The 1,153,433-nt window shown below is 46.7% G+C and overlaps 16 protein-coding genes, 3 long non-coding RNA genes, 1 other non-coding gene and 1 pseudogene across 56 annotated transcripts in view; 8 read left to right on the forward strand and 13 right to left on the reverse strand.

Annotated features, from left to right (window-relative positions):
- Positions 1-943: 943 nt before the first annotated feature.
- SIK3 (SIK family kinase 3) lies at positions 944-250,716 on the reverse strand. Of its 4 annotated transcripts, none has more exons than XM_057552057.1 (25): positions 250,406-250,716; positions 112,719-112,835; positions 109,419-109,482; positions 76,383-76,544; positions 53,272-53,396; positions 52,603-52,726; positions 33,597-33,715; positions 32,945-33,055; positions 32,556-32,699; positions 32,046-32,123; positions 31,826-31,935; positions 30,330-30,483; positions 29,908-30,063; positions 26,624-26,694; positions 24,256-24,399; positions 20,321-20,471; positions 19,460-19,585; positions 19,108-19,193; positions 18,557-18,666; positions 17,189-17,528; positions 15,762-16,453; positions 5,941-6,104; positions 4,866-4,998; positions 3,850-4,020; positions 944-3,146 (listed from the first exon to the last, which is right to left on the reverse strand). In XM_057552057.1, exons 1-24 carry the CDS (start codon positions 250,676-250,678, stop codon positions 3,863-3,865), a joined length of 3,912 nt encoding a protein of 1,303 aa, XP_057408040.1. In that variant the 5' UTR covers positions 250,679-250,716; the 3' UTR covers positions 944-3,146; positions 3,850-3,862. The 4 variants fall into 4 exon arrangements, with proteins under 4 accessions (XP_057408040.1, XP_057408038.1, XP_057408042.1 ...); XM_057552055.1 differs by having other exon boundaries at positions 15,762-16,633; XM_057552059.1 differs by lacking the exon at positions 24,256-24,399.
- On the forward strand, positions 121,154-129,459 carry LOC103012776 (40S ribosomal protein S3a-like; annotated as a pseudogene).
- A 2,279-nt stretch (positions 250,717-252,995) lies between the features above and the next one.
- LOC114235813 (uncharacterized) lies at positions 252,996-298,651 on the reverse strand. Its single transcript, XR_003621896.2, has 5 exons — positions 298,564-298,651; positions 297,726-297,755; positions 290,622-290,727; positions 256,443-256,555; positions 252,996-253,575 (listed from the first exon to the last, which is right to left on the reverse strand). It is a non-coding gene; the product is annotated as an uncharacterized LOC114235813 (long non-coding RNA).
- A 31-nt stretch (positions 298,652-298,682) lies between these two features.
- PAFAH1B2 (platelet activating factor acetylhydrolase 1b catalytic subunit 2) lies at positions 298,683-324,591 on the forward strand. Its single transcript, XM_007196560.2, has 6 exons — positions 298,683-298,839; positions 305,324-305,411; positions 314,624-314,713; positions 315,532-315,648; positions 317,669-317,791; positions 321,136-324,591. The coding sequence occupies exons 2-6, from the start codon at positions 305,331-305,333 to the stop codon at positions 321,412-321,414; spliced, it is 690 nt and encodes a 229-aa protein (XP_007196622.1). The 5' UTR covers positions 298,683-298,839; positions 305,324-305,330; the 3' UTR covers positions 321,415-324,591.
- Positions 324,592-332,490: 7,899 nt separating this feature from the next.
- SIDT2 (SID1 transmembrane family member 2) lies at positions 332,491-349,171 on the forward strand. 3 transcript variants are annotated; one of them, XM_007196561.3, is made up of 27 exons: positions 332,491-333,146; positions 334,774-334,895; positions 335,207-335,371; positions 335,460-335,505; positions 335,921-336,022; positions 336,131-336,214; positions 337,005-337,104; positions 337,302-337,367; positions 338,284-338,377; positions 338,717-338,769; positions 339,125-339,136; positions 339,831-339,902; positions 340,050-340,130; positions 341,195-341,313; positions 341,616-341,689; positions 341,798-341,864; positions 342,419-342,492; positions 342,637-342,760; positions 343,598-343,715; positions 344,230-344,366; positions 344,567-344,675; positions 344,908-344,984; positions 345,159-345,205; positions 345,472-345,577; positions 346,213-346,323; positions 347,518-347,631; positions 347,705-349,171. In XM_007196561.3, the coding sequence occupies exons 1-27, from the start codon at positions 332,964-332,966 to the stop codon at positions 347,765-347,767; spliced, it is 2,520 nt and encodes an 839-aa protein (XP_007196623.1). In that variant the 5' UTR covers positions 332,491-332,963; the 3' UTR covers positions 347,768-349,171. The 3 variants fall into 3 exon arrangements, with proteins under 3 accessions (XP_007196623.1, XP_007196624.1, XP_057409323.1); XM_007196562.3 differs by lacking the exon at positions 339,125-339,136; XM_057553340.1 differs by lacking the exon at positions 336,131-336,214.
- Positions 349,172-351,038: 1,867 nt separating this feature from the next.
- TAGLN (transgelin) lies at positions 351,039-356,411 on the forward strand. Its single transcript, XM_007196563.3, has 5 exons — positions 351,039-351,195; positions 354,621-354,812; positions 354,916-355,093; positions 355,381-355,483; positions 355,828-356,411. Exons 2-5 carry the CDS (start codon positions 354,633-354,635, stop codon positions 355,970-355,972), a joined length of 606 nt encoding a protein of 201 aa, XP_007196625.1. The 5' UTR covers positions 351,039-351,195; positions 354,621-354,632; the 3' UTR covers positions 355,973-356,411.
- Positions 356,412-356,661: 250 nt separating this feature from the next.
- PCSK7 (proprotein convertase subtilisin/kexin type 7) lies at positions 356,662-379,148 on the reverse strand. 2 transcript variants are annotated; one of them, XM_007196564.2, is made up of 17 exons: positions 379,059-379,140; positions 377,355-377,476; positions 376,438-376,920; positions 375,585-375,719; positions 374,771-374,936; positions 373,154-373,244; positions 372,184-372,238; positions 371,596-371,734; positions 370,646-370,746; positions 367,977-368,144; positions 367,417-367,524; positions 366,898-367,000; positions 360,167-360,323; positions 359,551-359,645; positions 358,639-358,732; positions 358,306-358,423; positions 356,662-358,038 (listed from the first exon to the last, which is right to left on the reverse strand). In XM_007196564.2, exons 3-17 carry the CDS (start codon positions 376,906-376,908, stop codon positions 357,676-357,678), a joined length of 2,364 nt encoding a protein of 787 aa, XP_007196626.2. In that variant the 5' UTR covers positions 376,909-376,920; positions 377,355-377,476; positions 379,059-379,140; the 3' UTR covers positions 356,662-357,675. The 2 variants fall into 2 exon arrangements, with proteins under 2 accessions (XP_007196626.2, XP_007196627.2); XM_007196565.2 differs by lacking the exon at positions 377,355-377,476 and having other exon boundaries at positions 379,059-379,148.
- A 91-nt stretch (positions 379,149-379,239) lies between these two features.
- Positions 379,240-438,319, forward strand: RNF214 (ring finger protein 214). 2 transcript variants are annotated; one of them, XM_057552637.1, is made up of 15 exons: positions 379,240-379,761; positions 381,307-381,422; positions 385,842-386,352; positions 387,038-387,097; positions 392,398-392,538; positions 395,169-395,308; positions 426,534-426,630; positions 426,855-426,943; positions 427,533-427,623; positions 427,827-427,925; positions 428,124-428,500; positions 428,635-428,767; positions 428,982-429,086; positions 429,362-429,457; positions 430,373-438,319. In XM_057552637.1, the coding sequence occupies exons 2-15, from the start codon at positions 381,310-381,312 to the stop codon at positions 430,436-430,438; spliced, it is 2,118 nt and encodes a 705-aa protein (XP_057408620.1). In that variant the 5' UTR covers positions 379,240-379,761; positions 381,307-381,309; the 3' UTR covers positions 430,439-438,319. The 2 variants fall into 2 exon arrangements, with proteins under 2 accessions (XP_057408620.1, XP_057408621.1); XM_057552638.1 differs by having other exon boundaries at positions 379,244-379,761; positions 385,842-385,887.
- On the reverse strand, positions 412,621-412,758 carry LOC114235819 (small nucleolar RNA SNORA8). Its single transcript, XR_003621900.1, has one exon. It is a non-coding gene; the product is annotated as a small nucleolar RNA SNORA8 (small nucleolar RNA).
- Positions 434,332-456,323, reverse strand: BACE1 (beta-secretase 1). The gene is made up of 9 exons (XM_007196566.3): positions 455,538-456,323; positions 440,981-441,069; positions 439,246-439,462; positions 438,630-438,767; positions 437,785-437,919; positions 436,706-436,807; positions 436,200-436,349; positions 435,766-435,937; positions 434,332-435,117 (listed from the first exon to the last, which is right to left on the reverse strand). The coding sequence occupies exons 1-9, from the start codon at positions 455,796-455,798 to the stop codon at positions 434,876-434,878; spliced, it is 1,506 nt and encodes a 501-aa protein (XP_007196628.1). The 5' UTR covers positions 455,799-456,323; the 3' UTR covers positions 434,332-434,875.
- Positions 456,324-460,476: 4,153 nt separating this feature from the next.
- On the forward strand, positions 460,477-532,753 carry CEP164 (centrosomal protein 164). 19 transcript variants are annotated; one of them, XM_057553203.1, is made up of 35 exons: positions 460,482-460,591; positions 464,051-464,173; positions 467,601-467,703; positions 471,002-471,113; positions 485,579-485,783; positions 492,336-492,491; positions 492,891-493,025; positions 493,684-493,761; positions 501,441-501,824; positions 502,806-502,886; positions 504,767-504,850; positions 508,852-508,937; positions 510,095-510,262; positions 511,126-511,272; positions 512,856-512,993; positions 515,668-515,877; positions 517,263-517,349; positions 520,002-520,133; positions 520,225-520,441; positions 521,316-521,393; positions 521,605-521,736; positions 522,098-522,220; positions 523,828-523,971; positions 524,384-524,467; positions 524,588-524,656; positions 524,983-525,161; positions 525,496-525,622; positions 525,966-526,033; positions 526,511-526,718; positions 527,732-527,839; positions 528,466-528,580; positions 529,056-529,400; positions 530,182-530,248; positions 531,010-531,132; positions 531,288-532,753. In XM_057553203.1, the coding sequence occupies exons 3-35, from the start codon at positions 467,622-467,624 to the stop codon at positions 531,382-531,384; spliced, it is 4,569 nt and encodes a 1,522-aa protein (XP_057409186.1). In that variant the 5' UTR covers positions 460,482-460,591; positions 464,051-464,173; positions 467,601-467,621; the 3' UTR covers positions 531,385-532,753. The 19 variants fall into 19 exon arrangements, with proteins under 19 accessions (XP_057409187.1, XP_057409186.1, XP_057409190.1 ...); XM_057553207.1 differs by having other exon boundaries at positions 530,182-530,233; XM_057553208.1 differs by having other exon boundaries at positions 526,002-526,033.
- A 26,834-nt stretch (positions 532,754-559,587) lies between these two features.
- DSCAML1 (DS cell adhesion molecule like 1) lies at positions 559,588-909,309 on the reverse strand. 3 transcript variants are annotated; one of them, XM_057552943.1, is made up of 32 exons: positions 893,459-893,559; positions 889,803-889,949; positions 662,056-662,202; positions 655,994-656,272; positions 652,286-652,561; positions 649,735-650,031; positions 647,757-648,029; positions 638,169-638,447; positions 637,620-637,739; positions 636,573-636,749; positions 610,768-610,967; positions 609,154-609,250; positions 608,421-608,549; positions 601,494-601,661; positions 600,232-600,302; positions 594,836-595,076; positions 591,319-591,465; positions 588,867-589,022; positions 581,292-581,431; positions 575,222-575,375; positions 571,489-571,606; positions 570,945-571,108; positions 570,551-570,649; positions 569,624-569,812; positions 568,914-569,201; positions 567,297-567,452; positions 565,424-565,454; positions 565,157-565,275; positions 564,702-564,854; positions 563,893-564,087; positions 562,357-562,668; positions 559,588-560,585 (listed from the first exon to the last, which is right to left on the reverse strand). In XM_057552943.1, exons 2-32 carry the CDS (start codon positions 889,903-889,905, stop codon positions 560,119-560,121), a joined length of 5,745 nt encoding a protein of 1,914 aa, XP_057408926.1. In that variant the 5' UTR covers positions 889,906-889,949; positions 893,459-893,559; the 3' UTR covers positions 559,588-560,118. The 3 variants fall into 3 exon arrangements, with proteins under 3 accessions (XP_057408926.1, XP_057408924.1, XP_057408925.1); XM_057552941.1 differs by lacking the exons at positions 652,286-652,561; positions 655,994-656,272; positions 662,056-662,202; positions 889,803-889,949; positions 893,459-893,559 and having other exon boundaries at positions 649,742-649,823; XM_057552942.1 differs by lacking the exons at positions 559,588-560,585; positions 562,357-562,668; positions 563,893-564,087; ... (21 more) ...; positions 638,169-638,447; positions 647,757-648,029 and adding an exon at positions 909,078-909,309 and having other exon boundaries at positions 649,697-650,031; positions 893,459-893,776.
- A 4,057-nt stretch (positions 909,310-913,366) lies between these two features.
- On the reverse strand, positions 913,367-919,564 carry LOC102998698 (uncharacterized). Its single transcript, XR_452370.2, has 2 exons — positions 919,426-919,564; positions 913,367-913,901 (listed from the first exon to the last, which is right to left on the reverse strand). It is a non-coding gene; the product is annotated as an uncharacterized LOC102998698 (long non-coding RNA).
- Positions 919,565-927,492: 7,928 nt separating this feature from the next.
- Positions 927,493-939,037, reverse strand: FXYD2 (FXYD domain containing ion transport regulator 2). Of its 5 annotated transcripts, XM_057553010.1 has the most exons (8): positions 938,306-939,037; positions 935,844-935,883; positions 932,038-932,131; positions 930,011-930,049; positions 929,745-929,819; positions 928,245-928,281; positions 928,052-928,082; positions 927,493-927,771 (listed from the first exon to the last, which is right to left on the reverse strand). In XM_057553010.1, exons 1-7 carry the CDS (start codon positions 938,497-938,499, stop codon positions 928,058-928,060), a joined length of 504 nt encoding a protein of 167 aa, XP_057408993.1. In that variant the 5' UTR covers positions 938,500-939,037; the 3' UTR covers positions 927,493-927,771; positions 928,052-928,057. The 5 variants fall into 5 exon arrangements, with proteins under 5 accessions (XP_057408993.1, XP_007196638.1, XP_007196637.1 ...); XM_007196576.3 differs by lacking the exon at positions 935,844-935,883 and having other exon boundaries at positions 938,306-938,377; XM_007196575.3 differs by lacking the exons at positions 935,844-935,883; positions 938,306-939,037 and adding an exon at positions 933,088-934,237.
- Positions 939,038-944,271: 5,234 nt separating this feature from the next.
- Positions 944,272-976,890, reverse strand: FXYD6 (FXYD domain containing ion transport regulator 6). Of its 6 annotated transcripts, none has more exons than XM_057553012.1 (9): positions 976,568-976,890; positions 962,354-962,500; positions 950,028-950,090; positions 949,395-949,433; positions 949,200-949,274; positions 948,553-948,589; positions 947,712-947,761; positions 947,119-947,169; positions 944,272-945,515 (listed from the first exon to the last, which is right to left on the reverse strand). In XM_057553012.1, exons 3-8 carry the CDS (start codon positions 950,083-950,085, stop codon positions 947,141-947,143), a joined length of 288 nt encoding a protein of 95 aa, XP_057408995.1. In that variant the 5' UTR covers positions 950,086-950,090; positions 962,354-962,500; positions 976,568-976,890; the 3' UTR covers positions 944,272-945,515; positions 947,119-947,140. The 6 variants fall into 6 exon arrangements, with proteins under 6 accessions (XP_057408995.1, XP_007196633.1, XP_007196632.1 ...); XM_007196571.2 differs by lacking the exon at positions 962,354-962,500 and adding an exon at positions 953,440-953,658 and having other exon boundaries at positions 949,395-949,430; positions 976,568-976,707; XM_007196570.2 differs by lacking the exon at positions 962,354-962,500 and adding an exon at positions 953,440-953,658 and having other exon boundaries at positions 976,568-976,707.
- A 26,217-nt stretch (positions 976,891-1,003,107) lies between these two features.
- TMPRSS13 (transmembrane serine protease 13) lies at positions 1,003,108-1,033,414 on the reverse strand. Its single transcript, XM_057553310.1, has 13 exons — positions 1,033,394-1,033,414; positions 1,022,201-1,022,444; positions 1,021,024-1,021,128; positions 1,017,758-1,017,880; positions 1,016,585-1,016,714; positions 1,014,653-1,014,745; positions 1,011,102-1,011,145; positions 1,009,366-1,009,528; positions 1,008,294-1,008,466; positions 1,005,484-1,005,582; positions 1,004,142-1,004,284; positions 1,003,845-1,003,997; positions 1,003,108-1,003,134 (listed from the first exon to the last, which is right to left on the reverse strand). Exons 1-13 carry the CDS (start codon positions 1,033,412-1,033,414, stop codon positions 1,003,108-1,003,110), a joined length of 1,518 nt encoding a protein of 505 aa, XP_057409293.1.
- LOC103000728 (60S ribosomal protein L17-like) lies at positions 1,019,320-1,019,871 on the reverse strand. Its single transcript, XM_057553069.1, has one exon. It carries the CDS (start codon positions 1,019,869-1,019,871, stop codon positions 1,019,320-1,019,322), a length of 552 nt encoding a protein of 183 aa, XP_057409052.1.
- A 26,886-nt stretch (positions 1,033,415-1,060,300) lies between the features above and the next one.
- Positions 1,060,301-1,075,462, reverse strand: LOC130708966 (uncharacterized). The gene is made up of 4 exons (XR_009009370.1): positions 1,075,341-1,075,462; positions 1,067,695-1,067,797; positions 1,066,018-1,066,132; positions 1,060,301-1,061,320 (listed from the first exon to the last, which is right to left on the reverse strand). It is a non-coding gene; the product is annotated as an uncharacterized LOC130708966 (long non-coding RNA).
- On the forward strand, positions 1,075,157-1,089,055 carry IL10RA (interleukin 10 receptor subunit alpha). The gene is made up of 7 exons (XM_007196579.2): positions 1,075,157-1,075,284; positions 1,077,379-1,077,493; positions 1,078,101-1,078,291; positions 1,079,157-1,079,326; positions 1,081,090-1,081,237; positions 1,083,227-1,083,348; positions 1,086,430-1,089,055. The coding sequence occupies exons 1-7, from the start codon at positions 1,075,218-1,075,220 to the stop codon at positions 1,087,354-1,087,356; spliced, it is 1,740 nt and encodes a 579-aa protein (XP_007196641.1). The 5' UTR covers positions 1,075,157-1,075,217; the 3' UTR covers positions 1,087,357-1,089,055.
- An 11,463-nt stretch (positions 1,089,056-1,100,518) lies between these two features.
- On the reverse strand, positions 1,100,519-1,102,537 carry SMIM35 (small integral membrane protein 35). The gene is made up of 3 exons (XM_028162456.2): positions 1,102,345-1,102,537; positions 1,101,311-1,101,344; positions 1,100,519-1,100,618 (listed from the first exon to the last, which is right to left on the reverse strand). The coding sequence occupies exons 1-3, from the start codon at positions 1,102,535-1,102,537 to the stop codon at positions 1,100,519-1,100,521; spliced, it is 327 nt and encodes a 108-aa protein (XP_028018257.2).
- A 47,647-nt stretch (positions 1,102,538-1,150,184) lies between these two features.
- Positions 1,150,185-1,153,433, forward strand: part of TMPRSS4 (transmembrane serine protease 4) — a 38,067-nt gene continuing 34,818 nt past the window's right edge. Inside the window, exon 1 of the mRNA XM_007196580.2 lies at positions 1,150,185-1,150,245. Coding sequence (XP_007196642.1) covers positions 1,150,243-1,150,245 — 3 coding nt within the window. The 5' untranslated portion in view covers positions 1,150,185-1,150,242. The remainder of the gene's footprint in view (positions 1,150,246-1,153,433) is intronic.

Here is a 1,153,433-nt window from a genome sequence, read left to right on the forward strand (position 1 = left end):
CAGGCACGCCAGCCTTCCGAATTCTTGATCTGTGCAGGTGGAACGGCATGGGGGCTACCACAAAGTCAGAGGGATGAGTAAGGATCTGTCAGCAGGGCTTCCATCTTCTAGAGCTCAGACCTCAGGGCCTGTATCCAGGAGGCAGGGCCCTGAGGGCCCTGAGCTCATCTCAAAGGCATCCTGGCTGCATTCAGGAGGGCGTGGCACCTCCCATAAAAGGTTCTTACAAATCCTTTGAAGGCATCTGGGTTTATTGCTGTTTGGTTCCAGAGACACTCCCAGCCTTCCATGGGAGTGTGTACACACTCAGATGATTTCTAGAAGACCCTTCTTGAGAAGGCTTTTTTCTGTTCTAAACAGTCCCACAGCAACTTTCAAATCCACCATGGACTCCCTCCTCTCCCTCTTCTTCCTACAAACTCAGTATTTCCAGCTTTTGTAATCTTTCTTCATAGAAGGCCTTCCATCAGCTATCTGTCAGCCGTGGCTGGGACCCTGCTAGAAATTCTACCCTGCCCTCTGGAGTCCAGCCGTGGAAAAAGGGGGAAAACTATAGCAAAAGTCCCCTTCCATCCTAACACTTAGAGTTGATCGTATCACTGGGCTGACCGAGGTCACCCCATAAAGGCCCCAGCCTGTGCCAACTCTCTGAGGTCCTCCTTTTACTCCTTCAAAAGTACGCTCTCAAGGAATCTGTTTTCCACCCGACTCAGCAAACTCTTAACGTTCCCTTCTGAGGGGCCAGAGTCCAAGCCAGGTGCCTGACGACCCAGCGTGGAGCCGAGTTCAGGCTTCTAGAGAACGCTCGGCTCGCAAGGCGGGGTGAGATAAAGCACTGCTCAAAGCCCCATGCTACACGTCCTCAGCCTCCAGCATTCCAGCTTCCAGCCTGAACGTTTCTCCCAACTAGACTCCAAACCACAAGGCAAGAAACTTATCAGCATAAGATCATAATCAGGTGTTTATTTGCACAATCCCCTACTGTCCAACCAAGTTACAAAGTTGTAAGTGCCCACCAAGAAACGACTAAAGGTCTTACTGCAACTTGGGTCTGGAGATTTTTAATCCTTTTTTAGTTCAACATAAATGAGAAAGAAAAAAAATACTCTGACATTTTCAAAGAACAGAAATAGGAAAGTATGTTCATATACATTCAACATATACTGCGCATATTGGTCACTACAATACAAAGCAATGATTTTTTAAAAGTGTAGTTCGCAAGATGGCACGGTTAATAGGCTCACTGGCTTTCGTCTGGGTGGTCGCAGGGGGGCGGCAGTCTGCTCGTCCATCAGCACCGTGAACAGAACAGGCTGAGCACGTGGTGGGTGGGAGGCCAGCATGGGAACTGCAACGAGCCCGGAGAAGTCAACAGTGGCTGTCTGGGCTATCTCGGTTGCTTCCAGAAGGTGAGCAGCTGGTGGCCCCACCCAGTGGAGGGGATTTGGGGACCAAGGAGACACGGAGAGATCCCAAGAAAGGCTCTTGCACTGCAGAGACCCACTCGAGGGATACTGGGTCCAGGAGCCGAGCTGCCAACATCAGTGAGAAGGACAAGCTGCATGGGAATCCTGTCAGCAACACCAGGATGGCCATGCTGGGAACCCGCTTTCTTCTGTGCAAATTCAGGATGAAAGACTAGGAGGGGCCGGGGGACCTTTTACTCTGCTTTCCCAGCAAAATGGATCAAGAGTCAGAATATTTAACACCTCTTCCTTGTTTTGAAGATCGGAAGGCGATAACCCAGATCCTCTGTCAGCCCCCAGCCAGCAGAGAAGACTTTGGTTTCTAACAGTGAAGAAAAATAAAGATAATGACACAAATAATAGCTATTGCATATGCACTGCTTCAGCTGGGGGAAGGGAGACCACTACATCTGTCACTGGCACGAGTGAGAACTGTTCACAATTACAAGGTCTAAATAAAATACTTTGAACAAAAGGTGCAAGTCACAATTCAAATAGAACAGAATCTGGTTAAACATTTCTCTTTTAAACAAAAATTCCTTTTGTTTTTATTTATTAATAATAATAATAACAATAATAATAACAATAATATCAACATTTACCAAAAACAATTCCTACATGATCAAGAATTAAAAGAGGGGCTGAGGATGCCCAGGGAGAAGGAGAAGTTAGGAGAGAGGCAGGACCCAAGACAACCTCCTGTTCTTCTTGCCTGTGACAAAGAGGCTGAAAAGGAAAAGCATTATATATATGTATATATGGATGTATACGGTTACATCCATATATATATATATGGAGCAACAATCCTTGTTATAGCACAATAGAAAATGAGAATAAAAGGTGACACAAAAGCATAGTGTACCACTGTTGGGTGTTCAGTCCATGGGTGGAACCAGCAGGAAGATAAAGGCAACCAACTTTCCAGGTTGTAAGAGGGGAGCCGAGTTACACACCAAACAGATGTTCTAACTGGCAACCCATCAATGCCAGGCCACTCGCAGCCTCCGTGCTAACATTCTCATATGACCTTGGCTGGGCCAGACATGTTCTTCAGTGGATCCCAGCAGCAAAGACCTCTCCAGGTTCCAGGCTTGGGGTTTCTCTTTTTGCTCTCCAAGGGCCAAAGGCTGTCATCCCTTCCTCTGTCTCTTTCTCCAGCTGCTAAGACTCCAGAGGATGTCCCCCTCTAGCTTCTGCTCCTGCCGAACAGCAGTGCAGAGGTTGGGGGGCACTCTGTGGACGGAGGCCAGGGAGGGGAGTGGCTCTGCACCCCCGGCCCCCGTACACTAACTGCTTTGCTCTTCTGTCTCAAAAAAAGGAAAGAAAGAAAGAAAGAAAAGAAAGAAAATCACCTCCAAAAGAAAACATACTTAAAAAAAAACAACAATCAAAAATAATCCAAACCAAAACCAAACAAAACCACCAACTCAGATACACCAAATACACTTTCACGAAAGGTGGCGAACATGGATTTCCTGTTTATTTCCTTGGTGACTTGGTCATACAGGCGAACGTGGCAAAACCCCCCTCAGAACCCAAAAGAACGGCACGCTGATGAACCAAAAGTGAGGAAAGGAGCCGACATTCTGGGTGGAGGGAAACACAAGGGCAACTTGGCGCAATGCTGCTAGATACTGTTGGTTTAAAGTCAACCTTCTCATTCCCGCGCGGTACATAAACCTGCAACAGAGCAGCAGACACAGAGAATTAGTTTCAAAAGAGAGAGACTCATATATTCCACTGACAACTTAAAAAAGAAAAAAAAAATAGGTGCACTTTACCTCAGTCAGATATTTAAAGAGTTTTGCCTAGTATGGATTTGCCAGATGGCTTAACTTTCATCAAGTCTTTTCTGTCAATGAATTTTCAAAGACAGAACCGATACTACCTGCCGTGTGCGTTTAGGCGTTACTCCAGCCAGACTGGACTGTTTACCCGTTTTCTACCACTGGCCTCTGATCACACATTTCTGGAATATTTTGCCACTTGCAGCACAGCCTTAACAAAATCTGGCTGGCCATGTTTTCTTGCTGAATTTCATCCTTCAGGACTGAGTTCAAGGGTCACCTCCTTTCCCATTACCCCGGCCAGAGGTCCCGTCTGTCCTCTGAAGCCCTAAGCTCACTTACTCTGTGGAGGCTATGGCACCTATAACACGTCTTATCCCCCATAATTCAACCAAGGGACTATGGCCAGCATCCACCCCCCCAAACAACTAGCATGGTGCTTAATGAAGGAACAGGAAGATACAAAGACCTTGACGGGAAGAGTGGCGTTGTCAAGTTCACTGGCTCAAGTTCACATGGAAGGGAATCTCCTGATGGGATCAGGAGCTGGTACTGGGCCAAAGGGCTGGTTTGGCCCCGGCCAGGGTGATACTCACTCTCCATCCTTTGCTACACGCCTGCCTGTTCCATGCTGAAGGAGACCTCGGGGTGCTTGTAGCTGAGCAGTATGTCTGTAATACATGTGGACGGGTAGCAAGAGGAGTTTAAATGCTGGCTGCCATCAGTCAGGTCTGGGTGCTCATGACCTCCAAGACTCTCCCCGCATTCTGCAAGACCAGAAGAAACATGGGAGATTTGCAGGGAGCGGGGTGGTAGGTGGGCAAGAGGTAGGCAGAGGTGGAAGAGAAGTCTGAACCTTCCGCAGCCTGACTCCCAGCCCTGAACTCTAGCTCAGAGCAGGCCCTCGGTTTGGCTAGTGACCGTGGCTGGGGGCCAGCCTCCTTCCTGTTGTCCCCAGTGTCTGTTTTGCCCTCTTCCTTTACAGTCTCCTGCCGTCAAGCACTGTCAGCTCCTGTGGTGTGGAGGACACCCTCGCGGCTGGCAGGCACTGACTCCTGGGCACGCTCTGTACTCAGGACACGGGCCTAAGCACTTCAAACTCCCCAAGCTAGTTAATGCTCCCAGCACAGTCTAGGACAGGGGCTCTGTTGTTTCTGTCCCTTTACAGAGGAGGACCCTGGGGCTCAGAAAGGTTAAGCGCCTTAACCTGTGGAGCCGGTGAAGGGCAGTCAGAATTTACTGCGGACCTGTCCACTCCCGAGCCCGGGCTTTCTATCAGCTATGATACCCTCCCTCTACTGGTTCTAAAGGGAGGCAGACATCGGGACACGGTGCCCTCTAATCAGAACCAGAAAGAGAGTTATTGAAGGAGCATCTTAACAAAGCACTGCAGACGGAAGCGTGATGCCCCTGCCCTCAGCCAGGAGGCGTGCTCCTTCACGCGCGCACACTCGGTGGAAGAGAACTGGGGAAAGGTCGTATCCAGAGCCCCGTGGGGATGCTGTGGCTTCCCATGGGCTGTTTATACAAGAGGGGAGTAGTCACTGGTGAAGATGAAAGGGGGGCCCCTGCAGGAACTTCTCCGGGGTGCCCCACGCATAACACCCCTCACCCTCATTCTCCCCATCCTGGAACTGCTGGCTCCCCATGAGCGAGGACTGACTGAGAACCGCATCTGACATCCGGGCAGAACTAAGTGCTTTCCCAGCCACGAGACTCATGCCAGGCAAGTTATCCAGCTGCACCTGCAAGAAACAGTTAGGAAAAGAAGTAAGGATATCAGAAAACGCGCCACTCTCAGGGACCCTTAGAGACAGCTGTGCCCTCCAAAAGAGCCCAGGCAACGGCCGGCCTCAAGCACCAGTCCCAAGCACTACCACCCAGACTGCCTTCCTCTGCAGGGCCAGCTAAAGGGGGACGCTGCAATGGTGACCGTGCGGGAAGCTGAGGCTGGGGGTGGGGGTAGGGCGGGAAGGGAGGGGCACGGTGAATCTCAGCTGGTGGTCAGATACCCTTGACATCTACATGGCCCTCCAGTGCCAGGCTGCTGACCTATCTCATCACCACGAGGAGTTTGTCTTAGGACCGCACTGTCAACAGCACTCCCTGCAAGGATGGGAATGTCCTGTGCCTGCCCCGTCCAGTAGGAAGCCAGCAGCCACAAGGGCTACTGAGCCCTGAAATGTGACTCGTGTGACTACAGAACACAGTTTTAAGTTTTATTTTGTTTTAATTACATTTAAGATTGAAAAGCCACATGGGGTTGGTTGCTGCTGTATTAGACAGCGCTGCCTACGAGTCTGCCCTAAGGAAACAAGGCTTTGCTGCGTGGATTAGCTCCCTTATCTGAATAAATTCAATGTAGCTGCCAGAAAACTAACCAAGAGCCTGAAGGCTCATTTGCTGGGGCCTGAGTTTAGACTGTCTGGGGAGAAGTTCAATAACTAAGACTAGAGGAAACAGATGGCAACCGTTCTTGATTCCTCAGTCTCTAATGTGGAGTTCAGATTCTACGGAGATTCTCCTGGAGTTTAGGATTGCTTGTTACGGTGATTCAAAGAAATGCTCCCTTAGTGCCCAGAGGCGCTGGGCTCTGGCTGAGGAGAGTGAGAGTAGATGCTACCCCACATTCCTAAGTTCTGTTTTCAAGGATCCCACTTCCGAAAAGCAGGAGGGGGCCAACGTACATAAGCATCGTCACTGTTCTGGATCGTGTGGTGCCTCTGGAGGGTCCGGGGCCTGTGGTGTTCACTGACCGAGGGGTGTGCTGGGTACCCAAGTCCATTGTGATCTGGCAGCTCCATTGCTTGTCCTGGAGAACTTCTATCCATGCAGTTCCCTAGGACAGACTCTGAGGAGACAGAGCAAAATAGGGTCAGCAGACCTAGAGTTTCTCCCAACGCTGGCGACTCTCACCAAAGAAATGTCTCGCAAGGGACAGTGGGCAACGGTGAGGACCACACGTGCACTCTCCGCTAATCCCCAGCTGGCGGGTGGCGCTCAGAGGAGCCTGGACCAGCCTGCCAACCCTAAGTCTTACAGCAAAGCTGAGGCTCTCTCTTGCAGGGGTCATACCCTCAGGAGGAAAAAGTCCCACATATCAGTGGTTGGCTGGATCACACTGAACCTTTTCTTTTTTTCTTCATTTCTCTGTTGACTTGACAGTGCTATGTTCCCACACCTAGATGCACACAAGAGTCATTCTTGGAGCTTTCAGGACCTCTGGCCTAGGAGGATGGCCTCCATCCTGTGGACGCCTCTCTCTCCTTCCTTGGCTTCCCCTCCGTACACCACCCAGTCCCCTCCTCTCCTCCTCTGACTGCTGCCCCCAGCTCCTTCCATGGCTCCTTCGCTCTTTACATTTCTATCTTTTTTTTTTCATTTTTATTTATTTATTTTATTTTTATTTTTGGCTGCGTTGGGTCTTTGTTGCTGTGCGCCAGCTTTCTCTAGTTGCAGAGAGCAGCTAGTGGGGGCTACTCTTCATTGTGGTGCGCGGGCTTCTTGCAGTGGCTTCTCTTGTTGTGGAGCATGGGCTCTAGGCACGCAGGCTCAGTAGTTGTGGCTCGTGGGCTCTAGAGCACAGGCTCAGTGGTTGTGGCGCACGGGCTTAGTTGCTCCGTGGCACGTAGGATCTTCCCAGACCAGGGCTCGAACCCGTGTCTCCTGCATTGGCAGGCGGATTCTTAACCACTGCGCCACCAGCGAAGTCCCTACATTTCTATCCTTGACCGTCTCTCTCTCCCCACACTTACTTTGACAGTATCATCTATTTTCACGACTTCAACTACACTGCTTCTATATAAAGAATTACTGAAATGCTCTTTTAAGCTCCAGATCCAAAATTCTAACTATTTACTAGGTATCTTTCCCTGGATGGCTAACACTCAACATGCCCAATTCTAAACTCATCAGCTTCCCCCACAATCTCTTTCAGACATCCTGGTTTTGGTGCCTACTTTCCTATCTTCTGAGTATGAAGAGCTTGTGGAGTTCATATGGATTCCTTACTCTCAGTTCCACATCACCTTAAGTCAGAAGAATGTGCCCCTCCAATGCTGGTCACTTCAGTCTCTTTCTTACTAATCTCACTGCTTCCACTGAAGTAGTGTTACCTCTTGTTACACTAGTGTTACCTCCTGTTACCTCTTGCCTGGATCACTAGAATAGCCTCCTAACCATCCCTCTAGCACTGCCCTACAAAGACTAACCTTTCTATAGGGGAGCCCAAACCCCTCATTTTCACAACACCGTCCCAGCCTCTCTTCCAATGAGTATGCCACACGACTCTCCTCTACATTCTAAGCTCTGGTCAAATGGGACCACGGACAGTTCAGTGCATTTTCTCTCACTGTTCTCTCTCTCTGGAAATGCTTGACTCTTTTACTTCCATTCCTGCCAATCCGAATCAACTCATCCTTCTAGGTCCAGCTCAAATATTATAATTTTTATGAAATTCTCCCTTTCAAACAGAAGGAGATCTTTCCTTTCCTCAAATGGCAGAAGACTTTATTGGCCTCTGATTACTCTAATGTTACTCCTGGCACCATCTTCAGCTGCATACTTGTCTTTTTTTTTTTAAACTTTAGGCTTCTTTTTTTTTTTTTTTTTTTTAAATTAATTAATTAATTTATTTATTTTTGGCTGTGCTGGGTCTTCGTCTCTGTGCGAGGGCTTTCTCTAGCTGCGGCAAGTGGGGGCCACTCCTCATCGCGCTGCGCAGGCCTCTCACCATCGTGGCCTCTCCCGCTGCGGAGCACAGGCTCCAGACGCGCAGGCTCAGCAACTGTGGCTCACGGGCCCAGCCGCTCCGCGGCACGTGGGATCTTCCCAGGCCAGGGCCCGAACCCACGTCTCCTGCATTAGCAGGCAGGTTCTCAACCACTGCGCCACCAGGGAAGCCCTGCATACTTGTCTTAATTATTCATATTAAACTGCAAATTCTCTGAGGACAAGAATTGTATTTTATGCATGTTTGTGAGCCTTCACTATTCCAGAACACTGTCCTATTCCCAGTGTTTAATAATAATCTCTTTAACTGATATTAATAAACACTCTCTTAATGTGGGTTAGCCACCTGTCAGAGTCATACAACCCTGTGGACTGGATTTTGGAGAGAAAGAGGAATTCATGAAGACTGAGTATTTCTTCTTCTTGACCAAGGATGGTCAAGAAGGATACCAGGGCCACACCTAAGTTGACAGGGTCCTCCTGGTGGCACTTCTGGCTCCAGTCCTTAAGAGCCTAGAACTTCAACATACGTTTTCTTTGCTTGGTTGGTTTTTCTGGGTTAAAGCTCCCTGGCAGCTATTGGGCTTATCTCCTGATGAACTGTACCTTAGCGAGACCAGGTTTTTAAACAAATTTTAATAGGAAATACAGTCCTAATGCTAACTGTACCATCCCAGTATCTATTTGAATAACGAAAGTAAAATGTGCTGCTTGAGTGATGGTTAAAGGGTTTCAGGTCTCTATATTCAAATGGTCTCCGTAACCATCAAGGTGAGGCCTGGGTTCAGGGGCTGAGGCAGGACGGGAAGGGAGGGGAACAAAGTGACATGCACGTTGCTGGTAATGCAAAACACTCCGGAGAAAAGTGAAAGGATGGGAGCTTCCAAACTACCAAAAATGAAGTCAAGTGAGAAATCTTTTGAAAGTTCTTTGAGCAAAAAGGTTGAAGGAAGAGCCAGAAGCCACCTCTTTTGCTACTGAAAGCTAAAACCCAGCAGCGAGAGGAAGATAAAAGAAAGCCTACGCCAGGACTTGCTCTGTGGGATTAGGTCACCCATCCTACCCACCCAGCCCGATTCCTCTCAGTGGACATAGCTCACGTGCTGGCCGCAGGGCCAAACAAAAGCCACCGGCAGGAAGTGGTGCAAGGCTGCCTCTGTGCAGCGAGGGACTGGCTCTTGAGTCTGCTTTGCCAGGAAGGAACACGAATAGCTGCTTCTTACTTTTCTGAAGTGTTTTCTAATGCCTATACTTTCTTTGATAGCTAACCCCATCCACTCAATTCCTTGGGGCTCCTTTTTTCTGGACTATAGAGCTGGATGCAAATCTCTCGAGCTGCACCTCCTTGCTCTCCCAAAGACAAACACGAGAGCTCTCCTGTTTAAAGATTTTTAAAGGATGATTATCAAACGTGAGGAAATGGCAAGGCTAACGGCATGTATAAGCCCTGGTTCTTGACATTTGGTTCCTTCCCACCTCTTCCAGAGGCCTCAATGTGTTTATCTGATATGTACGCTGAATCTCCCTCCCCCAACCCACCTCTCTTTTTAAAATCTATTTTTATTCCTGAGAATGGGGTTTCTCCAAACCCAAACACCCACCCTCCTTTTGGCCCTGCCTTTGGGAAGGTCCCATGGATTCTGTCCTCCTAGTCTGCTCTCTTCACAGCCTTTGGGTCTGGTGCCAACACACCTGAAAGTGCCACCAAGACAGAGCGAGCTATTGCTTGACAAATCACATGACGAGTCTTTCTGACTCCCCGGCCTAGAGCTCAGAAGCACTAGCTCTGGGGTCAGGAAGACCCGGGCTTGGATCCTGGCTTCACCAGGATTCCTGAGGTGGGGGATCCTGAGCAAGTTACCTGACTTCACTGGGTCTCAGTCTCTTCATCTGTAAAATAGGACTTACTCCACAGGTGGGTAAAGGGCTTACTTAAGCTTGGTACTCTGTTCTGAGCTCAGTAAAGACTCATACTCATTTCAGAGATGTTACTTTTGAGTGGTTGGGGCACAAGGAACCAGTTGACAAAAACAAACAAGAAAATGATTTTATCACAGAATCCTACTTCCAGAATTATGGGGGCAATTTACCCATAGGTAAGTGAACAAATGAGTCACTGAAACTTCAATTTCCAGGAAAGAAGCCTCTGGTTTAGGAGTGACAAATGGAAGTTAAAAACTAGACGAAAGGGAGTTCCCTGGCGGTCCAGTGGTTAAGACTCGGCGCTCTCACTGCTAGGGCCCAGGTTCAATCCCTGGTAGGGGAACAAAGATCCTACAAGCCGCGAGGCACAGCCGAAAAAACAAAACAAAACCAAAATCAATCAAACAAACAAAAAAACTAGATGAAAAAGAAGCCTATTAAGGACTTCCCTGGTGGCACAGAGGCTAAGAATCCACCTGCCAATGCAAGGGACACTGGTTTGAGCCCTAGTCTGGGAAGATCCCACATGCCGCGAAGCAACTAAGCCCGTGTGCCACAGCTACTGAGCCTGCGCGCCTAGAGCCCGTGCTCCGCAACAAGAGAAGCCACCACAATGAGAAGCCCGTGCACCGCAACGAAGAGTAGCCCCCGCTCGCCGCAACTAGAGAAAGCCTGTGTGCAGCAACGAAGACACAACGCGGCCAAAAAAAAAAAGCCTATTAATAGGAGTTGGGTAACAAACCAGGGCTCTGTCTGTTCAAATTTCAATATAACTCACAGGCTGAAGATCTGGAAGGGCTGGCATCTTTTGCTTGGCAGATATACTTGGAAGGAGTAGTATGGGAGGCAAGGAGGCATAAAGAAAAGAATATGACTAGGAATTGGGGAAACTTGAAGTCAGGTTCCAACTCCATCACAAACAGTGTATGAACTTGAATAAGTCATTTAATCTCTCCTAACCTCAGTTTCCCTATCTGAAAAATGAGGGCTGTTTGGGGGCTCAAGAGCTAACACATGTGTAAGGGTCTTTAATAAACTGTAAAGGACTACACAAGAAAAGTATTATTTTTAGTAAGAATGTTGAGTCCTGCGTTTAGAAGTCCCCTGTGACACTCTATAGGTGAGACCCTCTGACCAGTTTGGCAGCTGGGGGGGGGGCGGGGTGGGGGAATGGGGGCATGTGTGTAAACAGACCAACCCACTGGCCAAGGAACGGGAAATTCAGGCTCAAATCTTTGGCATTCTTTATGCCAATTCAGCAGCTGGAGGAACTATCAAGCTCACCACAGGATATATAAATAATGCGGAAAGAGGATTGCTGGGAGCAGAATTCTCGTGTATTTACCCAAGTAAAGCTGAGACAGTACAGGGGGAAGGATGACCATCTGATCACGCAAGGGGAAAAAATACACAAACGGACACAAAGCACAGCACCCACCTACCCAGGGAACCTCGGGGCAGCTTGCACAACTCTCTATTGAATCTGTCAATGTTGACTCGTCCTTACTCATTTACTGGGTTTTAAGAGAAAATGAGAGAAATGACATGTGCATATCCCTCCTAAAGGTTCCGAGGGGTAAACCCTCCCGGTCTGTCATCGTTTGACTCCTCTGTGAGGCCTGAAGTCCACCAATGCTGCTGAAGCTGAGTGGGCTCCGAGTAGAGGATGTGGTTTTCTCTGTGAGTTCAAGCTGGTAATCTCACTGTGTAAACCGGCTATGCTATCATATTTACTTGCAAAGTAAAAAAAAAAAAAAAAAAAAAATCAAGTGTATGTAATGCTACAGAGGGAAGATAAACCTTACTTCTACTTCTGGAGTGGCAGACGGGAGATTACAGGCAGCATGGGGCATGTCTAGCCCTGAAACTTCTACACATTACAAACAGACCTTTGGCACGTTGCCTGCTCAGCACTCTGGCTGCGCCTGGCCCTGCACTGATTGGTGGCATACGGCCGTAAAAGAAATAGGTAAGCATGGCCGCTGATAACGATGGCATGTAATTTTCCTTGACTAACACCAGCAATCCCTGATAATCTACCCTTAAGAAATTTTAGAAAGATGCCAGTAGCTCTGCTCGTTATAATTATACCTCTTACAGCACTCACTACGTAGCGCTTCATTTAAGTCTCTTTATGAACTTGTCTCTCCCGACCCCCAGCCCCCAGTACAAGCTCCCCTGAGGGCAGGTTCTCCACCTTTTCATCCCTGCATTCCCCACTGGACCTAAAATACAGTCTTGTGTGATCTAGTCGTTCAATAAATTTCGCTGAATTCGCTCTATCACAGAAGTAACACATGAAGTGTTTGGGGGCCCGTGTGTAACTACGAGCAAGCAGCAGGCGTCCCCCCACAAAGACATAAACAAGGACGAGCTGCACCCACGTGCCTGCAGGGTGGTGGGCGGAGCACATCACAACCCTTTCTTGGCAGAAGGAAGGGCAAATTATCGGATGATTCTTTGGCGGTTGTAAAACTCTGAGCTCTCATGTTTTTAAAAGAGTAGAATCATGTCAGGTTAAAGCAGGAAGAGATTGTGGAGCCTAGTTTCTCCTGTAAAAGGGATCATAAGACATACGCCCAAGGTGGTTGCGAACAATAAATGAGTAACTGGCTGGAGGGCACCAAGCCCGGAGCAGACCAACTGCAAACACCTTCTCGGAGGGGGCATCTAGCTAACATCCCTCACATCGCAGATGAAGACAGGGAGGTGTGGTTAGGTGCCGGGGTGGTCACAGGTTTAAGCTAAGGACAATGGGGACGCTTCAGGATAAGAAGTTTTAAACACACATAGGTACATCCCCGGAGGGATTGTAACTCCTAACTCTGGAGTGGCTTTGGGCTTCCCTGGGCTATTTTTTCTCTATTGCATTATTTTACTATACTGGATTCTAAACTCACAGGGTAATAAACCTGGGGCTTTATTTGTTAAAGATAATTGTATATATGGTTCCAAAAGTCTCAAAATAGAAGTCGAAAGAGGTTAGAAAGAGGCAAGGTGAATAGTATTGAAGAAAAGGCATACGCCGTAGCTAAGCTGAAGAGTGAGTTGAGAGTAAACTGGGCAGAGACGGGAAGGATCATCTCTACCATACACTGGCAAGCGGGGCAGGAGCTAAGACTAGGCCTTCTAGAAAAGCTCGCATCCAAGGTTAGGAAAAGAAGATTTAAGAAAAAAGAGGGCTTTGGGGGGAAGCAAAACTGATCATGAGGCAACAAGGACAGGGTAGCTTTGAGCTGAAACCTTTAGGGGTGTACTTATGGCTTGACTCTTCCAGAAACCAGAAAGGATGCTGGCGGAGAATGATGGCGGCGATGGCGGTGGATGGAAGAAGGCAGGGGGAAGGAAGAGGGAGAAGTAATCGTAGTCACTCAGCTTGGGGAAGAGGTGGGAGGGACTCTTCAAAAGAATCCTGACTCAAGTTTCGGTCTGAAGTGAAATGAACTGATTTAAAGCTGCGGGGAGCCGCTGGAGGCAGATCATCCTCTGGATTTCAGGAAACCTTGGCCCTTAGCTTCTACTAACTCCTTCACGTAGACTAGACTTCACACTGACCAAGGCAGCTTGCCTCCCCCCAAAAACATCCCTGAGACACTCCCACCCGCTGGTCTTTCCTCATGCTTCTCCCCTAAATCCAAACGGCACAATCCTTTTCATCCACCAAGACCCAACTCAAATGTCACTTGCTGCGGGAAACCTGCCCCTGCTCCGACTGAGAACTGGCCTGTCCCTCCCCTGGTCTCCCACAGCACTTGGACCAGCCACGTCCTGCCTTCCTGCAGGCACCAGATAGACCTGCAAGCCCGCCGAAAGGGGGTTCCTCTGACAATCAGGGGACACAGGTGAATTCAAGCCCCCTGGTCTTCCTGTAATAGGAGTCACACAGGAGGGAAAAGTGAAGGGAATTCAGAGAGGGTATTTTTGAAGAAAAATATTTCAAAAGGTTACTTTCACACATGGTAATCCAGGGTGCAGGCGGGGAGTGTGCACTGTGTGCTCGCTTGCTCGTTCCCCGAGCCTTGCACACCCAGCGTGTGCTCAGCGAGGATCTGCTGGCGTGAAGTGAGTAGCTCTCCCGAGCGGTGGGCCCTGGGGGCAAATCACTTAACCTGGGCCTCAGGTGCCTCACTGGTAAAATGGAGACAGTAAGATTTGTGAGGATTAGACAAGTTCATACGTGAACAGCATCTGGCGTCTGGCACGTGGAAAGCACTACGAAGTGTCAGCTTTTCTCCTTTTCTGGTGAAAGCTGTCATTCGCACAGGAAGCTTTCCCACAGCATCCCTGATGCCGTCAAGCTGCCTCTGCTAGAACACTCCCAGCCACAGGAAGCTCCCAGGCTGCTGAGCAGCCTATTCTGGAAAGTTCTCAGGAAGGTCTTCCCCAGGGAACTGAAATCTGCTGCAACTTCTATCCCGATCTTGGTTCTGCCCCATAATATGAGCCCATACCTTTTCCATCTGACAGGCATGATAGCTCTCCTGAGTTTTTTGCCCCCAAGCCTAAACATCCCCAAGTCTGTCAGCCAATCCACATACGGCCTGGCTCCGAAACCCCCCACCATCCTACGTCTGCCTAAAAACGCAGCAGCGGCAGGTGGACACGATACGTCTGACTGGTGCAGACCTCAAACTGGACGGCACCCACCTGCTCAAAAGCCCAGGATTTAACCGGAGTTTTAGGGAACCACATCCCTATCAGTGCTTAATGAGCACAACGTGAATGCACCAGGTCCTCTGCACATAAACTGATTTCGAGCCAGGTCTTCCATCCTGCTCTGTGCCAGCGGACCCAGTTCCCCCAGGAGTTGAGTTTTGTGTGCTGACTTTAAAAGGACAGGGCAGGAGAGGCAGGCAGCTTCAAGAAGGGGAGGATGGGAGAAGTGCCCAGCTTCGGGGTTGTATATTTCATTTTCAATGCCCAGCTTCGGGGTTGTATATTTCATTGTATATTTCATAGATCTCGTTTTCAAGATCTATGATGATGGGAGGGATGTCAGTCCAGATTCCGAGTAGGGTAAATGCCATGACACGAGTGGAACAATGTCTTCTGAGTATAAGTTACTGACAGTAATCCCAATTTCCTCCCAAATGAAAATGAATGTACTCACTAATTATACAGTGATACTAAATGAAATGGCATGGGGTCCCTTATGATGCTGTAATATTCTGTGTTTAGCTTATTAACAAAGTGATCAGAGTAATAATAATACCTCAAATTATTTACATCATACATTCAGATGATTAAGTGTGCCTCTCTCTCCCTCTCTCTGTGTCACACACACAAACATTATGTATAGACATAAAACATACGTGTATGCTTTAATCTTCACAAATACTCTGCAAAGGACCGTTATTCCTCCTGCCCTTTTTCACAGATGAGGAAATAAGAACCTGAGGTTTAAGTGACAAGGTCACTGCATTCGTAACACAGGCGTGTCCAGGACTGAGGGGCCCTGACTCTTAGTTCAACACTATTTACACTAAATCCTATTTCCTTAGCACCGACTGACTTTTATTCTACCGCAGAGGTTAAAGCTAGCTATTTTGATGACAGCCAAGAAACTCTGGATTCTAAGGAACCACGGTATGAATATGGGAAACAGGTAATATACCTTACTGACTGCACTATCTATATGTCAATTGTCTATCACTCTCTTTTAAGTTTGAAAACAGATCCCCTTCCCCACCAAATACCCACTTCCTATGTGCTTCTCCCCTAAAAGGTGCTGAAGGTCTTCTCAGGAATTCTTTTTTTCTTAGGAACCCAGAATACTAGCTGAAAAAAGGTAATACTGCTGAGTTAACTGAATGAGGGCAGACTGGCCCGGGACTGGACTTTGCAGGGCTCTTACCTCGGCTGGACACCTTATTTCTATTGAACGCAGCAGCTGGCTGTCGGTACGGATGTATCCCCAACTCCTGTACATGACTCACGGTTCCTAGTAAAGACTCAGGGTCCCCGGGTCCGCCAGTACTCAAGAGCAGGGGGCCGTCGTGGCAACCTTTGGTCAACGTGTTCACGTTCTTCCTGTCCGGAAAGCCGTCCTTGGCCCCCTCACACGAGCACTCCTCCTCCATGCTCTCCGAGTGCACGAGCGCCGGCTGGTGAGCGTAACCGTGGGTCGGGGTGGGGGAGGAAACCTGCAAGATACATTCTTGCGCCCTGATTTGCAGAAGATGCTGGGGGCTGGTGTGGTGGTGGTGGTAAGAGTCAGCGTTTTGATACGGTAAAGCCTGGCGCTCTGTCATACTCTGTCCCCCGAGGCCGGGAGCCAGACTCCCTGCGTCCCCCTGGTTCATATGCCTGAACAGTTCTTGGTACTCTTGCTGCTGCTGCTGCTGCCGCTGCTGCCTCTTGATGAGCTGTGCAAACTCTGCCGGGGGCAGCCGAATGTCCGAGTGGCCGGTGAGCGAGTGCCGGGGGGAGAGCAGTCCTTGGAGGATGTGGGGGACCTGCTGGTGTCGTGCGTAGTCCGGCGGCGTCGGGGACAGCAGGGCCTGCTGCAGCGCCGACGCGGTATAGTGCGGTGGCTGCTGATGAGCGCTGGGAGGGAAGGTGGGGAACTGGTCAAGTGGAGGGACTTTCAGGGCTTGGGTGGGAGGTAACCCCACTCCTGCTGAAGGGCTGTAGCTGCTGGGGGAACCCCGGGACTGGTCCGAAAACAGATGGGGGTGTAAATGCGCCTGGTCGTAGTTAGCAGGGGAGAACCGATTCACGTTCAAGCTGCAGACACAAAAGGGAGTGAGTACCAGGCATCCATGTGACAAGCGTGCTAGACTCCCCAGGGGAACAGCTACCACACTTCCTCAGTGGGGAGCCCCCGCTGGCACAGAGGACCGCGGTGGATGGGGCGGGGAAGATGGGGAGGCATGCGTCATCCCCACCCGTCCCCTCTGGTTGAAGGTAGCAACATCACTTGAACTATTAAGATGTACCCATCTCTTAGAATATGGGTGACAGAGAAAGAAACAATCCTAAAAGAACAGACAAGGGGCAATGGCATTTTTACCAACTCCTCTAATTGGCCACTTTCTTCTTTGTAGACATATAGTAAGGTAGCTTTGTCCTTTTCTTCCTCTGTCTCATTAGCATTTTGATCCTGGGTCAATATATAGGTTTCAAATCCGTCCCAAACCCACCACCCCAATTTTAATAAGGCTGAAATGAGCACAGCCCAGTCAGAACCCTTCTCCTTTCCTCCTCCCCTCTCGCCCTGCTAAGGGGCTTCCTCCCACCTAGGCCACCTGGAGAGACGGCTGCGTGACTGGGCCGGCTTACCTGTGGGCCTCCGCACTGTCGGCGCTCAGCTGCTTGGACAAGGGCCGGTGCCCATAGCTGAAGGCGGCCATCAGGTTGGTCCGGTGCTGCATCTGAACCTGACTGGCGCTGGGGCTGAGGGAGACGCCCCGGCCAGCAGAGCCTGCAGCTGTCCCGGGCATGCTGCTGAGCATGTCAACAGGCTCCTGGACTTGGATGGTCACCTGCTGAGACTGGGGAGGCTGCTGTATGCCCAAGCAGGTTAGTGCCACATTGGGAGGAGGGGAACAGTTCTCAGGCTGCTGCTGGAAGACTGCACTGCGGGAGGGGAAGCCTTGAAACTGGGAGGGAGATGCAGCACCTGGAGAGAAAGGAACCTCAGAGTGACCAAATGCCTGGGTTACCAGCTGGCCGGAAGTCATGGGAGCCAGTCAGGACACTTAACCTGCATACCACCCAGAGCAGTGCTTCTCCAACTCCAGGGTGCCGAAGGCTCCTCTAGAGAACTCGAGAAAACACAGGCTCTCCTGGGCCCGACCCACGGAATGCTGATTCAGTAATTTGTCATTCCAGGAATTTGTCATTCCAATAAGTTGCCCGAAAGCTGGTCTGTAGATTGTTCTTTGAGTAGCTCTGACCCAGGGCAGTGCTTCTCAAACTCTAATGCACATACAAACGGCCCGGGGATCTTGCTAAGATGTAGATTCTGATTCAGCGGGTCTGCGATGAGATCTGAGATTCGACTCTTCCCGCCGATGTTGTTCGTCGGGGACCCCACTTTGGGTAGGAAGGGAGGGCCTAGAGAGCAATTCAAACTCTCCAGGGGATCTAGATTGGGTGGCGTTACTTAAGAGACCCTCAGTTTTTGGAATACTAAACGCTCAGAGTGCTGGTCTCTGAAGGCCCACACAGACTAGGGCACACTCATCTTCACCTTCACCTAAACACCCACAAGCGAGAAGCCACGTGCCCAGTGGATCACCAAACCCAGGCATGACAGGAGAGAAGGTTCTGGTAGTCGCCTTTCATTTGGTAGAGTTGGAGAGAGTTTTGGTAGAGTTTCATATTTTATGAAAAATATTATTAACAGTCAACCTTTACTGAGACCTATTTTGTTCCAGAGACTATTTCAAGTATTTAACATATATATTTATTAGGTAAATAGTATTAGTATCCTTATTTCACCTTTGAGCAAGCTGAGGTGCCCAGAAGTTAAGTAACTTGCCTGAGGTCTCACAGCTAAGGAGCTGGTAGAAGAAGTCAAACCAAGGCAGACCCCCTTGAACACTACGTCACACTGCCACCCGAATCGATGGCTTGAGGCACGCAAGGCTAGGCCTCACTTCTCCCCGCGGCGTACCACGGTTGGGCATAAACCTCTCCACTCACCGTGAGGCTGGATCATGGTGCCGCTCATGGGGGGAGGGCTGTTACTGGGTTGTCTGAAGAGGTGGTTGTTGGGGTGGCTGGGAGGAGGGCTTGAAGGCTGAATCCTTAACCTTAAAAACAAACAGAACCAGATGAGCAAACGCACTTCCTGAGGTGGCAGTATGACCTTGCAGTTAGTTTCAGCCATTCGACACACAGGCGGAAACTACTTTTTTGGTTTTGGTAAGACTCCAGGCTAGACAGACATGCACAGACCGCCCAGCACAGTCTACTTAGAGCCATTCACATCTTATTTCCCCAGACTTCCCAAGGAGGCAGCGGTCACTGTGGGCCTCTGTCTGGCCTCCTCTATTACTGGCGTCAGGTTACTTTGTTCACGGGGCTAAGAAAATGAAGTGGCACAGGAGGTCAGGATTTTAGGGGCCCGCTAAAATTGACCCTGGTCTCCCTGCTTTTCAAGTGGGTTCTTCCAAGATGAACGTTAGAGTCAGTCAGCATCGCCCATGAGAGTCAGGCCAACAGCTTAGGCATGAAACAACATGCTTCATTACCTCTGGAGCTGGTGGGTGAGGAGGGCGGGCTGATTCTCACACGCAGCCTGAAGGGGTGGAGAAGGCTGAGGAGGACAGATAGAATCCTAAAACAAAGGCGGGAAAGGAGAAAAAACACTCGTGAGCTCGAAGATTAACAAGACCCGTTCTCAGGAAGGGAAGAAGCTCTCTGTGGCTGAGATTCACGCTACTGTTGGTCATCGAAAGGTTTGATTACCTTTACTCAACCATGGCAACCACGCATATAACTGAGCTCCTTTTTGCCCTGTGTGATCTCCTCCGAAACTCACAGGCCAATCAGCCTGGAAGCAAACTGCAAAGAAGCTGGAGAAAGCAAAGAGGGAAGGCCTACTTGAATCTGCTGCTGGAGAATCTGGTGGTGCTGCTCCTGCTGGTAGAGCATGTGCTGCTGCTGCGTCTTCTCCAGGGCTCTTTCATCAATCTGCCCCCCGTACATCTTCTGCAGCTGCTCACACTCCTGAAGGGAAAGCAGTGAATACAGATGGGATGCAGCCAGGCCCGCGCCACGCAGGCGTGTCAGCAGATGCAGACCTGCCCCCAGGTCTCACGGGCGGAAGGAGCCACACAGGAGAACAAGAACAGTGTCCTGGAGGAGCAACTAACCCATTTACGTAGCCATTGGTGTACGAAATACATTCACGCTCTGTTCTGGCTGAACAAAGGGAAAACTCCAAGATGGCCTGCGTACAAGCAAAGGTTCCAGCGTGAAATCTGTGTACAAAGCACATGCCACTCGAAGCTTGGTCGTCAGGAAGGCAGAAAGGAAGCCGGCCCTTTCTAAAGCCTGGGGGTGCGCTTCCTTCCTCTGGGAGCGCCATTCCATACCAACCGGAGAGTATGCCAGGTGGTAAGAATGCAGAGCAAGCTCCAGCAAGACCCAGGGCCCATAAATCATGAGAGGAATGCCAGGGTTGCTTCGAAGGACATTCCCTGGGGCCTCCCACCGAAACACAAGCCCAGAAATTCCTCTCTAATGAACTACAGAGACAAGAGGAAAATGCAGTCCCTTCCTGGGGAAAGCTGGACGTAACAAGAAGTAAGGAGAGTGTCGGGAAGCTATTTGCTTTGGAACCTCTAAAACTTCAGTGCTGCTGACATGAAGTGGGTAGGAAGTTTAACACCCGGGTCCTCCTGCAATAGTGGTCTCTGTCACCCATGCTTCGCCAGAGAGGCCTGCCCTCTCTTCCATTACCTGCTGCAACTGTTTGATGCTGCTGTTGTTGCCCATTTTTTCCAGGTGAGCTTTGAAGGCCTGGATGCTTGCAGCCCCATCAGAGAACCGGCGCACAGGGGAGAAACGCTCCGTAGGGAGGTGCAGGGTGTTGGAGTCCTTGTAGGTAGAGCTGAATACATGGGGAGAGAAGGTTAGGGGCTAGGACTCAGGGGTTTTGACCAATCACCTAGGGACACTGTTCCAGATGAACACAAAGCTGGCTGGCTGCACGTGCAGCCCTGCACATTATGCCACTTCCACGTCATCTCCAGAGGCCAGTCGTTTCCCTAGCCTGCTTCCCTTAAGAGGCCTCCAAGTGACCGTCTTCCATTTCCACTTACCTTGAGTTGGCTTAATATCCAAGCCCGGTAAGGTCCTGGGATCAAATACATCCAGTTCTTACAAATACACTGGGTCAGAGAGAAGAGCTTCACAGTATCCCTCAGGCCCAGCTGTATAGGAACTCTTGCTTTTATAATCATGTCTCTATCTAGTGCCTTTAGAAACCTAGAGCAAACCTACCCGTTTGACCTGAAGTTTTCCCTGAGCAGCATTCTCCGTACGATGGACCAGAGGGAAACTACAGTCAACTGTGGGGTCAAAGGTCTGGCCTGGAATTCACAGGCTTTGTGCTAGAAAACGGAGGGTGGAGGTTAAAGTGGGGAAAATGGGGACTTGTGATCCCCAGATGGAGACAGCCCATTCTTAAGGAATGTGGGCCTCAAGATCCTGCACGTACCTGGTCAACGCAAATAAGGTTACCTGCTGTGAAAGTTAACTTCTCAGGGCAGTGGCACCCTCCCAACCTGCTAATGAAAGAGGAATCATGTGGATTACCTTCAAAATGACCCACTGCTCAATCAGAACACAGCCAGTGACTTACAGAAAGAAAGAACAAGCTATCAATGATAAGGAATGCCTAAGACAGCATTAGAGTTAGAATCTAACACCTATACTTATTACCTAATCAGAAAGAGATGTTTATGGGTTGAGGTAAGCAGATAAAAGACTGCCAAGGCAGCATTCCAGCAGCTGATGGAAAGGATCAGGATTTCATGTCGAGGGCAGAGATGACATCACACTGAGCTATGGGTGACATGATGTACCACCTTGCCAGTCACTCATTCTGGACTGAAGCAGAACCAAGGCTAAGGAAGAGGGTTAACAAGCGAGTTCAAACGCAGCAGACAGGGAGGGACTAGGAGGGTCTGGTAACTGTGCAGAGGGGTCAAGAGAGTTCTGGCAGCAGGTGAAAGCCCTTTACCCTCTCTTCTCTATCGATGGCTCCTGTTTCAGACTCTACCTGAAGCCGAACAGTAGGGAGCTGATGAAACGAACACGAACATGCATCTGGTTCAGTAACACAAAAGACAAATGATTTTGGCAGACGCACTCCAGAAACAGTGATCGTGAGAGCCGCTCTCAGGAGTATTTCCTCAATACTTCTTATTTCTGTCTCTGCTTCAGGTGTTTGGAGTTAAAGCAAGCAAATACTATTTTCTCCTAAAATTTGATTCTTACACTTGCAATATATTCTGATAATGGACACATTTCTGATTCATTCAGAAAGTCATGTTCTTCAAGGAGTTAATATGGTCTGTCTGCACAAAACACATTCTCTCCCATCAGAGCAATACTCCCAGGTCCAGGTATTTCATGGCTTTTCCAGAAGATCAGGTTGTGAACAGACTGACACCCACGGCAGCCCAGCACAGTAGATTCAGTGGAACAGTTCTGACGCAGCTGCTCATTTTGGAAGCACTGATAGTATCAACTGTGTTTTATTTTTATTAGCAATCATGTTCAAACTCAGGACAGCCTCATATTAGGCTGATATTCCCACTACACTCTTCAAATAGGAACTTGGCACCCCACCTAGATAAAATCCATCTTGTGTCAGTTGTTTTTTGTTGTTGTTGTTGTTAATTACACTTAAATTTTTTTTAAATTTTAAATTACACACTTCCCGCATTGAAAAGGTCGGTCAGACCCCTCTTCTGTCTCCATGTTGGACTTTATCTATGATACCCCAGAAGAATAGATAATATGTGCTATTCTTGAGTCATTTCCTCCAGCAAATGAAAGGAATTCATTAATCTATTCAGGCTACCCATTTTCAGTGTTTTATAGCCTGGGAAAGTTTCTCTTTTCCCCTGAAGACTTACTTCAGTCTCTTGTGTTGCCATGTTTTTATAACCCCATCGAGACACGCTGAGGTTGCATAAATGCCCCACCGTACACAATCTGTCACTCATAAAGCATTCATTCCAGTTCAAACTGGCTTGACCATAGGAAACCCTCTACCAGGAGTGTTCACACAAAAACAGACAGCAGACAGATTTCCAGCAGGCAAGGCCTTGACAATGACTAGGCAGGGTGGAAACCACACAAATGGAGCTGTGGGCCAATGTGGTCTTTCTTTAATAACAGGTGTAAACAGGATATCAGGTCTGATAAAGGCAGACTATGGCGATGTGCTGATCTTCATGCTTCCCCCATAAGAACACATCCTGAGGAGCACCTGAATTAAACAACGATTAAACCCAAAGGCCTGAAACTAAACAACAGACCCTGACATAGGATGAAAAATTAAGTGTGGGCTATAAAGGAGGGGAAGATAGAAACAGGGAGAAACAAAGTAATAAAGGGTCTATTAGGTAACAGTATAGAGCTCAGTTACTGAGAAATCACAGAAAATGTTTGGAGTGGAAAATGCAGCTAATAATCACTCAAAGTACTCTCGATGTAGTATCGTAACAGTGTTAGGCCCTGAGAGATTTTCCTTATAAAAATACTGTCTTTCTGTGCCATCAGAGTTTTATTTGAGGAATGTCATTTCTACTAATAAACCATTTTCACTACATTATTCATGGTCATTTATAAAAGCTTATCTTCCTCCTTTCTAAGTTCCAACGTGGCACTAATGATGTCTCAGTCTGCTCAGAGGTCACCTGTCTCTGCTGATTACCTCTGATGCCCAGTGGGTAACTAGACACAATAAAAGCACTGTGTCAAGATTGCCAGTGTGAGCCTGTTGCAAGATTGAATAACAACACATTTATAAACTTAATCTCCTTGGAATCTGCTTTCCAACCTTCCCAAGTAAGACTGCTTTTCGCTGTCCTCCCAAAAAGATTGAAAGAAAATAAGCTCTAGCAACTGGTGGTGGCTTTGAAAGTGTGGCCTTTGAGCTTGGGGACAGCTTCAGAATGGACTAAAGGTTAAGATTTTCAGTCATCGAGGTGTTCCCAGAAGAGAATCATCTTCTTAAGCCAGCAAAGTGTCATTCCCCTCTGTTTCGAGGCTTACTTGAACTCAATTTTGTGAAGTTTTCTTGGCAAGAAAGGTTACACTTGTTTTTATTTCTTTAAGACAATGAATTATAAATGTATCAGAGACCTACTAAAAGATTTTGCCATCAGAATATTGCAAGGATGACTTTTCAAGCACAGCACTCAAGAGGATGGCGTATCTCTGCTCTACCACTCACAAAGGAATGTATCTTCCCCCATATCTAAGCTCCTTGTTCGGCGGTCACGTGATAAGAAATGCTCATTCTTCTGATGGCGATGGGTTATTAAAGTTCAAGCCTATTGATGTGGCTACAAATCCTTCTATATTTCCACTTGGCCTTCTGAGAGCTTCACCCACTTTCAGGTTTCAAGTTCAGTTTCATCTGTAAGTCAACATCTAGAATCACGAGAATCACCTGCAGGCACTCAACGTGCCTACGAGGTAATGGGAAAGAAGCATCTCATATTGCCCTGGGCACTGCTTAGTTAAGGAGTTGAGAAGATGTAAGTTCAGGATGCTATTTAAAGCCACGATGCTAGTCACCATGTCTGTAAGACTAGCCAGAAGGGTGCCTGTCCAATGAGCCTCAAGGAGCTCCCACAGCTCACGTGGCTACTCACCGATGCTGATCAGGTACCAGGTGAGGGGGCCAGACCCGGGAACGGAAAGGCTGCTGTCCTAGCTGCCGCTGTAGGTCCGGTGGGATCTCAGCTGTAGGGTTGGTCATGGCCAGTGTATGTCTTTTGGACCTATTTGCCAAGTACCTGCAACAAGCAGGAGCACATTTCATAGTAAAAAAGACAGACAGGAATATTCCTCAGCAAGAAGCATTAGAAGTTAATCCAAAGCGCTCAGAATGAAACAGTGCCAGAGCTCAAAAAGGGCTCGATGGCCAACAGATCCCTGACTGGATGAAAGTGAAACATGTTCCAAAAGGCCAACAAAAGTTGGCTTACCACTGAAGTGGCTGAATTTTGGACCTAAGAGTAGCCATTAAGAGAAGAGAGAAAACAGATGTAGCTCACAAAGTGGATCAATTTCCCTTACTTCATTCCATTCAGGAAAAGAATTTATTTTCTACTTGTTAGTTTCATTCCTCTTTTCTCTCCAAATTTCCAAACTACAAGTCGGAGGAAATGAGCCCTAAGGATTGTTCCTAGAGATGAGCCAAGAGAGATATTCAGAAGGGCTTCACATGTGTCTCTTGACGCCACTGGCCCCCAGGGCTGGAGACTGACCTCGCTGCAAGTCACAGAAAACAGATCTTTCCATGTGGGGCTAAGCGAGTTCCAACACCTCCCCTTCCCTCATGCCACATGACTGTAACTCCATCATCAGAGAAGAAAAACTGATGTTGTCCCCAGGGAACCAACATTTTCTAAAGGATGAAGAAATGAAACCACATGAAATGTTTAGAATTGTTTTTTAGGGGAAAAAAAGGCAAGGCAAGAAAACAGAAGTTTCAAAAGCTGAAGAGTGGACAAGCTGATGACTTTTCTTCTGAAGACCTTTCAGATCCACCACTAATACCATTAATAAGGTATCAGTCCCCCTTGGTCTGACTGATGACTCCCTCCACCACTGCCGCTCTTACTGGGCATGAATAAAAGAAGTATTATTCCTTCCATTACATCAAAACTGATGGGCATTTTACCCTTTAAATGTTGGTCTAAGGAAGAAAGAAGGAGCTGAAGGAAGTAAAGTGCAAGACAAAGAAGATAAAATGAAATACTGCTGTCTAATTAAAGTAGGAAGGCAGTTAAGTTTCCTAATTTCTCTTCATGACACCAACAGCACCCATGTACAACGTTACACACCCTGTGATTGGCAAACTATAGAAACCACAGCATCAAGAGAAAAACAAAGTCAACACGATTCCTCTATCGGCTATGCTGTAGAAGGAGCTGGCCCACCAGCCAACACCCCTGTTCTTCACTGTTCTTTCCACATGGGACCAGACTCTTTTTGAACAGCAGCTCTCACACAAAGCTACTGGGGGTAGGGAAAGAATACTGGCCAGCAACCGTCCGGGTCTTATAAAGTGGTCTTGTTTCATTCTTAACTACTTTGCCCATTCCAGCTAAAAACAGTTAACAGACTAGAGAGTAATTAGTGGTATGCAAACTTGCCAGAGGGTAAGCCATTAGTGGTTTAATATCCATTTGATAAAAACACCCAAAGTTTCCCCAAGAGCCCATGAAAACCATTTTATTTCAACTTCCCTCAAGGGAAAAAACATATAATCTTGAAGAACACCTGTATTTCTGGGAAAATACATGCTGGATTCTGGTCAAACCCCCCTCCCCGGAAAATAAGAAAGTCAACTCTCACAAGGGGGCATGCATGGAGCTGAGGACCATGGCTAATGGAACTGAGGTCAAATGAACAGTACAGCATGCCTGATGGTCACTGCCGTTTTCTGTGAATTAGGCATCTCTGCAAACAATGGATATTTGCATCTGTCCCTGGCCCGAATCCCATATTCTTTTTTCAATATCTCTTTGTTGATACAAGGGGATGGAGGAAACACACAGCAAACAGTACAAGAGGTATTCATTCTCCTGGAAAGGAAGAGTCCATGCCAGCGGTCCATGGCCAGACTAGCTAGGATCACTGTCATCCCAACTCTCCAATTCCTTTTCAGTAACAGTTCTTGGCAGGTAGGAGCAGGCTTTGTGCCTTGTGAATACTATCAGAGTTGCAATATGAAGGCAGGGGGCAAGGAAGGAAGGAGGGAGGAGAGAAAAAGTTCTTATGGTTATTGCTGTCACTTAGGGGACTTCCAATGGTGCTTACAGAAATGAAATTTTCTGGGTAGTCTTCTGTTACTTCCATGTGGGGAGGAACATGCCATCTGGCTTGAGCAAAGAGACCACACAAATGTTGAAGCTGCACTGTACCACCTCCTTGGGCAGAGGTGACCTTTCGTTGGTTGCAGGGGGAGCCTGCCCAAGGACGTTCTGCAAGCACTGCCAGATGCCACATTACCTCTGCACAGCTTCCTGATCTGGCTCCCCATCCGAGCTCTCCTCGTCCACAGGGGTAACTGCTGGCACTGCCTGAAGAGAGACAGGAAGGAAAAGCTCAAGGTGGCGCTTCTTCTGCAGTAGCTCTTATTCTAGACACTGGGCTTGGGGCAGGCCTCTCTGTCACTTTTGTTTTATCTGCAAAGCTTTTCTAGGATCCCTGGGTTATACAGAACTTTCATATACCTTTCCATTGTTCCATTTTTACCTCGCACGGTTGATTTTAATTTGAATTTCTTCCTCTGATTCATCTTCCTTCGTTCATTTATTCATCCAACAAATAGCTGAATGCCCACTATGTTTCAGGATAAAATGTGAATTAATAAAGTTCTTGCCCTTGTTTTACAGTCTAGTGGAGGATAGAGATAGGCAAACAGACAAGTACAAAACAGCAGGACCCAGTCATGGGCGCTCGGGAATTGAGGAAGGCAGTCTGGAGGACGTGGCCCCGAACCTGAGACCTGAAGGATGAGCAGGAGTTAGCCCAGCAAAGAGGGGAAGGGGTCGCAAGCGTCTGAGGTTTCTAGGCCAAGAGAAAAGAGAAGGCCTGCGGGTGCCTGAGGACCTGAAAATGTGGGAGAAGCTTGTTTACCTGGAATGTCTAGGAACTGACCTGTTGTTTCATATTAATGTTATTTCTAGACTTTAGATATCCTTTACTCCAGAAAAGCATACTGGTTTTTTAGAAGCACACTTTAGTACATAACATAAAACTGTGTGATTACAATTCAATGCTTTAAAATCGCTGTTACGCACCAAAACATGTAAGTGAGATGAGGACCGCCACAATGCATGCATCACTGTGACTCTTCCCATCCGCTTGTGGGCTGGAATGCTGTATGTCCTTGATAGCTACTCACAGCCTGTGGCTCACATAATCACCATGCCTCAAGCACCAGAGCAAACATCATACCTCAGTTATTACAAAAGAGCATTTTTTTTAATGGACAATAATTATAAAACAAAACAAACTTTTGGAATAGTTCCATTGTCTGTATGCTCCTAGGGTTTCCAGATCCCTTACTACAGTTCTACAAGGCTGGAGTGAACAGGGTTAGGCAGGAAGTGGCTACAGACGAGGCAGGAGAGGAACACTGTGGCCAGTTATAAATGGCCTTGAATACCACATTAAGAAGTTTATTTTGAGAAAAGGCAGTGGTGAATCACTAAAGATTTTAAGCAGGGACATGATGTTACAAGATTTATATTTTAGAAAGCTGGCTTGCTTTAGTTGCAGCATGAAAATGGCCGGTGATGAGGATTAGAAGACAAGCCGGAACAAGGAAGCTGGTTAGGAGGCCACTGTGCTAATCCAGGCAAAGGATGACAGTGGCTTGAGATAGATAGAGAAAGGGCAGTGGAGATGGACAGAAGTAAGATACTTACTTCACAGGCACTGGGTAACTGATTTGACATGGGGAATAAGGGAGAGGGAAGAAGTAAAGATAATACCCACATTCCTAGCTTGTCTAACCAGGAGAGTGACGGTGCCGTTCACTGTTACCCAGCGGGAGAAACAGGTTTCACACAGTCAGGATAAGTTCATTTGAGGACACGTTGAATTAAAATGGTAAGTACTTGTTGAATAACCAACTAAATTCGTGCAGTCGGTAGTCATGTATACAGAAGTACAGAACTCAGAAGAGCATTCTGGGCTGGAGAATCACTCAGTAACTGAAATTAGAGAAGTGGACAAGATCACTCAGAGAGAGCATGGAAAATGAGATGGAAACAGGGCCTCAGATAGAACTCTGGGTTTCACCTACTTCAAGGAAAAAGAAGAAAGGGAATCTGAAAAGGAGAGGCAGGTGGAAAACAAAAAGCAAGGAGAATGGGTAAAAGACGACAATATTTCAAGGAGAAAAATGGTCAGCAGTGACTAATACAGTTGGGAGGTCCAAAGAGATAAAGATTAAAAATGTCCAGTGGATTTACCAACAAAAGCTTGTTCGTGACCTTGGTAAAAACAGTTACAGTGGACAGAGTAAGTCACTGCACCTCCCATAAAGCTGTTCCTGATCCTTCATAACCTACATTGAACTTGCCCTTCTCTGAGTGCCTCTGCCATCTACAAAGTCCATGGTCTTCACTCTGGTATTTAATCACATAGGGCCTTTTACTGTTATTCCAATACTTCACATATGTGGATCTTATTGTCCCATATTATAAGCTCAGTGAGGCCAGGAACTGTGAATATAAATTCTTTCCCTTTCCCGACAGCAGTGTTACTGAAAGTGTGGCCCGTGGACCCATGCCAGTCCACAGACTGTTTCGTTACCAATCCAAAATAAGGTAGGTAAAGAAATAGAGAGTAAGATTTACAAACCTTTACAGCAACTTAACGGAGTAATTTTTTTCTGTTGAATCAAATAAAATTTAGCCTTGCAGCAGTTCATATATTTAAAAAGTTTTACTTCTCTAATAATTCACTTTCATTTTATTTTACAAAGGTATTTATCCCTGATGGATGGACTGAAGGGGAAAAAAAGGTCCTCAACTAGAGATACATTAAGAAGCACTGCCCTAAAGCACCCAGTAAGGGCTATGGATATAATTAGCACCCAATCTTAAGGTAGTATGAGACTAAATGAATGAATAAATGAATGAAGGAAGGAATGAATGAATTTACCTATGACAGAAAAATAATCAGAAATAAACAGAACCCAGCGGAAGAAAAGAATCTTTGAATGTGACCATCATATAAAAAAAAAAATTGGGATTGAGAGATACCAACTGTCAGGTTTGAGCTTGTGAAAGCCAAATAATCAAGTGATTCAGGTTGTACCAAAAGTGTGAGGTACTGTTAATCAAAGGAGGAAGGGTTGGTGAGAATGTAATTTTGGAAACCAGTCTAAAAAGCAATTAAGTCCAGAGAAAACTGTTAGCTTCCGCTGCCCTCTGGCAGGGAAACGTTATCTGCAGGAAGGCCAGGCCTGAGGCTAATGCTCCCCGCCCACCCGCCCTTGAAGCTGCAGCCGCCCTTTATGCAAGTATCTATAAGTAGCCCCCTGAGGATGAGGCCTCCAGAAGCAGGCTGCAGTGTGGAAACTATTTGGTTAAGTGAAGAAGTTAACCAAAAATTAACTCTGGAAAATTCTACCAGCCTGAAGAAAATGGGAATGACACTGAGCATCATACATTGAGGGAAAGGAGAAATTCAGACATTTAGGTTGGAGACTCTGGGTTCTACAACCTCTTTATCAAAGGCCTCTGAGAAAGCAAGTTGGGCTTCGTGCTGCAACTCACTGGTGTCATGGTGACAAGAGGGGAGGGTCCCCGTGGGCGCTTCAGCAGCTGCTGGGCATGCAGTTGGATGTTGGCGCCTCCATCTGATGCCCTTCGGCCAAGGGGGCCCATTCCGTTCAGCAGCTGCAGGGTGGGCGGCTGTAACAGGGACTGCTCCTGTCAGTAGAGTGGGAAGGGACAGATTGGTGAGGTGGGGGGAAAGGCGGAGAGAAAACAGCGGCACTCTAATCTACTGAAACTAAGGGATCCTACGATGGTGACGTAGAGTAGAGAAATCTTCCCTCTCACCCGAGCTGCTTTGCAAGAGAAATCATCCTTCCCTATAAGGACAACCTTAAATCCTGGGGACAGTCCCTTCAAGTCTCTCAAAGGGAGCTCTGATGTGCATCCTTGGGGGCAAGCCCTCTCCCGTTTCCGGGTACCTTGTACTCCAGCTGCCCAGCTGGCTGCAGATTTTGCATGGGCAACAGGTTGTGCATGAAGTTCATGTTAGGGGCCACCTGCAGGAATGGAGCCTGCGGGTTGACTCCAGGAAAGCCAGGCAGCAGCTTCTGCAGATCTTCCATAACCTCCGTGCTGATGGGAAACAGGATGACAGAGAAGTTCGGTTACGATTCTCACTCACAACCTATATCCCCAAACTGATGAAACTGCTAAGTTCGGCACAATTTATTTTGTTTTCTTTTTCTACTTTCCTCCTAAATTTGTATTTCCCTCTACGATCCCAGAGCGAGTAGAAGCGTGTGGAACCTGGCGCTCCGCCACTTTACTATCTGGGGCTGGGGATCGCCATTCTTCACGGACCACTCACGTAAAACCAACAGCTCTGAGCCAAGAGGAAACGCTGGCCCCAGTCCAGTTCAGGTTTCCAAGGCCTGGAGGTGAATGGCAAGTTTCTGGAGGACACAGGCCATCCACTAAAACAATGGCTGCCCGAAGTAGCAACTGATTCACCAGGGAAAGAATGCAATCGGTGCCGTCAGTGCTGATGGGCAGATAAGCGTGGATCTGTCGAGCTCCGATGGTGGGGTTTACCACACACTTTAAAATAAGAGCTCTTTCCGAGACACAGGACTCCACCCCTTTGCAGCTGACGCAGTCTCTGGAGCCAGAACATTCCCCTATTGCCTGTTTGATCGTAGGCTGAGAATGAGAAACGTGAAGCAAGCAAACCAGCAGGCAGGGGAGGCTTTTTTGGAAATTGAGAACTCAGAGAAAAAAGAACCCTAGCTTTGCCCCTAGCTGAGCTCTCAAGAGAGCCCCGGCCACACCCTTTTCTTCCCTCCTCAGTACAAGAAATAGCCAGAGAACAGGGGTGGCTATTTCAGTGGTGAGAATCTCCAAGTGCAGAACAAAACCGGGAGAGCTGGTCTTCAGTCCACTTCCCCAGCGTGAGGGCAGCAGGGGACACACTGAAGGACTGTTTTTGGGAAACACTTGGGGAAGCTGGTCCTTATTTGGCGTGGTTTTGGATTTTTGTTTACTTAATTTTTAACATATACAAATTATATCATACTATTTGTCCTCACTTCTTAGATGAGTCTTGCATTAGAATATATGGCAAACAACATCTCTAAAGGCTGTCAAACTCGGATGAATTTTCAGGGGTACCTTTACGTGGCTTGGATCAGAAGACCTTAATCTTTGTGGGAAAAGACATGCTATGCTCTTCACCAAAGTACTGTGATTACCTGGCACGATGGTGGCTTTCAGCCCACCATCCACGAGGGACAGCGCTGTGATTTTTAGTCAAATCCAGTCTCATCTACCAGGGGCCCTGAACTGGGTTAAAAACATGTCTTGGCCACTGGATTAGATCTCATCTGGGAGATACGGTGAAGTAGGGAAAATGTGCCATGGCAGGAACTCAAAGTCAGTGGGAGTTCTCTGCCCGGGTGTTAATCGGGCAGATACTCACCGTGGGTCGGCCACGCCCACTGTGTGCCTCCTCATCGACAAATAGCGGACCAGCGCTTCAGGGGAAGGCTCTTCACCCTCGTCACTGTCCAAGTTCACCGTCCCATCCGGCTGAGGAGGAGAGAAACACAATCAAATTAGAAATAAGAAATAAGGAAAGGCAGCAAGACTATGGGCAAGAAAGTAGTTTCAGCCGACAGCTATCAGAGGTTGCTACTTGCCTCCACGATTTGATTCTCTGGGTTGATGAGCTGCACCTGGGGAACGCTGATGTTCACAGTGGTACCAGCCTGCTCCGCCTGGAAAGCAGTACGCACATATACACACATTCCTTCGGTACCGGAGGGAAATAGTGATAGGCTTGCAAAGCATTCTTGATTGCTAAACTCTATGTTTCTACCTCTGAGTCTTTGGTTCCTCTGCCCTTAGAAGCTACCAGGAAGCATTCTTTAGAGAGGACAGTCTCTCTCAATGATTTGCTGTTTCTTTAAAAAAAAAAAAAAATTCAACTATTGTTGTCCCTCCCAAGTACTGGGACACTCTTCCATCCTCTCTGTCAAAGAAAGGTTCAGTTCTTTGCTTGACCTCTGACAGAGCAAGAGATGACAGCCGGGAGGGGACAGAGGTACGGAAGAATAGGAACTCTCGTGACCTAGAGTTAGTGAGTAATGGCTAACCAACCCCCCTCCATCTTACTTGTCCCGAATCTGGTCACTGGAGTTATTGCCCACCTGGATGTTGACTGGTGCTTGAAAGGTCATGGCTCGGGGCATGGTAGGAGGTACTCCGACACGCAGAGTTTTATGTCTCTTATGCCGATCACACAGCAGGCTGTAGATTGCACTATAGTGATCATAGGCATCTGATCTTAATGACTACCAAGAGAAAAGGGGAAAGAGCAAAAAACCTGGGTGATATGGCATGTCAATGACCAAAACCCTTTTAATAGTAACAGTAGAAAACCAAAGCGCCTTCTTTCCAAGGCCCAGACAGGGGCAGAGGAAGAAGAACGGGAGGAAAACAAAAAGATCCAAGTTCCCAGGAAAGAGGAATAATGGAAAAGGCAGGACAGAGGGAGTACAGCTACACCCCACCTTGTCCTCCACTCGTTTACAGATACCTGTAGTGTCCGCTCTTTGTCCAGTCCCATGTCCTCCATGGCTAAGAGGACGTCCTCATTTAGGGGGTCCATCTGTCTTTCTTCCTTCAGCTGCTGGCATTCAGCTATTAACTGTAACAAAAAAAGGCAAGCTATCTAACTCCCAATTAACCATGTCAAGATGGCATATCATATATAACGAACAAGCTGTTCCATGCTGCCTAGCTTGGGATATTTTTGGCCTCAGACAAAGCCTAAGCAAGAAAGCCCTGGGTACTCAACTAGGAGCAGATAAGATCATAAGGCCACTATTTTCCTGAGCTCCTTGGGGTACCCGGGATGGCTACAGGGGTTCAAATAAAGGAATGCTACGGGAGCCACTGGACTGAGCACACTAAGAGGAGGGAAACAACCCCGTGGGAGGAGGCTGCACGGCCCCAAGAGCCAGGAAGGGACTCTGATTTGAGGACAAGCAGCAGGGAACTGGTATCACTGTTCTCCAACAACTCAGCTGGTTTAGGATTCCTTCTTGCTGGCTTCACTTGCTTTAGGATTACACAACAGTTTGTACCTAGGCCCGCCTTTTCAGCTCCTGGCCTGATTACAATCTCATGCAGAAGAGACTGCAGTAGCCCTAAGAGGAGTTCCCTGGGGCGAGTGGTGCCCAGCTCACCCTGTCAAAGCTGGGATCAGCGTCCCCGAGCTTCATCCACTTGTGCTTGCAGATCTGCTCCATGGAGAGGCGCTTGTTGGGGTCTAACACCAGCATGTGGCGGATCAAGTGCTCACATTCTGCAACAGACACAGAGCCTGCGTCAAGGTCAGTGAGGGAAGCACCAGTGGGGCTGAGGAACTAGAGGCAAGGTGAGCAGGCAGATTTTCAAGCTCCTGACTTCTAATTTGTTTCTCTTGCTTTGTGATCCTTACCTATGTCCTTGCTTACTCCAGGAGAGACTGGGCAAAGGCAGAAAGAGGTGGAGGAAAGAGAAATTCAAGTCTGGTAGTCTGGTTAATTAATACCTTCACTAAAAGTCAGATCAGAAAAAATCTGGGGATAATCCCTGGATTTCATTTATTTATATTATGTACGACCTCATTTAAGGCAATTAACGAATGTCCTTCTGAAGAGATTCAGTTATCTTACAAGGTCCTCAAAATAGTTCCTCCCTCCTCTATTCACTCCTATGTGCATACTAAGGCTTTCAGCTTAGGGTCCAAAGCACTCATCAAAACTCAAGGAATTAGATGTTCTGATGGTTCCAGGTGTGGGGAGAAAGGCACAGGCACAGGATGCCTCCCTACCAGACACTGGGTCTCTGCTGGCCTTACTGATCATCTTCTCTGCGTTGTTTAAACATTCGCAGGTGCATACATCTGGGCTCTGAGCTAAAGAGATTCAGATCAAGAGATGTCTCTCTCGGGGAGCTCATGCTACAGAATATATTGCAAAAAGAATGACGGTTTCAAAATCAAGACGCCTATATTCTGATTTCAAAACCACCCTCTTATTTCTAAGTTTTCTCATCTGTAAATTGGGGGTTTTGAGGATGAAGGTGGTGATGATGATAGAAACAGCAGTATTAAGATACTCTTCTGAGCACTTTACACAATTATTTTTATCTCATTCAATCCTCACAGCAATCCTAGGAGGAAGGAACTATCATTCTCATTTCGGAGAGGGTAAAAATTAGGTGCAGGGAAGCCAAGAAGCTTGTCGAAGACCACATAATAGGTCAGATTTCAAACCAGACAGTCTGACTCTTTAGGTTGTTGCTCTGATCCACACCCTATCTCACCCAGAACCCGCAGAACAAAGTCCAAGGTCCTTTGACTTTCCCGCGCTCCAGCACACGGGCCTTCTTTCTAGTCTGTGTGCGTGCTTCACTCACCCCCTCCAACAGCATTTACACGCGCTGTTTTCCTCAGTCGGGACAGCCGCTCCCGACCCCTCACTTGGCTGGTTCCTTGTCATTTGGGAAAGGGCTTAAATGTCACTTTCTGAGAAAGATCTTCCCTGGCCGCCTCATCCACCTCAAGTAGGCTTCCAGTCGCTCTCTATTACATCACACTGATTTTCTTCACGCTAATGACTTCTTTGTGAAATCACCTTGTTTATTTACTGCTTATCGTCTAACTCCTCCCCCACCCAGGTAAGGTCCATGTCTTTCTTATTGCTGTTTCCAGCACCAAACCTGCAATGCCAAAGATGATTATTACACCTAATAGGAGCTGAATAAACAGCTGCTGAATACGTGAATGAATAAATATTTATTGAAACTCTAGTCAAACAAGATTGTATTTGTGGAAATGCCTTTTAAAACTATAAAATTCTCGGGCTTCCCTGGTGGCGCAGTGGTTGAGAATCTGCCTGCCAATGCAGGGGACGCGGGTTCGAGCCCTGGCCTGGGAAGATCCCACATGCCGCGGAGCGACTCGGCCCGTGAGCCACAATTACTGAGCCTGCGCGTCTGGAGCCTGTGCTCGGCAACGAGAGGGGCCGCGATAGTGAGAGGCCCGCGCACCGCGATGAAGAGTGGCCCCCGCTTGCCACAACTAGAGAAAGCCCTCGCACAGAAACGAAGACCCAACAAAGCCATACATACATACATACATACATACATACATACATACATTAAAAAAAAGAATGTAAGCAGACAAGAATAGCATTAAAAAAAAAAAAAACTATAAAATTCTCTATAAGATACAAAATTGTCTGTTTCTGTTTTACTCCAGCTGTCCTGAAAATAAAACTGGCCAGTGAGGGCTTCCCTGGTGGCGCAGTGGTTAAGAATCCGCCTGCCAATGCAGGGGACACGGGTTCGAGCCCTGGTCCGGGAAGATCCCACATGCCGCAGAGCAACTAAGCTCGTGCGCCACAGCTACTGAGCCTGTGCTCTAGAGCCCGCAAGCCACAACTACTGAGCCCGAGTGCCACAACTACTGAAGCCCATGCGCCTAGAGCCCGTGCTCCTCAACAAGAGAAGCCACCGCAATGAGAAGCCCGCGCACCGCAATGAAGAGTAGCCCCTGCTCGCCGCAACTAGAGAAAGCCCACACACAGCAACGAAGACCCAACACAGCCAAAAATAAATAAATAAAATAAATAAATTTATTAAAAAAAAAAAAACTGGCCAGTGATAATAACAATAACAATAATAAATTAAAGAGACTTTAATAAGTTAAAAGACTTTTCATATACAAGGCACTGTGCTTACCAACTCTGTTTCATTTAATCTTCACAACAACCCTATGTTAGATACTGTTTTCAGCCCCATTTATAAAAGAAGAAACAATTAACATAATCAACCACTGCAACCTAAAGGGCAGAGCTGGGACTTGAGAGCTCTGCTCTTGCACACTTTCACATGGATACAAATCATTAGGTATGTTTTTCCAGAGTAAATTCAACTCTGAAACCCCACAATTTCTGCACCGTTTGGCAAACATCATTCTGTATCACCATCGTGAAAGGAATACAAAGAGTAATTAAGACAAATTACTCTTAATTTTTAATTTATTCTAACTTTAAATGAAAATACAACAAAGCAATATATCCCTATATCAAACTGATATTACGGGAATCATCAATTTGTTCTTGCTTTATGATCAAAAGTATATTCAAATGCAGTGTGGATCTCAAAGGCTGTAGTTCCTATATCCCTATAAAATAAACGCCATCTACAACATTAAGCTTTTATTAAAATTATGTCTCCAGAGTAGCAAGGCTAGATGCCACAATTGTAGCCTCTATGTAGATGATAAATATCATTGCCACACATCTTTATGGTGTGCAATTACTTGAGAGGAAAAAAGTGTTCTTGATTTAGAAAGTTACTAAAACTAAAGACCCCCGTGTAGGGAGAACGCCTGGGCCTGATTCCAAAGCTGGGAAATTATTGTTAGGCCCTCTAGATGGCACTCTACTGTTTTCTTTTGGTTTCCATACAGCATCTAGTGCATGAACGGTATCCACATTAGTTCTGAATCAGATGACCAAGGCAGAATGATGTTTAGTTACAGGCTCACTTTAAAACAGAATTTTCAAGGCATTTTATTAAAAACGACAATAACAAAAATTAACACCACTGTAATAAGTTCTGATTAGAAGATGTATCTGGTTCAATATCAGGATCTTGAAGCCTCTATTATCATCCTTAACCATTATTTGGTTTCAGATGCCTTGAAAAATCTCCAGAAAAATATGAACAAGAATTTATACACAAAAATTTTCGTGTAGTTTTAGTCTATTCAAGGAGCCCCCAGAGCCTGTCACAGATTCCCCAGGCGTCTACAGGTCCCAGGCTGAGAACTCCTTGCTGCGGTGGCAACACCTAACGGATACAAGCTCTTATCTGTGTGCCCTATATAACATACAGCGCCCAAAGGAGCAGAAATCTAACACTCTTCATATGTTGCACAGATGGTAAAATATGACAAAATAAGGAAAGCCAGGGTATTATTATCGACTCATGTTTCCTAAGTGTCACATATAGCTCAGGAAATTATATTCAAACTAGACTGGAAAGTACCATTCTACATAAAACATGGAAAGAGGGTGAAAACAAAGGAAATAAATGCTTTCAAACCTAATAACACAATTAACCACTGGACAGTCAATTGAAATGAGTGGAAAGAAAATGGGACCTCAGATCAAAGAGTACAACAACATCAACTTTCCCAGATGCCAAAGAGAACTCTATTTTAATGTCAAAAATGTCCCCATCACTTGTTCCCTCTCAAAGGGCGGACCTTTGCTACTGAATAGAACTGAAGCACTTGGGGCAGTGCAGGAACCCTCGGCTCTGCGTGTGCCCGAGGGGGCTCCCTTCAGAGCTGCTCTCCTCTGCTCCTCGCAAGCGCCAAGTGGCCTCTGCAGTGAAAATCGCTGTGGCCCCGCGAAACCTGATGCCGCCAGAACGGTGACTAGAGGATGCCCAGCTCAGGCCCTGCCCCGCGGCGCTGACAGGCATTTGGATGACTTTGTGGAGAGAGGGCTGCCGTATGGGCAGGGTCCTGAAACGGGAATTAAGTTCAGACTGCCATCTCAAGTTGTAATTCCATCTGAGGCTGGGTCTTTAACACCTTTTTCTCTTTTTTGACCTTGATAATAAACAGCTTTCTCTAAGAGGCTGAAACCATTCAGCCCGAAGGAGAAAAAAATAAAGGATGAAGAAGGGGAGTTAAAAACCAACTTCAAATTCACCCAAGATAATTAATAGAAGCTCTGTCTCTAGTTTCCAAGATAGAAGAAATAAATAGAATAGCTTAAGAAAGAAGTTCCTGACTAAAACTTTGAAAACATGTCCCCCGAAGACAGGGTAAAGGTCATGAGGCTGATTTATCTTGGAGAAGAGAAGGTGTAGGCAGGAAGGGGCACACTGGGTGTTCGTCAAGTATCTGAAAGATATTTATACAGAAGACAATGTGCATTTATATTTTGCTGCTCCAGGGCCCTGAATTTGGAATAATTAGAAGTAACAAGTTCAATTTAGGAGAAATCTTTATTATAAGAGTTGATCCAAAGTACTTGATCAAGGTCCTAGGGATCTAAGGAGGGGCCCCTTAGGGAAGTGAGGGGGGCAGTCAAGTAGGCAGGGCCATACCTGGAGCACAGCTAATTTTATTTATTTTATACATTAGTGTTCTGAGTAAGGTTTCATTTTAAAAATTAAGTCCAGGGACTTCCCTGGTGGCACAGTGGTTAAGAATCCGCCTGCCAGGGGTGGTGGTGTGATGAATTGGGCGATTGGGATTGACATGTATACACTGATGTGTATAAAACCGATGACTAATAAGAACCTGCTGTATAAAAAAATAAATCAAATAAAATTAAAAAGAAAAGAATCCGCCTGCCAGTGCAGGGGACATGGGTTCGAGCCCTGGTCCAGGAAGATCTCACATGCCATGGAGCAACTAAGCCCGTGCACCACAACTACTGAGCCTGCGCTCTAGAGCCCGCGCGCCACAACTACTGAGCCCGCATGCCACAACTACTGAAGCCTGCACACCTAGAGCCCATGCTCTGCAACAAGAGAAGCCACCGCAATGAGAAGCCCACGCACCACAATGAAGAGTAGCCCCCGCTCGCCACAACTAGAGAAAGCCTGCGTGCAGCAACAAAGACCAATGCAGCCAAAAATAAATAAATAAATAAATAAATTTTAAAAATAAAATAAAGAACCCCCCCCTTAAAAAAAAAAAAAAGAAAGAAAATTAAGTCCAGAAGCAACTGAATAGGATGAACTCTTTGGTCTCCTCCAACTCCAAAAACCATGTAACTATGAAAAGGGAACAATTTGACCTGAAATAGTATCCTTATTGTCACGAGAAATGTCTAATCAGAGGCTGGCATTTGAGATGTCGTTAGAAAGGCCCCCAGTATGAGGTGTGAAGAAGACTTGGGATCCTTGAACGTCTCACTGAGCTCTGTGTCCCCAGGGCCTGCAGAGCACACGGTATGGAACAGGTTCTCAGTCATGCCAGTTGAAAGAAACACGGGACTAGGTGACTGCTACAATTCCTTCTAACAACTTTAATAATCTGATTTCCAAGAACACAGAATAGAATAGGCATTCTCCATGCTTCAAGCTAGAAAAAGCAGCCAACTATCGTTTTACAGAAGATTAAGATGTGGCACTGTTTGGGGGCAAAAGCCTGGATCAGATGATTTCCAAGGCCTCCCCTTGCAGTTTTAGAGTTCTCTGTGTCATTCACACAGAGGGTACTTACTCACTGATCTTTTCTGAGGCTGCACAGAATAATATGTAAATCAGATTACTACGTGAGGAGACGTCTGCATGTGGCCTAGCCATAGCGTCTAGGTTATGGTACAACAAACCAAAACAGCTCTTGGCAGATAAATCTTCTCCATAAACCCTGTGGATGTGTCTGAAAGTATTAAAATGTATCCTTAGCCTCTTAAGAGAGTGAAGGTGAGAGAAAGAAAAGAGTGGAAAACACATGGAAGGAGGGAATGAAAGATTAATAGAGCAATTCATTCAAAAATATTATTTAATAATAATTACTAACATTTACCGAGCACTGTATAAGAGCTAGGCAGAGTGCTAATTAAAATAAATTAACCCTTTAAGTTAATTTAAGCATTTAATTCACACACTAATCCTTATTAGTATTATAAATATTTCACAAGTAAAGAAATTAACAATCAAGTAAGTTAAGAAACTTGACCAGATAATAAGAGGCAAAACCAGGATACAAATTCTGGTCAGTGTTATGCCAAAGCCAGAGTTTTTAACCCATATAATACCTAAATTAATTGTTGATGTATTAGGTAGCAGCTAGAGTATCTTTATAAAAACATATCAAATCAATTTCACTCCTCTTCCAACAGATCAAATGCCATGTAGTCACCACAGGTTCTATCACGATAGAGTCACCTATAAGCCAAGTTCCTAGAAAGTGGGCTAGGTGATAACTTCATTGTCGGAAGGCTATGAACAGCTGGAAAACAGTGTTACGGGGAATGGCAAGTTGCATTAAGGTGAACTGAGAAGGCGGGGACATGACGGGGAGGCTGAAGTGCGCTACAGAAGAGTGAGCTTGGTTTATCTACTCCGGTTGTTGCGTGGTGACGGGGACTGGGATGGAAGGCTGGCAACGACAGGCTTCCCCAGTCAAGGGATCACAGGCAGGAGGGGCAGGCAAAACTTCAGGGACTGGCCCTCAGAGTCTGCAGGCTGATCCCATGATGGAGGAAACGCCAACTGTCCCTTAAGCCCTTCAAGTGTGGCCAAAGTACGGGACATGCAAAGCAACCACGTTCAGCTCTGTGGGCAGAGGAGTGGTCTGAAAGGAACTGAGTCACAGATTCTTTCTGACCACATAAAACTGCTTGGAGCTGGGGGAGCAGAAGACATCTGTGTGCCAGGAGGCATGGGAAGAACGCGAGGAAGAAGCAGTCACCCAGGAAATTCATGCTTCTTACAGGTCCTTGGAAGAGGGTATGGTGCGGTTTCTCACGGCCTCTTGCCAGTCAATACTAGGTGTGTTCAAAGGTAATGCCAAAACATGTAGCCCAAGAGCTCTTTATTTTCAATAACTTTAACAAACTTCTTAATAAGGTTTAATTCTCCTGAGCAATTCAAATTTCAAAGAGAGCACTATTTTTCTCAAATCTCAAAAATCCAAAAAAGAAACACAAATAAATTGGCTAAAATGTGTTTCCCTGAAAAATGAATTAACTTCATTTTTTTTTTTTTAAAGTTACATGGCACTAAAGTCTTAACACTTTTCAGAACAAGAATACCATGTGAAATACTGTCTGATTCTGCTATCCACTTTGGCCAGCTCAGGTACCAGTCTGGGGGAGAACTGACACTATTACAGCAGACAAACAGAACAAGACGGATGACTGGTCTGCAATGACAATCTCTGGATGGAGCACCATGGCTTTGATAAGAATCTGTGTTCTGGACTTACAAATGTTTGTGACTCAGAGCTCCTCTTTAATGCTATCTGCCTTTTCCAAAAGAAAAAAAGAAAAGAAGAAGTCTGTCATAATGTCCTGATCCTGTCATAATCATGGCTAAAAGAGTGTGCTATCTTGCAATGTCATGATCGCTACAGAAATAATTAAAAAGAAGATCAATAAGAAATCATAGGTGTTTTTGTCAAGATACCTTCTTTCGGTATGAAGATGGCTGGAGTTAGGAACCCTCACTCTGCTTGTGGACTAAGTCCTAGAAATGATATTTTTTAACATGCCCAAGGAAACCCTGTCATTGTCACCTGTCAGCTAAGGTCAAATCTATCTTACATAGCAACTATTTTAAAATCTAAACAAAGTAGACAAATGGCCTTAAAATATGACATTTCTACGTATAAAGAACATACACTGAATGCACTGTCATATACCTGCATTGAGAGATCGCATAAATGTTAAGTAAAATCATACAAAATACAGGGTTTTTGTTGTTGTTACAATGAAATTTTGTTATACTGGATATTGCTAGAACAATGGTGCTGTAGGTGTTAGAAGATTTTTACTCTATAGAAATTAACTTTGATACTTTACTGTTACGATAGAAATGCATAAACATTTCTAACTTGTATTTCTAACTTTAAAGTGATAGTCAATACCTCAGTTTTATACAATGAAAGAAAATACACAATCTTGGAACTAACTCTAATGGAACTTAATCTGTAATAATGTTGGTTGTGATAAGATTTGACTCATAATAAACAAGCACTGAGATCAGCTCCTCTAAAAGAAGTGACACTGAGGAAAAAAATGTCTTGTTTTGAAGCCATTTGCTTTTAGTTCTTTTGGGGAAAGAAAAATGGGAGTCCCAGTACCAAAGCATTCCGTAAAATTCCTACAAGGATAGCCCAACAGCAAGAGATCAGACAAGGAAGTAGAGAGTGATTTAAGTACAAATTCTACCACCACTGGTTTCTGCAAATTATTGTCAGAATGTTCTGGAATAGAAATAAAGTTCCTTACAACCAAATCCTGTGAGACACTTTCTATGGTTGAACAGAGGCCAGAGGGAGATGGCTTGGCACAATTTAGCAAATAATGATGGCGCAGATAAGAAAAGCTTCTATTAGGAATCCATAAAGTTAGGCTGAGAGGCTAAAACTTCCATTTTAACAGTTTATCAACCTGAGATAGACTAAGGAGAAAACAAGTGTTTGACCCATAGGTATCCATTTATTAGAAAACTAACATCTATTTCTTGAACTTTGCTTATTTTCAAGGTGGCTGTGATCTTGCCAGAATTAAGATTTAGAAATTAGGAGACGCTGGCTTAAAGGCTGGGGATGACGACACTTACCTGCAGCCTTGACCTTGAAAAGCCCCTGACATGCCACACTGTTATACTAGAGGCTGTCCAATTTGCAGTTCACATTTTTTAAATAAAAATTTGTCATTTACACTACCTTATTATTCAAATATATTTTAAGTCCTAACAGCAATCATTATAGTGGAAGAAAACTCTGGTTCAGTTTTACATCAGAGTCCAATACATAGTCCTTGATACTAACACTTTTTTCCAAAAATAATCCAGATGCAGATGGGCAAAGATATCCATTCCAGGACTCTCTGGATACTGGGAATAACCTGTGAGATATGTACTCACTGAGAATTAAAGTACAATCGAAGACAGTTAGGTGGCTTCTGAAGCCAGAGTGCACAGGCTCACATCTCAGCTCTGCCACTTCCCAGCTGTGTGATTCTGGGTGTGTTACTTATCCTTACCATGCTTCAACTGTCTTGTCTATCAAATGACAATAGCAGCCTACCTCATAGGGTTGTTTTAAATATTAAATAGGTTAATGCAACAATGTCTGGTACCAAGAAAGTGTTCAATGGATGTTAGCTACTATTCAAATCTCTGGAGTCCTTCCATCTAGAACTTCTTCCCTTACTCTATTTTCCTCTGTAGGGTTGCTGAAGCTAGGAGACAGTGTGCTTGAAAAGGGTAGTAAGAGATAGGGCAATACCCATATTTACCCCCTGGTTTTCTATCATATTAGGTAAAATCACGGCAGAGCTGGTCAGGGGAGGCTTGCTTAACTCTGAGGTAGCCCTAGCCTCGTTCCTGACATCATGTGGATTTCTGCACTCACTAACACGAAAGCACTACACAGGTTGTCTCCCTAGCGGCTGAGTATACCTTAAAAAAGTATGAGAGAACTGCTTTGAGGACTCTGCGCTCCTTAGTATACGGAGACTGACAGGCGAGTTACTTTAATCTCCTGTCCCAATCCCGCTTGCTGTGTGGTTCTTGATGAGTAAGCCAATCGGGGCAGAATCGTTTGCATCTAAGTAGAAGCTTTTTGGCAGTAGCTGCACGGTAGTCTCCGTCAGAAGCATAATGTAAGCCTGGGTCTTGCATTCCCAGGGATAAAATGCTTATGCAGTATTACAATTAATTAAGTCACACTGAAGTCTAATCAATAAAGACTCAAAAATACTGTCCACAAGAGATCTCTATATACTTGCCTCAATGCATTTTTTTCACTGTAAATTAATTTTTCTTCAGCTAAATATTGGGCTGGCCAAAAAGTTCGTTCGGGTTTTTCCATAAGATGTTACCGAAAAACCCAAACGAACTTTTTGGCCAACCCAATAAATGACTGATCTTACTATATCTGCTAGCAGGTGATATAAGTGGTGAATAAGACAAACTAGGCTTTAAGAAGTAGGCCTCTGATGGTTTTTAAAAATATACTGGTAGTGACTGAGCTTGGTGCTCAAAAACTTTACGTTGTTGGCTTCCGTCAGTGGGACCGGAACTCAGAGAAAGCGACTGCTAACATATGTGGCCATGTCAGGTCTCACCTTCTGCAGAAACTCAAAAAAACAGCAAGGTTCAACTTTGAATCCTTTTACAATTTAGGCTCAGAGTTTTACCTAACTGTTCTCTGGGATGCTCTGAGAAGTTTAACCCAGAAACACTTGCCTAGACCAAATGTATTTTACTTGAGACACTGAAAGCCAACCCTATCGTAGATCAAACCCTTTTAAAAACTAGAAATCACTTGACCTGGTCATTTACATAATAATGTATATAACAAAAGTACGTAAAACCAATTAATAATTCAGATCATCAGTGAGTTACCTATCACTTTAATAATAAAATGCAAGAGTCTGATGGAAGAGTCTATAGGTAAGTGATGATTCAATTTTTCACTAAAAAAAATTTGCTGAATATTTACGCCATACCAGTTGCTCTTAAGGCTTATGGGAGGGTGATGATGTGTGTGTGAAACACAGTTCTGATATAAAGGAGTTTGCATTCTAGGGAAGAGGAGAGGAAGACACATACATAGCTATTGAACTAGGTCGTATAATATCGATCCCCCTTGAATAAATCCTCTTAAATTTATACCACTGTCATTGCAACTTGGAAGTATGTCTTTAGTATATCTCGGGATGTCCACGAAGGGAAGGTTGTATCATACAAACAAGACTAGGCCTAGAAATATCCACTAATTGGGAGGACACTTCATTCCACACATTACTGACAATAAAGAGATGCTTAGAATTCTTTAACTGTATCCATTTGTGTAGCATGGCCTCCCACACAGCTGTAGATGCTCTGGAATTCAACTTGGCTAGAAGAAGCTGGACCATGAGGCCTTCCCCACTCGGCCACCCAAATGCTCATTTGAAAAACGACACCAGCTCTGCTGGAGTTTCTGGATCCTTCTGGCAGAAAAGTGGATAAATTCAGTTCAAGTCTATGACAACAGCCTGAGAAAAAAAAAGGATCTTGTGTTTTAGGACTTCCTCAACTACATTATTATCTGTAGCACAGTAATGGCTGACCTGACAGGCTGGAAAGCGGCTGGCTCTAGCCTCCATATAAAGAATTAAAAAAAAAAAAAAAAAAAAAAGAATTAACTGTGGGTCTAACGAGGTGCAATTATGCCTAGAAGCTAGAGGTGTAATCAGCAAAAAGACTCAGGGACAGACTCTAGGTTTCCTTTACATGAACTTGAAACTTTTTGGTACTTGAAGGAGGTCTAAGCTGAGAGAAGACTAAACCATCTTATGCATTCATTTTCTCCCGTGCCTTTATCCTTCTGACAGCAGTCTCGAAGGGCCTTGGGATTCAGGCCTACACTGGTAGGCAAGGCCGAGCACACATATGTCCCTGAGGGCAGAGAGATCACACTAGTAACACAGCAACCGTCTAATCATTTCCTAGATTGGGTTGTTTGTCATTTCCTGTACTTAATCTTACAAAACATGTTATTCCTACTTAGGGAATTACTTGTCCAGGATTAAAAAGTGACCACATTTAGGATAATTATGTTGGCGTTCTATGAGTCTTCAAACTTCCGTGTTAACGTATATCATGTTATAAATATTAGCTCTTTCTAAGTAGTTAAAATGTTCCATGGTTTATTTCTAAGCACTGAGACACAATACGGCTGACAGCATGGTTAGCTATTTCACCAGCATCCACTATCGGAAGCCAGCTCCGGTAAGGCTTGAGTAAAAATCTTTTGCCATGATGTGGAGGTGGAGGGGAGAACGGATCCAAGTTGCTCACAGGAAACACTGTGGACACTGGAAAAGCAGAGGAAGTGGTTTGTTTACACTGCCCTTTCTTTGCAGCGGTGTGGTGTAGTAGAGCAGACACTGAATTTGAGTACTAACTTGGTCACTTATTACCTGTGTGGCTTTAGGCATGTCAACTAATTTCTTTAAACTTCAGCTTCTTAAACTTCAATGGTAAAATGATAAATGCTAGTGTCAATACCAATTCCAGAGTACAATTACATAGCTCAAATTAGATCAAGTATAGGAAATACTTTGTAAACTTGAAAGCCCTAAAGAAATGTAAGTTACCGTTATTGATATTATTATTTGAATTATTCGGTAGTGAGCACTGTAACAAATCTATGCATGCATTCATTCATTCAACAAATACTTACTGAGTGCCTACCAGGACCCATGCACTGTCCTAAGCCATGGGAATACAGCAGTGAACAAAAACAAAATCGTATTACAGTCAAGAGGCAGTGGGGATGAGGGGTGGGGACACAGTAAACAAATAATGTCAGGTAGTGGTAAGTGCCATGAAAAACCGTGAAGCAGAGTTATGGAACGAGAATGACGGGGGTATCAGGAGAGGCCTCTCTGGGGGGACACTTAAGCAGAAACCTCAAGTTAGGTGAGGAAGCCATGTAAATATGTGAGGAAACAGGAATGCATGCACTTGGAAAGTCTGAGAAACAGCAAGGACGCCTCTGTAACTGGAGCTCGGGGCCTGAAGGGAAGAGAAGCAGGAAATGAGATTAAAGAGAGGGGCCAACCACAGTGTGCCTTGTAGGCCATAATAATAATGACTTTTGGAATTGTTTTCTAAGTGTAAATGAAAGCGACTGGAGGGTTTTAAGCAGGATCCTATTTACCATCTACATACTGTTTAGTAAATCCTACTACATGCCAGATACTCTGCTAGGCTAGAGACAACTGTGAAAAAAACCCCACATTTTGTCTTTACTTTCTCTAAGCTCACAGTCTGGTATGGAAGATATATAATGAAAGAAACAATTACAATGAAATGTTTGGGAAGTCCTATGATAAAAGAAAGACTGGTAGAAATTATCTAGATTCTTATTTTTATCACATCTAATTTCTTGCTCTAGAATACAGGAGTGGGTGGCATGGGGTAGGGTAGCGGGAGGAAGAAGTACCCCATGCAGAGGGAGTTGCTCCAGAGAGTATCACTCGTTCAGGGAACCAGAAGGAAATTAGAGCGACTAGATGTAGAATGGGATCTGGGGCTGCAGAGATAGGCACGAGCCAGGTCACAGAAGTATTACTATGTCATTGTTTTTCAAAAAGCAGTCATGAGATCAATTCAGTAAGTTATAATTAGCATTTTTAATGTAATAGAATAAAATGTATTAGAGCTTTTTAAAAAAAACTTTTGTTCAGTTGTATGTATATATGTATTTTCTAGGTCACTGTATAAAATGTATCTTTTACTATGGTCACGGTCAAAAATGAAGTCAGTGCTCTAGCCACATTAAGGAACAAACTTCAGCCTAGGGGCAATGGTAAACCATTGAAAAGTTTAAGCCGGAAAATGATATAACCAAATTTGTGTGTGTGTGTGTGTGTGTTTTGTCGTATATAGTTTAGAAACGTTACTCATGCAGCCGTGTGGAGAACGCATTAGAGAGGGATAAGGCTGGAGCCAGGCGTCCATTTAATTGGCTCTTTTTTAATCCAGGCAAGAGCCACTACAGAAGCGTCTACGGGAATGGAGGCTTGAATCTACAGGATTTGGTTAAGTGAGCGGCTGTGGTGATGGTAAGAGAGGAGGAATCAAGGCTAGCTTCTTGGTCAGACGGTGACACCATTCGCTAAGATAGGGAACACAGAATGGAGCAATTCTAGGGAGGGATTAAATTCAGTTTTGAAAATGTTTCCATTGATGTGAATTCAAGACATACAAGTAAAGCTGACTGGTAGCAACTGGCTGGATGTATAGCCTCTCATCCCAGAGGAGAGGTCTGGGCCAGAGAGTTACCCAGCTGGGGACTGAACATCACTGGGTTCCCTGGAGCCACGGCAGTGAATAAGATGCAAGAAGAAAAGATTTAAAGGATGAACAGAGAAAGAGAAATCTGGCAAACAAGGTGTACTCAGAGAGACAGGAGGAAAACTGGAGAACGTGGCATCTGAGAAGCAATGGAAAAAAAAGTGTTTTAAAAAGTAAGGAGTGACTCAACAATAAGAAAACAAACAACCAAATTTAAAAATGGGCAAGGGACTTCCCTGGTGGTCCAGTGGCTAAGACTCCACACTCCCAGTGCAGGAGGGGCCTGGGTTCGATCCCCTAGTCAGGGAACTAGATCCCACGTGCTGCAACTAAGAGTTCCCGTGCCGCAACTAAGACCCGGCACAGCCAAATAAATAAATAAATAAATTAATTAATTTTTTTAAATGGGCAAAACATTTAGACATGTCACCAAAGAAGATATACAGATGGTAAACATGCATATGAAATGTTGACTATCATACATCATCAGGGATTACAAATTAAAATAACAAGATACCACTTCACATCTATTAGAAAGGCAAAAATCCAAAGCACTGACAATACCAAATGCTGGTGGAGATGCAAAATGGTACAACCACTTTGAAAGACACTTTGGTGGTTTCTTACAAAACTAAACATACTCTTATGGTATAATCCAGCAATCACACTCCCTGGTATTTAGTCAGATGAGTTAAAAACTTACATCCGCACAAAAACCTGCACACGGATATTTATAACAGCTTTGTTCATTATTGCCAAAACCTGGAAACAACCAAGATGTCCATCTGCAGGTGAATGGATAAGTAAACTGTGGTACATCCAGACAATGGAGTATTATTGAGCATTAAAAAGAAGTGAGCTATTAATCCACGAAAAGACATAGAGGAACCTTATATGCATATTACTAAGTGAAAGAAGCCAATCTGAAAAGGCTACATAATGTATGATTCCAACTATATGACACTCTGGAAAAGGCGAAACTGTGGAGACAGTAAAATGATCATTGATTGCCAGAGGTTAAGGGAGCGGGAGGGATGAATAGGCACAGAGGATTCTTAGGGCAGTGAAACTGCTCTGAATGATACTATAATGGTGGATACACGTCATTATGTATTTGTCCAAACCCTCGGAATGTACAACACCAAAAGTGAGCCCTAGTAAACTATGGACTTTAGATGGTAATCCAGTGTAGTGTCGCTGCAGGTTGATGGACCATAACAAGTGTTCTACTTTGGTGCCGGATACCGACAGTGGAGGAGGCTATGGGTGTGAGGGGACAGGACGTATACGGGAGCTCTCTGTACTTTCTGCTTAATTTTGCTACGAACCCAAAACTGCTCTAAAAAATAAAGTTTATATTTAAAAAAAGAAAGAAAGGAGTGGTGAACTTTTAGCATTTAGCACTAAATACTGCTGGGCAGTCATGAAGATAAAGACTGAAGATAGCCAATAGATTATGACAAGATCACTGGTGACTCCGGCCAGAACAATCCACTACACCCCTTCTCTGCTTCCTTCCAGAGTAAAACTGGAAAGAGCTGTGTCTATTTCCTTTCTCCACTTCCCTTCTATTCCTTTCCGGTTGCATCTACATGAGTTAGTGTTTTCCTCCTGCTCCTCCACCAAAACGTACTTCAGGATCATCAGTGATCTCCAGACCTTTAAATCCGATATTCAGTTCTGTATGGCTGTTGGCATAACTGATGACATTTTGGGCTCCTACCATGCCTCCTGTCCTTCCACTGACCCTACCTAGGACTGTGCTAAGTCACTTCTCTGTCATCAAGGACTCTGTAGTTAATAGACATTGTCTCATGATCATTAGGTCCAGGTGGCCTCTGTGCTCTGGTGGTCTCCAAACAATGATGAAGACCTTTGCTGACATATTCCTGGTGCCCATTAATAGACTAGCTACCCATTAATAAATATTTACTTAGGAATGCACTTACTGTTTCCAAGCACATACCCACCCCCCTTAGGTTAACTATAAAATTATCCCCTTGGCAGTGCACAGTACCGTTGTGAATGTTCCTGGATGGTTGTCCGCCGGATCCTACTTACTCTGTAAGTTACCCTATAATAAACTGACCCATTGATCACCTGGAGCTGCCTACCTTGTTTTTTGGTCTCAAGATGCCTTCTCAGTTCAATGGGTGCTCTCCGTTCCCTCCGTCCTCCAACAAGTTCGCAGTCATCTGACCTATCAGCAGCACCCCACACAGTTCCTCATTCCCTCCTCCTTGAAACATTCTCTTCACTTGTCTTCTAGGACAGAGGACTCTCTGGCTTACCTTACTAGCCATTCCAATGCTGATCCCTCTTCACGTTCCTGATCTCTGAATATCAGTGTGTCCCAGAGATTAATCCTTAGACCTCTTCTCTTCTCTGCAATCATGGCCTAAAAAGTGACCTTATCTCAGAGCTTAAAATACTGTATTATCTATATACTGATCATTCCCAAATGTGTATCGCTAGCCCACCACTCCCAACCAAGCTACAGTCCTATATTCAACTGCCTATACCATATCTCAACTTAGATGTCTAATGGGCATCTCAAACTAACACATCTAAAATATCTCTCCATTCCCATCTCTGTTAGCAGTAAATCCATCCTTCCAGTTGCTCAAGCCAAAACCCCTGGATTATTAATTTAATAATTACTTTTTCTCTCACATCAAATCCCACATATATGTTGTTGGAGCCAGACTGCCTAGGCTCAAATTCTAGTTTAGTCACTTAGTAGCTGTGTTATCTTGGGAAAACTGCTAAACATCTCCTGGCTTCAGTTTTATCACCTATAAAATGGGGGTAATAGTCCCATGTATCTTACAGGGTTGTTAAAGTAATTAAATGAGTTAATGTTTGCAAAATGCTTGAAACAGAGCCTGCCACACAGTACATACTATCTCTCTCTCTCTCTTTTTTTAATATTTATGTATTTATTTATTTGTTTAGGCTGTGCCAGGTCTTAGTTGTGGCACGAGGGATCTTCGCTGCAGCATGCAAACTCTTAGTTGCGGCATGCGGGATCTAGTTCCCCGACCAGGGATTGAACCTGGGCCCCCTGCATTGGGAGCGTGGAGTTTTACTCAGTGGACCACCAGGGAAGCCCCTGTATTATCTCTTGCATCTGACGACTTCTTACCATCCCCACCTCTACACCCCAGTCTGGGAACTAGCCACCAATATCTCTCATCTGGATTATTGCAAAAGTCTCCTACTAACTGGTCTCCCTCCTTCAGCCCTTGAACCTTTCAACCAACAGAGCTGCCAAAGTGATTTTTTTAAAAAACAGAAGTCACCGTAAAGTTCTTTAGATATTTTTGCATGTTTGAAAATATTCATAATAAAAGTTAGAAAAAAATGAGAAGTCAGATAATATCATTCCTCTGTTAAAATCCTCTGATCCTTTGCATTTCACTCCGAGTGAAAAAGGCCTTTACACTGACTGACTAAGCCCTCAAAGTGAGCTCTCTGTTGCCTCTCTGGCGGCACCTCCCCTGTCCCCTCACTCATTCCTTTCCAGCACAGAGGCTTCCGTCTGTGCTCCCTCACTGGGGCCTTTCCACCTGCCGTCCCCTCAGCCGGGAAAGCTCTTCCTCAGACCGCACGGCTCACGCCCTTGCCTTCTTCAAGCCTTCGCTGAAATGCTGACTTCTCAGCAAAGTGGTTCCCTGACATACCTTTCCAAATAACCACCCACCCACCATCCCTAACCCCCCTTCTCTATTTTATTTTTCTCACAGCTTTTTTCGAAAATGCATTTTAGAAATAAAATTTCTGAAATTTATTCTAGATGCAATTCTCATTTATTCTAGATGCAATTCTCATTTATTCTAAAACGTAATTCCCACGTACTTATACTGTGTTGCCAACCCAGTGGACATACCCTCTGTATGTTGTTCCTTAAAGTGAAATCATGATTAAGCAAAACTAAATAGATTGCTTACAGCATTGTCTCCAAAATGTTCTTTTCTTACGTGCATATAGATGGTGATGAAACACTGTAGATTCTGGGAGTCTGGTGTCTGTTTTCAGTGTTAAATTCTTCTAAGAGCTACTTACCCTATTGCCCACTCATTTAAAAAGCACTTTTTGAGTCTGGGGGGATAAATGTCATAGAAGCAGGAAATGTAGTAGCAGCAAGATTAAGATGCAAAGCCTGCTTTATCCTTGGCATTTATTACCACATCTCAATGGGGCCCCAGTAAATAGAAATATCATCCTGAAAAAGGGTGAGAGATGAGGTGAAGACAGGGGTGAAACTACTACGGCTACTGCTACTATGCGATGGACCTATTAACTTTACACACATTATTTAATTTAGTTCTCATAGTAGTAGCCCTCACAAAACTGTCAGCCATTTATTGATGAGGAAACTGAAGCTCAGAAAGACTTAGTAATCTGCCACACCACACGAGTAGTCCTATGTAGAGCCCAGAGCCAAACTCAGGAGGGTTATCTGATGCCAAAGCCTAGATGCTCTGTTCCTATAGAACCTTGCCTCTGGAGGTGTCAATTCAGCAAACTGGAGCCAAAAAAGGCGGTTAAATGGGCAATTTATACTCTGCCACTCAATTCCTGGGATAACTTAGCATGTCTAATGTTCCATGAACAGTCATAGCTGTGTGATGGCAACTCCCTTACCTGTGGACATAAAAAATGGGATGCGGAACTTTCCACTCAACACCCGGGCCCGCAGATTCTGCAGTGTGCTCCCATCGAATGGCAGGGCACCACACACAAGCACATAGAGGACGACTCCGAGGCTCTGCATCCCAAACGGAGAGGACGTACAATTAATCACACCAGAGGAAACAAAAAAGGCCATTACAGTATGTGTATGAAGATAATGGTGAGTCATGCACGAGATAATGGAACAAACTTTTTCTTCTTTTTTTATGAGAAATAATATGGGGCATTGTCAAGGCCAATCATCTTTAGAATAGTCAGCATTCTTCTTTGCTTCCAGACATTACTTTTTGGGAACATAACTGGAATTTCTCTCAGTACTCATCCTAGGGAGAAGGCAAGTGGCAACAACAGAAAGAATTTCTGTTCTTGGCAAGGGTACCCATCCAAGCGTGCCCTAGGGATTTTTTTTTTTTTTTTTTTTTGCAGATGCAAAGGGGGAGGTTGAACTCTGTGGCTCAGTCCATAAGACAAAGGTTGAAGAACAGACTGCACAAAGAATTGGGAATTCAAAGAACAGGTGATCAATTCTAGTGCAGTACTACGTGTTGTCCAGGATGAGGACGGCTGTCATCAATCAAGGGTAACTAATGCTACGGGGTATAAGAGAAGGCAGTCACGTACCCAGATGTCCACTTTGGGCCCGTCGTATTCCTTTCCTTCAAAGAGTTCAGGTGCAGCATAGGGAGGGCTGCCACACCAGGTCTTTAGCAGCTGCCCAGGGGTGAAGAGGTTACTGAAGCCAAAATCTAGAAAGACAAATGGACATAACTCATGTTATCTTTACCCAGTGAATACTAGTTTCTAGTCAATAGAATAAAGGTTCTGGATCCTTAAGTCTGAATATCAAACACGAAAAGAGAACCTTTAGAAATTATATAACCAGCCGCTTAAATTTAAAGTAATAGTGAAATAGAGATACAGATGGGCTGGAATGCAAAAGACATATGGTTAACTAAAAGTAAATATGATTGGTTTACATCAGCAAAACCAGCACCGTTTCCTTCATAAATCTGGACTGAGTGAGGTGAGTGGAATTTATTTCTTTAAGAACAAAAATAAAATTGGATAATGATTGATATTAAGACCACATCAGAATCAGTAAATACATGTTAAGTCTACTCACCTGGACCCAGGATTTTCAGATTATTTTTACTTATGACAAACACATTTATGACCACTAGAGATATAGTGAACTTAAAAATTAGACAAAGTGACTTTATTATCATTAAGGTGGCTTATTCAAAATAAAGAATATGCAACTTATTTACAAACAAACCATGAACACTTACATTTTAACTTCAACTCCTTTTGTGCTTCAACTTCCCCCCTTCGTTTCTCCCCCTCCCACTGTTTGAAGAGAGAGTTGACGGGAGATAGGAGGGGGGCGGTTTGGGGAGGAATACTAAGAAAATGAACAAGGATGGCAGGCAAAGGATATAGAGTCTCGCTGACTTATAAATACTTTTATGCACAGAGATATTTAGATGAACAACATGCAGGTATGACAGGCTAGAGCTCCCTCCTGCCCCCAGGACTACCACATTCCCACAGTCCCAGCAGCTGAAGACTCTGGGCACCTCCCTACTCTCAGAAACTCTCCTCTCTTTCCTAGTTTTACTCTCGTTGACAACTCTGCCTCCTTCTGCTATTTGTTTTTCTTCTTCCTACCTTCTCCAGAAGGTGCTTTCTAGTAAACCATGTGCTGATTTTGACTATCGCTCCTTGCCCTGTATTTTCTCAGGGCCAGCTCTTCTGGTCCCACAGCTTCCACTCTCATTTGTTTGGTAATGATTCTCCAAATTCATATCTTTGGCCCTGGTACCACGCTTAAGTTCCTGACATGAACTTCCAGTACTTGCCTGGGAAGAAACATCTCAAACTCCCCATTTTCCAAAATCAAATCTGCTCTTCCAGCAATGTTCCCATGTTCATTCATGGCACTACCTTCGTGCCACTAGGAGCACTGCCATCTTCGTTCCTTGCTCCTTCTCACCTCCATTTCAAACGGCAGGTACAGCTTTTACTGCTTCTACCCTGTAAGTGTGTCTTGAACCTATCTCCTTCTTTCCATTTCCATTCCTCCCACCTCAGTTCATACTCTTATTATCTCTGACCTTGACCGATGCTCTTGCTTACTACCCTCTATTTCATTTCCCTCTAAGCCACCCATTCATAGCACAGTGAACGTGACACAAATCACATCGTGCTGCCTCCTTGCTCGAAAACATTCGGTGGCTCCCTTCTGCTTACAGAACAGTCTAGCTCTGTTAGCATTGTCACTTGAGGTCCTCATGACCCAGCTCCACCCAACCTCTCTAGCATCACTAGACTATGCACAGCCTGTGTTCATGTGCCCCTCTTATGCTACTTACCCTCTGTGCCATGCTTTTTCCCTTCCTTGCCACATTTGAAAGAGCACTCATTTTCAAGGCCCAGTCAAATATTACTTCCTGTATGAAGCCTAAACTGACTCCCACCACAAAATACCATGCCAGTGGCTTCCTCCTCTGTGCTTCCATGGCCCTTTGCTTATACCTCTACAGCCCAATTACAACTCTGCCTCATGCTATACTTAGTTGTATTATGTGTTTATACCCTCCACTAGTTAGTAAATGGGAGGGATATCGTTTTATTTATCTTAGTCTCCACACAGTGTTTTCATACATAGCAGGGACTCAAGAAAGGGTCACTAAATTAAACTGCAATAAAACTGCAATAAAATCACTGGGCCAATCCTCTTGTCACCTCCTGGCTACTGGAGCCTTTTCATACTGACTGGCAGCTGGCCAGCTACTAGAGCCTCTACCTCCCAGCCAGCCCTCCTAAGGTTGTAAAAAACTTAATGATCACAAGGGGCTTAGAGGTCAGAGCCATCATCAGAATCACTATAGCTACTTCAAGGAGAGAAATCCAATACTCTCGTTCATCAATGCAAAATAAATGCCTCTTCTGCCAAGTCTTCCTGAATCTCCTATAAGAAATGTCCTCCACCTACCTTCTCTGCACTCCCTTATTACTTTGTATTCCTCCTTTATTTGGGGTATTTACATATATAAATATCCTATTCTTCTAGCTCCTTAAAAATATCCTATCTCTCTAGTAGAGGTCTACTCCCTCTCTCCCTAGTTCCTTAAAAATACCTGTTTCATCTCTGACTCTCTCACATTACCTAGCATACTGTTTAATTTAAACACAGTAGGTACTTAACAAATGTTGACTTATGAATGCAACTGCAATTAAAGCCCTACCAACTAACCTACAACTTTTGAAACCCAGTACTTTTAATTTATAAGTTAAAGTCTGCATGCACTGAAACCTGTTTTTCTTAAGAGACTGGGGATAGGTTGCTAAAAATCCCAACAAATGAGATTCAGCAGAGCAGGTATCTTTGGGAATTATCTAGAAAGAGGGCTCTTGATACATCTTTTAATTGGTTGGCAAAGGCCTGCACCAGGTCCTTTCCCACGACTAGCCTTCTCTGCACAGCGAGGAAGACATACTGATGGAGTCTGTGATAACTAATGGACTCTGACACTGGTGTGACTGGAGAGCAAAGTCCAGAAGAGTCATGGAGTATTCTGCTTGTGTTTTGAATGGAGAATGCAACAGGGCAGGCAATGAATTAAAACCACTTGATTTTTTTTTTTAATAAATTTATTTATTTATTTTTGGCTGCGTTGGGTCTTTGTTGCAGTGCACAGGCTTCTCATTGCGGTGGCTTCTCTTGTTGCGGAGCACGGGCTCTCGGCTCGCAGGCTTCAGTAGCTGTGGCTCGAAGGCTCTAGAGCGCAGGCTCAGTAGTTGTGGCGCACAGGCTTAGTTGCTCCATGGCATGTGGGATCTTCCCGGACCAGGGCTCGAACCCGTGTCTCCTGCATTGGCAGGCGGATTCTTAACCACTGGGCCACCAGGGAAGCCCTAAAACCACTTGATTTTAAAACTTCCTAATAAACAGCTTAAAGTATATAGGAAATCTGTCATTTTGAACAATGAATGCTCTATCTACAATTAGTAACCTTTCTATGCTTTTACTCTGTCGGGCAGGAGAAGGCACAGACTTCATGGCACGAGCTTGTTTTTTAATCTACCAAACAGGAAATCTTTACAAAGGAAACAATATTAAAGGAAACCATCTTCAGCGATGGTTATAGGCTTAGATTGCTATTAGGTGTTTATATGAGAAATGAGTGTGCAAGAATGAATGACATGATCAGAGCCTGACATCTAGAGATGCCACATCGGGGGAAACACCTGCTTCCACAGCGTGTTACAGCCACACAGCTGCGTTCAACAGCTAGACCCAATGACCGAGAGCAAGATTTCAGTAAGATTCAACAAGAAACCCCCCACCAGCAGCTCGCTCCTATTTCCTATTACAGAGTAAGCAAAAACCCTTTAGTCTTGTAAACCTGTCATGGGGTCTCCTCTAATCATTCCAAGTATTGTTCTTACTCTTAACCCTAAAGTGTTGCACATTTAAGCAAAATTTGTTTTGCCATGCTTGCTATGACACTTGTTGGAATGGACTTGTTCATCTTATTTTGGCTCAGCAGCTGAGCCAAATGTCTTTCAGTCTTTACTAAAGCTTCTTATTCCTAATGTCTCTTTCATGGTCTTTAAGTTCCTCCATTATCTTCATTCATGTATTTAACATGTATTTCTGGAACCCTTCCAATCAGTAGAGCAATGTGTTGGTTCCTATGAAAGAACCAAAGGCAGAAAAGATATGTTCCTATGGAAGGACTCAAAAAAGAAAGCAGAACTTAAGGTGAGTGGATTGGAGCTGGAGAAGCAGAGGGGGATGTGGAAAGGGTTTTCTAAGTGGTGGCTGGGCAAAAGCAGAGTAAAGGCAGATCACTTGGAACTAGTGTGCTAAGTTGAAGCAACAATAAAGAAACTGCCCTGGGTATGATGTAGCGTTCACCAGAGGCATATGGCAAAAAATAACGTTACACAGTAGCAACAGGCCAGACAAAATATAGCTTTAAATGATAGAACAAGGACCCTAGACTTTACCATGTGGACTTTTCTTTCTTTCCTTTTCTTCTATTTTCCCCAAATTTATGAATTTTAGTAGATTTCAGATACAAAGAATTTGATTATGAATTAATTATAATCTTTGGTTCCTGGCACACTCTCACCATTGCTCCACATGCGGCCTGCTTTTATTTAGACTTCTCTTCTATAGCCTTATTATATAAAATTCACCCATTTAAAGTGTACTTTCAGTGGTTTTTAGTGTATTCATAGAGTTGTACACCATTACCTCAATCAATTTTAGAACATTTTCATCAACCTAAAAAGAAACCCTGTACCAATTAGCAGTCACTCTCCATTTCTCCCCCCTCAACTCTCCCACCAATGCCTCTGCCCTAGACAATCACTAATCAACTTTCTGTCTCTATGGATTTGACTATTCTGGACATTTCATATAAAAGGAATCATACAATATGTGGTCTTTTGTGACTGGCTTCTTTCAATTAGCATAGTGTTTTCAAGGTTCATACACATTGTAGCATCTATCACTAGTTCATTCTTTTTTTATTGCTGAATAATATTCCATGGTATGGACACACCACATTTTATGTATCCATTCATCAGTTGATGGATATTTAGGTTGATTCTTTTTTTTTTTTTTGGTACTATGAATAATGTTGCTATGAACATTCACATAAGGTTTTTTGTGGATGTATGTTTTCATTTCTCTTGGGTATATACATGGTAGTGGAACTGCTGGGTCATACGGTAACTCCATGTTTGGTCTTCTCAGGACCTGCACAAACCGTTATCTGAAGTGGCTGCAACACTTTACATTCCCATCAACAATGTACAAGAGTTCCAATTTATCCACATCCTTCCCAACACTTTTTTTTTTTTTTTTTAATTTTTGGCTGCATTGGGTCTTTGCTGCTGCACGCGGGCTTTCTCTAGTTGTGGCGAGCGGGGGCTACTCTTTGTTGAGGTGTGCGGGCTTCTCATTGTGGTGGCTTCTCTTGTTGCGGAGCACAGGCTCTAGGCCCGTGGGCTTCAGTAGTTGTGGCGCATGGGCTTAGTTGCTCCAAGGCATGTGGGATCTTCCCGGACCAGGGCTCAAACCTGTGTCCCCTGTGTTGGCAGGCGGATTCTTAACCACTGTGCCACTAGGGAAGCTTTGTTCACTTTCTTGATAGTGTCCTTTGATGCACAAAAGTTATCAATTTTGATGAAGTCCAATTTATCTAGATTTCCTTTTGTAACTTATGCTCTCAGTGTCATATCTGAGAAATCATTGCCTAACCCAAGGTCACAAAGATTTACCCCATGCTTTCTTCTAGAAGTAGTTACTTATTTTTAGTTATGCAGTGAGCACCCCTGAACCCACCACCCAAACAGAAAACTGCTATCTTAATAATTACATCTAATCATAAGCACTACCCATCCCATCCCCTGTCCTCTTCCAACCATTGATTTTCAACCCTGTGTGTACATCAGAATCACCAATGTACTTTAGAGTGATCCACAAACCTTACTTCAGACCTACTGGATCTCCTGGAAATAATTTAGACATCTGAATGTAAACAGATAAAACAAGTGTTTCCAAAGAGGTTTGAGAACCACTCTTACAGTAATGAGTCGTTAGAACCTCTGGTACGGGCAGATGCAGTAAAATTAACCTGAAAGCAAGACTAGATTAAGTGTGACGTGAAGTAGAAGGCCTGTGAGAAAGTAGAAATAGTGAAAATGAGAAAGACAACTCAAAAATTATTTTGAAAGAAGACTGGACAGTACTTGAGGACAGATAATAATACATGGGATGAAAAGGAGTGAAAAGTAGAGAGTAGTTGATTTGGGAAGAAAAAAATTTTTTTTGGGTCATGGATTGAGTTTAAGAAGGTGAGAAGAAATTCAAGTGAAGATGTTCTGATGAAATGAGTTGTAGTAATGAACGGATACAAGTTTTTTGAAAGAATAAGTAGAGAAAAAAGGATGGCTGGGAATCAAGGCTTAGGAAACACCCATAGGTACTACCTATGCTTTAGGTGCAGGAATAGAAAGAAAAAGGAGCAAAAGGGAGAGAGAAATATATCATTATAATAAGAAAGCTGAGAGAGGAGAAAAACATTTCAAAGAAGGAAAAGGTGGTCTGCAGCGTCCATATAATGTCATCCAAGTACTATGCAACTTTCATCTGAGGGAAAACTATATCACATGTAATTACTCTAGACTAGAAGTGGTATAATTTCCCCTCAGAATTTTTGTTAGTTAATCTGTCTTAATGCTAAGTCATAGGAATGAACTAAGAACATAACCTAGATTCATTCTGAATCATCCGGAATATCACACTACGAATAAAATAAGGCCTTTCTTACTAAGTTGGATGACAACCAATAAATAATAATTCTGAACTATGAGTAAATTTGTTCAGGGTACTTAGAAACGAGCAACGCGGCCACACAGCTGAGTGGCAAGGACCCTGGAGAGCCAAGTATCCTGGGCTGCCCTGATTCGTCTCTCTCAGTGCCACGGTTTTCCCATTTGTGCAGCACTTTGAATTCTGTGGAATAAACAGCCATTTTTCAAGGGACACTGTCAAGTGCTGTGTTATCGTACCATGTATTTATTATCTCACTGAGATGAGCGTTATTTTTGTTTTACGTCTGGGAAAGTGAGGGTCATTAAGTAACATGTTCAAATTTAAAGTTTAAAAAAACCCCCAAAACTTACTAAGAACAAGGCCCAGCCTATAATGCCAGCCTAGATGCCCTCAAAGCCCACATCCACACTGTGCTTTCAGCATCATGTATATGTTTATATTGAGGTAAATGTACATCCCATAACGATTTTTATACAACTTCCAAATTTCTGAGTTATTATATTCTACTGTTTTTCATTTTCTTCTTGACTGCCAACGCTTTGTTCTGCTTATGTAATTCCCAAAGGCATACAGGGCTTGAGACATACTGCTTCTTTACAAGTTGCTTTAAAAACAGTGCACTGAAAAGAAGAATAGGCACTGTATATCACTGAGAAAAGGATGAATTTCTCAGTAAATGGCATAGGTGCATCTGATTTTCCATATGGGAAAAAATTAAATAGGACACCTTCCTCACAACATATCCTAAAATTAATTCCAGGTGGATCACAGACTTAACGTAAAAGGTAAAACTACAAAGTTTTTTATAAAACAATAAAGGAGACTATCTTTATAGCCTCAGAGGATGGAAGGATTTCTTAAACAAGAAACAAAAGGCACAAATCATAAAGGAAAAGATGGTAAATTCGGTTACATTAAAATTATGCTAAAATGTCTAGGACAGGAAGCACATGAAAAGCTGCTCAACATCACTAATTATTAGAGGAATGCAAATCAAAACTACAATGAGGTATCACCTCACACCGGTTAGAATGGGCATCATCAGAAAATCTACAAACAACAAATGCTGGAGAGGGCGTGGAGAAAAGGGAACCCTCTTGCACTGTTGGTGGGAATGTAAATTGATACAGCCACTGTGGAGAACAGTATGGAGGTTCCTTAAAAAAGTAAAAAAAGAACTACCATATGACCCAGTAATCCCACTACTGGGCATATACCCAGAGAAAACCATAATTCAAAAAGACACATGCACCTCAATGTTCATTGCAGCTCTATTTACAACAGTCAGGTCATAGAAGCAACCTAAATGTCCATCGACAGACGAATGGATAAAGAAGATGTGGCACATATATACAATGGAATATTACTCAGCCATAAAAAGGAATGAAATTGGGTCATTTTTAGAGACGTGGATGGACCTAGAGACTGTCATACAAAGTGAAGTAAGTCAGAAAGAGAAAAACAAATACTGTATATTAACACATATATGTAGAATCTAGAAAAATGGTACAGATGAACCCGTTTGCAAGGCAGAAATAGAGACACAGACATAGAGAACAAACGTACAGACACCAAGGGGGGAAAGTGGAGCAGGGGGTGAGAAGAATTGGGGATATTGGGATTGACATATATACACTAATATGTATAAAACAGGTAACTAATAAGAACCTGCTGTATAAAAATAAATAAATAAAATTAAAAAAATAAAGTCCACCTTGCTCATAACAAAATTATACTAAAATGTCTATTCATTGAAAGATATTTTAAAGAGTGAAATGAGAAATCACGAAATGAGAGAAGCTATTTGTAACCCACAAAACAAAAGACTCATATCCTTATTATTGAAACAAAAACTCCTATAAATCAGTAAGACATACAACCCAGTAGAAAAATGGGCAAAAGACTTACTTAAGCAGACACTTCACAAAAAAGGCCAAAGACATGAAAAGGAGTTCAATCTCATTATTAAAGACAAAATTTAAAACTAAAACCACAATGAGATAACCATTACACACTCACCAAACTGACAAAAATTATAATGTGTAATAATACCCAGCACTACACACTACTATACAGAAAGTGGATAGCTAATAGGGACCTACTGTATAGCACAGGGAACTCTACTCAATGCTCTGTAGTGGCATATATGGGAAAAGAATCTGAAGGGGAGTGGATATGTGTATATGTATAGTTGATTCACTTTGCTGTACACCTGAAACTAACACAGCATTGTAAATCAACTATACTCCAATAACAAATTTTAAAAAAATACACAGCACTGGTGAAGACATGCAGGAATGGGAACCCTCACACAAACTGACACACCAGTTTAGCATCACCCAGTAAAATCTGAAAACAAACATACAGTACAACCTAGCAACTTTACTCCTGGGTTTATACTCTTAAATGTTTAAGAATGCACATTAATGTTTAAGAATGCAATGTTCATCGCAATTGTTAGTAAGAGCTCCGAACTAAAAGCAATCCAAATATCCACCAATGGAGAAAATGGAAAAATAACTTGTGGTATACTTCTGTCATGGAATACTAGACAGAAATAACTGTGCCACAACTACTGAAGCCTGCACGCCTAGAGCCCCAGCTCAGCAAGAGAAGCCACTGCAATAAGAAGCCTGCAGACCACAACGAAGAGTAGCCCCGCTCACTGCAACTAGAGAAAGCCCACGCACAGCAACAAAGACCCAATGCTGCCAAAAATAAATAAATAAATAAATTTTTAAAAATGGTCCACATCAAAAAATTAATAAAAAATAAAAAGGAATAAAGGTATGAGAACTCAGAGCTGCCCTTAGAGAACAGCTAAGAGGGTAGGAACTGGGAGTTACTTGCTGAAACAGGAATCCCAGTGAAGTTTTTGTTGAAAACAGCAATAATCCTATTTGAAGAAGAGCAAACTATGAAGATGTGATATATAATGATAAAGTTTAGAGTTGTAGTTAAAAACAATTTAAAAGTAGTAAATATTTTAATGATATATAATTGCTGTCATAATATAACAGCAATTAGGTAAAAATGATAAGCAGTTCACTTCATTAAAAATATTAGTATTAGTGTTATACTAATAAAATAACTACTTCTCAGTAACTCATATTAAGAGACAAAGATGGCATATATTATGTTATGGTCGGAATGTGCCCCCAAAATGCACATGTTGAAATCCTAATCCCCAAGGTGATGGTATTAGGAGGTGGGAGATTTGGGAATCGATTAGGTCATGAGGGTGGAACCCTCATGAGTGGGATTAGTGCCTTATAAAGGAGGCTCCAGAGAGACCTCTAGCCCCTGCCACCATGGGAGGACACACTGAGCAGGCACTAGCTATGAACCAGGAAGAGGGCCCTCACCAGAAGGCAGTCATGCTGGTGCCTTGAGCTTAGACCTCCCAGCCTGGAACTGTGAGCAATAAACTTCTGCTGTTTATAAGCCACCTAGTCTGTGGTATTTTATTATTGCAGCCCGAATGGACTAAGACGCCTTACTCATAGTTTAAAAATCAATTTTTGTCTATACTCTCACTGTCTCCCCTAACTGAACAAGAGCTGCTATCAAAGAACACCACTAAAGAGACTTAGATTTTCCTTCTTTTCCTTCCATATGTCTAACTTAAGATAAACAGGCTTGATATACTAGCAAATCAAAAAACATGGACGGCCAGAAGAGAGGGGAGGGAAAAAAACTCAAAAAAATGGGATAGTAAAAAACAGAACAGAACAAAACAAAAAAACCAAAAAAAACACGTAGGTAACTGAGAGTTAACCTAATCTTGGCAAATCTTTCTGATAAATAATCTTAACTCTCCCCTAACTAGAAGATATTTTTCTTTCTGCTTATAACTTTTTAATTATTCAAATACCAGAGGTAAGAAGCCAGTGGATGGACAGAGCCTAAACATGTCTTTATCACCTCGGGCACTCTGTATTCAGCCACTATTTTCTTTTAGCTTCCCAGAACTACCGTCCTAAGGAATACTAAAGTGCTGCATGGCCCCAGCTCATGTCAGCCCAGGATGGTTCTAACCAGGGGGCACAAGTAAAATAAACTACGGCATCCCAAGCTCTCACACGGCGAAGGATGGAGAACGCTGGTGCAGTACAAAGGGAAACGCAGAAGCAGGGCAACGTCCACAAGAATAAAAAACGGGAACAAGAACAACAAAAATAACACAGAAACTTAAGGCAAAGAAGAGAGCAGATTCAGTGCATGTTCAAAATGATAAGTATATAAACTCTGTAGTTTTGAAGTGTACTGATAATGTCAAAGAAAGGAAGGGGGGGGGTGGTAAACACCACAGCCCTATCAAGAATTTCTGTGCTCTTACAACAATATGGGAGAGATTAAGTAAATTATGTTATATCTATTTGATATGCAATCATTAAAAATGATTACATGGAGCAGCATAGGGAAAATATTTGACATACCATAAACGATAAAAACTACATGTAAAATTGTACATACAGTGACTATAATTATAAAAAGCATGCATAGAAAAAGAAAGAAATGCGTTCAAAATGATAATGATAAGTTTTGGAGGTGAGATTCCAGTTTGAGTACTTCAAAATCTTTTGTTGTTGTTTAAATTTCCTATAGTATGCTTATATTATTGTTTTATTATTCTGTATTAAAAATTTTTGTTTTAAAAATAAAGACTTGAATAATAAGAACTAAAACACTGAGCAGTTAGTTTCAGAAAATTCTCAGGTACAAAGATGCCATAAAGATACTTTATATCCCTTCCTCTTTACTTATCGGCAACAGGAAAAAAATTATGACCTACAGAATCAACATTAAAATGATGAACATTCTAAAGAGTTACAGAAGGAAAGGGAGAAACAAGAGAAGAAACTGGTTGAAGTGAATACTCACACCCACACAACAGAAGCCATATGGGTGGAGTTGTTCTCTTCATGTGGCCTATGGTCATTTATTTCTCCACTCATAAGTGGCTCCTAACATAATTTGTTAAGTCTCTTTTCCAACCCCCAACACCCTGGTTGGTTAGCATTTGTCTGCAGGCTAGAATGGTATCTTACATCCCCTTAATACAGAGCAGCAGACTTTAATTGGAACCATATGTCTGTCTTCTAGGGATGGTTTAAATACCAGAGCTTTACTATCCATTTTGAGACTTGAAGTCCTTTGTTCTAGGCAAGATCAGGAGCCTGGGGCTATACGCGGCAGTGAATACTGTAGCCCTAAAAGTTAAGTATATCAACAACTGGGTATGTCTATGCGGTAAGGGGAAAGAGGGAACGGGTGGCACAAATTTAAAAATCAGGACAACTGCAACAGGAAATTTTCTTACTTGGTCCACCACCTCAGAGTAATACCCTTGACTTCTTTTTTGGCTGACCAAGGAGCAACCCGAAGCAGATATAACAGATTAGGTGCAGCCTGCAGCCAGTTCCAAACGTTCACAGTGTCTGTGAAGGTAATACAGTAGTACAGCTACAAGTGGCAGCCAACCCCTCCAGGAGTAACTTGTGCTTCATCTCACTTCCTCGCTGTGATAAGTAAACAGCTTGGAAGTACGGGGCAGAGGAAAAAAGTGAAGTGGGAAAATAATTATTTATCCTAAATAAACCACCTCACCAGAAAATACCGAGACAAGATCCTTCCTGTTTTAAACTCTGAAAGCTTCTGAGGACTCATAACCCCAATGCTGCACTTGCAATTAAAGACAAAGACCACGAATAGAAATAATTTGGGGCCCTGATTAACTTCTCAGTGGACTAATAAGTACGGGGTGTGGGCCACAAGCTGTCAGGTATTCTAGCTAGAAATGACTTGACGAATCAAAGATCAAGACCTGTAAAAGAACACTTTATAAACAGGATTTAGACCGTTATATGGACTGTTAAGATAGAACATGACACGGAAGAGGAACTAACCTTGCTTTTCCTACACAATATTACTAGACTAGAAATCATGTGACCCAAAAGCTTTATTTGGATTTGGACACAAGAGTCAACTGTGTGAATCTCAAAATATTGGTAGTGACAAAGGATGAGTTTCAAAGTTCCCAGGAGTCTCAATATTAGTTTGCTCTTAAAAATGGGTCTGGGAAGTCCTGAAGTGTTTAGCAATCCCTTCAACCTCTGGCTGAACTTCCTAACTAGGAGCTAATAGAGAAGTAATGCCAAAAACTACTGACTCACAGCCTGAGCATTTATACTCAAGAGAAATTCCTTCATGGGAAAAAAAAAAAAAAATCAAGTAATCAGCTTATTTGGGAAGGGGGGCATTTGGTTTAGTTTAAGAAACCAGGGGAGGTCAGAATTGGAGGAGGGGAGAGACAATATTCAGGAGATTGAAAGAATATATGTACCTTCTTGGTAATGTGTTAGAGAGGTATTAGAGGACCATTCTGCTGCAGCTCCTACTATTGCCCCATATACGGGGCTCTTCCACAGCTATCACTTAATCTCAGCAATCTCCTGACCCTCCACAACTTCCGAGCATCGTGTATCTATACAGCATGATGACTACCTCCGTGGAAAATGAAAGTTTAAAAACAAAAATGCTGGAGCAGCGTTACATTGGTATTTTCAATGAATGACATGTATTTGCCCCCAAAGTTTTAAAAATATTATTAGCAGTTAGGATCACTGAACTCAGTTATTTTTAAATGAGGTAATAAACGAATCCCCTCCACTCTATCATAGATAGCACTACCCCAACCCTTCTCATGAAAGGCAAAAACCCCTCACCAACACGGGATCTTTTCATCAAACTCAGTATTGAGTAGATGCATAAAGGAAAAGGTTATAATAAGACCTTTTCTATAAGACCTACAAACAATATTCACTGGAATTCTTGAAAACATTAATGCATACTATTGTAATGATGATTCTAAAGTGATTCATATCACTTAGAAAAATAATAGTACAATCATTCAATCAGGTAAGTTTCTAATCCTGATAGGTGAGCACTCTATACAAATTTTTAGTGTGCCTTTTATAGACCATAATGAATCAAGGTCCCCTTAACTTCTCAAAAGAAACTGAAGATACCAAATGGAAATACAGTATATAGGCATAACAATAATATTTTCCAAATTAAAAATTAAGGCATATGGTCTGATAAGCAGAAGGCTACTTTTGCAGAAAAGAAGGTATGATCACATATAAGATTCTCAGTTGTCACCTAGAAACTAAGCAGGCAAGAAAATACTCTTCTTAGGTTAAAATTAACAGAATAGAATAAATATAACTCAAATGAGAGGAAACATCTGAACAGTAACCCACCTAAAAGGTAAGGTGTAAATATGCTAATAGGAGTAGGATACGCCCCAAGTTTTTGAGGGACCATTAATGCATCGAGGGGCACACAACACAATCACACATCTAACTATATAATTATATACATAAATTGAGTTTTAAGCACAAGTTTAGGGGCAATCAGTATATAATAGAGGAGAAGGGTTTTCCTGAAAAAGAGTCTATCAAGAGCTCAGAGAGGGCTTCCCTGGTGGCGCAGTGGTTGAGAATCTGCCTGCTAATGCAGGGGACACGGGTTCGAGCCCTGGCCTGGGAAGATCCCACATGCCGCAGAGCGGCTGGGCCCGTGAGCCTCAACTGCTGAGCCTGCGCGTCTGGAGCCTGTGCTCCGCAACGAGAGAGGCCCGCGCATCGCGATGAAGAGTGGCCCCCGCTTGCCACAACTGGAGAAAGCCCTCGCACAGAAACGAAGACCCAACACAGCCAAAATCAATCAATCAATCAATCAAACATACGCATCTGATTCAAGATCCTCATTAAAAAAAAAAAAAAAAAAAAAAAAGAGCTCAGAGAATCTCTATCTGATTAAAAAGATCACGGTCCTATTTGGACTAGAATGTAAAGAAAACTAACCTATTTAATTGTACAAGTACCCTGTATTTTCCACCTTTTTTGACTCTCAAACTTCTTTCAAAGGAATATATTATCCTAAAAACCTTGCAAGAAAGACATTTTTAAAATAACTTTGTCATTTTTGTGTGATTTATGATAAAGAAGTAATTTAAGTAAAATATTTTATATTAGTACATTATTAAAACGGATTTAAAAGTTCATTATAAATATTTATATTTATCAACAAAATGAAAAGGCAACCTACTGAATAGGAGAAAATATTTCCAAATCATATATCTGATGAGGGGTTAATATCCAAAATACATAAAGAACTCATACAACTCAGTAGCAAAAAAACAATTCAATTTTTTAACTGGACAGAAGATCTGAATAGACATTTTTCCAAAGAAGACATACAGATGGCCAACAGGTAAATGAAAAGATGTTCAATATCACTAATCACCAGGGAAATGCAAATCAAAACACCTGTTAGAATGGCTATTACCAAAAAGACAAATAACAAGTGTTGGTGAGGGTGTGGAGAAAAGGGAACCCTTGTGCACTGTTGGTGGGAATGTACACTGGTGCAGCCACTATGAAAAACAGTATAGAGGGTCCTCAAAAAATTAAAAATAGAACTACCATATGATCCAGCAATTCCACTTCTAGGTATTGATCCAAAGAAAATGAAAGCACTGGGAATTCCCTGGCAGTTCAGTGGTTAGGACTCCTTGCTCTCAGTGCTGAGAGCCCAAGTTTGATCCCTGGTTGGGGAAATAAAATCCCATAAGCCGTGTGACGTGGCCAAAAAAAAAAAAGAAAAGAAAATGAAAGCACTAATTCAAAAAGACATCTGCACGCTCATGTTCACTGCAGCATCATTTACAACAGCCAAGATACGGAAACAGCCTCAGTGTCCATCGACAGATGAATGGATTTTAAAATGTGGTATATGTACACAGTGGAATATTATTCAGTCATAAAAAAAGAATATAGGGCTTCCCTGGTGGCACAGTGGTTGAGAGTCTGCCTGCCAGTGCAGGGGACACGGGTTCGAGCCCTGGTCTGGGAAGATCCCACATGCCGCGGAGCAGCTAGGCCCGTGAGCCACAATTACTGAGCCTGCGCGTCTGGAGCCTGTGCTCCGCAACAAGGGAGGCCGCGATAATGAGAGGCCCGCGCACCGTGATGAAGAGTGGCCCCCACTTGCCACAACTAGAGAAAGCCCTCGCACAGAAACGAAGACCCACCACAGCCGTAAACAAATAAATAAAAATTAAAAAAAAAAAGAATATAAAATCTTGTCATTTAAAAAATATTAAATAGTTATATTCACTTTATTTCTTGTTTTTTTCTTTTCCATTATGGTTTATTACAGGATATCAAATATACTTCTCTGTGTATACAGTAGAACCTTGTTGTTTATCCATTTTATATATAATAGTTTGCATCTACTAATTCCAAACTCCCAATCCATCCCTCCCTCAGCCCCCTCCCCCTTGGCAACCACAAGTCTGTTCTCTATGTCTGTGAGTGTGTTTCTGTTTCATAGATAAGTTCATCTGCGTCATATTTTAGATTCCACATATAAGTGACATCATATGGTATTTGTCTTCCTCTTCCTGACTTACTTCACTTAGCATGATAATCTCTAGGTCCATCCATGTTGCTGCAAATGGCATTATTTTACTCTTTTTTATGGCTGAGCAGTATTCCAGTGTATGTATGTGTATATATGTGTGTGTGTATATATATGTGTATATATATATATATGTATATATGTGTATATATACATATATATATATATATATATATATATATATATATATACATACATACATACATACACACACCACATCTTCCCTATCCATTCAGCTGTCGATGGACATTTAGGTTGCTTCCACATCTAGGCTATTATAAATAGTGCTGCTATGAACACTGGGGTGCATGTATCTTTTCTTTTTTTAAACATCTTTATTGGAGTATAATTACTTACAATGGTGTGTTAGTTTCTGCTGTATAACAAAGTGAATCAGCTATACATATACATATATCCCTATATCTCCTCCCTCTTGCGTCTCCCTCCCACCCTCCCTATCCCACCCCTCTAGGTGGTCACAAAGCACCGAGCTGATCTCCCTGTGCTATGCGGCTACTTCCCACTAGCTATGTATTTTACATTTGGTAGTGTATATATGTCCATGCCACTCTCTCACTTCGTCCCAGCTTACCCTCCCCCTCCCCATGTCCTCAAGTCCATTCTCTATGTCTGTGCCTTTATTCCTGTCCTGTGGGGTGCATGTATCTTTTCGAATTATAGTTTTGTCCAGATGTAAGCCCAGGAGTGAGGTTGCTGGATCATATGGTAACTCTATTTTTAGTTTTCTGAGGAACCTCCATACTGTTCTCCATAGTGGCTGCACCAATTTACATTCCCACCAACAGTGTGGGAGGGTTCCCTTTTCTCCACATCCTCTCCAGCATTGGTTATCTGCAGACTTTTTAATGATGGCCATTCTAACTGGTGTGAGGTGGTACCTCATTGCAGTTTTGATTTGCGTTTCTCTAATAATTAGTGATGTTGAGCATTTTTTCATGTGTCATGTGTGTCAACTATGTGTACCTGAAATGCCTTTTTAATGAAGGTACATTAATTTTTCATTTGTAAAAGCTCCAGTCTTAGGAATAGGATTCAGAAGAGAGAATTTTCCAAACTCCATTTTCCCAAGGGTCAATATACATTAAAGTTCCTTAGCCCCTGATAGTTGAGGGTCCTATACCATTTCAGGGTGAGAGCACAAGGGTGAGGTGTTATGATTCCTAGGCTCTACTAGGACCCAAATTTGGGAAAGTCACATGGCCTCTCTGGGTCTCAATTTACTACCCATCAACCAGGGAGGTGTACTGAAAGACTACCTAAACAAAGGGTGTTAGGATCATGACATAAAATTTGGGATTGACACGATGAATATTCGTAACTACTTTTTGTGACCTGTCAGGGACATTGTCAATCACCAGACTATGGAAGGGGTCTCAGAAATCCAAGGTTTCCAACCTTTGTTTTGAGATACAGATATGACTGTATCTTAGTATATTCATACTGGCGGTGAAAGGTCAATAGACTTATGAAATGTTTTAGTTTCTCACTTTTAAAAAATGAAGTAGTCTAGATCTCACTGCATTAAAGGTCAAAAATTTCCACAGTACCTTAAATCCATGCACTGTGGAAATTCTTTCCAAAATGTTGGCTTTGCTGGAGCTGAACTTCAGATCTTTGCTGTCTACTGATTGCCAACTAAAACAATAACACCGGAGTGGAAACCATCTCATGGAGACCATTCTGGGAGTCGACATTTAAAGAAAAAAGTTTCCAACTTCCTTAGGTTAAAAAAAAAAAAGTTTCCACAATTTTCAAAACATTCTCATAACGTCTGAGTATTTCAAATAACTTTGCTTCAGGGAGTAAGCCAGCTACATTTAGGCAATCTTTTATAAATACAGAAATTTCTCTAGTTAATTTTTAAGGACAAGAATTAAAATTCCTTTTAAATAGCAGTGCATCAACCCTTAAAAATAAGGCAACACCAGTTTGATAGCTTAATATAATCCATCAATAAGAAAATCTGATTTCTCTATTTCTAAACATATCTCCGACTGGAAGTTCCCTCTTCCTGGCCCAGAGATGTGACTCGTTACCCAGTCCCAGAAATTCCTGCTCTGCTCACATCTCTTGTATTTGTTGCCCTTTTCTTCCTTCCCACATCCACTACCTCCACCTGTATGCAGGATTTTACCATTTCACAGCCTTTTAACTGATCTTCCTATTGCTTTCCTGTCCCCTCTCCCTACTCCCGCCCTTTTTTCCTTATCCACCCTGAATCTGATTTATTTAGCCTGGCATTCAAACAATTTCACAATTTAGTATAAATACCTCCCCTTCCTGCCTTCTCAGGCCTGACTCCCCTCCTCGATCCTTCCCTCTCACGAAGCTTTTCTGCAGATATGCTGTGTGCATTCTACTGCTGCTCATGCTTCTCCAACTCAGCTTCCCACTGTAACCAAAATAAAGCCCCAAATCCTCACCATGTGCACAGGGCCCCACGTGAACTGGCCCTTGCCAGCTCTCTCATCCCATCTTTCCACCCCCGGCCTTATTTATTATCCTCAGCCATGCTAAACTTTCTCTTACCCCCTAAATATGTTGAATTCGCCTCTCGCAGGCCTTTGCCTTGCTCTTCCTTCTGTTTGGAAGGCTCTGACCATCCTGGTTACCCTCCCACAAGTCATTCTATCAGGCTACTCGATATTACCATTTTCACAGCCCTTACGAGAGCTTGTTTATGTGCTTACTGTCTATCTTTCCCCATCAGAATGTTAGTTCCAAGGGACTATTTTATCTGCTGCTGTATTCCCAGTGTCTGCACACAGCAGGTGCTTTACTAACATTTGCTTACTGACTAATCCTACTGGCATTCTCTCCTTGACACCTATCCTTAAAGAATTCTATTCATCCTTTAAGACTCACCTCAAGCGCTATATTCTCAAAAGGGTGTTTCTGTCCTCATCACCACTGTGTAAAGTTCAGATCAGCAAAGTTATCGAGCACCTACTATAGAACAGGTACGATAAATGGGATATGCTTACAGTCCCTGAGGCGTTTGTAATCTAATGAAATTCTGCAAACTAAAGTGCTTTCTCCATCCTCTGAACTCCTGTGGTAACTGGACTTTACGATTAACGTGATAATGAATCATGATGTGCTCTGTAACATCTCTCCTATTGTATCAAACTGCAATTTGGTAGCTGTTGGCCATGCTGTCACCCAGGGATACAATCGATGTGCTGAGAGAGCCATGTAGTGCCTCCCCCATCCCAAATCTGCTCCTTTGTGGATCCTCACACATCCGAGGCACAAAGTGAAAGGTCAGAGACCAAGAATCCTATTCTTTTCCCAGCGCTTAACTCTCTACATGAAAGCGATTTGCATGAGTGCTCTTTATAAGAAATTCAAACTTTTAGCAAGTTAAAGGTGTTTTGGAAACTCTAATGTTTTCTAAACAAGACATATTTGCATGCCAAGTATGTTGAAATTAAATGATATACGTGAAAATGCCTTGCAAAGTACTTTTTATAGATGTAAAGCATAATTTTGGTGTTATTTAACTTTTCAAAGCTCTAAGCATTTGTTGCCCAAATAGACTGTAAATTCTTGAGGGTGGAAGTCATGTTCTTAGCCTTCTTTTTTTTGTTCCATGATACCGGAGCAAAAAGCCTTTGTTAAGAACAGTGAAGATTATAGATAGCCACTACAAATTCTTCGTTCCAGACTTGGCAACTCTGCCTTTCAGAAATAAAATTCTTTATTCTGAAAACAATCAATGCTTATGCTGCATTACTAATGATAGAAACATCTTTCAAATAATTCTACAGAAGATAGGTTTGTGACCAGCATTAAGAAGAAAGCACTAAAACCAGAAAAAAAAAACAAAGTATTCACCTGGGCTTCATTCTCTCTAGAACTAGCACTAGAACAAAAATTCATAGGTAAGAATTTAATCACAAAAACTCTTAAACAATGGAATGATGTTTAATCTTTTAATATCTGTAACTGAAATTATCTCTCGTGTCCTGGGAACACATATTCACTTGAAGAGGGCTAACATGGGTTTTTATAATAGCTAGATTTTTATAGTAGTACCAAGTATTACATGTAAATTGTCACATTACTTCATACAAAAAGTAAACATAAATTCCTGTAAGCACAGACATCCCCAGAACAACTTATTCATCTACTTTTGAACAGGATGCATAATCTTTTCATCAAAACCACTAGGCAAATATTGGATACGGAAAACATGAATTCTTAAATTTCCTGATCTGAATTTTTATTAATTCCAAGTTAATTTGCTACTATAACATATATGATGATTTTTAAAATGAGGTGCTTAAGACTAACAATATTTTAAATAAAACAAAAAACCCCTCTTTTCTCTCTCATGTGTTTCTTTCATATACAGTAGTTCTTTCTTACTGAGATTTATAATAATTCATCAAAAAGACTACTGAAAAGATCAGGGATCTGAAAGTTACTTTCAGCTTTCAGAATAAAAAGTTGATTTCATTACTTATCTGAACTTATCCCATCAGAACCATCCAACCTACCTCTCTAAAATTAGTCATGCTGTAGTCAGCTGCAACTAGAAGCGTTTCTCCCACTGGTCCATTAAGTTCAAAGAAGGCCTGGCTGATGAGAAACGGGTATTCTATCCAATTTATGTGTAGGAAGGGAAGTTCAGGCAATGACTGAGAAACTGAGTAATGATAGCATGTAGGAAAGAATGCAAACAAAGACAATGTCAGATACTGTAGCAGAGCACAAAACTAGAGGTGCTCATTTATTCTTTGCTTTGCTCTGAAAACAAGTAATAAAAATGCAGACTTTAGGTTAATGAAATAAAAATCTTGCCAAAGTATATGTATTAATACACAGAGAGCCCAAGGCTGGCTGTCAGCACCCCTAGGAGTCTGTAATTACACACCAACAGGTAGAGACTCATATTGTGACTGCATGGGTTTGTTTTTTAACTATTAACAAAGAAAAGTATTTAAAAATCTCCTTACCCAAATATTTGTCAGTAGAGTTTCTAAATTCAATTATCATCAACCCCTGCTTTTTAAACTTGGCTTCTCAATGCAAAAACTAAAAGCCATACAAATTTCCCTTAACTAAATCAAAATGATTCTAAGTTCAAAATCAAGAACAAGGAAGCATAAAAATTTTTTCTTAGTCTTTGGTCAGTGAAGGTAGAATAAGACTGTAGCAGAAAAAGAGGGCCTTCCTTTAACTCACTACCCTAATCAAAAATCCAAAGAACCCTACAGTAACATTTGTGGTAGGTTGAATAACAGCCCTTCAAAGACATCCTTGTCCTAATCCATGGAACTTGTGGATGTGTTACCTTCTTTTGCAGATGTGGTTAGGTTAAGGATCTTGAGCTGAAGAGACCATCCTGGTTCATCCAGGAGGGCCCAATGTAATCACAAGGGTCCTTACAAGAGGGAAGTAAGAGGATCAGATTAGGAGTGGGAGATGTGACAATGGAAACAGGAGGTGGAAGTGTGATGTAAGGGATGGAGCCAAGGAATGCAGTAGGCCTCCATGAGCTGAAAAAGGCAAGGAGATGAATCCTCCAAAGCCTCCAGATGGAACCAGTTCCACCAATACCTTGGTTTCAGCCCCACAGGATTCATTTCAGATTTCTGACCTCCAGAACTATAAGATAAACTTGTATTGTTTCATGCCACTAAGTGTGTGGTAATTTGCTACAGCAACAATAGATAATTAACACAACATTTGATTATACTTTTAAGGATTGTGAAGCTTAGTAGGTGTTATTACCATTAATTTAATTGAAACTACAATGAATAATTACAAAAGAGGGTTTGAAATTGTCAGACCTTTCCACCCTACCCACCCTTGTGAGAACTGTCAGCATCTAGAGAGCTTTAGAGAATATAAAACAGACGTAAGGGCAAAGGAAAAACATGATTTCGTGTAAGATAAAGAAAGCATCTAATTCCTGTCTACTGTGTATTGAGCAAATACAGAACTCAAAGACCTTACAACTGTAAAAGTTCTAATCAGCCCAACTCAGATAAACAAAAGGCTAGGTGACATTCCGAGGATGTAAAAGTAGAGCCTGGAAAGTGAGCAGAGTTATGTACACAATATAAATTTGAACTCTCAATTCCCACCCAGTTAAGGAGGGAAATCTTCAGAAGTGCTTCTTACCTAGGCTTTTCAAGACAGTTATATTCTAGCTAAAGTTCTGTTTTCTATATGAGATTCCAGTCCTTTTTTATCTGGAAGATGAGGGACATACAATGCAATACCAAAAATTGTCAGAAAAACAAAAATGGTTTATTTTCATATTTATAGTTTCTATATAAACTGCAGTCACTTTCTTCTATCAATAGGTGGTGAGCTTGCATTGGTTAGGCAAATGCTGACAGTTTACTAAAATTGAAGTATGAGTAGAGTGAGGCAGTGAAAAGTGCTTTTGTAGGCACTGTCAGATGAGCAGATGAATGAAATTTGAGGATAAAAAGAGATGGACTGCCTTTAAACCACTGTAAGATCTATTCTTCTTAAATGATCATAAAACCACAGTCTTAAGAATAAGCATGCTCTATATCAGCAGTGACACAAATCAACCTTCTCAAGTGAAGGTGAGAAGGCACACAATTTTATCAGTTGTTTTTTTTTTTTACTACTTTATTCTATATTTTATTCCTTATTTAAAAATTACTTTTTCTTCTTTCTTCCCAACCTAGTTGCATCCCAAACTACATGAAAAAATAGCATCAATGTATTTTGAAAGCTTATTAATTTTCAAGCCACACACACACACACAAATCCTTTTCATAATACTTCTTTCTGAATAGATGAAACAGATAATCCCTTGCTTTAAGAACCTTGAAGGAAAAGCTGCTTCTCTCCTATTTCACATCCTCAGCATACTTCTCACCTGCTATTTTGATATTCAGATTGGCATCCAGTAGCAAATTTTCAGCTTTTAGATCACGATGAACAATATTCCGACAGTGACAAAAATAGACAGCTGCGACAATCTGTTTGAACTTCCGACGGGCCTCCTTTTCTGCCATTCTGCCATGGGCCACCAGGTGGTCTGCAGTGAAGAAGAACACCATCAGTTCTTGTTCTGGGACAGTGGTATAATTTCAAAAGGTAGACAGAAGGAGTGATGCAAGCAGGCCCAGCAAATGAATGAGTCAAAGAAGTAAAACAAACAAATGGAAAACAATACACTTACAGTCCTGATTTGTATCTATAAAAATTCATTAGTAATGAGCACCCAAACTTCGTTAAGTATAAATCCCATTACACATACATATGGATAAGAATACACTCGCCCGACCATAAGGAAGGAAGAGCTGTGAGGGATGCACGTAATGGTTTTCTTCAAGGATCGTAACACTCAACACCTTCCTGTTCATAATCTCCGTTGCAAAAGATTACATATACACAGCAAACATGCACATGAAGATAAGTATCAGCAATATTTCCTGTGCTAAAGGGTGAGTCAAAAAGCAGAGTCACAATTATCAATCATTTTAGGAAAGAATAGACAGAAATTAGTCATTGCTGAGAGGGGAAAACCTGCTTTATATAGGATTCTGTTTAGGTTAATATCTCTTCTGCTTTCTCAAAGGTTTACAATTTGACATAAAAATGTACTTATTTGGTGACTGTTCTCTGGAATGCATAGTAATATGCCTGCATCTTTACATTTGCATTTATTGTGCTTACCAAATATTTTTAAAACTATGTTATTAATTTTTACAGATAACATCAATAGAAAACCAAGTGAAGTTTCTACCACTTTAAATGAAATAATTTCATTGGCTACGTCACTAACTAAGGTACAACAAAAGAATTTACATGGGATAAACTTTGTAATTCTATAAATCAGGCTATCCTCTATATTTACAAAGGAATTGACTGACATATAATCAATGTCATAAGTTCTATAACTTTTTTCTAATAGTGGAAGTAGGTTTATATTGAACCAATGACATACATATCCTTAACCCAGTTCTTCATCTAACAACATATACAGATCATGACAGCTGATGGGATTAGAAATGTCAGTGACACAGTTTGCTCTGCTTGAAATCTGTAATAGCTCATCGGCACTATCCTTAAATCAACTGATCTAGCTGGAAAAAAGACACATTTGCCATCATAAGCATCCTGAGATAGTGGGAAAGTGGAAAATTAGACAATATAAGTGTATTATTTTTTGTTTTTTAATAGTAGTTTCAGTAATACTACCCAATTGTTTTGGCACCATCTCCATCCCCCATGGGACCAGTCAGGTATATCTTTTCTTCATCACAAAGAAGAACTTTGAGATAAAACATATGCACCAGTAATGACTGACAAGATTAAGAGCTTAGGACAAGAAATGGAGGGGGGGTGGTTTGAAGAAGGGGGCAAAATGACAATCCATCTACATATCAGATTTTCAAATAATTCAAACTACATTCTGACCACAACGGACATTAAACTTTGGAGACCAAATACTATAGTAATTTTAAGAACAATGTTATAAGTAGTTTATTTGAATTATTAAGAAAGACCCCTCAAAGGAGTTGTTATAATTGTTAGAGTTATCAATGACCCACACATAAGATCTTTGAAGCATTTCCCTCAAAAACAATCATTATTATGGCCAAGATCACCAATTTGGTAGAAAGAAAGAGAAAATAAGAAGTCTTTAAGCTTAGATGTTAGAAGGACTAGGATACAGCTTTCTACAGGAGTTTAGAGGTGGTGATAAATGAGCTCACACTCTGGTATGTTTAGGCTTCTGGTGAGATCTGTCAAAAGAACTTCAAACAACACAAGGTCCCCAACTAGGGACAGGGAGTGAATACAAGCTGTTGAAGAACTGGACGTCCATCAGATGTGGACACCATGCTCCACTTGAAGAGGCCATTCTCTCTAACAGTACCTGCTCCTTTGACCCACTATTTCTCTTAACCCAAGGCCTAATTATTCTAATAATGTGCTTTAGCTGCGAAACCTTGTCTAATTAAAGAGCTTTGAAGAGACAGCTATTCTTGAGAAACACAAAAATAAACCCTTATGAAGGTTTACCATCAGAAGCTCATTTGGCCAAGCCACCCATTAATTAAAATGCCCAGGAGACATTCATCTGGCAGTAAATACTAATTACCAGAACACATCAAAGAGCTTCTTAAATACAACAGAATGATTAATTTAGCAATTTCCAAAATAAGTGATTTTCTTTTATTAAAAAAACCTCTTTGTATTTCCTAAGTACTTTGTTTTCCTAAAATGATTGGAAAGTTCTCAAAAATGTTACATAGGCCAGGAGCTGGTGGAACGCAGCCTAGTTCTGTTTTATCTCTACAATGACACATTGGTTGTCCTTGGATGAATCATTTATACTGCCAATATTGCCACCTCTTGATCTGCTAAACAGAAATAAATTCTGTTACATGCTATGGCCAAAGAAAGAATAGCATATTTGGGAATAAACTTGTACTTTGACTAAGAGTTATCATATATGACATAATTTTAACTTTCAAAGACATTTAAAAAGCTATTTTTTAAAAAGGTCCACTCATTACTACACAAATACTATTTCAGCATTTGGTTAATAGATCATAAGGATCTTTGTTCAGGATTCTGTAGTGTTTGAAAGTGACTATTATCATACACCAATTGTACTGTTACACGGTTCTGGTTACAAGGTATTTGTGATAGCACACTGGGTAAAATCGCTGAACTATATAGTACTTTCCCTAAAGATACCTACAGTATCCCTATAGCTATGAATATAAAGAAGATACACAATTTACTTTTTTAAAAAATGTGTTGTCTGCAAACGTCAGATGTTTCTTACTAGCCATTGTGTTTGATGTTTAAGTTCTCTCTTCTTTGGGAACGTTGTGCTCTTCCCCATATACAGGACCTTCATACTGGCTCAATGTCATTCAGACTTTAGCCTCTGCTTTTATTTTTGCCCATCTTATTACCACCACCACCACCCCCCGCCTCCAGCCCCTGTTAGTTTGCTTTCAGTGTAAACCTACAGGGTCTAGTGGGTGTGCCAGGAAACCAGCAGCCTGCAGTGGTTTTTGGTCCCTGCTGAAATTGCCTTTCAGCTGCCTGCTGACAAATGGCTGCTTTATGTTCATGTGTGCTCCATAGGCAGGCAGCAAAAATTCTTCAAGTTCAAATATGACACTTAACTTTCAGCGAAGAAACCCAGAGCAGTAGTAGCCCAGCCTCAACTTAACACAAAGTCACAGCATTTGAATACACACTGGGGTAATTTCAGAAGGCAAATGAAACAAATAGCTCCTGAGCCACTCAACATTCAGAGTAAAATACATTCTGCAACTTGTCAGGATAAACCCACTTGCAAGGAACTCTAAAGAGTTGTTCTGCTTCTTCTGGACAGTTTAGTGAGCTAGTTCTCTGAAATACTGGGCGAGATACCACCCATACCTCCAGTCCCAAACACCCCATCCTGCAACCATCACCCCAGCCCCCCACCCACACCCCTGAGTCCAGACAATCTTCAATCCATCACAGTAAGTCCCTTTTCACCATCAATTAACTACTACTGTATTTAGTTGCCATTATACCTCTGCGGCAAATTTAAAGTTTTTCTCTATCACAGCTTCAACCATTTCAACCCAGACAAGGATGAGGTGACTCTCAATTAAAAGGAGAAAACGGTTCTCCTGTTTTCAAGCTCTTATCAAAAGTAAGGAGCCTGTGAAATAAAAACAAAACAAAACAACAACAAAAAAAGAAAAAAGTAAGGAGTCTAAGTTCTCTTTCTCACTTTCCAATCACCATAAATAACTTGGCACTGGATTTCTGTAATCTTTTTTTATCTGTTCTTCCTTACAAAATCAAAAGTAGTTAGTGACACTAAGGGATTTATATACCTCATGAGGAGTATATTATTAGAAGCGGAGGGAATGAATTCTGAAGTTTCAAAAGTATTAGAGCACCAACATTTATAAAGTTTGCTTCAGAATTCACTGTTTGTAATTTTGTCCCAATCTGACTCAGGAAGAAATATCTTGTGGTACAGTTAGATTCTAACCTTTCAAAGAGCAAAAATACACATAAGGCAGTCTTAACGTCCCTAGACCAGCCTTGCTGGAGTGTCAGAGGCATGCCACTAATGGGGTAGCGGTGGGAAGCCAACATTTCTTAAAATAAGTCACTTTTCCACTATAAACAGACAGTGTCTCCATTTGTCTGCTAGGTCTACAACTTCTAAGATCCCAAACACTAGCTGAAAATGAACATACCCTGATAGCAGGTCAAGCAACAGGGCAGAAACTTTTCATTTTTCATGATGAAGAAATAACCCAGTCTAGAATGGGGAAAAGGCGGCTCATGTGCTAAGCTTAGGTGGCCACCTGGAAAGATTTCTGCCAATTCCAAGCTAACCACAGCTAGCAGTTCTTCGCTTTGCCACTCAGTTCTATCATTTCTTCTTTCTACACTCATGGAAACGACTTTCTGTTTATCAAACAAATGCTTCTTTCCAAAAGAGTCAGGGCGAGGCCAAGATAACTCAGCTTCCTGGGAGAAGGTTAACAAGAGTGCACTCAAATGTCACACTGTCCCTAACCCTCGGAGGCCCCAAGCTGCCAAGGACTAGAGGAATAGGGCTTGTTATTTGGTTTTCCTTGCCAAGATTCCAACTACCTCATACCAGGCTTCTTTACTTGTTGCTGCTGCTGGTTTCCATCTCTTTTCTTCATCCTTCCAGTGGTCCAGGCCAAAAACCTTGCTGTTGTCTTTCATTCTCTTTCTCCCACACCCCACATCCAATCCATCAGCAGATTTTATAAACTCTGCTGTCAAAATACATCCAGAATTCAACTATTCCTCACCCTTATCCCCACCCCACTCTAGTGCCACCAACCTAGTCCAATAGCCATTATCTCCCTCCTGGTTTACTGCAGTAACCTTAGAATAAACTCCTAACCAGTATCCCTGATTCTGCCCTTGGCTCACTGTGATCTACTCTCAAAATGACAGCCAAAATAAGAAGTCTTTTTTTTTTTTTTAACTTTTTTCTTTTGAAATAATTACAGATTCACAGGAAGCTGCAGAGATAGTACAGAGAGATCCCATGTACCCTTCACCCAGTTTCCCCCAATAGTTAAATCTTACATAATTATAGAACAATATCAAAACCCAGAACTTGACATGGGTAGAATTATGTGTATACTCCTATGTAATTTTATCACATGTATAGATTTGTGGAACTACCACTGCAACCAAGATACAGAATTATTTGGAGTTACTCATTACTGAGTATTCTTGCAGGCATAAAAGCAAAATGTCCACTATTACTTTTTTCTACTATCCCAAATATTAAACTTTTTCCTACAGGGTTCTGAGAAAACACAATTTCTGTCTGATTCACTTACATCACAAGATATGCTTTAGTTCTGAAAGTTTTAAGCTAGAACTATTTCTATTTTTTTCCTATGCCTTCTTACTCATACAAAAGAGCTTTGCATGTGACGGATGCTTAATAATTACAGATTAACTCAGGGAATATCCATCAGAGGAAAGACTATACACGTATTTTTTTACTCTTCATCTTGCCACTAACAAAGTTTGTAAACTAAGCATGGTTTATGTTAAGGCTTTATAAAAAAAACATGCTATTCTTTTGATACAAAGTCTGTTTACATTAATGTATAAAGGAGGATTTGTTTTCTTATAGTTTCTTAAAAAAATACTTCTAGACTAAGTATAAGCCCAGGTAGCCTATGAAATAGGATCCCGTATATTCTTAAAGGCCTTTCAAGAATGTTATTCAGACTTCTCAGATATAGTGCAAATGTTTCTCGTGCTACACCAATATACTAGCAAAGGTGGGTTAGCTAATTTTGTAATACAGAGATTCTTCCCTGATTCCTAGTATAATCTGCAGGTTCCAAATCCAGCTCATTCTTTCTCTGAAGCTTTCCCTAACCTACTCATCTACTCTAGAAGAACTGGTCCATAATTTTTATCTCATGGCATTTAGCCTATACACCTCTGTAACATCAGTGAACAACTGTATTACAGTTGTTTCTTAACATGTGTATCTCCCTCTCTAGACCAGGGATTCTTCGTCCATGGATGGGTTTCCATCCACGAATCCTGTAAGGTAAAGGAAAATACGGATAGTGTGCTTCCATTTGTGCAGTAAGGAAGAGGAAATACAAATATGTATGTGGGTGTATGTGTGTATATTTAATTTATATTTTCTAAAGGAAGTAATATTAAGTGAGGAACTTCTTAAAATGGTTACTTATAAGGGAATGGAAAAGGGGTGGAAGCTAGAATTTCCTGAACGTACCCTTTTTTTATAGTTTTAGTCCTGAAAACATGTAATGTCTTAAATAACTTACACAATTCAGAACTGAGTCAAAGAGAAGAAAAATTTCTAAAAATTGAAAGCAAATTGGAAAAAAAAAAAGAACGTAACTCTGAGTTAAGTTGTGACATAACCAGAAAATAATTTTTTTAAGTGACAATTGAACGCAGTATTTTGCCTATGCATCTTTAATGGGCTATATCCTGAGGACAAAAAGAACCAGTAGTCTCTTTAATATTTGTAATAATATTGGTATTACTTTGAGTCAGTCTTGCCCTCACTCTCATATTAAATATGTAATTACGTTAAAGTCATTTGAAACCACAAATTTTCAGCATAAGAGAAACGAGACGTAAATACATAATATTCAGGAAGTAGAAACACTGAAATCTTAAATTTCAATTGGAATGTTAGTACAAACTTGTATTTTACTTTTCTCTCTATAAAAACCACACATTTGCTACCTCTGTGCCCTAAACAGGCCTCTAAGCAATGACAACCCAGTAGTAATATAAGCATCCCTAGGGGACAGGCTGAAGGAACCAGAGCTCCCAGGAGAAATGTTTGATTCCAGGTCTGGGACAGGAAGTGTTCAAGATAAGCCTGGAACATCTTACCTAAAAGCAAGGAAGCTATTAAAGACTATTGGGATCAGGGACTTCCCTGGTGGCACAGTGGTTAAGAATCCGCCTGCCAATGCAGGGGACACGGGTTTGAGCCCTGGTCCGGGAAGATCCCACGTGCCTCAGCGCAACTAAGCCCATGCGCCACAACTACTGAGCCTGTGGTCTAGAGCCTGTGAGCCACAACTACTGAGCCTGAGTGCCACAACTACTGAGCCCGCACGCCTAGAGCCCGTGCTCCACAACTAGAGAAGCCACCGCAATGAGAAGGCTGCGCACCGCAACGAAGAGTAGCCCCTGATCACCGCAACTAGAGAAAGCCCACGTGCAGCAACAAAGACCCAAGGCAGCCAAAAATAAATTAATTAATTTTTAAAAAAAGAAAGAAAGCAAGCTATGTGCAAACACATAACTTTAAAAAAAAAGACTATTGGGATCATGTCAAAAGAACACAGGAGTCAACTTAAAGAGGCTTCCGCTAGCTAAGTGGAGTAATTTGAGCATCAAAAGAGTAATAACTCAATGGACTGAAACACTTCAAACATGTTAAAATCTGTAAGTTCATAATGATATTACAAAATAAACAAAATCAACTTCGTTGGTCACCACTGGTGATTGCTAGGGTACCAGTTCATTATTCTGATATTTAATACATAATGAAAAAGAATCAAGCATTTATTTTGTCTTTATTGTAGTTTCTAAATTGTTTATAGGCAAAGTTCTTTACAGAAGAATTAGAGCTAATAAATGCAGAAAGAATGAGAGAATTAAAAAATCACCATTTTGCAACTTCTAATGAAGGAATGTATTTATTAGGCAACTAAATAATAAGAGTGGCTAAAACATTTGATCAAAAGTGGATGAGAAACTTTATAAAAACTTTATGAAACTTTATACATCACTAAAAGTGGTGAAATCGGACATTATACAAATCCTGAAATGATGCAACAGTTAGACTATGATGTATTCCTCTCCCGACCCCACCAAGGTGACCCTTATTTAACCAAACCACTTTACAAGAAATAGTGAGCCAGAGACAACATGCTGAATGATGCAATAAGGATCCAAATCCAGAATGTGGGAAATTTTACAAGATGATCCAGTTTCTTCAACAAATAAATGTCATAGAAAAAAAAACCAAAAACGTGTGTGATGGCAGGAGAGAGAAGGGGTTGTTATAAAGCATAAAAAATTTAAGATACTTATCAACTCTGGATGTCTGGACTTCGTTGCATCATGGTATGAATAAACTATAAATAGATGTTTTGAGACAATTGGAGAAAGCTACGAAACATGGCCTGCCTGTTAGTTAATTTTGTTGGGTTTAAGAATGGTATTATAGACTTTAGTTGATTATGAAGGATTAGCTGATACTGGATTTACTCTCCCACTTTAACCAACTATAAAATTTGGACTGTTTGCAGACATTGGGCAATAACCAACAAAAGGCTATGATTCTTCAGAGAAAGAAAGCACAAGAGTTGCGCCCCATATTCACCCCAAACCACAACCTATGAAAACAGATCAGAGTTCGGGGCTGGTAAGGCAGTTAGAATTTGGGTGGCAGGAAAACAGAGAAGGAGAGAGAAGCAGAGGAGGAACATCAAAAGTTACAAAAGAAATTCTGATGAGGTCTTGGCCAACTCTCAAACTGCATATGAGCAAAAGCAAGACTATAAAAGGCCTAGCATTAAAAAGTTGCTGGGAGGATGAAAGCTAAAGAGAAAATTTTAGAGATTATACAGTGCACATGGGATGCTGGCGTTCAGATACAGCTTACAAGGCAAGACCTTGGTGAATATTCTACATACTCAGTGGAGAGCCCAGAGGACAACACCTTGGGAGTAAGGGCTGTGCCATGGGAGTAAGGGCAAAACTAAAACAGAACCAACATAACAATGCCTAAAACTAATCAGCCTCAGCATGATCAAGTTGATCCATCATAATTCAACCTCCTGCCAGAACAAACTCAACACTGTAGAAGATAACATAATCCAGAGTCTTTATAACGTGTCACTCTTAATACCCAGTATACAATAAAAAAATTACTAGACATGGGAAGAAGTAGGAAAAATGACCAATAATCAAGAGTTTAACGTCAACAGAAGCAGAACCAAAGATGACTTGGATATTGGAGTTAGCAGGCAAGGACTTCAAAAATGACTGTGATTAATACATTAAAGAAAACACAGGGAAAGATGTACAAAAAGGATAAGATGGAACATGTCAAAGGAGAATCAGTCTCTAAAATATATATAACTTATAGGGACTCCCCTGGTGGTGCAGTGGTTAAGAATCCGCCTGCCAATGCAGGGAACACAGGTTCGAGCCCTGGTCCGGGAAGATCTCACATGCCACAGAGCAACTAAGCCCGTGCACCACAACTACTGAGCCTACGCTCTAGAGCCCAAGAGCCACAACTACTGAGCCCGCGTGCCACAACTACTGAAGCCCATGTGGCTAGAGCCCATGCTCCACAACAAGAGAAGCCACCGCAATGAGAAGCCTGCGCACCACGACGAAGAGTAGCCCCCACTTGCCGCAACTAGAGAAAGCCCGTGCGCAGCAACGAAGACCCAACACAGCCAAAAATAAATAAATAAAATAAATAAATTTTAAACAAATAAAAAAATAAAAAATATATAATTTATAAACATATTCTAAAATGGCAAAACACCCGAAATTGAGAACTTATTGGATAGATTCAACAGCTGGCACAGCAAAAGACAGGATTAGTGACCTTGAAATAAATATTATTGTTAAGTTTTTAAAAATCCTTATATGCAAGAGAAAATATTAAGTATTTATATGTGAAATGATATGATTTCTTGATTTGCTTTAAAATACTTTTAACCAAAAAAAAGTTGGGGGAAAGGATGAAAGAAAACCAGCAAAATATTGATAACTATCAAAACTAGGAGATGAGTACATCAGAGTTTATTATACTATTTTCTTTCCTCTTACATATATTTGAAAATGCCTATAAAAAGAAGTTTTTAAAAATGGAATCTATCATTTGCACACCTATTTTCATAACAGCATTATGTGCAACAGCCGAAAGGTAGAAACAACCCATGTATCTATCCATCCACAGATGGATTAAAAAATGTAGTATGTACATACAGTGGAATATTACTCAGCTTTAAAAAAGAAGGAAATTCTGACACGTGCAACAACATGGATGAACCTTGAGGACTTTATGCTAAGTAAAATAAGCCAGTCGCAACAGGACAAATACTATATGATTTCACTTATATGAGGTACCTAGAGTAGTCAAATTCAGAGACAGAACATAGAATGGTAGTTGCCAAAGGATGGGAGAAAGGTAAATGGGGAGTTGTTATTTAGTGGGTACAGAGTTTCAGTTTTGCAAGATGAAAAGAGTTCTGTAGATGGATGGTGGTGATAATGCAAATATAATTAACACCACTGAACTATATACTTAAAAACGGTTACAACAGTAAATTTTATGTTATGTGTATTTTACCACAGATTTTTAAAAAAACAAAGTCTCTCTCTCTCTCTCTCTCTCTCTCTCTCTCTCTCTCTCCCTCTTCCCCTCCCTGCCCCACATGCACACACACACAGACACCAGCCCAGAAAATATCTTCAGGATATCAAAGTTTGAAGGCACACTGAAATAAAATGCAAAAAATAAAATTCCAAAAAATGAGCTAAAAATCTCTTTATATAAGTCAAATATTTTAAAATATTATGACTAAAATATCTTTATTTTTCTAGAAGTTTTGCTTTGTCAGAAAAGACTTCATTTTCCAAAGACTTCATTTTCATTAAAAAAAAAAAAAAGACAGTTCAGAAAACCCTCAGAAAAAATATTAATATAGGAGCCAGGTAAAAATATTCCTTTTGCTCATTCTCTGGGGCATTTATTTTTACGTCATGATAGAACCGACAGGATGGTCAGACGACAACCATGAATAGATATCTGGCAGTAAAGTGAGGTCATCAAACTGTAAGTTTCTAAGCACTAAGCACAGGTGGCTTCCTCATATACCTTGGGCAGGTTACAAACATAAATGCTAAAGTCATGTCTGATACTGAGAAAATAAAACCAAAAAATGAAGAATAATGAACAGGAAATTAATTAGGGAAGGAGACGGAAGTAAATTGTTTTAATTTAGGATGACTGAATGAAATTCAGTGGTACAGTTATTTGCTTCTGTCAGTAAAGCCTTAGAAAACAGCTAGTTTTTGTAGCCAAAGGGAGTAAATAATTTAGTGAGAAAACAGTATTTTAGTTATAAAAATATATAGAATGTCATGAGGATTAAATAAGAAAAGCATGTTACAACAACAACAAAACCACCACCACCCAAGACACAGTAGTGTGTTCAAATACACAAATGTGATAGTGTTCTCAAACATTTAGGAGGCTGAAAGATAACATATGTAACACTTAACACAATATCTGGTACAGGATGGTTATACAATTTAGTCTTTCCCATTCTCTGCTCTGTGAGTCTGAGGGTCCCATAGCATAAATAAATGGCTTTGCGAGAAGTTCTGGGTTCCATACATGTTGACACCTTTAGGAAATGTCATTTTTAAGGCACTGAGAATGTCCATAATAAATCATACACACTTCAACACAGTACTGTTAAGTTAATAATTTATTTTAAATGCTCATGAGTTCTGCCTGGTATTCAGGAAACTTTTCTTGATAAAGTGCTGGATTTATGACTTCATAGTCTCAAACAGGAAGTTTGGGGATATATATCTAAAGAAATCATACTGTGGAAGTTTTAAATTACGAGTTTAGTGGTTTACAGAACTAACCAGTTTCTCAATTCTGTTTATAAAATTAAACAGACCCACACTGTCATGGCTGCCCCTTTATAATACAGTGTCAAATAATCATTTCAATAAATCAATTGAATGAGTAATAAATGCTCATTCAATAATCATTTATTGAAGCCTATTACATTGCTTAGAATTCATAATCTTTAATGTCTTTCTCTGCAGTTATCCAGAAAACAAAAAGGTGTTTTCCTCCCATGTCAAAAACTCATTTAACTAAAATATGTTACGGAATAACATGAAAATTCCATGCTTGACTTGGTTATACTTCACTGTGATACAATGAAATAAATATACTGAGTGCCTACTATATGTTAGACACTGCATTAGTGAAGACACAGATAAGTAAGATTCAAATGTCACAATCTACAGTCTAGTGACATTCTTTCATTCAGTTAGTCTTTCATTCAACTGATCAATAAATATTTAATGAGCATGTATTCTCTGCAGGCACTTTTCTAAGTACTAGAGATTTATTAGCAACGCTCAAAAGTTACAAAGTCCTTACTCTTATGAGGCTTATACTTTAGTGAGATGAGACAATAAGCAAACAAACAAACAAACAAATAAATAAATGTCAGTTGGTGATAAGGACCAAGAAGAAAAATAAAGCAAGGAAGGAAATACAGAGTAGTGGGCCAATAGGAAGAATGAGATTTCAGACAGCATGGCAGGCAAAGACCTCTCTAATAAGGTAACATTTGATAAGAGACCTGAAGGAAATGGAAGAGAGAGCCATGTGGATATCTGGGGAAAGAGTATTTCAGGAAGAAGAAATGGAAAATTTCAAGGCCTTAAAGTGGGAACATATCCAGAGTTTAATGAACAAGAAAGAGGTGCCAATATGAAACGGGGGGAGAGTACTAGGTGCTAAGGTCAGAGAGGTAGCTAGAAACCAGATAACACAGAGGTTTATAGACTATGCATTTATTCCAAACAGATGAGAAAGCCAATAGAAGTAGAAAGCGGAGTGGGAAGATTCCACTTTCATTTTAAAAGAATCACTCTCCCTGCAATAGAGGAATCAGGGCAAACTCAGGGAGCCTGGTTAAAGGCTATTGCCGTAACCCTAGCAAGAGATACCTATGACTTCGGTCAGATTGGTATTGGTGGAGGTGGTGGTAAATGACCAGGGTCAGCATATATTCTGATGGTAGAGTCACCCAGGTTTACTGATGGATCTGGCCCGAGGTATGAAAGCAAAAGAGAAATTAAGTATGACTCTACAGAAGTTTCTGGTGTGAGCAACTGGATGCACAGAGTTGCCACTATTGAGACAGGAGAGACTGGTGAAAAGAAAAAGTTGGTGAATGCAAATCAAGAGTTCAGTCTACATATGTTAAGACTGTGACATCCATTAGACATCCAAGGGGAGATGTCAAGTAAACAGCTGGGTATATAAACCTAGAGTTCGGAGGACAGGTCAGACTGGAGAGTTAAAATTTGGAAGCCATGGGACTTCCCTGGTGGTCCAGTGGGTGAGAATCCATACTCCCAATGCAGGGGGCCTGGGTTTGATCCCTGGTTGGGGAACTAGATCCCACATGCATGCCGCAATTAAGAGTTAGCATGTTGCAACTAAGAAGTCCGCATGATGCAACTAAAAAAAAAGATCCCACATGCCACAACTAAAGATCCCGTGTGCCACAACTAAGACCTGGCACAGACTAAACAAACAAATAAATAAAATGTTTTTTAAAATAAATAAATAAAATTTGCAGGCCAGCAGTTTCATGGGCCATAAAAATCAATTAGGGAGTAGATGTGCATAGAAGAAAAGAGGTCCAAGGACTGCACCAAGCAGCACTCCAAAGTTTAGATGTCAGGAAGACGAGGAGGATTTGGCAAAAGAACCACCAGAAGAAAAAGGGATCAGTCACGGGACTATTGTCTAAATTACTCAGTCTAGTGCCAGTAAATGACACAGAAATACAAAAGAAAAAAACTTAACTGCAAATAGTGCTATAGTAGAGGTATGCTCAAAGGAAGAAGGAAGGGCTTCCCTGGTGGCACAGTGGTTGAGAATCCTCCTGCCAATGCAGGGGACACAGGTCCGAGCCCTGGTCTGGGAAGATCCCACATGCCGCGGCGCAACTAGGCCCGTGAGCCACAACTACTGAGCCTGCGCGTCTGGAGCCTGTGCTCCACAACAAGAGAGGCCGCAACAGTGAGAGGCCCGCACACTGCGATGAAGAGTGGTCCCCGCTCGCCGCAACTAGAGAAAGCCCTCGCACAGAAACGAAGACCCAACACAGCCAAAAATAAATAAATTAATTAAAAAAAAAAAAAAGGAAGAAGGAAAAAGGCAATAACTCTCGAGCACAATCAGGGCAGAGTTCACAGAAAGCATAACATTTGAGAAGGGTCATGACGTTGAGTAGCAATTAATAAAGCAAAGAAGGATAGCTGGGCTTTTGTATCTTGTGTTCTGACACATCCTACGGATAATCAGCCTTGCAACCAATTCCTCTGAGGACAATCCCTTTATAGACCTTGTGAAGAAAAAAAGGACTGTATTCTACAAGAGATTAGGAAGTAATGTAAACTCGTCTGAGTCCCCACTAGCTTCAGACTACCATGGGACATGCTAGGGTACCTGGTAAACCCCTTTCTGCCTCTCTTGCCTTCACATTTATCAAAGACAGTGAAACCCATTTCACAGTTCACTGCTCCACCCAGAGTCTGCCAGTCACTTAGGCAATATCCATAGCCTTGAGGATAATCTATTTGACAATTTAACTTCATGATTACTTGAACCTTCTTTATCTCCAGTGACCTATAACTCCACCAAAGTTCAGCAACTTTCCTATGGCCACATCTTGAACTTGTCTCTGCTTGACACTTTTCTACCTTTGAAATTCTAAACTTCGATAGTATACTCCCCTCTCTCTTAATATAAACTTCTATATCAGCAATGTTGAATAGAAAGAAAATGTGAGCCATTTATATAATTTAAGGTTTTCTAGTAGTCACATTAAAAAAAATGACTCATTTTGAAATTAATTTTAAGAATTTATTTTAACTCAATACATCAAAAATATAATCACATTAAGAATATAATCACTGCAACATGTAAACAGCATAAATATTAGCAATGAGACATTACCTTCTTTTTTTCATACTAAGTCTTCAAACTCCAGTGTGTATTTTACATTTACAGCATATCACATTTCAGACACTAAATTGTCTATAGTCAAGGTGAAATGTAATTTTACCAAAATAAGAGTTGGGTTTTATGGGAAAATGTTTTACACTGTGTGTAGTAAAGAACTGGCCTTGCTCAAAGTGAAGGTCTGGCCTTACTCCTTGGCTTCCAGGAGGTCATCTCTGGGCCTTTGGAATGTTATGCCTGATGGGAGTGTCTTTGTCTGGTCATACCAGATAGTCTAACAATATGATTTAGCATGGGACTGGCCATACCCACATAGTCTTAGGATGGAGGCTGGCCACACTAGAAGACCAACAATGTGACTTAGGGTGGGAGCTTTGGGTCATGTAGTATCAGTTGGCCTGGAGACAGAAATCAACCATGTGGGCATTCAATCAATCAATCATTCATGCCTATATAAAATAAAAACTCTGAACACAGAGGCTCAGGTGAGCTTCCCTATGGGCAATACTCTGTGCATACTGTCACACATCAACACCAGGAGAGTAAGACATTCCATGGGGAGTGGAAAACAAAAGCTCCATGTCTGGTACTTCTCATGGACTCTGTGCTTCTTCCCTTAGGTGATTTTAATCTGTATCCTTTCCTTGTAATAAACTGTAACTGTGAGTATAATAGCTTTCAGTGAATTCTGTGAGTACTTTTAGCAAATTATCAAAGGTGAGGGTGGTATTGGGAAATTCCTGAACTTGCAGTTGGTGCCAGGAATGAGGGTGCTGTTGGGAGCTATGTTCAACTTTGTAGTTGGCTAACTCTCTCAGTTGTCCTAAAACTGCTTCAGTTTTTAAATGTAAATTCAGTTCCTCAGTTGCGCTATCTACATTTCAAATGCACACAGTGGCTACAATATTGGGTGCACTTTCAGACTTTTATCTCTTTGATCCTCTTATGCCCAACACACTTGCTTTTCAACTTCATCTAGATCTCTAGCTTTTAAAATTCCTCCTATTTAAGATCATTCATCCTGGTCTCATTTGCCCTATATCCCTTTCAGCCTAAGCCCAATGACCCACACATTAATTACTTTATTGTTAGTGGCCTGAATTTCTTTGCCAACTGTCTCTCATCTTCTACTGCACATGACTTTATGTCATGTTAATTATATCTCAGTTTTTTTTAAGTTTTTTAAAAAATAAAAATGTTTAAAATATTGCCTGGTACATAATGCTGCTATGGACAAGTTGTACAATCTTTACACTGACTAAGCACTTTCCACTCACATAATCCTCACACCAACCCTTTGAGATAAGTGGTGTCTTCATCATCATCCTTATTACTACTACTATTATTATTATCTTCCTTTTAAAAGAGGAGAACACTGAGGCAGTGAGATTAAAAAGTTTGCCCACAATTACAAAGGCAGTAAGTGGAGGAATTAGGATTTGAATCACAGCAGTCTGACTCTATCCATATTCTTAACCACTAACAATGTTGCTTTAACTATATCCACAATCCACTTCTCCATCCCCAGGGCCACTACTCATCAGACAATTCTCAGCCCTCATCTGTCTTACTGCAGTAACCTCCTAAGTGCTCTCCCAGACTCATTCCCCTCAAATGTATCTTTATATTGCCAACAAAATACCCTTTCTTAAACAAGTCGGACTGTGTTCTGGCCCTTGCTTAAAGCCCTCCCATTGCTCACGATCATCTCATAGTGGAAGAAACTTTTAGTGGCCACAGACTTATTTACTTAAATGAACTCTTATGTGGAAATCCAATAGGCATATTGGGTATAAAAGCAGAGATGCTCCTGTTGAATATGAGCGAAAAGTGGGGGTTGGTTGAATGCATTTGTGAGGAAAGCATGACTCTTTAGCCCTGCCTCACACATCTTCCTCCTCAGAGATGGCATCTTAGACATTTCTAAAGAACCCTTAGAACTTGTGGAATAATCTGAAAACCACCAGCCTATCACTTAACCCTCTAGGAAACTAGTTCTAGTCCTGTGAATACACAAAGTTGTTTCATGCTTTAGAGTCTTTACATAGGTTATCCCTCTGGAAAGGTCATTTCTACTCAGCAAACTTCTCATACTTGAAAACTCTGTTCAACCTTTACTTCCTCCATCAAGACTTCTCTAACCTACTCCTTATTCCAACAGCTGCAAATAGAGCTCCCCATCTTTATCACAGGCCTGTTGATGATGTCCTTTGTACAATATAGTACTCAAAACTGAAGATAATATTCCAGACATGGTGTGACTGCCACTAAAGTTAAGACTGCTACAACTCTTTCAGCAAATCCGAAACTGAGTTTGGAATTAGCAGCCAACTACTATCCAAAGCAGTTTTGCGTCTTAATTAGCCAATGACACTGGGATAAAGTTCCTAGCTAATAACATTTACACCTAGAGCAGAAACTTCCAAGAATCATTACTCATCACTTCAAATAACCTAGCAAAACTCTGTATCAAACCAACTGTCTCTGTTCTTCACTCCTATATCTCAGCTGCCAAGAACTGCTAACAAACAACCCATAAAACAAGCCACAACAAAGTTAAGATCAACAACTGCCAGCCCGTGCACACTGCCTATCAGTCCTTCGACTTGCCTCCTGTCATCTACCTCCTTCATTTCCTTTAGTTGCTATTCCAAGATCTCACATCTCAGCATACAGATGGTTTTCTTACTTCTCAGAAATTAGTTATTAGGTACTCAGATTCTAAACCTTAATCCCCCAGACATCAGTCTCACACAAATACTTCAGCAAATTTACCAGCCTTCAACTCTATCTCTACCCACTTCTTCTCTTCTCACACAAAACGAATCCCTCACCGATGCACTAAAACGTATCCCCTTGTATCTCCTTGAGGAATGCTCCACTAAATTTCACTCTCTCCCTTCCACCTACATTTCCTCTGGTTCTACTCTTCTTTCCCCTCAACATAAACTATAGGTTTAAGTCAAATATATAAAAAAAGAAAATACACATGCAAACAATGCCCCAGAATTTACCAACTCTCTCATTCCTTCCCATTATAGCCAACTTCCTCAAGAGTTATTTATACCCCTGGCCTTCAAAGTAGGGTGCTGATTTTTATCTCAGTAGTCGCTCTAGGGATTATAATATGCATCTTAATTTATCACAGTCTACTTCAAATTAATGCTGACTTGATTCAGGTAAAATATAGCAACATTATTCCACTATAACTCCATTTCCTCAACCTTCCTTTAGATACTTTACATCAATCTCTGATAGAAATCCAGAAATAGAGTGTTATAGTTACTTTGTTAAGTCATTTTATGTCTTTTAAAGAAATTAAGAGAATAAAAGGGGGAAAAGTTTATTTGTATACTCTTTTATTTCCTATACATTCATCTCTTCTGATTTTCTTCATTTCCTCCTATGGACATGAGTTACCATTTCGTGTCACTTCCTTTCAGCCTGAGCATTTCCTTTAGAATGGCTTATATAGCAAGCAGGTCTGCCTATATAAGAAACTCTCTCAGTCTTTAGTTATTTGGGAATGACTTTATTTTGCCTTCCTTTTAAAGGATAGTTTTACTAGATACAAAGTTTATGGTTCACAGCTTCTTCTTTTTTTTTTAATTTCAGCATTTTAAACATGTCAATCCACTGCTTCCATTTTTTTCTGGTGAGAACCCAGCTATAAATCATATTGTTGTTACCCTGTATGTGGTGAGTCATTTTTCTCTTGCTGCTTCAAGATTCTTTTTCTTTTCGCAAATTGACAATGATGTGTGTAGATGCAGATCTCTTTGTAATTTTCCTACTTGAGATTCAATGAGCTTCTTGATACCGTAAATCGATGTTTTATAATACATTTTAGAAGTCCTTGGCCATTATTTCTTCAAGTATTTTTTTCTGTCCCTTTCTCTCTCCTCTTTCCTTCTGGAATTCCCATTATAAATATGTTGGTATACTTGACCTTGTTCCATAGGTCTGTAAGGCCTTGATTATTTTTCTTCAATGGTCTTCTCTCTGTTCTTCAGATAGGATTATTTCTATTGATAGAAATAATCTTCAGGTTTACTGGTGTTTTTGGGGTTTTTTTCCTGCCACCTCAAATCTGCTCTTGAACTCATTTAGTGAATTTTTCATCTCAGTTATTGTGCTTTTCAACTCTGGAATTTCCATTTTGTTCTTTTTTATAGTTTCTATTTCCTTATTGAGATTCCTTATTTGTTAAGTCATTGTAATCATATTTTCTGTTTGTTATTTAGACATGATTTCTTTTGTTTGAACAAATTTATAATAATTGCCAGAAGTTTTTGCTAAAAACAACATCTAGACTCACTGAGAGAAAGTTTCTATTGACTACTTTTCCTCCTGATTTTGGATCACATGTTCCCGGGTTTTTGTTTTTCTTCCAGTTTTATCGAGATATAATTGACATACAGCACTGTATAAGTTTAAGGTGTACAGTATAATGATTTGACTTATATACATCATGAAATGATGACAATAATTTTAATGAACATCCATCATCTCCTATAGATATAAAATAAAAGAAATAGAAAAAATCTTTTTTCTTGTGATGAGAACTCTTAGGATTTACTCTCTGAACAGCTTTCATATACACCATACAGCTATGTTCATTATATTTATCATGTTGTACATTATACCTCTGCTACTTACCTATTCCTGGAAGTTTGTACTTTTTTACTGCCTTCAATCAATTCCCACTCCCCTCAAAGTGCTTTTTATAAAGCTGGGTATTATAGATAATATATTTAACTAATTGTGGATTATTATTTTTCTCCCCTGAGGACTGCTGTTGGTGCTGCTCTTCTTTGTTTTGTTTTGTTGTTAGTAACCCTCTTAGAAATAATTTGAGCATCTGTTGCCCTGTGGTATGTAGCCATTGATATCTCTGTTAATTTTTTAAAAAATTCTTCTTTTTATTTTTATTTTTTAGCATGGCTTCCTTGAGGTCATCCCTATGTCTACATCATTTAGTAGTCAAGCCAGCACACCTTTCACCTTCTGTGGACAAATCTATTGGTGGATTCAGGAGTCCACTCAAAGTTCAGAAAGTTTCAAAGTCAGCCTCAGCTTTAAACTTTGCTGGGCTGTCTCAGAACTTCCTAATAGAGGCCAGTCCCCCAGTAAGCCAGAGATGAATGGAGAACTTATCTTACCCTGTTGTGGTTCTCTAATTAACAAGGTCTCCCTACTAGATTTCTGGCTTGTCGGCCATTCTGCTGCTCACCTCTAGCAAGACCACAACCTCTAGCTAGCAAGGCTTTGAGCATTCTACATTCATTTCCTACCAAAATTACTATTTTTACTGATGACAACACAACTGGGCATCGGTTTTTTTTGTCTTTCATTCCAAATCAAGTCAGCTGCCTCTGGCAACAAAGATGCTAGTTTTAAGGCCAGCCCAGCCTTGGATTACATTATGTTTCCCCCTGGGGAAGAGGTGCAGGATGTAGGGGCTCAGGCAAGAAAGCCAAAGACTCCCACTGTTCCTACTACAAGTTCAAAAGATTTTCATGAATTAAGCTTCTCAATTTGATGTTTGCTACTGGTTCATTTTCAGAGCCCTAAATGGGTGTTTCTAACAATTTTGTCTAGTTTTATATTTGTTCCTTGGAGAGAAGATACTCTTAACTCTGTTACCATCACTTTTTTAAAAAAATATTTATTTTATTATTTATTTGGTTGTGCCGGGCCTTAGCTGCAGCAGGCGGGCTCCATGGTTGCAGCTTGCTGGCTCCTTAGTTGCGGCACGTGTGCTCCTTAGTTGCAGCCGACAGGTTCCTTAGTTGCGGCTCGCCGGCTCCTTAGTTGCGACAGGCAGGCGCCTTAGTTGTGGCATGCAAACTCTTAGTTGTGGCATGTATGTGGGATCTAGTTCCCTGACCAGGGATGGAACCCGGGCCCCCTGCATTGGGAGCGTGGAGTCTTAACCACTGCACCACCAGGGAAGTCACACCATCACTTTTATTTATCTTATTTTCAATTGCTACATCTGTACATATTTTAGAATTCATTTATTATATTATATAACATTTATGCACTCATACCTCACCCCATTACATTCTGATTTCTATTCTTATTACACTAGTGAAACAGCTCTCTTTAAGAATACTGAGAACATCTTTGTCTCGAAGCCAGAAGTTACGTTGCATTCCTTATCATATTTGACTTTTCTACAGCATTTAATACTGTTCCTTCTTGAAATTCCTATTTTCCTTGGTTTTTGTAACACCACAGTCTTATTTCATCGACAGTGGCTTTTCATATTTTATGGCCTCATTTTCAACTTAAATTCTGATGGTAAGAAGGGTTTCATCCTTAAACCTATTCTTTCATCCTTAAACATACTGATGACCAACTACCATCTATCTGCTGATGGAAACAATATCCCTAGGCTCTATCTTATCCCTGATTTCCAGATTTCTATATCCAATTACTTGATGGACAACTTTCACCTAACTGGTGCCTCAAACTAAATATGTCTAAAAACAACACACTTCATCTGATCTTTTTTTTTTTTTAATTTATTTTATTTATTTATTTTTGGCTGTGTTGGGTCTTCGTTATGGTGCACGGGCTTCTCACTGCAGTGGCTTCTCTTGTTGTGGAGCACGGGCTCTAGGCGCATGGGCTTCAGTAGTTGTGGCACGCAAGCTCAGTAGTTGTGGCTCGTGGGCTCTAGAGCACAGGCTCAGTAGTTGTGGCTCACGGGCTTAGTTGCTCTGCGGCATGTGGGATCTTCCCGGACTAGGGCCTGAACCCGTGTCCCCTGCATTGGCAGGTGGATTCCTAACCCCTGGGCCACCAGGGAAGTCCCATCTGATCTGTTTTTAACCCTGGTATTCTTTATCTCAATAAATGACACTACTACTGTCACAAACAGGATGAGAAATCTAAAAATCATCTTACTACCCTCTTACGCATTTTCTCCTTTACCTAGCACTGTACTTCCCAATAGTTTAGTAACCTTTGATATGCTTAATTAATCTAAAATTTCAGGAATACTGCCTACTTCTTTTACATAAACAATGATAAATTAAAAAGCCTTGAGGAGAAAAGGTGAAGTTGTTATTATATAAGTAGAGGAAATGCTACTAATTTATACATACTAGCTCTGCAAACAAGCTATTGCCTATGCCTAAATCTCACAGTAATAATACCCATCTAGGAAAATCTGTCTCACTCTCTTTTTAAATGGGGACTTATAACAAGAGGGTAAAAAAGACTTCATGTTAAGACTGTTTTGCTGCTATGTCTATGACCTATTTTCAAAACAGAAATTTGGTTTATAGTTATAATCAAAGATCCTCCCAGAAACACTTTATTGAAGTCATTCTATATGGAAGAACAGATTCTTCAATCTGGTGAATGGGAAAGAACATATACTCTGGAGTCAGGTAATCCTCAGCTCTGTTACTGATTAGTTATAGGACTTTGGCAAATTATTTAGTGTTCTTGAACTCCAGTTTCTTTGTCTGTAAGATGATGGCAAAAATATCTATGTTACAAGATTATTGTGAAGTTAAAATGAAAAAGATGAAGTCACTACCTTACTTCAATACGTCATCATTCTTAAGTATTACTGTACAGTCTCCTAACTAGTCTTGGAATGTTCCATCCCAATTCTTCCTTATATGGCAATGATTCAAGATAAAATTCAATTCTTTTACATGGTTGGTTCATTCATTCATTCACTTACTCTTTCAGTAGTTACTGATCATTTCCCTCTGTAATATTTGAGTCCAACAGTATGAACTGGAGAGCAAGAGGAGCCATGGAGTTAAATGGTGAGCAAAAATAGACATGGCCCCTAAACTTGTGGAGTTTGGTGCCTGGTGGGAGAGAGAATCCACTACATAATTACAGAAAGAAATGTAAAACCAGAACTGATATCAGTACTGCCAAGAAAGGATACAGTACAATGAGCGGGTGTGATAGGGGATTTGGCCAAGTCAGAGAAGTCTTACAAAGCTCTTTACCATGGAGCCTCTCCTATCAAACCAGCCTTATTTGCGGCCATTTTCTCATACATAGCCTATATTAAAACCATACTAAACAACTTAATGAATATGAAATACGCCACATTCTCTCTCCTCTTGAAATCTTTTGAACATGCTACAGCATTTCTGAAATACCTTGCTCCCCCAGTTAATTCCAGAAAGTATCCAAAGATATAGTTCTTACACTACTTCTTTAAAGCCTTCACCACCCATGACATTCATATTAATCACCTGATCATGTTGGGGTATGCCAATTCCTCTACCTGATAACTGATAACGTTTGTAAATCATTAATATTTTATGGGGAGATATTCTGAGATTATGCCAAAATCCTGTCCCCATCTGTATTAGTTCCCTTAGGGTGCTGAAACAAATTACCACAAAATAGGTAGCTTAAAACAACTGTAGTTTATTCACTCACAGTTTTGGAAGCAAGAAATCCAAAATCAAGTTATCAGCAGGGACTCACTCTACCTGGAGGTTCTAGGGAAGAATCTTTTCTACACCTCTTCTAGCTTCTGGTCACTGTCAGTTTTCCTTGACTTGTGGCTGCATCACTCCAATCTGCTTTCTCTTTTTCAAGATTGTTTTGGCTATTCTGGGTCCTTTGTAATTCTACATAAATTTGGAATCAGGATATCAATATCTACAAAAATGTCAGCTTAGATTCTGATGGGGACTGCGTTGAATCTGTACATCAATTTGAACAGCACTGTCATCTTAACAATGTTAACTTTTACAATCAATGAACATGGGATGTTTTTCCAATCATTTAGATTGTCTTAAATATCTTTCAACATTGCTTTATACTTTTTTGTACTTTTCAGAGTATAAGATTTGCACTTCTTTTGTTAAATGTATTCGTAAGAATGTTATTCTTATTAATGCTATTGTAAACTGAACTGTCTTACTTCTTTCATTCTCAGATTGTTCACTGTAAGGATATGGGAATACAATTGAACATATTACTCCTGCATCCTGCAACCTTGCTAAACTCTTATATAGTCCTTACAGTTTTTTAGTGGATTTGTTCGGATTTTCCATATACAAGACCACGTTATCTGTGAATAAACTGTCTTACTTTTTCCCTTTACAACCTAGTGCCTTTTATATCTCTTTCTTGCCTAATTGCTGTGGCTAGAACCTCTAGTACGATGTTTAAATGGAAGTGGAGAGAGATGAAATCTTTGTCTTCTTCCTGATCTGTGGGGGAAAACATCTAGTCATTCACCATTAAGTGTGATGCTAGTTGTGAGTTTTCAGACATCCTTTATCAGATTAAAGAAGTTCCCTTCTATTTCTAGTTTGTTGAATATTTTTGTTATGAAAGAGTGTTGGATTCTGCCAAGCACTGTTTCTTCATATGTTGAGATGATCATGTTATCGTTTTTTTAAATAAATTTATTTATTTTATTTATTTTGTTTTTAGCTGTGTTGGGTCTTCATTGCTGCGCGTGGGCTTCCTTTAGTAGCAGCGAGCTGGAGCTACTCTTCATTGCGGTGTGCGGGCTTCTCACTGTGGTGGCTTCTCTTGTTGTGGAGCACGGGCTCTAGGCACGGGCTTCAGTAGTTGTGGCACACGGGCTCAGTAATTGTGACTCACGGGCTCTAGAGCGCAGGCTCAGTAGTTACAGTGCACGGGCTTAGTTGCTCTGCGGCATGTGGGATCTTCCCGGACCAGGGCTCGAACCTGTGTCCCCTGCATTGGCAGGCGGATTCTTAACCACTGTGCCACCAGGGAAGCCCATCTTTTTTAATTTTAAATGTATTGGACTATATATAGTTGATTTACAATGCTGTGTTAGTTTCATGTGTAAAGCAAAGTGATTCAGTTATACATATACATATATTCATTCTTTTTTAGATTCTTTTCTCACATAGATTATCACAGAATACTGAGTGGAGGTCCCTGTGCTATAAGGTTGGTCCTTATTAGTTATCTATCTTATATGTAGTATTGTGTGTATGTTCATCCCAAGCTCCTAATTTATCCCTCCCCCTACGTTTCCCCTTGGGTAACCATAAGTTTGTTTTTGATATCTCTAAGTCTGTTTCTATTTTGTAAATAAGTTCATTTGTATCATTTTTTAAAAAATTAGATGCCACATATGAGTGATATCATATGATATTGGACTTTCTCTGTCTGAGTTACTTCATTTAGTATGATAATTTCTACGTCACCCTTCTTGCTGCAAATGGCATTATTTCATTCTTTTTTATGGCTGAGTAATATTCCATGGTAAATATGTACCGCATCTTCTTTATCCATTCCTCTGTCGATGGACATTTAGGTTGCTTCCATGTCTTGGCTATTGTAAACAGTGCTGCAATAAACACTGGGGTGCATGTATCCTTTCGGATTACAGTTTTCTCTGGATATATGCCCAGGAGTGGGACTGCTGGGTCATATAGTAGTTCTATTTTTAGATTTTTAAGGAACCTCCATACTGTTCTCCATGGTGGTTGTACCAATTTGTACCAATTTACATTCCCACCAGCAGTGTAGGAGGGTTCCTCTTTCTCCACACCCCCTCCAGCATTTATTGTTTGTAGACTTTTTGATGGCCATTCTGACCAGTGCGAGGTGATACCTCATTGTAGTTTTAATTTGCATTTCTCTGATAATTAGTGATGTTGAGCATCTTTTCATGTGCTTTTTGGCCATCTGTAAGTCTTCTTTGGAGAAACATCTTTTCAGGTCTTCTGCCCATTTTTTGATTGGGTTGTTTGTTTTTTTGACATAGAGCTGCATGAGCTGTTTGTATATTTTGGAGATTAATCCACTGTCAGTTGCTTCGTTTGTGAACATTTTCTCACATTCTGTAGGTTGTCTTTTTGTTTGTTAATGGTTTCCTTTGCTGTGCAGAAGCTAAGTTTAACTAGGTCCCATTTGTTTATTTTTGTTTTTATTTTCATTACTCTAGGAAGTGGATCAAAAAAGATACTGCTGTGATTCATGTCAAAGAGTGTTCTGCCTATGTTTTCCCCTAAGAGTTTCATAGTGTCTGACCTTATATTTAGGTCTTTGTTCCATTTTGAGCTTATTTTTGTGTATGGTGTTAGAGAATGTTCTAATTTCATCCTTTTACATGTAGCTGTCCAGTTTTCCCAGGCCCACTTCTTTTCTCCATTGTACATGCTTGCCTGCTTTGTCATAGATTAACTGACCATAGGTGCGTGGGAGATGATATGTTATCTTGTATTTTCTTTTATTGATATGATGTATTACATTCATGAATTTTGATATGGTGAACCAACCTTGCATTTCTTGCACGTGGATAAATTCCACTTGATCACAGTGTATAATTCTTTTTATATGTTGCTGGATTTCATTTGTAAGTATTTTGTTGAATATTTTTGCATCCATAGTCATAAGAGATACTGGTCTGTAGTGTTTTTTTCTTTTTCTTGTGAAATCTTTGTCTGGTATTGGTATCAAGTATATATCAAGTGTACATATATATATATGTGTATATATATATATATGTAAATATATATATGTATGTATCAAGTACTCCCTCTTCTACTTTTAGAAGAGTTTGTGAACATTTGCTGTTAACTCTTTTCTAAATATTTGGTAGAGTTCAGCAATGATGCCCTCCAGAATTGGACTTTCTTTATGGGTGGTCTTTTGATTCTTGCTTCTATCTCTTCACTTGATATAGGTCTATTCAGATTGTCTATTTCTTCTTGAGTCAGTTTCAGTAGTGTCTTTCTAGGAATTTTTCCATTTTATCTAGGTTAAACAATTTGTTGGTGTACAATTGTTCAAGTATTCCTTTATAATAGTTGTTATTAATTTAGGGTCAGTAGTAATATCTCTTCTTTCACTTCTGATTCTAGTGTTCGAGTGTTTCTTTTTTTCTTGGCCAATCTAACTAAAGATTTGTCAATTTTGTTGATCATTTCAAAGAACTAGCTTTTGGTTTCATTGATTGCCTCTATTTTTTTCTATTTTCTATTTCATTAAATTCTGCTATAATTATTATTCCCTTCCTTCAGCTTGATCTTAGGTTTGGTTTGCTCTTACTCTTCCACTGTCGTAAGGTAGAAGACTAGGTAATTGATCTTTCTTATTATAGGCATTCTACAGTTATAAACTTCCCTCTAAGCACTCCTTTAGTTGTATCCCATAGGTTTTGATATGTTGTCTTTATTTTCATCCATCTCAAAGTACTTTCTGAATTTGCCTTTGACTTCTTCTTTGACCCATTGCTTACTTTAAAATACACTGTTTAATTTTTACATATTTGTGAGTTCCCCAAAGTTTTCCTGCTATTCATTTCTAATTTCACTCCACTGTGGTTGTAAAACATTTTGTATTACTGCTAAAATTGAATAAGTTTAAATTTTATGCAGGTTTGTTTTATGGCCTAGTATATGGTCTATCCTTGAGAATGTCGTGTGTTTACTTGATAAGCATGTATATAGTATTGTTGTTAGGTGGAGTGTTCTATAGATGTCTGTTAGGTATAGTTGGTTTACAGTATTGGTCAAGTCTTATTTTTCCTGTTGATCTTCTGTCTACTTTTTCTATCCGTTATTGCAAGTAGAGTATTGAAGCTTCCAACTATTGTCATTGTCTATTTCTCCCTTCATTTCTGTCAGTTTTTGTTTTACGCATTTTAGTGCTCTTTTATTAGATACACGTTTATAACTGTTATAGTTTCCTAATGTATTACCTTCTTATCATTATAGAATGTCCCTCTTTATCTCTAGTAGTAGAAATAAAGCTTTTGTGTTTTAAAGTCTATTTTGTCTGATGTCAACATAGCCATTTGAGCTTTCTTGTCATTGCTGTTTGCATGATATATAATTTTCCATCCTTTTACTTTCAGTCTATTTGTATCTTTGAATTTAAAGTATGTTTCTTGTAGACAGCATACACTGGACCATGTGTTTTTATTCAGTCTAACAATCATTGCCTTTGCATTAAATTATCCCACCCATTTACACTTAATATAAGTACTGATAATAGTTGGATTTATACCTGCTGTTTTACTTATTGTTTTCCATACATTTTATGTCTTTTTTTGTTGTTCTATACTGCCATTACTGCTTTCTTCTGCATTAAGTGAATATTTTTTAATGAAGCATTTCAACTTCTTTAATGATTTTTTACATTATAATTGTCTGAGGGTTTTTTTAAAAGTGACTGCTCTAGTGTTTAGCATGTATATTTTATCTTATCCAAATGAGCTTCTGATTTATACCAGGTGATTATATAGAAGGGTTTCTGCTTTATAGCATCATTTCTTTTACCCCCTTTTTTAGTGTTTTTGCAATAAAATTACATCAATTAATGTTACAAATCCAACAATACATTGCTGTAATTATTTCTGTGCCATGTGTAATGACTTTCTTAGCATAATGCAGTTTTTCTCACACACATATCCTTTGTACTGTTATTGACAAATATATTACACATATATTACATTATAGCCTTAACAATGTATTTTATATTCAATTTATTTTTAAACAGGTTAAAAGAAAAAAGGAGAAAGTATGCATCTCTTATGCCTTTTATAATTACATAATGACATTTATTGGTGTCCTTTGTTTATTGTGTGAACTCAAGTTACCATCTGAGGTCACCTGCTTTTACCTTGAAGAACTTCTTTTAGTATTTCTTGTAAGGTGTATCTGTCAGAAACAAATTCCCTCAGTATTTTTTTTTCTTTATTTTTTGGCTGCGTTGGGTTTTCATTGCTGGGAGCGGGCTTTCTTTAGTTGCAGCGAGCGGGGTCTACTCTTCATTGCGCTGCTTGGTGCTTGGTGGCTTCTCTTGTTGCGGAGCAAGGGCTCTAGGCACGTGGGCTTCAGTAGTTGCACCACGTGGGCTCAGTAGTTGTGGCTCGTGGGCTCTAGAGCGCAGGCTCAGTAGTTGTGGCGCAAGGGCTTAGTTGCTCTGCGGCATGTGGGATCTTCCCAGACCAGGGCTCAAACCCGTGTTCCCTGCACTGGCAGGCAGATTCTTAACCATTGAGCCACCAGTGAAGTCCCTCCCTCAGTTTCTGATTATCTGAGAAAGTCTATTTCACCTCCGTTTTTGAAATATACGTTTACTGGTATAGGATTTTGATTAATAGTTTTTTTTTCTTCCTTTCAGGGCTTTAAAAATGTTATCCTATTGCCTTCTGGCCGCCGTTGTTTCTGCTGAAAAGTCTGCTATCTAAACCTACAGAACTCCCTTTAAGTGATGTATCATTTTTCTCTTGATGCTTTCAATATTTTGTCTTTGACTTTCACTATTCTTACTATGATGTATCTGTTTGTGGATCTCTTTGTGTTTAATCCTGATTGGATTTTATTGAGCTTCCTGGATATGTAAGTTATTGTTTTTCAATAAATTTGTGAAGTTTACAGTCATCATTTCCTTGCATATTTTTTCTGCTCCTTTCTCTCTTCTTCTGGTATGCCCATTATAAATATGTTGGAGCATTTGATTGTATCCCACATTTCTCTGAGGCTCTATTCATTGTTCTTAATTCGTTTTTCTCTCTGTTCTTCAACTTGCATAAAATGCCTATCTACAAATTCATTTCTTGTTCTGCAGTTCAAATCAGTTAAGCCTCTCTGATGAATTTTTTAATTTTAGTTATTTTACTTTTCAATTCCATAATTTCTTTTGATTCCTTCTTTTAAAAATGTCCATCTCTTTATTGATATTCTCTATTTGATGTGACCCTGTATCATATTTTCTTTTACGACTTTAATTGTGAGTTCCTTTATGTCTGTGAACATGTCCATAATGGCTACTTTAAAGTCTTTTTTTGATAAATGTGGCCTCTCTGACAGGCAGTTTCAGTGGCCTGCTTTTTTTTCAGTGTATGGGTCATACTTTCCTGTTTCTTTATATGCTTCATAGTTTGCTATTGTTGGAAACCAGACATTTTAGATAACATGTTGTACCACGTCTAGGTACTGGTACGCCTCTAGCCCTCTGGAGCATGTTCTTGTTATTTGCTTGTTTATTTGTTTAGTGACTGGCTGGATTGTTTTAGTGAAGTGTGTTCCCCCATACACAGTGATCAGCTTCTAATGTGGTTCCTCAGGGGAGGCAGAGCCTTGGTATATCCACCATTACCCTCAGATCACTGGATCACCATGGTTTGGGCAGGGCTCTCTTCCTGTCTTTTCTTAACCAAGCCCAGCTGTTAAAATCCAAAAACTGTGGCCGGTTGCTCTTTCTTTTTTTTAATATTTATTTATTTATTTATTTATTTGGCTGCGTCGGGTCTTAGTTGAGGCACGGGGCTTCTCTCTAGTTGTGGCCGTGGGCTCTAGAGTGCGCGGGCTTAGCTGCCCCACGGCATGTGGGAGCTTAGTTCCCCAGCCAGGGATCAAACCTGCATCCCGTGCATTGGAAGGCGGCTTCTTAACCACTGGACCACCAGGGAAGTCCCTGGTTGTTCTATTATTTTCAACAATGCCCTGGAGCATAAACTGGTCTATAAACAATCCAATCAAATTCTGGTTCCTTTGAAGGAACAGTTTCTGAGATCAGTGTTTGATTTTTCTTCTGACCTTAGGAAGGCTCTTGTGATGTTTTACTCCCTGGTTCTTACCTGCAAACTAGCTGGCCTATACTTTAGCCTGCTCAAATCTCCTCTGAAATGCCTGTAACCACAACCTCCACAGTTCTTGTGAGTGCCTTCAGGCTTGAACTTCTTCATTCTCCACTGCAAATGAAGTCAGTTCCCTTGGGAAGAAATAAGGAGCTATATGTGTTATGGTCTGTTTCTTCCTCTGGGCAAATTGCTGAGCCAGGACTCTGAAGCTAGGCGTGGGGACAATGGAAAAGTTTTCCTTGAGTAACACTCCCTCTCTAGGAGCTGAGCTCAGTGCAGAGAAAGGGGACACAATCTCAATTCTCCCAGCTTGACTCTCTTGGGATGACCCACCAACTTATAACCCAAGGCAAGAGTGATCTGGGTCCCAGTATTCTCAGCATGCCACACCCAAACTCCACAAGTCAGGGCTGGGTGGAAGAAGGAGTCCCCACTGTTCAACTGCTCTCACCCAGGACTTAGGAACAGCAATAGGTAGCTGGGGCAGGATAAGAAATGCTGATGCCCAGTTCCACCGGGAAGAAAGCCGTTAGTCTAGGCGAAAGGAGGGGACCAGAGGGCAGGCCTGTGTTCTTGGCTACAGTAATTTTGAGTGTAATCTCCACCTTGCTGAGCTGGCTAGGGGGAAGAAGGAAGCAGTACTGGCTTAAAAACCACAGACACTCTTATTTCTTACTAAATTTTCATAGATATTCTTGAATAAATGTTTCTTTAGTTGCTGTTCACCCTTAGAACCATTTCCAGAGACTTTAAATATCTGGATTTTAGGGTTTTTTTAAATCACTTTCACCAGTTTCACTGGGGAGCAGGGCAGCAGAGCTCCTCATGCTATCCTGCCAGAAGTTGATCACCCATTTGTCATTTAACATGGAGGTGAAGGAAGCAAAGTGCTGGGGCTGTATATGTGCTATCTCATTTTATCTTCACAACTGTAAGGCAGATATTACAGATCTGACTTTTATAGACCGTGAAACTGAGTCCCAAAATCCAAGTAAAAAAGCAAATAGTGGCAACGATCTGATTCAAAACCAGGTATAACTGCCTCCAAAGCTCATGTTCTTGATTAAGCCCGTCCCTTCATCTCTGATACAGATACTTTTAAAAACAAGACCTCATGAGACAGTTATATCCCTGTGCAGGCACAATGATTTCTTTAGGTGATACATCAATTTCTTCGTCCTCCAGATCTTTTATAATAATACAATGAGAAGTACTATTCTGTTTCCTCATGCCTTGAGCTACATTCCCACAAAGCAGCCATCTTTTATCTTTTCTGTACTTTTGAAATCTGTTTTCCTAAAGAGCAAAGTAGGTATGATGTACACCGTGTTTGGTTCTTTGATTATTATGAACGTTAAGATGACAAGGTCTCTTTGCTCCCAAGATTACCATTATGCATAAGCACAGATACAAAGCCAAGCAAAAATGTCATTAAGAAGTGATACCTCCTTTAAAAAAGACTCGCACTTATTTTGAAGATTCTTAGATACAAAATTGTCAGATTTATGGGGAAAGTTTAACATACCAAAATATTCATAGTCACAACACACAGTCACTAATAAGAAGATTCCACTTTAAAAGTGATATCACGCTTTTTAATATATTTTAAATAAGTAAGTGCCAATATTTTGAAAATTAAAAAAATTCTTACCATCCAGATTTAAACTAAAACAAAATCTAAAAAAATAAAGAAGCTAGGTAAACCTAAAATATATAAGAAGAAACCTTTCTCTATATTCACATGCCAAAAAAGAAATAAAATTTAAAAATAAAAAGACATGTCACTCTATATTTGAAAGTTTAGTCATTATCTCTATTTGGCTCCATTTATCACTGTCACCACAAAAAAAAAAAAAAAATGGGGGGGGGGCCAGTTTTTACCACGTCAAAAAGTCATATTTCCTGGTAACAAATTCTCTTGCTTAATTCTGCTGTTGTGCTAACCTAAGTGTTAGAGGAAAAAAAGTATAGCTACCGAAGACAAAACATGCTAAATTACAAGAATCATTAAGGGAACTGTGAACACATGGTAAGGAATAGAGTTACATGTTATATTTAAATAAATGTTAAAGAATGCATTAGGGTGAGACCGTTTGCTCCGAGTGGCTATTTCACACACAACAGAGGCCCACCACACTTGTAAGCATTCTGTCACACTTGGTCACCCCAGTTAGAATCTGGCAATAGGAAAGACCCTCAAAAGTTCAGAGAAATTTTTGTTTTTGAAGATCTTTAATCTCAACCATCAACACCTTACTGAAATAAACAAAACACCTTTGCTATGGAAACAAAGATGGTGAAGACTTAAAGAGATGAATCAAAAATAATTAAAATTACTTTGTTGATAGAAAATGACAGCACTGAAGGACAGCATCAAGTGACAGCTGCTCAAGTGACAAAGGCATCGAACAGCTATTTTAAGTTTGCCATGGTGTGCTCAATAGCTGTTTAAAGAATGCAATAAATGTACTTACCAAATATTTCCCCTCCACTAGCATATTCTGTCACCAGATAAATCATCCGTTCTGTCTCCATAACCTGGTGCAAAGGCAGGAAAGTGACAGTGATACAAATGACAGGCTGATATCATAGGAAGAGAAACTAATGAATCTCCTTTTGTCATTTGAAGTATTAATAACCAATACTGCCTAAAGGAGACTTAAAACATTAGAGGATTGGGAGGGTGACAGACATAAACATTATTAAGAAGAAAGGGGGAAAAACAGGTATTCCTCCAAGTTCTTTAAAGTAGGAAATATTTACTACTTGAGAGAGTCCTTTTCTTCGTCCCAGGAGGCCTCTGCAATCTTTTAAGCTCCACAAAACTGAGAAGTAAAGAAGCTGCCAAGAACCAAAAAGTTCACATTCGACAGTGACCACTTGAAGCTCAAAAATGTCCCCCGCAAAACGCAACCAAAACAAAACTTAGGGGGAATAACAGCAATCACTTAAGAACTGCACGAATATCACATATGGCTGTGCTTTTTTAAAATGGAAATGACAACTTTCCTGTCCACCATCCTTTTATTCAAAACTGGGAACAATAATATAAATATTCAACACTTCAATAATACAAACGACTTACTTGTATTTTTATCTTAGTCTCTATTTTGCCACTGTTTAAAAAATTAGTTGTAGTGTGTTGTCAGTTCCTTCTTCCTTTTTACCTTTTTCATTAAATATTTATTAAAGTAATATATGAGTATATATGTTCATTATAAACATTTTAAATACCCAGTATATAAACAAAAGACCAAAGGTTTTCCTCTTTCCAACCCCCTCCATTTTATTCCCCAGTGGAAACACTGTTAATAGCTTATTCTATAACATTTTAGAGCAGTGCTGTCCGATAGAAACACTGTGAGTCTCATATATAATTTTAACTTTTCTAGTAGCCACATTAAAAAAGTAAAAAGAAAAAGGTGAAGTTAATTCTAATTATATATTTTATTATCATTAATATTATTTCAAAAATTTTTAATTGTAAACAGCTCCAATTTTTATATTTACATTAATATTAAATGAAAGTAAAAATCCAGTTCCTCATTCACTCTAGCCACATGTTAATACACAATAACCACATGTGGCTAGTGGCTATCATAGTAGGCAATACAGTTTTACACTTTCACTATGCTTCAAGGTTAATTATGTTATCAAATCATTCCCTAGTCACTTTATTTTTGACATCTCTATACGTTAATACCATAACAGTATCATACATTACCTTAAAATAATAGACCTATTTCTTCTTTTCAATAGTTTCATAGTACTCCATTGTATGTATGCACATTCTTTTAATTTTTCAATCTAAAAACTGTGTCATTTTTTTCACTTTAATTTAAAAACTCTCTATAGACTGGTGATACTAGCCCACTGTTACATGTATTGCTTCCAAGTTCTTTATATGTTGATTTATATAACAAAAAGTAAGTACCCTAAATATATGCAGTTGTTTAGGAAAAAAAAAGAAAAGAAAAAAAAAGTCATAATGTATATCTCCTTTGTACCAGGCCTTTTATTGACTGTAAATTTTTTACATTTTTAAAATTTTATTGAAGTATAGTTGATTTACAGTGTTGTTTTTAATTTCAGATTTAAAAAAAAAAAACTTTTCAGGAGTTCAAAAACTTTCCTATATAGTTATCTATATTTGGCTCACTCTATAAACCCGAAGAGACTAAAGCTTTAACAAATGACCTGAAAACTGCCTTGACAATTCAACAGCCGTTCTTCACCTTGGCAGTTCAGAATCTCCCATTAACAATATTAGCTGCCCGAGAGCAAAATTAAAGCTTAAAAAAGGGCAATGTTCAAAGCCAGGGCTGAAAGTATATAAACCTTATAGGCTAAAGAAATCTTGGGTAAGAAAGGTAAATTTGCAGATTTCAGTTACAAGGTTAGTACCTATAAGTTAACCTCTTGAGAAAGATCAGTCTAATAAGCTCTACAACTATTTAAAGATGATTTATTTTAAAAAGTGAGGTCAAGAAGTTTACTCAATCTGTCAGGATAGGAAGGAAGCAGAGGTTAGACACCTCTGAGTGTGCAGATACAGGTCTTCAGGCAACCCCAGGAACCGTTCATGGGTTTCCTTCTGGGGTGCAATGGAGGTGTGGTTCAACGTAACTTAGTGTGATGAATTTCAACAAGCCTGCTCCGGCTGATTTAATTCATTTCATTATGTGAGCAGCTGATGCCAGAGACGAGCCCTAACACTGTAGCCTGACCGTATACACTAATATCAAGACATGCTTTCTTTCCCATGAAAGTAACAGACTATGAAAGCTTCCCCTTTGGGCCTTGGGCAATGTACTCTTCACACTCTTACACATGATCCCGGATCTGGGCCAGTAACCATTTACTGCAGACTAACAGCAGCAAATGAATTGAGGGGTGGCCACATCCTGCAGAATCAGGTGATGGCTGATCTGGTAGAAAGCAGTGAGCAGGGCTGGCCCTATGTACAGGCAGAGCTCATGGCTGCCAACACGCTGCAATTTGAGAAGCACCTCAAAGCTCCACCTCTCCCAAAATACCTCCTCTACCAGCCTGCTAAGGCAAGGTCCTCCTCTCCTATCTGGCTTAAAATTCCAGCCATTAGATTTACTGCTTTTGCAGTAAGGCCAGGGAATCACTTTTGATGACGGCATGAAATATGCATGCTCCTTGGGAAGGTAAGAAAACTAGAACAGAAATCTCTTCCATTACACAGAATCAATCTCTTGGTTATCAAAGTAATCAAATGCTATCTCAGAAAACTAAGTCTAGGACTCTGTTAGAATAGAAAGGAGGTAGGCTCTGACTCATACAAGAAGCCATACTTAAAATATCCTTTGCCATCATAATTCATAACATGATCATAGAAATTAGTATTTAAATAATATTGTAAAAATTAATATTATTTTCACCCCTCAAAATTCTGTTCCTTTTGGGTTTCCCATTCTGCTTTAAGATTCTGACCTAAATAAGTAAGTTCTCATCATTTTCTAAATAATCTTTTTGTGTAACTCTAAGAATGGCATCCAAGTTTTAAAGAACAAATTATAAAGGCCTACTTAGGTAAGTTAAACCTTACCAGTAAATACCCAAGGGAAACAGAAGTACTGAGTTGGGGGATAATAGGGTAGGATAAATAGTAGAATGAATATACGAACATAGAAACAAAAAAAAGTTGCAGATGTTCACCCACCCACCTTCTCTTCAAAAGTAACCACAGACACAAGTGACCATTCTGGGTTCTTTGTTGCCATACGCTACACCACTAGTGATCCTACCTGGTAAAGCCTGATAATATGGGGGTGGCAAAGCATCTTCATAATTTGAACTTCTCGGAAAATCTTCTTCAAGTTTTCTTCATCCAGCTGGGTCTTATCTATGATCTTGATAGCAACCTGACAACACAGAAAGAAAATTTACTCTGATGCATTATTAAAAGGAGTTTACTAAGGAAAATTAAATCCACTTTAAAACGTATTGCACAAAATACAAACTGCCAGTATTTTGTTTACAGAATGCCAATGAAGAAAATAAATTTACTCTTTTTAAAAAGACAGAAAATGGACTTCCCTGGTGGCGCAGTGGTTAAGAATCTGCCTGCCAATGCAGGGGACACGGGTTCGAGCTCTGGTCCAGGAAGATCCCACATGTCATGGAGCAACTAAGCCCATGCGCCGCAACTACTGAGCCTGCGCTCTAGAGCCCGCGAGCCGCAACTACTGAGCCCACATGCCACAACTACTGAAGCCTGCACGCTTAGAGCCCATGCTCTGCAACAAGAGAAGTCACCGCAATGAGAAGCCCACGCACCACAATGAAGAGTAGCCCCTGCTCGCCGCAACTAGAGAAAGCCTGCACACAGCAACGAAGACCCAATGAAGAAAGAAAGAAAGAAAGGAAGGAAGGAAGGGAGGGAGGGAGGAAGACAGGAAATGGATTCCTAGCAAGTTGGTCTCAAAGGAACAGACTCCTAAAGCTAATGGGTCTTCTGCCATTTCTTAAATTGCTGCTACAGTAAAACCCCAGGACAAAATACTTCATTACTCTGCAGATGCGGTTACATTTTAGGCAAATCATATGGGGTGCAGAGAATGGTATGTAGGGCCTCTTATTAAGACAAGAAGCTTATATCATAAGTAAGTGATGACTTAGTAAGGGCTGACCAGAAATTCCACAGGTGCATCCCACACCTCACCAGGTGCTTCTGTAACTCAATAATAGTAGTAGTAGTGGTGATGGTGGTAGTGGTACCAGCAGCAGTTACTGTATACTGAACACTAACTGTATGCCAGGCATAATCCTTAGTGCTTTGCAAGTACTAACTCATTTAAACCTTACAACACTCCACATTATTATCAACCTTATTTTACAAATATGGAAACTGAGACACAAAGAGATTAAGTAATTACCCAAGATTAAGTAATTCATAGCTAGTATGTGGTAGAGCCAAGATTGAAGCCCGGGTATCTCAGCTTTGGAGTCAAATTCTTAATGATAACCCTACAAAAAATCTGGAGATCTTTCTGTGCTGTATATACACTGCTTCAGCATAAAACAGCTTTCTACTTTGCTCATAATTCTTAAGATACTCAGCAGCACACATATTTAAAAACAGAATGAACGATGAAAGACTTTTTAAAATTACTAAATCTAAACTTCTTCATTATTCTCAGTGAAATACTCAAAATATTGGGTTGCCCCCGAATATCTCTATATCTCATTTTCAATTACTCAATCAGTATGTAATCAATGAATATTAGTTCGATGAAGGACCAGGACTAGGCAAATTCTAGCCCCTTTCAATTCTTAAAATTCTATGATTCTATACACTGGGGGAAGAAAATTAAATTTATACTAATTGAGAAAAAAAGGAAAAAGAAAAAACAGGGAAGCAAAAATGTCAATACTAAAAAGTTTAGCCCAAGGATATAAAGACAGTATGGAACTATACGTGGTAGATGATTCAAATGTATGAATGACCAACATAACAATAACTTTGTTTGGAGCTGTTTCAGATGTAGAATGAGGACTAATGGGAGAAAGGCACAGGCAGACAAATTCCAGCTCAATTCAGAGTTAAGCCCTGCCTAATGATGGAATGTGATAAAATGAGGTGGGTGTAGCTTGAGCTTCAGAGATTAACCAGACACAGCCTTCACTTCAATGAGCTCACAATCTAGTAGAGGAAAGACATATGTGAAACAGCCAACTATATAACATTGGAAATACAATCAATAAAGCTATGTACACAGTATAAGTAGAAAAGAGGATGAAGTATGACCTTCACTTGGGGGGAGAATAAGTAGACATAGGGAAAGACTTCACAAAGAAGAGAGAACTTGAGAAGAGACAGAATTGAAATAGGCAGAAAAGACGGAAGAGAATTTTATAAGGAACAACAGCAGAATCATTAACAAGTCCTACCAGCTGCTTGATCTTCTAATAAGTCTTGAACCATATGACCCGCGACCACTAGCATTTCTACTCCTCATCACTGTGTCAGATCACACACAGTGTGCTGTCTAATATAGTAGGCACCAGCCACATGTGACTACTGAGCACTTGAAATGTGCACTTAAAATATACACCAGATTTCAAAGACTTAATATTAAAAAGGGAATATAAGGGGCTTCCCTGGTGGCACAGTGGTTGAGAATCTGCCTGCCAATGCAGAGGACACGGGTTCGAGCCCTGGGCTGGGAAGATCCCACATGCCGCAGAGCGACTAGGCCCGTGTGCCACAATTACTGAGCCTGCGCATCTGGAGCCTGTGCTCCACAACAAGAGAGGCCGTGATAGTGAGAGGCCTGCGCACCGCGATGAAGAGTGGCCCCCGCTTGCCACAACTAGAGAAAGCCCTCGCACAGAAATGAAGACCCAACACAGCCATAAATAAATAAATAAATAAATAAAAATTAAAAAAAAAAAAGGCTTCCAAGTTATTGCTATAAAAAAAAAAAGGGAATATAAGCTATCTCACTGATAATTTGTACATTGATTACATGTAGAAATAACATTCTGGATATACTAGGTAAATAAAATATATTATTAAAACTAATTTCAATGAAAAGGCAACCCTATGGAATGGGAAAAATATTTACAAATCACATATCTGATAAGGGGTTACTATCCAAAATATAGAAGGAATTCATACAACTCAGTTTAAAAAAAAAACCCAATTCAAAAATGGGCAAAGGACCTAAACAGACATTTTTCCAAGGAGGACATACAAATGGCCAACAGGTACATGAAATGGTACTCAACATCAGTAGTCACCAGGGAAATGCAAATCAAAACCACAATGAGATACCACCTCCTGCCTGTTACGATGTCTACTATCAAAAACACAAAAGATAAACGCTGGCAAGGAAATGGAGAAAGGGAAACCCTTTTACACTGGTGGTGGGAACGTAAACTGGTACAGCCACTATGAAAACAGTATGGAGGTTCCTCAAGAAATTAAAAAATAAAACTACCATATGATCCAGCAATCTCACTTCTGGGTGGGAAACGAAAGGAAACGAAATCATTATCTCAAAGAGATTATCTGTATTCTGATGTTCATTCAATAGCCAAGGTACGGAAATGACCTAAGTGTCCATCGACAGATGAATGGATAAAAAAATGTGGTGTATGTATACTACTGAATATTATTGAGCCTTAAAAAAGAAGGAAATCCTGTCATTTGCAACCAGTGGATGAACTTGGAAGACATTATGCTAAGTGAAATAAGTCAAAGACAAATATCACATTACCGCATGGTATCACCTACATGTAAAATCTGAAAAAGAAAGAACAAACGAAAGAACGAACGAACGAATGAACTAACGAACAAAAGAAAGAAAGAGCCAAACTCATAGAAACAGAAAGTAGAAAAGTGGTTGCCAGAGGCTGAGAGGTGGGGAAAATAGGGAGAGGTTGGTAAATGGGTACAAACTTTCAGTTATAAAATGAATAAGGTCTGAGGATCTAATGTAAAAAATGGTGACTACAGTTGATAACACTGTGCTGTATCATTGAAATTTGTTGAGAGTAGAACTTAAATATTCTCACCATATAGAAAAAAAAGATAAATATGTCAGGTGATAGATATGTTAATTAACTCAAGGGGTAAATCCTTTCACAGTGCATACATATCAAAACATCACACTGAACACTTTAAGTATCTTACAATTCTATTTGTTAATTACACTTCAATAAAGTGGGGTGGGGGGGGAACCTAACTAATTTCACCTGTTTTTACTTTTTGAAATATGACTACTCAAAAAGTAAAAATTAAATATGTGGCCCTCATTTTATTGGACAGCACTGGTCTAGAGGATACCAATAAGCTACCAATTAAAGCAGGTATTCCACGAAAATGACTTCTGAAATACTTGACCCAATACTGAGAATTGCCAACCACCCATCTCAAAGAAACTTGGCAGGCTACAAGGCACTCAGTGCTCAACACTGCCTTGGGGAGAATCTTAAATAAGGTCTCAAAAGTTGCATTCCAAGAACTCTATTTAATTCCATTAAAAAATGTTTACAGAGCAACTGACTGGCTTAAGGCAGCGCCCTCGAGCAACTCACTAGGAGCTACTCTCAACAGGGATTCTGTGAGAGAATTAAGTTTTACACTCAGTTTTACAGCAGTTCTCAAACTTTTTGGTCTTGGGATTCCTTCTCTTCAAAATTACTGAGAACCTTCAAAGAAGTTTTGTTTATATGGGTAATATCTATCAATATTTACTTAGAAATTAGATTAAAATTACAATCAGAAATTAAAACAAAATTTTAAAGCAGAAGAATACACATGCACACATTTCATCAGCCATCAGAGTAATCATATCATCAAACATCAGGTGGTCTTTTGAAATCTCCACTGTGTAATTATGAGAGAATGAGAGTGAAAAATGAAAATAATGTTTGAATATTTATAAAAAGAGCTTTGACCTAGGGACTCACTGAAAGAGTTTTGGAGACTCTGGGGTCCCTAGATCAAACATTGAGAACAACAAGGCATCATTGTATGTAATGAATTAACTTCTTGCCTATGTATCTAGAATGGTACTGAAACAGGAGGGAAGGGGGCAGAACACAACCTTTAAAAGAATGACATAGCCATAGGACATGACAAAAACTGGTTAGAACCAACTAAGTCCAAGATGGCGGAAGATGTGACTTCCACTGGACCTTGAGCCTCATTATACGCTCATTGTAATACATTAGCGTATGCTAAATGACACACCCAACAGAGCCGTGACAGCTCTGAAGCTAACCATAAAAGGTCAAAAAGTGAGCGGTGGCCTAATTCCTGGAAATCCCCACCCCTTCCCCAAAATAATTGGAATAATTCTCCCACTCATTAGGCTATGAAATTACCCAGCCCATAAAAACTAATCACGTCATATCTCGGGGCCTCTCACCTTCTGAGATGGCCCGCACTCTGTCTGTGGAGCGTGTTTCTCTCTAAATAAATCCACTTCCCACCTATCACTCTGTCTCTCACTGAACTCTTTCTGTGATGAGACATCAAGAACCTGAGCTTCATTAAGTCCTGAGACCAGGTGTGTGATCTCAGTTAAAACACCGTGGGTTCAAGTCCCAATCTGAGTTGCAAGGTTTCAGTACCACCTTTGGGAAAACTGAGAAAATCTTCACTCAAATTTTTTTTCCTGTAGGACTTAATTCCTTCTATAAGAATTAATTAATTCTCAGTTGAGATGGCTTCTAGAAAAGGAATTTAAATGTCTTTGCAATCAGCCTTGATGAAAAGCTTTTTCCTTTTAAACTTACTAGAAAATAGAATTGTCATCAGGAAACAGGTTTAAAGCAACCCCAAACCACCACAAACTACACAAGCTAGACTATAAGGCTAAACCTGCCAAGCACTAAATGGCCATGATTAAAGATGTACCATATGTACCACGGTCAGGACGTAGGCCGGTCATACTCTTGGGAAGATCCTGACCTTTGTGCTGGAACCAATCAAGGAGTTGGTATTTTAGTTTGTAACAAATATTCAGATCAAGTACTAAGGGGCAAAGACATACATTTGGAAAGAACCCATTACTCCATCCATTTTACATGCCATCATAACTGTTTCTGGGAAAATATGCGGCTGTCAAGCCTAAGGAATGACTGAGATGTTAGGATTCTAGCCAACTTCAGACAGGAGGATTCAACATGACCACCAACGATAATGGTCAGTCAGCTCTCAATGAATCCCAAAGGAAATACAGTTGACCCTGAACAACGTGGGTTTGAACTGCTAGGGCCCACTTATACACGGATTTTTCTTGATAGTAAACACTACAGTACTACACAGTCCATGGCTGGTTGACTCCACAGATGTGGAGGAATCAGGGATGTGGAGGGCCAACTGTAAGTTTTATGTGGATTAATCCCCGTGTTGTTCAAGAGTCAACTATAGTTTTAAATAAAAGAAAAAGAAAAAAAAAGATTCAACTATTGTTTAAAATATCTAGCAGGTCTTTAGGTGATTTTTATTTTTCTATACTTCTCTGTTTGGGCTGTACTGAACAGGGAAAATAAAATAGTTCATGCATGCAACAATGTCTGGGGGATAGAGAATTGAGAGCTTACCTGCAGTGACAAAATATACCATGAAACATGCATTATTCTTGGAAGTATTTCTAAGGTGGAACACGGTATAATGTGCATAATTAATAAATGAAAATTTTCTGGTGACGACTTGGAATTCAAGGCATAGAAGGGACATTTTTAAGGCAAAAAAGAAAATAACTTCTCAGTTGTTCCAGTAATTCCCATCTGGTTAACATTTACCGGCTCAGAAAACAGAAGTCCTAGGAGTGTCTCTAACACAATGGGCAACTCCCTCAGCCTAACTGACATTATTGTTGTTGTTATCTTAACATTTGCACGGTGCCAACAATATTTTGTACGCTTTACAGAACCTTAAATCAACTCCTGGCCTGTAGGTTTACCACTTAAATGAACTGAACAAAAAGATGTTTTAAAAAGGGATGGGGGGGTAAATAGGAGAAGAGGATGGAGTTGAAAAAAAAAAAAAAAATGAAGGTAAGGTTAGAATTACTTACAAAAATATCAGTCCCCATTCCATTTTCAGGTATTTATTTTGGATTGACCAAATCTCAGAAGTCTAAGAGGGGGATTTAGATTGAGACTGATGGCTTAATTCTAAGGGAGCTATTTAAAAGGATGCCCTGCAACAAGAGAGGCTGCGATAGTGAGAGGCCCGCGCACGGCGATGAAGAGTGGCCCCCGCTTGCCACAACTAGAGAAAGCCCTCGCACAGAAACGAAGACCCAACACAGCCATAAATAAATAAATAAATAAACCCCCCCCAAAAAAAAGTTTAAAAAAAATAAATAAATAAAAGGATGCCCTGAAGCCTTTTTTAAAGGAAGAATTTAAAGGAAGGGAAGGAAAGAGGGAGAGGCCCAAAGAAGATTGGAGGGCAAACAGGAGCTTTGAGAAGAGAGGAGGGATTGGGCAGAAAAGCATAGAGAAATGGGGAGGAAAAGGGTAAGAGCTAAATGGTTTAACAAGGAAGCCCTAATAGTTTAAAGTGGCTACCAAAGCAAATGGTATAATGAAACAATACTAATTGTTACAGAAATGTTTTGAAATAAAAGAAAAACAGAGAACAGCAGTTAGTCCAAGGAGAAATTTAAAGTTATGGTAGGAAATTAAGCTATGAAAGATGAAATTTTCGTGCCAGAGAAGAAAGACTGGACGTGTGAGTAAAGAACTTGGCAATGGCCTGGACTGTGAGGTCAGAAGGAAGCAGAAAGCTGAATGGATTTCAAGAGGAATTTTCTTAATGAAGTACATGCTACTCCTTCCTGGAGTGCCAGCTCATAGGTAAAAATAACACAGACTCACAGAAGGATTGTGCTCTTCCCAAGAATGGCATTTGTCAAGGAGTCTGTGTACTGTTAGGCACATTTAGATGTAGCACCTAGAACACTCAAAGCTTTTTAAATCACCAGCTGGAAAGAGAGCTAAGCTCAACTGGCACAGCGTAACTTTCTTAAACTTCCCCAGTGGAGATTTATTACACTGAGTATCTTGCTAACCTTACAATGAATGGTAGTGTTGTTCCCAGTGAACAAAGTCAGCAACAGTTCATATCTTAAATCGATTTAAATTATATTAATATGCCCCCAAGGCCTAATAACATAGCCTGCAGTAGCAGGAGGTTGATTGAACCAAGGGAACACAATAACAGTTGAAACACCATTCTACATTCCTCATCTCTTTGCATCTCCCAATTATTTGGTAATGAAGACTAAGGGAAAATAGGGAGCAATCTCCATTATCAGATAAGCATCTTACCCTCCCTACTTCTGAAACTCTTACCTGTCATGCATCCTTAGATGTCAGTACTGTGAGCTAATTGTCAAGATGTACATCTTCGTCAAGCCAGGCATTTCTAGTCTGAATGGTTATAACACTGGGCTGTCTGTCTTCCCTGCAGCAGCCCAGAGTTAGAGCCAGCTTCCCTGTGCCCATCAGGAACACTGCACCAAGTTCCTTCTGAGGGGCTTTCCTAATCCCAGCTGCAAGCCATAAGTGCTGGCAGGAAATGCCCCCCTGGGATTCCACCAAAATGGGAATATTTTTGTGTGGTGGCTTTTTGCATTTATTCCAACTTCAATGAGTTCCTTTTATTAAGTAGTCATCACATTTTCAAACCAAACAGATTTTATTTCCATAATGAATGTCTGTGTCTCATGTGCTGAACAGTGAACTTTAAGTGACTTAAATCACTCGCCTGGATAGTCTAACTGGAACATTAATTAATTCTCAAATTTCTGATATTTATTTTAAAGGCAGGAGGAGGAATGTTGATAAACAACAGTGCCATAGAAAAAAATTTGAAAAACTGTTTCAGCAAAATATAGCTCATTATTATATGGATTATTGCTATTAGATTGGCCAAAAAGTTTGTTCAGTTAGCGAATACGTTGTTCAATACAGTTCTTGGTGAAAATGACTTTTATTTTTACTTAAAACTGAACGAACTTTTTGGCCAACCCAATACATATCACATGTATGTTAACATTATTGTATCCACATTAAATGTAAAAACACAACTACATGAAGTATGTACTTCATATCACAGTTAACATTTAATAAGATTGTTCGTCCTTTCCCTTAGCAGGATTACATGCATCCTAAATTCTGACTTTCTATAATAGTCCTAAATTGACATTACAGTACAAGTCTAGAATTCTAAAAAGCTACTAGAAGTACCAGCAAGTATTTTACTTTTATTTTTTATTTTTTAAAATAAATTTATTTATTTATTTTTGGCTGTGTTGGGTCTTCGTTTCTGTGTGAGGGCTTTCTCTAGTTGTGGCGAGCGGGGGCCACTCTTCATCGCTGTGCGCGGGCCTCTCACTGTCGCGGCCTATCTTGTTGCGGAGCACAGGCTCCAGACGCGCAGGCTCAGTAGTTGTGGCTCGTGGGCCTAATTGCTCCGCAGCATGTGGGATCTTCCCAGACCAGGGCTCGAACCCGTGTCCCCTGCATTGGCAGGCAGATTCTCAACCACTGCACCACCAGGGAAGCCCAAGGATTTTACTTTTAAATAAGCTACCATAATTGTGTATTAATTCACTAAAATATTAAGTATAGTTAATAACAGTGAGGGTTTTTTCAAAAATCATTAAAAGCATCCACAATTTAAGCAAAAACACTGGCATTCTTTGAAACAAAGTCAAAGAAAATTCCAATAAATCAAATGTACTTTTCTGAGTAGAAGATGGCACAGAATAAAGAGTTCTGGTAGGAAAGACATAAAAACTAACACATACAGTAGCAGACTCTTTTTCCCTCTGAACAAAATCTCATAGAAGCTCTAATACGTAAGATGAGGAATGGGAGAAGCACCTACTCTGGTTAACTCTGGGTAAGAGGTTCAGAGACAAAACTTTTCAGAACCCTAGGGCTCTGGAGAACAATTCAGAAATCACTGGGACAGCAAAAAGAGAACTGGAGTGAGAGTTGAGATCTAGAAACATTTGTGACCTTGGGCATATCACCTTACCTCTATAGTCCTCAAGGTCCTTATCTACTAAATGAGAGGTGTGACTGTAAGTGACTTGCAAGCAGAGTTATCAAGACAAGGTCTCACCATGCCAATTCCTAAGTAGAACTCTGAGAGACTTTGGTGTTGCTTCTTTTACATTTTTATTTTATTTTTTTAAGTTCCAAGGTTCATTCACATAAAATGAATCAGAATCACTAAACAGTTCTCAATCTTGAAAAACTAAAACATTTAAGCCATCTAGTTTTATAGTGCTATATGATATAGGACGATATGATAAGCCCGAAGATGTATTTACCACATTTGAGATAACCTCAGTGAGTAAGCTCTTAAGTACTACCTTTCTTACTTAAACAGCAATTAAATATGTTGAAGCATAACACCACTGTCTACCTAGGAAAGCCCTGGCATTTTTGCTGCTAATATTTTCTCTATTGGTAAAATCAATATCTCCTACCACTAAGACTAAGAACACTGATAATCAATAATATTATTAATTTCCATTCCACTTACAGAACAAACAATGGTAGTCTAAATTAAATGGAATGTGATACAGGCCACAATTAAATCAAACTAATTAAGCCATAAATTATAACCAAATTAGGAAGATAATATAGAAACCAAAAATCCAAGTCTAAGAATCTTATCCAAATTTGATAGTTTCCACCTATAAAAGAACCTTAGAAATGAGAAAATTAAAGTGTCAAGTTTGTTTTATATCTTTTCTTTGTGTTTTAGACAAGTTAATTCCAACATATTAAACATAATAAAAATAGCTTTAAATTTATTAAGCACTTAACACGTGCCAAGGCAGTTACTTTTTACTTTTTATTATGAAAAAGTTCAAATATATATAAAAGTAGACAGTAATACAATTAAATCATCAATCAGCTTCAACAATTATTAACTCATGGTCAATCTTGTTTCATCTATACCTCTACCAATTTCCTCCAAAATCCCAATTGCCATACCATTTCATTTGTAAATATTTCAATATGTACCTCTAAAAGGATTCACTCTCTTTTCTTAAAACGTAACTATGGAACACTTATCACACTTGAAAAAAATAACAATAATTATAGGCATTAACTCAATCTTCACAACAACCCTATGAAGTAGGTACTACTATCATTCCCATTTAAAACTGACGCACAGGGGCTTCCCTGGTGGCACAGTGGTTGAGAATCTGCCTGCCAATGCAGGGGACACGGGTTCGAGCCCTGGTCTGGGAAGATCCCACATGCCGTGGAGCAACTAGGCCCGTGAGCCACAACTACTGAGCCTGCACGTCTGGAGCCTGTGCCCCACAAGAGAGGCCGCGATAGTGAGAGGCCCGCGCACTGCGATGAAGAGTGGCCCCCGCTTGCCGCAACTAGAGAAAGCCCTCGCACAGAAATGAAGACCCAACACAGTCAAAAATAAAATAAATAATTAAATTTAAAAAAAAAAACTGACGCACAAAACAACCAAGTAATTTGCCCAGGTTATACGGTACTAAATAGCAGAGGCAGAATTTGAACCCAAGCAGTTGAGCTCTAGAACCTGAACCCTTAACTACACACTATGTTTTGCTGCCTCTCAAAACTAGATTTTATGGTAAGGAGTTCTCAAATATAAACATAATAAACTGACTAACAAAGGAATGAATGACAGAATCAGAAGTCAGCAAAATTTTGAAACCGGGAAAATACAATACAGTACTTCACCTCTCCTCCAACTTCTTTCTTCATCTTCTGCTGGTATGCTCACGAACACCTCTACCTTCCTTCATTTAACATAATGCCAATTATTACAAGGTTTGTTCTTTTCACTACAACCAGCTCCACCAGGTTAAGCTGATATTTGGGATGTACTCTGTGACTAGCTTTCATCAAAACAGACTCACTGGGTGCAGTCCTACTCAAAATTAAATATTCTCTACAGAAGTCATAAGATGTAGCAGACAGACCCTAAGGTGACCAACCTCCAGTGATTGCACACACCATACATTCATTCATGATTTTGTGTAATCTCTTCTCTCCCCTCCATCAAGCTGGAAGTCCTGATGAAGTAAGTGGCCATGTTTGAGAAGCTCCTAAGAAAAGGAACTGTGGATGGTCTCAAAGAACTGTAGGCCACCTCTCTAGAACCTGTGGGCAGCCTCCAGCCAACAGCCAGCAAAAAGTCAGTCATAACGCCACAAAAAAATAAACTCTACCAGTAGCCTGAATGGTCTTTGGAGTGGGTTCTTCCCCATTGGAGCCTCCAGATAAGAATGCAGGGCTTCCCTGGTGGCGCAGTGGTTGAGAATCTGCCTGCTAATGCAGGGGACACGGGTTCGAGCCCTGGTCTGGGAGGATCCCGCGTGCCGCGGAGCGGCTGGGCCCATGAGCCACAGTTGCTGAGCATGCGCGTCTGGAGCCTGTGCTCCGCAACGGGAGGGGCCGCGGTAGTGAGAGGCCCGCGCACCGTGATGAAGGGTGGCCCCCGCTTGCCACAACTGGAGAAAGCCCTAGCACAGAAACGAAGACCCAACATAGCAATCAATCAATCAATCAATTAATCAATTAAAAAAAAATAAATAAAATCTTTAAAAAAAAAAAAAAAAAAAAGAATGCAACCCACCCAATACCTTGATTACAGCTTTATGAGACCCGGAGCAGAGGGTCTCCTGACCCACAGAAACCATGAAATAAAAATGTGTGCTGCTCCTACCTGGACTGGGGAGTCGGCAGTGACTCCTATGAGGAAGTGATACTTAACTGAGCTCTGATAGATGAACAGGCGTTAACTGGGGGGAGGAATGTTCAAAGGTCCCAAAATAGAGGTAGCATGGCAAACAAAGACTGAAAGAAAACGTGTGCTTAGAACAGAATAGAGAAGGAAGACCAGACTGAGGAGGGCCTCATAGGCCCTAAGAAAGAAAGTGATTTGGAGGACTTTATCCTGAAAGCTATGATTAAAAAGTTTTAAGCAGTGGGTACCATAACACCAGAATGTCCCAGAGACATCTTTAATTCAACTGTACAAAATCCAATTTCATTACCCTTATTTCTCATTTCCCAATTTCTATAAATGGCACTATCCTTCTTCTAGTTAGGAAATGACAAAGAGGCTACATTATTTTACATTCCTACCAGTAATGCAGGAGAAGGTTCTAATTTCTCCACATCCTCACCGATACTTGGTATTGTCCATCTTTTTTTAATTATAGCCATCCTGAAGGGTATGAAGTGATATTTCATTGTGGTTTTAATTCTCATTTTCCTAATGCCTAATAACGTTGAGCATCTTTTTATGTGTTTATTGGCCAGCTGTATACCTTCTCTGTTCATTTTTTAATTAGGTTGTCTTTTTATTATTGAGTTGTAAGAGTTCTTTATATATTCCCAATACAAATCCCTTATCAGATATATGATTTGCAAATACTTTCTCTTCATTCTGTGATCTGTCTTTCACTTTTTTAATGGTATTATGTACAGCACAAAAGTTTCTAATTTTGATGTGGTTCAATTTAATCTGTTTTTTCTTTTGTCCCTTGTGCTTTTGGTGTCATACCTAAGAAACCACTGCCTAACTCCAGATCACAAAGATTACTTCCATGTTTTCTTCTAAGAGTTTTACAGTTTTAGCTCCTACATTTATATCTATGATCCATTTTCAGCTAATTTTTGTGTATGGTGTAAAGCAGTGGTCCAACTTCACTCTTTTGCATGTGGATATCCAGTTGTCCCACCATCATTTGTTGAAAAAACTATTCTTTCTCCATTTAATTGTCTTGGCACTCTGTCAAAAGTCAAATGACCACATTTGGCTTTTATTTCTGGACTCCTGAACCTATTCCACTGATCTGTCCTTACATATACTGTCTTGTCTCCTAGTTCTTGATATTCTAGATGTTGATATTCACCTTACTCTCTTAAGGTTGGTGTTAATTACACAAAACAATGGGTTTTGTAAAGTCTCAAGCACCCAACACAGGACCTAGGACCCAGAACAACTATTTATAATTATTTAGCAATTATTAATTATTAATAGCAACTATTAATGAACCAAACCAAAAAGATTTCTGCTTGTGATTTAGGGGGAACTTTTTAAATTATTTTTAAAAAGGTCAATTAATAAAGCAAATATTAAAAATTGAGATGAAAATAACCTACCAACTTAGCAAAATAACAACAGAGAAATAGAACTAAGAAAGAACTGCAGTAACAGTTACTAGGCAACCACAACAATTACTAAAGGGGATGACTACTCCAAATTTTTATTCCAATTAATTCATTCATTAACATAAGTGTGTATGTTAGATCCTAACTACTTCTTTTAAAAGAGAAAGAAAGGACTGAGGTGCTTACAAAATCAAATACATAAAATAAGACAATTAAAAAAAAATCAGTAAGTTCTTTCCTCCTATTTTCTCAAAGCTATAGTGCCCTTGGGAAAGGGCCAAACACTTCTAGATCAGCAGATATGCAAAGGATTCATTAGCATTAAGTCCATTAGTCTACAGGCAACACACACGGGGAAACTTTTAATATATGAAACAGGGACAAACTGTTAGACTCTTCAAAGAAGAATAGATATAGGAAGTTCTGGCCCTCACCTCCCCAAATCTCTGCTTTTTAACCAAAAAAGGATAAAGAAAAGTGAGGGTTTCTTTGTCCTCTGGTTCCTCCAAAGTAGGTCAGGTCTGTGCGTAATTATTGGCTTTAGCATTCCTTCAAAAAAGGAAGAGATGTCAATGCATGGAGATTTTTAAAAACAGCAGACTCAGGCTAGGGGTAGAGACAAAAGAGTGCCTCTGCTGCTTAACAAAAAAATAAACTAAGAACAGTCTTTTGTTTTTTAAAATAGTAAGTCAATTTTAAGACAGGTAGGATAAGAGGCCTAATTTCTCATTCTAAGGCTACAACCCCTGAACTTGAACCTGTGGATAAATCCTCCTTGTTTCATCTTCTTGCTAGTCATGCTCCCTGCTTAGCAAGGTTGACATGAAGAAACCGTGAAAAATAAATTCAAAATATATTTACCGGAGGATTTTATATGTAAGAACACCTACCAAAAGATTAATTAAGAACTAGTATTTTGCATTACCAAATCTTTCCTTAGAAAAAAAATCACTCTGGGGTTCTTTTTAACAACATGCTCATAGAAATTTTTATTGTGAAATACGTCACATACAAACCACAGTTCCTTATGTGCTTTTCTATTCTAGTCCCTATCCCAAGACAATCACTATCCTAAAATTTATATTATCATTCCTTTGCTTTTCTTTACAATTTTACCCTATATGTATCACCAAACAACATATTATTTAGATTTGCCTGTTTTTAAATTTTATATCAAGAGAATCAGACTGATCATTGCTAACTGCCTTTTTTGATCCTTATACTGTATTTATAATATTCCTCCATGAAGATGCATGCAGTGGTACCTAATTCACAATATTTATGCTAAATAGTCATCCTTTTACAAATATACCATCTTTATTATTGCTTTACAGTTGCTGGACATTTAGGTTGTTTGCATTTTTAGCTATTATGAACAGTATTTTAAATATTCTTATACTTGTCTCCAGGGCCATGAATACAAAAGTTTCACTAGGGTATATATTTAGGAACCAATAAGTAAAGCCAAATTGTTTTCCAAAATGGTCATATCCAACAATGGGACTGTTCCCACTGTTCCATATCATCACCAACAACTGTTATTTCTCATTTTTCCCAGTCTGGTGAGTGGTGGGGAGCAAAGAGTTCCTCACTGTTTTAATTTGCATTTCCTTGATTACTGGAAAGGTTGAGGATCTTTTCATATGTTCACGGACCATTTATTTCTGCCTCTGTGAAATAAACTTATTCACGACTTTCCTATTTTTTTTTTTTAATTTGAAAATTTCTTTTATATTCTAGATGAACTTTGTCAGTACATCTTCTCCCAAGTTGTGGCTTATTTTTTCACTCTCTTTATGGTGTCTTTTTTTAAGTAAATTTTTTATTGAACTATAACAGATATGCAGAAACGTCTCCAAATTATAAGTGTAACCCACATACGAAAAAGCAACTTGGCCCTTTTGGCTCTATGAGCAGCACCATGGCGGTTGCCAAGAACAAGTGCCCTTCTAGGAGGCCTCACTTTTAGTCTAGCGCAAATTACCTAGACTATTTGAAGGTGATAAAAGCATATTATAAGTGATTTTTTTCCTACTGTGAAAAAGAAATTAGAACAAGCGCCTTACAAAAGGCAGCAAAATGGGAGTCAAGAAGAAAGTGGTTGATCCATTTCCTAAGAAAAATTGGTATGATGTAAAAGCACCAGTATGCTCACTATAAGAAATATTGGAAAACCACTAGTTATAAGAACTCAAGGAATGAAAATCACATCTGATGGCTTAAAGCGTAGTATTTTTGAAGTGAGCCTTGCTGATCTGCAGAAGGATGAAGTTGCATTTTGAAAAGTCAAGTTAATTACTGAGGACGTTCAAGGCAAAAACTGCCTGACTAATTTCCATGGAATGGATCTTAGCCATGACAAAATGTGCTCCGTGGTCAAAATGGCAGACCATGATTGAAGCTCATGTTGATGTCAACACTACCAATGGTTACTTGCTTCATCTATTCTGTGTTGGTTTTACTTAAAAACACAACAATCTGATGCAGAAGACCTCTTACACTGAGCATCGACAGGTCCACCAAACTTGGAAGACGATGGTAGTAATCATGACCCAAGAGGTGCAGACAAATGACTTGGAAAAAGTGGTCAATAAATTGATTCTAGACAGCACTGGAAAAGATAGAAAAGGCTTGCCAATCTATTTATCCACTCCATGATATCTTTGTGAGAAAAGTAAAAATGCTGAAGAAGTCTAAGTTCGAACTGGGACTAAGTTTGAGCTTCATGGTGAAGGTGGTAGTTCTGGAAAAGCCACTGGGGATGAGACAAATGCTAAAGTTGAACGGGCTGGTGGAAATGAGCCACCAATCCAAGAATATGTTTAAGATTCAGATAAAAAATCCGATTTGTGGGGAAAAAAAGCAATTTTGGGTTCTCAATAATTTTTAAGAGTGTAAGAAGTCCTAATATCAAAAAGTTTGATAACTGCTAAATCAGACATATGTGGTATCTTATTCTCCGTGCCACTAAACCTCATATGTCCCATCTCTTCTTTCTCTGTACTAAATTTCAGAAATTTTTTTCAGATCTATCTTCCACTTCACTCTTGAATTCTATCCAATCTATATCATCTTTCCATTGTGTTTTGTCATTTTTTTCTTTAAATTTATTTATTTATTTTTGGCTGCGTTGTGTCTTTGTTGCTGCGTGCGGGCTTTCTCTAGTTGCAGCGAGTGGGGGCTGCTCTTTGCTGCAGTGCGCAGGCTTCTCATTGCGATGGCTTCTCTTGCTGCGGAGCACGGGCTCTAGGCACGCGGGCTTCAGTAGTTGTGGCATGTGGGCTCAGTAGTTGTGGCTCGCGGGCTCTAGAGCACAGGCTCAGTAGTTGTGGCACACGGGCTTCGCTGTTCCGCGGCATGTGGGATCTTCCCGGACCAGGGATCGAACCCGTGTCCCCTGCATTGGCAGGCAGATTCTTAATCACTGCGCCACCAGGGAAGCCGCTGTCATTTGTTTTTTATTTCTAGAAGTTCTGCTGAGACTGAGCTCTTCTTTCACACCTTCCTCAACAATGTTGAGTCTCTTCACCATACCATACTTTTAATCCCCTCTTTTATTTCTTTAAACATCTATAGTCTTTACAAGACTAATGATTACCACTGATGTTTTAGTTATCTAACACTGTATAACAAACCTCCCCAGAACTTTGTGCATTCAAACAACAACAATCCCTTATTTTGCTCACAAATTTGCAATCTGCCCAGGGCTCAGAAAGGACAGCTTGTTTCTGTTCCATGTGGCACCACCTAGGGCTGCTTGACAGGAAGTTGGAGAATCCACTTTCCAGAGGCTTCTCACAAGGCTGGTAAATTAGCATTGGCTGGCAGCTGGCAGCTTAGGCCTCAGTTCATCTCCACATGGGTCTCTCCATGGACTGCATGGGCTTCTTCACAGCATGGTGATGGGTTCCAAGAATGAGCATCCCAAGAGAGCAAGGAAGGTGTGTGGCATTTCTATGACTTAGCCTCAGAATTCACATAATATCACTTCCGTTGTATATTTTGTTGACTGACTTTTGGTCAAAGCAGTCAGAAAGGCCTGGCTAGGTTCAGTGGAATGAGACAGACTCTACTTCTTGATAGCAGAATAGCAAGGTTCTAGAAGGGCACATGGGTCGGGAAATACTGCGGCAGCCATCTTTGGAAAATATAATCTGCTACACCTGACTCACTCATAGTTGCTTGTCTTCTTGTGCAAGCTCACATTTCTTTCAACTTTATCCATAAAAATTTTGAGGTCTGTCCACAGAGATTTAAATTTGATTCTCCCAGACTCTGGGAATCACAACCAACTAGGACTACTAACAACAAAGTTAGCAGCTGAGAGATTTTCAGGCCTCACAGGTAGTACAAAATCCTGGTTGCAAATCCATGTGAGGGCAAGCTTCTGTTTAGGCAGTTTCTTGGGCGACTTTTTCCCCTTCTCCATTCAGATCCAAGACATTAACATGCAAGTCTCTGTAGGCAGGGAATTTTTTCTCCTATTCATCCACTGAGAAGTCACCTTTCTGGGATCCCAGTTTTATATAGGGCAGTTTCCAATATGACCTCCCACTCTGCTTGGACACTATTTTTTTCTCTTGTCCCTCCTCCCTTTTGCTCTAAACCCATAGGAAACTCTCAGCACAAACACCACCATCAGTGCTTACTCTACATTGTGGAATCATGCTTTCTAGTCCTTTCAAGGCCTTCAGTTGTTTTCCTCACGTGGGCTCCAGTATTTCACATATTTTTCCTTTCCCCAGCTTCATTTTAAAATGTTCTGACCAGAAGGGAATTCTCTGCACATCTAATCTACCATATTACTGTCAAAGAAATTACTCACCATTCATTTTAAGCTATTTCACTTACTAAAAAATGATAAATAATGTCAGGAATACATCTATGTTTTTAAAAGGCAGCTATGTAAAATATCATATTTACTTGGATGGAAATGCTTTGGAAAATGTCCTTAATTAATACACTTCCCACAAAGCAAATCAGAGGGAACTTAAAATTATTAGAAACGGTAACTTCTGCCCCAGATTCTTCACATCTTTTAAACTCTATTGGGCTCTATGCCCTTGTACGTATTTTTTTTTAATTTATTTATTTTACTTATTTTTGGCTGTGTTAGGTCTTCCTTGCTGCGTGGGCTTTCTCTAGTTGCAGTGAGCAGGGGCTACTCTTCCTTGAGGCGCTTGGGCTTCTCATTGAGGTGACTTCTCTTGTTGTGGAGCACAGTCTCCAGGAGCGCAGGTTTCAGTAGTTGTGGCACTTGGGCTCAGTAGTTGTGGTGCATGGGCTTAGTCGCTCCGCGGCATGTGGGAATCTTCCTAGAGCAGGGCTCGAACCCATGTCCCCTGCATTGGCAGGCGGATTCTTAACCACTGAGCCACCAGGGAAGCCCCCTTGTACATATTTTAAACATGGTTTAGAACTGCACCACAACCCAAGGTAAAGGAAACTGTACCGATTTAAAGGAAAAAACAACAAACATTTAACCAATGTCTTAAGGTTAAAATTTAAAAAATAAAAAAAAGATGAGGTCAATGTCATGTAGGAAGAGGTAAATTCAAGTTCTCTTTGGCAAAATGAAAATGAATTAACTGGATTTAATATTCATATGCATTTTTTTGAAACATATTCTTAAGACTAAAGAAACAGCAGTTCATAAAAAAAGGAAGGGCTTCCCTGGTGGCGCAGTGGTTGAGAATCTGCCTGCTAATGCAGGGGACACGGGTTCGAGCCCTGGTCTGGGAAGATCCCACATGCCACGGAGCAGCTGGGCCCGTGAGCCACAATTGCTGAGCCTGCGCGTCTGGAGCCTGTGCCCCGCGACGGGAGGGGCCGCGATAGAGAAAGGCCCGCGCACCGCGATGAAGAGCGGTCCCCGCACCGCGATGAAGAGTGGCCCCCGCTTGCCGCAACTGGAGAAAGCCCTCGCACGAACCGAAGACCCAACACAGCCAAAAATAAATAAATAAATAAATAAATAAATAAGAAAATCCTTAAAAAAAAAAAAAAAAAAAGGAGCTATAAGCCACTGGAATAAAGCCTTTGTACGTCAGATCTCCCCACCATGCTGAAAGCAATGGCTACAAATTACCATATTCCCCAAAAGATGACAGCCAAACTCTTCTATCCCAGAGGAAAAATGGCTATTACAGCCGTTAGTCGGCACTGCAGGAGGCTTAAGAGCAAGTCACTGAACAGACCATTTATTGTTCTTCATCTTGTGCAATATGACCTTTCCAGCTCAGCCTGCTAAACATCACAGTGGTCCATGAGGAGAAAATCCACATGGAAGCAAATTCCAAAATGCAATTTACCCTATAGGCAGCTTGCTTTTCCAGATTCTTCATCCCACTTTGCTCTACTCCCCTCTGGGTCATAACAGAACTTGGCAGATGTTAGAATTTGCTATGTATAAACTCTGGAGCCCAGATTAGAAAACTCAGCAAAGTATGCATTTGGTACTGGCAAAAATGGTCGCTTTGTGCACTGATTCAGATTTGCTAACTTAGGATATCTACAGTTTCAAAAATGTGTCTACAACTGTTGAAATAAAAAAAATTGGACAAAAGGCACGTGTCACACACATCCCAACATAGGCTTACGAGTCTTCTGAGATCATCCTCTCCATACCAACAAAATACCAAGGCCATTACACAATCTGTGGTTTCTTCTCATAATTGAAGAAATTAATAGCTTTGGATGCAAAACTTAGATAGCTTTACTCTGAGATATTCTCCCAGCCTTGGAGCTTTGTGTATAGAATCCCAAAGTACCAGTTACCAGACTCCCAAGTAGAGGTCTACAAAAGGTTCTTTTCATTCACTAGCCATCTTTCTTCATAGAAAACTTCAAAAATGTCTTTTGGAAGAGTTTTCCACTTATAAAAAGAGTCTGCAACAAACCCCTATTGTATAGTAGTTTGTGTTTACCAAGTTGATAAAAATCCATCTATACTGTATTTCATGTCGTAATTTATTGATAGTTCTTTTCCTTATATTAAAATCAAAGAGTTAGCATCCTAACAAGGTAGAGAGTACACAGGATACATTTAGCACATGACGTATGACCAAGTTTAAAAGGGTTGAACCTGGAAAAGGTAATTGCTCTGTTTGAATTATAAGTAATCTGACATACTGATTTGGGGAGCAAAGCTACATTCTATAGTTTTAGGCAATGCAAACCTAAAGCATAACACAGCAATGAGTTTTCCCATCTGAGTAATAAGGGTATTCATATAAACTAATTACAGCCTAGAAATTAATTAACTGATCAAACTAGATGAGTTTACCCTTGGTAAGTTAATAAGAGCTTGCTTGTCCATGCTAGTCAGCAGAGGTTTCGTTATAACTTAATCTGTTTTGATTTGCTTTACATCAGAATTCTTTTGGCCTCCATTTGTTCACCTACATCTCTGGAAGTTCCTTCATACACATCCAATAAAAGCAATACAAGTACTTAAGCTTGTACATATGATTCTAAGGGGCTATCTTTTTAATAAATTTTGCATTTATTTAGAGCAATAATGTACATGCATAAAGATGTTATTGTTTAAAAAAATTATACTTTGTAATGCAGTCCCTTAACACACCCAAAAAAATCAGTGCAACTAATACCTATTCAATGAATTGTATAACTACAAATAAAAAGGTCCTCATTTACTCCTGCACGGAAATTGAAGGACTTACTAGCATTAACCTCAATCCAGTATTTTAGACACACAGGCTTTATGGAGAAAATGAGTTTATAATTTCAGATACCTCTAACTGTCAAGTCACATAACCAGGTCTGGGTTTCTACAGGGCTGTGGTAGCTCACTTCAGTTAGTGAAGCAACCCATCAAGGGCATCAATCATTCTGGTTGGGGGGGAAAAAGCATCAACATATTTGTTATATTTTGGATATATACATTTTTTTCAGTCCACTCTTCCACCCTTTTCTGAAGAACAATTTTTTGGTTACACTCTAAACTTCTGGCTTTTGATACCAAGTAGAGAATCCCAATGTCATTAACGGTGCAGAAAGAAGAAAAGAGCCTGGGCTTGAGGCAAGAGAATGAAATTGGAATCCCAACTCTACCACTTAGTTTCTTATCTGTAGAACAACTACTTTAATAAAGTTGCTATAAAGGTTAAAAGATAAATCACCTAGAACAGTAGCTGGCATAGAACAGATAACTAATAAATATTGGCTGTTCTTATTGTTATTAGTACCAACACTATTATTATTATTCTACTTATTCCTGACTGGGTCCCTACCCTGTTTCCTAGCAATTCCAAACTTCTGTCACTTTCTTCAAGCCCTCTAGCCAAGCTCAAATCCCTAACTTTCAACAAATGACCCACTCTGTGCTTGACAGAGAAAACAGACATGAAGAATTTCTTCAATTTCATGTCTCTAGATATCTTCATGCACCCAAATTTGCCTTTTCTTTTTCATTCTAGAAGAAGCAGGTCTTTCCTCCAACCTCAGGCAAGTAATAAGTGCCCAGTAACTGTTAGTCACTAACTATCATCTTCTTCCTCTTCCTCAACAAAAGGACTAGGAATTTCCAAACTCCATGTTACTGAAGACTGGCTGTTGCTCCCATTTCAGGCTTGGTAACTACCAACACTCATGTGATTATGGAGAATGGCTACTGGTTTTACAGTAATCGATTACTCTCTTCTTCATCCTCAAAATCCATTTAGCTGACATAAAGGAGGTCAAGTTCTCATAAAATAACTACTGGTTCAAACTCATAGAAACAGAAAGTAGAATGGTGGTTGCCAGGGGCTGGGGGGAAGGGGAAATGGGGAATTTTTTAATGGGTATAGAGTTTCGGTTTTGCAAGATGAAAAAAGTTTTGGAGTTTGGTTGCACAACAATGTGAATATACTTAACACTACTTAACTATATACTGAAAAACAGGTAAAATGACAAGTTTTATGTTAGTGTTAATTTTACCACAATTTAAATACATACATACATACATACGTATTGGTACTAGCTCAAGGCCACCCCAATATGACCTCTGCCAACCTTTGCCCTGAATTCATTTTCTGGACCCCTATTCAAATTAGGGTGAAAGTTCATTTAGTTCATTTCAGTTTGTTCAAGCAAATTCCTGACCAACATCCAGATAACTTACATAACCTATGTTTTTATAAAAGATAAAAAAGATGGCATGTTGTTGAGGGATATTTGGGGGTTAGGATTGAATTCTCAGAGATAAGAAGTACAGCATCTGCTTCCCTCCACCCAGCAGAAATTAATATTAAAATAATTCTCCAAGAATACTACTCACACTCCCAGTGGAATCTTCTGACATTGGCACATAGGATATTTGGGACAGAGGTATGGAAGCGAATAAACATGTGGTAAAAGAAAGCTCTCTTAACATAACCTGCTCCAGTGAAACTCACCAAATGAAACCCATGTTGTAGGAAAAAATTTGACCTGAGATGCAAATATTTATAAAAACTGTGACTTAAAGACCATCTATTTTTAGGAGGGAAAATATGCAGCAAATCTAACACAGCAACAAACTAAAATGCAGGGTGAAAAGATAATAGTAAACCATTTCAACCAGAATAAGAAACTGTACTTTTGAGAGTTATTTTTAAAATGTTAAATATTCACTCTTTACCTCAAGATGTTCAAGAATCATTATACAGAGAACTGAGTGTGTTAAACACACGCAAACACATATGAACAAAAGCTAGGTTTGGCTGTATTCACAGAACTTACCTGTAGTTGGATGGTAAAACTCCCACTCACCTCTTGAAGTATGTAAAGGACATTACCTCAACACAGAACCATGTAATGTTAACACTAGAAATATCTTATTCTAACCCAAGCCCTTTGTTTCATAGATGATGAAACTGAAGCACTGAAGGGATAAGTAAAACCTACGTACAAAATAAATTATGGGGGCTTCCCTGGTGGCGCAGTGGTTGAGAATCTGCCTGCCAATGCAGGGGACACGGGTTCGAGCCCTGGTCTGGGAAGATCCCACATGCCGCGGAGCAACTAGGCCCGTGAGCCACAACTACTGAGCCTGCGCATCTGGAGCCCGTGCTCTGCAGCAAGAGAGGCCGCGACAGTGAGAGGCCTGCGCACCGCAATGAAGAGTGGCCCCCGCTCGCCACAATTAGAGAAAGCCCTCGCACAGAAACGAAGACCCAACACAGCCAAAAATAAATAAATAAATAAATTTTAAAAAATAAATAAATAAATAAATAAATTATGAGATCCCAGCATATAAAAATTCAGTAACTTTCTAATATACCAACATTAATTTATAAGAAGATGTGATGATGATAATAATTTTTAAAAGAACACATTCACAATAGCCACAAACTATCACAAGCCTTGGAAAAAGCATTACAAAAATGTGTGAGAATTTTATGGAGAAAACTAGAAAACGTTAGTAAAGGACCTAAAAGAGGACACATGCCATGTCCATAGACAGAAATGCCTAATGTTGAAAAGACCTCAATTCTCCCTCTTGCCCCTATATAAGCCACACTCTAGTCTCTCTTCCAAATAAAACTACAATAAACAAAAGAATATTCTTCTATGTTGTGGGTGATAATGGCAAAGGGACGCAGGAGTAAAAAATATAAGGATAAACCAGGAAAATAAGTCATCTTACCCAAGCAGTTTAAACTTTAAATGCAGGTTTCTAGCCTATAACGCCTAGCCAGCAGCACTCTTCCTTCTACATTCATTATTTCTGCGAGTTCAAATGTCCCTCAGATGATCTGTGTTTTCATGCAATTCTCTATATTTGCTTTAAAAATCAGTAAAGGGGGCTTCCCTGGTGGCGCAGTGGTTGAGAATCTGCCTGCTAATGCAGGGGACACGGGTTCGAGCCCTGGTCTGGGTAGATCCCACATGCCGCGGAGCAACTAGGCCCGTGAGCCACAGCTACTGAGCCTACGCGTCTGGAGTCTGTGCTCCGCAACGAGAGGCTGCGATAGTGAAGAGGCCCGCGCACCGCGATGAAGAGTGGCGCCCGCTTGCTGCAACTAGAGAAAGCCCTCGCACAGAAACGAAGACCCAACACAGCCAAAAAAAAAAATATATATATATATATATATAAATATATATATATATATAAATAAAAGATTACTAAAAAAAAAAAAAAAATGAGTAAGGGCTTTTAAAATGTAAAGTGAACTTTGGAAACAATGTGGGTAGACCAGAAAGTAATTTCACATTGTAACTTCATAGCCCACCTTACACTTCTTTAAAGTCTGTACAAGCTTGCACTTCAGTATTCTGCCACTGTGCTTCCTGAAAACAACACGGATACAAACTATCTTTCTAAGTCCCTACAGATCCAGAAGACAAGGTCAGCCCCCCACCCCACCCACACTGCCACACACACCTCCAGGACCAAAAAGATACAGCACCATAAAATCCTAATAAAAGTTCTATATTAAAACTAACGGCAACCCAAGTTATTTTCAGTTAGTAGTCTAAAGATAAAGAAGGGATTGAGTAAATTAAAATGAAAAATTAGACCTGACCCTGTGGAATTAACTTCCTATTACTGTGGATTTCCAAATTAAAATCCCATGTGTAGATTTTGACACATGAGGTAGGACCAGGCGGGACAATGAACAACTAAATCTTTAACCTAAGCAAGATAGTTTATGACAGTTTAACTCAAAAAGGTAACTAAAAATACACATAGGGCCTAAGTTAAACCTTACTGCAAACTGGGAAATAAGCAATTGAAACTTCTGTTCTAATAGAGTAATTTCCAAGTCTCTTTAATATTTTATTACACCAGATCCAAAGCTGCTAAAATTTAAATATCAGTCTGAAGACAGGGGCAAAAGATTCTTTTTCCTCTCTCCCTCAGAAAAAAATACATTGGAAACAGTAGACATTCTGTGAGAAGGCAATAAGACAGTCTGTGTTTTAACGGTGCAGTCATGTCAAGTCTATGGCCGGACACACCGACTATGCGAGCTGCTTGGCAAGCAATACAACATGGTGTTTACTAATACCAATCGCTGTAGGGCTCTTGACTAGCCAAGTACCAGCAAATCTGCACTAAGTCTACAATTCAGAGGTGAGAACTTTCCTGAATACAAAGCTACTATAGAGACCAAGTGTCTAGACTTGAGGAGGAGGAAATCTGCCAACATCAGAGAGCTTCCCCAGATTAAAGAATGAACATTTTCCCCCTCTGAGAGAGAATGGGAGAAAATGTTATGAATGAGCCCCAACAGTCAGAAAGCTAGCCAAAGCTGGGTATATCCTGTATACATTAATGAATAAAGCAACAAGTCTAAACTTACAGGCCTGCAGAATACAGATTTGAATATCTTAGTATAATAGTAAGGATTATTTTATTAAAATAAATATTTAAAGGTACATTTAAAAAACATTATTTTTCTAGTTTCTTCAAGAATATAGGACAGGGGCTTCCCTGGTGGCGCAGTGGTTGGGAATTCGCCTGCCAATGCAGGGCACATGGGTTCGAGCCCTGGTCCGGGAGGATCCCACATGCCGCGGAGCAACTGGGCCCGTGTGCCACAACTGCTGAGCCTGCGCTCGAGAGCCCGCGTGCCACAACTGCTGAAGCCCTCGTGCCATGGCTGCTGAGGCCCACGTGCCTAGAGCCCGTGCTCTGCAACGGGAGAGGCCACCGTGGTGAGAAGCCCGTGCACCACAATGAAGAGTAGCCCCCGCTCACCGCAACTAGAGAAAAGCTGCACGCAGCAACGAAGACCCAACGCAGCCAAAAATAAATAAATAAATAAATTAATTAATTTAAGAAAAGAATATAGGACAAAAGACCAGTGAACTATATCCTTAGAGTCAAACAGGAATAACCTCTTTGACAGGCTCTCAATTCTTAAACCTTGGTTTTCCTTAAGGCTCTTTCTCTCTGCTTAGGCTGCTACTCAGTCACTCCTCCCAGACTCAGATATCTCCAATCAGACCATAATAGCTTCCGTGTCTGTATCTCCAGGCTTCATATTTCCAACCATCACCCCCTGGATATCACCCTCATCACCATTATACTGGAAAGTCAGCCCATCCATAATTAAACTGATCACATTTTCTCTTCCACCGCCAAATCTTCTCTTCTACTCTGAATTCCCTTGTCACCTAAAAAGCACTGTTTGGATAAAGCAATAATTAATCTACTTCCTAATTAATCTACTTACCAAAGGTCTCCTGCTTCACTTCCCCAAACCATTAATCCCTCACATTCCAAAACTGTTCTTCTATCATGAAAGCAGTATCACAAAATAATAATCGCTACATAGATAAGTTTTCTGTGTGAAGTACTGGGCTTTATGTATATTACCTCATTCAATCTAACCCTCAAAACAGTCTCTGAGGTAGGCATTACTGTGCTTGTTTTACCAATGAATTAAACTGAGATTGAGGCTTCTCCAAAGTCAGAGAAACAACTAGTAAGTGGGAGACTAGGAGTTCAATATCAGATACTAACTCAATCACTATATAAAACTACCTCAGTACAGATTTTTTTTTTAATTGAAGGAAGGGGGAAACCAGGCATAATTTGATCATCCTAATAATTAAGTTACTAATTCATCATTTATCATACAGTTTCTGTCATGAAGTACACATTATTATTAGAGATACTCTCAAAACACGAATCTGATCTAAAAGACTGAACCAAAAATATATTTTGGTGATTGCCTATTGCTTAAACAATGAAGTCAAATTGTATTTCACAATCTGCCTCCAACCTACCTTTCAATTATATCTTCCAGTATTCCAGCTACTGCCCCCTTCCCCACTCCCCACACTTTTTGGCACTAACCAACATACACAACTAGTAATTCTCATTCACTCTCCTAAGGCCAGGTCTATGGGCAATGTTTTTAATGTAGCCTTCCCTGACTTCTTCAAGTAAAATTAATTCCTCCCTCTTCTTGCTTCTACAGCAGATTTTTCATTCTTTTTTTTTTTAAACACAGCTTTATTATTTTTTTTAATAGATTCGCTTTTATTTGAATACATTGTTTTGTGTGCTTGTTTTTTTTTGGCTGCACTGGGCCTTCATTGCTGTGCGCGGGCTTTCTCTAGTTGAGGCGAGCGGGGGCTACTCTTTGTTGCGGTGCACGGGCTTCTCACTGCAGGGCTTCTCTTGTTGCAGAGCATGGGCTCTAGGAGCACAGGCTTCAGTAGTTGCAGCATGCCGGCTCAGGAGTTGCGCCACGCGGGCCCTAGAGTGCACGGGCTCTAGGGCGCACAGGCTTCAGTCGTTGTGGCACACGGGTTCAGCAGTTGTGGCTTGCGGGCTCTAGAGCGCAGGCTCAGTAGCTGTGGCGCACGGGCTTAGTTGTTCCGCTGCATGTGGGATCTTCTGGACCAGGGATTGAACCTGTGTCCCCTGCATTGGCAGGCGGATTCTTAACCACTGCGCCACCAGGGAAGTCCCCCAGGTTTTTCATTCTTAACTTACAGCACACACATCTATGTACATGTACATATACACTCATACACATATATCATCAAGTTATTACAGACACCGAGAAAGGGAGTCATCTTTTCATATATTTAGACACACATACAGAAACCTCATATATTTTGCACCTATAGGGAAAGGCATTTGTGTAGTAATTCTTACTATTTCTGTTCCTATCTCTTCCTTTCTTATCTACTTCTTACCTATATACACTCCATATGCTCTCCAGCATATTTTTAAATTACATTACATTGAGGCCAAAGTAAAATATTTCCAAAGGTAAAAGTAAATGACATGGCAACTAGCACTACAGTCAGAATCAACCATGCAGCACCTAATACATATTAACTGGACAAACTGTTTTGTTTGTATTTAAAGAAGTAGGGCTTTTCACTGTGCTTCAGGTAGCAGAAATGGCCACCACTGCCCAGGATAGTGAGGTAACAGCATGAGGAGTTGGGATTCAAAACGTTATCACTAAAGGACCAATTACGAACAACAGATTTTTAGATCTTTACTTCCTTTCCCCTCCCCACAGTAATAGAAATGCTTTTTCATAGACACAATTGATTAAAAAAAAAAAAAATCACAGAGTAACCCTATAGTAACCAAACTATGCACACTATTTCCAGATTATTTTTCCCTCTACAATACCTTGCATTACTAACATATTTTAATTATAAAATGTCTGGATTAACTGGCAAACATTTTTTTTTATTACTGTTTAACAACAACAACAACAAAAAGACACTATAGGCAACAGAATAAACGTAGCCTTTTATGGCCCAAACCCTGACACCCAAAAAGACAAGGTTACTTAGCTTCTGTAAGGGATTTCTTTTCTCTCTCTATCCTTCTAATATATTCTGAGAAACATACAGGAATGGAAATTTAAGAAAACATGCCTATTCTTCCAGTGCAGACCTAAAGCAACATGGGAAAAAAACCCTCAAGTAATGGAAGGGAATGGGGAGAGGAACAGGGGCTGTATGATGTCAGCAGGGTGCTAGGGGAGGCCAGGTTGCCAAAGAAACCAAACAGTAAAGAATAAGAGGAAAAATCGTTAGTTGGAAAACCTCTGAATGCTTTTACAGGAGCTCAATCCCTTGTCCTAAAAAGATGTGCTGCAAAGAGACCAATTGTCACGAATGACAAAGGGGACCAGGAGCAAGAACACCAACTGCCAAGCAACGACCTCTTCTAAATTACACAGTACACGTCCATCAATGAGAACGACCGTGAATGAATTCGGAATCCATGATGAACCTTTTGACTGTAGAAACCCAAACTTTCTGTGTGTCTGTGTTATTTTTTTTAAAAGAGCTTCTGGGGGCTTCCCTGGTGGCGCAGTGGTTGAGAGTCCGCCTGCCAATGCAGGGGACACGGGTTCGAGCCCTGGTCTGGAAGGATTCCACATGCCGCGGAGCAACTGGGCCCGTGAGCCACAACTACTGACCCTGCGCGTCTGGAGCCTGTGCTCCGCAACAAGAGAGGCCGCGATAGTGAGAGGCCCGCGCACCGCGATGAAGAGTGGCCCCCGCTTGCCGCAACTAGAGAAAGCCCTCGCACAGAAACGAAGACCCAACACAGCCATAAATTAATTAATTAATTAATTTTTTAAAAAAAACAACAAGATATTCTTTAAAAAAAAAAAAAAGAGCTTCTGTCAGCTTACATTTAAATAAGTATAATGGTATATTTAAACAGACATAAATACAAAAACTATTACCGTTAATATAAGCTGACCCAGGTAAAGAAACTCAGCGAGCCAGAAAAACTTGTGAAATTTGCTAGCCTCCCTTCTTCCTTAAAGTCCAGTCTAAAGTTGTTTTGATTTACCACAGTTTAGAAAGAAAAAAGTGAAATTACAAAGTATTATTTATAAGCAGCCAGTAATTACTGGTTTAGAAAAGAGTTTGAAATGAGCGAACCTACTTGAAATCCCCAAGGCAAATCTTTGTTCTAAGGCCACTAAATCGTGTTGTAGTTAAGGAGACAGGGAATTAATAAGGGGAAAAAATTACACAGAAGAAAAGAATGTTAATTTTCTTTTCTCTGGAAAACATAATATTTTAGAGCATGGTGGTTAAGACCATGGTTTCTGAAGCTCTACTCATTAGTTTTGGGACCTTAAGAAAGTTTCTTGCCCTTGCTGTGCTTCAGTTTCCTCACTGGGTAAGGTAAAGAGAGTAATAATATCTAACTCCCAGGGTAGCTGTCAGGTTTAAATGAAATAATGATTAAAGCACTTAGAGCAAACAGTGCTCGGTAAGGATTCAATAAATGATCACAAAATCCCTTTGAGATTACCTAATTAATCTCATCTGGACCATGGTTATATATACTGCAAACTATCCCCTATAGTATCACTGTCAGACTAAACTTCCTAAAATCATCCTTTCACAGTGCATGAGGAGCCATGTTTACTCACAAACTCAAACTGTGGGTCTGGCTTTCAATATCCTCTGAAACCTGTCCCCACACAATCTCTCCAGTTACTGCGCCAAACAATCAGTTTTCGTCCTGCTACTCTTCACTCAACTTCAACAAAACATACTTTTTCATTTCTGCCTTTGCAGCAACTACAGTCTTCTTAAAAGGTCCACTTGCCAGGCACCTCTTACCCCTACTTTCTACCTGTGCAAATATTAACTACCCTTCCAGAACACAGTTCAGGTTCTTTGAGAAGACTCCAGTACTTTGATCTCCTAGTGATCATTCCTAATCCTCTCAACAACCTAGCTCCTGAGGATAAACTGTGACTGTTCTCTACTTGTACCTGGTTCGTTCTAACTATACAAGACAACAATCTCCTTGAGGGCAGGGACTATATTTTCCCTTAAACATCATCCACAGGTCCAGCAAAATGCTATGCACCTTGATAATAAGGCTTTCACTCACTTGTTTTCACAGTTGAAAACAAGGGAAAAAATTTTATTCAATAAACACAATAAACAGTAAACCTCCTAAATCCATATTATAGCTTAACTCTAAGAAATTAGAAAATATTCTCTTAAACATAGCTGTAATTTTAAGACCAGAAAAATATCAGTTACATATAAACTTGCCCAAACCCAGTGGCATAAGAGGCAGATTCAACAGGATGAAAATATGGTATTTGTCTATTCTTTTTTTTTTTTCTTAAGTATTTATTTATTTATTTGCCTGCGCCAGCTCTTAGCTGCAGCATGTGGGATCTAGTTCCCTGCCCAGAGATCAAAGCTGGGCCCCCTGCTTTGGGAGTGTGGAGTCTTAACCACTGGACCACCAGGGAAGTCCCGGTACTTCTCTATTTTTTTTTTTTTAATTTATTTTTATTTATTTATTTTTTTGGCTGTGTTGGGTCTTCGTTTCTGTGCGAGGGCTTTCTCTAGTTGCGGCAAGTGGGGGCCACTCTTCATCGCGGTGCGCGGGCCTCTCACTATCTCGGCCTCTCTTGTTGCAGAGCACAGGCTCCAGATGCACAGGCTCAGTAGTTGTGGCTCACGGGCCCAGCTGCTCCGCGGCATGTGGGATCTTCCCAGACCAGGGCTCGAACCCGTGTCCCCCGCATTGGCAGGCAGATTCTCAACCACTGCGCCACTGGGGAAGCCCTACTTCTCTATTTTTGATGTAAAAAGAATAAGCAGCAGCATTTCACTATTCTTAAGTTGCTAATGGAAGCATGCAGACTTAAAAAAATCGGCAGGTCCATGTTCCCTGATCAGTATCACATTCATCCACAGCAATATCATGGATGACCCTTTCACTTTAATCCATTATCAAAACAAAATCACAGATCTACCCTAATGCAAGCAATTTTACATCTCTCTGAAGTTCAACAACTTGAGGGAACAAGATTCAGAGGAACCACTGGCCATTATTAGTGGATTACCTCTCTTGAAATTTCCTCAGTGCCAGTCTTCATTTTGCCATGCACTTGACTCCTTGGCATCTAGTCTGGAAGTAGGCTTAAATACATACACACAAGGAGGTGTGCTGAGCAAACACTGGTTATATGCTCAGCCAGTTCATCTTGATCTAACGGGGCAGGCAGTCTGATAGATAGGCAAACCAGATGCAGGCAGAGGAGACCCGAAACAGCAGACTTTCTCAGACGTACATCAATCATTCATTCAACAAACACGCAAGGCACTAAGTGCATATCTACTTCTATGCACTATATACTATATGCTAGGCACTTTGCTCAGTATTGTGGGGTTAAAAGTACTTAAATCATTGACTCATTCTATACTGGCTCACATTTTATTTATTTATTTATTTTTTTAATTTATTTTTGGCTGCATTGGGTCTTCGTTGATGCGCACGGGCTTTCTCTGGTTGTGGCGAGCAGGGGCTACTCTTGGTTGCGGCGTGCAGGCTTCTCATTGCGGTGGCTTCTCTTATTGCGGAGCACGGGCTCTGGGCACCCAAGCTTCAGTAGTTGTGGCTCGTGGGCTCTAGAGCGCAGGCTCAGTAGTTGTGGCGCACGGGCTTAGTTGCTCCGAAGCATGTGGGATCTTCCCGGCCCAGGGCTTGAACCCATGTCCCCTGCATTGGCAGGAGGATTCTTAACCACTGCGCCACCAGGGGAGCCCGTGGCTCACATTTTTAATAAACGGCCTATGATATATACTACCAAAAAGGCAAATATGTCATTTATTTATATTTCACTTTGATTCAGAAAATGTATAAGATAGCTTACAAAAAGTCACACTGGATAAAATATAAAATGATGAAGGGAAAAAAAGATAGAGAAAATGAGATTAGAAGGACAAGATAAAGAAAAAGTAAGAGGTTTATATACTAAAATGAGAACATTAAGATCTTTAACATTTTTCCTGAATCGGACAAATGTACAATGTAAAGAAAACAGACAGAATACTATGAATTTGAAGGAGTAACAGATCTCATCCAACCAGGGCAGTTGGGAAGACTGGGACCCAAAAGAGCACACAGTGCCACTGCTGACTAAGAATGTTAATTCCTTTTTTTAAATAACGAAGCAAAACTGTATTCTGTTGCTCTAAAAACATGTGTATATGAGATGCTTTTCTAGACTACTCCCAACCAGAATTGATCATCTCCTTATCAGTGCCCTTTACTACTTTATGTAACTTTATTCCTTCCTCCCAGGTTTTTCACTATCTTTGAAACATCAATGCCTAGACCAATGTATTATACGGAGCGCACAGTAGGCGCTTAATGAATGTCTGTCGAATCAATTTAACAAACCAATTATTTTCATGGTTCCACTAACCTCTGGGGTCAATCAAAAGTTTTTTTCCCCCTTTTACAGTTTTAGACACGCCCAGGAGACACAGAATAGATTGGGACAGTGGTACCTCATTAATGTTCAGTAGTAGTATCTTAGGAGGGTACTATATGTAATAATCCAAAGATGAGCCCAGGGGCTCAAGGGAAGGAAAGTAAGGAAAAAGACTGACAACTGTTGTTTGAAACATATCTGGAATTCTTCTTCCTCTTACCTAGGGTGAATTTTGGATGTAAAGAGAAACGAATGTTTAAAATCTCAGTTTCACCGTAATGAGAGTTAGGGACTTTCACAATGATCTCATAGATAAAGAAACAAAATGGCAAGACAAAGGTATGACTTTCATCATTTCCTCAACAAACTGGAGCCTCAGAAAAGCCCCAGCCTGGCACACAGAGGTCTCATCTAATCTAGGGTTTTGCTCTTGCACAACTCCAAGATCACTGAAATTTTTCAGAAATAGTCATAGAGTCATAAATCTGTATGTGTGCAGTTACATGAACTTTTTACTTCATAAATACAGTAAAAAGATAAATTATTAGCCATATAAACATAGAAATTTAGCCATAATCCCAAAGTAATCCAAAAAGCTGCTTTTAATGAAACTAAAAGTGGACAGTTAGGGAACTAATTTTATTAACTGATCCATTTTGAATAAATCAAAGAGAATATTGACAACTATACAGATACTACCTTCAAGAACAAAGGGATATGAAATCAAGGAACATTTCAAATCAGATTCCAGATTTACATAACTAATCATAATTCTTAGTTTTTACTTCAAAAGATTTATGAAAAAAATGTACTTGCACAAACATAAGGGAACCAAACTTGCCTAGAGTTTGACCATAGAGTTAAAATATGTTAGAACAGTACTGGAATTATAGGTTCAAATACAAAGTTTAAAGCATTTTGATGTTTTTTTATTGGTAGATACAGTTGACTTTTACAGCCATCACTTCTTTACATGAAGTTGCCATAACAGGCCAAGTGTTTGATAATTAAGCCATAGATAGATTGTTTGTGTTCCAATTACAGTTCCAAACAGTAAATGTCTGGCAACTTTTCTGAAACTGCAACTTCAAGTCCTCTAAAATTCTTTAAAATCTGTGATTCTTCTAAGCTCCGGGTAGATCAGCAATGGCAAATTAATTACAATCCTAATTGCTATCTAGTCAATCCAGATGAACACTTGTTTTTATATCAGTTTGAAGTTCAACATATTCGTAGGTCTTATCACATCAGTAAGAGTATAATCTTGTGAGACACAGGAGGCAGCTGGATCTCTAAGAAGGCCTTTAATTGAAAAATATTCTTGATCTCAGGAAGCAATTCAGGAAAATACTTCAATTTTCCATGATCTAGCAATCTGGCTTTAAATACAAATCATCTTTCCATATGTTGCTTTAATTTAGTATCTTCCCAAAAGAATCCCATAAACTGCTCATGGCTAAAGGTACAAAAATGAGGTGATTTAACAATCATTTTCATCATCATCACGTCACATGCAATTAGCCTACTTGCTAATTAATTCACAACATAAACTCTTCTGATAATTCATTGAACACTGAGCACCAAACCACCTTTCCATGTTTGTTTTTTAAAATACTGTTATTTTTTTATTACAAAGCAATACATGCTTATTGTAGAAATTTTAGAAAATATATATCAAAAAAGAAGAAAAAAATCACTAATGTTACCACTTACGGAATGCAACCACTGACATTTTAGTGAACAGTAGTCTGTCACCTGGCTCAATGTTTTCCACCTCAAGCTCAGCTCCATCATTTCCCCAACTTCTTCCAGGTCCACCTGGATTACCTAACTCAACACCTCACCCTAAATTCCTTGAGTATGTCTGTAGTTTTTTCCTATATGTATACCTACCAACACAGAAGTGAAACTATACTATACATACTTACCATATGAAATATGCTTTTTCCACTTAAGAACACATATTGTTTATCTTTCAATGTCTTTAGTTTTCTACAACATTATGAAAATGTGTCCTAATTTAAAATTGCTCTTCCAGGATTAGACTTTTTGGGTTTCATTTTGCTTCATTTTGTTGCTATTCCAAACAATGTTTCAGTAAATATTCTTATGGATACATTTTTGTTTCGACCTACAATTATTTCTGTAAGAGAAACTTCTAAAAATGAAACAGCTAAGTCAAAGAGTATACATTTTTAAAGCTGTGGACACATTGTGGATATGAACCACTAAAGTTGCGCCTATCTAGTCCCCCACCCTCAGAGCAACACTGAGTATGATCTCTTTTTAAATAAAGCTTTGCCATTTTGGCAAGTAAAAACGACTGTCATTGTAACTGGCATTTATTTCTTTGACTGTGGGTGATACGTATATAAGGTATATCTAATATGAGATTTGTATATTAGATAATTATATGTTTTTTCATTGTTGCTAAAAATTTCTATCAGCTCACTTTTACCTCAAAAACCTCTTTGCCTGACCTCTGAACTTTAGCAGGCTTATATAAAAGGGGAAAGTACAGCATAAAATAACACTGTTCTGCTATTCCTGTCTTGGAAACTATCTTCTCAAACCTAATGTTGGGCAAAATAACATTTCTATTACTTATGCTCCAATATAGAAGGTATACACAAGAGAGGCGACACAATACCTTGAAAAATAAAATCTATCTGCAATTAGCTGCACATTGTTAGAGTTTATAAATCAGATCAAGCCACTTGGGATTTGTTTGTTTTTTAACTACTTTCCTAGACATCCCTTTTAAAATATTAAGTGCACTTTAATGCATAGTTCTGTCATGGAGCCAAGAAATAATAAAACAGGGGGAATATCAACTCTCTTTAAGACTATCATATTACTAAGACATTAATGACAAAGCATCATATTAAAGTGATATATCTTATAAAAGTAATGACAGATCCCATTAAATTACAACTAATTCATCTCTTGTTACCGTGCCCAAACCAACCTGAAAGACAAAGTAGCTTTCGGGCTCAAGATTTTCTCTAACTTGTCCGGCTCATTCACACACTGCCAAGGCCAGCTTCAAAGTGACTACCTGGATTTTAATGAATGCATTTCTTAAAGTTTATTAACATACTTACTTGATGCCAGCATAGCTGAAGGGAAGATAACTAGTCCAATGAGATCATTAGGCATTGACACCAGATTATAGAAACATTAGGAAATGACAAAAGGTTGCTTAGCAGCAGTTTTCCAAACACATTCATATGAAAATAAAACTGACAGTAGTCTTCTCCACAGAGAAATCACAGACTAAATCTATTCATAAAAGAGCATTCACTGATCTCTCAGCAAAGGAGCTCAACTAAAAAAGTCTACCTTCTTGGCAAATTTTCCTCATAAATAGGAACTAGAATATGGGATATCATAATTCCCTCTCCCCAAAGTTCTCCCACCTTCAGATAGGTGGGGGGACAGCAGGGAAACCTTCCTCTCCACGGAGGTTGAGCTGTCACTCAACTACACTACTATCTAAGTCAATGTCGTAACTCATTTCCAGGTCATCTTTCAATATACGGAGAATGTGAAAACTAATAAAGGGAAACCTCACTGAAATGGAGTCAGGAGGCCAGAAGGGGGAGCTCTCACGCACATAGCACTTGTCATCAGCACAGATCCCAGCAGGAAGAGATGTACTTTACATCTCTGACAGCAGGAGGAAGATTTTCCCCTTGCCAGGCAACAGCTCAGCCAATGAGAGACTCACAACTCAGCAAATGAAAAGCCAGGATCCTTCGAATTCCCAGGTTCCTCCAAAGGACTTTTTGTGTATAACAGCCCCTCCCAACTTCCCTTTCTCCTCTATAAAAGAGTTCCCTCTCCTTTGCTTTACCAGACTATCATTTGTGGTTTGACATAGTTGCATGTTCCGAAGTGCAATTCTGTGCTGCTCCCAAATAAGCCAGTTTTGCTGGTAAAATAACTGACTGTTTTATTCTTTTACGTGAACAAGAAGAATCTGGCATCTGTCTCTGCCTTTTCCATCCCAGTTACAACCATCCTAGGCAACTTCCCATAACTATGACCTTACTGCCAAGGACCTTTATCTCCACTCTACTTTGTTGTCCCCATCCCACTCCTGGATTAGTCATAATCCATAAATACTTCAAGTCTTGAAATCCTAAAGTTCAATATCTGCATCAAGCTAGATGGACTTTTCTAACAATCATAATACCTGTCCTGCAAAATTATGGGAAACAACAAGCCTTCAAACAAGACTTCAAATAAATGTTAATTCTCCTCCCCCACCTCACTGTTCCCCTGGGAGCAACCATATCAACAGATACTCTTCAATCTCATTAGAACCTTCAGTCATTTACTTGGCTCTTCCTCTTCCCTTTTCTCCCAGCTGCAGTTTCTCTCCTCATAGCCAACCTGCTAGGACAAGTGCTGCCACCTCCTCACCTAACACTCCTCAGCTCCCTGGAATCTGCCTCCCACCCCAACTACTCCACAGAAACTCTCCTCACAAAGGTCACTAACTGACCCACTAACACCAAATTCAGTAGCTACTTCCCAGTCTCTATCTTAATGACTTCCCAGCAGTCTCTGACAAAACCGACCACTCCCTTCTTTAGTCTTCCTTCTGCTTCAAAAAATAAAACAAACAAATAAAAAACCCTCCCCTACCTCTCTGACACCTCCTTGTTATCTACTCTATTCCTCCTCCTCTCCCAGCCCTCCACACAGCAGCCAGAGGGATTTTTCTAAAGGTCTAATTTGATCATGACCCTCTCCAGCTTAAAACAGTTCACTTGCTCTTAAGCAAACTCCTCCTCATAGTTTATAAGGTGACTGGTTAATTCCCCTGGCCTCATTTCTCGCAACCCACTTCCCTGCCCTCCACAATCCAGCCACACTAAACGATCCATAGTTCCCTAAACAAGCTAGGGTTTTTCTCTCACCTCTTCTAGCCACAATTTCCTCAACTGAAACATTTGTGTCTTTCCAACACCCCAAATCCCCACCCCTACATCTTGCACAACTTTACTTAGCTGACTTCTACTCATGCTTTCCTAAAAAGGATTCCCTGCTCCCTGAGGCTGGGTTAAGGTCTACATGCTATCATAAGCTCCTTGTTATAGTATCTGACAACTGTAATTGCCTGTTATTTGTCAAATATAGACAAATAACACTAGACTGGAAGCTCCCTGAAGGCATTAACTGTATCATGTTCACCTTGTTAACCCAATGTACAACTAACTCTGTGTCTGACACATAACAGGGACTTAAACATTTCTCAAATAATGAATGAATAAAGTGCACCCTTCTCTAGAACAACTCTCTAACTCAGGTCATTATTCCTTGCTTGAATGATCACAACAGTCTCCTAATGAATAAAGGAGTCTCTCTACCTTCAATCCACCTTCCACATTGCCACATGAATTAATAAAAGCAAATTTGATTCTATCTGCCCCCTTCTTAAAAGATATCAGAAGTTTCCCCATTACCTATGGGAACAAATCCAAATTTCTTAGCATAAAATGCAAAGCTCCTTCATTATCTGGTCTCTACTAACCTATCCTTTCTCATCTCTTGCCACTTCCTCACACTGTCATTTTGCTTTGGCCCTTATGAAACCATTTACAGTTTCCAGAACTTACCATGCTTTTCCAAACCTGTCTTTTTATCTATCCTAAATTCCCCTTGCCACTTAGTAAAGCCTACAGTCTGAACATGATAGTAACATCTAAAAAACTTCCTGACTCTGGAGTAGACGCTGACCTTAAGTTGTGAATACTGGGATAAAGTATTAGTCTCCCAAGGGAAAGAAAAACCACAGCATCCATCTTAGATCATTTTCCCAAACAGAAGCAGAATCTATTTACATACTTAAGTTACTTCCACTGGGGTCCATCTGGGCAACAACTTCTCCTTCACAATGCACTTGCATCTTAAGTTCATTACTGAGAAAAAAAATGCCGCATTCCAGAAGAAGAAAAGAAAGAACATTTCACAATACTGGCTTCACGATAAATACACTTTATCCTAAAACAGTATGAAGCAGAATTCTCAATATAATAAAATACTTGTCACTAGCAGTTCTTTTATGGAGCACATGTAGGAGGAAGGCTTGTCATCTGACAGTATCTACCAGGTTAGCATTATGCAAGTATCAGAAATAACAAGCAGAAAGTACCAGCTACTGTCACCAAAAAGTCTGTATCCCTAAGTGAACTCTACTGTGAAACGAGGTGGAAGTTGTGTTTTTCCTGTTCTAAAACCCAACATGCTCACATTCCTCACAGGTAGCCAATACTGGTAAAGTACGGATTTGCCAGCATGAAAAGCAGTCAGTGTTCTGCCTTAAGTATACATGACTTGTGGAGTAAATGCAGCCTTTGTAGTAGTTGCTAGAGCAATAACCAACAACAACCACCAAAAAAAAAACATTAGTCTGCCTACTACATTAACTTCTCTTTTCCCATGATACTGATTTTTGCCACACTGAGTGTCCTGTAATGACGAGAAATTAACAATGACTTTATCAGGTCTACACTCTTCAAAATCTGACAGGATTTATACAGAATCACCAAGCTGCATGTACCCAACACTCACTCCTTTCTGTTCAATGAGTCTTTCGTGAATAAGAAGATAAAAGAAAGCCCTGACTCAGGCAGATCTAGTTTGGAATTCAAGCTCCATGACTTACTAGCTTTACATTTTGTCAAATTTGCTTAACACCTCTAAGCACAATTTCTTCTAATGTAAAACAGGTATAACAAAAGTACCCAGCTCATAGGGTTGTTCTCGGGATTAATAAAATAATATATTCAATACAATGCCATGTATAATATACAGTAAGCACTCTGTAAATAGAAGCTATTATTACTATTATTTAGATTTTGCCGCTATAGCTATTCTATTGCTTTAGGCAGGGTCAATACCACAGAGGGTTATAAATTTCCTCTTTTGGAGAATTTATATTTTGGGAAATTGAATTGAAATAATCCAAGCTGAGAACTTAATGCTCAAAATGATAAACTCTGGTTAAACGTGATATTGCCTTCATCTGGGCATCTAGAGAAACTGGTGAAGAAAAAGCAAAAGAAGTCAGAAATCAGACTGAAGTATTTATTAAATAACAAAATGCTACCATAGGAGTTGTATATATTAAAAATCCTCTCCAAATAACCCCATCATCCATTGATTAGAAACAAAATTCATAGAATACAACCCTGAATTTAGCTAGTTTGAACTAAGACTGGAGCTTGTCTTCAATTAAGCTTTGACACGTAAGTTCACTGAATCTACCTTTAGGGGCATATGTTGATAAAAGTAACTAACAATATTATTTGGACTCTATAAACAGGAACCCTAAAAACACTTGGGTAAATGCATTTTGCTAATCAGCTCTGACCTCTGATAATAATAAAGGGGGAGGGAAGTAATAACACTATTAATTAAGACCTGATTCAATTCTTTCCTTCTTTTTAAAAATTTATTTATTTATTTATTTATTTATTTAGGCTGCGCTGGGCCTTAGTTGTGGCACGCGGGATCTTCGTTGCTGCATGCGGGATCTTTAGTTGCGGCATGCAAAATCTTAGTTGTGGCATGTGGGATCTAGTGCCCTGACCACGGATTGAACCCTGGCCCCCTGCATAGGGAGCACCAAGTCTTAGCCACTGGACCACCCAGTGGTCCCATTAGAGGAAGTCCCATTTCCTTCTAATCTTAATGAACAAACATGGGTCACAAGAGCACTTCTTCCCACCTGCCAGTAACTTTCTTCCACCCAAATGCACTGAGACTCCTACCTCCTCTCCCTATCCCACCTTCCACTAACTCCAGTCCAGTTCCTACTGGGCAATGAGAAGGGAAACAAGGTTAAAGGCTATGGGATAATAAAGAGGTCCCCAAACCAAAGATTTCTAATTAAAGCGTAATGTCACAAGACTTGAGCACTAGAAGGCATGTCAGAGACATCTAGTGCAGCCACCTCAATTTAATTGGTAAGGAAACTCTAAGAGTTGCCCAGTCTCATGCAACTAGTTAATGTCAAAGCCAGGATTAGAACCCAAAACTCTTATCTCCCAGTCCAATGTTTTTCCTAGTAAATCTGAGATCAGTTTTTAGAAGACTGTATCAATGACCCCTTCTCCATTTTTACTATATAATACCCAGAATATAAAAACAAAGTGTGAACAAAGGATGAGGCACTGGAAACAAAAACTACTAACAGCTAACATTTATTTAGAGTTTACTATACACCGAGCACTCTGTTAGGCACTTAGGTGCATTATCTCCTTTAATCTTCATAACAACCCTACAGGTAGGTGCAATTATTAGCATCCTTTTTCAAATAAGGAAATTGAGGCACATAGAGGTTAAATAACTTCCCCAAGGTCATACCGTTAGTAAATGGTGGATCTAGAATTTGAGCTCAGTCTGACCCCAGAGCCTGTGCATAAGTAGCAAAGCAAAAAAGAAAAAGATATCACCAGAAAAGCAGTTCATCTAGTCAATATCCACAAAATTTCCTTCTTCCAAAGATACTATATTAGGGTCTCTATTTTGACCTCAAGAGATCAAATCTCTTAAGAGAGATTTCTGTACAGGATTCAAGGTTTGCTATAATCCTGCCAAATCTAGTAAAATCCAGATCTGTTCTATATCTGGCTTTGATAGAGCTGCAATGATCAAAAAGTTAGTAAGGACAGAGCACTGTTCTCCTGTCAGGCTATTGGCCCAATTTTAATTTCAAGAATGAAGCCCAAAAGAGGATTTTCCTTATTAAAACAAAGCTATAATTCAAAAAGATACATTCATACCTATGTTCACAGCAGCACTATTCACGATAGCCAAGACATGGAAACAACTTAAATGTCCTTTGACAGATGAATGGATGAAGAAGATGTGGTACATATATACAATGGAACACTACTCAGCCATAAAAAAAGAACAAAATAATGCCATTTGCAGTAACATGGCTGCAACTAGAGATTATCACACTAAGTGAAGTAAGTCAGAAAGAGAAAGACAAATACCATATAATACCATTTATATGTGAAATCTAAAATATGACACAAATGAACCTATTATGAAACAGAAACAGAATCACAGACATAGAGAACAGACTAGAGGTTGCCAACAGGGAGAGGGTTGGGGGAGGGGTGGAGGGGTGGAGTGGTATGTTGGGGTTAGCAGATGTAAGCTTTTATATATAGAATGATAAACAACAAAGTCCTACTGTATAGCACAGAGAACTATATTTAATATCCTATGATAAACCATAATGGAAAAGAATATTAAAAAAAAAGAATGTGGGACTTCCCTGGTGGTCCAGTGGCTAAGACTCTGCACTCCCAATGCACAGGGCCCAGGTTTGATCCCTGGTCAGGGAGTTAGATCCCACATGCCGCAACTAAAAAGATCCCGTGTGCTGCGACTAAGACCCGATGCAGCCAAATAAATAAATAAATAAATAAACATTAAAAAAGAAAAAAGAATGTGTATATATATATATGCATAACTGAATCACTTTGCTATACAGCAGTAATTAACGTAACACTGTAAAACAGCTATACTTCAATTAAAAAATAAAACAAAACAACAACAAAAGAGACATGCAAGCAACCTAAATGTCCATCAACAGAGGAATGGATAAAGAAGATGTGGTACATATATATACTGGAATATTACTCAGCCATAAAAAAGAACAAAATAATTCCATTTGCAGCAACATGGATGGACCTAGAGATTGTCATATTGAGTGCCGTAAGTCAGACACAGAAAGACAATATCATATGATATCGTTTATATGTGGAATCTAAAAAAAAGGGTACAGATGAACTTATTTACAAAACAGAAGTAGAGTCACCAATGTAGAAAACAAACTTATGGTTACCAGGGGATAAGGCGGGGGAGGGATAAATTGAGAGACTGGGATTGACATATACACACTACTACATATAAAATAGATAACCAATAAGAACCTGTTGTATAGCACAGGGAACTCTGCTCAGTACTCTGTAATGGTCTATATGGGAAAAGAATCTTAAAAAAAAAAAAAAAAAGAGTGGATATATGTATAACTGATTCACTTTGTTGTATACCTGAAACTAACACAACATTGTAAATCAACTATACGCCAATAAAAATTTTTTTTTAAAAAAAGACACTATCATATACGTCCACATTTTCTCTGCTTTCCTCTGCTGTATCTGTCTTTGTTTCATTGAGGCAGTCCTTGGCCAACAAACACAGAGACTGGTAGAAAGCTACAATAAACAAGATAATTTAGAAATCTCAAGACCCTCCAAAAAATGTGTCCATTTTTTTTTTTCAAACTATTAATGCTATGATTGGTCTGTTTTGAAAGCTGCTAGATTTTTTAAAAATTTATTCATCTTCTTTTATTTATTTTGGGCTGCTCTGGGTCTTCATTGCTGCATGTGGGCTTTCTCTAGTTGCAGCCAGCGGGGGCTACTTTTCGTTGCGGTGCATGGGCTTCTCACTGTGGTGGCTTCTCTTGTTGCAGAGCACGGGCTCTAGGCACATGGGCTTCAGTAGTTGCGGCACACGGGCTCAGTAGTTGCGGCACACAGGCTCAGTATTTGTGGCACACGGGCTTAGTTGCTCCACCGGCTCCACAGCATGTGGGATCCTCCTGGATTAGAGATCGAACCCGTGTCCCCTGCATTGGCAGGCGGATTCTTAACCACTGTGCCACCAGGGAAGTCCCTGAGTCCAGTTCTTGAGTCTTCGTCATACAGACTTTTCTATTCAACTCAGAGAGATGCCTGTTCCACTCAGCAAACTCTCCTTTAAAAGTGGAAAATTTCAGAATGGCAGCCATGGCCACAGCCCAACGGTAAGGAATGCAGCTCTCCACATACTAACCTTCACAAGCCAATACTGGAGAGTCCCAGAGAACTGCAACTTTGGCCAAGCTATACAGTGAGTGGGTTTCAAGTTTAAAATGCCCTTTAAAATAAGGTGCAAGTGGGACATCCCTGGTGGTGCAGTGGTTACGAATCCACCTGCCAGTGCAGGGGAAAACGAGTTCGATCCCTGGTCCGGGAAGATTCCACATGCCGTGGAGCAACTAAGCCCGTGCACCACAACAAAGAATAGCGCCCCCCCACCACTCGCTGCAACTAGAGAAAGCCCGCGTGCAGCAACAAAGACCCAATGCAGCCAAAAATAAATAAATAAAAATAAAATAATAATTAAAGAAAAAAAAGAAACAGACAGTGGCTGGTTCACTGGGTCAGTATCCTTCAGACTCGACAGAGGTCAGTGCATTGATTTTGAAGTCCAAACCACTTGGGTTTGAATCCAGCTGTGTCACTCACTAACCTTGGGACTTCAGGTTCAACCACTCTCTTAATTTACTTATCTCTAAAATGGGTATAGTAACATCTACTTCACAAACTGACAAAGTAATAAACAAGAGAGTACATTTTATGTGGTACATACTAAAAATCTTATTTGGTACTATTTTTTGCTGCTTTTTGATAATATAAAGTATCACAACCCCAAGAACATGATACTTATATAAACAGCAAGTCTAAATGGCCCCAGGAAAGATGTATAATCAGAAAGAGGCAGGATATCTGGCATGTTATACGTGTCATTCATTCCCATTGTGGGGTTAAGGTGAAGCACTGGGGGAATGAAAATGCATCCAGCAAGGAGGAATCATGAAGCCACAGTAAAGTAGAGAAGGAAGGAAGGGAGGGAGGGAGGAAGGAAGGAAGGAAGGAAGGAAGGAAGGAAGGAAGGAAGGAAGGGGAGCAGAAAGCAGAGGCTGATTAATGAATAAATGCAGTGTTCCTTGAACTTTGCTCAAGCTAAAGTAATTTGCTCTATACTTTCATTTAGAGTCAACTACTAACACAGACACGCACGCACACACACATACAGAGGACAAAGGAGTTCGAATACAGAGCCCTCTCTTGGTCTTTGGCACAACTGGGTTAGCATCTGTAAAAATACAGTATAAAATGTAAAATCATCAGGATATGAAACTAACCGAACTTTATTAAGTGAAGGTAAAGAAGAAGGCTCAATGGATGCTTCCTTATGGACTGTAGCTTTGATCTTAGATGGGCAGATTCCATACCTAGCCAGAAGCAGAATCTAGATAAGCTCCATGATCAAGTGCTGTGGTCAACCTTGGGCCAGGATTTATTTGAAGTCTCTCCTAAGTACTCCACTCTAAGTGTGCTCAAGACAAAGGCTCTTTATATTAAACAATGAAGGAGGGAAGGGAGTGAAAGTGGGAAGTAGTAAGAGAGAAGTGAGAAGTAGTAAGAGAGAAGAACCTAAGATCTTCACAATGTAAAACGGTTAAGTGTTAAACACTTTGCGGGGTAGGTGCTGCTGTTTTTTGCAAATACAGGTATTTCTGTTCAGGCTATCTTAACCCCTCACTTACCTGGGGAGTGGATAAGAAAAATGCACAGTTGGCATTCTATTTTTCCCCCCAGAATGAAAACAGCAACTTTCACAGAAAAGCCCTTGTCTCCGATTAATCTTGTTATGGAACATTACACAATTACCACAAAGGAAAATGAACTGATTTGAAAGCAGTCCTAGCAAAGCCATCAACAACAGAGCAGACCAGTGAATTCACTGAAACAAAGAACCTGGAATTGGGGACTTAACTCTCAAAATTAGATTATCATCCGTAATTCACCACTCTCCCAATCAAACCCAGTGTTCCCTTTGGCCCATCCTCTATTATATTATAGCACCAGCTTCCTACTGAAAGCAAAAGGATGAAAAATCATAATCTGTTTAACTAAATATCTGTAACATACCTAACATTTAATGTAAGCTTGTTTGCCTTCTCTTTACCCAATCTACTCTCCCATTCCTCATCAATTAGAATCAGCAAATCTGTACTGAATGCTGAGGGTGTGGGCGGGGATATATGTACACAGGTGCACATGCCAGTGCACATTCAATCACAAGTGACTGTGTGTGATGGAGGCCCCAGGCAACATTCTATCTGTATAGCCCACGCGCCCCCGCGGCTCACAGCTCTGTTACAGTGTACCACAATAATTTTCAGATTAAGAGAATTTCTTTCTTCCTAAAAATTTGACATTAGGCAAACTCTAAGAGTTTAGAATGTGAGTTCAGTGTACTGTCAAGTTGTTCAATCTTCCTCACTAAAAAAATGCATACCGTCTTCCTTCCAGTAACTAATCCATCACTTATGGAAAACATATGTTAGAAAGAAACACGTTTGGCAGACAGAAAACCCAGTTTTAAAAGCTGGGAGGGAGGAAGACATAAAAAAAGCCTGACTCTGAAAAAAAAAAAAAATCCTGAAATATAACCATAAAATTTGAATTTATTCCAAAACAAGTAGAAAATTCAACCCTTAAGCCTAAATGATTGCCAAAGGAAAATAAACTAACATTCATTGCTAAGCACTTTTTTTCTGGTTTTATCGCTACAAAAACCCCAAGAGATGAGTAAATCATCCCATTTTACAGCTAAGGAATATGAGTCTCAGAAAAGTTAAGTAACTTGCCTAACATCACGCTAGAATTCTGAACCCAGTACTTTCTGACTCCAAACTCTATATTTTTTCTACTATAACCTTGCAAACTCACAAATCTGTTAATACAGAAACAAAGGAGGAAAAGGCAAGACTATAAAAAATCAATTCAAATTCTCTATGGAGGGCTTCCCTGGTGGCGCAGTGGTTGAGAATCTGCCTGCCAATGCAGGGGACACGGGTTCGAGCCCTGGTCTGGGAAGATCCCACATGCCCCGGAGCAACTGGGCCCGTGAGCCACAATTACTGAGCCTGCGCGTCTGGAGCCTGTGCTCCGCAACAAGAGAGGCCTCGATAGTGAGAGGCCCACGCACCGCGATGAAGAGTGGCCCCCACTCGCCGCAACTAGGGAAGGGCTTCGCACAGAAACGAAGACCCAACACAGCCATAAATAAAATAAATAAATAAACATAGAACAAAACCTATTAAAAAAAAAGTTCAAAAACATGCAAAACTAAAAAATATATTGCTTGAAGAGGCATACATACATGATAAAATTTTAAAAAAAAATTCTCTATGGAGAGAAGTCAAAACCTTGAATTCAGTTAAGCACACTAAATATGTATACTATATGTATATATGATTAAAAGCCTTTCCTGCAGAAAATAACACTATGGTTTCTTTAAAAAATATATTAATCTCAAATTCCAGAATTACTTCAAAATCTTGTTGGCAAGGGGCTTAATTCTATACAATTAAGACAGAAAGTAAGGAAATCAAAATGTTTGACTAATAAACAAAAAACCAAATCCATAAAGTCGTTATGGCTTCTGAACCAGAAAACTTAATTACAAATAGCCTTACATTTGGTAAAATTACTTTCCTGAAGCATAAGTCTGCAATTATACTAAGTCCACAGAAAGCAACCCAGAAATAAACTGTTCCAAAATTAGACCAACTAAAGGTAGGAAGACAAAGATATGAGTTGGTATTTTTAAGAAACTATAATGCATAAAGTCAAAATTTATTGTTGAGAACAAACCTTTATGTAAATACCATAGGAGTCACAGTTGCTTTATAGGCCGTCAATCTCAGTATACTTATTAGCATGCTCTAACATCTATAACAAACCAACATACCTTACAAATCCTTTAGAGATCCTCACTTAATAATTCACACCTTATTGTCTTCCTAAAAATTTTCTTTGGATCTAAATTTTCATACAGCTGGATGTTCAACTACTCCTCAAGAATGTTTTCTTCATCTATTTTGTTTTAATGCTAAAATGGTACCACTTTTGTTTATTTCTCAACTTCTAGATCAGCATTAATCAATCTTATGAAACTTTATCTACCTCCAAAGTCCGGATACTGAAGATGCATTTGGGAAAAAATATGTATTAAAAATATGAAAATTTTAGAATAACACTAATGACAACTCCTGTTATCAGTTTATCCCTAAGGAGGTTGATTCTGGCTGCCCAGAGAAAAGGCCACACCAACATCAAGGGGACAGGGGAGAGAGGCTTCTACCATGGAAGCTCAGACTCCAAAAAGCCTCTCCCAGACAGGCTTCCCCCCTTCCTTGCTCGCAATGGGCCCCCCTTTCTGAAGATCAGAGAGGGAAGGAAAGGAAGGGAAGCAGAATAAGATGTCCCTGCACTTCGAATTTACTCTTTCCCCTTCCCCTTTCCAAATACCTATAGTACTCTCAGCATCCATATTGAAGGTTTTAGAGATTCTTCTCTGCAAAAGGATGGGTGGGATGGGAAGCCTAACTTCTCCAGTCCTGGGGTAAAAGCTGTGACAGGTGTCCCCTACATGGAGAGAGCTGATAAACCAGAAACAAGAGGATTAGGCTGCTATGTTCTCACAGGTATTGGAGGTGAGGCATGCAAGACCTACGAGAATACCAAAGTCTGACTTTTCTCTTTTTTCCACCTCAACTACCCTCTTCAGTTCCCAAGGACTGTGCCTATTACATCACCAGGGTTGTCTCAGCTTAGCGTGGGACTCTTCTTTCTTCTCTGCTGGCTTATTGGGTCATATGCCAACTGTGCTCCCACTCCCTGTCCCCAAGACCACTGTCCTATTGAACTCTTCCTTTAAGTGTTTAAATGCTATTCCTACGGAGGAAGGCCAAGGTTATCTACCCCACTTCATTAAATTACATTATATGAGTCAACCAAACGGTTACTATGTTTTTTAAAGAAATATATCTATATAGTGTAGGATGAAATCTGAAATCTCCACCACCCCTCCCCCCTCCCTTTTACAAATTGAAGCTGTAAAAGTTTTGTAGTAAGATTGCTGATCTGTTGCAAATAGATTAGTCAGGCTAAACCACAATGGGGTGAGAAGGAGTAATAAGAAGAAAGGCTGAATGGGACTGTTTAAACATGTTTATATGAGTATTTAGGGATGTATTATGATTACATTCTTAATTCCAAGAGATAGTTTTGGATGAGTCACTGTGTTGTACCATCCAGAGAAGAATTTCTTTCCATTGTTACACATAATAGAGAGTGGACTATTCCTAACGGGTTATTTTCTACAGAAATTAAACAGAAAAAATTCTTTTTTCCCAGAACCAGAAATTCTGTTGAGATTGGTGAGATTCTCAAAGAATTCAACATCACTTAGCCATTTTTTAGCGCTGAGAGAAGCTTCTTGGGATTTACTGAGGCTTCATTCATACATAAAATTCTGAAAGGTATAGCCGAACAACGACCATAAAATAAGGTTTGCTGCTTTGTAGTTTGACTGTCAATACAATTCCAATCTGGTTATTTCTCAAACACATTAAAAAAAAAAAATTCTTATGTTGTCAAGGGCCAAACAACACCATTTATTAAATCAGAGCAGATTCAATGGCCTCTACACAGGCCTGTGGAAGAACTAGAATCCTCACTATGCAATCAAACTTAAAACAGTATACTTTTTTTTTAAATAAATTTATTTATTTTACTTATTTATTTTTGGCTGTGTTGGGTCTTCGTTGCTGCGTGCGGGCTTTCTCTAGTTGTGGCGAGCAGGGGCTACTCTTTGTTGCGGTGTGCGGGCTTCTCATTGTAGTGGCTTCTCTTGTTGCGGAGTACGGGCTCCAGGCGCGCGGACTTCAGTAGTTGTGACACGCAGGCTCAGTAGTTGTGGCTCACAGGCTCTAGAGCACAGGCTCAGTAGTTGTGGTGCACGGGCTTAGTTGCCCCACGGCATGTGGGATCTTCCCGGACCAGGGCTCGAACCCGTGTCCCCTGCATTGGCAGGCGGATTCTTAACCATGCACCACCAGGGAAGCCCGAAACAGTTTATTTTTAAAACTTAGACCTCAAGAAGGAAAAGAGCTGCCTAAAGTCACAAAGGTAATGTCACAGCCAGGCCTCTAGAATGAAATGTAAGTCTCTAGATTCTCAGTCCAGTGTTCTGTTTATTACATGATGCTGACTGCTAAGGGCCTCATCTACACAAATAGAATGCAGTTTATTTTAGGGCAGGATCCATGCCGTACATATCTTTGTGTCTTCCACTGACTCTTCTATATAGCTGAAGTTACAATGAATACTTATTCACTAATTACACCTAATCAACTAACACTTAATGATCTAATAATTTCAGCTCTTAAGAAATTTAAATGTTAAAGATAAAGCAATAAAACTTTTAGAAGCTAATATTAGAGGTTATCCTCATGACTTTATGTCACAAACAAGATACAGAAAGCACTAATCTTACAGGAAAATACTACTAAATTTCATTACATTAAAATTAAGAACTTGTTTATCAAAAGACACCATTAAGAGTGAAAAGGCAAGTCAAAAAGGTATCTGTTACACGTACAAACAAAAACAAAAGGACTCCTATCCAAACTATATAAAGAACTATCACAAGTCAATAAGAGAAAAAGACAAATAGCTGAACAGAAAAATCTGCAAGAGACTCAGACATCACAAGTGGCAAATAAATTCATGAAGAGGTGCTCCTACTATTAATCAAGGAAATGCAAACTAAAATCACAATGAGACACCACAACACTCCCATTATATAGCCACAGTTTTTAAAGTTTGACAATAACAAGTGTTGAAGAAGACGTAGAGCAACAGGAACTCTCCTATACCACTGGTGAGAAAATGAACTACTACAACTACCTTAGAAAAAAGTTGGGCAATATTGAGTAAAACTGAAAATAAGGAAATCTCATGATCTAGTAATAACTTCATTTCTGGGTATATGTCCCAGTGAGGCTGATATGTACCAGAATACATATATAAGAATGTTCCTGGGCTTCCCTGATGGCGCAGTGGTTGAGAATCTGCCTGTTAATGCAGGGGACACGGGTTCGAGCCCTGGTCTGGGAAGATCCCACATGCCACGGAGCAGCTGGGCCCGTGAGCCACAACTACTGAGCCTGCGCGTCTGGAGCCTGTGCCCCGCAAGGGGAGGGGCCGCGATAGTGAAAGGCCCGTGCACCGCGATGAAGAGCGGTCCCCGCACCGCGATGAAGAGTGGCCCCCGCTTGCCGCAACTAGAGAAAGCCCTCGCACGAACCGAAGACCCAACACAGCCAAAAATAAATAATTAATAAATAAATAAAGTAGCTATAAATAAATAAATAAATAAATAAATAAATAAATAAAATAAAAAAAAAGAGTATTCTTAAAAAAAAAAAAAAAAAAATGTTCCTGCCAGCAAATTCGTAATAGCTACAAATTGGAAACCACCTCAAATGTCCACTAACAGTAGAATGAATAAATTGTGGTATATTCCTGCAATGGAATACTATACAGCAAAGAAAAAGAACAAACTATTGTTATAAACATAACATATAGACAAAACCTAAAATTGGGCCAAAGAAGCATACGTATTTTCTAATTCCAATTACATAAAGCCAGAAACTAGGCAAACTGTATTGTTTAAAGAGGCAAATTTAGGAGGCAAAACCATGAAGAAAAGCAAAGAAGTGAATATCAAAAAGTTAACATGTTTGTATACAAGAAGCTGGCTTCTGACATGCTAGGAATGTTCTATTTCTTGATCTGTGTGTGGTACACATGAGTATTTATAGTACAACAATTCACAAAGCTGTACATTAATTTTATTTTGCACTTTTCAGTATGTCTATTTTCTTTTTTTTTTTTTTAATAATTTTTTAAGTTAATTAATTTATTTATTTATGGCTGTGTTGGGTCTTAGTTTCTGTGCGAGGGCTTTCTCCAGTTGTGGCAAGCGGGGGCCACTCTTCATCACGGTGCGCGGGCCTCTCACTATCGCGGCCTCTCTTGTTGCGGAGCACAGGCTCCAGACGCGCAAGCTCAGCAATAGTGGCTCACGGGCTTAGCTGCTCCGCGGCATGTGGGATCCTCCCAGACCAGGGCTCAAACCCGTGTCCCCTGCATTGGCAGGCAGACTCTCAACCACTGCGCCAGTAGAGAAGCCCCTCAGTATGTCTATTTTCTTTCCCCAAAAATAGGTTTTAAAGGAGCTAAGCACAGGCTAAGTACATAGTAAGCACCAATAAAACATATTATAAGCTTTTTTTTTTTTAAAGGCAAGATACTATTGAATTGATGTGACACACTTTAGGAGAATCAAAGTACCTGTGAGCATGAAGCAGTCACATATGAAAGCAAAAGCAGTTTGACTCCTGACTGAATACGTCATTACCCCACGGAAAATAAACTGGTTGCATAGCTCCTTTACAGCCAAAGGAGGTAGAAGCAATTAAATCCCATATATGAGAAAGCACACAGTTCCTGGAGGCAGACAATGTGGATTTCAATGTTAGCTACTTGGCCTTGAGCAAATTACTTAATGTCTCCAAATCTCAGTTCCTTCAACTGTCAAACTAAGAAAATACCTGCCTAGCTACATAGCATATCATGAAGTTCAAATAAAACAATGTTTGTAAAAGCACTTGCTGAGTGGTAACATACCAAATATACGGTATTATTAAGCTATTGTACAATATTATTTTAGATATGGGTAAATCAAGCATAGAGAAGAAAATACCATGGAACATGAAAATATGAATACTTCATACCCTACCTTTCATTTAGGATGTAGGAAGAGATGATGCCCCTAAATTGACATAAAATATGAGCCCCTAAATTGGCATAAAATATGAGAGGGTAGGAGAAGAAAGGATGAAATCCCAGATAATGTGAAAACTGAATAGCACCTTAGAGGAAAACCTGCAGCTGATACCTAAATACAATAGTACTCACTAATTCTGACCAAATGACAACTCCAAATGAGAGCGTCACTCATCAAATACCATTGACCTAGTCCGAAAACGTATTATTTTTGATGGCAGGAACTGATCTTAATCATCTTTATAGAAGCTTTAGGTGTAATACAAATAGAACAACAGGAAAGAAAGAGCCCCCTGTCAGTCCAAGCAACTCCAATCCTCAGCAAGTAGGCAAATGTTGCTGGGAAGAAAGCAAGAAGAAAAAGAAATGCTATGACCATATGCCTCAGAGAATAGCAATTCTGAAAATGTGAAAGACTGGATTATTATAACATTTTAAAGGAAATGAGTAGATTGCAGAATCTCAGAAATGTAATGGACACTAGCCATCATAATAGAAGTCCTAATTTTACAAATGGAAAAATGTGATGCCTCAAGAGAATGAGAAGACAAACCGCAGACTGGGAGAAAATATTTGCAAAGACAAGTCTGACAAAGAACTATTATCCAAAACATACAAAGAACTCTAATTTAAACTCAACAATTAAAAAAAAATCTGATCTGGGGTCTTCCCTGGTGGTGCACTGGTTAAGAATCCACCTTCCAATGCAGGGGACGCGGGTTTGATCCCTGGTCAGGGAAACTAGATCCCACATGCATGCCACAACTAAGCAGCCTGCAAGCTGCAACTAAGGAGCCCTCCCGCCACAACTAAGACAGGCACAACCAAAATAAATAAATAAAATTTAAAAAATAAAAAAATCTGATCTAAAATTGGGCTGAAGACCTTAAGAGACACCTCACCAAAGAAAATACACAGATGGCAAATAAGCACGTGAAAAGATGCTCTACATAATATGTCATCAGGAAAATGCAAATTAAAACAGCAACGGAATACCACTACACACCTATTAAAGTGGCAAAAATCTAGAACACTGTCATCATCAAATGCTGGCAAGGATGTAGAGTAATAGGAACTTTCATTCATTGCTGGTGGGAACGCAAAATGGTACAGCCAACTTTGGAAGACAGTTTGGCAGTTTCTTACAAAACTAAACATACTCTTGGGCTTCCCTGGTGGCGCAGTGGTTGAGAATCTGCCTGCCAATGCAGGGCACACGGGTTCGAGCCCTGGTCTGGGAAGATCCCACATGCTGCAGAGCGACTAGGCCCGTGAGCCACAATTGCTGAGCCTGCGCGTCTGGAGCCTGTGCTCCGCAACAAGAGAGGCCACGATAGTGAGAGGCCCGCGCACCGCGATGAAGAGTGGCCCCCGCTTGCCACAACTGGAGAAAGCCCTCGTACAGAAACGAAGACCCAACACAGCCATAAATAAATAAAATAAATAAATAAATAAAAATTTTAAAAAAAAAGAGGGAGGGGATCTGGGGATATATGTATACATATAGCTGATTCACTTTGTTGTACAGCAAAAACTAACACAACATTGTAAAGCAATTATACTCCAATAAAAATATAAAAAAATAATAAATGCAGTCCAGACAATGAAGATATCATTCCACACCCACTATGTTTATAAAAAAAAAAAAAACAAAAACATACTCTTACTATACAATCAATAATTGTGCTCCTTGGTATTTACCCAAATGAGTTGAAAATTTAGGTCCACATGAAAAACTGCACATGGATATTTATAGCAGCCTTATTCGTAACTGCCAAAACTTGGAAGCAACTGAGCTGTCTATCAGTGGGTAAATGGATAATTAAACTGTGGTACAACCATACAGTGAAATATTATTCAGTAATACAAAGAAATGAGCTAACAAGCCATTAAAAGACATGGAGGAAACTTAAATGCATACTGCTTAGTGAAAGAAACCAATCTAAACAGGCTACATACTCCATGATTCCAATTATAATATGACATTCTGAAAAAAGCAAATTTATGGAGATAGTAAAATAATTTGTGGTTGTTAGGGTTAGGGAGAGGGAGCAATAAATAGGTGGATCCACAGGATTTTTAGGGCAGTGAGACTATTCTGCATGATACAACCCATAATGCTGAATACATGTCATTATATGTTTGTCCAAACCCACCGAATGTACAACACCAAGACGGATCTCTAAAGTAAACTGTGGGACTTTGGGTAATAATGATGCGTCAATGTAGGATCATCAATTATAACAAATGTACCACTCTGGTGGGGGATATTGATAATGGGAGAGGCAATGCATGAGTTGGGGTAAAAGGTATACAAGAAATATCTATAGTACCTTCCACTCAATTTTGCTTTGAACCCAAAACTGCCCTAAAAAATAAAGTCTATTAAAAGAGAGAGAGAAAAAAAGAAAAAACAAAATAAAACAAACAAAACAACAACAACAACAAAAAACAGTCCAAAGACTAGAACTGACCTACTGAAGGTCACAGTAAGGGGCAGTTTTATTAGTAAATACTTACAAAGAGAGTTCAAAACAAAGTTCCCATAATAAACAGTTAAGACATTCACAATTAACGAAGCTCATGAGAAATCAAAATCTCCTCCTCTCCTCTTCTCCTCCCACCATTTAAGCTTAGAAATCAACCTTTTCATAACAGACTGCAAAATGTAGATTTTAGCCCCTGTAGGGCCAAATTCTCATTCATTCTGATTTTGTTCACTACTAAGCAATAACGTTTGACTTTAGGGAAGCCAACAGCAAAATCCTGCAGTTACAAAGGTTTCTAAGTGATAAGGCAGATACTGGAAATGACATTTTCCAAGTAAAGAATCTGAAACTTTAATCACTGAGGTTCAAAGTGGACAGTATATCAGGAAACTAATATTTTCTTTTTTTTTTTTTAAGGATCCTTAACATTCTTGAAGTTGGCCAACAGGTGATCAAATGGGGCAAGAATGAAGTTAATTTAATTGGGAAATTAAATTAATTATCTATCAATGTCCTTTTAAGAATTAGAAACTACTAAAAAGACTGAGATAAACTTTAATTTATATTGTACTTTAGGTTTGGACAAATCCAAAACTGTAAATAATTGTGAATAATAATTATTAAGGGTCACAACTTAATGCTTAGATGCCACATAACCACAAGACTAAACTAACAGAACAGGTTTAAAAAAAAAAAAAAAACCTGAAATCACTGGAAGAGTATTTTATTTTATTTATTTATTTATTTTTAAATAAATTTCATTTTATTTCATTTCATTTCATTTTTGGCTGCGTTGGGTCTTCGTTGCTGCGCACGGGCTTTTCTCTAGTTGCGGAGAGCCAGGGCTACTCTTTGTTGTGGTGCACGGGCTTCTCATTGCGGTGGCTTCTCTTGTTGCGGAGCACGGGCTCTAGGCGCGCGGGCTCAGTAGTTGTAGCTCACAGGCTCTGGAGCGCAGGCTCAGCAGTTGGGGCACACGGGCTTAGATGCTCCACGGCATGTGGGATCTTCCTGGACCAGGGCTCAAACCCATGCCCCTGCATTGGCAGGCGGATTCTTAACCACTGTGCCACCAGGAAAGCCCTGGAACAGTATTTTATTTTATTTTTTTTTTAAGGATTTTCTTATTTATTTATTTATTATTTATTTATTTTTGGCTGTGTTGGGTCTTCGGTTCGTGCGAGGGCTTTCTCCAGTTGCGGCAAGCGGGGGCCACTCTTCATCGCGGTGCGGGGACCGCTCTTCATCGCGGTGCGCGGGCCTTTCTCTATCGCGGCCCCTCCCATCGCGGGGCACAGGCTCCAGACGCGCAGGCTCAGCAATTGTGGCTCACGGGCCCAGCTGCTCCGTGGCATGTGGGATCTTCCCAGACCAGGGCTCGAACCCGTGTCCCCTGCATTAGCAGGCAGATTCTCAACCACTGCGCCACCAGGGAAGCCCCTGGAACAGTATTTTAAATGATTTTTTTTGTTCCCTTAATAATACTGTCTAAGAATAAAGGGAAATTTGCTATTTTGAATTTAAGTGGTATAGAGGTTTCCAATAGGCACACATCGAACCGATTAAACAGAAGCCTCATGTGCCCCACACAATTTCAGGAGCAGTGAAACTGTAGATCAGTGGCCTTATGTAAGGCACAGTGACGTAAATTCCATCTCCCTTGACACAAGATAGGGGTTGGATTAAGAAGCCTGCAGGAATTTCATATCACATTTCCATTCTTCAGTACTCATTCATTTGTATCATTTTGCTGTGACCTTCCTCTCCAGAGACATATATTACCGGGACCAGACACATAATCTCTATTAACCTGAAACTATCCTACTAATAGGACTTCAGGCTTGGCAGAACAGAGGGCTGATGTTGCTTCTTCTTTCCTCAGTATGAAATAAAAATACTTTTTTCCAAAATGTACATGGATAATACTAATAAACACTGTGTTCAATATTAGAAAAAGAGATATCTCAAGAAATCGTTGTTAACTAATAGCAGGACTACAAAACAAAATCATTTTCTGTCCCTGTATTTTCCTTAATCAAAGAAGAACCTACAAAACAAGTATTTACTGATACTACTGAACCATAAGGGGCTACACTATTTCTACTTGAAAGGGAAGGGAAGTTCAAAGTGGCACCTTCCCCAAAGAAAAGCCCCACCTCAACCACCTCAATTACTACTAGCTAAAACAAAAACGACACAAACAGAAAAACAACCTCCCAAACCAGAGGCTTGACTACATGAGCCAGATGAAACTATATATTCATTTGTTCAGAAAAAGTAAGTGTCACAGCCAACTTGGCCAGTTCTCACAAAGCACACACCCTTGAGAAGAGCCTGGGTCATCCACGGTCATTTGGGCAGTTTCTCCACAAGAAGAGCAAGCACACCGCATGTGTAGTGAAAAACAAACATTAAACCTCCAGAACTATTTGCACAAAAGAAAAATGGGATCAATCTGGGCTGAGAAGGAGTGGTGCTTATCAAAGGTCAACCACGTAGTACACGTTTGCTCAATCTCCTTGGTAAAGAGCAAATGCACAGAAACCACTCCTTACCCAGAATTTTCCAAACATTAACCAATGCCCATAACAGCCTAGTGAGGTGAGTGAGGTTTTAAAAACAGGGGGAGATGCCCTGAGGATACAAAAAGAAGTGAGGACCTGGCCCCTGGGCCAATGTCCTCTCTGCCTTTGACTTGGTATACAGACTACTCAAAAAAGACTGCCTGAAGCCTCTGTTTTCCACCTTAGTATAGAAAGCACCTCTCAATTCTCAATTTCACACATAAGAGACTATGTTTGAAGATATAAAGTCTATACCAAAGGTAGCAGGGCTGCTTTGCTTACCCCTTTGTCAATTATTATCAAAAATTCTATTAATTGGTTAAGGAAGACCTTCTGCCTATATATACAGGCTTTATTACCAAAAAAAAAAAAAAAATAGTTTTAAGTAAATTTTACTTTGTATTATTTATACTACCAGACGCTACAGAAACAAAGTCCTGATCATTTTGTACTTGGGCATGTCAAAATCTTTTTATTATACAAGTAAATATGTCTGGGAACTGACTAGAGGAAAGCACAAGAGAACCACGTGGATGACAGAAATGTTCTATCTTAATTAAGGTGGTAGTTATAACATTTATCAAATCTCACTGAATTGTATACTGAAGATCTGTGCATTGCCCAGTATGCAAATTTTCCCTAAAAAATACAAGCATCAAAGATGATTATTTAATAATCAAACACGTGAGTTAGGAAGCACCAAGGGGAAGCCCCATATCACACCACAAAAAGACAACAGTCTCAGTTGAAAAACTTGCTCTTTTTTTCCTCAGCCTGTTATCTCCAACTTCTGTGCACTAAGTAATTCCTAGGGAATCAAGTGGCCACGGGGCCTTCACAGCCTCCACTAAACAGAAAGGGGAGGGTCTCAGGGCAGTGTGGAGAATTGCATCTGCCTGTGAGCATGTAAACCACGTTCATCAACTAGAGTTGCCTCAGATATCAGGCAAAGTAACACAAACCATCCCTGTGTCAAAGGCATCATGGAAAAAAGCATAGATATCTCCTCTGAGGCAGATTAAGAAGAAATGAATTGAAATTTCATTGGTAACCACATGGCCCAAATTAGTCTCTCATAATTGTCAGTGAGATGCTTATCAGGTTGTGCAGAGCAAGTGAGGAATGTAAAATGGTACAAATGTAAATTGCCACTTTCATCAGCAAGTAGCTAAAAGAACATTTTAGCGAAAAGCCAGGTCTATTTTGTTCAGAAGTAAACCCTGAAATGAGTACATAACAGGATCTCTATTTCAAGGGTTAATAACAACACCTTTTACTCTGAAATTTTAAAAAGGGGTTGGCGGGGCGGGGAGAGTTCCTTCCTGATAGAAATGCCAGGTTTAACCATTGGCATGTCGGAGAAAACACAAGTGACACCCAAGATAACTAGTGTAAGCTAAATTACGTGTTCATTTTTTAAAATAGCTCTTTAAAATAACTCCAGTGCAACTCCAAAGTCATTCTTACTAGCAGTCTTAAAAAAAAAAAAAGTATTACCAACACTGGCTACATAAATGTAATTACCCATGCTCATTTCTGACATTTGCCTCTTCCCTAAAGACTACTAAATATAGCCACTTCAGCATGTAAGAATAGACCATCTTGGAAGATAAACAGGGCTTCAATAGTGCTTTATAACACTAAACTGATGTAAGGTTGCAATGTTCCCATGGGCTCATCTGGTGACACCACCAAAGTTAAAGCTGCAATGTTTTTCAGTCTCCTAGGCTGAAACATGACCTTAGAAATCATCTAATGTGGTTGTTTTCAAACTTCCAGATGACTTTCTGCCTTCTTTTTGCCCCATCACACTAAAAAGACACAGAATCATCCATCAATAATAACAGATGCAGAAAAAGACCCACGGGTCATTTGGAAATGTGCAGCTACCACCACACCCCACATTTCCACTCTGTGCCCAGTCTAAACAGCTTTCCCCATATTTCTATCCTTATTCACAAGCAAACCAGGAGGCTACTCTACGGAGTCCTGGGACTCTGGGTAAACAGAGCTTGAAAAAAATCACTGATCTGGTCCAACCCTTCACTTTACAATTAAAAGTAAGATGAGAGGCAGTATGGTGTAACTAAAAAGGAGACCATGGAATAAAAGTCAATTCTGGTCCTAGCCCTTGCCAGGTGTATGACCTTGAGCAAATCTCTTAAACTCTTTACACTTCCTCATTATAAAATTGGTATAATCATATCTCCACCCAGTATTTTCTATAAAATTGCTTTGTAAACAGCAGAGCATTACATACAATATGGTGTTTTTTGGTCTTGTTTTTGGCCGCCACGTGGCTTGTGGGATCTTAGTTCCCCAACCAGGGATTGAACCCATGCCCACAGCAGTGAAAGCTCAGAGTCCTAACCACTGGACCACCAGGGAATTCCCAATAAGGTGTTATTTTTATTGTTAGGTTATTATAAGCCAAGACAACATGGTGAGTTAAGAGCACCGCCAGACCTGGAACTAGAGGCTCCTGACAGCCTCTCCAAGGCTTTTCTCACTACTTCACACAATACTTGTGTTCATTGCTAGACCATTCTTATTAAATTCTCAAACTTGGGTTTTATAATAACCATTTTTATCAGGAAAACAAAATGGTACCATGCATAAAACAAAATCTTTAAGATTACGTGAAATAAATGTAAAAGCAAGGAATTTACAGTCTTTGCAAGCCAAAAAGGGGAAACACAGATAAAGGGGGTACTTGCATTTTGCACGATGATATATTGTGAATGCTCACCAAGCTACTAATGAAACAATTCTGACCATTCTGAGCTGCTGTGTGCTACTGATGTGCTGAAGAAAAAAATAAAAGCCTACAATGGGGCTGAATAATAACTTGAGGGCATACACATTGATCAGAACCCAACCGTTATTTTTAACAGTTAAAAATGTCACAAAGCAATACATGGTTGAACTCCAGGTCAAATATAAATACAATTGGACAAAGTAATCTAACCTACAAATCATACATTAATAAAAGACTGAATGGGCATATCTCTGCCACAAGCCTTACCACCTGGGTGCTGACCATTTAGTGCTCTCGCATCTACTGACCCTCCAGCCACTGAGCGTCCCCACTCATAAGCCTAAAATGAGTCATTGCTGTTTCACCTGCCTAAAGGGTGAGGAGGAAACAGTGAATTTAAGAAACCAGATGGAAAAAAGGATGGAGAAAATAAAGCCAGAGACGTCATTAAAATGTAGCATGAATGGGGAAAAAAATGTGTGTATACATATGTTATTCAAAGAATTTCTAAGACTAATGGAAAGCTTCTTCTCACCCCCAACCCCTCCAAAAAAACAACCCTTGGAAAATACTACCAACGTAATTTTTTTTTTCAGAACACAAAAATTTCTTTTTCAAGTCGTGTTTATAAGCTCATGTATATTCATAAAGTGATTCATTTGGTAGGAACACATAGTCATCCAGAAGCAGTGAACAAGCTATAGCTTTAAGTGCTCAATCTACCCATCTAGACTTAAAGGTTACAGTAGCATTTCTGGAAAACATATTACTCATCACTGCTCTAACTATACATCTCTGTATAGAAAACATGGAAAACAGGGTGGATTAGTAGTACACAAGTTTGTCACTGACAATGGTTAGAAAAGTCAAACCACGTTAGAAAATAGCATGGAACTCTGTTAACATCTGCATAGCTCATCATCCTGGAAATTTCACATCACAGACAATAAGCATAGGGACTACTTTCAGGGAAGGCTGTTTTCTGAAAATGATTCACCCTAAACCCATCTTCAGTGTCTAAACATGTGATGAGACAATGCAAAAATAAAGCAATGGGTCAATAATGCAACCAAATTATAGCCAAGTAAGGTAAACTAAACTACCTTGTAAATTGATGGGTATGTCTTCCCTAAGTTCTGAGTAATTCTCCTCTTATTTCAATGAAGATAGTTCATTACACACATGCAGCCTGAACATACAGGATGCTTTTTATTACTGATAATAATACTAACTAAAACTTACAGAGTATTTATTGTTTAAAAAGCACTTGTATTATTATTACTACTACTATTATTACCTCCATTTTGCAAAAGAACTGAAGCTCAGAGAAAGGAAATGAATTGCCTAAAATTATGAAGACAGTAAGAAGTAATGGTAGGACTCAAATTCAAGTGCTATGACTCTAAATTCTGTGATTTTCCTTAAAGTTAAACCTTTTTTCATTTATCAGCATGAAATCCTTCATTCATGAAACCTTTCGTTCATTCATTCCTTTATCTAGTCAAGAAATATTTATTCAACATCTATGTGCTGCACACCATTCTCTTCTTAAGGAAACAAAAAGGGTATGCCTGCTTTAGGTGGTAAAGAAGTGTACATTACAATCTAGCATAATGGTCAAGGAAAGATTAATCCCTAAAAAAAAGATATCAGTGTAGGAAGTGGCAAAAAGAAATGGGTATGTGGCACAATGGGAATACAGATGAGGAAGCCCTTAACTCTTCCTATAGAGGGCAAGAAAGCTTCCCATAGGAGGTTATAATGTTACCTGAATCTTGAACCATGAAAGAAATCTGGCCAGTAGATAGGGGAGGTAGGGGGCGTGTAGGAAATAAAAACAAGATGGGCAAAGGCCAGAAAATCCATATATAATATATTGAGGAAACTAGCTCAGCATGACTAGGAGCCAAATCAGGCACCACCAGTGAAGAAGATGGAAAACAGGTAGGGGCCATGGCGATCAAGACCAGGGTCATCGATGTAATGCTAAGGAAAATGGGCTTTGTTTTACTGGAGAGAGAAGACAGTGAAGGTGAGTAACATGCTGAAATTTATGCTTTAAAAGGATCAAACTGGTTTTAGTGTGGAGGTTGGAACTGAGGCATAAAAGACCAGAAACAGGAAAATCAGTTAAAACTCTACTGCAGTAGTACAAAAAATATGAGTGCCTCAATTAAGGCAGTGAAAAGGAGAATGAAGGGCAGGTAACAAATCAGAAGTCTATTTCGAAAACAGGATCTTAAAACTTAGTGATTGACAAGAAGTCGCCAGGCAAGGTTCAAGGAGTAATCTAGGCTGACTCTCAGATTTCTGGCTTATACTACTGGGTGAAGAAGGAGAAGCTGTTTTGGTTAGATAAATAATGAGTTCTGTTTTAGATAACTGAATTAAGTCTGTGATATCTATGTGGCATAAGGTCAAGATGTCCAAGATACAGTTAGAAACTGCGCCTTAAAACTCAGAAGAGATATGGGATTTAGGAGTCATTTGGGTGTAAGTTGTAGTTGAAGACATGGACCCATCGCTGGTTAGCCCAGAAAGAATATATATAGAGGAGATTGAGAAGGGAACATTAATGAACCCAAATATTGAAGGGATAAAGAGAAACAATGTTGGAAGACTGAGAAAAAGAGTTGTAGGAGGAGAGCCAAGATAAGATGTTTGGAAACCTAGAGAAAAGAGAATTCAAGAAAGAGCAGGAAAAAAAAAAAAAAAAAAAAAGAAAGAGCAGGGGGGCACTTCCCTGGTTGTCCAGTGGTTGAGACTCCGTGCCCCCAATGCGGGGCCCTGGGTTCCATCCCTGGTCAGGGAACTAGGTCCCGCATGCTGCCAGAAGATTCGGCGCAGCCAAATGAATGAATAAATAAATAAATAAATTAATTAATTAAAAAGAGCAGGAGTTACTGCAATTAAAAAAAGAAAGAAACTAAAGAATAAAGTTTTACAAAGAAAGGGGAGTATGAGGGGACGTACACTGAAACAATATTTCTGTAAAGTATTCGTATTTGGCAATGTGTAAAAGTTTTCAAAAGCCTGTAATATACCTACACCCGATGACACAGTAATTCCACATCGAAGAGTCTATTCCAAGGAAGGAATCAGAAGTCCTACAGTGGTTTATGCACAAAAATGTTCATCACAGGATTATTTATAATAGCAACAGAATGAAAATTTTTTTTGGCTTCATAAAAAGATAGTTTTGTTATAAAATAAAACATGGATACAGAAAGAAAAAGTAAAAGCTTGATAAGCTAAGGTGAATATTCTTTGTAACTGACATCCAGGCCAAGAAACAGAATGCTGCCAGCCACCCGAGGAGCTTCTCTTTGTGCCTCATCCCAATCATAATCCTTCTCTGTCCTCCAAAGTATCCACTATCCTGGTGTTTACAGTAATCACCTCCTTGTATTTTAATAGTTTAATTACTCAAATGTGCATCTCTAGACAATATTGTTTAATTTGGCAAAAATATTTAAAATGTATAAGAGAGGAATGGTTAAATAAATTATAGTACATCCATACAATGAGTATTAAAGTTATTAAAATTATGTTCATGGATAATTTTCAGTGATGCAAAAGATTCATGATAATGTTTGTTGAAAAGAGCAGGACACAACCCCCATATTCAGATAATTATGTAAAATTAAAATGCATAGAGTCAAAAAGAAAAAGGTATAAAACAACAAAATGTTAGTGGAAGTTATATACAGGTAGCGAGATCACTTGTGTTTTTTGTTTTCTTCTTTAGTCTTGCTTTTTGCATGTACCAAATTTAATAATGTTCATGTATTATTTTTTCCTTCTTCTTAAATTAACCTTTTTTTTTTTTAGGATATCTCATTGAGGCTCTACTTTGAATCCCGAATAACTACTGGTGAACATCTCTTCCTGTGCTTATGCGCCATCTGCATATCCTTGTCAGTCAAATGTCTCTGCATGTCTTCTGTCATTTACTAATTGGTTTTTTTTCACTATTGAGTTTTAGAGTTCTTCATATATTATAGACACTAGTCTTTTGTTGGACATGTGGTTCACAAACATTTTCTCCCAGTCTGTAGTTTATCTTTTCATTCTTTTAACACAGTCTTTAGCAGAGCAAAAGTTTTTAGTTTTCATGAAGTCCAGTTTATCAAATTTTCTTTCTATGAATCCTGCCTTTGATATCAAGTCTGAGAAGTCTTTGCCTCGCTCTATATTCCAAAAATTTCTCCTGCTCTTTTCCTAAAAGTTTTATAGTTTTATGTTTGCATTATTTAAGCCTATGATCCAGTTTGAGTTAATTTTTATATAATATATGAAGTTTAAGACAAAGTTCATTTTTTTGCTTATGGTGCCCAACTGCTCCAGCATCATTACTGAAAATGCTATCTTTCCTCTATTGAATTGCTTCTGTATATTTGTCAAAAATCAATTGGGCAATGGCTAACAGGTACAGCGTTTCTTTTTTAGGTGATGAAAATGTTCAGGAATTAGATAGTGGTGAATGTTGTACAACTTGGTGAATATACTAAAATTCACTGAATTGTACACTTTAAAAGGGAAAATGTTATGGTTTGTGAGTTACACCTCAATTTAAAAAAAAATCCACTGGAGATATAGGTATAGGTCCCTATTCTGTTACTCTGAGTTCTCTATTCTTTCCATTGATCTATGTGTTTGTCCCTCACACAAACTCGATTATTGTAGCTCTGTAAGAAGTCTTGAAATCAGATAGCATGATTCTTCCCACTTTTTCTTATATTTTGCTATCCTAGTTCCTTTGTATTTCCACAGATATTTTATATTGAGAATAATCTTGTCTATATCTACAAAAAAAAATCTTGCTGAAAGTTTTATGGGAATTGTACTAAACTCGTATGTCAATTTGGGAAGGCCTGATATCTTTATTATATTGAGCCTTCCAATCCAATATACACTGTTAGTATACTGAAATGCAACTGATTTTTGTGTGTTTATCTTACATCCTGTGACTTTGCTAATACACATATTATTTCTAGGAGTTTATCAGTAGATTGTTTTCTACATAGCCAATCATGACATCAGTAAAGAGGGAGATTTTATTTCTTCCTTTCTGACCTATATTTCCTTTGTTTCTTTTTCTTGCCTTACTGCACTAGGTAGAACTTCCAGCACTATGTTGAATAAGAGTAATGAGAACAGACATCCTTGTCTTATTCCCAATCTTAGGAGAAAAGCATTCCATTTTCACCATTAAGTATAATGTTAGCTGTAGGGTTTTCTGTAAATGCTTTATATCAAGTTGAGAAAGTTGTGCTCAAAAAGGCTGGGCCCTTCTGAGATTATGTATAAAAAGAGTCTGCAACTCGTCAAGGGGAAAGTAACTACTTGTATCTCTCTCTCCCTCTCTCATGTATATATATCCAAAGATCACCCTATTAACCTCAGAAGGCAGTATATGTACTATCTAAGCAATCCACTCTATGGTAAATTATCTACACTTGACTCTTTAACAATGCTAATTAAATTCAGCCATGATCTTTCCTATCAGGCATTTCCTACCAGAATAGCTCTGTCATAAAGGTAAGACAATAACTTTGTTTTAAACTAGTAACCTAGATAACTTGGACAATTAGATTATTAAATACAGTAACAGCAGAGACTATGCCACACATTGCTTATATTCCTACTGTGCCTTGAACAGAGCCAGAAATAAATCAAGCTATTGATTTAAGTCACTATTTTATGGCATCACTATACAGTTTTTTAAAAAGGAAAGGCCAAATGTTTCAACCCCTTCGAAGTGAATTATAATGGACTACATCACTATTTAAGTATGATGGATATTTACAACCTATAGAGAAACACAGTTTGTTTCCTACTTCTCAAATATCTCATCCAAATAATAAAAACGGGCTTCTTTTTCACATGTACTAAGAGGAGTCTAGATGAAAGGGGGAAAACACCCCTTTCAAGTTATAACAACTAAAGACTTAACATGCAGCAAAAATAATAATAAAAATTACTTGTCTACTTTTTGTAGATTCCTTAGGAATCTTTCCATTGATCAAGATTCTATTAATAGTCTGAAGCATTTAAAATATTTTCCCGTCGATGGCTATCATAACGTAAGGTGGGGAAGGCTCAAAATGAGCAGACTGGTCTCTATTCAGGGTGTGTGTGTGTGTATGTGTGTGTGTAATGTACACAAAGTCAGGTCCTCCTTGCAAAACTTTTTATTTTTTGAATTTTATTTTATTTATTTTTATACAGCAGGTTCTTATTAGTTATCCATTTTATACATATTAGTGTATATATGTCAATCCCAATCTCCCAGTTCATCCCACCACCACCCCCGCCCACCCCACCCCCCCACCACTTTCCCCCCTTGGTGTCCATACGTTTGTTCTCTACATCTGTGTCTCAATTTCTGCCCTGCTTATAGTCATTACTTATTCTGGAAGTCAGGCTAATCCACAAATTAAAGCATTTTTCAAAGATTTTATTTTCAAGCCACTAACTTAGAAATGTTGCTTTATATAAAAGCACTCACCCTGTATATGTCAGTATAACCGAAAGCAATAAATATCTATCTGCCATTTCAAGCAGAATAGAAGTTATAAGTTCCTACCCCAGCTCCAATATTTGGCGAGTGTTTACTCTGTTTGATTTCTTCTAGGCCTAGAACCAACTGACCCACACTAATTTGCTAAATAAACAATGGGCCTAAAGCTTAACTACTAGTTGGTAGTCATCAAAAAAAAAAAAAAAAAAAAAAAAAAGCTGTTTCTACTCCCCCAGTTTCTTTTTACTTCTAACTGGAACACAACCAAAATCCAGAAGGTAAATTCAAAAGAGAGAAGGGGGCAGGGAAACATGGCTTTGAGCAACCAAAAAGAAAATCAAAACGTTCATGCAACCAAAGCTCATGCATTATGTTGAAGAGAAGGGTCTCTCGGGTCCTTACTAAAATCTTATTTTATATAAAAATCATTATTACATGTCTCTCCTGGTTTCCAGCCCACAGCATATTAAAAGGGGAAAAAAGTAGAAAGAGGAACCAGGAGAGAAAAAAATCCGTTAGAGTAGCAGTGACGGAAGAGACAGAAGTATTACAAAACAGAATTCAACAAAACATTTAGTTCATTCGATTCATGGGAAAGAGCCCTATACACTTCGGCACAAAAAATAATGTTCATAGTGATGACCCTAAGTTATCAAATAAATTTAAATTATACTCATATGTTCTGTTTAAAAAAAAAAGAAAATATTAAATACATTAAACATACATATTCAGGAAAAGTGTCACTATTAAGCTCATGAGTCAAACAGATCTTTAGACTGAAGCATGTACTGGCTCTGTAACCTTGGACAAGTTACTTATATTCACTAAGACCCAGTTTCCTTATATGTAAAATGGAGCTAATAAAACACGCCTCATTGGGTTGTTGTCTGGTACTAAGAGCTCAACAATTATTAGTCATTTCTATTACTACTGGTCCACTACCACTATTATTCACATTAGAAGGATTTCTATTCCAAATGGTTTTTATTGAGGTATAATTACACACAATGAAACACACATATTAGTGTACCATTTGATGACTTTTGACAAATGTATGCACCCATGTAACTATCACTCCAATCAAGATCTAGGATACTTCCTCCAGAAAGTGCTCTCCTCTTTTCTACTCAATTCCATCCATCCACCTAGAGACAATCACTATTCTGATTTCCATAACCATCACTTAGTTTTACCTGTTCTACTATTCAGATAAATGGAATCATATAACATGTAGCCTATTGTGCCTGAATTCTTTTATTCAACATAATGTTTTTGAGATTCATTTCAAGTTTATCTTTTTAAATTTCTTTCACTGAAATCATAAAAAATTCTTTGTATGAATATGCTACTACGTATTTATCTGTTGGTTGTTTCAAGCTTGGGGCTATAATCCACATATTTTTTTAAATCATAGGGTATATAATGAAGATTCATTTACCAGTAGTATTCACCATATAGAATATCTTACCATTGATATTAATAAAAGAAGCATTAATATAGAAAATGTAGATACTTCAAGGTCTATAGAGGGCCTTTTAATGATTAAATAGTCCATACTTCTCACACACCAATAAATATATAATTGAGATTTCAGTTACTCATAAAGCAATCTTTCATCATATCTGATGAATATTTTTTAATTCTGCAGATGATAAAGAATATCCTCAACACTATTAATAAATTAAAATCCTATACCTAAACAGGAGGAAGCTCCTGTGCCAACACTACTCTGGTTGATCCATTTAATGGAGAACTTCAGCATAACAGTCTTATATGAATTCAAACTCCCGATACAGATGCTAAACAATTTTCTGCCTATAGGAGGACAGTTCCCATCCATGCCCAGTATTGCTGAGTGCAGCAATACATTTTTACCAACATCCCTTAACACTGGTTTACAAGAAAGAACCTTATTTCCTGCGATGAGAAATAAGGCACAAGTTTAAAGAATTCATCTCTTTAGTCATTTTTAAATAATTAACTAATCTGTATAGCCAAAACCCATGCTCTGGCTGATGATATCAATAATAATGCAATTTCTCCCAACACAAATACATTCTAAGTCAAGTTAACTCAGGGAGGAAATTCTGACTCATTAGTGAAGACCCTATCCTCTGTGAATTTAGACAATGACTAGGCTTAGAACTAGTTATCTAAGGAGAGTGGTTTTCAAAATAATGTCCAAAAAATACCAGGACTTTAGCAAACATTTACATTACTTTCATTTATTAAATAAACTGTAACTATTTTTAAGACTTCAATAACAGAGATGCACACAGATGCGTTATGCCAATTTTAATAAAACGGAGACAAGCTCCAGGCAATTTCACCTACCAGGTTAACTTGCTTTTGTGCAGGACTCAAAATAAGGCTTCTCCAGCCATTTCTGTCCATTTGCTGAATGTGAAATTCTTTAAAATATGCCCTTGACTAGAAAGACTGTAGTTGTACACTGGTGTTTGTTCTTGTTCTTCTTCTTCTTACTCAGGACTGTGTATATCCACTCATGTAAAATGGTACAAGCACACACATATGCTGCACTCCATTAGTTGTCAGGCAACACTGCCTCAGCACATGCTCTAGATGACATAGCATGACTGTCACAAAATAAGTGAACCTGTAACATGAAAGTTTGGGTCCTTCTTGCCCTACTTTTATATTTATGATAGTATTATCATAAGCTTTCAATACTTTTTCAATAACTTAATGTTTGTGGTAAGGTAAAATGATTAATGAACAGTATCAATGAACCATATCAAAATATGATTAAAATTCTGAGATTGAAGAAAAATATCTAATAATGAATATAACAAGATTGGTCAGGCTCAAGGCAAATTGAAAATTAGTATTAGAAACCAATACCAACCAATTGTTCAACCATTATCAAACACACTGTTAATAGTATGTGAAATGAAAGACTCTCATATCAATAAATAAGGTAATAGTTCTTTGTCAATGGAGGTCACCTTCTACAGCAAGAAAAGATATATATCTCAACTCCTTGATACGTTTAGTGAAGTTAAACCTTACAAAATAGATTTATGATCCCTGTCAAGTTATGACATAGTTTGTTGGGAGGAGGGGGGAAGAGTGAGCATAAAAATTAAGCTTAAGGTTATTGGGGGGGTGGGGAGAATTCAAACAAAATTTAAATCTAACAATGAAAATACCACAGCATCGTTCAAGGTAAGTTATCACACAGAATATGAATAACTAGTACACACTCTGGAGGAAAAGCTTATTAAATTCTATACTACTAACAAGGTAAAGAAGTTTATTGGATGAATACACTACTGTTTAAATATAATTATAACCATTATTTGAAACAAGAAACTAGAGAAAAGCATCTACAATACTTGAATAATTGAAAGGCTAAAATTATGTGAAATCTCTACACTTTAACTAGGCAAGGTCATGAATGCTGAAAATCTCAAATTTTTTAAATGATGTATTCATGCAAGTGATGATGCAAAGGGTTTATTTGTAAAACATGCACAGTAGGAGGGAAAAAATTAATATTTAGATAACTTTTTAGTATGCCCTCAAATAAGTTGGTTAAAACATAACGAGATATGTACTAGTGGTAATGAAACAATGACAGGAAAAACTGCAGAAGTAGTGGCTCTTATAAAAACTATTACCTAAATATAGTTTAAGTAAGAATGGCATGTTCCATAGATAAGCACGAGCTGTTAAGGAGATGCCAGTATGATTCAAACTATCAATTTATTAAGGCATGGTCTGTAAATTTCAGACTTCACAGAGTTATTTGTAACTATATAATGAGTTCCAGAAACTCTTCTTTCATTTGTGAAATTTGTTAGTTATCTAACTGCAAGTTCTATTATAAACAGTTCAAATAAAGCCCCCCCCACCCCCACCCCCAAAAAACTTGCCTTCTTTACTTTTCATCACCAAGAAACTCCTTTAGTGTCGCTCAGTTACAACACAGCTGCACCAGCTGGCGCATCCTGCTAATACTTTAAATAATTCTGCCAAGCAGGATGGTGATGCTACCAAGCTTTACAACTGCAAGTAGTGTCAACGATAAAATTAAGACAAAATCCCAACTGAACATACAAAACAAAATATATTTTTATCTGTTTTAAAATTTTGAGTGAATAAAAGACAGAGACAGGCAACGAGGATTCTTTTTTTTTAATGACTCCGATAATATTTTCAAACACGCAGTGAAGATTTAAATTAGCCGAGAAACTTACTCAACAATCACTCCAAATTGAGCAAGTATGAATTAAGGAATATCAGTGATTCTACTAGGAAATTAGAATTTCCCGCTACTCCATTTTAAAACTTCTAGAGCAGATTAACTGAAACGTTTTCAGAGCAATACAAACACAGCACAATGATTAAGGGCACCAAATTTGAGCCTAGCTCTGCCACGTATTCACTATCTGTAAACTTTGTATTAGTTACCTTAACTCACTGTGCCTCAATTTTTTCATTTGTAGAGATAAAAGTAACTACCTACATTACTGGGTTGTTGTGTAAATCAATACACATAAGGCTCTTACCAGGAGTCTAGTGCTTGGGTGCTCAGAAATGTTAGATGCCGTCGTTGTTGTTTGTTGTTGTTAGGCAGGGTGGTCTTAAAAACTGTTACCATTTACAAGGACCCTTCTGTGTAAACCAGGATTTTTTTTGATACTGTGCAACCGAAACAAAACACAAAAATAATCTAGAGCTCCCTAGAGCTCAAACATAGACTGACTTTCTTTAAAATTCAGCAAACTTAAAAATATATTTATACTAATTTATCAGTTTTGCACTCATTAGGGCTCCAGATAAAAATTCATTTACAAAACCTCACACTAGGTCAAAGAGCTCAGGACAGAAATTTTGGCTATAAAAATGTTCTTTGAGAAACCAACCCAATCAGAAGTGGTCTTACACTCAACTTTTAAAATATCTGATATAAGTAACAGTGCTAATTCATCCAAGCTCAAAATTGGATGCTCCCAGGTGAACCTGTTTTCAAAAGAATAAAAATATTTCAAAAAATGCCTTGGGAAAAAAAAAGACAATGAACTATTTTCCTCTCTGTGAGTAGCAAGATAATCCTAGTAAGGAATGTGTGTGAGGCTCAGATGAGAGAATTGTTTTCAGTGAGAGAAGAGAAACAATAAAGAAAAAAATACAAAATTACAAGGGAAAAATAAAAATTAAAACAATGTTATGTGTGTTTTACCACAATTTAAATTTTTAATTAAGTAAAAATAAATTATTTTCCATGACCCCATGCATAGCATATAACTGTACTTCTCTAAAATCCAAGATCCATTCTTTTTGGACAGGATAGAAATAGGAAATAAAATTTTCAAAAATAATAATGTAAGTAATAAATTGTTTCTCACAAAAACACAAAGAATATGTAAGTTGTGTTTTCCTGAAAGTTGAGATATTGTTATATGGAGATATTTTACAAACAGTCCTCAGAAAAAAATAACCGTAACAAAAGGAAATGTGGAAATATGGATGCTATGGGGACAATTCATGGGTTCATGGGCTCATTCAAAGCTTTGGAAGGCCCACTCTGACTCTACTTAAAGAAGAGTCAGCATTCTGACTATACTTAGAGAAGAGTCAGAGCTCCTGAAGACAAAAAGCTTTGAAACCTAAGGTAGTAATCATCATGGGAAATATTTTAGGAAATAACTCAAGGTTTGTGTTTTCCCCACAATTTGTTAGAGGGAAGAAAAAAAAAATGAAGATCTAACTATATCATCTCAAGAGCTCAGAATAGTTCCTTTAAAGTAAAATTTTAGACTCTTCTCCCCAAACAAAAATTGACATATCTATTGTCACAATGCCATCACAGGCAACTTACATTAATGTACGGTTAGTTCCTTCAGAATTGTTATATGCCACCAAGCCAAAGTCAGCACAGAAAATATATTAAATGACTCTCTGGCAAAACAGTTAGAGCTTCCAACAGGGCAATGATAAACATAAAATAACTCTCATGAAAGTTGGGGTATTATATAAAAATATGCAGATTCCTTTTAAATTTGAAATCCCCAATTCATTAAGAAATAAATCCCCCCTTAAAAGAAACTCAGAGCACCATATCAACCAGGTCATTCATTCCTAATGTTACAGAGTGAATGCAGCAAAATTAGAACATGTTTTATACAATATTAACTAGTCATGTGAGATCTTAATTTTAAATGTTTGCTTGTTTACCTGCCCCCATAGCTAAGTACTGTACATCATTCATTTCTGTCTTTAAAATATTTGGTGGAAAATTAAAGCTAAGTAAAGGATACTATCATTTTCCCTCCAAACCAAAAAACTACTTAAGGTAAGTATTAATCTAGGAAGACTCTGGTGCCTGGTCTTTACCCAGAATCTTGGTTGTGTCTGTAGGAAGGGGGAAATACTGCTTTCATCAAGGCCAAAGGCAAACACTGTGCAGCCTGAAAAGTCTAAAAGATTCTGAGTTCTTATGAAATGTTCTAAAGGATCCTCTTGCCATTTGAGAGACAAGAAAACTTCCCAGGGTAAATCCAGGGAAAAATCAGAGTCACTGTAAAATGTATAGGGAATAATAAATCAACAACAGCCCTTGTCCTCAAGCAGCTTAATATTAACAATAAAAGTCAACTACAAGAGATAACACAGGGGCTTCCCTGGTGGCGCAGTGGTTGAGAATCTGCCTGCTAATGCAGGGGACACGGGTTCGAGCCCTGGTCTGGGAAGATCCCACATGCCACGGAGCAGCTGGGCCCGTGAGCCACAATTGCTGAGCCTGCGCGTCTGGAGCCTGTGCCCCGCGACGGGAGGGGCCGCGATGGAGAAAGGCCCGCGCACCGCGATGAAGAGCGGTCCCCGCACCGCGATGAAGAGTGGCCCCCGCTTGCCGCAACTGGAGAAAGCCCTCGCACGAACCGAAGACCCAACACAGCCAAAAATAAATAAATAAATAAATAAATAAATAAGAAAATCTTTAAAAAAAAAAAAAAAAAAAAGAGATAACACAAAGCAAAACAAGATTAACTGCCACATAACTCAGAGACAATTAGGCTGAGTTCAAAGGAGGGAATGGATCACCTGGGCCAGAATAAACAGAAAGTTTCCCTAAGGCTAAGAAGCATTTAAGCAAGGTAATGGGCAGAAGTTCTTAGAACCAGGAAGGGCACTCAGGCACTGTGCCTGTACTCTCATACTGATGAAGGAGGCCACCTTGGAAGGAAGTGGATCTGACACCTTTTATCAGCATTAAGCAACTAACATGAATGAGGATGGAAAAGAAATATAACTGATTTCCAGGTTCCTGCCACTCCCAAATAACGCAAGCATCAAGACCTAAACTGGGTAAAACAAACTTCAGTGACTCAGCTTAGGACCAGCTGTAAATGAAGTTCTGGTTAAACAAAACAACTGCTTTCTTCGAACTTGCCTCCTGTGTCAGTAGGGTAATTGTCCTAGATAAAGAGACATCTTGGAAGGCAGAAATTATAAAGCAAAAACAAACAAAAAACACATGCACAACAAAAGAACCACCACAGAGCCAGTGGTTCAAACGATGCCTCGTTTCCTTACCAAGAAACAAGTTAATTCCTATGCTAAATACCTTTCCTCTGTTTTCACGTGGTTTTTCAAATGCTGAATGCATCAAGAAATCATACCACTTAAAAAGTTCTAATGTTTTATGGCTTCTCTTTTTTGTTGTGTGTTCTGTGGTCGAGATCTGTTTTGTCTTATTTCTGAATCAAAAGAAAGCAGAAACGTTAGCCAGAATAATTTACACCAGATATGTGAATTTACATATCAGACAATTTTTTTAAAATTTATTTATTTACTTATTTATTTATGTATGGCTGTGTTGGGTCCTCGTTTCTGTGCGAGGGCTTTCTCCAGTTGCGGCAAGCGGGGGCCACTCTTCATCGCGGTGCGCGGACCTCTCACTATCGCGGCCTCTCGTTGCGGAGCACAGGCTCCAGATGCGCAGGCTCAGTAATTGTGGCTCATGGGCCTAGTCACTCCGCGGCATGCGGGAGCCTCCCAGACCGGGGCTCGAACCCGTGTCCCCTGCATTGGCAGGCAGACTCTCAACCACTGCGCCACCAGGGAAGCCCTCAGACAATATTTTTAAAAACAGAAACATCCTCCTGGGGACTCTTCTTATAAGATGATTGAACTAACGTGGCCTAAAGACAACCTTTTCCCCCTTCCAAGAACAATCTTCCTGTTCTCTCAGCCTCATCTGAACCTGCTCAAGTAAACAAAGAACCACGCAAAGAAAATTTCACAGAATACCAACTTCAATAATTTACAGACAAACCAACACACCCCTGGCTCCAGTCTAGAATAAATTACAAGATTCTTTATTTGCAATGACTCTGCGCTCCTCTTCTCTTTATCCTCTTATCTCCACTCCTAATAATCTCATATTTCTTCCCTATACATGAATCAAAGCTAAGATTCTTTGAAATATCCCACACATTCACGCAGAATCTCTCAGATCAGAATCACCTCAGCTCTACATCGAGACTACAGCAATTCTCAGCACAGGAAGGTGACTCTTGAGGGTGCAGTTTAAAAGAAAAAGCATAATTAATCAAATAAACCTTATTTGATCAATAAAAAGATACCCATTGTCTTCATATTACAAACACCAAAAATAAAGCTCAAAAATGAGAAAATATTCAGAACAAACTCAGTTTAAGACAGGGTTGCCATTAATGTACGTTTGTAGGTGCAATGTACACTAGAAGTCTTACTGCATATCATAAATAGAAATGTTTCCTCTTCTCAGATAATAGTTTAATTTTGATAATTTTTATTTTAAGAGAGTATTTTTATTTTAAAAATAAGACAATTTTGTAACTATTTCAAAATACTACAAAAGGCGATAGGCATGAGATTTTTATGTTTATCAAAAGAGGCGATGAAAGCAGCAAAAATCTCTGATCAATGGCTACAGCCACAAACTGAGCAACAAAGCCAACATCTCCTACAAAAAGTGAACTTACTGAATAAGAAAAATGTTGGAACCTAGTGCTTTGAGCTCCTAATCTAGTGCTCACTTATTTGCCATGAAATAGAGAACAAATAACCTAAATGTTGGACTACCATCTTCCCCAAATTAGAAAATAAAATAATGTGAAGTAGAGGAAAAGAAAATCATAAAAAACAGATCTATTTAATACTTTCACTGAAATCTGAAGGTCTAAGTTCAAAGGGCATATTTTTTTTCAAAGAGAGAAGCAGCTAGTTTTACATTAAATAAAACTTCCTGTTCTATAAGTAACATCAGTTGAGCACTTAATATGTACTGGGTACCATGCTAAGTGCTTTCCATGATTATCTGGTTTAATTCTCCCAAAGACACTAATGAAGTACCTACTGTTATTTTACAGAGGAGAAAACTGAGGTTTAGAACAGTTAAGAAACTTGCTAAACTAATAAATTAGGAAGCTGAAACTCCCATACAGGTCTTCAGACTCCAAAGCCTGGATTCACCACTATTCCCTCCACAGGGAAAGCAGCGGTTTCTAGCCTAGCACTGACTCTTCTTGGCTATACATAAAATCCTGCATCTCCCCATACACTCATCTCTACCACTCCCTCAACCCACCTGAACTCTTGCTAATTGTTCTTTGTCATTTAGAACTTCTTACATGGCTAGATAAATGTCAACTTCAAAAAGGTGATAAGGAAAGTACCTTACAATCTTGAAACGCAGCTGATGGGCCCCTTTTCCAAAGCCTGGCTTGCTCATTCATTCATTCATTCAAATACTCACTGAGCACCTACTATGGGAAGCAGTGCTGTGTAGTGATTAAGAGCATGAGATTGCTTAGGTTCAAATCCTGGTTCCATCACTAACTTAATATGTGACTTTGAGTAATTTACTCTACCTCTCACTGCCTTAGTTGCCTTATCTATAAAACAGAGATACCTACAGGACTGTACTAAAGGATTAATCATGTAAAGAATTTAGAACAATGCCTGGCACTTGGTAAACAAATGTTAGCTTGTATTATTACTCTGTGTGGGGGACATTTAAGCTAGGAGCTATGGATGATATAAGTGATAATGGCATGGTATGCCCTCTCTTCTCAAGCTTGCAAAACATCTGCATAAATAACCACAGACCAATCTGTAAATACTACTACAGGTGTTAGTAAATAAATGCTACATGTCCAAGGAAGGAGAGATTACTTCTAGCTAAAGAGATCAGGGGAGGTCTCATGGAAGAGCCAGAACTTCAGCTAGACCTTAATATAAAGGTAGAGAACACTCCAAGTACACAATAAAATCACGGAATAGTAAAGAAATTGAGCTCCAGTAAGGAATTACCATGGGAGAATAGTGGTGAAAAACCTGAAAATGTAGGTAAGACTGGGGTCCAATTATCAAGAAACCTGAAGGTTCAAATAAGGAGTTCACAAAAATACTATCATATTTTAAAATGTAAACTAGTATTAATATTCCCCCCAAGTGGAATACACACATGGAAACGAGAGAGCGGAGGCGGGGGCAGGTAATGCGGGGGGGAGGAGTGGGAAAGAGAAAAAAAATAGCAAAGCAAGTCAGGGGAGTTGCAGACACCCAGGCTTACAGGTAACACAATCATATATACCAGCTTTTCTCAAACTGTACTGTGGCCAGCTAAATTTGAGAAAAGCTACACGCTCCACCCCGTTTCTCTCTTCAGGGATTCACAAGGCACACTAGTATTTTAAGAACTCTCAGATGCCCTATAGCAAAGAAACAGACTAATTTTGTTCACTATTTTGTTATTTTGTTGTGGAACCCTATCAGTCCCCAAACTTACCTAATGATTCTTTTCCTCCTAGAACATATATTTAAACATTGAGGGACACTAGTGTTCTACAGAACTTATTTTGGAAAACTTTGATACTAAATATCTGGGAAAATGGGGTGTGATCACATAAGAGAAAAAAGATATCTTGCAGCCCTATAATCATTTTTTTTTTTTTTAAAGTTTTACTTGATTTTATTTATTTATTTATTTATTTATTTATTTTTGGCTGTGTTGGGTCTTCGGTTCGTGCGAGGGCTTTCTCCAGTTGCGGCAAGCGGGGGCCACTCTTCATCGCGGTGCGGGGACCGCTCTTCATCGCGGTGCGCGGGCCTCTCTCTATCGCGGCCCCTCCCGTCGCGGGGCACAGGCTCCAGACGCGCAGGCTCAGCAATTGTGGCTCACGGGCCCAGCTGCTCCGCGGCATGTGGGATCTTCCCAGACCAGGGCTCGAACCCGTGTCCCCTGCATTAGCAGGCAGACTCTCAACCACTGCGCCACCAGGGAAGCCCCTATAATCATTTTTTGAAAGGCCCTTCGAAGATCACAGACTACTCTGGAAGTCTCCCTTATTTTGTTTTATCCTAAGTGGCAAATAAACGAACTAAAGGAGTACCATGAGTATCATACCTTTTTTTTCTACCTTGAGAACAACAAAAATTTTAAGACTATACTCCAACAACAATACAACTTGAATTAACTTCTAATGTCCTTGCCCAAAGTGGCCCGAGAATTTCACAGATGTATTTCCCTTTCCTAATCCAAAAATAAAAGGACTGGTAGAGCCTGTTTATGCCTACTCTCGTGTCTTTTTAATCTTTTTCTTTCCAATTTACCATTCTCTATTCTTCCATCCATAAGTGATTTTCCCTTTACTGGCCCACTTTTGTCCTAAATACCTCTGTCTTCTTTATTTCTCCCAGGTCCCTGTTGAAATTATTATCTTGAGCCTTTGGGCTCTCAGTATGATCAGAGAACACGTTCAACGTAGGTGACAACACCATAGGTGATAGACAGAAGGAGCACATGCTGCAGTTTCCCCATTCCAAACCCTAGTAGACACTGCCCATCCACCACAGCACTCCTTCCCACTAAACCCGCAGTGCTCTCAACAGCTATTTCCAATCTCCTGAAAGTGAAACTGATTTACACATAGGTTCTATAGTTCCCATCTGCATTCTTTACATTCCACTGGCTGAAATGTGAAATGCACTGGCAAACACATCTTACAGGTTACAAAAGAAACACAGATGGTCTTGAAGGCTGGAGTGGTGTCTTATTGCACATCTGCATGAGTCTGGGTTTTAAAAGTCAGTACCTGCATCACAAGTGCCTGAGACACACACAGGGCCTTACCAAAATAGTACCACATCCAGGAACATTCGTCCAGTTAACATACATATGGATGAATAAAAATAATGAGGATAAACTTTAAAACAACCTTGAAATATTTTACCTTCTAGGAGGCTTTCCTCTACCCTAACTGAATGTTTTCAGTAAGTATGCATTTCATTATGCTTTCTTCCTGAGTTGGATTTCATCTAAATGTGGATTACCATTGTAATTAAGGAAAACCAATTGGCAAAAATGCTTTAAGAGCAAGACCTCTTTTAAAATAATTAATATCTGTCTCTGTTCAACTAAAAATGTGGAGTGCAGCAGCATGAAGGAAAATATAAGATTCATTCAATGACGGCACATAACTAAGCTAATTAAGATAAGTAAAAAAACTGTTTACTTAGTAGCCGCCAAATTCTATAAGGAAAATAACTGTTGCTGTAATTATGCAGTTTTGTATCTCATTAGCCACCATACTGGAAGATTATGTATTATGCAACAATGATATTTGTTGAACCAATGAAATCTGAAGCTACTGTCAAAAAGTTGTGTTTATATATCCCTTTAGAACACTAAATCCTTTTTTCGCTTTTAAAACTAACACATGCCCACAAGAGTCCCCAAAACAGACTCTATATTCAAATTACAACTTATTTACTTCATCAGAGTTTCTCTAACCTGTGAAACCAGAGAAACGGTAGTACTTTTTGATTCAGCAAAAAGCATCACATCCTGCCCCACAAAGATGCCATGAAATAACACTACAAACTAAGGAAAGGGAAAGTTTAATAACTAAAGGAAAAACAGAATGGAAATATAGCAATTTCTAAACTGCAATTCACTTCTTTTTCTATCTCAATATTAAATCCGTACTTACCATATAAACAAAAACCTATTACCATATAAAAATAAAGTGAAACTTCAGTCCTCAGCTCCTCAGCCTAGGTTCCTAGACTGTCCCCTCAACACAGTGAAGTTTATTTATTTATTTATTTTAAAAATCTTTACTGGAGTATAATTGCTTTACAAAAGTGTGTTAGTTTCTGCTGTATAACAAAGTGAATCAGCTATAAATAAACATATATCCCCATATCTCTTCCCTCTTGTGTCTCCCTCCCACCCTCCCTATCCCATCCCTCTAGGTGGACACAAAGCACAGAACCAACCTCCCTGTGCTATGTGGCTGCTTCCCACTAGCTATCTATTTTACATTTGGTAGTGTATTTATGTCCATGCCACTCTCTCACTTCGTCTCAGCTTACCCTTCCCCCTCCCCCTGTCCTCAAGTCCATTCTCTACATCTGCATCTTTATTCCTGTCCTGCCCCTAGGTACATCGGACCTTTTTTTTTTTTAGATTCCACATATATGCATTAGCATACGGTATTTGTTTTTCTCTTTCTGACTTACTTCACTCTGTATGACAGATTCTAGGTCCATCCACCTCACTACAAATAACTCAATTTCGTTTCTTTCTATACCTGAGTAATATTCCATTGTATATATGTGCTACATCTTCCATATCCATTCATCTGTTGATGGACACTTAAGTTGCTCCCATGTCCTGGCTATTGTAAATAGAGCTGCAATGAACACTGTGGTACATGACTCTTTTTGAATTATGGTTTTCTCAGGGTATATGCCCAGTAATGGGATTGCTGGGTCATATGGTAGCTCTGTATTTAGTTTTTTAAGGAACCTCCATACTGTTCTCCATAGTGGCTGTATCAATTTACATTCCCACCAACAGTGCAAGAGGGTTCTCTTTTCTCCACACCCTCTCCAGCATTTATTGTTTGTAGATTTTTTGATGATGGCCACTCTGACCGGTGTGAGATATCTCATTGCAGTTTTGATTTGCATTTCTCTAATGATTAATGACGTTGAGCATTCTTTCATGTGTTTGTTGGCAACCTGTATATCTTCTGTGGAGAAATGTCTATTTAGGTCTTCTGCCCATTTTTGGGTTGTTGATTTTTTGATATTGAGCTGCATGAGCTGCTTGTAAATTTTGGAGATTAATCCTTTGTCAGTTGCTTCATTTGCAAATATTTTCTCCCATTCTGAGGGTTGTCTTTTCGTCTTGTTTATGGTTTCCTTTGCTGTGCAAAAGCTTTTACGTTTCATTAGGTCCCATTTGTTTATTTTTGTTTTTATTTCCATTTCTCTAGGAGGTGGGTCAAAAAGGATCCTGTTGTGATGTATGTTATAGAGTGTTCTTCCTATGTTTTCCTCAGGAGTTTTATAGTGTCTGGACTTATATTTACGTCTTTAATCCATTTTGAGTTTATTTTTGTACATGGTGTTAGGGAGTGTTCTAATTTCATCCTTTTACATGTAGCTGTCCAGTTTTCCCAGCACCACTTATTTAAGAGACTGTCTTTTCTCCATTGTATATTCTTGCCTCCATTATCAAAGATAAGGTGACCATATGTGTCTGGGTTTATCGCTGGGCTTTCTATTCTGTTCCATTGATCTATATTTGTTTTTGTGCCAGTACCATACTGTCTTGATTACTGTAGCTTTGTGGTATAGTCTGAAAAGCCAAGGAGCCTGATTCCTCCAGCTCCGTTTTTCTTTCACAAGATTGCGCTTGTTATTCGGGGTCTTTTGTGTTTCCATACAAATTGTGAAATTTTTTGTTCTAGTTCTGTGAAAAATGCCATTGGTAGTTTGATAGGGATTGCACCGAATCTGTAGATCGCTTTGGGTAGTATAGTCATTTTCACAATGTTGATTCTTCCAATCCAAGAACATGGTATATCTCTCCATCTGTTAGTATCATCTTTAATTTCTTTCATCAGTGTCTTATAGTTTTCTGCATACAGGTCTTTTGTCTCCTTAGGTAGGTTTATTCCTTGGTATTTTATTCTTTTTGTTGCAATGGTAAATGGGAGTGTTTCCTTCATTTCTCTTTCAGATTTTTCATCATTAGTGTATAGGAATGCAAGAGATTTCTGTGCATTAATCTTGTATCCTGCTACTTTACCAAATTCATTGATTAGCTCTAGTAGTGTTCTGGTAGCATCTTTGGGATTCTCTATGTACAGTATCATGCCATCTGCAAACAGTGACAGTTTTACATCTACTTTTCCGATTTGGATTCTTTTTATTTCTTTTTCTTCTCTGATTGCTGTGGCTAAAACTTCCAAAACTATGTTGAATAACAGTGGTGAGAGGGGGCAACCTTGTCTTTTTCCTGATCTTAGTGGAAATGGTTTCAGTTTCTCACCATTGAGAATGATGTTGGCTGTGGGTTTGTCATATATGGCCTTTATTATGTTGAGGTAAGTCCCCTGTATGCCTACTTTCTGAAGAGTTTTTATCACAAATGGTTGCTGAATTTTGTAGAAAGTTTTCTGCATCTATTGAGATGATTCTATGGTTTTTCTCCTTCAATTTGTTAATATGGTTTATCACTTTGATTTGCGTACACTGGAGAATCCTTGCATCCCTGGGATAAACCCAATTGATCATGGTGTATGATCCTTTTAATGTGCTGTTGGATTCTGTTTGCTAGTATTTTGTTGAGGATTTTTCCGCTTTGTTCATCAGTGATACTAGTCTGTAGTTTTCTTTTTTTGTGACATCTTTGTCTGGTTTTGGTATCAGGGTGATGGCGGCCTCATAGATTGAGTTTGGGAGTGTTCCTCCCTCTGCTATATTTTGGAAGAGTTTGGGAAGGATAGGTGTTAGCTCTTCTCTAAATGTTTGATAGAATTCGCCTGTGAAGCAATCTAGTCCTGGGCTTTTGTTAGTTGGAAGATTTTTAATCACAGTTTCAATTTCAGTGCTTGTGATTGGTCTGTTTATATTTTCTATTTCTTCCTGGTTCAATCTTGGGAGGTTGTGCTTCTCTAAGAATTTGTCCATTTCTTCCAGGTTGTCCATTTTATTGGCATATAGTTGCTTGTAGTAATCTCTCATGATCCTTTGTATTTCTGCAGTGTCAGGTGTTACTTCCCCTTTTTCATTTCTAATTCTATTGATTTGATTCTTCTCTCTTTTTTTCTTGATGAGTCTGGCTAATGGTTTATCAATTTTGATTATCTTCTCAAAGAACCAGCTTTTAGTTTTACTGATCTTAGCTAATGTTTCCTTCATTTCTTTTTCATTTATTTCTGATCTGATCTTTATGATTTCTTTCTTTCTGCTAAATTTGGGGGTTTTTTTTGTTCTTCTTTCTCTAGTTCCTTTAGGTGTAAGGTAAGATTGTTTATTTGAGATTTTTCTTGTTTCTTGAGGTAGTCTTGTATAGCTATAAACTTCCCTCTTAGAACTGCTTTTGCTGCATCCCATAGTCCCCCACTATTATTGAGTTACTGGCGATTTCCTCTTTTACAGCTGTTAGCAGTTGCCTTATGTATTGAGGTGCTCCTTTGTTGGGTGCATATATATTTATAATTGTTATATCTTCTTCTTGGATTGATCCCTTGATCATTATGTAGTGTCCTTCATTATGTAGTGTCCTTCCTTGTCTCTTGTAACATTCTTTATTTTAAAGTCTATGTTATCTGATATTGCTACTCCAGCTTTCTTTTGATTTCCATTTGCATGGAATATCTTTTTCCATCCCGTCACTATCAGTCTCTATGTGTCCCTAGGTCTGAAGTGGGTCTCTTGTAGACAGCATATATGTGGGTCTTGTATCCATTCAGCAAGCCTCTGTCTTTTGGTTGGAGCATTTAATCCATTCACGTTTAAGGTAATTATCGATATGTATGTTCCTATTACCTTTTTCTTAATTGTTTTGGGTTTGTTTTTTTAGGTCCTTTTCTTCTCTTGTGTTTCCCACTTAGAGAAGTTCCTTTAGCATTTGTTGTAGAGCTGGTTTGGTGGTATTGCCTTCTCTTAGCTTTTGCTTGTCTGTAAAGCTTTTGATTTCTCCATCGAATCTGAATGAGATCCTTGCTGGGTAGAGTAATCTCGGTTGTAGGTTCTTCCCTTTCATCACTTTAAGTATATCATGCCACTCCCTTCTGGCTTGTAGAGTTTCTGCTGAGAAATCAGCTGTTAACCTTATGGGAGTGCCCTTGTATGTTATTTGTCATTTTTCCCTTGTTGCTTTCAATAATTTTTCTTTGTCTTTAATTTTTGCCAATTTGATTACTATGTGTCTCGGCGTGTTTCTCCTTGGGTTTCTCCTGTATGGAACTCTCTGTGCTTCCTGGACTCGATTGACTATTTCCTTTCCCATATAGGGAAGTTTTCAACTATAATCTCTTCAAACATTTTCTCAGTCCCTTTCTTTTTCTCTTCTTCTTTTGGGATCCCTATAATTCAAATGTTGGTGCGTTTAATGTTGTCCCAGAGGTCTCTGAGACTGTCCTCAATTCTTTTCATTCTTTTTTCTTTATTCTGCTCTGCAGTAGTTATTTCCACTATTTTACATTCCAGGTCACTTATCCGTTCTTCTGCCTCAGCTATTCTACTATTGATTCCTTCCAGAGAATTTTAAATTTCATTTATTGTGTTGTTCATCATTGTTTGTTTGCTCTTTAGTTCTTCTAGGTCCTTGTTAAACGCTCTTTGTATTTTCTCCATTCTATTTGCAAGATTTTGGATCATCTTTACCATCATTACTCTGAATTCTTTTTCAGGTAGACTGCCTATTTCCTCTTCATTTGTTTGGTCTGGTGGGTTTTTACCTTGCTCCTTCATCTGCTGTGTATTTCTCTGTCTTCTCATTTTGCTTAACTTACTGTGTTTGGGGTCTCCTTTCTGCAGGCTGCAGGTTCGTAGTTCCTGTTGTTTTTGGTGTCTGCCCCCAGTGGCTAAGGTTGGTTCAGTGGGTTGTGTAGGCTTCCTGGTGTAGGGGACTGCTGCCTGTGTTCTGGTGGATGAGGCTGGATCTTGTCTTTCTGGTGGGCAGGACCGCATCCGGCAGTGTGTTTTGGGGTGTCTGTGACCTTATTATGATTTTAGGCAGCCTCTCTGCTAATGGGTGGGGTTGCTTTCCTGTCTTGCTAATTGTTTGGCATAGGTGTCCAGCACTGTAGCTTGCTGGTCGCTGAGTGGAGCTGGGTCTTAGCGTTGAGATGGAGATCTCCGAGAGAGCTTTCACCGTTTGATATTACATGGGGCTGGGAGGTCTCTGGTAGACCAATGTCCTGAACTCAGCTCTCCCACCACAGAGGCTCAGGCCTGACACCCGGCTGGAGCAAAAAGACTCTGTCAGCCACCCGGCGTAGATCTCAGCAACCTCAGCATATGATTTTCTTTCTTTCTTTGGCAGAGAACTTTCATCTTTTCACTTCAAGGAAGCAATCTACGGCTTCTCTTTGGCATATCTGAATTGCCAGCATCACTACTCTGGTGCTTTGTGGCCATTATTAAGTAAAATCAGGGTCACTTGAACATAAGCACTGCAATACCACGAGGCACGAAGTGACAAATGGCGGGATGCGCTGGACAAAGGGAACACAGTCAAGTTTAAATAAAATTTAAAAATAATACTGAAATCCATCTTATATTCAACTCTCATAACTAAAGAGTAACAACACTACCACTTACAAAACCAACTCCAGGTGACATTTTCATGGGAGTTCCCCCAAAATGCCTGAACTCTTCATAATCCTGCTAAATATACTAATCATGCCTTAACATAGCTTGAACATAACAAAGCTTAGCTTCTGTATCATGTCGCTACTAGGATGAACATTAAACTGAGCTTCTCAGCCATAGGGCCCATGTCTTACTATTCAACCATATTTTGGCCTCCAAATCTAATTTCTGTTTTCCCTGGTTCTGAACTTAAGTTATATTTTATAATATTATTGTATTTACTTCCTGTCAGTATTTCAAATCCTTTGTAGAACAAAACCCAGTGTAAGTAATGTTTTATTCACCTTTGTGTCCTCAGTATTTAGTGCAGTACCTGGCATATAAATTCTTTTTTTTTTAATTAATTAATTTATTTATTTGTTTTTATTTTTGGCTGTGTTGGGTCGTCATTGCTGTGCGCGGGCTTTCTCTAGTTGCGGTGAGCGGGGGCTACTCTTTGTTGCGGTGCGCGGGCTTCTCATTGTGGTGGCTTCTCTTGTTGTGGAGCATGGGCTCTAGGCATGCAGACTTCAGTAGCTGTGGCACTTGGGCTCAGTAGTTGTGGCTTGCAGGCTCTTGAGCGCAGGCTCAGTAGTTGTGGCGCACGGGCTTAGTTGCTCCATGGCACGTGGGATCTTCCCAGGCCAGGGCTCAAACCTGTGTCCCCTGCATTGGCAGGCAGATTCTTAACCACTGCGCCACCAGGGAAGCCCAGCACATAAGTTCTTCATTCATGTTTCCAGACTTGAAGGCTACTGCCCCAGTGCAGTTCTAGCTCAATAAAATACCTACGGCAAATTACCATAGCAAACCTTAGCAATATTATTTATTGACCTGGATCAGAAGCTACATGCCCTGAGCTGGTGTTCTAGACAATGTTTTTGTCAATGAACAAAGGAATGTCAAAACTCTTTTTAAAATTGTTTTATTCCTTGAATCTTTTCAAAGAAAACAATCATGTCATTTTTACATAATAAATATAAAAACTCAAGTACATGAAAGAGATTTTCAGATTTCAATTTTAATAACCATTATTTTTACTTACTTTTCTGTTTATTTTCACTTTCCAGGCTCTTTCATTTTGAGTAGATGACAAAGAAACCTATTAAAATGCTTCTAAAATAATTTATCATTTATCATTTATCATTTATTTATTTATTTATAAAAACCTATCTCATCTCAGTGATCACAGCAGACCTGTATCAGTCTATTTCCGTACATGGCAAGGCATAGTATATCTATAATATAATTCCAGTTTGGACAAGATTATGAGTCCTGGTGACTATATTTTAATTATGACTCATTCAGACGAGCCAAGACATACTACTAAACAAAAAGTAAACTGCTGACTTAAAGATCTGATGATACAAAACACAGTAGATTCTGCCAGGTAATAGTGTTTCCCTCTTCAGCAGCAAAAGGCACCAAGCCCAGTCACTTTAAAGATAGACCTCTTCACCCCATATTTTGTGCTGCCCCCCCCCCGAAAAAAAAAGTTAAAAACCTTAGGGTCCAATCTAAGTACGTACCTAACTGAGGCAAATCACTCAAACTATCCAATATTGAGGATAATAAATAAAGGACAATAACATATGCAAATCAGCCACTATAATTTATCCAGTTATCTTTCTTGGACACAAACAATGGAGACGATGTTCAAGAACAAATATAAGAGATAAAGACTAGTGACAGGAGTTAAATAGATAATATTTGTACACATTAAACTACCACAAGTCAGTTCTACCTACTTCATTATTCTCCTTAAGCTCCAAAAACACAAAACAGAAGAAAAGTCTTCTTTTCCAAAAGTTGTTTAGAAAGGATCTGTCAATATATAACCAAATATCTGCTTACTGACGGGAAAAATCTCTGTTCACCAGCCAAGGGACTTTGGAGAATGAGAACTGCATGTGGCATCTCCCCTTCACAGCCTCCTAATTCCACACCAGTTTGTAGTTATTCTTGTACTACAAGAGTATCGGTTTCAGAATGTAAGCCTCATAAGCCCCCAGGAAAGCCATTCTAGTGGAGCTGTTCCAGAAAGTTTCACTTTAGTTCCACAAAGAATCTAAGAGGCCCAGTCCATGACAAGAGTGAACAGTAATTGCTCTCTTGGTTTCCACCTCTGACCTATAAAGAGCAAAGCTTGGAGCTGTCTGTAATCCATAATCCATTTTAATATTCTGCTAGAACATTACAAAAATGTGGCTTTCACTAAAGGCCCTGGCATGAAGCTAAAATTGGGATTCTCAGTTACTAATCCTGTGTAGAATTTGTTCTAATTCTCAAAAAAGTAGAGGAAATTCTCCTTTCCCTCCCACCCCGCAAATAAAAAGGGCAGTGGTGAGGCCCACAACACTTCTGACAGGCTGTACAACACACTGTCTTAATCACACTTCAGATAAATAACAAGTAGTAGGCTATTCTTCTCCACAACAAGCAAGTAATCTCCATTATTTTGGCATCTATTTCTTAAAGTTTGCTACAGCTATCACTTCCAAAACTTAGGCACTGTGTAAAAATGTATGGAGTAAATTGATGATTCTTCATTTCTGAGCTAGATCATCATCCAGTTTAAACTTTTTTTTATAAAAGGAAACTAGAGTTCAAATGTGTTAAGTGATTTGGCCAAGGTCACATGGCCTAGGGTAGAGTCAGGACACGAACTGGGGTCTCCTGACTCCAATCTCATGTTCATTATGACCAGAGGAACCAGACAATGAGACAGCTCTACTATTCATCAGTGCTAAGTGCAGTGGGCACTTTTCCTATCCATCTGTCTTCTAAAAGATACAGTCCCTCTCTGTTCTGCACAATAGCCTATGTGGAAACAGAGCACATATGAGCTAAATCACTATTCAAGGGTCATTTAAACAAGCATGATGCAACACTGAGGCACAATGTCCATGTTAAATAAGCAGCAAAATACAACCAAATAAAGGCTTTATTTAAGCCAAATTATGTGTATATGTCCCCACTCCATCATTCAACTACATACCTTCTTTAGGGCAGAAACTGTTTCTTCTTGATCTCTATATACCTTAGAGCATTATCTTCAAAAAGTTTTGCTTATATACCCCCTAAAATAAAACTGGGAGGAAAAAATCCTTCCTTGAATATTTAAGTTGATACTGAAATTTTTTTATCAATAGTTTAAATCATTGCAAAGGCTGTACTTTCCTTTATAGATCAATATAGGCCAATTTAAAACTGACAACTAAAAAAGAGAATTTTATGTCATTAATTTAAATACATCCAATGAAATCTAAACACCTGAGCAATCTGATACCCACCATCCTCCATTTTAAAACTATAACAGAATCTTCATTTCCTATATGAAATGTTATACTATTTCTTTTTCTCCTTGAAATTATATTTCTATTCTTCTTCTTCCATACTATTTTATTTTAATATAAATAAATAAATAAAAATTTTAATATAAATTTTTATCATCCTTTCCTGTAACGTATTGTTTTTTTATTTATTAAAGTATTTCCTTTGGATTGAGTTCCTGTTACTATTACTGGTAGCTGCAATTGGTGAAAACAATGCAAATGTACTATAAATTTTGATAACTAACCATAAAAAGTTATTTCCTGTTTTGGAGATGCAGCTATTAATAAGATGTATGGAGAAGGGTATATACCTTGATAAAGAGAAGTTTCACAGTTGATGCCAGTGTCACAGCTATCCTTTTGGTGGAACCCTGGAGTATTTTACACCTCAGATAAACATACATCAGTGAGATTCAAGATGAGTGAAAGGTATGGCTTTTTCTTTTGTCAACCAGAAGAGCCGGAACTAAAGGGAGAGTAGGAAAAGAGCGAGGATTTTGCCAGTCTTGTCTTCAGACAACAATTTCAGGAAAGAGTATAAATGAATATTGAGAACTCTCAAAACTAGCCAGCCTAGATACCTTTAGACATGTACTCCAATTTGAAGATGACTGCTCTAAAGCACCCAGCTGGGTTCATTTATTGGAACTTAATAAAATGACAACGATGCCTGGCAGACAGGAAGAATCAGTGTACATTTCCTGCCATTAGGCTAATCTTATTTTTCCCCATCTCTCATACACTTATTTAAATAAGACTAAAGTCTTATTCAGATATGGCAGTGTGATTTATTTTTAAAACATACATAGGACTTCCCTGGTGGCGGGCGCAGTGGTTAAGAATCCACCTGCCAATGCAGGGGACACGGGTTAGAGCCCTGGTCCAGGAAGATCCCACATGCTGCGGAGCAACTAAGTCCCTGCACCACAACTACTGAGCCTGCGCTCTAGAGCCTGCGAGCCACAACTACTGAGCCCACATGCCACAACTACTGAAGTCCGCGCGCCTAGAGCTCGTGCTCCGCAACAAAGAGAAGCCACCACCATGAGAAGCCCACACACCGCAAAGAAGAGTAGCTCCTGCTCGCCGCAACTAGAGGAAGCCCGCGCGCAGCAACAAAGAACCAATACAACCAAAAATAAAGAAATTAATTAAAAAAAAATATATATATATATATATATATACACATACATATAGCTCAGTCTGCCAAAGAATAATTGATCAAGTTGGCTACCGTCTTGGTACCACTTCTACACATATAATGATTTTTACACCACAAACATTCAGATTACTTTGCAAAAAACCAGAAGGCTTTTTAAGCATATATGAAAAGAAAAGTGTGTCACTGATGAAAATCATATTTTTGACACTTTTATGAAAACCCAAGGTGATTTACATTTCAAAAATTAATAAAAATACTTTTAATTCTATAAGGCCTATTAAAACTTTCCTTATAATTCACTATGAGACAGATTTCTCAAGATCTGTGAGGTACACATCCAAGACGGAATGGCAAGAACTTTAGCCTATCGAATTTAACAGGTCAGAACCTGCTTTGTTTAAAATACTTCTTGATCTCTCTCTGTGTTAATGTATCTGTCTGGATTCTAAGGGATGGTAAGTCCATCCTTATCTGATCTGCTCCTACTTCTACTCTGCCCACTAGGGTTATAGGGCACTGAGCAGTTACCAGGCTTAGGTCTGACAAAGTCACCCCCTTCTCCCACTAACCTTTGGCCTCACTTGGAGCTCAAATGTAAGTAACCTTATACTCCTATTCCATCACACCAGGCAAACAGGTGACACCCCAAACCACATCACAGTTTAATACAGGAAGTTGGGAATACATTTTTTTGAGATATAATTCGCATACTATAAAATTCACCATTTTAAAGTACATAATTCAATGGTTTTTTGTATATTTAGAAGATTGTGCAACTATCTCCACTGTCTAATTCTGGAATATTTTCATCACCCCCAAAAGAAGTTCCATGCCCATTAGCAGTCACTCTCCACTCCCTCCTCTCTCATCCCCCTGTAGCTCCTGGCAACAACCAATCTACTTTCTGTCTCTATAGATTTGCCTATTCTGGACATTTCATATAAATGGTATCATACAGTACGTGGCCTTTTGTGGCTGGCTTCTTTCACTTAGCAAAATGTTTTCAAGCTTCATCCATGTTGCTGTGTTATCAGTACTTCATTATTTTTTATGGCTGAAATATATTCCGTTGTGTGGAAATACCTCATTTTGTTTATCCATTCATCAGTTGATGGGTATTTGGGTTGTTTTCACTTTTTGGCTATTATGAATAATGTTGCTATGAACATTTGTGTACATATTTTTGCGTGAACATATGTTTCAGATTTCTTGGGTATATACCTAAGAGTAGAATTGCTGGGTCATACGGTAACTCTATGTTTAACTTTTTGAGGAACTGCCAAATTGTTTTGCAAAGTGGCTATACTATTTCATATTCCCACCAGCAATGTATGAGGGTTCCAATTTGGAAAATAAACTTTATTTTCCAAAATCTCTTCCTTTACAAGCCTTCTGCTTTCTTTAAAAAATGAGCATGAGGAAAATAAACTCTTTTCTCCACAATCCATTGTGTTTTAACAACTAGCTTATTTTTTTAAAAAACATATTCTCTGTGAAGAATATAAGCATTAAAAGAGAATACAAATGGTATGGCTATAAAATATTGAGACTATCTTAACCAACACATTAGAATATTCACATCTAAATGAGTACTGTGCCTCATTTAATTACTTAAGGAGGTTATACACCCATCCCATCTTTGGAAACTCCTCTTTTGAAATTGCTTTCAAGGCCAGCTCATAAAAGTAGATAAAATCAGTCTTACGGTATCATATAGCCATACCTTTTTCCTTTTAAGGACCAGACACCATACTACCCAGCTTGATCACCCACCTAGTTTGTTTTGCAGACATGAGTTCAAATGATTCCTGGCCACTTCCACAACTCCAATACAGCCTTTTGTTAAAAAAAAAAAAAAAAAAAAAGGGAGAAAGAAGGAAGGAAGGGTGGAGAGTTTTTTTCCTACCACTGAGAATATTCTTCAAAATGGAGTTTTTAAATGGACCTTGTATTATACTACAATTATATAAGATATCATCATTGGGGGAGGCTAGCGGAAAGGTACACAGTACTCTATGTGCTATTCTGCAATTTCTTGTGAGTCTATAATTTTTCAAAATAAAAAGGTTTTAAAATACAGACCTTAAAAGAGGGGCAGAGGGACTTCCCTGGTGGCGCAGTGGTTAAGAATCCGCCTGCCAATGCAGGGGACACGGGTTAGAGCCCTGGTCCGGGAAGATCCCACATGCTGCGGAGCAACTAAGCCTGTGTGACACAACAACTGAGCCTGCGCTCTAGAGCCCACAAGCCAAACTACTGAGCCTGTGTGCCACAACTACTGAAGCCCAGGCGCCTAGAACCCGTGCTCTGCAACAAGAGAAGCCACCGCAATGAGAAGCCCGCACACCGCAATGAAGAGTAGCCCCCGCTCGCCGCAACTAGAGAAAGCCCGCGTGCAGCAACAAAGACCCAACGTAGCCAAAAATAAATAAATACATAAATTTATAGAAAAGAAATCTCTTCTCTGAATCATTAAAAGGGAAAAGTTTTAACATTTCAATCTTTAGCAGACTTAATAAGAATAGAGTTGAAAAGGCAGAAACAGCTCTACTCATACTCAACAAAACAAAACAAAACAGGTCTGATAGAAAATAGACTTTCTAGCTTTGGACTGTGTCCCTTTAATCAAAAAACATTAGAGGTTCTCTTACACTCTGGGAGAAACTTCCTGCAAAGACCACACGCCATCCGCTGCATTCTGCCTGCTATAGGTAGGAAACTTCATTGTAATATCAAATTTCTGGTTCAAGAGCTCACTGAGGTCCTAAACAGACAGCTCTGTGTCTCTAATGCCATACTTTCAGAAAGCAATCATTTCCAGAAGATGTAAGACACTGACTGCTGAAACGCGGGAGGATCCAGCGCTTTACTACGGGCCAAGCAAACAGCACGACTGATTCAATGTTTATTGGGGGCCGCTGTGTACTAGATACCAGTGACACAGAGATGATTAAAAGACAAGTTCTGCCTTCAAAGAAGCCACTGTCTATTGGGAAAAATACACCAAAAGAGTAACTGTAATAAAGGTGTAAATGCTATTGTAGACGTATGTAAGAGGTGCTTTGAGAATAATAATAATAACAGCTAATATTTATGAACTACTTCATATGTGCAGGTTCTGTTCAAAGCATTTTTCTTATATTAATTCACTTAATCCTCACAATAAGAGTAATATTATCCACTTTTTATAGATTAGAGGCACAGATAGGTTAAATAGTTTTATCCCACTTCTACAGCTACATTATTAACCAAGGCAGACTGACTCAGGGATTTTAACTACCCACTACATGGCCTCTTAAAAAAGGACCAATTAATGTTGCCTGGAAGGGCAGTTAAGACTAAAGAGAGGAAAAAGAGTAGATTAACATATTTATCAATGTACCCACTCATCACTGAAGGAGGACCAGAAATTCACCAGACAGATGAGGAGTTTGGGGTGGAGCTTTGGGTGCTTATTCACAGGGAGCGGTTGAGGGGGCAGCACCCTAAGCAAAAAGAATGAAGAAGTAGCAATAACAGGGGAGGGACAAAGGCATGAGTGTGTGGTGCAGTCGCTGAAGCGTCAGCAGTCTAACCTATAGACAGTGTAGGACCCAACAGTTCCAGGAACAAGAGACAAGGCTATAAAAGAAGACTGTGGGTCGTGGGCCTTGCAGGTTCACATGGCAGGTAAGAGGGACGCATCTGAGGCCTTTACCGCTGAGTGACATGAGGAGATCTGCCTTCAATAAACATAAATCCATGAAAGGTGGGAGGGAGCCTGGAGGCCGGGAGACCAGTTAGGAGGTAAAAATAATTACCAATAATTATTATATTATTGGTAACAGTAATTCTGTGAAGAAATGATAAGGAGTGGACGAATGCAAGCAGATGCTTCTGAAGTAGAATCAACAGTACCTGGTGACTAACTGCAGATGGAAGATAAGGAAGAGAAGGCAGACCGAAGAAGGTATTTCTCAGGCTCTTGTTCCAGGCAGAACAGGGCAAAAGGAAGATCGAATTTTGGGAGGAATCATAATAAATAATAATAAAGTAAGTCCTATTATTATCACCCTTTCGAAAATGGAGAATTTGAGGCTTAAAGAAAATAAGTAATTTAGCCAGAGTCACTAAGCATTGAAGCCAGAGAAACACCTCAGATAGAGTTTAAGGTACCTAGGGAGGTATCCAAATGTGAGTCTTTAGTAGGCAGCTGAATATCTTTGTATGGACCTCAGGAAAGCTGGGAGTCCTAGAGATACAGAGTTACAGTAACAACACAACCATACTATTATTACTATTCCTACTACTAATATTTATTAAGCACTTGCTGTAAGTGAGGTAGGGTTTAAAGGTTTTACATACATTATTTCATCTAATCCACATGACCCTGAGGTAGGTATCACTATTCTCCTTCATACAGAGAAAGAAACAGAGAAATGAAGTAAATTGTTCAGATCTCTCAGACAGAAAATAATGGAATCAGATTCAAACATGGGTCTTTCTGATCTGGAGGAGGGACGAGAAGGGAAAGAGGACCTGAACATGAGTTGGGAGGAAGAGCTAAAGGACTGAATCCAGAAGAATATAAACACTTAAAAAGCAGGGAGAGAAAAAGAGTCACAAAGGGGCTTAAGAAGTAGTAGTGGGCTTCCCTGATGGCGCAGTGGTTAAGAATCCGCCTGCCAATGCAGGAGACACGGGTTCGAGCCCTGGTCCGGGAAGATTCCCACATGCCGCGGAGCAACTAAACCCGTGCGCCACAACTACTGAGCCTGCACTCTAGAGCCCACGAGCCACAACTACTGAGCCCACGCGCCACAACTACTGAAGCCTGTGCGCCTAGAGCACGTGCTCTGCAACAAAAGAAGCCACCGCAATGAGAAGCCTGCGCACCACAACGAAGAGTAGCCCCCGCTCGCCACAACTACAGAAAGCCCGCGCGCAGCAAGGAAGACCCGACGCAGCCAATACATAAATACATATATACATAAATAAATAAAATTAAAAAAAAAAAAAAAAAGAAGTAGTAGTATATCAGTGAAGGGAAGAGAGAAATAGGAAGGCACTTCTGTTTTGAAAACTAAAGGAAAGGAAGTTTTAAAAAAGAACAGGGTAATTAATAGTGTCAAATGATATAAAGAACTCAGATAGAACAAGAGTTTAAATTAGGTAACTAGGTTTATCAATGAGGCACTGAAAACCCCCCTCAGGTCAGTTTAACTGAAACTGCCGGGATAGACAAAAGATTACCACAGGTGTAGGAGAGAAAGAGAGGTGAAGAAACAGAAGTTAGGTGGTAAAAAGAAATAACATAAAAAATAAAGAGGTACTAGCGGGGTCAGTGAACTACACACTGTGTCCCATCTTTTCCTTTGTTTTTTTTAAGCAAAGCTTTAAAAGTGTAAAAAGCATTTTTAGCTGAGATATACAAAAACAGACTGCAGGACAAATCTGAGCAGTAGTTTCCCAGCCCCTTTTTAGAGCATGGTGGTTAAAAGCACATACTTTAGAGCCAGACTGACTGGATTAATATCCAGCTCCTCATTATCTGGGTGACCTTGAGCAAGTCACTTAACTTCTCTGCATCTTGCTTTCCTTACCTGCAAGATGGAGAGAATAGTGGGAGCTACCTCATAGGGTCTTACGTAAGGATAAGTAAATACAAAAAAAGCATGTGGCTGCTGAAGAAAAGCCCTATTGATGTGGAGGATCTGTTAGAGGATCGGCAGACAGAAGAGAGCCAACAGAGGAGGTATGGAATGGAAAAGGTCTAGTTTTTAAAAGTCCCAAAGAAGAAACGGAGAAATAGAATGAAGACAGTGAAGGTGAATGCACAGAGCACAGGCTCTATCCCAAACGTTGGTCAAAGTATAAACTGGTTTGGAAGAGAGCCTGTCAACTTTTATCAAAATTTCAAATGTGCACACCTTTCAATCCTTTCTCCTCTTCTAAAACGTGTCTGTGCATGTATATCCAAGCAAGTATAAAGCTATGAATGCAAAGATGTTCCCCCTTCAGTAGTGTTGGGAAAATGAAAAAATGGAAATAACTTAAAAGTGCATCAATTAGGGGAAAGGTGAAATGAAATAATGCATACAGTGGAATCTAGCCATTTAGAAGAGATAAATATGCTGACATGGAAAGAGTCTTATAATTTTTTAGTTAAACTTTTATTCTGAGATAACTGTAGAGTCACACGTATTGTAAGAAATAATACAGGGAATTCCCTGGCTGTCCAGTGGTTAGGACTCGGCGCTTTCACTGCCGTGGGCCCGCGTTCAATCCTTGGTCGGGGAACTGAGATCCCACAAGACACGAAGCGCAGCCAAAAAAAAAAAAAAAAGAAAGAAAGAATACAGAGGGACTTCCCTGGTGGCACAGTGGTTAAGAATCTGCCTGCCAATACAGGGGAGAGAGTTTCAAGCCCTGGTCCGGGAAGATCCCACATGCCACTGAGCAACTAACCCCATGCGCCGCAACTACTAAGCCTGCGCTCTAGAGCCCGCGAGCCACAACTACTGAGCCCGCGTGATACAACTACTGAAGCCCATGCACCTAGAGCCCGTGCTCCGCAACAAAGAGAAGCCACTGCAAAATGAGAAGCCCACGTACCGCAACGAAGAGTAGCCCCCGCTCACAGCAACTAGAGAGAAAGCCCGTGCACAGCAACGAAGACCCAGTGCGGCCAAAAATAGATAAATAAATTTATTTAAAAAAAAAATACAGAGATATCCCATATACTCTTTACCTAGTTTCCCTAAATAGTGACCTCTCGCAAAGCTATAGTTCAATATAAAACGTTAACTTTTAATATAAAAAACAAACTTAGAATAGTATGAGTATTATGTACACTCCCTTTTGTGTATTTTAAGAGTGCGTACAGTTTGTACATGTACAGAAGAAGGCATACACTTGACTGCTAGTAGTTGATAACTCTGGAAAATGGTAAAGGTTAAGGAAGAAAGAAAATGAAGGACACTTCCTTTGTGTACATTTACACTAATTGTTCTTACAAAGTACATATATTGCTTTTAGGATATCACAGGTAAACACGTAGAGGGATTAACTTTTGAAATAAATAGGGCACTTATTCTTTCGATCAAAGGGATTTAACATTTGGAAGCAAAGGGGAAGGAAACTGAGGACAGTCACACTGAAAGCTTCTGTTTACTCAATTAAGCAGAATGGCAGCTGTGACTCATTCTGTCACAGCCTACTCACTGCCGGGCTCTGTTCTAGGCACTGGAGAATCAAAAATTAACCAGACAGGTGCGATCTCTGAACTCAAGGAACTCAGCACCTACCAAGGAAGGGAGACATTAACCAGAAATGACACGGTTATAACTACCGGTACAGTGCAGCACAGCAGTTTAGAACAGGGGCTCTGGGGCCTGACTGCCAGGGTTCAAATCCCAACTCTCCTACCAGATGGCTGTGTGACTTTGGACAACTGACTTCACCCTCTTCACTTCAGTTTCCCCATCTACAAAATGGGGACAATTCTAGGCCCTATTTATTTACCCATCTATCTATCCCATCGGGTTGTTGCGAAAACTAAAAAAGTCCACATGTATAAGCGCTTAGAGTGGTGCCTGACACACAAACACTCAAATGTTTACTGTTATTGTTGTTACTCTCGTGACCATTAACTATTTCAGGGAGAATCTGGTCTATCTTCAGGTCCATGGAAGGTCAGCAAAAGCTTTTTCAAGCAAGTGTCATATAAGTCCCAAAGAGGAGTCTGAATTAAACACCAAAAGAGAAAACCCGTCTGGCAGAAGAAAGAGAACCCTATGCTAAGAATGAGCTTGGTGTGGTAAGGATCTGAAAAAAGCCCGTGAAGTGGGGCCTCTGAGAGAAGAGAGATGGCTGGAAAACTAAAAAGGGCTGTTAAACTTGCCAGTTTATCTTTATCTGAATAACAAAAGGTGTTATACGGAAATAATAGATGTGCTGGGTTTTCTTAAATGGAGCACGTGGAATCTTCTGTGGTAGAGGGAGGTGAACCTGAGCTCAACAAAAATGGGTAAAGATTTAGAAAGAACAGTCATTCTGGTGAAGGAGAAATGAAATCAACTACAGACAAGTAAGAAGACTACTAAAGAGAATAACAAGCATAGATGAGGGGGGAACTCATGAATTAGTAACAGAACAAATTAATACGATTCAATCATTTCTTGAAGCCCTACAGCAGGAACACAGAAAATGGGCAGTATTGTTCATCCACAGCTGGAGATCTGCATGACATGTGGGAGAGAAGAACAAAGGTGCAGGAGAACTGAGGATACTTATGACTCATCGCAAGTGACCAACTATGGTGTCCATATGGGATAAACCGATGCCAGGAAGAATGTCACAAATTTGGAGACAGAGAAGATTTAATGGGCTGGAGGCCTCAGCGAAATCAGAGAATACGTTCAGCAAATGGCAAACTGAGAAGGCAGGAAACTGTGTTCAGAGAGCCAAATTTCCAAATTTATGATTTCAGAGGTGGAAGTTCTGACTGGCCACAGGAACAGACTGCTACAGACAACGGGAGGGACAGATAGCTGCAACAAAGAAGATCAAGCCAGAATGAGATTAGGATATTGGACAAGTAAGCAAAATGAACATTAAAGGCACATGAGATCATGGAAGGAGTAAGAGTAAACTATTACAAGGATTAGAATTAAATTTTCAGTTACATTCTTAAATATAATACCATGAGGAATGTGTTTTAAAGTATCTGGAATACAACAGGGATGCCTTGCTAAAAAACAAAGCTTCACCCATTCATTTAGCCAAATAATTTTCAAAGACTTCCCTGCTATAGTAGGCATTCCTGACTAAAGCTCTTAGACAAACAGAGAAAGAAACTTTCTTGATTATTTGTCACAACTGGAGAGCAAGCCTCATGGTAATGGTAAAAACTAAAGGCATAGACAAGCCAAAAACTGGGAGGAAATCTTTGCAAAACATATATCTGACGAAGGACTGGTATCCAAAGTAATAATACTAAGAACTCTTAAAAACTCAATAGTAAGAAAAAAAAAATTTAATGGGCAAAAGACCTGAACCTCACCAAAGAAGATACACAGAGAGCAAATATGCATATGAAAAGATGCACAGCTTCATATGTCATTAGTGAATTGAAAATTTAAAAATAAGATATCACTACACACCTATTAGAACGGCCAAAATCCAAAACACTGACAATACCAAACACCAGCAAAAATGTGAAACAGGAACCCTCTTTCATTGCTGGTGGGAATGCAAGATGGTACAGCCACTTTGGAAGACAATTTGGCAGTTTCTTACAAATCTAAACATACTCTTACCATATAATCCAGCAGTCATGCTCCATGATAGTTACCCAAATGAGCTGAAAACTTAAGTCCACACAAAAATCTGTATGTGGATGTTTACAGCAGTTTTATTCATAATTGCCCAAACTTGGAAGCAGACGAGATGTCCTCAGTGAATAGATAAATAAACTGTGGTACATCCAGACAATGAAATATTATTCAGGGATAAGATGAAATCAGCTACCGAGCCTCAAAAACACATGGAAGAACCTTAAATGCATATTGCTAAGTGAAAGAAGCCAACTTGAACAGGCTATATACTCTATGATTCCAACTATATATGATTCCAGAAATCTGGAAAAGGCAAAATTATGGAGACAGTAAAAAGGCCAGTGTTTGCCAGGGAGCGGGGGTGGGGGAGGGAGGAATGAATAAGTAGAGCATGGGGTAGTTTTAGGGCAGTGAAAGTATTCTGTGTGATACCATAATTGTAGACACATGACATTAGACATTGGTCCAAATCCATAGAATGTACAAGATAAAATGTGGACCCTACTGTAAACTATGGACTTTAGTTTAAAATGATGTATCAATATTCGCTCATTAGTTATAACAAATGTACCACACTAATGCAAGATGCTAATATTAGGGGAGAGGGAAGGTAAGGAGGTATATGGAAATTCTCTACATCCTGCTCAATTTTTCTGTAAACCTAAAACTGTTCCAAAAAAATAAAGTCTATTAATTAAAAACTAAAACTAAACTAAGGGCATTACCATGTGAGTCACACAAGAGAAAATAATGTCTGCTACTGGTGAAGAAGTATATCCAAGAGGTTAAGGGTGCAAACTGCTTGAGCTTGATCTGGCTCTTCCATTTACTGGCTGTGTCACTTTGGGCAAGTCTAAGTCTCAGTTTCTTCACTGGTAAATTGGGGATGCTAATCATCACGGAGTTAAGAAGAGTCCATACATGTACAGCACTTAGAATAGTGACCAGAATAAATTAAGTGTTCAATAAATATTAGCTCCCTGTTACTCAAAATAAGGTCTATAAGCTTGTAAATCAACATTACCTGCAGGCTTGTCAGAAATGCAGACTCTCAGGCATGCCCAGATTTACTGAATCTGCTTCTTAATAAGATCCCCCAGGTAATTTCTGTGCATATAAGGTTGAGAAGTGCTGTGTCAGGTGGTATTACTAGCATCACAACTATTCTTCAACAGTGTCACTAAAAAAGGAACATAAATACTGGAAGAATCCAAATTATCGTTTGCCGATGATGATGACAGTCTAAAAAACAGAGAGAGTGAATCGATTGTAATAATTAATGAATTTTGAAATATATGCTAATGTGACAGTAATTAAAACATGTAGTACAGGTACACAGTTAGTACCCTTTATCAAGAGTATATGTTAACAAGACCATTTCAAACATGTAGGTAGTAAATGATAAACTACTAGGACAACTGGCTATCAATATTTTTTTAAGTTAGATCCTTATCTCACACTATATTGAAAAACCTAAATATTAAAAATAAATTTACAAAACACTAGAAGAAAATACAGGATATTTTAAATGTTCACGTAGGTACCTACATTCCTAGGCATACCATAAAACCCAGAAGTCATACTAGAACTACAGTTTTTTAAAAAATTTTATATGACAAAAAATACCACAAAAGTTAAAACTTAAGATAAATGATATGCGGAGAGAAAATACACCATATGTAACAAAGGATTAATAACCATAATATGATTTTTTAAAGGTCCTATATATGAATAAGAAAACAAACAACACTCTTTCAAAAGCTAACAGAAAAAAATGGGGGTGGGGGAATAAAGTAGGTTTCATATGCAAAGAGAGTTACAAAAGCTACAGTACCACAAAATAAAATAAACGCCCCAAAATTTACCTACAAATGTTTGTATGTACACAGGAAAAGGTATGGAAGAACATATACCAAACTGTTAATAGTAGTTACCTCTAGAGAGCAAAATGTGGGAATGTGGGACTGTCTTTTTCTTTATAAATTTCTACATATGGGCTTCCCTGTTGGCGCAGTGGTTAAGAACCTGCCTGCCAATGCAGGGGACACAGGTCCAAGCCCTGGTCCGGGAAGATCCCACATGCCGCGGAACAACTAAGCCAGTGCACCACGAGCCACAACTACTGAGCCCACGTGCTGCAACTACTAAAGCCCGTGTGCCTAGAGCCCGTGCTCCACAACAAGAGAAGCCACAGCAATGAGAAGCCCGTGCACCACAACGAAGAGTAGCTCCCACTCGCCACAACTAGAGAAAGCCCGTGTGCAGCAACGAAGACCCAATGCACCCAAAAATAAAAATAAATAAATTTATTTTAAAAAAAATTTCTACATAGACTGAACTTTTTACAATGAACACGCTTTTTTTTAAACTTACCTTTGTTTTAATTATAAAAGAAAAAATACTGATAGTTTTAGTGTAAAAGGCTAATATTTTCAGTAGAAATCACAAGCTTCCTGGTTTTCCCAACAACTACTTAACCTCAAAATCGTATGACATTTGGAAAATATATCTTCACATTATCAAAATTTTCCTAAGAATTCTTAACTAAAAATATGCCAACTTTTTGTCCTCACCAAATGGGCCACTGTATTCAATTTCCAGTGGCCCTCTGTTCAAAGCCAGTTCCAACCTAACTTCAAAAGTGAAGTGTCTAAACCAGACAAGAAATTTAGCAACATAACACAAAATATTGATATGGAACCCACATGTCCAAAATATGCCTAACAGTAACAGACAGCAACTGTTTAAGGGTAACTGCAAGTAACTCCATATCCACTTCAGTTTCAATTCTGAATCATTTCTCACTAAACTGGAAAAAAAAATTTTTTGAGCCATTTGTCACCTCTGACTAAACACAGGCTTCAGCCCCCAAATCGCTAAGTGTGGAAAAAGTACATGCCCTCGAGAAGACTGCCAATGGAAGGGTTCTTCCAGAAAAAGTGGTTCGCACACAGAGCGGGAAAATCTTGTATAGAGGGAACTCGGCTACCACGTTCATTCCCTCAACCAATTTGAACACTACTGGAAGTAAATGACTAAGAAGTAAAACATGAGACAAGATGAAAAAAATCTTACATATTGAAAAACACATAAAGTGGTTCAAGTCTGTTTTAAAAAGTTGTCTTTTGCTGAAATTAGAATATTACATTCTTTTGCTCTGGATGAAACAGAAATTAGCTTTACTAGTTTCCTATAATGCACTTAGAAATTTTTAGCTGCTATCATGGATTATATGACTCCTTTTCTTACTACTTATACTTAACAAAATGTATTACATGTAGATTTGCCTAACTATTCTTCACATCATTAGACCTATTAAATTATTAATTAAATTCTACTAAATTAGAATTTAATAAATAAATAAAACTACCAGTTGTTGGAATTCAGCACCCTCCCCTTTCCCTAACACTGTCGCTCAAACAAGTTTAAGCTAAAATAATCAGCATCCATGTCTCAGAAGATGTGACCATAACCACAATGAAACCTTAAATTAGTGAGGCTGGAAATCTTCCACAAAGCAAAGCAAAGATTCATTACCTTTCACCATTTATGTAACAGGCACAGTATCTTGGTTTCTAGAGCGGCCAGACTCAGAACCACTAAGCATGGCAGTACCCCCTGCTTAATCTAAATTCAGCTGCCAGGATATCTGCAACCAAAACAGACTGTAGGGCCTAGCTTCCCTTGTTCAAAAGGTAAACAACCCCTCTGGCCTGACTTACCAATAAAGATGTGAGTAAAAAGAATTATCAGGAGAGCATACCCAAGTTTTAAGCTCTTAAGTTCTCAGTGAAGTTTCTTAAGATTCCTCACTTAAAAGAGAAAGACAAACCTTGTCAGTAATGTTAGAAATGGCACACTCTACTCCAGGAAAAACAAAACAAAAAAAACCTCTTAAGGTACACTGAGAACTTTATCATACACCAATGAGCACATTATCAGAAAGATCTAGGAAAAAATGTGCCTGGAAGAGTACAGCATTAAAATTCATAGACTGGTCGAGAGAAAAAAGACCCAAAACTAAGGTCAAAATCCCTCAGTATTTTTAATGTTGGACTTGCTCCTGTCCTGAACAAGCTCCTAAGCTTGCTCTCAAGTGTAATTTGTCAGTAACTGCCAAGAAAAAATTTTAAACAACACAGAGTGCTTGTTTTATCCAATTTATAACATACTTCATTATCATCAAACACTAAAAGTTACATAACCCTACCTCTTTGTAATTATCTCCTAAAGACATTTTAAATGAAAACAGCCCTACTATTTATTGCCTCCCTTTCTTAACTCCTTTTTCTTTATTTTTTGAGACTACTGACTCTCAAAACTGGATAATAGAGACTGGTTCACCCTTCCTCCAATTCATCTACCAGGCATTTGACCTTCAGTGGTAGTTTAGTGTTTAACCATCATTCACATTTCTTTTCTACTGATAAACACTGCCACAAATTAGGATGAACAATACAATTTGGCATGTTATCTTATCAGACTGTGTACTTAAAATTATTGGCTGCTACCCAGATCTTGACTGGTCTACTCTTACACCTACAACAGCTCCTTTCGGAAAAGCCACCTTAAAACAGAACTTCAACTTAAGCTCTTTCTGCAGAAAAAGCAGGGTAATTAGTAACTAAATGGCCTACAAATTGAGTTCTCTTGAAACACTCAAAAGAGTAAAGTAGTAGATCTTAACTGCATTTGACTTTTAAGTGCTAAAAATCTTGTGCTAGAGAGAAATCAGGAATAGATCCCATAGAAAATAATTTGTCTCTAACGATTTTTTTTTCACATCTTTGTTGGAGTATAATTGCTTTACAATGTTGTGTTACTTTCTGCTGTACAACAAAGTGAATCAGCTATACATATACATATATCCCCATATCCCCTCCTTCTTGAGCCTCCCTCCCACCCTCCCTATCCCACCCCTCTAGGTGGTCACAAAGCATCGAGCTGATCTCCCTGTGCTATGCAGCAGCTTCCCACTAACTATCCATTTTACATTTGGTAGTGCTTATATGTCAATGCTACTCTCTCACTTCATCCCAGCTTCCCCTTCCCCCTCCATGTCCTCAAGTCCGTTCTCTACGTCTGCGTCTTTATTCCTGCCCTGCCACTAGGTTCATCAGTACCGTTTTTTTTTTAGAGTCCATATATACATGCGTCTCTAACGCATATAAAATGGAATGTGGCTTGACTTCTTGCCCTGCTCTGATAAACCCCAAACTACTTTATTACTTTAAAAACTGAAAGGAGAAAATGAAGACTAAATTTTTAACTTTAACAGCTACTTAAAACAGTAAAATAAAAATAATCACACTAAATAATACCTCTCATTAATGAAGGAAATGAATTTTCCATTTTTCGTGCAGCAAATCAGACAACCCATAAACTTTTGAAAATAATTCATGAAAACAAATCTTAAACCTTACACTATATTTCATTTGAGAGCATGGAAACTTAAGTATGCTATAAGATAAACGATTCCATGTAAAGGAGTTTAACAAAATTGATGTTATAACTGTTATAACTATAAATGGCTATTTTCACACAAATCTAGCACCTTTCTTCAGTATCTTCAAATTTTTTAAAATCTTCATAAATTGATTTTAATAAAGTTTATCCCCTGAGCTAAGATTGATTGATTGATTTTTTTAAACTTCTGTCAATCTAAGATCCCTGACATCTTTACACCAAGGAGGGAGTCTGGTCTTCACTAGAAAACATGATTTTTCTATAAACCATGTTAGATATGGACGGGTATTATCCACACAAATTACTTATCTTTCAAATATTATTAAAATCTGATGATTAGTAAACAACACATTGCCATTGCCCCAAGTACCTGAGAAGTAGCTGGAAGACAGTTTGCATGTGCTTGAGTTATGGGCTAACAGCAAGGATTTCTTAGATATGATACCAAAAGCACAATTCATAAGAGAAAAATGGATAAACCAGTATTCAAAATAAAAACTCTTGCTCCTAAAAGACACTGTTGATATATGTATAACTGATTCACTTTGCTGTACACCTGAAACTAACACAACATTGTAAATCAACTATGCTCCAATACAAATTTTTTTTAAAATAAAATAATAAATAAAAGACACTGTTAAGAGGATGAAAAGATAACTCAAAGAAACGAAGAAAATCTTTGCAAAGCATTTCTCTGATAAAGGACTTGTTTCCAGAATAATAAAGAATTCTTGAAACTCTACATTAAGAAAACAAACAACCCAATTTTTTAAAATAGGCAAAAGATCTGAACGAGTACTTCACCAAAGAAGACAAACAGCTAGCAAATAAGTACATGAAAAGATGTCAGTATCATTAGTTATCAGGAAAATGTAAATTAAAACCACAAGATAACACTACACACTGATTAGAATGGTAATGGCTAAAATGTTATCATACTAGCGTTGGCGAGGATAAAGAGCAACAGGAACTCTCACACACTGCTAGACAGAATGTAAGACAACACAGACACTTTGGAAGACAATCTGGCAGTTTCTTAAAAAGTTCAACACACACCTACTAACCAAAGGATCCAGCCATTCCACTCCAAGGTATTTACCCAAGAGAAATTAAAACATAAGTCTGCCCAAAGTTTCACAACAAGTTCATAGCAGCTTTATTCATTATAGTCAAAAACTAGAAACAATTCAAGTGTTCAACAGATGAATGGATAAACAAATCCTGTTATATCCTTACAATGTAACAGTACTCCCATATACCACTCAGCAATAAAAAGTAACAAACTACTGATACAGGCAACAACAATGAATGATCCTAAACACAGGATGCTGATGAAAGAAGAGTACATCCTGGATAAGGCTGTTTACATGAAATTCCAGAAAAGGCAAAGCTAACCTATGGACAGCAAATCAGTGAATTTCTGGGGGTAAAGAGGGGTGGGAATGAATGCAAAGGGCAGTAAAGGAACTTCTGGGGAATAACAGAAAAGTTCTTATATCTTGATTATGTGACCATTATTTGAGTGAGTGTATCTGTCAAAATGCAAAACGTGTATCTAAAATGGTTCAGTTTTACTGAATGTAAATTATACATCAATCAAGTTGATTAAGAATATTAAAAGCAAGATACGTAGTGGTAGCAATCAGAAGCATAAGGTAGGGGCATAACATTTACACTGGGCAGATTTATCAATGGCAATGAAACAGCTACCACCAAACAAACAGACAGGACAGGGGATAAACAAAATGATGGGTCCTGATCTGCTAAAAAATCCTGGCTAGAACCACTTTTAAAAATTAAGGGCTGGGAGGGACTTCCCTGGCAGTCCAGTGGTTGGGACTTCGCCTTCCAATGCAGGGGATGCGGGTTCAATCCCTGGTCAGGGAGCCAAGATCCCACATGCCTTGCTGCCAAAAAGCCAAAAAACATAAAACAGAAGCAATGTTGTAACAAATTCAATAGACTTTAAAAATGGTCCACATCAAAAGAAAAATAAACTTAAAAAAAAAAATTAAGAGTTGGGAATTCCCTGGCGGTCCAGTGGCTAGGACTCCACACTTCCACTGCAGGGGGCACGGGTTTGATACCTGGTTGGGGAACTAGGATCCTGCATTCCACAGGGCACGGCCAAAAAAATAAAGAAAGAAAAAAAAACTTACGGGACTTCCCTGGTGGCATGGTGGTTGACAATCCGCCTGCCAATGCAGGGGACACGGGTTCGATCCCTGATCTGGGAAGATCCCACATGCCGTGGAGCAACTAAGCCCGTGCACCACAGCTACTGAAGCCCACGTGCCTAGAGCCCGTGCTCCACAACAAGAGAAGCCACTGTAATGAGAAGCCTGCACACCGCAACGAAGAGTAGCCCCTGCTCACCGCAACTAGAGAAAGCCTGCGCGCAGCTACAAAGACCCAACGCAGCCAAAAATAAAAATAAAATAAATAAATATTTTTTAAAAATTAAGGGCAAAGAAAAATATATATTCCCAAGAAGAAGGTGGGGTGAGAAACGGCAGAAAACGCTTAAAATCAACATTACCTATATGTACTACACATCTCAAATAGAAAAGAATACCAGTTACACGGAAAACAATTACCTTTAATTAAGTAAAGGGAGTAGAAGGAGCTCAGTACCCAAGATATCTGATCTGAACCCAGATCTGCCACTGACTCACACTTTATTAAGGGCATTAACTCTGAGCACCTCAGTGTCCCTCCCCTTTTTGAAACAGAAATATTAATTATGGTCCCTGAATAGCCCTTTTGAGACACTGCAGAAATAATTTATGTGAAAAAAATTTAAGTTATACAGGAAAGTTATATTCTCCATGCAAAAGCATGCAACTAAGAATATATATATACATTATCATCAAATCAAATTAATAACTGGGTATCTTAAGAGTCAAAAATGGCTCTCCAACCCAAAATGTCTCCCTATAGCAGCCTATAAAGGCAAGCCCAAATGCCTCAGCTAAAAATTCATGTCCTTTATGAACTGACCCAATCCCATCTATCTAAAACATCTTGTATCAATCCAAATTCAACTACTCCTCCCAAACATAGTATTTTCCCTCCCTGGACATGCTGTCCCCATACTTCTGTCAGCAATCCAACTCCTATACTTTGTTTAAAGGTGACCCCTAAGTCCACTGGCCTAATAAAACCTGCTTATCCCTGGGGGAAAGGATAAATTAGGAGGTTGGAATTAACATATACACACTAGTATATATAAAATAGATAACCAACAAGGACCTACGGTAGCACAGGGAACTATACTCAATATTCTGTAATAACCTATAAGGGAAGAGAATCTGAAAAAGAATATATATACATACATATATATGTATAACTGAATCACTGTGCTGTACACCGGAAACTAACACGATATTGTAAATTGACTATAATGCAATTTTTTTTTTAATGGTTAAAAAAACAAAACAGAAACTGCTTATCCCTAACCAAAAATGTCCTTTCCTTTTTCTTAATTTCTAGTGCTTACTCAGCACTATAAAACATGGCATTTAATTTTAAACCATAGTTTCCTATTCTCTAATTATGTATTGCTTTTTAAATCTTATTTCTTCACGTACAGAAAGGAAGAGCCTTAGAGATGCATAGTATGACTTCTACCCTGTTGTAATGTACCACACTGTTGGGAAGACAGAAAGTAGAGCTTGTTGCTTTCTCGATGATGCTGTATTACAGACAGTTTACCAACTTGAGGGGATGGAAATCTAAACCACATTCCATTTTGGCAACATCAGCAAGAATCTATGGTTTTACTTGCCCCATCTGGAGTTAAGTTGGAAGAAGGCAGAAGTGTAGGTTTGACAATTCTATACCTAAGTTGTTGGGCTTTTTGTTTTTCTGTGGGTTTTGGTTTTTTGCTTTTTTCTTTTTTTTTTAGTTTTTATTATTATGGGAACTTTCAAATATACACAAAAGTAGAAAAAAACTGCATAGTGAACCTCCTGTACCCATCAGCCATTTACGACAATCATAAACACATAGCTATTTGTACCTGTACTCCTGACCACTTCTTCCTCTCCCCAGCAGATCCCAGATACCATATTAGGTCATCTACATTATGTCAGTATGTACTTCTAAAAGCTAAGTACTTTTTCTTTTGAATATGACCACAATATTATTACTCTATCTAAAAAGATAATAATAATTCCTTAACATCAAATAGCTAGTCAATGTTCAAATCTCCTTATTGTCATGTAATAATTTTTTTATCAATTGGTTTGTTCAAGTCAGGATCTCAGATTACTTCAGGAGGAAAAATGGTTTCTTTTCTCCTGCTCCAAGGCCTTCCACTCCTGCAATTTCATATCCTACCTCTCTTAATTTTTAGGTGTATGCAGAAGAGCATTTCCTTTTCCCAGTACCCACTACTCTCCTTCTTAATCAAGAAAACATCTCTTCTCAGTCCCAATACTGAAGACTACCATTACCTCAGAGCTCTTACCACATTCAGAAAAACATTTAATCCAATGACACAGCCTCCTTCCTTCACAGTTAAGCTGCCCATTTCATTTACTACTCCAAAGAGTTTTGAACTCTAACATCATATAAATATAAATAATGTAGCCCCATTAAACGATTATTTTTCCATTTCTATGAATCTCTCTGAGGACCTCAATTTTAAGTTCTTACTTTGTCAGCTTCCCATTTTAAGTGAGTTACTCTTAACAATTCATGAACTAAGGCACAGTAGGTAGGGCATTTAAGCCCAAAAGATTACAGGTACAACGCTGAGAGATCAACATTGGGTTGGCTCTCTTCCTTAGCCATGAAATTCATCCCTCACTAGTCACAAAGGGAACCAGGTAAGAAGCTATGTAATAATCAGCTCAAAAACAAACCCTAATAATCAGCTCAAAAAAAAAAACCCTTCATTAGAAAATAATATAAATGCAGACAGTGAATCATTGGGGTTATTTTCATTCATTGTGGCCATAGATTAATAGAAGCAGATAGCAAATGTTAGGAAAACAACTAGGAGAGAAGAGAAAAAGAAAGCATAATCTTCACAACTACTTCTAAACCCTAAGAGCTAGTAACTTGGACATTCAGCAGGGCAGGATGAATCAAAACCCTTTTATTACCCACTTGCTTGGACTCAGCATTGTGGAGGACAAAAAACAACATGGCAGTTTCTGTCTTTAAGGAACTTACACTCTGGTAAAATGAGACTAAGGTATATCAATAAGCACTAAGTTGTGTAAAGCGGATTTAAAGCAGTGGAGCTCATGGAAGGGATGGGTCAGCAAAGGCTAAAGAAGTCAAAGAGAATTATGTGACGGTCAGAAGAGCTGAACCTTGAAGGCAGGACATAACAGGAATCAGTAACACTAGGACAGACTGTAAGCACGTGAGGGTGGAGACCATGTCTCTTTCACCACTCCATCCTAATGCCTGGCACAGAGCCTAGAACACTGCCGACCCTCAAATATTTGTGGATGAATAGAAGGACAAATAGAAGGAAGGATGAAAGGTAGAGGGAAAAAAAGAAAAGAAAGAAGGGGGGAAAAAAAAGAATAGGCATTCCAGATAAGAGGGTTTTTAAAAAATATTTTTTACTGGAGTATAGTTGAAAGAGTTTTTTTTTTTTTAAATGAAAGATTAAACATGGCAATTTCATGAGGCAGTAAGGAAACACAGAATGGTGAGAAATTAGGTAAAACAGGTAAAATGAACCCAGCCTATCCATAGTTTTAAAAGTCAGCCAAAGAGATATAAAACTGCTCCCATGTTAAGTACTAAAATGAATATGTCCAGAAAGCACATTGTTATGCTTCCACTTTTCAAGAATACTAACAAAAAGTATAAATGGCCATTTTTCCTAAAATGGTCATTCATCTTTGTAATATTATCGGGCATAACCTAGAAACTGTGCTAACATTTCCCCAGAGGTGAACTAATACCATTTGCTGGTAAAGATGAGTAATTCTTTTCCTGAATATTTTTACTATCTGGAAATGTGACTGGGTTATCACTAAGGTCAGTCTCTTTGGTGGCTGTTTAATCAAATGCCTGAGACTCACCACAATTAAAGCAAGACACGGCTGAGTACAACCTAGCATAAAGGCCAATAACTAATGCTGAATCACAGCTTCCAAGCGGTTATTTCACCATAATGTCAACCTCCCATATTAATACCCCCTACAGTGGTCCTTGGAAGTACATCAAAAGTATTATCCAGTAGTATTCTCCAATATTTTGCAGGATAATGCTAAAGAATTGAGGGCAGTAAAATCTAGTAGGGTCTTCAGCCTATAAGCCAAAATTTGTTAAGTCAAGGAAATTCTTACCTCCTCAGACTACACAATGGCAGGAGTATTCATGATTATGGCATATACTCAGTGAATATGAATTCCCCAGACATTTACCCCCCAGAAATGTTCCAGGTCCTGGCTACCACCAGCTACGGCCTTCAGTGGCAGCTATATAATCACTACATAGAAGGACTTGAGGAACAGCAATCTAATGAGGGAAGGGGACCGTGGAGAATTCATCATAAAGCTACATATGCATGGTAAGTGTATTACTTTCATTTAAATTATATGCATATTCAGAGTGAGTTTGGCCAGCTGTTAGCATCTCCAGTCATTTTCCTTAGCATTCCTTCTACTCTTCCAGCCCAAATCATGAGAAAAAGGCAAGTTGTCTGCTTATAGATTAACACTTATAATTACAGTGATAGAATTCTGGTTATTTATAATTTCACTGTTCAATTTGGGTGCCTAACACCTGGTAAGATGGAAAGAACAAGAGTCCTGGAGTCATACTGACCTACTTATAAAATCTCAGCTCTACCACTTAAAAGATTTGTGACCTTGAACCAGTTACCAAACTGAACCTCGGTTTCCTCTATGGAAACTAGGTATAACAACAGTTTCTTTGCAAAGCTGTTGAGAGGTTAAGCATGAAATTGTATGAAGTAACCAGAACACAGTAGGCACTTAGCATATGGTAATTATGATGGAAGTCTGGTGACCGGGCCTATACTCAGGTTTCCAAATAGTATTAACTATATAATGAAAGCCTTTATCAGCCTCATTCTCTCTAGTCCAGTTGTGAGGTGACTTACCTACCCTTATATAATCTCATCTGCTGTCTAGAGGAAAAAGGCTCCCTCCCACTAATCAGTCTTGAGGCCAAAAGTGACTCTGACATTACAGCCATCTCCTTGCCATGCTATCATCTCCTCCCTGACTCTGGAGCCTCTAGAAAATCCTGGGGCTTCCCTGGTGGCGCAGTGGTTGAGAATCTGCCTGCTAATGCAGGGGACACGGGTTCGAGCCCTGGTCTGGGAAGATCCCACATGCCGCGGAGCAGCTGGGCCCGTGAGCCACAATTGCTGAGCCTGCGCGTCTGGAGCCTGTGCCCCGCGACGGGAGGGGCCGCGATAGAGAAAGGCCCGCGCACCGCAATGAAGAGCGGTCCCCGCACCGCGATGAAGAGTGGCCCCCGCTTGCCGCAACTGGAGAAAGCCCTCGCACGAACCGAAGACCCAACACAGCCAAAAATAAATAAATAAATAAATAAATAAGAAAATCCTTTTAAAAAAAAAAAAAAAAAAAAAAAAAGAAAATCCTGTGTTTTCTCTATTGCCTATTTGTTTCATGGCCTTAGGCTACATGCACTCCCTTAACAGATTTTGAATGCCCAGTTTTGCCCGCAATCTATTCTAGGAAACTCTGAAAGTATCCAGTTTCTCAAGAACGACCATGTTTTGGTTTGCCCTACTACTATACTCCAAGAGGGCAGTCAACCCATCATGTTCTGCCAATGCCTAAAAACCTTTTTGTCTCTGTCACAGGCTGATTGCCAGCTCTTCTCTCCCCTGGTAAGCGGGATCCTGATTTCTAGAATGACAGGTACATCCCTCTCTCTCACAAGCTTGCCTCACTCAGGTTTATTTCATCTTATTCTCCCACCAGCACTTCCCTACATCCCCACAACAGTATTTCTAGTTTGGGAAAAGTGGAAAGATACTCAAATCAGAGTTAAAAGACCTTGGTTCTTCTACCTCGACCTCTGTTACTCAAATTTATTCTTCTTTGTAAAGTGCTGTGCTTACCTCTTTGTAAAATGCTGTGCTTACCTCGCACGATCGCAGTAAGGCTCAAATAAGACATTTGTGAATATGTTATAGAGATCCAAGATATTATTATAACTATAACAAGTTTCTGTTATGACTTAACATTTACTTTTTTTTTTTTTTTTTTTTTAGTAACAGTAGACCTGACATTTTTTTTTAATTTTATTTATTTATTTATTTATGGCTGTGTTGGGTCCTCGTTTCCGCGCGAGGGCCCTCTCCAGTTGTGGCAAGCGGGGGCCACCCCTCATCGCGGTGCGCGGGCCTCTCACCATCGCGGCCTCTCCCGCCGCGGAGCACAGGCTCCAGACGCGCAGGCTCAGCAGCTGTGGCTCACGGGCCCAGTCGCTCCGCGGCATGTGGGATCCTCCCAGACCAGGGCTCGAACCCGTGTCCCCTGCATTAGCAGGCAGACTCTCAACCACTGCACCACCTGGGAAGCCCCCATTTACTTTTTTTATTTTTATTTTTAGACTGCATCGGGTCTTAGCTGTGGCGTACGGGATCTTCGTTGAGGCATGAGGGATTTTTCGCTGCAGCGCGCGGGCTTCTCTCTAGTTGTGGCGTATGGGTCTTCTCTCTCTAGTTGTGGCATGCGGGCTCTCTCATTGAGGCATGCAAGCTCAGCAGTTGTGGTGCATGGGCTTAGCTGCCCCACGGCATGTGGGATCTTAGTTCCCCAACCAGGGATCGAACTCGCGTCCCCTGCATTGGAAAGCAGGTTCTTTACCACTGGACCACCAAGGAAGTCCCAACATTTACATTTTTTTTTTTAAACATCTTTATTGGAGTATAATTGCTTTACTATGTTGTGTTAGTTTCTGCTGTATAACAAAGTGAATCAGCTATATGCATACGTATATCCCCATACCCCCTCCCTCTTGCATCTCCCTCCCTCCCACCCTCCCTATCCCACCCCTCTAGGTGGTCACAAAGCACCGAGCTGATCTCCCTATGCTATTCCCTGTGCTATGCGGCTGCTTCCCACTAGCTATCTATTTTACATTTGGTAGTGTATACATGTCAACGTTACTCTCTCACTTCGTCCCAGCTTACCCTTCCCCCTCCCGGTGTCCTTAAGTCCATTCTCTATGTCTGCGTCTTTATTCCTGTCCTGCCCCTAGGTTCATCAGAAGCATTTTTTTTTTAGATTCCATATATATGTGTTAGCACACGGTATTTGTTTATCTCTTTCTGACTTACTTCACTCTGTATGACAGACTCTAGGTCCATCTACCTCACTACAAATAACTCAATTTCATTTCTTTTTATGGCTGAGTAATATTCCATTGTATATATGTGCCACATCTTCTTTATCCATTCATCTGTCGATGGACACTTATGCTGCTTCCATGTCCTAGCTATTGTAAATAGTGCTGCAATGAACATTGTGGTACATGTCTCTTTTTGAATTATGGTTTTCTCAGGGTATATGCCCAGTAGTGGGACTGCTGGGTCATATGGTAGTTCTATTTTTAGTTTTTTAAGGAACCTCCATACTGTTCTCCATAGTGGCTCTATCAATTTACATTCCCACCAACAGTGCAAGAGGGTTCCCTTTTCTCCACACCCTCTCCAGCATTTATTGTTTGTAGATTTTTTTGATGATGGCCATTCTGACCGGTGTGAGGTGATACCTCCTTATAGTTTTGATTTGCATTTCTCTAATGATTAGTGATGTTGAGCATCTTTTCATGTGTTTGTTGGCAATCTGTATACCTTCTTTGGAGAAATGTCTATTTAGGTCTTCTGCCCATTTTTGTATTGGGCTGTTCGTTTTTTTGATATTGAGCTGCATTAGCTGCTTGTATATTTTGGAGATTAATCCTTTGTCAGTTGCTTCGTTTGCAAATATTTTCTCCCATTCTGAGGGTTGCCTTTCATCTTTTTTTATGGTTTCCTTTGCTGTGCAAAAGCTTTTAAGTCTCATTAGGTCCCATTTGTTTATTTTTGTTTTTATTTCCATTCCTCTAGGAGGTGGGTCAAATAGGATCTTGTTGTGATTTATGTCAGTGTTCTGCCTATGTTTTCCTCTAAGAGTTTTATAGTGTCTGGCCTTACATTTAGGTCTTTAATCCATTTTGAGTTTATTTTTGTGTATGGTGTTAGGAAGTGTTCTAATTTCATTCTTTTACATGTAGCTGTCCAGTTTTCCCAGCACCACTTATTGAAGAGGCTGTCTTTTCTCCACTGTATACTCTTGCCTGCTTTTTCATAGATTAGTTGACCATAGGTGCGTGGGTTTATCTCTGGGCTTTCTATCCTGCTCCATTGATCTATATTTCTGTTTTTGTGCCACTGTCTTGATTACTGTAGCTTTCCAACATTTACTTTTGAATATAAAACCCTAACATTTTTTAACTCCTCTAGCATTATTTATATTAGCAAAGGATCAGAAATAACTCAAATAGTCATCTACTAGGGGATTAACTAAAAAAATATATGATACATCTTTTCATGGGAATACTGTATAGCATTTTTTTAAATTAGAAAGCTCCTTATATAGCTACACGTAATAATCCTTAAGATATAATATTGAAAAAAGATGCAGATCAGTGAGTATAATTTACTACAATTTGTTTTAAAAGAGGGGGTACAGTAAATAGATACACACATTTACTTATAAACACATAAAATATCACAGGATATATGACACTGATAATACTGACTATATAGGAAGGGGATCTGGATCGCCATGGGGTATGTGCAGACAGAAAACTTTTCTCTGTATTTCACTCTTTTGTAGCTGTTAAATTTTTGAAACCCTAGCCCCTAGATGGGGTAGGAAAATCATCTCTTCATACAACTATAAACCTGAGAAATAATATGGACCATTAATGAGGATGACAGCATATCTGACAATTCATTTCCTGGGCCAGCGTCAACATCAAAATTACCACCACCTAAAACAAACTATGTTCCCTTCCATGATCTCATTCCATCAAGTGACCAGAGTTAATTTATTCCTTCTAGTCAAACTTCCTGACTTGCTAATTATGTATCCATGTGCTATGCATTTCCACACTCAACGCTATTTATAAGCTCTTAAAACGTATTGTCTTAAGGGATCTACTGCAAGTCTTAGAAAGGCCCTCTGAACCATAACATTTTCCACCTTCAGGCCTGGTCAAGGATCATTCCAATGCTAACTTTTCTGAACCAAAGACTGAGTTCTTCCTCTTAATTACTCAAGGCTCACCACAGGATCCAAGCAAATCACTAATTTGAGTCTCTATGGTTAGATGACTCTACTGCAGACCATCCCCCTACTCAGAGAAGAGTAGATTATGTTAATTTCCTCTAATCTGGCAGAAAAACACTCCTTCCAAACCTTGCAAAATAACTCTTCCAGGGCGATAAAAAAAATGTATGGAGGCAACATCCTCCCAAATCTAAATTGTAAACAACATTGCCTTAAACATGACTTTAGTCATGCTGGAATGACATCACAGGAGCTAAAACACTGCTCAAAACAGCAGCAAGTGCTACCTCCATTCTTGCTGTCCTATGACAAGCAGGGTATTTTTGGACCTAGCCTATGAAGCAGCACTCTGTTGATTATGAGCTCCATCCTCTGAATTCCTTTCACATTCAACCTTGGTTTTCACTTTTCTGGCACAGCGCTCCAAAACCTCAATGTAATACATAATGAAATGCTGGGTTACTTTAGCACAAAAAGGTCAAGCCTCCAAAAGCTTTCTAATTAGGAAATCTCTTCAGTGAAAGCATATAGAAATGTGCTGACTCCTTTTCCCTTCTCTCTTTTTCCAACAGCTATTTGCTTTCTCCGGAGCAAATCTTCAGTCAAACACAAAAACCAACCACCTAGCAAAGCTCAAATACAGACAGGTGTTTTGCAAGCACAATTAAATCTCAGGAGTAACTGATCAACATGAGATAACATCTATTAACAAGGTGCTTATTGGTGTGTTGGGACACTTAACTGCCTAAAAATCTCTCAGTTAAGACTAGCATTGAGAAAAATGAGGAATACAACTAAAAGAAATACAACTAAAAGAAAAAGCAAGCCCACTTTCCACCAACAGAAAACTCGCAAAAGAAAGAATCACGTTAAGTCAACTAGTCCTGCCACACAAAAACACTTTATTCCAGGGTTATTTTCAGTGATACTTAATTCCATGGTGCAGACTAAGGACCGTAAACAAACTTTTTTGAGTATTTTTCTATTTTAATTCTACTAAAGTCCATGGTTAGGCTTATTAAGAAAAAGTCTGAGGGAGTATGACAAAACCATTGGTTTTTTTTTTATAACAAAATGGGTACTCATCTGAAAATATACTTGTAAATTAGCAGTTATTTAGAAGTAAGAGTTTCGTTGAAGCACTCTAGAATTATGTTCCAACTGAAAAGAAAGCAAGGATCTTATCACAATAGGTATGCCCTGTTCCATTAGCTCTGTTCCCCAAACATCAAGTTTCTCTGCTTTAAACTTCTTTAATACTCACAAGACCCTAAAGTTGGTTCCTGCATGAGACAGACATGACAGAAAATCCCAAGAGAATGCTAATTTCAGACTGTAAGAATTTCTAATGTTTAACAGAGAAAAGAAGGCTAAAGAAAAAGAAGTGATTATTTAGCAATGTTACCTGGGCTTTGCCCAAGTCATATCCGAATCGATTTACTGCGCGCCACAGGAGGTAAACAAGTCAAGCACAGGTGAAAAATCAAGGTCACTAAACTGAATTCTGTATAGCACTTTTAAGTAGTATCTGTTTCACCATGGGCTTTGACTTCAGCTGGGTGCCAGCGCAATTTCTTGATGCCTTGTCTGCCACCTACCCTCTCTCTCTGTATTCTGAATTAAAAGATTGTGAGAAAAATGTTATGTTTTCTAGAGATACCCAAGATTATAAAATGAGAGGTTTTGTTTTTTTTTTAAAGACACTTAGGATGTCAAGCCAGAACGAGGTATGTCATATCCTAGAAAAGCTCTTCAACAAGTAACACTCCCAGATCATTTCTACTTTCAGGCTCTCAGAATGCATTAAATGTTTCATAAGTTAAATGAATGTTTTCTAAGGGAGAGCAAGGTGTTGTACTAAAAGAGATTACAGTGCTTCCCAAACTGGTATTATATTTAAGAATGTTTGAGGCTGGCCTTCCAAATATACTTTAAGTACTATAAAGCTATAATAATTAAAGCTGTACAGTATCGAAGCAAGTAAAGACAGCACAATCAATGGATTAAAAGAGTTCAGAAATGTACCCAAGTATCTGGAGATTTTGTAGACAAAGTAGCTTTTTAAATCAAGAGGGAAAAGATAGATTATTTAATAGTATTGTGTTGGGACAGACAACAAACTAGACATCTGGGGGAAAAGATAGATTCATTCACTCAATAAATGGAGGGTCTATTACCGCCAAGCACTGTGCTAGATACTGAAAATAACAACAAGGGAAAAACTGCACAATCCATTGCCCTCAAGGAGCTTCCAGTCAAGGGCAAGAAGAAAGCCATTAATAACCACAAAAATGAATGTAAACCTACAACTCCAATAAATTCCAAAACTGATTCCCTTCTCACCTGGTTTAAACCAAAATGCATTCCACATGAAACAAAGATCTAATTTTAAAAACAAAACCATAAAAATACTTGAAGAAAACATGGGTAAATATTTTTATAGGATTAGGATGAGGAAGAAAACTGAGAAACCTTAAAGTAAAAAACAAAAAAATCTGACTACATGAAAATGTTTACATTTTATAGTAAAGAAAAAAAAAATACACACACACATACACTGTCGAGACAAACACAGAAACATATCTATAATATTTTAATAGTAACTAATTTCCCTAATATTCAAAAAGCTATGCACATTAATAAGAAAAAGCCAAAAAGCCCAAAAGAAAAATAGACAGGACACAGATAATTCCAAGAAAAAATACGAATAGCCAATAGACAAATTAAATGATAGTCAAATTCACTAATAAATAACTACAAACTAAGATGACATTTTCTTACCTGTCAGACTGATTCCCTAAAAAGATGGTTGGTTGCCAATGTTTAAAGAGAGCAGAGGAGCACTGTCATACACTCTCAGCTGAGTGAATTAGCTTGGCCTTTCTTGGAGGGCAATTTAGCAACATTTATAAAATTTTAAGCACTCATACTTTGACTCAGGCATTCCACCTCTAGTGAATTATTCTATTAAATTACTGAGAAAATGAAGAACTTCGTTTCTAACATTGTATATATCATAATGGAAAAGAACACATAACTTTTGGGAGGTTTACTCTAGGTTGGACCTAATAAAACACTTGTATTTTTTTTTTTTTTTTTTTTTTTTTTTAGTTGTGGCTTGCAGGCTCTAGAGCACAGGCTCAGTAGTTGTGGCATGTGGGCTTAGTTGTTCTGTGGCATGTGGGATCTTCCTGGACCAGGGATCAAACCCGTGTCCCCTGTATTGGCAGGCAGACTCTTAACCACTGCACCACCAAAGAAGCCCTTTTTTTTTTTTAATTTATCTCTTTATTTATTTATTTGGCTGCAGAAGATCTTCATTGCAGCACGCGGGATCTTTAGTTGTGGCATGAGGGAATCTTTTAGTTGCGGCATGAAGGAATCTTTTAGTTGCGACATGCGGGATCTAGTTCCCTGACCAGGGATTGAACCCGGGGCCCCTGCATTGGGAGCGTGGAGTCTTAACCACTGGACCACCAGGGAAGTCCCCAAAACACTTGTATTTTAAAAAATTAAATTAAATCTGAGATTTATGAGTCTTTTGAATAATAAACAGTGCAAAAGCAAATAGAAAACTAGTACAAGCATACAAATATATATGTGCAGAAACTGTTAAGTGACATATAATTTGAAATAAAAAAATAAAAGCTGGAAACAACCCTAAACCTATCAATAGGGCACTACTTAAATAAATTATAGTATATCCATAAAATGGAATACTCTGCAGCATTAAAAAGATTGAGACTAGAGCAAAATGTACTGATGTGATAGAATGTGGAGATATATTATTAAAATAAAAAATGAGTAGCAAAACCACTATATATAAAATAAACAACAAAGACCTGTATAGCACAGGGAACTATATTCAATACCTTGTAATAACCTATAATGGAAAAGAAGATATACATATATACTACTGAATCACTTTGTTATACACCTGAAGCTAACACAACATGGTAAATCAACTATATTCCAATTTAAAAAACAAAAAACCAAATAGCGAAGAAAACATTGGCAGTACATTCTTTGACATTGATCTTAGTAATATTTTTTGAATATGTCTCTTCAGGCAAGGAAGCAAAAATAAATAAATAAATGAGACTACATCAAACTAAAAAGCTTTTGCATAGTGAAGGAAACCATCAACAAAATGAAAAGGCCACCTACTGAATTGGGAGAAGATATTTGCAAATGATATACCCAATAAGGGGTTAATATCCAAAATATACAAAGAACTCATACAACTCAACATAAAGAAAACAAACAACTCAATTAAAAAACGGGCAGAGGATCTGAATAGACATTTTTCCAAAGAAGACACACAGATGGCCAACAGTCACATGAAAAGATGCTCAACATCACTTATCATCAGGGAAATGAAAATCAAAACCACAGTGAGATATCACTTCACACCTGTCAGAATGGCAGGTCAAAAAGACACGAATAACAAGTGTTGGCGAGGATGTGGAGAAAAGGGAATCTTCGTGCACTGTTGATGGGAATGTAAATTGGTGCAGCCACTATGGAAAACAGTATGGAGATGACTCAAAAAATTAAAAAGAGAGCTACCATATGATCCAGCAATTCCATTCCTGGGTATTTATCCAAAGAAAACAAAGCCACTAATTAGAAAAGATATAGGCACCCCTGTGTTCACTGCAGCATTATTTACAATAGCCAAGATACGGAAGCAACCTAAGTGTCCATCAACAGATGAATGGATAAAGACGTGTCATATATATATATATATATATATACACACACACACACACACACACACACACACACATACACACAATGGAATATTATTACTCAGCCATAGAAAAGAATGAAATCCTGCCATTTATGACAACATGGATGGACCTAGAGGGCATTATGCCAAGTGAAATAAGTCAGACGGAGAAAGACAAATACTGTATGATTTCACTTACATGTGGAATCTTAAAAAATAAAACAAATGAATAAACATAACAAAATAGAAACAGAGTCATAGATACAGAGAACAAACAGGTGGCTGCCAGAGAGGAGGGTGGGTAGGGCAAGAAGAGAAATAGGTGAGGGAGATTAAGAGGTACAAACTTCCTGTTGCAAAATAAATGAGTCGCGAGTATGAAATGCACAGTGAGGGGAATACTGTCAATAATTACGTAATATCTTTGTATGGTGACAGATCGTAACTAGACTTATCATGGTGATCATTTTGAAATGTACAGAAATAATGAACCACTATGTTGTGTAACAAGAACTAACACAGTACTGTAGGTCAATTGTACTTCAAAAACAAACAAACAAACAAACTCACAGAAAAAGAGGTCAGATTTGTGGTTACCAGAGACAGGGGTAGGGGGAGAAGGAACTGGATGAAGGGAGTCAAAGCTACAAATTTCCAGTTATAAGACAAATATGTACTACCGATGTAATGGTACAACATGATAAATATAATTAACACTGCTATTGTGTTATATGTGAAAGTTAACAGAGTATATCCTAAGAGAAAGGATTTCACAAGGAAAAGGAACTTTCACTTTTGATGTTATTTATTTTGTAGAGTCTGATTATTTTATAAGACACATGTATCAGATAGATACACAGATAGATGTTTTTAAAGAGACTTTGCGGCTATAAAATGTCCTGGAAAAGGGAGATCTATCCCAAAGTGAGAGAAAGGTACAAAATGAGTACAGAGGAAAATATTTCAATAGAACATATAATTTCAGTGTTAGAATAACTTTACAAATAAGGAAACCAGAGCATCAAAATTTAAAACCTTTGTGCTGCAAACAAAACCAACACAAAAGTGAAAAGACAACCTACAAAATAGGAGAAAATATTTGTATGTCCTATATCTGATAAAGGACTTATATCCAGAATATATAAAGAATTCTTACAACTCAACAATAAAAAGACAACCCAACTAAAAAAATGGGCAAAGAATCTAAATAGACACTTCTCCAAAGATCTACAAATGGTCCCTTAGCACAGAAAAGATACTCAACACCATGAGTCATAAGAGAAATGCAAATCAAAACCACAATGAGCTACCACTTCACATTCACTTGGATGGCTAAATCAAAAAGAAAGAAAATAAGTTTTGGTAAGCACGTGGAAAAACTGGAACCCTCATACATTACTGGTGGGAATGGAAAATGGTGCAGCCATTTCGGAAAACAGTTTGGCAATTCCTCAAAAAGTTAAATATGGAATGTTTATGATGCAGAAATTCCACTTCTAGGTATATGCCCAAGAAAAATTGAAACATATGTCCACACAAAACTTTGTACACGAGGGGCATTCCCTGGCAGTCCAGTGGTTAAGACTCCACGCTTCCAATGCACAGGGCAAGGGTCAGGGAACTGAGATCCTACGTGCCGCTCAGTGCGGCCAAATAAATAAATAAAAGAACGTAATCTAAAAAAAAAAATTTGTACACGAATGTTCACAACAGCATTGTTCATAATAGCCAAAAGTGGGACTAATGCAAATGTCCACTATTTCATGAATGAATATACAAAATGCAATATATCCATACAATGGAATATTATTCAGCCATAAAAAGGAAGGAAATTCTGACATATGCTACAACATAGATGAACCTTGAAGACATTATGCTAAGTGAAAGAAGCCAGACACGAAAGGCAATATGTTGTATGATTCCATTTATATGAAATGTCCGGAATGGGCAAATCTATAGAGACTGATTAGTGATTGATTAGGGCTGCAGGAGGCAGGTTGAGGAAATGGACAGTCACTGCTAATGGGTCACTTCTTTTAAGAGGAATAAAAACATTCTAAAATGGATTGTGGGGGACTTCCCTGGTGGTGCACTGGTTAAGAATCCGCCTGCCAATGCAGGGGACACAGGTTCGAGCCCTGGTCTGGGAAGATCCCACATGCCGCAGAGCAACTAAGCCCGTGCGCCACAACTACTGAGCCTGCGCTCTAGAGCCCGCGAGCCACAACTACTGAGCCCGCATGCCACAACTACTGAAGCCCACATGCCTAGAGCCTGTGCTCCGTGACAATAGAAGCCACCGCAATGAGAATCCTGCGCACCGCAACGAAGAGTAGCCCCTGCTCGCCGCAACTAGAGAAAGCCCGCGCACAGCAATGAAGACCCAACGCAGCCAAAAATAAATAAATAAATTTTAAAAATAAATAAATAAAAATAAAATAAAATAAAATGGATTGTGGGGACTCCCCTGGTGGTCCAGTGGTTGCGAATCACCTTCCAATGCAGGGTACACGGGTTGGATCTCTGGTCAAGGAACTAAGATCCCACATGCTTCAGGGCAACTAACCCCGAGCACCGCAACTACCGAGCCCACGTGCTCTGGAGCCCGAGCGCCACAACAAGAGAGATGCCCGCATGCTGCAACTAAGACCCATCGAGCCAAATAAATAAATAAATAAATACTTTTTAAAATAAAAAATAAAATGGATTGTGGTGGGGAATTCCCTGGCGGTCCAGTGGTTAGGACTCTGTGCTTTCACTGCTGGGGCCCGGGTTCGATCCCCGGTCAGGGAACTAAGATCCCGCAAAACGTGCAGCGCAACCAAAAAAGGAAAAAAAAAAAGGATTGTGGTGATGGTTGCACAACTCTGTGAATATACTAAAAACACTGAATTGGTGAATTGTACAGTATGGGAATTATATCTCAATACAGCTGTTGAAAAATATACATTAAAAAGAAACTGGAAGGGACTTCCCTGGTGGCGCAGTGGTTAAGAATCCGCCTGCCAATGCAGGGGACACCGGTTCAAGCCCTGGTCTGGGAAGATCCCACATGCCGCGGACCACCTAAGCCCCTGCACCACAACTACTGAGCCTGCACTCTAGAGCCCGTGCTCCTGTACAAGAGAAGCCCCTGCACTGAGAAGCCCGCACACCGCAACGAAGAGTAGCCCCCGCTCGCCACAACTAGAGAAAGCCCGCGTGCAGCAACGAAGACCCAGTGCAGCCAAAAAATAAATTAATTTTTTTTTTTTTTTTTTTTTTTTAAAGAAAGAAACTGGAAGCCCTATGGGGTTAAGTGACCTGCCCAAAGAGAGCTGCCAGGCTAGTAAAAACTGAGATGTGAAACACGTGCCCTGACTCCCGCAGCAATGCTCAGTGCATCACTTAGACTGCCTCGAGCTGCTCTGATGGGCCAAAAAGGTTCCCCAAAGACTGGAAAAGCAGAAAACACTGCTACTAGCGTAAGGAAAGGAAGAGAAATTTAGGTAACACAACTGAAATGTTGTTTTCAAATTTTAATGTGACTCCAAAATTGATTCTTGGCCTAAAAGTCTAAACACCATTGACAGAAGAGGTTGTGACTTAGTAAAACAGTACCCCTTTTACTAAGAGCTCAATCAGAGCAGGGCACGGGATGCAGCTGCTGGCTGAAAAGGAAGAAGGAAAATGAGATGAGAAGAGGCAGCAGGCTGAAATCACCGGCCACTCTTCTGCATATGTCAGAGGCCAATGGCTAACAATGCTTCAAACAAGTCTTATTCTTGAGGACTGTGAAATCCTGTACTGAGATCCGAAAGTATCATCTCAAAACTGAATTACCTCCCAGAATTACTATACACATATAAGATATTTAGGAATAAAAAATGAACATGGTATCTCTGCAGCTGACTTGGACACAAAGATCACTGCTGGAATACAACTGCCCCATTTGACTAGAATAACAATATCACTGTTGATGCAGAAATGGAAAGTAAGCCAAGAACATACAATCACTAAAAACATTATTTTGAGGGTTTAAAAAAATGAGCTACCAAAAAACCTCATCTATTGTCAGAACACTGCTTATGCAACACTAGAACATTTTGACAGAAGGAAAGGACAACAGCAGGCAGGAAGCAGAAAGAAAGAAGTAAGAAATCCTGCAGGTGCCCAGCTAATCCTAATAAGAAACACACAGCTCTACTCCTGCCTTCCACAATAACAACAATCCTGTTCCTTGTGGTATACGAACCAAGATTTCTTTTGCCAGGAACAGAAAACAACTTACTACATGAAAATGTCAACTTGTTCCATGGAACGCTACACTGGCAGTGAACAGATATAAACCTTTCAAACTACAAAGTTTTGGCTGTTTCCTCAACCAAATTTTTAACATCACTGGCCTATTGTCAAATTCAGTCCAGTTCATGCAAACTCTAACACAAGTGGACAAAAATACTACTCTGAAGTATACACTATAAATAAAAAACTCTATAAAATATCTTGTACTCTAATTTCTAATAATTTGGCTTACTTATAATAATAAAATTAATGTAGAAGTTCTCTTAACCCACCACCTCTCAACCAACCTGCCGAAATAACTGATGCTTCCCCTTTCCTCTGTAAAACAACTGGGGCCCCAGCATGCAAGCTGGCCCCAATTAATAGCCACTCCCTCTACTCCTGGATATTTCTGCTCCCATCCATTAAGTTGCATGCTTACCAAGAATTAAATGGTTTTCCCCAAACCTATTTATACCAGTTGTTCTTGTTATTATAGTAATGCAGGTTAATTATCTATGTAAACGGATGAGAAACCCTGGAGAAAAGAAAGACATGTTTCTTTGAAAACTAAGTTGAAAGCTTAAAATGACTTGGTAAAGTCAAATTAGTTGTGGATGAGACAAGTGTAAAAGACTAGGGGGAGAGAATCAAGAGCTCGAGAGATTCTGTACTCATATTGCTTCACAAATGCCTTTAAATTCCTACTCTGCTTTAAAAAAGCAAAACAAAACTGGAAATCATAGATGATGAACTATGGGTAGGTTTAACACAAACATGATGAAGAACTTCAATCAGGACATCAATATACAGAGAAAGGTCTACATCTAAGATTAGTGAATGTGTTTCTTAGACAGATTGCAAAGAAAAAGAAAAGGAGGGGAAATCTATAGAGTAAAACAAACAATTTTTTTAATACAAAACTTAAGGGACATCAATCAATTATAATGTATGGACTTTATTTAGACCCTGATTCAAACAAACAAGTGGTTAAAAAAAGAAAAAATATATATATATGTATACACATATATATACATATACATATATATGACAATCAGAGAAACTTTAACACTAATTTGATACTTAATGACATTAGAGAATTATTGTTAATTGTTTTAGGTAGGATAATGGTACTGTGGTTATGTTTTTTGAGAAACAATCCTGGCCTATTCAGAGATACATGCCAAAATATTCACAGATGAAATAAGATTCTGGGAATTGCTTCAAAATAAACTAGGGAGAAAAGAGAAGCTGGAAGTGATATGGGTGAAAGATGGGCCGTGAGGTAATAACTGCTTACGCTGGGTGATAGGTGGATGGGGGTTCATTATATCATTCTTTTTAATTTTGCTTATGTTTGAAATTTTCCATAATAAACACTTTTTGAAAAAGATTAGTGGATTAATGCATATTCACATTTTAAATTAAAATAAAATGTTAAAAGTATATATGCATCAATATTTCTGATTTCACTGCTTCATTCATTTCTTTCCCCTAATTAACTAAGCAAATCATAACCCAAACTTACTGTATAAAAGGTCTTCTATTGGAGATAAAAGAAAAGAGCATATTGTCAGATGCCTAAAATACAGCAGTGGTAACCCCCAAACATTCTAAGAACAATATTCCACATGACCCAATTACCCTTGAAAACCTCGTAAATAACGCATAAAGTACAGTGCGTAAATACAAACATAATAGGACTGGTGTATCACCATATTTATTCACATAATTATTTCCTTTACAATTTCCTCACCATCTTTTTACCATTAAAAAAAGAGAGGAGTAATTTACAACCTTCATCAATCTCTGAAATTCTCACTCAGGTTTACCGAAGGATAGTTATTTAAAAATCAAAGATTCAGGTAATCAGAGTCTTTCTCATTAACCTTTCTTCTCTCCTTCAGCAATTTCTCCAATTTAAGTTTATGTCTCTTTGTGAAAGACTAGGAGAGAATGATGATTCATAAAAAACAACTGAAAAGGTTAGAGTCACACCTAACTCTTTTCATTCCTCGTCCAGGTTTGGTTCAGGGAAGGAAGGATTAGGCAGCTGCTCCAGCCCTGTTTTAATGTGTCCCATACCTACTGCCCTAGGTTTAGAGGTGCAGCAGGGACTTAAAAGCCCTACACTCCCAAATAAGGAGGGCAGAAGCGGAGACAAAATAAAAAAAGAAGATTTCATTCACTTCTGGGAGGCTAAACCCTGGCACAACCTTTCTGGAAAGCAATGTGCCAATATATGAATCAGGTATCCTAAAAACATGTATACCCTCTGACCCAATAATTTCACATCCAACAATCTATCCTGAGAAAAAATCAGAAATGCTTCAAAGATTCATGCACAAAAATGGTCATCACAGAAAATTTCTAACAGTGAAAAACTGGGAAGAACCTTAAATTATGAAAAAGGTTAAAAAAATAATGGCAGTCATACAACAGCAAAGTACACATCCATTAAAATTGATGTTTACAAATAGCTTCAAATGATGAGAAAATGCTTATAATGATAAGGGCGGAAGAAATAAAATAGTATATCAATATGATCTCAATTATATATTTTACAATATTAATAACTGTTGCCTCTGGGGGGCAGGATTATGGGTGATTTTTTTCCTTCTGCTTCTTTATAATTTTCTGAGTTTTCCCAATTATAATCAGAAAAAAACAGGGCAAGGTGGTAGAAGTGAGCCAGTAATAATAAGCAACTGGGTTGAAGTAAGAGAATTTATGCTCAAGACCTCTTGTATTCCTCCTCTATCAGGTCCCGGCTGCGAGCATTCAATTGCTCCTTTAACTTAACCCTTTGCCCACCCTGACAAGAATAACACTTATCCTCTTGTCTTCTAGTATCAGTAGCCGCAACTTTTTGCCTACAGATGACAAGAAAAAATACTATTTGAATGAATCCATTTAAGGTAAGGACCAATAAAAGTAACCCATTGAAATTAAGGACCAGTGACAGAAAAACAGTGGTTATTTTAATCAGATCACTTAGTATAAAGAAAAGAACAAGTGGTAACTCCAACAAAGAGTGTGAAGTTATTTCAGGAAGTGCCAGCAGCCCAAGACAGCTTAGTGAGTCTGCAAAGAAGAGGCTCCTAGGCAGAAGAGGGAAAACAAGGCACTCACTGACTATACTGACTGTACCCATGGGACCTTCTCAAGGAAGTAACCCACTGGGAGCCTGTATGTGTAAGAACCTTCTCCTTAAAATAAGGGGCTTGAATTTAAATTGCAGGATTTACTTTAAATTATACTGAACTTCTTAATAATGAAAGTTTGAGATATGCCAAAAGTAACTTGCCCAGAAAGGCTGTGAAATCTCCTTACCTAGAGATTTGTGAGAAAAAGGTAGAACATTATTTTTCTTTAACATCTTAACTGGAGATAGAAAATTTCAATAATAAAATTCTAAGATGCATTAAGAGTATAAAAAACAAACTCAGCTCCCATTTTTTTTTTAATCCTTACATTCATTCACTAAATGAGTATTTACAGGCATTGTAGTAGGCACTGGGAATACAGCAGCAAACAATAGCTTAAAATCCCTGCCCGCATGGAGCTGACATTAAATTATCACCCTGTGCCTCCTAACAAGCTTTAAAAGTTAGGTATTTTCTTCTTTTTCTTTTTAAGTAAAATGATTTTTAGAAATTTCAAGCATGTCAAAACACTGTCAGAAAACAAACAGCACCTAGCATTTGGACTGATCCAGAGACGCCCTTAATAAATACTGGGGAAACAAGACTGAAAAACTGTGTGTCTGAGGCACTGGGGTGGCAGGCAGACAATTTCACTATATACGAGTTTGCACTTTTTGAATTTTGTGCCATATATCATTCATTCCTAGTTTTTGATTAACAATTTTTCAAAAGCTTATTGGCTGGCTGGATGGAATGAATGAATGAAAAATTTCTTCTCCAAAAAATTCAGTCTCAAGAAATGTGGTTAGTTAACCTAAAATTTCACATTCAATTCTTCTGGAGGGAGCAAAGAGAAGTAAAGCCTACTGCTGGTAAGCATGGGCTGGAGCTGAAACTAGGCAGAAATTTGAGGATTTCTCAGAAATTCCTAATCAATACCTAAATATAGGTAAAAGTACCCAAATGAGTGAGCCCAGCCTACACAGGGGAGCTTAAACAGGCGATGGGTTTGCATCTCCTTCCTTTTCAGTTTCTGGGAAATGAGACTGAGTATTTACAATCTGATTCCTAACTCTCTGACAAGCTAAATTCTGAGAAGAAATACTTATCAGTGTGGCCAGAGACTCCTGGTCTACAGTGGATCACACAACTCCTGAACAGAAATATGTTCTAACATAACTTCGCCACGGCTCATCCAACAGTTTTGTCCTTAGCTGATGGAATTTTACTCTGAACAGATCCAAAAGAAACCCTCTCAAGCTAATTCATCCACAGCTGTTGAGGGCTTCTCAGAGACATTGCCAAGGCCATTATACACATTCCCATGGACAAAAGTCCATGAGAATGTATATAATTTTCATCCTCTGGATGTTATCAGTCATCCACAACACAGCATGACTACACTATTATGCCAGAAGGGACCGAGCTACTATTATAAAGGAGGTCAGGACTCACCTGATGGGTGAGGTCATTCACCTGGGGAACAGGCCAAGCTCTTAGATCAGAAACTAGAACCACATAAGAGGAGCCCTAGATAAACGGTTCTCTTGGCCCTCACCTGCAACATCAAGGTATGTATCTTTTTTTTTTTTTTAATTTTTATTTATTTATTTATTTTTGGCTGTGTTGGGTCTTCGTTTCTGTGCGAGGGCTTTCTCTAGTTGTGGCAAGTGGGGGCCACTCTTCATCGCGGTGCGCGGGCCTCTCACTATCGCGGCCTCTCTTGTTGCGGAGCACAGGCTCCAGACGCGCATGCTCAGTAGTTGTGGCTCACGGGCCTAGCTGCTCCGCGGCATGTGGGATCTTCCCAGACCAGGGCTCGAACCCGTGTCCCCTGCATTCGCAGGCAGACTCTCAACCACTGCGCCACCAGGGAAGCCCCAAGGTGTGTATCTTGGTGACCAGTTCTCTTAATGAGTTACAAGATGGCACCGCCCCCTGGCAACTGGTAGTGTTCTGGTAAATAAGGAGTCCATCTAAGACATGTACCTTCAAAGACAGACCAGACCAACCCAACAGAGCAAAAGTATAATTACTCATGTTCCCTGAGTGTGAGCTAGATATAGTGGCAGAAGCAAACTATGTAAGGTAGACTGTGTTTACGGTCATTGCTTTTTCTGTGTTTCTTTCTCTTTTTACTTCCTTAGCATTTTGAAAGGCTTTTTTGACACCTCAGTCATGTCAAGGGAGCATCAAGGGGCATTTGAGTAGGAGACTGAAAGGCAAAGCAGTGTACCTATGGAGGACTGCAGGTAAGTGACAGGGGTGATAGAGTGAAACAATGCCATAGGACAGGTTAAATACAGTGTTGGTATATCCCCTACTTGGAAAATTTTCCTCTCATCATGACTTCTCATCTTTGGAGTTTGTTTTAATAGAGAGGATAAATAATCTTAGACTTTAATTATTAGGTGTATCTTGTTTCTCTAATGAAAGAGTAAGTATTCAGAGGGCAAGGGCAATGTTTTCTATGATTGGAGGAGTCAGGGTAGAGTTAACTAGGAGTAGGGATACCTGGATTCTATTTCTACCTCCCCCACTAACTAGCTATAGGATTCTGGGCAAATGGGGGGTGGGAGAGATACAGAAGAGAGCTGTGAGTCTAACAGACAATTGGTCTAAACTACTTTGATGGCTCCTAAAAGCTTGAGATTCTAAATTCTGTTAAGTCCATCTTTCTAGACTCTAGAAAAGAAAGAGTTGGAATAGAACACCTCTAAGATCTTTTTTTAATACATTCATTCATTCATTCATTCATTCTGTGTTGGGTCTTTGTTGCTGTCCACTGGCTTTCTCTAGTTGCGGCAAGTGGGGGCTTCTCTTTGTTGCGGAGCACAGGCTCTAGGCACACGGGCTTCAGTAGTTGTAGCACGTGGGCTCAGTAGCTGTGGCACGTGGGCTCTAGAGCACAGGCTCAGTAGTCGTGGCGCACGGGCTTAGTTGCTCCACGGCACGTGGGATCTTCCTGAGCCAGGGATTGAACCCGTGTCCCCTGCATTGGCAGGCAGATTCTTAACCACTGTGCCACCAGGGAAGTCCCCCAACATGAGTTTTTAAAAACATAAATCAGATAATGTCAGTGCTCTGCTTTGATATCTTCTGAGGTCAGTCCCCTGTTTCATACCCAATTCCATAAAATGGCCTATAAGACCCACATGATCTGGCCCCTGTCTAACTTTCTGATCTCATTCCTTACCATCCTTTCTCTTGTTCACTAAGCTCTAGGCACCCTGACCTTGGGTCTAATCTTTGGACAAACCAAGTTCATTTCTACCCCAAGGCCGCTGCACATGCCATTCCTTCTGCACTGAATATTCCATTTTCTGAATCTTCCCAAGCTGGCTCTTTCTCATCATTCAGTTGTCAGCTCAAATATCACCACCCTGGAAAGGCCTTCCAGCACCCTGCCCCAGACACTCTCTAGCCCATTTATTTTCTTCATAGTATTTGTCACTATATAAAGTTATTTGTTTACATGTTTCTCGCCTGTCTCCTCCCATCGGAAAATAAGTTCCAAGAAGGCAAGAGCTTTTTTTCTCTTTTGTTTTTGGGGTACTCGAGAGCCAGAGTAGAACCTGACACAAAATCTGCATTCAGTAAATATACGTTGAATGAATGAATGCACAAGGGAAAGGTTCCATCTCTGTGCAGAGAAGTTTTAGGTGTTTTTTAAACTTACAAAGGCTCTGGTAAGAAGAGCACATTTCTTTTTCCTTCCAAAGCATCCATTTTGTTCTCTTTTATGCCAGGAACTAGAAAACATTAGCCAGATTGATGTTTGGAAAATGAAAACAGCACTTCTGGCACAGAAATAACTAGTCTGGGCACCTCTGGCTTGAGCCAGATCTATGACTTTCTAGGGAGCTGGCACCAAAGTCAGAATGTTAAAATAAGCAGTTCTGATGCTGAAAGTGGAATACTGGTATTTCGACTCTGGAAAAACTAGTCCAAATCAGTCTTAGCTCTTCACAAAGTTTCAACAAACCTATCTCAAAATGAAGTTAGTTGTCTTTCAACAGTCATTTCTAGATTATCTAGGGATGGAACTATCCTCCTCAAATGTAACTAATATAAATCTTGCTTTCAATTTCTTTTTGACATAATTCTCTTTTCTATTTACTAATGAATCTTGTTTTCAGCCTTCTAATGAGCACACGCACCATCCTTAGAAGTGAAAATAATACTACTGGCCCACTTTGAGCTGTCCTCCTGGTGGAAATGAGTTTGCACTAAACCGCACGCACACAGATGTGTCCTGGCTCGTCAGTATTTGGAAGGGGTCAGGGAGCACAGTGGTTTTTCTGCGTAATATCTACAGTTAAGAATCCTGACCTTGGCCCTCTGAGGAGCGCACCCTGCGCCCAAGTGCAAGTGTCTCCTTAAGCTTGTAGGAATATTTCTTCATATTCTCCATGAAATTCAAGGGAATCTCTGGAGAAAAGACTGCATTCAAACAAACTCTGTTCTGTCACCAATCTGACAAAGTGTAGCTACACAAACACCCTGAATATTCAAGGCAGCCCAAATAAAAGCCAGTGTTAGTCACAGTTTTCATTAGACAAGTCTCATAACTATTTAAAAAGTTTAATGGAAAACTATATTTTTAAATGTCAATCGCATGAAATTAGCCCATAGTCCACAGGAATTAAATCCACTCTCTCAAAGAGGCACGTGAAATAATAGCAAACTACTTTTTTAACCTGAAAGCAGCACATCATCAGGATGACATCTACCTACACAAGACAAACGGCACTCATGAAGTGTTCCAAAAGGGTGAAAAGCAAACAAAGGGGACTATGTCTTACTCATTTTTGTTACTATTGCATCTGATGATGATGATGAAGAAGATGGTGATAACATTTACTATATACCTACTATGTGCCAGGTACATTTGTTCTAAGAGTTTCACATATATTATCTTATATAATCTTCATAACACCCAAACTTGTGAGGTAAGTACTATTGTTATCTCATTTCATAGATGAGGAAATCCAAGCACAGACAGGTTAAATTACCCAGCTATTAAGTAGCAGAAGATCCAAACCCAGGCAGTCTCATCCAAAGCTCAAGCTCTTACCACAAACCAATAAACAGGCAGGTGATATATCAATATATTTGTTAAAATACATTTTTTAAGTATTTGACCAATGACTTTTATAGTCATGTATACTCTTTTTTTAAATGCATACAAAATATATCTACTCTTCGTTCCCATTCATCCAACCAGTGAAAGTATATTTAGGTACAGGCAACCAAATAAGCAATTGAGAAGAGAAAATCTTTTCTTTTTTTAATCTCTTTAATATTTTATAGTGTCCTACCAAAAGAATAGGGCCAGAGAATCTCAGACCAAGGCTCCTCCAGAAAAGGGAACTCAAAGAAGGTAGGACAAAGACAGCCAGGGTGAGCTGCTGACCAAAGTATGTCACAGATGAATATTCTCTCCTGTTAACTGTTCTGCAGTGACGCTCTAAGCACTGCAGTGCTGCCAATATTAAGTCTGAGCTCATGAACGCCGTGCTGCAAAAGTCACCAACAGCCAAATAGGAAAATATTTCCCTTTCTCTGCTGATTTTATTCATCCCAGAGTCCTGATCTAGGAGGTTTGAGAGTTAACAGAATTTGGGAAAGGGTCAGCTTTACCACTTATTGTTGGACGGAGCACAGTAGCTTAGTCAATAAATAAAGTTTACTTCAGCCTCTCAGTCCATGGAATAGGTAATGTGTGTAAGAAAAGGTGACCGTAAGTATTGCTCTGATGTTCAGAAAATACCTACTACCTAACCTCTTTCAGACAACACAAATATCATCTGAATTACCTAAGTCTGATGGTTATATATGGTTATAGGAAAAACCTAGACCATTCAGTGGCCTACAGGGAGAAAAAGGAGAAAGAAAAAAAATCACATACCTCCAAAAAACAAAACAAAAAAATGATACATTCTGAAAAGAGATGGGGAAAAAAAATAGCTAGCTCTCTTTGGTTCCAAGTGACCTGACTGCAGAAGTAAGAGAAACACTGCAGTGCATGGGAGAAAAATCTATCTACCTGAGTAACGGAACAGCAGCTTCTGCCACTGCCAATACCCAGGCACCTTCCTTGCCATTATATAACCAAACCATGGCCTCAATAGGCCATCATACTGTATGGCAACAGTTGTTAGACACATCTGAGCTGTCAGCATTTGAGAAACCTTTCCAAAGTGGATTCAGATAAGCATGAAGCAGGCCAAAATATGTTGATCATTTACTCAGAGCACATGACAGCTCCTTGTGAATTAAGCTTCACTCATGTCGTCAGAGTAATTTAAGCAGAGAAACACAGGGTGCCTATAACTGTAACTAGGAAATTGCACACCGCTACAGAAACACAAATGAGTGCTGGTGTGGTCCTGTCACACATGCAACTCATTGTCCAAGCCATTTCAGCCTCATTCAAGATTTTGAATATTTCCATACATAGGAATTGCATAACTGCACACCACAAATGATCAAAGAAAAAACCAACATAAACAGTGACACCCATTTATAAACAAGCTGATGTTTAAAATGCTGCAGTCCTAAAGGATACCAAGGACTTTGAGAAAAACTTAGACAGACACACACACACACACACACACACACACACACACAGGAAAATTAGAAAGCAGGGAGACCAGCCATAATTAGCCACTGGCTTTGCTGACTACTGAAGATAGAAATATCTCTATTATATATAAAGCCAAGAATCAACTGTTTGCAATTACATTTACAAAAACATTCAACCCTCTCTGTCACAGATTTTTTTAATCAATATTTTGGTGTATCCAAGGGCTGTAAGATACAAAATTCTTTAAATCAGAGATACCATAAACCAGGCAACCAATTAAGTTCATAGAGTCTGTCCCCCAGAGGTCAGAGCAAAATAATCACAGGAGCTCAACATGATTACTTAGGTGGGAGGGGTAGCCACGGAGAAAGGAAATACCAAAACAAGGAACAAGGCTCCAACAACTAGAGCTGTTTGTAAACATAAATTTGGCTTGGCTAACAGTAAACACAACTGGAAACACTCAGGGGGGCAGAGATGCACCAGAGTCTTGGCTCAGTCTACTCCCCGCCGGGGGGGGCTGAGGGGAGCGCCAGGAAACCTGGGACTTTGGGATCTCATTTAGCTCAGACCTGCAGACTTGAGGCCCTCTGATAGACACTGACAAAAAGGCTGAAGGGGGCCCCCCAGAGGAAGCGAAACTGACCAATCAATTTTCCACAGCCACCCCCCCAAAGCCACCCTGCTAAGAAGGGCCCCTTACAGTCTGACAGAAGGAGGGGAAAAGGGACTTCAGGTCATAAGTGAGCAGGAGACAAGGCAGAGGTAAGTCACTGCCTTCTGAAAGCAAGGGACTGCCATAAGAGCAGAAACAAGGTAGGTGACAAGAACCAGAGACTAGGCTGAGGAGGTGAGGGGAATTGACACGGCTTTGGTAGGAAGCAGCAGCAGCTGTTAACAGTTCTTCATTAGTCAGGGTGAAGGAAACACAAATTGCAGCTTTAAATATAATGAATGACTACATCTAAAGTATTCATTCAAGTGAGAGACAGAGCAAAGAAAGAAATCCAGAGTACAAATGGGCTTGTGAGTCCTGTCAAAATCAAACAATTCCTCCTCCTGTCTTCGATTCCAATACTTCCAATGAAGAAGACCACAGGAAAGAGCTAACCATATTTCCTCCAAAAATGAATTTTCTATGTAAAATGTTAAATGTATATGGATATGGCTTCCTAATGGACCTTGCCCAATTTCACCACCACAGCTCCACAAATCCCTTGGGAACCAAAGGGCCCCATGAGTGTCTGGGTTCCTCACACACCTCCTCAGTCACCAGGCTTTCCCCTCACCACTGACAGCCCACCCTGGGCTCTATAAGGCCCACAGTTCTGGACCCTCCAACAACTAAATATAACCAGCAATCCAGCTCTCCCAAACTGTTTAACCCCTGAGTACCTAGGGCCACCACAAACCTGGGCCCCCTCCCTGGGCCTCTGTTCCCTGACCCCCTTCCTGCAGAAAAATAAAGTGATTTTTTTCCTCCATATTTCCCCATTTTTTTCATCGCCTCCTCCAATAATCCTGTCTGTCCTCAGACTCCCATTCCCACCATCTATCAGTCTTGGACGATCAAATGCTGATTGGTGCCTCTGTCAAAAGGTACCAGGTCCCTCATACCTCCCAGTACCCTGTACCCACCACATACCCCTGGTACGTGCCCCAGCTATCCTCGTTCCCCTCATAACCTCACATCTGCGGGCTGCCGGTTTCACCCTTGTTTTCCCCCATCCTCCGGGTCCACATTTCCTATTCCCCTGCCCTCATCCCCTTAGGATTTCCTAACTGCTGGTTCCAGAGGCTTCTTAGCTTACTGTCTCCTGACTCCGGGAGAGTTCCAAACCTCTTCTTTCCAATCATCCCTTCTACGACCCTCCGCACAGCCCAGGGAGCCCCCTCCCCATCCCCGGCTCCCTAGTTCCCCAGGTCCCCGCGCTCAGTGGCCCCCTGCGTCCCCTCTGCCGTGCAGTTACCCTCTCCCGGGTCCCCCGGTGTCCCCCACCTTCTGCTCGCCCTCTCCGCACTCTCGCCCGACAGCCCCCTACCCGTTTCCCCGGTCCCCAACGCTCTCCCGAGCCCCGCTCCCCGCGCCGACCCCTCAGCCTCGGTGTCGCGGGGCTCTCCTGCGCCCGCCGCACTCGGACGGTCCCGGGCCGCGCAGCCCCGCCGCCGCCCGGTCCCACCGCGCCACTACCTTGGCCTTGGTGACGAGGTGCGTGGCCCGCTTGACCACAGCGAAGTTGCCCTTGCCGATGGTGCGGTCGATCTCGTAGTAGCCGATGCGGGCAGGCACCGGCCCGCGGGAGGCCGGGGCTGAGGGACGCGGCGGGCCAGCCGCCGGGGGCACAGCAGCGGGGGCGGCCGGGGGCCCCGAGGCGGGCGGAGGCAGCAGGCGGCCCGCCGGCCCGGCTCCCCCCGCTCCGGCCCCGGCAGCCCCGCCAGCTCCGCTCGCCGCCGCCGCCGCCATCTTGTTGTGCAGTGAAACCTCCGGGGCCGCGGGGAGCCGGCGGGGGGGAGGAGGGGGAGGGGGCAGAGGGGCGGGAAAAGAGGTGGGGGGGAGCCGGGGGACGTCACTCCGGGAGGCGGAGCGCCCGGGCCGCCGGGGCCTGGCGCCATGGCAACCGCTCGTCACGTGCCGACGCGCGTCACTGCCTAGAGCCATGGCAACCGTGACCTCACCGGCGAGCTCGACCTTCCCGCGTGGGCCCGGTTCCTCGGGTGTCGGCTCCCGGGTGCCCCCCTTCGGGGAGGAGACAGTGGGCACCGCAAGTGTGCCAGCAGGTTCCAAGCCGCCGCAGCGTTGCCCGAGTCGGGGGGTGCTTATGCCTGACCCAAACCCTCCCTCGAGCCCCCCGGAACCGCTAATGTGACCCCTAGTGTGACCTCTGTCCCAGTTCGGCAATCACCCAGCCTCCTTTAAAACAAAGTATTTCCTCATCACCAGAAATATTAGCACTGTCCCACTTTAGCCCTTGAGGCCCCAAAGGCAGGAATAGCTACAGTATCGAAGCAACTGTAACCAAGTCGGAAGCGAGGCAGGGGAATTCTTCAGTAAAATTCCTTCCTCTTACAAAACCCAACTCACCCGGTACAACCACTCTAATTGTCACCGAATGTAGAGGAATGGGGAAATTAGGATTTGCGTGTTCAAGGGCGGAGAAGCCAGCCCAAACACGCATTCCAGTCATTGGGTGGGTGAGGGCCAGAGCAGGGACGTCATTTTCCTTCCTCCCACCCCGTCTCTGAATAAGTCTATAGCTAGATGATTGTCAAAGAAGTGCCTGCGTCCTATTGCTGTCACTTGTATAACCCTGATGAAGCCGTGGTGCGCATTGTCCAGTGAGTCACATCATGGTTAAATACGTTACGTCTGTTGGGCAAAATAAATAAGTAAATAATAAAATAAAAATTCACCCTTACCAGCGAGCGACTCTCCAAGGACATTAAAGGTGATCAAATTCCAGCAGTAAATCTCATATCCCTTTTTCTTCTCTCCTGTGTATCTGCCATTCCACACCCTCCAGAGCCCTCACCAACTCCCAGGTTTCCCCCTCCTTCCCCCCCCCTCCCTTTATTAAGTAGATGGGCTTTAACAGCTTCAGGTAGGGCCGGGGAGGGGTAGGCTACTGGGCTATCAATAACAAGATGGTCTGGTCAGGCAAGTGGGGAGGAGGGAAGACTGTGAGCACTCCAGTGCTGAAATGTATTCCTCTTTCCGGTCCTGACCCCTCCACATCTATGTCTCTCTCGATGGCAGAACTGTGTTGTCAGGTCACTGCATGTACAATAGTAAAAACTGACACCCAGGACACTGTGAAAGTATGAGAAGCAGAGCCCCTATTTACTCTCTCTGACCAAAAGATGTTTACTAGCTCTCTGATTCCCCATCTGACTATGAGTAATGGCTGGGACGAGGACAGGGAGGTCCTTCCACAATTGCCTTGAATCAATTCCCTGGTTGCTGTTCCAAATTACCAACACAATTAACACTAATTGGCTTCTTTACTAGCAAATAAGGATAAGGATGAAGTGGTCCTCAGCTTCTTGCAGAGGTTAAGCCCTTTCATTGGTTGAGCTCATTCAATTGCAGATAAATGATGGCATGTGGCCAGCCTCTCATCACTTTGACCCTACTCACCTGCCTCGAACAGGGACTGTACATTAACTTGGGTGCTGGGCCCCAGGGTCCCAGTTATCCTATCTCCCTAAGGAAAGGAGGAGGATGGGGGTCTCAACAGAAAACTTATGAGCAGTAAGGCAAGGGGAAAAAATCTTTTGCTCCGACGGCTGCAGGAGCAGCACTGAAACCATTCTCACAGCAACTTTACAGCCTCTCCTCCACCGGTGGAGATCATTTGAACATCAGGTACGGCAACTTCTGCTACTCTCTGGAGGGTGTCAGAAACAAAGAAGCCTCTGGGGAGAAACTAGAAAATGGAGCGTTGGTCTAACTTCCCAGAAGAAGAGGCAGGCAGATCACTCTTGTCCCTAGTAATGGCCAGAATGTGTATGCTGTGTATTCTGTGATTTACGCTCTGTGCCTATATGGATAGAGGCCAGTAGATGCCGTGTCCTATTGAGACTTGGACAAAGACTTGCTGGAGATTTCCCTGAAGAGTCCTCTTTGGTGAGAATAATGTAGAAAATTAGGGAGGGGATTGATGAACGAAGATCATCAGGGAAAAAGGAAAACAGTTTAAATGTATGTATTTAATAATTATTTGTCGAATACCAAGAACTGAGTTAAGCTTGGGAGGAACTCACAATAACAACAATTTGCCAGGCACTATGCTAAGTAGTTTATATAAATGAACTTACTTAATCTTGAACAACCCTGTGAGACAGAATATATTATTATCCCCATTTTGCAGATAAGGAAAATGAGGCACAGAGGGATTAAGGGAGTTGATCACGGTCATAGGGCTAGAAAGTGAACCCTAGAATTAGGATTCAAACCCAGGAAGCTGAGATCCTCCCCCACTGGATTATAAACCCTGTCAGAGTAGTAGCTAGTAGGAAAAGTAGTTTCCCCCAAAACTCAGTTTAGACCCAGGGAAGAAGAAGACTTGGAGAGTTCTGGAGAACAGGGCAGAGCAGGCACCGAAGCATATCAATAAGAGCAACAGATAGCAAAACTGATTGAAGTGATGGCTTTACTTCCAAGTAGCTCCATGAAGAGACTACTTGTTGTGCAGGAGTTTTGCCGCCCTTAGAAAACAGACGGGAAGGTGTATTCCTGCCCTGCTGCAGACTCAGAGGGGTGGCTTGAGGGCTGGATTCTCAGAGTCCTGCAGTCCAGGCCGGAGACAGAGAGCTAGCCGCCACCCAGCTTCCAATCCACCACCATAACCAATTCGCTCTTTTCTGGAAAAGCAAAAGATAGATTCAAAGATGAAAATGAGACATTTTCCTCCATAATGTCATTGCGTTCTGTTTCTAAAATTTGAAAAGGGCAAACCAAGGCATTCTTGATGGATATGATAGGCCCTTAGGAACTTCTGGACGTGATGCAAAACCTCTGAGGACCTAAGGTCTGAGTGGGGAGTGATATAAGCAGGGGGAGGGATTACATTAACTCTTTTATGGTTTTAAAGGCCCACTTAGCCTGTCTGCAGAGCAGTTTACCAACAACCCGAAAGGAAACTGCAGCCTCACCACATAACTCCATAGATTCTCAGAGGCATCGGGGCCTTGAAGAAAGTCTAACCCCTCACTTTACATTGTCCCAGCTCATTACTGCTCTGAAAGAAGCTAGAATTATATGAGCATTCAGTGACACAGAAGCATTATTCAGAAATTCTGTATGACAAAAGGCAACATCATATAATGTTTACATGCCACGTATTCCCAAACAAGGCCATTATTAACCAGTTATAAATTCTGCCGTCACACAGAAATCAGGTCACTGTTGGATACACATTGTCAGGACACTCAGTGTGCCCTGGTCCTCGGGGTGAGCTGAAGGTGCATCTTCTCTCTGCTGGGGCAGTGCTCTGAGTTACCACCTCAGCTGTGTGGCTCTTGCCTTTCCTTTCCTATTCCAGACCAACCTAGTCATGACCACGTGCATCCTCTGGGTGCCCAGAAACAGGTCTGAGCAAAGTAAGTACATAGTCTCCTGCTGTAAAGTATCTTGGGGAGGGGGCTTGAAAGCAGCTTTCAGTCAAGGTTTTTCTGTCCTGCTTGCCTACATTTTTCTTTTTAATGGAACCATTCAAGCTACTAAATGAAACATAAAAATTACCCTTGCTACTCTGCATATGTCCTAGGATACGGTTTAAGCATTTTTAGATTATTATTAAATAATTACCCTTTAGATCATCCAAAAGATCTTTAAGTGTGATTTTTTTTAAGGTTTTCTGCATTCTTAGATGTGACTATATTATCATTTGGGATCAACGTTTTCCTCAGGTAAATACACCTGTGGTTTTATAAGGAAAATCAGTGGGGAAATATATTTAATAAAGAAAAAGAGTTCATTCAGAACAACTTTTTTCACAAAAGGATATGATCCTTAAAGTAAGTTACACTTACTCTGTGATCAACTACCAAATATTTACACTAATTAAAAAAATATGTTTGGGACTTCCCTGGAGGTCCAGTGGTTAAGACTCTGCACTCCCAATGCAGGGGACACAGGTTCCATCCCTGGTCAGGGAACTAAGATCCTGCATGCTGCACGTCTCGACCAAAAAAAAAAAAAAAAATATATATATATATATATATATATATGTTTAACAGTTTCTTTCTTTCTCTTAAATGAAAAGTGTGATACTCAACAAATATTAAGATTTTAGCATATTTGGATCCTTTTCTTTCCCTTGAATATAGAAGTGTATCTCAATTCTAGGAATTCACCACATTTCACAGAAAATAAAGGCATGCTTCAAAGGTTTAAATTAGACAGAAGTTATTTATTTCCCTGGCTCTAAACCGACAGAACTGCAGCTTTCCTCTTTTCACTTTATCTTCACATCTCTCCTGACTACAAAGCCATCATCTCTGCTACACCTGCCTTGGGAATTGCCTCTCAGTTTTTAGTGCTCACCTTCAAACAGCCTTGCATTGTTTTGGTAGACACTACACAAACACTATTTTTACGGCAGCTTCCTTGCATTATAATTGGGGTTTGCTTAATTTTTCTACCAGCCTTTCCAGCTGTTGGTTAAGAAAAATTTATACTATTGGGATTGATTTCTGTAGATAACTAACCTACCTTTGATTGTTTCATTCCCACCACAATTTTCCTCAGTTAAACTAGAAAATCCATCATCTGCCTCTAAGGCCGAAAGTAGCCCTCTCCCTTGTCTGCAGCGACACCTGCTGGTCAAAGTTCTAAACTACATGATTCCTAGCTGGACTCCCTTTTCCATTCCATTTAGGCTTTCTAGTCCTCTCTGTTTAAACTACAGGCAGTTGAAAACCACAATCCCACAGCAGGAGCCAGGAAGCTGGAATCCAAATGGAAGCCGGCTCCAGGAAGCTGGATGTCTTTATGGCCAAATAGAAAGTACAGTGGGCTAAAGTTACAGTGGCACTTTGGGCTGGGATAACAGTCCACAACTGTGGCTTTGTGCCACCCAGGGATGTCTCCGGCTATCCCTAGAGTCCTCGTGGCATTTTAAAAGACTTCTTAAGGGTGAAATTATTTCTGTTTGTTCTTATTTTTTAAATAATTTTATTCTTTTGGCATGTTTAAAGGGCAGCCTGGAATAATGAGTAAAAAGAGTGAGGGTTAGACTTCGCTTAGACAGTTAGACCTAAGCTTTCCAGTGGGCTTTTCCACTTCCAGGTTCATCTCTGAGCCTCAGTTTCCTTTTCTGGAAAATCACTCCTACTTCGTGGGGTTTTTAGAAGAATCAACTATCATAAATACGTAGAGGAACCTGGATTAGAGTCTGGTACATAGCATGCACTCAAGTATTAATTTTCTCCCTCTCAGTCCTAAAAGCATATAAACAATAACATGCTGCTTTCCAAATCACTTTCAAAAGATTAGGAAGATTGAGAATAGAATTAGGGCTGCAAAAATGGATTAACTTCAGAGTTAAAAAGAGAAAATTATAGTTTTAAATGTTTTGGTTGGTTGACTAAGAATGTACAGTTCAGTCTTTGGAGGTTGGACATATTTGTGTTTATGGTGCAATTCTATATGTCCAATGAAAGCACTCTCACAGCTTCATAAAGTAGTTATTATTCCACTTTATAGATGGTCAGTTTACTTGACCAACCTGATGATTGGCTCACACAGCCAGGACGCGGTGAATCTGGAAGCAAATCCAGGCCTTTGAATCTCCAAAGTGAGCTGTCTTCCCAAACTTGAGAGTATTCCAGTGTCTATGGTCTGTTTAAAAAAAAAGATGCCAATGATTTTTTTCTTCTAAAATTTATTCAAAGTATATATGTAAGAAAAATACTACAATATTTTTATCATTACTATGCAACAGTCTGAGAAATTGTGGGCATTCCCAAACTTTCTACAGAATGCAAGTGCTCTGTGAAAACACTATAGGAGCTCTATGAAAAAGAAAAATTCAATCCTGGTGGCATTTTTTCCTTCTAAAATTCATTTAAAACCATATACGTAAAAATTACTGATCATACTTATAATAATGTCTTTATTTTATGCAATAATCTGCCTTTAAGAAACTAAACACTTGTATGTGGTTTTTAAGTCTATTTTTCAAAATAAAATTAAAACGCCCTAATTTCTTTTTATTCTTAATTAAGATGATAACATTGAGTTAAATTCTAAGTTAAAAATAGGGGCAAGATATGATGAAGTAGGATAATAGGGTTTAACCTCCGACCCTACCACAACTCTAAGCTCTGAGTTGAGCCACATTCCACTAAAAGCTGGATGTGGAAACCAAAGTAGGAATCAAATCCTTCGTCCTTACATTTCATACCAATTTTAATAACAACTTTGATTTCTCTAGAGATTTTTTTCCTGTGACTTCCAAGCATCAAATATTTATGGATTTATTGTTTAGTTAAGTCCAATTCAAAAACTCTTGCAACCTGGCAGCAACTTCTTTTTCAGCTTCTCAGGTTTCGTGTATCTTCCCACCCAACCCTTCTCCACCCAGGAGTGCCGTGGGCTCCTTTCCTGTCAAAGTACATTCTGCACCTTCTCCTTAACTTTTGCTCCTGCTTCTCCTTGTGTTTGGAATACCCTTGAAGCTCACCCATCTGTTATTTGAAATTCTACTACTTCTTTAAAGCACAGCTCAGCACAGGAGTTTTACAATCTCTGTAAAAATTAGTCACAGCTTTTTTTTCCCCCCCTGGGGCTCCCAAGCATGAGTTCACATCCTGACTCCACAACGTATTAGTTGTGTGATCTTAAGAAAACGGGCTTCCCTGGTGGCGCAGTGGTTGAGAATCTGCCTGCCAATGCAGGGGACACGGGTTCGAGCCCTGGTCTGGGAAGATCCCACATGCCGCGGAGCAACTGGGCCCGTGAGCCACAACTACTGAGCCTGAGCGTCTGGAGCCTGTGCTCCGCAACAAGAGAGGCCGCGATAGTGAGAGGCCCGCGCACCGCGATGAAGAGTGGCCCCCACTCGCCGCAACTGGAGAAAGCCCTCACACAGAAACGAAGACCCGACACAGCCAAAAATAAACATAATAAATAAACAATAAATTTAAAAAAATTTAAAAAAAAAAAAAAAAAAGAAAACTATTTAACCTCTCTGAGCCTCAGTTCTTCAACTGTAAAATAGGTATAATAACAACACCTATTTCACAGGAGTATTGGGAGGATTGAATAAATTGCTACATTTAAAATACAGTAGTGGGCTTCCCTGGTGGCGCAGTGGTTGAGAGTCCGCCTGCCAATGCAGGGGACACGGGTTCGAGCCCTGGTCTGGGAAGATCCCACATGCCGCGGAGCAACTAGGCCCGTGAGCCACAATTACTGAGCCTGCGCATCTGGAGCCTGTGCTCCGCAACAAGAGAGGCCACGATAGTGAGAGGCCCGCGCACCGCGATGAAGAGTGGCCCCCGCTTGCCACAACTGGAGAAAGCCCTTGCACAGAAACGAAGACCCAACACAGCCATAAATAAATAAATAAATAAATATTTTAAAAAATAAATAAATAAAAAAATAAAATAAAATAAAATACAGTAGTGATAATTGGTGCTCTATGAATGATTGCTAAAATTATTATTATTATTCATCTATTGTAGCATTTTTTAACAGCCTAACTTATTTTTAACAGTCTAAGCACTTTACATGAATGGCTCTCTAATTAAATAGCAATCTCCAGATAGGCAGGAACGTATCTGTTTTGTTAGCTACTATCCAGGTCTTCACACTGTGCCTGGGACACAATAAATACTCAGTAGATATTTCTTAAATAAATTAACGCCTCCCCGTTAAATTGTGATTTCCTTGAGGCCAAGGACTTCTGCATGTTCAGAGCATTTCTTCATCACTTTATTTCAACATGTACAGAACCTAATGCAGTGCTGGTACCTTGTAGCATTCAGCATATACTGGCAAAAGTAAAGCAAGAGAAAAATAGGAAAGTTTTATCCGAAAGTGTATACTCTCTCTCTTCTGAGAGTTCAGGCAGACATGACTGGTGCTCTGGGGCTGTCATCCAAAATCTAACTTTGTTCTGAGCAGTTTATCTTGCAGAAATGTGGGGATTCCAAGGCACGTCTTAAAAAGCCAAAAGAGGGTTTCCCTGGTCGTGCAGTGGTTGAGAGTCTGCCTGCCAATGCAGGGGACACGGGTTCGAGCCCTGGTCTGGGAAGATCCCACATGCCGCGGAGCAACTAGGCCCGTGAGCCACAACTACTGAGCCTGCGCGTTTGGAGCCTGTGCCCCGCAACGAGAGAGGCCGCGACAGTGAAAGGCCCGCGCACCGCGATGAAGAGTGGCCCCCACTTGCCGCAACTAGAGAAAGCCCTCACACAGAAACGAAGACCCAACACAGCCAAAAATAAATAAATAAATAAATAAATTTATTTTTTTTAAAAAAGCCAAAAGAAAAGTGAAGGGTTTGCTGGGCAATCAAGCACCCTCCAGAAAACTGAGCACATAGGACTCTGCCCCTGCAAGGAAACAGAAGGCTGGAAGAAGGGTACAAGAAGGGGTAGTTGGCACAGATCCATTTGGACTTCGATTTGAGAGAAAGGAAAGATGAAAGAGTCCTAACTACCATTAAATCAGGACCCCAAGACTGCATAAGAGCTAAAAATAGTTTCTCCAAAGAGGTAGTTTAATCTCGTTCTGTCCCCAGGACAAGTGGGAAGCCATTGATTCTACTTCTTCACTGTCGTTATTTGTTAGACTCTTTCTAACCAGGTCTCCAGGGAAAATAAAGCCTTTTAAAAACTCTCCTGTCCACTCTTTCCACCTCTTTTAACATTGTACCAGAGGTTCCAGAAAGGGCAATTAGGCAAGAAAAAAGAAATAAAAGGCATCCAACTTGGAAAGGAAGAAGTAAAACTATCTCAGTTTGCAGATGACATGATCTTGTATATAGAAAATCCTAAGGAATCCACTAAAAAACCATTTGAACTAATAAGTGAGTTCAGCAAGGTTGCAAGCTGCAAGAGAAATATACAAAAATCAATTATATTTCCATACACCAGCAATGAAAATTCTGAAAATGAAATTAAGAAAACAATTCCATTTATAATAACATCCAAAGGAATAAAATACTTAGACATACATTTAACAAAAGAAATGCAAGACTTGTACACTGAAAACAAGAAAACATTGTTGAAAGAAAATCTAAATGAGTGGCAAGATGTCCATAGATTGAAAGACATAATATTGTTAAGATGACAATGCTCCTGCAATTGATCTGCAGATTCAATGCAATTCCTGTCAAAATCCTACGTGACTTCTTTTGCAGAAATTGACAAGTTGATCCTAAAATTCACATGAAAATGTAAGGGTCCTAGGATAGTCAAAACAATCTTAGAAAAAGAAAAGTTATAGGACTCACACTTCCCTGTTTCAAAACTTACTACAAAGCTACAGTAATCAAGACAGTGTGGTACTGGCATAAAATCATATATATCAATGCAAAAGAATAAAGTTGGGCTTCTACCTCACACCATACACAAAAAGTTAACTCAAAATAGATCATAGACTTAAAAGTAAGAGTTATAAAACTCTTAGAAGAAAATGTAGGAGTAAATTTTCATGACTTTGGGTTGCCAATGGTTTCTTAGCTATGACACCAAAAGCACAGCAGACAAAATAAATGATAAATTGGACTGCATCAAAATAAAAATGTAAATAATAATAAATAAATTTGTGCTGTAAACAATACCATCAAGAAAGTGAAAAGATGACTTATCAAATGAGAGAAAATATTTGCAAATCATTATCTGATAAAGACTTGTATCCAGAATATATAAAGAATTCTTACAACTTAATATTAAAAAGACAAATAATCCAGTTTAAAAGTAGGCAAAAGATTCGAATAGGTATTTTTTCAAAGAAGATCTACAAACGATCAATTAGCACATAAAAATATACTCAACACCATTAGTCCTTAGGGAAATGCAAATCAAAACCACAGTAAGATACTATTTAATGGCCACTAGGATGGCTAAAATAAAAAAGACAGACAATAAAAAGAGTTGGTGAGGATGTGGAGAAATCAGAACTTTCATACATTGCTGGTGGGAATACAAAATGGTACAGTCATTTTGGAAAAATAGTTTGGCAGTTCCTAAAAAAGTCAAACACAGAGTTACCATATGACCAATTCCAACTCCTACATATAGCCAAGAGAAATGAAAACATGTTCATACAAAAATTTGTACACGAATGTTCGTAGCAGCGTTATTCGTAATAGTGCAAAAACAACCCAATGTGTATTAACTGATGAATGGATAAGCAAAATATGGTATATCCATATAATGGATTATTATGCAGCAATAAAAATAAATGAAGTCCTGATACATGGTACAACAGATGAACCTTAAAAACATTTTGCTAAGTTAAAGAAGATACAAAAGTCACATATTGTATGATTCCATATATATTAAATGTCCTGAATAGGCAAATCCATAGAAACAGAAATTAGATTAGTGGTTGGCTAGGGCTGGCAGCATTGGGCTATAGAGAGGAAGGGGTGTGATTACTAATGGACACAGCATTTCCCTTTCAGGTGATGAAAATATTCAAAACTTAGATTGTGGTGATGATTGCACAAGTCTGGGAATATACTAAAACCCTTACCTTGTACACTTTAAATAGGTTAATTTTATGATATGTGAATTATATCTCAATAAAGGTGATAAATTTTTTTTATTAAAGAAAAACTCATCAGGAAGAAATTCTCTACCAATAGAGACCCAGCTAAAAGGAGTTCAGTAAAGGCGGGGTGGGGGTGGGGGCAGGAATCAAGCTTTTCATCCAAACACCAAGGTCTTTGTGAGAAGAGGTGCTTTCAGGGAAGCCAGTGGGGAGGGTTAAAGTCTGAACTACTCTTCGACCTGTAGAATCCAGAATCAGAGTCAGTTTTATTTCTATAAAGAACACATATTTCAGGGAAAGAAGAGTGTATGAGAAATATCTCGGGGAGGGAGAATTTCACAGGAGGAGGAAATAAAATATCTCCCCATTTCCATTCATCAATTTTATTGAACAAGAGCTCTCAAAGATACAAACCCAGCTTCATATGCAATGACTTAAATAGGCCACACAGCTGATCCCACTGATCAGCCGGCAACCTTGTCCTGCAGTCCCTGAAGAATCCCTCACAGTTATAAAAAGCTCATCTCGTTCGGTGGCAGTAGCAATGTCTGCTTATTTCTTGTCTATCCCTTGTTGATAGACCCCAAGGGTTGTTGATTGCAGTCTCATTTGGAGGTAGTCTCATGGGCTGAATTATTTTCAGCTACCACGTGTTTATGTAGTACCCTGTATGTTGGAGGAGGTCATCAAAAGGATGTGACTGCTGGCTGACCCTTCAAGTGGACCCGGGCAATTGGAGGCCCCTCACTCCCTTCCCTGTCCTTGGAATGTACACTCTGCCTACCTTTCCCTCAGTAGGAGCTGTTCCAAGGATGCAGCCTTGAGAGAGTAGGGTGCTGTTGAATCCATCTGGACTGAATATGTGACTGAACCCAGTTAAGACCTCTATATAAACTTTTAAGATTCTAGTGCGGGGGTATGGAGACCTAGTCATCTTGCCTCCGCCCAAGACAAGCGTTGTAAATAAGTTCCCTTGCTTATTAAACCTGCCACCTACCAATTTGGAGAGGTTGGCCTCTTTCTTCATTCTCTCCTTGCCCTCTGTGTAAGGGAGTCCATTTGCAAACCAACCCTGTCGACTTGGGGGGAAAAAAATTGAACACGCATACCGCTAAAGCTGGGGTTTCACAGCAGCAAAGATGCAGCCACGGGACCAGCTGTTCCAAGTATTTGACAGACCCAAGAGGAGATCACGAAATACATCTCCTCCGGGATGGGGTTTGAGGTATGAATTGGGGAAAGAACTAGAATGATATTCGCTTACCACACCAAAATAATGGAAAGAGGTTAGCAAAGTTTCCATAGAAGACAGTACAGCAAAGCTGTGCAAAGTACATCAAAAGTAGTGGGATAAAGAAAAGATCTAAAACAAAACAGAGCAGACCACTTAACTTCAAGTTATATAAATCAACAAGCCATAAACACCTCCTACATTGCGTACATGAACTAGCTTCAGTGAAATGAACTCCCTGTCTTTGAGAAGCTGGTCTAAAATTTTTTTTCTTTAATTTACAAAGACAATACTATGCTGTAGTTGATTCTGTAGCAAAAATTTCCTTTCCCAGGGAAATAGCCGAGGTGTACATTAGCATTTCATCTGATAATATGAAATATATGATCAGCACTTAGGAAGAGGGACAGATGGAATGTCAGAATTTGTGGCTGATAAAAAGGAATGCTGGGTAGTCAAGAGACAGAAAGCAACAGAGAAGGAACCTAGGATGCCAGTTCAACTCGATAAAATCAGAACATTTCATACCAGAAAGGATCCTGTATCTTGTTTTTCAATCCCCTTATGTTGCAGCTGAGAAAACTGAGCCTTAAAGGGATGAAGCTATGAAAGGACTTGTCTGAGCTCACACAGATAGTAGCAGGGTTGGAATCTGAAACGACATCTTCTGACTCTCTCCTTATGAAGCCAGCACTTTTGCCTTCACACTGTTTCCTCCAAGGAGCAAGTCAAGAAAAGCCTAGGAACCAAAGGACCAAAGCAGCAACGAGGGATCCTCTCCTTACCATTACTATGGCAGGCAAGAGATCTGGGAGTCAAAGGCAAAGAAAGAGTGGGCTATGAGGTCTGTATTAGTTAGCTCAGGTTGCCAGAACAAAATAGATAGATTGGGTGACTTACACAACAGGACTTTATTTCTCACGATTCTGGGAGCTGAGAAGTCCAAGGTTAAGATGCTAGCAGATTCAGTTCCGGGAGGAAGAGTTTCTTCCTGGCTTGGAGATGACTGCCATCTTGCTGTGTCCTCACCTCTCAGAAAGAGAGAGCTCTGGTCTCTCTTCCTATAAGGACACAAATCCCATCATGGGGACCCCATTCTCAGGAACTCATCTAAACCTAATTACCTATCAAAGGCATCACATTGGAGGTTGGGGCTTCAATATATGAATTTGGGGGGCGGACACAAACATTCAGTCCACAACAAGGTCTCAGAGGTCCAAGCAAGAGAAGACCCCAAACACAAGAGAGCAAGTTGAAAAAGGAAGGAAAAATGATGAAATAAAAATGGGTTGCCCTGGACTTCACTGGTGGTGCAGTGGTGAAGAATCTGCCTGCCAATGCACAGGACACAGGTTCGATCCCTGGTCTGGGAAGATCCCACATGCCATGGAGCAACTAAGCCCGCGAGCCACAGCTACTGAAGCCCGCGTGCCTGGAGCCCGTGCTCCGCAACAAGAGAAGCCACCACAGTGAGAAGCCCATTGCAGTGAGAAGCCCGTGCACCGCAATGACAAGCAGCCCCCGCTCACTGCAACTAGAGAAAGCTGAGCGCAGCAACGAAGACCCAACGCAGCCATAAATAAATAAGTAAATAAATAAATAAATAATTTAAAAGAATCTTAAACCAAAACTAAAAAAAAAAAAAGTGTTGTCCTTAGTCCTCTTTCACACTTCCTGCTGAGATGGGGAGGATAAAGAGAGGTCATACAGAGGGAAGATTGAAGCTAGGTTGAGAGTATAAGCACTGTAGGCGGTCCCTGATGCGCCTACAGTGCCGCAATGGTAAGAGACCTGCCCTGGAGTCAGTTAATAGGGGGTCAAGGCTCAGCTCCACCACTGAGGATCTTGGGACATATTGACAGCTTGGAACATCTCAACTGCAAAATGAGGATACTGATAACCTAACTACAGGGTGGTTGTAAAAACGAAATGAGGTAATGTTTATAAAACTACTTTGCAAATTATGAGGAGTTGTGTAGGTTAGTTTTGCTGAATGTTAGGATAGTTATGGGACTATGCTAGTGTTACAGATACCAAAGGAGTAGAAAGCATGGTTTCTGATCTCCAGTATCTTGTGATCCTACAAGTATAAATAAGGCTTACAAACATGAAAAGCCTTTAGGATAGCACATGGCTGCACAGGGTTGATCAGGGATCTCATCTTGTCCATTGCAGGTGACTCCGTTATGGCTGGTGTGTCTGGCTAGCTGGTAGGGTGGCTTTAAGGAAGTTTATTTGCCAGAAGCCTGCGGTGCCTTATATGAGAGACCTCCTCCTAGGGGAGTATGGAGTCAGGCATGACAGGCACACCAAGAATTAGTGCCTTGGTCACCTGGGTGGAGTGTGGTTGCTATTACTCGAATGCAACACTGCCCTAAACACTTAGCTGAAGATCCAGGCCTCAGAGAAAAGGCAAGGCTGTGGACATCGAAAGAGCTGTTTGCCTATCTCTATAACACACTGGAGCTCAAACAACATGCTCTGGGACCTCTCTCTGAGTGTATAACACAAAAGAGTGATAGAGGGCTTCCCTGGTGGCGCAGTGGTTGAGAATCTGCCTGCTAATGCAGGGGACACGGGTTCGGGCCCTGGTCTGGGAAGATCCCACATGCCACGGAGCAACTAGGCCCGTGAGCCACAACTACTGAGCCTGCGCGTCTGGAGCCTGTGCCCCGCGACGGGAGGGGCCGCGATAGAGAAAGGCCCGCGCACCGCGATGAAGAGCGGTCCCCGCACCGCGATGAAGAGTGGCCCCCGCTTGCCGCAACTGGAGAAAGCCCTCGCACGAACCAAAGACCCAACACAGCCAAAAATAAAATAAATAAATAAATGAAATCAAGTAAAACTTTAAAAAAAAAAAAAAAAAGGAAAAAAAAAAAAAAAAAAGAGTGATAGAAATTATTCCCTACCCTCCTGCAGACCATGTGCTCCTTTGATACCCAGTAGACACCCAGTGGAGCAATGGGAAAGACCCAGAGAACCCGGAAGAAAGAGCAGAGTCATGGCAGTGCCAGCCTGCAGAGGTGTCAGTTTCCAGCAGGGACTGCAGCACAATAACTGAATGCGACAGTGTGTGCATTGTTGCCGTCAGAGCGGTGACAGTCCCTAGCAGAAACTGCCATGCCAGGCAGCGTGGTCAGAGGCAGTGTTCATAGATCAGCTTAGAGCAGCAGCAGCCCTTGATCAAGCACTGTGGATATTTTGGGAATGAAGGATGTTAGGTAGCCTATGGAGCTTCCAGGAACATTGGGGTGGGGGTGGGATTTGCAGAGGGATGGGGCCCCTATATTATCGGGTGAGCGGTAAAAGCCCAGCAAAAAAGTTCATGTAATACAGTCATTTCAGATAACAAAAAAGGTCAGTAGACTGGAATCACTGACATCACAGAAGAGGTGGCCACCAGACCTTGAAGTTGTTCACCATGCATGTTTAAATACTGAAAGATGCCTCTTAGCCCACAAGTCATACAGCAAACATTCAACTATTAATTCTCCAACACCCAAAGTGCCAAGTGAGTTTTAAAAGAGCCATTTTTAACACCACTGTGCCAGACTAAGAGGTAGCAAGTCTCCCTCGCAGGGAATTCTTGCCATTTGCCTATACCCAGAGCAGCTGCTGCCTCTGCTTTTTCCAAAGAAAGCCTTCTCTGTGTTCTCCCTTGCCCCAGGGACCCAAAGGAGACAGAGGCTCCTTAGCTCTACCTCTGGTGAATAGGTTGGTTGAGTCTCTCATGTCTCCCAAAAAAAGTCAGAAACAAGTGGTAGCTGGTGATACAATAGATCTAGATTATGCATAGCCCTTGCCCACTGAAGAGTCCCTGCAAAGATGGTTGCCAGTGTTGCTTAGGGAACCTGCAGCAGTAAATCTCAAGTGGTGTGGTGGTTGCCATAGGCAACACTCTATCGTCCCTGAAAACAAGAGACAGGTGTTCCCTTTGCATCTTTAATACATTGGGGATGAAGCTATGGGGGTAGGGAGAAAAATTGATTGTCCTTAATCCTGAATTTATTTTGAAGGTGACTACTCAATGAATTGGAAGCTGAATCTCCTTTAGGATTTCCTATGGCGGAAAGGATTTTTCAGTCTCCTGTTTTGGAGGAGAGACAATAACCAGCAATCTAGCTAAGTTACAAGTAAATCAAATGGAACTTAATGATGATAATAAAAGTTTCAAAGTTTATAAGCTTGTTTCCTGAATGTAACCAAAGAAAAGGGTGTAAAATCAGTGGTTCTTAACCTTTAGTGCTCCTAATAATCAGCTAGGAAATTTGCCTCAGGAATTCTAAATCAATAAGTCTTAGTTGAGGCATAGGCGGTGGCACCCTTATTTACCCTTCTTTCCACCACTATCAAGAGTTTGCAAGCAACTTATTCAACTGAAACTTTGGAGCCTTCAACAGACTTGTAATGAAATGATTGGGAAAAAGCTAAGTAATTCATAAAACATAGGAGCCTGAAGACACGATTTTCTCCTTGAATGCTGATCCTTTCACTGATAAACTCCTTCCCTGTCCCAAGATACCACCACTTCTGAGATTGGAGAAGTTTGGAATATACCTAGAGCAAAAGAGATGTAACAGCTATTGGCAGGATTTTACCGGTGCATTCTTCCTGTTGCTATAGAATAGCTACTCTCTGGGCTACAGATCCTAGAAATGGTGAAGAGGAGAAAATTAGAGTCCCAGTTGGGCTTCAGGTACCAATCCTCCTCTAAGCATGTAAAGGTAAATTTCAGGCTTCTGGTGGTTGTATATACTGCCCTGATGGCCTTCCAATTACAAAGCCCTTGATCAAATTATTATAAGATCAATTCTGACCACATCCTCTACCTAGTTCTGGTTGCTGGTTATCTTAGCTCAGACTGCCATAGCAAAACACCAGACTGGATGACTTATACAACAGAAATTTTTAAAGTTGATTTATAGTTGATTTACAATGTTTGAGGTGTACAGCAAGGTGATTCAGTTATATATATATATACATATATGTGTGTATATATGTATATTATTTTTCAGATTCTTTTCCATTATAGGTTATTACAAGATATTGAATACAGTTCCCTGTGCTATACAGTAGGTCTTGTTGTTTATCTATTTTATATATAGTAGTGTGTAACTGTTAATCCCAAATTCCCAATTTATCCCTCTCCCTCCCTTTCCCCTTTGGTAACCATAGTTTGTGAGTCTATTTCTGTTTTGTAAATAAACGCATTTGTATCATTTTTTTTAGATTCCACATATAAGTGATATCACATGATATTATACAACAGAAATTTATTTCTTACTATTCTTGAGGCTGGAAGTCCAAGATCAAGGTGCCTGCATGGTCAGGTTCTGGTGAGAGCTCTCTTCCTGGTTTGGAGAAGGCAGCCTCCTGGCTGTGTCCTCACATGGCAAAAAGCAAGGGAACTCTGGTCTCTTCCTTTTCTTATAAGGACACTAATCCAATCATGGGGTCCTACCCGAATGACCTCATCTAAACCTAATCATTTCCCAAAGGTTTATCTCCAAATAGCACATTGGGGGTTAAGGCTCCAACGTGTGAATTTGTGGGGAACACAAATATTTAGTCCATAACAGTGGTTGATTGCTTTATTTATTTATTTTTTTAATTCTCAGAGTCCCATTCTGCCCAGGACACTTCCCCCATTCTCTACCTTTTAAAACTTTTTATTATGAAACATTTCAAACACAGAAATGTAAAGAGAACAGTACAATGATCCCTTATTTGCCTATATTCCAACTCAGTTATCACCTCTCTGCCACTCTTTTTTCATTGGTCCCAACCTCCAACACAACAAGACAAGTAGTTTCTATGAAGACAGAAGCTGTGTTTATTTGGCATCCCTAGCATCAGGTAAAATGGCTGGCTCATGGCCACTTAATAAGTTGTTGCTGAATCAATCCACTATGAAAATGACACTGTGCAAATGTGCTAGGTGTTACGGGAGGTACCAAGATAAATTAGACCCAGTTCCCGCCCTCAAGGAGTTTATGATCTAGAGGGGAAGTAATGGAGTCCACCTCATGCTGGGTGAAAAACACCTGCCAGAGTCAAGGGGATTCTGACTGCTCTTACACAGAAAGTGTATCTGTATAAGATATCTAGGTATCTATTCCCTGGGGCACAGTCAGACTCTAATCAAGGAGTTACTCTTCCTACCAAAGGAAAAGAGTCTTATTTTCCTCATCTCTACAAGAGAGGTGGCAAGAACACCAAGGGCTCAGATAAGCGCTCAGAACAGAAACCTGCAGGGTCAGACAAATGAAAAGAGAACTCGTTCCTGGGAAATGGGCATTTCACAAGAAGTGATAATATGAGCAAACCTCTTCTGAAAGAAGGTGGCCAGGAGTCGGGTACCAAAAAGGAATGGTAAGCAATTGCAGTTGAGGAGCTGGAGAATTGTCCACTAACAATAAGGGCCCTGATGCAAGAGGTCACATCCTAACCTAGATCGGATGGGATAGGAATAGCAGAGTTGCATAGAAAGTGGAGCAGGAGAATCTGAAAGAGATGGGCAGAGGAGACCAGAAGTCTTCAAGCCATAACTGCTTAAAGACCTCAGTAAGAAAAGAACTATAAATTACTATAAGAACCCTACTCTAAACTAGCTTTTAGTAGGTCGCAAACAATTTTGTTCAAGTTAACTCTGTGGTGAATTGTATTATGTTTCTCATTCCAGGTTATGAGTTCATTCTAAATAAAATCCTTAACAAACATGCCCTTAAGAAGGTGTATGTCCATCAGGGAGTGCCCCACATAGTGCTAAGACATGTATTCATACAGATGCAATGCAAGATGCCCACAGAAGACACAGGTGAAGTATTATGGAATCTCAGAGGAAGGAGAAATTTTCTTTTCAGCTGTTACAATCAGGGAAGCTTTGTGGAAATGGATATTTCAATTGGATCTTGAGAGATGGGTGAGATATGGACACATATGGGAGATCAGAACAGGACATTTCTTAATAATAGCCACCTTTTTGTTTGGTTGGTTGTTGCTTTGTTTTTAATACAAACTATGTACAATTTTCAAATTTAGGAACTGGTAATAACCTTTAACCAGTGTGGCTAAGAAATGAGTTTGGATGCAGTTCCAGATCTTCTGTGTACCCACCCTGGGCTTGTTTCCTCCCTGTTTAGTTGGAATGTTTTCTTGGCTCAGAATTCTGAATTTTATGCGTTTACTCAAAATTCAGTCTATATTGGACCCGCTCCCATTCCCACCATCACCCCATCACCCCATCAAACCCAGGTGTGTTCTCTTCCTTAGCTTTCTCAATGCACATGTGATGATACGTAGATGATAAATACAGAAGGACATATTAGGGGATTTGCTTGTTTGTTTTCAATCAATAGACTAATTTTTTGAGCAGTCAGGTTTACAGAAAAACTGAGCAGAAAGTACACAGTTCCCAAATACCCCTTACCACTCCCGCACCCACATTTCCTATTTTATTAACATCATGCATTAGTGTGGTACATTTGTTACAATTGATGAGCCAATATTGACACATAATTATTAACTAAGGTCTGTGTATGTATGGTCCATAGCTTATGTTAGGGATCACTCTTGATGTTGTACATTCTATGGGTTTGGACAAATGTATAATGACATGTATTCACCATTACAGTATCATACAGAATAGTTTCACTGCCCTAAAATTCCCCTATGTTCCACCTATCCATTCCTTCCTCCACACCCCAACCAGTGATCTTTTTACTGTTTCCATAGTTTTGCCTTTTATAAATGTCCTATAGTTAGAATCCTATAGTATACAGCCTTTTCAGATTGACTTCTTTCACTTAGTAATATGCATTTACATTTCTTCTATGTCTTTTCATGTCTTGATAGCACATTTCTTTTCAGTGCTGAATAATATTCCATTGTCTGGATATACCACAGTTTGTTTATTCGCTCACCTACTGAAGGACATCTTGGCTGCTTCCAAGTTCTGGCAATTATGAATAAAACTGCCTTAAATATTCATGTGCAGGTTTTCATGTGGACTTAAGTTTTCAACTCATTGGATAAATTCCAAGGAGCATGATTGCTGATTGCTGGATCATATGGTAAGAGTTTGTTTCATTTTGTAAGATACCATCAAACTGTCTTCCAAAGTGGCTGTACAGTTTTGAATTCCCACCAGCAATGAATGAGCGTTCCTATTGCTGCACATCCTTGCCAGCATTCGGTGTTGTCAATGTTCTGGATTTTGACCCTTCTAATAGGTGTGTAGTGGTATCTCGTTGTTTTATTTGCAATTCCCTAGTGACATATGATGTGGAGCATCTTTTCACCTGAGTATTTGCCATGTGTATGTTTTCTTTGGTAAGGTGTCTGTTCAGATCTTTTGCCCATTTTTAAATTGGGTTGTTCATCTCCATATTATTGAGGGCATTTGTTTTTGTTTTACAAAACAAAATGAGATTATGTGTTTCTCTCTCTCTTGCTTTTCTCAGTACATTGTGGAAATCCCTCTAAATCAACTGGCATAGATCTAATACATGCTTTTTCATGACTGGGTAACATTCCATGGTATGAATGTCCACAGTTTATTCAAACATTCCCTGTGGATGGTTATTCCCCTTGCATCTGGTTCTTGCCATTACAAACAATGCTGCAGAGCATACCCTTGCACTTATTTCCTCCCACCCTGGTGCTTTTATTTCTGTTATGAAAGGAGGATTTAGTTGGTGGCTAGGAGTACAAGCCCTGAATTCAGACAGCCTAGATTTGAAACCTAGCTCTTTACTTATGATCTGTGTCTCCTTGAGCAAGTCACCTGATCTCTCTGTGCCACGGGTTCTTCATTATTCCCTACAAAACAAGGATAATAATACCTCACAGGGTTGTTGTGAGGATTAAATGAGATAATATATTATTGTGCATGGAACAGAACCTGGCACAAAATAAGTACTCAATAATTGTCACCCTTGACTGTTTACAAGATAGATTCCTGGCAGTGGGATTGCTTGCTTGAAGGGTATGTGCATTATAAATATGTTTTTTTACTGATTCAATCTTTTTATTTTTTTAAATTTTATTGACATATAGTTGATTTACAATGTGTTAATTTCTACTGTACAACAAAGTGATTCAGTTATACATATGTATACATACTTTTTCATATTCTTTTCCATTATGGTTTATCACAGGATATTGAATATAGTTCCCTGTGCTATACAGTAGGACCTTGTTGTTTACACAGCATTTTAAATTCTAACAGATGTTTCCATATTGCTTTCAAAAAGTCAACAAGGTTCATATTTCCACCACCATGAGAGTCCTTCCTTTCTATGTCACTGTCAGCAGTAGGCAGTATTACTCTTTTTAGTTCTTGCCAGTTTGATAGGTATAAATGACAGCATTGTACTTGAATTCGCATTTCTCTGACTGCTGGGAAGATGAGCATCTGTTTATATGTTTTCTTGTCATTTGTATTTGCTCTTCTGTGAATTGTCCATTTATATCTTTTGTCCACTTTTCTATGTGTTGTCTTTTTGTTACCAAATTGTGAAAATTCTTTACATTTACAGGTCTTAGTCCTTATACGTTTTTTGTATTGCAAAAACTTTTCTTGGGACTCCCCTGGTGGTCCAGTGGTTAAGAATCCACCTTCCAGTGCAGGGGACATGGGTTCTATCCCTGGTCGGGGAACTAAGATCTCACATGCTGTGGGGCAACTAAGCTCGCGCATGGTAACTACTGAGCCCGCGTACTCTGGAGCCTGTGCGCCACACCTAGAGAGAAGCCTGTGCACCACAGCAAAGATCCCGCGTGTCGCAACTAAGACCCAATGCAGCCAAATAAATAAATAAATACTAAAAAAAAAAAACAACTTTTCTTAACATATTAACACTCTCTTTGTTTATGGAATCTTTTTCCACAAACAGTTTTTGGGGGTTTTTTGGTATTGTTAAATCTATTCTTTTATAGCTCCTGGGTCTCCTGTCTTGATTTACATACAGGTTACATAACATTTAGTGTGTGTGTGTGTGTGTGTGTGTGTGTGTGTGTGTGTGTGTGTGTGTATAGGTGCCTAAATTTTCTTCTATAATTTTTATTGTTTACATTTAAGCAGGGTTTTTTTTTGCATATGATGTGAGGTAATGATCAAACTTCATTTTCCCTCTAGGCCATTTATTTATTTATTTATTTATTTTAATTATTTTATTTTTATTTATTTATTTATTTATTTTCGGCCGTGTTGGGTCCTCGTTTCCGTGCGAGGGCTTTCTCCAGTTGCGGCAAGTGGGGGCCACTCTTCATCGCGGTGCGCAGGCCTCTCACCATCGTGGCCTCTTTTTTTGTTGCGGAGCACAGGCTCCAGTCGCGCAGGCTCAGTAGTTGTGGCTCACGGGCCTAGCTGCTCCGCGGCATGTGGGATCCTCCCAGACCAGGGCCCGAACCCGTGTCCCCTGCATTAGCAGGCAGATTCTCAACCACTGTGCCACCAGGGAAGCCCTAGGACATTTATTAAAGCCACTTTTCTCCAATAAGTTCAACTAGCATTTTTAATATAGAAAATTATCATATATTTTTTGATATATTTCTGGATAATCTATTCTGTTCTCATATATTTTATTACAGAGGCTTTATAATATAAATATCTGTTATGGTTACTTTATCACTGTTGTTCTTTTTCATAATTTTCTTGGCTATTTTTAAACATTTTTTCTTCCACATAAACTTTAAGATAGTCTAATCAAAATTAAAAACAGTTATAAAATATCACAAAGTTTGCAACTATCTCCAACAAAGTATGCATATTCATATATATACTATCTTCCAAAGGTATACACACAAACACACATACTTTTTCACTGCACCATTTGTAGTGCACATTATATTCTAATATATTCTAACACATGGGTAATTTTATTTTCATATGGGAAGCAGATGAGGATATATTTATTTTAATATGCAAATGTGACAAAATATTAACAATTGTTGAATCTAAGGTGTTAATTTGGTTGCTTGAACTATTCTTGCAGCTTTTCTGTAAGTTTAAATTCTTCTAAATAAGCAATTGAGGAGAAATTAAAATAATAAATAATCTGGGAATGTAGATTGGGGGATAGGGCCAATAAAATAAAGCCATAAATTGATAATTATTTAAGCTGGGTGATAGGGACATAAGGGCTCACTATATTATTCTCTCTATTTTGTGTATTTTTAAAATAAGAAGTTAATTTATTTTAAAAATTGAAGTGGGATTTTCATTGGAATTCCATTTAAATCATGTAGTAAGTTGGTGACATCTTAGTTGTGTTAAGTCTTCCCATCCAAGAACATGGTAGATCTTTCCTTTTATTCAAGTCTGGTTTTATGTCCTCTGGTAAGATTTCTCTTAGGCTTCAGATTGGTCATTCATTGTTCCAATAAGTATTTGCTTAGGTTCTTACCACAGGCTAGGCACTGTTCTAGAGGCTTGGCATCCATCAGTGAGCAAAACAAAGATCTCTGCTTTTTGAAGCTTAATACTAATGAGGGGAATCCAACAATAAACTATAAAAGTAATAAAGAAATAATATAATATGGTAGAAAGTGACAAATGTGATGGATAAATGTAAAGTACAGCAGGATAAAGGATTCAATAGTGCAGGGAGTGGGTGGTCAGCAAAAGCTTTATTGATGGTGGTGACATTGAATAAAGACTTGAAGGAGGTGAGGGAGTTAGCCAAAAAGAAACTGGAAGAAAAATATTTGAGGAAGAGGGAAAATGTTTGTATGCTGAAAAGAATTATCTGATAAAGAGTGAAAAATGATGACTAATAGGAAGGAGAAGGGACAATTGCTGGAGTGATGTCCTTCATTAGATGACAGGGATGGAATCTATGGTGCAGGTGGAGGGACTGACTTAAGGCAGGAGCACAGAGAGTTCACTTATGATCATAGGTAGGAAGGTGGAGAGGTGTGGTGTTGGGAGTTTGTGAAAGTCTTCTGGTTGCTTCAACTTTCTCAGTAAAATAGGGGGCAAGGTCATGATCTGGATGGGAGTTAAGACGTTTTGAGGAGAGAGAAGCTATGAAATTCTCATCCAGAAGAGTGGATGAATGAATGAACTAGGGGTATATACCATCGTTGCCGGGCAGCACTGAGACTCACTTGAAGTTCATGGGACCAGTTAGCTAGGCTATGTTTTTTCTCCAGCCACTTTCAGCTGCTCAGAGCAAGTGAAAAGTTTTTATGTATCTAGAGTTGTGGTTATTACCAAATAAATATGATTATATACATGGATTTGAATATAGTGACTGATCATGGAATTTAAGTTAGATCAAGAAAGGAGAAAGGCCACAAAGGGAATAAGGTATAGTGAAAAGGCAGTAGGAGGACAGGAGGTCCTGGGGGATTAAAGAATTGCAGGTGTCAGGGTACTGAAAAGAGTGTTAAGAATACCTGCATTGGCAGGCGCAGTGGTTAAGAATCCGCCTGCCAATGCAGGGAACATGGGTTTGAGTCCTGGTCCGGGAAGATCCCACATGCCATGCAACAGCTAAGCCTGTGCACCACAACTACTGAGCCTGCACTCTAGAGAGCCTGCAAGCCACAACTACTGAGCCCCCATGCCACAACTACTGAAGCCTGCAAGCCTAGAGCCCGTGCTCCGCAGCAAGAGAAGCTACCGCAATGAGAAGCCTGCGCACTGCAATGAAGAGTAGCCCTTATTGACACAACTAGAGAAAGCCCACACGCAGCAACGAAGACCCAACGCAGCCAAAAATAAATAAATTTATTTAAAAAACTTCAGGGGTCACATCATCCAACGTGGGAAGAGAAAATGGGTTTTCCTCCTCCTCCCAAATAATATTCTGATCCAAGTAGACTAGCATTAACCAAATACCCTGTGTTCTGTGGCTTTTCTCTTTACTTTCTTCATTGCCCTGGTGGGTTTATCCCACTCTGTAGATGAGACACTGATGCTCAGAAAGGTCCCAAGGTGAGTAAGCATTGAGGTTGGTATTCATCATTAGACTGCCTCTCTTGGAAAGGCAAAAAAGATAATAAAAACATTTCAGTTTATTACGATACCATAGGTGGCCTTATTGCATCTGAGAGTTGAACTGATAGATATGCAGTTCCTTCTTTGACATCTAAAAGTAAAGGAAATAGGGCTTCCCTGGTGGCGCAGTGGTTAAGAATCCGCCTGCCAACGCAGGGGACACGAGTTTGATCCCTGGTCCGGGAAGATCCCACATGCCGCGGAGCAACTAAGCCCGTGAGCCACAACTAGTGAGCCCGTGTGCTGCAACTACTGAAGCCCATGTGCCTAGAGCCCGTGCTCCACAACAAGAGAAGCCACCACAATGAGAAGCCCGCACACCGCAACGAAGACCCAACACAGCCAAATAAATAAATAAATAAATAAATAAATAAATAAATTTACTTTAAAAAAAGAAAGTAAAGGAAATAAAACTAATGACGTTGAAAGTAAAAAAGTAAAGAAATAAAATAAAATAGTAAATACATGAGGTGGGTATATTGGGATGAGAAGAATATCAGAAGATGCCCGAAGCTATTACAGAGAGTGGGTGATGTCTGAAAACATGAGATTCTGAGCTTGGGGTTATCAGGGGGGAAAGACTGAGAATGATCTGAAGATAGCAGGACACCTACCTGATGTCCGGGCCCAATAATATGACAGTCGTGGGAGTATATACATACAGCCACCACTTTAAATGCAAAAAGATGAAGGGAATGTTCAAGAAATATTTGAGAATATAGGGGATTTTGCTGATAATGGATCATAAAATTTAGAGTAAATAGTGGAAGAATTTTAGGAGTTGGGAGGGGTGAGGGGGGGACAGAGTAGGGGATATGCCAATCTTTATGGGGCTTCCAATTGGGATAGGGGGTGTCATGGAAGAACCCCAATCTCACTGAGGAAGGCAAGAAGTAACAAGACTCCAAAGGTGCTAACTAGGCAAGCAAGCAGGTTGGTCTGCCACAACTCCTTGGTGGCTAAAAGTTGACATTGAAACTTAATGGGTCAGAGCAAAACAGTTTCTTACAGCACAGCAAACAGCAGGAGTATCAGCCTAACTGTGCTGATTCCCCTTGCCCTTAGGCCCCACAGGATGATAGAATAGGCCCAGATGGATGCCGCACATGCAGTGGGTTGTGCCACAGCTGAGAATTTCAGGTCCAAGCCTCAGTATCTTTTATACTAAGCAGCAGACAAGCCAGCCCCCCTCCCTGAGGAAGTTACAGTTGAGCAAGCAGACAGCAGTCACACCGTGGTCACCTTGAGCTACTTAGTTGCTCCTCTGACTATCGAAACTGCTCAATAACATGGGATAAGTCTCGCAGTTGGTACCCTCTGCAGGGATGTCCAGGACCCACAGGGGACTGCCTCTCCCAACTTCATGGTGATTGACATAAACAGAGATGAAAGACATAATGGGATTAGTTCCAAGGGATGCAAGGCAGAAGTTCAAGTCTGTTCAGTGTGGTTAGGGAATAGGGAGTGGTGGGTGTCTGGGTATCATTTTTTACCCCTGTTAATAGAGGCAAGGAAGTCTAGGGATTCGAGATCTCAGTCCCAGTTCGTGTACCCCTCTTGTTCTCTGATGATGCAGGTAGAAAGCCTGATGGAAGGGGAAGGTTATAATCAAGTTCTCAGGAGCTCAGGTTCACTCTTGGCCCTGTTGGTGGAGGGGCACATTTACACCAGATGCAGAGTCCACTTTGATACCTGCTGAAGGAGTTGGGATTTCTCAGGAAGCCAGGGGTTAGTCTAAGGTTAGAGAGCCCCTCTTTGATCACATGATGTGAATAGAAGACCTGAGAGTTGTGTGGTCTTAGTTCAGTGCACGGACCAGTTACACAGGCACACCCTGCACTCTCTTTTTTTTTTTGGCCGTGCCACACGGCTTATGGGATCTTAGTTCACTGACCAGGGATCGAACCTGGGCCCACAGCAGTGAAAGCCAGTGAAAGCGTGGTGTCCTAACCACTGGACCGCCAGGGAATTACATCCCCTCTGCTCTCTTGATGATGGGGTAAAAGAACTCATGGAGACATGGTCTTAAATCCCTATATACCAGTTCACTCAGACTCCTATTGGGGAAGGGCAAACTTGTTTCTTCAGTCTTTGTCTTTTTTTTTTTTTTTTTGGATTATATATATATATATATCACAAAATGCACCATTTTAGCCATTTTTAAGTGCACAGTTAAGTTGCATTAAGTTGCAAGTTGCATTATATCGTTGTGCAACTGTCACCGCCATCCATCTCCAGAACTTTTTCATCTTCCCCAACTGAAATTTTGTACTCACTAAACACTAACTCCCCATTCCCCTCTCTAAGCCCCTGGTAACCATCATTCTACTTTCTGTCTGTATAAATGTGACTACTCTAGTACCTCATATAAGTGGAATCATACAGTGTTTGTCCTTTTGTGACTGGCTTATTTCACTTAGTATAATGTCCTCAAGGTTCATCCATGTTGTAGCATGTGACAGAATTTCCTTACTTTTTTTTTTTTGACTATGCCATTCACCTTGTGGGATTTTAGTTCCCTGACCAGGGACTGAACCCAAGTCCTTGGCATTGAGAGCACAGAGTTCTAACCACTGGCCCACCAGAGAATTCCCGAGAATTTTCTTACTCTTTAAGGCTGAGTGATATTGCATTGTACACAGACTATACTCTGTTTGTCCATTTATCCATCAAGGAATGCTTGGGTAGTTTCTGACCCTTTTGATTAAAACATCTGGGGAAAATAGAGGCCCCTTTTCCACCTTGATGGGGATAGGAAGTCCATACACTTTGATTATAATCATAATTCATAATCTTTGGTATGTATGTACTAATACTGATCCATGTATGGTCTTATTTATTTATTTATTTATATAATGAATTCACTAACTTAAAAAATGGAACTTTGCCAATAATTTACAATCTATTTATTTGCTTCTTCCTTATCTTCTTCCCTTGCCCACCCTCAAGGGTTTTTTCATATATTATATTGCACCTTATTCCTGAAATATATACTGTTCATGACACTACCCATTTATAAAAACTGGTAGAACTTTATAGCCCAAAGAGTGAATCTTAATGTATGAAAATTTTTAAAAATCAACCAGGAGAACAGAAGATTCTAGGATGGAATATAGACTATTACCAAAGAATCTATATTATAAATGACATTATTTCACTGAAGTGGGTGAGGAAAAAGAGGTGTTGACTTAAGTAACTTTGGAAACTCTGGAAACTGGAAGACTGAAAAGGAACTATACTTAAGCTTTGTTCTCAGGTTGGTAAAGTCGTTTTCCTTGGAGGTATGGGTTAACAATTCTAAAACCACTCTACGCGTAGACCAGGAATGAACAAATAAGTATATGAATGGCAGATGATGGGAACCCGGTTTCTTACTGTTGGAATGAGAGGGTACAGTTAGGAAAGGAGGGAAAGCTAGAGTGAACCATGTGATACTGGATTACTGTGAGAGCTATTAGTATGAACTCGTGTTTAGCTTAACACAGATACTGAGAGATGATGATAGTGTTGTGTATACACATATAGGTACAGATATGGTTATTTCCTAGCTCTGTCCTATGAGAGGCCTGCAAGCAATGACACCCTGTAGCAACGAGGACACCCATTAGATCTTGGTGTCCAAGATCTCCATACCATTCTCCAACAATATATTTTAGGTGGGCTTCACCTTATATATTCTCTCTCTCTCTCTTTTTTTTGGTTTGTTTGTTTGGCGTGATACCTGTATTTTTTGGGGTTTGGTTTGGTTTGTTTGGCCATGCCACGCAGCTTGTGGGATCTTAGTTCCCTGGGCCCTTGGCAGTGAAAGCGCTGAGCCCTAACCACTGGACTGCCAGGGAATTCCCTACCATGATACTCTTTTTTTTTTTTTAATTAATTAACTAATTTATTTATTTTTGACTGCGTTGGGTCTTCGTTGCTGCACGTGGGCTTTCTCCAGTTGTGGCTAGTGGGGGCTACTCTTCGTTGCAGTGCATGGGTTCTCATTGCAGTGGCTTCTCTTGCTGTGGAGCACAGGCTCTAGGCGCGCAGGCTTCAGTAGTTGTGGTACGCGGGCTCAGTAGTTGTGGCGCACAGGCTTAGTTGCTCCGTGGCATGTGGGATCTTCCCGGACCAGGGCTCGAACCTGTGTCCCCATCATTGGCAGGTGGACGCTTAACCACTGTGCCACCAGGGAAGTCCCCATGATACTCTTTGTGAGGTATCAAAAAATTTACATTTTTTCCCATGAAAATATCATGGAAAAAATTTGTGTTTTGTTTTCTTGTTTTGTTCTCTGTCTTCAATATTAGAGTCTTTTCTCAGATATCTGGTAACTTTGACTTCTGCTTGGCTCTTGGTTAAGAATGAGGAAGTAAATATCTGTTGAAATCTCTGAGCACATCCGTGGGGCTTGTTGACTTTGAGCTTCACTATAGGGGTGAACTGCATGGGTCATTTGTTGGGAACAAGATTCCCCAGAGAAATTTCTTTCAACCACCTGCCTTGATAGTAAAGGTGTGCATTCTGGGAGCCAAGTGGGAAAAAAGGTTAGGGGCTCTGTGTACCCAGCATTCAGTATATGAAGAGTCATTTCATCCTCCTGCTTTACTGTGCCTCCCATCCTCCAGGCCAGAACCTCTCTGTTTTACCTTCTCCAGAGAATATAACTCAAATATTCTCCTGGGATGAGGGACAGGCTCAACCAATGCTATGGAGTGGGAAATCTATCTTTCATACTTAGCTTTCACACAACCCTCCTCATTTTATTCCAGCCCCACCCCCATCCCACCCCCACACCCAGTTCCAGAGGTACTTAGTGCTGTCAACCCCTGTGCCTTCTGAGGATTTTGTGATGTAATTCAGGTTGGCTCTCAGATTTGCCCACTGCCAGTTAGGCATTGAGCCTTCTCTGTTCTTTCAAACTAATAATGCTTTGATTATTATCTACTGTTCTTCCTGTCCTAGTGGGTCTTTTTTCTTTTAAAAATACTATTACTGTATTTATAGTCATGCTTTGAGAGGGAGTGAAATTAGATGGATGTGCTCAGTTTGCCATATTAATTCAGAACCTTCTTACCTGTGGTCTTGCTCCCATCAAATCCTACCTACAAGCCCTTACCTCATCTCTTGCCAGAAACAAGTGGAATCAGGGTAAGGGAGTCTAGACAGGCTCCCTGTGGAGGGTGACCAGTCATTCAGGTCAATGTCAGTGAAGGCATGGCAAATCCTGTCTCCCTCTGAGTCAACACTGAGATCCAAGAGGCTCTATCTTCAGGGTAAGACAAGATAGCAAGCACCAATGCACCATGACAATGTTAATAATCAAGCCATTAGTTTGAAATAGAACCTAATGGGGAGGACCAGAGATGGAGCCTCGCCCCCAGAAAGGGTAGTCTGGGAAGAATTGTATAGGTTGCCACTTAACCCAATGGTGAGGTTCAGGATAGGCTTATAGTTTCAGTGAGGAGAACTAAAGGACGAATCCAGAAATCACATAGAGCTAGAGCTGGGATGGTAGGCTTCAGCTCCAAGGACTCACCACTGGAGCAAGACTAACACCAGAGAGACTGACTATAGCCCCTGGGTTTGTCTAGGTCCTTGCTACTCAGAATATGGGTTCAAGGACCAGCAGCTGGGGTATCATCTATTAGCTTGTTAGATATACATAATCACAGGATCTACCCTAAGCCTATTGTATCAGAACTTACATTTTAACAAGATCCTCAGCTGATATGAGTCTGCCCATAGTTTAAAAGTCTTCTATACCTACCTTTGGGGGCAAGCTGAGGGCAACAGTTGCTACAATTAGGGATACTCTTACAGACTTGCAGAAAATAAATCAAATTGAACTGACACTACTTTATTCGTGGTGAGTAAATGGATTTTCCAGTGCTTGATCTACTCAGATAAAACCCAGGTATACCATTATGATGGGACCACAAAGTCAATAAAATTTGTAGGATGGTCATATTTTCTCAATTAATACGGAAGGGCCCATCATACTCTTAGGTTATTAATTTTATGAAGGCACTAAAACCAGACAGAGAAACACGTGTCTTATATTTCAACAATTGCTAAGGGTTTAGAAAAACAAACCAAGAAAAACATGAGGACCTTCGAGAATCTAAAAGATGAAATGTAGGATCTGTGTAGCCTCACATTCTTGGTGTAGTAGAAACATAGTATTTTGAGTCAAAAGACCTGGTTTGAATCACATGTCCATCACTTACTGGCTAATAGTAGCCAAGTTATTCAACCTCTGACTTTTCTCATCTGAAAATGAGGAGTAATAATACCAAATCATACGGTTAAGTGAGCATTAAATAAGATGGTAAAGGGACTTTAAAACTATGAGGTACTGTGCAAATGTGAATTTTGTTGTTATTAAGCCCCTGGTTCAATTACAATTCTGTAAAGTAGAGCTATGACCAAACTGTATGACTGTAAAGTCTGGGGAATGCGGTAATTACCTACATGTTGTGATTTGAGAGACACCAGAAAAGGTCTTTGCTTGAGTGATAACTACAGCGTCTGAAATTCCGCCATCAATGTTATTATTCCTTGAGGTTAAATAAGTCTATTATCTCCGTAAATTCCTCTGTTAAAATCCAAATTCCACAATGAAAATACAATCAGCCCCTACTTGTGTTATTGCTTTATATGTTTCAAAATTTTTTCGTATTTATTATCTTATATTACCCTTTCAATTATGTGATATGGTGGGGTTGATATTTTTACTATTTTTGCCATTTTGCAAATAAACTAATTGAGGCTCAGACAGCTGAAAGTGAGTTAACCAAGTTCACACAGTCACTTCCATCCCTCCTGAAACTCAAGTCAAACATTTAAGTAAGTCTTTATCCTTCCTTTCCCTGCTATCTTATATTCGAGGCATGAGAAGATGTTATCAGTTCTACCTCCAAAATATTTTAAAATCCATGTTCTCTTCTCCATGTCTACTGCTATTTACTTTATCTACCATATTTCTACATCATTATCATCTCTACACTATCGTCTCTCACCTGGACTACTGCGATACCCTTCTGACTCTTCTCCCTGCTTCTACCTTTACTCCCACAATGCATCCTCATAAAGTAACCAAAATGATCTTTTAAAAACAGAAAGTGGATTTTTAACAAATGGTGCTGGATATCCACATGCCAAAGAATGAAATTGGACTCTTACCATACACCGTATACAAAAATTAACTCAAAATGGATAAAAGATCTAAACGTAGAAGCTAAAACTATAAATCTCTTAGAAGAAAACATAGAAGAAAAGCTTTATGACATTGGATTTGGCGATGATTTCTTGGATACAACACCAAAACCACAGGCAACAAAAGAAAAAATAAATAAATTGGACTTCATCAAAATTAAAAACACTTTGTGGGGCTTCCCTGGTGGCGCAGTGGTTGAGAATCTGCCTGCTAATGCAGGGGACACGGGTTCGAGCCCTGGTCTGGGAAGATCCCACATGCCACGGAGCAGCTGGGCCCGTGAGCCACAATTGCTGAGCCTGCGCGTCTGGAGCCTGTGCCCCGCGACGGGAGGGGCCGCGATAGAGAAAGGCCCGCGCACCGCGATGAAGAGTGGCCCCCGCTTGCCGCAACTGGAGAAAGCCCTCGCACGAACCGAAGACCCAACACAGCCAAAAATAAATAAATAAATAAATAAATAAATAAGAAAATCCTTTTAAAAAAAAAAAAAAAAACACTTTGTGCATCAAAGGACCCTATCAACAGAGCGAAAAGACAACCCATGGAGTGGGAGAAAATATTTGCAAATATCTGATAAGGGATTAATATCCAAAATACAAAGAACTCCTACAACTCATCAACAGAAAAACAAACAAACCAATTAAAAATGAGCAAAGGACTTGAATGGACTTTTTCTCCAAAAAAGATATACAGATGGTCAATAAGCACATGAAAAGATGCTCAACATCACTAATCACTAGGGAAGTGCAAATCAAAACCAAATGAGATACCACTTCACATTCATTAGGATGATGAAAGAAAGAAAGAAAAAGAAGAGAGAAAGTGAAAGGAAAAGAAACAGAGGAAAAGAAGGAGGGAAGGAAGAAGGAAGGAAGAAAGAAGAAAGAAGGAAGAGGAAGGAAGGGAAGGAGGGAGGGGGAGGGAGAGATGGAGGGAGAGAGGGAGAAAGGAAGAGAGAGATGAAAGAAAGAAAGAAAAAGAAAGAGGAAAGAAGGAAGGAAGGGAGAAAGAAAAGGAAAGAAAAGAACAAGTGTTGACAAAGATATGCAGAAATTGGAACCCTTGTGCATTGCTGATGGGAATGGAAAATGGTGAAGCCACTGTGAAAAACAGTATGGCAGTTCCTCAAAAAATTAAAGAATTAGGGAATTCCCTGGTGGTCCAGTGTTTAGGGCTCCACACTTTCACTGCTGAGAGTCTGGGTTCAATCCCTGGTCAGGGAACTAAGATCCTGAAGTCTGTGCAGCACGTCCAAACAAACAAACAAAAGAATTACCATACAATCCAGCAATTCTACTTGTGGGTATGTATTCAAAACAATTGAAAGCAAAGACTTGAACAGATATTTGCACATTCACAGGAGCATTATTCACAATAGCCAAAGATGGAAACAACACAAATATCCACTGATGTATGAATGGATAAACAAAACATGAGGGGGTTTTTTGTATATACATTCAATGGAATATGCTTCAGCCTTAAAAATGAAGGAAATTCTGACACATGCTACAACATGATGAACCTTAAAGATATTACGCTGAGTGAAATAAGCCAGACACAAAAGGACAAATACTGTATGATTCCATTCATATGAGGTACCTAGAAGAGTCAAATTCATAGAGACGGAAAGTAGAATGGTGGTTGCCACGGGTAGGGGGAGAGGAGAATGGAGAGTTATTTTTTAATAGATACCGAATCTCACTTTAGGAAGATGAAAAAGTTCTGGAGATGGATGGTGGTGATAGTTTCACAACAGTGTGAATGTACTTAATGCCACTGAACTATACACCTAAAAATAATTAAAGTGGTAAATGTTATGTATATTTTACAAAAACAAACAAACCAAAAATCCCTCCAAAGCAGAAACCTGATCTTCTCAATCCTCTCCTTAGGATCTTTTAATGATTTCTGTCTACGGTTAGCATGGACTGCAAGGCCCTGTATTACCTGGCTGATGTTTACTTTGCCAACCTCATTTTGGGAAGGAAGAAAGGGAGGTAGGGAAGGATAAAGGGAGGAATCAGAGCTGAGATTCAAATCCAGGTCTCCTGACTCTCAGTGATATAGTCTGTCTACTGTAATTACCTGCCTCCTATATTTGTAAGTTAAACTTTATCAGCTAATTAACACCTTAGATCAAATAATTTAGCAAATTGTTTTCCATTGTGATACCTTGCTCAGAATCCAGTCCTTACCTACATAATATGATAACTTGTTCATGAAGAAAGATATCCTGAGCAGGTAGCACTGGAAAATAAAAGCAGAGTGGGGAACTGCAGTCAGTTCTGATTTGTTCTAACTGGGGAAGCAGGGGAAGCTTTACAGAGGAAGGGCTATTAGAACTCAGCAAAGCTTTAAGAAGAAGTAGAATTTCCATGGGTAAAGGATGGTAAAAAGGACACTGAAGGCAGAGGACAGCCAGAGCAAAGACAAGGAAAAATGCACAAGTGGAGAATGCCTGGGAACAGTCAGGTAGATGGAAGGGTGGAACAGATGGGAGTGTAGACTGGAGGGGTGGGAGATGAAGTTGGGGAGGCAGTTCAGGACCTAAAAGGGAGAAGGGAACTCAAAGCCATGATAAGGAAACTGGACTTTAAGAGAAAAGGAGAGTGAGTCACTGCAGTGTAGAATCAGAGCCAAGGAACCCCAGGAGTTTTTGGTGGAGAGAAAGGGAAAGGGCAACGTCATGGGCCAAGTACCTGCATCTGAGCATGTGGGGACTTAGGATGGGGAAGGCAGAAAGATGGGGAAGAAAGAGGAAGGTCTCTTCCGGACCTATGCTCAGACAGGGAAATTAAGAGGAGGGGACTAGAGACAGATGCTAGACAACTGTGATACTGTTTGAAGAACTCTAAAGAGTGTAGTTTGCACAGGAAACTATATTAAATATCTTGTGATAAACCATAATAGAAAAGAGTGTGAAAAATATGTATATATGTATAACTGAATCACTTTGCTGTACGGCAGAAATTAACACAACATTGTAAATCAACTATACTTCAATAGAATAATTTTTTTAAAAAAGAGTGTAGTTCGAACCTGGAATCAAGAGACCTTAATGAAAAAAGTAACGGAGGTGGGTGGATCCTAGAGGGTTTTGATAAAGATCTTAGATAATTTCCTTATTTTAGAAATTTTAGCCTAACTCTGTGAAAATTGCACTAATACCTCTGGTTGACTGGCTATCTACAACAGCAGAGTGAATGGAATAAATAAATAAGATTTTTTAACGTTCAATGTTTATAGACATATTTATTTTAAAAATGACTGGGGACTTCCCTGGTGGCACAGTGGTTAAGAATCTGCCTCCCGACTCAGGGGACACAGGTTTGAGCCCTGGTCCGGGAAGATCCCACATGCTGCAGAGCAACTAAGCCCTTGTGCCACAATTACTGAGCCTGCATGCCACATCTATTGAGACTGCACGCTGCAACTACTGAAGCCTGCGTGCCTAGAGCCCGTGCTCTGCAACGAGAAGCCATTGCAATGAGAAGTCCGCACACTGTAACGAAGAGTAGCCCTCGCTCGCCGCAACTAGAGAAAGCCCACGTGTAGCAACGAAAACCCAACGCAGCCCAAAAAAATTTTTTTAATAAATAAATAAATAAAATAAAAAATGACTGAATTAGAAGACGTTAAATAATGTTGATACACACCAGGAAGGGATTAGGCAAGGAAAGGCGCATTATTTCACCACAAGAAATAAAGACCATAGTTAGACGTTAACGACCAGCCAAAGCTTTAGATCTTGTGGTAGGTTTCCTAGCTCCAGAGGATCATTATGGTGGAAACTTCTTTATGGTACTTAGCTGAAATAAACAGATGGCAGTTGGAGAATTTTACTCTGTGACCCCAGTGTATTGTTAAAAAGAAAGCACTCTTTTAATAAGTCTGGTATGTGAGGAGGGAAGGCACAAAAATCCAAAATGGTTTGGTGATACTGAAAATCCTATTAAGTAAGAGGGCATAGTGAAGCTCCAAGAGGGCAGAGATCTCTGTAACCCAATCTGCTAGAAAGTGACCAGAACACGGAAACATTCAGTAAGTATTGTGAAAGAATGGATGGATGCAAAGGTATGGATTCTTGGCTTTGTTTTAACCTAGAAGATCTCCAGCAGTGAGCCACAAAGCTCTGAGCTTGGTCCTGAGCTGTTACGTTCTTTTGATTGAAGAAATACAAGGTATGCTTACCATAGAGCTATCAATAATTAGGGCTGGCGAGTAATACACTGGCCTTAGAAGAAAATTCCCTGTCAAGTGACTACTTAAATCAGAATTTGAGTAAATATCTGTAAGTTGTGCTATAAATAGATTTCTACATGACTTCTCACCTGAGCTGCCTTCTAACTTTCAAGTTCCCTGATAATGATTACGGTATTCCTTATACTTAAGCGCCTGCAAATGTTCCCTATTGCCTATCTAAGTAACAATTTCCTCTTTGCAATGCCCTGCTTACTTTGATCCTACTCTCCTTTTTTTTCAGCACTTTTGAAAAGCTTTTTCTCATCCCACACAGAGGCCTGTTCTACTTCAGTGGTTCAAAGTTTAAATAACATAAGTGTTGGATTTAGAAGGAACTGGCTCTGAATTCCAGATCCACCACTTGCCGTGGGGCTTTTGGTAAATTACCTGACTTCTTTCAGCTTTAGTTTTATCATAAAATGGTGATGATGGTGATGATGATGATGTGTTTTCTGAGGATTAATAAAGATCATATGGAAGTTCCCAGGACTGTGTCTGATACTTAGTCCTGTCATCTTTCTTCTTCATGGATTTTTTTCCCCTTCTGTCAGGACCATACTATTCACTGCCTAATTGCTTTTGAATTGTTCCACGTGTTTTCATTTTAGCGTTACTACTAGATTGTTATGGAATCCTGGAGTCTGTAAGCAGGGTCCAAAAAGTTTGACCTCCCGTACCTGTAGTACTTGTCTATAAAATGAGACAGCTGGACCAAATAATCCTTTTATCTATGAATTCTGTTATTTCAATATGCCTTTTATATCCCTGAGGTGGCTTGCACAGTCTGACACGCAACTATTTGTTAACTGAATGACTAAAATCTCTTGTTACTTCTCTCTTTTCTATTTACAGTAGTCATAATATAGTAGTAGTAGGATCAATATAGTAGGATCAACTAGGATAATGTATATGAAAAGTAATTTTAAAACTTGAAGTCGTAATTATATGTGTGTATATAAATTATATATTTATATATATTATATGTATACATAAGCAGTACATAATATATATAAACTACCATCTATATATATCTATATATAAATATATGTAAATATATAGATATAGATAGATAGATAGATAGATGATGTGGTAGTTGTAATAGTAGAAAGAATAGTGGAAATAGGACCATCCATGATTTGAGGCAATTCTAATTTATTTACCAGTGTAAGACTGAGGCTGGACTTATGTGACCCCAGGCCCAGCTTATGCTTGTCCAGGGTGATTCTCTGACAGCAGAGAGGTCCCATGTCATTGGGAAATTATTATTTATTAGTTTTACAGCGCATTGTACACAGAATCCATGCTCTGTGTTAGTCAATGTGAAGAAAATAAAGCTGATTCAGGCATGATCCCAATCTGGTGAAGGAGACAGCTAATATGAAGTTATCACCATAATATTTTACTCCTGAGAGATATTAAGCAAGGGAGATTTTTCTCCTGCTGCCTCTTCTCTTCAAGCCTTTAATCTTGCTGGCCCCTTACTTCTCTCCTTTACCCTCTCTGCTTTATACCTGGCAATTCCTATTTATTCTTTTTGTTTTAATTAATTAATTTATCTATTTATTTTTGGCTGTGCTGGGTCTTCATTGCCGCACACGGGCTTTCTCTAGTTGCAGCGAATGGGGACTACTCTTCCTTGCGGTGCACGGACTTCTCATTGTGGTGGCTTTTCTTGTTGCGGAGCACAGGCTCTAGGTGCACGGGCTTCAGTAGTTGCGGCACGCAGGCTCAGTAGTTGTGGCTCGTGGGCTCTAGAGCTCAGGCTCAATAGTTGTGGCACACAGGCTTTGTTGCTCTGTGGCATGTGGGATCTTCCCAGACCAGGGATCAAACTTGTGTCCCCTGCATTGGCAGGTGGATTCTTAACCACTGCACCACCACGGAAGTCCTTCCTATTTATTCTTTAAGACTCAGTTCAGGTACACAATGTTTCCACTCCCCCCACACCTTACCATCACATTACTAAAGGCCTATTTATAGCAGTTTCTTTTAGCTAGTACATCATGTTCAGCAATCAAGAAAAATTAAAAGGCATATTAAAAAGCAAAAAAAAAAAAAAAACCCTGCAATTTGAAGAGGTAGCTCAAGCATCAAAACCAGACATCTAACCAGAGTTATTAGAATGATCAGACCTGGAATTTAGAACAACTATGATTAATGTACGAAGGACTCTAAGGGATAAAGTAGACAGCATGCAAGAACAGATGGGTAATGTAAGAAAAGAGATGGAAATTCTAAGAAAGAATCGAAAATAAATGCTAGAGATCAAAAACACTGTAACAGAAATGAAGAATGTCTTTCATGGCTTATTAGTAGACTGGTCATGGCTGAAGAAAGAATCTCTGAGCTTGGGGACATATCAATAGAAGTCTCCAAAACTGAAGAGCAAAGACAATAAAGACTGAAAAAAACAGAATGAATATCCAAGGACTGTAGGACAACTACAAAAAGTCTAAGATATGCATAATGGAAATAACAAAAAGAGAAGAAACAGAGAAAGGAACAAGAGAAATATCTGAAGCAATAATGACTCAGAATTTCTCCAAATTAAAGTCAGACACAAAATCACAGATCCAGGGAGACTGGAGAACAACAAGAAGGATAAATGTAAAAAACCTACACCTAGGCATAGCATTTTCAAACTACAGAAAACCAAAGATAAAGAAAAATGCAAACATATAAAACTCCTAGAAAATAACATAGAAGAAAAACCTAGATGATCTTTTAGGTATTAATACAATGCCAAGGGACTTCCCTGGTGGTGCAGTGGTTAAGAATCTGCCTGACAATGCAGGGGACATGGGTTCGAGCCCTGGTCCAGGAAGATCCCACATGCCGCAGAGCAACTAAGCCCGTGCACCACAACTACTGAGCCTGTGCTCTAGAGCCCGCGAGCCACAACTACTGAGCCCGCATGCTGCAACTACTGATGCCCGCGCACCTAGAGCCCATGCTCCACAGCAAGAGAAGCCACTGCAATGAGAAGCCCGTGCACCACAACGAAGAGTAGCCCCTGCTCACTGCAGCTAGAGAAAGCCCGCATGCAGCAATGAGGACCCAACGCAGCCAAAAATAAATGACTAAATAAATTTTTTTAAAAATACGCAGCCAAAAATAAATGACTAGATAAATTAAAAAATAAAATACAACACCAGAGGCACAGTCCATGAGGGAAATAATTGATAAACTGGACTCCATTAAAATAAAAAACTTCTGTACCACAAAAGACAATGTCAAGAGACTAAAAAGACAAGCCACAGAATGGGAGAGAATATTTGCAAAAGACATCTGATAAAGGACTGTTATCCTAAATATACAAAGAACTTTTAAAACTCAACAATAAAGAAACAAACAACCTGATTTTAAAAATGGGCCAAAGTCCTTAACAGATTCCTTACCAAAGAAAATATACAGATGGCAAATATGCATATGAAAAAATGCTCCACATCATATGTCATTAGGGAATTGCAAATAAAACAACGAGAATATCACTACACACCGATTAAAATAGTCAAAATGCAGGACTTCCTAGTGGTCCAGTGGTTAAGACTCTTGAGCTTCTACTGCAGGTTGCATCCTTGGTGGGGGTAGTTCTGCATGCTGAACTGTGCGATCAAAAAAAAAAAAAAAAAAGTCAAAATCCAGAACACTGACAACACCAAGTGCTGACAAGAATACGCCATTGGCTGGTGGGAATGCTAAATGGTTTAGCCACATTGGAAGACAATTTGGTGGTTTCTTACAAAACTAAACATACTCTTACCATATAACCCAGCAATCATGCTTCTTGGTATTTACCCAAATGAGTTGCAAACCTAGGTCCACGTGAAAACCTGCACATGGATGTTTAAGGCAGCTTCATTCATAATAGCCAGAACTTGGAAGCAACCAAGATATTCTTCAAAAGGCAAATGGTATATCCATTCAATAGAATATTGTTTATCACTGAAAAGCAATGAGCTATCAAGCCATGAAAAGACATGGAGGAATCTTAAATGTAGGTTACTAAGTAAAAGAAGCTAATCTGAAAAGGCCATATACCGTATGATTCCAACTACATGATGTCTGGAGAAGGCAAAACTATGGCGGCATTAAAAAAAAAACCAGTGGTTGCCGGGCTTTGGAGAGGGAGGGGGTAGGGAGGAATAGGTGGAACACAGAGAAATTTTAGGGCAGTGAAAACACTGTGTGATATTGTAATGATGGATACATATCATTATACATTTGTCCAAACCCACAGAAAGTACAATACCAAGAGTAAACCCTAATGCAACTTATGGACTTTGGGTAATTATGATGTGTCAGTGTAGGTTCATCACCTAGGGGCAGGACAGGAATAAAGACGCAGACATAGAGAATGGACTTGAGGACATGGGGAGGGGGAAGGGTAAGCTGGGACGAAGTGAGAGAGTGGCATGGACTTATATATACTAACAAATGTAAAATAGATGGCTAGTGGGAAGCAGCTGCATAGCACAGGGAGATCAGCTCCGTGCTTTGTGACCACCTAGAGGGGTGGGATAGGGAGGGTGGGAGTGAGACACAAGAGGGAGGAGATATGGGGATATATGTATATGTATAGCTGATTCACTTTGTTATAAAGCAGAAACTAACACACCATTGTGAAGCAATTACACTCCCATAAAGATGTTAAAAATAATAACAATAAATAAATAAATTAAAATTTTTTAAATGTAGGTTCATCAATTGTAACAAATGTACCATCCTGTTATAACAGTAGGGGAGGCTGTCCATGTGGGTGGGCAAGAGGTATATGGGAAATCTCTATACCTTCTTCTCATTTTGCTGTGAACCTAAAACTGCTCTTTAAAAATTGTCTTAAAAAAAAAAATTCAGATCAGGCATCATTTTCTCCTAGAAGCCTTTTCTAACCACCCCACCTCCTCCTTTCATTTCTTAGAACATTCAATTCTCTCCTCTATCATTGTGTATTGTATTAGAATCATTTGTCCTCACTATCACTAGATAGTGAGTTCCTTGAGGAGAGAAATGTTACCTTACTCATCTTTTCTCCCCATTATTTAGCAGAGTGCCTGACACATAAGTAAGAATTCAGTAAATACCTACTGAAATGAAAAGAAATTCAGTGGGCCTAAGATCACTTTGTCAATTACTTGGACATTGCCTTTAAGAATATCCAGCTTTTTAAAACATACAAGAAGATGCAAGAAACTGTCTGCCAGAACTAATTTGGACGATGCCCGGTTACCTCCTGTGTTCCAACTTCCCACTGCATTGCAGCCTTTTAGGATTCCAGGTGCTTATTCCTATTCTTGACCTCGGTTCCAGCATCTGTTCCCCTCAGCTTTAACAGTCTTCTTGAGACCTGAAAATTAACCTTGACTATTCATCCATCAAACATTTACCAAAAAATATTTATTATGCCAGGCACTTCCTGGTACTGGGGTTACAAGCAAACAAGGCTCCTACCCCAGAAGAACTCATTTAGTCAGGGAGAGAGACTTGTAAACACATGGGTAAGAGAAAGGTAGACATTGTGATAGAAACAGCCATGGACTTTTGGCACTCAGAACTCAGGGTTTTATCTTGAGAGAGACCCTAAAAATCCATGATATAAGGATTTGTCATTTTTAATGAGGTGGAAATTTGAATGAAACTATCTTGAAGGTTGGTGGGCAATGAAAGCAAAGCACTTGGCCAGATGTCTAGACTGGGTGTGTATTTTGGCCTGGCATTGAGGTTCTTAACTCCTTCTCAAGCACATTGTTACATTCATTACAGATATCAAGCTGATTGTTTAAATTTTTCAGGTACATTTAATCAGAGAGTAAATGCTATTGTAGGGTTCCCCAAAATGGGGTGTTCTCTAAGACCTCAGGAAAATGTTCTCATGAATGTGAAGGATATATTATATGTACTTAAGGATAAATTTATTAAATATATAGACCTGTACAATGAAAGTTACAAAATTTGCTGAGAAAAATTAAAGATGATCTAAAATGATGGCACAATAAACAGTATTCATGAATCAGAAGACTCAGTGTTGTTTTTAATTCTCCCCCAAATATGTATTCAATGTATCCCAGTCAAAATTTCAAAAGGCTTTTTGTAGAAATCAAGAACATGATTCTAAAATTTATATGGAGGGAATATCCTGGCGGTCCAGTGGTTAGGACTCATCGCTTTCACTGCTGGGGGGCCTGGGGTTCAATCCCTGGTTGGGGAACTAATATCCCGCACGCCACACAGCACAGCCAAAATTAATTAATTAAATAAAATTTATATAGAAATGCAAAGGACCTAGGAGAGTCAAAACAATTCTGAAGAAGAAGACAGCTACAAGACTTACACTATCTGATTTCAAGAGTAACTATACAGTTACAGAAACTGTGATAGTCTGGTATTGGTATAAAGATAGACATAAATATAAATGGAACAGAATGTAAGTCCAAAATTGACCCACACATATATAGTCAATTGTCTTAAAATAAAGCAGCCAAGATGTCAATAATTCAATGGAGGACTTCCCTGGTGGCGCAGTGGTTAAGAATCCACCTGCCGGGCTTCCCTGGTGGCGCAGTGGTTGAGAGTCTGCCTGCCAATGCAGGGAACACGGGTTCGAGCCCTGGTCTGGGAGGATCCCACATGCCACGGGGCAACTAGGCCCGTGAGCCACAGCTACTGAGCCTGTGCGTCTGGAGCCTGTGCTCCGCAACAGGAGAGGCCGCGACAGTGAGGGGCCCGCGCACCGCGATGAAGAGTGGCCCCCGCTCACCACAACTAGAGAAAGCCCTCGCACAGAAACGAAGACCCAACACAGCCAAAAATAAATAAATTAATTAATTAAAAAAAAAGAATCCACCTGCCAATGCAGGGGACACGAGTTCAAGCCCTGGTCCGGGAAGATCCCACATGCCGCAGAGCAACTAAGCCCGCAAGCCACAACTACTGAGCTTGTGCGGCACAACTACTGAAGCCCGTGCACCTAGAGCCCGTGCTCTGCAACAAGAGAAGCCACCGCAATGAGAAGCCCATGCACCGCAACGAAGAGTAGCCCCTGCTCGCCGAGAAAGCCCGTACACAGCAATGCAGACCCAACGTAGCCAAAAATAAATAAACAAATAAATAAATTGCGCTGGAACAATTGGACATCCATATGCAAAAAAATTAACTTTGTTCTTTACTTCACACCATACACAAAAATTACCTTAAAAAGGATTACTAACTGAAATGTAAAACTTAAAGATATAAAACTTCTAGGAGAAAACATTGCAGAAACTCTATTGTATTGATAATTAATAGTAGATAAAGATTTATTAAATAGAACACAAAAATCACACACCATAAATGAAAGAAAATGATAAATTGTATTTTACCAAAGTTAAAAACTTCTGTTCTTCAGAAGATACTGTAGAGAATTCCCTGGTGGTCCAGTTAAGATCCCGCATGCCAAGTGGCATGGCCAAAAAACAAAATAAAAATAAAAAAACAAACAAACAAAAAGACACTGTTAAGAAAATGAAAACACAAGCCACAGATTGGGAGAAAAAAATGTTTGAAATAAATATACTGACAAAGAACTTTTGTTCTGAATATAGAAGAACTTTTACGATTCAGTAATAAGACAAATAACCTAATATTTTTTTAATGGGCAAAAGAGTTGAACAGGTACTTTGCAAAAGAAGATCTATAAATGGCCAAAAAGAATATGAAAAGATGCTTAATATCATCAGGGAAATGCAAATTAAAACCACCATAATATATCATTACATAACAACTAGAATGGCTAAAGTTTTTTTAATTGATAGTATTGTGTATTGCCAAGGATACAGAGCAACTGGAACTCTCACAGTCTGTTGATGGGGGTGTAAAATGATAAGCCACTTTGGAAAACAGATGGGCAGTTTATTATAATGTTAAACATACACTTGCCATATGACTCAGCATTTCCAGTCCTAGATCCAAGAGATCCAAGACAAAGGAAAACACACGTCCACACAAAGATTTCTACATGAACCTTCATCTTCATTTTATTTATAATAAGCAAAACCAGAAACAACCCAAATGTCCATTAACTATTGACTGGATAAACAAATTGTAGAATATCCATCAACAGAACACTACTTGGCAATAAAAAGGAGTGAACTATGTACTGGTACACACAACAACATGGATGAATCTTAATATATCATGTTAACAGGAAGAAACCAGAAACAAAAGTTGATTCTACTCTATGATTCTATTTATTGAAATTGTAGAAAAAGCAAAATTAAAGTGACAGAAAGCGGATCAATGTTTGGTCATGTCAAAATGACTCAGGAGCCAACTTGAATGGGATCATTTTGGGACAATCTGGTTATCAATAAGCAAAATAATTGTAATGAATGAAACATATCAAATGTGTTTCAATCCATGAGTTTATAATGATACTAAACCACACATACACACACACACACACACACACAGTTAAAAAAATATAAGAATATGACAAACTAACAATTTTCAGTTGGGAAGACAAAAATGTTATAATATGTTCTTTCTTTTTTTTTTTAATAGATATTTATTGGAGTATAATTGCTTTACAATACTGTGTTAGTTTCCGCTGTACAACAAAGTGAATCAGCCATATGCATACACATGTCCCCATATCCCCTCCCTCTTGAGCCTCCCTCCCATCCTCCCTATCCCACCCCTCTAGGTGGTCACAAAGCACCGAGCTGATCTCCCTGTGCTATGCTGCTGCTTCCCACTAGCCAACTATTTTACATTCGGTAGTGTATATATGTTGATGCTACTCTCACTTCACCCCAGCTTCCCCCTCCCACCCCATGTCCTCAAGTCCATGCTCTATGTCTACATCTTTATTCCTGCCCTGCAACTAGGTTCATCAGTACCATTTTTTTTTTAGATTTGATATATATGCGTTAGCATATGGTATTTGTTTTTCTCTTTTTGACTTACTTCACTCTGTATGACAGACTCTAGGTCCATCCACCTCACTACAAATAACTCAATTTTGTTTCTTTTTATGGCTGAGTAATATTCCATTGTCTTTACATTATTTCTAACAATATCTTGACCTGACCACAAAGATCTTAAAATTGAGAAATAAAATACTTACTGACCATATGGTTACTGATTGAAAGAAATCGAGGCAAATGAAAATGTGTTAATTTGTAAGAATGGGAGTGAAAAACTTTTTTCCTGTTGAAACATTTCTTAATGTTGTTTTAACAATCAATAAAACTCTGAAACTCTTTTTCTATAAACCATCTGACCTTGCGTTCTACCCACAGAAATTCCCTGAATTCACACTGTGTGTCCATTCTCAGTCCACATAGCTTTTCTTCCTCCTTTTCATATCTGAAATGCCAGGTCCCCTGAAGTCCCCCAGTTTAATTACTGTAAGTGATGAAAGGCCAAACAGTCTCCTAAACTCCAGGCCACTTGGGTGGTGTTTTGACACTCATTCTCAAAGTCCTAGGTTTACATTTGATCATGTTTACATTACTCCAATCAGTCCATAGACCTTTTGTCAGGGTTTCTATATTTTCTCCCTTTGGGTTGGCATGCAGTCATGAGGGAAACCAGAAAGAATCCGGATGGAATCATTAAACCCATCATCATTAATGGAAAGACAACTTGAAGGGCAAGCTCTCCTGATAGCTTTGTCAATTTGTCTCATAGTCAGAAAACAGCTATTTTTACCTATCACCAGCTGTATGGTGATATGGAAAACTGTATGGAAAACACAGACCCTGAATGGGGCCCAGGGGAAGGGGAGGTTGTGTGTGGGAAGTGAGGAGTGAGATAGGGTTGTATGCCCCAGAATCATGTTCCTGCAAGGAACTGAGGGGATAGTGGAGGCTTAGAGCTAAAAAGAACCTCAGCAATGACCTAGTCCATCCCTTTCACCTTACACATTAAGAAACAAAGGCTCAAAGAAGTAAAGTGAGCAATAGCCTTCAGAGAAGAACCCAGGGCACCCTGAAGCTTAGTTTAGGGTCCTTTCCACTCTACCACCTGCATTTTTAAAATGAATTATTTAGAAAGCTGAAACAGACATATTAGGAGACAACCTCAATAAATTTCAGGGTTCGGTGACATTCAGATTTTGCCAAAACACTAAAAATTGCCTGAGCCATAGAGGTATTCAAACATTTGCAGAGGCTAGTTTAACCAGCTCTAGTGTTCCCTGGGGCACACTTCCCTTGTTTATGTTTCTTAATTAAAAAGCTGAAAACAAGAAAGTATAAAGATAGGTCATAGGGTCCACATAGGCACAAATTCAACCCTTGATCATTCATTCCTGGTTGAGCAATACTTAATGAGTGTCTGCTATGCATCAGGCAGCATGCCAGGTGCTGGGAATCCACACAACAAGGTCTCTGCTCCCTCAGAGCTTAAGTATAGCAGGGAAGACAGTGTATTAAAGTAGTAATTACATTAAAGTGTGTTGAGTGTTAAAACTGAGGAAATTCAGGATTCTATGGATTTATCCCTGGAGACTAATTCAAGCTGTGTCTTCTGTTATCAGTATATTTCTGGGCTCTTTTTATAGCATCATTTGAGTTCCCCAAACACAAATTCTTTTCGATAAAACATTTAAAGCAACATTTACCTGCTGGTGTTCCATAAATTGTGTGAACATCTGCAAGAGAATTATGAGGTAAATTAGCGTTTTATAGGAGGACAAATTATTTTGGATTATATACGTCTGATAAATTTAGTACCATTTGACAGTACAGGTCACCTGAAAAATAATTTGACATATCTTGAAACTTTAGGCTTCCAGGTTTTCACAGTAATTCTTAACGGGTTTTGTCTGCAAAACCGACCCCCCTGACCATTTTCAGAACTCTGGAAGGCTCTACCAATTCAGACAAGGGTCTTAACGAATCCTATCCATTTTTAAAGGGCCAGCTCAGGGCGCTGCTCCACCAAACGTTTTCATAGCCTGCGTACATCTTTTGCCCCTCCTCTCTGTTATAGATTCCGCATTTATATAGGATTTAGCACATCATCTTTTCAACATTAACTCTGTGTGTATATATATATATATATCTTCCCCGAAACTGGATGGATCTCTAAGGAAAAGACTGTCTCTCCATCCCCCTATAGTATCACCTTAAGAGGCGGTCATCCAAAATCCGTACATTCATCATAGAAACAGAAATTCCACCCATAAATGTAAGGGACTGCCTCATTAACCTTGGGGCCCTATTTCCCTCCCACTGGCAGCAATCTGGTTTATTCCACGGGGTGGAGAAGGAAGTCAGGTTGGCGGGGTGGGAAGGGAATGGCGTCAGTGCGAGGTCACAGCACATTGTCCCGAATGGCATCTCCACACTAGGATGACATGAACCCAGGACTGAGGGATGCAGTCAGAGGAAAGATAGAGGCCCAAGTGCGCAAACTACATGCAAAACGAGGGCAGGATAGAGAACAAAGCGTGGAACCTTGCGGGGCGTGGCATGACACCTGAGCGCCGGCAGCGAGCTCCCGCAGAAGGAAAGTGAGGAGAGGCGAGCCGAGCCAAGGCCTGGCAGGATGGGGCGGGACTTCCGCAAGCCATTTGCCTGAGTGGCAGGGGAACCGGAAGTGGGGGCGCTGCAGCGGGTGCTGAGGCCGGAGGAGGGACGCGCTGGAGCGGGGCCGCCGGGACTGAGCGAGCGACAGACGCGCGACTCGCCGACGCCGCAGCCGCTTGGGGCCCGCACGGACCCTGTGCCTGAGTGAGTGCATTCCGGGGCTCGGGGAACCGGTGGCTTAGAGGTGGGGGCTGGAAGAGGCTGCTATTTGTTATTGTGAGAGGCCCGCGACCTCCCCTCCCCCACCCTGCCGGCCCCTCCCCCGCGCCACCCCTTCCCCCCGACCCTTGGGTTGCCTCCCGCGCTCGCCCCTTCTCGGCTGGCCCGGCGTGGGTTCCCTGGCCGCCCGCTCTGCCCCCCGCACCTCCAGGCCGCTCGCCGCCTCCCTCGGAGCCTTTCCCCAGTACCCCACCCCCAAACCTGCTGCCTCCTCGGCCGCCCAGCCGCCCCGCCTCTTCCCGCGGCCGAGCACCGTGGCGGGGCGCGCCGCCCGGCCCGATCCGGCCCTGCCCGTCCCCCGGAGCAGGCCGCCCTGCATCCCCCGCTACCCCGGCCCGGGGCTCGCCGCCTCCAGCCCCATTTCCAGCCACGCTTCTGCCTCGGGTCTCGGCTGTTGCCTTTCCCTCCTTCCCGAGGTTGAACCTCTGACCCTTTTCTCCCCTTTCCTCTGTCTGGGAGGCCGTTGGCGCGGGCTCAGACCCGTTACTGTTTTTTTGACGGAGCACTTTTTCCCACCCGTCAGAAACTTCTCCGTTATCTCCTCTAATATATTTAAAAATCCATAGGCTGTCACGACTTAGAAGGGCTTATTTCTTAGAGGGCTGTCCAGTCCAGCACCTCATTTTAGAGATGAGGCCCAGCGAGGCTGGTGATTTGCCCAAGGTCAACCAACTAGTTAAACCTACCAATGGACAGGTTTTCTTAGGTGCTTTTTACCTGGTCCATGTCTATGTACCAGATCAGGATCTTCTGGCCTTCAGGTTTGTGATGTACCCGTTGCACGGTGACTCACTATTCTTTCCATACCTCCCAGGCCAGCGTTGCTTTTCATAGTGTGTATACAAACCTTAAGAAAACCAAACTCATGAAGCTTTGGCCTCTTTTTAGAGCTTACCCATGGAGAAAGGGAAGACCACCTGGACCCACCCTAAGGCCTCATTTCGTACAGCTTTAAATGGGGGGGGGTCATGTTGGGGGAGTGGTAAAGGTATGGAGAAAACACGGGGTATTGCCCCTTTGAGCATCTGAATATGCCTTTGCCTTGGATATGCCTTGTGTCTTTGGATCCTTCTCCTGGGCACATTGTTCTGATATAAAGGTTGCCTCCTTGTGCGGGAGCAGGGGAGGAGTATGAAATCATTGTGCTTTAATGCGTTGGCTTGGGCATTTGATAATAAATTCTGAATGTGCTGGAACCTTGGGACCCATCCACCAGCCCACTGAGGCAGGGTACTAGGGATGAGGCCTGCCTTGGCCTTTAGAATAACCCTGCCAGCTCCATCTGAAACAAAATGAAGGGTCTGAGGTCAGAGTGGAAACATTCTAAATCTTTTAATTCTTAGTGCAACTTTCCCCCTCCATCTGTTTCCTGGTTAAACTAAAGAAACATCCAGCTCAGCTTGAGTATTTATAATTCTTTGTTGTTGGAACTGGTTTTTGATTAGACACACACTACACCACGCTGGTATAAGCATTTGGAAATTCTGGTGTTAAGACTGTCATAGTCGGAGTTAAGTAGAGAAGACAGAAAATGCAGGAAAATTGGGAAATGCTGTGCAAGTCACTTACTCCTCATCTTCCCAGAGAACTCATTTTAGTGGACAGTTAGAGCTTCCCTGGAAGAGTATGTCTCCTGATAAATTAATTTCTTCGGACCTTTATTTCCATTCTGTTGGGTTTTTCTAACTGAACATGCTGTTTGTGACCTCAGAAGTTAATGACTTGCTGCACAGAGGCGATTATTATGAATCAGTGAGGTGAGATGGGAGTCAAATCCCTCTCTGTTGCTACTTTTTCTGTTGTTACTAATTACAGCATTCTGAATACTTCTGTGCCACGATATTGCTCTCTTCGTGAGGCAGGAAACCCCAAATCACTCAGATTTTTGTGACCCACCACAGGCTGTTCTCTGGATGGCTCCTGATTGATTATTCATTTTTATTATAAACAGTACACAGTTTTTTTTATCTAACTCCCGAATTATTTGAATCCCCTAAATGCATAGTCCCCAGCTTGGTTCTTCTTTTTTTCTTTTCTTTTCTTTCTTTCTTTCTTTCTTTTTTTTTTTTAATCCTTTGGCCTCACCGCATGGCATGTGGGATCTTAGTTCCCTGACCAGCGATTGAACCCACGCCCCCTGTGCGGAGTCTTAACCACTGGATTGTCAGAGAAGTCCCCCTAGTTTGGTTCTTAAAGAGGAGATTACGTGGGTTTGCCCCTCAGTTGTTTTTTTTTTTTTTTTTAACCGCTGTTTAAAAATGTTACCAAGCCATAGGCACAGGTAAAACTGAAAGCTACCTTGTATTGTAAGATTTTGATTTGGCAAAATAATCCAAAATCCAAGTGTCTGAAGGCACAAAGAAACAAATTTTGCTCAGAGGAGGAAGGAGGATGACCTTGTATTCATAGTTAAAGAAGAAAAAGACTAGCTAATTGGGAATATTGTGCTAAATTCTCTCAGTTTTTACCTCCCTAGTAACTTGAGATAAGTGACATTTTGTTCCTCAGTTTCTCTGTCCCTACAGCTTTTTCATTTTGCTCATGACAAAATTTAGGACTGAGATGAAAGTGTTTTGCTCAGGGTATCAGAATGCCATTAAATTTGGGTTGTAGTAATAGGATGTATAAGTGAATTGACTTAGTAAATTAGAATTTATCATTGTTTCATACAGTCTTTTCTATATAGAGCCTAATGCCCTTTGCTCAAGAGTAATAGGTTTTGGAGGGTAGTATATCACCCTGAGTTCAAATCCCAGCTCTCCCTATCATGGAGCAGTTTCCTTAAATCTCCCTGAGCTTCAGTTTTATTTAAATAACAAAGCTCCTAGCACAGTGTCTTGTAAATAGTAAGTTCTTAATAAATCTTTATTGCAGTTATTATTTTTTGATCAGTTGTTTACCTGTTGGAGAAACTCTAAAAATCCATGTCTGTACATTGAATCATAGATCTAAAGAGATCTTACAGTTTATATAGACCACTGGTCTTGAAAGTAGAGTATGTGTGCTGCCCTGGGATGCATAAGGAGATCCATAGGCATATAGGAAAATATTTAGAACCTCTTTTTACATTCATTCTTTTTTACGTAAAAAAGGAAAAAATTACGAATATTTAATATACAGGTTAACAGCAATTCACATCTAATTTATAAATATACATATATTGAGCAACATTTCAAAAAGATTCTTAAACATTAAAAAATGTTTGAATCCCGCTAATCTGGGCCAGTCTTTACTCATATGCTTTAGTTCACTTTATGCTTTACTAGTAGGTGTTCACCTAGTCTCTGCGGACCCTTGGGAGGAATCTGCCTTGAGAGGCAGGTCATGTCATTTGCAGTTCTGTTTGTTAGAAATTTGTTTCACTGTACATTGTATCTACTGGCCTTGTCTTCCTATTTGGGGACATGCAGAATAAGCCTAAAGTCCCTTCCTAGTAATCTTCAAATACTTTGACAGCTATTTGTCCCATGATTTCCTCTTCCTCAACCAGTTTTTCTACAGATTATAAACATACCTGTTTCTTTCAACTATTTCTGATATGACAGGTTTTCTAATTTCTCACCATCTTGGCTTCTTTCCTTGAAACACCCTCTGGTTTGTCAAAATTCTTAAGTTTTTCAACAAAATCTGAACATGGTGTTCCAAGAACTGAAATGTCGTTGGAGTGCCTGCATTGTGTCTTTAAGTGGTGAGGGATGAATTTGGATACATTTTATTGTGGCAGCACCTCATATGTACAGTTTTGTCATCCTTGTTCTTTTAACAATCCCCAGGAAAAATGGTTTCAATTACATAATCACACAGTGAGAGGGGGGCAGATTATTTTTCTCCTTTTTAGTAGTGATCACTCAGTTAACCCTGTGTCAGTTAACTTTTGCCTCAAAAATACCTAACATGTTAAGAGTTTCTCCAGGTGGGAAAATAAATGAGAAATAGTTGGGTTTTTAAAATCTATTTTAAAAGTTAGGAAATAGACTTTTTCAATTAGTGAGTGGAAAATGGAGCTGTTTTGTTGCTGTATTTCTTTACATTATATATCTAATTTTGAAATCCAGAAAATGGGAAAAGTTGCTCCTTGTTGGTCTTAAGGACAATAGAGCTTTTTGATCAGCGGGGAAGAAAGTTACTTACTAAAATTAAAATGATTATTAAGTGCCATATCAGATTTAATCTGAATAGCCAGACTTGAATCAAGCATTGAACGTAGACCCCAAGAAACTTTTATATGGAAGATTTAGAATGTTTTATTGGCTAAAAACAAGAAGTTTCTGTGTGGCTATTTGTTTTAACCCTGTAATCCTTTTTTTTTTTCTTTTATGTATCTTCTGATTTTTCCACACTTTGCTTAGACAGTGAAACTCCAAACAGATATCATAGTCTGATTGGAACTATATAGGTTCATCTTGCAGTTCTTCCCGATTCTTGCATTTTACATTGATGTTTTTAGCTCCGTGTGGTATGTCATAAGTCTTTTGGGTGAAATGGTTAGATATAGGTCCCCTTTAGGGAGTCAGCGTGAACTGGTTTGTGATCAGTGGGCCAGATGTGACGTAATTGGGGTCAGACAAACCTCATTTCAGTCACTGAACAAAGTACCTAAATTATCTGATCCTCGTTTTCTTCATTTTGCAGTACTTTTGTGAGGATCGGAGGTGGTATGTATAAAGCATAGAGTAGATAGTCCTTCATAGGTAGTTATTATTTTCTGATAGTTGCAAATTTTAGTAATCTAAAGAAATATACACAGGTTGTGAATGATATTTTACATCTTTAGTCAGATATAGGCTTAACCCTGAGCCCAATTTTTTTTAGACCTAGTGTCATTTGGAACTGATCGAATTTATTTACATAATTAGTGTTAAAATTGTTTGCTTCTGTAATTTATTTTTCATGAAGGTTTGCTTTCATGTTTAGGGTTTGTTACTTTTTGATCCTCAAAAACTACTACCTTGGTGGGCTTCCCTGGTGGCGCAGTGGTTGAGAATCTGCCTGCTAATGCAGGAGACACGGGTTCGAGCCCTGGTCTGGGAAGATCCCACATGCCACGGAGCAGCTGGGCCCGTGAGCCACAGCTGCTGAGCCTGCACGTCTGGAGCCTGTGCCCCGCAACGGGAGGGGCCGCGATAGTGAGAGGCCCGCGCACCGCGATGAAGAGCGGTCCCCGCACCGCGATGAAGAGTGGCCCCCACTTGCCGCAACTAGAGAAAGCCCTCGCACGAACCGAAGACCCAGCACAGCCAAAAATAAATAAATAAATAAATAAATAAAAATTTAAAAAAAAAAAAAAAAGAGTAAATTCTATAAAAAAAAAAAAAAAAACTACTACCTTGGTAATCCAGGGTGTTTTGTTTACTCAGTGAATACTTATTAAAAGGCTATAACTCAGTCCTCTTTCTGAGAAAGTTTAGTTGTATTTGAGGATGGCAAAGGAAAGAAATAGAGAGTACGGCCTTTTTTTCTATAAGCCACAAAACCCCAGCTTTTTCTCTTTCATCATCCTTTGCATTTTCCAAGTAATCTCTTGAGCCTTATGTCTCTAGTATGTATTCTCCAGAGTTGGTTGAAAACAGTCTGGTTTCTTACTTGTCTTTCTAGAAGATTAGCATTTCTAATTTTCCTGAATTTCACGTATTCCTTCTTCTCCACTATCAGATGCCATATTTAGGTTCGTCGTTAATCAATTTTTTTTTAGTGGATACCTGTCAAAAATAGAAATACCTAGTAAACATTTGTAAAAAACCAATGCCAGGGACTCCCCTAGTGGGCTAGCGGTTATTAACACTCTGCTGCGCTCCCACTGCCGGGGACATGGGTTTGATCCCTGGTCATGGAACTCGATCCAGCATGCTGCGGGGCACTGCCAAAAAAATTAAAAATTAAAAATAATAATAAATAATAAAAATGAAAAAACCACTGCCAAAGCCCACGACTAGTTTTGTCATCATCTGTAATACAGGTATTTGTGTGATGTTTAGTGATCACTGGATTCTAATCGGTGCTGTACTAATTCTTAAGTGTGTAACTCTAGCAGCCTAAAAGGCTCTAATGTAGATGTCATTGAACTTGAAGGGTTTAATTCCTTGTCATTTGGTTCTTAAAATAACATGTATTTATGAAAAATTAATATAGGTGTAAGGTATATACTGATGTAATGCATTGTTCCTGAATGATATTCAAACCTGTCTGGAAGTTTAGTAGTGCTAGATATTTATGGGACTTAGGCAGTCATGTCCTGGACCTCGTCTCTGCTGAAAATAAACTCCAGTTGCATCGTTTCTAGGCAAAACCCAATGAAATTTATTTAATTCTTATTCTTATTTAAAACCTGACATGTAATATTTAAGTAAGTGGTAACAAAGAAACATTCCTGTCAGTGAACAAAACATAACATAGACATTTTTTTCCTCAGGTGTAGAATGAGCCAAGGAGACTCAAACCCAGCAGCCATTCCACATGCAGCGGAAGATATTCAAGGAGATGACAGATGGATGTCTCAGGTAAAAGGAGGTGCACATGCGTTATTCACATAGATTAGTCTCTTCAATTTTTAGAGTCTTTTAACCAGAGCTACAATGGGGTGTTTTTAATGGTCAACAAGAATTGATTACTGTAAATAAAAATCTGATGTTAGAGATGTCATTCCTAATCACCATGTGATGTTGGAACTGAGGAATATTTTGAGAGCATGGGCATTGTGTACTGTTAATTTTAATAGATGACAGTGTCTCTACAGTATTCTTTCTTTAAGCTTTTTTAAATTTTGAAGTAATTTCAAAATTATACAAATATTACAAACACTTTAGAAGGAACTTCCTATATCCTTCATCTAGACTTGCACCTTGTTAACATTTTGCCACATCTGCCTAATCATTCTGTCTGTATCTGTACCATTTACCAACTTACAGTTTTTTCTGAATCATTTGAAAGTATGTTGCAGTCATCACAATGCCCCTTTACCCCTAAATATTTGAGTGTGTTTTTTGAAAACAACTTTTTCTTACATAACTACAATACAGTTATTAAAATCAGGAAATTTAACACTGACATTATACTGTTACCTAATCCAAAAACCATATTCAGATTTCTGTACTTGTCCCAGTAGTGTTCTTTATATCAATTTTCTTCCCAGTCTAGGATCACACATTGCATTTGGTTGTCGTTTCTCTTCATTCTCCTTTAATCAGAAACATTTCTTAGCCTTTGTTTTTCATGACCTTGACCATTTGGAATAGTATAGGCCATTTATTTTGTGAAATGTCCCTCTCTTTTCTCATAATCAAGATTCCCATTATACATTTTTGGCAGGAGTATCAGGGAAGTGATGTCTTCAGTGCATCACATAGAAGGCATGTGATGTTGATTTGTCTCATTGATGATAGTAGCTTTGATCACTTGGTTAAGATGGTGTTGGCCTAAACCAATTCTATTTCATTATAATATGGTCTCACAGGTTCTTATTTTAGTCAAGTGGGTTATAATCCACTGTAATTTTGAAACTCATTGTCCAAGATTTAGCAAGTGGGAATCCCTTCAGGCTCTGGCCCCTTTTCCCTCTCAGTATGTCCCATTGTTTTTTTTAACACTTTTTTTTTTTTTTCAGTATTTGTAGCTTGCTTTTAGTAAGTGTTGTCACTTAACAATAACTATATTTAACCTTTATCTGTTTCCAACCGTATTACCTTTTTTTTTAAATATAAATTACTTTATTAATTTTACTTTTTTTTTTTTAAAGCAACACAAGTGGACTTTTTTTTTTTTTTTAAGGGAACGCTATTTATTTATTTTGGCTGTGTTGGGTCTTCGTTTCTGTGCGAGGGCTTTCTCTAGTTGCGATGAGCGGGGGCCACTCTTCATCGCGGTGCGCGGGCCTCTCACTGTCGCGGCCTCTCTTGTTGGGGAGCACAAGCTCCAGACGCACAGGCTCAGAAGTTGTGGCTCACGGGCCTAGTTGCTCTGCGGCATGTGGGATCTTCCCAGACCAGGGCTCAAACGTGTGTCCCCTGCATTGGCAGACAGATTCTCAACCCCTGCGCCACCAGGGAAGCCCCGTATTACCTTTTGAACTAACAAGTTCTATATGATTTTAAGTCCCCAGAGTTTCCTGTTTTAGTATTGAGTGATTCTCTTTATACTCTTCATGGTTGTATTCTCTTTCTGTTTTGGTCATCTCAGACTTAAAAATCAGTCTTTCAACTAGCTTATTTTGAGTGGTAGTTTTTTGTTTTTTGGGTTTTTTTAATTTTTAAATTTATTTATTTATGGCTGTGTTGGGTCTTCGTTTCTGTGTGGGGGCTTTCTCTAGTTGCTGCAAGTGGGGGCCAGTCTTCATCGTGGTGCGCGGGCCTCTCATTATCGTGGCCTCTCTTGTTGGGGAGCACAGGCTCCAGACGTGCAGGCTCAGTAATTGTGGCTCACGGGCCTAGTTGCTCCACGGCATGTGGGATCCTCCCAGACCAGGGCTCGAACCTGTGTCCCCTGCATTGGCAGGCAGATTCTCAACCACTGCGCCACCAGGGAAGCCCTGAGTGGTAGTTTTTTATTTTGACTGCTCTGCTATGGATCAATTACGTGATTATTCTTTCTTAATCTTCCTCATTTGTTTTTATCTTTAAAAAAGTATTATGAAATATTTTGAGCATCTGTGTATTTGCTACTCACCCTAAAAAAATAAAACGTTGCTAAAAGAATTGCTGTTCCCTGTATACCCTTCATTGATCACATTTCTTTCTCTTTCCTACCTCCCCACCCCCAAGCCAGTAATTTCATGTATTTACATACTACATATATAATCTCTAAACAATATAGTTAGTATTTTTGCACTTTTTAAAATTAATTTATTTATTTATATTTGTCTGTGTTGGGTCTTCATTGCTGCATGCGGGCTTTCTCTAGTTGCGGTGAGCGGGGGCTACTCTTCATTGCGGTGTGCAGGCTTCTTCTCGTTGTGGTGGCTTCTTGTTGCGGAGCGCGGGCTCTAGGCGCGCAGGCTCAGTAGTTGTGGCACACGGGCTTAGTTGCTCCGCGGCATGTGGGGTCTTCCCAGACCAGGGCTCGAACCCGTGTCCCCTGCATTGGCAGGTGGATCCTTAACCACTGTGCCACCAAGGAAGTCCCTTTTTGCACGTTTTTAAACTGTAAATAGTATCTTTCTGAATGTATTTTTTTCTGCAGTAATCATACATATTAAAAATACAGCTGTAGTTTATTCATTTTTTTCTCTTCAAGTAGTATTCAATTATTTTTTTTTTTTTAATTTATTTTATTTATTTATTTATTTATTTATTTATGTTTGGCTGTGCTGGGTCTTCGGTTCGTGCGAGGGCTTTCTCGTTGCGGCAAGTGGGGGCCACTCTTCATCGCGGTGCGGGGACCGCTCTTCATCGCGGTGCGCGGGCCTTTCACTATTGCGGCCCCTCCCGTTGCGGGGCACAGGCTCCAGACGCGCAGGCTCAGCAGCTGTGGCTCACGGGCCCAGCTGCTCCGTGGCATGTGGGATCTTCCCAGACCAGGGCTCGAACCCGTGTCTCCTGCATTAGCAGGCAGATTCTCAACCACTGCGCCACCAGGGAAGCCCTTCAATTATTTTATATGAAAATACCACAGTGGGTTGTCTGTTATCTCATTGATGGGCATTTAGGTCATTTATATGTTTACTAAAAGTAGTAACTAAGACTAGATGCCTTTTTTGTTTCTGGCGTAAATTAGAAGACTTTAAATGATTAGCACTGACTGGGAAAAAATTAGTCAAATGGAAGAAAAACAGATATGAATATTTAAATTTTTTAAAAAACTTGTATAATATGGAAGGACTAACATATATTAAAATATATTATATAGCCAGATCTTGGTTTTTAAATACAGTTCTCCAATGAAAGGAACCAGGGCTCCTTGGAGAAATGATTGATTCTATAGCTGGAGCAAAGAAAATAAAAATATGGGCCTATAGCATCTTGTAGTGCAAGAAAGCAAGAAACTACTCAAAAAAGAAAAGGAAAAAAAAAAGATGGACGGCAGGAATATCACTGAAGTGATGGGTCCCCAGTGCATCACATAGAATACATGTGGTATTGGTTTGTCTCATTGATGATACTAACTTTGACCACCTAAAAGACCTGAAAGAGCCCCCAGAGTGCAAAATTGAACATTTTGAGCAGTGTAACAAATGATGGTATTACTGGTTTATAACTGAAAGAATAAAATAAGTGTTCATTAATCCATTCTGCTATAAATAAATGAGTGGATGAATAAATAAATAGGGGAGAAGGGCTAAATCTTCCTTACAGAATAATTTTAATTAATAAATGTAGAAGTAAGGAGGGAAAAGAAAATCATGGATAGAACACTGCAGTAATAATTACTGTAGGCAAGATCCATTGATGAATACTAACATTAGTGGACACAACTTTAAGGAGAAACGGTATATTTGCCTAGCCTTAAGAGTATCTCCCTGTAAATTACTTTGGTGGTTCTAACATACACCCACATATTTTTTGATACCCCTCCCTCTAGGAGTTGGAGCTGAATTTAGTGTCTTGCTTCTAACATATAGAGTATGGAAGGGAGAATAATAACTTGATAGTGGAGAAAACTGGCAAACACCACCTTACCCAAATGATCAATATTAACATCACCAGTAATAAGTCATGTTCCCTGATATGATACAACAAGGCACATCACCTCTGTGGTAGTCTTCCCCGAAAATCCATAACCTCACCCTATTCATGGGAAAACGTCAGACAGACCCAAATTGAGGGACTGTCTACAGAACACCTTACCGCAACTAAATGTGTCAGGTCATGAAAGACAAGGAAAGACCAAGAGACTGTCCCATATTGGAAGAGTTAAAGGAGATGTATAGATTAAATGCAATGTGATATCCTGATTGATTCAGAAAATGGGCATTAGTGGAAAAATTAGTGAGGTCTGAATGAACTTTATTTTAGTTGATAGTATTCCCTAATGTTAATTTCTTAGGTTTGACAAATGTACCATGCTTATATAAGATGCTAACATTGAGGGCTTCCCTGGTGGCGCAGTGGTTAAGAATCTGCCTGCCAATGCAGGGGACACAGGTTCGAGCCCTGATCCGGGAAGATCCCACATGCTGCGGAGCAACTAAGCCCGTGCACCATAACTACTGAGCCTGTTCCCTAGAGCCTGCGAGCCACAACTACTGAGCCTGCATGCTACAACTAATGAAGCCTGTGTGCCTAGAGCCCGTGCTCCCCAACAAGAGAAGCCACTGCAATGGGAAGCCCACGCACCACTGTGAAGAGTAGTCCCTGCTCACTGCAACTAGAGAAAGCCCACGCACAGCAACAAAGACCCAACGCAGCCAAAAATAAATAAATAAAATAAATAAAATAAAATAAAAAAAATCCTTACACCTGAAAGTTCTGTTTTTAAAAAAATAATAAAATAAAAGATGCTAACATTGAAAGAAGCTGAGTTAGGGGTATATGCAAATACTCTACAATCTTTGCAGGTCTTCTGTAGATAAATTATTTAGAAACAAAACATTAAAAGAAAAGCAGTCATGATTAAAACAAGTATTGAAGTGATACTCAATACTACTCACGGAGTATTGCTAAAATATCCATCCCTATTCTAGACTAAAGTACCACATATCAAGAAGTACCTGGAACAGATGAACATGTCCACCACCACCACAGGAATGCAGTCAACAAAATCCAGACTATGGGAGAGTCTATAGGTCAGACAGTCATATTCCTTAAAAAAAAAGTTTGGAAGGTGGTCGCAGAGGGAGGGGGAACCTATAGAGTAAAAGGGGTTTAAGAGACAAATTGTCTGGATCCTGATTTTAAAAAACAAATCATAAAATAAAATTTTGTGACATTGAATTTGAACACTCACTAGTTATTTGTTGATATTAAAGGATTACTATTAATTTTAGAGGGATAGAACTGGTATTGTGGTTATATATATTTTTAATCTTTTAAGAGCTACATGTTGAAATATTTATACATGAAATGCTATATCCTCAGTTTGCTTCAAAATAATCTAAGAATGGGGTGGGGCAGTAGTTTCTGGAATGTTGAAATAATAGTAACCGTAAGTTAGATGATTGCTGTATCTGGTGATGGATACACAGAGATCCATTGTGTTATTCTCTCTGCTTTCCTGTACGCTTGATATTTTCCATAATCGTAAGTTTTTTTTAAGGGTGATATTAAAAGACTTGACTGTAGACAAATTTAATAACAATTCGTATCAAAACATTAACCACCTAAAGAAGGCTTAGCAGCAGACTGACAGAAATATTTGCAGTAAATATTACAGATGAAGCATTGATATTTTTTGTTGTATTATCAATAAAAATATCCTCAAATATACTAGATAAGTGTCTCAATGAGCATGACAGGAGCTTTAACTTTTTATTTCCAAAAAGTACAGATTAAAACAATGGGAAAAGAAAGGAGGGAGAGAAAAATATTAATAACCCGTGCAGGTGCAAGTATAGTAAAATGAGTTCCATACATTGCTGGTGTCAGAATAGATATAGCCAGTAGCCATTTTGTTAGTAATTTGGAAGTATTTCCAAGATCCATGAAAGTGTTAATCCCCTTTGCCCTAAAAATTCCCAACCTGTAAAAGAAAATGTGTGTGTGTGTTTAAGTTTCTTCATCTCAGTCAGTAGGAGGCTTCTGGCAAATCTGCCATTAGGATAAAGAGCTAAAAAAAAATGAATGTGCCACTGGATGTATCCAGTAGGATATTAAGTGGTGTTAAAAATTATGGTTATAGGGAATTCCCTGGCGGTCCGGTGGTTAGGACTCCGTGCTCTCACTGCCGAGGGCCCGCGTTCAGTCCCGGTTGGGGAACTCAGATCCCGCAAGCTGTGTGGCGCTGCCAAATAAATAAATAAATGAAGATTTTTAAAAAAATTGCACGATAAAATTTTTTTAAAAAATTATAGTTATGGGGCTTCCCTGGTGGCTCAGTGGTTGAGAATCTGCCTGCCAATGCAGGGGACACGGGTTCGAGCCCTGGTCTGGGAAGATCCCACATGCCGCGGAGCAACTGGGCCCGTGAGCCACAACTACTGAGCCTGAGCGTCTGGAGCCTCTGCTCCGCAACAAGAGAGGCCGCGATAGTGACAGGCCCGCGCACCGCGATGAAGAGTGGCCCCCACTCGCCGCAACTGGAGAAAGCCCTCACACAAAAACGAAGACCCGGGCTTCCCTGGTGGCGCAGTGGTTGAGAATCTGCCTGCTAATGCAGGGGACACGGGTTCGAGCCCTGGTCTGGGAAGATCCCACATGCCACGGAGCAGCTGGGCCCGTGAGCCACAATTGCTGAGCCTGCGCGTCTGGAGCCTGTGCCCCGCGACGGGAGGGGCCGCGATAGAGAAAGGCCTGCGCACCGCGATGAAGAGCGGTCCCCGCACCGCGATGAAGAGTGGCCCCCGCTTGCCGCAACTGGAGAAAGCCCTCGCACGAACCGAAGACCCAACACAGCCAAAAAAATAAATAAATAAATAAATAAATAAATAAGAAAATCCTTAAAAAAAAAAAAAAAAAAAAAAAACGAAGACCCAACACAGCCAAAAATAAACATAATAAATAAATAATAAATAAAAATTTTAAAAAAAATTATAGTTATGAAAATCATGTAGCTACATAGAAAAATATTTCTAATGTTAATACAGTTATAATGGCTGTTCTTTATTGAGTACCTACTGGGTGGCAGCCAGAAGCAGGGCCCCTTTTATAGAACGCTCATCTTCACAACTCTAAAACAGAGTTGCCAGCAGATGTGTAAAACAAAACTCGGGGTTATGTACTTGCTTAAGGTCACTGCACTAGAAAGTAGATAAGCTAGACTTGGAACATAGGTTTTTCTGTCCCCAAAGCTATTGTGCCTTAAGGAGATATACATACGTTTCAACTGTGTTGCGGGGGGATGTGAAAAAATAATGAGAAAAAAATACCCTAAAATGTTAATAGGTACTGGGTTAAAATGGTAGGATTATAGATGTTTTGCTTCGATCTTTTCTGTTTTTCCAAGCTCATTGCAACTACTTTTATACTTAAAAAGAAAGTTTAGAGCACTTAAACCTTTAGAACAGCAGAGCTTAAATTCCATGACATTCTTTTTTTTTTTTTGTTAGTTTCTGCTTTATAACAAAGTGAATCAGTTATACATATACATATGTTCCCATATCTCTTCCCTCTTGCATCTCCCTCCCTCCCACCCTCCCTATCCCACCCCTCTAGGTGGTCACAAACCACCGAGCTGATCTCCCTGTGCTATGCGGCTGCTTCCCACTAGCTATCTGTTTTACATTTGGTAGTGTATATATTGTCCATGACACTCTCTCACCCTGTCACATCTCACCCCTCCCCCTCCCCATATCCTCAAGTCCATTCTCTAGTAGGTCCATGACATTCTTTAAACGTAAGCTGTTTTGTTGGTATTGAGAGGTAGTTGGCACTTTAGCATACACAGTAGAGAGACGATGTGATGTGAAAGAGCACCTACTCAGTAAAACTAGCTAAAGTTTTATTCTTGCTCATCTTATCCCTTCAGTTTAAAAATACTTATTGAAACAATAGTAATTTTTAAAAATTGTTTACACAAGACATGGACCCAAGAGAAAAGAAAAAGTTATCCCAAATCCTGTCACTGTAAAAGAGATGTCTTAATCAATTGTCAAATTATTTCCAGAAATATTTTTGTATTTTCACCAATAGCAGTGAAATATCTCAGTTTCACCACAGTGTCATCTGCACTTGTATTATCAGCAGAAATACTTAAATAGTAACTCCATCTTAATTAATTCCTAGGGGAAGCATAATTGAATGTAGAGTTTGAGAAAAAGAAACAGTATTCAGACCTTTCCGTAGAACTGGGTTAGAGACCTGCTAAAGCATCATGTTAATTTGTTTCAGGGATGAATATAAAAATTGAAGCTATGTCCTTCAGTTTAGCATCAATGGGTGAAATCTTTTTAAAGGTGTCTTATGCCTTAAGAGCAAAGAGAAGCATGCCAGGGCTAGGTCACTCCTGCTTAGAAACTTGAATTAGACTGAAAAAGCCTGAGTCCCAGTTTGCCAACATCTCACATTTAGAGGTTAGCAGACATTTTCAAAGGCCATATTAAAATCATTCAAATGAAGTGCATGCCTTTTGATTGGATCCTAGTTCAAAAAATAGATACATATAATACTTTTGGAACAATTGTGAAGATTAAATGTTAGATTTTATGGGATTATTGTTTATTTTCTTAGATGTGATAATAGTTCTGTGGTTTTATAGGAGACTGTCCTTATGCTTAGGAGATGCATGCAAAATATTTAAAGGGGAAGAATCACAATGTTAGCAGCTTACCCTCAAATGATTCAGCAAACACACACAGATAAAGCAAATGTGGGAAAATGTTATTGTTGAATGTAGGTGAGTGTGTACAGGTGTTCATTATATTACGTCAGCTTTAAGTATATCTGAAATTTTCTTTAAAAGAGTTGGAGGAAAAGGTAAGCTTTTAAAAAAACATGAACGCATTTTTCTGTTCTGGTTTTCAGAAGGGCCCAGGAGTTAATAGCAGATTGAGAGGAATCAGCTTTAGGGACAGACCAAATAGAATGTTTAACAACAGAGTAACTGGTTGGACGACTGTTCTGTGTAGGCCAAGAAATCTCACAAGGAAAAATGCCAGTTTCTGATTGTTCTTTCTTCTTCACACCAGCACAACAGATTTGTCCTGGACTGCAAAGACAAAGAGCCGGATGTCCTGTTCGTGGGGGACTCCATGGTGCAGTTGATGCAGCAGTATGAGGTAAGGTGCAGGGGTGAGGGTGGTCCTTGGCTGCTCATGTCAACACATTCGTGGATAACAGACTTGCATTCATTCCACTCTAGTTCAGAGTAGAAGGGAAATCAGACCTACCTGATGGGATTCTTTGTGCCATCAAGCATGATGAGACAAAGGAAAAAATACAACATTATTTATAACTAAGATCCCTTTTTTGCCTTGACTTCCAAGAAGCTTCACATTATATTTGTTTGTTTATATTTGTCCTAGTCATGATTTTCAATTCTTATTTGTATTTTACTATTTTCTTATTTGTATATGCTCATTTAGGTTTGTCTTAGTCATGATACTCAGTTCTTATTATTTGTGTTTACCATTTTTATATTTTATATATTTTTGTAGTGAACTGTTTTGAATCTTTTTGAGGTTAGGCATTCTCCCAAGGGAAATTTAAAAGAAAAGATAGCTTTATATCTTTTTGGCTCAAGCACTCTAAATTTTTTCATCTCATGTTTCTACTTCACCCTATTCCTTTAAATGGTTGAATAAAGGGAAAGGAGAGTTTATTGAGTTGGCAGCTTAATTATAAATGTTGGTACCTAAGTGGCATCAGGTTGAGCTGTGACTTAGGTCTTGAGCTGAGATCTAAAGCTGCACTGAAAACTGAGTTACACAATGGGATCTTCAAAGCCCTTTCAGCAGTTGGTAGAATACCACTTTCAGTGTTACATTTGAATACAGAAAAGGGAAACTTATTTCAGATGCCTCACAACACATTGCAATTGAGGGATTTTATTTCCCACTAATTTCAGCTTAAATAAATCAAGTTTTTCTCTTTTCAGATATGGCGAGAGCTTTTTTCCCCACTTCATGCACTGAATTTTGGAATTGGGGGAGATACAACAAGACATGTTTTATGGAGACTAAAGAATGGAGAACTGGAGAATATTAAACCTAAGGTGAAATGAAACTTATTATTTTTTTTTTTTAAAGAATATCCTTAATCTTTTTTTTTTTTTTTTTTTTTTTAAATGACTCAAGAGTTTTTTTTTTTTTTTTTTAAGGATTTTCTTATTTATTTATTTATTTATTTATTTATTTTTGGCTGTGTTGGGTCTTCGGTTCGTGCGAGGGCTTTCTCCAGTTGCGGCAAGCGGGGGCCACTCTTCATCGCGGTGCGGGGACCGCTCTTCATCGCGGTGCGCGGGCCTTTCTCTATCGCGGCCCCTCCCGTCGCGGGGCACAGGCTCCAGACGCGCAGGCTCAGCAATTGTGGCTCACGGGCCCAGCTGCTCCGTGGCATGTGGGATCTTCCCAGACCAGGGCTCGAACCCGTGTCCCCTGCATTAGCAGGCAGATTCTCAACCACTGCGCCACCAGGGAAGCCCCAAGAATATCCTTAATCTTGAGTCTTTTGCAGATAGTTAAATTGTCAGAAACTGGTAGTAAAAAAAAAAAAAAATTGCTTCTTTAAAGCGTTATTTCACTGTTGTTCTTTGCTTCGTGCCCCTTTAAGTTAAATGATATTGTTTAAGAACATTCCACATACATGCTTAATTAAGAATCAATGTATTGCTTGCTTGGTTTGTACTTGTAATTGTTATAATTATCTTCTGCTGTAGGAAGAGATTTGATGGTAATAAGGTATGCTATTCTGTTGACCTGAGGCAGTATGAGGGGGAAAGTGCTCAGAGGTGGGCGGTGGGAGCAGGGCTATGATTCACTTGAGGAGGTAATTTTGGATCCATTTAAACATATAAACAGATTGGTAATCAAGGCCTCCAAGTTCTTCTGAAGAAAATTTGAAGCAGATGTGAACAAATGTTCAGCCCGAACATGTACCCAGTGCCTTATAGCATTATCAACATCCTGAGTTGGCACACTGCATATAAATTTTTTCAACCCCAAACAACAAAAAGAAAACAAAGCTGAGCCATTGATAACAGTCTCTGTAGTTGAAAGTATTTTATTTTTGCCTTTCTAACAGAAAAACTCATGCATATTCCTTTCTTTTGTGACAGGTGGAAATTACTTTGGGTTACGTAGTAAGATGTATGTCTCTAGGTGATAGCCACCTTGTAAAATTATTTTTTTAAAGAGAAAAACTTTCAAAAACTATATCCAGCCTCCACCCCACTGATTCTTTTCCTTGAGTAGAACTGTGTATTTATACCCACTACACTCCCTTGGGTACTTTTATTTTTATTTTTTCTAGAAGGTACTTTTACTAAGGGAGTCTTATGATGTTGCAAGTATTTTCCCCCATGTTTCTTAGATTTCACTCTCTTTTTTTTTCTTTTTTGACTTGCAGTGGTTTTATTTTTATACAGTTGAATTTGTTATCTTTTTTGTATAGCTTCTGGATTTTAAGAGATTAGCTTCCAACTCCACATAAAAGAATTTTCTCATCTCTTCCTAGTACAGTTTTCCCACTTAAGTGGAAATTTTTTCTGTTTGGAATTTATCCTGATGTATATGAGGCATACATTAATATTTTAAGATGGCTGCCCTGTTGAAGTTACCAATACCATTTGAGAAGTTCATCTTTCCTTCTTTGATTTTTTAAAAAATTTATTTATTTTTGGCTGTGTTGGGTCTTTGTTGCCGCTGGTGGGCTTTCTCTAGTTGCGGCGAGCAGGGACTACTCTTTATTGCGGTGCACGGGCTTCTCATTGCGGTGGCTTCTCTTGTTGCAGAGTGCAGGCTCTAGGCGTGCGGGCTTCAGTAGTTGTGGCTCGTGGGCTCTAGAGCACAGGCTCAGTAGTCATGGTGCATGGCCTTAGTTGCTCCGCAGCATGTGGGATCTTCCCAGACCAGGGCTCAAACCCGTGTCCCCCGCATTGGCAGGCGGATTCTCAACCAGTGCGCCACCAGGGAAGCCCCTCCTTCTTTGATTTTTGAAATAAGATTTTCAACTAACTAGTGGACATTCCTGAGTATTTATCTTTTTTCTCTTTTTCTTCCTTCCCTCAATTATAGGTCATTGTTGTCTGGGTAGGAACAAACAACCATGAAAATACAGCAGAGGAAGTAGCAGGTGGAATCGAGGCCATCGTACATCTTATCAACACAAGGCAGCCACAGGCCAAAATCATTGTATTGGTATGTGGTCTTTGGGTGGGTGGAGACCTTGGTATCATTAGGTAAGGTGGGGAGTCTTTTTAGAAATGTGATCACTCATGAATATAGAGAATCTTTAGGTTGGAAGCAGTTTATCATGCTCCTGAGAAGCTGTTCTCTGATATGTCCCATCGTCTTACTGGTCTCATTTCCTAGAACAGCTGTGGGGTCATCTTTTTTCTGCTCATCCTTGTTTAGAAGTGGAAATCCTCTTTGTTGCCTCAGGTTGCCTTAATTTTTTTTTTTTCCCTTGACTATCTTCTGATAATTTTTTAAGTTGCATATGAGACTTCTCCTAGTTCCTGAGTCTCTTTTTATTAGACCTTAGTTTGGATTAGCCTAGATGTGTTGTTTTGTTCCATTGTTAATATGGTAAAGGTGGTGTATTTATCAGAATCTCTGAATTCTTTAAAATATCAGATTCCATCAAGAAGAAAATGGGTACTTCATAGTCTTACCACTAACAGGAAATGCTACCCTTTGTAGAGTTAAAGCATTGTCTTCATGGTCTCAGGGATAAACAGCTGTCTATTTCAGTGTTAAAGTTTACCTGTAGATATTCTTAACCCAGCTAAAAATGTATGTTTTTGAGAAATCTGACATGTATTCAGTTCTTTAATGAGATATAGTGTTAATAAGGTAGTCATTTATTCAACAAACATACGAGAATCACGATGTACAAGGCACTATCCTAGGTCCCGAGCATACAAAAATGAGTAAGACAGTTCCTCTCAAGGAGCTGGTGGATGGACACAGCAATATAAACAGAATTATTATACTGTATGCTAAGGGGAGAACAGGGTATATTTTAGACATAAAAATTGACATCTGAGTTTAGTTTTAAAGAATTCATTGGTTTCCAGACAAATAGAGAAATGAAAGAAGAGAAGGTATTACAGAGAAGAATGAGAGAGAGAGAAAGGGAGGGAGGAAGAAAGGAAGGAAATGATCAAAGGCTTATACATGTATGTGTTTGTTGGGTGAGTGAAGGAGGGTGCTAGAAGAGTTTTAGGGTTATCATTGGAATAAAGTTCAAGTCTGGGATAGTTAGAGGCCACAGCCAGGTCCCATGTTAGGAGTTTGGATATTAGCATATAACAGGGTTCTGGGGAGCCAGGTCTTATTTTTTTATTACATGGTATTTAATTAATTTGTTTATGTATTTATTTATATCCTGCATTATTCCAGAAAAGACTACATTGTGGTTAAGAGTCCATCTCTTAAGTACAGTGGGTGGTACATTGTAGTTGGCTTAGGACATATTTGTTGCATGAATGTTGCTGAATAAATCCTCCATAAGTATTCTTTGTTTCAACGAGACTTTTGAATTTGATATATAGTGGTGTTATCTACAATACTAAAACATTGGAAATAACCTAAATAATCAACCCCATGGGGGAATGATTACACAAGTCATTGAATATAATAGCACTAATCATATGACAATTAGGAGGACTGTGTGAAAACAGAATTTATGATGTATTTAAGTGAACAGTCCGAATACTAAACGGTATGTATATTATATTTAGAATTGCTTGAAAGTAAATATGCAAATTGGAAAAGGAAATAAAATTAAAATAGTTGTTACATGGTAAAGGAATTAGGAGTGTAATTTTTTTGTCTTCTTTAAAATAATATTTTAACAATTATCGGTTATTACAGAGAAAAAATCACATGGCATACCCCTGATACTCATTTATTAAGGAAGATGTTATGCAAGTACATAAGCTATTTTTCGTATCCTTGCTTGACAATCCCAGTAGGTATGGCGCCCGGCTCTTGAGGCTTAATCCTTTTTTATGGCTTTAATTACTATGGTATTCTTTGAAAGTCAGAATGACGTATGTATTTATTGGTCACTGGCCATCCTTCCTGGTTGCTCGTTACATCTCAGCCCGGCCTTGATGTGCCAGCGCTGAGGGCTGCTTTTCCTGGTTAACTATTAGGTGCAGAGCCGTATGCTTGTAACAGTTATGTAAGCGAGGGTTTAGGATTGACCTTGTCTTCACTTGACAAGGATGAAAGGAGATGGATCGGGGTAGCATATTCATAATTCTCTATAGTTCTCTTTGGAACTTCACAGTCACACAGTAAGTTAATAATCGAGGTCCAACGTTTTGCTGAAAAAATTTAAAGCAGACATGAATAAGCGCTTACTTTGGGCATAAAAATTTTTTTGATTTTTTTAGTAGAACGCCTACAGAAAACCCGTTTTTATGAAATAAGACCTCTTATCATACCCTGTAGGAGAAACAGGTGACAACATTTTTGCCTAAATAACGATAACTTGCTGTGTGGCATCATTAGCTATAAACCAACTAAAAGGTTGGGGATTTCTAACAATTTTATAATTGGATCAGTTATCTGTATAAAGGCGATTTCTAGTTTGAGATGATAAAACCTTGCACTTGCCATATAAGAGCTGGCTTTTATTTACTATAGTAGAAGGACAGACATCTGATTTATCTGAAAATTATATTAGATCATTAACAAATAAGTTAAAAATGAATTTAGAACACATCTCTGTTTTATACTAGCAGATATTATGTGGCTCTGATTCATCAAGACAGCGTTTGTTCCAACTCCATTTCTCGTGTGTTCTAGTGTAGGTTCCATGTGGCATTAATGAATAGATGTGTATTTGAGCTAGATTATTCTAGCTATGTGGCGGACTATATGGAGGATAAATTGAAGGGGTAATACCACTGGAGGTAGGAAGAGCAGTCAGGAGATTTTACATTAATTGAGGTGAATATTGATAAGTTCCCTAGCCATAGCAGTGTCTGTAGTCAGAAAAAAGAATGGATTGGAAAAATACTTAGGATGTAAAAGCTGAGTGATTTAATGATGAATAGATAAGGTACATGGGATGAGAGACTCAGGGATGTTGGAATGATCAGTTGACACAGAGAATGTAGAAGGAACATAGTCTGTGGGGGAGATGATGAATGGGTTTTTGGACGTGTTAAGTTGGGTGTGCCTCAGGAGCATTCAAGTTTGGTTCTATACCTGGACGTTCAGTACACAGTTCTGAAGCTCCAGGAAGAGATCTGGGCTAAAGTGTGTAGGGTGGAGAGAGTACTGGGCCAAGGACAAAACCCTGAAGAATACCAGCAGTTAAGGGACAGGAGGAGGAGGAGGAACTCAGGAAGAAACCTAGGAGGAATAGTCAGAGAACTTTCATTAAGACCGGTCTAGTCCGGTGTTTCAGAAATCAAAGGTATAACAAGTGCCAAGTAGAGAGTGCCAGGGATATTTGAAATCACAAGTAAGTAGGAAAAAACAGTGAGTCTTCTCATCTTATATTCTTCTCTGCTCTTCCCCAGGGTTTGTTACCTCGAGGTGAGAAGCCCAACCCTTTAAGGCAAAAGAATGCCAAGGTGAACCAGCTCCTCAAGGTTTCCCTGCCGAAACTTGCCAACGTTCAGCTCCTGGATACAGACGGGGGCTTCGTGCACTCGGACGGTGCCATCTCCTGCCACGACATGTTTGATTTTCTGCATCTCACAGGAGGGGGCTACGCAAAGATCTGCAAACCCCTCCATGAACTGATCATGCAATTGTTGGAGGAAACACCTGAGGAAAAACAAACCACCATTGCCTGACTGGCTCCCATCAGTGTTAATAGCGTCCCAGCTTCCTCAGATCAGTTATATCACTGGCACTACAGAATCCTTCTCTTTCTTAAGGCACTTTGCATTGTAGAATGTTCCTGGATGTTCATATCTAGTGTTTGAAGGGGAGGAGGGATTTAAACTGGTCCTGTACATAGAAGGTTTGTTTGACACAGGAGAAAAATTAGCCAAGGAAGATGGTTGTTTAAATTCATTGGAAACCAGAGGGGACTTTTTAGTTGTATGTGTGACACATTCATTGACTTATCACTGTTTTTCCTAGGACAACATCAAGCCTAAGTACTGAACAAAATGAAGATTCTTTCCTTGGCCTTTCTTTCTATGGATTATGTCATATATAATAATAATTAGAATAACACCTTCTTGGCTTTAAAACAGATGTTTTTCCAGTTTTTAAAGTTCATAATTTAGCCTTCTGTTTTTTATTTTGCTTTACTCATACGTATTCTCAATGTTATAGCAACATGTAACATCAGATTGAACGTGCTTGTCATTCAGATATGGGAGATGCTATGGTTACAGGTGAGTTTGTTCCACTCTGTTAATCTTTCCCATGCTTAGCAGTGAAAAATAGGTTTTGCCCCATTTGGGGGACTCAGTGGAGGGTATTATTTTTATGCTGCTGAATATCATGTCTGTAATAGACCCATGCATGCAGCCTTTCCTCTATTCCCCCTCATCCCCTCTTTTTTTTGGTGGGAGGGGTCCTTGTTAACATTACAAGCTTTTAACACGTTTTTGACCTAGGAGCTCTGTTGCTGGCAGTATAAATCCCCAGCCAGTTACTCTCATGATGATATTACTGATGTGTAATTCATTCTTGTGTGGTGGTCTGTGCTGTAGAGTCTGTGTAGTGCTGTCCATATTCAGAGTTCTGGTTTGGTTTGTTTTGTTTTTCCCTTAAAACCTGTTACAGTTTTCCTTCTTTTGGGGGGAAAAAAATCAGAACTCTGTTTCCCACTCCATAAGCCCTGACTTTATTTCAAGTTTTGTAGTATTTTAAGGTGTATATTTTATTTTATTTTTATTGGCTTAGTTTTTAAATTATTATTAGTCCAGAAAAATTTGGCCTCTTCTCATGGGGAAATGGTGAAACTGCGCTTCCGAATAGACATTCTGCTTGATCCCACTGTTTTAGTAAAAGAGAACTAGTAAAAAAGAACTTCGTTTAACCTTCAGGATTTCTCCTTAATACATCTTCATCTGAGAATTTCTTTCAAGAGAGCTCTTTATAATCTTAATGGTTTGTTGAGCTACAAGACCTGCCATTTAAAAAATAATAGGACAACAGGTGGTTTATTGTTTAATATACCTATGGAATATGTACAAACTGGATTTACAAACAAATACTTTAAACTGGACCAGGTGGATATTGAAGTAACCCATCAAAATGTGCTCTGCAGTGATTCTGCTTAACGTTCAAGTTCAGTAACTAAGGCGTATGTTTCTTACTCTGCTTGCAAGGTTCAAGTTCAGTAACTAAGGCATATGTTTCTTACTCTGCTTGCAAGGCACATGGCATTGCTTTTGTGTGCTGGAGGGGGATTTGTGGTTTGTGCTAAGAGCCGCTTCTGACTGAAAGGGATGGAACTTGGGCTGATTTTTTTTTTTTTTCTTTTCCTCGTTGAGGCTTTTTCTGGGAATTTTGTTTTTTGGTTTTTTTGTCTTTAAAAAAAACAAAAACAAAAACTTTCCTGAATGTATCATGTCTTCATTAACAACTGAAAATATACGTGGTGTTTACTAAACTTGTTTACTATACTAAATTTTCCTTTTTAGTAGCCCAGGTTCTTGAGTTTTTCAAGACAGATTTTTTTTTTTCTTAGCTGAGGTATAGTTCTAGGGAGGAGATTTAATTAAGCCACAATTTTGTGTGTGAAAAGACAGTTTCCTATCCAGGGCTTTTTCTGTTGTCAGAGGGAAGGAGTATGGTCCAAACAAACCCCATTAGGTTACTCCTGCAGCATGTGCTTTTAGCTTCTCTCTTGACTAAGGATCAAATATCCCTTTGTGAGCTGGCCTTCAGCTCCTTTGCTTCTGTGTATAAACCTTGGATGTTAACTACATTTTATATTTACCAGAGCTATTTGAGCAATAGTATTTGAACCACTAGCCTTTTAAATAAAAGTCTGCCCCGTTGCTAATGTGCAGATACTGAGTCCACTTTCATTTCTTGCCAGCTTTCTTTGCACTGCTTTAGGCAAAAAGTGTTCATCTGTTTTTCTTTGATTGACACCCCAGTTTGTTGCAGTGACAGAACTTAATGCTTAATCTTTGGATTTCATATATATATATATATGAGAAATATATACACACACACACATATATGAAGTTTAATGCACTGTCCAAGTGAAATGTCCTACTTGTGCTTGTGATTAAGGGGCCAACTTTCCAGGCAGCCAGCAGAGGTGTTAATTCTGTTTGTCTCCCAGCAAACTTTCATTCCTTTGCCCACCCATTCCCACTACACTAGATGGCAGCTGGTGATGGCACAATAAAGATTTCTGCAGTCCCGTCTTGAATGTGGCAGGTTGAAGATGTACTGCCAAGGGTGATCTAGGGCATGCTGTTTTGCTGCCCACATATTCTAGACTGCCATGGGCAGTGCTCTGGCTGCCACCTTGAGTCGATTTGGACATCTGTCTAAGCCTGAATTTTTTGTCAAAAACCTGAACCCAACAAAACAAATCTTGAGTAGCTCATGCCCTGCTCTTAGGAATTCTGTCGTTGTTTAAAAATAATGTTCAACTTTCTTTATCTTTTTTATTTGTTTAACCTAGTCACTGTTTACAGTTGTATGCTAAAGCCTGAAATATTGTCTGTGCTGTGGTATATGAGCATTGCCAATTTTATATTTATTGCAGCGAAGAAGAAACTAAAGATACATGAAAATGAGGAGCCTGGCTGTGCTCCTGAATCTGTGGGGTGCATGTGGGAGAAGTGAGTTGGGATCTCTTGAAAGGAGGCTTTTTGGGGTGGGGTCTCCCAGGCTTCTCCTTGGTGTTCCTGCTTGGGGATCACTGCTGCTAGTTGACTGGACCTCCCCAACGGAAGTTTGTGTTTCCGCTTTGGCAAAGTTTCATTGACTAGTAGAACTCATTCTGTTTTAGTGCATATTTCAATATAAATGTAAACATTTCACTCAAACTTGCTGTCTTTCTGTCTCCTTTATCATAGTTTGAATTCCAATGAAGAGAGAAGGGATGTTTTTTTTCCTACCTTATCACAAGCAAATTGGGTACTTAGATCATCCTGCTGCTTTTCTGTGGCACTGAATGTACCAAGCTGACCCTCATCACTTATCTCCTTGGGGGTGCAGAATGGCAGGGTAGGATGAGCAGATAGAAGGAATCCTAAGTAGTTAAATGGAAATACTGTCAAGCGAAATGTTTCAGATTTGTTAATAGTATCTGGTAGTTAAAAACTGAATTAAGTCATTAAATTGACCTCTCGACCCTTTTTCCTAATTTCAAATCTTTAGAATTTTATTCACGTTAATTGTCCCAATTTCTACAGTTTCTCCATTCCTCATGCTAATAATCACCAGTTCTTCTTTTTTACACTTTGGAATATTTCTTTCTACTGTTACCCCCAGCTTGAACTTAAATGCCTCAAATTAATTGGAGTATTCTGAGTTCCTGTGTCATCTAGGGAGAAAAGCTTCAGGATAACATTTCCCATAGATTAACCACCTAAGCAATTTAGGTAGGTGCATTTCCACTTTACTGTTGGCTGGGAGGCCTGGAGAAGTTTTCTGTCTTGTCAAAGATGAGTCATGTAATGTAAATGGTTGAGCTGGGATTCGAGCCCAGCTTTACCTGACGTCGAAGTCCTTGCTCTTAACCACTACTCATGCAACCTGGGGTGTCTTTTTAGCTCTAGATTCCGATTCACTGAGTTCATTGCACATACATCCCTAGTTTCCCTTCAGTTGAAAGTCCTGGGAATGAAGTGACAATCTTCTCACCTGGACCAAAGGCAACAGCTTCCTTCAGTCTCTCTGCAATCAATATACTCCCTTTCGATTCCATCCTCCACGTGGCCACGGAATTATTAGAATTTATTTAAAGTGCATTATCTGGCCATCTTGTTTCCCACCTTAAAACCAGCAGTAGAATTTAAATTGTGTTTATAGAGCCAAGAATTTTTGGTGGTACGCGTGAAGGGGTTCCAAGACTGGCAACTGTATTAACATGTCAGGAAGTTCAGATTGACAGGAGGATACTACCTGGGTAAGTGAAATAAGATTTAAAGTCTAAAACAGGAAAGTGTAAGTACAGTCAGTAATAAGTGGCAGAATGATTAAAATAGGAGTTGTCAGCTTCCATATGCTGAGGGGTGGTGGGGGCCACAAGTGCAGATGGAACTGCTGAATGAGGGTTCATGTCAGACCTTCAGAAAACAGCTGCCTCCCTTGAAGTCCACTCCATACCTGAGTCCAGACAGTTCTGCAGGTGGGTTTCTGTGGATGTGTGCTGTGGACCACCTCATCCGACCTGGGTGAATGGCCTCAGTCTCAGTATAACAATGTGGCTGCTAGTGACAATGTGAACATAGTTCTCCTTTATCACCCTCGCCTCCCCCAGCTAACACATCTGCCCCAAGGACGACCTCTTTAGAGCTGTGTGACCAGAGCAAGGGTCACTTACCTGGCCCATTAGGGCCTATCCTGATGACTAACACCACCAACCACGCCAGCGATGACTACAGCAGATTGATACGCCAATAAAATGTTCCTTAGCAGCTAAAAGTGTCTATGGTTTTTGCGACATTCCCTTTATCACTTCTCACCATGGTGAGGCTATTGGATTAAAATGATTTACTCCTATAAAAGGATAAAATTTGGAGATACTAAACTGAGGTATTTTTGTTTTTCTACTTGCCTCCCCCTGCCCACCCTCCCCATCTAATCACACCAAGTTCTGCTCCACCCACCCCCCAGAGGCATTGCCTTGTGAGCTGGTCACAGGTTCCCCTTAAATCACAGGACAGCAGTGAAAGCAGCCTGGGGCCTGAGGCTTTGCTGATTGTTTCCAAACTATGCCATGTGAACCTCTTCAGTGGCCCAGAAGTGGAAGAGAGGGTAGTGTGGTGGAAGGGGAAGCTCCCTCACCAGCAACTACTTGGGGAAGGAACCAGCAGGAGAATCCATCCCTGCTTTTCTCCAGCCAAGGCAGGGGTGAAACCTTAACTCAGCTACATATTTTTACATAGCCACAAAGCAAAGACCTTGTTTTGCTAAACACATAGTCTTTCTTGGGCCTGATTTTATGCTATGCCTCTTGCCTCTTGCTTATTTGCTGGCTTATTTTATCTTAAATCACATCAAAAATATGTATCAAAAAAACAAATTTTACACACTGATAAAGCTTTGACAGCACCCCTGGAAAAATTAATGACAGATCAGTGTACTGCAGCATGTTCTTTGATAACCACTGATAGTCCAAGCTATTAAATATAACATCCAGTGTGCTCCATGACCTGGCCCTCTTCAGTTCGTTTATATCCTCCCACCTCTTACTTTGAACTTTCATGCCAATAGAATTGAACTCTGAGTCTATGCCTTTGCCCCAAGTTGAGACCCTCTGTCTGGAATATGCTCTTGCCCATTTGCCAAGCTAGCTCCTACTCATCTTTTAAGAATCCTTCAGCGAATCCTGGAATGTTTTCTGATTTCTCCTATTTTCAGCTCATATCTGTACTAGGTCTCTCATCTCTGAATTCCCATAATACCCTGTGTAAATCTTTTATCATTGCACTTAATCACTTTTCTACACTGCTAGATATGAATTCCTTAAGAACAGAGAATGTGTTTTAAGCATCTCTGTGTTCCCAGCACCTAGCTTAGTGACTAATACACACTAGGCACTGAATGAATGAATGGATAGGAAGGAGATCGAGTTATTTCTTCATGATCATCTAGCCAATAACGGTCAGAATTGAAACCGGAATACAAATCGTTTGACTTCAATTTCTGTCCTTCCAATGGTATTATGCTGCTGCTTGTAAGAAACAGTAGACATTATTCCAGCTAGTGATAAATTTACTTAAGAACAATGAAAAACAGAAAGATGCAGTATATACCTATTACAAAAATTATTGAGACATTTTCTGGAATTGTTTGATTAGAACTAGATGGAATTATGAAAGATACATGCACTCCAATATTCATAGCAACATTATCTTCAGTGGTCAAGACATGGAAGCAACCTAAGTGTCCATCAACAGATGAATGGATAAAGAAGATGTGGTATTATATACACAATGAGATACTACTCAGCCATAAAAAAGAATGAAATTTCACAATTTTCAGCAACATGGATGGACATGGAGGGTATTATGCTAAGTGAAATAAGTCAGAGAAAGACAAATACTGTATGATATCACTTGTATGTAGAATCTAAAAAATACAACAAACTAGTGAATATAATAAAAACTAAGCAGACTCACAGATATAGAGAAGAAACTAGAGGTTACCAGTGGGGAGAAGGAAGAGGGGAGGGGCAAGATAGTGGTAGGGGATAAAGTGGTACAAACTATTATGTGTTAAATAAGCTACAAGGATATATTGTACAACATGGGGAATATAGCCAATATTTTATAATAACTATAAGGAGTATAACCTTTAAAAATTGTGAATCACTATATTGTATACTTGTAACTTATATAATATTGTACATCAATATAATACAAGTATACTTCAAAAAAAAATAAAAAATGAACTAGATGGAATTAATAAAGATGGTTTTCATAGGAAAAGTGAAGCTAGAAGAAAAAGCTAGACTGGTTCAGAGGAACAAAAGTATCGTGAATGAGAAAATCACCTTTGTGAAGGCTCTAGGAACCAATAAAATAACAGAAGCAGCTATGGGATGTAGCCTGTGTCTGAGCCAGAGTGTAAAGAGAGGGGACCTGTTCTAATAAGAACAACTTGGAATAAAGACTGGGTAGCTGTATGTGAGCTTTAGATACAGTCAGAGAGGAGTGAAAGGTTCTTCAGTTGCATCTTCTGATTTCTTAGCCAGAGACCCAAGCTTTCTTGAAATAGGAGGATGGCTGGCTCAGTTTTATCAGTGATCTTTGGAGACACGGATTTGAGTTGATCAATTATTCATCTGCTTGTTTTCAGCAACCTGATGACCAGCCTCATTTCCTGGAAAGCCCTGATGTTGGTTCCATCACATGGCCACAGGGAACCGGATGCAGGGCCTGAACGCACTGTGCACATTTCCCCTTCTGAATGGTGAAAACGCAGGTTTAGGAAATGCAAAGTGGCTGATCTGTCTCTGGCAGAAAGTCCTGGCCACTTGGTCAAAGCTCTTCTCCCTTGACTCCCCTTCTACTCTTTAGACAATAGTTCAGGATGATGAATTCAGTCAAGCCCAGCTCCACTGTGTGCGGCATTTAGGAGGACAATGGAGATGAGAGGTGGACCCTGAAGGCTCAGAAATTGCAATTTGCCTAAGATGCACAATACAGGGAATTAAACATAGAACTTTCTATCATCAAAGTCCTTGTTTTTTCCACAACACCATGAAGCTGTGGGACGGGTATGAGACCTTATCTCCAGTATGACAAGAGTAAATACTGTATCTTTAACTGATTCCTAATCTGTTGTGCACCCCCTTTTCACAGTCCTTGATGGAGAGATAAACAGACATGAGGGCAGCTCTGGGAAAGAACAGAACTTGCATGGTGGGAAGAAGGGCTGTGCTCTTGCTTCTGGGGCTGCCTATACCCAGGACAATTCTATTTGAGCTCCAAGTAGATACACTGAGTCCTTTTTACCGTCACAGTGAAAACAGGGAACTTCAAGTTCATTTCCTTCAGGGGGACTGGTTTTGCAACCTTTTTTTCCGGGTTAAAGTTATACCATTAGTTAATTCTAAAGTCTGTTTTGATTCTGCCACCCACTTACAGACACGGCCACTACCTACCACCCAGATTCCTAAATTACTTGATCGGATTCAGCTAATCCATTTACTGTGATTCCTACAGCATCCTGCTCTTGGTGAGTCTTAAGGTCATTTTAACAATACCCCTGAGCCAGCCAAAGCTTCCTTCCTGTCTTCTTGCTCCAAACTCTGAAAATCTTGTGACACAAAATGGAGCTGGACCCGTGGAAAGCTGTGAACCTTGTCAGCTGCCTGGTGAATGGTCCCATTTCCCAGGTCCTTTCTGCATTCAGGCTCAGAAGGATGGCCCACAGGGAAATGAAAGGAAGTCATCCAGCCTTGTGACCCAACACTGCCCCCTTCATCGCCAGGGCTGGGGTTGGGCTTTTTATATAACATGGCAGAGAATGCAGTAGCTGGGCCTGTGCAGAAGGCCAGGGGGCCTTCCCTCAGGACTTGACATCTCCTTGCACTTAGAAGTCTGACTTTGAGACCCAGCACTGCCCTTCTTTTATGCTGACTGCTGCAGCCAACAAAAAAAGCCTTCTCTCCACTCAGGGCTGCCAAACCTCAGAAAGGGCCTATTCATAACAGGCTTGTGCTGTCTCAACCCCAGCCCCCAACCCTCCTACCCACCATGAGTGGGGCAGCAGGGCTGAGGAAAGTTCTGCAGACCTGAGAACAGCAAGAAAACACAGGGCTGCTGCCTTCCCACCCTGTCTGAACTCTCAGGGTTAAGCCCTTGAGACCTTGAAAAAGGAAAAGATGTTGCCGGGAGAAAGGGAGCAAACAGAAATATTGATCGTCCACAGTTGTTTGGCCCCAGAGCAGTAGTTCTCAAAATTTATTGTGCATAGCAAACTTCTGGAGTGCTTCCTAAAATGCAGATTCCTGGGTTCCACCTCTAGAGACTGTGATTCAAAAACTGCAAGTAGGGTCTCCATGAGCATTTTAAACAGGCCTAGAGGCACATTTTGCCCCAAAATCTGAGGCAGAGTTGGAATGCTTGTCCCCACCCCCAAGCCCAGCCTGGGATTATTCAGTACAGCCTCAGCACCAACCAGCCTATGGCAGAGATGCTCCGGTCCTCAACTTGTGGTCCTCACAGAACCCGGGAAAGTTCCTGGCACAGACAGCGTAGACCAGTTAAATCACATCAGCCTCAGTGGGGAGCTCAAGCTCAGGGTGGCAGTATTTCCTAGAGTTCCAGATTTACTGGGAGGTTTGTGATGAGAGAAAAAGTGAAGTCCAGTTGGAATGTGGAAATCTACATTGACTCTCCACACTGGGCTGCTGACTGCATGGAGGGCTCATTACGAAGATACCTCTTGTAATCCTGAGGGTCCTCCGATTCCAATTCAGGTTTGTATAGATGTGTGGGATAGAATACTGGACCAAGGCACAGGGGACTTTAGTGAGCTATTCATGAGCTGACTTCTTCTGGGCTTCGCTCTGCCTGTCTGTAAAATGAGGGGTTGGCCCAGGAGTCTGCTAAGGTTCTAGAGTTCTCTAGCCCCTGCAGCTTGCTTCTGGTCTTCACCCTCACATATGAATGCTTGGGCAGGGCCTAGGTCTAATTCTCTCCCTCGCTGTTTGCCCAGTATAACTAGAACAGTACCTGGTACATAGTAGGTGCCCATTAAATATTTATTGCAGGAATGAATACATATTTATAACAGGTCATAAGCTAAAATAGTCCTCATTGGAACAATGCCCAGGTAGTAAGGCAGGGGCAGGGACTGAGGCTGCTGGAATCTTGCAAGCAAGAGAACCCTGACAAGCCAATGACCTAGGTGGCTTCATCAGGGTATCTGACAACTTCAGAGGTGGCCTTTCTTTCCCTTTAAACATACCTAATTTGTCTTAGATATGTTCTTAGAATTTGTGTACATTGTAGAAAGTTTATAAATTTTTAAAATATATTAAATAAATTTAAAAACCATCCAACCAGTGATCTTTTTTTCTTTCTTTCTTTCTTTCCTGAACTTGTCTATACTTTTGGAATTAGAGGAAAATGATATGATACGTGTTATTTATATAAATTTATTTTTATTTATTTATTTTTGACTGCGTTGGGTCTTCGTTGCTGCGCGCAGGCTTTCTTTAGTTGGGGCGAGCGGGAGCTACTCTTCGCTGTGGTGTATGGGCTTCTCACTGTGGTGGCTTCTCTGTACGGCGCGGCCTTCAGTAGTCGTGGTGCGTGGCCTCAGTAGTTGTGGTGCAGGGGCTTAGTTGCTCCGCGGCATGTGGGATCTTCCCGGACCCCGTGTCCCCTGCATTGGCAGGCAGATTCTTAACCACTGCGCCACCAGGGAAGCCCGATACATGTAATTTAAAAAGCCACCTGTAATTCAAAGGTAATCATTGCTAAATTTTATGCAGTTTTCAACGTTTTTCTATGCATGTCTGTGTGTTTGGAAAACCTACTGTTTATATAGTGTCATAACCTGAATTCTCTGCTTGCATGTCCCTTAATGTCTTAAGCATCACTTTCAATGGCTTCATGAAAATAGTACATTTAAGCACCCCCTCATTATGGACATTTAAGCTGTTTCCTTTAAGCTTTGTATTATAAGGATCACAGTGATAAGGATATTTGCCCACACGTTTTTTATCTGTATTTCTTATTTCCTTAGGATAGCATCCCAGAAGTGGCGCGCACAGCGTTCCTCGGGCATTTCTGTCTCGGCTTCCCCTCCTCGGGCAGTTTCCTAGTTCTCAGAAATTTTTCTTTTCTTAAGATAATTAGGAGAAAAAAAAAACGTCCCGGGGTGGAGGATGTTAGTGGTAATGGCAGTGGTGGTGGGGGTGAGGGTGATCCTTACGTGTGAAAAAGAGGATTTGTCAACGAGAATCCAACACTTGGAGATCCTTCACGGAAACATCCATCTAATCCAAAGTGAGCTTCCAGAGAAGGTCAGGATAATGAAAGAGGAGCCGGTAACAGGATAGGAGTGGGAGAAGGCCTCCAGCTGGAAAGCGGCGGCCCCTTTAAGGCCCCAAACGAGGCCTGGCCCTTTAAATCTGTGTCAGTTTCCCCTGACGTCAGCGGGCGGGCCGGCAGCCCTGCTGTTTACCGCCCCGCGGCGTTGCTCGCTCCGCGGAGTTCTGAGCGCCGAAGCTGGCGCCCCAAAAACTCGCCGCGCCGCGCAGCGTCGGGTCGCTACCACCTATCACGCCCCTCACCCTCAGACTCTCCTCCCTTCGCGGCCGACCCCGCCGCCGGCTTCCCCTCCCTCCCTCCCTTCCTCCCTCCCTCCCTCCCTCGCTCCCCTTTCCCGGCGTCTCCAGGCTCCCAGCAACTAGCCGCCTCCGGGCTGTCACGGCCCTGGCGGACGCCCGCCGGATCTCCCAGCCGTGCTCGGCCCCTCGCGAGCTGGGGCCCCTTCCTGTGGCCCGTACCCCAACCCTTCCTCACCCCCTCCCAGCCGCCCCATCCCCTCCCTGGCCGCTGAGAGCGTGTCTGCGGCTCCAGGGGAGGGACCGTTTCCTAATCTCAGGCCGAGGTTAAAGTTCTGGTCCTGGTGAGATGCTGGAAGCTGCGGCCAGAGCCGCAACCCGCCCTGGAGGTGACCTGTCGCTTATCGTCGCCGCTGCTGCCGCCACTGCCGCCCGGCCGGGGCCATGTTCGCTCTGGGCTTGCCCTTCTTGGCACTCTTGGTGGCCTCGGTCGAGAGCCATCTGGGGGTTCTGGGGCCTAAGAACGTCTCGCAGAAAGACGCCGAGTTTGAGCGCACCTACGTGGATGAGGTCAACAGCGAGCTGGTCAACATCTACACCTTCAACCATACTGTGACCCGCAACCGGGTGAGGGAAGGGGCTGGGCTCGGGGCTGGTGGTGAGTGGGCGAGCGGACCAGGGCTCGGCGATGCTGTCAGTCCCCAAGAACAGCCGCCCCACTGGGTTTCCCAGAACCACACTGGACCCTCTTGCCAGTCCTTCTTCCTTTGCCAGGGATGTTTGTTCTGAAGCTACCAGTGGACAGTTTCTGAAGTTGCCTCTTTCCCATCTTCTCTTTGATCCCTTCCTTTCTACCAGCTGTAGTCTGAGCAGGACTGGCCTGCTCCCTACCCAGCACCCAGAGTCTGACAGTGCTGTGGGGTCTGGGAGCAAGGAAGCAGGCTTGCTACTGGGCTTGGCCCAGAAAACCCCAGGGGGATGAGACAGGCCCAAACTGAAAGGCTCTGCCCCCAGGGAGTTATAGCTGAGACTCCCCAGGGAAATGAATGCAGGACTTCCCAGGCTGCTGTAACTGCTGGGACCTTCCCAGCCCTCTTCCTTCCCTTGGAAAGACAGCTGGCCTTGTAAGTTGAAGGTGGTGGAGATACAGCCAACCCCAGGTTGGGTGGGAGGGGAGAAGGAGTTTGCCTACCATGGAGAAGCTTCCTCACCCTGATTTCTCTTTCATTTCTCCCCAGCTGTGAGTTGAACATGGGCACAGCTAGGTCTGGGAAGTCTAGACCCCAGGCAGGGCTGAGATTTGGAGCACTCTTGCAGCCTGGCTCATGGTCTCCTGCTCAGCTCTCACCAGGACTGGATTTACTAAGAAGTGGTGGAGTTCGGAATGGGAATCTGATTTTTTTTTTTTTCCCCAGAATGGGGAGGGATTGGGTTTTGATGGCAGGCCAGGATCTGCCTTCAGTGCCTGGTTCTCTGAAGTTTGATCTCATCCAACTTACAGTCCTTTCTCTTTTTGCCCCCATATGTGGGGTTACCCTGAGAACGGTGGCCTCTATCCGTCTGGGAGGTGCTGCCCTAAGGGCTTGGGTTTCAGCAGCCCAATAACAAGCAATCCCAGGATTTATTTTATTTTATTTTTTTCTTTAAGCTCCGACTGTCCTATATACTTTCCTCCATAGTGCCAGTGGTGGGAGTGTCTCCATTTTATAGAGGGGGATGTTGAGGCTCAGAGATGTGAAGTGACTTTTCCACAGCCCTATCCCTCGGTCAGAGCTAAGGATAGAACTTGGCCTTCTTGGCTTTCAACGATTCCTGTTTCCCCACTGCCCTGTGGCCTCTGGCCGCCAGATGAGTTGTTGAATAGGAACTTCCTGGCTCACAAGGAAGAAGGTTGGGGAGCACTTCTTGCTCTCCTGTGTCCCTGTGTGTGCGCATGTGTGTACATGCACGTGTGTGCAGGCACATGTGTGTGCAGGCATGTGCATCCGTGAACTTTTATAGCAATGGGGTATCCTGGGCATGCCTGAGGTCTCCATTGTGTTTCCCATCCTCTCCCCTAAGTCCCTCCTGGAGTCTGGGGGCTGCTCTGGCAGATGAAGGGGCATAGGTAGCTCCCCATCTCGACCTGGATGGGGAAAGCACAAGCCGTCTGCTTGAGGGAGGGCAGAGCTCACAGTCTCTGGAGCCATGTGTTCCCGTGGCAGAATTAGTCACCGTGGGCTTGACTGAGGGACATTTCTGTGTCATCTTGCAGACAGAGGGCGTGAGAGTGTCCGTGAATGTCCTGAACAAGCAGAAGGGGGCTCCTTTGCTGTTTGTGGTCCGCCAGAAGGAGGCGGTGGTGTCCTTCCAGGTGCCCCTGATCCTCCGAGGGATGTGAGTAGGACCCGGGGACCAGGGAGCGGGGGTAGGCCCAGGCCAGGCCTTGCCCAGAGCCTCACTCAGGGCCTTGTCCAGGGCCCCCAACCACCTGGGTGCCCCTCTGTTTCTCCTCCTCATTCCCTGAGCTAGGAGGCTGGTCAATGGCACAAGGGCCCAGCCAGCTGACCTGGAGCTTGTCAGCCTAGTGGAGGTGGGGTAGGGAGGTAGTGGGACCAGAGCGGAGGAATTGGGGCTCTGCTCCCCTGGAATGGCATGCTGGCTGTTACGTGACCGCAGTCATGTCTCGACTCTGCCTCGGACCATAGGTTTCAGCGCAAGTACCTCTACCAAAAGGTGGAGCGAACGCTGTGTCAGCCCCCCACCAAGAATGAGTCCGAGGTCCAGTTCTTCTACGTGGATGTGTCCACCCTGTCACCAATCAACACCACGTACCAGCTCCGCGTCAGCCGAATGGATGACTTCGTGCTCAGGTCTGCAGGGGAGAGCGAGGGGGCCACGGGACTGGCCTCCTTCCCAAGCTCTGGGAGTAACGGTGGGGGGCTCTTCTCTGCCCTACAGGACCGGAGAGCAGTTCAGCTTCAATACTACGGCAGCACAGCCCCAGGTAAGACCTCCCTGTCAAAGGTGCCTCCAGAGGAGAAATGGGGAAGCTTGAACTTGGGGGTGGGAGTGGTCAGCAGTCTTTGCCAGGAGTTTCAGGTTGGTTGTACTCTCCGTGGAGGACTCTCTAGAAACAGGAGCACTGGCCCTAAGGTGGTGGGGGACAGACAGTATAGGAAGTGCAGAGACAGGAGGTCTGGCTGCCATCTTTCCTACTTGCCCCTTGGGCACTGTCCTGAGTGCCCAGCTGAGGTTGAGGGGAGTGGTGTATGGGAAATGGACCTGCTTGTGGGCAAGGCCTTTCTTCCCAGAGAGCCTCCACTGCCCAACCCTGGGAGGATTCACACTCTTCCCTTCTAGAGGGGCAAAGAGAGCATCCTCATGGGATGGGGCTCTCCCCGCCCTCCCTGTGCCCTCAGTACTTCAAGTATGAGTTCCCGGAAGGAGTGGACTCAGTCATTGTCAAGGTGACCTCCAACAAGGCCTTCCCCTGCTCAGTCATCTCCATCCAGGATGTCCTGGTAAGTAACCTGCCCTTTTACTCTCCACCAGTGGATAGCAGGGCTGCTGAAGAGAGGGGACAGGGCCCAGGACCCTGCCCATCTGTCTGTCCCCTCCTCCCTCTGTAGTGCCCTGTCTATGACCTAGACAACAACGTAGCCTTCATTGGCATGTACCAGACTATGACCAAGAAGGCAGCCATCACTGTGCAGGTAGGAAATGGGCATGGCCCGATGGGGGATGTGGCCAGGTGATTAGCTTTCCTGACCCTTGCTTCTTTTCCCCTGCCCCATTCCTACCCTACCCACAGGACTGAGTCTTGGCTGTCCAGTCCCGGAGACTTTGGGTCCCCTGATATATGCAAGCATTGAATCACAATCCCAGTTGCCTTTGGGGACAGGAAAGAGCAGAGCACCCTTTATGGCTGCCATGTATGCTTCATTCACCACAGCTGGGAGAGGAAAGGGCCCTGGCTGGTGATGAGGGCTGCCCTTGGCAAAGGCTAAAACCTGTGCCGGGGGCAGGGAGGGAGAGGCATGTGCTCACCTCACGACATCTAGTTGTGCAGCTGACGAGGCACCACGGCCCCTCCACTTTTTCTCCTGACTGATGCCCAGACTATAATAGGGCACCCGTGGGTTCCATGATGATGGGGCATACCCTCATTTGCTCACCTGGCACTAGTGTTAGTGCAGGGTATGGGCTCTGGAGTCAGATGATCCTGGCTCTACCACTTACCGGCAGTGTGACCCTAAGCTAACGTCCAATGGCGATGATGATAGTACTTACTCATAAGGATCTTTGTGAGGATTCAATAAAATAATATATGAGCAAAGAGTTTAGCGTAGTGTCTGGCCTGAAGTAGGTATTCAGAAAAGGATGGTGCTGGTGATGACAAATGATGACGATGATGTGATGATGACAGTCGTCTTCATCATCACCATCCTCACCATCCTCCTCATCGTCACCATCATCACCATTATCACCATCCTCATGCTGCAGCGCAAAGACTTCCCCAGCAACAGCTTTTACGTGGTAGTGGTGGTGAAAACTGAAGACCAAGCCTGTGGAGGCTCCCTGCCTTTCTACCCCTTTATAGAAGGTATGTTTTGCGCCCTGGGCCTGGCCAGGGGTTGGAGGGCTTGGACACTTCCTGGGAGGTAAAAGAGCCTGTGTGGCTGATTGATGGATCTGATGGGATCTGGGTTTTTGGCTCCAGACTCTCCCAGGCCTGGTCCCACCAACTCTAGCCAAGCTCCAGGCAGGCGCTTGTTTGCCATTTTGCCATTTTACTTCCAGATGAACCGGTCGATCAGGGGCACCGCCAGAAAACCCTGTCAGTGTTGGTCTCTCGAGCAGTCACGTGTGAGTGTGGGTGGCTGAGTGGGGATGGCCTGGCCGCTGGCTCTTCTTTCAGGCCTGGGGTAGGGAGTGTTCTCTGAATGGGAAGGGTGAGGAGGACCTACTTGAGCAGGCTGACAGGGTAGGAAGGAGGAGCGTTCTTGGAGGGCTTCATGGCGGGAGGCGGGAGGGTGAGTAATGTGCTCTGGAGCATACATGAGTAAAGAGATGGAGGGACTGAGTTCTAGATCTGTCTCTGCCACTGTGGGCAGTGTAATCTCATTGAGCCTCAGTTTCCTCGTCTCTGTAACAGGAGTAATAGAATCTGTTAGTCTCTATTAGTCCCACTAAGTCGGTTTAGCACAAAATTAGTAGGAAAGTTCCAGGCCCCTTAGTCATGCTCGATAAATGTTTACTGAGTGATTGAATAGAGCCCTTTGTAAACTGGAAAGTATAAAATAAAAATAAAGGATTGTGACGGGAGGGGAAAGAAGCTGCCTCTCCTACATGGATTCCTTATTCAGCACATTTGTTTCGAGTCCCTTCTGTGTGCTTGGTGCTGTGCTCCAGCTGTGGTCCTTAGGGTGCCCCTGTCTAGAGCCCGTTGCTATGCAGGGTGCTGAGGGCTGTGAGGAGCCCAGGACAGTCACTGTGGGAGGTCAGGGCAGAGAAAGCCTCCTAGAGGACACAGCTCCTCAGCTGTGTTTTGAAGGTTAAGTCAAGGAGGGGTCTTGGAGAAAGAAGTAGGGGAGAGAGTTCTAGCAGAGGGAGCTGTGTGAGCAGAGCCAGGAATCATGTCGAGTTTGGCATATTGTTGGCACTGGCTGGGTCATTCCACCCGAGGGGAGATGTGGAGAGAGATGAGCCTGGGCCCTGCGTGCTGTGATGGGCAGGCTTGGAAAGTGCTGGTGTATTTTCCTTCCCACTTCCCTCCCCACAGCCGAGGCCTACGTTGGCGGTATGCTCTTTTGCCTGGGCATATTTCTCTCCTTCTACCTGCTTACCGTGCTCCTGGCCTGCTGGGAGAACTGGAGGTAAAGTGGTACCGCTGGGCCCTCCCCTGCTCTGGGGTAGGTCAGGCAGGGGGAAATGGCCTGGCAGGATCTGTGTGGCCCTGGATAATCTCCATCCACGAGGCATAGGAATGCAGGTCCCTGTGAGGGTCTGAGGTCCCTGGGTCTCTGCTCTGGAAACCAACCCCTCCCCTCAACCTTCTTCCCAAGCAGGGAGACCCCGCATTGCTTCCCAGCCTGGGAGGACCCCTGGGATCATGGATGGAGGACAGGGTGGAGGGAGTGGAAGGCAGGCCAGCCCAGCATAGGAGGGATCCTCCTGCTGCCCTTCTGGTTTGTCTCTGGATTCTGTCCCTGCAGGCAGAGGAAGAAGAGCCTTCTGGTGGCCGTGGACCGAGCCTGCCCAGAAAGCGGTACCTCCAGAGGGTCTGGGTCGGTGGGCTGTTTGCTTTGTGGTTTGGAGGGGATAGTGGTGGATGGTTCCCTTGGGGGTTGGAGGAGGAAGGTCCCACTGGGGGTTTCTGGAGGTTCAGATAGGGAGTAACACTGTAGGTGGAAATGGGGCTGGGGCAGTGTGCCTGTTGGTCCCTAACATGCCCGTCTTAAAGACTGTCACTTGATTCATTCAGTGTCTGGGTCTAGGTACACTGTCTGCCCCTTCAGACAATGCGACTCACCGTCTCTGGGATTATTAACCTTTCGTTCTCTTTCCCTTTCTTCTACCCCTCTCTCTCTATCCTCCCTCCTGCTTGGGACCTTCTCTCTCAGCTTCTCTCCTTGGTAAGCTCCAGGTGCTGTGGGCAGAGGAGCTGGAGTCCAGAGTGGGGAGGGAGGGGAAGTAGAGGGGTGTCTGGGTGGGACCCGGGCAAGCCGATGCTGGTCTGTCCTTGCTGCTGGTAACTTAGATGGTCAATTCCTTGACTTTGCTGTCTTTCTAGGGAGGAAAGAGGGGGGTGAGAGTTTCCAATGGGGCAGGTGGTGGTGGTGGGATAGGTGTTTGCTGGTATAGGTGCTTATTCTTTGCTGCTGCCATGGCCCCTCTGTGTCTCTCTTTGGATTCTTCCTTCCCTCTTCTCCCTGGCTTGCAGCCTCTCTCTGCTTCCAAGGCTAAGGGGTCCTTGACTTCTTTCTTTCTTTTTCTTTTCTTTTTTTTTTTTTTTAATGACTCATAAATTATAGTTTATTGAATTTTTAGAAACAGAATAATTAAGCATTGCAAATTTGTTTTAACATTTCTGTTGAAAAACCTTTAAAGTGTATTACATACATACTTTAATAACCACAATATACTCTATGATATTTAATTTTTCATGGTAACAAAGGGCTTTGAATATTAATCAATATGCTAAATACTAAAACTACTGTAATATGTAATATGTACAAGAGATTTCCTAGTACATTATTCTCATTTTAGCCCGGTAGCACCCTGCAGATGAGGAAGATAATGTAAGGTGTCCTTGACTTCTTGTGGCAGGTCACCCTCGGGTCCTGGCCGATTCCTTCCCTGGCAGCTCCCCGTACGAGGGCTACAACTACGGCTCCTTTGGTACGCGTCCACACCTGAGCTCATGCTTGCCCACTCGGCCGGGTCACCACCTCCAGGGTGGCCTCCTCGGTGCCCCCTGGAGACGGGTCCAGAGTCCCCTGCCCTGAGGTCTCTTCTGCCTGCCTCACCATTTACTATTCCCTACAGAGAATGGTTCCGGCTCCACTGGATCCACTGACGGTCTGGTTGGCAGTGCGGGCCCTGGGGACCTCTCCTACAATTACCAGGGTGAGTGGGCCAGGCGGGGCAGAGCTGTGCGGTGCAGGGCTGGTGCTGGCTGCATGAACCATGACGATGGGCGGTTGCCTCTTCTGCCAGATGCTGGAACCAGGGAAGGGCTTGCTGTCTTCCCACCCCTCTCCTCCCTCATTCCTTCCTCCTTGGTCCCACTTCCCCGGTAACTTTCCCTTTCCTTTGAAGGGCACGACCAGTTCAAGCGGCGCCTCCCCTTTGGCCAGATGCGGCAGCTGTGCATTGCCATGGGTAGATGTGGGGAGGGCGAGCGCTGCTCTACTAATCAGCTCCTGCCAGGGTGGTTGACTGGAGCCAGAAGGCTCTAGGACCAGAAAGATGCTTTGTGCATGGCTTCCCCATCTAATGCCAGTAATCGCTAGCTCGTGTGTCTTTTGAGATAGGCAGGCACTGGCCCCTGTTGCTGGCAAGCTGGCACCCCAGCCTCCCCCAGGCCAGATGTTCTGGTTGGCTGTTGTGTTTCCCAGCACCTCACTCTCTGGCCTTCTGGGGCTCATGGGCCAGGGTGTCATGTCCTGGCCTCAGGGGCCTTTGGTCAGCAAGGTTACAGGAGGAAGCTTCTGAAGGCATGAGAAAAGAACAGGATAAAGGATTAGAGAGGAGGCAGCCTCTCACCCTTACCTGCACCCCAGGGCCCACTGGGTCTTTACCCAGTGGGGGCCAAGGCATTGTCTTCTCAGAACCCACACAGCTGGGCATCTTCTAATCAGCGTGACTTCTACCAAATTCAGTCCTGCTGCTCGTGTCTGGGGCCCGGGGTCGGCTCAGTGTCCTGGCCTGGAAGCCCTAGCTCAGTGAGGGGGCAGGGCTGGAGCGGTCCCTGTTTGGTGGCTTCTTCGCGGAGTCCACCCTTGTTCCCCTCAAGGACTTAGGAGCACCTGATCCCTCCTCCCCAGGCCTGAGCCCACCTCTAACCCCGCTCTGAGCCCACAGTTTGCCTCTTCCCACTGCCTAGTAATTGTGACAATTGTCCCAGGTGGGTGGGAACAGACCTTGGGTTCTGTGCCCACTAGGTTACCCTTCCCCCCTTTCTGCCCCAGACCATTCCCTTGATCCTGTGGGCACGCGGCCACGACTGGACTCCATGAGCTCCGTGGAGGAGGACGACTACGACACATTGGCCGACATCGATTCAGACAAGAATGTCATTCGCACCAAGGTGTGACCCCACGTGGGCTGGCCCTGGTCACGGGTTCCCGAGGAAGAGAGATTCTGTGTCCAAGCCCAGCGTATCTCCCCACTGGGTGGCATGTTATGAAAGCAAAGGGAAAGAGCTTGGCTGGGGTGGCACAGATTCCAGGGGAAACTGCCTCGGCTCCCAGCCCTCCGGACCACCCAGAACCTGGCCCGCTGGAATTCTGGCCTGTGGGAGGGAGGCCCCCCCCATGTCCTCCTCTAACCTGGGCGAGAGGGGCTTCTCTGGGGCAGTGGGGCAGGGGACTCACTCAAGCTTCTCCGCAGCAATACCTCTGCGTGGCTGACCTGGCACGCAAGGACAAACGCGTTCTGCGGAAAAAGTACCAGATCTACTTCTGGTGAGTGGGTGGAGCAGGCCGGCCTTCCTGTCATTGACAGGATGTTGCGGTGGGTTCTCGGGTTCTTTCTCGGTGCTGCCACCTCACCGCCGCCCTCCCACTCCTCAGGAACATCGCCACCATTGCTGTCTTCTATGCACTTCCTGTGGTGCAGCTGGTGATCACCTACCAGACGGTGAGCGGGCAGGGGCCGGCTCCCCAGGGCCCATGCTAAGTGCCCTCGAGGAGCTGCCACAGGCTGGGGCAATGCCCCAGTGCAGAGCCTCCCAGCCTGCGGCTTTGGAGCCAGCACAGGTCCTAGGTCATGGGTCCCGGGTTCCCATCCCAACTCTGCCTTACCAGCTGGGTGGCCTTGAGCAAGTCACTCAACCTCCCTGAGCCTCAGTCGGCTCATCTGCAAAATGGGGGCAGCAAGCCAGCAATGATGGCACCTCCCCCAGGTTGTGGGGATTTACGAAACGAAAGTGCTGGGACTTTGTGAGTCTCGGTTTCCCTTCCCTCTTCTCTGTACTGTGGGGCAAGAACCTCCGTCATGGTCATGCCTCAGGGTTTTCAGCCACACCTAGCGAGGGGGGCAGTGACTTTACCAAAAGTGGGGCTTGCTGGTGTCATGTGCGCACACGTGCTGGCCGTGGCGGCACCTCCCATCCGTTGCAGAACAGGACTGGTGGTGGCGCAGGCTGTGGACTGAGGCGCTTTAGCAGCGCCCCCTCCCTGCTCCCGCTGCAGGTGGTGAATGTCACAGGGAACCAGGACATCTGCTACTACAACTTCCTCTGCGCCCACCCTCTAGGCAACCTCAGGTGGGGATCCACTTGGGAGGAGGCCCCTTTTCCCGTCGTACGGTGAACCGGGGCAGGGGCAGGGGCTCTGCAAATGCCCGCCTCGGGTGGGGAAGCGGCCAGGGCATGAGGCCGAGGCAATGCGCCCGGTGTCGCCCCTTCCAGCGCTTTCAACAACATCCTCAGCAACCTGGGGTACATCCTGCTGGGGCTGCTCTTCCTGCTCATCATCCTGCAGCGGGAGATCAACCACAACCGGGCCCTGCTGCGCAACGACCTCTACGCCCTGGTGAGGAGTGCGCGCCTGCCCGCTGAGGCCTCAGGCCCAGACCCTTCCTAGCAGGCGGAGCCTTGCCCAGCCCTGCCCAGCCCTGCCCAGCCCTGCCCAGCCCTGCCCTGCCCTGCCCAGCCCTGCCCAGTGCTGCGCAGCCCTGCCCTGCTCTACCCAGCCCAGCCGTGCTCAGCCCAGCCCAGCCCTGCCCAACCCAGCCCAGCCCTGCCCAGCCCAGCCCAGCCCAGCCCTGCCCAGCCCAGCCCTGCCCAGCCCAGCCCAGCCCTGCCCTGCCCAGCCCAGCCCAGCCCAGCCAGCCCTGCCCAGCCCAGCCCTGCCCTGCCCTGCCCAGCCCAGCCCTGCCCAGCCCAGCCCTGCCCAGCCCTGCCCAGCCCTGCCCAGCCCAGCCCAGCCCTGCCCAGCCCTGCCCAGCCCTGCCCTGCCCTGCCCAGCCCTGCCCTGCCCAGCCCAGCCCAGCCCAGCCCAGCCCTGCCCTGCCCAGCCCTGCCCTGCCCTGCCCAGCCCAGCCCAGGCCAGCCCTGCCCAGGCCAGCCCAGCCCAGCCAGCCCTGCCCAGCCCAGCCCAGCCCTGCCCTGCCCAGCCCAGCCCTGCCCAGCCCAGCCCTGCCCAGCCCTGCCCAGCCCTGCCCAGGCCTGCCCAGCCCTGCCCTGCCCAGCCCTGCCCAGTCTTATCCTGCCCAGCTTTGTTGTGCCCAGCCCTGCCCGGCCCTGCCCTTGCTAAATACCCACTCTACCCCCATCCCACTCCTTTCTCATGATCTCCCTCTTTAGGGCCCCTTCCTTCCTCCCTTCCCATCTTACCTGATTTCTCCCTTCCCTTCTCTCTCCACAACAGGAATGTGGGATCCCCAAACACTTTGGCCTCTTCTACGCCATGGGCACGGCCCTGATGATGGAGGGGCTACTTAGCGCTTGCTATCATGTCTGCCCCAACTATACCAATTTCCAGTTTGGTGAGCGGGGCCTCCCTCTTCCCTGGCTGAACCTCAACAGGAATCTGCCTGAGTCTGCCATCCCCATTCACCTGCAGGGATTGGGATCCCCAAGACACAGCCATGTGGGAGACTCCAGGGCTGGAGGACTTGTGTGAACACACATCCTAGCTTGTAGAAAATAAGCGTCTGGATGCTATTTCTTGCATCTCTCAAGCCTTTCCTATGGAAAGGCATGTGCAAGCACTGAGAAAACAAAGATAATTAAGATACAGTCGCTGATCTCAGAGTGCTCGGACTAAGTTGTCCTTGTCGTTAGGGGAAGTCAGACTGTGGGTGACAGCCAGTGAGGCGGCAGTGTGGTGTGGCAGGGACAGTTAAGGAGCTGGAGTTCAAGGGACAGTTAAGGAGCTGGAGTTCAAGCGCCAGCCCGCCACCAGCTCGCTCTGTGGCTGTGACGAGGTGTGGGGACCGGGGTTCCGTGCCCGGGCTCCGCGGATGTTTCCGTAGCTCACGTCCACGTCCCTCCACCTAGACACGTCATTCATGTACATGATCGCGGGGCTCTGCATGCTGAAGCTGTACCAGAAGCGGCACCCAGACATCAACGCCAGTGCCTACAGCGCCTATGCCTGCTTGGCCATCGTCATTTTCTTCTCTGTGCTGGGCGTGGTGAGGCCCCGGCCTGCTCTGCTCACCCGTAGGAAAGGTGCACACGTGTGCACACACCCCCGTCCACCCCTGCAGGAGAGAGCCCTGCTCCTTCCCTAAAGTGCCCTCCCAGCCTGGCGGGCTTGGAGCGGCTCTCCCAGAGGAAGGGCGGGCCGGGGGAGCAGCTTTCTCCTCACCCCTGCCTTCGGTGGCCCCAACAGGTCTTCGGCAAAGGGAACACAGCATTCTGGGTCATCTTCTCGGTCATTCACATCATTGCCACCCTGCTCCTCAGCACACAGCTCTATTACATGGGCCGCTGGAAGCTGGGTGAGCGCTCGCCTGGGGCCCGCTGGGGTTGGTGGCCTCGGGGACCTGGTCTCATGGGAGACTTTTGGGTTCTGCCCTCTCACAGGGGGCCCAGGGGAGTCACTGGGTACGGAATTCGATGAGGCCTTGGCATAGCCGTGCCCCCGAGAGGCCCTGGCTCCTCTCAGCTGGTGCAGCCCAGGGGCCGGGACAAAAGGGTGCCCGTGCCTTTCAGCACCTTCCCTTCTTGCAGACTCGGGGATCTGCCGTCGCATTCTCCACGTGCTCTACACGGACTGCATCCGGCAGTGCAGCGGACCCCTCTACGTGGTACCTGCCCAGCTCCCCGGGCCCCTGCTCCTCTATCTCCACTCTTCCTCTTCCCTCCACTGGGGGGCGCGCGGAGCGCAGCTGAGAGCCCAGGGGTGGGGTGGGGACCCTCTGACGGGCCTCCCCCCACTTCTCTCCCTGTCTCTCAGTTCCCGTGTCTCTGCTTCCCTCCAGGACCGCATGGTGCTGCTGGTTATGGGCAACATTATCAACTGGTCGCTGTGAGTCCGGCCGTTGTCTGTGTAGCCAGGCTGGGTGGGCAGCTCGGCGCTTGGCCAGCCACGGGCTTCCTTGGGGAACATGGACAAATTTGGCCATGAGACATGGGGGCTGGAGAGAGAGGTGTTGGCCCCTGGGGTTCTAGAATCTTCTGTGGGCCTCTGAACCCAGCCCCACATCCTCATAAAACATGGGTTGGGGGCAGGGAGAGCCCTTTCCTTGCTCTCGGTCCTCCCCTGCTTCACCAGCTCTTCCTCCCTCCTGCCAGGGCTGCCTATGGGCTCATCATGCGTCCCAATGATTTTGCCTCCTACTTGTTGGCGATTGGCATCTGCAACCTGCTTCTTTACTTTGCCTTCTACATTATTATGAAGGTGAGCGGGGGCAGCTGAGGCCCCTCAGCCAGCTGCTCTGCTTTGTGGGGAGGGAGATGGGCACAGCCTCCCTGGGGCAGCACCAAGAGGGAGTGAGAATTTTTCTGGTTCATCTCTCCATGCTACTGAGTCTTGAGGAGGGGAGAGGCTAGTCTCTTGCACGTACTCCCCGGGAGCCATATACTATATCCTCAGACCCGTTTCCTGAGCCCCTTCTGTATTCTAAGTAAGGCCCATAGAACTGGTAGCACTTCAGGCCACAGCTGGCAGGAGCCCCGTTCTGTGGAGAAGGGGTTGAGAAGGTGGGGCTTGCTGAGTCTGTGTTGGGCTTGGGCCTCCGAGGGCTAGGTGCTTCCCAAGGGCCCCTCGTGCCATCCAACGTGAGAGGAGCCCCCTGGCCATACACCCCCCAGCACAAGGTTCTGGGCACATGGATGGAGGCCCAGCCAGGGTGGACCTCAGGGGTGAGGACACCAGGCTGCTAGTGTGGGGACAAGTTGAGCTGTGTAGGGTGATGGGATGGATCCAAGAAGGCTTCCTAAAGCATCCATCCTGAAAGCCTGGGAAGGCACTTCAAGGGCAGGCCAGGAAGTGGGGCAGGGCCCTCAGGCTGCTCTTCCCCATCTTCCCCCCAGCTCCGGAGCGGGGAGAGGATCAAGCTCATTCCCCTGCTCTGCATCATCTGCACCTCGGTGGTCTGGGGCTTTGCACTCTTCTTCTTCTTCCAGGGGCTCAGCACCTGGCAGGTGAGTGGTCCTCCTGCCAAGAGGCTACGGGAGTCGCCCACAGGCTCATCGTGAGCCCACAAACGGCCAGTTCTCTTTTCAAAAATTGTTTGTGTGCATCGCCCTTGCTCTTTCACAGCTGCTTTCTCATTTAATCCTCCTAACATTCACCATGCCAACGTGGAAGTATCCCCATTTTACTTATGAGGCAATTGAGGCTCAGAGAGACCCAGTGACCTGCCCAAGGTCACACAACCAGTGGTGGCACAGCTGGGGTTTGAAGCCAGAGATGTCAGGCTCTTCCCTCTGCCTCGTAGGGCACCTGCTGTGATCAGAACTAAGTCTGGCAGCGTCTCTGCCTTTGAAGCACTTATAATCTAGTTCCAGAGAGAGAGAGAGACTGTCAGTTCCTGGCTTTTCTTTACAACATGGTACATGAGATGAAGGGTAGTAGACTAGACAGGTAGGGGATGTGCAGGAGGGCAGAGGACAGAAAGGCTTCTGTGAGTTAGGAGGTCCAGGAAAGCTTCTTAGAGGAGGCAGGGCTTGCTCTTGGCCTTTAAAGACCCTGGCTGATGGGGAAGGGCCCTGTGGCCCAGAGGTGCTGTGACTTGAGTAACGAGGCAGAGGCAGCTTAGGGGTCAGTGACTGCATTCTCTTGGGAGCCGAGTGAAGACTGTGAGCTCCTTGAGGGCACGGCAGAGCTTTCTTGGTCGTATCTGCGGTCTCGGCATATGGCACAGACAGTCCCCGGACACAGAGTGAGGTCCAGCCAGTGTTTGCTGGACAGAGGTTGGGGAGAGAATGGCGGACCTTGAGGGCCTCGGGTCATGGCCCACGGGTCCTGGCTACTGTCGTCCTCGGGTAGGGCTGTGCGACCTGACAATAGTGCTTTGGAGAGAAAGTGAGCCGGGAGGAGCCCTGGAGGACTGATTGGAGCCGGGGGCGGAGTCCAAGGCAGGGAACGGGGTTAGGCGGCTTTGGTGGCCTTCTAGTCCTTCAAGGGAATCATGACCAGTGCTCTCAGGGAGCAGTTTGCAACTAAAGGCCAATTCTTAGATGCGGGAGATGAGGGCAAGGGGTGAGCCTGAAAAAGGGTGCTCTCCAGCCTAGGGCTGGGGCTGGGAACGGAGAGTGCCTGGAGGGGATGGGAGCTGGTCTGGCCCAGCCTCGCAGGGCGGTGTCAGCAGGCAGCTCTCCCTGTTTCGCCCCCAGAAAACCCCTGCAGAGTCACGGGAGCACAACCGGGACTGCATCCTCCTCGACTTCTTTGATGACCACGACATCTGGCACTTCCTCTCCTCCATCGCCATGTTTGGGTCATTCCTGGTATGTCGGGGAGGCTGGAGAGGAGGCGGAGGTGGCCTCCTTTCCTGTGCTTGACTCCGCATCCGCCCCCCAGGTGTTGCTGACACTGGACGACGACCTGGACACCGTGCAGCGGGACAAGATCTACGTCTTCTAGTGGGAGCCGGGCCCGTTGCTTCTTTCACTGGGCCCTTAGCTCCTCTGCTGCACTGCCCAGAGCCTCCGTAGTGCCAGGGGCGTGAGTCCCAGCCCTGCTGCCCAGTGCCAGGTGGCCGTGGGACAGCGAGGTCCAGCCCAGGCTCGGCCCGGGACAGTCACAGGGTGGCCTTGAGCCTTGTTCCTGCCCTCTGCCGGGGAGGAGGCCTACTCCCCTGAAACCCCGGATGTTGGCCAAATTGCTGCTTTCTTCTCAGTGTTGGGGCCTTCCACAGGTCCCCGTCCGTCAGCTCTCTGTTTGTCATCTGCAGGAGAAAGGAGGGAAGTGTTGCCTGCCCATCTCATGCCTTGCATTCTGCCCATCCTTCCCCTGCCCACTGGCCTGGGACCCAAAGCCCTTTCTTCTTCCCCGAGCTTCCACTCCAGGGCCCTGGTCTGGGGCCTGATTCTCTGTCCTGCATCAGGGTTCTCTCCACTTCTCCTGGGTCTGCACCTGGCTGCCATCACTGCCCACTCAGCTCAGCCAGGATGGATGGGGCTGTTGGATTTTGGGGACTGGCCAGCTGGTGCTGGGCTTTTGGTGCTAAGGCCTGCGAGGGGTCCCAGGCAGTGCTGCCTCCTACCTCTGGCCTGTGCTCAGGGCTGGCTCTTTAGCAACGAGGGTCAGCCCACATTGTCAGAGCCACCTTTGATCGAAGGACTGAATTCAGAGGTCACTTTCATAACCCGTCAGCCCCCAGACTGATGTTGGCACCAGGATTGGAGGGAAAAAGCAACTCACTTTCCTTCCCTTCCTTTTTCTTTCCAGGCCCTTAGTCCTGCCAAGCTCCAGTTGGGGGCCTTTCAGTGCCATTGACACTGCCCAAGAATGTCCAGAGGCGAAGGAGGGGAGCTACAAAGAGCCCAGCCCAGCCTGCCTCCTCCACGGCCACGGGAGCCCCAGTGCCTATCTTAGAAAGGGGCTCAGGGAAGGGACATGACATTCCCCTCTGTGTCCCTGGTCCAGCCTCACTCTTAGGACCCAGGACTGGCTTCTAAGTTTCCGTCCAGTCTTCAGCCAAGTTCTGTGTCAGTCACACACATGCACACATATGAAATCTTGGAGTTTACACTGAGTTGCCCCAGCTCTGGTTCCCCCGGCTGCTCTGCGCCTTGGATCCTCTTCGCCCTTCCTGGTCTGTTCTAGACGCCAAGGTTGGGGGAGGTCAGGTCAGGCCTCGGCCTTGGGGATGGGAATGTGTTTTATTCTCCTCAGCTTGTTTTTATAGCTCTCCTTTGGGCTGGGGAGCGGAGGAGGGAGGGTCTGGATCTTTTTTCAGAGCTCCGTTTAATGTCTGTTTCCATGCTATGGTTGCATTTCTGTTTTCTATGAATGAGTCTGCATTCAATTAAAGAAACAACCAGATGCAGTTCTTGGGCCCATGTTTGCTCCCTCTTTCTGGGTGGAGATGTTGAGAATGATGGGTGGGGCGGGGCGCCCCCATTTCCCAGGTCTTCTGGTCTACCTTTCTCTTCCAAGCCCCAGTCCCATCGGGAATAGGAGTCCCTCGATACCCCGTTTTTTTCTCTCCTTTGAGCAACGGCATCAATTCAGTCAACATTCACCAGGGGCCTGCTCCATGCCAGGTACCATGAGGGTGGAGAGGATAGCGTAGTGAAAAAGCCTTAGCTATGCCATCTCACCTCTGAGAGTCTCCCCTTACCTGGCAAATGGCAGCAGCCTCTGCCCACCTGGTCCCCACCCACCAGTCAGACGAGCTTCACTTCTGATCTGAGCCTCTCCCAGCTCGGCGGGCTGCAGGCCGCAGGCACAGGCAGTACTCCCTGACCTGCTTTAATGGACAGGTGGTACTCTGGAAACACCAGATGGTGATGGATGGTGGGAGAGTGGGCATGTGGATGACATGCAGGCTCCAAGAGGAAGGCGATCTGAAATGACCCTGGAAGGTTGATTTAGATTTCCGCAGGCTAAGGAGGACAAGATGGGGAGCGGGCGGGGGTGGGAGGGGGCTGGCGGTGGGGAAGCTGGTGAATTCAGGACACAGCCAGAGGTCTGGGCTCCTCTCCAGCTGATCCTCGGCTCCTCTCCATGCTCTTCCCCTCAGATGCCACTGGGGGGCAACATAGCTCTTCGCGCCACTAGGCTCTGGCGTCAGGAGCTGGCTGTGGTGGGCAGACCCTCCCTAAACTGCCTGGTCCGGCCGCCCCTCTCCTGGTGGTGCCGGGGGTGTGTGTGTGCCGGGTGTGTGGTGGAGAGTGTGAGCCCCTCCCTGCCAGGCTGCCCTAGGATGGGGCGGTGCCACAGCAGGCAGGCCAGAGACCCCGCTGGAGGCCTCTCACCTTTCTTCACTTCCTATCCGTTCCCGGTACCCCACCACCACCACCCCCGAAGCAAGATTTGAGCAGGTCTCCTTCCTGGGTGATTGGGGTCCAGTCTGTTTTCCAGGGTAGGTAGGGACTGTTTAAAAGGGAGGGAGGGATGATAGCAGCCTCTGAACCTGCTACCCCAGTGTTGGTGTCTCAGGTCCTAGAGACCCCCTGGATGGGGCCAGGGTCAACTGAGCTGTTGCTGAACCCTCAAATCCCACCCCCAACTAAAGCGTGTAACTCAAGACCCACCCCAACTGTAAACTCTCAACCTGAGCAGGGGGCGGGGCAGGGGTGGGCGGGGGCGGGGGGTGGGGTGGTCGGCAGGGATGCCCAGGTTCTGCCACTCAAGACTTACCACGTGGCCTTGGGTAAGATGCACTCCGAGCCCTTGATTCCTCATTTGTAAAATGGGATAGTAATTTTGCTGTCACGATGCAGCTGTGAGTATGAAATGAGCGTATGTGTAAAGTGCCCGGTATGTAGCCGGTCCTCAGTAAAGGTAAGTTCCTGTCTCCCACTGGAGCCAAAAGCCCCTGGAGGAGAGGGTGGCTGGTTAGTCCCCCACAAACCTCAGGGAGGGGTCCCCCTAGCCTCTTTCGTCTTTCCCTGGACAGCCCCCTTTTGAATTTCCCCCTCCCCTCAAACTCGGAGGCAGGAAACAGTGTTGAAGGAGCAGCCGTAAGTCCAGACAGCAGGGAAAGCCTTCACGGTCCTGTCCATAAAAGGCTTTTCCCGGCTGTTCCCCGCCGGCAGCGCGGCCCCGCCCCCGCCCGCTCCATCTCCAAAGCACGCAGAGAATGTCTCGGGCAGCCCCCGGTAGACTGCTCCAACTTGGTGTCTTTCCCCAAATATGGAGCCTGTGTGGAGTCACTGGGGGGGCTGGGGGTGGAGAAGGAGCCGGTTTCCTCTAGCAGGGAGGGGACCGGGGTGAGCCAGCAGTGGGGAGGCTGACATCACCGCGGTGGCAGCCCTTTAAACCCCTCACCCAGCCAGCGCCCTGTGCTGTCTGTCCAAGTCCAGACAGAGCTCACTTCTTCCTGCGAGCCCCGAGGAACGCCTGTAAGTGCATCTGTCCCAGGGATGGAGGGGAGTTGGGCTGGGGTTTGGCAGTAGCAGTGGGTGTATTGCAGGCAGGGCTCTCGGGCGCCCTGCCTGGGGAAGCCCACCCTCTTCCAGCATGCATTCTTAATCTCCACCTGCGGAGCTGGTCCTAGCTTGATGGGTGGGATGGGGTTGCTGGAGTCCCGTATCTCTTAGACTGGGCAGCCTTGGGCTCACTGAAATGCCCAGGGAGACTTGGCTGGTGCACAGGGATTGATGGTGGAAACCTGGGAACTGGGGTGAGGGAGGCTCTCCATTTTCAGCCATAGTCACACCCATGGGGGTGTGATAGGCTCCAGGTGGTGTTGGTTTAGACCCAGGTCTTGTAGTCTGCTATCTACCTGGGAGGATGTCCGAGGAGGTGAGGAGGCGTGTGGTACGCCAGGGCTGGAGAGCAGTGTCCCACTGGTGGGTCCCCAGGTCCTGAGCGGCATCAAGAGAGCCCCTGGGTAGCCACTGCGGCAGTGGGCAGGACCACAAGACTCGTCTTCTGGAACAGGCTGGGGTGGCAGGGTGCAGGGCCAGTGAGAGAGCTGCCTTTCCAGGCACACAGCTCCCTCCATACTCTGAGTGGGAGGTCCCCCCACCCCGGGCAGAGGAGTGGGGGTGAGCACTGCCAGGCGCTTTGCAATGATAGCCTGGGTGGTGCAGGCAGGGCCTTCCCCAAGGGTCTGGCTGCTTCCCCTCAGTGGTGGCTCTTCAAAGGGTAGCAGTGAGTCGGAAAGGTCTCCTCTGTCCCCAGAATTTAGATGAGCCACCCCTCCTGCCTTCTCAGATCCACGTGTGCTCATCCTACGTGCTGTGTTGTATTCTGAAGAGAGAGGGGCACAAGCAGTCCTGCAGAGACCCCTGGTTCTGCCAGTTTTTCTGGGTTCCTGCTGGCAGGAGGTGCCAGCTTTGCAGCTGGACTTGTATTTTTCTCAGGGGAGGGGAGGCTGATGGAACCGCAGCCTAGGAGGGTCAAAGCAGAGCCTCCGGCTGCCCTGCCCAGCCTGTCCCAGGAGCCTTTGCCTAGAAAGGCCCCTGGGTGGGCTGCCCTGCCGCCCTCGCCCTCGCCCCCTCCTCACCCCTCCCCTCCCTTCCCCAGCAGCTCCAAGGTGGGCCTGGGGAGGGCTTTGTCAGAGGACTTTGAGGGATTCTTGGAACCCTCCACTTTCAGACTCTACCAGCAGCGGGGGGGGGGGGGGGGTGTGCCTTTCATCCCCCTTCTTTGTTCTGATCAAAACCCAAATGTTGTCTCTGGATCTAGGGGCCGTGACTTTGTGTACTTGTCACTGTGAGCCTTGACACCTTGACTGTCCTGAATGTCCTGAGACCGGAAGCTAGGGGTGGGGGACACACTGCTGGCACCCTGTTCCTCACGGGCCCAGCGTGAGGTCTGGGAGGGGAAGGCAGATGGGAGGGGAAGGCAAGAAGGTCTGGGCATGGAAGGTGGGGAGGGTGGTGGTGCCCGGACCACAGGGATGCACCTTGCCTGCCTGGGATGGTACGGTGAAGGCTGAGATGAGGAGGGAGGGCGGGAGGCCAAGACGAAGGATGGCATGGTCCCAGCTGCTTGTGTGTTTTGACCACAGTTCTTCACCCAGGAGTCTTTGGGAGGCTGGGAAGCAGGGATGAGACACACAGCGGGGTGGGGAAGGGAGGGACTTGGCCTTTGGATTCTTTGGCCCTCACTTTACAAATAAGGAAACAGACTCAGAGAGAAGTGAGTTGCCCAGTGGCTGGAATTTAGAGGAGCCCTTCTTCTGTTCTTCCTCTCAAATTTCGTTGTCCCCTCAGGGAATGATTTTGAACAGGGGTGGAGGCTGGAGCAGGAAGAACACTTACTGTTTTTCACCATTTGGTCAGGGGCTGGCTTTCCCAGGTCGCTACCAGGAGACCGGCTCTGGGGACAAAGGACTGACATTTTGAGGAGCTCCGCTGAGGGGCAGGCAGTGTGTTTGGTAGCCACAGACAGGGCCTCGTGGAATGTTCCCAGCCCTCTGGGGTAGATAACATTATCCTCCCTGCAGAGACGGGGCATTCGAGCTCAGAGAAGTTGTCGGTCGGTTGTGGGGAAAGAAGGGCAGGGCAAGTGAGGTTTGGCGGCCAAGCTGGGCCCATGTGAAGTGATAATGTTCACTGCCTCCCATGGGGGTGGGTGGGGAGAGAGACTCAGCTCTGTTAAGACAGGGAGTTGAGAAAACGCGCTATCTCCATCCGCAGACCGTTCTCTCCTCCCAACCTCTGACCTCTCTGAGGGCCAGGGGATGGTTTGGCCTCGTTTGGTTCCTCTTCGAAGGGTGATCTCTGGCACCACCCCAGGGTGATACCTGAGGCAGGTCAGGTTCCTCCTGGCTGGCCACATGCTGGTCTGCCCAGCGGCCTGCCTGCCTGGCCCTGCTCCTGCAGCCTCCCCTCCCTCTGTAGGGCTCTCCTGAGCGAGGCCAGCCCCAGGCCCTAAGGCAGCAGCTGCTGCTGGTCTGGACGGGGAGGGCTTCCCATGCTCTGGTTGGCAGATTCCTGGCTCACGTCCCTGGAGAACTCTGGCTTCCTGGTTACTCAAGCTCCCACCGTGGTGAGAGCCTGAGGGCACGAGGGCAAGCCGGTGGTATGCCAGCTCGCAGCCCTCTCTCATCTGGCTCCCCTGGGGAAATGCAGCTTCTTGGCCCAAAGCTCTTGGGCTTTGCTGGTTTCCTAGCCCTTTCCAGGGGTGGGTGAGCTTCGGCCTCTGTAGCTGCAGGCCGGAGGCTGAGCTGAGCTGGCAGAGAGCCTGAGTGCTGGAGTTCCCACTTCTGGGAGATGTGAGAGCTGGAGATACCTCCATAACTTCGGGCACAGCCGCCAAACCGCCTCACTGGACAAAGACATCTGCTGGCTTTCTTTTGAGGGGCAATGTGACCTCTTCTGAAAGGCCTCTGCAGTGCCTCCATGGTCAGTCTTGGCAAAGAAAGAATGCTCTAGACCAGGGGTTATCAAACCCATGGGCTAAATACAGCCTGCCATCTGTTTGTGTAAATAAAGTTTTATTGGCACACAGCCATGCTCACTTGTTTACACACTGCCTAAAGCTGCTTTGGTGCTGCAGTGGCAGGGACCTTATGGCCTGCAAAGCCTAAAATATGACCGTCAGTAAAATGACTGTCTGGTTATTTACCAAAAAAGTTTACTAACTCCTGCTCTAGAGTGCCAAAGATCTGGCCTCCAAGTTCAGAGAGGCTCCGTGGACTGAGGGGACGAGCTGGCCCAGGCGAGCAGTGCCATGGAAACAAAACCAGGAAGCAAGGGGAGGTAGATAACCGGCTAGGCTGGTTGCCCAACACAGAGCTGGAAGGCCTGCCCGGCACCGGGGACAGCAGAGCTGTTCTCTGAGCCTCTCCCTCCTCCGGCTTGTGCTGCTTTAGCTCCCTGCCAACATGGCCAACAAGGGTCCCTCCTACGGCATGAGCCGTGAAGTGCAATCCAAAATCGAGAAGAAGTATGATGAGGAGCTGGAGGAGCGGCTGGTGGAGTGGATCATAGTGCAGTGCGGCCCCGACGTGGGGCGCCCGGACCGTGGGCGTCTGGGCTTCCAGGTCTGGCTGAAGAATGGCGTGGTGAGTGGCACCCGGGGCAGGGGGGCTGGGTCCGTGCCATCCTGCCGGAGTTGTGGGGCAGACCCCCCAAACCGAGTGCCAAGCTACCTTCTACGCCTGGCAGATCCTGAGCAAGCTGGTCAACAGCCTGTATCCGGATGGCTCCAAGCCGGTGAAGGTGCCTGAGAACCCGCCGTCCATGGTCTTCAAGCAGATGGAGCAGGTAGCTCAGTTCCTGAAGGCAGCCGAGGACTATGGTGTCACCAAGACTGACATGTTCCAGACTGTTGACCTCTTTGAAGGTACAGAGAGAAGAGGGGTGGAGGCAGGTGGGGGACAGGAGGCTGAGGCAGGGACGAGGGATGATCAAAACTGCCATGATGATGGGTCTGCACGGCAGGAGTGGGATATGCCAGGAGAATCCCACACCCGCAAGGGCGTACCCTGGGATCTACTGCGCCTCTTTCGATTTTAGGACAAACTCTGCCCCGGGTTGGCCATTCTTCTGAGAGGTGTGGGCAGGCTCTGCCTTGGAGTCCTGTTTACATAGTCCTGAAGATCATTTCCCCTCCCCTCTTTCTACTCACAGGCAAAGACCTGGCAGCAGTGCAGAGGACCCTGATGGCCCTGGGCAGCTTGGCAGTGACCAAGAACGATGGACACTACCGTGGAGATCCCAACTGGTTTATGAAGTACGTGGCCACCAGGGTTTCCCTGCACCCTGAGCTTGGGTCTCTGCAGGAGATGGGCTAACCCTTTAGTACAGTGATTTGGGGAAGCAGATAGCCAGGAAGGTATGAAGTTAAAGTCTAGGATGGGGGGAAATGGGTCCCTAATACTTCTTGACTCCTCCCTTTCTACCCTCCTGTCTCAGCCAGTCTCAATAGCCTGTGCTGTGGGGCAAGCTAGATTGAGGAAACAAGAGCGGTGAAATGGGGAGGGAATGGGATCGGCCTAGGAAGTAACAGAGGAAACCAAAGATGGGTGGAAAACACACAGTCCTGGCAAGTCTTTGTCCTGGTTCCTCCTCTCCTAGGAAAGCCCAGGAGCATAAGAGGGAATTCACAGAGAGCCAACTGCAGGAGGGAAAGCATGTCATCGGCCTACAGATGGGCAGCAACAGAGGGGCCTCCCAGGCTGGCATGACAGGCTACGGCCGACCTCGGCAGATCATCAGTTAGAGGTGGAGGGCCGGCCCCCGGCCCCGCCCTTGCCCAGCTCGCCGGCCGCAGCCCTCCCGCCTCGCCCGCCTCACCCACACCCGTGTAGTTCCTTCAGCCCCGGCCAAGCTTCGAGGCTCCGTCACTGAGCAAAGGTGACTGCACTTGGGCAGCTCGCCCGCACCCCTCAGCCTCAGTCCAACTTCTGACCCCAAAGCACTGCTCCCCTGGCCCACCTCCCAGCTCCCCGGCCAGCTCCACTGTCTCTCCATCCCGGGCTGAGCAGGGGAGACGTGGGCTGGCGGTGGCCGAGGTGTGGGCAAGTCCACCGTCCTCCCGGGCAGCTGATGCTCATAGAAGGAGACCCAGCCCAACCGCCCCTGATTTTTTTGCTGGAATATTTTGGAGGTTGAAATTCAAAAAAGGAAAAAAAAAAAAAAACATCAATCTTTTCTCAGGCCTGGCTGGCAGAGTCTGATTTGTCCTAGTCCCTTCTGTTCTGGTTACAGAAAATCTGAGCAGGGAACAGGCAGGCAGCTCGGGTTTACGTGTGTTCCTGGCTGCCATCCTCTGAAGGACCCCTCGAGTTCCAGGATTTCAGAGGCTGGGAAGAGGAGAGTGAATCTCGGGACTGAAGGGAAAGAGGAGCAACCTGGAGACTTGCATTAGCTTTGGGGAGGCGGCAGAAAGGAGATGGGAAGGGGCAGAACTGTGTGGAAGGTTTTTATTTTGGAAAAGCTGTGCAGAAAAAATTCAACAAAATGTTGCTGTGAAAAGAGAAAACCAAATCTTAAGCGTTAAAAAAAAAAAAAAATTCAAATCCACCAACTAGCTCAGAAGAGGGGAGGAGGCCAAGAATGGGAGGAAGAGCCGCAGCCCGCCAGGCAGATGGCTGGCCTCCGGCAGGCAAGGCCATTTCCCTGAGCACTTTGCAGAGGAAGATGGGTGGTCGCAGGGCTAGAGGGGCAGTGACTGATCCGACACCTGCCCCAGTCCTGCCGCAGACTCCCCCAGGGTGTGCCCTAGCCCTGCCAGGCACGTCGTACCGATCCTTCAGGATGAAGGGTGGGCGTGATGGTGAAGGGGTCAGGGGGTGTGCTCAAGGTTGGCTTCTGATCAGGGCTAATGGAGGCAGCTGCTTCCAGGGCATGTGTGCTGAGCTGAGGGTTGACTGCCATGCCCATATGGCCAAGGTCCAAGGCTTAGGCTGGGAGGTGAGGGCGAGAGAGGAAAAGTCTGCTGTTTCTGGCCCCGGGTCATTAAAAGGACAGGCATATCCGGGGCTCTTCCCAGCCTCCACCCCTAAGCCCTCTTCCCAAGTGACCCCAGTGATGTTTCTGCTGAGATGCTCTTCTGGCCATGTGTGGGTGAGGGTCCCTGTGACCAACACCACTGGCCTGCCCTGGAGAAACGAGGATGGAGGCCTGCCCAGCAGGGTCCCCAATCCCTTGTCCGAGACCTTCTCACCAAAAACTCCCGTTGGGTTGGAGGAAGGTTCCATGGCTGTTGCGAGACTGTAATCCGGCTCCGCTTGTGCCTTCTGAAGGCCCTTGCCCTCCCTGAGTGTGGTCTTTAGTCAGAGGGTGCTCTTTAGGCCTCTGGTCCCAGGTGGAAGCATCGGGGCTGCCTTCTCCCCAGAGCTTCCGGGACTGCGGAGCAGCTTTCCAAGCTTCCCCAGTCTTAGGAAGTTAGAGCCTCTCCCACGTTGGCTGTCAGGCCCGAGGTCAGCAAATCTGCGCCTCCTTCCCCTGCAGCAGGTCTGGGGGCAGGTGCTGAGGGCAGCCCAGGGCACTCCTGCTCTGGGATAGGCTCCAGTCCCCTTGATCCAGCAGGTCTGGGGCGTGGAGCTCGGAGGTGGCGGGAGGGCCCTCGCTCCCCATCCCCACTCCACCTGGATCCTGGCTGCTGCAAAGGGGCACTGATTCCAGTTCTGTCCCCTCCTCCTTGGCTGTTCGGCTTCGCTGGGGCCGGTGGCAGGGTCCACTCCTACAAACTGGGTGAGAGGCCACATTCCTCTGGCTCAAGTAGACTTCCAGCATGTAGTAAATGGTCCAGAAGACGGCGAAACAGCCTATCAGCACCAGGGTCTGGGGGAAAGTCAAACACCTATGTAAGGGTGGTTTCCCAGAACAATGAGCTCAGAAACTCTCTCTCTTCCTAGGGGCTGCCTCTCCCACCCCAAACCACTCCCCCAGTTCCTCCCACACAAGGAATGCCCTGGAGAGTTAGCCTGTAGAGTGGGGACCTAGGTCTTCCCAACCCCTCACTCCCCAAGTCACCTTGAGTCTCCCACCAAGGACTACATCCCTCAGGACATTCCTGCCTCCCTGCAGCTTGGGTTTTGGCCCTCGTACCTTGAGGGTGTTAGGGGTGATGGTATAACCATCGTCCTCTGGGATTTTCAGCCCGGGAGGGCAGGGCAGCGTGAAGCCATCGTGCAGGTATTTCCCACTCATGGCACTTTCTAGTAACCTGTGGAGAAGAAAGGAGACGAGGATGCCCTACTCAGCTTGGTTCCTCTACCGCTTGCCTCACCCATCCTCCCACCTTACAGCCAGACAGAGGGAAGCCCCATAGCAAACAGGGGAGGGCCACGCTGTGGGTTCCCAGGGAGGTGGCACTCCCTAAGTGGCCTTCCACCTGCCCCCATGAATCCCCCTCCCTCTGACACATGTGTCTACACCTACCTTTGTCTGTCCCTGATGTCTACTGGACTCCACACAGAGCCATATAGGGTCAGCTGCCATTGCCGGAGGATGCCGGCCTGGGACGTCTCATCTCCTAGAGCCGCAAGCGGGGCGGTCCGTGAGCCACGCCCCGCTGTTGGCCACACAGACAGCAGAGGCCCTGCCCACCCTGCCACCCAGAGGGACTCAGACCACATGAGCGGCCACAGTAGTTGTCTAACTGTGTCCCACTGACCCCAGGGTACTGCAGACGTGCCTCTCGGGGTGCCCTTAGGAATGGAAAGGCGGAGGTGAAAGGTGGCACTCCCAAGTGGAGAAGTTTTGCCTCTTTCATATTTTGGGGTTTCAGCTGGGATTTTTCTTGGGGGAAAAAAAAAAAAAAAAAAAAAAAAAGTCCTGCTAAATTAAAGGAAGGTTTGAAAACCACCAGTCTGGTGATGAACACCTAACTTGGCTGGAAGTTGGGAGGGTTGGGTTCAATTTCCAGTCCTCACTGAGATACTGTGTGACCTCACACAAGTCATTTCAAACCTCTGGGTGGGCCTCAGTTTTTAAAAAAAAAAAAAACGGTGAAAATTAGTCCTGCCCTTACCTGCCTACCAGGGCTGGCCGGAGGATGGTTATATGTGAAAGAACTTGAAATGTGGTTTCAACAAGGAATTTTTGTTGCTATCCTGAGGAAAAATGGATCAGTCACTTCTCCAAGGAATATGAGAGGTAGTATAAATGAATAATTCTAGGTATCAATGCCCGTGTTTTTGGATGGGGCATACGTCTTGGCATCTACCCTCTTGGTCCGATGGCAACCCTATGTATTCCGCCTGGGACAATTTCTGTGGGGACTCTGAGATCCAGAGGGACCAGATGACAATCACGAAAGGCAGGGCCCTGGTGGGGGGCAGGCAGGCTTACCTACATCCCTGATGACGAGTCTGTAGGTCCCTTTTGCTCTTTCCCCCCAGCACCGCACAGTGGAGAAGGTCCAATCATTGAAGCCATTGGGGTCCCTGGGGCAAGAACAGAGGAGAGAGAGGAAGGCGTGGAGCAGGGAACTGACCCTTTTGCCCAAAAGCATTTTCTTACTGTAGTAGCAGTTGCTGTCTGAGCTACAGCCATCGGGAGGGTGCCATGAGGGGCCCTCAAGTGCTGGCCCTTGCCCCTGGGATCTCGGGGGCTGAGGGACCTGTGTCAACGTAGTGTAGTGGAAAAAGCAAACGTGGAGAGAACACGGGCTTGGGAGTCCCATAGGTCTAGGCTTACTGTTATTCTCTCAGGCACTTAACTAGCTCTGTGGCTTGTTTCCTCATTTGTAAAGGGTTACAAAGTCTACCCTGCATCGTCCTTACTAGGATTAAAGAAACTACACTTCAAGTGCAGTGCCGAGCACACTGTAAGCACTTGAACAAAGCAGGTAATAAAGCCAGTGCCACGGTAGCTTAGGACAGTGCCAGTGTCCACTCCTCCCATATCGTTTCCTGGAAAAGGCCCCTGTTGCAGAGGGAGCTCGGGTGAGGGCACGTGTACGTACGAGTCCAAGCTGCGGGGGGTGCCAATAAGGGACATCATGCCACTGGGGCAAAACAGCTTCAGTTCCAAGCTGCCACGTCGTGGATGAGTGATGGAGACTGTCACGGCCACGTGCTCCAGGGTCTTCAGCCCCGACATCTCCAGGTCCATCCTGCTGACTGTGGGAAGTCAGGCTGGGCAGCTGGGAAACCAGCCCCACAAACACTTACGCCCTCACTTCACCCCAACAGACAAAGGAACATACTCATGGAAGACACATACAAATATCTTTGGCAACCCTGACTGAACCTCGTGTACACTAGTAAATGGAATGCAGTTGCTGCTTTCAAGTTTACAATCTAGTTTAGAGTCCAGTTGGGAGGACAACACATACTCAAGACACAATGGAAGAACCAAACGGAGCAATTTCCGACATTCATTCACCCAAAAAATAACTTACTGAGTACCTCCTACATTTCAGGCACTGTGCTAGTTGCTGGGAATATAAAGAAAAGTTGGGGGCTTCCCTGGTGGTGCAGTGGTTGAGAATCTGCCTGCCAATGCAGGGCACACGGGTTCGAGCCCTGGTCTGGGAAGATCCCACATGCCGCAGAGTGACTAGGCCCGTGAGCCACAACTACTGAGCCTGCGCGTCTGGAGCCTGTGCTCTGCAACAAGAGAGGCCGCGATAGTGAGAGGCCCGCGCACCGCGATGAAGAGTGGCCCCCACTTGCCGCAACTAGAGAAAGCCCTCGCACAGAAACGAAGACCCAACACAGCCAAAAAAAAAAAAAAAAAAAAAAAAAAAAGTTAAAAAAAAAAGAAAAGTTGGACATGGTCTCTGCCTTCTATGTGCAAGTGGAAAATGATATGGTATGCGGTCTACATAACTGATGCTAGAACAGGGATGAGTCAGATGGGTTTAGGCACGCAGCCGTGAGACACACTCTGAGGGAGGAAGTGAATACGGATTGGTGGAGAGTGTTGGTAGAGGGTATTCTAGAAGGGGAAATGGCATGTAGAAAGGCAGAGGTGGACATGAACAAGTTTCATACTGAAGGAAATACAAATTAAAAAAAAAAACTACTGAAGTGAATACATTTCAAGGAAATTGTGCTGAATGAAAAAAAGCCAATATCAAAAGGATACACAGTGTGTGATTTCATTTACATAATATTCATGAATAACATAACTGTAGCGATGGAGAACAGATTAGTGGTTGCCAGGTGCTAGGGATGGTGCAGAGGGGATGGGTGTGGCCATAAAGGGGTGACACAGAGGAGTCTTGGGATGCAATAATTCTGGATATTGGCTGTGGTGGTGATTACACAAGGCTACACATGTGGTAAAATTACACACACACACACACACACACACACAGAAATATGAGTCTAACTGGTGAAATCTGAATAAGTGCTCTGGATTGGACCAATATCATTTTCTTGGTTTTGCTATTGTCCTAGAATTAAGACATTTAACATCAGGAGAAAGGTGCACAGGACTTCCCTGAACATTTCTTTGCAACCTCCTGTGAATCTACAATTATTTCAAAATAAAAAGTCAAAAAACCCCCAAACAAACAAACAAACAAAAAAACCCCACCAAACTACTGAAGTAGAAGACTCAATTGGGGATTATTAAGAAATTAGGCTGCAATGAGAAATGATTCTTTCCAAAGCAACTTTCCTTTCATTAATTCATGCCGACAGGCAAAGCAGAGAGCAGCACCCCCATTTCACAGATGAAGAAACCCAGAGAGAATATGAAAGTATGGGCAGGGGACCTACCATGGGAAGGGCTTTAAAATTTTTATTTTAAACAAGCAACTGAGAGCTATTAGAGATTACCGAGCAAGGACAGAGTTTAAAAAAAAAAAAAAAAGTGCTAAAGGAAGGTTACTCTTAACAGCTGTGGGTAGGCTGAATCGGAGTAGGAAGAAGAAACAGGTGACAGGAAGCCCAGCTAAAATGCTTGGTTCTAAGGGTAAGCTGGTGTGAGCGTGGATAACCGAGCAAAGAAAGACGGGGGAATTCCCTGGCTGTTCAGTGGTTAGGACTCCGTGCTTTCACTGCAGGTGAAATAAACCCTTTCTCAACTCCTGTGCCTGCTGGTGCTACTGGCATGGGCTCTGGAGCCACCCAGCCTGGGTTCAAATCCCAGCTCGGCCATTTAGTAGCTATGAGAATTAGTTCCTTTATCTGTCACGTGTCCCCGTCATAGTTCATGGTTTATCATTTTAAGGTACACTCTCTGTCTCTTATTTTCTGCTGTACCTGGGGCCCCGGGCTCTGGAGAATAAACTTCCCAACTGCTGCCCGGAAAAGGCTGCTAAGGATGGGAGAAGACACCTGGGAGTCTACCTTTTAGTTGATCTCTCGTTTTACTCTCACACCTCATCTCTGTCTTCTGTAGTGCATGTGGCCCCCGAGTCCTGAGCCTTTGGGGATTCTGAGGCATGAACGAGCTTGCTGCCTAGGCTCACCCTTACAGATATTTGGTTTGCAACTTTCTTAGCCCTGCCCACTTCTCCACTTGTTTTCTGTCTTCCAAAAATGTGCTGCAATCTCTCCTTTGCTGTGCCCTCCTCTCTCATTCTCTTTGTCCTTGTGCTTATACCGCTTTTATTCCTTTATTCTCACTTTGGTGAGGTTTTGGGAGTAAGCAGAGATAAAAGCACGTGTTCAATTCACCGTCTTTAACCAGGAATCTTCTTCTGTCCCCACGAATTGTTCAACCCACTGCAGTCTAGCTTTTGCCCCCATGAACAGACTGAAACAAAGTACTCTTGGCAGTGGAAGCACGGAGTCCTAACCACTGGACCGCCAGGGAAGTCCCAAAGTATTCTTAAGGTCACCAACTGCCTCCTTGATGAACCAGGGATGCCCTCAGTCCTTGCCCGCTTGCCCGCTCCCATCAGAACTACCCTAGATTCCAGTGACACCATCCTCCTGTTCTTTTTCCAACCTCAGGCATCTCTTCTCAGTTTTCTTCTGAGGCCCTTTTCCTCTGTCCACTCCTTTAATGTCAGCCTGTGTCCTAGGTCCTCTTTTATCCTTGTCTACCCCCAACCCTAGTGATCTCCTTTCCCAGACCTTTCTCTTCCATTTTTATGCGGGTGACTCCCAAACCATTACCTCCAGTCTAGACCTTCAAACGTATTTATTCAGCTGCTTTCGGAATACGACCTTTAGATGTTGCATAGACGCCTCAAACACAGCAGAGCCCAAATTCTCTTCCTCACTTCTTCACACTCCATAGTCCTTACCCAAACCTCTTCTTCCTCCTGGGTTCTTAATCTCATGTGATGGCACCGACAGAAATGAGAGAAACTTGGAAAGCAAGCTGGCTTTCGATAGGCGATAGTGAAATCTAAGATGCTGTACATTTTAAACGTAATGTATTGATGGCATATCCAACAGCACACACACAGCGATTTAGGAATAGAAAGATGGAGGAAAATATTCCTGGCATAGTTGAAGGAGAGCATTAACATGGAAGATAAGGGCCTAACAGAGAGTGAATGACACGTTATAGAGCACGACAGAACAGAATGGAATCCAAAAAGAGCCCCGCGAGTGCTTGTCTGTGTTAGCATGTGTACGGAGTGGCACGTTACATGCATTTCCTTACTGGGGTGTACAGGGACTTGGGCGGCCAGCCGTGTGGCAACACGAGAATTATTTTATTAGAATTAAATGAGTTAATCCTCAAGCCAGTGCTTGGCACATAAAAAAGCACTCAAATCTTAGCTGACGATGATCATCATATTATTTTTCCTTTGGCAAGCTGGGGTCTTTTTCAACCGCCCTCCCCCACCCCCACCCCGCCCCGAAGATCCCAGGGATTTATTTGCCCATAATCTTGTGGAAGCTAGCAAAATCTCTACCTCTCTCACTGGTAAGGGATCAGAATAAGAGATGCTGATCTAGGAATCATTTGTGGAGAGGTGGCAGCTGAAGCCATAAACACAGCTGCGCCGTCGAGGGAGAAAACGTAGAGGGAGGGTCAAGAACACGGAATGAGTCGTAGAAGGCACTCATGGTTTGGGAGTAGTGAGGAGAGCGAGCAGAAAAACCAAGTTCCTTGGGCAGAGAAGCCAGAAGAGGGCCATGGAGCAAAGGAGGTCACTGCAGCCGCAGGAGGAGGGAGGCTGCCACACAGGTCTCATTAATCCGGTCAGAGAACAAGAGGGCTGAGAAGGATGGGCTGTGAGCTGGCCCCTGGGTCTGAGCAGGAGAGGGGCGCTGTGAGTGATGAAGTAAGTCTTCAGCGGTGGAGAGGGTGTGATAAAGGCAAGCAATTGCTTTGGTTAATTCATTTGAAAAGGTTACTGGTTGGAGGGGGGCAGGGACTTAAAGGTGTTCCCTAACAGATGCTCTGAGGGTGTTTGAAGGCAGAAGGAGGAATCAGTGGGGAGAGAAAGACTGGGCAGGAGAGGAAGATTCAGAGCCAGGAAGGAACAGGACGCAAGCATGGCCAGAGGGGGAGCCAGCACTCGGGCTGCAAACAAGGATAAAAGGGTAATTGCAAGTGGTGTTCAGGAATCTTCTGTAAATACACACAGGCTCCCTTGTGTTTTGGATACTCTTCCCAAACCCCGCCCTCCCTCCCACCCTCTGGTAGAGATTTCAGACCCAGAGTCAGAGCTAAAGGAACCGAGGGGCTCCAATCCCCTTCCCCCTACATCCTCCTCCTGTCTTGCTCTAGAGCCGCCCTGCCCAAGAAGGTGGCCACCAGCCACATGTGGCTATTTAAATTCAATTACAATAACACACAAATTTAGTTCCTCAGCCACACGAGCCACATTTAAAATCTTCAATAGCCTCACATGAACTGCACAGCACAGATAGAGAACATTTTCATCATTGTAGAAAGTTCTCTTGGACACCACTGCTCCAGAGTCTTAGTGGTATTGCACCCCTTTTCCATCTCAGGGATGTTCAGTTCCTTCTACCTTACAAAAAAGTTCACCTTGGACAGCCCTTGGACACTGACTCGCTGTGTTGGTGAGACCTGGGTCCCACCACTGACCCAGGTCTTGGTGGGAAAGACTGTTGCTTGGCTATAGGGAAAGAGGTTTACTAACTGTCCGGGACTAAGTTGCTCAGCTCTACGTGAACTGGACTTTCTGCAGCCTCCAAGCACGCCCACAAGCCTGGACCTTCAGTTCTGTCTGCTCAGGGGTGAATGGAGTCACAAGAGAGGGGAAGACACCTTTGCTGACCTTGAAGATCAGCAGTCCACTTGCTGCCCTCCAAACCAACGAAGGGCTCCATTAGCAAAACTCGCTGAGTCTTCACCTCCCTTCTCTCCATCCTTCTCTCCCCACTATCCCCACCTCCCACTCTCCTCTGCCCAGGACAACCTGTCCTTCTTTCTCTTGCTTCCTAGTGACAAACAAACAAGCAGGTGCCAGATGCCTCTATACCGAGGGAAGTTTGTTAGACATGCCGGGGAACATCCCTGGTTAGTGGGAAGCAGAAGATGATGAAGCTGGGAAGGACCCTAGGTCGACCCCCTCATTTGATGGATGCGATTGCGGGTTAGCAACCCTGGATGGAAGGTAAAAGTTAAAAGACATACTGTCCCCAAGACATGCAAGTGCAAAGCCCCGAGGTTCCTACTCAACTGCATTCCTGGGAATGTTCCTGCACTTCTCTGCCTTGGCTGATGCTTTATGCCCTTTCCAAGATAGCATTCCTTTTACGGAAAGTGCAATGAACTGGGCCCATGGATTTCCTTCCACGTAGAGGGGAAACTGGGCAAGTGCTGGACATGGTTAGGGAGAGAGACAACGGGACTATTCCCAGTGAAACCTCCGCCCCAGGGATGCCGTCCCCACTCTCCCCTCCATGCTCCCATCTTTGGCCATTCCTCCTCTTGCCACTGTTCTGGTTTGAACACTTCCTAGGAGGATGGGAAATGCGAAAACAAAGTTCCATTTGGGTAAAGCATGACATGCTCCAATCTTCACAAAAATTAGTGAATAACTCTGCCTGTCAAAAATCCTTGAAGAAAAAAAAATCCCCAAGGAACTGGAGGTAGGGAAAACTCCCCAGTGGGAAGTCCGGGAAATCTGCAGACAGAAGATCCTCTTGTTCAAGTATCCCAATCCAGCTGCCCTCTTCTCTGGGAAGGGGTTCAACCTCTGTGCTCAACGTAAGACGACATCTCTGACTGACAACACACGGCCCTCACCCCTTCGGATAGCCCTAGTGGCCCCAGGTGTGATGGACGCGTGGGCAGAGGGAGGGCCACCACAGTCTAGGGAGCCCTCTGGGCACTGCTCTGTCCTCCCCCTACAGGCCCCAGCTGTCTCTCTCTGTATTAGACAGGCCTGAGAATCAAAGGAGGACATTCTCAACTCCTTCACTCCATCCAAAGGCCACCGGGTTGCAGAGAATTGTCTGGCAAGTTCCTAGCATGGAAGTCAAAGGAACGTCTTTCAACTCGTGCCTTGTCTCCCAGGTCCCAGTCCCAGCCCTCCCACCAGCCTTCCTAATCGCTTGCTCGGCAGCTCCTTTCCACCATCAGTAACTCAGGAGAAAGGTCTCGTTTAAGCAGCCGGGGGGCCAGCCAACTCAGAAGCAGCAACATGTCCTAAAATGGTCAAAGAAAACTCCACAGGTTTGGCTGGAGCTCAGCTCCTAAAGGAAGGGGGTAGGATCCGGCAGGGAGGATGAGTTTAGCTTCTCCATCACCCCGCCCCAAACCTCAGGCCCACGATTAACCCCCTTTCTGCTGACTGCTTACCATTCCACAGGACCTCCAGGGGGCGGGCGGACAGCGGGATAGCCTTGTTCTCTTTCAACACGGGGCTGACGTAGGAAGCTAAGTAAGGGACAGACGTCCAGATCTATGAAAGGAAGGGGGGACGGCGAATGAACAAACACGATGGACCCCACACACCCACTCTCATCTACTTGACCCCTAGGGCACTGCTCTTTTTATTTCTCCCTTCCTCACCACCTCCTTTCGCTCCTGAGGCGCCTGCGGACCACCTGGACTGCTCCCTATGGCACCAAAGCAAGGACAGGCTGTGTCCAGGACGGCAGATGAGGAGCAGAGCACCCTGAGGGTTCCAAACGATACTCAGGTCCCATTTACTCTCCACCGACAGCTTAGAAACTTTAATTACAGCGTTGAGCCGGCTGCTTCATTTGTAAAATGGGTCTCAGCTGAACGAGCATTTATTAAACACCTACGACGTGCCCGGCAGTGTCTTAGGCGCCCCCCACCCCCTTCGTCATTCCACGCAGGACACCTGATCACCTTGGCTGCGTTCACAAGTCTCCAAGCATTGAGCAGGCCGAATCCGTGCTGGTGGCTGTGGCTAAAGCCGGCCTCGTTGGTGATCCAATCCGCGCGGCGATCCTCATACTGAGAGGACAGGGGTCCCGGTTAGTCTCTCGGATTTTAAGTTTCCCCGCTCGCCCTGCTAGCTGATCCAGTCCAGACTCTCCCACCAAGGCTGCTAGGAATGGATTCCCCAAGGAAAGCTGGGACAAAAGGGCAAAGGCCTGTGATGTCACCAGCCCAGTGGCCTGTTTCTAGAGAGGGAGCCAGGAGCCACAGGCTCCCGAGTCAGGAGCCCAGCCGGAGCTCTCCTTTGCAGGTAAAAGGGCGGCAGCAGAACAGGTGCGAGTGAATTTAGGTCTGTGGTCTTGATGGGGTCCCCACCCTTGTCCCGTGCACGTGCAACTCTGGACGGGATTTGGCACCTAACGCCTGGGACACCTAGAATCTGAAGCCTCTCGAAACCTCCAAGTCCTTGGGACCGAGAGTCTGAGGTGGGCTGGGCCAGGCCATTTGTCCACCTGCGAGGATCTCACCGGGGTGGCTGTGAAGACGATGATGTGCTGGACGTCACGCCACGTGAGGCAGGGCCGCACCTGCAGCATCAGGGCTATCATGCCGGCTGCCAGAGGGGCCGCGGCTGAGGTCCCCGTGTGGCCCTCGGTGCAGCCTGTGCCCTTCTGAAGGTCCCAGTCTGTGGTCACCTGGGAAGCGGAATGGAGAGGACGGGGACTGGGTTAGGGACTGAGTTCCCAGGTGCTGTGGCGGGAGGGGTGTGGGGCTGGGCCTCAGCGCGAGCCTCGGTGGGTGGGTGGGGGGGCCCTTCCGTTGCGAGAGCTGAATGTCTAGCAGGTCGGACGAAGGAGATTCTTCCTCCTTCTTCGCCTAACAAGAGAATCTCTGGAGAGCTGAGAAGAATGAAAGAGTTACTCTGCGGGTCTGGTTACAGCGGGGGAGGGGGCGGAAAGAAGCTGGAGAGAGGGGAGAGGCCTCACGTGCAGAGGATGGTTTCCTGATTCCGGCTCCTCTGGTGACCCCTTCCCAAATCCTCCACCCACCCAGCCCCGCCCCTCCAGCCCCCGCAGCCCTTGGAGACGGAGGAAGTGGCCGGGGAGCTCCTGGGCCCCAGCTGGAGCTGGGACAACAGTGACGGCACCAGTCAAGGAAATCCAAATTGGCAGCTCAGCGACAGGGCCTGGAGTGACATCAGTGCGAACAAAGGGAGTGTGTTCCCGGGGAGACGAAGCTGCCCCCTTGCCCACCCGTGGGCTCAGCATGGGTGTAGCATCTACACCCCCTGCCCACCCTGGCCCGGGGCGATCCACAGGCCGAGCTGCCTCCCTGCGCTGGGCCTGGTGCCTCGGGTGGTTTCCACGAGTCCCCCCTTCTCCACCTGTGGTCCTGAGGTGGGAGGTGAGAGCGGGGGTCTGGGAGACACGGCATCTGTCTGGCATCCAGTTCTTTTCACACTCTAATCCACCCTGGGGCCACAGAGGGTTTAGCTGAGGGGGGCCCTGCCTAAATCTGCTCCAGGCCATGGCCCTCCAGATCTGGCACGCGGTGCCCAGGCTAAGACCAGAAAATCTTCTTCCAAGCTTCTCTCCTGGGTCAGATATCAAGGTGCTAACTTCTCCCAAGAGCTGCCCTTTCTCCACTGTACTCACTGCTCGCCTTCCAGCTGTTACAGCAGCTGCCAAGAGATGTCATTTTCACTCAGACATCGTGCGCACGGAAGAGGAGGCAAAAACTCTCCAAGTGGAAGTCTCAATGAGGGTGGAAAGCCTGGTCTGTGCCAGGGAGCAGATTGATTTTTTCCTGTTACGGAAACAGCCTCACAGTGACAGTCTAGTGTGTAGCTGTGAGGCCCGTGAACTTGCCTGTGGCGGCAGGAGCCCCGGGCAGCCACAGGAAAGGGCCGGGAAGGGCTCTGGGCAGCAGACGGTGGGCAGCCTGTACCTCCGTGCCCGCCCTCAGGAAGGCAGCCCCACCGAGCTGGTAATTGAACAGAAACTGGCAACTGGTTTCCAAGCCAAGAGCGTCCCAAAGATGGGAGCCTGGCTAAACAAACTCTCTTTTCATTTCCGGACAAATTATAGCTCAGATGGAACGTGGTAGGGGTGGGGGTGAGATGCGGAGCTGCGTCAGGAGGAGAAAGGCAGGCAGCGCACAGTAAGAGGAACCATTATGCTCGCCAGCCTTCGTGGTCCCTCGCTGGGGCCGGGTAGAGCGGGTTCCTGAGAGTTCTGCCAGGATGTCCCTGCTCTTCCTCCCAACCCAGCCTGGCCTGGGGTGGGCGTGGGCGGTGCCCTCTGCACCCAGACCCCTGCCTGCGGAGCGGAGCCTCCTGCCCGCTTACTTTAGTCAGCTCCCTTTTTTCTTCTCCCGGGGTGGGGAAAGGGGCTGGGGTCACCGGACCCCGAGCCTTAGAACACTGTGCTGACCAGAAGTCATTTAGTGGCAAAACAGAATTTCAGTTTGGGAAAGTGAATCTGACCCAGAGGAAGCAGCCTAATTCCCAATGGCCCTGGAGAGCGCTCCCAACCCGGAGCCACTGGAGAAATGTGACACCACCTGGCTGCAGCCCAGCTCTGCCCGAGAGAGCCCCTTGTCCCCGTATCACTCTGTTAGGGGCATTGGGGACAGGCAGGGAGCTCTAGGATGACGGGATGGAGCTCAGCCAGCTGGGTGTAGGCACTGGACCCTGAATTCTTTCACAGGTTCCCACAGCTTGAGCAACTCCACTCCCTTGCTCCAACCTCTTGTTTGCTGTGGATCCAGTTCCAGCTCCAAGGAAAGAGCTGTCTCTCGGGCTGACTGAGACATTCCTGACTCCTTTTCCCGCCCATTCAGTGCCGGCAACCACTAGCTTTACTCCCAAGGATGAACAGGACCAGAGCTCACAGTATTTACATAAGGGCTGCATAGCAGTGGAATGATGATCCTTTTTTTTTTAAAGGCCACAGAAGTTTAGCCAAAGACCATATTCTACCAAAGGAAGACATTTCAATCAATGTGATACTTAATCAATGTGATAGAGTGATTCCTATGATAACATGCATATTTGTCAGTTAAATTTTTAAAGATAAAAACCCTTTACACAGACATATTTAGAGTCCTCAGCTCCATTCTTCCAACAGGGGCAGACCCTAGGGGACACAGATCTGCTAGGGAAGGGGAAGCCGAGGGCCCGGCGGGGGGCACTCACGATGCTCCGGAGCATCTTGTCCCCACCGCTGAAGGTGACCGCCAGCATGGAGGCACACTCCTCTGCGTAGAAAGGCATCCGTCCCTCCTCGTCCACAGCCCCTGGGGACACGGTAGGGGAAACGGGAGCAGAGATAAGGGCCTGATAACATCAGAGTCATCTCTGAGTTATCACCCGGGGGGTTGTCCTGAGTTTAAAAAATGATCTCAGTGGTCCAAGTCCTTCAAGTACCCACACTCCTCACCAGGACAGGCAGCCTCAAATGGCAGAGGGTATTCTGTGCCCCAAGACCATTCTTTCAACAGGCTCCAGGGTGAAACTGGGGGGGGGGGCGTTCCATCTCAATACGTACTCATCCATTCGCACATGCATTTTCCTCAACATGTATCAATTACCTACCATGAGTCGCACACTGTGTGAGGCATGGGGGCCGTGGGAGGAGGGCACAGACCTGATCTCAAGGAGCCCAGAGTCAGGGAGGAGGTCCGGTAAGTAAATAAAAACAACCGGGATGGTAAATGCTATGGGAGGGAGCACAGGTAAAGGGCATTTGGGGGTCAGGGAAGGCTTCAAGCAGGAGGGAAGGGACCCATGGAAGAGAGGCCAAAGCAGAGGCCTAAGCAGCTGTGGGGAGTGGAGGCGGGGGGGTGGGCTTGGTATCCCAGATGATGGGTGGAAAGTGCTCCGGGGTATGACTTCTAAGGAAGTCCTGACATCCTCCGACAGCAGGGCTAGTCCCTCCTAACTATCAGAGCCTGAAGAGAAGAGAAGATCATGCATACACTTTTAGACAGACACACGGAAGCTGGGGACACACCCACATACACGGTCCCCTCACCACTGAGTGACACACACACACACCCGGATACACGGTCCCCTCACCACTGTCTCTCTCTCTCACACACACAGGCGTGAGCACACGTGCACACCTGGGGCCACCAGGCCACTACCTATGGTGACTGTATAGATGGAGTTGGCGTAGCCATCGTAGTTGCAGTTGTCGTGGTGCTGGCCCCCGTTGCCACTGGCTACCACGAAGATGCTCCCAAAGCCCTGGCGGCCAGCGATCACCCCGTGTTGCAAGGCAGCCTGAGGAGCAAAACGTCCAGGTCAGCTGAGGAGTTCATAGGAAGACCCCAACCTCCATGCCGCTCACTCTTTCCCCCCCTTCTAGAAGGAAAAGAAAAAAAGCCAAGGGCACTGGACATGGGAGAAAGAGATTTAGAGATGGACTCAAGGGGAAGAGGCTGTTAGTGGAACAGCTGTTCGAAGGATGGGCTCTGCTTATCAGAGAGGGTAGGGCCAGAAACGGGGAGCCAAGCACAAAACCAGAGCGAAACAATCTCAAAGCGCTGCTCCATTTCTAAGAATGCCTCCACACTCCCCCAACCCCAGGTCAGGAGTGCTCTTCCCAAAGGAGGCGCCAGGGCTACATGGTAGGTCTGGCCCTGCAAATGGGGGTGGGGCGGGAGCAGTTCCAGGAACGGAATGAAGAGGGGGTCCTAGGTCTCCAGAGTCTCCACGCAGTTCCCAGTTACCTTCCCAAGCTGATGGGGACCGTCCACTGTCTTTCCATCGTCATCTGGTCCCCAGCTGTTAAGAGATACCCAGTGGGAAGAGCCAGAGCCAGGCCGTGGCTGCCCACCCAGGCCCCCCAGCCTCAGCTGGCCATCCCTCCGCCTGGGTCCTCCCTCTCCTCCCAAGGGCTCCAGCTCCGGACTCCCACCATGAAAGGACATAGGGGTCAAAGGTCCAGCCCTCACTCCAAAGTGGAAAACAGAAGTACGTGCTAAAGTTCTTCTTGTCCTTGGAAACTTTCCCAGTTTAGGACTACTTTAACCTGACCCTAAAAGCCCTTTCTCAGGTCCCCGGGGAGTACAGAGTGGTAGAGATGGATGGGACCTAGGGATCTAACGCTAGGCTTGATGGCAGAGCACCAGCGAAGGAAGTATCTGTGAAAGCTCTTGGGTCTGAGGAGTTCTCTATTCTTTCTCTGAAAGGAAATGTCCATGTGGATAATGCCATGCATTTACAGGAGACACTGGTTGGGGAAGTGCAGGTGCCATCAATGCTGGGGGGGGCAGCCCAGCCTCAGCTCCTCCTTATCAACCACCCCCTCCCCACCATAACCGCAATCTGGAGCTGCAGGTGTGTTTCTGGGGGGTGGTGTGATGGGGCCTGGTGCTGGGTGGCCAGCTCCGCTGTGTTTGGAAAGGAATGCCCAATTCCTTCCAGAGCCTTCTGAGTTTGACAAACAGATAAACACGAGGCAGGATGGAGCACTCCTCGAGTGGCAACCTGATTACTGGGGTGACGTGGGGCTTAAGACTGAGAACCCAGGTGCTGTGGGTCTGGAGAAATGAGGGCAGTGGACTTACAGGCTGAACCCAGTGGGGAGAGCCCTGCTGGGACCTGCCCGAGTCAGCTCATCCTGCTGTTCTTTGGTTGGAGGATTCGCCCAGTGCCCGAGCCTCTGGCCCCCTCACCTTGTTCCTGGCTCTGCCTCACCTGCAACTGTAGATGTCATTGATCTGATAGTGCTTGTTGAACGCCACAGCCTCCATGCTGTCTGTCAGGGGTCCATCCAGTACCCGGATACCTAGGCGGTGAAGGCCACACCGGCTCCTCAATAATGCTGGTCCCCTAGACGGGGAGCTGGGTGCTGGGGGGCCCCCCTGTGGAGACTTACTTTTCCCTCTAAGTGTTCTTGGATCTTTTGAATTTTTATACCATGTGCATGTACCTGTCCAGAAATATTTTTTTTTTTTTTTTTTAAAGATTTATTTATTTTTATTGATTAATTGATTGATTGATTGCTATGTTGGGTCTTCGTTTCTGTGCTAGGGCTTTCTCTAGTTGTGGCAAGCGGGGGCCACTCTTCATCACGGTGCGCGGGCCTCTCACTGTCACGGCCTCTCTTGTTGCGGAGCACAGGCTCCAGACGCGCAGGCTCAGTAATTGTGGCTCACGGGCCCAGTCGCTCCGCGGCATGTGGGATCTTCCCAGACCAGGGCTCGAACCCGTGTCCCCTGCATTAGCAGGCAGATTCTCAACCACTGCGCCACCAGGGAAGCCCCCAGAAATATTTTTTAACGTAATGCTAAATCTTAGACTTTAAGGATCCTGGGGTCTGGTGGGAAGATGCAGAGCCTAGAATGCAGGGAATCCAAGGTTCCCTTCTTATGTGCATCCTGAATCATGTAAAACACTGCAGTGGTGCTTGACGCACAGAGGGTATTCAATAGATGGTACTCATTAGCATTACTCCTCTCATGGATGCCGAATCTCACCCAATAAAATGGGGTGGGTCACATCCTGGTGACCACATAGGGCGGAACGGAGCTTTCAGAAGGGACTTGGGCCCTGGAGGTTTCTGGCTCCCTCTGTAGCCCCATTCACAGAGAGGGCTGCTGACCTCTGCTGGAGTGTAAGAGGAATACAGTCAATCTATTCCAACCTCGGAGATGCAGGTCCCAAGCATTTATGAGGAGTCACGCGGACAGCGTGTCCCCTTTCATCCCCTTCACCTTCTGCCTCGATGGACAAAGACTCAGAGGCAGAAGAGCCACAGAACCACCCCAGCGGGGGCCGGGGCTGCTCCGCTCTCCTGAGAGGATGGGGAGCAGACGGTGACCGTCAGAAGGGCTGGGAACTGGAGAGCTGGGAGAAGGGAGAGGGGCACCCATAGACACACGGGGCGGGGGGCCAAGGAGGAAGGGGAGACCAGGAAGCACTTGGTAAACCATTAAAATACAAATACAGCCTGGATGAGTACAAGGAGTTATCATCACAATGAGCTGAGCATTGACAGGGCATAACCGTGATCAGAAAAAGGGAAGAGTCCTCTGAGTAGGTGGGGCTTGGGCCTCCATCTCCCATCCAGAGCATTTCGTGCTTTCAGCTGTTTTATACAGTGGGGCTCACTGCTAAAAACATGTTGGAAACACAGTGCATTGAAAAGAAATCAATGAACCGATATGTCCTGCAGACACCTATTTATAAGCTTAACCTTTGCTTTCTGCTGTGTGTTGAGAGTGAAATAAAGTCGGGTTGGAATTCATGGGGGAGGGACAGAGGAGGGGCAGCTGTCACAGGAGGAGTGTACCGAGGCCGGACTGGAGGTACCTGCTATGCGGCTCCCATACGCCACTCCCACGGCACAGAAGCTGTTGTTGGGCACGGCAGCGATCTCTCCGGCACACCTCGTGCCGTGGTGGTTGCCATTCTCCATATCCGGGTGGGGCATGGGGTCAGGGTCATTAGAGTTGAGGTCATAGCTGCCCTCGGGGCTCTGAAACAAGGCGGGGTGGGGGGGGTGGGGGGGTGGGGGTGGGGGTGGGGGGGTGGGGGAGGAGGACGGGTGGGGCATGTGGTCACTCGCTGGTTACAAGGGGTCAGGTCTTGGAGCTCAGGGAGAGAGGGGAACTGGGATTTGGGGGCTCTAAGCCAGCACTGTGGGCCCATCTCTGCAAACCACATGGGCTGTGAGATATGAGGACAGGACACCTTGAGGCAAAACTGAGAAGCGCTGCAGCTCTTGGAAAATTTCTCTCTTGGCCATTATAGAAACGTGCCTAGGAGCCGCTTCCATGGTGTGGGAAGCCTGGGATAAAAGAGGTATGGGGCTACCTAAAAGTCAGGCTTTAAGGAACTTGTGCAGAGAGGGAAGTTGCCGGCAGGGGCCACTCCTTACTCCCCAGGGCAGGGAGTGGCAGCAGGAACCAGGAAGTGTCTCCCTTGCTGAGTTGGAGTCACGTCCTGTGTCCTAGCTACCAGGCTGGAAGGCTGGCTGCAGAAAAGGAGTAGATGAAGAACACCATCCCACCTTCCAGGCCCTTGTATTTGGCCCAGTGACCTCTAAGAAAGGGGACAGGCCTGAGGGAACATCAAGAATCAGGTGAGGCCCGGCGGTGGGACAGGTCGTGCCAGTGCCACTCACATAGTTGGGTGCGATGTCCTGGATGGTGTGCTCCACACCGTCGTCCACGACCACCACGGTCACCCCTCGCCCGGTTACATTGCGCTCCCATACACCCGTCACGTTGATGTCCCTGCCGGGGTTCCGCCGGTTATTCTGCAGGAGAGACGGGGTCAGGAACTATCCTCTGAGCCCTGGGAATCCAGTGACATGCAGCATAGCCCATAGAGAGACAAGTTACAGCAGCCCCTGTGCACTCTTGGCCACCGTCAAGGAGCCAGAGAGAGGTTGTAGACCAATAAGAGTAGATGGGGACAGAGCTAAGGAGGGACACGTGAGAGCTTTGCCACAGCCTAGGTCTCCAGGAAAGCCTGGCATCACTCATGGGCAATAAGGGTGAGATGGTGGCTAGGGTCAAGGGTTGGATAATATAATTCGTAGGCCATATGACATACATTATATTAACACCGTATAATATAACGTTACTAGTTAACTCTTGTAAAGTGTTTCCCATGTGGGCACAAGTACATTAGTTCACTTAACCATAACCATTACAATCTCCATTTGACAGAAAGGGAAACTGAGGCACAGAGAGGTTAAACAGTGCACCCAAAGGTACATGCTAGTCAGTGGCAGGCGGCCCAGGCAGCCTGGTCCCAGCACCCACGCCCTGCCGTTGCAGCCTGCCGGCTCTCTGGATGTGAGCACAGGGCAGGTGGAGCCCGAGGATGAAGCCCACTGTGGAAGCCCACAGAAATGCCTCCTCAGGCAAAGGATGGGGGCCACTGAAGAGTAACACAGACAAGAGCCCACTAAAGCACCGGGTACCCCCTGCCTAGCCATCTGAAGCCAGAAGCTGCAGGGCTGGACTCACCAGGTGCCACTGCTGCGGGTACTTGGGGTCATTGAAGTGGACGCTGCGCTTGGTCCGCTTGAGCAGCCTCTGCTCTGAGTGCCAGCGCACAGCTTCGTGCCTGGCCAACACGGCCTCCACCTGCTGCCGGACGGCCTCCACCTGCGGGGCCTGCCGGTGCCCTGCCGGCTGGACCAAGAGGTAGTGCCCCTGGAGCTCCCCGATGCGTCCTGCATTCACCAGCCCTGCCGCCTGCGCCAGGGCATCTGCCCGCTGCTCCAGTGACTGTTCTTCCCTCTCGCCTTCTGGGCTGTCCACATGCACCGCCCAGCTCAGCACCCCCGGACCCTGGGCCCCAGGCCCACCTGCCCCCACCAGGCCCATCACCCAGGGAAGCAGTAGGAAGAGCCCGGCTAGCTCCAGGCAGAGGCAAGTGGGCCTGGGGCCCACGGGGGCATCTGAGTGTGGCACTTTCTGCCTCCCCTTGGGCATCAGAGCAGTAAGCTGCAAAGAGAAAGGACATCAGAGGTAAGAGCGCGATAACATGACACACCTGGAAATCCCTAAGCCATGCCTTTGAAATCATTAAACATGTGATCCTCTCCTGTTATTCACAGTTATCTCTGACCAACAGGGATAAGCCCCCAGGGGCAGTGTGGGCCAGCACGAACCCCGGTGGGTCCCTCAGTGGCATGATTATCACTAGATAATCAAGCAGGATGTCCAGTTGCTAACAGGCACTGTGCTGCTCTTTCCCACTGTTGCCATGAAAAGGGCTCAAAAGTCATAGGACTCCTGCAAATTCCTGGCAGAGTCATGACCGTTCTTTAGAAGAGACCCTCCTCCCTTCTTTAGAGGGGACAGAAATCTTTCCCCAGCTGACGTCTTGGTCCCGTTGTCCTGAGGGCTAACTCCCCGCAGTGGGGCCCCATTCCCACCTGGACCCTGAGTGAGGCTGAGCTCCTGGTCTGGCTAACCACCTCACGCTCATTTTGTGCACACGGAGAAAAGGCATCCCTTTCGCTGTGAGCAGTGGTGACTCCAAGCACAGACTGCAGACCTGTAGGCCCCAAGAAAACAAGAAATGGTGTCCTCCCAAACCCAGTGGAGCAGGCAGAGGCTGGCCATGAACTCTAGGACCCATGACCAAAGAAACTGCAAATGATTAAGTATCATTTCCAGGAATCTCAAATAGGTCACAGACTAGAACCGAACTGGTACAGTAAGGCCAGATCAGTACATAACCCAGAAACCGTACTTCTCGACCTAAACATCAGGCCATCCTCTTTTCTTTCTTTCCTAGATGCCTAGAAGAGGGCTTGAACTCTTACCAAAAACCCCTCTTGAAAAAGTAGGTGGTACTGCTCCCTAGAAGTCTGGGTGGTAGCTAACTTCCTGATTTCTGTACCTGTGAAGGATGCCAGGGGAAGTAAGAGTAGGCGGGAGGCGGGTGAAATGGGGAAAACCCAAGCACGCAACGTGAGAGGCGTTGCCTCTCACGCCTTACTGAACAGGCTTAGGAGGCAAGTGGACACCCTGGGGAGAAGGGGTGATTGGAAAGCAGCACTAAAGGGCTACTCTTAGTCACTAGCTCAGCAAGTCGGCTCAGAAGTGAGGGCTCAAGCTCTAAACCTGGGACTGCCACCCATGGTTTGACAGAAGGGCCAAATTAGAACTGGTGGGCAACTGTGGGGACAGAGACAGGTGAATGGGTGGCAGACCATGTGTGTCCCTATTGGTGGCAGGGCTTCAGAAGCATCTGCTCTCTACGGGGGTGGGGTGTAGGGGGGGTCACCTTGAGGTAGGGCTTAGTACCCACACACATACGCAAATGGATTAGTCTCAAAATATTACAGAAACATGGGTATTTTACCAAAGTCTCTTTGGAAAGGGAGAAGGGGACTTCCGCCACCTAACATTTCCCTCCCCAAATCTATATATCTTCTCTCTTTTCCTCTGAGGTTCCCAGGCAAATTCCTCCCTGCCCTCCAGCAGCCTCGACTGTCCCAAGATATTCAGGTGTCCTTCCCAGCGTGCATACAAAAATCTTGTTAGATAGCCTGATAGTGACCCAACTAGGCAGGCTCCTTCAATCTCAGTAGAGCCCATAGATTTCCGGAAGAGAGGAGAAACCTGACCACTACATCCTCCTGTCCCTCTGGCAGAGCAGTACCTTAACCCCACCCCAGCCCTCACCCTAGGCTTCTGGGGAAGGAACCTTAAATACCCTCTGAAAGTAGATCTCAAACTTCACCCAACTGCTAGGTGTGTCTTTACAGCTCTGAGGTGCCAAGAGAGAAGAGGAATGATAGGGGCAGCCCAGAGTCCAAGATTCCGCTCCCAAGAGACTGTCCTCCTCGCAACCTCTACACCCTGTTCCTAGAAACCAGGCTGCGTACCGGGGTCAGTTTCATTGATTTTCCCCCTCCCTGGCCTCGACTGCCCCGTGCAATGTGCCCCTCTCCTCAGAGGACCCACACTATCCTGGATCCAAGACCCCGTGGCCCCGTCTCCCTGGGCTCCCCCACGCCGGGACTGAAGGCGCCCTCTGTGCGGTTTCCTCATCCTCAGACACCAGCTGCCCCCCAGCTCTAGGCCACCCGGACTTCCGATGCCCCGCCCCCACCGAGTTCTCAACTCACCCGCCTGGCCGCAGCTGCTGCCGCCGCCTCCTTGCGGAAACTCGCGGCTTCCCGGGAGCCCGAGAAGCCAGTGACAGTAGCATCACTTCCGCCCGGCGGCGCAGCCAATCAGCGACGGGTCCCCCGGCCGGCCCGCCCAGCCGGGAGCAACCGGCTCTAGGGGGCCGGCTCCTTCGGGCATCCTCCACTGAGAGAGCAGCGTGTGGTGGGTGCTCCTCGCGGGGGCCCACCGCCCCGAGTTCTCGGGGCATCTTCAAGAGGGACCTTCTCTATAGGGACGGTCCTCTCCTTCATGGCGTCCTCTAGAAAGGGCATCTCGGTTGCGACCTTTAAAAACACCTCGTTCCTCGTCTTCCTCTGATCGTCATGACCCCGACTCTCCCTGTAACCTTCCTAGAGAGGGTCCTCCCTCCACCAAGTCTCCTTCCTTCTCGCGGTCGCATCTCCCTTAGTCCCTGCGCCCCGGGAGAGTCCACTAGTATCTTAGCGGCTTCCGCGGCGTCCGCGACCCCTTGACGGTGCCAGCTCCGGCCGCCAGAGGGCGCCGTCGGGGGAGGCGCAGTGCCGCCGCGGCCTCTCCTCTGCCGGCCGAGCCTCGCCCCCGCCGCTCGTGCCGCCGGAAGTGGGAGGTGTCGCGCGCGGGCCGGCGCTCGACCCCTCCCCCCAGGCTCTGCCGCCCCCTCCCCCCGCTCCGCCCGCTCAGGTGAGTCCCGTCCCTCCCCCCTTCCCTCCCGGGGGCGCGGCGCGGGAGGTGTGTGCGGGGCGGGCGCGCGGGCGGGGGCTGCGGCGCGAGGGGCTGGGGTCGGGGCGGGGGGCGTGGAGGGAGCTGCGGGGATGGGGGGCGGGGGTCCCGGCCTAGAAGTGGGACGGGGGTGGCAGCCTGGCGGGGGGCGAGGGCAAGGTGCGGAGGGGCTCTGGCCGGAGGAAGCGGCAGGCTGGGCCAGCCCCCTGTGGTGGGCGGCCGGGACCACCGGCGTCGCTTCCCCCCATTGTCCCCTTCGCGACCGTCCCCCGATCTCCCCCCGAGGACCCGTCGCTCCCAGCGTCGCCGTCTGGTCGCCGCCGGGTTGCGGTGCGGGGCTTCTCTTGGTTCCTTCGACTTAAAGCCCCCTGCCGCAGCCTCCTGCCAGATGTCCCTGCCCCTCTCCCCTTTGGGCTCTCAGCCAAGGAGTCGCACGTAGGACCCGTGCCCTGTGGTTTCGTTTCCCGGGCGCCAAGGACCCCCGGCCCGGGCTCTGATGGGGCAGGACGTTTGCACCTGTGTGAGCAGTAATGGCGATCTGAGGCCCATTTTCTCCCGGGAGCCTCGTATAATTTGATGAGGGAAACTGAGGCACAGGGGGTCTCCGGCCTGGGACTGAAGTGTGGATACAGCCCAGCCTCCATGCCTGCCCTATGCGCTCTTGGAGGGTCAGGGATGTACCTGGGATGCTATTAAAATAAAAAGAATTTAAACTAACCCTGTCTTACACCACCAACCACCCGCCCCCCCCCGCCCCAATATTCATTTTTATTCTTCCTCTTCACCATAGAAGGCGTGAGTTTATCCTGCAACATCTCTTACTTGGATTACCGTGTTTTTCAGCTTCTCATTTTCATGCTGGAGTAACCAAGATTCTCATACTCTGGCACCTCTAGTAACTCTAAAGAGTGTACTTTCCTCAGTCAGTGGTTGTCAGACTTTTCCCATCTGTGGGGAGCCCAGAGTAAAAGGGAAAGATACTTGGATTGCCCAATAAAATATTGCTTTTTCTCTCTCACACGAACATCTCCAAATTAATGGAGAATGCTTTTAATGTAACAGCCATAAAATGATTTTAAAACATAAGCTATTATTGATATTAGGCCCAAAATCACATCCTTTGTAAATGATACTAGGCAAGGTAGGTAGGCATGTGGATCATTTGGAAGATTCTCATGATCTGTGAGACTGCGTTTCTCCTAAAGTGGAAAAGCTTTGTGCACATATATATTTATATATATATGTGTGTGTATATATATATACACACACACACATAAATATATATAGTGACGTTTGAGGATTGATATCCCTTGGGACCTATTGCATGTAATGGCTCTTTTAATATCCTACTAGAGAATACCCTTAGGTGTTTTCTCCTGGAGCCCAACTTTTTCTTTGTGTTTCTTTCCTGATATGACTCTGTTGTATGGACATTCTGAGAGGGTGAGATACATTTGTTTTGAAATTTTGGAACTTGTAGCCTGTACTTTGTTTCTGAATGTGCAGAGCATGATGGCGGCATCTGAGGTAGCTGGCGTGGTGGCCACTGCTCCCGATCCTCCGGAATCCTCGTCTAGTGTATGTGCTTCCAAACCAGACGAAGTTCTCCCAGACGGTCTAAGGTAACGTGTGGACTCTCAACTGGGAAGATTTCATTTGGGTAAAGGGCTTTGGAGATGGGCTTCTTACAGAAGTGTAGTTCGTCTTTCCCCTTTTTGGCTCTAGTGACATTGCATTAGATGAAGCTTTTTAAAGGTAGGGACTATCTGATCTATATTTGTATATCTGGTACCCAACACAGTATCTGACACTCAGCAGGCCTGCTAATTATTTGTTGAATAAACAGATGAAAATACAGGGGGTCAAACTCATTTGAAAATGCAAATATTTCCCACCTTCTCCTACATGGACTATCTGTTTATTTAACTATATGTTTATATGTTACATCTGTGTGTGTGTATATATATATGCACACATACATATATACATGTACATAGACACATGTGTATATGTATCTATGTCTATCTATAGGTAAATAGATAGCTTTGTTAATATGGCTTACTGCTTCATGTATGTATTTTGCCTTCCAGCTAAACTCTTGAGGACAGGAATTATGAATACCCAACCTCGTGTTTTACAGTGCTTAAAACATGGTTATGTATAATGTTGTACTAGGTTGACTATGTATCCTACCTCAACTCTTTTTTTAAAAATATTTATTTATTTATTTATTCATGGCTGTGTTGGGTTTTGTTTTTGCATGCGGGCTTTCTCTAGTTGTGGCAAGCGGGGGCTACTCTTCGTTGCAGTGCGCGGGCTTCTCATTGCGGTGGCTTCTCTTATTGCGGAGCATGGGCTCTAGGCATGCAGGCTTCAGTAGTTGTGGCATGCGGGCTCAGTAGTTGTGGCTCGCTGGCTCTAGAGTGCAGGCTCTGTAGTTGTGGTGCACAGGCTTAGTTGCTCCGTGGCATGTGGGATCTTCCTGGACCAAGGCTTGAACCTGTGTTCCCCTGCACTGGCAGGTGGATTCTTAACCACTGTGCCACCAGGGAAGTCCCCTACCTCACTCTTTTGTAGAGTACCTAGGACCTAATACAACAGATAACACTGTGCTAGCAGCTTTACATGTGTTAACACATTTAATTCTCTCAACAATCTCAGCAGGTAGGTGCTGATGCTATTATTCCCATTTATAGGTGAGAGAACTTGAGACACAGAGAGGTTAGTAACTTGCCTAAGGTTACCAAGCTATGTTGGAGTCAGGGTTTGAACCCAGGCTCGTCTGACTCCAGCGTACTTAATAAATGTAACAAATCTGTTACATTTGTATTTATCATTTGTTATTTGTTATTAAGTGAGTAATGGGAAAAAATGTTAAGTAAACCTAACCATAAACTTGGATCTTCATTTTATAAATAAAATCAGACACATACTACTAGTAATAATAATAACAGCTAAGGTTTATTGAGTGTTTACTGTGTGCCAGAACTAAATACACCAGATGCTTTATCTCATGTAATCCTCACAATAATCTTATTAGGTAGGTAATACTATTTCTGTTTTACAAATGAAGTTAAGTAACTTGCCCAGAGTTAAACAGCTAGTAAATAGCAGAGTCAGGATTCACACCCAGGTACTGTATCTGCCCATATTTATAATTAAGTGTCCCCCCCGCCCCCCACTTAACCCCCAGCAAGGAATCAGCTTAGAGTATTTATAAAGATATTCATGTCACAAGGTGCTCTCTCTGTTGTTTTATTTTGAACAGTAGGTACTGTTGAGGAAAGGAAGGCACAATGACCTGAAGCCTCAGTCAGTACTAGTTTGGAGTCCTTAAGGGCATAGTTGACAGAAGCAGTTGTTGTTGTTTTTTTAATAGCAAAGGGATTTAACACACATTATTCCTGGTAAAAGACTTACAGTCGTGAATGTTGGATGTCGTTGTAAATAGGTTTTGAAGATCTCTTAAAAGCAGTATGGTAAATGGTTGTAGCAAACAATAAAACAACGATTTCAGTGTATACATGTGTGTATATTTGTTATCTGGGGTAAAAGTTCTGCTGGCAGCTTCAATTTTGGAGTCAAAATTGTCTGTACTTCAGGCAACTTGGAGTGAACATGCTATGCTCTGGAAGGCTGGTGGTGGTTCTGGTCAAAGATCTGTAAAATGAATTTGAATGAAAATTATTTTTGTGAAACGAGAGTGGAATTTAAAACAATATTTCTTTTTTTTTTTTTTTTTCAAACATCTTTATTGAAGTATAATTGCCTTACAATAGTGTGTTAGCATCTGCTTTATAACAAAGTGAATCTGTTATACATATACAATATGTTCCCATTTCTCTTCCCTCTTGCATCTCCCTCCCTCCCACCCTCCCCATCCCACCCCTCTAGGTGGTCACAAAGCACCGAGCTGATCTCCCTGTGCTATGCGGCTGCTTCCCACTAGCTATCTATTTTACATTTGGTAGTGTATATATGTCCATGACACTCTCTTACCCTGTCACATCTCACCCCACCCCTTCCCCATATCCTCAAGTCCATTCTCTAGTAGGTCTGTGTCTTTTTTTTTTTTTTTTAAAGTAGTCTAGTCATTTTTCTTTTTTTTTTTTTTTTTTTTTAATTTTTTTTTTTATAGCTACTTTATTTATTTATTTATTTATTTTTGGCTGTGTTGGGTCTTCGGTTCGTGCGAGGGCTTTCTCTAGTTGCGGCAAGTGGGGGCCACTCTTCATCGCGGTGCGGGGACCGCTCTTCATCGCGGTGCGCGGGCCTTTCACTCTCACGGCCCCTCCCGTTGCGGGGCACAGGCTCCAGGCGCGCAGGCTCAGCAGTTGTGGCTCACGGGCCCAGCCGCTCCGTGGCATGTGGGATCTTCCCAGACCAGGGCTCGAACCCGTGTCCCCTGCATTAGCAGGCAGATTCTCAACCACTGCGCCACCAGGGAAGCCCGGTCTGTGTCTTTATTCCCGTCTTGCCACTAGGTTCTTCATGGCCTTTTTTTTTTTTTTCCCTTAGATTCCATATATATGTGTTAGCATACTGTATTTGTTTTTCTCTTTCTGACTTACTTCACTCTGTATGACAGACTCTAACTCCATCCACCTCATTACAAATACCTCCATTTCATTTCTTTTGATGGCTGAGTAATATTCCATTGTATATATGTGCCACATCTTCTTCATCCATTCATCTGTCGATGGACATTTAGGTTGCTTCCATGTCCTGGCTATTGTAAATAGAGCTGCAATGAACATTTTGGTACATGACTCTTTTTGACCTATGGTTTTCTCAGGGTGTATGCCCAGTAGTGGGATTGCTGGGTCGTATGGTAGTTCTATTTGTAGTTTTTTAAGGAACCTCCATACTGTTCTCCATAGTGGCTGTATCAATTTACATTCCCACCAACAGTGCAAGAGTGTTCCCTTTCCTCCACACCCTCTCCAGCATTTATTGTTTCTAGATTTTTTGATGATGGCCATTCTGACCGGTGTGAGATGATATCTCATTGTAGTTTTGATTTGCATTTCTCTAATGATTAATGATGTTGAGCATTCTTTCATGTGTCTGTAGGCCATCTGTATATCTTCTTTGGAGAAATGTCTATTTAGATCTTCTGCCCATTTTTGGATTGGGTTGTTCGTTTTTTTGTTATTGAGCTGCATGAGCTGCTTGTAAATCTTGGAGATTAATCCTTTGTCAGTTGCTTCATTTGCAAATATTTTCTCCCATTCTGAGGGTTGTCTTTTGGTCTTGTTTATGGTTTCCTTTGCTGTGCAAAAGCTTTTCAGTTTCATTAGGTCCCATTTGTTTATTTGTGTACTTATTTCCATTTCTCTGGGAGCTGGGTCAAAAAGAATCTTGCTGTGATGTATGTCATAGAGTGTTCTGCCTATGTTTTCCTCTAAGAGTTTGATAGTGTCTGCCCTTACACTTAGGTCTTTAATCCATTTTGAGTTTATTTTTGTGCATGGTGTCAGGGAGTGTTCTAATTTCATACTTTTACATGTTCCTGTCCAATTTTCCCAGCACCACTTATTGAAGAGGCTGTCTTTTCTCCACTGTATATGCTTGCCTCCTTTATCAAAGATAAGTTGACCATATGTGTGTGGGTTTATCTCTGGGCTTTCTATCCTGTAAAACAATATTTCTAAATTAATATTTTATTTATTAAAATATGTGTAACAAAATCAGTACATGTACCTAAATGAAATATTCTAACCAACAGTAGGCTATTTCATCTACATCCCCCAAATTATTAAAATTGACTCCCACCAAAGTTTTGGTTCCTCAGAGTCATTTATGTGTGATCGTTTACTGTTGACTGTTCCAGAACCCAAATTCTTCACCACCACACCATACTCCCTGCATGTGGGATAGAAATCACTGGGTGGAAACTAAGTTCCTTTTCATTCGGGTAACTTAGAGGGGTTTATATAGTCTAGTTTTGTTCTTCTAGTGGGTATGTTGAAAGTATTATATATTTAAGCCTCTTTAAGATTGGGTGAAGAGAGAAACTTTTTATCTTATGTTTTTGATAGCCCCAAAGACCCTGCACAGAAGCACAAGAACTCGCCTCTGTCGAGTGTAAGTAACCAAACGATAACCAAGGAGAATAACAGAAATGCCCATTTGGAACACCCAGAGCAGAATCCTGGTTCATCAGCAGGTGACACTTCAGCAGCGCACCGGGCGGTTTTAGGAGAAAACTTGATAGCCACGGCCCTTTGTCTCTCTGGCGGTGGGTCTCAGTCTGATTTGAAGGACGTGGCCAACACAGCGGGAGAGGAGGGGGACACACGCCTCCGGGAGAGCCTCCACCCCGCCACTCGGTCTCTTAAGGCAGGGTGCGATACAAAGCAGCTTGCCTCCGGGAATTGTCCTGAAGAGAAGGCCCCACAAGCCTCCATCCTAAAGGAAGGGAGCAGGGACACAGGCTTGGATTTCCCACCTGTGGTGCCTCCAGCAAATGGGGTTGAAGGAGTCAGAGTGGATCAGGATGATGATCAGGATAGCTCTTCCCTGAAGCTTTCTCAGAACATTGCCGTCCAGGTCAAGTATCAAGTTTCTACTACTAAAACAGAATTTGGGCTTTTAATTTTTTTTTTTTTTGAGGGCAGGAGATATTTCTTCATAGTTGGTGGAGAACTACTCTGTCTAGTTTTTTTACTGGCAACTCCTATACTATTTTCATACGGTGCTCTGTGATGACTTCATTCTGGTGTTCAATAAGTAACAGCCCGTGTCTAATCGTGACGACCAGGAACTTCATGACCTACATATAATCACTTTCACTGAGTAATTGATGAGTGTAGGTCATTAGCATTCATATTTCCTATCTTCGACCTTGCAGAAGGAATCCTTGTTAATTCTCTCACCTACGTCTTAAGTATGGTGTATCCTGCCTTCTAGTGACTGGTGTGCTTTTTTGTAGCAGGAAGGATGAGCACAGTAAATTGTAGGGGCCAGAATTCTTATCTGAGTCTTGAGCTTGTCTCTCCATCAGTTGTTGGGTCTTGTTCAGCTTATTTTGTGGGGTAAATGCTTCATGCTACATGGATGTCAGTGGACATTTGCCAGAACTACAGTTCTCTTGCTATGAAGCTGATAAGGGGAAGGAGCAAAAAGTTAACTTCTCAGTTCCTTGTGGCAGATTTCTCGGTGAAAGGACGAGAGCAATTCTGCCTTTTAGAATGTCTCTGAACAGTTCTGAATATAATTGTTTCTTTCTTTATAGACTGACTTTAAGACGGCTGATTCAGAGGTAAACACAGATCAAGATATTGAAAAGAATCTGGTAAGTAGTTAAACTGCAGTTGTTCATGTATGAAACCATTAATGCAGAAGATCGAGAGTCACATCATCTCAGTTGGAAAAGGTGCAGGAATCTCCTTTATAAAATCCCTGACAGATGGTCAGCTAACTTCTACTTGATCACCTCCAGAGGTGGGAAGCTTACTACTCATGAAGCAGCATACTGCATTTTGAAAATAGCTCTTATTGTTAGATCTTATTATGAGGTGAGAACAGAACCACTGAAACTTCTTGTTATAGTTCTCTCTTGAGCTACATAGAGTAAATCTAAATCCCTTTACTTGTTAGCCCAAAATATATTCAAAATGTCTTTTTAAATGCTTTTTCCTCTTATCCTTCAAGTCTGAACCTTTCCAGGTGAAACATCCCCAGATGTTTTTTTAACATTCTTCTTTACTTCGTATGATATATTTTTCAATCTTTTTTTTTTTTTTTAAATTTTATTTATTTATTTATTTATTTTTGGCTGTGTTGGGTCTTCGTTTCTGTGCAAGGGCTTTCTCTAGTTGTGGCAAGCGGGGGCCACTCTTCATCGCGGTACGCGGGCCTCTCGTTGCGGAGCACAGGCTCCAGACGCGCAAGCTCAGTAGCTGTGGCTCACGGGCCTAGTTGCTCCGCGGCATGTGGGATCGTCCCAGGCCAGGGCTCGAACCTGTGTCCCCTGCATTGGCAGGCAGATTCTCAACCACTGCGCCACCAGGGAAGCCCCTATTTTTCAGTCTTTTCTTCAACCTGGTTACTTTTTCACCTAGACATGTTACATCTTCTCAATGTTTCTTTTAAATTGTGATCCTGAGAGCTAAATGTAGTAATGCACATACAGTATAATTACTTCACAATACAGTGGAAGTCTTGTGCTCTCTCTCATTCTAGACACCATTTCCTAAGCTGGCATCAGCTTATTTTGGCCATCTCGTCGCACTGTTGAGCTTTCACTTATACTCCATCAGGTCTTTTTCTCATGTATTGTTTAGTTGTATCTTCCTATTTTATGCCTAGGTAATTGGGTTTTTTTTTTTTTTTTGAACATCACTTTTCAAATCTATTTTTTACTTAAAAATAGGTAATTTTTTTAAAAAATATTTATTTATTTATTTTATTTTTGGCTGTGTTGGGTCTTCTGTGCAAGTTGGGTTTCTGTGCGAGGGCTTTCTCTAGTTGCAGCGAGTGGGGGCCACTCTTCATCACGGTGCGCGGGCCTCTCACTGTTGCGGCCTCTCTTGTTGCGGAGCACAAGCTCCAGACGCGCAGGCTCAGTAGCTGTGGCTCACGGGCCTAGTTGCTCCGCGGCATGTGGGATCTTCCCAGACCAGGGCTCAAACCCGTGTCCCCCGCATTGGCAGGCAGATTCTCAACCACTGCGCCACCAGGGAAGCCCAGGTAATTGGTTTTTAAAACTTAGAGAACTTCACATTTATATTTGTTAAAGTGGTCCCCTTGATCTTTCCCTGGCGTTTTGTGGCAAAACTTCCACCCTGTAAGTGTGTGGATGTCTGAATGTCCATTTTTCAAGAGGAAGGATAACGCTAGAAAAGGCACCCTAAGTTCAAGAAGAGGCCTTTAGGGTAAGATATGTTAATTGAGTGGAAATAAAGAGGAAAGCCAGGTAAGAAAGTGGATATTTGGTGCAAGTTGAAGAAATTGAGGGGCAGATGGAAAGAAGTAAGTTATTGGAGTACATTAACCACATGAAAACTTTTAAATAGAGAGTAGCAACTCAGGAGTTATTTATAACAGGCAAGTAAAAAGATCCTAGAGATGAGAGACCTGATGGCGATGTGCTGGGTGAGAACCAGGCTAGGAGAGAACCTCCAGGGGAAGGAGGAGAAGTCACCTTTTCTTAAGCAATTATTCTAAGCACTTTACATGGAGTGTTTATTTGGTCCCCACAGTTGTAAGGCGGGGTTTCGTTGACCATATAGCAATTGAAGGGGCCAACTAAGAGGTTATAGATAAGCTTTAGCATCAGTCTGAAACGGGTGGAAACTGACAAGCCATTAGGCCAAAAGAGGCCCAGGGTTGTGTTTTGTTTGGCAGTATTCTTTCGGGTGGTGGTGTGGCCACATGCTGTAATTTCTTTTATTATTATTACTTTTAAAATATTTATTTATTTATTTAATTTGGTTGCGCCAGGTCTTAGTTGTGGCAGGTGGGCTCCTTCGTTGCGGCTCCAGGGCTCCTTAGTTGTGGCATGCGAACTCTCAGTTGCAGCATGCACGTGGGATCTAGTTCCCCGACCAGGGATCGAACCGGGCCCCCTGCATTGGGAGCGTGGCGTCTTAACCACTGTGCCACCAGGGAAGTCCCTATTATTATTATTTTTAAAACACAATATGATTATATTTTAATACACAACCAAAATACAAAATACTATAATAAGTTGACAACAGTAGAACATGGTATTTCATTTGCATTGCATGACAGATGGTTAACATTCTTAGTTGTAAATGAGCTCTCCACATGCTTTTTTTTTTTTTTTTCATTTTAAATTATTTATTTATTTATTTATTTATTTATTTTTTGGCTGTGTTGGGTCTTCGTTTCTGTGCGAGGGCTTTCTCCAGTTGCGGCGAGCGGGGGCCACTCTTCATCGCGGTGCGCGGGCCTCTCACCATCGCGGCCTCCCCTGTTGCGGAGCACAGGCTCCAGACGCGCAGGCTCAGCAGTTGTGGCTCACGGGCCTAGTTGCTCCGCGGCATGTGGGATCTTCCCAGACCAGGGCTGGAACCCGTGTCCCCTGCATCAGCAGGCAGACTCTCAACCACTGCGCCACCAGGGAAGCCCTCCACATGCTTTTAAAAAGGCATTGGGGGCTTCCCTGGTGGCGCAGTGGTTGAGAATCTGCCTGCTAATGCAGGAGACACGGGTTCGAGCCCTGGTCTGGGAGGATCCCACATGCCGCGGAGCGGCTGGGCCCGTGAGCCACGGCTGCTGAGCCTGCGCTTCTGGAGCCTGTGCCCCGCGACGGGAGGGGCCGCGATAGTGAAAGGCCCGCGCACCGCGATGAAGAGCGGTCCCCGCACCGCGATGAAGAGTGGCCCCCACTTGCCGCAACTGGAGAAAGCCCTCGCACGAACCAAAGACCCAGCACAGCCAAAAATAAATAAATAAATAAATAAAAATAAAATTAAAAAAAAAAAAAAAAATCTGAGACTCAAATTTCAAAAAAAAAAAAAAAAAAGGCATTGGGACTAGGCAGGTATTAAGCTTAGTGGCAATACAGGGAACTTTGCTCCTGTTTTATTTGCTACCCTTTTCATGCATTTACAGTAATTGCCCACTGCCTACATTTGAAATTGTGACTCCTGGCTCTCAGGACCAATTCACCATCAATGAAACAAAGTAACAATGTGTAACCCTTTGGCTTATTAAGATGAGAATTTTATCAAGTAATTTACTGTATGCCTTTAAGCCATCCATTTGTGTGTACTAATAGTATGTACCTTGAGACTTCTTTCCCTGAAGACTAGAGTTTTTTCCCCATCCTGTGTTGTTATAAAGATGTATTATGGACAGAGAGGTACCATAAGGAAGTAGAGAGAGAAGAAAAGAATCCTCTAATCTACTAGTTTTCATCAGTTGGTTCTTAACCTTTAACTTTTCTTGGGTTAAGGTCCTCTTTCAGAATCTTTTGAAAACTTTGAATTCTCATCTCAAAAAATTTTATACACACCTATCCATAGACCTCAGGTTCAGAATCCCTTTAAAGTTATGATGCTAAGGTGTCATCTGTTTAGTGAGCATTAGTCACATTTCAGTACATGGACTAAGGACTAGCTTCTCCCAAAGCTAAAGTCCCATCTTGAGAGCTTATTTTTTTATTATCATAGTGTGATAAGTTTTCCCCCATTCACTTCTAAAACCTTTCTTTTCTTTGAAAGTAGTTATCATCTAATGAACAAATTTAGTTTAATGCTCTGTTTAAATTTTACACCGGTTACCTTATACCAAATGTGTTTTAAATTGACCCTCTAAGTTTTAGTGTTCCTTTGAAAAGTAATCATTACTTTTCTTGATTTATTAATGTGGGGGAGGCAGAGCTGAAATGTGACCCTTAGAAGCTTCATCTCTTTTATTGATTTATTTATTTATTGGCTGCGCTGGGTCTTCGTTGCGGCACGCGAGAGCTTTAGTTGCAGCGTGCATGCGGGATCTAGTTCCCCAACCAGGGATCGAACCCAGGCCCCCTGCATTGGGAGTGTGGAGTCTTACCCACTGGACCACCAGGGAAGTCCCAGAAGCTTTACTTCTGCTCCCTGTTTATATGAGAGCTTGCCGATTTGACCAATCTGAATACCAAGTGCCCCAGAACTCTTTGGTGGATCTGCCAATTTGTAGTGCTAATGACCAGTAAGGAGTCCAGTTTCTGGATGCATTTTGAGTAGTTGACCTGTTCTTTGTTTTTTCTCGTTCTTCTTCCTCTTAATAGATAAAATACCTTATTTCTCTTATTCCCTACTGCAGGGAAATTAGCCTATAAAGGGTCAGTTAGTAGATATCTTAGGCTTTGTGGGCTATATGTGCTCTTTTGTAACCACTCCACTCTGCTGTTGTAGTGTGAAAGCAGCCAGCCAGCTGTCGGGTATGGCTGTGTTCCTATAAAACATTTACTTATAAAAATAGACGATGGGACTTCCCTGGTGGCGCAGTGGTTAAGAATCTGCCTGCCAATGCAGGGGACACGGGAACAAGCCCTGGTCCGGGAAGCTCCCACATGCCGCGGAGCAGCTCAGCTCTTGCACCACAACTACTGAGCCTGCGTGCCACAGCTACTGAAGCCCACGCGCCTAGAACCTGTGCTCTGCGACAAGAGAAGACACCGCAATGAGAAGCCCCCGTGCTGCAATGAAGAGTAGCCCCCTCTCGCCACAACTTAGAGAAAGCCCGTGCTCAGCAATGAAGACCCAATGCAGCCAAAAATAAAATAAATAAATAAAATTAAAAAACAAAAACAGGTGATGGCTGGATTTGGCCCACAGGCCATAGGTTGCCATCCTCCATCTTAGCACAGCGTTGTACAATAGAATTTCCTTTAACGATGGAAGTGCTCTGTATCTGTGCTGTCCAGTATAGTAGCCACTACTCACATGTAGCTACTGAGCGCTTGGAATGTAGTAAGGTGACTGAGGAGCTGGATGTTTACATTTTTTATTCTAATTAATTTAGCTACAGCATTGGACACTGCAGCCATAGCGCCCTGCATGGTGCTTTGAACAGGGACATGGTGAATGTTTCTTGCAATGAAATTGGCGAATTAAACTTCTCATCTGTTGTTACCAATAGGATAAAATGATGACAGAGAGAACCCTGTTGAAGGAGCGTTACCAGGAGGTCCTGGACAAGCAGAGGCAAGTGGAGAATCAGCTCCAAGTGCAATTAAAGCAACTTCAGCAAAGGAGAGAAGAAGAAATGAAGAATCACCAGGTATTCTGCTTATATTAAAATTGGCAATAAGTAAAGCTATAGTCCCTAATCAGACTTTAATTTTGTTTTCAAATTAATAGAAATAAAAAAGCAGTATTTAACTTTTTAATGGTTATCATAGAATTTTAAGGATAAACAAGAACCTTCGAGGGCATCTTGTCCAAACTCTCACTCCTATTTTGGTTCAGAGAGGAAAGGATTATTTATTTAATATATTTGTTTGACTGCCTACCTGGAAAGTCATTTGATTAGACTCCTGTCTCACACTCTATTTAAAAATACAATTCTAAGTAAATTAAAAATATACATATAAAAGCTGGAAAAAAATTTTAAATCAGAAGAAAATTTAGAAGAATATTTATATACCTTAAGTTGCAAGAGGTCATTTTAACCCAGGCAGAAAACCTAGAAGATTTTAAAAAATTAATTATATATAATTTAAATTTTTGGCATGGCAAATGATATAGAAAACAGTCAAAAGATCAATATTAGACTGAGAGAAAATATTTATAGCACATCTGATGAAGGGTTTAAGATGACATTCTGAGATTCCTACAAATACATGGTAAAAGCCAAAAATCTAGAGAAAAACCAGGAAACATTACTGTATTACTCTCCTATTGTAATAGTTTTCTACTGTAATAGTTTCCCATTGCTGCTGTAACAAATTGTCATGAATTTAGAGCTTAAAACAACACAAATTTATTATCTTACAGTTCTGTAGGTCAGAAGTCCAACATGGGTGTCACTGGGATAAAATCAAGGTATTAGGAGGGCTGCATTCCTTTCTGGGGACTCTAGGGGAGAATACATTTCCCTGCATTTCTGGCTTCTAGAGGCTGTTTGCATTCCTTAACCTGTGGCCCCTGTCTCCATCTTCAAAGTCAGCAACGTTGCATTTCTGTAACTGTTCTTCCCTAATCACATCTTCCTCTGATCACAACTGGGAAAGTTTCTCTGCTTTTAAAGACCCATTTGTGGTTAGATTGGGCCCACGCTGATAATCCAGGATTGTCTCCCTATCTCTTTTGTTATGGAAGGTAACATAGGTTCCAAGGAGTAGAACATGGGCATTTTTGTGGGGAAGGGCTTATTATTTTGCCCATAACAGTTACAAACAGTAATTCACAGAAGAGGAAAAGCAAATGGGTAATAAATGTATGAAAGTAAATTCAGCCTTACTAGTGTCGATCCATTTGTATAGCAAATATTTTTTGAATTCCTGATGTACGCTCTGAAGATTTAGTGGTGAATGAAACATAGTCTCTGCCTTCATTGAATGCTTATTCTAGTTGGAGGAGACAGACAATAAAAACAGTAAAAGAATAGGAGGTAGTGAAATGCTCATTAAAATTACTAGATACCATTCCTCCCTCTTTCCCAAGAGATTGGGAAAAATGAAATAAGTTGTCAAAGGTAAGGAAAAATGAACTCTTTTTAGACATTGGTGGGAGTGTGAATTGTTATGACCTTTTCAGAAAAGATATTAGGGGGACTTACTTGGTGGTCCAGTGGTTAAGACTCCAAGCTTCCAATGCAGGGGGCGCAGGTTCAATTCCTGGTCGGGGAACCAAGAATCCCACGTGCCGTGCAGCGTGCCAAAAAGTTAAATAAATAAATAAACAAGTAAATAAGTATATAAATAAATAAAGTCTGAAGAAAAAGATATTAGGAATTGTCACTTAAAATTTTAAAGTGTATATATACCTTGACTTAGCAGTCTCATTGTTAGGAGTCTATTCTACAGAAATAAAAGCTTTTGTACGAAAATATAGGCATACAGAATGTTTATTGTAGTATAATTTGTAGTTACAAGAAAACTGAAATCAACCTTAACAGGATGGACTCTTAACAGAGAATGGTTGACTAAATTCGACGTGTCATGTCGTGTTATACAGCTATTTTTTAGTTTTATCGATAGTATGCTCATGTTAAGTGAACAAAAGCAAGATGCAGAATAGTGTATATAAAATCACCTCATTATGAAGAAAACAAAAAAGCAAACACGTACGTAAGTACACATGTATTTGTGTAAGAATGGAGAAAGATGTGAAAGCATAGAACAAAACGCTTAACACATTGATTACTTTATGGGTAGAATTGGTGTGAATTAGGGGTGACTTAACTTTTACTTTTTGTTTGACTTCCTATTATAAATATATATGTATATAGTTAAATAATTTAAAAAGAACAAAGATAACCCCTACACATAATAAAGTAGAGCCATAACAAAACAAAACAAGACCATATTTGTTGGAAGTAGCAAACTCCCACCCTGTACAAAAATGCCTTTCTCAGCAGTCTTGACAGGTGTTCATTCAGCCTTTATTTGAGCACCAGTAATGGAGAGCTTATTGCTTCACAAGGCAGTAAATTCCATTTTTGAACTGTTGTGATTGTTCGAAATTCTTTTCTCCTGTTGAATTGGAATCTGCTTTATTATAACTTACTCCCTTTTGGGACTTTTTTGACTGCTTTTGGGACTACTCATCAACCAGATTCCTTCAATTCAATTTGAAATCACTAAAGTCAATATGTTAATTTGAGATAGTTGAAAGTGACCTTCAGACCGAAAGAACTAATTCATTTCCTTCTTTATTTGTGTGTGACTATAATTGTGCGGGACTTAGGAGATATTAAAGGCTATCCAGGACGTAACAATAAAGCGAGAAGAAACAAAGAAGAAGATAGAGAAAGAAAAGAAGGAGTTTTTGCAGAAGGAGCAGGATCTGAAAGCTGAAATTGAGAAGCTTTGTGAGAAGGGCAGAAGGTAAATGATGCTGTTAAGAATAAAAACCCTGTGTTTATGTGTGTGTTTGTACATAACGGGCCGGTTCTGTTTGTGTTTCTACTTTCTTTTCCTTCAGTCTAATTTTTATTTGAAAAACAAGTGTACAAATTAAAATCCTTTAGTGATTTTAGCTTTTTTAGCACCCTATGTTAAGTTTAATAAAAAGTGTTTCAGGGATTCATTAATACATTGAAATAACAGCAGCTCATTGTTTGGTCCCAAGTATGATCAAGATTTTGATATATATCGAACACCTATTTCGCTTGCCTTATCTGATGTTTTACAGTTTAGGCTCTGAGGCTACTTTGATTATGTTAAATTCAGCACTAAAACCAAATTTCAAACAGTAACATTGCAAGCTGTTTGGAAGGCTATTTAATGTATCTGTGTCCTTTTCAGGGTACTGCAGCAAGGCTAAGGTGGGCATAGAATTTGGTCATAGTTTCAATTTTCTAAGTTTCTTAATGTGACCTGTTTGGAAGTCAGAATAGTTGTGAATATTGTGATTTTATTTAAATTCTACTAAAATGCATTTTTATTTATCAAGAAAATCTTGGCTTGCTAATGTGTCAGAGAGCTAAGTGAAAAGTAGCAGGATACTTGGAAAATGATTCAGCAAATGAGGAAAGATGATAAATAAGAAAGGACATTTTGGAATAATTGGGAAAATTTATTGTATCAATGGTAAATATTTTGCGTATGATTATGTAGAAGGTTCTTATTCTTAATAGATACTTGCTGAAGTTTTAGGGGTTAAGTGTTATGATGTCTATAACTTTCAGGTGGTTCAGAGGGGGGAGTAAAGTAAATGTGACAAAAAGCATTAACAGCTGGTGAATCCAGATGAAGGGCATGTGTTCACTGGACTATTCTGTTAACTTTTCTGTTGGTTTGAAATTTTCAAAGAAAAAGTTGCAGGGGTTGGGGTAGATATAGGGAGAAATTAGCCAGGCAACGAATAGGGAAAAAGACATTGCAGGCAGGGGACCTACAGACGAGAGAGATTAGCAACTGAGACCTGAGGTAGAGAGGAATGAGGCTAGTGGAGGAAGCAGAAGCCTGATCACAAAGGCTCAGATCCCGTGTAAGGAGTTTGAGATTTTCCCTGATAGTGAGAGACTAGAGAGTTTTAAGGAGGGGGTGGGGAATCAAAGGATGAGATTTGCACTTTATTTATTTTCAGTTAAAAAATTTTTAATTGAAGTATGGTTGATTTATAATATATTAGTTTCAGATGTACAATGTAGTGATTTAAAATGCTTATGGATTATATTTAAAGTTATTATAAAATATTGGCTGTATTCCCTGTGCTGTACACTATATCCTTACAGCTTATTTATTTTATACACAGTAGTTTGTACTTCTTAGTCCCCTACCCCTATCTTGCCCCTCCCCCCATCTCCCCACTGGCAGCCACCTGTTTGTTCTCCATATCTGTGGGTCTGTTTCTGTTTTGTTACATTCATTCATTCTTTTCACTTTTTAGATTCCACATAATAAGTGATGACATACAGTATTTGTGTTTTTCTATCTGATTTATTTCACTTAGCATAATGCCCTCCAGGTCCATCCATGTTGTTGCAAATGGCAAAATTCCATTCTTTTTTATGGCTGAGTAGTATTCCATTGTGTGTGTGTGTGTGTGTGTGTGTGTGTGTGTGTGTGTGTGTGTGTGTGTGTATGTATTACCACATCTGTTTTATCCATTCATCTGTTGTTGGACACTTAGGTTGCTTCCATATCTTGGCAACTGTAAATAGAGATTTGCAGTTTAGATAGATGATGATGCCAGTTGGAGAATAGATTGGAGTAGTGTAGAGGACCAGTTAGGAGACTTATCTTTCAGAGCCTGCGTTAGAATAATGGTGGCCAAAATGAAGTGCTGCAGTGGGGAGGAGAGATGTGAATCCATTTGTAAGGTGTTAAGGGTAGCACTAATAGGTGGACAGGGAAGAGTTATAGAAATGCCCATATTTCTGGCTTGGAAAATTGGGGAAATACTGGGGTTTTTAAATAAGATGTCTTATTCAGTTACCCACTTTACAAGTTTCAAGTTAAATTCTACCTCCTTTGTAAAATCTTCCTTATCCAGTTCTTCCTGAACTAATCTCTCCCTCCTCAGAACATCTATACAGCTCTCTGCTGATTTAGCTTATTTTTGTATTATACTGTACTCTACATTTTTTTCTACCTGTGTATGTCTTGGCTGGCCATTGATCTTGTAAGCCTCTTGAGAATAAAGACTGGACTCTCCCTCTTCATATGTATTTAAAAATTTTTTTTTACTCTTTTGTGTTCTTTTACGCTTAGCTCAGTGCTATATATCTGATAATTATTGGACAAGTATTTGTTGAATTACTGGATAGGAAATTAAGAGAATTTCACGTTGATATTATATAAAGATGAATTTACGTAATAGAAATTTGCTAAGTGCTTTCTACTGTTTGAAGGTAATCACTGTCTTTTAATGTAATTATAATTTTTAAAGAAGGCACCATAAACTGACCAAAAAAAAAAAGACCAAATATTCAGTTTAGTCATGTATTTGATTTTTTTTCTCCTTGACACTTGGCTGCTTTATAATGGACATTGTCTTGCCTTTGTGGGGACACTTTCTAGTTTCCAGCTTGCATCCTTCAAGATTATTGCTGGTATTAGAAAGGTGAGGCTTCCAAGCTAGTTCTCTTCTAGGGCTGAACTTCTTTTTAAGCTCCCTGTCTTTAATAGTGACTCATCGAGAATAATAGCAAATGGGGTTCTTCTTGAATAAAGATGGTGAGCTTGTGCTTTAAGAGACATCATCAGTTGATTCACAGAGGTAAGTTGGGACCAGTAGCAGAGAAACTGCAATATCAAGCAAGGATCTTCTTTTTTAAAATGCTCTGAGCTTGCCTGATGAACTTGTGATAGAGTGATAGGTAAATAGCAGATCAAGGGAGTTAATGTTGGAAGAATTACTTTGGATGTAATATAAGAGTTTATGCTATATTGAAATTGACAGGGCGCAAGAGGATTCTTTTTGGAAATTTCTCACCAAATGCTAGTTTATTTAACTGGCATGCTTTGAAGTCCTAATAGCTTGTCTGGCAATCAGTAAATCTAGTGAGTATTTCTTAGGTGCAAAGCAGTGAGCCAGACTGCTGCAGCACCCTGTATTTTGACCACAGCCTTCAGTCCTTCCAGCTTTCTGTCTCATTCCCAGTAAATGTACTCTTTGACATCAAGTCCTCTTTCTTGTTTTTTGACTTCATTCCATTTTCTCCCAGTCCTCCAGCTCCCTGGAAGCATTACTTTCCCTAGCCAGACTAGACTCGTGGTCCATTACTTGAATTTCTCCCTTACCATTACCATCAATTCTGCTGAGGCTTGTTCCTTTCCTTTCATTTTTCCATAGTACTCCGGTCCTGGGCCAAGTCAGCCCCCCCGACATCTCTATTCTTCTTATACTTGGGCTGCTGAGGGATTGGAAAATTGGGGAAATAATGGGGTTTTCTAATAAGGAGATCACACAGCTGCAGGAGATCACACAGCTGTGTGTCTTGAGGCCAGAATAAATTTGACTTTCAAAAACACCTGGATCCTCAGGGCTCCCTCTTCCTCTGAGGGCTGTCCCTAACTATTACCTTTCTTTCTAAACTTTCTGTCTCCACCATTTCTCTCCTTAGTCTTAGCATATGATCTTACCTTTTATTTCACTGAAAAAATAGGGGCCATCGAGTAAACCTTCCTTCAGCTTCCTATCAGCAGATACATCCATCTTTTCTTCCTGTCCTTGTATCTGAGTCTAAACTACCTGTGTGTGAATCCTGTTCCCTCTTGCTTTTCCCACTTCTGCATACGTGACACCACACTCTCCTCCAGTGACTAAGCCGAATAACCAAGTCATTCTGAATTCCTCTCTTAGCCCCTCTCTGCTTTACCAAGTCCTGTAGATTCTTAATATTAATTGTTCCTTTCTCTCCATTCACTCTGCCACTCTTAGTTCAGGTTTCTATCAGTTCTCCTAGATTCTGAGGCAGGCTACTAAACGTTCTTTGCCTCCAGTCTCCTCCATTTTCACTGGTCTAGTACAAATCTGTCGAAGAAATCTGTCGAAGAATACGGATCTGATAATGTCATTTCCCTGCTTAAAGTCCTTCATAGTTCCTAGGGTAAAGTTTAAACTCTTTAGTTTAATATAAGAGGCCCTCAATTATCTAGTCCCTGTTTATGTCCCTAGCTATATCTTTTACCACTCCGCCAGACCACCATGCTAGTTTATACCTAACTACTACATGTTGTATCCTGAACTCACTTAAAACTCAGCCTGTATCAACTGCTCTAGAAAGCTTTCCCAGATACTCCCCTTATCCTCCCCTTCATACCCCCTGACCATTTAATTTAGATGACCCTCCTCCGTATTCACCTAGCATGGTGTGTATGCTTCTGTCATAACACTGACCTCTGATGGTCTTTTGTGTCTACTGGAACGTTTCCCGCATTATATAGTCAGCTTCTTGAGGGTCAGGTATTTCGATTATCTATTGCTGTCAAAAAAACACTGTAAAACTTAGTGTCTTAAAACAGCAACAATATTTTATTATTTCTCTCAATTCTTTGGGTTGATTGAGTCTCAGATGGATGGTTCTTCTAGTGTCCTTTGGAGTCCTTCCTGTAGCTGCCATTATGTGGCAAGTGGGGCTGGAATGTACAAGATAGCTTCATTCATATTTCTGCCTTGGCAGGGACACCTGGAAAGCTGAGTTCCGGTGGGGCTCTGGGATGTCTAGGCCTTTTCACTCTATCTCTCTATGCTGTCTCAGGACTTTTTCCTCTCCAGGTGGTCTTTCCAGCTAAGGAGCCAGATTTCTTACTTGGTGGCTCAGGGCTCCCAAGAGTACAAAAGTGGAAGTTTCCAGGCTTTCTTAAGGCGTAGACTCGGGACCAGTACAGTGCTACTACTGTGGCATTCTGTTGGTTAACATGAGTGACAGGGCCAGCCCAGATTCAGTGTGGGAGGGGACGACGAGGAGGAGGCCTGGATCATTGGGAGGACTCCATTTTTGGAGATTTGCTACCACGGCAAGTAACACATCTTGTTTAACTTTTTCTGCTCAGCATGTAATAGTTTCTTTTAGATAGGGGAAATCATAGAAGTTATATAAACATAATTGGAGGTGTTTTAGAAGTATGCAGGATGAATTATGAGGAGAGACAGAGGCTGGGACATCAACCAGTAAGCTCTTAGGATAAAGTGAGTTTATAAGAATTATTATAAGACTAATGGTGGTTGAATGAAAAGGGAGAAATGGATTTAGGAGGGATTGGTGTCGGATTATTTTAAGGATTAGGACAGAGGGAGAAGTCAAAAATAACTTCATTGTTTTGACCCTGGGTAACTCTGTGCTGCCATGGACAGTAATTGGGAAGTAGAATACCAGTTCTAAATTTCGAGGATAAAGTAATACTTTTGATGATACAGGACATGCAAGTTAAAATACTTAGTAGGCAATTAAAAATGGGAGACTTGAATACAGAAGAGATGCTATGTCTTCATTTGGAGTTGCATATAGGTGATAGTTAAAATGATAGGAGTGAATTTTCTGTGGGAAAAAGTATAGAGTAGGGCTCAGTTCTGAACTTTGAGGTACACCTGCAGTTTGGGAGTAGAAAGAGGAAGAGAAGGCAAAAAGAATAATCAGAGAAGGAAAAGGAAGCAGTTTAAAATAGTAGTATAGGGTTTCAAAGGGAGAAGGTGGTTAACAGCGTCAGAAACTATAGGGTAGGAAATGAGAACCAGGTCTGAATAAAGGCTATTGGTAATTTTTTTTTAAATTAATTAATTAATTAATTAATTAATTTTTTGGCTGCGCTGGGTCTTTGTTGCTGCGCGTGGGCTTTCTCTAGATGCGGTGAGCGGGGACTACTCTTCATTGCGGTGTGCAGGCTTCTCATCGCGGTGGCTGCTCTTGTTGTGGAGCACAGACTGTAGGCATGCAGGCTTCAGTAGTTGCAGCACATGGGCTCAGTAGTTGTGGCGCACGGGCTTAGTTGCTCCGCAGCATGTGGGATCTTCCCGGACCAGGGCTCGAACCTGTGTTCCCTGCATTGGCAGGCGGATTCTTAATCACTGCACCACCAGGGAAGTCCCGCTATTGGTAATTATTGAATGTAACCAATAGGGATTTTTAGGTAGGGGAATTAGGTTATTGGATTGATTTTTTCCCCCAATATTTTATTATGAAAATTTTCAGACATTGAGAGAAACTGCAAGTATTGTACACTAACACTCACCACCTAGATTCAGCAATTAACATTCTATTAAATTTGTTTTAACAGTATCTTTCCCTCTATCTATTCATCAGTCCATCTTATTTTTTATGCATATTACAGTAAGATGTAGTCATCAGTAAATTCACCTATAAACTTGTAAACATGTATATCATTAATTAGACTTTAATATTATTTGTGTTTTCTTTTTTGTGGTAATGAATTGTATATGCAGTTAAATATATAAATATTAAGTTGTACCATTCAGTGAGTTTTGACAAATGTATATACCCTTGTAATTCAAAGCCCATCAAGATATAGAGAATACTATCATTAAACCAGATAATTCCTCATGTACCTTCCCTGTCATTCCCTGTCCTTACACTCCCAAAGGTAACCACTGTTCTGACTTTTTTCATCGAAGACTAATTCTGTATGTTCTAGAATGTCACATAAATGAAATCATACAACATGTACTCTTTTGTGTAAGACTTCTTTCATTCAGCATAATGCTTTTGGTATTTTTTCATGCTGTCTTTTTTATTCTTGAGTAGTATTCCTCTTGTTAATATACCACAGTTTATCCATCTTCCTGTTGATGTTAGGTAGCAGTTTCCAGATTTTTGACTATTATGAATAAAGCTGTGAATATTCAAGTGCAAGTCTTTGTGTGATCATATACTTTTATTTCTCTTGGGTAAATTCCTAGGAATAGAATTGCTGGGTTGTAGGGTAGGTATATGTTTAGTTTTATAAGAAAAGGCCAAACATATTTCCAAAGTGGATATACCTTTTTATACTCTACCTACAATGTTTGAGAGTTCTGGTTGCTTCATATCCTTGCCATTCAAGTGGTTGTGCAGTAGTATTTCATTGTGGTTTTAATTTGCATTTCCCTAATGACTAATGATGTTGATCACTTTTTCCATGTGCTTAGTGGTCATTCATTTACCTGTTTTTGTGAAGTGTCCTGTCAAATATTCCCCCCCACACACACCTTTTTTGCGGGGGTTGAGGTTTTGGCTTTTTATGATTGTATAGTAGATGCTCTTTATATATTCCAAATATAAGTCTTTTGTCAGTTACATGTTCCGTGAAAATTTTCTTCCAGTCTCTGACTTATCTTTTCATTTTAAAATTGCATCTTTTGGTGAACGGAAAATTTACTTTCAATGATGTCTAATTTATCAAGTTTCCATTTATAGGTATTGCATTCTCTGTCCTAAGAAACCTCTGCCTCCCCTGAAGTAGCAAAGATGTTCTCCTCTGTTTTCTTATGGAAGCTTTATCATTTTAGCTTTAATATTTATGTCTCTGATCCATCTCAGATTAATTTTTGTGTATGGTGAGAAGTAGGGGTTGAAGTTAATTTTTTCCCATGTGGATATCCAGTTGTTCTGGCACCATTTGTTGAAAAGACTTTCCTTTCCCCACTGGGTTGCTTGACACCTTCGCCAAAAGCCAAATGACAGTATGACTCATTTGTATAAATAGTGGGTTTATTCTGGGTATAGTGCCAATCTATTGCATTGATATATTTGCCTATCTTTATGCCAAATCACAGTGTTGTAATTATTATAGCTTTATAGTAAGTCATGAAGTCAGATTATGCAAAGTCTTCTGCTTTTTTTTTTCTTAACTTTTTTTAAAAAATAATTAATTTATGTATTTTTGGCTGCGTTGGGTCTTCATTGCTGTGTGCGGGCTTTCTCTGGTTGCGGCGAGCGGGGGCCACTCTTTCTTGTGGTACGCGGGCTTCTCATTGCAGTGGCTTTTGTTGTTGTGGACCACGGGCTCTAGGCGCAAGGGCTTCAGTAGTTGTGGCATGCAGGCTCAGTAATTGTGGCGCACGGGCTTAGTTGCTCCGTGGCATGTGGGATCTTTCCGGACCAGGGATTGAACCCGTGTGCCCTGCATTGGCCAGCGGATTCTTAACCACTGCACCACCAGGGAAGTCCCAGAGTCTTCTTTTTGTTCAAGATTGCTTTGGATATTCTAGGTTGTTTGCACTTACATATATATATTTAAGAAGCAGCTTATCATTTTCTACAAAAACAACAGATTTTCTGAGCGTTCTTAATATGATTGGATGCTTAATTTTGTCAAATGGTTTTTCTGCATCTGTTAAAATTATCAAATGCTTTTTCTCCTTTATTCTGTTAATATAGTGAATTATGTTGATTTATTTTCAAATGTTAAACCAATTCTCCATTCTTGTGATTACACCCAACTTGGGCAAGATATGTTATTGTTTATATATTGCTGGATTTGACTTGCTAATATTTTTGAAGGATTTTTATGTCTACGTTTATTGATGAACAGTGTTCTGTATTTTTTTTATTTTAAAAATTTAGTTATATCAGTTGCTGAGGGGGCGATGTTAAAATCTCTGTGATTATAGATTTTTTTCTCTTTCTTTTTAATTCTGTCAATTTTTGTTTCTTATATTTTGAAGCTGTGTTGTTAGATACATATACAGTTATGATTGTTATGTATCCTTGATGAATTATCTTCATCATTGACATTGACATTTTATCATTATGAAATGTCTCTCTTTATCTTGTTCATACTCTTAATGTTTATTTTATGTAATATTAATATAGATATTGCAGTTATATATGCTTACTCTTTACACAGTATATATTTTGCCATCTTTTACCTTCAACCTATCTACATTTTTATATGTTTTGTAGACAACATATAATTGGGTCTTTCTTTTTGATCTATTCTGAGAAACTTACTTTTAATAAGAGGCTTTTAGTGTATTTGTATTTAATATGATTATTGATATGATTAGATTTAGGTCTACTCTTTTACTGTGTGAATTGAATATTAATTCATTGACTATTCTTTAGAATTCCATTTTAATTTGACTTTTTCCACCCAGAATACACATCTATTTAATTCACTGGCAACATGCATCATAAAGACAAACTACATGCCTGTTGATTATGCTATATTAGAAAGAGTTGTAATTTTCTTGGATAAAGTATTTGGGAAATTTTCATAGTTTTAATTGTTGAAACTTAGAATTATCCTTCAGATTTTTTTAAAAAATCAAAAAATTTTAGGTATAATTTACATGCAATAAAATGCACCTATTTTAAGTTGCAGTTTGATGAGTTTTGACAAATTAATCACACGTGTAAACACTAACACAGTCAAGGTGTAGCACATACCCATTACCCTAAAATCTTCCCTGTATTCCTTCTTAATCACTGTGCTTCCTCCCCACCATTCCCAGGTAAACACTGATCTGCTTTCTGTCACTGTAGATTACACTTATCTTTTCTAGACATTCGTGTCTTTCTTTCACTTACATTTTTGAGATTCATCTATGATGTGATGAATGTGAACTACATCAATAGTTCATTGCTTTTTTTTAAAAGACTTAATTTTTTTAGTGCAGTTTGAAGTTTACAACAAAATTGAGAGGGGGTACAGAGATTTCCCATATGCCCCCTGCCCACACACATGCATAGCCGTCCCTTTATCAACGTCACTCACTAGATTGGTACATTTTTTACCAAAGGTGAACCTACATTGACACATCATCATCACTCAAAGCACATAGTTTACCTTAGGGTTCACTCTTGGTGTTATATACTTTATGATTTGGACAAATGTATAATGACATATATTTATCGTTATACAGAATATTTTTCACTGCCCATCCTTGGTGCTCTGCCTATTTATCCCCCACTCCCCAACTGATCTTTTTATTGTCTCCATAGTTTTACTTCTTCCAGAGTGCTATATAGTTGAATCATACAATATGTAGCCTTTCAGATTGGCTTCTTTCACTTAGTAATATGCATTTGAGGTTTCTCCATGTCTTTTCATGGCTTGATAGCTCATTTCTTTTTAGCATTGAATAATATTCCATTGTTTGAATGTACAACAGTTTTTTATTTATTCATCTTTGAAGGATATCTTGGTTGCTTCCAAGTTTTGGCAATTTGAATAAAGCTGCTATAAATATCCAAGTGCAAATTTTTGTATGGATATAAGTTTTCAACTCCTTTAGGTAGATACCAAGAAGTGTGATGGCTGGATCATATGGTAAGAGTATGTTTAGTTTTGTAAGAAACTGGCAAACTGTCTTCCAGAGTGGCTGTACTACTTTGCATTCCCAACAGAAATAAATGAGAGTTCCTGTTGCTCCACATCCTCGCCAGCATTTGTTGTTGTCAGTGTTCTGGATTTTGGTCATTTTAATAGGTATGTAGTGGTATCTCATTGTTTTAATTTGCATTTCCCTGATGACAAATGATGTGGAGCATCTTTTCATATCCTCATTTGCCATCTGTATATCTTTTTTGATGAGGTGTCTGTTAAAGTCTTTGGCCCATTTTTTAAATCTTTTTTTTTTTTAAACTGAGAGATGATATTTTTAATTTTATTTTATTCTTATTTTTTTGGCTGCACTGTGTGGCCTCCAGGATCTCAATTGCCCAACCAGGGATTGAACCCGGGCCATGGCAGTGAAAGCCTGGAATCCCAACCACTAGGACACCAGGGAACTTCCTTATTGTTTGTTTTATTGTTGAATTTTAAGAGCTCTTTGTATCCTTTGGATAACATTCCTTTGTCAGATGTGTCTTTTGCAAATATTTTCTCCCAGTCTGTGGCTTGTCTTCTGATTTTCTTGATGCTGTCTTTCGCGGAGCAGAAGTTTTTTATTTTATTTATTTATTTATTTGGCCTCACTGCATGGCTTGTGGATCTTAGTTCCCTGACCAGGGATTGAACCCAGGCCCTTGGCAGTGGAAGCGTGGGATCCTAATCGCTGAACTGCTAGGGAGTTACCAGAAGTTTTTAATTTTAATGAAGTCTAATTTATAAAGTATTTCTTTCATGGATCATGTCTTTGGTGTTATATCATTCATTTAGGTTTTCTCCTATGTTATCTTCTAGGAGTTTTATAGTTTTGCATTTTACATTTAGGTCCATGATCCATTTTCAGTTAATTTTTGTGAAAGGTGTAAGGTCTGTGTTTAGATCCATTTTTTTTTTTTTTTGCATGTGGATGTCCAGTTCTAGCACCATTTGTTGAAGAGGCTCTTTGCTCCATTTTATTATCTTCGCTTCTTTGTTAAAGATCAGTTGACTATGTTTATGGAGTTCTATTTCTAGGCTCTCTGTTCTGTTCCATTGATCTATTTGCCTATTCTTTCACAAATACCACGCTGTCTTGATTGTATAGCTTTATAGTAAGTCTGGAAGTCAAGTAGCATCAGTCTTCCACTTTTGTTCTTCTCCTTCAATATTGTGTTGCTTATTCTAGATCCTTTGCCTCTTCTTATAAACGTTAGAATCAATTTGTTGATATCCATAGAATAACTTGCTGGGTTTTGATTGGGATTGCATTGACTCTATAGATCAAGTTGGGAAGAACTGACATCTTGACAGTGTTGAGTCTTCCTGTCCATGAACATGGAATATCTTTCCATTTATTTAGTTCTTCTTTGATTTTGTTCATCAGAGTTTTGTACTTTTCCTCATACAGATCTTGTACATATTTTGTTAGATTTATACCTAAGTGTATGTAGTGTAAATTATAATTGTGTTTTTAATTTCAAATTCCACTTATTCTTTTTTTTTTTTTTGGCCACACCACGTAGCATGTGGGATCTTAGTTCCCTGACCAGGGATTGAACCCACATCCTCTGCATTGGAAATGCACAGTCTTAACTACTGGACCGCCAGGGAAGTCCCAAATTCTACTTGTTCGTTGTTAGCATTTAGGAAAGCAGTTGACCTTTGTATATTAACCTTGTGTCTTGCAACCTTGCTTTAACCACTTATTAGTTCAAGGAGGGTTTTTTTGTCTATTCTTTCCAATTTTATACGTGGATGATCATGTCATTTGCAAACAAAGACAGTTTTATGTCTTCCTTTTCAGTCTGTATACCTTTTATTTCTTTTTCTTGCTTTGTTACATTTTCAGGGACTTCCAGTATGATGTTGAAAAGGGGTGGTGAGAGGGGACATCTTTACCTTGTACCTAATCTTGGGAGAGCTTCAAGTTTCTCACTCTTGAGTATGATGTTAACTGTAGATTGTTTTGTAGATGTCTACCATTTAGAGAAAGTATCCCTCTATTCCTAGTTTACTGAGAGTTTTTACCATTAATGGATGATGGATTTTGTCAAATGCTTTTTCTACATCTATTGACATGATCATTTGATTTTTCTTTTTTAGTCTTTTGATGTGATGGATAATATTAATTCATTTTTGAATGTTGAACTAGCCTTGCATACCTGGGGTAAATCCCACTTGGTCATGATTCGTTTTATACTTTTTTGTATTGATTTGCTAATATTTTGTTGAGGATTTTTGCATCTGTGTTCACGAAAGATATTGGTCTGTAGTTTTTTCTTCTTTTGTTTTTGTCTGGTTATGGTATTAGGGTAAGTGCTGGCCTCATAGACTGAATTAGGAAGTATTTCCTCTGCTTCTGTCTTCTAAAAGATTGTAGAGAATTGGTATAATTTCTTCCTTAAATGTATGGTAGAATTCACTAGTGAACCCATCTGGGCCTGGTATTTTCTGTTTTGGAAGGTTATTAATTATTGAATTAATTTTTAAAATAGATATCGGTATTCATTCCTTTTTAATGCTGAGTAGTGGTCCATTGTGTGACTATCCAACAATTTGTTTACTCAGTTGAAGGTAATATAATATAAATATTATATTGTCCTTCTAATATAAACTGTCTCCTATTGTTTCTGATGAGAAGTCAGTGACAATTGTTTCTCTCTGTGTATTGTGTCATTTTTTCCCTATGGTTTCTTTCAATATTTTCTATCCTTGGTTTTCAGCAGTTTGACTTTGATTTTCCCAGGTGTGGCTTTCTTCCTGTTTTACCTGTTTGGGGTTTTCTCAGCTGCTTATTCTGTAAAGTTATGTATTTCACCAAATTTGTGAAATTTTGACATAATTTTCAAATATTTTTCCTGTCCCATTCCCTCCTTTCCTTCTGGGACTCCACTTTCACATGTGTTAGAACTTTTGACATTGTCCTATAGCTCATGGAGGCTCTTTCATTTCTTTCCAATTCTTTTTTACTCTGTTCAGCATATTGGATAATATCTATTGATGTATCTTAAAGTTTACTTTTTATTATATCATTTTCAGTCTATTAAGCCCATGCATTGAATTTTATATTTCCAGTATTTAGTCTTTTTTATTGTTTCTATTTCTCTGTGAAGAGTTCTTATCTGTTCACTCCTTGTGAGCATATTTTTTCCTTTATGTTCTTTTGCATAGTTAAAATAGATGCCTTAAATCTTTACCTGCTAATTCCAACATCTTGGTCTCTTTGGAGTCCTTTCTATTGATTGCCTTTTTTCTTCCAGGAGTCAGAATCAAAAGCATTATTCTAAATAAGAAACTAGATGCAAAAGGTATGCACTGTTTGATTCTATTTACATGAAGTTCTAGAAGAGACAAAACTATAGTGAGAGAAAGCAGATCAGTTGCCAGTGGCTCAGGATGGAGGGAAGGGATTAACTGCCATATAGTAAATTTTTGAGGCTTTGCAGACCACATAGTCTCTGTCTCAACTACTCAACTCTGCTGTTGTAGCATGAAAGCAACCATACACAGTAAGTAAGCAAAATGAACATGGCTGTGTTCCAATAAAACTTTATTTACAAAAAGAGATAGCAGCCTGGGTTTGATCTACAGACCATAGTTTGCAGACCCTGGTTTTCCTGTTTCTTTGTACATTGGAAATTTTGGGTTAAATCCTGATATTGTGAATAATACATTGTAGAGACTCTGGATTCTGTTGTATTCCTCCATTAAATCTTGTGGTTTGTTTGTTTTTTCAAATTTGTTTTGTCAGGCTATTTCCTTGGTTGGGCTTAAACATCATACATACATGTTTGGTGGGCAGCACCTGTGGTCTCTGTTGAGTTCATTTATCTGTAGATGGGTTCCTTGGAGTCTCTTCTGTGCATGCGTGGTTCAGGGATCATCCAGAGATTTAGATAGATTTATATGCAGAATTGGGGGTTCCCCATTTGTGGCTTTTATCTTTTGGGGATTTCTCCCTCATTTTCTAGCTGTTATGGTAGCTCCCAATTTTGTCCTTTGGCTCTTGAGCTGGTAAGGCTGCAAGGCTTCTATCTCAGTTTCAGTCATCAGCACAGAGCTAGCTGGGGTTTGCCCTTAGATGAATGATGAATAGCCATTAAAAAAACAGGAAACAATAGTGGTATTCACGTCTTCCAATTGTCAGATCTTCTCCTGGTTTTTGTTTGTTCTTTAGTATCTTTAGATAGGTGTTTTTTTAACATTTTGTGTAGAATCTATAGTTCTTTATCTGCAGAAATGGTTGGTCTATTAGGAGCAACTCTGCCTTTAGTGGAACTGGAAACTCTCCAGATTTAATTTTTAGAAGGACGACTTTGGCTGCATTGCGTTAGATGTGCTAAAGTGCAGATAAACTTATGTCAGGAAGACAGTTTTAACAAGATAAAATGAGGGCCTGATCTCAGTGGCAGAGAAAGAGAAAGGAGGGGTATTCTGAGGTAGGATTGCTGAGATTTGTTGATTGTTAGAGGGAGAAGAGGAGTAGTGACAATGAGATGGCTGGAATGACAGAGATGATGAATATAGGAAGTGGAGCAGGTTTAGGGCAGTGGCCTTGAAGGGAAGGTTGTAAATTCTTGTTTTAAATTCAGTTTTAAGGAGGTATACTTTATGTAAAATACACCGGTTTTTTTCCTACAAAAAGTGTAAAGTCTGGGGACTTCCTTGGTGGTCCAGTGGTTAAGACTCCATGCTTCCACTGCAGGGGCCGTGGGTTCAATCCCTGGTCAGGGAACTAAGATCCCACATGCCATGTGGTGCAGCCAAAAAAGGAAAAAAAGAAAAGAAAAGAAAAAGGGTAAAGTTTTTTTTTTTTTAATGTGTAACATAGGCAAAATTATTTAAGTCAATAAGTTTTTGAGAAATTTCACATTTTCTGATTCCACCCACTGCCAAACACCTTAGTGGGGTTTTTTTGTTTTTTTTTGTGTTTTTTTTTAGCATGCAACTTTTTTATTGTTTTCTAAATCTGAAGAATACAGTGATACAGTATACAGTGATATTATACTGCATCTACTCACGTGAAAAGGAACAAAGTATCGCCCCTGAAATAATTACTAATTACACAATACTGCAGACTGATAAACACTATAAGTACTAAAATGTTAACATTTCAACATACAATGTCAACAACATCCTGCTTTCTTTTTTTTTTTTTTTTTTAAAGCTCTTGGACTGTCAGACGGGAAGTCATGCCCTTGAATCCCTTAAGGTGGTAGATTTTCTTTTTTATTTATTTATTTATTTATTTATTTATTTATTTTTTTATTATTTATGGCTGCGTTGGGTCTTCATGTCTGTGCGAGGGCTTTCTCTAGTTGTGGCAAGTGGGGGCCACTCTTCATCGCGGTGCGCGGGTCTCTCACTATCGCGGCCTCTCTTGTTGCGGAGCACAGGCTCCAGACGCGCAGGCTCAGCAATTGTGGCTCACGGGCCTAGTCGCTCCGCGGCATGTGGGATCTTCCCAGACCAGGGCTCGAACCCGTGTCCCCTGCATTGGCAGGCGGATTCTTAACCACTGCGCCACCAGGGAAGCCCCTGCTTTCTTTTTTAATTGGTTAAAACATTTGTTAAGGTCATGCAAAATAAACACTTTATGAAAATGTTAGATTACACTCAAACATCAAGGCAATGAAACCCAAAAGAACAACTTTTTAATGTAATGACTGGTCAAGTAGATAAACTATTCAGCATATTAATAAAAATCCAGTAAGTGAAAAACATCAAAAATCTAAACACTAAATTTAGGTAACTGCTCGTCTACGATCTCACCACCTACAGTCTTATCTGTGACTGAAGATATACTGCCAAAATTGTTCTACATAAGTAAGCTATGTTAAAATGACCAAAAAATGTCAGTGCATGATGTCAGGGTAAATTTCTAGTCCACACAATACTTAAATGTGATCATTCTCTTAACTCTGCTAACAGTAAATGAAAAGTCACACCAGATTTATCTTCTTTTTACTCTTGCTTTGTTACATGTTTTTAAACTTGTCTACAAGTATTTCTTATGATCCTCCCCCAGAATTAACATGCTGCTTTAGGAACAGATGAAGCAGATAAACCCTGCCCTGGTATAGAAGGCAGTGATTTCGTTTCCCCTAACTAAATATTTCTTTGTCACTTGTCAACTGTCACTGACCTTTCTGCTATAGTTATGTCCTCAGTCTCCCATTCCATAAAGATTTTTAGTGCCTATTATTATCCATGTCTCCCTGATTCTCCCAGAGAAAGAATTCATTTTTTCCCTCTCATCGCTAGGCTCACTAAGGGAAGCTGAGCACACAATTTTAAAGGAGTTACAGAGTAGACCAGGGCAGGTTCTCGGGCAGGTGGATGGTGCTTGAAGCCAGGTCTGGGATCTGGAGAGAAGAGCATCCAGGTCATAGGAAGGTGATCAGCCCCTCCCCACGGGCCACTCTCCTAGCAGCTCACAATGACCCAGTTACTGGGGCTCTACTTTGGGCACTGTTGACTCACTTTCTTACCAATTTTTAAAGCCCTCTTTATATTTTCTACTTAAAATTTTAAAACTCTTTGATAAGCAATTTGTCTATTATATAGAACACCGGTTCTCAACTTACAGAGCATTAACCTTTAGTCTCTAGGTTATTCCATAACCTAGTGTTTGGGTCATACTCTTCAAGATAGTCCTTTCAAGAATTTTTGCCCAATCCACAGTTATCATGTCAGTCAGTCTTCCCACAATTCTTTCAGTTGGGCTTCTTTGCTCTCTAATGAAATATGGACACACTTCAAAAATTCCCCACGTGTCATCTTTGGGATCCAGTTTTCGCAAGCAGTTTATTTTAGGACCATGTTTAGGGTCAGAGGAGATGGATCAGCCTGGTTCTGAATTTTAGACACTCTAGAAAAAGAGAAGCATCAGTTCCTATTGAAGAGTATGTCAAACTGAACAGTATGAGAAACTATAGGAATACTGTATCAGTAAAAATACCAGGTTTAACATGTACAAAGCCAAGAAAAACAATGATACCAGATACTGAATTTATATTAGCATTGTCCTTTGAACTCCCAGCAGAAAAAACTGCTGAATGCAGATACCACACAGTGCAATAAAATTCACCCATTTTAAAATGATGAATTTTGACAAATGTATACTGTTGTATAACTACCACCACAATCATGGTATAAAATATTTCCATTACTCCAGAAAGCTTCTTCATGACTCTTTGGAATCAATTGCCTCCTCTATCCTGAGCCATTGGCAACCACTGGTCTGCTTTCTCTCAGTGTAGTTTTTGCCTTTTCTAGAACTTCATGTAAATAGAATCATAGACTATATAGCCTTTTCTGTCTGTTTCTTATTTAAGATAAAGCTTTTGCAATTTATCTATGTTGTTGCAGGTATCAGTAATTTAATTCCTCCTTATTGCTGAGTAGCATTTACTTATAAGGTTATACCAAGTTTATTTACTGGTTGATGGACATTTGAGTTGTTTCCATTTTTTGTCTGTTATAAATAAAGCTGCTCTGAATATTCAAGTACAAGTCTTTATGTGGACATGCTTTCTTTTCTCTTGAGTAAGTACTTAGGAGTGGAATTGCTGGACCATATGTTTGCTTAACATAAGAAACTTGCAAACTGTTTTCCAAAGCTGCTTTACTATTTGGCATTCCCACCAGCAATGCATAAGTGTTCTGGTTACTCCATATCCTCACCAATATTTGGTGTTATCAGTCTTTTTAGTTTTAGCCATTCTAATAAGCGTTAGGTAGTATCTCATTGTGGTTTTAATTTGCATTTTCCTAATAACTATTTTTTTTTAAATTCATTTATTTGGTTGTGCCAGGTCTTAGTTGTGGCAGGCAGGCTCCTTAGTTGCTGCTCGCCAGCTCCTTAGCTACAGCACGTGGGCTTCTTAGTTGCGGCTCACGGGCTCCTTAGTTGCAGCTTGCCGGCTCCTTAGTTGAGGCATGCGGGCTCCTTAGTTGCGGCATGTGAACTGTTAGTTGCGGCATGCATGCGGGACCTAGTTCCCTGGCCAGGGATCGAACCCAGGCCCCCTGCATTGGGCACACAGAGTCTTAACCACTGCGCCACCAGGGAAATCCCAACATTTTCCTAATGACTGTTGATGTTGAACATCTTTTCATGTCCATGCCTGCCATTTGTTGTTCTTTTTTGGTGAAGTATTTATTTGAATATTTTACCCATTTAAAAACATGTTTTCTTATTGAGTATTGTCAATACAGGTCCTTTCATCAGATATGCGTTTTGCAAATATTTTTTCCCAGTATGTAACTTGCTTTGCATTTTGTAACAGTGTCTTTTGAAATGCAAAAGTTTAATTTTTTAAAAAAATTTATTTTTTATATAATTTTAAAGGTTACACTTCATTTACAGTTATTACAAAATATTGGCTATATGCCCCGTGTTGTACAGTACATCCTTGTAGCCTATCTTACTACACCCAATAGCTTGTACCTCCCACTCCCCCATCCTTATGTCGCCCCCCTCCCCTTACTGGCAATCACTAGCTTGTTCTCTGTATCTGTGAGTCTGCTCCTTTTTTGCTATATTCACTAGTTGTATTTTTTAGATTCCACATGTAAGTGATATTATACAGTGTATTTGTCTTTGTCTGACTTACTTCACTAAGCATAATGCCCTCCAAGTCCATCCGTGTTGCTGCAAATGGCAGAATTTCATTCTTCTTTATGGCTGAGTAGTATTCTATATATATAGAATATATATATATAGATAGAATATATATATACCACATCTTCTTTATTCATTCATCTGGGTTTTTTAAAATATTTTCTGAAATTAAGATTTTTAAAAATTTATTTATTTATTTATTTATTTATGTCTGCGTTGGGTCTTCGTTGCTGCACGCAGGCTTTCTCTAGTTGCCGTGAGCGGGGGCTACTCTTCATTGCAGTGCGCGGGCTTCTCATTGTGGTGGCTTCTCTTGTTGCGGAGCATGGGCTCTAGGCACACAGGCTTAAGTAGTTGTGGCACACGGGCTCAGTAGTTGTGGCTCACAGGCTCTAGAGCGCAGGCTCAGTAGTTGTGTGCATGGGCTTAGTTGCTCCGCGGCATGTGGGACCTTCCTGGACCAGGGCTTGAACCCGTGTCCCTTGCATTGGCAGGCGGATTCTTAACCACTGTGCCACCAGCGAAGCCCTCATTCATCTGTTGATGGACACTTAGGTTGCTTCCATATCTTGGCAATTGTAAATAATGCTGCTGTGAACATTGGTGTGCATGTATCTTTTCGAATTAGTGTTTTTGGTTTTTTTTGGATATATACCCAGGAGTGGAATTGCTGGGCCATATGATAGTTCTACTTTTAGCTTTTTGAGAAACTTCCGTACTGTTTTCCACAGATGGAAATTGGCTGCACCAATTTACATTCCCACCAACAGTGTATGAGGGTTCTCTTTTCTCTGCATTCTCACCAACATTTGTTATTTGTGTTCTTTTTGATGACAGCCATTCTGACAGGAGTGAAGTGGTATCTCATTATGGTTTTGATTTGCATTTCTCTGATGATTAGTGACGTTGAGCATCTTTTCATGTGCCTCTTGGCCATCTGCATTTCCTCTTCGGAAAAATGTCTATTCAGTTCTTTTGCACCCCCCCTTTTAAAAAAATAAATAAATTTATTTATTTACTTATGGCTCTGTTGAGTCTTCATTGCTGCGCGCGGGCTTCCTCTAGTTGCGGCGAGCGGGGGCTACTCTTCGTTGCGGTGCACGGGCTTCTCATTGCGGTGGCTTCTCTTTGTTGTGGAGCACGCACTCTAGGTGCACGGGCTTCAGTAGTTGTGGCATGCAGGCTCAGTAGTTGGGGCTTGCGGGCTCTAGAGCACAAGCTCAGTAGTTGTGGCACACGTTGCCCATTTTTTAATTGGGTTGTTTATTTGTTTTGATGTTGAGTTGTATGAGCTGTTTATGTATGTTGGATATTAATCCCGTATTGATTATATCCTTTTCACATATTTTCTCCCATTCAGTAGGTTGTCTTTTCATTTTGTCGATGGTTTCCTTTGCTGTGCAAAAGCTTTTAAATTTAATTAGGTCCCATTTGTTTATTTTTGCTTTTATTTCCTTTACTTAGTAGGTGGATCCAAAAAAAAAATATTGCTGCAGTTTATGTCATACAGTGTTCTACCTGTGTTTTCCTCTAGGACAGCAGTCCCCAACCTTTTTGGTACCAGGGACCGGTTTCATGGAAGACATTTTGTCCATTGGGGTGGGGGGGATGGTTCAGGTGGTAATGCGAGTGGTGGTTCAGGCGGTAACGTGAGCGACGGGGAATGGGAGATGAAGCTTCGCTCGCTCACCCACTGCTCACCTCCTGCTGTGTGGCCCGGTTCCTAACAGGCCATGGACCAGTAACGGGCTGCAGACTGGGGGTTGGGGACCCCTGCTTTAGGAGTTTTATAGTATCTGGTCTTACATTTAGGTCTTTAACCCATTTTGAGTTTGTTGTTGTATGTGGTGTTAGAGAATGTTCTTATTTCATTCTTTTACATGTAGCTGTCCAGTTTTCCCAGCACCACTTATTGACGAGAATGTCTTTTCTTTATTGTATATTCTTGCCTCCTTTGTCATAGATTAATTGACCATAAGTGTGTGAGTTTATTTCTGGGCTCTCTTTCCAGTTCTATTGATCTATGTGTCTGTTTTTGTGTCAGTGCCATACTGTTTTGATTACTGTAGCCTTGTAGTATAGTCTGAAGTCAGGGAGCGTGATTCCTCCAGCTCTGACCTTCTTTTTCAAAATTGTTTTAGCTATTCGGTGTCTTTTGTGTTTCCATACAAATTTTAAAATTATTTGTTCTAGTTCTATGAAAAATGCCCCTGGTATTTTGATAGTGATTGCATTGAATCTGTAGATTACCTTGGGTATATTGTCATTTTAACAGTATTGATTCTTCCAATCCAAGAACACGGTATATCTTTCTATCTGTGTTTTCTTCAATTTCTTTCATCAGTGTCTTATAGTTTTCGGAGTACAGGTCTTTTGCTTCCTTGGGTAGGTTTATTCCTAGGTATTTTATTCTTTTTGATGTGATGGTAATAAATGGGATTGTTTCCTTAATTTCTCTTTCTGATATTTCCTTGTTAGTGTATAGAAATGGAACAGATTTCTGTATATTAAGTTTGTATCCTGCAACTTTACCAAATTCATTGATGAGCTCTAGTAGCTTTCTGGTGGCATCTTTAGCATTTTCTATGTATAGTATCATGTCATCTGCAAACAGTGACAGTTTCACTCCTTCCTTTCCAATTTGAATTTCTTTTATTTCCAAAAATTTAAATTTTGATGAAGTCCAGTTTACAATTTTTTTCTTTTGTGGTTCCTGCATTTTGTGTCCCAAGAAATCTTTGCCTAACGGAAAAAAGAAAAAATCAGTTTAGTTAGAAGAATGACATTGTTTACATTTTTGTAAGCCTCTTTAATGGAACAAGCTTAATCCTCCTATCTACCTCTGCATATAATCTCCTGCAATATGTTGTTTTGGTTAAAGTACAGGAAGAAAATCTAGTGATATGCAGGTACACAGTTGGAAAAGCAAGGAGTATTTTAATAGCCTTTTTAGATAACTGTGGATATTCTTCTTTGACAGTGCTCCAAAACTTGACAGCTGATAGTTTCTTAAAGTTTCGTTGCCTTGTGGAAACTGAAACCACATCATTGATTTTGTACTGTTTTATTAAAATTCATTGTCTTAACTTGCACTTTGAGTGGATCTTTTAACTGTGTTGGCTAGGAAAGGAAAACCTTTTCCCTCTATCCTAGTAGGTTCAATTCCTGAGGCCTGCGAATTAACCTGACAAAGGACAGAGTAAGGAGAAAAAGCCCAGTTTATGCATGCATGCAACATGCATACAGTGAAAGAATTCAGCAATGAGTAACTCAAAGGAATAGTTAGAATCTGGGACTTATGGGAGAACAAATGACTTCTTAAAAGTGGGGGAGAAAGGACACTATCTAGACTTTCGGAAAGATAAATGGGTGTTCAGGAGAACAAGCAGGAGTTTAAATTTGTGATAATATTTATACATACAGGTATGAATAGTTTTTCCGTCTCCTTCAGGGCCATAAAATTCCACTGGAGAAGAGATTTAGGGTAGGTTTTATTCACATTCTTTCTTCTGGGAGTAGCTCTGTCCTGAAGAGGAATTTATGACAGCCTTATTTACCAGAAGTTGCTGCTGTTAGCTAGAGAGAGCTCTGAGAAGGCTTTCTTTCCTGTGTCTGTTGAATCTCAGATGTTTTCATCTTTTTGTTGTTGTCGTTGTTCCATTTTATTTTTTATTTTTTTGGCCGCGTTGGGTCTTTGTTGCTCTGTGCAGGCTTTCTCTAGTTGCGGCCAGCGGAGGCTACTCTTCGTTGCGGTGCGTGGGCTTCTCATTGCGGTGGCTTCTCTTGTGGTGGAGCACAGGCTCTAGGTGTGCGGGCTTCAGTAGTTACAGCACGTGGGCTCAGTAGTTGCGGCACACGTGCTTTAGGGCACAGGCTCAGTAGTTGTGGTGCACAGGCTTAGTTACTCCGCGGCATGCGGGATCTTCCCAGACCAGGGATCGAATCTGTGTCCCCTGCATTGGCAGGCAGATTCTTAACCACTGCACCACCTGGGAAGTCCACAAGTATTTTCGTCTTAAAATAATCTTTGTACCAATTCGTGGGTTCCAAGTGAGCCCCATCGTTGATTTGGTAAAACAATGCGTTGATAATTTGGAAAATACTGGCTCAGAGTTATGCAGCTCTTCCAAGTGTTGATACATTTTATTATACAATGTTTAAAGAATCACATTTGTTGGGACTTCCTTGATGGTCCAGTGGTTAAGACTCCTTGCTGTCAATGCAGGGGGCACAGGTTCGATCCCTGGTCGGGGAACTAAAGTCCCGCGTGCTACGTGGTGTGGCCCAAAAAAGAAAAAGAAAAAAAAAAGAAAAATCACATTTGTTTATATCACTGTGGATCTCATCAGAATAGTCTTTAAGTAATGCGAAGCCTTCAAGCTCCCAGTGGCCCATGCAGACTTTCCAAAATTCTAATTTTTGCCTGAAAGCTCAAATGTTATTGTTGGCAACAAACACTGTCAGTTGTTTTCTTTGAAATAACAAGAGTAATTTGTTCATTTTCAAGAACGTGTCTGCTAAGTACTCAAATTCAAATAACCATAGTTTCTCAGTTGTTCTTTTAAGTAAAAATGATTTTACATGAAAAAAGAGGCTAGTTCAAGTCACAACTCAAACAGTCTCACATGTGCTTTTCCTCAAGACAACCATTGTATTTTGGCATGTAGCATTTCATAAACAGAATATTAAACAGTTATGTATTTAAGGGTTGAAATTTAATAGGATTATTACTTTTGATGGCTTCATCAAGGGCATCCTGAAGTAAAAGTGCCCCCCACTCCCAACTGCAAGTGTGTGGCAGTAAAGAATACAATGACTAGTAGTATAATTTTGATGCCACTGCCTTCATTTGTGTATGGTGCCAATATTTGTATCCACTATAATTTTCATACAAGTAGGAGCAGTGTAAGTATCAACACAATTGTTCTCAAATAAACCATGAGATTCAAAAGAGTTATTCATCTTGGATTAGGTCGGCATCACTTGTGTTTGTTGCCAGGAATTCATACATGACATCATCTTCAGTGATTAGTTGGTACCAATGCTAGATGAATGTAAACAAAATAGCAAGACTAGTCTTGTCTGTGGATTCGTCTGTTTGTAAAGTAAAATTACAATTCTGCAGATGAGCTATTAACCAAGTCTTCAAATTTGCAGCAAAATCTTTAATTTGGTGAATTAATATATCATTTAAAAAGGGGCACTGCCATGATTTATTTTACTGACTTCATTCAGCAGGCATGTAGCAATGTCACCTGTACCAAGCTGTGCTTCTCCAGTTAAGGAAGTACAGTAACTTACCCTAAGATGCTTCAGTGGCTTTTTCATTTCTAGCTTGAAAGGTGTTAACAGTTTTTAAGAACTGTAAAGAATTCATCACATCTGCATTTAAAATATTCAACTACTTTTTCTTTAAATTCTGAATGATTGATCTCAAAATGTCACTATAACTTAACTAGCATAATATAATTAGAAAATGTTGCATTGCCTAAGATACAGTAAGATAAATTATTAACATCTATAAAGTCAAGAGAAAGATGACTCTTGTCACACTTTGGTTTCTTATTTACAATTTTGCCTAGTTTTTTTGGAGTAGATTCTTCCTTTCCATGAGTCAGATAACTCTGGGCCAGTTGCATCTTTTTTAGTATCTTTAAATGTATGTATTGCAGCTGTGGGTTGAGAAAGTAAGTCTTCTAATCTCCCTGTTTGGAGTCAATGATTCATTCTTAAATATAAATGAAAAATTACAAATAAATTTTCTTTTATTTTAGAAAAAATTAAATTCTAAAATAATACATTTTAGATATAATTTAAAAATTGAGAAGAGTTTTCCAAAAATTTTTGAAGTATTATTGTAAAACAAAATAACAAAAAGTACTTGTTTCTACCTGATGTGTGAACTTTGAAATTTTACAGTAATGATTTATTGGATAGTAATGAGATTATAGTAAGTATAACTAAAGATAGCTGTAAGAGCACAAACAGAAGTACTGAGAAGGAAAATACCTTAAATTATACCCTAAATCTACTACCTTAAAAAATGCTAGAAAACATTAGAATACAGAAGCATATATTCCACTAGCCATCAGAGTGATGATCTCATTACACTTTGTGTAGTCTCAGGGAAACTCCACTGTAGACTCATGAAAGAATGAGAGTGAAAAAGGCAAATGAATTTAGTGTTATCATGAAACTAATTTTGCTTCATAGACCAGGCCCTCAAAGGGTTTTGGGGACCATGGACTGTGTTTTGCAAACTGCTGTTCTAGATTATTTCTTCCATACTTAGGGCTTCTACTACTGTCTCTGTGCTAGGGACACTCTCATCTGTATCCCAGCCCAGACTACTTATATACCCCTTGCCTGCTGAACTACCTGGACTATTTCCTCAGCTTGATGCTATGTTTCTCTCTGGCATTTGCATATGCTGTTTGATTTGCCCAGAATTTCCTGTTCCTTTTGTTCACTTGGAAAATTACTGAATTGTGAGCTGCTTGGGTGCAGGAACTAGGCATCTTTATATGCCCAGCTTTTAGCAGAAATGTGTAGCACATTGTAGGCTGCTTAGTAGATGGTGAGTTAAATTGAATCAAGGAAGAACTCTAGCCTCATAAACAAAAACTTTGCAATGCATCTCAGGGTAAAGTTTTTTCTCTTTTTGTCTGATCTCATTCATTCTATTAGGTTGGCCAGAAAGTTCCTTTGGCTTTTAAATAAAAATAAAAGACACAGTTTTCATTTTCACCAAGAACTTTATTGAACAACATATTCACCGTTTTGGTCCACTACCTTCTGCCATTTTTCAGGCAACTTCATAATTCCATCTTCTCAAAACTTTTTATCTTTTTGAGCAAAGAACTGGTCCAGGTACCTTTTACAGTCTTCCAGGGAATTGAAATTTTTTCCATTAAGAGAATTTTGTAAAGACTGAAATAAATGGAAATCCTAAGGTGCAATGTCTGGTGAATATGGTAGATGAATCAGAACTTCCCAGCCAAGCTGTAACAGTTTTTGCCTGGTCATCAAAGAAAGAAGCCGTCTTGCGTTATCCTGATGGAAGATTATGTGTTCTCTGTTGACTAATTCTGGATGCTTTTCATTGAGTGCTACTTTCAGTTGGTCTAATTGGGAGCAGTACTTGCTGGAATTAATCATTTGGTTTTCCAGAAGGAGCTCAAAATAGAGGACTCCCTTCCAATCCCACCATATACACAACATCACCTTCTTTGGATGAAAACCAATCTTTGGTGTGGTTGGTGGTGGTTCATTTCACTTGCCCCACGATCTCTTCCATTCCACGTTATTGTACAGTATCCACTTTTCATCACCTGTCACAATTTGTTTTAAAAATGGAACGTTTTTGTTACGTTTAAATAGAGAATCACATGTGGAAATATGGTCAAGAAGGTTTTTTTCTGCTTAACTTACGTGGAACCCAAATACCAAAGCGATTAACATAACCAATGATTTGGTGCAAAAATCATTTGGTGCGAATGATTTTCAGCGCTTGATTTGGATATTTTGAGTATGTCGGCTCTCTCCCGAGTGGTATAACATTGATTGTTCTCAATTAATATCTTGATTTGATCGCTGTCTGCTTCACCTGGTCTACCCAACCGTGGAGCGTCGTCCAGTGAGAAATCTCCAGCATGAAACTTTGCAAACCGCTTTTGACACGTTCGATCAGTCACAGCACCTTCTCCATACACTGCACAAATCGTTTTTGGGTTTCAGTTGTGTTTTTACCTTTCTTGAAATAATAAAGCATAATATGCCAAAAATGTTGCTTTTTTTCTTCCATCTTCAATATTAAAATGGCTACACAAAAATTCACCAATTTTGATAAGTTTTTTTTTTAAACGCATGGTGATATGACAGCTGTCACAATACAGTCTAACAAAATTATTTCGAATGAAGTTAAAGACAACTAAGCGCTACTGGACCCATCTTACGGAAAAAACCGAATGAACTTTTTGGCCCACCCAATATATTGGTTTGTATTAGTAGCTTCAGTTCAGAGAAAAGAATTTTATAACCTACCTCAAATTCAGGATGGCCAACTCCTATCTATATTAACGTATCCACCAGTATTTGTTTTGTTTCCTTTTGCCTTGTTTATAGAGTATAATATATTCTGAAAGGAAGGTATTTCGGCTGAGGACTCAACATCTTAATTTTTAGTTCTGTCTCTGACTGTTGAGAATATTTCACAAGGCGCTTATCATCTGCTTCTCTGCATTAAAATCACCTGATTGCTACCACCACTTGTGGTGGAAAAAAATGTATTCACATATTTTAGTTTCTCTAACATCCAAATGATAACTAACATTTATTAAGTTCTTACTATATGCCAGAGACTGTCCTATATGGTCTACATGTATTAACTCATTTAATCTGCATAATGGCTCTGTATGAGAGGTAGATTATTTTATTATCCCCATTTATCTTTAGGAAAATGAGGCAAAGGTTACATAAGTTGCCAATGGTTGCATAGATAGTAGATAGTAATAGGGTCTGGGTTTGAACTGTGAGCTTAGTTTGGCTCCAGAAGCTGTGCTTTTAACTGCTGTGAGAAGCTTCCTCTCAAATCTAATTACTTTTATCATTAACCTATGTTAGTACACATGCACAGATAGATGCTCGTTATAATATTTATAATTGTGAAATTGAAAATAAGAGAATACCTAAATCAATAATGGGATATATGTACAATGGATAGTTATTTAAAAATCACAGTTCTGAAGAATACTTAATGATATGGAAAAATACATTAGGATGAAAAAGATAAAAACCACAGTTTTTGTTTGAAAAGCATATATAATGGATTTATATGTTACATATGCGTATATATATATATACAAATATTTATTTTAAAAGACTGAAAAGAAGTATAATAATGATTTTTTGTGGGTAGAGCAAATGTAATTGTAGAGCAATTTGTTGGATGCTTCCCATGGGCTAGGCACCATATTAAATTCTTCATGTGTGTTTTCTCAGTGAACTCTCCCATCAGTCCCATGATGTAGGTCCTACTCGTTTCTCAGATGAAGAAACTGAGGCCTAGAAAGATTAAGTAACTTGTCAAGGGTCATACAACCAGTAAGTAGAAGAGTTGGGACCTCTGTATTAGGCTCTTGCTGTTTTTTTTTTTAATTGAAGTATTGTTGGCTTACAATGTTGTGTTAGTTTCTGGTGTACAGCAGAGTGATTCAGTTTTACGTGTGTGTGTGTGTGTGTATGTATGTGTATTCTTTTTCAGATTCTTTTCCATTATATATTATTACAAGATATTGAATATAGTTCCCTGTGCTATACAGTAGGACCTTGTTTATCTATTTTATATAAAGTAGTGTGTATCTGTTAATCCCAAGCTCCTAATTTATCCCTCCCTCCCCCTTTCCCCTTTGGTAACCATAAGTTTATTTTCTATGTCTGTGAGTTTGTTTCTGTTTTGTAAATAAGTTCATTTGTATCTTTTTTTTTTTAGCTTCCACATATAAGTGATATCATACGATATTTGCCTTTCTCTGTCTGACTTACTGCACTTAGTGTGATAATCTCTAGGTCCATCCATGTTGCTGCAAATGGCATTATTTCATTCTTTTTTATGACTGAGTAATATTCCATTGTGTGTATGTGTGTGTATATATGTACACCACATCTTCTTTATCCATTCATCTGTCAGTGGACACTTAGGTTGCTTCCATGTCTTGGCTATTGTAAATAGTGCTGCTATGAACATTGGGGTGCATTTTTTTTTGTTTTTTAAAATTTATTTATTTATTTTATTTATCTTGGCTGCATTGGGTCTTCGTTGCCGTGTGTGGGCTTTCTCTAGTTGCAGAGAGCGGGGGCTACTCTTTGTTGCAGTGCGTGGGCTTCTCATTGCGGTGGCTTCTCCTGTTGCAGGGCGCAGGCTCTAGGCATGCAGGCGTCAGTAGTTGTGGCACGTGGGCTCAGTAGTTGTGGCTCGCAGACTCAGTAGTTGTGGTGCACGGGCCTAGTCGCTCTGCAGCATGTGGGATCTCCCCGGACCAGGGCTTGAATCTGTGTCCCCTGCATTGGCAGGCGGACTCTTAACCACTGTGCCACCAGGGAAGCCCCTGCATGTATTTTTTTGAGTTAGTAGACTCTTTCTGTTTTGTATTTTCTAAACTTTTTATAATTTGTATTATTTACATGATGAAAAGCAAAATTAATTTTTTATATTTTGCAAACATATTGGGACAAGTCAGACTTGTACAGTCTGGTAGGATTTATTCATTGGAACCATTGATTCTTTAAACTAGCTAAGCAAAATAACAGAAGCATGGGGCTTGAAAGAAATTAGACCAGGCATTTAAAGAGTTAAAACATACTCAGTGGTTTCTATTATATCAAGGATTTTTTTGGCCATCTCCTATGGGCAACTGATTTTTTTTTTTCTAGCATGGGTTGCAGCTAGTACCCCTTAGTGAAGTGAAATCTGTTACATATCTTACAGGCTAGTGAACGTATGGTAAGGCTGACCATTTTTATGACTGTTTAAGAATTCCTTAACCATTTTTGTTGTGGTTGCTAGTAGTTCCTTTTGTCTTGTTGGATCCCAAGGAGATAGATGTTGCCAAATGCCCAAAGGAAAAGATTTTTCTGTGTGTGAATTTATGGGATGTCCCCCGTGGGCGTGGCAATATTTTTCTAATATAATTGTAATCCCTAGTTGATAAATGAATTTAATGAAAGTTAGAGGTGTTCGATGAACACTGATAGTCTTTAAGAACAGCATCACTCACAGAAAGCAGCCGCCATGTTTTCCTACAATCATCCCATCATCACAGAGTGTCTAGTAGGCTAAATGGACTGCTGATTGACCCCACAACGTATATCACATATTCTTACAGTAAGAGGATTCTGACTCCTCATATATTTTTTCACTTGAGGAATATGTGCTGTATTAGGAAAATACATCTACTTATAAACCTTTGTCTAAAGAACTGTTAGAGAAAGAAAAAAAAAAAGAACTATTAGAGAATTCTTCCTCTGGCAGGAAGTTTATTTGGAGAGGACAACACATGGAGATTAAGGAAGAATATGCCCTCCTAGTTGTATCTATTACATGAGTTGACCTTGTCAGCAGAGGGCCAGACTGATGTTAGTGAATCAATAAATGAATGTGTGTGTAAGAGACACACAGACATACACACCTGTACTTTATGAAATAGCCAGGGATGTGTGGAGAATTGGGCAATGAAAAAAGGGACCTGAAACACTTATGTTAAGTGGATTGTTTCCTTTCATATTATATTTGAGGTTACTAAAACAACCAGAAGATGAATAAAATTATTTCTCTCACCATAGAAAAGTGGGAACATTTTTCTTAAGACAGAATCCTTTCCAATCTTTTCTTCTTATTTTCACCTTTTAAAAATTCAGTGAAAATAATGTACACATTTCCATACTATTCTGTCCACTGATCTGGGTAATCCTGTTGCTTTTAGCTATGAAACTCATTACATTACAGTCAAGTGTAATACAGGGAAATTCTTCTGCCGGTTCTGTTCCTTTGTTGGCATCTTCGGTCCTGAGTAGAATGATCATCACCCTACATCCTGGGAAATCCCTCAGTCCTGGGCACACTGGGACAGTTGGTCACCCTAATCCTAAGGGTGTATATTACACTCTAGGGATGGGGCTGGGGAGCTGGTGTAAGAATGAAGGAAACTGATGGAAGGGAAAAGTCCTGAGGTATGAAGACAACATTTTTTCCTTTTGAAGAATGTTTACTATAGCTAAGGAAATGTGAAAATCAGTAAGCCAGTATCTGTGTGGTTAGTAGTGAATTAGTGATTGCTGCATTAGCGATAAGTATTTTGGGTTTAGTCCTGCATTCTTCAGTACCCATACCAAAAGACAAGGAGTCAGAGGAATGCCATTTTGATTTGAGCACTCCTGGATCATAGAAGAACATTCTGCCTTCAGTGGGTTTTGGTTCTAAGTACACACTTTGTTCTGGGTAACTTTATTTTAGCAAATGGAGATGTGAACATTTTTACTTTCAAATATAGGGTGTTTATGCAATTTCAGACCACTTTAAACATAATTTGTATATATCTATAGTTAATACTTAGAGTAACACTTCCTCTAACATACTAGGTAGACCAGTTTCGGGTTTTACTTTTGCCTTGGTGTTCCTTAGCAAGCTTGTCTCTCTCCCCTAAGTCTTGTTCTTGGTTTATTACCTTACAGAGAAGTGTGGGAAATGGAACTGGATAGACTCAAGAATCAAGATGGTGAAATAAATCGGAACATTATGGAAGAGACAGAACGGGCCTGGAAGGCAGAGGTGAGAAGAGCCGCTATGTTGAAGCTATGTTGAAGGTCTTGATTTTGGGCTTCCAGATGGTGTGTACTTTCGGTATAGTATCAATACTGTACACTAAGCTATTTAAGTATTATACCGTAGAGCCACTAAGCATTGTTTTAACTATCTAAGGGTAGCTTTGTGTATGTAAAATTAATAAAGTGTGTGTGTGTGTTTGTGCGTATGTGTGTGTATGGTTTCCTTAGATCTTATCACTAGAGAGTCGGAAAGAGTTGTTGGTATTGAAACTAGAAGAAGCAGAAAAAGAGGCAGAACTGCACCTTACTTACCTCAAGTAAGTACCTTCCATTTCTAGGGTTTTAATGGCCCTGCAGTTTTGTGTTTTGGAGGGATTTCTTTTTAGGTTTTGAAACCCTGGGCCAGCTAGTCTGGCACTTATTCTGTTTTCACGGGAAGTCATCTCTGTGCGATAGTAATTTGTTCAGTGATTTCTCTTCCCATACTCTAAACTTCCTCACTCTCTGACTCTTCCCTTTCTACAGTTTTATAGTTTTGTACTTTTTATTGTATTATTTCCAATTGGATAAACAGTATCTCTTATGCTGTCCAGCATAACAAATGTCTTTGGAGATTTGTTTCTTATACAGTCATTTCTCCTCTTTCTGCCGTGAAATTTGGAGGACCCCCGTGGCATTTTCAGCCAGACAAGAGCCCTCTCTATGTGGTTGGTCCGCTTTCTCCAATACTTGTTTTGCAAGACGCTGGAGTTAAAGTGAGGCAAACGGCTTAGAACCTTGGCCTTCTCCTGCACCTGCTCCGACCTCTTCTCTCCAGGCCCATTAGCCAGCTACTGTTCTGCTATCTCAGAGAGTTAGGAATTGGGTTTTCTTTAATTCTGTAAATTACTGTTGGTTTCTTGAAAGGTCAACTCCCCCAACACTAGAGACAGTTCGTTCCAAACAGGAGTGGGAGACAAGACTGAATGGAGTTCGGATAATGAAAAAGAATGTTCGGGTAAGTGTAGTGATGCGTGATCATTGAGTCAGAGTTCATCTGTGCTGAAACACTTCTGGCGAGAGGGAAGGACCTTTTGCATTGCCCTTAGGGCTTGTCCTACCACTCCTCTTGCTTTCCTGATATAGGATGGTGCTCTCTTTATAGACAGGCTCATTCTGCTTAGCAGTAAAGGATAATTCCTGCTTTTCTCTCTTTTCTAGGACCAATTTAATAGTCATATCCAGCTAGTGAGGAATGGAGCCAAGCTGAGCAGCCTTCCTCAGATCCCTACTCCCACTTTGCCTCCACCCCCATCAGAGGTAAGAGCGCTGGCTTTGGGGAGTCTACCTTTGTGTGTTGGTGGCAGAGCCTAGAGTCTTTCACTTGTTCTTTTTATGAAGATATCGGGACCATCCTTATTTGGTACAAGAAAGAGTTGCTCACTGATTTCTGCTCCAGTTTCCTAAACTTTCGTTTTCTTTCTCTCCCACTTGTCTTCCACCTCTTCCCCTCTGCAGACAGACTTCATGCTTCAGGTGTTTCAACCCAGTCCCTCTCTGGCTCCTCGGATGCCCTTCTCCATTGGGCAGGTCACAATGCCCATGGTTATGCCCAGCGCAGATCCCCGTTCCTTGTCTTTCCCGATCCTGAACCCTGCCCTTTCCCAGCCCAACCAGCCTTCCCCACCCCTTCCTGGCTCGCATGGGAGAAATAGCCCTGGCTTGGGTTCCCTTGTCGGCCCTCATGGTCCACACGTGCCCCCTGCCGCCTCCATCCCACCTCCCCCAGGCTTGGGTGGTGTTAAGGCTTCTACTGAAACTCCCCGGCCCCAACCAGTAGACAAACTGGAGAAGATTCTGGAGAAGCTGCTGACTCGGTTTCCACAATGCAATAAGTAAGTATCTTTAAGGATTAATTTTAAAAGTGTTTTTCAGAGAAATGTTTATGGGTTAAAATAGGAGAGGTTTCATAGATATTCCTCATGAGTGTAGTATAGAATCTCTGCCCCTCAACATTTTTCTTTCTTAGGGCCCAGATGACCAACATTCTTCAGCAGATCAAGACAGCACGTACCACCATGGCAGGTCTGACCATGGAGGAGCTGATCCAGCTGGTAGCTGCGCGACTTGCAGAACACGAGCGGGTGGCAGCAAGTACTCAGGTAAGAAAAGCTACTTGGCGGAGACCTCGGACCTGCTGAGGTGTTGGGGAAGAGGCAGATTTCAGAAATATTTGGGGTGGGAAGAAGCATTGCAGCCAGGGGTATCTGGCCTGCTTTCTTCCTTTGCTGCGCTGGGAAATGAATGACTTCTCTTTGTTAAATGCCCTGTTTCTCAGATGTTCCTCCCTCACTGTGACAACGTTTCTGCCCACAGCCCCTTGGTCGGATCCGGGCCCTGTTCCCTGCTCCATTGGCCCAAATCAGTACCCCAATGTTCTTGCCTTCTGCCCAAGTTTCATATCCTGGGAGGTCTTCACATGTAAGACTCTATTCTTTGAAAACTGGGATGTGGAGAAGCTGGGGGTGAGGAGGGAGTGGGTTTATAGGTGGAGCGCAGGAAGAAGCCATCATGTCCTCAGCTGGGTTGTCGACAGCCCCAGCTGGGAAAAGGCAGGTACTCTGTATTGGAACTTTTCTTTCTTTTGGTGTAAAATCTTTTTGCTACATGGGAAGAGTAGATGGAATCATGGGCATATAAGGCAAGGAGGCCCAGAGGTTCCTTACTCTTTTGACTGTCCCTCCTCTGCTGTGCAGGCTCCAGCCACCTGTAAACTGTGTCTAATGTGCCAGAAACTTGTCCAGCCCAGTGAGCTGCACCCAATGGCATGCACCCACGTGCTGCACAAGGAGGTGGGTGCTGCATGCCTTCCTCTTTTTTCCACTCTTTCTTTTTGACAGCTGAGATAATTTAATTTTCTTGAACATTTTACAGTGTTGATGCTCATCATTAATATCTGAACATAAGGTTTTCAGTCAATCATGGCTTAAATATCAGCAGAATTCAGAATACTGGCAGCTAGGCTCTCCCAGCTTCCTTCAACCCCATTCCCTGTAGGGGACTGGACTGGATAAACAGTTCATACTAGAACACTGATAGTCACTGTCTTGGAAAATTGACAATAAGATATACATATCTAACCATTGTTTCGGATGTACCATTGCCAAGAGACTTTGCTTAGATGAGAGGAATGGAATAGGGAACCTCAATATGAGATTAGTAACTCCATTAATAAAATAGTTGGAAGGCTGACCTATTAGAGATTAGCTTCACAAACTGACAAGTTATTTCTCTCTTTTATGATGGTACCAGACGGAGTTAAACCTCTTAGCACCAGAGATGATTTCTTTTTTACTATTTTGTTTTGTTCATTTTGTTTTTCTAAGAGGTAGAAACTGAATTTATATCTAAATTCTTGGTAAGGGAAAATCCTGAATAAGATTTGAGGGCGATGGGTATTAGGAGATGGAAGCTCATCTCAGGCTAAATGGATGGTAAGAAGGAGCAAGCCTATAGACAGTCAGCAGAAAGCAGCTTCACACTGTTATTAGCTGGTTTTTAATGTTCCCTGTAAAACAAGATCAGGTTCACCTGCTCTGAAGACTCTTCTGGCGGTAAAAGCCAGTGAAGCAGCCCTTCCAGTCCCCCAGTGAGCTTTTCTGACTTAGTAAACATCCCTTAGACCTGTTGAACCTTAACAGCGCTCTCTCCCCTCCTTCCCTCCATCTTTCCAGATCAACCTGAGGTATGTCTTTCTTTCTTTCCAGTGTATCAAATTCTGGGCCCAGACCAACACAAATGACACTTGTCCCTTTTGTCCAACTCTTAAATGACGGACCTGACTGGGGAGGAAGAAGAGGAGAAACTGATGTGAACAGGAAGCGCGGGTTCAAGATTTCTAAAACTCTATATTTATACAGTGACATATACTCATGCCATGTACATTTTTATTATATAGGTAATGTGTGTATAGAAAGTCTGTATTCAGATGTTCGTAAATGAAAGTATGTATATTATGCAGAAATGGTCTGTCCCCCTCACCTTGCAATTCCTCTGGGGGAAGCAGAGTGTAGGTAAGATGGTATTTAATTTGGCCTTGAAATTATGATATTCCTGCCTAGGGCTGTTTTCAGATACAATGTAAAAACCATCTAGGAAGCTGCTCTTGCTCTAAGGCCACCCTGCTCTGATTTGGCTCAGCCTCTAGTCCATTTTCTTAAGGCTCATGTACGCAGATTTGAACCCTGGTGCTCACCTGCTGTCCAGCCAGATGCCTTGCTTATTGAAAGCCTCCAGAAGCCTCAGTGCTATTCTAGCCCTTCTACTCCAAATGGAGAAAATGAGACTGATTGAGGAAAAAATATATAACCCTGATAGTTTGATTTTTCATTGAACATTTTACTGTGTTAACACTCATTATTTGTACATAGACATTAGGTTTACAGAATAGTCTGTTTACATGAGCAAAATTCACAGTCCAAGAATAACAACATAACCAGGTCCCATTTTCCCCACGCCTCCCACAAACTTCTCTCCACCTTACTTCCTGGATAGTCATCTCTTTAGAAACTAGCATAGCCCACAGGTCTTTCCTGGGCCAAGCCATCCCTTTCCACCACTGACTTGGCTTCTGATCAAGCTTTCACAGACCAACCTTGTGAAGTCCTCACCGCTTCCCCTTCACTTCTGGTCTTCTAGTCTAGCTATCCCCCCTCCCCTTGAAGGTTAAGGCAGTTGGTTCACAACCAAGTTGTTTGGTGACCTTGGGTGAGTTCCAGGCAGGCACTGGGGTGAGGAGATGTCTGTGCAAAGTTCCTTTCAGGATGATCTTGGGATATGGGTTTGAATTTTTGAAGCAAGAAAGCTATGGGGGACATGCTTCCTGTCCTGGGAAAAATGGAGACCAAAGTGCTATGAAGAAGGGAGGTTAGATTTCAAGTTTATAAGTCATTTGTTCTATGGATAGCTATCTGGAACTAGGTCATTTTTTCACCTCTGCTTATTGAGCACTTCCAGTTTCTAGGTTTATACCTGGGAAAGCTGTGTTTCTATTAGAGCTTTGATCCTTTCCTATCCTTTTATCTTTACTCCTAATGGAAATGGCGTCAGCTCCCTTCTCTTTTGGAATTAAACAAGTAAAAATTAAGCAGTAATAAAAAAAATTAGCTCCAGGAAAGGATATTATTATATTACCAACAGGTGAATTTTTCCCATTCTGGGACCTGGAAATGCTTACTCGCACTAGTAGTACATATGAGGGTAGCAAAGATTTTTCCTTTCAGAGCCAAATAATTCTCTCTGTTCATGTTACTCTTCCTCGTCTTTCATCCTTGCCTGTCAGCTCATGAAAATACTCTTTCTCTTCTCCGGTCTTACTTGTCCAGGTTTATTGACTGGCAACAGTGTAAGGAAATGGATTTCCTGGTTTCTCCTTGGCATCTTGTAGGGTGATGGAAATGGCCTGAGTACTCCCCACTGTAGAGGTCAGATGACCCACTTTCTTTGGTTAATGAAATATTAATGACTCTAGTTTGGTAGCCGTCATGAACAGGGAATGTGGCAAAATGGAAGACCAGTTCCTTTGTTCTTTTCATTTGGTTGGGGGGGGGATTCATTTTTTATCTTGTAATCTTAAGATTTTATCTCCCCTCAACTTTACAGCAGCCTTTGGGCCACTTGCAGTATTTTTCAGTATCCAATGAAAATATAGAAATTAGAAATGGGTCTAAAAAATATCCTGTTTCTTTTCCACAAATCTTTGACACCAAAGGGGTAAAGAGAAAAAAGGAGGGGATGGGGGGCTTAACTGCTTCCTAGTGAAAGCCCCTGGAAACCAGCTGCAGCAGGAAGACAGTGTGGTGGAGGGTGTGCATGGGGGCCGGGACTCATCATCGCTCTTTGCTCTTTCTTGTTCAGGATCAATCCAAAAGCAACAGTTAAGTTTTGGCCACCCTTGTTCTCCCTTTTCCCTCTGTCCACTGGCCTGCACTGGTACAAACTGTGCAGACCCCCGGGGAAGGCCCCTGATGCAGGGAGTGGAGATGGGACAGTCATTTTTCTGGCATAGAATTTAAAAATAGAAATATAGAATACATATTTTTACAAGGAAGAAGCTGTTGTCTAGATTTTTTTTTTACACTTCAGAGTTCATGGTTTCAGGGTAGAAAGGAAGAAACTGTTAAAAGAAAAATAAGTACAAGTTTTCTCTTTCAAAGAAAAAAATAGGACAATGAGACTTACTAAGGAAGGGGTTGAGTTTTATACCCTGGAAAGAGCTGGGGAAAAGCCAGTTTTCCCCAACGTGGGTCAAAATTATAAAGTGGAATGTGGCATTTTCATTTCACGGTAGCAATTCTGGAAGTTTATTTACACAGTAAGTTCCAAGCTGGAAGTGGACAGTCTCCAGTCTTCCTGTCAGTCTCTGTGGTTATGGGGTGTTCCCCGTCAGCCAAAGCAGCACCAAGTGCAGTGGGAATGAAGAGGACTCGGAAAGAAAACTGCGACTCAGTATTCTTGTTTTATTGGTTTATGGCTTGTGGGCAGCTGGCTGAGGCCAGGATCTCCAGAGGCCCTCTTTGTATTTCCCTCTCCCTCATCAGGTAATTCTACACTGTACACGTCCCATACCTGGAAGCAGTGTGTTGACCAGAGAGGAATAGGGATCCAGTGGAATAGTAAGAAAATTCAGCTCTTCCCATTAACACTGGTATCATAGTCGACTGGCTTAGAACTGATAGGGAGGAAATGAACTTGTTCCCCACTGTCTAGCCCAAGAACCAGCCTGGGTACCCAAGTACTATTAGGAGCGGGAAATAAAGAGCAGGATAGGGGCAAAGGATGGCCTCCATCAAGGGGCTCTTGTGGTGAAGGGAATTAGGAAGCGCGGAGGCTGTCATCCTTTTTCCACGCAGCCTTGATACTGAATGCGATGCTGGTGGAGCCAGAAAGCCCTGTGTTCCTGACATTCTTAGTATAATACTAGTGCCACTGTGGGATGCCTTAGCCAAATAAATGAGGGAGACCTTAGAGACAGGGAGAAAGCAATGAAACTGCTCTGTATCATGTCAAGATCTTACTACCACTTACAGCTGAACAGGAAGAAATCCAGGCAGGGGGTATAGGGCATCAACTCTATACCTGTTGAATGCATCTTCAGGAGTCTGCTTTCAAGGATTAGATAGGAGAGGTCTCCTATCTATTCTTAGCACCTCAGCTACAAAGCTCTGGAGGAATAGGACTGGGGGAGGGGTGAACAGGTAGCCAGGAAGACAAGGTGCAGCCCTGTTATATCTGCTCTATTCCAGCTGCTTTCCCATAGGGCACCTGGGGCTTCCAGGGCTGGGGGTGTTTCAGTGCTACCAGTCACGTGTAGAGTAGAGGGTGCAGGTAGGGACGAGGAATTAATAAGGTAGAAATTCATTTGTTAGATGGAACCTTTTAGTGGGCACTTTTCCTTTAAGAGAGTTAAAAAGAGCTTTTTGGCTAGAGAAACCCTTCTTCCCATCATCGCACTTTTGGTCAGGCTGCAACCACAGAAAAGAAGACATTGGGAAGCAACACCCATCTTAAAAGATGGGATTCTATCTTGGAGATGCCGTCTAAGACTGGGACTGGCGTGCGGTCACGTTCTGGCCTTGCCTCGCTTTGATCCCAGCTTACCTGTCTTTGCACTCCCTCTCCTTCTCCTCGTCCAGCCACCCCCATTTGTACAAATTATTTGTACAAATTATTTTTAAATTATTTTTTAATTCAAGAGGCAGTCTTTGCACCAATGTTATAGGCTTGTCTGTACAGTCCCTATCTCTAAAGCAAACAGCAAACGGTGCGTCCGTTCCCGCTGACTGTGGCCAGCAGGGAAACAAGATTGGCCCTTTTCTCTGCTAGGGTACTGCAGAGACACACACTGCGGTCACCTTACTTCTGGAACTAAGAAGAGAAGAATACTTTGGGTTGGAGAATCTAAAGGGATGGTGGACGAAGGTTCAGGGCTGAAGTTTCAAGCAGCAGAATTTCCCAACTCAAGTTTGAGGTGACCAAGAGTATTCCCGCCATCAGAGCACTTCTTTCTTCCCTCTCCTGGTTCCTGCAGGTGCAGTCCCTGCAACCCACCTTGCCAGCTTTTCCTTTTCTGTCAAGGCAGAGGCATTTGTGGGTGGGTGAGGGTCTTGAGGTGCTCTGGCCACAGGTGCCGTCTGTGTCTCCTCCTTGTGACCAGAGCGAACCACCAGATGTGGTCCAGGGGGATCTCTCTCTTCTGCCCGTGGGCCTCCTCACTTCAGCAGGGAGATGTCATCAGCAAAGTCATCATGCTGATGGCGCAGGCAGCGGAGGCAGCGCCACTGACACACCATGAGGCAGAGGGGCAGCATGAAGAGGGCGCAGATGGCAGCCATGACATAGGCTATGGTCATGAGGGTCGATTCATCTGTCTGGGGGATGTTGTAGCCACAGTCTTCCATGTCCAGGGTGACAAAAGGACCTTCTACCGCTGCTGTCCTGAACTCATCGTGCACTGGAGAGAGGGCAGACGTGAGTCACAGAGCAGTTTGGATTACACACCCAAAAGAACTTCCCGGGACAGGCCTTGAAACCAGCCCTTGAGGAGGCCGTAGAATCTCCCTCCTGGGAGATATTTAGGAGCAGGACAGAAAGCCATTGCTAGGTGGGGGCATGGCTCTCCTCCCAGGTCACTGGGGACAACAACCCTTTCCTGTCTACCTGTGCAATAGGAATGATACCTAAAAGTCAGTCATTCTAAGCTGACCAAAGAGCCAGCCCTACATATACCTAGTAAACTCACCTGCTCCTGCTGAAATTCAGTTGCAAGACCCTGCCAGTAGCATTCAACCTCGGCATACGGCAGCTGACAGGGTCACTCTAGGCCCAGCCTGCCACCCTTGGATCTAGAGCTTCCCAAGGTGCCGAGGCAGCTCTTGCTGTTCTGGGTCTCCAACAGAGGTTGCCAGTCCAGGCAGGGGTCAGCATGCCAGGCGATACAAAAAAAGCACAAGCACCAACACTAGCTTTTACACAATACGTGGACTCTGGCTTGAGGCAGCTGTTACTCCCTCCCAGACTGACAGGGGCCCAGGTACCCTCACCGCTGGACAGGGAGAACGTGGATAGACTGACCCCACACCCTCGTCCGTGGCGCTCTCACCATGGCAAGCACTGACAGCAAAGCCAATTCGTTTCCGGGCCCGATCAAAGACAACGTAGAAGCCCTCCATGATAACAGCTCCCATGACAGTGCCCGTGGATGACTGAGAGATGGCGAACTTGTAACAGTCGTCTTGGGACGTGGCCACATCTTCCACTGGCCGCAGGTATTGCTAAGGATAAGCAATCAAAGAGTGAGAGTATGTCTTCCTCCATCCTTCACCCCATCTCTGCCTTCTTGGTATCGATGCCCTTAGGCTGCTCTTCCCTTTGCCAGCCCTGAGCTCCGAGAGGCTGGTTTTTCCCAGAGCCCTTTACCGCTGGATCCTCATCTATTTTGTCTTCCAAGTACTAGGAAGCCATGCCTGCTCACTCTTTCTCAATATATCCTTTGTTCTCGTCCTGGGATCCCAGTGATTCAGGCCAGGGACATACCTGTGGAAGGATGGTGATTCGGAAGGACTGATTGGTGACCTCACCCATCAGGTAGAGTGAGATGACCGGGAAAATGTTCCACGGGGTGGTGCCCGCTTGCCAGCACACCAGCTGCTCCCCGAGCCAGAAACCGTCTGGGAACTTCTCCGTCTGTGTTGATGAGAAAAGGATAAAGATGAGGAAACGGCCTCTTTCACCATCTCGCCTCTCCCATTTTCAGATAACACTGGGCCCTTTACTTGCTTTTCCATGAAATATCCAAACTGGGGAAAGGTCAGCCGAAACCCAAGGATTAGAGGAAGAGAGCAAGAGAGTAAGGGCAAAACTTTGGGCTGGGGGATTGTGTGCTGAGCAAGCTGAGGCCCATAGCAGAGAACCGTTTTTTAAGAGATCTAAGTAGAGGGATCTAAGGGTAGATATCTTGGCTCTTGTGGAGGAACGTGCCTCTCACAGACTTCCTGTGACACTCTGTCATCTCTTGTACCCCTGTCCTTAGTCCCACTGACCGAGGAGGCTGCCTTGATGGATTTGACAGCAGCTTCAAACACTTTCTTGGGCAAACGAAGGTTGGTGGTGCCGCTGTCAACGATGCTCTTGTCATAGTTGTACTAAGAGGGAGAAGAGAGGGTTAGAACATCAAAAGCCTTTTTGAGGCCAGGCTTTGGCCAGAATTGGAGGGGTGAGGCTGACTGCTTGGGGTCCTTCCTGGGTTGGCATCCTGGCTTTGCCACTTCTTAGGTGGATCTCCTTGGGCAAGTTACTTAACATCTGTGCCTCAGTTTCCTCATCTGTAAAATGAGGATAATAATAGTACCTACCTCAAAGAGTTATTATAAGCATTAAATGAATTAATATATTTGAAGTGCTTAGAATTGTGCCCTGCACATAGGAAGCATTCAATAAATGTTAACTCTTATTATCTTGGGTGGGTAGACATTCTCTAAATCTTGAAAATAAAAATACCTTGTATAATGCTTTTAACTTTTCATAATACGTTTGTATCTGTTCTAATTTAACATACATGAAGAATCTAGGTAAGGAACACCCAAATAGTTTAACTGCCATTTATTGGGTCTTGCTGTGTGTCAAGCACTGGGATAAACACTTCATTCACTTTCTCTGTTTTCACCACAGTCTTTGGAAAAGCTGTTTTTACTTCTGTTTTGCAGGTGAGGAAACTGAAACACAAAATAGTAACTTGCCTGAGGACACATAGCTAGAGCAGAGCTAGAAACCCAGATCTTTCTTACTCCGAAGCCAGACTTCTACTACGTCATGTCACACTGCCTCGCGGACGACTTGCCCAAGGTCATAAAGCAAGGCAGTGACTGGAGTCCAGATGTGCTTTTTTCCGTACCAGACCATATGCGACGCAGCCTCTGGGAAAGTGCTAAGCCAGTCCCTAGCTGCAAACCTCAGGTCCCGCTATGTGACTATTAAGCTCCTTGCTGTTCCATGCTCAGCCCCCAACCCTCCTGCAGGTCCTGAACCTCAACCTCATCCTCCCAGCCTCATAACTCGGGGTCTGGCCTCACATGATGTTGCCTCCCCCTTGCCTCTCCCTGCTTCCCCCAGGTTTTATTACCTCCTTGCAGTCCATTTTCAGATCCTGTCCATTGATCTCCACCCGCACAATGATCACCTCATAATACCATTCCCGCCGGATGGGTGTGTACCAGAGGCTGCCCATGTACAGCGAGTGGTCGATACCCCCGATGATCTAGGGAGAAAAAGAGCCAGTACCCGTGTGCCAACACAGAAGGACAACAAAGTCACCCAGAGGGCAAGCAATAGGATCAGTCATTTCTGGGGTGGCAAGGCACTCTACACATCGCCTTTCTCATCTGCCTGCTTCTAATCAAACCACGCCCTAAAGCGATTGATACTTTCTTAAATGTGTTAAGGATGTGTTCAGGGGAAAAGGCTTTCCAGGATTTTTAATTGTTTCAGAATCACACAGCCCTTGATATAAAGTTATTTAAACCTAAACTGGCATAATAAATGTTGAGTGGATGATAATTTGCTTCTATTGTAAGTTTTATTTTCTCTGCTTGTTGGAGATAGAGAACCATTCACCAGTTGTCCTAAATGAATTAATAAATAGACTTTGAAACTCCTTACATCTCTGCCTTCTGATCATCAGACTGAATAGTCTTGATTTGAGAGGCCTTATTTTCATTTCCTTTGAAATTTTCCTAATCATCTGTCATCCTTTCCAAGTTTACCATAGGAGCCTCAAGTCCTTTCTGGAATAATGCAAGGAAGAAAAGGGTAGAAAAAGAAAAATGGAGGTGGGGAACATAAAGAGGTTTCTCTTGATTCTCAGTAGTGGAGCCCAAGGCTGTGGTGTAGCCTCAGAGGGTAGGGAGGCAGCAGGTACTCACGTCTCTGCCCAGTGCCAGGACCTCCCCTCTCCCAGGGCCTGCTCACCATGCTCCCTCCAACTGAGGCCAGCACTTCCGACTGGTTGAGGGGGAAGCCAGCACCACAGAGCTGCAGGGAGAAGAGATTGGGCACGTGGGTCTGCTTTACCAACGAGTCAAAGAATGGCTCCAGGGAGTCGTCAGGCTGTGACAGAGAGAGACAAGGGGTGAATCCTCGCACAGAGGGCCCTAATGGAAAGAGGAATGGGAGGGCAAAAGCAAAACTTGGGGGATGTTCCTTGGGAAAGACCATCCTGAGGGACTGAGATTTGGTGGAGAGAGGGACAGCAAGACACTGGCAATGCAAACAGGAAAGATCTGTAAGATCGTTGATCCCCATCTGCTTAACCTGTTTCAGAGTTACGGGGGCCTCTCTTATTCTTAAAGATCTTAGCGTCAATAGAAAAGATAGCCTGTTCCTCTACCTGTCACCATAGTTCTGCCCTCTGTAGGGATGAAATTCAGACTGCCACCCTATCCCCCTGCAAAGTAATTCTTTAAACTGATTTGTTTCCCTCCCTTATTCAGTTCCCTCCCCTTCTCTCCCGCAACGCCGTCCCCGTGTAGCATGCAGTGTGCAACGTGCAGGCAGAGTGTCTAGGGCTAGGCCTTTTTCCTCTCACCCTGGCGATCTCAGCGTAGGCCAGCCCCAGGATGCCCTCCCAGTTGGAGCCATTGATGAAGAACTTGTCTGATTCAGTGATGGCAGCGATGTTGGCACGCACGGTGACGTTGGGGCCATGGGGGATGCTCACCAGGTCGGTGCCCAGCTCCCCCTCCCACTTGCCCTGGGTGTAGGGCACATACACGCCCTTCCGGAGGTCCCGGTATGTACTGGACCTGTGCAAAGCAGGCAGAGATCTGTTGGGTGCGTAACCACAGCTGGTACAGGGAGCCAGCATCTAACCTACTCCCAGACGCCTAATCTCATCTCGGTCATCTACATAAGGCAAGATGCTGTCAGGCTGCTCAACAGAACATCCGTAGATCCTTCACTGGGAACAGAATAAGTGACCTTGCAGACAGACATGGGGAGCCGTCTCTGGGGCTCGCTCTCCTGTGTCCATAGCTCGTATTCCTAGATCTGGAGCTCAGGCCCTGGAAGAACAAGTCTAGGCTTTGTGTATTGTGACTGCTGCTGCCGAAGGGACAGCTATTGGGCATCTCCCACCCCCCGCCCCCCGACCTTATCACGCTCTTAAAGAAAAGGAGCCATTGACTCTTTTGCTGCCTTGGGACCCAGTGGTACCATCTGAGTGAGAAAGTACCACTCTGAGAAAGTACCAAGTGGGTGAGTGTGGAACCTCTTCAGCAGATTCTTCCAAGGAAGGAGTTTGCATGAGCACCTCAGCGGGGCGAGCGGGCAGGACACACCACTCGGATGAAACATGTTCAACACCATGTGTCACCCCCATCTGTGTGGAATCACGCCTCTGACCAGGGCTGGTGTGTGTGATGGGGGCAGTGACGGGACACAGACAAGGAGCTGGAATGAATTCCCTTTCTTGGACCCTGGCCACGCCCCCTTCCCTGACTGCTTTCTTCAGATAGGGAAGTTAAAGGGCAAGGGGCCTAAGAAGGCGGCTTGGCATTTGCCTAGAAGTCCAAGAATAGGGTGTCAGTCTCGACTCACATGTTTTCACACACAGATACGCCTCAGACATGAGATGTCCTCTCGCCACTTCCTGCTTTTCTGTTAAAGGGGCTCCCAGATCATCCCTCACTGCCTCTGTTAACCTTAAAAACCCACTTCCACCCTCCCTCCCACCTGTTAGCTAAGTCCAGCTGCTGGCACTCCCGGGAGGCAGGGAAGCATTTAGCTTTCAGTCCCTGATATCAGGCCAGGCAGTGGGGCCGTGGAAGGCTCTTCTTCCCTTCCGTGAACCGTGCAAAGCCACCGAGAGCAGCCCCCAGGCGAGGACACAGCGAGGGGAGCTGGCACTGCAGCCTGCTCAGCCTAGACTTAGGTGGTGGTGTCAGAAAACCAGAGCCACTGGGGCGTGTGGGTTGGAGTCCCCGGGCCTCCCAATTCAGGCAGAGAGAAGGAGACCTCGAGACTGCACTGGGAGCTTTGGGGCTGCTCTCCTTCCTGCTTTCCCTCCCCCAGGAAGCTGCCCTATCTCCGAACTGAAGCACTTCCTGGCTGCCCCTCAACTTACCCTTCCCATAGTTTCCCTCCTCAACCCTCCAGCCCCTCCACTCTTCTCTTCGGGTCACTGTTGCCTTCTTTTCCCTCCCTCCTCCCCAGCAGGAAGAAAGGCTCTGTGGAGCTGGTCCTTCTCCCTGCAGCCCTCCCCCGACCCTCCTTGGCCCTGGATCCTTGGGAAGAGCCTTCCCCCTTGCTCTCCCCGCACTCACAGCTGCCTCTGGTAGTAGCGGTGCAGGAAAGGGTGGGGGGCGGCCCCCACTGCGAAGTTACTGCTGCCTGTGTCCACCAGGATGTTGAGCTGTCAGAGAAAAGGGAGAGAAAGATGTTAGGACAGGAGGCCTGGACTCACTCCCTTCACTGTCCTGTCCCCTCCCCATCCCGCGGCTACGTGGTCTTCCTCTGGAGTGTCCAGTGAGAAGCTTCCACATGCAGGACTGGACAGGCTGGCCCTCCTAGTACCACGACCACAGACAGAACATGGGGTCCTGTGACGCCCTCAGCATGGCCTCAGAAATCTTGTGTCTGCTTTTGTCTTGTCTGCAGAATTGGAACATTTTCTATGTCATCAGAGCCATATAACTGGTGTGTGTGTGTGTGTGTGTGTGTGTGTGTTTCCATTCCTATTTCTCTCTACCTGCAGATGCCCTTCCTCACTCTGTACTGGCCCAGTCTGTCTGCAGAGCTTGCCCCTTCCCCTCCTCTCTGGTCCTCCTGGGAAGCACATCACCGGCAGGCAGCCTGGCCCATCCCCCTCCAGCTCAGAGACGAGCTATTCTAGGAGCTGGCACTGACCAGGGGCGCTGTGGGGACCACAATGGCATGTTGAGGCCCACGTGTTTTCTGACCCTGGCTGCCAGAATGTGGCTCCCCATGAAGGGCCCCCCTTCTGTCTCAGAGGTGACACAGACCTACGGGTCCCACTGTCGGAAATAGTGGGACTATAGCCAGGAGCCCCGTATGAGGTCCTGGTGAAAAGCCATCTCCTCGGGGCCCTGGTTTTGGCTCATTGAAGATGGACAGGTGTTGTCTTGCTGTTCCTTCTGTGCAGCTCCTTCTACGTCTCTTCTACCTTGTCCTCCTTCCTCCTGAGATGGCCTGACCCCTCCTCAGCCAGTCAGCCATTTTTTTGATGCCTCCTATATCCTCACAGGCAAAAAGGAAAGGCCCCTCTCCTCAAAAACACAGTAATCTGTAAAGTGAATCCTCTCTCTTTTTTTTTTTAATAAATTTATTTATTTTTGGCTATGTTGGGTCTTCATTGCTGTGTGTAGGCTTTCTCTAGTTGCGGCGAGCGGGGGCTACTCTTCATTGCGGTGTGCAGGCTTCTCACTGCGGTGGCTTTTTTTATTGCGGAGCACGGGCTCTAGGTGCAGGGGCTTCAGTAGCTGTGGCTCACGGGCTCTTAAGAGTGCAGCCTCAGCAGTTGTGGCACACGGACTTAGTTGCTCTACGGCATGTGGGATCTTCCCGGACCAGAGCTCGAACCCATGTCCCCTGCATTGGCAGGCGGATTCTTAACCACTGAGCCACCAGGGAAGCCCAAGTGAATCCTCTCTTGCCCACTTGTGTGTCCTTCACCTCAGCTTCTCCCCTGACCTCAGGGCCCTCCATTTCTGCATCACCTCTCCTCAGTGCAGTGAAGTCAGCTGACCTCGGCCTTGCTGCAGGCTCTGACCTTGTCACATAGGGCAGGTCACTGTGTTTCGTCCCCTCTGCCGGATCCTCCGGCTCCTTCCTGCTCTCAGTGGTCCTTGGTAGGTCTGCTGACCGCACCTCCCCCGGCGCCCGCTCAGGCTTCCTGGCCTCCCCATGGCCACTGTCCCCAAGCTCTCTGACCCTGCCTCCTCCCTCCTTCCCAGCCCCCACTCCTGGCCTGGCTCCCATTTCCCTCCCCGCCCCTCTGCCCCTACTTGTCCCCAGTGTCCCTCTCCCCGGTCTCTAAGCAGCCACTGGCCCCAGATGCTGTGCTTTCAGAGAATCAATAGAGCTAGAGGCACAGCAGTTCAGATTTCAATCAGCCAGGTTAATGATTACAAAGACTTCTTCACCCACCCACTCCCCAGAAGCCACTCTCCCACCAGCCAGGACTCTGGTCTCTGCGCCACGGCTGGCCTCAGGCTTACAGGCGCCCCTGCTATCACTGGACTCCAAAGAAAGAGGGTCTCCTTCCCAGCGCTGGCGCCGGTGGCCGTAGGGGGGATGCCTGGAGTGTGTGTACCTGGCCGGCTCTAGGAGAATCCAACCACCTTTGACACTGGAATGGAGCTTTATCTGGGGGCTCGGCTGGGCTGGTCCAGGCCCCCTCCTCCCCACTCCTCTCTGTCCCGTTCGGGAGGACCCCTCTCTGCAGGCCACTCCCTCCCCAGCCCAGGGGCCCATCATTCCTGGTGCCCTTCCAGTTCCAGCCTTTCTCCTCACCTGAGGAAGTTCTCCCCACTCCGCCCCCAAGGGGGTCAGGCCCAGGGAGGAATGACCCCTCCCCTCCCATTGCCCTCTCTTTAAACCCCCAGCCCCAATACCAGGAATTCAGGCCACCACTGCTCTCTCTGCTGCCCCCTCTCCACCCTCCACCCACACAAAAAAGGGAAACCAAAATAAACAGTTGCCACTTCCTCATGAGCAAATGTCCTTCTGTCTATTTGCCCTTTGCACTGTGATCCTGCTTCCGAGAGAAGTGATTTTGGTCCTGTCCTTCCAGCATTTCTATCATGAGCCCCCGGGCAGCCTGAAGGAGGAGGGTTTGCGTGCGCCCAACCTTAGCAGACGCCCTCCCCTCTAATTTCACCCAGCGGGGGGCCGTCAGATGACCCCCTCCCTCCCATCTCCCACAAGATCATTCCCACATGCCCCGTCCATCCTGCCTTTCCACAATCCCTCCTCCTGCCTAAGGAGGATCCACCCTTCATGCCACGCCCCCCCACCCCCAAATCTGGATTCTTTCTTTTGGCATTTACAAATGCTAGTCTCTTCATTTAAAAAAAAAAAAAATCTTTAATCTCACATCCGCCTCCAGCTACCCTCTCTCTCCTCTCCCTTCACAACCAAAGTTCTCAGCCAAGCTGTCTTCATTTCTTCACCTCCTACTCATTCCTCAATCCATTCTCAAACTGAGTTTCGCCTCTATCCCTCCCTCCACTATAAAACAGCCCTTACTACAGTCACCAATGATTTCGTGTCACCAAATACAAAAGACAGTTTTCAAATCAATCCTCATCTTGCTTGACTTCTCTGGAGCATTCAACGCTGCCGACCCCTCCCTCCTTGAAACACTCTTCCCTGTCACCCTATCCTGTGCTTTCCTCCTACCTCTCTGATAGGATCTTCTGTCTACTTTGCAGCCTCACTTCTCAAGGCCTGGGCATTGGTCCTCTTCCCCTCCTGCTCTACTCTGTCCTTAGGCCATCTCATCCATGGCAGCGGCTACAATTACCACCTATGTCCTTATGCCTCCTGAGCTTTCAGCTCTAGCCCCTTCCTCCCCTTTGAACTGCCTCAAAGACACCTCGAATTCAGGATGTCCATGGCTGACCTTACCTGGTCCTGCCCATCTGTTTTTTCTTCACAGTTTCCCACATTAGTCACCATCCATCTGTTCCATAAGTCAGCAACTTCAGAGACATCCAAACACCTTCGTCTTCTTCACATCTCCATCCAAGGCATCAACGAGTCCTGCCCAGTTAACCTTCTTAAAATTCTCTGAATGTATTCATTTCTTGCCACCTCCTTTGCCACTCCTGGCCAAGCTATCATCATCTCATCCTGTAATATGACAATAGCTTTTCAACTGATCTTGGTACATCCACCGTTGACCTCTCCAACCTGTTTCTGCACTGTGCCTAGAATGATCTTTTCAAAGTGCAGATGTCACCATGTTACCCTCCCGTGTCAATGGCTTTCCTTTGCTATTATAATAAAGACTTAAAGCCTTAACATTTCCTATAGGGCCCTTCATGGTCCAGCCCTGCCTACATAGCCAGCCTAGCTTGTCCCATACTTCCCCAAGCCCTCTGCCCACCAGCCGCACTGGCCTCATTTCAGGTCCTCCAATCAGCCATGGTCCCTCCCGCAAAGGCTGTTGGTCATTCACTCTGCCTGGACTATCCTCCTTTCCACTTGCAGTTTTGTCTACTCATCTCCTATGATCCTTCAGTCTGAGCTCAAAAGGGACTTCCTAGGGACCTCCCTGGTGGCACAGTGGTTAAGAATCCACCTGGCGATGCAGGGGACACGGGTTCGACCCCTGGTCCGGGAAGATCCCACATGCCGCGGAGCAACTAAGCCTGTGCACCACAACTACTGAGCCTGTGCTCTAGAGCCTGCGAGCCACAGCTACTGAGCCCGCGTGCCACACTACTGAATCCTGCACACCTAGAGCCCATGCTCCACAGCAAGAGAAGCCACCGCAATGAGAAGCCCGCGCACCGCAACGAAGAGTAGCCCCCGCTCGCCGCAACTAGAGAAAGCCCGTGCGCAGCAAGAGAAAGCTGCGTGCAGCAATGAAGACCCAACGCAGCCAAAAAAAAAAAAAGGGGGGGGGGACTTCCTAAGGGAGAAAGACCAGGTCATATTCTCTGATTAAAATGCTTCCATAGGACTTGCCACTATAATGTCATACTGAATCTCACCTCCCCTTGTATCTAATTTTTAAAAAAATCCCCATTGTGTCCCTACTGGGTATCACAGTGGCTGGCAATAAGTATTTCTTGAATTCATGAATGCTTAAAGGAAAAAGGGGAAAGAGCTAATTTACCCTATTTTCGGGGTGAGGGAGGGATCTCTCAGTGGCCCCCAAACTATGGGTGTTTTTAGGTTATAGGTGTGGCTCTAGCTCAGACCTGCCTTCCTCTCACCAGGCCCCCTGGTTTGATACAGGCAGCCCGGAGTCCTGGAACCATCTTACTTCTTCCCCATCCCTTGGGGCCAGGCTAACTCAGAAGTCCCTGTAGAGCTTGCCTTTAGATGCCCAGAGGGCTGCAGCATGGGGTCAGGGCTAGGTCAGTGCCAATCACTTAACAAACAAATATGCCCCTGGGGGCCTCTGAGGGATGGCAGCCTCACGGGAAGTGCTAACAAGCCCCACAGGGAAAGGCACACTTGCCCATTCCATCCTGCAGGCGAGGCTCCCTTGGAGGAGTCTGCAGCAATAGATCTTGGCCGATGAGACAGATGTGGAGCTGCTGAGTTCAGGGTAAGCTCTTTATTCCCAAATCCCACCTGTCTTGGCCCCAGCTCTCACTAGCAGATGGGAGTTGCTTAGATTCTTCTGGATGAAAACAGCCTTCAGGAGTCATCTGTCCATTGGCCTGGAGATATGGGAGCTTGTTCCAGTTCCGAAAGATCTCTAGTTATTAAGATCCACAACCTTTCTTGGCAGCCTATGCTAGGGTCTTACCACTTTCGCACACCTCTGGGAAAGGGCTTTTTTTTTTTCTTGCTGTGCGTCGCCGTGCAGCATGTGGGATCTTAGTTCCCCCACCAGGGATTGAACCTGTGCCCCTACATTGGAAGCTCGGAGACTTAACCACTGGACCGCTGGGAAGTCCCTGGGAGGGGGCTTTAACTCTGATTTTTCCTGCTAAAGGAAAGTCTGTTTTCTTCTGTGTGGGCCTCAGAGTTTACGGAGGAAGAGCCCTTATATTCTTGTGGTATAAGCCTTTCTGCTGAAGCTGAGATGTAGGAGCCTTTCTTCCATTTCACAGAGGAGGAAACTGAGACCAAGGGTAAATAAGAACTTGACCCCTCTTACACATAAGCCACAAAGCTAGGACAAGAGCCCCTTGGCTCTGGCCAAGCCCCAAGTCTGCTCTTTCATCTCCTTGACCTTCCTGTCTCTCTCATTCTCTCTCATTTGGAAAGGAAATACGTTGTAGATTGTTGCACTAATGAATCATATGCCCTGTATCCATGCCCTGGTGTGATCCCCTCTGACACTGACGCTGGGCTTGGCCATGTGACTTGCTTTGACCAATGGGACATCAGCAAAGGAGGAAAGCAGAGGCTTGTTAAGTGCTTGTGCACTGGGGAGACTGGCCTCTTGGAATGCGGCCCTGAGCTTGTATGGGAGGAGGCTCAGTCTTGCCTCCTTGAGGATGAAAGACTTCATGGAGGAAGAGGTCCAGCAGGCCCAGCTTAGTCCGGCCCCCAGCTGACCCACCCACTGAATGCAGCCATACAAGGAGCCCAGGTAAGATCTGTAGAATCACAGCCAGCCCACAGAATCCTGAGAGACAATGGCTCTCGTTTTAGTTTGTTACACTGCATCAGATAACTGCTACAAAACTACCGGAATTAAATCCTGAGATCCTTGACTTTGGGGCGCCTACCCACCCATCGGTCAACTCCAAATACCATCTCTTATCACTTTTCCCCTCTCTCACCATCAAGTTTCTCAGTAGCACAATGATCTGTCACCTCTGCATATGCTGTTTCCTTTACTTGAAACGTTCTCTCCCTGTTTCATCTAACTTCTGTTCAATTTTCAAGTCGTGGTTTAAACATCCTTTCTCCCAAAGGTCTTGCCCTGATGTCCCAGCCCAGATTAGGTTCCTCCTCTCGTAGGTCCTCAAGAACACCTGTGCTTCTTTGCCTACCCTTTCATCCAACTTGAAATCATTTATCCAATGTCTGTCTGTCCTACACACTATGAGCTCCACAAGCGTAGGGAGCACATTTCTGTGCTTATTATCTAATTCTTACCTAGCCCTCAGTAGGTGCTCCGTAACAATATTTTTTAACTGTAATTGCCTCATTTGCTGCAGGTCTCTGTGATTCTACATAGTCTTGCTATTAGTTCTCAGCCCCAGGGTCCTTGCAGGGGTGATTTTCAATCGGGTACTGTGTATGGTGACGATGGCAATGGATGCCCACTGTACCCATGAAATTGAGTAGCCGCCCACGTTCTTAGAGCAGTTGGAGTGATTTCAGGACTCGCTGGTCCCGGAGTCCTCTGAGTTAGCTTCATCTGCTTCCCTAAGTGGACATTCCCAGACCTGAGCTTGCCCAAGGCTGAGAGATGGGGGCAAGGAAGGACATGAGGAAGCTCAAGTCAGCAGCTGGTCATGGCTGAGAGCCAGCGCAGCACACAGCTCCTGCCTCGAACTGAGTCCAGCAACTGGGTCCCATCCAGGCTCCTCCCACCTTGACCAAATCAGCTGACCCAATGGAAATGGACTCCTTTCTCAGACATATCTTCTGCTTCCACTTCGCTCTCCAGGCTGAAGCTGGCAATCAATACCTGGGAGCACGTAGGCTCCCTGGTACCACTTACCCCATCTTGGGCTGTTTTTTTAAAGGGATCCCAAGGTGGCTGGGTCATCCCAAACCTTATCTAGGGCACCCTTCCCCCTTTAGACAGGATGCTCCATTTCCCCCAGGCTCAAACCCAGCTCCACTAATATCTATCAGTGCTTCCTATTCAAATGAGATGATGATGTGAATGGTCAAGAAACTTATATGTCTGTTCTTAAAGGAAAGATCTAAGACAATGGTGTTCAAACTTTTTTTTTAAGCAGTAGAACCCTTTTCCAATCTCATGCAGGATCCCAGTGTACCAAAGGGAAAAAAGCAGAGATGCTCTGCTTTAGGGAGAGGTTTTATTTCTTTGTCTCCATCCCCTCCCTGTGGTGGCTCTCGAGGCGTCTCTTTAGCACCTTCAGCCTCCACAGAACCCATCTGGGAAATCCTGCTTGGAGGGTATCACAGCCACTGCTACCTGCTTTTCATTGTCAGACAGTAAGTCCTTCCTGCTGTCTGACCTTGTCCCATCCACAGGTTACAGGGGCTGTAATAGTCTCTGAGTCTGTCCTCAGGTGAGAACAAAGCTGATCTCTGGCATAAGCCCGCTTTCCTCCATGGTGCCTTGTTGTGCTCTGCACATAGGTCTGTTTGCTGGAGCCATTGGGAGATGCCAGGGTTCATGCCTTGTGCTATTTGGTGAAAACTCCACAGGCGCTGGAGTCGAACAATTGGTGGGGTTCACCAAACCTGAGAGGCCAACCAAGGAGACATCCAGCCTGTACATAGTGGGGTTACAGTGGCCAGCAGACAGGGTAGCCACTGGGCCCATCCTGCCAGGAGAAGCTCAGGGCAGCTCTAGGACCAGGAAAATGGTGTTTCCTTTCCAGAACTCCCCACTGCCCAGGCCCCCCAAGCGAGATGGCTCCCAGCAGACAGAGAAGTTAGTTGGCAGGTAGGAGGGCTTCCCTGAGAGATGTTTCTCTTCCTGGATTTTCAACTAAAATTTTCTGCTTAGCTCTTTACTGGAGATACCCAAGAAGGGCTCTTGACCATCTACCTTAGTGAGGGGGCACGGTCTTTCTCAATGCCTCTCCCACTCCCAGCTGAATTCTTTCTTTCCAGACCTGGGGAGGAAGAGCAGGAAATAGGTGTGAAAGGACAGCCTAAGAGTCCCAGCAGAGGCCTACGTGCAACCCAAGCCCAACCCCAGTCTACAGGTTGCCTCCCAGTGCCTGAGGCCAAAACTGTCTTGACTGGGGCTGGGCTTCAGGGTCATCTAACTTGGAGGGTGATTCTTTGAGTTCAAAGGTTTTCGACCTTTTAAGCACCAGAACTGAATCAATCAATCAATCAAACAAACCTGGAATTCCACTGTATAAAAACAACAAAAGCTGACCTATTCTGGGAGGGCCGGGAGATTTGGGGGCAGGTGGGACAGGGGAAGGCTTGGAGGGGAAAGGTGGAAGGTACAGTCTTGCCTCTTACCTTTCTCCTAACCTCTCCCTCACGCTTGAGGTCCCTTTACAGAACCCCACAGATCTCAGTTTGAAAACCATTCTAGGGAGGGGGTCAGGAAAACCACTTGGCGTCTTCATGGGTTTTGAGATCCTGAATCCTCACAGTTTTCTACTTCTCTGATCATTTTCTTTTGCTCCCTTGATCCCTAGTCTACATCCAATATTCTTTCCCTAATTGTTTTCCTCTTCTCTCTCCATTCTCTCAAACAAGTTCATTTGCTAACTTGACTTCCACAAGGACCTCTCTACAGGTGACCCCCGAGTCTACCTGTCCAGTCCCAACTTGTCTCTTGGCTTCCAGATCCCCATTCTCAGCTGGTTGCTGGATACATCCACAAGAATTGTCCACTGGCATCTCAAAGTCAACCAACATGTCCCAGACTATGGAACGCTGGAAAGAACCAAGTATTTGGACTTGGAATCCAAAGACCAGGATTTGAACCCTAGCTCTGTTCTTCCCTAGCTGTGTAACTTTGGGCAAACCACTTAATCCCCCCTGAGCCTCAGTTTCCTCCTCCCCAAAACAGACAGGCTAATACCTTGCCCTTTTTAATTAAAGCAGAGTAATAAACATGGAATTTTGGTAAACTCTATTGTGCTTTAAAAGCTTGCTCCTTTTGCCTTGTATCCTGATGCAAACACAGTCAGAGAAGTTCAAAGGAGGGAGACTTCTTTTCTTCCCTCTCACCCACCAGGGACAGGGAACACCTGTTTGACCTGACAGGTGAATGCTGGCTCTCTGAAGACTTCTCCTCTTTTATATCTTCTTTCAGGCCCACGTGTCCTAATTGAAATCCTTGTCTCGGACTCTAGAATATCCAAGTTATCCTGCACCCTGGTGTAGTTTTCCTAGAACCAAAATTCACTAGACCATTTCTCTGCTGCCCCCAGAATGAAACCCAGCACCCATTCAGGCTCACAGCATCCCTGTCACAGCTTCCAGCCTCTTAGCATAACTCATGTCTCTCTTTACGAAGTTTTTTCTCCCCACTCTCCAAATAGCAAAGCTTTCTCATCTTTCTAGGCCATATTCAAATGCTACCTTTTCTAGCAAGCCTTTCCTAACACTCTGTCAGAAGTAGCTGCTTCTTTCTTTTTTTTTTTTTTTAATTTATTTATTTACTTATTTATGGCTGTGTTGGGTCTTCGTTTCTGTGCGAGGGCTTTCACTAGTTGCGGCAAGCGGGGGCCACTCTTCATCGCGGTGCGCGGGCCTCTCACTATCGCGGCCTCTCTTGTTGCGGAGCACAGGCTCCAGATGCGCAGGCTCAGTAGTTGTGGCTCACGGGCCTAGTTGCTCTGCGGCATGTGGGATCTTCCCAGACCAGGGCTCGAACCTGTGTCCCCTGCATTGGCAGGCAGATTCTTAACCACTGCGCCACCAGGGAAGCCCTGCTTCTTTCTTTATACTTCCAAGACTCACTGTTCTTCTATTTGTACCAAATGCACTTAGTCTTGTGTGGTATTTAGACGTTTACATGTCTGTGTCTCACACCAAATCGTGAGCGCTCCAAGGGCTGAGGCTATGACGTATTCTTCTCTTTTGTAAGTAGGTGCTCAACAAATATTTGTTAAACTGAAAATTGACCATCACCAGATTTCAATCCTAACAATTAAGTTATTGGCCTGTGTTTGGATGGTGATGCTCATACCGTTATAATGAGATGACATCCTTTCATTTAAGCGAAGAGAATGAAAATGCTTTCTCCAAGATCTCCAGTTCTGTACTTACAGCGGCCCATCAACAGTTCTATTTAAAGGTCTTACACTTTATTTATTCATTTGCTCAACACTTTTTAGGTGCCTGTTCTGAGCCTGACGCTGTCATAGATATTAGCCAAAGAGAAATAAAACACTGCAAAAATTCATTAATTAAAAAAGACATTGTCCTCAAGAGCTTGGTGTTTTATGAGGGAAACAAACACAAAAACAGTGACACGTGCTGATAAGTGTAGTAAGGAAGACGTGAGTAGGTGTCAGGAGAATGGAAGCGGGATCTCTGATAAACTCTCTCCTTCTCAAATAGGTGGTATGGAAGAGTAGGGAGGTCAAGGGTGAGACACGGTCTCAGCTTACTGACCTGCCAATTATCTAATTTTTCAGTCCCCATTTCTTCTGCTAGAAGCTGCAAATGGTAAGACCTTTTTATATACTGCAGGAATTACTGTAAAGAACAAAATAGTCTATGTAGAATATATTTTAAACTTTTATAGGACTTACCTGGTGGCACAGTGGTTACAAATCCATCTGCCCATGTAGGGGACACGGGTTCAAGCCCTGGTCTGGGAAGATCCCACATGCCATGGAGCAACTAAGCCCATGCGCCACACCTACTGAGCCTGCGCTCTAGAGCCCGCGAGCCACAACTACTGAAGCCCGTGAGCCTAGAGCCCGTGCTCTGCAACAAGAGAAGCCACCGCAATGAGAAGCCCGCGCACCACAACGAAGAGTAGCCTCCGCTCGCCGCAACTAGAGAAAAGCCCGCGTGCAGCAGCAAAGACCCAACTCAGCCAAAAATAAATAAATTAATTTAAAAAAACTTTTATAAACTGTAACCATAAATACAAGGATATATTTGTACACCCATAGTCCTAAACCATCCCCTCCTGCCAACTTTCTCACAAATGGTCTTGTCATGTTCTAATTCATCCCAGATCAGAATCTTGAAATCATCTTTGACACCTTCCTCCTCACCCTTCGCACCAATGTCACCGAGCCTTGCATCCCGGTCTTCCCTCCTTTTTCCACCTGATCACAGCCTCACTCTGTCCTCGTCATAGCGCTCCACACTTGGACCTTTGTGACAGAGCCTCCTGCTGCCTGCATCTCTCAGTTCCATTCTTTCTAAAATTCAGATGCTTCTTCCTAAAAGATTGCTTTCTTTGTCATTCCCCTGCACAAATAAATTCAATTTCCCCCTTATTTCTGCAGACCAAAGTCCAAACCTTATGGCTTGACATTTAAAGCTTTTGGCTATGTGGTTCTATCTTATTTACCCAAACCTGTAACATTAGCTGGCCTGGGTTTCTCACTGTCTCCTGAACGAACATGCATAAGCCCAAACACACATAACTCATTCTCTCATTCACTGTGTCCTCGCTTGGTCTCAGGGGATAGGGTGGGAAGGAGTGGACACACAAATGAAGTGCAATCACAGTTCGGGAGGACCTTTCTGCACTGGGAATGGTCTCGACCCTCCTATCCATCCTTCAAGACCATGCTCACAGCACATCTTCACGAGGCCTTGCCTGATTTTATCTCCTCCAGAACACCTATGGGGACTTCCCTGGTGGTCCCGTGGTTAGGACTCCGCACTTCTGCTGCAGGGGGCTCCAGTTCGATGCCTGTTTGGGGAACTAAGATGCTGCATGCCGTGCAGCCAAAAAAAATAAATAAATAAAAATAAATTGAAGAAAGGAACCCCTCCCTCGAAAGAATATAGATGGAAAAAATTAAAAAAAAAAAAACACCTGTAGCACTCACTCACGGTACTGCTATAAACCAATGCTTTCCAAACTTGAGACACAGCCCCTGAGGTTCTGACCTAGTAGGTGTGGGGAGGGACCAGAGAATTTACATTTCTAACTGGCTCTGATGACAAGGGTCTGGGGTCCTCACTTTGAGTACAACTGCTGCAGATTACTTTGTACAAGCACTTATACTTTCACTTCCACACTAAGCTCTTGAGGTAGAAAATATATTTTCTGTCTCTTTGTGGATCAGTCCCCCAAAACCAACAATGAATTGCCTGGCATGTAGAAAGTGCTCCCCAAGTTTCACTGTTGCTCGTTTACAGTACTGTGCCTTTCACGTTCTCATTTGGTGCTTATAACAACCCCACTGGTTCGGGAGAAAGGGCATCCTTCTCGCAGACTGCGGGGGGCAGAATCAAGTCACCACAGAGCACAGACTGGCTGGCGTTGGCTCAGGTATGGAGCTGTAAGCCAACTCATAGGGTTGCTCTAACTGTGGTCTCCCTGCCACTGGCTCCTTGGACTGGTGCTCAACTTGAAGCCCACTTTCCCCTTCTCCTAGGAAGGAGCGGGAAGGAACTGACATTTATTGGGCAATTACTCTCTGCCAGTTTCTGGGCTGGGGGATGTACATATTATCTCAGGGGTCCGGGGAAGTACAGTAATGGGATCCCCCATTTACATGTTTTACGTGTAAAACATGGAGGCTCAGAACACCCAAGTTTTTATGCTTCCTTGCAGAGCAGAGGCAGGAGTGGCTAGACAAGTTAGGAGAAAGTGATTTCACATTTACTGGAGGTCAAGTGTGTGTCCAGGTGCATTGTTCTAGGTGCTTTCACCTACCTAGTCTCCGTTAATCCTCACAATCACCTTCCAAAGGAGATCTCATTTCACCCATTTTTAAAGACACGGCAGCAGCCTCAGAGAGGTTATATAATTTCCCCAAGGCCACACAGCTGGGAAAAGGGAAAGCTGTGGGTTGTGGAGCTGGAATTCCTGGTCTCTCTGACCCCAAAGCCCTTGTTGGTCCCATAGCCCCGTCCTGTGTCCATGTCACAGGGTCTATGCACAATTTTCATGGTGCATCGGTAGCAGAAACGGGACTAGGAACCAGGTCCACACAGCCTCCTTCTCCCTGACAACAGCTGGCATCCTGTTGGCTCAGGCTGCTAGAGGCCTGGATTCAGGCTCTGTCCTTACACTGATTCAAGACTGTTTATAGTACATAGGCAAGAGGTGGGGTAAGTGGGGAAGACCAGAGCCTTGGTTCAGCTGGGAGGTGGGAGGTAGGCCTGGGTGGCATGGACCTCGGAAGGCTCGCTTCCATCAGGTAATTGGGAAGCGGAGGCTTGTTTTTCCCCTAGATCCGGTGTGAGAGCTGTTTAGAAGTCCAGGAAGTGTGGTGGTTCCCTCTGCCCATAGACACACTCCCACCTTCACAGACCCTCCCAAGGACAAGCCTCCCAGACACAGATCAGGGGGAGGGGGGTGGCTCAGAGATGTGCAGGCTCAGATTCAAGGTGACACTCACCAGCACACACAGAGCCATCCTGCCGCCCGTACCCCGGCTCACCCACAGAGGAGGCAAATGCTCACAGAGGGCAGCCACAGTACCCCGCGGAGGGCTGCTCACGGCACGCTCCTACCCGGCCAGAGGTACAGAGGGTGAAAACTCCAACCAGCCACCTTGAGTGTACCTTGGAGGACTGTCAGGAAGGATGGGGCGGGGGAGCTGGCAGGCAGTGTTTTCTCCGTCGCTGCCATCCCCCACCCCTGAGCACCTATCAGCTCATGGAGGGAGTCTCATGCTTAGAAGGGGGCTCTGGCTCCTCTGCTCTATGCAGTTTATGATCTGTCCTTTCCCCAGGCTCAGTTCAGTTCCCTCTGGCCAGTACTTGGGAGGCATCGGATGGGGGAGGGGCTGGAGTGCAGGATGCAAAGCTGGGGGGGGAAGTAGGGGCAGGGGAAGGCAAGAGTCAGCCCGGGGCTTCTGGATTAGAGTGGAGGTCACAAGGAACTCGGAAACCTTGCTTCGCTGTCCTGTGGCAGCTCAGACACGGGGAGAAAAGGGCCGGTCCAACTCATGCCAGGATTCCTTGGTCCTCAAGATGCTGAGAACCAATGGTCAGAACCCCAGATGCCAAGATTGGGTGACCAAGATCCAGAGCAGTGGGGTTGGGAGACTCAAGCTTGGTCTGGGCTGACACCTGTTCACAGCACCCCTGTTGTTTGGACTCTTCCCCAGGTCAGGCTCCCCCCACTGACAAGTTTCTCTTGCCCCAAATCCTTCCTGAGCCCTGTGTGTGTGTAAGACTGAGAGAGAGGGGAGGGCAGACAGAAGCCTGTGAGGGCAAGGGAAGTGGGAATGGGGGCTTTGGGGCTGACTGCTGCCAGTATGATCCCAGAGGACAGGTTTGGGAGAGGGTCCCTCCAGCCCGCACCGTGCAACCCATTTTAGCAGGAGCCGGCATGCTGCACCCCCAGCCTGTCTCCCCTCGTCTCGTGCAGGAGGGAGGGTAGGGCTGGCCCGGCAACCTTACCGTCTGTGGGGGGCTGCCCACGGTCATCTCCACGTAGTAGCCCTGACCGGACTTGCCCCTCAGGTTGTCCACCATCTCCACAAAGCTGCCCCTCCGGCTGGGCTCCTCGGGCTCCTCGTCGGTCTCCCGGGGCAGCCGCAGCCCCAGGGGGGCGCCCCCCAGCCCGCTTCGCAGGGGCAGCCGGATGCCAGGCTGGGAGCCGTGGGCAGGCAGCACCCCGGAGCCCATCCACAGCAGGAGCCAGGGCAGCGCTTGGGCCATGGTGGGCCCTGGCCTTGGGGCGCTCTGGGCTCACTCCAGCCCGCGACCGTCCCTGTGGCCTGACCCCAACTCTGGGTGCTGGAGGTGGCTTCTCAGGAGAGTGAGCGGTGAGGCATCAGGGCTTCAGCGCCTGCAGGCCCCTCGGCCAGCCCTGGGTCCAGGCTGTGGGGAGTGGGCAGGAGAGATCCACAGAGAGACAGGAGGGGAGGAGACGGATCCGGAGCCTGGCTACATCTGGCCAGCGGTCCAACCTCAATGGAGGTCCGGGAGAGGCCGGCTCGGGCCCCCCGGGGGGCTGGGCGGGGCGGGCATGGCAGGTCGGAGGCTGCTTTCCTGGTCCTCCCGGTGGGGCGGCAGCAGGGGAAGGGTCAGGGGCTCCGGGCTCCTACGGCTGCGTTTGCTGCTCAGGCCACCATAATCCCGCTCCCAGCTCCCAGGCAGCCTGGGGAGACGGAAAGACTTGTGGCAGCGGCTGTCAAAGCCAAAGGGTTTTCGCTTTTCCCTGGGATCGCTGGGAAGTGTAGTCTTCCCATGGCAGGCAGCCCGGCTTCCGGGGTTGGTGAGGGGTCTGGGATGCCCTCTGCCGAGATGGAGTCCACCCTGCAGGACCCTGGCAGGATGGGAAGGGCCGTCGGGATGGAGTGGTGGCAGACCTCTCTTGTTCCGTCAGCCTTTCATTGGGCATTTCTGGAGCACCCACTGTATGCCAGGCACTCTGCCAGGCCCTGGGGCTACAGAGAGAAATAAAATGCATACGCACCACACAAAATGATGGGGAATTAAGGAGCAGGGATTTGGGGGACATCTGTGGGGTCTGGGAAGACTCAGCGGGAGGAGGTGGAATTTAATTTGAACCTTAAATTTGAACCTTAAAGAATGGGTGGAATTTCTACGAGCAGAGATTTGTGAAGCAAGAGTAAGGGGGGATAGAAGGGTATTCTACGCAGCCAAAGGAATAAGCGAGGGCAAAGGGGAAAGTGCAGGGGGCAGTCTGCCTTCACTGGAGCCTGCAATCTGCAGGCAGGTGAGAGCCAGTTGGGGCTTCTCTCAGCTGAATCCTTTTGTGCCTTTAGTGTTCTACCTGCCCTCACCTCCACCCCAGATTCTGTGAATCTTCAAGCCCCTCCAGATTTCTGTGCTGTCAGTGAGCTGCTGGTAAATGGCTGTTGTCAGCTTGAAAGTGTTATCACTCCAAGAAGTATCTTTATGTTAAGAGCTTAAAACGGAAAGCTTTAGAGCTAAAATAGCTTGAAGGAGAAAAGCCATATGATTATATCAACGTATTATTTATCAAATGTGGAAAGCTGTTGTTAAAATTCAGCAGTCCTTCTGATAAAAACCAAGGGGAGGGACTTCCCTGGTGGCGCAGGGGTTAAGATTCCGCCTGCCAATGCAGGGGACACGGGTTCGAGCCCTGGTCCGGGAAGATCCCACATGCCGCGGAGCAACTAAGCCCGCGAGCCACAGCTACTGAGCCCATGTGCCACAACTACTGAAGCCCGCGAGCCTAGAGCCCATGCTCCATAACAAGAGAAGCCACCGCAATGAGAAGCCCGCGCACCGCAACGAAGAGTAGCCCCCGCTCGCTGCAACTAGAGAAAGCCCCGCCCGCAGCAAGAAGACCCAACGCAGCCAAAAATAAAACAAAAACAAAAACAAAAAGACCCACGAAAAACCAAGGGGAAACTTCTTAAACAAGATAACAGAAAATCATAGAAAACACAATAGTGACAGGCTAAAATTATTACCATTAAAGTCAGGCTTAGGAAAGAGAAGGTCAATATCACTACTCTTATCCCACATAGTTTAGATCAGTCTAGCTAACTCAATAAGATGAGAAAATGGAGCAAATATTAGAAAGCAAAGGATTATTATTTGCAGATTATATAATATGGATAGAAAAATCCTAACCAATAAGGTGATTAGACATAGGTTAAACAATAAAAATCAATAGATCAATATAGGTATGGGAATTTTGTATATGATAAAGATGGTATTCATATTAGAGGGAAATAGATACATTTATTCAACAACTGTTGTTGGGACAACTGGCTACCTTTTGGGAGGAAAGAAAACTAAATCCCTAACTCATCTACAAATAAACTCCAGATAGGTCAAAGAGCTTAACATTAAAAATAAAACTACAGAAAAAAATAGAATATTTAAAAAAATCTTATATTGAAGAAGTTCTAACAAAACTCAGAAGTTTTTTTTTTTTACTTTACATTTTTGTTTTTAAAGTATTTGTTTATTTATTTATTTATGGCTGTGTTGGGTCTTCGTTTCTGTGTTCACAAAGAATGTGAACAGGTATTTGATAGAAATTCAAATGGCCACTAAACATATGAAAAAAGTTCAACTTCATTAATAGTGAAAGAGGGACTTCCCTGGTGGTCCAGTGGCTAAGACTCCGCACTCCCAGTTCAGGGGGCCCAGGTGCTATCCCTGGTCGGGGAACTAGATCCCGTATGCTGCAACTAAAAGATCCCGCATGGCGCAACTAAGACCTGGCACAGCCAAATAAATAAGTAAATCAGTATTTTTAAAAAGTCATTAATAGTGAAAGAACACAATTAAAACAATATTTAGATAACATCATCAGAATCTTTTTGGCCTCTCACATTGGTAATATTTGGTGTTGGTGAAGGTGTTGGTTGGACTGTAAATTATTCCATTTTTAGAGAGAAATTTGGCAATGTCTATTAAAATGTAAAACATGTAAACTCTGAGCAGTGTCACTTCTAGGATCCTATCCAACAAAAATCCAACAGTATTTCAGCATTGTGTACAACATCAAAACTTTGGAAGCAAAAAAAAAAAAGATTACCAATAGGGATGAGACATTCAATCAACTGAATCTTATGTAACCATTATAAAGAATGGAGTAACTTCTTATGAACTCACCTTGGAAGATGTTTATGACATGTTCAATGAAAAAAGCACAGGGATTTGCATTTCTAAGTTTGCATTTCTAAGTACAAGTCTATAGGGAAACCTGATAAAATGCAAATTGCTTATCTGTGTGGGGTAACCTCATTAATCCCATAGTAACCCTTATTTTATTAGCTCTCCCCATTAGAGAGCAAGGGACCTAAGGAACAAAAGGTAAGAATTTTGATGGCAATTAATGTCAACCAGATTGATTGCAAGTTTTCGGACAGGGGGACAAAATCTGCAAATGGTTTTTTGAACCCTGATTTTGTGCAAGGTCTGTGGTGGATGAACTGGTGAGCTCTCAGTGTCCTTCCCAGTCTGCTCCCTTGGCTCCTCTATGACACTTTTAAGGTGTGTAGAGAGGAAGGGGGAGCAATGATTTGTCACCTGCAGGCAGAAAAAAGGAAGTACAGGCAGAACTGCCACAGAAAAGACTTGACGTTAAACATGAGGAATACCTTCAGGATATCTGCTTTGGGATCTACGGGAACAGCAGTCTGAGTTCCTCATCCTGGGACCAGGCCCCAAGTGGTGCTGGGACTAGTTTCAGGACTTAGCAGGAGCCAGATGCATCTCCACCATGGAGCCTGCCAGGAGCTGCTCCAGGTCCTCCATCCTCCTCGCCAAATGACTAACTTTCTTCACTTTTCTGCTCCCCAGTTTTCCCATTAATTTAATGGCCAGGGCTGTCTTTGCCGCTCTTAACTTCTCCTGGAGGTTGAGGACGTGTAAGAGAAAGGAAGATTTGCCCTCGTGCAAAGAAAACTAAAGCCTTTTAAATTATATTAGTAGTAACCCTTCTGCCAGGCAGCATTTGTGGAGGGGCTACACACTGTCATTTTTTCCTTCTTAAATAGACTATTGGAAAGAGTTATGACAGGGCTTCCCTGGTGGCGCAGTGGTTAAGAATCCGCCTGCCAATGCAGGAAAGGAAACACGGGTTTGAACCCTCGTCCGGGAAGATCCCACACGCCGCAGAGCAACTAAGCTCGTGCGCCATAACTACTGAACCTACGCTCTAGAGCCTGCGAGCCACAGCTACTGATGCCTGTGTGCCACAACTACTGAAGACTGTGCTCCACAACAGAAGCCACCGCAATGAGAAGCCCGCACACCGCAACAAAGAGTAGCCCCCCCACCCACCGCTCTCAGCAACTAGAGAAAACCCGCGTGCAGCAGCGAAGAACCAATGCAGCCCCAAATTAAATAAATGAATAAATAAATTTAAAAAAGAAATTTATGACAGAGATTATTATACCCTTCTTGCCTGAGCCCTGCCCTCCGGTAAAAAAGATGGACAGTGGTCTCTTAACTCCTGAGCGGGTACTAACTGATTTAGTCATAGCAAATGGGAGTCTTTCTTTTGTTTATTAAAGCCTCGGTGGGTTGATTATTGAGGATCAGTGTATTATTCACCTGATGTTAATCACGCTACTAAAAATGATGACCAAAAGATTGCCTTAGGTAAGTCACGTTACTGTCGATACTCTGAATGATCCTTTCCTGCCCGGGAAGAAATTCCCCTCATAGCTAAATTCTGACTCTCTTTTAACCCCTTGCGGAGCCCCATCAACTATATTGGACTACCTCTCCCATCATGCAACGGGAAACGTGCAGATCGCCTCCGTGATCCGACGGGACCTTTAACCAATCCGATGACAGGGCTCTCATTCGGCGACCTTTTGACTCTGGGTAGAGGCGGGGCTCTCAGTTGCTAGGTTCGTACCCTTTCCGGAAGTGGTTATTGGCCGCTGCAGGGCAACACCCCGGCGTCCCTGGAAGCTGGGAGCTCGGGTGGTGCTGGGGAAGCTGCGCAGAGCCGGGAGCTAGCGCCCAGGGCCTCCCGGGGTGGGGGACAGGTGAGAACCCCCTGGAAGGAGGGTTGGGTGGCTGGGAAGGGAGGGAAGCGGGAAAGTCGAGGCACACTCGTGTGCCACCGAGCGGGATGTGCATGTGTGGGCGGGAACTGAAGGAAGAAGTGAAGATGGAGCGGCCGGATCAGTGCGCCTCTATCCAAAATCTGAGTGGCGGAAGGGCCTGGGCTGGAGTGCTGGCGGGGCAGTGAGAGCGGGCACTGGGCCACGAGTGTGAGCTGGCAGGGGCGCTCGTTTATTTGTCCTGTTCGAATTTAGTGTGTAAGGCCGGCCTTCTGAACCCTGCTTGAACATTTCTCTTGTGGGGAAGCTTGCCCCCGTGTCCGAATCGGGGCTGGCCCAACCTTTTGCTGTCTTTTGGCCAGCTGGGGAAGTTAGTAAGTTTTTTGTTTTCGTTTTTTCCTTTCCTTGCATTGATTCAAAAATCTACCTTCTCCGTGTGGAACCGCGCTCCTCACTTGCCTTCCACGACTCCTCTCTCTCTGGGGTTTCCTAACCCAGCCCCCTTCATCAGCCTTTGCAAGCCCTTCCTTTCTGTTCACTACACTCCATCTCTGGGCGATTTCACCCGGAGTTTCAGTTACCATCTATTTAACGGTTACTTCCCAAACTGTGGCTCCCGCCAGACCTCTTTTCTTGAGCTCCGACTTGCTTACTGATCATCCCAACTGAATGTCGCCCCGTTCTTCCTGGTCCCCCAGATCTGTTCCTCCTTTGTAGTTCCTGTCTCAGTGAAGGACTTCACCCATTCACTCAGTCAGCCATGTCTGCACTTGGAATTCATTCATCTATCATAATATATGCAGCAAACATTTGTTGGCCATTCCCTATATCTAGGCAGTATGCTAGGTGGGGCTATCGGGCAAGGCATAGAAGTGAACTGATCATCACAATATACTGCCTTAAGTGCTCTGATTGTCTTCCTGCCTCTCCCTTACTTTCTGCAGACATCAAGTACTGTTCTTTTGCCTCGTAATACACCTGGAATCTGGCCCTTCCTTTCCATTCTCACAGCCACTGACTTAGTTCATAATTTCTTGCTTTTTTTTTTTTTTTTTTGGCCACCATGGGGATCTTAGTTCCCCAACCAGGGATCGAACCAGTGCCCACTTCATTGGAAGCACAGAGTCTTAACCACTAGACTGCCAGGGAAGTCCTTAGTTCATAATTTCTTGCCTGTGTTTTCAGAATACCTTTCTAAGTGGTCCCTTTGCGTCTTCTCTTGCCCTCCTCCAATTAGTTCTTACACAGCTGTCAGAATCGTCTTTCTAAACTACAGATCTGATCAGGCCAGTCTCCTTTGTGAAATCTTGTGATGGTTCCTCATCATGTCAGGATACAGCCTCAGTCCTCCCAAGCCTTTTATTATGTGCTCCTTGCCTTCCATTGTAGATCTCTCTCTTGCTATTGTCCCTTGTGCGCTGGTCACGTCAGAGTGGTTAAGAGCTCAAGGCTTTGGAGTCAGATAGATGTGGGTGCATGCATGTTCTGCTATGCCATTTACTAGCTGTGAAACCTTGGGCAAGTTTAAAAAACTTTTTGAAAACTTGCTGAGCCTCAGTTTTCTCTTTTGAAAAATGGGGATAATAATTTCTACTTAGCAGAGAGGATGTGGTGTGATGATGTATATATAGCATTAGTACAGTTCTTGGAACATAGGAAGTGTTCAGTGAATATAAGCTTTTGTTGTCATCATTAATTCTCTGCACCTACCATATACTCTCTTCTGCCTCTTTGCCTTTGTGTAAGCTGTGTCTTCTGCCTTAAATAACCTTACTCCCTTATCCTGGTGAGCTCCTGCTTATCCTTCAAGAACCATCTCCATGGTCGTCTACTCTGCAATGCTTTTCCTGATCTTCCAAAGTAGGGTTAATTGCACTTGCCTTTGTGTCCTGTCGTATTTTCTGATACTTCCCTTAATGAACTTAGCACACTGTATAATCATGTATTTACATATTTGGCTTCACAACTAGGTTGAGCTGGCGTGTTATCAGGTTTGTGGCCATGACAGCACAGTGCCTGACCCATGGTAGGTGTTCAGTAAATGGTTATTGGATGTCTGAATGGCCTTAACTTATATTCCCTGGTACTAGCTTTGTCCTCTAGAACAATGTAGGCTAAGCCCTTTAAATAAGTGAATGGTAATAATAACAACTAACATTTATTGAGGTCTTACTATGTTTTGAGTATTTTACATGTATTGAGTCATTTAATCCTCACAACCCTTTTAGATAGACATTGTTATTATCCCCATTTTATAGACGAGGAAACTGAGGCAACTTGCCCAGCGGGTAAGTGGCAGAGCTGGGATTCAAAGCCTAGAATGTTCCCAAACCTGTGCTCATTACCACTGCATAATCAACTCTAATGTCTTCCACGTTCTCCTCAATGCCTTCTCCAGTAAATCCTTTCTTTTCCGGTGGTGAACTTTCTTTATAATTGTTCAAGCAGGGTGGAAGAAATAAATATGCAGGGAACCCTAAGTATGCATATTTGTGTGTATGCTCTGTGAGTACGCAGGTGTGCGAAACTTTTTGGCTATGCCTGTCAAATTAGACCACATTCACAGGAAGGTAACCATAATGTCGAGAGACTGGGAACCAGTGGCATGTATTGAAGGGAAGGGAGCTGGGGAAACCTGGCTTGGAGTAGTGGTGCCTTGGGTGCCCTTCGTGGGTCCAGAGGGTGGAATAGGGCAAATGGGAGGAAGTTTCTAAGACATAGATTTTTGGCTTACTAAGAGAAAGACCTTTTCATAGTTAAGGATGATCTAACTGTGGAATTGGCAGTAACATCAGTAATATTGCTAAATTTATTTAACATGTTTTGTGTACCAGGGACTGTGCTAGGCACTGTATAGGTATATATTATCTCATTTCATCTTCAAACAACCTTTTGATGTAGATTATCATGATTATTTGAATTACACACATGAGGTTATTGAGGCTTAGAGAAGTGAAGTACCTTGCCTAAGTTCATACAGCTGGTAAATGAGAAAGATGGGATTTAATTCAGGTGTTTCTGGCCCCCAAACTGGTGCTTCAGCCACTATGCTGTCTGGCACTTAAAGCATAGAGAGGAAACGTTTGGCAAGGGAAGGGCAGTTGGACCAGAGCTCTTATGGGCTTTTTTTTTGCTTTTGAGATTCTTTGGTTGTATATTAGTGGTTTAGAGCAGTGACCAAGCTCCTACGTTTACTTAGCTTATTTTAGGCTTGGTTGGTAAATGCAGAAGGAGGCAGAGGCATGACCCTCGGAAGCCTGTGGCTTAACAGGAGAGGTGGAACACATTCCCATAAAAAAGGTAATACCGAGAAAAATATGCCTATGAACAGAGGAAAACTGTGTCCTTTGTGCCGAGGTAGTTATAAGTAGACAGGAGAGGCCAAGGTTGGCCAGGGAGGGCCTCCTGGAGAAGGTGTATGAGCCTTTCCTTTTTTGCTAGATTCTGGGATTGGCAGGAGATGGATGAGGACAGTTGGGTGATCCTTCCCCACAACTCCGTGGCTCACAGTGAGGGTCAGGCCTGGTGGCAAGCACATCTCATCAGGTTTCATCTCATCTATCGGTAAGTGCTGCATGGAGCACCACGTTGACGGTTCTGAAACCATGTCTAGGGTGCCAGGATTGACAGTGACGTGCCTCACGGTCTCAGGCTTAGAGGGACATGTTAGGACATGTGCCGTGTGTTTCCTGAAGCTGATCTCAGGGCTGCTTTCTTAGATGTCTCATCTTACCCCCTCTCACCCGGGTTATCGTCACCTCTCATCTAGATTGGCTCGTGGTTTCCTACCTAATCTCTCTGCAGCCACTCTGATTTTCTTCTTTTCCAATCTGGCCTCCATTTCCAGTGGCTGCCTGAGTAATCTTTTCAAAATATGTGTCTGGAAAAACCCTTTCCTGATTTCCAGCTCTCTTATTATAAAAGCCAAGCTCTCCACATGGCCTGGCTTCCACCCACCTGTCCAGCATCATCTCCGACTATGCTTCTTCTTGCTTAGTGTTCTTTCCTGTTGAAGGGCCTTTGCATGTGCTGCTGCTTTTGTTAGAACACCTTTTCCTCCTCTTTTTGTCTGGTGAATACCTCCTCGTTCTTCACCGCTCAGCACAGGCTTCATCTAAGTCAGGCTCTTTTCCTTCAGAGCTCTTACCTCATTTAAAATTATACACTTACCTGTGACTGATTGGTTTGTCTCCCTCCCTCACTAGACTAGCTCCTGGGGAGTAGCAGCTGAATCTGTTTCTAATCACCATTCCATCTCTAGCGCCCAACAGCAAATAAATACTTCTCCAATGAGTAAATGATCTCTAGTAGCCATTGAACAAATGTGGTTTCTCTTCCACCACCTTCCTTATTCCTGCAATTCCTGCCCTTTTGGCCCTGTCCTTGCCTATATCTTTCCTGAAGCCAGGCAAGGCAAGGAAAGAAGGTAGACTATAGCCCACCCGTATTTTAATTTTTTTCTGGCAGAAGATTTGTTTGACATTTGAATAATCCAGGAATTTAGATTTTCCACATTCTTCCTGACCTTTAAATAGTTAAACATAGACGGTTTTGTAAATAGCTAATTAGGCGTTTTGCCGTGAGGACAGAGATTTTACCTGCCCCCTGCTCTCTGGAGATGGGATGTATCTAGGGATAGGTAACGTTTTTCAAATGCAGAATTTCTCGAATTCTCTGAGATAGTTGGTACAATGCCTTGTATAGATCACTGCCTGTTGAATTGAATAACGTACAGCCTGATGTTCAGGCCACTGCGATTCCTACCTCCCCAGAGATCCTTTCCCTTTTTCTTTCCCTCTTCTCCCTAACTCAGAGGATTAAAGATTCCGAGGGCTCCTTAAACCTCCAGGCTGTGGGCCACATCTTCTGCGCTGGTTCTTGGTCCTTTTCTGCTCTGCTTTTTCCGCGTCTGGCCCTACTCATCTCTGACTGTGTGTGTGGAGGCTCAAGCATTACGTCCGCAGGTGTTATAGGTTCTTAGGGGAGGGAGAAGATTCCCACTTAGGCTTAAGTACTGCAGGGAAGAATGCTTCTTTAGCCTTTGTTCCCGAGGCACAAAGTTGCTGCTTGGAGGTGTTGTGGTGGGAATGAGAGGGGGCAGAGCCTGGCTCCCTTGGGTCCAGTGACTGACAAAGGGAACCATCTTTTGTGAGCCCTAAGGCAAGACACCTCCCTTGCCCATCTGTCAGCTGCCAGGGTGCAGAGAGGGCCACGGGAATGGTCCCTCAGAGATCCTTTGTTATTTATCAGGGGCCCCTCTCCAGGGATCTTGGAACAGATTCAGAGTCACCAGATCTGGCTGTTTTCTGAGCACTCATTACAGGCTGCATCCCAACCTTCTTTTTGACGACGAGGTCTTTTTTTTTTTTTTTTTTTGCCATGCCCCAAGGCATGTGGGATCTTAGTTCCCGGACCAGGGATTGAACCCGTGCCCCCTGTATTGGAAGTGTGGAGTCTTAACCACTGGACCGCCAGGGAAGTCCCGATGATGAGGTCTTTCTGCTCACTTCCTCTGCTGTGAGGGCTGTGACATGCTTGCTGCCCCAGGCGGAACTGTGACAGTGTCTGAAGAGGTGGCTACAGGAGAGGTCAGGACCTGCTCCTCCAGGCTCCCTTTGGTCACACCGGTGTGGCCACCACCGCCCCGGTTAGGGAGGCATTCTGAAGGGCTGTCCGTGGCAGCCACTTTACAGGGTGACTTGTCCCTGTGTCATCGGGCTTCAGCGTGGGAGCTGCTGTAGGGGAGGGGTGCTGTGACCTGGGGTCCTGAGGTCGTTGCAGGAGTAGGGATGCGAAGGAAGGAGCAATTCTAGAACCGCGCCAGCTTGTCAGTCGAAGAAGGTGGCACTGCCCTGTCCCTGGAGCTAGGAATCTTGGATTCAGGTTGGATTCCTTTCCAGTCTTCTGCCCCCCGCCTCCGCACCCCCCCCCCGCCGCCCCATCCTGGTCCTATTAAACCTAACATCACAGCATCCCTTGTGTCTGTCCCTTCTTCTCCATTCCCACTGCTTCTGCCCTAGTTTAAGCCCTCATCATCTTTCCCCGGGACTGCAGCCTCCTCAGTGGTTTTCCTGATGCCAGTCTCTCATTTCTCCAATCCGGCCAGGCCACTCCTGCCAAAGTTCTCATCCTAAAAAAAGGCCACTCTGTGTCACTTTCTTCCACCAAAGCCCGCAGTGGCTCCTCTCTGCTGCCGGGCAGAGTTGAGGCCCTTCAGCATCATCCGCCGAGATCACCATGGCCAGACCCAGGCCTGGCTTCCACCCCGGCGCCTGCCATGCACGCTGGCATCGGCTCCCCAGAACACCTTGCCGGACATGCTGTTCCCTCTGCCTGGGATTCCTCTCTCCGCTGTCAGAACTCTTGTCAGCCTTCGGTACCCAGCTCCTTGACAAAGCCTTCCTTCATCCCCACAGTGGGCGTATGTCACTTCTGTGTTAGTACTCCCAGAGCAGGATGTGTTTTTTCCCTTCCGCCTTCTACTACTGTTGAAGCTGTGTACGCTGCCTTGCTAGACTGTAAGCTCCCTGAGGGCATTGTTCAAGGTAAACAGGGACATGCAAACAGGGCTATGTGTTGGGACAGCATAACTGCACCTGGGGTACATTGGTGTATGGGGGTGTGTGTGCTGCTAGTTATTTTGGTGTCTCACTAGGGTTTTCCAGCAGGGGTCCTAGACTGTTAGTTCTTACTCCTATTTGGGGGGTAGTGTATGAAGTCAAACCCTTGAGACATCTGGGTTTCCAGATCGTTTATGGTCCACAGAGTATTCAGCAGGGCTTTGGGGGGAGATGTGTCTAAGAACTTTCCAGGGTGCAGAGGCTATAAGGCCTGAGTTCTGAGCCGTTGGTCCCACCCTCCACTCTCCCTGGCTCAGTTGGCCTGCAGGGGCTGGTCTGGCCCAGGTGCTCCATGACCCAGCTCCAACTTTTCCCCTTCTAAGCTGGGGCACTGATTTTCTCTTTGGGTGGGTGGGGTCTCTGGGATCTAGGCGTTCGAGCCCAAACCAGTCATGGCCGGAAGACCCATCCGCATAGGAGACCAGCTGGTTCTGGAGGAAGATTATGATGAGACCTACATCCCCAGTGAGCAAGGTAAGAGGCCTGGGTGTATTGTAATAGTTCTTTGAGGGCAGTTTTTATGATTTATTTTTGTTCTTCTCATGCAAAGTATGGTACATGCACAGGGCTGCTCAGTGTATTTGGGTTAGATCAGGGATTGGCAAACTATAGCCCACAGGCCTAACTTGGCCTGTTGCTTGCTTCTGTAGCTAAAGTTTTATTAGATAACAGCCATGCTTATTTATGTCTTGTTTATGGCTTCTTTCGTGCTGTAGGGGCAGTAGTATTGAGTAGTTGTGACAGAGACCATACAACCCACAAAACCTAAAATATTTACTCTCTGGCCCTTTATAGAAAAAGTTTGGTGACCTTGGGTCAGATCAATGATTAACTTTAAATGAAAATATAGTAGAGGATATCATGAAATACAGTATATCCTGAGGCCAGGAGAAACCCAATTTCTTAAGAACAAACTAAAGCTGTGTGTTTTTTTAAAAAAAACAGCAATAATAACATTATTAATAACAATAATAACAAAATTTATTGAGTGCTACTGTGTGCCAGTCTCTCTACTAAGAACTTTACATGTATTTTCTTTTCAACCCTCACAGCAACTCCGTGAGTTAGATACTATTATTATTCCCATTTTACAGATGAGGAAACCAAGGCACAGAAAGGTTGAGTAACTTCCCTGTAGTCACACAGTTTACTAATCCGGGCAGCTAGGATCCACACCTAGGTATTCTAGCTCCAGGGCCTACACTTTGAAGCACCATGCTATTTTGGGGGGTGAAAATTTCTTTGAATTTCTCATGAGTTGCGGACCTCGACACACAAATTTTTCTTATAGTTCAGATGGTTTGCGAGCCAGTTTTGGGGAAGAACTCTTGCGTCTGTAGGAGTCCGTGGATCCCACATTAGGATAGGATAGGATTTGTTATAGTATAGGATTTTTGTTTGTTTGCCGTGTAGAAATTTTTAATCTCTGTGTTAAATTTATCAGTCTGTTTTCATATGGCCCCTGAATTTTGTATCATAGTTAGAAAAGCTTCCCTGCTCTCATGGTGTCCTCAGGTTTGTCCCCACACTGTTCGTGGAATAGCTCATCTTTCACCCACTGGTTGAGTGCCGCCTATGTGTTTTGGGGTCTACTTTTTCTTCTGTTCCGTGGGGCTGTCTGTTCATACGCCAGAACTGTGCTCTTAACTACTGAGGCTCAGTAATAAATTCTAGTATCTAGTAAGGCTGAAATACCCTCAATCCTCTTCTTTTTTCAAAGTTTTCTTGGTTATCTTATCTGCTTTATCTCCCCATGAACTTTAGAATCACCCTGTCTTTTTCTGGGGAGGACTGTGTATTGGGGAACTGTTGGTATTTTAGAGAAAATTGTGTTAAATTTATGAATGAGCCTGGGGAGGACTGACATCTCTATGCAGTTAAGTTATGCATGCAGGTCAACCTGGAGGTTCCGATCAAAGAACATCCTTTCCTTTCCATTTGTGTCTTTTTTATGTTCTTCAGGGGTGACTTAAAGTTTTCTTCATTTTCGTTTTGCACATTTCTTGCTCAGTTTATTTCTTTTTTTAAAAAAATTAATTAATTAATTAATTTATTCATGGCTGTGTTGGGTCTTCGTTTCTGTGCGAGGGCTTTCTCTAGTTGCGGCAAGTGGGGGCCACTCTTCATCGCGGTGCGTGGGCCTCTCACTATCGCGGCCTCTCTTGTTGCGGAGCACAGGCTCCAGATGCGCAGGCTCAGTAGTTGTGGCTCACGGGCCTAGTTGCTCCGTGGCATGTGGGATCCTCCCAGACCAGGGCTCGAACCCATGTGCCCTGCATTGGCAGGCAGATTCTCAACCACTGCGCCACCAGGGAAGCCCTCAGTTTATTTCTTAAATATTTTATTCTTTTTGGTTTGCTATTATAAACGGGGTCTAACTTTTTCTAAGGATATTTATAAAAAACTCTCTTCTGCTCAGTCATGCGTAGACGTCCTAAGCTCGAGCCCGCATTTTCTCTTCCTGGACTCGCAGCAGCTTCCTAATCAGCCTCCTGCTTCTACTCTCGCCCTTCTCCAGTCTGTGCTCCACTTAGCACCAGAGTGATCTTACAGTGTAAAGCAGATCACATCAGGGCTCTGCTTTTCATACTCTTCCATGTAATCTTCCATTATGCTCAGCATAATGCCCTCAGTGGGATGTGCGGGGCTCTGCATGACCCGGCCCTTCCACCCAGCCAGGCTCACCCAGTGCCCCTTTCTCCCTCCCTCTGCTAGTCACATGGCCTTTCTGACGGTCCCCAGACAGGCCAGGCTGCCACATGTCACAGGCCCTTTGAACCTGCTCTTCTGCCTGAGTCCTCTTTCCTCAGTGCTCTGCATAGCTGGCTCCTTTGTTTCCTACAGGATTTAGCTGAGTGTCCCATTCTGAGAGGTTTTCTGACCACCCTTTGTAAAAGACTGCCCCTCCACCTTGACAAACTCTGTCTCATACCTCACTCACTTCCTTCATTACGTTTATCAGAAGCCTTAATTCCTTGTATATTTATCTGTTGATGTCACTACTGGCTATTTCTTCTACCAGCACGTAAGCTCCATAAGGACAGAGGGCATTTCTCTCTCAGTCAGGGCACATGGTGACTGGCACATAGGAGGCACTCAAAAGATACGTGTGAAATTAACGAACACATTAGTCCTTGGCTAACCAAGTTTCGGCCGGTCCTTTTTGCCTTTCCTAGTCCCCAGGTATGTCATCTTCCAAAGTCCTCCACTGAGATGACCCGTAAAGGATATGATAAAGGGTAGAGGTGAACAGCCAGAGGAAGAGATACATAGGGCGAGGTCCGAGAGGGTCCCAAGTGCAGGAACTTCTGTCCCAGTGGAGCTGGGTTGTGCCACCCTCCTTGCACGTGGAAGTGCCAGAAGCTCTCTGAACCCCAGAGTTTAGGGATTTTTATGGAGGCTTCGTCATGTATGTATGATCGCTTATTAACTCATTTTCCAGCCCCTCTCCAGAGAATGAGGGGAGAGGCTGAAAGTTCCAAGCTTCTAATCATGGTTTGGTCTTTCTGGTGACCAGGCCCCATCCAGGAGCCCACCCAGAGTCGCCTCATTGGGACAAAAGACTCTCCTATCACTCAGGAAATTCCAAGGGCTTTAGGAACTCTGTGTCAGGAACTGGGACCAAAGACCAAATATTAATAGGAACGGGGGCAGAGACCAATATATAGCTCTCTTCTTATCTCCCAAGACTGACTGATTCTTCCTTCTTTGTATCCACCCTCCTCCCACCCCCACCTCTCTTACCTTCCCACCCTCCTACCCCTCCTTGCAGAAATTCTTGAATTTGCCAGGGAGATTGGTATTGATCCCATAGAAGAACCAGAGCTGATGTGGCTGGCACGGGAGGGCATTGTGGCCCCACTGCCTGTGGAGTGGAAACCATGGTGAGTCAGCACGGGTGCCGCCTTCTGGCTTGGCCTTTGAGGCGGAGGGGGCCTGACACCAGAGATCACCTTTAACCGGCCACCTTTCGAAGCCTGTCCTGCAATGGGCCATCCGTCTGCCGGGCCGCCTGATGCTTTGGGCCTGAGCCCTGGCTGCCTTGATGGTCCCTGGAGGGGTTCAGCAGGGGTACCCAGGGTCCCAGGATCTAAGCTGCCGCCCTGCGTCGGCATCCGTTTTGGACACACGGAGGAGGTGTCATTTTTATCCTTTGCAGACTGAGATGGAGAGTGACAATACTGGGACCTCCTCCGTGTGTCCACAGTGGACACTGGTGCTGGAGAGGTTTGAGTGAGGCTACACAGACTGGCAGCGGTGTCTGTCTCCTTTGACAGCCCAGCCCTGAAGTTGTGTGACTTGTGCATGAGTGGGTTCATACTTCCAGTTTCAGTTTGCGCTCTTTCAGCTGTGAGGAGCAGACACTCGCTCAGGTTATCTCAGGGGAGCAGAGGTTGATGGCGAGGAAACAGACTGGCCGAGGCGGGGCAGCCGCTGCCTTCCCCCCGACCCTCCGCACCCCAGGACTCCCACTCCTGGGGACGCTGCTGTGTCCTCGTCACATGCACAGGGCTCTCTCCACGTTGCCTCCCTACAGTCAGTGCCCCGAGTTTACTTCCTACCGTAGCGTGGGATTTCCTGTCTCTCCCGAACTAGCCCCCAGATATCTTGGGGCAGAGGGGTCGTCTTTTCTGCTGGGATTGTGCAATTCTGTGTACAAGGTATAATTACCCTGTTCTTCCCTGAACCACTTAATGCGTTGGCCATACTTCAAAATGACTGCAATCGTAGCCTTACTTATCCCCGCCGCAGAGTCCTAATCCTTCCAGCTTCTCCTCGCGTGACGGGCTGCCTGTTCTCTGGATCTTTTTAGCCGCCTTTCCTTGGACCTTCTCCAGGTCATGACATCTTTCTTGTACTAAAGCCGTCAGCACTGCACACAGTATTCCAGGTGCTGAGGACTCACGGTTGTGTTTATAGGAAAAGTTTGTAGGATAGTGGTTTCTGTTTGGTTTCCAATATCCACCCTGATAGCCACATTTGCCTTATCATTAATCTCTTTATTCTTTTTTCTTTATGTTTTTAAATCTGTATATATCTGTGCTGTTCTGCTCTTGGATACATTTTCTAATTAAAAACCACATGAGAAATGTAATCAGAATAATACCTTAATGTGCACATAATAAATAAATGGCTGCAGTGATGTAAAAAGGAAAAAGGGTGATGGAAGGAAGGAACTGTCATCGGCTGTGGCCCAGCTGTGTGCCACGGTCATGCCAACGGCCCTCAGGTACCTGCTGGTGGTAGTTAACACTGCCTCATCCCGTAAGGAGAGCATGAACTATTTCTCACTTTTTAAAGTAAGTCATTGAAAGTTATGTATATGTGTCATCTTTCATCCTTACTCCCAGTCCCATGAGTAATTGCTGTTAGTTGGAGAATTCCTTCGAAGTCTGGATTCTCTGTTCTCTTCCATTAATATGTTTGTCTACCTTTACACCAATACTGTACTGTCTTTTTGTTTGTTTGTTTTTTCAAGTAGAAAAAATCACAAATTTATTACATACATACATAGACATATATAAAAATACAGGCAGATACAAACAGAGATCTTACAGCTTTGCTTTTAAATTTTAGCCATGAGACAGGAATGATAATGCAAAACTCACTAGTTTATAAAGAACAGTTGGATACAAATTGTGTTTCTGGTGAATGGTATTAGTTAAGGTGAATTGCTCAGATGGCTTAAACTTTTTACTAATATCTGCGTAAGAGATTTTAAGGTTTTTCATAGGCCAAGTTTTTAAAATATGCTTTCCTTTTTTTTTTTCTACTTTTTTTTTGTCTTTATACTTTTAATTGGTATTTTTTGAATAACATAATTTAAGTTTTAATGATGTCCAGTTTATCGACTTTTCAAATATGATTAATGCTTTGTGTCCTCTTTAAGAAATGTTTGCCTATTCCAAAGTCATGAAGATATTCTGTGTCTCGTTGTTTTTTTTTTCCCACAACTCACACACACACACTGTATTTTATTTTTACAAGAGATAAATAAACTGACACCAAGCATTGTAAATGGATGACCACAACAAAAGCAACAATGATTGCAATTACCAAACACGAAAACACACTCATACTATGTCATAATATTGACATTCAGTCCAGTAATCCTCCACTGTAACAGCTCCTTTATTTTGCAGTGAAAATTGATTTGTATATTTTTTGCCTATGAGTCCTTGTGGGATTTTTTTTTTTAATTCAAACAGAAAGTCACAAAAATTATAATCATCCTCATCAGTTCACTCAGTCCCATGTAATTAATTTTTTTTTCATCTTGATCTTTTGTTAGCACTTTTATGAATTCATCAGTTTTCCATTAGAGTTCTGAAAATGCTTATTCATTCAGTTCAGCAGTATAGTCAGTTACCAGAAACCTGTACTTGTCAGAGTCTTTTCCATGAATTCCTTGAAGATGAAACCCTTTTATAGGAACATTTTTGCGAAAGCATCCGAGTACACCAAGAACTGTCTGTAAATGACAAAAGACTTTTTAAAAATGACCACGGTTAAAGATTTGATGAAAGTTCATAATAATGCAATTGACAAGGAAATTTAGTTATTTCAGAGATATACATTTTAAAGTAATAACTAGAATTATGACTTACAACATTATACCAGAACATATAAGATTTTTAGAAATTTCGTGTAATGTCTGAAACATTTATATTAACATATTTCCATACAAATAACCCAAAGAAAGTTTAGTTTTAGTTGGGTTTTTTTGGTTTGTTTGTTTTTTTATACTGCTGGTTCCTATTAGTCATCAATTTTATACACATCAGTGTATACATGTCAATCCCAATCGCCCAATTCAGCACACCACCATCCCCACCCCACCCCCTGCAGTTTTCCCCCCTTGGTGTCCATACGTTTCTTTTCTACATCTGTGTCTCAACTTCTGCCCTGCAAACCGGTTCATCTGTACCATTTTTCTAGGTTCCACATACATGTGTTAACATACGATATTTCTTTTTCTCTTTCTGACTGACTTCACTCTGTATGACAGTCTCTAGATCCATCCACATCTCGATAAATGACTCAATTTCATTCCTTTTTATGGCTGAGTAATATTCCATTGTATATATGTACCACAACTTCATTATCCATTCGTCTGTTGATGGGCATTTAGGTTGCTTCCATGCCCTGGCTATTGTGAACAGTGCTGCAATGAACGTTGGGGTGCATGTGTCTTTTTGAATTACGGTTTTCTCTGGATATATGCCCAGTAGTGGGATTGCTGGATCATATGGTAATTCTATTTTTAGTTTTTTAAGGAACCTCCATACTGTTCTCCACAGTGGCTGTATCAATTTACATTCCCACCAACAGTGCAAGAGGGTTCCCTTTTCTCCACACCCTCTCCAGCATTTGTTGTTTGTAGATGTTCTGATGATGCCCATTCTAACTGGTGTGAGGTGATACCTCATTGTAGTTTTGATTTGCATTTCTCTAATAATTAGTGATGTTGAGCAGCTTTTCATGTGCTTCTTGGCCATCTGTATGTCTCCTTTGGAGAAATGTCTATTTAGCTCTTCTGCCCATTTTTGGATTGGGTTGTTTGTTTCTTTAATATTGAGCTGCATGAGCTGTTTATTTATTTTGGAGATTAATCCTTTGTCCGTTGATTCGTTTGTGAACATTTTCTCCCTTTCTGAGGGCTGTCTTTTCGTCTTGTTTATGGTTTCCTTTGCTGTGCAAAAGCTTTGAAGTTTCATTAGGTTCCACTTGTTTAGTTTTGTTTTTATTTCCATTGCTCTAGGAGGTGGATCAAAAAAGATCTTGCTGTGATTTATGTCAAAGAGTGTTTTACCTATGTTTTCCTCTCACAGTTTTATAGTGTCTGGTCTTACATTTAGGTCTTGAATCCATTTTGAGTTTATTTTTGTGTATGGTGTTAGGGAGTGTTCTAATTTCATTCTTTTACATGTAGCTGTCCAGTTTTCCCAGCACCACTTATTGAAGAGACTGTCTTTTCTCCATTGTATATCTTTGCCTCCTTTGTCAGAGATTAGTTGACCATAGGTGCGTCAGTTTATCTCTGGGCTTTCTATCTTGTTCCATTGATCTATGTTTCTGTTTTTGTGCCAGTACCATATTGTCTTGATTACTGTAGCTTTGTAGTATAGTCTGAAGTCAGGGAGTCTGATTCCTCCAGCTCGGTTTTTTTCCCTCAAGACTGCTTTGACTATTCGGGGTCTTTTGTGTCTCCATACACATTTTGAGATGATTTGTTCTAGTTCCGTAAAAAATGCCATTGGTAATTTGATAGGGATTGCATTGAATCTGTAGATTGCTTTGGATAGTATAGTCATTTTCACAATATTGATTCTTCCAATCCAAGAACATGGTATATCTCTCCATCTGTTGGTATCACCTTTAATTTCTTTCATCAGTGTCTTATGGTTTTCTGCATACAGGTCTTTTGTTTCCCTAGGTAGGTTTATTCCTAGGTATTTTATTCTTTTTGTTGCAGTGGTAAATGGGAGTGTTTCCATAATTTCTCTTTCAGATTTTTCATCATTAGTGTATAGGAATGCAAGAGATTTCTGTGCATTAATTTTGTATCCTACAACTTTACCGAATTCATTGATTAGCTCTAGAGTTTTCTGGTGGCATTTTTAGGATTCTCTATGTATAGTATCATGTCATCTGCAAACAGTGACAGTTTTACTTCTTCTTTTCCAATTTGTATTCCTTTTATTTCTTTTTCTTCTCTGATTGCCATGGCTAGGACTCCCAAAACCATGTTGAATAATAGTGGTGAGAGTGGGCATCCTTGTCTTGTTCCTGATCTTAGAGGAGATGCTTTCAGTTTTTCACCATTGAGAATGATGTTTGCTGTGGGTTTGTCCTATATGGCCTTTATTATGTTGAGGTAGGTTCCCTCTATGCCCACTTTCTGGAGAGTTTTTATCATAAATGGGTTGTTGAATTTTGTCAAAAGCTTTTTCTGCATCTATTGAGATGATCATATGGTTTTTATTCCTCAATTTGTTAATATGGTGTATCACATTGATTGATTTGCGTATATTGAAGAATACTTGCATCCCTGGGATAAATCCCACTTGATCATGGTGTATGAGCCTTTTAATGTGTTGTTGGATTCTGTTTGCTAGTATTTTGTTGATGATTTTTGCATCTATATTCATCAGTGATATTGGTCTGTAATTTTCTTTTTTTGTAGTATCTTTGTCTGGTTCTGGTATCAGGGTGATGGTGGCCTCATAGAATGAGTTTGGGAGTGTTCCTTCCTCTACAATTTTTTGGAAGAGTTTGAGAAGGATGGGTGTTAGCTCTTCTCTAAATGTTTGATAGAATTCACCTGTGAAGCCATCTGGTCCTGGACTTTTGTTTGTTGGAAGATTTTTAATCACAGTTTCAATTTCATTACTTGTGATTGGTCTGTTCATATTTTCTGTTTCTTCCTGGTTCAGACTTGGAAGGTTATACCTTTCTAAGAATTTGTCCATTTCTTCCAGGTTGTCCATTTTATTGGCATAGAGTTGCTTATAGTAGTCTCTTAGGATGCTTTGTATTTCTGCGGTATCTGTTGTAACTTCTCCTTTTTCATTTCTAATTTTATTGATTTGAGTCCTCTCTTTTTCTTGATGAGTCTGGCTAATGGCTTATCATTTTGTTTATCTTCTCAAAAAACCAGCTTTTAGTTTTATTGATCTTTGCTATTGTTTTCTTTGTTTCTATTTCATTTATTTCTGCTCTGATCTTTATGATTTCTTTCCTTCTGCTAACTTTGGGTTTTGTTTGTTCTTCTTTCTCTAGTTCCTTTAGGTGTAAAGTTAGATTGTTTATTTGAGATTTTTCTTGTTTCTTGAGGTAGGCTTGGATAGCTATAAACTTCCCTCTTAGAACTGCTTTTGCTGCATCCCGTAGCTTTTGGATCATCGTGTTTTCATTGTCATTTGTCTCTAGGTATTTTTTGATTTCCTCTTTGATTTCTTCAGTGATCTCTTGGTTATTTAGTAACGTATTGTTTAGCCTTCAAGTGTTTGTGTTTTTTACGTTTTTTTTCCTTGTAATTCATTTGTAATCTCATAGCGTTGTGGTCAGAAAAGATGCTTGATATGATTTCAGTTTTCTTAAATTTACTGAGGCTTGATTTGTGACCCAAGATGTGATCTATTCTGGAGAATGTTCCCTGTGCACTTGAGAAGAAAGTGTAATCTGCTGTTTTTGGATGGAATGTCCTATAAATATCAATTAAATCTATCTGGTCTATTGTGTCATTTAAAGCTTCTGTTTCCTTATTTGTTTTCTCTTTGGATGATCTGTCCATTGGTGTAAGTGAGGTGTTAAAGTCCCCCACTATTATTGTGTTACTCTCGATTTCCTCTTTTATAGCTGTTAGCAGTTGCCTTATGTATTGAGGTGCTCCTATGTTGGGTGCATATATATTTATAATCGTTATATCTTCTTCTTGGATTGATCCCTTGATCATTATGTAGTGTCCTTCCTTGTCTCTTGTAACATTCTTTATTTTAAAGTCTATTTTATCTGATACGAGTATAGCTACTCCAGCTTTCTTTTGATTTCCATTTGCATGGAATATCTTTTTCCATCCCCTCACTTTCAGTCTGTATGTGTCCCTAGGTCTGAAGTGGGTCTCTTGTAGACAGCATATATATGGATCTTGTTTTTGTATCCATTCAGCGAGCCTATGTCTTTTGGTTGGAGCATTTCATCCATTCACGTTTAAGGTAATTATCGATATGTATGTTCCTATCACCATTTTCTTAATTGTTTTGGGTTTGTTTTTGTAGGTCCTTTTCTTCTCTTGTGTTTCCCACTTAGAGAAGTTCCTTTACCATTTGTTGTAGAGGTGGTTTGGTGGTGCTGAGTTCTCTTAGCTTTTGTTTGTCTGTAAAGGTTTTGATTTCTCCATCGAATCTGAATGAGATCCTTGCCGGGTAGAGTAATCTTGGCTGTAGGTTCTTCCCTTTCATCACTTTAAGTATATCATGCCACTCCCTTCTGGCTTGTAGAGTTTCTGCTGAGAAATCAACTGTTAACCTTATGGGAGTTCCTTTGTATGTTATTTGTCATTTTTCCCTTGTTGCTTTCAATAATTTTTCTTTGTCTTTAATTTTTGCCAATTTGATTACTATGTGTCTCGGCGTGTTTCTCCTTGGGTTTATCCTGTATGGGACTCTCTGCGCTTCCTGGACTTGGGTGGCTATTTCCTTTCCCATGTTAGGGAAGTTTTCGACTATAATCTCTTCAAATATTTTCTCTGGTCCTTTCTCTCTCTCTTCTCCTTCTGGGACCCCTATAATGCGAATGTTGTTGCATTTAATGTTGTCCCAGAGGTCTCTTAGGCTGTCTTCATTTCTTTTCATTCTTTTTTCTTTATACTGTTCCTCGGCAGTGAATTCCACCATTCTGTCTTCCAGGTGACTTATCCGTTCTTCTGCTTCAATTATTCTGCCATTGATTCCTTGTGGTGCAGTTTTCATTTCAGTTATTGTATTGTTCATTTCTGTTTGTTTGTTCTTTAATTCTTCTAGGTCTTTGTTAAACATTTCTTGCATCTTCTCGATCTTTGCCTCCATTGTTTTTCCGAGGTCCTGGATCATCTTCACTGTCATTATTCTGAATTCTTTTTCTGGAAGGTTGCCTATCTCCACTTCATTGAGTTGTTTTTCTGGGGTTTTATCTTGTTCCTTCATCTGGTACATAGCCCTCTGCCTTTTCATCTTGTCTGTCTTTCTGTGAATGTGGTTTTTATTCCACAGGCTGCAGGATTGTAGTTCTTCTTGCTTCTGCTGTCTGTCCTCTGGTGGATGAGGCTATCTAAGAGGCTTGATGGGAGGGACTGGTGGGGGGTAGAGTTGACTGTTGCTCTGGTGGGCAGAGCTCAGTAAAACTTTAATCCACTTGACTGTTGATGGGTGGGGCTGGGTTCCCTCCCTGTTGGTTGTTTTGCCTGAGGTGACCCAACACTGGAGCCTACCTGGGCTCTTTGGTGGGGCTAATGACAGACTCTGGGAGGGCTCACGCCAAGGAGTACTTCCCAGAACTTCTGCTGCCAGTGTCCTTGTCCACACGGTGAGCCACAGTCCCGTCCCCCACCCGCCCCCCCCCCCCCCCCGCCTCTGCAGGAGACCCTCCAACACTAGCAGATAGGTCTGGTTTAGTCTCCCCAGGGTCACTGCTCCTTCTCCTGGGTCCGGATGCGCACACTACTTTGTGTGTGCCCTCCCAGAGTGGAGTCTCTGTTTCCCCCAGTCCTGTCGAAGTCCTGCAATCAAATCCCACTAGGCTTCAAAGTCTGATTCTCTAGGAATTCCTTCTCTCGTTGCCGGACCCCCAGGTTGGGAAGCCTGACTTGGGGCTCAGAACCTTCACTCCAGTGGGTGGACTTCTGTGGTATAAGTGTTCTCCAGTCTGTGAGTCACCCACCCAGCAGTTATGGGATTTGATTTTACTGTGATTGTGCCCCTCCTACTGTCTCATTGTGGCTTCTCCTTTGTCTTTGGATGTGGGGTATCTTTTTTGGTGAGTTCCAGTGTCTTCCTGTCGATGATTGTCCAGCAGTTAGCTGTGATTCTGGTGTTCTCACAAGAGGGAGTGAGAGCACGTTCTTCTACTCTGCCATCTTGGTTCCTCCCCCCCATACCATACTGTCTTGATTACTGTAGCTTTATTATAAATATTGAAATCATTTAGGGTAAGTGCTGCAAATTGTTCTCCATTTTCAAAGTTGTATTCTAGGTCCCTTGCATTTCCATATGAATTTTAGAATCAGCTTGTCATTTTCTACAAAAAAAAATCCTCTTAGGATTTTGATTGGAATTGCATTGAATCTATAAATCAGTTCAGGAGAACTGACATCTTAAATAATATTGAATCTTCTAACCCATGAACACAGTCTGTCTCCATTTATTCAATATTTAGGTTTTCTTTAATATCGCTAAGAAATCTTTTATAGTTTTTAGTGTACACATCTTGCCCATATTTTGTCACATTTATCTCTCTTTTTTTGTTGCTTCTGTAAATGGTATCTTTTATTTATTTATTTATTTTTATGTTATTGAAGTATAGTTGATTTACAATGTGTTAATTTCTGCTGTACAGCAAAGTGATTCAGTTATAAATACATATACATTCTTTTCATATTCTTTTCCATTATGGTTTTAAATGGTTTTTTTTTAAATGTCAATTTCCAATTGTTGATTGCCTTCATATAAAAGTAAAATTGGTTTTTGTATGCTGACCTTGTAGCCTGCAACCTTGCTAAACTTGCTTATGTCACTTCTAGTAGCTTTTTTGTAGATTCTATAGGATTTTCTACATAGATGGTATGTCTTCTGGGAATAAAGACATTTTTTCATCTTCCTTTCTAACCTAGATACCTTATATTTCTATTTCTTGCCTTACTGTACTGACTGGAACCTCCAATACAATTGAATAGAAGTGGTGACAATGGACATTTTGGCCTTGTTCCTGATCTTAAGGGGAAGCATTCAGTCTTTCACCGTTAAGTATGATGTTAGGTGATGTTAGCTGTAGGGTTTTCTAAATGCCCTTTGTCAGGATGAGGAAGTTCCCTTGTATTCCTTGCTTGCTGAGAGTTTAAATCCAAAATGGATGTTGGATTTTATCAAATATTTTTTTCTGTATCTATTGATAGAATCATATGATTTTTCTATATTGGTCTGTTAATATGGTCAATTATATAGATTGGTTTTCAAATGTTAGACTGACCTTACATTCCTGGGGTAAACTCTGCTTGGTAATGATTATATATTATTGGATTTGATTTTTTTAAAATTTTGTCAAGTACCTTTGATCCAAAATGATAGCTTGAAGGCGATGAGATGGATACAGTTGGGTATTTTTTAAATTACTGATTTCCAATTTTATTTGTTCATTATTCTTTGTTACACGTTGAGAGTTCTTTTTGTTCAATAAGTGATCCTGTTTATGTTAAGTGTTCTATGTGTGCTTGATAAGAATGTAGTCTCTCATTTTTGGATACAGGGTTCTTTTTTTTTTTTTTAATTAATTAATTTATTTGGTTGCAACCGGGTCTTAGTTGCAGCCCGTGGGCTGCTTAGTTGTGGCAGGCGGGCTCCTTAGCTGTGGCATGCGAACTCTTAGCTGCGGCATGCATGTGGGATGTAGTTCCCTGACCAGGGGTCGAACCCAGGCCCCCTGCATTGGGAGCATGGAGTCTTATCCACTGCACCACTGGGGAAGTCCCCAGGGTTCTTTTTTTTATTGAAGTATAGTTGATTTACAATTTTGTGTTAGTTTCTGGTGTGCAGCAAAGTGATTCAGTTATATATATATATATATATATATATATATATATATATATACACACACACACACATACATATATATAAGAATATATGATGAACCTAGGGCAGGACAGGAATAAAGACGCAGACTTAGAGAATGGACTTGAGAGCATGGGGAGGGGGAAGGGTAAGCTGGGACAAAGTGAGAGAGTAGCACTGATATATGTACACTACCAAATGTAAAATAGATAGCTAGTGGGAAGCAGCTGCATAGCACAGGGAGATCAGCTCGGTGCTTTGTGACCACCTAGAGGGGTGGGATAGGGAGGGTGGGAGGGAGGTGCAAGAGGGAGGGGATATGGGGATATATGTATACATGCAGCTGATTCACTTTGTTATACAGCAGAAACTAACACAGCATTGTAAAGCAATTATACTCCAATAAAGATGTTAAAAAAATATTCTTTTTCATAATCTTTTCCATTATAGTTTATTACAGGATATTGAATATAGTTCCCTGTGCTATACAGTAGGACCTTGTTGTTTTTCATATAGAGTAGTTTGTATCTGCTAATCCCAAACTCCTGATTTTTCCTTACCTCATCCCTTTCCCCTTTGGTAACCATAAATTTGTTTTCTGAGTCTGTGAGTCCGTTTCTGTTTTTGGATGCAGGGTTCTTAAATGTCCTTTATATCAAGCATGCTAAATGTGTTTATCTTCCTTTGTCCTGAGTAATTGTTGTCTGGTCTCACTCTTTTTTTTGGTATTTTTTTTTTGGCTGCGCTGTGGCTTGTGGGATCTTAGTTTCCCGACCAGGAATCAAACCTGGGTCCCAGCAGTGAAAGCTCTGAGCCCTTGCCAGGGAAATCCCTGGTCTCACTCTTTTTTTTTTTTAATTTTAATTTTATTTATTTATTTATTTCTGCCTTGGGTCTTCGTTGCGGTGTGCGGGCTTCTCATTGCGGTGGCTTCTCTTGTTGTGGAGCACGGGCTCTAGGCACGTGGGCTTCAGTAGTTGTGGCACGCAGGCTCTAGAGTGCAGGCTCAGTAGTTGTGACACACGGGATTAGTTGCTCCGCGGCATGTGGGATCTTTCGGACCAGGGCTCAGACCCGTGTCGCCTGCATTGGCAGGCGGATTCTTAACCACTGTGCTACCAGGGAAGTCCCTGGTCTCACTCTTGAATAGTGGTTTAGTTGAGTATAGATTTGTCAATAGCTGTTTGACAATACTGTATACCATCATCTTCTGACCACTGGTTTTGCTAGTAAGACATGTTTTTTGGTTTCATTAGTTGTTCCTTTGTAGGTAATCAACTTTTCCCCCCTCTGGTTGTTTTTATTATTTTGTTTTTAATCTCTGGTGTTCCGTAATTTCACGACAGTGTGTCTAGGTGTGGATTCATTGTTATTTACTGTGTATAGGAATTGGAGTGCTTCCTTACTCTGAGGACTCATGTCTCTCTTAAATTTTGGAAAGTTCTCAACCATTATCACTTTCTTTTCTACACCTCTAACTGGAAATATATTGGACCTTATTATTTGATCCTCCATGTCTCTTAACTTCTGTTTCATATTTGAAAAATCACTTTATAATTTCCTTTAGCATATTTATTTCCCAATTCACTATTTGTTTCTTCTTCTGCATCAAATCTGGTTGTTTTTCATTTTGAGTTTAATGACTACCAGTTCCTTCAAGTTCTCTTATGTTCTTTTCAATATGTCTAGGTTTTTTTAGAGTTCTGTTCTTTCATTATGGATTCTACTCCTTTATCCCTACAATAATTTTACATATTGTTATTTTTAGTCTTCTCTTGATTGTTCTACTCTCTCAGTTCTTCTTTTCATTGTGTTACTGATTTTCCCTCATGGTGAAATGTTTCCTCACGTTTCCTCTGTAATTAGTTATTGTGCATTTTGTGAATTCATCTTCTGCAGAGGTTATTTTCTGTGAGTGTCTCATTCCTAGGTTGTTGAGTGGCTTTACAATGGTTTCTGCCAAGGAGTTTTCAGTGGTTTAGGACTAAATTTTTACATTAATTTCCTGACTTGGGATCCCCTTACCACATTTTGGACTATAGATCTACATGTGTCTTGGGGTTTCGGTTTTTCATTAAATTTTATTTTGCCCACCTAGAACCTGGAGTGGGTGACATGCTTCCTTGCTGCTTCCATGACCTAGGTCCTTTTATTCATGGAAGGAACAGCCCAAAGGGCCCCAGATACATTTAGGGTCTCATTTCCAGTTCCTAAATTCACGAAGGCCTAAGGCCACATTTTGTTCTAAACTGGCATTAAAACCCAAGTTCCACGGGCCTATATCCAGGTCAGATACCAGTCTTGACCTGTCAGTTCATGCACTTATTATTCAGGTTTCATGTTTTCCTTCTGTTTCTGGCACCTGAGAATTTCTCTTTCCATTTGGCTATGTGAATAGTGGTGCTGTGACCATTGGTGTACAAATGTCTGTTCGAATCCCTGCTTTCAATTCTTTTGGGTATGCATCCAGAGGTGGAATTTCTGGTTCAAATGGTAATTCTATTTTTAATTTTTTGAGGAACTGTCATACTGTGTTCACTGTGGCTACACCATTTTCCATTCCCACCAGTAGTGCACCAGGGTTCCAGTTTCTCTACATCCTTGCCAGCGCTTGTTATTTTCTGCTTTTTTTGGGGGGGGGGGGGCCACGCCCTGCAGCATGTGAGATTTTAGTTCCCCAACCAGGGATCGAACCCAGGCCCTTAGCAGTGAGAGTGCCGAGTCCTAACCATTGGACCACCAGGGAATGCCCATATTTTCTGCTTTTTTGATAATAGCCATACTAATGGGTGTGAAGTGACATTTCATTGTAGTTTTAATTTTCACTTCCCTAATCTTTAGTGGTGTTGAGCATCTTCTCATGTGCTTCTTGGCCATTTGTATGTCTTTTTGTCTTTTACCCCTGATATTTTTCCTGTTTTACTGCATATTTTCTCTTTTATTTGAATTGAGATTGAGCTTGTCAGATTTCATAAGGAGCCTGATTGGGATTGTATTGGATTTATACATTAATTTGAGGATTATTGGCGTGTTTACAGACTTGAATCTTTCTATTCAGGAGCACTGGGTGTCTCTCCAATTGTTTTTTCTTTTTTCTTCCCCTGAATTTTCAATAAAGCTTTGTGAAGATTTTGCACACTTTGGATTTATTCCTGGGTATTGCATCTTTTATATTGCTATTGTGAATGGTTTTTTTTTTTTTTCTATTGGCTGTTCTAATGGATTACTGATAATGGTGGGTGGGATGAATGGCTTATTTTAGACTTGTTCATGTTGAGACCTACCTTCTACATTATTTTCTTTTATTGTTGATTGACCCCACTAGCTTGGATTGTCACCTCTTACGAGTTTAGAGTCTTTTGCAAAATCAGAGCTATCACAGCGCATATTTTTTCTTCAGATCATTTATGAAAATATTAAGCAAGTTCTATCCCAGAATTTATCTCCATGATACCATAGTGTTTGTATTTATCCATCTAAAACCAAGTTTATTCCTACTCTAGTCTATCATGAATTCTCAGGAACCTTAACAATTAAATGTCTCCATCTAGAGAAGTCCTTAGGTATCCCAATCATTTGTTTCTATCTAAGGAAACTCCTTATTCTTAGCCAAATGGTACCCGTCAATTTTTATTTTTTTAATTTTGGCTGCACTGGGTCTTTGTTGTGGTGCGGGCTCTTCGTTGCAGCACACGGGCTTCTCTCTAGTTGTGGCATGCGAGCTCCAGGGCGCACGGGCTCTCTAGTTGTGGCACGCGGGCTTAGTTGCCCCGAGGCATGTGGGATCTTAGTTCCCTGACCAGGGATCGAACCCACGTCCCCTGCATTGGAAGGCGGATTCTTAACCACTGGACCATCAGGGAAGTCCCTACCCTTCAATTTTGTGTTAATCCTTTCCTCTCTTCTTCCTTTTCTCTCTCTCCCCTTCTCCCCACAGTTCTTCCTTCTTCTCTGCCTCCTTGCCATTTTTCTTCGTCTTCTTTTTTTTTTCCTATGTAGCTTTGGACCTGAGCAGGGACTAACTTGTGACCTCTGCTCATCCCCAGCCAGGACATCACAGGTGATATTTACTATTTCAACTTTGCCAATGGGCAGTCCATGTGGGACCATCCCTGTGATGAACACTATCGGAACTTGGTGATCCAAGAGCGGGGGAAACTGTCAACTCCTGGGGCCAATAAGAAGAAAGAAAAGAAAAAGAAAAAGGAAAAGAAAGACAAGAAGGACAAAGAGACCTCCAAAAGTCCCCTGGTGAGTCAGTGGATGCCAGCTCTCAGAGAGGCCAGGCCTGAAACCTGCGGGATATCGGGAACCTCTAGCTGTTTACAGCTGGGAGGTTAAGAATAACAACAATAATATAGTAATTTTTTGATAGTGCATCATCTGAATTATGCCTGTCTTCTGGCAAATTTTCCTTTCAGGCTTCTAGAAGTGGTTACTATCTCTAAGCAATTTCTTTTTCCGCCTTGGGAGGCACATATGACATAATAGGATTAGTGAGTGAGTGCCCTTCTGAGGATGGGGTTTTGCAGTGATGCCATCTGCCCCTCTGGAGAGTCGGGGCACAGGGAGCACTTGGTGGAGGCCAGAGAACCCAGAGGAGCGAGTGCCTCTCCTCTCCTTTCCGAGCCAGGCTTTCCTCGTGTGGGTTCATCATGTGTCTCAGTGGTGCAAATTCCTAGATGTTTGATGAGCCATAATTCAGTTGTCAGAACATCAGTGCCTTCAAGATCCAAAAAGAAAAGCTTGAGGCTTTATCTGGCCCTGTGGATGGCCTTTGCTGCCAGTGTCCTTGGTTCATGGTGGATAACTGAAATTTGATTGCAGTGCCATCACCTTGGTCCCAAGTAGCTTGTTTACTCAGAGTTGAAAGTTATCTTTCCCATTATCATTCTGTTTGTCCCTCCAGGTGTGAGGCAGGTGGGCCACGTTGAGGAGACGGAGGGACTTGGGTACCCAGTTTAGCCAGGTGGGGAACACTGGGAATACCTTTTCAACCCTCTTAATGGTTGAGTTGATTTGCTGTGTTATTTATAGTCTTTATTTCCCACCGGTGCCTGGTGCTTACTTCTCAGTGAAGATTTCCTCCATCTTCCTTCCTTTGCAAGGTGTCAGTTCTGACATTGGATAGTTGCTGATGAATTTATCCTTTTTAATCATTTCCAAGCTCTACAGATACTCCTCTCCCCCCCCCCCCAATATTACTAATCATGGTTCTGAGAAATAAGACAGCAAGTCCATTCTTCCAGGTGGAGAAAAGAGAACAGGTAATTTCCAAAGAGGCTGAATTTTCTAATGGCATGTGTTTGAAAGGTAAAAGATGTATAATGGGCTTTTCACTAACCCCGGACTATTTTAGATGATAATCAGCATCTGGGCAGGTGCTGGCATGACTGAAGGTGAGAGAGGGAATGAAGTGAGGGTTCTGGGGTGGAGGGTTAGGTAATAGACTGAGCTCTGGGTGTGTGACTGAGTTCCTGGAGCTCCCTGTTAAAAAGGATTCCTCCTGTGGTTTCAGGAGCTGAGGGCAAGTGGACTGCCCTGGACTGCCAGTCTGGGTCTTAGGGCTCAGGACAGGCGCAAACCAGAGTTTGTCCGGGGGCAGGCCTGACCATGTGGGCGACCGGGCTCAGGTGGTTTGGGCTCTCTGGAGGAGAGCTGGGTGGAGTTTAGTGTGAATGTTTGCAGGATGCGGTTGATCTTTTATGGTTTTTTCTACCCCAAGATTCCCTGACTGTGTGGACCTCTCTTGAGCAGTATCAACTCTTGCCTTTGGTAGAAGACCTAGTCCCAGTTCCCAAGGCTCGGTTCCCTGCTTATGTTTCCCCTCTTTCCTCCCTTCTTAGACTCTTTCTGATAGTCCTTGATAAGGATGGTGGAGTTTATGAAATTAACCAATCACAGAATTGAGAGCTTGATGGTACCTTTGGGATAATCTAGTTGGTGATTTTCAGACCTTTGTTAGCAATGGAACCCTGTCTTCACATCAGTTCTTCCATTAGAGGGCCAGTGTATAAAGAAGAAGTGGAGCTGCTCTGGTTGAACCTGGGGGTGTGGGTCTTGGTGATGCCTGTTCCCCATCACATGCCCACCATAGCAGCCCCCAAGGTACAAGGTGGAACCAATATGTGGGTTCCATGGCGCAAGGTTTGTAAGCCATTGATCTTGCCCAACCTCCTCTTTATAGATAAGGAAACTAGGGCCCAGAAAACAACAAAGCTCAAGGGAGTTTTTAGCTTTTCTCCCCTCATTGGTTTGTGTTTTTCTTTAAATGGAGGTTGGGTTTCTGCTAAGGGTTTGCCAAGGGCTAAGGGAGCAAGTAGCAATCAGAAGTGCTTTGTCTTAGTTTTCTCTGCCTGTTTATGTACCCATCTAGGAAGCACAGCCTGAGCAGGGACTTCTGCCTTCTTCCTCCTTTCTCCGTGGCCCATCCCCTCTCTCAGCACCTGGGCTGGCTGATCTGGACCTAGACCAAGAGATGCAGGCTAGAAGTGAGGGCTCCTTTAAGAAAGGGAAGAGCCCACGTATGCTGGCTGACACCCCTAGGCCTCTCACGGGCTCCCTGCCCAGCAAACTACAGCCACTCTTCAAGGGGCAAGCTTCCCGAACCCACCAGATCTTTGCCGACGTGGAGAAAATCTTAGGCAGGGCCCCAGCCCACTGCAGGGCAGAATTAGGTGATCAGCAGGGTCTGGAGAAAGCCCAGCAGGCGACAGAGAAAATCTACCTGGGGTTTTCAGACCCTGAAATAGAAGAGCTGGAAATGAGGACCAGACAGCAGAAACCTGGCGCTCTGGGCCCTGACCACACCGGGCCCTTCCGGAACGGGCAGGATGCGTTAGAGAGCAGGAGCCAGGCCTTGGTCCACTCGAAGTTTTCGGAAGCCCTCAAGGGCCTGCAGCTGAAAGGGGAGCAGCACAGCCATAACATGGCCAAACGGAGCTCCACTGGCCCCGGTGGGGACAAGGGCCAGAGCCCCATTCCCTCGCCGTCCCCTGAGGAGGATCCCTCCCTGTCCCTTGATTCTTCTGACCCCATGCTGCCTGCCAGGAAGAGCAAGCCATTCTTGTTAGTCAGCAGCCCAGCCGAAGACCCGAGCTGGCAGGGCGTTTCTGGGGAAGGGGGCAGCATGGGCAGGGGCAGGAAGAGGAGAGAGCCCCCGGGATTGTGGATGGGACAGGTCTCCAAGCTTGTCCACAAGGATGCCCCTTGGGGCAGCAAGAAAATAGAGCCCGAAGACCCTGAGGTTCCAGGGGCCTCAGCCAAAGGTCCACCTCAGGGGCTCTTGCTAATACCCCCTGACACCCTGGTCTCAGAACCAGCCCTGAGCGCCCCTGCAGTGGGTACCCCTCGAGGGTCTCCTTCCAGTGAGAAGAGACCACGCCCAGGCTCTCCGGAGCCCCCCGAAGAAGACAGGAGGCTGGGCAGGTTGGGGCCTGACTTGGAGAGCAGCAGCAGCAGCCTGGCCTCGCACCTGGGCTCTGAGGTCCTGGGGGAGGTGACCAACTTCCCGTGGGACCTGCAGAGCTCCTGGGGATCTGAGCGGGGTGTGGGTCAGTCAGGCCCCGGACCCGGGGAGCAGCACCCCAGCCCCTTCCTGGCGCCCCAGTTGTCCCACGTGCAGAGCTCTGCTGAGGAGCAGTCAGGGAGTGAAGACTACTCTGAGGACCAGAGGTTCTACCAGCACGTCCTGCAGGTGTTCAAGCTCTCCAGGCGGCTGGAGGGCCCGGGGCCACCCGAGAGCGCGCGGGAGAGGCCGTGCAGAGACCTTGCCAACGTGGTCTGCCGCCTGGCAGCCGAGTCTTCCAGGATGTCTAGTGAGGGTGAGCACGAGGCCATCAGAGCCATGGGCTCCAGATTTCTGTCTTGGGGGCCAGAGATGCAGGAGCGTCCTCAGAAGGTGGCCGGCGCCCCGGCTGGGCAGGAGGCCTCTCGGCAAGCTCGTTTCCAGCCAAGCAGCGGCCCTCTCAGTCAGGGGCTGGTCCAGCTGAGTTCCAGCAGAGGGCTTGCTACAGAGCCAGGCAAGATGCAGCTTCTCAACCAGGTAGGCTTCTTAGAGAGCACGGCCTTCACGCTCAGTGAACTTGACAGGGAGGGAGCAGGTTGAGCTGACACCTTAACACAGCCAGCAGGTCTGCTTTTTCCTGTTCTCTGTCCTCCCTCGGTAACTACTGATCCCTTAACCACCCAGGATGGCCATCTTGTGGGATGACATGCAGTTCCTGTTTCTTCTGCCCCATCACCTGCAAGGGAGGGGCTGAGGGTATCTAGACTTCCCTTCCCTTGATCTAACTGTACTTCATGGGTGGTTCACATGCTCTGAAGATGATCAGTTTTGAGGCTGAGCAAGGTGGCACTTATCCTGGCACTCATGCAAGATATAGGTACTGTCCCAGGATTTGGGAAGCCTTCCCCATCAGCTGATTATAGAGAGGTCCTCCCAAGTAGACACCCTACCCCCAGCCTCTGAACTTAGTCCCTTCTGGGAATCACACAGAACTAGAGAGTTAATACTGTCATGAGAGGCTGAAGCCCAGGCTCTCTCTGCCGTTCAGTGAGCCGCTTCTGCTTCTTGCCTCCCAGGGTTTCCAGAAGCATGTGAATAACCTGTCAGGCTTGTGCTGACCGCGTTTGGGCCTTCACTTCCTCCCCTATTGGGATCTACCAAAGGGTTGGGCTTGCCCTGTCGTTCTGACTCTCTTTCCCTTTAAAGAGTCACCACTTGCTTCATTCAGAAGTCAAATTGGATCACAGACCACCACGGGGGTCGATCTGCATTTCCCCGGCCATTCTTTTGCTGTTGCCCAGCTGTGGCTTTACCCAGTTGTTACCTCGGTTCCTAATTGCTGGCGTGCCCTGGTTCTCCGTTAGCTCTAATAACTACTGTAGCACTATAAATATCAGATAAGCTGCAGATTATCCTGAAAGTTTTCATTAGCCCAATGGCAGCAAGTTTATCCTCTCTAAAGGACAACGCCACGCACAGCCCATAGTGCGTGATCAGCTAGGAGCCAGGGATGTATAATTCCCCTGCTAACCACTGATTTGGTAAAGGTCTGGGAGAACAAAGCCCTCAGCGGGCCTGTCTCCCTCCCTCAGGCCCCCAGCACGTTAGCAAATTAGCCATGTTAGGAGTCTGTAATTTTCCATAAATATAGTGTGGGAAGAATTTTACTTGCTGATCCACTGGGCTGGCTGGGAGGAGCAGGCTGGGTTTGCTCACCATACACCTCAGAGCAGATTTCCTGGGCTCCTTTTCCGCCATAGCCAGGAGGCAGTGTACAATACTGGCTTAGAGATTGCCCTGCGTTCCGATCCCACGTCTGCCCTCATTGCAGGCCCTGTGATTTGGGGCAGGGGTCTTGACCTCACCAATCTCCGTCTGCTCTCATGGGGACTGTGGCCTCAGATGGTTTTGAGAGTGAAATGAGACAGGTGCTTACCCCGGTGCCCAGGGCTCAGGCAAAGTTGGCCAATTTTTTTATTATCAGCTCCTTTTCTGCCTAACGAAGATACCCTGCAGCAGGCCAGGTGACTGGCAACCTACAAAGGTTTGGGAGGGGGTCTCGTGTCACCTTTCAGATAAGCATCTGATGCCCTTCCCATGCAGAAATGGGTCGTGTTCAGAGCCCGCCCGATGGTCTGGCCCCAGGCCCAGCTGCGGGTGAGAAGATGGGCCACCTGAACTTCTCAGCCTGACCTCCTCAGGTTCCCCTTTCTCTCTTCAGTCCCCATGGGATTAGAGAGGAATGGAATTTTTGTGTTGTTTCATATACAATTTAAGTTTGAGGATTTGTAAAGAGCTCTTTGTAAACTGTCCCCAGAATGCTACCCTGCCTCGGCTTCTAAGCCCATACTCTTGTGATGTGAATCCCTGTAATGATAGCAATTCCACAACACTGGTGTAGCCCTGGGCCACGCACACGTGCTCCTTGCCATCAGTATCTCATTTGAATTTCTCAACAAACCTTCTTAAGTAGCAAGACGCACATCATCTCTGTCTTGCAGATGAGTAAACTGAGAATCCAAGAGTCCGTGAGCGACCCAAGGTCTCACAAATTCTGCCGCCCAGTTGGTTTCTCTCCCCAGCCCTCGCTGGCACAAAGCCTTCGTTTGGCCATCCCAAGAGCAGGGCAGAGGAGGGGCCTGCACAGTCCTCTGGCGAGGCTGCCTCCAGCCCCTTTCCTCATCAGTGGAGAGCGGAAAGAGAGTTCTTTTGTTGCTCATGTGTATTTTTCATAGTTAATATTTATTTTAATTGAAGTAATACATGCCCATGTTATTAAACAATGTCAAGTCGAGCCAAAAGGCATAGAACGAAATATAGCAGTTCTCGGGTGTGGGTACCCCTCCCCAGAGGCAACGGCTTTCTTCCAGTGTTTGCTTCCATATTTGTAAATAATATGCTTAGACTGCTTTTTCTTGATTCATCCGTTTTCAACTTCATCTATTGAGACTTCTCATGCTGGTAGATGAGGCTTTTGTCTCTTCTCCCCCCAACCCCCCAACTTCCTCTGTGGCTTCGGAGGGAGAGCTGAGGCCTCTGCAGCATCTGCCAGATGTGAAAGAACCATTTGCTGAGAGATAGGCACAGACTTACGAGAATCAGGAAACCAGCCCGTGATTCTCACACGGCTGGCACAATGGTAATTTCTGGATGTTGTGTTTCATTAGCAGCCTCTGAACGGAGGCGGTTTAAATTTGAGCGGGCAGGATTTAGATGTTTTATTTTTATATCCATCTCCACACTCTCAGAGCCCCGTGGATTCTTGGGTTTGTAACAGGATGTTTTCTGTTGCCCAGGCCCTGGGCTCCTCGTTAGCCCCCGTCCACATCCCTCTCGGGGGTCTGGCCCCGTTAAGGGGCCTGGTGGACGCCCCGCCCTCTGCTCTGCGTGGATCTCAAAGTGTGAGCCTGGGGAGCTCGGCGGAGTCTGGTCAGCATGGAGAACTCTCACTGGTAAATGCTTTTTCTTGTGTTCGGTGTAGTTACCGTGGGGCCTCCATGTTCCATGCTAGGACCCATGACCCGTGGATGAGAGATAGAGGGCACGGGCTGAGTCCTTAATGCTCATAATCTAGTGGGGAAGGTGAGTCACACCTGGAGGATGCTGAACCTGGGCTCTGGGCGGTGGAGGATGGACCCAGGGCATAGGGGCTGCAGTGGTGATTTCCTAGTCACTGCAGCCAGGGCAGCAGGAGTTGGACAGGGAGGGATGAGTATGAGCCGGAGCTGCTGGGGTCAACTTCCTGGAGGTGGTGGGCTTGCTCTGGGAGCCATCTAAACAGAAAGAGAGAGGACAAGGCAATCTGAGGGTCTTCCCCGTAAGTGCCTTGGCTTTCCTTCTCTATTTTGGAGCCTTCACAGGGTCTCAAGACTTCTGCTTATACAAAGGGTCTCCTGGGCTCCATCCATGAGGACAAGAATGCTCTCAGCCTCTTGGCTTTAGGAGAGGAGACCAATGAGGAGGATGAGGTGGAGAGTGACAACCAGGTAAGAAGGAATCCTTTTCTTGGCCTGGAAACCCTCTGTGCTATGAAAAAAAAAAAAATTTTTTTTTTTTTTAAGTTGTGGTCAGATATGTATACCATAATTATCATTTTAACCACTTTTAAGCGTACAATTCAGTGACCTTAACTACCTTCACGATGTTGTACAGTCGTCACCACTATCCATCTCCGGAGCTTGTTCATAATCCCAGAGAAACTCTGTACCCTTTAAACAAAGCTCTGCATCCTCCCCTCTCGCCAGTCCCTGATCTGCTCTCTGTCTCTATGAATTTGCCTATTCTAGATATTTCATATAAGTGGAGTCATACTGTCTTTGTCCTTTTATGTCTGGCTTCTTTCATGTAGCATAATGTTTTCAAGGTTCATCCGTGTTGTAGCACATGTGACCGGATAATATACCATTGTATGAATATACCATATTTTGCTTAGCCGTTCATCTGCTGGTGGATAGTTGAGCTGTCTTTACCTTTTGGCTAACCTCTGTGCTACTTTGAAAATAAGTGAAAATGATTTTCCAGCCCGCAGCTTCATTCCTTGCTCAGTCTGTATACCTGCTGGGTCTGACCCAGAAAGTATAACGAGTGAGGAGCTTCTCGGCCCCCTGGGCTGACCAGTTTCCTTGCCATCATTTTCATTTTCAGAGTGTCCGAAGCTCAAGTGAGCTTCTTAAGAACCTGCACCTGGACATCAGGGCACTGGGGGGTGACTTCGAGTATGAGGTAAGAGCCTGAAGCCCCGGCAGGCAGATGCCTCAGCCTGGCAGGTCCCTCCTTCCTTTCTTTTTTTTTTTTTTTTTTTTTAAATTATTTATTTATTTATTTGGCTGTGCCCGGTCTTGGTTGCGGCATGTGGGATCTTTAGTTGCAGCATGCAGGATCTAGTTCCCTGACCCAGGGATCGAACCCAGGCCCCCTGCATTGGGAGTGCGCAGTCTCAGCCACTGGACCACCAGGGAAGTCCCCCTCCTTCCTTCTTAAGCCTTCCTCCTTGTGGGAGACTTATTTGGAAAGAGTACCATTTTGTCCCAGTCCTGTCCAGATGGGATTTCTGGGGTTTGGGGAAGCACAAGCGGGGAAAGGAATTCATCCATTCACTCATTTCTCAGGTAACCACCGTTTATTGAATGTTTCTACATGAGGCACTTTGCTAGGTGCTATTGGCCACACACGCCTCAGTTAGCTGTGATCCCTGCCCTCAAAGAGTTTACAGTCTCATTAAAGAGAGACTTACGTAGCTGGGGCTCGGAGTGGAATGCAGCGCGGCCGTCGGGGTGGTAAAACCCAGTGTTGTGGGTGGGGAGAAGTCGGGGTCTCCTGTCCGTTTGGAAGGCCTTGTTGAGAATCTGACATGTGAGGTGAGCCAGGAAGGACGGTGGGCGGGACCGGGCGAGCAGAGGCGAGTGGAGACGGAGAGCTCCAGCTGCAGGGCACCACACAGGCAGAAGCAGGAGCGGAGCACGAGGGTGTCTCCTTTGCCTGGAGCCCAGGGCGCGTGTGGGAGAGGAGTGGGGAGTGGGGCTGCGGAGGTAGGTCGCGCTGGGTCGTGGAGGACCTGAGTGCCAGCTGAGAAGTTGGGACTGGGTTACACCGGCATCGGGAGCCATGGGAGGTTTTGAACAGAGGTGTAACGCCGTCCAGATGCTTAGCATTTGTCGAATGCTGGCTGTGTGGCGGCAGCTGTGCTGTGGTCGATCCCAGCACTGGTGAGGAGTGGCCTGGGCGGGCCTCTGGGAGTGTGCAGTTGGAGAGGAAGGATGCTGGGCACTCTGTGCTTAGTGAGCGCTTAGTACATGTTGAATAAATGAATATTTAGGAACCTGTAAAGCAGGGCCAGGTGTGTAAAGAGCTCGGGCACAGGTACACTCTTTGGAGGAGTTCTGAGGGCAGAGAAATTACCTGCCCAGAGATGAGGGAGAACTTGGAAGAGGCAACATTTGACCCCGGTCTTGAAGAGTAGGGAAGTTTTAGACGTGGGGGTGGAAGGGATGTTTTAAGCAGGTGAACAGCTTGAGCAAAGGCACGAGGCCTGGGAAATGCAGAATATGGATGGGACTAGCTTCCGGAATGTCCCCCCAGCAGTCCTGTTGCTTCTCATCTCTTTCCCTGGTCTGTCCTCCACTCCTACCAGAACGTTCTTCCTTCCTTCCTTCCTTCCTTCCTCCCTCCCTCCCTCCCTCCCTTCCTCCCTTCCATTTTTGGCTCGGTTGGGCCTTTGTTGCTGTGCGCGGGCTTTCTCTAGTTGCGGTGTGCGGGGGCTACTCTTGGTTGCGATGCGCGGGCTTCTCATTGTGGTGGCTTCTCTTGTTGCAGAGCACAGGCTCTAGGTGCATGGGATTCAGTAGCTGCGGCACGCGGGCTCAGTAGTTGTGGCTCGCGGGCTTTAGAGCGCAGGCTCAGTAGTTGTGGCACACGGGCTTAGTTGCTCCATGGCATGTGGGATCTTCCGGGACCAGGGCTCGAACCCGTGTCCCCTGCATTGGCAGGTGGATTCTTAACCACTGCGCCACCAGGGAAGTCCCAGAATGTTCTTTCAAACAAACAAACAAAACCTGAAACTCATCATGTCGTCGTAATAACTAAAAAACCCCAGTACATTCTTCTACTTGAAAAAGAACATTCCCTACTATCTGTTCTTGGTCTACTGTCTAATTTATTAATTTCTAACAATTAAGCTTTCTCTAAATATGTCCAAAGTATTCACACAACCAATAAATCATGAAGTCAACAACTCAGATTTCCCCAGACATTGAAATATTGATTGCAAGGTCAGTTAAACTTTTCACAAAATAGAAAATTCTTTTAAAGACTTTGAGCTGAAAGAGATCACTCACATTTATTAGAATGACCACAAAACTGACCAGTGAAACAACAGTGCCTGTTTCATGGATTTAAATGTTTCCTTATTATCTTTTATTATTATGTCCTTATCATCCCTTTTCACGGTCTTATTGTTTCTGACTCTTACTTCTTGGTCTTCAGCTCACCTTGAGAGCCAGGGGGAAGGTCCCAGGGTGGCTGAGGTTGAGGATGCTGGCTGACACCCAGGTGTAGGTGGGCTCTCCCAGCTGACCCAGCTCTAGCCATTGGGCAGGCCCCATGTTATACTTAGACTCACTCTGTAGCCTCAGAAACTGTCCCCGTTTTTGGCTCTGCCCAGTCAGATATGTTTTGATTGTGACTTTGATGCTTTCTGCCACGTGACACATTTTCTGAGTGTCATCAACCTGATCTGGCTCTGCTTTGACACTTCCTTCTGAATGGGGCCTGGTCTGTTGGCATTAAATCCAAAGCCTTCTGTTTTTGGTTCCCTGAAATGATAACTTTATTTCTTCTCATCTGCCATTAAGACCTTATGATGCTGATGGAATCAGCTCAGGTTTTGAGCCTGGAAGGGTGTCCGTGAGTAGGAATGAAGTGTCAGGAGGACTCGCTGGCCTTTGGAGAAAGAGGGCAGTCTCCACAAGACTGAGCAAATTGAGAGTAGGGATTCTGCCCTGTTCGTGTCTGTGTGTCTGGAACCTGGCCTGCTCCCTGGAACTTAGGAAGTGCGTGGGTATGTTTTGCTGAGCGATTGAGTGGATGAATAGGTGCGTGAATGAATGAGCCATGCTGGGACCGGAGGGTATCCTGGCAGGTCGTGTTGTGCTTTTTTCTTCTCTGGGCTTTCCCAGGTCCTGGGTAGAGTGGACACTGGATCCCTGCGTCAGCTGGTGGATTGAAGATCCCGATGTGGATCAATCATAATGTGCTTTGACTTGGGCTAGTTAATTTTTCCTTTATAATAGTTTACAAATGTCAACAAAAAAAGGGATTTTCTTCTTTGACATGTCCTGGATTTTTAAAAGCTTCCCTTCTGATCTTTATATGCTTCTTTGGGGGAGTGGGAGCTTTTAAATGTATTTTTTATAACCTCTTTAATATAAATAGGCAACCCAGTGTGACGGGGAGAAATGTCTGAAGTGGGAGGTGTTAAATACACTCCCTCCCCCCGCCCCATCTCTAGCATCCCGGCAGATTTAGTTCTTTTTGCCACATGGAGTGTTGGGTTCCTGTGTTCTAACCTCAGGCAGGAACTGGGGCTTTTCCTGGTGGGGAAGGTTAGTGGTGGGGATGAACGGGGGTTTTAGGACAGACAAAGCTGCCTCTGCTTACCGTGCCCTTTAAAATGGCTTTTGTCCGAGTTTATAGACCTTGGGTCCTTTGAGCTGCCCACCTCTTCCCGCTCCTGGGCAGCCCCGGCAGCCTGAGATGGAGACGGCTGCCTGAGATGGAGAGCTTATTCTGTGGTTTGTTTTACCCTGTTTCGCTGTCAACAATCACTTTGCTCATGATTCCATGAGAGGGCAGTAGGATGGCAAGAATGCCTCTCTCTTTCTCTCTCTCTCTCTCTCCGTCTCCTTCCCCCTCCTCTCTTGCCTTCAACTTAAACCCGTTTCTAGTCTATTACAGAATCAAAAGGGATACGTTCCTGGAACAGACACTGAGAATGGATGGGAGTGAAAGAGGGGAGGCTGAAGGGTAGGTGAGCAGGCAGCAGATGGCCTTGTAGCGCTGGTGAAAAGACCATCAGCAGATCAAAGGGGAGGGAGGGAGCTGGGCTTAGAAATAACAGGATGATGTCAGTGTGATTGGAAAGCGCTAACAACACCGGGGAGCAGTGCAAAGAACTGAGACCGACTGGGTGGGAATGAGACATGGAAAATAAACCGACTGATGTTTGGCTTGCGGGGGGGAGGGGTCTCCCCAGAACGGGATCAATGCAAGGACATGGTGTTCAGCTCCCCTGTCTCCCACTCCCGCCCTCCTGAGCCGTGTGGATTGTAGGGCCCCTGCCTTTGTGCTCTGGACCGCAGGAGGGGGATTGCAGCATGGGAGACCTCATAGCTTTTGGGGGTTATGTTAAATATTCATGAAATAGTTCGTACAGGCACTCTCCTGCACCCACCCCCCTTCATGCAGATGGCAAAGTCTTTTTGGAAAAAAACAGCAGGAATTTGCCTTATACTCAAGGACCTGGGGCTGTGACAGGAGGAGACAGAAGGAGTGTGAGCACGGTTGAGCTGAGAGCAGAGCCGTGCTGTGGGTATGTCCCCCGGGTACCCTGCCGAACAGCGGCGCAGGAGGCTGTGCGCAGGGGCCTGGGTGTGCGTCCTGGGCCGGGCCTCAGGCCGTGGGCCCCGCGATGGAATGAGGGGCAGGGCCTGAGTTAAAGGAGAGGAGCGTGGAGTCAGCTGGGTTTCCCAGACACTCAGCTCTCATTCATCCATTTGTGGATAATCCACAACAAATGCCTAGTCTCCCCCTGCTGTCCTTCCCCTGAAGACGTCCCCCTGGCTGTCCTGTCATTGCAGTTAGTTGATGTGGGCGCAGGGAATGCAAGTTCACTTACTTTCATGTTAGCCATGTTTTAATATTTTACTATTTACGTAGACAGAATAGGATAAGCTCCATGGAACATTCTTCTTTTGAAGAATTTTAGCTTGAGAGTGGCATAGCCTGGGCCTGACATTCTGTGGTCTGGCCATATTCTCTCATGTGTAAGAATGGGAATCTCCCCCTGGGTCTGGTGTCCTCTGATTTTTGATAGGTTACTTGTTTTTCTGTCGTCTTGAATGTTAATAGTTAACATTTGTTTAGCTATTTTCCATTTCATAAGCACTATAACAAATACTAGTCTAATCCCTGTATAATTGTGTAAAATAGATATCACACCTCCATTTTACAGAGTAGGAACTCCTATATCTGCATTGACCCACTTAATCATTTTTAATATTCAGTCAACAAGCATTGACGGAGCACCTGTTATGTGCCAAAAACTAGACACTGAGGATAATAGGGAGCTGATTTGGTGAGGGCAACAGGCAAGGAAGTCAGCAGTTATAAGACAGTAGTTGTTGTGAAAGAGGATGAGAAAGGCTGATCTCAGGAAGGCTTCCTGGAAGAGGCAATGCTGTGAGGACCAGTGGGAGCTTGTCAGGGTAGATTGTGTGTGTATTAAGAACGCGCATGGCAGAGCAGGGAAATGTTTGTTCACAGGCAGGATGTGTGTGTCTGGAGAAGACCTCGGAGGAGCAAGCAGGGCTGGGCTGGGTGAGAAGGGCTGTGAGCCGTGTGAGGAGATGTGAACTGGTGGTCCGACACCTCCTCTGTCCCCTAATCCAAGGTCTGTTGCCTTTCTTTCATCATGAGATGAGCACGGCCTGGGTGGCTTGGCTGTGCTTGCTGAGTCAGACCCCCTCACTCCCCCCGAGACACTCCCACATCCTTCTTGGCGTCCAGGAGCCCCACAGACCGGTCATTGCGTGCTGGCCACTGCTGAGAGCCGGCTGCTGTGGGGACACCGAGGTGAGGAGGCCTGGCCTCACCCTGAAGATGTCTCTCAAAGAGGAGGAGCTCATCCTGGCCCCTCTGCACCCAGTGACTGTGAAGGCTTCCTCCACACTACAGTTAGCGTGTCAGGAGGGGGGGCAGCACCGGAGGGCACCCTGCCTTTGTGCTGCCAGGGCATGAGGGAAGCCCACCCCTTCTCTGTTCAGCCTCTGCTTTTCTCCCTGGGACAGGCGTGGCGCTGACCACAGCGTCACCACCGTGTCCGGTGCCCTTTGCTTTGGGCAGTAAAGGCTCATAGCCGGGGCCACCTGGGATGTTTCACTTTTCTCCATTCTCAGCTGAATTCCTTGAGGGCAGGATCTATCTTCCTATTCAGGTCGCCACGGTGGGGTTTGGCTCATAGAAGGTGCTCGGTGAATGAACCTGTGGGTCTCATCATAAAACATGAGTTAGCGTTTATGGAGCGCTTACGGTGTGCCAGGTGCAGTTCTCTGTTCTTTGCTCACTCAATGAGTGTTAACTTATTTAATCTTCCCAACAATCCTATGAGATAGGCCCTACTATACCCCCGTATTTTAGAGGAAGAAACTGAGGCCCAGAAAAGTTAAACAGTTTGCCTAGGGTCCCTGTAAGCACGGAGCCAAGATTTGAACCTGGGTGTCCTATCTCCGAAGTCAGGCTCTGAAGTGCTCTGCTTTCCTGCCTCTCTTCACCATCCTTGGAAAGTTTGGGTGGGCTTGTCAGTCGGCTGCCAGACCTGCAGTGGACGGTCATGGCTTTGGGTTCCGCGGATCCTTTAACAGGCAGACAGCATGGGTGAATGGCGTGTTTGGGGCTTTTCCTTGGCCCTCTGGACTCTAGTCATCATGCTTCTTGTTGGAGTGTCCAGGGTCAGGCTTCAGGAAGTCTCAAAAATCCCTGCCAAGAAGTTGTTCACGCTGGCAGCCCAAGTTTAGCACAGATGTTTTCTGGGAAGAAGGCTTCTCTGCTTGAGCCTAGGAGAGATCGCTGGCTGTATTTCCAAGGGAGGAGTTCCTTTTTCTCTTGTGGTAGCTCTAAAGGATTTTCCTGGTCTTTACCATGGGGTTTGTGAGCGAGGAGCAGGGTGGGCAGCTGTAGGGGTGCACTGCTCCCATCTCCTTTCAAGAGACCCTGCAGAGGGGACCTTTGGGGATTAACGGCCTGCAGCTGTTGAAACTTTGATCCACCCCGGCTCGTGCCAAGGCCGGGCTTGTTGATGGAATCGATGGGGTGCAACGGGCCCCGGAGCAGGGCCATTTCTGCCCGACGGCTGCAGGACTGTCCATGGGGCTGAGACCCTTTCAGAACTGTGCTGTGGCCTGAGGCTCTCCTACTCAAGCCCCCTCCTTCCCTCTCCCCTGTCACACGTCTCAGACCTGTGTTCCCAAGCCTCTCCCCACCTCCCGTATCCTCATGGGCATTTCCCCCAATCAGTCTTCTACACACCTCACCCCATCTGGCACTTGCTGCCCAGAGGACTCACTTGATGGTCCTCCGACAGAGGATCCTGGCTCCAGGGCTGCTTATGCAGCCTCCCTAAGGGGGAGGCTATAGGGAGAGAGCTACCCTCATTGCTATGCAAGAAGGGTACCCTCCTGAAACTTCTTCCCTGCTGCCTTTTAAAAATGAAAACTCTAGACTTTGGTACTTTTCTCTCATGCGGTTCTCCGTCATCATCATCGTAAACAAATATTGACTTCTGAGCCTGCCATCTTATGGTTTGGCCAATGGGGCTGGAATGAGCCAGATTTATTACTCGAGAATGTGATGGGTGGTGACAGAGTTGTATAGTGCAGTGCACGGGATTCCAAGCTCCTCAGTGGACAGGGGTCAGGTTGGGTGTATTCAGATCACCATAGAATTTCAGAGTCAGTGGAGCTGGGCTGGAGCCAGGCATCTGTGTTTTTAGAAGCTTTTGAGGTGTGGGATAGCCATTGGTTTCAGAACTGTAGGCGTCATGGAATGGCAGCTCCGTCTTGTAACAAGTCTCTAAACCCTTTTATTAATTCCTGACGTCTTCCTTTCTGACACGGTCTTCTGCTCCCTAGGAATCTCCAAGAACAAGCCAGCCAGAGGAGAAGAAGGACATTTCTCTGGATTCCGGTGCTGCCAGCCCCCCTACGCCTGGCAAGCTCTTCAGCCAAGGTGCAGATAGCAGCCTGAGCAGTGCCGATGGCCAAGGGCAACAGGGAAGAGGGGCAAGTTGGCTCCCAGAAAAAGAAAAGAACGATAAGAATGATCCCGGGATGTCCAGGAGTGTGGCGGACCCCGGGGGCGACTCCACGGGCGATCAGCCTGCCAAAGCCAACAAAAAAGAGGCACCAGAGGACCCGGTGGATGCAAGAGAGGAGGGTTCCCGGAAGGAAGAGGCAGCAAAGGAGCCAAAGAAGGAGGCTTCCGTCCCGAAAGAGAGCAGATCAGAGGCGAGCGAAGTAAGTCACTTTGTCCCACGGGCAGTTGCTGGCTGCAGCCCTCTGCTGCTCTCTCGTGCCCTGTGCCCGTTCCTCTCCCTTCATCTTTATTACTGAGTCAGGAGCTGCATTTGCAGGCCCGGCAATGGGCCGTCAACATCAGCCAGAACCCTTAATTGTGACAAATATGCCCAGACCCAGCAGGCAGTAAAATCCTGAATGAAACTCCAAACCTGCTGGCACTAGAAATTCAGAGCAGAAATTTGCTTTTCCGTTGGCACCTCCTGGGATATTCCTGTTCCTCTGGTCTCCCACTTACTTCCTCTTGCCATTTCCTGCCTCCCCCTCCTACCTCTTGACATCAGTTTGGGGTCAGTCATGGTTGCAGCCTGTGTTCCTTCAGAGGGAGGAGCCAGCTGAGGGGAGTGGGGGGACGTTTGGGAGTGTCCTGCCCCGGCATTGGTCAGTTAGGTTACAAGAAGACTCTTCATTGGTCTCTCTGGCTCCTTTGAACAACCCAAGACGCGGGAGTCTTGCTTGGTAAGATCAGGCCAGTGACCCGGATGGATAGAAGTAGGACCCAGTTGTGAGAGCATTTGGCATCTTTATTTTCCAGCCCTTAGTCCCGCCCTTCCTCCTGGTGGATGGTGAGGGAATTCATTTAAAGAGCTTTTAGCTACTTCCTGGAAAAGATACTCTCATTCTGTTTTCCTAGGATCGCATCAAACTTCCCCACTGCCGACTTTCTAACCATCTCCCACTCTGCTTCACTTGGCCCTCCTTCCAAGTGTAAAGAGTGTTGCCCATACTCAGCGGGGCTGCCCAGCCTGAGTGGGCCGGGGGCAGGGGTCCAGAGAGAATGGGAGGGTCCACAGGCCTCTTTCAGGTTTTCCAGAAGAGGTGGCTTTTGGTTTGGGTTCAGCCCTGTGTTGGCACCGTGGAGAGTCAGCACGACCCTCTGTCCTCTGCTCCGGTGACTCCTCTGTGGGTCTGTCTCCCCAGGGGTCGGAGATCAGTGAACACATGAAGGAACTACAGCCCTCAGACTCCACTGCTTCTGACCCCAAGTCCTTTCTTGGCCTGGTGAGTCTGAGATGGGGGGCAGCAGAGTGGTGGTGAAGAGCGTGGGTTTCCGAGGTCCTGTGTTTAAGTGATTTGCTGAGCATCTCACAGCTTGTAAGCGGGGAAGTTAGGACTCAAACTTGGGTCTTGTCTAGCTCCATTTTCTCAGCCCTACGTACTGAGGATAACACTACCTACTTTATAGGTTTGTTGTGAGAAGAAAGTGGGGTAAAGAGTATAAAACATTAGCATATAAACATTAAACAAACATAGCTGTTATTACTATTACTTCTGTGTGAATTGCCTGTGAGATCATATGAGATCATTGCCTCTGGGCTCTAGCAGGAGCATTACGTGAACCTAGGAGGTTAGAGACTGTGTGTGTGTGTGTTTATGGAATCACCGAGCCACGGTGAGGACCAGTCCTCAGGCTCTCAGGCTCTGACCAGGAAGGATGCTGTGGTGTGGTATCATTTCCAAAGTTAAGACTTCGTCCTGGAATGCCAACATGCATGGTTTCTTTGTCCCAGTCCTTCCACCCAGCCTGCTGTAGCCTGGCTTCACTTGCCAGGTTTGTATCTGTGGGGAGGAGTTCGGGGTGCTTTTTGGCAGAGCACTTTTTCCAGAAACCACGCTCCATCTGTTTGGAGGAGACAGATCAAAGGGAAGGGATTAGTGGGAGAGGGTCAGGGATGAACAGTAATGATACGAGGGGGTGCAGAGGAATCAGGAGGCTGTGTGCTCAAGCCCCTCACTGAGCCACAGGCTTAGGAGCCAGATGGCAGCTGCACTGAGTGGAGTAGAACTCACGCTGAAAGGAAAATGTCATCAGCAAAGAAAACCCACAAGCTAGGAATGGGAGGCAAAGTCCTTGTTGGCAAAAGCCGTCATGAAGAATCACCGTGTCACAGAACTCTCTGAAGCAAGGGCCCTGGCCCTGCTAAAGGAGTCACTGTGTGGAGAAACGGGCTGCCCATCGGCATTTTTCTTCTCTATGGGAGCGGGTGGAGGAAGCCCCAGACAGCAGGACCAGACCTTGGCTGGGCATCCTGCCATTTATCAGGGCTGATGACAGAACTGTCCCTGTTAGCGTGCTGTCAGGTAGCCGTCCGTCACCTAGCCCAGTGGGGATCTTGGGCTCGGAGGGGGCGGGCTCGTGGCTCTGCGGCAGCCAAAGGGCAGCGGGGAGCTGGCACCTGTGTGGGCACTTGCTGCCCGTCCCAAAGAGAAGCTGGTGGAGGAAGTGGCGCTAATTCATCCCCATTGTCCAGAGGGACACCTGTATGGGAAGGGGAAGGAACCAGCTGGGTGGAGCCTGGCAGGCCCTGGTGTCCAAGCTGCCCATAGGGCTTCTGGGCACTTTGGCCTCCTGGTTGGGCACCAGGAGGGAGAGACAGCTGGAAAGTGACATGCTTTGCAGCACATGTCACACAAAGAGCTTGGGCTTTGGAGTCGGCCCAGGGCACTTCTGACCCCCAGCCCTATTGCTTACCAGATGCGTGACCTTGGACAAATTACTTGGACTCTCAAACTGCTTCCTCCATGAGATAAGAATAAGAGGATCAGTCTCATAGGGTTACTTTTTTCCCTGTAATTTGATTATGAAAAATTTCAAATATACTGAAAAATTAAAAGACTTTTACAGCGAATAGCCTCATACTCACCACCTAGAGTCTGCAGTGAACAGTTTACCGTACTTGCTTTGCCACATACCTTTCCATGCAGTCGCAGTGTTAATTTTGAAGGTGAGATTAATGAGTAGCTGTCGGAGTGCTTGGTACAGTGCCTGGCCTGTAGTAGGCGTCTTTCTGGAAGGTGGGGGTGGAGGAGAGGCCCTGTATCCCTGGTGGGCGCTGAGCATGACAGAGGAGAGCTGACCTCCCCGTCTCTGCCATCTCCAGGACTTCGGTTTCCACAGCCGGATCTCGGAGCACCTGCTGGATGTGGACATGCTCTCCTCTGTCCTGGATGGAGCCCGCTGGGAGGTGAGTCTCTCTAGGGCTGGGCTGGAGCCTCACTTTGGAAGATAATCAAGAGCTGAGTCCTGCCCATCCCAGGGTGCATTTCTGGGAGTTCTCTCCCTCCTGATTCCTTAAGGCAAGGCCCTGACTGTGCCTGTGATGGGGCTTCCGACATACATGCTCTGTTGCTGCCGTGAATTAAGTCATTCCGTGTCCTCCACCCCCGTATATTTATCTGTTTATCCAGTCACTTAGCAGCTGAGGGCCGACCACTTGCTCCCGTGGCAAAGCACTGTGTAGTTTGTGGGTTTCAAGGCACCTCCCAACCTGGCCCATCCAACCTCTGCAGCCTCATTCTCAGCCCACCTCCCGTGCCCCGGCTGTGCCCACCACTCGCCATTCCCCTGGGGCCGCACCGTCCACCTCCTTCACCACTCTGCCTGCTGGGCTGCTTTTCCTTCTGTCCCGGCAAGCTCTTTCTTGGTCTTGGAGGTCCACCTCTGACGTCACCTCCTCCAAGCACGATTTATCGTCCCTTCCCTTTGCTTCCCTTCGTGCTGCTTCTTTTGTTTTATGGTTCTTTGTCTCCCCTGCCAGATGTAAGCTCAGACACAGACCCTGTCCTTAAGGAGCTTGAAGCCAAGATCATTTTTGCCTCCTCTGTAGGGTTGTTGAGAGGAGAGAGATTCTGACATGTGGTCTTTGCAAGTTTGAGCGGGCATCTGGTTTGGGTGAAACAAACAAGGTATTCAATGTGAATCAGGCCTGGGTGCCCTTAGTGAAGCGAGTCCTGAGACAGGATAGAGTTACAAGGTCGATTGCGTTTGTGCCTGACGTGTCCTTCTTGGTTCTGCTGGACCTTGGTCCCCACCGTTTGCAGCACTGGAGGTCTTTAAAGGCACAGGCAAGGCCAGGTGGTGTTTGTCAGGAAGGGTTTGGAGCAGGTGATTTGTGAGGCACCTTACTGAGTTGGCCGGGCAAGGTGAATTTCCATTGCTCTGTCTCCAAAATCTGGCCAGTATTAGAACACTTGGGGGGCTTTAAAAAAGGCAGATTTCTAGGTCCTGCCTAAGACCTCATGAGGCGAGCAGCCTCTTTTTGGGCCATGCCACTTGGTATAAAGCAGTAGCAGGGCCTGGCTTGCATTTGGTTCTCAGGAGGCACCCTCTGAGGCAGCCGCCCTGGCAGAGGGGGCCATAAGCTGTATCTCATGACCAGTGTAGAGCAGTGCTGGGTGCTCAGGTCGGCTGACCGCGTGGAGCCCCTTGCGAGATTGTGTCCGCCTCTCACTTCAGGGCGTGGAGGGGCTGAGCAGGGAGGTGGAGCTGGAGGGACAAGAAACAGCCTCTTTGTGGGACGGATAGAACCATAGGTACAGTCCCCTCTGTCTTTCCGGGGGGGCACTTGTCCATTTTCCATATTCTCTGGATCTCTCCCAAGGCCAGGGCCAGTGCAGAGGCTTAGAACTGAGCTAAATTAATTTTTGTTCACTTAAACATTTTTGATGCATCTTTATTGAGATCTAATTGACATAAATAAACTGGACATGTATAAATGGTACCATTTGATAAGTTTTACCATATGTATACACCTTTCAAATCACCACCACGGTCAAGATAATGATTATAATGAATTACAAACATGATGAATTTTTTAATAGGTTACAAAAAATGACCATACAATTATTTCAAATAATACAGAAGGTCAAAGTCTTCTGCTTCCTGCAGCCTTACTCCCTCCCGCAGGTCGGGACTGTTAGCTTCCATTAACATTTTTCATCTGCCTTTCCAGAAAATTTTCTGTACACATATAAGCATGTATTTATTTTCTATTTGTTAATCTTTTTTTTCCCCACAGAAATTGGAACTGTGCTATAAAAACTGCTTGGCAATATGCTGTTCAAATTCGAGAATAGACCCTTAACTTATTTCTATGCTATTTCAGATCTGCCCTACTCCTTTTATTGGTTGCATAGCATTCTGCTTTATGAATGCGCTGTGACTTACTGGGATTTATTAAACTGAGGACTGCATGATAAAGAAAAACCAAAACCCCGGAGCTGAGTTTAGGTTGGGGAAGTGGTGTCTTGAGCAGTCTTAGGCCGGAGGCTTAGAGTGTGCTTGTGTCTCCCCTTTCTGAAGAGTGCCGATATGCCTGATTTCTTTGTCTGGTTCCTTTGACTCCCTTTCTGGGGCAAAAATGTCTAGGGAGCAGGTAAAAACTCTGCTCAAAGGACCTCTGTCTGGGTACTTACCCAAGGTGTCCCTTATTCTCTAGCTGGGGGCTAGTTGAGTTTCTAGCAGAAATACGGAAGGTGAAATAAGAAGGAAATAGACAGGCCTTGTCTGTAGCTTGTCCTTTCTGATTCAGGGCTCAGTCCCCCGATATTTATTACAATCACTGCACTTTGTTACCCGTCTTATATTTTAGTTTGTGAAATAGACTGGCCTGTGTGATTGTTTTTGTTTTTGTTTTTCCTTGAAAAGAGAGAGGGGGAGCTGTCTGCTGAGCTTGTTGTGAATTGTAGGGAAGACGAGTTGTGAGTTGAGCTCTGGAAGGGAAAGCGGTGGGGTGGGAGAAGGGCGGCCCGCCCCGCCATTGTCTGCGGGCTCTGCCCGGCTGATGCGATTAGGAGTGGCAGCGCTGGCAGGGAGCCCTTCTGCTGCGGGCACCAGGAGGCACTCCCAGGCAACATTGCTATTTTTAATGTAATTTGGGGGAGCTGGCTTGTAGTTCAGACCCATCCAGATGGCAGAGTCGGCCACAGCTGCCGGGGCTCAGGCTGCCAGTGGAGAGGTGTGGGGGGCTGGGGGCATGGGGCTGGGGGCATGGAGGTGTGCCAGCCCGGCCGGAGCCCTACTGGGGAAGATGGAGTGAGCCGTCTCCTGCCCCACCTCTCCTGTTAACCCTCGTGTCCCGGAACAGACAGGGCTCCTGTCAGCGTGACAGAAGGAGTGCAGGTCCTAGGATGGGGACTGACATCGGCGACGCTGGGTTTCTTTTGTGTTTTGTTTTTCCTCAGGCTGGGGAAGAGGAGAGGGGGTGTGAGGAGAGCTCGTGTTTGTGGCATGCCTTCTTTTGGGCCGGAGTCGGGCTTTATGTACATGATCTCATTTAATCTTCACCAGAAGCCCTGTGAGCTGTGGTATGCTATCCCATTTTGTAGTGGAGGAGGTGCTAGAACAAAGGGTTGAGTCCAGGCTGACTGCCCTACTCTACCCACGTGACCTCACCCCTGCAGAAAATATGTGAATGTATCAAGAATAGTCCTTTTTCACCAGCTTGCTAAATTTGCCTAGACACCTAAGCTTTAAAATGAGATCTGGGGTTGGCTTTTTTTTTTTTTTTTTTTTTTTGCACTGTCTGGCTGGTAAAATCCCTGACTAGGAAGGGGGCATCATTGTCTACTGATGGGACCTGGGTGTCGGGGGAGCAAAGGAGCACCCCGTCTTCCTCCCTTCAGGTGCCCACACAGTGCCCTTCTCGTCTGGAGTACAGCTCTCTGTCATTTCACCAAGTCTCCATCTCTCCAGGGTCCTTCCTCTTTAATGCACTTGTCTGCTGTGCCCAATCCTGCTCACTTAATTTGGGCATCCCCGATTATCACTGGCACTGGTGGTCTGGGGCCTCTGTGGATCTGGGGTGTTCACGGATGGCTCCGCTTTGTGCAACTGGCAGTGAGGGGTTTCCAGCTGCAGAAGGCAGGATGTTCCTTTTCTTAGGTGTTCTGCTTCAGCCTCTGGCTTCTGCCTCTGCCTGCAGTGGCTTTGGTGTCTGACTCATCCTCCCCAGGCCAGCAAGGCTGGCCCTGGGAGCAGCTGTGAGCCTGGGGGCTTAGCCAAAGCCCCAGGGCCTTCACTGTGCGGTAGACGACCTTCTCTTCTGCATCCCGAGTGGTCCTCACTCACCAAGAGCCACCTCGCAGTGCTTCCCCCTGGCATGAGAGTCAGTTGGAGGATTAAAGGACCCAGTGCAGACCCCCCAACCCCCCAAAGTATACACTTTCCACTGCTACTTGCCTACAGGCCCAGAGGTTGGGAAGAGAAGACAAGGATGCCTGCCAGTCCAGCCAAGATGAGCTGCAGAGCAAGAAGTCCGGAGGCTCGGAGAGGTATAGTGCGTGGGAGGCCACCCTCAGGGACTTTGGGATGGCGTGGACTTGGGCAGAATTCCTGGCTTTGGTCTACGTACCTCAGTGTGCTCCTGCCTGAAGGCAGATGGTGAACTGACTGGATGGCCTTGCAAAGTCTGCGTGTGTGTGTGTGTGTGTACGCAAACCAAGTCAGGAGTGGGAGGTACTGCTGGAGCATATGGGGGTACTTTGTGCCCATAGCACTATTGTGGGAACAGGGCTCTGTCCTTTTCATCAGATTGGATGAAGCCTTGTGTGTCCCTGCTCGTGGGCCAGGTCTGGATAGCCTGCTCAAGGTCCGGGGGACCATGTTAGAGGGTCGGTAGTGCAGCTCAGACCTTACCAGGCCTTACCACAGCAGAAATGGCTGTGGCTATGTGTGTGTGTGTGTGTGTGTGTGTGTGTGTGTGTGTGTGAGAGAGAGAGAGAGAGAGAGAGAGAGAGAGATTGAGAGACAGGAGCTTCCAGCTTCTCAGGCCTGAGCCCATGATAAGAGAAGGGCTGCCACCCTGGAAGGGGAAGGGGGTGGTCATTCTACTTTTTGGACCTTGAAAACCTATCAGCATTCTTACTTGAAGCTACAGCTTCATGCGTTGTCTATAGTCTGACCGTTTGAGTCTAGCTTCTCTTTTTCTCCTTCTTTTCTGCTCAGTTCTTCCATCACCACCCCCCGCCCCCAACACACACACACACACACACACACACACACACACACACACACACACTCTCTCTCTCTCTCTCTCTCTCTCTCTCTCTCTCCCTCTCTCTCTCCCTCCCTCCCTCCCTCCCTCCCTCCCTCTCTCTCTCTCTCTCTCTCTCTCTCTCTCTCTCTCCCCGGCCCCAGTGATGGCAGGAATGCATACGCCTGTGCGCGTGCCCAGCTCTCACTCCTGGGCCAAGCAAATGCAGCCCAGGGACCTGGGAAGGCTGAGTGTAGTCCAGGCCAAGGGAGAGCTCTGGAGGGAGTTCCTTCGTCCTGCTTTTCTGGCTGCTTTGGCCTCCGTGGGCTCTCCATGGAGGTGGGGCCCCGGCTGGGGTCCAGCCCGCAGGAGGCATGGACCTCGGTCCCCGTACTCCACTCCCCAATTCTCCTGCTGCTCTCGGAGCGGAGGCCCTGACTCTGCTGCTCTGCCCAGGTTATCTCCTCCTCTTCTGCATGGGGAGCGGCTCCAGAGTCCCCTTCACAGCCAGACCACGGATGAAGGGCCTCCGCAGCCCCTGGAGGAGCAGCCGGAACGGAAGGGGGCAGAGGAGCCTGGGGAGGGCTCTGCAGGCAGCCCCACGCCCCCTGGTCCCCTGCAGAGGTAAGGGTGGGCTGGAAGCCTCCCAGGGTGGGCGTGGCGGGCCTGGAGAGGTGGGGAGAGCAGGGGGCGGGGTTGCAGCCTAAGCAGCGGCAAGGGACGTTTCTGCTTAGTGTTTCACACAAGCTGGAGAGTTAGGAAATCTGCCTCTTCCTCGTCCTTGGCCTACAGCTAAAGTCGGGGTGCACAGTCTGATTAGGGGAGCTTAGAAACTCTGGAACTAGGAAGTATGTCTTCTGACCCAGCTGCCCTCCTGCCAGGGGCTGGGGCAGAGACTGCTGTCACCCCGGACTAGGCTGTTCCTGCCAGGGGGGCCATTTCTCCCGGTGCCCACCTGCCAGCCCCCTCCTTCCCAGCAGCCATCCCACCGCTAGTCACTCAGCAAGCCTGTGGGGAGCCCTGCTGGGTGCAGGGCCCCGGGCTTCCCTGAGGCCAGCTGAGAGGACCTTCACTCCCTAGCCTGCTCCAGAGCCGGTGTAGATGTGCTAGTTTGTTCCCCTGGCAAGAGGAAGACGCTGGTCTTAGAGCTCATCTGGTTGGAATGAGTCACTGGGGGAGGCTGGGCAGCAGTCGTGTTTAGTCAGCAGTATCCACGGAACCCCTGCTGCGTGCAGAGCTTCTCCTCGGTGCCGTAACCATTCTGCATCCCACCTGGGGCGCGGATCTCTGGTCCTTCAGTGTAAACTGCTCGGGAAGAGGCAGGGAGGGGAGCTGGGATCTGAAACCTGAGACAGGGACACCACAGGTCTTGCCGGGGCCGCTGCCTCCTTCGTCCCCATTACAGACCTTTGACCCCGAATGGGGTACACCCGGAGCCTCTCACCTTCCTCTGGCTTTAACACAGTTGCTTCCTTGTTGCTGTCAAGGGAGGAGATCCCAAGCCCACCTGCCGCCCACGAGAGGGGCGAGGAGCAGTGCTCCCAGGCCGAGGGGCCGGGCCCTGGGCAGGACGAGGCCGAGGAGCCCGAGGAGAAGGTGGCGGTCAGCCCCACCCTGCCAGTCTCTCCAGAGGTGTAAGGGCCAGTTTTCATGTCTGTCCCTGTCCTCCACTGTGTGTGGATTGCCTCAGTGCCCATCTGGTCTTGGATGGTGGGGAGGGGATGCTCTGGTTCCGGCTCAAGGAGTGGAGTCGGGGGAGAGTGAGCGAACCCTTGGTTCTGCGTGCAGCCCCCGGGGCTCCCCTGGTCAGCACCTGGGGTACGAGGCTGGAAGCGAGGGGGAGGGGGTAGGGTATCTCCTGGGTCATTAGCAGAAACCTGGTAAAGCGTGTTTTCCCCTCTACCAGGCACTGTTTTTCTTTGAAAAAATTACTGAGGTATTTATATACATGAAAGTACACACATCTGAAATGTCCAAGTCAGTGAGTGTTTACATACATATACACCGTATCACAACCACCCAGATCATTTGCAGAACATTTCCATCCCTCCTGAAAGTTTCCTCAGGCCCCTTTCCGCTCAGTCCACCTGCCCTAGGTCACCGCTATTCTAGCTTCTGTCCCATAGATTCGTTTTTCCAGTTCTCTAACTTCATATGAATGGAGTTATCCAGTACACAGTATATATCTTTTGTGCCTGGGTTCAAAGCTCACCTGTGCCGTTGCACCAAGCACTTCTAAAACTTAGAAACCTTTCCGCTCTCCTCCCCTTTCTCACCCCTTTTAGAGATAAGGAAACTGAGGTTCAGGGAGGTGAAGTGATTTGCCCAAAGTCACATCGCCAGTCGGTTGCAGAATTAGGACCTGAGCCCTCTAGTCACCTGAGCCGTCGACTTCTGACTCTTGCTCTGCAGCCACCGTGCCTTTTCTCTGCATAGAGAGAAACAGGTGTCAGGGTGATATAGTTTTTCCTGTCTGTGAACTGAGCAGTACAAAAGGATTAAGTGTCCTCAGGATTCGGGCTGACTGTTGAGCAGAGACAGGTTCATGCACTGATTACTCACAGGAAGCGTCACCGAGAGCTGGCGGGGCACGTGAGTGCACAATCTCATGTCATCGCTGTAGCGCTGCAGGAGTGATGTAGGGAAGGGGTAGCCCATTTTTCAGGTGGTGGTATATCCCACAGTGACAGCTCTGCCCCTGAGGAATGACATAGCTTTCCCAGGTCCCCTGGGTGGCTGTGGACAGCCAGATCAGGGTGCTTTTGATGAGGACAGGAGGTGAGTGGGGTTCAGAAACAGGACCCTCTGGGCAGAGGTCAGAGGGCATTTTCCCGGGGCTTCTGGAAGAGAAGCTGGCCAGTGAGGCTCCTCCTGGCTGCCTGGGCTGATGAGTCCCCTTCCTTTGTGTTTCTCCTCCCATCCCAGGGAGGCTGCCCCTGCTGGGGGGCTCTCTCCCGGACCCCACAGTTTCAGTTTACACAGCGCCCTTAGGAAATGTCTTCTGTTCCTTTCCTCAGTCTTCTCAGCCTCCATAACTTCCTTGTTATTAATCTTTACAGCTACGTTAAGAATGGATTGATTTTCTGGGATTCGTGGGGAGTGGCTCTGTGTCTGTGCCTCATTTGTATCCATGGGATTTTAATTTATGGAGGTGACTGAGTGACAACACAGAGAGGCCAATGCCACTGAAAGAAGAATTTATTCCTTATATTTCCAGAGAGAAGAGGGCATGCCACGCCAGGTGGGGCCACGTGGGGAAGGACCAGAGTTGGTCAGGAGGCCAAAGAAGCGAGAAGGAAGAGCGTGACCCAGAGCCTTTATTGGGGTTTTCGTGGGAAGCAATGGGCGAGACAGGGTAAGTACCCTGAGCGAGTGGAGGGGTGGAAAGTTTGAATAACTTTGGAGGGCTCTGGGCCTGGTCTCTAGTTAACTTGGTGCCTGGCCCTGGGTAATTTTGGGCGTGGGAAATAGATCAGGAGATGGTAGGGGGTGTAGGGATTGGTTGGTTTGCATGTGAAAGACATACTCCCTTTGCTGTCTGTAAGGATTGGCTGGTCTGGGGAGGGGCACCCTCTCCTTGACCAGCCAGCTTTTTCAGATGCCAGAACATCATGAAATACAGAAAATAAAAAGCATGATTAGTAGAGTCTGTCGCCTGCATCGATATCGTCAAGCTGAATCAGGAGGAGTTAAGAGCAAAGGGCAGGTCAGGGAGTGCAGGCAGGGCTGGCAAGCAGCCGCCGCTGTGCGTGCTTTATGGCCAGAGGCCTGGGTCTGGGAAACAAGGATACCCTTCCGTTTGTCATCCCAGCATCTTCCATGAGGTGTGTATAGAGAGAGGGTAAACGAACTAAAACAACTGGGTTGAAAGTGAGCGGAGACAGGATCCCTGATAGTGATCTGAGTTTTAGTGGTACCCTGGCCATTTCAGGGCCATGGGTATCATATCCTCCTTCCTCCCTGCCCGCCTTCCCTCCTTGCTTTCCCTCATGTGTCTCGGAGCAACTTGGTGGCCAGTCTGAAAGGATGATGCTCTTCATGAGCCTCTTCTTGGCCACCAACTGTTGCAAACTGGGTCTCACTGATGCTGATACCTGAGGAGTGGCCTAGAAATCGGACCTGCCTCTTCCTCTGCAGTCTCCAACTGCCCAGTTATCTCACAGATCTTTCAGGCTCACTGTTTGACCGCCTTGGACCTAAGCTGGGAGTTTGGGATACTCGATCTTTAAAACAGGGACACGGAGAAGAGGCCCACTGAAAAGCAGCCCCATTTGCCTGTGTGCCAGGCGTGCAGGCAGGCTCAGTGGTGCGTGCAGCCTGGGCACACACTGGCACGCCGGCTGATGCCCCATCTCTCCGCAGCCTCTGTCCCCAGGGCTCCACATAGCTACGTAGCCCACAGGGGAGAGAGACATTGAAAGGTACCATCTCAGGGAAAAAAGATGTGTTCAGCTCAGGTTGGAAATGAGTTGGAGGGTTGATGAGGCTGAGAGCTGCGGGGGGAGGCTCTTTCCGAGGGCGGGATTCTCAGAGGAGGTGGCGGCCACATCTTACATCTGCGTCAGTCGGGCGGGGACAGGGGACTGAGAGGAAGCTGGGAATTGGAAGCGGGGAGATGGGCTTGGGAGCAGAAGAGAACTGAAGGCAGAACTCAAGACTGTTTCTGGTCTGAGTCATGATTTTAGGAAAGATCTTAATGATATTGCAGAGGTATCAGTAGCCTTTTGTGTCTTCCTTCTCTCTCTGGCCTCAAGGGGCTGAAATGGAATTCCAGAGCCCTTGTTTACTTCTGCTGTTCTAATCTGATCCCGCCCGCTGCCTTCTGTCTGCTGCAGTGTGGGAGCTGAGTGAGGAGGGGGCTTTACATCCCCAGGGGTGGACGGGGGACTGGCTCCCCTTTGGACTCTGGCCCCTCTTGTCCTTGATTTGGACCACGCCCATATGCTGTTGGGGTCCACTGGGCCACCGTGCCAGGCCTGCCGCAGCTGGAGCACCATGGGAGAAGATGGTGGTTGGGTGGCCAGACCAATTTCCCAAGATTTAGGGACCTGGGAATGCCAGCATGTCCTGGCCTTTAGGAAAGCCACTCTGGGAGGCAAAACACTTTATCCCGCTTATGCTTTCGTTGCTTAAAATGTTCTTGGGGTTTCTCTTTGGGTATTTCCTTTAAGAACCAGAATACAAGCAACGTAACAGCCTTCATTATAGACATCTCTTTAACCAATACCAGTGTTCCTTATCTTACCTTATGCCTTATGCATCCAGGTTAGAATTTCTTTTGCACATTTCCAAACAGTGAATTCACTCTAAGCAGATGAAGCTGTGGCATCATCAGGGAGATGTGGAGCCTGGCATTCTGGTTGTGCTCTTGCTGCTGTCTTTGGCTTAGGGAAGGGTCTCCTGCCCGGCTCCCTTGGCAGAGTGGGCAGGACGGTTTCCCATTCCTGGGCCTACATGGACTATTCTAGGTCTCAGGGCTAGGAGTTCTAGCAGCGAGGAGACATGCTGCTGCTTCTCCCGCTGGCTCATACACACTGGCCTCTGTTCAGTTTGAGAGTCAGAGAGCAGCCTCTGGGGATTTCCCAAACTGCTGGCATGAGCCTCAAGTAGCAGGGAGAGCCCTGCTAGGGAGTCGGAAACAGGGCCATGAGCCACTCTGGGGAGGAATCCATGAGGGCCGGAGCTTCGCTCTCTTCCTGCTGCCGCCAGCCCTTGAGCCACAGCTTGGGTGTTCACTCAGGCCACAACCTACCAGGTCCCCTGAGAGCCTCCTACGGGCCACCCTCATCCCCAGGCTCTCGGGGCCTTTGACATCCCCCATGGGGCTTGTCCTATAGAACAAATGCTGCCTGTGTCTTCGAGAGGGTAGCCTTGCCTCCCGCCCTTGGGTACCTGATTTGCACTTATGATTCCTGACCATGGGCCCTCTGTTAGGGTGCCGTATGTGCTGTTCCGTATCTGTATAAATCCTAGTGCCGAAAGGTGGGTGGATAGTAAACCTAGTGAAATGCTGCTTCCACCCTTGGCAGGCGATCTACAGAGCCCACGGCTCCCCCAGAGCAGCTCTCAGAGGCTGCACTGAAGGCCACGGAAGAGGCGGTGGCCCAAGAACTCGAGCAAGAGCAGGGCTGGCTCCTGGAGTCCAAGCGAGAGAAGATGCAGCGGCTGCAGGAGAAGCTGTGGCAGGAGGAGGAGGCGGAGACCCTGCAGCTTCACCAGCAGAAACAGAAGGCACTCAGGTCCTGCCCCGCCCCCAGCCCAGCCTCCCCGTCTGTGCAGGGCCACCCTCCTCCCGCCCTGGCAGCCACGGGGATGCCCGGGGCCCCTCCGGGACTGCTCCTCAGTGGCCCGTGTGGAGCGGTGGGCTCCCTGGCCAGGGCTCGTGCCTCTCCTCTTTTTGGGGAGGACTTGGGAGGCGTGATCATAATGAGGGTAGCTAACATGTTTTGAGAGATTACAGTGATCCATATGCTTTATATCTATTAATTTGTTCAGTACTCGGAACGGCCCTTATGAGGTGTCGTCATCAATTCTGTTTTGTAGCATCTATAATAGAGACGAAGAAACTGAGGCACAGAAAGGTTACGTAGCTTGTCGCAGGTATGGAGGCTTGTAAGCAGCAGAGCCCGGATTAACCCAGGCGCTTTGTCTCCGGAGAACAACTGCATCGTCCTCTCTCTTGGGAGCCAGGGCCCTTTTGGAACCCAGTGAGATTGGGAGGGACCACGTGACATGGTGTGAGGTGCTCTCGGACCCAGAAGTTTCTATTTGGGTTCCTACTCTTTGAGTAGCTGTCTGCGAGGCCCTAGACAAATGCGACATGTAAGCCTGGGCTGGGCCTGCGTGTGTAGGATTGTGTGTATGTATGCTGGAGTTTTCTTTGTATAGGAAAAGGCAGTTCAGGGCTGGCATGATGGCTCCACAGAGTCGCCAGGTCCCTGGTCTCCTTTAATCTCTCTGCCATCTTTAGTGCTGGGTTTTACTCTCAGGGTCTCTTTACAGTCCAATATAGCTGCTGGATCTCCAGCCATCATATCTGTGCTCCAGGCAGGAAGAATAGGGGCACCTTCTAGCTCATTCAGTCCCTTTGAAGGCGCTTTCCTGGAAACTTTACCCAATAACTTCTGCTTATTCTTTAAAGGAGTTTTCCTGGAAACTTTACCCAATAATTTCCACTTATATCTGGCTGGCTACCCCTGGTTGCAAAGGGTAACTGGGAAATGTAGTCCTTCAGCTGGTCCTCTGTACCTGATAGAAAAAGATCAGGGTTCTCTTAGTAAAGAAGAATGGGAGAATGGATATTGAGAGGGTAATAAGCAATCTCTGTCACAGTTCCAGGATGGGAAAGGTGCTACAAAAAGATGTTAATATATTTCACTTACTTGGCAATTAAACTAAAGGCCAAATCTTGTCCTCTTGGACAGAACATCCAGAAGTGCTAGAGACTTGCTATTTTTCTATCATACATAGCAAAGACTTATAAAAATATTTATGCTTAATTTAGAGAAACTAACAAAACCAACACCCAACTACCCAGAGGGTTGGGGACAGTCTCTCTCATTAGCCCAACACAGGATCTACTGACCCTGCGTCCATCCTTATGTCACCCCTCCTGGATCCCCAGCCAGAGTGCATCCCAGAGAACGGATCTTCCCACAGCATCCTCCTCTTCCAGCCAACTGAAACTTGGGGCGGGGGCCCACCCAAACAGGTGCGACTCAGCTTACCTTGAGAGACAGTGCCTGGGAGGAAATCCCCGTGGTGTCTCCCTGCCCGCCTGCCAGGCTCCTCTCTCTTCCTGGTCACCCTCGGCTGGGCTGACTGTGCCTTTTGTCCCTCCCCAAACCCCCCAACTGCAGAGGGGGCCTCCCAGAGACCTCTTAAGTCGTGGTGAAAACCAGCCTGCCAAAAGTATCCGACTCAGGCCCTGAAACACAGTAGTTGCTCAATAAATGGTGGTTCTTGATTATAAATATTTTCAGTCGAAATCAGTACAGTGTCAGCGGTCTTGACTAAGTGGTTTCTCTGTGGGCAGTGCCTTGCCTGGCTGTCTTCAAAGTAGTTTATCACGAGAACCCTGTTTCTGTTTACATGTGAGCCTTTCTGAGGGGTGGGGCCTCCTCGCTGCTGGGAAGCTGCCACTTGGTAGAAATTTCTGGAAACCCTAGCTGACCTTGTAGCAGATATTTCTCGAATGAGAAAGCAGGCAGGAAGGCAGACAGGCTCACTCTTAGTTTCTTTAGTTACAAAACGAGGAGATTGAGTTTAGTTGTAAGATGAAGAGAGAGAGTTGTAAAATGCAGGACTTAACCTCTAAAGACCCTTCCAGCTCTGCCATTCTGCGGTGCTACGTGTAACATTTGGCCACAGGATGAAGAGAAAGGATTTCTGAGGAATCTAGAAGGAAGGATTTTTACTTTACTCAAATTTTCTGTCATCATGGAAGAGAGCAGCAGAGGTGCTGATAGCTTAAAATAGGAAATGAACCTAAATCTTTTCTGGCTTTGGAATTCACTCCAGAAGCTTTTCAAAGAAATTGTCTTCCGAATCATGCACAGCACACAGCCCCTGGTCACGTGGGGGCCGCAGGAGGGCTGTCTGCTTGGGATGAGATGGTTACTATCATTAGTCTGCGAGTATGATACCCCTCGTAGATAATCAAAGCTTGCTTATGGTTTAGGCCTGGGCGATACTGTTCAAATTCAACAAACATGCATTGAGTACCTACTTCGTATCTGTTACTGTGTTTGGCACTTAGGATAAAACAGGTTTTTTGTTTTTTTTTTTTAAAGAAATCCTAAGTTTTTAATTAATTAATTAATTAATTTATGGCTGTGTTGGGTCTTCGTTTCTGTGCGAGGGCTTTCTCTAGTTGCGGCGAGTGGGGGCCACTCTTCATCGCAGTGCGCGGGCCTCTCACTATGGCGGCCTCTCTTGTTGTGGAGCACAGGCTCCAGACGCGCAGGCTCAGTAGTTGTGGCTCACGGGCCCAGTTGCTCCGCGGCATGTGGAATCCTTCCAGACCAGGGCTCGAACCCGTGTCCCCTGCATTGGCAGGCGGACTCTCAACCACTGTGCCACTAGGGAAGCCCTAAAACAGGTTTTAAGAGAAGACTCTTTCTCTGGAGAAACTCCCAGACTTGTAAGGAAAACACATGTACAAAAGATTAATTAATTATGCTGCAGCATGATGCGTGGCACCGAGCGGCATGGATAAGAAAGGTCATCATATAAAGTGTGTTGGGAGCAGAAAGGTCATTGATGAACTTGGAAAGACTTCTCTGAGAGGAGGGAGCTGGGTGTTGAACAAGGAACACGGGTTCGTCAGGTAGGAAAGGGGATTCTAGGCGGGGGAACCAGCATGAACAAAGGCCAAGAGGCAGGGACGAGTGTAGTGGGGTTTAGAGGGGGTGGCTCATCTGCCGTGGCCAGAGCTGGGCTGGAGTCAGACTGGATCCCACTTTGAGTGAACGCCACCGAGGTGAACCTGGAGGCCGAGGGGAGCCTTTGGCAGAAATGCTGTGCTGGGATCAAGGAGCCTATAATCTGCTTCCGGCGGCAAAGAGCAGGTGGTTCATAGCCCCTCTAACCCGGGGAGGTGTTAGAGGGAGGCAGCAGGACCCAGAGGTTGAGGTTAGACTCGTCTTTAAGACTTAGGAAGCTTCGGACTTCCCTCGTGGTGCAGTGGTTAAGAATCTGCCTGCCAATGCAGGGGACACAGGTTTGAGCCCTGGTCCGGGAAGACCCCACATGCTGCGGAGCAGCTAAGCCCGTGCGCCACAACTACTGAAGCCCGCACACCTAAAGCCCGTGCTCCGCAACAAGAGAAGCCACCCCAATGAGAAGTCCACGTGCAGCAATGAAAAAACCCAATACAGCCAAAAATAAATAATAAATTAAAAAAAAAAAAAAAAGACTTCCCTGGTGGCGCAGCGGTTGGGAATCTGCCTGCCAACACAGGGGACATGGGTTCGAGCCCTGGTCTGGGAAGATCCCACATGCCGCGGAGCAACTAGGCCCGTGCACCACAACTACTGAGCCCACGTGTCACAACTACTGAAGCCTGCATGTCTAGAGCCCATGCTCTGCGACAAGAGAAGCCACCGCAATAAGAAGCCCACACACCGCAACGAAAAGTAGCCCCTGCTCGCCGCAACTAGAGAAAGCCCGTGCTCAGCAACAAAGACCCAAGGCAGCCAAAAATAAATGATGAATTAGAAAAAAAAAAAATTAAAAAAAAAAAAGACTTAGGAAGCTTCACAGGCAGGCTATGGGCTTTTGGATGCTGAGAGCCAGGGGTTATGCCTAAAAGAGGGAAGGCCTTGTGGTCCCGCCAACAAACTTGCCTTTCCTTTGCTTACAGTTCCCTGAAGGAGCAGCTGCAGAGAGCCACCGAGGAAGAGGAGAGCCTGGTGAGAGAGCAGGAAGGCCAGAGGCTGTCCCGCCTCTGCGCCCAGGTGCAGTGCAGTGTGGAAGTGGATGAGGACCAGATCAGGTGAGTGCGGGCTGTGGGCTGCCCGGCCCCCTGGAGGTCCACCCCCCCTCCCCCAGTGCCCAGGCCCATCCCCACCCGCTTGTCTGCCCAGGGCCGAGCACGAGGCTTCCCTGCAGAGGCTGCGAGAAGAGCTGGAGTCTCTACAGAAGGCTGAGAGGGCCAGCTTGGAAGAGAGAAGCAGGCAGACGCTGGAGCGTCTCAGGGAAGACATGGAGGCTTCGGAGAAGAGAGAGCAGGCCGCCCTGAACACGGAGAAGGAGAGGGCCTTGCAGCAGCTGAGGGAGCAGCTGGAAGGGGAGAGGAAAGACGTGAGCGCCCCCCTCCCCGCCCCGATGTGATCCTGGGCTGCCAGGGGAGGGACTGAGCGCTGAGGAAGAGGAAGCGCCAGCCTTGGGGCGCGGGGTGGGGAGCCAGGTGGAGAGCGGGTGTCTGCGTGGATGGGCAACGAGATGTTGGGCCGGCTGTCTGGGCCCATGTGGACCCGGCCTGTGGATTTGGGAAGATTTCATGACTGAAAGAACTTAAACCAGACCAGAGCTTTTGAGACCAAGGGGCCCTGTCCTTGTCCTTGTCCCTGAGGGGCAGCTGTGAGGACCTCGCGCTTCTCTCCTTTCCTCCCCTGCCTCAGAGTGAGAGGCTAGCCCGCTCAGAGGAAGTTTTTCTCCGTTGTCCTTACTCCCTGTCCCTCCGGTCCGGTGGGTCTGTCTCTAGGTAAGAGGCTGAAGTAGGTGATAGGCCATGTGGAACTTTTGTTTTCTTTTGGTGATGGGTGGAGTTTCAGCTCTCAGGCCTGGGGAGCCTGCAGCGAGGCATGGGGGTGTGGGGATGTCATTGTACCGCTCGCGCTCTGGGAGGTGGTGCTGAGATGTGCAGGCCTCCCTGCCTGGCCCTTATTCACAGGCAGGAGCGTTGCCTGTGTACCGGTGGCCTAGAGGCAGGGGGAATGGAAGCCGTGACCGAGCCTTACTGAAAGGCCCCTCCACTCTGGCCTTCACGTCCCTGTTCGTTTGCGAGGTGCAGACTTGAGGGACAGTTATTTCGGAGGAAGAAAGACGTGCCTGCGGTTCCCCTTGACTGCTTAGCTCGAGAGGCACTGGGGGTGGTCTCCTGGCTCTCCCTCGTCTCAGGTCAGAGCCCGGCCAGCCTGCCCTGCGTCCTCACGGGCCCTCTGTTCTGCCCCAGGCGGTGGCAGCGCTGGAGAGGGAGCACAGAGAGGAGCTGGAGCGGCTCTCTTCCTCGCTGGAGGCCAAGCACAGGGAGGTGAGGGGCGGCGGCCTGCGGGGCAGACCCTGGGCATCCTGGGGTGTGAGCCGCGGGACCCCTTCACCCGCACCCCGTCCCCTAGGGAGGGAGTCTCCCTCTCCTGCAGCCCCCGGGGGGATGGGTGCTGGGTCCCTGGGAAGCGAGCCCCTCGCGGCCACCCTGCAGTGCTCTGTGCGGGTCACGCTCCCCTGTGCGGGTGCCTCCCCAGGTGGTCTCCAGCCTCCAGAAGAAGATGGAGGAAGCACAACAGAAAGAGGAGGCCCAGCTGCAGGAGAGCCTTGGGCGGGCGGGGCAGAGAGCTCATCAGAAAGTGTACCAGGCTCTCGAGTATGAGCAAGAGGTGAGTGCTGGTCTGCCCCTTCGACTCTGTGTACCCGTCGCGGACACTCTGGCGGTCGGCCGAGCCACCCTGGCCCAGGGGTCCTCTGCTTTGCTTTGGACAGCTCAGCTGGGGTCGGGATTTCAGGGTCCGTTTTTATGCCTTAGTTCCCTGGAGGCCAAGTGCTTCTCCACCCCCGTGCCCTATATGTGAGGACGAGGGCATGCTGGGTGTGGCCGTGTGTATGTCACCTGACGTGTGCATGTGGGGACGTTGGGGAGGTTGTGTCACGTGTGTGTATGAGTCCCTCCAAGTGCTTCGGTCCCCGGGTGCTGCAAGAGCCTCAGTCCTGCATGTCGTGTCCCTGCCGCCTGCCCTGCAGCTCAGTGGCCTCCTGAGAGAGAAGCGCCAGGAGGTGGAGAGGGAACACGAGAGGAAGATGGACAAGATGAAGGCGGAGCATCAGCAGCTGGTGGCTGAGGCCCGGGAGCAGTACGCCGCCGAGGTGACTGCGCCACGTTCCCTGGCGCGCGCGTGTGCGTGCACGTGCGCACACACACACACGCACCCCCCCCAGGGTCACACACATACACACCGGGGTCTCACACACACACCCCGGGGTCACACACACACACACACACACACACACACACACACCCCGGGGTCACACACACGCACACACACACCCCGGGGTCACACACATGCATACACACACCCCGGGGTCACACACACACACACACCCCAGGGTTACACACACCCCCGCACACCCCGGGGTCTCACACACACACACACACACACACCCCGGGGTCACACACACACACACGCACGCACCCCGGGGTCACACACACACACACACACACCCACACGCACACACACACACCGGGGTCACACACACACACACGCACCCCGGGGTCACACACACACGTACACACACACACCCCAGGGTCACACACACCCCCCCCCAGGGTCACACACACATACACACACACACACGCACGCACACACACACACACACACACCCCGTGGTCATTCCCAGCTGGCTGGAGGGCCTGGGAAGGGGACCACCTGTGATCAGGGATGGTGGGAGGCTTTCTTTCCTGGCACCCTGCAATGGTGAGATCGTGTTTTGCGTTTTTACTAAAGCATTAGGTGAGGAGTGATTCCTCCCCATCATCAGGCTGCACTTTGCTCTCATATTGATAACAGCTGATGTGTACTGAGCTTGTACTACGTGCCGGGCACTGTCCTAAGCTCTTTATGTATATTACCTCATTTAGTCCTCACGACACCCTTAGGGGGTTCATACTCTCATTATCTCCATTTTAAAAAGAGGAAACTGAGACTTGGGGAGTGTAAGCAACTCTCCCAAGCCCACCCTGGCTAGTTAAGTAGAGGAGCTAGGATTCAAGCCAGACGGTCTGACTCCAAAGTCTTCAATTTTAACCACCCAACACCGTGCCACCAGGGTTAATAGAAATTCCAGGACACCAGGAAATAGACTGGCAAGAGCCAACCAATATTTAGATATTATCTGCCCAACTTCAGCCTTCGGTGGGAACGTTCAGTGACTTTAAGTGGACCCATGCCGGCTTGCTCATGTTGGGGGTGGACGAGGGGCAGGGCTGGTGGCTGACTTTAGCCCAGAGCCAGGCCTTTACCCGGGGTTTCTAGGCTACTCCTCCAGTAACTGGGACCGGTATCCCAGACTCTTTGCACCAGGGCAGAAATAGCGGCCCGTCGTGGTGAAATGTAGTTGACTCCCTTCCCAAACCAGTTCTGCCCTTGCTGAGGAAGAGGGAGAATTTAGTAACGGTCTCTCTTCCCTTAAGGAAGGAAGGCTGGACGTGCAGGGGTGCTGGGAGAGGCTGGCTTGCACCCAGGGATTTCTCAGCACGTCTGACCAGCGTTGTTTCAGCAGCAGAGAGCCGGGGTGCAGGCTTTCTGGGGCGGGACCTTGCCATCCTCAGCGCTCTCCTGCTCTTCTCCAAGAGCCGGCCTTAGAGGCCTGTTGGGGTCCTTGATGGCACTGACCCAAGGCTGCAGGGTGGGCTGTGGTTTTAGGGGTGGGGGGGCGGCTGTGGTTTCCCACCGGCGGCCCCACCGTCCGTGCAGGAGAGGAAGCAGCGGGCCGAACTCCTGGGGCACCTGACGGGAGAGCTGGAGCGCCTGCGCAGGGCCCACGAGCGGGAGTTGGAGACGGTGAGGCAGGAGCAGGCCCGGCAGCTCGAGGACCAGCAGCGGTGGCTCCGGGAGCAGGTGGGGGCCCCGGACTGACCCTTCCACCCCGGGTAGAAGAGTGCTGGGGGCCGGCACTGCAGCAGCAGCAGACGGAGCCTGACAGCTTCAGGGGTGGGGGTCTCTCGCTGGCCATGCGCAAGCTGGGGCATCCTTGCGCTTTTGTTTTCTGGGCCAGGGAGCATCCCCAGGACTAGAGGCGGAGGTCAGCAGCCCCAGGGCCTCGGGGTTGGCGCCTTCGCCTCTCCTCGCCCCCGCTGAAATAGATGAGAGGTGGTGCGCTGCTGGGAGGTCATGGGGGCAAGTGGGGGAAGCCAGCCCAGCTTGGAGCAGGTGGTATGGGGTGGTAGGTCACAAACCCCTCCTGCTGCTCAGCGCGTGCCTGTGCTCTTGCTACGCTCACGTCTTTCTCTCCACCTACACTTCTGTGCAGGAAAGGAAACTCCAAGATTTAGAGGTGGAGCTTGAAACCAGAACCAAGGATGTCAAGGCCAGATTGGCTCAGCTGGATGTCCAGGTGCGGGAGCGGGGGCGGAGGACAGGCTCTCGGGGACCCTGGACCTTGGAGTCAGCTTCCCCAGGAGAGGACCTGGGGTCCGGAGATGGCCAGATAGCCGGTCCTTTCCTTCGCCCGCAGGAGGAGGCTGCCCGGAAGGAGAAGCAGCAGCTCCTCGATGTGCAGAGGCAGTTTGCGCTGGAGAGCGAGGTTTGTCGGCCTCTCCTGTCCTCCCTCCTCTATCTCCCCTTCCCCCACCCCTTTGTTCACCTGATCTGTCCACGGAATTGGGTTCCAGACTATGTTGGCTGCTATCGCACCAATAGCCCCAGTGTGTGGGACCAGCTCAGGAGCCGCCGGGGGTGGGACTGGTGGGGGACACTGACGCTGAAGGCAGACACAGGCCTTCAGTGTGCCTGGTTCCATCCTCTCCCCATTGCTCTTCCCTGGTGTCTGGTGCTGCCGCTCCCTGCCTTCCCCGCCCCCCCACCACCACCCACGTCTCTGGGTGTGTCTCTCTTTCCTGCTGCCCCCAGGAAGCCACAGCCACCCATCAGCACCTGGAGGAGGCAAAGAAGGAGCACAGCCACCTGTTGGAGTCAAACCGGCAGCTCCGAAGAATTCTCGAGGAGCTCCAGGCCCGCAAGTTGGAGCTGGAGTCCCAGGTGGATTTGCTGCAGACCCAGAGTCAGAGGCTGCAGAAGCATGTCAGGTGGTCTGTACCCCTGCATTTAGCCACCCCTACTGCCTCTCGCCTGCCCTCTGACCTCTGCTGCTCATGGGCCCTGTCTACTCACGGCCCAGTTAACAGGCAGAGGTGGAGCCAGGTGGAGGGGCTGCGTTTTGTAGGGAGTCGGGGCTGTGAGTAGCCGGGGGTCCCTGGTTCTACTGTTCACGCCCCAGCTCTGCCTCCAGGGTCTTTGACAGGAGTGAAGGGATGGAGATGGTTCTCCCCCCTTCCCGCCAGGAGCCCTGACAGTGTGCTGCCTGGCCTGCTTCGTCATGTGACCCTGCCTCCCCACCCCAACCCCCTTCGTCTCCCACCACAGTGACCTGGAGGCCAAAGCTCAGAGGAAGCAGGACTTGTTGAAAGAGCTGGCGGTAGAGGAGAGTAATGCTTCCCCACGTTTTGAGCCCGATCTCCACATTGAGGACCTGAGGAAATCCCTTGGGACGGTGAGCTTTTCTGTGCCTTGGAAGGGTCAGGGTGGCTGGGCTAGGGCAAGGCTCCAGGCACCAGGAGGGGGTGGGCCTCCAAGAGTGCACCGGGAGGGGGTGGGGCACCGGGGCGTGGGGCTCCTGGAGGGGTCCTGGCTCTGTTCTGCATAGAACCTTAGCCTCCTGTTCTTATCATTCCTAGTCCCCTTCTCCATCAATCAGATTATGTCTGTAAGTGAATAGCCCAGTGGCTGGCAGAACCATTTCTGCGTCTGAGCCACTAGGAGGGACTTCGGGGTCCTTTGAGCCTGTAGTGTATCTAATGTTACATTCAGTGGGCCTTTTCTACTGTGTGTCCTAGAACCAGACTAAAGAGGTATCCTTTTCCCTCTCCCAGAGCAAGGAGGAGACCGACTTGTCCTTGGACAGGTGAGTTCCAATAACCTGTCTTATTCTGCGTTGAGGATGCCAGGAAGGGGAAGTGAGTGCCTGCGTCACAGAGCCGGGGTGGACTGAAACGTGACGGCGGTCTCCAGTGGGGGCTCGGTTCAGGGGAGGGGACCTGGGTGCCTGAGGAATCGTCTCTGACAAGCCAAGAACGTGCCCATGGTGATCTCTGGCATCTGCTGACCTCTGCTTGTGGGTCAGGCTGATGGGAGTGTCTGGCCATCTCTGGAGGCCTCAGGCACGCTCCCTTTCAGAGTCAGGGTGGGAGGACTCAGCGCAGCATGTGCCCCGCACTCTGTGGGTATTTAGTGGCGACGTCCCCGCACTTTGCCCGGCCCCAGCACCGCAGTCTGTGCTCAGGATGGGCATCTGCTGGGGAAGTGGTTGTGACCCACAGCAGGGGTTCTCAGAGAGTGTGTTTCCCCCTCCAACCCCCCGCCCTGGCCTGTCCCCCCGCAGCGCCCGGCACTACCTCTCTGCCGAAGGGGTAGCTCTCCGCAGCGCCAAGGAGTTCCTGGTCCGGCAGACGCGCTCCATGCGGAGGCGGCAGACGGCTCTGAAGGCTGCCCAGCAGCACTGGCGCCACGAGCTGGCCAGCGCTCAGGAGGCGGCCAAAGACCCGCCAGGCACCAAGGCCCTGGAGGACATGTGCAAGGACCTGGAGGAGGTCAGGAGCCCGGGGGAGGGCCTGCCAGACGTGTGGGGGAGGCCTAGGGCAGCCGGCGGCACTCCCTTTGGGCTCGCCCTCAGTTGATCATTCTGGTGACTCCACGAGAGTGGTCACATGGGCTTTGGGGTCACTGGACAAGTCTAGGGAGACCAGACAGGAGATACAGGATACGATCTCCACGAGGATGGAAGCTTCCTTACATTTACGTGCCAGGGCAGTGTGTGGAATGCTTTCTCTAACAGGAAGTCATTTGGGCCTCACAATATCCATAGATGATGTGCAAGGTAGTAGTGGTATTCCCATTTTCTAGGGGAAGAGGAGAGAAGTTCCACAGTGCTTGGCCATTCCATCACACTCAAGACTTCACTCATAAGTGAAAATCTTTTGAGCACACTCGGCATAAGCTTGAGTTACTTCTCTGTTTTCCTTCTCTGAGACCTTAATTTGCAATGAAAAGGCAGAGACTTCGTGGTTATTATCAGTGGGATCACAGCTCTCTCTGCCATTCGAGGGTCTTGGCAGACGATCATACCTGGTCCCTTAGCATTCTGATGGTGCTCAGAGCTGGTGAGTGAGCTGTGGCCCCTAAGCCTGGCTGGGGGGCGGCAGAGGGCAAGAGGCTGGTCCCTAGAGAGGGGCAGCCTTCCCAGGGACATCTGCATGCTACCCCCAGGCCCTGTCATTGCTCTGCTGAATCCTTCCCGCTGCTGCTGCTGATAGTATTGGTAGTTGGAGCAGTGCTAATAATAACCATTTGGTTAACAGTAAGCACTTGAGAGTTTATTAGGAGGGGGCATAGTGGAGGGCACATAGCATACTCTATCTCTTCTTTCTCACGACCCTATGAGAAGTAGTATTTCTGTTTTTTAGATGAATATCCAGACTGAGAGTTCAGTGATTTGTTCAAGATCACCCAGATGAGCCAGCCTGCAAACGGCAGAGCTGGGCCTCCGGCATCTGCCTGTGTGGTTAGTCACCATCTTTCTCCTCCCCTTTCTTCCTGGCTGCAGGAGACCAGGCACCTGGATGAGATGAAGTCAGCCATGCGGAAAGGCCACGACCTGCTGAAGAAAAAGGAGGAGAAGCTGCATCAGCTGGAGTCTTCTCTCTGGGACGAGGTGCAGCCCAATTGCTGCCATGGCCTCCCTCCTCTATTCCTGGGATTCAGTTGGGTTCTTTGGTCCTGTGTCGGGACAGCTGGGCTGCTAGGGCCCAGGATTGGCAGTAGGCTTAGGGCTTCTGGGCTGGTGAAAACAGCTGTGGCTTCAGCTTTGAATTTGTTGAACGCATCTGGGGCTTTGGATGTCTGTGCTGAGTGGTCCTGAGCAGACCCGGAGCCGCTTCCTGAAGGTTCTTGGGAGAGGACTGGCCCCTGTCCTGGTGCCCGAGGAGAACTTTGCCCCGGGTGTCAGGAATAGAGGCTCCTAGAAGGTTTCCCTACCTTCCCTGGGGCCTTGTAGCCTGTCCCCCAGATGCCAGAGGTGTAGGTACAACAGGAGGGGAGCTTAGGTGGAGAGACACCATGGGGAGTGTTTACTGGGGGGAAGGGTTGGGGTCTGCCTGGTGGCCCTACTGCCCTATCTTCGGAGGCTGAGTTCTCTTAGCCTCGCCTGTAAGGCAGCCTATATGACGTGCCTCTCCTAGAACTTTGGGCCCGGAGAGCCTACCCACCAAGTCCTCAGGTGTCACGAGGGCAGTGGGCAGAAAGCACAGGGCAAGTCCTTACTGCCGCTTCACCCACCAGGCTTCAGATGAAGACACTCTGAGAGGACCCCCCACCAAGAAGGTGGTGACCTTTGACCTCAGCGACCTGGAAGACGGGAGCAGTGACAGTTCCGAATCCTGCCCCCTGCCTCACAGTGAGTGGGGTATCCATGGGGAACGGAGGTGCAGCCCCTCCCTGCGTGGTGGGCCTCCGGGGGCCGGCGTCTGGAGCAGGTGCTCAGCAGACGCTTGGGCAGCAGTGAGCCCTCTGGGCTTCCCAGCACACAGGGCCCAGAGGCTCAGGGGAAGCCTTCTGAGCGTGCAGGGTCCTCACAGTGAGACAGGGGTCCCTCTTAGCCTGTCCCTCCTGGTGCCGCCCCCCGCCCCCCCGGGAAGGCTCTTCTCCCTCTGCAGCTGTGGCCTACAAAGGGGTGGCGGGCCTCGCCCTGGGGATGCTCTTTCTCTCGGCCAGCTTCCTGTCTGGAACACAGAAGCTCTGGGGCTTTTGTTGGGAGGAACGGGGAAGGGGTAGGGATGTGGGCCGGTAGGATGCACAGTGCCAGCTTGGCCTGGGCCATTCCAGGGCCCCGAGCCCGAGTCCTGCCCCACCCTCTGCCTCTTCCCTTTCAGTCGGCCCGACCCCGAGGCCCACTTTCCCCAACAAGATCCACTACCTGAGCAGCTCCCTGCAGCGGATCAGCAGCCAGCTCAACGGTGTCCTCAGCGTGCTGGGCAGCCTCGACACCCAGCCTCCGCCGCTTTTCACCTCCACGCCCGCACCGCTCCCCACCCAGGCCTCCAGGAGCACCCCCGCTCCCTCCTACCCCTCCCTGGCCCGGGTCTCAGCGTCATCCCCCGCTCCACCCACGTCCACCCAGTGGGCCTGGGACCCAGAGCTGGGCCCCCGGCTCTCCTCCTCCGTGGCTCAGACCGTGGACGACTTCCTGGTGGAGAAGTGGCGCAAGTATTTTCCAAGTAAGCCTCCCTCTAGGCCATGCGTGGTTCTGGGCTCAGCCTCCCTGCCTTCCTCCTCTGCCTACGCCTCACCCCCAACTTTGGCATGGCCCATTGACTCCATGGTGGGTGCCTGAGAGGACCTTGCTGCTCGCCCTGTGGCTGGAGGCCCTATGTGTCTTGACGGTTTACCGGATGGGGCCTTTACGATGGATTCTAGAGCTCAGCCGAACCTAGGAGGTCACTGTTGTCAGTGTCATGATCGCTGCCATCTTGTGTGTTTGTTATATATATTATGGGCTAGGCATTTTATATATGGTTTTTCATTTAGTCCTTATATTAACCCTCTGAGGTTATAATATTTATTCCCATTTTACAGATGGCAAAACTGAGACCCAGAGGTTAAGTATTGATAATATGCTCTCGGGTACCCAGGGAGTGAGCAACAGACTGGGTTTTGACCCCATGTCTCTGTGACTCCAGGGTTCATGACCCCTTGGCTGTATGTGGCCTCCCCTGGTCTCATAGCCCTGCTAAGGAATGTGAAAAGCCATAAAAACAGTTATTTGAAGGAAAAAGTTTGTCTCCTTATCCCGACCCAAATTGAAAATAATTTCAGTTTTAGAAATAAAATAAATAGGACCATTCCTGGCCATCCTCTTGTCTCTCACCTCCAACCACAGAAGCTTTTCCTGTTTTTGTTTGGGGGGCAGTGCCTTTGCAGTTTCTCGGGGAAGGCAGGAGGGGGCTGGCTCAGCTGAACCGCTGCCCATTGCTGAACGCTTTCCTCCCTCTTTTCCAGCTGGCATCCCGTTCCTCAGCAGTGGCCCTGCCCCCCTGGAAAACAGGCTCGGGTATGTGTCTGCCAGGTAAGCCTCCCTGGGGCTCAGGGTGGGGCCACACCGTCCAGCCGCTCGCTGCAGCTCCCTGGGCAGGTGGGACCTGTGAGGGGACCAGCACTCCCTGTCACATCACCCAGAGCGGTTAGGCAGGTCCCCAGGCCACGAAGCTGCCTGGCTCTGTGGTGCAGCTCCGCAGCCAGAGAAAAGTCCCAACCGATGAGGTCCCAGTAGGGCCCGGCGGGCCTTACCTGCTCCAGCCGTGTGAGGAAGCTGCCCTGTGGCACCTTGGGGAGAAATGGGCCCCTGGTGGGACCCTGCCCCTTCCAGCCCTGGAGTGTGGCCTTCATCTCTTGCCCCTGAGCTCTCTGTCTGCATCACACGGCTCCCTTCTTCCCCCAGGCCCGCTGAGCAACATCTGGAGTGAGAGGGGGCGCCCTGTGGGGGGAGACAGATGGGCAATTATTGAAACCTGTTATTAGTTTCCCATTCATCTTATTCCTTACCGAATGTAGCCCCTGATGTATCCCTGCAGGCCCCCAACCATAAGTACAAGCCCTCTCACCCTTTGGCCAACTTGGGAGCTGCTGCTGGGAAGGTATTTGAGTCGATAGAGAGGGAAGCTTTTGCAGAGGAGATTGGCCGGGAACAGGCAGCTGTGGGAGCCTTGCCGTCAGGAGCATTCACCCTTTTGGAAACAGATGCTCCTCATCCCCGAGGGGCATTCATGCCTTGCTCCAGAGACCACACCCAACCCTCTGGCACTCCTGCCTCCTCTGCCCTCCCCACAGTGAGCAGCTCCGCCTCCTGCAGCGTCCCCCCTCCCAAGTCCCCGAGGTGGGCAGCGCCAACTTCCAGGACATGATCGAGGCTCACCGCAAGTGGCTGGAACATTACAAGAATGACCCCAAGTCGTATCTTTTTAGCTGCTGTCCAAACCCTGATCCCTTCTTGCTGTAACTGCCAAGGCGTGTGGGCCCTGGGGGTGTGAGGAGGACCCCGTTTGGCCTGTGACCCTTCCCCAGGTGTGCTCAGCTGACTGCAGAGTTTTCCTTCACCTTGTGGCCAGACATCTCTTCTCCTCGATGCCCAAGCCAACGGCTGGTTCCGGCCTCCTGCAGCTGGGCCTGGATGAGAACAACAGACTGAAGGTGTATCGCTACTGAGGCCCTGAGCCCTGAGCCGGGGGGCGGGGGGTGCAGCCTGGCCTCTCCTGCGTCCAGACCAAGTGCCCGAGTTGCTGCCTGCACTTTACTCCCTCTGATAAAGCGTTCTCCCGTCCCCTCTTTGCTGCTTGCCTCACTCAGAACCTAGAGGAACCATGGGGAACCGGCGGCGTTGGGGGCAGTGGGGGAAAGGATGGTATGACTAGAAACAGTAAGCCGCCGCCCGAGACCGTGTAACACATCTCGGGCTGCCCTGTGTGACTCCTGCGGACTGGCAACACTGACGTGGGGCAGCGGGGACAGGGGCACCTTCAGGAGAAGGTGGCACTGGAGCAGCTGCCTCCTTCAGAGGACAGGGGACTCCTTTGGAGCGGAGTTGGTCTCTCGGACCTGCAGGGCCTGCTTGGAGCTCCCAGGGTCACGTGTGTGGTCCTTAATTCGCCAGAACAAAGCCCCCCTGGAGTGTCTGTACCCTGGGACCAGGCCCCATCTCTCTAATACCTCAGCCGTGTAGAGATCACACTTTTTTAAAAAAAATGTCCCCTTTCTTGAATGTTCTCTCTCTTTTGACTCTCTCAGTATTGGGCCCAGAGCTCTGCGGGAGGTGGCTGGAGGCTGGCCCCAGAAGTTTTGCTGCCTGTCTTCCCTCTGCTGGCCCTGGGGCTGTCCTCGAGCACTCCCTTCCCCTTCCCCAGAGCATCCCAGCTAGATTCTCAGGGCTCAAGTACCCAACTATCAGGAAGCCAACAAGCCATAGGAAAAGTCTGGGATGGCTCTGGTCCTCACCTTGGCTTTCTCTTCCCGGACCACCTTGGGTATACACAAGGGTTGTTTCCATCTGTCTTTTCCAGCTGTGCCACCGCCCACCCCATCCCCCTGCCGCCCCTCCTCAGAGCTTGGAGACTTGTTCTGAAGGAGGTGAGGGGCCTGGCCTTGGCAGGGAGGGATCAAGTGCCAGTGGGAGCTGCTGCCATTTTGGCACAGCATCCTGCAGCTCCACCTCCCATCGGTGGGCTCCTCGGGGGGACATGCAGGGGATGTTCAACATCTGCCCCATTGTTTAAATAAAATGCCCTCATTTTTCTTGTCTTGAAAGCTGTGGGGTTGCCCTTGCATCTCCAATGCATAGAAACCAACTCTCCACCATCCCACCCTCGTTTCTCTGTCATGGGATAAGAAACTAAGATCCAGTTGGCTTGTTTACCCCCAGACACTTTTTCGGCATCAGCCTACGACATAAAACATCCCTTTTGTTATTTGGTTCATTCTGTGTGCTTTGGGAATAGCTCATACGTTACAACCAACTCTGGTGACAATCCTGTGTTTTTTACCTCAATTAAATCTCTGCAGGTCCAGTTGCAACAAGGCAGTTGTGTGAATATTTCTCCTTTTTGAAGGACTTTGCCTCCTGCTTAAAAATACAGGGAGGGAAATTAATATTCACAGAACACCTAGGTATCGGATCTACTCACACGACAAACCTGTGATGTAGATAGTTTTAGCTCCATTTCTATGGATGAGAAAACCAAACCTCAGAGATCTTTAAGTGCCTGAGGTCCTGGAGGAAGCAGCTGAGTTCCCTGTAAGCGCAGAGCCTCACACCCCATTGCTGTGCCCTGAGAGCTCCCGTCCCAGTGGGGAAGTGCCCCAGCCTCCCGACTCCACCTACCGGCCCCGAGACTCACTGTGCCATTTCCCAAAGGCTGCTCGTCGTCGTTGTTTTCCCCATGCAGACAAATGAACGGTAAGTCCCCTGAAGTCCTAGGCTGGCAAAGTTAGGTGAGTTTTTCCTGCTGCAGTGGTGTGAACAGCCTTCGTAGTCTTGGATTTGTAGCAACAAAATTGCTAGAAGAACCAACTGAGAATCAGGCCGTGTTTCATGGACTCGCAAAAGAAAACTGACTTAAAGACAAAACATACAAAGGAACCCAGCCCCCTCTGTGTCCCAGTGTCCGAGCCGCTCTGAGGACGGGAAGGAGGAAGGCGCGGAGAGGAGCCTGCGGGTGACTCGGGCAGCCCACTCAGATCTCACAGTGGAGGGAGCAGCCCAGAGAGATCACGGGAGAGGCCAAAGGTGCAGTCTGCGGGGCGGAGGCGGGACCAGATCTGAGCAGTCCTGACTCCTAGCCTGGGGCTTAAGGAAAGAGTATTTTTAAAAGGGTATTTATTTTGAATAGGCTCTGAGTTCACATGGCTCAATATTCAAATGGTACAAGAGCCCATCCGTGGGCCGTTTCCTCGAAGGTAACAAATATACCAGTTCTTTCTGGAGATTTTTTTTTTTATGTAAATACAAGAAAGAATGGAGGCTGTTCTGACTCTTCCCTTTGACTGGTGGGGTAAGGGTCATTCCTCCCGTGGGGCTCAGGCAGTTGCCCAAAGCTCTTCTGTAAGATGTTCATTGCCTCTTAAGGGAGCAACGCTGAGCATGATAATAGCCCCCCCACCCCCCCCCCCACACAAACTTCCACACACAATGGCAGTATGGGGGTGGGGAAATAACCCTGGCCTTAGGACACCTGGGTTTACTTCTGGCTCTGACATCTACAAGCTCTGTGACCTGAGCAAGTCCTTTCTGGGCCCATGTCTTCCCTGGTCAAAAGCTCGAAGCCCAAATCCACAGTCCAGGGACAAAGCAGGGTAGCTGCCTCAGATTTGGTGACTGAGGGGCCTGCCTTGGGTGGAGAGCTGCCCTCATCCAGAGAGGGACTGAATGCATCCAGTGGCCTAATATAGGTCTCAGGTGGGGAGGGGTGCTGGCAGGGGTTGCCCATACCTCCAGCAGCTTCTTTGGGGGAGGTGGGGAAGTGATGGTTAAAAAAAATGGAGCACCTACCATCACCAGTGCTGATGAATTGGAACGTCTCCTCATTCATCCTTGAACCTTCTGCATCTCCAACCTACCTCTCCGGCCTCCCTGCTTAGCTTTGCCATCTCCAGCAGGTATGTAGACAGAGGGCCCAAGTGAAGGGCAGTGTTAACACCTTTTGCCATCATGGAGGAGAGGGGCATCTACTCTTGGGGTGGGGGGTCCCACTCAGGTTTAAAGGCAGTGGGGGTGTGAATCAAAGGTTCCCACTTTATCCTCTCTGGGCCTTGATTTTCACACCTGTAAAATGGGGTTAATAGCGGTATCTAGCCCAACGTAACAACAAAAATACCAAACAACCCAATTGAAAAATAGGCAGAAGACCTAAATAGACATTTCTCTAAAGAAGACATACAGAGATGCTCATCATCACTAATTACTAGAGAAATGCAAATCAAAAGTACAATGAGGTACCACCTTACACCAGTCAGAATGGCCATCATTAAAAAGTCTACAAACAATAATTGCTGGAGATGGTGTGGAGAAAAGGGAACCCTCCTACACTATTGGTGGGAATGTAAATGGGTGCAGCCACTATGGAAAACAGTATGGAGGTTCCTCAAAAAACTAAAAATAGAGTTGCCATATGATTCAGCAATCCCACTCCTGGGCATATATCTGTACAAAACTATAATTCAAAAAGTTACATGCACCCCTATTTTCATAGCAGCACTATTTACAGTAGCCAAGACATAGAAACAACATGTCCATCAACAGATGAATGGATAAAGAAGATGTGGTATATATATACAATGGAGTACTACTCAGCCATAAAAAAGAATGAAATAATGCCATTTGTAGCAACATGGATGGACCTAGAGATGATCATACTAAGCAAATTAAGTCAGACAGCAAAAGACAAATACCATATGACATCACACTTATATGTGGAATCTAAAATATGACACAAGTGAACATATCTATGAAACAGAAACAGACTCACAGGTAAAGAGAACAGACTTGTGGTGGCCAAGGGGGAGATGGGGGTGGGGGAGGGGTGGAGTAGGAGTTTGGGATTAGCAGATGCAAACTAGTATATATAGGATGGATAAACAGCTAGGTCCTACTGTATAGCACAGGGAACTATATTCAATATCCTGTGATAAACCATAATGGAAAAGAATATGAAAAAGAATATATGTATAACTGAATCACTTTGCTGTACAGCAGAAATTAACACAACATTGTAAATCAACTATACTTCAATAAAACTAAAAAAAAATTAAAGACGATTTAAAAATAGCAGTATCTAGCCCATAAAATGGTTATGAGGATTAAAGAAGTTAATCCATATAAAGTTCTCAGTGTTCAACACGCAGTAAGGGGAATGATGTCACCAAGATGGTGACATAGGGTGTTCCTGACTTGGCCCCCCGCCACAAGAGCAACTAACAGCTATTCATGGACAGGACACCACTGAGAGAATCCTAGAACCCGGGAGCAAGGATGAAGCACCTTCTGTACCACAGAGACCCAGGCAGACCACACTGGGGGGGGGGGGAGGGTAAGAGGAGCAGCTACACACTGACCACATTGCCCCTCCCCCAGGTCAGCACAGCCCGCCCCACACCGAGAGGTCTCCCTTGGGCCTATGGTTCCTCCAGAGGGAAAAGAGAGTCCAGGGGTGACATTCAGCACCCCCAGAATTGTGGGTCATTTCATGGGAGCCCTGGTTTCACCCCCTTGGATTGCAGGGGACTCTGTGGGGCTCAACCACTGGGAATCTGATGGTGATGGAGAAGGGAGAGAGGCCTCCAGCACTGGGTCTTGGCAGACCAAATTCCCACTTGCAGAGCCCACATAGTAGTCCCAACCTGTGTCTTTGCTCATTTGCAGAACAAGTCGATGGTGCAGTGTGACCAGGGAACTTGGTGGGGTGCAGGTCTGCACGACTCAGCTCCTCAAATGAGGAGTTCTGCAGTCCCTGGAGCCTGGTCGGCTCACTTCCAGGCAGAAGAGCTGAGTCGTAGCCCCACCATCTGTGGTGTGCCTCCCAGCCCCTCCCAACCAGAAGGCCTCCTTGGGAAAATCTGGGAGTTATCAGAAGCGGCCTCCCAGTCCCGCCCAGGCAGGAGAACAGACATAGCCCTACTGGCTGCCAGTTTGGCTCTTGGCCCATCTAACAGGAAGCGTTGCTGAGAACACCTGGAAGCTGCTACGTAATCCAGCAACGCTTGAGTCCAGAGGCAGGGGGCAGAGCTGATCACCCCCAGAGCAAAGCCAGTAGCCCTGTTGGACCAGGGAACTTGGGGCACAGGTCAGCTTGAGTCAAGACCACAAAGAGCCTTAATGGCCTTGGAGCTGTTCTCCCAGCTCCTGGACAGAGAAACTAATTCATAGCCCCATTTATTGCTGAATACCGCCTTTAGCCCACCTGACCAGGAAACCCTTCCAGAGCACATGAGAAGCTGCATAGCCCATCCAACAGCCCTGCTTACAGTGGCACTTGGACAGAGAGCACAGCCTGTGGCTTTCCCTGTCTATAGAGCAAAACTGGTGGCCTCACCTGACCAGGATATTCCGTGCACAATCTTGCCTGATTTGGGTCCTCAAGCAATGAGCCATGCAAGCCCTGGGTCCCATTCTGCTGCCCCACAAGGGCATGAAAGCTAATTCATAGCCCCACCAACTGCTGAGTATAGCATCCAGTCCCAACTCTGTAGGAAGCCTGACCAGAGAATTCAGGCAACGACAGAGCCCATCCTACAGCCTCACTTGGGTAGGGAACCATGCCAGCAATCTTATCCAGCTGTTCTTAGCCAGTGGCATCCCCCTTCCCCAACTTCAGAGCTTAAACAGTTGCCTCACACAAAAATAGATCCTAGTAGCAGGCCCCACCAGCAGATACATCCAGAAATCCAAACTGAGCTGAGAAGTGAACTGTCTCTGCCAAAGCAAACTTGCAAATTCTGGAAGAAGAGACCACTTACTCAAATGGGAAGATATCAACATAAGGAATCAATGACCAAGAAAAATCAGATAAATATGAGACCACCAAAGGAAACTAATACAGTTCTAAAAACTGACCCTAGAGAAATGGAGATCTATGTTCTGTCAGACAAAGAATTCAGAATACTGCTCTTAAGGCAGTTTAGTGAGTTACCAGAACACACAGATGACTAAATGGAATTAGGAAAACAATGCATGAACCCAACAAGTTCAGCAACGAAATAGAAACCATCCAAAAAAAAGAAAAAAAAAAAGAAAAGAAAAAAGAAATCCTAGAGCTGAAAAATACAATTGAAGAATTCAATAGGGAGTAGAAAAGCAGACTCAGTCATACAAAAGAAAGAGTCAGCAACCTGGAAGATAGGAAATTTGTAACTGTCCAGTCAGAGGAGCAAAAAGAAAAAAAAAAAAAAAAGGAGTGAAGAAAGCCTATAGAACTCATGGGACACAAGGAAAAGAAACAGCATTTACATTATGGGAATTCTGGAAGGATAAAAAGAGAAATGGATAGAAGGTATATTTAAAGCAATAATGGCTGAAAACTTCCCAAAGAAGGGGATAGAAATAGACATCCAGATCCAAGAGAATCTCAAATAAGTTGAACCTGAATAGGGCTACACTGAGACACATTATAATTAAGTTGTCAAAAGTCAAAGACAAAGAAAGAATTTTAAAAGCAGCAAGAGAAAACAGAAGTTACATATAAGGGAACCCCTGCAAGACTGTTGGCAAATTTCTCAACAGACACTTTTCAGGTCAGAAGAGAATGGAATAAAATATTCAAAATATTGAAAGGGGGGAAAAAAACCTGTCAACCAACAGTACTATACCCGGTGAAACTGTCCTGCAGAAATGAAGGAGGGATAAAGACTTTCCTGAACAAACAAAAGCTGAGGGAATTCATCACCATTAGCCCTGCCTTATAAGAAAAATTAAAAGGAATTTTTTGAGTGGAAATAAAAGGACTCTAATTAATATCATAAGAACTCAGAAGGCAGTGTAAATCTCAGTGGTAATAGTAAATAAATAGTCAAAGTTAGATTCAATAATGTGGTAATGGTGGTGTGTAATTCACTTACAACTCTAAAAGTTAGAAAACAAATGTAGTAAAAATAACCATAACAACAATAATCTGTTACTAGTTATACAATGAAAAATATGTAAATTGTAACTTCAATACTCTAAAATATGAGAGGGAGGAGAAGTAAAAGTGTAAAGCTTGGGAATTCTATTGAAGTTAAGTTGTTACAATTTTAAGGTATTTTCTTTAAGCCTCATGGTAACCACAAGGGAAAAACCTATAGTAATTACACAGAACAACATAAAGAAGTCAAAGTATTCTTTACCACATGATATCAAAACACACAAAAAGACAGCAGGATAAGAAACAAGGAACAATGGATCTGGAAAACAATTAACAAAATGGCAGCAGTAAGTCCTTACTTATCAATAATTACTTTAAATGAAAACAGACTAAACTCTTCAATCAAAAGACTTAGAATGGCTGAATGGGTTTTTTTTTAAAAAAAGATCCAATGATATGCTGCCTACAAGAGAGTCATTTTAGCCTTAAAGACACACAGACAGTGAAGGGATGAAAAAATGTTTCAAGCAAATTGTAAGAACAACAACAACAAAGCAAGGGTAGCTATACTTATATCAGACAAACAGACTTTAAAAATGGTAAAAAAGAGACAAAGAAGATCATTATATAATGATCAAGGGGACAATATATCAAGAAGATAAAACAGTTGTAAATATTTTTGTGCCCAACGTCAGAGCACCTAAATACAAAAGCAAAAGCTAAGAGCTAAAAGGAGAAATAAACAGCAATACAATAATAGTTGGGGAGAGCCTCCCATCAAGCCTCTTAGATAGCCTCATCCACCAGAGGACAGACAGCAGAAGCAAGAAGAACTACAATCCTGCAGCCTGTGGAATAAAAACCACATTCACAGAAAGACAGACAAGATGAAAAGGCAGAGGGCTATGTACCAGATGAAGGAACAAGATAAAACCCCAGAAAAACAACTCAATGAAGTGGAGATAGGCAACATTCCAGAAAAAGAATTCAGAATAATGACAGTGAAGATGATCCAGGACCTCGGAAAAACAATGGAGGCAAAGATCGAGAAGATGCAAGAAATGTTTAACAAAGACCTAGAAGAATTAAAGAACAAACAAACAGAAATGAACAATACAATAACTGAAATGAAAACTGCACCACAAGGAATCAATGGCAGAATAATTGAAGCAGAAGAACGGATAAGTCACCTGGAAGACAGAATGGTGGAATTCACTGCCGAGGAACAGTATAAAGAAAAAAGAATGAAAAGAAATGAAGACAGCCTAAGAGACCTCTGGGACAACATTAAATGCAACAACATTCGCATTATAGGGGTCCCAGAAGGAGAAGAGAGAGAGAAAGGACCAGAGAAAATATTTGAAGAGATTATAGTCGAAAACTTCCCTAACATGGGAAAGGAAATAGCCACCCAAGTCCAGGAAGCACAGAGAGTCCCATACAGGATAAACCCAAGGAGAAACACGCCGAGACACATAGTAATCAAATTGGCAAAAATTAAAGACAAAGAAAAATTATTGAAAGCAACAAGGGAAAAGTGACAAATAACATACAAGGGAACTCCCATAAGGTTAACAGCTGATTTCTCAGCAGAAACTCTATAAGCCAGAAGGGAGTGGCATGATATACTTAAAGTGATGAAAGGGAAGAACCTACAACCAAGATTACTCTACCCGGTAAGGATCTCATTTAGATTTGATGGAGAAATCAAAAGCTTTACAGACAAGCAAAAGCTAAGAGAATTCAGCACCACCAAACCACCTCTACAACAAATGGTAAAGGAACTTCTCTAAGTGGGAAACACAAGAGAAGAAAAGGACCTACAAAAACAAACCCAAAACAATTAAGACAATGGTGATAGGAACATACATATAGATAATTACCTTAAACGTGAATGGATTAAATGCTCCAACCAAAAGACACAGGCTTACTGAATGGATACAAAAACAAGATTCATATATATGCTGTCTACAAGAGACCCACTTCAGATCTAGGGACACATACAGACTGAAAGTGAGGGGATGGAAAAAGATATTCCATGCAAATGGAAATCAAAAGAAAGCTGGAGTAGCTATACTCATATCAGATAAAATAGACTTTAAAATAAAGAATGTTACAAGAGACAAGGAAGGACACTACATAATGATCAAGGAATCAATCCAAGAAGAAGATATAACAATTATAAATATATATGCACCCAACATAGGAGCACCTCAATACATAAGGCAACTGCTAACAGCTATAAAAGAGGAAATCGAGAGTAACACAATAATAGTGGGGGACTTTAACACCTCATTTACACCAATGGACAGATCATCCAAACAGAAACTTAATAAGAAAACAGAAGCTTTAAATGACACAATAGACCAGATAGATTTAACTGATATTTATAGGACATTCCAACCAAAAACAGCAGATTACACTTTCTTCTCAAGTGCGCATGGAACATTCTCCAGGATAGATCACATCTTGGGTCACAAATCAAGCCTCAGTAAATTTAAGAAAATTGAATTCATATCAAGCATCTTTTCTGACCACAATGCTATGAGATTAGAAATGAATTACAGGGGTAAAAACGTTAAAAACACAAACACATGGAGGCTAAACAATACATTACTAAATAACCAAGAGATCACTGAAGAAATCAAAGAGGAAATCAAAACATACCTAGAGACAAAAGACAATGAAAACACGATGATCCAAAACCTATGGGATGCAGCGAAAGCAGTTCTAAGAGGGAAGTTTATAGCTATACAAGCCTACCTAAAGAAACAAGAAAAATCTCAAGTAAACAATCTAACCTTACACCTAAAGGAACTAGAGAAAGAAGAACAAACAAAACCCAAAGTTAGCAGAAACAAAGAAATCATAAAGATCAGAGCGGAAATAAATGAAATAGAAACAAAGAAAACAATAGCAAAGATCAATAAAACTAAAAGCTGTTTCTTTGAGAAGATAAACAAAATTGATAAGCCATTAGCCAGACTCATCAAGAAAAAGAGGGAGAGGACTCAAATCAATAAAATTAGAAATGAAAGAGGAGAAGTTACAACAGACACCGCAGAAATACAAAGCATCCTAAGAGACTACTACAAGCAACTCTATGCCAATAAAATGGACAACCTGGAAGAAATGGGCAAATTCTTAGAAAGGTATAACATTCCAAGACTGAACCAGGAAGAAACAGAAAATATGAACAGACCAATCACAAGTAATGAAATTGAAACTGTGATTAAAAATCTTCCAACAAACAAAAGTCCAGGACCAGATGGCTTCACAGGTGAATTCTATCAAACATTTAGAGGAGAGCTAACACCCATCCTTCTCAAACTCTTCCAAAAAATTGCAGAGGAAGGAACACTCCCAAACTCACTCTATGAGGCCACCATCACCCTGATACCAAAACCAGACAAAGATACTACAAAAAAAGAAAATTACAGACCAATATCACTGATGAATATAGATGCAAAAATCATCAACAAAATACTAGCAAACAGAATCCAACAACACATTAAAAGGATCATACACCACGATCAAGTGGGATTTATCCCAGGAATGCAAGGATTCTTCAATATACGCAAATCAATCAATGTGATACACCATATTAACAAATTGAAGAATAAAAACCATATGATCATCTCAATAGATGCAGAAAAAGCTTTTGACAAAATTCAACACCCATTTATGATAAAAACTCTCCAGAAAGTGGGCATAGAGGGAACCTACCTGAACATAATAAAGGCCATATAGGACAAACCCACAGCAAACATCATTCTCAATGGTGAAAAACTGAAAGCATCTCCTCTAAGATGAGGAATGAGACAAGGATGTCCACTCTCACCACTATTATTCAACATAGTTTTGGAAGTCCTAGCCATGGCAATCAGAGAAGAAAAAGAAATAAAAGGAATACAAATTGGAAAAGAAGAAGTAAAACTGTCAGTGTTTGCAGATGACATGATACTATACATAGAGAATCCTAAAAATGCCACCAGAAAACTACTAGAGCTAATCAATGAATTTGGTAAAGTTGCATGATACAAAATTAATGCACAGAAATCTCTTGCATTCCTATACACTAATGATGAAAAATCTGAAAGAGAAATTATGGAAACACTCCCATTTACCATTGCAACAAAAAGAATAAAATACCTAGGAATAAACCTACCTAGTGAGACAAAAGACCTGTATGCAGAAAAGTATAAGACACTGATGAAAGAAATTAAAGATGATACCAACAGATGGAGAGATATACCATGTTTTTGGATTGGAAGAATCAATATTGTGAAAATGACTATACTACCCAAAGCAATCTACAGATTCAATGCAATCCCTATCAAATTACCAATGGCATTTTTTACGGAACTAGAACAAATCATCTTAAAATTTGTATGGAGACACAAAAGACCCCGAATAGCCAAAGCAGTCTTGAGGGAAAAAAACGGAGCTGGAGGAATCAGACTCCCTGATTTCAGAATATACTACAAAGCTGCAGTAATCAAGACAATATGGTACTGGCACAAAAACAGAAACATAGATCAATGGAACAAGATAGAAAGCCCAGAGATTAACCCACGCACCTATGGTCAACTAATCTGACAAAGGAGGCAAAGATATACAATGGAGAAAAGACAGTCTCTTCAACAAGTGATGGTGGGAAAACTGGACAGCTACATGTAAAAGAATGAAATTAGAATACTCCCTAACACCATACACAAAAATAAACTCAAAATGGATTCGAGACCTAAATGTAAGACCAGACACTATAAAACTCTTAGAGGGAAACATAGGAAGAACACTCTTTGACATAAATCACAGCAAGATGTTTTTTGATCCACCACCTAGAGTGATGGAAATAAAAACAAAAATAAACAAATGGAACCTAATGAATCTTCAAAGCTTTTGCACAGCAAAGGAAACCATAAACAAGATGAAAAGACAACCCTCAGAATGGGAGAAAATATTTGCAAACGAATCAACGGACAAAGGATTAATCTCCAAAATATATAAACAGCTCATTCAGCTCAATATTAAAGAAACAAACAACCCAATCCAAAAATGGGCAGAAGACCTAAATAGACATTTCTCCAAAGAAGACATACAGATGGCCAAGAAGCACATGAAAAGCTGCTCAACATCACTAATTATTAGAGAAATGCAAATCAAAACTACAATGAGGTATCACCTCACACCAGTTAGAATGGGCATCATCAAAAAATCTACAAACAACAAATGCTGGAGAGGGTGTGGAGAAAAGGGAACCCTCTCGCACTGTTGGTGGGAATGTAAACTGATACAGCTACTATGGTGAACAATATGGAGGTTCCTTAAAAACCTAAAAATAGAATTACCATATGACCCAGCAATTCCACTACTGAGCATATACCCAGAGAAAACCGTAATTCAAAAAGACACATGCACCCCAATGTTCATTGCAGCACTATTTACAATAGCCAGGTCATGGAAGCAACCTAAATACCCATCAACAGATGAATGGATAAAGAAGTTGTGGTACATATATACAATGGAATATTACTCAGCCATAAAAAGGAATGAAATTGAGTCATTTTTTGAGACGTGGATGGATCTAGAGACTGTCATACAGAGTGAAGTAAGTCAGAAAGAGAAAAAGAAATATCGTATATTAACACATGTATGTGGAACCTAGAAAAATGGTAGAGATGAACCTGTTTGCAGGGCAGAAATAGAGACACAGATGTAGAGAACAAACGTATGGACACCAAGGGGGGAAAACTCCGGGGGGGTGGGGATGGTGGTGTGTTGAATTGGGCAATTGGGATTGACATGTATACAGTGATGTGTATAAAATTGATGACTGATTAAGAAAAAGAGAAAAAGAAAAAAAATAATAGTTGGGGACTTTAATACCCCACTCTCAACAATGGATAGATCATCCAGACAGAGAATCAGTAACAGTGGGTTTGAACAAGACTATAGACCGAGTGAACCTAACAGACATATACAGGTGTTCTGACAACAGCAGAATATACATTCTTCTCAAGTGCACATGGAACATTTTCTAGGATAGACCGTACATTAGGCCATAAAACAAGTCTTAGAAAATTCAAGGAGACTGAAATCATACCAAGTATCTTCTCTGACAACAATGGTATGAAACTAGAAATCAATAAGAAGAGGAAAAATGGAAAATTCACAAATACATGGAAATTAAATAACACTTCTGAACAACCAATGGATTAAAGAAGAAATTAAAGGGGAAATAATAGAGTATCTTGAGATAAATGAAAATGGAAACACAACATACCAAAACTTATGGAATGCAGCAAAAACAGTTCTAAGGAGGAAATTCATAACAATAAAAGCCTACATTAAGAAGCAAGAAAGAGCCCAAATAAACAACCTAAGTCTATGCCTTAAGGAGCTGGGGAAAAAAAAAAAGAGAAAGAAAAAAATGAGCCCAAAGTTAGCAGAAGGAAGGAAATAGTAAAGATTAGAGTAGGAATAAATGAAATAGAGGATAGGAAAATAATAGAAAAGATTAACCAAACTAAGAGTTGGTTCTTTAGAAAGATAAACAAAATTAACAAACATTTAGCTCGAATAACCAGGGAAAAAAGAGAGAGGACCCAAATCAAAATTATAAATGAAAAAGGACACATTACAACTGATTCCCCACAAATACAAAGGATCCTAAGAGGCTACTATGAATAACTATACACCAAAAACTGGACAACCTAGAAGAAATGGAAGAATTCTTAGAAATATACAAACCAGCAAGACAGAATCAAGAAGAAATAAAAAGTCTGAATAGACCAATTACTAGTGATGAGATTGAACCAGTGATTAAAAAAAAGACCTCCCAATGAAGAAAAGTCCAGGACCAGATGGCTTCACTGGTGAATTTTACTAAACACATTTAAAGAATTAACAATCCTTCTCGAATTCTTCCAAAAAAATTAAGAGTTGGGAATGCTCCCAAACTTATTTTACGAGGTCAATGTTACCCTGATATCAAAGCCGGAAAAGGATGCTACCAGAGACGAAAACTACAGGCCAATAAACCTGATGAATATAGAAGCAAAAAATTTCAATAAAATACTAGCAAACTGAATTCAGCAGCACATTAAAAGGATCATTCACCATGATCAAGTGGGATTTATTCGTGGGATGCAAGGATGATTCAACATATACAAATCAATAAATGTGATGTATCACATTAATAGAATGAAAGAAAAAAACCCATGTGATCTCCTCAATGGACACATAAAAAGCATTTGACAAAATTCAACATTCATTCATGATAAAAACTCTAAAGAAATTAGGTATAGTAGAAATGTACTTCAACATAATAAAGGCTATTTATGATAAGCTCAAAGCTAACTTAATGCTCAATGGTCAAATGTTGGAAGTTTTCCTCTAAGATCAAGACTAAGACAAGAGTGCCCACCCTCATTACTCCTGTTCAACGGAGGTGATCAGTCAAGAAAAGAAATAAAAGGCATCAGAATTATAAAGTAAGAAGTAATATTGTCTCTATTTGTAGATGACATGATTTTACATACAGAAAATCATAAAAACTCCACCAAAAAACTATTAGATCTAATCAATGACTTCAGTTAAGGTGCAGGATACAAAATTAGCATACAAAAAATTAGTAGTATTTCTATATGCTAACAACAAATTATCTGAACATGAAATATAGAAAAGATCCATTTATACAATAGCAACAAAACCAATAAAATACTTAGGGATAAACTAAGGAGGTGAAAGATCTCTATTCTGAAAACTACAAGACGTTGATTAAAGAAATTGAGGAAGACACAAATAAATGTTCATGAATTGGAAGGCTAGAGTTAAAATGTCAGTACTACCCAAAGCCATCTATGCATTCAATGCAATCACTATCAAGATTTCAATGACATTTTTACAGAAATAGAAAAACAACACTAAAGTTTATATGGAACCACAAAAACCCTGAATAGCCAAAACACTCCTGAGAAAGAAGAACAAAGCTGGAGGCATGATACTCCCTGATTTCAAACTGTATTACAAAGCTATAGTAATCAAAACAGTATACTGGCATAAAAATAGACAGATCAGTGGAACAGAATTTAGAACCCAGAAATAAACCCAAGCATATACAGTTAACTAATATTTACTAAGAGAGCCAAGAATACTCATTGGAGAAAAGATAATGTCTTTGATAAATGGTGCTGGGAAAATTGGATATTCACATTTAAAAGAATGAAACTAGGGCTTCCCTGGTGGCGCAGTGGTTGAGAATCCGCCTGCCAATGCAGGGGACACAGGTTCGAGCCCTGGTCTGGGAGGATCCCACATGCCGCGGAGCAACTAGGCCCGTGAGCCACAATTACTGAGCCTGCGCATCTGGAGCCTGTGCTCCGCAACAAGAGAGGCCGCGATAGTGAGAGGCCCGCACACCGCGATGAAGAGTGGCCCCCGCTTGCCACAACTAGAGAAAGCCCTCGCACAGAAACGAAGACCCAACACAGCCATAAATAAATAAATAAATAAATATTAAAAAAAAAAAAAAAAAGAATGAAACTAGACCCTTATCTTACACCACTCACAAAAATTAACTCAAAATGGATTAAAGACTTAAATATAAGACCTGTAATCATGAAACTCCTAGAAGAAAACATAGGAAAAAACTCCTTGACATGGGCCTTGGCAATGATTTTTTGGATATGACACCTAAAGCACAGCTACAAAATAAAAAAATAAACAAGTGGGACTACACCAAACTAAAAATTTTCTGCACAGCAGAAGAAACAATAAAGTGAAAAGAACCTATGGAATGGGAAAAGATATTGTAAATCATATATCTGATAAGGGGTTAATAGCTAACATATTTAAAGAACTTATACACCTCAATAGCAAAACCCCCAATACTCCAATTAAAAATGGGCAAAATCCTGAAGAGACATTTTTTTCCCAAAGGAAAATATACAAATGACCAACAGGTACATGAAAAGATGGTCAACATTACTAGGCATTAGGGAAATGCAAATCAAACCCACAAAGAGATATCACCTCATGCCTGTTAGAACAGCCATCATCAAAAAGATGAGAGATAACAAATGCTGGCAAGAATGTGGAGCGAAAGGAACACTTGTGCATTGTTAGTGGGGTTGTAAACGGGTACAGCCACTATGGAAAACAGTAACCTCAAAAAATTAAAAATAGAACTACCATATGATCCAGCAATTCCACTTCTGGGAATATTTCTAAAGGAAATGAAAACACTAACTTGGAAAGATATCTCACCCCCACATTCAAAGCAGCATTATTTATAATAGAAAAGACATGGGAACAACCTGAGTGTTGGATAAATGCATAGAGAAGTTGTGGTATATACATAAAATGGAATACTATTCAGCCATAAAAGATTGAGGAAATCCTGCTATTTGTGACAACATGGATGAACCTTGAAGGCATTATGCTAAGTGAAATGAGTCAGACAGAGAAAGACAAATACTGTATGATCTCACCTATACGTGGAATCTAAAAAAAAAAAAAAAAAATCAAAACTAAAACAGAAAACATTTTGGTTGTTGGACTGAGATTCTTTGACCAGCACCAGTGCTCTGAGACTGAACCACATATGTTTTTGTTTTCATAGGAGTTATACTTTCTTACAGGTAATTATAAAGATATGAGAGTATCCATGCTAAGTGGTGAGCAGAGTGCTTAACACAGTAGACTCTCAATAAAGAGGAATATCATATGATGTCGCTTATATGTGGAATCTAAAAAAAATGATACAAATGAACCTATTTACAGAACAGAAACAGACTCACAGACTTAGAGAATGAACTTATGGTTACCTGGGGGGAAGGGTGGTAGGGAGGGATAATTAGGGAGTTTAGGATTGACATGCACACACTGCTATATTTAAAATGGATAACCAACAAGGACCTACTGTATAGCACAGGGAATATTCTGTAACAACCTAATGGGGAAAAGAATTTGAAAAAGAATAGATACATGTATATGTATAACTGAATCACTTTGTTGTACACCTGAAACTAACACAACATTGTTAATCAACTATACTCCAATATAAAATAAAAGTTTTAAAAAAGCAGCAGTTATTATTGTGTTACACTGTATTGTTTTCTTGTACCTTGGGACACTATGCTGAGAAAATCAAGATTTCATGAGGCCTCAGTCTTCACTGGTCTTCCACTCCTTGACCATTTCTTCCACTCTTTACCTGTCATCCATCTATCTAACATATATTATGCTTTTATTAAGTCAGGCACTGTCCTAGGTATAACTGGGAAGGGATAGAGCCGTTCTCTGCCCTTGGTGGTACCAAGACTTTGGGTAAAAGTCAGAGGGGCAGATCAAGCTTAGTGTAAGGGGGACTTTCCTAGCAGAGCTGTCCAAAGGTGAACTGTGCTGGCTTGGGAGGTGATGCATTCTCTATCAGGAGGTAAGCACGTGAAGGACAGATGATCCTTGCTAATTGCAGAAGGGATTCAAGATCTGGACGGAAGTCTGAACCAGGTAGCCTTGAAGGCCTGTTTGAATCCTGAGATTCACTGATTCTTAGAGACACTAAAACAAAACCTGGATCACCTCCAGGGTAACACACATCTGGCAGCTGTTGCCCCTTCTGCCCGAGAGCATTGCTACCACTGCCCAGAAGATATGGATTCTGGGAGGAAGAACAGAGCCCTGACTGGTCCTCCCACCCTCCTCTCCTACAAACAAAGCTACCCTCCTCTCTGAGCTCATCAGTTGCTGTTCCCCAACACTTTGCCTGCGTAGATGTGAGTGAAGGGGAGATGGCATGTGGGGAGATGCCCTGAACCTGAGTTATGGAGTGAGGGTTTCCATGGAGAGCCAAGTTCCTCCTCATCTTTTGCATAAATTAAGATGCTGTTAGCTGTTGTAAAGATAAACTCCCAAATCTCAGTGGCTTAATACAAGTTTTTTTTTTTTCCTCATAGAAAGTCCAGTTGGCATTCGTAGGGGTAGAGGGGCCTCTGCTCTGCACAGATGTATAGGAAACCAGGCTGAGTGAAGCTCTGTCATCTTTAGTAAGTGGCTTCTGAGCTCACCTTTGGCATTGACATCCAGTTGGAGAAAGTGGAGGGTGGCTAAGCCAGCTCTGAAAATAACATGTATCAATTCTACCACATTCCACTGGTCAGAACTTAGTCTTAGGACCCTATCCAGAAGTCAGGGGACTAGGAACTGTAGTCACCAGCACTGGCCCTTTGCATCCCCACTGCTTAGCCCAGTGGCAGGGCATAGGAAGGGTTTCAGTGTATTTGGTGAGTGAATAAGTGCTTGGGTATCATCTTTCTTGTTACAAATACAGATGTCTGGCAGAAAACAGTTAGGAAGTTCCTCAAAAGGTAAACATAGAATTACTATTTGATCCAGCAATTCTACTCCTAGTTGTATACCCAAAAGAATTAAAAGCAGGGATTCAAACAATTACTTATACACCAATGTTCATAGCAGCAGTATTCACAATAGCAATATTCACATTTTGCAAAAGGAAACAACCCATGTCCATCAATAAGTGAATGGGACAAAAAGTGTAATATATACACACAATGGAATATTATTTAGCCTTAAAAAGGAATGAAATTCTAATACATGCTTCAACATGGGTGAACCATGAAAACATTATGCTGAGTGAAAAAACCTAGACAAAAAAGACAAATACTGTATGATTCCACTTATATGAGTTTCCTACACTAGTCACATTAACAGAGACAGAATGTAGAATGGTGGTTACCAGAGGCTGGGTGGAGGGGAAAGGGAGCTAGCGCTTAATGGGTATAGAGTTTTTCTTTGGGATGATGAAAAATTTCTGGAAATGGATAGTGGTGATGTTGCACAACATTGTAAATGTACTTAATGCCACTGAACTGTACACTTAAAAATGGTTAAAATGATCAGTCACAAGAAGAAAACTGGAAAATTCACAAATATGTGGAGATTAAACAACATGCTACTGAGCAACAAATGGGTCAATGAAAAAATCAAATAAGAAATTAAAAAATGACTTGAGACAAATGAAAATGGAAATATAACATACCAAAATTTGTGGGATGCAGCAAAAGCAGTTCTAAGAGGGAGGTTCGCAGTTATAAATACCTACCTCAGGAAACAAGAAAAATCTCAAAGCAACCTAAATTTATACCTTAAGGAACTAAAAACTGAACAAATGAAGCCCAAAGTTAGTAGAAGGAAGGAAATAAAGATCAGAGTGGAAGTAAATAAAATAGAGACTAAAAAGACAATAGAAAAAAAATCAATGAACTAAGAGCTGGTTGTCTGAAAAGATAAAATTGATAAACCTTTAGCTAGACTCATTCAGAAAACAAGAGAGGGCTCAAATTAATACAATCAGAAATGAAAGAGGAGGGAATTCCCTGGGGGTCCAGTGTTAAGACTCCACACTTCCACTGCAGGGACCTTTGGTTTGATCCCTGGTTAGGGAACAAGGATCCCACAAGCCAGGCGGTGTGGGAAAAAAAAAAAAAAAATGAAAGAGGAGGCATTGCAACTGATACTACAGAAATAGAAAGGATCTTAAGAAACTACTATGAACAATTACATGCCAAATTGGACAACCTAGACAAAATGGATAAATTCCTAGAAACATACAAACTTCTAAGACTGAACCATGAAGAAACAGAAAATCTGAATAGACCAATTACTAGTAAGGAGATTGAATCAGCAATTAAAAAGCTTCCCACAAACCAAAGTCCAGGACCAGATGGTTCACTCGTGAATTCTACTAAATATTCAAATAAGAATTAATACCAATCCTTCTCAAAATCTTCCAAAAAAATAGAAAAGGAGGGAACAAATCCAAACTCATTTTATGAGGCCAGCATTGCCAAAACCAGGCAAGGACACCACAAGAAAAGAAAATTACAGGCCAACATCTCTGATGAATATAGATACAAAAATTCTCAACAAAATATTAGCAAAAATAATTCAATAATACATTAAAAGGATCATACATCACGATTAAGTGAGATTTATTCCCAGGATGCAAGGATGGTTCAACGTCTGCAAATCAGTCAACATGATACACCACATTAACACAATGAAGTATAAAAATCATATGATCATCTCAATAGATGCAGAAAAAGCATTTGACAAAAATCCAACATTCATTTATGATAAAAACTCTCAACCAAGTGGGAATACAGGGAACATACCTCAACAGAGTAAAGGCCATATATGACAAACCCACAATTAACATCATACATAACAGTGAAAAGCTGAAAGCTTTTCCTCTAAGATCAGGAACAAGACAAGGATGTCCACTCTTACCACTTTTATTCAACATAGTATGGAAGTCCTAGGCAGAGCAATTAGGCAAGAAAAATAAATAAAAGTCATCCAAATTGGAAAGAAAGAAGTAAAACTGTCACTATTTGCAGATGACATGATATTGTATATAGAAAACCCTAAAGACGCTACCAAAAAAACTGTTAGAATAAACAAATTCAGTAAAGTTGCAGAATATAAAAATCAATATACAAAATCTGTTATGTTTACGTACACTAATAACAAACTATCAGAAAGGGAAATTAGAAGACAACCTCATTTACATTGTAACAAAAAGAATAAGATCCCTAGGAATAAATTTAACCAAGGAGGTGAAATACCTGTACTCTGAAAACTATAAGACACTGATGAAAGAAATTGAAGAAGACACAAATAAGTGGAAAAATATTCTGTGCTTATGGATTGGAAGAATTAATATTGTTAAAATGTCAATAATCCCCAAAGTGATCTACAGATTCAATGCAATCCCTAACAAAATTCCAATGGCATTTTTCATAGAAATAGAACAGCCCCCAAATTTGTGTGGAACCACAAAAGATGTCAAGTGGCCAAAGCAATCTTGAGAAAGAACAGCAAAGCTGGAGGCATCATCCTCCCTGATTTCAAACTATATTACTAAGCTATAGTAATCAAAACAGTATGGTACTGGCATAATAATAGACACATAGATCAGTGGAATAGAATAGAGAGCCCAGAAATAAACCCACACATATATGCTCAATTAATTTACAACAGAGGAGCCAAGAATATATGATGGGGAAATTACAGTCTCTATAATAAATGCTGTTGGGAAAACTGGACAGCCACATGCAAAAGAATGAAACTTGACCACTATCTTACACCATACACAAAAATTAACTCAAAATGGGTTAAAGACTTAAATGTAAGACCTGAAATCATAAAATTTCTAGAAGAAAACATAGGCAGTAACCTCCTTGATATCATTTTTGGTGATGATTTTTTGGATCTGACTCCAAAAGCAAAGGCAATAAAGGCAAAAATAAACAGGTGGGGGGCTTCCCTGGTGGCGCAGTGGTTGAGAGTCTGCCTGCTAATGCAGGGGACACGGGTTCGAGCCCTGGTCTGGGAGGATCCCACATGCCGCGGAGCAACTAGGCCCGTGCGCCACAACTACTGAGCCTGCGCGTCTGGAGCCTGTGGTCCACAACAAGAGAGGCCGTGATAGTGAGAGGCCCACGCACCGCGATGAAGCGTGGCCCCTGCTCGCCGCAACTAGAGGAAGCCCTTGCACAGAAACGAAGACCCAACACAGCCAAAAATAAATAAATAAATAAATATTTAAAAAAAAAAGAAACAAAGCAATAAAAATAAATAAATAAACAGGTGGGATTACATCAAACTAAAAAGCTGCTGCACAGCAAAGGAAACCATTAACAGAATGAAAAGGCAACCTACTAAGTGGGAGATAATATTTACAAATCGTATATCTGATAAGGGGTTAATATCCAAAATATATAGAGTACTCATACAACTTAATAGAAAAAAACCAATCTGACTAAAAACTGGACAGAAAATCTGAGTAGATATTTTTCCAAAGAAGACAACACAGGTGGCCAAAGGTACATGAAAAGGTGTTCAACATCATTAATCATTAGGGAAATGGAAATCAAAACCACAGTGAGAGCACCTCACCCCTGTTAGAATGGGTATTATCAAAAAGAAATAACAAGTGTTGGTAAGGATATGGAGAAAAGTATACTCTTGTACACTGTTGGTGACACTGTAAATTGGTGTAGCCACTATGGAAAACTGTACAGAGGTTCCTCAAAAAATTAAAAATTGAACTATCACATGACCCAGGAATTACACTTCTGGGTATTTATCCAAAGAAAACGAAAACACTAATTCGAAAAGATGTCTATACCCTCATGCTCACTGCAGCATTATTTACAATAGCCAAGACATGGAAGCAACCTAAGTGTCTGTCAATGAAGAATAAAGAACATATGACATATACATACAATGGAATACTATTCAGCCATAAAAAGAACAAAATCTTGCCATTTGTGATGATATGAATGGAGCTTGAGGGCATTATGCTGAGTGAAATAAGTCAGACAGAGAAAGACAAATACTGTTGTATTTGAATCACTGTCAAGGGATTCTATGATCTCACTTATACATAGAATATTAAAACAACAACAACAAAACCCCCAAACTACAAGCTCATAGATACAGAGAACAGATTAGTGGTTGCCAGAGGCAGGGTTGGGGGTGGGTGGGTGGTGGAGTGGGCTAAATGGATGAAGGGGGTCAAAAGGTACAAACTTCAGTTATAAAATAAGTCATGGGGATGTAATGTATAGCATGGTAACTATGGCTAATAATACTGTATTGTGTATTTAAAAGTTGTTAAAAGAGTAGATCTTAAAAGTCACAAGAAAAAAATTTGGTAACTATGTATGGTGACAGATATTAACTAGACTTATTGTGGTGATCATTTCACAATGTATACAAATATCAAATCATGTACATACAATATTATATGTCAACTATACCTCAATAAAAAAGAAATATGTTCTTCATGAAAAAAAGTTAAACATAGAATTACCATTTGATCCAACAATTCCACTCCTAGTTATATACCTAAATGAATTGAAAGCGGGGACCCAGACAGGTACTTATACACCAATGCTCATAGCAGCAGTATTCACAAACAAAAGGAAAGAACCCAAGTGTCCATCAATAAGTGAATGGGATAAAAAAAATGTGATGTATACATGCAATGGAATATTATTCACCCTTAAAAATGAATGAAATTCTGATACATGCTACAACATGGATGAACCCTGAAAACATGCTGAGTGAAGTAAGCCAACAGAAAGGACAAATACTGTGTGACTGTGATTCCACTGACATGAGGCATCTAGAGTAGTCCAATTAATAGAGACAGAAAGTAGAATGGTGGTTTCCAGGAGCTGGGGGAAAGGGAAATGGGGAATTAGTGTTTAATGGGTACAGAGTTTTTGTTTGGGAAGATGAAAAAGTTCTGGAAATGGATAATGGTGATGGTTGCACCACAAGGCGAATCTACTTAATGTTACTGAATTGCACACTTAAAAATGGTTAAAACATTAAGGAAACAACCTCATTTACCATTGCATCAAAAACAATAAAATACCTAGGAATAAACCTACCTAAGGAGGCAAAAGATCTGTACTCTGAAAGCTATAAGACACTGGTGAAAGAAATCGAAGATGACACAAACAGATGGGTAGATATACCATGTTCTTGGATTGGAAGAATCAATATTGTCAAAATGACTATACTACCCAAGGCAATCTACACATTCAATGCAATTCCTGTCAAATTACCAATGGCATTTTTCACAGAACTAGAATAAAAAAAATTTTAATTTGTATGGAAACAGAAAAGACCCTGAATAGCCGAAGCAATCCTGGGAAAGAAAAATGGAGCTGGAGGAGTCAGACTCCCTGACTTCAGACTATACTACAAAGCTACAGTAATCAAGACAATATGGTACTGGCACAAAAACAGAAATATAGATATTGGAACAGGATAGAAAGCCCAGAGATAAACCCATGCACCTATGGGCAACTATTATGACAAAGGAGGCAAGAATATATGATGGAGAAAAGGCAGTCTCTTCAATAAGTGGTGTTGAGAAAACTGGACAGCTACATGTAAAAGAATGAAATTAAAGAACTAAATGTAAGATTGGATACTCTAAAACTCTTAGAGGAAAATATAGGCAGAACACTCTGACATAAATTTCAGCAATATCTTTTGGGATCCACCTCCTAAAGTAATGAAAAGATAAACAAAAATAAACAAATGGGACCTAATTACACTTAAAAGCTTCTGCACAGCAAAGGAAACCATAAACAAAAAGAAAAGACAACCCACAGAATGGGAGAAAATATTTGCAAATGAAGCGACTAACAAGGGATTGATCTCCAAAATAAACAAACAGCTCATGCAGCTCAATATCAAAAAAACAAACAACCCAATCAAACATGGGCAGAAGCCCTGAATAGACATTTCTCCAAAGAAGACATACAGATGGCCAGAAAGCACATGAAAAGATGCTCAACATCACTAATTATTAGAGAAATGCAAATTAAAACTACAGTGAGGTGTGACCTCACACCGGTCAGAATGGCCATCATCAGAAAGTCCACATACAATAAATGCTGGAGAGGGTGTGGAGAAAGGGGAACCCTCCTACACTGTTGGTGGGAGTGTAAATTGGTACAGCAACTGTGGAGAACAGTATGGTGGTTCCTTAAAAAACTTAAGAACTACCATATGACCCAGCAATCCCACTACTGGGCATATATCCGGAGAAAACCATAAGCTGAAAGGATACATACACCCCAATGTTCACTGCAGCACTGTGCACAATAAACCAAGACATGGAAGCAACCTTAATGTCCACCCACAGATGAATGGATAAAGAAGTTGTGGTACATATATACAATGGAATATTACTCAGCCATAAACAAGAATGAAATAATTCCATTTGCAGCAACATGGATGGACCTAGAGATTATCACACCAAGTGAAGTAAGTCAGGAAGAGAAAGACAAATATCACATGATATCACTTATATGTGGAATCTAAAAAATGATACAAGTGAACTTATTTACAAAACAAAAACAGACTCACAGACTTCAAAAACACACTAATGGTTACCAAAGGGGAAAGGTGGGGGGAGGGATTAATCAGGAGTTTGGGATTAACATATATACACTACTATATATAAAATAATCAACAAGGACCTACTGTACAGCACAGGGAACTCTAGTCGATATTCTGTAATAATTTATGTGGTAAAAGAGTCTGGGGGCTTCCCTGGTGACGCAGTGGTTGAGAATCTGCCTGCCAATGCAGGGCACACGGGTTTGAGCCCTGGTCTGGGAAGATCCCACATGCCGCAGAGCAACTGGGCCTGTGAGCCACAGCTACTGAGCCTGCGCTTCTGGAGCCTGTGGTCCGCAACAAGAGAGGCCGCGATAGTGAGAGGCCCGCGCACCGCGATGAAGAGTGGCCCCCGCTCGCCGCAACTAGAGAAAGCCCTCGCACAGAAACGAAGACCCAACACAGCCAAAAATAAATAAATAAATTAAAAAAAAAAAGAGTCTGAAAAAGAATGGATATATGTATATGTATAACTGAATCACTTTGCTGAGCAGCAGAAACTAACACAACATTGTAAATCAACTATACTCTAATATAAAATAAAAGTTAAAAAATTTTAAGAAATGGTTAAAACGGTAAATGTTATTTTGTGTATCTTTTACCACACATACAAAAAGTACAAATGCCTGGGTTGCATGCCTGCAAATTGTGATTCAGTTGGGATTGGCGAGATCTGGGCTTCTTTGTTTTTTTAACAAGCTTCTCAGGTGAATCTGATGTGCAACTAAGATCCACTGGTCTAGCTCTGGTTTTTGGCAGAAGGGAGAGAGCAAGGGCATGCTCTCTCGGAAGCCTTTCTAGAGGAGGGCTTCTTGACCTCTAGGGTGCATACGAATCCTCTAGGGATTTTGCTAAACTGCAGATTTTGATCCAGTGGTCCTGGGGTGTGGAATTCACATTTCTAACAAGCTCCTAGGTGATGCTGCTGCTGCTGGTCTGTGGACTGCACTCTGAGTATCAAGATGCTAGAGACACATGGTGGTCTTGTCTGTGGGGGACAAAGTGGAGATCTGGGAAGGAGCAGGAAAATGCGTAAGATGACGGCTCCAGATACAGAGTTCAGTGATGATGAGCTGGGGATGACTGAGCAGGAGGTGAGCTAATCAGTGAACTAGCTTCTGGGTACTGTTCAAACAGGCAGGCTTGTGGTTTAGCTAAAGAACACATCGAGGTTAGAAATCATCAGCCCACAAAAGTGTGTGGATTTTGCACGAGTCTGTCTGAGTTTCCAGAACTCGTGTTTCTTAGTAAGGGGCCCAGCTCAACTGAGCACAAGTGAAACTGGCTCGTGCTTCACTGCTCTGTTGCCTCTTCAAGTCCTTTTCCCTCCTACACGGTCCACCTCGGGTCCAAGGCCTTCTCCAACAGAGCCCCAGAGCTGAACACCTCCCCTGCTATGACTGTCCCTGCCAGAGTCAGCCCGTCCGAGCTGCCCACTCCATCCAGCTCAGCATGCGGTAGAGGCTCCCCTCCCTGAATGGCTAACAGTTCCACACTGGCTGCTTTCCCGCCAGTGAGGCCAGCTGGGTCACCTGGTCCTGGCAGAGTGTTCACCTGGCATCATCCTCGGGGCAGAACTGAAACTCAGCCTCTGAATAGTGAAACATGGGTCAGGATGACCCAGTGGTTAAGGAATCAGACGCTCTTGGTTTGAACCTCATCTCCATCTCTTCCTGCTCCTCTAACCTTGGATAACTTACTCGGCTCTCCAGGGCTCCAGTTTCTCACCTGCCTAATGGAGATGGTGATGCCGACTTCCCAAACCTGCCGTGAGTTTACATCAGCCAATCTTCAATGAGAACTCGGGGCTTGATCATTGGGCCTGCAGTTTGAGAAGTGACCTGCAGGTGGCGCATGCAGCCCTGGGGAGGTGGCCCGTCCTCCAGTGATGGAAGGAGTCTGGAGGGCCTTTTTTCACTAATGCCGCTAGCAGGTTCTCCCGGGTGCATCCTGGCTGTGGGGGCTGAGAGGGAGTCTCCCCAAGGGCCTAGGAGTCACCCAGGAGCACATAACCTCTGCCCCCTCCCCTCTTTCATGCCAACAGCCCTCCCCTGCAATGTAGTTACCCATGGGTGGGAGCTCCTGTGTCCGCACTCGCTGGGGCTCAGGAAATGTTTGTGGAATGAGCTGCTTATTGGAAAGTGCTTCTATCCAAGGTCATGCATGCCAGGGAGGGCTTCCCTGTGGCCCAGACTGACGGGTACAACTCACATCCTGCACACACCTTCCCTTCCTCCCTCCCTCCCTCCCTTCCCCCATCCCCAGCCCTGGGGTCCCCTTCCCTCTTCCTTCTCTCCGTTTTGGGGAAGGGGTGGTGGGAACAGCAGGGCCCAGGCTCACCTTCCTTCCAGATTCCCGGTCCACAACTCAGTCTCGACTTTGGGTGCTGAGCTCAGGAGCCCCCTTTGTACTTCTGAGGGACACTTCCTTTTCACCCAGGGGGCCTGGCCACAGTGGAGGGGCACCGTGAACTCCACGCCCCTGGGCTTTTGCCTTCTCCTGGGTCTTTCCCTCTCCTCTGCTTATCCAAACCCTCACGTCCTTGGAGGCCCAGCTCACGTGCCCTTTGACCCTCTTCTCAGAAATGGCTCCTTTGCGTACCTGCACGTGGGTGCGATTCCTTCCACCTGGAATCTAATTGCAGCTCCTCTGACACCAGGTGCCCGCTGCCTCATTCTCTCTGGCTGCAACCCATTCCCCTCCTCCATGAGCCCTTTTCACCTCTCTGACCTCTGATGACCTCACTCCTTCTCCCTTTGGTCTTACCTTGTCCTAACAGTCAGCCCAGAACTTCAGGCTCTGGCCGGACCCCCAGGGTAATATATTCTCTCCCTCCCTTCCCAGTTTAGAGGCATCTCTTACACAACTTAACTGCCCACTAGCGGTTAGCGTAGCTTTGTTCCCCTGGCTACGCTGCTTTCTCCCAAAGGAGAGAAGCCAGTAGACACAGCCTCCCACCCCCATACCAGCTCCCCAGCCCTCTCGCCAAGGTTGCCTCATTTTACCAATAAGCAAACTGTGGCTCAGAGGGGTTTAGGAGCTCGCTCAAAGACACACAGCTGGTCCTCCGTAGGGCCCAGCACAGAAGTGCTCAAGGAGGCGGCTTGGCTAATGGAAAGCCTTTTAAAAAGTTTAACGTGCTGAGCTAAAGCCCGGCTTCTTGAAGTCTCTCCCCGAGAGACAGACGGCCTGGTATAGGGGCCTTTCCTCCCTGCCTCCCCACTGGCCCTTGCCAAATGGGAAGAAAGCCACCATGTAGAAACATAACCTTTATTGCACACGGCGCTGGGTCTTTTTTCATAGAAAAAGGTATCAACACATAAGCATCTGCAAATTGAAGCAACTCCTGGTTTTCTTGGAACAGTAAAATCGCATGCAGTGTCTCTGAGTTGGGATTTTGGTCTTTGTCAAAACCACCTAGATTGGAGGGAGGGTGAGTAGGAGGGAAAAATTGCTGAGCCTTTGTGCCTCTGTCTCAAAATAAGGTGAGAGAAATATATAGATATATAGCTTGTCGATGTGTTCCTCTCCCTCTATATATGTATATATCTCTCCACACATATTTTGTGGGGTGGGGAATTTGACTCGCACTGTCAAATTCTTTGTGCCCTGGCTTCATGGAGAAGAAGAAAATAGTTTCATTTGTACAAAAGAGTTCTATGTACAAGCGTTCATGACTTGGGGGTTGTCTTTCCCTTGTTGGTTGGTTTTTGTCTGTCAATTTAATATAAATAATGCAGGAAATCAGCCCAGCTGGTGTGTGAGGGCTGGAGGTGCAGACAGGTCCAGGCGGAGGGCCGCTCTTCTGGTTGTGCCCCTACACCAGGGTGTAGGATTTGGAGTAGGCCCCGGCCCCCTGCTTCTGAGACCTCCCTACCCCTGATGTGCTCATCTCGAGAAGTGAGTCCCTGGAGCCCCCCATTTTGGTGTGTGGGCCCCCGGCCCGCGGAGGCTCAGTGCTGGGGGCCGGAGGGGCGGCACTGGGGGCAGCCGGGGGCTCGGCAGGGGTGGGACCGGGTGCCGGGGGCGCCGTGCCGGCTGGGGGAGCTGGCATGGCCAGAGTCCTCTGAGGTAAGGTGGCTGTGGCGGCGGCCCCCGGGTGCGGGAGGCCCAAGGGCTTGCTGGCAGGGTCCAGGGTCAGGTGGCGAGCCTGGGGCTGGTAGGTTCGAGCCAGGTTCCTGATGGAGGCCTCGCGGGGCGGGACCACGGGGCAGGGCTCCCGCCCGTCTGCCTTTCGGAAGAAGGCCTCCGACTTGGTGTAGAGGGGCAGGTTACAGTAGTCACCTGGAATGGAGGAAGCAGGGCGTGTTAGCGGCAGAGGCCTCTTGGAACCAGCGGCCAGCTTCTTCCCCTACCCCTACCCCTCAGTCTTCTCCCTGACCTGGCATAGGAGTCCCTCCACTAGACGGGCAGTAAAGAGTCGAGGAAAGATGCGTTACTTGGCCTCTCTGAGCCTCAGTTTTCTTATCTATGAAATGGGGATAATCATATTTCCCTACATGAGTACTGTGAGGAGGGAATGAGATAAAGTAAGGAAAGCGCTTCAGTACAGTGGCTGGCGCACAGCAATGCTCAGTAAATTGATCCCCATTGTTAATTGATCACTATAGCTGATCAGCTTCAGCTGGTGGAGAGCTCATTTCTAAACAGGGATGTCCTAAGAGCTCTGGCTGTTAGAAAGCATTTTTTTTTTTTTTTGGCCATGCCGCGTGGCTTGCGGGATCTTAGTTCCCCGACCAGGGATCGAACCCAGGTCCATGGCAGTGAAAGCGCCAAGTCTCAACCACTGGACCATCAGGGAATTCCCTAGAAAGCTTTTCTTTACTCCGAGGAGGAAAGGAATGTCACTCCCTGTCACTTCCCCACATTCAGCCTGATTCTGTCCTCTGAGGACCGCCAGAACAAGGCCTTCCCCTCTTTCTCACCGCAGCCTCTCAGACATCTGAAGTCAGCTACATTTCCCCGTCCCTCTCCTTCATCTCCTCTTCTCCAGGCGGAATGTTCCTAATTTCTTACAGTGCCCCCATGGGACAAGCTTCTAGGACCCTCACATGCTGATCCCTCTGCCCTGTGAGCACGCTTGCCTGTGCACGTGCCTCTCTCCCGTCCACTGTGCCAGGCGCTTTCCTTAGGTCACCTCGTTTAGTCCCCACAGCCCCCTGCATAGGTTAATACCTGCCTGCATTTTGCAAGTGAGGAAACTGAGGTTCAGAGAGATTAAGTAATTTGCCCAAATTCACACAGTTACACAGGGAGGGGGAGTCATTCAGGGCTGCTCGTCTCCTAAGTCTTTGTAATTTCTGTTACCCCAGGCTCTTCTCTAGATGACCCTGAGCCCCTAGGTCAGCACGGCCACTTAGCAAGGCCAGTGCTGAGCAGACCAGATTGCCTGCTTTGACAGCCTGGGCCTTGCACCCTGTGGCCCTAATATCTGCTGGGGGGCTTCCCTACTCCCCTCCCCCCTGGTTATCCTAGACCTGCCCTGCTGACCCCAAAGGACATATGCTCTGGCCAGGCCCCTGGAGTCAGATGGTTCCCAGTCAGGCTAGGTCATTGCCCACCATGAGGTTTGGCCACCACGGGCTGAACTGCCAGGGTTGCTCCTTTGGGTCTAGATTAAGTTCAAACAGTATTGAGACCAATGGCCATTGGGCAGCTGACCCCATAAGCAGTCTCTTTCCATCCTGGCATAACTTCAGATTAAGGGAATGATCACTACTTAATGAGAACCTACTATGTGCCAGGCACGTATATCATTTCTAATGATCCTTACAACAATGCAAAGTATATGCTATCAGTTGCATTTTACAAATGAGGAAATTAAGGCCAGAGAGGTTAAATGACTTGCCCAAGGTCACAGCGGTATTAAAAGGTTAAGCCAGGATGTGCGCCCTGATCTGCTTGCTCCCAAGTCCTTGTTCTTTGCACTACCCCCCGACTGCCAAGGAGCCGTGCTGGGCTGGCAGGACCCGGGTGCAGTTAGGGCTAGGTCTAGCCAGGGCTCGTGGGGTTTGGGGGCAGGGGACACAGCAAGGGAGGTGGTCTGAGCGCTCACTCTTGTTGGCCCGGTGAGGGATGGGCACAGCCACATTTTTGCCCCGGTCGGCATCCTGGGGCTTGGGTGGGGAGGCGGTGAAGCGGCAGATGCCAGGCTCTGAGGGTGTGCTCATGGATGTCATGCTGTCAGCGTTCTCATTGGTGCCTGTGGTCATCTGGTCAGAGGAGCTGTCGGAGATGAAGCATTCGGTGATCTCAAACTTGGCATGCTGCAGTTGTTCCTCCAGCTTGGCATGCTCATAGGCCCGGGCCAGCTCCTCATAGGTGGAAGAGGCGCTCTCAGTGGACACCATGCTGTTCCGTCCTTTGTCTGGAGAGATGGAAGGCACAGAGTTGAGGGGAAATGAGTGGCACCCCCCATATTCATTGCAGCATTATTTACAATAGCCAAGACATGGAAGCACCTGTATGTCCATCGGTGGATGAATAAAGAATATGTGATATGTATATATATAAATATATATATAAACACACACACACACACACACACACACACACACACACACACAATGAGATATTACTCAACCATAAAAAAGGAAATCTTGCCATTTGGGAAGATATGGATGGACCTTGAGGGCATCATGCTAAGTGAAACAAATCAGACAGAGAAAGACAAACACTGTATGATCTCACTTATATGTGGAATCTAAAAAAACCCCAACAACAACAAACAAAACCCCCAAGCTCACTGATACAGAGAATTGATTGGTGGTGGCCAAAGGTGGGGGGTGGGAGTTGGGCAAAATGGGTGAAGGTGGTCAAAAGGTACAAACTTCCGGTTATAAATAAGTCATGGGGATGTAATGTACGGCATGATAACTATAGTTAATAACACTGTATTGAATGTTTGGAAGTTGCTAAGAGAATAGTTCTTCAAAGTTCTCATTATAAGAAAAAAATTGTAACTATACATGGTGATGGATGTTAACTAGACTTACTGTGGTGATCATTTTGCAATATATACAAATATCAGATCATTATGTTGTACACCTGAAACTAAATGTTATACGTCAGTTATATCTCGATAAAAAATAAAGTGGGTTTATGGGGAAAGGGTGTAAATGAGATCAGACTGAGCAGTTCCCCTATCTATAAGCCCAGCAGCCATCTGAAAGCCTGACATAGAGTGGACCAGGCTCACAAGATCCTGCTCTCCGCTTGTGAAGGTAGTGGTGGTGGCAGAAGTGGGATATTTGATGTGCTGCCTAATGAAGGGCAGAACATCTTTCATTCTTGATAATCAGCATGACCCTCTGAGCAACACTTAGCCTTTTCTCCAACAAACATCACGTGTACCATTTTCTCTGTCATCTTTTGGGAGAGCAAAATGAAATCCTTGACCAAGCAGAGCTCCACTAGGTCAAGTGTTTTTGTCATAGCCACAGAGTGAGTCAGTGACCAGCTGGAAATGAAACGGACCTGTGCCTTGGACTCCAACAGCTGGCGGGTAGGAGTTGGGAAAACCAAAGGTGGAGATGGGTAATGGGGGAGCTGGAGGAGAGTGAGCAGAGTGAAGGCAGGTCCTTGGGCTCACCTGTGTCCTGGGAGAGGCTGGCACTGTAGCTGTCACTCTCGGTGACAGTGACACCATGCTGGGAGCCCACAGTGCGCCAGTCGGAGGTGAGGGTGCGGGCGGGTGTGGAGGCCTGGCACTTGGTCAGAGTCCACTGGCTTGAGTACCGGTTCCGGGTGCTGTGGGCTGACTTTACATTCTTCCTGGACACTGGATCTGCACAGAGGAAGCAAGGGCTAGTACCCTCCAGCTGCAGGCATTCAGGCTTGGGCAGCTGGCATTTACCAGAAAGGGCAGCAGGAGCAAGGGAGGAGGCAGAAGCAGCCACAGAAGCTCCCCTGGGAGAGCTGAGCGAGCTGCCTTTCCTGACCACACAGCTATCTGTGGGGGAGGAGAGCAACAGTGTCGGGCAGTGGGTGGCATCCTAGTCCTCCCCCGCCACCCTGTCTTTTCCTTAAGCTTGGGAAGAATGTCACCTCATCTCCTGCTGCCTCATGACTGTCCATTCACTACAGTCCTGGATGTATGCTATGCTTATGTCCAGAGTCACAGTGGAAGATGCAGAAGGCCCTTGGAGAGAAAGAACAACTAACCCTCTCAAAATTGCTAGGTAAGGAAACTGAGGCCCAGAGAGATAAGGTTAGTGACATGCCCAAGGCCATAGCTAGTGAGTCTATAATCAAGGTCTCTAGACTCTAATTCCAGTGCTCTTTCCCTTCTTCCATGCTGCTCCTCCCTCCTTTTTTTAAAAAAAATGTCACCTCTGTCTTATGCTGTGCCCACGAAACCCCGTGTGGGAGGAGGGCTGTCTCCCCAGGGATAATGCATACTGGTGCCTGGCCGGATGTCAGACATGTCGATGAGGGGTCCTGTGCTCTGGATGAGGGCTGGGTGGTGCAAGGAGACACCGGTGCAGAAACTCTGAGGGTTGACAGCTTGGCTGAACTCAGCATCAGTCACAGGGATGGTGGCCTTGTCATCTCCTGGGGGAAGAAGTACAATCAGCAGCAGTCCTTCCCTTTGGGCACCATCTTTGCTTCCCAAATTTCTCTTTGTCTTTATCCAACAATGAAACCAAGAAAGGTCAGGTCAAGTCTTCCCATTAACGGAGGAGGAAACCTAGTCCTTGAGAGAAGCTGCAGCGAGTTCCTAGGTTGTTGAGTTGTTGATGGGGCTGCTTCTGGAACCCTGGGCACTGTGTGAGGACTGCTGGTTGCCCTTCGTGGGATGTGGCCTGGGGAAGCACACTCAGCAGGACAGAGAGCTCACGGCACCTGTCACTCACCCAGCTGCTTGATGCCCTCCTTGTCCTCGATGAGTAGCTGGACCCTGGGGATGTCAATGTGTAGCCGTGGGCCCTGGGGTGGCCCCTTCACGGGGGTGTCAAAGCTTCGGTTGTTCTTGCTGTGGAGACAAGGGCTGGAGGTGGGTGACTCAGCAGCCATAAGGGGTTGGGGGAGAGGTTTTGCAGGACAGTGGGGTCTTAGAAACCTGTACCCTGAAGGGAGGAAGGGGGAGGGGAGGAGAGAGGAAGCAGCTGTGTGACACCCACCTTATCAACATTTCTGCCAAACTCTTTGCATCTGCAAAACAGTAGAGAGAGGGGACTGAGTGAGAATGGAGTCTGAGAAGGATGAGAATTGGAAGAGGCATGGGGAACAAGGTGGGAGAACTTCCTAAAATGGGGCCAGGGCTTGTCTCCTGGGAAGAAATATAAAGAGTTCTGAGACAGTCCAAAACATAAGGTCTCACTGCTCCCAATTCAGGATTTGGCTCAGTTCTGCTTTCCTTCCCTCAGATTTTTATCTAATAGGGAGATCCTTCCCAAAGCAGAGGGTATGTAAAGTGCTCCATCAGCTTCCTGAATTGACTCTAATCAAACAAAACATCATAGCAGTCTGGAAATGGGCATCAGTGGTAGGTCTATCCTCAGTTATCTGTTGGGGAGAGGAGAGAGTGGGGAATGAAGTAGAGGGGGTCAATGTGTATCTCCAGATGACATCAACCAAGAAGCTTCATTTCCTTCTCTAGGGCATCTGTCCCCAAAAAGTCCATGGATGGATTTGAGGGTCACTGTTTTGTCTCAGAGGAGCCTTGAATAGGTTCAGGACTCTCAGGTTAGGAATTGATAAGAGAGGAGAAGCAAAGGACCCAGGTAATCCACTAGACCTCTGATAACTGAGAATGATCTGTTAGATCGAATCTAGCTTCATGAACACATTCAACCATCTATCTACCCACTCATCCATCCATTCATTATTGATCTATCCACCTGTCAATCCATCCCACCCATACATCATGCACTCATTCAACTACCCATCCATCCATCCAGCCAGCCAGCCACTGATCCAACCATTCATCCATTCAACCATCAACCCATCCAACCATCTAATCATCTGTACAACCATCTGTTCAACCATTCATCTAATTATCCATTCATCTATTCAACCATTCATCCAATCATCCATTCATACAACCATCTATCCATCTTATCATCCATCTATCCATCCAAGTATCCATCCATCCATCCATCCAAGTATCCATCCATCCATCCATCCATCCTTCCATTGATCCAACCAACTATCGATTCAACTATCAATCCATCAACCATCCAATCTTCCATCCATCCATCCAACCATCCATCCATTTAACAATCATTAACCACCCACTGAACCATCCTTTCATCTACCCAACTCCTAAACAAACACCCTAGGCAGCCTTAGTCATTCCCTCTTCTGTGCTATTATTGTGCCTTGGCTGTGAATTCTATAAGGGCATGGGCTGTTCCTTCTTCATTCATCTTTACAACTCCAATATCTGGCAGTATCTACAATACAGCAGATACTCAATAAATGTTTTCCAGATGTGTGAACAGACATTTATTAAGCAACTAGTGGGTCCTGGGGAAATCAAGGTAAATCAGACCCATTCATGCCAGGCTATGGTAGCAGGTGTTGGGACAGGGGATGATATTAAAAATATTTAGCACCTGACAAGGCATGGAAACAGCTCAGTCAAACCAGAGCAAAGTCCTAGAGGCCACTAGCAGGTCTACTCTTTAGTGGCTGGGTCCTAGGAAAGTCTCGGGGAGCCTATGTGAGAGAATGGAGCATCCAGGGTAGAAGGGAGCAACATCTATTTACCGATCAACACGGAAATGTTTAAATATTTTAACAAGCAATATGGTTTTACCACTGTGTACCTCTAAAAGTCAGCCCTGGTGAGGGCAGGCACAAAGTCTTGGGGGCATAGAGGAGGAAGCAGTGAACAACTAAGGGGTTTCAGAAGGCTGGAGTGGCAGCTCTCCCTTCAAGGGGACACGGGCACTCTCCCTTGTCCAGATGGTGCTGTGAGCCAGTGGAAAGTGGCCAGCGTGGCTGAGGGTCAACACTCCCTCCCAGGAAGCCCATAGGAAACTCGCCCACCTCGGAGTCGCTTCAGCCGCTTCTCTTTCCTCTTCTTGCGAACGATGAAGAGCAGTGCCACCCCCAGGGTGGCCAGGATGACCGGGCAGCCAATAGTGAACAGCTTCTTCACATCGTCCCCCTCGCCTTGTGCAGACTTGATGGGCGGGATGGTGCCTGAACAGGGGTGAAGAAGGGAGTCAGACATCCCTTATGAGTGGAGTGTTATGCAGAGTCTCACGGGCAAGGTAGCCCTTGGACCTCTTTTGCTGCCTTTGGTCTCACTCTGATCTCTACTTCCTGGTGCAGAGCCCCAACTCTCCCCTCTGCTCCCCCTAATTCTGGTCCCATCAGGACAGCCATGAACAGTTGTGTAGTTTTTATACTGCATATGATATTAATAACTTCCTTTTAGAATTTTCCTAAAGTCTCTCAGAGATAGTCTACTGCTTGTTGGAGTTCAGTGTTCATTTCTAGAACGCTGAACTTAGATTCCCACATCCCGCTGGTAAGGTTGAGGGGGATGGTGAGGACCGTAGGAGAGAAAAGTCAGGGAAGTGGGATCCTGTGCTCTCTTCCCCAGATGGAGGCAAAAGCCACTAAACATCCTGCATTCTCTCCCTGCTCCCCATCCCGTGGGCAAAATCTGCTAACCTGGGGGGCTGCAAGGAGGCAGTGTTGAGTTCTCCTGCTGACATAGCCTTCTGTCAAGCCCTGAGGCTTGCTGGTTTCAACACCTCACTTAAGAGTCATCTCCTTCATGAAGCCTTCCTTGTTTGAGCCCATCCCCTTCCGATACCACTTTCATTCTGTTTCCTTAACACATAGGTAGACTCAGTTTAGCTTGTGACAGCTGGTCCCTAGGAATTCAGCCCTCTGTGTGCTTAAATGCATGTGTGTGCATGAGTGGGAGGTGCCCCCATGTGGCAGATACCAGTTAGTACTCACTAAACATCTGTGTGCTCATCTACATTCCCCGGACTTCCTGGCAGTTCGGTTAGAACCATGTTACTAGTTCTGGACAACAGAGTGCGACTAGAAATGATGAGTATCACCTCCGGGCCAGGGCAGTTAGGAACTGCTGTGCCTTTTTCCTCTCTCTTTCTTGTTGGTGACCACGGAGGCTACATGTTCAAGACGGCATAGCTAAAGATGGTAGCCAGCCAACCCTCACGAGGTGTTATGAGAGTGAGAAACAAATCTTTATTGAATCAAGCCATGAAGCTTTTAGTGTTTACCTGTTACTGCAGCACAGGCTACCCTGTCTTGGCTAATGTACCATCTGAGCAGAGGGTTCTTATAGGGCAGGACCGCAACTGCCTCTCTACCTCCCTCTCATCTCTTTGAAGCAACGGAGAGCAAGGGTTGCACCTTCAAGGGCCCTCTGTCTTTAGCGTTACTGACCTGCTCGTCTGCCTATCCATCTGTGTTGGTCACAGGTATATCTACCCACTTACCTGTCTACCCGTCTGCTGCTCCTTGGCCTGTCCTTTGCTTGCTCATTCACCTGTCAGCCTTTGTCCCTGACTGTAGTCCTGCCTCTTTGCTACTTGCGTGTCTATCTCTCTACGTGTCTGCCTCTCTGCCAGCTTCCCTGGCAGCACCCTGCTCCAGCCCTGCCCACCCTTTCCGACTCACTGCCATCGTAGTCCAGGGTGGCGAACTGGGCGGTCTCGTTGCCGCAGCCAGCGCTGTTGCAGGCCCTCATGCGCAGCTCGTACCACGTGGCCTCTCGCAGCTCGGTCAGAAACACCTCCCCGGACCTGTTGGTGCGCAGGCCCTGCCAGGCCCAGGTGCCCTTGGGCCGGTACTCCAGCACGATGGCTGTGATAGGGCAGCCTCCGTTGCTCCAGCCCTGCAGGTTAAGCCGAGCATGTGTGGAGTTGATGTGGGTGAAGAGGTGCTGGTCTTTGCTGAAGGAGGGCTCTGGGGGGCCAGAGGGAGAGAGAGAGGTTAGAGAGACTGGGAAAGATTGCCCTGGGGCACCTGGGACCACAGTGGCTCCAGGGGATCAGGGGGAGGTGCAGATGGGAGTAGGGATGCTCCAGGGAACAGAGGGGGAGGAAGAAGAGGAAGGAGAGAAGGACGAGGAGAGAAGGGAGAGAAGGACAAGGAGAGGAGGGAGAGAAGGACGAGGAGAGAAGGGCCTGGCCAAGGAGGAAGACAGAGGCAGGAAAAAGGAAGAGGTGAGCCACCCATCTGCCATCCCACCGCAGGGAAGTGGGGCCAGTTTCTCATCACAGATGCTGCAGTGATGGGAACCAGGTGGAGTCTCCCCTCGAGTCTCCATGCTTCCCTGTGCCCTCCTTCGCCACCCCAGCAGCCTTCCACCCCGTCCTGGGCCTTACCCCGCCCGTGGGTCTTGGCTTCGATGATCTCACTGATGCGCCCGGAGCCCACGCTGTTCTTGGCCGCCAGCTTCACCTTGTACCAGGTGCCACACTTGAGGCTGTCCAGCCTGAAGGACCGCTCGCTCGAGCTGACGAACACATCCTTCCACTCCTCGCTGTTGTCCACCGAGTACTGCAGCACGAAGCCTGCCCGGGAGGTTTGCCTGGCTCAGGTCGGGCAGGGCGGGGCCTGGGGTACCCCAACAGGCATCATGGGGCTGGGCGCCGCAGGGGGCAGGGGGGTGCTTTGGCCATTGGGATGGGGTGGATGGAAAACGGAAAGGCCCTTGGGTGAGTTGTAGGGCTCTCTCCTGTCAGCGCTTGTGTTAGGGTTGAGAAGCCAAGGTGGGGAGGGGAGCAGAAACCAGAGCTGTGAGGCTTATAAGGGGTCCTTTTGAGACCCTACTACTCCATATTTAGTCCCCTGGCCCCGGAGCGTGAGCATTCCTTGGGAGCTTGTTAGACATGCAAATTCTCAGCCTCTACTCCGGACCCCCTGAATCAGAGTCTGTGCTCTTACAAGATCCCCTGGTGATTCATATGCATGTTTAAGGCTTGAGAAGCACTATCTAGAACATTTGTCTACTTTTACAGATGTGGAAACTAAGGTCCAGAGAAGAAGACAGGCTTCCTAAGAAAACAGACGTCCTCAGGTTCGCACAGCTCACCAGTGGCAAGGAGGGTGGGTGTTCTAAAGCCCAGACGTCTAGGCTGGTATATTTTACATGGCACTTGGGTAACTTCCCTGTGGTCTGAATCGCCCCTCCCCCATTATTTCCTAAGCATCATGAAGACAAGCAGTGGGAGTGAGTGAAGCCCCTCCTCTGCCCCTGGGCCCAGAATCCTTTCTCCTGCCTCCCCCCTCCTCATCCAGACCCCTCTCACCTCGGATGGAGCTGCCCCCATTGTCACCTGGAATCCAGGTCAGGGTGATGGACGAAGCGGAGGTTTTGGAGACAGTTAGGCGGGGTTGGTCCGGGGGAACTGTGAGGGGAGAGCCACCAGCCCGCACCAGAGGGTTCATCTCTGACACTGGGGTGGGTTGAGGGCGAGGGGCTGGCTCTCCCACCCTCTTGGTGCCACCCTCACTCCTGTTCATTCTCCCCTCTAGCCCTCCTGCCTCCTCTCCCACGGGGACCCTCTGATCCACCAAGGGTCTGTCTCCCCAGTGGCGGGTCTTCTTCTTCCCTTCGACAACCCTCTCTCTCACACGATGGAATTCCTGCCACTCCTCCATCCCTGTCCCCAGCGGAGCCCCACCTGCCACGCAGGGTCTCACCTTGCACCAGAAGGTTGACGATGATGGTGTCGAAGCCCCCAGTGTTGGTTGCTGTGCAGGTGTAGTAGCCCGAGTCCTCAGCCTTCACGGCGCGCAGCAGCAACGTGCCGTTGGTGTGGATGAGCCGGTGCCCATCCATGGACACGGGGATGGCCGAGTCTTCGCTGCGGGGGTGGGGGATGGGTTATAGCAGGCAGCCCCTCCTCCGGGGGCCTCCCCCAGGTCTGCAGGCAGTTAGAGCTGGGAGCAGTCGGGGGCTGGCTCGGGGACCCTGGATTCTTGGGCTGTTACTCAGTGCTTCCCGGGCATATCCAGGAATCTTGGCCTCTTCAATCACCCAGGGAAGGGAGATCCTTGGCAGCCAACAGAGGGGAGCCAGGGTTGCCAGGCCTGTGTGTGAGAGCGGTAGCCGTGTACCTGGCTGGGCCCCCGCAGGGCTGGAGGTGACTGAGTCGCTGGAAGGGAGGGACATTGGTTCTCTTCATGGCCCTTCTGCTGTGCCCATCCCCGGGGGTCACCTGTCCCTGCAGGGTCCCGCACACACCTGTCCTTGGTCCACTTCACGGCGGGGGCTGGGTCTCCCACTGAATTGCAAGGCAGCCGGACATCCCTCATCCAAGGTGTGGTCACGGTGCCCCCAAAGGATATGATCTTTGCTGGGGCTATAGGAGAGAAAGGATGAGAGACACCCCACTTTTACCACCAACACCGCACTGGCTCCCCTTTCTCAGGGCTCCTGAATTTACAATTCAAGTCCTCCTTCCCCTACCTGACCGCTACCTTGGGCTTGGGGTGGGGGGAGAGTCCAGGAAATTTCAGATGGGAGTCATTGATTCAACAAACGCTTATCAAACACCTGTTTGGGCCAGGTTCACAGGAGGCTCTGAGGAGCCACAAAATGCGTAAGATCCGTTCCCTGTCCTCAAGTTGCTCACCCTCCAAGAGGGAGACAGATACTTAAAAAAATCATCACGGGGCTTCCCTGGTGGCGCAGTGGTTGAGAATCCGCCTGCCAATGCAGGGGACACGGGTTCGAGCCCTGGTCTGGGAAGATCCCACATGCCGCGGAGCAACTAAGCCCGTGAGCCACAACTACTGAGCCTGCGCGTCTGGAGCCTGTGCTCCGCAACAAGAGAGGCCGCGATAGTGAGAGGCCCGCGCACCGCGATGAAGAGTGGTCCCCACTCGCCGCAACTGGAGAAAGCCCTCGCGCAGAAACAAAGACCCAACAGAGCCAAAAAATAAAATAAAATAAATTATTTAAAAAATAAATTAATTATACTGTTGGATTCTCTCTCAAGTAAAGTATCACTTAAAAAAAAAATCATTAGGGTGAAAAATACTATGGTAGGGGGAGAGACAAGTAACCCTCGGAGCAGAAAGGAGGAGGAATGAACTCTGGCAATGCAGTGGTGGTGGAGGTGAAGGCCAGGGGCGGCTTCTGGAATTGGAAGCTTTGACTTGAATCTTGAAGGCAAGAAGGAATTCACCACACAGAGAAGGAAAGGCATGTCGGAAGGGGGAACGGCACTGAGTAGAGGCACGGGGGCCTGAAACACACGACGAGTGGGAGGATCCTTTGGGGTGACCGAAGCCCAGGGTGAGTGAAGAGGGGGCAGCAGAGCCGGGGCCAGAGCGGTGAGCTGGAGGAGAGCATGTAGGGCTCTGCTGGCACCTCAAGGAGGCTGGGCTTCCCCTTGAGGTCACGAGGAGGCTTACCAGTAAGTAGTGTTATGTTCAAAGTAGAGTTTTAGATAAATCCCTGGCTGCTTGCAGAGGATGGTTTGGTGGAGGTGATCTTGCAGGATGAAGACCAGGGACAAGACAGTGGCTGGAGTGTAGGCGAGAGGTGACATAGGGTGGTGGAGAACAGACTAGGGGCTCAAGGGAAGAAATGCCAGGACGTGGGGTCTCCCTAGTTTTGGGGAAGAGATAGAGGGGGAGGTGAGGGTGACTTCCAGGATTCCAGCTGGGCCAACCAGATGGGTGCTGGTGCCCTCGTGGAGTTGAGGCACACAGGAGGAGGAGCAGGGTAGGTGGGAGAGACGGGAAGATTCTGCTCATGCTAAACCTGGGGGACACCCACGGGGGTAGCTGGAAAGCAGTTGGATATAAATGTTTTGGAGCATGAGAGAGATGACTGGACCGCACTGATGTGAGCTCAGCAGCAGACTGACTGAGGTCACCAGGTGGGGGACTGCAGATTGACAGAGGAGTGGCAGAGCCCTGGGGTCCAAAACATGCAGGCGCAGAGGAGGAAGGCATGTCCCCGGGGAGACAGGAGCATGCTGAAAGGACCCTGATGCACAGGCGGCATCGCAGAAAGCAAAGGGAGGCAAAGATGCCAAGGGCCCATCGAGAAGGTAGTCGTGTCAGGCACCTTGGAGATCTCCAGGCCCAGGGTTGAAAGTGTTAAATTAACCAAGCAACCACATGCTTCGGGGGACCACAGTCAGCCCCACTGAGCCACGGGACCCTTCTTGGGGAGAGGGAAGATGTAAGGTGGCTGAGGAAGCAGTGCTTAGAGGTTTGGGTGCAGGGAATGGAGGTTCCTCTCCTCTGAGGGCAGCGCCGGGGCGATGGGCTTGGGACAGTAGGTGAGGTCTGGAGGGGCCGCCGAGGAACAGAAGGCTGCCTGGGGCAGTGGAGGACCGCCGGGGGCCAGAAAGACGTGGACTGGGCAGAGGGTCCCAGCGAAGACAGCCTCCATCGCGGGCAGAGGGAAGTGTTGGGGGCCTCGGGGATGGCGCCAAGGGCTCTAGAGATCCCGTTCTAGACCCAGTTCTGCCCTGTGGCTGGGACTGCCTCCTGTCCCTCCACCTCCCAGGGCTGCTGTGAGGACAGAAGAGCATGATGTCCACATTTGAGGAAGTACGAAGCCCTCTGGGAACATGTTCCATTTAATTTCCACAGGGGAAGGGGCCAGCCTTCAGCCAAGACGCCCAGGCTCTCAGACCATGCTCTGGGCCAGCGCCAGCTGTCCTGGGAGGATCGGAGGCCCTGGGCCCCTGCCCTCCTGAAGGAGACAAGTCCAGAAGAAGGGGTGGGTAGCCCCTCTGGGAGGAGGGGCCAGGGGAGGTTAGACACCTGAGGCCGCGTGGAAAGAGCCCCGACTTGGAGCCAGAAGAGCTAGCCCACCACTCTCAGCTGTCTTTGCAGACCGTGCCACCCCGGCCTCAGAGTGTCCACTGGAAAATGGGATGACAGCCCCCTCTGGCAGGGCAGCTGCGGGCCCTCTGTTCAGTGCCCGCTGACCCTGAGCCTGAGGCTGGGGAGGGCAGGCGCCTCTCGGGTCTCAGCCAAAGGAAGCTGGTCACCCCTGGAGGGCGGCTGGGCTGAGGCAGGCACCAACCATCTGAGCCCTGGTCCTGGGGCCCCAGGGCTACAGCGACAGGGGACTGTGGGATGAGGGAGGGCCCAGAGAAGCCCAGGGTCAGAGCAGAGGCTGGAAGTCTTGGGCTTGTGTGGCTAAGTCCCATGCCCCAGGGTTAGCGCGGGCAGGCGGCCTGGCAGCTCTGCGAGGTGGCCTCTGTCTCGATCTTGGGCTGAGGCCTCAGAACTGGCATTCCCAGTAAAGTGGGGGTACACGTGCCCCCATGCCACACTTATGCCCAGGTCAGGGGTTTGGCGGGGCACCCCCAAGAAACAGACGTGGTCTTATTCACCCTGCGCGCCCCATCTAGCCCACAGTCTCCTTCAAGGCACGCCCCCTGTAAATGTCTGTTGACTGAACGAACCACCGATCAGTGGGGTCACCCCTGCCTGAGGTGCCCCGGCTTTGGAAGGAGGGGGCCGTCTTGGCAGCTCTCTGCGCCGTGGAAGCAGTGTACCCCACCTCAGTCCCCTTTGGAGGAGCTGAGCTGGGCTGGAGTTGGGAGTTGGGGACCAGGGCGCATTACGCCCAGCTGAGCTGGGTAGAGTTGGGAGTTGGGGACCAGGGCGCATTACGCCCAGCTGAGCTGGGTAGAGTTGGGAGTTGGGGACCAGGGTGCATTACGCCCAGCTGAGCTGGGCTGGAGTTGGGAGTTGGGGACCAGGGTGCATTACGCCCAGCGCCCCTGGCTGGCGGTGCTGCCTCGAGCCTGTTGTGAGGCTTTCTGGGAGTCAGGGGGCAGCAGAGGCCCGGTCTTGGTGCGTGCAGGAGGGAGGCGGGCGGCCGCCCTCCCCTTACAGCCAGGTCACCGACAGGGTGGAGGGAGGACATCCCCTCCCCGGGGAGAACCAGAATTCTAGGCCGGGGCGGCTTCTGCCCCCTGCCGCAGTCCCAGGCTGCTCACCCTTGCCAGCAGGCTCGATGGTCACCTTCTCGCTGCCGTTGCCCCGGCCGGCAGAGGTGACGGCAGCCACCCACAGCAGGTACTGCTGTCCTCGGTTTAGGTGGGCGATCCGGTAGAAGAGCTGCTCCGGACTCGTCTCATACTCGCTGGGAGCCTGCGGGGCAGAGGCGAACGCATGCTAAGAACCAAGGCTCCTGGGCCTCCACCTCCGCCTCCAGCCTTGCTGGGGGCCCTGGGCTCAGAGGAGGTGATGGCCGGGCTGGGGGCCGGGGAGGCAGGATCCTGCCTGTCTGCCCTTTCTGGTTTTGGAGCCACACTGAACAGAGTTTGCCCTGGACTCGGCACGGGGCTCGGCCCTGGGAGCTGACGGGCCTGCTCTGGCGTGTTGCTGGGTCAGCCTCAGTTTACCTCTTGTGCTGATCTAGGCGCTGGCCACTGTGGCTACAGGCCAGGAAATGTGAGTGTTCTGAGTGAGAGACGGAGGAGGAGGGAGAAGGGAGGACGGAGGGTCTCAGGAGAACACTGAGTAAAGGGAGTCTCTGGGAAGAAGCTAAATGACTACATTTGCCTTATTAGGGCTGTAGACAGGCTCCCCCAGCCTGTCCCCACTCAGAGTCACCTCCCAGCCCTACTGTCTAATTACTGCTCCTTCATTCCTCCCCCCTTCCCCCCCCCCACCTCTGGGGGACGAAGGAGTGGGAGAGGGAACTAAGAAACCTTCAGGGGGCAGCACTTTATTAATGATGATTAGTGGTATAGATCACCATATATATATTTGTAGGTTATATAAATCTATAAAATTTTTTTAACCAAATGACAGTTTTGACAAGTTGCCAACAAAACAATATCGGATCCCAGTGGTTTTACCAGTTGCTTTGATGAAAAGATTACGTTGCCTTGGAAACCAGAGGCTCAGATATTGAAATGAATTTGAGAAGGAGCTTTTGATAAGCACTAGTTTGCAGACCTCCTGTCAGCCCCTTCCCTGGTGCAGGCGGGATGGGGCTGACTTTCATTTTATTTTATTTTTTGGTCAGCTGTGGGGAAGGGAAAGCAGGACAGCACCAGGGCATCTTTGAAATCAGGGAGGAAGTCTAGGGAGGGGGAGCAGCCCCGGAACAGATGGGGGGGCCCCCAAGGCCAGAGGGAGCTAATAATTAGTTATCTCTGCAGTCACGGGATCCTGCACATACACACCTACATGCACACGCTCACACACACGGACATGTAGACACATTCACACATGTGCTGAGGGACAGACCTCCAGACAGATATGGGGTCACAGAAGGACATTCTCTGTCCGGCATGGGAGGGCTGAGGGGCCCAGTGACTTATAATAGGAGAAAACATCCTTTTTGGCCCCAGACTGTCTGCAGGGAGATGCGCGGGAGAAGGTACAGGCATCCCCACAACACACACAGAGCTCCCTGGCAAACTCCTCCTCCTGCCTCCCTTGTGGAGGTCTGGCCTTGAATCCAGGAGGTCCCTGAAAGCCACCCTGAGCCCTAGTAGTTGGGAAGTCCTCTCAGGCTGTAGCACTGGGGGACCGTGTGGGTATCTGCAGGTCATATCTGAGCACGAGGCAGGGCAGGGCGGTGGCTTTGATACCTGCTTGCCTCACTTGCTATATGATCCACAGTGTCTCCCATGGTTTCTGGGGCCTCAGTTTTCTCTCCTGCAAACTGAGAAAGCAATACAGCTCGGCCTACCCTGTGTGGTTACAGTGAGGCACATATGAGGCAAGGGGTGTGCAAGTCTTTTGTAAACGGGGAAATGGTCTTCTCCTGGCACATTTTTCTGTGAGGGTGGAGGTGTGTGTGTGTATGCATGTGTAGAGAAAAGTTGAGTGTACTTGCTTGTGTGTGTCAGTGTGTACCTGAATGTACATTTGTGTCTACACAGGGCAGGAATGCTTTGGCTTCCCCCTGAAGGCATTAGCATATTACCCAGATCCTGGGTGCCTTCTTTTAACCTGGATTCCCTAAGAAAGTCCTGAAATCACTTTCAGAAATACACAACTCTACTCCCAAATAAAGTCCCGGTGAATCAAAGGTTAAAAAAAGGTAAAACTATGAAAGAAGAAACTATAGGTTAATATTTATCTGTCCTAAAAACAAAAATAAAGGCAAAAATCATAAATGAAAATGATTTATAAATTTAAATTATACAAAAAGAAAACCTATGGTATAATAAAAACTAGAATCAAAGGCAAGCAAATACTTGCAACATATATGATCAAAAATGGTTATTATCCTTAATATGTAAAGAGCACTTACAAATCAATAAGAAGAAAACCACGATACACCCAAATAAAAAATGGACAAAGGACATGAATTGACAATTACCCAAAGATGAAAAAAACAGCCAGAAAACACATAGCAATAATCAACCTAACTAGTAATCCAAGAAATATAACTTAAAACAAGACCTCTTTTTTAAAAAATCCCAACTGTCAAAAAAAGAAAAATATATAATACCTTGGATTAGTATGGGTGCAAGGAAAAAGTATATACTACTTATAATGCTGTATAAGAAGTATAAATTGGTGCAAAATTCCTGAAGAGTAATTTGCAAACGTGTATGCAAACCTTAAGAATATTCATACTCTTTGTGACCCAGGAATTCCTATAGAAATTTAACCTAAGAAAAAAATAAAACGTGTACATAAAAACTTTTATGAAGAACTGTCAATGAAACATCATAATGGTGAAAAATTAAAAACAGATTAAATATAGAATAATTGGGGGACTGGTTAAATAGATTATGTACATACAGATAATATTTTAAAAGAATACTTGATGTCATGGGAATTCCCTGGTGGTAAAGTGGTTAGGATCTGCGTTCTCACTGCCAAGGGCCTGGGTTCAATCCCTGGTCGGGGAACTAAAATCCCACAAGCCATGTGGTGCAGCCAAAAAGAAAAAAAAAAAAAAGAATATTTGATGTCAAGAATATTTCAATAAAAAAGAATATTCAATGGTGTGGGAAAGTGCCTTCACATGTTGCATGAAAAATGCAGATTATATCACATTGTGTGAAATTTTATTTTAATTTTGTAAAAAAACCAAAACAAAACCATGGTATACGTACAGATCAAAGACTAGAAAATTATACACCAAAACATTGCCAATGTTTATCTTTAGGGAATGAGAGTAATTGTTTGGTAAAATTTCTAACAGGACTCAATGCAGCTCTGGCCAGCCCCAGGGTGTAATTCCTGGGATCCTGCACCATATGTAGTTTCCCACATCTATCCTGAGGATTCCGCACACACAAGTTCATACACTCCAGTATGTACACACACACTCAGACTCACGTGCATTTGCCTCTCACCCCACACTCACTCCCACAGTCTTGCACCATCACATGTACACGAGTGTGCCCTCACTCCTGGAGCTCTTTCATAAATGAATTTGTGATGCAGTTGTTTGGAATCTGGAATGTATTTCTGCAAAGCAATCATATTACACAATCACACGTGGTGGTTAGGTCCCCTGGTCCCTCGTTCAGCCCAGTCCCTGCCTTGCAACATGGCTGAACTGCAGTTCCATCACACTAGCACACCTGCCCCATCCCCCATGTGACAATGTCTGATGGGAAATCTCCCCAGGAGAGAGGAGGTTCCTCCATGCTCGGGGCATGAAGAGGAAGGAGGGAGGGTCCCCAGGTCTCCAGCAGCAGGAGGAGGGCATGGGGACCAGGCACTCTGCTCCGGAGCCTGGCAGATGTGTCCCCAGCCAGTTGACTGGGGATCCTGGAGCCTGAGTTAATGAGGAGGCTGTGTTCCCAGATACCAATCCCTTTGAAAGACTTCATTATCAGAGGAAGTAATGACCATACAAACCCAAGCTGGAGAATGAGTTCCCACCCTCTCATCAATTTATGAAGGGAAACTTGCCCAATGTCTAAGGCTTTACAATTGTCAGGCTGCTAGTAATTCATTCATCAAACATGTATTCTGTGACAATGATGTTCCAGGCACCATGTTCCGCAGCTGGGGACCCAAAGATGAATAGGTAGATGCTGCCCTTGTTCTCACAGAGCCCCTCAGACCAGTGTGGGAGACAGGTGAGTGAGCAGCTAACTGCCAGCGAATGCATTCAGCGTGTGCTAGAGGATGAAGAACATGCCATGGGCGGTAGGATCCGCAGGGGCAGAGGGGTGGGGGGTGAAAGGCAGAGCGGCTGTCCAGACGGTGACAAGCCGAGTGTAACAAGAGCCTAGGATGTGTGTGTGTGGGAGGGGCAGGAGGAGGGGGGCAAAAGGGGCAGAAGACATGGCTGAAAATGTTGATTGGAAAATTGGTACAACCCCCCAACAAGGGCAGGGTGTTCTCAACCTAACACCTGCAGACCCCGTGATCCAGGAGTTCCTCTCATAGGCCCAACAGGAACGCATACACAAGAGCACCAAGAGACACGGACAAGTGTTTTCACAGCAGCACCATCTGTAATAGCTCCAAACGGAAAACTACCCAAATGCCTATCAACGGATAACACAATGGATAAATACACTGTGACACACACACGTAATTGAAAATTATACAGAAGTGACAGTGAATGATCTCTAACCACACACAACAATATGGATGAAGTTCACAAACTCAAAATAATGTTGGGTCAAAGAAGCTAGGCAAATGGTGTGTGTGTGTGTGTGTGTGTGTGTGTGTAATATAAAGTACAAAAAGAGGCAGTGCTAATCTGAAGTCAGGATGGTGGTTACGCCTGCAGGGGGAGGGTGGTGACCTTCTGGGGTGTTGTCCTGTTCCCTGCTCTGGGAATCCCCCCTTCTGCATACTTGGATGTGTGAAAATTCATGGAGTTGTATAGTCATCATATATGTACTTTTCTGCATGTGACGTAGTGGCTGTGAGGATGGAGAGGAGGGGACGGAGTCATTGAAAAGACATTTCTGGGCTTCCCCTCTGGTAATAGAACTCTGGCCTCACTGGTGAGGAGCGGGGCCACCTACAGCTCAGAGGGTAATTCAGAAAGGCCACAGGAAAGCAGAGAACAGAGGATGAGATGATGACACAATTACCGAGCAATTTCAGGGCAGCTTTCTGGGCTGCCAGAAGCTCATCTGCAGGTGCTGGGGCTGCTGTCACATCACAAGTTGCTGATGGAGGGAGAAGCTGGCCTCCTTCTGCCCCCTGCTCTCCCCGGTCCTGAGCACATCTCTTGATAGTACTCACGCCACCCCCCCCCCCCCGAGGGAGCACCCCTCTGCTTTTCCTACTAGACTGGAAGCGCCCCAAGGGCAGGTGTCTTTGCACCTGCTCTTGTAACTATAAGAGGTGTGCTCCAGAGCAGTCACCCAGCAGAACTCTGGTTGAGTGGCTGGAGATAAGGAAAGAGGCAGAGGGAAGGATGCCTATTATGGGATATGGGTGCAGATCCCACGGCACCCTCATCCTCTCGTCCCTCTTAGCAGCCCTCAGTAGAGGGCAGGGGTTAGCCAGCCGCTCTGTGCCCCAGCCTGGGGGCTGCCCACTTTGCTCCCGGGTTTGGGCAGATAGAGCTATCTCTCAGCCCTCTCCCCTAGGCTAGGCCCAGACCCTGGCCCAGAGAGAGATGCCTTTGCCTTCCCCCATCTGTCCCCCATCTTCTCCTCTCTCTTCAACTGGCGAAATGCTGAGGGGGCCGCTCAGGGTAGAGCTCCAGCAGCCCTCCAAGCCCGGACTGATCATACTGAAAAGTTGATTCATTTCCAAAGGCCGTGGGCCAGCGAGTCCCCAGTCCAGAGCTCTGGGATCTGCTAGGAGCTTCCTTGGTCAGCCAGACCAGAAGAGCCGAGGCCCTGTCCTCCCACCTGCTTGAACGTGACCCCTGACTCAAAGGAGCTTCCAGGGCTTGTGATAATCTTGCAGCCCCTGGAACAGAGGACTGACCCAAGATGGACTGGGGTAAGGCTTTAGCCACTCTTGGGTGACCAGTGCCCATACTTATCCATGAATCCAAGCAGAAGCACAGATATAAGCAGCCCCAGGGTTTGGCCCAGAAGCCAGCTGATCTACAGGTACTTTCTCTTTCTCCTGTCCTGCTCATCATTTGGCCCTGGGCCCACTTACCGGCTGGCCAGACCCGGGGCTGAAGCAGAAGATGGTGTACTTGCGGATCACCCCGTTGGGCTTGGTTGGGGGGAGCCATGACACAACCACACTGCTAGCGGATGAAGGGACAGCTTTGATGCCAGCGGGGGGACCTGGAACTGAGCAGGGGAAGGTCGGGTCAGTTTAGAGAAAGGAGGAGCAAAGCCTTTGGGAAAGAATGACAGGGTGGGGAGAGCGAGGCAGATCAATCTGGGAGCGCTTCCTGAAGGAGGCATCTCTGAGCTGTGGTTTAAAGGAGGAGGTTCTAGCATGGCAAACAGGTGGTGATTATTAGGGGCTTGTAACAAAGTCTCTGAGATGGAAGCACTGGGAGTGGCCAGTTTCAGAACTGTTTGGCCAGAACCAAGGACTTAAGATACACAAGAAAGAAACAGAACCCATAAGGAATTCATCTTGATCCCAATGACCCTAATCTGATCCCCGCCCCAATGCTCTACTAACAAAGCTTGTACTTAGGCCAAACAAATATACAGGTCACTTTGCTTTTTGACCTGTGAGCTCCTTGAGGCTGGGGACTCTAGAGACTCACAGAGCAGACCTCCTCCCGAGGGTCAAGGGTCAGTGGTCAGCCAGTGGGTGACTGTGTTTCCTTGCCATGTGCTCAGGACACAGCCCTTGGGGGGCTGGCTAGGCCCTTTCTCTTTTCAGGAGGGAAAGTCTACTTTAGAATTGGCTGAGAAATCCATCCTAAGTGGATCCAATCTGTATGGATTCTGACCTCCCCTTGCTCCCATGTCTGAGCCTGCCTGGCCTGGCTGGGACCCCAGGGCTCTGCCTGGGAGACTGGAAGCATCCTGTTTGCAGCCCACAGTCTCCTTCTTGGTCTTTCCCTTGTATTGTTGTGACTTGTCTTCCCTCCTGGGAGCTTTTATGCTCCTTTGAAGATTGTGATGGTATCCTATTCAACTTATTTTACCTTTCTGAGCCTCAGTTTCCCCATCTATAGGGACATAACAACCACATTAAAGGTCTGTAGTGAGAATTAGTGCTAATTAAAATAAAGCACCTGGCATGGTGCCTAACACATAGAAGACACTCAATAGATTGTAACAACTAGTATTTTTGCATTCCCTCCCCTGACTCTCAGCTTTTAGCACCTACCTCAATTTTTTAAATCTAATAAGTGGTAAACAATTCTAGGTTAAATAAAATAATTAAAAACAGCATCATCATCCATCCAGGGACCTGAACCCAGAAGCTGGCAATCATCCTTAACTCTGCCTTTCCTCACTGCTACAGCCTTGCCATTTACCTCTGCTAGGGGTCTCTGCAGTTTCGGGATGCAAGGGGGTCTATGGATAGCCACTGGGGCAATTTGCAGTGTTCAAATCTTCTCTGTTGTTGCATACTTTTTTTTTCTTATCAGTTACTGAGAGAAATATGTTGAAATCTCCCACTACGATTATAGATTTATCTATTTATCCCTGTAGTGCTGTTGGTTTTTGTTTTATGTATTTCAAAGTTATTAAGTTCATAAAAATTTAGAACTGTTTTATTTGCCTAGTAAATTAAGTCTTTTACCATAACAAAGTGTCCTTCTAAGAATGATTTTTTGCCTTAAAGCATACTATATCTGATATTAATATTCCAGTTTTCTCTTAGTTTTTCATGGTATGTCTATCTTTTTCCATCTTTTCATGCTTAACTTTTCTACACCTTTATGTTTTCGATGTCTCTTATAAACGGCACATATTTGGGTTTTGTTTCATTGCTAGCCAATCTGGCAACCTTTATCTTTTAATTGGAGAATTTAGTCAATTTATCTTTAATGCTATTACTGATATATTTGGGGTTAAATATCCCATCTTACTGAATACTTTCTATTTGTCCCACCTATTGTTTTTTCCTTTGTGCCTTCTTTTGGATTGAGTATTAAAAATACTCTATTTCCCCCTCTCTGTTAGTTTTGCTATAATACAGTCTTTAATTACTTTTAGATTACAATGTGAATCTTTGCCTTACCAAAGTCTAACATTATTAATTGGCACTTTTCTTCTCAGACAATGCAAGGACTTAGAACTTGCATTTACCCTCTCTCAATTTACATGCCATTGTTGTATATTTTAATTCTGTATATATTTTAGATACCCCTTCAAGATGATGACATGATCACCATTTTATGCAATCAATATTGATTTCGATTTACCCATATATTCACCGTTAATTGGTCTTCTTTCCTTCCTACATCACTGAGTTTCCACCTGCAATCATTTTCCTTCTAGTGAAAGAATAGCCTTTAGTATTTCTTCCAGGATAGGTAGTTGATGATAAATTCTCTCAGTATTTTTTTTGTCTGAAAATGTCTTTATTTCATCTTAATCTTGAAAAATATTTTTGCTAGGTATAAAAATCACAGGTTGATAACTATTTTTTCATACATACTTTAAATATACCATTGTATTGTTTTCTGGCTTCCATTGTTTCTGATAAGTTAGCTGACAATCTAATTTTTGCTCCTTTAAAGGTAAGTGGTCTTTTTTTCCTCCGGTTGCTTTTAAGATTTTTCTCTTTGTGTTTGTTTTTTAGCAGCTCTATTATGATAAGCCTAGGTGTGGATTTCTTTTTTTTTTTTTTTTTTTAAAGGATTTTCTTATTTATTTATTTATTTATTTATTTATTTATTTATTTTTGGCTGTGTTGGGTCTTCGGTTCGTGCGAGGGCTTTCTCCAGTTGCGGCAAGCGGGGGCCACTCTTCATCGCGGTGCGGGGACCGCTCTTCATCGCGGTGCGCGGGCCTTTCTCTATCACGGCCCCTCCCGTCGCGGGGCACAGGCTCCAGACGCGCAGGCTCAGCAATTGTGGCTCACGGGCCCAGCTGCTCCGTGGCATGTGGGATCTTCCCAGACCAGGGCTCGAACCCGTGTCCCCTGCATTAGCAGGCAGATTCTCAACCACTGCGCCACCAGGGAAGCCCGGTGTGGATTTCTTTAAGTTATTGCCTGTGAGGGTTGTAGAGCTTCGTGCGTTTGGGCTTGATGTCTTTCACAGCTTTGAAAAGTTTTCAGACATTTTATCTTCTGCTCCATTCTCTTTCTCCTCTTCTTTGGGGTATCTTCTCACATCTTCTGTGTCCTTGACATTCAGAATGTGGTCCATGGGTGAGCAGCAGTGTCACCTGGGAGCATGTTAGAAATGCAAAATCTCAGGTTCCACCCTAGATCTACTAAACCAGAATCTGAATTTTAACATGATCCCCAAGTGATTTGTATGCACAGTAAAGTTTGAAAATCACTGCTCTATATCTCTTATTTGCTCTTTTATTTTCCATTCATTTGTCTTTATAATATCAGAAGATATTATCTTCTGACCTATCTTCCAGTTCACTATTTATCTCTTTGGCTGTGATTAATTTGTTGTTAAACCCATCTAGTGAGTTCTTAATTTCAGTTATTAATAGTTTTTATTTCTAGATTTTCCATTTGATAGCTTCCAATACTCTTACAATTTCAAATTTCAATTGTTAAGAATCATTATTTTAAAGTCCGTATTTGATAAAACCTATGTTTGGAACTCTTGTGGGTCTGTTTCTTTTGTCTTTTTTTTTTTTCTGCTGGCTTTTGTTCACATTGTCACCATTATTTTTTACTGTATGCCAGACACATTATTTGCAAAATTGTTTGTGGAAATAATTTGAGGTCTCAGGTGATGTAATCTTCCTAAAGAGAGAATTCATGTTTGCTTCTGACAGGCACCTGCAACCTGGGGCACTAGCAACCTGAGGTCACCTCAATCTAATTTCTAGGACTGAGATGATTTGAGGCTGAGCTACTTCTGGTCCACTTTTAATCTTAGAGTTCTGCCCTTCATGGTCTCAACTCAAAGTAGGAGGGGATGGGGGGGGGGTGAAGGGGATGGGAGGAGGGTTCACCAGACAGACCCACACACCCTAGCAGGCCCTGGCCTCCAATTAATGTCTTTCTAGTACTGCTCAGTTTCTCTGTCACTGCCTCCAGATTCAGCAAATGCCCCCGAGGGCAAGAGCTGTTCCAAATACCAGGCTCACCTCCTGGGCCTCCATTCTCCCTTGGATCCTGGCCCAGTAACTCTTTACTTTCCTGCCAGCTCTCTGATACCTTGAAGCAAGTATTAGAAAATATTTTATTCATATTTCCTAGTGTCCCAGCAAGGAGGAGAGTGGGTTTGAGTTACCGCGTCTACCATTCCTGGAAGTGGAACTCCTCTGATATGTTTCCCTAGACGTGTCCCTCCTCCTCCCTTCATCCTCACTGCTGCTGAACTAGCACACACCTTCCTCTTCTCTGTCTAGATGTCCACAGGTTCTAAGAGGCCTCTCTGACCCAAGTCCTTATCTCCCCCATCCCCTTCCTGTGATCAATCCTCCGTGCTTCTACAAGAGTTACTGTCCTGACACGCGGCTCTAGTTCAAGCCTCTTCCTCAGTTAAAGACCTTTAAAGTGGTCTAAAATCCAACCCAACTTTGCACTCCGAGGCCATGTAGCTAGGTCTGGTATTCACAGGGGAGACAAGCGGTAGGCAAGAGGTTTTGTAGCGCATGAACTGAGTGCAGCCAAGCCAGCCTGAAACCAGGCTCAGACTGAGAGATCTGGACTTAAGAAATGAGCTTGAATTGATATGTTTGCATTTTATCTTTTTATGTATCTTGCCTTTCTCTAAATTTTCTGGTAATTTTTTCCCTTGGCAAAATGCAAATTCCTGAGGGGGAGTGGTAGCGGTGGGTACGGAGTCACAGAGTCTTCAGATTAGGGTATCTGTCCCATGACGCAGCTGGAACTGGAATGTGGGTCTGTCTGCTTTCCAAGTCAGCTAAGTAACAACTGTAATGACCACCACCTACAAATGGGAGAATCTGGTGGAGCTGGAGCAGCGCGGCTGGGGCGGGCTTGACTGTCCACCTACCCCTCTGCTATCATTCCTTCCTATTCCTTGCACACAGAGTCTCACTCTTGCTTGGGTCACCCATGCTCCTCCACCCTTCAGAGAAAGCTGTCTCCATCACCTACACCAGGGGATTTATCAGGCTTAGAGTAAGTCTAAGCATGATAATTCCATTCTCCTTTCAGTGACTAGCTTTGCTAGAGGCATATTGCCCCACTGTGGCCAATGGGAAATGAGCATAAACCTGTTGAGGGGATTTCTGGGAAAGGTTTCTTTTACTCCCAAGAGAAGCCCATAGGAAGAGACTGCTTCTCTCATCCTGAACTCTGTCTTGTCTGGCGTGATGCCTGGAGCTGCAGCCTTCTTGAAATCATGGGAGGAACAGCTGACAGGCTGAGGATGGCAGAGCGGAAAGATGGGAACCACTGAGTTAACCAACCCTGGAGCTGCCCTACTCAAGACTTCTTGTTATATATGATAATAAATATGCTTATTGCTAAAATCAACCAAAGGCTTCCTAACCGATACAAGTGGTATGATGGAAAATATAGAGGCTAGGGAGGCAAGAAAGCCTTGATTTGCCACCCATTACCTTTGTGACCTTCAGCAAGTTGCTTTAGCTCTCTAGGGCTCCGTTTTCTCATCTCTAAAATGGAAAGAATACCTAGCCCATAGGGCTATTGGAAAGTTAAATCATGCTTATGATGGCATGTCACACACATGTCAAGTTATGACCACTGTTCTGGATGAGACCTCATCTGACAGCAGGCTCCTTTTAGCTTAGGCTTCCCTCAAGGGCACCTGCGTCCATCAGAAGCAGTCATTTCATTGCCAGCTCTTGGCAGGTATAAAGCAACTACCATTTGCTAGCACTTGACATTTTAGAAAGGATTCTATAGCTATGTTGTTTCTTACAACGTCTAGATGAGGCACTGTCCCCATTTTATCATGAGGAAACTGAGGGTCAGAAGGTTAAGTGACTTGCCAATAAGTGGCAGGGCTGGGGCACGCACAGTTGCTGTGTTTACCAGTGTCCCTTCCACTCGGTGAAGCTGCTGCCTTAGGACCTGGCCCCTGCCTGTGTGTGTCCCTGTGTGTGGCTCTGTAGGCAGCTCAAGGGTAGGGGGTCGACAGCTCCTTGTAGGGAGGGATGGTGCTCCTAGACCTTTGGATACCCTTGTGGGGTCTCACCTTGGTCAGTTAAACATGTGTAGGTGCTTACAACTCAGGCCTTGCATCAGAATAGGACACAAAAAGTCTGGGGGTCTGGGTGGTTAATTTCTAGAGGCCAAGAAGGTGCCAGTGTGTGTGTGTGTGTGTGTGTGTGTATGTGTGTGTGTGTGTGTGTCCTTGAGGCCCTGAAAGGGGCCAGGCGCTGAGCACCGTCTCCGTTTGGTCTCCACACAAGACCAGGTGGCTCTGCCTGGAGCTGTCCCAGGAAACCTCGATGGGGGGATTAATGATGGGAAAAGTAGGGCGGGCAGGTTGGTAAATATTTAATTGCTCAGATCTTAAGTGGGGGAGGGGGATGATCTGATGGAAAGGGAGGGGCTTAGGGAGAGTAAGGAGCATTTAATCTGAGCGGGTCCGGTCACCAAGTCACCAAGCGCGGGGCTGCACTGGGAACATCTCCATCATCACATTACAGCTGCTCCTTTTAACTCTTCTCACCCCTCCAGCTCCTGCTGCTAAACTGTCTGGGTAGGACCTAGACTGTGGGTCTCTGTATCCTTTGAAAAAACCGAGGCTGCGTGGGAAGGAAGCCATGATGGCAACCATGGCTACCGTTTATGAAGCGCCCACTGTGCGCAAGGCACTTAACACCAACCGACTCTTCTGCCGATATAGCGCCTGGCTCAGAAGGGTTAGAAGCAACTCAGTGATGGGGTTGGGGGGCGGTGAGGAAGGAAGTGGAAGAGGAGCTGGGAGCTGTACACGGTCACGCACAGCACCTCCTGGACCCGGCAAGGCCCCTGGAGGTGTGCAGCTCCAGCTCAGGCAGGAAGTCTGGCCCTTCTCCCACCCTGATCCCTCCTGGGCTGACTCAGCTCCCAGCCTCCCCCATCTGACTCTGTCACTCTCCCCTTGAGGTCTGGTTCCTTATCTCTGTTTTCTTCCAGTTCTGCCCCCATGGAGAAGGGCTTTGAGATCACAGCTCCAAGTGGAAGCACATCCCATTCCTTCCCTGAGAGCCCCCTGCACACCAGAGTCCAGGGCCTGGCCCATGCTGGGGCCTCTGTGGGGTGATCGCCGGGTCCCTAGCCTAGGATATGCGGGGTGATGCTCCTGTTTCCCCCAATCCCTACCGTCTGTATCCAGAGGACAGCAGGCTGAACCCTGCAGGGGAGCAGATGCCATAAAAGTATGCTCCTGGGGTGGGGGGACAGGCTTTATCCGGCCTCTGACCCAGTGCTGCAGGGGGAGGGGTTACGGTGGCTCGTGAGGTTATGCTCGAGTCCTGGGGCACCTCACCCCCACTTACGGTAAGCTGTGTTCTCCCCAGTGTCCTCAGAGTCACCCTTCAGCGAACCAGAGGGACAGGACGAAGGACGGGGCTCTGCTCTCACCCCTCTCCTTGCGGGAGCAGCGGGGCGGCTCGAGGGCAGTGCTCGGCACAGGCCCTGGGAGCTGCCGCGCGGTCCGAGGCCAGGCCGGGGCCGGAGGAGCGCACTCACCGTCCTCCTTGGTCTGGATATAGAGCACGCTGCTGCGCACGCCGTCCCCGGCCTGGGTGTAGGCCAGCACCTGCACGCTGTAGTTGGTGAACTTCTCCATGCCTCGCAGCTCCACGCGCTCCCGCGTGGTGGTGACGTTCTGCATCGCGCCCCACTCTGCCGGACATGAGCAGCCCTTGAGTGCGGCCCAGGCCGGCCAGGCCACGGTCCCCTGGCCGCCGCCCCTCCGCCAGGCTGGGCTCGCGGCCGGCCTGCTCCACTGGGCTCAGACCTTGACTCCATGGTGGCGGCGACTAGGGGGACCCTCCACCTCAAGTTCATGGGTGCGGATTTGGGGCACTGCTCCCGGACCACATTTCTCCCAAGTGGTCCAACCAGGGTGAGCGACAAACGCCAGCCGGGCCTTAGCCCCTAGTCAACCTTGCACCAAATTCAGCTTAATACTCTCCCTATAGGATAGTCCCATCTCTCTATCTCTCCAAGCCACATTTCCCTGTCCTCCACCCAAACCTCTCTCCATGTGAGGGACCCCAGGAGTGACTTGGAGCTGGAGGGGCGCCTGGACCAGGCGGCCAGTCCGCAGCTGTTCCTCTTGGCTGCCCGGCACCTCCTTGGGCTCTCGGCTCTCCCGAGGCAGTGGATCCACGGGGGATGACAGGCTGAGGATGCCTTCCCTGCACATGACCACTCCTGGACCAGCACCCTGAACTCCCGAGAGGATAAGGGGTCAACTCCCGTTACCTTCTCCCCACCACTGAGGACACCCTCCCTGCAAAGAACCCGCACAGAGAACGCGGGCGAGGCTGGTGGAAGGGCCAAGCCTTCCTCGGGCTCAGCGAGGACCTGTCATCCTGGCTCTGCCAAGGAACGTGCTGTAGACTCTGAAGGAGGGCTTAGGGAGAGGGTCCCATGGGATGGCCAGGGCCTTAGGAGGAGGAAAGAGACAGACTCCTGAGCTCACAGCCCTCCCACTGGGACTACTGGCTTTTCAGAAAACAGCCCCAGACACCGGCTTGTAGAAGACTAGTGCCGGCAAACCTACCCTGGCGCCTCTCAGGGACCCGGCGCAGGCCAAGGCCCGGCAGAGGGCCCGGCCAGGGGTCGGCAGCAGTCGGCCAGATTCCAGAGGGTGAGGACGCCAGGCCCAGCCTGAGGGGACTCCAGGTCGGTGCACGGGAACCTCAGAGGCCTGAGTGGTGGGACCTTCCTTTTTGGGAAGGTTAGAAACCAGGGTGGACCTGTCCAGGACTAGAGACAGAGAAAGACCCAGGAAGAGGGCAGCATGACCATCAATCCACGTTGCCTTTGGAGACTAGAGAGGCTGAAGCCTTCCTCACCTGAGGGCTGAGTGGGGACCCACAGGCTTAGAAAAGTGGAAGCAAATTCTGGAAAACGAGGCCCCATCCCTGGCTCAGCACAGATATGTGAGGCCATCTCATCGTATAAGGCCTTGGGAGACCTTCAGGTCTCTGTGTTTTGGGAGGAGATGATGGGGGTGTGGCAGGGAGAGACAACTACTGTCAGCAGGGCTTCTGGGCAGAGCAGAATCCAGGTCGGGAAGGGGAGGGCAGCTGCCACGGAGGGTTGACCATGAGTTGGAGTCCCAGATCCTCCAGGAGAGAAGGGAGGAGCCAGGGAACAAGTAGCAAAAGGCTGAGGCTCTGGGGAGGCAAACTCGTTTCCGTAGTTTGGGATGCTGGGCCTCTGGCTTGCAAGACTGCAGACTTCCTGGTCACTGCAAGGGCGCTGTTACACCAGTGGGCAGGGGCTTGGTGTGTCTGGGGCTACACAAGCCTGTCTGGACTACTGCATCCCAGGGGAAAGCAGGCACCCGAAGGGTCGGGCCATTGTCTTGTTTTTTCTCCTTCTGCCATTCCTACCCCCAGCTCCACCGTGCACCCTTCTCCAGGTCCTGGGCCGCTCATCTGCACAGACCACATGCCTCACTGCCCGTCTGGCTGAGGGGTGGCTCTCCCTGGGTTCTGGTGGCCCTGCTTCCTCCTCTTGCCCCTTCAGGCCTAGGCGGTGACGGCTTCCTGCTTCTGCTAATCCCATGGGCTCCGTCCTCCCTCCAGACTCCTTGGAAAGCAGCGCCTTCATTAAAGTCTCCTCAATTGCCCTGTTTGAGCACGCCAACTGTCCCCTGACTGACATGGCCACAAAGTCCTAATATCAACACATTCCATCAGAAAAGCAAACGTGCCTGTCTCACCCCTCAAATCACTGCCCAACATACTGCTGTCCAGGAGCAGCTGGTGTCCGTCCCCACCAGGGAGATGACTATGTGTACCCCACCCACCCCGGCCCCGGCTCTGACCCCGGGATGACAGGTATGGAGGAGGGGCTGGACTTCCACTCGACATCCCATGAACATGCTCAACTCTTAGTATGGATCTCCACCGACCCCGTGCCTCTCGCTCCACGAGCTGGCCGCCACTCCCAGCAGACTCACCCCCATCAACGTAGAGTGACCAGAAGATGACCCGATAGCCTTTGAGGACGCCGTTGAGGGTGCTGCGTGGAGGTTCTGACCAGGAGATGACGGCCACGTCGGAAGTTATGGACAGGGCTCGGACGTTCTCGGGGGGCTGGCTGGGCACTGCCAGGGCAGGGGGAGAGTTGAAAGGCCTGGTTAGGAAGGTACAGGACACGTCCATGTGCAGGCGGGGCCCTGCTACCCAGCCAGAGGAACTTTGGGTTACACAAGTGGGAGGCCCTCCTGATTCAATGAGTCGTGAGAGTTTTGGGCTGGTGACCGGGAAGTCAACCCAGTCTCCTTTCCTGGAGATCTGGGTGAATAGAGATCCTTTCAGCTTGGTTCCTGGGCTCTGGGTGGCACGTTCTTGGTTCTGGGTAAACGCTGGGGGAAGAAGGTGATGAACTCCAGGCATGAGCCCCTGGGGATTCACCAGCAGGCACCACAGCCCAGGGAGTCCACGTCCGCTGAACATAACAGAACCTGGAAGACCAAGCCAGCGCTGGAGGGATCTGCAACTGATGCTCTTATCTGATGGCTGCCAGCCCTCTGTGTCACCTGAGCTCGGGGTCTGAACCAAGGCCTGGCTCTAGGGACCCTTGTGTCCTCATACCAAGCTGAAGGGAAGGAAAAGAAGGAAAGAGGATTTCAAGCAACCCTGGGGCAGGGGAGGAGAGGTTCCGCAGACACCTTTAGGACCTCTAGGATCATTACATTTTTGTCCCTTGTCCTTGCATCTGAAGACACCAAAATGTCTTGGGTGATGGAAAACACTCTCTAAGACCAACTTGGGTGGTCTGCCCTGCCTTTAACCCTCTCCATCTGAGACCTACCTTTGAGCTTAACCTAAGTCCCACCCCCTGTGGGCAGCCCTGCTGCATGATGATGTTGAGAGACAGTGGTGACACCAGGCCGCAAAGAGCCACGTTGGCGAGTGACAACTTTGATGGCACTTCCACTGGCTTCTGAGGAGCTGGGGGCAAAGGGAAAGGCCACGTCTGCTTTGCTCTGAGTGGGAGAAAGGAGGCACAGGCTGGATGGAAGGTAATTAGATCCCATTGCCCCACAAGAGGCAACTCTAATTTTTATGAGCATTTAAATGATAATACATCATCCTAACGATCCTCTTTGAGAATGATTATTGTTTCATATTACTTAGGTGTAAAAATATAAGCACCATGTAATTAGGGACCCAGTGTCATAAACTACTACAGATCGCCCGTTCGAACAAAATGAAGGTAATATAATTATGGAAGAGACACTATTGCTAAAGCAGGGGTCCTTGAATACCCCAGGAGGAGTGCTAATATTGCAAGGAAACGATCAGGATCTGACAGGCTAACGAGGGCCTTAATTAAGTATGAAAAACTGCTGAGCAAATGCTGCTGGAAACTTTCATCCCCTTCTCCTCCTTTGTTTGCAAAATGACTCCACAGCCCATGCTGATCTCTCCCTGTTGGTAATCCCAGCACCCACCCCCCACAGCAAGGGAGGTGGGGCTCTGATGGAGGCCAAAGGTGGGCCTGGCCTGACTGTTTTCTGGGATGGCCCCAGTGGACGGAGTTTAGTGTTTGGTCAGGTGTGCCGGGTGGTCTTGGGGCAGCTGTTCTCCCTGGACAGGACTTCCCTGAGCATCCTGAATCCACATCACTTGGTCTTGCATCCAGCCCTGCCCCCAAGCAACAGGGTAACAATAGGGTGAAGTAGAAAGAGGATGGGATTCAGGGTCAGGCCTGGATTTTGACCTGGACTCTTCTTCATTAGATGGGCAACTCTGGACAGGTTCTTAACCTCCGTGAGCCTTGGCTCCTTTTATGGGTAATGACCTGGCTGTTAAGGCTGTGGTTTTCACAGGTGCTCCCTACACCAGCGGCATGAGCATCACCTGGGAATGTATTAGAAATGCCCGTTTTTGGCCCCCACCTCAGACCTGCTGAAGCACAACTCTGGGGGAGGGTCCAGCAATCTGTTTACAGTCCTCTGATGTGCGCTCAGGTTTGAGAACCACTGTGTCAGAGCACTGCTTGGGATTGGTACTGATGGTACTAAGAGGCGACAAGCTGATCTTCCTCAATCCAGCCAGGCCCGTGGCCAGCATCATGGAAGGGAGGGGGCTGATGGGGGGCTGGTGAGGCTTCGGGATGGTGGAGGGGGTCGGGGAGCTGGTGGCAGTGTAGCTCAGTTGCTTCTCTGTACCTCTCTGCATTCTATGCACCTTTCTGTGTTCTGTGTTCTCCCTTTTTCCCAGGGGCCCAGTGCTCTGGGGCTACTGACACCTGCTCCCTCTCAAAGCCTAGCTTGTGCCCCAGAGCAACTAAATGGAAATCTCTGGGGATGAAGCATCAGGATTTTTAAAACTCCCCAGATAATTCCAACTTGTAGCCAAAGTTAAGAACCACTGGTACGAGCTAATCTACTCTCAGGGGTTTCTGACCTGATGCATCCTCCCTCCCAAGGGTGTCTGCATTTTCAGAGAGAATGAGGCAGGGAGAGGGCATTGCTTAACAAAAGGATGGAATGCTTAACAAAATGGTGGAATGCTGGGTATCCTGATGGCCATGGGGTGATGGCATTATGTTACTGGGGCAGTCAGTTCCCTCCCTCTGCTGGGGGCAGGCTCAGACTTAGTGACAGGTTTTAATCTCACATCCTCGTTTTAGGCAGGAGCAGCAAGATGGAAGCTCTGTTTAATCTGCTCTTTGGGGGGCTGTGACCAGCCCGGCTCTATCTCTGGGGGGCATCAAGGGTCACATCTCCTCTCCCTTCCTGGCACAGGCTCAGGTACCAGCTGGCTCTTCTCTTTGCTTGGAGAGCAGGCAGGCTCCTGCTGCTTTCTAACCCTCTCCCCCGAGAAACCGGGCCCCTTAATTCACTCATCAGACTTGGAGTGCTCTCCAGTCCTCAAAGAACTCAGTTTTAAAAATCAGGCCCTAAGTCCTCTGTCCATGGACCTTGGGATATCGTAACTCCACAGTCTCATCTCAGGTCCCTAAAACAGATGGTGGACAGATTCCAGCCCAGAAGTACAAAGGTAACGTGGCTCCTGCCCTTTTTCCAACCTGGAGGATGTAAGGGAGGAGAAACAGGACCCAGAGTGCAGAGGAAAGAGCTTTGGGACAAAGATGGGTGAGGGGCCAGAATGAGGAAGAAGGAAAAGGCAGAGGGAGAAGCACGGACGGAGAGTCAGACAGGTGCACAGACAGGCGCTCAGACAGGCCAATAGATCAATAGAGAGACCGATGGGCAGAGCATTAGCAAGCGATGGATAGAGAGCCAGCCAATGGATGCAGAGGCCCGGAGTGCTAAATGGACCAAGCATCCCTCAAGGAGCCAATGGGTGAGAGGAGATGGAGGGATCCAGGGAGGCTGTGTGGACCACAGGACCACGACGGGGCTCAGGAGCAGGGAAGGGCCCCGAGCCCTCCCTGGCAGCCCTGGCTCTGCCCACAGCTGAGATCTGTACCCGCTCGCTACCCTCTACTGGTGCCCTCACCATCCTCCAGGGTGGTGGCATTGATCTCACTGGATGAGGGCCCCGTGCCAGCCCGATTGAAGGCCTGGACCACCACCCCATATTGGGCGAACTTCTTGAGGTTGTCCAGGGTGTAGACCTCACTGTCTCCAGTGGCCTTCATCTCCACGATGCTGTATTGCCCATTGCTGCCAGGGCTGTTCTCTCTGTAGCCGATCTGGTAGCCCCGGATGACGCCGTTCTGCAGCTCCTTCTTGGGTGCCTGTGAGTATGGGGTGGGGTGGGGAGGAGACAGACACAGTGACATTCTTAGAGGATGCTCTGTTTTTAAAAAGTAAATTTAATTATTTATTATTTATTTTTGGCTGCACTGGGTCTTTGTTGCTGCGCGTGGGCTTTCTCTAGTTGCGGCGAGTGGGGGCTACTCTTCGTTGTGGTGCGTGGGCTTCTCAATGCGGTGGCTTCTCTTGTTGCGGAGCAGGGCTCTAGGTGCGTGGGCTCAGTAGTTGTGGTGCATGGGCTTAGTTGCTCCATGGCATGTAGGATCTTCCCGGACCAGGGCTCAAACCTGTGTCCCCTGTATTGGCAGGCGGATTCTTAACCACTGTGCCACCAGGGAAGCCCTGAGAGGATGCTCTTAAAACCAAAGTCAGATCATGTCACTCCCTTGCTTCCAAGCCTTCAAAGGCTCCCATCTCACCCAGAGTCAAGGCCAAAGTCCTTACAATGGCTACAAAACTCTACGTGATCTGACCCCACCCCCATGCCTCTTGGACCCGTCTCCCCTCCCCCATGCTTCCTATGCTCCTGCACACACCTCTTTGCTGTTCACACCAGGCACATTTCCATCCAAGGGAACACTCTTTCCTTGGATATCTACACGGCTCACCTCCTCAACATTGTGGTGTCCTTGCTGAAATGCCGCCTTCTTAATGAGGCCTTCCTTAAGCTCTTCGTGTAAGATTGTTCCCTGCCTTCTGTCTAGTGCTCCTTACATTTCTTCCTGGTTTTATTTTTCTCCATGGCAGTAGTGTCATCTGACATTCTATATAGTTTACTTATGTCTTTGACTATCTGTCCCCATTGGGATGTAAGTGCTGTGGGGATGAGGAGTGTTGTCTATTTTATTCTCAGTGTCTAGAATGGTGCCTGGCATGTAATAGGCCTTCAATATATATTTATTGAATAAATGAATGGGTGAATGAATGAATGAATAGGGATACCATTTGGTATGGGCCCAGGAGAAATGCAACAGCAGACAAAATGTAACCAGAGGGAGAGGGAGGTAGGTAATTAGTTTGAATAAAAAGAGAGAGTCCCAAGATACCACTTCACACCCACTAGAATGGCTATTATCAAAAAATGAAAAATCACACACACACAAAAAATCACAACTGTTGGTGAGGATGTGGAGAAATTGGAACCCCTGTGCATTGCTGGTGGGAATGTAAAATGGTGCAGCCGCTGTGGAAAGTGGTTTGGCAGTTCCTCGAAAAGTTAAACATAGAATTACCCTATGATCCAGCAATTCCACTTCTGAGTATATACACAGAAGAATTGAACGTAGGGATTTGAAGAGGTATTTCTACACCCATATGCATAGCTGCATTCTTCACAACAGCCAAAAGGTGGCAGCAACCCAAGCGTGCACAGATAAATGAATGGATAAACAGAATGTGGTCTATACATGCAATGGAATATTATTCAGCCTTAAAAAAGAATGCAATTCTGATATATGCTACAGCACAGATGAACCTTGAAAATATGTTAAGTGAAATAAGCCAGACACAAAAGGACAAATATTGTATGATGCTTCTCTGAGGTACCTAGAATACGCAAATTTAGAGACACAGAAAGTAGAATAGAGGTTACCAGGGGCTGAGGATGGCTGGGTGGGGAGTTAGTGTTTAATGGGCACAGAGTTTCTGTTTGGGATCATGAAAAAATTCTGGAGATGGACAGTGGTGATGGTTGCTCAACATTGTAAATGTATTTAACACCACTGACTTCTAACACATGAACATGGTTAAAATGTTCAGTCTTATATAAATACAATGCTATGTATATTTTACCACAAGTTAAAAAAAAAAGAGTCCTTGACTTCGATGTAGGCCCAGCTCCTCTTGGAGCTGTATTGCCCTTGACATCCTGGCCAACGGCTGGGGTGTGTTGAGAGCTGAGGCCTGAAGCCAGCTCCTGGATGGAGGGACAGAGATGGGCGAGGACAGACCGGTGACAAGGGGGCACTTCGGAGCTCTGCCTGGGCCGGCTGGAATGAAGGGCTGATCCCAGCTGGCCAGGCAAAGGGAGAAAACTCCACTGGCATCAGCCTGGAGGGTGGAAAACATACTCTCACCCCCAGCTTGAACCCCAATACACAACCAGCCATGCACATAGGTGTTCTGAGAGAGAACACATCAACAGGTAAACACTCACTAACACAGACATTCTCATATATGATCACACACACACACACACACACACACACACACACACACACACACTGGATCCCAATATATCCCTTCACATCCAGACCCACCAAAGCAAACATCCCAATCCACACCTACCCATGGCCAGAAACATTTAGACCCACAAATAGAAACTGGCTCCTTTAATGAGGGGGCCTGCCCATCTATATACTGAGAGAGAGCACACACCCCAGTGCATATAAAAACAGCTTGAATCAGGGTTTTAAAGACAATGCAGTTAAATTAAAAGCCCACCTTTTATTGTACTAAAAAACAGTATGATCAGAAACAATTAAGTTAGTAAAACAGCCTGTTTTTTAAAATTCAATGAATGTTTTAAATGAACTGCATTTTTAAGCTCACTGTTAATGCAATAAAATGAAGTTTTTAATTTAACATAATTGTTTTGAACTCATTAACTAGGTGTGCGTGTATTTAATGGACTTGACTTTTTGTTAATGCCTGAATAATGTTTCTCTCTGTACTTGGGCAGTCCTGTTTGCTAGTTTGTAAGGGGGCAAATTTCTGAATTTGGGTTCATATCTACACACTCACACATTCAGACAGACATCTATTATAGACACAAATATATCTGCAAGGTGCCCTTGTTTTCGCACTGACATATACTCTCCTATTACATACCCACGTCCATATTGAAACACACTGATATATACATCAGTACACAATGACACATATGCCTACATACACAGAGCCGCCTACACCATGATATACACCTGTATATGTGTGATATACACAGTACCACGTCACCTTCATTCACATCAAAATACACTGGCAGAGGCCTTGGATAAGGCATTCAGGCATACTCTGCTACATACATATAGATATTCACATATTTTTATAAATCTTGACACATGTTCCCTCCCTCCCTTCTTCCCTCCCTCCCTCTCTCTCCTCTCTCCCCATATGGCCCCACCCCCCCCCCAAACAGGCACACTCAGGATTTAAATCAATCTTAACAATATTTCTCTGAAGCATTAAGGAATCAATAGGGCTGATTGCAAATTTATGTCACAAAGCAGTGGTGATCCATCTCATGGAAAGAGTCTTAAAATGAAGTGACTTATCTTTCAAGTGAATCTTTATTTTTCATTAATCTGTTTCTTGGTGTTAAAAAAAAAAAATCCCCTGAGAAGTCAGCCCCAAATTTATTGACGGCTCATTCATTCTGAAGTTCGAACTTTCTAATCAATTTTATTTTTCATTATGAGACTTCGGAGAAATAAATCTGATTCTAAATTTTTATCAACCTCCAGGTCGGAGCTTTGTAGCCAAATGTCTCAGTGGTTTACATACTTATTCAGCCCTGCCCCACCTCCAGGCTTCCTTGGAGTATTCTCAGGGAATGGGTGCAGAGTCAGGATGCAGACAAGACTTGGGGACTAGACTCCAGGCTTTACCCCCAGTTTCTGAAAGAAGCCCTGGCACCCAGATCTGAACCTGGAGGGAACCATGGCTCTGGAGGTATCTGCTAGGAGGGCTGGTACCCGGGGAGGACCAACTGCCCAGCCTCTGTCCCACCTTTATCCTGGTCATTTCTCTGGGGAGGGAAGGAACCAGGCTCTGCTGCCTTGTGTGTGTGTATGTGTGTGTGTATGTGTATGTCCGTGTGTGTCATGTGTGTATGTACATGCCCAGGCATGTAGTCTTTTTAGGAAAAATATTACTAGGCCCTTCTGAATCTCCTATTCTTGAGTCTACCTTTTTGAAGGGCCCAGAAGGAGGACTAAAGCACCTGGACTTTTCCCACCAGGAGTTCAAGTCAGAAGATGACCTTGGACTTTGACCCCAGATGTAGATGAGGCAGCCCCCACCAAGCCCCACTGTTGAGATGGGAGAGATCCAAGAAGAAGAACATGGATGGGATTCAGAAAGCTCTCTGTTCCTGACCTCCATGCAGTGGGCTCTGGTGAGGAGACTGGGCAGGGGCTCCAGACTCGGTGCACTGAAGTTCTGCGCCTGTCACGACTTGAATGACCATGGAAGTCACCTTGCATCTCTATACCGTGGCCTCCTCTGATGGATGGGGATAAAAATACCTCTTCTGTCCACTCCACAGGAATAGAGGGTCAGATAAATTAGTGCAAAAAAATACTCAAACACTGGAAAATGCGGTGCAACAGGAAGCCATCAAGGATGGGCAGCCCTTCTGTGCCCATGGCAGGGATGTGGCAATGGGGCCAGAGTTACCCAGGAAAGCATTTCTTGGTCCTGCTCAAGGTTATTCTGATCTGTTTCTCTGCCCAGCTGTGGAATTGCCTCGAAGACTTCCCCTCAGTGACAGTCTTCAGATACCCTCTAGATTTACAAGTTTCTTCCCCTTAGAAACGGCTGCAGCACCTACTGGTTTGTTTTCTCTGCAGCTCGCCTCCCCCAGAGCTGGGGAGGGCAGTTATTTTTTAATCCTGATTTTATAGAGGAGGAAATCAAGACCTGAAAAGACCAAGCTCCCTGTTCAACGCTTTACCATGAGAATATAGGGGGTGGCTTCACCCTATCTCCCAGCTCTAGTCACAGGGCCAAGATGAGGTTGAGACTCTGTCGTTTCATCTCCCATAATCCACAGGGCCCCTTTGAAATTTACACATAATCAATTCTAACTCCAGACTTATTACAACATGTGGGGTGTGTAGGACAGACCAGCATGGTGGAAGAACCATCTTCCCTCCTTGGCACTGACAAATTCTTCATCCCACCCCAGGCGTGGGCCTCCATAAGAGAGTCAGGGTGGAGAAGGGAGTGGGGATTGGTGAGGGAACCAGCCCCTTTATCCTCCTCTCTTTCCACCCCTCCAACCTCATGGATTTAGCAATAAACAGGGTTGGGCACTGTAAGAGACCAGAGACTAGCTAGTCTGTTGGGGTTTCATTTGTAGATTGAGAGCGGAAGAAAGGAGGTATTTCAGAGGAAATTGCCTTTGAATTTACTTACCTTCCAGGTCACTTGGATGCTCTGTGAAGTCACTGGCTGCAAGGTTACATCCATGGGGGGCCCATCAGGAGCTGGGGGGTGGTGGGGAGAAACAACATTATGAGTCAAGTCTTAGAAGAAAAGAGTCCTATGTTCTTACTCCCATCCTTGAGCTGGAGGACTGCTGGGGAGAAAGGAAAAGCTCATCTACAGAAGCAGAGAACCTTTGTGTGAGTCCTTCTGAAATGCATAGGGTTTAAATTTCCCCTTCATTCTCCATAATTTGCTGAAAATATAGCAAACAATGACCATGAAATACTACTCCACATCCAGCAGGCTGGCAAATATTTTTTAAAAGTTTGATAGTACAAAGTTCAGACAAAGATATGAAGTGGCAGGAACTCTTGTACACTGATCATGCGAGAGAAAGTTGGTACAAAACTTTGGAAAACATTTTGGCATTTTTTTGGTTAAAGGTAGAAGTTTGTCCATCTGATGACTGTAACTCTACAACTGCTTATATCTCTTGGGCGGAATGAAAACACACAAATGATACAGCTGTACTGATGACATGAAGCTCACAAAAAGAATATCGATCAAAACAAGGAAGACAGAGAGAATATATGAAGTATGATTTCATGCATATATTCTATTAGAAAATAGGCAAAACTAAACTGCATGGGTTATGTGTACATACAGTGTGGTGACAGTATAAAAAAGGAAAGAAAGGAAGTTGGGATACTGGTTACTTCAGGGGGAGAGGTTATAATTGAGAAAGGGCATATGGAGGACCTCTGGTAAGTGGTAATGAGTGTTGGTTATACTAGTTTTTCTTTATTATTATTTGTAAAACTGAACATGTATGTTATATGTACTTTTTTGTATTAATTTATATTTTGCGATGACAGGTAAGAGAAAATACAGCAAGGAAAATCTTGTTTAAACTTTCAGGAAAACTTCGTGACAAAAATCACAGGAGATAATCCAGGGCACTAGCACCCCCATCCTTTGCAGATCTAGCAGATCTGTCCTTTCCAGACAGGCTGCGGCCAGGTGAGTGGGGGCAGGACCATGGACAGCTCCCGAAAGCATTGCCTCGAGAACCCCATCTGGAAAAGGTCAGACGGAAGAATCTCCAATGATCCAGAGGCAGACACAAACACCTTGGAATCTCCCCCTTCTCCTCTTCTAACTGCAAGCCCACTGCCAGTGGACGGAGGGGGGGGGTGTGGGCCCCAGATGTCCCGAGCCCACGCGCAGGGGTGGCTGGGTGAGGTGCTCACCGGCCTCCTCAGTGCTGATGGTGAGCTCCTTGCTCGGCTCGCTGCGGCCAATCTTGTTGAAGGAATACATGCGGATGCTGTACACGGATGCCGGGTGCAAGTCCACGATGTTGGCCTGGTTGATGGTCGGGGAGATGTTGCGTGTGGACTGCTTGAAGTCCCAGGAATCTGGACAGAGGACACCCATTTCTAACCACAGCCAGGCAAACTCCAGGACCCCTCTCCAGCCTCAAGCAGCAGCACATCTGAACGTCAACTTAGATGCCCAGAAGAGGTCTAGTTCACAGAGACTGAAGCAAGAGAGCCTTCACAACTTCACAGAGAACCAAAGGGTTCTGTTCCATTAAGCTCAAGTGACCAAGGGATGCCTGAGGATGGGAGCAGCAAATGCACGGCCTGGAAACTCAGTGAGCTTAACCCTTCTCTGCCCTGGGCCACCTGGTGAACTCAAACCTCAGATGGGGCTCAGATGAAATGTTTCCTATGGTCCCTTCCAAGATCACCGTTTGCTTGCTATTCCTGAGGGTCTGATTGGCCAGTGCCCTTGTTCCTGGTTTCTCAGACCACATCAGAGACCTGTTGTAACTGTGAGACACCCCCCTCAATCCATGATCCCAGTGCAAAGGGGGAAGCCAAGTCTTATACCCCTTTCTCCTCCTATGTGTGCTTCTGTATTGCCTTTCCCTGTGCATTTGTGTGGTGGTGGTCTTGACTGTTTCTTGGGCTGTCAGGGGGGACAAACCATGTGCCAGAGTCCCTAGGCAAACCCTACCCTCTCTCTCACCATCGAGAGAATGGTCTCTAAGTCTTTACAGTCAGAAGCCAACAAAGGGACGGGCATGTTCCCGATTCATCCAGGGGGACTGGCAGCCCATTCCAGGGCTAATGTTTAGCGAAAGTGTAGAATGTGAAAAATACCGGATAAATACCACTCAGGGATACTGTGACAGTAAACACTCGGCATCTCCAGAGGAATCCAGTCATTCATTCAATATATTTGTGCTGTGCACCTACCAGGGGATTCCAGACAGACATGGAAGGGGTTGCAGTCACAGCAATGCCTCAGCTAGGACCTTCCAAACACAGAATTCATAACCAGATTACATTATTGGCACTTTGCTTCGAAAAGAAACAAAAAGGCAAAGCACGAGGAAACTAGCTGATAGTGGGGCTTAAAAATCTTCCCAGGGCACGTCCTGATGTGACTATTCAGTCTAATTTTCCATGTCTTTTAAATCCACAGTAGAGGATCCTGAAAATTCTCAGTAGAAAAGATTAAATTGTATTCACTACAGTTTAACCCCTAAATCAGGGAGGGAGGCTAGCACATTCTAGAACAAATTTTAGGAAGACTTTTTTTTTAAGCTAATGCCTGGCAAATCAGGAGAATTGGTTCACTCGAAAAGACTATCCCATCCCCCCAGGTTCTGGTTAATTGAGGTCTTGACGTTTTTCAAAACACCACTTTTAGCCACACAGGCTTGGCATCTGTGAAGGGCACAGGCCCAGCTCCCCATCTGCAGTTTTGCATTTAATTCTTTGGTTTCATGAGCCAAAGTCACAAATGGCAGACAGTGGATGCTCAGAAAAACAGTATTTTCTCCTTGTCTTTTAAAACACCCCAACTGCCCAAGAGTCACTACGGCTGGCAGGTTAAGCCAGAATTGCAAATGTGCAGGCTCTTACTGCTGTGGGTACTGCTTTGGTTTGGGAGGAAATGGGCTAGCGACGCGGAGGCAGGTGTTCACTTCTCTCTGCGGCATTCTGGGAGCTGGGGCCGGCTCACACATCATATATGATTTGCCTGTGTTTACAGGAGAGGGTCAGTGAACATGAGTCAGTGCATTCATTTTTGATGAGTGCGGCAGAGGAAGGAGACCACGTGATGTGTCTGAAAAGAGAGGGGCTAAAGAAAAGAGGTGCTAATATTTATCAAGCACCTGTGATGTGCCTGGTGCAGTGATGGACACGATTTACTCCTCACTCCTTCCTATGACATCAGCACCATATCTCCACTGCATAGGTGATGCTCGTGTCATCAAGGCCGATTTCTCACTTGGCCTTCCAGGTGTGTTCAACGCTTAGACCTCTCCCTTCCCGAAACACTCTTCTCTTGGGTTTCCTATTAAAACACTCTCTAGCTTTTCCTATTCTCTTGGGTCATCTCTTCACTTTGCAGGTGCATCTTTTTTACGTTACCATTAATGGTTCGAGTTCCTCAAGGTTCCATCCTAGGCTCTCCTCTCACTCCGTACACATTTCCCACCGGTGGCTTCTATTTCCATCTATACACAGATAAGCTCCCTGAAGGCAGGAACCATGTCTAAAACTTTGCCCATCTTGCCCACTTGGCACGCGTTGGGCACTTAAAACCCACTGTTGGTTTTAGATCAGAGCCACTTTGCTGTCCTGGACTTTGGACTTTCAGTTCCTCTGCATTTTGTAGTCACAAGAAATACCCTTTGCCTTTCCCTCCCTTGCCTCCTTCAACTGCCAGTCACAGGAAGGTTGGGGGGGATGCCCCAGAGAGTGGCCTCCTTTTGTTCTGCTTTTGCCAGTCATTTGCAGGTGGATTTGCCCTTGTGTTCCCAAATCATCTTTGATGTTGGCACAAAATGGCTCTCTCCCCACAGCGCCTGCAGGCTAATGCATCAGAGTCAAATCTGGAGGTCTCTAGCTGATTTTCCATACTTGATCACTGCCATCTCTCTGACCTGAATAGCTGAAATCAGGGGCCCTATTTTCTTCTCTTTCCTTTTCAGCTCTCAGAGTACTGAGCTGGCTTTGGTGAATATTGTCTCTTTTAATATTCCCTTTCATATAAGCCTGGCTTACCCAGATTAACATATTTCATTAAGGGCTCTCTCTCCCTTTCTTCATCAAAGGGTTTATGATGCAAAATATTCTTCTTAAAAAATAAGGAAGTGGCTGGGGAGATGTCAGTGCCTTCCACTCTGTGGGCTGCTTGCTGGGAGGGGACCTGGGGCCTTTGGTGTTTCAGGGGACACATTCACTGTAGAAGGGGGAGCACTTTGGACGAAAGCCACATCTGGAGCATTTAGCTGCCTGTGCTTGGGAAACAAATCCATTCTGCCTCTCTGATTTCCACCTTGCGTCACAGCTCTGAGCCCATCACGGCAATCGCCGCAGCACCGAGAAAAGGTTCCCTGGGTCACCACGGCCACTCACCACCTCCCGACACCAGACCCTCTCACAGCCCCACTCCAGCTCACACAGAACGCCACGCCGCATCGGGCTGGCTCGCCCCACGGTGGCTGACGGCGCGCACCACGAGGCTGCCTTCTGGGCTTGGAGGGCCATCCTCAAAGAACTCATCCCTGCTCCTTGCTTGGAAAACAGGGGCGAAATGTGGTGTCTGCATTTTTAAATCTGCACGACGCCATCTGATAAATTTGTGTGGACGGTGCTATTTATCATTCAGCATCCATGTATCATTACTCTGCTGCCTGGGGCCAGGAGAAGTCAGCGTGAGCGGGATGGCTCAGAAAGGGCAGACTTGGTAATTTCCCTTGGAAAATTAGCATGATGAGCAACATGGCAGAAAACCTGGCAAAGGCACAGTTGTAACACAGAAGGGGGTCAGGGGCAGATGGTCCAGACCCGGGATGGGTGTGGTCTGGGGCAAGAGGAAGAGGGGAAGGGAGAGTGGGGTACAGGACGGGGACCCATGGAGGGTTATTCTGTGTCAGGCTCTGTGCTAGGCACGTGCCCATAAGTCATCACATTCACGTAATCCCTGCAGCCACCTTGGATTATGTGTTATTGTCTCCACTGATAGGTAGAGATGCCCAAAGACCTTAAGTTGCTTGCTAAAAATCATACAGCCCTGACACTTGGTCAACCCAAGTCTTCTGCTTTGAGAATTGTTCTTGTTCTACTATTCCACCTGCAGGCAGAAGACCTACTTAGACACACACACACACACACACACACACACACACACACACACACATGCATGCGCACACATGCCTCTCCCTCCTCTGAGTCATCCATCCGTTCCCTAGGATACCTTTTACAGTTCTCATGTAATTCAGTTTGTGGTGTACTACACGTGATTGGATAGTGCTTTGTAATGGTCCTGAAAGTGCCTTCGTGTGTGTGTGTGTATGTATGTGCATGCGAGTGTGTGTACACAGTGTTTATTCTCACTCCAACTGCATTGTAAGCTCCAAGGGCAACACTCTGTCTCCTTGTTCTTTCTCTTTCCCTACCACATGGCTGGTGCATGATTCTGCAAGAAAATTATTGGCACTCAGTACATGTTGCTGACTGACACACACATATTTCAGCCTGCAAGTCCCACAGGACTATAAATTGCCACATGAAGTATTTGAGTTAGAAGGAGGAGAGGAACTTACATTTTTTAAAGGCTGACTATAGCCCCATGCTAGATGCTTTCTCTTTATTCCTCAAAACAATCCCACAAGGTAGGCATTACTGTTTCCCCCTCACAGACAAGGAAGCTGTGCTGTGCTCACAGCCTCTGCCTGACTCCAATATGGTAATTCACTGCAGTTCCCACGGGATTCCTTTTCCTAAGTGCCAGGATAGATGCCCGTCTGAGTGGGGTGGCTGGAGTAGTCCCACCTAAAGGCAGGAGAAAGGACCAGCCAGCTTCTCTGTGCTCTTGATCCTGTGATTTATTTTGCTTTTTTTTTTTTTTTTTTTTTTTACAGGTGCAAAGCCCTTGTGGATGGGAGAGTCTGAGGTTGAGTTTTCATTACTCTCCTCTCCACCTTGCCATCCACCCTGGCTCTGGGGTGGGGTATGGCCATTCCTCATCTTTCAGGGGAGCCAGAGGGGGTTGGGGGAAGATGTGGATGAGCTCTGAAAATAGCATCTTCCCTGCCCACCTCTCCTTCTGCACTGCTCTCCAGATGTGTGATGTTCTCAGCTTCGCCCTGCTGAGCAGTGCCCCAGGAAAGGTTTCCACACATTAGAGGGTGGTCAGTGGAGGGGGACGGGTGGGCAACGGGGCAGCATGGGGGAGGAGGGCAGGGGGGCAGTCAAAAGGAGCCATAGGGGAGGGGCCCGAGTGACAGCCCAGGCATCCGCTCCCCGCCCGCGACAGGAGCAGAGCCCTGCCAGCCATATCAGCCAGGCAGGGAGATGCTGGCCCATCTTTCTGGCTCCTGGGGAGCTTGTGCCCAGACTCGGGAAGCCCCGAGGTGTGAGATGAACACAGTGGGCTTCCTCTCCTCCCCGTGCCCTCTGCCTCCACTGAGGCCCGGCCACTGCTCATCACCTGTCCCAGATGCAGGGCTGCGGCAGCGTGCTCACTCAGCTTCTGGATACCTCTCCTTCCTGTTCACACCTGATGACCCTTTTCAAGGTGCCGTGCCAAGTTCTCTCTCTGGGACCTCAGACATTGTTCGTAGCTCTCAATGACCTTCCCCAAGGAAGTAAAAGCTCAGCCCAGAGCCCCCCCGCCTCCCCCAACCTGGAGCCCAGAGCACACTTTAGTCTTATTAACCAGGAACTGGGTCTGTGAACCCTCTGCTAGACGTGCCGCGCCCTGGAGCGCACTGCGTCTTGCTGGGGCTCGGCTGTTCCCGTCTTCCTGAATCTAGGCCCGTTAGCTTTCCATCTTCTCCCAGCTCAGTGGAGCGTCTACAGGGACTGGAGAGATGCTTCCCTGACGACCCCTGTGGGCACAGCCCCTCCTCCTCTCTACGGCCTGCCTCCTGCACTGAGAGTGACCTCCCAGGGGCGCTGGCTGTGAGCTGACTTTTCTCCCCAACTGAACTGTAAGCTTCTGAGGGCAGGGCTCCTCCTTGTCAAAACCTGTATCAAGGATGACGAACCCAGTGCCCCGGACAGAGTGGCTTCTCAAGAGGCGAATACAGCTCAGGATTTGCTGTGGACGCTACGCCAGGTGCTGTCACTCTAGGGGAGGGGACAGCCAGCTGGCCAATGACCATGTGCTATGCTAAGGAAGAGAGGAAGGGTCTGGAAAGCTTCTGAGGAAACAAAACCTTGGATCTATGCTAAGACCTGGAAGATGAGTTGGAGTTGGTGGGAGAAGGGGGCTGGGGCGGCTTGAGTTTTCCAGACTCTTTTCCTGTGTTTTATTTTAAAATTATTTTGAAAAGCTTATATGGGCTTATGGTCTTGAATTCCGAAGGTATGAAAGAACCCAAAAGGTGGAGCATGTTTCTCGTTCTCTCACTCCTACGTTGGGGCCACGCAGGTGCCCGCTCGGGGCAGCGCCCTGCTGCCTGTACCTTCTAGAGACAGTCACACAGATACAAACATGATTGCTCTTTTTTGGCTTGGCCTCTTGTCCAGGCCTCTTGTCCCCTCCTTGCCATTCCTGCCACATGACTGTGGGTCCCTTGTTTCCCCAGAGACCTAGGGGTCCATTGTTCACTCTGCTCTACATGGCTTCACAGTGGCGGGCAGCCTCAGGAGCTAGCTAGGGTCCCGAGGGAGGGATCTGGGAGGGCTTCCTGGAGGAGGACACTTAGATCTATGCTTTTCCAGGGACTCCCATCCCCCAGTGACTCATTCTTGGCAAAGACCAGCTCTCTGACTCCCAAGCATCCCCATCATCCCAAACCAGGAGTGCCTAGATGACCCAGTGAAACTGTGATGTCTCTGACCCCACAGATACAGCCCATAGCCCCCTGGCTCAGGGCCTTTAAGTTGCTTTAAATCAGACCACCCTATGGACCTGCCCAGGGACAGTCCTAGGAAAAAGGGGCTGACATCCCCTCCCCATCAACTGAGGGTGCCTCCGTTTGCCCCCAGGGTTCCTAACCTGACCAATGTTCCTCCCTTTGGAAGACACAGGGGCTTGTGTGTCTGCCTCAGATGGGCAGCCCTGACACCCAGGGGCTGTCCCACAGAGGGGCGCCGTCCCGGCACATGGTGCAAGGGGTCACGGCGGGCCCAGCCCTCACCCACCTGATTTGTTCTTGTATTCAATGTCAAAGCCTGTGATGATGCTGTTCCCGTCAAATCGCTGGGTCCAGCGCAGGTTCATGCTCCGGGCCTTCACCTCCCGGATCTCCAGCTCTGGGGGGTCGGGGGGTTCTGGGGGGTGGCAGGGGAAGGGGGCAGAAGTGAGGATGGCAGCAGAGAGCTTGGCCTCCTGCCGACCCCTACAGAGGACCAGGGATCTGCCCTGCGGGATCCGTGTCACCTGTGATCCACCCAAGGGCCCTGAGCCCTGGAGTTCAGGCAAGGCAGGAGGGGGTGAAGGGTGCCCGGCAGCAGGGCTCAGAGGCAGAGGGGGGCCTACTCGGTTCCTGCTCTGCTCCCCTCTCTTCCTTAGCCCCTTTCCTCGGAGCTGACAGCCTACTTTCCCCCATGCAGAGCTCCCAACTTTTCCCAGCTTGACTTTCCCTTCCCACACCTCCTGCAGGGTCTGCGCCCACAAATCCAGGCCCCCCACTTCGGGAGCAGCAGAATGCTCCACAGGGGCTGCAGCCATTGCAGACCTCGCTGTATGCAGTGTGCCTGGAAAGACCCCATCACCCCACTCTGGGCAGGAGGGAGGGTGGATGGAGGCTTTCCTCAGAGCTGTTTCCCGTCAGCCTCCACTAGATGTGGGCGGTGTCCCTGCTCTTGAGGGGAGTTGGCAGTGAGCTCCGGGGTCCCAGGGGAAGGGGCTGGGGGCGTGGGGCAGGTGAGGTACCTTGCACCGTGAGTTGGATCAAGCCCCGGTCCTCCCCGTACGAGTTGATGGCATGGCAGCTGAAGAACACAGAGTCCCCACGGTCAGCAGGCTTGAGCTGGGAGGCGGCCAGCAGGGGCAGAGGGCGGCGGCAGGGAGAGAGGGAGGAACGGGGAGAGTCTTTTAGAGCTGGTCTGCTGAAGGGGGCCCATCTAGCCAGGGGTCAGCAAGGCCACCTTCTTCTGGGAGGGGACCCACCAGGGGCTTGTCAAGGGCTCCTCTTTCCGGAAAGTTCAAAGGATGGAAGTGTGGAAGAGTCCCTGCAGGGAGGCCAGCTGAGGAGTTCCAAAAGAGGGAGGGGCTGAGGGGGTCCAGGAGGGAGGGAGGGGCTGAGGGGGTCCAGGATAGAGGGAGGGGCTGAGGGGGTCCAGGAGGGAGGAAGGGCCTGAGGGGGTCCAGGATAGAGGGAGGGGCTGAGGGGGTCCAGGAGGGAGGGAGGGGCTGAGGGGGGGACCCAGGGTAGAGGGAGGGGCTGAGGGGGTCCAGGAGGGAGGGAGGGGCTGAGGGGGTCCAGGATAGAGGGAGGGGCTGAGGGGGTCCAGGAGGGAGGAAGGGCCTGAGGGGGGGACCCAGGGTAGAGGGAGGGGCTGAGGGGGTCCAGGAGGGAGGGAGGGGCTGAGGGGGGGACCCAGGGTAGAGGGAGGGGCTGAGGGGGTCCAGGAGGGAGGGAGGGGCTGAGGGGGTCCAGGATAGAGGGAGGGGCTGAGGGGGTCCAGGAGGGAGGAAGGGCCTGAGGGGGGGACCCAGGGTAGAGGGAGGGGCTGAGGGGGTCCAGGAGGGAGGGAGGGGCTGAGGGGGGGACCCAGGGTAGAGGGAGGGGCTGAGGGGGTCCAGGAGGGAGGGAGGGGCTGAGGGGGTCCAGGATAGAGGGAGGGGCTGAGGGGGTCCAGGAGGGAGGAAGGGCCTGAGGGGGTCCAGGATAGAGGGAGGGGCTGAGGGGGTCCAGGAGGGAGGGAGGGGCTGAGGGGGGGACCCAGGGTAGAGGGAGGGGCTGAGGGGGTCCAGGAGGGAGGGAGGGGCTGAGGGGGTCCAGGATAGAGGGAGGGGCTGAGGGGGTCCAGGAGGGAGGGAGGGGCTGAGGGGGGGACCCAGGGTAGAGGGAGGGGCTGAGGGGGTCCAGGAGGGAGGGAGGGACTGAGGGGGTCCAGGATAGAGGGAGGGGCTGAGGGGGTCCAGGAGGGAGGGAGGGGCTGAGGGGGGGACCCAGGGTAGAGGGAGGGGCTGAGGGGGTCCAGGAGGGAGGGAGGGGCTGAGGGGGGGACCCAGGGTAGAGGGAGGGGCTGAAAGGGTCCAGGAGGGAGGGAGAGGGTTGAGGGCATCCTGGGGGGAGGGAAGGAGGGGCTGGGGGTGTCCTGGGACGGAGAGGCTGGGGATTCCACACATTTAAAGGTGAGCAGTTGTCAGAAAGGGGATAGAGTGAGGTTCTAAGGCAGAGGTTGGTGGATGAAGGAGGGAAAAGGAGAGGTACTTTTTGGGGTGGAGGAGGGGCTCCCAGACTTCCCATTCACCTCCTTTGGATACAGATGCAATGGCTGTAGGCTCCCCACTTTCTGAGACTGGGGCGTGGGTGCTCACCTTCAGCGTGGAGACAACTTCGTCGCCGTTGTCCTTGGTGGCGATGGCATACCGCATGACGCGGTCGGGGTCGATGACCGTGTCCCCCTTCTCCCAGCGGATGATGATGGGCCGCTCTCCCCGCGCCGTGCAGTTGAGCTCCTTGGCGTGGCCCTTGATGGCGATGGTGGTGTTGGGGTGGGAGGTGATCATGGCCGGGACTGGGGAGGGGAGGAGGCGCAGGAGGCCCCAGTGAGGGGGAGGGGAGGCCAGCCAGGGGAGAGCACGTGCCCAGCGCCGAGGCCCCGCCCCCCCGCTGCCCCTCCCCACAGAGCACCTCAGCCCCAGGGCGAGGGTCTAGTAACGGTTGGGGGAGGGTACAGAAAACTCCACTGCCTGTCCCTTTCTCCCCAGCCCACCCACGACCGGGGCAGCCTCTCTCTTCACCAGGGGTTCTGATATTCCGTGGACCCCTTTTCAGAATCTTTTAAAATGCATAATATACATAAAATGACAAAGGAAACCAGATATGCTGAAGTATGGTTATACCAATATGAACATTCAAAAGCAAACATTTGATACAGTATATCATATAATATATGTTCTGTATTCCTCTTTATGAAATAAGATCTAGTGCTGGATTGTATTAGAACGATTTTGTAATAGTGATGAGCACAAATGATATTTTGAGATATCTGCCAGGGCTGTGATATGAAAATACCTATTGGTCACAGTCACAGGTGCTGCTACTGCTGTGGTTTGTTGCTTACGTTCAAAATGGAAGAAGTACAAAATTTCAGTTAGAAGTTAGTGAAAAAAAAGATGCCATTTTACCCCAGCCCGAATTCATGGACCCCTTGAATTGGATCCATGCACCTTTGGCGGGGAGGTCTGTGGACCCTGGGTTACACGCCTGGTACCTCTGCTTTGTGTCCGTGGCTCGAGCTCTCTCCACAGCGGTCAGCTGGTTTACCCCCTGCTCCTAGGCAGCAGGGCCCTCCCAGACAGCTGAGAAACTCTCCTGTTCTTCCAAACAAAATGCAACAGAAAACCCTGGCTAGCAGCACCATAGTTAAGAACCGTCAAGCCCACTAATAGGTTCCCCCATCCCCCGTCCCCCAACCAATGACCTGAGAAAATCGTCATGAAACAACCAAGGCCCTGGCTGGCCATCAGGAGAGCCCACCCACTGCCCTGACAAGAGGCATCTCAATCCTGACCCTCCTCCAGGCCCGAGCACCATGGGCAGCAGGAGGAGGGTGGGGCAGAGGGAAAGATGGTCTCGGGCCAGTGACATCCTGTCCCCTTTTTCCCCCATCAATTCAACAAACATGCATCCAGCACCTATGCCATTACACGGCATAGTGCCAGGCTTGGGGGAGACGGGGTCCTTGCCTCCTGGGAGGAGGGGGGAAGGGGAGGGGGAGGTAGGCACCTGTGCGAGCAACATGAAAATAAGGAAAATCTGACGAGTTTTTCAAGGAGGTATCAGGAGAAATTAATTTTGGTGGAGGAGTGTCGGGGAAGGCATCACCCAGCCATTCAACGAGCATTGATGGAGCACCTACTGGGTGCCAGACCTTATGCTGGGTTCTGGAACCAACAGTGAGCAGGACAAACCCAATCTCAGGGAGCTTCGCGGCAGTGGTGAGAACAGACAACCCAATAGCAGTTCCAGGAAAGATTGCTAAGCACTGTGCTAGGAGAAGTGCTCACCATCTGACGTGGCAGGATACACATGGGGAGAAAGGGTACCCTAAGTGGTGGAAACTGCTGGAGCAAAGGCTCAGAGGCAACGATGTGTAGGGCAGATCCCAGAGAGATAAGAGATCTGATGCAGCTGGAGGACTGTCCTTGTCCTCGCCATTTCCTCACCACTTTCCTGGGAAACCTTGCCTCTTAGAGTACAGGTCCCCAGGGCTCTCGTCTCCAGAGGAGTGCCCATGAGCCACGCTGGAGTACACACATTAGGGGGCACTGTGGTTGACTGCAAGAATCAGACAGCATTTCCCACCCCCGCATTGCGGGAAGGACCCCTGCTCACACTGAGCTCTGCAGAGTAGAGAGCCAGCTCAACAGACCCCCCTCACTGGCCTGCTTGGGCCATGGGACAAGAGGATGGTCTGTCTTCTCTCTCTTTACACACCCCCCACCCCGGAGGCTCCCCTCTGGGGCACCGCATCCCTGCTCCCTTCTGTGGATGCCCCTTTCTTTCCCTCCTAGCATCCTCAGGATTTTTCTCCCCTCCAGTTTTGTTTTGTTTTGTTTTTGGCTGCCTGCTTGGCTTGCGGGATCTTAGTTCCCTGACCAGGGATTGAACCTGGGCCCCCCTGCAGTGAGAGCTCAGAGTCCTGACCACTGGACCGCCTGGGAATTCCCTCCCCTCCAGTTTTAAACACCTACTCAGACAACATTCTTCCCAGCAAACTCTCCAGGGTCCTCTGACTTCTAAGGACAAATAAGCCTTTGGAGAAAGGAAGGGAGGCATGGAGCTGTAATAGTGTGACCTGAGATGCCAGGCAGTGGGCGAGGGGACATCTGGAACAGGTTTGGGGTATGAAGGGTGGTTTCTGGCATTCCCCGAAGTCACCATGTAGCCAGCTACCTCCTCTGCCTTCTGTCATGTGGGACTGGATCCTGAGGGCAGCTCTGGCTCCTGGCCCCTGCACCAGCATCTCAGCACAATCCCCAGCCCCGGCTCATCATATAACGAAGCAGATAAATTTTACAATGCACGGCATCACACCAATATACAATAAAACGCGGAACACAAATAACGAGGTGCAAGTTATAATGAAGAAAAAGCCTGCAGTCAGAGACACGCGAGTATGAATTATTGACTAAGGTTTTACACTCTCAAGGATGTGCGGAGGAATATTTTTCTATCAAAGATTTGCATAATTCACTCGCATAAACCTGGGTGGAATATAGAGTAAGATTTTTACATCAACAAGTCGGGCCTTGCATTGCAGAAGCCTGCATTTTTCCTGGAGGATTGAAATGCTGGGATGTGGCGGGAGGGGCGCATGAACTGTTTCTGCTCCCCGCGAAGTGAATGGTCAGAGACTGGGGCCTGGCACCCTTGCCTGGCCTGAGCCCTGAGGCCTTCCTGGGGAAGAGGAGGCCTAGCTCTCAAGAGGCCACCGCTGAAGCCACAGATGAGCCGGGGGCGTTCATGCTGAGGGGGGGTGTGTGCGCGTGCGTGCACATGCACGCACGTGTGAAGGGGGATGGGGGCAGGGTCAAGCCTCAGCGTAGGTCACAGGTCCGGAGAAGGAAGGGGAAATGATGAGTCTTTCTTTGGTAGGAGGACCTCAAGGCTCTGCACCAGAGTGAGAAACTGGCGGCTCATCCCTGTTTTGCTCTCCAGGTAGGGCTGTACTAGCCTGTCCAGGGCCTGTGTGTGAATTATAAAGGCACCCCTCTGGCTGGAGGCAACATGGTGCTGGGAGCCAGAGCTTGGCCAGTGGAGCAGGGACTGGGTTCCAGACTTTACTTGCCCCTTAGGCTATGTAACTTTGAGCAGTGCACAACCTGTGCATTCATACATGCCAGTCCCACCTCACAGGGTCTTCCCAATCAGGTTTGTTCAAAGAGACAGACACAGGGGCAACCAGAAACAACAGGGCCTCAAGAGCCCACTTGGTCCTTCAGCCCTGAGTATTAACCACACCTGGGGCCAGGGGGGTGGGCTCCCTTCACCATTGTTATGGCAAACAGCATGCAGCAGAACCCGATGTTCTCCTCACAGCCCTGCAGCTCAGGGCAGGTTCAGGGGAGCTCATCTGTGAAGAAGAAGAGACTGCTTCTGTGGACCCCAACCAGCTTGAAGAGCTTGGGGGCCAGACGAATGTGTTTCTACCCAGCTATGTGGTCTTTAATACAGGCTACTTGACTTCTCCGAGCCTCAGGCTCATTATGGGTACTATTCCCACCCCAAGCGTCTCATGCTCCTCTCCTGTTCCACGAAAAGCATCAGATAAATGCACGCACACCTTAAGATGTTACTCGCCATCTATTTTACAGAATCACAGAGTCCTAGAGTTGCAGAGCCCACATAACGTTCAGTATAGTAGCTATTAGCCACATGCGGCTATTGGCCACTAGAAACGTGGCCAGTCCAAACTGAGATGTCCTGTGACTGTAAAGTACACACTGGATTTCAAAAACACAGGAAGAAAAAGAAAGAATGTAAAATAGCTCCTTAATAATTTTACGTTGATTACATGTTAATATTTTAGATATATTGGGTTACATAAAATATACTATCACCGTGAATCTCACCTGTTTCTTTTTACTTTTTTGAACATGTGACAACTAGAAGATTTTAAATTACATAGGTGGCTTGCATTTTGTTTCTATTGCAGGGCACAGGTATAGATCATCTACCCAGACCCTTCGTTTTACAAATGAAGAAACTGAGGCCACGCAGGGAAGTGGTTTGCCCCGGTCATACTAATAAACAGCAACACTTCTTAAAAGTGGACAGATGGGAGAGGCGATACATAACGTATGAAGCTCTAACACTAATGGTGGAAGGTGAACTGATGCCAGGAGAACTAGCGCCCAGGTCTTCAGAACATAGAATGACAAGCTCCAAATTACTCGTGAAACATCATGTCTTGTTCTGGGCTCTCTACTTGATGGAGGACGTTGACAAGCTGGAGTGCGACCAGGAAGATGGACAGACTTCAAGCCATGCCATTTGAGGAGTGGCTGGAAACTGGGAGCGTGTAACTTACAGGGAGTGGGTGGGACATGGCTCAACAGCTCTCCAAAAGGGGGAAGGCAGACCTCCTGTTTGGCCTAAGAAGGAATTTCCCAGTAGTTTTGGCTGTTTAGGGAAAGGGCTGCAGTAGAGGCAGGGAGCTCCCCATACTAGACCACCTGGGCAGCGTGGAGAAGATTCCATGTCTTTGGGCCCCTGCGGGTGTCCGGGTCTCAGGAGAGAGGAAAGATGGTCTGGGAATCTGGCTCATTGTTATGGGAGGATTCTGTGAGCGTACTCTTCGTGCGTACAGGAGTCTTTAGCCCCTCATCCTGGGCAAGAAGCAGAGGACCTGCTTCCTCTTTTCGTCCTGCCCTACGCAGTCTGCCTGTCAATGCCAGAACAGGGGACTGTGTCGCTGTGCCCCTCCCCCAGACCCTGTCCAGGCCTCCAAGGGCCTGGGTGCCCTCCTGAGCCCACAGACCAGGGGCCTCCACCCTCCTGGCTGCTGTACTTAACAAGGCAGCCCCCTAATAGAGGGGAGCCCAGGGCAGCAGGTGCCCGCCCTATCTGCTCTCCTCTTCCCTCCATCCCTCTCTTGCTTCTTGCTCTGGACCACAAAGTCACTCGGCTCCCCTGAATCACAGTGGTAAACATAGGTGAATCCTCACTGCACCGAGACCTGGCTGTGCTCCAGAGCGCTTCCTGGGTTGAAGGCAAACCCCAGGAATTCCCTAGAGAGATGTTCGTGTGCGGTCACCTGCAGGAGCACAGATGCACGCGTGCGCACACACATACAGAGCCAATGTCAAAAACGCCCCCAATGGACAGTCACAAACACAGTCACCCTCACAGCCTACACTCTGACACCCTTACCGTAAACTCACACGCGGTGTCATACACAGGTAGCCTGATGCAATTGTCAATTGCATGTCGATATCCTGATGTGATTGTCTAACACATATCTACTCACAGCCCTGCGTCACATAAGTGCACCCTCCCTCTACACACACACATACACACACACAGACACACACACACACACTTTTATGGTTACCTTTTACTGGGAACTTCCCATGTACCATGTGCTGGCAGTGTTCTAGTACTTTACATGAATTAAGTCATGCGGGTAGGTACTGTTATTATTCCCCAGCTCCAAAGCCTGGGTCCCGATGTATTTCTTGACCAAGCACCATGGCCTTCCTGTGCCCACAATGCCCCTGCTGGAGCAGGCAGTCTGCTGGATGCCGTGGCCTCTTGGTTCACTGCTTACTGGCCTTCTCCAAAAACAACCATGAGAAGTAAGTCTTACTATCCCCACTTTTCACATGAGGAAACTGAAGCTTCCAGAAGGCAGTTTTTCCCTCTTTAAGCCTGTCCTACTGTAGGGGCTGGCCACCTCTGGCTGTCTGTCTGTCTGCCACGCATGCACAAAGAATCTGGCTTTGGGAAATGGAATTTGGTTGTCAGCAAAACGCCGTGGCTTCTCTATGGTGGGTGGCCTCGGCAGGCCTCTCCTAGGGCAGGTGTCAGGGACTGCAGCTTTAGGGGTAGGGGCAGGAGAGCCAGGGAGGGGGCGGGGGCCGTACGCACAGGGCTGAGTTCTGCGTGACAAGTGCTAACAGCAGCCGCAAAGGCAACACAGCGCTCCAGTAGGACACAGGAGGCTTTAACGAGATACAACTTCTCTGCTTTCCTGCAGTGTAATTCAATTAACAGCCAGGGAAACCTAATTCCTTTTTACAAAGAGGGGTGCAGTAAGAGATTCTCTGGGGATTTGGGAACAGGGAGGGGCTGGGCTTAAGGGCATCAAGGAGACCCAAGTGGGTGAGCTGCCCCTTAATACATAGCTCCTTCCAACACAGCTCCTTTAGGTGGGGAGGGTGGGCTCTTCCCTGTGGTCCTGTGGAAGGTCCTGGGGTGAGCTGGGCCAGTCTTTTTTTTTTTTTTTATTACCAGACACACATACCTTCTACATGAGTTCAGGTGACTGCAGTCTCAGGATACATGACGGCTCCTGGTTCCTGCTCGTGCCCACCCTGGAAGGGTCTGGATCAGCAACTTCATCTCGGCCCACTTTTGACCCCATGGTACTGGTAAATATAGGACTCCCAACAAAGTCCACTCTGACGCATGGCCACATATGCCAGATTTGCCAAAATAGGTCTTGCAAAGCCAGGTGGCACCTGCTGAGCTGCTTGAATCCTCCCACGTCCTTTATGCTCTAACTTCCTCAACTTCTTCCCATTTACACCAAAGTCACTTTTTTTCTCTGTGGGCCAGTCTCATTCAAAGCTTTACAACCCCGGTACTTGGTATAGCACCGGCACTGCACATGGCCAAATTGGGGCAGATTCTGGTCGAACCCTAAGGGGCTTCCTGATGACTCCCAGGGCCCTTCCCTGACACCCCATGTCACTGCAGATACCTCTGGGCATACCTCTGCCTCCTCTGCCTCCAGAGATACCTCTGCCTCCTCTGGGCATCGAGTGTCCCTGGCATGGCACGTGTCACACTGCAGTGTCCTTGGCTCTGACTGTGAGACTCCAGGGCAGAAGCATCCGTGTTCAGGACTTAGCATGTTTTTGTGGAAAGAAGGCAGGCTCCCCCAGTGCCCTGGGGCAGCCTGCCCTGGTCCACAGACTCACTCCAGGGCAGGGAGGAGCCTCGCTGGGCCTCTGGCTTGCAGGCCACGGCCTTATAGCCCTGCAGAATTCCCAGATTTCCTCCTCCTGGATCCAGTGGGGCTTTATAGGCTGGAACCACAGAGAGGAGAAAGGCACCAGCCTCCACAGTGGATTCACCCCCGCCCCCCGCTCCAGGGCCCTCCTGGGGCAGCAAGCCGAGGGGAGAGGAAATCAATTTCAGAAACAAGACAGTTGTCAGAATCCGATGAAACCGGTTCACGTCTGTGAAATTACTCGCAGGCCGGCTCCTGTCACCCCCAGGTCCTGCCTGGACCAGATGCTATTTACATTTTAATTTGATGTGAGAGGCTGATAGATTTTTAAAACACCACAAGACAGCTCTGCTTCCTCACTTCCCCCCGCCCCCCAACCCCGAGCATCCACAGACTTTCTGACTAACCCCCAGGATTGGGGATGGAGTTCTAGGGCCCCTAGACCCAGCCATGGGGATTATAAACTCTGCACCTACTCGGCCCCTCCTTTACCGCTCCAGCTTCCCTCTTCTCTGGGATACCACCCATAAGCTGGGGTGGGCTGATCTTTGCAGTTTACAGAACACCAGAACATCCTTTATCAGGAGCTTCATTCCTGTTAAGGAGGTAGCCTGGGGGCTTTTAGCCCCCAGAGTATCAGTGAGGAAATGGAGGCTCAGAGAGGCTAAATGTTTTGTCTAAAGTCACACAGCTGGTGAGCGGCAAGAAGCAGCAGCCCCAAGTCCCCTGACAATTCACCAGCGCCCTTTCCTCTACTTTCATCCAGCCTTCTCCTTCTGCCTGGTGGACTGTTCTCCCACCTTGGGCTTTGTCCCAGAAGTAGGGAGCTGGGTGGGAATGACACGATGTGGAGGAATCCTGGGGGCAGTGCAGGAGGCTGAGAACTGGAGGGCTGGGCCGGTGGGGCAGGAGGCCAGTCCAGGGCCAGCTGGGGCTGGGGGCAGGAGTTAGGGGGCAGGGATTCGGGCCTTCTCTGTCTCTGTCCCCCTCCCTATCTTCTGCCTGATGATTGGAGCTCAGCTGGTGTTTCTGACATTCCCCTAGTCACCAGGGAGGGAAGATTCAGTTACGAATACCCAAAGGAGGAGAGCAGCGTGTGCAGGAAGGAGGACGTGGAAGAAGAAGGACATGAATGCCACCAGCTGTTGGGAGAGGCCTGATAAAATGGGAAAGAGGTGTGGAATGTTGCATTCCAAAAGGAAGCCTGGGGTACTTCTTAACCCCATTCGTGGGCACCGGTGTATGATAATCCTAGAAGTTCACATTATTGCCGGCTTACTATTTGCAGGCACTATTCTGTATTCCTTTACGTGCAGTAACTCATTTAATCCTCAGAACAACCCTGTTTTTATTCCCACTTTACAGATGGGGAAACTGAGGCTTAGAGAAGTAAATTGCCCAAGGTCACACAGCTATAGGCAGCAGAGCCAGGATTCAGGGCATCTGTGGTTTTAGCCATGATGTGACACTGGTCAGAGAAGGGCAGGAGGCAGGAGAGCAGAATGGGGATGCAAAGAGTCCAGCTTCTCTGAAGAGAAATACAGCCAAACTGGGGGTGAAGCAGATTGGTCTGGGAACCCGGACAGCAAGGGGTTAGGCTGTTCTGCTCTTCTAGGTGGGTGGCCTTGGGGGAGGGGGTTGAGGAGCTTTCCACAGGGTCTGAGGGAAGAACCCTAGTGCTAGATGACCCTCCTCTTCCATCCCCATTCAAGTGGATATCCCTCTGGTCCTTTCTCTGCCTCAAGCAGGACAACCTCAAGGCCAATAAGGTTGGAAGAAGGGCAGCAAAGTCATGGTGTTCTTCACCAACCTTAAGGACGGGACTTGACTGTCTCAGGAAGTCCTTCTGAGAGCCTAACTGAAATCTCTTCAAGAGTCTCGTAGAGTTTTTTGCTAAAAAGGATGCTTTCTCTGGCACGCTAAAATGCTTTTCTGGATGTCCTCCTCCTTGCCTTTGGGAGAGGATTTTCCAGGGGACAGCGCGTGCCCTGAAGGCTCTAGAGAGCTCTGCACACCACCTTGCCATGGGAGAAGGGAACCTCCCAGCTCCGAGGCTCTCATCTCCTTTTGTTTCCAAAAGGATTCCAGGCACCCATCTGAGGTGAGTGGGCCCCTCCTTCCCTCCAACTCAGCCCACTCCCCTCCCTCCCTCCAAAGGCTTGTGTCTCTGCTCCTTGTTAACAAGATCCTGACAAGAACCGCAGCCCTGTTTGGCAGTGTGAGATAAGCTGCCACAAAGGGGCATTGTTGGCATGTGGGGTGGTCGCCTGCGGAGGGGCGGGGTGGGTGGGAGAAGCTCTTCGCGCTCAGCCCTGGCAGCCGCTCCAGGCTTCCCCTGGGGAAGGGCTGGTGTTGGGGGTGCCTTCTGGTGCCTGCTTTGTTTTTTCCTTCTTAAAGAGCCAGGGCCTAGCATTGTTAATTTGATTGCACCCACTTCGGCTTCTTGTCTCCCCTGATTAGCCAAGCTCCACCTGAAGCATGAGATTAATTCAAATTGCATGGAAGAAATCAGCCTCGGCTCTGAGAGCTGGTGGGGAGGTGCCCGGGGACCCTAGCTGTCCACTGCCCGTGCACGTGGGGAGCAGAACTGACAAACAGTGTATGTGTGAAGGGGGCGGGACGCAGGTCATGGACAACTATGGGGTCTTTGAGACTTGGACTGCAGCCCTGTTTCTGCTGCACGGTGGGCCCAGCTGAGACCCTCAGACTCACCAGGTCTTGCTTTCTCCAGCCATAAAATGGATCAGTCAGTCCCTCTCTTGACTGCTTGCCAAGGAGCATAAGCACAGGGTCGGGGCCCGGGAGGTGGGGGTAGTATTCTCACATGAGGGTGGGACTTGGTCCTCCACTGCCTCTGGTCTTCTACTCTGCCCAGAATCTCAGAAAAGTGATAGTGATAATGAAAACAGCTAATGTTTATTGAATGCTCATTATGTGCCAGGCACCCTGGTTAATGCTTTACATGAATTATTTCATTAAATCCACCCCCCAACCCTAGGAGGTGAGTCGTATTTTTATTCCCATCTTAGAGATGAGAAAACACTCAACTCTGAAATGACCCTGAATATCAGAATCCTTTCAGAGACAAAAGGAGACACCACCATCTTTCTTTAATTACTTGGAAGGTAGAATTTAGGGGTCATTACTCTGAATACCCTAGAGCTGGGGTCACCAAACTTTTTCTGAAAAGGACCCACAGTACATATCTTAAGCTTCGCAGGTCATAGGTCTCTGTTTCAACGACTCAGCTCAGTTGCTGTAGCTCGAAAGCAGCCATGGACAATAGGATATGAAGAATGGGCGTGGCTGGGCTCCAGCAAAGCAGGCGGCTGGCCGGATATGGCCCTTGGTCAGTTTGCTGACCACTGCTCTAGGGTTAGTGCACAGGAGAAGCTGGGCTTGTCGACTCTCAACAAAGAAGGAGTTTCTGTTAGGAGGCTGGTTGCATTCAGACAAGGGCAGTTGTAGGATATTGGAAAGGAGAGCACTTCAGCTTCCAGAGTTCTGGAAAGCATGCAGTTATGGATAATAAATCACTGGGCCTGGGGATTGTTGTGGTTTGAATTGTGTCCCCCAAAAAGATATGTCCAGTCCTAGATCCTGGTACTAAGGTAGGAGATAGATGGGTCCCAGGCTGAACAGTTTCTCTCCTGTGGACAGAAACTCCATAATAGCAGAAACTCCATAAAAGCAGGATGATGGAGGAGGCTGGGCCCTGCCCAGATGGAAGATAAGAGACCACGTATTCCTCATTCTTGAAATCAAGGAGACCTCTCCAACTACACATGCGCAGAAAGGCTCCGTGGAGGTCAAAAAGGGAGGGGGCACCACCTCGTAGTAAGTGATGCCAGCTACCCATAGGCCTCTTCACTAGAATCCATCTTGGCTAAGAGATGCGCACGCACACAGGGGAGGACCCTGAGATAAACCAGATACGGACTCAGAACCAGGCAAAGCAAGATGACTGGTCAAAGGAAACCCAGAAGAAATGACACATAAAACTGATTTAAACTGCCACGAGTGAGCGACTCTCTCTCTCTCTAGGCCCGCCCATGTGTCTATCCACACGTACTCTTTTTCCTCCTCATAGACACTTTACTTGCTTCACTACTTTCCGTCTCTGTGTGGAAATTCATTTCTTCATAGCTGACGGGCCAGGGCCTTATTGCTGGCCACTGGTCCCTGGTGGTCTGGTGGCCAGGATTCAGCGCTCTCACTACCGCTGCCCAATCTCTGGCTGGGAATTGAAATCCTGCCTCAAGTTGCTGCAGGCCGAGGCCACATGAGATCAGGACCTGTGAATGTGACCTTATTTGGAAATAGGACCTTTGCAGATATAATTAAGACGTCTTACTGGAGTAGGATGGTCCTTAGTCCAATATGACTGGTGTCCTTATAAGAAGGGGAAGGGAGACACACACAGAGGGAAGATGGTGTGAAGACACCCGGGGAGACAGAGGCAGAGGGTGGAGGGATGCATCCACAATCCAAGGGATGCCCAGGATCGCTGGCAGCCCCCGGAAGAGGCAAGAAAACACGTTCCCTGAGAGCCTGCGGAGAGAGCACAGCCCTGCCGGCACCTTGATTTGGGATTTCTAGCCTCCCAGAACTGTGAGAGAATACAGTTCTGTTCTTTAAGCCACCCAGTTTGTGGTACTTTGTTACAGGGGCCCTAGGGAACGAATACAAGGTTCCAGTGTGTGACAGAAATTCCCTGTGCAGAGTTTCCAGGAGGACAGCCACAGACTGTCCCCATGGAGCTGGAGGGGGCTTCCTGAGGTGGGAGGTTGTGGGCTTCGTCCTCTCTGCTCTGTGGGCAGCCCAACCCCGTTACACCCCCAGCGCCACGGACAGGCTGGCAGCAGGCGAGCAGCGGCGGGAGCATGCCCGGGCCACAGTGCCCTTGCCCGCAGCTTCCACCCCAGCACCTGGCCCTGGGATGCACACCCGCTGCCCATGAGCAGTGCAAGCAGGAGAAAATTTTCTCCCAATCTCGACTTTGCCAGGTCTCAAGTCTCCGTAGACCTGAGAGGCCCACGTGGGAGCCCGACGGTGTCCTGAGTACTGGGCAGGGATGGGGTCGGGGCTTGGGCTGCCGGGGAAAGCCCACCCGTGTCATCCTTCCCGGCCCAGGATAGGACAGCTGTTAGTCACACAATGACTCGTGAGTCACCTGGCGAGGTGGGAGCTGTAGGGGTCATTGGGTCCAGCACACTCCTCTGAGTAGAAATCCTGGCAGAAGGGCAGCCAGGGTTTGGCTGCGTCAGGGCACCCCCAGCACAAAGCAAACATGTCATCTCTCCACTCCCATTTTTTTTTTTAAATAATTTGAAAAATATTTATTTATTTGGTTGCCCTGGGTCTTAGTTGTGGCTCACCGGCTCCTTAGTTGTGGCGTGAGAACTCTTAGTTGCGGCATGTGTGCGGGATCTAGTTCCTGGACGAGGGATCGAACCCGGGCCCCCTGCATTGAGAGTGCAGAGTCTTAACCACTGCGCCACCAGGGAAGTCCCGCCACCTCCTTCATTTTTATTGGTGGCACCGTCATACTTATCCCTTAGCCTGGAGCCCTTGACTCTCCCCCATCCTTTTGCCCAGTCCATCATCCGGGCTGGCACCTGTTCCTTCTCAGCGACTCTTAGGCTCCCCCTTTCTCTCCATTCCCTGCTCAAGACCTGAGGAGCACATCCAGACTTCGGCGCCACTATCCATCCCCTCATCCCCAGCCCTCCTATCAGACGTCCTCCCCACCGCCTCCCACGCCTTCCACCTGCCCGCCCTCCTTTCTTCCCTTTGTCGATCCAAACCCTACCTACTCCTAAGGTTCCACCTGAGTCCTGCTCCCCTAGAAAGCTCTGTCTGACCATGTATGTCCACACTGGGTTTTTCCTTCTCAAACCCAACACTGCACGTGTAACCCCAGACCTTTTTATTTTTTAAAAAAATTTTCCAGTCTGAATGCTTTGTATTTGTTAAAGTGAATTTAGCAAGATTTAAGTGTACAAAATCAATGCACACACACAAATTTTTTTTTTCCTATTAGTATAAACAATCAGAAAATGAACCGGACCTTTTAGCACGCTATCTTGCCTCGTTTCCTGAAGGTTAGTGCCAGCTTCCTAACTAGTTTGTAAGCACCCTGAGGGCAGGGGTGGTGACTTACTCTTGCTGTTCTCTCTTTCTCAGACCTTGAGGCCACATTGGACACATAGGGGCTTCTCAGGAAGTACATGTTTATGGCTCGACCGATCCAATAATTTATTCCGCCCCTGCCATTCAGAGGGGCTTTGATCACAACCGGGGGAGCAGCTCTGGGCTCCCCACTTACGGCAGGGTCTGGAGGCACTAATGTAGCTCTTGGCCTGTCTGCATTTTCTTATCTAGTAAACTGAGGCACCCAGTGATAGCCCTGACTCCCTTGTGCCTCGAAATTACTGGCACATTTTCCTTGGTTGGCAAATACAATGAGTGTAATTTTGTTATTACAAATTTTGTTATTAACATCCAGACCCGCTGGAGCTGAATGCAGGGAAAGCCTTGGATGATCCCTTAGAGCCCAGATCCATCTGGAAGGTCTGCCATGCTCACGGTCATGGGGACTGACTGCAGGGGTGACGGTGGAGTGGTGGTGATGTGCTTTGTGCCACCACTGCCCAAAGCCTCTAAGAAGGACGTAAGGGCCCAGATGAGGGCGTGGGACAGGAGCTTTCAAACTGGGAATGGAGGTTGCACAGGCAGGTTCATTCCCGTCCCTTCACTAAAATCTCTCCTGCTGTCAGGGGACGTGGCTTGCTGTGATGATGAGAGGGGGTGGGACTGGGTTGGGGGGTTGTTTCATATGGAGACTTTTTTTTCCTACCTTAAAACCTTTGTACAAAGGTCCCTTTGGGGGCTGGGTTTGGACGTGACATAACTTGCTCCAATGATACTGTTGGCCTTTGGAGGTCAGTACGATCTCCCATGTTTCTCTGATTTAGAATTGCTTTTTTAAATCAACCCCTAAAACACTAAAGGCCCCAGCTTCTGAAAGATAGGTTCTGGAACTGTGATCACACTGCCTGCCAGGTCTGCACTGGTGCAGCAAATGTCACCCACTCGTTGAGCTCTGCTAACGCCTTGGGGGCTGAGGGAGAGGGAGAGAAGAATCGTGACTCCTCTGAGCACAGGAGCAGACTGAGCCCCAGGGAGAGGGAGTGACTGACCCCGGTTCACCTGGAAGCAGTGGGGGACGTGGGGGACAAGAGATCAGGACTCTCATCTCCCTGGTCAAGGCCTTCCTGTTCCCTAAGCCTTCTACTCATTTTGGCCTCCCTGGGTCCTACATAGGGCGGGGGAGCCCAAGCTGGCCCATGGCTTGACCTCCTGGCCAGGGCTCAGTGGGGGCTGCAGGAGGGAGCCTGGCCTGGTGACAGGATGCATCCAGCCTGGTCTAGAAAGGGAGCTGTGGGCTCTGGGCAGCCATGTCCTCTGGTTGGAGACTCCTTGCCCTATGGGAAGGGTGGGCGCTGAGGAGGGCAGAAGAGGCCCTCTAGAGCAGGAGCCCCAGTCACCAGGCCTAAGGGAGGTGCTGCTTCTGCCTGACAAGGAGGAGATTCCTTTGGGTAAATTTGAAATTAGGACCACCTCAGGTCATCAGATACACAGTTATCTTTCCAAGGTTTTGCATCCTGACCTCTGCACCAGTGGTCAACCACTGGTGGGTGACCTGGTCTACCCAGGCCCAGGGCTTCCTTCCACCAGGGTGGACACCCCCTTCCCCACTTCCTTAATCCCCACTTGGCTCCTCCTCTCCTCCCTCCTGAATTCTGTGACTCTGCAGCTGCCTGTGCGCTCTGGAGGGCTCTTGGATATGGCTTTAATTGGTCTGACATTTTGCTAAACAAACAAATCAAAACTCAGACCAAACAGAGAGCCCTTATGGGTTTAATTGGCCAAGGGTTTTGCCTTGGCCCCATCACTGGAGCTTTCACAGAGTGGAGGAGAGTCTGGGGGATGCAACAGGACCTATCTAATCAGGTAACCTGCAGCAAAAGGGGGCTGCTGAGTCCTGTGCAGTAGTGGCACCAAAACACAGCCAGCAAGATAGCCTCATCCACCAGAGGGCAGACAGGAGAAGCAAGAAGAACTACAGTTCTACAGCCTGTGGAAGGAAAACCACATTCACAGAAAGATAGACAAAATGAAAAGGCAGAGGGCTTTGTACCAGATGAAGGAACAAGACAAAACCCCAGAAAAACAACTAAATGAAGTGGAGATAGGCAACCTTCCAGAAAAAATTCAGAATAATGATAGTGAAGATGATCCAGGACCTCGGAAAAAGAATGGAGGCAAAGATTGAGAAGATGCAAGAAACGTTTAACAAAGACCTAGAAGAATTAAAGAACAAACACCTAGAAGAATTAAAGAACAAACAAACAGAGATGAACAATACAATAACTGAAATGAAAAATACACTAGAAGGAATCAATAGCAGCATAACTGAGGTAGAAGAATGGATAAGTGACCTGGAAGACAGAATGGTGGAATTCATTGCCACAGAACAGAATAAAGAAAAAAGAATGAAAAGAAATGAAGACAGCCTAAGAGACCTCTGGGACAACATTAAACGCAACAACATTCGCATTATAGTGGTCCCAGAAGGAGAAGAGAGAGAGAAAGGACCAGAGAAAATATTTGAACAGATTATAGTCGAAAACTTCCCTAACATGGGAAAGGAAATAGCCACACAAGTCCAGGAAGCACAGAGAGTCCCAGGCAGGATAAATCCAAGGAGAAACATGCCGAGACACATAGTAATCAAACTGACAAAAATTAAAGACATAGAAAAATTATTGAAAGCAACAAGGGAAAAATGACAAATAACATACAAGAGAACTCCCATAAGGTTAACAGCTGATTTCTCAGCAGAAACTCTATAAGCCAGAAGGAAGTGACACAATATATTTAAAGTGATGAAAGGGAAGAACCTACAACCAAGATTACTCTACCCGGCAAGGATCTCATTCAGATTTGATGGAGAAATCAAAAGCATTATAGACAAGCAAAAGCTAAGAGAATTCAGCACCATGAAACCAGCTCTACAACAAATGGTAAAGGAACTTCTCTAAGTGGGAAACACAAGAGAAGAAAAGGATCTACAAAAACAAACCCATAACAATTAAGAAAATGGTAATAGGAACATACATATAGATAATTACCTTAAACGTGAATGGATTAAATGCTCCAACCAAAAGACACAGGCTCGCTGAATGGATACAAAAACAAGACCCATATATATGCTGTCTACAAGAGACCCACTTCAGACCTAGGGACACATACAGACTGAAAGTGAGGGGATGGAAAAAGATATTCCATGCAAATGGAAATCAAAAGAAAGCTGGAGTAGCTATACTCATATCCGATAAAATAGACTTTAAAATAAAGAATCTTACAAGAGACAAGGAAGGACACGACATAATGATCAAGGGATCAATCCAAGAAGAAGATATAACAATTATAAATATATATGCACCCAACATGGAGCACCTCAATACATAAGGCAACTGCTAACAGCTATAAAAGAGGAAATCGACAGTAACACAATCATAGTGGGGGACTTTAACACCTCACTTACACCAATGGACAGATCATCCAGACAGAAAATTAATAAGGAAACACAAGCTTTAAATGACACAATACACCAGATAGATTTAATTGTTATTTACAGGACATTCTATCGAAAAAGAGCAGATTACACTTTCTTTTCAAGTACACACGGAATATTCTCCAGGATAGATCACATCTTGGGTCACAAATCAAGCCTCAGTAAATTTAAGAAAAATGAAATCATATCAAGCATCTCTTCCAACCACAACGCTATGAGATTAGAAATCAATTACAGGGGAAAAAAGGTAAAAAAACACAAACACATGGAGGCTAAACAATACATTACTAAATAACCAAGTGATCACTGAGGAAATCAAAGAATACCTAGAGACAAATGACAACGAAAACACGATGATCCAAAACCTATGGGATGCAGCAAAAAGCAGTTCTAAGAGGGAAGTTTATAGCAATACAAGCCTACCTCAAGAAACAAGAAAAATCTCAAATAAACCTTTCTATGTAAGGTTAGATTACACTTAAAGGAACTAGAGAAAGAAGAACAAACAAAACCCAAAGTTAGTAGAAGGAAAGAAACCATAAAGATCAGAGCAGAAATAAATGAAATAGAAACAAAGAAAACAATAGCAAAGATCAATAAAACTAAAAGCTGGTTCTTTGAGAAGATAAACAAAATTGATAAACCATTAGCCAGACTCATCAAGAAAAAGAGGGAGAGGATTCAAATCAATAAAATTAGAAATGAAGAAGAAGAAGTTACAACAGACACCGCAGAAATACAAAGCATCCTAAGAGACTACTACAAGCAACTCTATGCCAATAAAATGGACAACCTGGAAGAAATGAAGAAATTCTTAGAAAGGTATAACCTTCCAAGACTGATCCAGGAAGAAATAGAAAATATGAACAGACCAATCACAAGTAATGAAATTGAAACTGTGATTTAAAATCTTCCAACAAACAAAAGTCCAGGACCAGATGGCTTCACAGGTGAATTCTGTCAAACATTTAGAGAAGAGCTAACACCCATCCTTCTCAAACTCTTCTAAAAAATTGCAGAGGAAGGAACACTCCCAAACTCATTCTATGAGGCCACCATCACCCTGATACTAAAACCAGACAAAGATACTACAAAAAAAGAAAATTACAGATTATTATCACTGATGAATATAGATGCAAAAATCCTCAACAAAATATGAGCAAACAGAATCCAACAACACATTACAAGGATCATACACCATGATCAAGTGGGATTTATCCCAGGGATGCAAGGATTCTTCAATATATGTAAATCAATCAATGTGATACACCATATTAACAAATTGAAGAATAAAAACCATATGATCATCTCAATAGATGCAGAAAAAGCTTTTGACAAAATTCAACACCCATTTATGATAAAACACTCTCCAGAAAGTGGGCATAGAGGGAACCTACCTCAACATAACAAAGGCCATATAGGACAAACCCACAGCAAACATCATTCTCAATGGTGAAAAACTGAAAGCATTTCCTGTAAGATGACGAACAAGACAAGGATGTCCACACTCACGACTATCATTCAACATAGTTTTGGAAGTCCTAGACATGGCAATCAGAGAAGAAAAAGAAATAAAAGGAATACAAATTGGAAAAGAAGAAGTAAAACTGTCACTGTTTGCAGATCACATGATACTGTACATAGAGAATCCTAAAGATGTCACCAGAAAACTACTAGAGCTCATCAATGAATTTGGTAAAGTTGCAGGATACAAAATTAATGCACAGAAATCTCTTGCATTTCTATACGCTAACAATGAAAGATCAGAAAGAGAAATTAAGGGAACAATCCCATTCACCATGGCAACAAAAAGAATAAAATACCTAGTAATAAACCTACTTAAGGAGGTAAAAGACCTGTACTCAGAAAACTATAAGATGCTGATGAAAGAAATCAAAGATGACAAAAACAGATGGAGAGGTATACCATGTTCTTAAATTAGAAGAATCAATATTGTGAAAATGAAAATGACTATACTACCCAAAGCAATCTACAGATTCAATGCAATCGCTATCAAATTACCAGTGGCATTTTTCACAGAACTAGAACAAACAATCTTAAAATTTGTATGGAGACACAAAAGACCCCGAATAGCCAATGTAGTTTTGAGGGAAAAAAACAGAGCTGGAAGAATCAGACTCCCTGACTTCAGAATATACTACAAAGCTACAGTAATCAAGACAATATGGAACTGGCACAAAAACAGAAATATAGAGCAATGGAACAGGATGGAAAGCCCAGAGACAAACCTATGCACCTATGGTCAACTAATCTATGACAAAGGAGGCAAGGATATACAATGGAGAAAAGACAGTCTCTTCAATAAGTGGTGCTCGGAAAACTGGACAGCTACATGTAAAGGAATGAAATTAGAACACTCCCTAACACCATACACAAAAATAAACTCAAAGTGGATTAGAGACCTAAATGTAAGACTGGACACTATAAAACCCTTAGAGGAAAATGTAGGAGGAACACTCTTTGACATAAATCACAGCAAGATCTTTTTTGATCCACCTCCTAGAGTAATGGAAATAAAAACCAAAATAAACAAATGGGACCTAATGAAACTTAAAAGCTATTGCAAAGCAAAGGAAACTACAAACAAGATGAAAAAACAGCCCTCAGAATGGGAGAAAATATTTGCAAGCTAATCAACGGACAAAGGATTAATCTCCAAAATATATAAACAGCTCATGCAGCTCAATATTAAAAAAACAAACAACCCAATCCAAAAATGGGCAGAGGACCTAAATAGACATTTCTCCAAAGAAGACATACAGATGGTCAAGAAGCATATGAAAAGCTGCTCAATATCACTAATTATTAGAGAAATGCAAATCAAAGCTACAATGAAGTATCGCCTCACACCAGTTAGAACGGGCAGCATCAGAAAACCTACAAAAAACAAATGCTGGAGAGGGTGTGGAGAAAAGGGAACCCTCTTGCACTGTTGGTGGGAATGTAAATTGATACAACCACTATGGAGAACAGTATGGAGGTTCCTTAAAAAACTAAATATAGAATTACCATATGACCCAGCAATCCCACTATTGGGCATATACCCTGAGAAAACCATAATTCAAAGAGACACATGCACCCCAATGTTCACTGCAGCACTATTTACAATAGCCAGGTCATGGAAGCAACCTAAATGCCCATCGACATACAAATGGATAAAGAAGATGTGGTACATATATACAATGGAATATTACTCAGGCATAAAAAGGAACAAAATTGGGTCATTTGTAGAGACGTGGATGGATCTAGAGACTGTCATACAGAGTGAAGTAAGTCAGAAAGAGAAAAACAAATATCGTATATTAACGCATATATGTGGAACCTAGAAAAATGGTAGAGATGAACTGGTTTGCAGGGCAGAAATAGAGACACAGATGTAGAGAACAAACGTATGGACACCAAGGGGGTAAGTGGCGGGGTGGGGGGCAGGTGGTGGTGGGATGAATTGGGAGATTGGGATTGACATGTATACACTGATATGTATAAAATAGATAACTAATAAGAACCTGCTGTACAAAAAAATAAATAAAATAAAATTCAAATATTCAAAAAACAAAACAAAACAAAACCTCAAGAAACACAAAAAACAAAAAAAACACAGCCAGCCCCTTGCAACCTGGACTAAGCAGCCTTTCTTTGTACCTGCCTCTCGGTGAAGCATTCTCTTTGAAGATGCTTTATTTTTTCCCCCATATGTCAATTGGAGGACGGATTGCCTCTTTCTCCTTTTGGTCATTATCTCTCTTTTTTAAAAAATTTTACTTTGTAACAGGGAGATAAAAGGTAGCTCTGTGGATGTAGTATTTTCTTCTGTTAATTACATTTATTTTTCAACCAAGTTCTGGGAGGCGGTCTGGTGTCCTGAAAGGACCATGCACACAGCTAAAATCATAGGTTGTCTGAGCTGGCAGGGACCTTGGGCTCAGCTATGACTAGATTCTAGTCCAGGCCTCTTATTGTACAGATGGGGAAACCGAGGCCCAGAGAAGGGAAGGAATGGCTCGCAGATACGGAGCCAGTGAGTCGGAGTCGGGACCAGCAACCAGTCTTCTGTCTCTTGCTGTGTGCTCTCTCTACCAAACCGTGAGTCCACAGAGGCAAGCTCCTGTCTCAGCTGGGACAGTATCATCCAATGACCTTGATCCAGCACCTTCCCTTCCCTGAGAAGGAGCTATTGCCCACCAACCTCACAGGCAAGGTATGGGCTCTGTAAATTGTCAAGTGCTGAGCGCTGTGCTGTGACAGTCGTAGGCTGGGCTGTGTGCTCAGGCACTCACGGCCTCAGCACCACCCATGCTCTTGGGGTCAGGGAGGAGTGGGGACCGATTGGGACGGAATGGTTGCCAACACGGGTGTCCAGGGGCTAGGAAAGCCTTTTGCTCCCTTTAACAAACTCTTAGAAATCTGGGGCCTCGAGGAAAGCAATTCTCTAAGAACCACCTCTGGAATCCCAACCGCCATCAGACCCCTGAGCTCCCGGAACTCTGGTTTGGTGCCTGATATCGAGAGTCAACACTGCATAAAAAGAAAACATTTCGCTTCCAAAACCCGTAAGCACCTCACATGTATTCTCCCTGCCCATCCTCCCTTCATTCTCCACCAGACACCCTAAGTTCCCCCTTCATCTGATGACACGCATGGCCTTGCCTGCCTCCATGCTCTTGCTATACTTTGTCGTCATCCTGGAATGGAATGACCTTTGCTTCTGTTGGCTCTTGTCAGAATCCTTCTCATCCTTCAAGTCCTACTTAGTGACTGTTGCTTTTGTGGAGCTTTTCTTGGCTTTCCCTTGTTGGCCCTGCAAATTAAAACTGATTACTCCATCCCTGATTCTCTCTGTGTCACATTGTTTGTGGCTTTTTAAGGCACTCATCACTTTGTGTATTATAGTTATTTTGGGTACATGTCTATCTCCTCTTCAAGATCCTAAATTCCCTGAGAATAGCAACTCCATTTTATCCATCACTAGATTTTCAGCACCTAAAACTAATGATTGCTCATGATTATTGAATGTGTATTTGGTGCCAGGTACTGTGTTAATTGCTGTAAGTGTGTGTCACACTTGAATCTTACCGATGAGTAAATAGCATTATATTTCCAAACTTACAGAGGAGGAAATTGGGGCTTACAGAGATTGCTGTCCAAGATCCCACAGCTATCAAGTGGCAGAGCTGGGATTTGAACCCAGGTCTCTCTGGTTCTAAAGTCTGTGCTCTAAACCACAGAGTTTTATGAACTATTTAGTGAGTGCCCAGTGAGCGTCTGTTGAGTTATCACTGGAAACTGTCAGGGTCAATGGTTCCCAACAGAGGGCAACCACAAACGTCCAATTTGACACTTGAATGCTTTTTATGATGTCTATCCCTTTGATATATTTACTCTCTTACTTCTGCTTGGCTAAAGTGGGGATTAAGGTCAGTTTGCCTTCTGAGAGGTCACACAAGTGTGAGGTCTGACAAGGTGGAGCCGTATAGGGTCAACGTTTTCCTGAGCGTGTTACGGGCATCAAGGACAGCCGTGCAATTGGCTTTGTAAATGGCAGGTCTTTCTGTAGCTGGCCTTGCAGGTGGCGGGGGGAGGGAGTGCTGGCGGTGTGGGCTGTCTGAGATGGACTGAGGGATGACTAGGAAGGGCTTAGCCCTGGCAAGCCCATCTGTGACCCACGGGCCCAGGTCCTGTGGGTCCTTCCCTATCTACCTGTGCCTACCTGGGGGAGGTGGGAGAGGTAGAGGGAGAATGAAGGAGGAAAAGGGCAGAGCAGGCAGGGGGAAGGATGTCCAAGAGGAGGAGCTGAGGGTGGGTTACCTGAAGCAGTGTGGCTGCAGAAAAGCAGCAGGAAGCAGGATGGAAGTTCCCAAAGAAGGTCAGGACCACCCCCACCCCCAGTCACCAAACTGTCCCATTGTCACAGGAGCCCCTTCTGGCAGCCAGATGCTGGGTGGAATGATTCAGGCTGATACTGAAAAGCAGTCAGACTCTCCAACCCCAGGCAGAGGCCCCAGCTGTGCTCAGTGCTCTGCACCGACTGCCCTCAGGCCTCAAATTCCTCCTCCTCTCCTGCTGGCATTTGGGGCGGCACAGGGGCCTCTAGCATGGCTGGCAGGTCACTGGGGAGAGCGGGGCTGGAATGGAAGGAGGCGTTTGTGACAGAGAAAGTTGTGCAAGGAAAGGGTCATCCGAGGGGGCACACGTGGGTGAGGGTTTGGAGACCCCGAGTGTGCAGAGGGTGTGGGAGGGGGCACAGCTGGAAAGCAACCTGTGGGGGAGGGCCGTGTGAGGGGGGATGCTGCGTGAGCAGCTCGGAGAGACTGTGTCACAGGCAGCTGATGAGGGAGGCGCGGCGAGTGGGAGAATATGAGCCGGAGACGGAGCAGATGAAGGGAAGGTGTGCGCCTGTGCCTCGCTATGGAAGGAAGCAGAGCAAAGTGACAAGGTGGCTGGAATGAGGACAAGGGGGAAGACGGAAGGAACAAGGTCCAGATGCTGCCCACAAGTGAGGACAAGTAGTACGGAGCTCCCATCATCCCTTGGGAAGAGGGGCCAGAGGCGGACGCTACTGCGAGGGTAGTGGCTGAGTGTGCGACCTGGTGCTGCACGTGTTCACGAGGCTGCCCTGGATTTACGAGATGTGTGCTCGTAGCTGCTGCCTGGGTCGTGAAGTGAGGATGGCACTGAAAAATGCAGGTCCGGAGGGGAGAAGCGAATTGCCCAGGATGCCCCAGGACATCAGCGACAGGCCGATGTGAACTGGGTCACCTTGCACACAGCCCACCTCCTGACCCTGCGTCTCCCTTCACCCACATCCACCTCAGCGCCACAGAGAAGACACGGGCCACAAAGGCACCGCCACGCTTGCCCAGTAGAATCCCCTAACTTAGAGAAAAAGGGCAAAGACCAAAAAAGAAAAAAAAAAAGCCTGAGAGTTTGGGCTCTTTTCTCCTGCTGACGGTGGGGAGATAAGGATCAAATACCAAGGACAGCGATAGTTCCACGAGGTGCCTACTATTCCTCTTGCCTCACGCAGGCAGAATTAGCAAAGTTCTCCCCGGCTGAGGGATGTAGATTGATTGCCTGGTTTTATTAAGGACAAAGTGCTTTTTGATAGTGTGAGGGAAGAGCTCCCCAGGGCGGGGATTCCGGTGCCTGGAGCTTCCCGAGCATCGATCGATTGCTGGGGCTTCCCCGTCTTGTGCTGAGTGAGTGAGGGTTTGGCAAGCGATAAAGAAGCTATGATTCTTAAAGGCGGGGACTCCAGGGAGATGCTGGGCAGACCTCACACTGGGCGCTGCTCTCAGCTGCCTTTCCTACACGTACCTTGGAGTGTCTCCCGTTAAAAACAAAACTGGTGGCTAAATCTCTGACGGCCTACTGGGCGCCAGTTACCATACTGGTTGCGTTATCCATGTCATCTGACTTACTCTTGATACAAAACATAACAGGTAAGCCGCTCTCTTGACCCTCCTTTTGTACATCAGGAAAATGAGATACAGAGGCCAAGGAAACCCGTAGAGGTCACTGTAATTACCACACGGCGCCCAGATTCACATTTGGCTTGGTCAGATGCTAAAACTCAGGCTCTTACTGCTGTTCTCCGTGGCCCATGGTCTGTTTCATGACAAAGGGTCAGACACTGTCCTGACATGATTCCTGGGGGCTCACTATACAGACCCCTAACAGCGTAAAGGGATAGGCTCGTCCAGTAGGAATGTCTATGTGTGACTTAACAGAACTCAGGGATATTCTAGACTTCAACGCCATTGATTCCGGCTCTAGGTCTGGGGATTTAGAAGCCAGAGATATGGTACTGAGCTAGAGTGAGTTTTATTGCTCTATTGGCTTTTCCGAAGCTTCTTTCCCTTTCCATGATCAGTTCCTGTGTTATTTACGATGATTTGGGGAGCTGAGTGGGCTGGGAATGAACCTCTAGCACAGGTGAGGAAAGGAACCTAGAAACGTGAAGTCACTTGCCCAAAGCCAGGAAGCTCATCAGGCGGATCTGGAATTGGAACCCAGGATTTCTGCCCATAGGCCTATCTCCTACATTGCATACGTGGTCTCCTCCTTGCTAAGCCACAAACAGGTTAGGGCTTCCCTGGTGGCGCAGTTGTTGAGAATCTGCCTGCCAATGTAGGGGACACGGGTTCGAGCCCTGGTCTGGGAAGATCCCACATGTCGCGGAGCAGCTGGGCCCGTGAGCCACAATTACTGAGCCTGCACGTCTGGAGCCTGTGCTCCGCAACAAGAGAGGCCGCGATAGTGAGAGGCCCGCGCACCGCGATGAAGAGTGGCCCTCGCTTGCCACAACTAGAGAAAGCCCTCGCACAGAAACGAAGACCTAACACAGCCATAAATAAATAAATAAAAAATTAAAAAAAAACCCATTCATTAAAAAAAAAAAACAGGTTATACACTAGCAGGTGTACATTAAAATAGAAGAAATAAATTGTTTGATATGACTATTCAGATGGAATTGCCAACCTACAGAGCAAAATAAATGGGCTGTCGTACGATACTGTGGTACAGCAAATCATGAGCTTATCACGACTGGAGTGGAGTGAGATGGGGCCGTTTAGAGTGAGGCCATTGTTTTAGATGAGAGTGCTTTTGAATACCCCTTCAGAGGTTCCCAAGCCCACCTCTGTCTAGGAAGCCTTCCTGCCTTCCCTTCACAGAAGGAGCAATGGAAACCAAATGGGGAGGCAGGGTGAGTGCAGAGATGGGCCTTGCTCTATGATCAGGGGGTATTCGGAGGGTCGCACGGGGGCAAGACTCACTCTTAACAGTGAGGAACATGGACTTGCTGATGTCGGTGCCCACGCCGTTGCTGGCCTGGCAGAGGTAGTAGCCGATGTCCTCTTCCAGGACGTGGCGGATCAGTAGCGAGCTGTTGGGCAGGATCTGGATGCGGCCGGTGAGGGGTACTGGGTGGTATTGCTGGGGGTTCCCGCTCCCTGAAACGAGGCGGCAGTTAGGAGGTCTGGTGTCTAGGCCGGGGAGGGTCGGAGTGCCTCAAGGAGTGGCCCTGATACCTTTCTCTTGCTGATCTAGGGCCATTCTGTAGCATCCCCAAAGTGCTGGGAGCTCACATAGTTCTTGTTTCCTGGGAAACAGGAAAGACCCTCACAGAAGTCTGACCCTGCCTCAGATCTGAGGTATAGAGATAGAGCTGGGGGGCCTCAGCTCAATGCCCACCTTGGCACTGAGCTTCCTTTGGGCTGAATTCCTTGGAGGGGAAGAAGGAGTTATCTTTGGGCCACTTGGCAGTAGGCAAAGGGAAGATTGAGCCCTCAAATGGCAGTTGCCTGGTTGTAGGCAGTCAGGCCTGGGAAAGAAGCCAGCCATCCTCCAAGGGGGGCTTTGGATACCTCCTCCCATTGCCCCAGAGTCAGCCATGGACACAGTAAGGATAAGAGGTTGGCACAGGGCTTAGTCAGAAACCAAATGCATCCTTGGGATGAAGTTGGGTTCCAAGAAGGAAGATCCCAGAATAGGTTTGACTGGTGAGAAGCAGGAGTCAATGAGACTCTGGGACCCTAGGGTGGGGTAGGGAGAATACTGAGTTCTAGGGTTGGAGGCGGGAGGGGAGAGGTCAATCTATGGGGACAAGAGGAAATCTGGAATTAGCATGACAGCTGTTCCTGGTCCATAGACCCTTGGGGGTGGCTGAGGATGACTTCCAGTTCAGGTATAGCCTGGGGTCCCCTTAAAGTTCAGAACCCAGGGCTAGGAGTCATGTGTAGAGACCAGGCCCAAGTCGCATTAGTATCCTCCCCATCCCATCCCTGGCCATGCTCAGAGATGCTGGCTGGCCAGGGGCTTACCCTTGGCATGCTTCCACATGACCTTGGGTGGGGGGTAGCCGTCCACCGAGCAGTTAAGCACACCAGCCTTGCCATAGATGCCATCCTGGTTGTTGGGCTGCACCACGAATCGAGGGGGCACTGCAGAAAGAGGGAAGGTGGGGGAGGAACAGATCATCTTGGTCTCTGATAGGTTTTCTGGGGCCTTTGGGCACCTTCCATTCAACGTTAGCCCGGCCTGGACCATTATAAAGTTGGGAGCAGGCACCTCTGAACATCTGAAACCCAAGATGTTGAGAGCTTCTGCCAGTCGTACTGGGTTGGGAGCTGGGAATTCTGAGTGCCAATTCTGACTTCACCAGTGACCAACTGAGCCAGGGTCTTCTCCTCTCATGGCCTCAGTGTCCTGGCCTGGAGAGTAAGAGGTTTGAACCTCTTGATCTTTAAGGCCCCTGCCAGAGTCAACTTTCTCTGAGCCCGTGATTCAAACTTGAAATCCAGAGAGTGTTTTTAGCAGCACACAGAGCTGGACCCTTCCTCCCCGCAACCTCGCTGGCCCGTCTCACTCACCGCGCACGATGAGCTGGCGTTCCCTGCTCACGGTGGCCGCTGTGTTGCTGGCGATGCATGTGTAGTTGCCATTGTGCTTGAGGGAGACGCTGGAGATCTGCAGGGAGCTCATGAATTCCTTGCTCTCGATGGTCACGCCCGAGCCTGAGATGATCACCTGTCCATCTTTCCTCCAGGTGATGCGGATGGGCATGTCCCCCGAGGACACCACGCAGGGGATGTAGAGCAGCTGGCCAATGGAGGCAGGCGGGAATTCGAAGGGCTGGATGAGAGGGGGCACTGGGAAGGCAAGGGGAGTGCTGCTGTCAGGCCCCCCTTCTCCCCAGCCTGGCCAGCAGCATGCCCATCCCTGCCTGGCCTTCGGGCTCCTCCCAGCCCTGCGGTGGGCTGTGAACAGAGTTCCCTGGGCACTGGTGCCTGTTTTCCCGTATATGCAGAATCTCCTGGGGTGCCCCGTCATTGTCCCCTGGCTCCCGTCCCTCTGCCCACCCAGGCCTGGACCTGCTGTCTCTGTTCAGGGCCTGGGCCGGCCTGAACTCATCATGACCTTCAGATTTGTCCTGGAACTTGCATGGTGATGACTCATGTGCTTCTTGACTCCTGTCTGCTTGCTGACACACTGCCCAACTTTTAACCGGACTTCACTGCCATTCCTCGGTGCCCCTGTGCTCACTGTCTCATCCCAGAGCTGAGTCTCCCAGAGGCCTGGGGGCCTGGGATGGGTAGAGATGACGTGCCTCAGATGCTGAGGCTGTCCTTCGTGTGCACCCCACAGCTGCTCATCTAAAGCCAGGCTGCTGTAGCCTGGTCTCCTCCTGTAGAGGTCTCATCACCCACCCCATTGTCTTCATGCATTAGGACGGGCGAGAGGAAGCTCCCATCACTGGTTGTTTTCAGCTCCTGTATATACACCTCCCATCAGTAATGGGATATGGGCTTAATTGTCCCCACTATACAGATGAGAAAACTGAGGTTCAGAGCAGAGAATTCATTTGCCTTAGATCACCCAGCTCATAAGAGGGGACTGTGGGATTTGAAACCTGATCTGTCTGCTCTCCAAGTCCAAGCTCTCTTTCTTATGCTACCTGGTTGCCTTGTTGAGAAAGCCCCAAACATGCCCAGACCAGAGACCCCTTTGTCTCATAAACGAGCTCCCCTTGGGTGGCAGGAAAGAGCAGAGAGGGAGCCCTGTCGTCTGCGAGATAACCAGTTGGTTAGACTCACCCAGCTAAACGTCATCCACATAGCCCCCACCCCCCAGAGATTCGGCCCTCCCCCTCTCCTACTGCCCACATCTGAGCCCCTGGGGGGGGGCCTGTCTGGAGCCTGAGCCTCTGCAAGAGGGATCCTCCTTTCTCAGCTCTGGCTAGAGCAACAGCCATTATCTTTATGATAACTCAGTTAGGCCACAGTGACTTCCCCAGCAAGTTGGGGGGAGAAGAGAGAGAAGGAGACAATTAGCTTAACAAAGATGAGCACCCAGTAGATGAGATATCCTTTCTGCAGTCAAATAATTAAATTACAAGGCTGTCCACAGTCCTCTGGCCTTCTCCCAGGCACCAGCCCCACCCCTCCTTGGAAGCTTGCTACTCTTCCCCACCCAGAGTGGACACAGCAGGGGATGAACCCTGAGGGGAAAAGGATAGGTGACATCATATGCATGCCCAAGGCACCCCAAGGATTTTCAGGGCTCCGTAGGAAGCGGCCCCTGTGAAGTGGCCGGGTGTGGACAGGGCAAAACCCTTGGCAGCCCTTTGGATCTCTGGGGAAGTTCCTGGTCAAGAGTTCTAGGTCCAGAGGAAGTGACATTTAGAAGGGCTGTTGCCCCCATGCCCTATGGGATGAGAGCAGGGGCCTTAACTGACCTCCTCAATGTCACCTCCCACCTTACCCTTCACTCTGGCCATGGGGGCTCCATCGGTTTTCCATAAACACTCACAACTCCGAAATTCAGCCCAGGCCTGGGTGCACACAGCTGGGCCCTGGGTGAAAATAACCACCATGTGTGCTCTGCCATGGGCCCAAATCCAGGTCCTCCATCCAGCCAGGTTTTCTGGGGCTCTGGTCATTGTCTGGATCTCCCCACCCCCAAACTCTGGCTGCTGCTACTCCCTGGGCTGGGGCCTTGCCCCCAGTATTCTGAGTGGTTTGTGGGGCCTTGGATATCTCCAGAGAGATTTGTCTGGAACCCTGACTCTAGTAATGGCCCAATGCTCATTGCTGAGATTTCCCAGAGATTCCTCGATGGGCTCCCACCGCCCCTTTTGGGGTCCTTTGATCAGATTGAGTCCTCTGGCCTCCTTGGACTTTTTGATGGAATTGTTGCAGAGACCCAGATCTGCCAGCCAGTTTGCCTCCTTAGGTTTAGCAGAACCAGTTCTGGTCCAGTCTTCCTTCCCACAAAGACCCAAATCTAGAGCCCATCAGGCCTCCTGGGAAACTCCTCTCCGTCCTTTCAGACCCCGCTCCAGTACCACCTCCTCTGTGAAGCCTGCCCTCCTCCTGCACAGCCCTGCAACACCTGGTTCACACCTTGATCATGGCACTCATCACATGCCGGTGGGGTATCTGTTTGCATTACCACCTTCCCTGGGTGTCTGGGAGTTCCTGCAGGGCAGTAACTAGGACTTATTTACCTGGCAAATTGTAGGAGCCCAATAAATGCTTGTCAGGCGAGTAAATGAATAAATATATGTCTGGATATCATTTCCTGGGTTGACCTTAGAAGTTTACCTATGAGGTGGGCAAGGGGTGGGGAGATCACAGGATGGGGGTTCATCCAGAAAAAGAGGGAGCTCTACCCTCTTCCTCAAGATGCTGTATTTATGCTACAGAATTTTGGAGCTGGGAGCTTCTCCCTTGGTTCTTCCTGAGGTTCAGGCCCTTGCTAGCACCAGAGCTGGTTCCTTTAAGAGCCCTAGGGACATGGGGAGAGTCGTGGCAGTCATGAGGGCCTGCAGAGGGGAACGTGTGGGTCAAGCAAGGAGCTGGGGGGCTCTGCCTAGAGAGGAGAGGGCCTTGCCCCAGGGATGGATGGCCAAGCGCTCCATTTCCGTTGAGGACAGAGCAAGTGGAGACTGAAACTAGGCAGGGAGATTTAGCTCAGGCAAGGGAAAGATTGTCTCTCTCAGTAAGAAGGGATTTAGATAATGGAATAAGTTACTAAGGCAGGTTAACTCATTAATTAACTAATTCATCTAATATTTATGAAATGCCTGCTCTGTGAAGGCATTATGCTCCGGGTGGGCTGGGGAAAGTAGAAGCATGCTTAAAATATGGATAGAACCTCTGGAAGCATAGCATTTGCTCGGGAAGTTAAGACATTTCCCTCAGTGGTTATTGGACAAGCACCACCTGAATACACAGATACTGAACTCAGAGACGAGAAGAGGTGTCATCTGGTTGGGTGAATGCAGTTGCATGGAGGAGGTGGCATTTGGACTGAGGGTTAAAGGATGCACATGTGTTACAAAATATATGGAGTGAGAGCGTGGGAAAAGGCTGAGACAAGAGGCAGAGGCCAACCAGGGGCTGTCATTCCCTTCCGGTCTTCAGGAATAACACTGATGGCAATTCGAGCGGCCAGGGAAGGAGAGAGCAGCCAACCTCCATCCTGGGGGGGTTAGGCATTCACCCGGGCCAGCCAGAGCTCTCTAGTGCACTGCTGCCCTGCTGGAAGTAGATGGCCAGACCAACCCCAGGGGTCCAAGGAGTAAGGGTCTTTACTTCCCGCCCCACTCTGCCCTGCTGCAGGTTGATGGGGCAGGTGTGGTTCTGTGGTGGGGGGGGGAAGTGTCCCCTTAGAAACTCCTTGATGGGAGCGGTAGAGGCCAGAGCTGCTCACAGAATTCCTCGGCCCCAGGCTGGCATTCCGACAACCCTATAACTCCAGCACATGAGGACCGCCTGGAGGGAGAAGAAAGCCTAGGGATCCCGGTTCCTTCATGGGCTCGCTGAATACCAGCAGGAGGCTGTGAGTGGGAGGCTCTGAGAAGCAGGGTGGGGCGCCCCGTGATGTGGACATGGGACTGCTTTCTGAACTGTGAGTCTGTGGTGTCTCCCCTGCGCTCAGAGGTGGACACGGGCTTGTTGAGTGTGTGTGTATGTCCATCTCCACTTCTGTGAAAGAAGAAGCTGAGGCTCGGATCACCTCCATGGCGGTGATGACAAGGGACCTCTTCAGGGTTGATAGTCCACAAGGACTCCCTTCCTGCCCATGACTCCTAGCACTTCCCCAGCACATGGCCTGCATGTAAGGGGCGTGGATGCCGCATAACCAAGGGATTTATCTCTGGAAGCCCTGCTCTGGCCACAGTCATCTTTGGTGAGAGGGCAACTCAGTCAGCTGTGAGGGAAGCAGGGTCAGAGCAAGGTGCTGTGATGGCGAGAGGTCAGAGGCTGGCGTGGCTGAAAAGACACAGCGGTCGTGGCAGTCCCTGTGGTCCCTGGCTACCATAAAGCTGTTTCGGCCACTTGTTTGGGGGTGTTGCACAGAGGAGGGCATGCTGACCACCAGCCCAGCCCATAAACACTTTATGGTGTCTCTCATGATCTCTCTTCGGGACCGAACCTTTTTATTTATTGCACCATTTAGCAGAGAATGGGCACTGTGTGTGAAGCTGGAGCCTCTCTGCTTGTGCAGCACAGAGATGGGGAAAGACTCTGTAATCCAAGAGTGATGTGGGCCAGCTGCCTCGTCACCACCCCCTGTCTCTGCCCCCGAGCCTCAGTTTTCTCATCTGCAAAATGGAGGAGTTGGATGAAGTAATCTCTAAAGCCTGACGCTGATTTTCCAGTTGTAACAAGTCTAATATTATAGGAATATTCATAACTCACTTCAGTTTTTTTTAATGCAACCCCCTCTTCTCAGGCAGGCCTTCCCTGACCACCCTATTTAAAATTGCAGGGCTTCCCTGGTGGCGCAGTGGTTGAGAATCTGCCTGCTAATGCAGGGGACACGGGTTCGAGCCCTGGTCTGGGAAGATCCCACATGCCGCGGAGCAACTGGGCCCGTGAGCCACAACTACTGAGCCTGCGCGTCTGGAGCCTGTGCTCCGCAACAAGAGAGGCCGCGATAGTGAGAGGCCCGCGCACCGCGATGAAGAGTGGCCCCCGCTTGCCGCAACTAGAGGAAGCCCTCGCACAGAAACGAAGACCCAACACAGCCAAAAATAAATAAATAAATTTAAAAAAAAAAGAAAGGGGAAACGTCCGGCTGCATATCACAAAGCTCCAACAGCCCCTTGATTGAAATTGCAAACCACTCTTCCTGCCCCTTGGCACTCTGATTCCCACTCCCTATTTGACATGAGACATCTTTCACGGATTTCACGTTATTAACCATTTCCCTAATAGAATGTAAGCTCCCCAAGGGCAGGAATTTTTGTCTGTCTTGAGCACAGCTGTGTTCATAGAAGAGCGCCTGGAATATAGGGTGTGCATGGTTAACATCACTGAATGAATAAATAGATACTGCTCCATCCTCCTCCTCCTCCTCCTCCTCGTGGACACCACCAGCACCGTGATCGCTGTCTGTCCCGTAAGGAGGGTGCGTGCTCCTGTGCTCCCGGCTCCCTCTGCCGAGGAAAAGGGCTGTTGGCAGCAACATCCTTGGCACTCCCTCCCCGCAGTACATTTGGCAATCTGCCCCTGCAGAACCTGTTGTGCCCCCTTCCTCTGGATTCTGGTGTGTTCCTTCCAAAACTCCACCTGTGCCAATGGCAGGCATTTGGCCAGGGGGTTGGCTCTCTCTTAACCCCCCTGATCATAGAAACCCCCAACACATTCTCTAGGGTGGAAGGGGGCCTCCCTGAAGGTTCCAAGCACACGGCAGGGACTTGCTGAGCAGCAAGGGAAGAAAGAGTGTGGATGAGGAGTACAGGCACTCGGGAGTGAGGGTGCATGCGTGTGTGCGTGTGTGTGTGTGTGTCTGTGTGTCTGTGTGTGTTGGCACTACCTCTGGGTCCTGGCCTTACTGAGCATGGGCAGAAAGCACCTCATGCCCTTATTTTGTCTCCGGAGGCTCAGATGCGCGGGTGGAGATGTTCCCTCACTGAGCCAAAGCCAAGAAGCCCCACTTGCAGCCCTGCCTTCTTAGTTAATTAAACATTCGGCCTGCGTGCCCAGAGATGCTTTTATGCTACATTGTTTTTCAGCTACAGAGGGCCCTAAAGACACCAAATCTAGGTTGGATCTCTGGGCCCTCCTCTCGGCATCCTGCCAAGGATCTCTCTGGGTGCCCAGAGACAAGCACTCGCCTTCCCCACAGCCTGGCTCTCCCCTGCCAGTCAGTGCCACATGCACCCAAGCCCAGGCAGCCCTCGAAGCATTCTCACCCTCTCTCCCCTCGGCCCTCCTGCCTTGCTGGATCACAACAGGCTCAGTGAGGTGACATTTTCTATGGTAGCACCTGCAGCCACCTTTCGTGGCTCAGCAATGTTGCTTCACAGGAGGATACAGACAGAGGGAACATTTGTGTATATGCAACTGCATGTGTGTATGTGTGCAAGTGTGGACAGGCTAACATGTGTCTATTTGTTGCACGCACATGCATACAATGCGTACAGTACGTCCATGCATGTGTACTCACGTACACAGGTCTCTGCACATGTGTGTGCATGCATGTGCATGTGTGTCTGGTGTGTTCTGCTCTCCTTAGCTCAGTGTTTGAAAAATTCATCAGAAGACAAGCAGTCCCAGAAGGAGTGGAGTCAGCAGTGGTTTTTCCAGCTTATGGAGCAGCGTGGGTTTATGCCCCGCCCTGCTTGCGGGCTCTTGGCCTCACAGAGAGATGGGGGGTAGGACTTCCAACAAATCTCAAGCTTCTAGTGCCCTGTCCTGCCCCCACTCGCCCTTTCCTACACTCCAGGTCTCTGCTCTGATCCTCTGGGTGGGACGCGTGTCCCAGCCAGGCAGCAGGAGTGGGGTGGAGAGCGCTGCCCTAGGGCCCTGTCCCCCTCTCCCCCAGAGTCGGGGCCCCTTTCCACGCCCAGGGGCACCTCCTCCACCCTCCTCCTTGAGCAGCTCTTAGAACAGCACGTCAGCTAATCAAGCAGCTTGCTCATAATCAGCTCTGATGGGTTCTTCTGCAAAAGTGCATTCTAATGAAGTGGGGAGAGGGAGACTGGGAGAGAGCGGGGATGATGGGTTTAAGCTTTCGGACAGGCAGGGGCACGGGGTCCCAGGGCCCCCATACAAATGCTGCTTCTCGGGCTGGAGAGAAAACAAGTGACTATAGCCCTTCTGGGGCTGGATTTGCAGACCCTGCGGGTAGGGAAGGGGCCATGTGTGCACACACGCCTGTGTACTATACACACACATATGTCCCTGCTTTTGAACTCCAAGCTCGTGCTGTGTGCCGGGAGCCACACGTGCCCGGTGCAGGGGCTCTGCCCTCTGAGATCACACACACACACGCACACGCACACACACACACACACACACACACACACATGCGCCCCTTTCCCTCTCCCAGGGCTGGGAGACATTGTCGCTCAGCACAATCACAACAGGCCCAGCGAGTCGCTGAGACGGAATGCATCAGATTCAATTCATTAGAACTGATCGCTCCCTGAGTGGGGCTGAATAATTGATGAGCAGATGCAGCTTTCAGGATGTTCCGCATACTCCGAGGCTCGCTGGAGCCCTGTTATTTATTTATTTTTTTAAGCCAACAAACCCGGCCAAATGCTCTCTGGTGCAGGCGGGTGAAGGGAGTAGAGCAAAGGTTAGATGTTTTAATATGTGATGTTTACACTGTAAACTCTTGGTCCACGGCTTGTGACAGAAATGGATACAGGCGGGCCGCCCCGAGATGCTGGGAACGGGAGGCAGGCTGGGGATGGGGCCTGGGGGCTGTGAGGTTCCTGCCGGCACCAGGCCCCTGGGCTGGGCAAAGGTTTTAGGCTGAAAGGGGGGGCCAGGATGCCCCTCAGGCTGGCTGGGGTGCAGCAGTCGGGGGGGGCAGCGAGACAGATGCTGTTAGGGTCTCCTCTCTCCTCCCCAGGCTGGAGATGGGCCCCCGAGACAGCCCCTCCCCCAGTTCTCAGGCTCAGAGCCAGGCTTCCCGGAAAGTCACTCCAACCCAGACTAATGTCTCAGTTTCAGCTCAAGAAACACACACTGTCTGGCACTGTGACAGGTGGTGGGGGCACAAGGGGGCATGTGACACGGCCCCAGTGTGCCGATGAGAGTGAGCCCTGGTGACAAGTGAGCAGAGGAGCGAAGCACTGATTGCACGTTTTGCTGCTACCTTCCGTTTCTCCAGCTGTTCTCCTGACATCTGCCCCGGAGGTCCCATCTTCACTGCACGCGTGAAGGGGCCCAAAACAGAGGCAGCATCTGTCTCCCCAAACCTTTCCTTCCCCCAGACTCCCCTCTTCCTGTTCACAAGGCCTCCACCCTGTCTTGCTTCAGGAGTCTGGGGCCCCCTGGGGCCTTCCCCCTGTGCCAGGGCCCCTTTCGCAGGCCCGGACCCCCCTGCTTTCTCTCCCTTCCCACGGGCCCTAGGGCACAGGCTGGCCCCCTCTCCGGGTTCATGTTGTCCCTTGGGGATATGCGTGAGCCTGCCCTGGCTCTTCAGAAAGAGACATAAGCCCCTGACCCAAAACGGCCACCACGGACCCAGTGACTTTCCACCCCAGCTGCCTGGCTTTTACTGACCTCTCCTTAGCCAGGCCTGGCAGGCGCCACCTCTCCGTCCTGCCCCCTAGGTGACCGGGCCACCCTGCTCTCACCCACCGTCCAGACAATCTCCAGGCCTGTCAGTTCCAAAGAATGTGTTTGAGAGGGAGCTTCACACCCCCGCACAGCCCCTGAACCCAGGGGACAGCTGTCGTTCAGCCACGAATTCATTTATTTGCTCATTTATATGCATTCATTTGTTGAATGCACAGACATTTACTGAATGGCTGCCACGTACCAGGCACTGTGTTAGGTGCCCCCGCACAAAACAAAGACCTCACCCAGGTGAGCATGGAGGGCCTGGGAGGGAGGAGGATTTTAGGTACCAGGCAGTGCTCTCCAGGCCTCCAGCTGCATTAGCAGGTGGAAGGGCCTTGCCCATCCCGTCAAAGCAGCCTCGGCCGGCCAGTCTGAGCCCTGGAAGGGAGTCAGGGCGCCCAGCATGTGCACCCTCCGCCCAGCCTCCCGCTGCGTCTGCTCTCCGGCTCCTGCCGCTCTCCTACCTGTTGGTCTCTCATGGGCCCTGCTGAGTTCTGGGCGGCTCCGTGCTGACATCAGGGGAACAATACAGCCTGTCACCTCTGACCTGGGCCTCCTGCCCAGGTGCCACGGACCCCTCATGCCCCTGGGGCCAGTGCTGCCTTGACTTGCAGCCCACAGAAGGAACTGGATGTAGAGGTACCTGTGGCCTTCTTCTGTACCCGCTGCAATCTCCCCCCTCCCGGCCCCCAGCAATCTTCCACCCTGCCCCCTTTTTTCCAAACTCCAGGCCGGAGCCCTCTGTTCCGTGGCTTTCCACTCCCTCGGGACTGCCTGCTGCTGCCTGAGTGGCTGGCTGAAGAGCGGCCCGCAATCCTGGGTGAGCGGGAGGGCTCCGGTTCAGGCTGGCAGTGGGGGGAGGCCTACCTTTGACGGCCACGTGGACGCTCTGGCTGATGGAGAGCTGCGGCTGGATGAGGACGCTGCACAGGTACTCCCCTTCGTCCATGCCCTTCTGCACATCAGTCAGCTTGAGGGTGCCGTTCTCGAACACCACCTGGCGGTGGTTGTCGGGCAGCAGGAGGGCGTCCTTATACCACTTGATGGAGTAGTAGGGGTAGCCGATGACCCTGCAGTTGATAAGGGTGTCCCGCCCAGCGACAGCTGTGATGTTCCTCATCGCCCGGATGCTGGGGGGGCCTGGGCAGGAGTTGGGAGGGAGGAGGAGAGGAGGGGCGATGGTGCGGTTAGGCAGGGACGGCCAGGCGCTGCCCCGTGATGCTCTTCTCAGTTGCTTGGATTCGGAAACTCTTAGGGGATGGAAATTTGGCAGGGGGAGAGGGAGGCCTTTTTTACAAGACTAAAGGCAGAGGTTGGAACTGGGGGCACCCGTGGTCTCTCCCGGACTCACTGTTACTAGCTTCCAATAGTTGCAAACAGACACGTTTCATTCATGCCCGGGGCGAGAATCCATTCCCCTAACAGGATAGGCTAGATGAGCGAACTGAAGCCTCACCAAGAAGTTACTGGGATTTGGGAGGGCGAGTCCTCATTTATGAGGAGATTAAGATTTGGGGGTTAAAATGGAAAAGTAGAGATTTTGTTATTTTCACTTGATTTGCTCATAATGGTCTTGTACCAAAAGGGATCGCACATACATTAACTATGTAAAGGACAATAGGAAGGTCTTCAATGGATGATTTTCTTTCAACAGGTAAATGTGTTTTGTGGGCCCCTGAGAAGGGGCTATAAAGAGGGGCTCTGACCACACTGGCGGAGGGGAGGGAGTGTCGTCGCCTGGGTCAGCGAGGCGGATGGCCACGTGGGAATTGCAAAGGGGGCTCAGAGGCCACCATGCAGGGCTAGTGCTGGAGTGGGTACATGAAACTCTGGGCTTCCAGCTCCCCACCCAGTAGATGAGGGGCAGGACCAGGGCATCTCCCACGACCCTGCAGCTCTGTCCCCTTCCAGTTCAGAGAGGGCGGGAGGGTGGCCAAAGGGAGGCCACATTTCTCATGGGGGGTCGGAGACCTGGCACAGGTGAATTTAGCGTGAACCCGCCGCTCCCCTTCCCCGTTCCCATGACAGCCACCAGCGCCCCTAGTCCAGTGCCCCTTCTCTCCCACTCCCCTGCGCCTCTTCTGCTTTCATGTCAGGGCTCACTGGTTGGGTCAGATGAGGACCAGTCTGATGCCACAGGGCTGCAAAAAGCTTCAGAGGATCCTCTGCTCTCACCACAGCAACTTGGAGACCTGAGGCACGGGGATGGTCACCTTGAGGACTCCTTCCCCCTCTCCTGAAGGTGCTTGCCTTGGGGCACCCTCACCCAGCCTGAGTCCCCTATTCTTGATGGCTGGGGTCTTGGAGGGTAGCCAGGGGAGGGTGGACTGAGAGATGCTGGTGCCCTGGCTCCTGGCTGCTTACACCTCCTGGAGTATTGTGGGAGTGGGATACAGCTTCAGTGGACACCCCTATCAAAGGGCAAACCTGGCCCCACTGCCCCTTCCTTGTCCCTGGCCTTGCAAGGTCCTGGTGGGACTGTAGGTGCCAGTGGAGTGCTTAGTGTCCCTGGGGCCACAGAGATTGATGGGGAGGAACGGGGTGGGGGGCAGGATTGTGGGAGGGGTGAAGGGGGATGGGGAATGGGAATGCAAAGGGGGTGAACTGTACCAGACACACACACACACACACACACACACACACACACACACACACACACGCACGCACAAGAATGGGTGATGGGACTTGGGGAGGGCAGGGAAACGGGGAGAGAGAGGAGAGAGACCTCTACTAAAATCAAAATGACGATTAATAATAAGTACTAATCACCACAAGAAGAATGGTAACCACAGAGATGGCAAAGGAACTCAAAAGCCTATTCTGATATTTAAATGTAGACAGGCACCTCTTACGTTTATTCGCGCCTGATATTCAGCACTGCCCACCGAGTTCCGTGCGGTGCACCGGTACACGCCCCCGTCGCGGATCTGGGGCCCCGTGACATTCATGTGGCTGATGGTGGTGCCGTCGGACATGGTGTACTGGCTGGTGCGGTGGCTTCCGTCCCGCACGACGGGCTCGTCGTCCAGGGCCCAGGTGACGGTAGGGGGCGGGGCGCCCTTGGCTGCGCACATCAGTGAGAACTGCTCCCCGGGGTTGACCACCTTCTCGCTGAAGGATGAGACGATGCGGGGCGTGCCGTCTGCAGGGAGCGAGGAGCCCCCTTAAGGGTCACCGAGTCACAGAGAGACCATCCCCCCAGGCCACCCCACCTCGTCATGGGGAGGAGGCAACGCAGAGGACATAACAGTAGTAAAGCACTTCCACGTACTTCCAAGATTCATGTACCATCCGCAAAACCCTGTTCAGTGCATGTGAATGAAGACTCCTGGATTTGAATCCTCCCTCAACTACCTGTTAGCTCTGTGTCTTTGGGCAAGTTACTTAACCTCTCTGAGTCTTTCCATCTCCCCTCTGTGGAGGATGGAGATAATGGGGATAATGATTATATCCTCCTGGTACTGATGATGTGAGGAGTAAATGAATTAATGCATTAAAGATGCTTACACAGCACTTTGTAAGTGCTTAATAAATGTTAGCTCCTCTCAACTTTTCCTTTTCTGCCTCTTTCTCCTCCCTTTTTAAATAAAGCCATAGAGGCTCAGAGGTTAGCTATGTGTGGAACCAGGACCTGAATGGTCCAATTCCAGCTCTCATTCGAGCGGGAGGGGTGCTGGTGCTGTAGCTCTGTTAGCAAAAGCCTGAAGCTTGAGCCTTAAAATGCAAGCTGCCCAGGGGCAGTGGTGGTGGTGGGGTCTATTTTGGGGCTTAAGTCTTGGTGAATGGAATAACCTTGGACAGGACAAGTAACCCCCCCGGGCCCCACTTCCTCCATGGATCATGGAGGATGTAATCATTAACCCTGGCCATCCTTCCACACAGGATTGCTGTAAAGGATTAAAATAGGTGCTAAATCCTTGAAAAAGTCAAACACCAAAACAAACATATAAAAAAAAGCAAGGCAAATGTAACCTGGCACTCTACATCCCACCCACATTTCACACCAAAATGCTGACGTTAACTCAGGCTGCCAGCCCCTGGCCCCATCTCTGAGGGAGACCCTTATCTCCAACCTGGGGAGAGCCTGGTGCCTGGTGGAGCCTGGGACTGCCTGGCACGGTCACTGCCTTTGGCCTCTCCTCTGCCTCTCTCCCCAGCCCTCCCTCTCTGCTGCCCCTCCCTTCCAGCTCATTGCCCCTCCCACCGGCCTCATTCTCCACATCCCAGCTCTGAACTGGCGGGCACCAGCTGTCCTGTAAGATCCACCAACGGCACAGGGGTAGCCCTCAGAGAGACAATGCACTGGGTGGGAGTAGTCTGCTCCTGGGTGGGGAGTAGTTCAGACAGGAGGTCCCCAGAGATGAAAGGCACCCATTTCACACTAGGCTGTGCCCAGCTGATGTGTTTCCTCATTGGGAAGAGAGACCAGAGATAGGGCAGGACAAGAGGAGGTAGGGGCTGAGGAAGGCAGTTTGCTGGGCACTGGGTGAAGGATGAGGGCTTAGCTTCGATGGATGCCCAGCTCTCATGCCCCACTTGCCAAGGAATGAGGACCCCTGGGCTGTAACAGTGAGACAGATACCCGTGGGGTTTGCCTGGGTTTGGTGTTTTTGTTATCACAGTGAAAAATCCTTGGAAGGAACAGGATTATGGGAGCAACAAAGGAGCTGGGGAACCACTAAATTTGTTGGTAAAGATAGGGCCTCTGCTAAACCCCCCTGCATCTTTGTGCAAATAAGAAAAAGGTGCCTCCTCTGCATGGCCACAGCCCAGTGTGGGTGCATGGCTTGGTAAGTGGGTGCAAGCTGGATTTCAGTCCTCACCCTCTTAGCTGGGCACCTTGTGTAGTGAATGACCCGAACAACCATACACAGAGGTGCTGGGTGAGGAACCTTGCGGGGGTGGTAGCTTTAAAGGGAGAGAGAAGCAGGCAGAAAGCCAGGTCCATGGTAAGAAACAGGGCCTGCTGTGAAGAGACCTCAGGCAAGGAGAGGATTCAAAAATCCAGAGGTTCCCAGCACCCTTCCAGGGCCTCTGGGAGACCGAGAGTCTTTGAGACCCTACTGAAGGCCCTTCTAATGGTGAAGTTCTAGTAATTTTGAAGGGCAGAGTCAACAGAGTATGGCGGATAAGAGCCCTGAGTTCAAACCCCAGCCCTCTTCCTTAGCAGGGCTGTGTGACCTTGGGCAAGTGACCGGAGCCTCGGTTTCCTCAACTGCAAAATGGTTATTATTAAAAAAAAAAAAAAAAAGTATCTCCACACAGGGCCCTTGGGAGGATTAAATAAGATAGTGCATCTGCCTGGAGTGGTGTGAGCGCTGGATGAATGCCTCCTGCCTCTGGCCGCGCTGCAGGAGTCCTGAACCCGCCCGTGTGCCCCGGCGGCCCCAGCTCACCCTCGAGCACAATGATGGCGAAGTCCTGGGCGGTCTGGGCTTTGCGGTTGGCGAAGCACTGGTAGGCCCCGGAGTGGCTCTTCTGGGCCGAGGTGATGAGCAGGGTCTCGTTGCTGAGCCCGCGGATGGAGATGGCCTCGTTGGGCAGCACCAGCTCGGTGTTGCGGTACCAGCGGAGGGTGAACTCCGGGGAGCCCGTCAGGGCGCAGGAGAGGATGACCGTGCTGCCAATGCCGGTCTTCAGCTTCTTTGGTGTCAGGGTCACATGAAGAGGGTCTGGCCCGGACCAGGCAGGGGAGAGGTGAGGGAAAACGGGGAGGAAAAGAGAAGAAAAAGGACTCACTGTGAGTGGAGTGTGGCTAGGGGTGGGCTGTGGTCACAAAAGTCCCCAGGAGTCAGGAGGCCCTGATTCTGTCTCCAAGACTCCTTGTAGCAGGGGGGACCAGGACGAGCGAATTCCTTTTTCTAGGCCTCAGTTTACTCATCTGTTAAATGGCAGGGTCAGGCCAGGAGATGTCTCTACATTATTATTCTGATGGCTTGTGCTTTCCTGACGTGGGCCCTTTGGCTAGGCAGGGCTGGGAAGCTCCCTTTGGCTCATGAGGAGGATGGGAGCTTGGCTGGTTCATTGTCCTCGCTGTCACCCACCCTAGAAACCAGGGAGGCACCCGCGGCCCACCCACCTGTCTCCTGTACTTATACAGATAACCACTTGCTACCTTCTGCTGGTCTGACTTCCTTTATATGCATCAGTTAACCGCCTGCTCTTCATCCCCACCACCCCTGTCCTGCTGCAGGCCTGCAGCTCCTGGCCTGGACCCATGTAGTACTCTCTTCTCCCTGCCCCCCTTTGCCCTGTGTCCCTCCATCGGTTCTCCATGCTGCAGCCAGCCACTGCCCTGTTCAGAACTTCCACGGCGCCCAAAAACTCAGCGTGGCATTCGAGGCCATCAAAGCCCTTGGGGACCTGGTGCCCTTCTCAGCAATGCAGTGTCTAGACCAGCAGCCTGCCTGTGGTTCCCTCATCCTTCACATTGAACTCAGGTGTCCTCTCTTCCAGGAAGCCTTCCTGGACACCACTCCCCTCCCAGGCTGGGTTAAAGATCTCTCTTCTGGGGCTCCCTGTGTGTAACTAACACAACACTAAGCTCATGGTCTTCTAATCACCGCTTTGTTTCTATCTCTCCCTCTGGACTATGAGCCACTTGAAAGCAGGGCGGTGTCCCTCATCTTTATATCACTACTGCTGTCCGAGTCATGTTCATTGCTTGACTGGCTGGCTGGCTGCTTACCAGCCCCAAGCTGGCCCCTCTCCCTTGATCTCCATGGGCTTGGGGTTCTATACAGGAGCTTGAGGCCTGCAGGAGCCTTGGACCCCCAAGGAGGGAGCCTGCAGGAGATGGGGGCACGGCAGGCCCGTCTGGGTGGGCACAGTCAAAGCACACACAAGTCTGCTCACACTCTGCTCTCCCCACTCACTCCCAGAGCCTCTGCCCGCTGTCCAGGAAATGTCAGTGCAACATGACGCAGGTGGCATCCTGCTTGTCCCAGTCACCAGCCAGGGCTCTCAGGGCCCTGCCAGCCAGCCGCTCTCTCCTCACTGCCCCTGCACGGGCTAGGATGCGTGGGCGGCTCAGGGGCAGAATGACGCGGAGTATGGAAAGCACTGCTCTCCTCTCCATGAACCTGGCAGAGAGGAGCTATCAGAAGGATGGAAGATGGAGAAAAGCCAAGTCACTTCCCTTTGAACCTGGTTGTCCAGTCAAGCCCAGTGTGGGAGAGGGTGGGGAGCTGTCTCAGAGGAGAATGAGGTGTACCCTTCCACTCAGGGGCGGGGGCAGGCGGTGCGTGCACACAGCTGTAGGCAGTTACTTATTGTGTGTCTGTGTGCGTGCTCTAGGATGAGAGTGTGTTACGCGAAGGAATGCGTGTATCTGTGAGTGTACGTGGCCCCATGTATTTGTGCACATGTGTACGGGGAGGTGGGCATGTGAACTTTCAACACATCTGCCTGTGTGTGTGTGTGTGTGTGTGTGTGTGTGTGTGTGTGTGTGTGTGTGTAAGTACCTGCCTGCCTGTCTGTCCTGAGGCAGGAGCTCTGAACACCAAATTGCTCAGAGTTAGGTTTGCTAATTTTCCAAGGATTTGAGGGTACGTGGCTCTCCTGACCTGTTCCCTGAGACAGTGTGTGTGTATGAATGTGAGTGTGAGTGTGAGTGTGTGTGTGTGTGTGTGTGTGTGTGTGTATAGCAGGAGGGGTTGAAGGTAATTCTAGACCAAACAATTTTGGACAGTGCTTAGGTCAAGAGGGTACTACTCCTGGTCCTTCTACCTGCCTACTCTGCGGTCCAGGGTTTGTTTATACGAGAGGACCACCCCCCTTGCCCCCAAGCCTTCAGCATTGTAACCTAAGCATTTGTATTATGAACTGTTGCTCCCAGAGCATTTCTTGGGGCTCGTTCTGCTCTTCCAGCTTCACAGTGAATTTGCAGAGGGGAGGGTCTCTTCCCCACACTGCAGATAAATGTGCTCCAACTGTCAAGACCCCCTTGACTATTGGGAGGACACCGGGCCCATATCTGGGCTGAGGGTGACAGGACAGCAGGCCCAGAAGGCCAGGAGGGGGTGGGCTCTGTGTGGTTCTCTGGTCCACCTGAGGGTCCGCAGACCTGCAGCTCTGTGCTCATGAGATAGGTGGTGAGCTGGGAGGAGAGCATCTTTGGTCAATCTTAACGGCAGAGGGGCCCTTTCTGCAGGATGGGGATGGGATCACCTCTGGACAGCCTCTTTCTGCTGCCCAGGCTGAATCCCTCACAATGCCCTCAGGTGCAAAGTTCAAGGACTCAGGCTATTGCTGCCCCACAGGATTGAGATCCCACAAGGGTCTCCAAATCTCAGCCCCACTGCTGCCAACACCTTCCCTGCAGCCCCGAGAGCAGGGAACTCAAGGGAGGGATGGGGTGGGGGGGCGCAAAAGATGCCCCTGGGTCTCATAAATCCCCCTCCAGGGTTCTTTCCTTAGCTTCAGCCCCTCTGCCTCGACCTCTCTGCCCTTCCGGCAGCTCAGCAGCAGCAGGGGTCTGCGAAGACCTCCTGCTCTCCACACATGCTCCCTGGACCCTGGGGCTCTGGGATGGGGAGGAACAGGAAGGACCAGAGTTAATGCCCAACTGGCAGGTCCTGGAAAGGCTGCCTTGCTTGTTTACCTCCAGTGTCTGCCCTGATCAATCAGTACCTCTATTAATTATCGCTAAATATTCTGAATGTCGCCTCTGATGGGTTCATATGTCCTCTGATAGATTCACATCAGTATTGTTTCCTTTAGTATAGACTCTGCCTCCTCCCAAGAAGCTGAGGAGCCCCGTGAGCTTATCACATCACCGTCATTGTCCCTTTTGACCCTCGTGACCTCTGGGAGGTAGGAGGGCCAGGGTTATTACCCCCTTTGACAGAAGAGGGCACAGAGGTGATGCCCAGGCTTATATGATTTTCCCCAAGTCAGTTACTATCTGACGATATCAGAACCAAAAGGCAGGTCTTCTGATTTCAAACCCAGTGCTTTGCCCAGGACAGCAACCTGCCTCCCCCAACCAGGGGCTCATCCCCTGGGGCCGGCCAGAGGCAGGTGCGGCTGCCCCCACGCCCCTCCCCACCGCACGCGGTGCTCTCAAAGGTTACTGAAGCTGGAAGAGGGGCTTCCCCGCTCACCGATGACTGTGAGGGTGCCTGTGGCTTCTGCTGAGCCAAAGGTGTTGGTGACCTCGCAGATGTAGGTGCCGCTGTCCTCGGTCCGCAGGTCACTGATGGTCAGCCCCGTGATGTGCTTGGTCCAGCGGCTATCAGCTGGGAGGGGTCGGCCATCCTTGAGCCAGCGGATGGCAGGGATGGGGTAGCCGGAGGCGGTGCAGGGCAGCTCCATGTTGTGGCCGGCCCACACTTCCTGGGAGTGGAAGCCGTCCAGGATGGTGGGGATCGACTCGGCCGGGTCTGGAAGGCAGAGAACACGAGAGGTCCTGGCCAGCCCTGGGTGGGAGCAGGAAGGCAGGCACCCAGAACTTGCTGCCCACTGGTGCCCGGAGTGAATGATACCCAGTGTGGGAGGCTCACTGTGTCTCCCTGTGCCCCAGACTCTGGCCCAAACGCTCCTACTTGGGCCAGACGGAGGCCCTGAGAAGCACGGCTGGGAGCAGGGGCTGGGGGAGGAGAGGATATGGTGGGCAGACTAGGCTAGAATGACAGACAGACAGACAGAGGGAAAAAGGGAAACAGCAAGAGACACAGGGAGGGAGAGACTTTCATACAAACAGTCCCTGTGTCATGAGAATCATGACATCTTGGGTTTGTAATTCTGGTCAGTCTCAGTCTGGGCCCGTCAAGGATGGGTATCCCTGTCGCCTCCTGTCTCCTCCCACCTGCAATCTGGGTGGGCTCAGAGGGGGCAGTGCCTTTCCACTGGGGCCCAGAAGGATTCGGAAGTTAAGCCTTCCACAAAACACACTGGCTACCCCAATGATGCTTCTGTTTTTTGCATTCCCAAACCTAGAGAAAGCAGCGACTGCGGGCCTGCGCCCCACACTGCAGGAGGCCTAGGCCCTCACTGGTGGGATTCTGTGTGTGATGCCCGTGTTATGTGAGCGGCATGCTGGCTGCTACCTAGTCTAGTTCTCACCCTAAAAGGCCCCTCTGGGTTTTCTGCCCACCGGGGACCTTCCCCTGATGTAAAACTCCCATAGCCTCCCTCTACCTACATATTACAATCCACACTTCTTATCCTGAATTAGGCCTTCTGGGATCTGGGATCTCACCCCAACCGGGTCCCTGGCCTGGCCTGCCTCCCCCCGCCCCCTTTCTGGTCTCACCAGTTCCCCACTCAGGGCATGCTGCCAGCGCACTGCCCGCCAGCCTGCTCTGCTTGGCCAACTGCTACTGATCTTTCACAAACCAGCTTCAACGTCACCTCCTCTGGACGCCTCCCTCAGGCCACTTTCACTGGATTCCCATAGAGTTTTCTTTTTCTTTCATTTTATTTTCAAGCAACCTTTTCTTTTTAAAGAAAAAGCATTAGAAGTTCAATATATGCACATGACAAAACTTCAGAGAGTAGAGAAGAGCATACAGTGAAAAGGGAGTCCCTCTCACCCCTGCACCCAGCCACCCCACTTCCCTCCCAGGGGCAACCACTGTCGCCACTTCCCCCCAGGCCCTTGCCAACAGCACTTAGCACCAGGCCACGTATCTGGCTCCCCTGGAAGGCCGAGAGCTCCTTGAGGCAGCGCTGATCCCCTCCGGCATCTCCACGTGCCTGGCACAGAGCATGGCTGCTGAACCATAAACGTCTGAGGGAGGGTGAACGGGGGCACGTGGGCATGGGGTGGGCCGGGGGTCTGCCTTTTCCACATGGCAGAACTTTACAGGCTCATGGAATAGTAGAGCTGGCTTAGGGACTCGGAAGGCACACACAGATGAGGACCTGGAGACCACAGAGGTGCAGTGACCTGCTCAGATCACACTGCAGAGCCAAGATCCGAAACCAGGTCTCTCCCACCCTTGTTCAGTAAATGGGGTCTGAGACGGAATAATCTAACCCTGGATTCTGCTCCAGAGTGAACCGTGAGAGCGCTGACGCCCCTCTTGGCCCCTTCTTGACTAAATGGGAAATTTCCTCTGTCCTCAGCTCACCTGCCCCCCTGCACCCTTTGGAGACAGGCTGGGCTAGGTAGGCTCCTCCCCGGGGAAAGAACTTTCCAGAAGATTCTCTGCTCCTTCCCTATTGTCCATGGCTTCTCACAAGGAGCCTGAGACTGGGAATCAGGAGACCCAGGCACCAGTGGGCCTGGGTCACTGATAAGCCGTGTGACCTTGGGTGAGTCTTATGATCTCCCAGAGCCTGAGTTTCCTCGTCCGCACGTGGAGGTGGTACCGCTGCTTCCAGATCTCCTAAGGCTGTTGTGGGCAACAGAGCAAAATGTGTGTCAAAGAGCTCGAGTGACACTAACCCACCACGCAGACGTGCCCGGCGATTACTATTCTGCCCCCGCCCGCCCTCCCTCCCTGCCAGCTTCTGCGGCCTCTTCCCCATCCTGTGGGAATGGTTGGGCTAAACAAACCCGGTGCCAGGGAAGAATTACTCAATGTGACACTTAATTGATGCAAAATACACAAATTCCGTGGCGCACGGCAGAATTTACAAGCGGAGGGGCCCACAGGGCGCCGGAGGAAGGGGCTGGGGGTGGGGATGGAATTAATCGCCGAGTCTCAGGCGTGAAATTAAATTCTGAGGGAAAGAAACCTCTTTCATTACTCCGGAGCAGAAGTAAAGTGCTGTGGCGTGTATGGCGACAGCCTGGGGGGATCGGGGGCTGCCAGGGCCAGTGCAGGGCTGGGAGACAGATGGCCTGGCCCTGAGAAATCTCTGGGGGTACGCTGGGGCTGGGCTGGCGGGGGGGTAGGGGGTCAGTGTGCCCCGGGGTCGGGGTCGGGGGCTGCTGGGACCTCCCCCAGCTGGCTGAACAGTGCTGCCTTGGAATACGACGTCTGCACCTGGCTCGGCACCCTGTGAGCTGGGGAACCCTGGTCCAGTCTCTCAGCCTCTCTGGTCCCTGGTGCCCTCCTTTATAAATGCAAATGATGGTGCCTCTTCCACAGAGGTAATGCCCATGACAGCACTTGGTAAACTCCAAAAAGCACCTCGATGTGACGAATGGTTATTAGGTTGTATTTTTAGGGGGCTCAGACTTTTCTCCTCTTTGGAGAATTAACAGAAAAATGAAAAGTCCCTCCCCGCCCCCGCCCCCGCCCCCTGAGATGTAGTAGGAATAATAATCCAGAGACAATAGAACAACAATAACGACGACCACAACAAGCAGAGCAGCTACTCTCTACTGAGCCCTTCCTATGTGTTCGGTCCCACGCTAAGCTCTTTACACACGGCACCCTATTTAATTCTCACAACAACCCCAAGGAGAACATGTCACTCCCATTTTACAGATGGGGAAGCTGAGGTTTGGAGACATTATTGATTTGATGCCAGGTTGTACAGCTAGTGAGTGCTGAGGCTAAGACTGAAACCTTGGTCTGATTCCTAAGTCCTTTTTCCAATACATCTCACTCTCTCCTTCCCCCTTCCCTCCCTATTACTTAATCAAACACCTGGTGGGAACTGCAAAAACCACAGGTGTGGTAGTGCCCTCATCCGATGACCATCTATAAGGCACTGCTGCGGGGATCATTCTGCTGCTTCCTCTTGCCTTTGGACCTGGTGAGGAGGAGGGGCAGCCATCCCTTGGGGTGTCCCGGGCTCAGACCCCCTCAGCCACCAGGTGCCTTGACAGGGCCCAGCCCTGCCAGGACACCCAGCTGCATCTCCCATCCCTGATTCCAGGGGCTGGCCCAGAGCTTCTGGCCAGGGAGGGATGACACCCTTCCCGACCACCAGCCCCAGGAGCTCACAGGGTTCTGGCCACTAAGGAGTGAAACATCTCATTTGAAAGCTGCCATGAGACTGACCCCTGCCCTCAACTCTGGGAGTGGATCTGAAATGTGAGGCTGTGGGCGGAGGCCTGAGCCGTCCTGACACGAATCTCCTTCTGCACTGCCTCACTTGGGTATCAGTTGCATTTTTGCCGAGACAAGCTGCTTGTAGATTGCCTTGTCACATCACATCACATCAGGGCCCGCGTCACTCCTGGGGCCCCTTCCCCTCGGCTCCCCTCCGCTCCTAACGTCTTTCACCCTGTTGCAGTCATCTTGTCTAGCCTCGTCTCTCTGTTAGGTTTCTGTTTTTCTCTGTCCTATGTTTTTCTCTCTCTGTGCCCATGCTTCTCCCCTTTTGTCGTCTGGGTGCCTCCCTATCTTTGCTTCTCCGTTTCTCGATTTGGGCTTCATCTCCGAGTCTCTGGTAGCATCTCCCATTCTCCGCATCCCCACCCGCCATCCCCAGCTGGTGGGCAATGAGAGCAGGAGAAGGGTTGGCATATCCTCCAGTTTAAAGGGTGCCTTTTCTGAGGGACAAGAGTGGAAGTAAGATTCGTAGGATGAAGGGGCTAAATATTCGTGCAGGGGAAAGGAGCAGGCCTGCAGCAGGGAGGATTTCTGTGCCTTTCCCACATCGTATGAAAGGCATGCAAATGAGATGCAAAACACTACACAAACAAGTCCCTATCATTTGGAAGGTAACCACTGACACATTTGGGAATTGGGCTGCAGATGGCAAGGTCTAGCCACAAAGATGGGGCCACACAGCACAGCCCCGTCTCCTCCCCACGTGACAGCGCAGTTTCCCTTGGCATTGATTAATTCCACAAATATTTACCTAGCACCTACTATGTGCCAGGCACAGGGCCAGGCTCTGGAGACACAAGGGGGAATCAGAGAGCCCCATCCTCGCTCTCCTGGCTTCCGCTTTTCCACTCTTGCCCCCAAATGCACCAGGCAAATAAGAGGGGGTCCTGGATAGAGTCACCTGCTGGTCAGGGTAGCCAAACCACAGAATGTCAGAGGCAGACGGAATCTGAGCTGTCACCTAATCTAGCTCCTTTTTCAGAGATCCAGAGACGTTGCATGATTTGGTGGGGGGGGGGGCTAGTCCCCAAACCCAGGTGTTCTGACTATCAGTTCATCTCCCTTCCAAAAGCCACTCTGATCCCACCTCCACGAGAGCAGAGATTTTCAAATTGCAGGTCACAAACTGTTAGGAAGTTATGAAATCCATTTGGTGAGCTGCATCCAGCATTTAGATAAATTGAAAGGGGATAGAATAGAATAGAAAATATCAGAGTGCATCGCAATGCACGTGGTAGGAAATACCAGCGTGCATTGCATAGGTTATGATGTCTGTGGATCACTGTCAGGAGTGTGAAAAGTGCTATTCCGGAAAGCCTTCCTTGAAGAGCGCCAAGTGCCCTTCTTTCTTCTGTGACTGGGGCATGTGTGTGGTGTTTGACTAGCCCCTTCCATGAGGGTGTGCAGCTGGAGGATGCTGGGGTCAGGGGGCTCAGTGTGAATTCTGGCTGTGCCTCCCACTGGTTAAACAGTTGGGTCAAGTTGCTTGGCTTCCCTAAGTTCTGGTTTTCTCACCTGTAGAAATAAGGAGAGCAGTGCACACCTCACCAGGCTATTATAGGGCCTAAGATACAGCACATAGTGAAATTTCTGGCACACAAGGGGATTCAGTAAATATTAGCTTTCATCCTTCCATAAGGAGCTATAATCACTCCAGAATAAAAACGCTTTATTTAATTTAGAGATTTTTTTTTTAACCTTTTGTTTGCCTACTTTCAAATGTTGTGAGGTGGGCTATAACAAAAGACATACATGTATTCAAAACTAGGTAGAATAGAATCCTAAAAAATACTTAGAGACACAAGGAAGTACAAAATCTCCCTAATCAAATCCAATCCAACTGAATCATTACTATGTTTGCATAGCAGATTGTATCTATGAACTTCCTGGCGGCAAAGGCAAAAAAGGAAAGAGAGGATGGGTTCCACATCCCTCATTATTTGATAAATGGTAAAATAACAATTCTTCAGGAGAGTTAAGCTTTCTCAGGTATAGACTCCTGAAAAGAATTTAACTGTAGAGTTCTTATATGAAGGATACCCAAAACCAAACTGGACAAGGTCTCCCCCAGTGGTTTCTGTACGTGTGTTCTTTAATCTCCTTCTCTGAATCCCCTGAGCACACAGCAGACTCCCTGATCAGTGGTGCCGACATGCCCACCTGCTCCCGGGGGTGGGCTGGTGTCCTTCCTCCCCAGCCTTCTCGCCTACCTGTCACGGAGAGGCGGGCCCCGTTGCTCTGCCGGGTCTCCCCGCTATACTTGTGCTTGGTGATGCAGCGGTAGGTGGAGAGGGCGTCCTCCTTCTGCACGTCAGAGATGTACAGCCCGCCGTGGTAAGTAATAAAAAACCTGTTTTCTGGAGACATAATCAGGACACAGTCGATTACTCCTCTGGCTGGGCACACTACCAGAAGCAACTTGGGCCTGCAGGTGGCCTTCTCCTAGGCCAGGACTGCTGCCCAGGGGAGGGGAGGTGATGGGGAAAACAAGGGGGTGAAGCTGATGTAGTGCTGAAGGCAGGGGAGCATCTCTAACCGATGAGGATTTTCTATGTGCAAACAAATAGAAATTACAGTGATTATTCCTTTAAGTGTAGATACTTCAGCTTTTTACAGGAAGATGTTGGGCTCTGGAGTCAGACTAAGATCTGGGTTCCAATCTGACTCTTTTACTTATTAGCTGTGTGACCTTGGGAAAGTTACTTAACCTCTCTGAGCCTTATCTGTGCAATAGGGTGCAAATAATCCTTCACAGAGTATTATTACTATTATTAGAGTATTATTATTATTATTAAAAAGTAATAAAGTGTCTGGCACACAGTAAGTGCTCACTTAGTGAATATCAGTCCTCATCTTTCCCATCTCTTTGCAAGAGTTTGCAAAGCTTTAATGCTCATTGCTTGCTTGTTCTTACAATTGTTTGAGGTGTCATCTCCATTTTAAAATCACACAGCCAGTAAGTGGATCAGAACTCAGGCCTTCTGGCTCCCAGCTCTCCCTTTGCACTGAACCTAAACACAAGCCTAAATCCCTTTCTCTCAGTTTTCATCATTTATTCACCCAAGAAACAGTTATTGAGGCTAAGCTATCCTAGGAGTGGGGGCGTGGAGATAACAGATTTACAATACTAATTCATCATACAGTTTTTGATACCATTTTGTTCAAGGCACAGGTGCCAGCACTGCGCCCTCCACGGTCTCACTGCCGTGACAGCAAGAAGCGGAAAGAACAGAGTAGTTTCACCCATTTAGCTGATTACGAGACAAGACTCCACTCCGAGGTAGAGTGGATTTTCTCGTCCAAGGTCCTAAGGCAAACCCTGAACTTGAGCTAGTCAGGGCTGATTTTAAAAGGGGAGAATGCGCACTTGAGGGTTGGGGAGGGGCTTGCATCTGGCTTTGGGACTCTCTAAGCTCATGGTCTCCCACCCAAGACCCAGCCAGACTGAGATCGAGAAGCTAACCTAGGGTCCCTCTGCCTGCTCTCTAGGGGCACAGCTGCTTCCCCAGGAGGGCATAGCAGACCCCAGGCTGCCATCTTCACCAGAGGAGGCATCAGAATCAGGACAGCAAATAATGACTTACAAGAAAGCTGCAGGGGAGAGGGTAATGCTGACCTCATACAAAGGACCTGCTAACATTGGACTGTCAGGCTTTCATAAGGAAACATTTTGGGTAGCCCCATGTCCTTCAAATCCTATTATTTTGAGGTCTGCTTCCTCCTACCTGGGCACTGAGTGAGCCCTCTCAACCACTGACAAGAGCCCTGATACTGGCTCACTCTCCTATTAGGAATATTCTGTGGTGTCTCATCCCTCCAAGCACAAGCCCAAGATTTCAGCACCAGCAAACAGGGACCTCACCAAAGGATACTTTCCAACAAGGAAAGCTGTAGAATTGCAGGGTTGAAAAGCTGAATGTGCTTGACCGCATTTTTAACAAAGCTTCTCTGGCCTTCATTTGAATACCTCCAGGGCTGGGGCACTCACTACTTCATTTAGTGGCCCATTCCAAAGTTGATAGCTCTGACTTTGAGAAAGATCTCCCTTGCTCACAATTGAGCTCCATGGGTCCTGGTTTCTACTTGTTGGACCCTTGCAGAACCAGCCTAAACCTGTGTTACTGACACACTCCCTCACAAACTGGAAGGCAGCTATCATGCCCTTTGACTTTTCATCAGGCTAAGCAGTCTTTGGATTTTATTTTTTAATCGTTATTTAGTATGGTTTCAAATAACTTCATCAATCTGATTGATCTCTCGCTTAATAAACTTTGGTTTATCTACAAATCTCTGAATTTTCCCTCCCTCCCTCCCACTCTCCACCCTCCCCTCCTTGTCTTCCTCCCTCCCTCTCATCTCCTTTCCGTGTCTCTTTGTACAGGACTAGACCTGCTATGTGGCAGGCATTTTGCCAAGTCGTGGGGATCCAACTGTCAGCTTATCTGGCCAGGGTGGAATAGAGCAGGGCTACCAACTTGCAGCCTAAGCTGCAAGAACTTTTTAGGGGAGATTGAGTGGCGGTGGGGAGGCAGACCCATTATACTACTGCTTCATACTCTGCCCACAACTAAAGGCCCTGGTCGTGTGTCTGTAAACTGCTGCTAGGCCACTTTCCTTCTCTCCATCCTTGGACACCTGGCCATGTGGGCCCAGGTCCAGGACTTCACACGGATCCCTGCTGAGTGGCATCCTGTTGGGATCTCCCTAGATGAGCACTTGGCCAGCTGGCAGCCTGCTTGGAGCTTGTGGACCCCTGCCCCGCCCCCTCCAACACGCAGACCACACCTTGTAGACTCCCGCTCAGTGCTGTGGGTAAAAGATGAAAAGGAAGCAGGAGGGAGCCAGGCCCTGCTGCCAGCAAGTCAGAGGACCCGCGCGCGGGAAGCACAGAGAAAGTCTGGCTCCCACACCAGACTCTGCATGTGCCGTTTTGTCTCCATGTTGTGACATCCCAAAGTCAAATGCGGAAGCTCTCCCGTAATTTATTATGTAACTGGGACTGGAATGCAGAACTACTGGAGGGTGTTGCTGCCAATCAGAAGTACCAGGATTGGAGGTGGTGGTGGTGGCAGCGGGATAAGGAAAAACAGGAAAGACCCTAAAATCAACCCTAGCAACCCACAGGTGCTCCAGCCTGGACAGCTAGGACCCTGTTATCGCCAGAAAGACGCTGACAACGGTGCACTTGGCCCAAAGGAATTTTAAGCTGGGGAGGGGTGTTGCCGTGCTGGTGGTGGGGAGCTGGGGTTTCTATAGCAACAAGCAGCTGCTGCATCTGATGTTTCACATCCTTCATTGTCCTCATTTTCCCCCTCCCTTCCCCCCTTCTTGTGCATATTTAATTGCAGTAACATTTCCAGATACAGTGTATCGCTCCTGAAACAAAGGCAGGCCGCAGCCAGGGAGATGCGCAGCAAGCAAGAGGGGAAGGAGAAATCAGGGTTATTATGTTAATCCCCACTGGGGGGGGGACTTGTGCAACGTCAGTTCTGCATGTTTGATGAGAATCAGATGATGGGCCCTGCTGGGGAAGGAAGGAGAAGGGGGCCTGTGGAGCGAGAGGCATACGGTGTGGAGAGCGGAGGAGGCACAGATAGCTGGTGGGGGGTTCAGAAGGGCCAGGGCTCCAAACACGGCTGGTCTCCAAGGCTGGGTCCAGCGGGGCGCCCTGATAGTCTGGCAGCCCATCCTCCGCAGCCCAAATGGGACCAGCTATCCTTGGACTGGGTAGAGGAGCCATTATCACACACCTTGTCTCCTCCTCCTTGGGGCAGGCTGCGTCCAGCTGGAAGAGGACAGAGTGGCAGCCAGGACCACCACGTCCAGCCCCCATCCCGAGGCCATTTGGACATGTGCGTCTGGGACCATTTTTGGTTGACACCATAACTTGGGGGTACTAATGGCATTTAGTGGTCAGGTTAGAGTAACAACAACTATTCTACCCCAAATGCCAACAGTGTGCCCACGGAGGATCACCTTCTTTTAGGCTCTAGGACCAGGATATGGAACTGTGTTTAAATGTAGACTCTGCCATTGGCGCTGCCTGACTGTTGCAGCTCAGTCCGCAGTATCATCTGCGAACACGCCCGCGACCAGGGGAGTGCTGCGCGTGGTTAATGAATCCTTTTCTTGCTTTTATTATTACTCGAATACTCCAGCCTGCTTCACTGTCCTTTTTCCTGGTGATCTGGAGCACACCTCTCCTTTTTTTTAAAGCTAAACATTTATTGAGCATCCGTTACATGTTAGGCCAAGGGCTTTAGGAACATTATCTCGTTTAATCCTCACACTCCTTTGAAATGGTTATTATTGTTGTTACTAATCAAAGCACAGAGAGGTTAAATAACCCACTCACAGTCACACAACTAATAAGTGGTAGAGCCTGGACCATTAGTCTACTTCCTATGCTCTTCCAAAGCTCTGTGCTAGGCTGACTCTCCTAGAACAAGAGCACCTTTTACAGGGACACACGCTCAGCTGGCCTCTGCTTGATTGCTTCTGTTGGTGGGGTCCTCACTTCCTCATGAAGGAGCAGTCATCCATTCAATTCAGTTTGGCTCCATTTATCAAGTCTTTGTGGAGCATCCCTAGGTACTGAACTGGGCTCCACGGAGAAGTCTTGAACTTGGTATCCGCCCTCTCGGATTCCACAGTTAGAAGAGAGCGTTCTTCCACCAGGAAAGCTTTGGCCTTCAGTGTTGAGGGCTGGTGAAGGGTGGGGAGGGGGCTCGATGGAAGCCATTAGTGAGAAGAGGAGGATAAAGAGGGGCCGAGCCACTCAGCACTGGGGGACAAGCCCAAGACTGGGACTTAGGAGACTGAGTTGGAGCCCTAGCTCTGCCACTAATGATGGGGTATATACTGGGTTAAATAGTGTCCCTCCAAATTAATGTCCTCCTAGACCTTGTGAATACAAATAGAATCAGGTTAAAATGAGGTCATACTGGATTAAGGTAGATCCTAAATCCAATCTGACTGGTGTCCTTATAAGAAGAGGGAAATTTGGACACAGGTGCACACGCACAGGGAGGAGGCCATGTGAAGATGGAGGCGGTGACTGGAGTAACATATCTACAAGCAAAGAAAAGACAAGGATTGCCAGCGACCCCAGAAGCCAGGCAAGAGGCAAGGCAGGATCCTCCCCTAGAGCCTGCAGAGGGAGCAGGGCCCTGCCCACACCTTGATTTTGGACTTCTGGCCTCCAGAACTATGACACAATAAATCTCTGTTGCTTTAAGCCACCAGTTTGCAATAATTTGTTAAGGCAGCCTTGGGAAACGGATACAGGGTGACCCTAGGGAAGTCCAGTCCTTTCATCTAATTTCATCTAGTTCTGGTGTTTTTAACTGTGTTTGTACAGTAGAATCACCTAAGAAGTTTTTAAAATTAAACTCAGAATCTCTGGGTGTGTGCCCTGGAAATTGGTATATTATTTTATTTATTTTTTATTTATTTTTGGCTGAGTTGGGTCTTCGTTGCTGTGCGTGGGCTTTCTGTAGTTGTGGTGAGCGGGGGCTACTCTTTTGTTGCGGTGCGCGGGCTTCTCATGGCGGTGGCTTCTCTTGTCGCGGAGCACGGGCTCTAGGCGCGCGCGCTCAGTAGCTGTGGCTCACGGGCTTTGTTGCTCCGCGGCATGTGGGATCTTCCCGGACTAGGGATCGAACCCATGTCCCCTGCATTGGCAGGCGGATTCTTAACCACTGCGCCATCAGGGAAGTCCCTGGTATTTTACAAAAGCTTTTTGGGTGATGTAATGTGAAGCCAGGGTGGAGAACAACTGGATTAGATAAACTAAGGCCCCTTCACTCTGGAAATGGATGTCTCTGTGATCACACCAGGCTTCTCTGAGTCCCATTTCTCCTTCAGGAAAACGGAGACAATAAATAGGACTTAGGTCACAGAGTTGTTGGGAGAATTAGATGAAAGATGAGTTACTGCATGCGAAAGTCTCCAGCACACGGGTGGTACTGGTTAAATGTCAGCACAGGTCGCTCCATCTCAGGGAGATGGTGGGCTGCACACCGCTGGGGGGCTCTCCGCCCCTCCCTGTGGCCAGGCTTCCTGCAAAGTCTCCCCCTTCCTCTCAGGAGCTTGGAAGTAAAGGAGGCCCTCCTTGGCAATTCAGAGGCCCTGTACACACATGCTAAGTGAGTCGAGAACATCTTTTCTGTCTTTTTCTAAGAGGTCAGAGAGCTGGGCCTTGGAGACTCCCCAGAGCTGCAGGAGTCCCGGAGAGGTAATGGACAGAAACCTTGGGGCTCCTGGCGGTCCCAGAGGGCTGGGAGAATAAATCTGTCTTCTGCAAAGATGGGGCCCTCTCCCTGCCCTCAGGGAAGTGTGAGGGTGAGTTGGTGGGGAGAGGGTCCCGGGCAGAGGAGAGGGGAGCAAGGGTTTGTGGAAGGTGTGAACTGGATAGATCCCCCTTCAACCTGTAGAGCAAAGGAAGGGAATTACTGAGTGAAGCAGGGACAGCAGCTTCCTAACTGGCCCTGCCCCTCCTCTGTCTATTCCCAGCAGGCAGCCAGAGTGATGCTTCAAAACCTAAGTCAGGGGGGCTTCCCTGGTGGCGCAGTGGTTGAGAATCTGCCTGCCAATGCAGGAGACACGGGTTCAAGCCCTGGTCTGGGAAGATCCCACATGCCGAGGAGCAACTGGGCCTGTGAGCCACAACTACTGAGCCTGCGCGTCTGGAGCCTGTGCTCCGCAACAAGAGAGGCCAAGATAGTGAAGAGGCCCGCGCACCATAATGAAGAGTGGCCCCCGCTCGCCGCAACTAGAGAAAGCCCTCGTACAGAAACGAAGACCCAACACAGCCAAAAATAAATAAATAAATTAATTAATTTAAAAAAAAAAACAAAAAAACCTAAGTCAGACCATGTGGCTCCTTTGCTCAAAACCCCTCAATGGTTTCCCATTTCACTCAGTGTGAAAACAGTGCTTATCACAAAAATAGTCCCTTGATAAATATTTCTAGAATGAATGAATGAGTAAACGAATGAAAGAAACATCCCCAACTCTAAGTTTGTTTTATCCCCATGTGCAACTCAGAAAAGCCAGATCCCAGCTCTAAATTTACCTCTTCCAGGAAGCCTTCCCAGATTAGCCCACTCCCATTTCTGAGTGTTTGTACATCTGGCAAACCTCTTGCCACTGTTAATCACTGTTTCTACTATATTCAATTAGATCTTTAAAAATAACTGTTTTTGAACATTCAGAAGTCAAGATTAAATAGTATGGCAGTTCCTCAAAAAATTAAAAATAGAATTACCAAATGACCCAGCAAATCCACTTCTGGGCATTTACCCAAAATAATTGAAAGCAGGTTGTCGAAAAGATATCTGTTCACCCATAGCCATAGCAGCATTATTCACAATAGCCAAGAGATGGAAGCAACCCAAGTGTCTATTGATGGATGAATAGATAAAGAAAATGTGGTATATAGATACAATGGAATATTATTCAGCCTTAAAAAGGAAAGGAATTCTGTCACATGCTGTAACATGGATGAACCTTGAGGACATTATATTAAGTGAAATAAGCCAGACACAAAAGGACAAACACTGTGTGACTGATTCCACTTATAAGAGGTACTTAGAATTATGAAAATCTTAGAAACAAAAAGTAGAATGGTGGTTGCGAAGGGCTAGAGGGACAGTGGAATGGGGAGTTGTTAATGTGTCTAGAGGTTCAGTTTTGAAAGATGACAATGAACTTAAACATTACTGAACTTAAACCGAGCTGAAACACTACTGGACTTAACACTTAAAATGGTTAAGATTGTAAAATTTACATTATATGTATTTTACCACGGTTAAAATGTTAAAAGTCAAGATTATAAATAATTGGAATGTGTCTTTGTGAGGTAGTGAGTTTCCTGTCATCAGGGGTAATTCAGTAGAGGCTGAAGAAGCACTTGGCTGAGATATTGCATAGAAGATTTAAGTATTAAGTGAGGGAGATAAATTGATCCTCTTTAAGGTCCTTCCCTCCCAGCAATTTATAAATTCCTAGCTTAAAGGAATCAGAGCAGCAAGACACCTAGAAGATCATCTACTACAATGGTTTTCAAATCAGTGTGCATGTGCTCATTTCTACCCCAGGGCCTTTGCTGTGACTATTCCTTCTGTGCCTGGAATGCTCTTTCCTTGACTCACCCCTGGCCCTGTTCAGATCTCTGCTCAAATGCCAACCCCTTGGAGAGGCCTTGCCTGACCCCTCTATCAAAATTAGGCTGAGTCCCACATTCCTGCCCAATTCCTTACCCTGCGTTCGTGTCTTCAGAGCACATGGTGTTTCTCGTTGAGAGAAGGAGTTATTTTAGTATCCCAGCTCCAGAACGTGCTGGCACACAGTAGATGCTCAGTGAACATGTGTTGACTGAATGAATCCTACAGTAAAGGGGCGCTTCCAATGAGCTGAGACAGCTGGACCTCTAGCCTGGAGTCGTGTCCTGAGGTCCCCCGCACCCTGGGGTCTCTTCCCCCTCTAACCCCCGCTGCCATGTTGCAATGGTTTGGGCCTCTGCTCCCCGGTTAGGCCACTTTGGTCCTTGTCTCGGTTCCCCAGCTCCAGGCGGGGACATTAAAACCAGACTGATGGTTTGGAGCTAACAAAAGGGAAATAAACAGTTGGTGACACAAGCTGGGCAATCTGGAGCGTACACTCTGGCTGACTCATCTTAAGGGAGAGGCCCGCAGCAGGGGGTGACCTCACGCTGCCCAGGAGCTCGTGAAACACGTGGGGACCCGGGGCAGCAGGGCCCAGGGAGAAGGAGGGACACGGACACTCCATCTCCAGCCGGCCTGAGGCTGGCCTCCCACTGTCCTTCCCTGACCAAGACCTGCCTGCTCCTTAGGTGACTGGAGCAGAAATGGTACCCTCGCCCGGAGGAGAAATTACTAATGACAGAGCCCACTGGTTCCAGGGTGGAACCGCCTGAGAGTCCCAGGGGCCAACATTCAGACCCGAGGCAATGCAGTGCGGCAGTGGCGGCAGCATGGTACCCTGCCCCTCTGCGGACAGCGAAGTTCGAGAACTGAGCTGCCCTGAGTGGCTCTGTCTCTGCCTGCCTGGAGGTGAGCTCAGTCCCCTGGGTCTTAGAGGTTTCCAGAGCTGGAGCCCTTGAGAAAGGAGACCTCTGTCCAGGGACCTGCAGCTGTGAACTTCCCGTCTCCAGCGCCCTTGGGGACCCCTCCCGGGCAGCGTCTACCCGGGGTGGGAGAGGGATCCAGGCTTAGCTGGTGACTTGTCTTCAGTTGTTTTACAAACTCAGCAGGAAGGATGCCCCCCAAGGGGCATGAATCAGTGGGTGCCTGTGTGCCAGGCTCCGGGCTTGGCACTTTCCCTTGATGTACATCCCTCTCTTAAGTGTCATCACCGGCCTAGGAAGCGTGTACTGCTCCTCCTGTTTCACAGATGAGGACGCTGGCTTGGGCAGAGACTCGTCCAGTAAATGGAAGAGACGGTACTCCCACCTGGGTCTCCTGAACACAAATCGAGAGCTGTTTTCCCCAAACCCAGCTGCCAGGACAGCGGGTGCTGAGGTTTGGAGGAGCTCTGGCTCACCCCTTCCCTGCGGGGCAGACTTCTCCATCCCTCCTGGGTAGTGGCTGGGCCCCTTGCTTCTTCTGGAAGAGGTTTCCTTCTCACTAGTCAGGGCAGGAGTGGTGGGCGAGCAGAAAGGGTGAGGGGAGACCAGCATGCAGTTATTGACTGAAAGGATGGATGAATGATGTCCATCAGGAGGCCGGTGTGCAGGGAAGTAAGAGGTCAGGGGTATTAGATGGTCATCTGTTTTGGGACAACTCAGGGAAGGAAGACACTCTGCTGGCTCCGGGTGTTATGTGTTAGCAGGAGGGCGGGCTCATGGGCAGGGGACTGCACGTGTCTGTGAGGGAACAAAGTGCACGTGCTGGCATGCACACTGCTGGGGAGCTGTGCATGGGCCTATGGGGTACCACAGGGGACACAGAAGGGGTTGGCGGCTTGGGTGGTGGGGCATATGCTCCAAGGGGTGCTGTAGGGAGCACTGTATTTGGAGTCAGAAATGGGAGATTTGAGACCCACCACCTACCAGACGTGTGGATTTAGGAAAATCCCTTAACCTTTCTGGGCTTCTGTTCTCTCATCCCGACACTGGGGACACTAACCCCTGGTTTCCTTGGCTCACAGGGTTCATTTCTGGTGTCCACGTGATGATGGCCACGAAAGGGCGTTGTGACATATACTGCGCTCTACACGTGTAAGGAGGGGTTATTACCGTAATGTGAAGTGTGTAAAAGCACAGGGAGTAGGTGTCCATAACACATTCATGGGGTATAGATATTTGTGTAGGTGTTTTGTTGAATGGATGAATCCTGGCAGTAGAGATGATTCTTGGCTCTGGGAATCAGATGCCTTCCTGAAGCAGGAAAACCAGAGGCTAGAGATGGGGGTTTCTGCTCTGCCCGCCTCCTTCGTCCCTGCAAGGAAGGTCCCAGGAGGCAGTGGGAGATATGGAGTTGGGGAGGGGAGGTGCGGAGGAATGGATGGAGCTTTGCCCTGAGACCAGGCTTTGGCCGGGGTCAGAAAAAGCATCCGGTCTCTCTTTCGAGAGAAGAGATGCTTAATCTGTCACAGCCCTAAGTTTCCTGGGGTGGCCTCAGGATGCTTCACTTGGCCCCCTGGGGTCTCCAAATTCCCAAAGAGAAACTGCAGTCAGTAAGGTTACCAGTTACTGCTCTATCCAATAGAGATTTATAAAAACAATGTGGTCACCCTGCTGCTTGAAGCCTGTGGGTGGTGCATGGAGTAATGAGATAACTCACCCCAGTGGCAGGGCTGCTCTCTCCTCCCAGCGGCAGGGTAGGTGGGGATGATCGATACTTCTGGGCTGGCAGGATTAGCCCTGCCTGGGCGCCAGCACCAGGGCAGCCTACAGGCAGCTACTTGAGGCTGACTCTGCAGAGAACCTTCCTCTCACACCTTTGTTATTCCTGCTGAGGGTGAGGGCCCTGGGGAAACCTGCCAGCCTGGGTTTGAAAAGCCCAAGGGAAGCCAAGGCCCTGTTCTGCCTCCTCTGCTCTCCCTGGACTCTGGACCCCCAGGATTGCAAGCCCTCCACCGAGGGCCCGGAGAGAGAGTTGCAGCATAGTGGCACGTGAGTCTGGAATTTGAAGTCAAGTCCCAGCTCTGGTCTGGCTGGCTTTAAGCCCTAGATGCTCCCTGTTATGGACTGATTTGTGTCCCCACAAAATTCATATGTTGAAGCCTTAACCCCCAGTGGGACTGTATTGGGAGATTGAGCCTTTAAAGAGGTAATTAAGGTTAAATGAGGTCATAAGGGTGGGGCCCTAATCCAATATGACAATTCTTATAAGAAGAAGAGACACCAGGGATGCACAGGCACAGAGGGAAGACCATGTGAGGACACAGTGAGAGGCCGGCCATCTACAAGCCAAGGAGAGAAGGCCCAGTAGAAACCAAACCTTGATCTTAGACTTCCAGCATCCAGAACTATGGGAAATAAATTTCTGTTGTTTAAGCCACCCGGTCTGGTATTTTGTTATGGAAGCCCTAGAAAATGAGTATCTTCCTCCCCCTGCCATGCTGTCCCCTGAGGACCCTTCCAGTGCTAAGATTCTGGAGTCAGGTCCTGCTCTGTAAGACACTGGGGTGAGGACTGTAGGGTAGGAACGGGGAGGAGGAGAGTGACAAGCTGGCCCTGAAGGTCACCAGGTGGACCACAGAGGTTGGGTTCAGAGAGTGAGAGCGTGAGGGTGGGGAGACACTGATCCCGAGGACCCCGCCCCCCCACGGGTACCAAGAGCAGAGGGAGGGACGAGGCGGGCAGGGCACCGGTGCGGGGAATGAGCCTTTGATCACAGATAGGGCCTCGTCCACACTCGCCATCAATCACTCAATCTGATGCACCGCTGCATGGGACACTCGAGGAAACAGAGGGTCACGCAGCCAGTCTGGGTCAGAGTGGAGCTGTCGGGAGAGGCCTCCTGCCTCCGGGCCCACTGCTCTTCCCCACGGAACTGAATTCAGGCAGAGCGAACACATCTGGGTCATAGGGAGTCTGGATGGATGGGAGGTGGGACCTTTGCTATGTGAGCTTGTACGGGGCATGCAGAGCCACAAACCCTGCCTTGCCCCGGCTGGCTGGAAGAGTGAGGGGAAGGCAGCCAGAGCTTGACACGCAGCCCGGCTGGAAGCGGGGGTCACAAGTTAACAACCTCCCTGTGGCAGGTGACAGGTCCACCGCCTGCTTTCTGGCACAGGGACTCCAAGGAAGACACCATGGTCCCACTCTTGGGAAGACACCATGGTCCCACATTCATCTTCAAAGCCTGATGCCAGGCTGGGCAGGGGATTAGCGTGACAGGCTCCGAGTGGGTGGCATGATGTACCGCATGTGTCCCCAGGGGCCTGGGGGAGCAGCCTCTGCCCCTCCCCTGCCACTGCCACCTCTGAGATAAGAGGGCGAGTGGTCAGAGAAGAAGACACAGAACTAGGGAGCAATGCCCATTTCTGCCCCGTAGGAGGGATTAGCCAGGTCCCCCATCTTTATCTCTGCCTTTGGGGCTCTACAGGAGATGGGGTTACTGGGAAGACAGGTGTCTCAGGTCTCAGGAGGACCCAGCAAGTTGACAGCATGATGGAGTAGAAAAAGCCCGGCTTGAGTCAGAAGTGGGGTTTGAACTATGTTCCCCTCTCGAGCTGGATGATGCTGGATGAGACTCTGAACCTGTTTCCTATGAGAATGAAAGAAGTTAATGAATGTACCCAGCACAGTACCTGGCACAGTTTAGGCAGTGGGTTAGTGGTTGTTGAATGACTGAACGATTGAATGAATAAATGAATGTATATCTCTCGTAAGGGGGGCACTCAGAACTTGATCTGGGTCTCAACCTCCAAGCCAACCATTCCCATCACCTCCCAACTGCCCACAACTGGCCTTATAGGTGAAAGAGTGTAAATTTCCAGGGAGGCACCAGGCTCAGCTCACCAGGACCTGGCCGACTGACCACTCTGGGCAGCTGAGATCTAGGAGGGGGTCAAGCACTGTGTCTGGAGCGGCCCCCAGGGAGCTGGGGTCACAGGGGGTGTGAGGATGGAGCGTCTTGGGGAGGGGAGCCAGCAGGAGAGCCTTGGTGGAGCGGGACAGAGGGGCAGTGGCTAGTTTTCTCTCTCTCCCTGAGTCCTTTTCTCTAAATACAGCTCTATCTTCCTCCACCACAGGATTAGCACACATCTCTCATTCTCCTATTGCAACAAGATTTTATTTCTAATTATGCTGTAATAAAACTGGAGCGCTCCCAGGCTTCCTTTCAAATGACTTGTACACACACTGCCGATCGGATCCTCCTCGGCCCCATTGTAATAGCATTTCCCTGACATTCATTAGACATGCATGAGAGGGGCGCTTTAAGAATAGAATTGCATTTAAATGGATTTGCTGAGAGAGGAAGATGAAAAAGAAGAGAGGCGAGGGGAGGAGAGGGAGAGGGAGAGAGGTTTGTTGAACAAACTATGAAAACAAGATGCCATAATAACAGGGTGCTGAAATAAGCCTCTTTCTTCCCAGTCCTTCTCCTGCTGCACATGGCAGAGCCCAGCCTCCAACCCTCCCCCCGGAGCCCCCACCCACACTTTTATGGTACCCTCTGGGGGAGCTTCATAGCTCCTCATGCCATGTGTCAGATGCTCATGGTGTAATAGAAAAAACTGTTACTACCATTCGGGAAGGCTGCCTTGCTTCGACAGAACCCCAATAGCCAGGCTGCCGCTTTGACAGAACCCCAAAAGCCAGGCTGCCGCCCGCGGGAAGGGGGAGGGATGGTGACCGTCCCTCCAGCGCTCATCTTTAAGGCCCCCACCCCTGTGTCCCTCCCCCTGAATGACCACCCGCACCCCGAACTCCCATGGGCCACTGAGTAGCTGTGATTTTTCTTTTACCCTGGCTGGCTCTGAAGCATCGTGCATAGGAGATCCACTGTGACCCCAGGGCCTTACTCCCTGCTCCCCTTCCTCCCCAGGAAGCGGACTCTGTCCCCACAGCCTACTGTGTGTGTCATATACAGCCTACTGGGGTCAGAGGCCTACCTACTAAGTGTCCGTACCTATCGTGGTCTCAATTTATTCGCCTCACGATAGCCAGATCCTCTTGAAGTGGACATCTGATCATACTGAAAACCATCCCGTAGCTTCCTCTTTTTCTTAGGATAAAGACCAAAATCCTTAACAGGGCAGCCAAAGCCCACCACCCTTCCACTGGCCCTATTTAGTTCCATCTCTGGCCCTGGCCCCAACTCCAGCCACACCAGCCTTCCTCTGTCCTCCATGGTGCCCAGCTCCTGCCTTCTCGCCAAGCCTTGCTGCTACTCAGGACACTTGCCCACCTCTTTCCCAAAGTTTCCACTGACCCACCCCTTGGAGCTCAGCTCACACTCCCTTCCTCCCGAAGACCCTCCCACCAGTCTTCTGTCTCCTGTCCTCTTCCCTGCGTACTTGCCACAGCTGTACTGAGTCACTGAAGACCTGACATTGTCCCTAGACTGTAAGCCTGTTGAGGGCAGGGCAGGGTGGGTCCTGGCCGCTGCTGTGGGCCTAGCCCCCCGTTCTGGGGTAAAGGCTCAGTACAACGGGATGGAAGCCAGGCATTGTGCTGGGGACTTCCTGATAAGATACGTTAGCTCCTTTCATCCTGCTGCAGCCTTATTGAGGCTGAGGGTTTTTCCTTCCCCTCTAATAGACTAGGAAACTGAGAATCAGAGAGTTCAAAGCAATTTGTCCCAAAGCACAAAGCCGGAGCTGTCAGAATCCAAAGCCATGCTTTTGCTATGATACTTCCTGGTACCATGGGCATTCCTACCTGTTCCTTCCCACGTGGACTGCCTCCCACCTCCCCTGCACCCAGCGAGGCCCTTCTCAAACCCTCCTTCTTCTAGAAGTCCCCTTTGAGAGTCCAGCTAGCGCAGACCCTCTCCCCCTCTGCAGACAGGGCCTCAAGTTTCCCATTTGGATTGTTCCCACCTGTTCTGTGGGATCATTCTTGTATCCCCAATAGAATGCAGGCTCCTTAAAGACAGTGTGTGTCACTCTTCTGAACCCCCAGTACCCGTGGGCCAGGACACTGCAAATACACGACCAGTAGAGCATCGGACTGCAGCTGGGAGAGCCGCTCTGCCACTTAGTAGCTGCGTGGCCTGGAGAGGAGCCCATTGAGTCTCCGCCGCTCGTCTAGAAGGTGGTGCTGATGACACCTACCCCACGGGGTCACTGCAGGGCCTCGGTGATCTGTGGCAGAGGTGGTGCCTCTTGTCCTATTCCTTCCTTGGGGCTCTGTTTGGTGACAATGGGAATGAGAAAGTTGGTCTTACAGTGTCCCAGAAGGGGGTGTGGCTAAAAGGGACACGGCACTATGGCCCCTCGAAGCCATCTGATGTAGCTCTAAGGGCGCTGAGATGGCAGGGGAGACCATCCCTCTGTCCTTCCTACGTTTGCCTCCAGATCCACCACTTTCCCACCCCCAGGCCTGCCTGGTTCAGAGGCCTCCAGGGTCCACACGCTGCAGAGACGATGTTCCCATGATGAGTGGTTGGAGCCCCCCAGGGCCAAGAGCAGCTGGCAGGTCCGTCCACCTCTGCCTCCCAGGCCGGGCCCAGTGCATGTTCGTGAGACCGTGACCTCCATGAGGGCAGGGGCTGCCCCCCTGTCCACTGCTCCGGGCTCAGTTTTGTGTACAACACCTGCAAGCGGGGATGCTCAAAAAATGTTTGTTGAATGAATGAATGATGAATGGAGTGAGTGTAGGAACCTCAGCCTTTTTGCCTCCATGGTAAGTACTTAGGCTCTGAAGTCAGCCAGACTTCTGTGGGCTCTTGCACGACTTACCTAACCTGATTTCGTTTCCCCTTCTCTAATAATAGTTCCAATCAGAGCTGGAGTTGTTGCAAGAATGAAAGCACCCGGCGGCTGCCTGCACGGTGATGGTTCAGTAAGCGGTAGCTCTCGCGGCTCCGTCTAACGTCTACTTCAACCCACTCGGGAGCCTGGAGTGACCACGCGTGTTGGTGGTTCTAGATTGCTCCAGAGGCAATTCTGCTGTTTTTGAACATCTACCTTTTTAATTTACAGGCTAATCAACATGAGTGGATGGCACACCAGTGACGCCAGCCAGGGAGCTGATCGGGAAAGCAGACATGCTCACAGGTCCAGCCACGTTTGTGTCTTATCAGCTCTCAAAGCAAGTCTGTCTCATTGAAATGACGCGAACACAGAAGCGCCCTGCCCCAACTCTACTGGCCTATTCATTTTTCCACCCGAAGCCGCGCAATCTCAGCACCTTTGGGCTCTTAATTACATCTTATGTTCCCGGGAGGCTCCCCTCCCCCACCCAGCCCTCTGTCATCCCTTCCTCCCCTAAACCTGTAATATCTGTACCCTTTACCCGGCTTTCATCATATGCTTGTTTGTATTGTTTTTTTTTTTTTTTTTTTTTAATTTTATTTATTTATTTATTTTTGGCTGTGTTGGGTCTTCGTTTCTGTGTGAGGGCTTTCTCTAGTTGTGGTGAGCGGGGGCCACTCTTCATCGCGGTGCGCGGGCCTCTCACTATCGCGGCCTCTCTTGTTGCGGAGCACAGGCTCCAGACGCGCAGGCTCAGTAGTTGTGGCTCACGGGCCTAGTTGCTCCGCGGCATGTGGGATCTTCCCAGACCAGGGCTCGAACCCGTGTCCCCTGCATTGGCAGGCGGATTCTCAACCACTGCGCCACCAGGGAAGCCCTGTATTGTTGATTTAAAAAATGCATCGGTGGCTTGTCTTCCTTGGCAGCAGTGCAGGGGGGATGAAAAGGGGAGGGTGATGGGCATGTACCTCTCATTGACGGATCCCCATCATGTGCCAGCCGGAGGGCTACACACTCCATGTGCATGGCCTCAGTTTAATCCTGAGAGCAGCAATATCATCCCCACCTTATAGATGAGGAAAGCGGGCTCATGGAGATGCAGAAGCTTGCCCAAGTCACACAGCTAGAAAACAACGTAATTGGGATTGGAATCCAGGTTGTGTGACACCACAGCTGCTCCAGGACAGAGAGGCCTCAAATCCCCCCACGGGATTTCCATGGGCCTGGCCTGGAAGCCCAAGGTCTGTAATGCACATTAGCCGTTGACAATGGCCATCTTTCAGGGAGGTATAACATTAAACGAGAAACAAGAAACGTAGGTACAGGCTTCCCCCCTGGCCAGGCACACAGTGAGGGCTATGTCCTTGCGTGTATGTGTTCTGAGTGTGACACTGGCCCCGGCTATAGCCCACGTCCTCTCAGCGCAGCTCTGGCCCTACCAGCTCCCTGGGCACACGCTGCCACCTCCACCTTGCCCAGATTGGCGCCAGCTCCCCAGTTTCCCCACACGCTTGGAATTCTGAGCTCATTCACCAGACAGGTGTAATTTCCCACCTCTCACTCTCTGGCACTTTCTGTGCAATCGATCACAAACTGTTTCCAAATTAACCTAGATTTAGCTCCGGTCTCCCCTCTTCCGACTCTGGCAATTTCCCACCTACCCCCAGGGTAGGTTTCCTCCCCCAGGCTCCCCTCCCTGGGTCTCTGTCTCTTCCTACTGATCCAGAGACTGGTTTTCTGTCCAGCATGACCCTCTTGCCCCTGGTCAAGACTATTCTGGACTTGATCTCTTTCTCAGGATGCCTCTCTGCTCTGTCCTTGACCATGGTTTAGGGGCATAGGACAGGCAATTCCTTTCTTTTCCTGCTACCCCTTCTTGGGATTCACCCTATATGCTGAGCTTTCTTTTAATTAATGTTTTGGGTTGAAGGGGCCATAGAGATTCCTCTGCATAAGTCCCTAAAAACATGTAAAGAGAAAGAACTTTGGGAGGGCAGAGATCAGAGGGAATCAGCACAAGGAAAGAGTTTGGGGATATAACTCAAAGCTGAACAAGAATTTCTTGGTAAATCCCAAGAACTGTATACCCCACCCTCAGTAAATTCCTGTCCTGAAAGAGCAGAGTAGGAAAATAGCATGAATTGAGCTCCTACTATGTGTCAGGTACTATATACTCTGTGCGTTACCACAGATGAACATGATCATCCCCAGTGTACAGATGAGAAAACTGAGGCTCAGGGGGGTTGGCCAAGTTGTTGTCTGTGCCACAGACCCAGGAAGTGAACCCTGGTCCAAAGCTCGACACTCTCATCCACTGTGCTAAACTACCTCTGCATTCTCCCTCTCTAGAGTCTTCTGAGGGACGCACATATGGGGAGGGGTAGAAAGGGAAGGAAAGGAGTAGATGGGGGGGGCATTCATCTGCCATTCTTCTGCCAGGTAAGCTCCAGCATCAGATCTGCCTCCTTGGCCCATAAGTTAGAGGTATTTGCTGCCCCAGAACTGACAGCTGAGGCAGGTAGGAGTGGGGGTGGGGGGGTTGGGTAACAGCGGCAGAAAATCAGAAAGCGGCTGACTCTGGAGGGAGACAGCCAGTGAGGGTCTCGGGGTAATTTCCCCACAAGGCCTCTGCGGCCCAGCGGCTGTGGGGGGTGTCCTGGCACATTAGCAGTCACGGGATCAAAGAACAAATAGGAATTAATATCCCTGAGGTGGTCCGGAGCTCCTGATACCAGCAGAAAATTACAGGACATGAGACAGGAGCATTATAGAATGAATGGGAGGGGACAAGAGATTTCCGTGGCTAATCCTGTTAACAAGACAATTTCTTATCAAACTCATTATGCTTTTGAAAGGAGGGAGCAAGAGGGGGAAGAGGAGGCAGGGGGAGCGTGTGATGGGAGCTTAGCCCTGGAGAAGGAAGGAGAGAGGTAGGGGAGCCGTGGTTACAGAGACTGCAGGATCCCGGGAAGTAGGCGGGTGAGTGGCAGGCGTCTGGGGGAAGAGGACTCCGCACCTGTCCCTGCCCTGGAGGCCAGGGGCAAAACCCATCCCTGATGGCTAAGTCCCTGCTGGGCTGCTGGGAACACCCTCCCTGTCCCGCCAGTTGTCTGAACCCACAGGTGCCCGGAGAAAAGCAGGCTCTCAAGCCTCTTTCTTTGACCATATCTCCATCTCGTCCCATCTCCCATGGGTCAAAGAGGACCATCCCCATCTACGTAGATGCTGACCAAGCAGAGCACACCATGGGTCTGCTAAGCACGTTCCTGCCGGCTTCTCACTTCTCCTGTGGCCCCGCCCCCTGTGAGAGGGGCGGGGAGGGGATTACAGGGCCTAGGAAGTTAGAGGGCCCTTTCTGGCACTTCCCAGCTTGGTATTTTGGGCAAATGGCTTAACCTCTCTGAGCAATCATTTTCTCATCTTAAAAACAGAGATTAAATAAATCTTGCCCTACCTACTTCACAGGGTCCTTGTCAGGATTAAAAAGGACAATGTAGGCAAGAGGACCTTGTAATCTGCGAACCTTTTACATACACAGAAGTGATGCTTGGGGCCGTGTTGAAGTTGAGGTAGTAAGTTAAGTGTCTTGCTGGACGTAAGGAGGTGGAAGTGGGAAGCCAAGGCTTGAACCGTTAGTTTCAAACCCAGGGTCATTTCTGCTGCCAGGAAATCACTCCATGGCCTTGTCTTTGACTAGGCAATCACAAGGGACTTCAGTTGGCACAAACTTAATATCTGTTTAGTAAGGGCCCACGTTGCACTCAATAGTCTCCCAGGCTGGTGTGGGGAAAGAGTGAGGTCAAGGACAAAGTCCTGATCCTCAAGAAGCTTGGCAACCAGGTGAGGCGGAGGAGTCAGATCCAAGGAGCAATGAGAAGAATTCAAGTCAGGGTGCCTCCCTCACCCCCACAAATACCCAAGGGCACAGTGTGAAGGGCCAGACAAAAAGTCCTGTGGATGAGTAACAGAGGCAAAGACCCTGGGCCGGCACCATGAGGGAGGGCTTCCCGGAGGACTCAGGACTCGCGGTGGGTCCTAAAGGATGTGTGGGGTGTGGAGAGAGAACCAGAAGTCAGGGAAACATTAAACAGACATTTATGGAGCACTTACTGTATACCTGGTGCTGTGATAAATTAGGGCCAGATACAAAGATGCTTAAAATCTTTTAGAGGTCAAGTTCAAGGTCAAATCCAAGCCCCTCAGCAAATGTTGGTGAGGGTGTGGAAAAGCTGGACCCTTGTGCACTGCTGGAGGGAATGTAACATAATGCAGCACTACAGAAAACAGTATGGTGGCTCCTCAAAAGATTAAAAATAGAACTACCATACGATCGAGCAATCCCACTTCTACGTACATCCCCAGAAGAACTGAAAGCAGGGACTCTGAAAGATATTTGTACACTCATGTTCACAGCATTATTATGCACGATAACCCAAAAGTGAAAGCAACCCAAGTGTCCATCCATAGACAAATGGATGAACAGAATGTGGTCTGTAAATACAATGGAATATTACTCAGCCTTAAAAATAAAAGGAATTCTGACATGTGCTACAACATGGATGAACCTTGAGGACACTGTGTTAAGTGAAATAAGCCAGGCACAAAAGGACAAAAAGTGTACCATTCTACTTATATAAGGTACCTAGCATAGTCAACTTCATAGAGATAGAAATTAGGATGCTGGTTGCCAGGGGTTTGCGGGGGGCAGGGGAAAATGGGGAGTTGTTGCTTGACGGGTACAGAGTTTCAGTTTTGCAAAATGAAACTGAACTTTAACATTACTGTTTAGAGATGGATGCATAACAATGTGAATATACTTAACGCCACTGCACTATACACTTAAAAATGGTTAAGATGGCAAGTTTTATGTTCCGAGTATTCTAACATAACTAAAAATAATAACAAAAGGGCAGATTCTACTGGCACAACCCTTTAAACAGTTGTCCTTCCTCCTTTTTTCCTGCTAAAAAGATGGATATGTGGCTCAGAAGCACAGAGGCTGTCTTGCAGTCATGAGGATGGCAGAGCAGGAAGGGAAAAGGAGTTTGGTTTCTTAGCAACTGGGCCAGCCCTAAGCTACCTGCTCCCAGACTCCATTATATGAGAAAAACTACTCTCCAATTTGGCTAAGCCATCGCTTTTTTGTTACATGCAGCCAAATACCATCCTAATGGAGACAGTTTCTAAAGCTCATCACCTCTGGCTGCTTCCACCCCTCCTGCCTCTTGTATTACTGTCTTCCTGCTCAAACTTCTCTGACATGATGGAACCTTGTATCTCCTGGAAATGCCAGGCTCTGTGCCTTTGTGCACGCCAGGCCCTCTGCAAGCCCTTCCTTCTGAGCAACCTCCTTTATTGTTCCAAAAGCTTCTTCCATGGCCTTCTGCATTCAGGTTGGGCATTGCCCTGGATGGGTGAGTTACTCTTTGTCAGGACTGCCCTAGCACCCCACGCCCAACTCTCTCATGGTATTTACCACTTTTCTCGAGAGTGGCTGTTTTCATGTTCTCTTCCCTCTAGACAGCGAGCTCCTAGAAGGTCAAGATCTGTTGAGGTCTGGACCCCTGGTGCTATGTGGCAGGTGCTGGGTAATGATGGGTGGACCAGAACTCTTCTGACTTCCAGGGGCTCACAATTGGAGGAGGAGGATTCAGACCCAGAAGCAGTTCCCTGAGAGGAGTGGCCTGAGGTGCCGGGGAAGCCCAGAGGACCAAGTGACTGCTCTGTCACAGGGGAGGTCACTGTTGAGCTGGGGCCTGAAGGACTGCTCCTGGAATGGCGGTGTCTGTCTCCCGGTGTAGGGGTGAAGGCGTAAGGCATGACAGGGCAGGGAGCCTCTGGGAAGCAAGGTTTTGGGGGGCAATGACACGATGGGGCTAGAGCGTCAAGAGCTTGCCTTGTAGCCTCTGCACGGAGGGGCTGCTGAGGAGAGGGGAGGAGAGGAGAGGAGAGGAGAGGAGAGGAGGGGAGAGGAGAGGAGAGGAGAGGAGAGGGTGTCATGCTGGGGGCTCAGGAGCCAGGCACGGAGTCAGCGCTGCATACCTGTCAGCTTAACCACTGTGATCAACTCTGATTCGTGAAAAGCTCTCTGGCAAAGTGTGGAGGATGGCGGGGAACCGGGAGGGGTGGCAGCAGGAAGACAGTATGAGCTTTTGCAGGAGTCCTGGTGCCTGATAGACGAGGAGTGGGGGGAGGAGGGGGTGGTCTGCGGGAGAGAGAGGAGACTGCAGTCTAGGGCCAAGACCTGGCTCTGTCACTTACTGATGTCACTTAGGGCCAGTTTCCAATTCTTTTGTGCCCGTTTCCACATTAGCAAAAGAAGGTCATTGTGTTACCAATCTCAGAGGCATGTCAGGAGAATTATGTGAGACAAATGGTTATAAGTGATAAGCTCGAGGCCTGGCACACAGTAAGTGCTCAGCGACCCTGAAGCAAGATGGGGCAGAGGGATCATCCTCAGTCCCTGTGGGATATTAAAAAAAATTTTTTTTATTTGTTAAATTTATTTTTTTGCTGCGTCGGGTCTTAGTTGCAGCGCGAGGGCTCTCTCTTTGAGGAGCACGAGCTCAGTAATTTTGGCACGTGGGCTTAGCTGCCCCATGGCATGTGGGATCTTAGTTCCCCGGCCAGGGATCGAACCTGCATCCTCTGCATTGGAAGGCAAATTCTTTACCACTGGACCACCAGGGAAGTCCCCCTGTGGGATATTTACAGACAGTAAAACCTGTGGCCGGAGCTGAGGGGTAAATTGGGGGTTACAGGAGGTCCAGGTGGTTGAGAGGGGAGGGCTGGATGGCAGAGGCTTTGAATGCCAGGGCAAGGAGTCTGGGCTCATCTGAAGGTTTCTGGATGGTGGCATGTATGTAGGATGGGAGGAGTGCTTTAGAAAGATGAATTTGGTTCCGTTTATAGAGCAAAGAGAGAGAGAGAGAGAGAGAGAGAGAGAGAGAGAGAGAGAGAGAGAGGGAGGGAGGGAGAGAGGTTGGAAACTAGGAGGTGAGAGAGGACCAGACTTTTTCCTTTCCAGGCTCAGGACCAGACTTTTTCCTTTCCAGGCTCATAGTCATCAATCTAAGTCCTGTCCAGTTTCTCTCACCCTCCAACTTGGCCCTACTAATGGATCTAAGAGGAAGTAGGTGGAGGGGATGTGGAGAAAAGCTAGAGACAAAGACATATCCCATCAACATGCCCTGTGTGAGATTCCGCCTGACTCCAGGGCCCAGGGAGTAGGCACTCTGCCTGGGGCTGCAGCTACACACCCCACGTGCCCGTGAGAGTCAAAGAGATGGATGTGGTCATGTCCTCCACCTCCAAGTGAAGGTCAAGTGCTTTGAGAAGTCAGCTTGTCCGGCAGGACTTTACATGCACTGGGGAAGGGTTGGCATCCTTTTGTAGCCATCCACCTAGAGCTTAACAGCCCACTTATCTGCATCTTCTTAGCTGTGGTGCTGATCCATTTTTGTCAGATTAAATTGGTCTGGTGGGGAGGAGAGTGCTAGATAAAGAGGTGACATGTTGGCATCTCCCCAGTAAAAGGGGAGCATTGCCTTTCCTGGAGATGGATGCAGGGAGGGGCCAGTCCAGACAGGACCAGGCAGGCTGGAAGCTGGACTAGACCTTGGATGAGGGATCTTTTAAAACAGGCATGAGGATTTCTTCTGAGCCCTTCATGGTGATGCTGAAGGAAATGAAAATGTCCCCTAGAAACTAGTGAGGGTCAAGGGTCACAGATGGGAGGTCAAGTGCATGGGGGCCTGGGGAAGCAGGTGCAAAGGCAGAGTTCAGCAGGAGGGGCTCAGACAGGAGACCGAAGGCACCTCCCGAGATGAGGCTGAACGTGCTTACTACCAGCACAGGCTGCTTCCCTGGGACAGACGTGGGGCTCGGGACCCCTGCCTTCCAGGGAAGAGGCTCCGCCCTGCTCCCACCTGCCTCTGTACCTTTGCAGAGCATGGAACTGGCCCAGGCTTCCTGTCCTGGAGGGAACCAGGCCCTTCTGGGCCTGCAGTCCCAGCCCCACTCCCCCTCTGGAGGACCCAGTGTCAACAGAGGGGTTGGTGCAGTGGGCGCTGGGAGGGAGTGAAGCTTCAGCTTCCCAGACCCCAGTCCCTCTTCCTCCCTTTCATGGGAGCCAAAAACAAGGGAGAGGCCCCAGGCGCCAGCAAAGCATTTCGCTGTGTGCAATTTGCATTCTGTCTCCATCTTGAGCAGCCTGGCTTTGGGCAACCAGTAGAAAGAGCAGCGGCTCAAGCCAGAGAAGGTGCTTAGTCCAGTTTGGAGTGTAAAGTGTTGGTGGTGGTAGTGGGAAGGGAGGGGGCATTGCTCTGAGGCAATGAGAGAGGGGAGAGGGGAGGGGGAGGGGGAGAGGGAGGAGGAGGAGGAGGGGGAGAGGGAGAGGGAGGGGGAGGGGGAGAGGGAGAGGGAGGGGGAGGGGGAGAGGGAGGGGGAGAGGGAGAGGGTGAGGGAGAGGGAGAGGGGCAGTGAGAGGGAACAAAGCACAAGGAGAGGGCTGGGGGTGGGCGTTAGGGGTCAAGAGGGGAAAGGCCTAGGACAGTGATTCTCAAGTGGGGCGACTTTGGCCCTCAGGGGACGTGGCAGTGTCTGGAGCCATTTTGCGCGTCATAACTGGGTCGGGGGAGTTGTTCCTGGCATCTAGCGGGTAGAGGCCAGGGATGCTTCTAAACATCCTACAGGGCAGCCTCCCTTATCAGGTCCAAAATGTCAACAGTGCCGAGGCTAAGAAACCCTGGTTGGGTGGAATCGGAGGAGAGAGGACAAAAAGCAGGGAGGAGGTGGGCGGGCAGTCAGCTCTAACCAGTGTCTCCCAGGCACAGGGCAGCGCTGGGCGCTGTGGGGTCAACAAAATGAGCAGTGGGTGTCCAGCTGTGGGCAAACTGATAAGCTGCTGTCAGGACCCACTTTACCAGGTCCGGGTGCCTGGGAGAAACGCAGGGTGAGGAGGAGGCTGGGTTGAGGAGGGGCAGAGACCTCGGCACAGAGAAAGAGGACGGAGGGAATACAGACCTGGGCAAGGTCAAAGGTCACACGGGGGCCCACCGTTCAGGTGCAGAGATGTGCGGGTTGGCTGGGTGAGTCAGGCTCAGGTTAGAAGGAGCTGGGGCATAGGGCTGGGGGAGAGGAAGGGCCTGCCCCAAACCCAGAGAAGCTCCAGCCCGGGTCAGTGTTCCTGAGGCCTGTTCCCCAAGTGAACAGGTCTGGCTTCTGGGATGGGGTAGGGGGCAGAATGAGCAGGTGAGGGGCTGAGGTCAGCCTCTTCTTGGAAGAGAGGAGGGACCACCCTGACCAGGGACATATTGAAGAATTCAAGAGCTGGAAGGGACTGCATTCTATTAGCAATCAGGATGATGATGGTGGAAATAATAACAGTTGTAATACAGCTGTTGTCTGTTGAGCACCTGCTTCGTGCCAGGCACAGTGGCAGGCGTTTTAATAAAGTATCTCACTTAATCAGCATGACAACTCCATGCGGTATGCAAAGAAGCCCGGAGGGGTGAAGTGATGGTCCAAGCTGTTGAGAAACAGCCCTGTCGCCACCACAGTCCCTTTCTCTACTGTCACAGCCTCGCAATACCTTATATCGGTGCTGTCAAAACAACCTTCTCATTTGATTTGCACATGGCACCATGAAGTAGACTGGGCAAGTACCAGTAATCCTATTTTATATTTAAGAAAATTGAGGACACCTAGTTTATTAGTGGGAAAGCCAGAACTAGAACCCAGCTTGTTGACTCCTAGCCGAGGCTGTTTCCAGAACTGTCTAGAACTTAGAGAGGGCAACCATTCCTGCCCTGCTTCTGCCTCTGCCTCCTCATGAGGGGACTATCGCATCCAGCTCCTGTGCAACTTGCCTGAGCCATCCCACCAGCTCCCTGTACCAGACCTGGGAGAGGCCCGTGGGCTCAGAGTGGTGTCAGAGCAAACTGGCATAAGATCCTGCCCAGCCATCCTGGCCTCAGGGGCAAGGGCTTTCATCCTGGGCACGTCTTCACCCCATCTCCCCCACTGCCAATCCCTTTGAGGTTTTCCTTATTGTTGTAAAATTAATCTTCATTTACTAAATAATTCATGCGGCAGTGACAGGAAATGCTTAACAAAGCGCAAACTCCCCAGTCCCGGCTGGCCTGGACCACAAGCTGTCCTGAAGGCTAGGCTCCAGGGTTGCCCAGCGACAGAGATGGAGGGTGGGCGCTGGGCCCCCAGGCACAGCCACAGGTGAGCAGGAAAGCTCAGGCTGCAGGAACAGACCCTCCAGGCGATCAGGGCACAGGGCTCACTAGTGAACACGCAGCGTGTGCGCTGTGCAAGATGGAAGCCCCCCAGGAATGAGGCCCTCCTCTCATCAGAGCAGCGCAAGGTGAGCGGAAGCCCTTTTCCTCGTGCACCTTCAGATGCCCCCTAACGGGAAGTTAGACTATGCCCAGGGCAGTGAGCAATGGGCTATGTGTCAGGAGGCTGGGGTCCTGACCACTCCAGTGATCCTGGACCCGTTGCTTCCCCTCTCCCAGCTCTGGCTTCTTTGTGCAGAACGAGGACTTTGCCAGATGACTTTTGAGACCTCGCCCAGCTGGGGCACTCTGTGATGCCGCCAAGCCATCTCTGAGAACCCTGCAGTGGCTCTGTGCTGCCGTCAGGATGAAAGCTGAACTCCTTTCTAACTTCTGCGAGCTTTTTCCTCATGAGGCTACTGCCTGCGTCTCCAGCCGTTCCCTGCCCCTCACCTTACTCCATCTGCCCAGACCACATGTTCTTCCCCTGGTTCTCTTTCCCTCTCCTCTGGGCCTTTGCACCTGAAGCTCCCCCGGCCCGTGAAGGTCTGGGTCTCTGTTTCCCACCCCATCTGCCCCCTCCACTAACATCTTATCTTCAGCTGCAGCTCAGCTTTCACTTTCACTGAAAACCCCTCAGGGACCACTTAGGATGGGCTGGACGCCCCTTGTACATGCTGCAGAGCACCTGGGTATTGTATACCACCATATGCATTTGCCTTTGACGTGTTTCCCTGTCCAAATATATGCTCCCTGAGGATGGGGCTGCGTCTGTTTTGACCCTAGCTGTATCCCCAGTGCCTTGCGCAGTGTGGCTTGGTGGATGTGGAATGAATAAATGACTGCGTGCAATGATTCCATGGGCATAGAAGCCCAGGAGGAACATGTTTCAGAGCAAGGATGGGGGGGGTGAGGGAAGGAAGGGGGTGGGGAGGAAGCTGGAGCAGCCTCACAGCCTCTGCTGGAGAGACACTGCTGGGAGAGACAGTGCTGGGAGAGAACGGGGTATCATAGACCACCGACGATAGGAGCTCTTCTGCCTGCAGCCTTGTTTCAGAAGGGCAGGCTTTCCCGGGTTGTGGGTCTGACAGAGCATGCCAGTGGCCCTCTAAGATGCCAGCCTGCCGTGCGGGGCCTGAGAGCTCAGGCTCCCATCAATAACACATCATGGGTCCCCAGGCAGCCCCTTGGGCCCCATGTATGCTCCCCACCTAGGGTACGCCTCTCCCTGAACGCATCACAACCCCCTTCCCCTTGTGTCTGGACTCCATGCAACCCCCATGCAAATGCCACCTCCTCTGTGTGCCTCTAGACCTCCTTGGAACCAGTTCTTGCTCTGAGCCCTCACACCTCGTGGCATGTGTTTAACGCTGTTGTGAGTTGCACAGAAATGTTGACATGTGGGTCTCCTTGGCGGAAGGCAAGTTCCTCTGAGGCCCAAGGTCAAGGAAGCATGAATTAGTGGAGACCAACAGACTTGGGCTGAATGTTAGTTCTTTGCCAGTAGCTGACATAGAGTATGAATGAATGAATGAATAAGTGAAGGTGCTTCACTTTTCTAAACTCAAGTTCCTTCTTCCTAAAATGGGATCATCACATCCATATCATAGGGATATCAAGTCTGGCAGATATGGCATAGAAGGGTCTGATGCAGAAAATAAAGGATTACTATTATTGCTACTCATCAGCGCATGCCACCCACGCCTCCCATCCCAGCCCACTGCTTACTGAAATGAGGTGACCGTCAAAAGCCATCACTGGAGCACCAAGCCCACTTCCTGGTGGTGTGTCACCCATCCCAACTCCAGTCCTGGGGTGGAGGCTGCTTGCCGCTAACGGGGGGGCAGTTTGCTGCTTTATTATAGTGTCCTTCTTTCTTGCACGTAGAAGGAAAGTTAAGAGATCCGGGAAAAGGAGGAAAAAGGAAAGAGTAGAAAAAGCAAACCCAAAGAGCAAACCAGCACCATGTGAGGTGGACGGTGCTGCAGGATCCATGGTGCTGAGGCAGCTCGCCTTGGCCCCCTCCCCCTCCAGGCCCCCAGCTCTAGAAGCTTGTTAAATACTGAACCCCGAGCTGAGGTGGAAACCAGGCAGGGCTGGGAAGGAGGGTTCAGGGGCCAGCTGCATTTTAAAAACAACTGATAAAAGCTCCTCTCCTTGTGAACTTTCTACCTCCAAACTTTCACAGATGTGAACAAAGCTGCATGCCAGAGGGAAATTGAGTCTCATCGGCGGCCCTGAGGTCCTTAACGCCCTCCTGTGTCATTTGGGTCTCCTCTGTCACGGTGTGTGTGTCTCTCACGTTTGCCGCTTGTGCTTAGTTTTGAGGAATTTCACCACCATGACATTAACTCCTTCTTGTTTGGAAAATGTAAAAGCCGTTAAGTGCTGAGCAGATGAGGAAAACTATTAGGCTGGGTACCAAATAGAGTCTCCAAATAGATGGAGACTCTGAAAAATGAGAAGTGGAGAGAAAATGACAAATGTTGCACCGCTTCCCCACGGGATGAACTGTGTGACAGCGAGGGCCACTCCGAGGGCAGAGAGCAAACTATACAAGACGTGGAAAGGGCAGCCGGAAGACTGAGTTGGGGGTACGGCCAGATCAGGGATAGTGCCGACCCTGCCCCCCCCAGTGCCGGAGCTGAAAGCTGCAGAAGAGCCGGTTCATTCCGTGAGGTGGGCGGGCATCTCTTGGAGAACGGTCTCCCCAACCCCAGGGTCTGAGGACTGATGACCTGACCTGGTTCTCAGAGGTCAGAGCATAAATGCTAACCCTAGATGACATTTTTGAGTACTCACTATGGCTCAGGCACTTCATGTGGATTGCCTTATTTTATCCGCCCAACAATCCTCCCAGGTGATTTTTATCATCATCATCTCTATTTTATAGAGGAGGGAATGGAGACTTACAGAGGAACTTGTGCTTTTAGAGAGCCGATCAAGTGAAGGAGTCAGAAGGAAGGTTACCCTCCACCCCTGCTCATGAATTACAGAGACAGAGCATGAACCCAGGCCCCTTAATTCCCATCCTACCTCCTTTTTATCACACCAAGCTACCACCCTTAATTTATTCTGTACTAATTTTGCTAAGGGGAAGGTCAGAAAGGCTTCACGGGGGTGATGACATTTGAACTGGGTCTTTGTGGCCCGGATAATGTTATGGGCCAAGTCTCCTTTCCTTGTAGGCTCAGAGAAAAACTACATTTCCCAGCCTTCCCTCCAGCCAGGCAGGCCTGTATGACTGACCAATGGGATGCTGGCTGAAATGATGCACCCACTCCAGGCCTGGCTGCCGAGACCTGCTGCATGTTCCTCCACGCTCACCCCCTCTTCTCTGCTTATTGGCCATATACTGGGTTGGCCAAAAAGTTCGTTTGGGTTTTCCCGTAAGCTCTTATGGAAAAAGATCTTTTCCATAAGATCCCAAACGAACTTTGGGGCCAGTACATGGATTCCAGTGGAAGGCTCTGAGACCTCAGGAGAAGGAGAGCTCTGCCCCCAGCGACTCAGAGGGACATGATGTGAGAAATAAACTTGTAAGGTACTAAGTCATTGAGACTTTGGAGCTGTTTATTACAGCAGCTGGTTTACGGGGGAACACAGCCCTGAAGGATGAGGATGTGTTTACAAAGGCAAAGAAAGTGAGGAAGGACTTCCTGAGAAGTAAGAACACCTTGGGCAAACCTGTGGAATGTGAGGGGGTGTGTCAAGCTGGCAGGCTTTGTAGAGGGGAGGAGGGAAATGAGCTAGAATGGCAGGGGTCAGCTGAGAGAAGGCCTTGAATGCTGTGCTGGAGATGATGGGGGGCCTTAGGGGGTTTTGTGCCAAAGACTGACACGTTTAATCTGAGTTTTAGAAGGATCATTCTAGTGCTTGCTTACTCAAGACCTTTCCAAGGAATTCCGGTCCTGAGAGTTGTTCATAGAAAATGCAGTTCTGCCTGCCCTTGGGGATTCACAACACACATTAACACCTCAATCCCACTCTAGCTTTTACTGGTTTACTTTCTTCATAGCGCTTGCCAGAGTTTGAAGCTCTTATTTGCTTACACATTTATCTTCTATCTCCCCTGCATTAGAATATAAGCCCCGTGAGAGCATAAAACTTGTATTTTTTTTTAAAAGGAATTCTTTCATTTTTATTATTTATTTATTTTATTTTTGTCTGTGTTGGGTCTTCGTTTCTGTGCAAGGGTTTTCTCTAGTTGCGGCAAGCGGGGGCCACTCTTCATTGCGGTGCGCGGGGCCTCTCACTATCGCGGCCTCTCTTGTTGCGGAGCACAAGCTCCAGACGCACAGGCTCAGTAGTTGTGGCTCACGGGCCTAGTTGCTCTGTGGCATGTGGGATCTTCCCAGACCAGGGCTCGAACCCGTGTCCCCTGCATTGGCAGGAAGATTCTCAACTACTGTGCCACCAGGGAAGCCCAAAACTTGTCTTGTTCACCACCTATTCCCAGCAGCTAGCCAAGTACCTGGCACTTGGCGGGTGCGCGATATACTTTGGGCGACTGAGCGACTAAAGGCTCTGAGAAGTCCTGTGTAAAGAACTGGTTTACTGTGTGTGCAAGACCTATTACAATTTCCCTTGACTATCACACTTCGTAAATGCTGTTCTCGTGGCCAGTGGCAGATGGTGGAGTTCTTTGCTGACAGCGCCTACTGACCCCAGGGGCCGCTGAGGGCCATGACCCTTCATGGTGTTGGGGGCGGGAGGTTCAGCTAAAATACAAGGATGCCACTGGCCAAGGCAGCTGGAACCTGGTGCTGAGGCTGGAGCCTCTCTCCCTGGAGAGCTGAAAGCGGGATTAGGTCTCCTGCTCCCCGCCAGCCTGGCTCCACGCCAGCTGCAGGGCCAGCTTCCCGCACATGGCAGCTGAGGGGAGAGGCTAAGCTTTGAGGATTAATACTGGCCTTGTGCAGGACCCAGCTCCCATGTCAAATGATCTTCAGCTGGGCACCAGGAGCCCAGACAAATGAGATAATGAAATCCAAGCTTCATTGGGGGAAGCAGCAGGGCCCAGAGAGCCGAGCCCTGGTGGGGAAGGTACAGGGAGACCAGAGCTCCGGAGGGCCCGTGGCTGTGTCCTGCTCAGTTTCCTCAAGCACCCATGGTTGGGGGGGGCCTGAGAGGTACCCCTGGGGTGGGAGCAGAGGTCTCAGAGCAGGAAGGGGCTTTGGAGATCACCTTCATCACTGCAGTCACTGGTACCATTTATTGAGCAGCTACTATGCACCAGACACTGACTGAGTCCTCTCAAGTACCACAGAGGTAGGGATTAGTGTCCTTATTTTACAGATGATGACACTGAAGCTCAGAGAGACAGAGAGAGAGAGAGAGAGAGAGAGAGAGAGAGAGAGAGAGAGAGAGAGAGAGAGAGAGGAGGGAGAGAGAGAGAGAGAGAGAGATTGATTTCCCCAAGATCCTGGAGTGAGTGGCCAGGTTGGGAGGAGGAACCCAGTCCTGGACTCCCTGCCCAGTGCTCTTTCCTCCACTCTCTGTGGCTTCCTGGAGCCCTAGCCTGTCCTTCTGTGCTGCTGTGATCCAGGCATTTCCAGGTGAAGCCTTGGCTCTGGGGCTCAGCTAGTTCTCCACTCTCCTGCTCAGAACAGCTAAGTGAGAGGGAGGTGGAGGACAGAGAATGGGCCTCACCCCACGCTCCCCCACCTCCAGCTGTGCATTCTGGCCTTGCTCTTCAAATCAAAAAAATTCCCACAGGGCAGAAACTCTTTGTGGTTTCATTGGATTCCCAGCCTACTCCTGGGAGATGAGGTCAGTGAGGCTGAGAAGGAAGCCTCAAGTGGCGGCGGGGAAGCTGGAAGAGGTCAGGTTCCTGACTGCGGATCTGGCATTTCACTGTCATCATTATTAACGTGGATTTCCAGCTGTGGAATACGGTCCTTGGCAAGGCCTCGGCCTCCCCACTCCCACCCCTGGGATCCTGCCAGGGCCTTCTTGCCCCGCCCCCATTTTGTCCCGGGGTGTGTGCTCAGGTCATACTAGCTCTGTTTCCAATGTAACACCAATGATGGGCATTTAGAAGGTGGTCAGTGAGGACTTGCAGGTGAATTATTAAGAAGGCCAATATCTGGGGGAATGGGCCTTGCAAAAAGCTGGTCCTCAAAATTCAGCTGAGTGAAGGTGATCAAGCAATCCTTGTCCACTGAGGGGAAATAAAGATGGGTCATCTGCCGCACCCCCTTCATTCAATACGAGGTTGTTGCTCAAGTTCCCCTTGGCTAGTTCAAGTGCAGGTATAACCAGACCCTGCAGGAGGGCCTCAGAGTCCCGGCTCTTACAGACTGCTGGGTCAATTAGGTTTTGCCAGAGGGAGGGGAAAAGAGACCTCCACGTGTTGGTCCCTTCCAGCCTTCGTGGTCACAGCGGTGACTACGGTGATGCCAGCTAACAGTTTGGAAGCCCGGCACTTTCACAGATGCTGTCTTAGCTGTTCTTCAGAACAGTCCTGTGAGAGAGCTACTTTTCAGCATCCCCTTCTCCAAATGCAGAGATGAAGTTAGGGGACACGCTCAAGGTCATACTGCTGCTGCTAAGGGGCTCCAGCCAGCAATCAAAACTCAGGCACATCCTAGAGCAGCCCGAGGTGGTCTGAACACCCAAACCCGATCCTGCTACGGTCGGCGGGTCATGCCCAGAGTAGACTGTCCATATGTTCTCTGCAAGCTTGTGGCCGGCCTTCAGGGGTCCTCAGTTATGGATACTGATGATTATCAGATTCCAGTCCGGAGGAGTCTCTCAAGACCCCCCTCAGCTCCTGGCAGCTGCAAGGAGTCAGAGTCTACCTTCCATTCTCTCAGAGCCTTCTCCTGATCCCTCAGTCCCAGGCCCCAGACAGTGTCACCTCTGTGCTCTGCCAGCCCCAGCTGATCCCCCTCTCAGGTGGAAATCCCTGAGTCACAACACCCAGAGGTCCTGCGGAGACCACAGTTCCCAGCGAAGCCAGCAGCCTCTTTCCTCTGCAGCTTCCTGCTGCCCATCACGCCAGCTCCACATGAGTGAAGCAAAGCTGGTTCAGACCCCCCTGGAGTGCTAGGTCCTCCCCATGCCAAGTTCTCCCTTATACCTTCTCAGGTGAGAGCCAAGGGCAGCATCCCGGGAGACTTTTGGAGGGGGAATGCAGCCATCCCTTTCCTGGTGAAGGAGAACCTTGTCTTCTTCCCTCCGACCCAGCCCGTCACATCCTTCTGGGAACCCCAGCACAGCTGAAGGAGAAGGCCCAGCATCTCCCAGCATGACTGTCTTCCTCTGCTGCTATGGGTCCCCCACATTTGCTGGAACATTCAAGAGGCGAACGCTCTTGGAGACCAGTAGTCAAACAGGAGGCAAGGCCCATTAGTGTCAATAATAGTAACAGTACAAAAAGCTGTTACTTGTCGAGCCATTTGTCAAGTACTTGGACGATGAAATCCTTGTAGGAGCTGTTCCATCATTCTGTTCCCATCACTGCCCTGTACAGTGGGAAAACCAGGTGCTTTATCCTCATTTACTTGCAAAGAAACTGAGGGCCAAAGAGAGGAGAGACCCCTTCTGGGTTCCTTCAGCTCCAAACTGTAACTGATCACCTGGGCTGAGCATCTCGTCCAGGTTGGGTGGGCAGCCTGATGCCCACTGATGATTATTCCGTAACATCCTCCCTGCTTCCTGGGCGCACAGCTAGAACATACTTCCCAGGCCCCCCTGAGCTGTTTTGGGACCAAGACTTCTCTGAAGCTGTGGATATCCAAGTTCTATTTCCCCTTCTGTGGAGGGATGCCGCCAACGTGAGGGCCTAGGCGTGGAGGAGCCATAAGATGGGAGGGGCCCAGGTGCCTAAAATCATCTACAGATCAGGCCATCACCTTGGATGTAAACCTCTACTGTGTTTGAGTCAATAAAATTTTGAAGATCCATAGCCTGGCCCACCTGTGTCTGTCTGTCTGTCTGTCTGTCTCTCTCACACACACACACACACACACACACACACACACACACAATGTATTTAGTCTTGTATGTTCTACGCATTCAGGGCAAGGGGGAGTAAATGATGTAAAGGTGCATAATTAACAGTCCCTGCCCTCAAGGAGGATATAGTCTAGTCGGGGAACTGAGGCAGACACAGGTGACAGGTGTTTAGCCAGACTCCACCGCGCGTGATTGAAATGACTGAGTCGGTACCTGGGCTCAGAGGTGGGAGAGCCCGGGGGCAGGGGAGCAGGCGAGCAGGCAGGGAAGGCATCTCTGATTCTGCTGAATATCAGGTGCTCAGGCTTTAAGGAGATGGGGGATTTGGTTAATAGAGTGGAGGGGCCGGGCCTTCCCGGAAGGAGGGACAGTGGAGTAAAGGCTTGTCTACAGACATGTGCGTTCCACGGGTCCCTGGATCAGCTGACGCCCCTCGTCAGGCTGTCGGCTACGTTACGGGCTCTCCTGTCCGGCCTTCAGGTGGGACATGCCCTCTGGGGTGAGGCCGCTGTGGTTGGTGGCAGAGCAGAGGCTGGGGAGCTGGGGTGCCCGGGCTTCCAGCTCACACACCTCTTCGGGTCCTGAGTCTTTCCCATCCCCCCAAGACAGCTGTGCCCAGGGGTCCCCAGGGCAGCAGTGGCATGAGCATGGTGAGGAGTCAGCTCATTCCAAGAGCTCCTCCAAGCTCAGGCTTTCGGGGGAAACCTTTTCATCCCTGAAGTGAAGGGCTGGCTCCAAAGCAGCTCTAAGGTGGACATGTGCTAGTTCCCTTCTTCCTTCTGGGTCCCTCCAGCTCTAAACTTCCAGGGCTTTCTGGAGCTGGGAAGGAGGGAGTGCTAAATCTCTCAATCCAGGCGTTGGATGGACGAGAGGGAGGTTCAGAGAACCCACCCACCCTCTGACCTCGACTTCAAGGCCATCCTGGGAGGGCCTCTTTCTGGCCCTTGGGTCTCAGTTTTATCCTCTGTGGGATCCAACTCCAGAGAAGGACAAATGGGCACTTTATCCTTGAGGGGAACCCACCCATTTAGGGGCCTGGGAAGGAACAGCCAATTCTGATTCCCTGGCTGGTCCCACAGCGGCCTGCTACTGGAGTGTCTGCCCTGCTCTCAAAAGATCCTGTAGACTCCTCCACTGTGAGGAGAAGACTAGATGGAGGGGACCTTGGTGGTGGGCTCAGGAGGGGGCTGCCTGCTCTGAGTATCTGGAAGCTGGGCTGTCATGGTCTGGTTGCCCCGGAGGCCCCTGCCCTCTGCCCTCAGACAGGCCTCTGCCAGATAGCTGTGGAGTGGCCTGGCCTCCGACCTGTGGGCTCTACAGCATTGGGTCTTGGACATGAACTATATGAACCTGTATCCTCTCCGCTGTTCCTCTGCTGTCATCTCTCCTCTGAGGCCAGTTCCAGGCATGTGGGCCCCTGCGTCTGGCTCCCTGCTACCTCCCAAGGACAGAGGTCCAGGCCCTAGACCAGACGAGCACCAGGACATGAGGTCCTCTGGGCTCTCACCTGCCTTGGGGCCGACGGCAAACCTTGGAACCCTCTTGGGCACCAGCACCAACCTGACTCCTTGTGAAGCAAAAAATGATTGCACTGCACAGGCCAGGAAGGGAAGGCCTCACAGACCCGGCCACACATTGAAACCACAGGGGCCCAGGTCCACGTGAGCCAATGGCATTACGAGGAAGGCTCAGTCATGACGAGTTGCTTGGAAGAGGAAAGGCTTGCAGGGGACCTGATGATCAAGTTTAAATCAGTGGTTCTTAATCTTTGCATATTAGGACCACTTTTCAAAGTTCAGAAGCCTACGCTCCACCCCTGAAGTTTCTGACTTTGTAGGTTGGGGTGAGGTCCTGGCATCTGATTGTATAAAGCTCCTCCTGGTGACCCTGCTGCACGGCTGGGGCTGAGAGGCTTGTGCCATCCCACCCCCCAACCCCCGCCAACTAAGATGCTGTGAATCATGGTCTCTAAAGCAGGCAGGGCTCATCTCTCTACACGGGGTGGCGTGCTGTAGGCTGGCGATCAGAAAGAAAAGGCTCGTGCCCATTTGGCTGGGGTGAGGCCTGTCGGAATTGTAGATCAGAGAGAGGGTGGCTGGTCCCTGTATCCACGAAGCTCATAACACAGTGCCTGGCACACGCGAAGTGGTTAGAAATGGAAATCTCCCCGCCATCCTTTCCCAAAGCCTCAGACAACACAAGTGAAGCCTGATCTCAACTAGCTTTTTTCTCTCTGTACCCAAAACCCTTTTCGTTTTCAGCTGCTGATCAGGCAGGAGCTGCTGGAGAGAAGGATCCAGCTGTGTCCTGAGAGTCAGGAGACAATCGGCTGCAGAGTCAACATCTTCATCACTGCAAGCGGATAATCCAAGTGCAGATAATTGAGAACTGGGCTGAAGCCACAGCAATGGTGGCCTTCAAAGGCTAATTACCATTGATTTGAATATTCTAGGCATCTTACACGGAGGCAATAGACTTTTCACACGGCTTGGGCTTCATTTCAAAATTGAGCCCCTGATTTAGAGCTAAATTTATTCTACAACTTATTTCCACATGGCAAAGCCTATCCCCTCCCCTGCCAATCCACAGTGGCAATACAGTATAACGGACAGAGTACCATATTAGGTAAGAGGGAGTCTGTGGTCTAATCCTAGAGTCTCCTGGTACAGGTATCACCCCAGGTTACTGAGTCTCCCTGGTCTCTGGCCCAGGAGCTGGACTAGATTAGTGTTCTCTGGTCCTGGTCCATGGCCTGGCTGGACCAGAATCACCTGGAGGATGTTTTACAAAGTACTGATATCCTGGTCCTACCTTCAGATTGTCCAATTCAACAGCTCTGCTGTAGGGCCTGAGCATCTATATGTTAAAAAATTCCCACAGTGATTTTAATGCACAGCCAGGTTTGGGAACTATGTGGCCAGGGAAGATTTTCTTATTCTATCTGTACCATCAGAGCCATTTACCCACCTGACCACCCTCTCCTTACTAAGACCCTTAATTTCTCTTGGCTTCCATGACTCCATTCTATCCCGATTCCCCCCTCCCTCATTGCCACACCTTCTCATTCTCCTTTCCTGATTCTTCTCTTCTGTTCCACATCTAAATGAGGGTGTACCCCAATGTCCTAAACCCCCTTCTTTATCTAGACTCTCTCCCTTGGTTTTTGCATCTACTTCCATGGCTTTAAATCCCACCCATATGCCAATGGCTTCCCAGGTCTGAATCTGTAGCCCCAATCTTTCCATAGAACTGCTTACTTTTCACCTCCACCTGGATGTCTAACAGTCATTTCAAAGTAACCTGTCCACAACAGAAACTTTAGTTCCACCCTAGCACTCCAACCTGTTTCTTCTGGTCTTCCTAGTCTCCACAAATCTATTCTAATCTATCTCCATTCTAATCTATCCAGATGCTAATCCAAAAAAATAGGCATTATCTTTTTTCCTTTCTGCTCTCATCCAATCATTAGTAAGTCTTGTTGGCTTGATCTCCAAATATTGGGTTGGCCAAAAAGTTCATTTGGGGTTTTCTGTAAGATGCTGAAAAAAAATGAAAACCCAAACGAACTTTTGGCCTATCCAATATACCCCAGATCCATCTACTTCTCTCCAAGTATATTGCCATGACCCGGTCTAAGCCTCCTTTATTTCTTTCCCAGGTTCTGCAGGTTGACTGTTCTCTCTGCTTCCATTCTTTTCCTCTTGTAATCTCTCCACTCAGCAACCAAAGCATTCATTCATTCATTCATTCATTTTTGGCTGCGTCTGGTCTCGGTTGCAGGATCTTTCATTGCGGCACGTGGGCTTCTCTCTAGTTGTGGCACATGGGCTCCAGAGCACGTGGGCTCTGTAGTTGCGGTGTGCGGGCTCTCTAGTTGGGATGCGCGGGCTCAGTAGTTGCGGCACGCGGGCTTAGTTGCCCTGTGGCATGTGGGAGCTTAGTTCCCCAACCAGGGATCGAACCTGCATCCCCTGCATCAGAAGGTGTATTCTTAACCACTGGACCACCAGGGAAGTCCCCAAAGCATTCTTCTTTTTAAAAAAAATGTCATCTCCTCCAGTAGCTTGCCACAGAACTTAAAATCCAAACTCCTGACCATGACCCTAATTAAAGCTTTCTATAAGCTGCTCCCTGCCTACCTCTTGGACCCCATCTCTGTGGCTCTCTCGTCCTTATTCACACTACTATGGCCACTCCAGCTCTCTTGAGTACAGGACCATTTCTACTTTGGGCCTTTGCACTTGCTGTTCCCTCTGCCTGGAAGCTCTGCTCCTGATCTTCACACGGCTGGACCCAACCTGTCCTTTAGGTCTGAGCTAAATGTCACCTCCCCAGAGAGGCCTTTGCTGACAACCCACTTTATAGTGGATACAGAACCCTCTCTTACTTTATTCTATTTCCATTCTCTACACAGCATTGACCATTGTCTGATATTTAATAGTTTGTGCTGATGTTTTTCTTGTTTGTTTGTTGCATATCTTTAGAACATTATTTGTTTTGTTTACCACTATATTCCTAGAGCCTAGAACACAGCCTGGCACATTGTAGGTACTCCATAAATACTTATTAAATAAGTGAATAAATGGAAGTTCCTATCCAGTTCTAGAGGCACATGATATATTTAGAATATTTAAAAAATACAACAAACTAGTGAATATAACAAAAGAGAAGCAGAGTCACAGATATAGAGAACAAACTAGTGGTTACCAGTGCTGGGGGTGGGGAGGGGCAAGGGAGAGGCGGGAGAGTAGGAGGTATAAACTATTGGGTGTAAGATACGCTCAAGGATGTAGTGTACAACATGAGGAATACAGCCAATATTGTGTAATAACTAAATGGAAAGTAACCTTTAAAAATTGTATAAAAAGTTAAAATTTTAAAAATTAAAAATGAACTTTATCCAAAAAAAGAATATTTAATAATTAATTATGTTATTCCATGTACAAGTTTTGTGGAGCCCAAGAATGTGGTGTTGAATATAGGGTAATTGGGAAGAGTTTCACCATTTCTTGTAGCCATTGAGATTTCTGGATGTTTCAGGCATCAAAGCTCTGCTTCTGGGACTTCCCTAGTGACACAGTGGTTAAGAATCAGCCTGCCAATGCAGGGGACACGGGTTTGAGCTCTGGTCCGGGAAGATCCCACATGCCGCAGAGCAACTAAGCCTGTGCGCCACAACTACTGAGCCTGTGCTCTAGAGCTCGCGAGCCACAACTACTGAGCCCACGTGCCACAACTACTGAAGCCCATGCGCCTACAGCCCGTGCTCCACGACAAGAGAAGCCACCGCAATGAGAAGCCCACGCACCGCAATGAAGAGTAGCCCCCGCTTGCCGCAACTAGAGAAAACCTGCGAGCAGCAACAAAGACCCAAAGAAGTAAATTATAAAAAGAAAAAATTTTTTTAAAAAAAGCTCTGCTCCTTGGAGATACAGTGAATTCCATGAGACAGGCCTCACTCATCTTTAGGTGCTTCCAGAGCTCAGGGTTGTGCTGAGCTCCATAAATGTTTGTTAAGAGAGTGAAAGGAAGGTCTTCTCCTGAGCTAAGGAAGGAACCGGAGGTGAAGAAGGAAGGAGTGTACTCAGGGTTTGGGATGCTACGGCTACTCAGTTGGGCCTCTGCGTCAGCTCTGTCCTCTACTTTCTGGGCTGGCTGCCTCCAAAGTTCCTTTCCGTCCTTCCTTGTACATGGCGAGAACAAAGCGAAGTCCCCAGCACCTGTCCCACCTGGGTGCCACTTTGAGGAACCTGAGGTCAACTTTAGCTCTAATGGGTGATCTGGCAAGGTGGGAGAGTGAGGCCAGTGAGAGATTAAGTCTGGACTGTGTGTGCACTGTGTAACCTTGGGCAGGTACTTCATCTCTCCATGTCTCCATTTGTTTTTTTGTAAAAAGGAATGAATCACAGCCAGAGGTGCTCAAGGGATTGCTGTGATGATGAACTGAGAAAATGCATGGAAAGCTCTTTGTGGGGTGCCTTGCACACAGTAGTTGCTCAATAAATGTCGGCCATTTTTAATCATCACTGAGAGTTGCAGCCTTGAGCAGGGACCTAGGTACCAGGATTCTCTGCCTAGGATTTCCTCGTCCCTTCCTACCCTTTGCAGCCACAGGCAAGTCACCTGGAGCCTTCCTCTTCTCTAGTTTTTTTTTTTTTTTTTTTTACAACCAGGATAATGATAGCTCCCCTTCCTTCCAGCACTGCTGTGTGGATTAATTAGTGTTAATTAATGGGCTTTGAAAATGAAAAGCACCTAGGTAAGTGCTGATCATGATTATTAATGGGAACCATGAGCTTAGAGAAGGCGCCGTACAGGGTCCTAAAATTATACAGATTACAGAACAATGAGGGGAGTTGAGAAAGTGGCTATTAAGCTCTGAGGCTGGGGCCCCAGGTCTGCCAGCCTGCCAAGGTCTTCAAACCAGAACAGAAAACTTGCAGTCATTCGAATGTAAAACTCCGTGGTGAGCCATGGAGGTGGAGTATCTTCAGCTAGTGTCACAGACTGGAAGGGACCATTGCAGGTGGCTGGGTCAAGGTTGCCCCCTTGGAGGAGAATCGTAACCAACTTGGCCTTTTGACCCTTTGAAGAAGGCAGGAAGGGACTCCCCACCAGAGCGATCATAAGAAGAGTTACCATATATTGCTTACTCACCATGAATGTATAGTTTTCTAGAAAACACCATGCATCCAGGATTTTACATGAATGAATTCTCTCTTTTTTGGAGGAGTCAGGTTTATCGAGGGACAATTTACATTCAGTAAAACTCACTCTTTTAGCGTACAGTTCTAAAACTCTAGACATACACCAATAGTCTTGTAACCACCTCCATAATCAAGATACACAACATTTCCGTCACCTGCCAAATTCCTTCATGTCCCTTTGTTGCCATCCCCTCTCCCCACCCCCAGCTCCTGGGAACCACTGATCTGTTTTCTGTCCTTGTAGTCTTGTCCTTTTTGCAATGTCATATAAATGGAATTATATAGCAGGTAGCCTTTCGAGACTGGCTTCCTTCACCAAGTACAATGCATCTGAGCATAATGCGTTGAGATTAATGCATACAAAATCCACGCACTGAGAATTTTATGTGCATGTGTTATCTCTTTTCGTCCTCAAGACAATTCTGAATTAGGTACTCTATTATTATCCCCATTTTATTGATGAGGAAATTGAGGCTTAGAAATGTTAGTTAACTTGATGAAGGTCACCCAGCTAGTAAATCATGGAACCAGGGTTTCAACTCAGATTTTTGATCTCAAAGTCCATGGATTTAATCACTGTGGCACTCCCCAGGCATCGCAGGGTATGGTCTCTCTAGAAACCAACATAGCAAACTTGGTTAATTGTTTGAATTGATTCTCCTCTCTTTTCCAGAGGCCCTTCTTGTCCCCTGAGTTCATTCCTATGTCCTCAAAATTCACTTCACCTTCTATGTGAATTAGAGACCCATGCCTGCCCCTAGGTTACAGCTTCCTTTAAGACACACCACGTTCTCATGGAGGCAGAAACCCCACAACCATGGGATGCGGGTCTCTAGATCAAGTAAGAGCAGGTGCATTTTGAGAAGATAGGGGTGAGTGCAGGGGACAAGAAGGGCATCTGGAACTTGCAGAAGAGAAAGGTTAAGTTCCCTTTACCGTGAGAATCACAGCATGCTTTCTTTTGGACTCAGTGTCTAATTTCATTTCAGCTGCTGCTTTGTTGATTCTGGGCTCCGTATCCATTTACAGGTCCAGTGGGATCTGGGTGTGCAATGTGGTTTGAAACCACAAAACCCTTCTCCATTTCTTTGGAGAAGTGCTGACGGGGGCTGTGGAAGGCAGCATTGATACGGACTCAGCAATTAGTACACCAACAGAGGCGTTTCCCTTGCACCGGGTCCCGGATGACCTCGCTGGTGGAGAGAGGCATGAGCCGGTTTCCACAGGCCACGTGACCCTTTTCTTCCCCCCACCATATCAACAATTATTAAGATGTGCATGAAAGTGCATTGACCTAGTTGGAGGTTTCATAAATATAAATAAATTAAATGGTTATGCCTAAGGACGCCTGGGCAAGCATGTGGGGTGGAAGGGAGGGAGTTGCTCATGGATGGATGGAGAGTGAGGGGCCCTCAAGCCTGTCAAGTGAAAACCAGAGAGGACCAGACTGTGAGGGAGAGGAAAGAAGCCACAGGGCCCAGCCTCAGTGCCAGGACCCTCCATTTCTGGGACCGCCTGAGCTTGCTGCCCTGGCCAGTGGGCCGTGTCTGTGCTGGGATGCAGATCCCCTCGGGCCCCAGTGCAGCGGGGTGAAGCCTGCACAGCGGGGTGGCCCTCAAAAGCCCCAACTAGTGACTAGCGACTTCTGGCCACCAGCAGCCTGGTTAGTTGATCCCAGTGTCCTAGAAAGAAAGATTTTCTATTTGTGTTTGAAGTGAATAAGGTTGAAAGTGACGAAGCCTGGCGGGTGGGGGTGAGTATGGAGATTTTCAATATTGATGTCCGAGGGGGAAAGCGGACCAGAAAATGTTCCTGGCCCTTTTCAGAGTCCTTTCGTATCATGATCTCATTTCATTCTTACAACAGCTTTGCATAGAAGGCAGGGATATTATCAGTGCTGTCATTCCCATTTTACAGATGAGGACACTGAGGCCCAGAGACATGAAGTGAGTGACTCACGGTCACCCAGTGACTAGGTGGCTTTCTGATTCATGAAACCATGCCCTTTTCCTTCCCCACACTGCTTTGGGGGAGTCTGGACAGTCTTGCGATCCTTGCCCCTCATTTCTTCTTCCCTATCAGTGTCTCTTCCATCACCAGACGGCTCACATCTGAGTCTCCTTGCGTCCGTGTCTGTCCCCTTCCAATTCCTCCTGCTTTCCCCTCTGCCTGGCAAATCTTCTCAAACACTGCTCCCACCTCAGCAGCCCTCTGTTCAAGAGTCCTCTGCTCCCCTTTAACCTAAGGGATGCTCTCCAAAGTGTAAGCCTGCTCGTTCAGCCTCCATGGCCTGATTCATCTCACCCCACGTGAATCCCCTGCTCATCTAAATCCGAACTCCTGCCATCCTTCAAGGCTCAGCTGCAGTGCCACCTCCTTGGGGTGACTTTCCTGATTGTGTCAGCCCATACCGCTCTCTCCCTTAACCCCTGTCACAAGCGCCATTACCCTCTTGCCTTGCGTGGCTGGTCACCCCTTTCCACGTGCGGGTCTGCCTTCCCCACATTAGCCCGTGAGCCCTTCAGGGAGCATCTGACAGCATAGGCCCAGCCCCCCACCCCACTGCCATGTGACCGGGAGAGCCCTCGGCATATCCTCCTCCACAACATGGGGGGGGGGGGGCGGAACCCAGAGATCTCAGAGGTCCTTTCCAACCCACATTCCCTACGATGGATGGATCGTGGACCTCTTCAGACAGTGGTATATAAAGAATGGAAAGGTCTGACATGGCTCTCTCTAGGAATTTGCATTTTAACAGGCACAATGCTCTCAGCCAAAGGAAAGAAGCTCTGATGTTTTGGGGTTGGGGTGGGGGCTTCCTGGTACCCTGCAGGGGGCCATCTCCAAATGGCCAAGGGCCAAGCCTGCTTTGTGATTATTCTACTCCCCACTGCCTCCTCCCCCACCAGCATTAAGGGATCCTCAGGGAACCAAGAAAATAGAAACACATTTAAATTCTTTTCCGCTTCTGTCCTCTTGCATTCAGATGACTGACTCATGTTGGCCTCATCTCCCCCATGTCTAACTTTGGGCTCTAACCTCGAGGGCCAGGGACAACGGCTTTGTTCTAGCTCCATTTCCACATGGGAAACTCAGACGCTGGGATCTTGGGCTGATTCACCACCTGTCCCGCACCCCGACTCCCACCCCCAGTAGGTTAGGGTCCTACCAGCTCTGGGGGCTGGGGGCGGGTGGTGGTGTTGGGGGAGCAGACTCAACCCCGAGATGGGGCGTTTAAGAGGAATAACCAATCCCAAAGCTGAGCTAGAAAGCAAGGTATTTGTCTGCCATCGGAGCTATATCAAGGAATTGCCTGGGACCAGATTTGCCCAGATACAGACAGCAGCCCTTGGACGCTAGGCGGAATCAATGAGACTTGCTTAGGGTGAAACTAGATCGTTTCTGTCCTCAGGGTCCTCAGAGCAAAGTTCTCAGGGCCTGGGTGGCGTCTGGCAGTTCCACTATTTGTCCTGTGTTCTGAGTCAGGAAAAATCAGACGTGTGCATCACCCCCAGTGTGTGGCCGTGTGAGTTGGTTTTGAATAGCTTTGAGTGTTGATTATTAAATTTGAACAGGGAGGATGTGGCACTTCCAAAGGCAACACGGTGGCAAAGAGCATGGGCTTGGGGCAAGGGACTTGGTCTTCTCATCTGTAAAGTGGTTTAACAGCAGGACCTACCTCATTGAGTTGTTGGGAGGATGAGGCATGCGGCAGGTCTGAAGTAAATGTTAGCCCTTGTTATTATAATATGACATAGAGCCAGAGCAAAGATTATGAGTTAGTAATGGATGGCCCGACTATTTGCTACTGTCTCATTTTGATGATTCCGTCCAGATCACCCTTGCCAGTATTCTATCCCGGGATTTTTCTGGGCTTCCTCTCTTCAGAGTCATTTAGTGTTTCCATGTGACTCATCTCATTCTGATGCTCAGCGAAACGGAATTAGGAATTCATATTTTCTACCCCCAAAAGTGCATTTCAAATCAAATGGAGTTGATTTGGGGGTTATCTGTTGTCTTAAGTGAGCGGTTTCATAGTTTCTACAAATATATCTGTACGAGTGCATACACAGAGCTGCGCCGGTATTTCAGGGATGTCATGGGGATTCTGGGGTCACACAGCTGACTTCTAATAGCATCCCCTGTTGATCTACACTGAGTTGTGACATGTGGGAGGTGGCAGAAGGACAAGACTGGAGGCAAAACTGGTGCCTTTGTCGGGGAGCTCAGGGAATGTGAGTTGCCAGGGCAGGGGGTGCCCCCCCCCCCCGCCTCATTCCTGGAGGCTGAGTTGAAATGTCACTTCCTCTGTGAAACCTTCTTGGCCAATTTCCTGTCAGAATGAATCACACCTTTCCATGTTCTCATAGAATTTGTGATTATACCACGGACCTTCCCTGATTGTACCCCCGAGCACCCTGAGGGCTGGACGGTCTCTGATTCATCCAAGTGTCCTGAGTGTCCAGCACCATGCCTGGAGCAGGAGAACCTCTCAGTAAATGTTTGCCGATAAAGGCATGAATGCCCTTGGTGTGCCTGGCCACTTCTAGAAGCTTAGCATCTGGGAGGAGGGACCTAAGAGCCAACTGGACCAACGTCCTCCCTAGAAACTAGGGAGCGGAAAGGACATCCCCAAGGAGCACAATTGGTGGCAGAGCTGGGATCAGAATGCAGGTCTCTTGGCTCTGGGCCTGGGGCTCTGTTTTCTGCACATTGCAGCTCCCTGCTACCCATCTTACCCCTTCCTCCACCTGTGAAAATTAGAGCATGATCTGTGCTCTATGGGAGGATGGATGGAGAGGCTGGGGACCCCACCTCCAAGGTATAGGAAACAACCATTCCTTCAGAGCCCTCCATTGTGACCCCACGAGGTAGTCATCTGGGTAGGGGAGGACCCCTACCTCCTTGCAACATCCCAGTGGGGAGACCAACTTTTGTCTGTAACTTCCCACCCCTAGGTTTAGGGCAGCCTGCCCTATGACCTCCCCAAAGTGGGGTACCGCTTCTGGTAAAGCTCACCTTGGGCTAACAGGGCATCCCACCCATCCTCCTTCCTCCAAGTCAGCCACGGTAAAGACACCCTCTCTTTCCAGTGTTCTCTTCCCAGACACCCTATTACCTATGCTCCATTTACACAACCTGCTGTTCTCTTTGGGCAGACCCAAGCTTGCCACGAGACACAAAATCCAGATCTGGGACCTTTTCAGGAGATCAGGATGTCCATAGCAGCATTGGATTGAACCCTGCTCTCTCCCCTACCTAAAGCACAGGCTGGTGTTTCAGTGGTGCTGGGGAGGGGGCTGATGGCATAGGGTAGCCTGAACTCCCTCCAGCGTCCCATCTCAACAGCCCTTCCTGCTTCTCTCCTCCGCCTTGTCCTGGGGTGTACCAGCAACTACGGAGGGACTCACCCTTGACGCCTGCCTGCTCCTTCCAGATCCCCAGTCTCTGGCCTCACTTCTCTTTGTCAGAGGGGAAATGCTGGATGGGAGGGGCCCAACATGCTCAACCAAGAGAACAGAGTGAAGGTCTCCCGGAAGCCTCCTTGGGTCTGGGGAACCGGACAGAACTTTCCAGAGAGGCAGCCTTCTCTCTCTCCCTCTTTCCAGCTGGTCACATCTGCCCATGCTTCTGTGATGGGATTCTAAGGGCAGGGAGGAGGCTTCAGGACCCAGCCCTTCCATGAGCTGGGCAATACAACAGTTTTCTTATCTGCTGAAGGACATTGCCCGGGGCAGGTTCCTGGAGGAGGAACCATGTTCCAGACCCAGGTTGACATCTCCCAGGGTTTCAGTGATCTGGCGAAGGCATCTGGCACCTTAGCTTTTGGGGATAAAGAATGCCCAGTGCCAAGGCCCAGCTGGCCTTTCTGGAGCACAGTGAAGATCACAAGGTGAGGCCCCGTGGGGTGCTACCCAACAGCCTCCTACAGTCCCAACTGATCCTATCCTCCAGGACAGACACAGTGCCAAGTTGGCCCTTTTCTGGATGAGTTCTTTAGGCAGGTGGTCACATGCTGTGGCAGCCACTCAACTTTTGCCAGGGGTCATTCCTATTGCTGCTATCCGCGGGGATGCCTTCTGAGGCCAAGACTCGTCACGACTGCCCTCACTCATCTGGGTTACTGAAATAGCTGACATGCTGGGCAATGAACCAGTGCTACAAGCATCATCTCATTTAATTCTCTCAAAAAACCCTGTGATGCAGACACTATTATTATCTCTATTTAATAGCTGAAGAAATCGCGAGTGAAAGGAGGTTAGTAACTTGCTCGAGGTCAACCAGTTAGAAGAGGCCGGAGCCAGGGTTCCTGCGAGGAACCCTGCGAGGCAGGCTCTGGACACCCAACTCTGTACTCCTCTCAACCCCCCCATCATGCTCCCCTCACCCCGCCACCTCGCTTCTCTGTGGCCCTGGGCTTTGCCTCCCAGCACCTGCTCTGCTCCCCAGCCCCACCGCAGGTCTGAGGGATGCCAATGAGTGCCGTCACCCTGGTCCAGGCTTTGAGTATTGATGACATCTCCCTGTCACCCCCGCCCCTGCCTCCTCCAGGGAGCCTGGGACCCCAGATGGAGGAGCTGCCTGTCAGAGCTGAGTCAGACCAATGTTCTCCATGTCCCTCTGCAGCCTGGACCCCTGGCTGTCTTGCGGAGCCGTCACTGAGATGCTGAGCTAAAGGAGCAGGGGGCAGGTTCGGAGTGGTTACTCTTCTGGGAGTGGAGAATGAAAGGGAAGGAAAATGTGACTTAAAAAAAAGAGCAGGGCTTCCCTGGTGGCGCAGTGGTTGAGAGTCTGCCTGCCAATGCAGGGGACACGGGTTCGAGCCCTGGTCTGGGAAGATCCCACATGCCGCGGAGCAACTGGGCCCGTGAGCCACAATTACTGAGCTTGTGCGTCTGGAGCCTGTGCTCCGCAACAAGAGAGGCCGCGATAGTGAGAGGCCCGCGCACCGCGATGAAGAGTGGCCCCCGCTTGCCTCAACTAGAGAAAGCCCTCGCACAGAAACGAAGACCCAACACAGACATAAATAAATAAATAAATAAATAAATAAATAAAATTAAAAAAAAAAAAAAAAGAGTCAGAGGCAGAGTAAGCCTGCACTGACAGGGCTTTCCAGAGGGCTCCCTCCTTGGGGTGGGGAGAAGTGGGAGGGTTGAGCTAAGTCTTCCTGTGCCTGCAGGAGCCCTGTGGTCCTGAAGGAGTCCCTGCCCTTCTCTATCCAGGATTCAGAGCTCGAGGTCTGATATCCTGGGACTTGGTGACACCATCATTCTAAACCTCACTGTAACCCACCACCACTGGAGGGAAAACAGTACATTGTATTTATTTCACAAACACTGACATTGCACTTGAACGTGGCTGGCGCCATTCTAAGCACGTTGGTGATATGAATTCATTTAATCCCATGAAAACCCTCTGGGCTAGGTTCCATTGTCACTCCCATTTCAAGACGGAAGAAGCTGAGGCACGAAGGTGACATAGCTAGAAGGTGGCAGATCCGGGGAGTGACCCAGGCAGTCTGGCACCAGGGTCTGGGCTCTTAACCACCCCTGAGGCTGCCCTCTCGGAGGGCATCATGTGCTGGTGCCACACAGAGGGGTCCGCTCGCTGAGGACCAAGTGCCCCCTTGGTAATTGAAGGACCCATTCTGGTTTCCTGTCTGGCCTTAGGTAGCCTGTGCAAACTGCAGGGGCAAATTAATCCAGGCTAACATGGGCTGCAGCTCCCACACAAAGCCGTGTTGACAAAGCCCTCCTCCTTCTGAGGCCCCTGAGTGGGCGCATCGAGGGAGATGAAGCGTTTTGTAGGTTATTATGCAAACACACATGCGCCCTGGACGCTGGCAAGGCAGAGCCAGAGCCTTCACACCCCACAGCCTCGGCTGGGCCGCTGGGGAAAGCTCTGAAGTACCTTGTCGTCAAGGGACTGTCAATCACTAAACATTTGAGAGGCTTGTATCCAAACAGAAGGATCCAGTGGGGCGGGGTAGGGGGTGGGGCAGGCTGAGGTCCAAACGTTGACATAAACACCCAGGATGGGAAGCGGGTGGGCGAGGTTGGCTTGGGGCTCCTGTTCCCATCCTCACAGCCACCCCACCTCACTGGATCCTTCTCCTCCTCCTCCTCTTCCTCCTCCTCCCATCTCCCTCCCCCTCTGACAATCGGGGAACATCATGCAGGATCAGGGGACCCTGCTGCCATCTGCAGAGAGGAAAATGAGCCTCATCGACCCAAATAAATAAAATAAGCACACACAGGGGGAGAGCGGCTGCTGCAAAGAACAAGGCACGGTTTTTGGAGACTCTTGCAGGGTGAGTTGGGGTCGCGGACTCAGAGGCCCCCACTTCGGCTTATTCCAAACCTCGGATGAGACTGGGGAAGGGGGTGGAGGCCTCCTCCTCCACCACGATCAAATACAAGCCTGAGAAGGGGGCCTGTAAATATAGAGAAGCAGATGACAGACATCACTGCATATTAAAATGCAAGCGATCAGCACTGCCACCTGCCCACGTCCCCATCCGTCTTGGAGAGGACCGCTAGACCAAGTTGGATAAGATGCACGGGCAGACCTTCCTCCTGTCACCCAGCTATTCATTTATTCAAAACAAACATGCACTCAAAATCTTTTTATTCTAGGTGAACAAAGCAAACATATTCTGCAGGCAGAACACCCGCCCCCCGCCAACCTCCCCCCACTCAATGTGTTTTCATTAATATAAATTGTTTGCAGTAGGCAAATTAATTCTAGAAATGGTTTTTAGACACGGCAAATCGTTCTTGTAAAGCAGAAGATGCGTGAGAGCTCTCTGCATTTTCGTGTGCACCAGGGATCTTAGGTAAATATAATAATGTTGCTAATGATAATCGATGCTTATTACAGTGGCCAAGCTTAATGACCTGCAGCACTTAGAGCTGATCAGAGTGGAGGGATCCAGGTTTTGAGTTGCATAGACCCCTGGGAGCAGGTAAGTGACATGAGGCACAGAAGGCTTAAAACAGGGCAGTTCTTAGCATATCTTTAAAACTTGTCTTTGTAGAGGGTTTCCCTGCTTAAAAACACTTTATTGCCCTTTTTGAGTTTGACATCAACAAGGCAGACAGACATAGCCCCACTGTACAGGTGAAGGAGTGAGACCTTGAGAGGTGAAGTGATTTGATTACTGGCTAGCAATTAACAGAGCTTGGACTGAAATTCAAATGACCTTGGTTCAAATCTCCTCCTCCTTCTACTGCACCAGGGCTCCTAGACTTCAGGGATTGGGTCCCACTAGGAATTTTTTTGCCTTATCCAAATACCTCTGCATTATTATTTATTTAATATTCTTCTCAAAATCGACCTTAAAATCACCAAATATTTTGGCTGGCCTCATCTACAGTACGATATCTACAAAACGACGGGCTTGATGTGTGGTTGTAACTTTTTCGAAATGAAGATTAGGATAAATACATAACTTCTTTTTTTTATGCTTGTCTGTGCACCCCACAGAATCGCCTGGTGTACCATGAGGGCATGCGCACCACACTTTGGGAAGTACTGGCTTATACCCCAAAGCAGCAGCCTGGCATGTCTCAGCTGTTCTTGTCATAACTGACTACCCTGCCCCCAACACCTGCAAGGAAGGATCGTTCCTTCCACAGACACCCTGCCAGGGGTCTGCAGTACGTCCTCTTCAGACCTGTGACCCTGCTGTAGCCTAGAGGACAGGCATGAGGCTGAGGACAGAATATTACCTGAGTTCTGGACGGGGTCTGGGGATCAGGGAGCTAAGAGTCTCTGCAGAAAGGTCAAGCTCTAATAGGAGAGTGCAGTGGCGGGGGGAGGGAGGGTCCCAGAGCAATGGCTACGAGACATGTGGCCATAAACCCCAAAGACCCTCAAATGCAGACTGACTACTTCATGAGGACAAGGAAATATTGTTGATTTTATAAGCAGTGACAATGACCATACGGTTCTATGGGAAACAGCCATATTTCCTTTAAAGATTCACACGGAGTTGTATAGAGGTTAAATCACAGGAAGCCTGGGATTAATTTTCAAACACTTGAACACTTGAAGTCAGGGAGAGACAAGAAGCCAATGTGGACAAATCTCAACAGTTGTTGAATCTGACTGGTGGGGTGATGGGTATATAAAATTCATTATTTTACACAATTTGAAATATTTTATAATAATTTTTTTTTGAATGGGGAAAAATAATGACCCTAGCTCAGCTAGTATAGGAAAGGGGGTATTAAGACCTAGAAGGAGGTAGCAGGGAGGAGGAGTGATGTGGGGTCTTTGGAGAGAGGAGGGGGTTTCCAGCACCCCCAGGACCCAGTGGGCATCCCAGCTCCCCCAAAGTTTGCCCTTCACTTCTCAATCTGGCCGGGTTTCTCACCTAGCCGCTGCACACTGTCATGAGCGCCTGCCTCTGTAATGAGGAGTGATGTATAATTGATGAAAGCACAATGTGATACAGTCACAGAAACCTCGTCTGCTAGAAGACATCTGTTCAGCACATAGAATCTACTCAGCTACTGTCACAATGCATTTACTGTATCATATCCGAGCTGCAGGAATATGCGAGTTCCATGCAAGCTGCGATCTGTAATATTATATGTCTGGGGACGTGCAGAGGTAGGAACCCACGCTTCTGTTTTTGATATGTGTGTGTCCGGGTTGCACTCCCTCTGCTTCCCTTGCTCTGCCTGCATTGCTTCGGCATCCTCCTCGTAAATTACCTCTGCTCTCTGACGGGCTTTTAGCGGACTCCGGTGCTAGCGTCTAACTTCTCTCCTTCAGACGCTTGTGTCACAGAAGCCTTGGGGAGCCCTGTTCACTGCACATTCTGGAAAGAGGGAGGATCGCTTCCCAGGGAGGCGGCTCCCAGGGATTTCTTCTTTCCCTAGGACTCTGCTTCCTGGTGCATCCAGGCCCGTTACCAGGGTCCACTTCCATGCTGAAGGCTACTAATCAGAGACTACAGGCTGTTAGGACTTTGCCCTTGGTTCCAAGTGGGTTTCTGCAGGTCTGGACAAAGGGGAGGCAGGGCTGGGTAAAGGGGGGGGGTCCCAAAAGGACCTGGCAGGAGAGGCCACAGCCTGCGGGTTGGGCCATAGGCCTTGGCATGGATGCCCTGGGCCAGGTCGGGCCCCGGGTCCCTGATCTGAGCTGGTCATCTCCACTTGGGTTGGGGGGAGCAGGTGGAGGACCCCTGGGTTAGGGTGGGAGCTGTGCCTATCAGGAAGGCAGGGGCCTTGGACACCAGCCATCGGGGCCCCAGTGTCCCAGAATGGGCTCTCCACAGCTCTGGGCTGTGGGTTCTGCCATCTCACTCTCTCTGCCAAGTCCTAGCCTGTCACCCCTCTGCTCCCCAACTCACAGCGCACCTCCCCCTGGACGCCGTGTCAGTTAAGAACGCCAAACAGCCTGTGTGTGTGTGTGTGTGTGTGTGTGTGTGTGCTGGCATGCATGTCCAGGGGCTTTCATTTTCCTGAAAGCCCCCTGAGGGCTGGGTCTGTGTCTTTCCCTTCCTTAGGATCTCCCCTGGGGTCTGGCACAGGGCTACAAAGGCCTCTCCACCCCTGACATCTAACTGTGAAGGCCTCTCACTATTGAAGACTGGATATGGAAGCCTGGGCTCACTAATGGACAGCGGTCACTGTATTAATAGCTAATAGTTACGCAGCACCCACGACGTGCCGGGCAGTGTTCTAAGCGCTTTATAGTATTCAGTGATACAGTCCCGTCAGTAACCCTATGAGGTAGGAACTGTTATTAGCCCATTTTTCAGATGGGGAAACTGAGGTATACAGAGGTTGATTCCATGCCTCAGGGTCACAGAGCTAACAAATGGAGAAGCAGGATTTGAACCCAGGCAGCCTGGTTCCAGAGCCCAGGCTCCTGGCTGCGGCAGCAACCTGCTGCCCTGACAGGGCTCAAGAGAAAGGGCTCAAGCATCGGGCACCTCTGGGCATGAACCCTGACATGGTCGCTGTGTGTGGTCACTTCCTCCAGGCTCAGTGTTCTCTCCCACAAATGGCTGATAGCACCCATCTCAGAGGTAACCGTGAAGAAGAGATGAAGTAAGCCAACCAAAGTGTCCAGCACAGGACCTGGCACTCACGAGTCACTTACGAGGGGAAAGGGGACAGTAGGGGGAGTGGCCCAGCTTCCCAATCCACTGATAGAGGGTCAAAGGCCATGAGTTTGCCTGTCCCGTCCTTGGTAGTTCAGACCAAATTGTTCTACACAGAGAGATGTTCAGTGATGGGCAAACTCTGGCCTCGGTATCAAGAAAAACAGCCGTCTTGTGCCCTCCAGCACAGCTGTCTGCTCTACCCCCTCTTACCTGTCCCCACCTCTTGCACACCTTCCCTGAAAAGGTAGATCCCCCAGGCAGCCGCGAAGCTGCCTCTCCACGTGCCTCACGGGGGCTGGTGCACACGGGTCACTCAGCTGGCACCTCAAGTCTACTGTGTGGGTCCCTTAATTAGAGTCTGACAAATGAAATGGGGAGTGGAAGCGGCTCCCGGCCTCCCTGCAGTGGGAGCACCCGGCTGACTGCCACCCGGGCCAGTTCGCTGGCTTCTTATAACCCCCAGTCCCAGAGGTCTAGTGCCAGGCCAGCACTAGAGCCTCATTTATTAGGAAGAGACCCAGGGCTAGGTTTGGGGCCCTCACAGAAGCAAAGTGGGGGGCCTCCTCTTTCTGCTCATCATGGGGATGTGGGGTTCCCATATTCCTCAAACCACTGTATTGAATCAGCTGCATTTCTAAGTGCCCTTTAAAAAGGCAGCCCGGTCTCACCTGGCATGGTTATCCGCCAGCCTTTCTCAGCCTTGCCAGAGGAAAGAAGAAGGAGCAAGGAGCACTAAAGGTAAACCTCAAGGAACTGCAAGAGAGATGCACAGATACTGAGCCTCCTTTTCCATTTCAATCTAAATCTCCCGCCGTTTCTCGATATGGGGCAATATTGGCATTTTGGGCAGGCACCTTCCTTTGTGAGTCTACCCCAGGCCAAAAAGGATGTTTCGTCTTCATGCACTAAACGTCAGGGCACCATCAGTCATTTTTGACAATAAGATATGCTGCCTGCTCCCCACCCCCCCGACCCCACCATGTTCAAACGCCCACGTGGGTTGGGAGTGGGGGGTGAGCGATGCTGCCCCTGGTGGAGAAGCCCGTCCAACTTGCGATGCTCTTAGCCGGGCGTGCACGTCTGCTTAGGCCTCTTGTCCTAAGACTCTAGTAATAGTCCCATCTTCCCTCTGGGCATCAGCTTCTTCTGCAAAACAGGGGGCTGTGCTCTGGCTTTGACATCTGTGCTCTACGTGTTCCCAGTGGGTCGGATGACCTCCATCTAAGGTCCTGCAGCAGCCCCAGCTCCTTCTCTGACTCCAGCTATTTGGTCCTTTCTCTCTGTCTGGACTTTCCAGGCCCTCCCTAGTTTGTGGCATCCTCCTTCTACTCCCAAGACGCCTTATCGTTAGTCCTATGTGGTTGGATCTAAGGAAGAAAGGGGGCCAGGGAAGGGTAAAGGGTGAGTCCCTTTCCCCTCTGGATAGACCCTCTCTATTATTCAGTTCTCCCTTCATCCTTTGCCCTCTGACAGTTTCTGTGGTGGGATTTTAATTCCTCATTGTTACTTTTGTCAAGATGGGACTCCTCTGTAGTTTACTCTAGCCTTTCTCTTCAACTGCTCTGCTTTGCATTTCTATGGTGGGTTTCTTCCTTCCTGATATAATGATTACTCTGTCTTTCTCTTTCACTCACACAATCACACACACACACACACACCCTTTGATATTTCTTTAAGACACTTCTCTGAAGAGATGAGGGTGAAGGAAGGCTGTAGGGGAGCTTTAATGAGAAAGGCTTTCTTCCTAGTGGGGTTGGGGGAGGGTTGGAGAGAGACTCATTAGAATAGGGATCAAGGAAGTCAGTGGAGCCCCTGTCTCTGAAGGGCTTTTAAAAATATCTGCTTTTTTTTCCTGATTAAAATATACATATGCATTGTAAGAAATTTGGAAAACTTAGAAAAGCAGAAATAAGAAAATAAAAATTATTTGTAGCCCCACCAACATGAGATAGAAAGTTGATATTTTTTGGTGCATTTGGTGCATTTCCTTCCAGTCTTTTTTTTTTTTTTGCGGGGGTGGGGGGTGGTGGGGTGGTGGGAGGGAGGGAGGTGGGCCGAGATCAGGCTGCATATGTAATTTTATGTGCGATTTTTTCCCTACTTTATATTACAGTAAGAGCTTTTATTCTGCATCATTAAATCATCTGCAAAAACACCATTTTAAGGACTACATAATATTCCTTCCTATGGATAGGCTGTGATAGACCTCCCAGATGTCCCAGAACCCTAAGATATTAGGACTGGCCTTACCTAGTGTTTCCACAAAAATATCTTTTTTTTGTGGAAAAGACAAAGAGACAAAGGATGAACCCCCCTCCCTGGTGATGTATTTTCCTATCTCACTTCACAGTCAGGAAGACCTTGTCAGCCCATCCCCATCCCTATCTCTACCCTCATGTAGGTCACCCTGAGGTAGATTTTTGCCAAGCCCGTGCACAGTAACAAAAGCAACCTTTCAAGCATTGCAACCAACATAAAGCCACCTTTTCTCAAAAAACCCCCTGAAGTGAAGGGATAGAAGGAGGCAGGTGTGGAAATATGCAGATAAAATTGGCTAAGGAACAAAATGTCATGTCTTAAGCTCTAAGACAAATCACATGGGAGCAAGAAACTTAATAATAAACTCTTTTTGGTTCTGTATTGTCCGTGATAAATGACCACTCTCAGCATCAATAAGTGCAGACATACCTGGGAAAGAGATGTACATACAAGCCCATAGCTCCTGCTGAAAGCAATGGATTGAATTCAGTTTTGGGTTTGAAGGCAAATTTCACAGCCCTAAGCAAAATTATCTTAGCGATCGGCCACCACCACACACACAATAAAAGTAAGACCACTGCAGCTAAAATGGGGGAACATTATACAAGATCTCAAGGCACTGGATGGTGAAGAATGCTACTCTTAAGTCCAGATTTTTTGAAACTATAAGCTCTATGCTTAATGGGATTGCTACCAGGAAACACAACCTCCCTGGAAGTTCAGAGTAGCTTCTGATCAGTCAGATTTGCAATTCCTCTCGGAAAAAAGTCTCAGCAGGATGTGCCAGGGGCCTGAGAAGTAGCAGGTTGGGGAGGACAGACAGTAGCTTTGGAGAGCCCACCTCTACGTGCAATAATATATTTCTATGCTTGGGTGAAATTCAACAAGAGAGAACATGTTGGAAACACACATGCAAGATGAATACCAGTGAGTGTCTCAGTTACTGCCCGTGGAACATGCTTTACTATGCTCACAGAAAGCAATGGAACCATGCATTCTAGAAAAATAAGATGAGGCATGGGAGGTGGGAGACAAGGACACAGGGAGAAAGATGTGAAAGGGAACCGCAGAGGTATACTGTTCGAAAAGTTAATCCTTATGAACCAACATCAGCCGAGGTGGATGCACGTGCATGTAATGCATAAAAAGGAAACTCCAAAAAGAGCTCGTTGTTTTGAATGCAGAGGCAAACCTGGACACCCAGTCTGTTACTACGAAAGGTTCATAGGAAAAAAAGAGGAGGAAACCCAGTAGCTAGCTTTAGCTTTGGAATCAAGTAGTTTGGCATTTATAAGGTTTCCATGTCCGTGAATTTGTCACTGCTGTGGGCTTTCTTTTCCCTTGGCATAGAACGGTTACTGTGATGAGTGGTCACATAAAGCACAGTATAAATTTTTATTATTATTAGATGGTGCTGGGGCTGGAACTGCACTGTTCTGCATGGAGGTTTTCAGACATATTATAATTACATTCTGTAGGTTTGCAAATAATGACATAACCCAGTCACCTTACTGTGGTTATGATTTACTACAAAAACCAAAATGTTATTATATGGAAATTAGTTTCCACATAACAGCTGACTAGAGGGGAGAGCTCCAGAGCTACTTCAATCACCAAGATGAGAACCCATGGCATTTCAGGACCTGGGACAGCGCCAGAAGGGCCTCAGTCACCTTACTTGCCAGAAAGACCTCTGCAAGAAGGAAACTGGAAGGGAGGTGTATGGGAGCAGGGCCCTGAGCAGTTAAGACCCAACCTGGGTTCAAGGTCAGGGCCTTTGTCAGCCTGGGAGAAGGAGCTTCCATGGATTACTTCTGATTTTTCATTTGGGTGCTGCCTTTTCCTGACCTCCTCTCTTTGCAGCTTAAATGCTCCTTCTCTAACTTGAAAAGAAAATTGTCAACCCCAGAATCATATTCCATAAACTCACTGTTTTTGCACCTTTGGGAGTACTGTCATTATTTAAAGTAAGAAGAAGAACAAAATTCAACAAAAGACACATTAAGTCTATTGACTGTATGGACGCATTGGGTCTAGCCCTATCCATAAACTTAGGCTGGGCGTTGTAGGAGGAATACAAGAAATATATGGTTGATAAGTTAAACATTTATTGGTCATTTAGTTGTTAAAAATATTCTCCCAACAGGGTAGATGGTTGCTGCTTATGACAGAAAGCAGAATACGACACTTTCAAACATTATCTCCAGCTCTCCTTTCTCCCACTGTCTAAGCTTAAGAGATCTGGAATGCCAGCCTAACAGATCTCCTCACCCTGGTCATATCCTGAGGTTTCTAAGGGGATTACCTTTTGGTATAATGCATTTTTACAACATAAAAATAAGGAATGATAATAGTTTTCATAGAACCTTAATGTTTCCCCATATCCTACGGGTAGAACTTATTACCCCATTTAACTGAAGAGTAGGAATTAGTTCAGCAACTTGCCTAAGACTGAAGAGCAAAGGCGAGATTAGAACTCAGGTTTCCTATTATCCCAGTCCCAGACACATCCTGCTATATCGGGGGTGTCTAGGGTGATTTAGGAGATGGCAGCTATCCAATGTGCAGTACTGGAAACTAGGCTGAACTGGTTTTGGGCTCCATTATGCTTTTTGCCCACTTTGGAAGTCCTTGACTCCATGTAGAAACTCTGGCTTTTTCGTCTCTGTCTGTCTATATTCAGATTCATCAAAACTGATCTCATCTCTTATTCCCCAAATGTAAACTCCAAACATTTCTTTGCCCTTGTCTATGTCATTTCAGGGTTTGAGGTGGGGGTGGGGGAAAGGGGTTGAAGAACAGGCAACAGGAGCACTTTGCATGGTGAGGGGGAGGAGTGCCAACTTTCATTATAGCATCCTGGGGATGCAATTACATAGAACACAATGTATGTTTGTCCTCATCTCAAAATCAGGGCTGAGGGCTTCCCTGGTGGCACAGTGGTTAAGAATCCGCCTGCCAATGCAGAGGACACGGGTTCGATCCCTGGTCTGAGAAGATCCCACATGCCGTGGAGCCACTAAGCCCGTGCGCCACAACTACTGAACCCACGCGCCTCAACTACTGAAGCCCGCATGCCTAGAGCCTGTGCTCTGCAACAAGAGAAGCCAGCGCAGTGAGAAGCCCGCACACCACAACACAGAGCAGCCCTGGCTCGCAACAACTAGAAGAAAGCCCGCACAAAGCAACGAAGACCCAACGCAGACAAAAAAAAAAAAAAAAAAAAAAAAAAAAAAAAAAAAAAAATCAGGGCTGAATTGCTTTGGTCTAAACTGATTAAGAGCTCTGAGAGTTCTGAGGAAGGATTCTGACTATCCCATTTTGGAGTGGGGTCTCCGGTGTTGTCTTTTTTTTTTTACCTTGGTGCCTGAAGTTTTGCAAGGATAAATGCATTAAGAATGTAAACACCTGGAAAGTAATCACTCAGTGACATTAAATAACACTAACATGGTGGAATCACAGAATTATCACAGTGATACAGAACTCAGCATCAGTCTCCTTTCAGTGATTAGAGAATTTCTGACCCATTAACATGAAACATTTTGTTGCAGCTTGGGGTAAACTTCTGGGTGGTTTCTGGTTTGGCAGGTTTCCAGCCCTCGGCCACTGGATGTCCAAGTTTAGTTCTGGTCCATACTCTTTCCTAACCCTGGATACTAGTGACTGGAAGGGGATTTCCAGTCACAAGTCTTCAGTGGTTCCTTATTACTTAGACTCTAGAACTAAGGAATAGGGCCTTAGAAACCTTCTAGTGTCAGATACTTTGCTTCAGGGTATGGATGCCTTCCTCCAAGTGAAATTCTACATGGAACTCCAATGTGTAGAATGAGTGGGAAAGATGATGTTCTGGATAAAGCCCCTGTGAGGGACTCAGAGCCCTCCCTGCTCAGCAGCACCCCAGCCCCTCTCCCCATTGTGTGAACATGTTCACTGAGTTCTTCCCCAGCCTTCTCCCCTCGACACAAGGTATCTGCTACCACCCTGTGTTTTCTGCATCAAGATGAACTCCAATTCAGGATACAACTCAGTAAGCGTTGCAGGGCCCTGGCTCTGGTTGGGTCAGATGACTTTCAGCTGGGTCAGAAGATGGACATAGAACACACACAGATGTACGAACATCAGACCAACAGTGATATGCGCTCAGAGACAGACACCAAAGCCCCATGTAGCATCCAGGAATGATCAACGACTCCAGGAGAGCAGCAGGTAAGTGGCGCATTACCATACGGAGGGGAATGGCAGGGCGCAAAGTGTAGGGCCATGTTCTGCATTTGAATCTTGGCTCTGCCAAAGTGTGTGATCTGGAACAAGTTACAGTCAGCCCTCTGTATCCATGGGTTTTGGATCCACGGATACAGAGGGCCAACTGTATTCACTGTACTACGCCATTTTATATAAGGGACCGGAGTGTCCACGGATTTTGGTAATCCTGGGGGCTCCTGGAACCAATGCCCCAATGATACCAAGGGACGACTGTACTTAACTTCTCTATGCCTCATTTTCCTTATCTGCAAACATGGTGGGTGCTACTGACAGACCCTACATTGTAGAAATATGGTGAGAAGTGGATGAGTTTATTCTGAGAATGAGCAGTGATTTAGGAAAATGCCTGAAATGAAGGAAGCATTCCATAAGCATCGGCTGTCTCTACTGCTAATCACCCTCACATTTCCCCTGCCTGGTCTTTGTGCCCTGGTTCTGCCAGCACCCGTGGTCGGAGTTCCTGGAGTGTGCGCTGGGGCAGGCCTGCGTGCGGCACACAGGGAGGGCATTTATTGCCTGTTCTTTGCAGCCCCTCCTGTCTCTTCTGGGGCCTGGCTGGCCAAGCGGGAACATCTTGCAGACACGTGACAGCCTCTCCCGGCTGAGCTGCGATGCGTAAAGGGATTTACGGTTGTAGAGCCGCATCTCAGTCTGGATCATGTCTGGGAGTGAATCCCCACTCCCCGCTCACAGCTGTGCACTAGCAGGCTGGTCCCGCAGAGGGGAAATGCCAGCTTCCCTCGCCCTTGGGCTCTGGGTCCCACAGGCCATTCTGAGCCAACCCTCCCCAAACCACAGGATCTCCTATGCTCCCCGCTCTCTTTTCTCCCCGCCCACCAGGGGAGGGAGGAGGGGTGGTCTGAGCCACCACGTCAGGCAGTGACAATTAAACCCTTTCAGAGACCAGTCATTTGCATGCAACTCCTCGCCAGGCAGAGAACACTCAACCTGTCATTATCTCCTGGCATTGCTGGTAACTGTGACACGTGGCCGTGGAGATGGCGGCTTCCTTTCCCTGGGTACTGCCAGCCAGGGAGAGGTGATTGACGAAGGGCCGGGGACCTTTCCTCCTGTCCTAGCTGGCCTCTGAAGGAGGCCAGGGGGCCAGGGCAGAAGGAGGAGGTGGAGTGGAGACAAGGTGATAGGACCCCATGGACCCCACTGTGCTTGGGCACTGGCAAGGGCCTCTGGAGGCCACTGCAGGAGGATGGCGGGAGGGCAGGAATCATCTGAGGGTAGTTCCCACCCCCTCAGCTGGAATTTATTGAATGAGGCTGTCCCTTGAAAAGTACTAAAAGCCACAATTTTGCTGTATACCCACAGAGCAGGCGCCAGAGCAGCTGTTCCCCTCCCCCCTCTCCCCTCCCTCACCCACTAATTCTCCTCTCTGTCCCTCCCCCACCTCCAGCTCTAAATAAATCACAGTAAGATCCAAATGCTACGATGCTTAGTTGTGCTGGTCCAGCATTTCTGGTCTCAGAAACAGAGAGACAAAAAAGACCTAAAGGCTAAGAATATCACATTGATTCCCCAACCCTGGATCATAAACCGTTCACAGCCTACCATGAAACCAGGGTCCAAAGGCCCTATCCCTAGGGCTGGTTGGGGGAGGGGGCAGAAACGCTTCAGCAGGGAGACTTCCTTTAACCTGCTGAGGCCAAGCCGAGATGCCCAAGGTCAGGACTAGCTTACATTTAGAGTAGGTGGTACCATTGTGAAAGATCCAGAAGCACTCTGCCATCCAAAACACTGTTCAGTATCCACTATGACCTGAAATTCCGCTATTTGTGTTTTATTCCTTTCACTTAAACACTTGATCCTGGTTGAAATGCAAATACCCCCAAGAGAGGCAACACTATAAAATGTGTTCTGTTACTTACTCCTTAGTAAAAATAAATTTCTCCAGGCTTTTCTGAGAAGAAGCACTGATTATAAAGGAAGGGAGAAGGACTGGAGAGTCTCACACTCCTGAATGGGTGGGAGCAGCTTTCACCAGTAAAGGGAAAACCCGAAGAGCAAGGTATCTGTGTTGGGAAGATCCTCATATTTTTTCCCAGAGCCAGTTCTGATTCATTTGTTCCTGGTTGGAGAGATCTGGACACACTGGGGTCCAGGCCAACCCAGCTGTGTCCTTTCTCTGAGTTTAGGTTTTCCAGGACAGCAGGGCCCTGGGTTCAATCCTGGATAGGAGCTGAAAGGATTACCTTTTAGTCTCACTGCACTTCCTGCTGCTGTGATGAGGCCACCCACCCACGAAGCGCCAGCTCATTTCTCTTTTAAAGGCATAGATTTATCAAAAGGACCACCGCATTTCCTGCCTCTGTTCCCACCTCACAACGGGCACCTCTAGTGGGGCATGCCCAGAGGCGCTGCCTTTAGGTGATCTCTAAAAATAGGAACTTCACTTTCTCAGGTAGATATGAGCACCTATTGCTTTGTGCCCTCAGATACAAGGAGACAGTTAATCTGGTGCTGGGCAAGAGTCCTCCCTCCGCTCCACGTCAGGCCCTGGGCATAGGTAACCTGGTATCTTGGTGTGCATGCGTATGTGTGTGCGTGTGCGTGTGCATGTGTCTGTTCTTTCCCTGACTGTGACTCCTTGAAGACAGGGTCCCTCTCTTTAGACTCTGCAGCACTCAGCATAAGGCTAGGCACACAGCTGGTGCTTAATAAGTGCTAGTTGATTGGTTGCCAGTCCCTGTCTTTGAGTAATTCATTGTCTTCAGTAAGGCAAGTACTTCACACACAGCTAAGAATCAGAGAGCAGTGAGGCCCCACGGGAGAGGGAGCGGACAGTCTACCAACCTGGCTATGGAGGGGAGTCAGAATCTTCCAGCTCCTGGCCTGGGAATTCTCAATGTACTGCAATGCTCACCCTAAAACGGCTGCTAAACTTGGTCCTAATTTTGTCCATTAGCGGCGCCCCCATCCTGCATCACATGTTATTCACGTGGCTTCCAAGCGGAAGGAAATTCACGTGTAAACAGCCCTGGGGCTGAGCGCTCAGGGTCAGGCATATTTGAATCTTTGCTCTGTCACTTGCCATGTGACTGTGGGCAAGTGATCCTCTCTGGGCCTCAGTTTCTTCATCTGTGAAATGGCAACAGAGAGCTACCTGTGTCAGAGCTTGCTGTGAAGATTAAACGAGATAACGGACTTAGCACAGTGCCTGACACATAGTGAACACTCAATAAATGTTAGTGATTTAATTTTATCATTTCCTAATGCATCAGGCTAATGTCGTAAGGGTTATGCAGCAGAATCCATTCTGAAGGAAGATTTTCACATTCAAAAAGGTCAAATCAACTCCTCTCTTCCAGTGAAGTGCAATAGTGGAATTGTTCAGGATAAGAAGGGCTACTCTAAGAAGTAGAGTAGAAACAGCAAACCTTAGGCAATTTCCTGAATGATCTTGAAGATCAAGATATTTGTAGGAAGGTCAAATGCTATTACTATCATCAGCAGTTCTAATTTACTGAGCATCTACTATGTGTCAGGAATTGTGCCAAACACCTTATTTATAATCCTTAAAATGACATTTCAAATAAGGCATTCTTATCCCCATTTAATTGACAAGGAATCTCTAATGGGCAGGTGCCATGGCTGGGCACCGGCAGAGCTGGTGTTCAAACCTAAGCCCGTCTGACTCAAAGCCCGGTCTTTCTCCTAAACAGACCGCCTTCCACGCCCTGGTATCACTAGAGCACAAGCTTCTTTCAGGTAATGCAGGCATCTCACTCGTCTTCAGGAGCCTTGCACACTTGCACGGTGTCTGGCCGTGGCAGGTGTTCAGTACCTGACAGCGAATTGAACATTTGGTGGCATAAACTATTTCATGTACCAGGGGGTGGAGAGAGAGGTGCCGTGTGTGCCCCAACACGGCCACAGCTCCCCGACCGTTGTTAGAGAGGAGGACGAACTGCACCGACCGTGCTTCTGGGCTGATTCTGTGAACTTGACCCCTTAATGCGTTTGGCTGCTGCCCAGAGATCTACCTCCCTCCCTGCATCCCCCACCCCTCCCTCTCCACCAAGGCCTGTGTGAAATTGCAACAAACAACAGAGGCCCCACCTTGGAGGGCCCTGCTCATGAATAATGAAGCCACACCAGCTCCGTTCTTTTGAAGGAATTCTCTCTTGGCTGTGGAGCTGTGTGGCAGGGCGGCTGCCTCATTATTGCAGTTGTTTATTTATTCATGCTTGAATGGGGTGGGCCAAGCCCGTTCGCAGACATCTTTTCCCTCACTGAATCCTGCTCTCCACTCCCCTTTCCTTCAACTTCTAGCTTCCCTCCAAGGGCTCCAGCGGAGGATGAGGTGGGGAGCCAAGTAGCTTGATCGTCCGGGGAGCCCAGGATGGAGAAGACAGAGATGGAAATGGAAGGAGATTGCTTCCCATGCCAGTCCGCCTGCCCTGCGTCCCTGGCAACCAGGCCTGTCTGGGATCCAGGGCACCCTGCCATGGGGACACGAGGCAGGTGCTGTGGGGACCGCCACTGCCTGGCCTGTGGCTGTCTGTTGGCTGTAGGTCTGGGGAGGGACCTGAAGAGGATTTTAGATCAGCATGACCCTCCTCCTTGCCTGTACCCCCTACCCTACCCCACGGCAGGGCTGGTCTGACAAACACTTCCCAGGGACGCTGTTTAGGCTGGGAAAGATGGGGCTGACCTTGCCCTCATCTCCCGGAGCTCAGCTCAGGCCTCCCACATTCTTGTACCAATCGCCCATCACCAGCTCGGAGGGCTTCCCTCTGCAGCAAGCACAGCGCTCTCTCCCCGCGCACAGAGTCATGTGCAAGCCAGCCCAGAATGCAGAGACGAGGCAGAATGGAAAAGCACTTAAGCAGAGGCCCTCAGCCAACTTTCGTTTACTCTGCCACCTGGCTTCTTTTAGTCCTGGGCACATGGAGTCTGTCTTTGTTGGACTAGATTTCTGCATGAGGTCAGGGTAGCCTGCAGGGGGAGGAGGGAGGTGCTTGGGAGGGAGGGTTGGACGAGAGGCAGGGAGGTTGGGGTGATGGGGAGAGATGAGAGGAAGAATGAGATGAGGGGAAGGGGGTCTGGCTTTAGTTCAAGCTGTCTGGGTGAGGACCTCCCACCCCAGGGAGCACTGTGATGGGCTGGAACCAGGCAGACCTGGATTTGAACCCTGGTGTGGGTTCTTTCTTGCTGTGTCATCAGGGGCGGGGCAGTCACTTAATCTCCTTGAGACTTGGTTTCTTCATCTGCCAAGAGAGCCAACCCCGACCTCCTAGCAGGTAGTTGTAAGGGTCAGAGGCTGTGTGTGTACAACGCCTGGCCCAGGGCCTGGTAAGTGCTCAGAACACAGCAACGGTTTATTATCCTTTCCACTCTCCAGGCCCAGTCTTCCTTTCTGTGTAATGGGGAGCGCAAGGTGGGCTCTTCTGTGGGGTATGTGGGGAATCCTTCTTGGAGCGGCCATGACCCCTCCTCACTGAACTCTCAGGTTTGCTGGAGGTCGGGGGCTCCCACCCTCTCAGGGCTCTTTCCTTCCCTGTTGAGATTTCCCCATGAGTGGATTCTGAGGAGCAGAGAGGAAACCAGGGGCTAAGAATACCTACTCTTCCTTCCTGGGCCTCCGTAGCCCCCAGAAGGAATCTTCAGTCCTCCTGGAGAAGGTCACTCAGCCTTTGCTCAAACCCTGCCTCCAGGCTGCCCGTCCCACTTGTGAATAGCTCTGGGGATCGAACAAACCCCCTTCCCTAAACATTCACCCACTGACTGTAGTTATACCTTGAAATAAGTGTGATCTGTTTTCCATACGATACCCCTTCCAGTATTGGAGACAGCTATAAAACCCACTGGAACACTCTCTCTACCCTTAGATATAATACACTCATCGCAAGAAAAAGTCATTCTTAATTGACACAGATTCCACTCATCCCACCCACCCCGACCTTGCTCTGGTTCCACAGATAATCGGTATGTCAGATTCCCCCTCTCTCTGTGTTTACAGGAGATTTTTAGAGATCTTATTTATCTCCATGACTTTTCATCCAGACCGTCATTGCTACCCAAGGAGGGAGTCTGAACTCAGATTCTGATGTCCGCGTTCCTCAAATGTGCCAGTCCGACCACGGCTTCCTTCTCTGGGAGGGAAGTGGAATCGGGTAGAGAAGTTGATTAGGGAAGAGCGCGGACTCACTTAGTCAGGCAGTGCTCACTGGTGGGGATGCAGAGACGACTCAATCATAGTTTTGTCCTCAGCAAGCTCACCATGGCCTGGACCAGATGGTACTCTAGGCACCAGCTCTGAGAGCCCAACCACCCAGAGACGGGGCTCTTTCACAAGGAGGCATGGGAGCTGATGGAGGGGGCAGGGCAGTACTGACTCTCCATTTGGCCGTCCACAACTCCAGCGACAAGTTCCCCATCACCTTGTCTCCTGACCCCAGCACGGCCTCTTGGAGCTCTGTGGCTGAGTCTATCCACCTTGGAGACTGGGCCAGAACATGCTCAGAGGAAGGGGAAGGAGAAGCAGACAGGGTGGCAGCCCATCAGCCCAGAGTGGGAAGTCAGCCGGCCAATCTCAGGAAAAAGGCGTGTACGAGGAGGTGCAGAAGCAAAGTGACGCCATCTGTGGCTCTGGTCTGGGTTTCTGCCGTTCACGCTCCTAAGCGACGTTGACCACCTGGGAGCCACCATCCACAGCAGAGATTGTGTCTCTGTTGTATCAGCTGGGGCCCCAGCAGGAAACAGAATTCAATTTGGGTGGTTCAAAAGTAGAGGCTTTAAGGAAGGGACTAGCACCCAGAGACAAGCAGCCAGTTGTGGGTGGACCCACAGCCCCGCAGTGAAAAGTGCGGGCCTACGTAGCAGGCAGAGCGGTCCCCACGGCTCGTCTTTGCTAAGAGAATACACCTTGGGTCACACCTGCTGTGGAGACCTTAGCAGGACAGGTGGTGAGGGCAGGACCTCGCAGCAAGAGGGCAGCGTAGGGCCCAGCGGGGTCTGTTCCAAACGCCACAGGGATGGGTGTTTCCCCTGCACCCAGAAGCCAGCTTGGATAGGAAGAATCCAGAGGCCACATCAGTAGGGGAGAAAGACTCTTGATAAAGAGTGGGAACTCGCAAGAGTATTTATTCATTAAATCCCAACAGGCCATTTTAAATTGGGAGAGACTGCAGTCTCTTCAAGTGGCGAGTTTGAAACTTCCTCTCTGGAAGCAACCTAAACATCCATCAGTAGATGAACGGATAAAGAAGATGCGGTATATTTACACGATGGAATACTACGCAGCCATAAAAAAAGAATGAAATAATGCCAATTGCAGCAACATGGATAGACCTAGAGATGATACTGAGTGAAGTCAGACAGAGAAAGACAAATATCATATAGTATCGCTTTCATGTGGAATCTGAAAAAAATGATACAAATGAACATGTTTACAAAACAGAAATAGACTCACAGACAAAGAAAACAAGCTTACGGTTACCAAAGGGGATAGCAGTAGTAGTGGGGAAATAAATTAGGAGTTTGGGATTAACAAATACACACTACTATATATAAAAGAGATAAACAACAAGGACCTACTGTATAGCACAGGCAACTATACTCAATATCTCATAATAACCTATAATGGAAAAGAAATCTGAAAAAGAATATATATATGTATAACTGAATCACTTTTTTGTACACTTGAAACTAACAAAACATTGCAAATTAACTATACTTCAATAAACAAAATAGCTGCTATATGTATAAAAAAAAAAACCTTCCTCTCTCCACCTGCATCAGAGGGAAGGCAGCTCTTGAGAAATGAGGTCAGTCATGGAAGCCAACAGAAGTTTCATCCGCATTGTGGTGTATACATTTGATCCCATGACATGTGCTTTGAGACCTCCTATGTAAGGGCATTGAGCCAAGACTGTGGGCGAGGCAGGCGGATGAGAACTTGGGGGAAATCTGGGTGGCAAATATGCATGAACAAATGAAAAGTTCCAACAATGCAACTGTGGCATACAGCAATTCCACGACGGAGAGATGACATCAATACCTAACGATCTGGTATGGTTAACACAGCCTTGCAAATAGATGTAACTTTTATTGTCATGTTTTCTCTGATCATAAAAATAAAGTATACTTATTATTAAAAAACTGAAACATATTGAGAAATATAAAAAAGAGAATTGAAATCCACAATCCAACTTTCCCTATTAACAGTTCAGTGAATTTCCTTAATATAATTTAAAACTTTTATATGTGTATTTAAACACACGTACACAACACACACTCACATATACACATATTTCAGTGTAGTTGAGAACAGACTGTACATAGTTATACTTCCTGCTCATTTTTCTTCGCGTTCAACTGAGAACATTTTAATATCTTTGAACAGTCTTCATAAACTAGTATGTTTCATGCCCAGGTGATAGTCCATTATACCGATGTACTGTGATGTATTTAAACAATCCCTGTTGATATTTAGACCATTTCTGATTTTTCACTATTAGAAATCTTTATCTGTATTTTTCTGTTTATTTCCTTATGATAAATTCCTAGAAATGAAATTATTATTAGGTCTACAGGAAATATTATTTTTAAGGCTCTTTGACACATATAGCCAGAAGTGTTGACACATATCACTGTAAATATTGTACCAATTTTTACTATCATCAGCAGTTTGCTGAAGTGTCCTTCTCACCTTTGCCAACACTGAGCATTATATATTTTAAAATATGTGCCACACTGAAAAGGGCAAAATGGCAGCTTGCTTTAATTTGCATTTTTTTTAAACTTTTTTTTTTTATTTTTAAAATTTATTTTATTTATTTATTTATGGCTGTGTTGGGTCTTCGTTTCTATGCGAGGGCTTTCTCTAGTTGTGGCAAGCGGGGGCCACTCTTCATCGCGGCGCGTGGGCCTCTCACTATCGCGGCCTCTCTTGTTGCGGAGCACAGGCTCCAGACGCGCAGGCTCAGTAACTGTGGCTCACGGGCCCAGCTGCTCTGTGGCATGTGGGATCTTCCCAGACCAGGGCTCGAACCCGTGTCCCCTGCATTGGCAGGCAGACTCTCAACCACTGCGCCACCAGGGAAGCCCTAATTTGCATTTTTGATTACTAGTGAGGTTGATTCTTGAAATAGATTTGTTTCAACTATTTTTCTTTCTTTTGTGACTCTCGGTCATGTTCTTTGCTCCTTTTTCTTTTCGGATGTTAGTGTTTTCTTAATGATCTAAAAGAGTACTATATTTGAAGGATTTTAATTTTTACCCATTGCTATATTTGTTTCAAATAATTTGTTTTGACTTGTAGTTTGCCTTTTAACTTTATATACAGTATTTGTTGGATGAAATGAAGTGGTAGGTGTAACGTTTAAGGGTCGGGAAGACTGGCTTTGCACTCTGGCCTTCTCCCATGGCCATAACGGGCCAGTGCAGAGAGGGTCTATGGATCTGACCTGGTCTCCCTGTGATCCTCAAAACCTACACTGATGAACTTCCCTACAAGAACTTCTGAGGGTACCCCAGTGATCACTCTTGACCTGAAAACCATCCCATTCCCACCTCCCCCCCGCCCCCGCAAAGAGGAACAAACCCCCAAACACACCCAATGAAGCAACCTGCCCCCTGAAGGAGGCGCCAGTACTGCCTGCATCTGGGTTGTGAAGCTGTTCCCAGCCAACAGCTTGGGGAGAGAAATTGTGGCTGGTTGCCATGGACTGTTTGTGCACACTCTCCATGCCGACGAGGCACTCTTGACCACTCTGCTCCTTTACCGTGGAGTCAACAGGGAATTCTCCCACCCCCTTGTGTTGCTACAGCTGCATCTTCCGGTCATATGTGCTTCCTTCCCCTCTCAGCTACAAATTACATGCACACCTCCCAGGGCCCTAGACGTTAGGTGCTGGGCGGGCGGTGGAGGTTCTTTTCTGGTCCTCTAAGGGATCGATGTGTCAACAGAGACCTCGTCAACAACCGTCTCTAGTTAGTTTCTGGGGGCGACCTCTCGTCTCTCCAACCCAAAATGTGGTGACAGTGCATTGCTTAGCAGGAGCCAGGGCTGCTGGGGGCAGGCAGTGAGGACAGACTCAGAAGGAAGGGGTAGTGGAGGCGTGAGGTCTTTGACACAGACCTCCCAGAGGAGTCCGGTGTGCACTTCGCCTCTTCTTTTCTGTTTTTCTTTTCCCACTTAAAATATCTTGGGGAGGTTATTCCTTACCGGTATGCACAGAGCCACCCCATTCTTTGTAATGGTTGCCCAGTATTCAGTTACACGCAGCTATATCCATTTATTTAACCAGCTCTCTATTCCTGAGAATTGAAGTTGCTTCTAAGTTTCTGTAACTGCAAGTAATACTGCAACCCCCCCCCGCCCCCAGAAAACAACAAAACAAAATAAAACAAACAACAAAAAAACACAAAAAACCCCAAACAAACTGGTACGTAGATCTCTTTGCACGTGTGCTAATGGATGCTTACATCCCTGTAGGGGGGATTCCTAGCAGTAGAATGGCTGAGTCAAAGGGCATGCACATTCCCAATGTTTCTATCTCCTGCCAAGTTACCCCCCAGGGAGGATATACCTGTGTACCCCTCTTCCCCACCCCACCCTCACCCCCAGCAGCACGGGAGAGAGCTTCTGCCCACACCGGACAGCACAATTAGAAAAAGGCAAAACTCTCAGCACGGCCCATGAAGCACCCCCAAGTCTGGCCCCAACCTGCCTCTTCTCAAGGTCTGCAGGGTGACGCTTCTCCGCTCCCTCTTTCCCTGCTGGCCATGGCCTTCACATGCACCATTCACTTGCCCAGAATGCTCCTCTCTACCTTCTCCTACTTATCCTTCAGATCTCAGCCACCCACCGCTTCTTCAGCGAGTTCTTGAACCCCTGAGCTCTTGGAGTGCAACGCCCTATACTGTGGTTTGGGGGATTCTTTGATAAATGTCTGTCTCTCAACTGGACCCTAAGCTCCACGAGGGCAGGCACCATGTCTGATCACCATGGTATTCCGTGAGCAGGATGCAGTATCTGGCCTACAGGAGATACCAACATATTTATTGGATGACTGAACAGAAGTCAAACCAAGTCATCATTTCCCTCTGCTACACTTCATATCCTGTGCTCATTTGCTTGGTAAAGATCAGTATCCTTCTAGTGCCTTGGCAAGACACGTTATTGTTCTCTTTAACTCCTTTCTCTCCCCCCTCCATACCCAGCGGTTGTCAAATCACTTTACACAATTGTAGAAACTCCTCTTTCCTCTCTAGTCCTTTATTTAAGTCACCTCCTTCCCTGAAGTGCCCTCTCTTCCTTCCTTTGCCTGATGAAGTCCTATTCTGCCTTTAAGACATATTGCATCTTCTCTAGGAAATTGCTAGCTCTCCTAAGTCAAATTTAACCTCGCCCACAGCCCCATAACACCGTCTCTCTGAAGGGCCTTTTCCTTGGCTGAATTTTGGAGTAGTTTATGAATTTTCCTGTCCCTCCATTGGATGTGAGGTCTTGGGGAGCTGGGAGCCATCCTTGTTCATTTCCGAATGCTCCTCAGCCCCACGCACAGCGCTCTGTACACAGTAGGTGTTCAATAAACTCTGGATAGAATCAAAACGAATGATGCTGAAACAAAAAGGGCCTGTCTTCGCTTCTTGGACGTTTGGGGAGGCTTTCTGGACATAGCTCCCAGGCCAGGCTGAGAGCCTCTTCCCTCCTTCCCTCCTCTCCCCAGCACAGGCACGCCAAACCCCATGGCTCGCCAAATTTCAAACTGCATTATCCCCACCCCAGAACTCAGGAAATATCATCAGACAAGGCAGATGTTTCCCATCAGTCTGGAAGGTTTCTATTTTCATTTTCCACATCAGCATCATGCTATCAATCTCTTCTCCAGCCTGCTTCCTTCTCCTGCTTCCCCACCCCCAGCCCTAACACACCAACCACTAGCCCTGTTGTGGATCAATTCCTGTGTTGCAGATACAAAGGTAGTTTTGCTTGACAAATGAAGCTGCCCTTCCAGGAGGTAATAAGGAGATCAATACTGGTTACACTGGAATGCTCAGGAGCGAGGGGCCAGTGACACCCCTGCCACCGTCTACCGCCACATGCCATGCCTCCCTCCTTCCATACCCGTGGCATCTGCAGAGGCTCAGCGAGCCCAGGACCAAGCCAGCCTGTCTCTCCTTGCAGAGAAGTCATTGTCCTCATCAAGAGGTGAGCATCCTTTGAATGCAGAGCCCCCTGCCCTGGGCCCTGTGGGCTGAGAGCCTGGAGCGTGGGGGAGGAGCCTCTGAAGAGGCAGTACACGGCGGTGCTGATGGAAGAAGGCTGGCGGGGTGAGGGGGACAGAGAACAGGCCAAGGTTGAAGTCTCGTTTCTGCCACCCACTGGCTGTGTGACCTTGGGCAAATCACTTTCCATCTCTGATTTGGTCATAACTTCTACTATGAGTCAAGGAGGTTAGACTAGATAACCTAGGGTCCATGGGTGGGCTTTTGAGGGTCCACGTACCCCTGAAATTGTGTTCACATTTTGTGCGTACGCATATTTTTTTCTGGGTAGAGGGTCCATGTTCCCTGTCATCACCCACCTCCCCCCGCAACACACAAAAGCCCTTAAAATCAGATTCTTAAAAGGATCCTTGACCCTAGATGGTCAAGTCGGTCCTAACATTCTTTGATTCCAAAGAGGAGACAGGCATTCTTGCAGTGCTGTTGATGCTGCTGGGGACACATAGCAGGCACCTCAGAAAAAGACTCAAGGGCACTTTTGGAGTAATGGTAAGGAGTGGTTGGAGGCAGGTGGATAAATCTGGGAAGACTTCCTGGAAGAGGTGAATTTCTACAAGAAAGCAAAATTCTCAGAAACCTAAAAGGGAAAGGGGACATTGAGAAATAACAGAGTGCTCTCTCCTCTTCCCCATGCTCAAAAAATAGGAGGCTTTGTGAGGCGGGGGTGGGGTGGGGTGGGGACCCCTAATTAGCTGAGGCAGCTCACAGTCCTCCACCAAGAACAAGAAATCAAAAAGTCAAACACCAGCTCATTAAATGCTCGGGGCTGGCTAGCTATTAAAAGAATTTCCATTTCAGAACAGGATGCCTACCAGGGAATGCCAGACCTAAATATAAGCCAGCCCCCTCCCTGCCAGGAGACTTCACCATGTTAGGCAGGAGGGAGGGAGGACTGCGTGGAGATGTGTCATTACTTTTAACATCCAAATATAACCTGCCCCAGGGGGTCTGGGACTAAGGCTGCTCTTCCCAGCTGCCTCCTGCCAGAACCAGAGGAGGGTACGAGGGGAGGGTGGGAGTAGGCCCTGCAGAGCACTGAGGTTTGGGCTGCAGGCAGCCCCCAGGCCACCCTTTTCCTTATCCAAATGCGGGGAGTCTGGAGGGAGGGCCACTGAGTTCTATCAGCTACGTCCTGATCCGGATGCTGGGGTGGGCGGGGCTTTGGGGAAGTTCAGGGGCTCTCTGGATATTTAGGATTACTTTTCCTGCATGCTTCCTTGGAAAGAACAGAGGGAAGGGGCCACAGGGAAGAAAAGACCCCCGAGATTTGGATGTCTCTGCATGTTTTTCCCACAGAGCATGCTCCCCGTTGGCAGTTCCGCACCCATGTGGATGGTTATTCATCTAATGTCTGTTTTCTCCAGACACTGTAGCTCTTTGAGAGCGAGGACCCTGTGCCTGCTCCCTTTTCCAGCCCCAGCATCTAGCCCAGTGCCCAGTGTGGATAGGGCCTTGGTGAGTGGGTTAGCAGATGAAATGACAGTCTTGCCTATAACCCTCATGTGGGTAGAGGACTTTACACCACTGGTTCTCAACTCACTGGTGCTCAGGGGGACCACCCGGATGCCTGGATTCTGACTGGTCTGGGGTGCGGCCTGGGCATCTGGAGTTCTACAAGCTCCCCAGGTGATTCTAAAGCAAAGCCACGTTATCTAATGAAAAAGCTTTCATTCTCTCAGCTGATTCTGGGTTCCTCCTCCTCCTCCCCCCTTTAATACCTATTGTTGAGTCTCAAAACAATTTCCTAAGGTAGGCAGGGCAGGAATCATTATTCCTGTGGGACTTAAGAAAAACCTAGGCTCAGAATAGCTGAGTGACTTGCCCAAGGTCCCACAGCTGAGGGACAATGATGCTGGGACAGAGGCCGGGGGCCCGGGGCGCCCAGCCCAGGCTGCTCTCCCTGGCTCTGGACATTCAGGGAGTTGACCTGAAACAGACTGCGGCTCGTTTCTTGGAGTTCGGGGAGGAGAAGCCAAGGCGGCCAAGGAGAAGCCACGGATCGCCACACAAGACCCGGCATCTGCCCCTTCATAGCCTGGCGGGCACTGGCTCTGCAGGGAGCTCGGCCCGGGGCAGCATCGGGCTGGAGGCTGGGCTGGGGCAAGGGGGCGGCTCCGAGGACACAGAAAGACAGAGGGCGCAGCTCGTGGTCAGATCACTGTGCCCAGGAGAAAGTTGGCAAAGAACCTACAGTGGAACAGTGCCTCCCAGGCTGCCACTGGTCCGTGTGGCCCGAAGATCTGTTAATCTGGGGGGAGTGACTTAGGTCCCCGGCAGTGCTGTTTCCCCCGCTGGGGAATGGGGACAAGAATGCCCTCCCGATGGGCTGCTGAGATGGTGAAATGAGAAAATGAAGGTGACAGTGATGCTGAAACGGAAAGAAGATGCTGCTCCGTGCCCTTCATCCTGGGGAAGAGCTGCTGGCCTCTGTCTCCTTTTCCCGCACCCCCGTCACACCCTAAAGTCCGGGACGCCACGCCTGCTGCGGAGCTGACTAATCCTATTTGCAACCCTCACCGCGTGAACTTCGGACCAGAATGAGTTTGCTTTCTTGAAGTTGGGGAAGATTTCATGGAAGCAGGCGTGTATACAGGGGAGTGGGTGGGGGAAAGTCCAATGACTTGAACCTGTTGGTCTTCAAGGTCAGTTTTAGGGAGAGGTGGGAGCAGGTCCCTCACCGTCGGGGTGGCAGCTCCTCGGATGCCCTCCCTTCTCACTGAGGCCATGTTGGCCGGGTTACAGAGAAGGAAGTACACCTGGGCATGGACCTCATTAAGCCCCAACCAGGCCACTTTTGGTGGGTGGAAAGGCAGCGTCCCATCCCTGGGAAGGAAAGCCTCACAAATGCAATTTCCCACACCTGACTAGGCCAGGTGACCAAGTAGCTATTGGCTAAAGTGTCCTCGTCCATGACCCTTGGGTCATTGGTGAGTGTTCTTTTACTGAGTGTTAACTCCCACCAGGGCTGGGGACAGCATGGGGAATCCCAGCAGAGCAGGGACACGCAGATTCTTGATAGAAAGCTTTGCTCACTTGGATGGAGCTGGGGTCGGCAGCCAGCTCGCCATCACCATTTTTATCTAATCCAGGTAGCCCTGAGATTGTCCCACTGCCAGGCTTTGTGGCTGCAGCCCTTTTCTTGGTCATTTGAGGCTTGAATGTCTTTTGTAAGCAGCCTTCTAATGTCTACTTACATGCCTCTAGTGAAGAAGTGCTCACGACCTACCAAGCTTTCCACTTCAATTTACTATCCACTGTCTAATTGGATTGGGGCATTGCTTGGCACCCTCAGCAGTTTGAAAAGTCACCGGGACCATGGCCTGTGGGAGAGACAGAGCTTGAGAAACTGACCCTGCTGCTGGAGCTGACACAGGGGCTCAGGAAGGTGGCCACAGTTGGTGGTCCAAGAATTTCAGTGATCTCTGGTCAGTCTCAGTGCTGACAAATACTCCTCAGGTCCTTAATGGGAAGGCCATACTGCCACTGGTGTATATAAGTTTGTTCCTTCCCACTGTTGTATAGTCTTTCATTGTATAAATATAGAACAGTTTGTTGATCTATTCTATTGCTGATGGACATTGGAGTTTGCTCCAGTCTTGAATGAATGAATCTCACATGAAGGCAAATCACAAATATAAGGTCGAGCAAAAGAAGTCAGACCCCCAAAAGAATATACTTTGCATAATTTGATGTTGTGCTTTTTTTCAGGGAGGGAGAAGTTAGTGACTGAAAGGAGAACACAAGGGGGTTCTGGGGTGCTGGTGATGTTCTATTTCTTGAGTAACAATGATTACACAGATATGTTTACTTTGTGGAAAATCAGCAAGCCCTACACCTATAATCTATGTCCTTTGACACACGTATGTTATGCTAGTACAAGTATATCAAACTGAAAAGCTTCTGCACAGAAAAAGAAAGAGTCAACAAAATGAAAAGGAAACCTACAAATGGAAGAAAATATTTGCAAACCATATACTGATAAGGAATTAATATCCAGAAATATAAGGAACTCATAAAACTCAACAGCAAAACCACAGATAACCTAATTACATGATGGGCAAAGGAACTGAACAGACATTTTTTTCAAAGATGATAGAGAAATGGTCAACAGGCATATGAAAAGATCCTCAACATTACTAATCATCGGGGAAACACAATCAAAACCACATTGAGAGATCACCTCACACCTGCTAGAATGGCTATCATGAAAAAGACAAGAGATAGTTGCTCTGGAGGATGTGGAAAAAGGGGAAACCTGTGCACTGTTGGTGGGAATGTAAATTGGTAGAGACACTTTGGAGAACAGTATGGAAGTTCCTCAAACTATTTTTTTTTCCTTTTTTTTTCAATTTTCCTTTTTCATCTCCCACAGTCTCTCCTGACAACAGATTGTTCCCTCTTTATGACTATCTGCCGTAGTTTAACTGGCAGCATGTTTTTTGTTTTCCCCAATCTGAATGGGAAGATATATTTAAGTGTTTCCTATTAGTTGAGGAATTATTACACGGGAGATATTTGTTCTGACTCCACAGATAGATCTGAATCTTTTTTTAAAATTTAATTTAATTCTTTTATACAGCAGGTTCTTATTAGTTATCTATTTTATACATATTTGTGTATATATGTCAATCCCAATCTCCCCATTCATCCCACCTCAAACTATTAATAATAGAATAACAGTATGATCCAGCAATATCACTTCTGGTAATTATCTGAAGGAACTGAAATCACTATCTCACAGTGGTATCTGCACTTCTGTGTTCACTGCAGCGTTATTAACAATAGCCAAAACACGGAAACAACCTAAATGTCCATCCGTGGATGAATGGATAAAAGATGAATGTAATACTATTCAGCCATAAAAAAGAAGGAAATCCTGCTTTTTGTGACAACATAGATGACCTTGACAGCATTATGCTAAGTGAAGTAAGTCAGAAAGAGAAAGAAAAATATTGCATGATCTTACTTATATGTGGAATCTAAAAAAGTCACAATCATAGAAACAGTAGATTTGTGGTTTCTAGGGGCTGGAGGGTGAGGGAAATAAGGAGATACTGGTCAAAGGTTACAAACTTCCAGCTAAAGGATTACAAAGTCTGCGGATATAACAGACAGACTGGAGACTATAGTTAATAATATTGTGCTGTATACAGTAGATCTTAAATGTTCTCACCATAACAACAACAACAAATGTTAATTATGTGAGGTGAAGGATGTGTTAACTAACTTGATTGTGGTAATCATTTTGCATATCTAAAATCATCACATTGTACATTTTAAACTTATTCAATGTTATATGTTAATTATATCTCAATAAAGCTGGAAAAAAGGATTAAAAAATTTCAGCCCAACCATGACTGATCTTACAATAATAATACTATAATGACCAATATAATGGGACTTTATAATATCTTACTGAGGTATAACAGATGAGAGGAACTTTATGGGAAATACTGACCCTTTCACAGAGTTATAATGAAAAGTCTAGCAATTATAAAGATACCCTTATTCACCAAAATTTGTTGACTATTACCACATGTCAGGTATTACTCGAAATGTTTTCTGTGTATAAACTCATTGAATCCTCTAGACAACACTAGGAGATCAGTATTCCCATCTTGCAGAGAAGGAAATGGAGGCTCAGAGAGGTTAGGTAGGCACTGAAAGGTCGCACAGCTGATAAGTGGTGGAGCTGGGGTTCTGGAGTCTGCTGGGAACACCATCTGAGCTCCTGGGTGTCTCAACGAAAAGTACCCCAGGCAAGTCCTAGGGAGGCTGGACCAGGTTGGGAAGTGCTCCGGGCTCAGCCACTGGCCCAAGGTGCTTCTGGCCAACTGAGAGGAAACCCACCCCTACAGTGTGGATGTTGTCGTATTTTTAAAAAGAAGTAAATAAGCCTCCTCATTTGCATGATATTTCACGCTGACTTTGCCTCTCAAACTGTTATTCTGTCTACACATGGCACTGTGGGATGCCTGCGATATTTTATAAAGTTAATAACTTTCTCTTAATTGGATGAGTTTATAGAATAGTCTAAGCAATTAACAATAATTACGCCAAAGATACTTTGATTCCAAGGATGCTCCACAAACACTGGCATATTAAGCCATTCGGGAAAAAAACCACAACCCAAACAGTGTCACAAGACAACACACAGGCACACGCACACGCACACTCATATGCTCCTTGCAGTTCTGTGACCCAGAACAAGTCCCCATTTCCAGGCCACAGGATGGTGGGGCTTCTCTGAGATGCTAGAAAAGAAATGGCCCCTGTCACATTTCAGTACACTCCCGCACCTACCTCCCTCCGCCCCACCTAGCTAGGAAGAGGGGTTGCAGGGCCAGGTCCTGCTGGCACTTGTTGAAGGACACACTGTCTATCCACGCCCAGGTGACCATGCAGGACAATGTCCCCTGGGCAACTGGCAAAGACTTTTAATAAACTAGGTCTATAATAGTATAATAGCCTCCGCCTGCCTCTCCCCCCCCCACCCCCCGCTCTCTCTCTCTCATGCTACCTTTGATCTCCACAATACCTTTTCTAGGATGATGTCTCATTCAAAACAGACAACTGCCAAAGAACGTGGAATTCAACATTACTTGAATCAAGTTTTTGAGCTATTCAATATAGCTCCTTTCACACAGTTATAGACATGCAGGGTTGGAAGAGTCTTACTCTCATTCAGTGGTTGGATGGCTTCTCCAACATTCTACCAGGTGGTTGTTCAGTCTTTGCTGGAGCACCTCCACTGATGGGGAGTTTGCTACCCTCTAAAGGCATCATTCCATTTTAAGGTAGCTTTAATTATGAGAACCAAATTCCATATAAAGGAACTTAAATTTATCTCCTTGGAACTTCCACCTGCTGGTTCTACTCTTTGGAGAATAAGTGAATTTCCTCTTTCATACAACAGCTCTTTAGTTTTTCATTACCTATGAGTCATGTTCCCCCATACACCCAAGTCTTCCCTTCTGCAGGCTGGTGATCCCCTGTTCTTATGACCTTTCCTACCATTCCAAGCCAGCTTCAGAAACTCATCCATCTCAATACAAACAAATTCTAGCCCTAAAATAAAATAGGTCCCTAGTCTAAAATGTTCATGTGACTGTCACCCTCTCTTTTTTAGGTTTGGTTTGCTTAAAAAATAAATAAATAAAAAGAATCAGTCTTTGCAGGCAAAGAGATGCTTGCATTTGGGCTGGGGCAAATGAAGAGCAGGGAGGGGGGAGGCATATCAATAGGGAAAAGGGGAGCATGGGATTGAGAAATGGGACCTCTGGCTACTAAGGCTGCCTTAGGCAGCCCAAGACTGATACCTGCAGGCATGTGCCGCAGCCCCCCCTTGGGATGGCCTTGAGTGCCACTACCATTCACTGGGGAGGGTGCGCGGGAAAGCGAGACTCTCCATGCAGGGCTGCTGAATAATGCAGAAGCTGTGTCCTTTGTTTGCATCATCCCAGCATCAAGCCTGCCCCCAAAGCGCCTCACCCAGGCTGGCTCAGGGAGCCAACTCTTGACCCATCCTTCTCTGCCTTTCTCCCTGTCCCCTCCGCCGTTCCACTCTTGCCTTTATGTTTCTAGCTTGGGGGTGCCCGTGCCAGCCCATCTGTTCGGTCCCATATGTTGTCCGCAAGGGCTGCCAAGTCAGGCCCAGTGCTCAGTGACTCTACTCCAGCCTGGGCGGCTGGTCTGAGGCCTTCTCTGCCCTACCTGGTTGCTAGGAAACAGCCTGGCTGGCTGCTTCGGGGTCGGGCCTCGATTTGGTGGTGTCATGGCCGGGCCATGGCTATTGGCCCAGGACACCTGACGGGCATCCATGCCAGCCTTCTACGGAAACTGCTCCTGGTCAGGACCCAGGTCCTTGGAAAAGTACAAAAGAGCAAGACCCTCCCAGGCTGGAGAGTCTCATTCACTGTGAATTTGTAGACCACAGGGTGGAGATCTATTCCGGAAAAATTAAGATTGGAGGATAACGGAAAAGATGTTTAATCTTTTTTTGTGCCCTTTGCAAATCTGTAGTTCCTTTTTAGCTAAAAAACTTAAAAGTGGATTATGGATAACATATTTTGATTCCAAAATGTTCATGTTGGTATACTTACAAGGGTATAAATGAAGATTTGAAAAACATGGCTACATTTTGGGAAATGCAAAGTTTCTCTTATTTTATCTTACTTTTTTTTTGCTTGTGAAGTAGTTTATAGATACATCTTTATATGTTTTCACACATCCACAGCAGGTCATAGGTCATACGGCACCTAATTTTCTTGTCCCTTCCTCAGACAATTCTTTTGGAAGGGTACTGAAAGGCATGATGCAGGGGAAATAATTTTAAAAACCTGAGTTCAAATTCTCAATCTTGTATTTATTATCTTTGTGACCTTGGGCAACTTCTCTGTGCCTCAGTTTCCCAATCGTAAAATGGGGATAATAATTCCAATTCCATAAATTTGGTGAGAAAATAAGTTAAAACCAATTTGGTCACACACACAGCACAGCGCTTAACTCAACTGGAAACAACAAATCATTGCTTGAATGAAGACTAGCCTGGTCAATTACAGTCTTGTGACTCCGAGGTCCCAAATATCAAGGGTCCCAAAACAGTGTCCTAGCTTCCCCAGAACAGCAGGTAAAGCCTGGCAACAGCTCTTAAAGTAGATGAGGAAGCAGCTCAGACCAGCAGACGTAGGGACATGAACCAGCTTCCCTGCACAAACCAGAACTAGCTCTGAATTTCATCAGCCACCAACAGTTCAGAACTAACAAACTGCTCTCTTTACCCCACGAGTATGTGCACACACTGCCAGTTTCCTCTCCCTCCCCTCTCCTTCCCCCCTCTTCTCTCTCTCTCTCACACACACATACTCCCCTCCCCCTAAGATTAGACTGGATTCCAGTTTTATAAGTCCCTTCTGACACCTACAGCCAACCAACTGCTCCATTTAATAGGAAAGACACTGTGACTGAAATTAACTCCAGAGGGGGAGATTTCCAAGCCATTGCACAGACAGGCTTGTCTGCTTGCCACCAGTTTGGACTAGGGCCCCCCACTTTACCACACCTCCTCCCTTTCCTCCCCCATGTCACAGAGGAAACACCCTTGCCTCTGTAGATCCATCTTAGGTTCAGACGGGGTACCCAACCCACAGGGACAAGTGGAAACCAAATACACAGAATTAAGAGTCAGTGTGGAAGCTAGATGGAGTGGACTTGGAGTCAGAGGGATGAGTTCCAATTCCATCTCCACTGCTTGTTGGCTGTGTGACCTTGGGGAAGTTACTAAACTTCTCTGGGTCTCAGTTTCCTCAACTGCAAAATGGGTACAATAATAACTACTATAGCACGTGATAGTGAGAATTAAGGACAATAATGCATGTGAAAATATTTCATGTAGTACCTGGGATACATAGTAGGTGCTTAATAGATGATAGCCCAGTTAAAGTCTGGATTTCAGCTTCGAGGCAGAGATAGAGAAGTCTCCCAGGTTGTAAAAATGTCTTTATGCCAACCAAACAGTTTACAGTCTACGGACACGGCATCTGGGATAATTAAGTTGAAAATGGGAAATACTTGTGCTCCTTTCAAAGCCCAGCTTGAAATTTCCTTCCATTAGGAAATCTTCTTTGATCAGACCACACAAGTTTTACTGCTCTTTTTATTGGTTGCCCTTCAGCACCTATAGACACAGTTGAGACTATAGAGAAAGCTCTATTATAAGTAAGCGTAATAGGTGGATGCTTAACTTACAGATTGTTAGGAACAAATTTATTTGCTGATGTCTGAAAACCTAAGGTTAAGTAATTTTCAGGTGGCTCAGTGGTGACACCTATCTGTTAAGTCTGGTGCTGCAGACCAGCTCTATTAGACAAATATTTTAACCAAAGAGGAAAGCAGGGAGAACAGTGCTTCAAGAGAGAAGTCAGGGGATCCTAGGCTCAGGAAAAGGACCTATTTGTATAGCAGCAGGAAAATTTTCTTTACAAATGTTAATATATCTTGTTGCCCAATTGGACTCTAGGATCCCAAGAGTAGGGCTGTATCTCTTTCTTTGGGGAAAAGAACATGGGATATGGAATTAGAAGCTGGGCTCTGCCACCTTGTTGGCTGTGTGGTTTTGGGTAAGTTACTCAACACCACTAAGCCTCATTTCCTTGTTTATCTGCTAGAGATAACACTTACCTCAAAGGATTAAAGATTAAATGAGATAATGTGTGAAAGTACCTGCCACTTACTAGCTGTGCATCCATAGGTAAGAAATATAGCTGCCCTGAGCCTCAGTTTTCCAGTTTAAAAAGTGGGGTCATCATGAGGTTACCATGAGGATCAAATGAAAGGATGTGTTTTGTCAAAAGTGCTCTATACATTGAAATGCTATTTAAATATTTAGTTATTACTATTGCAAGCATATTACAAGGCCTGAAACTTAGATGACCCTCATTTCATTTTTGCTGAATGAATGAATGGTGGATTGAGAGACCATTGCCTAGTTCAGGCTCAGATGTTTGCCAAAATGAGGACTCCCTTAAAAGGAGAGGAGGTCTGACCAGACTACTACCAGATTGGTTTTTCCCACCAGATCCATATTTAGCTTTGCCCATGCCAGAGGGCCAGCAGCCTGGAAGCTCTATAGAAACAAATGAGGTGGCTTTGTGCCCTTGCTTCTCCATGAAGATACATACCCTCTTTGGTGTGAGACAATGAAGTTGAAAAGCCACCATCTATAAGATGTGGATTTTGATTTGTCTTCTGGGAGAAGGGACAGGTTATACAAAGCTGCCCTCCCTTATTTTCCCCTGTGATGGATGGTGTGCAGGTAGGAGGGAGTTGGCTGGCAATGGGCGTGAGCCTGTCAAGCTAATAGCTCACATGTGGATCAGACACACACCCAGCCCAGGCCTCGGAGAACACTGTCTGAACCAACCCAGCGACCGTCCCCTCCATCCTCACCTGGAATATTTTCATGTGTATGTTCTGGAACTCCACTCCACTGCTCAGTCCTGGATGAAGCCTCCTATTTCATGTCTGGGTCATCCTACTATTTTCAGTTCTGAATGACCAGAGCCCTAACCCATGAGGGATGAGGGGATACCAGGACCCAGGGTCTTTAGCAAAATCAAGTTCATCTTAACAACATACACTTTGGCGCTCCTCACTCTCCCAAGGCACTCAGCATGCATGATGCTTCCCAGGCTGTACTTCTATAGGATCCTATGGGTAACAGATTCAGTAAATAATATATATTTATATAGAAATAATAATATTCACTGAGTCCATTCTGTGTATCAGACCCTGAAAGGTGTACACACACACACATGCACACACACACACGTAAGCTCTTCTGCTGGGTAGAACAGTGTAGCCATCATGAGTGCTGACTTGACAGTAGGCTAGTCTGAGCTCAAATCCTGGTTCTACCCTCACGAGTTGTGCGGCTTCAGGTATGTCATTTAATATCTTGAAGCTCTAACCCTACCCCCTCCTCACTCTTAAAGGACATGAGACCCTGGTTTTCATCAACTAACATCAATTGGAAACCCCTGTGATGTTAAAGGGCGTCTGCTGGTCTAAAACGCTAAACTCTTCCAGTAGATGCCTTAGTGTGGGATCTGGGGTCAGGTTGTCTTGGCTCCATCACTCACCAGTTTTGGGACCTTGGGGAAGTTAAATAACCTGAGAGTCAGTGTTCTTGCCTCTAAAACTGGGATAATATTAATACTGATTTCACTCTATCGTTGTAAAGATTAAATAAGACAAATGACCCTAAAACACTTAGCCCAGTGCCTGGTACACAGTAAATGTTCAATAAATCTTAGATATTATTGTTAACTAAACTCCTAACAGAAGAGGAAGCAGAGGCTCAAGAAGTTAAATAACTTGGGGAGGGATAAATTAGGAGCTTGGGATTAACATACACACGCTACCATATATAAAATAGATAACCAACAAGGACCTACTGTACAGCACAGGGAACTATACTCAATATTTTGTAATAATTTACAAGGGAAAAGAATCTGAAAAGGAATATCTATCTATCTATCTATCTATATCTATCTATCTATCTATCTATCTATCTATCTATCTATATATCTGAATCACTTTGTTGTACACCTGAAACTAACACAACATTGTAAATCAACTAACTTCTTTTTTTTTCTTAATTGAAGTATAAGTAACTTGCCAAGATACCCACCTGGGATCTGAAGCCAGGTCTCTGGCATGGAGACCAGTGGTGGCGTAACAGGGACAATGGCTTACTGTTCCCATGCATGAAAACTACAGCTATGGCTACAGTGTCTGCCAAAGAGCATGATGGTGGGCATTCAGGTACCACAAAGGACAGGTGGAGAGAGCTCTCTGTACAGAAGCTAGAGTGAAGAGATAGAACAGCTTACCCTCAATTAAGCGACGAACTTTCTTTTTACCATTTGTTGGTTCCAAATTAAAGCGAGTCTAGCCAACTTGCAGAGCCACCCACCAGCTTCAACTTGATTGAAATGAGCTGGATTGGAGTGACAGCCTCACAAGGTGCTCACAGAGAAGGCTGAGGAGGGTCAGGAGCAGAGGCTTAGTGAGCGACAAAGAGCTGGAGGAGGGACTGTCAGCGAGGCCTGGAAAGACGGGGTGCCTCTTCCTCAGCCCCCAAAGAATGACCGGAGCCATTCTTGACCTTGTAGCCCTTGACAGAGGGATGAATAGTAAGGTGATCTTAACCTGCAAATCGAACAGGATTTGGAGGTTCCAAACCGATCTGTAAACAGGCTACAAGAGAGACAGGGTGGAAAGTTAAGTCCATTACAAGTTCAAAAGAAGGCATCAAGTGCACCTGGGGTTTGCCCTCTTGGTTCTATATTTTGGCCTTTTTATTTATGGTTTGCTCATGTCTGGGTGAGGTAATCATGATAGGCATTTGCATGTACTCTGGTGGCCCAGAAAACAGCCTGCGGTCACTCCTCGGCCCTTTAACTCCTTCACTCCCCAGCCGGGTCCTGGAGGTACCCGCATTCATTCCTCATGGAGAAGCTTCATAAACCTTGGGTCCAAATGCAACCTTGGCTGGAATCACAGCTTTGGGAGCCAGCCTGTGGGGCAGAGAAGCCTTCTAGGCAGGGGCACGGATGAATGCGGGGTCTGGCAGATGAGAGAGAACCGGAGTTTGGGAGGCAGACTTGGTTTTTGGGTCAAGGTCAGTGGTTCCCAAACTTGTCAGCAATTGGAATCACTCGAAGAGCTTCCAAATCCCCCACTGCCTGGACTCACCCCACATACTGTAATGTCATTAGTCTCCGTGTGGCCTGGGCTTTGGACGCTTTAAACCCCCCTCCCCCAGTTGAGTCTGGGAATCCCTAGGACCCCCTGGGAGAAGGAGTTCTGTTCACACCCAGACTCCACCTCTCCCACCGGCAAGCACACAGGTCATCTCTGCGGGGGGCCTCACAGGTGGCTGGGCTCAGCACGACTGCTTTATGAGAAGGCAGTGTCTGAAGAAAGGGATTGCAGGGGCCTGGCAAAATGCCCTCTGGCTTTCAAAACACCTCTGCCACCTACTCCCTGACACCTGCAGCTCCCTTAGCTGGGACAAAGCTCTTTATTCCACAGTGAGAGATACGGCTTAGAACAGCAACGCCCTTGGGAGAAGAAAGAGTGAGTCAAATTCATGCTAAGCTCTAAACGCCTGATGAGGAGGGAGAGGGGAGGCTTAGCCATGTTGCCTGCCTGTGAAAACAGGAAAGCTAGAGGGGGTCCCCTCATTTTAGAAATGAGAAAATGGGGCCCCAGAGGTGTGATGCGATCTGGCCAAAGCGATCTGTTCAGCAGGTCAGCCGTAGAGCCTGGGGCAGAGAGGATCCTTCCCACACTCAACACAGCTTGGTGTGGGGCTGGCCTTGAAGGCGTATCCTATAGGTGTCCGTGGTGGATCTTTGTATCGGACATCACACTGCCCCCCAAACGCCGTGTGGAAGTATGTCGGGGCATTTTTTGATTGTTAACAATGCCTATAGGTGCTGCTGGCATTAGTGAGTGGGGTCCAGGGACACTAAATATCCTGTAATGTGTGGGCCAGTGCTGCCCAAGGAAGAACAGTCCAGCCCCAAGTGGCATCGGTGTCCCCTTGAGAAACACTATTCATCCCTGGGCTGCAGCAGCTTCTGAGGCCCTTCTTCCCCTAAAACCATTACAGCAACGCTGGTCCCACGTTGCGGGCTCAGCCACGATGCTGGCACAGGAAGTGACTACCCCCAGGTAGGCTCCACGGGCACTGTGCGCCCAGTACGTGGGCAGCGGGGTTTTCCACAGCTGCCACTCTGCCCCATTATCTGGAGCTAAGCCCTGGGTTCAAGGGAGGCTGGAGAACTCCACACCAGCTTCAGGTCAGGGGGTAAAAATGCCCCCTGGGTGGCGTTCAACACAGCCCGCTCCTGCTGGGACCATCCCCTCTTCTGGCATCAGGCCTAGACAAAGACTCAGACCAAATAACCATCTGCCCTCTGCCCAGCCCGCGTGGCCCCAGTCCCCTGTGGATGCCACACAAAGCAAAGGGCTTGCCAGGGAGGGCTGCCCTTTCCTGAACAGATAGGACACTGAGTGGTGAATTTGGGCATCCATGCTGCTGCTTGGTTGTCTACTGGGGGTACCCCTCTCCTCTTAATCCAAGGTGTTTACCCCTCTCCTCTAAATCAAGGTTTCTTGATTTGATAGTGAGGTGAGGTTAGATTGATGGATGGGCCATTATCAGGTACTTAAAGATCCGGGGCTATTTCATTTATTCACTGGGCCATCCTGTGTCCTCTCAAGCCTCAGTTTCCTCATCCATAAAGGGGGTCGTCAAGCTGCTCGCCCCATTGCAGTGAGGACCAAATGAGGCAGAGCATGTACAAGTGTGTGGCAGACTTTAAAGCTCTACACAAAAATACCCCCTCTACGCAGGGGGCACTTATTTTCTCATCATTTTTCCAGGCACTCAATGCCCCTCTGTTTCCAGGGCCCACACCTGCACACCTCGGGCCTGGCAGGACCCAGCTCCCCTGGCCTGCTGTCCCCAAGGACTGTCCGCCACATCTTGCCCACCTGGGGCAGGGCCCAGAAGGCCTGGCAACACACAGCAGGCATATAGTAGCTCAAATCTCATAATATACTCCATGGTGCTTGCCACCTGCCCATGAGCAGCACCCTAATTCCCTAGGAAGAAAGAGAGAGGAGGGAAAAGAAACCTGCAAAAGAAATCAGCCAGGCCTGTCGGCAGTGGTTCCTGCGAGACTTTACGCGTAGGAAGATGAGCTGACATTTATGGTGGGAAGTTTTATTTCTGTGGTAAATAACCTCTAATGGTGTAGGCCATTACACTAATTACAGCAGACAATTAATTTTCTAATTCTTTTTTTTTTTTTTAGGTGACCACATATTACGAGAGAAACATAATTTATTCCTTTTCTTCCTGGGCGGATATGACAGGGCTTATCCTGTCATCCTGCCCCACCAGAAGCTGAGATGGCAGGAAACATTTTCCTCCGCAGCCCCTGCTCCACCAAGAGGCTCCCAGAGGGTCCAGGAGCTCCCCAGCCCTCCCCTCCCACTTAAACATTGTTCTCATGCAAAAGCTCTTTCCTTGCCACCATCTGAAGATGATTTTCCTTAGATCAGCCCAGTTTCCCTGAGGCCTTGGGCACATGGGCTGGTGTTGATCTTCAAAGCTTTGATTGAAGGCCTGTCTCATGCCCTTCATGGGGGAGCATCTGGTAAAGCCGGCCAGGCCCCCATCACCACACGCACTCCCGCCTCTGAGCCGCAGCACTCACGTTCCTTACCATCTGGATGCCCAGGTACCCCTTTCTATGTAAACCCCGTCCAGGGCCATGGCTTAACTCAGCTTTCAGCTCAGTATAAGTCTTTGCATGAGCGTATCCGTGCAGCGCCCAGTAGGGAACGTGGGCAACTTCTGCACCAGGCACGTTGCATACATTATCTCATTAAATTTTCGAAGGAGGTTTCCACATCCTTATTTCGGAGCTGAGAAAACTGAGGCTCAAAGAAGTTAAGTGCCTTGTCCAAGATCACACACCTGGGGGTGTGGTCAAGTTGGATGGGCATCTGGCACGGAGCCCATGCATTTTCTCTTGCTCCCCTGGGCCCATGGTTGACATTCCTCTCTTTTTATCAGGCCTTAGACTCCTTGTATCCCTCTCAGACCTCATGAGTGCTTCATTTTCCAAACTCCTCCAGCTCCGGTCAAGACCACTCTTATTCCCCGAGGGGACCATAGGCCCCTCTGCACGCTCCATTGCCCCAGATTCCTCACAGAGACCATCGTGGGCCTGGGCACCTGGGATTTCTCAATCATTATCCTGATATTTTAAAGGGATTTATGTTTTATAAAGCCTGTCCATCCCATATTGCATTTGAACCTTACAATATCCCTGTGAGGGAGACAGCCCTATGTCATTATTCCAATTCTAAAGATGAGAGATGGAGGCGTCCAGGGTGACACAGCTGGGTGGACGTACAGACAGAACTAGCGTCACATCTTCCTCCCCTTGTCCAGGGATATTCCTGTCGCAACACCGGCTTATGGAACTGAGTACAGGATGGCATGAATCCTTCCACGTACTCGCTGCAAAACCCACAGGGGCGGCCTCTGCTCATGGCGCCTTCCAGGGGCGGGAGGGCAGATGTTCCCCGTGTCCTCTGAGTTGAGGAGGTAGCAGCAGGAGCCTGGCGGCCCTGCCTTCCCTGCCCAGCTTCCTGGTACAGTTAGAACCACTGGTTTTAGAGCAGGACAAGACTCCCCATCTCAGCACACGCTCACGCTCCTGGATCTTGCCCTCCCAAGGCTTCAATGATCACCATGGCACTGTCAGCCCCTCAACCTGGGTCCAGCCCCAGCCTCTGCCCTGAGCTTCAGCCTGTCCCTCAAACACATCTCTCCTGCTATTTCTCCCCTACCCCTCACAGCTCCTCCTCCAGACTTCAATCATTCACTCATTCACTCAAAAAGTCCTTATTGACTCATCAGATACGTGTACACTCGTGTTCGTAGTGGCATTATTCACAACGGCCAAAAGGTAGAAGCAACCCAAGTGTCCACTGACACTTGGATAAACAGAATATGGTATATAAATACAATGGAATATTATTCAGCCTTAGAAAGGAAAAAAAAATTCTGACCATATGCTACAACAAAGATGAACCTTGAAGACACTATGCTAAGTGAAATAAGCCAGACACAAAAGGATGACTATTACATGATTCCACTTATATGAGATCCCTAGAGTAGTGAATTTCATAGAGACAAGAAGTAGAATGGTGGTTGCCAGGAGCTGGAGGGAGGGGGGGATGGGGAGTTGCTGTATAATGGGTACAGAGTTTCAGTCTGGGATGATGAAAAGTTCTGGAGATGGATGATGGTGAGGTGATGGTTGTACAACAAGGTGGGTGTACTTAATTCCACTGGACTGTACACTTTGGTTAAAACAGCAAACTTTATGTTATGTGTATTTTACCACTATTTTTAAAAAGCTTTATTGTGTGCCTATTATGTGTCAGGCACTGCTCTAGGTTGTGGGGACATGGCAGTAAACAAAATAGAGGAAAAAATTCTTGCCCTCATGAAGCTCACATTCTAATTGGGGAACAGAGACAATCAACACATAAGGAAGTTGGCACTGTAGGTCAAGTGGTTGATAAGTGCTATGAAGAGAAATAAAGGGGGGTAAAGAGGGAAGGAGAATGATAAGGGGGCTGCTGTTTCATACAAGGGTCAGGGAAGGTCTCTGTCATAAGGTGATGCTGGAGCACACACCGGAAGGCAGGATGGAGTGAGCCACGTGGATAGCTGGGAGCAAGGTGTTCCTGATGGAAAACTAGCAAGTGCAAGGGCCCTGAGGCCGGGGCCAGTGTGTCAGGATGACAGAGAGAGGGGGCCAGATCATTCAAGGCTTGTAGACTGAGCTTTGGATTTCATTAGCATAAACTTTTTATTGTGTTTCATGGTTTTCAGACCTTGGACTAACTTAGCTGTCTTGATTAAGAGCTTGGACTCTGATGCCAGTTTGCCTGGGCTCACATTCCAGCCCCTACTTCCCAGAAGAGTAGACTTGAGCAAGATACTGACCATCTCGGGCCTTATTTTCCTCATCTGTAAAATGGGGATGATGATACCAATGTCTCCTTCACGTAGTAAGCCCTCAATTCGTGTCAGCTTTTATTATTCTGGCTTGCTTTGACTTTTCCTCTCTCTTGCCCTCGACAGCTGATCTGTTGCCAAGTTCTATTTAAGCCCACCTCAGCGGGCCCAGAGTGGCTCCTCACGTGGGCAGGTACTCCAGCAGCCAGGCCACATTCCTTGAAGGACAGCTAGGCTCCTGACACGCGACCCCGCCTGTGCCTTGCACGGACCCTCTCCCACTCACTTTTTCCTTCCCTTGACCATTTACTCCACTTGTCTTGGTCCTAGGCTGGGTTCCAGACCTGCTGCTGCTCCCAGATGGGACTTGACTGCCTGCCCAGCCTGGCGTCCCCCTGGCCACTTCCCTGCAGGGGTTCTCCCAGCCTGCACATCTGGCCTCCCCACAATGCACGCCTCCCCAGAGCCTCGCCCGTCCACCCATCTACATTTTCTCCCTTTTTCCAAGTTCAGGCGTGTCTTCTCCACGCCTAAGCCACCACCCTAGCTTCCCAGACAGTGCTTCTGCCTCTGCTTTCCCTTAGGTCTGATGTGCCCATGTGGCTGTCACATAATTCCTGCTCCCGTTCCGTCTGCCAAAGTCACTCCAAGTCCCTCCAGGTGTGGCCCCAGCCTGGCCCCGAGCATGGCTAACCCACATGGAACATGAACTTCCCAAACTCAGATGGAAATTAGAAATGGCAGATTGATCAGTATTAATGAGGCTTAAAAAACAAAAAACAAAAAACCCCCAAACCCAACGGATCTAGGGATTAAAAAAAAAAAAGATGAAGAAGAATCAGCTCTACTTCAAATGTAAATCTGCTCCACAGAGAGGAGGTCTGGGGGTTTTCACTGATACATGTCACGGTATCATGTATGATACCATGGGGGGTGGTATGGCTGTGCTGGGTACCCCTGGGCTGTGAGGTCTGGTTTGGAGGCTCAGTGGTGCTGATAGGCACGTGCCGGCGACCAGGCAGCTTCCCTGGTGCCAAGAGCCCAGCGGCCCCAGTTATCCCTCTGGACCTCCTCTAAGAGGCCTGCATGGCTGTTGGGCTGACCGGGCCAGGAAGCTCCAAGGTTGCTCCTCCCCGCGCCAGGGAACTGCAGAGCTGATGGCTGCCAGCCTGAGCCCCGGGTTGGGAGTGCAGGTGGCCTCAGGGTCACGTGACAGCGGGAGGCTTGCTCTGGGCTCTGGGACAGCCCCCGGGGAGAGCCCTGGGGACAGAGGACAGTGCTCTCCCCACCCAGGAAGAAGTAGCTGGAGGGGCCTGGATGCGCTGGGCAAGGCTGATGAGAAACCACTAGTAAGACAGACAGGCAGAGAGAGCAATGGAAATGGCGAGTGACAGACACAGACAATGGGAGAGACAGAGAGACAGTCGGTGAGACTCAGAGAAGGCTCAGAAACGTGGGGGAGGGGAGGGAAGCCAGAAAGAGATGTAAGAAGAGAGGAGAGCCCGATGCGGCCTCACAGGGCCTGAGAGCACAGAGGCAGAGGGGCAGTGGCTGCAGCCTGCGGAGGTTCTGTGCCGCGGTGGCCAGACCGGCCCTGCCTCGCAGGGCACTGCTGTAGGGCACAGGGATGATGCCTCCCACCCTGGAGCCCCTTCCCCCTTCTTCTCACGTCTCCTAACTGGCTGGAAGGAGAGAAAGAGAAGCAGGACAGGCCAAAGGGGGCCCGACCACATGGCCTGAGGACGGGTCCCTGAATGCACTTAATACGCCCACTGCTAACTGGCCTGACGAACAGAACACACCTGCTCAGCTCAGAGGCCTTGGAGCCGCGCGGACCCCCACTCCAAGCGACTCCTGCCATTCCAGGCAAAGGTGACAGTTCCCGGGCTCCCGGAACGCTCTGGGGTGTGGGTAGGGGTGTCGGGGCCTGGGGGGCCCAGGAGGCACACACCCCACCCTGCCAAGCAGCCTCCCCCTGAGGGCAAAGGGAAGTCCGGGCTGTGTCTCCACGGCTTCTAGCGCGTGCTGGCCGTGCGCTCAGAGGGGCCTGGCAGGAGCTGAGGGCCCCGCTGCAGCGAGGCTCACAGCAGCCCTGAGAAGTAAGAACTGGTGTTGCCCCCACTTTAGAGATGCGGAGACTGAGGCATAGAGGAGCGGAATACACTGCCTAAGGCTAGACAGAGGGCAGAGGGTGGGGTTAGGGTCTGAAAACAGGCATCTGGACTCCAGATTCTATACCCTAGGAGAGAGAGTGAGTTTGTCCTAGAGAGCGTCCCTATTTGACCATTTTAGGGTATGACCAAGAGCATGGTTGGACGAAGGGTGCCTGGTTCAAGCTCCAGCTTTGACCCACTTCCTAGATGTATGACCTTGGGCAGGTCATGTGACTGCTCTGGGCCTTAGTTTCTTCATCAATAAAACTGGGAAAACAGCACTGAGGTCCAAGGGTTGAGAAGAGTAAATGAAATCGGGCACATAACGTGCTCAGAAGGGTGGCTGGTACAGCGCAGGTGCTCAGCAAATGAGAGCTGTTGCTATTTCATAGGCAGGAGAGCACTGGTGTCAGAGGTGGGGCAAGGGGGGTGGTGAAAGGGAAGAAAGGGCCCTCAGGAAAGACCAAGGGGCCTTTGGAAAGACAACCCTGCCTACCTCAGAGCCCTCTGGCCAGAAGTCAACCCAGGAGAAGCCCCAAATCTGGGATCCCAGGCCCCCTGCTGCTGCCCCATTTTATCCCTGCTCAGCGGAGAAGATGGGGCTCATCAGAGAGCCTCTCCTGCAGATGGCTGCCCTGCTGGACGGGGGGTGGGAAGGGGGGAGCTCCACCAGGGCTTCTGGAAGCAGGGCCTCACCTGTTTCTACACCCCATGCTCCCTAGGAAGCCTGGGAGGAGACCCGTGGAGCCGTGGCCCCGGCCAGTGTTCACTAGCACGCCCCCGAACAATCATTTCAGGGTCTGCCCTGCACTGGATCCCAGGACTCTCAGAGACCAGAGAAAGGCGTTCAGTTCAGCCTAAAGGGCAGTCTCTCTGGGGACATTTGCATGTTAAAAGAAGCCCAAAGGGAGAGGACAATGCTTATCAGGAAAGAATACATTAGAATTTTGGACATCAGGGGAGGCAGCTATTTCAGCGAGCTTCTATGTGTGCATGCATGTGTGTCTGTGTGCACTTGTGTGGACATGTATGCATGTATGTGTGCGCATGTGCGTGTGTGTGTACAGGTATGTGTGTGTGAGTGTGTGTGTTAGGGTGTCCATTACTCCTTAAGCCAACCATCCGCCCATCTAACCATCCAACTACCTCCACTTTTGAGCCTTTTCCCTGGGCTAGGCCCTGAGCTAACCTCTGGGGTGACAGAGGACAGCGACCTGGTCCCCGTCGCTGGGGAGAAGCCCCCTAAGCAGAGGGGAGAAGGTCTACAGACAGGAGAGGCTGGCTGAGTCACAGGCTTATCCCAGGTTGGAGGGGCAGCAAAGCCTATCACTTGCTGACGAGAACGTCGCAGCCCAGAGAGGGGATAGCCTCGGCGCCCCATGGACTGTTGGAGGGACACTAGTAGTAAACTAGCTGTAGCCTCCAGCCCATGAAGTAATGTCTTCTACGGCCTGGTTATCAGAGGCTATCCACATGCTGTCTGAGATGCTTCCAGGGATGGGAAGCTCACCAACGTTCCAGAGCGGCCACTGCGTTCTCAGGCCACTCGAGCTGTCAGGTTATAGTAAACAGTCAGGTCTCTCCAAACCCCATCCCTTGGCACTAGTTCTGCTTCCTCCTGGGCCTTTAGGCAGCTGAAGGTAGGCACTGTATTTCCTCAAAGCCTTCTCTTCTAAACCTTTCCATCCCCTTACCAGCCTGAAGCCCCTCATCGTAGGGGGGAGCAGGCCATCGAAGGGATTGGTTCTGGGAGCTGAGATGCCACCAGACAATTTGGTCAAAAGACAAGCGCTTGTAAAGTCACTCTAGGGGGTGGCCAAGACTTGCACTGAGTTTTATGACACAGCCCCCATATTTGGTCTGCAATTGGATTTTGTTCAAGGGAACGAGCCCAAGAATTTTCCCTATTCAGAAAATTCAGGCTCACATGAGTCTCTCACCCATTGATTTCTCCATATGTAAGAGCTGTACTAATTCACTCAGAATAACTATCACTACCCATTTATTAAGCGTTTATTAGGTGCCAGGCACCATGGAAAGGGCTCTACGTGTATTATCTCATTTAATTCTCCCAACCAAGCTAGAGGTAGACACTGTCTACTAAGGAAAAGCAAGCTGAGGCTTACAGGAATTAACTTGCTTATGTTTACACAAATAGTAAGTGGTCACTTCAAAGCCAGATTTCCTACCATGAGGCTCCGCAGCCTCAGGAGCGGGCTGGTCCAGGTGGGTGCTAAGTATCTTACCACGCCTGGGACAATACCACCTTGTCCTTCAGCCTTCTGATCAGGAAAGACAACACAAAGCGAGGTCTCTATCATCTGGAGTTTGCGCTGACAACTGTACCGAGAAGGGTGGACTCCTGGGAACAGTTAGCGGTTCCCCGTGGCCTGTGGGAACCCATGCATCCATTGGCTGAGAGGTTGGGCAGGAGACACCTCGGCCAGCCCGGGCTCCGGCCAAGAGAAGGAGACCCTTGTCCTCCCCATAAAAACACGTCTCCCAGCTGAGAAGGCCGGAGGGGTAGGGAGGAGACAGACGCAACTAAACCAGCCCTTGCTCCCTGTCAGCGCAGAAGGAGGGCTCTGAGTGCTCTAAAAACTGGGTTAAAAATGGCTTGGCTGTACCTATCTTATCTGCTTTACACTGAAAGCCTTCAGTGCATGGCAGGTTTTCACATAGAATTTTCCTTGTTAATCCCCCTTTGTTAGCTCTGATGCAGACATTGCAATACCAACCTCGTCTGGGCGATTTGAGAGGGATTACAGTCCCTCAATCCTTCAGCGTGTGGGAGAAGAACGTTTTCTCAAATCAAATTTTACACAAACTTGTTTTCAAAAATAATCAAACTGCAAATCCCTCCTCGGGATTGAAGGGTGGGGGGAGACACTTGTCTCTTCAAAATTCAACACGGCAAACGGAAGCCTGTCCTCCTGGAGGGTGAGGAGAAGGTACAGAGCCACCTGGCTGATTAATGGCATTGACCTTTCTTGTCCTCCAGACTGTCACGCTTGCTAAGTGGGGCTCTGTGGTAGGAGGAAGGGCCAGATGCTTTGGCATGGGTTGGCATTGGCCATGACCCTGCGCTCTGAGTGGTACCATGAGCAAGGCGGGGAAACAATGGGACAGGTTCAAATTCAAGTTCACCAAATGTATATTAACAGTCTATCACGTGCCGTGCATTGTGCAGGGGATTGTGAGGGATGCAAAGATGAATAAAGTTTGACCCTTGCCTTGGGGAAATCCCAGTCCAGCAGGGAAATCAGGCAGACCGGTTCCGGGCCAGACTGTCACTAACTGTGTGACACTGGTGTGTCACTACATCCTTCCCAGCCTCCGCTTCCATACTGTGGCATCAAACTGCAGTGGCACTCCCCTTCTGCCTGGCTTGGTAGAACAGGCCATCTTTAAGGCCCCTTGCAGCTCCTATATGAGGCTTTAGAAGGTCAGGAAAAGGTAACAACAATGCAAGATGCTGCGGGCCTGCGGGTTTCATCTAAGTTGCTCAGGGCCTCGGAGGCAGCCTGGGGTCTGTGCTGCCTGGAATTTGCATTAGTGATTTCTCCTTAATGCTCTGGTGGCAGGAGCTGATCAGCTGGGCCCAGAGGCCACATCCACTTGCAAATCCTCTTCCCTCTCGCCAGCCCCTCCCATTCCCTCCACTCCCACCAACATCTGGGCCCCCTGCAGGATGGCCGCACCTGCCCTTCAAGGCTGATCTTTGTCACAGATTAGAGTTTGGTGGATCCTGAGCCTGGCTAGTCACAGGAGCTGGGCTCTCCTTTCTTGGTGCCAGAGGGAGCTGAAGCGGGACGCCTCTCAAGAGCCAAGGCCTCTGGCTATAAATGGGCCTTGAAATGGGATTTTGTCTGCGCTGTGGCTAGGCACAGGGAGCAGTGCGCCCAAGCCATAAACCCTCTCCTCCCTCGGCTGGCACGGCCATGCCTGCCACCCACCAAGCCCCCAACAGGCTGCTCAACAGTGAGCACGTCACCTTATGGGGGCTGATTAAAGATGGATGTGCAGTCCCTGAGGTTACTTGAAGCTCAGGCTGCTCTCAGATGCATAACCCTAATATTTTCTTCTTAAGCAATTCTTCTGCTCTGTGATGTTCTGCAGCAGCAAACAATCACATTCGGTTTGGTGCACAGGAAGGGGAGGAGGAGAGGGGGAGGAAGGGTGCGGGGATGGGGAGAGCGAGCCCAGCTCTGTCTGCCCATTCTTTCCGGGCAAATTCGGTTTCACCATTTCATCCCTGGCTAGTCAGGAATTCAGTAAGCTGTGGGTTGTTTCCTACAGCGTCAGAATCACGGGTATACGAGGGAAGTGGTACCAGTGGTTGGGTTTTATGGCTTTAAATGCAGAACTTCCCAACAGCTTTTTAAAAAAATTCTGTGACTCATCTGTCAATTTCCCTTTGCCAGGGTGCCCCCGGGGCTCAGAGGAAGGAACGCGGATGAGCCTCGGAATCATTTGTGTCTGGGAGAGGGGAGAAGGGAAGGAAAAGAGGAGAAGGAACGACAGAGGGGTCAAGAAGAAGAAGGGGAGGAAGAGAAGGAGCAAAGGAGTTGGATCGAGGTGGGGGAGGAGAAAAGTAGAGAGTACGTGAGAAAAGAGAAGAACTGGGAAAAAGAAGAATCCATCCTTTACGACATGCAGAAGAGGAGGCGATGACGTAGCAGTCATGATGCTGGCTGGGAAATGTCGCTTTAGCCAAAACTGGGTTAAAATCATGGAAACCTACTGCTGGGGAACAGGGGAGGTAGTGGAGGCCCAGGTCATTTAAATGACTTGTCCAAGGGTTGGCCTCATTCTCTGGGCTCCGCGTCCTCCCTTCCTTTCATCCCTACCCCTTCCAAAGAGTGGCCCAACCAAACTGTATTCCGACGCAGGGGTTTTGGTAATTTCTCTTCTGACCACGTCCAAATCACAACCAGTGCGCAGACCACCTGCCCTGCTCCCCAAAGCCAGGGACCTTGTCCTGGCAGGTGAGCGGGGTCAGAAAGGGTTAATGTGCTGATGTTGAGGCACCGTGTCTGAGGAAAAGCTGAGCCCTTCATCGGCACTATGGCTACAGTGAATAAAATTATACCCATATTTCTCCTGGCCAGACATCTGGGGAATAGACATTCCTTTTTAAGAGTGAAGCAGTAAGTTTCATTACCATATTTTAATTAAAAGGAAAAATCCTGTTAAACAATTCCCAATGTATTGGGATTAGCAAAAACCAGCACCTGAGACCCAGTAACTCAGCATGTAGGAACACGCTAACCAGACGTATTTTCCTCAGAAATTATCTCTACACCTGCCCCTCCCCTCCCAGCCAAGGAAATGGGCTCCATCCTGGGTGGGCCACGATGGGAGTTCCATGCTTCCCTCACTCCCTGAGAGAGAGAGTAGGAAGCCATATCTCCCCAAAACATGTTGAAACCCCCAACGTTTCCTACTCAAAGCACTGCTGGCAAGAAACCTGCTTTTGAATGGGGTAGTCCTGGGCTTAAAACCCATGGTCCCCACTTCCTAGTTCTGCAATTCCTTGATTTTTTTCTGAGTTTCAGTTTCCTAATTTGTAAAATGTGAATTTTACATCAACGTTGTAGGGTTGTTGAAACGATTAGAACTTATATGTGAAAAGAAATTGGTACAGTGTTTAAGTAGTAGTTAGTAAATAAATCGGAGCTATTATCATTACCTATTATTATTTTATTTGTAGACAATATAGAGGAATCACTTCCAGGAGATCCTGATAAAACACACCCTGCTTCATGAGCACCTCAGTCCACGCTGGTCTCTCCAATTAACCGTCACAGCGGGCAGGTCACACTTTCTCTTGCTTCCTGGCCTTTGCACGTGATGTTCCCTGACTGGGAAACCACTTTCCACTCCCATATCCCTAGCACTTTGCCTGGGTAACTCCTGCTCATCCATCAACTCTGGATTTGGAAGTCGCTTCCTCGGAGGAGCCTTCCCTGTCTCGGGTGGAGGCCTGCCGCCTGTGCACCTAGGTTTCTGGGTCACTGCAGTTCCAGAGTTTCTCTCAGAGCATCTGAAATGTCTGTGTAAGGGTCTGGAAATCTCCTTTGAAGCTGTGAGCTCCATAAGAGCAGGGACCAGGCCTTGGCTACTGTGATGTCCCCCACGTCACTGTACATAATAGATGCTCAAAAAATAGATACATGAGAGAAATGGGAGAAAATGAGATACAAGCAGATAAAAATGAGTAGGGAAAAGTGGCAACGGAAGTGACAGTTTCACCCGTAAACCACTTAGGGATCTTACCAGGACCACACATTAAGATATGGCTCCCCCCCACCCGAAAGGCAATGCAAGGTGGTTGCATTAATAGAGAAATAGTCTCCAGACAGAAAGGATGTTGGCTCTGCTCCCCTGCACGGGTAAACCAGCTGGGGTGGTGGGTACTGCTCCAGCCCCCTCTGTTAAATAGCCACCTACATGGCAGAGCACATTCTGCAGAGACCACCCCAAATGGTGAGGGGACCCCAACTGAGACATGGCCAAGGGGCAGAGGATATTAGCTCAGCAGAGGTGGTTTGGGTCTCTTCCTAGGGCTCTCTTCCAGCCGAGCTGTCATGGGGCAAGGTAGGGACTGGACGTATTCTGGGTGACTCCAGGGGGAGACCCAACTCAATCAGTGCACATTTTGGGAAGGCAGATTTGGTTCTGCGTGGAATGACTTACCATCCAGTTTGCCCCGGACTATCCCAGCTTTAGCACTAAAAGTCCCACATCCTGGAGAAACCCTTTAGTCCTGGGTAAAACTCTCTGTCCCCCAGCACTAATCTACTTTCTATTTCTATAGATTTGCCTGTTCTGGATATTTTATATAAATGAAATAATATAATACGTGGTCTGTTTTGACTGGCTTAGCATAATGTTTGCAAGGTTCGTCTATGTTATAGCATGAATCCATAGCTCATTCCTTTTTACAGCCAAATAATAACCCATTTGCATGGCTATTCCACCTTATTTATCATCCCTTTGATTTGTTAATGGACATTTGGGTTGTTCCCATCTTTCGGCTGTTACGAACAATGCTGCTCTGAACATTTGTGTACAACTTTTTGTCTGGACGTTTGTTTTCATTTCTCTCGGTAGATACCTAGGAGCAGACTCGCTGGGTGTATGGTACTTCCATGTTTAACCATTTGAGGAAAGGTCAGACTGTTTTCCAAAGTGGCTGCACCCTTTTATATTCCCACCAGCCATGTGTGAGGGTTCTGATTTCTCCACGTCCTTGACTCGTGTTATTATCTGTCCTTTAAAGTACAGTCGTCCCAGCAGGTGTGGCTGGCATGTTTCAACAATCAGAGCCCTGAGGCAATTAACTAGGCTGCTTGCAAAGTGGTGAGACCCCTGACATCACAAGTATTCCCACAGAACAGGATGAGCTGGGAGAAGGGCTGCCTACGTTGACTGGGGGGTTGGATGAAAACAGGTCTAAAAGTCTTTCTTGCCCTGCTCTTGCGGCTGAGGGGTTTGGAGGAAGGCTCTGGAAGGGGGACGGATGGTGAAGGAATCCAAAGGGGGGCGGGAAGGGGGGTGCAGACCCGCACGCTTGCTCCCCCACCCCCCGATTCTGCTGCAGGCCTGCCAGGGGAAGCAGAGACGGCTCAGGAGCTGCTGGCTGGGTGCGGCTGCTGTCCAGTGTGGGAGGACTGGCCGCGGCTGCAGAGCCCCAGAAACCGCAGCCTCCGCCCTGCCCTTTCCGCTGCCCCACGCGCCTCCTGCCCTCTTTTTGGGGGGGCTCTGCTGCCCGTCTTCCCTTTGACACCTGGCCTTTCCGTTTCTGTCTTGTCACCCTAGAAGGGGCTTTTCAGCTACCCAGGAATGCTCTCTCGCGGAGAGGTGAGCAGAGGAGGCGGGTGCTCTGAGTTGGGTGGGAGGGGCGGGGGATGGTACTCCAGCGCATGGGGCTGCTCGGGAAGCCTCAGAAGTGGCAGCCGCAGTCACTGTTCTCAAATGTGCAGCATAACCACGGCTCAGCTCCCAGTGCTTGGGCTGTGGCAGTGGCTCTCTCTTTCCTAATTTCTTCCTCACTCCCCATCCCACACACGTGTAAAGCCCACTGATGGACAAAGAGCTCCTTCCCTGCCCAGGCGGCCCATTCAACTGCTGAGCAACTTGCTGGCATTGTCATCCTAACACCATGTTGGCAGAGAATCCTGACATCCAAGATCTTGTTTAGTCCTTAGGAAAATCGTGGGAAGGAAGTAGGGGAGGCATTGCTGCTCTCACTTTACAGACGGGCTTGAGTTTATTTGAATGACTTGCTCTAAATCCTACAGGGCAAGTGCCCTGGTCGGGACTCAAAACCAGCTTCTGGGTTCTGCTCCAGTCATATGCTTTCCAGCTGCTCAAGCCAAAAAAACTTGGGCATCATCCTTGGCCCATCTAACCCATCAGAAAATCTTCCTCGTTCTATCTTCAAAATACATCTTGATAAAGCAACTATACCTTAATTTTAAAAAAAGAAACAAAATACGTCTTGAATCTGATCACTTCTCATCCTCACACCATGGCCCCAACCCCCAAACCCCCATTTTCTCTCCCACGCACCTCTTGCTCACATCTACCCGCAACCCGCCTCTGGCCTCTGCAAACAGGCCAGGCACGCTCCTGCTTCCTCCTTTGTGTCTGTTTCAGTTTATTCTCCATCCTCAATTTCCCCCAGCACAGTGCGGGGCCAGAGCTGCACTCACTGAGATGTGTCACGTAAGAGAACTGAGATGAGATTTGTTTCCTGCTGTGCGTGTGTGTGTGTGTGTGTGTGCGTGCACACGTGTGTGCATGAAGGAAGATGTGCTCTGGCTTCAACCAAAAGAATACAAAACCTAGGCGCATAGCTATACTCTTATCCAAAGCTTATTTATTCTACCCCTACTTTTCTTCATGGAGAGAGGGGAATACACACGTTACGTTCTGCAGCTAATCAGGTTAGAACCACTCCAACTGGCAAGACGAGATTGCGTGTTTCCAGTCGGGAAGAGGCCACGTCTCAGTTCCCCTGCCATCCTGCCAAGTAATTCGGGTTTGATCGGTTGCCAGGACTGGGAGCTCGTTGACCCAAGGGTCCCAGATAGAGATCATTTGTGACACAGATGGCTAAATGCCACCTTCTCCCCACCCTTAACAATGGGGGCTGATCACTCCAAAGGCTGCAGGGCTGCTGGGGAGGAGGCAACCCCAGTCTTAGCTCTTTATCTTTCAAGACTAATTTCAGCATTCTCTGCGAGCACATTAGTGCGAGAATGCCTCTTATGGTTAGTTGTCTACATCCAAGATGAGGATATAATGACCTCCCTGGTGTCTCACCCACGCATACACCCAGCCCCCCCGCAGACACCCTCTCTGCCTCCGTACACAGCTGCCTGTGACTGTAGCAGCCATCCCATGTGACCCGGCCCATGGGGACTGATGTGGAGGCTTTTTAATTGTCTAGGAAGGGACGGAGGGGATCCGGTCAACATTAGCTCCAGAGTGACAGAGCAGAACCTCCTTAAACTCCCAGATGGGAGGGTCCTCAGAAGGGGGAGACTCGGAGAGAGGGAAGAGGCTGAGGCTGGGGGCAATGGCAGCAGCGTCACCAAGTGCTAATTCCTGCCCTAGGACGCAGTGTGACCTTGCCCTGCAACCAGCCCTATGCCTCACTGCAGGGCCTGCCACTCCCATGGAACTACAGGAGAAGGAAATGAGCAATTACTGCTTATCATTCACAGCTCGGCCCTTCATGTGCTGGGAAGAGGTATTATTGAGTCCATTTTACCAACAAGGTAGACTGAGGCTCGGGAGCCTAACGTCGCAGAGCTGGTAAAGTGGTAGAGCTAGGATTCCAAGCCATGTCTTTGGCCACCAAGCCCGTGCTCTCCTGCCACACCGGCCTGCCGCTCTCTCCCCAGCAGCTTTCCCCACTCCACCAGTGCCTCCTCTGAACTCCTACTGTGTTCCTTTCCACCTCCCACTTAGCCCTGTCATTGCCCTTGAGCTGCTTCTGGTTTGCAAACCCCACCCCCAAGCCCACTGGATCATAAGCTCCTAAAGGGCAGAAACCATGACTTGGGATCCTGTTGCATCTGAGTCTCAGGGTGCTATGGACACCACAGTGCTGTTCGCTAAGCAGACTCTGGGCCTTAAAACAGCTATCAGGTAGGGTCCGTAGTGCCAGCCAGAGCGACCCAGGTCCAGTACGTGGGCATGGCCCCCCTAGCAGGGCTTGGCCAATTGCTGGTGGCTGGGGCCCTGGCACCCTACTTAACCTCTCCGACTTGTATGGTTCAATGGGAGTTAGCACCTGACTTAACAAAGAGGTGATAAGGATAAACAGCAATGTGTTTATTTATTTGTTTTAGCCTTTGGCCTGGCTTGCGGGATCTGAGTTCCCTGGCCGGGGATCGAACCCGTGTCCTTGGCAGTGAAAGCGCCGAGTCCTAACCACTGGACCCTAGGGAATTCCCGAAAGCAATGTATTTAAAGTTGGGGGAATTCAAATCTGGATTGGGTATCGTCATTGTTGTTAGGTGTGACAAGGGCCTTAGGGTCAGGTAAGAAAATGTCCCTATTTTGTATAAATGACTGCTGACATATTCAGGGGTGAAATGATAGAATGTCTGGGGTTTGCTTTAAAATAACAGAGCAAAAGTGAAAATAAAATGAGCAAGAACGTAGAAGATGAAGTTAGTGCGGCAAAATCTTGGTAACTGTTAAAACTGGGTGATGGGCATAAGGGCGTTCATTGGGCAGCCTCTCAACTTCTATGTCTATTTGAAATTTTTTTCATAATTATAATACCAAAAAAGGTAAAAATAATACATGTGGGAGAAAAGGATATACTAAAAGCATCTCGGATTTTGCCCCGGCACATATGAGGCGCTCACTATATTATTTTCAGTTTTGTATTTCTCCTTTTCCATGCTCCCCAGAGACTGAATTTCCTTCCCCTTAGGAGGAAGCCCACATCTTACAGCCCTGAGTAGCAGAAAACAAATAGGAAGTAGCTGAGCTCACATGACCGAGGCCAGGTGACGCCTCTAGGGCTCGAAGCTCCTGGCAGCCTTTTACTAAGCACTTACTACAAGCTAGCCACTGTGCTAAGTCCGGTAAGTGCATTCTCTCTTTAATCCGCACAGCACCCCTAGCAGGTGAGTGGTATTATCTCCATCTGTCCAGCTCTGAGCTCCCTTCCTCCTTTTGTCTCCCCTGAGCTCTGGTCCTACCTGCAAGAATCTGCGCTTCCGTCCAGGTCTGTGCACAAGCCTTGCCCCCATAGGCCACCTGGGCACAGTCTAGGGAACAAGGATGGGAACAATCTGGCCCCACTGCCAAGATCCTTGGTGGGACCCCAGGTCGGCAAAGCCACATAGACAGCTGCTGGGAGAGCAGGAGAACCATGGTGCCAGGTGGTAGTTAGGAAAGGAGCAACTCTGAGACACAGGAGGGTTGTGTCCCTGTGGATGGCAAGGAGCCCCTGGGGGCCGTGGCTGTGGTGGTCCAGAGTGGGTTCTGCGGGTCCCGCTTCCTTCATGGGCCAGTGGATTGCGATGATCCCAGGTCTTGCTGCTGCTAAGATGAGGACCTCAGAGTGGAGGGGCTGAGAAACACCCCTTGACGATGCCCATTCTGCTCTTGGATTCCACCCTCCTCCTTCCATCTCCGACCCTCTGTCTAGAACACCCTTCCTGGCCCAGGTTGCCAAAGCCATCCCGTGTTCAAGCAGCTTGGGAAATGTTGCCTCCTCAGGGGTCCCCTTGAGGAGCAAGAGGAGGAGAAGGCAGGACGGTTTCCCCAAACTTCCTCTCCAGAAACACAAAACTCCTTTGGTTCGCCCGTACTAAGCTCTCCGCTAAAACCTTTAACCCTCAACCTGCAGGGATTTCAGACTTCGCCTCTGGTGTACTTGTTACCTAGTTCTGAGTCTGAATTTATCCACCTTGTGTTCTCTTTATATCTGCTTGTTTCCATATAGTTCCCTCTGAAGCTTTTACGGGGCTAGTTTAAGATTGAGAGAGAAAGTGTGACTTCATACGGAAGCTTGTAAACTTTGGGAACATCTGACCCCAAGAGGTGGGACAAGCTGAAAATACAGTTTCTGAAAGGGTTGAGATCCATTTCATGGATGCCAGACCATAATGGATAATTGAAGAAAACCAAAGTGACTGCCTGTCTATCTGACTGTGAGCTCCTGTGTGTATGTGATGCGGGAGTGCATCCCATCCCCCCCAGTAAATATTCCTACGTCTTTTGGTCCACAGCCCTACTCTTTGAGGCTGGTGTTGGGGAGGAAAATTCAAGGCTGATCCCTTAAAGAATTCTGCAAGTTTTCCTTTTATTTTAGTTTTCCAGAGGGCGAAGGATTCTTCTCTGCAGCCTTTCATTCACCCAAGAAGAGCTGCTGAATCATTTGTAAAATACTTATCCTACCCAGTCTAGGCCTGTCCAGTTACAGGCGAGTTGGGTGGCCCAGCCTAAGTCTCAGTACTGACTCAGATGCTGCTTTCTGCAGGGGAGGGAACCAGGGGCGCCTCCACTCCATAGAAACGATGCTTGGGTAGTCATCCCACAGAGCCTGCCAACACTTACGTCGATCACCCTGCAGCAGGCTCAGAGCCCCCATGCACCTCGGCTCCTGTGATCCTCTCCTTCGCCCCACGGGGTAAGCTGGACAGGCGTTATTTGCGTTCCACAGGTGAGGAAAGTGGTTTGAAAAGTAGTAAGACCCAAAGAACATCTATATGTATATAACTGAGTCACTTTGCTGTACCGCAGAGATTGGTACAACATTGTAAATCAACTGACACTTCAATTAAAAACAAAAACAAGGGCTTCCCTGGTGGCGCAGTGGTTGAGAGTCTGCCTGCCAATGCAGGGGACACAGGTTCGAGTCCTGGTCTGGGAAGATCCCACATGCCGCGGAGCAACTGGGCCCGTGAACCACAACTACTGAGCCTGCGCGTCTGGAGCTTGTGCTCCACAACAAGAGAGGCCACAATAGTGAGAGGCCCGCGCACCGCGATGAAGAGTGGCCCCCACTTGCTGCAACTAGAGAAAGCCCTTGCACAGAAACGAAGACCCAACACAGCCAAAAATAAAGGAATAAATAAATAAATAATAAAAATAAAGGAATTCCTTTAAAAAAAAACAAAACAAAAACAAAACCAAAAAGTAGCAAGACCCATCCACAGGCAGAAGGTGGGGAGGTGCCAGAGTGAAATGTAATGTACAAGCCTGTCTGGGTAGGGGGCGTGGAGAGGCTCCCTTGGGCTATGAAACTAACATCGGGGTAGAAGCTGGTCAGACACCTGTCTGGTTCCCCTAGTTCCTACCCAAAGAGCTCTCCTTCTCTGTGGGTCACAGCTCTTCAAGGAAGCCTGCGAAGCTGGGCCCTGTTGAGGACCCACGGTCATGTGCTATGCTCACGGTCACCCAGTTCTATCTGACCCCTCGCCTTGCATGCTTCTTCTCTTCCGAGAGAAACACACTTGGCAGCCATATCTCCCACATCTTGCAAGGTTCCCGGTACAAGACGCAACGCCTCCTCTTGGGAAATAAAAGGGTGATTTTAGAATCCCAAGGTTCCAGTCACCAACAATCCACTCTGACCCTCACTTTAAAGGCCTGAGTGGAGAAGAGCTTTCCAGGGCCTGCCTGCTTCTCCAGGCACTGCTCACTTGTCCTGGGCACTGAGGTGAGCACGGGCGGCGTAGCCTAAGGCTCCTGGGAGTTTCCAGCTCCGGCCGGGGCCGCAAAGATGCTTCTCCTCCCCTGCACGTTGACGCGTATGTGCTGGCATCCAGAAAACTCCCTCCAGACCGCTTTCCTTCCCTAAATTGAGCCCATTTAGAAAGTTTTCTTTCCTCTCCCCACTGAAGACATCCATCACTTTCCCCAGCAGAGGCGAGGCGGCCACAACTCCTTCCCCGGGTTTATTAAATACGTTCAAGAGCCTATTTGTAGCTGTCATGGAGAAGCCGAGGGGGAGGCTGGGAGCTCTCTCAGCCGTGCAGCCTGCATCTATCTCAACCTCCGGGTCGGGGACCCCCTTTACAAGTGTTTCTCTGCAGCAGGCAGAGCTGAAGGGGCACCGCAAGCTCTAAGGCACTTGACACCGGGGACCGCAGTGGGGTGGTCAAGGAAACTCGGCCGGGGCTGGCCGGTCAAGGGCGGAGCCCACACAGCAAAACACCCACCTCCCATGCACTGGACTCCACCTCAAACGGCGCAGTGCAGAGCAAATATACTCCCACTCTGTCCCAGACCCCGCAGGGCCACCGCAGAGTCACAGACGGGGCCTGGGAGCCTTAGGTGTGGGCATCAGCAACCCCCCCATGTGGGCCGTCCCAGCTCGGACAGACAGGGATGTGGCTTGAGGGATCCCTCCAGCCGGTGGTTCACATTGGAGTGTGGAAACACTTTCCACAGAAGCCTGCAGGGCTCATCTGGCCCAGGCAAGGAGGTTTGGAGACAGTGGCTGCAGCCCCAAAGGACCTGAAGGGACCTCAGATGCCCTGCAAACTCCTTTCCCACTTGATGATGAGGACAATGGGTCCCAGAGAGAGAAGGGGTTCGCTTGGGGTTCCCCACCTACCTACCCAGTAGGACCCACCCTACCCACCTACGGGGACCCAGTGTCCCCTCTGTGCCCCTTTATCTGAGGACCCAGGACAACTGAGGCTACTTTTTTCCCCACCCATGTGATTTAAAGGGGTGGGGAGAGAAATTCCTGGGAGGATTGGGACTGAAATTCAGAGAGCCAAGCTTCTTGATTTCTTGAGTCATTTCATTTTCTTTCTTATTATGAAATATCTCTAATGTACAGAAGAGCATCAAGAATTATATAGCTAATATCTATGTACCCACTACCCAGTATTAACAAATCCTAATAACTTGAGCGATTTCTATTTTCAAATATGGTATTAGCTGCTATATGGTTAGCTGAATTTTTATAGCTCTATTCAAATGTAAAATAATTTTTATTCTTTTTAATAAAGGCATTTCATTAAATGTATAACCAGGATTTAATTTTTAGACTCTGGAAGACTTCATTTAAATACATTCAAAACCAGGGGTGGGGAAAGCCCTCTGTCAGAGCAGGGGTCCTGATTTTTTTGTTGGAGAGACAGTCTCTGGGGCTGCGATCTGGCATGATTGGAGGGGAGGGAAGTTTCTGCAGATTCCCCAGACTCCGGAGAGGCGAGAGGCGGAATCTGAGGGAAATGCTTTCTTTCAAGCTTTCAAGATGGAACCCCCCTGCCCTGCCCCCAGCATGTTTGCTGAGGAAGGAGGAGCTTGAGAGGAAGGAGACAAGGGTAGGAAGTTCAACCTTTGGTGAGTTCTGCCGGGTCTCCTGTCCTGCCTAGACTCCCTTCCCTTCCCTCCCTCCCGCCCCCCAGCCCTCCCACCCCCCCCACTCCATGCCTCTGCCCCCTTCTTGCAGGCTGTGCTCCCCGCTAGTGGCCACAAGTCATTAATTGAGTGTGCTGCAGCCGCTCATGCCAGCTCAGAGAGCCCATTGCGCCTCTCCTCCCAACTCCTCGTTCAGTGATATCATACCGGTAGCTTGCAATTGGCCTCCAAAGGGGTATCTAAGTCATGAAAATCAATCTGCAAACACTACACATCGGGGCTTCCCCTCTCCCTGAGAGCTGGTTATTCACCATTTGCCAGCACACCACTGGTCAAAGAATACTCGCCTTTAAGGGTCTCTCCTAGAGAAGCAAAACACTCAATAGCCAAAGGAATGAATCCCACATGGTCAGATTTCAGATATGAGATAGAGTGAGAGGGATTTCACCTCAGCAAAGCAGCCACTGCCTAGCATTTTGTGGCTAGGCAGGTCCCTAGAAGTTATCTTGTCCAATCCCCTCACGTTAGAAAGCAAAACAAAGTCCAGAGAGGCAATGTGACTTGCCCAAGGTCACAAAGCTCACTAATGTCACAGGTGCGCTTACAATTCACAGCTTCCTTTCCTAGTACTTTTTACACCGTATGCTATGCCTATGCCTCCTCCTGAGCCTGCTCAGCTGGAGATGGAGAGGAGGTCACCTGAGGCAGAGCCCAAGTGGCGTCAGCAAAGGCACCGCGATGGGAATGACGGGGCACTGAGCACTTCCTGTCCCTTTGCCCTCACCCTGCTTTCCCAGGAAAGGGCTAGTAGGGGCTTAGCAAACTCTTGAACAGACTCAGGCTAACGAGGCAGGTGGGCAGTGTCAAGACGGTCTGAGCAGGGGTCTGCTCCCCAGACCTAGGTGTGAGCCAGGAGGTAGAGGGACATAAAGAAGATGGGAGCAAGCAAACTGGTGCTGCCTCAGGTTTTTATGGCATTAGGGCACAAGCATGGTGCCCATGCCTGGGAAAGAGGCAGATGCTTAGGTAAAAACAAAGAAAGAAGGGGAGAAAGAAAGGGAGTGGGGAGAGGAGGAGGGAGAGGAAGGACAATTGGAAAAAGGGAAGGGAGATGGGGAGAGAAGAGCCCTCTGGCTAGTGGAAAGCAAAGACAAGGCCGGAGCCTGAGAGAGCAAAGCAGAGCAGAGAAAGTGGAGGAGGATGGAGCCGGAGAGGCTGAGGGAGTCCCGGGAGAGAAAGAGGGGAGCAAGGGAGACTTGTCCCCAGGGAGCCTTTCTTGACCCGGCTCAGATGTCCTCCCCTCCCCCATGGCGGCTCGGGTGACCCTGTGCCTGAGTGGCCTCCCTGTTGGGGCTTCCGGTCCAGCAGTCCACGCAGAGGCTCAGAGAGGTACCCTGACAGATGCTGGGGCCCAGAAGCAGCCCACTGGGTGGTCATGCCACCCAGCCCTGCATGGAGGCTCTGCCCAGCCCACACCCCATCCCCAATCCCCTGCACCCCGTTCTCCCCGCCAGCACCATCTGTGCCCAGCTTCACGCTCTCGCCCTCTGCAGCGGGAGCCGCAGTGACCTGGAAAGCAGGAGGACTGGTTTTTCTGCCCAGCTGTGTGTCCCTGGGGTGAATTAGTTCCACTCTGGAAACCAAGGGGAAGGTTAGGGGTGGCGGCGTGAGGGGTGCTTCTGGGCTTCCCCAGAGGCGCAGGCTCGAGGCTGAGTTGGCAGCCATCGCCCGAGCACCAGAGCCCTTTCTGAAAACGACTGAGAGCAGAGTGGGACAGGTTTCCGTGCAGTTCACCTCGGCCAGCCATCGGTCACTCAGAAGCTGAGTTCAATTCCTCATGCGTCAGAAGAAATCAGACGTGAGCAAGGAAGAGAGGAAAGGACTCTGCGGGGAGCCGTGGCCCTAGTGAGGGAAGTGGCACGGGCTTTGGGGTCAGCAGATATGGAGTTTGTGGCTGGCTCTGCCCCTTAATCCCAGGTCATGGAGTGACCCATGTGTGACTCACCTTCTCTGCAGGATGGGGACAGTGGTGACCCCTAGCTGGTGGATGTGTGAAGTGAGAGAGAAATAACACACAGCAGAGGCCTGGTGCAGACTCACTCCTGGTAGTCCCTCAATAAGTGTCTCGCCCCCTGCTCTCCTGCCCCTTCCAGCCTCCGGCAACCCTGGGGGGCCCAGAGTCCGAGGCAGCCGCCTCCAGAGACAGGGGGTAAAATCTTTGCAAAGTCAAAGGTTTGATGGTTCCTGGGAAGGTGTGTCTGCACCAGGAGAAGATCAACCAAGGTGGGAGATGTGAGATTCCCACAGGCTCAGACTTGAGCTGGTGGTAGAACAACAAACAACAACAAATTCTTGAGCGTTTGCTCTGGCCAGGAATGGTGGCTCATGGTTTACATACATCATCTCAGCTGAACACCCAAAGGCGACGTCTTTCCCTTAAAATCCATCTCCCCCGTCCGGATAGGTCTCCCATCTATACCAGTCATACTTCCAGACACAAAGGTTCAAACCATCATATATATACATACATATATTTTTTGGCCGCGCCACGACGCGGCTTGTGGGATCTTAGTCTTAGTTCCCCGAGCAGGGAGCGAACCTGGGCCCTCAGCAGTGAGCGTGCGGAGTCCTAACCACTGGACCGCCAGGGAATTCCCAAACCATCACATCTTTGACCCACCACCACTTGCGGTCTCCGGGCCTGGCTCCTGGGCCCACTGCAGCCGCCACGCGCACCCGGGGCACGCTGGGGCTCCCTCCTCACTGATCTCCCTGCTCTGGGCTGGCCCGCCTTGAACCAATTGTTCTCTTTATTGTGACAGTAATTGTCTTAAAAATACCACTGGCCAAAAATCCCTCCCAATGCCTCCTGAATAACGTATGAGTTCCTTGGTCTCAAATTTGCCCCCAGTCTACTTTCCTGGACCTACCTCTTAGTTCTTACGCCCCCGTCCCACCCCGAAGGCCCAGGGAATTCTCACTTTGAGACTTTTGCCCCCTCCATGACCCCCCGAGCCTACAAAGTCCTCCCTCCTTCCTCCCTCTGAAACACAGCCCTCCCAAGCTCTGCCTCTTGGAAGCCTTTTAGATGGTCCCTCGCCAGAGCCACCTGCTTGGCTCATCCAGTCCCTCCTTTGGCTGGCAAGACATCCTGGAAAGGGCGCTGAATAGGGGTCCATGACACTGACTGGGCGAGTTAATCAATCCTCTCTGGGTCTCAGTTTCCTCATTTGTGAAATCAGAGAATGGACTCCATCAGGGGTCTCCGGACATGGCTCCCCGTGGCATCATCTGGGGACTTTCAGAAAGCCCAGATTTCCAGGTCCCACCCCGGGCCTTCTGAGTCTGGATCTGCAGGGTGGGACCCAGGAATCTGTTTGAGAACATTTCCCAGGTGATTCTGAGCCACAGCCGGTCTGGGGAGTCCCCGGACTAGAGAACCTGTAAGTGTGGATTGGCCTAGTGTAGATGGCTTTTGCATTTACAGATGTCAAGAGGACGGGACCCGTGTCTTATTGCAGGCTCGCAAGGCCTAGTTGTGGAATTCAGAGGATGTTCAATAAATATTACTTGAATGAATGAATGAATGAATGAATGCCCTGAAGAGAAGCAGCTGTAGCTCTTTAGAAACCCTCCCCTCCAGCTTTTTCAGGACAATTAGGTAGAAAGGCAGAAAAGATCACACGCAGCCTCATGCAAAGGGGCTGCTGCAGCCCGTGACGGTCTGAACACACACCTAAAGGAAGGTCATGGCTCTGAGCAGTGGATCGGGGGCTGTCCTAGGAGCTGGTCTCAATCATCCTGTTTAAGGGGTGTGTGTGTGTGTGGTGGCAGGTGAGGCTTGGGGTTCCAGGCGGGTGGCCTGCTAGGATTATCAAGATTATTGGGACTGGGACTGGCCCAGGGCTGCTCAGGACGAGGCAGCTAATCACCCAGCTTCCCACCATGGCTGTGGTCACGGGTTCGAGCCCGAAGGGAACCTGCAGTGTGGGGTCACAGCGGCTTCTCCACAACAGCCCAGACCGGCCCCAGGAAAGTACAGGCAGTGAGGATTCCCCAGGGACCTCCAGGGAGAGAGCAGGAGCGTCTCCGGTGGGTGGGTGAGGGTGAGGGACCCTGGAGGTCAGCCCCGTGACTGTGTGCAAATAGAAATGGCCTGGTTTGTGGGCCATTTCCCAGAAGCCCAGGGTGCAGACTCAGGCCACATTTTGACTGAAGCCTCAGCCCAGAGTGCTTTGCCCTTACAGCCTATCACAGCTGCCTCTGTCCACAGCTGCTGGACCAGCGTCCCATGGCCCTGGTCTCGGCCCGGGGAGGGGACAAGGAAGAGAAATGGATAAGACCCTGGCAGGGGCTGCAGCGGCAGCACTTCTGTCCTGTGGCCCCCGTTTTCCTGGCTCCAACACTCACGGATGCTCCGCTCAGCTGTCTGAGCCCTGCGTTGCATCTGAGCAAAGTAAGAATAATTAGACCCTCAAAATGTTGTTGTCCCTCAGAATTTCAAAGTACTTTCTTAACATTATCTGGCTTTAGAGTCACAGCATTCCTTCAAGGCAGATGTTCTCATTCCCTCCTGTAGCCCAGAGAGACACCAGGAACGCCACTGCCTACACCACGAGCTAGTTGTGGTTACCATGATCTCTTATCACCCAGGGCAGCCCCGGCTCGCCTCTGTCTGTCTTCAGAGTGGTTCCTCTAAACCGGCAAGACCTGGGCTTTCGGCTCTCACTCCTCCTTTGCACCGCCTTCCTCATCAGGGTTCTCAGATTACAAGGCTGAAAGCGAACCCTTGGACCAGGCTGGACTCCAGCAGGGAAGCCCCCGACTTTGAAACAGATACTCGGCAGTGTCTTCTCCTTTTTGGAGACATAGCATCGGTGGGATTAATCTCAGGTGTGTTGCCTATTCTAGTCCCCAGGTCTCCCTCTAAATTATCAGAGGTCACCTGGGCTGCAGAAATGTGACTAGAGGCTGCCATGAGGTTACTCCCACACCAGGAAAGGCAGCTGTGTGTGATCGCCTTACACGGGAGAGGACCAGGAGATGGAGCGGCTGACACTTGCCCACTCCTCCAGAGCTCCTGTCCCACCACCCCTGTGCCCTCCCAGCCCTCCCCTCCCCATCTGTGACGGAGGGGGTGGGTGAGGAGGCCTCTGAGGGCCCTCCAGCTGCACTAGGCTCCCATGTAAAGGTGAGACGCTCACACTCAAGGCAGCTGCAGCTCTGGTCTCATCCAGGGTCGGTAGATAGGGTGGTGGAGAGATGGGGACTGGTGGAAGCCTGAACCTACACGCTCAGCTTCAAAATGTCCTGAGACCCTTGCTTTTCCCTCCGGAAGCATCTGCATTAGCAGACAAAGGACTGGGAGTAGTCATAAAATATTGTCATGTTTATAATTGTGTGCGCTGGGGAGGTGGTGGGAAGCACCACCAGCTACACAGGAAACTGTAGTCACCTTTCTTGTGATTTTTTCCCCAGACACTAAGTGAATCCAATATTCTGGCCCCAACACTTCAGATGATCTCCATGGAGACCAGCTCTGGTCTTTGGTCAAGCCTGATACGAGGATGCCTTCTGGATGGCTGGACACAGTGCTCTCTAGAAGAGATTCCTTCTCCCTCTCCCGCAACCCACTCGTCTACCACTTGGCCTAAATCAGCTTTGTCTCATTTCATCCTCACCTCCCCATGGATCCTCTAGCTTGCTTGTAAGCCAGGTGAAGATTTAAGAGAACATCAGTGTTGGCAAGGATGTGGAGCAATTGCAACCTTCATACACTGCTGGGGGGATATAAATGGCAGCCAGTTTGGGAAACAGTCTGGCAGTTCCTCAAATGGTTAAACATCGAGCTGCCGTTGATCCGGCAATTCCGCTCCTGGGCAGATACCGAAGAGAAATGAAAACATATGTCCACACAAAGACTTGTACAGGAATGTTTATAGCAACATTATTCTTAATAGCCAAAAGATGGAAATAGCCCAAATGTCCATTAACTGATGAATGGATAAATAATATGTGGTATATCCATACAAGGGAATATTATTCAGCAATAAAAATGAATGAAGCAGTGATACATACTACAATGTGGATGAATCTTGAAAGCATTATACTAAGTGAAAGAAGCCAGTCACAAAAGACCACATATTACAGGATTCCATTTACATTAAATGTCCAAAATAGCAGACCCATAGAGATAGAAAGTAGATTGTTTATTGCTTAGGGCTTGGTGGGGGGGAGGGTTAAGGGCGCTATCTAAAGGGTAGAGGGTTTCTTTTTGAGGTGATGAAAATGTTTGAAAATTGTAGTCATGGCTATACGTAACTGTGAATGTACTAAAACCCACTGAATTATGTATTTTCAATGCGTGAACTGCGCAGTATGTGAATCATATCTCAATAAAGCTGGTTTAAAAAATGAAAAAACCAGAACATCCAACTGGAACTGGGAGGTGTGGGCTGACGTTCTGGACACTCCATCTGTTTGCTCTGTGACACTGGTAAAGCCATTTACTTCTCTGAGCCCCGCTGGCCCATCCACGAGACAGGAGAGACTAATGTCTGCCACTGAGGAGCATCAGGAGGAATCAGGGGATGGAAGGTATGTTGCAAGTAGAATAGGAACAGAGGCATTATTTAAATGGACAAGATTTACTGTCGAGATGTCACTGCCCTGGGAAGCTGCGGCATCCCTGAGTTACGGGCTCCGACTCCCGCAGAATGTTAAGTTGCAGGGGACCTCAGAGACCCATCAAGAACACAGCTAGAACAGTCCTGTTCTTGCCCAGGTACACGTCCCCCCCACCATCCACAAACATTTATCTGAGGCATGGAGGGCACTGAACTGATGGAGAAGCAGCAGGAAGGAACAGCAGTGCTTTTCTTAGGGTACCCTGGTGGGGCCACCTGGAACAGCATTTCTCCTCATTTCTACCCCAGGATGTAAAATATAGAATTAAATGCAACCACCTCCCTGAAACAGAAAACCCTCCTGCCACGCTTGCCTCCCAGCCCCAACGCCAGGTGTCCAGGTGTTGTGACAGCTGCCAGCACACTCCCTCTTTCCAAACCCTAAGTGCACAGCCCAGGGCTGAGCTATGGCTGTGAGCCTTCCTACCATCCCTGGACCCAGCTCCAGTCCTGAAGTCCCAGCTGCCATCTTGATACCCTGATATTGGGGTCCATCTGCAGCAGGGGGATCCACACCTGCTGGGGCCTGTGTATCATGGGGATCTGAGTATACCCAAGTTCAGGACAGGGGTAGGTTTAATGTGGAGGCAGAAGAGGGCTGGCTACTTCAGGGTTTTGAATTCTGGGGCAGCAGAATATAATAAGGATAATGATCATACTAATAATAGAAACAATAATAATAAATAGCTTCTACTTTATTATAGGCATAGACTTTCAGGTATTATGATTCAGTACTTAAAACAAACCTATGAGGGACATATTATCATCTTCATTTTATAGATGAGGAAAGTGAGGCTCAGCGAGGTTAAGCATCTTGCCCAAAGTCACGCAGCTAGTAAACAGTAAACATAGGATTTAAAACTAGGTCTGTCTGATGCAAAATTGGTGGGAAAGTCTAATCCATACCTTAGCACCTTCAGGCTTTCCACCAGGAGCCCCAGTGACAGAAAGCTCAGGGATCCTGATAGCTATTGCTCTACAGAGAGCCATCTCAACTCTGCCCCAGCCCCTGCGGGAGTTGGGTCCAGTCTCAAACCACATTTGTCAAGTGCCAAGAGGGGATTTTGTTTAATCTCAGGATGGAGACACCAGGGAGAGGAGGTATACTTTGCAGGGCTGAGCCTGGAAGGCAAACGTAGATTCAGCAGGAGCCTGGCCCCAGCACTGCCCCTCAGTTCCCTGTGTCACAGCTGCTGAGACCGCTTTGGTCTCTCCGCATCCTGTGAAAAGCAGCTTCTGGTCGGGGTGCTGGAACAGAGCAGGCAGCGTGCTACAGGACCGCAGTACAGAGCAGGGTCTGCCCGCCGTCTCAGAAGGCGGGACAAAGAGGGTGACCGCTCACACTCTTCAGAACGGGGGTCAGCGTCCGGAGTAAGGCAGAGCCAGATCCCAATCCTGGCACCACACTTCGTGGTGTTGCCTTCAGCAAGGAACTTAGCTCTTCTGAGCCTCAGTTTGATCAGCTGTAAAATGGGGATAATAATGCCTACACCTCTGGACATCCTGAGGAAGAGGATGAGGACGGTTGTAGGCTTATGTAACATTTACTCTGTGCCGAGGACAGCTGTTCTAAATATTTACCGAAATATCTCTAAGTGTATCTATCTGTCTGTCTGCCTGCCTGTCTACCTATCAATTTAACTTTTCAATTACCCAGTAAGGTATTATTATTCCTCCCCTTTTAGAGATGAACAAGTTGAGGCTCAGAAGGGTTAACCCAGGACACAGAACCAAGTTAGTGGGGCTGCTGGGATCTGAACCCTATGTAGCCTGAATCTAGAGTCTGTGGTCTTAATCACCACGTTATACGGCCTCCGAAGAACACACGTGGAGGGTCTAGCAATGGTGCCCAGACCATGTCCAGTACGGTGCCACTGTGGTAGGGACAGTACCTGGTCCTCAAACACCCCAGGCCGCCCCAAGGAACTGGAGGCTTACTAGGAGGTGCCAGTGTTATGCCACCTGGATCCAGCCATTGACTAATTAGAAATGTACTTATTACTCTAAGAGGAAAAAAAACCCCAGCTTAACTGTTGACTCATACAAGGAGGCACTATACCAGCTACTGGAGGCTGGCAGAACCCCCAGCAGGGTGGGTCTGTGGGCGGCATCGCCAGAAACACTGCATGCCACCCATGCTCCCCAGGGCTCCCAGGCTTCAGGGCAGGTGGTCCTTGCAGGCGATGCCCCTGCCCTGTCTACCGACATCCACATCCCAAGTCAAGTGGCTTCCTCCCAGATTCTCAAAAGCCCTTAGAATTTCCAAAGGGGACCTGGCTCCTTAGGTCTTCAGGCTCACACTTAACTCAACGGGCTCTTGAGAGAAGAAATGGAGAAAAACAAACCAATCAGAGCAAGCCTTGAGAAGTCATATAGACTCTTGGAACGTATGGCATCGGAGTAAGAAAAGGGAAACAGAAACTCTACATCCCGACCCCCAGAGTCATCTTCCCTGGCCAGTAAATGACTGTGGCTTGCTTTAAAATTTAGTACCAGGGAAAAGACTGTCTCTCCTGCCATGAGTCCTTTTGTCAGACACCCATGTAACAATCATATTTCCATTTTCGCCTTTGCTGCCAAAAGAGCTCATATTTGAATTTAACGTTCACTGTCGGTAACCATCTAATCCTAGGTCCCTGGCAGCACGAGCTCCTCTTCACCCCGTCCTTTTATTGACATGGGATCTCCTTTTCTGACTTTATTTGTAACTGTCAATGGTCTCACTTCTCCTTTCTGGAAGCTGGTAGGACACACATCATAGATGGCCGTTGGATTACAGAGGGAGACTTTAGCATCAAGAGAGAGGTGGATGGGTGACCTTTTAAGGCCCCCTTTTCACTCTGAGATTCTGGGGCTGTGCTCAACAGTCCGCCACGCTCTTCTTCCACAAAAAAAGCCGAGCCTCTTCTTTGCCTCCTGGAAAAGGGGGTTGTGCTTCTGGAGTGTCAAGGAGTGATTGACTCGGGTGTGTGGTTGGCGTAGCACAGTGAACGCACACCTGCTCTTGCTGGCGTCCCCTTACAGCCCTGGAGCTGGGCTTGGTCACGGGATGCCAGCTGGCACGAGGCACAACGAGCTGACTACTTGAGAACAATGGTCTTTCCACAAAGCAACTGCCTGCTATTTGGCAACACAGGCTTGGTGGGGACCGTGGAGTCACCGGGCTGTCTTTCCAACGAGCACAGAACAGGAAGTGAGACTCGGTTAGGATCCATGTTTAAACATACATGGGAGACACCATGGTGTCCTCTGGTAGCCCTGGAGTCTTCGGAGCTTATGCTCCATGTCTCTCTGAGGCTCAGTATCAGATGGTCTTAGCTTGAGAGGTTTGCCGACACCAGGCCCATGTGATGGGGTGCCACCTCTCTCTCGCCTTCTGGTGTCAAAGAGGCCTTCCTGATCCACTTCTCAGGGCGATGGAGTTCAATTCCCTCATTTTACAGATTGGCAAGCTGAAGCCCAGAGAAGTTATGACTTGCCCAAGGTCACATGGTCAGCTTACTGCCAGAGCAAGAACTAAAACACATATCTTCAGAGTGAGAGCTAAGATTGCCTGGGGTCTTACTCTTGGCATCGTCAGGGTGGCATCTCTATGAAGAAGGTATAGTTCGAGGCCAGGCTCGTGAAAGGCTAGACCCCCTGCCAGGGCCCAGGTCAACAGCTATGACCTGGACCAACAGAGGGTTAACATCTCAGAAGAGTGACAGAAGCTCAGACAATTCATCCCAGCCAGAGGAAGAGGCAAATAACAGTTCAGGATTAGGATAAACACATTTTCAAGTGGCACAGATTCTCCTTAGGTCAACTGGACTGCTTAGCCATGAACTAAGCCCATAAACCAAAGTGTCAGTGAAACAATGCGCACCTTTTCTCTAGCATCCCAATGTCCAGATACTTCTTACTGGTGTTGTTCAGGCAAAAACCAGTTAACTGGGTCACCAGGAAAAGATGGGGCCTCTAAATTCCCTGGCCAGCCTATCTGTCCCCAGGACCAGGCTGGGTGTAGCTCTGGCTTCCAGAGCTTTCCACTGACCCACACTTCCTTTCTGACTCCTAGGCCGCCTGTTCAGGTGATGGGCACCACACACTCCTAGTCTGGGGTAAGCACTGATGCTATTTCAGAGTCCCTGGAGGGGCAAGTGGTTGGGAGTCAAGGCGAGCTGAGTTCAGCATAGTCCTGCAGTTACAAGGGACCAGTGTTTGAAAGACTATTTCTTCTTGTGCCTAGTTTACGTTCCCTGGCACCTGTGGGTAAATGTCACAGGAGAGCCTCCCTGGCAGAGGTAATCACAGCCAGCCCTTGGATATTATTATGGTGCTTTTTAGTTTATGGAGCATTCTCACATGTATCTAATATAAGTCTGACCACAGAATATGAAGCCACTAATACTATTCTCATTTAGTCATAGGAAACCAAGGCCACAAGAGGTTAAAGACCTAGATCAAGGCCACCTAGTGAATGGAAAAGTCGGGACTAAAAATGTGATTTCCTGCCTCTTGAGTAAAATAAGACTGTTTTCCAAAACAGCTTGGCCGATCTAGCCCCTTGCCAAGACCTTTTTATTGTTTAAGCACTGGCCCTTCTGAGGCCCAAAGGCCCCAATTGGTGGAAAAAGTTAGCTTTCTTAAGCATCCCCCAGGGGAAGCGGAGGCTTGGCTTTGCTCTGGGCCAGAGCATCTCAGCTTCCCAGCTTCCCCACACGCCCAGCATTCCATCTTCTGCCCCACACCCTTGTCCTTATTCACCCAGAACCATTTCTCTCTTTTCCTATCTTCCTTTCCTGCTTCTCTCTCTCTTTTTCTCCTCCCTGACACGGGCTGTAGGAAACGGCCCAACTACATAAGCAGGGTCTCCAGCTTTAGAGTCCAAGTCCCCTCCCAGGGCTCCAGCCCCACAGAAGGAGCCCAGAATTCAAAGCTCCAGGAAGGGGAGACTGAAGCCACCAAGGGCCTGCCCCTTCCCAGTCCTTCCACTTTGGCAAGGAGCTGGTGTCATGGTCGAATGTCAAAGTGCCAACGAGGAGCCAGGTCTGAACGGAAGGCCCAGGTCAGACACAGTCCATGTGTCCTCGGGCAAATGGCTTTCCCCATCCAGGCCTGTTTCCTCATCTGAAAAATGACAGGTTGGATCCTATAATCTTTAAATTTCTTCCTGTTCCCTGAGTCTCTATGAGGACTCGTTTGATAAGCAGTGAGAGGAGAGCCTTTGTATAAATTCCATCCCGTGAAATGACTTTGCCATAAAGGGGAGGCTGGAGCAGGGACTAATAGATTCATGGACACTCTGGAGAGTCCAAAAAGGGTTTTAATTAAAATGTAAATGTTGTAAACATTCAAACTCGCTCCACCCTGGGAGCTGGGGCCCAGCTGCTGAGAGGGGTCAGGGCATCATTCGCCACTATTAGCGTTAACAGGTGCCCTGTATAGTTGCCAACGCAAAATTCTATTAGGGGTCTCAAGCACATGGAACACCCATGCGAGGAGAGACTTGGGTGTCCTCCAGCAAGCTGTATCTAGGGGCGATTTTGTGTCTTGATTTTGAGAAAGAGCCCTTGTCCCCAAATATCTTTCCATCCCATCATGTACACACTTATATATGCATACTTTATATGTACATTTTATGTAAAATCCTATGACTAGGGGTGAGTTAGGGATGGTGTTACTATTAGTTAGGCAAATGGCGCGGAAGACGTAATATGTTTTGTTACTGGTCACTTCCTAGCTGTGCAGTCTTGGGCATCGCTCCTGTTTTTTCTTTGAAAGAGTGACGAAAATGCCTAGGCTTCTTCTCTGGGGATGAGGGGGGCTACAGTGGCCAGGTCCCTGGACTCTCTTTCTTGGGACCTAGAATCCTAGACTTGTGCTCAACCTTCTCAGGGTTGATGATCCTGGGACTTGACCCAAATGGCAGAAGGAAATCCAAGGGCTGAAAACCCTTGTGAGGGAGGTACCTCACAAGGACCGCAGACCCTGGCCAAGTAAAAACAGACCAGCGGTGGAGGTAGCCATGGCAATGGAAGGCCTTCCCCTGGGGCTTCTACCACAGAGAGGAGGAAAATGAGAACACAACAGGTGCATGAGAACAGTGAATCCCATTGCTGGCTGGGTTTTCCATTCATTCTACTCACTGCAACTTTTGGTGATTGTCTAATTATGGCTCATTACAAACATCAAGTTATATTTTGCAAGGTCGTAACTACAGGGGAAGGATACAATTATTGTAATGAATCTTCCCCAGCCCCAGACTCTCTCCCCTCCAATCAGTCCCAAATGCCACTGCTCAAATCATTTTCCTTGCCTGCCACCTGGTCCTCCTAGGTCTCCTCTCCTGCATCCCTTTTGAAGGCCAAGGTGACAGAGCACGATCCAGGGCACAGTCCTTTCTGTGGCTTGTCTCCATCAAAAGGTACTTTTCTCCCTTTTTCTTTCCCTGCTAATGAGCTGCTCCTGGTGTAGCCTTGGTGGGGGGGAAGAGCTGAGGGTATCAGATGGTGACGAACAGAGTCGTGGCGACTGGGTCTATGAAGAAGAGGGGCAGGATAGGAACCAGGGAGTCAGCACCTTCCAGCATGGCCTAGGGTTGCAGCCCACCTGCTGGCTGAAGCTGGGCAAATGGCTCCTCAAAGGCTGGATGCTGTGACAGAAACTCTGGGCCAGTGAGTTTCTGGGAGAGAAGAAGGCTTGGCATGGCCTGGATCCACTTGCTTCTTGCCTTCCTCCTAAGTCCTTCTAACCCCCCAAAAGTCATCCTATGGGGAATCAGCCTGCCTCCTCTAAGGGCAACTTTCCAGGGAAAGGCTGGTCTGTATCCAAAAAAGGAGAGAGGGTTTGTCTCAGTCCTTCCCTTCTGCTGGTCAACCTACTTCCAGGAACAAGGTGCCTCCCTTTCAGAAGGACAACCATGAACCCAAGGGCCCAGAGAAGGGCAGCTAGAAGGTGAGAGGTCCTTTAAGGGAACTAGTAGTTTCTAATCCAGAAAAGAGACTTCAGGGGACCATGAGAGCCGGCTGTCCCGTATAAGAGGGAGCGGACTTGGCCTGTATATCTGGAGGCAGAATCGAGACCTGCAAGCTGGCCAACCATGGACTTGGCCGCCTCACAGAATAGTGAGTTCATGGATGGCCACTCCTCAGGAAGACCATAGAAGCAGCTCTCTCTCTGAGTGGAAGATGGTCTTTGAGGTCCCTTCTACCCTAAGACGCTGTCTTGGAACCCAGGCAATAGCCATGGCATAGCACCTTGTACACAATAAGTACTCAATCAGTGTTTCCAGACTGTCAGATGGATAATATTAACTTACATGGGGGAATCAGCTTTCAAGTAGACGGTAAAGACCTTCTCCAGCAAACCTCTTTCCAATCAAAGGTAATGAATGTAGCTCCTAAGAGGGGTTATCAGATTCATGTCATTAGGAGTCATGTACATGCTTATGTAAACTACAGGTTCTTGCGCCCCACTCCAAATTTGGATTCAGTAGATCTCGAATAGGAAAAAGAAGCCTGTATTTTAAAGTAAGCTCCAGTTGATTCCTATGCCTGGGATTACCAGCCCACACTTTAAGAAATGCAAACCTACGATAAAAAGCCCTGGGTTCTTCTGGTTCCCTGATATCAGCACCATCCGAGCTGCCATTGCCTTTGACTTCCCCACACCCAATTGCCCCTGAACCCCATAGTACTGAACCCCAGGAAACTCTGAGGCCTGGAGCAGCCAGAGAAGATGAAGGCATCTTTCAGCATAAGACCCACCCCCAAATAACACATCTGATACCACTGAAAGGCTGGCCTCCAATACCCATGCCACATCACAGACTTGGTCCTGAGAGCTCACCCATGTCCTGGGTGCCTCTGGTCTTGCAGCTTACCTTCCCAGCCAAGGCTCTACCTGGCTCTCCTACCTGGGTTCAGTCTTTGGCTCCCACCTTTCCCATGATCTAGGCTCTGCTTCTGGCTCCACTGCCTTTGGCTACCCTGTCTGGCTGCCAGGCCCCTACAACTTGGAGCTGCCCCTCATCACCTTCTTTGTCTTTTTTGCTCCAGTCCTGCAGGCAGAACCCAGCCAGCCTCCCGCTGGGAGCTCTCCCACTTGCTGGGCTGAGAAAGAAAGATGAAAGGTCTAGAATCTCATCCCAACCCTCCTTCTCCAGGCAGCACCCTCTGCCCATCGTGGTTCTTCCTCTCCTCTCCCACCCCCCTGACAGCATGAATGACACCCAACCTCTTCCAGGAGGTTCTCTCTTTCAGTCCCCAAATCACTGCCAAGGGCCTGGCCAGGCCAGATTCTCCCCTCCCATCCACCCTTTCTCTACAGGGATTGATTTGTTTAGTTTCAACAGTTTAATCTTCTCCTTCCCTTGGAGCAGGGCTGTTTTCCTCTGATCCCTGGTGGGAGGTGTTCTGTATCAGACTGAATAAATGGGGGTGGGGGGGAGGACAAGGGGAGGAAGGTAAAAGGAAAAAAAAAAAAGAAAGAAAGAAGGAAAACATACCTCCTGGCAAAACCCAGAGCACCACTTTCGCAACATCTTTCCTCACTATATTATTTATAGCATGACTGAAACATTTATTCCTCCTCTGTTCTTCCAAAGAGCACCGGTGTCTCCACTGAGCGGTAACAAGTACGGCGAGGCTGCGCTCAGCGAACACCAAGCATCTGATACACAACAGCGCACCCCGGAAAGTGCTGTGGCTCACAGCAGCCCGGAGGAGACCAGGGGCACAGGGCAGGGCCTGGGAAGAGAGAGGGAAAGACGGTGGGTTCTCCAGGCAAACAGCTAAGGGGCCTGCAGGAAGCCAGGCTTGCAGAGAAGCAGAGACCTGGACCCACGAGGGCCTGTGACTAGCCACTAGCCAAATCAACAATGATGCTTTAGGCAGTACTGGCTGGTGAGAGGCTTTACGAGCAGATACTTTATCTTACACTTTATAGAAATACGTACATTTCTACGTCGTGGTGTGATGGAAAGGCTGTGGCTTCTGGATTCAGACAAATCTGTGTTCCAGTGCCCCTTTTGATACCTCCCTGCTGTGTGTCTTGGGGCAAAGTCACATACTCTCTCTGAGGTTCAGTTTCCCTTTCTGCAGAAATAGGGACACCCATACCCACCTTGCATTGCTGTTTTGGAGCCTTAAGTTCATGTCTAAAAAGTACCCAGCACTTTAGGTGAATTTCACCTCAATTAACAAAACAAAGTACCTAGCACCCAACGGATATTCCAGAAAGATAGTCCAGTGGTTTTTTGGTTGGCAAGCGTTGTGAATACTCACAGGTTCTGCAGAAACGTTTCCCAATGGCCTTGTGTACATGCTAATGAGAATACACAGGGCAGCGAGGGAGACCTGACATTCTCGAAGGCCTCCAGCTCTCTTTGAAAGAATAAGCCCACGGACCCATGACAGAGGAGTTTCACATCCCCGTGTACCCTGGCTTTACTTTAGCTGAGCCAGCAGCTACCACGTCCCTACCTGGCTGCAAGCCTGCTGGGCACCGTCAGGGCCACGTCTATCAACAGTTGCTGTGGGTTGCCCAGTGCCCTAGGGACCCCCAGGCCTGACACCCTTTTCTGCCTTAACTACTGTCCCTCATACTTGCAGGAGGAGATGCTGATTCCCACCCATTTTTTTTCAAAGCTTTTTCCAGCACTTGTTCCTGTCCAGGAGTGACCCTGTATCCAAGCATATTAAAGTCACATTTATTTTTATGATTGTTTTACTGGAGAAGAAGGGATATGGGATCTAGCACCAGAAGATCTACTATTCACTAGGTGTCTGACATTGGAGCAAGTAACTTAACCACTCTGGGAACAAGATAACCACCAAACACCATTAGCATTTATTCTGTGCTAAGAGTTTTCTACGCATTATCTCATTTATTCCTACAACAATCCTAGGAGGTGGATATTATTATCCCTATTTTCTTTCTTTCACTTTTCATTTACTCATTCCTTTAAAATGTCTACGACATGCCAGGGATGGCAGCCGGAGTACAGTGATGATAAGACAGCTGCCCTCCTGGGAGCTTACGATCCAGATGAGGAAAGGTTGGCTAAGGCCTCGTGATATCTTCCCCAGGTAGTGATCTCATGCCTCACACCTCTCCGCAGGGTGCTCTGCAGTCTACAAATCCCATGGGACTATTTCATGCCAGAGCACACACACACCACCCCTCCCCAGCCCCCCACCCCGCACCCCGCAGGAACTGGCTCATGCACACGGATGTGTAAAGGCATCTTGTAAGCCGTGAAGCACAGTGTGCCGTTGTTCTCTGCCTCATGATGCTGGAGTCCAGCGGGGCCCTACGAGGCGAGCCAGGTCCCCTTCTAATTGCAGCATCCCAGCAGGTGTGCCCAGGAAGGTGCCTGGGCCAGACCCTGAACAGCACTGGGTTCCAGGCAGAGAGCGCTGGCCCTCCCCGGCCCTCCCTCCACTGCCCCGTCACTGGTTTCCATCTGACGGCAGGGCGACCTGGTCTCACACCAGCCACGTCCGCAGCTCAGTGCCATCTCCTTCTGGCTGTTCCTGCCGCTTCCACGCGTGGGGAGTAGAGAGGAGAGGAGCGTGGCTCGAACAATAGCCAACTTGCCTAAAACCCCAACGCTGGAGTTAATAAAAAGAAATGAGCCCATTCAGGTTAGCGCTGAAATTACAGTCTCGGCTTCACTGTGGTGACAGAAGGCGGGTACTCGAGCAAGGAGCTTGGCGTCGGGTCTGCGGGACGGTGGGGGTGAGGAGTGGGTCTCCTGCTGCAGATGGTAAACCAGGCCCTTTGATTTGTTTTCTCTCTTCCTTTCCAGCCGCCCCTCCTCTCCAGGTTCCGATCCTATATTTGTTTGTTTATTCCTATTGATTTCCAAAGGCCTAGGTGCCCCCGGGGCCTCTTGCTGCAGGTGTACCAAATGCAAATCTGACAATTACAGTCAATCCAGCAGCAAAATATCCCCATAAAAGGAGAAAGCCAAAGGGCTCCCCGCTGGGGAGAGCAGCCCTCAAAGCAAGCCCTCCACAGAAGGGCGGCCTCGAGGGCCCTGGCAGCACTGGCCGGGCGGGCACTGGGCGGGGGAAGATGGCCGGGTAGGGCCCTTGGGCAGGCTCTGCTGCACGTGGCTGGCTGGGGCATCTCGCCCTGGGAGAACGTTAGGGTCCCCATCTGCCTGAGCTGGACGAGCATGGGAGATGGAGGCAGGCGGGGCTGCAGTGGCTTCTCCCAATCCAAGTTGTCTGTGTTGGCGCCTTTGTTCATTTAACAACTACTTAAAGGACATTCTTGGTGCCAAGCATTGTTCTAGGCCCTGGGGAAATACCAGTGCCCAAGACAGACAGAGGTGAGATGGAGCCAAATGTGAAGTGTGTAGGGAAAGGGCTTTCCAGGCAGAAGAGCAGCCTCTGCAAAGGCCCTGGGTTTGGGGGTGGGGTGGTGAAAAACCCTGGTTTGTCTGAGAAACTAAGAGATAGGTGTGGCTAGAGCTCAACGAGTGAGGAGGGTTGTGGCGTGAGATGGGGTCAGAGAGTGGCAAGGGCCAGACCATGGGGGCCTTAGGGCCCCAGAGTGACATCAGGATTTAACAATGGAACCGTCAAGCTTGGGCTGATGGCCCGGCCAAGCCTGTGATGCTAGACCCTCTTTAGAGGAGAGAAGCTTTCTGGTTCCTAGGTCTTCAGGAACCTTTGCCTGCCTTTCAGGAAGGAAATTAAGACAGCAGTTCTGATGCTGATTACCATAATTTTAGGTATGTTCTATGAGCCTTAACTTCTTGTAATTGTTTAAGACCAAACCTTCTCATGCACTGATTTATTCACTCCAGTAAATACTGAATACCTAAGTGCAGGGCAGAAAGGCAGGTGGTCAGGAGGCAAGTTCAGCTGGTTGAGGATGGGCCTGGGGTGTCATGTTTGGGAGGTTGGACTTGACTCTGGGCCCTGGAGACCCTTTGAACAAGGTTTTGAAACAAGAGAAGTGACAACCTTGGGTTTGAACTACAAAAGGAGGCTCTGGCTGCAGTGAGGAGGTGAGACAGGAGGGAAGGGGGCAGGGTACAACCTTTAAAAGAGTGACATAGTCATTGAGGATACGACAAAAACTGGTTAGAACCGATTGGCCCAAGATGGCGAAAGATTTGACTTCCAATAGACTTTGAGCCTCATTATACACTCATTGTCATACATTAACGTATACTAAATGACACACCCACAGATGCCATGACAGTTCCAAGGCTGACCATAAAAGGCCAAAAAGTTAGTGGTGGTCCAGTTCCTAGAAATGCCCACCACTTCCCCGAGATAGTTAGAATAATCCTCCCACTTATCAGCCTGTAAAATTGCCCAGCCCATAAACACTAACCACCCCATATTCTGGGGCCTCCTGCCTTCTGAGAGGGCCTGCACTCTGTCAGTGGAGTGTGCATCTTCCTAAATAAACCTGCTTTCCCACGTAGTTCTCAGGGCAGAGCCCTCTTGCCTGCCCGCCTGTATCCTTTACAAGCATCCTCTATTAATAAATCCTCTTCTTACCTATCACTTTGTCTCTTGCTGAATTCCTTCCACACTGAGACATAAAGAATCTGAGCTTCATTAAGTCCTGTGACCAGGTGTGCAGTTTCAGCTGGGAGATTGTGGGTTCAAGTCCCCTCCTAAGCCAGAGACTGTGGGTTCAAGGCCCATCTGAAGTGTGGCTGGGTTCGAGTCCTATCCAAAGGAGCATGGTTAGAAGATTGTGGGTTCAAGTCCCAAGCGAGGTGGGATTGGATTTGAGTCCCAATCTGAGGTGTGTGGTTTCCATGGGGACCCGACGGGTCCACCAATGCTACAGTCCAAGGCCACTATGATTGCCCAGTGAGAGGCGGCAATTCCTCCTTGAGGCGTTTGCCAACTCCCAGGACAGAATGAAAGCTTCGTACCTCTCTGCTTGGGTGACGTTTTGTTCCTAACTTCTAGTGTATTCCCATTTCCTGTATGCCATAATCTGATACTGCAATCCAACAGACAATCCAAGGGCCTCTGTTCTTGACTTTAGAATCCACTAAGGGTTTAGGCAGAGGCACAGGGACAGAAGGGACAGACCTATCCCGTAGTGTCATTTTGCCGATGTTGACAGTGAAATGAATTTGCCTTCCTGGGCACGAAAGAACTAGACAGAAGGGGAGGAGCCCAGAGGGCCTGGGTGGCAGAGGAAGTCGGACTGGAATTCCTTTCTCCATACTCGTGTCCATGTGGATAACCGAGAGGCAGCTGCACCTTGAAAGTGGCGCACATTTGGAAACTGCGGGGCCAGTTCCCTGTGGCCTGTGCCTGGCATAAGGAATGCACATAATGCTCACACTTCAAAGCACCAACTGGGTCCACATCTCCCCTAAGAGGGATAAAGCCTGCGCAACCTAAGCCAACAGCAGCGTTTGATATGCAAATCTCCCATCTCTTTAAGCTAGATTGTTTGTGAAACAGAGAGTTAGAATCGGAGTTAAGGAACCTGAGCCCTTAGACATCATGAAGCCCCACACGCTCATTTTATAGACTGGCTACCAGAGGCGCGCTGAGCTGAAATGACTTATCCTGGGACCCTCAATTAGAGGGTCTGAACCTCTTGCACTGGATGTCAGGCGGCCATGTGGAGTCTATGTTTACATCTCAGGGCTTACCTGCTAAACCCAGGGCACACATAGAATGTCTCCCAACAGCAGTCCATGGATCTGAGAAATAAATACTTAGATAAAAAGCCATTTACCAAGACCCAAATGCCTTTTAACAGAGGCTATGTGCCCAGGAGGATAAGCCAATTACCAAAAGGATTGTATTCCAAATGCAGCCTGTCTCAGAGCCATGTCAGGGGGAATCAATAAGTAGTTAATCAATGGATTGATAGATCATTTACTGCTAGTAATTAAATTTTGAGAAAGTACAAATTCTATTACACCTACAGTTAGTCAAAAGCAATGCTCAGATCCTGGAACATGAAAGGAAATAAAAATAGAAGCCCCGTGGCCATAGTATTAGAAAGTCAGAGAGAGGAGGGGTGGGGATGGGGGAACTTCATCTTAAGGCATCGCAGGTCTTCAGAGTCAAAGGAGACTTTGGGGATCATCCAGTTTGACTCCCTCATTTTGGAGATGGGGAATCAGGGCTCTCAGAGGTCAAGATTGTGCCCAAGGGAACCAGCGGGCTCGCGTCAAAGCAAGGACTAGATCCAGACCTCCTGCCTCCCAGCCAAGTGTCCCTTAAGAGAAGGGCAGGCAGTCCCTGTTGTACAGTTTAGGGTGTGGTAGCAACATCATCCATGCCTTGCCAACAGCTCTTTCCTTGGGGGCACTCAAGAGATTTCCAAATGGCCATTTTCTCCTCACCCCAAACACATGGCTTGTCCATTAACACAGAGATTCACGGAGGCACCTTATATACCAATGCCCTGCTTCTGGCAAAACTGGAAGGAAAAATGCTCCCAGGATGAGGGTTTGCCATCACTCAGGAAATTCAGCACAAGCGCATGTGCATGAAACAGTTCCTGGAAAAGCAATTGCAGCAACTTCAGAACAAGCCCACGGGCATCCAGGGCAATCCCGTGAGCGGACAACTCATACGGATGTACGTGTTCTGCTCTGTTTGTCAAAGGTGTCTCACTTTCTTGTACAGCCCGCGCCTTTATCATTCAGGGTTCTGTCTGACGCTTCCCCTGTAGCCCTTAGATTGAGTACCATTATGGGTCTGGCATACTTGGTGAACTGATTCAAAGACTTGAACGTGTGATGTGACAAACTTAAGGGCAATCATCCATGAAGGATAGGTAGTCTTGATGCCAGCCAAGGAGACAAATGCCATTTGGTTTACCCGCATCTGGAGGTGGGAAGTGGAAGGCGGGGGGAAACATTTTGGTGAGCTGTGAGTTTCTGTACTTGTTCCCAAAGGTAGGTGGAAACTCCTCCAGGAAGCCGCCCTAGACCCCCTGCCACTTGTGCTCTACCACAGCGGTCCCCAACCTTTTTGGCACCGGTTTCGTGGAAGACAATTTTTCCACGGACGGGGTTGGGGTGATGGTTCAGGCGGTAATACAAGCGATGGGGCGCGATGGGGAGTGGCAGATGAAGCTTCACTCACTGGCGTGCCGCCCACCTCCTGCTGTGCGGCCCGGTTCCTAACAGGCTGTGGACCGATACTGGTCCTCGTCCAGGGGGTTGGAGACCCCTGCTCTACTGTGTTCGTCCATCTCCCCAGGCAGTTTTCATTGCCTGTTTTTATGGCTGTCGATGGACAGGCTGTAACCTCAAAGTACCTTTCTCCAGCCAGCCAGCAGGATTCGGAGCCCCCTTGCCCCTTGCTGCCAGTCTAAATGTGATCAAGAAAGGCAAACACATTTTTATTACTTGCTTAAGCTGAGTGGAATTAGGTAGGTAAATCTTCTGGGAGGAAAATCAATACGTTCCAAAGCCAAATATCAATGATTTGCGAATTACCCTCTGCTTGTGTAAGATCTGTGCCGGTGTTTCTGTTTATGTTAAGCGCCTTCCTGAGCCATCCCGTGGGTGGGCTTCTCCAACCAGCAGCTGGGCAGCTCCCCAAGGGGGTGGGAATCCTGCCTCTTCCTCTGCCTTTCTCCGCACCGTGCTCGAGAGAGTGCTTTCACAGGGGCTTACCCCAAGCGCGGACGGTCGGATGCTCTATTTTCCTCCGGAGTCTGTCCCTACCCTCATCCCTTCTTCCCTACCCTCCCCCACCCAAATCCACCCTGCCCCCATGCCCAGCGTAGCAAATCAGAGAGATTAAGGATTACTGGACATGTTCTGGGCAGTCATTGGTAACGTCCAAGCTCCCGCTCCCCCCTAATTGGATCCGCTGCCGAGAAGTCTGATTTAATCAGCCTGTGATCACCACTGGGGGGAGGGGGTGGTTGGAGAAAAGGATGAGCCTCCCGGGCCTCGGCTTGCTCTGTTTGCTGGCCCAGCTGTGTGTGTACAATCAGCTTTTATTAACTATTACACTTCATTCGGACAGCTGCCTGGGGAGAACATCGATTCATTCCCCAAGCTTTTAGGCTGCCCTGGAACTCCGTGTTTCCATTTATTTATCTCCGATTTCCGTGCACTCTCACAAGGTAGACCAGGACTGGGAAGGCGGTGTCAAGCAGTGGATTCAATTAGAAGCATATACTCCGCTTTCTTCCCTTACACTCCCACCTTTCCTTGAGTCTCACCCGTGTGGTGGGTTTCCCTCAATCCCCCCACCTTGCCAGCCCTAAATAGAAGATTCTCCATGGGAGGAAGCGACAGCGGCACTTACATCCAGAGCAATTTACTTTGTCGATTCTTGTCTGGGACCTCTGTGTTCACCTTCTTTCTGGGTGGATGCCAGTCTGCTCCCATCCACTCCTGACTCTCGCCCACGTGTGTGCAAGGCACGTGCTGTGGACAGTACCTGGCACAGAGCCGGTGCTCCTTTCCGAGGCTTCCCAGCTGGGCCTATCTCCAGGCACTGAGGGCTCCTAGGTTGGCAGTGGGGTGCAGTCACTCCTGGCTGCAGGATATTTTAGGTTCTTGGTGGAGGGGGAGGTGGAAGCAGTTACCCCCATTCTGTGGCAAGGTAAGAGGGTTCTAGGTAGAGGCATTTCTGATGTACCACATGGAGCTGCTGTGGCTCTCAGCGAATGGGAGCCTCTGAAATGGCAAGGGCACCGTGTCCTCGTGCTTTGTGCCACGTGGCCCATGTGCTAAGCCCTCTCTTGGATATTAATGGGATATTCACCAAGGTAGTACCCCCACATGTTACTGCAACCCAGATATCCCCGTCCAGATCCAGGACCCCCATCCTCCATGGGGCCCCCTGCCAAGTCCCCCTTTCTTCTGAATGGACTGAAGAGAGCTGATTACACCTACAGAGGGCTGAGAAGATGGTACAAGAGAAAGAATATCTTCAAAGCCCTCAAAGAGATGACACTTTAAATCTCTCCTGCCTGTGTGCTCTGAGTCTCTCGGCTGCTACCTGCCATGTGACTCTTGGGCAAATTAGATGACCCCTCTGAACCTGCATTTCTGCACTTGTAAAATGGGGCAAATCTGTCCTGGTTGCTTGCCCCAGAGGGATATTTAGGACCATAGGAGATGATGTGTGTACAGATTTGTGGAATGTAAAGTATCTCATCAGGCAGACAGTGGAGTGGTTAAGAGAACAGATGCCAGAGCCAGCTGCCTGAGCTTGGATCCTGGCCGTGCTGTTGCCCAGCTGTGTGGCCTGAGGTAAGCTTTTGCCCATTCTGTGCCTCAGCTTTCCTTTTCTAAAATGAAGATAATAATAGCCACATCCCTCACAAGGTTGTCACGCAGATTTAATGAGTTGTCAGACGTGAAGGACACATAACAGTGTCTGTGTCAGTGTTAGCTTTCGTAATTACACACGTGGACAGCCCATCTCCTCACTGTGCTGCTCTCAAAACACACACACACACAGGACAGCAGGGCCCCGAACACCTCCAAACATACCACAAAACTTCAGGGTTAAACTTGGTACCCCTGGCCAGGCAGGGGCCCTCTTTTTCATTCAGCCTGGCTCCTAGTCTGCAGTCGGACTTACGGGAAGAAACCTTTAATGATGCAATCACTAAATGGATGGGCCTGGTTTTCTAAGTGCCAGTCCTGTCTCACTCCCCAGCAGAGGGAAGCTGGAGTGCCCTGGGCATCATTTCTTGTTGGTTGTATTAAGGTCAAGTATCCATCTGCTGTCACCCCTCTGCCACCAGCAGCACTGAAAGTAACCCACAGACTCTCAGCTGCCCGCTTCAGCGTCCGTCTTATCAATACTTCCTCCCAGTAAAATGCAAACTGCATCAAACGGTTCACTCTCCTGATTATGATTCTCTCTACGTACTGAGTGATCCACACTCCGGGGACAACTTTTTATAAGTGGAGGGCTAGGGGTCAGAGGGGGAGACCGGGAAGCAGAGGAGGAAATAGGGCTTTCGAGTTGTGATTCTGCTTATGGGTTCCAGTGCCACCAGATTTTCTCATAAAAAAGTTCATTGTGTATCCATTCTCCCCCAAACTCCCCTCCCACCCAGGCTACCACATAACATTGAACAGAGGATACATGTATATGTATGGCTGAGTCGCTTTACTGTGCACCTGAAACTATCACAACATTGTTAGTCGGCTATACTCCACTATAAAATAAAAAGGTTTTTTTTAAAAAAAAAAATTCATTATGATTGAAACGATAAAATAGAGCAGAGAGCCAAGTAAAGGACTGGCAATATTATCGCAAATTGGAAAAAAAAAAAATCACTGCTAGTTTTGATTACAAAAAAAAAAAAAATGCAGTTATAAGGGAGGAAGGGAGAGGAAAGCGACACCATTAGATAGTAGAGCTTTTACAATTCAAATCTTACAAGAGGGTCCAGGAAAGAACTTGGACCAGGGTTAGGAAAACTCTTCTGCCACTCAACATCTTAACCCCGCATTTCAAATGCAAGTGTCCCTGACAGCTATAGGGCACCAAATGGGTCTCTTTTTCTAGTCCCATGGCCCCTGTCACAAGAACAGGCCCCAGACCCTCCTCTCACAGCCTAGGTCCCCTTCCCCAAAAGGGTCCAAGGGTTTGCATTTCCACAATTACACAGACAGGGCCGTGCCTAAGACCAGCCCTTCTCTGCTCTCCTGAGCTGCTGCTTCCCTGAGTTAGCCTCCATCACAGGCATCCGGGAGGGCCTGGAGCTGTCTGGAAGGACCAGCCTCTGCTCAGCAGACGTCTTGTTAAACAAGTAGCCCAGGTTGGGGGTTCACTTCACAAGGCCAGACAGCAGGGTGGTACTCGGCTCCCCACAGGGCAGCACCCCGAGCCACAAGCTTTCCAGCGGGTCCACGGCCACAGTGACTGGGAAGCAGAGGCATGTGGGCGGGCTGTGAGCCCTGCCCAGCCCAGTCGGTCCCCAGCCAGTGTTCCTTCCCGAGGGGCGGGGGCAAGCCCTGGGGACTCTTCTAACCAAAGGAGGGCCGTTCATAGGGACAGAGTTGCACCATTCTGCTTGAGAGGCAGGTTGCAAAGCACTGACTAGTGGAGGACTCTTGGGTCCATCATTTCATCTTTCTGGGTCTTGGTTTCTTTACATCTACCTGGAAGGTCTGAACCAGGAGATCATCAAGTCTCCTTTCTGCTCTAACATCCCAAATTTATTACAGTAGGATGAAAACAGGATGTTTCCCATGGCCTCAGAATTGCTCGTGAAGCCCAGAGCCAGGCATCACAGGACAAAGACGTTCTAAGAAGAGGCACTAGGCTCTCCACGAGGGGCTTGATCTGGGGTGGGAGAGCTGGTCCTGAGGCCCTGGGCCCATCATCACTACAGCCCGGGCAAAAGCTGCACAGACTTCTGATGAGATGACAGAGTGAGGGTCTCTTTGAAGAAAGTGGGGTGCTCCGTGGGTCTCTGCATGTGTCTGAAAAATGCATCCCACCCGTGGTCCGAGTGAGGGGCTTTGTGAACCCAGGGCCCTGGGAACCTGGGATTGGGGGGTGGGACACTTCAAGATGAGCTAGACATGAGTTACGGGGCTGCAGGCAGGGGCTGGTGATGACCCTGGCCCAGGGCAGAGGCAGCAGAGAAGGTTCTGGAGGGCTGTGTTGGTAGCATGAGACTTCTGCTTACTGAGGGGTCCATAGACACCATGGAGGGCACGAGGGACCATAACCAGGGATCACTTTTATTGAGCACCTCCTATGGGTCAGGCTCTGTTTTAAGGACCTCATACACGGCATCTCATTTAAACATCATGCTAACGAAATACTGCTATTAACCCCATTTTATAGACAAGGTAACTGAGGCTCAGACAGGTGCAGGGACTTGCCCAAGGTCACTGAGCGACTGAGCATCTGGCCAGTATGAGAACCCAGGCAGCCTTGCTCCTGAGCCCTGCTCTTATCCTGCGTGCTGCACTGCCCCTCTGAGGCGCTGTCTTAAAGGGAATTGCTCCCCAGGACTGCCTGCCGGGGCCAAAGAAAGAGGCCATGTGGCACGTTCTAGAGCAGGTGCTAATGAGGACACAGGAGACATCAACCATAAAGGTCACTACCTGCATCAGGGACTGATGTGGTGTTAGCAGCCCCAGACAGCCGCCCCCAGAGAACTCACTGAGTCATCCAGCAGGCAAAGGGCATTGCCAGGGCTACAACGGCAGCATCCCAGTAAGTGACCCTTCAGCCCTTTCCTCTCCTCCCGCCTCAGTGAAGCCAGGAGCCTGCAGAAACACATCATACACCCCTCCTTCTACTTTGCACGCCACCTGGTCCAGGTGGGGCCCAGGCTTGCAGGGAGGAGGAGAGGAGAAGCCTTGACAGATGAGACACTGAAGCTTTGACTGGGACTCTTGAACAAAAATATTCATTGAGCATCTACTATGTGCAGGAACTGTCTTAGGCCCTGAGGATACCACAGTAAAGAAAATGGACAAAACCTCTGTCCTCCTGAGGCTTACAATCCAGGGGAGGGAGTGCAAACAGTAAATGAACAAGTAAATACTTGGTGTGTCAGATGGAGTTTAGTACTAGGGTGGGGTAAGAGCTGGGCAGGGAAAGTGTGGGTTCAGGATGGGTTGTTATTTTATAGGGAGGTCAGGGAAGGCATTTCTAATAACTCCTGATATTTCAGAGAGTCCCGAAGGCAGTGAGGGAGCGAGGTGTGTGGATAGCTGGTGGAAGGAGAGCCAGAGACCAGCGCAAGCCGCATGTCTGAGGCACAGCGAGAGGCCGTGGGGCCTGGACTGGGGTATGGGAGAGGCAGTAGGAGATGAAAGAGGTCAGAGAGAGCAGGGCCCGGGTCCGCAGACAAGGACTTTGACTTTGACTCTGAGTGAGATGGGAGCGTTAGAGGGTTTTAAGTGGGGGAGTGACTACAGATTTTAATACTAGAAAGTCAGAGAACAGAAATGCTGCAGGCTTGCCTGAGATGTTGTGCAGAGCACAGAAGGAAAACACAACAGAGTGGGTTGGAAGGGCAGAGGTGGGGAAAAACATCAGGAGATTTCCTGATTACATTCTATGAGTCCAGACTGTTCAATAAAGTGGAGACGTTAGTGCTGATTTATGCGTTTCTGAGAAGGCTTTTCAGCAAATCTTTACTGAGCACTTCATGGTACCAGGTACTGTATCAAGTATTTACACTTATGTCTCATTTAATCCTCATAACACTACGAAGCGGGGGAGAGTTCCCCCATTTTACAGACGAGTAGAGTGAGACTCAGAGACATGAAGTGCAGGATTCAAGCCAAGGTCGCCTGTGGCCAAAGCTAACATACGTGGGCACATATTGGGAGAGCTTTGGGGCTTGGCGGCCTCAAGGCTTCCTGCTGGATGGAAGGGCAGCTCTGGGTCTGGACCAGTGCAGAGACAGCCTCGATGCCACCCCACAGCCGACTCTGGGCCTGGCTGCAGTTTGATGCTCAGTGCTGGGCACCGGCAGAGGGAACTCAAGGCAGTGTTAGACCCGCTGAGTCTAGCAGGCGGCAGGGCCCTGGCAGACACCAGGGTTCAGGAGCCAGGTCCCGGGCCTCCTACAGCTCCCGTCACCAGATAGCAAGGTGGCAGGGGTCAGAACTGCAGGAGTGGGCTCTGCAGCGGGGAGCGGGCAGTCGCCTTCCTCCCTGAGGGGATCAGGGAAAACCTCCAGGAGGAGGAGGACTTGAGAAGGCCTTGAGACTGGGTCACATTAAAAAAAACAAAAGCATGTATATATATGTATAATTGAATCACTTTGCTGTACAGCAGAAATGAACACAACACTGTAAATCAACTATACTTTGATAAAAAAAATATTGATAAGAAAAAAAAAAAGGTAACTACCCAACAGCCGTTTTGAAATCTGGCTGCTGGTGGGTGACGGGTGCTTTTTCTGGCCCTTGACGAGCAGCCACGCCTCCATGACATTGGCCATGCTCCTCACCCCCAGACTCCCGTCTGCCTCTGATGCTCCTCCCTCTCTGGTTGTCCTCGCGGGGATCCTGGGCCTCTGTGCCCGACACCTTCACCTTCCCTCTGTCTGGGCCCAAAGCCCATTCTAATGTAATCCCTCCAAAACCTGCCAGAGTTCTCCTGGGTTCCAGAACAACAACAGAGGACTATGGACTCACCAGCTCCTTCTTCAAAAGGGGAAGCTAAGCTTAGCAAACTTCTCCAGTAAGAATGAACGCCACGTGCTCTCCATGAAGACCGCCCCTCGCCAATGGTTATAAAGAATTTGAAGTTGGATCCGAGTCCCTCCTCTCCATGAGACAGACGTGCAGGGGACAGCGAGGCTCACAAGTTACGTCTCATAATTCCCTGGATGCGGACAGTTCCTCACCCAGCAAGAGCCCTAAGTGCTGGACTCCACCTCTTACTCTGGTCACCTTAGCTAACCTGTGTGGGCCTCCCTTGCCCCGTGTTCATCCCACAGGTGAACGTGACACCCTCTTAAGGCTGAAGGCAGGAATCCGACCACATGAGTGCTGGGGTTCTAGCCCAGCTCTACTCCCCAGCTTTCTTTCTCCTACCGTCTTCCTGAGCTAAAATGGGGGCAAGGACTCGTTTTTCTATTATGCAAATGGGATCTGAAGCCAGGAAACCCTAATGACTTGTCCCAGACCACACTGCCAGCAAGAACCAGAACGAGCTTCCAACCCCTGAGCCTGGTGGGCCCGGAGCCCCACATCCCTGAGGGGTCCTGCACTGGCAATGCCACCTGCTCACACAAGGTCCCCTCAGATCCTAGCCAGGCCAGTGAGCAGAAAGCACAGAAGTCCTCCTGGAGGGGGGCTCAGAGAGCTGTAGAGGCCTCCCCAGGGTCTAGAAAGCTCTCCCCTTACCAAGGCACAGAAGCAGAGGTCCAGGGCTAGGAGGGACTTTCTGGTTTACTGTTTGGAATTGCCTGGGACATGTGAGCGGTGACTCAGGCCAGAGGCTATAATAAGGCAGCTAACTGTGTCTCCTTTTCCTCATCCCTGCAAGCCTCATTGTGCCGGCCAGGATGCTGTCTGTGGTCACAAGCCTCTGTTCCTCGGTGAGATCACCAGAGCCGTCCTCTGCAGTTCCCTGGGGCCATGCTTCCTGAATCTACCCATTTTGCCAAAGAAATATCAATCAGGGAATCTTGGGAGGGTCTGACAGCTCAGGCAGCCCTGCTCGCCCCTCCAGGCGGGATCCTCTGTGGACCCTCCCCTCCCAAGGAGCATGGGTAGGGCTTGTAGCAGCTTGAGAATGGCCCCAGGGACATCTGACCAGGAGATTTTATGCCTCCTCCGGAACTGACCAGTTCCAGGAGCACAGGGGCAAGGATAATGAAGCCCTCAGGGTGGCAAGTTATTCCAAAAGCATGGGGAGGGGGCGCTGACCCAGAGCTGAGCCTTGTGGAGGAGCCTGTGCTCTCTGCTTTCTCTTCCATCCTCCTTCTGAGCCCAGTTTCTCACCTGACATTTTCTGGACCAGAAGCAAAAAACCACCCAGACCCTTCTCTTTCCTTCCCATGTCCTCCAAACTTTGCCAACACCCAGTAACCCCTCTGCAAACGGACGGGCCTGGTGGGATCATCAAGGCTTTGGGGTCTTGTCACACACAAGTGTGGTCCCTGAACCTGTGGTATCAGCATTACCGAGGAAGCTCGTTAGAAATGAAGAACCTCAGGCTGCCCCTGAAACCAAAGAATCAGCATCTGCATTTTAATGAGCACCTGGGGTGATCCCTATGTGCACTAAAGTTTGGGAAGCCTGGCTTCAGGCACAAGGTTGCCCCCAATTGGAAGGCTCCCTGGCTGGACCACAGGGCAGTGAAGTCCTGCAAAGCCCAGAAAAGCAAGCAGCCCCTTCCCTTTTGCAGACGGTGCCGAGCCATGACCCCTGGATGCGCGGCAGGATTTCAAGCTGGGGAAAAAAAAATCTCTCGACTTGCCGGGCCGTTATTAAATTTCCATTTTTAATTTGTAGAGTTGTGATGGCTGATTGGAGACAGCTTTCTCCCCCAGTGCCCCACCCCCAGCCCGCCTTTTCTAGGCCAGCATCCTCTCCTCCCTCTAAAAAGAAAACAGAAAACCCACGTGAGGATTTTATGAGTGGATACAGTTTCTTTAATTAATTTAATAAATGAATCCTTGGGCTTTTTCTTTACGCCTCCTTGGGAGCGCTCCTAAGGCACCGGGCAGAATCACAAACAGCCATATAAAACCCTCTGGCTCGCAGGAACCTCTTCTATTAATATCACCACAAAGTCATAGAATTATTTAAGCTCCTAACTGGCCGCCTGGCTTCCACCATCCCCACTCTGGCACCGCAGCGAGCTTTCTGAGGCACAGGTCTTATCCGTCAGGGGCCCCTCATCACCTACAGAGTGGTCCTCAATGAAGGCGAGGTTTGGAAATTGGGGCGTTTTGGTTGTCACAAAGACGGGGTGCCTGGGTGCCGAAGGATCGCCGTGTCCCAGAGCTGAGCCTTGTGGAGGGGCCTCTGATCTCTGCAAATGCTAGCAATGTCCTGTTGAGAAATGTGTGAGAGGAAGGTGCTGCCCTAGCCTGCCCTTCTCTGCCTTTCCAGTCCAGTCTCCCCACGACACTGTCCGCCCCCCACCTCCGCTGCCACACCCGGACTGGGGGGTGACAGGTTTGTGACAGGCATGTGACTCTCCCTGGTAAGTGTATGAAGGTCTGAGGCTGCCTGGAGTAGCCATGGAGGGAAGGGGGAGGGGAGAGAGCTCCCTCAGCAGGCTTCTCTGTCTTTCCACCACTGTCTCCTCTGTTCCTCAGATGAGGACCCTGAGGCTCAAAGAGAACAGGCAACTTGTCCAAGATCCCATTGTTATTAAATAGCTGAAATGGAAATCAGATCCATATCTGCCCCACTCTCCACCATGCCGCAATATCTCTCCATTCCCCTGGAGAGGGTGTGCCCTTTTCCTGGCTGGTCTGCCCACTGAGTCATTCATCCAGTCTCCCTCAGTTATTCCTTCATTCCATCAGTTGAGAAGTATTTATTGATCACCGGCTATGTTTACTTGTTTGACTAATTTGTAGCTTAACCTGCTCCAGTACGACTTAGAGGCAGCTTACAAAGACACCTGCAATATCATATCTGATGACATGAGGGACGAGGTATGAAATGAGTGGGGATGCTGATGTTTGAATGACCAGGACAATTGCACAGAGGTCAGAGCATGGCTGGTCCCCAGGACATCCAGGGCATACAGGCCTAGATCATTCCTAAAAATCAATGGAAATTGGACTGCATGCTTCTAAGTGGAAAAAGTGATGGACCTACTGTGTGTAAAGCAAATATCAAGTATGCTGATCCCTTTGGAATATAGAGATGAAAGCTTGGGCTTAGTTATCCAGAAGTTACCAACATCCCTTCCAAAATCTGCAAAGGACATTGACATCATTTCTGTCTTTAAGTCTCCTAATAACCCAGTGAGGAAATGGAAGGTCAGAGAGGAGAGTGACCAGCCTAAGGCCACACAGCCGCCAGGTAACATAGGCCTCTGTCTCCAGGCCCTTTCCTATAGAGCACAGGAGTTAAGTATGTGGATTCCAGGGCTAAACTGCCTGGGTTCATGTCCTGGATCCACCACTTAAAAGCTGTGTGACTTTGAGGAAGTTACTCAACCTCTCTGTTTCCCCATATAGAAAATGGGAGAAATAAGGTACCTCTCAGAAGTGAGCACTGCACTTAAAACTCCTGGCTTATATGAGGTATCAGAAAAATGTTTGCTACTATTATTTTATCACACAGCTGGCTGTCTCCTGTCCATTATGCCCATCAAGGTCCCAACAGGGGCTTCAAAGAAGGACACAGAAGGGTGGGCACCAATGCACATAGATACATATATGCTGCTGGCATCCTCAAGCCAGACAACAGGAACTTTCTTATCCACTCTTTCCTTCTCTCCCTGGGAATGGATACCAAGGAATAAACCCTTAGGAGGATTTTTCCTCCTATGAAGGCCATCCCAAGTGTCAATCCCTTTCTCCTAAACCAGGGATGTGCTGATTCACTTCTGAAAGGGGTGGACCCTCCCCCAGTCCCTGTGCCCATGGCAGGGCTTGCACACGGGGAGAATTCAAGAGGACACATCGCACACAAAATTCTGTACTGATCTTTCTCCGTCTTCCCCACTGCCAGCCAGCGCCTCCTTCAGAACCTGCCTCTCCCTCCTACACAGAAAGGTACGAAACCCATCGGAGCTTACTTTCAACTGGGAACAAACTGTTCACACATTTCAATAACCAAAAAAAGAGAAAGGAGGTGTGTGGGGTGATGACGCCAGCATATCGAATCCATTTAACTAAATTATATACGGAGACTTGGCATTAACCAGGAGCAGGGTGGCGGGGAGGGATGGAGTTTCATTAAGAAAAGACCAGGTTCGGAAGGAGGCGGCCCATTGTCTTTGTGCTGGTTTTTCTGCGCTGATAAGATGTGTCTGTGTAATTTAAAATGTACTGCTGAATGTTAAACACTTTTAGTCAATAATGTAAAATTGAAGGGTATTTGTGTGAGTGCTTGAGAACAGAGAACTTGGCGTTGCGTGAGTAACCCCTCTCTTCATATATCGCCGGGGCTTGCCGAGCTCTCAGATCTTTAGCCAAAGGGTGGGATTGGAATTTGCTTGCCTATTGCAGTTCTTCAAGGGGAAGACCGCTCAAAAGTCCCCTCGTGATAAAGCCCCATTGGAGGTCATGGCCAGTCCAGCCAGGGCCCAGAGCGTGGGGTGGGGTGGGAAACTTGGCAATACAGCAGGTCCTCCATCGAAAGGGAGACATCTAGGGATCTCCAGGTGGCTTCCTTCAACCTCTCAACATTAATTGGTGCTGGATCATATAGTGGGTGATATCATCGTGGGAGAAACTGTAGACATCAGGATTTCAGAGTTGGAAGGAAATTTAGGGATCATCCAGTCAGGCAGGCCCTTTTCTACTATAGATGAGGAAAGTGAAGCTCAGAGAGGTTATGTGACTTAGCCAAGGTCACATAGGAAATTAATGGCCAAAGCCAGAATCTAGGTCTTCTGGTTCCCAGGCAGGTGATATTTTCATCACTCCACCTCCCTCTCATCCCCACCTTTTCTGGTCAGGTCAGTGGACACCAGGGTCATGGGCAAGACATGCAGAATTGAGTCCAGGCAGAGTGATAGGCCACACATGACCCTGGGGGCAGGTCTGAGGCTCCATTACCTCCAGCTAACGGGGCCTGTGGTAGGATGCCAGGCCTGCTGGCTGAGGGGATGAGGCTTCTGGATGGGTACCTACAGATGTTCTGGAAAAGCACAAAGCTTTGCTTTGTACCCATGGAGCTGTTGTGAGCTCTGAGCTCCCCAAGTGGAGATGGAAAGCCCTCTTCTCTCTGGGTGACTATGGGTAGCAACTCCACCTCTCTGAGCCTCTCCTTATCTGCCCTACTCCCAAAGTTGCGACAAAGTAGGTGCGGGTGGGAAAGTCGTGGAAGTTGCACAGTCCGGTCATTGTGAAGGGAGATGTTGATGGCTAGGAGTGGTATGAGGACGACCCCATGGGCAGTGAGGGTGGACGCTTCGTATCCACCTCGTTTTAAGTTTACTTTTGGAAAGCAGGACCCGGGGAGAGCCAATCCCCTGAAGATGTGCTATGACCTCCTTCCCTGAGACTGGGAGGGATTTTTCCACTGGTAGATTCTCTGTTTGCTGCTGTACCTGTCCTGCTGGTCAACGAGCATTCTTAGGCTGAACCCAGAGGCAATAGCTTGTCGGGACAGGGCTGTAGAGAAGCTGAGACCCAGAATCGAGGCCCCAGACTCCCATCCCAACCCCCCAGGGGTGCCAACTCCTGGCCTGAGACTTGCAAGGTGGACAGGGCTGAGCCTGACTCTGAACAGCAGTCTGGGAGAGGGAGTGGGGGAGGGGGAACTGGCCTCGGTTGGTTGGCTCACTCCTTGGCTTAGAGCGCAGGAACTGGAGGAAATCCCCAATGCTGACCTGTCCCTCACGTTGGCAGAGGTGCAGTAGAAGTGCTCATACAGCCCTCCATGACGATCAGGCATGAGCTGCTTATAGAGCACAGCACAATGCAGACTGCCTTCAACTCTTCCTTTTGGGAAAAGAGTAACTGGGCACGATCATGCCACTGGTAGAGCCAAGAACAGAACCTAGTCTAGGGCTGTTCCCCAGCCTCCCCACTCTGGGTCCTTACCCCCCTCTGCAGAATCCCCATTCTGAGCTGCTCTGAAACCTGGTGTTTTCTTCCTGAGCAAAGCTCTCTCCCCGCTGCTTGTGGCCAGTTCCGGATTCCTCAGGTGTAAATGACTATAAAGCTTTCCAGTAGCCTTTCCTGGGAGCACATGGGTGTAAAGTGGATTCAGAGTTTTAAAGAAGAGGCAGGCATATACCTGGGGGTGGGAGAGAGAAGCAGCGTGGTCACCAGGACCCCAGGGCCTCTGAGATCTAACCGCAGCAGCAAGGACCACTCTGGCCAATGGGGGAAGCTCGTCTAGCACACCCTCCACCAGCCCAGCAACAATGATTCACTTGATGAGGATGGTGACCCACACTGATTTAGCTTGGTTTTTTCAAAGTCTTTATAAGTCGGCTCCAGGAGCGGGTGATTCAGGCACCGAGTGGGAAAGTGGATGGTGACACATAGGATGTGTCTTCCACTCTTTAAGAGTCCGTCACTGTGACGAGTTTGCTGGTTGAGGATAAATATCTTATTAACCCCATCTCTCCAGAGGCTGCAGGCATGGGGATGCAAGAAGTCATGCAGAACGTGGACCAGTGGGAAGAAGGTCCAGGACCAGACGTGGAAGAAAATGTACGGGAGGAGGAGAGAAATGAGAAGCGGCCACAGGGGGAGGAGGAAACCATAGAGCTCACAGTTGAAGAAATGAATGGAGGAGGGAGAGGTCAAGGGCTACTTGGATTTGGGAGCCAATCTGAATTTAAATCCCCAATTCTTCTGCAGTACTTTGTTCCAATAAACATTCACTGGGCATCCACTGTGTGCCTAGCAGAGTATGGTACACTGAACACTCCCCCAGACTCTGGGAGGTTAATATTACCACTTGGTTTGAAAAGTGAGGGAATCAAAGCCTAGAAGAGTGGTCTCTCTAGCCTGTAAGGGAAGAAACCACAGCTCTGAAAAATTAGCAAGACTGTTAAGGGAAGCTTATAGAGGCAGATGGCCTGCCTTCCCACACAAAGGCGCCCAGGGACCTCAGGAAAAAAGACAGCTGGGTGGCCTGGACCTCGGACCTAACCACAACTGTCCTTGTGGCCCGGCAGGCCCCAGGGTCCAAGCCACAAGGAGGTCTCAGGGAAGCCCTGAGATGGAACCCAGGCGGCTCCTCGTGTAGGCCCAGACAGGCGCGGGCCCAATGCCCCTTCTCCTTGCCAGCTGTTGAAGGAAGGAGAAGCTCATTTGGAGCCATCGCCCCCTGCCACCAGCCCCCAGCTCCCAAGGGAGAGAAGGCCAGTGCTGGGAGAAGGGGAGGGAGGGATGAATTCTTAGCAGCAGCAACAGCAGGGGAAAAAAGAATGGTGTCTGGGAAGATAATGACTCAGAGAGTTTGGAGTGTAAAAGTGCCTCTGAGGTGCCAACCCCAAGGGGCAGAGTGGGAGGACCACGCTGGCTGTGCTCATGAAACATCGTGTGTGGCACCTGGGTGGGTCTGGCAGTCCATGATCCCCTCTCTTCTCCAGGCAGGGGAGTGTGGAGGCTCTGCTCTCTGAGATGGGCCCAGGCCAGTCCCGTGTACCCCAGCAAGGTCCTGAGTCCCAGCAGGACAACAGTTGGGAAGGGCTGGGGAGGGGAGTGGCTTCCTTTGCCCCTCCTCAGCCAACATCAAAGAGCCACCCCCTTCCCTGCCGCCTCCCCTCACACACCTGCAGCCCCCATCTTTAAGGGCAGCAGGAAGAACACGGGACCAGGAGGCAGGGGACAGGCTTCTGGGCTGGGCTTCACCAAAGACAACCGGTGTGACCTTGGGCAAGTCCCTGAACCCCTGCACACCTTGTATCGTAGCGTAGGGATGATCAACGCCCACCTTACCTGCCTTAAAGGGCTGCGAAGAGAAGCCGTGGGAAAATACTTTGAAAAGAATAAAAGCCCAAGATGAATATACAATCTAATCACCAGCATCTTCTTCAAATCTATTAAGTGCTAGGAAGATACCCTAAGCTACACAAATAGTTTTTTGTTTTCTTTTAAATCAAGGTCAACCTAAGCAGACTGGGATTGGCTCTCCCCTGCTGGCACCCTCCAAACTCCCCAAGGAAGCTGAGTAACCTTTTCAGCACTTGGCCACCAGGTACCACTGAGGACTGGTCCACAGGAAGGATCGAACTGCAGAGTTGCGTGGATCCCTTTCCTACCTAACAGCCCAGGAAGTGGCATGGCCGCCATCCTCCTCCCTCCTTCCAGGGGCTTCTGTTTCAACAGGTAACATCAGCAAGCGCTGAGTCCTCCCTCTGTACCTTAAGCCTCATCACAACTCTGGAGACAGTTGTTTTACTGTTTCACTAATGAGGAAACCAAGCCCCACAGAGGCTCAGGAATTTGCAGACAAAGAGCAGTTTTTAGCAGAAATGGAAATGTTTAAGGGACCATACAAATAAATTCAAATAAGCAGGGCTATTTGTTTTTATGTTTGTTTTGCCTTCTCTCTGTCTTTTCTTGCCCATCTATTTTTTAAAGCCTTGCTACTCGAAGTGTGCTTTGCAGAACAGCATCACCCAGGAGCTGGTTGGAAATGCAGAATCTCAGGCCCTGCCCCAGAATCTGTTTTTTAACAAGATCCTCCAGTACTTGGTAGGCACCCTGCAATTTGAGAAGCATGTATCTAAAGGATAGTAGCACATCACAAGAAAGATAGGGTTTAACTGTAAAGAAAAACTTCCTGCCAGCTGGTCATAAAATATGCTTATGGAGGGGAAGGAAGAGGCCAGGGCAGAGATGCTCAGCTTTCTGGCTTGCTCAGATGAGTGATAGGGGATGAACATGTTGACTGCTCAAGGCTCCCTCCCACCCTGGGAGCCTCCACCTCCCGAGGAGGATCCGGAGGGGGTCCCATACACCCCTCAAGTCAGCTTCCATGACTGCTAGAGACCTGGATTCAGGTGCAGCCGCCTCTGTGGAGCTGAGACCAGCAGGCTTAATTCACATTCTCCTGAAGGATAGGTATTTGCATCCGAGATTACCCTGGAACTTAATTCTGCATAATGTTGCTCAGACAAACGACACCCCTGAAACTCTTTGCCAAGGCCAATAATAACATAACTGCAGAGAGAATAATGAATAGGAGCAGAGGGAAAGAGAAAATCAAGGAGGCGGGGGACGGGGGAAGGGGAAGGAACAGACACTGGCTCCCAGCCAGAGGCGTTCTTGTCTTTTTGTAACATCACTCGCATGGTGCTAACACATAGTAGGCATTCAATAAATAGTTTACAAAACCACAGACTATATTGAAAACAACAAAGTAAAGCGGAAGAGAGAGCTGCTTAGTTCATTAACTAACTAATCTATTAACCAGTTCATTTGTCCAACCAATCATTTGTGCAAGATTCTATTGCGTACCAGCTATGAGCCAGGCACTGTGCTGGGCACTGTGGTCCCTGCCCTCCTGAGCTGAGCCCACTGTGGGCAAACACAGCAGTGGGGGGCCCCCGTCAAGGTCGTGGCCCAGGAAGCTTAAAGCCCAAGGGCAGGACCCAGGCAAGTGACTAATGACCTCACAAGGTGTCGAGGCATCTACGGGTTTCCAGGTTGTCCCTTGCAGGGCTTTCAACACCTGTCACTTTGGATACATTGTCACAGGACAACGTAAATTTTCTGGAGGTCTGTACATGGCTTAGATCTCAGAGCTGGAAAGGAGGATGAGAGATCATCTAGTTGTCTCATTCATTTTACAGATGGGAAAGAGAGGTCCAGAGAGGCGGTGAGATTTGTTCAGGCCACCAGCCACTCATTGGCAGAGCTGGAGGAAGAACCCCTCCTGGACCAAGTTGTGTACCTCCCTGGAAGGCAGAGGACCTGGGACCAGTCTCTGGGACAGACAGGTCACATCTCTCTGGAAATCAGTTCTGTCATCTGGAAGCAGAGAGGGGGGATCTTTCAGTAGTCCCCACACTGTGCTCCACAGAGGTGCCTCTGGGGACACGTGGAAGAGGAGGGGGCTGGCTAGGGGGTCTCTGGGCCCTTACCCTGTTTCAGTCAGAGCATCCCTCTTGTTCACCGGGCTCCCCTGAAATAGTTGGTTTGAACCAAGGGTCCCACAGCTGAAAACCTGAACCAAAACAATTAACCAAAAAAAAAAAAAAATGTATATATACACACACACACACACACATATGGGGTTCCTGCAACACATGTATTGTACACTTGGCGATTACACAAAGAGAAGACAGGATCTCTGTCCTCCAGATGTGTACACTACTAAAAGGGAGAAAACACACACATGAACAGGCTTGAAAGCCCCAGGAAGCAGCATTTAGTCCCATAATTGTCCGTCCCCAGAGTAAGTAAAATCTAAAGCAACCCAATGCCAAAGGATGACGTGTAGGGTGTTGGGGCAGATGGCAGCCTCCCTGCCCACGGGGGTCCCAGAGACATGGGTCCCCCTGAAAACACACAGCGGCAGGAGGAGGAGAGACTGGCGACAGGGGCCCTGGGGCTTCCGACTTTCTGCCTTTGGGACCCCACCCAGTGCCCTAAGTGCCACCCTCTGCCCATTGCCACCGCCCTCCCCTCCTCCCACCATCTCAACCCAATTATGTGTGTTTACATTACATTACGTATAATTCTGCCATTTACATTCAGTTGCCGGCTTCTCTGTGTGCTCATAAAATATTAACACTGGAGGGCCGCTTGTTGCAGAAATGTTTATAATTTCTCTTCCCCATTATGGGCTTATTAATGATAATAATGCCGTTTCCCTGCTTAGGAGCTAGGGCTACCGAAAGGCAATCACTCACCAGAGCTGAAATACGACAGTGGGAAGTTGGATTCCGTTCCTTGCTCAGCATTTAATCTTAATAACATTTTATCTTGGACGACAAGTGTGTGTAATGTTGTTTAAAAGCCATGACTACATCGATACTCCATGTTCAGGAAAAGGAAGGGGGGGGAGGGGTGGTAAGGCCTGACCTGCCCTCCCTTCCCCTCCTCCACCTCCTTTTCCTGCTGCTCTGGTCACAACTTTCCTTTCCACAATCCCTGGCTTTCTCTGGCGGGCGTGAGACTGCCCCCTAAGTGAGTCAGGCTGCAGCAGGCTGCGGGGTACCTCCCTCCACCCAATCCCAGCTCAGCATTCCTGCCATGAAAGGATTTTTTTTTTCAACCTGTGAGAATAAAAAGTACTTACAAGGACATCAGCCTTTGAAAACACAGCTACTTCAAATGGGCTCTATTAAAAATAAATAAGTCCATTTCGGCTGGAGAGCTGGGCCTAAGGGAGTGTGAAGTCTTTAAGCTGTGTTGCAGAGGGACACGTGTGCTTTCCTCCTCCTTAGGCAAGGTTCCTAATGATACAGTCGTTGGGCACAGCTCACTTAGCCCCTCTCCGCTCTCCCTCCGCACCTCAGCCTCGCCTCCATCTCACCCTTGCTTGGGGCACCTTCCCACTCCCCTTTCCCAGCCTTCTTTTCACTTCCCTAATCAGCCCCCTTTGCCTAATGCTTGCTTACTGTGACTGCCACTGCTCCCCTTCTGCCTGTCGCTTCCTCTGCCCCCGCCCATCTCATCCCTTGTCCTGGGATACAGGAGGGTGCAGGCCATTTCTTCTGTATTCCCCTCCTCCTTAGGGGGACACTTAGGGAAGGAAACTTTTGGAGAGGATGGATATGTTTACGGCATGGATTGTGGTGATGGTTTCTCAGGGGTATACTTATCTCCAAACTCATTAAGTTGTATACATTAAATATGTACAGCTTTTCGTATGTCAATCATACTGCAATAAAGCGTTTTTTTCCCCAATAGGCATAAGTATATATTTGCATACATAAATAGATATATGAAAATATCAATATATATTTAAGGAGAAACTGATTATATTTAAAGCTCCAAACTGTTTTTACAGATAGCAGATATATACAAGATAATTTGGAAACCACACTGTACTTGCTAATAATTTCAGCCGATGACAAAGTCGTCTTCCAGATGAGGAAATCACGGTGGCACAGAAAAACTGTGGTTCATTACAGTGTTTAATATACATTGTATAGTGGTCATCATCATGATAATTATGATCATCACTATTCACTTCATTATCAGATAATTATCTGTCAATGTAAGAGGTTTCTTGAGAAATTTCTAACTTTGAAGAAATAGAAAAAAAAGCCACTATAAGATTCATTTGGGAATATCTTCTGTTCTTTTGCTACATAAGCCCTCTCCTCTATAATGAAGGGTTTGTTTTTTTTTAAAAAAAGGATCAGTAGAAGGAAAAAATTATAGGTATAAATGTGTAGTGTGTCTAGAACATGAATTATACTCTAGGTTTACAGTCAACTTTGTTTCCTTCCCTCATTTCTAAGTCATCTATTAAAGTAATTTTTGTTCAGCTTAAAAAAACAAAGACACTTAGGACTCTGCCCGCAGTAGGTGCTCAATGACTAAATGTTGGTTGGAATTTAAAACTAAAACTACCATTTAGCCTGGAGAATGGTATTGGGCTTAGAAAAGGAAGAATTGTTTTTTTTCAAGTCTGGTTTTATAAAAGCATCCAGGGTCATAGTACAGTAGCAGCTAATAATTGGAAGGGACCCTCAAGATCACTTAAATCAACCTTTTTCCCAAGAGTGACTCTTCTCTGCTTCCCTGACTGAGGGTCACATCTTCAGCCCACGGAGCTCATGATTCGCACGGATGTATGACTGGATGTGGAGACCCAGTTGGAATGTTTTCCCCGCGTGGAACCAAACTCTGCTGGCCTCCGGCTCCCAAGTTCTGCCCTCTGGAGTTCACAGAGCCAGTCCACATGTCCTGCTACATAACAACTACCTTTAGTATTTTCTCAGACTAAGGGTTCTCATTTTCCCAAGTGTTGCTCATTTGACAGAATTTCTAGACTCAGCACCATCCTGAGCGCCTGCCTCCAGCATGTTCAGTTTGTCAAAATCCCTCCGAAAGTGAGATGCTCAGAGCTGGAGCCCTGGCTCCGATGTGGTCTGTACGGAGTACAGTAGAAGCATTACATACTCTGTTTTGGAATCTAACTTTTATTGTTTCAGAACAAGAACAGACTTCAGCACCTTGCTGTGGCTATTTTAGCAGCTAAGATGCCCTAAGATCCTCTTGCACTCAACTCAAACACATAGGTCTTTACTCTTGAACATACATCAAGTCAAGTTTTCTCCACCCTGTACTTATGGAATTGATTTTTTGGAAACTTCAGTGCAAGACTTTCCATTTATTCCTGTCAAGTTTCGACTCCTTACTTTCAGCCCATCATTCCAGCCTGCAAGGTATTTCGGATCCTGATTCTGCAGTCCTACATATCAGCTAGCCCTTCTGCACCTGTGTCATTCACTTATTTGAAAAATATGCCTTCTGGGTTCTACTCCAAAACCTGATAAATTACTGAATGGGCAGATAGCATATCATCTGACATCTCCCGTCAGGTAGACGTCAGCCAGTGAGAAAGCTTTCTTTGGGCATGATTGCTCAGTGGGCCACAAACCAACGGACTCCAGGAAAAGCCTTGTGCCAGCAGAGGCTCTGGATTTGCAAGAAGTAGACCATGGGACCTGTTATGCTACTAATAAGCTGTGTTTCTTTAGAAAAATTAGCCTTTAGGGTCTCAGTTTCTTGACCTGTAATGTGAGAGGGTTAGATCGGAAGGCTCCAAGTTCTCTTCCAATTCAGCACTTAAATGGATCAATAATTATCCTGCAACCATGCTTTTCAGCCTTGCCCGCTAGGAACAGTGACAGACTTTGTCAAAAGCCTTATTCAAGCCAAGGTATCTTGTGGCTCCAATATTTTCTTCTCCTACCAGCACAGTATCCTTATGCAAACAGGAGATGCGTTTCTTGACGTGACTTGTTTTGATTGAACACAAGCTGGTTCTTTTCTAAAGGCAGTGTGGCTTAGTGTGGAGGGGAGGGGCTTCCCTCCCCCCGTCATTTTTAGTTTCTATCTTTTCCCACTTTTTTGCAAATTAGGCTATGAATCCATCTACAGTCTCCTAGCACCTGTTTATGTGTCAAAACAAAGGGAAACTAACATTTAGAGAGTGCCTAAGATGTGCTACATGCCCATGCCATCTACTTTCACAGCAGTGAGTGCTGTGCCCTGGGGAGGTCCCTGCAAGGTCCCTGCCCCATCTAGCCAAGGACACGCACACTTGAACAACCTGCCATAAAACGGTGTGTAAAGTGCCATGTTAGTTGTTTGAACTAAGCTTGAGGAGGAGAGAGCCACCCATTCCAGTTGAGGAAAGCATGATGGAGCAGGTAGATCTTGAATTGCCTGCTCTGTGATGCTGGCATGCATTTATGTTTTGCTCCCAAGGACTCATCAGTAGCTAATGTGAATGAAAGCCAGGGTGCAGGTGGGTGGCAGGTGGGGTGTGTTGTGGAAGATGAGGCCAGTACATGGGAGCCAGGTGGCAAGTAGCCTTGAATGCCTGCAAGGACTTGAACTTCAGCCTCTAGATGATTGGAAGACAGGGAATGTCCAGAGCAGAGTGATAGACTACGATTTAGAAAGACCTTGGCAACTGTGTAGAGGATGGACTAAAGGGGACAATGGCAGAAGCAAGACAATAAGTGGTCAAGGGAAATACTGGGTTGGCCAGAAAGTTTGCTCAGTTAATGACTACGTTGTTCAATAAAGTTCTTGGTAAAAATGAAAAATGTCTTTTATTTTTACTTAAAACTGAATGAACTTTTTGGCCAACCCAATATTATAAGGTCTTAAACCAGAGCAGTTGACAGCAGCAGGAATAAAGGGAAAGAAAGAGGGTCTGTAACTGCTTAGAAAATAGACTCAAGAGGACTTGGTTATCCATTCGTTTTAGAGACAAGAGAAAGACACCACAGGTGATGTTTTCCATGATTTCTAGCTTAAATGACTGGGCAGACAATGGTTTTACTAACCAATCTCAGGAAGAAAGGAGCAAGGACAGATTTGAAGTGAGGGAGGTCATGAGTTCATTTTGAGACATATGAGCATGGGGGTGGGTGCTGCAGATACAGGGCATGGTTATAATCATGAGTGGATAAACTCACCCAGAGAGCATGTGCAGAACAAGACAAAAGGGCAAAGGACGGAGCCTGGGCAGAGACTGATGTGTAGGGGATGGACAAGGAAAGAAGAGCTACTACAGATACACCAGAAACTGTGTAGAGGGGAGCCAGGCGAGAGTGGTATCCAGGGGCACAAAGGAGCAAATCCCCAGTGCTACTTATTGAGGGAGGTACAGAGCTCCAGAGGGCGAGAACCACAAGAAGAGGCATTGAAGGAGTTGGTGGGGGTGACTGAGAGACTTCTTTCATGGCCGGAGGACTGGGTAGTTGCCATGAACCTGGGTTTAAATCCTGCCTCCACCACTTACCAGCCATGTCACACTGGGCAATTGATGAATTCACTGAGCCTCAGTTTCTTAACCTATAGAATGGGGATAATAACAAGATCTACTTCATAGGTAGTTGTTAGGATTAAATATGATAATATAAGTAAAGCACTTAGAACATACAATAGATGCTCAATAAGTGTTAGCCAAAAATCCAGAAATTTGGAGGTTTGGTGAAAGGGGTAATAGGAGAATAGCTTGCATAGGGGTAATAGGAGAAGAGCTTTTTCATCAAATTTCTTTTGGTGAGAGGATTTAAACATGGCTGAAGGCGGAGGGAAGGGACCAGTGAGGATGGAAAGGCTAAAGAGTAATCTGTAACAATAAAGGAAGGGACCAGTGAGGATGGAAAGGCTAAAGAGTAATCTGTAACAATAAAGGAAGGTCCTAGATGAAATGGGGAGATAGAAGCAGGAAATTTAGCCCAGGGTATGACGGCTTCTCTTTTTCAGGCTTCCTTGGAGGCCGCAGACAGGAGAGTGGAGCTGGCCCACACCTGGGGGGCCTTCTCTTATCAGTGGTGGTGTGTTTTTGCTGAGGCCGCAGCTGGCTTGGGGTACGGAGAGAGGGAAAGGCCTGGAATGGGGCTGAGAAGAATGAAGTAGGGGTTGAAGACAAGAATTCCAAGGAGCGCTGGGGGCACAGCTCAGGCTGGAAACCATACATTTATAACGTGTTTTATTTACTAAGGAGAAATGGAAGTTAGAGAGTTCTGCCATTTTGGTTTTGATCACCCATCAGTGACACCATGTTCCCAGAAAAGGCTGCATCTGTCTTCCCTGAAGCCCCTCGGGGTGGCTGTTGATTCCTCCATCTCACACCCCCCTCACCGCCTAGCCTGGGAGCAGCTGGTGGGCAGGACCCATCTCCTCCCATCTGTTCTCCCCCAGCATTTGCCACGGGGCCCAGCCCAGAGCAGAGGCTCCCAAGCACTTATGTAATTACTTTCCTTACAGAGTTACCTGGATTCACATGGGGGCTAGAAGCGCTCATCTCCCGTAGTTATAACCACAAGCTTAATACTCACTATTCAGCTCACTTCCAACATGTTAAATTTCTGCTCAACACCATGGAAAAGGACATCTCACATGCTCACCCATTAATAGTACAACCTCCCTTGTCATCTGAGGCAGCCGCTGGCATCTAAACAGCCTGAAAACCCTCCCTCCCCTGCAGAACCCTCGGGGCCTAGTACGGAGCTAACGTTTAACAAGGGCCTTCTATTTGCTAGCAACCTCCGTATGCACCCACCCCACAGACAGACCGCGTTGAGCTTGACAACAGCTCTGGTGTTGTCAACATTGTTGCCCTATTTAATCGATACAGAAACAAAGGCTCAGAGAGGTACAATCACTTGTCCGAAGTCACACAGTGCTCAGTCGGCAGCACTGAGATTAAATCATGGTTTGGCATGGCTCCTGTGCACAGCCTCCTGCACCCGGCTGCCTGCCCTCATGTAGCTCCTCTTCTGCAGGGATGCCCTTGGGCACTTCCTCCTGGTTTCTAACCTGGATTCAGGACTTTGATCCTGCCTTGTCACATACCCTTATTTCAAGGTACAAAGTAGAGATCCTCAGGCAAATCTGGGTTAATCTATTTATTTCTTTCTTCTCATGATAAATCATGACTTTTTTTTTCAAATTTTTTTTATTGTGGTAAAATACACATAACGAAATTTACTAGTTTAAATGTACAGTTTAGTATAAGTACGTTCATATTGTTATGCAACCATTACTACCATTCATCTCTAGAACCTTCTCATCTTCCCAAACTGAAACTCCATACTCTGTGAAATAATAACTCCCCATTCCCCACTCCACCCCCAGCTTCTGGCAACCACCATTCTACTTTCTGTCTCCCTGAACTTGAAGTACCTCTTATAAATGGAATCATATTGTATTCGTCTTTTTGTGACTGGCTCATTTCACTTAGCATAAGGCCTTCAAGGTTCATCCACGTTGTAGCATGTGTCAGAATTTCCTCCTTCTTTGGGGCTGAATAATATTCCATTGTATGGAGAGACCACATTTCTTTATCCATTCTTCTGTTGTTGGACATTTGGGTTGCTTTCACCTTTTGGCTATTGTGAATAATGCTGCTGTGAACACTGGTTGTACAAACATCTCTTCAGGACCCTGCTTTTAATTCTTTTGGGTATATACCCAGAAGTGGAATTGCTGGATCATACAGTAATTCTATGTTTAACTTTTTTGAGGAACTGCCATACTGTTTCCATTTTACATTCCCACCAACAATGCACAAGGGTTGCTATTTCTCTGCCTCCTCACCAATACTTATTTTCTGTATTGTTGATAGCAGCCGTACTAATGGGTGTGAGGTGGTATCTCATGGTGGTTTTGATTTGCGTTTCCCTAATGATTAACAATGTTGAGCACCTTTTTAAGCTTATTGGCTGTTTTTACATCTCCTTTGGAGAAATGTCTATTCGACTCATTTTTGAATCTGGCTGCTTTAAACCATGACCTTTAAAAAACCCTGACCATCTGCCCTCTGTATCTCCACACATATTCCTGGGACAGTTCATTGGCAGTGCTCTGAGGGAGCTAAAGAAATTCCTCTGGTCCACCCCATCTGACTAGGTTCTCCAAGCATAGAACACTTATGCACAACACCGCACTCTTTGGGGCTAAAGCATTGAAAAGGTCTGTCAGCATGTGAATGTTACCCAGAAGAGGTAATTCATCAAGTCACCATGACTCATTAACACTCTAGCTTAGATTCCTTAACCTGTGTAGCTACCTGGCCATCCATCAAGGAAAGGGCCACTGGACAGGCAGCTCCTGACAGGTTGAAGGCAGGTCCTGGTGGAAATGAGCGGTGAAGAAAAGGAGAGGGAACCAGACAGAAAGTGTCTGAGCAAATAGGGCAGGTGTTAGCCAAGGTGGCGGGGCAGCAGACCTGCGGGGACAGCCCTCGCCTTGGTGAGCAGAGTGTGGAGGGATTGTTATATAGGGAACGGGCAGGAACTAGGCTCTGTCTCAAATGGGAAGAGGAAGGTGAGGATGGGCTTAAGGGGCAAGACCCTTGGTCCAGGCGAGCGGATCGGAGCTTTTGTCTTTACCCCAGAGCACAGGTTTAGAAGATGCAGCAAAAGGGGAGCAGCCAGAAGCTCGAAGAGAGCCGGCGTGGGCAAATAGGTTGTGGCACCCACGGGAGGGTACTGCTTGGACCCCCCTTTGGGAGAGAAGTGCTGTGAAGAGCCTCCAGCTGCCACACTTTTGCACCCAGCACAGCTTTCACGCCAAGACCAGGCTCTCTTCAGGCTACTGTCAACCAGCGAGGGAGCACAGCCCAGGTTCTAGAGCTGGGCCACCCCCAACCAACACAGGACTCCTGACTGGAAGAAGGGACCTTTGCTCTAAGGCTTCCCGCCTGTCTAGCTGAGGCTTTCTTGAGCTGCTCTGCCTTCTGAGGCCCCTCCTGTCCAATCCCCTCACCTTCCCTCTCTCCTCTCAGGGGCTTCTCACCTGCATGGGGACTGAAGGCTCTCCCCACGGACCTCTGCTTCCTCTCCTCTTGGTACTCCACAGAGCTTTCTCCAAGTGCATCGGCTGTACATCTAATTCCATCTGACATCTGCTTCTTGGAGGATACAAACGGACGCAGAAGCCATCTAACACACACACAGACGCCCCACCCGGCTTTCCAATAAAGCCCACTTCCCTCCTGGGCTTGACCTCACCATCACTTCTAGAGGCTGAATGATAATCAAAACAAGGATGGCCTTAGCTTACAGACAGCGGAGAGTAAGCAACAGAAAGTACAAAGGCACGCCTGGACCAGTGTATTCATTCTTCGGTGGGCAGGAGGGCACTTAATAATGAGACCTCACACTTGGGTGGTGTCCTTCTCCTATTGGGAACTCATGAGTTGGGTGGAGGGCAGTTCAGAAGCCTGGCTGTATTCAACTCTGAATCCACAGGGCCTTGAATAGTGCCTGGCATCTGCTCAATAGATATTTGAAGAATGAATGAGTTCATTCATCATAAGAGTGCTCTAAAATTTCCCCCAATCTTTTAAGCTTAACCTCTCATTTCATTTCCTGCACTGGGCAGAGACTGTGTCGAAGATGCTAAACTGAGGTCCGGAGAAGTTGAGGAAGTGGACTGCAGCCTCGGGGCACCGTCTATCAGGTTAGATCACCCCACTTCCCATTCCTCCTTCATGTCAAGAAAACACTTTCATCCAACACCCCCCCCGCAACAGCAATGCATGGCCCTTGCTCCCCAGCCCCCTTGTGACCACTAGGGCATCCCAGCCAATTCCAACCCACACCCTGAGAAGCAGCAGCTCAGAGCACAAGGCCAGAGTTAGGTACGAAATAGGATGTGTGAGGCCAACTAGCAATTGGCTGACCTATCTGCACTATCAATAACTAATACCTCAATCATGACAAACCAGATGCCCAGGATGCATCTGAAGGGCACACCGGTCAGCGTGCAGAAGTGAGGAGCACACCCGCCCCAGCAGGCGTGGCCACGTGACTGAGGTGAATTAGTGCCAGACTTGGTCCCATCCGGGCAGTGCCATGTCGGGTGCCAGCCAGAAGCAGAGAAGCCCTTTCTACAACGTTCTCACAATACCATGCAGCGCTGGATCGCCGCTAGGGATGGAGCCCTTCAGCGTTCACTGCCAGTGCTTAAACCACATCAGGTCCTGCCTTCTGAGACGAAGCAGAGTGTGCTTTATTTTTATTTTTAAGTGAGAAAAAAACTAAGACGAGAAACAACTGGGGGTAGGGAACACACGCTCGCTGAGTGGAGACACCACGCTGGGTGGGACTGTCCCCTGGAGAATAAACAACCGCCAGAGACAAACAGGCTTTGATCACCTGCTTATGGTCAATTAAAAATCCCAATTAACACTTCTAAAAAGTAGTTCAATATTTGCCACTGAGCTCTGGATAAGCTGCATCTGGTGGCAGGTGGGAGGCAAGGAGGAGGAGGAGCTGACAGCTCCCTGGGGAAGGGCCACCAGGGGCTGTGGAAAAGGTCCCCCTCTACAAAACCAGTGGGGGTTTGGGAACGGCCTGCTTCTGCATCCTCCTTCCCGCTTCCAAATGGTTATTCCCGCCTCTTCAAACAAAAACGCCACCTTAGGTGCCCACCCCTGCCATTTGGGCACAGCGCTCTGCTGTCCTGCTCTGTCACCTACTCTGTTGCTTCAGCTCCTGGTTCAAGTCTCCACCCCCCTACCCTCAGGCCTGGTGGTCTGGATGTCCTGGGGATGTCACCCCAACACCCAGCCTCCTAACTCCCAGGGCATTCACCCCACGCCAACCATCTGGAAGGCAAACCGCACGGCACTGGGCAGGGTAAACAGACAATGCCTGGCAGCTGTGATTACTGCTCTGTTGTTCCTGTAGATGTCTCCCCCTCCTTCCGTCCACACCCTCCAGTTACATACTGCCAAGGCCTCAGCCACCTTATCTGGTCCCGGAGCCTGCTTCTCGAGTCCTCTGACACCTCACGCAGGCCCCTGCCACTTCTTTTCCGGCTTGCCTCATTCCTATCTGGATCCACAATCGACCCTTCTTGCGGCTGCCAGCATGATCTTTCTAAAATGCCAATAGGATCATCTCAGTCCCCTTACTTGAAATAATTCGATGGTCCCATTGTTTTGGTCAGTCATGGAAAACCTCTCCTGACCTGGGCTGGCCTCTGCCCTCCTTCTTAACCTAATCTCCCTCCATGCACTGGCCACTGGAGTCTCCTCCTAGAACATACCACCTTCCTGTGGGATGTTCCCTCTGCCAGAATTGCCCTTTCCCCTCTTCTTCAGCTAGCAAACACCGACACTCCATAGCTTAAGCTTCACCTCCTCCAGGAAGCCTTCCCTGACTGTTTCTCCTCCAGTTTGATGTAGATCCTCCTCTGTGAGTCCACTGCATTTGCTTACCCTCCTCGCAGCAATTCCGATTCCACACCATCAGGGTTGATTTATTGTTTCTCGAAGCTTCCTTGAAAACAAGGACTATGTCTTACATCATATTTCCTAGCACATAAGTAGGTATCCAATATATGCTTGTTGCATGAACGGATGAACAAATATTTAATACAGCTTTATAAAAACTGTGTAATTATCAAGTTTTTATGACTCAAACAGTATTTCCCACTAAGCTTTGTTATAATGTCAGAGATGCTTTATATTCACTTCCAACTGTCGAGACATCAACAGTGGTTCTAATTCTTTAACTTTATGTGTCTTCCCCCAAAGCCTCTGTCAGATATAACTCAAGCCCAGAACAATCCAGTGGAAGCTGATAGTTAAAGGATTCTTGTGGCTAAGCCTCAATGTAAAATAGGAGATTTTCTGGAATGCATATAACCACCTCCTAATTATCTACCTGGTAAATTTGAATTTGGAGGTTTCCTTAAATTAGCAGAGCAAACTTGCAGTTTCTCGGAAAATGTGATTGCATCTGTGGCTCATCCCATAAAGATGCAGATAAGGGGGCTAAGATCCGGTGCAGCAGCCAGTGGTGAGCGTGGAAACGGTGGGGAAAGGAGAAGGGAGCCTGCAGAGAATTCCAGGGCTGCTCAACAACCCTATTATGCAAACCAGTGATTTTGAAGGCATATTGCTCAGAGCTCAGGCTTCCAACTCTCAATTACCCCAGGGCTATTTCATCTCGACATTATCCAGGCTGCCTTCACCACCTACCTAACGCTCTAAGCCGGGAATTGGGAAGATATTTCTTGTTCTTTGTCCCATGGGAATCTTTTTGTCTGTAATTTAGAGAGCGGCCTGTTTTACACTGTGGTCCCTGCCTACCACCATCTCCCCTTCCCAGATGCTGACTTTGTTTACTCACCACTTGTGGCAAATATTGACACTGAAACCAACTCTGCTTCTGCGGTTGCTAGTTTTCTGGTCCCAGGGAACCTCAGTTCCCAAGTGACAAATGGATTTTAGCGATCCTATCACCAAAACACAAAATATAAATCTCTGTTCTACTCCTGACCTTTTCCAATACCTGGAAATCAAAGTTTCTTCTTCAGTCGTCAGCCTTACTCCATCTAGAATCTTCTCTCTCTAAAGGCAGCTGAGTGGAAGTGGAAGCAAACATGTTACCCCAGAAGATTGCGGTTGCCCTGAAGACAGGGACTTTTACTGGACTCTCTATCTCCAGAGCCTGGCCTGGAACCTATACCTAGAGGCAGCCTGATAAATGATGGGAGGAAGGAGAAAGGATGACGACAATGATGACATAAAAACAACAACTATTACCACTACCCCCCACCCCACATTAACAGAGTGCATGTTATGTGCCAGGTCCTGTGCTAAATTCTTCACTGGTATTACCTAGGTTAATTCTCACAAGAGTTATTATGCCCACTTATAGATGAGGAAACTGAGGTTTAGGAGGTTAAATAATTTGTCTAGGATCACACAGCAGACTTCAAAGTTCTTGCTCCTCACTCCTATGAAGAAAGGAGAAAATGAGAGGAAGAGGGAGAAAAAAAAAAGGACAGAAAAAGGAAGGAAGGGAGGAAGGAAGGGAGGAGGAAGGAAGGGAGGAGGAAGGAAGGGAGGAGGAAGGAAGGGGGGAGAGGGAGGGAAGAGAGAGAGGGAGGGAGAGGGAGGGAAGAAGGGAGGGAGGGAGGGAGGGGGGAAGGAAGGAAGGAAGGAAGGGAGGAAGGAAGGAAGGAAGGAAGAAGGAAGGAGGAAGGAAGGGAGGAAGGAAGGAAGGAGGGAAGGAAGGAGGGAAGGAAGGAAGGAGGGAAGGAAGGAAGGAAGAAAGAAGGGAGGAAGGGAGGAAGGAAGAAGGAAGGAAGGAAAAACAGGCTGACCTGAAGCAAACCAGGCAAGATGATGATAATGAAATTTAGTCAAAAAAAAAAAAAAGATAAAGACTTAATTATCATTCCTCAGACTTATTCCCTGAAAACCTCAAAGCACCCTCACATCTGTTCCTTTTTCTGCCTATAGCCCAACAAGGTGGGTCAGAGTATCTGCCAGTCTGTCTATTCCTTTCATTCTCCCTGGCCCCCGTCCCTACCTTCACACCCCTCCCATACCATACACACATTTAAAAAATCTGTTTAGACTGATGGCTAAATTGACGTCTGAAAAAATCTTATAGTTAAAACGCGGACATCCCCAGCCCAGACGTCGCTGGCCAGGCCAGGCAGTTTGGCGGAGACGCCAGGAGCTGGAGGAGGGGCTGAGTTTCCGTACACTTTGCCTTCCTCCCAGTGACTGGGCTGGGCGTCCCAGCGATGAGAACATATGTTCTCTTGTTTCGCTCCAGCCAAAGGGAAAAGGTAGATGCCACGCACACCCACACCCCAGGAACAATGCGAGTATTAATAACTGTTTTAATTGTATGCGAGTCTCAGCATATTTCCCCATGGTGCCTCAAAAGCCATTTATTTTGGTACCTCATTGCGGGGATGGTACTATCCACCGGAGGCCCAGCCAGGCTGGTGGTGACTAACAGAGAGCTCTTCATTCAGGGGAACGGTGGAAAAGTGTTTTCATTTCCCCGTGTGCATTAGGTGGGTGGTGAAGGCAGTGAGCTAAGTAGAGCACTGTCAAGGCCTGCCTGTGCGCCCCGGATGTGTGTGCGGTGTGTCAGCCCTCCGTACCCACGCCGGGGGAGGGGAGTCTGGGGGCTGGGGAGGGGTGGAGAATGCAGACAACCCCCTACAATGCATAACCTAAAAATAGTGTGCGTTTGCTTTTGACTGGCAACAAATGATATTCCCCCCCAGCAGAATCATCTTTCTCATTTTCTTTTGCTTCGGCTGTTATTAAAATAAGTTTGCATTCTCAGAGAACACTCAGATGGCCACAGAAGCCAGGTTAGTGCTGGGTGGCAGGTAAATCCAACCTGAGAGTCTACATTTGTCTTGGACAATCCTAATCCAAAGGCAACTCACTCTAAGTAGGAATACTGTTTTTCTTTTAAGATAATTTAAAAATTTTAAGTTTTGTTAGAAACTAGACACGTCCACCCTCGAGAGACATGGAAGAGAAAGATTTTCTTTCCCTATTAAAATTCCTCTTCTTCTCACCCCCACCATCTATCATGATTAACATATGTTCTGTACAGTAGATACCCTCTGTGATAAACAAAGGACTTCTTCAAGGCTCTAAGTCATCATGGGAGCAGCCTGGAATTATCTCCAGTTAGGAGTGGAGAAATTGAGACTCAGCCAGGTAAGTGTCCGAATCACCTCAACCACATGTCTTGTCCATCCACTTGTCTCTAAGCAGAACCATAACTAAACGATCTCACACAGGTGAGTGTCTTATTACTTCCACTCACCTCCTCCCAGAGTCTCAAAATGTTTTCTCTCTTTATTAGTGAAATTTGAAATTCTAAGTTCCCATGTGTTCAGTAGTGGGGGAGGTGGGAAGCAGGCTAGGGAGGGAAGCATGACCTTACACCAGTGCTTAACCTCTCTGAGCCTCAACTTTCTCATCTGTACAATGGGGTAGAATATATATCATGCAAGGTGATGCGCATGGTACCCTGCCTGGCACAGAAGAGTTGTGCTTATGAGTGGGACTCACCCTCAACCTCTGTTAGTAAGGTAGGCAGAGCGACCTCAGAATGTACGCTCCTTCCAATGTCTCACAGGTCCTAATATAGTTGGAAACATGAGGGTGTCTCGGCCCAGTGAGCATTATTTTGGGGAGACCACTAGGAATGAAGGGCCCTCAATCAACCACTGACTTCCTCATCTCCTCATACTGATCCAAACTTCCCCCGGCTGGCTACGAACACCAAAATCACCCCTCTCCAGCAGGCTCACCTTTTCTCTTCCAACTTACTGCTTAGCAGTGAGCAGTCTCTGCTAGTGGGAGGTCTTGCCTAGGTTTTAATTTTATTGGTTGGTTGGTTGGTTTCAAATCTGCCTCTATTTCATACTGGGAGAAACTGAAGCTTATAAGCAGATAGAGATCAGAGTTCGGATCACTCCTAACTCTCCCACGACTCGGTGTGGCCCTGTTCCCAGAGAGGAAAGCAATCAGAACTCAGTGTTTAGATAGTCCAGCAGGACTAAGGGCTAGAAGGCAGAGGTATAAACGGGAAGACCCTCTGTACGACGAATCCTTTCATCACACGCGTTCTGGGCCAGACTGACTTTTCCCGGTGAACTGAGAGCCAGGAGGGTGGCAGCCATCCACGAAGGCAGACGCATCTGTGCAAACACTTCTGTGTCTAAGCAAACTCCCGCAGCTGCACACACACGTGTGGCGTGCGCAGAGGCATGAGGCCTCGTGTCTAGCCCCACTTCGGCCACCAGTGTCTTGGGGAGTCCCTTAACTCAGTTTTCCCAAGCTCCCTCGATTGTAAATATCACCCGGGGCCCTTATTTAAAAGTGCAGATTCATGGAGTCTTCACAGAACTACTGACCTAGAATCAAATCCCATAGAATCTCAAGGGGTTCATGAACCACAGGCTGACAGCCCTGGCTCTAGGCCTTTGTTCTCTCCTCTGCAAAACGAAGAGGGAAATCAAAGGCCTTCTGAAGCAACGTCATGAGGCCAGTGTTCCAGCTCTGAAGCCACATGCCTCTGTGACCAACTCACATGTGAAAATATATCGTTGCAAATGGGCCCAGACTCATGTACGCATGGGTGCACCCGTGCACGGGTGCAAACAGAATCTAGTTCTCTTCCTCCTCCAGCATGTAGTCTTGCTTGGCTTGGCTTCTGGTGGTGACTGGGGGTGTTTTGATTACCTATAAAGCCTGTACTTTGTGGGAGCCAATGCTCCAAGTCCCTGAAATGATTGACCCTCAGCTCAGCAGGTGCGTGGTAACAGGCAAGTGGATGCTTGTGACGGAGGACACTCGTTAGGGGCAGTCACTTCGCTGCCCAGAATCAGCTGAAATTTCAGGTGATTAAATAAATACCACCTTTTGAAAGCTAGGAAAATGGTAGAACCAGTTTCCTGGTTCCTAGAGGAAAGAGAGGAATGATGTGGATGATCAAGAAGTGAATGATCTTGGAGGTACACTTGGCTATCTCTCCTCCCTGCTCCTCCAACCTCCTCCCAAAGGGACTGCCTCCCAAGACAGGCTTCCAGTCGTCTTCCCAAGCCAGCACAGTCAGCCCACTCCTAGGCATGCCAAAATGCAGGTGGAGCAAGATGTCTGAGTTGCCTCAAGGCAGGTAGACCAGATGTCTTCTAAAACAGTATTGCGAAGCCATCTTTCCAGTCTTGGGGAGTGGGCTTGAGTACCCTCTCCATCCCTGAGTGGTTCAAGCAGAGACTGGGCTCCCCATGTAGACTCACCAAGAGGTGAAGACACAGACTGGATTAGGGAGATGGTGAATATGAGAATCATGAGCTGCACAGGACAAACCACGTCTCCAACATATCCTGCATCCCTCTGTGCCCTACACTTCCCGATCCCATGAATAGAACAGCGTGACACCCAGTTTTCCACACGAATTGTGCAGAATCAAGGAGACTCACAGTTGGGACTTCCAACCTGTCCAATTCAATCCCAACACCTAAAGCTACAGCTCTGTCGCGTCATCCCCTCCACATCAGGGGAGTGTCTCCCTTCTGATGGACAACCTATAGTGTGACAAGAAACCCACTACTTGCAAAGATGCCCCATCTCTTTGGACAGCCCTGCTGTAAAGTGGGCTTGATGTCAAATCTCAGACTATCTTAGTTACCCAAAGTTCTCCTCCTTCTCCCAGACCAAGTAAATTCCGTTTGATTTGGGGGAGGTTTCTTAACCTCTCTCAGCCTCAATTTCCTTTTTCATAAAGTGGGGATAATAGTAATACCTAATTCAGAGGACTGCTGTGTGAGTCACATGAAATAGTAAATATTCAGGACTTGGCACGTAGTAAGCCCTCAGGAAATGTTAGCGGCTGATAGTTTGCTTCTGCGGAATTGATATGTTCCTTTGCACGAAGGCATTCCTGATATTTTCATCTTCAGAAGGGAAACGCACTGTCCAGAGAGTGGATGTTCTCAGGCACTCTGGAGACGTGGGAGGGGGTGTGTGTCAGAGGTGGCACGTGGCACCGGCTGGAGCAATACCGTTCCATCAGGGCCCAAGGTTACGTGAGTCCTGCTGGAGGGTGGGAGGGCCTCCCAAGGAGCAAGCCCCTCTATCCATCACACGGCTTTCTCTTCATTCTCACTCCAGGGACCCAGACACCTAGCAGAGCATGAGTTGGGGGTGGGTAGGGGTGCAGGCTCCCATAATGCGCCACCCAGTAAATCATCCTGATTTCGTCCAAGGCCAGAGTCCTATCCCAGGCTCGGCCTGTCGGAGTTGGAGAACCTCCTTCAAGTGTCCTCACTAGCTCTTTGACTTGGGCAGGAAACCTAAACTCTCTGAGCTTCAGTTTCCTCATCTGTGAAATGAGGACATTGATAATACCCAGCTCATGGACTTTTCATTCTGGAATAAACGAAATGAGGTACCTGACTGATGCCAAACTTGGTACCTTACTAAAGGACTTCATATACAGCCTGAATCTGAAGATACAATCTGTGGTCCAGTCAGCTATTAGCCATAGTGGAACAGGTGGTAGCTGTCTTAATCTGCTTGGGCTGCCGTAACAAAATACCACAGGCTGGGTAGCCTAAATCTCAGACATTTGTTTTCTCACAGTTCTGGAGACTGGAAGTCCAAGACCTAGATGCCAGCAGGCTCAGTGTCTGGCGAGGGTGGTCTCCTTGGGTTGCAGTTGGCTGCCTTCTTGCTGTGTCCTCACATGGCAGAGAAAGGAGAGAGCAAGCCCTCTGGTGCCTCTTCTTATAAGGGCACTAATCCTATTGAATGACGGCCCCACCCTTATGACATCATTTAACCTTAATTACTTCCTTAGCGGTTCCATCTCCAAATATAGTCACATGGGGGCAGTGGGGGGCCTCAACATATGAAATTGGTGGGGAGGGGAACAAACATTCAGACCATAAAATTAGCCAAAAGGGCTTTTAAGTGGCTATTTATTTCAATAAATTTCGTGGAGAGAGAGATGGCTGCATGACCACAGCCCACCCCTCCCTACCCCTAGCCTCTTCTTTCTCAGTTCACTGGCTCTGGGGTACGTCTTCGTAAAAAAGAATCCAGTAGTCAGCATCTTTAGGGCAACAGGCAAATCTCCTGACCCCTCAGCCTCAGCAGCAGTTGTGAGAAAGGTGAGACGCCCCCAAGGAGCTGGCCCAGGTCCCTGAGGAGTCAGTCCCTGATGGTGACAATGACAATGGGACAGACCCAGACCAAAGGAGCAAGAAGCAGGGAGCTGGCTCAGTGTCTCTGCTCCCTGGCTGGGCCCCCTTGGTAACACATACAAAGAATAAGTCATTGGACCTCACCCAGCCTCAGTTCAGTGCTGCCCTTGGTACAAGGATGGCTGTCCCCTCTGCAAGGGACAGGTCCAGGAAGGCCTCATCCTGCTGACGGATTACTGTTCTGATGGCCTGGGGTTTGCATTTACTTTGCTTTCTCTAACACTGCCTTGTTTATTGCATGGATAGCTCATCTCCCCGATTCATCTTGAGATCATCGTTAAAGGTTCCTTCTCTGCTCTCTGAGATGTCCCTGCTAATCATAAAAACCTATGTTGCAATTTCAGATTAATTAAAGCTGTAAACTGGGCAAGGGAGTGACTGTAAGTCATATTCCCCACTTCTCTGTACCCTCTCAAAATCATATCATTTTATAATACTCTCCCTAAAAATAATTTTATGTCCCCAAACCTTCCTGTAGCCAGCAGGCAGCCTTCTTGGGCTGGGCTGTCCTCCAGTCATGCCTTCTTGGCTGTGGGCAGTGGGATCTGACACACGTCCTGGGCAAGGAGCCCCCTCCCCCAACTTTAGCAACCCAAAAATGCATCCAGCACAATCCTCAGGGTCTAGAACCAGCGAAGCAGACTCCTGGTTTCAAGCCCAGCTCTGCTGCTTCCAAGCTGTGAGACTTAGCCTCTCTGCGACTCAGTTTCCCCACCTGTGAAATAGGGATAATTATGAAATGCATTTTGTAAAGCACTTAGAAAAGTGCCTGCATATAAAGAGTTTAGTAATAGACACTGTTAGGCAGTGTCTACTGAGCCCATGTACTGGATGGGCCCCCGTGGACACTACCATAGATACAGTAGCATCCCTGGGCTCCACGAGTTGACAATCCAATTGGGGAAGTGGAACATACTCGAAAGAAAGAGCATACCAAGCCCTGACCCACATGGTATCTGTCATCAGCTCAAGGTCACGTAGCTATACCCAGTGAGAGCTGTTCTCCGTCTACACCTGCCCCTGCTCCCAAGATCCACAGATGCTTAGAGAAGCGTATCCAGTGGCTCAAGCTTTGCTGCTCCTGCCTTCTCTAGAGAAAACTAGGAAAACTGAGTGCACCCCTGAGTGACCGCAGAGGAGACTTCCAGGATGGCATTCTTGAACAGGCTTTCTCCTGTGCATCAAAGTTGTGGTTATGATTTCTGCCTTGCAGGGCAGGCTGAGCTCAGCCAGAGGCAAAGAAAAATGAGGCTGGGAGAAGTTATGCCTGCTCTGTTTTGTGCCACCCTCCTTTCTTTTGAGAAATTAAGATGTGAACCCTACTTACCCTCAAAAATGTGCTATGAGTACCCATTGCTGCTCCCGTTCTACAGAAGAGAAGAACTGAGGGGCAGGATAGCTTGCTGAAGTCCCTGAATGGAACCAGTGCAGGGCTTGATAAAGTAACTCAGGATCTCATAGAGCAACCTGGCCTGGGTGAAGGCCCAGGGCAATTCCCGTCCTCACCACCCCTTTCTCCCTACACCAGCTGCTCCTAAAACTGGGTTTAGGAGTCCCCACCCTTTGGTCCACTGGGAACAGGTCTCCAATCCCCGGCACAGATAACTCCAGGGACAACACCCATGGCATCTGGAGGCCTCTTAGTTGAAACATCTGCAATTCCAGGCTCAAGAAAGAAGATTCGATTCTGTAGCTCCATTTTTTTGTTGTTGTTGTTTTTTTTAATTTCATCACCATCACCTTAACAATTGCATCTCCAGATTATTTAATTCCACAATGAAGCCACTTCTGCTTACTACCGGCCTATCATCAGCTAGGATTAAGATTTATTTCAAATAAGAGGGGTTCCCCCCCCATTCCCCCCTCTTTCATTCGCAAACTAATCTGCATTACAAAAAAGTAAACAAAAGCAGCTTTTTGAATCTCCACTCATTACTCCCATTACATTCGTTAACATCATTATCCTTAACTGAAGAGGGCAACTATTATCAAATGTTGTAGCATTTTTGTGGACCTCTTGCTATATTGGTTTAGAAAATTGCTTTACTGCATATGCTTTTAGAGGTTTAAAATCTACCATGGCATTATGAGCTATATAATGCTGTACATTTTTTAACCTAATAGTGCATTTATTTTATCTCATCTTTAAAAAGCATGTTGCGCTGAAGTAAAATGTATACCTATGGTAAGGAAGAATACAAATGCAATTGGGAAAACGCAGAACTAGGCTCCTGACTGGCAGGTCCTCTCCCACTCCCTTCTTCCCCTGAGAAGAAATCACTTCTCCTGAAACCCAAGTCCTGAAGCCCTTATGGGTATCATGTGTGTGATGGTGGGGGTGTGGTGGGTACTCAGTGACCTCGTGATGGGGAAGGAAACTGTTCCATTTGGGGCTGTAAGCAAAAGCAAGCCCCTGCTAGTCATTAACACAGAAAAGCACAGTTTCAAGGGGCAATTACCAAATTTCTATATTCATAGAAATCCAGTTTCCCTGGAGAGAAAGGCTCAGGCTGGAACATTTATGAAGTGCCGGTTTCTTATGGAAATAAGAATTTTTGGTAATTACACAGGAGCTGCTCTTTATCTGCTTCTGCATTTTAATGATGGAGAATGGTATTTTTTTTCTAGTTTCTTTTTATTATTATTATTATTATTAAAGCACACGCAGACCCACAGCATCCTTGCTGGTATCCCAGGGATCCATTCATCCTAATAGCCAAGAACGAGCTTCTGCGACCCTGCTCGGTCACACTCAGTCACTCTGTCCACCAAACCAGAGAGAGCAGAGATGGAAAAGAGACATCATCATCACAGCTCCACGCTCTGTCTGCACCTCCCAACTCCTCCTCCGGTTCCTCCCGTCTTCTCCTTCCCCCCACCCGCCCCTCCCCGTGCCCAGCCCCCATCATGGTGCTGTGTGGAGCATGGTCAGTTCTCAGGGAGTCACTTGTAGGGCAAAGAGGTTAAAGTATGAGAAATTCTGTTGCTTACACCCTTTTCTGCAGCAAACCCCAACCCGGGACTCAGAAACACAAACAATTAAGCATCACCAGAGTTGGGCTCACACAACAAGGCCCCCTGCCTCAGTCTCCCCATGGCTCCTTTCCCTTCCGCTCCCAATGCCCTGTTGATAGCTTCCGATCCCGTCCCTAATCAGTCCCCTGGGACCCATGTCGGCCTCCTCCCTCCCCCTCCCTGGTACCCCATTTCTGAGACCTCACTCCAGGGAACGACTACTCCCTCCCAGGGAGGCCTGCAAAATGACACCAACCACCTTCCCAGAGCTACTTGAGCTGATTTTTAATGGTTATAAAAGAGGTCAGAGCTTGATTAAGCTTAATAGATCCATTAATTACACCAAACAAAACAAACATAATGAACATAAAAATTTACGGCCTCCGTCACTGGTTCAGATGTATCCCCTGGTCGGGCCTTGACAGATCCTGGGGAACTCATCCATCTCGACACTTTGTCGAATCAGTGGCCACAGGCCGTGTGGAGATGGTGGAGGTGGAATTACCCCGGGACCCCAGACTCTGCTGCTGAGGGCAGCACCTGGAACTGCATCCCCGGGCTGCTCATCTCTGCACCTGTCTCTCCCACAGTCTTGGGGCAGCACGGGTTCAGGTCAGCACAACGGCCACAGCGTCCTGGTTAGCAGCTCAGCCTCTCGGGCCTCACTGCCTGGTCCAGACCCCGGCTTTACCACTTAGTAACTGCTTGGTGCTGGGCAAGTCAGCCCATCTGTCTGGCTCCGTGAAATGGGGACAGTGATAGCACCTACCCCCTGGGGCTCTTGCTGGGATTAAATGACTTAATGTACTAAGGGGTTGGGACTATTGCCTGGTGCATTGTACACGCAATGTCACCTGTGTTTATTTTGGCCTTACTGCTACTGAAGTTTGGATAAAGACTACAGACCATCTATAGCTCCAGGATATCTTGGGGAACTTCATTTTTCTCCCTTTTCGGAAAGACAGGGAAATCTGCCCCAAAGTCACCCATCACCAAGTATTTATTAAAGTCTACTAAGTGCCTAACCCTTGGTTAGGGGCGGAGAGAGCAACTCAGCCTCAGCAGGTGGTACATGCCCAGAAATGATTTAAAACATCAGCAAGAGCCCGGAAGGCTGTCTAATGGAGCACTTCCAATCCTGTCATTTTCCCCAGGAGGAAAAGAAGAGCCAGAGAGGTTCAAAGGGACTTGCCTGAGGCCAGGGAGCTACATAATGACACCACTGGACGAGAACCCTGGGCCCCTGACCAGTCCAAGTGTCCTTCTGTTATACCATGCTTGCATGCAACTGTGCCCACCCTCCCACCACGTGGATTATCACAAACTAAGAAACCGCATGAAGGGTGATCGGTAAAGAGAAAGTCGTGTAGGAAGATATGAACTGAAATTGGAAATCATAACTCTCTGGCTCGGCACCACTTTCTTCAAGATCCTGATGCTTTTTGGTTTCAGAAGCAGCAGTGCCACCTCCTCCAGGCCTTTGCATGGGCTGTTCTCTCCACCTGGAGTGCCGTCCTTCCCTTCTTCGCCCCCTGACCACCTCTACTCCTGTCTCAAGACTCAGCCCAGGTTTCACCGCTTCTTCAGCTTTCCTACCCTCCTGAGACCTACCAAAACCAATGCCATCCTCACCACTTCTCGGCTCCCCTGTGCCCCTGCCATGGAGCAGTCTCTGTATAGCAGTTAATGTACTTCATTGTGACTTTCTGGGGGCCTTGGTCAGTCTCTTATTCACCCAAAAAATATATTGAGCACCTACTATGTGCCAGGCACTGTCCCAGGCATGGCAGATATAGTGGTGAACTAGACAGCCATAGTCCTTGACCTCAGGGAACTTACAATCTATTAATGCTAATTTTGTCTTGTGCATCTTTGAATCTCTGTGCCCAGCACGGGGCCTCACAAAGAGTCCCTCCATGAAGTGTGATGAGGAAGGGATGCCTGGAGGAGGGGCAGAGGCTGTCTGTGGGTGGGCTGGCTGGGGAAGACGGCAGGTAGGTGGATTATTGGGAATCTCTTTACAGAGCAGGGGCAGGAGTTGTGGTTCTGCCTGAAGCCCACCCACAGAGCTTGCGACAAGCCTAGGGAGTACAGAGATATCCACTCGGTGTGGTTTAACCATCTATAACCCTTCCCATCTATTATTCCATCCTCAGATATCAGTTCCTGGTCGGTCACTCAGCCTACAAGACCCTGAAAATAGATTTAAATTATTGCTTTATTTCCCACCCAGCTCAGGGTGTTGATTTATGCTGCCCAAACAATCAAGCCTTTATCTCAGTCACCCAGCAGCTTTAGCAGCAATTTATCATGGTTTACTTCTCCCTTTACCACTCGACACTGGGGCCCGTTGGCTGTGTCCTTCTTTTCTCAGAAAGATGCAGCAAGTGGGCATGAGCGATCACAGTAGCAAAGGCCAGGGCCGCTTCCTGACAGCCTAGAGTGGGGGGACAAGAAGTTACTTCACCTGGAGGCCCTTTTATCTTGTGTCAAGTGGAAAGAATCCAGGCCTGGAGGGCAGGGGCCCTATCTCAGCTATGCTGTGAACTAACTGAGCAACCTTGAGCAGATCACTTCCCCTCTCTGGGACTCCATCGCCCCATCTTTGACTCCCTCTGACCACTGAGGTCTTAGGAAAGGGCAGAGCCAGCTTGTAGAGCTATCACCCCACAAGGACTCTGGCTTTTTCCTTTTAAAAGCCTAACCCGGCCAACTCTACCCTAGCATTCCTACTCCACATTAGGGCGTGAGCTCTGCAAAACCAGCCCACCTGTGGGAACAGGTGAGCACACCAAGCAAGAGTGGGGAGGGAAGCCCAGGGGAGCCAGAAGTGCCAACCAACTTTGAGACAAGACGGTCCAACCATATCCGGAGTCCAGGTTCTGCCTGCTCCCTGTTTTCTACAACCCGGGAGCTAAGAATGGTTTTCACATGGCTGAAATGGTTTTAAAAAAAAGTCAAAAGAAGAATAACATTCCACCACACATAAATATTACATTATTAAATTTTGGTGTCCATAAATAAAGTCTTTTGGGCACACAGCCACACACGCTGGTCCACGGATTGTCTTCGGCTGCTTTTGCTCCACACGGCAGAGATGAAGAGTTGCAACAGAGACCTTATGACCGGCAAAGCCTGAAATATTTACTCTCTGGTCCTTTACAGAAAAAAAGTAGTCCAACCCTTGGCTAGATGATTGGCAAGGCCAGACGTGCCCATCCTAGATGTGCCTGAGTCTGGGTTTGTGGCATTAGTTTTCTCTTTAGTTTGGGAAGGAGACTCACTCCTAGCAGGAGGAAAGGATCTCCTGAGGTTTTTAATCCGTGAAAGAAACCCCGCTGGGAGAAGCCAGAGATGAGAGACGGCCCTGAGCCTCCACCACTGGGATGGCTGGGCAGGCTGGTCCCTACCACCCGGTAGAGCAAAAACAGCCAAGGACACTGCTTGTCAATCCTGCCCTCGCCCTGCGTACTCCTGCCTCTGAGCCTTTGCCCAAACGCACCCTCTACCTGCGCTGTCCTTCTTCCCCATCCCAAAGGTCACCTCCTCCAGGAAGGCTTGTCTCTCTCCATCCCAAAGGGTTCCATCACCCCAGAGCCCCTTCAGCACTTCATCAGAACTTCCCTGTTATCACTTATTTCCTCTACCGAAGAAGACAACAAACTTTGAAGACAACAAACTGGTTTCATCTCAGGTGGTTCCAACTGACTGGAGGTGGCTTCCCGTGCGATAAGGAGTGTGAAGCTGCTCAGAAATCAGCAAAAGAGACGGTCTTGATCAGCCAGCGATGGTCGCTCCCAGCACCGGAGGGTCAGAGCCCACTGTGGGCATCTTGCCTTGCCTGCTCTGCTGTGGGCTGGGCACTGGGGAACGGTGTGAACCGCCCCCGTGAACTATGAGTTCCCAGCTAGCAGTGGCCACGTCCACCCTGGGTGCCCTGCTGTGCCTGGACCAGAGCTGGTCTCAGAGCATCCCCTACCCCACCGGGAGCTGCCAGTGACAATACCCTGACACCAGCCCTTTCAAAGGCCTCCTGGTAACTAGCACTGAAACACACCTATTTGGCCTGTTCTCAAAGAACTGCCCCGCGAGGCACTGCTGGGCAGGAAACAAACCCGCATCACCAATCAGGTCACAGGAGGAAAGGAGAGGCCAGGACAGAAGTGCAGGTTCCAACTTTGGGGAGGAATCTTTGGCATTTACATAGCAAACAACACCCAGGTGAGGCAGTACGTCAACAAGGCCCGGCTCAGCAGCTCCCCTGTCTTAGCATATTTTAAATGTTTGCCACATGCCAGACGTTAATATTTTAACGGCCGCACATCGCTGGCAGGCGGAGCAGTGTCCCGAACACAGTGTAAAAATTGAGTGATAATAGCCTGGCTGTACGTGAGGTCAGTGGGGCATCCCCTGAGCCCCACCGGCCCTCCCCGTGTGTGTTGAATTGCTGCGAATGGGCAGGGTTCTCCTGGCCTGTATGACCTCGAGGCAGCTCCCAGGATCCTTCACAAGCCCCTATATTGGGAGGACGAAGTGTGTGGAGGGGACCACAAACTCAGTTCTAAGCCCAGCAGCAGTGGCCTCTGTCCGATTATTCAGATAGCTTTGGATATCTTAAATCCAGCAAGGGCTTTCTTGGGGCAGGTGCAGAGGGGAATGAAAGTTCCCTCACTGATAGAATTCATCAATGAGATTAATTGATTAATCCAGTGGCTCCCAATTACTGATAGTCCTTAAAACAGAAAACACGTGGCTCACACTAAATATCGCGCCCAGTTTTCCTTTCTAAAAATGCACACAAGCCAGATGAACAATCAAAAAATCCCCTCTACCATATAAGACCTTTGGAAAAAACCCTCTCTGGTTAGAAAGTCTTAGAAGCTACCTGTTACCGCAAGCTTGGCCTCCAAACTCCTCTGTGAAGCAGCATGGGGATTACAATGACAATTACCTGTTAACAACAACAGCTAGCATTGATGAGCACTTACTAAGTTCTAGGCTAGGGGTTGGCTAACTTTTTCTGTAAAGGGGGCAGATAAGAAATACTTCCAGCTTTGTGAGCCAGACTCAGTTGTACTGTTGTAACCCAAAAGTAGCAGAGACAATCCTTATAGGAAAGAGTGTGGCTGTGTTCGTTTCTTTTTTTTTTTTTTTTTTTTTTTTTTACAAAAACAGGTGATGGGCCTGATTAGGTCCATGGGGGCTATAGTTTGCTGATTCCTCTTCCGGGGGGATGTGCTAAGTGTTTTAGGGACATAATCTCATTTAATTTTCATAATAACCCTAGGAGATGGGTACTGTTTTTATACTCATTTTTAGAAATAAATTCAGGATCAGAGTTAGATCTCTTGCCCAAGATCATAAATTTAATATGCAGTGTGGCTGGAATGCAAACTACTTAATTATATTGTTCTACTTAAAAGTCTTGTAAAAATAATAATACTCCTAGATGACATCTGTAGAGTGCTTCCTAGGAATCAGGTACATTCTGATGTTTTTATTTAATCCTTATAACTCTATTATTATTCCTATTTTACAGATGCCAAAACTAAGTCCGGAGAGGTGAAATGACTCGCCCAAGGGCACACACTTTATCAGTGACAGAGATCTGAACCCAGGTGGTACAGCTTCACAGCCTTGTGTCTTAACTGTTTAATTCTCAAGGCATTCTTTGAGGCAGGTCAGTGGGTAGAAAGGTCCAGGGGTTTAGGCCTCTGCTATATCATTTCCTTATCACCGATAACAATTTAAATTCCAACCCCGCCTCCCACTGTGTCCACCTATCCCCCCGCAATAGGTCATGAGAATAAAAAGCCTACTGTGCTCTGTGGCTTTCTGGCCCTGAACACATGTGGGGTTTCCAAGGCAGAAAGGACTTGAAATCTGGATACGAAAGTCCCAGCAGTCTGCCCCACCTCCCCTTCCAGGGTGTATCGAGTCTCAGTCAATAGGTCCCTTCTGGTCCAAGCACTGGAGCCCTGGGTGGACCCTGGAGGGACAGAGGACCCGCCTGGACAGCCGGTGCAGAGTTACCAGGGAATAGGAGTCCCAGAATAGGAGTAGCCAGTGAGCGCCCGCCGCCCGCACACGCTGCTCAGAATGACACCCAGGCATCCAGGTACAGAGCAGACAGCAATTTTCCTTTTTACTTAGTGGTGCAAGGCCAGTCAGAGAGCCTGACAGGGCCCCAAACAAGCTGTCAGGAACTTCTAATTAGGCCTGAACGGCATCAAGAGTGCACACGCCCTCCAGCCTCACAATTAGCAGGACAAAGTGTCACATAGGCTGAAAGAGGAATGCCGGAAGTGGGGCTGGAAGGGGATGGGGGCGGGGAGCCAGGGGCTGAATCACTAGGTGGGCCGATCTCCCCTCTCCAGGGCTCCAGGAAAGCACTTGAATAAAGAAGGAAACATGGAGCATATCCCTTGCGCCTTCAAACTCCACTCTGACTCCTTCTCACGCCCCCAAATAATTCATTGAGTCCCAGGGAGGCAGCGAGTGGTGTTGAGGTCATGCACTTGAATCAGCCAGACCTAGATTCAAACCCGGACCCTCCTGTCATCCAAATTCTAGTTTCCTCACTGACCACGAGTGGGAGTTGTGAGGATTAAAGGAGAGAATGCTTTCCATGGGCTTAGCATAGCTCCTGACACGTAGTAAGCGCTTAAGAAAGAAATGGCCGCTATTATGGTTACTGTTCCACACATTCACATTCACTAGCACCTATTATATACGTTCGGCTTTGAATACATTGAATTTTCATCCTCAACAATGGTCCGACATAGGCCTTATAATCCCCATTTTACAGATGAGGAAACGGAGGCTCGGAGGTGAAAGGACTTGCTCATAATCATACACCTGACAGGCGGTAGATTCTGGATTCACATGGTGAAGTTAACCATTGTAACCACAATAATTGCCACCACTTTTTGCACACTTATAATGCACCAAGCACTGTGCTAAGCAAGGTAGGTGCTATTTCCCCAGACAATGCTCCAGCCACTGGCCCAGGGTTGACCAGCCTGAAGAGCTAGAAAGTGCTTCTTTGCCCTGGGCTGAAATGTACCTCTCTTACTGTCACAGCCCGTGGGTCCTGCGACTCTCCTTGGGAGAAGTGCAGCCAGTCTACCCCTGATGATGTTCCAGCCCTCCGGGTGTCCAAGGACAATAATCACCCCTCTCCCAACTTATCTCCAGTTACTTCAACTGTCCCTCAATGGCTGACATATTATTTAGTTAGTTTTTATACTCAGAGGTATCTGGACTCCTCTCTCCTGACCCCCTGCCTTTCTGCCACGGCCTGCTTCATTTTGTCAATGTCCTTTTAAACACATGATCCTGTCTTTTTTAAACATATTTTGTCAATGTCCTTGTAAACACATGGTCAGTCCAGCTACGGACTGACCGGCCTGTCACTGCCCAGAGCTCTCTCGGGAGCCTTGTCACCCTGTTGATTTAGGCTGAGATGCAGCCAATGAAACCTCTTTCTATGAGTTTTTCAGACATGCCGGTGACAAACCTCTCACCTCATCCTATCTCAATACTTTTATTCTAGAAACAGTACTTCCCATGTTTTCCTATTAGATCTCATCTCATGTTCTGCCCATAATTCTAGTCCAGTGAAATTGCTTTGTATCATGTTTCTTTCACAGCAAGGAGTTAAGAGCATACACTCTGGGGTCAGATGGCCTGGGAGTAAATCCTGGTTCTACAGCTTAATCTCTTTGTCCTCAGTTTACATATCTGTAAAATGGGAATAATGATATTACCTACCTCATTGGGATGCTGAAAAAATTAAATGATAACACATGCAATGTGTTAGAACAAAGCCAGGCACATGGTAAGTGCTATACAGTATGAGCTATTATTTTTTATTACTATTATACAAGGTATTTATTACCCCCTTGTAGCTTTAGGTCATTCACAAATCTTATTTAGTATGTCCTCCACATCTTCACCCAAGTCACTGAGAACACATCTTGGAAAGAACAGGGGGGTCCTCACGTCCTGAGAACTTTCCCTCCAGATTGATGGCAATCGTTAGGGATTCATTCCCCTTGGTCTTTGTTCTGTTACAAATGCTCGTCATTGGATACCATCCAGCTTGTCCACAGGGGTGCCATGAAAAGTTATGACAAGTGCCACACCGAAATCCGCTTCCTAGGTCCAGAATATTCTTTTGACCTACCCGTACTTCACAAAAGAAAAAGAGATTTGTGTGTCTGGCACGGCCAGTCTTCAGTCAGCCCACCCCGCATTCCCTTCGAGTCCACAGTCATCCACACCCCGTTTGTGTTAGAAGCTTGCCCGGGGCTGGTGCTGAGCCCCTCCGTGGACCATCTGCCGCCCTCTCTGGCCTTCTCCCTTGAAAAGCAAAGCAACATTTGCCTTTCTCCCCTTACGGCCCTCTCTCCAGTTCTGCCCAGGTCCCCAGGGAGGCCTGCGGTGATTCAGCAAGCTAACCCGAGCATCTCCCCTCAGCGCCCACCAGGTGACCTCCTCAGGGCTCTGTGCCACCCTGGGCTCCCACAGACCAGGTCCTTCTTTCCCAGCCCAGCCATCCTTCTCTCAGACAGGGCTCTGCCGCCTGCCCTCTAACTCCCGTGAATGTCACAGCATCTGCACCCATCGGCACACCTGTACCTCGTTCTTGCTACGAAAGCCACTTTTAAAGTTCCTTCTTAAGGTCTTACTGTCATTTTTTTCCCTCCCGTCTCACTTCATCTGCCGTTTAGCCCTCCTTACCCCTGCCATATGGAGCGCAATAGGTGGACCCTAAAGGCGCCTTCCTGTCTGTTGAGGGTGTGAATCCCTCAGAGGCTGGATATACAGTGCTGGGGGCATGGGGCAGGTTACCTGAACTCAGGCATCACCGCCGAGGGTGGGAGGCGGGAGGGACGCGGCCTGGAGCTGTCACCCGGGCTCATCTGCCTGCACGCTGGGGATGTACCGCAGCTCCCCGCTCCGCTGGCCCTCCTGCTACTCCTTATTCATTACAATGCTCACATGCCGACTGACTTTATTTGCTCGTATTTATTTCGCCAGCCTTGAAGCCAGAACAACAGGCAGCTTGATTGAAAGGTTGTCTGGTTTCATTGTCGCGCCTGTAAGTAATTCCACAGCCTCGGTGGAAATGGTATTTTATAACTGGCCAGAGCAGATATCCCTTAGTGAATTGGAATAGATATTCCTGCGTCACCTCAGCTGTCTTCTCCCTAATGCCCAGGCCTCTAGAACCACTGCCCGCTTCCCCAGCCCTTCGGCACTGGGCTCCCCCAGGGCCATTCGGGGGAATGTGGAGGAACACAGGGCTTGTCTCCCTGGAATGTGACAGCCACACAGGCAGAGGGGGCGTGGCCTAGAAATGCAGCGGGAGGGCTCCAGGTTAGACCTGGGCTCATTACAAGGGGTGAGACTCCGGAATGGAAAAGCGGTGGGTGAGAGGGCGTGGAGAGGCAGAGGGACGGTGTGACTTCTCCTTCTCTGGACATCCCCGAAGGTCAGGCTGGCAGAGTTGGCCCAGGCCTGCCTGGAAAAATGGCAAGCTAAGACGCGTTCTGGAGAGCATTAAAAATAGGAGGAATCAGATTCCACCAGTACTTCCCCTGCCCTCCCACCAACTTTGACTACCCCCCACTAGGAAGTCCAAGAGGCAGAGCACTTCCCCAGGTACAGCTGGGCAGGGGTCTCCATGGGAGGAGGCGGGCTGGGCCCTCCCACTGCTGTATTCCCTTTGTCTGTCCCCTTGGAAAACAGAGGCTTATCGGGCAGAGCAGGCCTCTGTGCCTCGGGGACCCCAACAAGCTCAGAGTGTTTCCAGGACAGCCCCCCGCCCCGTCTCTGAGCCCACAGCACCTCCTTCTGTGGGATGGAGTGGAGGGCTTTGGAAGGTGGATGCGGAGCCGAGGGAACTCCATCTTCTGCCCCCCGAGAGCCGATGGCGCCTCTGATCGTGGCTCGGCAATCACCCTCTTTACTACTGTGACTAAATCAAGTTGGGTGATTTATTTCCCACTTATCTTTCCTGTTTCCGCTCCCTGTCCGATCCGCACTGTTGAACACGCCAGAGTGAAAACAGATCATCCGTTCCGATCAGCTGCTGTGGAGTCGAAAAGCGCACCCCTCCTGCTGCCTCGGGGCAGAGAGGTCTGCAGAAGCGGGGGAGACCCTCCTAGAGACTGGGCTGGCCCCAGACCCCAACTTCAGCGGGCAGGAGGTGGAGTGTCAAGGCTCTGCGAGCCTCTGCAGAGGGAACAGGCCGCAGTTATGCTAAAAACAAAGCGAGCGGGTGGGTGGTAGCTGGGAGCCGGCAGCAGACAGTAGGCCTCACCTGGCAGCAGGGCCGGCCACCAAGGCTTCCTGCCGTCCAGGCCTCACCCACTGTTCCCCTCACCTGTCCCAGGGTGCCTCATGCTCCCACAGATGCTCCAGCTGGGCCTGACCTGCCAGCCCCACACGTTTCCTGCCCCGCCCCTGGGTCCACATTGAGGGAACCGAAGAGACCTAGCCATGCCTGACGTCCTCAGCCCGGGCTCCTGCAGCCAGGCTGGACACCCTCCCCGGGTGCACCACCCCCAGAGGGCACTGCAGCCCACAAGCCATGCCCCCACCCCTGTGAGGGTAGGACAGTATGGGGGTCCAGAGCATCGGCCCTGGGGCCAAAAGCCTGGGCAAACTGCTCGGCTTCCTTGAGTCTCAATTTCCTTATCTGTTAGAAGGGTAACAATACCCGCTGTTGGCAGGATTAAATGAATCCATGTGCATCCGTGGGTGCTTTAGGAAGTGGTGTTTAAACCAATAAGCCAATTCTTCCACGTGGGGGAAGGGAGAGGAGGGACATTACCTTGGGGGCAATTTGTTGCTGTTAGGATAGCAAAAATCACTTGGGTGACTTATTTATATTTATTTCATATTATATTTTGTATTTATGTAAATATAAGGCCCCTGAGATGCTCCTGACCCAAGAAAAGGGTGTATCAGGATGCTTTCTCTGTGTATTAGAAAGGCTGCCCCTCCAGGTGTATAGACTGTGGGAAGGTGGGCCGTGTATAGGAGGAACTCGAGGGCCTTCTGGGAGGGAGGAGCCCTAGACTTCAACCCTTTCTCTGTAAGGTCTGAAGTTAAAGCTATCTGTTGTGTAAGCTAGGGCGGCCCTGCAGAAGCTCTGATGGAAGGAGAAGACCCTAAGAGCCACAACAGAGGACTCACAGTGAGGGAAGTGGGCAGCAGGGCTGGTGACCTGCTCAACCACCAGTATCAGAATGAGCTTTGGGAATGACGATGAGACCTTGACCTTGGATCCAAGGTGTGGGGGCCTCTGGACTTGTAAGGGAGCTGGACCAGCAGCAGCAACCTGTAAGAACAGGAGACCTTGGGCTAGCAGCCAAAGCAAAGCTTGGTGTATTGTGCCCCAGTGGCATTCAGCCTGATGTCAGGCACACAGCATTCAATAAATGTTGGCTCATTAATAATGAGGCTAGTTGGTATTCTTTGAATGTGTGCTATGTGCCAGATAGTTCCATAGCTTTAACACTCATTGAATCATTTAATTCTAACAAAACTCTATTAAGTAGGTACTATTCTTACCTCCAACTTTATAAAGATACAGAGGCACAGAGAGGGTCAATAATTTACTCAGTCACACAGCTGGGATTCAAATCCAGCTTCACCATTATCATTGTTGACGGCAAAAGTTCTCCGTCTTCCCCCATTCCAACCACCAAGACCATGTCAACTCTTTGAAACACTGTAGATTAAGAGGATCCACAAATTACAGACAAGCCTCAGGAAAACAGCAGGTCAGTGCCCAAGGGCTGACAAGGATCCCAGCACCTTCCCTCTGCCCTTACCTCCCCCAGCACCCCAAGCAAAGCCCTCTCTCCAGAAAGGGTGGATTTACTTACTCTTTCTAGATTAGATGTGACTGCAGAGTTTAGCACATTACTTCTCCTGATGTATTTGCATTTTAACTTGGGACAAATTCTTAAGTCAAAGGCATGAACCTCTAATGGTAGAATATCAGAGCCCAGTGAGGTGAGGGATTACAGCCAGGCAAACATTGGCAGGGAGCAAGAGTCCCTTCATGCATGTCTAGACACAGCCCATGTCAGAAGCAGAGCCTGGTCTGCTTGGAGAAGTTCATCCTGGCTTGTGCTGCAACAAGTTATGTGTAAAGAATGAAGAAGGGTGAGAGCACAGGTGAAGGGGGTGGGGCTGGTAGTCCTACTGGGTCGGGAGGTAGAGGGCCATTACGGAAGGCTTCTACCCAAGATAGTATCTGAGCCAACGCTTAAAGATGGTGGGCTCAGGGGATCATTCCCATTGTCATCAGTAAACAGTCCATGGGCTAACATGGGAAAGATGAAGCCAAGGGAAGGAGAATTCTTGAGGATGATTTTGTAGGATGGTCTGGGAAGAGGGAGCAGTGATTTGTTGCCCCCAGGGAACCCTGACATCAGAATAGTTACTTAATATTAGCAAACTGAATCCAGAAACACGTAAGAAATGATTATATACCATGACCAAGTGGGATTTATCCCAGGAATGCAAGGCTGGTTTAACATTAGAAAATCGATTAATGTAATACACCACATCAGTAAAATAAAGGGAAAAACCCACATGATCATCTCAATAGATAGAAAAAGCATTTGACAAAATCAACATCCCTTCACGATAAAAACACTCAACAAACTAAAAATAGAAGGAAATTCCCCCAACTGATAAAGAGCATCTACAAAATATCTAGACTTAACATCATATTTAATGGTGAAAGAGCAGATGCTCTTCCCCTAAGATCAGGAACAAGACAAGGAGGTCTATTCTCAGCACTTCTATCAACATTGTACTAGAGGTTCTAGCCAGGGCAGTTAGGCAAGACAAAGAGATAAAAGATAAAAGCCATCCATATTGGAAAGGAAGAAATAAAACTATCTTCTCTCTATTTGCAGATGACATAACCCTATATAGAAAAAAATCCTAAGAAAAATCCACTGAATGTAATCAGAACTAATAAACGAGTTCAGCAAGGTTGCAGGGTAAAAGATCAATACACAAAAATCAATTGTATTTCCATACACTAGCTATGAACAATCGCATCAAAAAGAATAAAATACATAGGAATAAATCTAACAAAAGATGTGTCAAACATATACTCTGAAAAGTACAAACGTTATTGAAAGAAATTAAAGAAGACCTGACTAAATCGAAAGACATCCCACGTTCATAGACTGAAATACTTAATACTGTTAAGATGGCAATATTCCCCAAATTGTTCTACAGATTCAACACAGTCCCTATCAGAATTCCAGATGGCTTTTTTGGTAGAAATTCACAAGTTGGGCTTAGAATTAATAAAGAATTGGGAGGGACCCAGATTAACCAAAACAATCTTGAAAGAGAACAAAGCTGGAGGATTCACATTTCCTGATTTCAAAATTTACTACGAAGGTACAGGAAACAAGATGGTGTAGTACTGGCATAAGAATAGAAATTTAGATGAATGAAAAAGAAACGAGACTCCATAAATACTCTCTTACAATTAAGGTCAATTGATTTTTGACAAGGGAGCCAAGATCATTCAATGCAGAGAAAGAATAGTCTTTTCAACAAATGGTGCTAGGACAACTGGATATCCACATGCAAAAGAACGGAGCTGGACCCCTACATTATACCATAGACAAAAAACCTGACTCAGATCCAAGATCTAAACTTAAGAGCTAAAAATATAAAACTCTTAGAAGAAAACATAGGGGTAAATCTTCATGACCCTTTGCCCATATTTTAATTGGGTTATTTGTCTTTTTATTATTCAGTGATAAGAATTCTTTATATATTCTAGATATGAGTCACTTTTCAGTATACAATTTGCAAATATTTTCTCCCATTCTATTTGTTGTCTTTTCCCTTTTTGATACTGTCCTTTGAAGCACAAAACATTTTAACTTGATGAAACCTGATTTATCTATTTCTCCTTTTGTTGTTTGTGCTTTGGGTGTCATATCTAAGAAACCATTGCCTAATTTCTCCAAAGAAAATATACAGTTGACCAATAAGCACATGAAAAGATGCTCAACATCATTTGCCGTGAGGGAAACAGAAATCAAAACCACAATGAGATACCACTTCACACCCGTTAGGGTGGGTGTTGTGCTAGACAGAATAATGACCCTCCAAAGATGTCCACCATTCTAATCCCTGGAACCTGTGAATATGTTACCTTACATGGCAAAAGGAATATTGCAGATGCAAGTAACTCAAGGATCTTGAGATAGAAGAGGAGCTTGGATTATCCACGTGGGCCCAATGTCATCACAAGAATATTTTTAAGTGAAAGAGAGAGGCAAGAGGGTCAGAGTCAGCAAAGGAGATATGATAACAAAAGCAGAGGTCAAAATGATGCCCTCGCTGGCTTTGAAGCCAGAGGGGGCCACGAACCAAGAATTACCGACAGTCTCTAGAAACTGGAAAGGTCAAGGAAACAGATTCCCCCCTAAAGCCTCCAGAAAGAACGCAGCCCTGCCAACACCTTGACTTTAGCCCCATGAGATCCATTTCAGACTTCTGACCTTCAAAACTGTAAGATAATAAATGTCTGTTGTTTAAGTCACTAAGTTTCTGGCAATTTGTTACAGCAGCAATAGGATACCAAGACAACTACAGTAAAAAAGTCAGACAATAACAAGAGTTGGCAAGGACATGGAGAAATTGGAACCTTCAAACACTGCTGGTGGGAGTGTAAAATGGTGCAGCTACTTTAAATGTTGGTCGGCAGTTTCTCAAGAGGTAAACAAAGAATTACTGTACGACCCAGCAATTCTACTCCTAGGTATCCATCAAGAGAAATGGAAATATGCGTCCATGTGAAAACTTGTATATAAACATTCACGGCAGCATTTTCATGATAGCCAAAAAGTGGAAACAAGTCAAATGTCCATCAATGGATGAATGGATAAAAGAAAATATGAATTCATGCTACAACATAGGTGAACCTCAAAAACATGCTCAGTGAAAAAAGTCAGACACAAAAGGCCACAAACTGTATGACTGCATTTGTGTGAAATGTCCAGAACAGGCAAATCTAAACAGGCACAGATGAGTATTTGCTGAGGTCAGGGTGTGCGTGGGAGGAGGAATGGGGAATAACTAATAATGGGGAAGGGGTTTCTTTTTAGGGTGATGAAAATGTTCTAAAATTGATTGTGGTGATGGTTGTCCAAAGCTGTGAATATACTAACACCATTTAATTGTACACTTTACAATTATAAATTGTATGGCATGTGAATTATATCTCAGTAAACTCTTATTAAAAAAAAAAAAAAAAAAAAAGACTGCCTACCCTGTCCTACCTTAGGGAAGTAGTTAATCATGGAAAGATCCCTGAGATCTACTTTGGCAAACCTAGTCCAGTAGAAAAATCTGTAGCCCTCTGGTTTACCAGAGTTGTGATTCCAGGGCAGGGTAGGTGTTGCCCTCCCACGGCCCAAGGTCCCCAACATGGACATTGGAAAACCATCCACAAAGACCCCTGTTTACCTGGCCAGCTAGTCTCCCACTGTTCCAGCCTCACAGCACACAGGGCATAATTCTGAACTACTGAGGTTGTCTACACACCCAGGCTGCCCCTTCTCCCTGTAAACCTCCTTTACCCAACTCTTACACATCCTTCAAGACCCCACTCAGGTGAAGCTTCCCTAAGTGACCGCCCTGAACCTCAGAGTCTGGGCAATTTGCCCTCCCTCCTGCTCCCCCAGGCTCCCCAGCTCCTTGAAGATACTCTTCCCATCATTTAACATCACAATAAATACAACCATTCCATGTCCCTGTCAACACAGTTTTCAAGCTCCTTGAAGGTCCTTTATTTGCCTTTGTAGCATTAGTATCTAGAGTGTCTGGCTCACAGCAGGTGCTCAGTAATGTGGATTAAACAGCCTGACAGGCCATTTTTCCAGCCTGAACCTGGGAAGACCCAGCTGGACACACAGCAGTGAGGAAGGTAAAGCATCAGGACTGGAGGGAGAAGAGGGGGGACTCAGCACAGCCCACACAAGGCCTGGATGGGGTGTCATCCTCCTCTTCCTCTCAGCAGGTACCCTCCGTGCTCAATGGCCTCTTTCTCCTCCAGCTGTCATCCAGCCCCAATGTCAGAGCTGCTACCCCTCCCAGGAATAGTTACATACAACCAGCTGACTCAAAGACTAAAGAGCTTTGGAAGGAAGGAAAGAAGAACATTGATTGAGCATCTCCTGTGTGCAGGTCCTGTGCTGGAAACTTTCACATAGATTATATACTTTATTCCTCAAAATAAGCAAGTATCATTATTTCTCATTGTTCCAGATAAAGAAACGTGCCCAGTTACCAGTGAGGGTGGGGGGATGCAATATAGGGGTGGGGGAGTGGGAGATACAAACTACTGGGTGTGAGATAGGCTACAAGGACATACTGCACAACATGGGGAATAGAGCCAATATTTTGTAATAACTGTACATGGAGTGTCACCTTTAAAAATTGTATAAAAATTTAAAAATAAATTTAAAAAAATAATTTAAAAATTAAAAAGAAATCTTAAAACAGTCTGAACCAATTTCAATTTTAACATATATTAAAATTCTTTTAACTTTAGCCATTTTGACACCAACCCCATCATTCTTAACTAATTTAAAAAAAGAAAGGAAGGAAGGAAGAGGGAAAGAAAGAAAGAAAGAAGGAATGAAGGAAGGAAAGAAGGAAGGAAGGAAGGAAAAGGGAGGGGGGAGGGGGGTGGGAGTGGGGGAGGGGTGGGAGGGGGAGGAGGGAGGGCAGTGGGAGGGGGGGAGGAAGAAGTGTGCCCAGGATCCCACTGATAGTGACAAGCAGGACCGGAATTCAAATCTAGGTCTTCCTGGTCCTAAGGACCCTGCTCCCCTATTTCGCACACAAAGACCTCTTTTTGGTTCTGTTATTAACAAGCTTTGCGACCTGAGGGAGAAGATCACTCCTCTGGCCCCAGTTTCCTCCATTATAAAAAAGAGGAGTGTACATGACCTGTAAGGCCCCATCCGGCTCTGACGCTGACTGTTGGATGAATGGTGGAATTTCGGTCACCGTGAGGGGTCCTGAGGATAGAGCACTGAACTTGCCCAGAACGTCTCAGACCACACACGGAAAGTCAGCTCAGCCCACATCAAACCCAGCACCCAGACAGGAAGGGCCAGGGCCTGGGTCCCTTCCCAAGGTCTGTGGGAGGCAGCTGGGGTTGCTCTCAGCTCTTTCCTTCTGGAAAGTGCATGGTGACTGCCCAGCTTCCTTGGGAGCCAAGCATGAAATCTGGAAAAAGCCAGGAATTATTATTATCATTATTATTGTTATTATTGCATGTAAATTGTGCATGACTAACTCCGAAGGAGGGGCACACTTTTTTTTCCAGATCCTGCAATCATCGGTATGATAATAATAAAAAAAAAATTATGTGCTTCAAAACATGCCCCCAGCACTGCCCTATGTTTTCTTCTAACTGTTCCCAGAGCTTCCAAGAGCCACATTTAAATAAAATGAAGCAATTATTTAGTCTGCAATTAAAGATCGCAGCGATTTATTTTTAAGGAGGAATATCATCACTGGGGGTGAACTGGCAAGAAAGGAGGACAGGAAGGGCTGTGGCCGAGGTGGAGGCAGGGATGAGGAGCAGGGACCAGGGACAGCCAGGCTGGGGTGGGCGGGGAGCAGGGTGGGGGGCCGCTGACTTGCCAGAGGCTTTCAGGCCCAGCCCTTGGGAAACTCAGAATGAGTGGATGGGGAACTGGGAGGAGGGTCCATGGCCCTGCGAAGCCTTGGAAACCCAAGCAGCCAGCCCTTCTGTGTCATGAAACTCCTGTTGAACATGCTTTAAAATGTTCAGCATCTGGGACTTCCCTGGTGGCACAGTGGTTAAGAATCCGCCTGCCAATGCAGCGGACACGGGTTCGAGCCCTGGTCCAGGAAGATCCCACATGCCACGGAGCAACTAAGCCCGTGCGCCACAACTACTGAGCCTGCGCTCTAGAGCCTGCGAGCCACAACTACTGAGCCCGCGTGCCACAACTACTGAAGCCCACGTGCCTAGAGCCTGTGCTCCACAGCAAGAGAAGCCACCGCAATGAGAAACCCACGCACCGCAACAAAGAGTAGCCCCCGCTCACTGCAACTAGAGAAAGCCCGTGTGTAGCAACGAAGACCCAATGCAGCCAAAAATAAATAAATAAATAAAATTAAAAAAAAAAAATGTTCACTATCTGGGCCTCGTGCAGTGCCTGGCACACAGTAGGCTCCCTACAAATCACCAACGAATGGTAGAAGAGGCGGAGATCTGGACCCGCACGCCCTCGCTTAGAGGCGCCAGGCGGGGCTCTGTAAGTGTAGGCTCGCTCTTCATGGGTATCTGCTCCCCACAAACGGCTGCTTCGTCCCCCTGAGCATCGGGGTGGTAGACTCAGGTGGCGGCAGGCTACTTGGCTGACTACTAAAGGATTACAGATAAACTGCCAGTGACTGTTGCCCTAATCCCACAGTCACACGGTCCTCAGGGGAAAGCAGTCTGGCATGTGGTCCCTTGACGAGTCCTGGAAGGAAGTGTGCAGCTGGGGAGGGGACAGGGAGAGGGGGTGGGAAGAGAGCCCTCCTAGGTCTTGGGATTCTGGAGCCAACTGTATGAGTCTTCCCTTTTGGGGGACCATCTGGAAAAGTCACCTCTTCTCCAACCTCCCCAAGCCACTACCCAGACAGTCCCTGCAGCTGTTGGGACATCCCCAAAAGGCACAAGCTGTCACCTGATTTACTTGGCGCTGAGGTGAGGAGTCTTTCCCTCGCAAGCAACACCACTTAAGGGATGAGGAAGCCAGCGGCGGGATGGGTGTGGAGAGAGGAAAGGCCAGCTGGAGCCCCCCTCAATCTCTGAGACACCTGAGGTCCTCAGAAAGCCCTGCTTGCCCCTCTCCCTCCCTCTCCCTCCCTCACCCTGGTCGCTCTCGCTACCTGAACTCACCTCCCCAGCCCGGGCTCGCCCATCCCTAGCCAGCGCCAAGCTCTCTGTGGACCTGGGCCACCTCCGACTCTTCCTCCCACTCCGCCTGGCCGACTCCTACTCGTATTTTGAAGCCCCTTCCACATGGGCAGTTCTGCAGAGGTCTTCTGGGAAGCCCACCCCTCCACCCCTCTTCTCTCCCATGAGCTCTTCCTCCACGGCGCCTGTGTTTGGTTAACATCTGTTTCCTGCTCTCTTCTGTAAGCTCTGTGGAGGCAGGTACATGACTGTTTTGCTCCGTAAATATTTGTTGAGTAAATGATTCGTGGGTGGAGAGATGGCATGGGGAAGGGGAGGGGGAGGGGAGAAGAACATGGCTTAGGAGGGCTAAGCCTGGGGCTGAGCTTTGGAGGGTTAGGACTCAGACATGTGACCACCCACAGAAGACGGGGCATGGTGGAGCTGCTGTGTGGCCCCCCTGGGTGGCTGGTCACCTTTCCATGAGAAAGCCCGGGGTCTGGGGACTATTTAATGGGAATCCAGGTCACACTGCGGAAGGCACTTCACCGCTCCACCTCAGTCCACACAGGGGGCCCCTCCCGAGGGACCAGGACCACACTGCATATCTGGAGAGGCAGAGGGTGGGGGAGACGGACTGTCTGGGTCCCACAGGGTATCCCTTCCCAGGAGCTCCCAGCCTCAGCCCCCACTGGGAGGCCAGGGAGGAAGGAGGCCGAAGGGGAGAACTCTGCCTGGATACGCCAAGCGCTGCGTCCAGGTCATGAGAACACCAGAGGCAGAGACACGATGTTAGTTTCCAAAGGACTTTCACATTCGTTACCTTATTCCAAAGCTCAAAGGGCCTGTATTACTACCCTCATTTTATAGATGAGAAAACTAAAGCTCGGAGAAGATGCAACGTTTGCTCAAGGTCACACAGGTTAAAGGGGCAGATCCAAGACACCTGCCCCTGGAGAGAGTAGCGCGCGCATGTGTGTGTGTGTGTGTGTGTGTGTGTGTGTGTGTTCAAGAGGGGAACAATCACCCCTTTAAAAAGCACATGAAAAAATAAAGCAAGAAAAAGTCTGGACCTCCATAGAAAGAGAGGGGAACACAAAATATCTTTTTCTTTTCCCAGAACGGCAGCCTGTGTGAGCCTGCAAGGCCCTCACATCTGTCTCCTCATACAAAATGAAAGAGGTTTTGAAAAACAAGAGGGGCTGTAATAAAGCATAGACTGTGTTGGGAGCGTAGCTGTGCCCAGCGTGTCCTGTCACTGTCACCACTGCAGAGACAGTGGCCAGGCTGTTCACGCATCCAGGCTTGCCTCCAACTCCGAGGCTCCCGGGGAGGTGCAGACAGACGGACACATTTGGGCAAGACTGAGGGAGGAGCCAGGAGGCCCAGAGCCCAGCTATCCGAGAGCAAACACAGCTCCTACCGTGAGCAAACAGGGACCCACACTCCTACAGTAATACTACTATTCCTACTCGGAACCTAACCCCAACCATAGGGCTCCCTGGAGCCCGCCCAGAAATCACAGACTGGCAATGTCGCTTAACAGGGCTGTATTAGGTACCTACTGCTGCATAACAAAGTACCCCGAGATTGAGCAGCTTAAGACGACTATCATCTATAACCCCACGCAGTTTCCCAGGCCGGGAATCAGGAGTGAGTGGCCGGGCTGCGTAGCTCTGGCTCGTGAGGTTGTACATCTGTTGGCTGTGTCTGTGTCTCCTCCACGTTCAACTCCATTCATCTCCAGCTTACTCACGTGGCTGTATCAGACCTCTATTCCTTCTGGCTGTTGGCTAGAGGCCTCAGTTCCTCGCCATGTGGGCATCTCCCTATGGCCGCTTACAACCCGCTGGCTGCCCTTCCTCTGAGGCAGTGACCCACAGGCGGAGACCAAGACAGAAGCCGCAGTTGTTTATTACCCAACCTCGGAAGGGACCTCATCCCTCTTGTCATACACTGCTGGTCACACAGACCAACCCAGGTACAAAGTGGGAGGGCATGACACAAGGGTGTGGAAATAAGGAGGGGAGGATTTGGGGGTCATCCTGGAGGCTGTCTACCATGGGGGTGCTATAGCATTTGGGCTGAGTCAGTTCTTCACTGGGTTTGGCATCCCTGGCCCTCCCCTCTAAATGCCAGTGGCTTCCTCCAGTCATACTACAGCTAAAACACCCCCCGTCCTCCCCTCCCTCACTACCCTACTCCCTCTACCCCACACACTTCCAAAGCTTCACAGGACCATTGGCTCCATCCCCTGGTTTTACTGGTGAGTAAATGGCTTTGGCAGTAATGCAGAGGAAATCTGTAATATGGGAGAGCAGAACAACCACGACCAGGGTCACTCAGATGCACAGCCCACCTCTTCGAGCTTTTGTAAATGTGGGCAAGTTATTTGTCACCCTTCCCCTTGAGGTTCTTGATCTGGGAAACGGGGGTAAAAGACCTAGCTTGTAGAGTTGTTGTGAGGGGTAAACGAGATCATGTGTGTCAAGCCCCTAGCACATAGTAAGCACCCAACAAACCACAGTACACGGCACTGTTATCAGGCTCCTGCCAGAGATGTGCAGTTTCTGTAATATCCACTGCTTAAGGGGGCGGCACTGACCAGCTGAAAGAACGCTCTCTTGTGAATTAGGAAGCTCAACCTCTGTTCTCCGCTTTGGGTGAGTTGCTTTAAACTTTCCCGGGCCTCAATTCCCTTAGTTATAAGTTAGAAAAAATCATTTTCAGTTATTTTATCCTTTCCAGTAAATCTATGATGAAAAAGAAAGAGTAGGTGCAAAAGGACTTTCAGGATTTCAAGTTGGAGTGTAGGGAACAAGGGCCAAGTTCTGTGTCTGCTTCATTTTATGTGTCCGTTGAGTTGCGTCAGTCAGTCAGCCAGCAAGGATACACTAAGTGCCCACTCTGCGCCAAACACTAGGCGAGTGAGCCACACACAAAGCAGATCACAGGATGATGCTTTCTGGGACCGGCACGGGGAGCTTCGCGCCTACAGCGCAGAGGACAACTACCATTCCAGGAGGCGTGCTGGTGCACGTGTGGAAGTTCTGGAATCTGGGATACATGGCACGATGATGGATCCATATAAGGTGCTGTTTATTATGATTAAAAAGATAGTAGTCCAGCTCAGAATCAGTGACATTCTACAATCCAGCAACCGTGATGGGTTCATTTGTTGGCCCCTGGGAAGGCTTCACTGAGAGACACATGCAAAGAGGGATTTATGAAGGATGACTTGGGCTTCCCACGTCGAGAAGGGTGACCCAGGCAACACGAACAACTAGAGGGAGGCCAGAGAGGCGTGAGATGGTGTGGTCCAGGGCCTGGGAGAAGTCCAGCGGGTGGAGATATTTATTACATAGACAGTGAGGAGTCATGAAAGGTTTAAAATCAGACAGCGATACGATCAGACCTCTCTTTTAGATAGAGGTGGAAAGAAATTGGAGGCACTGAAATCAGTTAGGAAGCGATTGTAGGTTGCATGGGTGAAAGATGATGGCTGCCTGAAACTTGCAGAATGTAGGTTACTCAACAGCTGTTTATGTTGAATGATTGTGTGTGAGTATACATCTATATACAGGTACACGTTATACACTGTTCTAGAATAGGACGATTTCAAATGGCATCTATTCATTTCTTCGCCACCCACACACTCTGAACTCCTTTCTCACCTTCTGCCGGCACCCCAGCGATTCCTACTTTCTCAGTACTTTTCTCGCTAGAATCTTCCCAGCTTTCCAAACAGGATGAAACCTATTTTGCATTCTAGGTCATTCCCTCCCTACAAAGAATTTCGTGGGTCTAGCAGTAATTAGCTCACTGCTTCTCAAGTCTTCCCTTGGATGCTGACATCAGCCAGACCCCTCTGGCTGACGTTAGCATTAGTCATACAACGTCAATGTCAACCACACTCCGTCCTCACCTGCTACCTGTGTCTGTGCACATTTAGTCCCAGGTACACTGCTCTCTCTATAAAATGTACCTACACGCATATTCATAAAAATACGGACTCTTGGCTTCTCCACTGAGATTCCAGGTCCAAAGCCTTAGGTGCCCGGGCATCTCTCCCTGGCTCTGCAAGGATTTCCAAGGTGCCCAAAGAAGGAGTTTAGCATAGGCCTCCACATGACCTGCGCTAGCCCCTGTGTTGCCCGGAGGTTTCCACCAGTATAACCATACCTCTGTTTTGGGGGGGGGGGGCAGACTTTGATGGCTACCAGGTATCCAGCCAAAAGTCGCCCTGCACCACCAGTCCCTTTCCCCCTATCTTGGTAATTTTTATGATAAGAGATGAAGAAGTGTGTTGCTACATCCTAGAAGGAGGAGACCAGAAGAAGATTCCACCAGAAGACAGAAGGAAAACACCTGTCGCCCAGGGAAGAAATGACCAGCTGAAAAGCACACTACACGGCTAGCAAACAACTCGCAGCTCTCATGTGATCCTCCAAACAACATCCCAGGGTACCAAAAGCAGGCATTTCCACTCCTAGGTGATAAATGAACTAAGGCACAGAAAGGGGAGGTGACAGGCTTAATCTGCCGCCACTAATAAGAGGCAGAGAACGGATCTGAACCCTGGTCTCCTGTCTCCCATCGCACAGGTTACCACGAAATAGCAACCTAGGACAGCAGTTCTTAAGGGCGGTCCCGCAGCAGCAGCACCAGCGGCACTTGAGAAAGTGCTAGAAATGCAAATCCTTGGGCCCCATCCCAGACTTACTGAATCAGACACTCTGGCGGTGGGATCCAGCAATCTGCGTTTTAACAAGCTCTCCAGCTGAATGGGACATGCACACAAGTTTGAGAACGCTTTTCAAGGACGTGGAGATGGATAACGAGATAAGACAAATAATCCCAGAAAGCCTACATATGGCCAGGAAGTGGAGGTTGCTTACTTCAACTATACACAGTGTGAGTCCTCTCACTGAAGTCAACCTTAGTTACCCACTGTACCTCTAGCGTGTATTGGACACTGTGTACGGTTATTCAGGTTGTGCACTGCACGACTCAGAAGAAACAGTGCCCTTGGAGATGCGCTGCAGAGCCATCTGTGGTGGCCACGCTGCTGGTCTCACATGGTGGTGGCAATGGGCAAAACAAATTGACCAGAAACAGGATGAGGAGGTGGAACCCAGCATCGTTACACACTCAGAGTCATTTGGTTCTAATTCTAGAGCACCTGGGCTCCTCACCACAGACCCAGCGCCAGTTCCCTTGGAGATGGTACATCTCAACCTCTACACCAATCCATCTGTTCAGACAGTTGGGCACATGATCCTTATCTAGAGTTTAGGGGATGTGATGTGGACCAGTCCAGAAGAAAAATCAGTGAGTAGAGATTCCTGAAAGGGATGTTTTTAACAAAGAGCCAAGTGAAGAGAGAACAGGCTGTCTTGGGAGAGAGGGGCGGCCTGGTCACAGGGAAGATTCAGGAAGAAGTTGGACAATTACCTATAGCAAGGGAGGACCAGGTTCCTTACATAGATTATTTTATCTAATCATGGGAATGGCTCTGTGCGATCGATGCTTTTAACCCCACTTCATTGATGAGGAAGCTGAGGTGTAGACAGCATACAGAATTTGCCCTCGGTTGTGCAGCCAGTAAATACCACAGTCAGAATTTAGACTTGGGCCATCCAACACTAGGGTGACCGACTATCTCAGTTTGTCTGGGACGGCTCCTGGAACACGGAACTTTCAGTGCTAAACCAGGAAATTCCTGTAAACCGGGATGAGCGGTCACCCTGCCTAACACTGAGAGTTCTCCAGCTCCAGCAGCAGTCAGTGGACTTCATTACTGATGCCGAAAACCTCTGTCCAGCTGCATGCTGCCCAGGTATCCTGGGAAAAGCTCGCTCTTGACACACTTCCTCCCTGACCTTGTCTCTTTGGCTCCCCGTGATGCCAGCAACCTAACAACGTGTGGAGAAGGAACCAGCCTGGTCTTAGGAGGCGGCAAGCCCTCGCCATGGCCACCCTGTTCTGAACCTCCCTGACTCCAAGGTTGCAAATTTACTGTTCAAGAGACAAACGAGGCGTGCCAATGACCATGGCCATGGATTTGCTGCTGGCACACTAGCATCTCCCGGAGAAGTATGCTGATGAGGAGCTACAGCTGGGCTCAGCCGGGAAGACCTGCACGGCTGAGTCTGGCTCAGCCGGCCCAAGGTCAAGGGTCTCCCTGTGGCAAGTGCTTGGGCAAGTGCAGCCTCCCCCCGTGGGTCTTCTGACCCAAATGGAGCCATCAGGCAAGAGGAAGGGGGCTTTCCTTGTTTGAGGAGAAAAGGGGGAAGGACATTTACCCTGCACCTCCTACATGCCAGCACCTTTGCTTTGTACTCTTCTTTGTAAGTATTCATACCAGTCCTGGAGGGGTGTGTGCTTCTGGGAGGGAGGGTGTACCACCCACCAGAGATCTGTGCGTCCCCATCCACAGTGTGGAGCTGTTGCTGGGCAGCAACTGCCCGGCCAGGGATTCTGTTTCCCAGACTTCCTGACATCTCACTGGGGCATGTGACTGAGCCCTGGCCCATGGGACGTGTGTGGAAGTGATGACCACCAGCCCAGGCCTGGCCTACCCAAACCCTCCCCCCGCATCTCCTCCTCCACATTCTCTCTCTCCTGCCAACTACCCCTGGATGGTGGCATCCAGTTGCAACCTTGAGATAGTGGATCCTAAACACAGTGGACCCTCGGTTAGTCTGGATCCCTGGATGACCGTGTGGAGCAGACGCCACTGCTCATCGGATTCTTCATGAGCAATTGTGTTAAGCCACTGACATTTGGGGGTTTTCTAATACTACAACAGATGGTATCACCTTAATGATTAAAGTTTTATTCCCACTGACAGTTGAGGAAACTGAGGCTCAAAGATTCTCGGGACTTTCCTAGGAATACATAGTAATTAGGGGAGGTGGAACCCCAATCTCCTGTTCCCTCCACTTCTCCAGGCTCCTCCACACAGCATGATGCTCTTTGCGTTCAAGCAAGTACAGCTTCCCTCCTCCCTGAGGCTGCAGGCTTCTGCACTCCGGTCCAGGACCCCTCAGCATCACCAGGAGCCTGAGGGCTGCCTGCAACCTGAGGGAGGCTGGATGTCATTCCACACCTGCTCCACACCTCAGGCAAAGCCTGGGCTGAGCTTAGTATCACCTTCATGGTGGGACAGAGGGACACGTGGGGAAAGGCAGGGTGCACGCTGGCATCCACTGGGTTTTGTCCCTACTGGATGGTCATGATCTGCTTCCATGCTGCAGAGGGGAGGAAGCAAAATGAGGTGTCATCTCTCCTGGGCTCCAGCTCCCTGAAGATGGGCCTTTGGAGGGGCCCCTGGCCCCCTGTGAGGTGACAGCACACCTTCTCATACTGGGTTCACATGGATCTAAGAGAGTCTCAGGGACGCTTGGATGAGGAATTATAAAACCCAACAAAAGGGACTTCCCTGGTGGCGCAGTGGTTAAGAATCCACCTGCCAATGTAAGGGACACGAGTTCGATCCCTGGTCCGGGAAAATCCCACATGCCACAGAGCAACTAAGCCCGTGCACCACAACTACTGAAGCCCGCGTGCCACAACTACTGAAGCCCGAGCACCTAGAGCCCGTGCTGCGCAACAAGAGAAGCCACCGCAATGAGAAGCCCGCACACCGCAACGAAGAGTAGCCCCTGCTCGATGCAACTAGAGAAAGCCTGCGCACAGCAACAAAGACCCAAAGCAGTCATAAATAAATAAATAAATATCTAGATAGATAGATAGATAAATAAATAAATAAAACAAACCCAACAAAATGGCTTAACCCATGGCATTCAAGGGAAAGCCTAGATTTGAACCTGAACTCCTCACTCCCAATCTGGGGATGACGGCACAAACATGGAGCTGATTCACCGACAGAGCTGAGGACCCAGGCCATGCCAGAGGCTCATTTGGGGACACTGGGGGGCGCTGTGGCCATTCGGGGGCCCCCACCTCAACCCTGGCTGTGGCACACTCCCGCTCACTAACACTGAATCTCAAATGATCTGAAAAGTAACAGGATCCAGTCCACCTGGTGACACCCTGGGCTTGGAGGGAGTGGAGGTGGCCGGGTGGAGTGTGCCTGGGGTGAGACAAAATAGGGCAGCTTCACACAGGGAGCCAAGGTGAGGCCCTGCAGCTGGGCAACCCCCAGGGCCCTGCACTGTGCACACACACCCAGTTACTCCCAGTAAATGGAGTTCCCAGTTACTCCATTTACCAACAAATGTGCGGGGCATTTGGGCCGGTTTACCCCCTCAGCTCCAATTCTATCCTTAGAGAGTCAATATATTTGGATGAGAGAAACATATCTGGAGAAGAAGGCTGCTGGGGGCAGGGCAGGCGCTGGTCCTCTCTCTGAGAACCGGCTGTCTAGAATCTGTCCTTGGCGTACCAAGGGACCCGTGTCAGACAACAGTGGTGAACACCAGGCAGCTGGGTTACTCGTGATGCTGTGGCCTCAGGTGGCCTCTCCCTGTCTCCTGGATGTCCCTTCTGGGAGGGCATCTATGGAAATGCTCACTCGACTCTTCCTTCCATCCAGCCAGCCAGCAAGTACCAAGAATCTGCTTTGTGCCAAGCCCTGTGCTAGGGTTAGGGAATACAGAGGAAAATAAGACACGGGTTCTTCCCCCCAAGGCACTCACAGTCAACAGGGGAGACAGACAAGTAAACAGGCCACACAACACAGCCTCAGGTAGCAGAGACGAGGAGCAGACCCGGGAGAAGGTGGTGAGAAAGAGCAGGAGGCAGGCAGAGGCTGGGAGGGAGCTGCAGGAGACAGCCGGGCCGGAGGCAGAGGCCTAGGAGGCGGCGGAGCAGGGTGCCGGGCAGGAGGCCAGCTCAGTCCCCCTGAGGGCCACAGGCACGACTTGGCCGCACACACACACGTGAGCGGGAACAGACACAAGGCCCAGCTGTGACCCACTTACACCCCATGCCTCCCAGAGATCCCTCAGCCCTGGACACTTCCAGCCACACCCGTGTGCAGCCAGGGCCCTCTGTCTTCCCAAGCTCCCAGGGACCGGGCTGCTCACCAGCCCACCGGTTCCCTGAGATGCAGGATGCTGAGTGGAGCCCGGGACCCCAGGCCACCTCATCTCCCGCTCTCCGGCATAACCACACGCTTGACCCCTGGCCCGGCTTCCGGAGGAGCAGGTCCTTCCCGAAGCCCAGATCCTCTGAGCATTCTCTCCCTTCCTCTCCAACACGCCTCTGCCTCTCCCTTTCTCATTTAATTTAGAGCTTGCTGGGAGAGAAACACCTTGTGTGTATCCTTAACAATGAACCCTTGGCGATTAAGGGGCAGAATTTAATACCCATTAGCACACCAGCAGCCTGGTTCTGGCCTGCAAGGATCAGTCTCCTCCCTACACCTATATGGGGAGAAAGTGGCTACCAGCCACCCCTCCCACTCTACCCCACTCCAGAAGAGAACTCCTCTTTCAAACTCTGGCTCCTTCTGTCTCCTGGACAAGCTAGCTCATCAGCCTCAGTTTCTTCATCTGTAAAATGAACATAATCAGACTGTTTACCCTAAGGCTGCTGTGAGAGTTAGATGAGGTAATGTGTGAACAGTGCCCAGTCCAGCGCCTGGCTCCTCGAGATAATATATATTGCTAACCACGTGCTACGTACTGCTCAGTGTTTCACGGGGGTTATCTCAACGAAATCTCACTACAACCCCTTGAGGTATGGACTATTATTATCCTCATTTTATAGCTAAAGCTCAAAGAGGTTAAGCAACTTGCCTAAAGTCACACAGTAAGTGGCTGAGCCAGGATCCAAACCCAGACAGTCTGGTTCCGGAGTCCAAGTTCTTGATCACCTCAGTGTGCTGCCCAAAGCGGGACCTCTCAAACCTTAATGTGCTGAAGCAACCTGTCTTGTTAAATGCAGATTCTGATCCTGTAGGGCAGGGTGGGGCCTGAGATTCTGCATTTTGATAAGCCCCTGGGATGCCAGGTGAGGCCTCAAGGATACACATTAGCATCTTTCCCTTTGCAGAAAGACAGCCTTAGTTTTGTTTTTGGCCGCGACGTGTGGCATGCGGGATTTTAGTTCCCCAACCTGGGATTGAACCTGTGCCCCCTGCAGTGGAAGCGCGGAGTCCTAACCACTGGGCCTCCAGGGAAGTCCCCAGAAAGACAGTCTTTACAAGAAAGCTGGATTCCTGGGATTTCTGAGCTGGAAGGGACCTTTGCAAGCCCTTAGTCCTTCCCAGCATCCCACCAGGCTTACAGTTGGTGGGTGTTCCCTCCACTCTCCAACTAGCCCCAGCCACTGGTCACCCTGGTAACCAGGACCCCCGGGGGGGGCAAAGTCCACAGCAACCTCACCCTCTGCCTGGTCTGTGCATCCCATTTGGGCCTGAGCCAGAGGCTGTGAAAGGGAGCTTCCGCCCCCAAAGCCTGGTTTTGATTCTAGACCATGGTTTCCTATCGGAAAAGTAAGACAAAGTTCTCGAAACTACAGGTGAGAGTAAAGGATGTCACAGGAACGAGGTGGGTCTGCTCTGAGATAAACGGGTTCTGGGCCTAACCTCACCGCCCACCCCGCCACGGAGGGCAGATAAACCAAAGGAGGTGCAGGTGGGCAGGAGCAGGGGCTGCCTGACAGCAGGGGTGATTAAAGACCAGGACGACAAGCACAAGTCAAGGGCGAACCTCCCAGACGTCACGTTGAGTCTGAGAGGCCAGGCTGAGAGAACACACCATGCGCTTCCCTTCGTAGAAAGTTCCAGACGAGGCAACATTGATCTACAGTGACAGGTGTCAGGAGGGAGGTCACCTTGCGGGGCGGGGCGGGTGGAGGTAACAGCTGGAGGGACACGCGGGAGGCTTCGGGGTGCTGGGGAGGCTCATCTAGGGGGTGGCTACACAGGTGTGTTCGTTTTGTAAAGATTTATTGAACCATACACTTAAGGTCTGTATGTATGTCATACTTCATTAAAAAGTCCATTTAAAAAAAAACCAAGGTAGCTACAAAACAAAAACAAAAGAAAACAGAACCTGCGCAGGCTACCAAGGGAGTCTGGGCTACTCTACCCCAGGGAGCTTTCCTTCCCTGAAGGACAAGGCGGGCTGGGGAGGGGGGACAAGGACGGGGTAGCAGGAACCCTGCCACCCTCTGTCCTTCACACGGAGGTGCACCAGCACCGACCAGAGGGAGCCTTCCCTGCCTGCGTTTCTCCTGTGTCCCTTCACTCCCACCGAGCCAGAGTGCGCCCCCTTCACCAGGGCCAGGGGGCTGCGGACGTCGGCCCCCAGAGAGACTCATGTCACCCCATGCAAGACAGGCACCCAGCATCTCCCTCCCCTTCAGACGGGCTAGTTCTTAAACTGCTTATCTTCTGATTCATGATACTAAGTTGACCAAGCAAGGGAAGTCTGAGCTACAGTGCTTAGATGCAGATCCCCGTAGCACCACTTACTAGTGTGTAAGTTAAGGGGCAAGCCCCTTAACTTCTCTGTGCCTCGGTGTCTTCATCTGTAAGATGGGGATAATAAGAGTACATTTCTCATAAGGTTACTCTGAGGATTAAATTAATTAATATATGGAAAGTGCTTAGAAGAGTGCCAGGCCCATAGTAAGTGGATTTGTGTTATTATAATGCAGCATTTTGCAAATGTGTTAGGCACCACCGATGAGGTCCTTTGGGAGCAGGCCAGAGGTCTGGCAGCTGGGACCTCGGCCTCATGCCAGGGCTGTCCCCAGCTGGCTGTGTGGCCGAAGGGAAGCGCCCTGGCAGAGGGCTCTGAGGCCCCCTCTCTGTGCCCCTTGCTCTGTCACAGGGATGGGGAGGTTGAGGGAAGCACGGTGGTACCTATGGAAGCGCTGGGAGCCAATTTCCTCAGATCCAAGCCACCCTCCCCGCTGCCTGGCATCAGGGCATCTTTGTGAAATACACTCCCCACTCCTCAGCTTTGGCTGTGCTGTCAGCAACCTGGGACCACTGGGTGCTCTCCGCTGCCTTTGGCCCTTTGCACAGCGCTGTTCCCGTAACCTGGACCAACTCTCCCGTCCCCCTCCTCGCCTCGCAAGCTCCTGCTCCTGCCTCAGGACTCAGCGGAAATCTCAGGTCTTCCGTGGAACCTCCCTAAGCAGTCCCGGCCCCCTCTCAGCAGGGCTCCCTAAGCACCCAGGACACGCCTCCAATATAGCACACAACACCGGCGTAGAAGCTGTGCCTCTGTGAGGTCCATCTCACCTCTGGATGGTGGCTCCCGAGAGCACACAGTGAATGATAGATGAGTGAACGAACAAATCCAACCCAGATGCCAGGCGCCCTGCCACCCTGTTGCTTTCTCTGCCCATCTCCCTCCCTCCCTCCCCACCTCCACGGTCTGTGCTGGTCTGTGCTGGTCTGTGCGCTCCCTCCTGTGGCCCCTGCCTCTAGACTCCGACCTTCCCTCCCTGGAGTCCTTCTCTCCATAACAACTGAGACACAACAGAGCTTTTTCTTTTCTTCTCTTTTTATCAGCCCCAAACCCTAAGCCCTGGGAGTAGGTTTTCTCAGATTTTAGGTACTACCTTGATGTAATCCTGGCCAGGGGCTGCTTACAGAGCCCCCGCCAAGCAGCCTGGGTACGTCGGTGGCCTGGGTGACCAGTGGCCAGTCGGTCAATAAGCACTCACCACCCTCTTCCTGACCCCTATCTCAGGCCACACCATCAGCGCAATGCTAAGGGCAGGGCTGGAGTTCCAAGTGGCTCCACGAAAACCCATCGTATCAGAAAGAAATACGTGAACGAATAAAAGGAGCATGCCCTACTGAGTTGTCCAGAGGAGGGAGGTCCAGGCACACCAAGGCAGTCACATGGCAAACTGACCTCAGGAGTCAGGGGTCTAGCCCGGAACATGTGGCTTCGGGACCTGGAACAGACCACTCAGATCCTCAGACCTCAGTTCCCTCAGGTAACACGGGAGAAGGATGAGGCCCAACTCACACAACTGCGGTGTGTACGGAATGCAGTACCTTGTGGGAGAGAGTTTTATAAGCTGCTGTAGCCATGTCCTGAGGGTCCAGGTGAGCCTAAGTGTCGAGGTCAGATTGAAATGCCAGGTGATCAAAGGGTTAAGCAAAGATGACTTTCACAGGGGAGTAAGCCACCAAATCTTTAGTAAGAAGGCCCTTAGAGGTCATCTGGTGACCTCTTCCCCCACACAGTAGCTTTCCCTTCCACAAGCCCCGTAAAATGCCAGGAAGAGCACAGGCTCAGCAGGACAGGTCTGCCCTGCTATTTACAAGCTGTGTGATCTTGAGCAAATTACTTAACCTCTCTGAGCTTACTGCCGCCAGTGTATTATGGGGACAATGATACCTAATAGCGGGTCGTTAGGAGAACGTAAACACAGAGCAAGAACACTTGGCACATAGCAGGCACTCAGTAAATGGTAACTAATATTATTACCATCTGGCCCTGCTTTAGACACACTCAGTAATGGCGAGCTCACTACCTCACGAGGGAATCCAAGACACTGCTTGACCACTTTGTTAGAAAAATCACACTGATATTGAAGTGATATTGAAGCGCCTCTGTCCTCCCCATAATTCCTGCCCACTGGTCCTGCCCCTTGGAGCCTGTTGCACAAGGGAAGTAGGCCTCCACCCCCATCTCTCAGATAACACCTCACATTAGAAGGAAGGCCAGAACCATGTCCTTCAAAGTCTTCTCATCTCCAGCCACAGGGCCTCATTCCATCAGCTTTTTCATAAGACCTGACTCTCCCTGGTCACCAGCCACCGACACACTCCCTGGAGTGGCTCAGAACAGAGCACAGGGTCCAGGCAGCGCAGAGCACGGGGGCCCCGGCCCTCTCTGGCCTGCAGTGCACTTTGGTGATGGGGCTTGGAGGAGAGGAAGGCTGGGATTCCATCTAGGCTGGCGGTGTTGCTTGGAGCCCGGCCCAACTATTATGTACAGGAACCTGGGGCTTGGATGATCCGACCCTCACCTGGGGAGACCCAGCGATGTAAGGAGGCTGAGAAGGGCCTGCATCATCTACCCCTTCCCTGCCCACCTAATCACCATTGCCCACAACTGGGGTGGCAGCAGGAGAGGCAGGGGGTGCTAGGGGCAGCAACTTCTCGGGGACCCACTGCGCAGGCCCGGCCACTGGCAGAGCATGGAGCAGGTCACGTGAGGCTCCAGTCGGCTCTGTGTTCCTACAGCCCAGGACCCAGCCTTACACACACCTTGTGGGGCCCTGCTGAGCTCTGAAGCAGGGCTTCTGGGGCCTTCCTCATCCTTCCCCTATGTGGATGGAACACTCCCATTCCCAGAGAGGACCCACAGCCAGAACTAGATCCAGAAGAGAGTAGGACTAGGCCCAGAACTACGGGTTCCTCCTCCAGACCCCGTGTCCTGATTCCCTGGTCTCCTCTGGGCCAGATGGGGTGTGAGCCAGGACGAGGACCTGGAAACATGCTGGAAAGCAGGTGCTGCCGTGGAGCTGTGCCTTCCCAGGTAAATAAATTACACACCAAACACAAACAATCTGCTGCCTGCCTCTCCCCGTTCAGAGGGCGGCGTGCACACAGGGAACGAGGAGTCCTCCGAGAAGCAGCGTTATTTCCTTGGGGGGGTGTGGGGGGGGACTGGACCCTTGTCTCAAGCGCTCCAGATCTTGTAGCCTGGACATCTCAGGTAAATTATGGGAAAAGGACCTTTCTGAGTGGTCTGCTGAGAGGGCAGCAGAGAACAGCACCGCGCGGCCGGCAGACCCAGCCCCTTTGCTGGGAAGGAAGCGGCGGGTGACCTGAACCCTTCTTGGCAAGATGCTGAGGCCTAGACACGGATGAACCCAGCCTGCTGGTAGGGGCTCCTAATGGGCCAGAACTCAGGCTAAGCTGGATCACGAAGGGCAGGTCTGCCGGGAGCTCCGCCTGGGCATGAAGAGCATGCAACCCAGAGCAGAGGATGGAAGGAAGTCCCCTTCCAGCAGGGAGACTTTAGGCTGCATCCCAAGGAGAGATGAATGGGAGGTATTAGAAGAGACAGCCCCGAGGGTCTGGTGGACCTTCACGATAGCAGACACCCAGGCCACTAGGGACCCTGAGGGGAAACATGGCACATAGGGCGACAAGCCTGTGTCTGGCCACTGTCTGACATATCAGGGTTGACAAGATGTGGTTGACAAGAGGCACTGGGGAGTGACAGCTTAGAAGCTGGAGGTCCTGCGTTCATGTTCTTGCTTTGCCCCCAGTGAGCCCTGTGACGCTTCTGGGCCTGGGTTTCTCATTTGGGAAATGTTGGTTCAGGGGCGTCTGTGGTGGAGGAGAGAGAATGATGGAGGATTCACCCTCCAGCGAGAAGTGGGGGCAGCACTGAGGGTATCCCCCCCTAAGCCCGTAGGGGCTCTGTCTCCCTCCCCCACCTCCCACGCCTTCCTGCGGCACGTCCTGGCACCGCCCTCGCTCTTTCCTGGGGGCTGCTGGGAAGGGCTGGTCTGGGCAGGTAGATGCCAATGTCTTTGTGCGGCCCAGGGTGGGTGCAGTCGAGGGGGACCGTGCCCCTTTGGCAGAATGGAAGGAAGTTTCGCAGTCTCCACCAGGGGCAGTGAATTACGAAGGCGATCCCACTGGCGGAACTTTCAATGGCTTGAGACCAAGAGATCTAGAGAAGTTGTCAGCTGCTGAAAGGTGGTACCTGCAGGCACACGTGCTAGGCAGAGAAGGGGTAGATAACGCCCAATAACCATTGATAACGCGTCTCCTGGGTGTGTCCACGTTGCCAAGCAGCACGTAGGCCGTTGCCCGCACGCCAGTCTTTCCTGGAGTGAGCAAAGCAAGGATGAAAGAAAGCAGAGTGTAGGTCTCGGTGCTAATTCTAATCCCCAAGTGAAGCCTTTACCGGAAAAGCGCCTGGGCTGAGAGTCAGCAGACCTGTTCAGATCAGACGGTACTTTGAACCAACGTACAGAATCACATACTTAATGAAAATGTCTGAATTAATCCCCCAGGTTGGACAGAGATTGTAAGACAGGATCACCCAGCTCCAGCGCTTGCCCCCCCAGGGGTTTATGCTCTACAAAATGGCAGGGGGCTCACGTGGGTGGGACGACAGGGGAAGGAAGGCCCTTCACCCAGCATCAGCAGGGAATATGTTCCCTTCTGGGGTGGAGTCTGAGCCGTCCCGCCTGGCCCTTCAGTCACAGCCTTCTCAGGCCCCTTGCCGAGGCCTACATGCCTTTTTGGGTGCTTTCTGAGGTTTCTGTTTGGGGGAGGCCAGCGGCTGCGGGCGGGGTCTGCCCATGCATGCGTGTTTGTGTGTGTTTGTGTGTGTGCAGGCGTGTTGTTGGCACGGACGTGACTCTGCATTATTCAGGCCCGTAATGAGTCCTCATTGCAATGGGTTTGATGGAATAATTATATTCTGGAAAAACTGCAGGAAACTGCGTTCCACTTCTTAAAGGGCAGGATCATCAAACATTTGTGCTACATTATTTGTAGTCACACCTTCTGCGGCATCTGCTCCCTTAAAAAAAAAAATCTCCGACTCCAATCTGATCTGAATATATAAATCTGAATTATCACAGCAAAGGCGAAATGCTCACACCTTTTTTCTTTTTTTTTTTTATCTGTTGCCATGGTGATTAGATAAAATTCACGCCAAGTCTCCAGGGAAGGATGGAATTATTTCAGACAGTTTCTCACCCCTCTCAAGCTACTTCTCTCTGTAACATGCCTGGGCACCATCTCTGGGCTTGGGCAGAAGCAGGAGGAAAAGCCACCACCTCTTTGGGAAGCCCTGGACAAACAGCGGAAAGCACTCGTCTTTCAGAGATGCTCTTGGTGCCAAGCTGCGCCCTCGGCCACAGAGCCAGCAACATATCCTCAACTCATGGCTTCCCCAGCCACCCGTGTAAGCCACCTGGGGAGAAGAGTGGAGGCTTACAGGGGGAAAGATGGCACCCTTGTTCAAGGTCAAGGCAACAGGAGTTGCAGAAATTGGCCCAGGGCCATGGCTCTGCCCTTCTCAAGTAGAGCTGAGCAAGGAAAGGTTTTCCTGGAAAAGGAGAGTCTCAACTCCCAGCACTGGGTCTGCGTCTGGATCCAGTTTCCATCAAGACTAAGATTCTCACAGGAGTTAATTATCAATGAACGCAATTTGTTAAAAGGTTCTTGTAAAGGGCATTATTGACCTAATTGTTACTTAACACCACCAGTTCATGAACCTCTGCTGTGTGCGTGCGTGCGTGCGTGCGTGCGTAAAGAATCCAGAGTGCATTATAGAAGTCAGAGTCTCCCTCCCTAGCACAAGCCTTTTCATTTCTATCAAAAGTCCCAGTTTCAGGGTGGAGGAGATAGGAGCTCTGAGCTCTGAATCCTGGAGGCCTCTTTCACTGAAGCCTCGGGGAACTGAACACACACCCATAAAAGCTGAGAGAGGTTCATCATGAAAACCACAGCTGAGCAAGATGGGGAAAGCTTTGTCAGCCCAAACCTACAGGGTGGAACAATGATTTGGGTTCATTTACTCTGGTGGCTCATATTAGGGTCTCAGCAGTCCCACCGATAAAGAGGAAGGGGTTGGGGAGCACATAAAATTTTGAGTGTATCTCACAGCAGCATTTTACAGGATGATGAGTTAGGAGAGCGAGCCCTGGGGGGCAGGAAAGGATGCTGGATCTCCCAAGGGGCTTCACCCTGATCCCTCCGGGCCAGCACACACGGAGGACATGAGCCGCAAGCTGGTCACTGGGACAAAGAAGACTTCTTCGAGTATTAGGCAGAGAATGTCTCTTTTGGGTTGCTTGCTGGGACCGGGGCACATTCAGCAGAGCAGCCTGGGTAAACGGCAGGGCCTGGGGACCAGCATGTTGTCATTTGCTAGAGGCTCTGCATGAGGCTGCTGTGTACTGTTTCCTCTCTGGGCCTCAGTCTCCCACTATGAGAACAAGGGAGAAGATGCCTATTTCTGTCACTGTTGGGAAATGCTGCAAATCCTGATGTCAGGGCCGGGGTTAGCGCGAGGGAGAGGCCTGTGGAGAAGCAAGGACACCAGGAGGACCAGGCAGGGCCACCCGTCCCGGATGAGCACAGAGCCTGACACCTGAGCCGGCGAAAGCCAGTCCCTAAGCCTGTCCTGTCACTCAGCCCACAGCTGTCCCAGGGGGCCTGTGACCCCAGGACAGCGGCAGGACTGGTGGGACACAAGGAATAACTGCAAGGGCGTGGGAGCCCAGTGTTCCTGGCTGTGAATCCTGCAGAGGGCGCTTAACAGCTCTTTACCCCAGGCCACATAGCCTCTCTGAGCCTCTGTTTCCTCGAATGTGAAATGGGAATAAATTTAAAACCTACCTCCCGTTGGGCTTCCCCGGTGGCGCAGTGGTTGAGAATCTGCCTGCCAATGCAGGGGACACGGGTTCGAGCCCTGGTCTGGGAAGATCCCACATGCCGCGGAGCAACTAGGCCCGTGAGCCACAACTGCTGAGCCTGTGCGTCTGGAGCCTGTGCTCCGCAACAAGAGAGGCCGCGATAGTGAGAGGCCCGCGCACCGCGATGAAGAGTGGCCCCCGCTTGCCGCAACTAGAGAAAGCCCTCGCACAGAAACGAAGACCCAACACAGCCAAAAATAAATAAATAAATGAATTTTAAAAAATAGAGAGAGCATCATTTAAAAAAAATAACCCTACCTCCCGCTCATTGTCAGATTTAAATGGTGTGAAATGTATAAAGCACTCAGCAGAGTGCTTGGCACAAAGTAAAGGCTCAATAAATGGTAGCTGAGATGATGAGGAGGATGTTGGTGAGGATGCTGGAGGAGGAGGAGGAGGAGGGCAGCAACTTCTTTGTAGCAAAAGGTGGTGCAAACACAGCACAGAGAAGCCCTGTGCTCTGGTTCCCCCTTTGACGTTCATTGCCACTGTGTTGGGGGCATGTCAGTTCATCTCAGGGCCTTATTCTTCATCCACAAAACAAGAGTCTACGTCTACTCTGTTGTGAACTTGTGCGATAAGTGTTATTATTCTTGACTTTCAAATGAGACAAGGAAGCTTCGAGAAGTTAAGCATTAGAAGTAGGACAAGGTTACGTATTAGTTAGTGGCTGAGCTGGGATTCAGCCCCAAGGGTAAGAGTATCGCCCTGGCCTTCAGCGCAGCACGTATAACATGAGATGATGCGTGTACACTTTTGTCGATTGTCAAGTGTGATATGTGGGTCAGTTGCAATGGTTGTGGGCATCACTTTGAATCGGCAGCTGAGACCTGTGACTTAGTGGGGCTTAGATGTAGCCCTTGCTCACTCTGAGTGTTGCCAGAACAGAGACGGGAGGCCGGGGAGATGGTCTCAGAGAGCCTGGTTCTAGCCCCAGCTGCCACTGACTCTGGGACTCTGGACTCGGTTACCTGCAAGGTCCCCTCCCAGTGCTAAGCCTCTGTGATTCTAGGATTCAGTCACTGGGGACCAGGTGAAATAGGCATTGTTTGCAAAAGAGAGGCTTGCACCTTACCTAAGGACAACTAAGGGAGATGGGAGAAGAAGAAAGGGCCACCAGAAACGTATGTACGCAGCTAAAAGAGATCCCTGAGTTCTTTCCCTTTAAGAGAAGCAAAGATCCGTGATTTTTGGATGAGGGCTGTGCAAGCCTGTAAGGGGGAGGGGGCCGAAAAGCCCCCACGTCTAGAGATTCAAAGGCAGCCCAGCCCTGCGAGATGCAGAAACTCTTAATTGGAGCTGTGCGTGCATCCAGCACCGATCACTCCATGATGTGCCTTTCTGAGGCAGCACAGAAGGCAGCCCTTCATTAAATCTGACACCAGGGAATTAATTCAACTCACTGCCGTCACTCTGTCTCCATCACCCTTTCCCCTCAACAGCCACTGCTCCTTGATCTTCCCCACCTTCATGTCGAAAGTTCTCCTTGAGAAGGGAAGCTTCCCCTGACTGTCGTCTGAGCTATGACTATATTGAGGGCCAGGGCCCAGATCCAGAGGGTATAGCGGGGGTGGGTGGATCAACATACACACGCCTTCCTAGGAAGTAGGTGAAGGAAGGACCACGGGCCATGATGGATCCTTCTCCACTACCGGCAGAAGAAACAGGGATTTGAAAGCTGTTGGTGACAACTCACCGGCTCACCTCCTTTTAGCTATTCTTGAAACAGTGACTTTATAATTAAAGTCTCTTTGGGAGGAGTCATGCGGAGATGGAGGAGGAAGAAAAAGAGAAGGAGTGGCAGGGAAGCTACCTGGGCCACTCCACCCTGTCATGGCACTTCCTTGCCCATGGAAAATCACAGGTGCCAAACTGACGCCCCTCCTCTACCTATAGGTGCCTTCCTACCTACCCAATACGTTCCCCACGGTCTCCTCCCGACTCCACAGGTCGGTGACCCATGTGAAGAGCTCCCTCGGCCCTAGATGAGTCGGGGTGGGACCTGGGGCAGGCAGATCCCCACCACCCTCCATGGGAACCACTCACCTCCATTGTAGGCAACCTTCTCCTTTTGCCCCAATATGCCAGATCAATAGTATCTTTTTCTACTCATGTTGAGAAGTGAAAACAGTTGGGAAGCACTGCCCTAGGGCTCCAGACTCTGAGATCTGTCAGTCCAAGGAAACAATGCCTCAAAAGCCTTCAGTGGGGCTTCCCCGGTGGCGCAGTGGTTGAGAATCTGCCTGCCAATGCAGGGGACACGGGTTCGAGCCCTGGTCTGGGAAGATCCCACATGCCGCGGAGCAACTGGGCCCATGAGCCACAACTACTGAGCCTGCGCATCTGGAGCCTGTGCTCCGCAACGGGAGAGGCCACGACAGTGAGAGGCCCGCGCACCACAATGAAGAGTGGCCCCCACTTGCCGCAACTGGAGAGAGCTCTAGCACAGAAATGAAGACCCAACACAGCCATAAATAAATTAACTAATTAATTAATTAAAAAAAAAAAAGCCTTCAGTGGCTTCTATTGTAAGTCACTAGACAGCACTTGAGTTTAATTCCTCTTTCTCTATGGAACCCCAAATGATTTGTCCAGGGCTGGTAAGGAAAGATACAACACTCATAAGACCAGGGAGAGGGAATGTGGATTATGCGAATGCTAATTTATGATAGAAGAGAGATTTAAGGAAGAACTGCCCTAAAAGGAGGCAGATCCCCCAGGGAAATATTAGCAGCTGGTCTGGGCTCCTGGTTGAGCTAGGTATAGCCAATGACATAACACTAGTAAGGTAATAACTCCCATCAGCATCCCCATTTTATAGATGAGGAAGTTCCGAGAGGTAAGTAATTGCCCAAGGTGAGACCCAGCTGAGACCCAGTCCCCGTCAGTCTCCTGCTTCCTCCGGCTTGCTCTCTCTCTCCTACATCAGAGCTTCAAGCCTTTGGAGGATTCCCACTTGCTCAGGAATGCCAACCAGACAAAGTTTCCTCTTGACTATAATCAAATTGCAGAGTCAAGTCAGAAATGCAAAATGGGCCACGTTAAAGAGTTCTTGGTTTTGTTTTCTAAACTTAAGAAATTCTGACATTTCCTTTTCATTGAGTCACAAAATCAGATTATAAATTTCTCCAAGTGTTGGGGCTGAAACTATCAAAACAAAGGAGCACCTGGCCGCAGACTGTCGCCCACCCATCATAAAGATGAGGCGTCACACCTGTACCTGTCTCACCGAAACCACAGCCCCTGGTGTGTCTGGAGTCTCTGTTACGCCCTCTACCACCTGCGGGAAAGGCCCTTTGTCCTGGGAGCAGGAGTGCCCTGCTCTCTGGTAAAGCATCAGAGGAGGGAGGGAGAAGGAAACAAGCCCTCACAGGTTTTCTCACTATTAAAGGTATTAACATATGTCAACGTCAACATACTCCCTGAAATTGTGCGAAAGATCCCAGTGACCCTCTGAATCCTCTCTGTTAGGTTAATTTGGGAAGTTGAAAAGGGAAAAGTGGTTCTGGGCTCCTCTCAGAGATGGGATTGGCAACCCACCACCACAGAAGGAAGACCACTCAACATGGCAGGTGCCCAATGGACCCTTGGGGATGACTGTCTGTGGTCCCTGTCACCCGGCCACCCAAAAGCTCACAGAAGGTCTGCAAAATACATGCAGGCCTATGTGAGGGTGGGACTTCTGTGAAAATCAGGAAGGAGGTTGAGGCCACATTTGGTCAGCAGCAGGACAGAGATAAAGCATCCCCGAAACACAGAGCAAAGAACTAGGATTCGGAAGAGCTGGGAAGCAGGAATCAGTGAGAGCTATGAGACCATAAACCTTCCTGGAACTTGCAGACATCTTGGGAAGGACATGGGACTTTCCCAAGGATGTGGAATTAAAATTAGAGGCAACTTTTATAGCTGTTAGGAGGCAGGGACCATCCTATTGATATCCGGGTTATAGAGTAATATTCTTATGTTAGAAATGAGGAGGTTGAGAGATTTAGGTAAAGGGCCCAGGACTGCTGAGAGCCAGGAAGCTCAGGAACAACCAGCTCCACGAGGTGGATGATGAGAAAGCAGATCCCAGGCTGCACTGGTGGAAACAGCATGTTCCAACCAAGGAGGGGGCGAGGGTGTCATGGAACCCTCTGTTCCTACCATCTGTGGTGCAGGGCATTCACTCTGAGCCTGGGTTTTGAGAAAGACATTGACAAACTGGAGTACGACCAGAGGTGGCACCCAGGATGAGATGATGAGATGAGATCATACAAGGGCCTGCTGCAGAAACAGGTTGCGTGAGCCAGGAGGATGGGACACTGGGCGAGGCTGGGGGTGCAGGAGAGGATGGTGGCGTCCTCAGGTACAGAGGGTACCACAGAGAAAGAAGGAAACTCTAATTCTGTGGAAGTTTGGGGGGGGGGTGGTGGGCAGGGGATTGGGTGAAGACCTAAGGGATGAATTTCAGGAAAGCAGATTTTAGCCCAACATAAGAAGGAACTTCATAAAGGAGGAACTTCCTAAATTAGAAAGAGCAGCAGCTACTTTGCAAGGTACCTACACTTAAATATGGCTTTTCAAAACCACTTCATATTTAATCTCCTCAAAACATACTCACAGAATGTAGAAAACTATAAAAGAGAAGACAGAAATCACTCCTAATCTCACCACCCAGAAAGAACCATAGCAATCACTTATAGCTTTGAAGTAGGTCAGGATATCCACCTATGATATATGTGTGAATGTGTGTGTGTACTTTTTAACCAATTGGGATCCTACCATATGTATATGATCTATTTTCCGCTTAACATCATATTATGATTTTTCAAGTAATTGAAAATGTATTAGACTATTTCGATTATTGTATCATAAATTATTTAATCATTCTCCTATTACTGGATATGTAGGATTTTGTTTCCACTGTTGTAAATAACATTGCAGCTAACAGAAATCTTTACTGCCATCTTTGGTTCCTTTTTAAGGATAGAGCCCAAAAGGACATGGACATTTACGGCTTCAGCTACCTACTACCAAACTGCTTCCTAAAAAGGCTGTCCTGGTGTCTCTTTGTATCAGCAAAGCCTGCCCAACTCTTCCCAGGCTTGCCAACATCACCTCAAGGTGATGCACTCATCACCTAAAAGAGCACTCATCCTAAAAAGAGCACTCATCCGTTTTCAGATGAGATTTGAGACCTCACTTTTCAGGAACACGTCTGTCATCTGCCTGCTTATGATAAACAAGGTACAGACTCTGTACTGCGCACACACCCTGATACACACGCTAGTGTGTTCTTTGAAAATGCTGGCAATCCTTCCATACCTTGGAGAGTCTCAACCTAAATCCACCCTGTTGAGGATGACAGCCGCCCTCATCCTATAGCGGGATGCTTCTAGAGGCCTGGGTCTCAGGCCCAGTCAAGGTCACAAAGGGCATCTATATAATGAGCAGGGGACTGGGTTCCATGGCTTTCAAGGCCCCTTCCAGCCCTGAAAAACCAATTCTACCATCCGCATGTACCACCTGGGAACTTGGGTATGTAACAGGGTTGGGGAAACAGAGGAAGGGCAGGACAGGGGAAATCAGTGTTTCAGGGCAAATTGGAATAGAGCTAGATGTTCTAGAAGGCAGCATGTGGTGATCCTTGCCCGCCCACCCTCCGCCCAGCACACCCTGTGCTCTCCAGGCCCCAGGAGCACCGGGAGATCACTTTTCTCTCTCAGGTTTCCCTGTTGGCTCTGACCTGGGCTCCCAGCCTTCTCTTGTAATTTGAGCTGGAATTGGGAGTAAACTTCTCAAAGGAGGTAATTATCTGGGCATCTCCCCCCAACCCCCAGTCACCTGTCCCTATCCAGCTGGCCTCTGACACTGACTGACTGCCCCTCAGGGCAGAAGGACGGGTGGATGGCTGCCAGGGTGCTCCTTGGTTCCCAGCTTCGGAAATCACAGAGCAAAGGGGCCTCGTAGCCCTATGAATACTCCCGATATTCTTAATTTTTAGTGGCCTCATGCTGGGTCTCCAGACTCTCATTAAACTGGGAAACAGATGACAGTGGGATCCCGAGGCAGATACACCTCTCCTCCTCTTATACTTACACTATTTTCACTGTTGTTATTTAATAGCTGCTGAGCACCAAGCCTGCCCAAGGTGGCCCTGGCAGAGGCAGCAGGAAATAGGGCATAGCTGAGATGCATGCTGTGTACTCGCCCCTCCCCGGCCCCACGACCACAGACGCCCAACCCCCTGAGGATCAGCCCCCAAATCTTACTTTCACCTCCAACCTCCTCTCTCCGCTCTCAGCCCCCCAGCCCTAGAATGTCACAGAGGGACCCAGCCTGCGACCTCACCCCTCTCCTGGCATTTTGCATATGGTATGGATATGGGTACTTTGCTAATGAAATATAGCATGCCTATAGAAAAAGGAAAAAAATAATATGAAAATATCCATGTTTACTTTGACTGTATTTTCTTCTGATCTGTTTTAGAAGAAACATTTTAAAAAATAAGACATTCTGAAAACAGTTATATTGCCCTCCATGAGCCCACTGTCTCCTTCCTCAGACGTAAGCACTACCCTAAATATGGTGTTTATCATTCTCTTGCATGTTTTGATACTTTTGCTACATATGTATGTATCCAGAAACAATACAGGATACTGTTCTGCATGTTTTCAAACTTTATGCAAATGGTACCGTAACGTACGCGTCCTTCGGCAATGTGCTTTTTCCATTCAACATGTTTCAGTGACATGTCCAGGTTGATTTGTAAAGCTCTGGTTCATGCATTTCCTCAGCAGTATAGTATTTCATTGTAGGAATGTAACAGATTTAATTTATCCATATTGGTTTCTGTTCTTTTGCTATCACAAACACTGCTGCCATGACAATTCCTGTCTTGCACCTGTGCAAGAGTCTCTTTAAGGACTATACCTGCTGGAGCTCTTTTCTTAACATGTGTGTCTCCCCAGCAGGACACAGACCTGTCACCGTGTCCCCAGTGTCCGGCATGATGGAGGGCACGTGGAGCTCGGGAGAGTTTGTTAAACTGAAGGGGTCCATGGATCATCCGTTTCAGCCCTTTCACTTACATATGAGGAAACTGACATCCAGAGAAAGGGCATAAAACCATTTTGTGAGACAGCTGGAACAGGAAACCCCAGGTCCCCTGCCCACCTTTCTAGCCTGATCCTTACCAGGCTCTGGGGAAGCTGGTGACTATCAGACAAATGATCCAAAGGAGAGAGGGAAGAGGCAGAGACCAGAATGATGCCTAAAGGGGTCACACCTGGACACCCAGCCTCCAGAGTGGGGTCTCACACCTGGACACGCCCCCTCCAGATGAGGCCGCCTCGGATCTGCATACCCAGCCCCCAGATTGAAGCCTGCCTTTTCTGTTTTCCCTTCCTCCTCCTAACCCAGTCCAGTGGAACAGCCTGGAACAGGAAACCAGGAGACCCACATGGCATGGTCAAGAGATGAAGCATGGGCTCTGGTGCCTGATGGCTTGGAATGGAGTCCCCACTCTACTTCTTACTAGCTGCATGGCCTTATGTGAGTTACCTCACCTCTATGTTCCTCATTTCCTTCATCTTTAAAATGAGGATGATAATTCTACCTACCTTATCATGATATTGGGAGGATTAAACAAGTTAGTTTGTATAACGCAATTTGAATAGTGCCTGGCACATGGCAGATGCTATGTGGTTTGTTTTTTAATTGAAGTATAGTTGATTTACAATATTGTATTAGTTTCAGGTGTACAAAAAAGTGATTCAGTTTTATATATATATATATTTTTTCAGATTATTTTCCATTATAGGTTATTACAAGATGTTGAATATTGTTCCCTGTGTTATACAGTAGATCCTTGTTGCTTATCTATTTGATGTTTAGTAGTTTGTGTCTGTTAATCCCATACGCCTAATTTATCCTCCCTTCAGTAACCTTAAGCTTGTTTGCTATGTCTGTGAGTCTATTTCTGTTTTGTATATAGATTCATTTGTATTCTTTTTTAGATTCCACATAAAAATGATATCATATAATATTTGTCTTTCTCTGTTGGACTTACTCCATTCAGTATGATAATCTCTAGGTCCATCCATGTTGCTGCAAATGGCATTATTTCATTCTTTTTTTATGGCTGAGTAATAGTCCATTTTGTGTGTGTGTGTGTGTGTGTGTGTGTGTGTGTGTGTAATACACACACATTCGTCTTAAACCAATCCTCTCTTGACGGGCATTTGGGTTGTTTCCATGTTTTGGCTATTGTGAACAGTGCTGCTACGATCATTGGGGTGCATTTACCTTTTTGAATTAGAGTTTTGTCTGGATACATGCACAGGAGTGGGATTGCTGGATCATATGGTATCTCTATGTTTAGTTTTTTAAGGAACCTCCATACTGTTCTCCATAGTGGCAAGGCAGGTACTATGTGTTTTATTATTACCTCCCCCTCCCCCAATTCCATACAACGAGTCAGTGCAGCGTCAATGCACTCTGCACAGCGTGGCCTCGCCTGCCACTCTGACTCTGCTGCCTGGCCAGAGAAAGGTATTTCTCTGAGCCTCAGTTTCCTCATTTGAAAGTAGGGCTGACACCACCTGTCACGAGAATAAAATGAGATCAAACAACACAAAAGGGCCTTGATGAGGTACACTCCTGAAATAGACCTGGAACAGTGGTCTCATGGTTTTATTTATCCAGTCATCTAACTGCCGGTGGAGCCAAGTATTTTCCCATTCTTCATGGGCCACAGACCATGAGGAAACAGAAAAGATATTCCGTCTTTAAAACATGAGGTCACAGCTGTGACCGTGCCTGGCACAGTGCCAGCCCAGTGGCTGAATAAATGCTGGCCCGCAGTGCTCCCTACTTCTGTTCTGAAGGTTTTCTTCTCTCAAGTAGAAGGGAAATTAGAGAGGCAGCAGAGTAATAGGAGAAATAAGAGAGGCAGCAGAGTAAGGTCACTGAACCTCTCTGAGCCTCTGTTTGCCCATCTGTAAATGGGGATAACTGTTTCACACAGGATTGTTACAAGAGTCAAAGTGTCCTGTAAACTCTAAAAGCACAATACAGATCTACCCACTAATATTATAAAGAGACTGTCGAGCTTGCCTTAGATCTCCATACTACTTAAACTGCGTGACGCTGTGGGGCCTTTCTTCCCACAGGCCTCGCTGGCAAGCTCCTGCGTTCACCTTGCCGGTGCCCTGGCTTATAGGACAGCCCCCTGGAGAGGAGGCAGGAGAAAAAGAGGGAGTGGGGGGTGCAGGACAGAGGTTGCCTGCAGCCCACCGGCCTGAAGGAGGCCCAGTGATCATTCTTAGGAAATCCGAGGGTTGACTTGGGTTCCAGGGGGCTGAGCAGGGATGATCGCCATGTTTCTGGGAACATCCTTAATCACTGAAGACCAACTCCCAAAAGTCCTTGCAGAACACTCCTTACTCAAAATCTTCAGTGGCTCCCCACTGCCCTTCAAATTCCACGCACTCAATGCAGCTTCAACCACACCCCACCCTTAGATGGATCCCGAGCTGCAGCCAAACCTGGCTTTTCTCCCCCAAGGGCGCAGCCTTTGTTCTCACTGCTCCCAGATTTCACCCCCGTGGCCTCCTGTACACAGAACAGGGTTTTGCAACCCAGTTGGTCACCAGATGCACCCAGGGGGCTTTCACAAATACAGATGCCTGGGTCTTCCCCCAGCGATCCTTACTTAATTGTTTGGGGTGGGGTCTGGCCATTGGTGTTTTTTTTTAAAAAAGCTCCCCAGGTGGTTCTAAAGTTGTGAGCTGACAGGTCTAGAGCAGTCTCCCCTGCAGGAGCCCCGCCTGCCAAAACGTCCATCCTCTAGGACCCATGGGAAATGCCACCTTACACAGTGTCTGCGCTCATCATAGAAGACGGGCTCCCGCTTCTGAGCCCCCAGAGGCTGTGTGTTTCCTCATCACACTCTGCCTCATGTTGGGATCACCTGTGTCCCAAGTTCATCCTACTTGTCAGACAGCAAGTCCCCTGAAGATAAGCAGATCATCCCCCACATCCTCCATGCTTCTGTTTACCCTTTTTGAACCGAATAGGCCTCACTAAATAGTGATCCATTCAAAACTGTCCATGAAATTCAGAACATGTGGGCCACCCACATTCCGACCCAGAAGATGAAGAGGGAATGAGAAGTTGTCCTCTTTGCTCAGGAGAAAAGGCCCAGACCTGAACACTCACCCAGACACACTTCTGACCTAGATGGTCCCGTGGCTACGCTCTTTCCCATGGACAGAGGGCCAAGGTGTCTGCCCCGGTCTCCACTCTGGGGTGTTTCTGAGGGTCTAGATTCTAGGTGAATCTCCCACCCCTCTCCACAGGCAAAGAAGGGTGAGGGTGAGTACATATGTTTGTGTCATCAATATGTACAAGATACACCGTGCATATTATTCATATACATACGCACATATGTATTATAATTAAAATGAGTTTCTTTAGTGTGCAGGAAGAGGAACTTCTCCAAATCCCTAGAGATCCTCAAGCAAAGACCCTTGGGAATCACTGTCTAATAACACAGCATCTTGCACACAGGAAGTGCTCAAAAAACATTTGCTAGATTAAATAATGAACTGAAAATTCAACCAACTGACTGTTGCTTATGCCAACACAGCCATCTAGAGAGATTCAGGGGATGAAGTCAACCTAAGACATGGCATTGCCAGGAACAGCCTGATGGAGTTTATGTCTCTTCCTGTAACCCATTGGGCTTCACACAACTGCTTGCCTCGGCCTATGTCAGGAACAGCAGGCTCTGGAATATTCTAGATACAAGCCCTTTCCTTTTCTGTGTCCCATTCTGAAGGGCGGTGAAGAGGCACCCCTGCCATGTGCTCTCAGAAGGGATTCCTTTGCTTCACAAAGTCCAAGAGCCCACCAGACCACCACACAGAGGACAAAGGTCATCCGATGCCTGGCTGCCCAATGCCACTCACTGTCATAGGCTTCTGTCTCCCACTCTGTCGTCTGCTTCCCAGCTGACGGTCCAGATTCTGGCAGATTCCAGGTCCCTAAAGATACGCTCTGACCTTGAAATGGAGGGGGGTGGGGGGGTCTCCATGTGTGAGAGGAAAACACTCCCAGTTTCCAGGAAGTCTCTGAGCCCCACTGCCCTCCGTACTGGAAGGCAGGGGGCTGTTCCTGGTTCCAACTGGCTTTGCATTCCACTGCAAAAGGCAGGCTCGGCAGCCCCAAAAGACACATGCTTAAACTCCTGAGAATTCTGCACACAGCAAGATGACAGGTAGACTACAAAAGCCAAGGTTATAATGTTAGGGAGTGGGCTTCAGCCATGCAGGGTAACACGAAGGACTTACCCTGCCTCTGACCCAGTATGAGTGTTGTCTCCTAACTTTCCTAACCTGTGCCCTTCACCCTGAAGGCCAAGTGACCTCCAGGGTAATGAGAGCTAAGCCCATCCCCCTGTATATTTATTCCTGGATGCTCACCCCTATATACTCACACCTGGACACTCACTCCTATACACTCACTCCATGATGTTCACCCTAGATGCTCACCCTGGATACTCACTCCTATATACTCACTCCTGGATGCCCACTCCTGGATGCCCACCCCTGGATGCTCACCTTTATATACACATGAGGTAATGCTCACACCTGGACACTCACTCCTGGAATCTCACTCCTCACAGAGAGACCTTCCAGGTCTCAAGAAGAAGATGACTAATCCTGGGCAGTTGATCATGTGTCTGCTCAGAACTAGGAAAAATTGAAAACCTACAGATAGAGAAAGGATCTATATGTAGAAAGTAGATCTATATAGAAATATATAAACTATACATAAAAGATGTTTTCCCTGTAGAGAAAATGTACATAATTTCTATTCCTCTCATGTGAGGAAACTGAAGCTCGGAGAGGTTAAAGGACTTAACTAAGGTCACACGGCAAGGAAGGAGCGAGACAGGATTTGAGCCCAAGTATCTCTGAGGCCAGAGCCCACACCCTTTCAGCTTTGCTACACAGCTTCCCTCCACCAAAAAGGGGCTGCAAGTAGGTCCTGCTGATGTGGGGCATCGCAGGAGCAAATGAAGGCTTTTTTCTAGCAGCCACAGAACCACATCCTTCCCTTCATTTAAATCCATCTCATTTACAACCTAATCCACGGGTCGGTCACCTTCCTGGTTAAACATTCCTCCAGGTACTCAACAATCATTGTCTGAGCACCTACTATGTGCTGGCACAGTGAGGCTTGTGGCGTGATGAATACAAGCTCCCCTCCCTACACCACCGCCATCCAGCTCTGGCCTCTGCTTTGCCGGGTCCCACATGGTTCCAGCTTTTGCGGCGAAGTCTCACTGATACGCAACAGAGTTCAAAATCACAGGCTTGGCAGGAAGTGCCATCTATACATAGCTCTACCACTCTGTAAGCACCGTTGGCTTCTTCTGAATAAACGCTACCCTACATTAAATGCCAGAACCTGGCGAGCAATACTGCATGTTTGCAATGAGATTGAGAACTAAAGGCAAGATTGATTCTGATGTGAGCACCAGCAAAGCAAATGGGTTTTTGAAAACCCTATAATTTCCCTGCAACCCTTGACTTCACTAAACACACATTTTTAGACTACAGCACAGTTAGGTAGGCATTAAACAAAAATGAGGTAGTCTAATGATGATTTATGTGTAGGATAACCTTCTATAAAGAATTCTGCTCTAATTTCAGGGTAACTTACAGAGGTGCCAACTTTACGAAACAATGCCGCTTGTTCTGCGTCCACTGCCACGGTGTGATCCCAGGGCAGAGTGTTTGCCTGCAATTGTCTTAAATCTCCTGAAATTCACCCAGTGGGTGCTCTGGAAATGCAGCACCTGCCATGAACTAAATGGAAAAGCAAAACATGACACATACGTACGCCTCCAGAGGCACCTGTGAACACAGACATTTCTGCTTGACTGAGGAGCCGCAGCTGATAGTTCTGGAACCAACCAACTGGCAAGCAAATGCAGAGCAGCCCACCCACCGGGAGACTGGCAGAGGTGCTGAGGAGCTGTGGGCATGCACTCCGGGTGGGGCCTCAAGAGCTCCTGGATGCAAGCATCAAACTGGAGATCTGGTACCCACCTCCCTGGCTGTGTAAACTTGGGAGGGCCCTTCAGCTCCCCCAAGCCTTGGTTTCCCTGCCTATTAAGTGAAGTTAAGAATGTGTCACCCTCAGATGGGGTTGGAAGGGTTCAATAAGATGCTGCCTGTGAACCTGCTTTATAAACCAGAAAGCACTATATAAGTGAAAGATGACACAGGCATCAGGGCACAGCTGCGACGTGGCCCAGGTCACCTCTAAGAGCTGAAATCAAACCTCTCTGGGCTCAGATCCTGCCACACCACATGGCCTTGGGCAGGTGACCAGCTTCTCTGCCTCAGGCTCCTCTTCTGCAAAATGGAGATAATAATACCACCTAGTACGTAGCGCACTTATGAAGATGAAATGAAATGACTTGTGAAAAGCACTTACCACGTAAGAGCTCAATAACTGATCACTTATTTTCTTACTATTATTATCACTATGATTATCATTTCAATTTAGGCCATCTGACTTAGGAGAGAATTCCTTTGCTACTTCTGAATGCTTCCTTGTAATCTCTAACCTGCAAAGCATGTGTTAAGGCATTAGAAGGTGGGATTTTTCTCTCTGCCCTCCGAGGAGGAAGATGAGGCTCCCTTCGCCATCAAAGCAAACAATAAGCAAATACCACCAGCAACATTAAGGGCCAGCTGCCTTTTCCTCTCTACAACTGCCTTGATGAGAGAAATAGTAATTGTCATGAGTACCTGGGACAGCCCTCATGCCGGAGTCACTAAAGTATGTTACAAAGACAGAGCTTGGGTTTTAGGGACAGAAGCTCTGGGTCCAAGCACAGGCTCTGCCACTGAGAAGCTGTGTGCCCCGGAGCAAATTGCTTGGCCTCCCTGAGTCTCACTTCTTTACACATAAGGATGGGGGTAGCACACCACCCTCACAGGGTTAAGAGAAGAATTCAATGGGATGACATCCAGATGCCTGTCACAGGGCCCTGCATACACATATGTCTCACTACGTATTTATCTGCTCTTTTTCTGACTTTTCTTCTAAATGCGCAAGTCCTTGAACCTCACTGTGTCATCGGTTTCCTCATCTGTAAAATGGGGAAGGGAATGGGGGTTCCTGTGAGGACCCAACGAGATCGCCTAAAAGCACCTTATCAACTGTATAGTGTTATTATTGAACCAGGGTTTGAGACTGAGCTGATGAGACCCAGGTGGTTTGTAGAGTCGATCTTTGCTGTGTTGGTACCGAACCACACCCCTTCGTTCCTTCCTCAACATAATTCTGATCAGGTACCATGCAAGGCACAAGTGAATACAGAGATTAATAATACTACAGTCGTTTTGTTTCTCTTCTTCTGCCCAGATATCATCATGGTCTATATGAGTTAAAAACACCACAGTGGTCATAGGTCTGACCTCAGCTGTTTATGGCTTTCTCAAGATCACGTTTAGGGGAAGCCATTCTCTATTCTGTGATTCCACTACCACCACTCCTCTGGGAGGCTGCGTCCCTGGCCGACCCGTGTCCTGCCTCTAGCCCCGTGTCCTGCCTCTAGCCCCGTGCCCAGACAGGGGAGCACGGCCCAGGGTTGGACCATGGCATGAAGCTGGGTGGGCAATTTCCCTGCTGAGTTTAGTCCACTCTTTCTCCATCTGAGAATTCAAGTCTCCCCAGAGGCTTAACTTTCATCTAAAGGATTCTGTGTGCAGTAGATTTCATTGTCCCCATTTCATAGGTGAAAAAAAACGAGGCCTTGAAAGTAACTTGCTCAAGGTCACCGATTAGGACCAGCAGACTCCATAGCCCAACTTCTTTCTGCTACACCCCCCTACCTCTCCCTCCTCTGTAAATTGTCTGCTCGTATCTGTCACCCAATTTTTTATTGTGTTGTCTTTTTCTTGTTGATTTTCAGCAGTTTTAAAAAATATATATATATATTCTGTATATTGATTTTTTATGAGACAACATAGTACAGAGCTCAAGAGCACAAATAATGGAGTCTGGATGCAAAAGTTTAAATTGCAGGGGCTTCCCTGGTGGCGCAGTGGTTGAGAATCTGCCTGCCAATGCAGGGGACACGGGTTCGAGCCCTGGTCTGGGAAGATCCCACATGCCGCGGAGCAGCTGGGCCCGTGAGCCACAACTACTGAGCCTGCGCGTCTGGAGCCTGTGCTCCGCAACAAGAGAGGCCGCGACAGTGAGAGGCCCGCACACTGCGATGAAGAGTGGCCCCCGCTTGCTGCAACTAGAGAAAGCCCTCGCACAGAAACGAAGACCCAACACAGCCAAAAATAAATAAATAAATAAATTAATTATTTAAAAAAAAGAAAACTTAAAAAAAAAAGTTTAAATTGTAGCTCTACCACTTAATAACTTGAGGCAATTCACTTAGCTTCTTTGTGCCTCGGTTTGTTCATCTCTAATATGGGGAATGATTATCCCCTCAACTTCAGATTGTTGTGAAGGTTAAATGAGCTACACATGTAAAATGCTTAGAACAGAGCCTGGCAACTTAGTAAGTGCTCCATGATCATTAGTCATTATTATCAGGTTGCCTCTTTTTCTTTTCCTAGAACTAGATAGAACCTTTATGATTTAAATGTCCTGGCATCCTTTCCAGACTTCTCTCTCACCACTTCTACTTACCCTCCAGCCAGGTCACTCCATCCTCCCATTTCCTGCTAGCCTTTCCCCGTGCTGTCACCTCACCCAACGTGCTATTTCTGCTCCAAGGCCCCCCTCCCCTTCATGAGCCTTGCTGGGCTGCCATCATCAGAAAGAATCCCAGCCTCCTGGGGATCTCTTCTTGGGAAGATACTATAACCCCTAGACAGGAGCTGCTGAAGGGAAGAAACAGGTCATGGTCAAGTTTAATTCCTCTGCAAGGCACGAGACTCTGCCTAGCACCCATTTGTTAAATTGCCTTGAGCACATCATTTATTTCATATCAGCACACTGACCATCCCAGCCCATTTTCTCCATGCCCCTAAGTAGTCAAGAACTGAGATCCCCAATTTTGCATCTAAACAACAGAGTGTCACAGGAGGAACCCACAGAAGTGGTCGCTGTCAAGGTAGCTCTGAAGCAGCTCGGTGTAATGGAGACCAAGGACCACCAAGTCTAGATCTTCCAATGCCACCAATTTTCCACGTGACCTTAGGCAGTTTTCCTTCCTTCCTGCCACAGGGCAGTCCAGCAGAGGGAAAAGAGACTGTCATTTCATCACCATCATTAATCATCTTTTCTGAGCACTGGAGCGGAAAGGGGTCTGAATGAAATACAGTTCCTGCTCTTGATGATTAGACATTCTCATAGCGGGAATAACACAGATTTTAAAATACTACAGGACAAAATACGATTAGTGTCTTCAGCAAGGAACTGATAAATTTTGGAGGGAGTTCAGAAAAGGATCCCCTGGAAGGAGGTTAATCTGGGTGATTTTTAAACCCATTCTTAGCATAAATTGGGAAAGACATCATGGGGGGAAAAAGGGGGTATTTGAACCAGACTTTAAAAGATGGGAAGGTTTTAAACAAAGAAGGAAAGACGTCCAGTGGTTAAAAAAAAAAAACAAACACCCCATGAGTAGTTAAGGTACTGTGCCCTGAGAATGAGCAGGAGAGAAGGGGGAAGGGGCGTAAGAGGGCATTGGTCTGGGCCTGAGTTTCTTTATCAGTAAATGAGGAGGCTGGACCACGTGACCTCCAAGGCCCTTCTAGCTCTGACAATCAGGGACTCCATTCATCTGTAGCCTACACGTGTCCAACTGGTTTCCGAGCGCCACCTGGGCTCTCTCTCATCTGTGCCATCCCCTGTCCAAGTTGGTGGAGACTCATGGGATCAAAGTAGCTTTAATATCAGCTGGAGCAAAATGCAATTAATACGTTGACCCTGCATTCCAAAGCAAACCAAGATCATATTTGATTGCTTACTGTGCTGGAATTATCCATCCTTGCCCATCAGAGCTGACAACATGAATGGAATCCTAAATTCCCAGATCAGACCACCTTTGTGTCTCCCACTGGGCCCAAGACAGAGCCAGTGCCCAATAAAACCTCCTTGTTAGAATGGCTGCTCACTGATCTTTCAGCTGGAGAGCTGTTGACCTTCAGGAAAGCCAAAGCCTCTGGTCACAGCACACAGAGCCAGAGGCCAGGGCAAGGGCTGGTGACATGTTTCTGTCCCCGAGCAAGTGCAGGAGACAGGGACAGGCCCTCTTCCTATGTTGGAATAGTCCGTTCCTAATGAGGAAACTGCTCTGGAGAGGCAGCAGGGAATAGAGCAAGCTGGAGGACCCCAGCTCAAACCCAAGCCACTTATTAGCTGTGTGGCCTTGGCTAATTTGCTTAACTTCCCTGGGCCTCACTGTCCTCATTTATAAAAATTGGAAAAACAAACAAACAAACAAAAAAACTATCTTAAAGGGTTATTGTGAGGATTAGAGATAATATATGTAGAATGCCTAACACAAAAGAGGTCTCAGTACATGATAAATATTATCATTAATCTTGTTATTATTATTTTAACAGGTGCTATGAGGGCCCTGGGGATAAAGAGATGCAAAAGATGGAATTGTACACCCTCCTGCAGCAGACAGACAGAAACAACAGCCTCTAACGTGAGACACAGTGAAGTAAGTGCTCCAGGAATGGAACCAGAGGACTGATAGGTCTGCTGCAGGCTTATGTAAAACTTCATGGAAGGGGACACACGTGAACCAAGTTTAAAGGACAGAAGAGGAGTACAGTATCAATAAGGAGAAGAGGGGATCAGTGCAGACCAGGCAGAGGAGACGCAAGACCAAATGCAAAGAGGTACGAAGACCCACGAGCAATTTGGAACCCTGGGGACAATTAGGGAGGTGGGTGATGGGTGGCAGGCTCACTGCCTTCCCACCTATGGTCCAGGAGCACTGCCTACTTTTCTGAAAGGACCCCTCTGGCCAGTTTCTCCTTCCTCCCGCTTCTCCCCTCCCCCAACACAGAGTGTCCCCAGTGCACTCCCAACCTGGCCAAGGCAGGATGACAACCCAGCAGTCAAGAGCCCCATTCACTTAGACAAGGGAGCTGCTCCAGGCCTGTCTTCCACAGCACTGGCAGATACATCTGGTCCGCATCTGAGCAGTGCCCAAAACTCCCCACTGGGGCCCAAACAGCCAGTCAGGATGCTGGGGAAGAGCATGCTGGGAAATTCCCACAAGGAGCCTGCATCTATATAATCAGGTCTGGTGGAAATTAAAAGCTATTAGGAACAGGGCCGGATTTATCTTTATATCCAATAACATGCATTGTAATGGTGATCATGCAGATGGGAAATTAAACCACATCCCGGCTTCACCGGAGGCCTTAATTTTAATTTATGTCTATGCACAGCCCTTTGCCCTATTACCCCCCATCCCACTCGCTCTGGAGAGCCAGTTTACCTCCAGACCAGGTCTCCCGGGAGAGAAGTAAGGGGTAGGAGTCTGTCAGCTCATAGGTGAGAGACTCTGTGCTTTTACACACACATCTCTGAATAGCCCGATGGGAGGAAGTTGATCAGCTTGGGGGGCAGGCAGGAGGAGGAAGAGAGGGGCAGTAGGTGGTTCTGAGAAAGGTAGCACTTTGGGCTGTCTCTCCAGCCTCTATCTACCCTGTGAAAAGCACAGCCCAAAAGCGGCACAGAGTTTCAGCGGAGGCTCCAGGAGGCTTGCCTGCCCTCCCAATGTGGGCAGCTGGGAAGGCCAACCCGTGAGCCAATACCCAACTCATGGAGCTTGCTTAGGCCCCGAGCCTCTAAGTCCTTCCAAACCCCCTCAGAGAGGCAGACCATTCACAGGGGCCTGCAGCCACCCCATCGGGCCCCTCCTCCCAGGGCACCCACCCTCCCCAAGGAGTTGTCTCCTGGGCCCTGATTGGCCCACGTCACCCTCCGCTCCTCCTCCTGCTCTCTCGCACCTGCTCCTGCTGGCCCCGTGGTTGGCGGAGGATCTGAGCCCAGCCCAGCAGACCCAGAGATCAAAGTCAACACCGTTCTCCCCGCTCCAGAAGCTGCCCCTGAAGAGTCAGAGGAAAGTCACTCAGGCTCCTAAGTGCTTCCTTAACCTCAAGGCGACCTCATCATTAAATCTCCCCCTGCCGTGAGAAGCTGCCATCCAACATCCCAGCCAAAACACACACGCACACACACACACGGGGCAGTGTGGTATGGATAGCAGAGAATCCTATTTTTATGAAAAAAAAAAATCAATAAACAATTTGCATTTTCCAACATTAAAGCCTGGAGCAGGTGGGCCCAAGTTCTAGCCCTTCATCTTTAGAGCCTGGAGGATGCAAAACTCCACTCCCTCTGGTTCTCATGAATTCCTCTGGGAGGGTGTTAGGTGGATTCATGTGCTTTAGAAAGTCCATCCCTGGATCTAAAACGTAGCTGTAGAGGGATCTAGAATGATTTTGGATGGGGCTGGAGGGCTGGGCAGGGGAGGAAAATTCTCCAAGGCTAAAGGAAAGGAAGAGGTTCTACAGAACCAACGTGTGACAGAGCCCTGCAGATTAGCGTCCAGCCCACTTCCCTGATAATTATGTCCTTTGGGGCCACCAGCCCAGGCTTGACATCAAAGACAGCCCTGAAGCACCAACTACAGTGAGTCTGGGGGAAGCTCACTGCCTCCACACCGGAGCCAGGTTAATCTTCGTCTCTCCTGTCTGAGCTGAGCTTCTAACTACCCCACGCCCACTGCACCCAGCCTTATCCCAATGCCTCCCATATTCTTTCAGAACTCTCCTGATCATCCATCACGCACCCACTGAACATTTGGTGAGCATTTGTCCTGGGGGTGCAAGGCGGTGCGTCAGGAGCCTAGGGATGTGTGCCCTAAAACAACCCAGGTCCCACCCCTGGGAAACTCAGTCTAGTGGGGGACACAGATCCTGCTACACAGAAATACACACACCTAAACAGGACTCGGCAATACAAAGAGGGGCGCACTCCCATCCCCCCGAGAGTCATCGTCACAGCCCCAGCCCATCCTCAGTGTGTGGCGGGCAGTGTTTGAAACATTTGACATATATGAACTCCTTTCATTTTTACTTGAACCCAAGGAAGTAGGCTAATCATCACCCCTATTTTATTATCACTGGGGAAACTGAGGCACCAAGGAGGTAAAAGACTTGCCCAGGGCTTCCCTGGTGGCGCAGTGGTTGAGAATCTGCCTGCCAATGCAGGGGACACGGGTTCGAGCCCTGGTCTGGGAAGATCCCACATGCCGCGGAGCAACTAGGCCCGTGAGCCACAACTACTGAGCCTGCGCTTCTGGAGCCTGTGCTCCTCAACAAGAGAGGCCACGACAGTGAGAGGCCCGCGCACCGCGATGAAGAGTGGCCCCTGCTCGCCACAACTAGAGAAAGCCCTCGCACAGAAACGAAGACCCAACGCAGCCAAAAAAAAAATAATAATAATAATAAATAAATAAATAAATAAAATTTAAAAAAAAATGATTTGCCCTATTTAAAAAAAAAAAAAAAATAAAGACTTGCCCAGAGGAGTGTTTCAAGCCCAAGCAGTCTGATCCTAGATTCTGGGCTCGTAATCACTACACTTGACTTAGTTCTTCCCTACAAACCAGCATTGACTTTTTCGCTTTCCTGAGGCCAAGGCTCTCCTTGCCTAGAGCACACAGCCTCCCTTGTACTCAGAGTGACACTTCATAGGATACATTTGTGCGGGTCCCGGGAGGTGGTCCTGTGCGGGAGTTCAGGGCATAGGCAGAAAGAACAGATCTGGGTCCAGCCCTGCCCTCTGCGTGATAACATGTGTGACCCAGAAGTCCCTTTACTTTTTTGAGCCTCAGTTTCCTCTTCAGTAAAGTGGAAGGGGAAAAAAATACACTTAGGGACTTTTTGTGAGGATAAAATGAGGTCACATATGAAAGTTTCTTAGCCCAGTGCCTGGCATAGAGGAAACACTCAAAAATTTATTATTATTGTTTTAATGAGTATAACTCTTGGTCCATAAACTCAGGTGTATAAGAAATATCACATGTCTTTATGTTCTTTACATCACCTTCCACGTGACTCTGTTGGAGAGACAGGACATTCAGTCCCCATCATTGTTGGCGGGTTCCCCAGGGACGTGGGTCTTGGGCTGTGCATCTCATGCCTCATTTGGACACAAGAACTCTGGCCTCAGTCCCAGACCCCAGGGAGCCACACACAGCCACCCCTCTGAGGTCCGACTGCTTCCTCCTGCCATACCCCGTGAGCCGCCTACAGCACCACCCTGCCTCTGGCATCCGATGGTCTCCTGTCTGTTCACTGCCCTCAGAGGCTCTCCTCCCCGGCCAGAACACCCATCCTAACCTTTCCTGTTTGCTCACAAAAGGCAGGAAGAGCAGGTGTCTTCAAGTAGCTTCTGATTCCTGTCAAACTACAAGCTCTGAGACCAGGAGACATAACGGCCTGGCATCAGGCTTGGGACTGAGAGAAGGAAAAAGTTCCAAGAGCAAAACACAAATTAATATCTCAAAAAAAGTATTCTGCCACGTTGGCTGTCAAGGTGCTGAAGCATTGGTTCGTCTCCTATAGCTCTACCTTGGAACCACTCAAGGAGATTTAAAACAGCTAGTTCCCAGGTTCTACTGCTAAAGATGTTGATTTGGGGTTGGGCCCAAGCTCTGGTGTTTTTCAAAGAGCTCCCCAGGGGTTCAATTGTGTAGCAGGATTAAGAATCCCAGCTTTATAGGTTTCATGCATAGAAGTCTGTCTTCTCCAACTAACCTGAAGACCTTGAGCAACTAGAACCATTTCATATGCCCAGCAATGGGCCATCAATGCTGGGGGGGCACTCAGGGAGCATCTGGTCAAGTGCCGCCATTTTACAGAAAGGAAAACCAAGGTCCTTGATGGAGAAAGGAAGAAAAAGTGTCAAGGCTGCTGCAATGTGCAGGGATGCAGGGAGAAATGCTGGAGTGATGGGAAAACCCCACAGTTTTGTAACTGGAGGCCTGGAGGTATTTTGAGGATCTGAGGTCCTCTCTTGAGATTTCCAGACCTGTTTTCCTGTTGAAGGGATAACCCTGCATAGGAACCAGTAATGAAGTGCCTGCAATCACGGCAGCTCTAACAAGGTGACCCTACAACGTGGTATTAACCTCTTTTTGCAATACCTGGCACCTCTAGCGTGAGGCCGGCTAGAATTCTGATGGAGCGTCTAGGCAGCTCATGAAATAAAAGTCCCACGCGCATGCTCGCTCAAGTTTGGTCCTCTGAGAATCCCAGGAACACGGACCACACACCAGCCTCTTATCGCTCCTCTCCCCACAGTCTTTCACAGATAAGGTCCTTCCAGCCTTGCCTCCCATGCCTGAGGCCAAGGGCAATCAAATAGCCGGTGGCCAGGAAAGACAGTGACCCCACTCCTTGGGGGGAGCAGGACCACCTTGTGTCTGATGGGACCTTTACACACGCCGCAGAGGCTGCTGGCACGTGGGTTTTCCCCACCCACACGGAGACGCACCAAGCCGAGACCAAAGACGCTTTTTTGCCAAAGCACCACCAGAACAATAAAAAACCACTTGCCAGGACCAACCTCAAGAGCTGGGTTAGCTCAACCACCAACTCAGTACTGCTGATTTTCCGCCCCCCACCCCCCAGCATCCCTGCCTATGAGGCCCCGCGGTCCTCTCTTACCTGGGACGATGGCGACTGTGTCTTTCTCCCAGGACACAACGCTAACATATTCCTGCACTGAAGAGGGGATGAGGCACTTGAAGACGGCCACGCTTCCACGCATCGACCTTTGATCCTCCACCCGAACGGTGTAGGGTTCCCTGAAAACTGCAGACAGATTGCGGGGCGGAAAGAAGAGGGTGTCACAGGCTTGACTAGGACACGGTGGGGGGGCCTGAGAAAGCCACCTCTCAGCACCCCAGGCCGCACTTCCTTCACCTCTTTTCCCACCTCCCGCTTGCCCCACCCGGAAGTTCCTGCCAAGGTCTTATTCCTGCCTTCGCCAGCAACCTCCTTCCCACTCCACCAGACACCCGCTCTCCCGCAGAAATACCCAGCCTCCCTCTACAGGACAGTAAATCCAACTTCTAGCCTTTCCAATTTTGGTGAGTTTTAACAAACTGCATTAGATTGTTAGGGCCTGGAGGGCGGCACCTACGCCCTGCAATGGGATTGTATTCAACAAGGGCATGTGTGGTTTCTAAGCAAAAGCGCCGGAATCCCTCTAATTAAACCACATTTGATTTCCTACAGGATTCCTGGGCCCAGGGTGGTAAGAGTTTGGGCCACGATGACCATCATTTGCCAAAAGAAAAACTGTGACACATGATCTAAAAACAGATTTTTGTGCCACTTCAAAATGAAAGGCAGCCTGGGAAAATGTAGTTGACATACAGAACTTTCTGCAGGGCTCGGTGGTTTATAAGAACAATGGGAGAGAATACTTGACACAGTGATGATCTCTGAAAACACCGAACCCCAGAGACATGGGCGATTTCCAAGATTCTCCAAAACAAAGCATTCTTGCTGGTTTCTCCCACCTCCTGACACCGCCTACAGCCTGACCCCCAGTCTTGCCCCCAGCTTCAGCAGATCTCTTCCACCACAGCGTGCAGTGGAGGCCTCCTGCCTCGGCCCCAGGGCTGGCTTCTGGGGTGCTGTCACCTGCAGGTGCTCTGCGTATCAGGTCCCATGGGTGGGCTGGACCAACCTTAGGGGTAGGGCCGAGGGGCCTGCTTCTGCCTCTCTCTGGTCCTCCTCCGCTTGGCCTCTCCCCGGGGCCCTCTCTGTCTTTCCACCTCTTCTCTGCCAAGCAGAGCTGGTGCAGCCAGAGCCCCGCTGCTTCCCGACCTTGTCCCTCAGCAGGCACCTGGGCTGTGTGCCCTCCTGCTCTCCCTGCCATGGTTGCCAGGGCGATGCTCAGGGCCCAGCAGCCCCTCCGGCTGTGCACCTGCAGTCCCTCTGGCTTCATCAAGAGCTTCTTAATTGGCTGTGTTTCCCATCAGGCCAGCCCTGCCCGTCCCTCCCCAGGTCTTTATTCTTTCCCTCCCTGTGTTGTGGCTGTGATGGGAAGAGACACAGTTGAGGTGAAGGATGGAGGCATGGAAGGAGGCACTCCCAGCTCTGTGGGGCCATGGTCCACCCTTTCGTGGGCTGGACATTGTACTGCCTGCAGATGCGGGGAGAGCAGAGAGGAGGCTAAGGGGAGGGAAGCAGAGGGGAGGGTGGGAAGGGCTGGGGTTTGGGTGCACAGTGGACAGTCCTCGAGAGCCTGCAGAGACCTATGGTTAGGAGTATCAAACAAGCAGGCCCTGTGTCCTCCTCTGAGCAGCAGTGTAACCCTGGATAAGAGCTCGTGAACCTTCTGGAGCCTCGGTTTCCTCATTCGTAAAAGGAAACAATAACAGCAGCATGGAGAAGGCCTGGCACGTGGAAAGCACTACAGCAATGCAGCTCGTCATTACAGCCATGCCTCTGTGATTAACTGGCTAGGTGCCCTTTGGGCAAGTGGCTTAACCTTTATTTGACTTAGTCCCCTCCCTTGTAAGAAACACCAGACAGGATTACTGTGAAAACTATATCCTAACCCAATAATAGGCAGGTATTAGGAAACAGGACATGGCTTGCTCTCAGCTCAATCCTCCAGGCTGTGGAGGCCAGAACTGGGCTTCAAATCCTGGCCTCAGGGCTCCCAGTCCAGCACCTGGTGTCGTGTTAGGGGAACAGTGCCGCTCCTGAAAAGAGGGTCCACGGGGAGCCCCAGAGGAGATACCTAAGCGCGGCCCTGGGTCCTCAGAGCTCACACTCCCACACCCACCTCCCCCAACCAAACCAGTGGATGAAGACCAGCTCTTCAATTAAGAACTCTCACCCCTCCTCACCCCTACACACACCCATTCCCAGCTACTTGGAACCTTCTACGTGTGAGAGGTTCTCCTGAGGCGGAAGGATCTTAATTCAACAGAGCGCTATCTCACTGAACCATCACACAGGGTGATGAATGAAGTAGGTGCTGGCACCTGCTTTGCAGATGAGGAAACTGAGGCTCAGAAATGTGTGTCCTCTGCCTAAGGTAAGTGGCAAAGCTAAGATTCCAAAGCACAACACAACTTTCCTTGAGGGCCTGACTCCTTGCCAGGACAGGAAGTCAGAGATATCGCAGGATCCATCGCTAGGCATGCAGGTTGGGGAGACTTCCCCGGAACCCACTCTCCTCTGCCCAACACAATCGCCAGGAAAGATGGCATGCCCAAGCCTTGGAGCCATCGCAGTGAGCTGGCTAGAACATTATCTATCCTCTCCCACTCAAAAAGCTCTTCGAAGAAAATCATTCCCCCAGACTTCCATGCGTTATTACTATTCGAGGCACTTTATAACGGATTAGGACTCACCAGCATATCATGACAACCCAGTTAAGAGTAACTAATCTAAGCCGTGCCCTCGCCTCCAGACCTAACCCAGAGAAATGAGACTTTCTAGTTTCTGTAAAGAGAACAGCTGAGAAGCCCTCACTTCCTTGCTTCCATCACCTCTTCCCAAGACCAGAATGCTTCACTGTTACGAGTTTTCCATCATGAATTTTACCTAAATGCCTACTCTCATGAGATATCTTATATTCAAATGTCTATCAACAGTGGAATGGATAAATAAAGTGCAGTATAGTCAAACGAGACTATACAGCAATGAGAACGAATGACATATAACTTCACACAGCAGTAGGGTTAAACCCCACAAACAACAGTGAGCAAAAGATTCAAGAGAATATGTGATGTAGGACTCCATTTAGATAAAGTACAGAAACAGGCAAACATCTATCTTGTTAGAAGTCAGGACTGTGGTTTCCCCTAAGGGTGGAGTGACTGAAAAAAGCATGAAGGGGCTTCTGAGATGCTGATACCTTCATCTGGATATTAAACTTTGTACAAATTCATCAAGCTATATACTTACAATATGTGCAGTTCTTTTATACTCTATTTCAATAAAGGGTTTTTATGGTTTTTTTTAAAGAAACTCACTGAATTTTTCCATGAACCAAGTACTAAAATGAGCACATTACTTAATTTAAATGGGCCCTATCTCCTTGGACCATCACACGTAGTGATGAACAAGGTGGGTGCTGGCATCAGCTTTGCAGATGAGGAAACTGAGGCTCAGAAAGGTGTGTTCTCCACCTAAGGACACACAGGAAGCGGCAGAGCTAAGATTCCAAAGAACAGCATGATTTTCCTTGATGGGCTGCCTTGCCTTCTTCCATGTTACACACACATCCTCAAAACGACAGGCGCTGCCGGCTCCCCATTCCCGCCCTGTTGGGGAGCCCGTGTCTGGTCCTTTACCTGCTTTGACGCGGATGTTGGGACTCCGGATCTTGCCGGCAGCATTCTCCGCGGTGCAGAAGTAGTCATTGTCGTGGATAAAGCTATTGAAGGCGGAGGGGGAGAAGGGGTAGAGCTGCAGCGTCCCGTTGGCGTGGACGTGCCGGATGTGCGGCACGTCGTAGATGTCGTCCCCCGTGGCCAGGTACCATCGAAGGGCCGCACTGGGGGAGCCCGCGGCCGGGCAGGGCACCACCACCCCCACAGAGCTGGAGAAGGTCACCTGCTGCAAGGAGTCATTTACAAAGTAGAGGCTGGTGCCGACATCTTCAGGGCGGGCTGCAGGGGAGGGGAGAGGCTGGTTAGCGCCTGCTAATGATACCCTCATAGGCCCGGAGGCTGCAACACCCACGCTCATTCATAAAACGTTCAAGCGCCAGTCATTCAACAGCACTGTTGAGCACTGACTGTACACCAGGCACTGGCAACGGTGAGTAAGAGACAGTTCCCACCCTGCAGAAGCTTCCAGCCTAGCATAGGGACGGCAAAAGTTGAAACGTCTCGTCCTCCATGCCAAGCCAAGTCCACGGAGAGAGGCGGCCACCACTCTGCTATGGTGAAGGGTCCCAAGCCATAATCCACGTCCCCGCACCCCAGCACCCCCCCCCATCAACACTTTAGGAGAGACACTGAAATTGCTTAGATAATGGGTATTTATTGAGTACCTATTATACTCAGGGAGGTTCACACCCAGTCCCTTGGTTCATCTGTACAACACTGAGAGGAGACAGTACTGCCTCTTTTTTTATCGTTCCCTTTTGGAGGCTGAGCAAGTTATGTGATTTGCCTGAGATGACACAGCTAATAAGCTACACGACTGAAATCTGAACCCACTGCTCTAAAGAGGATCTTAGCACACTTTCTATCACACCACAGCCGAAAGGTAAAAGGTCAGAGACCATGTTCTACGAGGAAGGGCTACACGAAGCGGGGATGCTGGCCCGGACGAGAAAAGACTGCAGAGCCTTCTTCCCCTCTGGAGGTCGATCTGGAAAATGTGTTGCCCCAGAGGATGGGATGAGGACGGGCGGCACCGTGGGTAGACCAGTCCAAGCTTGGGGGCTAGAGATACCCACCCCCTCAAGTCTAAAACCATCCCTGACACTGACCAACCATGGAATTCCCTTCCCCTCTCTGATCCTCTGCTCCTTCACTTGTAAAGTGGAGGGAGGATACACGAGGCTGCAAAGACCCCGTGCATCTCTGACATGTTGCCATTGCAACACTCAGTCACACGGGCGAACATGCTCACGACTGCAGCTACCTGACAACATCAAGGCCGCCTGACAAGGAGGACAGCTGTCTGCAACTCTCATCCCAGCCCAGGGCCTCGTTCTTGCCTGCCCTCATGGGAAGCAGCCCCCAGTGGTGGAATCAGGGCCTTCCCTCCCTACCAAGGAACCTGCCCCCTTAAGAAGGGCCACCTCTGAACAAGTGGAAGCAAACCCAGAGGAAGAGGGGGCCTGGTCTCAGGTCTCCAGCTGGAAGCCACTCCCTCTCCACCAGGAAGATCAAGGAGCAAACAAACCACTCTGCCGCTTGTTTAAAGAACGTTGCAGGGGACCCAACTTGACCTCAATTTCCACAACTTTATGGGGAGGGGAAGGGCCTGCATCCGACCATATTAATATTCTTGGCTTAACTCTGAGCCGAGCCTCCAGGGAGAATGTACCGGGCAGCTCATTGAGGAAGGCCATTAAGCCTCATTGGTCAGAGCAATTCACATAATCTCATAAAAAGCTGTGATGAAGCCATTAGCAGCAGTGCTGGAAAACACATCCAGGGGCTCCTTGCTGGGGTGTCAGGGGCATCCTCTTAGCTGCAAATGCATTTGCCGTCCCTACCCGGCACCGCGTGCCCTTAGCGGCTGCAGGGGGCGGAGGGGGGAGCCGGGGCGCGGTGGGCAGCACAGCTTTCCCATCCACGTCCTCACGCTGCCTCCCCGGTGACAGTGTCGGTGCTGGTGGTGGAGAAGTCTGCTCTGTGGAAGAGGGGACCCCAGGGGGGACGCTTGGAAGCCTGCCCAACTCACAGGGACTAGAGTATTCCCCAAGGTCATGAAATCATGCCATTCTGCAAGTAAGCAAACTGAGGCTTAGGAAGTTTCTCTTCGGATCCACACTCCCCAGGTTCCCAGGGGCCTGCTCACCTTCTGAAAGACTTCTTTAGTGACATTCAGTCAACAATTATTCGTTAAGCATCTTCTACACGCCAGGCTCTGTTGTAAGCACTTTACTCGTATGACTTCTTTTAATCCTCCCAACAACCTTGTGAGGGAGGTACCATTCTTATTCCAGTTCACAGATGAGGAAACGAACGCACTGAGAGATCAAAGAGACTTTCCCAAGACCACATGACCAGTAAGTGAGGGCTCTGGGACTCAAGACTCAGGCAATCTGAGCCCGGAGACTGATCTCTTAACCCTTAAATGATTGTAACCACTGCAGTAATAAAGAGGGGGCTTATACCTCCCTCAAACACCACCTGGCCTCCAACTTCCCTTTTCAGCTGGCCAAGAACAGGATTAATATATCCACATGCTTGTGCATGCACGTGCACGCACGCACACACCCCCGGGAGGGGCCCGTGTTGGACTCAACGTTTCAGACAGTGCTTAGCCTGTGGGTGCAGGAACATCACTCCGGGGTTCTGGGTACTTCCTGAGACAACCTAGTTAATTAGACACCCTCACCGTGGCAGTTTTATGGATTTTGGAAGCCAAAATCCATCAAGGAACAGAAAGAGGCATAATGTAGACATTATGCCTGACAAATGGACTTAGGAAGCTGACAAAGATCCCTGACAGAGAGGAACTCAGGAATTATCTGATTCAAGGGGCAGGGTAAGAAAATATTTAAGGATCAGTATGAAGTAGCCCTCAGTGATGATAAGACTAGCAGCAATACTACTAGCCAGGGGATATGGGGATATATGTATATGTATAGCTGATTCACTTTGTTATAAAGCAGAAACTAACACACCACTGTAAAGCAATTATACTCCAATAAAGATGTTTAAAAAAAAAAAAACTACCGCTAGCCACCATGGATTTCACTAACTACAGGCCAGGCTGGGTGCTAGACCTGTTACAGGTGTTCTCTCACTTAATCTCATGACTCTCTAGGGGATGTTATTATTATCATCCCATTGTACAGATAAGGAAATCAAGGCTCTGAAAAGTTAACTAATTTACCCAAAGTAACCCACAGTGAAAGTATTAGACCTGGGCCAGAACCCAGCTTTGCCTGCCTTCAGAGCCTGGGGGCGAAACTGCCCTTTTGTATGAACCACACCGAAGACAAAAGGAATCAAACCACAAAATCTGGTTTTCCAGGCTGGGTATCCCTCCCCATCCTTTCTTCCATCCCAAACCCACCCTCAATACACATTCCTGGTCTTCTCTCCTGGCTGGAAATCCATCCCACCCTCCCTGCAGAGACAACCCCTGGGGACCAGGCTTCTCTTGGCTCCCGGCTCCTGGAAGGACCGTCAGCCACAGTAGCAACAGCCTTCCTGCTCTCTGGGCCTCCGATCCTGCCAGAGCCGAGGACACGGGGTTCTCAGCAACTACAAATGGGTAGATGTAATTGATGAATTGACTGGGATCGTCCAGCCACCTGTCAGGGCTGAAGAAACAGCGGATTTATAGCAAAAGGTGAGTAGCCTCATATTTCTCTCACTGTGGTTATGTGAGCTGCTGTCTTCTGGGTCTGGGGGAGCTGGGGAGGATTAGACAAACCATTCATTTCAGCTTATCGCTCCGACAGTGCATTGCCATTATGAAACATCACCCTCAGGTGTGAAACAATAGCATTTTGCACTTACTTTGGGCTCATATTTTACCATCACAAGGCACCTGTCAGCCTGGAATGCAGAAGCCTTTAAATAAATATTAATTCAGTCTCACCCTACCTGCCAAGAGAAAGGAGTGAGCAAATCCATAAAGGGGAAACTGAGGCACTAATCCCCTGAAATCTCTGCCATGTGCTAAGATGAAGGTTGGCACAGGGCACCAGTGAGTGGCTGCAGTAGCAATGGGTACGATCAGTCACCAGCCACGGAAGGGGGAGTAGCAGGGGTCTGGGGGCCTCACCCCCACCTCACGGAGTCTGGAGAGGCTTCAATGGTGGCAGCTTTCCCTCCTCAGGCTCCTATTTGAATCTTCAGAGCAGTGACAAAGCCTCAGCCAGCTCTGAGGAGCACAGAAGCATGGGACAATAGTCAGAGACCTGGGACAAATCTGACAGTACTACCTTCCCTCCTGGGGCTCATTCCTGACCTGCTGTGTGACCTCAGGCAACCCACTTAGCCTTTCTGGGCCTCAATGTCCTCATTCACAAAAGGGGGGACTGCACCACCTTACCTGTCCCCCAGGGCTGCTGAGCAGGTAAAACAGAATGTGAAAGTACTTGGTTCCCCATAATGAGGATGCAGGACTAGGAGGGATGGGATTGTTATTCGCATCCCAGTGATTCCCCTAGGGGACCAGGGAAGCGAAAGTTACTGCAAAGGGTGGCCAGGGTCCGGCCCCGCCCCTTGCAGTCCTGCATCCGAGGGTGACTCCTGCACCCTTGAATGCTCTCCTCTCCCAGGTCCTTCCTGACCCGAGGCCAGGAAAGACTTGTTCCTTCAGGAGATCTTTACCCAGCACAAGCCACATGCTCAGTAGGACCCCAGGTGTGGTGGAAAGCATCAAAGGCCAGGGAAAACGGCCCCCCACCATCCAGGAGCTTGCAAAGGAGATGGGGGCAGAAGAGGGCTAACCCACCGCCCAGGGCAGAGTTCACAGAAGGGTTTATGGCCCTTTCTCTAATTTCATTTTGGCTGTACACCTACTCCCCTGGAGGCTTAGTGGCCTGGCTGATGGTACAGAGTTCTCAAAAGAAAGGAGACTAACTGATTGAGTGCCTACTGTGTGCTACAAGGGCATTTCCTCACATAATCCTCACGCAGAGGCACGAGGTGGGCTCTGTGAGTCTCATCTTACAGGTGAGGACAAAGAGGCTCCTGGGGGGAGATCCTCCAAGATCGTACAGCCAGGAGGCCACCAGGCCAACATTCAGTCAAAGTCTGCCTGCCTCCCAAGCCCAAGTTTTTTCCAACACAATGCCGAAGAGTTCAAAGTTTGGGGCCTTATGAGGATTTTCTTTCATTTCTTCTCTGGAAGCCAGTCCAAGTTTGGAAAGCAAATCTTTGGACAGGAAACTCCGACTTTCCCAACTTTTCCCTAAATCTCAGCCATCCCCCAGCCCTTTCTTCCCTCTGCAGACAGAACCAGGCAGATTTACAGAGAGAAGGAGAGGAGGGAGAAACACTTCATAAATAGAGAGAGATCAGATCAACAGCAAAGCTTCTTCTGGTCAAAGGGGAAATGGATTTTTAATAGAAAATGGAAGTTATGAGCTTGGTTGTGATGTGACAGACGCCCAGACTTAAACCCATTTAATCTTCTCCGCCGGTTAACACTGAGCACCACCCCGATGCCGTGTTTCATAAAACAGGCTCCAAATGGCTGGGAGATTAGAAGCGTAGAAATAGCACAGCAATATTTTTAAACCAGAAATCGCCCCCAGGCATTTGGGCTGCCCCAGGGTCACCCCTGAAACCTAAATATCCATCGCATCAACTTGTCCGTCTGCCCTGTGCTGTCTGGCCATCGGGATTAGTTTGGCAAAGGAAACTCGACACCCACGCACTCAACACCCAGGGGCCCCCCACCCCACCTGCCTGGGTTGGGATGGAGGTGTCTGGCCAACTGAGGCTTCCACCCAGGTGCACTTTGAATTATCCCCATGTCATCATCTCCAATCATCGTAAATGACAACCTGAGGGGACTGAAATGTTAACGCCTCACCACCTCCACAGGGAGAAATGAGTCACTTCTTCTCTTCCTTTACAATATTTAGTCTCATTCACTGGATCTTTCATCTAGGAGCATCTGCCAGTGCTGGAGTCCCTGCCTCCTGCACCCGCCCGAGAGATGGGCAAGAGCCTGCAAGGGGTAACCAGCCCTGGGTACAGGGAGCGTGGCTGGATGGTAGCGGGGGGAGGAGGAATGGGCAGGGGTCCCCTGCAGGCCTATGAGCCCCCCATCTTGGTCACCACTCTGTCCCCTGGGCCTAGCACAGCACTAGGCACTTAGCACAGTGGTTAAACGCCCAGACCCTGGTGCCAGGCTCCCCAGGTTTGAATCCTTGCTCTGCCCCTTACAAGCAGGGTAACTGCAGGCAAGATTACCTCGCCTCTCTACACCTTGGTTTCCTCATCTATAAAATGGGGGTGACTATATCTACTTCAAGGGTTGTTAGATTGGATGAGTTAACATGTATGACAGTTTCCGGTATATATAAGTGGTAGAGGTAACCACCTAAGTATTCATTGCTGTTGTTATAAATATTATCATGATAGCAGGTAGGCAGGAAGTATATCTCACAACAAATACCTCTCCCGATGATGATGGTGACAACTTCAGACAGTAGTTCTCAAACATTACTATGCATAAGAACCACCTGGAGAGCTTGTTAAACATGCACGTCCTTAGATACCAGATTCACTGAGTCTGTCATAGGGCCAGGGAACTCTATTTCTGAGGCAGGTGGTCCTCTGTCTACACTCAGAGCAATGTTCCATAGGAAAAAGATTTGCCATACTGGACTTCAATCCACTCTCCCAACGACAGACCATTCTCATGGGCTTGGCTGACAGAACCTCAGCACCGCATTAAGTAACTTAATTTGGTGATCCAGTTAATGAAATAATAATGGTGTGATCAATAAACAGAGCATTGCCACAGCTACACGGCTCCCGGGCCTCACACAGAGCTGTGGTTGTTTTAATGCAGATGTGAGGTTTCTTAGATTAATTTGCAAGGTTGATTACCCCGCTGCATCTCCACACAAAGGTTTTCATAAAAGAGATGTATTATTTGTCTTCACTCTGTTCTTATTCCATAGTTGGAAAAACCGGGTCCAGAGAGGATCAACCAGTGGGGTCTCAGGTCAACCACCATGTCCATCCAAAACTCAGGTGAGGACCAGGGAGACGGGGTCTGGCCCCTCCATCAGAAAACCCCGTTATGGTGTGTTCACACCTTGGAGACAATCGGAGTCTAGATTCTGAGGAGGGGAAGGGCCAGTCTCCCCAGACAGCATCTGAGCATTTACAGGCAACCAGAACTGGTTGTGCAGCTGGGACCAAGTCCCAGACCTTCTGTCCCCAAACCTGGCACACTTGCTTTACCTCTAGCCTCACCATCATCATGGCCACCATTTCTTTTCAGCACTAATTGTGTGCCAGGCACTGTGAGAAGCCCTCTCCTTACATTATAGTGCATTTAATCCTTACGAGCACCCTCTAATGTAGCTACTGCCCAAGACCCCATTTTACAGATAAGAAAACAGGATCTTCAAGAGATCAAGTAATTTCCTAGGTGGCACAGCCAGGGCTGACAGAGCAGCATTTCAAACCCAGGCCTCCCTTACTCCAGCTGTGTTTCTCAACGGGTGCACTACATTCTATCCTCAGAATGTCTCCAAGATGTGATCATCCTATGTCTAAGGTGGGTTTCTGATGGAGGAGAGCCATTTGGGGAATGACAATTCTGAATTATTTGGGACTGTCCCAGGCATCAGACATTTCATCCCTAATCATCCCTCCCTGCCCTCCACTATATCCTCCTTACTCTAGTGACTAAAATAACCAAAAAGTATCCCCCCAGTTTCCAAACAGCCCTAAGGAAACAGTACCACCCCAATGAGAAACACTGCTCCAGTGTCCAAGCGGTCACCTCTGTCCATCAAAAACGGGGTTTTTTTTCTTTTTTCTAAGATTCTTAGCACAAACATAGTTCCTGTAAGCAGCAACCAGAAACCTCTGAGATCCAGTAAAGATCAGTCATCCTTCAACCTACAAGGCCCCTCACCATCAGCTCCAGGAGAAGTTATGAGCAACAGCTGACAGTCAAACAGACCCTTTAATCTTCCAGCCCCTTCTAGACAGGGCCTGTCAAAGGAACACCCCTTATGGCCAGAAAGGTCTTTCCTGGGAGTCGGCTCAGACAGCACAGTTGTCCCCAGAGATTCCTAGATTTAGATTGTTCACACTGGAGGGACTTAAGAGATTATTTTGTTCAATCTCCTCCATTTACAGATGGGGAGAGCGAGGCCTGGAGAGTCATTTGCCCCAGGTGCACAGCTGGCCAGTGTCCTGGCTGGGACCAGACCCCCGTCTCCACCGCTCTTGCAATTCTGGCCGCTCCACTTTCAGATCCCAGCAACCCAGGCATGGAGGGCATCATGGAGAAAGGAAATGATGTCATAGGAGGGAGCATTAGAGGGACCAGGGCTGCTGGCTGCCCAGAGGAGAGGGCTCAGGTGGGCAGTTCATCTGTCTACAAGTAGTCAAAGTGTTGTCAAGTAGAAGAGGGTTTCACCTGGATTTATGTGGCCTAAAAGGTAGCAGCAGAGCCAGTGAGAAGGTACAGGACCAGAAAAGTGGCTGACTGTAAGGGTGAGAGCTGTAATAGTCAGAGCTGTCTGGCCAGGAATGGCCTCCTTGAAAGGAAGGAGTTGCCAGTGGCTGGAAGTGCTGGAGCGGAGGAAGAACAACGCTGGTGGGACAGTGCAGAGGGGATCAGGCAGCTGATTAGGGGACGGATTCCATGTCCCTGAAGGTGCCTTCCAACCTGGAAGATTGTGACCCATGGCTGTCACACCCCCAGAGCAGGTCCCCCACCCACCTTCTCCCCCATGGCTCTGGGAGGCCACCCTAGATACAGGGTGTCCATGACCCTGAGTCAGCTGGGTTCTTAGGGCCTGGATTCCAGTAATTGCTGTGACCTCAAACAAGGTGACCCAAGGTGGGACCCTGTGCCTACTCCCCTTCCCACAAAAAGATTGTGGAGTCTCAGCAGGGAGAACACCCTCAGGGGCGTGTCCAGAGGATTATGGACTAAACTCATATCTAAGGACCTGGGGAGGGAGCAGAGGTAAGCTCCTCCCCCTCCCCCCAGGCACTGGGGCCACAGGGAATCTGCCAAGTCTACTCCATGAAGACGGTTGGCAGCCTGGCTTTGTCTCATCAGCTGTTCCCCATGTTGATGAAAAGCAAAGGCTAGGAAAATTCTCCATATGTGTGAGGCCCAGGGAGGGGGAGACAGCCACACACAGCTGTGAGACCTTCGTTGTTCCTGTATGATGAGATGACAGTAATTATACCTCACATTTCAGCAGAGCATTTATAAGGCTAAAACTGATTTGCTGTGGTTTTTACATGTGTGTGTTTATATGTTGCCCTCTTCAGTTTACAAAGCGTTGTCACACGCTATACCATTGTATGGCCTTCACCCTTTTTGTGCATATTCAATAGCAATCGCTCTGGGGGACAGCCAGGACAGGGGTTATTTTGCCCATTTTACAGATTGGGAAATAGAGGCACATGAACTATTAGGTAATGTGCCTATATTAGACAGCTGAGCTTTGTTTTCTATGTCTATGGGAAATGCTTCTTCACACACACACACACACACACACACACACACGGAGTTTAATGGAGATGCAACTTGCCTTTGAATAACTGTTCTTAATGAAAACGGTGACCTTGGAAACTGTCAGTACAAGCAGCGTGTAGAGCAAGGGCATGGGGAAGTGGGGCAGGGGGTGGCTGAACGGATGAGGGGATAGCAGCTGGATGGCAGGGGTGGTGCCCAAGGCTAATGCTATTCATGCTAAAGCAGCACAGGACAAACAGCTGTTAAACAGGGCACACAGGCTGTTGTGCCACAGCCCCGCACCCCGCCACTCATGGGACCGACAGGCCACGACCTGCCATGAGCAGCACCTGACCTCTGGGTCATATGCTGCTTCCCTGGGTCATATGGCTGACTGGGTTATGGAGGGAGGAGTGGTCCAGGGATCCCCAAGGTCACGGGCTGTCAAGGGTGTTCTCTATACATGAAACTACCTGAAAAACAGCAAAGTTCATCCTAGCAGGGAAAGACAGAAATCCATCCAGCTACAAGGTATGGGGGCTCACCCTGTGCAGCCCACGTACATAGGTTTATGGCATTAAATCAGGCTAGTTCTTACTGTGTCCAGTCATGGTAGAGATTTATCAACCAACCCCAGCCTTCCTTTGGTAGGTATGAGACTGGCCTTTGCCTCACCCTCAAATCCAAATCTGGAGCGAACCTGTGCCCTCACCTTTTCTACAGCTGCCACCAGCTGTGGCTGGAGAAAGGGAGAGTGTTGGATGCTCCCATCCCACCCCACCCCAGGGACACCCAGGTGGCCGCATGGCCTCAGCTATCTGGCTGAAGATGGGTCCTGCAGGCTACCCAGCTGATAGGTGATAGAAGGAAGCTGTGGTGTCCCCTGCCCTGGCCCCCATTCAGCCTCTCTTACTGCTACAAAGTCTAAGTCAGTTGGCTTGGCCAAAACTGTGGCTCATTAGTACAACCGTTCGGGACAGAAGCGGATGGTCTACTTTGGGGGTGGGGGGAAGCTGGGAGTAGTGCAGAAAAAAGAAGAGGTCTAAGGTTTATTGAAAACGAGTTATATTCTAGGTACTTCATATGCATTATCTCCTTTAATCCCATTTCATAGCTGGAGAAAGTGAGGTTCAGAGAGGTCCAAGGTCACATACTAAGTGCAGAGCCAGGATGCGAATGAAGGGTTTGCCTTGACTCAGAATATCCGCTGCACCATCGAGTTGCAATCTTTTTTATTTTTCTTCACAATTCTAATATATAAAATGCTCTGGTTGGAAGAACTGGGGGAGGGGGGCTTGAAGCTCTGCCCACTGGCCCTCTCCCTCTCTCCCTCCAGCCATCCCCTGAGGCTCTACCCAACACCTTAGGGCTCCACCCCACCTCCTTCAGAAAACCTCTGTGGGCTCTGGTGGACCAGGGCCCTCCCAGATCATTAGATGTGCAGAAAAACGCTCTGGGAGGCCTTGGAGCTGCACCTGCCAGGGTGGGATTTGTCCAGGGCCCCGGAAATGCAGACAGAATCATTCCCGAAGCCACCTCCCCACTGTGGGCATCCCAGCTGGCTCTCTGGGAAGGAGCACTCCAGCTGCCCTGAACTGTGTGCTCTTCCAGCATTACCCCCAACTCTTTATACACCCATCCTTCTGACCACAGCGCCTGCCTTTCACCGCGCCCCCAACCACTGCATGTGACAGAAGGCGCCTTAACAATGGTAGAAGCAGCAGCTGGGGGCTCTTCCCCTCAGAGGCCACAACCCCCTCCCAAGCTGGACACTGACAAACCAGCGGGGTGAAAGAGCATTTTGCCTCACTTGATACCCTCTTCCCATCAGCTGCTGCCTCTCCACCCACTGACCACAGCCCTAAGCCTCCTCCATTCTGGGGGTGCACTCACCAGAAGGCAAATGTTGGCCCTGGATCCCCATAGCAGGTGTGCCCCTCTCTTCTTCCTGCAGCACAAGAGGGACAACCCACACCCAAAGTTTGGTCCGCCTTCGGGTGTCTCTGCCACTGGTCACCCATTCCACCCTAGTTGCAAGCTCGGGGGCTGCCTTGCCAGAAGAAGAACTCAGTGCTGAGCCCCTGTAGGCCTAAAACTCAGAGGCAAAGGAGAAGCACTACCCAAATCATCATCCTTCTCCCCACTCTTGCCCCACCCCCATTCCACAGAAGGAAAAGCCACTGCCTGGCTGCAACTGAGGCTGAGATCAAGACGCTGCTACTCACAGAGGGTGAGGAGGGCTCTTGGCCTGGCTAGGTGAGCATGCAAATCTGTATGCAAATTATATGCAAATCCAGGGCCTGCCCTTGGGTTCCTGGCACCCTGTCATGTCTGCTGCCTGTGGCTCACCCCATTCATGCACCTGGGTGCTGGTTAGAATCTACTGAGCTAGGGGCTGAGAAAGCACTTCGGAAGCTGGGGGCGTTTCCTCTTGACTGCTTCCAATGCCCCCAAGAAACACGTCCTCCAAGATCACGTGGGAGGGAAGAATCTCCCAGCTTGGTACCCACACCCCCAAAAAAAGCTCTCTGAACATCCACCCTCCCTTCAACTAATCCACAAATAAAATCGTCCCTCACCAAGCTGAGCAGGGGACCAAGCAAGTCACAGGGTGGAATTTCTGAAGACCCGGAGAAGGTAAGGGGGACCGGAGGTCTGCACCCCCCTGACAAAAGCCAACAGCCCGCGAGGCGCAGACAACCACCTTGTGTCTGGGGGCGCGGGCGCACAAGCATCGCTGGGTCAACCCCACCCTCCACCCCTGCCATTTGCTTGCCCACCTTCTCTCGATTCCTCAATCTGAGAAAAATAAAGCCTCTTCAGCCAGTCTCCTGGGATCTGCTCAACTTAAGCGCTGCCTTTGGGTCAACTGCTTACTTGCTTTTTGTTTCTAATTGAGCTCCCCAGTCTGCTGCAGAAATATATTCAAGGCAGCTGACTTTGATGCCCAGAAATACGATGCATCTGAAAGGTTTGTCGGGCATCAAGGCGATCCCATTCTCCCCCATGTTATCCTAGCACCCAGGGCCTCTCTGCCTACCTACCCCCTCCTCAGTGCTCACTGGTCTTTCACCTCCTTCCCCTAAGTTGTGTTTGCCATTTCGAGATTTTAAAAACACATTCCCTGAGTGCCCACCCCCCTTTTAATTAGACTCTGAACAGAGTGTTAAGAGATTTTCTTAATGGCTAGACGAAGGCTTTTAATTTGGTCTTCTCTAGAGAGAAGAACCATGAGTCCCCATCCGAGAGGTTGTGGGGGGGAATGAAAAAATCAATGCACCCCATTATTTTGGCTTTTAGAAAACAGGAATTTTAGTGCCGGGGAAGCTTGCTCTTTTACACAGTAAAAATGCAAATGTAGGCAACACAGATGCTGGCACGCTGGATGTAACAACGGAGAGAGCCTCGCTGGGGTTCATCTGGCTGCCCGAACCTGGATTTGTTTTGGCAATAATAAGGCAGTTATTGAAGACTTGATAACCGATTATTAAAACACCTTCCCAGTTTAGTTCTGGGGAATCAGTCTGAGCTCAGGCTTCATCAAAAAAAAGGTATTTCGAGAGGAATGGAAATAACAAACGCTTAAAACACATTCAATAACTGCTTAATTCCATCCAGAGGATGCTCCATCTCATCTTGTTTTCTCCTCTCTCTCTCTCTCTGCCTCCTCCCGCTCCTCACAGATGGACGTACAAATTATTGCAAGAGGATATTGTTTTCTGTAACAGGCTCGAACATTCACATTTACATTTTCCTTGGTGCCGCGGGGGTGACTGGCAACGGGAGAGAAAAATACACCAAACCCCATCTTCGCCGCTCTCACCACATCAACATCTTCCCCCAGCCGCCTCCGCCACCACCACGCCACCCCAAGCAGAACAGGCCCTGGGGACCAGCCTGGCACCTAAGACCCAATTAAGGCACGAAGGAAAAGAAAGGCCTGTCTGGCAAGTCGCCCTGGCGCCCAGCGCAGATGCTGGAGCCTCTGAATGGCAGGGGCGCGGGAGCTCTGCAGACCACTTAGGTGCCGCCTCACCTGGCACCTCCAGCCCCCCGCAGGCCCAAGGCCAGAGCTACTTGCTTCTCCCGTTGGAGAGGATTTTGCCCCTCGGGCCGTCCTGCCGTCTTCTGGTCTTTCTCCACACCCACCCCCATCTGCCCCTTCCCTATCAAATAGCTTGGGCTTCATTTATTAATGCCCGGCTTCTGGAGGGGGGAGGGGAGAGTCCATCAGGTATTTGCTAGGGGGCCTCGACTCCTGGGGAATGGGCTGCTCTGGAAAAGGTCTCCAGAAAGGGGGTGGGAGGTGTGTGTGGACAAAGCTGGGCAGGAGTGTGGCAGTAGCTCCAGCCTGTGTTTCCTCGCCCGACAAAATGGAAAGGGGTGGCGGGTGGAGAGGGAACTAGCCAGAGAGAAAGCTGCCGCTCCTCACCTTATGTATTTTTAATATTAATGTAATTAAAGCTGCGAGGCGAGCCAGCCTGCGGGGCGGAGGGAAGCAGGAAGAGCCTGGGGAGAGGGAGACTGCGGGTGGGGGGCCCGGGTGAACAGGAGGCAGGCTTCTTGCTCCGCGGACGGGGTATGAGAGGGTGCTGTGCAGGGTCAAGGGGTTAATCAACCTAGACCAGCCTTGGTGTGTCACCCCGTGGACCCCATTGGGTCAGAGGAACTCAACTACTTTGTCCACGATTCAGGGGCCAGCCCTCGCCCCGCACCTCAACAGCATCTTGGCCTTCAGTCTGGCTTTGACCGGGCGATACTTACAAATAAAATAGGGTCACCCTCCTCCCCCAAAGCCACAAGATACTGCAGTCAGCTCCGGCAGGTTGCAGACTCCAGACCCCTGGGGCGTCGGCAAGGAAGGACCGGACCCGTCCGGGAGCGCCAACCCTCTACTGGATTGCCCTTCCCCCATCGCCTAGGGGTCAAGAGTTGCAGCTGGGCCAGGGCAGCCGTCTGGGCAAAGGGGGTAGAGGCCGTCCCCCAGGGCGCGAAGGAGAAAAGTTAGAGGGCTGCACAGGTAAAGCTGAGCTCGTAAGAGCGTGTGTGCTCCTCAGCGCAAGGGCGCCGAGTTCGGCCGCCTCATCTCCCGCCATCTGTGCGCCCGGGGGCACGTCCTCTGCGATCGCCTGGAAGCCCGACAGCCGGGGACTGCCTGATCCCGACTCGGTGCCCAGGTGACTCTGGTTGGAAATGTCTGACCGCTTCCAACCCCCAGTCCCGGCTACCTCGAGGATCAGGTGCGCAGCGCCCCAGCAGCAGGTCTGGACATGCCGGACACCTGGACCCACCCTTAGCAACGCCTTCTCTCCGGGGAAAGCGACACGCCCCCCCAACCCAAGACTCGTCCCCATGTCCGCTGACCAGGAACCGAAGCGTAGACTCTCGCACCTTGGGGCGCGCTGCCCGAGGTGGCCAGGCGGCGCAGCCAAGCCGGGGCTAGTGCCCGGGGCAGGGGGTGAGGTGGGGCTGGACGAAGGCGACCTCTAGGTTTGGGGAACAAACTTGCTATCATAGATACCCCAGGTCTCGGGACCCCCGGCTCTCCCCGCCCTGCATCCAGCCAGGGCGCGGATAAGCGCGGTGCGGTGCGGTGCGGTGCAGGGTGTCCGGGGCGGCGGAGGGGCGCGCGGTGGCAGAGTGGGAGTAAGCCGCGGCCCGCTTCCGCCAGGACTCCCAGGTGAACAGTCACGGCCTAAGGAACCCTCGACTCGGAGGGCACCCCGGGGTCCCAGCGCCACCCAGCCGCAGGCAGCGGGCAAGGGGCTGGGGGAGGGGTCCGGGCAGAGCGGCGGCCCGGCAACGAGCGGGGAGATGAGGGGCTGTCTCACCACCTCCCCGCCGGGCGCACCCCAAAAAGGCAGGCGCGGGTGGCTGGCGGGGCGCTCCAGGGCGGACTCTCACCTGGCCGCTCCCCGGGTGCCTGCCCCTCCCCCGCTGCGCCCCATCCGGGGCCCCGCGCCGGGGTCCGTCCCCCCCCCCCCCAGCCCCCGCCCCGGGCACCTGGAGCCCGCCGGGCACTCCGCCTCGCCGCCAGCCTCGCGCACCGCGGCCCCGCCGCCTCCGCCGCCCTGCCGCCCGCTCGGGTCTCACCTTTGTGTAAAGAGTCCAGGAGCAGGAGGAAAGTTACCAGCCACATGCCATAAAGAGGCCCTATTCTCCGGGGAGGTGGTCCTGTGGCCGGCCGTGCGGCAGCGCCTCTCCCCCGCTCAGCGCGCTCCCAGCCGCCCGCACTCCGCGCCCCGCTCTCTCTGCTCCTCAGCCCAGCGCTCGGCGGCGGCGGCGGCGGCGGCTCCTCCCTCCTCGGCTCCCTGGCTCCTGTCATCCGCGGGGCTGGGCTAGGCGCCGCTCTCCCCGCCCCCCCCGCCACCCCCCCGCGGCACCCCGGCCGGGGAGCGCCGCGCGAGCCCCGAGCCCACACGGCCCGCAGCCCCACAAGCCCAGGCACAGGGGCGGGGGCCCGGGCCGTACGGCCCGGACCGGGGTTCGCTGAGAGGCGAGGGGTCCCCGCCACCCACCGGCTCCTAGCCTGCGGTCGCACACAGGCGTGTGTCATACATGTGCCAAGAGACCGCCCTGCTCGGGCCAAGGGCGCCCCGTGTCTCCTGGGCCAGTCACCTGCGGCCAAGGCAGCCTGCCTCTTTCCGACTCAGTTTACCCGCTGGGATGGGGGAGCATGGATGCTGGGAGTAAAAGCCAGACTGAGACCCTTTGGTGCCGGCCCGGGTTACTCCCCACCTCCAAGCTGAAAGCTGCCTGCCCTTCCAACCCCTAGTTGCCTGGGCAAGCCTGCCTCGTGGGAAGCCCCAGCTGAAGCCAGCCACCCCACCACTCTGTGGGAATTTTCCTCACACTGGGCACATTGTGATTACTCAGACATTATTTTCAATAAATATTTAATGTCAACTGTATCTCGTGTATCTTCCTCCTTCATCCTCATCTGTCCCCCCCTACCCCCACGGCTTTGTCACTAAGCAGAAATTGGTTTATTCCTTATGTCAATCTGCATAAAGTCATCATAGAATTGAATAGGGCTGGAGCGAGGTTACAAAATGAATGTTGAGCACCTGCTGTGTGCCGGGCAGCAGGTTAGTCGCGGGGGCCCAAGGCATTTACTCTTTAAAATATGTTAACATATACATGATATAAAATTTACCATTTTAACTGTATTTAAGTGTACTCTTCAGTGGCATTTAGTACATTCGCAGTTTTGTGCAACCATCACCACTATCCATTTCCAGAACTTTTCATCATCCAAACCGAAACTCTGTACCCATTAAACAATAACTCCCTATTCCCCAGGTCCTGGTAACCACTAATTTACTTTTCTGTCTCTATGAATTTGACTCTTTTGGGTACTTCACTTAAGTGGAATCATACTATATTTGTCCTTTTGTGTCTGGCTTCTTTCAGTTAGCATGTCTTCAACGTTCATCCATGTTGTAACGTCAGAATTGTATTCCTTTTCATAGCTGAATAATATCCATTGTATGTATAGACCACATTTTGTTTATTCATTTGTCAGTGGACACTTAGGTTGCTTCCACCTTTTGGTGATTGTGAATAATGCTGCCATGAACATGGGTGTACAAGTATCTCTTCGAGACCCTGCTTTCAACTCTCTGGGGAGTGGTAATTGCTGGATCATATGGTAATTCTATTTTTAACTTTTTGAGGAACTGCCAGGTGCATTTACTTTTTTGTATAGTACTTTCAGAGTTTAAAGGGCTCTCACCTGCAATTGCTCCGTGTAATCCTCACAATATCCTTTGAAGCTTTATCACTCCCCATTAAAACAGGTGAGAAAAGTGAGGCTTAGCTTGTTCAAGGTCACCCAGTTTGTATCACAAGCAAGACCGGAACCCAGGTCTCCAGACTCCAGGGCAGCACTGCTTGCTCTGCACGGTGCTGCCTGCCTCGTGGCCCAGCTGCGTGATGTGAAGTCACCACTGCAAAGTGGATGCTTTTTCACTAGGTGTTCTGCCCTCTGTGAACACAGGCTTAGAACAGAGACATGGGGCAGACTGCAACAGGTGTTTGAGATGACCCAGCCCAGCCCTCCGCTTTACAGATGAGGAAGATGAGGCCCTGAGCGGGGAGGCGATGGACCTGCCTGGGGTCAGGCAGGCAGCGACAGAGCCCAGCCGTCTCCAGTCTTCTGGCTGATAGCTTCCCTCACCACCGCCAGCCTACTGGGCTCATTCTTCCGTCCTGTTCCTCCCCTTCTAAAGGAGATGGTTGCTGAGAGGAATCCAGTTATTTAAAACTAAGCCTATTGACCCAGGGCACCTGGTCAGGCCATGCCTAAAATAAGCTGCTAAGTCAGACAGGATGAAAGGGGCTGCTGTCTGTTGGGAGGGGACGGGCCCTGAATGGGCCTGGGGGTGTCAGCACAGCTGCTCGAGCCCCACATGCTGGAAGGAGAGAGGGGGACCCTCCGCTCTCCATTTACCTGAAGTACCTCCTCTAACCTGAGTGTCCCTTTTATGCTGGTTACACCTGAGGGCCTTTCAGGGACCACAACACTGTGTGTAGAGAGTCAGGTGTTATCCGAAGGGTGAGGTCATTCACTGTCTCCTGAAGAGGCCGAGTGGATGTGGGGAGCAGGGGTGGGCAGGTGAGGAGGGCAGACTCGGGACTCTCTAGCACAAGGAGGTTCTCTCTGTATATAATGTCATGGTTAAGAGCATGACTTCAGAGCCAGAGCTGAGATCTCAGCCCAACTCTGCCGTTTCCTAGCTGTGCACTCTTGGGGAATTAATGTGTGCCGACCCCCGTTCCCTCACCTGTAAAGTGGGGACAGCCACAGCGTATGCCTCGGAGAGCTGTTGTGACGATTAAATAAGACAAGCCCCGTGGCTAGCACGCAGTAAACACAGTAAATGTATATATCACTAATGTTCTTGGCTTTTGCTCAGAGGACCTCGAACTATAGGGGCTGGGGGAGGGAATAGCTCAATGGGAGGGGATGTTGGGATGACATCCTGCAGTCCCTATGGCAACGAGGCCAGAATTCAGGAGTTGGGCATCCAGGAAGAGGCCCCAGAAACACGGAAAAAAGGTGTGCTTGAGGCTGGAAGGGCATAGAGTGACTGTCAGCAAGGAAAGGACCCGAAAACAGACAGTCCATATGCTTTTTGTATTTTCCTAGGTTTTGTTCCTGCTTAGTATTTAGGAAAATATCTTTGCAAGTGACAGTCTGGCTCAGATGTGTTCCGAAGGTCCCTCTTAACTGGAGTTGTACTTGGGGAGCTATGGCAGAGTCAGCAACAATCACAGCAAGGGAACCCCAGGGAAGAGAGTGGGATGCTTGTTTCACCCACGCCCACGCCAAACCCTGATGCTCTCCTCCCACGGCTGACATTTTGGAGGGGCTAATTTTTTATTTTGATAAAAGGGACAATTCCTTCAAAGTCCCAACTTGGATGGAAGCCCTCACACCCACACACAAATATATGCACACCAATGTGAGAACAAACACAGTTGCCCAGGCAAACATCCATGTGTACAGGTAAACATAAATACTTAATGACAGGCACACCTGTGCTCAGATGCAATTTGAATACAATCCAAAAATCCTGCATTGACACCTTTGCATATGCCCTAATACATTTGTTTAAAGCCTCAAACTTGTGGGATTCATTTCCAGCAGGGACACACTGCTCATTTAAAAAGTGATTAATTAATTTCAAAAATTTGTTGCATCAGAATGCTGGGTGATGATGTAGTTGGTGTGTGTGTGTTTTACCAATGCCGGTTGAAGCGGCTATATGAAGACACTGGGAGGTGAACCCTTTCCAATTCAGGTTAATCATGGATATTTGGGGGGTATTATTTTGCCATGTTACATTAGGACTAGAGCCATCATGAGAAACAACAGATGTTTTCATTGTTTAACTCAAACAACAGCTTATATATTTTGGATAATTTTCTTCAAAAACAAAGGCATATAATTATTTTAGCAAAGCCTTCTTATTGCTCTGAAATTCTGTAACAACTTCAGCATAAATATGGTTTTCATAAAAGGAATCAATACTGAACCAGGTCAATGGTAAAAACTTGACATTTGGGGTTATATAGCCAATTTGGGATTGACGTTTTTAGTACTAATTCATTGATTGGAGGAGAAAAAAAAAATAAGGATTTCCCCATCTTTTTTTCCAATTTGTAATTGATTTTAATGTTATATGAACAGTCCTGGACTACGATTCAGAAATCCTCGGTTCTAGCCTCATTTTTGCCACCTTAGCCAGCTGTGTGATCTTGGAGAAATCACTTTATCTTTCTGGGTCTCAGTTTCGTCACCTATGCACATTCTCTAATGCAGGCAAAGAGACAGAAATACGTATTTTCATGCACTGATACTCAGAAGCAAACAAAAAACACACAAAATAAACAGTTTTTACTTCAAATGCATGCACGTATATCTAAAATACTTCCATCTTCTTGAGATGAGGTGAATCATTGCAATTAATAGGCTATGGTGCCTATATAAAAAGGTAGTATGTGTCATTAAATTACCCGGGCATTCCTTAAACCAAAATTGTATATGCTTAGCTCCGAGGATGTCTAGGTACATTTTGCCACTTACCCTCTCAACATTTTGGATTCTAGTATCATGGTCCTAAGCTCACGGAACAAAGGGCCCCAATCCCTGAGGCTCCTTCCCGACAGATGGCATCTCTGGGGTTCCATGGCCCTTGTTCAAGCCACTGTCTCAGGATGGTTGGTCAGGGGCTGCAGAAGCCCCCTCAATAATCATGGCCTCTCTCCCGCAGTCCCCTCTCTGCTCCCAGCTCTGAAACTGGCTGAGAAGCCAACCCAGAGAGGTTCCATGAAGCCGGAATTCCGTGCAGCTGAAGCTCATTGCCAGGTCTCTCTCAGGGGTGGCGGCGGGGGAGGTGGGCGGAATCCAAACTAAGAGAGAAAGAAAAACAGGAAAATTCCATAAGTGGGAGCTCACTTTGCTGGCTTCCCGGGTTATCCTGCAGTTCTTCTGACCCACGAGGCACTCACAAATGTGTTCATCACATTGTATTTAAGCATCTTCTCTCCTGGAAAGCCTGGATGCTATGTTTTTCACTCCTTCTTTCTCAAGTACCCGGTGCCCCTTCTCTACCTGCGTAAGCCTCCTCGTGCAGCAAGGCCTGGTCAGGCACCCCCAGCTTTCCCGGACCAGCCTGGACCAGCCAGCCCTCCTCTGGTCCCTACCTGCCGCAGACATCTTCTTGGCCTGTGGCGCTCATCCCTTCATCCTGCATTGTGGCTGCTTATGCACACACCTGACTTGTCTCCTCTTCCAAACACTAGGCTCCAAGCCCTTTCGGTTTGTACCTGCAGAGCCTAGCCTGATGCCTCCTCACACTAGGGGGCACTCAGTGCCGGTTTAGTGACTAGACAAGCTCATTCTTACAGGGTTGCAAACACCCGATTACAACTTCACGGGTCATGCCTTCCAGAGGCATGTGCTTTAACTGGAATCAAAGCCTTAAGCTTTGCCCTTCTCATATGAGAGTTGCTGGCCTGGAAGGGTGAGTCCCGGAGCTGCAGGAGCACTGACCCTAAAGCCAGAGTCTCAGCAGATGCCCGCTCAGCCGGCATCACCATCATCTTCCTCAGGACTTTTGGGATCCAAAGGCTTCACATTTTCTTTCATTTCAGAACCTTGTCCAAAACAGACAGATCAGGCCAGAAGTGTTTTGTTCATTGTACAGATGAAGAAACTGAAACTCTAAGAGGTTTGTGATGTACCCAGAGGCAGATCTACCATGAAACTAAGAGAACTTATGCTCCAGGGTCCTGTAGGGCCCCAGTAATAAGTTCACATAGTCAGATGGTATTGGTGATTTGGTAGAATACTACAGTTGATCTGCAATCAATTATGGCTTCTCTTCTTTTCTACTCTGATGTGCATTTGGGGTCTGGTATGCATTTGGATCTGACTCAGGATCCCCCAAAGTGAGTGAGTGACGGATCCATTCGATTTGGGATTGGTGAGATATATTTGTGCGTAGAGAATGGTTAGCACTACTGTGTAGCCATCCCAGTGTAGGGAATGGCTGCAGGAATGCGACCACCCATTGGGCCAATTCACTTGGCTTTGTGACACCAAGTTGCAGGGCCCAAGTTGTATCACAGCATGATTATGGCCTGAGGTGCCTGCACTTAGAGATGTGTGTCTTGGAAGAGAAACCAGGTTGGAAATGTATGGAGCCAGGAGCTGGTGTGTAAAATTGTGAGCAGAAGAAATGTTAAAAAAAATTTTTTAAGGCATTATAGAGGTGTGTCAGGCAGTGAGTTCACACAAATATTGTTATTTGTCCAGATTGTGTGATATCTGTGGTATTTGTCAGTTTTTTCAGAATTTGTAATTTGTGGCAATTTCTTTTTAGCATCCTAAATAATCACGTTTGTACCTCATTTTGTATTTATCGTTGTGTATTGTTTTCCTTAAGGAGGTCCCTTCGAATGGTCTAAGCTTCAGGTCCTACAAAACCTGAGTCCATCCCAGGGACTTGTCCTGGGTCAGACCACGGAGGCTGAGCTGGGCCAAGAACCAGGTTTCCTGGATTCTGGTCCAGGGCTCTTCCCACCACAGTCCCTTGCCTCAGAGTGTCACACGATGTGTAATTTATGTGTTTGTACAACACTGCACACACAGAGGATGCTTAAAAACGCCACAGCCCCTGAAGAGATTGTCCTCCATAGTGAAGGGGAGGTCAAGGTCTGGCCCATGGAATTGGCCTTGACTTGGATGTTCAAAGCCCTCTTCCTAGGAAATCTGGCCACTTTAGTCCACAAGCCAGAGGATCTCAGGGGTGGAAGACAGCTTAGAGTCCCCCTCTACACCCTTTCTGTGGGACAACGCCCCTCCCATCACTGGGACGGAGTCACCAGCATGAAGGACTGAGATGCCCCTCAAAGCCCAAGGGTTGTGGAAGACACCAGGAAGCCCCTCCAGCCACGCTGAGCAGAGAATGTCCAACTGCGAGGGGGGCAAAGCCACCGAGCCAGAGTGCCACAGTGGCGGGTGGAATGCTGTTTGGGATTGCCAAGGGAATGGGGGACACTGTGTGGGAACGGTGTGGGGGGGTACCAGCCCAACAGCCATAGACTCGGCGAGGAGGCCGGCCGGCGCCTTAGAGCCCACCTGACTGGCCCCATCTCACACCCCCCAGCTCTCTCCACCCCACCAGATAGGTGCTAACAGTCCCTGGTTAAATGCTGCCAGGGACGAGGGGCTCCCTGCCCACACAGAAGTTCATCCTAATTTCACTCCCTGTGATCACGTACACACTCTTTTCTTTACGAAGCCCAATCTGCCTTAGCCCGCCGGAGCTCACGGGACCCACCAGATGACAGCTTTTCAAATATCTTACAACAGCCACCATAGCGCAGCCCTCCTACAAGCCTTCCTCTTGCCAGGCTAAATATCGCAGTTCTGTCAACCTCTCCTTTTCCAACATAATTTCCAGACCCTTCCCTCTCCTGGTTTCCCCTTTTGCACATATTTAACTTTAATAGCATCTCTCTTAAAAGCAGAATGGCCCCAACACTCCAGATGAGATCTGAACAGCTCTGAGAACAGGAACTGTCACCCCCTTGATAGGTATTCGACCTTCTCTGTGGCTCAAGATTTGATTGGCTTTTGGGGGCCAACACGCCAATAAAGCTGGTCCTCTTTCCCATGAACTGCTGCTGACCTGTGACCTTGATGTGGATTCTTGGGGACGGGGTCAGGGTGGGATGCATGATTAGACACATTGCTTGTTGACCGCTGGGAGAAGAAATGCTGCCTGGGTCAAATGGCATCGCTTACACACACCGGCTAAGACTCCCAACGACCCCTGAAGTCCTAGCTCAGCCCCAGTGAGGGGGGCAGACTCAGCTGAGAATGCAGGCACGAGGAGCGGGAAGCCCAATTTCAGACCACGTGGCATGAAAGCATAGCATCTCTACCACACGTGATCGTACTTAAACCCAGCTGAAAAGGCAAAAAGATCTTACACTGCATTTCCCAAGAGTATCATGAGAAGGAAATAGGTGATATGCAAAAAGTGAGTTCTGGTCAAATAGGTTTGGAAAACACTGGAATAACCAGAGGTAAATAGGTTTCTTTTACTGTAAGGACATCCCAGAACCTTTAAAACACTATTGGGTGTTATGGATACAGTGTGAGGTATTTGGGAAGGTTTCCCACTTTTCCTGGTCTGAAACCTCTGTCCTTTCACTGGCCGCTGCCCACCCTCGACTCAGAGGAAGCACATGTTGTAGGTTTATTTACACTTTCAGCAAGTTTGTGCCTGGCGGCTATGCAAGGAGCTCCCAGCATCCCTGGAAACTCTAAGGCAGGTCCCTGCCCTGGGGAGCTTGTGCTCGGCAGGGAAGGAGACGTATAGAGGACAGCATGTGGAGGTCTGTATGCTGAGCCTAAAGGTCAGAGTGGGAAGGGGACTGGAGGCCATCTATTGGGAGCACCCTGTGTCACAGAGGAGGAAACGGTGGCCGTGCAGCTAAAGAACATCCAGGCCATACAGCCTGAAGGTCAGTGGCAGTGCTTGGATGCAGGGTTCCTGAATCCCAGGCCTGCACTCCGTCTACCGTGACATTCATGGCCCAGGTCGTGTTGTCCTCTGTCTCCGGCCCACCGACTGGGTAGCCCTGCCCACCACTCCATCCTCGCTAGCCACAGGGTTGGGTTAAAAGACTTTTAAGATCCCACCTAGGGCTAAGATTCAATTAGTCTGTGAAGACAGCTGCTTAAGCTCAGAGAAAGGAGCGGTTAGGAAAAACCAAGGCAGGATGTGAGTGGGCCTGGCTGATGGGAAGAGCCTGAAGAGTCAAAGCTGGATGAAAATGGATGTACCAGGTGATGGGAGAAGGGCATCCCTGTGGGGGGTTTCATGAACCTGGCTCTGCGGTGTGTGTCTGCCCATCTGAGATACCCACGCACCCGGCACGAGATGGTCCAGGGCTGTGTCTTCCAAGACTCATGGTTAGAACCTTGGAGCTGATCGAAATGGCCAATTGTTTGTCTGAATCAGCCAAAGTAGCTTTTTCTTTTGGCAAATTATAACCAGAGCCATGGACTCCTAATAACGATTTTTATTATTGAACCCTGCTGTGGTCCAGCACTATGCTAAGTACTTTAGATGCATGATCTCAGTTAGCCCTCCAAACAACCTATAAGACTAGCATAATTATTATCATCCCCATTTTACAGATAGTGAAACTGAGACACTGGGAAATTAACACAGCTAGTAAGCGTCAAATGCCCAAGCCTTGAGCAGGGCTGGGTGGTCTGACCACAGAGTTTTCTTTCTCTTTATTGCTTTCAGTGGTGGTTGGTAGTATCTCTGCTGTCACATTTTCAGAAAGGTTTTTTTTTTTTTTTTTTTTTTTTGATTGATTGATTGATTGATTGATTTTGGCTGTGTTGGGTCTTCGTTTCTGTGCGAGGGCTTTCTCCAGTTGTGGCAAGCGGGGGCCACTCTTCATCGCGATGCGCGGGCCTCTCACCGCCGCGGCCTCTCTCGCCGCGGAGCACAGGCTCCAGACGCGCAGGCTCAGCAGTTGTGGCTCACGGGCCCAGCCGCTCCGCGGCATGTGGGATCTTCCCAGGCCAGGGCTCGAACCCGTGTCCCCTGCATTAGCAGGCAGACTCTCAACCACTGCGCCACCAGGGAAGCCCCAGAAAGGTTTTAATATGGAAAATTTTCAAACATATCACAAGTAGAGAGAAGAATATAACGAACTGCCATGCACCCATCCTCTAGGGCCAGCAATTGTTGACTCGCGGCAATCTTGTCTTATCTGTATTCCCCTACCACCCTCCCTTCCCATCACCAAGGATTTTTGTAAGCAAATCTCATGCATTATATAAATCCATTCATAGATCTTTTAGTGTGCATCTCTAAAAGATAAGGCTGAATTCTTACTGTCAATCACTACACTTTATGCCATCCTGACTGAGAAGTAGCTTAGACCAGGCACACCGCCCTCAACCCCCAACACACACGTGCTGGGCTTCAGGCCAGTCACTGCCCAAAACAGCCGAGCTCATGGCAATCTGGCCAAACAGCCTCCCTGAGCCTCCTCAGATGGTCTTACTGCTGCTGAAGCCCCTGCCATCAGTCTAGCTTGTCTGGAACTGGGGAACACCAAGTCTTCTGCCTGGTGGGGTTGCTGCCACAAGGACAACAGTTCGGACCAGCCTGGACCTGGCCCCCCAACTCTGGCCATGCCCCTAATGCCAGTTCCTATCTCAGTGTGATTTAGCATGCTCTCCTCTGCCTAGGAGAGAACGGCTCCCCACTCTGCTCAGTCTAAGAGCAAGAGGTAGGGAGGAGATGGAGCGGAACAAAGCACCTGGAATCAGAGGTTCACTGTGCCTCCCATGAACTCACTTTCCTCATCTGTAAAATGGGAACATAACACCTACCTCATACGGTGGCTGTGAATGTCCAAGGAGACAAGTTTTCCCCACTGTGGTTGGGCTACCGGAGGATGCAGTACCTGACCTGGCCAGCAGGTGTCGCCCAAAGACTAGCACCTGTAACCTTGGGGAGGCGCGGGGTGAAGTGCGGCGGCAGCTGCTCCATTGAGAGGATTATCTTTCCATATTAGATCCGGTTGCACCTGGGGGAAGTGGAAGAAAGTTCAGCCTGTGGGATTTCTCCTTAGAAAAGTCAGGTCTGGGGACTCCCCTGGTGGTCCAGTGGTAAAGAACCCGCCTTCCAATGCAGGGGATGCGGGTTCAATGCCTGGTCGGGGAACTAAAACCCCACATGCTGCAGGTCAACTAAGTCCGCATGCCACAACTACTGAGCCCACGCGTCTCAACTAGAGCCCGCGTGGAGCAAACTACAGAGCCCACGCACTCTGGACCTCGCACGCCACAACTGGAGAGGAAAAAACCCACATGCCACAACTAGAGAGAAGCCTGTGCACTGCAACGAAAGATCCCGCACACTGCAACTAAGACCTGACACAGCCACAAAAGAAAGAAAGAAAGAAAGAAAAGTCAGGTCTGTCTCTACCCGGAGTTAAAAAGTGGAGCTGTGCAGCCTTCAAAGCATGCTCACAGGAAGACCCCACAGCAAGACAGGTATCAATACCTCCATTTTACAGATGAGGAAATCGAGGCTGCCAAGAAGCAAGTGACTTGCTAAAGGTTAAGCAGCCACTAAATGCAGAGCTCGGACTCCAGCTCAAGTCTTCTGCTTCCATATTCTAGCACTCTGCTGAGGCACGTCCTCAGAGGCCAAGCCTTTGAGGGGACCTGGGACTGGCTGGAAAAAGTGTAAAAGGTTCGGGTGCTCCCAAAGCCCCTGACCTGTGATATGCTGTCCTCTGAGAGCATCTCCCCTCTCTGGGGCTCAGATTACACTCTTCAGCAAAGGACTGAACTAGATCAATGGTTCCCAAATTCAACTAATCAAATGCACATACGCGCGCACACGCACACACGCTCACTCACGATGGGGACAGGGAGACAGACAGAAAGAGAGATTCCAGATTACAGAAGCAGGGATCTGTATTCTACATATCCCAGGTAATTTGAAGGTAAGCAGCTCAGCATGGGTCTTAGGACTGGCATTTGGGAAACACCAGACTAGAAGATCTTCTATGGGTTTATGTTCTGTAGTTTCATAAACAATTTCCTCTCAAGCTTGTCAAAATACCTAACACAGTGCCCAGCACATACTTGATATTTAAATATTCAATATATATTTTGCTGAAGTATACTGAAAAGCATGCAATCGAACACCCAACCCAATGAAAACCTTGGTTGACATTGCTTCAGCCCACAATTAAAACCCACTTTGCAAACTCTTCTACACTGTTGGTGGGAACGTAGATTGGTGCAGCCACTATGGAGAACAGTATGGAAATTCCTTTAAAAATTAAAACTAGAATTGCATATGATCCAGCAATCCCGTTCCTGGGCATATATCCAGAAAAGATGAAAACTCTAATTCAAAAAGATACATGTACCCCAATCTTCATAGCAGCACTATTTACAATAGCCAAGACAAGGAAGCAACTTAATGTCCATCGACAGATGAATGGATAAAGAAGATGTGGTACATATATACAATGGAATATTACTCAGCCATAAAAAAGAATGAAATAATGGCATTTGCAGCAACATGGATGGACCTAGAGGTTATCATACTACGTGAAGTAAGTCAGACAGAGAAAGACAAATATCATATGATATCATTTATATGTGGAATCTAAAAAAAGATACAAATGAACTTATTTACAAAACAGAAACAGACTCACAGACATAGAAAACAAACTTATGGTTACCAAAGGGGAAGGGATAAATTAGGAGTTTGGGATTAACAGATATGCACTACTATATATAAAATAATTAAACAACAAGGACCTACTGTATAGGACAGGGAACTATATTCAATATCTTGTAATAACCTATAATGGAAAAGAATCTGAAAAAGAATAGCTATACATATATGTATAACTGAATCACCTTGTCATACACCTGAAACTAACACAACATTGTAAATCAACTATACTTCAATTTAAAAAAAAAAAACGTAAAACTTTAAAAAATCCACATTGCATTTCTGTAGCGCTTTACGGCTTACAGATCTTGTTTACACACATGATCTCATTCAGTCTCTTTAATGGGCATTGTGATCCCCATTTTACAGATGAGGAAATTGAGGTTCAAAGACGCTAAGGGACTTGCCCACTGCTGCCCAGCTAGTCAGTGGCAGAGCCAAGCTCCAAACCCAAGTCTGTGTTGCCCCACCTCCAATGCCTCTTCCACTGCACTATTCCTGCTTTTGCTTGTTTTCACTGCGTGGTTTCAGGGGAGGAAAAACATCAGATCTAGAAGAGAATGAGTTTTCCAAAACTCCCTGGAGAGGGCAGTTTAAAAGCCCAGGAGCCCCCCTCCCTCTGCCTGAGCCCTGGCTCTGCCCTCCGGAGGGGACATCCCACTGCCTGCACCCTGTAGTCTCCAGTCCCCTGCAGATGCCTCCATTCCCAGGTCTCTGCGCAGGGAATCTGGTTATCTGCCTCCCCCTAGCATCACGGGACGGGATGGGGGTGCCACAGGCTCAGGTTCTCCACCACACAGACTGCCCCTCACCACAGGTCATGCCTCACAGTGAAGCTGGGATCTGGGCTCACTCCCTGCCCCAGCTTTGTCCATATGTCTGTGTGTCCTCTAAGAACCACTGGGAGCAACAGACAATAACCTCTGACCCAGCCCTCATTCTCAGCTGAGGGGGCCGAGGTCCAGAGAGGGGCCGGCAAAGTGGAGCCGCCCGTTCCCCTGGCCCCCAGATGCTGGGTCCAGCCTCTTGCATCCTCCATGCAGTCAGTTCCCTGCCGCCTGGTCCGTCTGGCTCTTCCCCTGTTCCAACGCGCACACGCACAAATGCACATGCATGTACACAGACACTCACACAATCTCTCGCACACCCAACACACACACAGAAAGCTTTTCCACAGACCCTTCCTGATCCCAGCACAGTAGCCATAGACCACCCTCCACTGGTCTCAAGGGAGCGGGGGAGCCCATGGCCAAGCTGGCAGAGGGCCCAGGGGGCGGGACCTCTCAGGATGGGCCAGGCCAATGATGTTTTCCCCACTGTGGCCCAAAGGGTGCTGAGGAGGGTCTGGGGCTGAGGGTGGACTCAGGAGCCCCTGCCTCCTGGCCGTAAACAGTGTCCTGAGAAGAATGCACTGAACGGTAAAACATTATGGTCAAGGGCTGGGATGCCTGCAGGGGTCCAGGGAAAGACAGCAGCATCCAGTGTGAGCACTGGGAGAACATTCGAGAAAGTAATCACAGCAGCCACTGGTCACCGAGGACTGGTCAGGAGCAGGAACTCCATGAGTCAGACATTGTTTCTCCATTTTGGGAAACTGAGGCTGAGGGGGGACTTGCCCACAGTCCCATAGTCCACAGTTGGCCAAGCCAGGGCTCACATCCGGGCCGGCTGATTCCAAAGCCTCTGATCTTAACTGTGATGCCAGGGACAAAATGCCGGCTGTCACTGGGACAGGACCCTGGTAGCCCCCTCCCCATCCACGCTCCATGAGCGCTGCCCAGCAGACACACTACCCAGCCACCTGCCCAGACTGCAACGCCCAGCAGCTCTCCCTGCCCCCTGAGAAGCAGGGAAGTGGTAGGTCCAGCTGTGGGTAATCACTCATTCATTCCTCTGGTCAGCCAGTCATGTGCTCAGTCAACAGCAAACATTTATTGGGTAAACCATCAGACGCCACCCCCGCCCTCATGTGGCTTGTAGGCCGTGCAGACAGACATAAAGGGATGGTCAGAATGCCAGGAGTTACGGGGTCCCCAGCAGGTCCCCTGGGAGGAGGGGTCAGGAAGGGTCTAGGAGTAGCCGAGGCCCAGCGGGGCTCATCCCACTCATGCTCGGGCGGGCGTCTGAGGGCTGAGGCCACGCCCTGATGATGTGACCCACTGCGTCAGGAGCAGATGGTCCACGGACATGAGACCTGAAATATTACTTCGGCAGGGGTGGTGGGCACTCAGCTCCCGTGCAGGCTGGGTTGGCACAGCTGTGTTACTGATTGATAGGCCTTTCAGGAAACAAAGGCCACGAGAGAATTCAACACGCTCCTGGCTCTGGGCCAGGCTAGCCTCATCTCCTTTGCTTTGTCAAGTGTGTCTTTTTGTCTGCCTTCATTACTTGCTGGGCGCCTCTGTTTTAACTACTAGGAGGGAGCGAGTGTATATTTGTGTGTGTGTGTGTGTGTGTGCACGTGCACAGGCGCACACCCAGCCTCCCTGAGCGCTGCTCTTCTGGGGGCAGGAGGTAACAAGGGGACCAGCTACAGGTCCCCACTTACCCCTTCCCAGAACCCCTTGACTTTGAAGCCAACGCCTGGAATTTTTGTCTTGTGTTTGCTTTTCCCAAAGCCAAGTTCAGAGGCAGCCGAGGGCCATCGCACGGTCCCACAGTGGGCTGAAGGCAAAGCTGGCAGTGAGGCCAGTTCCCCACCGTCCCCAGCACGGACGGCACTGAGCTGCAGGCGAGGTTCTGGGGCCTTGAGCTGCTGCCCCAGCCTGGAACTGCCCCTCTTCTACGCCCACTCCGCCACCTCACCTGGGGAATTCCTCTTGGTGACACCAAGGAAGGCCTTCAGGGAAGCAACAGAGAATTTCTTGAAAAGGGAACCGAGTTTAAGAGCTCTGGAGACCAGCAGCAGCCAGGAGCACCCCAGGGCCTGGGGAGGGGTGTTGGGGGATCACGCAGGTTCAGGGCAGGCAGCCTCATAAGCCCCCAAAATAAGCTGCTGAATCAGAGCCTGGGGAGCCGCCACCCCACATGCAGTGGGTTCGAGTGCCTTTCAGGTAGGAGGCCCTTCCATACCTGGGAAAACCCCTCACCCTGGTTTCTGTGGCCACCTCCTTAGGTCCCCCCAACCCCCAGTGTCAAGCTGAGGTCATGGGCACCAAGGTCCCAAGTTCTAAACAGGATCTCTTCCCAAGCCCTCAGTCACTCAACTGCAGACGACATTGAGTGTCCCCAGTGTGGGAGGGGGAGACCGAGGCCAAGGGGAGGGTTTCCTCTAAGGCTGGGTCCCTCGGGCGCCACACTGGCTCTCCCAGCCCAGCCCCGGGCTCCGCGCTGCCCTCCCAAGGCCCTGGAGTGGGGCTGCTGTGGGCCTGGCCCCAAGCCCAGGCCCGATCCATCTTCTCAGCCAGAGACTCACTGCGACGACAGGACAAGGCCGGGCGGCCACGGCATTGGCCTCTGATCTCCCCTGGCCGAGTGTTCGTCGGGAGGACGATGAAGAATGAACGCCTGGCAAGGAGCGGGTCACTGCCGCCAGGAGGCCCTGCTGAATTGCAGTTCAGACCTCAGCTGCCTGGGGCCGCGGATCAACAGGGAGGCCATTAATCTCTCCGGCAGGGATGAGAGCGGGGAGGGCCTGGGGGAAGACTCAGCACCCCCCTCTGCCCTGGGCCCCTCTTCAGCTCAGCACGCCCACTCCCTTGGGTGAGATAGGACCAGTGGGGTTGCTGGGGGGGGCGGGGCTGGTCTTGGGGCCGCCCTCTCCTTGCCCACCTCTCTCCAGGTCCTGCTCATGACGCTGATTAACTCAGACTATGTGGGTGGAGGTCTCATGATCACCCTAAGGTGAGGAAGATGTGCAGATCACAGAGGGTCTCTCCCTTCCAGGAGGAGTGAGGAGGGCTCGAGATCCCACAGCCAAGAATTATCCCAGAGCAGGGCAAGTGATACACCTGAGGGGTGTGCAGACAGAATGAGAAGAGCTCAGGGCTTTCCTGGGAAACCAGAGCCCCTGGCAGACCGGGAGCCCCCTCCTCCCAGCAAAAGGTTCCACCAGCCCTTAGACTGAGTTGAAAACCTGTTTGAAAGGGATTTGGAGTAAGACACATGCTCCTTCTGGTGGTGACAAAGGGAATTGCATCCCCTCAGACTAAGGCTGCTTTTGTTGCTGTTGTGTGATTAGAAGTAATTCATTCAATCACTTCCCAGCCTTGGTTGTTATTTGTGACTTAATTTGTGTATGAATTGTGGAAAATCCCAAAGTGAAGTGAAAGTTCAGTAGCTCCCGGTCCATGTGACCTTAATGGAGTGGGAAGGGAAAGTGTTGATGAGGGCTCTGAATGTCACCTGGATCTGTGGTTTCCGGCACTGGCTGCTCTGCTGGGAGCTGGTTAAGCATCACCTGGCATGGGCCCACCCCAAGGTTAATATTTGATAGTTCTGGAGGGAATGCTGGGTACCTAGTGCTTTGAACAGCACCCCAGGTTCTCCAGGGTGACAGTCTGGAACCCGGTGGAGCCTCACGGTTCACAAGGACAGAGGGCTTGCAGCAGGGGCAGAGGCCGAAATGACTCACTCAGGACAATTTCCCTCCAAAGCAGCTGGAACTGCCCTCTGAGTTGGCAGCTCAGGGCCTGTGTATGGAACCTTCTAGAAACGTGACTCCTCTCCAAGGCGCTTACTTCTCCTCAGGCGGGCCGCAGGCCTGGAATACCCCTCTTCCCATTCACCTTGCTGCTACATCCAAGAAGCTTCAGGAGCCCCCCTCCTCCCGAAAGCCCCGCTGGCTGGCCCTGTCCCATTCCCGTTCATTTCTCCCACTGTTGTGGATGGCTCCAGTGTCTTGTGTATGGAAATACTGAATTCTATTTAGGGGTTTGGCCTCTCAGGATTTATTTGTCATGGGTGAGCCCACATTCGGAGCAGGGTGTCACAAAGACCTTGGCTCTGAGTTGTAAGAATCAGGCTTTCCCCTCTGTGTCTCCCTGGAGCTTCTCCTCCCAGACCACGGGGTCAGTGAGAAGGACTCTGAAATGGGGGGGGGGGGGCAGAGACCTGGGTTGTAGCTCTGGCTCCGACACAGGCTGGCAGTGTCACCTGGACAAGTCACTGCCTTTCTCGGGACCTCAGTTTCCCTTGCTGAAAATTGAGGATTGTTTATTTTGCTCTCTAGGGGCCTTTGGTGCTCAAGCATTCTGTGAGTCTGTGAGGGTTGGTGGTCCAGGCAACAGTGGATTAAGACAAAGAGCTCAATTCTCAAGCAGAATGCTGCCTACCCTGCCTCTGGTCCCCAGACACGCCCTCCCTGTTCGTTTTAAGCTCTGCTAACTTGCTGCAGTCTCGGGTTCCCAGGCCAGGCCCGCCTCCTTCCCGGGCTGCTCCCAGACCCAGATGAGTGCACTGGACACTAGGTGGTGCCAGGATCCCACCATCCCATCCAGCCTCGCGCAGAGGCCTCTGCAGGGAAGGGGGAGAGGGAAGAGGGGCTCCTGCCAGGGGGCAGAAACTGCCCCAGGGGAGCAGGGTGCTGGGCTGCCAGGGGGCCACAGGCATCAGGAAGTCAGGCACTGGCGGCAGGGCCAGCCTGACACCATTCTGGGTTGAAGTTGTCCTGGGTGAGTGCCTGCCAGAATGGACAGGGGGCAGGAGGAAACGGTTAACAAGGGGCCCACCCTCACCGTCCACTTTCTGGCCCCTGGCCCTGGGGTTAACCAAGTCAGCACCCAAATAGGTGGATGAGCTTAGGTCCAGCTGAGGCCCCCTGGCCCCACGAGTGGAAAGGGGGTGGCCGGAGCTTAGCACCAGGGTCAGGAAGGGGATAGGAAGAGAGCGTGTGCTGAGGCCCCCGCCCGGACCCCTAGACCCACCCATCCTGGCACGTTGGTGCACCTGGGGAAATGGCAGAGCACATAATATGGTCACAAACAGCTACAACGCTGGCAGCCCAGGGCATGGCTGCAGCTTCTCCCACTGGAGAGCTCCAACAGCCCCACCCAGGGCCTGGGACGATGACCAGGCAGCTCCAACAGACCCAGCGGCTTTGAACCTGTGACCTTCGCCTGCCTGGCTTTCTCTTTGCCTGGCATTTGGAAGGCAGGCTGAGCCCTCTGTCCCTGGGGTCCTTGGCATCGCTAGGAAAGTCCTAGAGGGGATGATACTGAACTTCTTGCTGAAGTAGGCATGGGCACCTGAGCGAATAATTGAAAAACAAGGGACCAGGCTGTATTGACTCTGACTTGGAGGAGAGGATGGTGGCAGTTACAGGAGAGAAGGAGGGAGGGAGGCAGGCCAGGGAAGGAGCCGTCTCTGAGGCCGGCTTTATTATTAGCACGGGGTGGGAGGAGGCGATGCCCACCCAGGGGTCATGCGGAACCCGGGGCTTCCTTCAGCCCGAGGGCCTGGCAGTCCCAGGGACAAAGACCTATAGCTCAGGGAGGGCTTCCCAAGCGGCCCCGGTGCAATGGTGGACACGGCTGGCTCTGCAAAGACAAAGACAGGATTGGGGCTGTGAGGGGGCAGAGGTCGGGACTCTCATTTCGTTCCTTATTCATCTTACCTCTCTCTGGCGTGTCTCGGCAGCCTCCCTTGGCTACACATGCCACGCCAGGCACTGGGCCATCGTTTAAAAACACATGAGGGTGACAGACGCCTGGCTGATGGATGAAAGACCCTGAAGTCCTTCCCAGCTCGTCCCCACCTCTTCCTTATTATCCACAGCCATCCCGGGCCACCACCCTTGCCCGCCCCTCGCAAACCTACCTCTCATTACAGCTCATCTTCGTGAACTTGCCTGGGATGGAGGAAAGCAGACAGGTAAGTTGGGGGGGGACGGTGAGTTCAGGGGCCCCTGAAGTTGTAGACCCTCCTCACAGGCCTCAGTAAGCGAACTCCTCAACCTGCTCCTCCCGCCCCTGCCCCGCCCACCCCATCAGTCACCCAGGCAGGCACTCACCGGTGCTTCTTCCTGCCCCCGCAGCGGAATCGTCTGCCTTAAAGAGAGAAAGGGGGTTAGTTTTCCAAGGAGACCCTCTCTGCCCTGGAGGACTCAGCTCTGTATTCCCTCCTCCCTCCCACCAGCCTGTACCGCTTGGTGTCTGCCTTGGAGGCCACAGTTGACTGTCTCTATATATAGGGCTGCACCATAAGCATTCAGAAGCCCAAGTCAGTCAATTGGTCAGTCAACAAACATTTACTGCACTGGCTCCGTGGGGGACTGTGAGGGCACTGAGAGTGGTGCTGAGCCTGGGCCATGGTGGTGCCCCCCTGCGTGGTGCTGGGCATGCAGAAGCTGCTCAATAAGCTCTTGGAGAAGAATGGCAGGAAGTCCAGAGCCAAGACTCCTGCTCCTGCCCATCTGCCTTCCACCTCCTAGGTGCTCAACACTGCCACCAGGGAGCCTCCAGGGGAATCAGGGAGACTGGCCACGTCTGCAAAGCGCAGCCGTCAGGAGGGGGGGCACCACCCATGGATGTGTTAGAATCCCAGGACATGGAGGTGTATCTGCTACATTCTCTCTCTTCTTTTCATTGGTGTGTTTCTGTGTATGTTTCTTCTGGTTGCACCTGAACAAGTCCACGAGCATTTATTAAGCTCCTGCTGTGTGCCTGCTGGGGCTGGAGACAGGACCCTTTTCTCCCCTAGAACACCCCATGCCTATGCTGGATCCTTCTGAGTGCTTTCTTGGCTGCTGTGTCTTTGGCTGCCAGCCCTAACCTATTGAGGCAAGTGGGATCATCCCCATTTAACAGATGAGCCAACTAAGGCCCAGAGAGTAGGGGATCCATGGTAAACTAACAGGGGTTCCTAAGGCCTCTGGCTACCAGGCACGGTTGCCTTCCGGCAGCAGGCAGAGGGTTGGAGGGGGGGCGGTGGGTTGCGGCTGAACCCGCTCTGCTTCCGATTCAGCTACGGAACCTCAGGCAGCTTGCTGCCCCTATCAGGGTGGGTCTGGTTTTTCATCTGCAAAATGGTGACATTGGTGGCCATCCCTCAGTGTTGCCAAGAGGATTAAATGGGCCGAGATGTAGCTCAAGCCAAGAAAGCGTCCAGATCTGGGGGAGGGGGTGTCCAGTGGAGGCTGGTTCCCTCCCTTGGCCTGGCTCCACGTGCACTGGAGCTTCCCAGGGCCACTGGAAGCCAGCTCTCCCATCTCCACAGCCTTCCCCCCAGCATCCACTGGAGGGTGCACGGGAGGAGGAAGGAACCTCCTGGGTGGCCTGAGGACCAAGCAGTGAGGCATCCAAGACTCCTCTTTCCATCAAGGTGGCCATCCGTCTCCACGTCCTGCGTGGGGGAGGGGAGGGGATCCGAGAAACTCACTTCCGCCTTCCGGGATCTGGGAAGGGGGTGAGAGGGCTCTTCCCTCCAACCCGACCTGGGAAGCCAGTGTGCTCAGTGGCTTTGAGATGTGTCCCCATCAGCACCCCACTTCCCACACGAAGCCCCCACTTACTGAGGATGATGATAAGCCCCACGATGAAGGCCAGGGCAGCGAAGATCAGGCCCCCGTTGCGGACAGTCTCATAGTCTGAGAGAGGAGAGGGCAAGGAAGTGGGATGAGTGATCCCAGACCCCTCCCTGCAGCCAACCTGGCAGCAGCCCTACAGTAACTGGCGAAGGTGGGGACACGTAACCCAGGGCTGGGAGAGGCCAGGAACCGGGGTTAACATGGGGGGCGGCGCTCAGGCAGGGTGGGGAGGAGGGGCCCACCAGGCTCACCATAGGAGAATGGGTCCACGTCCTCCTTGGGGCTGCCACCTGAGGAGAGAGCCAGAAGTGGGTGAGGGGTGAGTCACTGACCGTGGTGTGTTTCAGCCACAGAAACAGTGGAACTCCCATCCTTCCCATCCCAGCACCCCTAGGGGTCCAAGGGGGCCAGGCGAGGCTGGTGGAGAGACATCCAGAAGCGGGGGCTGCTGTGTCTGCTAACGCCACTGCCCCACTGCCCTAGATGGCTTCCGACAACCGGCTTGGGACCAAATACCGTGCCTCCAAAGCAGGGACCCACGATGCCTGTGGAGGCCTCTGGCACCTCTGGGAGGGGCTGGTTCCTTCCTCTCCTTGCTTCATACAAAAGTAAGAAAAGGCCAACAGAGGCATCTCCCGTAAGACTCACCAGCAACCTCTCTCCGTATGACTAATCAACTACAAGGTACTTAGCAAGTATTTGTGAAGTGAATGGATGAATCAGTAAATAAATAGAACCTTAACGTTCACTGAACAGAAGGAGGAAACTGAGGCCCAGTTTGAAGACTTGTCTAAAGTCCCAATAAAAGGTGGAGGCGGAACTGGGTCTTGGACCCATGTTTCTAGATTCTTCTCTCCTACGTTGCTGTTCTTAGGGGGAAGCAAATTTATTTCAGAAACATTAATATATTGTGCTTATCATGTGCCAGGCTGAGGCTAACAAAGCAGTAGCTCATTTAGCCATTGTAACAACTCTATGAGGCATTAATATTCTTCCAATATAATCCATGAGAAGACGGAGGCACAGAAGGGCAAAGCAACTCACCCACAGTCACACAGCTAGAAAAGGGTCGAGCTGGGAATGAACCCAGTCAATTGGTTGTTAAGAATCTGGGTGCTTAACCCCTTTGCTGTGCTGCCTGTCACATGGTCAGGAGGAAGGAGACATTTCAAGGCCAAGTGGTTCGGTCCGGTCTCCAGCCCCGAACAGATATGGCTCTGCTTCCGGCCCTGTAAACTGAGCGTACTCACTGTTGGGCAGCTGGAGGGTACCTGGCCAGAGCTTTTCTGCCACGGCTAGGGGTGGCCCCTTTTCTCTGCCCTACTTGAGCCCCTTCTTGGCACTAGGGAAGCAGTGCCCAAGGTCAAAGGAACGCACCAGTTGGCACCTCCCAGGCTGTGCTGAACTGTGCCCTGGGCCGTGGGGCCCGGTGAGCCCAACTGTCCTGGCGGTACACCCCCCCGAGGCCAGGAGAGAACAGGCTAGAAGGGGTCTGCTCCTGGGCCTGGAGGGCCTGAGGCCAAGGGAGCCAGGTGGGGCCCAGGCACCCGTCACCATGCAGAAGGCCTCCGAAGTTGTCTCCCCAGATTTGGTTCAGGTCTTGTTCAAGGTCACATGGGGCATTAATGTCAGAGCCATGAGCAAACTCAGCTCCCCTCAGCATACCAGGGACCCGTCTCCTCCCTGACCACCTCGTCTTGAGCCATTGGATGAGCCAACCCTCACCCAAAGCCCTCATCTTTTCTAGATCTGGCTCTAGGACCACCACAGACAACAGAAGGCCCGCTGGATTCCAGGCCTGATCACCCTCGTTCGCAGGATGACTTCTGGGTGCGTGTCCTGAACTTGGGGGCTCTCACCCCAAAGCCAGCCTCAGAAGGCTGAGCAGAGGGGCCCACTCCTGCCCCAGCCAGCCTGACCCCCATCCGCCTCCTGCTCTGAGCTTAGAGAGTCCCAGAGATACATGGAACCAGGACAGATGCATGCCAGAAAGTCAAGATGGAAGCTCACCGCTCCCCACCCCCCAGCAGCTCCTACTTGGCACCCAAGGTTCCGCCATTCAAGCTAGATTTCTTAGGAGTTAAGGCGGGATCCTCTTTTAAAAGCAAATTTTCTTAGCGGGAAGGCTGGCATGGGATGAGGCAGGGGCGGTGGGTACTCTTGGAAGGCAGGAGTGCCAGGAGACGGAAGAGTGGGGTCCTGCTCACCCTCCAAAGATGGTCCGAGGCACCTAATGCTTCACACGCACACACACGCACACACGCACACGCACACTCACCGTCATCTGTCGACAGTCCTGCCATGTCCCCCCGCAGACCGGGCACGTCCCACTGCCCTCTTCCCGCTGCCTCTGCTTCGGGGACAGTGCCTGGCTGTGGGGTGGCCAGAGATGGGGGGGGGCATTAAACATTAACAGTGCCAGGTAATATTTACCCTGGTCACAAGAAAGGCCCTGGCGTGGATAGCGGGGCTCCTGCTGAGGCATGAGGAGCTGCAGGGGCAGCAGGGGCAGGGAGGAGCTGGCCGGCTTTCCAAACCCTCCCCAAGGAAATTTCCAGAGAGAAGTGCTGGGGACAGATCAGCCGTGGTGTCCTTCCCCCAGCCGGAGAGTTCACGGCTGGGGCTGTGACAATGGGGAAGTGGGAGTTTCGAAATATATTCCGTGTATACTACAGCCTGGGGGGCAAGGTCGGGGGTCCCATGGAAGCCCCTGACCCTAGCAGCTGCCCACCTCACCCACCGCTATGGAGATCACTGTTTCGGCTGATGTGTCTTGTCTGGCACTCGAGGCTCCTCTGCGGTGGTCCCAGGGTACCCGGCCCCTCCCGCCTCACAGCCCACCTGAGCCCCCCATGCACGTTCACACCTCCAGGCCTTCGCTGCCTGGGAACGCCCTTTCCTCTGCTATCTTCTTCATCCAGCCAGGCTGCATCTAACAGCTCACAGCTCAGCCAGTGTCATCCCTAACCAACCCCTCGTCTCCTGCAGCCTCTGGCACTTTCCTTCTCCAGCCATGAAGCACAGCTTCCGTGCCAGTTTCCCCCTGTTACACGGTAGGCTCCCTCGGGAGGGACTAAGCCCTGCCACAGGGAGAGCGCCTTGTTTTCATGATTTGCAAATCACGTTCCTATTAGTTCCTTGCACTTTGTGTTATTTCCCCATTTTACAGATGAGGCATCTGAGGCACAGAGAGGGTAGGGCCCTGGCTCAAGGGCACACAGCGGTGAGAGGCAAGTTGGAGACTGAGAGCCACACCCTCAGCTTTAGGAATCAGGAAATTTCCCACACTTCCAAGGCCTCCTCCCCCCTCTACTGTGGCCCTATTCACCTTGGGGACCGCAGCGCTGGGTACTCCATGGATGCTCATATTCCTGGCTGAGTTCTAATCAATCGAATTGGCCTCCAGAAGAGGCTGATGCTCAATTGTAGCCAAAGGGCCAAGGTCAGCAGTCAGTGTCCAACAGGGGTGGGTTAGTCCTTCAAAAGGACTCCATCTATTAATCTTCCTGGAGCAGTGGCAAGGGATCAACGTTTGAGTTCACTTCCTGGCTCCTCCACTTGCTAAGTATATGGGCTCTGTCAAGTTACTTAACCTCTGTGTGCCTCAGTCTCCTCATCCGTAGAATGGGTTGTGATGAGGAGAAAGTGAGATAATGCGTTAAAGGGTGTGGCAGGGGGCCTGGTACACAGTAAGTGTCATTATTGTTACTGTCATACACTGTCAGATCCAGAAAAGCCAACCACCTTCCAGCAAAATGAACATGAGGGTGAGATGGAAAGAGGAAATGTCACGGCCTGCAGACCAGGAGCCGAGACACCCATTCAGCTCTTCTGCTTTCAGGGCCAAGTGATGAATATTCATGAAAATACAACAGAGCTAACATTTGGTAGGGGCTGAGCATGTGTCAAGTTCTTGCATGCATTGTCCTGCTGAATGCACGTTTGCTCCATTCCACAGATAAAGAAACTGAGCTGGTCATTGACTCCACAATGACCCTGAAGCTGGCCAGGGCAGCGCCATGATCCCCACTGGGCAGCCCAGGAAGACTGAGGGCAGGGAGGTTGAGGAACTTGCCTGAAACACCCAGTCAGGGACAAAATCAGGGCTAGAAAGCCCCCGTGGCTGTACTCCCAAAACTCCTGGGGCCCTCCACACAGACACTGGTACCTCCTTATTATACATTATCTTGGTATCTTAGTACCTTTTGTCTATCTTTGTAAGCCACTGTGGATTCTTTCTGGAGTATAAAAATAGGTGGAAAGTTGATAGATATATAGATAGATCGATAGATTGATGAATGACTATGATAGATGATGAAGATGATAGATGGATAGATAGGTAGATAGATAGGAGATGATAGAAGACAAGAGAAATAGGGAAAGCAAATCAATAGCTGCGTTTTTAACTCTATATGCAAGGCACTGTTCTAAACACATTACAAAAATTAACTCATTTAATCATCACAACAACTCTATGAGGCAAGGAAGGCATTATTATCATCCCCATTTTATAGATGAAGAAACTGAGGTACAGAGAAGTAAAATAACTTGCCAGAGGTCAGGCAGCTACGAAGTGGGGGAACCAAGCTCTGAACCCAGCAGTCTGGCTTCAGAGTTCCTGCAGATGGACACACAGACAGATGGACACACAGACAGAAAGGGGGCTGCTGCACAAGTTGCCTTCCCAGCTCTTGCAGCTCAGAGATGCTGGGAGCAGAGATGACGGCACGCCCAGGACCCGGACCGAGATGCCCTTGTTTACAAATCCTGCCTCTCCTCGTTTCTGCTTTTTCCGTACTCCTGGGGAGCTGGGGGTGCACTTGAAAGTGATGGGGTGGACACCTGTGTCAGAGTCTGAGAAGGTGGGGGGGTGGGGTTCAGGGGACTCACCCAGGTACCACCTGTCCATGGCAGGAGCTGCTGGCTGTTTCCTCAGTGGAAGAGAAAGTTATGAGGTGCTAGTGACCCAGGGCCTGGATGGGAAGAGTGGCCCTCCCTCCCTCCACACCCCAGCCGAGCCCACGGGCAGGAAGAGACAAAGGCAGGGAGGAGGGACTGGCAAGGGAGCCCTCATCTCGTGCCTGCCTGCCTGCTGGGGCAGGCTGGGCCAGGATCCACGTGAGAGTGGGGGAGATTCTCTGACCTCCAAGGTGACCTGAGGAAGGGGGAAGCTGTGAGCCACAGCAAACAGTGGGAGCGGGAAGGCAGAGCACTGGGGAGAGATGCCACAGCCAGCAGCCTCCGTGCAGCCCAAGGTGCCTGCAAAGGTCACCAGGAGCCAGGAGGGCACTGGCCGGGGGCACAGCCAGTGGAATCAGAGCCCTTGCTCTCCACCTGCCCCTGAGGCAGTTGAGGGAGACACTCAGGGGCACGTGTGTGTCCCCCGGAGCCTTTACTCAGCGACACCTCACTCCTCCAGCCCAGTCAGGCCTTGGCCCTGATGATCCTGCCTCGAGGGCTTGTTCTCAAGCTAGGAGTCCCCTGGGACTGGGCAGAACTGCAGCAGGTCCTTGGAAGCTGCCCTGAGTGGGGAGGGAATGTTTCCAGGCCATGGCCCGGGGCCCGAGGCACCAGCTGCAGCCTCCTGTGTCACCCCGGGACCTGGGCAGAGATGGGGAGCTGCTGGGGCTGGGAGCGGGAGCCGGCGTGTGACCCATCCTTCCTCAGCTGGGACCTGCCACTTAGCCCCCAGTGACTTACCTGAGGCTATGATGTCAGATCCGCCCAGCGGCCCAGCAGGAGCTACCAGCAGCTTAGTGAGGCCTCTGAGGGCTGCCGGTTGATGCCGCAGTGCGGGGTGAACAGAAGACAGCACTTCCAGTGGGAAGGCAGGTCTGGAGGGCCAGCCTCCCAGCTGGAGCCAGGAGCCAACAGTGGGAGAGGGAAGGCAGAGCAGCCCCTACCCTGGCTCAGCCAAGACCCTGTTCCCTGGCCACTGAGGCCCCCTGACAGGGCCTGGAGCAAGGCTGCAATAAGCACTCTGACCAAGGGGGAAGGGGGAGGATGGGATGAACTGGGAGACTGGGATTGACACATATACACTATTAATACTATGTATAAAATAGACAGCCAATGAGAACCTACTGTATAGCACAGGGAACTCTGCTCAATGCTCTGTGGTGACCTAAATGGGAAGGAAATCCAAAAAAGAGGGGATATATGTATACGTATAGCTGATTCACTTTGCTGTACAGTATAAGCTAACACAATATTGTAAAGCAACTATACTTCAATAAAAAACAGTAAAATATAAGTGGCCACAGAGAAAGAAAAAAAAAAAAAAGCAGTCTGTGTGGCTCACTTGGGACCACAGGATCTTCCTCAGGTCCCTTCCTTGTGGGTCGCCCTGCGCAGCCATCCCAACACAGACACTGAAAAGCAGGGTCTGGGAGGTGCTGGTCTGGCCCCAGACACTGACCCTTGGCCCTGGTCAGATGACACCCTCCACTCGGTCCCTCCTTAGCAAAGCTTCCTGCCCTGAGGGGGTGACCCATGACACCCCCTCAGAGCTGCCCGGGCTGGGAAACACTCTGGAAATAGAGACAGGCAGGCCTGGAGGGGGTTGTCTGACTGGGCTGAGATCTGTCCCGGGGGGCCACCCACCCCAGCAGACAGCCCTGCCTCCAGGCTCCTCGTCCCTTCCCCACGAGGCAGGGGCCCACCTGCCCAGGGACCCAGCTTCTCACAAGACCAGGCCTAGTCACATGTTCCCAAGTGGAAATCTGCGTGCTTAAGGCCCAGAGCGCCAAGCAGACATTCCCCAGGCTGGGCACTTGGAGAAGTTCCTAAATCTTGGGGCTAGATGGGCCTTTAGTCCCAGTCTAGTTACCCAGTCCAAAAATGTCAGTGGTCTCAAGAGTGGAGACCTCAGCCAGAAATACCCCCATCACACACACATACACATACACACACACACACACTCCCAGACACTAACGCTCTGAAGAAAGACATCTCCATCCCAAACGGAGACCCTGCATCATAGACTAACTAGAAAGGGCCTCCAAGGTCATCCCACCCAACGCCCTCACTTCACTAAGGGTTCCTTCTGAGGGCTCAGAGTGTAAGCCAAAGCCCTTTCTGTGTCCTAGAAGCCCATCTTTATCTGGCTTCTAGATAAAGGTCTGACCTCTCTGACCTTGTCTCCAATGACTTCCCTGCCTCTTCTCTCCACTCCAGCAATACTGGTCTCCTTTATGGTCCTCTAATCCTCCAGACACGCTCCTGCCTCAGGACCTTCACACTGGCTATTTCCCTCTTCCTGAAGCCTCTTCCTCCAGAGAACTTCCTGGCTGAATTTGCTCAGGTCATTCTTCAAAGACTGATTCCAAAGACCCTTCCTTGCATCCCCACCTAATATTTACACACCCACTCTGCAACATTTCAAATTCGGGGTTTTTTTTGTAGCACTTATTATATCTGATTAAATACATATTTTCCTTATCTTGCTTCTCATTTCTCTCCTAACTAAAACTTAAGCTCCAGGAGAGCAAGGAGTTTTGTTGGTTCTGTTCATTCCTAGATCCCCAGTGCCTAGAACAGGGCCTGGCACTTAGTGGATCCCTAGTTTTGTTACATGAATGAATTAGTTCCAGAGGTGAAATAATTTTGCCAGCTGCACAGACAGACCCACAACTTGCCTAATGTAGCCTCTTCCCATGAAATCACCTGTAATAAGTAGCAAGCACTAGTTTGTCCCCACGGAGAGACAGCAAGTGGCCAGCACACCCCACCCCCAGCCGACAGCTTCCCCAGAGTCCTTCCTGGGGAGTTCCCCGGCCCCGGTCCTCTGTTCCCCTCCAGCGCTTCACCTGGAGCCCTGCAGCAATTTTCATAAAAGTGTTAATTTGTCCGTTCAGGGGAAGCCAGATGTTAAGAGTCAAGGAGGTCCTGCCCCTCTCACCTCACCCACACCCAAGTCCTTCCTTGTCCTGACTGAGGTCATCAGCCTGGCTGACCCTGGGGACAGGGAGCCCCCCCCCTCAGAGACAGCCTACAGCCTTCCAGGGAGGCCCTGGCTCCTTCAACCTGGATCATGGCCATGATCCCCCGGAGAGAAGCCCAGGGAAGCCTCCCCCCACGCCTCTCTGCGCGCAGCACAGGGGTCCCTTGCAGACAGATGCACCCACGCTTAAATCCTGTTGCATCCTGACTCCTTACTACGGATTGCGTGATGCTGGGGAAGGTTACCTCTCCGAGTCCTCTTCTCCCATCTATAAAATGGGATGATAGCACCTACCTTGCAGGGCTGTCGCAGGAATAGATGTGACGTACGTAGAAGGCCTGGCCAAGAGGGTCCTAATAAGTGCCAGCTTCACTACCCTCACCCTGAGCTGGCCCTCCAGGAGACAAGGACACTTGTGGTAATCCCTTCCCTGGGCTCAGTCGCCAGTGGGGTGATCTTTAAAGCAGGCTCTTGGCGCACCTTTCTGTCCCTGACCCTCAGCATGATCTCTGCCAGCCAACCACCCACCTGGCATCCCCAGCCTTCCCTTCCTCCCCCGAAACCCCATGCACAATGGCTGTTCCCTGCTGGCATCTGGCCCTACCTCTTGTTCTTCCAGTCTTTTCTGGGACATGGGGGCAACTGGGGTGGGAGCACCGCTCTTCCATCCTGGAAAGACCACAAGGCAAAGACCCCCAACCCCTCCTCCTTTGTCTGTCGTTCCAGGCTAGAGCCAAAGAGGGGCAACTCTGCTGTTTTCCCCAAGACCCAGAAATCAAGGAGCAGTTTGGGAGGCATGGAGAGACAGTCCCAGCTTCCAGACCCCTCCTTCAGTGCTGCCTGTCCAGAGGCACGGTGTCCTCAGTTGCCGGTCCTCAGCCTCTCCTGTCTCCCCCCACCCCGCCCCGAGCAGGCCTCCTTTGTCTCCCGACTCCTCAGCCTTGGGCAAACGTCTGGGGTGGTCATGGTTGGGCTGGTGGGGTAGGGAGTTAACAGACTGGGACGTCGGCTGAGCTTTGTCTCCCTGGTGCTCAAGAGCCAGCAACGAGGCAAAGGCCCTCATCACCAGTCTCCTCGAGACGGGATCCTCCAGATCCACCTGCCCTGGGTGTGGGGGGCTGCACAGCAGAGCGCACAGCCTCGGACTCCAGGCCCCCAGCCAGTCCTCCTGCTGTTGGCTCACAGCTGGAGAGAAGCCAGAAGCCCCTAGAAAGCCCCGATCCCCGGCTCAGGTCCGTCTTCAGCTGCATGGCATGCGTGGTCACTCATCAGGGAAGGTGGTGACTCTCAGGCCCCATCTGTGTTGCCCAGATGTCCCGAACCCCAAGGAACGCTGGCTCCTGTCTCCTGCTGTGACTGTGGATGCCAGGGTCCCTGGGGTCTTATAAGGCAGGGCTGGGAGGGGGTGGGCCCTGGAGGGTCCATTCCTTAATTGTTGGCTTCAAGGATGGCGCAAGCCATGGGGCACACAGGTCCTGGGAGCTGCCAAAGGGCAATGTACTCAGAGTCAAGGTCGCCCAGGTCTTTCTGCTCCCTGAGCAGGCAGGAGATGGGGACGTCCTCTTCTGTTTCTACAGCTGGTGACAAGGGCAAACCCGTTTGACCCACCTCTCCCACAGTGAATACCCTGGAGAGAAATGCATTCTTGACTTTTCTAAGAAGTCACGTCTGGGCTTGAACTAGAACGGAGGCTGTTTCTCTCCAGCTGCAGCCCTTCTCCTTCCAGTAACCACATCCCTCCTTACCTCTGAAAAGCAGGTCCCGACTCAATACCTCCAGGAAGACATCCAGGATCAAGCCTACCCCTTGCTTCTCCTGCCCTTCCTCCATGACAGTCTGGATTCCACTGACATGGCCCAAATGGCTCACATCTGGCTTTGTAATAATCATCTTTGGCGTTTATTTCACAAGACTACCAAGTCTATTCTGGCTTTTTCGAGGACACAGATCATGAGGTCTGTTAAATGTCTGTCTTCACTGAGTCTGGTGCCCATCTCTGCTCACTTGATAACAATTCCATCCATTTTATGGTTCTTGATTGTTCCAAAGAACTCTTGCCTGTTTGATCTGCTTCGTTCCATTTTATGGTTCTTGATTGTTCCAAAGAACTCTTGCCTGTTTGATCTGCTTCGTTCCATTTTATGGTTCTTGATTGTTCCAAAGAACTCTTGCCTGTTTGATCTGCTTCGTTCCATCCAATGACTTAGTCAAGCAAGTTTTGTGATACCCATCTTACAGAAGAGGAATCTCCCATGGTGTGTGGACAAGTCAAAACTTGAACCCCAGTCTAAAAGACAGAAGGGGAACTCTGCTATCAAGGAAAGAGCACATAAGGAACTGGATGGTAATATAAATATTAACAACGTGGACAAAAAAATGTTGCCTGCCATATTTTAGTAAACAATGAATGTCGCCCACCGTCAAACCATCGGCCACTGCCAGCGACAGTGCACCCTGAGGGGAATATAGGGTGAAGAAAAACAGGATACTGGCCCTAGGCAGTTAAGATGAATATCAAAGGAATAATGTCGATGAGCCCAGACTCATGCGTCTCCCCATACATAGAAAGGCACTAAAATCCTTAACTTGGGATGCCTGGTTTTTGTGATTAGTAGTAATCTTTTCATGTTTAGCTGTACATGGATTTTTTTGTTAGTTTGTTTGTTTTTCAGTTAAAAACTCCTATATATCCTGGCTTCTCCCTTACCTCTTTGGAAGAGTTCCGCAGAGCTATCTGAGAGGCTGTCTCCCAGACCATAGTCCTCAGTAATACCCCCGAATAACACATAATTCTCAACTTTTAGGTTGCGTGTTATTGTCGACAATAACATAATCTCTACATGTAAAATTTTCAGTGTTTTTATGTCCATTGTGTCACTCTGACCCTGTGAGGTACCAGGAAAGATATTGATAGGCCCATTGGACAGCTGAGGAAACCAAGGCTCTCAGGGTTACACAGGAGCCCAGCTTACCCCATGGCTAGGAAGGACTTCATTTTGCAGAGAAGGAAACTGACAAAGATGCTGGGGTCTGCCCCAGATCACACAGCTAGAGGGAACACGAGGGAATGTCCTGAGCCTCTTTCTGTTCCACCAGGCCACCTCCAAGCCTGGCTGGGAGGCAGGAACCCACTCTTCTGGATGGTGCAGGGGGTCCACCGCCTGGCAGCCCCTAACACCCCAAGTCCTTCAGGATACCTGATCGCGCCATCACCTGCTCTGCGATCCCTGCCTTGGAAAGTGCCCCACTATTGTGCAACCAGGCACGGGGCTGGGGCTGGGGCTGGCTCTATAAAATCAGCAGCCGGTTGGCTTGAGCTGGCTGATTCTGGCCCCCTGGAGTTCGACTGTGACAGCAATGAATCACATTAATGGTGAGAGGTGGCCGCTCTCCCTCTCTGTGGCCTAGAGATAGGTATTTCCAAGGCTCCTCCCCTGGCTCAGGCAAACACACCTGACCTACCCCCCACCATCTGTCTCACTCTCTCTGGGCCCAGGGTGAAGCAGAACAACCAGGGACAAGGTTGGGTGAACCAGACAGAGCTGGACAGCTCTCCCACCCGGGCTCTGCCAGCCACCCCTGCCAGCCCATGATCCTGGGGAGGGTAGAACCCGCCTCCCTGCAAGAAGAGAAGGAGCCCGGTGACCTTGGGGTGTGCTTCAGCCTGGAATCCCCCTCACCCACCCCTCTCTCCCTGCTGCTTGCACTGTGCCTCTGACTCTCTTCCAAGAACAATTTGGCAAGTTCCTATGCACAACCTGCAAAAAAAAAAAGGGATGGGGAGGGCCACAGCCCAGGGGGACCCAGAAGGCAGACTGACCTTTTTTTATGTGGTGTTAAGTAGCACAAAGAGCTCATGCAAATAGACTTGAAAATCTTTGGCGTGGAATTCATGGGGAGGTGGGGAGTAGGGGGAGCAGCCGGGAGGTGAAGTGTGCAGGACACCTGAGATCTCTGTCTGAGACCCTTCTGGAAACTGGCCCAGCACGACAGCTTTCCCGTTCAACCGAGTTACTTTTGCTATATTCAACCAAATCACAAATATAAGTTGCGTGCCTAGAGGCTGAGTGGACAGACGCGGTGCTGCCTGCATGGAGTGCTGGTCCAGAAGGAAGACACACATTAAGCAGTGATCCATGCCTGGATTCTGGATTCTTCTGCCCTGGCCCTGCAGTGCTAGACCAAAGAGGAAGAAGCAGTTCATCCATTGGCTGGGAGGTGAGGGGGTTCGCAATTCAGGCCCGGACACTTAGGTCATTCTGGGTGGGTTCTCAGAGTCCATGTTGCCTAGGGGATCCCATCTGCTGGTTATTTTCCCTCACCTTGAACACTTCCAGTGACCGGGAGCTCACTCCAGTTTTGGATCACCATAGCCTGGGAACTAAGCACTCACTCACAATAGGCCAAGTTTTGCCTCCTGCTCACATCCACCTGATGGGCCTGGGTCCTCTCCTCTGTGGCAGAGGGTCAGTGGCACTGGCTTGGAGCTGGATGGGCCTGGGCTAGACCCTGGCTTTGCCACCAGCAGTGCAACCTCAGGCAAGATCCACCAAGCCTCAGTTTCCTCATCTGTAAAATAGGGATGCCATCATACAGAGTTGTGAGTTCTGAATGAGTTGGTACATGTGAAGACCTCAGCCCAGTGTTTGGCACACAGTAAGTGCTTGATAAATGTTAGCTGCATTCATTCATTCGTTATTGTTATTATTTTGATCATCAGTTTCTTTACATTTCTTGTTTCCAGACCACTCACCTCCCACAGGACTCTCCTCAGAGCACAGTTCAGCTAGTTTATGCCCTGAAGGGACCGCCAGGCTCCAGAAGCAGCCTCACCAGCCCAAACGATCCTCTTCCTCTATCTGGATACCAGCCTCCTGAAGAAGGAAGCCAGGCCACGTGTGTACTATAAAGAACTCTGGAGACAGACAGCCTGGGCTCAGCTCCTAGCTCCTCTATCTGCCAGCCGTGTGGCCCTAGACCAGTCACAAATTTATCAGAGAGAATCTAAAATGTGAATATCTAGCTCAGAGATCATGCTGGATTACCAGGAGGAAAAATAGGTAGGTTCTCAGAGTCTGTCAGAGTAGGGATAACCATTTTCTGTCTATGCTAGAGATGAGAACTACCATTCTCTATTATTAACATAATTATTATGAGAAAAATCAGAACCTCCCCACTGGACTTCCTTACACTTATTTTTGTAGTTTAATGTTTTCTTTTCAATAATGAATGTGGGGAGGTACCCACCAACTTCTGTGTACCTGGGGCCTCTAAGGATCTTCATCCAGCCTTTCTCTGAAATTGCTGCAAAGCCTACAAATTCCCTGACACATAGTGAGTGTTCCATGACTGGGGGGTCATTAGCTTATTCCCAAAGTTTAAGCATGACCAGAGATGTTTTAACCACCATGATCTCTGGGTTGACAATGCTGAGCTTGATCTCAACTATAAGCCTCAGTCTTTTCAAGGACCTGGGGGACTGAGGGCACAAGCAGTGGAGAAGGAGGACAGGCAACACGGATGTCCCAGGAGTGGCCAGGGGGGAGTGGCTGGACCCCCAAGTCCCTCAGGACCCATGCCTTGTGAGCCTGCAGCTCCAAACAACTCAAAGAATCTAGGCAGACCCTATGAAGACTTTTTTGAGAACGTAAGGTGTTGCAGGCATTCTTAGGTCAGAATAAGACATAGTCCTTGCCCTCTAGGATTTGGGTCTCACGATAAAGACACATAAAACACGTAGAGGTGGGGGCCACACATGGGCGTCCTCCAAGGGAATCAGCTCACAGCTGTATTTGTTTGCCCAACAGTACTTTTTAAAAAGCTGAATTGGAATGTCTTTGGGAGGATGCTCTAGGTGACCCCAGGTCCCTATGCCCCCCATTTGTTGTGTCACTACCAGATGGACATTATCCAACGGGCCTCTACAGTTGGGATCCAAGGCACAGAGCATTAAACATGAAGATAAAGGCAGGAACCAGTGTGACTGGAGCACAGAAAGAAGGGACTCATCTACTTTAAGTCCAAGAAGGCTTCACAGAGGAGGGGGTACTTGGGTTTAGAGAAAGATGAAAGGGTAAAAGGGCTTTGATCATAACCCAAGTAACCTACCCACACCCCTCTTTGTTAAGTCCTTAGGTAGTGGCCCCAGACTTGACCAAAGGGACAGGTGAGAACTTTTCCTTCCAGGCCAGCAAGCCCTCGGTCAAGCCATCGTGATTCCCTTCTCTCCAGGGCATGTGGGAGGCACAGGTCCAGCTATGGGGTGGAGCCTGAACCCACTGACCAGGGGTGGAAGCAGGAGGAGGATGGGGTGAGGAGGAGGGGTGCGGGTAAAAGAGGGGAGAGGAAGGGGAGGCACGAGGAGAAGCAGGGGAGGAGCTAAGTGGTCAAGCAGTGGAAATAAACACATCCCCAGAAATAAACACACCCCCGGAAATAAAACACCTCCCGGCTGGCCCTGCAGCTGTCACCTCCTCCTTCTGACCAAGGACACGGTCCCTTTAGCCCTTCAAGCACCACAGGCCCTACAAATATTCAGGTTCTTTCACAGAAAGGAAAGCAGCTCAGAGCCACTAGGAAACAAGTGGTATTTTATTCCTTTCGTCGTTGTTGAGGAGCGATCACGACACAGAGAACAGCAGTCCTGGTCACAGCGGCACGGTTTGGTTAGTTTCCACGAGAACACGATGAGTGGGAGGGGCGGGGTCTGATTTTCCACTCTCTTCACGAGCTTCGACCTCGTGCCGTTCCCCCTGCAGCAGGGCTGCGCGGAGCCCTGCCGGGTCCCTAACCCGCAGCACAGCCGCTGCACTTGCCGTTCTGGCCAGTGACAGGCGAGCAGAGGGTGCAGGCGCCCCCGCTGCTGCCTGGCCAATGGGACGTGGACAGAGAAGCAAAGGACCCCTGCTCTCCCAGCTGCCCCTCCCCAGAGCACTGGCCCCAGCTGAATGCACCCCTTCAGCCATCACCTGCCAGAGCCCCAGGTCAGGGACAGGAGTCTGAGTCCAGACGAGCTGGGCTAGAGATGGGCGTCTTGGGAGCAGGGAAGGCTGGAGAAGGGGGTAGGGTTCCAGAGCCCACGGGGTTATTGCTGAGAAGATATGCAAGGGGCATGTTCCCCAGAGGCGGAGTGAGGTGGGGCAGATGGGCACCAGGGAAGGGGTGTAGCTGCCCAAGGGCAAAGCGGGCTCATCAGCTCCTTGCTGGGAACCTCCCACTGCCAAGGGACCTCAGAACAGAGCTGGTCCAGGGACAAATGTGGAAGCAAGGTTCTTATAAAAGGAGTGAAGACGGGCCATGTAGAAGGATCACGAAGGTGATGTAAACCTTCCCAAGTCCCAAGCCAATCAGAGACTCCCGCCCGTGCCCAACCCCTCCATCCACCCCTAAATCAAGAGAAGGAACTGGTCTCTTAGGGACAAAGCAGACTCCCAGGAGTGGAAGGTGATGGGGCCATGGATAGCAGAGACGAGCTGACAGCCACATGGCTGAGCTCCTGCCCAGGAAAGTGGGGCCAGGTTCACTAAAATACAGTGTCATCCACGAACAAGCAGCCACGAAGACCACAGTCATCAGACACACACACACACACACACACACACACAGACACACGTCACAGGAGGTGGACAAGACCACAGGCTGCAGAGGGGCAGGGGTTGCATCATTAAGTTGAGGACAGGTGTCGAGGGGTTGGGGAGAGGGCGGGGGACACACAAGTTCTTGGCTTCTCCTGGGGAAAGATCTGTTGCTGAAGTGGCCGGTTTTCTTAAGCATCAGCATTTGCATCTAAAGGTTCAAGCAGCTGCCTTCAGGTTCTGGAGGTTGAAGTGAGAGAGAATTTAAATTAAAACGAAACTCTGGCTTCCTTTCAAAACTCTTTACCTGCTCGTCGTCTCCCAGCCATTAATTAGGACAGACCCTCTGCCCACGGAAATTCCCACGATGAGACCCACTCTAAGTGCCTTGTTCTCAGTAAATCAAGGATGACAAGCCTGAGAAGCAGGGCCAGGAGATGAAGGTGGAGGAGGGTGTGGAGCTCAGGAGAGGGGCTCTCTCAGGGGGATGGAACCTGGGAGATGTGGAAAGGAAATTGTTAAACCCGGGGCTTCTATCTCAGGACAGCTCCAAGAATTGCCCACAGCCCTGAGACTCAGGAAAACAGGGTTTCCGAGGAAGTTCTAGTAAAAAAAAAAAAAAAAAGACAACTGCTGGCTCAAGGCTCTCTCCCTGGAGCCTTCCCACACTGCTCCCCAGATTCCGAGCTGCCAGCTGCCATGACATAGACAGAACACCGAGCTGCAGCTGGGATGCCTGCCTCCTGGATTGGATCTATGGCCACGTCAAACTGAGGCATCCTTAACCTTCCCGAGGCCCAGCTAGAAGATAGGAGGTAATGAGCCCCGCTCTGCCCACCCTTAGGAAAGAATTCAAATGCTCCACAAGTACCCTGTGTTATTACCATGATGGTAAAAGCTGGTGTATCAGGCATTTTACATCCAGAAATCTCCTTTAACTTACGATTTAGGATAAAGTACATCCCTTATTTGTGTGGAAAAGAAGGCAGAAGTGAGCTGATAGAAGACTGATCCCCGCCACGCCCCAGTATATGCCAGGGTATGTCATAAAGGGAGACGGGCAGGAGCAGAGGGGTGTAGTGAAATGCAGCACTCAACTACAAAGCCCTGAGCTCGAGTTCCAGCCTGTTACTTACTATATGTATGGCTACTCTCTCTGACCTCAGTTTCTTCATCTATAAAATGGGGCTAAACCCTACCTGTCCTTCTTACACCTTCTGGCAGGCTTGAGTGAGTTTGTGTTTGTGGCAGCATTTTGAAAACTGTAAAGCATTTAAGTTATTACTTTCCTGCATTACTGTTGATATAATGAACAATGGACACGGATACTAAATAGAACGAAAAACAGTGCCCCTTAACATCAAGAACTGATAATGCTGGTATGGGGGGGGGGTCATATACTATTCTCCCTACTTTTGTGTAGGGTTGGAAAGTTTAAAAATAAACTGTTAACTTTAAAAAGCGGCCTGAAGGTACTCTCTGAATCATCACTGAAAGCCATTGTCTTTATGCTACCTTGATATTAGGAGTATTTCGTTGACTCTAATTCTCTCCCAAGTCATGCCCACGTGGTAGCTAGGATGGCCCCCTATCAACTTGACCGCTGGCTTGTATGGAAGCTCTATTTCCCGACTGTTCATTCTGTGTGTGTGTGTGGTACACCTGGGAGGTTTCAATCCGTCTGTCTCATCACCCTTCAGACACGAGCCTCGTCAGAGCACAGCTCATAATAAAAGCTGTGCGCGTTGCAAAAGCTAGCCCAATTCTTCCCTGATGACTCCTCGGCCAGACTTCAGTCAGAACAGTGATGGTGACAGGAGGATGCAGTTAGACAGCATCTTACCTTTGTGCCTGAGGGCTGCACTTCAGTTCTCTGCTTTCTGGGGCTCCGTTGCTGGAAAGAGAACCAGAATGGAGGGTAGTGAATGAACCCCTCACCCCAGCGGGCCACCCCCTGCAGCAGCCGTGACTGTGCCTGTCTCTGGGGGAGCCTGACCCGCACAGCAAAGGTGACTCATGTGGATTTCGAGTCAGACAGACCTGGGGCAGATCCTTGTCCTGTTATTCGCCTGTTAGAGAACCTGGCACGTTCCTTAACTTTTCTGAGTCCCTTGGTTGTAAAATGTGCAGAGTGATGCCTACTTCATGGGGCTGTGCGCCCATTAAATGAGAAGTGAAGCACTTTGTATCATGCCAAACACTAAGCGGATTCCCTGTAAATAGCAGCCGTCAGGAGCAGCAGCCTGTTGGTGGAGGTGAGGGAGTGATGCAGAGCAGAGGCCCTGGGGACCCCCCACTCTGGCACTATGGAAGCATGTCTGACCGGCCAGCTCTCAAGAGACGACGGCACCTGGCAACCGTCCCCCACCCTCAAGCTGTAGGAGAACCCTTGCCCATTACCTCCATCCCACCTGGGTGGGTGGTCCTGACACTTACCATTTGCAGTGACGAGGTTCTCCACCTGGGCCTCCTCGTCCCCTGGAGCCCTGCAAGAGGATGAAAGGCAAGCCCGTCAGACGTCTCCAGGGTAAACCCAGAAAGCATCGCCACTCACCTTGCCCTCACTCTCCAGGGCCCTGGGATCCATCTCCTCCAAGTCATGGTGGATCATTCTCCACCATGGGGCTCATGGGGCGGGGGAGGCCAGGGCCAAAGGGGATGTAGTCAGGGGAACTTACAGGCACCCTTCAGTGTCGGCCCCTGAGAGAGCTAAGTACTGGGAAGGGATGGCCTAGGGCTGCATGGGGCATCGGGTTGTGTCCTGCCACAGACTTTGGACTCCTGAGGTCAGCGCTGCCCTGGGTCACCATGGTGGGCTAATGGGTTGTGCCCTTAGGTGGAGGTAGAGGGTGGGTGAAAGGAAGCCCAAGATTCCACAAAGCTCAAAGAACTTCCTGAGCAGGTGACCACAGGGCAGTGTCACAAGTCCTGAAGAGAGGAGACAGATCTCAAGAGAAGCCTGGTGGCCCTCTGTTTCCCTCCTCCCAAGCGCAACTCAAGGGCCTCCAGACAAGGATCCAGCATCTTCTCCCCCTTCCCCCACCCCACACATACATCAGAAAAAAGAAGGATGGGCTAACCCTTGGTGTTTTGACCTCTCCTTTGCCGCAAAGGCTGGCTGACAATCCTCAAAACTTCTACCTCTACCCCAACACACACAGCCTGTTTCTGAGACAAGAATCCCAAAGCACACTCATTTGGGGTCACACACCACAGGCCCCTCCCTGTCCCCTCTTAGTGTCATCACCCCAGATGTCCACAGCCATGGCATCCTTACCGCGGCTTCTGGTTAAAAGTGCACTTGCATCTGCGACCTGAAAGGCAAAGAAACCATCCAAGGTCAATGTCCTGGCTTAGCCACAGCAGGGCCGCCCGGTGAGTCTGTGGGACTGTGCGAACAGCAGCCCCGACTCCTGGGCACTGCACGGTTTGCACAGCTGCGTGCAGCGATCCCTGGTTGGAGCAGGGCTCTTCGGAGGCCAGGGTTCAACCGTCAGCAGCTTGGATGGCTACAGCACCACCGTCTGCTTGACCATGTAAACGCAGACAGCTGCGTGCAGCCCAGGCTCATGAGGGGAAACACACGCAGGGGCACGCCGCTCGGAGCACTCTAAGGACAGCCCCTGTCCCCTCTCCTGTGACTCCCCCACCCGCGCCCGGATGGGTACAGCACCGGGACAGCCACCTCCGCCCCTTCGTATCTGTGCTTGTTTTCATAGAGCACTGATTTTGTTCATTCTTCACTGTTTCACTGAGCACCTATTATGTGCCCAGCAGTGCACTAGGCCCTGGAGATAACTAGGAAGACAGACAGGCTCCTTCCCTCTCCAGGAAAGAGAACCGCCAGTCTTTTACACCGTTTGCCACTCACTTCACAGCTGCAGACGTAGCCCTTAGAGTGAACAAAGGAACAAACAAACTTACTTAGGATAAGCAGGATCCCCACAGAGAAGAGGACCACAGCAAACACCAATCCCCCGATCCTCAGGGTCTGGTAGTCTGCCAACGGAACAAGAGTGAGAGATGGAAGAGGGGAAGGGCCAGGGAGAGCGTGTCCATCCCTCCCCTGGATGGGGCTGTGCCCCCCCCTCCCCACCCAGGGTCGCCATCCCTGCTCACCATAATGAAAAGGGTCCTTTTCTTTCTCCTGCTCAGCTGCTAGAAAAACAAACAGGTGTGGACAAGAGGGAGACAGCTACACATCCTGATTCCCAAATATCCTACCTTGTCTTACAGGCCTCACTCCCCACAAAGGAATTCCTGGGAAACAGGGCCCATGAAGCAGAGATGCCCAGAGAAGCACGGAAGGGTGGGCCTGCCTGCCAGGGCCAGCCTGGAAGCCAAAGGCAGGTGCAGCTCAGAGCACCAATCAGAGTCTGCATTCACAGAATCCACATTTATTGCTCCTTTTTATCCTACGTCATCATCAAAAGGCAGGGTCTATTCTCCTCTTGTTATAGGTGGGGAAACCGAGACCACATTAGGACATGTGACTTGCACAATCTAGAGACTGAGGTGCAAGTCTGACTCCCAAAGTTCAGGTTAAAAGTCTACAGGGACCTGGTGGGCTTGAGGGCTGGAGCCCATGGGGAGAGGTGGGCAGGCTGGAATAGGGGCTGTGTTAGCTGCTGCCTTCCAGGACTTTCTTTGCTAACTAAAGGCGGGACAGCTGGTCAGACATGTAGAATCTGAGAGCCCCCCAACCCTAGTGTCCCAAAGGGCCTGGACCTTCCACCAGAAAGGGGTACTTACCATTGGCCAGGACCGCCGGGGCCAGCAGGCCACACAGGAAGAGCAGCACCACCTCCATGGCGTCTGGGGACGGAGGGAGGGAAATGACTCTCTCGGTAAGAGACTCCCCACTCTAACCCTCAGCCCGGCGAGGGCCCCAATCGGATTCCCACCCCGACTCTGAGCTCTCTCCACACGGTGTGAGGTCGGACAACAAAGCCAAAGCAGCTGACATTTATAGACTCCTTACGGAGTGCTCTGCATGCATGAGTTCAATTACGACAGAATCAGTTCAACTAGCAGGCACTGTGACTGACCCATTTTGCAGGTGAAAAGACTGAGCTTAAGGAGGTGAAAGGACACTCATGGTAGCGAGCGGCACAGTCTGGATCCCAATGCAGCTCAGGAACGCCTCTGCCCAGCTGCCTCTCTGGTGCCAAAGCCATAAAACCCCAAGGGCTTGGGAGATCACCTCACCTGTGTCCTCCTCTCTGGGCCACCTAGAGACGTGGCCATCTCTAGCTCATTAAGACGTCTGGGACTTCCTGGCCTGGTTCCCTACAACCGAGACCCACTGGCGGAAGTTCTTCTTTCTATCAGATTAAATGGGGCAGGTAAGCCAATGCCCCCCTAGTCCAGCCAGGGGTTGGGGAGGAAGGCCTGCTGTTTCCTGGACTCTTTAGAGTAAACCCTGAAATGCTGACAGCTCTCCATCAAGGTACCCCGCACGCTCTCACCTCCAAAGTGCCCAGGTCAATTCTTCCTATAGACTTTAGTTCATAATCCTCCAGATAGGTGGTTTGATTAAACAAAGGGAGCACGGAGACATGCTCTCTGAGCATCGGCGCCCTGGCCTCTCCTTCCCCAGAAGGGGCCTGAGACTTCTGCTCATGAGCTCAAGGCCCTGGTCTCTGGGGTCAGTGGCCCCTGGATGGAGGCAGAGGGCAGGGCCAGTTGGTCCCTCCCAGGGATGGATTTCGGTGCAGTTACACACACCTCATTCCTGCGCTTAATTAAAGGAGTGTGGTAAAGAGCCAGAGAGGAGAGGGGAATGAAACCCGAAACACGAAAGCCCAAGGCTGCTTGCTCTTTCTTAGTGGGGTGAGACTGGCAGCGGCCTAACCGCCTGCACACTGTCTAGGGGCCAGGACCATGCTTGCTCTGTCGGTTCACGCCCTATTCCGTTCCGGCCCCGCAGCTGGCAGCCCCCAGCTGCCCTTCACCTCCCAGCCAGCAGAGGTCAGAACAGCTCCATCCAGAGTCAGGCCAAGGCACAGACCCAGAACTCTGGACTCCCAATTCAAGGAGCATTTCTCACAAGGCAGTCATTTGCCTTGAATGCTACTTCTTTTAATATTTGTATTTCTTTTAAGTTTCCTATTACATTTTATATGTACAAAAATATATGTAACACACATGTAATGAAACATAAAGGAAACACCCATTAAGTAACTTAAGAACTAGAACTTTATACGTACTGCTACATTTACTTCTATTTTCCTCCAACCCATCCCTCTGCCTTACTCCCAGAAGCAAACAATACCCTGAATATATATTTTTAATCAGTCCCTTGTTCTTCCTCAAAAAAAATTTTAAATTAAGATACCATTCACATACCATGAAATTCATCCTTTTAAAATGTACGAGTCAATGATTTTTAGTATATTCACAAAACTGTGCAGCCATCAGCACTAAGAAACATTTCATCATCTCAGAAAGAAAGCTGGTACCCACTGGCAGTCATTTCCCATCTTTCCTTTCTCCCAGTCCCTGACAACCACTAATCTACTTTCTGTCACTATGGATTTGCCTACTCTGGACATTTCATATAAAAGTATCATAAAATACATGTCCTTTTGCATCGTTTTTCTCACTTAGCATAAGGTTTCCAAGGTTCATCTATACTGTAGCATGTATCAGTACTTTTTTATGGCTGAATAATATTCCATTGTATGGATATATACCTTGCTCTTCTTTTTAAAAATATATTTATCACATATATATCTAAATAATACATTGTTTGGTGGAGATTTTTGAGCTCTATATTACTGTTTATTTTTCTGGGACTGGCTTTGTTGTTGTTGTTCAACATTACATTTCTAAGATTCATTCATAAACATAGTTCATTCATTTTCATTGTTGTGTAATATTCCATTGTGCAGGTAAACATTATCATGTATTGGTCCATTCTCCTATCAATGGATATCTCCCTACCCCCAATTTTGTGCTATTATAAATAATGCAGTTTTTTTTTTTAACATATTTGTGTTTGTTGCCCAGCACACACAGACAAGAGTTCCAAGGGCACTGTTTTTCAAGTCTTTTCACTATCACTTTCACATGAAATATTTTTTTCATTGGAATCCGGTACAGATGATGGCCTCTGATATTTTCTATTCTACTTTGTTTCTTTTTTTAAAAAAGTGGCTAAGTCAATTAATGGCTAGACCCATTAATTAATTTTTTTCTTTTTTTCTTTTTAGCTGCATTGGGTCTTCATTGCTGTGCGTGGGCTTTCTCTAGTTGTGGTGAGTGGGGGCTACTCTTCATTGCGGTGCACAGGCTTCTCATTGCAGTGGCTTCTCTTGTTGTGGAGCACAGGCTCCAGGTGCACAAGCTTCAGTAGCTGCAGCTCGTGGGCTCAGTAGTTGTGGCGTGTGGGCTCAGCAGTTGTGGCTCGTGGGCTCTAGAGCACAGGCTCAGTAGTTGTGGAGCAGGGGCTTAGTTGCTCCATGGCATGTGGGATCTTCCCGGACCAGGGCTAGAACCCATGTCCCTTGTATTGGCAGGTGGATTCTCAACCACTGCGCCACCAGGGAAGTCCGTAGACCTGTTAATTAATTAATGGGTCGCTCTGCAGTTTGAAGAATTATGTTCTAGAGATAAGCCTAGGAGTGAGGTTGTTGGGTTGTATGGCATACAAATTGTCAACTTTATGGAATAATTTCGAATTGTTTTCCAAAGTGACCACCCCCAATTTAAAATCCCACCAGCTGCATATGACTGTTACCATTACTCTACATCCTTATCAATACTTGATATTATCAGACTGCTTAATTTCTGCCATTCGAGAGGTGTAAAATACGGTCTTAATTTGATTACTTAGTGATGGAGATGGGCTTCTGATTATTTATTTGCATTTCTTGTTTCTTCATCAGTGATGTGCCTTTCATGTCTTTGGCTAATTTTTCAAACGGGTTGACATTATTACTGTTCACTTATTATTCTTGATACTAAATCTCTGTCATTAACTCTTACGAATATCTCTTCCCAATTAGTGCCTTGCCTTTTTACTTTTTTATTGTCTCTCAATGAACAGAATTTAATTCTAATGTAATTGAATGCAATGATCTTTGTGTTTTGTTTAAAGATATTCCTGGTCACCCTGAGTCAAAGAATTTTCTTCTAAACAGCTTAAAGTTTTGTCTTTTACATTTAAATCTGTATTCCGTCCAGAACTGATGTTTATGGAAGGCATGAGGTCGGGATCTACTTCTTGCTTTTTCCATCTGACAACCAGTTGTCCTGGCACCATCTGCAACATCTTCCCTCATGATGTGCACAGCCACTTGTGCCCTGTATCTGGTTTCTGTTCAGGTGTGGGTCTGTTTCTGGGCTTTCTCTTTGGATCTACTGGTCCGTTTGTCTATACCTGCAACAAAATCAGTGTCTCAATTACTACAGCTTTACGGTAATCTCCCCATGTGGTGGGAGAAGCTTCCTCTTCTTTTTCTCCTTTCTTCTCTGCCTCTCTTGCCTCTTCCTTCAGGAATGTCTTTGCTATTCTTGGTCTTTTGCTCTTATATATAAATTCTAGAATCAGCCTGTCAAATTCATCTAAAATCGTTGGGATTTTCATTGGAACTGCAATGCGTCTATCTATAGAACGATATGGGGACAATTGACATTTTTGTGATCTTGAGTCTCCTCTCTATAAATAAATCTTTTCATTTGTTTAGGTCCTTTCAATGTATTTTAATAAAGTTTTAATAAATGCTTTCATCTAAGTCTTTCATCTAAGTCTTATATCTTCTGTTAGATATACTGCTAGGTATCTTATAATTTTTATTGCTATTTTAAGTGCTATCTCTTGTGTGTGTTTTCTAATTTTTGCTGGTATGGAGAAAGGCAATTGATTTGTATATGCTGATCTTAAGTTCAATAATCTTGCTAAATTCTCTTTCTATTTCTAATAATTTACCTATAGATTCTTTGGGGTTTTCTGTGGACATATCATCTGTAAATGATATAGGATTGCTTCTTCTTTTCCAACACTTACACTGTTTATTTCTATTTCTTGTCATACTGTACTGCTAGAACTTATAGTAAAATATAGAATAGAAGCAGTGATAATAGACATTGACACACATACAGTCTTATCACCAATTTTTTTATTTGTGTGTGTGCTTATTTTTAATCTTTCCCCAGCTTACTGTGATGTGACATTATAACATTGTGTAAGTTTAACGTGTACAATGTGACAATTTGATACATGCATATATTGCAAAATATCACCACAATAAAATTAGTTAACACCTCTATCACCTCACATAATTACCTTTTGTTTGTGTGTGGTGAGAATGGATAACGAAAATGTGATATATGTGTGTGCGTGTGTGTGTGTATAATGGGATAAAAAATTAAATTACTAATTTTAAATAGATTTCTTCTAATGCTTTAGAAGTTCCCCTCTAATCCTGGGTTTCCAAGATGTTTCTGTTTTATATTAATTATGAACAAGTATTCTACATCTATGTTTTTTAACCTTTAATCTATTAACAAAGTAAATTGTATGTACAGATTATCTAATGTTAAATCATCCTTGCATTTCTGGGATGAAACCACTGTATTATCTTTTTAATAAACTGATCGATTTGGTTTGCTGATATTTTGTTTATGATTTTTGCATTTATGTGCATGAGTGAGATTGGTCTGCAATTTTTATTTTATTGTATTTACCTTGTCTGGTTTTGGTATCATGGTAGTACTGGCCTCACAGAACAAGTATTTCCTCTCTTGCTATTCCCTGGAAGAGTCTGCAGAAGATTGGAATAGTCTGTTCTTTGAATGTTTGGTAGAACTAAACTGTAAAATCATCTGACTTAGTATTTTCTTTGTGGGATGATTTTAACTGGCCTATTCAATTAGTTAATGGCTATGACACTCTTAAGATTTCTATTTCTTCTTTTATATAGTTAGTGAGTTATAATCTTTATAGAAATTTGCCCTTTTCTGCTTTCAAATTTATTGTCATAAAGTTGTTTATAGTATTTTCTAGTTATCATTAGAAATCATTCATTTCTGTTGGATCCGTAGTTAAGTCCTTTTTTCATTCTTAATATTGTTTATTTGTGACAACTCCTTTCTTAATTGGTGTCACTAGAGATTTAACTATTTTATTAGTCTTTTCAAAGAACCAACTCTTGGTTTTATTGATCCTCTTTATAGTGTGTTTTAACTTATTCTTAATTCTGCCCTTATAGGTTCTTTGAGTTTATTCTATTGTTTTTTTCTTTAGATTTATCTTGTGTTGGATGCCTAGTTCATTAGTATTTAGCCTTTCTTGTTTTCTAATATCAGCATTTAAGACTATATAACCAGGGCTTCCCTGGTGGCACAGTGATTAAGAATCCGCCTGCCAATGCAGGGGGCACGGGTTCAAGTCCTGGTCCAGGAAGATCCCACATGCCATGGAGCAACTAAACCCATGTGCCACAACTACTGAAGACCGCACGCCTAGAGCCCGTGCTCTGCAACAAGAGAAGACACCGCAATGAGAAGTCCACGCACCGCAACCAAGAGTACCCCCTGCTCGCCACAACTAGAGAAAGCCCGCGTGTAGCAACGAAGACCCAATGCAGCCCTAAATAAATAAATAAATAAATAAATAAATAAAAAGACTATATAACCCTCTAAGTGCCACTTTCACTCCAAATATAAGCTTTGAAATGTGGCTTTTTGATTATTGTTTAGTTCTTAGTACTTTAGACTTGCATTATAATTTATCTGACCTGTGCATTAAGAAGCATGTTTTTTAAATGTCCCAATGTATAGTGATTTTTAATTTGCCTTTGTGACTGACTTCTAACAAGTGCACTGTGGTCAGAGAATGTGGTCTGTAGGATATAGATACCTTGAAATTTACTGAGACTTGCTTTATGATCTAGTATATGGTTATTTATTTCAAAAATTATATTCTGTGTAATTCCTTCATTGTTGGGAAGAAAGTTCTATATGCCCATTAAATTAAGATTATTAATGGTGTTATTTAAGTTTCTATATATTTTCTCAGTTTTTGACTGTGTGACCTACCAAAAACTGAGATAGGTGCTTTAAAATCTACCACTGTGAGGAAGGATATATAAATTTATCCCTGTGTTTCTCACAATATTGTAACAGAAAGTTTAAAACTGTTACGTTGTCCTGTGAGTTGGATCTTTTAGGATTATATAGGGATCCTGTCTTAAATTCCATTTTACTTTCTACCTTTCTGTGTCTTTACGCATTGTGTGTATCTTACCATCTTATAAATGTAAAGACCTAGATTTTAAAAAATTCAACCTGATTATTAACTGTCAAGTTTACTCCATTTAACTTTATTGTGACTATTGACATATTTGGTCTGATTTCTACCATCTGTTTTTCCCTACTTTTCTTGTGTGTATTTCTCTTTTGACTTTTTTTTTTTCTTATTCATTTTCTCCCTCTACTGCTTGAGAAATTACACAAGTTATTTCTAGTCTTTTAGTGGTTACCTTCGGAATTTTACCATTTATATTTTCTATAGACTGAATGTTTGTGTTCCCAAAATTCATATGTTGAAACCTAATCCTTAATGAGTTGGTATTTGGAGGTAGGCCTTTGGGAGGTGATTAGGCCATGAGTGGGGGGAGACCTCATGATGGGATTAGTGCTCTTCTAAAAGAGACCCCAGAGAGCCCTCTTGCCCCTTCTTCCATGTGAGGGGTCAGTGAGGAGACGCTGTCTATGGACCAGGAAGCAGGCCCTCATCAGATACTGAATCTGCTGGCAACTTGATCTTGGACTCCCCAGCCTCCAGATCTGTGAGAAATAAATTTCTATTGTTTATAAGCCATCTAGTCTATGGTATGCTGTTATAGCAGCCTCCGAACAGACCAAAACAGTATTCAATTTAACAAAGATTTTAAAAGTCTAAAGTTAAAATGTATAATAGTTATTAGGTAAAATACTCTCCTTGAAAAATACAAATCGCCCCCTTCATGATATATATGCTATTACTGTACAAATTTTCAGTTCTTTTCTTAATCCTATGAAACAGATATTAGTGTTTCTATTTCTTGGAAAGAACATTTGTTTAGATTCACCCATGTGTATAGTGGCCAGCCTTCAAGCGAGCCCCCAATACCTCCTGGTATTCACATTCTTGTATAGTCCCCTTCCACAGTGCACCAGGGTTAGTCTGTGTGACCAATAATGTATGGCAGAACTGATACGTCACTTCCAATATTAGATTATAAAAGGCACCACAGCTTTCTTTTCCTGCTCTCTCTCTCTCGGATTGCTTGCTCTGGGGAAAGTTACCTGCCATGTCTTAAGGATGCTCTGGCATCCCTGTGGAGAGGCCCATGTGGCAAAGAACTGAGAGCCGCAGTTCAAAAGCCCACTAGGAAGTAAGGCTGCCACGAACCATGTAAGTGAGCATGGAAGCAGGTTCTCCAGCCTCTCACTGATTGCCACCCTGGCTGCCAGCTTGACTGCAACCTCGTCAAAGACCTCAAGCAGAACCACCCAGCTACGCTGCTGCCTGACTCCTGACCCTCAGAAACTGTGTGAGATAACAAATGTTTGTTGTTTTAAGCTACTGAGTTTGGGGGTAATTTGTTATGTTGTAACAGATAACTAATACAACTTATTTACTAACTCATTTGTTCATGCTTCCTTTTGAATCTCAGACGTCCATCAAGCCATTTTCTTAATTCCCGGAGAACATCTTTTAGAATTTTCTTTAATGAAGATCTATTAGTTATAAACTCAGTTTTTGTTTATAATTTCACCCTTCTGGTGAACAGACTCTAATGTGATCCCCAATAATTCCAACCTTCTAGCATTCAAACCTTTGTGTAATCCCCTCCCCTTGAACGGGGGTAGCAGCTGGGACTTGCTTCTAGCCAGGAGAGGGGTTATTAGGCAAGCAGGGTCCCTCCTGGGAGTAGGAAGGACTCATATCAAGGGTTCCAGGCCACTAGTCACTGCTACACCTTCCCCTCAGCTCCCCCCAATCACCTCCATAGATGCTCACGTTCAAGTTAATCCCCCCCACACATACACACTGAATTCCTAGACGGGGTTATACGATCCCGGGTTCTGCAAGGGATAAACAGGTGAACAGGACAGGGCGGCAAGGTTTGAAAGCAGAGGGCTCTGGTGTATCAGCAAGTGTGAAGAGAGCTTCACAAGAGGCAGAGACTACATTCAAGGATCAGCCAGCAGGGCACGGAAAAGGGGAGCAGGGAATACAACAGGAGACCTGGGACGTTTCCACGGAGGAGTTGACATTTCAGCTGAACCTTGAAAGCAGGATGGGATTTAGATGGACAGGGGTAAGAAGAGACAAGAGGAAGGGCATTCTGGCAGAGGACACAGCATGAGCAAAGGCAGTGAGAAGGGAAAATGGGAAGCGGGGGTAACAAATAGTATTCAAGTTCAAGTTCGGTTCAAGTGGCACCTCAAGGTACTTCATTCAGTAGTGGCCACCTGGGCTTCCCTGGTGGCGCAGTGGTTGAGAATCTGCCTGCCAATGCAGGGGACACGGGTTGGAGCCCTGGTCTGGGAGGATCCCACATGCTGCGGAGCAACTGGGCCCGTGCACCACAACTACTGAGCCTGCGCTCTACAGCCCGTGCGCCACAACTACTGAGCCTGCGTTCTAGAGCCCACAAGCCACAACTACTGAGCCCACGTGCCAAAACTACTGAAGCCCACGTGCCTAGAGCCCGTGCTCCGCTACAAGAGAAGCCACCGCAATGACAAACCCGCACACCACAACGAAGAGTAGCCCCTGCTCACCGCAACTAGAGAAAGCCCGCGCGCAGCAACGAAGACCCAACGCAGCCAAAAATAAATTAAAAAAAAAAAAAATAGTGGCCGCCTGAAGTGGCTTCCTCAGAAGGATTCTGAATGAAGTGGGGCAGGAGAGAGGGCCTTCATCCATGAGTAATGTCTACATAGCACAGGAGGGGGCCGTGACAGCCATCTGCAAAGTATTTGCCATTTCTAGAGTAAGATACCTTCCAAAACAGTGAATAATCGGGTTGTGTAAAGCATGAGGGTGTGGGTGGTGAGAATTCTGATAAGACAGTTGGGAGACAGCCTCTAGAGGATCTTGAATGCCAGGCTAAAGAGTAAAGACCTGTCTTTGTATTCTAAAGAAAACATTCCAGATCAAGTTACAGAGAGCTGAAAGAAATACTGTTACAGATTTGAAAAGGGACCAACTTCCCTCCCTCAAGCTGCTGCCCAGGCCTGGACTATACCAGCCACACCTCAGCACAAGCTTCCTCAGGGTGCCTCTTGGCTCCCCACACCCATTTTTTAAAATCCCGCTGGTACCCCTGGCACTGCCCCCGAGTCGAGTGGCCAAGTACACATACAGAGCCTCTGACGGGACACAAAACGCCTTTCTCGCACTGATGCACCAAGGGACTCTCTCTCTGCCTTCCCTCCCTCGCACACAACAGCCCCTCAGTGTCCTACACCCTCCCGGTTCCCACACATTCCTTTATCCCAGAAAGGAAGCTGGGCTGCCTAGGGCTGGCTAGGGGGAGGGGGAGATTAAGAGGTGGTAGAAGTGGTACATCTCATTTCCAGGCCGCAGAGTTTAAGAAGTAGATGGAAGAAAGGATGGAGGGATCTTTGGAAGACGGAAAAGCAAGGCAGAATTGGGTGGAGCTGGGAGAGGGGGTTCGGGAATATTACCTTAGCTTCCTGTGCATGTGAGGTCATGGACCCCCTACCTGGGGGTGCCTGAGGACCTGGCTCCCTGGGATGGGGCTCTGGCAAAATCATCACTGTTAGATGGGGGGTCTTGAACTCTAGACCATTCAGATCATCCCCATCTAGAAAATGGAACCAGCCACATTTTGCTTCCTCTGTAGCATCGTCTGAGAAAAAATTGATTTTCCATTCATTTTTCTGTTCCTTTCCATGCTCTCATTTATCTCTACATTGGTAAACAGCTGACACTTTCGGTGGCAATAGCACATCCATGATAATTCTCCTCCCTGATCTTTCTGCTGTCTGCACACTTGCTTTTCTGCATGTGCAGGAGAAAGCAATCAGAAGAGTTTCTCCGGTGATTATCTTTCCATACTGAGTCACATAATTTCACATAATTGCCGGGTAAAAGCTGCTCAGAAAGAGAAGCCACTAGTTGATGATATAGCGTCATGCTATATTATTTTTGATTCCACGCAGCAGTGAGGTAGATCAGAATACCCAGTTCTATTGTGAAAATAACTCAGAAATGACCTCCCTTTAAAATGCATAGGCTCCAAATTACAGTGGTACATCATTATCCCAACCTCATCTCTGTCTCACTCAGCCCCCAAGGCCTCACCTCCCATCCCTCCCATCCCACCTGCTTGCCTTCCTTTGGGTTCAGCCCATCAAAAACATGCCCAGGGGTATCATCAAGGCCTGAGTACTGGCAGGATCCCCAAAGAAAGATGAGGCCCCCTCTCCAGACAGGACATGCCAGAAGGGAGCCTTTTATGGGGTCACAGAATGCCTGAGCCCCCAATGTTTAGGCTAACAGGTTACCCTAGACACGTTATTGTATGATTTAGCCTATGACGTATCCAAACCTTTGCGACAAAGAAGCTGGTTAAAAGAAAATTCCACTGTATATAAATAGGATATAACCAAGATCTGAGGTTTACCAGATGGAGTTAGAATCACAGAATGCCAGTGAGTTAGAATGATTGAGATGAAAGCTCTTACTTTTTATTTGAGGAGACTGGGGCCCCAAGAGGAGTGATGGCAGCCAATTCATCCAGCTAGTCAGGGGCAGAGCCGGCCCCAGAACCCATGCCTCCAGCCCCTGCCTACTGCTCTGGTCTGCTGGGATTGGATAGTGGGCAGGCCAGGGCTGGAGGAGAGGAGCACAGTGAGGGCAGCAGGGAAGGCTGGGCAATGCCTGAGAGTCCTCGGGCAGCCCAGCCGGAGCCAGGAAAGAAGACAAGGCACCTGTAGGAATGCGGGTGACGAGGGCAGTGAGGCGGGGAGAAGAGAAGCACTTCCAGGCTCCTGGGCTCTCCATGACCATCTTTGGAGAATCCCCTGGCGGTCCAGTGGTTAGGACTCCACGCTTCCACTGCAGGGGGCACGGATTCGATTCCTGGTCGGGGAACTAAGATCCTGCATGCCGCGTGGCACGGCCAAAAAAACAACCAAAAAAAAAAAGACCACCTTTGGTTGGTCAGATGTCGGGGGGCAGTGCTGGCTTCAGGGAAGGCGAGTAATGGAACCACGTGCAGAAAGGGCCTTCAGAAGGGCTTGGAGCCCAACGCCTCACTCTCTCAACAGGGGGCAAAGAGATGGTCAGAATAGTCCTTTCTGATTATCCTGGCTGTGCTGTGTGGGTGAGTTTGGCGCAGGTAGGTATCCCTGTAGCTTGGATCTGAATGACCAGGCTAGGGACTAAGACCAGGCCAGGGACTGAAAACAGAAAAGGCCCAGGACCAAAAATTATCACAGACAAACTGGTCTGATTTATGGGCAAAGAGGTATATATTCTTTATATTCCTAAGACATTAGTAAGTCTTACTGTTTTGGAGGAAAATAGAGGGCAGGGAGTGTGATCTATTTGTGTTCAGATCTTTTTAGAGACAGGGGTCTGGCTCCGGCAGCCCTTTCAGGCCTCTTTAGCCTCGGATTCTATGAAAGGGCCACGCGTGCCCACCGTGAATGGCAGTCTCGGTCCTGATCACATGTGCTCAGGAATGAGGCTTGGGGGAGCGGTCAGCACAAACAGATGAGGCCCACCCCCTGGGCTGGCTTTGGGACGCGCTGTGCTCTTATGAGAACATCAGTGTCCTGATGCCTCCAGGCTGGACAGGCTGGAATGTTCCCCTTGATCTTCGCTGGCACCCCTTCAGCCCCCCGCTCCCCATCCCCGCTGGGGCAGTCAGGCATCCTCGGCACTCAAGCAAACCATCGCCTCCACTCACACGCAGCTGCCCTTTTCCTCTCTAAACGGCTCAGCACCTTTTGCTTCCCAACTTAGATGCTTTGGTTCAAAGTTCTCTTGGGGTTTTATGTACAGGAGAAAAAGAAAGCAAAGAACAAAAAGGACAGTCATCACCTACTTGACTGCTCTGTCTGGCAGCGCTCCAGAGGGCTTTTCGGGGTCCTTCCTGGCTGAGCCCAGCACTCCTCTCCACCTTCTCTGCACCAGGCTGCTTTCAGGATGGCAAGTATTTGCCCCTCACCTCGTGACCCACGTGACCAATGGCCTGGAACAGAGGCAGGGACCGCACCATGGCCTCAAACCCCCACTGTGTGCCCTACACCCTCTGACCTCGAAGCAAACAGTGACCCAAAGCCATGACCAAGTTTCATCATCTGTTTTTGTAAAATGCAAGGTGATTCTTCTCCATCTTGGCTCCTTCTGGAAGGCTCAGAATTCCCTTTCCTCATAATAGCTGCAAGAAACAGCTGCAGCCTACTGGCCTGTAAAAGCCCCCGTGCAATGCTGCCCCCCAGGCCAGGGTGCCTGAGACCCCAGGTCCATCTGCATGAAGCAGGACCCTGGAGCCAATGGCTGGAGGACATGAACCTCAGGGATGTTCAGGGCTGGAGCTCCTGCGGCTACACAAGCCCAACCCCACTCACACTGCATACTTCCGGGGGCAGCAGCCTGGACCGCAGTGTGAAAGGGAAGGTGGAACCAAGACGGGTGAGTCTTTTAGGTGAGTCGACCAGCAATGAGCTTGGCAGTGGGAATAAGCAAGGTGCTGGTGGGAGTTTGGGGGTGGGGACAGAGCTCTGCCCGTGGCACTGGAATCATTCTATGGACACTATAGAAGGAAATGAGAGGAAATGAAAACTCTGGGATGGGAAGCCCATATTTGAAGCCTAGCTTGGGGCCTGGATTGGATATAAGAAATGATAATAATAATCACAATAAACAGCATACAGGTCAGGTGCTATTCTTACTACTTTAAATATTCATTCTCATTTAATCTTTAAAAGTAGCCTATGAAATATGTGTTACCATCAAACCCATTTTAAAGGGAAACAAATTGAGGCAGAGAAAGAGCAGTCCCCTGGTGAGTGAGAGCTGGATTCCAGACTTCTGCCCAGCTCAGTCTGCCTCCCTGCTGGGGGTAGGCAGGGTAATCTTCCTGCTGTGAGTCCTGGATTCCAGCCCGCCCAGCCCCACATCCCAGGGGAGGGCTCACACCCACTCAGGGGCAAAGGGCCATGATGGGCCACCTGCACTGCTGCTCCCAGAGGGCTTACCTCCCAAGCAACTGCCACCCTGTTCCTTACTCCTGCCCAGTCCAGTGGGCTTAGGCTGCAAGGCTCAGCCCCCTGAGAGAATCAAACGAACTCTGCAAAGAGGGGGCTCCTGTCTCTGGGTGAACATTCACCAAGCAAGCCCTCTAACATTGTTGGCTTCATACATACTCATGAGAGAAAGAGACAGCAGCATGGACAGTGCCTGCCAGCTCACCCCGAAGAGAGAATTTCTATTCCCTTGTTGGATAGAGAGCTGTTCACTGGAGAGGGTGATTTTTTTTTGTAACAGATTATGAGATTTATTAGGTCAGAGGTGAGAGCATGGCGTCGGGGGCAGTGGGGGATCAGCCAACTCCCCTGCCTACTTTCCAAGGCTATTATAAAGGTCAAGTGAGATAATATATGTGAAGGTTCTTTGTAAACTGTGAAGCTCTGTGATAACAATACCTAATATTTATTAGGCATTCATGGCATGCCAAGTACTGTTCTAAGTGGTTTACATGTACTAACTCATTCAATCCTTACAGTAGTTCTAGGAAATGGCTCTGATTATGATCATTCCCATTATACAGATGGAGAGACTGAGGCCAGAAAGGTTAAGCAAGTTGGCTAAAGTCTTTGCTCCTGAGTCCTCACTTTTTTGATTTTTTAAATTTTTAAATTTTATTTATTTTTTTATACAGCAGGTTCTTATTAGTTATCTATGTTATACATATTAGTGTATATATGTCAATCCCAATCTCCCAGTTCATCCCACCACCACCACCACCACCCCACCACTTTCCCCCCTTGGTGTCCATACGTTTGTTCTTTACATCTGTGCCTCTATTTCTGCCCTGCAGACCAAGTCCTCGCTTTGAACCACTCCACCATCCTGCCTCTCTGCCACCCGGTGGTGTTGGGGCCTTGAACAAGTCACTCTACGTCTCAGAGCCTTTGCTTCTGAAACTGTAAAACAGGAATAATAACAGGCATCTCAGGAGCTGTGAGGATCAGATGAACTAGCCTCTGTGCACGGGCAGTTATTTGCCCACACCTTCCCCTCTGGAGGGGAGACAGCTCCACCCTCACTCCAGTGCTATAGGTCTACTGGGGGCTGCCAATCGCAGCCCCTCCCTTGTTGCTAAAAGGACTGGGTTTGAGACTTTGGTATTCCCCCAGGGGCTGTCACATCTTCCGGAAGCAAGGGAAGAAGGGTCAAAGCAGCCAAGCTGTGAAATCTGGGGGTGGGGGGATCTGGCGGGGGGAGTCAGGCAGCAGCGCACAGGTGAAGAGCCCGTGGGAGAGAAGCAGGGAGAAGAGATGGGGACAGGGTCCTGGCTGGGTGTGCTCCAGCTCATCTGTCCCCAGCCCAGCGCTGCTCTGCCCATCCCACAGGCTGGCTCTACGAACCGGTAATCCCTGCCTTGCCCCCAAGCAGATGCAGTGTTGTTTGGGTCATTTGCAATGAAGAGCTACCGTGTCACAGCCAAGCACTCTGCCTGGTAAATAGCAACTGCTTTGTAAGTATCAACTGTTGATACTATCATCATCCCCCCAACTCTTTCCTCAGCTTCCACCTTTATTATCTAGCTTCTCTTGGGAAACGGGGAAGAGATACAGAGAACACAGCTGGGGAAAGGCCCCAGTTGCCCCCTTTCCCTTCCCAACACAGGTGGGGGACAGGCCTCAGCCCGCAGAGGAAGCAGGCAGAGCAGGGCTCTACAGATGCAAAAGGCTCCCCAGAGCCACTGCCCTCTCCGGCCTCCAGAAAAACAGGCTGCATCACCCAGGGCCACCAACAAATGGCGTGGGGAGCTCAGATCTGCCTGGGACAGTCAGGGACGGGGACACATCCTCGCGGCCCAAAGTGGGCGAGCCCCTACCAAGAGACACGGAAGCAAGACAGAGAGGACCTGAGACAGAAGAGGAAAGAAACCCCAGAGGAGGAGAAGCTGAACGGGGAGGGGCCCAAAGAGACGTGCAAGACAGGCAGGCAAAGGGAAGAGAAAGGAAGAGTCTGCAGGACAGAACGGAGGCTGGCCTAGGGGAGGAGCTCCCAGCAGAAACTGAGTAAGAGATGGACACGGTGGCAAAGCAAGGAGAGGTGGAGACTGCTGAGAAAAGAAATCTGCTTTGGAGAAACATCGAGCAAGGCTCCACGCTGACGCCCTCCCCGTGAGGCCCCAGCTGGGCCTCCATCCTTGCCTGCCCCTGTGCTTCCACCATACCCTGCCTGCCCCAGTCACGCTGGTGCTCCACAGAGCAGACAAAGGAGAATGCCCCTGGGCAGGGCGCGGGGAGGAGAGTCAGCGGACAGCTGCGGCTCCTGGGAGAAGACATCTCACCCCGCTCCCTGGCTGCAGGACAGCTGCCCAGTGGAAGACACAGGGTCTATGCTGTCCAAGCAGCCTGCTGGGCAGGGCCGAGCAGACTTCTGCTAGACTGGGATACGGTGCACCCTGGTCCTCCTGCCTCTTGGATTTAAGGGAGGTTGAGGCAAGATATATCAGGACAGAGACTCTTGTCCTACAGCCCCAGACCCTCGAGTGTACCTGTGGGTGTCGTTAAGACAAAGGGGGACGGATGGTGTTGTGTACGTTCCACCCCACCCTGCTCCTGCTGCCTGCCCACGGTGGCTGAAGGGGAGGATGATGGTGATGGTGGTGATGTTGATAACACCAAACATCTGGAAGACACCCGACTCACCAGGCAACTTCACAAGCATTAGCTCAAAGGAACATCACAACTGCAGGCGATGTTGGATATCACTGCCATTTTACAGATTAGAGAAGGTGAGGCTCCGAGTTAGGTTACCTGGTCCAAGGCCCCACAGCTAACAATGGCACAGCTGGCATCGGCTCCTAATTCTGTGGATGCCACATGCTAGGCTCTTTCCACTCTTCCTTGCTGCCTCCCTGGCAAATGTGGCAATGCATGGGGACTAAGGGAAATCAAAACGCTGACCTTGACTCAAGACCAAGCAGGGCTCATCGGACGTGAGTGTTCTTACCCAGGCCAGGGGAGAAAAACCAGGGTGAGAGAATAACCCAAATAAAATTAGTTTTATTTAACTTTGGCATGTATTATGTCATTTTTTCCCTTTCACAGTTTCCTGCTCAACTCTGTTCTGTCCACTACGACTGATGTGAAGGCTGGGACCCTGGAGACCCTCAGGAGGCGGGAGGAGGCCTGGCATATCCTTCAGCCATCCCCAGCTATTCACAGGTCTTCCCGTCACTCCCAGCTGAGCTTCAGCACCAGCACGGGCTCTCTTCTCTCCCTCCCCAGTCTCCCCACAGCAGCTGCTGGGCACCCTGATGCTCTCTGCCTAGCAGAACATCAGTGTATTTACGCGGGAGCTAGACAGCATCCCAGACCAGCTGTAGGGCATCCTGTCCATTGGAGCTAGGCTCACAGGGGAGGCCAACAGAACTACCAGCCCAGCAACTGACAGCCTTTCAGAGCAGGCTGCCAAGCTGCAGGTCCCCTTCTTCTCTGGTATGGTTCAGAATTAGATTAGGGTGTAGAATTGAAATAAAGACCACCCCTACTCAAAAATATATCCACACCCACAACATTCTCCCAAGGAGAGAGTTCTTAATTCCACCAAATGCTTCGTTTAAAAGGTAAATACTTCCATTCCTAACAGTTATTTATATCTCGGCCTGAGTTATTTAATCAGATTGCTTTCCAAAGAGCTGAGATCCGCCTGCATTTAGGTGGAGAAATTGGTGGAGAAGAGGAGGATAATTTTGGAACAAGGTGTAATTTTGGAAAGAGTGGCATCATTATCCTTCCAGTAACCAAATGAACAAACATTTCTTGATGGCCTACTGCTGCCCAGGACCTTAGTCATCACTGGGGGAGCTGCAGCAACACATTCTCTGCCTCATGGAGCTTACGGTCTTAACTGAGTCCACAGGGTTTCCTCCCCGCCTGCTGAACTCCACGTGGTGTCTGCGGCAAAGTCCCAGCCACGCTGACTCCTGCGCTATCTCTATAATCTTCTCTTCCATTGCTCGCTCTAGTTCAGACCCTCATCCTTGCTCCCCTGGGCTGTTGGTAGGCTGATCACTTCTCTCCCAAACTCAAGTGTATCATGGTGCTTCCGTAGTCTATTTTTTAAAAAATCAAAACTTTTTATTCTGGCATATAAATACCTCTAAGTCTATCCCTTTTCTACCCTTTCAGTATTTTCTCCCATTACTTTCAGCTAAGATGGTCTACTCCCGTCCCCTGCCACATGTGTTTCGATCTCCAGGCCATTGTATATTCTGTTCCCTCCACTTAGAACGCCCTTCCCTCCCCTGTTTATTCCAGTTCTCAGCTCTGGCTGCACCTCAGGATCACATGGAGAGCTTTTTCATAATAATAATAATAGGGATCAACTATGTCCCATCAAATTCTAAACTCTGGGGGTGTGACCAAGGCATCAGTAATTTTAAGAATCTCCCCACTCATTCTAACGTGTAGCCAAGGTTGAAAAATGCTATCTTTGTCCAACTGCCACTCCAGCCCATGCGCTGACTTCTTTCTCCAGACTAAGAGCACCTGTGACCTGTCATTAGCACTGATTTGCCACACAACACATTCTGGTTTAATGCTCTCTTTAATAAGGTTCTCCTGCCTGGAAAGTCTCTGTGCTACTCCACAACTTGTAAGACCTGGGGCAGTGCAGACAGCCAGCGAGTGCTGCTTGACAGATTGATGTTTGTCTCGAGGAGTGGAAAGCACTGCTCTGATCACCAGGCCCTGGAACTCTGCTTAAGTGGGGGCACTAAATTAAGGGACTAGAAACCCAGCGCTGTCAACATCAACAGTGATGAATCATGCTGATGGTATGTACCCTTGATCTGATGTGATAAAAATTGCACTGTACCTTTGTGATGTTCCTCCACCAAACCCATAAGCCCAGTCTAATCATGAGAAAACCATCAGACAAATCCCCATTGAGGGGTATCCTGCAATATACCTGACCGGTTCTCTTCAAAAACTCTCAAGATCATCAAAAACAAGGCAAGTCTGAGAAACTGTCACAGCCAAGAGGACCCTAAGGAGACATAACAACTAAATGGAATGTGGTTATCCGGATGGGGTCCTGCAATAGAAAAAGGACATTAGGGAAAAACTAAAGAAATCTGAATAAAGCATGGTCTTTAGTTAATAATAATATATCAATATTATTTCATCAACTGTAACAAAGGTACCACACTCATGTAAGACAGTAATCGGGGAAACTGTGCAGGAGGGTTATATTGGAACTCTCTGTACTAGCTGTTCTGTTTTTCTGTAAATCTAAAATTTTTCTTTAAAAGGTCTATTAAAAATAATTTACTAAATTTTTAATTCATTTAAAAACAAAACAGCTCCCCAACCCCACCCTATCACCCCCACATCTGCTCACCTTCCTGGCAAGTGGTGTGGAGCCCTGTGCCCTGCTGGTGATGTCTGATGTTTCTGTAATAGGGGCCGGGCTTCTGCGGTGCAGACCAGAGCCAAAATCCAGCAAAGGCTTTTAAAGCTGCCTTTTAAAACAAGTGCTTTGGGTCCAACCAGAGTTTGCTGATGGATCTGTGGCCTTCAGAGGAACATGCAACGTGTTCCCTTGATTTGCATGTTAAATGCTCATCAAATAAGCATTAAACATAAATTATTCTCTTTACTAGCCTAACTATAAAATTCCAGAGAAAGGCTGAAGGGCAGAGAGAAGTCAAAGCCTGGGACTCAGGAGAGAGCAGAGGGTGGTGACATTCTAATAGGCCGAGGGGCTCACAGTGGCTGCTGTCACTTTACTGGATTCCCTGCACTGCCCCAGGGCAGCTGGACCTCCTTACAAGCAGGGCCGGGCCTCTGGCCCCGATCATCGATCATCGCTGCTGACACCCACCAAGGTGGCCCCTTCCTACCAAGCCCCTCTCATCACAGGGCCCTCAGGCCTGGCAGGGCCTCCTTGCATAGCCCCATCCCTGGGTCTGCCCCACCGTCCTTCCTTCAGGGAGGAGGGCACCCCACAGCTGGGAGGCTGGAGGCTGGGCCCACCGGTCCCCATGACTCAAAGCTCTTCCCATTCCGTGAGCCCAGACCCAATCCAGCCCGGCTGCACAGGGGGCGTGGGAGGGACAAAACTCCTTTATCACGTACAGAGAACTTACTATTTTAACTCGGAGGCACCTTTTTCTTTAATGTGGGATTACTTCTGAGGCAAAGGAAGAAAAGACCTGACCACAAAAAGAAATAAGACCCTTTCCTTAGAAGCGGACACACCGAATTCACAAATCACAAACACAGGCCTGGTTTCTAAAAAGATTCCCTGGAGAGACCTGAAGCTGGCCCACCAGCAGGGTCATAAGGCCTTGCTTCCTCCCTCCCCCATCACTGCCGACTATGACAGTCTTTGCAGCGCCATCCCAGACATCACCCTGTGGGCTTCTCCCAACAGCCCTCAGAGGCAGGCACATAGGGCAGCGTTGTGCGGCCAACCCCGGCACAGGCCGGTGATACAGCTGTCCAGAGTGAGTAAGGGAGCGGGACTAGGCCTGCCACCTGCCAGCCCAGGGCCCCACGCCCCTGCCCCCTGAGGGATCTCAGTCCCGCTCCAGGGAGTCTGGATGGTGGACAGCCTACTGACAAAGGCCCATTCAAGAGAGGCCAGACGAACAGTCCCAGCTGCAGAAACAGAAACTCGGAGCAGCGGCCAGAGGCCCAGGGGCCAGGCCCGAGTAGCCCTGCCCACAGCCAGACCACAGTACCTGCCCCTTCCAGCCTCTGCTCAACAGCCCACCTCCTTTGAAAGCAGAGCTCTGGGCGGTGCGTTTGAACCTACAGGGCACTTTGTCTATGCTCACATTGTCTTGCTTGAGGGTAGAAATGACACAGGGATGCACCCTGACCCATGGGCCTGCATACTTGGAAACCTGCCCGACCTGGTCCCGTCGCATGCGTGGAGGTTTACCCGACCTTGTTTGTCTCTGCTTCGGGAAATGCACTGTCCCCTCCCTCCTGCCACACGCCTCATTGCCCCAATTCCCACAGAGCCAAGGCCCATGCCTCTCTCCAGGTACCACCATCACAACCATGTGTGTCTCCCCCATCAGACTGTGAGCTCCTTGGAAGCAGAGGCACATTCTACGCATCTCTGAATCTCCAACACTTTGCATAGTAGCTGCTCAGTAAACGCCCGTGACTGAATGAATGGATGCTTCAGCATCATTATGCCTTTAGTCATAATCCAATCTAAGCCCAGAACAACCTGAGGATCGGTGTGGAATTTTAAAGGAATTTTAAAACTTTCTCAGTGCTCCCCTCCCCCCGCCACCTCCTCCAGCTGGCTCTCCAGGTCTCCGTCAAGGCCCAATCACCAAAACGCTGTGATGAATCAGCTTCCTTCCATTGCCTTCAGCCCTTAAACACCTCCAGACCTCCGATAGGGTCTGACTCTTAGTTTTCAGATTCTACCAAAGGAACAGGCAGACTGAAATGACACATGGGCATAAAGGAATGTACCCCTCAGGTATGTGCGGTGGGCACCTGGGTAGAAGTGACAGTGGGAGAGAGCTTAGAGGGACAAGTGGGTTTTCACCATGCCCTGGTGGGTGAGGACTTTTTCCCACATATGTTCAGTTCACAGATGCTCTCTGGGCTTTCTCCACGTCTGACACTGTGCCAGGCCCTGTCTGGGGCAAAAAACAGACCTTGCCTTTGCAGAGGTAGGAGCGGGTATGGGGAGCAGGCGAGGACATAAGTAGCTAAATGAAGGCTCAGTAGGCATGTACTCTAAGGGAAGAATCAACAGAGCATTTCAGGGGTACCAGGAAGAGGAAAGCTTGTCTGTTTACTGGGAATTAGGAAAAGCTATTTGAAAGAATGAGCACTGGAGAGGAGCTTCAAAGGATGCTATAACAACAATAATGTCATTCTAATAATAACCATGTGTCATTACTATTACTATTGTTATTATTATAGCAGCTAGTATCTACTGAGTGTTTACCATATGCTAGGCACCAAGAAGCACTTGACATAGCTTACCCCTGCTCAATCCTCATGCCCATTTGACAGATAAGGAAACTGAGGCTTAGAAGAGTTAAGAAAGCTAGGAAGCGTCAGCACCCAGATTAGACCCGAAGTCTGTGCGTCTCCAAAGGCCGCTACCCCCTACTCAGCAGGCTGGCGTGAGACAGCTCATTCCTGTTGGGGCCTGAGTGGAGGCAGAGCGTAGGAAGTACAAGGCTCGGGATGACCATCTGGAGAAGGTGCCTGGAGAGGTAGCTGCAGGCGAGTTCCTGAGAGCCTCGAGGGCCAGTGCCAGGCACCTGTCCTCATTAATAGACAATGGAGGGCTTCCCTGGTGGCACAGTGGTTGGGAGTCCGCCTGCCAGTGCGGGGAACACGGGTTCGATCCCTGGTCCGGGAGGATCCCACATGCCACGGAACAACTAAGCCCGTGCGCCACAACTACCGAGCCTGCGCTCTGGAGCCCGCGAGCCACAACTACTGAAGCCCGCATGCCTACAGTCCGTGCTCCGCAACAAGAGAAGCCACCGCAGTGAGAAGCCCGTGCACCGCAACAAAGATCCAATGCAGCCAAAGATAAATAAATAAAACAAATAAATTTTTTTAAAAATTAAAAAAAAATAAGGGCAATGGAGAGGTCAGACATATGGACCCACAAGATCAGTGGTAAAAGGATGGGGGCTGAGAAAGTGGACGGGAAGAGGCGGTCACAATGGTCTGGGTGAGAGACTGCACCGGGGTGAGGTGAGGGGGGGCTCGGGAACCTGTGAGCTTACGCCTGTGTGTTAGGTATGGAGATTATGTATGTGTGAGGAGGGGAGAGTGTGTGCCTGTGTGAGCCACACACGAGCAAGTGTGGGGCCCTGCTTGTTGAAGAAGGACGTGGCAGGGCCTTCCCGGTGGGAGGTGCGGGTGAGGTCAGCTGGGGAGAGAGGGAGGGACAGGGTTAATGGATGGATCTACCGGAGCAGGAGGGCTCCGGTGAATGAAACCATCATCTGGCTTTCTCACAGCTCTGTGGGTCCTGGGAAGCCCACAGGGCCTGGCATAGGGGAGGGACTCAGTTAACATTTGTTCAAGGGATGGCTTGTATGAATTTAAGACCTCGCCTCTTGTCCCTTCCCAGGCCTGGCTTTGCCCTCCAGCTGCATGGGGGGCACTGTCATTCCAACTAGATCCTCCCTCATCCCTGGCTTCAAATCAGATCTTCTGAGCTCAGCAGCCACCTTCCCATGGTCCCGGCCTGGTTCCCAGGCCCCCAGCCCCGCTCCCGAGCCTCCAGCTCCCCCGCGCATCTTTGTAACAAGTGTGTTCCTGCGTGAGCTCCAAGCTGACTTCATACTTTCCCAGGTCAGAGGGCCCCTCCTCCTTCCCATTCCAGAGCACAGAAGAAGCTGCCAAATTGGTTCCAAGCTTTTGTCTTGGCCAGAGACACCCTGCTTCTCATTAGAGACAGAAAACCCTGATTGGCACCTCCCGTCATGCTCTCCAGCTGGTCCAAGGCTCTCCGTCCAGAGGATTCATAGACCCACCAAATGATGGCCCTGGACCTCATCCTCTCCAGAGACCACATCTCCCAAGACTCCATCCAGCCCCAGTTTTCATCCTGGCAGAAGAGACCAGGTGGACATGGTGTCCAGGGGGACCGGCTACTGCAGCCTGAGAGAAAAAAGCCCGGTCTGAGCTTTCCTGAGCATCTCCTGGCCCACGGGGTGAAAGGGGAGGCCTTCTCCGGAGCGACCAGAGACCAGCCCCTTTCTTGCTCAGCTCAGCTACAACCCTGTGTTATGAAATCATGAGTACAGTTTGGCACCTGGAGAGAAAATGGATCTCTTTCAAGACTGTACAATCTATAAAAATTAGGAGGCAGAAATGCCTTAGAAATCATGAAATCTAGCCCCTCTGCTGATGGCTGTGGAAACAGAGGTCTAAAATCGTGGAGGCTTTCAGTTGCTTGAGATCAGTCTACACCATTTCTGACTTTCGCCAGAAACCCAGTTTGCATCCAAAAGGATATCTGTGGGATGAATGCACTTCCCCTTGGAGCACAGCCAGGACTACAGCCTGGGTCTGTGTCTCCAGGTTCATAGCCTTTCTGCTACGGGCTCTCTGCCTCCAGGGGCTGTGCCTGTCATGACTGGTTTGCTTCCTCCAGGGTGTTCAGGCAGAAGCTGGTGGGTGATTTGTCAGACAGTGAGTCCTGGGGGCTGCCTGGCACAGTGTGCCACCCAGATGGCAGCCAGCTAGGTCCAACAGGGCTCGGCTCTGACTTATGGGGGATCTGGTGGGCTGGCTTCCCTATGGCTGTGGGGAGTTTCCAGGGTCTAGGGAACTGCTCCTCCTTCCCCCCCACTCCTGGCCACATTCTCCCGGAAAATAGGACGGAGCAGGCTCCCCACCCACTAGGGCACCCACACTTTGCAAGGGATCCTGGTCCCCAGAGGATTGCTGGCAGTAAAGAAAAGAAGGCGAGTGATGTGGCACAGGAAGTATGGGCGTCACAAACCCTGGCTGAAGAGTCAGAGGCCTCAGCCACACCTGGGTGTGTGACCCCGAGCCTCAGTTTCCCCATCTACATGATGTCCTGATTGGATGTTCCCCTTCCGGCTCCGAGAAATCTAGGACTCTGAGGTCAGGGACTCTGTGTCTTCCTTCTCACCCTCATGACCCTAGCAATGAACACATTGTAAGTACTTAACACAATTCCTTGAATAATTGAATGAAATGGGGCCTAAGTCAGTCCAGAGATCACAAGGCAGCCAGGAAGGAGACCCTTGCCTCCGGTGTCTACCACGAGACCCCTAGAGAAGCGACAGGTCTTAGAAAAGCCCTGGCCATCCAGGAGCCCTCTGCAAACCCGCTTCCTCTCCTAGATGCACAGATGTGGCTGGCGGAGCCAAGGAGAAAGCAGGAAAGTGTACCTGGGGGAGGGAGGATAGCCTGGACCTCCTCCCCGCCATCACCCTACCTACACTTTCTAAACTCACCTGGCTCCTCTCTTTCTGGCTCCCCTCTCCTCCCAGCCCCCATCCAGGCTTTGTCTCCTCTCCCTACCCTCCCTGCTCTCCTAACACAGTCACAACCTTTCCTCCCTCCTCTGTGGAGGCTCAGAGCCTTCTGCTGGTCCCAGAGCTGCCTGATCCTCTGCTAGGCAGGAAGACTCAGCGGCAGAGTCCAGACTCCTAGGAGGGGCCAGGAGCCTCAGGCTTTCTCAGGGTCAAGACAGGTAGAAAGCTGCCACGGAGAGATTTAAATTCTGGTCCACGCCCAGCCTCTTGCATCTAGCACCTAGGAGAGGGGCTGCCCTCTGAAGGAATCTGGAAGTGCATTTCTCTCCACCTTCTTCTGCAGGGTTCTTGGGGAGGTGTTTCCTTCTGGCCTTTTTGAGCCTTCCCCTACATGCTCCTTGGCATAAAGCTAGGAAACTGCCCTCTCTCTTCCAGCCAGAGACCTATTGCGAAGAAGTACTGTGTGTGTGTTGGGGAAGCAATGGGATGTTATTGCTGGTATGTGTGAAAACCCACACAGTGTGATGACAGGGTGTACGTGTGTCATTGGGGGTGGTGTGTTGTGGTGTGGTATATGTATGGTGTATTTGGCGTGTTATGTGGTATACATGTGGCATGATATATGTGTGTGTAGTGTGTTGATGCAGTGTGTGTGGCAAGTAGGATGTGCGGTATGTGTGTGAGTGTATAGGTGGTGTGGCAAGTGTGCATATGTTTGGGGTGTGTTTGTGACGTGTACTGTGTGTTGGGGGGCCTGGATGGGGTAGGGACCACGTCAGTTTGAGCTGGGAGCTAGCTAGCTCTCCAAGGTCTCCTACTCTGAGAAGTCAGGGATAACCAGTATCTAGGCAACCATGTTGGGGGGAGGGGAGGCGATATGGAGGTAAAGAATGGGCAGGAAAAGGAGGGAGGCTGAGAATTGAAGAGGGGTTTCCATGGCAACTACCGGGCAGGTCACGTGAAAAAGGCTAAGTTGCGGAAACAGATATACATATCCACACATACACAATATGAGGGTACTGGGCCCTCACAGTAGGATCCTTTCACAGAGGACATGGGCTGCCCACTGATCCATCTCCAAACCTGGAAATCTGGGCCCAGCCAGAGAGCACAACGCCAAGAAGACAAAGCAAGTGGAGACAGAGGCCACATTCGTGGCGAGAAGCCCCGGCAGCCACAGCCTGCCATGCCTGGAGGTGGGCAGCAGGGGCCTAGCCAGGCCCATTGCTCCAGTGTGGCTGATCCCTGCTCCCACCACCGGGTGCTTCCTTCACCAGCCACCACTTGTAAGAGCCCAGAAGCGAGCGCCAGTAGCCCCAGGCGGCCCTTCCAAGTATCCACGGAAGCCCAAGAGACACAATGGGGAAGGCTGTGCCAGGGCCAGCCCTGCTGGGGAAAGAGGGTTGGGCACCAGGAAAGGAGGGAATGGGGGGTGGGGGTGGTCAGGGCCCCCTGGAAGAAGCTAGGACTGGTTAGACAAGAGGAGAGGAAAATTGATGCAGACGCTCTCATGAACCCCACGCCCTGGAATCAGCCTTCCTTACCTGCCCCCACTCCCAGTGCCCACTGCCCAGCCCCAGCTCTCCCTGTCCCCCAGCACCGAGCCGGCAAGTTCCATTTTGTATGGCTCATGTGTGCACACACACAGCCGGCCCCCTCCCTGTCTTCACCTCCGCACACTCCACTTAAGAGTCCAAGCTTCCAAGTAACAAAGGAAAACCCCCTGGACACAGCGGAGAGCAGCCCTTTCCCCTTCTCCCAAAACCGTAGCCCCAAGCTCCAGGCAGGCGGCAAGCGCCTTTCCAGAACACCTTCACTCCCACCGCCACGGCCTGCCTCCCCTCGGCAGCTCCTCTACTCTTCCGACGACCACCTCCGGGTTTCCATCCCCTACCCGGTTTCCGCGGCCCAGGCGGCAGCTGCCCGGCGAGGACCGCTCACACCCACAGAAACAAACCAACCCCGGCAGCATCCCGGCGCCCCGCGATCGGTCCCCACCCCAGCCTCTCTCCCTCTCCAGAAGAAGAACCCAACTTTGCCACCACCGCAGCCCCTTACCTGCACAGCGCGGTCCCCTCCGAGACAATCCCAGGAGGGTGCGCGGAGTCCGGAGGAGCCTGGGAGCGGCGGGGCTGGGGGCAGGGCTGTGGGCGAGGCTTTCGCTTTTTTCCCGCCTCCCCTGCTGGGAAGGGTTGGGGCTTGTTGGAGAGGCGCGTCCTGCAGGGGTGGGGAGTGGTGGGTGGGAGCTCAGCCGGGGCTGGGCTCCGGGAACCGCGAGGTCAGTGTCCGCCGACCTCCGGTTGGCGTCCGCGCGCAGACCCTCTCCTGCTCGCCGCGCGCCGCCGGCTCCTCGGAGCGCGCCGCCGCTGCTCCCGGGTGCGGGAGAGATTCTTTTTCAAAGCGCAGGCCGCTCCGAGAAGCAACAGGAGACCGCCGCCGGGGGGGCGGGCCAGCGCCGGCGCGCATCCGCCGCCAGCTGTGGCTTTTCGGTTTTCCTCTGCTGAGGGTGGGGAGGAGCGAGACAAACACGAAGACAGAGCTAGTGTCTCTCCGAAATAGTAAACTCGGGGAGGTGGGGAGGGGGGACGGAAAAATACGAGAAAATAACCCAGCACCAGACACAGCAACCCACGTTAATTGAAAGTCTTGACAATTAAGTGGGATGCGCACCTAAAGCATGAATGGCTGTGTCGTGGGCGCGCGAGCCGGTTCTGGCCGGAGTTGTCATTTTCAGCAAGAGCCAGGGGGGCTGCTGAGGGCGGGGGCTCGCTGGAAGCACAGATTTGCTGCCCAGATCCCCCTCATCAGGGCCCCTCGTCCCGCTCCTGCCGGGTCACAGTACCGCCCCCTCCCCAGTCCACTCCTCAGGTCCAAATTCGAGACGACAAACTGAATGAGAAGATTTAAATCCTAGCTCCGCAACTGCACCTGTGATGTGACCTTGAGCACAGCACTGAAGGGAACTCTCGAGCCTCAGTTTCCTTCCATGTGAAACGGCGGTGGGAACACTGACCCCCGGGAGCTGAGCTCAGAGTGAGCGCTCCGTAAGCCGGCAGTCGCTGTGCGGAGCAGGGCCTGTAGCAAGGGCCCGAGGCCAGCCACTGGCAGAAACCACGGACACAGCAAGGGCTGGCCACTCGGTTGGTAGCCAGGAAGCCATGCTGCCGGCCATGAGGCTGCCCAGCCTGAGCCGGGAGGGGGATCGACAGGGTTGGGGGTGAGGGAGAGGGGGCCGGCTCCTGAGAGAACCTGTAACTGTCCAAGCCCGAGAGGAGCTGCAGGGACTTCCTTACAGACTCCGAACCCTAGTACGATGGGTACTGCCAGGAAGAGACCCAGCCCTACCTCAACACCCCAAGCCCTGGTCCTCAGTTTTCTCATTTGTGAAATGAAGGACATGGGCTAGATAATCCAGAGGCCCCTTCCAGCTCGAACCCTAGATTGAATTATTTTAATAAATGGTCCAGTCTCAAAACCCCAAAGCAGGAAATATACATGGATTCCAGAAGGCTTCGCACAGATGTGGAAGCCATAAATGGCTACTGAGAAAGAGTGAGGAACCCTCGAGAGGACAGTTTGGACTCCATGAGCACAGAACCTTGGACAGAGTGGACGTCTCTCTGGCCCAGTCCCGAAGTTCCGTGGGTGCCTTTGAAAATCACTCGCTAGGCCCATGTCCTTGGGCAAGTAGATTAGTCCCTCGCAGACGCCCTTGAGGGATGCCTGCCAGCATCTCACTGTGTTGCCTCTTAGAGTTCCTCCCGGTGAGGACACTTCAAACCCAGGTCTGCAAGTCTGTTTGAGAGAGACAGGCCAGGGGTCAGAACTCCAAAGCCGAGTCACCTGTTAGTACCAGCCCTTGTCTTGCCAGAGAATTCCAAGGTGTTTAGCCAAATTACTCAGATGCGCCTTAGCAGTGAAAGGCCGCAGAGGGGCAGCAGGAGCTACATTCACGTGCGAAGGACCTTGGCTTGCCCCTCAAATACGCTTCTTCCCAGTGCATCCAGAGGCACAGCTGAGGGAGTTTGGGGTGACACAGCTGTGAAGTCACACACAAGTTTGTTCTAGCGGGAGTCCTGGTTCCCTTCTAGGGGAGGAATAAACACATCTAGCCCCTATGAAACATGCGGGCATCAGTAAAAAAGGTCACCAGCTGCCTCATTCTTTCAACACATTTATTGGCATGAGGAGCTACTGGGCAGTGAGCCCTGGGCCAAGCTCCAGGCTCCACAGTGAAAGGAAAGTCATGGTCCCTTAGAGCTAATTGGCAAGACAGAGATTGATCAAATAATCCCATGGACAAGTGTGTCATTAAAACAGGATTCAGAGCCCTGAGGATGGAACGTTTGAGAAGCGAGCTGAAGGGTCAGGAGGTGTTAAGGAGATGAGGTGAAGGAGCCAGGAATTGGAGTGACAGGCAGGGCTGGGAAATGATTCTGACACAGGAACGGAAGCCACATGCGCAAAGGCCCTGAGGCAGAAGGAGCATGGCGTGAAAGGAGCCGCAGTGGCTCTGGAGCGGAGGAGACAGGCTGGAGAAGGAAGCAGATGCCAGACCAGGCAGACCTGGTGGTTCCTGGGTGAGTCCAGCTTTTATTCTCCCGACAATGGGAAGCCACTGAAGGGCATTAAGAAAACTACTGCAAGCAAGAATTGGGGAGTTGCTGGCTCCATAGTGTGGGGGACCCTACAGTCAAGGATCAGGAGCCGTCAGGAGAGCAGTGCTCATATGAAGCTGAGAAATCGGCTTGGATCCCAACTGAAGGGAAGCCTGCTTCTCTAGAGGCCAAGGAGCAAAGAGAGAGAGCTGGGGTAGGGGTGCCCAGCCACGGTGGGCATAGGGCACGAAAGCACAGAAACCATTTCTAAAACCCTCCCCACTCTCACCCCCCCATGCCCAGAATAAGATCCATGCCAAGACGTAGGGTTTGAAAGGATAGTGTAATTGTTGGGAGCTTAAGGGACTTGTGCTGAGCGAAGTATCTTGCAACTGTGCAGCTAAAACTCCATCTGGTAACACTTGCCCCAGTTCCCTTGTACTGTGGCAAAAACAGACCTGCAATAAGTCAGTACCCAGGTCACACAGCTACGGACAGGAAACAGAGGGCCTGCAGGGAAAATTAAAGGGGCAAGACCAGGAGTCACCCAGGAGACCTTTGTCCCTCCTAGCAGTTCCTAGTAGAAACAGCAAGCTTTGGGTGCTGTTTCATCCTAGGGTGCAGACTGCAGAAGCAGAGCAGACCTTGCCCACCAATTGCTACCTTGGGTCCATTCGTACTCATTTTACTTTGTAGGGATTTGAAAGCGTGTTCTCTCCCACCCTCAGGCGAATGCTAAGCCCCTCGCTGAATGAGCTCTGCTCACTTCAAAAGCACTCCTTGGTCCTGATCCCTTCCCCCCTTCCTGATCTTTCTTTCTCAAACTCCTTGGCTTCTCCCTCAACCAGTTGTGTTGGGCCCTTTGTCCTCTACTCTGCATAGTTCCTGGACAGTCCAATCCACAGTCATGGTTTTGCCACCCACTTAGGGCTGATGACCCCACGCTCTCCAGCCTGGTCCTTACCCCGGAGACCCAGACGAGTAATCTCCAGGGGCTCAGCAGTGCCCATACTGAATCCATCATCTGAGCCCCCAAAGCTGACTCTCCTCCCGCATCTTCCTTGAATTTGGAAATGGCACTGCTCCAACTCAGTTATTCATCCAGAAAAGTGTGTACCGTCCTCATGCCTCTCCCCCCACTGCTTCTGTTCTAGGTACCAGCCTCCCGCTGGTGCCTCTGCCTCAGTCTCCCCACCCCACACTAACTCTTGTTTGGTAATAATTTTCCACAACACAGATGTGATTCAAACCTTCCAAGGCTCCCTATTTTCTACAAGTTAAAATCCAACTTCTTAAAATCCAACATTCAGTCTTTACCACCTGACACCCACCTACCTTTTCTGCTTCATCTCCGACCCATTCTCTGCCCTGCCTTCCCCATCTCATCACTCTAGTCACCCCAGTCCTTGCAAACGCTGTCCCCCAGCTCAAGAGGGCCACTCACAATTATCCAAATACATTGCCTGCTTTCCCACCCCCAAACTTTTGCTCATATAATCCTCTCTGCTTAAGATATCCTCTCCCTCCCTTCTCTACTTACATGAATCATACCTACCATGCAAAGTGAAATTCAGATATCACCTTATTGAAATTAAAGCTGTTTTGTCCACACTGTCATGAACTGCACTGCGTCTCTTCATCTGTGCTTGTACATATCATCGTCTGAATTTTACTGTGTTTAATTGCATGTGTGTGCGGCCCAAGTAGAATGGGAACTCCTTGGGATCAGCCAGGCATCTTACTCCATTTATACGCCCTAGTGTCTTGCATGGTGACTCACTTACAACTGGTTGAATTTAAGTGAATTGCAGCTCACAAGACTCTACATGATCCTGCCTCAGCCCACCTCTCCAGGTGCATTCCGAACACCTTCTTCCATGCCCTCTCTCCAGCCAGCAACCTCTCAGCTTAACCAAAGGGTCTTCAGAACTGGTTCCCTGGGCACGGGTACCCTGGGCCCAGACCACGCCGGTGAGATGCAGCTGCTTTGTTCTCTCTTCCCAAGATGAAGGGGTGAGAAAGCTGATGCTATTGAGGCCCCAGGCAGAGGAGAGAAGGGTTCCCAGGCCAGACTGCCTGGAGGGGAGGAGCAGGCAGCCCTGACACTGACATTGGGGGTTGAAAAGCAGGACTTCTCTGACTGTGGGTGGAGCACTAGGGACTGGGTAGGATGGCAGACACCACTGGTTCCCTAGACCAGGTCCGTTCTCTTCTTTTTCCCTTCTTTTTCTTTCCCTTAGAATGTAATTTATTATTTGATTTTAGTTAATTCACTTAATTCTTCATTTCCTCATCAATAAACTCTTTTTTTAAATTAATTGGAGGATAGTTGATTTACAATGTTGTGTTAGTTTCAGGGGTACAGCAAAGTGAATCAGTTATACATATACCTATATCCACTCTTTTTTAGATTCTTTTCCCATATAGCCCATTACAGAGTATTGAGTAGAGTTCCCTGTGCTATACCATAGGTCCTTATTAGTTATCTATTTTATATATAGCAGTGTGTATATGTCAGTCCCAAACTCCTCATTTCTCCCTTCCCCGCCTTCCTTTCCCTTCTATCAGAACATTTTTCTAATTCAGCTGCAACGTGTTCAGTTTAAACTACTGATTTTCCAGCCACTAGGGGTGTCCATATGATCCAGTTCTGGCCAAGGAGATGGGAACAGAATTATACTCAGGAAGAATTCTAAGAAAGACACAGTAATATGTCCCTTTTGCCCTTTGCCCTTTTCTTTTTCTCCCTTCTTCTGTTCCTCTTCTTCTTCCTCCTGCCCTTGCTCCTCCTCCCCCTTCTCCTTTTTTTTTTTTTATTGCAGTATAGTTGATTTATAATGCTGTGTTAGATTCAGGTGTACAGCAAAGTGATTCAGTTATACATATATATATCTGTGTTCTTTTTCAGATTCTTTTCCATTATAGGTTATTACAAAATATTGAATAAGTTTTCCTGTGCTATACAGTAGGTCCCTGTTGTTTATCTATTTTATGTATAGTAGTGTGTATCTGTTAATCCCAAACTCCTAATTTATCCCTCCTCTCCCCTTTCCCCTTTGGCAACTGTAAGTTTGTTTTCTATGTCCTGTCCTTCTTTTTTTTTTTTTTTGTCAGAAACATGGATGGGATGCCTGAAGATGAAACAGCCATCTTGCAACCATGAAGAAGTCTGCAACTAAGGATGGCAGGGCAGCAAGCTAGAAAGAGCCATCAACAACATCTGAATTACCTCATTCCAGAGTTCTTGTTACATGAGAAAACTCAGCTCCTAGTACATAAATTTTTTTTCCAGGCTGAGAATTTTTTTTTTTTAAAGATGAGGACATGGGGATGGGGGGGGCAGAAGTTTGTACAGGCCTGGTTACCCTTCCCTCTGTAAGCTCCTGGGCCCGAGCCCCCAAGGGGTGGGGCCGCCGGAGGCTGACAGCGGCTCTTCTTGCCGAGACTATCAGAGGTGGCACTGGCTGTACCCCCCAGTACATAAATTGACTGTAGTTGGTTTTCTGTCCCACGCAGCCAACACACTCCAAAGGGATACAAGTGGGGAGAGCAGCCTTTCATCATGAGAAAGCAGAAATTCAGCACAAGCCTTCCTCCCCTAGAAAAGCTACACCTGCCACTTACAGCCCCACTGGCACACACTTGACACACACCAGCACATCAGAAACACAAATCCCAGCATCACTCTTTGTGGAGTGCGTCCTACATGGTCCCTTTCCTTAGCTATCTTTATCTGGGTCTTGATTTTTGGAAAAGGAAGAAAGCAAAGGCAGTCAGGGCGGGGGAAGTCTGAAATAAAATCTCTCCCTATCTTCCCACAGGAAAACTATGACGTATGTCAGGAAACAAGGCATGCCAAAGCATGGATGAGATTTGTTTCTAAGTGAAAAATTCACCCCAATCCCATTAGTCTGGAAAACCAATTGCTGCCTGATTAACTTAAACTTGTAAGCGTGTAACGTCACCTCAAGGTGCTGATCTCTAATTATGAGCACACTTCTTCCAGAGCCGCTGGTTATCCAAGTTAGAGCACATGACCACTCCCCCCCACCCCCAGCCTTTCCACTCTGCAAATATGCACCCATTTGTCTTTTCCCAGTGAATGCAAATGGGAGAAAACTGAGTGATGTCGCCCTTTGGAGATAATAACGTTGGAAATTCAATACATAATGGCTCCCTAGACAAGACCAGAATAGCTTCGTGTTTCTGTTATCCCTATGCACGGAGAAGCTGACAGCCTGTTAGCATAAGCAGGCGGCTGAACTCCCCGCCCCTCCCTGAGTGCCTGGAGCCAGCGTTCATGGAGAGAGACACCTGTTTCTCATCATACACTTTCTTCCAACCCACTGGATCCAGGCTCAGAACAGAGGCTGTAGCTGAGTTTGGGGGCCCGGAAGAACTGTAGTGACCCAGCAGGCACCTCCATTCAGTCTCTAAACCAGCTTTGCAACTAGACAATAACCCATTAGTCTAGGCACATGTGCTGGGCAAGTAAGACTGATCTGAATGCACTTATTACTTCTCACATCCCCAACTTCCCCCACCGCCACCCCAAAGCCCAAGCTGGAGTTCAGGAAAGAAATAAAAATGGTTCGGGGCTGGCAGACTGTTGAACTTCTGTATAAAGAAGTCACATGATGACATAGTATGAGTGTGTTTCATGTTTGGTAATTGCAATCATTGTTGCTTTTGTTGTGGTCATCCATGTACAATGCTTGGTGTCAGTCTATTTATCTCTTGTAAAAATAAAATACAGTGTGTGTGTGTGAAAAAAAAAAAGAAGTCACATGAAGCCTGCAGATTAACTACCATGAGGGGAGGAGCTTCCCTACAGAGCAAAATCGGGTGCCTGTAGACAAAGCTGCATTTTTCCCGAGGCGGGCAGGGCAGTAGCCAGAAGCCTGGCATCCTGGGCAGGTCAGCAGACCACTTGTGGTCATGGAGGCGCTGCCTCTCTGTCTGTTTATGTTGGACTCCTGGGACCATTGACTGCTCTGTCCCTCTCAACCCTCCTGTAATTCACTTGTCTCTTTGCAGATGCTGTTCAAGTAATTGCCTCTCAGACCAGAGGCATATTTGATGTCCACCATTTCAAGCATTATCTCTATTGATTTTCATTTTTCAGGCCTTGTATGGAAACTTAGATGTAGCTGGTGGGAGGTGATAGGTATAAAACGCTCACCATTCTGGCCATTCACTCTAATTGTAAACATTTATATAGCCCTTGGCACACAACTCCTTCCCGAGACCTTGTTAAAAAGAGAATCTGCAATCATCTTCCTAAATTTAACTCAGAACTTTCTTTTTCAGAATCAGGAGAAGGGATGCAATGATTTCACCCAGGGAATAGACGAAGTTGTTTACTTTTACATGGTGAGTAATCTGAAGACGGGAGGGGAGTCTGGTTTCTGTTTTTAACCCTCTCCCCACTCACCAATATAATGAGTGTACGGTCAGTATTTACTGAATGCAAATGGTAGGAATGATACTGACAGAGAAAACCACTGCGCATCGATAATTAGCCCCTGTGTCGGCGCTGTGAGGCAGTCTGAAGCTGTGCCTTGTCTGACGGGAAGGAGGAAGGGAGAGATGCGAAGCAGGCTCCCTGAGACGCGGTTCGCAGACGCTGGACGCAGCAGACTCATCTGAAGACTTTCTTTTTTCTTTTTGGCTGTGCCTGGCTTCATGCAGGATCTTAGTTCCCTGACCAGGTATTGAACCCGTGCCCCCAGCATTGGGAGCATGGAGTCTTAACCACTGGACCGCCAGGGAAGTCCCAGGAGACTATTTTTTAAATTATGGTAAATTGTGTTTCCAAAGATGGCCTCTCCCATCCCACAGGCTCTTCTACAGTGAAACTTCACCACTCTTCCCACTGAGAGGTGGGGTCTATTTTCTCCCCCTTTCAGTCTGGGCTGGCTCTATGTCTTGTTTTGAGCAACAGAAAGAGGCAGAACTATCATCGTGTAACTTTCTAGACTGGGCCTTAAGAGATCTGCAACTTCTGCCTTAGACCTTTGGAATGCCACTTCTTGGAGGCCATCTGCTTTGGAAGAAGTCAGACTCCCCCCGGAGAGAGAGGGAGAGAGAGAAAGAGAGAGACAGACAGACAGACCACGTGGACATTCCCAGCCCAGCCGAGCTGAAGGCAGCCCCTTGAGCGATGCTGACCACATACCACTGAGTGGCGCCCTGCCTGAATTCCTGCTCCTCAGATCACGAGTAAATGCAACGGTTGTTGTTTTAAACAGAAAATTTGGTGCATAGACTGCCATGTTGTTTTCAGAAGACTCGGAATGCCAATGGTAGTTTAAAAACTGTACGCCTGATGGAGAAGGAAGACAATTTAATGTTTCATTCTGATCCAGAGGTGCATCAAATTGAAGGACAACTCCAATCGGCAAACAGGTGTTTCATGATGGTATCCAAGAAGAAATGGTTGGTGATGGACAATTCAGAAATGCTACCCCAAAATGTGGATGGTTCTTTAAAAAGTTTCAGGTCACAGCCCTTGCAGAGCACGCTGAGGCCCAAAACGCTGATTCTCAGTCCAGGAAACATGGGTCTTCCAGGTATTAAAAATAATAAATATATAAATAAGTAAATAATAAACAAACAGAAAATTTGGGAAGGTTTTGTTTTGCAGCCATAGCTGACTAAAACAAGGTGACTGGGCCCCCCGCAGGCCCATGGATCAGACTCTCCAGGGATCGACCTGGGCATCTGTATTTTTACAGGCCCTCCCTGGCACTGAGAAGGAGAGTTCCGTCTCCCCCTTACTCCTCCCATGGCCGCATCATCCGTGACCCCAGACTCAGCGGGTCAAAGCTGCAGGAACCCAGGCCAGGGACACAGAGTAAGAGAGATCAAACAGACTTAGAAATGCAGAGTCTTGAAGAAACAGGGCACAAGAGATTTCTGTGTGTGGAGCTCTGAACTAGACACAGGAGGAGAGTCAAAGGAAACAGAGCTATGGAATATTTGAGCCAGATGAGACCTTAGAGAACATTTTGCAAATTGGGGCCCCAAGGCCCAGAGAGGGGAACTGACTGGCTCAAAGTCACAGAGCTTGTTAGTGCCCCAGTGGGGACCAGAGCGAGGTCTCCTGAGTACTGGCCTATCCTTCTTCCCTTGCCCCACCCATCTCTCGGGGTTTCTGTGTCCTAACTGAGGAGCTGAGAAAACTCACACTTTCCTAAATGCATGGAAAATATTTTAAAATATTAACGAAGCTGTGTACTCGCGTGCCTATTATTAATGTCCCAATTAAGGTGGAAATACCAAAAGCATCCAAGAGAAAGATCAGAATAAGAGGCGGGACTAATCAAGGCCACCTTCCTGGAAGAGTTGGGCTTTGAAGGAGGAGGGTTGGGGGTTGGGATGGGAGAGCAGGCTGAGGCTCAGCGGTTGGAATAAGATGTGAGGGAGGTGCAGGCCATCTACTTGGCAGATTTAGAAGCCCTGCCAGGAAGGCACCGGGGTTTGTAAATTTCCATCTAGGGCCTGTTTTTCTCGTCTGGTTCCTCCACCAGTGGAGGAGAGATAGGACTGCCTGGCGGGTGCCCAAGTGGGGGGACCTGGACACAGACTTCCTGAGCCCCTACCTAGCCCCACGCTGTGCTGATAAGAAAGCTGATTAGGGCCTGGGAGAGGACCAGCCCCAGGAGCTAATTCAGTGAGGCCGTGGGCTTCTGATTTTGGTGTCATAATTCCATTCTCTGCCCCCCTCTCCCCTGAAAGTCCAGCCCCCCTTCATCATTAGGGGAGACCTCAGAGACACCACCCAACTGAGTTTCTTTTCAGTTTCCCATTCTTTCCTAAGAACTGCTAGGCAGGGAGCACACAATTTATATGTTCCCGACTGCCCTTGGCCCAAGATTTAACAAGAGAGAAGGGATTTTGCTTGTAGTAGGAGAGGTCAAGGCCCATAGAGGGAAGAGCTCCCCTGTGATCAGAGTGGGCAAAATGAGCGAGGTTGGTAAATTTACTTCCCCGGCAAATAATTCCTGCTCATCGGAGAGATCCACAACGCCATGCCAAAGAACAGGTTCTTCTGGAAGGCGGTGAGCCAGTCGTAGAATAAACATGGATAATCACTGATTGGAATCGAGTGAGGTTGGTCTTAAGCAAGCTACTTAACTTCTCTGGGCACCAATTTCCTCACCTGTGAAGACATATTATTAATAGTCTCTATTCCATGGGATTATTATGAGGATTGGTATAGAAAACACGTGTAAAATACCTACCACAGTGCCTGGCAATGACAATTGCTCAATAGACATTTGTTTCTTGATTTCCTGTACTGACCAAGCCCACTTTGACCAGCTCCAACAGAGAACTTTAACTGACACCTATCACGGACCTACCGTGTGCCAGGCAGGGAACTAGGCACGTTCCACTCCTCCTCATACAACCTTCAGTGCCAGGTGTTCCTGATCCCCATTTTCCTGTGAACTCTACCCTGTAGCAGACCATTGCGACAAAAAGTCCTAGCAGATGCAGAGATGCAAGACAGTAGCGACTGTAGGGTCAGAGGGACACGCCCCCTGCTCTGACCTGTGGACCTTTGCACGTCGCCAGGAAACTGGGTGCTCCACGAAGGATGAAAGTGCCAAGTTCTGCTGACCCTGTCCATATCTGGGGGACCCTGATCGATCCAGCTTAACTCATCAAGCTGGCTCGGGGAGTGACCAAGAGAACTGAATACCATTCTCTGGTTGAGAGAGGCTTCTGCAGGAGATACAAATGCCAACAGCCACCTCTGCGCATTTACCACAGGCCTGGTACAGCGCTGGTGAGCTCACAACATCCTCTTCATTTCAGGTGCAGCAGGGAGCACCAGCTTGCAGTAAGCAGCAGCTGGAAGAGACCTTAGTTCCCTGACCGGGAATTGAACCCTGGTCGCCTGGGTGGAAACCAGGAATCCTAACCGCTAGACCATGGGGGCCAGCGTCTAGGGTCTAAATCCCCAGTCCTTGTCTGCCTTGAGAGGAAAAATCTGACAAGGAGACGGAAGGTATAGATGAAAGTAAAGCGTTTATTAGAAAAGCAGAATACATGGGGAAAGATGCATGGGTGAACTCAATGAGAGAGTAGCTAGAGTCATGCCTTTGGGAAGTTTAGATCCTTTATAAGGGGGCAGTCTTCTGGGGCTTTGTTTTTCTCTTGGCCAGTCGTCTTGCTTTGACCCCATGGCTAATTTGTCTCAGGGCCCTCCCCTAGGTGCGCAAGGACCCCTCAGCCAAGATGGATTTCAGCGCAAGGGTGTCTAAGGGGGATGTCAAGACTAATTATGGTCTGGCGTCCCCTGCCTTTTTGACCCCACGGAGCCTTTCTGCACGTGTGTCGTGTCTCCCTTGCCCCAAGGATGGGAAATACGTGACCTCTTGATCTTTTAAACAGGGTTTAGTCCGTCTCTGTTCCTGCCATAAAATTGTCCTATGTCTGGCTATTTACCCTATTCCTGTTGTTTTTATATCAAAGTGCAGATCTCAAAGTGAGGACAGGAGGCTGGTCATAAATATGTTGCCCGGAGCCCACTTGTCTCTTGCCTCAGGAAATATAAACAGGAAGCTAGTAATAAATGTCCAGCCTGGAGCCCATCTTTTTCCGGCCCCAAGAAGTGTGAACAGGTAGCCAGTTGTAAATGTCTAGCCTGGAGCCCATCTATCTCCTGCCTCACCCTCATTTAATCCACACAACAGCCCTGCGATGCAGATCCTATTTTTGTCCCCATTTCTCAGACAAGGAAACTGAGCCTGAAAGAATGATGCGATTTCCCAAAGTTGCTCAGTTGATCAGTGGCAGAGCCAGGACCCAAATCCAGGTGCAAAGCAAGTACTTGTTTGGGGTTTGTTTGGTGAAGATGCAACCTCGGCTCACAGCTTCCAGGGGTTCTGCACTCCTGGCCCCTTCTCCCCATGAGAAGACCCCGATCCCCAGGGCTCCCATAATGCATGATCCTGTGACACAAGGACACCCTCTCATAGCCACCAGCCACCCCTGACCCCTGCCCCATGTTGGGCTGAGGCCCTGGCACCCACCCCTGCCCTCTCTGCATGCCAGAAGCCATTAGCCAGGGATAGGCAGGAAATTGCTTTCTTTGTCCAGCAACCTGTTTAGGGGAAGTGCTGGGAAGTTTTTTCCCCTCTGAACAGGCCATCTCCCTGGGTCTCCCATCGTGAACTTCCTGCTTTCTGTGTTGTTGAGATTAGATTTCTGTTTGTGATCAAAGAAGGGTGCCTTGTGGCTGCTCTAGCCAGAGACTGGTAAGAAGTAGGGGTTTGGCTGGAGACATATCTGGCTACTGTCATTATTGTCATCATTTGGTATCTGCTAAGTGCCCCAGAGCACCTGCCCTAGACTCGGGAGAGCTCTGAGAGGACAAAGTCAAGAAAGATGGAGTGAGCTTCCTGCTGCCAGGAGGCCTACATGCAAATCTCCACCTGCAAGTCAAATATCCCAAAACCTGGCACACACAGGTGTGTTCAGACAAACACGTCCTCTAGGAGGGGTTCACGAATGTAAGCGAGACTCGAGCCCCGCAACCACCAGAAGGGCTTGTTAAAACAGAGTGCTGGGCCCCGCCCCCAGGGGACCGCACTTTGAGAACCAGCCCACTAATAATGCCTCTACCAACAGCACTAAGATACTCACACGTGTGCTCCAATGCATGTACACACACAGACATACGTGTTCAGACACAGGTCCTGCCACCTCTTCAGCATCCTCTGGCCCCACTCTCCCCCTCAATCTTTGGGCTTCAGTATCTCCAGTCTTCTCTGCATTCTTCAAGCCATGCTCCTCCTGCCTCAGGAGGAAAAAGAGGTAGGAGAGCAATAAATTGAGGCAGCAAAGCAGAAACGCTCATGTGTGCTGTGGTCAGGTGTGGACCAAGAATGCTGCCTGCCGAATCAGCAAACAGAGGATGTTGCAGCCATCAAGCTATCAGCCACTGCAGCTACCTTGAAGGTGCGCCCTGAGGGAACTCGGGATGGAGACAAACAGGCTGCCTGCCACAACACCATCAGCTACTGTAGCCGCCCCCGAAGGTGTACACTGAGGGGATTCAGGATGGAAAAGAACAGGATACCGGCCCTAGATAGTGGAGGTGCATATCAAAGGAATGCTTTCATTAAGCCAGACTTTTGCATCTTCCCATACATAGAAAAGTGCTAAATTCATTAACTTTAGTTGTTTGTTTTTTCTTTAATTAACAATAATCTTTTGGTGTTCCAGCTGCCTGGGTTTTTTTTTGCAAAAACTCCTATATATCCTGGCTCCTTGCTGTCTTCCGGGCTTAAGTCCCCAGCAAGTCTGCGGAATAAAACATAATTCTCAACTTTTAGGTTGTGTTTTTTTTGTTGTTGTTGTTTTTTTCTTTCAGTCGACAGTGGGAAATGGAAGTAGATTCTCCTGGCAAGATGGTTCTCACTGAGGGTGGAACAAGAGAAGACAAAAACTTTCTCTGCCTGGAACACACTTTCTCCTACTGAAACTGAGCAAAGGCTTGTGTGTCTGTGGTGCAGAAAGCCAAACTCTGACAGTGGGAGTTTGCATCAAAGTAAGGATTTATTGCACGGCACTGAGCAAGGGAGTGGGAGACAAGCCTCAGATCCACTTCCACTTGACCTTTGAGCTAGCGGTTTTTAAAAAGGAGAACAAAAAGACTGAGATTAATCATCGTCTTGTGATATTTCATAATCATAGTTTCAGGAGTCAGGATGCCTCTGGTTTACAATTCTCTGGCCAGGTGGTCCATGGCTTGGGGGTCTGTTAGCTCAGCTTGCCCTGGAGAAGCAACCTGAGTTTGTATGTTAATGATGATGTCTATAATAGCAATCTTAGTATATTAACATTATGGGCAATGAAACCGAGCAGGATCCTGCGGGGCCCTCCTCAAAGGTCCCTCCGTGTTTCCTGTTTCTTGTTTGTAGAAAAAGGCTTTAGTCTCCTAGGCCTTCCCTGAATTCCAAAGAACAGACTGAAGTATGTCCTAATTAGGGAAGTGAGGGAATGCAGAAACAAAGGAAAAGCAGTCAAGCAAGAAAAGTAATGATAGCTTAAACAACAGTTCAGCAGTAGAGCAGAGTCCTAGCTCCTCCTCAAGGGATATACAGAACAATCTGACACATGTCTTTGAGTTGTTCTGCAGAAACTAAGCCCCCACATGGGTGGAGGATGGTGACTACATGCTGACCACAAGCATGTAGACCTCAGACTGGTTGGAACCAGAAGGTTGATGATTAAGATTCCTTGAATACCACCTAATACCTCACCTCACCAGCAGCAATCAGAAGAAAGTCCACGAGCTGCAAACCCTCACCCCAAATGTTGCCTTTAAAAACTCTTCCCTGAAAACCATTAGGGAGTTCAGGTCTTTGGAGCATAAGCTGTCATTCTCCTTGCTCGGTGCCCTGCAATAAATACTGTACTCTCCTTCACCACAACGCCGTGTCAGTAGATTGGCTTTCCTGTGCAGTGGGCGAGCAGACCCAGGTTTGGTTCAGTAACACCAACAGCAATTTTAGTATACTAACTATGTTATTGACAGCAGTAATTTTAGTCTGACTCTGATTAGTGTTCAGTTAGCATAGAACTGAGGTCAGAGGGGACAAAAACAGAATAAAATTTTGGATAGAGAGATGAATCATAAACTCGGTATGAAAACTCAGTTTTAGGGGGACTCGGTTTCACTACTCTTTGTCTAGTTAATGCCTACCCACTCCTCAGATCTAGGTTCTAATATCTCTTTCTCCAGGAAGCCTTCCCTGATTCCCCTACCACTCCCACCACCAACACTAGACCAGGGCAGAGTCTAATTATAGGTGGTGATAAAATGAAATTATTTTAAGTCAGGAGAAAAGAAAAAAATTTAACATAAAATTGTCTCTGCTATTTGAGCCACTACCACTCCCTCTTTAGTATGCATTGTGCATCTGCATTATACATTAACTAGATCCCCTTAGATGACACAGGAATGCCTATTAGTCAAAAAAAGAAAAAAAGAAAAGAAATTTCCTCCTCGTGCCAGCGAGGTAACTCCTTAGGAGATAACATTCCTTCCTTAATCCTGTAAGGGGTCACAATGACCAACTACTCACCTTGCTGGACCGTGTAAACTGTCAGCATATTACTTTGATGTATAATCCTTTGACATATATCCCTTTGCCTAATAGCAGTGTTGGCGGGGGGTGGGGGGGGAACAGTCCTCAGAGCTTTTTGAAAGACTGTCTCCCAGGTTATAATCCCCAGATTGGTGCAAATAAAATTTTCCATTTCTTTCTTAGATTGACTATTGATTAATTTTTCATCAACATTGGTCATATCTTTGTATAATTTTTCTTCATATATTTAAAAAATGTATGAGTCCGTGAGAGCTGTGATCATGTTGAGTTTCTCACAGTTCCATCCCTAGCTGTGTGCCTGCTTCATGGTAGATGCTCAGAAATATTTGTTAAATGAATAAATGAACCCCTCATGCATGTGGACAGCTCACATAGACACACAGGTATTCATTTAAGAACACGTTCATGTGTACTTTTATGTCTGCCTTTAGCATTCTTTGAAGCACGGGCTAACAGACTTAGACACTGTGGAGGTGTAGAAGTTAATTAAACCCTTCTGAAAAACAGTTTAGCATTTTGGATAAATATGTAGACAACCCTACTTACAGGAATTTACCCTTAGGAGATCATTGCTTCAGAATGAAGTATGCACAGAGAAATCTATGGCATTAACTTTTATAATATCAAAATCTGAAAACTACTCTACTTAAACGTCCACTGACAGATTAAGTAAATCTATACATCTGCACAATGGAGTATTCCACAACCATTAAAGATGATAAGATCCATCCCCCTGGGGAAGGTGTTTATCTCTTATTGTTGAGAAAAAAGAAATCAAGATACAAAATAATCTGTATAATATGATCCCATTCATATAAAATTGTAGACCTCTCTCTATGGATACATAGAGAGAGATCTAGAAAGATTTTACCCAAGTGCTAATAATATCTACCTCTGGGTGGTGGGCTTTAAAGTGATTTTTACTTTCTTCTTTGCAATAGTACCTACTATTGTAATAGTTGTTGAGATATTAAATGAGATAATAAAATATGTGACGATGTGGAGAGTTTATGCTTGGCAAATAAATGGTACCCTTTATATTATTTTTATAGTTTTCAGGATTGTTTGGATTTTTTTCAGATGCTCCTATAGTGAGCATTAATTACAAAATTACAGAAACAATCAAGCTTTAAAAAAAAGACCAGGGCTTCCCTGGTGGCGCAGTGGTTGAGAATCTGCCTGCTAATGCAGGGGACACGGGTTCGAGCCCTGGTCTGGGAAAATCCCACATGCCAAGGAGCAACTGGGCCCGAGAGCCACAACTACTGAGCCTGCGCATCTGGAGCTTGTGCTCCGCAACAAGAGAGGCCGTGATAGTGAGAGGCCCGCGCACTGCGATGAAGAGTGGCCCCCGCTTGCCGCAACTAGAGAAAGCCCTTGCACAGAAACGAAGACCCAACACAGCCAAAAATAAATAAATAAATAAATAAATAATAAAAATAAAGGAATTCCTTTAAAAAAAGTCAAAAAAAAAAAAAAAAAAAGACCAGAGTAGAAAGGGGCAGGGAAGGAACACCATGATATAGATGTGTGTCCTCCACTCCAACCGCAAGTCCTGCTCCCAGCACTTAATGTAGTCCTTGCACTGGTGAGTGCTTGTCATAATTTGTTGAATTCAACAGAATTTGGGGCATCTATTAGTCCAATTAGAAGGATTATCAGAGAAGAACCTGATGGAGTTCTAATCTCCAGTTCCAACCACAAAGCAGACCCCACACAGACTTCATCTGCAATATTGAAGGTATTGGCCATGCTTCCCCAGTCCCAGGGAGAATGATCGAAGTGTTTCTAACATTAGAGCACACTCACCTGGGATGCATCAAGCCCAGGAAGTTAAGAAAATGCAAATTCCCAATCACTCTTCTTTCTCCCACCCACTGAGCTCTTCATTAAACTGCAATTAAATTAACGTCCCTCTTCTTCAACAAGACCCAACATCACCACATAAAGCTGACTAGCCTTAGCCCCCTTCACGGGAGAGATTGTTCACTTTTTCCTCAGAGTGAGCAGTGAAGGTAAGATCAAGATACGGTTCCAGTAGAATTTCCAGAAAGTGCCTACCCAAAATCAATACCTGCGGATTTCCCTGTTTTTGTCTTGCTGTGTGGTCTAATACAGCAGTCCTCAAAGTGTGGTCTGAGGACCCCTGAAGGTGCCTGAGACATTTTTCAGGGGATCAGCAGGGTCAAAACTATTCTCATAATAATGCTATGATGTCATTTGCATTTTTCACTGTGTTGACATTTACCAATGGTACAAAAGCAATGGTGCGCAAAACTACAGGCTCCTTACCATGAATCAAGGCCACGGCACCAAACTGTGTGTGTAGTCACTGTGTTCTTCGCCAGCACATTCTTGCCAGTTTCACTTAAGAACATCTTTGATGAAGTGGTAGAAATTATTTATTATTGAAAAGTATTCATTTTATTTAATCTCAATCCTGAATAAATGTCTTTTTAACATTCAGTGTGAAAAAATGGGAAGTATGCACAAAGCACTTCTGCTGCATTCCAAAGTACTAAGGTTTTCTTGAGGAAAAGCCTTGTATTGTGTTGGCCAAGAAGTTTGTTTGGGTTTTTCTGTAACAGCTTACAGAAAAACCCAAACGAAGTTTTTGGCCAACCCAATATTTTTGAGCTGCAAGCTGAACTAGCCACTTTTTTTCGTGAAATACCATTTTTCCTTGAATGAAGATTAACATACAAATGACTATTCAGACTTGATAGTTGGCAATCATTTTCTCAAAAATGAACAAAATGAGCTTGTCACAGCAAGGAAAACAACAGACAATATTTGTTGCTAGGGACAGAATTTAAACTCTCAATTGAAAATTAGAATTTTGGAAATGTGCATCCTTCCCATGAGCTTGACTGATTTCCAATCCTTAAATACTTTTCTAAGAGATCAGTGGTAGTATTTTTTAAATTAATTTATTTGTTTATTTTTGGCTGCGTTGGGTCTTCATTGCTGCGCATGGGCTTTTTCTAGTTGTGGCAAGCAGGGGCTGCTCTTCGTTGAGGTGCTCTGGTTTCTCATTGCAGTGGCTTCTCTTGTTGCAGAGCACGGGCTCTAGGCGTGCGGGCTTCAGTAGTTGTGGCTCGCGGGCTTAGTTGCTCCGCAGCATGTGGGATCTTCCCGGACCAGGGCTTGAACCCGTGTCCCCTGCATTGGCAGGTGGATTCTTAACCACTGCGCCACCCGGGAAGTCCTGAGATCAGTGGTAATGTTAATACATATTATTTTTGATATTGTATACTGAAGTGTGTCAGCATGTGGAAGATGTTCATAACTCAGAATCAATATTTTCCAAATGACGAATGCATGATGTTACAGTATTAGGCGTGGGTAAAAAGACCCATTCGGAGTGCAACACAGACCAAGAGATTTTAATGTAACTGAGTAAAAAAGTTCATTGACAGGTTTTAGATTCCACATTGCAACTGACCTTTACAAAACTGCCACTTGTCAAGTTTGAGTATAGTAAGTATCAAAAAAAGTATCCACAATTACCTGAAAAGGCTAATAAACTATGTTTCCACTTTCCAACTCTATATCTGTGTGATATTGAATTTTCTTCATATATTTCAACCAAAACAACATATCACAACAGATTGAACACTGAAACAAAAATGAGAATCCAGCTATTTCATTCAGCCAAACATTAAAGACAGTTGCAAAAATGTAAAACAATGCCACTCTTCTCCCTTTTCTGTTTAAAAAGTATTATTTCAATAAAAACATTATTTTTGTTAACATTAAGTACTCAGCTACAAATATAATGAAATAGGAACAGGATCTGTATACTAAAAACTACAAAACCTAGATGAAGGAAATCAAGGAAAATCTAAATAAATGGAGAGACATATCGTGTTCATGGCTTGGAAGACTCAATAGTTAACATGTTAATTCTCTCCAAATTGGTTATAGATTTAATGCAATCCCAATCAAAATTCCAACAGGCTTCTTTATAAATATAAGCAAGACGGTTCTAAAACTTATATGGAAATGTAAAGAGCTAGAATAACCAAAATAATGTTGAAAAAGAACAAAATTGGAGGATTCACCCTACCCAACTTTAAGACATACTATAAAGCTACAGTAATTTAGACAGGGTGGCATTGGTGAAGGATAGACACGTAGATCAATGGAACAGAATAAAAAGTCTAGAAATATACCTGTACAAATATGCTCAATTGATTTTTGACAAAATGCAAAGACAATTGGATGGGAAAAGTACAGTCTTTTCAACAAATGGTGCTAGAACAACTGGCCATACATCTGCAAACAAAGAAACAAACAAAAAATGAACCTCAATCTATAACTCAGTGGTATCCAAAAAGTAACTCCAAATGGATCTTAAGTTCAAGTGTAAAACATAAAACAATAAAATTCTTAAGAGAAAATATCAGAAAAAATCTTCTAGAACTTGGATTTGGCACAGAGTTCTTAGAACAATCCAAAAAGAAAAAAAATCGATAAATTGGAACTCACCAAATTAAAAACTTTTGCTCTGTAAGGACACAATTAAGAGAACGAAAAGATGAGCCACATGGGGAGAATATATTTACAAATCACATATTCAACAAAGACTAGTATCTGGAATATATAAAGAACTCTCAAAACTCAACAATAAGAAACAACCCAACAAACAGGCAAAAAATCTGAACAGACATTTCACTCAAGAGGCTAGATAGATGGCAAATAACACATAAAAAGATGCTCAACAGCATTAGTCATTAGAGACATGCAAGTTATAACCACAGTGAGACACCACTACACATCTATTAGAGGGGCTACAATAAAAAATCTGACAATACCAAGAACTGGTGAGGATACGGAGCAACTGGAACTCTCCTATTGCAGGTGGGAGTGCAAAATGGTACAGCCCCTCTGAAAACAGCCTGGCAGTTTCTTATAGAGTTAAACATATGGTAAGCATAATCTCACCTAGAGTAATTTGTCCTAGAGGAATGAAAACTGAGGTTCACATGAAAATCTGTGCACGATCATTGAAATCTATGCTTATCTTGATTTCTGCCATGATCTCATCAGGAAAGAATGGCTTTGACCCTAGAGAGAATTTATTGGCCTTTGTACAGTGTTCATAAGAGACAGGCCTGAGTTGTCCGCAAGGAGAAGGGCTTTGGGGGTTGAAGAGAAGGGAGCAGCCTGGGCCTGACCCAGGGAGAGTGGGGTTCCTGAGACTAGGGGTACAGAGAGCAGCGAGTTTGTGAGCTACTCCCTTTACCTGTAAAACCCCCTGAGGGTGCCTGTGACGGCTGCAGGCTGAGCACCCCGCCTGGAGAGCAGTGGACAGGGTCTCCTGGGGCTGAGCTTCCTGGGGAAGCACATGATGAGAGATGTTTTCCAGCCAGGCAGCAGCAGTTCAAAGTCAGATTTTAATCTGCTTTTAAAGAGAAAGATGACATTTCTTATACTTTAATGACATGGAACAAATTCCTACTGGCTCTACCGATGTTAGCTGGAAAACCCAAGGATAGATGAGATGACCCAGGGTGACCATTTACCCTGAGAAGAGAGCTGAGGCTGGTGTCCTGGGGACACCATTTAGAGCTTGTGGAAGACAGAAGGAACAGCCAGAGGGTCAGGAGGGGAACTGGGAGAGCTTGGTGCCACAGAAGCCGTGGCAATTTCACAAAGTAGGAAGTACTCAATAGTTAAATGCTGCAGTGCCAGTAAGATGAGGACTGAAAATGTTCCATCAGATTTGGCAACATGGCAGTTCACTGACGTGATGGGGCAGGAGCCAGATGGCCGTGGATGGAGGAGTCCATGGGGAACGAGGATGTGTGTCCCCTCACAGCCCTGAACTGTCAGCTCCTTTGGCTGAGCAGTCAGATGCCACCAGAGCAGGGCCAGGGACAGGAATCCATCCTGGTCCCATCAGTGATGAGAGAGCAGAGTGAGCTCAATTCGGTGCATCTCCATGACTTAGAGAAGCCACCCGTAGGGGATGGCCATCTACCCCAGATGGTAGTGTCATCTCCATGGAAGATCAGCCCATTGCTATGAGACTAAGAGGAAAGTTTATGGAAAGAAATGGCAAATTTCCTAAGCCCTGGAGTTGTTTCCAAATTTCCCTCTCCTATCTCACTTATTGGGTGAAGTGATATGGAGGTGAAGGATCTGGCCCTTTTGTTGCAAACTCAACATTTGTTGAGAGGTCCTAATATGCCAGTCACTTTGCCCTGTGCGTTTACATGCATCCTCCCACTTAATCCTGCAACAGCGTGCGGCCTAGATACACCCATCTCACATATGAGGAAACAGAGATTGGCTTGCCTAAGCCCACAGAGCCAAACAAGCGGCTGAGCTGGAATTTGTACCTCCCGGTTGCTTTGATTTCAGCTCCAGGACTCTCTCCACTACAACATAGTGTAATTAGGAGGAATTATTCAAAGAAGGCTCCCAGCTCCCTCCTCGTATGAAAAGTGAAGAAATTCTGGGACCTGGGACGTGGACAGAGGAGACAGCTTGTTATATCCACAGGTTTCGCTGACAAGAACTGAGCTTGAAGGACCAAAGACCAAGCCATGCTCCTCCCTTCTCAAAGGACTCATCCAATAAAGGCTCCTGCCTGGAGCGTCCCAGCTGCTTATCTCCAGAGCACAGCACTCTGTGTTCCCTGGGTAGGCCCATTATACGACCAGCATGGAGCTTTCTCCCTGGGCTGGGTGACAGTTTCCAAGGAACAGGAAGCCTGGGCCAGTGCGGAGGAGGTAGGGAATGAGTGGCATGTACCTCTCAGGGTCACCCACCCACATCGAGGAGACATGGAGGTGTCCTGGGGCCATAGTGTGTCATGGCATGGGAGGGTCTCCCAGAAACCATCCACTTGGGGTGGTGGGGGAGGTGCCAGGGGGCCTCCTCCCATCCACGATGCATTTGTCCCAGGTTCTAGAAGCTGCATGGGCTAAGGCTCTGGTCATGTGACACTCTGAGGGATAAGCCCATCCTCCTCTGGAGGGTTGTCCCACCTTGCCCCTCCCACAGCACAGGCCTGGTGGAGAACAGAGAGACCCACAGAGTCAGATGGCAGACCCCACGAGGCGGCAGCCAGGAAGGCTCTACCTGCTTTTAAAGTAGCTTTTAAAATCAGACAGGCTGGATTCAAAGTCCAGCTCTGCCACTTAGTAGTTGTTAGTTTGGGGGAAGCTTATTTCAGTTCTCTTGGCCTTGTTTCCTCATCTGTAAAATAGAGATAATAACAATGCCTACTTCATGCTCACAGAAGATAATACACATCAGGTGTTCAGCACAGCATCTGGTACATGGCAGACGCTCAGCAAAGGCTAGCTATTACTGTCATTATCGTCATCATTATCATTACGAGGAGCTCTCTCCACGTGCATCTCTCAATGTCCTCCCAATTGCAGCAGGACATCGGCTAAGCAATTATGCAAAACAATAGGTCTTGGGAATCTAACCAAACCCCAGAGGCAGCTGGAAGGGCAGCAAGGCTGTAACTGGCTCCCCCTCCGAAGAGCCATCATCACCTGTCCCACCCCCAACGCACTCACTTGACCCTCCCCCCCCCTTTCCCCAGGGGAATTCCGGGGACATTCAGCCGTCAACAGAGCTGACAAAGCCAGAGAGTTTGCCTGGAACCTGGAGGTGCCTGGGACCCAGGGACCATAGGACAGTGTCACCAGCAACACCTCCCCTCAGTACACACACCCATCTCCCTGGAGATTCTGGATCAATTTGGGAAATCCCATCACCCACCCTCCATGATTTTTATAGCCTCTATAGATGTCCTGGGCCTAAGGAATATTTTTCTCTTCCCATCTAGATACTGCTTTTTCTCTTACCTCTCCCTGACACACACACCTCTGCACCCCAGCAAATCAATTTCTGCCCTAGGAAACCAAGAGAGGAGAGAAAGGGTCTGGTTCCTAAGGAAAAAGGAACAGAAATGGCCTAAGCCCTAACTCTCTGCCCCAAGGCCTGGCTTCTGGGATATGACCAGCTTTCTCTAGGGGGCAGAGATGGCTGGTTATCTTCCAAAACAGGTGTTTACTCTTGCATGGGAACTGCCCAGGGACTGACTTTCTTCGTGCCTTTCCCACTTGATCTAGGTGGTGCTATGTGATATGTTGACACCCATAAAATATGAGTGAAAATGACATGTATCACTTCTGAGCCAGAGCATTTAAGAAGTGGATATGCTTTCTTCATCTTTTCTTTCCTCTGTCCACCGGCTGGAAGCAGATGACAAAGTCACTAGGCTGAAAGAATCTGAGCCCCTGAAAAATCATTTGGAAGAAAGCCTCCCATTGGCCAGACACCCTCACTGGACTGTTAGGTAGATGAGAAATAAACTTGGATTGGGTCAAGCCACTGAGATTGTGGGGAATTTGGGGATCTGTGACAGCAGTTGTGCTACCCCTACTGCTAAATATAGTAAGCCTGGCACCTGCCCCCTCCCCATGTTTTGTCATGCAGACAGAGCAAGAAAATAACTGGAGGAAGGATTTCCCCTGGCGTTGACAGGGGAGATTAAACAATCTTGGGGTGTGCAAAGGCCAGGCCCATGGGGGCAGGCCTGGAGAAATCTGTGCTCATGGCTAGAGGCACGCGTGTGTGTTGAGGGCGCTGGGAATTCATCGTGGGATCATAATGGGTGAGGTCAATATATTGATATTAAACACAGGAAAAGTAAGTGCAGAGCAAGAAGGGCTAGATCTTTCAGAAGAGGCCAGTGGGACCGCCCATCCAATTCTCTTGGAAACAGTTGAGTAAGCATTGGGGTTTCTTTGTAAACATGCCTTTTGCTGAGCTGGCAAAGTCAGAGGCAGAGAAAGAGGAAGGAGGGAAACAGAACAGGCACTGGCCTGCTCTTGTCCCACCCCAGCTGCTTGGTGAAGACTCACCTACTCTATTAAGACTCATTTCAAATCTCACCTCATCTATGAAGCCTTCCCTGACCTCTCTAGGTGCAGCTACCAGCTGTGTTCCAAGCACGGTGTCCACACTGAATCACAGCTTCTATCACACTGGGTCACGACCATGACTTCCTGAGGACCATTGTGGTTTTTGTACCACCTGGGCCTGGCGCAAGTTCCTGGTACAGAGCAGGCACCCATATGGTGGGTGAATGAATAAATAAATGAATGTGTGATTAAATGAGCAGAACCCAAAGCTGAGGAACCAAAACTAAGAACAAAAACTGAGGATGTCTGGGCACCTGGGTGGACAATCTCAGTTTTCTACCTAGGGTACCATGAAAACATCCAGTGACACATTTTTCAGGTCACACAACTTTTATTGCTGAAGACCACTGCTAGGGGTGCTGTGGATATGAATGTTGCTGTCCCCCCAAAAAACCCAGCTGTGATAACACGTCACCAGGCCCCTCAGACCCTGCCCAGTGACGCTAGCCAACTCCAGCTGCTCTTCCAGAACAGTCTATCCCCCGAGCAGCCGCCTGCCTGGGCTGGGCTGGGCTGATCTGCTCGGACCCTGCCGATGGGAGTCATAGCACTACCAGACAGGCCCAAAGATGGTAGGAGAATGGGATTGCGGGAGGATCGGGTGCCCCAGAGAAAAGGATGGGGAAGGTCCAGGACTTCAGCTGGTGCGGGGGCTAGACACACTGATGCCCTGCAGGAGGGGCAACTCGGATCCTTCAGAAAAGCTGTTTGGAGGGCCTGGGGACAGAGCCAGCTTTCTCTCCAAGGCAGTTTTCATGGCAACACTGTGTCTCTGAGAAGGTGAAAGATGGAGAAAGCTGAGTAGAAATTCCAAAGTCCCAGGACAGCCCTGGGTACAAGGGATGCCCATCCACCTGGGTTTTCCCAGGTGCAAGGGCCAACAGAGAAGCAGCATTGGTTCCTTCATGCTCCTGCAGCCCTTGGATGCAGCAACGGTCGTGGTTCTCTTTGTGATGGATTTGCCCGCCAGCCCAAGTGAGGATTTGCTTCCCTGAGTATCTCAAAGGGCCCCTTGAGGGCAGGAGCATTCTGTGGGACTCCAGAGGGGCACAGCTGCCAGGAGTCCCTCTGAGTTCCTGAGGTGATTGATGTTAGCTCTCTTGGCTCCTGGAATTTTTTTTGTTTAATTTTTATTGGAGGATCGTTGATTTACAATGTTGTGTTAGTTTCAGGTGTACAGCAAGGTAATTCAGTTATATATGTATGTAAATCCACTCTTCTTTCTTTTAGATTCTTTTGCTCCTGGGATTTTTGGAGAATTTTAAAAAATACATCTACTTCTATTTCTTGAATATAAAAATAAAATGAAATGAAATTTGCCTCCAACAGCCTGTGACTAAACGAGGACAGCGAGCCCTGTCCTGAGTTGTCAGCAGGGACAGCCACGGCGCAGCCCCAGCAGGAGGGCTGAGAGGGGAGAGGCCGCGCAGGAGGTCAGCGGGAATATCTTCCCGCTAGGGATGGTCCCGGTACTCCATGAAACCTATTACTGGCCCTTGATGGCAGTGACGGCTGGGCCACTGGGGGAGGCAGCCCATTCCGGACTAGTCTCCAAGTCAGGGTCAGAGAAGCAAGAATTCCTGATGTGACCTTCCAGGCCCTTTCCTGGGCTCCACCTCCTCCATCCATTATGGTCACCCTTGTGGGAACCTCCATGGTGTCCAAACAGTTATCTTCAGGTGACTTCCAGCCTGGCGTGTGGGAAGAGCTGACAGCTCTCCTGGTTTCTGAAGACCTTGGGAAAGCAGTGACACACACGTGTGCCCATGCACACACACATGTGTATTCACAGAGGCAGCAGACAGTGGAGGTGGCAGTAACGATGGTGTCTGGTGGCCTTTAGCCCAGATGATGGTGCCTGTGGCCCGGTCACATTGGCCAGTCTTTACAGCAGCCAGTGCCGTGCGGTGGAGCCGGACTTAGGCTTTCTGGAAGCGTGTCTCACTCTGAGGAGAAGAGGGAGAACAGGGTGAGGGTGGGCAGGGTGTGTCTAGAATACAGAAAGCTGAAGGTGGGGCCTCAGGGCCTAAAATTCAGCCCAGCTGTCATCGGGCACTGCCCCTCAGAGAAGAGGGGCAGCCCAGGGGAAAAGACGGGAACAGGACCCGCCCCGCTGGATTTCCAGAGAAGCCTTCCCATCCCCACCTGAGCCCTCACTACCTGGGCAGAGAAGGGAAGGGCCTGCACAGCACCCCGGCTCTACAGCTAGGACGCAGGCCCAGGGAAGGTAGGGGCTGGACCGGGTCCACAGAGGTGGGGGGTAGACCTCCGTTTCCTGATGCCCAGTTTCCCAGGAGACCCACCTCCTGCCAAGAAGGGGAGGCCTCCTCCTGTCAGCGTGTGGGCTCACGACGCGGCCATCACTGGGCAGAGGACAGTGATGCTGGGGCCGGTACCCAGCCTAGACCCACCACTTTGCAACCCTCTGAGCTCTGTTTTGCAGGAGGAAAAGGGGCGGAAGAAGCACAGGCAGCGGGGGTCGGCCCAACATTTGACTCCGGTCCTGTCCTGGTCATTTCCACATTCTGAACACCCCGAAAGGCGAGGGGGCAAGGGGACCTCACCGAGACCCTGGGGAAAAGCTAGGCCCTCTTCCAGGCACCCCACCTTTGGGAGTCCCCGCCTGCTGGGTGCACACACCCTGCAGGGCTCTCACCTCCATCTTGCTGTATATCCAGTGGAGGACTTCCGTCACTTTGGTGTACACGCCAGGTTTGTTTCTCTGGCCACAGCCCACGCCCCAGCTGGTGACCCCTGCCAGGTACCAGTGGTGGTTCTGCTCGCAGACCAGGGGCCCCCCGCTGTCTCCCTACGGGGGAGTGCACGCGCATCAGCAGGTTGACGACTCTGATCATCAGATCATCACCTGACTCTCCCTCCAACCCCAAAACCCCAGCCTTCCTCCCTTCCCTTGGGGTCCCAGGGCCTGAGCCCCACGCGGGAGCAGCCTCACCTGGCAGGAGTCTCTCCCTCCCTGCAGGTCCCCCGCACACATCATCCTCGGGGTGAGGTAGCTGTTGTAGACCAACTCATTGTTACACTTCTTGTAGTCGATGAGGTTGACCTGCACCTCCCGGAGGAAGGGGGATGTCCTCTCTTCAGTGCAGGGGAGGAGAGAGAAGACGGGAAGGGAGTGAGACTCCGGGCGGCTTTGTGGCCTTCCAGCTGCCCACCCCACACCCCAGACTGGCAGCCTCCCGGGCGTGGAGGGCACCATTCCCATGGTAGGCCGCCCAGGATGTATGGGCGCATACACCCTCACAACAGACACAACTCACTACACGTAACAGAGACGCACGTACACAGACAAACTCACAGGCCTATCGGGCTGCCTTACATGCTGCACAGTGCCTTTCTGTATTCAAAGCAACGTCAAATAGACCGTTTCTGGTAACCACGTGCTCTGAGGAGCGCAGGTGTGATGAATCCATTTACAGAAGGAGAAATTTAGGGCTGAGGGAGGACTTGCCCACCGTCACCCAGCGAGTCAGTCACAGGGCCAAGATCAAAACGAGGCTGCTCCTGGCCAGTCACTGCTCCATCCCACGAGCAGGTCCTGACACCTGCGGCGGCCACAAGCTCACGACTCTCGTGGCAAGGCCAGCTGACTGCTGTGCCCTCCTGCCCAGTATACATAACCTTACAGACCGGACACCAGACACGGCCACCCTGTGATCATGATGAAGTGAGGGAAAACCAAACCGCTTCCTAGCCTTGTTTCCGCACAGACAAAACACAAGGTAGGTCAAACCACGAAAGGACCAAACAGCCCCCTGTCCCAGCCAGGATGAACAGCTGCTGCTTCTTCACCAACTACAGCTTTAGACTCAGTCTATTAACTCTTTCTAAACGAGATGATTAAGATATCCACTCACAGGATTATCCCTGCTTCCTACAAGCAACCAATCTAGAGAAAGACTTCGCTTCTTTGAACCCCCTTCAAAGTACCCGAATCCTATAAGTCCTTTCTGACACCCTCTTGTCGAGACGCCCCACGGTTCTCCCTGGTGTGAGTTCTCCCTCGGTGCAATGAGCAATGAACCCAGGTCTTTCAAAGACAGGGGTTTTCCTCGTGTTCTTGGCTGGGGCACTGTCACAGCAACTGCTTTGATGTATACGCAGGTGTATACACACACACATTCACACCAAGTCCCAGGAATCTATATATCCAAACCCTCATCTAGGTAGACCCTCATCCCTATACCCTGACATATCACCCACACACGCTCTACATAGACACATATGTATACACACACACACACACGCACACACACACTCTAGCATCTGCCTCTCACCATCTGTCTCCTTGGTCTTGCCGAAGCCTGTGACCCAGCAGGTCTCATTGAGGCTGAAGGTCTGTCCATGCATGGGGAGGCAGGCAGGGTGGACATGTGCTGTGACAAGACCTCAAGACATCAGTGAAGGGACAAGGCTGGAGGTTTTGGGGGGGGTGGTGTGTGGAGGGACAGGAGTACCAATGTCCCAGGACCTCCTCCTTCCCCCCAGAGTGCTTCTGAATCTTTCAGGGCCTTGAACTGACCAGGCAAGAAACTCAATCACTTTATCTTGACCCTCCAGCCTTCAGGGTGCCGTCAGAGTCCCCCAGACATTCTGATTTTTCAGTGGGTGACATGTGAGCAGATGCATATGTCTTGGAAGCTCCCTTGTGCCCAGCTGATACTGGGTGGCTGAGGGTCTCTCTGCTTCAAGAGTGGCTGTCCTGGCTGAGCCTCTTCCACGCTTGTCCCTCAGAGCAAGCAGCAGTGCAGGCTAAATCCCAGGTATTACTGCCATGATGTCTCATGGGTGTGTCCTGCCTGGTCTGGGGAGGGCACCCCTGGTTGGCCAGGGCCCGAGCCTCTCCCTCCAGGGTGAGACAACCTCTCCAAGTGGGGAGAGCACATCCCTAGAGGCACAGGCCACGAAACTGCTGCTCCCTTGCTCCCACACTCAGAATCATATAGAAGGTACTGTTGTGCATCAGTTCATAAGCTCCCTCTGAGGACCAGTGTTCCCACGTGGATTAGAGCATCAACCAATTTGCAAGAAGGAAAGAGGTGATAGAATGTTTGCAGTGTTCACGATTGTTATGCTTACTGCAGCTTCCCGTGCCTAAAACAGTGCCTGACACATAGAAAGTGCTCATAGGAAGGAAGGAAGGAAAGAAGGAAGGAAGGGAGGGAGGGAGGGAGGGAGGGAAGGAGGGAGGGGAAAGACAGAGGGAGGGAGAATGAATGTAAAATTTTTCTCCTGTAAATTGGGAGTCTAACACATTTCTCTGCTAGAGAGTAAACAAACAAAAAATAAATGAAGGGATGGCATCAATTATTAACCAAAAACACAAAACATGACTTCTTAAAATAGTCTGTGCCTATTTTTGAGACATGCAGTCTTAAAAACATGTAACACTATTATATATTCTACTCTTTTTATGGGGTAATTAAATTTATCAGTGAGCCTTCACAAGTTTTCTCAGCTAGTACTGTGACTTCGAAGTGCTCAGCCTACCAGACAGTTTAAGAAAATCTGCCCTGATCTCTAAACCAAAAATCAGCGCACATGGTCTGACCACAGGACTACATAAATCTAAGCTGTGACTGTCTCAGCCTAGAGATATTCTTCCTTCCCAGGAGAGTGGGATGGGGTAGGAGAGGCTATCAGAGTCTAGAGAGGGACAGCTGCAGTCTGAAAAGCATAGGCAGTGCTATAATAGCTTTAATTATTTTTACAAATTAATTATATTTGGAATTCCATATAATATTAAGGGGGTTTGGGGTGATGGCAGGTAAGAGCTGGACGGTTAGCCAAATGAAGTCTGGGTTTTACAAGGTTGGGAAGGCCTGTCCTGGTCCTTCAGACTGCCTGCCCCCTTTAATGTGTGCATGAGGGGCAGGGCAGGGGCAGCACAGCACCCCCATCTCACTGTCCCAGGCTCCACAGACGAGGCTAGGAGGGGCAGGAGAAGGGCAGAGAGGGCTCGCCCATGGCAGGCGGTGGGCTTGGCTTCTGCTGGGCTCAGCTCTGGGCTGGCTCCGCCCAGCCCAGTCCTGCGTTGGGGCTGGGGTTCTCCTCCCCACACCACTGTGATGAGCTAGCCGCTGTGACTCAGGACCAACACCGCCTCTGTAATTAATGTGCCGGCAAAGGCCAGCTCACAGGCCCAGGGCACCAGAAGGGCTGGACTACCCAGAGAGCCCTCCAAGGCTTCCAGAAGCCTCTGTAGCCTGCCAAGACCGATTAGGTGCCCAAATCTGTGCCACCACGGCTCCCCGGGGTGCCCCCGACATCACATCACTAGCTTCTAAGTGGCTGTTTGTGTGTGTCATCCGTTTTGTTCTCTTTGCAATGGAACTGCAGAGCCGCTATGTAGTAGACACACAGTATTGGATGCGTGAACAAATGGGTGGATGAAGTAATGAAGAAAAGCTCTGATCTCCTGAGAACTTCAGTAGCATTTCCTTCTTGTAGCCCCATTTGGTCCTCAGCTCCAACCTCACGGCAGTTAGATGTTTGGATGTATAGGTACTTTCCTTGTGTTCCCAACTTTGGTGTCGGCAATTTGTCAGCAGAGAGCAGCGTGGGAAGAGCATAGCTTAGGAGCCAGACCCAGCTGGACCTGGTCTTGGAGCTGCCACTTATTACTGAATGGCCTCGGGGAATTCTCTCTCTCTAAAGCTCCTCTCCTCAAATGTAAAATGAAGCTAATAATAGTACCTGCTCCACAGGATGGGTTGTGAAGAGTAAGTGAAATTGTAGATGTAAAATGCCTACCACAGTGTCTGGTCTCTGTTAAGTGCTCGATATATCAGTGAAACAATTCGATCTGTTTATCCTGATGAAGAGCAGTATCCAAACCCTGGCTCTGTCACCAATTTGCAATGTCAGATGTGTCACTGGGGCAAGTTTGTTTCCAACCTCTGGGTCTCAGTTCCCCTAACTGTAAGACAGAGGTGTTCCACTAAATGATCTCTAAGAATCTTTGACATCCACCACGCTGAAGCTCTGGACCCTGGGATGGGTCAGCGGATGCTGCCAAGTGTAAAGGCTGGGCCCCAGGGCTGCTGGATGAGCAGGGGGGGGGTGTGACAGGCATGGGTCCACTCACCGGTCAGAGTCAGGGGCTTGGAGAGCCGCATGAGGGCGATGTCATAGTCGTCCTTGCTGTCCGTGTAGTTGCTGTTGATAATGATCTGGGCAATGGAGGCCCCCTCGGGCAGCTGGTGCAGGTTGTTGGTGCCCGCGTACACCTTCCAGCCCTCCAGGATCTTCTCCGGGTTTCTGCCAGAGCCACAGAGAGCATGGGCCAGTTACCACCTGGCAGAGCCCTCTGGCAGCATCCGCTCCACACAGGGAGCCGCAGCCAGAGCACCACTGGAGGCAGGAGAATGGATGAAATGACCTCTGGAGGGAGCTCTCTATCTTAGCCCAGGGATCTAGGACAATCCCCTACTTCCAAGAAACCGCTCTGAACTGGCGGTTCTGTACCTTACAATAGAAAACGGGAGGGGATGAGTAAGACTTTTGGGACCACTGGCCCCACTGTCTCCTCTGGACGCCACCAAGGATCAAATAAGGTGGATGGGACACATCTCAGTGGTAGTATCCTCAGCAGAAATGGAGCTTCCAACAGGACAAAGTGACCCACTGAAGCCTCGCTACTGGGGAAGCCAGTGCCCCTGAGGCCTCGTCTCCGAGCCCTTTCCTGTCCACCAGCTCGAAGGACAGGCCTGGCTGGTGACCGTCAGAAGCTGACTGCACTGCCCTTCCCACAATCCCCATCCCTCAATTCCTGGGACAGCATTCCTGATGTCTTGGGCTCCTCCCCTCTAACTTCCAGTTTCTGGAAGCAGCAACAAGCCCCAAACCTCTTTATTTCACCCTGGTCTTTAGGGCAGGCTCACAATTCCTTCCTTCTACCTGCCTCTCTCTCTCCCTTGGAGCCCCCAGTGGTATTTTCTCACTCTGTACTGGCTCAGAACAAGTAATCCCAACTCACAGCCCCAGGACCAAATACCAATGGCAAATCATGGTCCTCGCCACACACGTGCCACCCAACCCACAGGGTCCAGGCTTACAAACAAAGCCCTCCTCCACAGAGAGAAGTCAGTCTGCCCTCAGCCCTTGCTGGTGTCCCCGACCCTCAGCGGTGTCCCATCACTGCCCCCTTGGGCACTTACATGAAGAAGCAGTGGGCGGCGGTGAGAACCCACTGGGCATCGATCAGCGTGCCCCCGCAAATGTGGGTGTGGGCATACTGCAGACTAACTTGCCAAGGCCACTTGCTCTCTGGGGCCAGCGCCCCTCCCACAATCCGCCCGGTCATGGCCCTCAGTCCACAGTCTGGGGAGAAGCAGAAGAGATGAACTAGTATGAACTCAGCTTTTCTCGGAGCTGCTACCATGCTCCCAGGCCCAGGGAAGCTCAGGCAGCTGCAACCTGCAGGCACCACCCACCCCTGGAGGCCGCTGTGCTCACTTAATCTGATGCAGCACAGCTGCTTCCTGCCAACACAGAGCTCCCACATGGTGGGTTAGCTTTCTGGGATCATCCAGTGGGAAGTTTGGTCCTAGGAAAGACCCTCTTTCCTCCCACTCATTCATTCTTCCATTAATTCGATAAATGCCTCCTAAATACCTCATGCTTTGGGCACTGTGCCAGGCATTAGGACCACAGCGGTGAATCCCAGGGCTGCTGTCAGGAGCTTGGGAACGCAGACCAAGCCTAACATGACCCTGACTTGGTAAGCACTGTGATGGGGATCGTTTCAAAACAAAGGAGAGGGCTTCCCTGGTGGCGCAGTGGTTGAGAATCTGCCTGCCAAGGCAGGGGACACGGGTTGGAGCCCTGGTCTGGGAAGATCCCATATGCTGCGGAGCAACTGGGCCCGTGAGCCACAATTACTGAGCCTGCGCGTCTGGAGCCTGTGCTCCGCAACAAGAGAGGCCGCGATAGTGAGAGGCCCGCGCACCGCGATGAAGAGTGGCCCCCGCTCGCCGCAACTAGAGAAAGCCCTCGCACAGAGATGAAGACCCAACACAGCCATAAATAAATAAATTAATTAATTAAAAAAAAAAAAACAAAGGAGAAAAGCCCTTCCCGTGATGCACAGGTAGTTCGTGCCCACATGTTTCCTCAGTGGGTCATTCGTGCTGTTGGGGACCCTGCACCCCAAGCGGACATTTCCAAACATGTTCTGGAGTGAGTCCTCCCCCGAAATCATGGACAGAGTTTGTTCATATGTGTGTTCTTTCTTTGAAGAAGGAGAGAGGGAAGAGCCAGCGGTGGTCCGAGGGGGCTCCATCCACAGCACTGTGCCCACCTGCTCAGGGGAGCACCTCACCTGGTCACCATGAGCACACAGCACTCGTGGACCCGTTAACAGTCTGGGCTTTGGGGTCAGACCCAAGGTCCAATACCAGCTCCTTACCTACCAGCGGTCTGACCTTAAGTAAGGCAAAATTTTCAGTCTCTTTTCAGTAAGTGGACAATAATGGCACCTGCCTTGTGAGAATTAAACGTAATCTCGTTTGTAAAGCCATAGGAGCAGTGCCTTGGCATCCAGTGTGCTCCGTAAATGTTGGCTCTGGATCTAGCTCCATGTCTATTGATAGCAGAGCTTTAAGCTGGCCCTGACGTGCTCTCCCAGTCCTCTGCCCTCTGCCCAGAATCCAGGAGACTTGAATGGCGAGGTTGCTGGGCTAAGCAGAGTCAGGAGAAGGGGAAATGCTACCCTGAGAATGTCCATCCAGATGCCTTACAGAGACCCTGGCCCTGAAGCAGGCCTGCTGCTCCAGCCCCTCTTCCTGGCTTGGACACCCAGGGCTGGCACTCTCCCTCATAGGGACCCCACACCTCTTCCCCCTGACTCCCACCCCACACAGGCTACTATCCAGGAGAAAGGGCATCCTCTTACGGGAACACTGGAGAGCCACATATTGCTGGGAAGGGCATTCAGACCTGCAGGAGGAAACACAAAAGATGAGAAAAGGGCACATTAGCTGCCTCCTCCAGGAAGCCTTCCGTGATTGGCTCCTGCTAAGTCTCATCCCATCCCCTCTGCACAAGAATATGGAGATTCTTTTCTTTTCTTTTTTTTTTTTACACCATCTTTATTGCAGTATAATTGCTTTACAATGTTGTGTTAGTTTCTGCTGTATAACAAAGTAAATCAGCTATATGTATACATATATCCCCCATCCCCTCCCTCTTGCGTCTCCCTCCCACACTCCCTATCCCACCTCTCTAGGTGGTCACAAAGCACCGAACTGATCTCCCCGTGCAATGCAGCTGCTCCCCACTAGCTATCTATTTTACATTTGGTAGTGTATATATGTCAATGCATTCTCTCACTTCGTTCCTTCCCCCTCCCCATGTCCTCAAGTCCATTCTCTATGTCTGCGTCTTTATTCCTGTCCTGCTCCTAGGTTCATCAGAACCTTTTTTTTTTTAGATTCTGTATATATGTGTTAGCATATGGTATTTGTTTTTCTCTTTCTGACTTATTTCACTCTGTATGACAGACTCTAGGTCCATCCACCTCACTACAAATAACTCAATTCTGTTTCTTTTTATGGCTGAGTAATATTCCATTTATATATGTGCCACATCTTCTTTATCCATTCATCTGTTGTTGGACACTTAGGGTGCTTTCATGTCCTGGCTATTGTAAATAGTACTGCAATGAACCTTGTGGTACATGTCTCTTTTTGAATTATGGTTTTCTCAGGGTATATGCCCAGTAGTGGGATTGCTGGGTCATATGGTAGTTCTATTTTTAGGTTTTTAAGAAACTTCCATACTGTTCTCCATAGTGGCTGTATCAATTTACATTCCCACCAACAGTGAAAGAGGGTTCCCTTTTCTCACACCCTCTCCAGCATTTGTTGTTTGTAGATTTTTTGATGATGACCATTCTGACCGGTGTGAGGTGATACCTCATTGTGGTTTTGATTTGCATTTCTCTAATGATTAGTGATGTTGAGCATCCTTTCATGTGTTTGTTGGCAATCTGTATACCTTCTTTGGAGAAATGTCTATTTAGATCCCATTTTTGGATTGGGTTGTTTGTTTTTTTGATATTGAGCTGCATGAGCTGCTTGTATATTTTGGAGATTAATCCTTTGTCAGTTGCTTCATTTGCAAATATTTTCTCCCATTCTGAGGGTTGTCTTTTCATCTTGTTTATGGTTTCTTTTGCTATGCAAAAGCTATTAAGTTTCATTAGGTCCCATTTGTTTATTTTTGTTTTTATTTCCATTTCTCTAGGAGGTGGGTCAAAAAGGATCTTGCTGTGATTTATGTCATAGAGTGTTCTGCCTATGTTTTCCTCTGAGAGTTTGATAGTGTCTGGCCTTACATTTGGGTCTTTAATCCATTTTGAGTTTATTTTTGTGTATGGTGTTAGGAAGTGTTCTAATTTCATTCTTTTACATGTAGCTGTCCAGTTTTCCCAGCACCACTTATTGAAGAGACTGTCTTTTCTCCATTGTATATTCTTGCCTCTTTTATCAAAGATAAGGTGACCATATGTGCATGGGTTTATCTCTGGGCTTTCTATCCTGTTCCATTGATGTATATTTCTGTTTTTGTGCCAGCACCATATTGTCTTGATTACTGTAGCTTTGTAGTATAGTCTGAAGTCAGGGAGCCTGATTCCTCCAGCTCCATTTTTCTTTCTCAAGATTGCTTTGGCTATTCGGAACCCTTTGTGTTTACATGCAAATGGTGAAATTTTTTGTTCTAGTTCTGTGAAAAATGCCATTGGTAGTTTGGTAGGGATTGCATTGAATCTGTAGATTGCTTTGGGTAGTAGAGTCATTTTCACAATGTTGATTCTTCCAATCCAAGAACATGGTATATCTCTCCATCTGTTTGTATCATCTTCAGTTTCTTTCATCAGTGTCTTATAGTTTTCTGCTTACAGGTCTTTTGTCTCCTTAGGTAGGTTTATTCCTAGGTATTTTATTCTTTTTGTTGCAATGGTAAATGGGAGTGTTTCCTTAATTTCTCTTTCAGATTTTTCATCATTAGTGTATAGGAATGCAAGAGATTTCTGTGCATTAATTTTGTATCCTGCTACTTTACCAAATTCATTGATTAGCTCTAGTAGTTTTCTGGTAGCATCTTTAGGATTCTCTATATATAGTATCATGTCATCTGCAAACAGTGACAGCTTTACTTCTTCTTTTCCAATTCAGATTCCTTTTATTTCTTTTTCTTCTCTGTTGCTGTGGCTAAAACTTCCAAAACTATGTTGAATAATAGTGGTGAGAGTGGGCATCCTTGTCTTGTTCCTGATTTTAGAGGAAATGGTTTCAGGTTTTCCACCATTGAGAATGATGTTGGCTGTGGATTTGTCATATATGGCCTCTATTATGTTGACGTAAGTTCCCTCTATGCTTACTTTCTGGAGAGTTTTTATCATAAGTGGGTGCTGAATTATGTCAAAAGCTTTTTCTGCATCTGTTGAGATTATCATATGGTTTTTATCTTTCAGTTTGTTAATATGGTGTATCACATTGATTGATTTGCATATATTGAAGAATCCTTGCATTCCTGGGATAAACCCCACTTGAAGATGGAGATTCTGACCTTTCTCCCTCCCAGTGGGACAGACCCTTCCAGTGCTTTCTGCAGGAATGGGGATGGCTTAGTGCAAACCATGCCCACTCTTCTCCCAACCTCCCAGTTTTTCTGTGCAGATTGCACATATTGGCTAGGTCCATGTCCTTTGAACTCACGACTTCACTGTCCCAGCATCTTTCCCCAGCTAAACAGATGACCCAACATTCCTCTGACAGTTGCCCCATGTTCAGCCCACAACGTAGCACGCAAACCACCCAGCACAAAGCAGGCATCCAGGAGGCGGCTCACTGCCTCCCTTCCCTCCCCATGCCTTCTTCTCTCACAGACTGGTTTCTCCTCTCCCCTCCCCAAAGTAAACACTGCTAGTTGGTGGAGCACCACCCCCCAACTCCTCCCCTCCACCCAGTGGCGGTGGGAAAGAGCAGCTGCAGTGCGAAGATGACAGAAAGCGAGGCCCGGGGGGATGGCGATGCTGCTCAGATGGGCCTCCCTGCCCCTGACTACCTGCACCTGGTACTCCCCCTCCCCATGCCCCACCCCAGTGATGTTTCCCCCTTTCCACCCCAAGCCCCCTTCCTGCAGCAGCTTTCAGTCCAAACATCAGGCTGACCAGTGGCCCCGAGGTTTATTCATTGTCTCTGGCAACCAGGTAAACTCTTGGGGGCCCCTCTGACCTCGAGGTGCTCTGCGCACCCAGCTTCGACTGCTTTCAAGTCAGGAGGCAGGTAGTGAAGGAGAGCTGTTTCTGAGATGCTCCTGACATTCACGAGGGACTCCTGGAGGTGTGGTCCCAGAAAGGCCGAGGGAGAGGGGCTCCCTGACTCAGAGCACTCCTTCACTCCCCTGCGCACAGCTGACAGCCTCGCCCGCCTCACACACCTGTAGATGCTCTCCTGGAAAGTGGAGCTATATTTGGAGATTGAGAAACTGCTGTCAAAATTCCTATTGGTCACCTTGGCTGTCCAGTAAGCACTGCAAGGGAGGAGAGGGAAGAAGAATGAACCTCCTTGAGCCAGCGCACACCCATGGTTCCCCAGCCAGCGTTAGAGTCCCAGCGAACCCTGCTGCAGAGGCCAGAGGCAGTTAAAACCCAACAATCTCGGACCCCACCCACTGTCCCCTACTAGCCCTACGCACTAACCCAGTAGTTTTGAAAGTGTGGTCCAATCCCAGGGGACAATGTTAGCACTGCCTGGAAATTTGTCAGAAATGCACATTCTTGGGCCCGGTCCCAGACCTACCAAATCAAGAATTCTGGTTCTGCGTTTTAACAAGCTCTCCAGGTGATTCTGATGCGCTCTCAAGTTTGAGAAACACTGACCTGGCCCTTTTCTATCCAGACTGTGATCCTTGGACTGACAGCAGCAGTATCACCCCAGGCCTGCTGAGCCAGGCTCTGCATTTTAAAGATCCTCATGTTATGGGTTTGCGCATTAAAGCCTGAGAACCGTTTGGCTGTTAGACCACAGTGTGCCTAAGAATCACCCCCTGGGGTGTTGTTAAGCAGGTTTGAAATCCTAATCCCAGAGATTCTGATTTCAGGGTGCATTTTAACAAGCACCCCAGGTGATTCTGCTGTGGGTGATCCATGGACCGCTATCTGCGTGGCCCTTCGGTGTGTTTCTAGAACATGGGACACCCTTGCATGAGAGCATGCCTTTGCGGGCGCTGTCCCTCTACCCAGGGGCCTCCTCCATGCTCTGCTGACCTCCAGGCACAGTCAGGCACCCTCTCCGTTGTGTGTGCATAATGCTTCCCACGTGTCCTTTCCATTACACATCACGCGGTGCTGTGATTATTGGTTAAAGCCTCTCTCGCCCACACCATACCAGAGATTGTCCAAGGGCAGGGATCTTGTCTGGGTGAATGGCTCAGACATAATAAAAGCTCGATGAATGTTCTTTGAATAAATGACACTATCTATTGAAGCCCAAGGGAAGTTCGCATTTGCATAAGGTCACACAACTCAATGATAAACGATGTCCGTTGTCTTCCAACTAGATCACCCAGGTCGTCTTTCACAGATGGGAACTCTGAGGCTGAGGTGGGGGCAGCGAACTGGTTCTAAGTCCTCGTCCCCAAGCCCTGGTGTTCTAGGTGGTTTCTACAGAGAGCCCACAGTGAGATTCTAATAAATAAACCTTTCTCGCTACAACTTCACACACATTGGTGAACCCCCAAACTACTTGGTTTGAAACCCAGACCAAGAGGGAGGATGGAGGTGACTATGTGGCCTGCCAACCGGGGGCTCCTTCAAGGGGGAAGGTCATGGTAAACCCCACTCCCTACTCCACCCACTGGTACCAGCTTCTTGTTTCAGATCTGTAGAGCCAAAGATGCTAATGACGTTACCTAGCCACATCTGCCCATCTCATTCCTGTTTGATGCATTCTAGCCCAAGCCGCAGCTGCTGCTCAAAGTCCACTGAAGGGTTTGCACAGCCTGAGTTGCTGGTTCCCAGATGTGAAGAGAAGACGAGACCTGCCCGAATGCCCACCCACCTCACAGGGCCTCCGCGACCACTGAATGCGAGCGTGGGCATGAGGGCGCTTTGATGCAGAAAACCATATAGGAACGTCATCCTGCTGCAGATCTGCAAATAACTACTTTGGCCTCTTGGAAACAGCTTGTCCCCAGACTTGGACTCCTCGGGCCACTGTCCCTTTCAATAATTCAAGGGTGCTATGAGCTAGTGACCTCAACCCTGGTCCCCAAGAGTCTTTTTAATATGAGTTTCCATCAATGATCCTGAGATGCCCTTATGAAGAGTCTGAGGCACCCCTGAAGCTGGGACTCATAGGGGAGGTTTACCTCTTGAAACCCAGCTGCTGGCAGATCTTCTTCGAGTAGAAATCATTCCAGCTGTCGCTGCAGATGGGAAGCCACTTATGGGAGGATCCAGAGTAGAATTTAAGCAGAGACGTGTCCCAGTCAAACCTCACTGCAGGGCAAAAAAAGGTCAAGGCGGGTCCTCAGCACCAGGAAGCTCCAAGTTCTTGAGGAATGAACCGAGTAAGGCTCTGAGATGCTCCTGTCCTAAGGCTTCTCACTGAGGCCTTGCAAACAGCCGGGAGCTTGGCCCGGGATGGGATGATCATCAGCCAGTGCTCGGAGCCCAAGATGCTCAGTAAGGGCAGAGCCAAGGCAAGGGGGTGGGGCAGCGCAGAAAGAGCTCTCCATCTGACAGGACCCAAGAGCCGTCACTGGGAGAAGGGGTGTGCGCTGCCAGGAGCTATCACGCCAAGAGGGCAGTGACGTGCCCAAATAAGAGAGGGACAAGGGGAGTGATGATCAACTGAGTGCTCACTAGACAGGCTGAGTCACAGATGGATATGGTCATGGGCAAGGACACACATATACACACAGGTGGAAAGGGCCAGATGTGCACCCACAGACACCCACGTTAGGGCTGTACATGGACAACACAAGTAAAAACCACTGAGGACCAGCGCTCAAAGAGATCTCTGTGCTCGTGAAAGCCTTCATTTACAAACTGACCTTCATGAAACCACAGGGGTGGCAGGTCAGAGGTCACCTGCTGGGCACGTGGACAGAGCTCCGGACCCCACGCCTGCCTCCAGCCAGAGCAGCCCTGCTTTGCTCAGTCTGGTAGCTGCGAGCCGTCAGATTGTATCTGAGAACCACTAATCTTGTCCAATCCACTCATTTTCCAAGTTAGGAAACTGAAGCCCAGAGAAGGTAAGTGATTAACCCAAGTCACATAGCACTCAAAGCCAGGTTCCAAACCGCAGTCTACTGTAACTAGAGCCCAGATCTTCTGAGGCTCTGTCCATTGCCTCCCATTTGAGGTGATACCGAGTTTGCAGCCCCCAGAGTACACATGCGCGGGTGCGCACGTGCACGCACACACACACAGGCACGCACGCGCACGCACGCACACACACACGCACGCACATGCACACATGCGCGCACACACATACACACGCGCACACACACACACACACGCACAGCCGGCCTCCTTACCACAGCCCAGCTCGTCGCTCTTCAGCTTACAGTCCACGACCCCATCACAGCGCACAGCCTGCTTGGGGCAGCTCTCTACCGGCTCCTTGTACTTGATCCCTATGTGACCCTGCCAGAAGTAGACTGAAAAAGATGAAGCAGAAGCCTGGTCACTGCCAGCCCCGGAGAGACATGACGCTACGCAGCCCAAGGCCCTGGGTGTTCTGAGACACTGATCTGCAATCCCTCTTGGACTCTGGGTCTCTCGTCCCCCATCTGTATGGAGAGAAAGGCTGCTCCGGAATGCTCCAGAAAGCTCCTGCAAGCAGGGCAGCACTCAAGAGCAGCCACCCAGAGAGGGAGAGAGGGAGGGAGGGAAGGAGGTGTGGAGACGGTTACTACTCTGGGAGCTCCCCTGCCCTACGTGCTGCCCAGAGTGGTGGTCAGAGAAACCCCTTCCTCCACCATCCCAGAGGCCCCTCCTCAGAGCCACTCTGGCATCCCTCCGCCTCTGTGCTCTGCGGGTTGTAGCAGAGACATTTCCATCTTCAGTCGTACACTTGCAACCACTACCTGTCCTGTCTTCTCAAAGGCTGTCCTCCCAGCCTCAGAAGCTACTGGATTTTCTTCCTCCTCCCTCTTCTCTAAACAAGGGATGTCCCCTTAGCTCAGTTCTTGTCCCATTACTTGTCTTGATGCCTTTAAATGTCTTCCCCCTCCGTGAGCAACTCTAGGTGGCTGATTCTTAAATGTACAAGTTGGGCTGAAAAGCCAACAGCTTTACAAACCATATGTAAAAATCAGCTTCATGACTTCTTCTAAGACCCATCGCTTTCCAAACTAGGAACCGTCATCCCTCCTGCCCGGAAACACCTCCCCTTGGATGCCTGAGAAACCCCGGGTTCTGACTCCTCACCCTGCCTCTTGTCTGCAACCTGTTACTCAGCCCTCACATATCCCACTGGTCCCACTATGCTCTCCATCACCCCGGGTGAAGGTCAGCCTTGTGTGACTGCTCCTTCCAAGTCCAGACACCAATCCCTCCTAACCTCTTGGACTTCCCCCTCCTCTCTGTGCCCTGGTCTTTCCCTCTCCCACGTCCTGGGCACTGAGGCTCCTGGGATCACTTTGATGTGTAGCAGAGAGAGCTCTCAGGGGGCAGGGGCTCTAGTCCTGACCCCACTGCAGAGCTGCTCAGTGACCACTTCCCTGGGAATTCCGGAGGTCAGGGGACTTCAGGGAATGCTGTGAAATCATGCTGAGCACCTGCCCTCAGTTGTCATCTCCCCCCTCCATGGGTTATTTCCTACTGGAGCAGATGTCCCGTGTGGGGAAGGGAGGCAGCAGGGTGGGGCACCCCAGCGGGAGGGTCACATGGATGCCACGTGGCGGCAGGTTCCATGTTGACGCCTTCACATGCATTGTCAGGCAGGCGGGGAAACTGAGGCTCGGGAAGTTAATTAACTTGCTGAAGTCACACAGCTGGTAAGTGGCGGAGCTGAGATGCTTCGGCAGGTCTGTCTGGTCCTAAAGCCATACTCCTTGTTTTTTTTACTTTTATTTGTATTTATTTTTTGCAGCATTTATTCCCGGGCCATAAGTTTTTGTTTCTTCAGTTTCTTCTGGGGTATCTTCTTCTGGGCAACCTCCTCTTCTGGTTTAGGAACAATCTGTTCTTTCTCAGTAAGGATCATCTCAATGTGGCAGGGAGAGCTCATGTATGGGTTGATCCAACCACGAGCTCTGTAAGTCCTGCGCCTCATCTTGGGGGCTTTGCTCACCTGGATGTGCTCAATGACCAGAGAATCTACATCTAAGCCCTTAAGATCAGCATTACTCTCTGCATTTTTGAGCATGTGCAGTAAAAATTCAGCACTCCTTCTGGGCCACCGACCCTGCGTCCAGCCCCACTGTTTGGCCTGGGCACACCTACCAACTCCACCATTGTAACGACGGAATGGCACAGGTTGCCTCTTTAAAGTGCCATCCTTCAGATACTTGGTGCCTTTTCGGATATGCCTACCCTTAATGGCCTGGGCAGTTTCACGAGTGTTCTTAAAGTGAACACGAAGATTTGAACCTCTTGACTTGCATGATTTTGTGGGGTTTTCTGGGTCAAGTGAAGAGGGAACCATTTTTCGAGGTCACCTCAAGCCACTTACCAGAAAAGGAAACATAAAGCCATACTTTTAACCAGCATGCAACTTCTTCCCACGCAATCCTCTCCCTCAAACAGCCCTGCCCTTCGCCTCCCATGCTGCCTCTTTAACAGAATCCTTACCCCTCGGCCTGGCATTTAAAGCTCTCTACAATGTGGCCCAGCCATGCCCAACCAAACGACAGCCCTCAGGTCCCCAAATGAATATTCTCTCCGGTTAAGTGGGTCCCTTCCCTCTCCCCATGCCAACTTGCCCATCTGCCCCCCCCCACATTCCCTGCAGCTGCTCATCCTGCTCAGATGCCCTGCCCAAGACGCACCCCCCCCATCTTCTAGGTCTTCATCTGGCCCCATGGCCTTTATGAGCTGTCCCCTGCCACCCCAGCCCATACAGCTGTCCTCTCTTCCTGATGGTCACACTCAAATCCACTTGCTCTTAATCATTTCCATCTACGTCCCCCAGGAGACTGTACTCTCCCTGAGGACAGGGCGGTGTGATGTGTGATCCCCTTTGCTCCCTCCTAAGATTTCCCACTGTGCTGGGCTCAGAGTGGACTCCCCGGCAGGGAGTCCAGGGACATGTCCTGAGTATCTTTCCCAAAGGAGGGCGTGGAATTGTGGGAGCCTGGACCCCTGAACACTTTATCCCATTGACTAAAAATGCCTGGGGACTTTTCCTAATCAATGTTTTTATGTTTGTTTTTTAAATAACTAACTTTTTTAGAGTGGGATTTTGTGTCAGGCATTGTGCCAGTAGCTCATTTATTCCTTATAACCCAGTGAAATCTTTAGGAAATTTTACTGAGCACATAATACGTTGAATGAATGAATTTCATCCCATTTGAAGAAACAGAAACTGAGCTCAGACTGGTTAACTACTCGCCCAAGTAAGTAACACAGATGGGACCCAAGCCAGGTTCCTCTGACTTCCCACCCTCTCAACCCAGCTGCCTCCAAGGGGCCTGGAGGTGCCATGGTCCAAGGCCATTTGCAGGAGTGTCCCTTTGCGGACATGGCAGCCGGCGAGTGTGTGTTCCCCACTCGTCTCCCTGCTGCGTGTCCCCATCCCTGAACCCCACTCCACCCCGCGGTGACCAGAGCCCAGCCCTGCTCCCTCTGTTAAACTCACAGAGAATGATGAGCGACACCACGAGGGCGATGAAGAGAAAGATACATCCGATGAGCAGCATACGCTTCAGGCCCTCCTGCCTGGTGAACTTGGGCAAGTTGATACCTGGGAACAGGCCAGAAGTAGGGGAGGGTGAGGCTGTTGGAGGGGAGTCCGGCACAATGGATGAGGGAGAAGGAAAGAAGGCTGGCCCAGGAGGGCCCTGTTAGGACCACTCCACCCAGAATATGACACCGCCCGCTGCCTGAAACCAAGCTCCCTTTTACTCAGCATCTACGGTGGGCCAGCTAGGCATTTGCATGTATTATCTTATTTAATTCTGACAGCAACTGTGTGAGCTGGGTATCATTACGCCCATTTTATAGATGGGGAAACTGAGGTTCATGGATGTTAAATAACTTGCTCAAGCTTACTTGGCTAGTGAGTGGCAGAGTAGGGATTCAAATGAAATGTGTCTGATCCCAAAGGTCTCCACACCAAAGTGCCTCACCGGCCCTTCAAAGGGCAAGACTGGGCCCCAAATCTTGGTTTGGATGCTCCTCCAGGCCTGTTTATACTGCAGTGCTGGGGCAGGAGGACAGGAGGAGGGCAAAGTTGGGATGGGCAGAAAGGCTGCTTCCCTAAGGGCAGAGCCAGTCCCTGAGGACCATTTGACGTCTCTGTCTCCCTATTAGCTGAATCCTATAAGCGAGCTTGGGAAGTTGGGGGTGGGGCATGCCTGCCGGATCAGAATCTCTCTCTTTGCCCCTCTACCCACAGATGAGCCCACGATCATGACTGTACTCCAGTGCAGACCCCAGCTTCCCCAGGGCAGCCCAAGGAAAGAACCCTGTTTTCTAACCAGGAGCCGTGGCTCTCAAAATCTGCACCTTGACCCAGACTGAGCAGCCTCCAAAGTTACATCTGCTTTGTCGGTCCTGGTTTCTTAACCTCTACCCCATTTGCTGCAATTTCCCACTGCCTTGGGTTTGCATGTCATGGTTCCTTCCTGCCCCCTCCTCCCCAGGTCCCCCACTGCCCACCTGGACCATCCCCCCTCCTTCCCAGTCATCGTTATTCAAGAGCTAGAGGAGGAGCAGAGAGTGACAACTTGGAGATTCCCCCCCCCCACTGCACCCCCCTCCGCCCTTGGACTGCTTCCCTGTTCCTCTTGCCTTCCCTGCAGGAGCCCCCTTACCTGGGCTCTCCCTGGTGGCCCTGGTGGCCCTGGCAGCTGGTGTGGACCTGTTAGGAGATGGCTGGACAGGTACGGCCCTCACTGGTGTGGCTCTAACAAGGAATACTCTCGTTGGAGACGATTTCATGGAGGCTGACATGGCAGACGATGACCTGCCGGGCGTTGACCTGGAAGGTGGTACCCGGGCTGGGCACGCACAGGCCAGCGATGCCCGGGCTGGAGGCGTCCTTGCTGGGGAGGCATTCTGAAAGCAGAGTGAAAGCCATCCCTCAGGCTGCTCCCCACTGCCAACCCACCCAGCTGTCAGCCCTGCTGGGCCAGGAGATAGATGTCCTGGAGCAGGCGGCTAGGGGGTGAACAGACCTCCCAGACAGGGAAGAGAATGTCCAGGGATGGATGAAAGCTCAAAGAGCCTGCGGTACCCTACTCCCTGCGGTCTCTCCCCATCACAGGGACCTGCGGAGGTGGGCAGAGGGCTGTGGGTCATCTGCCTGGGGTATGGGGGCACCTGCTTTGGCTACATGTGTCTAGAGACCCTCAAAAAAGAGGTTGCTGGACCGGACCCTCACTCTGAGGGGGAAGTAACCACCCTTTCTGCCCTCTTCACTCCCCTGCATCCCGCCCTTCTGTGTATGTGTGTTGTATTATAAAACATCATTCTTACTATGAGCTGTCATCAAAAAGTGTGAAAGCACTCCCTAAGAAAAGCCCTGACCTGCCTTGTACCCCACTGTTCTCAGTAACACAGGAAGTCACACACGCGCTCACGCGCACACACACACACACACACACACACCCCAATACATCAGGGAAAAAGGAGAGGCAAGATGAAGGGGAAGAAGGTGACCAAGGTCCTTAACCTTCCTCAGCTGTAGGTGGAGTGATTTTTTCATTTAGATTTAGCACTTTAATCTGTAGTTACAGAGGACTTATTCTCTGAGTCCTTTATGTATTTACTCACTTGATCTTGAGAACAACCCTATGAGGTAGGAACTCTTATTTTTTTTTTTTTAATTTTTTTTTTAAGGAACTCTTATTATCCCCATTTTGCATCAGGGGAAACAGAGGCAGCGAGATTCAGTAACTTGATCAAACTCTCAGAGTTAGAGTGGCAGAGACAGGATTTGAGCCCAGAAGGCTGGGCTGTGGAGGCCACGCTCAACCACCAGGCTTTGCTGCCTCTCTGAGGAGGGATGCATGAGATAATGCAGCAGTGGCCAGAGCGGGCAATCAATGAACACCAGTGCTGTTCCTTCCTGGAGAGTCTGAGCCTTTGGGTGCACTGAATCTGGGATTGGGAGCTGGTGGGCAGCCAGGGCTGATGGAAAGTCCTTGAGCAGCCTCTGCTGGTGGCCAGGCCCTGGTCTGCAGGAACCCCAGTCCCTGTCACCAGATTAGGCACCCTCTCTCCTCCCTCTGGCTCCTTACAGAGATCTCTGCCCTCCCTCACACCATCTCTGCTTTCTAAGCCCCCTCTAGGTGTCCCCAGAACAGCAGGGGGAGCTGGAAACCGACCTGGCCCAGGGGCCGCATCTGCCCCTCACTATCATTTCTGCTGAACACTAACTGGATACTCAGGAGGGCAGCCCGGGGAGGAGCAGGAATGGTGGGGGAAGGGACCTGTGCTCAGGGACCCTGCGCTCTGGGCACAGTCGGCAGGGCTGTGTGGAAGAGACGGGGCTCTGGACCTTGGGTACCTCTGTTTCATCCCTCACCTACCACTGTGCTTAAAAGCATTTGACATTCGTAAGCAGCTCAGTTAATAAAAAGTCCTCTTCATTAGGACATCCAGCTCAAGTCAACACCATCAAGCCAACCAGGCAGGGTAGGTGTTTTTGGTTTTTTTAACTCCATCTTCTAAGAGTCAGAGGTCACTTTTTTTTAACTCCATCTTCTAAGAGTCAGAGGTCACTAATTGATCTGGTCACTTCTCCATTTTTCTGGAGGCTGTGGGATGAATTCAAGGAAGGACGTTGAGTCCCTGACCACACTCAGCTTGCCAGAGGCAGGGACCAGGAGTGACTATCCCAGGGAGTTACTGGGGTTAATTGATGGACATGGGTAAATACACATGAGTCCAGATGCCCCAGCCAGCAGAGCAGGGACACACTCGTGTGTGTTTAGGGATATGAAGAGCAGCTGAACCAGAGCTCAGATTTCCCTCTCACCCCTGTTGTCTAGAGACTAGATTTCCACAAAACGAAGACAGGTTAGCCCCTGGAAGCCTCAAGGGGAACAGGACTGGGGTTGGAGCATGGAGAGGGGGTGAGGATATGCTGAAATGTACAATGCATCCATTCACAGCACTGGTTTTGGAGTCAGGCAGACCTGGGTCCCAATCCTAGCTCTAGAAGTGTGACCTTAGACAAGCCACTTAACTTTCCTTTTTCTTTTTCTTTTTCTTAATCAGTAGAATCGGACTAATACTCCTGAGGATTCAATGCGATAAAATAAGAAATCTCTTGCCCGTGCCTGGCACACAGTGGCTGGGCAGGAAACGGTCATTCCTCTCCCCCCTTTGCACTGGCACACTCAGCGCCCACCGTGCTGAGATTTAACAGCCCCGAGGCACGGCCAAAGGGCTAAAAGGTGGTGTGAGCTCCTCTTGGGAGAAAAGAGGGTGCTCAACAAAGGCCAGACTAAGGTCCTTCAATAAGAAGAACAAGCCCAGGCTGTGTAGAGCCCTGCGCTTCCTTCCCACAAGTGGTGGCCCCAGCCTCGGCACCTGAGCGAGGCCTTGGCATTGTGGCACCTCAGCTGGCCTGCCAGGCCTCCCTCCCTGTTATGCTCACAATATACATCTTCCCTCACCTCAGGGGAAATTCCCATAACTCAATACAATAAAATTGATTATAGCTCCCAATGTATGGTACTTTAGGGTGTATAATACACCTGCACATCTATGGCCTCCTGAGGTCATCACTCCATCCCTGAGAGGTTGATATGTTTAGAAGCGCGTTTTACAGGTGAGGAATCCAAGGCTCAGAGCTCAGATTGCCCAGAATCACATAGTCGGGCACCTGGCCCAAGCCCCTGTCAGGAGCTTGAGTCAGGAGCAAGAGGCCCCCGGCCCAGTCTTTTCTCTGAACCCGGTGCATGGATGCTTGTTCTGCATCTGTGACGTGGCTTGAGAATCGGGCCTGGGACCTTGCAGGGCTGGGAGCGCCATGGGGAGCCTGGGGGTGGAGCCGAGGGTTCCTGCAGGGATCTTGGTCTTTCCAGTAGGAAGCAGGGAACTGAAAGTTTCCAGTGGGAAGCAGGGCTGGGCCCGGTGGCCTGCCAGGACAAGCCTGGTCGTCAGGAGCCGTGGTATCACAGCCCTCCGGTACTCTCAAAGCCAGCTGGTGACTGGGCAAGAGACTTAACCTCTTTACATCTCGGTTTCCTTACCTGTGCAGTGAGCTGGTCACCTCGCTTTATAGCATCGCAGTGATAGGTGATGAATATAAAGTAAGACTTGGTGACCATTAGCTGTGATGGTGGGTGGGTGTTTGTCTATTTGCTTGTTTGCTAAAGACACTGGGCTTGCAATAGAAAAATCTGTGTTCAAATTTGACTACATCCATTCCTAACTGGCTTGGGCAAGTACATTAACCCTTCAGAATCTGTCTCCCCACATATAAAATGGGATTGATCTTACCTTCTTCCCCCAGATTGACAAGGAATAAATATGAAAGAGGCTGGTTTATAAATGCATATCACCGTAATAATAGGAACAGCCCACTAGGCATTTTACTGGATCCCATTTCAACCTCATAACAGCTCTTTGTGGTTGGTATTATTAACCCCATTTTATAGATTTTGAAACTGAGCTCCAAGGTGGTTAAGAACATGCCCAAATTTACATCTCAGGTAAGTGACGGCACTTGGATTCTATCCAGGCCTACTCAGAGCAAGTTGAGTCTGGCCCAAAATTATCACGAATGCCCACAGTAACTTCCTGCATTTCTTCAGGGCTTACAATTTGCAAAGAGCTTTTACACCCATTATTCCATTTGCTTCTCACAATGCTCCTAGTTAGCAAGCTGGACAGGAGTTATCATCTCCAGTTTATACACGAGGAAACTGGGGTTCAGAGGGACTCAAGAGCGTGCCTAAAACCCCCAAAAGGATTAGTGGCCCTGGGACTCTTATCACAACCTTCTGACTCACCCGGCAAGAGCTCAGGCCCTCCACCCAAGCGGGACCCCATGACCAGCTAGGGTCCTGTCACCCCATCAGCAGGGCCTGAACGAGAGAGAGGGCTGAGAGGCCCACAGGTGGTGGAGGCCCAGAGGAAGATGGGTGGGGAGACCTGGGGGAGGATGGAGGGAACAGGGAGCGGGCAGGCACAGCAGGAAGCCGGGGGCAGCCAGGGAGGCAGGACGACCTCCTGAGCCTTGCGGGTCCCTCTCCCCGATGCAGGCTCCACCCACAGGTAGGTCCCAAAGCGCCCACCCACAGCCTTGGCCGGCAGGAAGTGGGGAGGAGAGGCCCTGGGGTCCCGGCAGGAGATCCACCTGTGTCCCTCTTCTGTGAGTCTAGAGGGAGGTGGGACGTGTAAAATGGAACTAACCTGGGGCTCAGTACCCAAGGAGCCAGGTGGAGGGGTGAGTAGTCTCCAGCCAGACCCTTTCAAACTGTTACCTCTGGGCCTCAGCGGTCCAGCACAAAGTCTTCCCAAGGTTGGGAAGAGTGGGGTGTGGGGATGGAGGGGAAGCTGGGGGTGGGGGAGGGGAGAAAGGGTGATACCCAAGAAGGGGCTGGAGGCCCTGGAGGCCCTGGCCTCAGGAGAAGGAGCACTTTGGTGTCGGACAGGGTGGGAGACAGGTGGAGAGTTTCTGGCCCCACGGAGCAGGGCAAGAGAAGAGTCCTGGTCCCCAAAGTGCCAGATAGAGCTGCGCATGTAGAGAGCTGCAAACCCCAGCAGGGACAGCAGGATGGAAGCACAGCCCCAAGACCAGAGGAACACAGCCTCCAGAGTGAGGCCGTCTACTCCATCTTCCTGACTCCAAACCATCACACTTCCAGGACGCTGCTGGGAAGAGTTCTCATTTTCTAGGACCACCAGAACAGGAGATTCCACAGCCATCCTTCTTTACCCATTTCACAGCCTTCCACCCCACCCTCCTGGAAGTTCTCCCTGACGTCTAACCTACCAGAGCAGTAACTCATTTCCCTTTCTCAATTCTTGGAGATCAACTGCTGAGATTCCAGCATCCCTTCTGGAGGCCTGACCTCTCCCTCAGAGCAGATGCCTTGAGCAGGTGGGGAACAGGGAGGGGAGGAGAATTCTTGCCCAAGGTCCTGAGATACAAGGGACAGAGCCCGGACCAGAACCGGCCTGACTCCTAGCCTTGGCCAGTGGGCAGCAGACCCAGGATTGGGAATCAGATGACCAAGGCCAGGCTCTCCACAACCTGCCTGCAGACCAGAGGCTCCTTGGTCTTCAGGGGGACAGGGGGACAGGGCAGAGCCAAAGCATGGGTGACTCTGGCCATTTCCCTGGCCTAACATTGCCAATCATTCTCCGCCTCTCTGTCCCCGCCACCCCTGGTGTGGTCCCTGGGGTTACCCCCTGGGCTAATACAGCCGTGAACCCTCACCGTGTCATGGACCAGGCCTATACCCCAGGCTGTCACTGATGCCACCTGCCTGTGTCTCTGCAGCTCCCGGGGACCCCTACTCAAAACTCATCCAGTCCCCTCAAGACGTTCTGGGGCACGAGGCAGCGGGCAGGGCAGGGTCCACAGGAAGGCAGCAGCGGATGAGTCAGGGAGAGGCCTGAAAAGAGCAGTCCCTGGCTCTGGGGCTCGTTCCAAGCACTTTCCTGGAGAGGAGCTAGTAAGCATTATTATTCCCATTTTATAGACAAGGAAGGAGAGGCCCAAAGTATTTGTGTGCTTTGCTCAAAGTCGCTCAGGTACGTCTTATAGCAGAATAGGGACTGAACCTGAGACCCACTGCACCCGGTCCACTGCCTTCTATACCACAGTTTCCGGGATAGTTTCCCCAGCCCACGGCACCTGGGCCAGTGTTACGGTTTCCTGCGGCAGCTCTGCCCTGGGCCCTTACCTGGTGGGGGACGGGAGTAAGTTAACAAGCCCCCAAGTGGGTCCTACCCTTGGCCTCTCTGGGTCTCCTGCAGGCCCAGCCAGCAGTGCCAGAGGGGAGGGAGCTTCTGCTGTGCTGAGCGATGTCACAGTCACCTCCTGGATTGCTTCACCTCAGTGGTTATGCGGCTGCCGCCATGGATTGTGCCCTGGGCTTTCCGTAGAGACTGTTATTTACCCACAGGCGGCAGCCTGATCTCTGGCCCAGATGCACTGTGGGTCACTCAGAGCACCCAGCATTACAGGGAGCAGAACCCTATAATGAAGTCTCACGCTAGGCTGAAGAACGTCCACCTGCAGTGACTTGAACGCGTTTTCATGTCTCTAGGGGCCCCTTCAAGTCCAGCACAAGCTGACTGGGCCTCCCTCCCCGGTTCCAGGCCAGGCTCAGGCTGGGCATACCACAGGCTAGAAGCATCTTGAAAACCCTCCAGTCCAACCCATTTTCCTATCGGTGAGGCGATTAAGGCCCAGAAAGGCAATGTGATTTGTCTAAGATCACACAGCCAGCTGGGGGCAGCGCCAGGACCAGAACCCAGATCTTCTGACTGCCGTCCTCAGGCTGTTGCACACCTCCATGCTCTCCCACTGCCTGCCCCTTCCCAAGCTCCAACAAGGAAGGACCCCTTGTTAGATTTAGGCCCCTGTGGCAGCGTCTCTCTCCCAGTAACCCTGAGAATCAAGGATGCTCAAAGGGTGGCAGCCCAGGCCGGCACCCCAGTATTCCAGGCTACGCAGGACGAGGTGCTCTGCAATCCCCACCGGAAGCACAAGCAGTGCCAAAGAAGATCAGGAGCCCCCTTTCACAGAACTTAAAAAGCCTCCTTGCCTGTTGGGAGCCTGGGGAACCCCTGGACCATGGCAGGGGAGCCTGAACCCCCCTCCAGTGTGGACTGGACTGGATCGGAGTGGTCCGTGCTTCTTTCCATCCTCACTGCCCAACCCAGGCTTCGTTACACCTCCAGGTACACAGGGTTCCGTCCTACCCTCCCCGCTCCCTGGACCCGGAGAAACCACACAGATACAGGCCCCCTCAGAACCCACAGGCAGATTTCCCAGCACCTCCTGCCACCCAGCCACCAGCACGCCCCACATACATGCAATGCTAACCTCAGGGACCCCAGTCGGCCTGGAATCAAACTGGGCTCCGGACTAAGAAGCCAGAGCCCCGAGGCCCCCCTCACCGCAGGCACAGGAAGCCCCAGGGACTCTTGCTTCTGCTCCTAACCAGCTCCAGGACCTTAAGGACAGTCACTTTCCTTTCTGGGGCCAACCAAGGAAAAGGCTGGACAATCAGCTGTTTTCAAACGAGTTTCTACAGAGCATTAGAAGTTCCGTGGAGATGCCTTGGAGGCCCGCTTGTAGGTAAAGAGCTTCGAGTCCTTTACCCCACTTCAAACAGAGCAGATTAACTTTTCAGTTTTATGCAGTGGGTTCCACATAAGATTTCATTTGAACAAAAGAGGCTGCTACTACAAAGAACTTGAAAATTGCCGGCCTGATCGGGTGCTAAAGTTCCTTCTAGTTTAGGATGCCTCTTATACACATGAAAAAACCTTGGGGATCCCTATTAGACTAGAATCAAAATACCTTCCTGCTCATTCATTCATTCATTCATTCATCAAATAGTTTAAAGAACATTGAGTACCCCCTATTGCCAAACAAATAACGTTTGGTTGCCCAGGAACTTGGTGCCTCAGTTTCCCCCCATGCGCCCTCTCTGCCAAGGCTGGGGTGGTAATAGGGCTGCTACGTAATGGGGGCCCCATGGACAGTCCTGGGCATTGCTTGCCTATCACAGGAGCCAGACGCCGCCTGGCATCGCCAAGGCCTCCACTTGGCTGACCAAGCCCTGGGTTCCCTGTGCTGGCATCCCTCCCTGCCTGGCTGGACACCGTCCACCCCCATTGCTGCCATACCAAGAGGAAGCTGTTTTGCCAAAGCGGGACACTTCAGCCAAGTGGTTACCGTTACATCCGTCAGCCTTCCCACCCAGCACCCAGCCTAGATCCCCGTACACACACTCCCACACATTTCATGCTTACATTTGCCAGGTCACAGGGACAACACAGGGGGAGGCAGGGTGGGATGGGCCTAGTGTAAGGCTGCCTGGCACCAGTGCCAACATGGAACACAGAGGTTTCAGGTGAGGGCTGCATACCTGCAGGGACAAAGGGCAGGTGCCAGGAGTCCTGGGGGTGCCTGCACTTTGGGGTCTAGGGGATAGCAGAGCGACCTGAGCCTACTGGTCTGCCGTCTTGGGAACCTGCCCAGCCCCCTCTAAAGACGGTGCCTCATCCTGGACCAGTCCTGGGGCCTCCAGCCATTCTCAAGTGCACAGCATCTGTGGTCTTGGGCTGACTGAAAAGCTGCTCCACTTTAAGAAGACCCAGGGCTTCCCTGGTGGCGCAGTGGTTGAGAATCCACCTGCCAATGCAGGGGACTCGGGTTCGAGCCCTGGTCCGGGAAGATCCCACATGCTGCGGAGCAACTAAGCCCGTGCGCCACAACTACTGAGCCTGCGCTCTAGAGCCCGTGAGCCACAACTACTGAGCTCACGTGCCACAACTACTGAAGCCCGCGCGCCTAGAGCCTGTCCTCCGCAACAAGAGAAGCCACCGCAATGAGAAGCCCGCACACCGCAACAAAGAGTAGCCCCCGCTTGCTGCAACTAGAGAAAGCCCATGTGCAGCAATGAAGACCCAAAGCAGCCATAAATTAATGAATGAATTAATTAATTAAAAAAAAAAGAAGACCCAGTAGAAGAAAATCCACTCTACAGAGGATTGTTGCTTTATCAGTGGGTCAACTTCAGTCTTTCTTTAATAAACATGACACTTCTTTAAGCATTAAGCATGTGACGCCTTTTGAAGAACACAAAGTATGCACTATTCTTCAGGAACAAACGCGCTTATCCAGCGTGGCACACTTGTAATCTCACTCTACGTGATTCCAGAGACTGTCATGGAACCAGAAAGGGGCCTCAGGGGGCAATTTGTACAACCCTCTCCTTTTGTAGGTGGGGAAACTGAGGCACGGAGAGCAGAAGATATTTGTCCAAATTTAGAGGAGCTAAGACTACACCCTAGATAATGATGATGATGATGATGATGGCAATAAATCTTAACTCTATGAATACATGTCCATCTGTCTATCTATCTGTCTATGCCAGATGTTCTTATAAGAGAGACTTATTATGTGAAAGACACTATTCTAAGACCACTTGAAGTAGATACTATTTTGATTCCATTTCACAGATGAAGAAACTAAGGTGCAGAAAGGTTAAGTGATTGGTCCAAAGTCACTGCTGACCTGGAGCTTGGTCAGTGTTCTGTCCACCACATCCTGCAGCTTCTCTCTTGAACACAAAGAAGCTGTGAGCCTTCTCCACCTTCTTTCTAAGGTCCCCCTGAAGTCCCAGCCAGCTCACACAGGAGCTTCATCAGGCTTAAGTCCATTGGCCACCATCTTTCTCACTACTTTATTGAGCTGATAGTCAAAAATCACAATGCGTCTTTCTTCAATGACGTCCTCAGGGAAAAAGGCACAGCCTTAGACGACCAGTTACTCCCAGTCTCCTCTTATTCAATTTAATTAGTGTTAAGAAATCTGTTGCAGATAAGCTTAAGATCTTCAGGAAGCTCTCTCTGTCCCCACCTCAGGCTCACTATCTTGGGGGTTCAACCTTAAATAAGGAAGTAATGGTTCAGTTCTTTCATTCCAAGGTAAGTCTCCCAGAGTGAACGTGGGACCTGCCATACCATGTGACATTTATTCTATCAATAATGAAAAGCCTGTACTCTACCCTGTGCCCCTCCAGTGACCTTCCATGTTGGTTCCTGACTCTGGAGAGATGAGTTTCCTAGCAGGTGCCCCCCCACCATCACCCTGCCCCAGGGACTGGCCCTACCACCCTTCACATAGCTCAGCGCTTCTCACCCCTTGTGTCTAGGGACCATCAAGTTTAGGCTCTCAGCAAGTTACCAAGGAGCATGACCCATGGCTGTGACCATGGGTTCACCTTCCCCATGCCTCAAACAAAACTCCATTCTGCCTTCTGCATCCCCCTTACTGCTCACCAGAGGTTCCAATGAGCCCCAGAGCCCTAGAGTCAAATGACCTTGGCGAGGCAGAGACATGGGCCAAGGAGACCAGATCAGAAGGCAGGAGAAAAAGCCTGGGACAGAAAAGTCAAGAAGGGGCTGGAAGAATGACGGGAGAAATGATGGTAGAGTTTTCAGAAATACATCTGGGGTTCAGAATGGACCACGAGCCAACTATCAGCCAGAACATAGGCTAAGCTGATCCTCAGTTCCAGCGTTGGCCCATCCTTCCCACAGTCCCAGATTCTACCACATCACTGGAGAACAAAAGAAGGTGGAGATGAGCAGAAAATAAGACCCAAGGAGAAGTAAGGGCACAGAGGAATGTCCCTCAAGAAAAGAAAGCTGAGGAATAGTTGAACAAAATCTTTGGAAACCTTCACATGCATATGACTGGCTTTTCCACAGAGGACACTTAGCTGCTCTCTACCAAAAAACAGAAGAGGAAAATAATCTTAGTTGTAGCAGAAGGAATCATGGTTAGACATAAGGAAGCACTTTCCAAGCATGAAGATTATTAAGCCTGAAAATAATGACCAAGAGGAGTTTAAAATCCCCTCGAAGATCTTCAATGCCACCTTTTCTGAGATGGTTTATGAGTCTGGTGAGAGGGTCACCCAAAGATAACCTTGAAGCTGAGTTAGAATACCAAGCTTTCATGATTCTCAAACCAGCAAAGTTGTCCCGACAGCACATACGTCCTGGCTGGGGTTCTCAGGGGCCACAGAGCGGGAGCCCAGGTTTCAGCCACACAGCCCTGGGGTGCTTCCTGACCAGACCCCAAATCCCATCAGCTTCTCCTCCCATGGGGCCCCTTTTAGGAACCATGATAAAAGGAGGCCGCGTGATCTTGATCCCCAGTAACTTCATACTAGAAAAGGCACATTCAGTTTCCCCTGAAACCGAGGCACACTGCCGCTGCCCCACCTAGCTTCCAGCCCCATCCCTGTTTCCTCAGTGCCAGGAGGTTCTGGCCCAAGCTCCACAGATGCACTCACCAGGTGGCTGTCTCCGTCCATGGTCTCCGGAGGGGGTGAAGCCTCCAGCCTCAGCTGATGTTGACGGGAAGATCCATGTTTGGCTTCCCAGGCAGGTAAGGAAAAGGGGGCTGGAGGGCTGAAGGCCAGCCCTCACCAGATGGGCGGGGAAGCCAGTTGGGACATGTGAGGTAATCCTGTGTATGAACAACAGGGCAGAACTAGCCAGACCTGTCCCTCGCCCCTCCTCCAAGGCCATCCCAGTTACTCAGCAAATACCAAATACTGGGAGTATGAAGCTACCTTTATTCCCAAAACTGTCCCCACAGAGTCAGCTGTGGGGAAACCAGGGGATCCAGACCACCTTTTTCAGAGGGGGATTCTGGGGAGAAATGGCCCAGGCCTTGGGAGGACAATCTTAGCCATGCCAACCTGGGCCCCTAAAACAGGTGCTTCTGAGCCCTCTGAGGTACGACCCTGTCCCCATAAGGATCGTCCAAGATCAGGGACCAGCGCCAACCCAGGGCAGGACAGAGTGAAACTTCATCTCCAAGGACCACATGCCCAAATCCCAAATCAGGGCACGTGGTCCGGCAAAAAGAATTTTTTTCCTGAACTTTGCTTATTTCTACAACAACTCTCAACAAGGAAATTAAAATCAAATGGCTTCTAATTATGCACATAATGAATTGCCTCTATTGAAAATAATAAAATGTTATGAAACAACACATCAAAACCAATGAAAATAAAACATACATGTATTGGAATGGAGACCATTCCAAGAAATACTATGCTGACTCATGATTCCCTACCTCTGCCCCAGCCTGTCGAAAGAAATAGTCTAAAGAAACAGAGGAAGCGCTGCTGTGAAGGGAGAGTTAGCACCTCCACACCCAGCAGAACTGCTGAGAACAGCAGAATGTAAGCTCTGGGGAGAACTTTCCAGCCTCTGAGTATTTGGGGGTACAGAGATCATAGAACTGCAGACCCTTTAGAGATGGAAGGAAGCTCAGAGTTTATCTAGTGATTCAATCTCCTCATTTTACAGATGGAGAAACAGAGAGCCAAGTAGCTGAGGAAACTTCACAAGTCACATCTAACAACAACAGCAGCAGCAATAATAATAAGGTGCTGGGTGTCCTATGAAATGCTTTACATACAGCAATGCATTTAACTCCTGCAACAATCCTATGCATCCATCCTTCACTCATCCATTCAACAAGTATTTATTGAGTGCTTCTTATGTTCCTGGCACTGTTCTAAGTACTAGGGACACAGTGAACAAACTCAGCAAAGACCCCCGCCCTATGGCACTAGCATTCGGGGTGGGCTGGGGCAAACAAAACGAATTTTAAAAACAGATAGACAACAATGGTGACGATAGATGGATGATCCAGTGTAGCAGAAAGTGGAAAGTGCCATAGAGCAAAACAAAGCAGGGAAGGGGATCAAGAGGGCTGGGCAGGCAGAGTTACAGTTTGAAACAGGAAGGTCAGGGAGGGGATCACTGACATGACGTTTAAGCAAAGACAAGGGTAGTGACTACTATTCTCTCCATTTACATACAAGAAAACAGGAATTTCTAGCTCAGAGTGGAAACTGTTGGCTCCAAAGCTGTCTTGAAGGAAATTGAATCCAGAGGCAGAAGGATGGTGGGCCCAGGCAGAGACCCTAGGGTTCTCCAATCTTGGGTTATTCGGGGCGTCACTGCCCTGGCTCTCCAAGAGAACTCAGCTTCAGGCCCCATACCCTCCCTCCTCCCTCCACCAGCCTGCCAGGGCAGAGGCACCCCTCCCACGTGGTCATCCAGTCCGGAGGAGACGCCGAATTGTGTCCTCAGCACCTCCTCTTCCCTCTTTCCTAGGGAGGCACCCACCCCCACCCCCACCCCCCCCTCCAGGCCACCAGGGACTCTGAGGCTGGAGACTGGCACTGGGCCTTTCCTTCCATAGACCAGACCTGAGGAGCCCCACTCTGTCTCCCAGGCAGACCACTGGCCTCCCAGCGTCACCCTTAGCTTCATTCCCTGAAGTTCCCCCCGTCCTCTGGTAAGAGCTCAGGATTGGGGTTCTGGGCCCGTGTTGCGGGGGATGGAAACCCCACCTCGGAGGTAAAGGCCAGCGATGTGAACTTGGAGGTCTTTTTCACCCTCTGGAAGACCGTGATGACACATCCACCCAGAGAATGTGTCCGGCGCTGGGGAGGCTCTGAAGAGACGTGGCTTGTATTTCTTGCTCTGTTCCTTGGGTCCATCAGAGACACAAGTCGTCCCAGGGTCCTTGCTGAGCAAACCAGCTGACCCACGTGGAAATGCCCATCAGCCACCCGTTCAGTTCAATCAGCATCGGCAGCTCAGCGCCAGGCCCCGCCGTAGCTCTTGGAGGTGAAGGTGGCAAAGAACAGAAGGGTGGGGGGAACGTGCAATATCCCGCATTGGGGCTCGGAGGCGGGGCCAGGGGACACTGAGGCATGAAATTCTTTGCTGGTAGCTTTCCTATTTCCAGAGGGGAAGGTCCCAGGGTGGCACAAGGCCTGCACTCTTCCCGCAACAGAGCTGGCGTTAGTAACCACCTACCCCGGCTTCTGCACCCGGCTCCAGCCTTGCTCTGCCTCTTCCTGTCTCTTTGGAAGGAAGGAGACCCCGTCCGTGCCATCCCTGCATCCCTCTGACTACCCGATTTCCTTTGCCTCCCCGCCCTCCTCCCTCCAGAGACCTGATCACGACGACTTTCCACCCAGAGGGGAGCAGTGCACTGGGCCCAGGTGTTCATCTGCTCTGCCTTTTACCTCCCCTTCAGTGGGGACTCCAGGCTTTTAGTAGCCTGGTCCTTTCCCGCCTCTGGGTCATTTCCATTTAGGGTGGAGGGAGTTTTACAGAAAATATATCATCCATGCAAACAAGTACATGCCTCAAGGCAGCCCCAAGAGAGTGAGGAGTGACAGAAATCTCACTACTACTTTGAGACTAAACTCCTAGCGCTCTGCTTTCATGACCTCTCCAGCTGCCACTACCCAGCACCTTGCAAGCTCCTTCCTGGGGCTACAGACCGGGAAACAGGGGTCTTGGCCATTCTAGTCCCACCTGGTTGTCAACAGTCCTGGTTCGTGAGTCCTCCTTCATCAGCCCTACTTGTGAATTTCCTCCCTGCTCCCTCCGTGAAAGCTCTGAGTACCATCCCTCCCGTGTAGCCCACTTCGGAGCTTCTCCGTCACTCAGAGCTCAACAGAGGGACATCCCTCCAGGTCTAAGGGAAGCTGCGACACACAGACCACATACTTAGAGGCCAGGCAGAGAGGAGACACCAAGTCCACCCTCGAGGGAATAAGTCACCAGGAGAGACGCCCTGGGCCAGGACACCTGCCCCACCCCAGAGCCTGGACTCTTCCCCCAGCCCCTGCTCTCCAGCCCCCTAGCCCCCAGCCCCCAGCCCAGCGCTCCTCCCTGAGCCCAGACCAGCAAGGGTACTGCTACTGGCCCAGACCCACACCAGGTGCTTGGTTAAGGGTGCTCCGGATATTATAAGGGGAGGCTGGATAGGGTGGCAGTATTTTTTTTTTTCAAGCCCAGAGGAAACAGCTCATGAGCCTAAACGGAGCCCCTCAGCCAGCCTAAGCAAGGCTGGCAGGGGACTCTGCTGGTGGGGCAACTCTGAGACTCCCCACATCCAGCAGATATGGGGCCTCTTGGCTGAGTAATAGGGACAGAGGAGGGAGGAAGGCCAGCCACACCCAGAAAAGAAAGGTGGGCAGAAAGCCTGAGCTTGGCCAAAGGGCCACCTGATGACCCCCCAGCAGGTCAGGGCCTCAGAGAGTCTAGAACCCTCAACCCAGGAGCCAGTGTTCCCCTTAGTCATGGAGTTTGCTGCCCCATTTGTCTTGTTCAGGACCAACAGGAGGCAGAGAGGGACCAAGCCCTGTTCTTCTCCCCGTAACCATCATTGTTCTGGTTGCATCACCCCAAATCCGTGATTAGATGGGATAAACTAGGTAGAAAGCCTCTGGCAGAAGGCCAGACTCCCTGTGGCTCACTCCGGCCCCCAGCCCCTTAAACAGTGGGCCATGGGCCATGAGGAGGGCTGGCCCCGCCCTCCAGGGTGTCCCGGGCCAGGGCAGCCGAGTCCTCTCGGGTGGACCATCTGTGACCCTCCTACCTGGAAGTCACCCAGCTGTGCCCAGATTGGAGTGGAAAATACCACCATCTGGAGACAGTTCTGTTGTTTAGGTGCCACCTGTTTCCAAAGAAGCGTTTGACACAGCTGCTCTTCCTCGTGATTCGCCCACACCCGTTTTTCTGTACTCCCAGCTCCCCTCCCTGCAGAAGTCAAACCCCACTTCAGCATGACAGCCCCTCTCACACTTGAGGGATCAGTTTGGTGACTCTCTGAGTCGGCACTCTGCCCACCTGAACACACCCAGTTCCTTCACTTGCTCCTGGTGTGAGGTGATGTCAAGTCCTCTTCCCTCCATGGATTTCTCCAAAAGCAGGCCCACGGGCACTATGGCCCCCCTGAAGTGTGGTCCCAGAGCCACTGTCCCAACCAGTAAAGATAAAACTAACCAGTGGTTCACCGGAACCACCAACCGGGCTGCTGCTAATTTTTCCACAGGACTGAAGCAGCTGCCCACAGACCAGCGGTGCTGAAAGACAGGTGGGGATTAAGTCCTGCAGAGGCAAACATGGGTCACCTGCACACAGCCACATTCAAATACTCACAGAGTGAGGACAAAGGAGACACTGTGGTGACCACGAGACTCCCACATTCAGACAGCAACATCTCTACTCCCCTCTGAGCCATCTGAGAAGGCTTTCTGGAGGAGGAGGTGGGATTCCAGAAGGTGTGAGAGACAGGCAGTAAGGCAGCCTGGCACTCTCAGGCTGCCAAGGGGAGTGTGAGAGTCCTCAAAGGAACGTTCAGAGCAGGAAGTGTTGAGTGCTTTGTACAACAGGCTTTGAGATCTGTCATGGAATCAGAGCTCTTCAGGTACTTCCTCTGTGTCCTTGGGCAAGTTACTCACCATCTCAGAATCTCAGTTTCCTTAAATGGAGATAATGGTTCCTCTCAAATAGAGTATTTATGTCCATTCACTGAAATCATTTGTATAAAACATTTGGCACAAGGTCTGATACATAGTACCCACCAATAAGTAGTAGCCATTGTGATATGATATAATTGCAAAATTTGGTTGCACAACAGGTAGTGCTTTGAGCAGGTATGGAGAGGGCTAAGACGTATGCTTTGAATTCAAAGCCCAGAGAAAATGGTCCTTTGCTGGCAGTTTGGTGGAGAAAGCCCTGGGCTAAGACTTGAGACTGGGCTTTTATTGCTTCTCTGTTATTGCTGAGCAATTTCTCAGGGGCACCAGGGCTCAGCTTCCTCATCTCTAAAAAGTGAGGTCCCTTTCAGCTCTGGAGAACCTAATCTCTAAGTAGAGAGATTGGGCACAAGAGAAGAGAGTCAATGAAGGTGACCAGCCAGTCTGGAGATCCTTGCACAAGAGCTGAGGAACAGAGAATCTGACAGAAAGAAATAGAATTACAGTTTGAGAAAGAAGAAAATGCTGCCAAAGTTGCCCAGGACGAAAGAACAGAATGGGGGTCAGAACCCAGAGAAAAAGCAAAAACAGGTACAATGTGCAGTAAATAAGAATTATGAGGAGAAACTATATATTTTTTCATGGTTAAGTATAAAAAGAACACCAGGAAATAATAACTCACATTTGCAAAGCACTTGCACGAATATTATTTCACTTTGTCCTCAGAACACAATCGCATTTTGCAGCAAGGGAGCAAAGAGTCAAAGAAATACACTTTCCACTGTCAACAGCTTATGAAGGATGGAGCTAATGCTCAAATCCACATTCTCTGCTTCCACACCTATGTTCTTACCATGACAGTGTCTGTTGTAATAGACGGGTATAATGGATCATCATATTTTTAAATTTTCCAAAATATCAATACACTGTTTTGATAATAAACAGTACAGAATGTTAAATATGTACATTCTTGTTAGAACCTTTATCTATATTCTTTACAGTTCAGAATATTTTAAAAGGAACACTTCCTTTGGATGTAATTCTTTCCCTAGCTTCATTTTTTCAGCTGCTTCAGATGTGTTTTTATCAGAGCAGATGATAAGTGTGAAGTCACTGAAGGTGAACCCCTGCAGGTCCCCAGATTAATCATTCTGTGTTTTGCCAACTGTCACCAAAAGATAGACATTTATATTGTTTGCTCAGTGAAAGGGAAATGTTATGCATTTTGAACTTTTGGCTTTTTGAATATGAATTATTTTTTAAAAGATACAAAATTATACAGACTTTAAATCTAGATAACATGAGAAACTTTAGATTTTTTTTTTTTGGTAGTATAGTTGATTTACAATGCTGTGTTAGTTTCTGGTGTACAGCAAAGTGATTAAGTTATATATATATATATAGTTTTTCAGATTCTTTTCCACTATAGTTTATTACAAGATATTGAATACAGTTCCCTGTGCTATACAATAGGTCCTTGTTGCTTCTCTATTATATATAGTAGTTTGTGTCTGCTAATCCCAAATTCCTAATTTATCCCTTCCCTTCCTTTCCCCTTTGGTAACCATAAGTTTGTTTTCTATGTCTGTGAGTCTGAGCATGCAACTACATTATTCCATTTCTCCAATAGGTTATTCAGAGTTTGGAAAGAGAACATGAGCCTTTCTGCTTTTTTGGCTCTCAAAAGACTTCTCAGTTTAGAGCAAACTAATCTGAAGGAATATGATTTTTTTTTCTCCATGCACATGGATATTAAGACATTGAATAATCACATTTGTAAAGCACTTTATCTCCTCTAGCCCTTAGGACAGCCCTCCAAAGCAGACAGGACAGGTGATCTCAGGAAAGCCCAGAGAGGCTTCAGGTCCCAAGGCTGGTGGCTTGGCTGGGCCCAGCTGCAGCCGAAATGTCTCCAAGGCTGTGCATTTCACATTTATGGTACACCCCAAACAGGGGCCCTTAATAATTATGATCAACATAAAATTCATGAAGACAAACGCTTCCCTTGAAACTATCTTTATATCCAACCTAGGGCACTGCTTAGGGACAATGCACGTTGACCCAGGTCCAGCCCTGGCTTGGCTCCTTCCCAGAAGTGGAAACTTGGCCAAATCACTTCGCTTTAGTTCTCTCAACTGTGATCCAGAAAAGGTAAGATCTGCTCTGCCTGCCCCTTAGGGATCAAATGATATTGTGAGATGGCTCTTGGGAAACGCTGACGTGCTCTAAGGATATAGGACATTATTACTATCAGCTGAAAACTCTGTGTAAACAGATCTCCCTACAGTGTGTCTTCACTCAATGCTTTTGACCGCTAAGACATGCCCTTCTGTAACACATCAGAATTCAGTTCAGCCTTCCAAGTTTTATAAGTTTATATTGGGGTTTTTTTTTCAGCTTTAGTTTTCCCACACTGAGGGGTCCTGGCGTTTCTAGCAGTTTCTGATGGATGGAGACCCTTAATCACGGAAGCACTGAATGGAGGCTGTTACACAGAGCAGGACAAGGTTTCCAGCTGATGTTTCCCTGAAAACATCCAGATTCCACCGGCCTTTTGGGCTGTGACTACCCTTTGGTCCACCCACTGGTAGGCTGTATCCAAAACTGTTTGTAGCACCTTTTAGATCCCTTTCTTAAGTCAAGACAGAAGGCTCAGGGCCCGCGACCTTAAAGCCAGTGCATGGATCATTTTGCTGAGATATATTCCCTTTCACTTACCAAATCAAAGCCCACTCACTCAGCCCCTGAAATCTTGCTTAATTTTTATACATCTGTAAACAATTGTTTGCTGTGCATCTATCGTATACCAGGTACTGCTCAGGCCACTAAAACATAGCAGGGGCAGCCCAGCATCACGCCTGTCCTTATGACGCTTACCCTTCCGTGAGACCCTCACTCTCCTCCATCCTCACCCTCCTCACCGTGGGACTTGGCTACCAGAAAAAGAATAGCTAATGCGTATTGCACCCTCTTCGTGGACAGTGTCTTAGTTAATTGCCACATCAAACTCATAAATAGATATTTTATACCCATTTTACAGATGAAGAAGCAATCAAGGCTCAAAAAGGATAAGTAATTTGCCCAAGACCACAAAGCTAATAAGTGCTGGAAATGGGTTTGAAAACAGCTCTGTTGGACTTCTGAAACTGCTTGTAATGCTACTCTATGCCTCCCTATACAGTCTCCCAACTCAACATCGACTTCAGACATAGAAATATGAATGGTCATTCTGTCTTCCAGAGAATTCATGAAGATTTAAATAAGGTCTGTCCACTCTGAGATTCTTAGAAATTGTTACTTAATTCTTTGTATAGAGAAGTTTCCAATTTTCTCTATGGTTGGTTTTCCATTCTAGGCTAACTGCTTATCTATATGGCAATATGACATAATGGTTAAGAATGTAAACTAGACCATGGTTTTAAAAAAAAAAACACCCTAGGGTGAAATTTTGGTCACATCAGTTACAAGTTTACTATCTGAATCTCAGTTTCTCCATCTGCAAAAGAGAAAATAATACCTATCTGATGGGTTATAATACCCCATTAAAGATTAAATGAGACAACACTCAATAAAACGGTAATGTATGTTACCATACAACTTTCCTCTTAATCCCAATTTTTTCCCCACACCAAGCAATTCTGTGACAAAAGACACTCCTATCACCCAGGAAATTAAGAGTTTTAGGAACCCTGTGTCAAGAACCAGGATCAAAGACTAAATATTAAAACCAAAGATTCTCCTAGCATCCTATTTACAAGGGTTTCAGGAGCCCTTTCACAGGAACGGTGGGGACCAGAGACCAATACATATATTTCTTCTTATTTCACAATATATTTTATTGAATTTGGACAGGATTACTTTTACCTGAATTAATTGCCAACATTTAAAAACCCAAAGAAGTCTGGTTCCCTTTCCAAGATTGGACAATACTTTGCCCATAATATACACTCAATAAGTATTCACTAATTGACTGATATAATTCTTTCGCATCTCCTCGCAATGTCTAGCACAAATCTAAGCAATCAGTTAGTCAGTCATCAAGTCTTTATTGAGTCTGTACTATGTGCCTATCAGGAGCTGCTTAATAACTAAATTGCTTCCACTGATCTCCCCGTCATGAAGAAAAATTACTGTGACTAAGGCTACACCTCATAGGGTTATGTGAGGGTGAACAGAGCTGGTGCGTGTACAGCCATGGCGCAGACCAAGTGCCCAGTGGATGTTCGCAATCAGACTCACAGAATGTCCAAACTGGAAGAACCTCAGGGATCCTCTTTTCTGAATCATTCTTTTAAATTTCTGATTGCAGGGTAAACCTCTGACATCTTATGGCAGAGCTTTGAGAGGCCAGCATTCTAAAGACCCGCTTCCTGCCTTTGGCCTTTCCACCCAGGCCTGTGCCCAGACCTCAGAGTCTGAAGGCTGCCCAAGACTTCTTTGGTTCAACACCAAACCACAGACCCTCCTATACCAAGTTCAATGCTTCAAGGCTAAATACAAGGCCAACCAGACAGCCATCCTCAGCTCCAGCTGGAACCACCACGGCCCCACCTGCTCTGGGTTCCAGTTTTGGGGTGAGGAGTGAGGAAGACCAGAGAGCCCTCCTGTGTCACCACTGTCACCTTTTCTTCTCAGTGCCTGGTGCCCTGGCTTTCCACTCGCCCTGAGCACCTGGAAGAGCCGGTTCTCCCAGTCTTCACTGGGCCAAGGCTGGTGTGATGCAATGTGGCCCAAATCATCAGACCCAAGTTCAGTATAATCATCCACATGTGTGGATGACACACACAGAGGGGTTAACGAGGGGTAATTACCCCGGGCGGGGTGACAGAGCCAGTGACTAAGAGAATGCTTTGCTCTAGCTTCAGAGAGCTGGAGAGAAAATTCCAGTAGTCCCACCTGGGCCTGGACCCTGTGTGGCCCTCCAGGACACCCTTCCCATTAGATCTCTCATGGCATCCAGGGGGGCTCCACGGGGATGGAATCCCAGAGGTAGGCAGGGCGTGTGTACAGGTGGAACACCTGCATCAACTGTGCATGTCCAGAATAGAGCAGAATAGACCAGCTCACGGGGCATGTGTTACCTGATTTGTCTCCCCTAAAAGCCAGGAAGTGGTCAGAGGAGCAGATTCATTAATTCATCCCACACACACACAAAAATTAACAGCTTTATTGAGATAGAATTCACATCCCATATAATTTGCCCACTTACAGTGTACAGAGTTATGCAACCATCACCACAATGAATTTTAGAACACTCATCACCCCAAAAAAGCTTACCTCCCCCAGCCCCATAGGCAACCACTGATCTACTTTCTGTCTCAATAGATTTGTCCATTCTGGACATTTCATATAAATGGAATCATACAGCATGTGATCTTCTGTGACTGGTTTCTTTCATTCATCATAATATATTCAAGGTTCATTCATGTTATAACTTGCATCAATACTTCATTCCTTTTTATTGTGGAATAATATTCCATTGCATGGTTATCTCATATTTAATTTATCCATTCATCAGTTGATGGGCATTTGGGTTATTTCTACTTTTTGGCTATTATGAATAATGCTGCTACAAACATTTATATACAAGTTTTTGTGTGGATATATGTTTACAGTTCTCTTGGGTATATACCTAAGATTGGAAGTGGTGGGTCATATGGTAACTCTGTGTTTAAAATTTTAAGGAACTTTTTCACAAATAACTTTGAGAGCTTCCTATGTGCCAGGCCTGGGCTGGGTGCTAGGGATTCTGGACAAATCTGGTGAAAAAAATCTGAATAAATTTTAGTGAAGAAAACAGATGAGGTTCTGTCCTCATGGAGCTCGAATTCTAAAAAGGAAGACAGGCAGTAGGCAAGAAAAAGTAAATGAGCACAATCATTTCACATAGCAATGGAAAGAAAACTGATGAAATGGAGCAGAATGAGGGGGGTGCTTTGGATGGTACAGTCAGGGAAGGCTCTGGATAATGAAAAAGAGTCAGTCAGGCAGTGTTCTAGGTAGAAGGAAGAGCTCAGAGGAAAAGAGAGCAGCATCGTGGGGGCAGAATGAGCAAGGAAAAGAGTGGCCCTAGGGTCCCGTAGGCCACGGGCAGGGATCTAAATTTTATTCCAAGAACAATGAAAAGCCATTGTGTTCTTTCAAGTAAGTGGTGGAAGTGGGGGTGGGGGAGGAGTGTAGAGGCATGATCTGATTTTTTTTTTTAAATCAGATTTTGTGAAGTGTAATTTATGCACAATAAACTTCACCTTTCCAAAGGATGAAATTTGATGAGCTTTGAAAAATATTACAGTTGCATAGCTACTACTGTGCTCAAAATATACAATATTTCCATCTCCCCAAGTTTCTCTTATACCTTTTCTCAGTCAATCCTCTGTCCACACTCCCTGTCCCCGACAACCACAGACTCATTTTTTGTGCCTTTTTAGAATGTCATATAAATGTAATCATAAGTATGCACTCCTTGATGTATGACTTCCTTCAGTCAGCATAATGTTTTTGAGATTAATCTATATTGGCAAATAGGAATTGTCTGTTCTTTTTTTCTTGCTAGTGGTATTCCATTATATGTATATGCCACAGTTTGTTTGTCCCTTTTCTAGTTGATTGACATTTGGATTATTCCCAGTTTGGGGCTATCATGAATGAAGCTTCTATCAATATTCATGTACATCTTTGTATGGACATGTTTTCATTTCTCTTGGGTATCAACACCTAGGAGTGGAATTGCTGGGTCATATGGTAAGTTTTAACCTTATAAGAAAAACTAAACTGTTTCCCGAAGTGGTTGTACCATTTTTGCACCCCCCGCTAGCAACATAGGAGAGTTCCAGTTGCTCTACATCCTCACCCACACTTGCTATTGTCAGTCTTTTAAAATTTCAGCTATTCTAGTGAGTGTATAGTCGTATTTCAATGTGGTTTCAATGTGCATTTCTCTGATATCTAATGATGTTGAGCATTCTTTCTTGTGCTTATTGGCCATTTCCATAGCTTCTTTACTGAGTGTTTCTTCAAATATTTTGGGTCCCTCCCCTTTTTATCTAATGGTTTGTCTCTTTATTATTGAGCTATAAGAGTTCTCCATATATTCTGAATATGTTTTACACACTCTGGATATATGTTTTCATATATTTTCTCCAGTCTGTAGTTTATCTTTTTATTTTCTTAACAGTGTCTTTTAAAGAGAAGTTTTTATTTTTGATGAAATTCAACATATCAGTTTTTTCCTTTACAGTTTGTGTTTCTCATGACTTATCTAAAAGTCATTTCCTGGGGAATTCCCTGGTGGTCCAGTGGTTAGGACTTGGCGCTTTCACTGCCAGGCCCAGGTTCGATCCCTTGTTGGGGAACTAAGATCCCACAAGCCGCAGTGTGGCCAAAAAAAAAAATTTTTTTTTTAATTAAAGAAAAAAGTCATTTCCTAACCCAAGGGATTTTTCTCCTATTTTTCTCTAGAATTTTTATAGTTTTAGCTTTTACATTTAGATCTACAATCTATTTCAAGTTAATGTTTGCGTATGATGTGAGGTAAAGGTCAAGGTCCATTTTTTTTCATTTTGGACATCCAATTATTCCAGTACTGTTTATTGAAAAGACTATCTTTTCCCTATTGAATTACTTTAACACCTTTGCCCAAAACTCAATTGACCATATATTTGTTGGTCTATTTCTATAGCCACAGAGCACATTAGTGTCTGAAGCAGGGAGTTATGTACCAGCCTCTGACCCCAAAATAGGAATGAAATTAAGGCCTCCAGGCAGCCACATGGTCCCTGGGCTGGGTGATCCCTACGACCCAACTGGGAGGAGGCACACACTGGAAATGGTCTCTACTGCGAAGAGGGAGAGGAGGAGAACTCCTGGGGCACAGGGCCTGGCTCTGGCCCCAGCGGAGGGGACATCTGAACCTAGAGATCTCTTTCAGCTTCTCTGGTGAGAATTGAGAGAGGCTGGGGAAGGGGAAGGCCAAGAAAGAGGAAGGACAGAGGAGGGGATATCATTGATTGGTCCAGGCCTAGTGGGCAAAGCTGGGTAGAATCAGCATTAGGAACCCAGGCATCAGAGGTAGAAAGACCAAGAGAGCAGCAAAGGGAGAAGGAGAAGAGGGAAAAGAAAGGAACCTGCTGTTGTCAGCAGGAACAACAGTGGCCACACGGGCCAGCACTTGAGCTTAGGGATAAATTAATGAATGGGTTCAGGTATAACACTCACCGCAAATGAGGATCAGACCACCAGAAAGGACTCTAGATTCTCAGAGCAATGGTTCCCCATCCTGGCCTCACACCAGCATCACTGATACCCAGCCCTCACCCCAACCAATGCTCTGGAAGAGAAGCTGGGCATTGGTATTTTTGAGGTGCTTCCTAGTAATTCTAATGAGCAGCTGGGGCTGAGAAGCCCCTGTCCTCATCCAACTTCTTCATCTCACAGAGGAGGAAACTGAGAGGCAGAGCTGGGCAGTTGCTTGAACTAGGATAAATGACCATCCTGGTTTGCCCAGGACTCAGGGGGTTCCTGGGATGTGGAGCTTTCAGTTCTAAAACCAGAACAGTTCCAGAACATGAGACTTTCAATGCCCAAACTGGGAAAGTCCCAGGTAAACCAGAACAAGTTGATCATCCTAACTGAAACATTTATCTCCCTATTCTCAGTCGCTCTTTCCACTTAAAATGATAGATTAGATGATCAGTGAATCCTGGACAACCAACTGGGCATCTTGCTGTTTGATCAAACCCCTAATGTGGTAGAGCTTTTGTTTCTAGCTGCCCCTCAGGACATGACCTCCCCCAAATCCAAATACAAAGCAGTCAGTCAATTAGCCTCTGAGAGGACGGAAGTCAGGCGGTCTCAGTGGAAGCCACATCTAGCTTTGCTCGGACATGTTACCGTGCTGGCTTCCTGCCTCTGTGGGTTGACAGAGGGGCTCCTTTCCCAGCTAAGTTCTCCTAGAACAAGCTTTCATGTCACCACATACCTCTCCTCTGTAGCTTATCACAGTAGTAATTCTATATTTGTGTGATAATTTGATTGACATCTGTCAAGATTTTAAATTCAGCCAGGACAGGGGCCATGTCTGTTTCAGCTCATTATTGTATCTCAGCACTTAGCACAGTATCTGGCACATAGTAGGTGCTCAACAAATGAATACATGTAGGCACGCATGAATGAATGAATAATGAATATCACTACCTATAACTGTGCCCAGGGAGTAACACTGCCTTACATCCTTCTATCACTGGGAGATTTCAAACGAGTAGGGGCTAAGGGTTAAGTTCTTGCCTAGGGGGTTTCATACTGTTATGATAAATGTAATTCATCATCCTCTGAAGTATAGAGGCACAGGATGATAATGAGGGGAGTGATGGCCTCGCTGAGAGGCCTCTCTTTGCTACCTGCTTCCTGAGACATGGCTGCTTCTGAAGCAGAACTGCTGATTACTCTCAAGTCCAATCCACACACCTCCCTGTCTCAGTAACCTTTGACATCTTTATTAGTATCTGTGACATTCAGGGCTTGCCAGGCAGGGCCTCTGTCACATTCCTAGCACCTCGATACAGACGGCCCATGGATGTATCATCACCACCATCATCATCATGATCACCATATCTTTATTGAACATCCCTATGTTCTAATCACTGTGCTGAATGCTGGGAAAGCAGCAGCTGGGGTGGGAGTTGGTAAGATAATAATGATAGATGAGACATAATTCCTGACCTAGCATGTTTTACCATTCAGCTGGGTAGAGAGATATGTACTTAGAAAAAGCTTATCAGATTCTAGGACAGTTTACAATAAATGTCAGAGACATAGTACAGTCGTGAAGTGGTGCCCAATGTCAAAGGAGGGAGAGTACTAGATAGAACCGTGGGTAGGGCTGGGCTGGGGCGCTCTCCACTGTGTCATCCCCCCCCCATTTTCCATGTTCAGATACCAGTCTTTGGCCCTCACTCCCACCCTCCACTCCACTGCACAAACTCAAGAAGGAAACAGGACAGGGGTATCTTTGTGGAAATGCTTGCCATGTCCCTCCGGGCCAGGCACTCATTAGGATGTCAGATGAATGTCAGATGAATGAATGAGTCAAGAAGGGCACCCCCAGCTGCACCCTCACCTCAGATATAACAAGGTGATACAGTCCTCCTGGGTCTCACCCCACTGAACCTAGTGACGAACAGCCCACTGTTGAAGTCATCCTGGTGAGTCATTTCCTGGGAAGTGGCCTGGAGAGCCACCTCCCACTTTGCTGGCTTAGCTGCCCAGGACATGCTTGGCTTAGGGCGCCACCTGCTGACACTCCTAGGAAAGGCTCTCCAGGTCACCACCTCCTTCCCCACCTGGGCCAGCCTCAGAGTCCTCCAGGCTGGTAACCCAGGAAACCAGAACCCCAAGGTCCAAGTTCCCCAAAAGAGCAGAATCAACCCTCTTCCAAGACCCTTACTCTTATCCTCCTGTGCGGCTTTGGTCTTGAGCATCCTTTTAAGGGAAAATGTCACCTGTGTATCAGCTACTTATATGTCCCTAAAGCATTCAGCTGTCTGGAGTTATTACCCTCTGCTTCCAAGCCCACACAAGTGGGGAGCCAGGGTCACTCCCCACACCTCCAAGGATTATGGAGGGGGACTTATGTTTCCCAGAGTTACCTTTAGATCTGCATTCTTTCTTCTGCTGGTGTTGGAACTCTTGCTCGTTGCTCTAGGTTTTACATCCTATTCACGTGCTGCTCTTTTTCTGTACCATGTACCCCACCAGACAACACCCCTGTTGCTTTGTTCCCCAAAGGGCCAACTACCAAAGGCTGTGCATGCAGCACACTTTACAGAAGGTGTAGAGTTGGAAGGGGGTGTTCAAGCAGGGAGTTGCATTGTCAAATAACTCAACACTGGGCAAGAGATGGGGGGAGGGAGGCTAAGGTCGGCAAGATGCCATTTACAGACCTAACCTTATTGTGGGAATAGAGGCACCAAGACAGCTCAGATCAATTCTGGACAGGAATTCTTCATGGACAGAGAGATAATGGTCCTATCCTCATGAAGCTTACATCCTAGTGGAGCGAGATGGGCAATAAACAACTGGACTAGTAAATAATTAGATGACTTCTGTAGTAGTAAGAGTTATAAAGAAAACAAAGTGATAGGGAGTGGCTAGTAGAAAAGAAGGGAGGCACTTGCATAAAATGATGTCAGGGATGATTTCTCCAAGAAGGTGAGAGGTGAACCAGGACCTGCATGGTGAGAAGGAGACAGAGCAAGGGGGAGGAGAAGGGTGAACAGTCAGGAAGAGAGGCGGAAAGGAGTCAGAGTATTAGCCTTTCACCTTTGGGGTGAAGGGTCAAGAAGAGACCTCCCCAAAGCAAGGTAACTAATGTGATTTCCAAGGACAGGAATTTCAATGTACAATTTCAAAATTGTGTGTGCATTGAGGGGTACAGTGTGGCCACTCATTTTCAGTAAATCGATCATACTCATGGATTTTTTTGCAAGGGAGTTTTTACTTTTCACTTTTGTTTCTGTTTTGGTTTTGGTGGAAATCAAGGAAAGAAGTGAGATTGTCACCCATGGAGCAGAACAGAAAACATGTATCTAGAAACAGAAACTCACAGATAAAGACAAGCATGAGCTCACAGATACCCCTGGGAATTCCTCTTGAGCAGGGTTTCAGACCACAGCCAGTCTGGGACTTGGGGCTCAAACTCATCTTAGCTAGATCCCAAGGAGCAGAGATAGAATTCCCAATGTTTATTGCATACTTGCACTTTACTTCCAATATCTCATTTTAGCCTTGCCCCTAGGTACCACTGTTATTTCCACATGATAGATGAGGACACTAAGGTAAGAGAGGTTAAGTAACTTGCTGAAAATTACATAACTCATAAGTGGAAGATGTAGAATTTGAATTCGAGTCTGACTCTAACCCTGGGCCCTGGATCAGACTCTACAATGTGAATACAATGAATTTTTTAATGAATGTTTCTCCTTCCCTCTCACCCCAACACTCAGACACCCATAGACACAAGCAATTCCTCGCTTCTTTGACTCCCCCATAGTACCTGGTCTGTTGAAAGTTGAAAGAGACCTCGACTACACAGAGCAGTGGTTCTCAACCAGGGACATTTGGCCACGTCTGGAGACGTTTTTGTTGTTGGTGTTGGTGGTGGTGGTGACATGCATCTAGTGAGTGGAGGCCAGGATGCTGCTAGACATCCTACAATGCATGGGACCCACAACAAAGAGTTATTCAGACCAAAATGTCCCTCGTGCTGAGGTTGAGAAACTCTGATGTGGAAGATGTCATCAAGGAAAGCTACTAGCTGGCCAACTTGACATTACCTTGATGACTTAACCTCAGTCAGGGAACTGTTGCTCAGCTAGCAGGACCCAGAACCTAGGTTCTGTGAATTCTCCAAGATGATAAGGTCCTGAAGAAATGATTCACCTCAAGCCAAAAAAAGCATAAGAACTAGAGCTTTCAAATTTTTGAAGCAGATGGACCCCCAAAACCAAAACAAGCCAGAACCCTCCCCACTCTTCATAGATGCTATTGCAATACACTCTAGAAAAAACAAAGGAGGAAAGTGAAAGGAAACCTCAAGTCCGTTCAAAGCCCTGGGGTATCTGAGCTCCTTCTCCAGCAGTCAGGGGAGGAAGAGCCCTGGGTACCACTTGTCCAGGGCTGCTGCACTGGCACCTGAGAACAGATACCAGAAGAAGTCTTTCTAGAAAGATCAAGATCTGGCGATAGTCTGAGATCCACAGGGACAAAGCCAAAGGGAAAGAGCACAGGAACGAGGCCAAATACCACCCATGTGAGTGAGACAAGTGAATTCTCCAAAGCTACGCTCATTAATTTACCACAAAGAAACCTAAGGGTCACACAGTCTAGAATGTTCTCATTAGCATAGAAATAACTTCTTCCCAGAAACAGACCCTCAGAAAACCAACTGCTCATTCAGTTTGGAGGGAATCTCCACAGAGGATTAATAGTCTCCTTTGAAAGTGCTTTTCTCACCCCAGGACTGTCCAAGCTATACTCTTCCAGAAAGATTCTAGTCCTGAATGCAGATGACCTTCAAGTTCTCAGTTCCAGGGAGACCTGGGTTCCCCCACTGACCCCCCCTCCTCACCCACACGTCTTCTTCCCAAGGGCACGTTGTCCAGGTTGTGGTGAGTCTTTCTTGGCCGGAAGCCAACAAGTCTCCCGATTTGACCTGGGATGTGTTGATTTTCTAGGTTAGCTCTCAAGAGTCTCTCTTGTTTCCCTTCTTCACCAATGCTAGTTCACGGGGGGAGCCCTGTCCCCTGTGCTGCGGCTCTGTGCTGGCTTCCCTGTCACTTCCTACACTGTAAGAGTTCCCTGAGTATGTACATTGCCTCCCGACCCCTAGTCTGCGGTTGGCAAGGCAGATTCAACAGCACAAACTCTCGATGTGGACAAAGTCGAGACTGAGTCCCAGCTGCAGCCCACGCTGGCTGTGTGACCTGGACAATGGCTTTCACCTCGCCAAGGCTCAGTCCTCTCTTCTGTTAATCAGGGCCACAAACGGCAATGGTGGCTTGAGGACTAAATGAGGGGATGCGGATGAAGTGCCTTGCACAGTGCCTGGCAATGGTGAGCACTCGGGAAACGTCAGCAATCATGGTAGCTGTCACCTTGCACGGGGCCTAGCAACAAGGGCGGTGGCGTCTCCCACCACGTCTCCCGCCTGACCTGTGCCCAGCACGTGTTTGTGACTCGGGGTATCGGCGCGGAACTCCTTGTTCACTACTCTATTCACGTACACGTGATTGTCCGATCAGTGTGGATTAGAGATTCTGTGAGGGCAGAGAAGAAAGCAGTGCGGCGAGGTGGAGCTCAGAACCTGGATGTCAATCCTGCCTTCTGGGTCACCCCGGCAGGTTACTTACCCTCTCAGCTTATTCATCGGAAAAGTGAGGAGATGGCAACATACGCCTGCCTTCTAGACCAGCACTGTCCAACAGAAATATGACATGAGCCACAAATGCAAACCACAGAGATGCGATTTTTAAATATTTAGCACCTATATTATAAAGAGTAGAAAGAAACAGACAAAATTGATCTTAATGTATTTTATTTAACCCAAGATATCCACAAGATTATCATTTCAACATGTAATCAATGAAAAAATTTAAGGGGTTGTTTTATAGTCTTTTTTTTTTTAATATTAAGTCTTTGAAATCCAGCATGTATTTAATATACACAGCACATCTCAGTTCAGACTAACCAGGTTTCAGATACCCAATGGCCACATGTAGGGAGTAGCTGCCGTACTGGACAGTGTAGTCTTAGGAAGTAATAAAAATTGAATGAGTTGATGGAAAGAAATCAGTTGGTCCCAAGTAAGTGCAGGGTAAATGTTGGTGTTATTATTTCACCACTTGAAATAGACAGCACATGGGTGTGGGTGGGGCTCTGAATAATTTTGTGTCAAAATCTTTTTTGAATGCTCATCTTCTTATGTTGTAAACATAATATACAGTAGAGGATAGAGGCTAAGCACATAGCTTCTGAAGTCAAACTGCCTGGGTTAGATCCCACCCACGCCACTTACTAGCTGTGCAGCCTTGGGACAATTACTTAATGTCTCTGTACCTCAATTTACTCATCTGTACAAGGGGGCTAAAAATAGGACCTCCACCATGAGGTAGTTGTGAGGATGAAATGAGTTCATTCATGTAAGTGCTTAGAAGAGTGTCTGCCATCTGATATCATAATAGCAGGTATTATTGTTCCATGTTTGTTAAAGAAAATCCAAAAATACAGAAAGTTTAGAAAAAATTAATCAATTAACCCCAGAGTCTTTTCTACCCAAAACAACCACAGATGATATTTTTCTGCTGTGGTTTCTCAATAAAACATGGGGCCCCACCTAGTTCCTCTCTTGATGTTATAAAGTGCCTCTCCCATCCTTCCCTTACTCTCCACTCCACCCCCCTTGTCTGCCTTTGAAGTCTCTGGCCTCAGAAGCCAAGCGAAGGTCAAAGAACATTCCTAAGAAGATGAAGAAAAAGCGAAAAAATATACTTATGCTTCGAGGCAACACTTCTCTGGTCTGTTGTCCAGTGACAGTCTGATCAGTAATTGACATGACATCTTGCTTCCACCAAATGTCAACTGAGATGGGACTGTTGATTTGGTCATATCACAGCACAGGGCAGCTCTGTGTGTCAGAGATGTGACACCCACCTGGGACAAGCCCAGGGTCTTCTCTCAGTCATGCTGGACAGTCCCAGGGCACCTTGGCGACCCAAATTTGAACAGAGAATGTCTGTCCCTGATTACAACCCCTACTGCCAGGCCTGCAGCTCCAACTGCGGACACTTCCTTCTAAGGCAATGGTTCTCAAACTTGAGGGTGTGCTTATGAGAATCACCTACTGAAATGGTTACAATGCAGATTTGACTGAGTTCGACCCTGAAAGTCTGATTTAATAGCTGTGGGGATACCCAGGAATCTGCATGCCACGGGGGATTCTGATGCCTGTAGTCTGCAGCCTACTCTTTGAGAAGTCCTATTCATATAAGGGGGGTAACTCTCTTTGCAGCTCACTGGTATCTACAGACACAGAGACCAAGCTAGAGACAGTGATGGTGAGAGCGAGGGAGCGAGGGAGAAAGGGGGAGGGAGCCCTCCCTGAGTCTCTGACCCACAGTCCTCTCCTTGCAAGTTCAGTGTCAGCCTTCGACCCCTCACCGTTTTTAAAAACGGTGTGACTCACATATCACATTCCAATGATAATGGAAAGAAATATCATGTCTGGAGTCAAATCTTAACTTTGCACCTTAGCTGTGTGACTTCAGGCAAGTGTCTTTCCTCTTTGAGCAATTTACTCATCTGTAGATAGGGATAATGAAGCCAACCTCTCGGGATGGCTTCGGCTATTAAATTAGATACTGTATGTGAACCAACAGAGCAGAACCTCCTGCATAGTAGAGGCTCATTTTAGTTATTTGGCAACTATTTATTGGATACCAGTATATGCCAGGCTCCGTGCTAGCTTTGGAGGCACAAAGATGCAGCAGAGGAGCTGCCCTTTTATAAGGTGTCCTCCAGGTGCTGGAGAAGGCAGGCAAGGTCTCCACTATGAGACAGAAGAAAAACCAGAGAGGCAGGGTGGCTTCCCAGAAATTTGAGTACCTTCCCTTCCCCAGATGATAATTTGCTACCCATTCAGAAGTTGGGGAGTGGCCCACTGAGATCCAGTCATCCCCACACTGGGATTGGCCATGGAAAGGACATGTTTATAACATTCAGCTGACCGTCCCAAGGAAAGCTAACTTTCAGCAAAACTCAAATCCGCTAAGTGAGCGAGGGAGTGAGGCCTGGTCAGCATGCAAAACTCTTGCCTCAGTGCACATCAAAGACCTTTCGTATATTTATGCCCTAATAGTCCCAGTTCTTGACATTTCCTCTGAGGAAATGATCTTAAAAAGAGAAAACCTTTACACACAAAAATGATAGGTCAAAAGCTGTTTTAAAAAAAAGTCCATGCCCTTTAATCTAGTAATTTCACTTCCAGAAATCTTCTCTAAGGAAATAATAATAGAGTCACACAAAGACTGTGATGTGTACAGGTTGTTCATTGCAGTGTTTTAAGTAAAATTTTTTAGTCTAGCGTCAAACAAGAGAGGAATTGACTAGGTAGGAAATAATAGTCAAAACATTAAACAACCAGTACAAATAAGGATTCTGAAGGCCCCTACTATGTCAGGTGTTAACCTTCTAGCTGCCAGACTGTGAAAAGTTTGGGGAGGGGTGTCCAGGGCAGCCTGAAAGGGAAGACAGGGCATTTTACCACTGGCTACTCTCCTACTTACTAGGCTAAAAATTCAAATTAGATTCAGAGGAGAATCATGCAGTCATTAAAAATGATTGTGGTTACATGTATATACATTTGTCAAGACTCACCAAATTATACACTTAAGATCTGTGGATTTTACCGTATGTAATTATATCACAATTTTTTAAATTATTGTGGAATAGAGTAGTGGTTAAAAGCCTGTATTCTGACCTCAAATGGATTTGGGTTGGACATACCAGCTCCACCAATTCCCTTTCTAAGCTTCAACTACCTATCTGTAACGTGAGGATAATGATAGTTTTTACATCATAATATTGTTGTGAGATTAAGTGAGATAATTAATGAAAAAAAATTAACAATGCTCAACACTTAGTAACTGCTCAGTAAATGTTAGCAATAATTTGATACTATGAAAAAGTATATACGATATAATATATATAACACATATGACATACATATGTATCATATACATCATATACACAGACATATAATCATATACATACATATCATATGAATATCATATATACATATATACCCATGATATAATAAGAAATATAAAAACCAAATACAAAATTACATCTGCAATATGATTAAAGCCATATATATTTTTACATGTTTAACTTTGGCATTAAACAGAGACAGGGATGGAGTGATGTCACCAAAATGATGACATAGGACATTCCCGATTCCACCCCCTCACACAATAAGAACGACGAACAACTATTCATGGACAAGACACCACTGTGAAAATCCTAGAACATGGAGGTGAGGCTGAAGCACACCCTGTACCACAGAGACCAAGACAGATCACATCAGGAGGGTAAGAGGAGCAACCCCACGCTGACCACATTGCCCCTGCCCCAGGCTGGTGAAGCACCACATGGAGAGGTCTCCCCTGAGCCTATGGTTCCTCCAGAGGCAAAAGAGAGCCCAGGCTGGACATCCAGCTTCCCCATTGTTGTGGCTCACTTCTTGGGAGTCCCACTCTTGTCTTGCCTCAGGGGGATCGCAGGGGAATCTGTGGAGCTTGACCACTGGGAATCAGATTGTGATGGAGAAGGGAGGAGGGCTTGTAGGAACCAGGATTTGGATTTTGGCAGACCAAGTTCCTACTAGCAGCACCTAAGTGGTAGTCTCAACTAGGAGCTTTACTCATCTGTAGACCCAAGACAGTGGTGCAGTCTGACCAGGGAACTCGGCAGGGTGCAAGTCTGCCTGATTTGGGACCTCAAACAAAAAGCTTTGTCAGCCCTGGAGCCTGGTCTGCCCCTCCACCCAGGCAAGGGAGGTAACTCATAGCCCTACCTACTGCTGAATACAGCCTCCAACCCTGCTAGCCAGGAAACCTAACCAGAGCTCCTGGGAATCTCAGTAGCCCACCCTGCAGCCCCGATTACAGTGGCACTTGACTGGAGAACCCAGCCAGTGGCTCTGAACCTGCAGAGCCAACTCGGTGACCATGTCTGTCCAGGGAGCTTAGCATGCAGGTCTGTCTGATTTGATCACCCAACAAAGAGCCCTGACAGCCCTGGGGCCTGTTCTGCAGCCCCAGCTGGCAGAGAAACTAATTTATAGCTCTGCCCAAAGCTGAATACAGCCCTTGGCCTGACCCGAACAAGAAACCTATCATCTCTAGTTGCAGAGCTATCTTGCAACTCTGGTTACAGCAACACTTGAGCAAAGAACCTGGTCAGTGGTCCTACCCATCTGTATAGCTATGATGGTGGCCCATCAGGCCAGAGAACTTTGACCCCTAAACAATAGACTTGTGGGACCTACCCCAACAGGGAAACTAACTTACAGCCCCACCCACTGCTGAATATAGCCTTCAGCCCATCCAACCAGGTAACCTAACCAGAGCACACAGGATGCAGTGTAGCCCATCCTACAACCCTCCTTCCAGTGGCATTTGAACAGAGAGCAGATCCCATAGCTTTTCCTGTCTACAGAGCGAAACCAGTGCACCCATCTGCCTGGGAAGTCAGTGCACAGTCTTACCTAATTTATGTCCCCAAAACAAGCTATGCAGGCCTTGGGTCCATTATGTAAGACCTGAAATCATAAAACTCCTAGAAGAAAACAGAGGGAAAAAATCTATTTGAAATGGGTCTTGACAACGTTTTTTTTTGATATGACACCAAAAGCAAAGGCAACAAAATAAAAAATAGACAAATAGGGCTACATCAAACTAAAAAGCTTCTACACAGCCAAAGAAACAATCAACAAAATGAAAATGCAACTTACAGAATGGGAGAAAATATTTCAAATCACACATCTGATAAGGGGTTAATATCCAAAGTACATAAATAACATACAACTCATTAGCAGGAAAACAAATAATCCAATTTAAAAATGGACAAAGGGCCTGAATAGACATTCTCCCAAAGAAGATATTCAAATGGCCAAAGGTACATGAAAAGGGGCTCAACATCACTAACCATTAGGGAAATGCAAATCGAAACCACAATGAGGTATCACCTCACACCTATCAGAACGGCTATAATAAAAAAACATAAGAGGGACTTCCCTGGTGGTGCAGTGCTTAAGAATCTGCCTGTCAACGCAGGGAACACCAGTTCGATCCCTAGTCCGGGAAGATCCCACATGCTGCGGAGCAACTGAGCCCATGCGTCACAAATACTGAGCCTGTGCTCTAGAGCCCGTGAGCCACAACTACTGAGCCCGCATGCTGCAACTACTGACGCCCGCACACCTAGAGCCCATGCTCCACAACAAGAGAAGCCACCGCAATAAGAAGCCCACTCACAGCAATGAAGAGCAGTCCCCGCTCACCGCAACTAGAGAAAGCCCACGCATCTCAATGAAGACCCAACACAGCCAAAAAATAAAATAAAATAAATAAACAAATTAATTAAAAAATAAATTTAAAAAACAAGTAATAAATGATGTGTAATCTAATGAAAAAATATGAGATTTCTATCAATAAATTTCCTGTTAAAAAAAAACATAAGAGACAAATACTGGCAAGGATGTGGAGTAAAGGGAACACTTGTGCATTGTTGGTGGGATTGTAAACTGGTACAGCCACTATGGAAAACACTATGGAGGTCCCTCATACCATCTGATCCAGCAATTCCACTTCTGGGTATATAGCTGAAGAAAACAAAATCACTATGTTGAAGCGATATCTGCACCCCCATGTTCACTGCAGCATTATTTACAATATCTAAAAATGAAAATAACCTAAATGTCCATCAACAATGAATGAATAAAGAAATTATGGTGTATATATATATGCAATGAATACTATTCAGCCATTAAAAAAAAAAAAAAGAAAGTCCTGCCATTTGTAACAACATGAATGGGCCTAGAGGGCATCATGCTAAGTGAAAAAGTCAGACAGAGGAAGACAAACGCTGTATGATCTCACTTAAATGTGAAATCTAAAAAAACAACCAAGTTCAAGAAAAAGAGATCATATTTGTGGTTACCAGAGGCAAGAGGGTGGGGGTGGAGGAATTGAATGAAGGTGGTCAAAAGGTACAAACTTCCAGTTACAAGATAAATGAGTGCTAGGGATGAAATGCACAACATGATGACTGCTGTTAACACTGCTGTATGGTATATCTGAGAGCTGCTAAGAGAGTAGACCCTAAAAGTTCTCATCACAAGGAAAAAAATTTTTTTTCTTTTTTGTATCTATGTGAGATGGTGGATGTTAACTAAACTTATTGTGCTAACCACATTGCAATACATGCGAGTCATTGTGCTATACACCTTAAATATATGCAATGCTGTATGTCAGTTATATCCCAATAAAACTGAAAGAGAAAATAAAAACATTTAAAAAAAACAAAGTGAAAAATATGTCATGGGACTATGGGTGATTTATCTTTCCTTCTTTGTAAACTTTTCTGTACTTCCAAATTTTCTTTAATAAATATGAACTGCTTTGTGGAAGAAAAACATTTCTAATTTAAAATATGAGATAATTTCAAAATCCCATTGTTTGGGAATATGAATGCTTCAAAATGTTATGGTTTGTTAGCACTACCTGTCGTTAGGGTACTTGGAAAGGGATGAACTTTCAAAATGGGAGAGTCAAGGAGCCAGCTATAAGGAACCAGGGAATACAAAATCTAGGGAATGGGGCAGGCAGATGAAGCTGACACTGGACACAACAATTCTGAATAAAAGATGAGTGGCTGAGTGAACAAGCAGAATTCTTAAGAAGCTCAACAAACCCCAAGCAGGATATATTCCAAGAAAACCATGCCTAGGTACATCATAATAAAACTGCTGATGACAAACACAAATAGAAAAGCTTGAAAAGAATCCAGAAGAAAAAAAAAAAGACACATAATCTTAAAAGGAAGAAGAATAAGACTAATGGCTGTTAAAAAGGAACGAAACTGGGTCATTTGTAGAGACGTGGATGAATCTAGAGACTGTCATACAAAGTGAAGTAAGTCAGAAAGAGAAAAACAAATATCGTTTATTAACGCATATATGTGGAACCTAGAAAAATGGTACAGATGAACTGGTTTGCAAGGCAGAAATAGAGACACAGATGTAGAGAACAATCACATGGACACCAAGGGGGGAAAGCGGTGGGGGGGGTGGGGGTGGCAGGTGGCAGTGGGATGAATTGGGAGATTGGGATTGACATGTATACACTGATGTGTATAAAATAGATAACTAATAAGAACCTGCTGTATAAAAAATAAATAAAATTTAATTAAAAAAAAAGACTAATGGCTGACTTTTTGTTATAAGTGGAAATGTACCCCTCCCCACAAATTTATATGTTAAAGTGCTAACCCCCAGTACCTCAGAATGCGATGGTCTTTAAAGAGGTAATTAAGTTAAAATGAGATCATTGGGGTGGGCCCTAATCCAAAATGACTGGTGTCCTTATAAGAAGAGGAGATTTGAACACAAACATTTACAGAGGAAAGACCATGTGAAAGTACAGGGAGAAGACAGCCATCAGCAATCCAAAGAAAGAGGCCTCAGAAGAAACCAATCCTGCTGACATCTTTTTTTTTTAATGTTTTAATTTTATTGGAGTAGAGTTGATTTACAATGTTGTGTTAGTTTCAGGTGTACGGCAAAGCGATTCACTTATACATATACATACATTCATTCTTTTGTAGATTCTTTACTCATACAGGTTATCACAGAATATTGAATAGCGTTCCCTGTGCGATACAGTAGGTCCTTAGTGGTTATCTATCTTATATATAGCAGTGTGTGTTCATACCAAGCTCCTGATTTATCCACCCACCATGTTTCCCCTTTGGTAACCGTAAGTTTGTTTTCAATATCTGTAAGTTTGTTTTGTAAATAAGTTCATTTGTACCTTTTTTAAATAATTAGAGTCCACATATGAGTGATATCATATATTTGTCTTTCTCTGACTTACTTCACTTAGTATGATAATCTCTAGGTCCATCCATGTTGCTGCAAATGGCATTATTTCATTATTTTTTATGGCTAAGTAATATTCCATTGTATATATGTACCACATCTTCCTTACCCATTCCTCTGTCAATGGATATTTAGGTTGCTTCCATGTCTTGGCTATTGTAAATAGTGCTGCAATGAACATTGGGGTGCATGTATCCTTTTGGATTATGGTTTTCTCTGGATGTATGCCAGGAGTAGGATTGCTGGATCATACAGTAGTTCTCTTTTAAGTTTTTTAAGGAGCCTCCATGCTGTTCTCCATAGGGGATGTACCAATTTACATACCCACCAACAGTGTAGGAGGGTTCACTTTTCTCCACAACCTCTCCAGCATTTATTGTTTGTAGACTTTTTGATGATGGCCATTCTGACTGGTGTGAGGTGATACTTCACTGGAGTTTTGATTTGCATTTCTCTGATAATTAGTGATGTTGAGCATCTTTTCATATGTTTCTTGGCCATCTCTATGTCTTCTTTGGAGAAATGCCTATTTAGGTCTTCTGCCCATTTTTTGATTGGGTTGTTTGTTTTTTTGACATAGAGCTGCATGAGCTGTTTGTATATTTTGGAGATTAATCCCTTGTCGGTCACATCATTTGCAAATATTTTCCCCCATTTTGTGGAACCCTGCTGACATCTTGATCTTGGACTTCTTGCCTCCAGAACTGTGAGAAATAAATTTCTGTTGTTTAAAAGTTATTTTGTTATGGCAGCCCTACAAAACTAATACACTTTTTAACAGAAACAAGAGAAACCAGAAGACAAGGGAATGATATTTTTAAGGTGCTGACAGAAAATAACTGCCACCTAGAATTCTATAATCAGCAAAAATGTCCTTCAGAAATGAAAGTGAGAACTTTCGCTTCTGGACAAGATAGAGTAACAGGGACCATTTTACCTTCCCACCTGAAACAACCACTGCCGCCCCCCCCCATGGAAAAAACATATGTAATATTGGTTTTCAGGATCTTAAAATTCAGGCAACAAAAGACAAGAACCCTGAAAGCCCTATGATTGCCCCAACATGTTGCCTTGAGAGAGTTTCCAGGCCATAGCACAGGGAGGGGGAACTCGGGTAGAGCCTATGCAGCTGGGGTTCATAGGATGGAATACCAGAGAGGAGACAGCTACACGCAGAGAGAACATCAAAGATCTGAAGGAGGTTCCCTTCAAGTATTCAGCAGAGTACTGATTAGTGTGTCCAAATGAAGAAACTACCAGAGGCCATGAACTATCTGAAAGAATAAGAGTGAACTGTACCTGATGCTCACAGAGAACTGGAAACAGTACCTGTCCCCACTATCCAGACTGGAGAAACTAATAATCCACAGGGCAATGGGTACAGTTCTCAGGATAGTCTTGCCTCAACAGAGGAGAATAATTGCCAGACTCACCTAAGAAATCACAAAAGCAATAAACAAAAGGATAAAACTTTTGCTAAGTAAACTTAATTGCATCTCAGAGCACAACTCAATAATAATTATAGGAATACAAAAATATCCAGCACCCAACAATATAAAATTCACAATGGCTGGCATACAACCAAAGATTATAAGGCATGCAAAGAAACAGGAAAACAAGACCCATAATGATGAAACAATCAATAAATTGAAACAACCCAGAACTGACACAGATGCCAGAATTGGTAGAGAAAGGCATTAAGACAATTATTATAGCTGTATTTCATAGGTTCAAAAAGTTAAGTAGAGACCAAGATACTTATATTTTTAAAAATCTCAATTCTAACTTCTAGAGATGAAAACTACAATATCATAAATGAAAAATACACTGAATGGGATTAACAGCAGATTAGACACTGTGGAATAAAAGATCAGTGAACATGAAGGCACAGCAATAGAAACTATCCAAAATGAAACACAGAGGAAAAAATAGCCACAAAAGAAAAGAATATCAGTGAGCTGTAGGCCAGCTTCAAATGGCCTAAGATTGGACTCCCTGAAAGATTCCTGAAGGAGATGAGAGAAAGAGGAAACAGAAAAATATTTGAAGAAATGATAGCAAAATTTTCCAAATTTAATGAAAATTATAAACCCACAGGTCTAAGAAATCAACCAACCAACCAAACAAACAAAAAATCTGAGCACAAGAAACATGTAGAAAACTACACCAAGGCACATTATAATCAAATTGCTCAGTACCAATGTTAAAGAGAAAATCTTAAATGCAGTCAAAGAAGGACATGTTACATACAAAGGAAAGACTAAGATAAGGATATGTCACATCAGAACCAATGTGAACAAGAAGACTATGGAACAACATCCTTAAAGAACTGACAGGAAAAAACAATCCATCTAGAATTCTATGCCCACAAAAATATCTCTCAAAAATAAAGTTACCATAAAGATATTTTCAGTTATACAAAAGCTGAAAGAATTTTCACCCCACACCATTTTCCCCTATTATTAATATGAGAACATTTGGTTACAATTAATGAACCAATGTTGATACATTTTCATTAACTAAAATTCATACTTTATTCATATTTCCTTAGTTTTTACTGGATGTCCTTTTTCTGTTCCAGGATCCCATCCAGGGTACCACATTATATTGGTTGCCATATCACATTACATTTAGTCATCATGTCTCCTTAAGCTCCTCTTAGCTGGGACAGTTTCTCAGAGCTCTCTTGTTTTTGATGACCTTGACAGTTTTGAGGAGTACTGGTCTGATATTTTGTAGAATGCCTCTCTGTTGGAATTTGTTTGATGTTTTCCTCATGGCTATACTGGAATTACAGGCTCTGGAGAAGAAGACCACAGAGGCGAAGTACTATTCTCATCACATCATATCAAGGGTAGGTACTGTCAACATGACTTATCACTGTTGATGTTGACCTTGATCACCTGGCTGAGTTAGTGATTGTCAGGTTTCGCCACTATAAAGTTACTCTTTTCCCCCTCTTTCCATACTATCCTCTGAAAGAAAGTCACCATGCACAGCCCACACTTAAGGAGTAAGCAGTGATGTTCATTGAGGGTAGAGTATTTACATAAATGATTTGAAATTCTTCTACATGGGAGATTTGTCTCTTTTCCTAGTTGGGATTTTCCATATTTTGCTCAGAGCTTATCACTGTTATCAGCCAGAGGGTTATCCAGTACAAACTATTCCACCATTACCTGAACTAGACCTTCCCATATCTAACATTTGTTGGACATTTATGCACCATGCACTGTACTAAACATCTTTTATGTATTTAATTTCATTTAATCCTTGCAATAACCTTATGCAATAAATACTATTATTCTCATTTCATTGAGAAAGAAACTGAGACACAGAGTTACTCTACTTGTGAACCCCATGGCATTCCTGGCTATGCCTTGCACACCATACCCTAAAAATTGGAGTGAATTTCCATAGATTGTTTGTCCACCCAGATTTTGTGCTGCTTGGTAGACCCTGCTCTGAATCCTCTCCTTCACACATTTCTCAGCCTATCTCTGAGGCTGTCTATCCTCCCTTCCCTGCTGGGCCTGGTTGTGTAGTAACTCGGCTGGCTCCTCAGCCTCCCCCAAAGCCTACCCCAGAATCCAGTTCCATGGCTTCCCATGGGTGCCTGAACTCTCAGGCGCAGAGCAGCCCCAGGGCATGAGGGGTCACAGCCTCACACCTCTGCTCACATGGAAAATGCCTTCCCGCCAAAGGATAAAAACAACTCCTCACACCTATGAAGACCTGAGCCATCTAGAAGACTGTTTCACACTCTGAACAAAATCCCCCACCCAGATGTTCAAAGGCGAGAGAGCAGGGAGGGAATTGAAGACTCAAAAGCCGCTATGGTTGGAAAAGAAACCTAACAAGACAACTTCTGGGCAGTTAACCCACCTGCACCCGCAACAGCCCTAGAGGAGGAATCATGGGTATCAGTAAGGCTCAGCCAATTTTAGAGAGTTCAACCACTCAATGCTCAAGCTTTTGCCTTTCCTCACCCCACCCTAAACCTCATCTTGGGCACCGCAATGGAGTAAAAACAGGACGCGGGGGCAGAATATCATTTGATATTCACAGAAGCCCTGGAAGGATGACAAGGGACTTATATTTTCACTTTACCATAGAAATGGAGGCTTAAAGATGTAAAGCGATTTGCCAAACTCAGTAGAGTTAGCAAGCTGTCTGACCCCATCTTGGCCTATTCACACAGATGGTTTGATGGAAAAGACTAGGACCAGTGTCATTACCAAAACATCAAGTTGAGGCACCTAGTAATAGTGGCCAATAAACAAAGATGTAGATGAAAATTGTTGGCCAAAAGAGTACTCCGCAAAGTTGGGGGTGACGCACAAGCCTGGAATGACTAGTGTTTATCAAGGAGGGTTCTCTGGAGACAGTGTCAAATATTCTGCAGAAGGAGGGAAGAGGAGGCAGGAAGAAGGCCAGATGGGTCCACACTCCCAGAACATTCATCTGACTGCCATCTCCTGGAGCACTATGCCTGGCATGGGGCCCCTGTGCAGAAACCACTTGGTGGCATCTACCCCGGAAACCCATTTGGATCAAGCACCGCAGGCAGCAGAACTGGAGCTGGAGTCCCAGGAGAGGAAACAATCAACCTCAGTGTTCTGCTCCCAGCCAGACAGGTCTCTGAGGGTTGCCAGCACTTGGCCTACTGCCTAGCACACAGTGGGGCCATATTAAAAGTTGGTTGACTTGAGTGCTCCTGAAAGAGACTGAAGTACAGAGAGGCGAAGTCATTCTCCCAAGATCACACAGCAGTAAGTAGTAGAAATGAGATTCAATGCAGGTCAACAGGCTATTCAGCATTCAAGCCCTCACGCTTTCCCCTCCACCCTATAGTCTCTTGCCTCAAGGGCCAGAAGAATGTCACTTTCTTGTCTTCATCTCTGTAACTCCCGACACAATGTCTGCCACACAGTGAGCTCTTCTGAATTTTTCGTTGATCAAAGATTAGAGGTCTGCCCTTAACACTGAGCTCAGGGGGTTTCCTTGCTAAACCACATGGCACACTGGGCAGGAAGTGAGAGGATGAGGCCTGAAGGAGGAACGGGGAGGAAGGGTCCTAGGATACCAGGCAGGGGCCACGAATTAGGATTGGGCTAAAGGATGGGGAGAAGGCACAACAGATTGACCCCCACACACAGTGCCTGAAACCCACACCCCTCTCCCCATGGGCCCCTCCCCAAGCCCTGCACATCCTGCCGGTGCTGGTCATGCCCTGGTCCTGCCATCTGTTCCTCTGCCTGCAACACTCTTCCCTCCCCTCTTAACCTGGTGACCCCAACTCGTCCCTCAGATTTCAACTCAAGCAGCACCTCCTCATAGAAGTTCTCTTGGGCCTTTCTCACCAGGTCAGGTCCCAATTATGGACTCTCATGGCACTTACCACAGTTGCAGTTTTGCATATTATTTGGATGATTATTTGATCAACGCCCATCTCCACTTCTAAACTGTAAGGCTCCGAGAAGGCTCTGCTTCGCCCACCATGTCTTCCCAGTGTCCTGCAGTGTCCGGTATTGAGTAAATGCTCAATAAATATATGTTGAATCAAGGTACGATTGAATGAATACAGAAATGAATGTTGAAACTGGTCACTGTGGTAAGATGAAAATGGCTCTCCAGAAGCTATCCATGTCCTAATCCCTGGAATCTATGAATGGTCCCTCCTACGGAAACAGGGTCTTTGCAGATGTGATTAAATTAAGGATCATCAAAATGAGTCCTACATGGACTTCCCTGGCGGTCCAGTGGTTAAGACTATGCGCTTCCACTGCAGGGGGCACAGGTTCAATCCCTGGTCAGGGAACTAAGATCCCACATGCTGCACGGTACAGCCAAAAAATAAAATAAGATATAAAATAAAATAAAATGATAAGATAAAATAAAATAAAATAAAAATAAAACTATTCCTTTAAAAACAAATGAGTCCTGCATGTAATCACATTCAGGCTCCTGAGAAATTCTTGTAATTAAAGAGACAGGGAGATTTGACACATACACCTCACTCTGGCTGCCTTGGGTTCTGGGTCTCTCAGAGGGGGACACGGTTGTATCCAAACACCTGCCAACAGGCCTCAACCTAGTTCTTTGCCTGGCAACCTCCCAACTGACCTACAGCTGGAATGTCCCATCTGCTTCTTTATGTCTGTGGCTGGTGGGAGTAGGGGTGAAAAGGAAAGTGGTGATGTAGGGTCAGACAGGCCTGGACTGGACCATTTGCTGAGTAACCTTGGGAAAATCATATAACCTCTCAGTTTCCTCCTCTGTAAAATGAGAAAAGAATACCTCAAATAGGATCAGATGAAGTAATAACAGCGCATTAGCCAGCACGAAAATAAACGCTAAGTTTCCTTTTCCCCTCGCTTTCAAACTAAGCATCCTCCAAGGCAAACACAGTCTCTTTTTCATTTTTGTCCCCCGGTGCTAATCACAGTGGCTGACACAGAGCAAGTACTCAATGAATATTAGCAGATTCAAGCTGTTGACCCAAGAGGGAGAAGGGCCGTGAGGAAGATGTGGCAATAATGGACTTTGTTATCAAAGTGGGACCTCAGAGGAGCTGAGTTACTGACTTACGCTTTAGTATGTAATGACCAGAGTTGGTGTGGGGAGGAAAGTTAAATGGAGAGGGGGAAAGAATTGAGTCCAGAGCTCAAGAACACATGTAATGGAAAGAGGTTCCTAGTCCAGGAGCCAGAAGAAGTACCTCATTATATGGTTGCAAAGGGAGCATCTCCTGAGAACAATGGATGGGCAAGTATCCAGTACTCACATGGAAACCCTCCTGTTAATTTATAAATGTGGACACAAGTAGTGACCACTTACAAAAATTTCATGAACCTCAGAGCATTTATTCACTTCAGCTTTCTGAAATTAGGTTTAGAATTTCCACAACTGGTAACATTAAACATGAGTCACCTATTTGGTGCTTCATACCATACATCAAAGTGTTGATAAATGGTATATATTTCTGAACATTTATTACTTAATCAAAGAATTTTTATGTGTTAAAAAAATGTGTTTACCAAACCAAAGTTCCAAGAAGTATAAAAAATAACCTCACCATATTCAAGAACTCTAAAAAGCTGCAGAAGAAATGTTCATTTTTCTCTCATGGGTCCTGAGAATTTTCCACTTGGGTTCCTTTGGTGTCCTGGGAGGAGGGGCTGAGGGAGGAGAGAAGGGCAGGTTAGTGCAGGCAGAAAGGAGGGGCTACCGGCCACCAGAAGGACCAGCAGGACTTCCCGTTATCAGTCACCCAACTGCTGGCTTGTGAAAAAGAGTTTGGAACAAGGTGAGAAGGACAACTCACTTGTTCTTATGTCCCAAAAGGTCAGATGGCCACAGAATGAATCTGGGGGTGAGGTGTGAACTTGTCTAGCTAACTGAGCTCCTCCTCTCTGACTTTCATTTTCCTATAAATTATAAGAACTTGAACTGCACCCTCGGACTGTAGAACTTCCCTCTTCCATGCTCCCCTCCCACGCACCCATCCACTGGGAACATGTGCACACTTTCTACGCACCATGCCCAGCTGACCTCCAATTATCATTTCTTGTACTTGTCATTAATTCTGTGAAAGAGGAAAGACCTTATTTCCAGTATGTCCTGGGGAAAGTGCTGGAAGAGAAGCAGGGGTACAGATGAATTGTCCTCCACGTACGGATTCCAGGATTCCAAGGGGCAGCAAGATCTCTTGGAGCCATGAGGGGACGGGGAGAACAGGCTTGGGGTTACGACCTGGCCAAGATCTGCTTGGCCTGACAGTGACCAGAAAGGAGACCCAATCCATAAGAAAAATACCAGCAGTACTAATACCCTACATGTGTATTACACCTTAGAATTTACAAGACACCTTACATCTAAGCTGGTCCTTAGACGTTATTTATTACAGGTTTAAATCCCCTGAAAGTACATGCTCCTGATCAGGCCAGCGTATGACTAATTTTTGTATCCCACAGGACCTAGTCAAGGGTACTTAACAAACGTTTGCTTACATTAATCCTCTCGACAACCCCAATAGGCTGTAAGAAGAGGTATCATCTTTATATTAGAGGTACGAAACCTGAGACCTGGGGAATTTGTGACCTGCCCAAAGTCACAGATGACAACTGACAAACTGGGGCTTAAAGCCCGGTTTTAGGTCTTCCCACCCAGCACTCCTACTGCTACCAGACGTACAGTGGAATGGATACCTTTAAATTCTTGAAACTGAAAAACTGTAATTCAAGGGTTACAAGCAATTTCTATATCACAGAGTAGTAATTAGGATTTGTCTTTAGGTGGGAGCCTCCCTCTGTCCTGGGTGAACCTTCTTAGTCATGTCAATAGAAAGTAAGTATATGCCCATAGTTTTGGGCAAAAGCCTAGACGTCAGTAGTGGACCCAAGACAGGTCCCTCAGACCGAGGTCTAGAGGTTTTGTTTGGCAATGTCAACTGAGTATCTCCTTAGCAGATCCATGGCCCGGAGAAGTTAGAAAAATAGGCTGAATTTAGGCTGTCCCATCCCACACCTGAACATCACTGTTCTTTGTCGTGGTTTTGCTCATAGAAGACCAGGAGCCCAGACACGCACAGGAGAAGCAGGTAAACCTGGTCTCTTCCCCTCCGTGGAGGAATGGCTGTGCAGGGCCCTGGAATGTGCTTGACATGCCACTGTCTGGGCCATACAGATGCTGTCCCACTTGTGCTGTTATCTGAGGCTAAGGCAGACTTAAGGAAATATGCCAGCAACTAGCCCTTTGTGGGCCATTGGAGCCACGCTATACATTGGGGTGGGGCTAGGAATTTCCCTTGAAGGATATTGATGCTCTTCCTGTGAATCATCTTAAAGCGAGAAATAAGAAGAAGAAGTAGTGGGCTTTGAGCAGGGAACGGAAGGCCTCTCCCCTCTCTGGGGGCAAGGAAGTTGTTCAGAGAGGCCTGGAGATTTCCAAAGGTGGGAAGCTAACTGGTTCCTTCCTGCCACAATGACTGCCAGGAGCTTAAGGAAAGTTTTCAGAACGGGACCGAACTGGTGGCAGCTCCGAGTGGCTACTTCTTAATAGAGTTGAAAACTGTCTCTTTGGTACTTCTGCTATTTGCAAGCCTCCAACAGCAAGTCAAAATGTGATAGGCCCTGTGTCCACACTTGAAGTGAGCAGCTGCAGCCCAGCACCATGAGACCCTAGGAGGTGAGGTGTGAGACTGCCAGGAGAGCCCTGGGCATGGGAGACTTCCCTGGAGAACCCCACAAGTTCTCTGGAAATGGAAACCCAAGAGCAGATGAACTTCCTCCCTTCATAGGATAGGAGCTCAGACTGCTGTTAAGTTTAGAATTAAAGGGAAATGACACCCCTAAAAACTGGAGAAGTCAAAGTCATCTGGACTACAGAAGGAAAACACAGCTGTTTCTTGAAGGGAATGGGATATTTTTGTCAGCGTTCTTAATCTCTCGTACCCAGGTTCATGAGAGCAATGGCAATGGACTAGGTGCTCACCCTTCCTGATAAGATGATTGGAGGCGAGGAGGAGTCCAAGTGTGGGCAAAGGCCCCAGTTGTCCTGGGGTGGGGTGGGGTTCAGCACAACATACAGCCTGGAGAAGGGACAAGTGAATGCAGACAAGGGGAAAGGGCACTGGTTCCCTCTAGTTAGTATGAGGCCTTTCTGCTGAATATTTCTACTAGCCACACCCCCTCTTATTTGGGAAGCCTTTATCAGTTGTCAGAACACTTCTGTATCTGGCCTTGCAACAGCCCAGGAAGGTTATAATTCTTCCAATCCTGTCATTAGCTAATAGAGGTAAAGGGACTGGTGCAAGGGCACACACCTGGCAGTGGCCAAGCTAGGGTGAGAAATAGGTCTCCTGTTTCTGAGGCCCACAGGCTGCTCCCAGCAGCCTTGTGGATCTTGACCGCTGGCCAAGAATGATATCCCGAGTAGACTGCAGGCTTGAGATGGCCCTTGGCCCCAGCTCTGCTGATTCAAGAGAATTAGCAGGGGAGGTCCCTCACCTGGGAGACCAGTATTTCTTCCTCTTTTCTCTTTGCTAGGGGGCACAAAACATGACACGTGATTCACATGGTCTTCAGAGTTCCACAAGCTTATTTGTTGGGGCCTGTCAGGCAAAAAGTTGAACTTCAATCAGATCAGGGTTTTGATTCTGCCACTAACTAGCTGAGTCACCTTAGCTAGTTACCTCTGTACTCTGGGTTTCCTCTTCTATTTAAAATGCAAATCTGCCATGTCTCTCTCCTGCCCAAAACCCTTTAGGGAGGCCTATCACCCACCCAACTAAAATTCAAGCAACTCTCCATTCAAGTCTGAGCCACCATCTGAACAGAAGAGAGAGGGACATTCGGAAGGAGGTTCTGTCCCTGCTGAGCTCTTTTATTCTCATCCAGGAGAGAGGCAGGCAGACGGTGAATGGATGTGGATGTTAATTAGGTTCTGTAACCAACAGCAAGAAGGCTCCTCCTGGGGCTGGGCTGGCCCTTGATGGCCTCTTCCCCTCACATCTGTCATTCGCCTTGACCCAGTGACTACCAAGTATCCCCAGGCAGCTTCCTTTTCTCTGATTTCTTCTCGGGGTTGGTTCCATTGAGGTCTCTCTCCCTGTTATGTTTAGCTCTGACACGGTGATCACAAGGCCTGGAACTTCCCTAATCACCAGTCCAGGGACAGAAACTGCAAGCCGTGTCTGTTACCACACTCGAGCTGGACTTCCTACCGCTCAGATGCCCACCCTACCCCACAGTGGTGCCCATTCAGAAGCCTCAACCTGAAGACCAAGATGAAGTAGAGCGAAAATGGGACAATGGAACCATCCAAAGCCCAAAACTTGTCCTAAAATTTTCCCAGTGTGGCCATGGGGGCAAGGCTCTGCCCACATGTTCTCCGGGGCTCCTCACCTTCCCTCTTCCCACCATACTCAGCCCTGAGCTGTTCCTCCTCCCCCACCCTCACCCTCCTCTCTTTCTCTCTCTCAGCTCAGTAGACACTTGTCTTTTCCAAGAACTCTTCCAAGATTGGGAAGGGCATTTTTTATATGGTGGCAAAAGCATGAGCTCTGGAGTCAAACAGACCTGGACTGTAATCTTAGCTCTGCCACTAAGTGGCTGAGTGATGCAAACAAGTGATGTTGTCCCTGACCTCACTTCCCCGTCTGTAAGACATTAACAATTATGTCAATCTAGCGGGGTAGTAATAAGGATTAAATGAGACAATGTTTGCACATTAATCAGGGTAGTTAACATTAGCTGCTATAACAAAAATTCCAAAATCTCAGAGGCTACATACAAGAAGAGTGTGCTCCACACTCAAGTCACAGGCTGATGTAGATTGGGTGTCTCTCCTGCATAGCTCCCCTCCAAGAGGTGATTCAGGGACCCAAGCTCCTTCCATCCCCTTGGAGTCGTCCACTAGGCCCCCTCCACTGGCTGACAGAATAGCAAAGACACAGTTAGAGGCCAGGCCGGGAAGTGGCACCTATCAATTCAACTTTACATTGGTTAAAACCCAGTCACACATTCCATCTAATTGCAAAGCAAGCTAGGAAATGTAGTTGTCATGTGTGCCCAGGAAGAGGAAATGGAATTGCTAACCATCTAGCCAGTCTCTGATACAACATATTAAGTATTTAGCAGAATGACTGATACGTAGTAAGAGCTCAATAAACAAAAGTTACTATTATAATTACTTTCTATTATCTGTCCCAATACTGGTATGAATACCAGAAATCACTGAACCTTAGGTGGACTTTTCACAACACTGAGATTGAATAACTGGATACAAACCAAAATAAACACTGAATTTCTTAAAAGAAAAAGGTACAGTAATCATATGTCTGACATAACTCCTGTTCTAGGTGCTTTCTTTGAGGCACCAGGAAACACTGGAATAGTCTACATTCAAATGCTGACTCTGCCCTGAGCAAAACATTAACCTATGTCAGTCACAGTGGTTTCCTCTTCTTAAAATAGGAATGCTAATTTACTCACTTTACAGGATTCTTCAAAAAATGCCATATTCCCTCATATCTAAGCATATACTTCCCTCTGTCTGGAACACCCTCCTTCTCCCTCTTCACCCAGCTACCTCCTACTGATTCTTCAGGTCTCAGCTTAGATGTCACCTCCTCCAGGAAACGTTCCTTATCCTTGACCCCAGTTGTGGTAGAGTGTCTGTTTCCTGTGTCCCCATGTGAGCCTGTATTTCCCTTCCCAAAGCACTTACTACAGCATATTAAAAATCTCTGTTCACTTTCTCTCTCTAGCTGAGTGTTCATTTCTTGTGGAAAGGGACCTTGTTTTCATCACCATTTTGTCCTCAGCCTCAACAATGCGCAGGCACACAATATCCCCAGGTTCATAATGATATGCATTAAATGTATGTCATATGAATGAATGAAGAAATCCTGATCCTTCTTCAAAATGGTGAGGGCGTATAGACTTGTAAACTCTTACAACTCAACACAAAAGTAAAAGTAAAGACAAGTTCAGAAAGACACCGCACAGCGTACTCCTGCTTGTAAAGGTCAAGGGGAACTAAGAAGTCATTTCAGACAGTAGCCGCACCCTTGGGTCACGCCTGGGTACTTCTTAGCAATTGGCTAACTTCTAATCTCTCAGTTGAGCAACAGAGGGTGCAAAAAATATCCTCACACATTAAAAACCCTGGGACTCTTCCTCCAGGCTGATGTAAGAGTGTGGCAACAAGAGCTGCCCACTTAGGGTGGCCCTGACTGACCATGTGTCCTGCTGGGCTTCCATATACCACTCTTCACTATCCATGTGGCTAGTGCATCCCTGACCTTCACCGACCACCATCAAAAAATGAGGTCTTGGGCTTCCCTGGTGGCGCAGTGGTTGAGAATCTGCCTACCAATGCAGGGGACACGGGTTTGAGCCCTGGTCCGGGAAGATCCCACGTGCCGCGGAGCAACTAAGCCCGTGTGCCACAACTACTGAGCCTGAGCTCTAGAGCCCGCGAGCCACAACTACTGTGGCCCACGTGCCTAGAGCCCGTGCTCTGCAACAAGAGAAGCCACCGCAATGAGAAGCCCACACACCGCAACAAAGAGAAGCCCCCGCTCGCTGCAACTAGAGAAAGCCCGCGTGCAGCGACGAAAACCCAACGCAACCAAAAATAAATAAATAAAATAAATAAATTTTTTTTAAAAAATGAGGTCTTTCTAGTCCCAAGGTAGATCTTCAGATACAGGATGAGACTTCCATCCCACCCCCCGCCCCCCATACACACACATAGTCTGAAGCACATGCCACCACCCAACAACAGTGAAGTGGACAGTTTGTCTCCCATGCCCAGATACCTTCCGTGCACCTGGAGTGAAGTGTCAGATGAGCCAATTGACAGAGGTATGAGTGACTGATGACGTTTACCCAGTTCTCCTGGAGCACTATTACCCAGCAGGAAAAAAAAAAAAAAAATGTGGTGCTCCAAGGACAATGGTGCTTCAAGGACAAAGGACGACCCTGCCTGAAGAAGTGTCAGCGTTACACCCCCTACCGGACTCTTAATCGCCCTTCCCACCACGTTGCAATGGTTAGGAAATTTCTGAGCCCATCTGGGCAATAGGACCTGTCCCAGATAAGGAAAGGCATATGTCCTGTCCCACTCCCACCCTACAGAAGGAAGGTATATGTGCCTCGACCAATCAGTAAACGAAATTTTCACCTCGGGGCCATTCGTTTGTTTTCTGGCTATAAAAACTGATAAATAGCACATGTTCCGGCTCGACTCTCCCAGACTACTAGGAAGTCGACCCGCTGTTCTGGCAGCGACCCTTCCCGCTAATAAATTCTATATTCTTTACATTCTGCCTTGTGTCTGGAATTTCTTTTCCAACCCCCGTTCGGACCACGACAAAAAAAACTCTAAACGTGAAGATTTCAGGCAGGAGAGGGAAACCAAAAAAGGCTGGAAGACGTCGTCGGCACCCCTTCCAAAATATTAAGCAGGTAGAGGACTGCCTATTTTACTGTTGGTTTAGCTCAGGCCTACATCAAGGTACTTGGCAGCTCCAAGGCTCCCACACGTGTCCTCTCACACATCCTCTGAGCACCTGGGGCAATGTCCTTCCCAACTCCGAGCAGCTGCGGATCCCAGCCCTACTCTTCCGTAAAATTGGCTCTGACGCCCTCACCCCACCTTCCGCACCCACAGGGACAAGGCTGTCCCTCGCCACCTGCACCGCAACAGACACACACACACACACACACACACACACACACACATACGCATACACACACCCTCCAGGCTACCCAGACCGCTTTCACCCTATTACACCGGGGGCCCCGGGAGGCGAGGAGGGTGAGAGTTGCCCAGAGCCCGGCCCCCGCCCCGGGACAGCATGCACAAGCCCTGCCCCTGCTTTCCTCTCCACCTGCCTGGGCTGACCATGCTCCGCAGCGGTTCTGGCTCCCTGACGCCGCGGCTCGGGGGCGGGGTGTCTCGAGGCTCCGCCCTTCTGACGTCAGCCTAGCGGGGCGCGGCCTGGCAGGCGGCCGGAGGTTTCAGTCGCAGTCCCGCAGAGCGGCGACTGGAGGCAAGCATCCCGGCTCCGGAGGATGCGGCTGGACCAGGATGCTGCCGCGCCTGATACCGCAGCTTGCGGCCCTCCTCAGCCTGCTCCTCGGCTCTCGCGCGCACGGTAAGGATCGGGGTCTAGCCCTGCCCTCTCCGCGCCCGCCCCGCTCCCTCTCCTACCGGTCGTCACTCCTACATTAAAGTTCTGAGTCCCACGGAGAATCCCGTCTGGTTGGCCCTCTACGGAGAGGGGCGCCCATTATCTCCCCGCTCCCCGAATCTCCCTCATTCCGGCAAGCCTGGGTCTCAGGCTCACCCGTTGTGGGCGTGGAAGAGACTGAGATTGACTGGGGGAGTGGGGAAGTATGGATAGAGAAGTTAAATGACCCCCCCCCCAACAAGTCACCGTCCACCCGCCTCCCTGTGAGTCATAAATTTACCCCTGGCTTTTTTGTTGTTCTAGTTCAAATGAAGGGACTGCTGGTCCCTCTGGGGAATTACTTTGATCTCACTCTGACTCTACCTTCCCTTAGCTCTCCGATTAATCTATTTCTGCCCCGTGCCATGTCACCCTATCTCAGCTCTTTTCCCCCACTATTACCTGTCACCCCCATCGGATCATCCCTTCTCCTTCTTTAGCCCCCAATGCTCTCCCACTGCCACCTGCCTCCCTCCTCCCTACTGCTACTCCTTAGCTCTCCTAACCCAGCCAGAAATCCTGGAAAGTTTCTGCAATTGAAAAGACTAAATCCTGAAGGGAGAAAATGAAAGGGCCGTGAGCCGGAGGGACCAGGAGCGGAGGCAGGGAGAGCAGGGAGTGAAACTGCTTCTACATGACGCCAGAATACGAAGTAAAACACGCAGTCACCATTCACATGATAGAGAGCTGAGCTGGGGATGTGCAGCCCAAACACCACAATGACCCACTGTGTTTTTCACTTTCCGTATACTGTTTTGAAATCGAGACACAGACTTGAGGATCAAAGACAGTATAAGAAAGAAAGCAAGGGACCGGGACAGATGTGCTTTCTAAGTGAGAATGACAGTCAGAAAATAGAAGCATTATTAGAGAGATGATGAGAAGTTGGAGAACAAGGGAAGCCTGGGAGTCGCTGTCAGATGGAGAGACATTAAGGGATCGAGGAGGAGAGAAGAGGAACTGAATGTGGGTATTGGCCGTGTACTTCATTGCACTTGATCGGCAAGACTCTTAAAGTAGGTGTATTTATCACATTCTTACAAATGAGAGAACAAGTTCAGCGAGGTTAAATGATTTGTCTGAGTCACACTACCAAGTGCTAGTTTGAGGCTCTTGAAGTTAGAGTTTCCCACGGTGAAAGGTGTGGGTGGCTGTGAGGGGAAGACGGGAGGTGGAGAGAGGCACTGGTACTTAGTATATCACCTTGGAGCCAAGGGTGCCAGCTCTTTGTGGAAACGTCCTCAGCCCAGTCTAGACCCAGGACCGCCTGTCCTACTCAGCCTAAGGCTGGGCATCTGGCTGCAGTAAAGCCCTCCTAGAAGTGGGGGGATGGGACAAACACTCAGCTTGGGTTTCTGTGAAGAGAAACAGGTAGATACCAACTAGCAGGATATCTGTGTACCCAAAGAACTCCAGAGGGGGGGGCCTTGGGCTAGAGCCAGAGCTGGGGCCAGGGTGGGGACCAGGTGTGGGGATGGGGAGCAGGCCTTGGGATGGGGCTGGAGCAGGGACAGGGATTGGGCAGAGCCAGGGACCAGCTCATCTGAGAGCTCATTGTGGGCACATCTTAGCCCTCAGCCCCTGCCTTCTTGCCTGGGATGCATCACACCCACCTTGGCTCTTCTCAACCAACACTTCTGCTTCTGATCACATACAGCACAGGACAGGGATTTAAGGACACTATACTAGCTCTGGGATCAGACACATCTGGATTCAAAGGCCCACTCTACCGCTTACTACCCCCATTGACCTTGGGCAAGTCACTTAACCTCTCTGAACCTTCATTTCTTCTCTGGTAAAATTGGGGTAATAAATGCCTACCTTGTAGGATTACTGTGATAATTAAATGAGACAATGCATGTAAAGTACTTAGCTGAGTGCTCAGCTCAAGGTAAAGTGCTCAGTAAATGGGAGCTGTTAGAATGCCTGCCACCATCACCACCATCATCTCCTCCCTGGCGGGGAGGTGGAGGGGGCCTCTGCTAGCTCTGGTACTGACACTGTTCTCCCTGTGGACAGAACTGCCCAGACCTTCATCTGCGTGGTTTGAAGCAGAATTTTTCTACCACGTCCTCCACTGGACTCCCATCCCGAATCAGTCTGAAAGTACCTACTATGAAGTGGAGCTCCTGCGGTAAGCAAAAGGGAGGATGGAGAGAGGAGGGAGGTGAGTGAGGGGGTGGGTGAGTCCATCCCCTTCTACCCACCCTGGCATGGGAAGATACCTGCCTTGTTACTGAAATGACACCAGGAAGGACCCTGGCACATATCCATCAGATGACAAGTACTGATCAAGTCTCATATGGGCAGAGTAGCATGCTAGAAGCTCTGGGTGAGAAAACCAAGGTATTGCCTTTACCCTCAAGATTTTTCCATCTTACTGGAAAAACAGGAAAAGCATCCATAAGCCAGTTGGAGAACAAGGAAGCCCTAAGGACTACAGATGTAGTTGGGAGAAGGGAGGAATTGGGCTGTGTTGCAGGGAGTGGCAAGTCTTCCTGGAGGAGTTGGCGTTTGAGCTACTCGTATTCCAATCTAAGAGTCTTCTAGAGCACAGAGAAATTGGTACAGAGTCCCAGAACCAAGGGAGATCCCCTTGCAACTAGACGCCGCAGACTAAAGGGAATACCCTGAGGGCTATACCATCATGAGCGCTCTCCCCTGGCCTCTTGCTTCCCTCCTAAAGGAGTTAGGTTTGAGCACAAGTTCCTCTCCCAATGCCTACCCCACTATCTCCCCAGGTATGGAGTAGAGCCCATCTACTGGAACCCCATCCGCAACTGTAGCCAGACCCTGGTGCTGTCCTGTGATCTCACCATGCAGACCCTGGACCTGTATCATAGCAATGGTTACCGAGCCAGAGTCCGGGCAGTGGACGGAGGCCAGCACTCAAACTGGACCTCTCCCAACACCCGCTTCTCTGTGGATGAAGGTGCTTTTCCTCCCCGGGGCCTAGAACATGGCTTTCAGGGTCCTTTCCAGCCAGAAGCTCTAGTCTAGAACTTTTCTCTCCGTTCCCATAGCTCGCCACATCTGCCTGGCTTCCTGGCCGGGGATTTAGTTGCCCAAACAAGCCTGAGTCAGGACTTTGGAGAAGGTTTAGATGAAAATAGCCAAGTTATTCAAGATTTAAAAGGGAACTGGAGTTGTTTATCCTACAGAAGAGAAGTCTTGGGGTGAGTTGGGGCAGCTGAGTCACGAGGGCCAGGTTGGTGTACTTGTAGGGTTCTGGGAGAGGAAGCAAATCCATAAGAACTCAGCATAGAGCAGCAAGCTGGAGGCAGAATTTCGATCAGGTCCTCCTCCCTTTAAGAATGAATTCCTCAGGGTCAGGGTGTGAGGCTTTGAAGCAGGGAGGTGCTATTGAAGCAAAGTTGGGAGTTTCTCTCTGCAGAGAGAAGAGAAAAGAATAAGCCCCAAATGTGATGGGATTCTTTCCTTCTGCAGATTGGGACTGACTGTGCTCTATGTGTGTGGCAAGGCTGCTCTGCAGAATTCAGAATGCTGCTCTTGGAGGTCATTGTCTCCCAAATGCTGGCTGCAGAAACGTCACTGTGTGTGTGTTTAAAATAGACGTTTCCAGGACCCAGCTTCCAAAATTCAGATTCACTGTGTCTTGAGTGGGTCTGGGCATCTGCATTTTTAACATGCTCCCCAGGAAATCCTTATGTTCTGCCAGGTTGAGAAACCTGTAGCCCAGGTTTTAGGGTGAGTAAAGCTTGACCCTGGAGGCCAGGTATGGATGGGGTGCCCAGGCCCTCCCCAGCCTGCAGGCCTCATGGTTTTGTCTCCCTCAGTGACTCTGACAGTTGCTGGCGTGAAGCTAGAGATGCGCAATGGCATCATTCTTGGTGTGATCCAGCTCCCCAGGCCCAAGATGGCCCCTGCAGGCGACACATATGAAAGCATCTTCCACAACTTCCGGGAGTACGAGATTGAGGTTCGCAAGGTACCAGGACAATATAAGGTATGGGATTCCCCAAGGCCAGGCTTCCCTGTCACCTGGGCCGGAAGTGCCTTTTGTGTACCCCTGGGGAACTTTGCCAGCAGAGTTGAGAGAGCTTGTGGGGCAAGTGGGGGGAGCTGAGATGGCCACAGCCCTCAAACCTGTGCTTCTGCCAGGTGGCAGGGAAGACAGTGCCCGCTAGGTGTCAGGCAGCGCAGGAGACGTTATAACTATCGCTTCCAACCCCCTTGCAGGTGGGGATTTTATTCCATGTTATAGGTGGGGAAATGAGGCTCTCAGAGGCTATGAAAATGCCCAAGCACACTCCCATAAGTGGGGGATCTGGAATCTGCAAAATCCATCCTCTTTCCTTTCAACTGCAGTTGATTCTAGCCCCTTCTGGGATGGTCCTCAGTATCTATAAAATACTTCCTTTTCGCTTTTTTTTTTTTAACATCTTTATTGGAGTATAATTGCTTTACAATGGTGTGTTAGTTTCTGCTGTATAACAAAGTGAATCAGCTATATGTATACATATATCCCCATAACCCCTCTCTCTTGCGTCTCCCTCCCTCCCTCCCTATCCCACCCCTCTAGGTGGTCACAAAGCACGGAGCTGATCTCCCTATGCTATGCGGCTGCTTCCCGCTAGCTATCTATTTTACATTTGGTAGTGCTTATATGTCAATGCCACTCTCTTACTTCATCCTAGCTTACCCTTCCCCCTCCCCGTGTCCTCAAGTCCATTCTCTACGTCTGCATCTTTATTCCTGTCCTGCCCCTAGGTTCTTCAGAACCATTTTTTTTTTTTTTTAGATTCCATATATATGTGTTAGCACACAGTATTTGTTTTTCTCTTTCTGACTTACTTCACTCTGTATGACAGACTCTAGGTCCACCCACCTCACTACAAATAACTCATTTCATTTCTTTTTATGGCTGAGTAATATTCCATTGTATATATGTGCCACATCTTCTTTATCCATTCATCTGTCAATGGACACTTAGGTTGCTTTCATGTCCTGGTAAATGTAAATAGTGCTGCAATGAACATTGTGGTACATGTCTCTTTTTGAATTATGGTTTTCTCAGGGTATGTGCCCAGTAGTGGGATTGCTGGGTCGTATGGTAGCTCTATTTCTAGTTTTTTAAGGAACCTCCATACTGTTCTCCATAGTGGCTGTATCAACTTACATTCCCACCAGCAGTGCAAGAGGGTTCCCTTTTCTCCACACCCTCTCCAGCATTTATTGTTTGTAGATTTTTTTGATGATGGCCATTCTGACCGGTGTGAGGTGATACCTCATTGTGGTTTTAGTTTGCACTTCTCTAATGATTAGTGATGTTGAGCATCCTTTCATGTGTTTGTTGGCCATCTGTATATCTTCTTTGGAGAAATGTCTATTTAGGTCTTCTGCCCATTTTTGGATTGGATTGTTTTTTTTTTTTTCTACTGAGCTGCATGAGCTGCTTGTATATTTTGGAGATTAATCCTTTGTCAGTTGCTTCATTTGCAAATATTTTCTCCCCTTCTGAGGGTTGTCTTTTCGCCTTGTTTATGGCTTCCTTTGCTCCTTTTCGCTTTTAATACAAACTAAATCATGGTAATCACAGAGATCTTGGGCTGCCTCGATAATGCAGGGGTTTTTATCTTAGAAAAAGAACACTGAAGGGGGTTGGCCTTCAGGGCTTTAGAGCATCTCTAAAGGCCCCTCCAGCTCTCTGCTTCCATGTGGCATGGAACAAGGATATCGTGTTTACTGCTCTGATTGTTTTCGTTTCAGTCCCATGACAAGATAAAACATGAAAACTTTAGCCTCCCAGTCCCGAGAGGGGTGGGAGAGTTCTGTGTCAGGGTGAAACCATCTGTCAGCTCCCGAGTGAACAAGGAGGTCTGGTCCAAGGAGGAGTGCATCGTGCTCACCCCGCAGTGTGAGTTGGTCAGGGCTGCTGTCCGGGCAGGAGGGAGGTAGGAAGGGCCTCGCAGGTCTGAAAAGCATTCCACTGAGGGCTGCCGATGTGGGGCACTGTGCTAGGCAACCCCCCCCCCCTCAGCTGCAACACAGCTCTCCATCCTCACACAGCCCTATGAAAGAGCTCCCATTGTCCCCATTTTAGAGATGCGGAAACTGAGGCTCAGTACCTATAAGCAACTTTCAGGGTGTGGCCACAAAGCCAGGTCTCCCAATTCTGCGGGTGCTTCCACTGGAGCCCAGCTGCACCCCCAGGAGCCCTTCTGCAGCACCCCTCAGCCAGCTGTGCTGGTTCCTGTTTGTTACATTTCTCTGCTGTCTTTTCGTAGAGCTGGGGGCACCAAGGGCTTCTCCAAACTTCCCCTCGTCCCCCTCAGAGGAAAGCAGAACTGAGCTGACTCCTCCCCACAGCTGCAAAAGTCAGCAAATACTGTGCCAGGCTCTCAGCCCAGTGCTGGAAACGGGAAGGAGGGAAGGGAATATGGCATGTGAAGGCCGTGGTTCTGCCCACTAGGATCTTACAGTCTGGCTGGGAAGACAGGGTGTGCCCAGAGCAGGCTGTAACTAGCTACTGAGGACAACATATGTCAAGTGCCCGGCGAATCATGCCAACAGTCAGTGCGCTGGGAGTGCCCAGTCCAGTGTGGGCAGCGTCCAGCAATGACCAGAGGGACTCCTTACTTTTCTACAGTACATTTCAGTTTATGGAAGACACGCACAAACTCATTGTCATTTCAGCCTCACTCACATTGAAGCAGAGTAAGGCAGCATCTGTGTGCCAGGCAGCCTTAAGAGCTTTTCAACATCCACTCACTGATATAGAAATAGTTTTGTATACAGGTCTGGGTTCAAATCTCAGCTTCGCCACTTATGAAATATATAGCCTCAGGATGCTAATCTATAAAAATAGGGACGATAATAGTATTTACCTCCTAAGGTGGTTATAAGAATCAGGTGACATAAGTACAGTAGTCCCCCCCTTATCCGCAGGGCATACATTCCAAGACCCCCAGTGGATGCCTTGAAAGCACGTATATATACTATGTTTTTTCTCTATACATACATACCTATGACAAACTTTAGTTTATAAATTAAAGAAAAATTTAAGAGAATGCCCAAATTGACAACATCACTACTCTTGCACTTTGGGACCATTATTGAGTAAAATAAGTTACTTGAACAAAAGCACTGGATACCACAACAGTCCATCTGATAACTGAGGCAACCACTAAGTGACTCACGGGTGGGATCTGCTGGACAGAGGGATGATTCATGTCCCGGGCCAGACAGAGTGGAGCAGTGTGAGATTTCATCATGCTACTCAGAACGGCACACGATTTAACTGATGAATTGTTTATTTCTGGAAATCTTCCATTTAATGTTTTTGGACCACAGTTGAACACAGGTAACTGAAACCACGGAAAGCAAAACCACAGATAAGGGGGGACTATTATAAAGGGCTTGGTTCATGATAAGTGCTGTGTGCTTCACAACCATCTATGAGGTAGGCACTATTATTTTGCCCGTTTCGTAGATGGTAAAACTAAGGCTCAGATAGGCTAACTAATTTGTCCACAGCCTCACAGCTAGTAAGTGGTAGAGCTGGGATTTGAACCCAGGTCTGGCTGCTCCCAAAGCCTCCCTTCTTACCTTCTGTACCATCCTGCCCCACTGCTATGTATGCCTTCATGTGAGTTCTGTGCAGAGAGCTGGAGGCCATGTGTCTAGTGAGGGAATCCTTCAGGGCAGAGGTTGGAGGGTCAGGCAGGGACTCCCAAGAATCCAGGCAGGGCCTCCAGAGATGTGGCCTAGAGGTAACCTGGGGGGATGCGGGGGGGTCACTCGGCCCCTTACCGAGAGGCTCCAGAGAGGGGCCATGGGGTCCTCGGGGACTGTCCCTCCGTATCCCACAGCACCAGGCTATAAACCCATCTCTCTGGGCCCGCAGATTTCACCGTGACCAACCTCAGCATCTTCTTCACCTTTGTCCTGCTGCTCTACGGAGCCCTGGCCGTCTTCCTGGCCCTCCAGCTGTATGTGCAGCACCGGGGGAAGCTGCCTACCGTCCTGGTGAGTCTCACGGGGAGGCCACTGTCCCATCCTTCCCGGCCCCACCAGGACTCCGGGAGGCAGGGAGCACCACCCCCCCAGGCAGTCCGTACCCTCAGCCCTGACATTATCAGAGGCACCTTCGTCAAGCACCATGGGGGCGGAGGGAGGGCTTGAATGCCAAGCCCAGGACGGAGAATGTTGCCTTATAGTGGCCCAGATAAGACACAGTAATCCCAACCCGCCACACACCATTTTGTTACTATTTGCTAATAATTGGCCACGAACCAGCCCCTGTGCATTAGTACCTCGGAGTCAGGTAGTTATAGCCTCACTTTACAACTGAGGAAACTGAGGCGTAGAGAGATTGTTACATGCAGAGGGTCCCACGGCCAGGAAGAGTCAGGGCTGGAGCCCAGCCTTTCCCATCCCTAGAGGCTGGCGATGGGTGCTCTGGAACAGGAAGACAAAGGGCTGCTGTCAGTGTGGGAGAGAGCAGAGCGGAGAGGTGATGCTGAGAGGCGAGCATCTCCGGCCCTTCCCACAGCCTCTCCTCTTGCTACACAGTGCTGACAAACACCACATTTGTAGTCAGCCGGCCTCCAAAGTTCAACTTGCCGCACTGAGCAGCATTTCCAGACCACAGCCCGTCTCTGGCCTGGGATTCAGACTGGACCAAAGGTGGTCCCCACAGCTGACATTACTATGATGGTCGAGGGCTCAGCTGGAAGGGTGGGCTCCTTCAGGGAGACCGGGGCCCAGGGAAGCTCACAGCTGGAAGGGGACCCTCCACAAGGATCCCAGGATCTCTAGGAAAAATAAGGAGAGAGACAAAGGCCCTCTGAAATTATTTTGAGTAAGAACTCTGGGATGGGGATGGAGGGGAGAGAAGAGGGGTGGAGCTGCCTGCTGAGTGCACCAAAGGGCCTGCCCTCAGGGATGGGTAACTAGAGAGCAGAGTGGTAGGAAAGGACCGCTGGATGGGAGAGTCTTAGTTGGGCTTGGGAAAAGGCATCTAGTAAGAGAGAGGTAGCTGTTGACTTACAGTTACCAAGCGTCTACAACATGCAAAATGTTGTATGGAAGCAGCTGAGTAACGTGGCCACTGGTCCCAAGGAGCTTGATTACGTCTGGTGGGGCAGCCAACGAATCAACTATTAAGTTTAATGCAAACCAGTGAAATGGACATAGATGCAAAAATGCCAAAGGAGATGACAAGCAACCTCTGGTTTTTTTGTTCCTTCTGAACGTTTGGATCACAGAATTGACTTGTCCTCATGAGTTTTATCCTCCTCAAGATAAGTACAGCCCAGTTTCCTTCCTCTAATGATCGCAGCCATTACTAACTTTATAAATAACTGAGAGAGCACAAAGCAGTTTCACATGCATTTGCTTGTTCTCATTCATTAGCTGCTTTGATCTGATCTTCAATGATTATCAAAGTAAGCATTGTTAAACAAGTGGGGATTACAAATCAGGACAGTTGAGTACCAATTCCAGATTTATTTGTTCTTTGCTGCTGTGTGACACTGGGCAAGTCATTTAACTTCTCTGAGGTTCAGTTTTCTCCTCTAGGAAATAGAGATAATAATACTTCTTTAGAGAATTATTGAAGAGTAAAATTCAATTCACCAAGTGTTTATTGAGTGCTTTCTCTGTACCAGGCACTGTTCTAAGTATTTTACATGCATGAACCACAATTTGAGGAGGCAATACTGTCATTATTTCCATTTTGCATAGGAGGAACTAAAGCACAGAGAGGATAAATGATTTGGCCAAGGTGACACAGCTGATAAGAGGCAGACCTGGGATTTGAACCCGTGAAGTCTGGCTCCAGAATACACATCCTTAGTCACCAAGCCATATGGTATCAATAGGGATCCAACCAATAAGAGTTGCATTAGAGTCATCACATACAAAGGAAACAAGGGCAGATGTGCAACAGGGAGTCAGTAAGTCAGTCAACAAACCTCTGGAGTGCCTACTATGTGCCAGCTCAGTTTAAGCTCTGGGAACAGAGTGGCCAATAAGAACAGACGACTCCTGCCCTCAAGGAGCTTCTATTCTGTTGGGGTTGGGGACTGAGTGTGTGTGTGTGTGCATGTGGGGGCACAGAAAAAAAAAATAACTCCAGGAACTAAGTGCTAGGAAAAAATAAACTAGGTTAATGGGAAGAGAGTGTCTGGAGCACTACTTTAGCAAGGGTGATTGGGAAAGTCTCTCTGAGGAGATGACATCTGAATTGAGACCTGAACGATAAGGAGGATACAGCCATACAAAGTGCTAGGAGAAGAGTATTCCAACCAGGAGTAGCCTGTGCAAAGGCCCTGAGACAGCACTGTCCAGAGCAGGAGGAACACCAGTGCGGCTGGGGCAGAAGAGCAAGGGGGAGAGAGGTTAAGTGACTTCCCTGGGACTCTGGGCAATTAATGGGGAGCGAGCCCTCCTCAGCTGCTAGCTCTGTGCTTGTTTCACTGCCCCACGCTGTGTTTATGGGAGTCACTCAGGGAGCGGAGAAATTAACTCGGTGTCTCACATCCAGCATTATAAGAGATGAAATGAATAACATGGGATAGGATAGGACAGGACAATACAATAGATCACAGGGCACAGGTAGTAACGATAAGTAGTATTTTGTGAAATTGGTTTCAATCATATATGAGTTATACATTTATGGGCTGTTTATATACAGGTTATTGTGTAACACATTTCTTACTTGGGGTCATAGTGGAAAAAAGTCTGAAACACATTTCTAGATCTCAGTGGGTCCAGCCTGCTTTCGGGTTTGAAAAGCACTGCTGATGGAGCCTCCTGAGAACGTTCACCTTTCCCTGCAGCCTCCCATCCTGCCTGTCATTCTGTCTGAACTCCAAGAATACAGGCTTCTTAGGTATCTGGCCTGAGTCCAACTGAGAATTGCATGAGGAGGAAAACTCAGTTCTGAACCAAAACCAAAAGGACAAGTGGCAGTGTACTCCAGGCTCTGCAGCACCCCCTCTGTTGGAGAAGTACCTCCTGAACCCCTGGCCTCCCCTGGCCACACTGGGGTGGGTTCCTGCAGGTGACCCTCCCACCCCTCTCACTCTACCTTCTCCTCCCCAGGTCTTCAAGAAGCCCAGTCCCTTCAGCCTCATCAGCCAGCTTTCCTGCCCAGAGACCCAAGACACCATTCATCCCCTCGATGAGGAGGCCTTCCCCAAGGTGTCCCCAGAGCTGAGGAACTCGGAGCTGCACGGCAGCACGGACAGCGGCTTCAGCAGTGCCAAGCCATCCCTGCAGACTGATGAGCCCCAGTTCCTCCTCCCTGCCCCCCACCCCCAGACTGGGGGTACTTTGGGAAAGGGGGCGACCCGGTTGCCGGAGAACAGCTGCAGTAGCGGCGGTAGCAAAAGTACAGACAGCGGGATCTGCTTGCAGGAGCCCAGCCTGAGTCCTGGCACGGAGCCCAACTGGGAGCCGCAGGTGGGGAGCGACAGCCGGGACCAGGATGACAGTGGCATTGGCCTGGTCCGGAACTCTGAGGGGCAGCCTGAGGGTGTTCAGGGTGGCTCAGCTTTGGACCATGTTAGTCCCCTGGGACCGGAGGTGGCTGCGGGAGAAGACCCAGCCGCAGGGGCCTTCCAGGGCTACCTGAAGCAGACCCGGTGCCCGGAGGAGAGGGCAGCCGAGGCAGGCGGCCTGGAAGAAGAGTCCTCCTCAACAGATGGCCTTGGCCCCAAATTCAGGACATGCGTGGATGCTGAGGCGGACTGGCCTCTACCAGCCCTGGCCAAGGGCTATTTGAAACAGGACCCCCCAGAAATGACTCTCCCTCCCTCAGGGGCCCCAGCTGGACAGTGGAACCCACCAACTGAGGATTGGTCACTCCTGGGCTTGACCAGCTGTGGTGACCTTGGAACATCTGACTGGAGCTTTGCCCATGATCTTGCCCATCTGGAGTGTGTGGCAGCCCCAGGCGGTCTCCTGGGCAGCTTTGACTCAGACCTGGTCGCCCTGCCGCTGATCTCCAGCCTGCACTCAAGTGAGTGACTCAGGCTAAAGGGCTGCTTTTGGTTTCCGCTGCACCCTGCCTGGACCCAGAGGGGCCCCAGGGGATGAAAGTGAAGCACAAGGCCAGTCTGGGCACTTTTCTGCAAGCGTAGTGAGGCCAGCGCCAGGCCTGGTAAGTGTCCAGGGCAGGAGGAAACTAAACTAGCACAGGGTACATAGGTGGCATTGGCCTCCTGTGCAGACGGGGCCCTGCAGACTCTGGCGGAGCTGAGAAGGGCAGGGCGGAGATCTCCACCTCCTTGGGACACTTCCCACATTGTAAAGGACTGCTTGCTCAGGGGAATCATGGGGCTTTTTGGAGCTGTGGTGAGGCCACCAGGCTGAAGTCAGCTCAGCGAGCCAGGCCCCCCTCCTGAGGCCAGCCGTGTGTCAGGGCCTCCAGCAGGATAGAGGGCTGAGAGGATGGAAGCTTCAGGGCCTCGCTGCAGGGGCCATTTCTAGGAGGTAAAGGAGGGAGCAGGGGCCAGAGGGAGCTGAGATCCAGAAGGGGGCTTCTGGCTCAGAATCCAGTGCTCTGGGGATGTCTTGTGTCCATCTGCAGACAGCGCCCTCTTTCAAGCAAATACAGAAGCATCCCCCTGGGGCACTTGGAGTGGCCAAGCCACGCACTACCCTCACCCTGCTGCCCACACCATCTTGCTGACAGTACCAGCGAAGCCATGGGTGTTTGTACTGGTCAAAACTCAGGCCTTCCGGTGGCCTCTAGGCTTGGACGCCACCTTATCTGCCCAAGAGGGTCAGGGTTAGGACCTGCACTTGTGTTTGCTGCTGACGTCCAGCTACAGGACAGGACACTGGGGTGGGACCTCTGTTCAATGATCAGCTGTGCGACCTTGGGCCAGCCACTTCTCAGAGGGCCTCAGTTATCCCATCTGTGACGTAAAGAATCTCTAGGGGACCCTTCTAGATGGACGGATGTTAGCCAAGCTGGCTTCTGGGGTGACATCTCCAACCCCAACTGACCCTGGGTAGGGAGGAAGCCGTGCCTGCACAGAGCCGGCTTCTTTCCCATGCCGCGGGCTAACTGATGTAGCAAGAGCGCATGGCACTGTGCTGAGAGAACAACCAGACCCTGGGCCCAGAGAGGGGGCAGGTGTGGGCCCTGCTTCCCCGCAGTCAGTTTAGAATCTGTCTGCAAAGCCAGTTTACAGTCCGTGGGCAGGGAACCTGGGAGGGGTGATAGGCCTGGGGTGTGCCCCCCTCCTCCCGCCAATTCATCCTCAGCCCTGTGTTCTCCGTGGCATTCTGGGAATAGACATCAGGCCCGGGGAATCCACCCAGAGTCCCTTCCACTCTGCCAGGAAGCTCGTAGGCGCCAGTCCGATAATAACTCCCTCTAGAAACAGGCTTGAAGGAGGGGTTTCTCAGCGTTTCCTTGGAAGGTTTATTTATTTATTTTGTTCATTTATTTATTGAAGAGGCAGCGAGATACAGGGAAAGAATTCTGGGTATTTCGATAGCCTAGGAGTTCTCATTCTGATTTCACTGTTTCTAGCCGTGTGACCTTGGGAAAGCCACTTTTCCTCATCTGTGAAACCAGAAAACGTTGTCTGACTTGTTTCATTCATAAGGGTGTGAGGTTCCACTGAGGACGAGGATGTGACTGTGCCTTGGACACGGGCTCTGTAAATGAGTGACGTGTGTTTTTTCTTCCAATAAATTGTCAGAACCACAGGAATCTTGGGAAACCAATCAGATTTCTGATGACACAGTGGCTGGTAGAGGCATCAAGTTGTTGATGATCAAGAATGATAATGAGTAGGATGTGTGATGTCGCTTTAAGCTACCAAGACTGAGGACTTTTAGGCTCAAATCAGGTCCAAGTCCTCATGTTAACATTTATTTCCTGTGACCTTGGGCAAGTTTCTTACTAAGTTCCAGTTTCTTCATCTATAAAATGGGAATAATCATTCCTCACAGGGCTGTCAGGAGGTTTAAATGAGGTCACACATAAAGAGTTACATTTAAAGCTGTATGGGGAAATGGACAGTTTTTCTTGGATGAAAATGAAAGAGATCATGAAAAATGTACGTTAAGTATGTAACGAAATTGCTGAAAGGGTACGTGAGGAAAGATAATGAATGCAACGTAAGGTAAAGAGCATGTAATGTAATGAAAGATCATGAAAATGAGTGTAAATGAAAGAGTATGCAGAGGGTTCTTTAAGAAGACTGAAAAGGAAACAGCGGGACGGAAAACACTATCTTTTGGATGTGAATTCTGACAACTTGAAAGGAGACCCGATGGCCCCTCCCTTCCAGGCAGACAGCGGACCAGGCATTCCTGGAGCCCCGCCAGCTGCTCCCCCCAACCTGGAAGTGTGTCCCAGCAGTACTTCTCATAAGTGCGGAAGCCATCTGCATTCAATTCTAAAAGCAGCCTCCCGTTTCCACGAAAAGCCACGTGTGGGTTTGAGGCTCTCCCGGAGCTCAGCCCAGCCGGTGGAGCAGACCCAGGGCTTGGGGCCTGAGTTTTGGGTACACTTTGCTCTTTGTCGCAGTCTGGATCCTCCCGGAGGTGGTCGGGGACACCACATCTCTGTTCCCCTGTGTCATCTCTGACGACGCCTCTCCCCTTTTACTCTGAGGAAATAACCAGTTCTGGGGAAGCACTGATCCTATCCTCTTCAGAGAACTTGACTAATCTCATACCGTTTGGGACCTGCTCAGACTTTTGCCCCGAAGGCCTCCTTGTCAAATTGGTGTATGGGGTTGGTCACTTCCTCCTGGAAATGAGTGTTGGAGATGGCGTCTGCCCAAGGGGAAAGGCCTCTGGGTCAGGTTGGATGAAGCCTGGCTGAGACGTGAATAGGAAGTTTCAGAGAGTAAGAGGAATCCTTCTCAAGGAACTGAGGCCAGTTTGGATGGAAGAGAGGAAGCATGGAGTAGTTCGAAGGAGAGAGTGGAGTCCGGGCATGTGAGCTCTTGCAGCAGGCTTCCCTTATGCGGAAGGAGTGGGAGTTTGTGCCAGGTCTCCTCCTCTTTTAAGCTGCTTTCTGACCACCCAGCACGGCCAGGGCCATGGGAGAAACTGAGAGAGTTCTTCCAAACAGTAGTGAGACACTGCCAGGCTTCTCGGGAATTTGGAATAAAGTCCCCAAGAGATGGCCCTGTTTGTTCCTACACTGAGAAACCTCCTTCGAGGGCTTTTCCAAGCTGAGGGATGGGTGATTCTGCATTTCTATGAGCTAATGGAACTTCCTCTTAGTAAGGAGATGGGAAGTGGGCCAACATTGACTGAAGAGGAAATTCTACTGAACTCTGTTTTCCCGAGTTTGTAAATAGCTGTAGTCAAAGGGTCTGCCTCGTCTTTCCCCAAAGATCTCCATCCCTCCCCACCCCACTCCCAATGCACACACGGTCACAGGACACACACCACCCCTGAGATGGTCCCACCCACTGCACTGAATGGAGCCCACAGGGCAGTGCGGGTGGAGGGTCGCAGAGCCCCGCCCACGAACAGCAAAGAAGGGGGTCTTGCTGTGCCCACCTGGGACAGCACACTGGTAACCGCGTGAGGTAGTTCTAGCAGTTAAGGCTGATTTTATCAAACCCCAGTCTAGAGGACGCTAGGTACTAGAAAGCATGACTCATCTATTTCCTGTAGGGCTCATGGGTTTGGGGGTTTCTTTTAAAGCAAATCCACAATTAAAAAATTTGTATTAATCATTTAGGATCACTTTTATTGATGAGCCACCACACCTCGCTATCAGCTTGATCTTAACTTCATTTTCACTCCCGTAAACATTCAAAAAGGGTGCTGGGACCCAGTAAACACTGACAAACAAGGGTTGGGTGAGGTGAAATTTGTGTTTTAGAAAGATAACCCTGGTCAGTACACAACAGGGTCAATACACCCTGGCATGAGTCAGAAGGAACCAGGCAGAATGCAGGGTGAACTGGTTGGAGGCACTCCTTGTCAGCATTTCACTTCTTCAAGAAACACATTATTAAGCATGTACTATGTGCCCAACATGGCACTCACTGGGTCCAGAGTGATGAACAAAAGATGTACAGCTTCATGGAGGGCACCTCTGCTTATGAAGATAATCACCAAGTTACTCAACAGACTAACAAACATATTACTATAATCAGTGATAAGTGCCATCAAGAAAACTAATATCCACACACAAGATGGAGGCAAGCTGCAGAGAAACTGAACAGGAGGTTGTATTATTCAGCTCAGGCTGCTATAACAAAATACCGTGCTTCAACAACACCACAGTTATTTCTCACTGTTCTGGAGACCAGGATGTCCAAGACCAAAGTGTTGGCAGATTCATTTCTTGGTGAGGGATCTCTTCCTGACTTGCAGATGAGGCTAAAGATTCATGATGGCCCCTTCTCCTTCTCCTTCCATAGTGGGATGGGATGGGGGTAGGGCTGGTAGAGAGCTCTGGTTTCTCTTCCTCTTCTTGTAAGGATACTTTTTCCACTGTGAGGGCTCCTCTCTCACAACCTCATCTAACCCTAATCACAAAGGCCCCACCTCCTAATACCAGCACATTCGGGGTTAGGGCTTCAACATTTGAATGGGGGGACCACAAACATTCAGTCCACGACAGAGGCTTAAACAATAATCCAGTTAAATGAGCAGGGACAGTGGGAAGAGAGAGGAAGTGACAGATTCAAAAGACAATTTGAAGGGAGAATTGGCAAGACTTGGTGACAGCCTGGAGTGAGAGAAACAGGAATCAGAGGTACTAATCATACTTCAATGTGGATGATGAGAAAAGTGAAATATGGCCATGGAAGGGAGACATGGGCATGGGGGAAAAGGGAGACGGTGAGTTCTGGAGTTGATATGACAGGTCAGCCAAGGAGAAGATCCTCCAGCAGTTGGCAAGGCAGGCCTGGCATTGGGTGAGGGCTCAGAGCTGAGGATTCGGATATGAAAGCCTTTGTGCTATGACCCACTTAGGTCAAATTCACATTCAAAGGTATGGAGAAGACCACCAAGCTCCTCTGCAGCCAATATACAGTTAAAATACTCACCTCATGATCGCCCACCTAGAGGAAAAGCAGGCTGCCATTCCTCTGCTCTTAGCCATGCCTATGCTGGGCACCTGTCTTGCAGACCCCACTGTCATTGGTGCCATGTTGTTCCTTGGACAATCACAGCCCACCACAAGGGTGCAGCTGAGGGGTTTTAGTAAATCAGCTGATCTGTAGGGCTGGTTAGCTCTGGAGTAGGCACAGGGAGTGGTGCTGTTGAAGATTGGTACATGACCAGCAAAGGTCTGGGTGTGGGTGCCACACCTGTATACCTCTACCTGCACAAGGAAGGAGGGGCTGGTGGAGGTTAAGTCCTCACGATGGCCCTGGACCACTGTTCATCCCCTTCCTGCCCCTCTATTTCCACTCCTACTCCGTTAGTCTAATCCAGCATGATTTGTACAGTATACTTACCCTAGTGCAGTAGCCAACGTGATCTTTATAACATATGACTCAGGTCATGTTATTCCCCTGCTGGAAGCCCTCTCCTTTGCTCTTGGTCCAAAAGGGTGGTAAAATCCAGATGAGTTGGTATCTGCCCACCCTCTCGACACACCTGCTGCAGCCTCCCCCTGCCCACTGCTTCAAGCTAATTTCCATCTCAGGTCATTTGCCCTTGTTCCTCCCAGGTCTTATCCTGCATTCCCTCCTCATTTAATTCAAGTGTCTCCTCAAATGGAGACTCTTTGAAGAAGTCTCTCCTCACCACCCTCCCCAAGTATCCGCCCCATCTCTACTTCATCCCTCTGTCCCCAGCTTATTTCCTTCAGAGCACTTATCATTATCTGAAGTGACATGATCGATTTATGTGTTTATTTGCTCATAGTCTGTCTCTCCCAATAAAACATAAGATCTGTAAAGACAGGGACTTTATCTCTTTCGTTCACTCCTACATTCCCAAACTTCAGTTTGTATTTGTTGAAGGAATGAATGAGCAAGTAAATAAATGAATACAGACAGACTTACAATATAAGGCTGTAAGTGCTGCCTTAGCCTAGATTGCCCCATCCAGAAGCAGAGCCTGATTCAAGGACTTGTGGGCAGGTGGTTTATTTAGAAGGCAATCAGCGGGAACAAGAGTGAGGGAACAGGAGAAGGAAAAGCCAAAACAAGAATATGTTATCAGGCTGGTCATGCTGGGAGAAACTGGACCCTGATCCCACTGGAATGTTTCTTGGAGCATATAGAGGCCTCTTCCAACTGTCCCCTGAGCATTAACAGTAGAAGTCCTAATCCATCAGCTCCTGAACTTCACTGGCTGAGGCTTCCCCCCAGAGATGTTGACTCATCTGTACTCTCGGGCTGCTGGTGAACAGGGCTGCATGGGCTCCCCCAGAACAGAAGGAGCCAGGGCAGAAAGCAAGTGATGTGCAGTGGGCACTGCAGAAGAGACTGATTAGCACAAAGTCGGTCAGAGCCCACTCAGAACTGGCCAGAATCAGGGGTGGAGCCAAGAGGATGTAAGAGATCATAAGAAGCATCAGCTGAACGTGCTGTGATGGAGATGTGCACAGCGGTCCATAGGAGGGGCATTTGGTCCAGCTAGAGTGTTCAATGCATGTTTGTTGGACTGAATTGAAAGGAGTAAAATACACGATTTATTAGATTATGCTAAGTGAGGTTGGGAGACTTCCAAAACTTGAGATAAGATCTGAGCCCACAGTTCAAACCTGGGGCAAAGAAACCACACATCTAGTAGAACAAGCACTGTGTGGCATGATACAATGGAGTGAAGAAAGCAAAACACTCACATGGAGGAAGTGCCCATCAGTCCACCCAGGCTGAAAGGACCAATCCATGGACAAGCTTCCAAGGCAAGGTGGCTGGTCTGGAGCTGCCCCCAAGGGCAAAAGGGGAGAGGCAACAGACCCAAGGAGTGGAAAGAATGCTCAGGAGTGGAATGGAACTCAGGAGCCCTGAGTTCTATCGTCACCCAGCTCAATCTTGTCATGTCAACTCTGGGCCTCAGTCTTCTCATCTGCCAAATGGAGAGAGTAATCTTCAATCTGACTCCTCTCAGGAATGCATTGGGCATACTGCTGTCATTGAACATACAACATTCAGTGCTCATTTCATTGTGAGCTCTTGGAGAGCAGGGACTCCTCTTGATTTCTCTCTGTATCCTTCACACCCAACCAATGGCTAATATATAGCATAGGTGCTCAGTACATTTTTGATGAATAAATGAATGCCTGAAGGAGTGGATTTCCTCACAGAGAAAAGCATGTGAAAGATGTTGAAGTAGTATAATCTCCAAATATGAGATGGCAATGTGGTAATGGTAGCCTGAGGCTGAATGTATACTTGGGAGACATTAGACTGAGCCGAAATGAAAGCAGTCAGGATATAAATTTGATTTTATTTTCAGGCTTGTCATCTTCTCGGCCTCACCATATTATACCATGCTTATTCCCTTCTCTGCTGTTTTCACCCTATAGCTCTTAGGTGTTGGAGGGACTCAGGGCTACAGACTAAACAGGAAGCCTAGAGCAAGGGGATGTGGTCAGGAGGCAAGGCAAGGGACCGTGAAAACATTGAACATGCAGCCATTCACCCCTTCAGCAAACATTCATTGAGCACCTGTTGTGGGTGGGCCCTCTGGGAATACAGCTGGCGACAAGACACGATCCCTCTCTTCCTTGGCTCACCTCTGCAGTGGACACACACACACACACACACACACTCAGAGGTGTCTCTGCCTACCTCCTCCCCTGCCTCCCTCCCCCAGCACTGGGGAACTGAAGTCACCCACACTCTGAAATAGCCTTGCAGCTGGAAGGGACCTCAGAATCCTCAAGTCCAATGGCAGCCTTATATAAACAAGGCACCTGGGACCCACCAGCTACTGGGGCTAGACCTGAAGATGAGGCTTCTTACCTTTTCCACCCCTCTGCCTCTCTATGGCTCCCTGCTTGTGTATGAGAAACCTCACCCTAGGCTTTGGGGAGGGGGAGACTACCCCCATGGCTCTGCAGGAAAAATCCAAGAGACAGGGAGTCTACCAGGATCTCTGGCACTGCCCCACCTGTTGTTTTGTTGGCCTGTTGCTGCTCTGGGCAGACAGAACATTTTCACTTCTGGTCCCCAAGTGTGAGAATTCACCAGGCCACTGGCTTCCTGTTTTGTACCAGATCTGCTTAAATATCACTGTTTCTAGATGGTTTTTGATCACTAAGCACTTTAAAAAATACAGTAATGGTAGACCCATCTACTCCCACTTTGAGGTTCTCAGAACCCTGGGCCAGAGAGAGGGACACCATAGACACTGGGCCTTCCATGGTCAGTGGCATGGAGCAAGGTCATTACAGCTGAAAAGGAAGCTACAGGAGAGCAGAGCTCCCTCCTCACCTGTCCAGCTTCTTCATGGGTTTGGCCATTATCCCTCAAATAGAAAAAGTCACTGTGAGCACTTTCTCCAGATCTGTATCAGTTGATGATCAAAGGATTGAACATGATTGAGGACGGGAAGAGAAAATCGAAAGTTTTGGTTTTCCGAGCACCCGGGATTGGACCAAGGATGAAGCAACACCCAAGATTCCCTGAAGAGACTGAAGAATCTTTCAACATAATTTCCTGAGGAGTTCCTGGCTATGGCCAGAGCCGTGCAAGGTACCATAAAGAACTCAGAAAAGGTATAAGATCTGAATTTTGCCTGCAAAAAGTAAGCATCAAATAGGAGAGCGTGAGGTTAATCTCAAGAGAGATTGGATTCCTGCACAGTGCCTAGCACATTTCCTGGCCTATTAGAGAAGCTGCATGAATGAATGAATACAAGGGAATGATCAATAATTAAGTTATGGTAGCCAGAGAGTATTTGTAATTAAAACTCAGAAGACAAGAAGATCCATAGATGTTGAAGAAGTTTCTCTGGAGAAGTGAAAATTGAGATGACCTAAAGAATGGGCAGAATTTGATGATTTGGAGGTGAAAGGGGATATAAAAAATAAAAGAAAGAATGAGGAATGGGTCAGTGAGAAGCTCAGGGCTGAGGACAAGGCCTGGAGAGGCCCGGCTTCTGAGAAGCCCTTCTCACCACACCAGGGGACCTGGAAAAGAGATTAGAGACCAGAGTGAGGGGGCCAGGGAGCTCAGGGAGCTGCTAGCTTGGGCAGAAGCTAAAAGTGAGGAAGAGTTATAAAGAAAACACATTCTTGCCTGGCCTTAAGCAAATCATTTCATCAGACCCTGAGCCTCTGTTCCATCACCTGTGAGGCTGAGAGGATGAAGTGAGACAGTGCATTTGAAGTCCCTGCTTTGCACTGATCTTTGTTCAGCAAATGTTAGTGTTTTACCTTCCTTCTCAAGAAGGGCTCGCTTGGGAATGGTCCAGTCTCGGGAGCTGGTCAGACTTAGCCAAGGTCAAAGAAAGACTGAGTAATATTTAGGATCCTAAACCATCAGGGTCTAAGGGAACTTCAGCCATCACCTTTCAGCTGCCACCTCCTGCGTTAGAGAGTTATAACTACACTTTGTATTATACTTGCCTCTTTTGTGTATTGAATGCCTACTAAGTGACAGGTCCTATGCTAAACACAGAGAGTACAGAGATTAGAAGGTGAGACTCTTTTTTCTCCTTCAAGTAAAAGAGAGGAACCTTGGAGAAGTAGTCCAGTCCTTGATTGCCAGATGCTGAAATTGAAGCCCAGGGCGGTGAAGTGACAGCCCATGGCCACACAGCATGGCAGGACAGGTCAAGACCAGACCCTGTTCTACAGTGTTCAACCCTCCTCCCACCAGCCCTCAGATCAGGCTGCATCTGTGAGGCCTCAGATTCTACTCAGGCTCCAATGCAGTCAGTGGCTGGCTGTGCAGCCTTAGGCAAAGCATACACCTCTCTGAGCCTCAGCCTCTCCATATGTAAAACGGGACCAGTAATCATCTCCACGTCACAAGGTTCAAGACACAGTAACATGCATGGAAATGCATTGCACTCTGCAGACTGCGTATTGTATCAGTAGTTTCTGCTCTTCCTCATGTCACCTTGGCATCTTTCTCTAGGACAGGCAGCCTTCTGTGACCAGAGAAACTGGGTGTTTCTCTCCACTCAGCAGGCATTTATTAAGCAACGCCTGTGGACTCCACTTTTAGCAGTTACTAAAAACCTGTGGGACGTAACCCTGCCTGGTCGGGTGGCATCAAGTCTAGAGTCCTGAGGGAAGCCACAGGCAAGATGAGACTTAAGCCAACCATGGAGACTAGATGTGGCTGGGGGTGGGAGTGGAGAGGAGAAGGCATTCTAGGCAAAGGCAGCTCTGGCAAAGACACCAAAGAGGAACATGGTGGCAGTGAACATGGGAAGGGCCAGCCCACGGAACTGCTGACGCTCGTGACTGCTTCCTGGCTCCTGGGGCCAGTGAGATGAAGAATAGGTAAGGGGAGGGGGAGGGCCTGGGGGGGTCGGTGCTGGCACGGCCATGGGTCTGGGTGCCCAGCCAATGCCCAGACCAACCAGACTTGAAGCCAGATTTCTCGGCATCTTCTCCCTTATCGTTTCTGAATCAGCTGGAATCTGCCCCCAACGGAAACATGTAGAATCCAGGGTAAAGAAAGCCTTGCTAGCCAGTCAGACTACGGAAGTCAGGAAAACGAGGGGGAGGCAGAGAGGACAGGGAACACGTCAGAGGACCCAAAAAGAGGAAGTGGCCCAGTCTCAGTTCTGCTCCCAACTGAGGAGCAGAATGGAGGAAATACCCTCCATTCTCCCAGCCCTCGGCAGCTGTCCCTGTCTCCTAACCTGAAGCCACCAAACCGGGGGCCAAGACCACCTGGGCTCTGGGCCCCATCCTTTCAGTTTTTCCCAAGGCCCCTGAGTTCTGAGCACTTTCAGGGGCCTAGGACAGTCCTGCCGGGACTGCAGACCCAGGATCCACACTGAGCAGGGCATAGCTGAGAGTGTATTGAGGCTGGACACCCCCTGGGTTAGGAAATGGGGCTCAGCCCTCAGAACTGAAATGCAAGGAAGAAGGACACCAAAGTCAGCCCTTCCCCCGCAATAGGCCTTCAAGGAAGGGAGGGATCCAAAGTCACTGGGGGGCTCCTCCCCAGCCCCACCTACTCAGGAATAGAGGAGTTAGGGCCCAGCTGAAGACCTCCAAATCCAGAGATTTGGTTTATTAAGTTGGAGGCTGGCTACATTGAGAGAATGGCCCCCAGACCCTGGAGGGAAGTAAGGGGGTAGCAGCTATAAGTACCCTCTCCTTCCTTCCTTCCTTCCTTCCTTCCTTGGCAATCTGCTAGGACCCAAAGTGAGAAAGAAACCAGGCCTCAGGAAAGAGAGGATAGGAGGACAAATAACGTGACATCTCTCCTCCTCGCCTATCACGGTCCTGCGCTTCTGCATCTTGTCCGCCTTGTTGCTGGGACCTGGGCAGGGAGACCAGTGGCTGGTAGTTCTAACTGCAGTTTCAGCAGTGGCAGGGCCCCCTCAGGCCCTGCTCCATCCACAGCTGCCCCAGGAACTCAATCTCTCTGGATTGAACAACTCTGCATTAAGTACCTACTAAGCTGACATCCCAGTTCAGGCCCCAGCTGGGGTCCAGTAGGGCACAGACCGGAGGAAGGAGCGAGGACTCATGAACAAACTGTTCTCCTGTCACAAAGCTATACTTGGTTCTTGATTTCCCGTGTGCATTATCTGTTTTTTTCAGGCTAATCTTGGTTCCTCTTCCCCACTCTCACCATTTCTGGTCCACTTTCCACATCACAAGGCAGGCCTTGCATGGGAAATGGAGAACATGGGAGACTGAGCTTGCCACACCATGCCCACCCCATCACAGGAACCTAAAAACAAGAATGTGTTTCAAGACCGTTCTCAGCACTGCCCTCAAAATTGTTTGGGAGGCACCAAGGCTGGTCAGCAGCAGGGAAGACAGCCCCCGGTGGTGGACATGTGTGTGGGAGGGCATGAGGGGTTGGGGGACTTGCTGAAAGTGCCAGAATCAAATGCGAGTCAAGGCCTAAGCTCAGCCTTCAGCTCTTAGGGGAACTTGGCTTCTGGTAGGAAGGTTGAAAGTGCAATCACCCTCCCTCCCACATGACTTTGCCTATGGAGGATGTGACAGGTTTTCTGGCCCTTGTGTCAGTCCTGCAGGGAAGTGACTGGGGATGCCCCAGGTAACAGGCCCCACCCACACCGGCCAGCTGGGCACCTGGAACTCCGCCCACAGGCTCAGAGGCCTCCCGGGAACCAGCCCTTTCTCGCTGGGACACGGCCATCTCTGTTTCTGTGAGAAAGCCATTGTGACTCCACACACTCTGTCCCCAGAGGCCTGACTCTCCTGGGGGACTCTCATGCCACAGGCTGGTGGTGTCCCCAGAGAAGACTCCTCGATGTTCACAAGAGGGGGCCAGGCCAGGCCGTGAAGACCCAGGAGTGAAGGCAGGGGAGGCCGGGAGGGGCAGGCGCTGAGCCAGAAGCCTCCTCCTGCAGAAAAAAAAAAAAAGGGAAAGTGACAAAGAGATGAGTCTTGGGAAAGATTCCTCTAAACCATCACATCAGGGCAGAGGGAGGAACACACGGAAGAGGTGAGTGTGGAGTCCTGTGGGGAAGAGATGAGAGAGAAACTGAGGGTCTGTGAGGGACTGCTGGAGGGAGGAAATGTTTAGATGGGAGAAAGCAACTGTGCTGTGAAGAGGGATGGGCTTGAAGGCGGGAGAGGAAAGGTGTGACCAAAGGGTCAGCCAGCCAGGAAACAGGGATGGCTCCTGGGCTTAGAAAGTTCAGAAAGTTCAGAAGCTCTGCAGCAGTGCTTCTTGGAGAGGGTGGCCATCTGGAATCTTCATCTCAGAGCAAAGGGTTGAGATACAAAGCTCTATTCTAGAAATTTCCATCTGATCAGAAATAAAACTTCCCCAGGAAAGAAAGGCAGGACATGGATCCAGTGGAAAAGGAGCGGCCCAGGGCTAGCAGGAGGTGGGGAGTGGGAGACAGCATGACCCCAGGCCTTCATTCCTGAGATCATCCCCTACAGCACTCACTCTCCAGAAGGCGGGGGATGAACCAAATCATCTCCGGGTTCCAAGCAGTCCTTGGTGCTAGGCTTGGGGTGCCTGGACCATCTGAGGACCACACTGGGACATCAGACTCACTCAGCTCAGCAACCTTCCACTCACCTCTCTGGGGCTCCAGAAAGCTGACGCTCCCCTCATCAGACCAGTCTGTTGGAGAACTTCATGTAGCCGCCTTCTGGACTGCTGATGCGGCCACTGATGGTGAAGGGTGGACCCATCTCCAGATCCTTCATGTTCCTGAGAAAGATGAGCCAATCAAGTTACTGGGGCTGAGAACCAGGCCTCTCCCTGGGACCAGAGCATGGGAAGAACTTCTGGCAGTGACTCACTGACTCACTGGCTTATCTTCCAGAATCAGCGTTACCCCATCTCTCAGGCCAGATGAGAAGCTGCCATGTGACAAAGAGCAGATGAGATGACTTATCACAAGAGGAGTTTCCAAATCTCACACCCTGAATGCCTGATTGTCTTCATTTGACGGCATGTTATGCCTGAGATTAAATTATTTGTAATCAGGCAGGTGTCCACCACAGACAGTGAAATGCTTGAAGACAGAAGCTATGCCCAGTTATCTTTGTACCCTTAGAAACTAACACCACAATACCTGCTACAATAGATCTTTACCGAATACATGATGAGTGAATGAATAAATGAATGAATGGATGGATGGATGGATGTTGCCTGCCCAGGGGTGAATGCTCAGAGGAGCACTGTCATTTGGATCTTACATGGTCCTGTCCATGTTCAAGTTTTCGTTCATGGAACTTTCTAAATGGACCCTGGCTCCTTCCTTTTCTCTTGTTTGTTTAGGGACATGGGGAGGAGACAAGGAAGGAAAGCAGTAAATTTGAGCTCCATCTTTGATTCTTTCTCAAGCATACCGAACCCCCCATGCCCATCCCACCCAGATCTGCCCTGAATCTACTCACCGGATTTGGTACAAGTTGAAGACAAAATTAGGCCCTAGAAAGACAATCGGAAAAGAGAGGGTTAGTACCTCCAGGGAGAGCGGCCCGTCACTCTTCTGGGAGCATCTAGTGCTCCCTCAGCCCTGTCTGGAAGGTGTGGGGTGGCTAGGCAGGGCTGCAGGATGCCATGGGAAGTTCCCAGTCCTGCAGCGTCTGCTTCCTGCCCCAGACCCATGGGTACACCCCTTCTTCCCAGACAGAACCACCAGTCTTTGAGGCTAGATCCTGCCACTGGGGTTCCCTCCATCAGGGGCACTGATTACTCTGGGCAGGAGGCTTGAATCCAGACTCCACCACTTTCCAACTCTGTGACTTTAGCCTCACATCCTCATCTATAAAAAAGAGAGACTAAGAATTTCATCTTCGCATGGAATTTTTTTAAAAAAATCATACTAGGCACAAGTGCATTGGCACATAGTAGGTGCTCAACAGACATCTGTGGAAGCTGTTGAACTTAACTGCAGATCTGGGAGATGTGCTCTGCCTCTCAGCACTCCAGCATGCCCTCCCAGTTCTCCTGGGTCCCATGGGAAGTGCAGATGTGGATTAGAGTTGGGAGCACCCCAGCAAATTCCAGGAGACGCCCAGTGAGGCTGAAGCATCAGCAAGCTTAGGAGAGAGTCCCAGGAGAGGGCAGGGCAAGAGAGGCTCTAGGAGCCAGGGTAGAACACAGCTGGAGCTTGGCCTGTCTAGCCCATCGCCCTCAGCCTTGAGGCCCACACAGGCCTGGGAGGTGGACTCCTGTGAGCTCTGAAGGAAGAGGAAGCTGACTGCTTGCTGGGGGAGGAGAAGAGCCTCCACTCCCTCAATAAAGGCCCCACCCGCCCGCCCCCCTCCCCCCGACACCTCAAGTCTTCAACCACTGCGGCCACCACAGGAAATATTTTTGCATGACTCCGTGCTGAAGAGTTTGCAGCCCCACCTGGCCTGGCCAAATGCCACAGGAGAGGAGGGACTGGGCTGAGCCTGGGTGACAGGGTCCAGCGCTCACTCACCCTCCCAGCAGTACCCACGCTGGTACCACTTGGCCAGGCTGTAGCCCAGGATGGACACGAGCAGCAGCGAGACCCCCAGGCAGAGGAGCAGGCCCAAGGTGCTGATGGAGTCGTCACCTGCAGAGAGACACACATCCTTCACCCAGCTGCCCAGAGCCCTCTCGCGGCCCCGTATGCCAACTGACTGCATCATGTTCCAAATTTCCTCTCCTCCCTCCCCACTGCCATCAAAATGACTGTCCCCTAAGAATCTGGATCCTGGCCAGCTAGTTCAGCTAAGTCATGCTAAGATGTGAATGTCTGATACCTGATTTTTTACAGTCAGCTTGTTTTTCCAAAGTAACAGTCCTCTAACAGTAGAGATAATTTGGAGCTGGGAAGCCTTCCTGAAGCTGCCAGGCTTTCTATGTGTTGAAAAAGGCACTGCTGTTTGGGGAGAAGCCCAGGACGTCTCTCCTCTGCATGAAGCAGGAAGGGCAGCCTGGAGGGCCCCCGAGAGCAGAGACACACAGATCCTTGATCGTCTCCCCACAAAGCCCTCGTATGTGGTAGCAGGGTGTTAACCCCTGGGCTCTGTTTGCTGCTTATACTTATCACTTCTTCCCTTTTTGTGGTATGAGCTCTTGGTTAAATTTATATTTTATTTGTAAAGCCAAACCAAGAAAAAGAGAGAAAGAGAGGGAGGGAGAGAGAGGGAGAGTGGAAACGTGCTGAAGCAGAAGCGGAGCAGGAAACCAGGTTTGCAGGGAGAAGCTGACCATGGGGGCACACGGAGACAACCCACCCCTGCTGAGGCAGGGAAGGAAGAGGCAGGGCAGCCCCACTCCTGCTGGATGAGGGGCCAGGAGTGTGGAAGAATCATCTGATTCCCCATCTCTATGGCTTGGTGTCTTGAGGCTCCAGAGGCGTTGCCAAGAGGCCAGAGGTGCAAGGTTATGCACAGCCTTTGGTACAGCAGGCTTGCGTGCGAAGCCCATGCCCATCATTTGCAAAATGTGGGACCCGAGCAAACCCCTGTCCCTCGCAAGACTTCAATTTGCTCTTATGAAAAATAAGCATAATAATAAATACACATGGATTTGTTGTGGTGATTAGTGGAGATGCCATATATAGAGCACTTGGGAGAGGACCTGGCATACAGGAAGTGCTCAGTAGATGTTAATTACATCATTACTGTTGTTGTCATTATTATCATCAAATAGTGAATTGTATTCTTAAATAGTTCACAATTTCCCCATGTCCTTCTTCCCATTAAAGCAGCCAGGTTATTCTCTGAGAGAGTATGACAGCCGAATGCAGGGAGAAAGTGTCTCTCCTCCTACTTTCAGATTCCAAAAGCCCAGACCCTTAGAGAAATGGCAAAGATTCCCAACATAGACAAGAGATGAACAGAACCAAGATTACCCTTCTCACTATACTAGGGGAAATTTTCCAGCCTGGGGGAGGGGAAGGGAGAAAGTGAGGTAAGAGAGATGGGAAAAAAGCACTGGAAAACATTGAAATGATGTCAATGGGCCACAGAGAAAAAGTCCTTACTCCCGGATCAAAGTGGAGCCCCGGGGAGGCAACAGAATTCCCAGGTAGAGTTGTGGGATCCGAGAGCTGGACTGAGCCCCAGAAAGACAGCAAGAGCCCAGTAAGGGAGACCTTCAAGATGGTGGAGGAGTAAGAAGTGGAGATCACCTTCCTCCCCATAAATACATCAGGAATACATCTACATGTGGAACAACTCCTACAGAACACCTACTGAACGCTGGCAGAAGACCTCAGACTTCCCAAAAGGCAAGAAACTCCCCACGTACCTGGGTAGGGCAAAAAAATAAATAAATAACAGAGACAAAAGAATAGGGACGGCACCTGCACCAGTGGGAGGGAGCCGTGAAGGAGGAAAGGTTTCCACACACTAGGAGCCCCTTCGCGGGTGGAGACGGCGGGTGGCGGAGGGGGGAAGCTTCGGAGCCGCGGAGGAGAGCGCAGCCACAGGGGTGCGGGGGGCAAAGCGGAGAGATTCCCGCACAGAGGATCGGCGCCGACCAGCACTCACCAGCCCGAGAGGCTTGTCTGCTCAGCCGCCGGGGCGGGCGGGGCTGGGAGCTGAGGCTCGGGCTTCGGTCGGATCGCAGGGAGAGGACTGGGGTTGGCGGCGTGAACACAGCCTGAAGGGGGCTAGTGCACCACGGCTAGCCGGGAGGGAGTCCAGGAAAAAGTCTGCAGCTGCCGAAGAGGCAAGAGACCATTGTTTCGGGGTGCACGAGGAGAGGGGATTCAGAGCACCGCCTAAACGAGCTCCAGAGACGGGCGCGAGCCGTGGTTATCAGCGCGGACCCCAGAGACGGGCAGGAGACGCTAAGGCTGCTGCTGCCGCCACCAAGAAGCCTGTGTGCGAGCACAGGTCACTCTCCACACCGCCCCTCCCGGGAGCCTGTGCAGCCCGCCACGGCCAGGGTCCCGTGATCCAGGGACAACTTCCCCAGGAGAAGGCACGGCGCGCCTCAGGCTGCTGCAACGTCACGCCGGCCTCTGCCGCCGCAGGCTCGCCCCGCATCCGTACCCCTTCCTCCCTCTGGCCTGAGTGAGCCAGAGCCCCCGAAGCAGCTGCTCCTTTAACCCCGTCCTGTCTGAGTGAAGAACAGATGCCCTCAGGCAACCTACATGTAAAGAATGAAATTAGAACACTCCCTAACACCATACACAAAAATAAACTCAAAATGGATTAAAGTCCTAAATGTAGGGCCAGACACTATAAAACTCTTAGAGGAAAACATAGGCAGAACACTCTATGACATAAATCACAGCAAGATCCTTTTTGACTCACCTCCTAGAGAAATGGAAATAAAAACAAAAATACACAAATGGGACCTAATGAAACTTAAAAGCTTTTGCACAACAAAGGAAAACATAAACAAGACGAAAAGACAACCTTCAGAATGGGAGAAAATATTTGCAAATGAAGCAACTGACAAAGGATTAATCTCCAAAATTTACAAGCAGCTCATGCAGCTCAATAGCAAAAAAACAAACAACCCAATCCAAAAATGGGCAGAAGACCTAAATAGACATTTCTCCAAAGAACATATACAGATTGTCAACAAACACATGAAAGATGCTCAACATCACTAATCATTAGAGAAATGCAAATCAAAACTACAGTGAAATATCACCTCACACCAGTCAGAATGGCCATCATCAAAAAATCTACAAACAATAAATGCTGGAGAGGGTGTGGAGAAAAGGGAACCCTCTTGCACTGTTGGTGGGAATGTAAATTGATACAGACACTATGGAGAACAGTATGGAGGTTCCTTAAAAAACTAAAATAAACTACCATATGACCCAGCAATCCCACTACTGGGCATATACCCTGAGAAAACCATAATTCAAAAAGAGATATGTACCACAATGTTCATTGCAGCACTATTTACAATAGCCAGGGCTTGGAAGCAACCTAAGTGTCCATCAACAGATGAATGGATAAAGAAGATGTGGCACATATACAATGGGATATTACTCAGCCATAAAAAGAAACAAAATGAGTTATTTGTAGTGAGGTGGATGGACCTAGAGTCTGTCATACAGAGTGAAGTAAGTCAGAAAGAGAAAAACAAATACCATATGCTAACACATATATATGGAATCTAAAAAAAAAAATGGATCTGATGAACCTAGGGGCAGGACAGGAATAAAGACGCAGATGTAGAGAATGGACTTGAGGACACAGGGAGTAAGAAGGGTAAGCTGGGACGAAGAGAGAGAGTAGCACTGACATATATACACTACCAAATGTAAAATAGATAGCTAGTGGGAAGCAGCTGCATAGCACAGGGAGATCAGCTCGGTGCTTTGTGACCACCTAGAGGGGTGGGATAGGGAGGGTGGGAGGGAGGCACAAGAGGGAAGGGATATGGGGATATATGTATACATATAGCTGATTCACTTTTTTATACAGCAGAAACTAACACAATATTGCAAAGCAATTATACTCCAATAAAGATGTTAAAAAAATAAAATAAAATAAAGGAAGTGTACAGGAAAAGAAAGATTAAGGAAGCAAACAGAAGAACACATAATATTTTTATGGAGATAATATATTCAATAGAAATAGAAAGTAATAGAATAGATATCATTAAAAACTAAATTACTGACAGAGAAAAAGCTTGAGGAAAGCACAGGGATGGGAAGAAAAATTCAAAGAGATTTAAAAAATTAGAGGAAAAACTAATACTTATGGAAGACCAAGATAATCCAACTAAGGAAAATTGTCAATCCTGAGGTAGAGAACCCAATAAATTAAATAGAAAATATTTTCAAATATATAATACAAGAGAATTTCCCTGAATGCGGGGTGGGGAATGGCATCTGCCAATTAAGTGTATACCAGGTTCTAGGAAAAATTGATTCAGAATACTGAAGATCAATGTACATTCTAATTAAAGTGTTGTTCCAGTTATTAAGCTATTGTTTCTCAACTTCAAGCCCACTCTCTATATCCAGTTTTGTGATGCTACAGCTGGGACTCTGCAGACCCCATTTCTCCTTTGCCAGCCAGGGGAGGTTTTGCCAATAGAGGATGACAGCGGGAGACGGAAAGACTGGAGGATAAAGAAGGGACTTGTTCAGTTCTGTCTACTTCCCGTTGTCTTCTTGTGGATTTTCCTACTACTGTCAGCATCACCCATTGCTTCTTTTTCACTCCAGCAGTTTCTTCTGCAGTTGGGTCTAGTTTTCAGTTTTTCCAAAGTCATAAAACCAGTCTCATTACTCCCTACCCTCCACTCCAGAAGCATGAGCACCAGACTGTCAAAGCCCCGTCCCCCAAAGGTCTGAGGTTCTCCTCAAAGCTCCAAGTTTTAATACTTCCAGGTTCTTTCCTTTGCTCTCCCAGTCCTACGGGTAGTAGCTCTTCTTGCAATTGCTACCTCCATGATCCCTTAGTATTCTCTATCTGCCTTTTCACTTAGCTAGTCACCAATTCTCTATAATAAATTCTCTCTGTTAAAATACCTGGTAAGGTTTCTGTTTCCTTACTGGACCCTGACTGTCTAGGCAGAAATATAAAAACCTTTTAGGGGAAGGGCAGGGTGATGCAACATAATTTAGGCTGACCTTAGCTTTCTTCACAGAAAATTAATGCCAGGAGACAATAGATCATTGTCTACAAAGTTCTAAGGGGAAAAAAAAAGTGAAACCCCAAAAATATTTTATCCAGCCAAGGTATTGATCAAATATAAAGACAATAGGCAGACATTCTCAAATATAAAAGAACTTAAGGAACAGAATAACTTTTTTTGGTCCCAACTGCAGTTGGTGGGGAGAATGGCACCAGGATGGCCCTGAGCAGGATGAAGAGGGTGTCTGTGGTGGAGAGCTGCTTAATGTAAGATGTCTGATTCCAAGTGGGGTGAGGAGGATGTCCATGAGGAGGGCATGCCTGGTATGAGGAGTCAGGTAAAAGAGGAAAGAGGAAGGTAGTCAAACATGGGGTGTCAGATACCAAGCAGGGTGATAAGGCTATCAGTGCTGGAGAGGGGAGCAGCAGAGATAGGGATTGATTATAACAGAGGATTAATCCAAAAAGTAAATATATTAAGAAAAATGGAAGCCAGATTTCTCACTGTTGGGAAAAGGAATTACAAATACAAAAATGGAGCAACCTAGACTAAGCCTTGAGGTATTAGATTGGATTGGAGTTATTAATGTGAATTCAAGTTTTCTACATATATAAATAGGTACAGAAATAAATGTTGATGTGTATATATGTAGCTCTATCTTCTAAGAGGACTTGAGAGCAATTATGCCTCAATATCAATGAACACATCTACCACCAAAATCTTGGCTTCTAAATACCATTTTTCACTGTAAGAAACCAGGGCTCTTTGGATAAAGGGCTGATTTCAGACTGACAGGGAAAATACAAGATGAACTTGAAAATCTTCTTGTGCCTCCCATCTCCAAAAAAGAAAGCCCTAAAGAATACTAGGGACATGTCAAAAAGACATATAAGCCAGCTTCTATTGGCCAAATCATGATAGTTTAAGCATCAAAATAAATAATTACAGTAACAACACATTGAATAAAACAGAAACCATAAATCCATACAAATATTAATTAATTAATTAATTAAAAGTTTATAAAAATAGAGTTGCCACATGATCCAGCAATCCCACTTCTGAAAATTTATCCAGACAAAACTATAATTCAAAAAGATACATGCACCCCTATGTTCATAGCAGCACTATTCACAACAACCAAGACATGACAACAACTTAAATGTCCATCAGCAAATGAATGGATAAAGATGTGGTACATATAAACAATGGAATACTACTCAGCCGTAAAAAAGAATGAAATAATGCCATTTGCAGCAACATGGATGGACCTACAGATTATCATACTAAGTGAAGTAAGTCAGAAAGAGGAAGACAAATACCATACGATGTCACTTATATGTGGAATCTAAAATATGACACAAATGAACTTATCTATGAAGTAGAAACAGACTCACAGACATAGGTAACAGACTTGTGGTTGCCAAGGGGGAGGGGGGTGGGGGAGGGATGGATTGGGAGTTTGGGATTAGCAGATGCAAACTACTATATATAAAATAGACAAACAACAAGGTTCTACTGTATAGCACAGGGAACTATATTCAATATCCTGTGATAAAGCATAATGGAAAAGACTATGAAAAAGAATGCATATATATATATATATATGTACGTATGTGTGTATAACTGAATCACTTTGCTGTACAGCAGAAATTAACACAACATTGAAAATCAACTATACTTTGATAAAATAAAATTTTTTAAAAGTTTAGTGCCTAATGGCATATTTACATGGTTTCAAAGTCCCTCCCCTCAAAATACCTTTTAATTATAAAGAGAAAGAAGAGTAACTTTACAGAGGGGAAGCCTGGCAAACACCACAATAATCAAGTGATCAAAGTGAACATCATCAATATGAGACAAATACAAACGGTGTGCCTCCTGTTAGGATGCAATATGAAGCACACAACGTCACTTCTGTGACATTATTGCCAAAGATGTAGAACCCGAGCCTCAGCGTGAGGAGACATCGTACAAACCCGAATTGCGGGCATTTTACGCAATATCTGGCCTGCAATCTTCCAGTGTAAAAGTCAAAAAAATCAAGAGAAGATTGAGGAAATGTTCCAGATGGAACCAGGCTAGAAAGACCTGAGAACTAAATGCAACCTGTGATTCTGAACTGGATTCTTTTGCTATAAAAGCCATTATGGGGGCAATTGACAAAACTTGAATAATCTAAGGATTAGATGGAAATAATGTATTGATTTAATTTTCTGATTTTGATCATTGTATCATGGTTATGTAGGGAAATGTCTTTATAGGGAAAAGACTCTAGAGTATTCAGGTGTGATAGGGCATTAGGTCAATAACTTACTCTCAAATTATTCAGGGAGAAAAAGTTTTGGTTTACTTTTTTAAATATATATTTCTAACTTTTCTGTAAACTTGTAATCATTTCAAAATAAAATTTGATAATTTTTTAAATGCAGCTGGTCTCTACTGATTTACAAAATCTCAAGACATTTTGTAAATGAAAAAGCAAAGTTTAAATGGATACAGTATAATGTCTTTTTGGTATACTTTTCAAAAGAATATATATTTCATTATATGCATTTATATAATTTTTTGGGATAGATGCAGAAGAAAGATTTTGTGATGATCTGGGAGAAGGTGGTGGTGGAAAGGAGCTTTTATTTTTCATTTTATATCTTCCTGCATGGTTTAGATTTTATTATCATGTACATATACTAGTCTCGTGTTTTTTTTTTAAGTTTATTTATTTTATTTATTTATTTTTGGCTGCTTTGAGTCTTCGTTGCTGCACGCAGGCTTTCTCTAGTTGTGGTGAGTGGGGGCTACTCTTCGTTGCGGTGCGCGGGCTTCTCATTGCGGTGTCTTCTCTTGTTGCAGAGCATGGGCTCTAGGCGTGCGGGCTTCAGTAGTTGTGGCATGCGGGCTCAGTAGTCGTGGCTGGCGGGCTATAGAGCGCAGGCTCAATAGTTGTGGCGCACGGGCTTAGTTGCTCCGTGGCATGTGGGATCGTCCCGGACCGGGGCTCGAACCCGTGTCCCCTGCATTGGCAGGTGGATTCTTAACCACTGCGCCACCAGGGAAGTCCCGGTCTAGTTTTTTAAAAAACTACAGGAGTTTTCTGGAAAGTGAGATTATGTGCCATTTTCATTTTTCTTTATATTCTTACATAATCAAAAATTAATAAATAATATATAATGTTAAACATTTGCATCCACACATATTATAAAATTTATTTTTCTGTTTATAACTAGGGTAAAAATTTAACAAGTATCAGATATCATCAATTAAGTCGTTCTGAATAATTTTGGTGGCAGAAAGTCTTTACCTGATGTTTTATTTAATTTAGGCTTTTTAACTTAAAGATCTATATGAGGAATTGTTCTTGGTTATCAATTAGCAAGAATTCTATTTATTTTTTATTGAAGTATAGTTCATTTACAATGTTGTGTTAGTTTCCAGTATACAGCAAAGTGATTCAGTTATACATATATATACATTCTTTTTCATATTCTTTCCATTATGGTTTTCTATAGGATATTGAATATAGTTCCCTGTGCTATACAGTAGGACCTTGTTTTATCTACTTTATATATAGTAGTTTGTATCTGCTAATCCCAAACTCCTAATTTATCCCTCCCCTGACTGCTTTCCCCACTGGTAACTGTAAGTTTGTTTTCTATGTCTGTGAGTCTGTCTCTGTTTCATAAATAAGTTCATTTGTGTCAAATTTCAGATTTCACATATAAGTGACATCATACGGTATTTGTCTTTCTCTGTCTGACTCACGTCATTTATTATGACAATCCCTAGGCCCATCCAAGTCCCTGCAAATGGCATTATTTCACTCTTTTTTATGGCTGAGTAGTATTCCATTGTGTATACCTTCCACATCTTCTTTATCCATTCATTTGTTGATGGATATTTAGGTTGCTTCCATGTCTTGGCTATCCAATTAGCAAGGATTATAGAACACACAGACTTCAAGGCAGTTATCTCAGGACCATGTTGCTGAGAAAAGAAACTTCTTGTTTATTAATTTAGGTTACTCACCAAAACTTCACCCCGTGGGATATGTTTTAAAATCTACTCTCCTGGGGCTTCCCTGGTGGCGCAGCGGTTGAGAATCTGCCTGCTAGTGCGGGGCACACGGGTTCGAGCCCTGGTCTGGGAGGATCCCACATGCCGCGGAGCAACTGGGCCCGTGAGCCACAGTTGCTGAGCCTGAGCGTCTGGAGCCTGTGCTCCGCAACAAGAGAGGCCGCGATAGTGAGAGGCCCGCGCACTGCGATGAAGAGTGGCCCCCGCTTGCCGCAACTAGAGAAAGCCCTCGCACAGAAACGAAGACCCAACACAGCCATAAATAAATAAATAAATAAAAATAAATTAAAAAAAAAAATCTACTCTCCTGTTTGGTTCTAAGACCTTTGACAAGCATTTTCCAACGATTTTGGAGGTAATAAGTTTAAATAGGATTTAGACTTGATAAACTCCTGTGTGTTTTTTTCCATATTCCTTTATGTGCTGCCTATTAACACAGTCAAGGAGCTTCTCCTATTGTTGTTATTGTCATTGTTGTTTTGACTTCCTGATAATGTCCTTGTAAAATCAAGAAAGTCTGGGGCAAGACTCACATTTACTCACACATGGAATGGTTAAGACAGATTTTAGTTTTCAGTGATCTCTTGATAACAAATGAAGAGAGAAGCCTCCTTCACTCAAGGCACTTAAATATGCAAGTTTCAAAAGGCACCTCAGAGGAAAGTTTACATGAAGTTTCAGAAGACTGTCTGACAGCAAGAAATCGCTTGCAGAATTCTAGATTCACTTGGCAATACAGAACAGAAATTAAGAGTTTGAGTGCTGGTGCCAAACACACATGAGTTTGAATCTCAGCTTTACCATTAACTTACAATGCATCCTTGAGCAAGGGACTTAATCCCTCTAAAACTCAGTTTATTTATCTGTGAAATAAAAATAAAATTATCTACTGTCTGAAATTATTATAGATTTTTTTGGAAATAATATGAGTCTACCACAAAGAGAGCACTTAGTAAGTATTAACCGTAGTAATTGTTGCTGTTGCTGTTGGTTACTTTAAAAAAATAACTGCTTTCTCAATCTCACAGTTCTAAATATGGATTAAAACAGACTCACGGTCCACAATGTCAAGGGTAAAAGTAAAAGGGAAATGGCTGTTTTCTATATGCGCCATGATATTCATCACAAGAATCTTAAGAAGGAGGGGCCAGCCACCTTTTCACGACATTAGCCCAAGGATGGAGCTGTTAGTGAAAATTCCCTTGGAATATGTGTCCATCGAGCTGCCCGTTACTAACACCAGTTTGTAGCTATAAATGTAAGTGGTGAGGAGTTGTCTTCTGAAATTTGCAACTTTTCCTCTGGTTTCATATCAGCTCTAAGTAGAGCCCCAGCACCCCCCTCACAACCCTGGCATTCCATGCTCAAGAGAGCATTTGTTCCCATACTCAACAAGTATTTATGGAGTCCCTACTCTGTGTCAGGTCCTCTGCTAAACACTGGGCACAGAGCGGTTGAGGCAGATAGGAGCCCTGCCTTCATGAGCTCATGTTCTATGGGGAGGGATATGCTAAACAGATAATCATCCTAGTAATCAGCTGATCAAAAACACACATTGTATGAAGAAGTATAAGGTGTCAGAGTACCATTAGAATAGGAAGACCTGAACTATTCTGAGAGGTTAGGGAAGGCTTCCCAGAGGAGGTGACATTTAAGCAAGACCTGAATTAGGAAGAAGAACAGCATTTAAGGCAAAGAGAACATGTACAAAGGGCCTGAAATAGGAGAGAGCATGTTATATGCACAATAAAAATTTGAAAGACTAGAGTGAGACTAGAGAATATGTTGGTGTGAGGCAGAGGGGAGGGGTGGAGCAGGAAGTGGGGCACAGAGTGAGAGAGGCATGAGAAGAAGTGAAAGAGATAAATGGGGTCCTGTAGTCCATGTTGAGGACTTTTGAACTTTATTGTAAGAACAATGGAAAACCACTCAAGCATTTAAGCGGTATATTATGACCAAATGTGCTCTTTCTAAATGCCACTCACCTGGGTTGACCAGCTGGGAGGCAAGAGAACTTGGGTAATAATTATCTTTGCCAAGCAACACATTGAATAAGCGATCTAAACATCCAGTCATCTGAATAGGTAGCTTTGGTGGAAAGGATATATTATTAGGCTTATAATCAGTTAATTAAGAAACTAGATTGGACCAAAACAGGATTTTATTGCCTCAGTCCAGGAGCTCCATAGCAGCCTCTTTAAGGTTGCTCAAGAATAAAGGAGCCAGAGAGGTAAAATTCTAGCATGAAAACATGAGGGGGTCTAATGACCTACTCCCACTAAAGCTGGTGAAAAATATTTTGAAAAAAAATGATTTAAAACTCTATAAGTGGTTCTAAGTGTTCAACTGCTGTTTAGCAAATGAAGAAACATCTATTCAAGAACATCTATGAAAATTTGGTAAGATGCAAGAATGTGTGGTATTTGAACCAAGACCATGTCCTCCCTCCTTTCACTCAGCTCATCAAGGCAGAAACTCCACTCCAGGCTTCTGCTTCCAAGAACACAGGTCTCCCTCTCCCCACAGTAACCACTCAGAGGGCTTTTTTCCCAGGAAAAACAGGACTTCAGCATTTCTCATCCTGTCCCCAGCTGTTGTTGCTAAGGCTAAGTTCCAGGTGAGTACAGTTGAGAATTGGGGTCTCTCTCTTCCATCCACTCCCCTCTCATGAGATGGAGGCTCTACCTTGGGGAGGGCATGCTGAGAATATTGGGGCCCTGATTGCCCTTGACTTAGCTCATGAGGCAGTGGTTTCACAAAGGAGAGGCAAGCCAAGAGGATCTCAGGCTACTGCCTGCACGTACTGATTGTTCAGCTCCTAGAGCATTGTCACTCAGAGAGAGATTTGCCATTGTTCCCATCCCCACCTCCAGAGCTCCAGAGATTTTTCCTAGGGGGAAAGCAGGCCATAAAACAAATAGCTCATCATGTCTTCCCAAAGGAACTGACTTTCTTTGCAAAAGAGCATGGAAAAGTTCAAACCTAATGTTTGCTCTCAAGACAGTAGAGATTGTGGAGAAAAGCAAATAGAGGGATATTCATGGATTTAATGAAGCTATAGCCCAGACTATACACTGGATAGTTTATAAGACAGAAGCAGGGAATAAAACAGCTGAGAGGAATCCACTGGGGTCAGAACAAATCTCAAACACATACTTCAAAAACTATTCCTTCAAAGGAGTCACAATTTGATCAGATTCACTTATAGAGCAATTTGCACCCCAGAGCACTGTTGAAAACATTAGAGCAACCAGCAAGAAATTAGTGAAATCTAAAAAAAAAATAAAAAAATAAAAAAAAAATAAAAAAAAGAAATTAGTGAAATCTAACAGCTGGGTATAGTCAAGATAAGCAAGAAAGAGAGCCCTACAAATACCACTGTCATCCAAGGGACTGTGGGCCTACTCAAAGCTATTAACTCTCCCTGAGGAGCAGCATCAGAGGCCGAATACTGGTGGAGTGAAATAGACTTCACTAAAACAATCCAGCAAATCACAAAAAAATAGACAAGAAATAACAACAAATCTGGAAGGGGAAGGACTAGGAATTGCCAAAATATATCATCTAAAATGTCAAGTTTTCAGCAAAAATAAATATAAGAGGCAAAAAAAGAAATAGGAAAATGTAAACCATATACCAGGAAAAAAAAAAAAAAAGCAGGCAAAATGAACTGCCTGGGAGAGCAGCTAGATTCTGGATTTAACAGAAAAAGACTTCAAAATAGTCATTATAAGCATGTTCAGAGTACTAAAGGAAAGCATGCTAAAGAAGTAAAGAAAGGTATGATAACAGTGTCACATCAAATAAAGGACATCAATAAAGCAATAGAAATTATTTTAAAAGACAAATTGAAATTCAGGAGTTTAAAAATACAATAAGTGAGATAAAAAAATTCTTTAGAAGGGCTCAAAAGTAGATTTGAACTGGCAGAAGAAAGAATTAAAGAACTTGAATCACTAGACCAATAGAGATTATACAAGCCAAAAAAACAGAGCAGAAAAAAAAATGAAGAGAAGTGAATTAGGCCCAGAGAATTGTGAGACACTATAAAGTGCACCAACATACATGTAATCAGAGTACCAGAATGAGAGGAGAGAGAGAAAAGACCAGAGAAAATAATCCAAAAAATAGTGGCAGAAAACTTCCCACATTTATGAAAAAGTAACCTACACATCCAAGAAGCTTAATGAACTCCAGATAAGACCACAAAGAGATCCACAAACACACATCATAGTAAAACATGCCAGGGGTGGGGGAAGAAAAACAGACAAGGAAAAGGTCTTGAGAGCATCAAGAGAAAAACAGCTCATTATTTACAAGGAATCCCAATAAGATTAGCAGCTAGCTTCTTAGCACAAACAATGTAGGCCAGAAGCAGTGGAATAACATATTCAAATTGCTCAAATTAAAAAAAAAAAAAAACTGTCAACCAAGAACTCTATATTCAGCAAAGCTATCTTTCAAAAATGAAGGTGAAATAAAGACTTGCCCAGAAAAAAAAAGCTAAGAGAATTTGTTGCTAGCAGTCCCACCTTTAAAGAAATACTGAAGTATATTCTTCAGGCTGAAAGCAAATAATCCCACATTATCACTTGAGTACACACACACATACACACACACACACACACACACACACACACACAAAGGTAATTGTGTACCAGTAAAGGTAATTATGTAATTATTTTTTATAGTATGAGTATTTCTTTCCTTGCTTCTTATAACTGATTAAAAAGAAATTGCATAAATAATATGTAGATAATGTAATGTTGGACCTATAACATATACAAATGTAAATAACAACATAAAGGAAGTGGGTGGGAACAAAGCTCTTTTGGGCTAAGGAAATAACTGCAGTTAGTAAAGTAATAAGTATAACAGTGTTTTGTTGGGTTTGTAACATTAAGAGATGTAATATATATAACAACAATAAATAAAAGCAGGTAATAGAGCTATGTAGAAGTAATATTTCTATACATCACTGGAATTAAGCTACTATATAAATCTGAAGCTAATTCTGATAAGCTAAGATATATATGGTAAACCCTAGAGCAACCACTAAAAACAAAAAAAGGGTAAAAAAAAATTAAAGAAATTAAAATGCTACATTAGAAAATATCCACTTAATGCAAAAGAAAGCAGTAAAAGAGGACTAGGGGAACAAAAAAAAAGACATGGGTCATATAGAAAACAGAAAGTAAAATGTCAGATATAAATCCACCTATAGCAATAATGGCATTAAATATAAATGGATTAAACAATCAAATAAAAAAGCAAAGATTATCAGACTGGATTAAAAAGAACAACATGGCCCAACTATATGCTGTCTACGGGAGATGCAATTTAGTTATACCTTCTGTAGAATAGTTGTAGCTAAAGTAGTGATTAGAGGGAAATTTATAGTTGTAAATGCATGCTTTAAGAAAGAAGAAATATCTCAAATCAATAGCCATACCTTCCACCTTAAGACACTGGTAAAAGGAGGACAAACTAAACCTAGAGTAAGCAGAAGAAAGGAAATAGTAAAGATTAGAGTGGAAATTAATGAACAGCAAATAGAAAAACAGGGCTTCCCTGGTGGCGCAGTGGTTGAGAGTCTGCCTGCCAATGCAGGGGGACACGGGTTTGAACCTTGGTCTGGGAAGATCCCACATGCCGCGGAGCAATTGGGCCCGTGAGCCACAACTACTGAGCCTGCGCGTCTGGAGCCTGTGCTCCGCAGCAAGAGAGGCCGCGATAGTGAGAGGCCCACGCACCGCGATGAAGAGTGGCCCCCCCCGCCCGCCGCAACTAGAGAAAGCCCTCGCACAGAAATGAAGACCCAACACAGCCAAAAATAAATAAATAAATTTTTAAAAAATAGAAAAACAATAGAGAACATAAAGGAAAACAGAAGTTGGTTCTTTGAAAAGATCAACAAAACTGACAAACATTTAGCTAGACTGATCAAGAAAAAAAAAGAAAGAAAACACTCAAATGACCAGAATCAGAGATGAATGAGGGGACATTACTACCAACCTTTCAAAAATTAAAAAAGTTTATAAAGGAATACTGTGAACAATTGTACTCCAACAAATTGTATAACTTAGATAAAATGGACAAATTCCTAGAAAGACACAAACTTCTAAAACTGACTCAAGAAGAAATAGACTATCTGAGTAAGTGCAACAAGTAAAGAGATTTAATTAGTAATCAAAAATCTACCCACAAAGAAAAGCCCAAGCCCAGACAGCTTGACTACTGAATTCTACCAAACATTTAAAAAAGAATTATTACCAATTCTCCATAAACTCTCCCAAAAAATGAAAGAGAAGGGAATACTTCCCAACTCATTTTATCGGGCCAGTATTACCCTAATACCAAAAGCAGACAAAAACATCACAAGAAAAGAAAATTATAAGCAAGTGTCTCTTATGAAAACGAACACAAAAATCCTCTACAAAACACTAGCAAACCTACTCCAGCAACATATTAAAAAAATTATACTTCATGTCCATATGGGATTCATCCCAGAAATCCAAAGTTGTTTCAACATCTGAAAATCAATTAATATAAGACATCATATCAAAAGAATAAAAAATAAAAATCACATGATCACCTCAATAGATGCAGAAAAGGCACTTGACAAAATCCAACACCCTTTCATGATAAAAACACTGAACAAACTAGGAATAAAAGGGAACTTCCTCAAACTTCATAAAAGGCCTTTATGAGAAACCCACAGCTAATATCAGACTTAATGATAAAAAGACTGGATGATTTCCTCCTAAGATCAGCAACAAGAAAAAGATGTCCATTCTTGCCACTTCTATTCAACATTGTACTGGAGGTTCTAGCCAAGGAAGTTAAGGCAATAAAAAGAAATAAATGGCATCCACATTGGAAGGGAAGAAATGAAACTATTCTATTCACAGATTATATCTGATACATTAAAAAAAAACCTAAGAAATCCACTTGTTTATTAGAACTAATAAACAAGTTCAGCAAGATTGCAGGATAGAAGCTCAATATACAAGACTGTTGTCTTTTCATACACTTGAAATGAACAATCCAAAAATGAAATTAAGAAAATATTAATTCACAATAGCATCAAAAAGAATAAAATGCTTAGAAATTAATTTAACAAAATAAATGTAAAACTTACACTCTGAATATTACAAGTCACTGTTGGAAAAAAATAAAGAAGATCTAAATAGATGGGAAGACACTCCTTGTTTATGGATCAGAAGACTTAACATTGTTAAAATGGCAGTATTCCCCAAATTGATCTTCAGATTCAATGCATCCCAGTCAGAATCCCAGAGACCTCCTTATAGATATTGACAAGCTGATTCTAAAATTCACAAAGAATTGCCAGGGACTTGGAGTAGTTAAAACACTCCCGAAAAATAAGAGAAAAGTAGGACTCACACCTTCCAATTTTAAAACTTACTACAAACCAATGGTAATCAAGACAGTGTGGTCCTACACAAGGATAAACACATAGATCAGTGGAATAGAATTGAGAATCCAGGAGTAAACCCATCCATCTATAATCAGTTGAATTTTTTTTACAAAAATGTCAAAACTATTCAATGGAGAAAGAATGGTCTTTTCAACAAATGGTGCTGAGACGACTGGATAGTCACATGCAAAAGAATGAAGCTGGACCCTTACCTAACACCATATACAAAAGTTAACTCAAATGAGTCAAAGACCTAAACATAAGAGCTAAAACTATAAAACTCTTAGAACAAAATATAGAGGTAAATCTTTACTACCTTGGATTTGGCAAATAATTCACAGATAAGACACCAAAAGCATAAGTAATGAAAGAAAAATAGATAAATTGAACTTCATTAAAATTTAAAATTTTGGTGCTTCAAAAGACACCATCAGTAAAGTGAAAGATACCCCACACAGAATGGGAGAAAATATTTGCAGATTATGTATCTGATAATAACTCTTATAACTTAATAATAAAAATTTTTTTAAATGAGCAAAGGAATAGACAATAGGATCTGAATAGATACTTCTTTTTTTTTTAACATCTTTATTGGAGTATAATTGCTTTACAATGGTGTGTTAGTTTCTGCTGTATAACAAAGTGAATCAGCTATACGTATACGTATATCCCCATATCCCTTTCCTCTTGCGTCTCCCTCCCACCCTCCCTATCCCACTCCTCTAGGTCGTCACAAAGCATGGAGCTGATCTCCCTGTGCTATGCAGCTGCTTCCCACCAGCTATCTATTTTACATTTGGTAGTGTATATATGTCCATGCCACTCTCTCACTTCATCCCAGCTTACCCTTCCCCCTCCCCACGTCCTCAAGTCCATTCTCTACATCTGCGTCTTTTGAATAGATATTTCTATAAGGAAGATATATACATGGCCAATAAGCACATGAAAAGATACTCTCAACATCATTAGTCATTAGGGAAATGCAAACCAAAACCACAATGAGATACCACTTCAAATCCACTAGGATGGCTGGATTCCAAAAGTCAGATATTAAGTGTTGATGAGAATATAGAGAAATCAGAACCCTCATATAGTGCTGGTGGGAATGTAAAATGGTGCAGCTGCTTTGGAAAATATCTGGCAGTTCCTCAAACATTGTGTTACCACATGATCCAGCAATTCCACTCCTAGATATACACCCAAAAGAAATGAAAACATTAACCCACACAAAAACTCATACATGAATGTTTCTAGCAGCGTCACTCATACTAGCTGAAAAGTAGAAAAACCCAAACATCAATCAACAGACAAATGGATAAACAAAATGTGGTATATCCATACAATGGAATGTTATTTGGCCATAAAAAAGAATAAAGTACGATACATGCTACAACTTGGATGAACCACGAAAACATTATGCTAAGTGAAAGAAGCCAGTCACAAAAGTCCTCATATTATTTGATTCCATTCATATGAAAGTCTTGAATAGGAAAATCTATAGAAACAGAAAGTAGTTTATTGTTTGCTTTGGGGTAGGAGGTAGAAGGGAAGGGGGTTTACAGCTAAAGGGTTTTTCTGGGGGGAGGTGATGAAAATGTTCTAAAATCGACTGTGTGTCCCAAATTGTAAGTGAGGTAGTGATAGGAGTAAAAAAAGACTTTCCAGTTTTACCTTAGTATTAGATTGAACCATATAAAACTGCCATTTTTGTAAGTCAAGAACAGATATCATAAATTTCATACCATTTTAACTTTTTGCAACAGGAATATTTGTGTAATAAAAATATTACTGAAGAAAACTAACCAATCCCATAGTAACAATAAAAGAACAAGTACCTCTTTTTTTAAAACCAGACACAGGAGTTGGGAAGGAATGAATAGGTGGAACACAGAGCATTTTTAGGGCAGTGAAAATATGCTGTATGATATCATACTATTGGATACATGTCATTATCCATCTGTCGAAAACCATAGAATGTACACCACCCAAAGTGAGCCCTAATGTACACTATGGACCTTGGGTGATATTGATGTGTCAACATAAGTTCATCAGTTATAATAAATGTCCCCCTCTGGTGAGTGATGTTGATAAAATGAGAAAGGCTTTGCATGTGTGGGGTCAGGGGATATATAGGAAATTTCTGTACCTTCCCTTCAACTTTGCTGTGAACGTAAAACTTCTCTAAAAAGTAAATTCTCAATTAAAAAAAAAAAAACTAGACATACTGGTTTGCTTACTGTCCTCCCCCACCCAAATTTTAACCTCTCTTTTCCCTTTCTTTCAATCCAATTTCATGAATGAGCTGATAGAGGCTTTCAGGCAGATCTTCCTAACTCTTGGACACCAGAAAACTGGCTTCAGTGGTATGAGATCATGGAATGAGACTTGAAGTCGAGCCATCTGGAGGGTGAAATATTGTTACTTTGGGCAAGATCAAGTTTTAATCCTCACCTTTGTCAAAATGGAGATAAAAATATTAACTTTGCACAGTTATTGTGAAGAAAAAGTGAGATGTGTGTGCAAAGAGGGGTGTGGTATGGTTCCTGACACATAGCAGACATTCCATAAATTACTTTCATTCTCTGAAGATGAAAATTTTTAGAACAGCATTAGAGTGTTGGCAGCTTTGCATCGGTCTAACTACTGTCTCTGACCATCAGGACAGAAATCAGCTAGGCACCAAGCCACGTGACCCCACACAGATCTCCACCTACTGAAATTGCTCAAAAGTCTACTTTTGAATGCTAACGCAAGAATGAGGGTGGGCAGAAATGGTCTCCTGAGAGATCACAATCTCCCATGACATAAAATGGGGCTGAGTGTTGGGCCCCTTTCTCTTTAAGTGATGTCACATGATCAGATACCGCTTTTAAATTAAATAGATATGTGGTCTCCCTTCAAGCACACAGGAAGATAAGCATCACCTTTGATACCAATGGTAGGTTTATGAAGAACCAGGGGGAGGCCTCAGGAAATTCTAAGTGCTGGTTCATGCGTATGCAGAAATGCAATCTAATGTCAGGTGGTTCTCTGCCTACACAGCCCTGGACCTCAACACATCCCTGTGTATCCTGGACCTCAGCCTGAGACGGAGCCAAGTTCCTCCCATGATTTAGACAAGTCAGGGCAGGTGTAGAGCAGGTGTTCCCAAATGCTTCAGAGTCCCCTAAGGATCTTTCAAAGAATGCAGCTACTCCAGACCTGTCCAATCCAACTCTGCAGACGGGGAGCCCAGGAATCTGTAATTTTCTTTTTCTTTTCTTTTTTTTGAGTTTGATCTTTTTCTAAATTTTTTTTAATTGAAGTGTAGTTGATTTACAGTGCTGTGCCAATCTCTGCTGTACAGCAAAGTTACTCAGTTATACACATACAGACATTCTTTTCTTATATTCTTTTCCATTATGGTTTATCACAGGATATTCATTACAGTTCCCTGTGCTATACATTAGGAGATTGTTGTTTATCCATTCTAAATGTAACAGTTTGCATCTACCAACCCTAAACTCCCAGTCCATCCCTCTCCTTCCCCCATCCCCCTCCTTCCCCCATCCCCCTTGGCAACCACAAGTCTGTTCTCTATGCCTATGAGTCTGTTTCTGTTTTGTAAATAGGTTTATCTGTGCCATATTTTAGGGAATCTGTAATTTTCAATAAGCTCCCCCAGGGGATTCTCTTGCAGACAGGCTGCCACCATTTGGGTTTAAAGATCAGAGGGGTGCAATCAAAATACGGGCAGAAGACCTAGATAGACATTTCTCCAAAGAAGACATACAGATGGCCAAGAAGCACATGAAAAGCTGCTCAACATCACCAATTACTAGAGAAATGCAAATCAAAACTACAATGAGGTATCACCTCACACCAGTTAGAATGGCCATCATCAGAAAATCTACAAACAACAAATGCTGGAGAGGGTGTGGAGAAAAGGGAACCCTCTTGCACTGTTGGTGGGAATGTAAATTGATACAGCCACTAGGGAGAACAGTATGGAGGTTCCTTAAAAAAATAAAAATAGAATTACCATATGACCCAGCAATCCCACTACTGGGCATATACCCTGAGAAATCCATAATTCCAAAAGACACATGCACCCCAATGTTCATTGCAGCACTATTTACAATAGCCAGGTCATGGAAGCAACCTAAATGCCCATTGACAGATGAATGGATAAAGAAGATGTGGTACATATATACAATAGAATATTAGCCATAAAAAGGAATGAAATTGGGCCATTTGTAGAGATGTACTTGGATCTAGAGACTGTCATACAGAGTGAAGTAAGTCAGAAAGAGAAAAACAAATATCGTATATTAACACATATACGTGGAACCTAGAAAAATGGTACAGATGAACCAGTTTGCAGGGCAGAAATAGAGACACAGATGTAGAGAACAAACGTATGGACACCAAGAGGGGAAAGTGGCGGGGGCTGGGGATGTGGGATGAATTGGGAGATTGCGATTGACATATATACACTGATATGTATAAAATAGATAACTAATAAGAACCTGCTGTACAAAAAATAAATAAAATAAAATTCAAAAAACAAAAAAGATCAGAGGGGTGGGTCTGTAAAGGTCTATCATAGGAGAGTCAGTATAGGGAGTTTCCAAAAGAAAATAGTTCCGGTTATCTCACATTGAAGAGGAAGAAGGTGAAAGTCACATCGAATATACTTAAGGTTAGACACAAAGATGTTTAGGTTTGGAAATGTGTTGTTTTGAGTAAGAGTTTAAGATAAATAAACACTTTAGATTTCTTGGTAGATACCAGTCCCAAGAATACTTAGTTTTAGTACTTCCCTGAACAAGATAAAGTCAATGAGAAAACTAGAAATCAGCCTCATTTCTAATAAGTGAGCCTTAGGAGTAAATTGACTGCTGAGAGTCAGCCCCCACTCCTAACGTGATGATCTGGGGAAAAATGATCCAGTAGGTGTCTGACAACAGAGAGAAAGAGACCGAGGCAGAGAGAACACACAAAGACTGAGCCCCGGCCGCGAATTGGGCTGCTGAGATTGGCATTCTAGGACCTTCCTGACATGACACCCAGAAACTCAACTCTCATCCCCTGGCTCTTCCTGAATGGAGTCTCAGTGGTGTCCCAGTAAAGCCAAGAAGCCATCTAGGGGGTGGCATTTGTAGCACATCTGCAGCCAGGGGACCCCAGACCTTAGACTTTCCTACCCAGAGACCAAGGATTGGGAGAGGTGGGCCTCTGCTGGAAGAGCCTGGACCCATGAACAGGAGAAGCAAATAAAACATTTCAGCCTCCGCCAGTCTGGAGTATAAGCTGTGGTCACTCACCTCGCGGGAGTCCAGGCAAAGATCCCTTTACATCAGGTTAAGCAAATGACTACTGTGAGCTGGGAATCACTACGGCCCTCCACCCTCACCCCAGGGCACCAGTTTGAGCGCCTAAGTTTCACTGGATAGGGTCTGTGTCTTGGGAAGGGTGGAACAGAGAAAGCATCCCGGTGTGTTTCAAGGCCTGTCAATGGTCCCTTAGGAGGTGACCTTTCAGGGTCAGATGGAACGTGGCCTAGGACTCTCTCTCCCTCCCTCCACATCAGTGCTCCCCAGAGTGTGGGTGCATCCGCTGGTAATACAGGAGATGATTATAGTAGTTTCTGGGGCCGTTTTTAATTAAATAGTTATGCATTTATTTTACTGTGTTTCAGAAGGAGAATTAGCACATCAAATCTGGATTTTGTGGACTTTATTGCTTAGGACAAGGTCAAAGGAGGTATTTAATTTTTTTTTTTTTAAGTATTTGTTTATTTATTTACTTATGGCTGTGTTGGGTCTTCGTTTCTGTGCGAGGGCTTTCTCTAGTTGTGGCAAGTGGGGGCCACTCTTCATCGCGGTGCGCGGGCCTCTCACTATCGCGGCCTCTCTTGTTGCGGAACACAGGCTTCAGACGTGCAGGCTCAGTAATTGTGGCTCACGGGCCCAGCTGCTCCGCAGCATGTGGGATCTTCCCGGACCAGGGCTTGAACACGCGTCCCCTGCATTAGCAGGCAGATTCCCAACCACTGCGCCACCAGGGAAGCCCCGGAGGTATTTAATTTTAAAAGGTGACACAGGTTTAAGAAAAATATTAATAATGGTACAGGTGTTTGGGGATGAGGCAAAGGTCATAAAGTTGTTGGGGAAACACTGCTCTGGATGAAACATATGAGTAACAGCCAAACACCAGGCCATCTCAGAAGAGAAAGAGACACCTTCTGGGAAAGAACATGTCCTAAAGGAATAAAATGTCACAGGCCCTGGGCCAGAACAGGGGAGGGGGAACTTGCCCCTCATATTTCCTTCTTACCCACAACCTCATGCCTACAGCTCAGGCTGAAGAGCTGCAAAAAAGAACAAGTAAAAACCATAACAGTTCGGTCAATAATCATAATACACCACTTTTGTAACCAAAAATACACTTTTTTAACTCAAAAAAGTGTTATTTCACTCAACTTCCCTTGTGTGTGTTTTCCCTTTCTTATTTTTAATTTATATTTTTTTCTGCGTGTTTTATAATGTTCGTATACACTAGAGTATAAGTACAAATACAATTTGTAAATACATAAATAGCAGCGTGAACGCTCAAAATTGTTCGTGGCCAGGAGGCAGGATGAAAAAACGTGGCTACTATATACATCTACATTACTCACCAACTATGCCCGCCTGAATTGCTGTCAGCACTTTCTCTACGTAAACTGCACCTCCCCAACTAGATGCTGAGGGGGGAGGGCTGGGGAGTTTGTTGGGGGGTGACCTGTGCCACTGAGTTCAAACCACCTCATGCTATAGTGGGGTCTCCGGGGCCTGGAGGATTCCAAGGGGCCCAGGCTCCTTGGGAGGAGAAGGCATGGGGAGGTTTATAAAGTCAAGAGTCCTGGAAGGAGCACAGGGCTTGCCTTCAGAGAGACCTTACACTGGAGCCCCAGCCCTAGCACACACCAGCTGTGCAATCGTGGGTGACCACTCTGAACTTCCAGTCTGTCTTCTGTGAAATGAAGTGCTAATGAGTGGTATACACCTCATAGCATCTTTGCAAGGCTCACGTGAGGTAAGAGGAAAAGGGCTTTGGGGAATCACAGAGCATCTTCCTTCTCCCAAGTAGTGTCTCAGGCACAGGGTGGCCCCAGAGGCTCCCAAGCTCCAAAGCCTGCAAGAAAGGGGTGCTGCAGGGCCAGCCAGGGGAACCCATGCTGAGGCCCCTGTCCGGACAAAGCCAGGTCTCTGCTCAGATGGGCCAGAAGTCATGCCCGGCCCAGGTGAGCTGGGGCACTGGCACCTAGCCGGCCACACCCACCATCAGCCACTCTTGCTGTCTCCAGGCTCCTGTAGCTTCTGGGAAAGTTCAAGGGCAAGTTGGCTTTTACATTTTGACTCTTCTTGCTGATCTCTGCCAGACCTTTGAGGGGAGGAGGGGGAGGAGAGGAGACAGCTGACATGCACACAGTGTGAGCACTCATCCCAAGGACCCCCGGAGGCCTTCTACCACACGGCCTCCTTTTCACCCAATCCTCCAGCCCTCCCCACTCTTGTTTCCTGGTCATAAGCACAGGCTGATTCATGCAGGTTGCAGAAAATAGGATAAACCAGGGCTGCTTTGTATGGTTACAAGTTCAAAGGCTTTGGGGTTTTCTGGATCTGGCCTTGAAGCATCTAGAAATATCTGAATACTTGGATGATTCCCATCTCTCTCTTCCTCTTGTCACCCCAATGTGTACCAACCCCAAGACCAGAGCCTCCCAATCCTTTGTGCACCCTTTGGAGGAAATTACTCTGCTGACCTCCCCCAATCCATTCTCATCCCATCTACTTCCTATAAATCCCTGCAAAAGGACTTCTCCAGGAGCAGGAATATACTTTGACTCATTCCATTCTCCCATTTCTGATTCTTGCCATTTGTGGAAGCAGGAGAGTGGGTTCTGCTACCCACTTTGGTGGGGATACATGAGGGAAGTAGAAGCAGGAGCATCTGTGCCAAGAAAAATCAGTGGATGTCAAGGTTCTGCCTCCCACTCCAGCTTGGGGCACAAAAGTAGAGAACGTATCCTTCCCAGTTTTGAACAGACTATGTTATACCTTTCACCATTCTCTGCTGAGACCCTGAATCAGACTGTGAGCTCCCCCTGCCCAGGTGCACAGTTGCTCATCTATCTCCGCGTCTCCCCACCCAGGTCAATACCTGGCACAGGTAGATGCTGAAGTGAGCCGTGGGGACAGGGGCATGGCTGATTCAGCTCTATCCTGCTGGGGCTAGCACCGCGTCTAACAAGCAGATGCTCAGTACTGCTTGATTAAAGTTGCTGGAATTAGGAGGCACCTCTCTCCTCCCCCTGTGCTGGCTGAGACTTAAACACAGGCTTCAGATCCCTCAGAAGATCATGCAAATCAGTGCTGAGTCTCAGAGATCCATTGCCTGGGTGACAGCCTGAGATGGAGGTTTTACCCAGGTGTGAGCTCTCCCAACAGCCCAGAAAGGGGGTAAAAGTGAGAACCCTCTCTCACCACAGCGCAGATAGACGGGGTGAAAAAAAAACTGTCAGCTCCACCCTATGTGTGCCTGCCCTTACCATCTGAGCCCATGCAGGAAGTGGGGGAATCTACCAAAGCCAGCCAAGTCATCTGTGGTTTCACTTCTACAGTGAATCAGTTCCCTGTACAGGGGCCCAATAGTGCAACCTTGGGTTTAAATATTAGTGAACGAGGGGCACCGGCGGGAAGCAGGGTATGAAGTCCCACTTGCCGGTGGTTCAGCCGTGCCAGGTGTCCTTCGGCACAATCCTGAGCCTCGGTGGAGGGAACAGTTTACCTGCCTCACCGGGATGGGGTGAGAATGACACAGGTGAAAGCATTTGGCCAACGGGCAAAGCCTCCGCACCTGTGTATTACTTGAAGCACTAACAGGAGTCGTGGTCAGATTCAAGGCACCCCTTGGAAAAATTTCGGGGCACTATGTGCATAGATTCGATGTGAAAAGTCATCCACTCACCTCGCCTCCCCCCAGCAAAGCAGTTCTGCCTCTCTTCCTCCAGAGGAGACCCCAGACTCTGGTTTCCTGAATCCAGCCTTGACTAGCTGCTCAGGGGTCCAGGGCTTCCCAGAAGGGAGAAAGGAGGGAGAGAGTAGAAGCAGTTTGCCGCCAGGTTTCTCCACGAAGCTAGTAAGCTTAGGTGTCAGGCCCCTTACCTGCACAGACCCTTCCAAGCCCCTCTATCTAATTTGGTACTTATTCCTATATTCTTGTTTTAACAAAGCCTCCAAAACTGTTTAAACTTCAGGCCCCCACAAAACCTGGGGCTGCTCTGGCTCCCAAATAGGACTCTTCTCTCCTCAGAGATAAGCTCCCATCACTCCCCGCTTGATAGCCAATGCCCTCCAAGAGCCAGCCTCCTCCCCCTGGATGTCCACCTGTCTAGCCAACTCGGACAGGCCTCCACGTCTTGGCTCAGGACATCCCCCAGCCAGGACTGCATTTTCCCTAACTTTTCAGCCTGTTGCACTACTGCTCAGACCCACAGCAAATACTACCAACGGTAGGAAGCCTTCCGCCAAGTCCCAAGCAAAATCAACCCTCCCTCCTGGGTGCCCCTACTGCACTCAGCACACCCCTCTGTCACATCACAAATCCGTCCCGGGGAAACTTCAGCTTTGAGAGTCCGCCTCCCTGCCCAGACTGTGTGCTCCTCCAGGGTCCAGGTGAGCTTCTCTGATTTGGGTCCCCAGACCCCACCAGCTCAGAGCTGGCCCCTTCCAGGTGCTGGGCAAATGTTTCTTGAATAAATGAATCAATGAATAACGCTAGTGCTGGGGACAGTGACAGAGTGATGTTCAAAGGTCAAGTTCAGTCCTAGATCCCAGCTGCAGTCATTGCTGTCACCCTCTGGCCACCCCTCCTGATACCTTATTCCGCTCCTCCAGGAAGCTGAGCCCTGAGAAAGCATTCCTGGAGCCTGCGCGCCCCCTCGTGGCTGAATGGCCACCAGCACCTTCCCCAAGAACTAGAGGCGGCAGGCGGGGCCCAATCCTTGGACGACCTGCACAGATGCTTGACACCCCCCACCCCCAAGAGCAATGTGTTCACCAGGGTCTTATTCACGTGGAGGCTCAAGTACAATTTCTGTAATTCCCTGGCCTGTAAGGGGCTATGAGGACTCATCTCACCCGTGGTTCCAGAGACCCCACCCTGGACCCAGTTCCCCTGAGTGATGGTGATCTCCACATCTGTCCAGGAGGTCTCAGAGAAGAAAAGGGGAGGCCATCCTGCTTCCTGTGTCTCTGGTCTGACACTCTTGCCTATGGCTTCCAAGGACCTCCAAGACACCTGAGATGTGTGCCAGAGCCAGGATGAGCTGTGAGACCCAGTCCCACAGCAGGACTCGGCATAGCAAAGTCAGGCCCTACTTCCTGGCTTCTGAAGGAGCTCACCAGCTACTCTATTCCAACAGCCTTCCTCATTCTGGACCACACAGTCCTGCCACCACCCCCAGCCCGGCCACCTGGAATCAGAGACAGCAAATCACTGTGCTTTGTTCAGCCTGTGCAGTGTTGCATTCATACTTGAACGTGATGCCTTTCGATGGAGCATGCCTTCTGCTGGTGTCTCCCCGCCCTCTGTTAAATATATGTACAGTTCTTCCTTGACTTACAATGGAGTTACGTCCTGACTAAACCCATCGTAAATTGAAAATATCATAAGACAAAAATGCATTTACTTTAAAAAAAATGCATTTATTACACCTAACCTACCAAACATCATAGCTTAGCCTAGCCTACCTTAATCGTGCTCAGAACACTTTCTTTAGCCTACAGTTGGGCAGAATCATCTAACACAAAGCCTAGTTTAAAATAAAGTGTTGAATATCTCATGTAATATATCGAATACTGTACTGAATGTGAAAAACACACCGGTTGTCTGGGTACAGAAAGGTTGTGAGTGTACCGGTTGTTTACCCTCAGGATCACGTGGCTGAGTGGGAGCTACTGCTGCCCAGCATCACAAGAGAGTATAGTCGTACAGCCCATCGCTAGCCGGGAAAAGATCAAAATTCACAATTCAAAGTTTCTATTGAATGAGTATCGTTTTTGCACGATCATAAAGTTGAAACATCGTAAGTCGAACCACTGTAAGTCGGGGACCATCTGTCGTCATTCCTCCCAGTGTCTCTTAGCTCCTGAAGGATCTGAGTTAGACACTCCTGCTCTATACAGTTCATTCACAGCCTCCTTTTCACACCATCTCCTGTCTGCCTACAAAATACTACTTAATAATTGCCTCTTCCAGGAAGCCCTCTTTGATTATTTATTCAATATTCATGTACCATTGTTTTGACAAACAGTCTGAGCATATGGGAATAAGAGATACAGCCCTAGACCTCTGGTGGGGAAGACAGAGGAGTTGAAGTATTACTAGTGATTATTCCCGGGAGTAAGTGCTTTGGGAGGTGAGCATGGGGGTTCTGAGAGCACCGGGGCCCAGCACAGAGCCCTGATTTTGGGTGGTGTCCAAGACACGTTCCTGGTCGGGGTGCCATCTGCACTGAGTTGTAAAGAAAGACCTAGTAGTCAGGGGCCAAGGAGGGGACGTGATGAAGGAAGAAGCTGCTCTAAGCTGAGGGCTGAGAGGCAGGAGGGACCGTGGGGCACTCAGGGTTCAGTGTAGCCAGTCAGAGGCTTTGAGTGTCAAGTGGTGGCCGAGCGCAGGTCGTGGGGGCCTTGCTGCTCCATCAAGGAGAGGCATGATGATGCTGGCTCCTTAGAAGGGTCACTGCAGCCACCGTGTGGGGAGGTATTCTCCAAGGAGCCCTTTAGGCAGCCGTGTCATCCCAGAGAGAGACAACAGAGCCTGGTCGAGGGCAGGGGCAGTGGGGAGACGGGGAGGTGATACTGAGGAGGGAGGGTCAGCAGCATTTGGTGATCAACTGGGTGCAGTGAACTAGGAAGAGGGGGCAGCCTGACGACTCTTAGGATGTTGCTGTAGGCAACAGGGTGGATGGCAGTGGCCACTGAGCAAAATGAGGACATAGGAGAAGGCAATTCTGTTTGGCCCTGTTGGGTTCCAGGTACTCTCAGACCCTCCAGAGCAGATGCCCACTAGGCAATGGAGATAGAGATTTATTGCTTAAGAGAGTTCTCTGGACTAGAAAGCTTAATTTGGGAGCTATCAGCACCCAGGTGATAGGAGCAACCTTGGAAGTGGATGAAATCCCCAGGGAGAGAATATAAGCAAGAAAAAGAGTGGGTCACAGAGGGAGCCCTGAGGGATGCTGACACACAAGGCCGAGGAGACAGGGAAGGTCCAGCCAGCAGGAGGGCAGTCGAGGGAGGAGACTGTGCAGATCATTGCACACCATCGCCAGAGGTCACAACACACAGGTCATCGGGGACCTCGGCAAAAGCAGTTCTGGTGGAACGAGGCGGGCAGGGGCCAGGCCACCGTGGGCAGTGGAGTGAATGCAGGTGGAGAAGGGGGCAGAAGAGAAAGGCCACACGTCCATGAGAAGTGAAGGTGACAGGAGTTGGCCATTCTCCCCAAGCTGAGCGGTGGGGAGAGGGAAAGCGACCTGGCAGCGGAGCTATAGAGCAGGATGTCGAGTCAGGGGAGATGCGTTTGCAAGAAGGAAGACTTGGACAGAGGTGCGCGCTGTCGAAAGGGAGACGGCGAAGACACAGAAGGAGCTGCTAACTGATGCTCACTTTCTTCAGGAGGAGAGAGAGGAGTCCAGAAGGCTGTGAGGACATGAAGAACATTCTTCCATTGCAGCTGAAGGGAAAGCAGGGAGGGTTTGGATAGAGATGCGTTTGTGGTTGTGGAAGGAGTAAGGAGAGGCAGGAAGCTGAAGGGTTCCTGTCTGAGGCTCTCTACTTCTCTGTGCTATAGGAAGTCAGGATGTTTGTTGAGAGTATTGGAGGGCAGCACGATGGGGAACTTGAGGAGAGCCACCGCGGGGAGAGAGCTGACCATGGACGCACAGAGAGGTGGCCACGGGGTGGGGAGAGCTCAGCTGGGAGTTGGAGCCAATGCCGTTGCTGTGGTCACATCCGGGAGCCTGAAGGAGCTTTTTTCAGCATCCCAGGTGCAGGAAGGATGCAGGTGGTTGTTGGCTCACTCCAGGGTTGGTGTTTTGCTGGCCAGGTGTGGTGCGTGCGCACACACACACTGTACTAGATCTGATTGGCACCAACCTCTCCCCACCTCCTTCCCTCCCAGCAGTCTGAGGGGATGCTATCACTAAGATGATTAGTAATAACACAGGAAAAGGTAATGAGCATTCACCATGGCCAAAGGCTCACACCTGACTTGTACTTGCCCCCAAGCACAGAGTCCTGCAGCATCTGCATCTCAAAGGCAAGGCCTACAGTAGGTCAGGGTGGAAGCCATATGCATGGTAACCAATGGCCCAATGGAAGGGGTACACCTGTGGAACGTGAGTCAAATATTTATCAGATCCAAAATCACCCCTATTTTCCTTTTCCCGAGTAATCCCCATAATACCTGCTTTGTGGTACAATTTTTGTGGAATTAAACCTGAACGGCTTAAAAATAAATCATTACATTTCCATTTTCAGTTGATCTAAGCCTATAATTTGATACCTGGCCACAAGAGTAGGGTAACCACAGGCAGGGGATTAAACTCTATTGACCCTGTGACCTAGCTGGGAGTTAGTCCTCCCGAATTAAAACACATTTCATGATTGTTTTAAAAAAATATCTCAGGCACCCACTCCCTAGGCCATCCACCCTGTTACAGGGGCTGTTATGTTGGAGGCCAGGAGGGCAGTGTCCCTGAAGCAGAGGGGCCCCCTCCTGGGCTCGCTTTGGCTGCTAAGTCCCCCTGCAGCCCTTGGGTGGTCCGCTGTCCCCCCTTCCTGGGTCCACCCCTCCTTCCTTTGAGGTTTCTCTCCTCCTCGCCCAGTCTCAGGTTCAGTATTCACCCCAGGGCCAGGCTTGTGGGGAAGGGACCAGAGCTGGAAATGGACCCAAGGAGGGGGTCCTGGGCAGGTGGAGCAGCTGTGGGCAGGGGTCCAGCAGGCAGCCATGGCCTGGGTACAAGGAGGGATGATGGACCTCAGGATGGCATGCCCAACAGGTGGGTGAGAGGCAAGTGCCAGGGATCAGGGCAGCCTGAGGGCAGAATCCTGGAACAAGGGCTTGGAATAGGGACCAAACCAGAAACCCACTTGTAAGAACACGAGAAAATTCAGAAACAAGTAGGGGTGTCGAGAGCTGGTGGAGCCCCCGACTGGGTCCACCCATCACTCGAAGCCTGTGTTACTGAGTGTGTCCTGCCTCCAGGCCAGACTTCCCTGGAATTATTAGACCATGACCTCAACTTTGAGGACCTGGGGAGGAAATGGGGGGAGGGGTCCTGCCAAGGAGGCGGTAGCAGGTTCAGAGCAACTCCCCCGCTTTCCTGTCCCTAAAATAGAGCACTGTGCTTCCGAGGTTTTGCTGGTAACTAAAGGGAACCAGGAGAGAGGTCAAGATAGGACAAATAGGGCAAGTCACAAGTTGAGCAGAAATGTCATCAGAGCCCCTGGCATAGCTGGGGTGAGGCCTCTCTCCTGGCCCAGGCCTCCACCTGCTCCTCTCACAGGGCAGGAACCTTATCTAGAGGGGCGGGGCCCTCGCAGCTCTTCCACGGCGATGTCCATCCCAGGTTGGTGGTTCTGGGCTCAGCCTCTGCCCAGTTCACGGGGTGGGGCACTGAAACCTCTGGGAGACCCCAGCCATCCTGTAAAGGTGTGAGAACCTGAGAGGGCCCTGGGACTCTTTCAAAGTAAATGTCATCCCGTCACCCAGAGATGATGTGAGGACTGAGGAGGTGAGGACACGAACGTGAAGCCCTGTCACCTGTGAAGCCTGGGACACGTGCACGGTGGGCCTCGGTCTGGGGAGGGGAGTGCTGTTTTCTATCAAATGTGCTGGAGGAAGGGAAACACCCCCAGTGTGGAATACTCAGACCCGTTGGGGTCCAGGCTCAGCCACTTACTAAGGAATCACCTTCCTGGTTTGAAACAATGAGCAGCCTTATAAGGCCCACCTCCTGGGTGCCTTAAGGTGTAAATGAGAAAACGTGTGAAAGGAAGTTTGCCTCCGTTGTTAAAAATACAAAAATATGTCATGGGAGCTCCATTGCCAAGAAGCCTCCCTGAGGCTTTGGAGTGCACTGGGGCCCTCAGGATCCCCTGGCCTCGGTGGGCCCTCTTGATGTGACTCTGTCTCCGTTCCTTTGCTGCTTCCCCTGGGAAAACATTCTGGGCTCCCCACCCCCAACCCCGACTCTGCCTCACTCTGGGCCCAGAAGAAGCCTTGGAGCATCGTTAGGAGTGCCCAGATCTGGGGCACAGGGCGAGGTTCTCAACCCCTTGTGGGTAAGCTCAAATAGAACTGCGGTCCCACCCAGAGCAGCAGGGCCCTGCTGGGGATCGCGACCTCCCACCCCTCCTGTGACGGGGAAGATGGCAGCAGAATACTTGCTGAGCCAAACCAAGCTGAGAACCTGCAGGCAGTGGGTCGAGAAGAATTTGCTTAGCATTTTATCTCCTCACCCTGAGCTCTGGAGCCTGTCGGGAGAGGTGGAGGACGCACCGCCCTGGCAGACAAACCTGCACCCACCTGTGTGGGACAAGAAGGAGGGGCCGGCTGGGAGACAGCCAGGGCCCCCAGCCACTGACCCAGTTCCCACGCTCCAGGGGCTCTCCCAAATCTCACCCACACTCACGCCTCCTCCCCGGGAAGCCTGCCTGGAGCCTCCACCCAGAGCCCAGACAACTCATCTCACTTCCGCCCTGGTCATCAGGGATGCGCAGGGAGGCTGAGGGCCTCCTTCACCAGTGGGAGTTCCAGCCTTTGCCATTCCTGAGTGTAAATACCCTGGCTCACCACCTCCAGCCGCAACAGCCCTCTTGCGATGAATTCCTAGTGCTGACGAAGGAGCTGGGAAATACTCAGATAAGATCTTCTGGCTCTGGAAGGCATGAGTCAGCCTTTTGCTGCAGCTCTGTTTTGCTGCAGCCAATGCTATAACCAATCTGCTGTCCTTGGCTGGCAGAGGAGGGTAGACGGGGGGCGCAGGCAGCCCTGGGAAGCATTCGTGGTGGAAACCCAGAGGTGACTGCCTTGCTCCCCTGAGAGACTGTCCTTGGCCTCCTTTCCCTTCCAAGCATACGATCCTATGCACCTTTGGGTCCCAGGTGGGGAGAAAGCAGCTGCCACTGGTTGGCTGGAGCCCCCTCTACAGAACTGGAGTCTAGAGGGATTTCTCTTTTCTTTGCCCTTAGCGATCCCTTTCCCCCGTCTCTCCCTCTGGTTACCTGCCAGCTCCAGGCCCCCTGGAATCTGGCTCCAAACTGGCTTGCAGATCTCTTTTCAGCCCTGAGGACAGACACACCAGCTCCCAGGCACACATCCACACTGGCCTCCCTTTAATTTCCCCTTATTGATCCAAGAGGAAGCGACAGAGGAAGCACTTCCATGCTACTCCTCCAGCTCTGTGTCCTCCCATCACAGTGGTTCTGGATGAAGGTTTGGGGGACTCCGATGGGGAGCCCCCAGGGCCAGCAGAGCCTCCCAGAGGCACCACTTCTGCTGAGTCACTTGTTCTAATATCTGCTTGTCCAGAGATGGGACTGCTTGCATCACCATCTCCGTGACAGAATCACCCTGCCCCCATTCATTGCAGATGACTAAGGGGCTGAAGAGGGCCTGGGCTCTGAGTCCGCATCACCCTCATCCCCAGCTCCTCCAAGAAGGGAGAGGTCAAGAGACCAGACTTTGGTCTCTGGGAGCCGGCTGCAAACCTCAGATCTGGGCCTGATTTCCCACCTGTAAAATGTTGGAGATAATGCCCACCTCACACGATTATTGTCAGCATAGGATGACACAGCCACATAAAGCATTCAGCAGAGCCTGATAAGTGCTCACTCACTAAGTGGCATTTCTTGCTACTATTATGCCAATGAATGATTTTTTTTTTTAATTAGCAAATTATTCCAGGGACTAGCGTGGTGAGACCCCACACCTTGGGTTATCTTCTTCCTGGCATCAATGTCCCAGGGATGCTGAATCAGTAACTATCAGATGAACACATAATCAGATCAAGGGAAGTGGGAGGGTGTGGGGAATTTCACTGCACTCTGGGGAGGGCCCGCAAACACCAGTGGCTTCCACAGAGGCTAAGCGGTAAGCAGAACCTGCTAGTGCCCACCACTCCCAGGCCCCATCCTCTGATCTGGGCTGGTTTGGATCCTCTGTACCCCGGTATCCCCCATTTGTGGATACTTTCTTTCTTTAGATGTGTGAGTGTCACTGACTAAGCCAGAGTCACCTCTGTTCCCTGGGCCTCCAAGATGGCGTTTCTCTTCCCATTATGAGTTGACTTCACAATAGCAGCCCTCACCGTTCAGGGGCTTCCCGCCTTCACAGCCCACAGCCTGGCTGTTGGTGTACAAGTAACAATGCCGGTCACCTCGCATGGGGTGTGACTGTCACCAAGCGCTCCCACCCCACGCACCACCTGGGTCCAAGTTCATTACAACTCAGTCTCCCCCTCTGAACAACTCCACCACACAGACTTCTAATTCTGTTCCATCACAAAGAAAAGCAGAAGTCTGGGGAACCACCCAGAGCTAAGACATCAAAGCAGGCATCTTCTTCAGTTCACAGGGGCCAGGACCCCAGGTCAGCCTGGCTCCTCTCCAGACACTGCTGGAGGGCCCCTTCTCAGCAGAAGCAAAGGTGACAGCAGCCTCTGACCTCTTCCCGCAGCCCAGCTGTGTGTCAGGAATGGAAACAGGCCGTTCACTGGGGCTCTGACTCTTTTGATTTTGTGATTGAGAACCAGGCAGATGGGGAGGGAAGAAAGGAAGGTGGAGGGCAAGGGCTTCATCCAAGCAGGCCTCTCTCCATCCCTCCCTCCACATGCTCTCTCTCTCCTCCGTGTCTCTGAGTTTCTGCCACTTCTTCAGCCTCCATCTGTTTCCCTGCCCATCTCCCTCACTTCCTGTCTTCCCTCTGTCTTAATTCCACTCTTCTTTCTGTTCTTCTAGTCGGTATTTTTCTATATATCTTTCTGCTCTCCTTCCTGATTTCTGTCTCTCCTGTCTCTCTCTCATCTCCATCTTTCTGTTTTTATTTCTAAATCTACTCTACTCTTAATTACTCAGTCTTTCTGCCTATCTATAGCTCTCTTCTTTTCCCTTCCAAAGAAAAACACCGAAGTGGGAGATAAGATAGGCACCAACTTTCCACTGACCACACACCCACCCCACCCCCATATACACAGACCCCAAGGTCCTGCCAGAGGTTCAGACTGGTGGTTCCAGGGGCTCATCCCCAGAGTCATCACTGATAAAACTGGTAACCTTCTCCACGTTGAGCCCTAGGCGGAATCTTTGTCAAGTATACTGAACTGGGAAAGCCCAGATATCCCAATTGACCAGAACAGGACAGAATGAAATACATCTGTTCTAAAGCATGACCCCCAGTGGAGCCCTTCTCAGTGGTCCCACACCTGTCCTACCTTGGCAGCTGCAGGGTACCCACACTCCATCCCACCCCCACCCAGCTCCTTCCCTGCATTTTACTCTGCACCAGAAGATGACAGCAAGGACACACCCAGCCTAACCAGCCTTTCCCAATGACTTTGGCCTGGAGTACCGTGGCTAGGAGCCTGGTCACCATCCAAGATGGCTTGGAGGAGGAAGAAGACAAGGGTACCTACACTTTGAGTGGTTCCCAGAAGTGAAATATGGGAGTGGTCTGGGTCTGATCCCTGGGACATGGAGCCAAGGGGCCAGGCTAAAATCAGGAAGACTGGACAGAAGTCACCATTACTGGCCGATTGACCCATTTCATGTCCTTCAGCCACTACCCTCACCATCACTCACTCGGGGCCGTGCCTGGGGAAGGGGTGTCTGCAGCCCCCAGACCTCCAGAAGCATGACCAAGTGGGACAGCTCCAGCCAGGGTTCTCATTGGCATGTCTGACTGAACCTGTTCAGATTCAGACTCTTTATCTTTCTCCCCAAACCTACCCCTCCCAGTTGTTCACCCCCTTGGTAAATGGTACCACTATTTGCCCAGTCGCTCAGAGAACTGAGACTCTCCCTGCATCCTCCCCCTGCCTTGTTCTCCAAATCTACTTAGTCATCAAATCCAACCATGTGTAAAATTTCTCTCTGCTCTCCTGGTTTCTCCCTCCCACCTGGACTTCAGCCAACAGCCCCCTACAAGTGTCTCTACCCCCATCTCTCCACACTGCTGCCAGGGGGAGTTTTCCAAAATTAATCAAACAAAGAGCAAAAAGTCATCCCTACTTGAACAACTTCTACTGGCTCCTTAGTGCCTAGAGCTGTGGTCTCCAAGCCTCTTTGATGTTTGTCGATAACAAAATAATTTTGGCACCCACCTCTAACATATGTATATTTATTTATGTATAAATTATGTTTCCATGTTCTACCATCATTAGCCAATACCTGAAGGACAACCAACCTTTAAAGAAAGTATTACTAACATCAGAAAATTTGAATCTATATTTCAAATTATCCTGGTAATTTTGAATACTTCTAATCAGCTTCCATTGATATTGATTAGATTGTTACAGTTTTTAACTCAAGACAGGAAGGTAATGAGGAGCCCATCCAAAAAATGAGGGAGAGATAAACACATGCACATATGGTCACCTTATCTTTGATAAAGGAGGCAAGAATATACAATGGAGAAAAGACAGCCTCTTCAATAAGTGGTGCTGGGAAAACTGGACAACTACATGTAAAAGAATGAAATTAGAACACTTCCTAACACCATACACAAAAATAAACTCAAAATGGATTAAAGACCTAAATGTAAGGCCAGACACTATAAAACTCTCAGAGAAAAACATAGGCAGAACACTCTATGACATAAATCACAGCAAGATCCTTTTTGACCCACCTCCTAGAGAAATGGAAATAAAAACAAAAATAAACAAATGGGACCTAATGAAACTTAAAAGCTTTTGCACAGCAAAGGAAACCATAAACAAGACAAAAAGACAACCCTCAGAATGGAGAAAATATTTGCAAATGAAGCAACTGACAAAGGATTAATCTCCAAAATATACAAGCAGCTCATGCAGCTCAATATCAAAAAAACAAACAAGCCAATCCAAAAATGGGCAGAAGACCTAAATAGACATTTCTCCAAAGAAGATATACAGATGGCCAACAAACACATGAAAGGATGCTCAACATCACTAATCATTAGAGAAATGCAAATCAAAACCACTATGAGGTATCACCTCACACTGGTCACAATGGCCATCATCAAAAAATCTACAAACAATAAATGCTGGAGAGGGTGTGGAGAAAAGGGAACTCTCTTGCACTGTTGGTGGGAATGTAAATCGATACAGCCACTATGGAGAACAGTATGGAGGTTCCTTAAAAAACTAAAAATAGAACTACCATATGACCCAGCAATCCCACTACTGGGCATATACCCTGAGAAAACCATAATTCAAAAAGAGTCATGTACCACAGTGTTCATTGCAGCACCATTTACAATAGCCAGGACATGGAAGCAACCTAAGTGTCCATCGACAGAAGAATGGATAAAGATGTGGCACATATACAATGGAATATTACTCAGGCATAAAAAGAAACGAAACTGAGTTATTTGTACTGAGGTGGATAGACCTAGAGTCTGTCATACAGAGTGAAGTAAGTCAGAAAGAGAAAAACAAATACCGTACACTAACACATATATATGGAATCTAAAAAAACAAATTTTTCTGAAGAACCTAGGGGCAGGACAGGAATAAAGACGCAGATGTAGAGAATGGACTTGAGGACACGGGAAGGGGGAAGGGTAAGCTGGGACGAAGTGAGAAAGTGGCATGGACATATATACACTACCAAATGTAAAATAGATAGCTAATGGGAAGCAGCTGCATAGCATAGGGAGATCAGCTCCATGCTTTGTGATCACCTAGATCACAAAGGTGGAATAGGGAGGGTGGGAGGGAGATGCAAGAGGGAGGGGATATGGGGATATATGTATACGTATAGTTGATTCACTTTGTTATACAGCAGAAACTACCACACCACTGTAAAGCAATTATACTCCAATAAAGATGTTTAAAAAAATTTTTTAATTAAAAATATATAAATAAAAATATATAAGAAAAATCATACAAAAAAAAAAAAAAGAGTTTGGGAGCAACAGTCATGCCAATCCCTTGCCTTCTGCGTGTACTTGGACCACAGTCTTCTCTCCAACCTCCAGTGTCTTTTCAGGAAATTGCTAAGCACCTTGTCCATTGTGTGAGGGTCAGTTTAGTTAAAACTAGATGAGATCACCCATAAATCCACTTCATAAGCATGTGTGTGTCGCAAAAGGGAATGAAGATGGAAGGACCCCTCTGCCCGTTGTCATGGAACTGCCCATCCCCCACTTCCCTCGGACACACAACATCTGTGACATAGGGGCTAAGTGTGGGGACCTGGATCAACTCACACAGCAAATATTAGAAAAGCTCAAAGTTTCTTTGTTTTTAGTTTAAAAATACACATAAATATTTCAATAATTTTCAATATTGAAGTTTCAATATTTTTTTCTCCTATCCCAGTGGATCCTCTTGCATAATCCCTGGGTTTAAGAACCCTAGTTTGGGAGCCTCTAAGACTAGTACATGGACCTGCGTCCAAATTTCTCATTTTGTGCACAGGTCCTGCAAAAGAAGATGTCTTGTGAGTTTCATCAGGGTCACGTATCATGTATCTTCCCAGCCCCAGCCCAAGGCTGGCATAGACAAGGTGCTCAGTAAATATTTGTGGAATTAATAGCTCGCTCCCCAAACACACAGCCTTCTCTGTGCTGTGAACGCTCTCCTCCCCTGTGGCCCTTACTCTTCTACCTGACCACGTCCTGCTCATCCTCATAAGCTCAGCTCAAATGCTACCTCCTCTGGGGAGGCTGCCGGCCTCCAGCTCAGTTTGCACTCTCTGCACGGCCTCCCCGGCAGATCACGGTGCCCTCCTCACCATGTTGGAGAGCTATGGGGGGCAGGTAAGGTGCCTGATTCACCCGTGTGTCCCCAGACTACAGCTGCTCAGTAAATGGCTAATGAATGAGAGATTCCCACAGAGCCTGGGATGAGGTCTAGGGACAGTTTGGGCCGGAGACTTCCAGGTTCAAGAACTTTGGTTCTGGGTAATGGGCAGGGAGAAGATGAAGGCGATGATGTGAGGGGCATCCAGGACCGTGTGCACGTTGACAGAAGGGCTGCTCACTGACGGCCTTTCAAGTGGGAGATGAATCTACTCAAAGGAGAAGAAGCAGGGACCCTGGGGTGAGGAAGTGAGCTTCCGCCACCTGGCAGCACTGTCCACATCGGGCAACCCCACTGAGGCAGAGTGGCTTCCAGGAGCCAAGCAGCCTCTCCTTAAGCATCACTCTGCGGCCAGAAGCACTCAGTCAAGCCAGAGGCACCAGCATTGTCAATAAATGCTCGTCTGCGGGATTTGGCAAAGCCTGGACGCAAACAATCTGAAAGCATCCCCTCTTGCAATAGGGTCAACCCAATGAACCCAACTGTCAATGGCCCACCATAACTCCATCACCCACAGAGAAACCTCAGAGTCATCCCCAATTCCTCCCACAGACAGTCCTTTGGAGTGTCAGAAATGTCTCTAAATCCTGGCAGGCCAGTGTCTGTGCCAATCTTGCACTCTGGGTCCACCCACCAAGTACGAGTTGAGTGGTATTGGGTCAGTTACTTCAGTTCCCTCAGCCATAAAATGGGAACATTTATGAGACTGAGTTTGCAAGGTTATTAGGACAAAATTACTTAACTAACATACAGCGCATAGCATAGGGCACAGCACAGAGGAGAATATTAATAAAGAATACCCCTTCCTTTTCTTCATCCTCTCCATTCCTGTGGACCAGGCCTTAATGCAGGCCTTCTCCATCTTTACCTGAACTGTTGCAATGGCCTCTTACCTGGTCTCCCTCCCCCTCCTCCACACAGCTGCCACAGCTGTGGCAACAGTTATGTTTTAAACTAAATTTACTTAAGCAACATTTGAGCACATTGTGTGCCTGGCACTGTGCTGGTGCTGCAGATATAAAAATAAATGGGCTTGGGGCTTCCCCAGTGGCACAGTGGCTAAGAATCTGCCTGCCAGTGCAGGGGACACGGGTTTGATCCCTGGTCCAGGAAGATCTCACATGCTGTGGAGCAACTAAGCCCGTGCGCCACAACTACTGAGCCTGCGCTCTAGAGTCCACGAGCCACAACTACCGAGCCCGCATGCCATAACTACTGAAGAAGCCCACACACCTAGAGCCTGTGCTCCACAGCAAGAGCAGCCACCGCAATGAGAAGCCCGCGCACCACAACGAAGAGTAGCCCCCGCTCGCCAAAACCAGAGAAAGCCCGTGCGCAGGAACGAAGACCCAACACAGCCAAAAATAAATAAATAATTTTTTTAAAAAATTAAACATAAAAATAAAAAATTAAATGAGTTCTCTCCCAGGGAGAGAGAGCTTCCATGCCTCTCTTCCATGCCTCTCTCCCATAATAAATACGTATGATTTTTTTTATCTAGAAGGTCACCACGTGGGGACTCAAACTGAACCCATGCTCTTTCTAAGTCACCCCTCATCTCCATCACCCCTCACCTGCCTTCCTTCCGCCCCCTCCCCCCACCACATAACTTCAGCACAAGGACAAGTAGCAGGAAGTCCCAGCATAAAGAGACTGTCCAGACACGGTGACAGAAAGAGTAAACAGGCAAAGATTATGACTCAACTATCTGCAAGGATCTGGCTCAATGACTCTGGTGGAGGAAACGCCTCTTTTTGGGGAGGGGGTTGGGTGATCACCTCCCTTCTCAATGTTTCCCTTTTCGTGGCAGCCTGAGCAAGATCAGATCCTCGGGCAGTGTTGGCCCAGCCTGCACCTGAAAGCCCAGAGCAAGATCCAGCATGAGCCCTCGGACCCGGCTTGAAACCTTCAGCCCCAGACAGATGGATCAAGGGATTCTGTGAGTGCCTGCCAGACAAAAGTCTGTTCCCAAGGTGTGATGTCCACATCACCTCCTACCTCCCATCCCAGACACCATCACACCCACAAATGCAGACAGGCACACTCTCAGAGTAGCTGAGATGGTAGAAGTTACATTGAAAAAAGCCAGAGCCAAATAGGATTAAGCAGGTGAATTTGCTGTGATAAATATAATCCAGATCAAGGATCAAAACCCTTGTCTATAGAGGGCATGAGCTGCCAGGACTTAGCTTCTCTGTGTGTATAACCATCCAGGATGGGGAAGGACACAGCAAGACTAGAAGAAACAGAAACACAAAGAAGAATAAGACACAACCCCTGCCCTTGGCACTGTATCAGAGCAACAGTACCATAAACTTTGCGGCAAAAACAACGGAAACTACTATCTCATGTTTCTGGAGGCCAGAGGTCTGAAATCAGGGTATTGGCAGGGCCGTTCTTCCTCTGAAGCCTCTAGGGGAGGATCCTTCCTTGCCTCTTCCCCCTTCTGGTGGCCCCAGGTGACCCTTGGCCTATGGCAGCATCACTCAAATCTCTGCCTCTGTCTTCACACGACCGTCTTCCCTCTGTGTCTACACATCATCTTCCCTCAGTGTGTGTTTGTTTTTGGGTCTCTTCTCACCAGTCCTATTGGATGAAGGGCCCATCCTACTCCAGCATGACCCAATCTTAACTAATTATATCTACAATGACCCTCTTTCCAAATAAGGTCACATTCTGAGGATCTGGGTGGACATGAATTCCTGGGGTGTTACCAACCGGGGTCCTTGGACTCTTTAATCAGTAGAAATTGATAAGAGGCCAGACAAGGAATTCAGGCAAGGCTTTACTGGGATCTGTGCTGCAGCAGAGGAAGCAAGAACAAGTTAACAGTGTGCACTTGCCCTTTCCTCGCTCTCGGCTCTCCTCTCTCCAAGGAGGGCAGGTGGTTTCTTAAATGGGGGAGGGTAGGGGCAGATCAGCATGGTGGTCGGGCTAGAGGGGTGCCTTAGATGGTCTGCCCACCCCCTTGGTGGTGCTGTGTACAGGGATGATGGGTATTACCCTGCTTTTGGTCCCTGTACCTGATAAATGGCAGTTGGTTTGTGGCCTTTTTGTATCTTATTGTTTCTACTTTGGCCCCAACTGTGTATGTGTGCAGTTATTTTTAGTCCCTTATAGTTTCTTTGTATTCTGTTGCTCAAGGAGAAGTTTGTCCAGGTGCAAGCACTGCAGCAAAGGGTCCCAGTCTTGTCTCAGGGAGACACTATTCAACCCAGTACAGGCATCGACAATCCAGCAGGAGGATATACTGCCAAGTTGCCAATAAAAGTTAGAAGAAAGGAAGGGGTTTAAGACGGGTCAGTTCCAGGTGGACATCTTAGCAGCTGTGTAACCCTGGACAAGCTGCTCAACTTCTCTGAGCCTCAGTTCTCTGGTCAACAGCACAGGATTGTTTTGAAGGTCAAATGAGAAAAGATGCTTTGTTGCTATAAAGCCCTGTGCACAGACATGTGTGATGTTTCTTCACCAATCCACGCACATTGGCTTCCTGAATAAATTGGGAGCTGCCCTGATCTCATCAGCAAGCATTTGCCAGGGTACCTGTTGTATAAAGTCCAAGCTGGATCATCTTATGATTCAGGACTTCTGAAAGGCATCCTTTAGTAGCTGCCAGAGGGAATCAGTGTGTTGTCCTGTTAAGCCCTTAACCGGCTTGCCCTCTCCTCTGGTCCAGGCTCCTCCTTGCACCCGGCACTGAGCTTTTGCACCTCTTCAGGGATCTGTTTGCAATTCCATCCCTGAAGAGTTGCAAAAGCTCAGTACCAGCAGGAGAAAAGTGGGCACTGGACCTCCCCTGCCAGGTAGGGAGATGCAGGATGAGCCAAGCAAATGACAAAGCACAACTCGGGTGGGACTGCACCTGCAGGATGGTCCAGCCCTTCCCGGAGCAGATGCATGGACTACATCAGGGCCTTCAAAATTCTCACAAGTCCCGCATCTGTAGGACACAGGTCCCTTACACTGACAGTGCTCTGCACGGCTGGTGAAGCCCTCACACGACCGTTCTCCCCTCCCACCTTCACAACCACATCGTGGACCAGACTGGGCAGCTATTTTAACGCCGCAGGTAACTGAGGCCAAGAAGTGAGGGTCCAGCCCTCACCCACACAACTGGTAAAAGATGGGGTTGAAACCTGAAGAGAAAACATGCACTGTTGATGAAGCAGTAAAAAATCAGTGACATGTAGACTACATGGCAAAACATACATTCTGAAGGTGATGACTTACTTAACCTGCGGCTGAAATAATGATCGTTTTCTCTTCACTGACAATATTTTTATGGCGCCATTGTAAGCACTTTACAAATATTAAGTCACCTAATCCTCTCAACAGCCCTTAAAGGTAGATATTACTGTCACCCATTTTACAGATGAGGAAAGTGAGACACAGAGAGGTTAAATAACATGCCCAAGGTAACCCAGCTGGTGGGTGACAGAGCTGTTATAGTTAAGATTTAAAGCTGTGCATGGAGTTTATTCCATGTATAATAGACTGGATTTTAAACTGATTCTCTGATCCTGAGGAAATAAATGTAATAAAGTTTTCATCTCTACTATTTAATTTCTAGCCAGATTCTTTTTTTAAAAAAATCATCAAAGTATTATATGTTCATGGTCTCAAATCTACAGCACAGTTAAGAGGAAAAGCAGCATCTCCCAGCCCCACTGCCCTGCCTTTTCCTTTAAACCACTGGGCTCCTCCAGGGTGAAGCTATGAGCAGCCTCTAGAGACAGACGAAAAGAAAGAGGCTGCCTCTGAAATAATGTGTAATTCATTCTTTGCCTAATTTGCGGGGGAGAGGACTGAATGAAAATATTTTCTCTGAGACTGATTTCAAATTATACTGGCAATGTAGAAACTTCCCCCTGGGGTCCAGGCAGGCCCACGCTGTGCTCTGGTGCTACAAGGGTCCGAGTGGCTTTCCAGAGGTCCCTGGAGGACAGCAGAGGCCATTGCAGTTTCTCTCCATGACCCATGCAGGGCTTACCCACGCACGATGCGGTGGGAAAGGCCTGGGCATCCCAAGTTACGCAGACCTGGATCCCACCCCGTCTGAGCCTCTGTCTCCTCCTTTGTGAAATGGAGGCAAGAGTAGCACCCACATCCTAGGGTGGCCGCAAGGACTAAATGAGGTGACGTCCTTTCTTGGCACAGGTGTAAAAGCCTGGCATGTGGGAACACAATTTACATGCTGGTTATTTTTCCCTCTTGTGGTTTATGGAAGCAAAAGTGTCTTGTCATTCTGTCAGACACACTGTGTGCCCCACCCCCACCCCCAGCCTTAGTTTCCCCACTTGTGGAAGTTCATCCTGGCAAGAGAAAGGTCAGCCCCCACCCAGCAGAGACCAGCCGGGGTTGGGGATTCTCAGGTTCCCCAGTTCTTCTTTGGTGCAGATATTTAAGACTCAGTTCTACAGCCTCGGGGCCTAACCCATGTCTTGGGAGAAGGGTTGCCAAGCAGTGAAAATCCTCTCTGGAAAGAGACTCAACAGAGAGCCACACTTGCATCCCTCACAGAGAGCCAAGGTGCCCCTTGCTGTCCCCATAGCACAGGCGCTGCATTCCCTACGTGCTGCATTTCAGAGCTGTTTGGCTTGGGTGACGAGACCTGTTGCCAGCACATGCCCACGGGCTGCACCCTTTCTCACTTAATTTCCTGGGAGAGGCTAGAACAAAAGGGTCTGTCGCTGAAACTTATCTCAAATTATTTGGGCTCAGAGGAAAGAATCATAGACTCTGCTGCCTGGAAGGAACCCAAAGGATTCATAGATGTCAAGCTCCAGTCTCTGAATTCAGCTCACTCCAGAAATAACAGCCTCTACCCGCTCCCCAGCATAGAAAGAGATCTAGACCAACATTTCACAAACTTAAAGGTGCATTTGAATCACCCAGGGATCTTGTAATGCGGATTCCGACTCCGTAGGTCTATCTAGAGGACTTGCTGCCCTCAGAAGGTCCTGCTGTAATAGGGGGAGTGCAGTCTGTGGGCAGGCCAAGCTCTCCAGGGTGAGCGCTTTTTATCTTCTCCAACCACAGGGTCTAACGTCACAGTGCCTTTAACACCATAGAAAATATTTGTTGGATGGATGGATGGATGGGCAGATGGATAGATGGGCAGATGGATGGATGGATGGATGGATGGATGGATGGATGGATGGGCAGGCAGATGTAGATGGACGGATGCTGATGTGAAGATCAAATGTACAATCAGAGAAAACTGGCAATTGATAGACTGTCCTATAATTCCATATCTAGGTAAAAATGTCCTGGAGGTGAAATGAGGGAAGGGGGAAGGAAGGGAGGGAGGGAGGGAGGGGAAGAGGGCAGTGAAAGATGAAAAACTCTCTAAACTCCCAAAGAGTTTTCTTTTTAACTCTACTGGAACATCTTACTAACTTAGAATGATTTATGGATGTGTCATATCCCCTCCTGTAGACTATGAGGTTTGTGCATGCAGGGCTGTGTCTTTTATCTCCTAATCCCCAGTGCCTGACTCTAGCAAGAGCTCCATAATATATACATTTTGTGAAATGAATAGGGATAATAGCTCCATTCAGGAAATCCCCTTTAGGTACCAGACATGGATATCTCATTTAATCCTGTAACAGCCTTATAAGGTCAGTCCTATTATCACCACTTTACAGATGATGAATGTGAAACTTGGGAGGATTAAGTAAGATGCCCACAGTCACACAATCAGTGGTTGGGATTAGGACCCAGGCGACCAGAGCCCATGCTCTTCACCAAGGGAGAGCCAGGTTGTGTGAGGCCTGAAGCGGATACATTTTGAGGGACACTCTTTGAGAAAAAGCATACCCGCAAAAATCTGCTGCAAAATTTACAAAATAGTATGACCATGTGAACACATCACCGGGACCATTCCCAGCCTTGGAGGTGCCGTGCAGGGAGGGGCTCTGCAGCTTAGACTACATTAGCTTCGTGGCAAAAATGCCTCTGATCTTGACCCACGTGCTGGAAATGAGAGCAACAGGAAGAAGGGAGAGGAAAAAATGTCGGAGAAAGAGAGAAAGAGATAAAACAGGAGCAAAAGGAAAGAAAGGAGGGAGAAAAAAGGAGGGGACTCAAAGAGATGGTTGGAAAAGAGAAAGAGCCATCAGAGACGGGACACGAAGGAGCTGAGGGGGAGTTAAAGCTGCCTCTGGCTGAATGGGGGCAGGGGGCTGGGAGCGTCCAGCCAGGTGGTCCCCCCAGCACCCGGGAGGAGGGGCCCTCCGCTCTCTCCAGGCCTCTGTGCCTCCACCTGTACACCGTGCAGCCTCCTCCCCACAACAACCCTGCCTCGTCCTGCCCACCTGTCTCCTTCCCAGGCCTCTCTTCAGGCTCCCAGACCCACTTGAGCTGGAGACAGGAGGGCTGAGTAATCACCCCTCCAGCAAGCCTCGCCCAGCAGCATTCTTGCCCAGGCAGCTACCTCTTTCCTGGTTCATCACCTGAGCACCCAACAAGGAGATGCAAGCCTGGGGCCTGATGTTTAGCCTGGTACATAGAGGAAGCAAGGTCAGGAAAAGCCTGGTTCAGGGTGGCCCCCTGGCCTCCCACTGCCTGACTGCTGGGTCCTCCTTAAGAGGGACATGCCTGCCGGGGTCTTCGCAGCCTGTCCCTTGAAGTCACCTGTTCTGAGATCACGGGCACTTGACTTGGCCCAAAACTTCCAATTCTGAAGGCCATCACCCTAGAGTGGGGAAGGATGGTGGGTCCAAGAGACCCTCCAGACCAGCTCAGATCTCTGCTGCTCAGAGATGAGTCCAAGGCCACACCTGATGGAACAGCCAAGATTAGGCCAGTAAACGGTTAAATCTCGCCAATAGTCCTCCTTCAGCTCAGAGGTCACCGGGCTCTTGCATGTGGCATATCTCCCCAGACCATCACCCAGGGCTTTCAGACACATGCGTTACATTCAGCCCTGAACCGGGCTCAAGCCCCAGCTCTGCCAAAAACCCAGTGTGATTTGGGGGCCAGTCACTTCATCTCCACGAGCTATGATTTCCTCAACTGTCAAATAGGAGTAAAATATTCCTCATGGGGTTATGGTGAGAATTAAAGAGATGATACATACAAGCATGTTATCAATGGATGGGCCAATACAGAGTCTAACCTGGGCTGGTCTCTGGGGAGGGTCAAGGCTGAGAAATGGAAGAAAATCTAGACTTGTTCAGAAACCGACACTAATTTACCGTGTGATCTTGGACATCCCTTGTGTGGGAATTTAGTTTCCTGACCTACAAAAGGGATGGGAGAAGACAGTTGTCCAAACCCCTTCCAGTTCTGTGGTTCTGTGGTTCCAAGGTGTCGCCTTGCACACCCCCTGGCCAAGGGGCGGCTCCAGACCTCAGGATACAGCAGGATGTGAACCCGCAGTGACCCTGCTGGGTGATATTCAAAATAGTAATAACTGGTGAGGCAGGGGCAAGAAATGCTCAAAAGGGATGTTGGCTGGTACTCCGTATATGAACCTGCGCAGGACAGCTTCACTCCAAGGTCCAGGGAAAGGTAGGGAAACCTGTTCTCCACGGACTTCCCAATCCTGTTGCCCCACTCATGGCAACAATCCAGTTCCACTGAGCAGTAGATTGTGTCAGCCCACTCCCCAAACTCCTCCACCTCCCCACAACCCCAAACAAAACACCCACACAGTGAGAACCCCAAACAAAACACCTGCAACTGGAAGAGATGAGAGAGAGAGAGAGAAAGAGGGCCTTCTGACATCATGGACAGCCAACACCCGGTTGGGTGGAAGCCATTCAGGCGGGAAGGCTTTTATAACATCTAGGTGTGTCACCTGTTCTGAGGCCGAAGGCCCAAGCATGACTCCAGGTGTTGTTCCAGCCCCTAAGACGAGTGTCGGATTATAACACGCATAATCATTCCAGTTTGGCAACTTCAACTGTAGGGTTGCTTTAATTGACCTGCCCCATAGTCTCCAAATCACTCCTGGAAGACAGCGGTGGGAGGGACGTGGCCAGCTCCGCAAGGGGGAGAGAGATGCTGGACGCTAGGGACCGAAGCCTGCCCTGCACTTAGGCCTCCTCCAGCCAATGCTGCCAGGGATCACTGAACTGCTGGCCAGCCAGGGCCCTATCCCGGGAGGCCCTCCTCCTGACTTGCCGACGTCGCTCAGCTCCAGGCCGTAGAGAATTCGGGAAGGTCGCAGAGCCAACATGGTGAGTGTGAAGGCCTCTGCTCCGAAAACTGGGGGAGGGAGGGTCTCCCCATAAAGGGCCCTTCGGGCAGCTGAGAATTTTGCAACACCTTCCAGGTTAAAAAAAGAAGTCACACCTGAATCGCCCCACACTATAGGGGCGATTATAGGTGTCGGTCCCCACCTGCCCTCCTCGCCAACAGCCGTTGCACCAGCACCAAGCCAGGGCCATCCTGCCTACTCTCTTGCCCGGGGTCTCCTGGTCTGTTGGCTGGAGACTGGAGCCACTTTTCCAAGGCAAGGGGCTGCTTTGACACAATGGTGGCCCTCTGCTACCTCTCTGGGGAAACTGACTCCTTTTCTTTTTAAAGAAAAACAGTGGAGCACTGCCTCAGAACAATCTGGGGTGCCGTGGCGATCTACTTGCCCCTCCTTTTGGCTCTGCTGTCTCTCCTCCTCCTCTGAACAGCGAGAGCTTCTCCACTGTCTTGGGGGCAAAGAGAATCAATCCCACCTTTCAGGGAGGACGGCTGAGGACAGGGAGGGGAGGAGGTGGAAACCAGGAAACTTCCTTCTCTGATTGCTGGCCAAGATGCTGCAGTTGCCAACAAGCAACGTGAAGATGAAAGGGGAGGGAAGGAAGGGAAGGGAAGGGGGAGCATTAGGTCCAGGAGAGAAGGGGGTGACCTGCTGGGCCCCTCAGGTGACAGTCTCCTGACTCCTGAGCACTTTCTGTGACACTCCCCTAAACAGTCTGGCAACGCTCTAGCCCCAGGGCTGGGGGAGCTGGGGCCAGAAAGGGGAAGGGGTTCGCCTGCTTTACTCTGCAGTTCCCCAGGATTGAAGCACCAGCCTTCTATGTCCCGTCCCTAGAAGCCCAGCCTGTTTGCAGAGAAGCTCCATCCTGCCAGGGCTCTCAGGAGGGAAGAGGAAGCGGTGCCAGCCCGCCTGAATGTCAGCGGCTTCTTGGTGGCACTTGGAGCAACATGGAAGGGGGCAATTTGGGGGGCAGATGGCTGGGGCACTAACCGTAGAGTCAAAAGGTCACATGGCCAGCTCCCTTATGAGCTTGTTAGTCTTCAGACTTTATTCTGAGACTCACCATCTCCCTCTGTAAAACAGAAACATTATCCACATGACCCCCTAGGCACATACACAGGGTTAGTGGAAAGATTAAATGGGCTAGTGATATATGTGAATAGCCTCTGTAAACCAGGGAGCCCTGTACAGATGTCAGCATTTACGACTAAAGAAAAATCCACTCCAGGGAACGGCAGGTGGGCGGCGTGGCCAGCACTGACCCTCCACTGCCCAGAGAAGGAGCCGGGTGCTACTGTATGAGTGCATGGGGGCAAGTGGGCAAGCTGGGGAGGAGGGACCAGGCCCGGGACCCCAGAGGCAAGGCAGCAGATTTACCCACGATCCAGGATGGGACCCAGGGAGCTTCTGGGCCCTGAGCTAACCATTAAACCACCCGTACCTGATAATCCTGTTATTTCCCTGTAATGAGGCCCAGACAACTGTAGCTCCCAGCCCTCCCCCCTCCTTCCCCTCCCTGCTTCCTCCCACACCCTCGGGCCGCTCCCTAGACAGAGTCCTGCACTGGTGGCTGTGTCTTCATGATGGTTCTCCTTCAAACCTATTCAACCAGGTACACCAGTGAGACAGGAGCTGGGGAGGGTCCTGGGCAGAGGTCTGAGCCCCATCTCCCCTCAAGGGGAATGTGTCCCTTGATATCTGATATCCGCAGCTGAGCTCTGGAGGGAAGCCTGGGACGCTGGGACTAGCCATCCTGATCTTAACTCACTCCTGCCCCGGAGGCCCCAACACACCATGAACCACCAGAGTAGAGTGTTCAGCACCTGAGGTCAGCCCAAACCTTGGGCCGCCCTGGAAGAAGCAGGTCCTCCCCACCCTCTCCTCCTTGACTTGCCAGGTGGTACAGACCCAGGGGGTTGCTGGGCTTGGCTGGGGCTCAGGAATGTGGCAGGTCAGCCGGGGTCCGGGAGCATGGGTGGGGTCCACCTCCAAGAGAGGCCGAGTCCAGGAGCCCACTCAGCCCTGGTGGCACCTTCCTGGCTCATAGACAGAAGAGCTGGGCAAGACCCAAGAGGGCAAGACAAGCAAAGAAGGGCTAGGCCCCCTCCTGTTCTCAGGCCCCCTCCCTACCTGATGTGACCCCCAAAGTAGCTCCATCCTTCCAACCACCATTTAATCAGCCCCCGCTATTGGCCAGCCTCCAGACGGCTGGAAGGAGGGCAAGAGGGTACAATGCCTAGGTTCTGCCCTGGAGGTGCTCGAAATCCAGAGGAAGGACAGCTCCTTAAGCAAAGGATCCTAAGGGAGTGTGACAAATCCAATGCCAGAGGTGGTGCAAGGTACCCCTGGAGCAGACGAGGCAGTAAATTCTCTCTCAGGGTGGTCAGGGAGTTGTCCCAGAAGAGAAAGTACTTGCACTGGACCTTGAAGGACGAGCAGGCTCTCTCCAGGCAGAGAAGGTGGGAAGGGTACTCCAGGCAGAGGGAAGCGCATGGGAACAGCAAGAAAGCGTGGCCGTGGGGGACGAGGGGGAGGGTGCTGTGGCTGGAGCAACGGGCGCAGGGGGCACAGCTGAGGTCTGGGCCCCGCGGGGTGGTCGCACAAGGCTCTGCACGGAGCTCAGGTTGAGGGTCCCCCCTGTGCCCTGCAGCTCAGGGGGGCTGGGCCAGTGTGGAGTCCCAGCAGCTGCCAGGGGCTCACGCCTTGGGCTGAGCCACCCCCAGAATCTGGCACAGCCCACCCTTGACCCCTCCCAGGCGGGGCAGCAGGCGCCCAGCTCCACTCATTCATCCCAAGAAATGGGCAGCATGCCTCCTCTGTGCTCACACTAGACCTGCTGGTGAGAGAAAGCAGACGTGGGCCCTGCGCCCACTCAGCGTCTAGAGGGAGTGGAGGGTGGGGAGGGGTAGATGGTTATCAAACAATCACACCAACTCCTGTTTCACTAACAACTGACTTACAGGCTGTGATGCAAAACAAGGGGAGCTGTCAGAGCCAGACCAGGGCGTGGGCCTTGCTGGAGGTCAGCAGAGGCCGAGGGCTGCATAGGAGCTGGGATGGGAGGAGATGGGCCGTGTCAGGCAGAGGGACCAGCTCCTGAGAATGTGGACGTACATCCCCAGGCCCTCTTCCGTCCCCCAGAGCTCTTCACGCCTGCACTTGGGGTGGAGT

This window comes from Balaenoptera acutorostrata, chromosome 9 (assembly GCF_949987535.1).
Source record: "Balaenoptera acutorostrata chromosome 9, mBalAcu1.1, whole genome shotgun sequence".
In the NCBI taxonomy this organism is placed as follows: Eukaryota; Metazoa; Chordata; class Mammalia; order Artiodactyla; family Balaenopteridae; genus Balaenoptera; species Balaenoptera acutorostrata.

What these genes read in the sequence shown, in the direction of transcription:
- IL10RA (XM_007196579.2), top strand. Translation starts at nt 1,075,218, where the DNA reads ATGCTGCCGCGCCTGATACCGCAGCTTGCGGCCCTCCTCAGCCTGCTC. An exon ending in CCTCGGCTCTCGCGCGCACG is followed by an intron (nt 1,075,285 to 1,077,378) that starts GTAAGGATCGGG and finishes CCCTGTGGACAG; the next exon opens with AACTGCCCAGACCTTCATCT. An exon ending in TATGAAGTGGAGCTCCTGCG is followed by an intron (nt 1,077,494 to 1,078,100) that starts GTAAGCAAAAGG and finishes CTATCTCCCCAG; the next exon opens with GTATGGAGTAGAGCCCATCT.
- PCSK7 (XM_007196565.2), bottom strand. Translation starts at nt 376,908, where the DNA reads ATGCCCAAGGGGAGGCAGAAAGTGCCACACTCAGATGCCCCCGTGGGC. An exon ending in GTATGGGAGCCGCATAGCAG is followed by an intron (nt 373,245 to 374,770) that starts GTACCTCCAGTC and finishes TTCACCGCCTAG; the next exon opens with GTATCCGGGTACTGGATGGA. An exon ending in ACTCGTCATCAGGGATGTAG is followed by an intron (nt 358,733 to 359,550) that starts GTAAGCCTGCCT and finishes TTGCGGCTCTAG; the next exon opens with GAGATGAGACGTCCCAGGCC.
- TMPRSS13 (XM_057553310.1), bottom strand. Translation starts at nt 1,033,414, where the DNA reads ATGGACGGAGACAGCCACCTG. An exon ending in CAGCAGCTGGGTTTCAAGAG is followed by an intron (nt 1,014,746 to 1,016,584) that starts GTAAACCTCCCC and finishes CCTCCCTTGCAG; the next exon opens with TGCTTACTGGACAGCCAAGG. An exon ending in CAAGCCCCTGACTCTGACCG is followed by an intron (nt 1,005,583 to 1,008,293) that starts GTGAGTGGACCC and finishes GTCTTGTCACAG; the next exon opens with CACATGTCCACCCTGCCTGC.
- DSCAML1 (XM_057552943.1), bottom strand. Translation starts at nt 889,905, where the DNA reads ATGCGTGGAAGCGTGGCCGTCTTCAAGTGCCTCATCCCCTCTTCAGTG. An exon ending in GGCGCGAATAAACGTAAGAG is followed by an intron (nt 648,030 to 649,734) that starts GTGCCTGTCTAC and finishes ACTCCTGCCCAG; the next exon opens with GCCCCCCCAGCATCCGGGCG. An exon ending in CAGCCTCTCCCAGGACACAG is followed by an intron (nt 562,669 to 563,892) that starts GTGAGCCCAAGG and finishes CCATCTCTCCAG; the next exon opens with ACAAAGGACGGAACAGCATG.
- TAGLN (XM_007196563.3), top strand. Translation starts at nt 354,633, where the DNA reads ATGGCCAACAAGGGTCCCTCCTACGGCATGAGCCGTGAAGTGCAATCC. An exon ending in TCTGGCTGAAGAATGGCGTG is followed by an intron (nt 354,813 to 354,915) that starts GTGAGTGGCACC and finishes TACGCCTGGCAG; the next exon opens with ATCCTGAGCAAGCTGGTCAA. An exon ending in GATCCCAACTGGTTTATGAA is followed by an intron (nt 355,484 to 355,827) that starts GTACGTGGCCAC and finishes CTCCTCTCCTAG; the next exon opens with GAAAGCCCAGGAGCATAAGA.
- SIDT2 (XM_007196561.3), top strand. Translation starts at nt 332,964, where the DNA reads ATGTTCGCTCTGGGCTTGCCCTTCTTGGCACTCTTGGTGGCCTCGGTC. An exon ending in CTACAACTACGGCTCCTTTG is followed by an intron (nt 339,903 to 340,049) that starts GTACGCGTCCAC and finishes TATTCCCTACAG; the next exon opens with AGAATGGTTCCGGCTCCACT. An exon ending in CCTCTCCTACAATTACCAGG is followed by an intron (nt 340,131 to 341,194) that starts GTGAGTGGGCCA and finishes TTTCTGCCCCAG; the next exon opens with ACCATTCCCTTGATCCTGTG.
- RNF214 (XM_057552637.1), top strand. Translation starts at nt 381,310, where the DNA reads ATGATGGCGGCATCTGAGGTAGCTGGCGTGGTGGCCACTGCTCCCGAT. An exon ending in CTCAGAACATTGCCGTCCAG is followed by an intron (nt 386,353 to 387,037) that starts GTCAAGTATCAA and finishes CTTTCTTTATAG; the next exon opens with ACTGACTTTAAGACGGCTGA. An exon ending in AAGAAATGAAGAATCACCAG is followed by an intron (nt 392,539 to 395,168) that starts GTATTCTGCTTA and finishes TGCGGGACTTAG; the next exon opens with GAGATATTAAAGGCTATCCA.
- CEP164 (XM_057553204.1), top strand. Translation starts at nt 467,622, where the DNA reads ATGGCCGGAAGACCCATCCGCATAGGAGACCAGCTGGTTCTGGAGGAA. An exon ending in CTCTCGAGTATGAGCAAGAG is followed by an intron (nt 521,737 to 522,097) that starts GTGAGTGCTGGT and finishes CCTGCCCTGCAG; the next exon opens with CTCAGTGGCCTCCTGAGAGA. An exon ending in GGGAGCAGTACGCCGCCGAG is followed by an intron (nt 522,221 to 523,827) that starts GTGACTGCGCCA and finishes CCGTCCGTGCAG; the next exon opens with GAGAGGAAGCAGCGGGCCGA.
- SMIM35 (XM_028162456.2), bottom strand. Translation starts at nt 1,102,537, where the DNA reads ATGATGCAGTCAGTTGGCATACGGGGCCGCGAGAGGGCTCTGGGCAGC. An exon ending in GCGTGGGTACTGCTGGGAGG is followed by an intron (nt 1,101,345 to 1,102,344) that starts GTGAGTGAGCGC and finishes TTGTCTTTCTAG; the next exon opens with GGCCTAATTTTGTCTTCAAC. An exon ending in TTCAACTTGTACCAAATCCG is followed by an intron (nt 1,100,619 to 1,101,310) that starts GTGAGTAGATTC and finishes CATCTTTCTCAG; the next exon opens with GAACATGAAGGATCTGGAGA.
- FXYD2 (XM_057553010.1), bottom strand. Translation starts at nt 938,499, where the DNA reads ATGCCTCCCAAACTGCTCCTTGATTTCTGGGTCTTGGGGAAAACAGCA. An exon ending in AGGACTGTCGACAGATGACG is followed by an intron (nt 930,050 to 932,037) that starts GTGAGTGTGCGT and finishes CTCTCTCCTCAG; the next exon opens with GTGGCAGCCCCAAGGAGGAC. An exon ending in GGGGGCAGGAAGAAGCACCG is followed by an intron (nt 928,083 to 928,244) that starts GTGAGTGCCTGC and finishes CCTCCATCCCAG; the next exon opens with GCAAGTTCACGAAGATGAGC.
- BACE1 (XM_007196566.3), bottom strand. Translation starts at nt 455,798, where the DNA reads ATGGCCCAAGCGCTGCCCTGGCTCCTGCTGTGGATGGGCTCCGGGGTG. An exon ending in CCTACGCTGAGATCGCCAGG is followed by an intron (nt 438,768 to 439,245) that starts GTGAGAGGAAAA and finishes TCTCTGTCACAG; the next exon opens with CCTGACGACTCCCTGGAGCC. An exon ending in TGAAAATGGACTGCAAGGAG is followed by an intron (nt 436,808 to 437,784) that starts GTAATAAAACCT and finishes TCTCCCTCTTAG; the next exon opens with TACAACTATGACAAGAGCAT.
- LOC103000728 (XM_057553069.1), bottom strand. Translation starts at nt 1,019,871, where the DNA reads ATGGTTCCCTCTTCACTTGACCCAGAAAACCCCACAAAATCATGCAAG.
- PAFAH1B2 (XM_007196560.2), top strand. Translation starts at nt 305,331, where the DNA reads ATGAGCCAAGGAGACTCAAACCCAGCAGCCATTCCACATGCAGCGGAA. An exon ending in AGTTGATGCAGCAGTATGAG is followed by an intron (nt 314,714 to 315,531) that starts GTAAGGTGCAGG and finishes TTCTCTTTTCAG; the next exon opens with ATATGGCGAGAGCTTTTTTC. An exon ending in AGGCCAAAATCATTGTATTG is followed by an intron (nt 317,792 to 321,135) that starts GTATGTGGTCTT and finishes GCTCTTCCCCAG; the next exon opens with GGTTTGTTACCTCGAGGTGA.
- FXYD6 (XM_007196570.2), bottom strand. Translation starts at nt 953,560, where the DNA reads ATGAGGGAAGATGTTGCAGATGGTGCCAGGACAACTGGTTGTCAGATG. An exon ending in CCCGGCGGTCCTGGCCAATG is followed by an intron (nt 949,434 to 950,027) that starts GTAAGTACCCCT and finishes TTGTTTTTCTAG; the next exon opens with CAGCTGAGCAGGAGAAAGAA. An exon ending in ACTTTTAACCAGAAGCCGCG is followed by an intron (nt 947,762 to 948,552) that starts GTAAGGATGCCA and finishes ATCCTCTTGCAG; the next exon opens with GGCTCCAGGGGACGAGGAGG.
- SIK3 (XM_057552055.1), bottom strand. Translation starts at nt 250,678, where the DNA reads ATGGCGGCGGCGGCGGCGAGCGGAGCTGGCGGGGCTGCCGGGGCCGGA. An exon ending in ACAAAGAGCGGACACTACAG is followed by an intron (nt 32,700 to 32,944) that starts GTATCTGTAAAC and finishes TTCTCTTGGTAG; the next exon opens with TCATTAAGATCAGATGCCTA. An exon ending in GCATCAAACAGTTGCAGCAG is followed by an intron (nt 19,586 to 20,320) that starts GTAATGGAAGAG and finishes CTTTCCCTTCAG; the next exon opens with GAGTGTGAGCAGCTGCAGAA.